Genomic DNA, 1,021,066 nt, shown 5'->3' with positions numbered 1-1,021,066 from the left:
GGGAAAGGGGGGTGGCAGGGGATCTGCCCCCCCTCCCCAAACCTGCGGGGGCTCAGCGCGGGAGAGGTGCCGGTCCCCGCAGCGGGATGCGCAGGGACGCGGGTGCCGGGGAGGGAAGGAGGGGGGCGGCCGGGGCTCCATCGCCGCCCCCCGCTCCTGGCAGCCGGGGTCGGGGATGCGGTGAGGGGCGGCGGGAGCCCCCGGGTAGCGGCTCCCCTTGCGCTGCCCCCCAGCCCCATCCCGGGGCTCGCGGGCGGGCCGGGGACCGGAGCTCCCCGTGCACCCCGGCTTGGCGGCGGCTTTGCACCAAGGCAGGAGAAAGCAACAGCGATTAACCCTTGTTGTGCTTCTTTTTATCCCCACCTCTCCTCCAGCCTCCCCCCGGCTCCTCCATGCACACACACATGCTGGGGGGGGTTGCTCATACCAGTGCTTTGCTGGAGATGCAGCACCCCAGGGCAGCTGGGCATAAACGGGGGAGTGTGAGCAGATATGGCATGGAGGGGGGGCACACACGGCTGGGGTAAAAGGCACACGCTGCCCCCCAGGCACTTTGGAGAGAAGGTGCTGGCTGGGCTTTCAGCCCTCGGTGAATTGGCTCCGGGTTTGCAGCCCGAGGAAGGTGGAGAGGCCACGTCCTCCTGCTACGGAGGAGGCTGCTGAGTAGAGAGGGGACGTGGATGGAGACGGTGGGGAGAGAAATAAGGCTGGGGAAAAGGGGAGGGGGGGAACGCAAGCATCCTGCCAGACTTCGGGACCTGCCCCTTTCTTTAACCCTTTCTGCTGCAGAAGGAGGAGAGGAGCCGCTCCATCCCTTTCCTTGCCAGGGGAACGTAACCGAAGCCAAAGCAACCGGGGCTGCCCAATTCTCCTCAGGGGCAGAGACCCATCCCGCAGAGCAGAGGCTGCAAATCGGGCTGCCCTCACTGGCATCCTGGTCCCCCCAGGGCTCTCCAGGGCCGGCTCCGTCCCCCTCCTGTCTCCATCCTCGTCCTTCCCCTTTACCCTCTTCCCTTCGCAGCATCCAGCCTCTTCCACACCTCCATCCCCTCCAAACCCACTTCACCCCCCGAAAACCTTCTTGGGAGCAGGGAAAAAGGGAGGAAATTGTTCATCTGGGGGAACTCAGCAGCGAAGCCCAGCCCTAAAGGAGAGCAGGGAGCAGCTCCCTCCGGCTCCCCAGCCAGCGCTGCAGCACTCCTGGCCAAAGGCATCTGTGACATCTCCAGTTAAGCAGGGACTGGGGCAGCTGGGGCCTGAAATGCTGGTTTTTAGCCGACAGGCGGCTATGCTGGATTAGCACGGTGCATGCTTGGAATGGAAATCTCGCCCTTTCTCTCTCTCAAGCCTTTGGGGAGTTTCTCTGGTTGGCTCGTTTCCCTCCGAGAAAGCTCCCCTGCCCCTTGGGGTCTCCCAAAGATGCCTTCTCCCCTCCTCGTCCTCCAGCGTTCGCAGCGCGTTGGCAGCGGGAAAGCGGAGCGCCCCGGCGGGGACGGCAGAGGTTTTGGCAAAGGGAGCAGCAAAGCGTCCGGGCCTGCTGCTGGGAGCCCTGCGGGGTGACGTGGCCCTGCCCGGGGGGCGGTGGGGGAGGATGGGGGGGCATTCGCCTTCCCTGTGCTGCGACTGCAAAGCCTGGGCAGAGCAGGAGACAGCCAGGATCCCTTCTGCTCTGTAGGTCTGGGAAGCTCATCACAAGGGAAAAACTACCAGAAAGCACCATGGATGAAATTAAACCCAGTTACACAGTGGCACTGGGGCATAAGCTAAATTCCAGCTTTGTAGGAACGGGGAACTGAACTCGGTTTTCATCTGCGTACCTCTATGTGGAGAGGCCCATGCATCCCCAGATCCCCAGATCCCCATTTAACAACAGTGAAAAATCCAGCCTTAAAAACATAGAGAAGAGAGGGCTGACAGCTTTCTCTCTCTCGCCGTGTCCCCATCCCCTCCAGGGAGACCTGGGGATCAGACCGCAACAAGAACAGGACACACGAGGAGCAGATGCATGTAATTGCTTGTAGTAACCAGTGGCCAAACGCAATGACTCAGCTGGTCTCTTTGGTTCTGCAAACCTGTGAAGTGAAGAAGAGGAAAGAGCTTCACCATAATGTACAGGAATTTGTGAAACTCACTGCTGCAGGATGCCTCTGCAGGCAGCATCCATCACCAGAGCAAGGGATGCCCTCGGCACAGTGGATCTCTTAAAAAAATGAATTTGGGAACATGCAAACCATTCTTTCCCCTTCCCCCTCATCCCCCGCCAACATAACTCAAACATGTAATCCCTGGGAAGAATGAGGTTTCTCATACCAGTCTGGACCACGCTGCAGGCCACCTTCCTGCTTGGCCCATTCACGTGGTGCAGAAGGGCAGCCCTCGAGTCTCTAAACACAAGGGAGGGGTATCAAACACAAAGTTATGCTGATATTTCTTTACACCAAGTACATTAGGGTCAGATTTACACTTGCTGCTGAAATTTAGGAAATTGAACCCACATGGCCCAGCCATAACTTCATCCTTGAATGCACAATGGTGTCTCCTAGCTCAGCGTTTCACCATGGTGGTCTAACCAGTACTATAGAACTTACTGTACTGGTGAAACTGGGGCGAAGCAGGGAGGCAACAGTCAAGGGCGGTCTCTCAGGAAAATCCTCCTGCATCAGGGAATTGTTTCCCAAGGAATGGGTCATCAGGTGCATCCTCAAACTGCTCTCACTACATGCTGAAGTACAGAACTGGAATGGCAGCTGTGCCATGGAAGGGGATGGAGAAGTCAAATTAAAAGGGGTTTTCCCCTTGCCAGTCTCTACAGGTCCCAAGGGTGCCTCTGAAGAGCCCACAACACTGGGACATGTTGAGATTTAAATACATATTTGCTCTGGCACACGGGTGCCATCAGAACTCCCAGTCTCAGCATCAGAAGAAGGAGCAGCAGATGAGACCAGCAAAAGCTGAGGTCTCACGGCACAACAGCTTCTGGGACACATCATTCCCAGATCCCCACAGCAGTGCTAATAAGGCCAACCCACTCATTACACTTCTCGGGGAGGTGCTGGGCAGATTTTATGACAAATATTGGCTTTGTTGTGCAACAGCACAACCGAGAGACAGCGATCTTTCTCCCCTCTGCTAGACTCCTCCACCTTTCCTCATGGTCTGTTTTCTGTCTGGACCTTGCAGATGGCGACACAAGAATGAGATCCGGCTGCAATTTTCTGCTTTCCTCCAGCAAAGAAAGGCAACAAATTCAAAACAGATAAGCAGTCCCTCTACCACACTCTGAATTTAGACCTTGGAGCTCATTGCACAGAAAATGCCTCTTGTTTTCAGAAGCAAAGATCAAAAAGGGATGGGGCATCTCTATGGTTAAATGAGGTGCCCCTGGGAATCTGCAAAGAGGTTTTGGGAGAAGTAATACACTGCACACTTTAGGCGCTTAAGCCAGTCTCAGACTGTAAAGTGCACAGTGGAGATATGAAATTGCGAGTAAAGTGTCCTTTATCTGCCCAATTGTTGCACCTTCCTTTGAAGTGCCTAATACTACTGGAAATGGGCTGGTGGCTGTTCAGAGCTGATTTAAATTTGCTGACTGTCCTTCCATCTCCCACATTGTCAGGGAGGCTTCAGGTCCCACTGGGCTAACACATCTACTGCTGAAGTCTGCAAGAAGTGCAATTCCAGCTGCGAGAAACTCAGCCCGGCTTGCTGGAAGAGTCACCTCCTGCCTGGCTAGGGACAGGATCTGTGGGCGCAGGCTTAAACTCGGGTGCCAGGTGGGACCAAGGACTCTGCCAGCAGCAGCCCCAGCCACCAGCAGTGTAATGACCCTGGCAAGGAAGAAAGGCAATGTCTGGAGTTCCCAGGGACCTGTTTAAAGAAGTTTACTCTGAAGCTTGTAAGTCATCAGTTCTACCTCCCTTCCGGCAACAGGTACCACAAAGTTTACTGCTGTAGCACCTTGCACTTGTCTGGCTAAAGATTTTGCTTTCATATTTCCAATTTCCAGCCAGCTACATCTTTCTGGAGAAGCATGGCATGGAACAACTCAGCTGGGCACAGTGCTTCAGTGGGATTTTCCAATACCCTTTCTTTCACGTGACTGTTGGCTTGCAGTGCCTTCCTTGATTTTGTTGTTGGTGGTGGGGTTTTTTTCATTTTGTTTTAAGCAAATTTTCATCCCCATCACCAACTGTTGCTTCTGTTTACAGGGGCCACTCAAAAATGCCAATGTCCAATGGTGATGGCTGGAGCTCAGACGAGTGACTGCGCTGCCGATGGAGAAGCCAACCCACCAGAAGGGTCCCAAACACCTTAGATTGCCAGGGCAGAGGAGAGGACCTTCCTCTGAAAGCATTGGTAATGCTGGGGGCTGGAGGCAGGAGGGAGTGATGGAGGTCCCATCCGAAAAGCACTGACTTTAATCTCTTCTCCTCCACTGTCCATCCTGGTATCTCTCCTCCCTGCCTACGAGGGCAGAAGGTGGTGGTGGGCAAAGGATGAGCTCTCCACAGCCGTACAGCCTGTGCCGCAGAGCCAAGAGTGCTGCAGGTCCTCCTGCTGCCTTCCCACCCCACCAGCCACCACTGATGATTCACCCCAGCTCCAGTCCCTTTCCCTGCCCTTTCCATGCCTCCTCTATGCTTGTGGGGACCACAGAGGCCTTTCTCACTGCTTTTGGCCAAAGCGTGGAGGGAGAAGGACCCTCACCCTTCCCTCCCAGCCCACAGCCAGCTATTCCTGCTCTGGTCCCAGACCTGGCCCCCCACCACCCAGCAGAGATACCCAAAGACACTGGGCTCTGAGTGCATCACCCTTTGGCCCCAGGGATTTGAGTGCAGGGGTAAGAGACAGAGGGACACATCCACCCGGCTGCCCAGGTGATGAGCTGCAGGGAGACCTTCCCACTGCAAAGAGTGAGGGAGGGGAAAGGGGGCAAGTCATCATCCTAATTCTGCAAAATCACCCCCCCAACCAGATCCACAGGGATGAATGAGACTCACTGAGCACCCCAGGGTGCTTCATTCAAAAACAGAAATCTCCCTTTTCCTGATCAAGTCCCGGATCTGTAGATTGGCACCCCCTTCCCACCTCTGTCTGTGTCTTGGAGCTCTGATGTGCTTTTCAGACTTCTCGTGTCTGCAGACCCCTTACAATCCCCCACTTGCAAGTCCATCAAGACATGGTACAGTTGTCTTCTGCAGACTCGTAGGGAAGACCAAAGGCTGACAGCGGGGCAGGCACGAGAGAACCACTAGTCTGAATGAGGATAAAAGCAAAATGCACTTTTAGCAAAAAAACCCACAGATATTCTTCTAACTAGCGGGAAGCTGTTAAAACATTAAAGATGCTTGTCCTAGAGGGAGCTGCATTGTATCTGCCTGCGTTACAATGGGGCGCAGAGTGACGCTATTGCCAATGAAGTCAAACCCTGATGATCCCGCATGGTCACATAAAGGGAATCTCTCTAAGTTCTCCACTCTTCCTTATCCTTGTTTGCAAATCATATTCATGAGAGGGAAGTGCTGAGTGCCTTCTAAAAATAGCGGTGGTAATAATAATAATAAAGCCTTTTTCCCACAATAGCTGTTGGAAACTGCTAGCCACTTTTCTAAAACCTTGGTTAACACAAAAGGTTCCTTCGGTAATGGAAAAGCAGTTTGATTTGTACAGCTTGCTTGAGAATGTGTTTCCCAAGTAAAGCTATAGATGGCAGTACGTAGTATTTACGGAGTCATTTCCCCAAGTAAATCGCCTTATTTTAGTAGAAGGAGAGAGAATTTCATTTCCTTGTAGTTACAACACACTCAGAATAAAAACTTCTAAATCAATAGAGAAAGAGGAAATACACAGCAAGAAGAGCCCTTCTTGTCTGGCTATTGGCAAACAGAAATTGAAATGAAAAATACCTGTATGCTGAATATGATTGTCCGTCCCCTTTCACGGGGATGATACCTAGGGAGTGAAACAGAAAATCAGTTTTCTAGACTGGAAAAAGTTTAAGATCTCAAAACTGGCTGCCCTAGAAATCTGAAATGAGCTGAAAATCCCAGGATTACTTTCACAAATCTGCAGTTGAGCACGGCATGTGGATTTAGTTCAAGCCAATAAAAATTTTTTATTTTGATTTCAACTTATATTTCTACTTTGTTATTTCTTTACTGTCACTGGGTTAGCTTTCAAACTTCAAAATTATTTCTAGGTAATAACATGATTTCTTCAAAAATACCAAAATTTCTTTTTTTCTCCTCCTCAGAGTAAAAACACTCCTTTAGCACAAATAGAAGTTTAATCTCTATGAACTAATATTTCTAGCCTAAAGAAAGAGCTAAAAACCTCACTAAAAATGTGTGCAACTTGTAGCAAGTTGCTTTCTTTTCCTGCTGGGAATTTGATGTATAGAAGCTGCAGGCTGAAGAGACGTTATGCACTGAAGCTTAGTGTAAAGAAACTCCTAGGCTTCCTAAGTAGCAGGTACAAATCACAGTTTTGCATCAGATTTGGTAGAGCTGGGGAAAGCTCACATCTCCTCTGTCCTTGCAGCAGAAGCATCGACACTTGCACCTGAAGTCAAAGAAAACTTTGAAAACAGCAAAAAATGCCTCCTGCAGGAACACTCCCTCCTTCCACCTTTCAAATTCTCCATATCAATGGGCCCACTGAAAGATGGCATCTCCTCCAGCCATTTCTCAATAACCACCTAGTAGGTGGCCAAACCTCGAGGTCATCTTCATGCCCCCACACTCCCACCACCCAGGCACGATGTCTCAGTTGGTTTACACAGCACGACAATGACTGAACTCAATACAACTAAGCCACCTGGAAAACTTTGCCCTGGCAGAGTTGAAAAATTTCTCCAAAAGCTCATGCATGTTTCCAGTCTCATTTTGCAGACTGCAATTCAAATCACTTCCCAAGCCTAATTCTTGAAAGTGCCTCCAAGCTCTCACAGATACCAATAAAGCTGGAGAGTGCTCAGGACCTTGTAGGATCCATTCATTTCATGCTCACATGAATGAAAGTCTGTGGTTTTCCCATAGCTACATTTGACCCAGGCATATTTCCTACCAGCTGAAATCCAAGACTGATCCCATAGTTGTAAATAGCTCACTGAATTTACTTTGGAAATCCTTCAAGGTAAGGTTGGACTATCCCTGAAGAAGGAAAGAAAAATGATGCTCATAAGACTAAATAGCGGATTCACCCAAAGTCAGCCCTGTGACCTTTGCGTGTTTTTTCTTTTTTTTTTTCTCTCAAAGATAATCATAATATATGCTGGAAAGCATCTGTTTATGGTAATGGAGAAGCCACTTGTCAGACAGCTTATCATTGTCTCTTGCCATAAATCATTGAAATCACTTAGAGAAAGCCTGGCTGTGGAGCTGTTCGGAACCAATGTGCAATTTGCTCCTTAACACTACATGCGTTCATAAACACTCCATAGAGGCCGCCAGCAAAGTTCAAAACTTCTCCAGGTGTAGCACTTTTTCTGAATGTAAATGCAATGACCTGTGATTTATTTTACTTTTTAATGTCAAAGTGCTATGGAGAATTTGCACTCTTCCCTCATCAGTTTCTCCAGGGCTTTAATCTTGGAGACCAGCTGTACATGTTTCGCAGTATCCTGTTTTATTAGCAGTGCCACAGAAGCCAAATTCTTTAGTCTCACAACACCCCTCCAAAGCAAGGCTCTTCTTTCATCCCACCGTACCAAGGCAGAGTGGCAGCACACAGTGAATAAACGGTTTCCCCCACCCAGGTCATACAAAAAGTCTGTGGCAGAGGATGAAACTGAACCCAGACTTTCCCAGGCTCAGTTTGACCATCAACAGCAATGAGAATTATTGCGCTGATTGAATGTTTTGTCCTCATCTCCCTCAGAAACATGCTGCGACACTGCATTAGTCCTTCTCTGTTTTCTTTGTATTACCATCCTAAAGTTTAAAAGATTATTCCTTTTGAACAGAGTTCAACAATTGTTTTGTTCTGAGTGCTCTTCTAGGGAGAAGCTACTTTCCCCCCTTCTTGCAGCTGTTTCCTTTAATCTGAAAATAAGTCACTTTAGACAGAAAGAACATGTTTTTCTTCCTCTGAGTCTTAAACATAACATCGCTGGTTGTGCATAAAGCCTGTTTCAATTATGGGGAACTTTCTTCTGTCCAGTTTAACTTAAAACCCCTGTGAATTCCATATGTATTTGGGGACAGAACAAGAGAACAAAATTAAATGTTTAAATAAGCTTATGAAACACAGTCAAGTTATATTAAGCTCAAAATATACAAGCCATGCAGTCATTTTATGCATTTTTCTTTTCTATTTTTTTTCCTTTTCTTTCTTATTCTGAATGATCCTTTCTCTCAAGTTTTGTAGCTCACTGTACTTCTAGACCACGCAAAAGAAACTACTGTAGATTGAGGGAAACCTACCTCATTATTTTCATTATTTACTTTACTGGAGAACAAGACCCCTTGCTTAAACAGAGGGTTCCTACTTAAGCACTGAGGGATCTTTGCTCTCTTCCCAGAATTTCCCACCCAAGAGACCACAGACTCTGGAAACCATCTTCCCTTCTGGTTTGGCAGGTATTTAAGGTATAATTTCAGTGCTTGGAAGCCTCTGAAATATTTGGAAGGCAATCTGAGAGGAAAGTAAGAACCACTGACGTGTCATTTATGCAGGGAAAAGCTGCTTATCTGCTTTGGAAAACGTGGGCCTAAGGAGATTAAGAGAGAGAGAACAATTATGATCCAGAGGCGTGGGGATGGAGCGGATGACCATTTCCAGCACCAGTTGTACCTCTGATCCTGCCTTATCTAGAGCAGATTGATCGATGCAATCTAAAAGCCCCATGTGCTAATTGTGTTTGTGCCTTCCTTCTTCATTAGTGACATTTGTTTTCCACATTTCCTTCAAAAGTGGCTGTGCTTTTTAGAGGCTCATTTAATATAGAATTGCCTATGTTTGTTTTTTTTTTCTTTTTTTCCTTTTCATCTTTTTTTTTTTAAATAGGAGCACTTTTTACATCAAGACCAGAATTTACACTCAGACATTACTAATTCCCTTCCCTGTCTTCCCATTCCTCAGCATGCAAAAGTCTCAGAATAGAGTGGCTGAAAATGGGGACAACATCAACAACTGATAAAAATCAGCAGGGATCCACTGGGATCAGCAGAACAGGCGGAAGCCCATGCTGAGGTACCTCCTGGTGCTGGGCCATGAGAAAGCAGAGTACATTTCATTTTAATGTATTTATTTGGAACAGGATGTGATAAATATCCTCCTCATCAAGGGATAAAAATCTTACACCTTTGGTAGACACAGAGGATGTGGTCAGCATTATGAGCATGCATGCACATGGACACGTGCATGTGTGTTTTTTATCCTAAGGACCAACCCAGTTTTCCTTCTGTTTCTCCAGACTATATCACTGGCTCCAAAGCAACCCTGCTGCAGAAGGCCCAGACCCTTGGAAAAGAACTGGTAAAATGAGAATAAGGCTCTCCAAGCTTGTTAAAACTCACAAAACCAGCGACTTCCTAGGAGTGTAGGAATGTCTTGAAACAACTGCTGAGGCATCCTACTCACTCCAGCTGCATATTCCTTCCCTAATCCTGGTTTCCTTTTGTTTAGTGAGCTGGTTTACTTCAAGCTTCATAGGAAACTCTTGGAGGGCATCATGTCTTTCCCAGTATTGATAAAATATTTGGCCCAACGGTACGATTGCAACATTTTTACATGCATCACAAAGTGTGGAAACCAGTCAGTGGAGTCAAACATTGTATATGGTTGGGGACAGAGACCTTCTTTCTGTTCTGCGTTCCTTGAAGCTCTACAGAAAGAGGACCTAGGCACAACAGAAATTCATAAAATAACTCATAATTTCAACAACTCACAGCAGGTCTCCTAGGTTTACATGCTTCTGCCTTCCCCCAGGAGGGCTCAGAGCCTGTGTGACACCAGCCATGTGCTGTTGATCACTGATGGAGACATTGGTGAAGCCAGGCTAGCAGAGACCTGTGCCTTTAGAGCATGAATATTTCTGTTCCACCCTTTTGCACTGCAATCCTGACTGTGCTACGCAGCTATTAAAAATAAAAACACATGTGCGAACAACTGCAATGGCCTTGTAGTAGTTGTAGTCCCACTTGTAGCAGCGAGACCCACGAGCACAGATGTTCCTGCCTCTGAACAAATACACTCATATTGGGGAATAACAGGGCAGCTCAGTCCACCTCCCTACACAGCTGAGAGGTGGCGGGTTTAGTCTCAGACTTGCACATCTTTCTCATTTTCCAGAGGGGTTTTCCTCCTCTGATGCAGATTTAGACAAATCCACAAAGAGTAAATTCATCGGTGCCTATTAAGCAGGACGATCTGTGTGTAACTTCCAGCACAGAAAGCGTGAAACTTGATGGTTGCCAGAAGCTGGGAGGATACAGCGAGAAAAGATTGGTCTCTGTTTCCTACCAGGTACTGTCCCAGCTGTCTTTTTCATGTCTCTCTCATTGCTGAGGGAACTGCTGAGGGAAGATGTTTCAGATTTAAAACATGTTGCACAGGGCCCCTAAACAGGACCGACTGCTCGCCCTTCTCCGAGGGCTTGGCAATGCCAATGGCCAGAAATCAGCCCCCTCACATACAGTCCCCCAGCTTGCGGCTGCTCTTCCAGCCCTATAAACCAGACCCAGCTGGAGGTGGACTTTGCAAGGCCTAAGAAAGCACCTGTATACTTGGAAAAGGTCAAAGGGATCTAAGATTTCAGTGGGAAGTTCTGGAGGAGCCAGAAGAGGGACAACGACCTGGTGTGCTCTGTGCAGCAGAGCAGGGTCTGTCTTTCACAGCAGCACGGTCACAGCCAGGGACCTCTCTGACCAGGCCAGATATGCACTCTGATCTAGCATAGCTGTCTTATACTGGACAAGAAATGGTTGGTTCTAACACTTACTTGCAAAGGACATAACCTGTTTACTGTGAGCCAAGTAGGAGAAAACACCTTGCCTTCCTATACAAGTCCAAAGCTACTTCCACTCTTCTCTCTGCACAATTTTCCTTAGCTGGAGACAGTGCTGCATCTAGCCCATCACAGCATCTTCACTTTCTCCAGCAGTGGTTGTTTCAAAAGGCACTTACCTACTTTTAAAGAATATAATTCAGTCATGATTTTCCGATGTCTATCTTTTTAAAAAAAAGGATTGATCACTGAACCAGAAGACAGTCCAAAGCAGTCTGAGCTCCCAAGAAATTTTGAGCAAATGCAGCACTATGCCACAAACCACAAAATTGGATTTTTTTTCACAATTTCTGTAAGTATTTCAAGCAATAGCTTTTATACCATCTTCAGTGTTTCTCCTAGTCCGAATAGAGCATATCTGTAATGAGGAATCTTTTTTACCTGCTATTGAGTCAGGTACTTTCAAGCTAAATGCTGCTGTGAAGCACATGGAAAGTACTGGGCACAATGGAAATTGCTCCATGCAGAGAAACATGGGGGAACTGCCAAACTACTTAATGGCTAGAAGTATCAGAGAGAGACAAACTTTCTGGTAGGGCTGCAGCTGGTTCCTGCTCCCAGGCTGAAAGAGCCAGCATTCAGGAAAAGGATGGTTGGGAGAGTGTCTGCAAGGTGGTGACGCTGTAGTAAAAAGCTTGCTGACAAGCAGGTAGTTGAATAACTAGCTAACGCAAAAGTGAATAAGTATCTGGTAACAGTCTGTCCTCCAGTCTTAACCATCTCTAGCTGCTTGTTCAAAGAAAAGAAATCACAAAAATAGAGAGCAAATCAAAGGCAAATCAGCTAAGCCAGTTACATCTCCTGCCCACAGGGAAGGAGGAAAAAGACACTGCTATTTCTCTTAAACTCACTTATTATTTATATTTTCACTGTGGGAAGCATGCATAGGTGCTGTGATGGAGCCCATTTTTTTTATTTAGATAAAGATGCTGTTGTTCTTCAGGCACCGTAGCATAGAAAAATGACGTTTCAGAAGGTGCTGCCATGCCCTTGCAGGCACTGTTGCAGAAGTGTGTTCAGCATACCAAAGTACCCAGGTTCTAGTGCAAATCGAAACTCAGATTCCAACACTGACCCACTCTGCTGCGTTTGCACCACAGATTTCAGTAAGCCAGTTGCAAGTATGCCTGTCCCCAGAAACCAGAGGGAAAGATATTGCCCGGAAGACCTGTTTGCACATGTTTGAAGGATGTCTGCCTTACACCGTGATCTCTCCCCAGTTCTAGCAGAAGTGAGAGGCCAGACCTCCTGCTCAGCTGACTTCATTGCTGCTAAGCTAGCTTTACATTGATGAGCAGGCTGTTTCTGGCAAAAAGGTTCCCCTGGAGGAACTATAAAGTCAAAAAGGCTGTCAATCAATGGTCATGATGCAGCAAAAGTCCTAGAAAGGGTTCATCTCACCTTTGCAAATCTGACAGTCTGCACAGCAATGCATGAAACTCTTCCAAGATTAGAGTCATCTCTATCATAGATTGGCCATGACCTGGTCCTTGCAACCCAGTAAGAGCTTCACAGGGCTGAGCTGGGAAATCATCTTCAGTGCATCAAGGACAAGAGTTCCTCAGCTGAGACAAGCTCAGCAGCAGCCACTCCTTGCTTAGCTGGCAGAGCAGCTTCGCTCTGGCTTCCCTGGAAGAACAGCTCCTCATAGTCCCAGCTCCAGGCTTGAGGGTAACAGTGACACCAGAGACCAACAAGGAGCAAAAGCTGCTATTTATCCAAAGTGGAAGATTTAGAAGAAAAGATTGACTAAGGAAGGAGCTGAGCTGGGGTTTCACTCATTTGCATCCAATGTGGAAAACATAGTGAGTGCAACTAATCCCAAACTGCTTAAATATGTTCTATTATCTTCATTATTGCTCTATTGTTATTTCTATTATGTATGTTACTTATTCTCAATTATATTAAAACATTATCTGGAGATCTAGAGTAATTTCTGGACACCCCTAGGCATAGACAGTGACACATTGTTTGCTAAACAGAGATGTGGGAATAACTGGTTTTTCATTTTGTTGCCAATTCCACAAGGTAAGCAAATAAATATATAAGTTGGAGGCAGAGCTGAAATGAAGCTGAAAAAAAAATTGACTAACTGAAAACAAATAAACAGACTAACAAGCCCAGCATATCTGAGTTTATATCTGAGTTTAAAAGAACGTTGTCTTCCACCCACAATGAATTTCTTCATTCCTAAGCACAGTAGAAAAAATCTAAATGGAACATCAGCTCAAATTAAAAGAAAAAGAAAAAAAATAAGTGTTTAGCAGAAAATCAAAGTGAAATGTTTTGATTTTGTTCATTTTTTTTTTCCACAAATGAAAAAATATCAACCTCCTTGTCAGTAATTCACATGGCATTTCTGTCGATTTGAACCTACCTTTTCCAACAATGTTGTTTTAGATGGAAATTTTTGACTGGCTTATTGCAAGTGTCAGATAATCAAGTCCATGTCTGGGAAGCTGGAAATCTAGACCTGTACTTCACAACAGCAGTCTCCTTACCCTAGTCACAACTGTAAGTTTTAAGTCACTAGCAGAGCAAGATGGTGTGTACTAAGGAAACATGACCACTTACTTGGAAATTACCTAAAATCACCGAGAAAAGTAACTTCTAGTGGACTGAAAAATGTTCCCAGTCAGAAATTCAGTACTAACTTCTACACTTTAATGAATATTGTATGTTTCTGTAATTGTCAGACACATTGTAACTTTAGGGATATGCATCATTACAGTGTGAATCCGTGAATCCCACAGCATTCATTAATAATGCAGATTAATAATTAAGTATTCAAGAATTTCTAATAGAGGAGTCATTGTCTGAAGTAGAAAATTAATCTTGTCAGAATGCTACTTTTAAACTTTCTATGAAAAGATATTGATACGCCTTTCTCATAAACATCTGTTCAGCGACGGGCACTGGAGGATAGAAAACTTTCATGTCAACAGTCAACTGGTAACCCATGACAGTGAAAGAAGGCTTTGATTTTTCTTATGCAGAGAGAAGTGTGGAGCTGAAGTTTTGAACAGGCCACCGACCATAAAATTCTTCACCTAACTTTTCGTATCTGAAAATCTAGATATCCTGGGTTACCTATTTGCCTGGGCTGAGCCTCTCTGCTCAATGGGAAGCCACTCCTGGAGGGTGGCTGTCCCACCTGCCATCTTGGGATGGGCTGAGTCACCACCAGGAAGACCTGATCTCTCCACATTGCTCCCCAAACAGCTTAGACCAAGCACCTGCATGTAGCCAGTGTCCTATCGGGCAGACGAAATGGATTCTGCCTCCCCATCGCATGTTTTCTCTTGTTTCTGCACACTTCTGTGGTACTGTGGTGTGCGCAGAGCTCTTCACATGCAATACCTTCCCCAGGTCTTTTGGGAGGGAAACAAAAAAGAAGGCTGAATATAAAATTGTGGAGAGAGAATAAGCGTAATGCAGACCAGCTGAGGGCTGTGTCATTGGAGCAAGGCTAAGGGATAGCCAGAGAAACAGCCCCTGAGAGGAGACCAATGACAGGAGATAATACGTCACTCTGTGGGGTGGTTGGGCTTGGAAAACTGGCAGAGCTTGTCAAGAAGGGAAAAAAGGAAGAGAAAAACTTGTATTAATGTCCCACGAAGTGGTACCTGTGACACATCTGGCTGACCATGTGTCCCCACCAGGGTATCATCTCCCTTCCTCCTTTTGCTGCTTGCTGTACAGTCTTACAGAATACCCTGCAGAAATGGTTTCCCACTTCGATCCTCCCCATGGCCCTTTGCAGCTTCAGGAAGACAGGCTAGATGGAGCTGGCCAGCCCAAAGGTGACCAGGACCAGAGATAACATCTCAGGGCCTTCTGTGTTCTTACTGTAGTAATCAGTATTTCCATCTCATATCCAGTCCTCAGCATTTTAAGTGCTGTATAATTACTTAATTTTAAAGTTGGAGGTCTTGCCTAAAAGAGCATCCAACTGTCTGTCCAGTCACAACACAGGTCCTGCTAAAACTGTGAGAGCAGCAGTCTCCAGCCCCCATCTCCTCACTCATGTATTTCCCAGAAAACCCTTTAAGGTCCCTCATGGACTCAAGGAGCTCCATTAGTCCCAGTCAACAGGAAAAGAAAATGAGGAGACTGTCCAATGCACATCATGCTCTCGCTGTTGTTGTCCATGGGCCAGCAAAAGACAAGGACAAACCACTTTAGTTTGCCCATCTCTGGCTGCGGTCATCAGCTGTGTGTGGCCGTGGCCCACTGCAGCACTACCTGGTGTCAGAACAAATAAATAAATAAATAGTAATAGTAATAGTAATAGTAATAGTAATAGTAATAGTAATAGTAATAGTAATATATATATATATATAATCTATCCCCAAATTTACTGACAAGAGTTCACATTTCTCCCGACAATAAACATGCACAAAATTCCACTGGTGTTAGCACCTGACAAGCTCAAGGAAGAGGATCAACCTTTCCCAAGCACTAATTGAAACTAGACAGGTTACTGCTGCTATCACAGCAGCTCTGTTATTGATTTTCTAATGGGAACGCTTGTCTCCTGAGCGAGGCTCTTGTAGAGATAATAAGGCTGCTTAAAAAAAATACAAAAATAAAAAATAATAATTGCCTTTCTGAGCTCTCATTTTATTTCACATTCAAAATCCAATTGCAGATCCTTCCGATAGCTAATAATTTAACGGTCATTTATGTACAGTTTAGGGTCCATTGTTAGCAACTTCAGAGTGAATAAGCCAATTACATTAGCTGGATCTTGCGTTCATGTAAAACAAATATATATCAAAGCAATTAAATGTGCAGTTTAATCTCTCCCAACCTATGAAGGAAGCAGTTGCCTGAAGGTTCCAGCTCTTTTTGTGCCTCCCACTTCCAGCTCCTGACATCGATGCAGCAGGAGCCGTTTGCTGTGTGGTTTTGGACGTGATTATTTAGTATGGCAAGATATGCAAGTAAATTATTGACCTCAGTATTTCTCAAGTGGGGAGGCTGCAGCCCTGAGGGAAGAGCAGTCCCTGGAAGACAATGAAGGCAGCAGCAAGACAGGGAGAGTTTTTTATTTCCAGCTAAGGCAAAGCAAAACCCTTGCTGCCCACACGCGCTTCTGCCCCACAAGGTTCGGTGTTGCCCCCCAGCCTGCTCCCACACAGGTGAATGACTGATGCTCAGCACTGCTAAGGGCTGACATGCTTACAGACTGACCAAGTGTGGGAGACTGCAAACTGTTGGAATCTGGAATCAGCAATTACTACCCTAAAAAATGAGAGGATGATCTAATCCGCCCTCTGCCAGAGACCCAGAAGGAAGAGATAAGATGAGGCCTACGGAAGGTGTCTATCACTCTTGGGTGATACATGGATGTCCCAGATGGATTATGGGTCCTTCCATCCAAGGCTGCTCACTGCCCAGTCCTTATGGAGGTAAAAGCCCTCCTCCTGAGCAAACCCAGGGACCACTTCCTATCTTCCCACAGGGCCAGTAGACAGCTCTTTGCATTACTTGGTGCTGCTTATTTTTGAAGTTTCCTTTAATATGTAGCCAGTCTTGGTTTGGCCACTTCAGGAATCCTTTTCACTCTCATCAAGGTGCCAGAAGAATTGATCTGGGTCAGCATTATAAGATCCTTCTATGCAAGGGTGAGTAGTTACTGTATCTGCCTGCCAATGATTCATCTCATGATTGAATGTGCACCAGCTCTGAAGCTTTTCTACTCAAATACTTTTATCATTTAGCCTCTCCTCCACTCATTTTGGTCTCTGTCTCTCAGCCATGTCTGGACTGATCCCAAGGCTCCACATGACTTAGCAGTGCTGCAGGAGTAACTTTGGAAGGTAGCAATCAAAAGGGTTTCCCAGATCACTGCAGAAGCCTTTTCTGATTCCCCATCCAGCCCCAGGTATCTCCCCATCTTCATTGCTAGAAGCACTCTCCCTTGGCTATAAAAATCCTCTACAACCCATTTAGAAATCTTTGCCGGCTGGAGAGCAGGAGGTAAGAAATATGGGGAAGATTGCAAGCTTCTTAAAGGGAAGCATCCCTGAAGGGTTGTCTCTGCATGTGTGGGAGAAGCTGTGGTTTCTGTCAGAGGAATAACAAGAAACTTAACCAGGAACACCCAGTTTAATAGAAAGAATGGCTCCTGCTGTCTCTCAGGTCTTGCAGTAGCCATGATTGTCTGCTCTTCTGCACAAGGCAGGGAGATGAAAGCATCATCTCCTTTATCAGCTAAGGGATGATCTCGGGAGAGCTTCAGAGGTCAGAATATATCAATGTATATCAACTGCATTTCAGGAAAATGTAGTGAATTGGGTTCTCAAATTCAGGTTATGTTGTGATAGGTCATTTAGTGTAGGATTCATCTCACCTGTGGTTGCACACTTGAGTTCAGCAACAAGTCACAACCGGACTCCCTAATGGATAGAGGAAGACTCTTACTTCCAGAGGGTTATTTGTTCCATGTCTTAGACACTTACCTTGATGTGGAATGAGTCTTCATGTTCAAGTGGCTTAATAGTGGGAGAAACAGCCTGTACTCGGACCCAGAGCTGAAAGTGGCTCTCGGAAGGAAGGTCTCAGATGCCTGGACATTTAAAAGCAGTCATTTAAACAAGACAAACAAGAATCTTTAGAAAAATAGTATTAGACTTTTTTATTTTTTTAAGTGTTATACAAACCAAGGCCACTGTGAAATCTACTGGGGCAGAATTCACTATCGATCTTCTCCCATTCAACTACAGAAAGTAGGGTTTTTTTCTGTGTGTGTGCATGTATGTGTGTGTATGCATGTGAATCTGCAGCCACAAATACTGCAGCAAGATCCTCCTTAGATACATTTCTGTTCCTCAGCTCTAATTCCTTTTGCAGCTGAACCTAAGCACTGCAATGTTTTTGCTTTTGCTGATGGCATCTGCCCAACTTTGCTTAGGACATCAAACCCAGAAGTACCAAGTCAAATCACATTTCACAGCAAAACCCAAATGACATGCAGCCTCTTGCAAGTCTTACAAATCAAGTCCAAGCGGCTCATTTTGGAACTGGATTATGTCTCTTTCGCACAGTCTTTACAGCATCATCAGTTCAGCTGAGCCTGGAAGCACGAAAATGCCAGGTAACAGTATTAGAAATTGTATCGCCACAAGTGCATAAGTAGCAATGATACCACCACTGCACCAAGAGTAAGAAGAAAAGTACAGCTATGACCCTGACAGCAAATTTAAGCTTGGACAAAATACTTAAAAATATACTTTGAGCCAGTATATAAGGACTAGTTGTATTCTTGTATGTGTGCAGATGATTCTAGCTAACTGAATCACTTGGACTGTCTCTTTTTACTCTCCAGACAGCATTTTCAGCGTTCGTTCCCCTGGAACATACCTGTTAACCAATCCAAATAACTTTTTGCACAGGTTATTTGGGTACTACCATTCCTAAGTGAGGAAAAACGGTCGGACCCAAGAGACCATTCCTTGCAGACAGACGTGGTTGGTGAGCCACAGGTATGACAGCAATGACAACATGCATTTCTGTAGCAGCTTTCAGCCAAGGATCTTCAGAGACAGTGCTTATATTTCAATGCTAACTTCTCTTCAGCTTGCCTTACTTGTATTCACTGAAACTATCAATACTCTCCTGTGTGAAAAGAGCTCAGAGGAATGAATATCAGCTCAGGCAGCAAACCTCCAAGCATATGCTACGGTTTGACAAGGGCTCACAAGTGCTGTCACTTGGGGCCTTTTGGGCTCTGGGGAGACAACGTGGTCTAGTATGTCAGCACAGGGCTGGAAAAAAACCTGTGTTCAAGCTCCTGTTCTGCAACTGATCCGGGGAGCATCACCTCCTTGCTGTTTTTCCCTTTGGCAAAGTGGAAGGTGGATGTCAGCTTTGAAAGGCACTTTGAAAGCCAGGTACAACATGTGCTGTAAGAAAGACAGGTACCAGTATTGCTGTTACTGGGAGAAATCTGGAGGCTATGGGAATGTCTTGGAATCTAGACCATTCGCCGGCAGGAGTCTGGGGCTGTGGGTCGCTTATCCACTAAGGTGAACGAGTTCTGTGTCTCCTGTGCTATGCGTACAGGACAGGCCCAGGCCCCCAGGATGGCTCTTGCTCTGACAAGCCCAGGAACTCAGTGAACTCATTGCTGGCATGGTTGAATCCTTCCTTTCTGCCCTTCCTCCTTCCCTCTCTCTTCCCCTCCTCTTTCTCTTTTCTTTTTCTTCCTTTTTTTTCTCTTTCGTTCTTTCTTTTTTCTTTTTCTTTCTTTTACTCTTTCTCTCTCTCCTTCCTTCCCTCTTCTTATATAGGCGTAAATCAGGGGCAGGACTGTAGTTCAATACTACTCTTAAGTACTACCTCACAGTGCCTGGTATTAGGAAAGACTGTTACCCGTGGGTTTTCCTTACATTGTGAATCACGTAACAAGTTGAAATACAGGTCAACTAAAAAAGACGTGAAATTTGCCAAGCACTTTATTAACTGTTACTCTCTGGCTTCAAGATGACTCAGGGAATTGGTAAGTGGGTTAAGGAGTTTTCCTGTCAAGGTCAGTGGCAGGAACCTGGTGCAAAGTGGTAATAGCCACAGGGTGTTTACATTTGCTGGCCTACGGGAAGCTGATGAGTTTGGGTCCAGCTCCTGCAGAGAGGATGGTAGCATTGCAAAAAGCTTCTAATAATATCCATGGAGGGTTTTTTGTTTTGTATTCCTTTTTTATTTTTTTTATTTTTCAGGAAGAAAAATATTTGAATGAATGCTAAGAGGACTGTTTTCTTTGAAGCAGGCTATGAAAAGTGCAGGAGAGGACAGATGCCATCCCAATGGCAAGACATTTTTGCACGGCGCAGTGGTCGCTGGATGATATCCCTCATCCTTGCAAATTCCCTGTGACTATGAATGTCCACGCTGTCCAAAGCATGTGCCTCAAGGTCCCCTGGTTGAATTTTAGTACCAGAATGACCTAACTTTCCTATTGGAGTATCTGTAGAAAAAGGGCCCAATGTTAGAGCATTAAGGCTTTAACACCAAATGCCCAACAGAAGGGTATGATAATACATTTTTCAGGGTCGGATTCATCACAGCTAATCTTAGTCATCTAGGATTAAGCCATCTAGCCAATGCTAAGAGAGGCAGACACTTTCAGTAAGTAGCTCCTCCCTTTACTTAGGCATTTGTCCTGGGATGGGACTAATCACACTCTGGGGTGCATGTATGGACAATCTGTCTGCAAGCACTTTCAGTACCTGAGTTCTGGACAACTTGAATGGGATTCATCCTTCTAAAATTTAGTTGTCCACAACATAGCATCTCCATCAGTGGGGCAAATCCCATCCCTAAAGTTAAATCAGATGAATCGCAGCCTCAGTGTGGTTAGTGGTCTGGTGCCTAGGTATGCTAAAGAACTTGTCCTCTTGCTGTAGTTGTAAAGCATTCCTGTTATAAAGGAAATAATGTCATGGAGAGAAAGAACTGTACTCACCACTGCTATGTACAATTGTGGAAAAAGCTTCTGGGAAAGCTCTGTAATAGTCTCTCTGCCTCAGAGCTCTTGGACTTCTGTCAGTCCAGTTACAAACATGGAAATGTGACTGAAGTGGCCTTGCACATGAATGCTTTCTTAATAGCCATATTTATATCCTGGACCTGTCTTAGTTCCACCCTGGCTTCTGGAGAGAGCTGAAGATATCTGACTTGACCCATAAGGTCCTACATATTACAGGCCCCTAAAACTTGAGGTTGTCCTTCCTGAGTCTTCACCACCACAAGGGGGAGAAGAATATGGGCTGAATACCCTTCAGACTGGACAAGGAAGTAGGTTGGTATCAAACTTCCCTTCTGTACACAACATTTTTACGGTCCAGGCTATCTTGCATCTGCAGACCTGCCAGCCCTGCTGCAAAGCTCGACAGCTTGATACGTGTTGGCACACCAGTGAGGTATGGGGTTCTCATGTGGTTTTCTTGTTTTCTTATTTCTCAGATTTACTCTGGGTCACATAGAGCTTGACTAGATGCTGGTTATTCTTTTTTTTCCTGCCTGCAAATCCAAATATATTAATATTAATTATTTTTTTTCTTGAGGCTTTGATGCTTTCTTCTTTACTAGAAAAATATAACTCATCCAGTGACAAATTCTTGGTTCATGCCCACAGACTGAGACTGTGAACTCAGCCCTGGATTATAACTGTTCATTTACAGACAGTCGGTTGGAAAGATAGAGAGGCACTCAAGTACTGCTGCTAACAATATGCCAAGGAGCTCCACTGCCTTGCAACGACACTTCCAACCTGACTTGTAATCTGTCAGGGTGCCTGCGAGGAAAAGCATCTAGCTCAGCCTCAGCCTAGCAAAACTGAGCACATCCTGGCTAACATGGAAAAAAAAATTAAGAAACTTTTTGAGAAACACCACTTTGTCAGTGTGTACTGAGGACTTGTCTGCATTTGCTGTTGATTTCAAACACCAGTTCATATCCTCAGCCCTGAATTTAACACTACTTATAAAGCCACTTCATTAACTACTCACTTAGGGACTTTATTCAGTAAAGAAGAATACCTAGGAGGAAAAGAAAAGGAGCAGAAGAGACCAATATAAACAAAGTACTAGGGGGAAGATGGAAATCAAATAAAAACTTGTGCATAGTGTGATTTAAAAAAAAGCATAAAATGATTTAAATCAGAAAAATAAAAAAGATGTGAGGGAAAGAATTTGAAACAGGTTCAATATTTGAATTCATGACAGATGTTCATTCCTTTCATTGGAGGAGATGAAATTCAGCTACTATTTTTTTCTTTTTCCTTTTATCTTTTTCCTCCTCTCTCTCTTTTTTATTGAAAATAGAATAGTTGTCCAAAAATAGTAAGAGTGGGTAAAGTAAACTGGCAGGTATTAATTAGCTGGACAGGTAGCAAAAGTAAAAGCTCCACAGTTCCACAATCTGGAAATTTCAGTTGTTTTTTTTCCCCCAAAAAAATACATTTAAATATTTAACCCATTCTGTGATTTTTTTCCCATCATTTTTATTATTCAGTTAAAGGAGAGAAAGATGAATACTGCTGGTGTCCTGTTCTTCCTTCCATAAAATCTCTGCCTAATTTCCCATGCCAAACTGCCTTCTGCACCAAAGCCAGCAGCATTTCATCTATGAAAACCTAATTCCAAGCTCTGGAACTAGTTATGAAAGAGTTAAACGCATCCTGTGCTGCTCTCTGTAGGCCCCACCTTCTCACATCTTCTGGTAAGGTCAGAGAGAGCTTGAGCATGTTCAGCATGTCCTAAATCCTGCCAAAGCAAAGAGATCTTAATCTTCCCCTTTGGTCCTCCAAAGCCGTAAGAATCATACGCTAACACTTATATTGCACTGCCTTACCTCCTCCTGTATGAAGCTATTTCTGTGCTTGCATGCCTTTGAAAAACACAGGGCTTCATGATACAGATAGGAACACAGAAAATTTTCAAGAGAGGTTACTGTTTAACTCCCATTTCCTTTTATTACATCTTAAGAGCATAAGCTGTTCTTGCACGTGTGTAAACACTCCAAGATATATACTTTTTTTAATACTCAGGAACACTTGACCCTTATTCTCTGTATTTTTCATGTTTCAAATTCAAAGACTTTCAAAGTCACTCTCTCATCTAACCAATTTGAGAGAGTCTATTTGAGAGAGTTTATTTGAGTAGGGTCGACTGAAGGGGTCATATATCAGTTTCTTGCCTTGGCTGGCAGAACATGTTTTCCCATAGACCCATGGCAAGTTAGAGACATCCCGTTAACTGTATGTCCACCAGGTCTACATAACTAGGACAGTGCAGGGGAAGGTTCTTCCCAGGGCAGTTTTATAAGCCACAAACCTTCTAGTTTTCACCTCTCTGATAGGAAAGAAAGGCAAGAGAAAGGTCAGTTTTTCCTTATACAGCCCCATCATTGTACTTGACCTTTGGTGGGAGTAGCAGAAGTCCAGTCTCTGTGACCTTTTCAGTTCTTGTTTTTTCTCCTGAGACTGCCAAACAGGAATTCAGATGTCAGGCTCCTCCGGAGAAGAACCAAGAGCTGGAGTTGAATCATGTTCTATAAACACACAGATACTAGCCCAGCTGAGGATTATGTGCTCTGTGATCACACACCATGACTTCTACTTACTGTCAGCCCTCAGTTAGAAATGATCTGAGGCGGTTGTTGATCGAAGACTGGGCTTCAACAGGTAAGTAAAAAAATATAGGTCAAAAACACAGAGGGGTGATTGCCTCAAAAAGATAACTTGATCAGTTAACTTGTCAACAAACATAATTATGGAGGTCACCTTCTTTCAGCAACATGACTTCTCAACATGTCAAAACATTTTCTAGTATTCTCTGTGGAATTACCACCAAGGTTAATTTAGTGTCATAAACCTAAATTCCATAAGTATTTCCTCTTGGAAACAATAAAATGCAATGGAAGTGAAGAATCAGACAAAATTAAAACATTCTAAGACTCATTCTATCTGCCTGTCTCATACTTATTATCACTGAAACAACCCAAGAGTATTAAGGAAAGAGGAATATAATTTGACAATATTAATATCATCAATCAATCTTCACCTTTGCTAAGATGCACACATGCCCATGCTCCTAAAGGCAAGAATGTGCTTAAGTGCTTTGCTGGATTAGGTACATGAAAGCAAGTGACTACACACATTAGACATGCCCTGTTACAAGATTTGCCCATTCTCTCATTCACCATTAATTCATTTCAGAGGAAAGGAGAGATCATGGAGCATTGATCAGATAGATCCAGAAACACTTGCATCAGGAAATGCAAACTTTAAAACTAGAATACATTTTTATTGATTTTAGCTATCAAGAAGTTGGATAAACAGTCAAAGACAGTCATTTGGCATGCTCCAATAGTTGTTGGAGAAAAAGCCAAAGTACTAGCTACTCTGTAATAGGGGTCTGGGACAGGATTAACGAATTTGATGCATTTTCTGATAAAGTTTCAGGATGACAGCATGTTTAATTTCTGCTTGTGACTTTTATTATTATACCTAGGTTTCATCTCTTCCCTAGCTTGAAGATGAAGGTCTAATCTCAAGGCCATATTTTCAAGTCCTTCTTCTAGATGAAAGATGTGACAAGAAACAGCAGATGGATATAAACTGATAATGCAACACAATGAAGTCATGAAACAATTTGTTTGGTGTGACCATGCTCAGGATACCCCCTCCCTGACAATCAGTCTCTGCAGGCACTAGTTTCTCTGGACAGTTGCTTGGGAAGGGTTTGCAGAAGAGGGTGTACCATATCACCTGCAGTTTGGGAATCTAGAGGAATAAGTATATTTTTTCCCCCTTACGTTCTAGGACTCTGCAAAGTCCTACATCTCACCATGGTATATGTTCCTAGCTCTACGGAGATACTTTTTTACACCCCTCTGAAGTGTCTCTCCATCACCCTCCATCCCCAGTACAGGAAAGGTAGTTGGAAGTCTTGCACAAGTAACCTTACATCAAAAAGGGCTAACAGTTCCCAGTGTTCCTCGGAACAAAAATCCCAGGAGGTTTAAAGGAGGCAGCAAACAACTGCAACAAAGAAAATGTGATTAGATATTAGGAAAAACGTTTTAATCAAGGCTGTAGTCAAAGAATGGAACAGGGGCCAGAGAGGCTGTCAAATCTCTGTCCATGGAGATACTCAAAACTCCACTGGACAAGGCACTTGAGCAACCTAAGCAACCTATTCTGAGCAGAGTGTTGGAACAGAAACCTCTGGTTTGTCCTTCTCTGTGTCATTCTGTGATTCCAACTGTAAAATGCACATTAACATCACTCAGTGCAATGAAAAAAGACAGCTGCAAATGCTGAATGAGCCCCATGACCATCATGTCTGCATCAAATATTGTTTGCTTCTACTGCCTGGGCTGAAAATACAGTTTGAATGGTCTCACCAGTGGTGTGCTGGCATTTCCCTTTTCTGCCAGAACCTGGAAGAGCAGTGGCACATTTTTAGGAATAGCATGAGTCTTCTGATAAGTGCCTGGACCTGGAAAAACTGGAGCATGGAACGCTTGGAAAGGATAACCCCATTTCCCAAAAATGCAGGTGTTTTGCTTGAGGGTGTTAGTGACTGTCAACAAATGTTGTCTTTGATCCGTGGGCAAGTTCTGAACTCACAGGAGACAGCGGGCATACTAGCTACTTCTCGTTCAGATTGAAGGATGAAGCACTTCACCATTTTCCTGTTTGGTGATACAAGAAGTCATGGAAGGTGCTGCCTCATGGCCAGTCCATCACAGCAGAGCAGAGGATCGAGCTGAACTATGAATGCCCAGAGGTTTCCCTGGAAACTGAGGAACAACACAAGGGTAGACAGTGACTTGAATCACTGTTTGGTGCCTGGCAGGCACAGAAAACCAACAAAAGTAGTCAGAAAAGGCAAAGGGAACCAGAAAGAGCCTGGCAGCATGGCCTTGTGAAGAAGCCAAAAGAAAGGAAGAAAATTTTTGTTTAGTCAGGATCTACATGGAAGCGGGCTTTAAAATTCATTCTTAGCTCTTGCTACCATGTCTTGTAGATAAGATCACACCCCAAAATATGTCCCTCCCACTGGAAACGACCTGGCAAAAATACCAAATACCATCTCACTGGCTGGATCAAGAGGGATTACCTCAAGCTCTCAAGAGGAGAAGAAATATGGCCTTTCCTTCAGCTTAAATACTGCTAGAATTTGCTTCATAGGTAGGGGAGCATCTCTCCACAGCTTATTACGGTTTCAGACCACCTTGTAGGCAGACCGAACATGCACGCTGCTACATGTTCACAAAGGAGGTACTGCTTCCTAACACAAGGGAGACTGCTTGATTGCAGTGCAGCTGCACATCTAGCAAAAAGAAGATAGTTCTCCATTTTCACTAGCTTTCACTGAATGTGTTGAAGTGCTTTTTACCTGAGGGGCAAGGTGAGAAAGGTAAATGTACTGTTTCTGTTGGCTAACGTTCATGGGACTAAGCGAGATAAATCCATCAGGAACTATCTATTCACAAGCATTGATGGGAAATCTATCTGTCTGCACTTATCTCTGTGTTAATAATAACATGTCCAGTTTAGAATGTAGGAGCCGTAATGCAAGAACAAATTAACTCTTCATGAAAGTAAATTTTCAGAAGTGGCCAATGCTTACTGCATTGAGAAAATGCGGTGCCTTTATTTTTCCTCTTTCCCCCAGCCAGTCAGTCACATCTGAAATTTTCTTTTATTCATTTCTGTCTCCAAAAGTTGATGCCCCAGTTCATTCCTCTACAAAATATAAGGTACTTCTGCTTGGTCTGTTCCCTCTTAGAGGTGCTGTGGGAAGGGCTATCAGGAAAGAGCTTTTTGTGCTGGTTCTTTTTCTAGTTTCATAACCTAACACCTTTATGAGAGCTGCAAAACTCTGGAAGGTGTCAAGATTAATTTGAAACACTTCCTAAAGGGTTGCAGAGGTGCTTATGTGAGAGGAACCACTGTTAAGTTTGCCAGACACTGTACTCAATTTTCACAACTGATAATCACTCCTCTTCCTTTGAAAACATAAGACTAAGTGGATGGTAAAATTGAAATTCAAAAATAACCTAAAAACTTAGATGCTGAAGGGAGTTGAGGTGTCTGGTGAAGAGCTCTGCCAAAAACCATGTAAGGTGATGCTAGGAGACACCAGAAGAGGTGAAGTCCCTACCTGAAATCCTTCAGCTCATTTATTAAACAGGTGCCAAGTCTTTGGGTTCTATTGAATTTCTCACTAAAGGGAGGCATTAGGGTCTAGAGAGGTCTTTTTCCACTTGTGGCTGACTAATAAAGCTGGACCTTTTAGTGAGATAAAAATATATCCAGTGTGATATTTGCTCTTTTCATCCTAGGATGAGCAATACTGTTTCACTGCACGTAAAGCTGAAGAAGACACTCGGGCACACACTCCAGAGCACTCACAACGTGGATCCCGCCTTCTCCTTTGCACCAGCCATCAGATACACATTGCACTCAAACCTGTCCCCTTGCCAAAAAACAGTGGAAAACTACTACTTTTTTCATCCTGGCCAAACCCACACATTTGGAAGTTCAGCCTTTTATCTCTAAAATAGTTGAAATGGAAGACCTTGGATGAAGAGCTCAGAATTAAGAGGGAAACCAAACAACTTCCCAGAAAAATTACAGGGAGTTGAAGGCCTGGCAGCCTTGAGGACCACTAAAACACCTCCCTTCTAAAAACAAACAAACAAACAAAAAATTATTAGAGCATCAGTTCCTAAACAGATGATCCAGAAGGTCATTAATATTTTAGGCTATGGTAAGCAGTTCCCTGATGGTCTTTAGGACCATACAAAAAATCATTATCAATTGCAAGTTTCATGTGTCATGGTTTACAGGAAATTGTGGTAGAAGTCAACTGATGCAAGAAATTTTGGAATCTCTACAGTGAGGATAAGAGTAATATTCAAAGCTTTTTTTCCCCCAGCACACCATAAAAGCCTAATAATAATAATAATAATAATAAAAACACAAAATGAAGCAAATGCTTAGAATAAGCAAGCAAAAACATCCAAGGAGAGTCCCAGCCCTGAAAGAGGGTATCCAGAGACTCCATGAATTCCCCTGGGGGAGGATCTAACTAAGGCAGGTAGTTTCCCTAGGCTCCAGTGTCAATGGATCAAGATGAGCCCTTACCCATCCCTGCAAAATTAGGCACTGAAATTAGGAAACTAGTTTTCCTCCTCAGATTTATATGACAGTTACTCAGGTCCCATAACGGTGGATCTATAAAACTAAAAGAGACTGAGATAGCTCAATCTGTTCCCCACTGAGCATCTACATATCATACCACAGCAACTCAAGGTCACTCATACTAAAAATGTTTACCTTGCTCACAGCAGCACATGTATCTTTTTTTTCTTGTGCAATCAGCAGTCCACCTGCCTTTGGCCTTTTAAAGTCCCAGCAGCTCCATCAAAATACTAAGGAGAAGCCTTCAAAGTAGCTTAAGATTTGGGGAAAGCTTTCCAAATATAGCATGCCTTCAGTGAAACCACAGGAAGACACATTATCAATAACATCTGAAGAAAGCTGCTGAGCACTTTGTTTTGCTTCCTATAGCAGGTATCACAAGTGAGCAGCAAGCTAAACCCTACCTGGATAAGTAGGTGCCATAGAAATGTTATCGAGGGCATTTCATCTTGAATTCTGAACACAGATCAGAATCTGGAGGGCTTTGAAATAGTCTTGAGGCTCCAAACACAGTAACCACAGCCAATAAAACTATTTTAAAGTACAATTCCAAGGAATCAGTGACAGAGGAAGGAAGTCAAAGGGTAAAATTAAAGATTCATTTTTTCCTCTTGTCTTGTAACTTTGGAGGGCTACCAGTTGGCTTGAAATGCTTCTCCTCCAGAACACACCTTCTGGGGACTGGCTGCAGCTGGTTAAGAAATGAATGATGCAAACCCATTTGCGGGGGGACAACAGAAGGTATTTTTCTTTATTCACTGGGGGAAGGGCAGGGATTGTCTCTGAGAAGAACTTGTTTCTAGGTTCAAAGCAAAATGTGAATGTGAGATGTAACATCGGCATGACTTCAGCTGAACTCTTCATAACTGTTGTCTTTCTTCTGTTTCATTGTGCACCCTCATTCAATCCAGCTGTTACTTCATTAGACCAAATGGTGGTGCAAATCTCTGTGGAGAGGCTACATCTGGCATATGAATATGTAATTATACTTCTCTGTAGGCACCATATGAATTCCCAGGTAATTGCAACATTTGGGATCTAAGAGGATGTGTTATCTAGGTCAAATTCAAAAATAAAATAAAATAAAATAAAATAAACTTATAAATTCTTCTAGGATCAAAATATAAAAAATTTCAGGTCATCAGCTGTTTGGAGGACATATTTTCAGTGACCAACCTTATTCAGTTTGCTATTGAGAAAGAAGAAGAAGGAGTGAGAAATAAATTCACCAAGTATGCTCGTACAACTGTTCCATGCAGAGACACTTCTGGGGAGTTATAAGAACATATATTTGCTTTAGATCCTTTCAAATTCCATTTTGTGTTTCAGGTTCAAATTTACCCATTTCAAAGCAGATTTGGAAATACCACCTTTACTCATATGCACAAAAATAAAAAAATGAACTTTAAGAAGTTTAGTCACTAAGTTGTAAATTGTGTCAAAATTATGATTAAACCTCTTGGCAGGACACAATTTTTTTTTTTGAAAAATCCTATAAAATGAGGAATCTTCAAATATGGATCAGTTCAGAAGCAGACAGAAGCTTCAGTCTCAGCCCTCTCATCTAAAACAGACCAAACAAAGAAGCCAAAATCAAGCACTTTCAGATTTCAGGAGAATTCAGCTCCAGAGCTGACATTTACAGTTATGACCCGGGTTTGCATTTTTTCAGACAAGCACAAGCTGAATTTTATGCTCAGAACAAGCCCCGAGCAAGCCAAGTTTCATTCCAACCAGCTCTGTTTTCATCTACGGACAAAAAATATTTCAGATAAAATAAGATCAAGTCTGAACCTCTGCCTGAAATTCAATCTTACCTTGAGGTCCTGAAGTTCACTCTCATTTCCCTCCCGTATACACATGAATTTTTAATTTGACAGGGAAGGGTGAATGTACTGCAGAGAACAGAATTAGATGAGTTAAACTGGCACAGAAGTAGACCTGCTTTTCTGCACAACACCATACTGCGTTCTGGTTGCCACATCTTCACAGTCTTCCCCTCTGGTAGGTATGTTGTGTTTGCTACCATCCGCTTAAAGATGTGTAAGGGCTCATGGGTTGGGCGTCTAGAGACAGGTCCTTAGTTTCTCCACTGCGCTGCTACCTCTGGGTGTGCACTACCAGGTTCTTCTCTACAGCAATGTGGTGAGGTTGGATGGAGGAATGTTTGTATGACATTTGTACTAGGGTCAATGCAGTTTACCAGGCAGGCTTATAGGAGTTAACTCGAATTTGCTCTTACCGCTATGATATCAAATGTCATGTAGATATAGATAACGACAGCTTTCTAATATTCAGGCAGCATCTTCTGGCCACAGGCATACGCAAGATTTTAGAACCATTCCACCGAAGTATGTATGCAGAGTATCCTGACTGCTCAGTGACATGCTTCTGCCTCCGAGTGAAATGAAAGAAAGGGCAAAGGCTCCTGAAATGCAGCTGGCGAAAGTTCAGCAATGGGCTGGTGAGTGAAGCGGCAGATAAAGCCCCAGATGAACTGGAGCGGTTGCATGGACCCAGGGACATGAACCATGTTAGCTCTCGTCTTTTCCGAACACCTCAAAGCCCACATGGACTCCCTTTCCTTCCCTTGTTAAAGCAAATGGATCCAGGAACCAAGTACATCAGGAAATGAAACTTTAAATATACCCCTCCTTTTCTATTTTATTACTCTGAATTCACTCCTGTTGGCTGCGTTACCAGGCACTCTCCCAATCTTTCATCCCCTTACCCATACAAAGATGCTCAATTTATGCCTGTGTTTATATAGCTTGTAGCTTTGGCCTTTCCAGGGATCTGAACATTCTTGGCATATCCTTGTATTAAGTTCCACAATTCCTTTTTCTGTCCAGTACTCACTTGGCTTTGTCCTCGCCCAGGTTTTTATATTCATAACAACCTCCGCAAGGGGCCAGCAACCCCACCCCCGGGTAAACCCTTTGAAAAGGACTTGAGAAACTCAGGGTTGTTCCACCTTTAAAGTTTTGTTGATCTCTGTAAAAAGCTAAGCAGCTCTGTTAAGGGTGTTATGTGAATGAACACACACAAATGATGTTTTCAACCATAGGAGGGAAAAAAAAAGTTATTTTTTAACTCTTTTATGGCTATTTTTAACTCTTTAATGGGTAAAAACTATGGATCAAATCAGACCTAGCTCTTGAAGTCCAGGCACTGGATGATGACTCAGGAGTTCCTCAGTCAGCCTCAGGATTCCTGCCTCACCTTGGGGAGATGGTTTAATGCTAGTGTTTTAAAGGCATCTAATGACGTGCAGAGAAACCTAGAGGAAATTTCAGGCCTATTTTCACCTCACTTAACTGAGTGAGCCTCATGCAAATGTTAAGGATCTGGTATATAAAGACACATCTTGAGATGTCTATGGGAGGAACCACATTGTCTTTGGCTTCTTCTGTGTTCAGTAGAGGGAGATGGGCATGAGCAGTGACTCAGATCTAAGCTAGGCTGAGTCACCCCTGAAAGAGCTTGACCCTTCCTGCTGAAAACTTCTAATCTTCATCACTAAAAGAAGGATGATAAGCCTCCTGTCCTTGCTTCTTGCCTTCCTTTTCTATGTGTTCATCTTGTCTCCTTAGATTGCAGGTTCCCTGGGAAAAGAAATATCTCTGACTAAGTATTTTCAAGTGACACAAAGCATAACACATTCACATCTTGTCCAATAATATAAATTAGAAAAACAGCAATAAACACTCTGGAAGTTTAACAGCTGCTTCTGTATCTTGAAAAAGCTGCCCTTTAAACCTGTCTGTCAGCCTCAGGGAAGCTAGGGTATAGATATGCATCCACACAACCCTATGCCTAATAAAAATATTGCCCTCCATAGTGTGATTATAGCTACATTTTAGTAGCATACAGTAACTTATGGCAAAATAGCAGAAAAATAATTTTGGTGGTTGCATATGAGATGGAAGCACAGAGGAAGAAAATAATAAGACCATAAAAAGGGACAATTTACTGAAGGAACAGATTGAAAGAAATCAATGTAGGTCCACTCCTGAACTGTGCTCAAAAGCCTCACAGCAACAGATTTTGCTATTTTCGTGTCACTGATATCCACTGGAGCATGGTATTATTCAGCAGAAGTATGTACTAGACTGTTGCCATCAACAAGCAGGACTAGGTGAGCTGTTTGTTAGAATAATTTTATAGATGATGGAAAAAATCCCACCTGCCCTTCAGATAGATTCACAGCGAATTTTCCATTAAGTTCTTCCTCCTGCTCTGGACAGTTTAGCAGCTGCAGAAGTTGGTAATTTCAGCACACTATCAATTGTTTCTTAATCTCTACTCTGGAATAAAAAGCAAATCAATATACAATTAACTAAAAATATACTGTAATAAAAATACTCTTTTCAGCACTAGAGCAACAGGAAGTGTAAATTTCTCCCTAGAATAGAGCCAAAGACTGAAAAATATGCCGAGGCCTCCTGGCATCCAGCGGCCAGCTTCTCCATGGAGGGTTATGTATTTGCTGCTCCTCATCCCTTTCCTCTCTTCCTCCTGCAGTCTTCAAAGTCCTTTTACTCCACACCAGCCTATACATTTTATTGTCCCTTTCTTCCTCCTGAACTATGCCCTGCCCCAGGCAGTCCCTGCTGTCCCTTGCAGCAGCTCCACTACTGTCTCCTCTGTCCACGGTCTCTCCATTCTATCAACATTTTAAGACTTATCTTCTCAGGAAACCAGACTCACACTGCTGAGGCTCTGACAGTCTGTTTCTGTCTATTCTTCTCCCCAAAAGCTCCTGAACTCTTTGACTAATTTCGAACAAATCTGAGCAAACACATCCTGTTAGAGGAGAGAGACCCTGTTAGTGCTCCCGTTCAAAGAAATGGCTGTCACATGTCAACTCTTATTAGTCACTGAAGAGTCCAGATTGGAGACAGATTATCAGAGAGACACGACAAATGCTCACTATTGAAAGGAAAGCTTTGGTCAAAGTCTGGGCCAACCATGAGAGACAAATTCAGAGGATTTCACTGATCTGAAAGTTTTGCATTTGCAATCTCTTCCTCAAGTATTTCATCATCACCTACTAATATAGGGTGCAGTTTTGCTGCCAGTTTAACCCCATTGAAGACTGTTTTTGTGTTGCCACCAAAATGGACTGTCCCACTTCTCTCCTTGTCCTTGCTGCGTGTTCCCACAGCCTCCCTTGAGTCAGCTCTGGCAAGCGGGCTGATGCACAGTGACTCTGCTCCCCTCCCTGACCCAGGAGAAAATTAACACGGAACAGACAATAATTATCAAGCAGGAGAAGAGAGAGGGGGAAGGCACACTCATCTCTTTTCACATCTTTTAGAAGGATGATGTGTCTTTTGGTAGCCACCTGGCAGGCAGTCACTTAAGCCAAATATGAGGTCACATACTGAGAGTTTTCTGGGAGCTCTGGACGATGGTTCTTTTCCCTTTGCCCACACACATGGATCTTTATGCAGGTCAATGTGCACACACACACACACGGAGGAAAAGTGGTAGGAAAGGGTGCCTCAAGGCCTAGCTGGTGCAGAAGAAGGAGCATTTATATGATGTTAGGGCCAGAAGAAATATCTGAGCCTTTCTTACATTTTTTTCTTTCATATCACACATTTCATGTTTTTCCCACTGCCATTTCTTTTCTGACTGTATCCTACCTACACAATTTCTTCTCTGCAGAGTATTATCCATGCCAATTACTGTGGGGAGAATTGTCCCAGTGCCGGGTTGTGCACCTGAGATGGTGCCCACCAGCCTGCCCACCTGAACCCCTGCCTCTCCCACCCCATGGGCACCCCACCAGACACCATAGCCATGGTGGACACCACTGCTGCTTCAGCTGTCATGGGGCATCCTGGAGTGTGGGGAAGACCATCATGGTGTGTTGAAGGATTACTGAGCTTGAAAGAGCGAAGACTGAGGGAGGAGATGAGCAGGCTATAAAATCATGAGGGGCCCAGAGAGAGTGAATAAGGAGATGATCATGTACTGTCCCTTCTAACACGAGAAGGAGGAAACCTGTTCAAAACCAGCACAAGGAGCTACTTCTGCACACAACAGAAGTTGTGTTAAGCTGTGGAAGCTCTTTGCTGGAAGATACCACTCCTGCTAGAAGCTTACATGGGTTTAAGAAGTGTTTGGGTATATTCACATAAGAAAAATCCATGCGGAGCTACCTCGTGCAATCACACCAGCTCTCATTCAGGGAGTCCTTGCACCATGGAGGGGCTGGAGTACCTGGGGACGTGCTCCAGCGCATTTGCTCTGCTCTTGTACTCCCATGGCATCTGCTCTGGTTACTCCAGGGCTGGACGACCCTTTGCTTCAACTCACTACCACCAGTCTGCTGAACCTGGGAAAAGCACCTGGCTGTGAGGGAGCACACGGCAGGAGCTGGTTTCAAGACTCTTGTCCTCAACACATGAGACCTGACCAACTCATTGCTCCCCGTTGTCCTCCTAGACCCTTCAGGCAGTCCCCTCACCCTTCTCCATACCCCTGGCTCTCTCCCCCTCTTCCCAGGGCTCTCCTTCCCTTTCCCTTGCCGGCGGTGCACCTCCCATCCCCGCACACACCGCCTGGTCCTCCTCTGCACCTCCCTCCCTCTCTTGCTCCTTTTCTTTCTGCTGTCATGTTTTCCACAGCGTGCAGCCCACCTCAGCACAGAGACGCTAAACAAAGGGGCTGACGTTATGTTTGTTGCCCGCCAGCTTCTCCAAGCGCTCCCCGGACTTTGCTATTATAGCTGCTGTGATTCCTCCCCCCGCCCCGCTCCTTTTGTTGAACAATTATCTTTAATAGGGAAGGAGCTTGCTCTCTGTTTAAGAGCCCTGTGAACCAGAGAGGAGAGTGTGAGTATGCAAAGTGGAGCTGTCTCCACCTCTGCTCTTGCCCTTGCTCCTGCCCCTTGCTGCAGCTGGCGGGGCTTTCTCAGTCAAGGCAGGAAAGAAATGAAAGACCCGTGCTGGGATCCAGCTAATCCGCCCCACGTAGCCATGCCCACCAGCACCACCACCACCACACCGTAAAATAACAAAGAAGTCTTGATTACTGACTCACCGTGCCAGCCGAAGGAGAGAGAGAGAGAAAAAAAATGCATTGCATTCCCTTGTAATAGCGGGCTTAGAGTCTGCTGGGGGATTGGCTGGCATTTCGGCAGCTGAGGGGGCTGCCCTGTGTCTGAGCTGTCACACTGACTCACCTGCCACCGTGGCAGCTCTGAAAAGCACCTCAGGAGGAGTGGGAGAGAAAGACGGAGCGAGAGGAGCGGTGACGGTGCCGGAGCGTGTCAGGGACGGGCAGGGAAGGAGGGAGGCTGCTCGCTGCATGGACAGGCGGAGGGAGGGTATCCATCTCCTCCGCGTCCCACTGCACAGCTCTACCCCACAGATGCACACATCTTTCGGATGTCACTCGTGCTCCTCATGCTTCCCTCCCACTTCTCTCCTTTTTTTTCATTGAGAAGCAGGGAAAAAATTCATCTCTTTCACAAGCCCCTCTCATACGTAATCCAGCTCCCCGTTTACATTTGTCACTGAGCAATACACTATAACGAAACCCAAAGTGAGAAGGAGGCTTCACCGAGGCCTCCCTTTCTGGGGGATGGGACCAGGGGATGAGCCCACAGCACTTTGTTCTTCTGGGTCTGAAGCACTGTGCCTTCACCGGAGGTGAAGATGAAGATGACCATGACCTTCCCCAGCAATACATGGTAGTCCCTTATCCTGACCGTGGAGGCAAAAGGCAACTCTGGGGTGACTTCTAGAGGTGCCTCAAAGTATTCGTGAGTGATTCCAGCATATCATGGAGAAAATAAATGGTTTTTATACTACCAGCTGCCTTTTCCCTTCAGGAAATGCCCCAGCACTTTGGGACCAGAGAGAACTGGGTGGCAGGACATCATCTTCATCTTCTCATCTTGGATGCTACTCCCTCTTCCTTTCAGCCTCTGTCTGCTGCCTTTTCCTCTCGTTATTTCTCATCCAATGCCTCTACCTACTCCCTTTCCATATATCCTACCCTCTATCCTTGCTGCTTCCTCCTGCCTTTGAAATTCCCCTACATTAAAATAGATATATGTCTGCCATTTGCATTGATAAAATACTACCTGAAAACAGATGGTGAAAAAGGGTGATTACTCCAGGTTTTTTTTCCCATTTTTCTTTGTGAGCCAGTAACTTTTGTATTACACTTTTTTTTCCACTGCACAGAGACCAGCCAGTTCCCCTCATCTTTAATGGCATCTTCAAAGGATTCAGTTTTTGCTCTGAAGGTGTCCAAAAGAGGCACTGAGAGAGAAGGGGAGTGCTTTGATAAAGGATTTTCAGAAAAAAACAGTAAGGAAGGATGAGCTAAAAGACCCCTAGGGTTGGGACTTGAGAAAAGATCAGAGGTCTAGAAAGGTGGCAAGTAAAAGCTAATTAGCAGGACAATGTCCTAATAACCAATAATTTTTTTTTTGTGTTACCCCATCTGGCTAAAGTCCTATTGACCTCGCAATGAGCACCTGGACAGCGGCCTCGCCGGTGTGGGCACTGTCTTCCCGCTCTGGTTTCACACAAGGAGTTTTTCATGCGTGGCTGTGGTTCCCCAATGCTTCCGGATGCGTAGAAGTTATGAGTGACAATTGTTAGTTATTGTGTAGTGTAATAACCTTCCTTTCATCTCCAGTCCTCATGAGGTCCAGCAAACATCAGAACCCCAAAGACACTATTCTTAGGGACATTAAATCCCTGAAGAAGAAAACTAATGGTATCCAAGCTGCAAACCACAGGACACCCATCCAACACAAACACAAACAATGAGAGAGAAGTGAAAGAACCCACTAATTCTGAGGAATTTTATTTCCCCTTCCAATACTGTGAGCACATGTTGAAGCTGTTTGCTTTCTCCCTACATAGAGGGCTTCAGTGTTTGATTTACACCCTGAGGCCTTGTTTACTGCCTCGCTTCTCAAACTGACTTGAATAGCACAAGAGCGATCAGTGAAAGCTCACAGTTGTTTCACTCCTGGCAAAAGGAAAAGGAAGGAAAAGAGGGAAAAAAGGAGGGGGGAGGGGAACACCACAAGTGGGTTCAAAAGTTTGGAGAAGCATTGGGACCTTTTTGTTCTTTTTCAAAGGTAGCCCCTTTCACTTCTAATCAATACTGAGCTGTGATTAAATCCATAGGATTGATGTGCACACTATGCTGAGTTCCTTTATTTTGACCTATACTGGAAAATCATTTCCATGGTGTTTTCTGGTGGTTAGTGCTCTTCCCTCCACCTCTGACATGCTGGATTTTACTAGTAAGCTCTGCACACAGAGGAGAGAAATAGACTTAAAAGAGATGGAGAGGAGACAAAGTAAAGAGCATCCCTTGGAAAGCAGGGAGCGGAGGAAGATGAGCCACGTGGCAGAGAGAGAAGATGGGAGATGGCTTTGTGGGGGGGGACTGGTTCTCACTTGGGATCTACTTTTATCTGACTGATATTTTCCACAAGTATTGATGTCACTAGCTTGCTGGGTGACAGTTTGAACCCTTTCCTCTACGGGCCTCATTTTCATCTCCCAGGGTGAAGGAGATGAGGGTGGCCCCCCTCATATTCATCTCCCAAGGTGGTGGGGATGGAGGAGCAGTTAGCTCTACGATGCTAACTCCATGATTTATGTTGTACAGGAATCGTTATGGAGTACAATATCCCCATGTCAATGTTTTAAATCCTTTCTCTACACTGAAAAGTTAGCTTTAGTGAAGGGAAGAGCCTGACTGACAGCAGAGTAGCTCACACTGATTAGCTGCCCTTGTGAACAACCCAGTTTGGTAGGCAAGGAGTTATGCTCTCTTCAAGGAGTCGCTGGTGATTTTCTGGATGGCTGCAGTATAGGCAAAAAATGATGTGTTTTGGAGTCGTAGGTTTGTCTTCACTGCCAGGTTGAGTGCTTCTCTGATGCACTCTCTTTGTATGGCTCACGCCTTTGCTCCGGGAGAGTAACCTTCTGGCTACGCAGCCACGTGCTCTCCAACCCAGGACTGTGGTCCCCCATTTTGCACCCCTTTGTTTTCATTCACTCACCAGTGCCGGGCATTGACATGGGGACCTTTTCCAGGAGTGTCATGTGTGCTGGCAATGTGAACCCACTGACTGCTGACCCTCCAAGGACACCTGCAAGCAGCAGGTCGGTGGGGAGGCTGGAGTCAACTGAGAGGGGCTTTCCCTTCCCTTGCTCTCAGAGGTGACTTCTCAGGACACAAATTGTGACCTGAGTGACAAAATTCCCATCTACTTTGCTGTCCATCCTTGCCTACAGATCTCTGCCTGATTGCTTCTTAAATTCTCTCTTCCGTTACCTAGGTATATTTGAACTTATTCCTCTTTATCTCCTCACGTACAACCTCATTTTGGTCTTTTCTGCCATCAGTTCTAAATTCTGAGCCTTTTGATTTACTTTTCTTTGCTGGTTGGTTTAATCCTTAGTGCTTCACGCACCTGTAAAAAAAGAAGGCAGGAATATGTTACAAACTCACTTTTTAACTAAGAAGATAATTAAAGCTTTCATGGTCCCTGTTTCCACTCCATCCTCTCTGCTACACCTGGCCATCTGCTTGCGGTCTTTTACCCAGTTCATTCAGCAATGGAAATAAATCCAAGCATCTCTGAATTAATTCTTTGGGGAAGATTAATGAGACACACAGACTTTTTGACATTCCCTGGGCCTGGATTAACCCTTCATTCTGCAAAAAAAAAAAAAAAACCTTTTCGTGTGCTTAAGGAGAGGAGCCAGATTAGTGTGCTGATTTCTTATCCTCCCTCTCTTGATCTTTGTTGATAGGTACCTTTTGTGGCAATTTCCATTTTTTCTGCTTGATTTTGAGCTTGTCCCAAAGGCAGCCCTAGGTACGAATGCAGTGTCAATCAACTTCATTGCCAAGCTGGCTTCTGGATGGTCAACGCTTTAGCCATGCACAACTAACTGACATTTGACAAGGATGTCCCAGGGAGGAATGTCAGTAGAAAGTCCGCCCCGTCGCTCCCTTCCTAGCCCTCTCACCAGGACCCCAAAAAGTCAGTAAATCCTTTGTTAGCCACCACAGCAGCAGCTGCCAACTGCTCTGTAGAGACGCAAGAAGCTGACCTTCTTGCCTCCACTGGTGTCAGAAGCAGCACAAGAAGTTTCTCTCCCACACACAGTATTCGACTCTCCAGTTTTTATCCCACTGGGAATGCAGGCACAGCACACGCCCCCACATGCTTCGCAGTCACTAAAACACACCAGGCAAGATGCTGTTACCTAGGCAATGGTTATCACAAGTCTCCGGAAAGGGAGTTGGGGGAGACATACAGGACAATGCAGGCTTGGAGAAGGACAAAATTAAGCCACCAGAAGAGCTCAAACTGATATATCAGACCCCAAATGCTGTGATACTGGCAGCTGCTGGTAACAGGAGACTGGGTGTTAGACTTGTTTTTCAGTGCTAAACACATGTCTGTGACAGCCAGAAAGACTTTGGTCCTTTGATTTCTAACCAGGCAGAGACTGAGCAATAGCTCTATCTCACACATTTGTGACCTTGGACATTATCCTTTGTGGATGACGTCCAGGGCAGAAGGGCAGGTTCCTGGCCAGAGCACCAAAGGACTCTGCTTAATACCATGGCTGGCCAAGATTTTGGAGCAAGGCTCATCCTTCGCAGAGGTGGGCTTGAGGAAGGTCCAGAAAGAGATGTCTCCCAGGGCTTTTTTTTTTTTTTTTGGGGGGGGGGTGGCATCTACCATAGCAGGTGTGATGCCTCTCTCGCTGTCCTTCATCACAGACACTTGGGACAGCTCTCCAACCATTCCCCAAAGTGAGCATGAGTTTATAGCATAACTGTCCCAAAACAGAAATAAACACATGATTTGGAGGTTGCAGTGTAAGGAAACCTTGCATCTGCTGGCGTGGCTGAGCACCATGGCCGAGAAATGGTATGTGGATTAACAACAGCTTCTCTATCTTCTGCCTCCCAGCAAGCTCTTTGCAGGACTACCTGAATGCTGACCCTGAACCTCAGGATAACTCTTGTGGGGGTTGGCTGCCCATGCCTCAAGCACGGGACAGAGTCCCAGATGGGATGTAGAAAGACATTTTTGCAGGAAAGCAGGAGGGTTTAGCTTCCCAGCTGGCTAGGTCACTTATCTGGAAGTAATGCCAGGGGAGCACTTACAGGGTCTCTCCCATACACTGCCCAGTGATACATGTTTTCAGTGCTAGCTCCTCTCTCCTGTCACTGGTGCCAGGACTAACACTAGAAAAAAATGAGCCCAGGCATCAGTACATAGCTCACACAGGGATAACTCAAGAGCAAAACTGCAGTGCTAATGAGCACTTCTGTGGAGCCTCAAAGCCATTCAGAGGCAATATCTGAACTATTTTATGGCGTGTTCTCATTCATGTAAATAACATTCTGCACTGAAATCAGAATGAAGGGGAAAAAAAAAACCTCTCCAGCAAAAACACATGTCCAAAAATAAGACCAGCTGCAAACTCACATCATGTGAAATCCTCTATTACCTGATGCTGTTTCACTCACATCACACTGGGAGTTAGGAGGACACAAATTTTAGCAGAAATTCCCATATGAGGGTCCTGTTGTGGTAAGGATGGAGGATTTCAGTCACAGCCAGACTCCTGAAGTGCCCTGCTCCAAAGAGCTACGTGGGTGATGTGGGCATGTGCAAGACACAACGAGATGAAATCTTTCACTTTCCTCTTCAAGTATTGCAAGGAGAGCAGCTTATGGAAGTGAAGAAAAGGAAAGCTTGGCGGGGGGGGGGGGGGCAGTGCTCTGCTTCCAGGTTTCATTGCCCATTGCTTTCAAATCAACAGCAAGGAAGAGAAATGCAGAAAAGAGGACATACAGAAAAAAAGGAAAGAACCCCTCCCCCCAATGCCAATACCTCCCTTCCCCAGCAGCTCAAGTGTCACGGAGAGGCGATGGATTTACTTGCAGCATTTCCTGTGTCCACCTCCCCACCGGGTCTTTGTGGCTTTGTGAAAGGGGAAGGATGTTGTGTACAAAAGGGACAAAATCGCCCAGGCAGAGAAGCAATTGGGGAGGACCAGGGAAAGGGGGAAAAGGAGAAGGGAATAATAAGGGACACACAAACATCTTGCAGTAAGTAGAGGGGTCCGGAGTGTTTAAGCCCCTTGTTGCATTCTTCTCTCCCAAAAGCAAGGTTGCTGACCGGTGACCAAAATGGCATTTTGATGGTTTCCAGAGCGGTGAGGAGGAGGAGGTGGTGAGGGAATGATGCAACTTCTATGCACAGCTAGGAAGGAGATCCAGCACTGGCAGAAAAAGAGAGGCCTTGTTAAGAAGGCCGTGGGGTGGTCCTTGTGATGGACAACCCAGACCAGACTCCTTGGCATGGCTCAGACCAGCCACTCACCCTTGCTTTGCTGTGGGATGAGGCAGGAGTCCTCCAAGAAACCTGGGAAGAGCACTGGGGTCCCTCCTGGGGTTAGAGATTAGCACAGGCCAATTCACAGCCATAGTGAGCAGACACTTTGGGGTGGAGGTCCCTTAATTCAGGAGCTCCGCCATAATGGGAATCTTTTCTCTGTTTGCCTCACCCTGTTCAGTGAGTACTTCACACCACACTGGTAGATGCGAAAACAGTGGGACTGAAGCAGATATGTTGGATTTGTGGCATATGACCTGAACCAAGATTTTGAAACATCCAGCAACCCTATCTTCCGGATGTCCAGAAACCGATAAATCCAAGTCCCAAATAGCAAGCTGGGAGAATCCCGCAGAATGAAGCTGGAAGAGGTTACCCTGTTAGTGTGATATAGCTTGCAGGACTTTTTGTTCCTAGTGAAATCAGAGCATGAAATTACAGGGCTAAGCACAGAAACAGGTCTCAGGTGCTGAACTCTTCTGTCAGCCCAAGAAATGAGCCTTTCATATCTCTGTAGGGGCCTTGGGGGAAGGCAGTGTGGAGAAAGGTCTCTGTTCAGTTTCTTCTAATCCTTATCTCCTCCATGGATGGGTATACAACTTCAAACCTGTCTCACAGCCCAGCACACAAGATTTTGACATGCCAATCAAGGACAGCAGTGCATGCTTGCAGAAGCAAAATTTTGTTGGATTGGATATTCTTGTCCACTTTGGATTTCTTTCCTTTTGAACATTTCTTCCAGGGAAATCATCTGGCTGTAGATAATCTAGAGGAAAAGCAGACTTGTCCAGATAAAGCTCTTGGACAGGTCACTTGAAAAGGCAAGTGGACATAAATTCCTGCCTAGAATATCACACATTTCTGAGATTTATGAAGGTTTGCTAGGACTTTGTCAGTCCCAGAATGCACTTCTGTACCATGCTTTTCAGACAACGGTGATTCAGGACTTTCTATTCCCTACCATGAATCACTCTGCAAAGAAAACTCTGGTGTAATAATAAAGATGCTGTGCTAGCAGCATCCTCGTTTTCTGTTGAAAAAGAGGATGGGAGTCTAGTCATTGAACATCTCTTGGCACAAGGTCCCTTTGTCAAGGCAAGATTTCTTGGGGGAACACGGGCATAGACTTGCTTGCCCCCTGATCTGGAGAGACATTTACCAGCTTACTGGTGGCAATACGTGATGTATGGGTGCAGAAGAAAAGCCTGTGTCCTCCATAGCTAACAGTCTGATGATTGCTGACTTCATCCCATTTCACTTGTCAGGTTAAGCATTTGCCATTACTTACAAAAAGCACAGGTTACTGACTTAAAGACTGCAGTTTATCCACCTGATGTACACAGGGAATGCCACAGGCTGCACATCTGAGAGTTTCCAAGGACCTGGACTGATTGTGCTTCACTGTAGAAATCAAGGCATGATTAAGATGCATAAACATACAAATCCAGTGTCTTTTTAGGAGCTGTAAGGCATCTTGCCAGCCTCTGGCTGCCCTTCCAGAAATGTAAGTGTCTTCTATAAATCCTGTGTCATATCCACCAGCCCTATGGAGGTGCCTCAGACATCCTAGAGCATCTCGAATGGAGCAGACACCACGTTCAGACAACTGAATCCCAACCCTTGGGTGGGATTCAGATCAAGGTGGCAGTCCTGCATTTAGACACCTAGTGCACATGAGAACACCAAAATGTGTGCCTAAATCTTTTCTCTGAGTGTGGAGCCCAGATGTCCTTATCTCCCTCTGCAGTCCAGGGAAGATTTACCTCCCTGAACAGGGAGTTCCTGGTGACTCTGATCTTGTACAGGCAGGAATGTCAAGTATCTAAGGTTGGTGGCAGGAATGCAGGCCTGGCTTGTCCATACCAGGGTGTGCAACTACCTGAGTTTTCATTCAGCACATGTGAACCCTCAAATGAGCTGAGTCAAAGCCAGCTCAGTGGATTGTGCTTTGCTGTTGACTTCCTCTTCATTTAATAAAGTAAACAGCCTCCAGGACAGGGCAGAAGAAACAGAAAGGCATTCAGCTATCTTACTCTACAAGCTACTCCATGTTCCCTGACCTTGACATATGCCAGCTGTCTTGATAAATCCTTTTTTTTTTTTTTTTTTTTTTGGAGCTATTACTCATACGGAGGCAACCTAAAAGTTCTCATACCACTATTAACCCTGGACTTTATGTTCTTTGCTTTGCTTGCAGAGTCTTTACAGAATAAGGAGATGCTGCATCTATTCAAATGTCTCCAACAAGCACTGTGAATAAGCAGCCTTCGCTCCTTGCAGAGGGTTTTCAGAGAGCAAGTTTTTAAAAGCAGACTATGGAGACAGGTTTTGTGTCATCACTGTTATGATCAGCTTTGCTGAGCACAGTCAGATGGAAAAGAAGTTAGTATAAGTAGAGAAAAATCTCCCAAAATAATGAAATAAAGGGCAAAAAACACCAGCCAACTGAAGTGATCGGTGAATGCGCAAAGTGTTGCATGTAAGAGTTTGCGTCTGAATCACAGCTTCAGAAGGTTAGAAGAACGTCTTACTGCCACATCTGCCAGAATCCTAGGATAATTATAAAAGCCAGACACAGGAGTATCAAACCTTTAAGACAAGTAGGCCAAACTGTTAGATTTCAAGCTGATAGTGGCTGACAACTTGCAGATGTAACAGTTAGATTATCTGCACCAGGAACATTTATCATAATCAACTGCAGAGTGTTAGCAGTCATCCAGGAGAAACAATGTATCAAAAGAAGATGCTGCCTATTTTTAAGGATTTCCAGAAAACCAACCACTAAGAAAAACTAACACACTTAGCCAGACAAAGATGCGAGAAAACATGGCAGCACTAAGAAGCAATCCAGAGAACAATTCCACCTCTCCTATTCAACCCAGCCATTGCAAAATGGAGTCTCCTAATAACCTGCTTATCAGAAGGTCTCAGCTATGCCATGGAAATTTTTTTTTGTTTTTCTCTTTTTTTATTGTTTTCCTTTTAATCTAACTCAAATTAAAAAGATGTTGCTCTAAACAGTGAGGATTTGGCTGGACCCTTGACATGTGAGAGGAGTTTCAGCTTTTGTATCTCAAAGCCGTATTGTTTGGTGGCTGAAATGTAAATTTACCTTCCACCACATAGCAGTTACATCCCACAGACAAGGAAAACACACCTCGCACATCTGGAATTGCTAATCCTCCTGCACCTATTCCACTGCCGGAAATCTCCAATCACTAAAAGTGTTGATTCAATGTACACATCTTTTTTGCTGATGTTGTTTTATCCCTTGTCTCCAGCGGGAATGTATTATCTTTATTTCTTCTCAGAGCACTCAACATGAGGAGAAAGCTGTTGAAAATAAATTAGACTAAAATAAACTCCCATTGGAAATGCTAAGTACTGCATGTTCCTGCTTTAGGAAGATGAAATACTTCATTCACATTCCTGAAACAGGACTTGGGACAACTTCAAGTGTTGTGACTTTTTTAAAATCCTCCAGAAATAGTAAGTGAATGTTATAAATTCTTACTCTTCCCATATGATAAGGAATGTATTCATTATTAATGGATAGCAAAGTTTGTCTCTTTAATGGCTTGTTTAATCAGAACTGGGCTTTTATTAGCTAACACGTCTGTAGATTGCATGCAGTTTGTGCCAAGTACCTTAACAATAATATTAAGCTTTAAATGTCAATGCACTTTCCTAACATTTGAAGCTGAATTTTGCTTTATGTAAGAAGCTGGATCTAATCTAATCTGGAAGGGAATCTAAGTAACAGACCTCAGACCTTCCATTTGACCAGTCCTACTAGACACTTTACTGCAAGGGACAGTGAGACGTTCACCCGTATTAATGGTGTCTGCAACAGCCTAGAAAACACAGCATTGACTCACCTCCAATGAGTCCTGTCCCAGGCCAGCATCAGTCATCTAATATGCTCACCTGTGCAGCCTCTGACTTTGCTAGTTCCAGAGTTGCGCTCAGGACTCTGCAACACAAACCCTCCAGAGCCTTCCCCGAGGCGCTGAGGCAGGTTGGACAGACAGAGAGATGGACAGACTGCATTTGAAATGCTCAGCTGGATGCCTGGATGATATTTTGGGTGACTGGAGGTGATGTGGATGCTACCTTCATATGTGTCTCACTTGTGGTCCCCTGCCTCATTTTGACTAGTGAGCTCCTGTCCACTACGCCTTTTTCCTAGGGTCTGTATCCATCTAGATGAAACTCTAACAGTAGAGCACAAGAGCATTTCATGCTGGCAGGACCCTTACCTCAAGGAGGCACCTTCCAGCACCAGCCATGGGAAGAGGAGGGAACAAGCTGGGTGTATGAGGATGCAGAAAGAGAGAAGTGTCACAAGTGCACATGGGTTCAAGAGAAGTCCCTCTCCCTTAAGCCTATTTGCCCCATGGATTTTCTCCTAGTTCCCCTTCATTTTCCCTGTCTCATCTGGTCCCCTCAGAGCTCCATCCCTTCTAAATAGTTTCTGTGTCCCCTTCCTGCCTGCTTCACCTTAAAATCCATGTCTGGTCTGTCCTTCTAGACCACATCCTCCCTCTAGTTTGTTCCTTAGAGTCCCACAGCTGGTTTTGTGATCTCCATTCTTCTTTATATACTATCCTTTGTGTGCTCGGACTGAATTAAAGGTCTGGGGATGACTAAGAGCTGCTCCCTCTTTTTCTCTCAGAGCACTCTAGGATCTTGAAGCAGAAAGCTTTGAAACAGAGCAGGGGAGGCAGGCAGGGAGAGGGGAAACGAGAGAGCAGAAAGGACCCAGTGGCACAAAGACTCTTTGCTCTTTCCACCTTTCTCCCTCTTCTTCCTAAGGCTCCTCTGCTCCTTCCTTACAATACAGGATGTGAAAGGGCAATAGGATCACTGTAGGTGGACCATGTCCAGCTCTCCAGCTGAAATCATCCATAGTAAGATAAAGAGTAATGTACAGGCAGAGAATTTCTGCTGAGATTTTGCTGTGTGACTCAACACACTTGGCAGAGACCTAATGACAGGTCTGAAAACCTCAGGATGATTAAATCATACTAAATAATATTTTAAATTATACTAAATAATACTAAGGAAAGGAAGTGTGTAATTGGTTTGAATCAGTTACATTCTAGAGGTGATTTTTTTCTAAAAGAGTTTAAGATGTTAATAAATAGTTACAGTAAAGTTACCACTTGTACCAGCCCCATAGGGTGTTTTGCCAAGATGCCCCCAAGAACTTCAATATAGTGACAAGGGCAATCGTACCCAGAACAGACAAGCAAAATACTGTAGGCAATATTGCATAGTTTTTTTTTTTTTTTTCTGTTGTGGTACCTACAAGTCACTCCCATCTGATACCATTTTGGGTAAGTGATAAACTCTGACCTTTGAGGTGCTGATAAGCTCAATTTGTTTCACTGATATCCAGGCAAACTTACCTCATTTTTCACTTTGGACCAGCTGGCTGGGGAGCACTCTGGGTTCTCAGACCTGTCAAGCCTTATATATTGAAGGAGACGGTCATACTGCTGACTCTCACCTCACTTTACCCAGCAGCCTGGCCTGCATACCGCTCACTTCCAGCACTGTCCTGCCTCTGCACTGAGCCCATCCTGGGCCATCGACCTACTGCCTTAGGCGTGTGGGCTCCCAGTGCAGAGCTGGAGACACCACTCAGTACTGCAGTTGGTGGGATGACACCTGGCAGGACGTGGTGCCCGGGAGAGCCCTGCTAAAGGGTCTCACCCACCCAGCTGCCACTGACCTCATGGCTCCCCTCTCTGCGCGCATGGCTGTGACCCCATCTCTTGCATGAAGGAGGAGAGTGGGATGAGGAAAAGAAACGATCAAAGGCTGTCAGGTCATCAGCACACACACATATTCTTTCCTATGAAGAGATGTGGAAAGCCAAGGTCCACCGCTGAGGGAGCATCTCTGGTTTCTAAATGGAGTTTCTCCATCCTCATGTGATGACTGCAGAGTGTTTCTACTCTTTCTTGAATGGAAAAAAGGGGCCATATGAGGTTCTTCATTCCAGTACATCCCCTCCATGGTGATTTCTGTTTTACAAGTTCACCTTTTCCCTTCAAACAGTCATTCACAGGGAAATGTTGCTAGTGGCCCATGCTATTCTTGCTCTACCTCATCAATATTAATTAAAGAGGAATCTACCATCATCGATTAGAAAACACTCACATTAGCTGCGTGAATGAACACAAAATGAAGATCGAAGTGGACAAACCTGTGGATCAGGACATAACAGTCAGCATAACATTGAATTCTGAAAAGGGAACAATGAATATTCTTGATTTCAAGCCATTTAAATATTATGTTCTTGAGCAGCAGAATTGAATGAAGCCAGATTTTCCACAGAACTGTGTGCGCTATGTTTTGTAAACAATCCTACCACAATAGTCTCAGCTTTCCTCCCATGTGCAGAATTATCTCCACCTACTGCGATGCATTCAGGTCCTCTCCAAGCCCCCAAGCCTGGCAATACTTCCACTTCTCAGATCTCAAAATCTCCAGTCCTCCACATCCATGAAGCACAACAGCATACAGCAATTCTGCTAAGCCATCAGAGGTGCACAGCCACCGACCGATGTGCTGCCAGGCCAAGTGGAACAGATAATTCTGGTGTTCACACTGAAACCCTGTCCTCCGTAGGCTCACAGATGTAGCCCTTCTCTTCTGCGTATTTCTAAGAACAAATTCTTGGGACTCTGAATGATTCTTTAAATTTCATTGAAATTGGCAAGTGGAATAAAACATTATTAGTAGGGAAAAGTGAGACTGACAGTCAGATAAGACAGATGGACAGTTAAAGTGTAATCACACTAAAAATGAGGACCAAAGTAAAGAAGCATTGTTAAAAACGTATCCAAAACTTTAGCTCTCTGTCACTCCTTGTGTAAGTGCAGATTAAAGCTTTTGAATCAGCGCAACTTCCAGCAGGATTATACCATGTGATGCTTGCAACCATAGGCAGTGAAACCAGAGTCCTGTGCAGCCCTCTGCTGTCATCACGCTCCTCACTAAAGGATGCACACACCTGCAGATCTCAAGGGCAAGCAAGGGCATACCCAAAAGCAGCATTTGACAGCCTGTCATCTTCCAGGTGACTAGCAGTTCTGGTTACTCAGTTTAGCATTTTGCGTTATGTCATATGAAAGAGGCCATCCGGAGGGGTCGTATGCTGTCTGCTGTGGAGTTGTTCATGGCCAAACTCTACAAGGTCAAGTCTAGGACTGTGCTGGAGACAGTTTGCCCCATTTATGCGAACCAACTGCTCCGACAGACCTTTAGCGAGCTGCATTGCCTCTCAGGTTCCCAGGAGCCATGAAACGCCGCAGAGCCTCCCTGGCTCCAGCCTCTCCCAGCAGCTCGGCCCAGCACTGGCTGTTACTGCTGCGGTGCCCCATCAGGATGTTTGGTGACCATCAGGATGAAAATCATTTAGCTGAACATAGCTGTCAGCAACCCAGGTATCTCCCTCTGAGCAAGTCACCCCAGGCTCCCTGTACAGGCAGCAGAGAGCTTAGGGAGAAATTCCTAAGAGTTCCTAAAGAAACTCCTAAAATAGATGCCTATAGGAGGGCAGGTCACAACCTAAACTCTATGGATTCCCCCTTGCCTATACTGGGATCCTTCATACCTCGCTTGGATAGAGACCTACACTCTGAATAGATTATATGGGATTTAGTTGCTTGGATAGAGGCATCTAGTGCCACTTGAAATGCTCTTGAAAAATCCCACTGGGATTCTGCTGACATCCCAGAAGAGCATGGTAGGTTGTATATCATATCTACCAGCTCTATGCAAATGCCTTGGACACCATGGGAACTCCTAAATAGCACAAGACATTTATGCATGGGCAACTGAACTCTGCCTCTAAACCTAGGAGAGGGGAACCACATAAATGACATCTAAACATCTAATGGCCTGGAGGTTTTTCAGGCAGTCATAAAATTTTCCTATTCTTCACACAGTGCAAGTACAGTAGGTTATAATTTAGGGTTGCAGATCCTGTCACAGTAATTTTAGTAGTGATAATAATAATTAGAAGAATTCAGACATTCAAATTCAGCCCTTGAGAGACTGTGACCACAGAAGTCTAACAGCAAGAAACAACCCCATCTGTTTTCCCATCTGAAATTAGCTGGAAATAGCCTTGTTATCCCTTTGGCCCATGTATGTCATCTGAAACCATTTCTAAACATACGCTTTTCAAAATATATTGGCTTTGTTTTACAGGGTTTTGGCATAATATTTTTCCATCATGATTTGCAGTCATCAGATTCTCAACCTTTTTTAAGAATGCACTGATTTCAAATCAATTTGCTTAAAAAATCTTTTCCATAATACGTTGTAGCATTTAGTTGTGAAACTTATTCCATTTGAAATGTATTTTATGATATATTGTTTATTCTGTTTTCTTTCATGTTATATGCTTATTTATTATGTTCTTTTTTATGCTTTTTTATGTTCATACTTAATTCTATATTCACTTTTTCATTTTAATTTCATATTTTTACAGTTTTACTTAGTAAAAATGGAATACCAGAAGCCAAGCAAAAAATAAATGTTGAAATGCTTTTGTGATATATTCTCATTGACCCAAAACGTGATGCTTTTTTAAAATACATTTGAAAGGTAAAAATCAAAATGTAGGTCTACATTCCAGATTTAAATTAAAAAAAAAAAAAAAACAGAACTACTGAATTTCCCATGACATTGAGATTCTAGTCTTCTACCAGCTCAGCCATACATACTGATATATACTTATTTCTTCTGTCAAATATAAACACGCATCTTTTCTATCTAATACTGTCATTGGTTAAGCCATTAAAAATTGATTTACAAATATTTTTGTTTTTGTGAATAAACACTCCATTTTGCTATGATTTCTTGAATTGTATCATTACTATGCCTGAGTGTTGGTTGTTGAATGTTTACACTTACTGGTTTTGAATCCTCTTTAGTCTCATTCTAGATACATCCTGTTTCTTGTTAGAGGGACTAAGGAACACACAGGTACTGCGCAAGCATACGTGGCATTTGCTATTCCTTATCCTCAGGCTCAAAACATCAATTTCCTCAGTGAGGGAGAAGAAGCAGAACAATGCAAATTTTATTAATTAACTATACATTGCAAATTCAGAAGGAGAAATAAAATAGTCCAGGAACAACCATGTACCAACAACTGTGTAAGATCTTTCCTTTGCCTGTAACTGTTTGGCCAGTATTTACTTGACAAATATATTTAGTGAGAGCTGGGCTTCATGCATCACCAGTCTGCTAACTAAAACACGTTTAGTAAACCTAGCTCCAGTTTATGCTTCCCTACTCTACCAGGCCAGTGAAAACCCTTAGAGAATACAGTAATCTGCCTTCCTATATCCCGATAAAGAGAGTATTAGGTAGAGATCTGCTTTTGTTTATGATTGCTTTTTAATGTCTTTTCACTACAGTAGACCTGACGTCATTAAGCTTATTGTTATTATATTTTGAGAGGATTACTAAGAGCATAATTGATATCAGTTTTCCTTCCGTTACAGATTACGCACTTTGGAGATCTTTTAGGAAAGTTTGGTAGCATTTATATAAACGTATTTCCAAAACATCCTGTGAGACAAGAGAGCAGAACTGACTTACTTCATTATCTTAGTCAATGCTGATGTGTGCTTCGGTTTGTTTTCTCTTTCCTTTCCTGGATATGAAACATTGTTCTATGAAACACTAAACTTTATGCAGATATTTAAAAGCCAATAAAGTAGAATGCTGAGAGGAGTCGATGTAATTTTAAAGATGTCAAGGAAAGCACTTCCAGCCAACCGTCTGTGGCAAGGGCCCCCCTGGTCCCAGTCCTTTTTCTGATGCACGAAAGAATCTTTTTCTTTTGTTTTCCTTTAAATCCCCCTTAAATTCCCCAGTTTCCCAAAAGCTGTTAAGTAAATAGACAGCATCCCGTCATCCCTATATCACCACGATCCCTATATTGTCAGGATCTCAGGTACAGCTAGAGGGACAGGTAACCACCTAGAAGCAGTGGAAGAGCTGGTCCTGCCTTATCTCACTGTCTGCACCATGGTCCCCACATCCCGGGGAAAGGGACTTGGTGGTGCCAGGGCTGGGGATGTGCAGTCGGTCAGGTGAGAGGGGAGCGAAGGAGTTGGTACCAGGCTCCGATCCATCAGGGCTGCAAACAGACACCCTTCTCCGTACATCTGGCTGTATATCCAGAGGTGTCTTCTACACTCCCTCAGCAAAGCCTGACCCTCCGCATCCATCACGTAATGGAAAGCCGGGCGTGAAGGAGGCAACATGGCATAGGGCAAGTCCTGTTGCTAAAACCTCCATGCTCTGCTAGCCCTCCCCTTAGAGTCGTTCAGAAAGGTGGGCTTACAAGAAGATGAAATAAGGAAAGACAGCAAAAATCACCAAAGCAAACCCTCAAAGTAGGTGGAATATGGCACAGAGCAGCCTGCCCCACTGCAGAAACACATTTCCGCAGCTCAGACGCTCAGCAAGGACCGTCTAACAGACCCAGCAGGGGCTTCCAGCAGCAGTGCCGACAGCTTAACGGAAAGGTTATTTGTGTCTCCTCTTTCAGCCTCATTTTCCAGAGCTGGGAGTGAACTCCCAAACTATTTGACACTTTTTCTTTTCCATTTTTCAAAGCCAAGGTTTTCTTGCTAGCTGCTCTTCACTTCACCTGAAACACTGGCAATATTTCCCCAGGACAAGCCGGAGTCGCCTGCCCGTCCTGTCGACTACAGCACCCCATGCGGAGTCCTTGCAAAAAGCACCCAACCGCGTGATAATTTGTGGGGACTGTTCACTTCTGTCCAGGCTGGTGAGAGCTGGTGCCCTGAACTGTGAAAGACCAGGACTATTAACACTGATTTACATCCTAGTTCACCTAGTAGAACTGCTTATTTGTATTCACCTCAGCACTGTGGAAATGCTTCATGTGCTCTGAATCATATTCAGCTGGGTTTTTTTCAGGAACACTGAGTAGTAGTGTGCTTTTAAGTTTACCACAATGAAAATTTCCCATTTACTTTTTTTTGGTAGATGAGCTTGCTCATTAGTGTTGCCATTGCATGGAGTGTATATATATATATATATTTTTTTTTTTTTTTGCTTTCTCCTGTCTTCTCCTTTGTCCTGGTCTCCTTCATCTTTCAGAGTGTTTGGATTATTGAGAGACACAAGTAATCTCTAAGGATGCAGCCACACTCTCAAGTGTGGCACTCAGTCCATTTTCCAGTCCCGGTCTCCGATGCATTGTATGGATGCAGCCCATCTCCTCAAGAGGGGATGGATTAGTTAGCAGTGGAAATGGAGTCACAGTGACCATATTGAGGTCTTAACCCAACACTGACTAAATGATTAGTGCTGGGGATAGTCCATAACACCTTTGGTGTCTTATAGGAAGAAAGGAAGTGAGAATATGGTGAAATGGTGAATATCCAGAGTTTTGAATGCTGTAAGTCAGTGGATTTTCCACTGCACAACACCCTCTAACAAAGACCCTCAAAGCATCCATGCACTAGGTTTTCATTCCCTGAGGAATGAAGGTACTGGTAAATCATCTATTTAATCAGGGGGAGGCTGACCATTATAAGCTGGTTATAAATCATCCTGTAACTTGAAATCTGAATGTAATTTTAGAAACATGCAGCGGACAAGGGGAAGAGGAGAAATGAAGTATTGAGAAACTGTTATTTCGTTTCCAAAGCAATTGAGCAGCATGTAACGAGAACCAGCAGGGACAGATATTGAAGTAAGCCGTGCAGTTTCCTGCAAAATGAACCGGCAGAAAGCAGCCAGGCTTTTGTATTGCTTATGGCTCTACCCAGAGTAATGCTCGTCGTACACAGTGATTCGGTCATCGCTAGTCAGCGAGCAAACCTCATCTCCTCCCAGCAATCCCCAGTCCCAGTGTGCAACCTTCCCTGAGCAGCAAGCCTCTCCAAGGCTTTTGCAAAGCTGGCTGGTTTCACTGGGAGGAAACTTTCCCCAACCAGACAAGCAACATCACAGCTTGAGAACTCTTTCAGATAAAAACTGAATCATGTTTTTCTTCTTTACCCCCATGGCTTCCCTTTGTCTATAGATGCATTTGCCTCACAGGTTACATCTCCACTTCTGAATTCAGCTGTCCCAGGGAAGATCCCAGGCCCTGTGCTGGAGAGCAACTTGTTCCCATGCTTGTCATCCCCGCTGGATCCAGAATGTCCATGCTGGCCCTGGGTCTCCTCTGAGCCCTTTGAGATGCTTCTGCAGCATACCCATAGTGAGGAGCAAGATTTGGTGCAGTCTCATCCATACTGCCATTTGGAGCAGTCCTTGGAGAAAGATATTACCTGAACTACTCCAGGTCTTCTTTAAGGAGAGAAATGGTAGCTTGCCTCCCAAGGAGAAAGTCCAGGAGTGCAGGAACATTTGGAGATATCAGAGCCCAGGGCTGAACTGGGGAGCTCAGTTACTGATAGGTCAGAAAGCCTCCTGAGATCCCAACCCATTTGCCCATGTGGCCAGTGTTAGCACAGACTGCCTGAGAGGGTAGAAGTCACTGTAATCATCCAAAGGATCTACAGGGAGCTGGATAAAGGGCATATGTACAAATAGGGCAAGTTCCTCACCCTCATTGCTCTCAGTGGCAGAGAGCATTTATTTTGTTTGTTTACAGTGTATTACATGTTTTTTTCTACAGTCTTTTAAAAAGGCACCAACAGGGTTCTAGGGAAGAACGCTGTTTTCTTGCCTTTTCTGCTGCTGCATATTGGGACTTTTGTTTGGCTGCTGCATATTGGTTTCCTGGACTTCAATGGGAAAAGAGAGCAGGAAGGTTTGTTTCTTTCCAGGGAGCTATGGACAAGGTTAAAGGGGAGAGATCACCCCTTAGTACAGGGAATCTCAGCACAAGAGTTGGAGATTGCTGAGGCAAGCAAGGGGCAGAGGCACAGACAAACCTCTGTGGTGAGGACAAACCTCCAAGGGACTTCATGGAGTTTACTGTAAACCAGGGAACTGCTGAGCTCAAGCCTGAAAGAAGGAGCATGCTTGCAAGGACACCATCGTCCTGGGTGATTTGTTTGCACATACCTTAAAGGAAGAAAATATGCCTCATTTTGAGTATTTTCTACTCTAAAAAGTTCCTTGTTGTAGCTTATGCTCTAATAAAACCTGTGATTTGGGTTCAAAAGCCCATTTGGCCTTTCAGGCAAAGCCACCATTGAGCTCTGGCCAACCTTGGTCACACTCGAACAGGCTCATCACAGTCTTCCCACTCCCACTGCAGGTCTCGCAAGGAAAAGGTTTTGCCTTAAGACCAAGAAAGCTGTAAAACTCAAACACCCTTATCATTTTCTGCGAGATGTGAAATGAAACTGCCCATATTTGTTCTCACAAAATACTTTCCTGCTCCCTACAGAAGAGGGCTGGAGAAGGCCAAGGCTACAGTAAATTGAAATCTCCAGGTACCTAACAGTCATTTCAGCATCTCCATGTGGTCTTTTGCACGACTTGGGTTTCTGCATTCAGGCTGGGAAAACATTCTGTCATTTCAGTAGGTGTTTCCAATCACCTACACTTCTCAAAGAAAACATCTGTGGAGATGCTAGCGCCTGCCCGGCTGTGTCTCAAGTAGGGCTCTGTTGAGCAGTGAGATGGGGGAAGGAATGGATCCTCTGGAGAACAGCCTGGACAGCCTTTGGTGGGAAAGGTAAGATACCTGTTTAAAAAAAATTACTTTTCATTAGTCATTTCTCTTGGCATATTGAAATTCTCTGTCCTCCCTACTTCCATGGGAAATACTTTAATATCAGCAAAAGTCTCTTGCAGAAATATTAAAAACACAGATAGGGACTTCTGGTTCACACATTACCACTAACTAATGGATGGCTGCTGTGTTCAGCAACTAACCACTCATGATACCTAAAGCTGTGTATACTATTCCCTTAAGCACCAAGAATGGTCTAATATATCTAAATTCAGCACAGAATTTGCTGTGGTTTAGGCAGCGGTTAATGAAAGGTCTGAGTTTATTTTGTGCTGCTGTCCCGATCCAATATCGGGAGGGTTTCGTTACGATCCCAAGGACGAGATTAAGACGCTAAAACCGGTCAAATATCGTACAACCTTTTACCTTTATTTTCCACAAAGTGGGGAGAAAAGGTGTGTTTGGGGGGGAAGGCGAAGGGGAGGCGAAGGGATAAAGTGAACAAGAGTAAGGGGAAAAGATAGAGAAAGCTGGAAAAAGAGAGAGGAAGCTAGCTACCACCACTCCGAGGCCGATGATGTTCCGCTGACTCCGTTGGAATCACAGCTCAAACTGGGGGCCTCCGACGAGGGACGAGGGACGAGGGGGAGAGAGAGAGCGAGAGGGGGAGCGAGAGGGGGAGCGAGAGGGACCAAACAAAGAAATCCCTCGGCAATTATAGCTTTTTCAAATTAAGTTTCCCACCCCTCACGTGGTAGTTCAGACCAATAGTAATATTTGGGTCTGGGGTCTCCTGCTCCTTATTGGGTCTCATCACTGTCCCTAGGTAGGCCGTTTACTGTTGCCGTTTCTGCTGACAGGTGTGTCTCCATTCTTGGGTCCAGCCATTAGCTCTCAAGGTCCTGACAAAGAAGGTGGTAACTCCAGCAATTAGCACTGTTTCAGCAGTGCACAGGAATGTAAATTGCTGGTAATGCCCTTATCATTCCCGCCTGCAGCAGCTCTGGGCCCTTTCTCACTGTACTAGGGAGTGCGGCCTAAGGCTTCAGCAAATTTAGCCACTCATGCCAAGCAGGTTTTATAGAAGTTGTGCTAAAAACGGACAATAATTTACAGTCCAGACCCCAAAGTCTCTGCCTGATTGTGGTCTCGTTCAGTGCAGGCTCGGTGTGTCCCGGGTGGTCGCAGGGAGACCATCTCGGGGGTCGCAGCAGCCCAGTCCTGTTTCCGACAGGGACAGATGGCTTGTTCGGGGTTGTGGCCTGCCTGCACCCCATGCACCAAGAAATGTTTAAGGCAAAAAATTCATTCATCTGTCCGCCACAGCTGCCAGCATCGTAATCAGTTTACCTGGGGATTCTCTTTTGAGATTAACCATTTCACAAAAAATGTTGCATTGGATACAGTTCCCAGGGGTACAAATGCCATTTTTGACATGATTAACTGAGGGAAATTGCAAATATAAATAGACACATATGGGGCTGGGAGGAACTAAGAAATTGTGTTGCAAAGGGATGCTCAAAGCCCATTTCTACCCCAAGTGACTGACAGCTTCTGTCACTGTTATGGCCACTGCATTTCTTAGGCAGCCCCCATAATTTAGGTGAACTCCTGGGACCAGATTATTTGCCAGTGAAAATTAAAATAGATCCACTAGCAACCATGAAGCTGTGGCCAGTTTACATTTGGAAAGGCAAGATGACGTCTTCTCACCAAAATATTACATGCTGCATTGCAAATTGCCCAGCACTTGAAACAGAGATGAACTCCAACTTATTCCTTTGCAGTTACACCCACTTTCAGGTGGTGTGAAATGCAGCAGATTTCAGGATATTTCATTTTAAAAGACTGAATTTTAATGACAGTAGCTGTTAACCTCTAGAGTCCCAGCTGTGTCAGACACACTGTGTGTCGATACAAGCTCACTCTGATGAGGATCTGGTCTCACCAAAGACATTAGCTAACAAATTCCTGCCTACTGAGAGGAACCAGGATACCCAAGCAGACCGTAATCTCTCCTGCATTTTTTCATCCAGCACGGTATCAGGGTGTCTTTGCACACTGCTTGAAGATGACCCCAGGCCTCTGGGGATGGGTCCGGTGGAATAGATGCTCTGAGCTTTCTAGAGTCGGTGGCATTTTTCCCACCTCAGTTCATTTAAAAGATCTGTATCTGGTCTTAAATAGAAACCCCAGCTCCCTTGCTGGTAAAAATAGAGTGGCATTCAACCCATCCGTCTCAGCCACCGGTGAGCTGAATGAGCCTTTGGAGGTGCCCATCTTTCTCCCCTGACTATGTAGGAAACCTAGACAGCCAGCTTAAGTATAGCTAATTTTCATTGGTTTGGGTTGGGTGAGATGTGCCCCATTCTCAATAATTCAATGCATAGACATCTCCAAGGGCAGGAGTTGCACTCCAAGGCCCAGAGGGTCCCTTTCCACCTCCAGGAGCTGGGCTTAGCACCCCCCTGACTGCAGTTACCTGGGTTTAAGTCACCTGGGAGCCTGGACCAAAGTCCCACCAGTTCAGAGTACATCCAGGGTGGTCACTTTTGCTCCCAAAGGCCTGTGTGAAAATGTCTTGGAGGGAGGATTTTACACCAAGACATTTTTGACAGCTTTCTTTGCAATAAAAATTGTCCACAGTGACTTATGTATGAAAGACACATAGCATAATGCACCCTCAGTGTCAGATGAGCCTCCACGCCCTCCTGCAAACAAAAATAATAGCACCTTACAAACAGATAAAAGGAAATGTAGGAGTAAAGAAAGCTGTCCAGCCCAGGACTGAGATATGACAGTTTCACAGAGCCTTTTTTTTCTGCTCCTTCCCTTCCAGGTCACTTCCCAGACCTTTATGAGCATTTTCTTTCATCAGGTTTTACTTCAGTCAGAGAAAAAATGTACAAACAAAACTTGATGACCGGGGTGATGCTGTTGAGTGGAGCCTGTCCTGTCAGCTTGCTATTTCTGGCTGGATCCTTCTAAACTTGTAGATGGCTCTGTAAGCCTTATTTACACTTATTTACTAAACTCCATCTGACAGAGAACACACCAGCTTACTTCCCCTCCTCTCTGTCGCTTTGCAGAAGGACTCATGCAGGCAGAAACACAGTGCCCAGTCAATGGCAGAAAATGTGATGGGAATGGGTGTGAATCCTTGCTGTTAGCGGCACAGAAGAGAAAAAGGAGCAATATCTGTTCAGATATTTTCAGGTAGAGCTCTGTCAGAGACCCCTGCAAACTTGAATAAGGGCAGTGATGCTTCTAACCAGGTAAATACCATACCCTCTTCTAATTCAGGCTGTTTCCCGGAGTAGAGGGTGGCACACTTTGAGGTGGAACAGATCAGCTATTTAGCAAAACAGAGCAGTACCAAGAAAACAACACCGGGCAGCTAAGAGAAATTCTGCGTGGAAATGAAATGGCTGGGAAAATTGACGCAGGTAGGATGTAATTTCTCAGCAGCGTGCAGTCACAACACCTGCAGGAACACCATTAATCCAATAAAAAGCACCACCTGCTTCACTGAATTCAAGAGCGCTCCGAGCACCGTGGTTTCCCCCAGAGACTCTGTAGCAGAAATAAGGCGAAACCTGTGCATCCCCAGACGGTTCCTTAGAGCAGCCCCCCCAACATTTTGGGTTTCTATCTGTAGAGTTTGCCACATGTGGTTTGGATGAGCTCCTACAGTCATGCTGGTTGACTAGCTATCAAGTGAGATGTATGCTTCCCATTCCCAGCAGAGACCTTACGGCTCTTTCGTTTTTGGAGATAAAACTAAATGGTCACAGTCCAAGCAAATCCTTGTGGATTCACCAGATGTTTTCCAAAATGAAACTTGTTCAGGGTTTCCCATTATAGGACATCTATGTCTACACACATCTCCTGCAAAGGTTTTCTTGGCCTCCTTGTTATTTTGAGTGGATGTAAATCTACAGCAAGCATAATTAGCCAAGTCACAGGGAGATTATTAAAATCTTCTGAAGAGTTACTCTGCCGCTAAGATCATTTAAAAGTCAGGCCAAGAAGGAAGCAGGTCTGCAGAGCATGAAGGTATGGTCTTGATGGGTACCTTTCCAACATCAACTGCTCTACAATACCCCAAGAGTGACATTAAACCCAGTGAATGCATTTCAGAGATCCCTCCCACAAACCACCTCCAATTAAACATTAATTAGCTGCAATATATAACGATATAGCAGACGCTCTGCTGCTCGGTTATATACATACACTGCAGACACTAATGAAATACTGAGTATGATTTACGAACACAAATGCATTTAGCATTGGGTTTCTCGCTGGTATCTAATTTTGTGCAAAACAAAGACAACTGCCATGCTGCTGATCATGGTTCCCGTTCTTAAATGAATGCCTCCCTCAATGATGTAATTACACAGTAATTTATGGGCAGCAGAGAAGGCAGAAGCAGAGAAATGTCTTGCATAAAGTGACATCTCCTTACCCAGCAGAGGCAGAAGATGACATTACCTGTGTGGGTGCCAGTTCCAAGAAGCCTCAGTGTAGCTGTTCCCTCAGGCTCCAGCTCTGATGTCTTTCTATATTGCATTAGACCATAATACTACCTCCCTCTGCCTTTGGCTCTCCTCTTTTATTTGGGGGTAACATAGACCTGGCTTTCCATAGACATGTATTTTTCTTCCACCTCAAAGTTTTGTCAAGGTAAAATTTAAAGCCTTATGTGGATGCCAAGTATGGGATAAACTGAAATCTTGGATGCATCAAAATTTATATTTTGGTTTCCCTCTTCTGCTCTCCCCTATCCAATGTTGCAGTTTTCACACACACACACACACACACACACACACACACAAACACACACACACAGGTCCCATCATCACCCATCAGTATTTATGATTATTACTGAATTCCTCTTGTTGTTATTGTTTCTGTTGTTTCTACCTCCGTTGTAGCTGTTATCAAAATTATCATTATCATAGGGCTTAAGTCCATGACCAGCACTTCTGAAGCTTCCACGGTTTCTATGATATAGGGAAAATGGATTTTCCCTACATTTTTTTGAAGAGTGGTCCTTTCAGATGATAAATTATAGTCATGCAAAAGAAGGTTTGAATTGGAGAACCCAGACTGAAAGCTGGAGTTTTGCAGTTTGAGTAAAGATATCCAGAAAAAAAAGTTGAAAAAAAAATTAGTTCCATAGAAGTCCATTTTTCACTTTTCCAGGGACATTAGGAGACATAAAGCCTACTGATTTGCAGAGAGGTTTACAGCATGTTCAGAGCATGCAATGGATCACAGAGAAGAGACACTTTCTCCTCTCCTTCTACCCCACAACCCCGCACTCTGAGTGCTCTAGAATTAGAAGGACGGTAGATAGTTAGCCCTAATGAAAGGCAGAGCTGATTAACACATGTTCAGGAGAGCACTAGTGAGGTTAGACATCTATCAGACTCCAGCCAGGGTCTCCACATTGCACTATGCCGTGCCACGGGGTGACATAGTCGAGCTACAGCAGCCAGGATCACGGTAAAGTCCTCCAAGGTATGCTGTACATACAGATCTCCACCTCCACTGTGCTACTCCCTGAAGGTTATATTTCGCACATGGTGCTTCTTTGAGGAGACCATGTAGCAGCAGGACATGATGTGCCAAGAACTGCCCGTGTGCTCCTGATTGGCATCCACTTGGCCAAACTGTATGAGTTCAGTGCACGTGACAGGTCGCCTTCCATCTTCCTGGCCAGATCTCTGGGGACAGCAGACAATGGATTTATTTTGAAACCAGCATTATACATTGTTTTTAATAACTAATGTGAGGTGCACTGATCAGGGCAATTGTCAAGATACAGAAATCACTAGGATGAATAAATAAAAAGGCATCCTTTACAGGAAGCATTTCCGTAGTGAAACTAACTGCAAAGAGAGACGCAAGACAATCTTGCCAGTAATGGATAGCATTTATCACAGTCACAGATTCATGGAGCCATTTCACACACCTGAGGCTGCTAACATAGTGGGGAACAGGGGGAGTTATACTAAAGGCCAACATATGGCCAGTAAATCTGGAATAGCTGAATACTGATAAATTCCCTGTAATAATTCAAGATGCTTCTATCAGTGTTTTGGGGCTGTGCTGCCCCTATTGCCCTGTAAAGAGGCATCAAGGTAAGGGATTAAAAGCATCTTCTCAGTGATGACTTACATGCAAAATCCCTGTGTCCAAGAAAATGTGAAATTCAGCTTGAGGAGCAAGGACTGCTAGACAAAAAGCTGGCAAGTGGTTGAACCCACAGGAAAGCTTGTTTTTTTTTTTTTTTTTTTTTTTGAAGATGATTCTAAAAATTAGGCAGAAGCCTACAATAATGAGCAGAGACAGTCACCTTTGGACAACAATTCTCATGCCAACAGAAGAGTCACGACCCATCTCTGAAGTAGTCTTGTTCCTTCCACAGATCATACAAGGAGTCCAGGCAGCCAGTCTGACCTAGAGGCCCAACTCTTTTGTGACTTCTGCTAAGCTGTGTGAATGCCACAATGCTTGAAAAGGACAGAGTCTTTCAATTACAAGATCACAGAGAAGAAAATTGATGTTTTAATTTGTATTTTACCGATTATTTTTATGGGAACTCTGTTTGCCTTATTCCTGCAACCCTCAAAGGCATGCAAGGAAATAATTAAGACATAATCTCTATTGCTTGATAAAATATGGAGCTATAAATGGCTGTTAAGATTGATTAGGGGCTGAAGCAAAGCACAAGCCTGGGGTAGATTTCACCTTGCTTTTTCTCAGGACTATGCAAAGAAATTGAAGTTGGGCCTCTTGCAGGGAAATCACATGCCAAACTGGGAAAAAAAAGCCCTGTGCACAACAACTTTCCTTGGGGTGTGCCTGAATCATTCTGTAGCATTTCTACCTCACATTGTCCAGAAGAACTGGACAAAAATCAGTTTCTTTGAATGGATGATAACACTTAAAAGGAAAACATAACTGAAAGCCCAGGGCAAAATATTCATATATATTGAAATGCATGCTTTTCTGAGCCACCTAACAGTCCAGAAAAACCACTTCTGTCTGCCCAAAGCAGCTTCAAAGGGTTACGGGGACGGCACTGAAGCCAGAAGTCAGTTGGGAGGTTTGAGTGCCAGGCTGAAGTGCAAGGGAGCACAACCAGAGTCATGAATAACTCCTGTGGGATGGGGAGGATGCTAGGGAGGCTGCATAGGGCAGAAGAAATTGTTGAAGAAAGCAGGAGAAACCTCTGAAAAAACGGAAATCCTTTCTGCAGGAAGAGACCGTATTTTGCAAATGAACAAGTAATTCTACCCTACGTCAAGTTGGCTTGCCTTCTTTTTCTCTCTTTTTTTTTTTCCAAGAGTTTCCAAACTTGCTGCATTTTAGGAGAGGGTATTTTCAGTTCATCAGCTGCCTTTTCACGTGGCTGCCTGCCTGCCTACCTGCCTTCTCCTCCCACTCTTGGGTTGGCTCCTATTGTCCAACTACCTGCCTGCAGGCAAACCTATAAATGATAAAGGCCATTGAGGCTGGCAAGCAAGGACCATCACTTCAGTTTTTCCTGATAGACAAACCACAGTTTTGCTGAAAAAACAGAAATGAGAAATAAAAATTTCAATGATGCAAAAAAAAAACTTTTTTCACCTTAGAAAATCTTTGCACCTTACAGAATTGTTTCATCTAAGTTTTTCTCTCTTTTACCCATAGCAGTGACTGCAGGGATTGACTGTTCCCATGGACAGAGGTAACTGCAAGACTTGCTGATATTACACCTAGAGATAGTGGATGCAAGAGGCAAATCTGAACACAGGAATCAATGTGGCTTTATATTCACAGTCTCATAGTTAATGAGTCCACTATATGTCTTTTCCTGTGGGCACACCTGGGCAAAATAATCTGATATAATGATTCCCATTCTGCGGTCTCTCGATCCTGTGTGATACACAAGGTCACCGTAAGTAATCTGCAGGATGCCCATGGAAGCATAGCGAACAGTAAAATGCATAGTGCTCTGAATGTAAAATCCAATGGTAAACTAAGCGGTGTTGCTGGAGCAATATTGGTATGCAGTAGATGCCTGCTGGTCTGAAAAGCGATCATGTAGCAAACTGTGCAAGTTTCTCTTTCCTCCTTCTTGATCTCACACACAGATAAAATGAGCCTCCCTGAAAGGTTTTTTTTTTATTATTTCACTTTTGGATAGGGTTATAGCTAAACCTAGAGAAAGCAGCTGCTGTGGAAGGTGAATATTCCTCAGATTTCACCTATGACTTCAAATTTCTCTCCCTCATATTTGTGCATGTTCTCCTCCCTATCTGTAGGTCAGATATTAATATAAAAAAAATAAAGAGAGAGATAACTTTCTTTAGATCTGGAAAATATACTGGGAACCAGCAAGTGGAGAGCAAATTGTTGCAGCAAACTCCATTCAAAATAGGAGACACAATCCTGTCACAGTGCCTTTGACAGCTAATCTGGTGATCACCAGTGTCTGAGGCTTCCTCTACAGGATGTGGTAAAGGAGAAAGCTGAAACGGAGAAGAAGATGCACAAAAATAAACTAATACTTTGAAAAATAAGTCCCAGTTCCGAAAGGATGAAGAAAGCTGTGACAGGGACGCTCAGCTTGAAGCCTGCCTGGAGACTGATGGAAGCAATCTTTTTTAACACATGGGGAAAGCACTTGGATTTGATCAGTGGCAACTTAGAGATCTCAAAAATGAATCAAACTGCTGCTGTTTTCTTGGTTTTTACCTCCTCCTCCCCTTTCTGACTCCTATTAGAAGGCCACCAGCGATGCAATGGAAAACAAGCAAGCCAAACCTTCTGCTGGTGTAACTCAACTTCACTCAATGGGTCTGGGGAGGCTGATCTCTTCCCATCGAGGAGTTGCCATCATGGGATTGAGCTGCACAAACTAAACACAGAGGGAAAGGCTCTGGCAGTCTGGCCTGCTGTAATTTACACCCTGAGAGGAGGGTGAACGCTTGATGAAGTGGCCAGAGAGGTTATTATAACGTGCAACCTTCTATACACTCCTGCTAGACACATTTATTGCTTCACCTCAGTGAACTGCACCATTTAGAGACCATTTGGTTCAGTAGTCCTTCAGTCCTTATGGGGTATAATTTAGCATTGAATTCCATTAACTTTAGTGCAGTTACACAAATTATGCCAGCTGAGATCTGGCCTTCAATAGTCCATTAGGCCCACTAGCCCAGGTAGGAAACTACTCTATACATTAAACTCACCTTCACTGCATTCCTTCTTCTCCAGCCCTCTTTTACACACCACCACCTCCACCTTAGGGGAGTTATGCTGGACTTGAACTATTTCATCAGCGAACAAATTCCAACTCTCCACCTCGAAAATAGGATGTGTTCCTCTTCTGCTTTTCTTCCCCTTGAAGACCCAACATTATTCTGCTATCCTGTGTGGCTTCCACTGAATTGGTGATGAAACAAAAGCACACAGGGAGTGGGATAAGCCAGGAAGAGCCAGCTGAGCCTCAGAGTATCAGAGAGATCATTTCTCACACAAACATCCACGAAAATGAAAAGTAATGAACTGAGCTCTCCTCATCAGCTTTTCATAGTACAAAGCATTGGGCAGGCAGTCAGGTGGAGAAAAAAAAACCTAATTATTTCTTATTTCCTTTTATTTTTAGCCAGAAAGTGTATTCAGTGCAAGGAAAGGAAATTTGTTATGTTGGTGGCTAGATTCTCCTTACCCCAGCAACACTCTCAAATGGACAGCTGATGCTTATTGGAAAAGAATAACTTGTGCAGACACAACTGCTGCATCCCCAAGGAGATACTTTGCTAACTACTCCAAACAGGTCACTTCTCCCATCAACCTCGGGGCGAGCACAGCAGTGGCTGATTAACAGCATGGGGCAAAAGCCATACAGGGCAAGGATGAGGAGAAACCTTGCACAGAAATGAAGCTGCAAGAGCACTGAAATGGGTCAGTCATAATTTTCCAGGAGCATTCAGCCAGGGCCCATGCGTCTACAACTCTCTGCTATGTTTCAGCTCTAGTTGCAACACTGGTCACATCTGTGCTGTAAGATAGTTCAGATCTAGGATCACAGTTATATTCTGCTGGGCCTGCTAGCTTTTGCAAAGATAGCTGGGTAATCTGATCAGCAACAAGTCACCTAAAAGGACATCATGCAGAGAGGAGGGTGCTCATGCAATGGTCACCGCTGCGTTGGAGATCATTTTATTCGTACGTTATAGATGCAGTCACATGAACTGTTTGATATCTTCAGGTCACTGCAGATGCAGAGAGAGGGGAATGCCCCTCTGAACCATTAGCACAACTGTTTGAAACACTTGATCTTCCCTTGCAATTAGTTATGTGGACTGACCTTAAGTATAAGGACTATACTGAGGGGACAGTATTCATGTCCCCAAGCTTTAAGTATTTAACTGAATCAACTTGTCTCCCAGGTTCTCTGTACAATCCATGGAGGAATACTGTTGGTGGGATTGATTTATCTGCCTTCAGGTATCTACCATCCAGGTGTCTACATCTGAAATGGTTGTCTGACCTCCTGTAGGAGCAGAGCTCTGGTCAATGGAGTCATCAGAGGAAATGCCATAGGTCCATCCATCCTAAGAGAGGTGCCTACTTTTTGTCAGCTAAGTTGTACACTGAACTTGGCTTAATAAAGAGAGCCCAAAGCGACCTGCTCAGATGGACACAGCTATACTGCAGACACCTTTCCTAGGTCAAATAAATTTCACACATGGAGGGCAATTTGAAGAAGGTGTGTGGCCTAAGCATGCTATATCTCCCTCTGAAGAAGTCTTAGTTCTCTCCAGTGACTCCAGAAGAAACCTCGGGTGACCGGCTGGCTGGGTGTGAATAGGGGGGTTACAAGCCTAAGAACGCTAAGTGATACAATTTCTACTTTGAATATAAAACTTTTCATGCAAATATCGATTTAAAATCAGAGCTCATCTATCCGACATCTCATATAACACAGGCCATCAAATTCCACTCAGGAACTCCGTTATTGGGTGAAATGATTACTGTTCCCTCCTTGCACACGGAAATGACTGTACTACCTGAGCTGTCAGGTGTATGGCACAGAGCCTTAAAAAGCATCTGGACAGAATCTGACAGAGAAGATCCTGAAACAAACACACCTTTTCTTTGGCAGGACATGTGATTCATTCCAACACTGACCCAAATACTCATTACTCGATTGGTAAAAGAGAAGTAAGCAATGATTGTTAAAGGACAACTTATAAGAACCATAAAAGAAAATTAGTGGAGAAACTCAATATAAAATTAAACTCTGTGAAATTTGAAGTCAAATATGAATCTCAAGCTATCCATGAGACCAGGTCTTCTGAGTGTGAAAGATTGATATCGACAAGCCTTTATTTACAAGAACTACACACGAGCGTCCAGTGAGTGACGTGTGGATTCCTGCTTACAAATTGCCTGGCAAATACTTATGCACGTCCCACAAAAGCCCTCTAATTAAATGTTAATTAAATGCAACACATTAGGCTTAGCAGACACTCAGCTACTGAGTTATATACATACACTGCAGACACTCTAATGAAATACTTGACTTTGATTTACGAACATGAATGCTGTTAGAGCTGGGTTTTGTGCTGGTATCTAATTTCGTGCAAAACAAAGGAGGCTGCCGTGCCTCTGCTAATGGTTCCAGCTTTTTAATGAATACTTCCCACGATGATGTAATTACACAGTAACTCACAGGCGGGAAAGTGACACATGCAGAGAAATGCCTTGCATGAAGGGAACCTCCCCTCCTGGCAGTGGAAAAATATTCTGTCTGCTCTCCAGTGGTAAGCACCCTTCATCCATTGCAGTGACCTCATTTCAGTCCTCATTGCTTTCGCTACCATTACAAACCTTATGTCTGGTCTAAAGAGTAAGATACAGCAGGTACAGCTCATATTATGTCATACCAGTTATAGTCAAGATAACGAAGTGTCACGGGTGTATATATCACTAAGAGAAAACTAGAGGGGTCGTGCATCAAGAGTGAACCCATTTACACCAACGATTTCTGATACAGCTTCTTAATGCCGTATTCACTCATTACACATACAAAATCATTAGAGAATTATTAACCTTTATGGTCAATAAAAGGAAATATGCCTTATTCAGGTCCAAGTATAGAGTAATCTTGAGATTGCTTACTTTTTTTATTATTATTATTCTTACTAGATGCCTAGCACTTCTAATGCAGATGGCCTGCAAGTTCAGAAAGGAAACTATAAAATACTTATCTGTACTTCCATTAAAATGTGTAGCCTGGTGCGTGGGATAGTTCTGAAACTCTACAGTCTTTATAATAGTATTCATTTTCTGCTGGGTTTTTCTGTAGGATTCTCTTTTAGCACCCACGAAAGGAGGTAGATCTTACAGTGCTACGTCTTACAAGTCTTAAACTGTGTGGTGGCTACTTTCACCACAAAAATACACGGGCAGAGTAAAGTTTTTCTGTAGGTTTCACATAAAAAGGCCTCCAGAGCACTAATTAGAGAAGCTGCTGTAGATCAGCACACTAATGCTGTATCTAGTCGAGTAGATTAGTTATATACACATGTCTGTTCTCTGACACTGAGACCAGATGGCATGGTCTGTGTCCATACCACTGAACTCGTTTACTTCCTAAAACAAAGTGGATGCGTCCAAACTGCCTACTGGGAAGAGTCCCCGACCTGCATTAATTCCAGTGCTCAGGAACACTCTCTAACACTGTTTCATTTGGCCTGAATGACCAAATGACTCAACCTGGCCAATAGAAAATGCTGCCTGGAGGCAGTAAGCAATGACTTAAGGGTATCTTAAATTCCAGGCCCTTCTGGGGTGATGGAGCAAGGTTTGTTCACTCCTGCCCTTTGAAGCCACTTTCCTCAGTACCTGGGAGAGTTCAAGATTCACACAGTTGGATCAAGAAGGGAGAGAGGCACCAGGGCTCTGTAGACTGGTGCTGGGCATTTACCTGTCATGGTAGACTCAGGTTTGCCTTTCCAAGGACTGTTTTGATTTCTGTGCAGTGACCCACCCAATGAAAACGCAAAGCAAATTGCTCCATGCTGAACTTGTGATGCTTTAAACACAGGGATAATAAACCTAGGTAGAGTCTGTGCTGCTGCACCACTCTCAGTATCTGGATTGGTATGTTTAATCTTAGTCTAATTATTTCCTCTCTCTCTGTGACTATTCTGTTTTTAAATCATAGATACCTTTCTCACTACTCTAAAAATAGCTTATTCTTCAGGGCAGAGAAGACCACTGTTCTCCAGGCAAGCCCAGCAACACAGAGAAGAGAAACCTGAAAATGATAACCTTTGCTGGAGTGGTAGGAGGCTCAAGTCACTCACGTTAGCATGGTAGTTTGAGATTCCCAGGATGGAAGACATGGGTGAAATGCACAATACTATCTCAGGCATTGGATGCAAGAGAAATGATCAAATGAAATAATGGTGAGGAGAGGCAAAATAAACAAGTTCACTACCTCCCCGAGGGTAGGCTGTGTTGATTTTATGAATGTAAGAAAGAACCTATTCTTATCCTTACACAGGCATTTGTGAAAAATGGTGTCACTGTTGCATCCCTATACGTGTACCCTGTCAAAAAGAGTGAGCATGGGGAAATTTAGTGCACTTGACACATTCAGCAGGAAGGCTCGTGGAACCAACCACATCTTTCTGGAGGGCTCTGTGTACACTGCAGCTAACTAAAGAACCAGCAAGGTCAGAGACTGCTTTGGATATAGTCCTAGAAAACCATCCAGGCGCACTAAATAAAACAGAAGCCAGTAAGCATCTGGGGAAAAGTGATCTTAATGCATTCAGATCAAAAATGTCCCCAGCAGAAGGCTCAAGCAGCAAAGCTCAGAACATAAGACCATGGGAAACTTTACCTTAAACAGAAGTCCTTACCTGTGAGGAAACACGAACGGTCGTTGAAAATTTCTCTTCTTCCAGTCTTCCCATAGTGCTAAGTGGAAGGGAGGGAGTCTTCCTTGGGAAGTCTCCCCTGTGACAACAGAAGAAATTTCAGTATGAAGAAGGATGAAAAATGCATAACAGTAAATGCTGCACTGACAATACCATAACAAAGCTTTGCTGGACATAGAGAAACCTTACTGATTGTCATGGAGTATGGAGCCCACAGCCCAAAAGTTGTGTCTAGCCTGCAAGCAGTTACTAGTGACTGGCCCTGAACACTGAGCTGGTCACCTTCAGCCCTCCCTATACCAACAGAGAGAAATAAGCATCTGATGGTGTCAGTTGACCTACTGAAGACTTCCCCTCCAGAATGAGAAGATTCACACCAAGCAGTGCCTGTCTCTCTGTGCTGTGCTTGGAGGGCAGACAAATACTACCTTGAGTCCCTATAAACAACCCACTTGCTTTTTGGCAAGACCGGAGGCAATTTAAAAGATTTGGACTCTTCAAGGGATACCATACATGAATTTTGGTTCCAAAAAAACCCACAGTGCTTCACTTTTGTGGTTCCAAAAGCAGCTTAATTAGCTACAGTCAGCCAGGAGCAAAACATGCCATTGAACTCATTACATCAATCATTACATAATCTGGTAACAAACTAGTTACCAGATTATGCTGGTAATTTAGGGAATTGAGAAAGCTCTTTCCTCAAGCTTGCCTTTGTGGTTTAAACTCTTTCCTAGCCACAGATACTAAAAAAGGTTGATTAAGGTGAAATGCTGTATAAAACCTACTTAATCCAGAAGTCACAACAGTTTCAAAATATTCCTTGATTTTTGAGAACTGTGGCTTGAATATTTAACAATCCCATGAAGTCTCAGTGCCTTTTTTTCCCTTGAAATGGTTTGTTCTTCTCTACTTCTCTACATGCAATTACTTCTTTGATTTTTTTTTTTTTTTTTTTTACCAAAGGCACTACAATATATTGCAGGACCACAAAGTGCTTAAAAGCATGCATATATCATACTTCCCTTAAGCAGATTTCCAGAGAGGGAAACCAGTCAGTGGCTTAAAAAGCTGACTGGTGCACCTGCTGCTCAGAATAATCTGCTCTCAGGATGGCAAGAACTGAACGAAGCAATAAAAGGTGATAGCATCTCAGTTAATTCCAGTGAAATCTAAACATCAAATATTTTGAAGAAAGCAAATGCTGCTCACCTATCCAGTGGGGGGACAGTGAGAAATAAAATAGAAAACTGTAAAGCACTCTGCGTAGGAAAATGGACAAGTGAACTATCCACAGCAAACAAGCTATTCTAACAAATCAATGGCCACCTAGGGCTTCAGATTTGTCACCATATAGTTATTCTCAACTTTGCAGCAGCGGGAGAGAATCAAGCCTACAGCTGCTGAGTCCAGTGAGCACTGGATAAGACTGTTAATGTAGCTAACAGAGTTAAAGAGGAATGTTTTCTCTCTAGTGCTTCATGGTGTGTTGTCCATAGGGCAAGAGTCTGGGTTCTCCCCCAAGAGGTAAGCAGAATTTATAAATTAGTGAGTTCAAAGCAAAGTTCCACGGACATCGTAAATGTTGAAACCTAGTTTCCCATGAAACTGCATCTCACAATGTTTTAGTTGATTATGCTAAAGATATAGTTTGAACTCAACTCTATCAGATGCCAGAGACAGAAGAAGAGTGTCTGAAAATGCCTCATTTATGGAAAAAGCTTGAACAGGAATTTCTGTTCTGCTAGGCACCAAAGGGGAGCAGGAAAGAAAATTTGCTTCTTTGGTGTCTAGAAGGGGCAGGGCCATTCTCCTGCTGGGCCCTAAGCTGGCCCACTAATTATGTCACTCTTCTCTACCTGGAATTCCAACCATTTTCACCCAAGCTTGTGAGGAATTAACATTTTCCTTCTGCCAAATTTGCCTGAAATTGGCAAATGGACTCAAAAGTCATGAGAAGGGAACAACTGACAGACTTAAAAATAGTATGCAGTCTCAGCTGACTAAGTCTAGCTGAGCAAAACCCATCAGCAGTGAATTACAACACCCAGAGCTGCAGGGGCTGCCAGGAGAAGAATGAGGCACTCAGACAGATCTCAGATACTTGGAAGAGAAAGATCAAGACAAAAGTATCTGTGTAACCATCATGGGGCTGAGGTACAAGGGAGAGACTTAAAAAAAAATAAAGACGAAGCCAAAGCTTAGAATGTGAGGAGAGTCATAAACAAGAAGATACTAAAACTCTGGCAACCAGAAAAAAAGTAGAGAAAGCCTAGGAAAAACAGAGTGGCTGGTGGTACAAGCTATTGCAGTAAGCCAAGTAGGGAATGACTGGAGCATGGACTGAAGTCTTCACTGTGGAGGACAGTCATTCCCTATGAAAATGCTTGGGAGCTAAAGAAAGTGAGAGAGCAGAAAGACCTTCCAATAGGGATGAAATGAGATGGCTCCCATCTATTTTTAGAAAGGGGAAGAGGAGATGGTCCATAACAGAAAAATTTGGATTAGGCAACTCTGTGACGTAGTCCGATAAAGCTGGGAAATGGACCCTGTCTCCATTTCGCTGTCATGTGAGTGTCTGCACTGAGATTCACTCTGGGGAAAAAAAATGAGTTCCCAAGAATCACAAAGTAGCAGAAGTTAATTTATGGGATGGAAATAATTTGGTCCTTTGTCAGGAAGCATAGCACAAATATTGGGAAAAGACAAAGAAGGAAATGTATCATCAGGACAAGAGAGACGTGAATTTTAGTGAGTGTTATAATAGTCTTCCATTTTCAGGGAGTAAGCAGTGGTCGGTTTTAACAATAACAGACTTAATCTTTCATACTGTCCACAACCAATTATGCCTGTGAGCCGGGTGGGGTATAGCCAAATTAATAACAGAGGTATCAAGTACCTCTGGACAACCTGCAATTAGGCCTGGCTTCATCACACCTACCTAAGAAGTGGGCATCCAGTCTAAGCTGGTTGGTCTTGGCTCCTTCCTCAGTCAATCGAAGAAGATTGGTACCTCTAAAAGTGATTCATCTCCCTCTCCCCCCACATCTGAGATATCAAGCTTAGGGCAGGATGACTCATCCTCTGAAGATATCATTCAACCTCTATAAGCTACTGAGGGAACCCACCTGGCTGTCTTAAGTAAAGGTATAACTTTGAGTTGGCTAAAAGTATAAATACAGCCCAGGTATCAGCTTTGGTGCTGGGACGACTTCTCTCCATCTGGCGCATGAATCGTCTGAGTTTATGAGATGGAGATTGCCCTTTCATTAGCACTCTTCAGGTGGCAGTGGTAGCCTTGGACCCAAACATTGACTCTCCCCACAGCAATAGCATCATCAGGTCCATGCTCACTTTATACCTCAGATCTCTTGATATTGCTAAGATACAATTTATAGCTACAAGAAAGAAAAGATCTTTCACATTTTGCAAGTGAGAGACAATAAGCTGTTTGTTTTTCTCATGGTCCTTGGTGTGCGATACCTGGTTATCCAGTTTTGGGCGACAAGGAGAGCCACAGAGGGCTTCTGAGACTCATCTTTGCAATTTGCAGATACAGCTGTGTGAGTAATTTCCATACAAATGACCTTGAGGAAAATATTAATAATATGCTAATGAATCATTTGCATATGCTGCTGAACATGTCATTTCAAACAAAGAGTTTGTCCAGAGCTCTTTGTCAGCAACTGGAGAAGCAGATCAAACTCTGTGAGTAACTCTTACACTGAAAATTTCAGCCTGATATTCCAGAACATCAGCAACAAGCTTGTATTTTTTTGTGAAATGTTTTGAATGCCAGGTCACAATAGTGGTGATGGGACTTGAGCATAGTAAAAATGGTACTCAGTATTCAGAGTTTAATTTCAAACCATTTTCACCTTTCCTCTCCTGATGATTTCCCATATGCTATGGCATTTCCTAAACACTAGAAAGGCAGGTTTCCTAATTTTGAGAATCTGAGCATGACAAACACATTCCATTTGTGTTTTCCTTAAAACCCTCTAAAATCTGAGACAATTTTTAACAACCAGATACACCCAACAGTGCGTAACATCAACCTGGCCTTGACCATAGAGGTTTAGACATTTTAACAGTGCCATTTCTCTCCCTGCCACAGATCTATGATACTTCCTTCTAAGTGATTTAGAAACTTCTCAAAAAGGCCATCCAAAGTAGAAAAAAAGTATAGACTCATAATTTCTTTCTCCCTTCCTCGTATAACTTTCCCTCTGGTGACTGCATTTATTATGGGCATAGAAAGGACAATCTCAGACATGAAATATGTACTTTGTACGCTAAAAGGGCTAATTTCTCAAAGCTGAGATAAAATTTGAGAGAAATTGACATAAGTGTAGACAGGAAATTGTGAATGAAAATTGAGAGTCTTTTTGGAATAATTTATTAGATGGCCAAAAGCCAAGCATCCGCAATCAAGGCAGAAGATAACTTTGACTAAAAAGCCATTATGGTTTTCTGACAAAGTGAAAACACCAAGTAGAAATATCTATATATAGGCATGTTGTCTGTATGTCTGTGTGCATTTATCATGTCTAATTGCTTTCTTACTTCATCTGTGTATACATGTGTATGAAAAATTATTTATTTATATATTTATTTATTTATAAATGCCAGATCACAAAAGGGAGGGAGTAAAAGAGCATTAAAGTTTCCACAAGGAAAGGGAAGGTAGGGAAAATCCCAAACTGTCAAGAATTAAGGATTATTAGAATAAGTTTTTAAAATATATTAGAATAAGAATTATTCTAATAATGGCAGAGGCCAACAATTTAACCATCTCTGTGTAATGCTATTATAGAAGAAGGATAAGCAAAGGATAAACATTTCTACTCTACATTAGAAGATGTACTAACCATGTAAGGATGATGAGGCACTTCATATTTTCCTGGTAACTAAGGGGAATAGTAAGCAAAAGTCAACAAAGATGGGAATAGACCTTTTTTAAATCTGCAGATGAGATTACTCATATCCGAGTCCTAAAGACATGTGCTGAGATTTCCAGTCTTGGTAATATTAATTTTTAGTACATCCTAGAATCCTGGAGACATTTCAGAAGGCTCAGTAAGAGTTACTGTTATTCTAATGCCCTAAAAAGGCAAACTTGAAATTATAGACTACTTAACCTGACATCAGTCCCAAGCAAAACATAGAAATTTAGCAGTTAATTGATAAAGAGTGGAAAGACATATATATATAATTAATGTCGGTCAACATGGTTTTGTGCAAAATAAGTACCACAAAAAACTCAAGCTGATTTCATTCTTTCAGGGTGTTTGCTAAAAGTGATTTGGAGCATTTTTAAGGCATTTTTGAGACATTTGTAATGAATTTGGCTTAGTGATGGATGATACTGCCATTAAAAACCAGCATTATGCAGTATCAATACCACATGAAGTGGATTATACGCTCACTGAGAGACTGTGGGAAATCATAATTTGATAGACCAGGGGATCAGTGACCGGTGGCGAGGCTGGGGCAGTCCTATGGGGCAGGCTGGACCAGGTGCCCCTTTGGGCCCATTCCAACAAAATGTGGTTGAATCAATCAAATGCCAAGTGCTAAGAAGAAGTTGCACAGACTGCATTTACAGACCAGGGGATGTTTTTTCTAGCTCACAGAGACCTTGAGCAGGGTTTTGTAGGCTAAGTGGCATTCATGACCTCCCAAACCAATGTTTTGGCAAAAGAATCCTTTGGATGGATGAATAAGGAGGACATAAGTGGGAGAGAAAAGCAACGCTATATCTGCAGATAGTATTGGTTGGACTGCTACTGCTAGATGTGCGTCACTTTATTGTCCATCCTCTTCGAAAGGTCACTGGAGGCGCTGGTAAGTGCTACACTATAAGTTAAGATATAGAGGAAGGTCCCTTATTAAATGAGACATAAAGAGGTCACGTTGTTTATCAAAAAGATGCAGTGTCTAGGTTATGACATAGCCATACCTGCATGGGAGGAAAATGTGGATGCTCATGTTTCTTTAACCTAGCAGAGAAAGGCAAAACAAAGACCAAAAGCTGAAAGCCAAAGGCAGAGAAATTCAAATTAGAGAAAAAGCATACATGACTAATGGAGATTAATCACTGAAACAAACTACCCAGAGAAGAGGCAGAACTTCATCTCCTGATGTTTTCAGAGCAAATGTATTTGCTTTCTTAGGCAGGGTGCTTTCAATACACATGAACTATTGGTCAGGAGGAAGCAGCAAAATTTTTTAAAAATGCATTAAAAATAACCTAATGACCACTATTCTTTTATCTTTTCTTCTAAGGTATGTATGAGTCTACGAATCTCCATCTATTAACTACATTCGATCATTACAGAGATAATGAGAACATCCCAGTTACATTAGAATCAAGATACATTTGTATAAGACACCTCCAAACAAGCACAGAAGTCTTTCAAAAATTGGCAAAAAATGAATATTAATTGACAATCAGAAGGGAGATCAAATTTCCTGTATGGACAAAACATTTATTTTTATTTCTTACAGATTTTTCTTCCCCTCTTGCCCCAGGAAGTTTGTCCTGACCGGGACATCTCTGATCTGGGATGATTTGTATGTTTCCACGCTTGTCATTTTGCTTGTAATCGTGTAAAATATATATATATATATATATATATATATATTCTCTTAAATGTAAGTAAGATCTCTCCAGATTGCTGTTTGCTACAGAAGTTGTATTCAATGCTTGATTTTTTTTTGAGGCTGAGCACTCAGCATTACTGGGAAACACTTTTTTGAAGATGTTGCAGATATAGTCATCTCCGGATAGCAGATATTTTTAGATGACTAGGTGAAGAGAATCATATATCTTTTGGTATTTTTGATAACAACACAAATATTAAGGGCTGTCATATACTATCTCGACACAACTTGGTTTATGTTAATGTGATCCCCAAAAAAATATAGAATGCCAAAATTATAGTATCATTATTATTTTGACATTATTAAATAATGCCAAAATTAGCATTTTAAGTATCTTTCTTTAACCAGCTAATCTTAACCCAGAACATTGCCCTGTTGCAATATATAATACTAAGGTTGGCAGGCTGGGAACAGAATGATTCTGGGGGTTGGAGCACTAATTAAGAGTGACTGAATTCTGATTTATTCTATTCCCATTCATCAACACTGCTGAGGCGTTGCCATTTTGATTTGGTTTCTGCTATTTACCTCAATTTCTTTGGCTTGTTAACAGAGCATCCAGGATTCCTAGGCAGTCTCCCACCTAAATACTAGCCAGGCCTGGAAGTGTTTTGTTTCCAAGAACAGATGAAAGCCTACACAGTCATTCCAACATGGGCATAGGCCAAAACATTCAGTGCTCACAGCCAACTGCTCGTGAACTGTCTGCAAACCAAGAGTTATTGGCACGCAGCATATGGCAAATGCATTGCTCTTCAGAAAACTGTGAGCTCTTTGTGGGCCACTTTTAAGTAGACAAATGGACAAATAGTTTGTTGTGAATTATATACACCATTTCTATATATCACCAGATATGTTTCAGTGTAAAATCACTGTCCCATTCTCCAGCCCATAATGATTACTTTTCTAGCTGAGTATGAGGAGAGCATAGGATAGGCATATTTGGCTGGAATGTGTTAGCTGGTTTTTAAACACTGCCATGCTAAATCAAATTAGGCCCAGATATCAAACTGGGCCTAATAAATACTAGTGCTGATAATGAGCACATGCTTTTTTCCACTGATGTTTCTCAGGGTTGCACCAAAGTCTTGTCGTGAAGCGTAATCACTGTGAGCCAGCATAAGACCGACTAGTGCAATTGCTCCAGTAATTGACTATCGTCATAATGCCATTGATAGCAATTCAGATAAGGAAGATACCTTCAGCATTTGCCTCCATGCCAAATGTAGATCTGGACTTGTATCACCCATTGCCACCCTGAGAAGGTAACCTCACTCTTTTGTAGACTTCAGGATAAAGCGTCTCCGAAAGCTTTCCACCCCTCTGCAAAGAATATCACCGCCCTCCCCCCTGGACACCGTGTCCTTCCAAAAGAGTATCCCTGAGGAGAACTACCACTGCAGCCAAAGTGAAGATTAATAGGCAAGGTTTGCTTATTTAAGTATTTTTACCATGTATCAGTTACATATGTTTGAGTCCTTCCTTGTCCAGCTTTCTCTACATTTGCCAGATACATATATACATATACAAATAGTCTGTTATAACAAATGATGCTTTGCCATCAACATAATTTCTTTTCCTTCCTTATTTTCTAGAGTGGTCATTGTTCAGTTGTTACAGTTGGATTTTACCCTTCCAATTTCCTCCCAATTTCCCTCTTTTACTATCAGCTGTTACATCATCGCAGTAAGCCTTGCCAACGTTCTTAGGTCTTTATGTGTTATATTTCACTTTAGACCAAATTTTAACCCTTCCCTCTTGAATTCAGCATGGTATCTTGTAATTTAGGAATAGGGGAAGACAGAGTCACCACTTACACAGCAAGCTTCTGTCAGCCTATTCATATAGTTGCATCTCCACAATAAAATAAGAATTCAGAAAGAACTTAAGGTATAAACTCAGGCAAAATCTTCCATGTTAGAGCCATAGGGATGAGCTCTTCAATGAGAAAAAAATTCCTGAAAAGCACAGAGGCAATAAGAAACCTTGAAATAATTAGAAAGCTGGAAAAGAGGGATTCAGTCAACCTATAGCCCAGAACATCATGGTGATCAGTTAGGGCTCTCCAAAGTGGCAACAGGTTATCAAGAAGAGCCCAGGCCATTTCAGCCAGTATCTCAGCAACAAATGCTTCCAGTCTTTACCTAGATGCCGATGCACAGCATGTTTTGAAAGGACTGTAACACACCACCAAGACCATGGACACCAAATGTCACATGCACTGCATACAGCCTTGGCAGTTCAATGCAGGAAGCACTGGGCAAATGAATGCCTGCAAAGTCAGCTGTACAGAAGCACAAGTATATCAAAAAACAGCATTCACTCTCTCCCCTGGCATCCTTGGTACCCTCCTCTCAGACACTCAGACTTTCTGCTGGAATAGCTGGTTGATTGATGCTGGGGTGTTGACTCAGGCTGGAAGGTGAACTCTCTCTTCATGCTTACATAGCCTGATTTTAATTTAACATTTCTCTTTCTCCCTTGTGGATTCCTCTCCCCGCCTGGCTCTTTGAGTTCACTGGATTTTATGAGTTATGCTAATCAGTCTACTGTGGCTGCACTAATTCATCATCTGTGCTCCAGTAGAGGGATCGAGCTGGATGGCTGTTCTCCCCCTCAGTTCCTCACAGCCTCCAGCAATCTGAAGGAAGAGGGTAGCAGGTAGGAGCTAGACCTACTGGGAAGAGGTAAGGAAGGACTACTTGGCAGAATAAAAAGGGCAAAGGGAAGCTCATTTTGCTCCATCATTTCGGAAGTGGATTGCCTCTCTCCATGCAACTTTTCTTCAAGAGGTCACAGCTCCCCTGAAATTCAATTTGAAGATGGGGTGCTGGGGAGTTTCTGAGAGCAGCAAAATGTGTCAATAAACTGTCAGGAACCAGCCTTATTCATCATGGTTATTGGGTAACTGCCAAGGACCCTACAGTAATTTGGTTGAGTTTCTTCTCTGCAAAATGAGTTTACAGTGATGAATAGTGTATGCTGGGTAATTTAATAATATTAATGGGATCTCATTAGTTCTGCATTCATTTACATTCTTGAAGGTGTATCCCCTGCTGGCAATCTTTGGAAAGACTGGGGCGGACAGGAAAACCAATATCCTAATTCATTCACAGCCCTAAATACTTCCAATAAGGTAAAGGTTTTAAAACACTTTATTGGTTCTGTTTATTTAATTTACATTGCTCTTTGTGTACTGTGGCTTTATTTCCTACACAGGCAGTAAAACCAATATTGTTTAGTCGAAAGTGCCCTCAAGAAAGATGATATTAGAGTTAGAATTACATATCAAAATGCCCAGAATTATTATTATTATTATCTAAGAAACAGAGGATGGAAATACAATAATTCACTCGAGATAAATATCTCTTCCACTAGGGCACAAGTAACCTATCTGTATGAGATAAGCAGCAGTGATAGACTGTTATCTGTTATCCTGGTCAACGCTCCAGCTATTGAAAAGGGGACTGGCAGAAAGAAGCAATTTGTACTGCTTTATTTTGATTGCCTTGAATGAGAGCCTCTGTAGACTCCTGTTTTTCCAGAGTAGGACATGTAGCATGTCTAGACAAAGAGGTCCTACCCTCATTCATCCTTTGAGATGGCAGCTGACATCCTCTCCTGGGCTGGTGGCAGTCCTACAGGGCGGAGGGGATGGACGCAGAGCATGAACTCACCATCCTTCCCTGGTTCACTAACTGTTGTTGCTACAGCCTTGGCAAGAGTTTGTGGCAGCTTAGGGTCTGCTATCAATCTCTGTGATTCCCAGAGATATTCTAATATATAATCATCTGCATTTCACCTTGCTATCCACACAACCCCATGGCTGGACCGAATCAATATCAGTGAGGTCGAAGAGACCCTGGTACAGTGGAGCCAGAACAGGTCATTTGTGTACCAACTTTTAGTTTACCTGATGCTTTGGAAACAGGATCAGGAACACCCCAGGGCGTTTTACACTGAAAAACATCTTTTCCATGTACTGAGGACCCAATGGAAGGGCCACTGGTATCAACTGAAAGAAAATCACTAATCTTTGCAGTCTGGCTCTTGGTCATGAGTCCAAAAAAGCTAGAGATCTTAATGGTCCTCACCCTTGCTACACTCCTATGATGAAGACCCCTTAGCCTTTGGGACTGCTGGGGTCAGCTTCCATCTGACTTGGTGGAAAGTTTGTCCTAGGAAGGACGTGGGTTGGTCTCAGTCATTTGGGAAAGCTCTCTTAGCCCATATATTGCATGACCTGGAGACCGCTGAAGGATTGCTTGCTGCAGTACATTTTGCATACTTAGTTAGTCCAGTTGTCAAGCTAAACAATGTGAAAGTAAAGCACATAAAACCCAGAAATGCTCTCCAGCTAGGGCGCAGCAGCAGCTGGCACCACTAAAGTTTTAGCTTTTTTTCATTAAATTTCATGTCTCTTGTGTGAAACCCTCTGTCTCTGTTTGCCTCACAGGAGACACGACAGCACAAATCATCATATGACATTATCAATAGGAATAACAGGATCAGGGCACAGAATCCTTCAAGAAGTGAAGATGCCACCAGGAGCCAGGAAGCTCCTAAAGATGCCACAGTGGCAGAATGAGTGGGAAAGTTAAGTTAAAATTTGTTAAAAAAAAAAAAAAAGAAAGAAAGAAAATATGTTTCTATGTTCCATGTTCCCATAGCACTCTTAGGTGAAGGTAACCAGATCGTAACATTGAGTGCAACTTAATTTTCTGGGACAATGAAAAATCTTCTGCACAACTTTCCTTTGGAGACTAGTGTGTAAGACACTAGCTTTCACTCATATGCTCCCTGATATTAATTTCTTCCGTTGTTTTCCTGTTCAGACCATTTCTCAGTACTTTTAAACCAAAACTTACTCTTAGGAACTTATAGTAGAGGTAACTGTAAAAAATCTTGGTTTTACAAGGAAACTTTTCTCTTCAGTAAACATTAATTTCCTTTTTTGGAAAAAATATAATAAAAATGAAATTTTAATTTTTTAATCTTTTTTTCATTCTTTTTAAGTTGCATGATGCTGGCTGTAATACTGGATGTGGGAAGGTTTAAACAATTTATTACTGTGTTGCAATCTTTTTTTAAAGAAGTATAGACAAGAGGGATATTTTTAATAAAAGATGTTATTCAATCAAAAAAACCCCACATTTTTCATCACAAATTTCAGATGGAGTGTTTTTTAGGCCAGCTGTAGTTTACCTTTAATACCAGAATAAAATCCCTATCATGCTAAAAACCTCCACATCCTCAGAGCTCATATTTCATGCCATTTTTGCACCAGAAGAGTGAATAATTCAGCAGATTGGAGTAATGAATCATTTTCTCATCCCAAGGTGGCTGCTGCTCATGATGATTAATACTGATTTATTTATTACTCATGACAGTCTCAACCAGGTCAGGGCCTCACTATGTGACATACTGTATGAGATACAATGAATAAACAGTTCCTGCCCCAAAGAGCTTGCAGTGTAACTGTTTGTTTTTCAGGTGACAGCCTTGTGAGCGGATAACTGTCCTGAACGAGCAGTCAGCCTTTACTCACGCCAGCCATGGGAAAGGGTTATGAATGGAGGAGAAAAGGTAATTTTTTTGCATGGAAAACCCTGCCAGCTTAGTAGTTTATCCCACCTTTGATAAGCAGCAGATACTGATTTTCTCAACAGCCTGACTTCATGTCACCAAAAAAAAACAGATGATGAGACATTTCTGCAAACAGGGATCCCAGTGAGAGACATTTATAGGCTTCCTGAGAGTGTTATCAGGAGCTGCGGTTACATTATTCAGCTCCCCACGCCTGGATGTGTGCAGGCTTTTTGACAAGCTGAAGTCCCAGGCCAGCGAGGAACACAAAGCTGAAGTACAGGCAAGATGCAGCCTTGTTTCTCTGCACGTATTAGCTGTGGTTCCTTTTAAAGAAATACTGATACGACTTCAGTGTACAAGCCCACTGATCCATGCAAAGGCCACCAATTACATTATGGTTTCTTTGCAATGGAAACAGCTTGTGTAAAGCTGATTCTGCCCAGGAAGGAGAGGCAAGCACTGCACAGGTACAAGACAATCAGAATTACTGCACCTTCTCAAAATAATGCAATGGACTGCACTTTCTGATCATGATCTGTTTAGGAATAGCAAAAAAAGCAAATCTTTTTACTTCTAAGTGGAAATTTTGTCTTAGGAGCCCACATTTTCTCAGAAACACTGAAGAAGCCTGTGTAGGAAGGGTCTGCATTATTGTACTTATTTTCCAAGCAGAGATTACATAGGCCATTGTCAAACAAAAGTGATAGGGCAATAAAAGAGGAAGCCTGGCTTTGTCCACTGCTCCATTTGATCCACAGTACAGGACTGCATTGACCTCTCTGGCACCTCTCTAGCTGGCCAGCTAGATTATCCTTCCACATCAAAACAGGGGAAGGAGAGGATTGCTGGGATCTCTTAGGGAAGCGCTGGTTTACTTCTCATCCTGACATCGCGTTGAGCTATATCTCTTAACTCCCTCCAGCATCATAAATGACGCCTCTTAATTCTGTACTGAGTAGTGTGTGATATCATTCTACCCAGAGTCCCATCTTCCTGCCATCCTTGACAGGTGCTTTTATCCAGTCATCTTTGAAAAAAAAAATAGCCCTGCTAAATTCAAGCTAACAGAGCTTACCCACAATTCCCCTTCTCGTTCCTGCACTCAGTAATTACAAATCTTTTGAGGAATCTTGCAATTTTGTCCCTGAAGAAGATAATTCCATAGGAGCCTGACTCACACACGCCCAGCTACCATGTAACTGAACTGGCAACTGCAGACCAGGATCAAGTCTCATCTTTAAAATAGGATGGTTTAACTGTGGAAGGAAAACGCCTTGTCTGTGGACGATGCTTCTGCAAGGCTCCACCCTGGAGGAGCAAAAGAACTTTATAATTCAGAAGTATCTGTCCAGAAATATTCAGCAGCCATCACTAAAGCTACATCAGTGACGCATCCATACCTGCAGAATGTGTCTCCTTGTTGTTTCCTTCTCAAACAAGCATCCTTCCTCTTGTTGCCCTGCACTAGAGAGGGACAATCACAATCAATTTCAGCATGAAATCTCCTCTAGTCAATGGCTACAATAACAGGGATATTATTTCCCCCCCAAAAAAGAGAAAAAGCATGTTGGCCTGCATTTTCTGCTGGAGAGCCCAAAAAGCAGTTGCATCAATATATCCTGATCAATAGCTTCTCCCTGAAGAAGAAACACCATCCCAAGCTCATGTTCACACTCTCAGCTTGCTGTGTCCTGTACTTTGAGGTAATGGACAGATGTGGGATCACCTATTTGACATTCTTTATCTCTTCTCTCTCCTTTTTGCACTATTAACTATCAAGAGATTAACAGTTTGGTTTTGTTTTATTTTATATTTTCTTTCATCTCAGTTTCCAGATTCTGAGCTCAAGTCTTTTGTGGGGGGTCCCCAGACCTCCTCTCACCACTTCTCTCTGAAAAACCTCATCTACAAACATGCATTCAACCACTATCTTTATGCAAGGGCACCATAAAAATACTTATCTGTGTCAGCTATGTCTGCTTCTCTCCAAATGGATATCTTATCCTTTCTGTCTGACACTGACTCCTAAACGTCCCATCATCTGCTCAAATGAATATATTTTAGGTTATTTCTTTCCCACCGGTTCCTTCCTCTCCCATCCCCCTCAGTTGAAAACACCCAGACGAACCGGTCAGCCAACACAATCTTTAATGCCGTCTACTTTCTTAACCTCTGTGGCAAACAATTTTCTCAACTGTCATACAGGTCCTTAATGTGTAACAGCTTCAGATTAGACCTGTCTCTGATTCTCACACCCCACATGCGCTGTGGTCTTGCAGATTCACTCTGAATAATTAGTCTACAATCTCACCTTTCTAACCCCTGCTGCTAAATCCATCAGCCAAGATCTCCTTGCACATCTTGCCCACAGTGTCAGCCTTCACTGGCCTTTATCTGTGCTCCCACCACACATAGCACTGTTGTGAAAGTCACCTTCACAGGCCATGTAAACATGTCTCTATTGACTCCACCACTTCTGCTTCTCTATAGATAAAACATACTACACTGTTTTAAACACAGCCTGCTCCTCGCCTCCCTGCTCTTTCTTCCTCCTCTACCATCTCTTTGGGAAGATGCAAACATGTTTCCCCATGGGCAGGATTTCCCTCTACCTAGTAATTCCTGTCCCCTTTCTGGTGTGAGTGAGACACTAAGAGCCCAGGAGTTATTGAGTTCAGGCATGTACACAGGGTAACTTGTGAAGACTACTGTATATTCATCTATATCAGAGACTGTCACACCAGGTTCCCTATATAGTCTATGAAAAACATAGATATTCTACAGACCGATTGACCCACTTCATTTCGGGAGATCTATTCTTGAAGGCAAGAAGAATTGTACCCAACACTCCACTGCCTATACTGAATATATCTCCACCAGTCATAGCGGAGCTGAGGGTAACTGTTTCCAGCGGAGAAATCACATTGTAGATCTCTGCACACACTTACATGAATCCTGCTTATATTTTCAAGTGCAAAAAGAGTTTGTAACTGTCAACTGCACAACCTTTTTCCCATGACCAGGTGAAAGCATTTAGCTTGCTTGTAGGAAGAAGCCACCAGCAAGATGTAAGCCTTGAATACAAATCCAGAAATAACACTTGAGCTGACTGCTTCCTTGGGAATGAAAACATAGACAGAAAATTTATGTGCTTTCAGCCTGGGCCATTTTACTCAGCGTCTACAACAATTTCCACACAGGACACTTTGGGTTAATTGGGTCAGCTCAGATTAGTCAGAGTCTCTTAAGGAATGTTTTTACATAGGCCTCTCTTCTAAGGGCCATATACAATTAGTAATAGTCTAGTCAAAATACACGCATATAACAGCCCTTTCTGGGCTAGGGTTTTAGAAAGTTTACTTAGAGAAAGTCATCAAAAAAAAAGCCAGGTTCTAGTTCAGCTCTCCCTGAGCACTAGGATATAAATAGTGCCCCTGTAGCTCCAAGATGTGTCTCTGGAAGTAAACAAAATAAGGGATACTTGCCCTCTCTGCCCTTTGGTTTCAGACCTCCAGACCAGACTGATGGCTGGCTGCCCATACACTCAATAAAATGTGTCCATTATTACAGTCTGTAAAATAGAGCAGTAAGGTCATGCTGCCCTACAGAAAATACTCAGAGGAAAAAGAATGTGGGTTTTTTTTTTCATGACTGCTGTTCTGTGTCACCTGTGCCAGCCAAAACCCTCCGTCCCTTGTCCCCAACCATCTGAGTGACCACTGCAATTCACAATAAATCTGAACTGATGAAGAAGACTCCGCAGGGTACCGTAGGCCCATATCTACCTAGCAGATGTGATCATGTTGTTGGTCGCAGGGCTACAAGCCACAAATCTGGGGACCTACTGAGCACCAAAACCTGTAGAATCACCTCCCAGATATTTGCAGGAGGCCCAGTGGCCACTGCATGTGTGGTGGGGTAGTCACATACCTGGGATCCATGGAATGTCCTTCAAGTGGATACCTAGCAGCCCATGTCAAACCAGTGTCACTCCCAGTGATGATGATCCTCCTGCTCCTTTTGGTGACCCTGCGGATGTTTCAGCATGGTCAGGGATTTGCTCTGTGTGCATTATGGCTGGGTGAGGTCATTCTCTCTACGGGCGTGCTCTCTCTGGATGGATATGATTGGGGTGGGAGGTGGCAGGGCATGACAGCCCAAGCTCTTGGCTTTGTGATGAGTCTGCAGAGAAAGCTGGCCACAGCGCTATCACGCCTTGTTGCACCTGGCCTCATCACCATGAACAGGCAATAAGGGTGATGCTCAGGGATGTTTCAAGTTAAATTCTTGTCTCTCTAAACCAATGACATCTTGTGTGTGTACTGGGGGAGGAGAGAAAGAATGGGACTGGAAGTGCTAGTATGAAGTCTGGCACAAGATCTGACCCACTTTCCCATTCCTATTCCCTGTAACCCTTTGGCTAGCCCATGCCTCTGACTTTTCCTTTACAGCTTGCTAGGGATTCTGCCTAAAGCCCCCTTACTTTTAGCTCTCACTGAGACAGGTAACCTGGAAACAGGCCCACCAGTGTTTTGCCCTTGTCCCTCAGGTATTACTGGTGGAAGAGATGGTTTCCACTGAATAGTTCAAGCATTTGCCGAGGAAGGTTGTGCCTATCTCATCCTCAGCTCCTTTGGGATGGAAACAGGCCATGGCCAGCTGTTAGCACTTCCTGAGGCAGAGGAAGAGGTTTAACTGTCTCTCAACCCACCACCTCTCCTGGGATTTGCCAGCCCACCAGCAGTGGCAGTACCTTGCTCTGTGGGAGAAGATCGCCTGGCCTGAAAAAAGAATCGCTAACCTTGGCCAGGTTGTAGGTCTGCCTCAGGTTTTTATCTCCATCCATGTGCTGGTAGTGATCTTGCCAAGACATGTCTTAACGTGTCTGAGTGGTTACCACAAGTTCTCTTTCCATAAGTACGATCCTGTGCACAATTCTTCCAAATGGAGTGGAATACATAAGATTCCTTCTTCTCCAAGTTGCATCCTCACTTATAGCCTCTAGTCTGGTGCAGATGCTGTCCTAGCTTGCAGTGGGATGAATTAAATAACTATATGCTTTGCTGTGAAGATCTGAAGTGACTCACCATGAATGGGGGCAGACCCCGTACAGCCCATGACAAAGAGGCTCCAGGGAGAGAGAGAGGGCAATGCAGGCAGAATTGATCTCCAATGCATCCCCAAATGCGACACGGCAGTGCAGGCCACCTGCCAAGACTCACCTGTCCCTCCAAACAGGGGCCATGCAGGAGCCACAGCGAGCAGGGTGCAGGTTCTTCCATCTGCCTTCCTAAACGTATGAAATGACCCCAAGGCAAAGACTTATTTTTTAAAATAGCCTTTTCATTCTGATTTGCTGCGATAGAGAGAGGGGCCATCTGTCAGGGACTGACAGTCCTCCCAAATCCAATACATGCTTTGAGAGTCATTTTTGTAGGAGGGGGTCAAAAACTAAGATAGCCTCACACCTGCTTTATGCAATTGCTACAGGTGTGTTCAGCATGATAAAATAACATAAACTAAAAGGAGAAGGTAAAATGTACAAATAAAATATACAAATACAGATAACAAGCAGGGCAGTACAGCAGGGCTGCACTGACACCATGAAGTGACAGCTTCAGGGAGACCTTTAGAAGCTGGTTGGAAACATCTCAGGCACATATTTTTAGCATGCTACATCGGGAAACTGGCTGACTGCTAGAACTGCTCACCAATACTTCTGCATTATCACTCAGGCAAAAGAAACATGGGAGCAGGCAGAGAAGAAGGTGGAGTGTGTCCTAACAAGGAATTAACAGCTATCAAATGATCACCATTTGGGTACCAGAGACCTGAACCTGTGTCCCAGTTTTACCATCTTCCTTCCTTCTTATGTTGGCAGAAATGGGGGAAGGGCCAAGTCATCTCTAGAGGGACTTTAACAGAGAAATGAAAGTTTTGGGAAGGGGAACTGCAGCCTTCGTAGGTGCATGTTGATGTTTTCTCTCAGACTTCTGCAAAGGGCATTAAGTGTTTCATACATAAGTGAGCAAAATGTTTGGTCTTTCTGGCCCTCTAAGCCTCACTCCATCACAACATGTGTTTGTCATTATTTTCATTTTTTAAGGGAATTTTCAAAGCAAGGCCTTTCTATTTTCAGGACTAGGTAGGAATGGACTTTGCCACTGAGTACCTTCCAGACAGCAATGTTTGGATGATTTGTGGCACAAGACAAGTGTAATTTGAAGGTCTGGAGGGGCTTCGTGAGGTGGGGTAAGGTGCCAGCCAGCAAAAGGAAAGCCAGAAGTGTCTGAGCGTAGGAGAACTGGGAGGAGCAGGCGCTTGGAGGGGGCATCAAATTCCTGCTTAGTCTGTTACTAGTCCACAGAGGAAAATGCAATAATTAAATTAAAGACAGAGACTGCCACAGAGTATCCAGCTAGACAATAAAACCTAAAGGAACATTATAGCTAATCTCAGAGTAAAAAGCCAGCTTCAGTTAAGCAGAAGGGCAACTGGTCAGAAATTTAGCATGACAGAGGTTATGCTGCTTGGGTACATTGCTTAGAGCATGGTAGAGCTCAACTAGACAGGAAAGACAGAGACTCATGGAGTCTGGAGCTGTGGTAGAGCAGACTGACGAAAGGAAACCTGATTGCTAGTGCCACAAGGTGACTCGGCCCCTTTAGAAGCTGTCCCGGTGTCCCCTGTGTTTTGTAGGCCCAACGGGTTTGGATGGAGAATGCCAAGGCGACCTTCAGGATGACCATCCTGGTGCATCAGCCAGGTGAGCAGCCTTCAGGCGCAATGGGCTTTTAGCCTGCAGATCCTTGTGGGAGCCACAGGCTGGTGGAACAGGGCCTCTAGGAGATGACTCAAAAACCCATGTGTTAATAGCTGTAAATTTCCTAAAGATCTGCGCATTCGTGCAAACGCTTTTGGAGGTCCTCACATTGATATTGTTCCTTTGGAGACTCACGCTTCCCCCTGGGGTGAAACAGGCAGAGGCCATCATCCCTCTCCCTTGGGCTATGCATCACACGGCCGCTGATCTGAAGTCTGATGGGAGTTGGAAGACGGGAAGATTTCTAAGCAAAATCTTGATGAAGACTAGGTAAAGCTAAAACCTTTAAGCCTTTTGGAAACTGAAAGAATCTCTTGGACCCAGTCGTGGACCCTTCATGGCTAGGATGGCAAGTGGTATGGTGAGAAAAAACAGTTGCTTGGAAGCTTATTTGAGGTGAGATAAAAGGTAACCTGTCATGGAGATAAGGCAGGAAGCCTGGAAGGGAGAGCAGTAGCAGAGGCAAATGGCCCATTGGGAATGAAACTGAGCAACATCTGCTATTTTTCTGAGACTTTATGTGCTTTGGATTCAGAAGAGATTCTGATTAATACTGATCCTGCATTTACAAAATTAAATTAGGGTATTTAAAATTAAAAATACATATTTATTTTAACCAGACTGGGTATTCTGAATGAACTGCAAAGGAAAGAGGACAGAATATTACAAATGAGACAATTAAGCAAAGTGAGCAGGAGAAATTGTATAACATACAGTCCTATGATGAAATGTCATTTTGATATGGGGGAGGGGAGATGGCAAGGACTCCAGTCACCAGAGATGGAAAGCATTGGAGAGGGGATGCTGGAAAAGAAGTTACAGAAAAAAAAATGAACTCTGAGAAAATCCATTAGTATTGATTTAAGGAGGTAACCAAGGGGAAACAGTCTCAAACAGACAGGATGGAGTGGTAACATTAACACATGAAAGCTGTGATGCTCTGGTTGCTCAGGGCCTCACACTGCTCTTTAGACTTCAGAATTACCCTCTGGAAGCTTTAGGTCCAACCCTGACACAAATGGCCTGGCCAGATTTCCAACACCTGCCAGCTATGATGAAGGTCAGGGGTGTGAAACAGGATCAGATCAGACCTGAAAGTTCTTCCCTTGAACAACGTTCACGATGGGACCATAGGTAAATGAAAAAAGCAGAAGTGAAAATGGTTGCTGGGGTTGGATGTAAGCCAAGGGGATAAGAGAACCAGCAGCTTTCATCCCATGAGTGCCAATGTGTTTATACAAAAGTTATCATTTCTGGAACTGTCTTCAAGCAAGATTCCCAACAAACCCGAAAGTACAAGGAAGACCCCATCACCCTACCTCTCCTATATGGATCACAGACCCCTTTCAGAGCCAAATATCTGTGCAAGAAAATATCACTGGAAAGGATGTAGCTTTTCCAAGGAACAATAATGTCTTGTAGACTTTTATACTCTGGGATTTTGAAGCAGTTTGCCTTTACCTAGGAGGAGAGGAGGAAGCCGGCCATGGACAATGTTCTCAGCTTGCTGGAGACTACAGAACCTCGGAGCCTTGAAGAATCAGACTTTAGATGTGCAAATTATTCCTGCATAAAAAACAGACCAGTCTTTGTCTTGAATATACTGAAATGTTTCCCTGAGTCTGCTTGAAAGGAAACATCAGGGTGCTTTTGTAAGAGTGTAGGCATATATAGGAAGTTTGACACACGCCCTTAAAAACTTAGCCATGCTACACGAAGAGCTCTGAAGGACATGAGTTTAACTGCTGTGAAGTAGGTCCTCATCACTATGGGGTACTAAAGGATGGTCTCTATAACAGGGGGGCAGAGAATGCATGCAGAGGGGTTCTGGGGTGGTTAGTCTAGCTCAGCTGGACCCCAAAGAGAAAGGAAGAGTCTCTCTGTTATGTTCCTCATAGAGTTGTCACTGACATTTGACTTTATGTGTACGTGGCTATGCAAGCTTCTATGCATGCTTAAAATACATGGTTTATATTCATTTCTCGAATAATTTCACAGAATCACAGAATTGGAAGGAACCTCTGGAGATCATCTGGTCCAACCCTTCTGCTCAAGTAGGGTCATCTACAGCAGGCTGCCCAGGACTATGTTTTCAAATATGTTATTCACCTGACATGCAGACATTTCACCTGAGCTCTTATACAAGTCCTGTTATAACTGCTAGATCCTGAAGTCATATTTTCCAGTGTACCAAACTTTCTCTTTTTAATGTTTGATCAGGAAAACTGGTGTATAAAAGCTCCAGGACTTCTGGGTTCTAGCCCTATATTGCTCACAAACTGCATAACCTGCCATATCCCAATTTTCCAAAATACAAACTGGAATGAAGGAACTCTGCTGGCCCTAGAGACTAATCAGTGTCTGAGCCTTGCAGACTCATCTCCATGAGGATGATAAATTAACAAACTGGCTCCTGTTTACTCTTTGGTGCAGTCCTGCCTATTTGCAAAGAACATCCTATTTCCTGAACATGGGAACAGCAAAGAAGATGCAGTTTCTTTGCTCCTCATTATCAAACTGGGTCTTCATGGAGTTGTGTGCTCAGCACAGTCTGTCTGCCTACTTCCATCCTCAGACATGTTCATTCTGCCACTTTTCATCCCTGGCTTTTTCCTTTCCATTTTTCTTACCTCTCCAAATTTCTAGTCTCTGTTTTGCAAATAGTCCCAGGGAAATGCTTTTTAGTTTTTTGGTATTTGTTGGCACAGGTGTGGTTTTTTGCTCAAAATTATCCTGGGAATCCATGCCTTGGCAGGCACCAATTCTATTATCTCTAACTAGGTTATAAATGAAGGGATGTTTAATTGCTCCTTCTATTTATTTTGCAAGATGGGTTCTTTGCAGACCTATCAACTATAGTTCTCAGATCAGAGATCTGCTCAATCACTGACTTCCGTACTGTTGAATACAACATTACTTACATTCTTTCAGAGCTTCCTGCACTACCCAGTTTAGCTATACACTGCAGAAATATACATATATATATATAACTACTATATAAATGCAAAGTGGTATTATTAAGAGGAGAATAGAATTGCCATATCAATCTAAATAATATGCTGTTAACTGTCAAAGAGCAAGCACACTTTCTGCTAACAGGTTTTTCTAATTCTAGTGGAAGAATAACAAGGCTGGAGGCTGGAAGACATTTAACAGCAAATACGAAAATAGGTTGGTTTGTTCTCATTCTTTGTTCCCTAAACTCTCTGCGCTTTGCTGCATGCCCATTTTACAAAGCTGAAAAACACTTTCACCTGCAGCAAGCTCTGAAAGCAATTCTGCATGGCCAGCAGAGCTGAAGCGGGGAGCGAAGGGGAACCAGACTGACTTTTCTATACAGCCAAATGAAATAAGACATGGAGAGACCTGTGAGACAGGGAAGCAGCATGAAGTAAGAATGGAGCTGCAAGTCTGGATCTTCTGGCCTAACCACTGGTCTGCATTGCAGCCTCCTATCTGGGTGTCAAATCCCTCCTCCTCAAAACTGAATATGTCAATAATAGTCAAGTTTGAAGCTTACAGGCACATTTTGCTGATATTCATAGGGTGTCTGCAAAGCAAAGGGAAGCGGTATTGCAGTGAACTCTTGTGTGACTCCAGATGTGTGAAGCAGATAAAAGATATCATCGATCATGTTGTTTCATGAGCTACAGAAGGTACACAGATACTTCATGAGCAGGAGCAGTAGCTGAATCAGTACAGAAGAAAACGTATGTGTGTAGTCTGTGGTTAAATTACCACATGACTAGTGCCACGTAAGGGTATTATAAAGAAAGAGCACAACTAGGAGGGCAGTACAGAGATGCCCAGTTCAGATCTAGAGATGATCTAACTGGGGTAGTCAGCGCTCTCCCTAAGCTAACAAGTCCTGACTCCTAACAGGCTATTCTGGCCTCCCCAGCATCTCTGCTCCATGCTTCCCTATGCTTTCTGCTGAAGAAAGAGTGTATCAGGATCAAGTTCAAATGTATTTGTCCCTGTTAGTGGAAACATACCTATCCTATTTTCCTCACTTGCATCTTCAGGGTAAAAGAGCATCTCTCTCTTCCAAGCACGACCCAAGTGCAAGACCTCATTTACATTTCACTTGCAACAGCATCTTCATTCACTTTGTCTGGATGAAGCAAAAGAAACCTGAAGATCTCCTGGTTCTTCTGTATAGCACGAGTGTGAAGCGTTTGGCTTAACAGTCCTGCAGAAATGATGCCACAGTTTATCATGAGGAGACCATTCTCTCATGCTTTATTTCTATTCACAAATAAAATGTGTCAAGGCCTGTTTTCTGGCCCTGAGGTCAAGTTACCACCTGCATGGTGTGATTTTATCCACAAGGATAAACTTCTCCACCCCTCCCACCCAAAGCATAGGACCCCATATATCTGGCTCAGTGGGAACAATCTGTCCTCCAAAACCTGCTAAAACATAGCCTGAGCATTTGGTGGCATGGGCCAAATCTGTGCTGGGGAGCACATTAACCGTTATAGAGGATGGATGATCATGGGAGAGCATCTGAGCCTGTGCCAAGGATGTGTAGTGTACTCTGGGTATATGGACAGGAGAGGTACCAGAAGGAAACCCTGACGCTGTCATGTGAGAACCTGAAAGGTTCAAGCTGACCTTGATGCCCATGTTTCAGGTGCCTGTCACCAAAATAAGAATCAATAAGGAGGATTGTGGGTGAGGCAGATTAAAAGCTTTGTTTTGGCCTTATTAGACTTGGTTTGAGGTTAGCCACCAAGAGATGCCGGACCGAGACAGCGTGTGATGCTAGTTTGGGCAGAAGCCATAGCATTGATCTCATTTAAGACCTTTACTGTAAACCGTCCCCTCTCACTGAATCATCCAAAGTCCCTTCAGTGAATGGAGAGATGTGCGTATTTCTAGGGTGCACTTCATCACTCTGGAGTACATCTTAAAAATTGTGTCAAAAAAGTATCTATTTATCTCTGTTCACTATAAAGATTGTTTTCATAAATAGCTCAGATGCAGAAATGTCTCTTGAAATTGCAAAAAATCAGGCAAGTTAATCCCACCTGAAGAGACCATCTGATGCAAAGGGAAATTCTTGAAGCAGTTACATAGTGGTGGGAACTGAATTTGTGTCTGTGGATGAAACTCTCCAGTATAGGGAATGGTAGACAAGAGAACCAGGTACACAAGCTTGCACAAATCCTGAGCCAGTCCAAACATAAGGATAATCCTTCTCAGGAGCTGTGAGAGTGGTCAGAAGACAACAAAGTTATGGAAATGAAGCGAGGACAAGAGGATTCCATAAGGGGCTTTGACACTGTCAAAGTGAGCGGAGAGCTCAAGGAAAGTAAGGAGCAGTGATGGGACTTGTCTTTGGCTTTCAGAAGGTCGTCATTTCTCCTGTTCCATAGCTTACCTTCTGGAAAGCACTGATATCGAGAAACTGCCGGCATCTGGAATAACTGCTAGACTTCAGCAAAGGACAAGATGGAAATTTCCCCGCAGACATAAGCCAGATTTTTTTAGTTTTATCAGCATCCCTTTGTTCAAAGAGCCCTAGTGTTGATTCCATAAGCTACATTTTAAATAGTTCTGAGAAAAGTCTTTGATAACATTCTTGTCATTGAAGGCCCCGATCAGGAGTAAAAAGATGTGAATTCACTTATTGGCTGTGGCACCAATTCCCTTTATGGCGTCAGCCTGCTATATTAAAAACTCTCTGCCTCAGTTTCCAATTGCTAAAGTAAGTTAAAACCTGTATGCTTTCTCCTGTTTATCGATATTATAAATGCCTGAAGTTTCTTGCTCTGGGTTACTTCAGCATGTATAGCGATACAATCCTGATCTCATCTGAGGTCCTGCAAGCACTGTGATATAAATAACAACCATATCCAATTTCCTGCAGTCTTACTAAAAAGCTTTTTCTCCTTCTGCCTGTATCCATATACATATGTATGAATATTAATCCTGCCAAAAGAAGGGGAAAAAAAAAAAAGACAGAGAGAGGGGTGATAAAAATTCAGTTCATCAAACTGATTTTTCCTGATTTACAACAAATAATTATCATCCTTTCCACATGGCCGGTCTCCTGTTGCAAGCAAGCAGAGCAGGTGGAGCACTGCTTGTCCGAGAGCCTTCCCCCCGATGATCCCCTCCACCTGCAACCTCCCCGTGCACCTGCACTGAGAGGTGTTGTCAAAAACAGGCAGAAGGAGGGATGAGAAAGATAGATGGAGGTAGCTGAATGGAAGCAGCTGGAAAAGTTGGTTTTGCCCATAGCTGGAGAGGCTTGAAATCTTCCTTAGCATTCTCTTTCTTGCTTAACTTGCTATAGCGATGGCTCTATGTTTTAAATGTGGGGATTAAAAAAAAAGCAGTAAAATTAAAGGGCATAAAAGAAGTGTGGATTGATAATTAGAATTATTCCTGTAGTGGATTAGAACTATTACAAATTCCATGATCTAAATCTGAATGGTGGGGGAAGGGGAAGAGGGGAGTAAACTAATAGGAATTGATTTTCAAAGAATACTAAAAATTATTACCAGTAAAATTTACAAGCGCTGTAGATCATGCTCACTGCTGCCTTATTTGTAACAGAAATATCCAATTCCAAAATGAATTGGGCTGCGCTAAAACTAACTCTTGCTGATGATGGCAAGTTGTTAATTAAATGACACTTTTGTGCTGTTCACTTTGAAAGTCTCTGGAAAGATAACCCAAAGTTTGCAACTGCTGAAATAACTGGGGAGAGGTGAGCAAGCACAGTCTTACAGACTGCAGGGGAAGAAAAAAAAACCTTTCAGGGATTTGGCCCAAAGGATAGGATTTTGGTTAAATGCTTCGAGGGGAAATCGAGGGAGCTAATAAGGACAGTGTCCACAACTCAGAACTGCATGCTCTTCTCTCAGAAAATTTATATCGCTAAAAGAGCTATTTTGTGATGAGTTCACAAAGGCTCCTAGGTGCCCCTGGACCATAAAGCCTTGGCTTGTCAGTGCACTGTGGGATGCAATACCCTGCCTAAATTCCCTGGGGCTATCAACACAAATACTACACAAGTGCATAAAGCCTTGGCTGGAGGAAGATCTAGGTGCCTTGTTGCCCAAACCACTTCCCACCTCAGTGAATTATATTGAGCCTTGGGTAATTCCTTTGGCACTTTCCATTGGACTTCCCTGCCTGACTTGATAAATACGTGGCCGCATGAGTATAAGCACTCCAGGTAATCTTTAATCAAGCACCCTCCCAGCGGCGTTGAGCAGTTAGAGTTTTACAGAGGGATCTAACAAGACAGAGAGACAAGTCTTGCATGAAACCTGGCTGAATCTCTCCACCCTGAATCCCTGCACAGCTTTTTAGTACACTCCTAACCCCAAACTTACATACACAACCTTCCATAGACCTTAGAAGGGATGTCTTATGGTAAAAAAAACCCTGAACTCTTAAGGGAATCACTTACAGGAATGGCTGTAGTCTTTGTTTCATACCTGCAGCTCTGCCTATCCACCCGTGGAAGATCTAAGTATGTCCCTCATATTTGGTTAAAAATCAGAACAGGAGGAGACAGATTCACCTTTGGTATCATCAGACACCTTCCCAGGTAAATCCGTGAAGCCACGTCTTTTCCTACTACAAGAGATGCTAACACGAAGGGTATTTTGGCTCCCTGTCAGCAGTCAGAATCCACCCAGCCCAGGCATGTGGTAAGGGGAAGTTATTTCCTTCCAGATATCCCTCTTCCCATTCAAATTGCTGCACTGGGACACAGGGACTGGCCATATCAGGTGATCCTACAGCTGTTACTCACCAAAACAGGCCCCACCTAGGTTTTTTCTTACATTTTTCCTTTGTTTTCTTCATGCAGTCTGTTCCCCGGGCCTCACACAGCTGCCAAAATTTTCATTTTCATGCTGATCCTGCCGTCCTGCCCTGGCACTGTTCTCTGCAGCCTTTACAGGAAAGAGTGAAATATAGCTGGAGTGGTTCAGCTTACTCATAGAGTGGCTCATTCCTCACTTACAGGCAATATATTTTTCACGGTAGGGATCTTATCTCTTTCACTTTACTACCTTTATTTATTTATTTATTTCATACAACGGAGCAGTTTATTTTTGACTCGTATTTTTTTTTTTGTGCAGGGGGCTGGTTTTAGTGATGGCAGTGAGAAGAGGAGGAACTTACTAGGAACAGGAAAGGAGATTCTAACAGTTGGGGGCAATTGATTCTCCTTCTCTTATCTCATATACTAGGTGTTAGTGTCTCTCTGACCAGCAGAGACCTGGGTTTTTATTTATTCTGGAGTCCCATCAGCAGGCATGGATTTATTGAAGTGGATGAGGTAGGGAAAACATTAATGGGGTTGCATCAACTCAATCCCCCAGTCTGCACAACCAGTTCTCGCTTACAGCCCTGGGCTTTAGAAGAGCAGATTTCAGCTTCTTCAGGGAACTGGTAGGGGAAGTCCTATAGGAGACTGCCTGGAGGGCAAAGGGGCCCAGGAGATCTTCAAGGAAAACCTTCTCAAGGCAAAAGAACAGCCCATTTCAACATGCAGAAGCTGAGCGGGTACAGCACCAGGATGGCATGGATGAACAAGGAACTCCTGGAGGAGTCCAAGCATTCAAAAGGGGGGATGAGGGAATGAATAGGCTACCCGGGAGGAATATAGAGGCATTGCATGAGCAATCTGGGGATGGAACTGGGAAAGTCAAAGCTCAGATGGAGTTGAAACTGTCAAGCAATATGAGGGTAAACACGAAGAGCTCCTCTGAGTATATCAGTGGAAAAAAGAAACCTAAGAAAAATATAAGCCTGGTGTACAACGGGGCAGGATACCCAGAAACAAAGGACATGGAAAACTGAGGTACTCAGTGCTTTCTTCAGCTTGGAGTTTACTCACAAGGTTTTCCATCAGGCCTCCTAGGTCCCTGTGCTCAATGGCAGGGTCTGGGGGAGTGACCTGTTACCCCTGGTAGAGGAAGATACGACTAGAGACCACTTGAGCAAATAGGACATACACGAGTCCATGCAACCATGCATCCAGAAGTGCTGAGCAAGCTGGCCAATGCCATTGCGAGGCCACTCTCTATCATATTTGAAAGGTCGTGGCAATTAGAGGAGGTTCCTGATGTTTGAAAAAGGCAAATGTCGCACCCATCTTCAAGAAAGACAAAACGGAGGATCCAGGTAACTATAGGCTGGTTAGCCTAGCCTCAGCCTCTGGAAAGGTTATAGAGCAAATCCCCTTGGAAACAATACCCAGAAACTTGAGGGACAAAAAAAGTGACTGAGAACAACCAGAATTAATTTATCATGGGTAAACCATATATGGCCAACTTCATTGCTTTCTATGATGATATGACTAGTTCCACAGGAGGAGAGAGAGCAGTGAATTGTCACTGACTTGACTTAGGCAATGGGTTTCAACACAGTCCCCCATAGTATCCTTGTAGTCGTATTGGAGAGAGGGACTGAATAGGTGGACTAAAAGGTAGATGGAAAATGAGTTGGGCAACTGATCTCAGAGGTTAGTGATAAGTGGTGTGAAATCCAGCCGGCAGCCTGTTGGATTCTTCCTCTTTATTCAGCACTTGTGAAATCACATCTGAAGTACCATGTCTAGTTTGGGGCTCCCACTGCAAGGAGGACCTGAGAGAACTGGCTGTGTTCAACCTGGAAGAAAGAAGACAAACAGGGTGCTGTCTTCAACTTCCTAATAGGAGATTACAGCAAAGGTGGAGCTAGACTCTTCTCCAAGGTACACAACAAAAGAATGAGTTGGAACAAGAAAATTTCAATTAGATATTACAAAAAAAAAAAAAAATGTAAGTATGGGCAAACATTGGAAGGGATACCTATGATAACAAGGCCTCATGATACAGCCACTTTTTTGTCCAGTATGGATCCAGTCCTCATTCACAGTAATAGTTCAGAGAGGCAAAAGCATTCAGGCAAGAGTCAAGCTAAAGGTCCAAAGCTGAAAGCTCAGAGATGTGTCTGAAGTCACATAAATGAAATATTTTTCTAAGATTTTACTCCAGAATAGTGGTAATCTTCTCATATCATCAAGATCTGCAAACTCCCGGACCTCTGCATCACAAAGATGGTGAGAGAGAATGTCCTGCTCCCTACGTCTGGGACAGAGCTGTGGTCACACGAGAGGATTTGTGCCCATTTTTGTGAACTCCAAAATTAAAACGGACAAGATTCAAGGATATTCCAGGTTCCAGAATATATTCAGGAGTGATAAAAAATTCTGGTCAAAAGTCAGAGAACAATACAAATGTTTGATCAAAATGCTTTTGCTGCCAGCTCCCTCAGAAAGACAATAGTTAAGACAGTATCTGTGGGATTGTCATATGCAAGAATTTTTCCTACCCTGGGCATCACCTACCAGTTGTGTATCTGAGCAAGGAACAAGCCCTTTTGCATCTCTCCAATTTCAAGGGGTAAATATTTAACCTGGGTTGGACTAGGGTCATGTAACTAGATGTCTAGAAAATCTGGGCTGAACAAGTCAAAGCAAGCTGTCTTTATAATCAATGAAGACATATAGTCATTTTTAAGGAGTGAGTCACCTGACCTGTTTTGTAAATCTGCTTCAGGATTAGATGAATCATGTCCTGAACTCCCCTGTCTGTGTTCACTAGCTCTCCATTTACTATTTCAGTGAAGGTATTTATTTAGTCAGATGCCACCCCAGGTATACGCAGGAAATCACCTCTCTGTACCTGCCTTGCGTTCGTACTCTCACCAGGGGTGTTGATGACCACCAGCTGCCACAGACAGGATGGCTGGGCTGACGGGCAGGCCTGACCTGCTGGAGCTGCCATCACAGTCCTCTCTACATCATGCTCCTTCACCAAGTCCTCCACCTGGAAGGGCTAGAAGTCAGACCCAGTGCCGCACTGATGGAGAGTGACTGAGGGAGAGATGACGTGAGCTTTGTGCACAAGCAGAGACAAGAGCGCTGGTTTCCTTTTCCACAAGCGCCCTTTACCAATACAAATCGAAAGCAGAACCAGGCTCACAACAGCTTATCACACAAACGTTTCCAACACGAGCTGCAGGTGATCACATATTCACTACACTGCTTCTCCTTTTTCTTCCTAATGGCATGAGCACAGCAAGGCCACATCTTGTGGAAGGCTTTACTGTAATTAAGATAAATCGTTTGGGAGTTTGGTACCTATTGTCTCTAGAGAATCTGAGCCTAAATGGCCCAGCTGTTGGCAGCAGGGACATGGGATCTTCCGCCTCTAAATCCCCGGTTCAGATCCTGCAGATCCTCTTTACCCTCCCCAAATGAGAATTTGAAAGATCTACTACAGTTTCTGACGTTCACAACTCCTCATCCTTAAAATGCCTGCCTCCTCCCCACCACACCTACGGCTGGCTGAAGAGCCAAAAAGGAAGAGAAGTCCAGAAGCTGCCTGGGCCCAGCTCAGAGCTCAGACTCCTTGGGATGAGTGATGGGGAAGAAAGAAAGGGGAAGATTCACTCGTCAGTATCCCATGCTGAGATAATCCTGTGGCCAGAACCAGTCTAATCTTTCTGACCAGAGCCTCAAGCATAGAAGCACCACAAAATTATTATGAGTAACAAGCAGCAGGGAATGAATGCAAAGAGGAGAAAGGAATTATGGCAGGAAAAAAATGCTTTCTTTGACAGAATTATAAAATTATTGGATGAGGGGAAATTTGCAGATTTAATATGCCAGTTAACGACGTGGCATTTGAAACAGTCCTTCACGAAATACTGCTCACAGTATTAACTGGGATTGTCTCTGAGAGGACTGCTGGGTTTAAAATTGGTGGATGCATACGAAACAAAGAATAACCTTTATCTAGGCCAGTGTATACCCTCAAAATGCTCTCAATAAATTTCAGTTTTTGTAAAAAGCTTTAATAATGTCTTTAAGTACTAAAGAACAGGATTTTGTTTTGTTTTTCCTTTCCCTTTTACCAGAATACAGAAAAATCAAACTCTCAGGAGTTTAAATTAATTTGTTGTACAGATTGTTTTCAATATAATTTACAGCAATTCCACGGGATTTACCCTCTCCTGTTGACTGCGGCAACAGTTATGTCAGGTGACTGACTGAGAGACCTAACTGTGGTCCAGTTAGCTCTGATGACCAAATGAGGTGCTGCACTAAATGACTGAGGTCAATAACATTACTCCCTTGCTGTGTCCTGACAAGTGACCTCTGTTTTTCCGCACACACGGTCAGCTACAGATTGGCCAACCAGCCAGTCAACCATGTACTTCAGTTCTCAATAGAGAAATGTTCATGTGGCCATAGATAACACAGTAACCACACAAACTTCAGTAAATGTGTCCTGAAAACTCCCCCTTGCAGAAGGGCAGTATTGTTAATCCTTCTGTACTGAGAGAAAAAGTAGTTCAAAGGAACTAATACCTCTGTGCAAACTCATTCAGAAGATAAATGAGAGAAATGGACAAAAATAAAAATAAAATCTCCAGAATCCAAATCCAGTGCCTTAATGACAGACTGTCCTATTTTGGGATATAGTGTATGTGTGAGTCACAAGGAGGTGTCGCTTGTATTACAGTGTGGATCAACGTCAGATCAATCTCTTAACAATCTTATTAGCAATATGGGAGAAGGAAGTCAGAGAATCGTAATGGCCATTGCAGATCGGAGGCTGGTACAGGAATCAGTAGCGGCATAGAGAACACACAAGAGAGGAAACAACCATATGCGTTCAGCTTGAAAGAGGACAATGTCCTATAGGGAAGCAGGCTCATGGGGAAGACGTGATGAAACCCAGTCCATCACCACAACCTCCCTTTGGAAGAGGCAGAAACAGTGGTCGTGGGAGGACTGAAGGGGTGGAGAGTTAGGATTAATCCTAAATGCAGGACAAGCCAGGGAGCAGCCTAATTTTTTCGAGTAATGCATGATTATAGAAGTTGGGTACCGTTGTTCTAGGTGTTTGGTAAAATGGAATATGCCAAGCACTGTGAGCAACCTGAAAATGGGGATTAGAAAATCAAATGCAGTATAATAGCATGCAGTGAAAAAGGAAAGTGGTAACAGCTCATGCCAATGATGATATCTGAAGTGTAGAGAAAGGATACAGGAAAACCTAGAAACATCAATTAAAAGGTCACGCACTTTGGGAAAGAAAGAAGAAAATAATAGTGATGTGGGTCCCAGTGCTAGATAGAGATGGCCCATTTATAACATCTTAGAAAAATAAAATATTCAGTAATTATTTCTCTTTGTCCCTTTGGAACTAAAATAAAGTAGAAATGTTAATAACTCCTTAGGATAGCAAAGCCTTTCTCAGTCAGTCAGAAACCAAGAACATTCTAATACATATCTACTGATAGAAATACATTGAATATTTAGGCAAAGTGACTCAAACCCTAAAATTATAGAAGACAGGGCAGATAACTGGTCAGCTTTTGAGAAATCTTGGATTGTGAGAGGAAATCCAAAACAAGGGAAGAGACACATGGAAAGAGATTCATATTACTCAGCTACAACTGTGCTGGTTATCTTACTCTTTAAAGTCAGCTGAGAGCAACAGGCATATCCAGTGCGTGCGGTATCTGTCCTCATTTAGATGTTGGCTTCAGGTCATACCCAGAAGCATCCATTTCTCTCCACTGGCTATAAAGGCACTCCAGAAGCCTAGCTCAGAGACACGTCTGCAAGGAGTATCAAGTGATGAATCCCATCCTTATTCATATATTCAGTTTTAATTTCAATGGAACGAGAGGTATTTGAGATGTCAGCAGTTATCCAGACAACCAATGGGACTCGTGGATGAGATGCAAAACCTGCAGGGACTGAGGTTTTTGTGGAGCAGCAGTAGGAGGCTAATGGACTATTATCAGGCAACTTAAATGCAATGTTCACATAGGTATACCATGACCTTTGTGTCCGTCTTTAAAAGGGTCAGCGTGAAATGAGCTGTGATGTAGGACATGAATAATGAATGTGCAAGAGTGTGAATGCCAGTCCACATGGGTCTGTGGGAACTGGAATTAAACCAGTCTGGTGTTACAAAGCTGTCTTCTGCATTCTTCTGCTTTTATTACAGGCTGAGTAACAGACCTTCCCAAAGCATTTGATTTAGTAGCAATGACAAAATCAGCACTTGTCGGTAAAGCACATGATAAATAGATCTAATGGTTAAACAGAAGTTAGCAATGTCTAGTCATCAGTGGGAAATGGAGGTGTTTCTAGTGGGATATAAAGTGATGACTTCGGTGCCTGATCCATTCGACATGTGCACCACCAATAACAATAGCATTAAAAGCATCTGTGGCCTGATTCAGTGAACTGGTAAATCAAGAAGGGAATGCAGGCTCCTATAGAGAGCTATGCAAATCTCTGGGCAAGCCAATCACCGTGAGTTTCCAATGCAGTGCTTTGGTAAAAAGACATACCTCAGTCCTTGGCTTTATAGAGTGACGAATAACAATAATACTTCTATTCATTTCTTCTGTTCCTCTCTTCCTCCTCTCTCTCTCTCTCTCTCTCCCCCTTTTTTATTTTTTATTTTGTCAGCAGGTAAGGAGGAAGGGAGAAAAACAGAAAGAGGAAAAGAACTGAAAAACTGTAAATTGAACTCTGATGGATTTTTACCACTAACAACAGGAAAATGTGAAAATGATAAACCATGCTTTTTTTGTCTGTTTGGGGGAAAAAAGTCATTTTTATCAAACAGAAAACTTTAAAAGAAAATATTGCAAATAGCCATGCTTAAGACTCTGGAAACAAGGCTGAACTTAATGCCAGGGAAGCCTCTGTAGAGAGTAAATGAGGCACCAAAAGACTTTATAATTGCTCCATTAGCCTTCTTTCATCTTCTACATCTATGACACAATCAACACAGACACCCCGAGACCCTGGGAGAAAGGGCTTTCACTTGCATTCAGGATGATACCGTATAGTACAAGATATCCAATTTGCACTGAACTCTCACAGCCCAGTTAATTTATGCTGCAATAGGAAAACAGCAGCCTCAAAGGAATTTATTATTTCTTTCCTTCCACCCAGAAAAATAGAGGAATGAAGGGCACAGAGTCACTGCCAAGGAGTCGCACGGTTGTCATCTAAACTGTAATTCACCCAGAGCAGAATGGAGGGCCATCAGCTGCATCAGCTTTGTTGGGCCTGGAGCTGCAGAATTAATGGAGCTGAAGTGGAACAGAGGCTTTTTTAAATGCAATTCAGGAAATGTCTAGACTTTGTGAGAAACCTGTTAAATTAGAGTGGCAGGATGTTAGGAAGAGGGAAGTTCTTGCTCTTGGCAAGAGGATCAGTTAAGGTAGCAGGGGAAGCAGTAGGATTGATAGCTGGGTGGATTTGGTTATTGCTACTTGGGGAGTGATGGAGTGGTTGGCAAGGTGAAGCATGATCTGACTCAGGTCTCCTGTCTCTAAATGAGGGTGGCGGATGGCCCGACGGCCTCGTAGAGAGGCCTGCAATGAAATTGCAGCCCTATGGCAAAACTGTTGTTGACCCCAGCAACAGCTGGGGAGGAAGGAAGAAAGATTTCCAAGACTGGTAGGTCAGAGAAATCATTTTGGTGTCTTCCTGTCAACAGGAGACCATTCTAGTTTATTTAGATATGTGTTCAAGCTTTCCCAAGCTGAGGCTTTTTAACAAGCAAAAGAAGACAAGTCATGCCAGCTTGACCAAGGTCACTGCGAGTATGGTTGCCCTGTGTGATCCATTGATGGGATCAGTTACTCTGTTTAAGACAGCACATGTAGTAATTCTCCAACTGGACAACAACTTCCACCAGCGCAACCTGTGCTTGCTACTTCAAAATCCCTTGCTGTTTCCACTAACCCCTGTTTAGTTCCCAGTCTTCTGTTACTACCTTGGTTTCAGTGCTAGCTCCAAATCTTCACTTTATCAGAACTTATTACGTCAACAAATACAATTATTTTCCCAGTAGGAGATCCTGGGTCTCGTGAGGAGGAGAGAAAGAGCAGAGGTTGCATCCTAACATTAGGACAGCTCTGGACAGTGTTTCACATGACATTTTCCTGTGCAAGATAAGGAAATGCGGTGCAGACGAACTTGAAAAAAGTGGGTACTCAGAGTGATGATCGGTGGCACAGTGTCAAAACGAATGCATGCATCTAAGAAGAGTCTGCAGGAGTCTGCTCTGGGCCTTGCTTTCTTTAGTATTGTCATTGTTGGCTGGAATACAGAGTCAGGAGTGGATCATAACCTGAAGGCGAATCAGCAATATCATACTATTAGTAAAAAAGAAAATTAAAAAAAAAAAGGCAAACACGGGACTGGGATATGCAAGCAGGAGCACAGCTTACAAGACACACACATCTTTGCTCAAGGCTACCTATCCACTTTTTTCAGCACTAGCAAGGTCTCACACCAAGCTGCAGTTTTGAGAATCGCACTTCTTAAAAATCTGGCGCTTTGGTGAAAGCTGATTAGGGGAGAGCAGTGACAAGAATGAAGTGCCAGAAAGATGGCTTGGGAGGAAGGGCTGAACAAACTGACACCAAGAAAGAAATTGGGAATGAGAAAGATGGTGGCAGTCTTCCAGAACATGACAGGCTGTCCAAAGGAGGACGGGAAATTTCTGTTCTCACATCAGTGGTGATAAATGTCCTGGGCTTGGATTACAGCAAGATTCAGGTTAGACTTTCTAGCACCAAGAGTAGTAAACGCAGACAGATCACCTGGGGAGAATATCCTTCCTAGAGCTTTAGGTCCTTAAGAACAACCTGATAAAAAAAATGTCAGGAATTACTCATATGCAGAGGAATAGTCAAGGTGATTTTTCAGGATCTTTTAGCCCTTTGATGCTTGACCTTCAGATACAGCTCTTACCTCTGTGTGAAAACACCAGTGCTCTCATAACTCATAAATTATGCCCTCTCTGAAGAGCTTAGCCATCCCTTGGGAAAGGAGGTCCTATGTTAAATGGAATTTAACCAGGACACATTTTCCAGATATTTGAAGGTGGTTCTCCATCTGTGACACATAGACATGGATTACCTGAGGAAGCTCCCAGTGAAGTGTTTTCATAACCAAGGAGAGGAGTGAGGTCCTGGAGAAAAGTTCTCCAGAACTCTGCTGCTTAGGCATGGTCCCACACAGAAAAAATAAGAAACAGAATTAAGCCAAAGAGAGAGTATCTCTGAAAACAAACAAACAAAAAGCAAACAACTTAGAGTCCCATTTTGCCACACATATTTAACTGAATATTTAACCAGGATACATTTTTCCCCAGGTGAGACACCCAAAATTGCAGGTTAAGTGGCAACAAATTAGGTGGAAGCTTTCCAGGAAAAACGTAACATTCTTCTGACACAGAGGAAACATCTTTGGGGTGAAATAGGGATTCCCCTGGAGCTGCCACAGCTTCTTCCTCTGGGGAATGGAAAATGAACTGAGAGAGAAGAGGACAGAGGCTGGGTTTGTTGTGGAGCAATTGCTTAAAAAATGTGAAAGATGCCATTACACCCAGATTGGCGTGCCACTGCCAGTTGTTTTGTACAATTAGTGCTCTTGCTAGGGATGTGGGCCCAAGTAAGGCAGAGATTCAGGCTGACAATCATACACAAGGGAAAGTTTGAGGGCCTGACAGACACACATATTCTGATCTACCAAAGCAAATTGGTCATTTCCTAAATCTTTTCCAGGAGACACCAGGGAATGGGCTTCTTTCTTCTCCACCAGCTCTCATTCTGTCACTGCTCTTTTCATTTCTTTTATCTATAATGTTAATAATCCTAAGGTAATTTTAGTGGATACCCTAGGAGATATAACTCTTCCAGTCTTCATGTTTTCTTAAATACCAATAGTTGGAGATACTGATATCATGATTATCTGCTAAAATGATTTAATTAAAAAAAATAAAATAAATTTGCCCACTTAAAAATTCAATAAAATGTGGTTTCCAAATTACTTCCATCCTGTGAAAGTATCTGCGAGAGAAAATAGTTTTTTAAATGTCATTTGTTACTGCTATATTTTCAAATTAACTGCAAGTTAATGAGAATTATTGTTCCAGACAATCCCATAATGAGATTTTCCAAACTTTTTTTTCCATTGATATTTGCCAGCTATGATCATCTTTCATAACTCACAATGGAGAATTATTCAGTAGTTTTAAATGGAAAAGCTCATTTGCTTGTTTGTTTACAAAAATGTAAAGAAAGACAGCCTCGTTTTACTGAATAGGCATTGATTCAGCAGAGCGTTTAAACTTCTGCTGTTCCTCACAGTTCTCCCATCATGACTAGCTTGAATAACTGTGCATTAGGTGTATACTTGGTCATATTGCTGCTAGCTGTTTTTTCCAGACCATGAATGACTGTATTCTAGAAACCTGCCCCTCATTAACACGGTGCTCACAATCGGGCACATGTTTGATTTCTGTCTCTTAAGCAGCTTCGAGCCCATGGCAGCACTTTACCCAAGGCCACTCACTTTCTTAGTAGCTTCATGTGTGACACTACCTCATGGCTTTCTGCAGACTGAAACAAATCCACCAGCTCATCTCATGGTGCCTTTCAACAGACTCTAGTTGATTACTGAGATTTTTGACTGTTGAAACATGACTTTCCCCTCCAAGGACCATTCTGCATTGCTTATTTTCTCTCTTCCAACCAGTTTTCCTTCTATGGAAATCACACCTTCCTGGGCAGTAGGTTCCAGGCTCATCCGGTACCTCTTAAAGCTACATCCGAATACTGAAGATTCACATTTGCATGCCAGAGCAGCTATTATTAGGAAGTCTAGTAGTCAACTGGGATCTAGAAATATTCCTCAGGTACGATCTGCATGAAAAAAGTGCATTGCATCACGTTGGTTTTATATAAATTCATTGCAGTCAGACTGCAGTAGCATCCAGACACCATATCAACACGTAGCAAAAGGACAAGCCCTTCTCCAAAGACTTTAATGCCATACCAGCTTTAGCATATCGATGGACATCGGTTATGTTCTTGCTGCTCTCTCCATAAAGGTAATAGCTGTGTCCTTTCCAGACAGGGTCTTGGGCAACTTTCTCCTATCTAAAATTAAAAGTCTTGGAAAATGGATCTGATTCCAGCCTGTCGTGGGACTAGGGAAGCACCGACTTTGCACTTTTAAGATTCAGATGAAGAGGAGTGAAATAGCAAGCTGATGCACCAAAACATGTTTTCCAAGGAGCACCTATCCTTTCTCTTCCCACAGCCCTTTTCGGGAAAGCTCCCTCTGTGTGGTATTTCCCAGACAGGCAAAGACTTTCAGGAGAAGAAAGAGGGGACAGCTAAAGCAGAGAAGATAAGACAGTAGTGATATGACATGAAGGTGCCCCCAGCCCTGCATAATCAATGTCCTAAATCAGCCAAAACATTCTGCGTGGGTTAAATAAAAGAAGCAGTTTCAGGATGCGCTTTGTTTGTCTACTGCTTGGCCAGAGAGAAACTTGACAGTTTGGAGCAGTAGCTCAAACTAACAAGTGTCTGTGTCCTTACTCTGCAGGAGAGGCAACTATCAGGCAGCAAATTTATGTGCTAGTGAAAATCACCTTATTATTTTCAGCAGTAAATTAAACCCTGAGCGCCCGCAGGCAAAGCAGCATTCACACACCTTGGATCACAAGCCTCAGTGCACACCTACAAGTAAGGGTACACGCACACATGAACACAGGCCGACATAAAAATGGTTGCATAACAACACATATAAGCCCTAAGCAGTGCATTCGCAAGGTCACATACAGTTGAGGATACATCCCTGCACAAAGCTGCAAATCTATATTAATGACTAACAGTGCAGGCCCTATCTGTCCATCCACAGAGAATGAGGAGCTATTATGTTGAGTCATTTCCAGGGCGATGCTAGCCCAAAATTTTCCTAGTTATCAGGCCCTTATCAGTAATGTGAAATCTCACATAACAGCTATGCAACTACTTGCCTATGGGGAAACAGTCATCAACTTCCTCAAAATATGATGTTCAATCAAACACAGTGAAGCTTCCTTCAAGAGAGTTGTTCTTCACATATTTTAATAAATGACCAGAATCATCCATTGAGATCTCTATTGGTTATAGACTTGCTAGGCTAGAAACAAGCCTATGCTCACCTACGGACAGGACTGGCTGAGATAACTCCTTCAACCCACATAATTAAAGGAGCTGCTTTTTAAGAAACATAAGGCTCAGCTATGTGATGCTTTCGGTACGTTACCACCCGACAGCTGAGCTGTGGTAATTATCAGTCCGTATGCTTTCTTTGTTCACTACGGTTCAAGCTAAACTATAGCAATTCCCAATGGTATTGGGCTAAGACTACACTCAAAAATAGTTATTGCAGCTTAGCTCAAAGGCAGTAGCTCACAGTGCACCTGGGTCTCTGCACTATCCTTACTCAAGGATGTTTGCTACTTGTGAAGATGCAGGCTCATAGAGTTGCAGGAGATACCAGGTTATGACCCAGTAAAGGAATCACTAATTCCTGACTCTTCAGAGTCACTTATCTTCACCAGCACTCAATTCATTCAAAAATGCCAGCACAGCTAAAATCAGGTGGTAGCTGCAGAAGAGCATATTAGCATCAATATGCTGGCTTTAACTGCATTTTTTTTTTCATTTTGCACCAAAATAGTTTTCCTACATATGGTAGAGATCATCCCAAATGATTTATCTCTCTGATTGACTTCCCAGTTCCACAGCTTATGAAGATGTGGGGAGGATGCTCAAGTAAGCATCAGAAAGAGGCAAATTGGGTTTTCATGGCCCCATGCTACTCTATTCAATTACAGTTTCCCATGTGAGGGCATCCCACTGGGGTCTCACCGTTGGATTCACTCTTTTTAATGACAGTCAATCATTTTGTGCTGAAGACAGTCATTTTCATAGCTGCTTGCATAATAAATTCACAGAGTTACATGCTCACTGGTTCTCTAATTATACCCCATTCCCGCACAACAAAATGATTAAACTGTTTCTACTAAAAAAAAAAAAAAATGTGAATCAGCAGTTTTATTTCACTGAAAAAGTTTGAATCCATTTGTTTTCATTTGATATTTTCTTTTGCAAATTGGAAGCTCACTGTGTATAAAGGTTAAAAAAAAATAAATATTGGGCCAGCAGATCTTTGCCCAGTGAGTTTGGGGGAATATCCTATATTCTGCTCCTGACTCTACCTAAATTGATCTGAGTGACCTTGGGAAAGTCAATCAGTATAAGTTTGAAGTTTGTAATACAGTGCTATGCAGAGATAGCAGGACCCATTTGAACTAAATCAGTTCCAGACCTGAAGGCAGCATAGTTCCTACAGCAAAGGAAAAAAAAAAAACTGTTTCAATAGATATCTGGTGGAGAAAGGAGCATGAACTATTCATCTATATTTAAGTTAGTCCAACCACACAACTCAATGTAATCCAAAACTGGTATGTTTTCATGTTTGTGAGACTACTAGGCAAGTAAATCTGGGAAACTCTGGAGGAGGTGGTCATGGAAAAGAACAGATCTATAATCACAGTGGTCTGGGTTAGTATTATCTTAGGTGTTCTGTGCTGAGTATTGCAACCAACTGTTGGCTGTAAAGTTTTCTGAGCATCTTCAGTTGTCACAAATTATTGCAATTCCCCTCACTTCAGTGGTTCTGCAGCAGGTGATACAGGCTGAGGATTCGCATCTGGACATGCAGGCACTGAAATCAGTTGTTCCAGACACCGGCTGTACCAACTAACTGCAAGAAAAAAGATGAACACGGTTCAGAGCTGAAGTTCAGTTGAGCATGGAAAAAAAATTTCCAAGCAGCAACCACAAACAACAAATCTGCATTAGGCAGGGGTTCGCCAGTCCTAATCCATGCCACAATATCATACCACCTTTCTGTAAATGGCCCCAACATCCTCCAACACAACTGCTGGGCACAGGAGTTTCAAGATCTGAAAAAGCAATGACACAGAGTAAGTGGAAGAAGGGTGAAACATGCCTCTGCACCCATGCTTGGATAATTGTCAGTGTCCTCCAGACCAGCCCTTAGCTTTGCTGATCTGCCACCCTGAGGAACCTTTTCAGTTCATCATTTGCAGATGCAAGAAAGTAACTAGGAACAAAGGAGATGGATGCTTAATTTGTAGGTCTTCCCTGCATAAAAAAAGTAGCAGTCTCTTTCCTTTCTAATATGAAAAATTTTGGTTAAAAACCTGTGCAATCCTGATTAGCAGACTTGCTAGACACAAGCAACACATACTGATGCTGTCTCTACTGCAGCTCAGGAAGACATACCCAAAGTATCTTTAAATTATCTCACTTGGGTACAGCCAGGAGTGTGTCTATCGTAGCAGGGAGCTCAATATGGGTTTAATCACCTGCAATCAGTTGAGTTTTTCCAGCAAGTGCCAATGCACCTAGATGCAGTCTCTTGCAACTGAGCAGGCTACTGTGGTAGGCAGCAGCACAGGCTTGTACTCAAGAGGGATTCACCTCACCTGACTTAAGCGATAGGATCTGTCTGACCAAATATAGACAAAAATGGGATGGCCCAAAGCACAGCTGGCCCTGCTGTCTCTCTCCTCATTGACTGTAAAGGGAGCCAGGAGTTACTGGCTTCAACGACAGCACTTCCAGTATAAACACCATCTTAGTCAGGCAAATCCTGCCCTAAGCGAGTCCAACTCACTTAACCAAGCTTTTCTTCTCACACCCATGCACCATATATCTGTCCTTATGCTCTTGTTTTGTTTCTCTCAACTTTGGCAAATACATGCCTTCCCATGCTTATTATAGTAGATATGTTGGAGAAAAAAAAATCCATCTCCTACTCTTGCTATCAAGGTAGTAAAGAGGCCAATATATACCTTAATAGGCCACCCATGAGTTGAGACTGGGTCTTCAACCTTCTTCTGATGCGTGGCAGCTTTGACTACACACTGTCTTGGAGAGCCTGGTCTGTACAACCTGCATTTACTCAGCACAAGTCTGTCTTGTATGGACCTGGTGAGTACAGTCAGGGATCAATAAACCTGATATAATCTGCTAACAGAACCGTGTTTTGCAGGCAGAGCAGTAGGAGTCTGTCTTCTGAAAGGGGTTTGTCTTCCAAGCAGTCTACACGACCTACAGCACACATGCAGTGCTGTATCTCACCTTGTGCTGAAGTTGCTAGCGGCTGCAACAGCAAAGCATCTGAGATGCTCGCAGTTTTCCTGTTCCCTCTACCTCCTGCCAGATCGCCTCCCCAGATGTCCGACTTCAGCCTCTTCATTTTTAAGGCACTACTGGAAAGCTCCTTAGTCCTTAGCATATCCATAACAGAACAAAGTTAATTGTAACCATTACTGTGCAAAGATCTGCACAATCACTGTTTGTTTCTTCCGCTGGCTTCTGTACCCACCAATCCGTCATCTTTGTTGCCTTTTGAGGTCATAATTCTTCACCGCACAGAACTTGCTCTCTAATTTGTCTGTTAAATGTCTAGTCTACAAATTAGTCCCAGCCATCCTCATAGGCAATAGCTTGTACTTATTCTTTCATAAACTGATGGATGAAAAGCTCTATAAAAGTGCAAAATAATATTATTTCCCCCAAGAGGAGGGTTTGCAATGCCATTGCTCAAAGAAAGCGAGCAGACTTTCCCATCTAACTGAAATCCACCACAGTGCAACTCCATTGCCAGAAGCATATCTTGTTTTCCTCTCTCCTTTTTTTTTAATTTTACTTTATTTTCTGATTGATTTGCTTATGAAATTAAGAGACTACGTTTTTAACTCTTTGGTTCTAGAACCATGAGCAACAAGAGCTTCTAGTACTGCCATCTGCAAACTGCAAGAGACATGAAACAGTGTAAAGGAAAGGAAAAATAAGTGTTTTCCACTTAACAGTATATTTCAGCAGAAAGTTAATTTGCTGTCTGACACTTGGTGCCTATTGTTTGCAAACTCCAGATCTGCAACTGCATATCAGGCTGAAAACATCATCTAATTAAGGAGGAGGCAATCTAACAAGGAAACATTCGTATATGCCTTTCTTCAGGTTATCCATGCACCGCGTGTATGCAAAAACTGTCACAGGAGCAGTGGCCCACAAGCGCAGGACGCATCTGTGCCTCTTTCCCAAGAGGTTATGTCAGCCGAGCTACGGTTCATGCACTCACCCTTATCTCAGTAAAGACAAGGCATCACCGATGCCATGGCCCAAGCACTCTTGAGATGACACCCAGACCTGGACTGCAGTTCTCCCGACTCCTACTCCAGAAGCAAGGGGGGCCTCTGGGTCACAGAAGACAATTTTTAAGACATGAATGCTAAAGTGAGAAGTGAACATAAGCGATCCAGGGAATCCCTCTACTCCTGTCTTCCATATGAGTAAGACTCTGCTAAAAGCATGGGCCAGGAGTACAGCCTTGAGTACGCTGCAGAAAAAAAAATCCTTTTCTTCTTAAATCGAGACTTGTTTGAACTCTATTAAATCTCTGCTTCACTGGTTCTAAGCCGGTCTAAGCCAAACTGAAAGATTATTGTTATTAGTAACAGAGCACTAAGTGAGAAAAGAGAGTTTTTATTTAAATACGTTATTCTTCCTGCAGCTGGCTGTGCTGCAGAGGTCTGGCAACAGTTCATACTATGGGCATTAAAGATCCCTTAGAGCTTTTCATGTGCGAAGCTTACCTTGACATTCCTGTCGACTCTTCTTTCCCCTATTTGTTGTGCAAAGATGGGATGATGCCCTCTCCCAGCAGTAACTGCATTTTTAAAAACTATCTGTGCAGCGCTCTTAATTTTAGAACTTTTCTGTGGTTTTTCTATTCCCTGCTGTTTGCCAAACAAATCAGTTTTGTGAATTAAACAAGGTTTACCTGTTCTTTCCTACCTGACAGAGAAAACTCAGCTGTAACTACATAAATCTATAAAAATTCAGCACAAAGACTGGGAAATAAATAAACAAATAAAAAATAACTTTAGAACAAATATACTGGGTCTGATCAAAAAACAATTTCAGCCCATGTCCTGATGGAGAGTGGTTACAGAGGAATACAAGAACAAGGTAGACATGCACTGATACTGTCCCAATACTCTCCAGTGATTTATAATTCAGCAAGTTCCTGAGCCAGATGATGTATTTGTATTTAATGACCCTCAGTGGACTTTTCTTCCACAACTTTGCCCATAGGAACGACATCATCCTGGGGCCACAAATTCCATAGCTCAACCACATGCTGCTTGCAAAGCAGCTACCTCCTTCCCTGTCACTGCATGTCACTGATTCCATCCACTGTCAGCCCCACACCCCCAAATTGCCTCTTTTCAAGACTGAAGAGTCCACATCTATTTAATCATTCTTTCTATTGCAGCTGTTCCTTACAATCCTTTTATCATCTTCACTGAGCCTCTTCCAGGTCTGCCGCATCCTTTTGGGATGGAAGGACAAGAACTGCACGCAATATTCAAGATGCAGGCCCAAAATGGATTTATACAGTGGCATTACAATGATTTCTGTTTGGCTTTCTATTCTCTTTCTAATAATCCCTAACATTCAATTTCTTTCTTTTTCTTTTTTTTTTTTTTGATTGCCATAGAGCAGCAAGCTCATAATTTCATTCAGCTGTCCGTTATAGCCCCCAAATGTCATTCCTCAGCAGCAATAATCAGCTCAGAGCCCATTGCCGCGTGTGCAGAGGTAGAACAGTTGTTTTCCCTGTGTGCATCACTTGCATTTATCACCACTGAATTGCACCTGATATTTTATGGCCTGGCCATTCAGTATAGCAAGGTACCATTACATGAGGTCAGGAAGGGGCAAGATTGGGGCTGCTCTACAAGGGAAGGTGAGCTGGAAGCCAAGGGTGATACCAAGGCAGAGGGAGCAGCCCCACCAGCAAGGACACAGCCCCTTGGTACCCAAGGAGGACAAGCAGAGCATGGCAGGTGACAATAACAGGTCCCGCCAAATCTCCAGTGAGCACCCAGCAAATGCAAAACAACAGGTTAGGCCTGAGATCAACCTGGGAAACCCAGTCATCAAGTCAGGAGTAGCAGGGCCAAGCACAGACCTACCTACAACATAGCTTAAACAGGGATTGAGGTCATGAGTCTGACCTTAAATGGAGCTCTTGGGCCATGGGTGAGTGGAGGTGCAGGTAAGGCTGGTCAAAGCAATTAACGCCTCTTGGTGCACTCCGGGCTCCAGCACGGCCCTCTGATTAACCACCCTGAAAAGCACAGTGTCATTAGCAAACTGTCACCTCACCAGTGTAATTCTATATATTTGGGACTTTCTGGGTAAAATCCGACCCTTACACCTACGTTCATATTTTCTGATACAAACATACCACTCCCCTCCTTTTGGATGATAGCATAGCCTTCTTTAGAGTCGAGCGCTTGACTTTTGCAGTCTAATTAAGCAGTTTCCAGCCTGGCCAGCTGACCGAGGTAACATAGTATGGTGATCTTGCAGTTCGTTTCAACTGGAAGTGCCTGCTGCACCAAATCACCTCATGTATTTCTGCTGAGGAATCTCAGTAGCTGTGTTTACTCTTCATGTCATAGAGTGCTACAGAGAAAACCTAAGTGCTCTCAACTCAGTCCCCCAGACAACTATAAAGTCCTTCCACATAGCCAGATAAATAGTTACCCAAAAATAAGGAAGCTGATACTGGGACTCTTACAGGCTAGACCCCAGGAGGCCTCTAAGGAAGAGCTGTAGATGATCTTTTCTGCTGGACGTTGTCAGCAGAAGTTTAGCTAAAGGCTTCACGTAATGGTAGGCCTGTCTGCTCAGCTGGTAAGTGAGATAAATGTGGGATGCTAAAAGCACAGCCATGCTTTTCTTTGTGAGTACCAGCTAGGATGGCATCCCCCGAGTTCCCAAGAGCTCTTCTGCAGAGAGCTGTGTGGTTGGGTAGGTAACTGCCACAACCTGCGGGTCAGTTCGTACATCCATGGGGGCACAGCTATTAAAACTAGGTGCTGGGAAGCTGCGCAGGCTGCATGACATCGTGGCGATGGCTCAGTCCCCTCTGGGTGCTGCCACTCATTTTAATGAACGGGAGTCTCTCTGCAGACTGCAGTCAGGGGATGCTGACAGAGCAGAATGAGCTGACCCGAGGAGACTTCGGTTCACCTGGCTTGACAAGTGCTTCTTCTCAGATGTTCATTAGCTGATGTCAAAAATTCAGAACAGGGTTATTATTGCACAGAATAGAAAGGAGTAGCCAAAGGGCTTTGCTATGCTTGTCCAATGCAAAGGCAAATTATTGGTGAGGGATGCAACAGTCTAGTTTTCCAGTCTCCGTGCTGATTCCTTTACTAGGTAAATGTGTTAACAGGGTCCTGCTCCTCTTCTGTAAAGGGCTTGTAATATAACTTCCTCTCCACACAGTTTCAGAACTTTAGTTGGCAGAGCATGAGGTACACATTGGAAGGCCAGAGCATCCTCTATGGAGAAAATGTGTCTTCTAAGGTGTTCTGTGTAAAAGACCATATTATCGTCATATTGTTCCTCATTAGTAATAATGCAAGATTTATCCCAGTGGAAGCAGAAGAACATTGCCCGAGCTCCATTTAAAGGGATATGCTAGAAGAAGCATGAAAAGAGTTCTTGTTATAGGAAAGCACATATGGGCATGGACATTTGGAAATGTGCGGAAAGCTGGGTTACTGCAATGCTACTAATGACAATAATACATCATTTGAACTTGTTGATTTTTCTTTCTTTGATTTCCAGATTATCTGGCTGTTCCTTATCCCCTACCCATTCTGGGTGTAAACAGACACCATGAGCCTGAGCTGCCAAAAAAGTTACTTCCAGCAGCAATTAACTTCCCCCATTTCTCCCAAAAGTCATCTCTTCTCCTTCTCACTTACATTGTATTCTGCCTATCAACATGACTATCACAGTCACTGGATTTTACCCTCATAACATCTCAGTGGGTTATGGAAGTATTGTATCTATTCTAGAAATAGGGGAAAGTGCGTCAGAGGGTAGCTTAATCTCTTGCATGAAGTCCCATGGGATGTCTGCAAGAGGGTTAGGAGGAGAAGCTGCTTCTCTGGAGTCCCAGCTCGGTGCGCTCAAGGCTACCCAAATGATGGACCTGAACCAGATTCCAACAGGAGGGAATTTTCCTCACACCTCACCAAGATCCCAGACATAGGAAATCTCTGGTAGTGCTGTGGGAAACATGGCTTTCCTTATCCATCTCCTGGAGAAGTGTTGCAGTCCACTGCCATCCCCAGATACAAGGTGCAATACCTGATCAGGTCGGGTGAAATGAAAGCTAGAGCACAGCTTCCGGCTCAAGGTAGTGTAGGAAAATTACCCAGAAGGCCTCAGTGAGATCCCATGGGCCTCGGCAAGATTGCCCAGTGGTCCTCTGTAAAGAATATGGTAGCCCTGGATCTATCTGCTATTTTCCTTCTCTGTTTTGGACGTAACCCTCTTTTGTCATGCTTGCAAATGCTTTCATATTTTTTCCAGGGAGCAACTCTGTTTTGAAAGGGCCATGAATCACATCCATCAATCTTCAAGTGAAAAATAATCAACAGATGGTCATTAAGCATCACATGATTCCATTTAAATCAGGAGATGCAGCAGAAAATGAGCTCTCTTTCTCTTCATTATGGTTCTTTAATGCAGTCATGCTTTCAGCTGAGCCCAGGCTAGCAGGAAGCACATGACAACCCCAGTGCTTTGGGTACGGTACCAACATCAATACACAAAGCTCCAGCTTCTCCACACATAGTCAGAGAAGAATATTTATCCGCACTGACCAGAAGGAGAAACGGAGGCATGTGTTTCAGGCCACAGGAAAGAAATACAGTATTGCTGAGAAGCAAGTGCAAAGGTTGGGTTCCAGACTGGTGCACAAGCCACAGCTGTCCCTCAACTTGCCATCTTCCATTGCACACACACACACACAAATGCATCCATTTACAATGCCAATAATCGTGAGGGAAAAGTTTCAAAATGCAAATTAAATGTACTTTATGCAGAAGTGTTTGTCTGAGCTTGCAGAGAGCCTTAGAGGTGTCAGCTAACCAGTCACTGCAGTAAGGGATTAACTCAGACAACCAGTGTGGATACTGACTATTTTTGCTTTGGACAGCTGATTTTAAGTGCAAGGCACTTCGAAGGATGGAATTTGTCCCCAGATATCTATTATTATCCTTTGATTTATGACTGTGCTATAGCAGACCTAGCCAGGGCTGGAACCCAGAGCACACCAGATCTAGCTTACCTTATTGCTCTTGGAGCCTGCCTGCACTCAAATCGCCAATGATCTCCTGCTGTCCTTGTGACAGATGTTTCAGGGGCCTTTCTAAGCCTGTGTGTACTGAAATGGGGGTCATTCTCCCGGCCAACTGGATGCCGTTTGATGCTGTAATAATGACAGCTAAAAATAGAATGGAGCAAAAAAATGATGGCCATTTGCTACAGAAACTCCTAAGGGAGTGGGGAAGAGTTGAGGTATACTTATTTGTAATATTATAGAAAAAAACACATCATTTGAAATACTAAAATTTTCTCTAAAACTTCTCTAAAATGTCTTCAGACATCTCTTCTTTTTGGCTGATGCCTCAAGAAGGAAGAAGTTCATGGTCAGGGACCCACAGACAAGGGTTCTCTAAAGTCCTTTCACTGATGATATTGTAACTGTTGAAAAAAAATATATCAGAGGACTGAAGGCATGCTGTGTAATTACTTACTAAGGGGAATGAAAACATCCTCAGGGGACATTTTTAGCAGCTTACTGGGAAAAATCTTCTCCCAGTTTCCAACAGACCTTGGAAAATAAGTTGTATCTTCCATTTCCACACACATACTCCTTCATTCACTCATTTTTCTGCCACTGGAGGAGGGATATGCTATATCTCTGAGGCAGGGAGGTATGTTGAGAGGTTTTGGCTTTGGATTCATTTTTTAAATACACACCTAATCACTGGCATGCTTTTACGCTGTGCTTCACACCTACACAGCACACTCTTGTCTAGCAGATAGATACCGCGACATGAAGCAAAATGCAAGGGGTAAAGAACGCTTCCCAGATACATAATCCCAGCTTGGCTGTTCCTTTCAGCTAGTTTTCAGCCTGGGTACAGAAAGCATTTTGGTTGCAGGCAGCAAGTACTTCACCCCAACCTGGAACCTGCTTTTCCCACCACAGTGGGGTGACCACTCACACTGCAGATTCTCTCAGAGGCCACTGTAAAGGCAAAAGCCCCAGGTAGAGTCTTCCCATCATTTTTATCCAGCTCTCAAGAATGACGCTTTTGATTTCTTCGTGTTTTATCTGCCCCCAGTGACTCTCCATTGCAAAATGAAAATTGGATGAGAAAAGATTTCATTTCAGATAATCACTTCCAGTTCCCAAAGCCCACCTGAATCACCCCAACATCAGTGTCTACCATGAGTAATGCATGGGATGGAACCACACACAGTCTGTTCAAGACACTGAAACCATGGAAACACTCCTGACGAGAGCTGTTACTTGGGATGATCATAGGAAATAGCGGTTAAAGGAAGCCCAAGGCCAGATCATCTCTCCCTAAGTGCATATAGTATGAGGGACTTCAAGAGTATCAGACTTCACCCCCGGAAGACTGCTGACAGTTTTAGTTAGCAGAAAAACCTAAATAAGACCAGAAATTGGCAACTGTAAAATTCCATCTGTGAGATCAAAACAGTCAAAACTGGGAATATGGGTCTCAGGTGTGACTGCATGGGATCAAACCATCTTCACAACCTCTGGTTGCCTTTGGATGCAAATCCAGATGTGAACCAGGACAGTTTACCCCAGTTACCCCCTCCAGTGTGGTCAGCAAGATGCCCAGGACTGTTGGCCATACTGCGAACAGCATAGCTGCTTCATAGCTTAGACACACTCCTTGATGTAAAAGAAACCTTTTGGTGAAAGGCTGAGGAAGAAGAAGGCTGAAAGAAGGAGGAGGCTGAGGAAGAGCTTACAAGAGCTGCATCCCACCTCTGTAATTAGCATGTTTAGGAAAGTATCCACAGCCCACCAGAAGCAAGTCGGGCACTAGTTCCTTGCTTCTGGGAAGTTCATCTGCGCTGCAAAAAATGCCATAGTTAAAACAGGCTCCAGGTTTTCAAGAACATCATTATGGGGTTGTTGAATTGCTGTGCCATGCTCCCCCTGCTATTTTTGGAAAGACAGTCTGAAGCTGGACACTTAAAATTGCCAGTTCTTTTACAGATTTTGGCTGTAGGAGCATAGGCCAGGGAAAGACTGCAATACTCTGTAGGCCAGGTATGTCTCAGGGAGAAGGGTAAGTGGCAAAGGGGAATGGCTGACCAAGTCTGAGATGTGGGAAGAGCAGAAAGAGCATCAAAGACCAGGCAGTCTCCAGTGTGCCTCTTGTGCCCATCAGCCTCCCTGTTGACACATTTTAGTGATGCGAAAAATCAGAACGAGTGGAGGAAAGACTTTTTCTTTTCACGTTGTTTTCCAGGCATGCTCATGACAGTTAGAGCAGTACCAAGAACGGTTTGGATGTAATATCCCAATTTCTCAGTGGTGCTGCATGCCACAAATTCTCAAAAACAGTTCATTTTTCAGGAGTTTCATCATACCTTCTCCTCCCTTCATGATCAGCTTATTCAGCTTTTCAGGCTTAGACCAGGACTTGTTCACTCACACACACCATCCTACAACACCTGATCCTTCTCCCATCTATTTGGAAGCGTTTCCAAAGGCAGGGCGGGACCCTCTCTTCTTATGGGGCACATTTGAATAACACAGAGCAGCAAATATATCTAAAATAACCATCCTTTGGAGGGGAAGCAGAGGCTAAAATTAGGCTATAATCTGAAAATTTGGAAATAAAAAAAAAAATCTCAGGCTGGTTATTTTGCAACTTCTTGAGTCACCCATCTGGAGGCAAGCAGCTGCTGGGTGAGACAGAGTGATACACATACTGCAACGGAGCTTCTTTCGGGATCCAGTGAAGCTTCAAATAGTAAGGAGATACATGGCACGTCTTTGGAGTGCTACAACCACCTCTGCAGTGAAGTGGAAGAAAGGTCTGATGAAAAGACTCTTAAAAACATCTGTGGGCTGTGGAGAAAGGCCCTGGCTTTTCAACAAGGCTCAAAAAACCTGCAGCAACATCACGGCCTGAGTCAGCAAGCTCTTGAGTAACTTTTCTTACCTGAACAGGTCCAGAAAAAGTCAAAGAGCTTGCCACATACTTAAAATAACTATGCACTTAAATTAGTGGCTTCCAAAACTTCCCCATCTGTGAGGGCTGGTGATGAGCCTGAGCGTAGCTACGAACAGAGTCTAAATCTGGATGTGAACCAGAGTTTAGTCAATACTTTTAAGTCATATTTCATGTCTCGCCTCTTTCTCTGTCTTCCCTCATCGATGTGCATAAACAGCACAGCCTGATTTCTGATCTCAGTCTCACTCCAGTGAAGAAATTATGTCACTTTTTAGTGGGTGAATCTTGATTCATAGGAGATGAAGCAAAGGAGGACACAACCTCACTGAATAATGGAAGTGGCTAGTAATCGCCTGATGTCTCTGTTCCTGGGTGGTAGCTTTCCCAAGGAAAATTCATTCTCCTTCATCAGCAGAGGAAGTCAAACTATGTTGCATTCCAACAAAAGGATGCTTGCTAGGTTTTTACTGCTACTTAAATTATTCTGCCTATACCATACACCATGAATGGCATATATTAAAATGCAGAGATGATTTAATAAGTAACAGTCATGCAGCTGTGTCATTCTTCCAATAAGATGGAGAAAGTGTTGTTATATTTTTGATTTACCAGGTGTCTAGTAAATAAAAGTAGCATATTATATTTCAAAATCCCTGTAAGTGGTATTGTCCCTGTTAGAATTAAAATAAGTGACACTAATAAAATAAGCAGGTTAAAACATATTTTTAGGAGTTAAGTTAAAAGTATACTAAACTTGTTGATATGCATACTAAAATCAATGTGAATAAAACAATATTTTCCCATTAAAATGATTGATTAAAGAGGAAAAATCACAGTGAAAGAGGACTAGACAGCTCTGTGTAACCCGAAGACGAAGCAGCACAAGAATTCCTAGTACTTGAGCATTCTGTTCAGTCTGAGCAGCAAATATTAGCACAACAGGGAATTTAACTGCTACTCAGATACATCTTAATGGATCAACTGATAGATTTCAAGCAAAACAAGCAAGACACCCCAGGTATAATGGTAATTTTAAAACTCTATTTTAAAGCTAGCGCTAAGCAGTTATCTTTCTTGATCACTTATGAATACATGGAAAATACGTGACTGTGGCAGCTCTTTGCAGCTGGCACCGAAGTTTGTGAAAGATGAGGCAGGCTGGGTTCATCACAGTAAAATGTGTTTTAACTCATCTCCGTGCAAGGTGAAATTTTAACAAGGAAGAATGGAAATTATGGACAAGGAAGGGGATTGTACCTTGTGCAAAAGGACATTCAGTCAGGTATGCAGACTCCTCGTGAACGCTAGCTGCTGTCCTCCGTTGTAAAGGATGCTGAAAAACTGGAACAGGTTCAGACCAGACCTGTAAGAGTGAGCCAGGACCTGGAAAGCTGGAGGGATCAAGGAGCTCGAAAGGAAAGGGGAATATGATTAGCTATATTCATGTAACACAAGCAAAACACCTGGTAGTCTTTTGGATGAGCTGAAGAAACTGGTCTCTTCAGGCACCTGAATGTCGAACATTTTCTCTAGCCTTGCAACAACATTTGCAAGTCAGACCTATGGCCGGGGTGTAGATGTGTATCTCTGTTTTGAGGGAGGTTTGGTAGTGACATAACGGGAGTCAGGTGAGTGTCTCCCACTCAACACATGTACAGATATAAAAAGTGAGTTTTCTTCCCCATTCTCTGTGTGTTTGGTACAATCATGGATGCCAGCACTGAAAATTTTTTACAGTTTCTTCTGGAAAGCTGGACTCCATCATGTAATGAAAAAGAGTGGGAGTTCACAGCCTTTCATATTCCATCATATTCCATTAATGTGCACCGCTTTGAAGAAAATAATAGAGCAATCTGTTTGGGAGTTTCCCAATGGAACAATTTGCTCAGAGAAACCTGACTTTCCAGATTATCAATTATTTTCCTATGGGAAAGATTTCAAATTTTGCCAAAAGTCTTTTATATTCTGCTGCTACGTGGTTCTTGGCTTTCCTTCAGGATCATCAGCTCCCATTTTTTCCACAGCTGACAGACTGGGTTCCAGGCTCTTCAGCGAGCTTCAGATATGCTTCAAAAAGATTTAAAGGAAATCCCCTCACACTATCTAAACTGAGCGTGCTAGTTCCCATTCCACAGGAGATTTGAGTTGTATTCCATTTTAGAAAAAATATTTATAAAAAGGAAAAAAAAGAAAATGGGGGGGGGGGATTTTCCCTGGAATTTCCAGGGAGTTCCAGTTTTGAGCCAAATCTATAGATAGACATAGTTTATTCAGTGCTCGGAAATAAACTGTGAATCTTTCTAGCCAGTAGGGAGGATCCATCCAGAATGCAATGCCTTTATATGGGACTCCAAAACGCACAGAAAAACATGGGCTTCTTGTCACAGCTAAATCCTTGGCAGAGATCCCACCCCTCGTTCAACGATATTTTCAGAGAATCCAGCCCTTTCTGGATTGCAGCCTTCCCTGGAGAGAAAGTCTCTCACAGAGCAGAGCAGTCCAGTCTGAAAAAAGGTGGATATGCACATATATTTGCCTACTTTGCCCAACTGTTCTTCTCAGTTTAATAAAGGTCGTTGCCTCGACCTGCAATTCATGTCTTGCCTACAGTATGGATAACGATACCCCAGTCCTACTATCTTGGATACTCCAGTAGTACTAGCATTCAGGTATGGAGGATACTGAATTTGAAATGGAGACTACAAGACATGGAGAAGAAAGAAGTCATACTGAACCATGACATCTACATCCTAAGCTTACCTATGCTGGTATTTAGTTTTGAAGCTTTTGCTTCAATTTCAGACCTGAAGAAGACCTAGTGGGCACTAAAGCCTCCAGTCCCAGGTGTGGTAATCAGCATTTTGAATGTGAAGCTTAGCCATTTTTACTGTGAAGTCAACCGTTTTAGGCTTGGTTGCAGGCCCAGCCAAGAAACTGCAGTGAAGACAAGTCCTTAAAGCAGAAGTCAAATTAAAGGAATCATACCTATTTCTTATGCCTTTAAGCCATTACAATTAGAAAACTCCACTAATGCACAAATGCACTATTACTTCTACACTTTAAATCCCTAACACCTCTAGGCAGACAGATACCTGGCATTTTGGAGCTGGTTGTGCAGGATGGCCAGCGTGTATGGTGGAGGGAACACCACCAGAAGATCTCTCTGCCTATATTTGAAGATGGTGAAGGATGAGTTCACCTCCAAAAACTGCCAAGCCCAGTGCTGTATGTGAGGTCCAAAGCCCAGCGAAGACGAAGCAGATGAAAGGTGATGGACAGCACCATGCTAATGCAGCTTCTGCAAGCTGGCTTGCATGATGTATGAGGCCACGCAGGTCTGCTTCTGTGCGCAGGCACGTCTTGGAGGAGTTTAATTCCTCCATACATCCCTGAAGCCTCACTACTAAAATCTAGCTCTCCAATGCCCTCTCTTGCGTAGCCCTTCACTGGGGGGCACCTTGCCCTTTTGTTGCCTCTTGGTAAACTCATTTGTGTCTCTGCCTTGGGCTACAGTGACTGATGCTTTCAGCCGCTAAAGCCTTGGTTCAGGACTTACCACTGTTCCCTCTAAGAGACGTTGTTACGAGAAAACACAACAAGCCAACTTGGGCTTGCTTCACCTTTGCAAGAACCCCATCTCACTGTTTTCCCCCTCCTCCGTAAATTACAGCAATCTACATTTAACATTGGAATAAAAATCATTCCCTATTCCAAGCAGGCAGCAGGCTTCAGTCACGTGGACCTGCCGGTTACCAGCGGCAGTGCCTGGACGGAATGGAGAAAAACAAACAATCCCTCTGTACTGTACGATAATCAACAAAAATTAGCTGCCTGAGGGAACCAGGAAACTCTGCCATGAATGCAGCAGCTAGAGACTGAGCCTATTTATATAACAGGTGTCCCCTGAGCTGGGATGCCAGGCTCTGTTTGCCAAATTTGCAGAAAGAGGGAGAGAGCTTGAATAAATAGGGGCAACGGGGGAACAATCCTGAAGGCATTTTCTTTGTTTTTTCAACAACTTTTTTATCGTAAGAGAGTATATGCTAGCTCTTGGCTGCATGTATTCAGAAAGAAGGAGCTGTGCGACTATCTTGTCTCCTTCCTCGCGACGGTGCATGGTCTTGCTCAGCCACAGGCCAAAGTTAGCACTGCGGGATGGCTTCATGATTGGTTTGTTTGTTCAGTTTAATTAAAATACAGTATGGGGTATGGCTTGGATTTAAACCCACACCATGCTGTTAGGAAGCCAGAGCCAATAACGGCAGGCTGCTCTGTCTAAATCATCTCCCTACCCATTAGCGAAGCAGTGGAAAAGTGCCTCTGAACACAAGTTCTTGTGGCTGTTGCTGTAGTGCCTGGAAGCCTTGGAACGGATCAGGTGTCACAGCACCAAGCATTGCACGTGCTGCATCTTATGGTCCCTGTTCCAGAAACACTCATTCTGGAGGCAAGAGAGGGGCACGGACAGAGAGGAAATACTGGATATATTTACACCGCCTCTCAAACAGAGGGCAAAGACAAGCCCCTCATGAAGGATTTTGGTGAGCTCCAGAGTTTGTTAAATAAGGAAGCACAAGTGAATCCTTAACTTCCTTCTGGAGAGGTGTCCTCCAGCAGTTCTTTTGCTATATATCCCCCATTGCCTTGTCGTGACACCAAAAGGCCGGTGCAAGGCGGAGGAGTCAGCGGAGAGACTTTGCAGAAGGCCCATTGCAGCACGCAACAGGGCACTTTGCAATCTGCAGGCTCCTAAGAAACAGATACCTTCTTGCCTATGACATGCTCAGATGGGTGCTCACAGGGTGCACTGGGGAGCCGGGACAGTTTAGGTCACACCTTGTCTGGGGCTTCTGTGGACAGTAAAAGCCTCACACCAGTGAGACACTGCTGACCAGCCTGGAAGGCAATGGTCTGGCAAGGCAACAGTCCAAAGCTTCAAGAACAGAGGGCTTAATTAGCACTGAGGTGGACATTTAAAGAAAGGATTTGAAAGAGAACAGTCATATGAGTGTAACAACTTAAAGACTTAGATGACGAAATAGGCTTCAAAGAGAAAGGGGAGTGCAGCAGCCCCAGTTAAGAGCCCAAGCTGAAGGAAGTGGATAAAGCGAACTGTCTTCCCATCTGGAGGCTGATTCTCAGAGAACACCTCAGCCAACTCCCCCAAAATAATATTAGTAGAAAAAATGCCTTCTCCAACCAGAGGTTTCTGCCCCAGAAAGAGAATTGTCACAGACTGTAGCAGCTTTTGCTGAGTGTTCCTCATAAGCTGGAGTAAATGTTCATCTACTACAGTGGTGGGCTGAGAGATAATCCGATAAATAAATGGCAAGACTACATCTAGTTTTCAGTTTTGCACTTAGTTTTAGTGTATCAGGCACTGGCCCTGTGATATTCATTACATAAAGTACACAGATTTCCAGGCTGATGCCAGCAGTCTCAGGCTCGCTTCTTCCTGATTTCAATCATGAACAGGGCTGACATTTACGTCTCATATAGCCAGAGCGGACACCTGGGAGAGGTTCATCTCGATGGTGAGACACTGATGTGAAAGTCTCGGCTCATGCCTCCCTTCTTCAGGGAGCCGAAAGCTGCCCAAGGTGTTGCTCGGCGTTGTCCACGTGAGGCTTGCAGCAATCATAAGCACACTATAAGAAGCAGCTTGTCACCGAGTCCTGTCCCTCAAATATTTTTGCCCCTAGGTCTTCCACAGCGAGGGTGAATCCAAAGACATTCGCTGAGGTGCGAAGTGAAGTAAGAGGAGCAGCTTTTGTCTTTCAGCTTTCCTGGTGCAACAAGTGTGCAACGCAGGCTGAACTGTTCGTCTGCTCAGCTAGTCTGCTTGCAGGAGTCCTGCTGTCCTCTCCGTCTACGGCTGAATTCATGTGACCACACATCCACCAGTGCTGCTTCCAACACTGTGCTGCCCTGGGCAACCTCTGCCACCACCTCTGTGGCAGAGCCTTTGTCTCTCTAATCACCCCCAAAAGCTCCTAGTGAGTGACGACGAAATCTTCGGCAGCCCAAGGACAGCTCAGCTAACTCACTCATGATGAAAAACCAGGACGGGAAACCAGTCACCGGGCTTCTGCCAGCTGCAATTAAAGAAATAAATAAGGATGAAATGATTCAAGCGTTCTCCCCTCCCACCCCCTGATCAAGATTTCTGTCCTGAAAATCCCAGCAAAGCCTGTACGTCTTGGACCCTGCTGCAGGGAAAAGAAACGAAGATCTCTCCATTAAATAGAAAGTTCAAATAGCTGTGTCTCATGGACCTAGCTGAAATGACATTACTAGTCTCAATCCACAGTCTAGTAAAGGGCTGTGTAATTCATTGAAGACACCCAGGGTGTTTTTACCCAAAGTAGCAGACATATGGGGGAGGCTTAGGACTGCATTGCAAATTCATAGGTCTGGGTGAGATCTCAAGAGGTCACGTAGTTCATTTTTCTATCCCAAAGCAAGATACAGTATTTTTAGGTCACTGTTGACAGATCTTTGTCTAATTTTTAAAGGCCTCCCATGACGGAGATGTCACAGGAAATTCATTCCAGTGTTTCACAGTCCTGATCATCGGAAAGTCTCTCCTCATATCTAACAGCAGTCTTCCCTGCAGCAGTTTAAACCCATTATGTCTTTTCCTATCCACTGCAAACATGGAGATCAGATTTCTTTTCTTCCAATAAATCTTCATGCATTTGAACGCTGCTACCACATTTTTCTGTGTTCTCCGCTCTGAAGGAGATGATGTTTTCAGTCTTCCCCATAAGTAATTTTTCCGTGACTGTTGGTTGTTCTTGTGGTTCCCACCTAGACATTCATGAAGTAGGCCAAATCTTTCTTGAAATGGAGTGCCCCACTTTATATACTCTGCTCTGACTGAGGCTTTCCCAGGGGCGAGCAGAGCGTTGCTTGCAGGCTACACAGCATAGCACAGCATTTATCTTTCTCATGACAGCATGATGTGTTGATTCAGGGCCAGCCTGTGATTCATTACAGCCCCCAGATGTTTTCTGAGAACAGATGTCTGACCAGTTGTTCCCAGCCCTGTGCAATTATTCCTTCCTAATGGCACACTTTGCACTTGTCCCCACAGTGTTCCTCAGTCCACAGACTGGGGCAGCCAGCCTTGGCAAGATGATTTTAAACTTTGATACTGTCCCCCAGGTACTTGGCAAGGGGAGATTTATCACTTACTGGGAAGAGGGAAAAGATGGAGCACATCAGGTACAAGTTGTATCTTGGCTCCCATTGTGGTCAGCAGTGGAGGGTGAATGTCAGGCTGCCAGAGCTGAGTGCTTGAGTTTCTCAGCAAAATGATGGAGACTCGCCTTGTACTAATAATCTTCAGTCTCAAAGCTGGGGATAAGGGTGAGATGACTCCCACCCATTTACATGCCCAATTTCAGATATCTAACTGGTAGACATCTCAGTCTACTCTCAAAATCTCCTCGTGAGGGGACAAAGGTCTTCTCCTCCAAATGCTCATCATCCGCTTATCTTCAACATTCCTAGGATGAAGGATTTTAGTTCTCTCTCCACACAGGGAGCTGAAGGTGACTAGTTTGGACTTGAACTTGCAGTTTAATCCTACTCCATGTGGTCAAAGTACACTTTGGAGACTCAAAAACTAGAAAAAAAAAATAAAAAGAGCCTCAGTCTGAATGAAAACAAAATGAGTAAATGTAAAGCTCATGTTCAGATGATTCTTTCTGCAGCTGGGGATGAAGGAAGGGAACTCTGGAGGACCAGCAATACCAAAATTATTGTAATCACCAAAACCAGGGAAAAAGACTTTATGAACACTCTTACACTGACTTAAACAGCAACTCCTTTTGAGTTGTTGAAAATAATTAGGAAATCATTGAGGCTAAAATTCCTTAAGGAACTCTAGCTCAGGCCATTCTGGAAGGAATATCAAGCTATGGGCTGAGTTTATGCACACTGGTTTATGCCACTTGATATAGGATTTGCCATCATGGCCAGGAACAAAGTGTATCTTGCCCAGTCTCGGATCAGCTGATATTGGGCCTTTAGAGGCAAGTTTAAGAAACTGAGAAAGTAAAAAGTGCTAACTGAGAGTGGATCATTGTGTGTGCAGTTATCACCTTTTCATTTCTGTCCTCCGTTACTTGGCTTTGCCTCAGGCTCAAAGGGTCCATAATATTCTCAGTCACCAAAAACCCTGGGTCCTCACCCAGAAAGATCTCATGTCTCAGCTGAAGCTTCCTGGTTCATAATGTGGACTCAGACTTGCACTCAGCTGAGAGTGTTGACATATGCCTGGGTACTTCTGTGTGACTTCTTTTTTGCTGTTGAGCCAAGCTAAAATCCAGAGGCAAAAGAAGATTCACCTCCACATTCTGTGCCACTTCAGGCCTGGTGAAAATCAGATCAAACTTTCACTGAAAGGTGGAGCTTCTATTACCACCCTCTGTATTGTGAAAGAGAAGAGAGAGAGACACACAACTTCTAGACCAGAGGCCATTTCATATGATTGGGGAACACAGCAGGAATAAGCACAGCAAAGATTTCCATGTGCCTGATTCATGTGCATGTTGGTGTCTTGTTGGTCCTACCCCAAATCAACTGGGGGAAAAAAAAGAAAAAGGAAAAAAAAAAAAGAAAGTGCTCCCTCAGTTCATTAACGTGACAGTCACAGACTGCAGAGGTGAGAAACTGGCTGTTAGGTAATATTATGTCACCTCTGTAAAGTTAAATGGAGGAAAGGGGAGGACAGAAAAGGTCACAGTTATTCAGCAGCTACTCAACCAGTCTGCTGACTCAGAACAACTGGCTTCTAAACAAATCTACCTATTTTTCCACCAATTTCTCCCCTCCAACAAGGAATTTGACACTGGAAGGATACTTCTCCCTTTAGCATTCAAAGGGTACCAGCCTTGGAAATGTCAGTGTGAGCTTCTCCAAGGCTTACAGGCACAAGTTCTGGAGCATAAGTGCTACTCACTCCTAGCAGCCACCTAGAAGTTCATTCGACTCATTGATGAACCTCATAGGAAGGAGCCCAATTAGTTTCACTCGTGGGGAGGCTGGTTCTGACAGGCACCTTGCCACTAATGATGAGACATGGTCCTCCCCAGCAATGTGACCTGTCCATGCTGTTAAGTGCTACCAAAGGGTAAACAAGGGCTACACTGAGACGGATGGACAGGACTTCAATCTACCCATGGAACCATACAGTTCAAGCCTGTTCTGGATGCATCAGGGTGAGATGACCGTTAAATGAGTTGGGGGCCCCTTCTCAAGCTAGTAGAACTTGCATGATTCTGGTATGTCCAAAAGAAGGCGCTTTTCAAGCAAGTGCTAGTTTTACAACCTCATGTTATTGGATGGTAGAGCCTTAAAACCAGTTTAGCCTATATTATTACTTCCCCACCAAAGCTACCCCAGCAATGTCAGAAGCTCCTCTCCAGCCATCCCTGATTGCTACTCTGGACATTCTTGGGGTGCAGAAGAAGAGCTGAATTTCAGCGAGGGATGTTCTCTGTAATTATGGGCACTTTTGCAGACCCAATTTTGGGAAAATACACAGGAAAATGTGTGACATTTCCAATACCCTTTGCTCAGATGTTGAGAATCTAGCCCTGAAGACCAAATTCAGACCTGGAACAAGTGTCCACAATTTCACTGCATTCTCATAGCCCTTTCTACACTTTGGCAATCAGCCTTAGGCTTCTAACTTGAACTACATGAAACAAAAGGTTTCTTACATATGTGTCCGTATAGCAAAGCAAGGAGCCCTGATGCAACCAAGGTGTCTCTCTTTCAGCCTGCATCCACACCTTTTGAGCATGATGCTCTTGTATCCAGGCATGAATTTGTAAATGCCAACATATGATGCACTACAGCTGCAAGGAAGCTGAACATCTTTGATGCCCTGACTTCTCGCATATTAAAAACCTCAGCTGGGATGTTAATGACTTCATTTGCTTTCACACTGTGGGCCTTTCTAGCCAGGTTCTCAGCTACATAAGCAGAGTCATAGAGGAGATCTAGGGACAAAGCTTGCCGTGTGTCAGAGAAGCTAATTAGGAACAAAAAGTCATATGACTACAGCAAGGGACACAACAGCTACCTCGGGCCAAAACAAAGACACAACCTAAAGGCTTCCCTGCTTGGGAAAGAGTGCAGAGATTATGTTCTGGGAGCAGATTAGACCTCAGTAGGGCTAGGGTGGCAGAAGTGTCCTAGAGAGACAGGAGAAGATAAAATGTGCAGAAGTACTTTTGAGTAGTTAAGACAGGAAACTGCTAATCAGCAGATTTAGCATTTCTTCTTAAATCTGTCATGTCAAGAGCTAGTGAGCATTAATCAGTCAGGGCATTCATCCCTCCTGTGCCTCTGTTCCCCTGCCTGTGGAAGAAGGATGGCGCCACTTTCACAGGGGCCTTAACCTACTAAAATTGTCCCAGATGAAATGGTCTATAAATGGACAGAATATTATTCTGAATGCCAATGCTTCTCACACCACGCCGGATCTGCTATCTTGAAATCTGCAGTGTGCATATTTGCAGGTACTCTGTTCCAGAAGAAGTTGGGAGTGAGGGACATGTGATTTTCTGTTTTGTTTTTTTAAAGGATAAGCATAACATTTATTCAAACTGAAACATCATAATGGTATGAGGCAGCAGCAGCAGAGAAAATTAGCCTAATTTCAGGGCTGAATCCAAAGGAAAAAACAGTTACAGATGTGAGAGTTTAAAGAAGAGCTCCAGCCTGTTGAGAGATATACTTTTCCAGGGGCGAAAACTCTCCTGTAACTATAGCTGCAATGCAGAGCTTGCAAACAGACTTCTTTTTCTCACCTCTGCTCTGTCAACAAATGTATAGAAACCTCCACCCAGCTCTCTAGAAAAGTCAGTTTCCCGGGGCTCCATGCTACAGAAGCCCAAGCGCACATGCATGTGGGTGTACGGATGTAGGTGGTAATTTAAGGGTCTTGCCATAATCAACTCTTCTGGGAAAATTTAAAATACCATTCTCCTGTGGGTGGGGATTTGAGGACTTTCTCCTAGCAAATTAGAAGCTTTTTTTTTTAAGTGCACGCGTGGGTGGTGAAACTGGGCTCACCTTCGGCAACTCCGATGTAAAAATAAAACTTGTAAGACATTTAAATCTTCAGAGAGGATTTCAGACCTTCCTGCAGACAAATTAGCAGTGAATATCTTAGGCATATGTAGAATACACAGAGCAGGAGAGATACGGGGCTGGTTATTATTAGCACAACTTTAGTATCTCTAGAGGTTCAAAGGGAGACAGAGGTGTCATTGTGCGGGACGCTGCAGACACTGTAAGGGGGGCAGCCTTTTCTTTCTTGGTTACTTACTCACTGATTGACTTTCTGCTAATTCTTTATTTCCCCTACACACTACCCAGTGCACTTCTAGTCATACCAAAAAGCTTTATGAATCTGGGTCAAATTTCCAGGTTAATTTCAGCTAAAATAAAAAGGTAAATCACAAAATAATGGCACTGCCAGCTCCTGCTCAGCAGCTCACCGGTAGTGGGGGAGGCGATTTGCTTACGGATGTGGCCGTAATGGCCTTTTCTTGCTGCCTTTGAATCAGAGCGTTTACCTCTTGCTGTGCTCTACCCATGAGGCTCTAATGCCATGTGTGCCATTTTTTTTTCTAATATGGGACACATAAATATTAACAGACACCAAGAGAGATATGACTCTACAGTCCAGGCCTTAGAGCATTCTTTCGAGCACAGAGGATTGACAGTCTTCCTCCAAAAAAAATAAGCAACTATGCTATGGAAGTAAAACTATATAAAAAACACAGCCTGGAAGTAACCTCAACCTCAGAAATCCAAGGAAAGGCTCAGAGGCAGGATCGTACTCCCTCATTTTCTCAAATGTAAGAACTGAATCTGTCTCCTATTGCACATATTCAGGGGTTAACACAAGCCAGGGACCCATCCTAATAGGCAGTCGAAAGGTGTCCACTCAGTTTGGAGGGTCAGAGTTCAATACGGGGGCTCTTCCAAGCCAGTGTCAGTTCCTCAGTCCTTAGTTTCACATCACAGGCAAATTTAATTCACCAGTGTAGATGCAGCCCTTCTTTAGGTGGGGATAGCTCTTGTGTTGGTGGTAGCTGGGTGAATATCTGCCTTAGTAGGATTCAGTTAGACACGCAGCCCACCATGATTTGTAGACTATTCACTATGGCTCTGCATGTCACCAGTTATATCACAGACCACAGTTTAGTAGCCACAGTTCAAGGGCTCTCTGGTTTCTTGTGGTTCTCCTCCAGATACTTTCCAAGTCTCCTTTAGATCTCTGAATGTAGGCTATGAACACAGTAATGAAGCAGGCTTGAAAGGAAATATATGATCGCTACATGATGGCTATCTAGAAGAAAAATAGAGCAAAGATTGAGTCTGTAGGCTGCAATTGGTTTTAAATATTCCTTGAATCTGGTCTCTAGGAACCTTTTCCTCTTGACAGCTATTGTGATCTAGACAGCCACCTGCACTAGGACCTTCTGTTCCCATCTTCCAGCTCTCATCCTCTTACAAAAGTTCCCCCCTCAAAAACTATTTAAGACCAGTCCAAGTCACTAGTGAACAGAGGCTGACAGCCTTGCTTTCACTACAATAATTTAGGGATGGTCTACCTGGCTGCTAACACTTTCAACAACATCAAGAGGTAAACAGGCACAGAGGTGAAAACCTGTCAGTGACACAGGACCCAATAACACTGTTGTTAACATTCTCCACCAGCCAAACAGAGTTGAGTTGGGATGTCTGAACTGCACTCTTATTCTAGATATAGTCCTTCTTGTTCCCAGTTGAGATTCACCTTGGATGGAAAGTTTTCTCTGCTTGTGTCTTATCTTGGGTCTGCCCTCTCTGGGATCCTCCTAAGCTCTCTTGCATCTTTACTCTCTCTCTTTTTTTTTTTTTTTTTTTTTGTTAAAGCCAAGAGAGATGTTTTCCAGGGGGATTTACTGTTTCTGATGTGCAGAAATGGACAGCTGATGAGACTATGCTTCGTATCTTTAGTCTGCTCAGGTCTCCTTGAACACAAATGTCCTGTAGCTATATGACGATGAGTGCTTGAGTCTTCATAACCAAGGTGACTTCCACCTTCATGAGGTTAAGATCATTTGAAAGCAAAAGACTTCACTAACATTTCTGTGAACTCCCAAGTTTGAGGGCAGAAAGGAAAGGGAAGGCATTTCCTTGAATTTCAATGGACTCAGTGTTAGCTGAGGAGTTTCTCCTGGAGGATTGTCAAGATTCACTGTGTCTTTGAAGTTCAGAAGAATGCCGGAGCGTCAGCTTTGTCCCCATAATGTAGCTTCCAGTAAAATCAGTTTGAAAGTCATGCATGCGTGGCATGATAAAGTCTATTTCTCATAGTCTACCTTTCTTCCAGATATATTTCTGGCAAATGTAATAGCATAAATCAGCTACTCCTAACAAATAGAAGTATCATTAATGAAAGCAGTCACATCAACAATAGAAAAGACTGGATTTCAGAGGCGTTTATTCCATGATTATTAAAAAAAAAAAACCAACAAAAAAAAAAACAGTAACAGAGACAAGGTGTCATCATTTGGGGAGTGGAAGGTGGGGAAGAAGGAGGCAGATGATAAAAATTGACTCCAGGGGACAATAACAAGTCTTGGAGAAGGAAAAGAGCAGACAATGCTATTTACTGCAGACAGTTTGGCAATGATTATTTTTATTAAGGTCATCTAACTTCCCACTTCAGCCCTGTTATACATGAGCACCACTTACTACTCTAATCACTGCCAAGTCACTGCTACCTTGTTTTCCTGCCCTGTGTTGTGTTTGATCTAGCTCTCTACAATCTGTTTTCCTGCATCTAGATTAGAAATTCCTGAAGACAAGGACCACCTTTCCATTTTCTGTCACTGCTTTAATGCTTGTGTATGGAGTCCTGGATTCTAGAAAAGTGCCTGGAAAATATCAAGCAGTAAAAAAGATGTTCAGGAGTTATTGTTTTTCCAGAGCTATTACAGTCATCTTAGTATCCCGCAAAACAGTTGAGTTTCTTCTCTTCAAAATGCATGTATATATGTCTACTCAGATTAGCCAAGACTGGAAAAGATCAAGCAGATCTGCATTGGGGCTGAGGTTGTTTGGAATATAGTTTCTGAGATCCCACCTTCTTACAAAAGCATTGATTTAGGATACCTCACATCAGCCACCTAAAAAGGGAGGCGCTCCAAATCACTAAGCATATCTTAAATGGCTGAAAACTATTCAGACAGCCCAGTATACGTCAAAGCTATAGGCAGGAGAGTGGACAGGGAGAGGAAATAGCTCAGAGCAATCAGAGGTCTGGGAAGTTACTGAAAGAGTCGATGTCTTTGCAATAAATGTTCACTCGTGTTGCTGATGTGTATAAACCTCGCTGCTGCTGAACAGCAGTTTTGCTGTGTTTGTTCGAGATAAGCCATGAGTTATAGACAAAAGATAGGGGAAGTATTGGTAGGTACATTTTATTAATGCTTCCTAAGACTCAGCAGACTCTTAAGAAGTTGGTCTATGACAAAATTATTTTCACTTCATGTTTGGGAAGCTAGCTCCCTTTCCTGGTTAGAAATCATTTCTTGTGCTGTGTCTGTCCTGTAAGCACAGCAGTCCCTTGCTGTAGGGTTGCCAAGCCTGGTGTTCACAGGCTCCATTCTCATTTTGTGAATAATGACCATGCTCAGTTCGGTGGCAAAGGCTCATTCAGGTTTATTGTCTACAAGGAGCCGCTCTAATGCTTGTGATTTAACAGACAAGGTTCTAAAATGCATGACAAGATATAGGCACAATAGCATCCAGGTCCCTCTAGGCCAATACAGAGCTTACACAATTTCCGATTCTCCTTTTATGCCGTGGTTAAACATGTATTAGATTACACTTTTACCCTCATCTGGACGCTCCCGTTCCATTATTATTCCAGGGCACTGGGACACACAATGGCCAATAAATATGTCTCCTTTATTGCCTTTTTCTCCATCTGTGTTATTTTACAGGACTGTTCATCATGTACCGTCCGCTCTTGCTCATTAGTACATTCTTGGGTAGACAGCTCATCTATTGGTCACAGCTTCTATGGAGCCTGTTTTGATTAATGATTTTAGCAAAGCTTTTCTGTAATTATGTGTACTAATCAATGCTCCAAGAAAAGCCTACAGAATAAAAGGCAATACTTTATTGTAAGAGATATTTTAGGGAAATACTCTTTCTGTTGCCATATCACGCCTTTTTCTCTCAAACGAACATTTCTATTGCCCTCAAATATAACACCAAATTATTATGAACTTCACTTTTATAATTTAAAAAGGTCTTTGTCTGTTGTATGATTTCATAAAATGCTCATTTTTAATCTATTATAACTTTTTTATATTTACAGATATAAAGAATTTAACCTTGATTTGAGGTTCAACCTTAACAGAATCAATATTTATCAGCTGCTGGAACTTGTTTGTTTACACAAAGAAAACATTACTTTCATGGCTGCCTTGGAAATAAGAATAAATAAAACAAATTTGACAAGCATTAAAAAAAATGGAACAAAAAAGGATTTTCAGAAAAAAATCTGATCATTTCTGAATACAAGGTTCTTGAGGCATGTGCACAGTCTACTGAATCTTTCCATTTACACCATCCTCTCACAAAAATCCATATTCATATGCTTGCTGATCCCAGTTCTTTCATAATGTTTATGACATCTCCCAAAAGTTAACTTTTTTTAAAGAAGGTAAATTAAGAACATTTTGTTCCATGCAATCAAATGTCAGGTCAGGTATTTCGAAAGTAGTTTAGATTGCTGAATAAAATTCTTTTTCATTTTTTCTGCTTTCCTATCTCACCTTTTTAGATAAAGGATAAATTTATGACCATTTTTTCATCAAGTTTCTCTTATAACTTGTCTTGCAGCCACTCTTTTATGCCTGAACTTCAGTGCAAGAAAATCAGATTATTCTAAGCTTAAGACTGAATCAGAAAAAAACAGCTAGACTTTAAACACATTTCAAAAAATACATTAACGCTCAGCCATTGTAAGTGACTGTCATCCCTACTTCTGTTTTCTTTAAAGAACTTAGAAATTGCAATTGAGCAATCTTCTCCTAAAATGAAAAAGAAGGGGTTTTTTTATGGTATGAAAATGTTTTGTAATTCAGGGCATAAAGAAAGCCATCTTTTGTGGACATGTCTAAACATTTCCTGGATGCAAGATTCATTCAGTGAAATATCTTCTGTAAACCAGAAAGCTCCTTTTGGAGGATTAGGAAAGGTCATTAAGAACTGTTATAAAGCATTCAAGGCCTTCATAATGTGATTGTGAGGTCTCTGTCTATCATCCTTGAAAAATTGTGGTGATCATGGGAGGTCGCTGATGACTGGAAAAATGCTAATGCTATGCACATCTTTTTTAAGAAAGGGTAATAAGAAGAACATGAAGAAATGTCACCTCCATCTCTGGAAAGATCATGGAATCCAACAGGAAGAGCAAATTGTGACTGAGCCACCTGATTGCCTTCTATGACAAAATGACTGACTGGGTGGATGAGAGAAGATGATGCCTTGACTTTAATATGACTTTTGATATCACTTCCCACTGCATTTTCATTTGGAAGCCAAGGAAGTGTCAGCTGAATGGAGAGATTGTTAGGTAGGTTGAAAACTGGCTGGACCACCTCGCTCAAAGGACAGTGATCAATGCCTGAGTGTCTATCTGGCAGCTGGTAACCAGAAGAATACCCAGCTGGAATACCATCTTCCCCAGTGACCTGGATGATGACAAAATGCACCCTCAGCAAATTTGAGGGTGACACTAACCTAAGAGGAGTGACTGACATGCTGAATGGCAGAGCAGCAATCCAAAGACAATGCAATAAACTTGCAGACTGGACCAACATCACCTGGTTCAATATGGAAATTTGTGAGTTCTGTATCCAGGACAAAGATCACCCCATGAATCAGTGCAGGCATAGACCCGATCAGCTGAGTTCAGCCCTGCTAACAAGGACCTGAGAGTTAGGGTGGACACAAGGCAGCAGTGCACTCTCATTGAATGCAAGTCAAACCATGTCCTACACTAAATCAAGAGAAATCTGGTCAGCATGGTTGAGGGGAATTTTTATCTCTCTCTGCTTGGCATTGGTAAGATTGCATCTGGAATATTGCATCTGGTTTTGGCCTCCCCATTCAACAGTGATGTGGAGAAACTGGAGGGGTTTCCAGCAAATAGCTGTTATAGTCAGAGGCCTACAACACAGGTCCTATGAAAAGATACTGAGAGAGGAGGGGGTTTTCAGTCTGACGCAGAAGCGGCTCAGGGGCAACCTAAAAGCTGCCTATATATGTATAAAATAGTTAGATAGATAACTGGGCCAAAGTCTTCATCTATATCTAGATGATATAAGCAGAGACAATGTCCGCAAATTGCAGCTTACAAAATTCATGTCAAACATTAGGAGAAAAATATTCACCAGGAAAGCAGTGGATCCCTGGCACAGGTCACTAGAGAGGTCATGGAGGTTTAAAGACTTGACTAGAAAAAGCCATGGCTGACTTGATTTACTGTTGGCAACAGTCCCGATCCAGGTGGGAGGTTGTACGAGAGGGACTCGAGAGGTATCTTCCAAGTAACATTTCTGTGATTCTGTGAACTTTTCTGGCAATCTAAGTCTGAAATAGAAGCAATAGCCTTGAAAATTAACTACTAGTTGAGAATAATCAATTCCAGTTTAATTTGATTATATTAAACAAGTAGACAATTTAAAAGAAAAACAAAGCTCTTCAGTGTCTGTGGAACACATGACAATGTTAGGAAGGTGATAAATTCATTATACCCTGTGGAACGGAAAAAAACAGGTAATTATTGCCTATTGAACTACATATATATTTTATCCAGTGCCACCATATGCCAATATGGAAAATAAATAGTGAAAATGTGTTTCATCACTAGCATAGCTCATACACAGAATTGATAGCAGATAACCCACAATTACCAATGAGGCGAAATTTTTCATGAAACAGCCACTCAGCATTTGGTTTTTATGTCCTGATCCTTAATAGTGGTCCAGATAACACTTTCAAAAGAAGATCTGAGATCTGAATTTCACAACTGTTCTAGACAATGACATTCAATATTCAGTAGAGATACCATATATGTAGAGATACCAATATGCCCATATTTTAACAACTTCCACTTTTTAGAAATTATCCAGATCTTGGAATTCAGTATTTCACAGGCAATAATTAACATTTTCTCTTTGTGTCCAGGAGATGCTAACCACCTTATCACCTCTCTCACTATCAACAGCTCTCTGGCTCCACAGATACTTTGTAGTTTTTCTTTCAAAATGCCCATTTGGTTAACATAAGTGAGTTTAACTTTGAATTATGATTCTCAACCTCTACTGAGCTTGGAAGGCTCCCAATTATACTTCAGATTTGAAGAAGATCTTGTGTGCCTAAAAGCTTATTAGTTTTTTTGCTATTTTTTTGTTGATTTTTTTGCTCAGTTATATCAAATTGTCTATGAAAAGATATCATCTTTCACTGCAAACTTTGCTTTCAGATGATCACTGACCAACAACATTACTAACATTACTCATACCATAAAAGTCAGTATTAGCTTTGTCATCTGCAGATGATGACACATTGTCAAGCCAATTGATTTTAGTACACTTTTTGCATTTTCAAGTACTTCTAATGCAGTTTTATTGTTGTATTGAAAATAATTAAACAGACAACGGATCACTCCTCTTTCAAATGTATAGGAATGAACATCTGCCAGAAACATTTAAACATTTCCACAGTTTGAAGCATCAGTGGCCACACAGAAAACTATGCCCTTTTCAACCAAGCCTTTAATGATTCTTTTGATTGAAAATGGAGCTAGTATATTACCAGAAATATGTAAAACAAGATACATTATTTTAACTATTGGTGAATATTGCAGAACAAATCTATTTAATAGTTTCTTTCAATCTAGTCACCTATATGAATGACTGTAGATAATATTGTGGCAAACAACTTGCTTCTGTCACAGCCAGCATGCCATTTTCTTCATATCTTAATCAGGGGAAAAATTTCGAGCCTTCTGTGCTTTGACCTTATGCTAAAACTGTTTAAGGAGCTGCTTTGTTTGCATGCTGCCTTACATGTGATGGGCAACCAAGAACAGTTAAGAAAAGTCTTCTGCATTAACTACAGTAATTATATCAATAATCACTACCACTGGTGACCATGCAAATGTATTTCTTCAGTGAGTGTAAAGTCGCTTCTTTATGTAGGCTAAATCTTGCTTCGCTGGTGGAGTGTTACCATCTATGGCACTGTCAAGACATGGTCCATATACAGGTGCAATGCAGTTAAATCCACACAGGTAAGTAATAATCAAATGTAGCTGTTGACAATGATCAGACTGGCAGCCTTGAATCAAGAGTTGTTAAGGCCCAACATACACCAATAGGTCTTAATTGCCCTGATCAGCTTCATATGGGGCCTCTGATGACACACCTGCCTGCCATGGCTCCAGGAGCTGCATTTAAGCTCATACTCTTGGCCTTAGTCCATGCCTGAGCTATGTTATCAGTATCTGTGTTCAGCTGTGCACCTTGCTGCTCTAGATTGATCAATTTTGCACCTGTCTCATTGCTATAGGCTTGTTTGGTGATCTGGACTCTCACCTCAGCCTGGTTACTGTCACTGGCCTTGCTTTGTTTGCCTTCCTTGGGTACTGTGGGACTGGGCCCCTTGCTGATGAGGGCTCTGCCTGCCTTGCTGTCACCCTTAGCTTCTGTCTCACCTTCCCTTGCAGAGCAGCCCTGCACCCTCTTCGCAGCTCCGTGACAGCTCTGACCTCCCTAAGTCCTAACCCAAGCACCATGGAGCTTGGCCTTCAAGCTGTGCAGGATCTTGCCCCCAAGACATCTCCATAGCTCCTTACTGAGCTCCAAATCCTGCAGGAAATGATAGCCAATGGGCAAAGGCAAACCAATGCCCTACGGGATTCTCTAACATCCCTAGATCTTACCTCCCCCATGCCCCACTAACTTCCTAGGCCCTTCAGTGGAGATCAGGTGAGTGTATGGGTGTTTATTAGTTGGATGTGGCTAATTTCTACTGCCTACCTAATATATATTAGTTGCTCAGTGATAATTACAGAATCAATGAGTTGGAAGGTACTTCTGGAGATCACCTAGTCCAACTCCCTCGCTCAAAGTAGGGTAGGGTAGTATCAAATAGCATAGGTTACTCAGGGCTGTTTCCACTAAGGTCTTGAGTATCTCCAAGGATGGAGACTCCATGACCTTCCCTAGGCAACCTATTCCAGTATAACAACCCTCAGAGAAAAAAAAGCTCTTTCTAATGTTTAAATGGAATTTCTTGTATTTCATTTTGTGCTCACTGCTTCTTGTCCTGTCACTGGGCACCGATGTGAAGAGTCTGGCTCTGTCTTCTTTATCACCATTATCAAGTATTTGTGCTCACTGATAATAACCTCCTGGCTTTTAGGGATGGCCCCAGATTGGTCTTTCCCCTATATCGAGTGTAACAGCATGGTGCTACAACACTCTAAACCAGTATTCACTGTTTCAGACCATTTTGGGGGGGGAACTGTAATGCTGTTGGTCAGCAATTAAGACCTATTGGTGCATTCAGAGTCTGACAGCAACCTAGGGACAACTTGACCACTGAAGCCATGACCTGCACACTCAGTGTTTACCCCATGATAAAGGTAAAAGACAAAATCATCAGTAGACAATTAAAAACTGATTATACAGCACAGTCCTAGCTGTGGTTCCACTAGGTAGACCAGAGATATTCTAGAACTAGCTTTCGGACTTTTGCACTGAAGTCAAACTCCTTAAAACTTCTAAAGAAATATAGGGTCTTTGTTGTTAAGGGCTATTCAGATTAGTAAATATTGTCATTTTACTATACAGATATCTTACTTGATCTCAAAGTGATTTAGGGACAGACCTGCTTTCCTCAAGTTGTCCATCTCAGTGCTCTTCTGAAGCCACTTCTATTTGGAGTTTAGATGTCCTACCACTGATCTCCCTGGACATTCTTGCAACACCAGTATTTGCTGCAGTCAGACTCAGCAGCAACTGAGCCTGGGAGAATGTTTCTAGGGACTTGTGATAAGGCTCCTACTCACAGATGTTTAGGACCCATCAGAAAGATCTCACCTGCCACCACTTCTAAGGCTTTACCCAACAACTAACCTCATTGCATCTTTGTCACAAGACATGTTGGTCTGCATCTCTGGTGAGCATCTGCTGTCTACAGAGCTATTAATGAGCCTTTCACAGGTCTGCTTCCTTGCATGCCATTTCTTTACTTGAGTAAGAAGTGCAAAAGCAGATTTATGGGGTAATATCACATTTTGACAGGCAAAGTCCATTATTTTTATTTCCAGAGCGTAATTTAGTACTGCTGAGAACAACATGAATGGACTTCCCTTAAAATAATTTGTAGAGGTTTGGGGCTCACTTTTGTTAAAAGGTTCTCGAGGCAGACTGCACTGAAAAGTGCAATAAACAGCCACTCTGCTTAGTGTTGTTCTGCAAAAGTTTGCTTGATCATTAAGCTGCTTTTTTACTGAAGTAGAAAAAATGACTGAAGTAGAGCTATCATTTAAAGTAAAAGAGAACTGGTCATCTTCAGGGAGGTCTCAGAGAAGGAAGTGATGACCCCTTAAAACAAGGGATAGTCAGTCCATCTAATTATCTTTCCCCATCCCTCCCTAACTGAGAATCTCTTTCATCCCTAAACATAATCATGTCTTAGGGGATTTGTAGGAAGGGACCACTCTGTCTGTGATGCTTTGTACCCACCTGCTCCTCATCAGTGTCCCCTTGGCAGGTGCTAACCTCGCTGTTGAGTGCTCCTTTAGGAGAGCACTGAGGATGCTGTGGCCTCCTTAAACACCGCTCTTCAAAAGCAGCTTCTCGCAGACTCCTTGTGGCAGCAGGAATGTAGGGTCAAGGAACACCTTAGTGAGAAATAGCAGATGCAGCTCTGGTCAAGTCTGTCCCAGCAGCTCCTGTGATGTTTCGCTGTCTCCGGCACCACTGGCAGTAGATCGGGTTTATTGATGAAGGATTCATCTGTGTGTCCATTGCCATATGCTGTAGTGCCTCGCAGACCACCTAGAGATGTTGCCTAATTCCTTGTATGATTAAACTTTCGAGGAAGGTGGAGAGGGAGACTAGAATAACCTGAGGCATTTGTGACTTTCATTCAGTTCTTTCTCAGGATGTTAAAGATTTTTTCTTAAGTTGGACGTGACTAGTTTAATTCTCTGTGCTTATAAAATAAGGTATTTCTGCGTTGGTTTCAATTGTAAAGTGCATGTGGCTTCAGGTTATACTGCAAGCAGCGTCACAAAATTTTCCACGTTGCTCCAAGCTAACACCAGCAAATATAACACAGCTGTACCATGATGCGGTTGCACAAAGTCTTTTCTTTAACCACTCTATTAAATAACAATCCCATTGATATATATCTGTGAGCTCTATTTCCAGACTTTCCAGAAATAATACTTTTATCTCGACCTTGTCTCCACCTCATTTTCTTTGGACATTTGAATTTTACACAAGTATCACACAATACATTTTTTATGTAATTTTAAACCAACACATAAACCGTTTCTCAGGGAATGTAATGTGTACTTCCATTGCTTAATTAGTTAGTTGCTAAAATGCTTTTGCATGCATTCCATTATTCAGTACTTACTGCAAAGAGGAAAAAAATGAAATACAAAATATTTTTAACAAAAGTATGAGGGATCAATGTGTTTTATATCACCTAAGATTCAGCTGGTGCATTACATTGATATCAATTCCAAATATTTCTCATTCTACCACTTAGGGCTTGTGTTTAAATCAGTTGTCTCTCAACCTATAGCATAATTCTTTTGAGGGTCCCTCATCAATAAACACTTATGAAGAGGTTAATTTTAATCATGTGACTAGTTAACTGATTTAAGCAGGATTACTCATATGGTCAATATTAAGGAAGGTAGCCTGACAGAGTACTACCAACCCAAATATTTAAAAATAGTAATCATTTTTTCCTCCCTAAAAGTAGAGATCAGAGAAGGATAAAAATTTTAAAGTGGGTTTCGGATCAGATTCACAAATAGGATGGGGAATGAGAGCATTAAAATTGCAGAACATCTAAACTTTAATATAGTAATGGTACCATGGGCTCAAATGATTTAAGAAACAGTGGTTTGGTCTCCATTTTTTAATTGGTGATGAAATAGATTTTTTGGGAGAGGAGAAAAATAGAATAATTTCTTCATATTGCACCTAATTAATATTGTAGGTGGAATGGTTTGGCTTGCCTTCATGTTTTTTTTTTCTTCCCTCTTTCAATAAACCAGCTCATACATCAACTACAATTACCTTTAGCACACTAAAATAGAATACAATGTACCGTTATCATACACCATTCATGTTCTGAGCATGTATAATATAGCCTTTCATCTGTGGGCTTTTAATCTCTTATATACAAAAAATCACTGAAGTAATCTAAAAAAAATCATTTAAAGGCCACTTGATTATAATTCTGTCATAAAACAGGTATTTAAAATAAAATTTGCTAAATATATGCATGCCCGTACACATGCCTCAGTATCTAACTCTGATGTGTAAATAGCATTCCTTTTTTTCTTGTACACGCTTTAATCCGTGCATTAAAAATTGTGGATGCATGAATTTATCTTTCAGCCTATCTGTTGGAGCTGCAGAGCACAGAGAGTTCTAGTTGCAGGTATTCAAAACTACAGTTAATGTATTCAAGGAGCAATGAGTACATAAAAATGTATATAAAACAGAATATGTTGGTCACAATTCTCTTATTGCTAGCGTAAAAGAGGAAGGTGTGACTTCTTGTGGTCCAGGACTCAGTGTCACATTCTGTGCCTTTCTGGATCTCAAATTATGAAGGAAATTCCTCATTCTAAAGAAGGAGGTTTCTCTAGCAGATTGATGTCGCAGTGGTAGCCACCTGCGTTTGGACGGCTTCTTACCAGCTCGAGACGTCCATAGGAAGTGAAGTGAGCACCAGGGAGTGAAAGCTAGGCAAGCTCAGGTTTACTGTGTAATGCATCAAATCTGGTATAAATGGGTAACTGCAGCCCAGATAAAGCTGATATCCATGTAACAAATAATTGCGATGGGAAATAAAAAGGTTATCAGCAGCTGAAAAAGCTATACACTTACCAGACAGAATCGATCTGGTTATATTATTTAAGATCTTCAATTAGTGTAAAAGCGCAGTGGCAATGTTACTTATAATAATGAAAATATGCTCTCCATAAGGATATTTTGTGTCTAACCGACGTCATCTTGCCATACCTATCTGTGTTCTCTAGAAGGAAAACATGTCCTAAAGAAACCCATACTAGATTTTCTAACCTTCTCTAAAAAAATACAGGGAAAGGGCATTTAGAGCATGAGTTCAAGTCTTCATCTGGATTTTCATCCATGTAGCTAACTACTACCTGGAGGATCAAAAGTGGCTGAACGGTGTGATAACACTTATTAATGTGAGTCAAGGCCAGTAGCACAATGGGATACCCTTATGCTAAAGAGACTTTTGCTTTTTATTCAGCTTGACCAATGCAACTTCCATATTCTGTATTTCTTAACGTGTGTTAGCAGTTTAGATATGAAATTAGTGATAGAATTTTTCTTTGGTGGCTTCAGATGATATGTCCCTCTTTTTTACCCTGTAAAAAGAGCTCTCAAAATGCAAGAAGATGGTGATTTAACTATCAGAAAATGACATATGCTTGAGGGAGATCCCTTCCTGTTTCCTGGAGTCATAGAGATTAACATTAGATTGGTATGGCTTTTTTGGATGCCTCTGTACCGGTAATTTAACTGTCTGGGAATGTCCCTGGGCACCAGGACATGATCCATCTACATCAGCAAACTGCTGGAGCGCTCCTTGGCATGCCTTTGGTCTGTGCCAGCCACACGCTCCAAACAACGCCCAGGCACAGTTTGGACATTAAGTACTTTCCAGGGATCATTCTCATCAGGCAGCTTGCATGCAGCCACCCTGCATCCAAACAGTTTACTAGCATAAAGGTAGAGTGATGTGCCAGTTGCACCTTATTGCCCAGGAACATTTCCAAGTACATTTAATTTTTGAGTACAGACATAGCCTCAGTGTCTCCCAGGAAAAAGCACCTCCAGAGTCCATCTCCGCAGGCTGATAGGAATTCCTGCTCTCGGGCTGCTGGTAGCAAAAGTCTGCATTAGGGCTCTAATTCAGAAAAGCATGTGTTTATGTGCATTGCTAAACCATAGCACATAAAGATAAATAGCCTTAGGCTTTATCTAACTTCCCTTCACATATGAATGGCAACTTGAGTTATTTCCCCCCCCCCTCCCCCAGCCCCGCAAAGGCTGATAGCAAAAATATAAACTTTCAGAAGGCAGACTGAGAATTTCCAGCACAAAGGACACTTGCAGCAATACCCTTATATTTGACTTTCCCCAACGTAAGACAATTCCAAAGAGTCAAATCCTGACACCATACGAAGGTTGTGTGGGGCCTTAATCATTTCGATGAGACTGTTGGGTACGCAAGGCGCCACTCACTTGATTACTGTACATAATAAAAATGAATAGCAGGTATTTCTGTCCCAGGGCAGAGATGTTGAAGACTTCTTCAGAGGTCGGCATCTTACACTACTAGAGTCCTAGCCTGTAGTTTTCATCTGAGCGGAGCCTGGTAGTGACAGTTGTGACTCCCACGTGCAATAGGTTACACGACCTTCTCTGAAAATAGAAGCTGAAGTATAATGCAGTTGAAAACTGCCCAAGTTAATGAGGGAGATTTGTTCAGTGTGTGTAACATTTCTCATTCGATGATTAAAGGAACGATTTGGCAGCAAATGTGCTATGAATGAGCTGACAAGACTCTATACACCAACTAGCAAATGACATTTTATTAGAGTATGCATCAGCAATGAATATTTATTTAGAAGAGGCTTTCCAAGAGAGGCAGTGGACCTAAAGGTCATCCACTCCAGAAGCTCTTGGGCTGTTTCATATTGAGCTTTCTTTCTTTTCTAGAATAGCTGGGTAACGCCTGTTTCCCTTTCCCCAAACTCCCTCAAAAATTACTGTTTCCATCCTGCTACCCGCATTGGTTCAAAGAAAATTTATTTGGTTCAAAGCAAATTTATTTTTTATATGGCTTCAAAGATATAACCTTTGGGGACCGAAGTGGCAAAGAACGAGAAAAACAAGAGGGAGACATGAAGGCTAAAAGGAATTTTCTGGGGTTTCGCACAACTTCTCAGGAATATTCTTTGTCCCCAATTTGGGAACCTCCAGCCAAGTTCATTCCTCTGAACCAAGGCATAACCAAGGGTATTGACACCATTCCAAAGCATGTTTGCCTCAGGTCTTCTTATAAACATCCAAGGAGTTTTCATAACCTCTCTAGACAGCATTCTCTCTTCATTTTCTTTCTTATATGGCATATAATTTCTCTTCTTGCTGGAAGCTGAAATGATTTCTTGTTCTACTCACAAAGGGCGCAGAACTATTGATCACTATTCTCTCCCTCTTCTCTGTTGGAAGAATATATATCCCAGCTTCCTTTAGGTTTCCTTTTTTCTAGACCAAACAAATCCAACTCCTTCAGTTTTTCCTCACATGTTGTTTTTGAATCCTCTTCTCATTTTCACTTCTATTCTCCAGAGTTTCCTTGGTGTGTTTGGGCTCTGTATATGTCTACTGTGCTTTCTCTTGGGGAGCTGCTGCTGCCAAAATTCATCAGATTTCTGATGCTGAAGACTGGCACTCCATTAGTCAGTGAAAGTAAGAAAACAGGGGTACTTATCTCCAGAGAATTCTGGAGCATGACTTCAAGAAATCATCTCTAAGGAAAGAGAAGGTAATTTTATCTCCCTAGCCAAATGAGTCCTTCATCTGTTTGCTCAGACTGCTGAAAAGCCTGAAAAATGTTCAAAGACAGGCTTCATGATAGGGACATTGGACTGGGAATCCTGTTCTTTGAGGAGAAATGAATTCCCAAACTCACAAGGCATCAGCTTGTCCCATCCCCATAGCTCAATAATCTTAGTTAAATTCTTTGCCCCTCTCCAATGGGGAACCTGAGCAAAGCTGAGAGGCGGACAGGATTCCTTACCGCAAGGACAGGCATACCCAGTCACCATCACGATGGTATTGCTCTCCCACTACTTTCTGTGCTTAGTGAGTGGAATGGGAATTCTCAACCTCCCCATGCTTACATCCTCTCAGGGCTCTGTGCTGAGATTATCTGGCTCTGAGAAAGGTCATTTTTGCTAAGGGAGCAGCTGGATATAGAAAGTCAGTGACCTGCAGTGTTAAATTGCCCAGAAGAGGGTTCTAGGTGAAACAGAGCAGCCATATGGGCAATCAGGTCAGTTAATGAAAGGAATTATTCTGCATTTTGATGACCATGTCCACACCTGCATTCAGACATGAGTACTGTTTTTCCTCGCAGAGCACCTGCCTGTACCTACCTTCAATTTCCTGGAAGCAGCAAACCTCAAAAGTATGAGTGGACGACAGTGTTAAAGCTGCAATTTAGTTGGCACACCAGCTCAGACCCATTTCTGCTTCTAGATCCAAAATGCAGCCCACAACTAGTGGGAGAAAAGGCTGTCACCTTGCCCATTTGGAGCACTGCAAAAGGGAAAAGCCAAACATAACATTCTGCCATTGTCAAACCCAGAAATCCTTCTCTGTATCCATTGCTACTGTATTAGCAAAAGCATTGTCTTGCAATTAATCCAGGCAAGCTGCATGGCAAGGAAAGAAACGTTTTTTCTCAGCAGTTCAGGATTAGAAGAAATATTAAGGGGAATAAAAGAAAAATTTGAAGACAAAAAATGAAGGATTTTTGAGATAGGTATCTTTTTGGAGCATCCTGTTTAGTGTTGCCTTTGAGACATAACATAGAGGGAGGATACGACCATCCAGAGGACAGTCTAAGCCCTGTCAGTCTTATGAAGGTTGCTGGCTCAAGCCTACTCCTTGTTGTCAGTGCCTTTTTGAAGTTATGAAAGACGAAGCTAGTTTCAGAAGAGATTTTGAAATGTAGTCCCTGCCCTCAGAGAAAACAGCTGCAAACAGAGCTTGGTAGGAAAATCTGATCACTGATGACATGCAGCTTTTTTTTTTCAGCCATCTGAAGAGAAAAAATCCTATCAGGTGTCCCAGGTGCTTTCAGGTGTCAATCTAACATGATGTTATTTAATGCAACAAAGATGGTCTCTTTAAGCTTCTCTAAGCTTTCAGATGCTGATATTGAGGGACATTAAGGAAATTCCTTCTCCAGATATTTTTTCTCTGAATTCCTCGAACCTGTCAGCATATTTCTTGTTATTAAGACCCTCAGAAGTGCATACTATAACCCAAGTAAGACCAATCACCCTAAAGGTATGTAGAGAAGGAATAGCTATTCTGTGAAGTTGACTGTACAGGCCAAATTTCACAATGACAAAGTAGTGTGCCAAAATCTCAGATATTATTATTATTTTAATTAAATCTAAGTATTCTCTGCAGAGATTGTTTACTTTCTCTGATTACTGTACACAGACTTGTGGCAAAGCCTCCAGGAAGGCAGCTCACTACTAAGTGGGGGTGGTTACCAGCACAGCAATCCAAGTCAGTAGGGAACATCTGGCTCATGAAAGTTTTAGGGAGATAAAGATCATGAAAGCTGACAGAGTTGGAAGATAAGTCTACATCCTTAATTCAGAGATGACAACTCTTAGTTCGCTGCAGAGGATAGCAAGGCTGGGATTCATGAAGATGCAGCGAGCTGATTTAACTCTTTAGAGGATGTGAGCAAGAGGCAGAATTGTGAATTAATCAGTCCTTCTTCATACTTTTCTGACCATAGGGCATTCTTTATATATAATGATCACCGAATGTAATTGATCACAAAGTGCCTAAGGACTTGGCAAAAATACAGTCCCATTAGGACAGGCATTGTACCAAGACACAGTAGCAGACCATTTCTGTCCCAAAGTTTATAGTTTATATAGGTAGATATACTTGGACACCAGGACAAGATGGGGAAATAAGGTTACATGTGGAAAAGGACTGAGGTGAAGATGCTGTGGGAGCGGACATACTTATACCAGCGAATGATGTCTTACATTATTCCAAATTTGCGTATATCACTCTATGCTGCATGACATTCGAGGCTGAAGGTTGCAGGGCACTTATATCAATACTGAAAGCAAAAGGCTTAGCCACACCGTAAGCCCTCTTCAGAGGTCAGTGGCTTGCCTGCCAGGCTGCCTTGCACTGCGCTTTTCCTGCAAGGCAGAACCTAAGGATCAGCTAGGGATGCTGAAAAAATTCTGCTTGAAATTCAACATGGACTGTCCCTTCCTCTGCCAGCCAGCCTAGCATCGGGGGCCTCTGCAATCCGAACTGGATGAGACAACACAGAGGCCTTAAGCAACCCGAGTCACAGAAGACTACGTACAACTTCCTCTCCTGTCTCCCTTCTGGACAGGTAGCTGCAGTCTCTCTGTTTTCCCTAGTGGTTCCTAATGGAGACAGTATGGTTCACATAATTCCCTCAAAAACTATTAAAAAGGGTCACAACCTCACTATTACCGCATCAGTTAACTTCAGCAGCAGAGAATATGTTTTATGACAGCATGGCAGGTGATCAGCTGGTATAAATCAACCTTCCCTTGTCCCTTTTGCAGGGCGAGGATCTGGTTTACAATATCTGCCAGTCTCTTCAGTCTCCTGCAAGCATGGTGAGCTGATCATCTCACAAGCACCTGCATTTTTCCACGTCTTCAGATTTGCAAATAAACTAGAGAAGAGTATCTCACATTCTCCTGGTGAAAGTAGAATCCCAAAAGGTATTTGAAGCCATATAGTCAAATACAAATCTGACATCTATCATTTGTAGAACTTGCCTTCTATTCCACACTAATACCTTAGTCCCAATGTCCAGGGTAAGTGTTATGCTATATATCAGGATCAGCTTTTTGGGATATAGGTGACAGAATCAGTGTGCAGAAGATGGGTTAGTTAACTCCAGCTCACTGCCTAACAGGCAGCAATAATCAGAGAGAGTAGAAAAGCTACTTACCTGTGCCTGTCTTAAGTGGGTGGTACAGATGTGTGCAGATGTTGAGGATTGCTCACAGTCAGGTGATCTCTCAGCTTCTTTTCACATCTAAGCCCTAAAATTAGGGAGGAAAATTGGTATTTTGAATATGAAGAGAGAATGATGTTCTGGGAATATCCGGATGAGTAAGAGTGGATACCATCCACAGAAGCAGCTTGAAAAATCCCTTGTCATTTCTACGCACTACATCAGCGTGCAGAGACACAGGGATATCTACAGAGGTGGCTATATGTTTCCCAAGATGTGAATACAAGTACCAGCCCCTTGCACCTAGCTTAGGTATCCCTGAAATGACTTTGTACACAGAAAGCAGCCTGCGATTCTCCTGATGGGGAACAGCACTGCTCTTGATGCCATCCTGAGAGGTGTGTTCTCACTGGATTTTGGGCTACTTGTATTCTTCAGACAGGGGCTTACACTGGAGGCAAATTCACTGGAGACTGTTTCTGAGTGTTTGTGGGGGCAGAGGATGCCTTTTGGTTTTCCTCAGAGTGTAAGTGTTGAACGAGCTCCTCCTACAGAAGTAGATGGAACTGCACTTGAAGGGGTGGAGGGGAAGGTCCAGCTGTTATCCCACAGGAACAGGAGGATGAGCATGCATGGAAGAGGAAGGGCATACCCTTTGCATAGCTCCCATAAGTACTACTTCTCTATGTACACATTCCACCCCCTATGTCACTTTTCTTTCAAAAGCCAGCTAGTTAAGGGAGGTATTTTTTTCAGGCACCGCATGACTGAACTGTAGAAATCATCACCTCAAGCAGCTGTGGAGATGGAAATAGATTCAAATGCATTAGATGCATTCAGAGAAGGAAGGTCTGTTGAGGGCTACTCATCATAAAGATGTGATTACACTCTGGCTCAGGATGTCCCTAAGTCACAGGCTGCCAGAAGACAGAGGATCTTCAATCTACACCTCCCATTCTTACACTTTTTTCCTAGGCATTCACTTTTGGTCCATGTCAGAGCTCAGAACACTCTCTTGTCCAGCTCAGATGACCTTTGTTCTGATCTACCACAGATTTTCTTGTGTCCTTGATTATAGGGGGTTGAGACGGAGCCAAACTTGCCAACCTCTGCCCTTTTCGACGCCATGGGACTCTGTGAATCTGAAAGAAGAGCTCAACAGCATACATATGCTCTGCAAATGAAGGACTACAGATGAAACCACCTTTCCACGGTGCTACAGCCACAGTGTTGATAAGCATGCTGCATTATTTAGCATGTCACACAGCGTACAGCTCATCAGCAGATATCCAGAGAAGCTCCAGCCCCAGTGACACCAAACCTCCACCCCTCCTTTCCTAGTTATTTCTTGCTCTCACTAGTCCTTCCAAGGCTGGCTCCATCCAGCATGCTAGGATTTTGAGTAATGCTGCTTTCAGGAGTGAAGATCTCTTTTGAAAGAAAACATCTTCCCTTCTATACAGCCCCTCCTTTCCAAACAACAACAAATGCACCAGGGACAGTGAAGCTTATCTAGTCTAGAGGCTAGATGGAGGAAAACAAAACAAACAAAACAAAACATTTTTAGGAGTAATTTCCAAGACAGCTTTCTAATAAACTGGGACATATCTGCACCTGGTGTAAAATTACTGTTGCTTCATTAATTCTTAATGAGAAGCAAAGCTTATGTGATTTCCAGCAATCACAATCTGACTCCAGAGCTCTCAAATGCCTTTCCTCATTTTTATGGCATTTCCCACAAAATCCATTCCCTGAAACAAAAGCTGCATTTCAAGTTTAGGAGGTCAGTTTCTTTTGGGGGGGAGTTACATGGAGTGGTGAAAATGTAATGGGAATCTAGAAGCAACCTAAGAGTGAAGCAAAAAAACCCTGCTGTTCTGGGAACACTTCCTACTGACCTTATAATTACCAAAACCAAGAAAAGCACAATTGAAGTCAAGCACTTCTGCCCTCTTATGGAGCACGGAGGACACCGTTATTATAACTAAAGAGTAAGTCTTAAGCACTCCAATAAACATATAATAAATCAATGTCCTTTCCCTTGTTTTAATTTCACACACAAGATTTATGAACCTGTATATTTAGACTGTTTGTTTAGAGCTCTGGCATGCAGGTTACTCTTGGCACAATAAAAGAGCTTTCTCTGAATGTCTGCTCAGGCACTGTTTTGATTTGGCTTTACTTTAATGATTTAAATTAAGGAATCCATCACTGCCTTCCAAAGATCTGCTCCAAGTTAACAAGGTCAAAGGTATGTTTTGTATTATTTTCAGTTCACTTTCAGCATCGTGTTTGAACTACACCTGATTCCATACAGGTCAAATTTTCTCCTCTCCTTTTCTCTTAACATCCCTTTGGTTCCTTCTTTAAATCTCAGTCTGTCATTGGTCTTCCGCATCCCCTTGCGCTCTTATTTCTTTTTTTCTGTAGGGAACTCTTGGCTTGTAACCAGATGCCATTTTGGAGCTGAGCAAGGGGAGAACACAGTGGTATTCTTTAAGAGTCCTCCCACCAAGAGCATCCTTCTGCCTGTCTCATCAAAATGAGGTCACGAGTGAATATAGACGTGTGTACAGTTTTTGAATTACTTTTGAATTCTTAGATTTCTCTTTAAATTACTAAACCTCTTTGATAGCAGCTCTCAGCCTTTTGCTTATCCCTTGCCTACACACCATGGATACCATAAGGATTGTCCTCTTTTGTCACTACGGGAATACCAAGGGAGTTATGACTGCTCCTCTCCTCTCCATCCCTTACCCTCCAAATGAGGATGGATGATCTGCAGTTTTTCAGTGTGACTGTTTAATGGATCACTTCTTTTCATGCATCAGGGCCCAAGTACCAGCAGAATTTAACATCACCTACTGTCACTTGAATGTGGGTTTCTGAACAGTATTAATTATATCTAAATATTAAATAACATTTATGAGTTTTGCTTCTAAGGTTTTCCTTTTCATAATCAGTGTTAAAGAAGAAGCTTCCAGCTTTCTTGATTACTCTGTGAAACCCCTTTTGAAATCTTCCTAGGAAGTAAGTGTTGCAACCGTGCAACTCTATTAGAGAAACACTGCTGGGTCAAGTGACCTGATGGCACCCAGCTAGCAGCCACCATCAGGGAGATAAGTTTCCTCAAATGCCTCTGGGAACATTGCAGAGTGTCAAAAATAGTTCCCGAAATGACCTTTTGATCTCTATCAAAGGAGGAAAGCCTTTCTCCTTGCTTTTTCACAGTTCATCCCATATGAGGAGTATTCCTTGAGTGTGATGAACTACCAAAAGCAAGGACAAACACTTTCTTCTTCGCTTACCTGTAGAATACCCCTTTGATAAGCGCGTAAAACAGTGTATTTTAAGGAGATCTCAGTTTAGACTGGGTAGATACTATCCTTCATGATTTGACTTGTTTGAGTAAACTATCACAGCCTTAAAGAAATGGATTCTTCCCTTATCAGTGTGTGTTTTTTTGCAATTTCAAGGGGGCCATAGGGAGGTTATATATGGCTCTGGGTAACAAGTTTAGCCTCACGTTGCATTTCAATGGCTCAGTAAGCTGAGAAAAGAGTTCAGTAGATTATCCGTAACAAGAATGAGAGCCCAATGTCATTGTTGAGTAAGGTCTTCTGACCAGTTTTGAACATTGCCTTCGATATTTTGTGTGAGTGAGTAAATAGCTTTGTGTAAGCAGAGAAGGTTAGCCTCGTACTGAACTTCTTGTTCTGCTGAAATGCTTAGTCCGAGATACTGGAAAAGGAAAGGAGAGCTAAAGGACACGACATTCTCCCTTCTTATTTGATAAATGTCCTTCAATTTTAACTTCAGTTGACTATAATGCTCAATTTCAGTCCAACAGGCAGACACACAGAATACAAACAAAAGATTTTTCCCCTCACTTACCTAGGCCTAGCCTGAGCATTAATGGCTTTGCTTATATTTATCCTTCCTGTCCTTCCATGTTTGATCAGATGAGAGCGTTTCAACTAAAACTGGGACCACCCTGGGCTCCCAAGAGTCTCCATGCAGAAAGAGAGTCACTTGCAAGAGTATGACTCAGCTTACCTAACCTCACAGACATCTCAGTCACGTAAAATAAGTAGAATTCCTACTGCCTGGAACCAACACTAGGCCTCAAAGTATCACTCATGACTCATCTAAGATAGGTTTGTACTAGACAACAGAGAACAATGCAAATGTGCCAAGCTATCAGAGACAGAAATCGGTGAATGCAGCATCATGCAGACATCCCAGTGCAGGCCTGAAGGTGACACAGCTAAGCCCAGGGCATCCAGAATCTTTCTGGGTAATCAAAGCCAACTCTGTACTGGTGTCGGATCCAGTAATATCTTCCAGAATTTTAATAAATCTGCCTGAAAATGAGGTCTTTTGTTCCTGTTATTAGGAGTAGAATACTGCTCCTGACCATCCCACCTTAATACTTACGACTTTCCAAACTAAATTCATCCACGTCCAATGTATACTAATTCATTCTTGTGCCACCGTTCCCCTTTTGCTTAAACAGTCCTTCTCTGTCCCCTGAGTTCACTTCACTTATGTTTAGAGAATAATCACATTTCCTCTCAACTTTCATTTTCCTAGGCTGCATAAAATCTAACACTTTTAGTCTTTTCTTATCTGGTGACCTCTCTATGCCAGTGACAGTCCCAGATGTACTTCAGTGCAGCAGTTTGAATTCATATTTCTTGTATGTGGAAGCCAAGAATTTTGTACAGTGTTCTGGAAGAGTTCTCACTGTGGTCTCATAGAATAGGAATAATTCTTCCCCGCTTCTCTGGAGAACACCTTAGCTGAGGCATCCCTGGGATGTTTGCCTTTTTTTCAGGGCTGTATCATTCTATGATCAGCAAATCCAGCTTGCCCTTTTTCCTCTCTCATTTTCCACTGACAAGCTCCAGCTTTATAGATGATTCTCTTGTTATTAATCCCTACAAGCATGACCTTACTCTTTGTACTATTACATTTTCTACCCTTACTTTAGTTCTCCAAATCATCCCATTCACCTCACTAATATACCAGTCCCCTTTGGAATTGTCTATGCCTTCCAGCTTTGTGCTGTCTACAAAATTCACTAACAAATCTCTATTTTTTAGGCCAGGGTCACCAATGAAAACAGTAAATAAGATTAGTCCGAAGACAAATCCTTGAGAAATGCTACTAAAAACTGCCATCCAAACTGAAAGTTTTCTTCTCTACGAAATTCCTGGTCATTTCCCTGTAGTAGTTCTTTACCACCTTAGAATTTGGAAATGATCCACATTTTCTCCAGTTAACCAATAATTTCCCATGTGGCACAATATCAATATTACTTTATTGAAGTATAAGTGGATTATGTCTACAGCATTTTTCCTGTCCATAAGAATCAGTTATCTTTTCAAAGAAAAATATCAAACACAATCTGCCTTTGATAAATATTTATTTCCTTCCATTTTGATTTATTTTCACCTCCCTGTGGTTCTTTTTTTCTTGAATTATTCATTCATGCTTGTTTTCTTGAAGATTTATTCTAAAGCTTGAGGTCAGGTGGTTGCCTTTCTTCACTCAAATGTGGACACTATATTTACCAGATGGACCCACCCCAACTTCATGCATTTATTAAAAAGCCTTGAAATGGGAGCACTGCTTTCATTAGCTAGCTCTTTCAAACATCAAGAATGCTGAAAATCCAGCTCCATATCCCCTCCCTTTTCCCTAGCTAAATCAAACAAGTTTAGAGAGTTCTGTTTCCACTTTAGTAATAGAAATTTCCATGTCCACAGTCCTCTTGCCATTAATCATCTTGTCTTTCCTTAGTAGATTCTACATTCAGGTCCTCACAGAAAACTGAGGTGAAGTACACCTTTAATTGTGGGGTCATATTTGCATTATCTTTAATTTCTGCCCTACATTTCTTATCCCATTTTTTATTTCTGCTATTATATTTAAATGCTGAAGAAACCCTTCCTCCATATTTTAAGTTTTCTTTGCCAGGATTAATTTGAATTGACTTGTCACAATGCTCATGTTATCTCTGCATTTCTTGAGCTTTAAAATGTAGTTTCTTCTACTGATCTTTTTGTTCCTTTTAAGGTCTTTGCTTGCTCCCACTTCACTCTTAAGGTGATTTCAGTTAGAGTAGATCCCCTTCTGAGGAGCCTAGTGAACTCCATCTTTGCAGCATGTAGGCTGGCCCCCAAGCTTTCTTTGTCTGCCATGAGACACGGATTGACTGGCCTTGGTAATCACTGGCCAAAAATGTGGCACATCCCCTCCATCATCTCCTCAGGTTATACCACTACTATATGACACTGAAGTCCAATACAAATGTTTAAAATAAAGCGGCAAGTATTAACTTGAATACAGAAAGAAACCAATAGCCAATCATATTTATGAATACATGACTTTTCAATGTTTCTAAAATTAATCTCAACTGCACCAGGTAAAGATCTTGTAGTTAGTAGTATTTCTGTAATTACAGGAGACTATGGGGCTATTCTGAGAAAAAAAATGTTGAGATAGTTTCATGTCATGCCTAACTTGGTCCAGCTTCAGGCTACCGCTAAAAGATGTGGTCCCACTCCTTGCTGCTACCCCTGCCTACATGATTTCTTGGTCAGATTTCTGGTAGCAGCCCATACTGAGATCAGATTATAATGCACATCCACACACTGAATCAACGGCATTTAAAATATTTTAAGTAAATGGATCAGTTGGCCCACATTTGCTACTGTTGTTTGTGAAAAGATATCACTTTAAGGTCAAGAGATGTGGCTCATTTAAGCAGGTGTTCATTAATATCCTAAGGCATTGGACTATGGAAAACAGTTTGCTAAGTTAGTAATTTTTGCTGTTTTTATATATCATCCTGATGAATGCACATATCCTTACTGCCATCTCTCTTCCCACAGCTAGCCCAAATACTGTATTATCTCAGTGGCCTGCAGGTGTGTAGATTTGTATCCCATTTTATCAACTCTGTCCAGGAAAAAAGCAAACAGATATACCAACTTGTTAAAATGAAGGAGCCAGTCTCACTCTGACTTCACATGCTTTAATCAGACTGATCAATAGACTTCAACTGCTATCTCAGAACAGATAAATAACTAAGTAAAACAATTTCAAAAAAACGAAAGTTTTATTCCTACGATATGCAAGTAAGTTAAAACACTAATTTGGATTTATATAAAGCCTTCATCCTAAATTATTCAAGAGCACTTCGTGAACTGACATAGGAAATTGATTCAAAGCTCATTAACCCAGCAGAAGTCCTTCCATTGACTTCACATTAACTTTGGACCAGGACTGAAATGCAGCTGACCCACTGCTGAAATATAGACACTTCTGATCAATACTGTAGTAGCTATTCAACAGTGTATCAGCAACAATCATCATGTAAAACTTTGGGACATGTATCTTAATGAGCTACACTGTCCAGTTTCAATACTTTCAATTCAGTTAAGATAGGCATGAGATATGAATGATGTGCAGACCCTGCAGCATGAATCCAGGTCTAATGTCCCAGTGTTGCAAGGCCAGATCTCAGTGGTACTGTGTGTCCTTCAACTAGATGCACTGCATATACCTGTATGCCTCTCTTCCACCTACCTAATAAAATATGCGGACCTGTCATCATGAGAGACAGGATCCAATTATTTGCATTTAGTATTTATTTCATTTATTAAAAGGGTATCCAATTTGAAAAGGATCAGTGACAAAACCTCTTCTATAAAACATAAAGCTGTTCCTCACTCTAAAATTTATTAAAAACAGATTGTTAAGAGGAAATGCAAAGTAATTTTACAAGCCCTAAGCAATCTACTTTCAAGAACCAAGTAACACATGCAGCAACATTACAAAGGGCATCCATTAAAGGACGTAACTTCTATTATTTGGTGGGACACACTCTCTGAAAAAAAAAATCTTCAAAATGAGGATTTGAGAAATTCAAGCAAATTCTACCCACTGACTCCTTCTTCTTTATCACATCAAACACAATTGTTTTGTTTTAATTTTATGTGCCTCTTGCAGTATATCCTTACACTCTTTCTGCCCTCTCTTCCAAGAGGTTGCCTAGGATTGCCACTTCAATTAACTACAATGTCCTGCTTCTTGCTGGCTGCTCCTTCACCAGCTCTGTGATGTCTGAAGGCCTTTTTTTCTGCCCAAAGGCCCAGCTTTGCCTAGCAGGATAGAAAGCAGCTTTAGCCCAACTGCATGATTAGCACCTTTTCCTAGGACATGGGTAAGGCAGACTGGAAAGCTCCCAACCTGAAAGACTTGAACCTAAGCCACGCACCTCCTAAACAAGAGATCCAATCCCCAGGATATTACAGAAAGGACAAATCTTGCATTACCAGAGAGCCAGGGCAGTGTTAGTGGTGAAAGGTATGTGCACCCAGAACACGTCTATGAGATCAACATCACTGGGGTGCTTGAGGTAAGTGTGCCTATGTCATGAATCTCATGAAGCACTGGGAAGGAACAGCTCAGCTCAGCTGAGACAGCAGCACCTCCAGCTATGAAGAAAATTTTAGATATCTGATGTTTACTACTAAAAGCTTTGACATTTATGAACACAGGTGCCTAAAAAGCTGAGTAATCTTTTTGCAGACAGTTTGGTTGAGTAACCATCTCAGCATTCCTTGTGAAACAGGACCTAATTGCTAAAATTTCTTAATGTAGATCCCATCTCCACTACTAGAAGCCAGTATTGGCAATCAGTATTGGCAACCTGTACTACGAGTACCTTGTTAGCCAAAGTGCTTCGTGTGGGTCTATGTGATATCTTGTTGCCTCGTTTCTTGCTCCCACTATTGCTATATGCAGTCATGACACTGAGAAATTTTAGGAGAGATTTCCTAACATAAATAAGGGCAAAGAAAAGCTTATTTCCATGATCACAGACTATCTGCCAGCCATTCAGATGGGAGGGGAGAAGTTGATTCAAGCTGCTAAATTTAATTAAAGCATATGCTCTTGGGCTTTGCAGCTGAATATCCTTAAATCTCCCTCACTTTGTCTCCTTTCCAGGTCATAACAAAGTTTTAAATCACTTTGAAAGGTTCTTGTTTCATTATTCTGCAGTATTTCTTTTTCTAAAATTTCATTTTGTCTCCTCCCTACTTCCTCCTACAAAATCACAGAGAAACCCTCATGAAGAGGTTACTAAGACCATTATCAAGAGCATAATAAAATTAAGCCAGTTGGAGGACCAATCAGGAAAGAAATTATCACTCATTAAAGATATTAAAGTAAAAAAAAAAAAAATACAGTGCATTGGTGTAACATACAAAGATAGTTCAAAGATTGTAAAAGCAAACGATGGAGTCTTTGATCATGGCCCACACTGATATCAATGACACAGGTAAGGGAGGGAGAGGTCCTGTCTATAGAGGCACAATTTAGGCTCATGAAAAAGAAACTGAAGAGCAGGACTTCTATGCTAGCGTTCTCTGAAATGCTCCCATTACCTCTTACAGGTTCAAGGAGAGTGATGGAGAGGGAAAGTTCAAATGTGTGGCTGAGAAAGTGGTATAAGAAACGACATTTCAGGTTCATCTAACACATCTAGAGCACCAGAAGCCTGTAGGAGAGATGGAGTTTATCTGAGGTATTGTCACTTAAAATCAAGACGGTTGTGAGTGAGCATTTAAAGTTAAGAGTGAGAGAAATCCAAAGGGTGCAGAAGACCATATGACTTGGGACAACATTTCTAAAGATGAAGACACAAATATATGTACCCTTAAATGAAGGATAGGAAGGAAGTAAATAATCAAACAGGCAACAGAAAACAAATGGATGGTCATTTAAAGAGGTTGTCAAGAAAGGAACCAGAATGGTGGTACATGTGCTACTACACAAATGCTGGAAGCCTCAGGAACAGAGATGGAGGAATCAGCCTGTCTGAGCCTGAACGAAGAGATGGATATGCCACATGTATCAAAAACTTGGTGGAAGGAAAACTATCAAATACCAGATCAGCAATATATAGAAAAGACAGAGTGAACCATGCCATAAAGAATTTCTGGATTTAAACTCTAGCCAAAAAGGAAGAAACCAGTACTGGGTCTATAGATGTTACTGCTCACCAGGGTAGCGACACTGACTGATGCTGACAGAAAACAGACGCAGGGAGGGCAGGAAATACGAGTGTGCTGAGTGACTTCAGTTACTCCCATGAAGACTAAGCAAATGCCAGAGAGTCTGAAGCAAAGAGAATTTTTATATACCCTTAATGAATGTATCACAGAGCAGCTGCTCATTGATCCCAGAAGAGATGTAATCCCCGAGTTGGTCCTAAGTGTTAGCCAGAACCTAGTTCAACATCTCACAATGAAATCAACATTCCACGATGTACCTACAGCCAACATCCTTACAGGAGCAACATGGGCCAGGCAGTCCACCAAAGCTTTGCCCAACTTCATCAGTGGGAAGGTGTAAAAATGAGTTCTTAAAAAATGTTAAAAGAGGAAGCTGAAAGAAATAAATCCTTATAGGTGGTGTTGACAGTACTGAAGGGTGTGGACTAGAAGATACACCACTGGTGTATAGCATCTCTTAGAAAAGACTTGAGTAAAAGGAGGACATCATGGCTGAACAGAAGAGTAAAGGCTGCTATTAGAAATAAGAAGGCACGCTGCGAAAAGCTAAAGCTTTATCCAAAAGAAGAAAATAGAATCAGGAACTCTAGCAGATTCAAAGTAAAAATATAACAAGGCAGGCCAAAGGACACTGAGAGCAACCAACTCAAGGAAACAACACTGGTATTAAGTACTTCTTTCAACACATCAGGAGCAAAAAGCCTGCCTGTAAGACCAATAGGTAGCAACTGTATACAGGAAACACTGCCAGAGAAAAAGGTCACTGCAGGGTAGCCATGGGAGTTTTTTGCACTGGCGTTTAGTACAGAAGAAACAGGGGTGATAAACACCCCAGACCCTCTTTGAGGAGAGTATCAGCAAAGAGTCTGCTTGAAACTGAAATAAAGTAGAGATTAGAAAGACAAAACAAACATAGACAAAACAGCAGGACTGGACATATTTACTCAAGAGTTCTACAGAAAATCAGAGATGAAATATCTGAATTATTAACATCAATGTGCAGTGTTTACCTTAAAACTTCCCTGGTGCTTGATGGCTGGAGATGATCCAGGAGAGATCCAGGCAACTACAAGCTTATAGCTTGACATCTGAACCAGATAAATTAGTTGAAGCTTTGATGAAGGGTGGAAAAAGTACTTCTCTGCTGGGAAATTGTGCCCTACAGATATCTTGAATTTTTTAATGGGTTAATAGGCTTGTGGATATCAATAACCCAGGAAATACAACGTTCTTGAATTTCCAAAAGGCTCCTGACAAAAGGTTTTTATAAAAAATAAGCAGCTATGGGATGAGATTACCCTCTTATCTAGTTCTGACAAATATAAATAATTTTTAAAAGATAGAAGCAGAGAGTAGGCACAAACAGTCAGTTCCACAGAGAGGGTGATAACTAGTAGAGTTCCCCAAGGGTCTGTGCTGGCATTAGTGATGTCCGAAGCAAAGAGCTGGAAATGGGGGTCAGTAGTCAGATGGGAAATTTTTCCAACATGAAGTCATTCAAGACAGTAAGGACTGGACAGTAGACTGTGAAGAAGTGCGGAAGAATATTCCAAAGAAGTGCAATATAACAGGACATGAAATTTGAATTAGATAAATGTACAGTTAGGCAGATAGGGAAAAACAACCATAATTTTAAATATAAAATGGCAATGGACTTTGAGTTGACCATCACCATGCAGAACGAGATCCAGGGTTATAAGGCAGGCCAAAGGGTTATAACAAATGCTTCCCTATAAACAGTAGCTTAGTGCTCACTAACATTAAAAAAAAAAAAAAAAAAAAAAAAAGGGCAGATCAACCATTAGCAATTATTAGAAAACAGATTAAAACTGTAACAAAGAACATCATCATATGATTGTATATAAATCCAGGGTCACCCACACCTTGAGTACCATCTGCAATTCCAAACCGTGCATCTCAAAGGGCTATACTAGAACTGAAAAGATTTGGAAATGGATGATCAGAGTATAACCCAGCTTCCCTACGGAGAATGCTTGAGTAGGCTGAAGATTACAAAAGACAGTCTGAGGGGCATTTAATAGACTCCATAATCATGAGGGATGTGGAGGGCTGGAGAGGGATCAACAGGTCACTGTTTCTTCTAGTGCAAGAACACAAATGAAATAAAGCAAATGGGATCTAGGTTTGAAATAAAAAAGAAGTTGATTCTTCATGCAGCAGGTCATAGATCCATGGACCCTTCTGGCTAAAAAAACCTGTAGTGAATGAAAAAAAAAAGTGTATATAGGCTTAAGGGAAGTCTGGGTGAATAGCTAGAAGAGAGAATCAGCAAGGACAACAAGAGAGTCATGAAATCCCTAGGCTGAGAATAGTTGAAAGACTGGGAGAGTAGTCATACGCACCTGCCCTGTGCTTACTTTTCCTTTGGCATCCACTTTTGGGCTCTGTTAGAAGCAGAATACTACGTTAAATGTACCTTAGTCTGAACCAGTTCTGTTATTCTTAAATTTTTAGGCGACAACAGAATCTTTTTAAACTTCTCATAGGCTTAATCAGCATTATGTCCCCTCTTGGACATTGTCCAAATCAAGAATATCTCGGGCTGGGAGGGATTTCAGGAGATCATTTGGTTTATCCCTGAAATTATCTGAATCATCACCTAAACCATCTTCACAGATGATTTGTAATTTAATCTGATTTTGAAAACTTCCAGCAGCAGAAAGTTCAAGCCTTCACAGGCAGTTCGTACAAGTGCTTTACTATCCTTAATGTGGGATAGTATTGTTTCATATCTAAATTAAATCTCCTTCCAGCAACCTAAACCCATGGGTTCTTGACCTTCCTCAGTGGGTATGGGGAATACTTTTGTTCCCTTCCATTTTGTAGCAAGCCTTCCCATAATTGAGTAGTTACCATATGCCACTTCCCCAGATCTTCTATATTCTAGACAAAAGAACCTCATCTCTTTCAATCTTTATCCATAGCTATGTTGTCCTAGATACGTCATCTTTCTTGCTGTTGTCTTCTGGACTTTCTCTAGCTGACTTATGTCTTAAAGTGTGTATGGAAACTTTGACAGAACTCCAGAAGAGTCCTCAGAAACACTGGATAAAGTAGGCTTACTCCACGTTTCATATCTGCATAGTCCTTTATATCTCAGGGTAAAATTTTCTTTTCCTGGGTGGAGTGACAGTGCCCACATTGCAAATACAGAGATTGCGGATGAAGTTTCAAATGAGCTCATCCAGGCACTGGAAAGCAGCTAGTCAGGACAACAAAGCCTTTATAGTCTACTTTGATTCTCCATTTCTGTAACTATCTTCTCTTCTTCTAAAAATCAAGCCAATAGGCTGTTAGATTCATTGCTTTATCTCTGAGCTTGAGAGCCAACTGGAGCAAGTAAGAATCATACAAAAATTGATAGAGGTCATATTCTGTTTTACTGCATACCATTGATATCTCTTTGGCAATGCAGTCACACTGAAAGTAAAATTTTTACCTTTGGAAAAATGCACAGAAAACTCTACTTTTTGATTTTTTGTTTGCTTGTTTGGTTGGGTTTTTTCGCTAGGTATATTCTCTGATTCTTCATTTGCTTACACCTTTTGTCACTGAACTCCCCAAAACTAACATTCGTCTTTGGTCATTTTAGAAATCTCTTTCTTTAAGAGAAGTAAAATTTTATTTCACTTCTCAGCACAGTATTATTATTTAAATATTATTGTGCAGTAGCACTTACAGACTGACCGGACTGGGAATCTATTGTGTGAGATGTAGCACAAATATATAGAAAACAATAATCTTTGCCTCCTAAAATGGGTAATTTAGGACAAAACCTAATAACTGGATCAGACCACAGGAGGAAAGGACAATTTTAACTAATCAGTAGTGGCAACTGCAGGTCTAATAACTGCAGCCAAATAGAGGGCTGATTTTAGTAGTGGGAATTTAGCCATAGAACAAGACAATGAATCAAACCTTTATATTTGTAGAAGTACCCGAGAAACACATTTTTTAAAACAAGGCAGTTTTCTCATCTTCTGTGTACCTACAGCTTGTATTTCAGGGTTCATTGTTTTGTATAATGTGCTTACTTGTTTCACACGCATATTTTGCATCATAAAGAGGAGCTTCTCAGTTGTGCTTTGGATACTAGTGATGCTTTCAGCTGTTAAAGGGAAAAACTGTACTAAGACTCTGACAGCTGCAATTTCCCTTAATTCACTCTCTGCAATGCTCTTATTGCAGGTTTGGACTTGTGACTGCTGTACCATAGCTCTTCTACATGGGCCAAATTTTCCTCCGGATTATATCAGTGCCGCAGCAACAGCATCAATATAACCGAAAACCAGAATTCACTCCTAACATTTAGGCACCAGTGTGGCCTATTTTCTGCTTTCCAGAACTGAGCAAATTATCAGTGGTGTTTTGTCATTGAGTTAAGTGGGACCAGGGATTTGTTCCAATGTTCATTAGTTACTTCAAAGTTTTCCTCCCCGCCAGCTTGGTTTAGCCTTGTTCCCTCTTCATTGTGTTATGACTGTTGCACTCAGCATGTGTTACTTTACCTCTGTCAACATTAATTTCAATTGCCACTTGTCATCCCTGCTCAGAGTGGTGAGGAGTTCAACTTAATATCTCTAGCTTTCATAAACAAAACTGATCACTAGGATTACTGAGGGTATTGGGCAGGCTTTATTGATGAGGTGATTGACTTATGACTGCCTCAGATGCAAAGTTTTTTATATTGGTTTGGGGCTTTTATTTCTCTAAATCATACCCAGGAATAAATTTCTAGAAAAGGAAGGGTCGAATCCAGTGACATCAAGATAAATCCAGGCATAATGCCACTAAAATCCATACTTATTTCAGATACATCCTACTGTAACTGAGATAAGAATACAGTGCAAAGTATTGAAAACAGGCTTTTTACAGCTAGTGATTCCTTCTTGTGACGTATCAGACCCGCCAGTTAGTCATCAATTTGGGACACGTATTGCTGCTATTGAAATATTTGATGGAAACATCTGTTTTATGTTTGAATCTGCTAGGCGCTGGAATTCAAGCCTCCCTTGGACTTTAAACAGGTTGTTAGGGATTATTTGATGTTCTCCAGTCTCCTTTTATTGTTGCTATAATATCTTTTTTATTAAATTGCTCACAGGTAACAACATACAGATATGCTGTGATAAGCTAACCAAGCCGTGCTGTTTTCAGGGAAACTTAGGTCACTGTCATGGAAGTCTGAAAGTGGGAAATAAATACCAGTCTTATACTTTTTGCGAAGCATTCAGAGTAACTTCTATTTGTTTTCCAGTGCTCATTACATTTAACTGGTTTGGTATGTAAGGCATTTGACTGGAAAATAGCATTTTTATCAAAGTAAAATCAGTTTTCCAACTGTGCAACTGTCCAATTAATCCAGGATTAAAAATTAAGTAATACAAAAAAAGCAGCTTTATTCTGTTTAGTAGTCTTCAGGAAAGCTGTAACCCCAGCCCAAATACATTGCAGAAGGCAGAAATAATAGCAAAAGAAGGTGGTAATTTGGAAAGAGGGGAGAGGAAAACATTTCTCCTTGAAATATGAAAAGAAATGATGCTGGTCACGCAAATGGAGGAAAGAACTTCCGAAAAGGCTTTTCACAAAAAGTGGAGACTCCTTCAGCACAGAAGCAAACAAAAACTGTTCTAAATAAAGAGTTACTAGATAATTTTAAAATCTACAAAAAGTTGTGCATATTCAAGACAGGTATTCAGGCTTTCTTCTTCGTGTTAGTAAAACTTGCACTTACACTTTATTCCTCCTTTACTGTTTTATCAGAAGAGTTTTCTTGCCATGTTTACATGGCTATGGGGAGTGACATAGCAACTGTATTTTAATGGGATAAATTAAGCAGTCACTAAAGCTTTCTTATGCTAAGTTAATTACCTGTCTTTTCCTAAACATATCAACACTTCCAACGAACGCAAAATTGAAGAGAAATTAATAGTCATTAATTTTTTTTTTGTAAAAAGCAGTATAATATCACAAACCAAATTAGAACCTGAGAAATCACAGCAGCCATGTACTCTTTGTGTAAGTTATTCTTCTGTGTTTTCATGCTTTGCGGAAAAGTCCCATAGAATTTCATATGAATTTTATGGTAAGTATATAATAGGATTTAGCACACATTTATTTTTGTTCAATTTTTTTCCTAAACCTACTTCTGAAATTCAATAGCAGAGATATTTGGCTTTTTTAATATTCTCTAAGACATTAGACTATCATAGGTACATCATTTTCTATTAAATTCTTGATGACTTTTCCATAAAGGAATGACTTGCGCTATCATGTGTCAAACAGACAGAAACTCAGCAGATGACATAAAAAAATGACAGTGGCAATGGAGGCAATAGGCCCATGAGGTATCATTAGAGAGGAACCAAATAAACACAGCTCAGGAAAAGTAACCTAGATGACAACATGATAATCTTTCCATAAATACTTTAAAAACATAACTATTAAAGGGTTATAAGACAGTTCACAAAACAGATTGGCAGCAATGGAATGAAACTGAGCCAAAGAAAATTCCTTTCAAACATGGGAAAGAATCCCCTAACGACACAGTCAACTCAAGTGGGTAATAGTCTCAGTAGGGAAGAGACGAAAGCATCTCTGTTGAGCTTATTTAAATTCAGGTGCAGATTCCCTGTTGCATCTCTTTATAGAGGAGGGGACTAGGGTACAAAAAAATTGAATGAATGTTGGAGAGTCCCAGTGGATTACAACTGATGTAACTGAAATGCACTTGCTCACGTCAAGATGATGAGCTTGCTTTCCCTCCTAAAAACATTTTTTTTAACGTTAGGGCACCTGTGAGAGTGCAGTTCCCCAAAGCAGAAACACGCTGACAACTTCACTCCGAGAAAACTTTGCCAAACTGAGCCCTAAGCAGGTATATAGGTTGAACCTCAGTGAGCTTCCTCATTATGGAACTAAAAATCCATTTCCACCTTGGGAAACGGCACATAGTAGCTGGCAAATGGGCAGCCTCCTCCCAATAAAAAAAGATACACATGAAGATTAAACTCTTTACATAAAGCCTTGACCCTTAGGGCTTTTGGTTCCCATAAAGCTGACTACATTTTTCAAATTTATGCATGCTAGTACTATAAGATGGAACAAAACAGTTGTTAATTGTTTAACTATTTTCTCAGTTCAGAGGAAGTGTCAGTTTAGCCAATGCAAGAAGTCTTGCCCGGTTACAAAGAAGACCTGATTCCACATCACGGCAAGAATCCTTAACTCATTTTGAAAAGTATAATAATCAATGAGCAGCTGGTAATAACAAGGACCAATCCTAATGCACACAATATGATTGTAGGTAAAACTCCAAAGTCCTTGGAAGAGAAATGTTCCAAGAGAATACACAATATTATTAGTGTCTTAATAACACAATTATTGATTAAACAGTATTTCTTCAAGAACAAAATGCAAAACCAGCAAGATGCAGAGACTGCAAGCCAAAGCAATCATATGAGGTTTTCCTCACTGTAACTTTCATGGTATCTCTCTCCTAGGATACTCTCTGTCTGTATCTTACACTAGCACATGTTTATATCTATCTTTTTCTTATTTACTTTCATGAGGCTTCATGATTTCTTCTGAAAATTACGAGACTGCTTTGCACAGTGCTTTTGAAGCGTAATCTGTGCTTTTTGTAGGGGTAACCTGCTCCTCCTTCCACCTCGTCTCTTCCCTCCCCAAAAAACACCCAGTAAAAAAGTGTGTTGTACACAGGTAACCAGTCACAGGATTTCACAGATGGCAAGCAGGACAGCTGTATTTTGTTATCAATGCATTTTTATGGCCCTTTTCCTAAGGGAATTTCTTTAGAGGCTGCACAGATAAATGATTTACCAATGCGGCAAAAGATCGAGGAAACTGCTCTGATAGTAGTTTGGTGCCATAAAACCTTGAAGTTTATGGAGGCTTAGGTGGCCCCTCAGCCCTTCTAAAACTTTTTTGGCAGAGCTGTTGGTGCAGAATTACATTTCTGAAAAGGCAGCTGGCTTGTCAACCCCTTGTTAAAATGAAATGTTGTTCAAAGGCCCCATCAAGAAAATCCTTGCTTTATAACTCTTTCTGCAAAGCCAACCACTGCTAGACCACTTAAGTAAAGCTGCTGTCACTTAGCAAATAAAAAGCAACTCCCCGTCACAGTTATGATCTGAGTTGGAGTTATTCTCTGGGTCACCAAATGCACCGTATGCCTGATTCGGTTTGCCAAACCACTTTGATGGCAAACTCCCTAAGTCAGGTTCTATGTTTTATGGTATTTTAAATGGCATTGCGTTGATGGGCACAACCTTAATGGCAACAATGCAATGATTTTTATTTATTTCTGTTTCTGATTGTGTCCTGATTTTATGCTGTGTGCTAAGCACTGTGTAAGCCCAAAGGAAGGCACCATCTTTTCCGCAATGAGCTTATGCCGCTCTCACACGTAAGAAAGAATATTTATAATGATTAACAGTGAATCAGCTCAGCCGGGGTAGTGGTCTTCTGCGCCTCAGTCACCTCCACCAGCCGAGAATGGGCACTTGTTCCTCTTTGCAACCTAGGGGCAAAGGTGGCTCCTCTTTGACCTAGGAGGCCAGGCCAGCAAAACCATCTCCAGTACTGGACTCCAAACAGCTCGCCAGCTGATGAAAGCAAAAGCTAAACAGAACACTTATACTTCCTTTACTTAAACACCCTCCCGGAGCAGGAATCCCGGGGTAAAATCGCTTCACCGAGAAGGCACCAGTGGGCAGATGCAGAGGAAAGGTAGCGGAGATGCTCAGGGTGCCATTGCTTTCATTAAGGATGCAGGAGAGGAAGGGGGGAGAGCACCATGGCTGGTGGGAAGTGACTTGACTGAGGGAAGATGGGAGAAGGGAAGGCGCTGTTCTCGCTGAACAGAAGAAAACAGTTTGTCACAGCGAAGGTGGGTGAACACCAGAACGCGAAGGAAGCGGCGAAACCGCCCCCTCAGCGCCGTGAGGGGCAACGCGCTGAGGCGGTGGGGGCGGGGCGGTGGGGGAGCTGCCGCGGGTGTGCCTTCCCCTCCGCGGATTGGTCGGCTGGGGGGAAGAGGGCGGGGCGCTGACCGAGGGCCGGCGCGGTGGCGGCTGGGAGTTGTAGTCCCGAGCGGCACCGGCGCGCGCGGCGGCACCTGCAGGTCGGGGACTCCAGCGGGCGGGGAATGGGCGAGGGGGGGAGGAGGAACACGTGGTGCGGGCGGGGCCGGCGCGGTCACGTGATGTTTGGGTGCCGGCGGCACGGCGCAGCCTCGCGGCGGCTCGCGCGCAGCGGCGGCAGGTGAGGTGCGCGCGCCGCGCCGCGCGCCGACCCCTCCCCCCTCCCCCGGCCCCGCCCCCCCGGCCCCGCCCTGCCCTGTCACCCCCCAGCCCTGTGTGTGTGTGTGTGTGTGTGTGTGTGTGTGTGTGTGTGTGTGTAAAAAACAGTGTAAGCTAGGGAGTAGGGAGTGTGACAGGCCTTATGGGGGGGGCGTGTGTGACCTGGGGACAGGCCTGGCCTCGCACAGGGTGGGGGGGTAAGTGTGTGTGCGGCCTAGGGCCTGTGACAGGCCTGGCACAGGGTGTGTGTGTTCGTGTGTGTGAGCAGCTTAGGGACGGGGCTGGCCTTACGCAGTGGGTGTGCGTGTGTGATTTAGGGGTTGTGTCCAGCCTTGCACAGTGGGGGTGGGGGTGTGCAACCTAGGGGCTGTGACAGGCCTCGCACAGGGTGTGTGTGTGTGTAATTTTAGGCTGTGACAGGCCTTGCACAGCGGGGTGTGCGGCCTAGGGGCTGCGACAGGCCTTGCGCAGAGTTTATGTATGTGTGAGCAGCTTAGAGACGGGGCTGGCCTTTGCAGTGGGCTTGTGTGTGTGTAATTTAGGGCTGTGATAGGCCTTGCACAGTGGAGTATGCATGTGCAACCGAGGGGTTGTGACAGGCCTTGTACAGGGTGTGCATGTGCAACATAGGGGCTACAACAGGCCTTGTACAGCGGGGTGTGCGCGTGCATCCCAGGGACTGCGACAGGCCTTGCACAGGGTGTGCGTGTGTGTAATTTAGGGGCTCTGACAGGCCTTGCACAGGGTGTGCGTGTGCAACTGAGGGGCTGCGACAGGCCTGGCACAGGGGCCGCCTGTGTAATTTAGGGCTGTGACAGGCCTTGCACAGCGGGGTGTGCGGCCTATGGGTGTGACAGGCCTTGCGCAGAGCTTGTGTGTGTGTGTGAGCAGCTTAGGGACAGGGCTGGCCTTGCACAGGAGGTGTGCGTGTGTGACCGAGGGGCTGTGTCCGGCCTTGCACAGGAGGTGTGCATGTGTAATTTAGGGCTGCGACAGGCCTTGCACAGTGGGGTATGTGTGTGTGATTTAGGGGCTGTGACAGGCCTTGCAGTGAGGTGGGCATGTGTGACCTAGAGGCTGTGACAGGCCTCACAGAGGGTGTGTGTGTAATTTAGGGACGGGGCTGGCCTTGCACAGCAAGGTTTGCGTGTGCAACCTAGGGGCTGTGACAGGCCTTGCACAGAGTTTGTGTGTCTATGTGAGCAGCTTAGGGATTGGGCTGGCCTTGCACAGTGGGTGCGTGTGTGTGTAATTTAGGGGCTGTGACAGGCCTTGGACAGGTTGTGCATGTGTGTAATTTCGGGCTGCAACAGGCCTTGCATAGGGGTGCGTTTGTATGACCTAGGGGCTGTGACAGGCCTTGCACAGGGTGTGTGTGTGTGTAATTTAAGGGCTGTGACAGGCCTTGCAGTGAGGTGTGTGTGTGCAGCCTAGGGGCTGTGACAGGCCTTGTACAGGGTGTGTGTGTATGTGAGCAGCTTAGGGATGGGGCTGGCCTTGCACAGTGGGGTGTATGTGTGCGACCGAGGGGCTGCAACAGGCCTTGCCCAGTGTGTGTGTGTGTAACTTAGGGCTGTGACAGGCCTTGCACAGGAGGTGTGCATGTGTAATTTAGGGGCTATGACAGGCCTTGCACAGTGGGGTGTGCGTGTGCAACTGTGGGACTGCGACAGGCCTTGCACAGCAGCGTGTGCGTGTGTGTGATCTAGGGGCTGTGAGAGGCCTGGCACAGGGTGTGTGTGTGTGTGTAATTTAGGGATGGGGCTGGCCTTGCACCTCAAGGTGTGTGTGTGTGACCTAGGGGCTGTGACAGGCCTTGCATGGGGTGTGTGTGTATAATTTAAGGCTGTGACAGGCCTTGCACAGAGCGTGTGTATGAGCAGTTTAGGGACAGGGCTGGCCTTGCACAGTGGGGTGTGCATGTGTAATTTAAGGCTGTGACAGGCCTTGCACAGGGGTGCATGTGTGTGAGCAGCTTAGGGATAGGGCTGGCCTTGCACAGCGGGGCGTGCATGTGTGACCTAGGGCTGCGATAGGCCTTGCACAGGGATTGTGAGTGTGCGACCTAGGGGCTGTGTCCAGCCTTGCACAGCGGGGTGTGCGTATGCAACCTAGAGGTTGTGACAGGCCTTGCACAGGGTGTGCGTGTGCAACGTAGGGGCTGCAACAGGCCTTGCACAGTGGGGGTGTGCATGTGCGACCGAGGGGCTGCGACAGGCCTTGCACAGAGTTTGTGTGTGTGTGTGTGTGTGTGTGTGTAAAAAAGAGTGTAAGCTAGGGAGTAGGGAGTGTGACAGGCCTTATGGGGGGGGCGTGTGTGACCTGGGGACAGGCCTGGCCTCGCACAGGGTGGGGGGGTAAGTGTGTGTGCGGCCTAGGGCCTGTGACAGGCCTGGCCCAGGGTGTGTGTGTTCGTGTGTGTGAGCAGCTTAGGGACGGGCCTGGCCTTACGCAGTGGGTGTGCGTGTGTGATTTAGGGGTTGTGTCCAGCCTTGCACGGTGGGGGTGGGGGTGTGCAACCTAGGGGCTGTGACAGGCCTCGCACAGGGTGTGTGTGTGTAATTTTAGGCTGTGACAGGCCTTGCACAGCGGGGTGTGCGGCCTAGGGGCTGCGACAGGCCTTGCGCAGAGTTTAAGTATGTGTGAGCAGCTTAGAGACGGGGCTGGCCTTTGCAGTGGGCTTGTGTGTGTGTAATTTAGAGCTGTGATAGGCCTTGCACAGCGGGGTGTGCATGTGCAACCGAGGGGTTGCGACAGGCCTTGTACAGGGTGTGCATGTGCAACACAGGGGCTACAACAGGCCTTGGACAGTGGGGTGTGCGCGTGCATCCCAGGGACTGCGACAGGCCTTGCACAGGGTGTGCGTGTGTGTAATTTAGGGGCTCTGACAGGCCTTGCACAGGGTGTGCGTGTGCAACTGAGGGGCTGCGACAGGCCTGGCACAGGGGCCGCCTGTGTAATTTAGGGCTGTGACAGGCCTTGCACAGCGGGGTGTGCGGCCTATGGGTGTGACAGGCCTTGCGCAGAGCTTGTGTGTGTGTGAGTGCAGCTTAGGGACAGGGCTGGCCTTGCACAGGAGGTGTGCGTGTGTGACCGAGGGGCTGTGTCCGGCCTTGCACAGGAGGTGTGCATGTGTAATTTAGGGCTGCGACAGGCCTTGCACAGTGGGGTATGTGTGTGTGATTTAGGGGCTGTGACAGGCCTTGCAGTGAGGTGTGCATGTGTGACCTAGAGGCTGTGACAGGCCTCACAGAGGGTGTGTGTGTAATTTAGGGACGGGGCTGGCCTTGCACAGCAAGGTTTGCGTGTGCAACCTAGGGGCTGTGACAGGCCTTGCACAGAGTTTGTGTGTCTATGTGAGCAGCTTAGGGATTGGGCTGGCCTTGCACAGTGGGAGCGTGTGTGTGTAATTTAGGGGCTGTGACAGGCCTTGCACAGGTTGTGCATGTGTGTAATTTCGGGCTGCAACAGGCCTTGCATAGGGGTGCGTTTGTGTGACCCAGGGGCTGTGACAGGCCTTGCACAGGGCGTGTGTGTGTGTAATTTAAGGGCTGTGACAGGGCTTGCAGTGAGGTGTGTGTGTGCAGCCTAGGGGCTGTGACAGGCCTTGTACAGGGTGTGTGTGTATGTGAGCAGCTTAGGGATGGGGCAGGCCTTGCACAGTGGGGTGTATGTGTGCGACCGAGGGGCTGCAACAGGCCTTGCCCAGTGTGTGTGTGTGTAACTGAGGGCTGTGACAGGCCTTGCACAGCAGGGCATGCGTATGCAACTGAGGGCTGTGACAGGCCTTGCACAGGAGGTGTGCGTGTGTAATTTAGGGGCTGTGACAGGCCTTGCACAGTGGGGTGTGCGTGTGCAACCGTGGGACTGCGACAGGCCTTGCACAGCGGCGTGTGCGTGTGTGTGATCTAGGGGCTGTGAGAGGCCTGGCACAGGGTGTGTGTGTGTGTAATTTAGGGATGGGGCTGGCCTTGCACCGCAAGGTGTGTGTGTGTGACCTAGGGGCTGTGACAGGCCTTGCACGGGGTGCGTGTGTATAATTTAAGGCTGTGACAGGCCTTGCACAGAGCGTGTGTATGAGCAGTTTAGGGACAGGGCTGGCCTTGCACAGTGGGGTGTGCATGTGTAATTTAAGGCTGGGACAGGCCTTGCATAGGGGTGCATGTGTGTGAGCGGCTTAGGGATAGGGCTGGCCTTGCACAGCGGGGCGTGCATGTGTGACCTAGGGCTGTGATGGGCCTTGCACAGGGAGTGTGTTTGTAATTTAGGGCTGCGATAGGCCTTGCACAGGGATTGTGAGTGTGCGACCTAGGGGCTGTGTCCAGCCTTGCACAGTGGGGTGTGCATATGCAACCTAGAGGTTGTGACAGGCCTTGCACAGGGTGTGCGTGTGCAACGTAGGGGCTGCAACAGGCCTTGCACAGTGGGGGTGTGCATGTGCGACCGAGGGGCTGCGACAGGCCTTGCACAGAGTTTGTGTGTGTGTGTGTGTGTGTGTGGCCTAGGGACAGAGCGAGACCTGCGCCTCGATGGACCTTCCTTCTCCGCACAAAATAATGCAGTTTGCTGTCCCCAGGCTGTCCCTTCCCTGGGGCGTGCCGCTGCGTGGAGGCCACTGCGTGTTTGCTCTTGGCGTTGAGGACGTGCAGGGTTCGTGGTGGAGGTGGGAGTGTTGCTTCTCGCAGCACTGGTGACCTGGCACCAAAGACAGGAATCCACCTGCCCCTTTGCCATGCGTTCCCAAAGAGCAACCGTCCTTCCCGTGCTCCAAATTTCCCTTTTTTGGGGGGAACCTCTGCGGAAAAGGTGGATGTTGGTGGGGGCAAGTGGAGGGAAAAATCAGGCTATTAGTTTGAGGAAGATTCACAGTACTGCCACATAGATGGGCTGGTTTTCTGTTGCTATGACACTGTGTCCTGTGGTGGCTTAACACAACAAAACACTGATGTCTTGACCTCCCGGATGATGGCGGTGCTGGATACTCTTCTGTGACCCTTGTAGTTTAATAAAAGGTTCTTGCTCGCTTCTGATATCGCTCATGGATGTAATGGTGTATATATATTTTTTTCCTTCCAGGCTAATTCAAAGGATAGAGTTTTGAGATGGCTTTGCCATGAATGAGTCAGTAGGATGGCCTTACAAATAATGCTTTTGGGAAAATACAGGAGTGGAAACAATACTACTTTTAAAATTAGAAAGCATCACTTTCTCTAGTTGTCCTTGGCTGACTTTGCCAAAACTTTTTTTTGTTGTCTCTGTACTTTAACGGGTTTGTGATCCGAAGCTTTTAATAAAAGCTAGCACTAGTTTTGTGGTGCAGTTAATGTACAGGATCTGGAAGTGGAGTGGATTTTGGGTAAATCTGCATTTCCGTTATCCACTGTAATGCCCAGTGTCTTTGTGTGTGTATTAAAAAGCAGAGGGCTTATGAAACCTAATAGTGTGTTTTCATTCTTCCAGAAATACGCCAAATGCGCGCTGGAAACCTTCAGTTGTTTGCGTTTCAAATATTCTGTGACATTTGCAACTCGAGTGCTTGATCCGTGGCCTTGTGTCTGGAAACGCTGACTAAACAAGCGGTCCCCTGTTTGCAAACCTGGGGGTAAGCGCATGCGCTGTGGGCAGGTCGTGGCTCTTCGTGCTTCATCCTGCTTAATCCTAAATTTCTACTAGCTACATTAGTATTACATGACCTGAGTCTGAAAAGTGTGAACTAAGCTAGAAGTTTTCTTTTTCTCCCTTCCTTTTATCCAGTAATAATAGAGCTAAGGTTGGTTTTTGTACAGTATTTACCCCTTTTTCTGGGCTGGTGTTTTCCATTGCAACAGGGCTGTGAAATGAGCAGTGCCGCATTATACTGTGTTGATATTTTCCCCGCTTTGTGTGCGTGGCATAGGGGTTACACTCGGGGCAGCTGGAAGGTGCAGTGATTTTAGCAATGAGCCTTTAGCGTCCTTGAGGACCTGATGCTATCGAGAGGTTAAGTGGGTGGGTTTGGGGGGTAATTTCACAGTATGATGCCCTTGGGTAGCTTCTGCCATTGCTTAACTATCACCGTAGCTGTGTCCTGGTGTCCAAGGTTGCCTCTGCTGTGAGTGAAGATGTCTATAAATTATTTGGGTGAGGTTGGCTAGAGAGAACAGTAGATCACAGCGATTTTAATGTGAAGCGTTTTAACCGAGTTCAGAAATCTGTGTGGTTTCCCATCGTCTCTTATCTGGATTCAAGAAACCTTATTCTTTCAGCCTTTTCCTACAGCACGCCTGTTTTCAAAACTCTTCATGTTTTTGCTAGTCTCTGGGAGACTCTGACCTTGTCCTTCTTCCGGTGCGGTGCCTGGTCTGTGGGCTGGAGACCCTCTGCTGAGGGTCAGGACAGAGTGGAGACAAATAATAAATACTTCTGTGCCTCGAGAAATTGGTACATAGATGTTGCAACACTTAAAGCTTGCCTACTTTTTTATTAGGTTTGAAAACGAACGTGCCTGTTCTTTCCCCCGCTTTGCTTATAAATACATATAAAGTGATATTTTGAATTGCTGATTCTTCTGGGAATTCAGGGATATTTAAATAGCGAGTGTGAAAGGGTAAATAATATCAAGATAAAAATAATGCTTTCGACTCCCTGCCTGTGTCATAAACACATTCTGCTAGATTAAAATGGAAAGAACTTAAAAAATCTAATTTACTTTTCCCATCTTTGTTATCTTACTTCCTACACTTCAGCTAGCTTGGGCGGTGGAGCTGGATATATCACTTCCAATGGGCTTTCTGTGCACCTTCTGAGGGTTACTGGCACCACAGGAAACTGTGTAAATCTCTGTCGCTAATGGATTAAAACAAAACTCATTAAAATATTTCTGCTTCTTTTGGATGGATCTCACCCCAGTGCTCCGTCTCCTCACCAGCCCTCGTCGTCACTTAAATCCTGTATCTTGGCTTAATGCTCGGTGCTGGGTCCTGCAGCGATCCCTTCGAGGACAGACCCGGCATCAGGCGTCGTCGCAGCGGCCTGAGGGCAGCACGCAGGTAGAGAGCGGCGTCCGCTTGTAGTTTCTGCAGGATAGAGGCCGTCACCACCTGGGTGGAGGCAGTTGGGCTCCCCACTGGGGACCTACGCGATGCTGTGAAAGTTGAGGACTTGAGGGCCAGGTGCCACAGGGTCATGTCTCGCTGGTGCAAGCTCCTTGGTCTAACACCCTCCAGATATTTCGGATTTAGCAGGTTTGACGTGAAGCGTGAGCTCGCGGAGTCTCGCCAGCCGAAGTGTTGGAGCGGGTCTAGCCCTTTGGTGCTTAACGGACGTCATATCTGAAATCTTGCCCTGCGGTAACTTCGCTAACCATTTGAAGTGTGTTTTTTTTTGCAACGTACTCTTACATGTGCAAGTGTAAAATCAGTGCCCTGGCCAGAAACTTGGGTTGGTGCTGCCTGCTGCAGCGTTAAGTATTGCAGGGATTAAGGAAGACTCGTGTCCATCACTTGATGTTGCCCAGAGAGCTGCGTATGAAATTTGTGCAATAGCTCTGCTGAAAAAGGGTTCACATCTATGAAAGTGTTTGTCGTTTTGACGTCAGAAATGTTATTTGTGGTTTTTAATAACGCACTGTGTTTCTGCTGAGGGGATACGGTCAAGATGAGAATTGTTCTCTTTTTTTTTTTTTTTTTTTACTTGTTTTGCAAATGATGGTAGTAAGATTAAAATAATTTAAAAGAGTTAAATTAATCTGATTTATCATTTACAGGAGGTTTCTATTTAAAACTCTTCTTTTTCTTTATAGTTTCACTAGTCAGGAAATTCAGTAGGCAGATGCCATGTCTTTTTTGCAGTGCATGGGTGCAACGTCTCTGCTGTTCAGTTATGATGATGATGAAAATATAGTTAGCTTTTAACTGAAAAGAAAGATAGGGACAGGGGTGGATTTTCATTTTATTTCCATTAGACTGTCCTTTCTGCTTACAGTGCCATTAAGACCCGAAGATCGTATTGGTGATCAATTGTTCTTTGAAAAATAAGCAGAAGACAGTTTTTTTTTTTTTAATGTATCAGTATGTGTTTTGCAACACTTTGAGATTGGTGGTGGTGGGAAGAAGTTCTCCCAAAGGGGATTTAGTTGTGTGTTAGCTGCTCATCTGTTGGGTTACTGCAACCAAAAGACCGCAAAGAAGAATTTGTGTCCGTATGCCTTGCATCTTTAAGGAAACCATTATATTGGGTTGTTTTGGAGAGTCTCGTACGCGTCTCTGCAGCACTCGGGGCGGTTGGCTGTTAGGAAAGGGTCGTAAGACGGATGATGCATTTGCTCCCATGCGGCAGTGCCACAGAGCTACCAACGGGATGGCAAAAACCATGGAGGGGAAGCCCAGATGCAAAAATAAACCCACGAGACGTTTCCACCTTCCCCTTGCATGAAGACCAAGTCAGATGTGGTATTTGTCACATGGGCATATGGACATTTTAAAAAGAAACGTTTTGTTGTGGAAATGTCACCTTGTTTCGTTGCTTTTTTTAGTAAATGTTTATGTTGGTTGAGGCTGGGATTGCTTTTCTTGATATCTCCGTAATCTCTTTGCTAAATAAAAGCATAAAATAGCTGCAAAATGTTTTATGCTCTTCATTGTATAGCATTCTTTTTATCCTTGTTCTGTGAGTACGTTTGTCTCTGCAGGAGATTAAGATACAGCCCCTTCATTCCAAATTTCCCCCCTCCACCTCCCTTATATCACACAAACACAGAATATGAGTATGGGGAAAGGAAGGACCGGGATTAAAACAGATAAAGATGCATCCTCTGATGTTTGAGTTTACGCTGAGGACTTGATTTCCGTACTGAAGCAGCATGGATTTATTTCGATGTGCGCTACTCCAAGCGTGGTGCATGCTGCAGAGAGGCAGTTATGGGAGGGGAAAAAAAGCAAAAACAAGGTGTGAAAGAGAAGCAGGGAACGCGTTGGAGGGTCGTGATGGGGAATGCCGAGCCGAAGGCTCGTGCTGATGGCGTTGCATCCAAAAGCTTCGCACGTGCCACGGGGATGCAGTCTTTGAGGTTACCTGGGGTTTAATTATTCATCCTTCCCCGGCTCTATACATTTATGGTGATTGCAACCTTGAATTACCTGGTCACTTTTTTTTTTTTTTAATATGTATGTATATTTTTTGGAGGACTCTTCCTTCATCCTGTACATGGAGTCAAGGGAGCAGAACAGACAGCTGCGGAGTATTTTGTTCTAACCCTGTTGATTTGTAGGTGGCCTTAGGCCTTACTTATGTAAAATACAGAACTTTGTTTTTCCCGCAGGGATTTCCCGTCATGCTCGTTGCTGCAATCTGTTGCCCTTTTTCGGTTCACGATGCATCGCCTTGTGATGCTTCTGCTTGGAGGAAGGGAGGCGACTGCCGTGTTTCCCGAATGGGAGGAAGGGACGTGTAGGGAGGCTGAGGCTGGGAGCGACCGCTGCTTTGGAGGTCTTGTGACCCAAATTTTCGGATTAGCCCAGTTCTCCTAGGCTTTGCTCCCCCAGGACTGTTTGGCCTGGGCTGCGCTCCGCAAAGGCAGCGTTTTTGGGTGGTTCAGCTGCTTCAACTCGCAAAAGCACAAGCTGAGATTTTCATGGGCTGGTAAAGCACGTGTTATGGGAAAGCTACTGTAAATCCCTTTGCTGGAGGTTGGAGATGATGGAATTTTTGAAGAGAAACATCTCAGAGCAGATTATTCCCCCCCCCCCCGACTATTCAAAGAATACCACTTACGTCAAAATTTCCATGCAGAATTTAGCCCTCAGGAGATAACTGATATTGAAAATTTTTTTAATATGAATAGTTCACTCTGAAAACATATTAGCAGCTAAAAGGAGGACTTTTATCAGAGAAAGCAGTGGCCAAAACTAACTGTAGATAACTGCTGTCTGTGAATGCACTTGCACATTAAGCTGAGTTATTGCTAAGTGCTGCAGAGCATCCCTGCCTCGGGCAGGCGTCCACCCACCAAGCGTGGTCTCCTGATGGAGACCGCTTTGTCCTCACCTGGAGAGATGTGTCATGCCCTTAGTCCTTATATTTAAATTTCTGCAGTTAGGAGAGGGGAGAAGAAGCACGGCTGTGATGAGATAGATGAGACCGCGAGAACCTAATAGACCTGCACTGACTCGCTGGTTAACATCGCATTTAATATAATGCTGTGCATGACAGATTTTCTTCGTTTGCTTTTTATTGCGCTTTCGTCCACCTTGAAATGGGAACCGTAGGCAGCGATCGGTTGAGTTTATATAATTTTCCTGTTGCTTTGGTGGAAACGTGCCTCTTCTAAAATGCGGGCTTAACTTTTTGAGTAGGAATAACGCTGATTATTTGCTTACGATGCTGTTTGTGCCCAGGGACTTTTTTATGTCCCTCTGGTGATTAAAAGTGTGTGTTGGCTGCTGAAACGAGTGTCTCAGCCCTTTAAAGGGCTGTCTCTGAAAACACACGTGGAATGACCTTTTATTTGCTGTGGATCTTTATTAATGATAAAGCCAACTTTTTTTTTACGGTAGTTACTACAACAACCTAAAGTTAATTCCAGTGAACTTCATTTTTTATTCCCAGCTGGCCAAAAAATAATCATATGGCTCTCTGAGAGTAGGTGCTATGCATTAAGGCGTAGATCAATTTCTGTCGCTGTTTTTTAACATCTTCCATGTAGCAAACAGGCTGCATCCTTCTGTTGGGAGTTATGTATCTTTTTAGCTTTTCCTTACTGCAAAACCTCAGGAAATGAGCTAGACCTTCATGCAGGTTTTGATTCTTTTCCTCATAAATGGATTTGTGATCCCTTGTGACGTTACTACCTATGTAGAGTCTTGTGAACACTTGCTAATTTTTAAAATACCTAATTTTTGCGTGTTCAAATATGCTGCTAAATAGCTTGAGATGTGCTTTATCTTTCCCATTTTGATGTCTTCTGCTGTATCCACCAGCAGATCTTTCACTTGTGACTGTCACTGCTCCTAAGACCCTAATGTCAGTCCTAACAAATATTCCTCCTCGAGCAGTGTCCAGAAATAGATGCTCAGTAAAACAGCCCCAAAAATGGGATTTTTATAGTGCCTGATTTTTGCTTGTTTGCTTTTTGGGTGCTGAGGTCTGTTGCTTACAGATAGATAAATAAATAAATGGGATGTTTCATGGTCTCCTCCGCTGAAGGTACCGCGGAAAGCGTTGTGGCCTCGGAGCGCAGCGTGTTGTTGCAGGAGCGGCTGGCGTTTGGGATCCCACGCCGGCTCAGTGCTGGCTGGATCAGGCCAGCGGTGAATAAGCGTAGCTGCGATGAAGGAAGGGTGCCTGGGGACTAATGCTCCCTGTCTTTTTATTTACAGCATTTTACAGGTTGCAAAACTAGTCAGACTCCTAGTGAGGGTGAAAAAATCGAGTCATTTTACTAGAAGCGCTTCTGCTAATAATAAATAAGGCAAAACAATTAAAACGGTGGTGTTTGAAGTTGTGTTTAGGTCACTGCATGTTAGCGACTTGATTTTTCAAAGAGCCATGTGGCGACCATGCACCACAGTACAGTTTCATAGTTCCAGGTCCCTTTTTTTAAAAAAAAATCCTTTTCTTTTTAAGATATAACAGATTGCTCTCCTGGCAGAATGTCAAAACGGGTCCCCACTGAAATGCATCTTAGTGAGTGGTATAAACATTACTGCAATATTACAATAAAACAGGATGCTACGGCTGACTCAGCTTTGAATTTGAAAAACCAGGGTGGATGGACAGTCCCAGTAGAGCTAGTGTGGTATTTTCGAGATTGTCATCTCTAGAGCTTCAGGCAGATGGACTTCTTCCCCCTGACTCCAAATGGGGGGCAATGGGAAAGATTTCAACTTTGTCAGGTTTCCCCTTGTGGAAACATCTGCAGTTTGGTTATAAAGATGCTCTTTCCTCACACGTGGATACCCAGTTCTTTTTTGCCTCGCACGTTATTCTGCAAAGAGTTTGCTTTCTCTGGTGTATAGAGATGCTTCATGGGCTCATAGGTCTAAAAGCCCACCGCTCTATCTTGGTCCACTTCCCTTCTTGAGACGTCATGTCAATTATCCTCTTTTAATTAATTAAATTCAGTATAATCCCATACTTAGAGAATGGAATTGTGGGTCCGGATCCTGTTTTGTGACATTTTTTTTTTTTTAAAAAAAAACAAGTTTTTGCCTCACGGTGATTTTATCACTTAATAGCTTGTTTTGGGGGGCAAATCACAGGAAATGCTGGGCTACAAGATGGGAGCACCGTAACTATTTGTGCAAAAAGCATGGTTTAGATTAATCCACTTCCAAAATCCTTCCAAAGTGGATTAAACTAAACTGCGCATAGGCCCTTTTAATACAAAGTAAGCATCAGTGTAGGAAGCTGGTGTGGAATAGTCATTCAGCCATAGCCTTACTAGTTGTTATGGGCTTCTTTCTCCTGGTTACACAAACCTTAAATAACTTGTGTCTGTTGAAGCTCTCACGGCAGAGACCAGCGTGCAGAGAGCAGCCTGAAGGTCCTCATTTTCCTGGGACACTGGCCCCTTTCCTCCCTATATCTCTTTTAGCATCCCTTTTCCTTTGGCCCATGGTAAGACCCCAGGAGGAGCTTTTTCTTTCTTGGGGTGGTTGTGTCATCGATTTCTGATGCTCCTGGCTTATTCAGTCCAGCTGGGATGCAACACTGCAATGAGAAGGCTTGACTTCTGCAGCTTTTGTCTCCAGGAGAAGAAGGAGAGCAAGAATATAAAGCCATGCTCTTTGCAAGCAAATTGCTTTGGAAAATTGAAGTCTGGTGCATCCTGGTTTGGAGCAATTGCCTGACTCCTTGGAATTAGGCAGTAGCCTTCAGGATCAGGTGATGGATGGTTTTCATCCTGGTTTTGCATGCAGGTGTAGCTCCTTGGCTGCCTCTGTCTGCACCAGCTTGCACAGATGAAGACCTATGGACCTGATGTCCTTCCTGGACTGCTCTGCTCCCACCTTCTAGGGGCTAAAACCATATGCTGGATTTATTTCTGTTGCTTTCAACACCACCTTTCCAAGGTCCGCTTCCTGGTTTCTCCTTTGCAGCTGTGGGGACCCTGTGGTCGTGGTCACTGAGGAACTGGGCAATAGTCATCTCAGAGCCTGCCAGCCCCGTGGGAAAGGTCTTGCTGTTGAATGAGACCATGTTTTCTGGTGGCTCCTTGTGCTGCATTTCCATCTCTTGCCTACCTCGGCAGACCGAGGCTGGTTGTTTTGCCTGGTTGTCTGCACACTACTTTGCAAGTTTGCTCTCCTAAGTAGGCAAGGGTGACCTTGTACTTGCTGATTTGGTGGTTGGGCTTGGATGCTGGCTCCGTGCATTGTGTCTCGTAAATAACTCTGTTTTTGGGTTTCATTTTCTGGGCCTGTTTATGTCTTGCCAAAAATAATTACTACCTCCGAGACCAGGGTTTACTGGGTGAGCAGTAGGAGGGCACAGAAAAACCTGCAGTTTGAAGCTTTCGTGTGCTTTCATCAGTGCAATGCGGCCAAAGGGGACCGGGAGCTCCCTTCTGGGGTATTAATCAGGCTGTGTTCACATTTTCCCTGGATCTCGCTTATTCTGCCTGTAAGGTTTCTTTCCTCCTTCTTTCAGAGTTATCTTAAATTCATGTCCCTGGCGATGCTTCCCTCGCCTGCTCTCTATTACCTCTTAATATGTTTTCCCAAGTACGTGTCTCGTGCTCAAATAAACCCCTCCTGCTTTACGTGGCTGCAAAATCAGCTCTTTCTGTGCTCTTACTTGTCCAGCTACCTTGTTCTTGCTTGCTCCGTCCGTGCAAAAGTGCTTTCTGGTGGTGAGCGCTTCTCATTTCTCAAGCATTTTGGAGCCTAAGCGGCTTCCTTGAGAGGTGGACGGATGCCATCGTTCCCGGTTTACATCGGAGCTGGCTTTAGCTGTGGTCATGTGAGGAGCCGGTGAAGAAGGCGGGTATTTTTAGTGTGTACTTCTGTGCGCTGATCAGGGAGCCGCCCACAGCTGAGTATTAAAATAATAGCAGGGACATTGGGTAATCTCTGCAGCAAAATGTTGGTATGCAAATTGCCATCTTAAGAACAAACCTCAAGGCAGTTTTGGCAATGCACGTAAGGCTTTGGAGCGCTGTGTTTTGAATAAAGATTACAGCAAGGGATTTCACCCAGAGGGCACACTCATCTTATTTATTCTGAATTTAGCAAGGCCAGTAATTCAATGATGCTGGAAGCCAACACTGAAACGTGTGCACCTTTAAAAAGGTATTAGATTAGCATCGGCAAAACGAAATGTAACGTCATCTCCATAACTTGAGTTTCCAGGGTTGCAGAAGCGATAAATCTAGTTGCATTTCATTTGCAAGTGGTTCCTGGGTACTGTCCAGGGAGGAGTTTCTGATGGCTGCAGAGGGCTGGATTGGGAGGTTTGGAGACATTTTCAAATAATAAACGAGCTTCTGCCTATTGATTCAGTGCTGCTTTGACTTTTATCTTCAAGTTGCTAATAGGCAGCTTAGTTGTTTGAAGTAGTTTGAAACCTTGCAATAAGAAATATTGGATAAAATACAATTTCTTTTCTCCTTTGGTTTTATTTTCCCGATTACTGAATCCATGGCAGTACCACAGGGAAGGAAGCAGAAATGTCTGCATATCTATTAGGTGAATTAAAGCAATGGCTTCATGATTTTCAATCTATAGCTATTAAAGCTGGTCCTGTGTGCATGGGTGATTTACCAGAGGCGCCATCCCTCCTTCTTTCCCCCCAAGCCTGGTTGTACTCCACAAGCTGCAGCTGGTGAGCTGCATGATTCTTTTTTTTTCTTTCTTTCTTTTCTTTTTTTTAGATAAGTAAATCAAATATTCTGCTTCAATACGGGCAGGGAGCGCTGAGGGAGGTGAAGCGAAGCTACAACATGGCATCGGACAGGCTGGCCAAAAGTCGTTCGTAGTCTTTGAGCACTGACTTCAGCTGCTGAAAACAGATGGCAATGTTAACCTCTTCGCAGTATCTTCTGCGCCAGCGTGTTGTCTTTTCTTCCCCGCTCTTGCCTTGTATTCATGTTTTATCTTTGATCCTGCTTTTGAACGTTGGCTTGCTCCTCGTGGTGTCTCTTTATCTCATTATGAAATGATGAGTTTGAAGATTTACCTAGTGACTTGGGACTGATGACCTGAACGCTAGCAGGAACCCAGGTCCTTTCCATCCCCACAGAAACGTATGAGTGCTACTACACTTATCTATCTGTATAACCTGTGAATGAATGGATTTCACACAGTTTTAGTTTATTCACTTGCAAAAGGAAAGTTTTTTAAGAGATGGAGCTCGGTGGACTTGCCCCTGTCAGGCGACCAGTCAGAAAGAGGATTTGAGTCCTGAACCTTATTTCATTTATTTCAACTCTTGAGGAGCAAGTAATGCAATTCTCAAAGAGATGCTAATTTTTAAGTGTTTTTGTCATTCCTATATTGTAATGCCTGAACATTTTTTTGGAGGAAAAAAAAAATATGTGTCATAATAAACACATTTCTCTAGGATTAGAAACCGACAGTAAATCACGCAACTTCTTTCTTGTCAGTTTTGATTTTCCTTTAGCTCTTGGGGTTAGTAAAAATCTGTACTTTTTAGGCACTGGAGAAAGATTATCTTGAATGGAAATAATAGTAGTTGGTGGCTAATTTTTCTTTCTTTTAATCTAGTGTGGAAGAACCAGGTGGCTGAGACTTCGTGGGAACACGTTCTCCTGAGTTTGATATAAGTTTGTGTTGATCAGCTCTTAATTCTGATCCTGCATTCACTTGTGTCCTTTTACTTTAATTATATGTTCCAATACCATAAGATTGTTAAATATCAAATTTTGAGGGTGTTCTCTGCCAAAACTGCATGGTTTAAATGCAGTTCCTGTTGGCAGACATTTTCAGTAGCTGTTGACTTTCCTCCTTCATAACCCTGTCCTCTGCCTTGTTCTTCCCACTTTAAAAGTCAAACAGCATTTGAAAAAATAGCGGAGTACTCTGAAACATAAAGAGAAAGTACATGGGAGACTCAAAAAGTGGTTGTCTATAAAGTGCTCCCATGAGTGTATAGCCCTGCAAAGATCACTACATCCTGCTTGCATCTGGACAGTCCCAGCGAGTGAAACAAAAACCATTTTCCTGGCTTCTTTCAGGCGTGTCCTGCATCTTCTTTGTGTCTGTCCTTTGCTGCATCCTGCATCTTCGTTGCATTCAACATAATCTCCATGTCACTCCTGCCAGAGCCCTTGCAGGGCTGCCTTACACCTCGCGCAGTCTCCATTGCGACATTGATTCTTCCTTCTCAAGGTCGCGATTCCCATCTCTGCTGCTGACTTTTAAGTGCTCTCAGTGGTTTTGTCACCCCTTCGTTGTTCCTCCCTCTTCACGAGATGGCCCAGGAAGGTTTGCAGTGCCAGATCTCTTATTTTCCCCTGACCTTTTGTTTTGCCGGGATGCCTGAGAGAACAGCACTGCTTTCTGTTGTGCTGGTGTTGCTGCCAACCTTGCCAACCAAGATGGTCACTCCATTTCCCAGTACTCCACTTCCAGTCTACGCTCAACTGCTTGTGTTCAGTCTCCTTTTTTAAGGTCTGCAAGGCAGGAGTCATTTCCTTTACCCTGTGTTTGCACATCATTTAATGTGGTTCCAAAGTGATGCAGCTCAATAATATATTTCAAAGCGTTTGTTGTGGTAGTTAACAGTCTTTGGCCTGCTGTCCTTTTTTTATATATTTTGTCCAGGAACAGAAGATAAGATACTGTTATCCTGGTAGCATGTGAAAATCTCACAAATAATGAAAACAGTTTTTTTCCCCCCTCCCTCTCTACCCTGTCTCCTTTGGTAGCTGTGATATCAGCTGCTTTCTGTGGGGAAACTGTGAAATCTTGAACTCTGATCTTGCTGGATAAGAAGCATTTCTGTAAAGCTGTGCATTGAGACTAATTCTGTCGGCAATACAATGTGCTGAGGATTTGTGATCTTAAGCAGGCATTTGACAGATCTTAACTAGTTATGCTATCTCTTGTCAATCAAAATTAAACGCCTACCTCACTCCTTCCTACTTTCTCTCTCAGCCAGCTTTTATTTAGGTTGGTCATTAAAATCGCTTATAACCATAGAAACAAGGAAAACCCGCCCCTTACATTCCGAATCGATATCATGATATTCTTGTACTGACATCATGCGAGTTATATACAAGATGACTTAAAAAAAAAAAAAAAGAAGAAGAAACAGGTGGGCAGAGTTATCATTAATTTCTCCCTACAGTAAAGTTGTTTGTACTAATGCCAGCCAAAGATCATGTCCCTGTTGCATTCCCGTATAGTGCCTAGTGTAAAGAGAGACCCTGCCATGAGAAATCATCTGACGAGATATAGCCGGGGAAGAAAACAGATAGTTACGTGGGATAAGGGTGGGAGGACGAGATAAGGAGAAGATGGATTGGAGTTCAGCAGAGAAGTCACAAGAGCAACGTAGTGTGTATGGATAATTTCAGTATTGTTTTTCATCCTCACAGGGCTGCGCATCCGAGGCAACGCGTGATTATTGATTGCTCCGAGAGATGGGCCTGATATTGATGCTTCTGTAAAACCAGGGCACCACAAATAAAACGTAGGTTTCTGCATTGAGGGTACCACAAATACAATGCAGGTTTCTACATTTAGGGATTTGAATCCCCATTGGCAGGATGGGATGCATCTTCATTTAGTTTGTTTTAGCAATTAAAATGCTTATTGATTTTTTTTTCTTCTTTTTACTTGGAGAGGCAGGGACTGGTGGCTCTGAATCAAAGCTGTTCAGGCACATAAATCTTAGGGAACTGTTAGGAAATCATTTTCAAAAAGCTTGACCTGAGGCCACTGTGGAGAAAATCATAGATTCTTATGTAGCAGCTAGGAACATCCTGAAATTTCAGTGCTGGACTTCATGTGCTGGACAGGCTTATTTGGAGGAAGATTGCTCCGTATGAGATTTCTGTAGACAAGATTTCTGCCTTTTTTTCCCCTGTTAATTTGCAGTAAATCATGAGAATGCTAACTGCTCTTACAAATAGCACAAGTAATTGATCAGATGAAGACAGATAACTATAGCTGTCAGGATTGCTCTCTCTAACTCACTCGGTTTTGCTCTTTTTGTAAATTATGGGAACTCAGTGTTTTTGAAACAGCGGCATATGGAAAGTGATACAGGTAGTCAAGGACTGAGTTTCCTGGAGATGTGATGGCAGAGCTTGAGGGATTTCCTCCGTCACTGATTTGCTGGGAACTCTGTATGCACGGAGATACGGTGTGCATTGAAGAAAGACATAAAGGCTCCTGAAGACCTGGCATTACAGCAGGTTGGTGTGCATTTTAGCTGTAAATCATCAAACCTCAAGTAGTCACTTCTCTGTATGCCACGCAGCAGTGAGGTTCGAGCTGGATGCCATTTTCCAAAGACCATTTTACCCCTTCTGCTACGTGCAAAGCCGTTTCAGTTCCTTCACTGTTTTGTGGTTCAGCAGGTTGGAGGATTTCACTGTTACGCTGTCCTTCATTAATACATTTTTCTAATAGATTTTTTTCTTTCAAAAAAAGCAACAACAAACAAATCTCAAAACAAACCACAGGGCTATTTAATGTTGATATATAGACTTTCTCTTCAGTTGCTTAGCATATGTGTAGATGTGAGCCGATGTGCGGTGGTATTTCATATCAGTGCTTTAGGTGTGTGTTGCAGGAAAAATAGGCTTTATACAAGGAACCCTAAATCTCTGTGATTGTATGCGTATGCTTAGTGTGTCACTGTACAGTAATTACTAAGATCGAAGACCTCCTCCTTGAGAAACGACAATAAGTGTTCATGTTGGAAAGGTTTCCAGGATGGAGACGTGGATTATTTCTGAGATAGCTAGATGTGGGAGTTTCATCGCTTTTTATATAGGAAGGCTTGTCTCCTGGAAAGATGATTTTTGACCTTTGGCCAGGGAAATAACAAGGAAGGAGTGTTGTGTGATGTAGCTTGACAAGATGTTGCTGAGCAACCATCTTAGATTAAAAAGGTCTTCGTTATTTACCCTGTCTTTGAAAGCCAACTTCAGATACTGTACTTTAAGGCTCTTAGTGTTTTTTTTTTTTTCCTCCCTGTATTGAAGCCTCTGCTGTTGGCTTTTGAGGGTCTTGAAATATTTTGTATTTGTCAAGGAAAAGAAAGCAGCAAGTGTGTAATTCTTCTTAGGGTATGAAATCGCAGAGCACAGAGCACTTTCAGCATCCTGTGCTGTCCTCTCTGACTCCAGTATCATCCCATATGACTTGACTTTCTCAACTATCCTGTTACAAGGAGAGATAAGAAGGTTTTGATGGTAAGTCTGACAGTCAAGAATCCTAAGTGGTGGCACTCCTCCTGCTTTTAGAAATAAAACAAACACAATTTTCAACAGTTCACTTACAGCACTTTCTTTGAGGAATAATTACTGTATAAAGGGAATACTTCCATGTCCTTAATTTTGCACAGCCTAAAAGTACCTGTATCTGAGTTGCCTAAACCTGTTTCTTCTGCAATAGTTCTTAAAGAAAGTTATTGAAATTCATCCTTTTGGAAGTTTCCTTCCTGTCTCCTTCCTTCACGGTCCTCATATTTCATTTCTCCAGCCTAACTGTAAAGGCTGTATACATTGCAGGACAATTAATCAAAACTAATTATAAAGGTAACATAAAGATTTTTCAGTCACCTGTTCATTCCACTGTATGAAGTGGTTACTCTGAGTTAATCTTTTTGTTTTTGCAACATAGGTGTGTGCCTTCTCTCTCATAACTATTTTTGTGTTTTCTAGTGACTTTTTATCCCCTAGTTGACAAATGCTGGTCCTGGTCTGCTGTTTTTGGTCAGTTATGCAGCTCGGAGCATCACAGGCAGAACAGGAAAAAGCAAAAGATCTTTCTAGCTTGCATTTGGAGGTTTCCATGCATGGATCAGCTCCTAGGCATGAGTCCTCTGCATAGCTTTCCATTACACTTTGTTTTTCCGTGCTTTGACCTGTTGCAGTCTGGTGGCTGCTTGGTTGTCCCGACTGTGCACATCTAGATGCAATGTCAGCTCCACAAATGTATTAGGTAGATGGGTTTTGTTTCATAGGGGAAGATGAGGGGAAAATTACAACAGATGCTATTTAACTGGCTAAGATTGACTGTGAACTTTGAGACCGCTAATTGGGGTATATGACAGAGGTATGTGAAGTCACAAATGGTACTGAGAAAATGAAAATTACTTGCTATATCTCACTGAGCTTCCCATAATATTTGCACACTGCAACTAAAGTCGAGCAGCTCTTTTGTTTTTAACATGCATGTGTTACGTTGGTGTCAGAGATATCGTGGATGCCAAAAGTAAAACTTGCCTTTTTCCCCCCTGCCACATCTCTTCAACTCCTTGAAGGTGAGCCTGTGTTTTGTAGGTCTGGAGTGCTCTGTGCAGAAGGGCTGCAGGTCGAACACTTCCAGATGTTCTCCTCTGGATGACATCTTCTGCTCCTGCAGTTATCTCCATGTTTTGACCAGTTGATATTAGGGGGTAAAAGCAGTTTTCATCCAGCTTTCTCCCCTGCCAGCTGATCTCGTCTGCCTTGACTGGTTCCTTACGTTCTGAGGCGACCCGCGCTCTCACTGCGTTGGCATTGAGTTAGGCTTTTTGGCCAAAACAAGTGTTGACGGCCGCTCTCTGCTAGGAACAGATGGTCAGTGAAGGTCTCATTTTTCAAGGCGTAACAAACTGTATTTGTAAAAAACCTTCAGAATTTTTAGCTGCAGAAATAGTTTTCTTAAACTATACGTGTTTTTCCCACCTGGAATACTGTTATGCTAATTCATATTGTGACCGGAATAGTTATTTCATCTACTCCAACCTGGAAATAATTCCTTTTGTGGGGATTTTTGGTTTGTGTGTCTGATCTTCCACCTTCATAGAATACTGTAGAAATCAAAGAAAGGAAGGGATCGTATAGATTTTCTGAATCACTTACATAACTTACACTTGATTTTTATTAAAGAAATCACGATTCCAGCATCTTTGAAATAAGCCTGAGTTAAAAGGATTTTCTCTCTCTTCCTCTGTTTTCCATAGCATGGGGAGAGTTGGCATGTTCCAGCCCCTGTTCGTATACAGAGCTAAATGGGGTTGTAACGTTCAGTAAATAGTATGCAAAAAGTACGCCTATTACCATTCTGAGTAATCACCAACAACAGAGTAAATGCAAGGTTAATGAGATTAAAAGGAAAGAAAAACGTAACTGTGGCAGTGCTCCTCCCCATGGCCCCATAGGCAGTAACAAGCTGATATCTGTTTACGAGCCCAGCGTGGGTATAGATGCAGTAGTGATTTTGCCGTTGTTCCCCATACAAATCTTAATGAGTTCCTACTGCTGACATTTTTCTTCAGATACTGTGTAATATCATTAAATCCCACTCCCTGTGAAAGGTTTTGAGTATTGCTTCCCTCCCCATCCCCCGTTTTTTCCTAGTGCTGTGGCTCAGTAGTAAGTAGTTTGATTAATCCTTGTTTGTCCTCTGAAGTCTTCTCCTAGGCATCTGGTATGCTACTAGATGTTTACTCAAGGCTACCAGAGTAGCTGGCCCAAGTCCTTTCTGGGAAACGTGCTACCATCAGAATTTCAGCTTCAGAGGCAGGATGAGATTTCTCTCTTGTTTTCTCCTTGCAAGTTCCATCTTGACTTGATTTCATTTTTTAATTTTGCCTTTCTCCTTCCGAACAGCTTGTTCTCCACTAAGTGTTGCAGCGAGAGAGAGGCCTTTTTCCAGGCAAAAACACGGCTTTTTCTGCTGTAGTTCTTTCTCAATTCCTCTGCCTTTTACAGCACTTTGGCATAGCAGGTGTTCTGGATGTGGTGTTCTCTCTCCATCCTCCTCTAGCATCCTCTGGCAATGGCCAAAATTTTCTGAATGGTAGTGCCTCAGAGTCAGTTATTTGTGTTTTCTCCACCCAAAACTGCATATGCGTGGTTGACTCAAAGCTCTAGGCACCAACTCCCCTTACTGGTCAGTTGACATACTGCAACATATTTTTTTCTATTTCAAATGAAAGTCCTTTACTGAGAAACCTCTTTTGTTGACTCTTCAAGATAAATCTTTTTCTTCTGACCCTAGCCTTTCTTTTTCAGTGGTTCTGATTAAATCATGACCCTTCAATTTAAGCAATTCATGTAGGGTATGGGGACTGCGTGTTGTCCAATTGGTATATTTACCTCATAACTCTTTTGTTCTGTTGTGGGTTTTTTTGGTTATTATTGAAAACCTTCTATTCTCCTCCCTTTTCAGCTGAGTAGGCAAGTGGTTTCTCTGTCCTATTACCTCTTTTGCATTTGAATGTGATGATGGGTATTGTCACCTAGCACAGCTTTGCTTGGAGATCAGATTTCTTTTCCAGATTGCATTGCTAGAAGCCGGACCAGATTCTTGGCATTGCCCGGGTGAAGTGGAAGAGCACTACCCTGGCGCTAGAGAAGTAAGAAGATGTAATTCCACTATATTGCTGTCAAATGACACAGCCTTGGAAAAGCCCTCTGGGTTCGTCTTGACGTGATGGTGCAATGCTTTGCTGCAATCTCGAAAGCTAAAAAAAGGTGTTTTTGATACTAGAGGTTCCTCTTGCCTTGCGAAGACTCAATATGGGGCAGTCTGAGGGAGAAGAAAGCATGCTGAGGATGGCAATGCTGGTTCTCATCTGGCTGAAAAATTATCAAATAAGAGAGAAGCTCTCCTCATGGAGAACTGGGTTTTCTGTGCTGTATTTCATTTAGACATGGCAGAAAGTAGGTCTTGGATATGTCTGGTAGGATATGTTTGGAGGGACAATATCTCTCTCTCCTTCTCCTCTGCTGGTAACTGGGAGATGAGCTGAGCTGAACGATGTTCTTGCCCTGCTGAGGCCCTTACCTTCGTCGTGGTGTCAGCGAGTGAGCCAGAAGCTCGCCCTGATGCTTCTAGAAGTTGCTGTGTTGGTAGGTAGGGAGACTGCTGATACTCAGTTTAGCAAACGTTTCGTGAGGGGAGGAAGGCGTTAAATCAGTGGGGGGATTGCTTTTGTGATACCATTTTGATATCTTTGCAAATAGAAAAGTGGTGGAAGCAGCGAGAGCGTGTGTGCGAGGGAGGGACCGAGGGAGGGACCCGCGCTTACTCTTGCATGATGGCAGGGGAAACTCTTTGGCTTGCTGCAGCATGTTACTAACACTTTGCATGAGGGGTTAAAACTTCGCGAGAGATGTAAGGTTTCAGAAATCTGTTTTGTTACTTCTTAAACGGATGATTGAACTTTCAGCGTTTTTTCCTTTCCACTGTGGGAATCTTTAAACCATTATGCTTGTTTTCTTTAGAGATCATATTAAAAGCAAAGAGCAGCTTCATATTTTTTTTGGAAAGTGCTTGTCTTTGCTTGCTTTATGCAAAAGCACTTTAATTGATCGTTCAGATGGTCTAGAAGAGAAGAGGACAGAGAAGAGTATGTTTAATGCAACAAATAATTCTCTGTTTTTGCCTCAAAATAAGAAGCCACTTTGTTAAAGATTTATGCATCTAAACGCATAGTTTATGCACACAGTGCAGCTATGTTTTATCTGCCTACTGCAGTAGGCTGATATAAAGAAAAGCCTAGATCAATGGTATGAACTGGTTCAGGGTAACTCCCAAACTGTTCTTGTGATAAACACAGTGCTAATTTATTGCAACCTTGATTATAATTGCTGTTGTATCTCTTTTAGGCTTGTGATTTTTTTAATTTAATTTGCTTGAAGGTTAAAAATTAAAATGACATAACTCTATTTCTTGCTTTGCTATCTTGAAGCTGAATAGTGCCCTATTAAACCAGTATTCCTTCTTACTCATTTTCCAGCGCTAGGATGCTTCAGAGGCAGGTGCAAATGTCTGTGCCTTGTGTCTAATTCTCCCAGATACACAATACTACATTACAAAGTTTATGCAAGCCTGGCAGCTGAACACAGATTGCCTGAATTGCAAAGCGTTGCTTCAGTGTCAACACCTCCATCCTGTCTATTTAAGGTTAAGCAACTGGGATGATTTGATGCTGTCGTATGCTTGCCTTGAAGGTTTGAGGTCTGAGCTGCTTTAGTTTGCATGTGCTAGGTAAATCAGGAATACTTATGGGGTGGAATCACCTTTCTTTGGCTGTGTCATAGTCAAAGGTCAAATAAAATAGTTTATACCAGGCCTTGTTCAGTGTTTGTGAACCGTTTCATCCAAGAGATGCCCCACATCATGGTCCAGGTGTGTTAATGCACAGCCCCATGGTTTGCTTTTTAAATGCTAGAGGTTTCTGGGGCTCTTCAGACAAAGCATGTCACGGTCTGGAAGAGTCAGCTGAGAGGCTGTGCCCTGAAAACTCTCCCTAACACAGTGTGCCATATCTCACTGTGGTGGGCTGAAGTAGGAGCTCGATGGAGGCGTGAGGGTGGATACCTTGTACGAGGAGAGATGGCACCATGCCATAGGAGTGATGGAGAAGGGACTAAGCGTTAATATCCTGTCAAAAAGCTCTTCCCTGCATGTAGGCAGATTAGGGGGATGGTTTGGACAAAGAGATGTGAGGAGCAGAAGGAAGCAAGGAGATGATGGTCAGCATCACAAGCAATTGGGAAGCTGAAGGCAAAGTCCAGCTATAAGCAGGAGCTCATTTCCCGTGAAGATGGCTTGGTGTGGGTAGTCCTCTTGTAGCCTGGCAGACTGAAGAGTTGTTGGGTCCTTCTCCTGCTGATGGGTTCGTCCATGTGATTGAATTAAAATACTCGGAAGAGACTTATATTTCTAGATGTATCATGGAAGTCTAATGTAAGCAGAAGCCCTTACTGAAATAGCATTTGATGGCTTGGAGGTTTTTAGCTGGATTGTTTGAAACGTGCTGTATGCCATGCCTTTGCAGTACATTTTTGATATATATTTGGGGTGTTTCTCTTTAACATTCAGTTTGAGTTGAATTTGGGAAGTCTATAGCTCCCTTTTCCATTCTGAGAGTTAACGAAGGATTAAAAGGTGGGAGACTGACATGAGATCATGCAAAGCCAGTCCGGATGGGGGTTGCATCCGTTTTTATCTCCCATGCCATCTGTGGTGTCGTGCCTCTGGGCTGAAGGCAGTAAGGCAGTATTTTCACTTGTAAAGTGGTTTAGTAAACTTACGGTCGATGAAGTTTGAGTAGGTAAGCATTTCTTGCCATAGCTGTTAAAGGAAAAAGAATAGTGTGCCTGCCCCCCCAAAGGAAAAAAGGAAAAAAAAAACATGAAGGAAAGCCAGAAGTAAGCAGAGGAGCTTGTGAGGAAAACTAAATCCACTTAGAAACATCTAGTTTTGAAAAGCGTGTTTAAGAGGTCACTCTGTACTGTTTTATTGCAGGAGTGGGGTATACAACTATACAATATTAGGGGATTATATAATAGAAACTCCTTTGTCTTCTGTGACTGTCATACTGTATGTGTTTTTGTGTTCAACTCACAAAATACTTTGTCTTGGTTTCCCCAGACATCAAATGAAAATGTAGCTGCTTTGGGTGATTAACACAGGGTGGATTAGAAGTATATAAAAGGTTTTAAGTACTGAAATGGTTATAACAGAATTGCACGCCGGTATTGGAAGCTGCTGTTAGATATGGAGTGGAAAGCACCCAAAGTGTTGCAGTGTTCTTGTAGGTGGACACAAACGCATGTACTTGGCGAGAGCCTGAAGCCACGGTGCGGTGAGCTTGGAGCCAGCTGGAGATGGTGTTGCAGATTCTTCTGCTGATGCACCAGTCTGCTGTGGATAACGCTGTGGGACTTCGCTTGTATGCTTTCTCTCACGTAAGCATCGTACTCCACAAGCAGCAGAGGAAGAAGACACTGAGCTGGTGTAGGCACAGGAATAGCTGTCCAAAATTGCAGGCTGAAGACCACCAGTTACTTACTTAACCTGTACTCAGATCAGATAAGAAGAAAAAAATAAAAACCCATCATGGTTCCAAACATAAAAATGGCTGTGAAAAAGCTCAGGGGTATCTCTCTTCTTTCCTCTCACAATTTTAGTAATCACTGCAGGCCAAATACTTGTGCCTGTTGGTAAGGTGCCTTGGCTACCCCAGGAGCTACGTCCCAGCACCTCCATCTGACTCCCAGCCACGAGGCAGGAGTGATGCAGCCCGTTGGGGAAGAAGGTGGCCAAGGACTGTTTCACAAGTGGAGGATGATGGTGTCTGCTCAGTGTCCCATTACTGGAACATCTCCAAGCAGAGCCAGGGTGGGAGCCAGGTGTGTCCTCTCTCATCCAGCGATGCCGAGCCACTAGCTGCAGGTACTGAGACCCGTTTTCCCACCACCACGGTTATTCTGGTCACCCAGTAGCCCCTGGAGCAGCCCAGTCCTGATGGTGGTGGCGTGACGTATGTCCACGGCGGGTGCCAGACTTGACCTGACGTTGAGAAATTTGCGTGGGACCCTGATGTTAGCGTGTTAATTGTATCTGGTGATTAGTCACGGTTCTGGGAAACTGTAAGGGTGGGTTAGTGGTGTGTACATGTCTGGGACATACTGCGGAGCAGCAGGGTGGAAGAGGTTAGTATAGATCTGTTTATCCCTGTTGGAGGACGTGTGTGGCCTGTTCATGAGGCTGGATTTTGGTTTTATTCTCTTCTGTCTATCCCTTATTCTGCTGGCTGAGATTTGTGCTGTTCTTGCCACCTTCTCTTCAGAAATCGCTCTCAACTTAGCTTGCTTTTTTTAGAAATGTGCTTTCATCATTTATAATACTAAAGGCTCTCCTGCAATGGAGGAGTTTTGGGCTGTTATTTTTAACTGAATGTTTCATTGATCTGATTTACAGCATGAGCTGCAGGCTGCTGTATTTGCCAGAGAGCGGAGAGCCAACTGTGGCGTGGGGCAGGGAAGCAGCAGCGGGGAGCAGTGTGGGGAGCTCTTAAGTTGTCTCCCGTGCCCGGGTTAATGCATCATGTACCTGTAGCCTAAAGATGCAGTTTCACATCGTTTTAAGCCAATATAAGTCAAGGTTTCTCTCTCTAAGTGGATCCATGGGCTGCTTCTCTGTCCCATGTTTTGGCATTGGTGTCCAGGTGTCTGTGTAGTGAGCTAGCTCCAGAAACTGATTCATTCAAATTTACACCCTATCGAAAAAAAAACAAAAAGGTGACTTAGATTTTGGCTCGATGAGATGTAGTTTTAGCTCTCTGCGCCAGCCTGCTGCGTGAGTGCATGGGAACTCTCGCCTGGGCTGGATGAACACCCCAGCTGAAGAGGCTGGATGCCAGCGCTCGGGATGTGATGGTGGGATCTAGGAGGTGTGGTGGGAGGGTAGGTAGGTTCTCTCGGTTAACGACGTTGTCCGTGATGGTGAGTGCGAAGCTGCCATCTGTGATGCTTCACGACGCACTTAGTCAGCGGAAACCAGAGGCTGGGAGTACCTGAAACTTTCAGTGACAGATCTGAGTGTTCAGCTCAGGTCTGACCAAGTAGCATAGATAAAACTAGAAGCCCAAGGAATGGATTATTTTTCTACTTGGTGAACCAGAAAATTAAATACAAATACATTGTTTGGGGCACAGGTATGAAAGTGCAAACAGACCTGTGCTATTAAGTTGTTTTCAGAAACGGGATTTTTTTTTTTCCTGATTGTCTGAAGTCTCAGAAAGCCTTTATGCTTTTCCCCTCTTCCAGTCTGGTGGACTGGCTGAATTAATCACATCAGAGAGGAGAGTGCGGATTTGGGCTTTTGTCCTCCACCCAGCCATCAATGAATGTGTTCATGAAGCATGTAAGGACTTAATATCTTAGTGTCCTAAAGGGAAACACAGGAAAATTTAACCATTATCTATTTGGGGGGATCATTCAGTCAGCCAGTTAGTACATGTACAGGTTTAGATGACCCATGAATGTTGCCTGCTTCCTTGCTGGTACTTGGAGATGATGCTTCGGAGAGGGATTTGAGACATGGATGGGAGCCTGAGGCTGTGAAGGGGAAATATCCATTACGGGAGGGATGCAGAGATGATGTGACAGAAGTGTCACAGGGAATGTGCAGTAGGGGAGCAGGGTTTAGTGGTAGGGAACACTTTGTAGGGGATATGGGACATGGATGCATAACTCTGCTGTTGACTTTATGAAATGTTGCTCAGGAGCACTCACTGCTATGTAGTGTGGAAATGTGTGGTTTCGTTGCTGGTAAGGCATGTGGTGAGCAAACAAAACAGGCTTGCAGACCCTTTAGCTAAACACTGCTCTGGAAAACCAGAAGTTTAGGCCTTGCACCTAGTCATCTTGATTCAAGATAACCAAATTGCCTCTTCTCTCCTGTGCAAGTTGAGCTAAAGCATGCAATAGTAATGGAAAAAAATACCAGCATTTCCAGGAGTGCATTTTTCAGACCACACCATAGTAGGCCAGATTCCAGCCCGCAGAAGACAAAAACTTGTCGTTTCTATTTGGTAAGGGTTGAGGGATCCAGATGTGCAAAGTACCACCTTTGTAAGGTCGGGGTGACCCCCTTTGTTGTAGAGATCCTGAGGTGATGTTTTGTGGGACAGTGTGTGCGTGTTTGTGTCATACTGGATTGTGGCGTACTTAGGAAGGCAAGTAGGTGTGAGATTCAGTCTGCCTGTTAGACCGAGCTTCTTTGGTATTTCCTATCCTCTCCTTTGGCCTCGGGTGGAACTCCTAATTGGAGTTTGAATCATAAAGGACCTCATTTAAGTCAGTGATAGTGTTGTGTATCAGTTGTCAGCTGATGACATGCAAGTGCAAATCTGTTACATTCTTCCAATGAGATCTCATCATGAGTTTCTCCTTTCCTTGAGAAGTTGCATATCTGGATGTTTCCCAGTGCTAGATTACTCGAGGCTGTGCACTTTCATTAAATGTGTTCAGAAGGGAAGGACTGAACTCTTCACATTGCTTATCTTCTGTACAGCTTGCAAAAAGGCTGAGACCTTCTGAAATCCAGCCAGCTCAGGGCAACAATCCTTTGTGCTTTGCTGGAGAGAGATCCTTCCAACGGAGATGTCTGTGCTCTAGATGCTGAACTAAGAGGAACGAGACAGTTTGGAGATTTTGGATAACCCCATGAATCTTTGTCTGCATTGGTGTGCATGGTTTTGGCAGAGAGGAGGTCCCTGCCACAGCATGTGTTACTATTGACGACTCCAATGTGAATCTTGTACTTTGTAAGATCTTTTGGGCCCACAAAGTGTTCACATGTGTCAGGGTGAGGAGGGCTTTGTCTCTTGCATACTCAACTTGCTTGCTGGCTGTTCCTTTTCCTGAGTGCGCAGATTAGCACCTTTTTTCTTTCGAGATGTAAACTTTACCTTCCACTGACCAATTTGCCAGCAACCTTTTTTGCAGCCTGAATGCAGTGCTTTTGGTGCTGAGAGCAATATAACCTGCCTTAATTTATTGCGCTCTCCTTCCATCCATCTCAGTTTAGTTTTTCAGAAGGATCATTGTCACTGTGAGTTTGCTTTCAGAATTAAGGATGATCATAAATAGATGCACTTGGTGGTAGAAACCAGAGAATGCCGCTTTGGCCAGCTCAATATGTGGCACAGGAAAAGGAAACCGATTTCCTCTCCCTCCTCCTCACTTATTGCTTGGATAGGCCTTCTGTGTACTCTCCAGCAAAGATGTTCATGTAAGCTGTTTTTTTTTTTCTTTTTTTTCCCATCTGACAAATGGAACTACCAATTAGAGTGACTGCAATAATGGCAGCTGTGACTTAGCTAGAAGCTGGACTGATGCAGACTTTGCAGTGCATGCATGCCTTTGCATGCTTGCCTCTGCGCCTGGAATTGTTTTCCTCACCATGGGATGACTTTTTATTGGAAATCTACAGGTGCCTTGCTCTATTTTTTCAGTAATCTCTGGAGCTCCCTTAATTTTTACTGCAGTTTAGTGGAAAGGCTGTTGAGATCCAGCTGTGTTGGTATTCATCAATTTTGGTCTGACTTGACTGCAAACGAGGCTGTGTTACACGGCAGAAATCTTTAAAAGAGGAAAAAAGGGAAATTTGTGCAATGGATCATGTAGATCTGGTTTTGAAGTAGTGTCCAAAATCAGGTAATTGGTTTGACTAAAGTAACCCTTTTGTCTAGTTCCCTACTGTAGTTAGTTAGGGCTTCAATTTCTTAATCAAACAGGAGTGTAATTGGGAATGGGTGCATTTATCAGAGCAAGGCAGGTTTATGTTGAAATACACTGTGTAATTTGTTGATCAGGCACTATGTACTTGGGAAGTAAGAACATAATATTTGGGCCTCTGGCTTCTGGACAGCTGTTCCTCCCAGATGGCTTTTGGCCAGCAATATGCTGCTACTGCAGTACTTGTCAGACTACCTGAACACAAGGAAACCCAAGGAGCAGACTTGACTTTAGGGCTGGAGCAGTAGCGTCTGGCTACACTATAGTACTCTTCCAATGTTGACCTTGTAGTTGGTGGAGACACCAGCAAGGATGCAACAAAAGAAATGTCTAGGACATCCGTCTCTAAAGGATTTGCTCCGTCAGCTCAAGAGCAGAAAAGGCCTGTTTTCCTTAGGATATGCTTTTATGCTATGTTTAGGATGTCCTAACATGTCTTCTGCCACTTGCTACCCTTGTTGCTACTCCCACCCTGAGAGAAATCATAGCTTGACTGGTTGCCCATTGGTCTACGAGGAGGTAATCCATGTGTTGACCAGTTGGGTAAATGCCGTGAGTATTGTGTTGTATTTGACTTCTCAGCAGAGGTGCTCATTTACCTCTTTCCTTGACTCAGCCCTTGATCTTTTGTTTTGTTTTGTTTTTTTCACCCAATTTCCAGGATGGTAATTCTGTTTTAGGTTTCTCCCTGTCCTGTCCCGTCCCATCCCGTCCTGTCAAAGTTGGTTGAAGCTGGCCAACAGCTTCAAATTGTGGGAGTGGCTGAAAGGGAGGGAGAACAGGACTAGGAGATGGGAAAGTTGGGGCTCTTGTACATGCGTCCCCGCTTCGTGCTCAGCTTCAGTCATCGATGGTTCTTGTATCACTGTAATTCTTTGTGGTGAGCTTCCCCACATTGCTCAGAAAGGCTGAGAAAATGGCTTTTGTCACTCCACAGCTGAGGGAGGTAGGTCATTTTGTTTGCAAATAGTGGGAAACTAAAAGGATGAGTTACTGGAGGCAGTGACATGTTTACAAGTCGTAAAGACTTCTCTTTCTCTGCTAGAAAATCTCTTGGTGAGAGAAGAAGAAATGCATCTCCTGTGACTTCTGTATCTCTCATGGCACAGCCTCTCCTGACTTTTGGTCACCCATTTGTGCAAGTGTTCAGGGAACACGCTCTTTTACATACTCTTCCCCTCTGTCTCTTCCCAAATTCACTGGCCTCAGTGTTTGCTTAAAAATATCACTTGCTTTCTTCGTTATGATGGGAAGGCAGTGAAGAATTTATTTTCTGACCTTGCTGTGTTTACATGATAATAACTCAGTCTCTTGTATGATAGGTGTTTCTGAGTTATTTGTAGCATAGGTTTTTTCCCCACTAAATCTGATCAGCATCTCCATCTGAAAGATAGTTTAGGGTGTGCTGCTACCCAGACCGGGTTGCGTGAGAGCCCTTTGCGTGGCGCTTGATTAATTGCCCTTTTGGATTGTTTACAGAAGAATCTTTCAAGAGTGGAGGAACTATGCTTGTGACATTTACCAATCCACAAGAATTTACAGTTGCTTAGCTGTACAGACCCTGAAATGATAAGCAAGCAAAAAGGAAGCTCAAAGTATTCCCCCCTTCCAAAAGAAAAAGTGCGAAGTGGAGAGGAAGAGAGTGATTTCCCCCCCCCCCCCCCCCATGTAAACTAGATGTTTATTTTATTGTCTTTCCCAGAGCATCAGTGGTTAGATAAGCTTCTTCTTGGATTGACCACTTATTCCATCTTACTTAAGTTTGCTGGCAGATGACTTTTAAACAGTCTTTTTAAACAATGTTGAGGGGATAATACAAAAAGCATCTCAAATGATTGTGAGATTGTGGGCTATGGAAGAAGCTTTCTATAAAATTATACACATTTATGATGTGGTATGTCTTTTGCATGCAATATGATTTGAAGCAAAATCCGGCTGTGTAACTTTGGTATGGATTGGCATCTGGTTATCTGAAGGCTTAGCAGTGCCTTTAGTTATAAGTAGTCTAGGATTTGCCTAGTGAGATCCAGGTTTCATTTAGCTCAAGAATCTTCATTTTGGATGGTGAGCAGTAGTAGCGTGTTCAAAAGGAGAAAAAGTAATGCCATGGTATGCAAAAATTTTAATTATTGCTCCTTGGGTTTCTCATGAATTTATTAAATTAAATGAAATGAATTCTCATTTAATCATTTAGTCTGGCTTAAGAATTTGTTGCAACTTAGTTTTAAGAACTTTAGATATTCTTGTTACGTACTTTGATGTACTTTTAGAAGCTTAATTTCTTGGCCACTGCATCCTGTACTTCACTTTAATTACTCATTGAGTATAAAATATTTTTAATTTACCTCTTTAGAATTTTCTAACTTTTCATTTTTTCTATGGGATATATTCTGATTTTTTGCAACATGTGGAAGGAATTACAGAAATTCCAGATCCATCTTCCCTAAACAATTCTTTATCAAATGTTTGTTGTATTTGTTTCATTGTCTCCTTTCTACTCAAACTCATTCTTTCTGTGTGTCTTTTTCTTTCTCCCCCCCATCACTATAGACCTTGTAGCATTCTTCCTGCTCCTTTCTCCTGTCTTCTTTTGTAATTTCCTCCTCCAGTAAGATGAGCAAGATCCCAATGAGACGGCACCGCTAATTTTACCTAATAGCGTTATAATAATTTCTCTATTATCTCTCTTATTTCCTATACATCCTATTATTTCATGAAAGTGGTAGCCTTGGGCAGAGTTCCTCTCTGAGCTGTCGGTGGTGACATCCAGTTCCTTCTGTGAGCCTCAGTTCCTGTAAGGAGTGCAAATAGTGTAATACTTCCCCTTCGTTGTGCATTGCATTGCATATGTTGAGCACGAACTTTGTGCATCTGGCTTATTTAGGGATTCCCTGAAGTCCTCGTTAGCTTACCCAAAAACAGAAAGACAGCTTTGTTGCCTTCAGACTTTGCTTTCTCATTTCTCACCTTATTTTCCAGGTCATTAATGAGTATGTTGAACAGTGTGGTACCTAATTTAGTTGTTAGGTATGTGTTAAACTTTGACCATAGCAAAGATAGTTTGTTTAAGCAGATCTGTGTGTATGTGTACATTTTTTAACTTGCCTCTTTCTTGGACTTTCTAATTCATCGTAGTATTATGCCTCTTGCTTGGGTCTCACCAACTTTTTTTTAGTAGTCACTTGATGATGTTAAAAGTTTTCTGAGAGAGTAAACAGGTTTTGAACTGCCTCTTCTGTGTTTGCTTCTTTGACAGACGTAACTAATTCTAGGAAATAGCAAAGCAAGTTTTGTGAATGCTTTACATAAGAGGAAAGAGTCAAAATCAATAGCACATTGGAGGAGTCAGTTAACTGGCATCTGGAACCCACGAGCTACTGTGAGGGACTTGACTTGTTCTCACCTCAGCTCTGCAGTTGATGTCCCCTGCGATCCTGCATGGATTACATTAACTTCTGCAGTCAAGGACAGGTAGTGATGACACCAGTCCCAAAGGATTTGTGGGTTCCTTGCAAAGTGCTTGAACATGAGCAGATGCAAGCTGTAATAAGTTCCTTCAAAAGACACGTTTGTCACCTCTAACTACACCATTTCAGTGCATGCTTCCATGCATGGTCCCACAAGCCCAGATTCACTGGGTGCACCTTGAGGAAGTAAGTGAAGATCTTGACTCCTTCTGCTGTCATGGAGCTTCTTTGTGAAGTCTCCAGTCTCTCACCCGTCAGCAGAGAAGTCAAACTAGATTCCTCACAGCAACACTTCCGTTAAGTGGGTGAACTTGGAAGCAGAATGGCGTTTTCCCTTCTCCCTTTCTCCTGACACATTCAAGAAATTGAATTCATGTTAGAATTTACCACTTTCAAATGTGGCTTACTTGATTAGCACTCTGTCTGCTGATCATACTGCTGCAAACCTTATCCTTGTGTTTCTGAATCCTTTGAACAAACAAATTCTTTGAAGTGCTTAAATAGCCGACTTGCAGTCTGTTATAGTTTCACAATCGGGATATGTTAATATTCATGATTCTGCTTATGTTTGCTTCCCAAACCAAGGCTGGGCCAGAGAAAAGACCATAGGGATATCTGGTTGAACCATATCTGCTCACCACTGTCATGAGCATGAGACCTGAAATCTGTTTTAGCTCATGCATCGCCCATGGAGATATTTGCTTCTTTCTGTCTCTGCTACTCGCGATGATTTGGTAAACCAGGTGGTTGTGCTGCCATTCAGAGGGACCTCAAAAGGCTGGAGAAATGGGCAGAGAGGAACATCATGAACTTCAGCCAAGGGAAGTGCAGAGTCCTGCACCTGGGGAGAAATAACCCCATGCGCCGGTACAGGCTGGGGGCTGACCTGCTGGAAAGCAGCTTGGCACAGAAGGACCTGGGGGTTCCTGGTGAAAAACAATTTGAATGTGTGCCAGCAATGTGCCCTCATGGCAAAGAAGTCCGATGGTATCCTGGAGCACACTGGGAGGAACGTTGCCAGCAGCCCGTGGGAGGGGACCCTTCCCCTCTGCTCAGCATTGCAGAGGCCACATCTCTAGTGTTGCGTCCAGTGCTGGGCTCTCCAGCACAAGAAAAACATGGACCTGCTGGAATGAGTTCAGCAAAGGGTCCCAAAGAGGATTAAGGGACTGGAGCATCTCTCACACGAGGAGAGTCTGAGAGAGCTGGAACTGTTCAGCCTGGAGAATAGAAGGGTCAGGGGGGATATGATCAATATGTATCAATATGTGAAGGGAAGGTGTAAAGAAGACTGTGTCAGACTCTTCTCAGTGATGCCCAGTGACAGGATGAGAGGCCATAGGCACAAACTGAAACACAGGAGGTTCTGTCTGAACATGAGGAAAAACTTCTTTACTGTGAGGGTGGCTGAGCACTAGGAAAAATTGCCCGGAGAGGTGGTGGAGTCTCCATCCTTGGAGATACTGAAAATGTGGCTGGACAGAGTCCTGGGTGACCTGCTGTAGCTGACTCTGCTTAAGTAGCGTTGTTGAACCAGATGATCTCCAGACGTCTCTTCCATCCCCAGCTATTCTGTGGTTTTGTAATTTATCCACAACAGTGAAACTCGGTGAAAAGTTTCCTACTGTTAATAGCTCTAAAATAGATTCAGCAGGATTAACTGTGTTGGAGTTACAACCTAGGACAGGCTGCCATCATTTTAAACCCTGTGTCTTGTGTTGCCTTGCAGAGAACATCTCCTTGGAACAATAATTTCTGAGCACGGGGTGGCTTACTTATAGTTGGTGACCATCCTAGTAGTCTTGTTGGGCTGAACGGCCAGATCCCAGCTGGAATTTGTAGCACGAGCAGTTAAGGTAATCTTATGACTTCAAAACCAACATGCTAATTTGAAGAATCTTCTACGTTTCTTTTGTGCCTTTCATCCTCTGGTAGCATGTTACTTATTCAGCCTGCCGGCATCTTTGTGAGGAAGGGACGTATTGAGAGAGAATAATTTATAGCACCTCGTGGCATGATGTCATTTTGTTATGGTGTAACTGTCCTTGAAATATTCAATACATCATAGTTCTTGAGTTAATGGAGAAGATTGTCTTTGAATTATGTCCTTTGTGATGTTTTGTGACGTTTTCTTGCTGTATGTGAGAAAAATATGTTATTTTATCTGTGTTTGTAATAGTTGATATCAGGAGTGGAGAGCTTCAATTAAAATACTGTTTTTTTTTCTCAGAATTAGACTGTTTTGTTAGTTTATATCCTTACTTTTTTAATTCTCTTTAAATAATCCTAAAATCTTGATACAAATTGTTTCCCTCTGCCCACACTCTGGAGAAAACATCTATTTCCAAAAATATCAGAATTATGTTACGTTCTATGTGTTGTAGGAAGAAAAATAGCTACGTGAATGCGCATGTGGACAGCAGAGTGAAAGTTCTTTGAGACAGGAATTGCTTTTTCTGTCTTTTTCTTTTCCTTCCTTTTTTAATTTATTTATTTTTTTATTTTTTCCCCATGTCAGGTATTTACCAGGTGTGATTGTGACCTGGTGGTGGTCTGTAGGTGCTGCTGCAGATAGCACTGGGCTGGTGGAGGGAACACAAGGAAAGGACCATAAGAACATGAGCAGGGTGTTTCTGCATTTAGGTAGGCTATGCAGTTCATTTCCCCATCAAAGCAGGGCTGAGAGAAGTGAGTGCTGCTCAGACGACTGCTTTTGATTTTTAAAATCAATCTGGAAGAATCGGAATGCCCTCCATCCACAGGGATAAAGCTGAGGTAAAATGAAGGTAATCGTGCATAAAAGCTCGAGCAGATTTTCAGCAGATATGATGTTTCTTTGAAAAATGATGAGCTTTGTGTTGAATTGAGGATGTACGTAGAGTACCTACAGCCCTGTTACCGAATGGAGGAGCTTGGCAGTAATATGGGCAGCTCTTTCTTGTTCACCACTGTGTTGTGTGCTGATTTCTAGGGAAGAAAGTATTGTCCATAGCCAAAGAGAGATGCTAGAATAGATAGAGCATTCCCATATGGCAATTCTTGCACTCCAAAGTTACTAGGAACCTTTGATCAGTCCACTGCATAACTACCTTAATATCACGAAGGCTGATAATGTAAATGGAGAGTTTGAGCTTGACCTGATTCATAAATAGGATAAGTTAAAATGATGGATGTGATTGAGTTATTCACTGCAGCTGGTTCCAGGGGTTGATTGATCTGGGTTTCAGCTGACAAGGCATTGAGACTGGTGGGGAGGGTGTCATTAACCTTTTTACTTGGTGCTGGGGAAGGACAAGGGTCAGGATTAGAACTAGGGTGCAAAGAGTGGGGAGATGGTAGTGGGCTGACTGCACTCTGAGTCGTCTGCTATAATTTGGTCTGCTTGTAGCAAAATAGTTCATGTAATAGAATAGTTTATCTTGGATGATTTGTTCCTGGTAACTGCAGCTGTAGTTGGTACATCTCAATGTTTTCTGTTTTCTGTGAGATTTAGGTTTATTGCTAGTGAGAATTTTGTAGGAAAAAATTGGGCTGTGGGTGCTTATACAAATGCTGATTTGCTGACCAAGATTTTTGTTTGTTGTTTTTTGTTGCGTGAAAGCAGGTGCTGGCAGAACTTCTATTAGGTAGGGATTTCCCAGTCCATGATAGGATTTTGGCTCAAATCTAGACAAAGGATGTGAAAAGCTCATCTGGGATGACCTGAGCTGAATCCATGCTTTGCAAGTCTTCCTTCTCGACCATCCTGGTTGCGTATCCAAATGCTTGACTCATGAGTCTTCCTTCTCCCTCACTTTCTAGGCTTGATATTTGTGTAGCTATTTACACAGAGGTTTAATTTGGCTGCACGGTTCTGGTTATTGCATGAATACAGGCCACCTTATGTATTCAACAGGGGAGTCCATGTGGACTAAATAGCAATAGTCAAGCCATTGTGTGTGCGTGTGTGTGTGTGTGTTAGAAACACAACTTCCATCCTAGTTTAAATTGGATACAAAAGCTTTGATATCACATAGGTTAATGGTTGTGGACCTGCCTGGAAGAGATCTTGCCTGCTGGCTGGTGGTGTTGACAGAGAAAGGGCACCTCAGCAGGGACAGATGTTCAGAGTAGGATAGAGGGTGCTGCCTAACAAGCATACAGGTGCACGTCTGCTTTGGCATGGTTGTACACTCTTGCATTGCTTTTGACTCGTAGCTGCAGGCCCGGTTCTCTTTTTAGCCCATCTTGGTTGCCAATTCTGGTTACCCTATTTTCCATGCAAGACAAATGCTTAACTGAAGACTTGAAGACTCCTGTGTCATCAGCCACATAGAGGTGTGTACATATATATCCATATCTCTCTGTGTGTGTGTATATGGCTGATATGTATGTGTGTATTTATGGATACACACACACACATACACATACTTCAAACATATATAGCACACATACTTCACACATACATATGTGTGTGCATATATATGTGTGGCTGATGGCATATATATATATATTCGTATGTATGCATGTATGTATGTGTGTTTTGTTTTTTTCTATTGACAAGTCAAAGCAGCAACAGGGGAATTTCCTAAAATAGAACAGCGCTAAAGAGAATTGATTTTTGCCGTTCCCTTGCTGTTAGAAACCTAACTTAACCCTCTTGTTTCCAGCTGTTGCTCTGAACTGATTGACTGAGCACTGGACCCTCACGAGGCCGTTCTGCGCAAGAGTTAATTATTGCGGTTCACTTAGGTAGAACTGTAAAGGACTGTGGTGCTTTGGAAACAGAGAGGGGAACATAGCTTGGAAACCTTTCAAACACAAAGCCCCCAGTGGTTTTGACTTTCTGGTTTATTGGTTCTGCTTTCTTTCTTTTTTTTTTCTTTTTCTTTTTTCTTTAAATAGGATCTCTTGTTGTCAATTTGGAATAGAAAAAGAACTGTCCTGTCCTGGAGCAGAGCTAGCAGGTCATGTTGTGCATGAGATGCTTCCCGTAATTATTCAGGGAATATGTAGAAAAGAAACAACTGATATGACTAGGTTTTACAACGGTACATATCTGTAAGCACCTTTCACTGATTAGAAGCAGGGAGGTTCACCCTGGCAGGATCAGGGTTTATTCTTTGTCTTGGAGCTCTCACGTTTCATGAGACAGTTGGAAGCGGGATTTGGAGCGCGGAAGCGCTAACCGGAGTACGGAGCGTTGCAGCTTGAGCTTGACTGCTCAGAGCTGGAGAGTGGCGCAAAACATGTCACTTGATGCTCTTCACTTGTGTTTTTGCCACTGTTAACACATTATGTTCCCAGTTTGTCCTTTAAATAACAGTTTTTCTTTCTTGACATTAACCTGGTACAGCCATGTGTCCAAAGATAAACAGTATGCTTTCTCTCAAAGTATGCATCCCTTTCTCGTGTACTCAATCTGCCTTATTTAACCTGCAAAGAATTAAAATGCTTAATGGCTGAAAGCTTTGACAACATGAATTAAGCCTTTTCTAAATCAGTATTCAGAAGTCTTCAGCACCCTGTCTAAATGTAAATAGCTACTCAGTCTTCCCCTCGTGCTGCTTCATGGCTGTGTCCTTGTGTTAAGTCTTCTGTGAACTTCCTTCTTACTGTGTTTCCTCTGTAAATCCTGTAAGTTGTAACTGGCTCCTAAATCTCTCCATCTGGTGCAGAAAATATCTTCTGTGTTTGCATGTTGTGTTTAAGGGAGTCATTTGTATTTGACCAGCTTTGCACAACTCCCTGCATCTATAGCTATATCTTATTTATCCTAAAAAGGTGGTCCTGTGCTAGGTAATCTCCCTCAACCTGTTGTGAAGCGATGCCTCATTTTTATTGGAGAGGCAGGATTTAGATGCACCATCAAAGCATCCCGTGGTTTAATGCGCTGCCGCAGAGGCACTGCAATAAGTATTCCTATTTACGTGCCTCTCTGGTACTGTACAGGAGATCATCTCAGAGTCTTTAACTTGCCTCCTGTCCAAGTTAACCTGCATTTGCAAATAATGCACAGCATGTGGTTACCATGGCTTAGCTGATGGGCGCTGGCTTGTAAGATTGAGGTTACGTGACTGCGTGTTTGAGCCTACGCTTAGCTTTGGGGGCCTCTGAATTACAGCCCCGTTTTCTCCCATCTCTTTGCAGGACTGCAGCTTTTTCTGGGACTTTTCAAAAAAAATAGTGACTGGTGAGTTTCTTGCCACTCAAAAATCAGCTCAGTGTCTGGTGCTGCAAAGGCCTTTTACAAACGATATACGCTGCTGCTGCTGCTGGGAACAGCCTCCCATAGCAACCTTCAGCTCGAAAGCTAAAATCACATCACCCCATATGACAGTTTTATTATTAGATTGGCATGTGACCCCTTTGGAAACAGTCTAGGTGGAAGTGAAAAACTTTCTCTAGATTCTGTCTCCTGTTTGGTTTTTGGATTTTAGACTGTATATCTTTTTTAATCACTTTAAGGATTATTTTTTTTCCCCAGATAGAGTACATATTAATAAAGTGAAAAGTGCCATTCTAGGTAAGGTGGGAGATCACTGTCTTGAAGTGTGACACATTGCCATGGAGCTGGTTGAATACAGCCCTCACCACACTGGTTCGAAGTCCTTCACTGCTCCACGTGGACGAGACGATGCCCTCATTGGAAAGTGGTGGTAGCGGTAGGGTTGTATGTAGGCTGTGTTATTTTGGGTTTGTTTTCACTCTGGAGGGCTAGGGTCCCTCTCACCCAAGTGCTGAGCTAACGGGTGGTGAGAGCTCCAGGGGAATACCGGTCCCTTCCGCTCAGCGTCCATCTGGGAGGTAGGAGGTCGCTTTGGAAGGCGTAAAGTTCTGTGTCCAGCATGTGACGTTTGGGCTTCGCCTGTCATCCTTGGATAGTGGGTACCATGCAGCTGGTTAATCAAGGGCTTTGGCCCCATAGGTCAAAATCTATTTAAGCGAACCATCACGTGGGGCTGGGGAGCAGCAGTTCTGCTCTCACCATCACTAGGGAGCTGTGAGCTGTCAAATGGAGTGTTTCTTCTGTTAGTTAGTTATAATTTTGTCAATCTGAGCTCCACTGCGCCCGTGAGCTTGGCTCCAGATGGGTCTGGTGGTGAGTTTTGCTGCTGAAGCCTCTCCCTTCGCTTTCATGGTGAAGGTTGTTCTGGTCCTAGCCCATCAGCACCGAGCGTAAGTTAACATCTCATGGGCTCGCTTGCCGCACGTTCCCATCGCCCAGCCTCTCCGCAGACGTGCGGTTGCATCTCTGTGCGGGTTATGCCACTCGCTTTCTCGAAGTGATCTGTGTCGTTGGGTCCTTGGGAGGCCTTTGGGGGTGGGTGGAGGTCCTGGAAGGCTGGGTGGGCACCTGGGAGACCAACTCATGGCATACCAGCTCAGCCCCAAGCCAGGCTGAGGTATGTTGGCCATGGGGGCATTTGTCCCCTTGGCTCTTTGGTGAGCTACTGACTAATGGACCATTCCTCCCCACCACTTGGTCTGGGTTTTCTTCTGCAGCAGTCTATCCCCATGATGCTCATAATACCCTTTCTTTGCCGTCTACCCCATTCTTAGGGCATAAACACTGCAGTACATGAAGAGAGAGGAGCCTGGCTGGCCCCTTATGCAGATCTTGTTCTTCTTCTGCAACGAAGGTGTTTGGAAAGCTCATTACAAAATATCTGCCAGCGCCCTTCTGTCCGCCCGCCTGCGCAGGGCCCTGCGGCACGCTCCGAGCTAGCGCCTGCCAGGCCTCCCAGGTGCATGGCAGGGACAGAGATGAAACGACTCGTGCTGTCGATAATCACAGCTTCCGTGATCTCATTTTATTATATTTCCCTGGAGCACAGATAGTCCCGTCGGTATTTGTGAGCTGGCTGGTCCATCAGAGCAGCATCCATCCCGCTTGCTGTCGGAGCTCCGTGTTTCTTCCCAAACTCTCCTGCGGAGGAAAAACACTCGGCGAGTTATTTTTGGGCAGAGGAGAGGGGGCGGCTTTCTGCGCTAGCTGCAAGCAAGACGACGACAGCCGGACTCCGAGGCCCCGGGAAAGCTGTGCGTCTCGGTAATAAAGGAAAGGTTATGGAGCCCGTGTGCCTGCCTGGGTTTTTGGAGCTGCTTAACTTTATCTGTGACTCCCTTGGAAGCTCTTTGAACAAGCCTGGCTAGTCTGTCCTTCCTCTTTAAATCCTGCTTCTCTTCATCCCTTTGCACTCTTTACTTTCTAGAGAAGCAGGGGAAAGTGACTCATTACCCAGCCTACGAGGAAACTTTAATGAATAAATGCATTGGGGGGAAAAAAAAGAAAAAAAGAAAGAATACAGAATTCTCTTGTCTGGAGCAGAGTAATACTTTTGCTGTCTTGATCTATGAAAGAATAAGTTAGGCTGTTGCTTTTTATACACTTTCAATTAATTGAGTTACAGCAAGTATTTTACTGCCCATGTTGAAGCTAATAGACTGTTGTTAGGACTATAGCTGTGGGGCTTTTTTTGGTTCATTTTTCCTTTGCTTCAAGAGCAAAATGCAGCCCAGCCCCTAGCTCTTTCCCTTCTTCCCTTCAACATCTGAAGGTCCCGTTGGAGGGAGCAGTTCCCTGCCCTGCCTTCCTTTCCGGGGATGCATTGCGCTAACTGGGGCAAATAACCAACCATGTAGGAGCAAGAGTAGCAGAAAGCTCCTTCTCGCAGGCCTGGGAAGAGGATCTGTCATTTTTGCTGATTTAGAAGTTGTGAAATTGCCCCAATTTTGAGGTGCAGTGGCTGCTAGCACGTACGAAATGTATTTTGGCTGTTTCATCACTTTCTAGCTAGCGGTGTTCGTTCTGGCGCAGCACGGAAAGGGCCTGACCAGGAGGACAAACGCTGGATTTTTGGGGATCGGCTCCTTGGAGGAGACAGTGCTGCTGGCGATGGATGCAGTCACGGGAAGGTTGGTGGTGACCCTTTGGGTCCCACTGTGGGTGGTAGTGCAGCGGCTGGACCTGTGCGCTCCACTCTTGGGGCATCGCTGGTGCCATGCGAGTTGAGGGACCGCTGCTGATCACGCACCGTGAATGTTTACTAGCTTTCGGGAGCAGCCTGGTGTTATCGCTGCTTTCTGTGCTATAAAAAAAGCCGTGCTGCTCAGAGAAGTAATGTTCTTGTCTTTAAGAGGAGCTGTGCTTTTCTGCTAAGGCCCTGAAATAAATATGTTTATTTAGCCGCCTTCCTTCCTTTGCTGCTCGGATGAAGAGAACCTTCATGATGCCCCTCAGTTGATTCCCGTAATGAAAGAACCACAAACACCTGTAATTTTAAAAATATACCTAGTTCACTCCCTTTCTTGCTTCTCTATCTTTTGTGCTGCTCTGCCTCTCTTTTCTCGGGACTTCTCCACTGAGCAAGATGACACTGTGCATACTTATTTGGAGCAAATGCGTGAGTTTTGCAATGCATAAGAACACTAAGGTCAATTGGTTGTGGCTGTTCTGGTGGTAATAGCTGAGAATTTCACTTGGTTTCATTTAAAGGTGGATCTTCATTTCTAATACACTCCTTGAATTCAAAAGCTTGTCACTGCTCCGTTTCTCTTCCATAAGCTCCAAGTATCTTCTCTTTGTTTAAATACAGCAAACCAATGTTTTCAAAGGGAGGGAAGAGGGTGAGAAAGAAGTGTGGGTGCTCCTCTGAGATTGAGCCCATCCATTTTTATCTTGTTATATATCATTTTTACTTAATGCTGTTATATTATTTCAACTGCGCTCGAATTTGAGATTCGATGCAGAGACGAAGTTGCTATAACAACATGATGATTCACATAATGCCAGCAACAATCTGCCGGGATTTATTTTTCTATCATGACGACTTAAATGTTTTTGGTGGGGATTTCTATCTATTTTCAGATAGACTGCACCATGAGCTTTCGGTAGAGATTTTCTTTGGATTACCTGGACTCAAAGTAGTAGCATCTGTACTTTATATATAATGCTCTTCACCCAGAGATCTCAAAGCACTTTGCAGAGGTCAGTAGTATTATGGCAGATTGAGACTGGGGAAAAAAAGGCCCGCGGATGTGGGGCTTGGCCAAGCACACTGAGCATGTCGGGATGCAACCAGGGCTTCTGGTGCTTTGTCCTGGTGCTCAGTTAGTTATCCGTTTTATTCCTTCTTTTACAGACATAACTGAAAAGTTGGTTTTTGTGAATTGGTGATCCATGCTGTTGAAAGAGAGAGAGGCACAAGTTCAGAGGTCTCAAATTTCCCCTGGAAGAATATTGTCAGGATCTTTGTTACTAGCTAAGGTGCTCTGAAGTCACTGTAGAGTTAGGTGATAGATCCAGGGGAACTTGATTTTATATATATATGTGTGTATATATATATATGTATATGTGTGTATATATATATATATGTATATATATATATTTATATTTATATTTTTAATTGCAGTCTGTGATAACAAAGTCTATCTTTTGTCTTTTATGTTTAATAGAAAACATGCACAGAATTAAGGACAACTGGACTCCTTCGCCCCCCCCCCCCACCATGGAAAATAGCAGATCACACAGAAATGTCTATTGAATGCCAGTTTTAAGCTGATTCTCCTTTGCAAGGAGCAATCTTGATGGGAGGTTTCTTGGGGTACTTCCAAAGACTGTCAGCTTCTCTTTTCACCTTTGAAACTTAAGCAAGGAACAAAAATGCCTTTGGCATCCTGAAATCTCAGACTGTGAGCTCTGTTCTCCATTTTCTGCCTGGGACTGAGAATTTTAAATAAAGCAGCTGCAAATAGAGCAAGGTGCTTCACACTTTTCTTGGAATCGTGGGTGTTTCTAGTCTCAAAGTCAACACCTTTGTTTTAAATGATACCTTTTCCTTTCTCATTAACAGATCTAGGATTACTTGATCAGGTTTGTTCCTGGCTTATGCTGTGATACTTTTAGACTTTTAGGTATTCGTGTGGTCTGTGTAACAGCAGATGCTAAGTTGCCTTCATGGCAAGATCAAGCCTTCCTTGTGGCTCATTGCATGGGACACGTGACCTGCAGTTTCCAGGTGGACTTGGTTCATGGGGTCTGCCAGCCGTGGGCCCTTCCCAGCTAGACTTTTAGGCATTTTAAGTAAGTCTCCATGAAAATGCAAGGTGTTTACTTCCTATATGTCTGGCTGGATATATATATATATTTTTTCCATGCCCATGTAGTGCTATAGCGAGACCGGTTGCCTTTGGGAAAGAGCGGTTCCTCCTTGCAAAGTCCTGTGCTAATCTTGGAAACCTCCAGAGGTGAAAATGTGCTTTTGGCCAGCGTGGCTGTTGAGTTGGAGTCCCTTTATCACGCCTGACAACTGGAATGTGTTTGATACTGTAAAAAGGTCTGGGCTTTCTGTCCGGCCTAATTGTGTTAAATGGCATTTGCATGCTAAAGAGAATGGCTGGGAGAGGATGTTGAAGCCTATATGCGTTTTTGAATTTGTAAATGACATAAGGGGAGGCTAAAGCATCGGATAGCTGACTCTAAGAGCCCTGCTGAAATGCACAGATTTTTTTCCTATCTTTGCCCTCTCCTGTACTGAATCACAGCCCCTGTGTGAGTTGGTGTCAGCTGTATTGGCATAAAGGAGGAATCCTGGCTGAGAAAACAGCCAGTGCTGGAAACCTGTGGGGGCTGTAACGTTGGTCCGTTATCCAGCAAATGGTTCAGAAGCGCAGGGCTTATCACAAGGTCCAGTAATTTTTCATGTGAATTTTTAAATTTTTTGAGTTTCATGTCCTTACACTTGGCATTGCGGCTGTGGTAGAATTTTCTCAGCAGAGTAAAAACCTGTTTTCACTCTGTCCTCCTGCGTCAGAGGAAGTGTCTTCTCCTGGCTGCCTCCGTCCACGTTACTTATCAAACTCTGCCCTGCTTTTTCAAGGGCTACTGTGAATGACTGGGTATTTGGGCACCACAGTGAAAATGCAGTAAAACTGCAGGCAGTGGAAAATAGATGGTAGTAAATTATAACTTTGCTAGAGATGCAATTGAGAAGTTAAAAGCTCATGAAGCAGATAAGCCAACAGAGTATATGAACTGGTGCAGGCAGCGCTAAGGGGTGCTGCCACCGCTTCTTTCCTAGACGTAGTTTTAATCCCTGGACCAGGTTGACGATTGTAACTTGATCCCAAGCAGACTCCACCATGAAGCTAACTGCACATTTCTCCTTCCCTGACCTCCTTTGTGCAGAGGATGAAGACTGTCTTGTTTGCCTTGGTGGACCCTTTCCGTGGTGGAAGCATGGAAATGAGCAAACCTCCTCTTTTCATCACAGTCTGGCCAGTTCTGCAATTTTAACTTCCCCGTCTTGGTACTCTTGCTGCTTTCCTTGTCTGTCTGTGTTTTCTGATAGGCACGTCTCACAGCGCTGTGAATGCCTGGTTCGTGTGGTACAGGTGGCTCAGGACCAAAGACAGTGGTCACACTAAGCTACTCAGGGTGCACATGTGCTTTTTTAGGATGATTAGAAGATGATTATCTCCCTGAGCCATGCAATTCCTCTTTCTTTCTATAAGCTGATACAGTCAGTCAGGGGACATGGAAGGAAGAAATGGAAAGTGTCCATGTTTCAAGAGAAAAAATAATCATTTCTCTGTGCCATTTTAGCAGCTGCTTGCACCTCAATTTGAACCCCAAAGTATGCATCCTAAGTGTAGGCAGCTGTGTTTTCTGAGCTGCAAGGTGTCTGAAATGGTCCCGGTTTTATTGTTGGAGTCCTGATCCTGTAAGCAGCCATGGAGGAATCCTCAACCAAGTGGATGAGGGAAGTCATTTGAAAAAATCTGCTGGGGATTAGCATGTCATGGTTGCCTTTTGCCACTCAAAGTTATTGTCAAGCTTGTTTTCTCCCAGTCCTCACCACCCATGTTTTCCTGTGTTGGAGGATGACTGGCTCTGTGGTCTTAAAGGAGTCTCACTGTGTCTCAAGCAGCAAATGTAGGCAGAGCCATGATAGCCATTGTCTGGCTTCAAAGTCCTGTGAAAAATAGTGTTTTACTGAAGTGTCTTCTGGAGGTATCCATCCTTGTCTCCTTAGAGGCACCTGCCTGTCGTGGGGTGCTTTGGGCTACCCCATGGCAAATCCAGACTTGCGCTATCACAGTTCTAGTAGTTCTATAGCTCATTATGTTTTTTAGAGATTGTGACTTGCTATGAGTATATCCTTTTTTCTTTCAGAAAGGCTTTTTACACCTGTGATGAGTTTGTTGAACTGTTGTGCTAGAATAGGTACAGTGGTAGAGCTGGTGCCTTGTTTTGAAGTCTGGTAAAAGCTACTGTGATTGCAGCTTCCCTTTAGCTCTTTCAGCTGTCGGGAATCTCTTGACATGACACGGGGAAGTTTCTGCACGATGAATTTCAGGGAGTGAGATGAGGCCGAGTAAACATTTTAGATTTAGTTCTGCATGACAGAAGATGCTTGCAAGCACATCATATTAATTTCAAAATCTCTTTGGTATCATCGTTATTTTGCAGGAGTAATATGGTGGGCTGTCTGCTGAATAAGCAAGCAAAGCAAGAGTTTGGGGAACTGTAAAACCAACCATGCAATTATAAGTTAGCCTGGTCAACCTTTCAGTAACCCCATGCAACAGGCTGCAGTTCTCTTCCGTGACCCCTGTTTCTACCCTTAGGAAAGAGATTCGAGTACAAACTGCTGGCCCTGAAGGAGCTTTGCATCCTTAGTTTTTTGAGTTGTAGTTACTGGAATGGAAAGACTACAGTTGTCCAGCTCTCTAGCTCAGCTGTCTTCCACTGGTCCCATCTGCTAATTAATCCTACAGAAGAAACAGAGTCGATACCATGCCAGCAGGAACTGTCGTAAGCAATTTTTTATGTCTCGTGCTTGGGCATGGCATAGGGGAAGGCATGGACATTTCTCAGAAATGCAATGGAATAATGGAAGGTGATGGGTCCAGATGGAATGGAAGCACCTTCAGAAAAGGGTCCCTTCTCCTCCTCTGCAGTTTCCATGCAAATGAGTTTTGACAGCGTTAAAAGTTCACGTAACCTCTTTCTGTAAGCCTTTGGTTGCTCAAAAGAGGGAGCTGGTTACAATCCATTTATGCCATTTCAAGCGGAGAGGAATGTGGCATCTCCGCAGACGGTTGTTCCCTGAAGTGCATGTATTCTTTTGCATAAAGATGGGAGGTGGTCCAGCAGTTAGGATGCTAACCTTGGAGAGGAGAAGTGAAGAAGCCTGGGTTTCTTTGCTTACCTGAGAAACTGCAGGACACCTGGGCAGGATGGAAATGAGGAGCAGACCTTAGGGGGGTAATGCAGTTTGAAATGGGTGTTTCCGATTTCTCCAGCTTTGCTAAACAAAAGTGTTGTTCGTAATGAAGGTGTAAAGGATGCTGTATGTGACGGCTGATTTATGTTGGCACTGTCCTGGTTTGCACCCCAGAGGCTATTTATGTTTCAGGGGTGATTCTGTACATCCGACAGGCACAGTTTGTGTGTCAGCTCAGGGAAATTCCTGAAGAGCCCACCAAGCAAAGTCTTCTAGACAGCAGCCTTCTTGGACATTGTACAAGTGAGGGGGAATCTGTGCCTCCACTTTTTTTTTTTTTCCCTTTTTAATAAATATTGTGTTCGTGTGCCTGGATGGCATTTTCATTCAAAAAGGGAGGGAAGAAATGAAAGCGTCACCCACACCCAGGGTGCCAAGCACATAACTCAGGAGAATTACTCATAAAACTGCAAACCCAATGTGAAACTATGAAAGATTTCTTCCACCAATTTCCTCAGTCTGGTCACAATCCTGAAATTAATCTCACCTTAACGTTCAGTATCATTTTCTCTATTAGTGCAGGCAGAAATTGTTTCCTTTTGTGGCTGAATGCTTCAGACAAAAAGGAAGCCCAAATGTATACTTAACTATTAAATGGAAAACACCAGTGCCCGGTAGTTTGCTTTGCACATGCAAGTGTAGGTGGAACACTTTGGGAAAAGACTCAAAGCACCTGAGTGGTTGGTGAGCTTGGCGATTGAGGTAGTTTTGCTCCCCCCAGTTCCCCTGTGGGCTTTAGACACTTCAGGAGAAGGAAATAGTTTTACCCTTCTGGATATTGAATGGGATTCGGCGTTACCATGCCCTGTTTAGGAGTAAGATAATACTAAAGAACACTTGTGGGATGAGCTGATTTTGTGGCTCTTTCTTCTTGCCTGGGAGAGCTGGCATGAGCCTCAGACTAAGTACATGCTCCCTCATTCCTTCTATCTGATGGCAAAATCCCTTGTATTTTAGCTCCTCTTAGCGATACCCTGCAGTAGATGAGCATGGTGAGAACATGAGGGTTGAAATTCAGGCCTAAATACGTCTCTTACTGATGCTTCAGAAACGCAGAGGTCTCTTTTGTACTCTTCCTCATACTCTTCCTTAATTTACGTTTCTAAAATGGGAGAGTCATGCAGTTGAAAGCATGTGGGCTTAAAGTCATGAATTCCCAGCCCTCGGCCACTATTGCTCCTTTTTCTTCCTATGGGAAGGCAGTGCAGTAAGGGAGCGTTGGGATAACCAACAGGAAAAGCCTCCTCTTGACCAGGATGGTGGTGGCATTGCTCAACGAGAAGTTGGACCTAGGACGTTGTGAACGATATGAGCAAAGTGGCAAGCTGCACATCGCTTTGTCCTGCCTGGGTTGTTGCTTCTGTGCTGGGAAAGTCCTAGCTACAAGTGGAAGTATTCAAGAGAAAAATCAGTGTAGAGCTGGCGTGTACAACTGACAAAGCTGACAGGTCTGTTAATCTCTAACATGCTGGTGACATTTCTTCTGTCAACTGTGAGATATGGTTGAAGGCTTCTTAAAAGTTCCCATCTACCCCCCCGGCTACTTCTACCTTGCCTGACTACAAGAGGACACGGGAGTGCAGCAGGGGATGTCCCAGGCGTGGGACGTTGAAGGGAAAGGTCTACTGCTGGGTTTTCCTTCTAGCTGGGTCGCTTTTCTCTCTTGTGCCTCTGGTGGTGCCCCTGACCGTTGTGCCCACTCTGTGATCGAGCTGCTGAAGTTTAACAAATCACCACTCATCAGGTGACAAAGATGATGGCAAACATGAGGGGAGAGTGGAGAAAGGGCTGAGCTGAGCTGCCCAGTGGTGAATTTTATGGGTTATATGGGAAGGTGGTTGGGAATTGCATCCTCTAGCTGTAATAATTCAATAAGATCAATGTTTACCAAACACCTCACACAATTTGATCCAGATCTTGATTAAACCCCTAGGCCAGTTGTCCTGTCATGAAGCACAGGCTAACATACTTTCTTTTTTTTTTTTTTCTGTTCTTTTTTGCTATACTTCTCGATGTTTCTCACAGCCAGCAACAACAAAAAGCCGATACAGGAGGGGAAAGGCTGCAGGCACAGAGAGTAATTGGCTTGGTATATTTGTACAGAGGTCACCGAAGGCTGGGACTGCTGCTCAGGGCAAATACAGATCATTGCTGGGATTTTATCTCTAAATTTTGCTGGCTGGGGAAATTGTGTCCATTTATGATGAGTGGTTTTATATATATATATATATATATAGAGAGAGAGAGAGAGAGAGAGCATAGAAATAATAAGTGTTTGTTAATACCTTGCAAATTCTATTGTATTTAACCGAAGAGGATCAAAGCAGTACAGTAGATATTGCATCATCATTATGTGATGCATGAGGGAGGGCTTCCTTGTTGGCATTAAGTGAACAGATGAGTGTGTTCATTGGGAGAAAAACCTTTCACAGGAAGAGACTGATGAATGGACACTGCAGTTTTCTTTGCAGTGGAGTAAACTAGGAAATGCTGCATGCTTAATAGCTGTTGCAAGGCAGATAGATATGCTAAGGAACCTACTGTTTATCTGGCTAATGGTCATCTTGTATAATCCAGGTGCCTGAGGACAAAAATCCATGTCACCCTTAGCACAGCTCTCGGTTACATCTCCAAAGCTGCCTGGTGCTTGGCAGATGCAGGACCTGTTATTTGGGGATGCGGAGAGCTGCTTTGTCCCAGGGGAACCGGGTGCTCTTGGAGCCGCAGTGGTGGTGTGTTTCTAGAAAGACAATCATTAGGATAAAAACTAAAAATGGAAGTTCTTGCAAAGTTGGGGTATGTGTACACGTGTATAAGCCCGCGTGAGAAACAGCCTGCCAGTGAGAAATGCACAGATCTTGATTCAATGTGGCTCTTCACATTCCTTCAAATTTAACTAGGCTTAACTAGATTTGTGGACAGAACGTTGCTCCCATGGCCGGGTCAGGGTGCTAAAGAGAACAGGCCAGTTAAATAAGTGATTCACCTTTCGCATCACTGATTCTAATTTTTATTTTTAGCAAGTACCTTTCAACCAATTCGACCAATTCACAACCCTCTGCTTTTGCAGCTCTGGTAGTTTGGAGGTCCTAAAACCCTTTAACAATTTAGAGCTTCATGTCTTTTTTCTTTTTCAATGGAGGTGCTTCTCCTTTACTTAGCAGCAATGTTTTGAGGAATCAGCACTTGCTTTTGCACCCGTTCATACGACACAGCTCAAAGAATGCAGGTTCTTGCTGGGCACCCGAGCTCGCAGCTCTGGTGGTGCTTAACAATGTCCTTAATGATGAGAGTGAAATAATTTCATCCCAGTACTAATCTGCTGTCTTGGTTTTCCTTCCAGATTGTAAGGAAGTCTTTTGTGACCAGGAGAAAAAGACTTTGGAACCAGCTGGTAAGAGCATCCCTACAGGACTAGGTCATCTTTGCGTGTGGAAGGATGGGGCTCAGGCAGATGCAGATATTGTGTGTGTTTGCTCATGTGAAACGGGTTATTTCTGGCTTTCATTTATAGCAGGTTCACTCTCTTTTTGAATGAGTTGGCAAAAGGTTTATGAAAGTTTTGGGCTTCATCCTCTCCAAAGCAAGGCCCTCCTAGACAGATCTTTTATTCTTTCTAAACTCTCCCAAGCTAAAACCTTGCTAGGTAATATAGTTTTAAGTGTCTGCACTAAAATGATTGGAAATACCACTTATCTAACTCAATTAAAAAGCCACCTGTTTACCTATTCAAGCATAGCTGATGGTCTGGCTAGTTGTCTTTTTTACTCCTACATCCTTGGTCTTTGTGCCAAACTAGGCAGTACACAACCATCCTACAGAAAGCTAGCTGGTGAGCAGGGTTCGGCAGTGTGTTGCTTTTGCTTTTCTGCGTGCTGATATGATGGCGAAGCCAGGGAGGGAGTCCCTGTGCGTCATGCCTTAGCCTGACTCATGAAGAGAGCAGCCTCTATCCTAGGGAGAGCTCTAGCCATATTTTCCTGTTTCCCCCCGTTGTTGTTGACATGCTGGTCATTTGATGGCTTGATATCTTCAATCTCTAGAGCTACATACAAAACAAATGAAATATGGATAATGTCAGAGTTTTGAAACGTGGGTGCTTAAAGATGCAGTGAAAAATTCCCTGAAATCACTGAGAGCGTGGTGGTTCTGTGGGCTTAACTTCACGTTCCTCTTCTTGGAAACTCTTGCTGGAGTGAGTAAAGCCGTGTCGGTCCCCTGTGCCCTGTGAAGCGTGGTTTCACGCCGCACTGGCGGTGTGGACATGCATCCTCTGGGTGCACACTGAACTGGTCCTGGCAGCGAAGCGCGATAGTGCTCCAGTTACATCCCAGAGGATTTGCCATCTGTTTCGCCAGCAGATTTCACAAGGGGATAACTGTTCTCGGCCAAGAGAGCGGAAGCAAAGCTTCATTTGTTTTTTCCTGTAGCTGTTGTTTTGTTTCCATCCAGCTTTCCTCTGCTTGGAGATGTAGGGAGCAGCTGTGGATTTACACAACTTTTTCATGAGGTCCCTTGGGACAGCGATTTTGGATCGTCACCTGCAGGTCTCGTTAAAAGGGAGCAGAGCTTCGTGCAATTGTTTCTGCAGGCTCCGATGTCACCTGCTATGACTTCACAGCGCCAGTGCTGAAGCTGTGGGATGGGCACCTGTTTTGATATGGATGAGGTTTCCCTGAAATATCAGTGGTCGTTCCCACTGAATCTTCTTTTAGCCATAGTGTGTACAGAGCATCAGTGGTGTTACCACTCTCCTGAATAGTCATTCTGTGCCATGTTTGGTGTTAGAGGATTAACATAAATTATCCTCGTACAAGGAGTTGGGCTGAAAGCTCCAGAACTTGGCTCTCAGTGCTAGCTAGTCATGCCTTAAGACAGATTTTGCTGAAGGCATCTTTCTTGGCTTTATAGCTTTCTGTTTCCATCTCTTGCTTTGATGTGCAGTTTCTTCTGTGGCAGAAAGGAGGGATAGGTTGCATGGGAATATAGTATCTGGGAGCTATGTAAACCAGTGTGTTAGAAAGCGCTTTGATGTTGCTATGGTCAAGCAGGTTGTGGGGTAGATTTTTAATAGCAAGGGGGATTTAACTGTTGTGGCATCTCTGCATCTCTAACCCATCTTGATTTCGCTGGACCCAGAGTTGCAGACTTGACGTAGGAAGGATGGTGTTGGGCGGTGTGAATTATGAAGGACACCAAACCTGATGAACGTAAAGGTCCCTTCAGGCTCTGAAAAATGTGGTGTTATTGTCAGCTGGGGTCAAGCTATTTATCTCCCACCAGCTGCCGCGATGGTCCCTGGCTGTGTTGACATTATGTTGGCCCTTGTTGACCCGTTCAACTTTGCAACTGTCTCCACAGTGTCTTCGCACTCTCGGATGCTTCCTGGCTGCACTCTCCCCACTTTCTCTGTATGTACCATGGAAGCTGGGGCAAGCTCTTGTGCGTCTGCCCGTCTTCCTGCTGTGTGATACAGATAGGGACAGCACGTGGGAACTTGAGGGATGTCGTTTGGGGAAGGTTACCCCAGCCACAGGTTGGGCATGGGACGCTCCCGAGGGCCTCACTATTTGGTAGCCACAGGGCTCTGCAGTGCTAGTCCTGGATGTCCGTTCATCTGAGTGTAAAGCAGGATGTCTGTGGGGGCAAGGAGGCCACATCTCTGCCTGTTCAGGTTAGCTAACTTTCACCTCCTAGTACCCTTAAATTCAAGGCAACAGAGTTGTTTTTAGCTCCTCGATTCTCCCCAGCCTGGATCTGTGCTGAGTGAGCTCTGATGAAGGTAGTTGAACCTGCAGCTTTGCTGCAAGGTGAGTACCGGGCTTGAGCGCAGTGTGCGCTGTGCCTGTGCCCTTTCCATCCACATGGCTGAGCGTTAGCCCAGAAGCAGCTGAGGCTCGGAGAGGCCATTCTATGCCGATAAGGCAGCAGGTCCTCCCTGGGGACGTAGTTCACCTGGCCTGACCCAAGCCTTTGCATCCAGGTGATGCAACTAAGAGGTTGACTGGGGCTAAGCCTGCACCTGGATTTATGTTCGAGTGTGAGGAGTGTCGCTGGTGGGTGCAGGCAGAGTTGGGAAGGGGCTCAGATGCCCCCTCTTCTCCTTTGCTCACAGAGTGCCTGACTTGCAGTGCATCGTGCTGTGCTTTATCCACCCAAAAAGCTCCAGCTTTGGCTTTCAAACTTTTGTCATGAGACTGAGCACTTTTCTTTTTCCTCCTTTCTGACTGGTCATCAGTGCTTTCAGGTAGAAGCATGCTGATTAAAAAACTTGTGTTTATATCAGTGTATTTAAAAATGCATATGTACACACGTGTTTGCACACACACACAACACACCATATATATACACATATACATATATATGAATGATACCTTTGCTAAAGCAAACATATGCGTAGCATCCATATGTTATGGATAGTCCTTTATTGTGCCCTGTTCCTTGCTCGATCTTGCTGCATGTCTGTCTTACCCCTGTCTTTCCAGACTTAGGAATTGTGACCATTAAACCTTATAAGTGCTGATTTTCATGGGATAGCAGTTTTGTCTTTAGGGGAGCTAAGGACTGGAAGCCGTTTGCCCCAGGACATCCATGGGGGCTCAGAGCACGTGATGTGGGCTCCTTGGTGCACTTGAGTTGCTTTTGCTTCTCTCCTAGCATGCGATTTCGTATCCTCATCCAACGTGCAGTTCCTGGCCCTGGGGTTGCTCTGTGGGATGCTGCTGGGAGCGTGGAAAGGGAACAACAGTCTTCACGAAGGACCCTTGTTCAGCTGTCCGGGCTGTTGGGACATTTCAAATTTGAGGTAGGTTCTGGCCTGATTTTGGCAGCACGGTGGTCTCTGCAGTGGATTATGTGGTTCATTGCTCCATTGGTGGGTTTGGCCTCCCCCCCAGAGCATGCACTTCTTGCATTGCTACTTCTTCTTGGCGTCTTGACATTTGAATTACTGCAAGCAGAGTAACTGGAGTCGTTTTGTAGCAAACTCCCCTGAAGTGACATCCGTGGGCAAATGCGTATTGAGGCAGTGCATTAGGATTCCTGGTCTGGTAGGTTGTCATCCTGATCTCTTTAGTGCTGAAAGAGCTGCTGCTCTGAGCTTCCTCGGTTATATCCCTTTAGAAACGCTGTCTCTAAGGGAACCTGGGATCTGCACAAAATCCTGCGCCTTTCCCTAAGACCTGGGAAGGAGTTCTCCCATACGGGCAACGTAATTTGGTTTTGGCGGCGCTTCTGAGCAGCAGTGAAAGATTTCTGCGCTTGGGTGTAAGTGTTGCTGTCTGGCCTTGGGAGAAAACCAAGAGCACTAGGGTTTGCCGGGGTGTCTGCCTTGTGGCTTGGGGAAAACGAGAGATGTTTGTAGCCCGTTCACAGAGAGCCCTGAGCTGGTGCCTCCCTCTTCCTGCCCCTGCCTTGGTTTGGTTTCAGGGGGGTCATTGCTGTGGTGCAGGGCAATGGGCTGCACAGACACCAAGATGAGGTTTCAAGGAGCTCAGGAGTATCACAGCGGGGAGAGAGGGGTACCTTTTGGTAAAGGAACCCTCTCCGCATGAAGGAGGTGTGAATTTGGAGACTGTGCCTGCAAAACTGGTGGTCTTGGCCCTTTCTAGTCTCTAACTAGTCTCTGGCACCTATTCCGCCTCTTGGTCTAGCTTGGCGAGACCGAAATCCAAGTGGGATCTCTCTACCAGCTGCCAGAATGAATTTAGCCTCATTTGGCTGGATCGTGCTGCACCCCAGGAGGGATTTGAGGAGAGAGAAGGGATGGTGCATCACAGGACCTGGTTAAATACTCCAGTATTTTACATGTCAGTACTCAAGTTGTACAGGGATGAAGGACTCCAAAAGATAGGAGAGAGAATAATTTTTATCTCTGTTTTTGTCCAGTTTCTCCATACTCTTTTGGCTATGCATTTCTTGTGTGTTGGGAATACCCCTCAGACAGGGAAGATTTGGGTTTTAAGAGAAGGAAAGATTTATCTTAGTTTTGAGATGCGAGGGAATACAAGGAAATAGAGTTATAGTTATTGCAGTAGTTATTGCTAAGGACAGCACTTGAATGTTTGTCTTCCTTAAAAATGAGCTTAATCTCTACCATGCGTAAAGGGATTGATGTGAGCTTTTCCGTGCTGGACAGGTGTTTGAAGCAAGCAACAGCACCTGAAAATGCATGAACTATGGAAAATCCAGTGTTGCTCCTTCTCTTACCCTCCTGTTGCATCATAAATCTGCTCCTGGTTGCCATCACCTATTTTCTAGCCTGTCAGGGACCTATCTTGCAGCTTGTCTGTCTTTGCCCTCGCTCCGTCAACTGGCTGCCGATGTCAGGCCAGGTTGCTCTGACTGCGTTGAGGATTTAGCTTTATTTTTGCAGGATTTTTTTGACTGTTTTGGCAGTTCTGCTTGGAGCCTCCAGTTCTGAGGGCATGTCGGCATATTTCGATGTAGCCGCATCCCTGGGCTTCCAGCTTTCCTCTTCCCCTTGTGGATTTTTGGATTTTTGTGAGTTTTAAAACACCTACTTTATACAAGGGCAGGTTTCTTTGCTAATTTAGGATGGCAGCCAGCATTCCTACAGCTGGTGCGTTGAGAGTTACGTGAGGGTTTCTGCAAGAGAGGCAAATCCAGATGTCTCTTCTTTAAAGTGGTGAGGAAGGAGCAATGCGAGTTAAGTTCTGCTTTCAAAGATCCAGAAGGCCAAAAATATTTATCTCTTAGCTGAATAGGGTGGCAGCTCTCCAAATTGCTTGCCTGCAGAAATCAAGGTTGTTTTATAGAGCTTTAGTGGAGGTCTTTCCTCTCTATCTGTATGTGAGATATCATGGCGGGGGGGGGGGGGTATGATAGAGCAGACACCCAGAGGGTTGTGATTGCATGGTTGAAAAACTGAGTATTGTTTCAGAAGAGGATTTTATTGGCAGTGGCAGAGCAGAGAGAAGGGAGTCATAAAGTGATTGCTGCCCCTGGAATTGCACAGGAGAAAGGTCCCCAAAACCGCAAACTGATGCAGCATTGAACAGGAGGAAAGCAAACCCCTCTGGTGCTATCAGAATCTCGTCATACTAATTTTAAGGGAAAGGAGTTACTCTTTTCTAAAACGATATTTTTTCTATGAAATTTGAAATGTTGTTGAAACTTGGTGAGATCGATAGAGGTTTCTTGACCCCACTCCCCTTCCCCACCCTCGTCTTTCGGCCTAGCGCAGCCTACGATGGAGAATGTGGGCTCCAAAAATCAATCAAGGCAAAGACAGTGAAAAGGAGCATCCATCACTGAGAGAGGTAGGGTGTTTTTTTTGTTTGTTTGTTTGTTTGTTTTTGCATTTCAGCATGATTTGAACCAGTGATTGCTGTTTTATGGCAGTTTTGCACGTTCGCTCATGTGATCATTCCTTGTCTCCTTCAGTGCATAATTGCTTAAGATGTTCTACTCCGGCTTAAGCTGGCCAGCTGGAAAGGGTCCTTTCTCAGAAACTTTAAGCAAGACCCATGAAGTATATTGCAAGTTAGGAAGAAATTTGCTCAATCCATATTGAGATGGTGGATGTGTAGCAGAATAGGGAATAGCCTGCAAATAGAGAGCTGAAAAGGCTCAACTTCAAAACTAGTGTGTGTGAATATCGTTCTGAAGTCCTTGGTGGGATCAAAGCATCTTTGCCGACTGCAGAATATTGTCTGTGCCTGCAAGCGTTGCCTCTTCTCGACAAGGTGGGATTGCTCAGTAAGTAGTTACAATTTGGGGGGAAAATATCTAGAAGTGATTAAGAAGTAATTTAAAATATCTGTGCTTTCCAGTTAAGCTTTTGCCTGTGGCATTAAACAGTCTGTTTTTTTCCCCATCATTTATAACAAGCTGATTGTCACGCTGTAGGCATTTTTGTGATAAAAACAACCTCATGTATCGACCAAAGCTAAGCAACCTAAGGCGAATGGAACATACTCTCCAAACAACAACCTGCGGCTGTGGATGTTGATTGCTCTAGGGACTAGTGAATTTGGCATATCAGTTTATTTTTACATAACTCCATACCCTCATGGTGCCAGCTAGGGAAGGGGTATTGTTTCCATTCTTTCTCTGCCTCTTAAAATAGATCAGGAGAGCATACGTGATGTATTTTGTATTTTAACTATGCTAGAATAATCACGACAAAGAAAAAGCAAGCAGTCGGGTAGACCGTGAAATCTAGGGGATGTAGATATGTTAACACATCACTGGGACTGAAGAAAGCCCACTTGACCTGTCATAGGACAACCAAGTTTGCAGCTCCAAAAGCACTTGCTGTATGTTGTGCCCATATAATGGTATAAGCTAACTAAGGATAACATATGCCCGACACTGCAAAATGCTGACTGTCCTTAGCTTGCCCAAGGAGCTTGAAGAAGCTCAAAACCCCCTTGGATTGGGTCTGAAAGTGTCTTTCCTCAGTAGTTGCTTTCATTAGAGGGTTCTTGAGGTAACTTTAGAGCCAGATTTCTTCACAGCCTCTTGACCTTTGCTAGATGTTGCGAGTGCTCTTACAGAGTCCCTGTTAACTGTCTTAAGCAGGTAACTGGAAAATATTAGGCTTAATTATCAAACTAAAAGAAGCTGAGTGCAAGGAACAAACAATGAATGTATTTATTTTTATTTGGTTTGCTCTTTCAATTAAATGCTATCTGTTTTGCTGGAATGAGTGATTTTATAGTCAAGTAGATCATGCTGGTGGGGTTGGACTTCACTAGATGTGTGGGGTGGCCTTCGCAAAGCAGTTTGTAGGACTGGGCTTGTGAGAGTTGTCCCTAGTTACTGCTGCCTTCGATCCAGAGAGGCCTCTGCACTTCATCTCTGCAGGAGTCCTTGGACCTGCCCTCCCAAAATCTCTTCTGTTGAGAAGAGCTGGCTGAAGGCGACAGGGGAATTTATTGTTGGGAAATGCTTGGAGAAGGGAAGCAAGAGAGGAGGAACTTACAGCGTTTGAGTGCCATCCCTGTGCTCTCCGCTTCCTCTGGACCGTCACAGCACAGTGTATCCGACAGCTGTTTTGAGGCATTAGCATCGCTGTAGACTGTTAATGCCACTGGCTTGGCATCTATTTTCAGATATCATACCAGAGCTCTTCTGTTTGTCTTCTATCTCTTCTCTCTTGTCTGTGTCCCTGAATAATATCTGAGGGAAGAAATAAACTGAGGGTTTTCTGATGGTTGGTACGTAAGATGCTGTGTAAAGCAAGGCTTTCTTGGGCTGCGTTGCTCACCACTTGGATGCAGCCACAGATTCGTTCGTTGGCTCACAGCCCACGAGCGCCTTCTGGCACTTCTCTGTCCTTTGGCCACTTTCTCCGGCTCTTTTTTCTAGTTAGTGCAACAGTCCTCAGATTTCATTGAAACACCATCCTCCTCAATGAGATTTCCCCCTCCGTGGCCCTTAGTTCTTCTTTGGACTTTTGCTTTCTCCTTAGGACTGGAGAAAAGAGGTGAAATCCAGTCAAATGAAGAAACCGAGTGCTGGAAAGCTTCGCCAGCCTTGAAAACCTGGGCTTGGACAATGTTGGTTCCCAAATGCTTCTGCTGGAGGCTCGACTCCTGCTCCTGAGCCATGCTCCCGTGATGGATATCCGTTGGGCGCTGCTGGACTTGGGAACCGACTCAGTGGGGATTTTAGGAAGAAGGTGGTCAAAACACTGTTACTTGGCTGATCCACAGTTTGCTTGGACATGCTCTTCAGAGGAGGGTGGTCTTTGAGTGGTCTAGTTGACATAATTTCTTTTTCCTTTCACAACCACTCTCACACCTAACCTCTTTGATAGAGAGCTCGAATTTGTCTTCAGAGCTCTGTATTTACCATAAGCAATGCACGCTCTGCAGCTGTTATAGGGAAGCCATAATTAAGGGCAAACCACCGTAGTTTACTGTCTAAATTAACAGGTAATTGCACATGGTGAAAGAGGAAGGGGGCCTGGTAGCAGGGGGGACGTCTGTAGGCTGATGCATTATTTACAGAATAACCTCATCATTTTATTTTGCGATCTAATTATAAAAGAACAAGGGGAGGAAAAAATTGGGCAGTAATCAGAGTAGCTGACTCATGAAATTGAGAGGATAAACAGTTCTCTCCCTTTAAAGGAAAAAGAAAAAAAGTGTGTTTTGAAATTGCTTTGAGAGTTAATATTTACAGAATGTAAAACTGACAGAACTTCTTTTGTGTCATAACAAATCTTGATGCTGAAAAGCTTTCTGACTCTGCCATGCAGTTAAATCAGTTTGGCAGTGCTGTAGTAGGGTTTGCTAAGTATCTAATAGCCAAGGAGAAGTGCGTTGGGAGAGACCCATGCTATGAGCCCACCTGTAGTTTTCCCATGTTCACAAGAGTATCATGTCCCTTTAACGAGTGTAAAACAAAATCCCCATGACCTGTGAAAACTAACTTTGCTGTTTTCTGTCTTCTATGATTAAGTTCTTCTGTGGCTCTTTCCATGTTCTTGCTGCTGCTGTTCTGAAGAAGTACAGAGCTTTGGTGTAAAATGCAGCCCAGTCCTGCTTTTGCCTGAAAACCTCCAGGTCTGCTGACTGAAATTAATTGTACATTTATTTTAATATATAAAATATGTATGTCCAGCAGAGCTTTAGGTAACATAATAGCTTTACTGGTTGCACCTACTGTCCCCTTCCTGGTTAGAGGTTTAAAAGCCATGGGGCTGCTTTTTTCCCAACTTTCTTACACTTCATGCAAGAGATCTGCTGGGTGGATGCAGTTGTGTGAGATTTTCAATCCCACTGCTCATATGTTGACCTGGGAAGATAGGTCACCTATGGAAAGAACAGCAGTGAGTGTGAGAGAGAGAAGGAGAGGTAGGAGAGTGTCTCCGAGGTTTTAGACAACTGTATCAACTCTCTTATTTCTCAGTTGGCAAGAGTTTGGAGCCATCATGGATCCTCTTGCTGATAGTGGGTTTTTAAGCCTGTTTTCAAAGTCTCTTGTCTTCTGTATGTTATCATCCAATGTCCTAGATACCTTGTAATTGGGTTTATGATCAAGACAGAGCTATTTGAGGCACTGGAAGGTTACACCTTCATGGTCACATATACCAGTGTAGATCTTCGTGCTCCCCTTGTTGGACTGGCCCAACTCATGAGAAATGCCAGGGCTGTAAATAGTTGTTAGTTCAACAGGCACCTGTTCATCCACCTGTTCTTAAATGTGTCTTTGCTACTGCCAAGTTGAAGCATTCCTATTGCAGCATCGAAACAGTCTTATGTTGAAAAGAAGTCCTAGTCTGCTTGTGCTTTTTCATTTTTCTGATGGACGTATCTCCATTACTTGTTGACTGCAGGGAACCTTTCTAGCTCTTAGCCTGGGAGAGAGCTGCTTGCCTGACGTGTAAATGTAACCCTTACATTAGCGATTCTCCAAGTGTAGTCTGATGAAGTGTATTAAAAAACACACAGAACTTTTAATCAGTTTTTAAATGCTATAGTTCATTGCCAGCCCTGCACTCAGTGTGAGGGGAAGCAGCTCTTGGCAGCTGTGGATCAGGGCAGCTGTTCTGCCTGGATGTCTATGATGAAGCGCTATTTTATTAACTTCTTTTCTTTTGGATAGCAGCAGCAGCAGCAGCAGCACGTGCTCTGCGGGTTTAATTTTGCTCAGCCTCTCTGGGATGCAGAAGAGCCTTGGTGTAGCTTGGCTCCGTGTCTGAAGTGTTTTATCTCCTCCAGCTGAGGAAGAAAGGGCCGAGCAAGGTGGTCGAAGATGCTGAGGAAGATATTGTGAGCCAGGTGTGCAGCTGAAGCTGCAATCTGTAGTTATACACCTGGACAAACACTAATTGCTTGCACGAGTGAGGCTCTGTCCACCCCTTCACTTCCCTTCAGAGACTGGCACAGGGCACAGCGGTGTTTTGTTGTCTCCTTTACTTTCTGCTTGTGCATCACAGCTTGTCCACTTCTGCATTACAGTTGGATACAACATCAATTCATGTATAGGAGGAAAGACCCCAACTCCTATGGCAGGTCAAAGGCTCTAAAGCAGTGGACTTTTCTCTTTCTAAGCTAATTGCTAGTTTGCAGACCTATGACCATTGCCCAGTCTTCCCTATGTGCTCAGTGGAGACCTCTGGAATTTTTTTTTTTTCTTCTTTCCTCAAAGCAATCCATGGGCCTCCAGAGTGCCTGGGAATTAGAAGCTGGAAACCACAAGCTAAAGTTTCAGCGCTCAAAAGCTGGAAAAATGCCACTGGTTTTGGACTGGCGAGGTTATGTGTAAGCGTGCTTTGGTGCTTCCATAGTTGCTCAGGCTGTTGGTAGTGAGTGCTACCGATACCGATCGGCAGCCGATACCGTTGTTGTTTTCTCTTGCCGGTGCTCTCTTTGAGAACCTTGTTTAGGATTCGGCTCTTTGGATAGGCAAAGGACTTGCTGTTACAGCTGTGTTTGCTGCCGTGTCCTTAGAAGTCGGTGGGGAATGGTGTTGATAGAGCAGAATTTAAAGGGCCTTTTGAAATATTCATATTTTATAAGAATTCAAGTCATGGCTGAGCTCTGAAATATCATACAGAACCTAAACCATAGAAGTGGAGTGGCACCATAGCCAAAACTTTTTGGCTTTTGTTCTTGTTAAAAACAGCAAAGTAGTACTTGATCTTATACCAGGCCAGTGGAGCCATTGAACTAAAATGTGTTCCCTGCCCAGAAATTCGCCTTGGTGTGGTGGGGTTGAGTTACCAGGCTGAATGGCCAAAATGCAGGTGAGGGATGTAGAAGATTACTTTTTCCCCCATTCTGTGGCTGCAGCCCTTCTCTTGCCCCTGGGCTTCAAAACATTCTGGTGGTCATCGTTAGCTTAAAAAATTCTTGTTGCTTTCTGGTAGTAGTTGATCACTGCCTGGGAATCTGTCTTCACCTTCCCCCTGGTAGTTCATTGTGGGTTTGGCGCTTCCAGGTTGAGGTGGTAGCACGTCCAAGCGCTTGGCAATGGTTTGCCGGTAGACGTGTTGTGTACAATCACTTGTGGAGCTGTCTGACCCTTGTATGCTGACAGGTCTGCTTGCGTTGGCTACCAGCATTTGTCTCTTCTGTGGACTGTTAAATTCAGTGTAGTGGAAGTGTTAATCCTGACTGCGGTCACAAGGCAAAGAACAATCTGCTGATAAAAAGCACATGTAGCAGCTAGCTTGTGAAGCTGTGTTCAGGTCTGAAGATCAAATTTGTACATGATGCTGTTCATGTTTGCTCATTTTATGTGATGAAGTCCTATCTACCAGGCTGTGGAAAGGCTGGTTTTTATTGCCTCCTCCATCTACAGAACTTGCACAAGACAACTCCAGAGGATCCTCCTGTTTCTTCATCCATGGAACAGAGCTCCCATTAGAAACAAGGGTTTTCTTTGACTGTCATACATTGTGTGTAGGAAGAGCAGCCTGATTTCCTCCCACACCTCCCATCTGGGCTAAGCAACCCCTTTTGCTTGGACTTACCAAAGGAGATAGACACCCTCCCTCCCCCCCCGAGATCTCTCTCAAAACTGCGCAAGTTTGCAGTATATAGAGATATCACTTATTGAAGGCAAGTTATAGGCTGTAGCGCTGCAGGATCTTGGCAAGACTGATCCACAGCCCCAATTCAGCAAAGTTTTAAGTCTCCTTGACCCCCTGCATGTGCTGTTACTCCTGCCCATAAGGGCATTCCCTGCTGAATTGGGGCTCTGTGTTCCTGAAAAGTTTCCTGGGCCCTTTGAAAGCACCTTCTGTCCTTCCCTGTCATCTTCCGTCATGTGGTACCTTAAGCTATTTCTGTTTGGTGGCTTTTGTAAGAGCCGGACTCTCCTCTGTTCTTCTTTCAAGTCCAATTCACGCTGCGAAGGCTGAGCTGGAGGCAAGGTTGCTGCCAATTCTTGAAGTTTGTCCTTTGTGTCCAGGGCACATTTGTAAACGGTGACGTTTTGTTGGCTCCACATTCCTTGGAGAACAGGAGAGCTGTCCTGCCTGCAGGATTGCCTGTGCAAACTCAGCAAAATCTTGCCAAGCCCGTGCTGGCCTCATTTACCTGTTGAAAGCAATTTGGGAATTGCTGTGGGGGCTTCAGGATGGCACTTTGCCGGAGGAGTGAAGTCTGAATGCAGAGGCACTGGTGGCAGAGATCCCTACCTGAGCATGGAGAGTTAGTTAGGGAAAATAAAAAACATCCAGTTCCTTGCAGTTCTCCAGCACGGTTGTTCTATTAATGCTCCCGGCGGGGCTGAAAAAAATGTCTTTTTCTTATTTCTCTGATGGTCCCTTTTGGTTAGATCTGCCAGGAGAAGGGAAGCAGGGGCAAAGGGGGTGGGCTGACCTGAAGTATCTTCTATGAGGGCAAGTGTTTGGAGTGGAAAATTACGCCATCTCCTGTGCTTCATGGATGGGTAGGCTGAAATGTGAAAGGGTCGATGGACACTGTGCACTCCTGAGCCAGTAGAGGACTCCGAATAATATGCTAGGTTTTGTCTTTGTGTGCCTAGGTTTGTATTTTGTAATTAAACTCTTTCAACCCCAGGACCACAAGCATCGTTCCGGCTGGGTGGTGCTCTGAGTCCAGTTGTGGATTGTATCACAGTGAAGGACCCAAGCCATAAAACCGTCCCGGTTGCCCTGGACGGAGCCTGAGTGTCTCTGACTCGTGCTCCGCTCCCCGAGGAGAGTGTGCTGGGTTCATGGTGCCGCACGGGAAATGGGTACGCTCATGGTTGGAGAGCTGGCCTGAAGTGCTCTTCCACATCCATTTTGGCAGGATTTGTTTGTGGTGTTTGGATGATGCATGAAGTTTGGAAGCATTTGACTGAACGATGAGTTTTGCCTCTGAAAGGGAGTTTTTGGGTATGAACAAACCTATGCAAGTCTCTGTGTTGGGATAGTTGGAAGGAAAAGTAAATGTATAGCTTATAATAGAAAATCTTTTACATGAGGAGCTTATCCTCCCCTCACTCCAATTTCTGAGGTGTGACAAGCTTGAAAGCTAAAAACCTCTTTGACTGCAGAGCGGACATGACACGGCAAATACGTTTTTGAAAAATAAAGAACAATCACGGTGTTATCGAAGGGAAAATACTACTTTTGATACACTACTAAAGGAAATCCTACTATTGCATTGTTTTTCAGCAGCAGTTATAGAATTTACTGCATTGTTAATGTACTGAAAGAAAACTGCAATAAATTAAAGTCCCTGTAGCCAACCACACTAGTACTACAGAAATGCTCATATTTATGAGAGTGGTCAAACATCCAATGGTGTCCACAGATGTATGGCGGTGTTTACAGTGGTCCATAGCACTGCGTGATTTATCGCAGAGTACTACACAGCAAGCTATAATGTGCATTGTAATTAGTGTAATGTACCCAGTAATAGCTGTGAAATAAATTCTGCGCTGAAACTTGCAGCCTCAAAACACAGGATCTGATATGGATTCCGCTGAAATAGAGGGGAGAAAAATCATCTAACATCTCCAGAGCTGTGAAGTGGAGTTTATAGTAGACTGTATGTAAGCAATGTGTCTGTGAATTAGCTCAGTGTTGTTCTGGCTCCTGTGGTCGTCTTTCATTTTTGAAGACGAGAATGTTGTCTGCTGTTTCTGTGCTGTGGTGGAGGACGTTGCATTGGGTTGCGGGTGCCTAACATACAGGTTCCACCTGTGGAAGCAAAAGAACAAAACAAATCAATGCCTTTCCCTCCTGTCTCTGGGCCTGAAGCAAGCAAATAATAAAACTATGAGGGAAAGAGAAGAGTTGCTGAGCAGTCCTTTAGCCTACCAGTGTGTGCAGGTAATGGGAGGGAGCAGTCACTGCAGACTCCTCTCTCCTGGCTTCCCAGGCATCTCAGTGGGAGAGGAGTTTGGGGCAAAAAATGTCTGTAGCTGTCCTGTTGGGTCTTCCTTTCCTGCCATCAAGCAGGGCTTGTAGCTTTTCTCTGCCCCACGGGCTCATTCTTCCTCTGTGAGCCCTTTTCATGAGAAATACCAGTATCTCTGATAGCCTCTACCTAAGGGAAGGTGGGAACGGGAAACGCTTAGCGATTAGTTTAGTTGACTAACACTGCATCTCCACTTGCACCCTCTTGGTGTAGCTCTTTTTATCATTTGGTAGTTTTAGAGAGGGACAAGTGAAAACTATCCTTTCAAGCCCTGTGGGCATCATCTTGTTCCTTGGCTTGGTTGCAGCTTGTGTACTGGAAAACATCCGTTTTGGGTGGGAGTGGGTCACCAGTTAGACTTGCAGAACATATTTTGAGGCATTGCTGAATGATGCGGCCGAAGATCGGTCATTTAGGACTGCCAATGCTCCCAGTTTGTGGATGAGGAATCTGGCTCCCAAATTGCTTTCACTATGGAGCTGTGTCAGGAAGGACTAAGCTCAGACCTTTGGGCTTTGCTTCCCCACAGAAGTGGCCTCTGAGTGTTCTGGAAATTTTCTAGTTGTGGTGGAATGGGCTTATGGGCTTTTCCAGGACAAAACGTCATTTCTAAGGCTAGTGCTGTCTTTTTACTCTCTCTTTTTTTGTCTCGTCTCACTTTCTAGCTTCTCCATAGATCATGAGTATTTGACTGGGGGTGGAAGAGTCAAACCAAACCAAATTTATTTTGTCTGTCAAATCTCCTCTTTGTAATATTCTTCTCTATGTAAAAGATGACACTAAATAAATCTCTCAGTTATGTTAGCTGTTCTGCTTGCAGTGACTTTTGCTCAATGATCATTATTTTTCATTTGGTTGCATGTTATTTTTTTAATGTGTTTTCAAATATATCACTAGATAACAATATTTATGCAGGAGGAGATTCTCCTTGCATTTGAAGATCTCAGTGCAGATGTGAATTCACATGGCCTTTCTCTAACCTTTTGTAGTCATGTAGTACTGCTTTTATAGCTAGGGTTACTAGGGGAAGGAGCTGAGCAACAGTCAAGGATGAGGAATGAGCATCCTAACTCTCTTTCAAGACAGCACTCGTTTTCGTGTTGCAGAATGGGAGGTGGCTTCTATGTTCTTTTTGAAGCAATACATTTGTGAATGTTTCCAAATATCCTTTGCTTTGTGTTCAGAGTCTGTAACTGGTCTTTCCCTCTGCTGTTTGTTTGCCTTTTCGGGTTCTCCATCATCTTTGTGATGGACTGAGAAAGTGAGTGGATGGTTGTAAGTGAAGTGAACCGAAACACAAATTCTTCCAAATGTTATTCCACTGGTGTAGTTCTTTTTTCCCCTGCATTCTGAAATTCTAGTACAAGCCCTTCCATATTGTCATATTTAACTTTAAGGGACTCTTTAAAATCCTTTGCATTTGTAGAGTTTCTGATTCGAGCAAAGAAAGTATGGATATGATTGACACTCTGATCTGAACAGAGTGAACTACTGTCTTTTAATACTTTTTTTTTTCTTTTTTAATAGTAAAGACCTTGCAGGACCTTCTCATTTTCTCTTGTTTAATGTTAACTCTGTGATTTGGGTGCTGTTCTCTAAAGATTGGAGGAAGTGATTTTTCTTTGAGAGACTGTTGGGAGAGCTGACTAATGGCAAAGACCGAATAGAAGGACTCGGAGCAAAGGTGGATCCATGGGGCAAGAGAACACAGGGGCCAGTGATTTAATCCCCACTTGGTTTCCTGGAAGGTCGTTTCATGGATAAAGGGCTGAACCAGTAGATTTTAAGCTTGAACTCAGTGAAGGGCCTAAATATGAATCTGAATGTGAGTCAGCAGTGTCATTGTGCTAGAGAAGGTCAGCCATATGTTGTATTTATGAAAATGCAGCCAGCAGGTCCTGGGAAGTGATCGTCTCCCTCTCCTTGACACTTGTGAGACTGCATTTGGACATTATGTGCAGTTTTGGGCTGCCCAGTACAAGAAAGAAACTGGTATAGTAGAGTGAGTCCAGTGGAGATCACCAAGCCCCCCAGTTCAGGGGGCTGGAGCCTAAGACGTGAGAGGAGAGGTGGTGAGAACTGAGTTTATTCAGCCCGGAGATGAGGTGGCATAGAGAAAACCTTGTTGTTGTCTGCAGCTACCTAACGGGACTGTGTAGAGGAGATGGAGCCAGACTCCTCTCAGAGGTGCACAGTGAGAGGAGGAGAGGCAACGGGCACAACCTGGAACATGGGAAATTCCAATGTATAAGGAAATTTTTTTCACCATGATGGTGTTTGAAGACTGGAACAGGGTCCCAAAAAGGCTCTGAGGTTTCCATCCTTGTAGATGCTAAAAGCTTTACTGGACAAGACCCTGAGCAACGTGCTTCAATTGGACCTGCTTCGAGGAGGATGTCAGATTAGACATCTTCAGAAGTCCTTTCCAGCCTAAATTATTCTGTGATTCTATGATTGTCTTATGTTAGGTGTGATTTTCAGGATGTTCTTGCACCTGGATCTTCAGAGATTTGCCCCATGTTCAATGGGAAGATGCTGGTTTCCAGAACTCCTCTGATGGTAACCATGAAAATTTTCCTTCTTCCCGTTCTTTGCTTAAGCTATTGAACAGATTTATTTCTTGAACAGTTACTCCCAGACTAGGAGTTTCAGTTCTCTAAGTAGGATTGCAAGCTGGGTGAAACAGCCATTGTCAGAAGAATGAGACAGCAGTCAGAAAGTGGGTTATGGACACGGAGGAGATATCTGGGAAGTGCTGATGTGCAGTACCAATCATATGCTTGCTACTCTACAATACATAAAATTCCCCCTGCCCCAAGACCCTTGCAGTCAAATGATGTTAGCAGTGGGGTAGACTTCACGTGTGTCCCATTGAGCTTTTTTCTGAGTGCTGGCTGCGTTTGAATTTCTAGGTCTAAAAAACCTCTCCTAGTGGGATTCTTCCCCCTACGCCCCAACACCAAGGGTGATACCAGTTTCCGTAGGATGGCAAGCAAAAATCTTAAGAGATACCAGCCTTTCAAGATGTCTCAGCTATCGTGAAGATGAACTGATCTCCTAAAGGTGTTACAACTCAAATCCGGAATTGGAAACTGCAAGATTTTCATAGGATTTTTCCATTCTCCTGCAATAACTGATTACTGCTGCTATAATCAAAGGGGTTATATGACACAAATCCAAACATGTGGAGACCTTTGCTCATCTTTAGTAGTCTGCTGTCCAATGCCATGGTGGAATAAATGTCCCTCTTTTTGGAAGAAACTTTTCTTAGTTGGATTGACGGAGTAGGAGCGTTTTAGCATGCACATGTTTTAAGATGGGTTTGGAATATTTGGTGGCCACTAACCTATTTTATTTATTAATAAAAGCTGCTGTTCATCTTCCTGTGACCAAGCCCCATGGTTGGATTTTTGTTTTTATTTTGCCTTGAGGCACAGTAGTCCTTTTCTTAGATCTGCCAGTAGCAATGAAATTAAGTATATTCAGTGGGGTACAGTGGCCATGTAGTTACTGCTCATAGCAATCTGACTCTGCTTGTGTCCAGCTGTCATAGTATCTATCCCAGTATGTCCAAAATTTGATAGCTCTGTATTTGCTTCCTTCTGACCTTGGATATTTGTTTTTTTAAGTAGTCAGCCTTTCCTTTTTCTTTTAACTTTACCTGGAGCATTGGGAAGAAGTGGTATGAACACAGAAGTATTGTGTCTTGACTAGATGTTTGGCAGGTCTTTATTAGTCTTTTCAGTGTCATTCCACTGATGTGAGCCAAGGATCAGAATCTAGGTTATTTTAGGGGACTGGTAAGACAAAATATAAGCTACTTCAATTCCCTTTCTTTCTCTGTGTATGCACAGGCTACATTGTGGAAGCTGGTGGAATTATATCTCTTAACAATATAGCCTTTCATCTTTTTCAAACTGTAATATATATATAATACGACTGGTTGGTTTATTACGTTTTTGTAGCTGTCAAATTTTTCTGAAGATTAGACTGGGAGGAAAAATGCCCTTGGAGTGAGATCTATGAAGGTGTGAAATAATCTCTGAAGAGAGGCACTGGAAGAGCTGTGGCTTGAATTACTGCAAAGCAAGTGGTCCAAAGGGTAAGAAATATTGCCGGGGGTAGGGGGGGGACATGACTATCTCGGCTACCTGGGTGGAATGGATCAGCTCATGTCAGGGGTCGCACTCTTCGGATCCAGATGCTTGCAGGATAGATAGGTCCTGCTGTGAGGAGAATCCTCCATTGCAGAGGAGTCTGTTGGATTCACAACGTCTTTGAGGAACGTTTTTCAACTATTTTTTTAATGTGATTTTATGCTCAAAAGCAATCAACTTGAAAGTAGTATGGGCTCACGAGGGTATTTCTGGGTGTCCATTTTCTCATTCCTGTGGCTGGAGTGGACCTGTGCAAGGATTTAAGGGATTATGTAGGTGGTCTTATGGGTACTGTGTTGGGGCCAAAATGGAGGGACCAAGTGCTGGCTGGTGTGATACAGCTCCTGAAAGCAAGAGCTGGGAATGCTTTCCAACTCCTAAATCTTTCCTGATGGGCACCTACCTTTAACTCTGTTTTTGCAGAATCTGTGAAGACACACATTATGCTCCCCAAAACCTACTCCTGCAAAGATTGTCAGATTTTTTTTTTCTTTTTTCCTCCATTTCCTGGGGAAAAAATGTCTTTTCGCAGGTGATGGGAAAGTGGGGAATAAATGCTGCAACAGCAACTTTGGAAGATTATCCCTACAAATGGTAGAGGGAAATTTTAGTGGGCATCTTGGTGGAGCCTTGGGCTTCATTTGTGGGTTTGTACAAATGCATGCAAGAAGTCATGTCTTTTATAAAGAACTTGCAGTCCAGTTCTGCTTTTCTCTGGCAAAGCTAAATATATTGTAGTGTCTTCGAGACCTCTTTTCTGTGTGCCAGAGAATTTTCTGTTCTTTATACATTGCTCCATTTTGCCGCAGAGGGCTTCCTTTGAATCATGCAAGACCTGATTAATCCCTTATTCCCATATAGATGTGAATCCTGGCTGGATCAGTTCATCACCGTATTTTAGGCTAATAAATTGAGCTCCGTGCAGGTTATTGCGTGGGGTTCTTCCAGAGAAAATCCTCACTGTGTAAAAAGGTTAATTTTGCTTTTTGTGATTATTAAAGATCTGGGACACCATTTGCAAGAATATGTACTGGATGCTTTTTATAACCATATTCTCCCAAAAGTTGTTTAGTTCTCTGTGTTGGTTGATCTCTTATCTGTTACCTTCACTGCAAAAAGTGTATTGTTGCATTTCAGTGATAACCTTAGGCTTGTATATCTAAAGCAGTATTGCTTTAAGTTTCTGTAGTGCCTTTCATCATAGCATCTCCAGCAGCTTTGCAAAAGTACTGGAAAGTAGGTCAGTGTTATTCTCATTTGTATTATAGATGCTGAGTCTTTAGGTTTCTCCTCAACCAATTCTTTGTTGTTTGCAAGTGTCTCTGGCTGCGGACAAGTTGCCGATTTCTCAGCTTCATGGTGCAGTTACAAACTTCCCCCTCCTTTCGCCTGTGCAATGATAAACCACTTCTGAGGTCTTTGAGGAGAGGCCTGCTGCCATATAAGCTGATACCTAATCTGCAGTGTGTTTACTTGTTCTCTACAATGTACCTTCATTTCTTGTCCGCAGGATGGTTCAGCACTGGGTAGAGGGGAAATCGGAATACGAAAAATTATCTTAAATGCAGCAATTAAATTTAACCGCTTCTCTGTTTTTATTTTTTTCCTCCATTTTGTTATTTTTTAAATTAACGTTGTTCAGGAGAGCCCAATATATCTGTTACAAACAATGCAGCAATGCCGAAGGAAGGGTTGCATCAGTCCTATCGTAACTCGTGAGCAGTCTTGTCTAATTCGTTGCCTTTACCAAAGGACTCCAAATATTGTTTTGAACAGTTAACCCAGGAGCCGTCTGCCTCTATCACATTCGCACTGGAAGTACCCTTATCCTTCATGAATGGGCTGCCATTAAATTCAGCTTGCCCCCCACCTCTCTCCACAACCCCCCACCCATTTCTCCTTCTGTCTTGCTTGCATATTGCAAGGATCTTCAGCAGAAGTAAAGCAGCAGTCTTCTTTCCCTGGAGATCACAAGTGAAAAAGCAGAAAATAACTTGCTTATGGCAAACATCATCCCCAAAAGATCACTATTCCTGAGAATTTCTCTTGAAACGATGCACATATTCACGCTAAACTGTTGCAGAGTACTGGATATTTTTCACCTCTAAAGAAAATGGGTATGTGTAAGTGGGCTTAGGTTTATTGCAAGGTGAGATCTGTGGTGTGCTCTTCACTGGTCTTGGGCGAAGAGCTGGAAAGCAATGTTTTTGGCATATTTAGCCCCTGGCTAGACAAAATACAGGAGGTGGTGTTCTGAGGAGTAGTTTTGAGTGGTCCTTGACTAGGCAGATGTATATAATGGTGCTGTGGACCCTGCTGGGTGTCCACAAGAATGATCCCCAAGAACATCTACTCCAAGACCTTCTCTTCTTTTCCCACCTGATGTACGCTACTAAGCACTCGATTACCCTCTAAAGGAAAGAAGAGAGTGTTGCTATACATGTCCCATGAACTTGAGATAACAGAGATCTTGTTAGATGAAGGATGAACTTAGAAGGTAGATCATGCAAACAGCCCACCCATTTTGCCCTGCCCCTAAGTAATTGTTGCTTGACTCATCTGGGGAGAACGTGTGCTGGAGGAATGTCTGACTTGAAATCTGGCAGCCAGCCTAGATTTACAAGGCCGGTCTTCTCTCCTCTGTTAGGCTGAAGGTGGAAGGTTCATGAGGCTCTGTTGGAAACCCAACCATGGTCCATCATGGCAGAAGGCCGTAAAATTAGAGCTGTGTCTTGTCATCTAATGGGATGTTTATAGGTGCCTCCAGTTTTTTTTTTTTTCTTTTTTTTTTCTCCTGCTCTTTATCATGCCTTTTCTGAGAGACCTGGAAAATAGTTGGAGGACGGCGTGGCACAGGTTGTCCAAATGGGTTAAAATCAGTGCTTCTGGTCTCAGGCTGTGCCACTGATTATTCTGATGGGCTACCTTAGTGTCTGTTGCCTCTTTTCTCCTCTTTAGCGTATGTTTTGAGAGAAGGTCTTTGGTTGTGGAGAACTGAGGATATGAACTTCAGAGAGCTCTGAAATTGCACAGAAAGCTACTTCGCAAGTGTGATGTCTGATCTAGTATGTTTGTGTGAGCAGCAGGGCAAAAGTAGAAAATACTGGACCTTGGATTACTTTAGGGACTAATGGGAGTTTGTTACTGTCCGTGTCTCTTTCCTGAGTAGCTCGTAAGCCTCTTCCTCCTTTCAGTATAGGAGAGGTCAGTAGTTGGGGAACACTCTTTAGGAAAGATGTGCTTTTCTCTTTCAAGTGGGAATAGCTTGTGATAACACTTTTCTGGAACATGCCTAAAGAGCTATCTGTGGGATCAACACTAACACATGTGCAGTGGTAACACTAGATAAGTGGCTTGTCGTGTCTCCAAGGGTAAGTTCTCATATTCTCCAACAGAGTCCATCAGGATTTCCCCCCCTTCAGTGCCTTTCTTTCATCCACTGAACTGATTGCAATGCAAGCTTTTCTGGCAGTGTATTGTTTTACCAGAGGGATAGTTGGTTTTCCTTGATATGGTCTTTTGCTCACTAGCTTTGCCTGTGTTTTTCTTCTCCTTCTGTTACCTTCTTCTCCTCCTGCCTGTTACCCAGTGCCTTTCTGTGGCTGGGTTGTTCAGTGCTATTCATAGCATTCCTGGAGCTGGGAATGGAGATAACCAGTGAAAGCTGGATATTGCCATCTTTGGTCTAAACTGTCTTTTCACAGCTCTAGGTCGCTGTGTCCTGTTACTTCCAGATTTCTCATTGCAACCACTCTTTTATTATGCGTCTGTTGACACTATTCGACAGAGCTTCATTGACTTCCTTTTCCAAGGAAAGAGCTACAGGATCTGGCTTCTCTGATCCTGTCTGCAGACAATAGTGAGATTGAATGTTGAGACCATTTGCGCTCTCTACCTTACCTGTATGAGGCTATCAGCTTATGGGAGAGCTGATCATCTTCTGCCCCTGAAGCATTAAATATACTGGTAGTGTTTATCTCGATCTCCTTGCCTTTCCTCCTGGGCTGGTAACCCCACGTTGTGACATGCCTCTGTGCTGGGATTGTTTTTTCTTCTCCTTCTTATCAAACTGATGCTGGTTTTACTTTGTATGTGATCTAGAGGGGCTACAAGGAAAAGTTTACAGTGATTAAAGAATTCAGCTGGAGTAAGAGCTGAAAAATTTATCTCATTATCCCTCCTCCCACGTTCCTCCAAAAAGGCGTGGGGGCAGCTCTGAAATACTTCCTACATGGAAACAGCCAGGTCTCCCGTCAAACTGCATAGTCGTAGACATCAGCTTTCCTTGCTGTTTTGGGTACTTCCTAGAAGAAGACCTAACCCAAGCTCTATGGCTGCCTCTTTCTTAATTTCATAGTCAATGAATCCATTCATCCATCCATCCATCCATCCATCCTTCTAGGGAGTTCTAAATCCCTTTAAAATTTCACATATTAGATTGCTGGGCACAAAAACCTGCTGTTACAGTGTATTCTGAAAAATACACTAGTATTTGTACATACAAAATACAGAGTAGTCCACAGGACACAGGCTGAAAAACACCGAGATAAAGTACTTTGAAGTGAAGTGGAAAACATCTGCCGCTCTCAGTGAATTTTGGTATAGGCCCCTGTTGCCTGTAAATAGTTGTATGCCATTGCTTGCAGCGAGGTTGGAAAGTTGGGCTCCAAATGCGTTCCTGAGAAGCAATCTGTTTTATTTTCTGGCCAAAAGATGTCAATGTCTATTCCATTTTTGGTCCATTTCTGCTGTTCCTAGAAGGAGTGATGATGTGTTAATTCCCAGAACATGCACTTGCTGAGGATTGCAAAGGCGTGACATCTACTGATGCATCAAAATGTCCCTGTTAAGCACTAAAATGTGCTTTGTTTGGATGTGAATATTAGAATCGTTTTTTTTTCTCCCTCTTCCCCTAAGATCAAAGTGCTTCAGAGAATTATAGTTCTACACAACTGCAGCTCTGTTCTTTAATTTGAATGATAAATAACTAAATCTAGATAAATTTGCTTTTCGTATCACAGAGTTGCAGTTGCCTTTGAGGTGGGACATACCAATATAAATTAATAACCCTTGCAATTATATCTAATCCCTTTGGAAGCAGAATGAGTGAAAATAGGAAAAGAAAAAGTGAAACATCCAGCCTGTTTTTAAAGATGTGGTAGGCGGCTCCTGTCCATCCTTTGTGTGCAGTTACTGTCTTGGTCATTAATAGTTGTTCATGATGGTACTTCTGAGCAACAAGTCTAATGTAGCTTTTTAATTAATGTAGTAATATATGTGTGAAGGTCAACAGTGCTACACTGGAAACAATATAGATCATACCCTTTCAAAGGACTGCAAGATAGGGTTGCAAACGAGTCAGATTTATGTCTTGAAAAATAATCATCTTTGCAGGCAAAAGAGGGTGGTGCCTGCGGGGAAACTCCATCCATGGCAAACCTGCTGTTGTAAAAACTCAGCACTTGTTTTAAAAGACATAATTCTGTGCCAAAAAGCTATTGCTCTCAAGTAGTTTAAGAGTTGGGGTTCTTTTTTTTCTGTTTTAAATCAATTAGCAGAATAAAAATGTCACGGCTATATATAGGCTGTAGAAACTCAATGTTGGCTTTCAACAGGATGTTCTAGGAGAGCACAGCTAGGGATGGAGCTGGTGAAGGAGGCGGCTGGGTGTGGAGCTGCCTGTTGGAAACAGCCAAATCCAGCCTCTGATTATTATCTTTTTTTTTCACTGTATTACGTCACCGTTCCCCAAACCTCAGTTCCTCTGTCCTTTGTGCTCTGTATCCCATCACTCTATTTAAATAGCATCTGCACGGCGTTGAGGGGAATGGGGAGGTGGAGAGATCCATGCTTGAGTTGCCTGAACACCTTTGGAGTTGCCTTTTTTTTTCAGAGCACGCACACTCAGCCCGGAGTTATCTATCAAGAGAGATGCTTCAGGGCTGGCTGAGTATATAACGCCCGTGTTGTTATTTCATCTCTGCTTTTTAATCCCTGTTTTGGAAGGTTTGTTCTGCGGTTCAGTGCCATGGCTTTTCAACTGCACAGCTACCTTCGCGTGACGGCATGCAGATGGGCTCGAGGACAGATAGTGAGGGCTGTTGCAGCCCTGTGCCATTCTCACCCTGCCAATAATCCACATATTTTGCTCTTTCTACCCAACTCCTCCTCATCCCTGCTTTTTGCCCCTAGCAGGATTAGTATCCCTGCTCCTAACTGAAGCAGACACCAACTCTCTTTTATTTGCTGGCTCAATAGAGTTGTCTGCCTGCTAGTCCGTCTCTGAAGTAATTGCACAGCACTTTGCGCAGTGTCAAGCATCCATGTGGCATGTGAAATCTTTCTTGCTTGCCTTTAAAGAGGCTGTTGCTGGGCTTGTCTGGCTGGTTGGCTGCCATGGGAAGCAGAGCTGGACAGGCGTGGGATGTGCTCGCAGCTCGCTGCGGGACTTGTCTGCGGAGAAGCTGGTGCTGGCAGCGAGCAGTTAGGATTAGCCTCTCTGCAACTGCAAACCTGCTCGGGGGAGACGGTGATTCCTGAAAGAGAGGAAGGGAGGAGGAATCCATATTTACTGAATGTAGAGAGAAAGCACGGCGATGGTGCGGGGCTGTGGGAGGCTGTGCAGCGCAGCCTCATCCTGCTGCTCCGGATCAAGCAGGCGACTAGAACTGGGGTGTTGAGATGCTGCAACACCAACAGCTGGATTATATGGGGACACCCAGGCAGAGGCCAGTTCCTATGTCCGCATAAGTAACTTTTCTTTTCTTTTTCTTTTCCTCTCTTTTTTTTTTCCCCCTGAGACGACTTCTTTGCCTCCCAAGCACAACATTTGTTTGGCAGTGTTTCGGAGGCAGAAATATGCAGATGTGATTTCACATCTGGAGAGCTCCGTAATTATGTGTTTACATACTTCAATTTCATTTGCACCAAAAATGTGATCGTGCGTGTTCACGTGGTTATAGAGAAGAGATGATTTCTATTGAAGAAGTCAGACCAGTAGTGGATAAGCCTTTTATTTTGTTTTATTTACTTATTTATTTTTTCCTCTCTTTTGCCTGTGGTGACTTTCTGCCTTGGAGATCCAGCTCTTTAACCCTTTCCCCCTATCCCACTGGCCGAGTCCCTTTTCACCATTTGTATACTTAAAAAGCAGAGAAGTATAAAAAAAATATTAGGAAATAAGTAAAACATTGTTCTGGGAAGAAGCCAGCTCTTATACACAGCAGGTAGGATTAAAGTGCATCTGGCCTTTAGGTCCTCTCCAGTTTGGAACATGGTTTCTTTCATCCTAAAGGCTCTGTCCAAAGTAAGGTGGATGACTTTCACCGAAGGTTGCCACCAGTGGAGCAGAAGCAGGAAAGCAAAGATTTAAACCACCTGATAATATTAATCTTCCCCTCTCCCAGCCATAGCCCGACATGTATTTTGGGGTTGTGTGGTGAGCAAGAGGACATGCTCTGTGAAATAGGTCCTTGATAAAAGGAGAATAACCTGCAGGATGGGAATGTGCTCTTGCTGCTTCCATTTAAGGCTATCCTACCACCACCAAAAAAAATCCTCCCACATCGTGTTCCAGCCGAACAGCAGCAAATACACTTGTAGTTTTGCAGCCCAAATGCTGAAGCAGGCTTCATCTGCTCCTTAGGGCATCAGGAACTTGCTATTCTGATTTCAAAGCTTCTCTTGCATCGGTAGCCTTGTTTTCTGAGACACAAAGGAGTAGTGGGATCCAACTGGAGGAAAGAAAAAAGGAAAAAAATATTTCAATTTGTATATTTAACCTGTGGACTTGATTTCTTTGGTGAGGAGGTTGTTACAGCTACCAGTAATACTCCTGCTTTCCTTAATGCTCTTTTCTCTGGGGATGTTGGACAGAATCACAGAATGGTTGAGGTTGGAAGGGACCCCTGGAGATCATCTAGTCCAACCCCCCTGCTCAAGCAGGGTCACCTAGAGCACATTGCACAGGATCGCGTCCAGACAGCTTTTGAATATCTCCAGAGGAGACTCCACAATCTCTCTGGGCAACCTGTTCCAGTGCTCTGTCACCCTCACAGTAAAGAAGTTTTTCCTCATGTTCAGATGGAACTTGCTGTGTTTCAGTTTGTGTCCGTTGCCTCTTGTATTGTTGCTGGGCACCATTGAGAAGAGTCTGGCCTCCATCCTCTTGACACCCTCCCTTCGGATATTTGTATACATTGATAAGATCCCCCCTCGGTCTTCTCTTCTCTAGGCTAAACAGTCCCATCTCTCTCAGCCTTTCCTCATAAGACAGATGCTTCAGTCCCCTAATCACCTTCACAGCCCTCCGCTGGACTCTCTCTGGTAGTGCCATGTCTCTCTTGTGCTGCGGAGCCCAGAACTGGACACAGTACTCCAGATGTGGCCTCACCAGGGCTGAGTAGAGGGGGAGGATCACCTCCCTCGACCTGCTGGCAACACTCTTCCTAACGTACCCCAGGATACCATTGGCCTTCTTGGCCACAGGGGCACCTTGCTGGCTTATGGTCAACCACCAGAATGCCCAGGTCCTTCTCTGCAGAGCTGCTTTCCAGCAGGTCAACCCCCAACCTGTACTGGTGCATGGGGTTATTCCTCCCCAGGTGCAGGACCCTGCACTTGCCTTTGTTGAACTTTGTGAGGTTTCTCTGCACCTAACTCTTCAGCCTTTCCAGATCTGTCTGAATGGCAGCACAGCCTTCTGGCGTGTCAGCCACTTCTCCCAGTTTTGTATCATCAGCAAACCTGCTGAAGGTGCACTCTGTCCCTTCATCCAGGTCATTGATGAAGAAGTTGAACAAGACTGGACCGAGGACTGACCCCTGGGGGACACCGTTAGCCTCTAACTACACTCTAACTACACTGTGCCACTGATCACAACCCTCTGAGCTCTGCCATTCAGCCAATTCTCAATCCACCTCACTGTCCACTCATCTGACCCACCCTTCCTGAGCTTGCCTATTAGGATGTTATGGGAGACAGTGTCGAAAGCCTTTCAGAAGTGAAGGTAGACAAAATCCATTGCTCTCCCCTCATCTACCCAGCCATTCATTCCATCATGGAAGGCTATTGGGTTGGTTATGCATGATTTCCCCTTGGTGATTCCATGCTGATTACTCCTGATCACCTTCTTTTCCTTCAGATGCTTAGAGATGACATCCAGGATGAGCTGTTCCATCACCTTTCCAGGGATGGAGGTGAGGCTAACTGGCTTGCAGTTCCCTGGGTCCTCCTTCTTGCCCTTTTTCAGGTACCTCTCCTGTTCTCCATGACCTTTCAAAGATGATGGAGAGTGGCCTAGCAATGACATCTGCCAGCTCCCTCAGCATTCGTGGATGCACCCCATCAGGGCCCATGGATCTGTGGATGTCAGGCTTGCCTAAATGATCTCTAACCCAATCCTCCTCAACCAAGAGAAAGTCTTCCTTTCTCCAGACTTTCTCTTGTCTCCCAGGTCTGGCATTCCTGACGTCTGGTCTTAGCAGTAAAGGCTGAAGCAAAGAAGGCATTCAGTAACTCTGCCTTCTCTGTATCCTTTGTCACCAGGGCACCTACCCCGTTCAGCAGCAGGCCCACATTTTCTCTAGTCTTCCTTTTTCTACCGATGTATTTGAAGAAGCTCTTCTTGTTGTCCTTGACATCCCTTGCCAGGTTTAATTCCAAATGGGCCTTGGCCTTCCTTGTTGCATCCCTGCATACTCTGACAATGTTCCTATATTTCTTCCAAGTGGCCTGTCCCTTTTTTCACATTCTGTACACTTCCTTCTTCTATTTGAGTTTTGCCAGCAGCTCCTTGTTCATCCATGTAGGTCTCCTGCCCCCTTTGCTTGACTTCTTACTCATAGGGATGCACTGATCTTGAGCTTGGAGGACGTGATGCTTGAATATTAACCAGCTCTCTTGGACTCCCCTTCCTTCTAGGGCCCTAAACCTTGGGATTCCTCCAGGTAGGTCCCTGAAGAGGCCAAAGTTTGCTCTCCTGAAGTCCAGGGTTGCAATGCAACTTATCGCCCTGCTTCCTCCTCTCAGGATCCTGAACTCCACCATCTCAAGGTCACTGCAGCCAAGGCTGTCCCCAAGCTTCACATCTCCAACCAGTCCTTTGTTTGTTAGTACAAGATCCAGCAGCACACTTCTCATTGCCTCTTCCCCCACTTGTGTCCAAAAGTTATCATCAGTGCCCTGCAGGAACCTCCTGTACTGTTTATGCCTGGCTGTGTTGTCTTTCCAGCAGATACCAGAGTGATTGAAGTCCCCCAAGAGAACCTGGGCCTGTGATTGTGAGGCTACTTCCAGGTGTCTGTAGAAGGCCTCATCGACTTCCTCTTCCTGATTAGGTGGCCTGTAGTAAACACCCACAACAGTGTCACCCATGTTAGCCTGCTCTTTACTCCTTACCCATAAGCTCTCAACTCGCTCTTCATCCACCCCTAGGCAGAGCTCGATACATTGCAGTTGCTCTCTCACATAAAGAGCAACTCCACCACCTTCGCCTTCCTGGCCTGTCTTTCCTAAAAAGCCCGTAGCCACCCATGACAGCATTCCAGTCATGCGAGCTATCCCACCATGTCTCTCTAATTGCAGTGAGGTCATGGCCCAGCAACTGCACACAGATCTCTAACTCTTCGTGTTTGTTCCCTATGCTGCGTGCATTGCAGGTTTCCCAGGACGGGTGCAAGAAGATCCTCCATAGTCATGTCCCGTACGCACTTCCCTGGCTGCATGCACCCACTGGAAGCACCTCGACTTGAGCCGCGTTTTGCTGACTACCCTGTCTCTATAACTCCCTCCTTCCCCCATCTTTCCTTGTTTAAAGCCCTCCTTACCAGGCTGGCCAACCTGTTGGCAAAAACACGCATGCCCCTCTTGGTGGGGTGTATCCCGTCTCTCCCCATCAGTTGTCGATCTTCAAACATGGTCCCATGGTTGTAGAACCCAAAACCCTGTTGCCAACACCAGCGGCACAGCCAGTTGTTAACTTGGAAGATCCATCTACTTCTGCTCCCATCCTTCCCCCTCACTGCAGGATTGAGGATAAAATGACCTGGACTCCCAGACCCTTGACCACCATCCCCAGAGCTCTGAAATCATTTGATGGTTTCCAGTTTGCCCTTGGTATCATTAGTACTCACATGGAAGAGCAGCAGAGGATAATAGCCTGATGCGTGGACAAGCCTGGCAGTCTTTCCGTGGCATCTTGTATTTGAGCCCCTGGCAGGCAAGAAACCTCTCTAGACTAGAGGTCACGTTGGCAGATTGGTGCTTCTGTCCCCTGCAGCAGTGAGTCACCCACAACAATCACTTCCATTTCTTCTGGGTGTTCCCGCATGGCACAGGGTCTGTTGGCCCGGTTGCTTCCCTTGAAGCTATGCCCAGCTCCTCAGCCTCGAGGGCACTAAATCTGTTCCTCAGCTGCAAGTCTTCAGGAGGAGTAAGAGCCTTTCTTCTCCTGCAAGAAGTGACCATTTTCCAGCCGCCTTCTACTGTGTCAGAGAGTCTATCTGGGCTGAAGTCTCTGACACAGCTGATGCAGCGATTCCAACAGCTACTGGGGCACGTGCTCTGTGGCGTTTCATGACCATACCTGCGGGAGCCTACACTACTAGGGTTGGAAACGAAGGTGCCTTCTTGCGCCCTTCTGCGCGAACTGCTGCACAAACTGCTGTGTCTGTTCGCTGCCTCTGTTAGCTGCGCTCTCATGTAAACTTGTGTTGGATATGTTTTATTTCCTTCTTTCCTCTGGGATTTCCAGGCTGATTGTCAAAATGACCATGAATTGTCCAAGGTTACGTGGCAGGGCAGTAATAGTGCCAGGCATCCTAAACAGCTATTATCAGTGTAAAACAAAGGCTTGGACGCATTCAAAAGAGGATAAAAGGCCACATTTCACGTTAATCTTACCACTGGTGGGAGAGGATGCCTTCAAATGGGTAACCACGGTTGCTTTTCCAGGACAGAGTCCTCAATCCAGGTCACTGCATGGGAGTGTCGTCTATCCACTCTGCGGTCTGCAGAAGACATGGAGCCACAGCTTGGGGACATATTTCACCCGCAGCCGGACCTGAGGTGCTGGAGGGTTTCTTCCATGTCCATGGCCTGACAAAATGCTAAATTGCTCTTGGGTTTAAGGGATACATTCTGCTTCTTCCAGCTGCAGGATGGTCTTTTAAAAGCATCATACACGTAGTCAAACTTATCAAATCCTACTGTATCAAACATTTGATCTATCTTGTTCTTCCCTTTCTGGGTCCCCATTGACTGCGGAACATCTCCTTTCTTTTTCTTCCTTTCTTTTCCCCTTGCTGTAAAGTTTGTCTCCCCTGATGCTACAGCTGGTCTTGACTGTACAAACTGCTCTTTGGCTAAAAGAGCACCAGATGAGACATTTGCTTTGCAGCCAGTCAGTCCTGCGTAATTGTCTGGAGAGAGCTAGCCACTGACCCATGGGAAGCCAGGTACTTTCCTTATGGAGAGGACATGGCTGAGTCTTGACACTGCTGGCCTAAAAAGCAAAGAACTGGTGTTGAGACTGAGTGTGCCTCTCCTGCATGGTGTTGCTTTTCGGATGCTTTTTTGGCCGTCTTCCTGGGCTTGATCATGTTTCCACCTGTTGGCTTTCCTCTCATGGAGCTTCCAGCTTGGTTTCTGGTTGCTGCATCCTGTTTTAAAACCACTGGGCTGCAAAAATATCACCAATTGTCTCAACCTGAGGAGCTGTGGATGGCAACCCCATGCCCATGGAGTAAACCACATCAGGATGGAAGCGGCTAGAGATGGAGATGTAGGTTGGAGGGGAGAAGATCCATCTGAAAGACCAAATGTGCTGGTAAACCTCATGCTTCTGTTGCAATGCCCACAAAAACCCTGTGCGCCTAAACAGCTGGTGCCCTCAAATTACTGCCCGAGACACTCAACAGTTGTGCCTGGTTGTTCCCCCATGTGATGTCGTTTCTCCGGAGGTGCAGTTTCTCTCTTCTTTCTGTGCTGACTTCTAACTCCTTTGGAAAATGAAATACCTTCTCGATGTCTGCACGGCATCTGCATGGCAGAGGGGGCTGAGAGCTTAGTTAATTAACTTAATTCTTGAAGAACTTAGTTACCACTGTAATTTAGGCACCAAGAAGATGGTGGTGATTGGTGAGTTATGTAAACTCAGAGGATTTTATTGTTTAAGTCAAAATATGTTTTAAGTCAAAATAGGGGGGTTATAAGAGAGGGGTTGCCTGGGTGGAGTTGATCCATGCTGATGATGCATGAGCTGTTTAATGGAGTGTGAATTAGCAGATTTTTCTTTAAACCCTGTTTCAGCTTGGTTACCCTCAATTGCCTCCAAAAATTCCTCCAAGCTCATACCATGCTAGGTTATTCACGAGCAGTTCACTGCTGGTAGCAGATATCTGCAAATGGAAGCATTTTGCCTCAAAACGCGAGTGATGCTATATGCTTTTGTTGCCCAGCTGGACAGATGTGAATTGCAGTTCTAGATTGCTCTTGACCTCGCATTAGGATGTGCCTCTCTGTGTCCTGAACTTGGCTGTTATTGCGAACGATCCTGCTGGTAAATGAGTTTGGGAGACTGTTGCAGAAGGCAGGGCGGTAGGAAGCCCTGCCTCGCCAGAGAACAGCCCTCGGGTGGTTGCAGGGAGGTCTCACAAGTTCTCTCCTTGCCTTGCTCTTGTTAGGGGATTGCTCGTGTGTGGATTTTTATTTAGTTCAGAGTTCATTTAAGACCTTACCAGAGCTCCCCTTTAGCCTTAACCTTTAAAACTGTCATTTAAAGGATGGTGGTAGTCAGAAAAGTGCCTCTATGGAAGCAATGTGGTGGCACATGGTTGAAGATTGCTTCCCTCTCCCTTCTCCAAGCATGCTCAGGTTGCGCAATGAAAATCTGAATTTGTTTATTCTTTTTTCTCCTTCCAAAATATTGGTGCTACACATTCACCCAGGGATCTGGAGAACCGCTTTCTGTTTCTGGGTCCTGCTCACGATGAGGATTTTGTAGTCAGGACTGAGCTTGACATTTCTTCTGATGAAGTGCAAGGCAAAATAGGCTCCTGTCTCTGCTCTGTGTCACAGCACTCGCTTTTGCTGTGCCAGCAGGAGCCAGGGCTTGTTTTCTGTCAAGAAAGTTAATAATTGTGACTCAGAGGAAGTGGATGTGTTTGGTAAATGATGTTTTATGTAGCCTTGCTTTCCCTGCTAGGACCCCACCTGAGCCTGAAGGCCACGGTGATCGGTGATGTCCAGCGGCACAGCCCCGTTTCCTGAATAACTCACTTTTGCAGCAAAAACCTTGCCGTGCTCATCAGCTCTGCTGTTCTGCTTAGAGCACGGCTCTGCTGCTCCTACGTCACGCTTGGCCACGGGGTGAAATGTCTTCTCTGGCTTGCTGTCTGCTCAGCGTAACCTGTGCAGGGTGAGGCAGGCAGCTGCTGCCCCAGTGTTGAAGGTATTTGGGGCTGAAACAGCGCTGGCAGGAATAGCAGGATTTATTTAAGCCAGGCGTGCGCTGCTGAGGGCCTGATCTTTCTGTCCTCCTCCTCTGCAGCACTGTAATAAATTGGCTTATGTGTTATAATTGCGTTATGATTCCCTTCTGCATTGTTCCTGCCAAGATTTTGAGAGAGGATGGAAAATCTCCTTGCAACCAACATGCTTTTCACATGTGAGATGAGACTTTACAGATGCAGCCCACGAACGGAGTAAGAAGAGAGTTGAGATGTTCTTCCAGCTCTCCTCGGCCCAAGCATCCTGGATGAGTGAGGATGAGCAGGAGTGGGGAGGACAGGTTTGACTGCTGAACCTCCTACTATCCAGTATTCAAGGCGTTAAGCCAAACGTGTTCAACACAAAATTACCAAAGCACGTGCGCCTATCTGCACGCATTTTTTATTTTAGCTCCCCCGCCTTCTTGATTTTAATCCACTTTTTGGTGCTGCTTGGTCTTTCTCTGCAGCGTGCTCTCCTGCGCAGCTCCACACGAGGCAGTGCATGTTCAGCTTGGAGTTGTCGCTGGGAGACTAATTAGTGCCCAAATAAATTGCACGTAATTGCTCCGTGCAGCCTGAGCAGCTGGCAACCTGAGCTCGGCGATACAACCTTCACTTATTTTTTGTGGCTTGTTTGCTGGTGGTTTTTTTTTTGTTCTTTCCCAGCCATATACATATACATATTGGCTTTCTCATAAGATCCTTTCCATCTTTGGTTCCTTGCCTGTTGTATACAGCACCTGTAAGAAACTGCTGCTGCAGTGTGCCGATTTTAACTCAGAATAATCTTTAATAATCCCCGTCGTTGTGTATTTATACGGCACTTTTCATCCGGCAGCGTTGTGTAATTCTCCCATTACATACAGAAACAGCAATTGTGTCAGGGGAAGAAACAAAACACCAAAAGCTGGATTTTCTTTTTAATTGAGGCTTCTAACCTTAATTACAGCAAGGTGTTGGTCCAGCAAACTTTTTTTGTCCTTCAGGAGGAAATACGTCGACAGCATTTTCACCTCGTTGAAAGACATAAAAATGAAGCCCCAGACATTTTGTTCTTGTTTGCTAATGCAGAGAAATAGCGATTCAAAGTATGAATAATGTAAAAGGGATGCGGTAGTTTATGGGCAAAGTGAACCAGTTCTGCTCACTGAAACAGCTTGAAAGTTCACCCAGAGGAAAAAAAAAAAAAAAACTTTTGCCATGACCAAGCTATGAAAAATGTGTTCGGATATTATTTTTAATAAAAGGCCTGACATTTTGGAGCTCTTGCACGGCCATGTGGGAGTCCAAGGCATAGGCAGAGAGACTGTAAAATGCAGCTATTCACTAATAAAAAGTAGTATTAGAGATCTTCCATTCTTAAGTTCTGGAGAGGTTCTTGTGGAAGCGAAACGGAGAGAATTTGGCTTTTCTGATATACACTAGCTACTGTATCTTTCCGCCAAACTGCAGCTTTCCCTGGAGTGCGACTGAGCAGAACACTAAATACACAGAAATGCTAACAGTTTTGTAAACCATTAATTTGTTGGGTATGCTAACGTTTGTGATGTTTATAGGGACAGAGAGGAGAAGGATGGTACCATGACAATCTCTAATGTTTCCCGTTTCAAGGTTGAAGGAAGAGGTGGAAGGTTCTATTTTTTTCTTCTTTTTTTAATTCTCTCTCTAATTTGATTTTACCCATCCTTGTCTCTGTTTTCTCAAGGACAGTAGTTTGTGTGCAGTCTTTCGGTTCATTTTGCTGCTTGGGAAGTGGCCTGCGTCTCTGAGTATCTTTAGCGAGTATGGAGCTGAGATTGCAGCTGCTCAGCACACATTAATTATAGCGGCAAACTGAGACTAGTTGGCTTTTCTGGGGCGTTGTGATTTGAGTCAGTGTGTTTCTGAGATTTAAAATACTCACTTTAGATGAGTACTTTGTTTCCACAATGATCTCTTGTTTTCAGGAGCACTAAATGGTGGAAAGGAACTAATTTTTATGCATTTGTTTAATTGTTTGAACCTCTGCAAATGAACGTGGTTTTGCATCAAATGCCGTTGCAGACAGCGTGTTGATGAGGCACAGCTTCATGGTAGGTATTTCTGTTAGATCCCCTTCTTCCTCCTCTGCTCTCTGAGCACGGCAGCTGTCATGACGGCGGTGGTCTTCTCCAGGTTGGACTGCAAGTGATGGAGATGCCACCAGCGTCCTTACAGAGAAGCGTGGGGAGCAGATAAATATCCCCTAGGGGATTTCCCTCCTGCTTTTCTCTTTCCCTTTCTCTTCTTTCTCTTTTCTTCTCTTCTCCATCTGCTGGCGGTGGAAGGCGAAGGCCAGACAGACGTGTGGGTAGAAGGTGCTGCTGCCACAGCTGTAGGAGAGAGCCATGCATTGCGCTTTTAGCCCCCAGGGCCACGCTGCCTTTGCTCTTTGGCATACTGGCACAGCAGGGAGCTAAAGATGCTGCCTGTTGTGATGCCTTTGGCTTGCTCTGCTGTCCTCTTCCAGACCGAAAAACATAATCTTTTGTAGGAGGTTGTTCTCTGGCCAGCAGTTGTGTCTGAACAACTGGAGCTCCTTGCTGCTCCATCAACAGCTTTCTGGGGTTTTTTTTGGATGCCCTTCTTCCCCAGCCCCCTCCTTCTCATCATCTCATCTTCTGATAAAATCGACGAGTTGCTTAAAATTTAAAGATCTGCCTGTCACGCTGTGCTAGTGCACAGGAGCTAAATGCGACGAGCAAGAGGAATCTGGAAGTCTATTTAGGAAAAGGAATCTGATACCACTGTCATCACTGTAGCCTGGTAGGGTGATTCACCTGATGAGGGTGTTAAAACCACTGGCACTAACCTGCTTAGCAGAGAATGGGCTGAGAAAAGGTGTGTGGAAGGTAGCGTGCATCAGGGAAGGTAGCACTCCTTACCAAGTTTGAGCTGAGAACTGCAAGATCTTGAGTGCTACAGGCGGCAGCTGGGAGCAGGACAACCTTCGAATAGACTATGCTGTGGAAGAAAGCAAAGAAAACCATCTAATTTAAACTTAACTTCATGAAAGCATGGAGTGAAATTTCCCATATTAATTTCACTGTACAAAGGGAAGTTGTGGTCAATGCTGATCGGCTGCGTATAGCTAGGACGACAACTAAATGACTTATTAAATATCTTTCTGGTTTTAAGAATCCAAAGTAATGAGTTTTTAATATCTTGCCAGTTGAAAGTTGTGCATGTGTGTGCGTTTGTATTACTGCCTATATCATAACGTTCAGGTAAATAAAAGATCCTCTTTAACTCTGTTTTTAAGGAGGATGAATCTGAATTTGAGCAACTGTCGGTAGAGCAGTTTTGAGTAGCTAACTTTTGCTCATTAGTAGCCAATATCAAAGCTGCGGCAAGTGTAGAATTGTAGATTTTTTGGATCCCTGCTGGGCTGATTGCTTCAACTTTTAAAACATCATCTGGTATTTCGGCCTTTCAGGTTTTTTGGTCTGAATTTCTTTGTAGCTCCATTTTGCCTTTATATATATATATATATATATATATATATATATATATATATATATAAATTTTTTCTTTTTTAAAGGGAAGTTTGGGATCCCGGATGCTGTATAAACATAGGAGAAAAATGCAGCTCTTGTGTAAAACGGCATGCATCCTAATTGTGGGGTGATCGGGGGAGGATGGCGGACCAGAAACATGAGGTGTAGATGTCAGCCTGATGCATGTTGGTCTTGGCAGAGTCCCAGCCTAGCAGTCACTGAAGTTATTCTTGTAGGCATTATGGAAAAAGAAAATTTTGATGAGTACAATGTAGACATCTTGCAGGTGGGCTTAGGATTTTTCTCTAATCATGAGGGTCAACCCTCAAGAGGACAGAGGAAGAGAGGTAGAGGAGAGTGAAAGGTGCTCGTTTTGGATTATAATGTTTTGGGGGATGATCATATGTTGAATATCTCGATGTTGCAAGAGAGTGGACTGCAAAGGGCTTTGCAAGTTGGAAATACCACCTTATGAGGGAATGGGGAACCAGTGGAAGGACAACAGTGTTAAATCTCTGGGTAAGGGAAAATGGTTTTGTTTGTTTGTTTGTTTGTTTGGGTTTTTTTTGCATGAACCTTCTGCATCAACTGTAGCAGGGTAAGATGCGTATGTCAAAGCTGGAGAAACAGGGGCTGCAATATTTGGAAGATGAGGTGAGGAGAGACTTTGTGTGCGTCGGGACAGGGAAGGTATCCCAAGGAGGTAACCAGGTACCTGCCTGAGCACCCTTGGGGAGTGCTGGAGGGAGGAAAATTACTCTCATCTTGAGTACCATTGGAGATGGTCATCATCACTGAAAAAAGAAGATAGCTGTGTGCACGCAAGTGGGTCTGGCAGGTCTGGAAGGCGTCCACATAATTTTTTTGCACGTGGAATGGAAATATCAAACAGGAAGAAGGAGAGAAGAGGCCAGACCGGGGAAATGGGTGGTGGAAATGGGACACATCAAATGTGCATGTGAGAGGCAGGAGATGTCGTGAGAAGACTGAGTCAAGGAGCAGGGTTAAGAACTTATGTGAGTTTTGGTCTATGATTTGTCTTTAGGAGAGCAGAAGAGATGGTGGTGCTTTTCCGTAAGAGGGGAACCACAGATCTGGGTGTGGAAGGACAGGCTTTATAGCAGCCCTTTCTGTCTTATTCATCATATGAAGTACCTTTAAGCTTCATGCCCTGTCTCTCTATTTTGAAAATACTTTCCTTCCATCATCATTCATGTAGGGTAGAACATGCCTGTGAAGGAGCCGATGCATCTGAAAAATCTCCCTGCAGGGGAGAGAGACTAACAAGCTGATTTTTAAAAATTAAAATAAAACCTTCTGCAGCCCCTGTGGATGGTTTGAACTAAGCAAAGTTGGCCCTGCATCCCACCTCTGCTTTGCAGTGCCTGTTGCAGACCAAGGGTGCCAGGAACGCCTCTGCAGGGGCAGGAGGGCTGCTTTTATCGAAATTGGAAAATGAGCAAAATAAAAAGCACAGCAGCAAGACGCCACATCTCCTTCTCTTACATCTCATCTGAAAATTTCTGTTAGCTTTTGAAGGGTCTCCATGTTTGACCTTGTCTCCTAGAGCGTTGTTCCTGCCTAGCTGGATGGGGCCCGTTCTTCGGAAATCCAGAGCCCTGGCTTGCATTCTTTTGTTCATTTGGATCTGGAAGGCTGAACTGTCTTTATCTCTCTTTTTGGTGTTTTCTGGGGATCTTAGAGCCCCCTCCTTTCCCCAGACCTCCCTTGAGCAGTTGCTTTTTTGTTGCACAGCCTGGTGAAACCACTTCTGGAGCAGCAGATCCATCTGTAAAATAAGTAAGATTAGCGCATCATTTTATACATCACCTTTTGGGTTCCCAGTGTCCCATAGCACAGAGCAGTGAGGTAGAAACTGTTATGCCAGAAAAACAGAGCAGTAACACTCGACTTGGGCATTGGTATGGTTTGCTTTGACAGATGAGAAGGACCTTGTGGGCTCCCAGGCCGCTGCTGACAGCACCGGACTTCGTGGTGGCATGTTGTTCAGCAGCAGGCAACGTGTTCTGTATCTCAATTTTATTTACATGTTTTTTTAAATTATTATCTTTTCAAATCTTTCTTTGGCTGTCTGTATCTTCCTGTAAGAGTGACGAGGGGAACCAGGTTTGTAGGCATCTTTGTGGAAATGGTCATCAGCATGGTTCAGTGGCTTGGATGGTGGGTTGACACTCAAGAGGTCTGGGTTTTGTGCCTGGTTTTGTTCCTGGTCTGTTGGGAGTTTCGGGACCTCAGAAGCCACTGGGAAAAAACTCAGAGCACCCTTAAAGCTGGAGAGTGTGTGGTGGAGGGAAGAGGTTGATATGCACATGAGAAGGGAAGGAGCAGGGAAGTTTCCTTAGATGGGAACCAAACCTCTGGCCACAATGGTGGAAGACAATGGGAGGACAAGTGTGAAAAGGCTTTTTTTTTTGCCCAGAAACAGGAAGTTCAATGAGGAGGCCAGTGATGGCACAAGGTGTGGTGGAAGCGAGCTGAGGATGGGTTTGGCACTGGAAGAACCCCACCGATGGGAGGTCAGACCCGTCTGGGGCGCACTGCTTCACGCATTGTGGACCAGTTTAACGTCCCTCTCCGCTTCCTGCCCATGCGCCCGTAGGTGCTTTGCTGGCCCCAGGGCTGCCGGGTAAGCCTGGATTAGCCACAAGGTTGACCTCAGAGCAGGTTTGGGTTTAGTTGGTGGTAGTTTCCGTGCAAAACCTTCTGCATTTCTGCGATCCTTGAAAATACTTGGTAGGATCTTTGGTGTACCTTTATGTCTAGAGATACGGAAAAAGTGACAAGTCTGTAGCTTCCCCCTCTTTCTGCCTCCCCTATAAATTCGGACCCTGTGTAGCAACATCTCTGACTCCTTCTTAGGTCCCAGAGCTGCTGTAATGAAGAGAAACAGCAGTGATTTCAAGCTGTGTCTGCAAATAGAATCTGTCATTCCAGATTTTCTAAGTTTCCATACGGGTAAATCCTCTGGTCTAATGCACCTCTTCTTTTTTTTTTTTTTCCTTGTGCTATATTTACTGTACTAGACAATATTAAGGGTCTTATATATGCTGCTGTGACAGATTTTTGTTTGTAGTTATGCTTTCCTGGAAAAAACACTGCGGTAGGTGAGACACCAAGAATATTGTAAACTTGAATGTTGTACAAAGACGAGAAAGATGTTATGTTTGTAATATAATTCTGGTAGAGCAGTGCTCATGCAGAGTTGAACTAACTTTTTTTTTCCTTTTTCGCATAAGGCATTCTGTTCAAAAAAAAAAAAAGTCCAGCAACACAGCAAAAAAACACCCCCATATCTCTTAATATTTAATGGAGAAGAGGAAGGATGCAATTTGTCTGTATAATTCAAACATTTTCGTGAAGATAGACGCAGGGGTAGAATGTAAACAGCTACTGGGGAAGAGAATAATTTCTTTTTTATGGACTTTGAATAAAATAACTTGCTTATTGGTAGGAATTGCTATTGACTCCCACTGCTGGTTTTAGGCAGACCTCCAGAAGAGAGATTACAGATCCTGCAAGCATGGCTGGAAAAATTCTTCATGCTAACGGCAAGAAAAACTTTTCTCCTGGACTGTTTAATTTTGGTAGTTTAGTAGTTTTTTTTTTCTTTTTTTCTTTTTAAATGCATTTCCTAATGGCCAAGCAAATTGACAGGAAATAGTGTCTCAGTTTGGCAAGCTTTCTTGTCCTTCCAAGAAATAACCAGGAGGAGCTGAAGGAAGGTGACACTCTTTCTTTTAGGACCTTACACTTCTGCATGCGAGAGAGCAGGTTCCCGAATCGCTCCCAGCCCCTAGCTGGAAATCTGAAGTGCAGCATTTTTTACATCACAAGAAGGATGGTATCGTGGTGGAAATCCCTGTGCCTTTCTCCTTCCTAGCAGCAAAGGCTTTGCAGAAGCCCCTTCTGCTTCACATTTTTGTTTGCTTCTTCTGAAGCTGGATGTGGAGCAGCTCTGTCCCACTCGTACCCAGGGGAAGCAATGATTTTGCAAGAGGAAAAAGCGCTGGCGATTGTCCCCCCAAATAATTTGTTTCAAAAAAAGGTTTGCTTGGCCACCTTTCCACGGTGGGATGTGCTCAGGACCCAGGGCTCCTGCTCTTGCTGGCTTGGGTGGTTGAACTCTAACACTGGATTTAAAGAGCATCACAAAAGGGAGCTTGGAGATAGCGCTAAAAAAAGGGGGTATGTGTAGGGGAACAAGTGGCAGCTCTTAAAGACTTTCACATTCTTTGTCACTGACATTACAAATTTTCAAGAGCTACATATTCATAGTCGTGCACCATTCATCTGCAGTGTCGAGGATGCGTCAGGTGCTGAAGCCACTGAAAACTGCCAGTTTTCCCTTAGGATATTTTATTTTTACTGTATTGTGGGGGAACTCTTATAAAATTTCCTCATTGTGTGTTTTGCACTGAAATATCTGAAAGTTCTTTTTTTTTAATAAAAAGAAATAAAACCCTTTTCTCTTAACTAAAATCAATCAGCCTACCGCTTTGTAAAGAGAACTAAGGAAATGCTGGAGAAAAAAAAAAGACTTGATCAAAAAATAAATCGTTTGTGCCCCAAATCCATTTGTTTCATGCAAAATAATGTTTGACTACGAGAGAATAATCAGGTTAGCTCAGCTGTAATCAGGAACATCAGTGGCATAATCACATTCGGGGAGCTAAGTTTGTTAAAATAGCACAGCGATGCTAATGAAGATCCTGCGAGGCACTTCACAGACACGGAAAGGCTGAGTGACATCGTTTGTGTGAAGTTTCTCCAGATCTTTTCTCTCTCTCTCTTTTTTTTTTTTTCCCCCAAAAGTCCACGGAGGAGCTTGTGAATCCTGCATGGGTGTAAGTATGTGCTGAACCTTATTACTGAGCGTAGCTCCAGTGATTGCAGTGGTGGCCGGGAAAGAGATTATAAATCTAGAAGGAATCACTCTCATTATCTAATCTGACCTTTTATGTAGCAAATACTGTATTTTTTTTTCCTTCAGTTATTTCCCTCTGAACTAAAGCATATCTTTTAGGTGGAGAAGGGAAATCTAAATTTAGCTTATCCCTCATTGCATTTTTTTTTTTTTTTAATTTCCAAAGTAAATTTTCCTGGTGGCAGTGATCCCTGCTGATGGAAATTACTGCCTGATTTCTGGTCCTCACTTCATTTCAAATTCCAGTTAGAGCTGCTTGTTTGGCTAATCAAAGAAGCAGTTAATGACTGTTCCCACACTGGGCACATCAACATTTAGATAAAGCTGTGCCCAAGTCTACATTTGGTTAAAGTCAACAAATCATAATCCTGGAAAAATGTGTATTTCTGATACTTCGATAGGTGTCTGGATTCTCTTTTGAACCTCGGTCAACATTTCGGAGGACTTGGCAGAGGGTGGGACGCAACGTGATGATTGCTGGGTGCAGCAGTGACAAGTGCTGGGGCGATACAACGTCCCTAGTCCTGCCTCTGGGTCCAGTGATCGTAAATTCATCATAAATTTGAGGTTTACACAAACTTCCTGGGCTGCAGCATCATGGTCAACTGGTTGGCCTTAAAATGATCCCTGTGCTCTTTTCGGCAGCCTCATCTTAAACTTTTCTATTAAGTCATTGATAAAAATGACCCAGGTCCAGCCAAGAATCAGTCCCCCTTGGACTGCTCTGGAAACACATCCTGCCTATGGTAATTCCATGCGTGTAATTACAGTCTGATGTCATTCGGCTGATTAGTTTTCAATCAGAGCTGCCTTGATGCCTTGCAGACGTCTGTGTACGTCATGGTGGTGTCTTTGCCCGTAGCAGCACAACTTGTAATCCCGTGGGCAGAAGCGTATTGCAGAGTGTAATAAGCTGGAGTTCCCATAAATCCACATTGATTTGCATTTTTAATAACCATTTCTCGTGGCTGAGCATCAGGTTTTGAGTAGTTGGAGAACCAACATTGAACTATCATTCAGGGGGAGAAGACCAGAGGGGTGAACTCCCCATTACTGCAGGAAACTAATATTCTCCTTTAACAGAGTCCAACATCAGCTTCTTTTTTTTTTTTTTCCTTCTCCCCAGTTTTGTTTTAGACTGGCAGGCCGTTAATGAGCAGTGTTATTATCCATTTTACCCGTTAGCTTTGATTGAACATTCGCTTTTCTTGCGGAGTTTCCTTGTTTTTTCCCAACGGTGTCACAAACAAATCAGCACTAATGAGCCAAATTGCTGCTTGCCCTGCTCTTTTGCAGCACTTGTGTGCGTGTTACGGAGGCTTGGTGGAATTAATCACATCTGGGCTGCTGTTGTAGGACTTTCTTGAGCAACTGTTGAGGGGGCCAGCATTTCCCACCAACTTGTAGTGATTGTTTTATTTGAATGTTTTCCAGATTTAGAAAGCGGTTATCAATATTTCTGCTTTTTCTGAATTATTTCCAAGTTAGTCGCTCCTGTCCTACAGCAGTTCCATTGCAAAATTTCCTTTAGTCCTTTTTCTGCTTGTTTGGTTTTTTTTGGCTGTAGATTTTATGGTATGGTCTTTGTTTTATCAAATTACTATTTTTTGTTCATATATGAATATCTTAAGTTCATATATGAACATCTCGTAAGTGTTCTGCACAGTCTTCCCCCTTCTCCCATGGAAAATGGGTTGCCTTAATTGACAATTTTGGCCTTCCAGGAAAAGGTACCCAAACTTCCTAGAGACTGTTAATATTTTAATCTCCCTAGCAGTTTTGTTTCCCCCTTGTCCCTTTTTTGCTACTATGTCTTTTTAAAACTATTATAACACCTAAGGATGTATATTAGTGTTCTAGATTTATTTTGGTTAAAAAAAAAAAACAAAAAAACCCAGCTGCTAATTTTCAGTTCTTTGATCAATTCCTCTATATCTAGATGAGGTCTAATGCAGAATTCCCTTGAGCTGAATGCGCTGCTTTCTGTGTTAGGAAACTGTCATCTGTAATATTAAATAATGCTAAGGATGTTTTAGTCCTGGCAGCAGGACATGTCAAGCATAGGCCAGTCAGATTAAAGTCCCTTAAGAGAACTTTTTTCCCTCACTCCTCATAGACAAGTGCTTAAGCAACTGGTCTTCTCGGTTGTGCCATCTAATTCCGAATCCTCCTTGCCTTACCAGTGGCTTGGAAATACGGCTTGGAAATACTGTCACGTGGGACTTTGGATGCTGGTTCTTCCTTTACACTCGGTTGGTTGCTCTTGCAGGGTTTATTACCTGGAAATGTCATGCCTTGAACGTGCAAAGATTTCTCCCTGTTTCGGTAGCATCAATGCATCCAGGCTATCAAAGCATGCCTATAGGGAGAGCAAGCCTTCACTTTAGACTGCAAACAGGTATTTTTACCCTCTGATTACTCTTTTGAGGAGCTGATGAGTAAAATACCTCAGTCCTTTCAGAAAGGTTAATACTGATCTACTGGGTTGACCCTTTTTTTGAAATTCATCTTTCCTTTTCTTTTGGGGGTTGTACCAAACAGTAATAAAGACTGCTGCACCCATCTACAAAGCTGGCTGAAAAGCTTTGCATTGACTTACTTGCATCATGCTTCAAAAAACTTTGCAAAAGTTGCCGTGTTTTACTTAGTTAAGTGGAAAAGTTTCACAGATTTCTGCGAGAGGGAATGCATGTGGTTTCTGCTTTTTCCTGTGGATTAAATAGCAAAAGAAGCTGGACTGCACGAAGATACTGAAAGTTTCTGGGAGAATTAAGAAAATAAGCAGCTCTACAGAGGGCACAGCTTTTAATTTCAGGCTAATATTTTCCATTTGCACAGATTTTTAGTTAGTGCCCGATGGGGGTTATCTTTATTTGGGATTCTTATATCTCTGGTTCAGTTCATTACAGGCTGATGTTTTAGAGAGACACAAATCCATACTGATGTTAGAATAGTTTATTGAGATTCACTGGAAATCCAGGTGCTTTAGACTTGCTGAAAGGTGTCTCTCTCTTTGAGTCGTTTGAAAAGTTATTTAACTGACACAATTAAAGTTAATGCATGTTTGTACATTATGATTAAATAGATATATAGGTCCATGTGCATGCAAACCCAGAGTATTTTTCACTGAAGGAGAAACTCAGGTATGCAGAACTACTGTGGGAGAGTTAGAAAATGAAATGCCTGAAAGCCAAGAAGGTATTCTTGTTTCGGGAAGTGCAGCTTTCAGGCAGTTCTGATTTTGCAAACTTAAGCAGATCCTGAATTTTAAGAGCTTGAGAGGCCTTCAAGTTTAATTTATCTGTGCTGGTTTCAGTGGCACGGAGGCTGGGCATACGTGAGCATTTTGTTTTAACTAATGCCTCTTCAGAAGAGCAGCTGGATGTTTCCACTGTGATGAGATAGGATGTGAAGCTTTTTAAAATAGTGGGTAAAGGCAGGGAGGAAGAAAAATAGCATCTTCTCTGAGGGTCTGTTGTCTGCTTAGACCCGTGGACTGTGCAAGATGCCTGCACAGGTTTTAACCCTGCAAATTGGAAAAAGGAGATTATGTTCTGGTGTTTGCTTTTGTAGCAGTTTTTCAGTATCTTTTGGACCTCAAATTCTCGGGCCCATCAGTTGAGGTAGAAGAGTTTTTCTTGTATATGTCAGGCAATATTAGCTCTTGTATATGAAATGACCACTAAAGGAAGACGTTGCAGACTTTTAAACTGCTGAGCATAACACTTGAACATGTCTTATTCTGCTCATGTTGTTGTTTGGGCCAGCATGGAGAGGGATGCCATAAGGGTTTATGTATATTTTCTTAAAAAAGCAAATACAACTAAGAAGACTGAAAGAAAAAGAGAGTTTGCAAGATAGTGAAGTAAGTCAATGGAAATGATAACATGGAAAAACATGAGCAGAAGCAGCCAGGGTCAGCCAACTCTAATGAAATTACATTTTCTGAGATTACTGTTTTAAGAGCTATTCCATCTTGTCATGCTTGAGAGCCTTTGCCATGCTGTTAAATCAGGAAGGGTGAACCGATTCAGTGTGTTCTGAAACGATATTCTCATAGAAGAGGAATATCTTAATGAGTAAGGTCAATTCATACCAGCAATTGCCTTTATATTTTGATAGCTAACACGCGTACCAAACACTGTTTGCTGTGCTCCTCGTGTTCTTAGATGGGGGAACGTTATGAACAGTGTGTCTGTGATGGGAATGTGTCCGAATGTAAGGAACATAAGGAAAAACTTCTTTACTGTGAGGGTAATTGAGCACTGGAACAGGTTGCCCAGAGAAGTTGTTGCATCTCCATCCTTGGAGATATTTAGCAGCTGTCGGGACATGGTCCTGGGCAATGTGCAGTAGGTGACCCTGTTTGAGCAGGGGTCGTCCTCAACTGTTCTGTGATTCTGTGATTATTTCCAAGTTTTTAATAGTGGTTGTTGCATCTGGCAGTTACGGTGTTCATAAAGTGCTTAGCTAAACCAGTGGAGTTTTTTGAATGTTGGTTTTGAAGATGTGCCTCCTAATGTTTTTTAAAAGCTGTTAGTTGTTGAGATAGCAGAATTGTTTTGTCCTTTGGCTGCTAAAACAAAGCTTGACTAAAGGTATTGGCTGAATTTGCTTGCCACAGCACGTGACTAAGGTCTCCTGGAGCTCATAGAAAGGAAGGCATGGACTTTATCGATGGATGTTACCAATCAGATCCGCGATAACTGATTACAGTCCTCATCTGTTTGAAGTGTCTACAGGGAGCAGGATGCTCTCCTCGGTGGGAAGGAAAGGAGATAGCACATGTTCCAGCAAGATAAGGGAAAGCTCTGAATATAGCCAACGTGCAGAGACATCTATATCACTGAGTGTACTACCTTCTTCGAGATAAATGCCATGAAAAGCCTGCAACGTTGGACAAATTTGCTCTGCCATATGCTTGTGGAGGAGTATTTTTCTGAAGCTTTTATGTATGCCTGGTAATCATAGCTTGGTTTAGAGAGACATTTCTGAAAGTGTGAAGGGAAAGGAAGGACGGCATGCTAATGTGAATTAATTGTAGTGCTCATCAAGTCAACATCCAGTGGAGACCAATTCATTATCTAGTCTCTTCTTTTGCTTCTAAGAAGGATAATGCTGCATTGAGCAATGAAAACAATGAATCTAAGAGAACAGTCTCTCGCTTTTTTTTTCTTTATGGTCTTGTTTTTTAATCTGCAGAGATACTAGAGGAGCTAGTTATTTGTACTGCGAGTCACTTGTACTGCATGGAGCTTAGAAGACCCAACGGAGATTAAGGTAGAGGTTTAATGCATTCATTACAACGGAAAGTATTTGCGTTTTAAGACCTTGTATCCCTGTTCTGGGGACAGAGAGAGGATTAGGGATGGCCTGCATAGCCTTCAGCAAGAAATCTGAGAGCCAGGACCTGCACCTTCATCCCCTGCTTTCTGCCTGCTGCCTTTACGTTGTTTCCTCCTCTTCCTTCTCCAAGCAAGCACTATGTGGGTGTGTGCTCTAAAACACACTTTTGGGCTCATTTTACATGAAAAAGTGGATTGTTTTGCCCTTATTACAGATGATTAAGTATCTTTTGGCATCTAGAGACAGCACTGTCATGGGACTGGGCTGTTAATTTGTTACATGAATGATGGTGATACCAGCCCGTGCTTATCTGAGCAAAGTCTATTTTAATAACAAGCTCTTTAACTTGGAAGTTAGGAAATAACTTTGGGCTAAATTAAATAAAGAGACAATATCTTTTTTTTTGCAGAATTTTTGACTCAGCATCGATTAATTGGAGTTACTTGCAGTAATTACAGATGAAAGGAAGTCTGTGATTTTTTTCCCCTCAACATTATTATTTCTTCTGTGAGGGTTTTAAAACAAACAAACAAAGAAGGACAGGTGGAGAGCCTTTGCTTTCCACCTCATCAAAAAGAAGCGTAAGTTTTGGTGACAGAAGATCTGTAAATATTTTATAGAATTCAGCAGGGACTCCATCTGGACTCATCTTCTTTTTTTAGCCTTCCGTTCTTTTATAGTTTCTCTTAATTTTGTTTGCAGAGAGCGTTTATCTCAACTTTTGGAATCGAGTATTTGAAAATTGATTTTGAAGTGTTCCTTGCAAAAGAAGGGCCCGGTCGAGGCATGTATTTCTTTAGAGCAATTTAAAGTGGGACCACCCATCTCTGCTGGAGCTTGTATGTACTCTGTTTTGCGATGAAACAATTTATTTTGAAGCACTTGCAATATGTACAGTACCTGGCAGAATCTAATTGATACATTTGTTTGTGCTTCTTAGTGGAAAGAGCAATAATATCAGTTGTTTTTACAATCGTGTAATCATTAGGGGCCAGATTCTCATACCTTACCTGGATTACAAATTTAGCCCTTGGATTGCTTTCACTGTAGTAACTGAGGCAGCCCAAAGAGGGAGGCACAATTCAGTCTGGATGAAACCTGGTCTGATCCTGGCACTAACCCATTAGACACAGCTCTGTGCACCCTCCTTATGCTCCCGTGAACTTAATGGCATCAATTGTTTGGTTTTTATTTGACCTTAAAGTATTTCAGTTATGCTCCAATTGCAGTGTTTTCAATTGCTGCCTTATTCCACAGTGAGACTGGGGTTTGATTTGAAAGGTAGAATGAATTTCTAGCTTCTTCAGATTTAAAGCCTGGTTTTTTGTCTTTGTATAACCAACTTATCTTGAGTTTTTTAGGGTTTTTTTTCCTCCAAGTTAAATGTGATCTAATGAGGTTATCTATCTACCGAGGGGAGTACAAATGTTGGGGAAGAGGAGCTGTGAACTTGGAGTGTGGCTCTGGACGCTCAGAAATAGGTCTGTTGGATTTCTGTGATGAGGGCTCAGACCCCTGAATGCAATAGACTGAATGTCTGTCTGTCTATCTCTAAATAAATAAAGAGAATTTGGACAGATCAACCTGATAGTGTTACTTGGGATGTTACTGCTTCCTGCCACCATAATTTGAAGACAAACAATCCATAGCTATAAAAGCATCATAATGAGATGCATTTAATTAGGAATAGTGTTGTGGTATACTTGGTTGAAACCAGAACTGTCCTGGAGAAGCCCAGGAGGGATTTCTGACCGATGCGTAGGACAGTCAAATTGCACGGGTGACCTGGCACTGGGGTTCACGGCTCTGCTGCACTCGCAGGAGTTACCTAGTGCTTAGCATCATCCCCCAAAGTCTGGACATGTCCTTATTTTCCTTCTTTAAGGCAGTGAGTGAATCCACTGCGATGATGAACCGTCGGCATTTCGGGGAGCTGTGTCCTATGGCTGCGACCACTTCAGCCAGAGCTTTTTGTCTGGTCTGAAACCACCTAAGGCCCACCTGATCTCCAGTTTTCTCTGCTGTCTGTGACTCTCAGGAGTTCAGACTTTTCGGTGGCTGATTCACAGAGGAGGAAAGTGGCCAAAACCCATTGGAGAGCTCCTAGATCTTAGTACCTAGAGATACCGAAAGCCTGTGGAAGGGATGCAGAACTGCTCCAGCATTTTCCTATTGTCTGATTCATTTTTGCACAGGTCTTTCCCTCCCTTTGTCAATGCCTTTTTTCCTTCTTCCTTCTTCTTTTTTGTTGTTAGATCTTCTCTAACCATTTACTTTTTGACGATTTCTCTTGCTGTGCATGCTGCTCCATGCTTTTCATTTTTACCTTTAGTTTTCAGTTTCATTTTCCAATCAAAACACTTTTCTTTGGTGCTCACACCTTGCAGCTGTAATTTTCATGGATTATTTTGTGTCCATATGGGTTTGGATGGCTTCCCAAAGCTTTGAATATAACACAAGCAAACAGTGCAATAGAATATTTGAATTACAAGTTCTTTGGTCCATGTCCCAACTCCATTACAGTGTTTCCTTCATTTTATGTTTATTTATTTCACTTTCAGAATGATGCTTTCTTCAGGCTGGAAAGTTTGAGAGACAAAAAAATGCAGGTAAAAATTGCATGCATTCATATAAACAGCGAGAGGAAACTAGTCTCCTGGAATGTGAATCCTACCCTGTACGTAGAATCAAGCAACTAAAACAAAAATAAAGAATGGAGCCAGGACTATTAGACAAGCTTGGATAGAGAATAAAATATCATTTGTGGGGGAATGTATTTCTACATATGCGTGTGTGCCCACACAGTATTGCGGTTCTGTGGAACGATGTTTTTAAGGGAATGCCTGTGTGATGAATGTGCTGCTGGCGCTACTGTCACCGGCTGGAAGCAAGTACAGCAGAGCATTGTTGGAGACCTAAACACTTCTACACCTTACAACCACCTTGATTCACTTGCTTTCTTTACACGCATACAGTTGTACAATACAGTGACAGTATATCTGTTTAGGAGTGTATAAACTGAAGCACAGTATGGATGCATCTTTTGTGCAGAGCTGCCCACTTTTCATCATATGTAAGCTCAGCATCTGTAGCTTCCTCGTGCCTGTTCCTGAGTTTAAACTCCTAAGACTAGGTTTATGTCCATAAATGCGTGAATGGATTTTGATGGGCCCCTGGGGATGTTCTTGCTCTCCCCTTTCTACTAAATATTTCCCTTGGCTCTGTGTGTAGAGATGCCATGATTCTTGATACGTAGCTCTCACAGTTGGCACTGCAGTTGAAGTGTAGTGCACAGGGAATTTAGTGCTGTTAAAAACCCCAAATGGGGGGGGGGGGGGTTAAAATAACAAGAATGTCTCCTGGAAGCAGTGTCACCCTTGGTGGTAGGAAGAGCATTTAGTGGCCAAAGAGGCAAGGCAGATCAGTTGACCAAAAGAGACTTTTGAGGAATCCTCAAAACTCTCTGGAGAGTTCTGTGCTCCAGTTCTGTGCTTACCTGAGGGATTTCCTTCTCATATTGTCATATGAAGAGGCAAACTGGGTCAGAACAGAGCTGTGTCTATGGAAGTCAGACCAAGTCCAGTCTAGTTACATGGTCAGTAGTGATGGCTTAGCAAAGAGCATGAGGACATGGTGAACATGGAGCAAGGTTTCTCCCAGCCTTTTCCCACATTCTCCAAGTCAGAGGTGGTATGTTCCCATTTAATACCACCTGATGGATTTTTCTTCTTTTAGTCCAGTTGCTTTTTTAAGGCTGTGTGAGGTTTTATCATCCACAACAGCCTGTGCCATGGAGTTCTAGCTTACCTACACTTCACATGATGAAGTAGCTCCTCTTCTTTCTTTGATTCCTGTCTCCTCCTGATTTTGTTTTGTTACTCCCTAGTTCTTGTACTGGAAATTAGGGGGCAGTTTGTCTTTTCCAGGCCACTCAGGATTTCATAGGATTTTATAAGATAAGCTCTCCCCCACCCTAATCCTTTCTTTCCCAGTCTGAAGAGACCTTATCAGTTTAGTTATTCTAGAGGTAGAAGCTGTTCCACACCCTTGTTTATTTTATTAAGTGGGAGATAGTAGAATTAGATTAAGTATAGAAAATGCAGATGAGGATAAGCAATTTAAAGATACTCTTTTTTTTCTCTCTTTTTTTTTTGTTCATCCTAGTTTGTCCTCCATCCCGGGAGCTGCCATCTTCCTCCACTCCCCCTCTTCACCGAAATGTAGGTGCCTCCTGTGTATTTTGACTTGCTCTCTAGGCTCCACTCACTGTGTTGACTAAGTCTCTGCCAGCCAGCATGGGAGCTCAGACACATGGTGTGCACACTGAAATTTAGATATCTTCATTTGGAGCCAGCTCGCACTCTCCTACCAGCCAAGAGGGATGTGCATCATCTGTAGGTCCCTTGTGAGGTCTGCTAGCCCCATGTGTGTCTCATATGGCATCTCTAATGGTACTTGACATCTATATTTAGGCCACTGCATCCCATCCAGTGTATCTGGTCTTCACCAGGGTCTTACACGGAGGTAGATGAATATATAAAAACACACTGCTTTTTCACTAACAATTGCAATCTGTGTTTTAAGGGCAACTTTAGGCTTACGCATGGTTTGATATTCAGTTGTTTTGCTTTGGCTTGTTCAGGGCTTGGCATTCTCCTTCTCTCATGACTCACACACTGAAGTGAAGCTGCTTTTCTCCTTGATATTTGCACTTGGTTCCCTTTGGTGCCATCATGCGCTGTATAAGCTTAGAAGCAAGAAGGAGAAGTCCCTAAGTATGCGGTGGGCATTGCCGACGCCGGGACCCTTGGAAACGAGCTGAAATGAGACATTTATAGTCTCCACTTCATAACTGACTAGGGACAAGCAAGCCTGACAGATACAGTTTCCTCCATAGCATAGTGTTGGATCTGTGTTAGATGTGTCAGCTTCTTTCTACGCGAATACATAACCCAAATACGTCTCTTGTGAGGGGTCAGCTTGAACAAATCCTGCAAGGTGATGAATTTTTTGTTCACCGTCTCCATGCTTGGTAAACTCTTGCAGAGCAGAGTTAGTCTCAAGAAGACTGATTCCTTCAACAGCACGTATTTATGTGTCGGGGCGCTGTAGCAGGCTTCCTGCATGTTGGGTTGTCGTTTTTGCTTGTAAGCCTTCAAATGCTGCAGAGACTCTTTTCTTGTATTATGCTAATCTTGCCTCTTGCCTGCTGCACTCATCTGTGTGCACAAGATGTAAGAGGAGGATGGGTTCGGTCGTGTAGATCCTTGATAGTGTAGGGTCATTTTTAGTATGTTCTCTATGTATTTAGGCAAATTTATTCCTGGGTTCTTCCATTGTCTCCCTCCGGCAAGAGTCTGTGGTCAAATACATCTCTTGTATCGCTTGTCCCTCTCCAATCCTCAGTGCTTAATTTTCATCCAGTTGTCATGTTAGAAACAACTCGAGCAGTTGCTTACCTTGCTGTGACTTTACATCTTGTACAGAACATCCTTTTCTGTGCAGTTCTGCTAGCTGTACTCCGCACGTGCTGGGCTGTTTGCAAAGGCATGGTTGTAGCAAATGTTTTCTTGTTTCCGAGATGTTTGGCATGTGTTTTGCGATTACTGGTGTTGCAAGCAGCTGTCCGGTGAAGGATGGGAAGCAGCTGAAATTTATTCCTTGAATGGGTGTGGAAAATGATATTTTATGTTTATGTATATATTTATTTATTTATTTGGGGATGGGGGGAGTTGAACCAAAGCTAGGCAAGGTGATCACCTTCCCTTCTAATTTAGGGAGGTTGTGCTGTGGTTTAAAAATACAGAAAAGCCTTATGTGAATGGTGAATCGGTGCATTGTAAGACTGGCTGGAATAATCAATGGATCAACAAGAAGGTTCACATGAATCAAGTGCTCCGACCTGCTGGGTTCCTAATCTCAGCTGCTCCGACTCGCTGGAGAGCCACATGAGCCACTTCACCTTCCCTGCAAAGTGGAGCTAATTGTGGTTTCTTTCCCTTTCAACTGTGTTCCAGTTCAGTGAGGGGTCTTGGCAAAAGTGGGTGAGTTGGAAAATTGAACATGCGTTTTACAATGTGTCCAGTGGCACAGTGCAGTTTTGATGGAGGGCTGTCAGCAAATTCACTTCAATTTATGGGGAAACTTGGCTCGCAGCCTGTGCTCACTCCGGGCAGTGATTCTCAATGGTGGCTCCCAGGACCAGGTGCAGTCAGTAGGGACTTCTGAAGTTTCTTGTGGTTACATCACGTGTTTTTAATACTGGGTTTTACTTTATCTCATAGCATGGCCATCATTTGGAAATCTTCTGCAGCCTTGTTTACAAGTTGGAGTAACAAGAAGCACAAAGGGTAGAGAAAAGGATAGATATGTCAGAAGGCTTCTTGCCAGTAGAAGCCAGTGATATGTACAAGCTTGCTGTCCTTGCTTCTTTTCCAGCAAGATTATTTGTATAAAGAGGGGAATGCAGTGAGAATGTAACTGGTTGAAATATTTCTGATGTGTTTTGCATGGATACATGAGTAAACATGGCTGCAAACATGGCTGCGTCATTCTTTTGGCCTTTCTCTAAGGTTCTTCTTTCTGACCAGAGGGGAAAAAAATCAGCTCTATGAAAGAAGTCATTCCTAGTTCACCTCTGACCTTCCTCCTCTGTGGTGTCCTCTCCACTGCTTTTGCCTCATCTGGTTTCAGATAACCTTGGTGGTAGGCTACCTATTGGGTAAGACCAACGGTTTTGTGGTTAAGTGAATGTTACTTAAGGGTTGTTGCCATGCCCGTATTCCAATTTGCTATTCCCTGGGGCTGTGTTGAATGATTTCCCCCTCTTTATCCCCCTGAAATATTTGCAAATACTTGTATTTCTCACTTTTGGTGTGCGTGTTTGTGGCTCCCTCTTTCTAGCTCATTGAAGTTAGCCTTTGACGACTTTCAAGGCTCTCTGAGGACTTTCCTAGCCACCCTTCAGCTACTGACCGTGCTTTATTTTGCCTTCCTGAGTGCTGGCCTTACCTCTGTCTCGCTGGGAAGGAACTTGGAAAGCACTGCCCAGCATCTCATTGTTTTTCTTTACGTTCCCATTTGTTCCCATTTAAAAAAACTCAAACACCTCAGAAAAAATCCACCTCCCACCAAATATTAAGCTTCTGAGACTGGTGACTGCTGTCATCTTCCACAGTCTTGGTAGGAAATCTGAAATGGAGATACCAAGCTGTTTACTATTCCTTGATGAATCACTACTAAAAGGTAGAAGTAGACTCTTCAATTTGCAACCATGTAATGTCTCTTTCCACTAAACCATGCTTTTTCTCATTTGACCTTCTGCAGGATTTATTTATAATACAACTATCAGTGAATGTTCATGTAGATGGGAACTTAGGCTTGTGTATTCAGATCGTGTGCATTGGATAGCAGTATTTCTACTTTGGGGTGCATCAGAAACCAGTGATGTTGGGTTGTGGGTGAGCAGGACATGAGGATTCAGTAGTCTATGACTTGTTTATTTTAGGAGTCCTGTTCTTACCCTGTATCTCCTTCCCTGAAGCATTGCACATTTGTCAATCAAGATGTTCCTGTGGACTCAAAACTGCTTGTCAGCCTCTGCTGTATTTTTCCTTATTCTGCTGAAATCAAGTGTTAATTTATAAATGCCACTTTTAATTTGGCAAAACTCTGAGCTAGTGTGTTGTCCTTGGTCTTTGTCCATTCCTACATGTGTCTTTTGTAATTAATAAGTTTGCTCTAGCCTCACAGCAGCAAACTAGAGACCAGTTCCTACTTCTCTGTCTTTCTCCTTCCTGTTTGTTTACAGCAAATAGGTGTTAATATTCATCTTTTGTAACCACTGAAAAGGCAGATGAGACTTGGATTCTGAACTGACTGGAAATTTAATTTCGCTGTTCACTGAAATTTGTAATACTTCTGTGTTTGTCTTAGCATATGGATAGATTAAGACCGTTCTACATGCAAGGTTCACAAAAAGCAGACAACATGGCACAAAACGGCAGTTAGAAGAGGCAATAAAAAAAGGAAAGAGAAACCTTGGCAGATTCGAACAGGCACTGATTCAGAGCATTAATAGTAGGGAAATTCAGTGGTGGAAGCTGTCTAGATCATTTTCTCCTGCAGGAGCCAGAAGAAATGTTGTTTAACCATTATTTTAATGTCAGCTTAAAAAATAGGAAGGATGACATCACATCTCGATCAAACTGAGCTAACAGTGACCCAGCGATGAATAAGTCATCTAAGCATAGCCATCCATATAGCCTGAGGTTGAATAGTAGAAAATGTTACCTGCAACTCAGTGGCAATAGACTTTAAAACATCTTCGGTCTCCCAAAGACAGTCTTCCTTGCTGTCTCTTGATCTAAATACCTCAATATCATACCAGCCTGATTGCTTCTGCAGGTGAAAAGAAATTTGGGTCCTAAGAGCTGACCTTGCTAGTGCGATCTCTTTGTCATTTATCACACTCGTCTACTGCTCTTGGGAGCCGAACTGTTTTCATGTGCGCTGCCTTGTTGCTGCTTTGAAGAAGGAAGGCATCCATCTTTCCATGACATCTGTGATCTTTTTGATGGAAGACTTTCTCTAGCAGCCCTAAATAGCTCCTTTTGCTCCCTTGAAGTTTATACAGCTAGGACTGGGGTCTATGAATCTGAGATTCCCAAGCTAAACAAAATATATCCAGCCCTCATTCTTGGCATTTGCCTAAGGCCAACCTGTCTCTAGTGATGCTCAGTTGGTTTGCAGACTGCGTTGGATTCTTTTGTTAGAAGACATGCAGTAGGCTCGATGTGGAAGAAAACTTTGTGTATTGAAGTGGCGACTGGGACTGACATGAAAGGAGCACAACAGGCTTCCAGATTGCTTGTCTTATCTCCGTCCTTAGTGCCTGTAATATACAGACGTTTGTGCAATGTGAAATGAATAGCAGTGATTGGCAGGCATTCATTCCTTTCTGTTTTTATTCCTTGTGATTTCCCTCTCTTTTATGTTGTGTGATGATCTGTTAGATCCAAAGCCCACAGATGTCAATAGGAGGTCTTAGATGGGGCCTTCAGTGAGCTCGGGGAGAAGGAGGTGCCTTGTGATTGACGGGAAAGGGTCGGATGTACGCGATGGGTGTTGTTAGCCACAAATCATGGGAATTGCTGACTGATGAAAGAAGGGGTTAGGCAGCAACAATTCATGCTGGGGCTCCCTAGTGTTGTTGCTGGAAAAATGAAATTAAGTGAACTTTGCAATCCAGTGTGATGAGGTCAGCCACAGCCCTTAGTGTCATCCAAATTAGAAGTACAGTGAACCAGCTGACTTTCTGGCTCAACATTTATCTTTGTAAAATACTGTGAAGGTCTTATCCTGCTATCTCTGACTTCACAGTCTGTCCTGATAGTATCTATTCCTGAGACAAACTCCTCTGCTTCTGCAAACGTGTATGATGGTAGCTATACCAAAGAGAAGAACAGCTAATTCTGTTCAAAAGAAGGCTTTGAAAAGGAAGGATGTAAAAGAAAATTTTTTCATTGTTTCTGAGCGGATCTTCAGAATAGCTGAAGAAGCTTGTTTTGTAGCTAATCCATGCTGTTTTTACTTTGCACCTACTCCACAATGCCTTAAGGCTGTGGGCGTGCGCTTAGCTCTGTAGTACACTTCAGCTGGAGGAGGCTAGGCAAGAGTGTATTGAATCAGATTGTTTACAGTCATAAGTGACGTTGTGCCTGTCAAGTACTACATATGTGTCTCTAGAAGTTTCTGGAAGCCAAGTAGATTTGTAGAAGGTCTATAGATATTATGTCCTGGCTTTTTACCTGTTGCCTTATTTTGTCCCATACCCGCTTAGGCTAGAGAGTGTGCTCCTCAGGGCATGGGTACAACCATGGCTTCAGTCTCCATGGATCTCCCCTCAGTAGTAAAATTTACTTGGGAAGCTTATTGTCATCTGGCAAGCTGCCTCCCCTGTCCCACTGCCCATCGGACATCGGTCCTGGACCAGTGTCACTGAGCCATTGCTTCCTGTGCATTACTTCTTCAGCTTGTTCCCTGCTTCCTTGCCTTGCCTTTTCAAAGCCACCTGAGAACTGAATGTTAATATTACAAACATGACAGAAGTTCCAAAAGAGCATAAATTACCTCAAAGCCACAGCCTGAAAAGAGGAAAGTCATTCCCTGCAACTATTCTGATTGACCTCTGACAGTTGTGTTACAAGGCTCAGTGAGCATTCAGGGATTTGTGCAATTACACCAACTCAATGTTAAAACCGTTGATTTAAAAAAGGAAAAAGAAAGAAAATGCTTTAACAGTAGAGCTTGCTCATAAATTCAGGCTCTCTGAGAAAAAGGAGAGGGGCATTTTTCCAGGTAAACAGCATAGAGGTTTATTGAGTTTTGTTTTTATTAATTGAGAAAATCCCTGCAAAGAGGCTGGAAACTTGCATGGCTGTGACATGAGTGAGAGAGTCAAGTCTGGGAAGCAACCCATTAGAGGGGATTTGGAAATACAGCACAGTTTGCAAATGTGTCCTTCATCTCACAGCTTCAAAAAAAAACTTTCTTATTAAGTTAATCCCAGTACCTTGCAAAAGGATGGCTCCATAGCTGTCTATCCATTTTACAGGCAGAGAAACAGAGGCATTGGTACAGAAAGCAAGAACATACCGAGTGTTCTCCCTTCATCCTGTGATTTGTGTGTGCTGGTAAACAAGTCTCATAGCGAGAAATGAAAGGGGATCAATCTGTTTAGTTCATCTGTGGGAAGGTTAAGAGACAGCAGAGAGTTCAAACAGCAAAGTTCAAGAGGTGAGGAGACGTAGCTCTTTAAGAGAGTGGATGGCACTAGTCTTTCATTATCGGGAGCCATAAAGCCTGTTACGGAAAGAGGTGACCCAGTCTGACCAGAGGCTGTTGGAGCTGATGGGTAAAGACGATTTGTGTGAAATGATCTGCTCTCTCTTTAGAAAGAAGGTCAGACTGGATGGTACAAGGATTCCATCTGGTCTGCAAACCTCGGAAAATGTATCCCAAGTTGGTCATCCAAAAATGGAGGTGTTGTCATCACTATTCAATTCTGAAAGTCCCCGATGGATGGGCTTCTCCATCAGCAAGGCAGTGGTAAAGCTGGGAATAGAGTACAGGAACGCTGGCTGCCAGGCCGTTGCTCTCACCGCCCCTTGCATTCAGAGATGGCAGGTACTTATTATCCAAGCTGTGAGTGATTTTGGTTTTTCAGAGGTGAACAATAAACAGAAACAGGCTTCGAAGAGTTTTGTGGCAGCTGTACCATTCCCCTGGCAGGAGAAATCCTGGTGAGGAATCCAGCAGCATCAACAGCTCTTGCTGTGAAATTCAGGGCAAGGAAGTTACTTGGATACCTTGTCCTGGCTTGAGCTGGATCCCACTTAATCCACGACCTAGTTCCTGATGCCTGATTCCTCCCTAAGATGTGATGGACCTGTCTTGCAGTGTGTGCTCAGCCCATGATGCAGGTGAACGGAAGACCGCTGCGTGTCTGGAAGCCGCATGTCTGAGAGCACTTTTGCAATGGATCACATGGTCTTTGTGACCCCTTGCTCCCGTACCAAAAGCAATCATCACCTGTGCCTTGATGTGACTGGTTAGATGCCAAGGAACACCTGCAATTTATGGGTGTTGGATGTTTCTAGAAAAGCCTGTCCAAGTAGATAGACTGAGCTCTGATAGATTAATTCATTTAAGATAAAGGAAATGTGATGGTTTGTGGAAGAGGCAAGGGTAACCCCATTTCAGCGTGTGGTGGTTCAAAATCATGGAAGAAATGTTGGGCGTTTTTTCTTTTGTTTTGAAGATCCAGGTTTCACTTGTTCAGATTTTTCTTTCTTCCATGTCTATACAGGTAAGATCCTTTAAAGACAGGAGACTCCAGTATATTGTGTGATTTTAGGTGCTGGGGCTGGAAGCGTGCACAAGTGGGTGGGGAGATGAGGAGAAAGAGGAGGTTTGAGACGTGAATATAACTCCATGCTCTGCGTAGACATCAGTTAATGGGGGAAATTATGCAGGTACAGGGGCTCCTTTCAGTCACCCTGGAAAGAGGCAAAGTTGTGGTCTCCTTCTAGTGGTTTAACCTGCTCCTGCGAGTGGACCGTCCGTACTGGTGGTGCTCTCTTACCCTTCGTTACCCTTTGAGCATCTGGCATGGACACTGAATGAGCTTTGTGCCTGTGCAGCACCCTACTAGAAACACATTTGTAGGCCAACCTGTCTGGTGACAGATGTAATAAACCAACAGCAAACCAGGGATCTCAGCTGTTTACTTTTAGGGTGAAGTGGGGAACCTATAGCTTTGCAAGACCCTCTTCTTTTCCCACCCACCTCTGCCATCGGTGTGCAGAGGGGATGCTTCACTGTCAGGTACTGATCTCACCTGTTGAAAAGGCAGATCAATGTTTATTTTCTCTCCTGTCTTTTCTGTCTCACCATGTCCCACTTCTGTGTTTCTGTATCTTCTGGCTTGCTTTTCCTATCGATGTTGGCCCGTAGCTTGCCTCATGTGGATTGTCTGGCAGGGGCAGCTGTGGTTGCTCTCCCTTCTCTTTGGCTTTGTATTTCTGGTGGATTTGTGATCTCTGGTCCCTGATCAAGATCTCTAAATTCTGCTCATTTCTCAAGCAGGTGGTTCCTTTCTCGCATCATCAGGACAGTTCCTTGCATTTTCTCTCCTGGTTGGACACGGTGCTTTTTTGCAAAATTCAAAATTTGTTCTGGATTCAGAGCACAGGAAGCTTTAGCAGGAGGATGCGCTGATACAACATGGCTTGTCTTCCTCCTTCAGTCCTACAAGTTGTTGCAGGGCTGTTGTTCTTCCCTGATTACGTGGGGTTTTGGGGTTTTTGTTTGTTTGCTTTTAGTTTCTTTCTCCTTCCTTTCTGCTTTTTTCTTTATATCTTTGACAGTATTTGTTGGTGGCCTAAAATGAAGCCCTTTGTGGGGGGCACAGTGTAAAGATGGCTTTTATAGATGGCGGAGTCACTGGGTTGGGAGGCACCTTGCAGGGAACAGTCAATCCATATCTTGCCTTGAGGGCTCAGCTACACCTGTGTCCTTCCCAACTAGCGCTGGCTGTTCTTTCACCTGCGGGTGTGAGAACACCTTCTGCATGCTGTGTGTTGCCAGAGATGCTCTGCCTTTCCTGGAAGGCTTTCATGATGCCTGCCTTGAAACTTCCCTGCTTCTTTTTTTTAAGAGCTATTCCATTTTTTTGTCCACTGTGAATGAGGAGAATGTTGTATTCGTTGTGTTTTTACAGCAGCATTGCACAGATTTGAATGCTCATGTTTCCCCATCAGTCTTCCCTTCTAAAAACAACTCCATTTGCTCAGTGTTTCCTAGCAGGTCAAGTTTTCTTGACCCGTTGTCATCCTCAGGGCTCCCTCTGGACTCTCTTCAGTTTCTGGCAAAATCTCTACTGGAGTCTGTTGCCTACAGCTGAAGGCTCTGCAATGTAAAGTCAAGCAAAAGGATTAAATCACCAGTTTTGAAGGTTTTAATCCCATTTATACATCCCATGATGATGTCTGCTGCTTTTACAGGAAATGCCATTGTGTATTCATGTTTGGCTTGCATTCCTGTAGGGTCCGTAGGTCCTTTTCAGCAGTGTTGTTGCCTGGTTGGTCATTCCCCATCCTCTGTTTGTGCTGTTGTTTGATTTTTTCTAAATGCAGCTCCTTCCAGTTGACCCAGGTTGCATAGCATCTTATTTTCTTTGTCAACCATCACTCCTGCTTTGTTAGGATGGCTCTGAATTTGGTAGCTGTCATCTACCCTCCTGTTTGGTGTCATGTATACATTTAATAAGGCTAATCCCTGTTCCATCACTGACCTCATTACTGAAGATATCAAATGGAGCTAGCCCTGGAGTGGGGCTTGGTGGAGCCTATTCAGCTTGTTCTTTGCTTATGACAGTCCGTTTTTGAACCATAATGCCCCCCACACACTTCCGTGCCACCCAAATCTGTTTTTTCCTGTCATGCAAGGAGACCCCATAATAACATAAAACTAGAACATTTTTTGCTTCTTTAACTCTGCAACCTGCTAACCTGATGCAGAAAGAAGTTAACATCAGTTTGATGTGACTAGTTGTCAAATCCATGCTGGCTGTTACTCTGATTTTTATCTTCAGATATTTCCATTGAGTTTGTTTATACCAGGGTCTTTCTGGGATTTGGAAATTAATCTGGAAAGCACCTTAGGAGGAAAATCACAGAATCACAGAATGGTTGAGGTTGGCAGGAACCTCTGGAGATCAAGTCCAACTCTGTCTAGTCACGTACAGCAGGTTTCTTATGACCAAGTCTAGCTGGGTTTTGAGTATCTCCAAGCATGGAGACTCCACAACCTCTCTGGACAGCCTGTTCCCATGTTTGATCACCCTTGCAATGTAAAAAAAGCTTTTTGTTATGTTTAAATTGAATTGATGTCCTGTCATTGGGCACCACTGAGTAGAGTCTGGCTCTGTCCTCTTTACTCCCTCCCATCAGGTATTTATACACATTGATAAGATCCCCCCTGAGCCTTCTCTCCTCCAGACTGAACAGTCCCAGATCTCTCAGCCTCTCCTTGTATGAGAGATGCTCCAGTCCCTTGATAGTCTTTGTGGCTCTTTGCTGGACTCCCTCCAATATGTCCATGTCCATCTTTCTCAGTCAGGCTCAGCTGATCTGAAAACATCTAACTTATCTTAAATGCTCTCTAACCTATTTCTTTTCTTCCATAGTGAAATCTTCCCCTTTATTCCTACTATGAATTTTGCTGGCCACCTCAGTGTAGATGGCCTTCTACATGGAGACCAATGTGTGTGCAGGAACTCTTCTCATTTCTACCTACCTGGTTTTGCCTGCCGGTAGCTCTCCCAATCCATGGACCAACCCTTTGCTTGGGATCCCGTTGAGGAGAGGAGGATAAAGCTGCGATCAAATCTCATATTTTTTGTTTTTACTGTATTTAGTATGTTAGGCAATGCTTGTTCCAATTTGTATGATCTGCCTTCACAGTAAGTTGGTCAAGCTTCCCTGAGGAGCAGGAAATGAAAGAATTGGGAGGTGCTGTGGGGACGGGGAGAAAAATGCTTTTACTGCCAATCGAAGGAGAGGTATTTAGATCTGCTCTCAAATTTTGCTGTAAATATACTACTACAGGGTAGGGATGTGATTCTGGAGCTGTGCGAGTAAGGGATATTTCAATGGCTTAGTAGGATGGGGTGGGAGGGAGGTGGTTGTTCCTAAAAAGATTGGTTAAACTGAAACAAAATATTTCATTTTCAAGTAATTCATTCTTCTTTATCCCTTAAAGAGAGAAAAAAAAGTTTTAAAATGGAAACATACTTTGAAAGTGAAAAATTAGCATGAAACATTTGGAGTTTTCTGAAAAGCCTTCCTTCTCCCATCCTTCCATGCCACTCTGTTTTGGGGGGGGGGGGGAGGGAATAGATGTATTCATTGTCTGCCAAGGAAATATTTGCCCGGTTGTCATCAAGTCATCTTACAACATGATGCAGGCTTTTACTCCACTTGTTTTATACGGACTTGGGGAAAATCAGGACAGCATAAGCTTCCACTTGCCCATCTCTAGGAAGGAAGGCTACTTCCTATTTCTTTTCCCTCGTAGAAGGATCGACCAGTGTCTAGAGGCAGTTTTCAAACTGTTCTGTTCTCCTCCTTCCCTGCTTACAGCTTTCTTAATCTGTAGGCACACTGGGAAGTGGAGAAAATAAGATAACAACTTGATGGATAGTCTGTTCCAGGCTCTTCCTGCCTCGGTCCACATCCCTGCCAAGAAACTTTCCTGTCGCTGTCCTCTGCGTGCCCTTATTTTCCCAGGTGAATGATAAGAATTGCTAGATCTTGGGTTGCATTTTACAAAGGAGTCTATGTTACTGCCATAATTGTGGACTATCCTGAGACGTGGGGCAGAGGCAGGTTTTGTTCCCGTCAAAGACTTCCCAAGTCACCTTAGGCTGAATCTGCATCTGCTCCATGTGGTATTTAGTGGATGTGGAGGAGAACTTCCCTCAGGACATCATAGATTACACTTTGGTGGCACTTAGAGTTTTACCTCCTCAACAGAATTGGTGGTTTTGGTTTGCCAATGCTTTTAACTTTTGCTCTCATTTACTTAGTTTTTGGTCTCCTCAACACACACACATGACACATGCACATGCATGTACACATCCTTTTTCTTTCTGTCTGCTTGGGTACACCGAGGGTGCATGAGGAAACTGTACCCAAGATTTTGTCCACTTCTAATGGCTTTAGCTGGTTAGCGCATCCAGCTCCCGTCCCTTATTCTCTCAAGGCAGTGGTGAGATGCACCGTCATCTTTTTGTATGTGTCTGGCCCAACTAAGTGAGGATGGTAAGTGATGTCCTTTACTCTTAGAGATTCTGTCTGGCTTATCTTAGTAGTATTCTTTTTTTACTTGCTTTTGAAACTCTAAAAGAAAAAAAGGAGGAATGAAGTGAAAGAGGTGTCTGACACTGTCGTCCCAGGGGATGACTGGGAATTTCTAGTGCTTTGCTCGTCACACTGGACAAGCGAAAGGAATAGCTGCAGTGCACACTGCAGAGTCAGTGCACCCCAAAAGACACTTCAGCTCTCTGCTGTGGTATCCAGCAAGGCCCTGGATCAATAAATCATGCGAATTTTGGGACATCTTGCAACCTTCAGGATAGCTAAGGGTCATGGTTAATATACATAACTGGCAATGTGTCAGGAAGCTCTTCGAAATCAGAGGCTGTTCCCAGCTTTTTGCATATCAGAGGGGATATGTCTGGTCCAGGCCACGTGCTTCCAGTATCGAAGACAAAAATGAAGCCTTGGGCATCCTGTTGCCCAGCCTTATACTCCAGCATCTTCTGCCATAACACTGATGGGTTGCAAATGCTTGTTGGGAAGAGATGCTTTAAGGCTTGGATTTTTAAGAGCGGCATTTATAAGGCAGAGCAACTCAGTACATGGATGACAGATACTATTTCCAGTCATCTCGTTCCAACTTGTCCACCTTACTGGACTGTTCAATGCTGCTCTACTGCAGTGCCGCCATACCACTTGTAATGAAGGGCTGCCCAATGGGCAGTGTTGTCTTCTCCCCTTTTCTGTGAACAAGTCACTCTCCCCAGCTTACAGACTGTTCCTGTTTGGGGGTGTTTTTTCCCAGTCTTGGTGTAAGGAAATGGCTGCTGGGTTTGGTCCTGCTGCTGTGTTTTGCCCCTTCTGATGCAGCACCTCTATCTGTGCTCTTCCTTTGCCATGATCTCCCCCATGCCTTAGGGTTGAGACCCTTTGAAGTCTTGGGACCCCCCCAGTATGATGAAGGGTGTCTGGGGGCAGTGGTGAGAAGACACCTGTGGTGGGGAGGGAGAAGAGGTAGGCTTTCTTTGCCAGTTCCTTATTGATTTCAGTCTACCTCTACTACCTTAGGTCTTTCAGCCTTATTTTTTTTAAACCAGAAAGAAAAAATAACTCTAGCTTCAATATTTATACTGGAGACTCAGGAGCTTATAATATAGCAGTAAACTGTCCCTTTTGAGAGCTCATCAAGACTGCAGCATGATGGATAGGCTCCCAGGCAGCTCCGTAGTGGTAATGTTCCAGAAGACAGCATTACCTTTTTTTGATAGAGTGCCTAGTGTTTGCCTACCAGCTCAAGATCTCAAAGCGCTTTGTGAACAGTGAGGAATTAAATCCTGCCGTGGCCAAAACAGATAAATGGTTATCCTTTATCACTGGAGAAAATAAGGGCCAGAGACGTCAAATGACTTGGTTGCCCTCAAGATCAGCTATAGTCCAGAAGAGCGGGATTTTAGTACCTCTTTTTCTTGCTGGTAGATATTCTGGAATTTAGAGATAGGCCTGTGCTTTTTCATTTACATTTTTTTTTGGCAGAGTACTGGGATTTAACTGACTTTTAACCAGTGTTGTATGTGTCCTTTTCTCTGTTTTCATAGGTTTAAAATACAATCCGGCATTCATTGCTCTCTAGAAAATGTCTTATGGATCCATTGATGGGAGTGGATTTGGAAGCAGGAACCCATTTGGAGGCCCTTCGAGACAAGGCTATCAACCTCTCGGTAAAGTATTGATCCCTTGCTGTAATTTACTTTACCTGACTTCCTAGGGAGTGAAGTTTTACTTGCTCGTGTTCGATGTGGCTGATGCATTTCAGTAGCTAAATATCACCCGCTCTCCAGAGGTCATTTCTGCATAGTGATTTCCAAAGGTGAAGGCCAAGCTTTTGTTGGGTTTGATTTGTATCATGAGCCACCACATCTAAATATGCTCAGGACCTGAAGGTGTAATGTGTCTTGCTGCCTGCTGTGGAAAAGCAGCACTCAGCACTTATTTGGACTTTGGAGGCTTTTCTGGGGACTTAGAGAAGAAATGAGGCATGTTCTCCAGACGCACATGTCTCTGCCGTCATCTTCCCAGCATCTCTGTGCAAAGGTTGTCCCAGCAGTTGCCTTCTGGTTGGCTGTAGGTGCGTTAATGATGAGGGTAGATGGGAGAGGGCTGTGCTTCCAGAGTGGGTACTTTAACTGCTGGGGAGGCTGCTTTAATCTGGAAAAGGTGCTCAGATGTGGCAATGGGGAAGCAAGACTTGTTCAGGAAATGCTGAAACCACGAACGGTGTTTTGCAAATAGCTGCAAATTGTGGTTTTGTGATGTGCTTTTAAGCAAGGACCAGATTTAGCCTCCTTACCTGTTCCCTCCTTCCCGCAAAGGGCTCTAGAAATGCTGAAGTAGAAAGACAAAAGCATCCAGATGTCAACTGGAATATTTGAAACAATCTCTAATGCACAAGGCGAAGCTATGCTTCATAAGAAAAAACCAAACTCATAATACGATTGTCATAACACAGGGAGCAGCTAATGATTATAACCTCCGGTTGTTGAAGGCATTTGCTCTAGCATGGCCCCTTCTTGACACAGGCAAGTTGCAGGAGGCATCATTAGCCAGAAGAATGGGATGGTGGCAGCAGTGGGTAAAGCATTTAGTTTTCGACAGGCACTGGAGCCTGGCAGCTTGTGTTCAAGGGGGAAATTTGCCTCTTGCTAGCTGATAAAGGCCAGCTCACATGGCCGTGGCCAGATAAGGCCATGTCTCCAGCTCCCAAGATGAGTGCCAGCTCCCAGCCCAGATGGTGAGATGCTGCAGGGCTGTGCCTGCGTTAATATAGTCTGGCTTTCAGCAAGCCTTATTAGCTTCAACGTCATCTTGTATTTAATTTTGGAACTGGCTCCGGCTTGCACAGCAAAGCGTGGCTGCAGTGGAGGTATCACTGGGGTTCAGACCTCTGCAGGAGCATCGGGACGTGAGACCTCCGTAAGATGGCTCTGAGTTCACTTGGCTCCTGGGAAAATGTCACCCTTCTCTTAAGTTGCTTTCAGTTTTGGCATTGCTATTCATTAAGGCAGCCTGGCCTCAGTTTCCGAGTTGTCAAGGTTGCAAATGGTCTTTGGGAAGTGTTTTGTTGTCTTGCGAATAGCTGCTTCCACTGGATGGGAATAAAAAGGCAGTGTAAAGGTTTCTATTGGTTTTCTGTTTTCTTATGAGTTTTGGTTTAAAAAATTTTTTTCTCTTCTTTAAACAGGGAGAAAGTATTGAATTAAACGTGAGTTGTCTGTTCAGTTTTAAATAGTGTTTTTCAGGCTATTCTACAAGGAAAAATTAAAAGCATAAAGGAAGGAAGAATGGGATATCTGGGCATAATAAAAGCACCATAAGAAAAGAGAATCATAATGCGGAATAGACAAATGATAAATCTCAATGCATTGTAGTTTTGGTTAAAAAACATGAATAGTTATTGTGCTGTACAGAACGATCCTTTTTTTTCTTAAATGCAAATGCATGGAATAACTGAAGGCATTTGAAGTCTGTAAATATTTGAATATGTATCCCATTACGCTCAGCTCGCCCATCGTTTTGTGGCTAATGAAGTGACCGATGTAACGCTGGAGGCCTCCTTGACAGATTGTGAAGAAGCAGGTGGAGAAAGAGCAGCTTTTTCAAGACAACTAGGGAGCTACCTATATATCCTATACCTGTCATGGACAGCGTTGTGAGGGGGCTGCATTGGTCCTCTTGCAAATTGGGCTTCCCAGTGTGGTTCCCACGCGGTGGAGGGAAACCATGGTCCCCATGGCACTGGCCAAGGTGGCTTGTGGACAGTTTTGTCCTGCCCGTCCACGTCTAAATCAGTGATGCATCATCCGAACTTGCTGCCTTTAATCACGGGAGGCCGCGTAACGCATGGACACCGGTTGTCTTTCATTGCTGTCTCCCCAGATACTGGCATTAATTAAATGTCAGGAGAGGGTAATGTGGAACGGGGCTCCCACCTCGGGCCTCCGCAAGACGGATCGCTGCCTCGCCGAGAAACGCCGCTCGTTGTGTTAGCTCATGACACGGCTGGAACGAAAGAGCGCGGCCCTACTCTGCGCAGACGTGTGTCTGCTCGCCGAGCGAGCAGCCCTTGATGGATATGTTCTGCGTGTGCTTGAAAACGCTGCTCTTTGCTCTCTGTCTTAAAAAAATAGGTAAACTGGTACCAGCATCCCTGCAGATGCTTTCCGTCTGCCAGCATCAAGCGAGAGCGTGTGGTTCAACGGTAACATTCGGACGGCAAACAGAAAACCCTGAGACCCTACAACAACAAACTGGTATGGGTGATGCTGGCTAATAGCCTTACAATTATAAACCAGTACAGACACTGGGGAGGAAGGACAAGCTGGTTTCAATAGCCCCAGGTCGCCCCAGGAGCTTGAGACTCCATAATAGTCCATAAAGTGGCTGTGCAGTGGGAAGGAGAAGAAAAAAATCACTTCACTTTTTTTTTTTTGAAGTCTTTAATTTCATGATAGAGAACAAGGAAAAGAAGGCTTGCAGATTTTTTAATTCTTATTTATTTATTTATTTAAAATAAAGTGTGATACTACCAAGAGAGTGTCTTCTGTCCTATTATATGTCAGTCTGTCCTGGCTGCTAGATCCTAATGCGCTCACCAGGTGAGAAAAGACAAATCGCTTGAAGACGCTTCCCTTGCCCCGGGCAGATGGGTGATGGATGGAGTTACACACCACTAGTGCAGTGCTGCTCATGGAAGCAGCATGGGAAAAGGCTCCAGCCTTACGGTGGTTGCCCTTGTTAACCAGCCCAATTAGAGAGATCTACAGGTTTCTTGCGTAGAAGTTTTGGAAGGAATCCTAGAACTTCCCAGTTTTATGGGAAGTTGGGGTGGCCTGGGACTCCTAGGTGTCAGGCGTTCTGCTCTAAACTCTGCTCTTGAGTTGCTGGATGGACAGGAATTCTAGACAAACCACCACACATACTTTATTATAATTTTTTTTCCATCAGAAATTTCTGTGAGGGAAGAAGGAACGTGCTCAGGAAAGCTCAAAAGTTTGGCTTCCTTAACCAAGGAGCATCATAAGGTGTTTTGCCAGGGAGACCACCAGGACTACTTGGGATATAGCAGCTTTTGGAGGTTGGCAGTGCCATCGTGCTGTCACGGAAGAACAGTGAGGAGCATCGGGTAGAGGCATAAGCCACATCCCTGCTCTGCAGTTGTGAGCTATGGCCTGCTCCAAGCAGCATCTGCAGCTGTTTCTCATTCTGCTCCCAAAAATCCACAAAAACACCCCAAATATTCCTGCGTTTCCTTATGGGCTTCTCCAGGTGTCAGCTGCATATTGGGTCTTGCACAGTGAAATTAGAAAGTAGGTGTGAAAAAGGGCAGAGAGCATGCTCTTAAAAGTGCCTTGAACACTTTTACCCCTTATTCTTTCTTTTTTTAACATCAGAACGAAAAAGAAAATCTGAAATGACTTCATACAAAATTTTTTCAAGTAGCAGATGAGACGTGTCTGAAGTAAACGAAGACCAAACACTGTACTGCAGCAGGACTTAAACCTTGAAATGCTAACGCTTTTGAAGCGTGCAGCGTGCGCGCTGCCGTGCTAGACCTGTCCACCCACAGCAGGCTCTCTGCGGCTGTGTGCAGGGAGGCACAGAGGTCAGGGCATTCAAACAGCTCGAATTAAAATGCCACAAGCCAGGAAATTTTTAAAGCTGCTTTTATTAACCTTACTGTGCCCTGAGCATTAAAAGCCAGATTTGAATGGGTGAGGGTAATTTCGTATCCCAGAGATGCAATGCTTTTTAGGCATGGTGGGGCTAAAGGGAGTGCTGGTTCAGTGGTTAATTTTACCGTGATTTTGTCAAGGCCATTTCTCAGGTTACTCATGAAGATATCGTGTGGGACACTGGCCAGAGTCATAGTGAAGATGTATCGCACTTGCTGCTCTTTGTGTGAATGGTTGGTTGTCTTGTCAGAGAATGAGATTAGATTGGTTTATGCAAGTTGTTCTTGGCAGTGTTTGCTGGGTATTTACCACCTAGTTATCATTTAGATACTTGAAATTGATTGTTAAATAATTTGTTCTAGCGTTTTTTCCTGGAATCGGGTCTATAATTTTGTTTGTCTTCCGCTCTCTAATACCTACTCGCCACTGTGAAATACCATCTATCTCTTGGATGGGAAAGTCCCATGTAAATGCTGGTAATGTTAATGCACTGTAGCAGTATGTTGCTGGCAGCCTGAGGAGCCAGGCTTCGTTTCCTGAGCTGAATTCTGCTCCAGATTATGCTCAATCAAGAGCAGGTGACTCTCTGGTACTAAAGGCAGAAAGGCTCAAAGCTAGTGTGAAATGCTCGGAGGATCTCGCTGGGGATACCGTGGCTGTAGTAGTTGGGTGGCAAATGCACATAGTTCCTTAAGGGAGGTAGCAGGTTAGATGCCTGCAGAAAATCAGGGATCTCACCTCTTGGTTTTCACCTCTTGGTTTCCCTTCCCTCCTCCTCTCATGCAAAGACCTCTGTGCTCCTCAGCCTGCTGGGTAGAGTAATTGCTGGTCAAGCTTTTACTGACAAATTCAAACAGCACCTGAAATCAGTGGCAGGTTCCTCCAGTGCTTAACCCCGGGGTAGGGCGGAGTGGGCCGTATTGGTGTACTGCCTTTTCCAGTGAGTTAATGCTGATGGTACTGAGAAACATGGACCGTGAATGCGATTGATCCTGCCAACCAGGTTGCCTTCCTTCTGGATGCTGTGCCAAGGCAGGGAAGAAGAGCGCTCTCTGTTCCTGTACATCTTAACCCCTCTGCGGTTGGGTCTGTGTCTCTCCAGTCCCATTTTGCTCTTCTCATACCAGGTGTGGAACGTGTCTCTTTCCAAAAATCAACCTTGGGGTTCAGTGTTGTGTCCAGGTTTGCAAAGTTGCGGGGCTCCTAGGTGACCGTGCTGCCTTGGAGGGGGATGCTCGCGCCAGCCGCGTCCGTTTTGCAGGCTTGGGGGTGGCAGGAGCTCTGCCAGAGGCCGAGGTTGGGCGGATAAAGCCAGGGTGGACGATCTATGGACAAGACTCACTTAAAACCCGGTGCAGGAGCACCTGTGTTTCGGTGCCATGGCCCGACACTGCCGTGGTGCTTTGCTGTCTCCTATTGCAGGTGTGGGGCTGATGGCAAAGCGCGCGAAGGAATTCACCGCCGGCTTTGCATCTTGTTATTGCAAAGCACTTAAGCACATAACAAACTCTAAGTACACAAGTAGTCCCACTGTGGTCAATTAACACTGAGCAGGTGGTTAATCTTTTTGCTGTACAGGGGCCTGAATGCTGCCTTGGCTTAATATTAATTTCCCAAATGACTTCCAGTGCTTCGTTAAGGCAACGCTGAAACCTTTGGCCGTTGCAGCGGTGGCCAAATGGCCTGGGAGATGGGCTAGCTCTGACCGTGGCAACTGTGTGCATTACTGGAGACATGAGGGACCCAGCCACCTGCTTAAGCCTCCCTAAAATGAAGTGTTATACAAAGAAAGAAAAAAATCAGGGCTCCCTCAGTAACATAACCAAAGTGTGCATTTTGGATGGAGTGCCTTAAGTATATAATAGAAGTAAAGACTTAAAGTGTAACCTTGGTAGCACCGTTTAGCTGTGGTTCCTAGATGGGTTCACAAATATGAATCCAAAGTTACCACCTGGTCTGTGAAGAAAGTGATATTGCCTCTTTTTAGACAGCACTAAAAAGTAAAATGGCTTGTCAAATGTGTAAAAAGTCAGTGTCTGCGAGAATCTTAATGACTGACTTTCGCTTCCAGCTCTTCGGTCCTGCCATATTGGGAGATTTTTCTTTAATTTAGGGCAGACAAAAGCAAAGGACTCAAGAGTGGTATGAAACAAGTCATTAATTGGCCTGAAATAAAGAATTGGTCCAAGCCTAGATGTGCACCATACTAAAAATCGTAATAAGGCGATTTCTCCCAGTAGATGACTTCAAAAAGCCTTTTATGGCATCTGCAGAAGAATTGTTTCATATTGTTTCTTTGCTATTGTACAAGACTTCAGAACATTAAAAATTTGTTTCCTTAGTCCAGTTTCAATAAATTTAGTGGATATTCTTGATTTTGCATCCAGTTCTTAGAGATCTTAGCAGTGATTTAATGAATTAATAAACCTAAACATAAGAAAACGTATTAAAGAATAATGAACAACTTGTTTTATAGCAAAAGGAATTGCCAGGAGAATTAACTTTGAAACCAGAATTAACTTTGAAGTTGTTTGTTTTGAAAACCTCTGCCCTTATCCCTTCTAGCAATTTTAACATTATAATAAATGTTTTGCTATAAGCTCAGTGTTTCAGTGAAGTTAAGTGGAAAATGCATTTATATAACTAGCAAAACTAGAAAACCCCATTGGAGTAAATAACTGTTCTAATGAAATATGTTAGAGTGAACTGTACAACCTCATAGCACTTAAAAAAAATAAAAGTAAACACATTCACAAGAAGAGAAAAAAAAACCCTCTTGGGTAAAGATAAACTTTTCTTCCTCCAGCTTTTGTATTTGCTAGTCATCTTATCTGTGTCATCCAAAGCCATTTTACCGTTAATGTGTAAAAATCATACGTGATACTTCCAATCTTTAAAGCAAAAGCAGCAAACAAAACCGCAGGCCTCTCCTTAGGCAATATTCAGCTAGAAATACATTTAAACATCTCATCCTCTCCGAGTAGCTTGTTTCATTTTCCACCTGATTACAGTCACATTAGTGGTTTAAGAAGATCCTCTCCCTTTGGTCTGTGCATCATATCGACATCGCTACCTTCATAGGCAAAACATGCTTGCGGTTTCCTTAGTGCAAGTGAGTACCTCCCCATGAACCCCAAACCTGAGGGATGTGCTTCTGGGTGGAAAGACTTCCCTTTAATAGCAGAGACTGTCCTGGGCTTTAATTTCAGCTCCTCGAATCAGTGCAGCTCGGTGCTTTCACTCCCAGCTGCTGCAGCTCTCCTCTCCCTGGCAGGGATGGGACTGACAGGAGCCAGTAACCAGGGACCTTCCCTTTCCTTACAGGCAGAGCAAAGACAACTTGTATTGTGTTATAAAAACCTGCATTCTTCTTCTCTACAGTTAAACACTCATCCTCTGCTGTCGCTATGCATAAAATTGGTAGCAGGTCTCGTATAAGCTATTTAGGCCTGAACAAGACATTGATGCTCCCGAGGTTTCTCTAATACTGTCAGTTCAATCTAACTCTCATTTGCCGGCTTTCTCAGTCCCTCAGAAGCACTTCCTGAACTGCAGTGAGGAAAACAGAGCAGTCTTTGCTTTAGAGCACTTGTCCAGCAAGTACTGTACTATGAAATTCTTGCAAGTGCCGCAAGCCTTCATTAGTGATCTATGTCTGCAAAGCCGTGCTGGGATCCCGTTCTTTGCATCCCGTTCTTTGCATCCCGTTCTTATGCTCCTGCCGCCCTTTTTCCTGGGGTCTTGCAGTTCCCTTCCTGTGACGGGAAGGAGAGGGGCTCAGAGGGGGCTGAAGAAAGTGGCTCCAGGAGCAGGTTGTCATTGCTGGCACACGTTTATCCAATCTATGTTGCGTTCCCAGTCCTATTCTTTGGAAGATGCTGACAGTTTTGCTGCCGTTATGGCTTGCTAAAAGGTCTCCAAGCTTTTGCATGTTCACAGCAGGAAACCAAGACCTTCAGTGAAGCTGGAACTAAATTTGGCTTGGTCTGTCCTAGGTTGGGTCAACTTGGGGATGATAATGTGCAAGGAGTAACGAGGTGCGTGTTCTGTCCCCTCTGTGCTGACCTCCTAGCTATTGCCGTATCAACCCCAGTAAATTTGGGAATGCCCATGGACATTGCTGGACAGTGAAAGCAGAGTTAGGATTGTCCCTGGCATGATTTTGTTGTGCCCCAAGCATTTCCCGGGTGTGATTTGGGCATTAGCCCAGCCCAGGGAACCCTCCCAGCCATTAGCGTGGGTGAGGCTGTGCTGCTCCAGCATGCTGCGGGTGAGAAAAGCCTGCTCTTGGGATGCAAAGCCAGCTTCATGCTAACAGTGTCGCTTTTTGGAGATTTTTTAATGTTTTTCCTGCAGAATTTCAGCTTGCGGTTTTGTCGGTAGGAGTGAACGAATCTGCAGAAATCAAAACCTGGAAGAAAGTTTGCGAATGGTAAACTTAGCCTGTACCACCCGCGCTGCTGTAGCGCGGGAAGCGGGGGCTGCCAGCAAGGCTGAGCTCTGCACATCCTCCGAGGCCGGGGTGTATTTACATCACCGTTGCAGGGAGGAAAGAAATAACAATAATAATAAAATCCTGGTACGTAATTCTCAACGACAGCGCTATTAGCCCACAAAAATGTCACACTGAGTAAATCAGCCTGATGGATGGATGGATGGATGAGTCACTTGAACGTTACCATCACACCGGCATCTACCCCCAGTATTCCTGCTGGGAAGGTTTATTTAATCATCCCGCAAGCTGATCCTTAGCTTGGGGCCAGGGCCGCACTCTGACTTCCATCTCCGATTTTGAGAGGGTGCAAACGTCTGCGATGGTACCTGCTTAGGCTTGAAAGGCCTTATTTAAAAACCAGAGTGCAAGGGCCCCATTTTCTGCCCACCAGCAAAACCTCTACGCGAGAGCACAGCTCATGACCGAGCAGGAATTACTCACTTTTTGGAGCAGCCTGTGCGTGCCTGGGCCCTGGTCCGTCAGCCGTGTTGCTACTCCTACCTCCATATCTCGAGGCCTCCAAGAGTGGGATTTTTCTCCTGTGTTGCTTGCACAGCGCTGCAGGAGTCCGCAACATTTTTGGGCAACTTCTGGCTGAGTCAGCTATTCCCCCAGCAGCAGAGTTATGTGCTTCTTTACCGGTTGGAAACACAGAGCTGAAGTGTGCATTTTGTTATGGACAAACACGACTTTGTTTTAGACCTAGGTGGTACCTAATAGCCACCTATTCCAGAATCACCCATGCTGTAAAGAAGTGCTGCTGGACAACTGTATTGCCATCTCTCTTCTGAAAGCACGTCCGGAGTCTCGAGCCTGTGAACAGCAGAGGAATGAGAAACTGTTTGCTTTGACATGGGTGGAAATTTGAGTTTTAAGGTTCTGGACTTTGAAAGTCATGAGCTTTCAAGTCTTATCAACTCTGCTGCATCTCTTTGGTGTGGTCTTGTGCAAATCTCTTTATTTTCCGTGTTTTCTTGTCTCCTTCCCTTCCTGCCTTCTAGTATTATCGAGTTAGTTAAATCCTTAAGGTCAGAGACTTACCTTTTCCTGTATCTTTTGGAAGAACAGAATTTAGCATTTTCTCTGTAAATGTAGGCTTTTCTTTTTCTTCTTTTTTTCTACTTTGAAAACCCTAAGAGAGTTTTGTACTATTTGTTCCTGCCAGCAAAATGGGAATGGAGATGTATGTAAACGCTTTACCTGGTAGGTGCTGAAATACTGGAGTGGTGGATTACTGTTCTAAAACCTAGATATAAAGATACGGTTATTTGCACTGAGTGCCCGTGTTCATTTTTATGTATTACGCGGTGTGCACACAGCTGTCCCAAACTTATACAAACAGAGGCTAGGCTGAGCAGCAAAGAAAGAATAAAGGTTTTATCTATTCAGTCACTCCAGAAATATCATCAGTAACTCTCTCTTCTTCCAGCGTTGACGTTTGCTTAGACATAGACTCTGGCAGCTGGAAGTGAACAGGGATTAGAGATCAAATGTGAGGAAGGAAGCGACAGATGTAAGCAGGTAGGCTGGGGATTAGGGTGAATTACTGTGGCTGGAAAGCACTTAGGAGCAAGGAGGGATTTTAATTTGGACATTAGGAAGTGCCTGTTGTAGGAAATCTCCCCTGAAATTCTGTTAGACCTCACCTAGGATGTTTATGGTTGGGATTCATGAGCACCTTTAGTGGCTGATGATGTAGCTAAAGGCATACAGATGGTTGCAGTTGGGTGGAAGAAGCAGCTTGAATAGGTTCTGAGATGGGCAAGTGATTGCTACAGGTGTTTATAAAACCAATTTCCCATCACTTGCCAATCCCAAGCTGAATAAGAGAGAGTGAAGAAGCAGTGCTGAGAAATAAATCAAAGCCCTGCTGATTTATACATAAGGGAGCAAATGCAAGTGAGCTTAGCCAGAAAGATAATGAAAAGTTGATTGCACCAGCAGCTCTACTTCTGCTGGGCTCTTGCGCAGATGAGTCACATCACGATGGTGGGGAAGTTGACCGCTGCTCAGAGCCTCAGCACACGGATGGGGGACAGCTCTGCCCTATTTTCCTATTCTCAAATCAAACCCATTGCCTGTCAGATCACTCTGTTTTCCCTGGTGATCATGTCCTAAGGTTTGAAGCTGGCCAGATTTCCCTGGAAAAGGCTCTCTCCTTCCCATTCGTGTGTCGCGGGGTTTCCCCGAGTCAGGATGCTGGCGGCGTGAATGCTGTTTTGTGTACTCACTGCTTTCCCGTTTCAGGCTTTTTGGTTCACTCTCCAGCTTCCCAGATCTCCCCAGTGGACAGAGCTGGCCAAGCACAGGGTTATTTCAGGCATTAGTGAAGCCTAAAATTTAATTCTGCTCTGAAAGACACCATGATGGTGTGGCCTTTTGGTTGCTGTCTAAGATTTGAATGAAATCTGCTTATTTTCAATCCAAGAACTTGACACGTGAGTCAGTCCTACGGTTTTAGTCAGCAGACAAGATCTGGAGTCATTCCCTTCTCACCTGGCCCTGAATACGGACATATTTTGCAAGTACTAAAGTGCAGCCTTTCCATGTCTTTTCACCCCAGTATTTTGGAGTGGCTGCTAAGTCCTGATTGTTCCCTTAGAACAGGGACCACTTCAGTCAGTGCGGTTTCTTGGTTTGTGATTCACAGGGCTTGTTATCGTGCACCACCGCTTTTGCTTTCCATTTTTAAATGAAGAATTTTGAAAAGCAAAGCTTGCTCGTGGACAATTATCTTTCTCATACGTGCCAATACCGTTGTCTGGGCAAAGAGACCAATATGTCCTTAGGACTGAGCACCAAGTCATCTTTGAGATGCCATCTTGGAGAAGGCACCTCTGAATGGCTCCCAAGAACCTCCGCAAAAATGCTACCTTATATCCCAACTCATGTTTTACAAATTTATTTTCTTAACCACATGTAATTCGACATCCCACATTTGATCGGCTAAGTGTTAGCACCTTTGTAGTTGTGATTTTTCTACATTAGCATTGCCATATTTACATTATTGTTATTATAGCCTAAATTGCTGGCAATTTAATAAAAATTGCTTACTACTAAAGCAGATTTGGGACTGCTTCTACACCTAAGATAGTATAATAATGTCATATCCCTTCTCTAATTAACACAAAGCTACATAATTGTGCTTGGGTAAAACACAAGGTCATCCTACCTTCATGCCACGTAGAAAGGACTACCCTCAGAGAGCTGGGGTGGTGGGGCCCAATTCTTTTCTTTGCATCAATGCTGGGGATGTCAGTTAGTCACTATTCGTTAAGCTATAAAGCGCAGGGACTCTCACAACCTGTTTGTGGGATATCCCATGTAGTAGGCGTGTTTCACTCTGTGGTTTCCATGTCCTGGGTTTTTTTTTGCCTGAAATGACTCTCTTTTAGAGAAATTCCTGTGTTAGCATGTACGAAGGTCCTTGACCATTGTCATCCGTGTCCCTGGCCGCTATTTCACTGTTGGGTAGATGGGATGACTGTTTTTTAGTGATGCTGGTGTGGCTAAAGATGAGGTTGTTCCTGTTGTTCAAAACCACGGGGCAGCTGCCTTTGGCCAAAGTGCTGTTTTTCATTCTAGCTGGGCTTAGTCTATGTGAAATCCTTGATAACTTTTGTCCCTGGCAAAGACCCATGCCGCTAGTGGCTGGGCATGCTGCCATCTCGCCAGCTGGACGAGAGGACAGCGGCCAGCCCGTGGTGGAACATCTTGTCTGCTTGGCAGCACACGGTGCGATTCCCAGGTGAATCGCTGCCCGCTTCCAACTTAAAACACACCTGGGGTCTGGCTACACGGATGTGCTGACGTGGATCCAGCTCCGTGTACCAGTAACGTAATTAAACAGCATGGAAATAGTGCTGACAACTGTTTTGTAAGCTGGTGGGACTTGCAAAACGTAGCACTAAGTTCCTCACCGTGGTCCCATTCTTTGCAGTGTGCATTGTGAACTTGGCTTGGGATGTCCTCTCCTCTGGGCCATGCAGCAATTTCATGGAGCATCTCCAGATGACCCACATAGAAACGCCTTGATGGGATATCAGTGTATCTCATTGGTCTCCAGTCTTTCCGTTGTTGCCCACTGCATGACGATGACACTTCGTTTTTAGGAATGTGTCGGAAGTACATTAAAGATGCTTCAGTCTCTACTAAACCCAACATTTTAAGTGGGAATTAAGCCTGCAGCACACTGTCATGGTAGGCAGGTGATAATTCTCATGACTTGGATTGGGAGCTACAACGCAGGAATTAAAATATTCACAGCGGTCACTTTACGGCTTGTATCCCATTTTCAGAAGTGTTTTTAAGGTCGGATTTCACTGCTCTCCAGGCACTTGATGTTGCAAGTAGGGACGTGGGAGTGGCTATCAAGAGCCCGTTTCTGCTCTGGAAGGTTTATAAGGATCTCCTGAAATGTTGCCTTTCAGCTGGAGGCTTCTTTATAGCCAGTCAAACCTGAGCTCCTAAATCACCGGGAGCCGTGGTCAGCCAAGTGCTAGCCACAGCTGTGGGCCTCACTCCCACTGATTTCCCTGCGTGGTTTCGTGCTGAAGTAGGATTCAGCACCATGAAATATTTCTGTCTGTTTGGCCATTGATTGCTCTGATTTTTTTTTTCCCCAGGGAGATTTGAGTTTTCAGAGACTCAGAGATCTTTCTACAGATTTGTTTACGAATTCCCGTAGTGCAGATACACATGGGGGCTTTGTTTGCAGAGTTTTTTTTTTTAATTTCCCCCGAATTCCTTTGCTCAGTGCCTTCATGGAGAGCAGAAGCAGCCTGAAGAACTGACCATGGCCATGCTGCGTAAAATACTATATTCCCTTCCTTCTTTCTCCTCACCTAAATAGGATATCCAAGCACCTTGGCTGTGGCTGCAGTAAAAAAAATAGAGATACAGCCATTGAAGTAGAGGGACTAAAAGCTATATTAAGAACCTTGTAGAAAGTAATGAAACTATCTTTTTGGATTGGGATTTGCATGGGGCTGCAGACGTGTGGGGAAACAGGTCTGTTGTGTATGGAGCTGTGCTGAGGTGAGACCGTTGGTAAACCTGTACCCCAAAACAGGAGTTTTTGAAGAAGGAGAGTCAGCCCCAGGTGCCTGAAAATTTCAGATATATCATACATAGCCGCATGTGCAGAGGCAGCTGAAGTGATGGGCTGAGCAGAATGAGCCGTTTTCTCTCCCTGGTTCCCCTCGCCTTTATTTTTCCCCTACTTCTGTAAAATTGTATAAACCACAGATTTGTAAAGAGGATTTTTTGTATAGTACAGTTTGCAAAGATTTTGTGTTTATGACGGAACGCTGCAAAAAACCATTCCTGCAATCATGTAGTAGACAGTATTTCAGATTTATTTAATGTAGTGCAAGAGTTAAGCAGGTTGAGAAAGATATGAATTGTCTGGTTCTTTTGCTAAACTGCTTTACCAACCAGACAGTAGCCAGATGGTTATGCCTTTGACTAATACATAAATAATACCAAGCTAGGATCTAATAGCAATAGAATAGCTAAAACTATATAGAATGTATTTTTGTACCTACGTAGGGGGTGAGCATGTGTAGTATATGGGTATGTGTGCATACATATGTTTTTAAAATGTAATTTATAGTTTTTAGCTGTACTGTTATTTTATGACCCCCCCCTTTTATGGCCTTATTGTGGAAACTAGGTGTTTTCATGTTTTTTTAATTTCAGGATTGTTAACAGAATTTCAGAATTTTCACAGAGATTTTTTTTTTCTCCATAGAGTTTTCGCACTTATTGCTCATCAGTGTTGGAAAAGAAGAAAAAAAGCCTTGTTAACATCCTGACAGTGAGAAAAAAAAATGTATGCTCATGTACAAGATTAATATGAAAATAGCCACTATTGCAAACAAGAGTTGCCTTCTGGGAGACTGAACTTCCCGGAGTTCAGCGAGTTGCAATACTTTGCCTAGGCAACTCTCCGTTGTTATGAGTTGCTATTTCAAATCATCTGTATTTATATTCCAAAATAGCAGAGATGCTTTAGGAGATTTCACCTGTGGGTACCCGGTACATTAAGTCTTGCAGCATCATCTTCTTTCTCTGGGTTTGGGGGAAGGAGGGTGGAAAACCCAAAGCCGAGGGTGCAGAGTACGATTCTGCAAGCTGCCAGTGTTGGGTGCAGAAAACTTTGGGTGTATCCAATGTACATGAAGCATCTTCCACTGTGGGAGGATATTGGGAGGCCCCCAGAGAGCCTCTCACTCCTCCCTGCACTCTCCTGAGAGTAACAAATCTCGGCCGTGCTCTCAAACATCTGAGAGCAGGCCAAGGAGTGCAACCTTTAGAGGTGGCTCTGTGGGACACCTGGTATCACTGATGTCTATCGAGATGAGGGATGTTAATTGAGTAGTCAACGTGTTTTCTGTATCTTCTCTCCCCCACCCCCCTCTGAATTTTGGTCTGGGTAAGAATCCAGCTTCTTTTTTTGGCTCCATTTGAGGATATCTGGTTGCGAGGAGGGCTACCTGCCTCAGTGTTGTTCTCCAGCCTTTTGGTTTCTGGTTGAATGGATGCGCTTTGATCTGCTGCTTCTTGTCACTGCATTTTACTTCTTGCAATCATGTCCTGGGACCTCTTCAAAGCAGAGCAGAAAGGGGGACAGGGCGGCGGGCCAGCGTTGAGTCGTATGCCGGCCAATGGTGGTGCCATCCTGCTCTCCAGAAATACGAAGCCCTACTACCGCTTTTGGGGACTTCCCTGCTCCATGGCATCCGCACTGGGATAGCAGTGAGTCTGGCAGTGGGACCCTGCTGGTGGTGGTGGGGTTGCATCTCTGCCCACCACTCAGCTTTAGCATCACCCAGTTTGTATGTCCATTCTTGGCAAAAAACAAAAGCCAGTGTGCTTTTGAGGAGAAATACTGCGTCTTTTGCTTGCTTTGCAGTCTCTTTCCTAGCTATTTCTAAAACTCCCACCCCTCAGTATCTATTGGTTTTAGACACAGCAGGGTCTCAGCTTCTTTTCAAAAACATTTACTTTTCTTAATGGTGTTTTGTTCTGTTGTTTTCTCTTCCTTCTCTGAGGCCTTTTCTCCTCACTCGCCTGTGTTGCTTTTCTTGGCCTGGTTTCCCGAAGCGAAAGCAATGACATTGTTTTACAGTGCTGTATAAATACTTTCCATAGTTTGGCACGAGCGTATTTATGTTCACTTTCTGGTTGGTGCAGACTGCAAATACGCCTTGTGCTCAAACCCGACTATTAATCTCCGATTGCCTGGAGCGAGCTCCGACTACGTGACGCAGCTCCTCAGGAAGGGTGGGCGTTGCAGTCCCCAACGACTGCAATAAACTGTTCCCTCCATTGAAACAGGTTGTTGGGTTTTAGGAAATCCATTTAATCTTCTGATCTAAGATTGGGACCGTTACTTGTAGGCTTAGATGGATTGTCCTGCGTTATGCTGTGGGTGGGAATACATTATGGCCATCCCTTGAAGCCCTTGCCAAAATGAGATGCGTATGTTCGATAGTCTTGCAAGTGAGCCGCGTTTTTAGCATGGCAAAAAGATTTCCCCTGTCATCTACTTGCTGAAGGACCTGAAAGCTCTGGGTATTGCTCTGGAGGTAACAGGCGCAGGCCCTCCAGAGAGCGTCCCTTTGGCCAGGGTTGTCATAGCTACTTCTCATAAAGCTCTGTAGAAACTCTACCTATGATATTTACTGGCTAGTTTGTTGTCTTGTGTTTTCATGTCCTGCAGGTGCCATCTAGAAGCTGACTGAGCTGGGCTCTACCCATGGCTTGCCAGATAACCTTGGTGAAGTCCAGCATCGCCTTCTGCGTCTTGCTTCCTGCGCGTGAAGGATGGGAGGGTGGAAGGGGTCATTGTGGCTCTCTTGTGTCGCCTTGTGTTTCTTGGTCAGCCTTTTTTCTTTCTTTTTTTTTTTTTTTTAGGCATATCGATTTGCCTGGGGTGGTTTTCAGTAGTTAGTCTGCAGTTAAACAGTGACCGTGTCAGGTCTCCTAAGTTGAGTAGTAAAGGAGGGTTAACCTCTAAGGAAACCTAAGACAGCAGGAAAATGACGGTGATTCAGCAGCTGCTGGTGCTAATGGGTTATAAAACAGAGGTCCTGACAAATACTTAAAAGAGCAAGGATGTCACATTCCAGCACAAGAAATATCTCAATTCCTGTGAGGAGACTCTACCAGGCCTTTTAATGACCCCCAGTGGCTGAGACCAGTTTTATCTCATCCCTGGCTTTGCAGAAACATGTAGCCTTGGATGAAGGGTTTTACATCAAAAGTCATTTACAGAAGTTGGTGATACAGGAGCCAAGCAGACTCTCTATTGTGAAATAGTGCAGCGAGTAGTGCAAATTTGGGACCAAACCAGAGGTTCCTTGTTGCAGCGTCGGTTACTGAGCTGCAGTGTGTGGACGGTTCCCATTCGACCCAAGCTCAGCTTCCTCTGCTTTAGGCTGAATATAGAAGATCAAAAAATAGATGAGGATATTGGCTGTGTCTGCTGGGAGGAAAAGTGAGTGTCACTGGGTTTGAAGATGCAATCATTTAAAAATAGTTTTAAAAGACGATGAAGGTTGGTCTGCTCTAATGCAGAGGCTGTTCTGCAGTTTTTCTTCTGTTTTCTCCTTTTCTCTTTTCTTTTCTGTTCTGTTCTGTTCTTTTTTCAATGTACATGAGGACCAATCTTAAAACTTCAGTGCTTCAGAGGAACCCTGAAACTAGTTCTGCATTTGCATCTTCTGGCAGGCTAAATGCTTTACTTTCATTTACAGAGGATGTTTCCTGTCCCAGATATATCAAAATTTAAAAAAAAAGAGAAACACACACACACAACTACTGGCACATGCAATTGCCAGTCTGCTTTTTTAGCTTCTTCTCAATGAAAACACAGTTGTTGCCAGCTCAAGATAAGGGACAACACAAGTGGCAGAAGGGCAGTAGTGGGAGCCTGGAGTTTTGGCCTCTTTTTATTTTGCAACCTTGCGGAGATATTGCAATGGCCGAGTGCATGGCCAAATACCTACCATGGGGCATCTCCTCTGGGCAGCTGTGGTTGGGAAGGTGAAGACATGAGGATGGGGAGCACAAGGAAGCAGATTGCCTTGTCCCTAAGCTTCTTGCAGAGCTGAGTCTGGCAGCAAGTGTGACAATTTGCTGTCCTTTCCATTTACTCCACAGCACCGTAAAGGGAGACAGTGTTTACCCTCTCTAAGGGATGAGCTTCTTGTACTGCTTCACCTTTTGCCATGCCTACTGGAGAAGATATGGATTATTCCTTAGCTGTTCATTCCTCCTTTGTCTCTGCAGCTGCCGTTCCCTGCTAAAATAGACGTCAAGCTCGTAGTTGCTCTGCTCACAGGTAACTTGTAAAACTTGCTGCTTGAAGCATCTAGAAAGAAAGACATTGAAGCTGGAGCATGGAAACTCAGAAAATAGGTGGAAGAGCTCTACTATGTCGTCACCCTGTTTCTCCCTCTGACTTGCACACACACTTGCTGTTATTTTAGCTGTGTATGTAAGTTCAGTATGGATATGTGTAATTAAATCCTTTAAAACAAAAGGCTGTATATTCATCTAGTCCAGTGCAAAACCACTTGGATAGCTTAGTTTTCATGCTTTGGGTTGTGACGGTTAGGGAGTGGGTTGGGTTGGGTTGGTTGTTCCAGAATTGTTTGTGGAGGACTCAAGGTACCTGTCAACCTGTGGAACTTGCTTTTGCAGGATATTGCTGAGACCAAAGGTCTGTCTGAGCTAAAAGATGTACAAAACTCTTCCCGTAGCCCCAAGGAATATACACAACTATAATGGTAAATCCTCAGGGATAAGGAGATTAGACCCTTTCGCTTCAGGGTATAAACATACCTCCTAATAACTGAGGCTTTGAAGGACTGTTCCTGTTTAGGTCATGTATACATTTTTGTTTTCTGTAGCTTTTCTGTATGTCCCAGAGGCAGGTATCAAAACAGATGAACTGCTGGTCTGGTCCATTGGGTCAGGTCTTGTATTACCGGTGCTGCCTTGGGAAGCTTTTTGTTGGAGGGAAAGTTTTCTGAAAGTATTTCACTACTCTCTGCTGGAAGGTGCTTTAGAGGGGAAGGAGGTGTCAGGATAAAAAACAGTAGGTGTCTGCAGAAGAGCATTTCTATAAATTCAGAGAGGCTAGGGATGAGGAAAATTAAGAAATTTTTTACAGAGCTGATTGCAATATCTGGTTGGGGGCTTATCAATGAATAATGAAGGCTGCAGAGCATCTCCTTTACACCTTTGTCGGAGATTTATCTCATGGAAGTTTATGAGACACACTGGTGCACTGAAGAGGACGTTTAGAAAGGAATCCATATTAGAGCTGTGCGGGCAAAGGAGAAGAAATGGGGCTGGTGCAGGAAATGGAGAGAAGAGCTCCAGCAACCCCATAGTGCAGAGCACCCCTAAAACGGGACTATTGTTCTCAAGGCGGTAGGAAATGAGGAACAGCACATTGGCTGGCTGTATACTGTGATTTCCTTGCAGTAACTGGGTTCAGACCAAGGCAAAGCTGCAGCCCCTTTTGATTAAAAGTAGCTTTTCCTGGACAAAGTGTGCAATCATTTTCCAGTGTCCATGCTAATCCATGGAAGACCAGAGGAGAAATATTCTCTGCAGGGTGAGTTTCCCACCTCTGAGGCTGGAGGAAGAGTAAATCGCTTATTTTGCTGATAAGAAAACAGGACGATTGTGGGATGGAGCAGGGTGTTCTTTTAGGCACGGCATACAAGGGCATACAGCCAAAATATCCTGAGATTCCTGGTGATAAGATGTTTTGCAGGATCAAATACTGAGCATCTCCTGCAGCTTTCATCGTAGTTCTGCAAGGACAACTTCTTCTTGTGTCTGGGCTAGGAGACGACCTAGCAGAATGGGAAATTTTGCTTGATTGAAATCTGCAAAGCATAACCCATGTCCTTGCATACACAATGACAAAATTTTGTCATAGATTGTAATACAGCAGGAATGTTTGATGTCCTCTCTAAAGTCCCGAACTGTTAACATAATTAATAGTGTAGGCTCTTAACACCTTGCCCTACTCTTGAGCTACTTTGCAGGAGATGGGGAAATGATGCTGATTCACCTTTCCTAGCCTTGTAGAGGGAGAACTGTGTGCCGTTTGGTCTAAATTAATTATTTCACTCTCAAGGTCCTATTCTGTCTTTGACAGAAAACTCCACATGGGCATTTAGTTCTGCGGTTAAGCCGCTCCCTTGCTTTATGCCAGAGGTGGCTGTGTCTTGTCAGCATGTTGAGGTGATTACGCAAGTAGAAATACAAGACCAAACTCTGCTCACTGCATGTTGCAGGGGTATATCAAAGGGTAAATTAGGTTTCATCCATAGTAAAGGCGGATAATATATTTGTCCACTCTTTTTGCCAGCGTAGTATTGTCCTCTGGCATAACCAGCCTACTTAGGTTCAAGTCAGGGATAGATTTTCCTAGGGAGATGCTGGTATATCTGGGAACTGGTTATCAAAAGGTGGAGGGGTGGTGGAAGCTGGCAGTTGCTTTATGGGCATCAGAAATCAGGCAGAAAAAGATGCAAAGTGCCTCTGCTTTGACTCATCTGCTCCTTGCCTGGACCAAGGGGAGAAGGAGATGGTTAAGCTGTGGTCAGATGTGTAGAATAAGTTCAGTTTAAGAAACGTCGTGAAACTCTTGAGCAGCATTTCTTTTCCTAATGGTGGTGTTAACTGGCGTTACATGTTGCTCTTTCATTTGTGGTTTTTAAGCATATTGAGGATCTTGTTATGAACATGCAAAGAAATACTTACGTATTACCAGGCTGGACTATAGAAAAGGGGGAGGAACTTACCTTATTCTTCCTGGATGAACTGGAAGATTTTTGGGGATCCCAAGGGTGACAGAGGAGGGGGAAAGGATTGGGGTGTCCAGTCTCCCGCTGAAGATTTTGCATACCATTAATTCCACCACTCCCAGGTGTATTTCATCATTATAAGGTTTCGTCACGGAGTTTGCTTTGAGTGCTGAAAGTTTCGCTCCCCTCTGCCTTCCTCCGTGATTTAGAAGCATCAGATGCTGATACATCTCCGAGACAGAATCTATTATACTTTTTCTGCCAAGCAGAACTATGTCGCTTTCATTATTTCCCTCCTCCTAACACTCAATTTGTTCTTTGTCAGTGCTCAGCTGGCCACGTTGCTGAGCACCAGCAGGACTCCCTCTGCACAGTGGTGCCTATTAGCTTTTCCCTTCTTAATTTCATTATCCATTTCTAATGGCTTTTTAATGTCTTAGCAGAATTTACAGTACTGAGGACTTCACGCACCTTCTGTTTCTCCAGAAGTTTTTCACGAAGAGCATGATTGACCGTCTGCCTTCTTAGTCATGACACAGAGAAGAGCTGGTCTCCAGGGGTGGCAATGGCCAGGCAGCTGCGTTTGTTTGGAGGGTTTTTTTCTGGAATGTGGATGGTGGAGTATGCATGTCCTGAGCTTCCTTCTCGGTTCATAGTTATTACAGAGTTTCCTTCTGATGAATAAATGCTTTCTTGCATGTACTTTTGAGCAAGTCTTTGCCCACTTGGTTCTGGTCAGGTGCGAGTAGGTTGTCTTTCCCAGACTGCTATACAAGCACGGTTTGCAAACATTGCATTATTTACCTCCTTCTTGGCTTTGTCTTTATTAATAGAGAATTCAGTAGTTCCAAAACTCACTTCCTACACTATTTTTGGTTGCCTTGGTTGCTCGCAGGGTCTTTCTCTGAGTATTCTTTGGCCTTTATCCCTGGCTCTTGCCTGGAGAGCCCCATCACATGAGCCATAGGGCAGGGAATGAGTTGCCATCAACCTCGGCAATTCTGGAGTCCATCACCTCCATGAACCAGATTAGTGCGTTAGTGCAAGAGCTTGTCTCTGGCAAGTGTCACCAGCTTTTTACAGCTAATCTGTCTATCTTTAAGGCAAACAGCTTGCATGCTAGTCTCTAACTCGGCCCCGGTGTCTTTGAGAATCACGTACCTGCCAGAAGGGTAGGTGGCTTCCAAAGCTACCCCAGCTCTGCTTGGGGGTCACGGTTGCTGGGGTCAGGTTTAATATTCCTGTAAATGTATGCTATTTTTATTAGTCACTAAATCTGTTAGTGGTGGAATTGAGGTGTTCCACGTTTTAAAGGTAATTAAAGACTGAGTAGCTCATAAAACACGACGCAGCCAGAGAGGTGCTGGCATGGCCCTGAGTGCCATCAAAAGGAAGGCAGATGTTTCTGGGAGAACCAGTGTCTTCCCCTTCCTGTTAAGGTATGGAGCATCTCCAGACAGCAGCGAGACCTGAAGCGAGGCCTGACAGCAGCAAGGGTGACAGTAGGTGGTGGGACAAGTGTGGATGTGTGGCATTATTAAAGTTAATGTATCTTAAGGGGCAGGAACGGCCTTGCAGGCCATCCCTACTGGATGGTCTCCTGCACATTGGCCAGAGCATTTTTAAATATTCCTCATCATGAGGCTTCAATTACCTCCCCAGGGAGACTAATTCAGAGTTGGATTGATCTCCAGTCTTCTCTGTTGAGAAACATCCCCTGAAGTCTAACCCAACCTTTCCTATAAGCTTCATTCCTTCACGTTTGCTTTCTTGCTCTGTTCCTTGAAAGGGGAAAAGTTGTTTCCTCAAAGGGCTAGATGCCTTAAAGACAGAAAGAAGAAAATGAAATCTGTTAAGATACATGTAAACACCAGTGACCATCAGCTAGCAGGGGAGTGCAGCACTCACTGCTGAGAAAATGGGGATTATAGCAGCTTCCATCCTCTCTTTTCCACAGAGTTTCCAATGCATTTATTCATTCCTTTTTATTCTCAACAAAGTCTTACTCTTACCTGTTGTGTTTTCCCACCGTAGAGGGGCAGGGAGTGTAAATAGTGTAGCGTGGTTCTGCTGTCCTTTGGAAAAGCAAATACAGAAAGGATCACTCTGATGCTTCAGGCATGCTGTCCTAATATTAAGGTTTGTTAAAGCAAAGGCCTGGATATGTATAGTCTGTCAGATATTTCCTGGCCCATAGAGTGAGTTTAGCTGAACTCTTTTGGAGGGAATTATCAGACGTTTCCCAGTGTAACTGATACCGATATGTTGAAAATAAGTCCTTCCATCTTTTCAAGGATAAGTGCCATAAATGGAGTTTTGGGATAGATTTCCCCTTCTATTTCCTGTGCTCCTGCTCGATAGCAAGTAGGGACATTTTCATTTTTAAAACATTATTTCTTTTAGTTATAAATATGTTCACCGTCATTTGTAAGTCTTAAGAAAACCCAGAGAGTGTTAAGCACTCAACCAAAGCGAGGCACTATGTTGCAGATGCCTCTCTGCCCCAGGAGAGAAGAAAATAGAGATGTGAGTGGTTTCCATGAAGCGAATAGCAGTCACTTGGTGTGCTTTGCTGAAGGGTTGTTCTAAGAAAGCTACAGCTCTGAGCTCTCATTTTTAGTGTCTTTGGGTACTGGCGAGCCAAACTGGTATGCATTCCTCGTGCGGCACAAGACCCTCCGAAGTACCAGCTTGGCTGTAGATTTTGGATAGTTGCATTTAGTTTAGGGCCGTTCCTAAGCTAATACGGGCAGGGCTATTTAGCTTGGACACAACCCTGTGCTAGCGTGGCCCATCTGCATCTGGCAGGTTTGTGTCTCTTTGGTGCACAAAAGAGCACGTTCAGGTCTAGTCTACCCGCCAACATTTTTAATAGTTACGATAATTGCTCCGTTCAGAGCAGTGAGACGCGCAGCCGGGTCTGAAAATCATGCTGTGATGATGGATCGCAGCCATTTATCACATACTGTAACGAAAGAAAGCGGGGAGGTAAGAAAAGCGGCACCAGCTCGGTACAGGTGCTGCCTTGCAGTCTGCGTCGGCTCTGCCAGCTGCAAGAATAAAACTAAGTCCTTGCTCTTGTGGCCTCTGGAGAAGTCGCTGAAGTTGGCCTGCCGTCTTCCTTGCACTTGAGCAACGTAATCAGCGGCTGGATGCTAATCATAAAAAAATGCAAAAATTTGAGAGGCCAAAAGAAAAAGGCAAACGTGGGCGTGGGGTGAAGAAAACCACATTATTCTCAGTTTGAGCACAGTTGAGAGTCATTCAAAGAAATATATATAGTGCACATCTTTGCATACATTAGTTATTGTGCTTTGTTCTTTGCACAGAGTGACTGGTAGTACTTAAACATGCTTAAAATAGAGAAAGTGTTGGATTGTGGCTTGTTTGCCCAAAAAGGCAAATGTAGCTCTCAGGAAAAGGTTCCCTACTTCCCCCTGGCAAGGACGCCGGTATGGTGTGAATATAATTTCCACTTGAAACAAATAGATTTGTGGACTGTCTAGGAGAAGACAGGCTTGGCTGCCTAAAAGGAATAAATACAATGTTGTTGAATGCCTGCCTCTAAATCCTCTCTGCTTGTGTTGGGGCTACGGTCTTGCATCACACACGAGTGATCTTCTTGTGCTTGGAGGAACTGCTGATAGACGTATGTCCGCAGGATCAGGCCCCTCCGAAAGAGCCGAGTTAATTATATGCACGGCAAATTCGTGTGCTTGCTTGAACAAAGACACATTCGGTTGGAGGCTCTTCTGGGAAGCAACCGTGTAATCATGTGTGTTTTGTGCAGCGCTCAGCGCGGTAGGCTTTAGGGAGTAATGCTCAGCACCAATGCAAAAATGGTGATTAATGCAATTATGACAATTTATAGTTCTAACACTGGGTTTTAACCAGCCTGCCTGTGTCGCTCCCTGGTTCTGAAGATAGCACAATTATTTTCATATAGGTGAAGCCTGAATAATATGATAGCGCAAATGCTTACTCTGTAGTCGCTGATTAATTATATGAAATGTCAGGTTAGTTTAAGAAATACTTCAGGAAAACCCCACCTCTGTCAACCAGCAGTATGCCAAGTGTTTCAGAGGGTAACACATATCTTGCTATTAAAAAAATCCCAAACCACGAAAGAACACATGCGCAACTTCTGTGCACCATTTAACGCGTCTTGGATATTAAAGCAAAATTGCAACAGAAGATTTGACTTTCTTTTGTATTTTGAAAGGTGAATGAAATGGCTTTGTGTTGCTCATGGTGCATCTAATAGATGTTTTTTTTTAATTGCCAATGAGTTTCAAATGTAGTGAATGAAGGTAGGATTCGGGGGGGTTGTTAGGGAAAAAAAAATGTTCACTAAATTGTTGGTTAACTCTTCCCGACAATATAATCCGAGTGTGTGCATGATCTCCACCTAATCTAGAAGAAAAGCCAGGTTGACTGAAAGGAATGGACACACTCTTTGCTGACATCGAAGAACATGTTCTTGCACTCCAAAGGCTTTGAAGCTCAGGAAAGCAGCATCGCTTTAACAAGTTACCACGTAGCAGCCTGACTGCAGTTTGTCTGCTGAACTTGGTGCAAATGTGAGATAAAACACACTTGCTTAAATCTTTCACAGGGTTGTAAGTGAGTATAATTTATCTTGCTTTGCTGTGGGCTAAGAACACACATGCTGTTAGTTACAGTAGCTCAGATGATGTAACTTGACTGTGTGTCAAAGTCTCCATCCTAAATACTGACAACTATTATTCTTTCTTTTTGCTAAGGAGAACTCAGTTAAAACCTGCACAGGCTATTCTGCAAATGTCTCTGCTGAATCTGATTTTGTAACAGTGATTATTAAATTTCAGATATGTGTTTATGTTTGGAAACTGCCTTGTGTGAGACGTGAAGTGCAGCTGGTTCATGTCCTTCTGCAAAAGGCATCCAATGCCATCATCCTTCCAGTACTTGCCTTGATGTAAGCTACTCTTGAGATGCAAAATGTTTGAAAATCTCATCTAAATGCAAGGCTGAATTTAGTAATATCCTTATGGCACTGTGGGATGAACAAGCCCTGTGCGCACCAATATCGTAAGGGTGTTTCAAGAAATGGTTACTGTTTTGGGGTACCACTTAAGCATAGAATTATTAGTATGGAGTGAGGAACGTAGTTATCTGTCAATGCTTAAATAATACCTTGCTAGACTTGGGAAGAGAAGTGTCTTGTTAAAAATAGACAATAGCTTCTTTGCTAATTAAGGATAAAGACTGCCTCAATTTATAGGGAGACACCTGGAGAATTGAAAGACTTTTACATCGACATTAAGAGTATTTTTGGTGTTCTTTGAATCACAGCTTTGCCTTCTGTAAAATCTCTTGGACCTTCAGTGATCGCTGGATGTGGGCTAAATACCAGCAAGAGTTGCAACATCTTTAAAGGTGGAATTCTGAAAATGCCTTGACAGGACACAAAAGCAATTACAAGGCTTTCCAGCATGCATTGACATGCTCCGAGGGGTACTGAACGCATTAAAACCAATCCAGGAGGATATGTTAGTTGAGGCAGATCTCTGGAAGAGGACTGTCACCTTCAGTACCGATAGGGGAAGAGAAGACGTACTATTTCTCTTATTAAGCAATGACACTATTGCTGCACAGATTTATTTTGGGGAGCTAAGGAGCCTTAGCTTTTGCTTCCTCAATCCCCTGCTACGGCATGGAAAGCCGTGCATTTCCTTGCCATATCATGACTTGGCTCCTGTTGCGTTCATGTTGTGGCCATATCCTTTCTGATTCACCCCTTGCGGGCAACCCACCACTTTGAGCAGCACCAGGGAAAAAACAAGTCAAAAAGCCGTAATCCAGTCTTATGAAACCACAGCCTTTACATTCAGGACTTGGAGCGTGGCAGCGCTGGCAAGATCATTGGTGGTGCTGGTGAAGCAGTTTGCAGAAAGCCTGCCAGAGCTTTGGGGTTTTCTTGTTGAGTTCTGCGTCATCATTTTATCAAGTTCCTAAAACGTTGTTATAAAGGATCAGTGATCCCTTCTGGTTTAAAATACCATGTTTTCTGAGATAACAGTGAAATTTATGGTGAGCAGTTTAATATTGTTTCATATGAAATAATATCTGTTCCTTGATTTCTGAATGAGTTCAGAGTCGGAACTTCGGCTCCGTAAATTGTGGTTAATTTGGCCCATTTGTAAGAAATTACAGTATTTGTAAGAGCACAACATACGCCAGCCTCGCTTTGCTAGCAGAAGGTGTTGCCAGCAGAAGAGGTGCCTTTCGCAGGTCCAACCTAAGAGGTGGGAGAAGCTGCTGAGAGCCATCACAGGGTGCATGCGTGCACGTGGCTGTCAAGGAGAGCTGGTGTAGGTCATATGTGCTGCTGTTCGCATGTGTGCTGTTGGTTCTTCTGCCTTGGTTTATAGTCCCACTGACTTTATAGTTTATGTGTTCATTGATCTAGACCATGCAGTTATCTTCAGTTCTGTCTCCTTCGATGTATACAGGATGTAAAACGTTGAGAATCAGTTCCCAAAACTGACATTACAGAACATTTTGATGCGTATGTAATGATATGCATATATATTTTTTCCTTATGAATCATACGTTTTCTTTTATATTAGATCTGTTTAGAGTGAAATTACCTGGAACAGTATTTTAAACTGCCAGTTTCTAGTTCTGCAGACTCTGGCTGGGATTTCCGACTGATCATTTAGCTGGTGCACAGTCTGAGTCATCCTGCCAGACTCGGCTTATGACCATCAGCATGGAAGTCAGCCTATTTGGGTAAGCAGCTTCAGAGAGATAAAAATAATGGAAGAAGCACTCTATAGTGAAAAAAAATATGTTTCTTCAAGTCTTAAGTGATGTGAAATCATATCAAAAAAAAAAAATAAACCTAGGTTATAGATTATTAATGTTATTTATTTTGTAGGTGATCAAATACCTGAATTCAACTAGGAAAGAGCAAAAGAAACCCTAAAATGTGTACATCATCTTGCCCTCAGCCCGCGTTCACTCCCTTTCCTATCAGGCCAGTTTTTAGTTACTCAGTGCCTTTAAGATGTTTCAACCAAATTTGGGGGCTTTGGCATATAAAACTTCTCTGCTCCTCATCCCACAGAGACTTGGCAAGTTTGCTTCTATTCTGGCAATCGGATGAGTTGTCTCATAGTCTAGAGACACATTTGGGACCGAACCATGAACCGTCAAAGGAGGACGGGTGTTTGGTGTGTTTTGGTGCTGCAGTCACCACGCTCCGTGGTGTGATTTTATGATTTCATGCACGTCTTTTATGGCTTGCACGATACCCCTGACAGATTTTATCGCGTTGGGAGAGGTGGCCGGCAGCAGTCGCCCAGCTCGGCTCTGGAGGTTGCTGCCTCCATAGCCGGGTTGGCTGAAGCGAGCGTGACGGCGTGTGAGCCACAGTGCTTTGCCGTGATTTATTATCTTGAAGCACCAAAAAAAGAAGGTTTCCATAAATATTTTGGGCTGCGACTGGCACCGCATGCTTTGCTGCTTGACTGCGCCGGGAGGTAAACCACCTCAGCGGGGCAAGCGCTGTGCTGGGGTAAAACAGCGTATGCTCTTGCAGCTGTTTGCTTTAGTGCACGTGAGTCAGAGTCCTTAATTCTCTCTGCTGTGGCTCCCTCTAAAACAGGCATAATTATTGCCTTCCTTGCAGTTTTGAGGTATATTAGAAAGTGAGGTTTGCAAATACATTGTGGTTTTCAGACCCAGACGTTGGAAGATTAGAGCTTCCTTCTCCTTCTCCTCATCATTCCTGCAATTCTTGTTGCAAAGTATTGCAGTCTCTGGTAGGCACACTGGTGATCTCCAGTGCCTGCTCATCGCTTCTCTGCTGTTTGTGGAAGAATACCTCATTTTAAAGGAGGATTTTCTGGGCAGCTGCACTCCCTTCCCTTGGAGGTACCTGCGTCCCCTCGATGACGATAGCACAGGCTGGAAAGTCAGACTTGAAGCCGTTTTGTTTTCTGTGCTGTTTGCGTGGATCTTGTGGCTTTTAAAGGCAAACCAGAAGGCTTTGTGTTTAAATAGTCACAACCTTCCTTATGGGTTTCTCTTTGGTAAAATAATAGCAAAATGAGTGCTGAAAGCGTTGTTTCTTGGAGAGGAACGTGGTCAAAAGAGAGAAGTGGAGGACTGAAGACTATTTCTATCGGTCAAACTAGTGGTCAAAGCAGAGCTTCAGCAAATGTGCTGAACTTGCCCCTATTTCAGCTTGCATGAGATTTCCCACAATACACACACACACGCACACACACAGCCATTAAGGTGATGCTGGCTGCGTAGGTGATTGTAAGCATTTAATTAATAGTTGTGAAGTGCTTTAATAATGATGGAGAAAATTAAGCTTGTCTTTATGTTCCTGGGTTACTTCTATTGTGGCAGCAGAAACCTCAACTTGCATGTTGGCAGATTTTTTCAGATAGTTAAGTATTTAAACTTTTATTTCAATATTTCTTCTTCGGATCTAACGTATTAATAGCAAAGCTGTGAGGGGCTTAACTGGGAAGAAGAGATCCCTAACGTGTCCGAGGAATTCAGCAGGGTAGAGGCTGGTTCCAGCACGTCCCTTTTGGAGGGCAGCAGCAGCAGCTTCGGTCCTGCAGGGCTGTTCTTGAGATGAAAATTTAACGTCCTGCAGCGCTTTCCGATGCATTAAGCAGAGTTCGTAAAGGTACTGGAGTGGATACCAACAACAGATGCATCAATCATGATTCACTCATCGGTTTTCCCCCATCAAACTGCAAGCCCCACTGGGAGATGGTAATCACACGAAGGTGGTGTTGGAGAGGCTTGCTCTCTTGCGTATGAACAAATAGATGTGTAATTATAAATAGCTCTTATCACTGCTGATCACAAGTGTGGGAGGGGGAATGGCACTCTTGTAATTCTGGTTTTTTTCTGCCTCTGTGCTGCTGGTTATTGACCTGGTTCTTGAGCGGGAGCAGCATTCTCCAGCATTGCAGGATCTTGGCTGGGAAGATATCTGTCTATGTGGGAATAGTGGTAACAATTTACTCACCACAGTTTGAACAAACCAAATTCAGGCTCATCTGCACTTGACTGCGGTTATCCTACCAGGAAACGGTGCTCCAGTTTCTTTGTCTTTCTGACCAACTGCATGACTTGAGGGATGCTCAAGCCCATCCTGCAGAAGAAGCATCATTCCCCTGAAAAGATTCAAGAAATAGTGTCAGCTGTTGCAAAGCTCTGTTGACCCTGTTAATGGAGAAGAGGAATATACCCCATGTTCATCCCCTCAAACTGATACTCTGATAACCTGGTTTTGTTATACATGCCCCACTCTTAATAAAGTAAGGATAAACATCTGGTAGATGTTCAGCTGAGAGAAGTAATCCTGGCATTGCTGGCCTCCATTTGATAAGCCTAGGAAGCAGCAGTGTGGCATGATGATGTCGTTTATGTATCTTCTCTTCAGAAAGAGACCTGCAGACAGCAGCAGGAACACCACTGCATAACAGAAGACCAACTCCAAATACTGCCATGCCGCAGAGTCTGATTTTTCCCTTTTGCTTTCAGGTTTTCTCTGCCACCCACTCAATGTCCTTCAAAAGCTGACTGCTGGGAGCTGACTAATGCAGTGATGTTTATCCTTCACTATGTCATAATGAAAAGTAGCTTCAGTTCATTGAATCTGGAAGTTAAGTTGTCATTAGAGACCTGAGTGGGCTCAGCCTTCCTGAAAGATCTTTGCATTTGCTAGATCTCATTTTCACATGTTGGCTCTAATAAATAGATGAAAGGAGAATTCCAAGTCCTGTTGTGCAGGTTTACACTTTGCCAAAGGTGTTATATGCCCCAACCAACAGTGCAGCAGAGGAGATGAAGATGGGCTAGATGATAGGCTCATATGGCAGACATTGGTGGAAACATTACGTAGTGAGGAAGAGGCACAGCATTTTGCAGAATACCAGGGGTCCATCTAGTCTGCTCTTTCACAGTAATTCGCATGGCATCTTGGCAAGACGTACAAAAAGCCATCTGCATGTAGCAGCGGCATAGTCTGCTGCCCACGGAAATTTCAGCATCGTCCATAATAGAGGTGAATACAAAACCTTTGATCCTTTTCTGTATGGTACTGTCATATGGAGAAATTACTTGGCAGTTTGCTAGGCTGTGACTCCCAAGCTGCCTTCTTGGCCTCTTTGGGAGTGCTCTCAGCAACCCCTGAGTATGGTGCTCTATGTCCAGAGTTGAGTAGGGGCACAACATCTTTCATTCTTCGGCATTTCACCCAAGTTTACCCTTTCCAGCAGTTCGTTAAGGACTGTCTCCAGGTTGTTTCTATAAGCTCACCCAATGGATGGGTTCACAGTGTGTTGTGTACTCCTGATTGGGTTTTACTGTTTGCTGTACAGTTTTTCCATGTAAGCAAATACCTGAATATTTATGATGTCCATATAACTGTTTAGTCACTCTGCAGAGTTCACTAAAATGCTCTGTGAGGAGAAGTTTTGCTGTTGAATGGTGGCAAGGCTGAAAGTAACCACTCTGTTCTCGGTTTTGTATCTGCTGCTTCTTGAACACCTTCAAGGTCTTCTCTTGTTCCCTGGACCTGCAAAGTAGCAAACTGAAAACTAATACAGAAGTGAGTTTCCCAACACCATGCAATAAGTTAGTGACTGAGCAGGAATTGCTTTGGGAGCTACCAGCTCTTGTCCTGCCTGTTTGTGATAGCAAGGTGGTCCACTTCTACGTGCTCTCATGTATTCTCTGGAGTAGCATGATGACAGCTTTTTTCTTTCCGCCTGGACACGTCTCCTGCCTATCCCTCCCTAAAGAGCTGAAACACATCTGTAGGCCAGTGTAATCTCATCATGTGGTGGATATGCTCCAAGGCCTGCCAGTCGGGCCGTTCCCCATTAGACCACGCGCTCACCTAGCAGGCTGATCATAACCGAGGGCAGCATGTATTTTATTCCTGGTTTCTGTTTCAGTGAGTGAGCTGACTCTGTGCTGAGCACGTCCTCCTTGCAGGAGTGAGCTTTGCCTATGCTTCCTGTAGCAAGTACGTCTGCGAGTACAGTTAATGAGGCTATGATTTGCCCCACTGAGAATAAATAAAAATAATCTGCTTCTGCTTAGTGCCTTTCTTCCAAACATCTCAGCCACTTTGTGAGCGTTAATGAATTTAACCTTCATGCCACCCCAGCGCAGTAGTCCAGTATTTATCATCCCTGTTTTATGGATGCAGTTACCAACTCACGCAGAAGTGAATCAATTTTCTGGAGGTAACCCCATCATGGGAGTTTTTGACATCTAGGTCTGTCGGCTAGTATGTTTTTCTTTTTCTGCAGTGTGTCCAGACAGGGAGTTAACAGGTTCATGGGCTAGGAAAGGAGAGATGCATGTAAAATCTTTCAGGGAGGGTGCATCTGACCTACCAAGAAGACCCTGGCAGGCCTGTTAGCAGTAGCTTGTAAGGATTTAAAGTAGATTCTAGCACTTAGCACACAAGGCATGATCTGTGTTTTTTTGGGTGGCAGCACAATAAAAATGTTAAGGCCAATTTATAACAAAGACCCCAAAACAAACTTAGCGTCCTGTGGTGAAGTCAGCGCCATTCTCCAAACTACAGTGAAAAAAAAAATCATCACTGGGATGTGTTACGCTGGAATAGTCTGTTAAGAAATGAAGAACACCCCTCTCTGTTTTCTGATTCGGTGAGTAGTTTGCACAGTTGGGCTTTGAACAGTTGCCCTGTTGGCTCAAAAAGCAGAACATTGAAGCATCTCCCTTTGGATGCTTGTATGATGATCCAAGAAGCGTGGGTGGAGAAGCAGTGGTATGGAAAGTGAAGCAGGAATCTCTCAAAAACCAAGAGGAGCCTTCCGTGTTGCAAAACAATTTCATTCTTTCCTTTGCTCGTTCATTTGTTCCCCTTCTACTCTTTGAGTTTTTCTAAGAAGGATTTGGATCTACTGAGTTTGCTGCAGTATTTCACTTCTGAGGAAACCTTGAATAGCAACCTGGATTCTTGGATGCAACTAAATCTTTGTTCTAATAATAAGCCCATCTCCTGCTCATTACGACCGAGAGTAGTGTTCACCCTCCGGACACCACGTGAAGGTAGCACTTCCTAAGCTGAGAACACACAGATGGAGGGGACCCTCACCGCAGTTGCAGTTATGCCATTGATCTCCTGGTTGTAGTTCGTTCTGGGTGCTGAAAGTGTCCGTGGAGTCAAGGGGACACTGAACAAGTCCTGGTGGAGTAAGGCACAGAGACCCATGGCTGGTAGCTGGGAAGGTGCTTGTGCAGGATCACGTATGCTTGCCACCTTCTTAAACTTCTTACGCTCTCTAGTCATCTGCTCTTTGCCACTGCTGTAGACTTTTGATCTGACCCCATGTGTCCATTTTTATTTTGCAGGTCAGTTCAGTCAATGGCTACTCATCTTTAGAGGCAACCAGCTGAGTTGGGGGCTTACTGGTTTGGACGCACGTGCCCACTTAATCTGGTAGGTTGGGCACTGCTCTGTTTATAAGGGGACTCCACATCAGGATGAAAAGGAGCTGCTAGGAAAGGTCTGAATCAGCCAAGCCAAGCTTTTCATCCAGCTGTTTCTCTTTTACTACTCCTCGATTTGCTCTTTGACCCTGAGAAAAGGCACAGTAAAGCCAAAGTGTTCTCAGTAAGGGGATGGAGAGGAAATACTTAATTAGCAAGACAGTATGCCCCGGAGGTCACTGCAGTAAAACATTAATTGAGCAAACTTCATTCAGAAGTACTACATATTTAGCTAAATGTTTAATACTCCGTGTTTTTCCACTAGCTACAGTATCTGGGGTCAGTGCTGTGCTGACTATAATAAAACTGCTTCATGTGATGCCCTTGTGCTTTTCTAACGAAGCCAAGCAGAAAGGTGATGATCTTGTGTGCAAGCACAAACGTTTTCACCATGCATGTGTGCAGGCCTCTATAGCGAGCAGGTGCTGGACAACACACAGATTTGGGCCACGATAATGGTTACTGCAGCAGAGGTTTGGGCAGCAGCAAGTAATTGGATGCATCATTTTGTTGCTACCTGCTTAGTGTAGATGACCTGCTCCTTGGTATCCCTACTTTATTTTGCACAAAGCTCCAGTCAGGCTTAGAGAGTTAATACTTAAATGGGGCTGGGGTGGCGGGGGAACCTTTTGTAATACAGGATAATTGCCAAATATGGATAAAAAGGTCAGCATTTTTATTTCTCTTCTTGGCAGATTCCAACACAGTGCATGCAATAAAAAAATCGTGCATAGAGAACTCCCCTCCGTTTGGTTTTGGTTGTCATTTTTACAAAGGAGTTATTATTTTGTTACACAATGGCATGGGTGGGAAGGGACAAAGTGGCTCAGACAGCTCAGAACAGAAAAGATAAGCTTTGCAAAATGCATATTTATTTTATTATTTAACCAGGCAAGCAATGTCATTCGGAAGGGGGAAGAGAAGGAAGAGATGTTATCAGCAAAAGTGACTGTATTTTTTTCCTTCTATTCTTTCTTCTGACAGAATAAAATAAATAAATAACTTTCTTTTCTTGAAGAAATATTTTTTTCTTTATTTCTAAAAGATAAACTTGAAGTTTAATTAGATTGGATGGCTCAGTATTACTTCTCATCCGCTGATCACTTTAATTAAATTATTGCGGGGATTGGAAAGTATTAAGCTCATGGTAGGAGAAAAAATAAAGAGGTTGGAAAGTTTTACATTGTGTTTCTTGCCTGGCAACTGATCTCTGTAAGCTTAGGTGGCTCCATGAGCCTGTTTTCCTCTATACAAGTACTTATAATCATCTATTTTGCTGAGATGTCAAAAAGATGGTATAATGCCCAGAAGTGCATGAAACATGTAAGGCATTATGGAAGTGATGCTCTACATTCATCAAAATGATATGTACAGTAAAAATTGAACAATTTCATTAACACAACGCTTTGGATTTACATGAGAAATTTGGAGTTTTTAGCGAAGATTTAATAGCAGATGCTTTTAATGTGCTCTCATTCTACGGCATCTCTGGAAAGTACTTGCAATGAAAAAGTAATATGCAGTAAAACATATTTTACTGTATATCTGTGTGTATACACAGCCATATGACATGCATATATCCACTGTGTAATATGAAAAATTATTGCTACTATGTTTAGCTTAACAAATAAAGAGAAGACTTCTGATGATTTTCTTTAAAGTACTGCCTTGCTTTGAAATTCCTAAAATATAGTGAGTTGGGGAGGAGAGGGAGATGTTGGATTTTTTGGAGCAGTGGGGGATGAACAGGATTTTTCCTCAGTCATTATTTTGTAGTAGCAAAGTATGTGTCTCTATGCTGTTGGATGCAAGAGCCTAGGTCCTATGGATATTGCCATACCCATTGAAAGCAAAGGCAACATCTCCAGCTTTTTTCATGTTTATCAGAATATGTGTGTAGAGGATGAGCGACTGTACAATGCCTGATTGTAGTTACCACTGAAAAGAGTTTGTTGTGGTTTTCTGTTCTGCTCTTCATAGTTTACCCCTGCCATGGTAGTGTAGCTGTTTGATCGGGCAGATGTCTTACAAGTCACTAGGGCAGCTGTATATAATATCATATACATACTATTATATATTATATTGCTATGTATATAATATTATACATTATACTGCTGTGTATGTGTGTGTGTATGTGCGTGTGTGTGTATATTATATATATGTGTATACACACATGCATATTTGTAGATAGATAAAATCTCCTTCGCTGCCCTTAGCTATTGCCTGCTGTAAGTGGCGGGTTGCGCTGGCGTCTTTTCCAAAGCAGAGCCTCCTGCCAACCATGATGTGCTTTGAGTTTGGGTTTGAGTGACAAGCTGCGAGACAGTCAGCTTAGGGAAATTTTAATCTCTGTGCTACAGCTCTAATTAGATCTCTCTCTTGACCCGATTGCCTAACAGCAAATCACTTATATTGGCTTGCCTCGTAAATGCGTTTGTAGGGATGTAATGGGCAGACGCGCTTGGCACGCGTCACCTTTCCAGCGAGATGGTCAGCCGTCACTGCGGAGCGTAATTGAGCTGTAGGAATAAGCAGCGCATCAGTGGTTTGAATTTCTTTGTATTCCTAAACAGAGGGAAAAACAGTGGCTGTGTTTGTCCATGAACAAGGCTGCCTAATCTAGCAAAGCCGTGAATGGGATCTTTACTTAATACTCGTTTTGGCACTGAAAATACTGTTTCCCTCAATGGGTTGCAGAACGGCGTTGGCCCTTTTTTCCGCCCTCCTCGAGGTCCTCCTTGCAGGGCCTGGAGCCTGCTTCTCAGACAGATTGATTGGTCTGTCCCGTTGTCAAATCAAGCTCAAGTCAAGGTTGCTTTATTGACTTAACTGTAATGCAAGTATTGCCAAATCTAATACACGGGAATTAAATGGCAATTATCCATTTATTTGAGCTGGCTTCTTCCTCCCTCTGTGTTTTAGCTCTCTTTCGGCTTGCAGTCTGCTTTCCTAATTGAATGCTGCTCTGTCTAGCTATGGCAGCTGTGGCAAAGCCAGGCAGCCCTATGCAGAGGTCCCAGGGTAGCTCCTGACCCCCAGCCCTGGGGACAACCTCGCTGGAGGCAGCTTTCCATGGAGGACCTTTTCCATTATCTCTGCCCACCTCCACGCTGTAGACATCCCAGCTCATTCAGACTTAGCTCTCGCACGTGCCACGCTGCCTTCTGCAGTATGGACTTGCCTTTCTTGCCGTATCCCAGGTTGACTGTTACCTTCAAGCCAAGTGCCTTCCCTGAACTGAGTGAAGAGAAGATGCAAAAGGACAATAGCTAAGCAAGGGACAAGAAAGCTTCCCGAGCCTTTTTCAGGATCCTCATGGCTTTCCGTGGATCTTACAGTGCTTTTGCTTTTTTTTGTAGCTCCATCAGATCAGCTAAACTCTTTAGCCAAAATGGATCATGTCTTCCAGGTCGGTTGGTTTGCAGACCTCCGAGGGTGAGTTTCGAGGCAAGCGTGCCCGATAGCGTGTGGAGTTGTGAAACCGGGAGCCCTGGGTGCTAAAGTCCTGTTAGTACAGGCAGAGCAGAGATGGCAGCAAAATGAGAATGTCGTCATGGGCCATGACCTCATCACTCTGTGCCAGGGTGGACTGTGTAAAGGAGGGGAGGTGTTGCTGTGCCAGATAAGCTCTGGTCCATAAAAAGAGCCAGCAGTTGGGATATATATGAGATATATGGGATGGAGCCTGTTTCTGGTACACCAGGTTGGCTGGACTTGATGTAGGTGACTTCTGACCTGGGTTCAGCAGGCAATGAGGGGCTGGAGAGGTTTTTAATCTCAGGTGTCCTGGAGCTCAGTGACTCGATGAAGGTAAGACTGTGGCTCCTTTATGCATGCAGCAAACATATTTCTTCTTTGATATTGCTTTTTTAATACGCTGTTTTCCAGTCAGTGCCTCACCAGCAGATAATGATTTCAACTGTGGGTGCTTTTTGCTTTAGCCATTGCTCGCATTTGTCACAATTTAGACGAGAGGTGCTGGCTGTTTCGGGAACAGCCTGCGCGCGGGATTCCACCCTCACTGCCAGCATCTTGAGCTTTAGTATCAGCGGGAGAAAAAGGGAGTTTTCTTGGAGCTATAACAGTCCACGTGCTGGCATCTAATCGCGTGCCACAGCAGGAGCATCCCATGGGTTCACTTCTGCACAGCACAGATATCCCCTTTTTGGCTCTTCGGGACCATCGCTGGGAAAATCCGCTCAGTGGAGCATCTTCATATGGAGGCCACGTCCTGAGGGCTCGATTTGAAGATCACCAGGGTGTTGGCAATGCTGCTGGCGTTATCCTGGGGACATGGAGCAGGTCCTCAGACCCGTCTGCCGGGCTGCGGGAAGAGGGATCATGGCAATTCTTTCCGTGGCTGTGTGGCGAAGTGTGCAAAGCTGAGATTTCGGGGGGATTTTGTTGTCGCTGTGCAGAATGTCGTTCATGACGGCGTGATGGGAACTTGGGTGTTTAAGAAGAAATAAGGTTGCTCCTTTCCTCATGTCTTGGCTTATAGCATGACCCTAAATGTCTGCGCTGTAATTATCGTGTGTGCAAAACACTACCTGTAGCAGCCAGATGAATCTTGCTTACGGCTGTTCATCTTGAGCCTTAAGTTGCCAACTCCTGTGTGTGGACGGACGGCTTATAATAGAGCTCTGGCCGAATTAATGAGCTTAAAAAAGCACCTGAGGGGAGGGCACTTAGATCCTCGTACACCAATAGATTTTGTTTTTAAAACAAACTGAAAACAAGTTAAGAAATGTGAGCCTCCGGTTGCTCAATCGAGGCACAAGAATTTTAACTTTCATCTTCCGAGATGCTCATTTTTCCTTTTAAATATGCTTTAAGACAATGGCACAGAAATCCCCAGACATAATCCCAGCTCATTTAGGCAGAACACACTTTTAATGACGCACTCCTGCTGAAAGATGCTCCCTTTTAAAATGTTGTTTTCCACCTACTCAGCCAGTTTTTAGAGGCAAAAGTTTCCTGGAACTTTCGAAATTCGGCTATTTAGCCATTTTGTGATCTTGGATGAAGACATGTCTAGTTTAGCATGAATAGTAAGCAGTGTTATATTTTGTCTGGCATTTCCTTCACCTTGCAGATTCACGGGTTTTAAAGCTAGAAAGGATCACGACCATTTTGGCTGTCTTGCTGGATTACTTGTGTGCTTGCAGCATATTGCAGTTGCATTTGGGGCACATTCAGCTTCTCATTTTGGGAGTTTCTCTGTATTTGTCTGCGAGAAGCGTGGGTGCTGCCCCATCCACCTGCATCGAGGGAAACCAGGACCCAAAGATGTTTAGGGACTTAGCCGAAATCACACAGTAGAGATTTGGTAGAGCAGGATTTTCCGGTAACTCATGCATGACCATGCCTCTGCAGCTAGCTGCCTGCGGCTTGGATGGGTTTCCCAGCCCGCGCTGGGCTGTGCACTATGTTTTTAGCAAAGCTTGACCTATATCAGTCCCTCCTAGACTTCTTTGCACAGGTCACACACCTTTGACTGCAGTAGAAGCAGCTCCAGAGTGTCTAAAGAGACTGGGCTTAGCAAATTGGCCAATATTTTGGTTATTTTATGTGAATTTTTCTGTGGTCCTTGATTCAACTAGGTGGTGGTGGTGGGGTGTCTTCTCTGTCTCTATAATATTCAGTACAGCATGACTTGGGCCTGGTAAACACTCTGGTAAAAGCAATCAGACTTCTAGTTGATGCATGGTGGCATCGCTAAAGATGCTTGAATATGCACACCTCCTCCCCACCGATGCACGCCCAGCACCTTTTTGAGTAAGCCGAGCTTGAAAGATGTCGTTCTCCTTGCAAACTGCCTCTCTCTCGGTGTGGTCTAATTACAGGAGCTTCAAAGGCGCGTGTGTGTGCGTGCACGCGGGCAGCTGAAATTTCAGAGAGAATCGATTCATTTAAACTAACTGATGTTAACTGCTCGGGCTGCTAGTTAAAACGAGCTGACAGAGAAATACTGATTGACCTCGGCAGAGCTCTGGGTTTTTTCGAGCCGGCGGAGCAGAGGGATCAGTGTTGTCCTGGGAGCAGGACAGGAGTGCGAGTGAGCTGGGCAAAACTGCCAAACTCTGATTTCCGCCTGTTTTGGGGGAAGTTACCAGGTGGCGAACTTCACAACCAGACCGTGAACTCATTGTCACCGACTGGGTACTTAGGGGCTGTTCCCATTTCTAGACAAGCTCCTCTTGGTGTTTTTTTTTTTTTGTTGAATTCAACAGGAGATATTTTGTGTTTCCAGGGAGAACTGGCTACTGTGACTTCTGGCTTTTGCATGCTGAGTATGGTCTTTTCCGTGCTGCTCTTTGCATTCGTGGAGGTTGGCCAGCAGCGGAGGAGCGGCTCTGCAGAGCAGCAGCTCTCCTGGTAGAGCTGCTGCATGTGGCAGCACCCAGGACCCTGAACATCTCGTGTCTCCTGGGCACCTGGTGGGGCTAGTGCATGGGTGATACCTGGGGTCTGTCCAAGGCTGAAAACAGTCTGTGGAAGACAACTCTTCACGGTTTAGGGGATAGCTGTTTGCTCCTGATTCATGCCATTTTGCCTGCTTGAGCGGCGATGTGTCCGGCTTCTGCTGGGTTTCCACCTCTTGGTGGCCTGGCCCCTCCATGCGGTGCAATGGGAGGATGAGGGTCAGCGTGTGACGACCAAAAGACTTCATGACACTAATCCTGGGGTCTTCCTCCACTTTCTGTCAAGGAAGAGCATGAGCGGCTTGTTGAGAAAGGATGGGCTGGAGCTTTCTGCGGCTGGGTGCAGGTGACATGCTGCAAGGGTGATGGGGACAAAGGTGCTCAGTGGGGCCACCTGGGCTTCAACCTTCCCTTACGGAGGAGGGCGTCCTGCCCCAGGAGGGTGACGGCATGTCTCACAGCCCCGCAACGTGGCCTCCAGAGAGCCACCTTTGCAAGAGTGGATGGGAAAAGCACTCAGGAAGAGGATGGGGCAGTGATGGAGAGGAGGAGGAGGGGAGAATAAAAAGGGGAGAAGACATCCCAGCACCCTCCAATGGCCGCCTGGAGATCGGTCAGGGATTTGGCAGTGGTCCTGCTTCTTCTGCTACATTATATTTTATTATTGTCATCCTGTCATTGCCAAAAACTCAGCCATTGCTGACGATGCACTGCTAACACGTTCAGATTTCTTATTAACAGCAGCACACCCAAAAGCCAATGGTGGCAAATGTGCAAAAAATAAGGTTGTTAATCCATTTATAGCTTTTAATACAGTGTGCATGGGGAAGGGCTTGTTTGGCCTCGGTTTCAGCAACGTGCCGCAGAAGGAGCATCAAGAAGTGATTGCAGCCCTTTGCAAAGACGTTTAAAGAGAGGCTACGGGATGAAGAGCAAAATGGCACAGCAGTGGCCTCGCTTCTGTATTTGGCACTGTCCCCGCGTTCAGAAATAGTTTCACGAAAGTCAAAGGGATGAAGGTGTGAGGGAGGTGCAAAGTCAGAACGGCTTTCCTGCATTTAATAGTGCATTTAAATAGTCATTTAAAAATGACTGCTGCAGCCCTGAAACTAATTTTTGTGGTTCCCTAAGATTTTCAAAGAGGCTAAAGGATTAGCTCTGGTGGAGGTTGTCGTCTCCAGAAATTTTGCCCTGGTTTCTAGGAACCAAAACATTTCAAAATGTACTTTGTTTTTCCCTACTTGGCTATATCTTGTGCATGCACTTCTGTGTGCAGAAGCAGCAATTCTGATACTCAGTGGGACTATGTAAATAACTGTTTTTTATTTACTTTTTAATTTTTCCCCCTATGGTTGATACATATGTTTTGAAGTTGTCCCAAAAACGAAAAAAAGGGGGAGTTGCACTGATCGTAATATTTTGGGTAACTTAAACCATTTTATCTAGCTTTCCTGTTCTTTTGGGGGGAGGCGTTAAATTTGGACAAATTTTTAGATCACAGAATATTTTGAAGCAAAAAACCCAAAACATTTCACTTTGAAAACTTGAAATGGAAAGCTTCAACTATTGTAAAGGGAGCGGGAAAAAATTACAGCCAAAACAGTCTTACTGAGTTTGGCATTTGTATCTGTTGACCTAGAACAGAATGCTTTAGCTAATAAACCAGTTGTCTAAAAAATTTCATCCAGCCTTTTCTTCATCAGTTTCCTGTCACTTCCACTTTCTCATACTCATCACTATCTCAGTGCTGCGGATTTTTTTTTTTTAGGCAAATACTTCAATTCATGTTTCAGTTTTATTTTGGAAGAAAGGGAGAAAGTCTGTCTTCAAGTACATAATGGAGTCTTTTCGATAAAGATGAAGATCAAAATCTGGTCTTACAGATATTTAATGAGTCATGCTGAGAATGATAAAGTGAGCAAAGTTCTGCTGAATTAAACAGCAAAAAGACCAGTTTGTGTCTTGTAATCGAATGGATACTCTTGTTTTTAAGAAGATGCAAAGGAGAAGAAAATAATCTTTAATAAACTCAGTACTCATGTAGTCCTTTTTTTTTTCTTTTTTCTTTTTTTTTGTGAGAGTAAAGGTGTAAAGTTCATTGTCCAAATCACATTGCATGTTGAGTAACTCAGTTTCTTCCATAGCTTCACATCAACTTCTAAGGAACTTCTCTCCACACGTTTTTTTTGGTGGAGAGAGGTTGTTTTTGCATGGTTTAGAGGCTGCCTCATAGATTAGCAGATCTGTAAGATGACACCTGAGATTGCCTTTGAAATAGCAAAGCATTTTCTTTTTTTCCTACTAAACAACTAGTAGTAAGGTGATGCTCCCCTCAATCTGCTGCTGTCTCTGTACCGGAGGCAGGACTGTTGTTGAGTGTGTGTGTGCATGTGTATCGGGAAAAAACAGCGTAACTCTGTAATGTTTGCTCATATTGACCATCTAGCTGACCTATACTTAATCGCTGGTATTGAACAATATTCCAGGGTGAAAAGACCACTGCTTGTTAATAACTTTCTCAGGGTAAGAGAACTCAAAGTCTGGTCGATATGAATCCCAGTGACAGACAGCTGTGCCTCCATCTTTTGTAATAGTCTTTCTTCTCCAGCAAATATTCACTCCCAGCAGTACAAATGTAAGGAGAAATTGGACATTTTATGGCCGTTGCTTCAACTTCTGTTGACCGCACGCAGGTCCCGTAAGCTGAGGAGGACCAGCTCTGCACACAGCTTCCATGAGAAACGTCCTGAGAGACTTCCCAAAGTGGTGACAGTGACAATGCTATTTCCTCTTCCTCCCTGAATGATGAAATGTCTCTGTGGGTTTTATGACTTCTTCCAGAAGAGCTGGTCCCATGGACCAAGTAGTTTCTATTATGGTTATTCTCAGGCAAACAAGTTAATTTCCCTTCCTCCATTCAGTGAATGTTGGCATATTCTATGCAGAAGTACTTAGTATGGCTTTCTTACTTAAAAGCATTGATAAAGACTACCAAGAAATGGCAAAGTTTTGCAGTTTTTCATTCCTCTTTAGGACTTCTAAAAAGTTACCTTGCTTTTTTTTTGCTGGTGAATTGAAGTTCTCCAAAAGAGGAGGGTGCATCACTTGGTACTTTTGTTGCAAACTTGTTTTTTATGGAAATCTGTTCCACTCCTTGCAATGCTGTCCATCTGCAAAACACTCATATTTCCTGTAGATAAAGGCCAGCTGTGATATTTTTTGATTGCTGTTTCACGTTGCATCCATTTTGTCTCTGTTCTGGTAACTGCTGTATCGTGTCATCCCAGAGCTCACCTCATCTCCCTGGGGTCTATAAAACCTCTTCACGCAGCTTTCTGTGAAGCTGTAGGGGCTTACCAGGAATGCTGTGTTCCCACATTGCAGATGATGCTTAGCTGAGGCTCTGAGCAATTCATCTTCTACATCCTTGAGCCTGAGATAGTCTGAAGTGTTGGAGTACCTCAGCTTTCCAATCCTGTCCCATAAAAAAGGTGATAAAGAAGAAGGAGGTGGGAAACAAGCGTTTTCTGCAGTAGAGCTTCTTCAACCCGCAACAAGCGGTCCGTGGTCGACCCTGAAATGAGCTTGCTCCCCAGGCAGGGTCCGGCATTGCATGCTGCAGCATTATCTTTTCCTGCAGAGCTCTCCCACGCTTGCTTGTCCTCCTCCAACCAATTTTAAGGGCGCTGACAGCATTTTGGCAGGTGGTGGTGGTGCAGCTGCAGGCTCTTGCTTTCTCCAAGCCTTCTCTGCAGCCTTGCATCTGCTGGAGAGCCAGGAAGAGAGTTTTATTTCGTTGGGTGCCAGCGTCCGGAGCTGCAGGAGAGCTCTCCTTTCTCCCACACCGTTGTTCATCTCGAGCTGACTGTCACCACTACCCGGGTGTACTTGCTTGTCACAGGCGTCATCTTTCCTGTTGGAGCACTGACTCATCCCAAGGCTGGAAACCCTCCAGTGTGGTGGTAGTAAGGGTAATCTCATGAATTATGCATAATATCTGCTGGGATCACATATTCTCATTCATTTTTATTTCTAACCTTTTATCCAACACTTCTTTCACTTCTTTCTTTTCTTTTTTTTTTTTGGTAATCAAATTCTCATTTTTCGATTTTGTTTAAAGCATCCCCAATGGATGGACGGACAGGAAAAAAAAAACCCAGTTGGCTGTTTCTCATTGGAAACCATCTTGTGTGGTGAGGTAATGTTTTTAATGGTTTCTCTCTTTCATCGCCTTGGCTGATTCTTCTGATATCACTTCGTTTCATCACATGGACTTAATCAGAAAACCACACACACACACACACATAGCATCTTCATTTTATCGTTAATAACCAAGATCTTTTTAAAGGGTATTTTCTAAGGCAATTAGTGCTGAGTGCAGTAAGAAGAGCAAAAGAGGGACTGATTAAGAGCTAATTTAAAAATAAAAACACTAGTAATAAATCACCAAATAATGACATTTTACAAATATTTGGATCCTTCATTTTTTTCGTGGCTCTTTGCATGTTAAGTTTCCTACAGTTTGGGCAATGAGTGTAAGATCAATCCTTTTCACTCTTTTTCAGTCCATTCCTTTGCATTTTCACATACCGTTTGTGCTCGTGTCTGTGTTTGCATTAGCACGGTGCTGCAGACTATCCTGGGAATATAGCAGTGCAAACAAAAACCTGCTTTCACTAAGGTTTTATTTATATACTCAAACCACATCATCGCTGGAAAAAAAAAAAGTCTCTCAAACATTTTAAATTGTCTTTTTTTACACTACTTGAGTGTCCTTTTAAAAATGCAGGCAGGCACCGCCTTAATGCGTACTTCCGCTACATCTTTGGAGCATGAAGAAGGGAACATGATTAGACTCTCCATGTTGGAAAGCAGGAAGCACTGGGATTTGATAGGGAGATTTTGCAAATGAATTGGTATTTTCCAGTACGCTGATTTATTTCAAACAAAAGTGGATTGTCTTTTTAACTCTCTCCTAATCCACTGCTAGCAAAAATGATTCAGATCACTTTTTGGTTTTTTAAAAGCTCCTTAACTGCATCTTGGTAATACATCACAATTATGCTAAACCTTTAACGTTTGCCTCCTCATTGATTAAAAATGGAGGAAAATTCTTAATTATAAAACTGTCCATCCAAAACCAAATTTCTGCACTCTGCCAGAATTAGCAGCCTCTTAATCCGTTCCACAGTTCCGCTCTGTACTTATTTTTCATACATATTTTCTTAAAATTTGAAGTCTATTTTACATTTGGAGAGGGTATCCAGGAAGCCATCATGGAAAATCAACAGTCTCTTTAATGCTTCTGTCTGGACGAGAGCACCTCTACAAACAGAGATCTCTGTGGGGAGACTTTCTATTGTTCTGCTTATTATTTTATTAATTTTATTGAGATGCGAGGAGGGAAAAACAGGGCTGAGAATCCCACTGAGTCATTTCTCATGGGCTGCCAAGCTGGCATGACCTTCAAATCGCTCTTAGCCATCGTCTTCCTACCATGAACTGATAGGCTTTTTATTCTAGTAACGGTCTCATGAGTCTTTGACATTTCCTTCTACTAAATCAACAAGAGTTTCTGTTTCCTTGTTGTAGGAATTAGAAGGCAGCAGGGGTTTTTTGTTGTGTTTTTTTTAGTATTGTTGCCTGTAAAGGAGTGTAGGAGGAGAATAGACTTTCCAGTAGCAATATTGTTTAATCCAGATGTAGAGGCTCTCTGCTTTTGTACTGCAAGCCATAGTATGCATTCTAGCATCTTTAACAGGCTTTAGAAGAAAAAATTGGAAATCACAGACCATAATGTGCTACCGGAAGAAATCTGATGTATTTCTACTGCCCTTGCAAAAGCAGGGAATTTGTTAGGTGAAAACATAATAAATCTTGCTGGTCAGTTAGGCTATTTTTTTGTTGGGTTTTGGGTTTCTTTGCTTTCCCTATGAACTGGGAGCAGCCTCTGCCCAGCGTTTCAGCTTCTCCTCACCCTTTTCCTTTTGCTTTATCATATATCCCATCTTCTGTGCACAGCATCTCTCAAGGCATGTCATCATCTCAAGGCTTCTAGTCATGGCATCACCTTCCAGTCTCAAAGCAAAGCATCTGAGTCAGATCGATGTTGGGCTGCTAAGGCTCGAGTCTGTGTGCATGGAATAACCTGGCCTTTACCATGGAGGAGGACTCTTGACTTGGCCAAGATTCAGTGCCCTGGTGGGGTCAGGAGTATGTTTCTCAGGGTTTGCTGTACAGATAATATTTCCTTCTCTTGATGATCTGCTTTGATTCTCTCTTGGCTGCCCTAATACTTCATTTTCAAAGCATTTTGCCTCCAAGGTTGTTTACATGCTGGTTTCTGGTAGGTAACCACCATGCGAAGACTCATATTTCTTAACTTCCAGTACTTGTTGCCTGCTTCCTTGTCGGGTAATATAGACCTGGGCATGAGCCATATGGCCTCACTTCCCTTGTGCGAGCAGGAGAACATGGACCACAGTCCTCCACCTGTGTGGGTGGATTTCGGGGGTCATTTTTGTTGACAACTGCAATGAGGATGGTGCAAATGTACCCTCTGGGACATGGGGGTAAAGCTGTAGATCTCCTCAACCAGGATCCTTAAATGTGAGTGAATACACTGGCACTGCCTGCAACCATGCGCTCCTAAACACAAAGGGCGAGCGGTAGGGGTGAAAGGACAAGAAGAATTAGCCATGCACCCAGGACAGGTTGCTGCTTCCTTCTTCAGCGGCCATTTATTAGCATATGTGCTAAAGCAGGAAACAAAAGAGACTAAAAACAACTTAATTAGAAATAATGCAAAGCAAATCTAATTCAATCTTGACTGCACTCAAAAAGATACGACTGTTTGTTTGTAGTCTTGAGCTGCTTCTTTTGGATTTGCATTTCTGTGGCTGAGGAGTTTGGTGCTGTTTGGACTAGCCAGGGACAGTCTCCCGGCGGAGGACGGGAACATGGAGAAGCACTCCAGGGTATAACGCTCCATCCAAGTGGCTTAGGGAAAAACCTTCTCTCTTGACTGATTCAACACGGGAGTGCATAGATTTTTCCATCTGTGCATCCCGTTTACTCAGCTAGGCAGTGGCACTAATACTGTCTTAATTCTGTGTCTTCTTTAGTTTCTGAGGTCAGCTTTCACTGCAAGTTGATGGTTACCCTTTAGCTTCTCTTGATTTGTATAAGGGACCCTTCTCCATTCCCTTGTGTTGGGCAGTCTCTTGTGTCATCATAGCACAGTACAAAGTCTGAGAAAAAGCTTCTTTTTTGGACACCTGACAAGTTGCTGAGTTTAGATCTCAGTGCCTTAGACTGTTTAACCTTTATGTGAAGTTTTGTTTGAATAGCTCTTTCTCTGGCCTCTTAGCACTCTTCCTAGGTGTAGGCTCTCTATTTTGTTACTCCTTTCAGAGAACTGTATTGTATGTGTATTTATAGCTTATTTTTCCTAGGATCTTCTAAGAAAGCACTTGCTGTGCTTCAGTTAATTCTACCAGGAATACTTGTGCGGGGGACACCGAGTTTTGCAGTTTACTTCTATGGGGATATGTGGTAACTAAAGCCCAAGTCTCATAGGCTTTTGAAAGGTTAAAAAGTATTGAAACCCTTTATTTCATAGGAAAAAAGAATGCATCCCTAGGTGTGACTGACAAATTTGAAATGATTTTCACTGCCTGCTTTACCTCCTTGGCTTTTTGCACTCGCAGAACTAAGGCTCCGTGCACAAGTTAGCTCGAATGTATTTGAGTTCTTGAATAGGGCCCACGCTGCCCACTTGCTATATTCAAATGGTGGGTGGAAGAGGACTGATGTAAACACAAGCTTCATCGAATTTGTTAAATCTGTAATCTTGGTGCCCCTTCTGTTATGGCTGTGCAGAGGAGACTCAGGTCTTTTGTACGAAACACTGCACAAACCCAGAGCAAAGAGCTTCAGAGCATTTACACGTGGAACAGCATCATGTTCGCTAATGCTGATGAAAAGCACGTTGCCTGAGAAGTGTGATGGTTGCTTACATTTCTCTTTATCACTTATTTCGCTTTCTTCCTGAAGGAAAGGAGCATTGTCCAAATATGCTTTTGGTCAAGCCTTTCTATGCTAGTACTTGTTGAACCTTTTTTTGGCCAGTTTCAACGCAGGAGCAGAGATCCTAAAGATAAATGATGTTCCTGCAGTTTATGTGAAAGCAGAAGCATGGCTGAAGACCAAAATACTGTCCCTGCTACTGGAGAGGCTGGGAGGTGAAGCACAGTATCAGACACCAAAGCATCCATTGGCAATGTGCCCTGGGAAACTGGCTTTAGAAGTACTGTTGGGCAGAAGACCTACCTGAGCAGGTGTATGTGTTTGTGCCTGTGCATCCACCATTTCTTGCTCATGTATTCATGTGTTTTCTGTAAAATTTGCTTTCTCTGTCCTCCCCATGATCAGTCACTTCTTTGGCTTTATTCTTTGTTTGCTTTTTTCCCCCTTTGCCTCCTTTGTCTTCTTCCATATCTTCGTTTTCGCTTGTACTGTCTTGGAGAGGCTAAAAATAAAGAAATGAATTTAGCATTTTGCACCAGAGTGAGTCTCTCACTCTTGGACCAACAGCCAGGAATCAATCTTTTCCTCTTTCATGAGTTTGAGCTCCTAGTGCTGGAGGCACTCTGTGGACCATGGTCTACAAGAGGGAGTTAATCTCTTGACTAGCTAGTATTGATACCATGAAGAATCTTCAGCAGGTCTTTGAAGAGCTTTGCAATGGGCTAGTCATGGACAGGTCATTTCCCCCGAGGATGTTGCTCCTTTATTGAGATGTCGGTGGGTAGAGAGTCTCCAGGCAGAAACCAGGCACATGATCTAGCCCGTGTTCCTGCCATGCCTTGGAAAGTGCCAGTCTTCTAGGATGCACTTTGGGTTGGATCCTGATTTTTGAAGAGTGGTTTGTTGTCCTCACAGACCTCATTTCCATCCTGATCATATTTACCTCCAGCTGCTCATTCTTAGACCTGTGTGGATCTCACATAGACACTTAGAAAAATTTGGCCTTTTCTTTTAGTTCCTCAATATGGTTTCCAGAGCCTAAAGTTAAAAGATCCAGATGCAGGAAATCGGTGACTGTCTTTTACAGGGCACAGAGACAGGCAGGATAGTAGCTCACAGTGGTACATTGGGGCTAAATGCATTAAAATTTTGAGGTGTCAAGTTGCTTTATTAGAGCCATGCAAGTGTTGTAAGTGGAAAGATTGAACGCTTCTCTCTTTTTTTTCTCTCTCTCTCTTTTCCCTTTTATTGGAGTTACAGTTATCATTGCCTTTTTTTGCGCAGCCTTTGAGATATCTAGGGTTTGCTACCAAATTGAGTTCATGGAGGCAATTGAGTACACCTGGCTGCAGAAAAGCCATTAGGAGCTTCAAATTAGTGTGAGTAATTAATATGCAAGAAAGTTTAACGTGGGGAACAAGGGCAGTTTTCATCAATGGTAAGCGCAAGGATATTTCTTTAGATACTTTTGCCATACGTGTTGCCTTAGACCTGTAGCTATTCCCTTGAGATGTTAATGATATCCAGATTGGTAGAGGCAAGACCCTGTAAGCCTGCTCAGGCATCATATTTGACTTGTCTTAAAAAGGAACCGAAGGACCTTTCCGCTTGCCAACTTGCACAGGTTTCTGTTTCTCCTTCAACAACTGCTGTCCATAGTAGTCGGAGCGAACGTCTGATTTATATAGCACCGTCCAGCCCAAAGGATCTCTGTGTGCATCAGCGGCTGCACACGTGGACCAGGCTCAGTAAACTTTTAACACCTGCGTTTCCAGGATAGCAGCAAAGTGGATTATGAGGCAGTGGACCTGTCTCAAGCTGGGCAGTTCCTTCAGACCACGTTTCCAGCTGAGATTTCTCATTGCACCGCGTTGGAGTGGATGTGAACACACTTTGGTTGTGTCCATGCCGCGCTTGGGAGCTCGCCCTTTGGGTTCGCCTAATCCACCTGTGTGGCTTTTCAGGCAAATGACAGCTAGCAAACAGTAGCAAAATATCCCAAATGCCAGTGTTATCTGCCACTGCTTAGTACTTGCAATGAAAATATCCATTCATGGCCATTCTCCAGGTGGGGAGTGGGTACAGTTGATAGCTGATGAAGTTGGGTTGTCCTGTCCCTTGCCAAGGGGATTCTGCTGGGAAGGGAATGGGGAAAATAATTGGAAACCGTAAAAGTGTTTTTGGCAATGTCCAATTAAGGGAGCAGAGGAGAATTGATTTGCACGTGCGGTTCGGTAATGTTGCTGCTACAAACTCTTCGCTGCCTTCGGGCTCCACAATGTAATTAAAATTCACCTCCTCCCCGTTGTGGCACTGAACTCGAGCAGTGGTGGGGCGTGCAAAATATTTACTGCATATTGGCAGCCTCATGTTCCTTCTTGGGGAAACATAATATTTTAGCACTCGCTTTATGAAGTCGAAGACATTTCATTTTTTATTAGACACAACTGGGTTTCACGTTTGCTTTTTCTCTTTCACAGTCTGGGTATGTCTGAGGAGCAGACTCTTCACTTAGCTTGGCAGTACAGATGCTTTGTGCTTTGCTTTCGGCTGCTGTTTTTAAATTGTCCTGCTTGTCTGCTTAAACTGCTGAATCCTCCATGAGTAGTTAAAACATCTCCGCTTGAGGTAGGGAAGCTCTAAATTGGAGCGGTGGTTTAAAACAACATCCATGTTTCTATTTTCTTTTTTTTTTCTTTTTTTTTTTTAATTGAAAGCGAAAGAAAAGCAGAACTGTCAGCGTGCTGTAGCATGAGATAGAAGTCAGAGGGGGAAATTGTAAACCAGATCCCATGCAGTTTTATCATATGAGCATCACATTTTCTAGGTAATTGTTTGGAAATGCTGGCCAAAGGTTGCATCCACCTGCGTTTTTTCATTGAATTTGCACTTGTTTGAGTCATGGGGGTGACATGGCTTTCTCTGGTAGAGATTTATGGATTGAGACTGTAAGCCTTCAAGGGGGAGGTCATCATCTCACAGGCCTCTTGTCTCTCGCTAAAATAAGTATCACCACGCTGAGGCTTAAAAAGTTAAGTGCTTCCATGTCTTTAGAGTATGATGCTCACCCATTGCCCTGTCCTGTTTTGCCCTGTTTCCTCTAGAAAACTGTGGGAAAGGGTGGCAAATTGAGCTGCCTGTGGCCACCCAGAAGAGGTTGGATAAATCCAGCCCTCCCAAATTAGCATCTGAGTTGCTGGGTAGTTTTTACCTTATGGTCCTACTCTGGAGACCGAATATGGCACATCATTTCTTTCTCCTGGCATTGTGTGGATGCCACAATATGCTGTTCCTGCAATGAAATCAGCTTTTCTCCTGGCTTTTGCAATATTTGGGATCCTTTATGTCTGCTTTCAGGGTTATTTGGTATTTTAGATGACTCCTTAGAGGTTCCCACTGGATGCTGTAACTCTGCAGGAGTGTCGCCACATGGGAGCCTGTTGAGCTCTGTAGTTCATGTTATTTGGGGATTTTATTAAAATAGTGTCTCTCACTGGCTGCTTATAATCGAGGGTTCGCCAGAGTTTCCAACCCTGAGTGGTTTGATTGCATCACGGCTCAGCTGAGTCTTGATTCATCAAGGTACATGAGTGTGTCTGGACACAAGATCACCGGGCCAGGCCAAAGGTCCATCAAGACCAATTCAGTATTTCTAATACTGATGGATATTTAAAGAAAGGAAAGGAAAAAGAACAAAAAACAATAAAACCCACTGATTTAATGAAAGTTAGATCATGTTAGTCTCAAGTGAAATTCCTGGGAGATGTTTAAGCACAGGCTGTTTTCTTGTGTTATGTAGTCCCCTATAGAGAGTGAAAAAAAGGAGTGTCTGGGACAGCTGATTTGGGAGGAACTGTGGGAAGAGAAGACAGGGAGAATCTCCAACAAAGAAACCCTGGATACTTTGATTAAGCACCATTTAATGCTTTGGCTTTGTGTGAATCAGACTGATCCAGGACCGTATTTACACCTGGGGTGGAGCTGGATTGTCTCAGGCAAATGTTCCTGCGAGTGAGGCCATCTCTGCTGAGCAACGCTCTCCCGGGAGAAGCCATGGAATATCCACCGGTGACGCCGTTGGGACGTGGGGCTCGTCCTAAAGCTCTGGAGGACGTGTCCTCACCACAAATCTGAGCAGTGCCTCGCAGAGGGGTTTCCTTTTTGCTCAATATTCTTGTTTTCCTCCTTGCTCCATCACTGCCTTCCCGCTGTTCCAAATGCACATTAGGAGCATGGTATTTAGCAGCTTAGGGCAATCTGATTAGGAGAGGCAGAATATGTTGCAGTTGCAGTCCGCTGACCTGAAAATATAAATCACAGCTTCTGTTAGAAATTTGATAATAGTTCAGCTCAGAGGAGTGGACTGCTAATAATAGTGGCTGTTTAAATGCACTGTAGTATGTCAGGTGGACAAGCCCTGTGGTTTGAATTTAGCCAAAGTTTTAATTAAACCAGCTTCTGGGAAACGTGCAAGAGCAGGCACGGAGTGGGGAGGCAACGTGGGGTTAAACCATGGCAAAATGCACTACAAAGTAGTTGCCATAAAGCTGTGAAGCTGATGCCAAAGACATGGGTGGCAATTATTATAGTTCTCTGATGACTATTGGCCATCAAAAACCCAACACTTGTTTAAAGCTTATTTAAGCAAAGTATCCTACACAAGTAGAGTAGCCCCACTGAACCTCCTGCCTCTCCTTCTGTAGGAACGATAAAGCTGTGGAGGAGCTTTGGATGGTCTAATGTTGGGAAATAATAATTAGAAAAAAAAGAAAATGCAAGCCCTCTGGCTCCCGTGAATGTTCTCCTTGTAGGGCAGATTTGGGTACCCTGGGCAGGCAGGTAGCTGGCTCACAGCTGACCACAGGGAACTCCTACAATCTCTCATTTTTACTGTGCCGATGGCCCCGACGTTGGTATTCGCCTGTCCCAGGCAAGTTGCATTATCAGACACTGTATAAGGCTGCATCAGGCTACCTACTTCGGCTAAATTTCTGGAGTGAAGAAGAGCCTACATCAATGAATTAATGGTTAATAAGCATTTTAATGAAAGAGAGCATGCAAGAGTGTTGTTTCAGCACTAGATGCAAGTTTCTGGATGCTAAGTTGCATCCGTTTGGGATGTCGTGCTCATGTTTTATGCACATCCATCTCCTTTGATGGCCTTTTGGACTGGGGGACATGCGACTCAAATGTCTGTGCTTAAATCTCAGCTGCTTCACTGAGGCTTCTCCTACATCCTCGGACAACTTGTTTTCTTTTTCTGAAAGAAGAAGCTGAGTAAGGGGGCATTTTTACTCATGTGCAGTCAGAATTCAGATCTTTGTGGGAAAACCTTTCTGTCAATCACCTCATGTTTATGTACTACCCTGAATGTGACGGGTCTGACTTCTAGCCTAGCCTCAACCTGTCTTTTTTTACATCCTTTCTTCAGCTGAGTGGGAAATGTTTCAAGAGAGTGAGCTGTCAGGTTGCGGTGGTGCACAGCACCTTTGGGAGAGGTTAGGGTTCCCCATCAGTTCCCTTCTTGCTGCAGCAATGCTGCAGGTGATAAGCTGTATGGGACCTTTCAAAAGCCATGTGAGACCTTCCAAAGCCATGTGGTACAACTGGAGGCCTTGTTCTTCTTAAAGACTGGCAGGGAAATCCTTTGGATTTGCATGTTTTAGTGCAGGGACCAGCATAAGTTTCCATTTCTCCTTGCTTCCCAGTCCCTGCTGAGATCTCTGTGGGGAGAGCAAGTGTTATTATTCCTACAGGAATTTCGCTTTCCAGGGAAAAATCCATATTCTTTGTGTGCCACGGGTGCTCCACACCCATGTTACTCACTGCTGTTTCCTGGTGTCTCCTAGGACTGTGATGAGATGATGTTTTGCAGGGAGGTGCAGGCTGGCTTTGCCCACTCTGAGCTGACTGTGACAGCCCATAGTTGTTATTGCAACAACCTGTGTATAAATATATAATATCTAATCTTTCTATGACTACTCTGTCATAAATGTTCTCTGCTGGGCTTCTCCCTTCAGAGGCTGTGAGAAGAGCTCCTTTCAAAGCAATAGGTGGTCTTAATTATTGACGTATCTTCTCCCTTTTTGTCTTTGCAGCCACCCAGATTGATCCTAGCGAACTACAGGAACTTTTTCAGGAGACTTCAGCCAACGTCTTCCGAATTAACTCCAATGGTGCGTATAATGAAGGGTTTCCTAGTCGGTTGTATGCTGTCCTTCTGATGACTCGTGTGCATGTACATGGTATATGGCAGGTCCTGTTGTCAAGGAGCAAATATTAATGCAGTTTTTTTTTTTTGCTGCAGCACATGTACAATACGCGCTTCTTTATAAGATGTAAAAATATTCCACCATATGTTGCATTAAACAGGCACAGATATATTCCAATCCTTGCTGAGACCACATCGCTTTCTATTTTTAGTTGTGTCATCTGTTACAATAGGGAGTTAGAAATCAGAAAGGTGGAACAAGCCAGACTCGTTTTCTAATGTGTTGCAGTGCTACCACATTCAGAGCCTGTCATATGAGCTTGCAAAACATCTATCTCCCTTATAAAAACACCAACACCAAATCTCTTGTATTGTTCTTCACTCCATAGACTGAATGGGGATGCTGTTCCTGCGCATGTCTCCTTGAACACTGGAGATGCAGAGAGCTTTCTCCCTTTGGAGATGTGCTCTGGGGTTCATCAGTGCTTTGTTGGATTGAGCTGGAGGGCTGTATTTTGCAGACAGGTATAGACTAGCATTGCTGAATGGTTGTTAATGCAATGATATCCCACTTCTAAAATACAGTATTGCCAAATGAGAATCTATATTACAGGGTGCTGATGTTACAGTGGACCTTGAAATTGCTTCTGAATGGCCTGGCCAGCTTCTTTCTATGGTCTATTCTGTGTCTGTGCACTTCGGGAAGGGATTGGGCAAGAAAGAGGGCTGGGGTCAGTGTGAAGGAAGGGTCTTAGTGTCTCCTTGCTTTTGTAATCGCTCCCCCCCAACACAGTGCAAAATCACCTCTTGGAGGAAGGGCCTTAGTCTCACAGCAAGATACCTTCAGTGGGAAGCTAAGGAGACAGAGGAGTCAAAGCTGTCTCCCTCCATTGCTCTCCAACACTTTGTGTGAATACCAGGGAAGTTTTAGGATCCACTGCTTCTGGAATGATGGCAGCCTGTTCCAAATTAGCACGGTCCAGTGGTAGCCTGGCATATTGACTCAGGTTCACCATCACGCTAATATGGTAGGTGACTTTGGTCACTGTCTGCACTCTGTATCAGCTGTCTGTTTGCATGTGAAAGCTTGGCTGGGAGAGCTTTAAGCTATCCTCTTGCCAGCTGTCTGATGATGAGAGTGAGTGCCAGGGAGTAAAAACCCTGTGTGTTCATCCAGTGCCAACAGCACTAGGCGTTAAAAATAATCTGGGCAAGAGGGATAATGCAATTGCTAGAAGGATGGGAGAAAGACTTCTAAAATGTAGTCCTCCGTTGTTTACAGAGATTTTTGCATGGTCACGTCTCCATCTGCCAGGCAAATACAAGCACCGGTTTTTCTATGACCACATCAGATCAGTAGGTTCAAGTTTACTTTTGACAATCATCAGCTTGAGTCAGAGCTTCAGGTCCTCCTGCAGCACAGATACACCTCGCTCAAGCATGTGAACCACATTACTGCTTTCCACTATTCCACAAGGTGAAGATGAGGGCTTGAAATGAGGCCCTGGGTAGGCTTCATGAAGATATTCAAGTGCCCAACTTACTGTAGAATCAGAAGGAAAATACTTCTTTGCATCTTCTTTTAAGCCTAGGGATGAAAGAACCACATGCAACAGGCAAGGACAGGGGCTGTCTGGTTAGAAAGCATTTTTGCAGGAAAAGACCGGGGGCAGTGGTCAGCAGCAAGGTGAACATGAATTAGAGAGATCTTTTCTGCATCTCGTGGGAGAGTGTAGAGAAGGTGGAGCCAGACTTCTCTGAGACATGAAGAGTGGAAGCACAAGAGGCAATAGGCATAAGTTGGTACATGGGAAACTCCAATTCTATATGAGGAAAAGAATTGACCATGAGGGTGGTCAGACTTTGCAGCAGGAACCCAGAGAGACTGTGAGATCTTCATCCTTCAGGACGTTCAGAACTGGACAAGGCCCTGAGCAACCTGCTCTCACTGGACCTACTTTGACCAAAAGGTTGGACTAGATACCTCCAGAAGTTCCCCCCAGCCTAAGTGAGTCTGTGATTCTTCATTAGTTTCTCAGAGTCTCAGTTACTGCACATACAAGATGATTCTGAATTGATCAAACGCAAAACAGGAAAGAGATGTTGCATGTTTATTTTTTGTTATTTTAAAGAGAGTAACTGATGCATTACAAAAATGATTGTTCAAAACACTCATTTATAGGCTTCTGGTGGTTTGGATACCACAAGTTTGGCAGCCTCCTTCACAGAAAAGAAGTCATAGAAAGTCATCTTTGCCAGTGATATTTGCCCTTTGAGATACCAGAGAGTAGTGATGGGTTGGACAGTGCTTGGAGCAGAAGATGGAGAAGCTCCTTGAAAAAATTCCAAAGCTGTGACCTGGACTGGTGGCTGCTGTGGACGGTTGAACTTCTCAGGTGTGATTGCCACTACTCAACTTTGCCTGCAGATGTGGGCATGACTTGTATTGTAACACACAAAAGTACCAGAATTAGCATCAATCTTGCTTGCTCTAGCCCTGATAGCGGTACCCTAACACGGGTACTGTAGGCTTCTGGTGTTGAATACGAACCCACAGCAGAGTGAAGTTTTGCAACCTGCTTGCGAGTCTGTGTGTATTAGCACTTAGGCTAGGTAGGCTAAGATTGACTTGGTGAGCTTCAGTGCTGTAATCACAGCTCCTTGCTGTGGTGGAGTTTATCCCGAGAAACCCTTAAGATGAGCAGGGCATCGTTTTCGAAATGCCAAAATCCAATTTCTGTTTTTATTCTTCTTTGTAATTGCAAGAATCCAAATTCAGTTAGTTTTAGACCCATTTTGGTGGTCTTTGTTTCTCTTCTTGAGCAGGTAGTGTGTGTTTTCTGTGAGAGCTGCCTATACTGAGTTCTCTCTGAAGCAGGTAATGATGGTGCCTACACTTAAAGTACTTTGTAAAACTGGAGAGGGTACAGAGAAGAGCTATCACAACTGTTTGAAGTCTGCAAATTAGACTTTAAAATGCATGCCATACATACTTCTGTTTGAGACATCTAAGAGGACCTGATCATGGTCCGTAAGTACCTCTGTGGAAAGAAAAACATTAAATAGATAGCATAGGACTCATTAACCTAAAATGCTCACACATAACAAGATCAGGAGATAGGAGTCAAAGCTAGACAAATTCAGTCTTTCTGTATGAGGATAACTGGCCATTAGAAGTGCCTGCTGATGGGACGTGATGGATTTGCCGTTGCTTGGAACATTTAAATCAAGATTTGGATGTCTTTTTATAAGATGCACTTTAGTCCTTCTACCATCTGCGGTCTTGATGGAGGAGTGATGGGACAAAATTTTATGCTGGGAAATCAGATTGGGAAATCAGAATTGCTGTCTCTGGCCTTTAAAATCTATGAATCTATGAATTTATAATGCTTTTTAAAGTGCTTTTAGGTTGAAGAAATGCCCGTGAGATACTGTACTGTTGTTGCTCTGTTCACCGCCCATATTATTTTTTGTCTGCTAAAGTCAGTTTGATTCACTGAACTTGTGGGTGGCTTTTTATAGCAGTCTTCCCCCAAAATGGGTACAGCTTTGCCTGGGAAGGAGATGCTGAATGTAGTGCTAAGATTCTGCAAAGCTAGTACATATTAAGTAAGGGAGCTTGTAGGGTTATAAAATGGGAGAAAACGCCTGTGATCCCATCTGCCTTGTACAGCTGTGCCTTATGGTCTCTCCAGTAAACCCTGCAAGCTCCATTGCGGAGCATGCACCAAAAGTCAGTGCTATCACTGGTGGACCACCAACGTGGTGGCAGAGCAGGGAGTAGGGCTTCTGTGTTGCAGACACTCGTCGGATGATGCTGTGCTCCTCTTGCGCTGGGCATGGTGTGCTTCATGTCCTTCAACGTTGCAGCAGATTGAATCACAGCTCCCCTTTCCCTTCTCTTCTTGCCCCACCTCAGCCTCTTTGGGGATTTCCAGGTTCCTCATTGCTTTTGGAGTCCGAACCGTGGAGCTAAAATGCTCTGCTTGCCTTTGAGATCCTGAGGTGTCATGAGCTCACGTGCACCAGGCCTCTGTTGTTTGAACTCCCAAATTACCAGGTTGTGGGCAGTCTCAACTATATTCTTTTTCTATCCTTGGGGAAAAAGTATCTCTAACGAAAACAAGAAGTCAACTTTATACTGAGATTTTAAAGCGCTGTTGACTTTTATTGAGTAGTACTACAGAAGTAATAAACGTTGCACTCTTTGTCCCTCTTTGCTTTCCTTCCTCTTTTGGCAGAAGTCTGAGCCTTTGGGGTGATTTAAATTCTTCTTTAGTAGTTCAGGACTTGCTTTCCAAACAAGGGGGTCTTTGCAGTTTGGAGCTGACCTTGGCTGATCTTGACTATAAATGCCTCCTGCTCCATTTTTCTACTATGGGAATGAGGATCTTCCCCACGTGTTGAATAAAAACCTTAGTGACTGGTTATTTGTATGTGCTAGTGGATCACTCTCCAGCCAGGTCATGAGCTGAGGGCCTTTTTTTTTAACCCCATCACTTACAGAAGTACGAAGGGATAGAAAGGGGTATTTTCTGTCCTTTCCTTTCTTTCTGTCTAATTCTTTGAGGACTGTCCACGTTGAGCACAGGGAAGTTTGTCTGATAGGGCTTTGGCTTGTGGGACTTTGGAGAGTTTCCGTTTAGGTTTTTTTGTTCTTTTTTTTTGTCACAAGGAAAAAAGCACGAAAGCAAACCCAAGTACCACTGAATTTTTCTGATTGATGGCTTTTTTTTTTTAATCTAGTTTTATGAAGATGTTGCATTCTCTTTCAGAGTATGTTTTTTAGCTGCCTCTCAGTAAATGCCTTATGAATAAGTAAAACAAATAACACTCATAAAAAGAGTGGGTTTGGTGCATCATGCAGGGCTGATCAGTGGAGGATATACTGGAGTAGTCAGACCTGTTCTGGCCAGATGGAGAACCTGAGTGCTCGAATAGGTCTCTTCTCCCTCTAATTCCTTTTGTTTTCTCATTAATGACTCCACATGGCGGGTTGGTGCCATGTGCAGTCCCATTACCTTGATCTCAGGGGCTGAGCCAAGGATTTTTCATCATCCCGTAGGTGTGATAAAGTCACTGTTGCCATCTGAGGATGGTTTCTCATCCCCCATTGATTTTAAGGATTGCTGCACCATAGAAGATGACTGGTGCCAAACTCTCAAAGTTTATGAAATCAGTGTCGTTCCAATAGCGTATCTCTGCTGAACGTACCTCCTCCTGGAGCACTACCCTACCACCTTTTAAATATTATATGTACAAGGCTTTTTAAGTGACATGCCTGTGTTGTAACACTGGCCTCTCAGCATCTCTCCAGCACAGCTGGATGTGTTGCTACTGTGTGAGAGTTACTACTCAAACTGTCAGAACTGGTATACGATCTATCGAGAGGGATTTTCCATGCCCATCACAGAAACCGTGCTGAGCTCTTCTTGGCCGATTCCAAAGTATAAGAGAGTTCAGTCAGCCTAAGATAAGCCTAAGTCCAGAAGATCGGGGTTTGAGTTTCAGTCTGCCATTTCTCTTGTGAGACCCATGTCAAATGCCAACCTTGTGGCTGTCCCAGAATGCATATCTCTCAGCTTGTCCCATAGGAAACACTGACCTTTATATAAGATGTCAACATTGAGTTTGAATTACAGTATTAGGTACAATTTTAGGATAGGACTTAATCCTGAGTCATTGTCTCCCCAACTGACAAGCTCTTTGCTCTACTCTTGCATTCCTGCCACAGATCTTTCTGTGTGTGTTTACTGTCCAAAATATTAAATAAAGGTGAAAGCTCTTGGATTTGTCCTGTTGTGAAATGGTGCATGTTTGAAGTCTTGAAAACTTTTGTGCAATAGGAAAGCCACTTCCTACTCCATTCTACTCTGAAGCATGCAGTAGCAAAGGTTTCTCCTGTTATTGCAAAGACGTGCCCGCATAGCCAATCTCTTTCTTTCGTTAAGCTCTTGTGTTCACTTGTAGGGAGACCTTGGCAGAACAGCCTTCACTTTCAATCGTCTTGTTTTTGCAGCTCAGGTTAGGAAGGTGTCTGGATGCTATCGCTGCTTCCTTGAGTTGCAGACCTGAGAACTAATACATCCTTAGAAATTCAGTATCCACACGAGTGCTGTCACTACCTTGACTTGCTCTCCGTTCTCTGAGCAAGGGCCATGCTCTGCAGCACACTGAAGGGCTAATCGGTCCCAAAGTATTTTTAGAAGATACCTAGTTTGCCTTTGAAACGGGCAGAATATAGGTTGCATTGGAGATTGATTTGTTAGGCTTGCAGCACGGGAAGAGAGGGAATTATAATATCTGTGAAATCTCTGCAAGATCAGTGCTGTGCTTGTAGAGAAGCAAATGGCTATTAGTGAAAACTCTCAATTTATTCTTTAAAACACTGTGCATCTAGCAAAGGATAATAACTGTTAGCTCAATTGTAGATAGTTCCTTGAAACTTTGTCTTTGTGAGTTGCCAAACACCGTACTGAAATCTACTGTTGAGATCTAGCACCAGGCAGAAAATACATAGTGATTTTCAAGCTTGTTTTGAATATTCATGTTCTCCAGACACATAATTACGTTTTATGCCGTTGGTAGCTTTTGCTGTCAGCCCAGAGAAGCCCAAAAGAGAAGAGCAGATTCAATTTTGTCTGTCAGTGGAAAAATAGTTAAGTGACATCTTCAGAGTTACAGACTGATTTGAAGGCTGCAGAGTCATTAAAATAAAGGATTTCTTAAATTTCCAGTGAAATAATTAAGCCGTGTCACTAATCTGTTCTTTTTCTGTCCTTAAATATTGAAGCATGACTGGTAATGGGTTATGAGTTTTTATAACTGGAAGTGTCCTGAGAAAATCCCAAATGTAAATAATGAGACTGTCATTTATTTAGCATCTTTCATTGTGAAAGATCTTGAAGTGCTTTGCATACTTGATATGCTAAGTGCAAAAGTAGTAATCTTCTATTAATTTGAAGGTCAAGTTGAGACAGGGAACATTTAAGGGTGTAAAAAGGTTAGATTTTATGGTATAACTTATGATATGGTATACTTAAATAGTAGCCAGCATAAGGGCCGAATTACACTTTTGATTCAGAAGATCCCCACTGTTAGCTTTTTAAACTGTTGCATTGATTTTTCTTAAATCTTAAGTCATTGTGTATTGCAAAACAAAGCATGTTTCCAACTTCCAGCTACTCTAATGGATCAGAGTAGAGTGTTCCCCTCTCCTGATGCAAAAGCATAAGCACCTCTCTGGCGCAAACACTCCAGGTAATCACAGTAGAGCACACCATTGGCATATCTAAGCCAAAACCTAGGAAAATATCAAACCTTGAACAATAGAGCACAAAAATATGAGAATGGAAGATAGAGTTCAGCCTCAATTGTTATTCTGAGCAATTAATGGTTTGTTAATGCAATTTCTTGCCTCTTCAGTGAGGGCATGCTTCCAGCCAGAGGTTCTTCATGCACCAGTCCATGGTAACCCAAGGGATGGGTTTCCTGGTATTTCCCATTCCTGCTAGAGCTGCCCAGATCTCCTGGCCCAAAGCATGATTGCCTCCAGCCCCGGGAGTTTTGTGCCGTTGCTGTAACATTCAGATCTAGAAAGTTTGGTGCTGGCAGAGTCAGAAATCCAGACATTGGTAGTCTTAATCGCTGTGGACCATTGCAGGGATGTTTGAAGGCATCACTGCAAGAGGAGGAGGGAGTGGACGCTTCCTGGTGGGAAGCTTTGTGCATCTACACAAGGAGCTCCTTCTGCACAAGCGAGGGGCTGGAAGATGCTCGTTAGGAAATATAGCCACGAACTAAGAGGACTGTGTCCTTTGGGGAGTGGACCCGCGCATGACGTGGAATCACCATTTCTGCATCCAAGGGACCCAGTTTATCCATCTTGATGTAATGGGCATTGCCGGATGGCGTCCCATTTTGTCTCATGTTACTCGTCCAAACACTGCTTAATTGTGTTGTTTTGAAAGAAAGCGAATTAAAAAAAAAAGAACAAAAATCCAATATTTTTCTCTGAACAAGTGTACTACTTCTTTATCTTTTCTTTCTGTCTTGTTGACAGTGACCTCCCTGGAAAGAAGCCTTAGATCTCTGGGGACCTCAAATGATACTCAAGAGCTACAGGATGGACTGTGAGTCTGTTTTGAATTGCTACAGGTCTCTCTTTGTCCCAGTCTTTTCATTTCTTCCTCATCTATCCTCACTCTCTCTTCTCTCTTTCTTGCCACTGGACACCTTTTTATCAGGCTTACTTCATTTTCTTCCTTTTTGTCCGTGATTAATGATAGTAGGATATGTATTGATCATATAAAGTTTGGCCTGTGCTGGTTTCAGGTGGCAGAGAATGGTAGGTAGATAACAGAAAATGATGGCCCACAATGAAAGGGATTTTTGTGGAAGTGTATTTTTTTTTAATGTGAGGCCAGCCTTGGATGCTTGTGTAGCTTTTTCCTTTCTTTTTTTTCCCCTCTTTGCTAAAGACAGTGAATCTATGAAGGGAAAAGAGAGAAGGAGCAAAAAGATAAAAAGGCTATTTTATAGATCGAAAACAGTGTTTTGTGGTATTGAAGCCTGCATCGCAGCACCACAGGACAAAACACAGAGAAAATGAAAGTTTCACTCGCAATAGATACAGTTCATTAAACTCTCGTCTGGATATGTGTATACACAAACACGCACAGTTAGTTTTCATTGTATGCATGCTAATTAGAGAATTAAAATGGCTTTTTCCAAATGCAGTGCAATTTATTAAAGCTGCTTCTCTTAATGTAAAAAAATGCAAAAATCAGGTGCTTAGGACTTGGTTCTGATTTCGTGTACATCACTGCAGCTCCCACTGAGGTTAGGCTGTGAACAGAGGGCACAAATTGATTTCTATTTCTTTTTAACATAATTTAGTCTGCTGAGTAGGAAGTTCCATGTTTCCTAAGATTTTGTCTGTCCTGACCAAGATTTTCAAAATAGGTGTGCTTACTACAATGTGCCCATTGCATTGAGCAAAAAAAGTTGTTTTATACTTCGTAGACATGCCTGATGGAGTTGGTTGGCTTTTCTAGACGCAGTTTAGTGTCTCAGACTGGTTTGTGGTCTCCCTCCTTTCTCCCCAATCTATTGCGTTCATCTGTGCATCAGACCTGCTCCAATTCCCATATACACTGTTTGGCAAACTTCAAGATGAAGAATAACAATGATAATAATAGGCAGAAGATTTGGAACTAAATTTAGGAGGTTGGAGAGGATGTCAGAGTAAGAAGTCAGCCTGTGTAGATCGATGTAATCAGGAAAAATGTTTACATTCATGGAATTATTTGCAGCATAAAGCACCCTGGTAACTGCTGGAAATCCCTAACCCAGACAGGCCTTTTTATCACCCAGTGCAACTATTGTGCTTACACTCCTAAACTATTCTTTATTTTATTCAAGAATCAATTCCCTGACTCTTCAGAGCACTTGAAAAACATGGGTAGATAATTTTCTTCTTTCCTGAGCAGTTACGTAAATAGATGCATAATGCAGTAATTGCAATAATTATTTTTGATCTTGGAATTATCATTAATTGTCCAGATAGCTAAACATAGATTTTTTTTTTATTTTAATCATAATTCCCTGCCCCTGTCATCAGCCCCAGAAGTCCTCCAGCTCTGCCCTTCTGCCCTCCTGGTTCAGCTCCTCTTCCAGGGCTCTAGCAGCAGGACTTTCCTGGTTTTTCCCATTTCTCTAAGCTGAAGCGTTGCAGGGTGCCATGCGGAGGAAGACCAGCAGCTGCTAACACCGATGTGTCCTTTGCTTTGCCCCTCCAATTCCACAGCCAGATGTATGCAAGCCACCTTGAATCTCTGCATGCATCTCTGCCTGTCTCTCATGAGAGCTGCACCAGCCAAAAGCAGAACGCCCCAAATCATGAGAACCGGCAGTGCTGCCTACATCTGTTTATGTTCAGGAACAGGCAGGCTGTCAGCTCTTCAAGCGAGACCTCTGGGGCAGTGTTTTCTGCTTCTCCAGCTTGCAAATCATGGTTTAAACTCTTGCCCCTTTGCTACTTGACCCCTTTACTTCAAAGGTTGAGGCATTTTTCTCCTTGAACATCCTCCAACTTGGAAGATGGTCAGGGAGCAACGAGTGAACATTTGGTGGGTTTATAGCCTTGGCTATTAAAGACTGTGTTTGAGGATATCTAAATAGTAAAATTGACACACATTCTGGTTTCCTACTAAGTGACTATAACTCTGCCAAAAGTCAGGTTGTTAGGCAGGCAAGGGAAGGCATATTTGGGAACAGGGATTCATGATGAATAGGTGAGCAGTCCAGCCGTGCAGGACATTTATTTAGTGTAATCTGTACACTGACTCTTTTTCTAATACATGCAAACTTTCCAAGTCTTATGCAGAGTGCTTGTAAGGGCATCACGAGGAAGTCGATTCAGATGGAGGCAGACTTACTCTTGTCAGGTAGGGCTATTGCCTTCTCTGAAATAGTGTCATTCCCTTTGAGAGCTGAGTTGTTCAGAGTAAGGACTGTGTTTGTAGCAAGTGAATTCGGGATAGTTCATCAGAAGAGCAAATCCAGAAAAAACGAGTGCCAGCTGTGATCAGTGTGAGTATATTATGTATGCATGAAGCAGAGTGGATATTTGGGGTCCAAGCTCCGCATACAGCCAGCTCAAGTACCTGTGTGCTATGTGCTTGGAGCTGGAAGTGCCAGAAAATGAAATGTAGATGCACATAAGAAGCTCTAGGTGGAGTCAGCTGAATGCAGCTAACTTGTATTAATTGGGAAAGAAACAAGGAACAAGAAGAAGGGGGATGCAGTAGATCTGGGGTGAAAAGCTAGGTCCAGTAGGCCAAGACTGCTGATAGCTTTCTCCAGTGATGCTTGACTGCAAACAGGTTGTGAAGTACTGATACATTGCCAGAAAGTCTACTGACTTTTTTTTTTTCCTAACCTTTGGTTTAATAATCCAGGCTCCCAAGGAACTGCTCTCCCTCCTTATCCACAAGATGAGGTGGTTCCATGACTTCCATCATTGAAGGCAGCTAGCTCTTAATTTAGGCAGCTACAGATAATTGCCCAGATAAATCACTCTTTCCAAGAGATAGTGAAAGCCACTTTCTGTTCTTATTAGAAGGTATCCTCAAAAAAAGAGGCTGGAAATGAAAACATACTTGTAAGATGGGCAATGCCCTCCAAAGAGTGTGATACACTTCCCCGTGAACTCTGTCTTCCCATGTTTGTCAATTATGGACAAAGCACATTGTGGGCAATGGACACCTTTGCCCGGCTGAATGCAGACGTGTGGGTCCAAGCATCCCCTTTTAGAAGGAAACATGGCCATCCCAGGTTGCAGGCCGTATTTGATGACTCTGACAATACCTCGAAGCCACAACACTGAGCTGTTAGTGGTAGAAAGGGTCTGTGATTCCTTTTTCATGTCCTGTGGAGGCTGACTGACCAGGACAGCTGCCCTTATTCTCCAAATCAGCCTTCCTGAATTCCTCACCCGTACAAATATGTCTGCTCGTTGCATATGTAGGCTTAGCTTAGCTTACATTGCATATGTAGCCTTAGCTTAGCTTATACCAGGTGCAAAGAGGTCAAGAACAATATTGTACTGTGTTACAGTCATAGCTTAATACCGTTTTTTACGTGTGTCTGGGTTGTATCCCATCATTTTTTATGTCACAGTGTTTTTGGATCCTTTATCTGTCAGGAGAATTTGCCTGTTGAGAGAAGGGTTGTGAGAAGCATGTTGCAAAGGCTTTTAGCACTGGAGAGAATTTGACTACGTCCATTCTGCAAAATGTGTTGGTTTCCCCTGCTTTGAAGAAAAGCCCACGCTTTGGCTTCCACTTCCCTTCCCCCATTGCTATGATTTGCACATTTGTGTCTTGCACTAGAAGTATTTGTTTTTCTTTTTTCTGCAATTGAGAGAGAGCTCAGCTCTACATCTGTACAGCGTGTGAAAATAAGCCTCCTTTTCTCGTAGAAGTGATGTGGCAATAGTCAGTACTCTCTGTTAAAACTCTCTCCCATTTCCCTGAAAAAAATAGACATCCTGACACAGCAAGATCACTACAGGAGAACCCACAAAGACACAAATGCTTCTATATTCACATCCTGGTTAAAGTGGTGCACAGCAGAGAATTCCTGTGGCCATAATCTGGGTGTCACATATAAGCAGAAAGAGCGAATCGATACCGCGAGGTGATCATTGTCTGCAGAACACTGATGCATGCTTTTTGATGTATAATACTTTAATGATTTTATTAGGGCTGTGCAGCAGAGCTGATTACGGTGCAGTATTAAAAAGGAGTTTCAAGGTATTTTCAGAACAGGAAGCTCAGCTCGAGATCTGAGCTGCTCAGGGATGAAACAAGGGCGATCGTCCTGAAAGAAGCAAAAAGGGCAGCTTTTGGACTGGTGCTTGGGTTTGGCTTCTAGCCAGACAGAAGCCTCACAAGGCACCTTTTTGCCTTGGGGTTGCCAACTGTGCCAAAATGCATGGATTGTTTGCCGTGTTCTTTCCTGTGATTAAAAAAAGTCGCTGTCTTCCTCATCCTTCCCCAAGAAATTTGCCACGTCACCAGAAGAATTTTTTCAGGTGAGTAAAACCACTCCATCAGTTTAGCTTGCCATCACCAGAGTCCTGAGTCAAGTGAGACCTATGGTAAAGCCCACCAATGAGACATGTGTGGGATGCCCCATCTAGGGTGCTCTCAGGAGGAGAAGCATCTCTATTCTGGCCTGAAACCTGTCTGAACAACAAGAGTCAATTAAGGAATGACAGTGAGTCTGCTTGGGCTCATCCCTTAGCTGGTAGTCTGCTGGACTTGTAGAAGTGCTTTTGAAACACCTGGTGTTCAGGACATGTGTTGTCTAAGATAGGTTGGATCCAGATGTGGCTCTTGCTTGACAAAGGCCGTTCATGGCATCTTCATTATGGATCGGGCACCTACAGGTAGGGGTCCACATGAGCTCAGTCAGTGGTGTCTGCCGAGCTTCAGCTCACCCTAAAGTAGATACCTGGTCCACTGGCAGACTCTTGAGGCAATTGAGATGCCCTAGGGTAAGAGACACTTATGTAGGGCCGGCAAGTTCGGCACAGGACTCGGACTCTCCATTCACTTCCGAAATAATAGCTGTAGTCCTGGTGGGACCCTAGGACATCTGAAGGGCATCTCGCTGCTCCTCTTAATCAAATGAGAGCGTTTCTACTGCTAGTTCTGCAGCCCTCAGGGTTACTGGTTAAGGAAGGATTCAGATTCTTCCCACCAAACTGATATTAAAGCAAGAAGCATAGTAACCCTTGGCTTTCTCTGGAGTTGTGGGGTGACTCTTACCTTAGCTGGACTGAAATGCCCTTTGGGGATGTCCAGCTTTCTGTAGGTGTGCTCCAGGGAGGCTGGATGGTCGTTCTCACGGCGAAGAGCCTCACCCGCTGGCTGGGGCAGGCAGGATGAATCCACGCTCCTCGGCTTTTGTGAATTGTCTTAAAACAATAACTTCTTTTTTTTTTTTCTCAGTTGCATTTTATCGTTTCTGCGTATTGTTTCTTTTTTTCTTTCCTACCCTTAGGTTTGATAAGTTGGCGGGATAGCCTGGAAAATAAGTGATTTATAAAAACAGCTCCTGTTAAGATGGTTTTAATTCCTGTGGAATGCAGATTCATCTAGAGTAGAAAGATGTTTTAAAGTCATAATTTACTGAAAGAAGATTTTTTTTTAAAGTATATCAGACAGAAGCTTCTAAGTGTCAGCATGTTTAATTAAGGATAGGATTTAATAATATTTTATATGGTTTTGTTATTCTGCTTGTATGAGCTTAAAAAAATGATTTCCATAAATATTTTGAAACGTCATTTTGATTCTGTTAATATGTTAAACCCTTCAAAGTAATACCTTCCCTGTTAAACTCAAAGCAGTCGGATTAACTTTATCTATCCTCTCTTTATCACTGCTGGCATCAATTTCTGACATGAAAAACCTTCTAGGTTTGGCAGGAAAAATGGGTTGCCAGATTGCAACATTTGCATTTAACTGTGTAATACACTTGCCACATTAATGATTATATTTATGTGACAGATCTCATCCTTAAGATTCCCAGCGTACCAGATGTGTGACATCCCTGTGATAAATTATGGAAGCTTGTAATGAACTGCAGGATTGATAGTGATAAATTCATCTTCTTTTGACCACTTCGAGGGGTCTTTGGATGGGTCCTTTGCCTACTTGAGCAGCTCCTAATGGTTACTACAAATCAATCTGTTAGAGGAGAGTTTTCATTTTCAGTGTTTTCCTCCCAAATTGCCTTCTCCAGAGGTCTGTGATGGACAGAAAGTTAAAAATATATGCCCCCATCTTGGAGGCCAAAGATGTCCTTAAGCAAGCACTCTGGAGCAGGAAAATTTGACACTAGCAGAAACCTTGATTTTTGCCATGTGTAAAAACTATAATCATGTTTGGTCTCCTCATCAAATTGTTCCGAGATATTTATTTCGGAAATGCTGAATTCACGCCGACGTTTTTTTGTTTGTCCCCCCGTCTCTACTCCTATTACTAGCCAAAATATTATCGTTTTAGTTTTGATTTTACGTTTATGCCATTTTCATGTATTGGAAGTGAGAATGTGGTTCTTGAATGGGTTAAAGAAGGGCATTTTGAGTCAACAGGGCAAAAATTCCTCCTCCTCTAAGAAAAAAACAAACCAGCTTCAAACATTTTGCCTCTTTCCTCCCATAGAGTTAGAGATAGCAAAAGACAAGCTTGCTTTCTGCTAGCAAAGCCTGCAGAAGGCAAAGATATATGTATTTTTATTTGGGTTGAAATATCCACAGGCAGGAAGTTTATCATGCAACACGAGATCCTAATTGGAGTGACTTGCCCCTGGATTTGTAAGCACATGTTTTGTAAACTTTCTGAGTTCGGGGGCAGGGAGAAGCAAGTTTACGGTAGGTTTTTATGCCCATACTTACACATTCAGCAATGCAGTGGAGATGGATTGACTAGAGGGACCTGCGGGATAAAGTTTGTTTAATAATTCATGTTTGCATGCCCGGACCGTGCTGCTGTCAGGACCCAGCATCCATTCTGCAGCGGAGTCCTGCGGGGGTCTGACATGCCAATCCAAACATGCTGATATTTAGTGAAATATTTCCACTGGCTTTGCGTAAGGTCTCATTAATTTCCTGAGTCTTAGGCTGGCCGTAAAGCCAGGAGCGGCGTTCCCATCAGCTGGAATGACATTTCTTCTGGTGCGTGGCTTTGGTTGGTTCGGTAGCGGTTCATGCGGGCTCTCCATGGAAGGAACGAACATCCTGAGGAAGGTTTGCTGGGTTTGAAAAAGCAAAAAGTAGAGCCCAGTCTTAGAGGACGGTATGGGGATCTGCTGAGCAGTCGCTTGCTGGAGAAGTTGCTCTTGCTTGCTGAAACCACTGCATTTTTCCTCTGCAGTGCGCTGTCGGATGAGTCCCTTCGCACTGTACTCGAGCGGGGCCGTAGTAAACCCTCTGCATCGAGACATTCGTGTTCCTGCTGCAGGAGACACCACCGTTTTAAGCAGTTCTTGGATAATTTGTATGGATAGCGTATGTTTTAATGGAGCAAGGGGCTGGTTTTCAGCAAGTAGTACCCCACACAAGGTGCTGAAGGCATGGAGTGGCACGTGAGATCAGGAGGCAGTCTCCTAAGGGGTTGGGTTTAAACCCCCTTTCCTAATTTGTTTGAAAAGGAACTAGCTAAGCCAGCCAAGGATGCACTACGGGGAAATGACCCAGAGGATGAAAAGTGAATAAATACAGATAAAAACTACAAGGACAAGAAAAGAGAATCTGAGGCTGCTTTACTGAAATGGTAATTTCAAGACCATTGGCTGGCTGTTAGTAATGTCACAGCTTTGGGAATTTAGCACATAGCTTAACTAATTTATTCTGGAAAACACTTCTGATCAGCCGTGGGTCCATACCCTACTCCTAAATAACCAAGCTGAAGGTCGGATATTCCACAAACATGCATGTTTTATTTTGAAGAAAGTCAAACCTCGAGGGAACTATATATGTTTACCAGAACATTTTATATTGCTGTCTCCTTTTATTCTCTCTCCTAGTGCTCACTAAGCGCAGATGCAATTTGTGCATGAAGAGCTCGCCTGTTCCCGTCCTGTGATCTTCATGCATTCAGTCTTGCAGAATAATGAATAAGTAATGTCATGCCTCTTCCCTAAATTGCAGTGTCACAGAACAGGAATCGTCTTCTCTCTAGATTTAAGAAAAGGAAGGAAAAAAACCCAAAATCTCAATTCGCCAGTACACATGCTTAGGGGTTAAACCAGCTATGCAGGAGTTTTCCTCCTCCTCTAAGAGTTATTTTATTAATACTGATACAGTAAATAAGTCCAGAGGGTTAAGACTGTACACGTGACCTCTTCACTGCGCAACAGTAAACAGTTCAATAAAGTTTGAAGGTTTGAGTACCAAGAGTGCTGTGCACTTGGTCCCATGGCAACAACCACGTTTGTGAAGGTGCACACAAAGAAAGCAAACTTGTTAAAGCCTTCAAAAGGTGGAACATTCAGTGAGTGTTTTGCTTAGCAGTATTTCTGCATTTCTTTTCCTTAAGTTGCAGGAAATGTTAACCCTGTGCACCAAAATCTTGTCTAGCACTCTTTTAAATGGTGTTAAAGATGATAATGTTTGCCCTTTTGGGTGGGAAAAAAAGGAATATGTTGCCTTGAGAGGAGCTGGTTGTGGCTGCAGTCCAGTCTTGCTTCTTGAAGGCAAAGTCTGGCGAGGGGGAATACAAAAACAGCAGGAAAGGAAGAAGTGTCAGCTTTTGTTTCTGGTGCTCACACCCCAGAGGGGCAAACTGAAAAATCCTGGATATGGCTGAGAAGAGCACACAGTCCGGTCACTCATTCCTCATAAACTTGTACCACCATTGAGCCAAAGCGATGCTTTTGATTGCCTTCTTGATCATGACTTTATGCAGGACTGTAGAAGAAGCTGGCTGGGCTGGTTAAGATGTAAAGGGAAAGAGGGATGGTATGGCCCATGCATGAGGAGAGGTGAAGGAGGGGTGCTCCGATGCACCCATGCCTGGATGAATGAAGGAGCCAAAACCAACCTTGCGGTGTGGATGGTATCACCAGCGTAGCTGAACCAGAAGAAGAAGAGATCATGATGGTGGAGAGCAATACTGGAGTGGATTGGGTGGTTTAATGCCTGTGGATGGAGTCCCAAGACCTGAGAGAGGTTCACACGGTCGATACCTAGAGTGCTTCCTGCTTATGCGCAGGAAAATCTTTCCAGCTCTGATGTTAAGCCCTAAGAGCACTTGTTTCCTTTCAATATAATTACTGAGTAAGAAAGTCCTGAATGTCCTGGTGCCTGGCCTATTTTAGTTGTGCATTTGTGGTACTTTACATGATTGCACTTGAGTTATTATATGGCAAGGTTACTGCTAAAACCATCTCAGATGTTCCAGCTGGTGACGATGGATCACTTCTGCATGTGGAACATTTAATGGTCTGAACTAGCATGTTGCAAACAGAATAAAACATGGGCTAAGATTAGCTGCTGAGACATCTGAGAAGGTGGGCAAAGAGCTGAGCTATTTACCAAAAGTGAAGTTATGGCAGCAGGTTGATGGGAGCTTTAGATTATAGTGTTGATAAAGCCCCTCAGCCTCTCCTGCTTGATTCGCACCTAGTGAAGAGGGAAAATCCAAATATGTCACATTGTCTCAGGAACATAAATGAAAGAAAGAAAGATTATTGAATTGCTGAGCATGGCAAATTCCCCCAAGCCCTGTAGAATAATGTATTTTAGCCTTGCCGTACAGTTTATAAAGGTCAGTTTGCACTTTGATTACAAATCTAGGTTTAGAGGTTGTAGAGGACAGAGGAAAAAATAGCAATTTCTTTTTTTTATATATAATTACCTCTTGGAATGCTGAGAATATTTCAGATTATTTGTAAAAAGATTTCACAGTACTGTAGAAACAAACATTTTGAAAACCTCAGTGCCGTCATGTTGAAAATCTAGCACCTAGTTTTATTTCTCTGTTTTGCAGATGGACAAAGTAAGGTCTGTGGATTTTTAAGGTTTTACAGGGAATTAATCACAAATTCGGGAAAGAATCTTGTATTCAAGAGATTCAGTCAAATAACAAGTCAAGCTTAATTAAAAAGAACCTACAATTTATCTCCTTTTTTTTTCTTTTTTCCTATTCTTTATTAGAATTCTGTCTTTTGTTATTATTGAATATGATTTCACTCAGGGTCAGGAGCACAGGGTCTTTGCATCCTGGTTACATCTAGAGTTGAGCAGGATGACATAAGAAAAAGGTATTAAGCAGTGAGGAAATGTACAGCAAAAAAAATAACCTAAAAATAACCTTTTTCTCCTGTCTAGAAATGAGTAGAATGAGAAGAGAAGTGTTAGTTTTGAAGTAGGTGTGTAGACACCTATGTGTTTTACTCCAGTTGTGCCTCATCATGGGTTGCAGGCGTCCCTTAGCTCTCTAAATGTCTCTTCTTTCTCTTGGCTATGCCTGAGTGACCAAATTACTAACAAGCCAAAAAGACCAAAATCTGGGTCACATGGTAAAGGTTACTAGATTTTGGGACCAGAAATGCTAATTATGATGCTGAAAAGAGAATTTGACTAGATCCAGATAAATTATTACATTCCACAGACTCGGAGATTTTTTCCTCACACATCAGCCAAGCAAAGTCCTCTCCCTTGACACCCTTGCTGTAGTCTAGTTTACATGTGTCTTGGTTCAACCGATTTTTCGTGAGAGATGGAGGATTAAAAAAAAAAAAAACATTTGTTTTTACAGCAAAAGTCGTGCTGCCTCTGGCATTTTATTCGCCGTAGTGGTTTTCTACGCAGGGGACGATGGTGAGAGATGAAAAATGGAGTCAGAAAGGGGAAAAAAAATAAAAAAAGGAAAAACTTGGAAGATGCTGTATTCAATGCTGTTGATGGTGCATGTAGCTCCTCAGCTACCTGGGTTGGTCTAAAGAGACCAACGCCTGATGGGTGGGTTTGCAGAAGGAGTGATGTGACCGGGATATGGGCTGTAGTGTTGTCACCTGGCAGTGCCATCACAGCCCCATGGCCATGGCCATTGCCTTAGAGTGCTCTAGACACCTGCCAAATGTGCTGTTCGGGGCTTATTGTTCACAGCCAGGTAGTGCCAGCTGTATTTCATCCTAATTTTTAGGAAGCTGCTGGGGCTCGGTTTCTTTCTGCTCAAGCAGCATGACCAACAAGTATTGTTTTAGCATATAACTAAAATCCAGGTGTGTAATTATAGGAAAATTATGCATATAGGTGGGTATATGTTTATGTGTGTATCTGCGTGTGTTTGTGTGTATACACACCATGCAGACACCCATATGTAGATATATAATAATCTGTCTGTATCGTGTTTCTAAATGTCTTGTGTGTCAGCGTGAGGAGTGGCCAGGTAGCTGCATGAATCTAGGAGGGGAAAGAGGTAAAATGAACAAAATTAAACTGGGATTCAGGGTTTTCATTAAGCTACAGCCATCTTTCAGCAGCTATGGTTTAAGGGACACAGCATGTGCAGTGTTCTTCATAAACTTGCCAAATAGGAAGATGCTGGATAAAGAGGAAAAAAGAGATGCTTATGCTTCTCCATGATGCTTATATTCTGGTAAAAGCAAAACACATTATATTTGCTTGTGAAGATATTCCTTAATCCAGATGCTGGATCACAGAGCGATTGTGCAGCTCTTAGGAAGCCAGAGCATCTCTTATTGCAGTTGTCACAATTCTCATTTTTGCAGAAAATACATTTCCCCTAGACTGGTCAAAAGAATTTTGCTGGCCTTCCCATCCAAATAATCTATGTAAAACCATATATGCACCTGCTTCCCTTACGACATCCCGTGGGGGCTGCAGGGTGGGGAGAGCTGGGAAGATCTGGTTTATGCATGAGCTGCTGTGCCTGATCAGCAAAAGGAGATTATTCCTGTGCAGATGGGAAGTGTTACTGAAAAGTGCACCTTGGTGGCCTGCCTCTCTAATCTCTTCCTTCAGTATTTCGCGGTACTCGGAGCGAACGAACAAGTAACCCTGAGCAATGTAATTTATTGCTGTGTAATTGCGTGGAGTAGTGAGTGTGCTTCTTTTGTTTAGAGATTTGCCGCTCCTGGGGAATTTTGTTTTATACTGCCTTCAAATTGATGCCGTTGCTAGATTTTGGGGGGAAGGGTCAAGCTGAAGAAATAAGCCTCTGTTGGCTCAACCCCTAACTTATTTTTTTCTAAAGCATTAAGATGCTGTGCAGGGTTAAAGAAAAAAATGATGGGGAGAAAGGCGTGGCCCAAAGAGCCAGTTCCTCTGTCCTCTAATGCAGGATGCTCCGGACTGACCACCAGCAGCTGACCTTGCTCGTTCCAGGCCACATTTGATGCCTTTGCATGTTGATTAACACCTTAGTGAAAGCACTTACGGAGTCAGCGGGGGCTCAGTAAGAGCCAGAATATACCCTGAGACCATTAGGGTATAGCAACTTGTTCTTCCCCCCGAAATGGGAAGAGGCAAGCTTACCAGGCGGACTACCTCTGTGCTTTGGGCTGAGCTGCCCCAGTGCCGTACCTGTGGGTAGTGCAGCAGGAAGGGAGACTTCAGCTGGAGGGTCTCTCAGGTGAGACTCCATATGGTTTCTGATGGGATATTCCTCTTTGGGGTGTCTCTGTACAGACAGCATCTTATTCGCATTAGTATGAAGTATCGGACCAATCACTAAAACGTGGTAGCTCAATAAATGATGGTGCAGGCACCATTTTATTCATAAATGATGGTACGCGTTGAGGCAGGACGAGGGGAGTAGGAGATGAAGGAGGCATTAAATCTGGCATTTGTAGAGCGGGAAAATCACCAACATGAGGGGGAGCTGCAATATGATGGAAGTTTTATTGTGAGCGAGGAGAGATTTATGATGTGTGTGCGAGTGGCTCGTTGTTTCCCCCATTGCCTCTCGTTTTCATGGAAGAGTAAAGTTTCTATCGGAGATCAAAGTTTTCCTACGCAACGCCTGTTTAGAGCAACCAGGAAAAATAAATAAAATAAGAACCTGGTGTTACATTTTAAACAACCCTTGGCACAGTGTAAGCTGACAGTAAAGCTGCAGAGATGCCTAGAAAACACAACCTCTGAATAATTCCTGGATGAAATGAAGAACAGGGTTGACTTCAGAAGAATATTATCCATAATAAAGTTGGATAAAACACAGAAAGCTGACTCTGGCCTTTGATATGAAACCACAAGCTCTCGTGTTTGCTTGCTTCATGCCCCTCTTCCCCCTTCTTTGAGCTCCCGTCTCTGGCCGAGGGGAAGCTGTTCCCTTTCTTCACAAGTTTTCCTGGCTTTCACAGCTGTGGTTGCCGAGCTTTCGTCGCCCCTGGCTTTCCACGTCGGAGGACGCAGCAGCACGGCCGTGCTCTGATCCCCTTGCCTTATCATTATTCAACATAGTTGAGGATTTGCTTTAGGTTCTTGCACCGTGGACTCTTCTTGGTAGCTTTCTGACCCAGAGGTTTAATAGAGTCACATACTATGGCGTTTCTAATTAAATGCTGATTTTATAGATACATTAGTTCCCTGGGACCACTCATGACTAGTTTTACAAATGGCTTAGTTAACAAAAGCTTTAAGATCTGATCAAAGCATATGCATATAAGTAGGTGTGTGCTCACTGGCTCACCGAGGGTCTGGATGAGGCCATTTGTACGGATTAGTGAGGTAGTGCTGTATTTAAAAAGGTGTTGCTCAATGTAAAAATGTCTGAGGGCTTGGAAAAGATATGCACTGTTTGTATATTTTTCTTTTTTTTTTTTTTTTAGGACCGAAGTCAGTTTTAATCCACTTTACTTGTCACAACTGTGATTGCTCAATATGGGAAACAGCAACAGACAGATTATTGCTAATCCTTTTTTAATCATTTTCCCTTCTTTGGTTTTGCACTGTTAATGCATGGCAGCAAAGCCTGAGCCACGCACGCTGTGACACGTTTATCTCCAACTTTTGAAAACCAAAATCTTTATACAGGGGTAAAATGTTAAGAAAAAAGTACTATCCTCTACCTCTGATATGGAAAGCACTAAAGCAATTTCTCTCTGAAATCACCTTAACCTGGTGCTTTAGTGCACCTTTTTGTATAAGCTGGAATTATTTTGTTATTAAACAAGGTTTTAGGAAATGCTGCAGTGCAAACCCACTAATTCTTCACGCCCGCACCCTCCTCCTTGCTCTCGAGGTTTGCTGGAGAGAAGCGAAGAGCTCCAACACTTCTTTTCCCCTAAATGCACTCAGTGCTGGTGCTGATGCAGGCTTCAAGCTTTTAGGTGCTGTTGAGACTCTCCCCTTTAGAGTTGGGGCTACCCGGCTCTGATTTCTGCATCTCGATTTTCACCATTCGCTCTTCACCCACCTCCCTAAGGGATGAACAAGAACGAGTGGGAAAAGGATTTCAATGCACTACAAAAGTCCTGCTGTCATTTATTTGCTTGTTTTAGAGAATTCATTCATTCATTTACCTTGATAAAGAGCCCAATTAATTTAAAACATGCACACCAAAAAACCTGTATGTGATTTTTTGTCGTTTTTGTTAAAATAGGCTCAGCACTAGTGAAGAGATTTAGTCTCTAGTGATTCCACTGCCCCGAAGTGAAAGCAATTCTCCCGGATATACTAGTATATCCAGTATATCCTCATATATCCAGTATATGTGGCGAGGAAGGATGGGGTTGTGTGTGTAATGGGTTTCCTCTGCTGCGGTCCTTGGGGATGTCCCTGCCCCGGCGGTGGTCTCTGCTTTTCAACAGATGTAAAAAGCGTTGTGCTATTGACAAATGATGTTGTGTAAATGTATACAAAAAAGACCTTAAATGAAGATAAATTATATAATAGCATGGCAACAAATGTCCTGTAAAAATAGATTGGGTCTAGCCTTCAATCTGTTTAAGTAACTGGGCTTAAATTTGGGCTTTGACTTGAGTCCTTGGCTAAAGCAAGTGTTTCCAGGTGAAATATTACAAGTGAAATTCCAAGCCTAAAATAATTCACAGGAGCCTGAGCGCTTGGTTTTGGCACATGCCTAAATTTATCTCTGTCCTGCCCTTATTGCGGTGATGTCCAAGCTCCTGGTATTTATTACGGTTTTATTCAGCAGTCCCTTGAATATCAAAATAGAGTATGTAAAAACTCCTCCAGCTTCACTGGGACAGCAGCTGTGCTAGAAGCAATTGTAATAGTAATAATAATCAGAAAGGTTGCTGGAAGTTATTTTAGTCACTGTCAGAATCAGTATTTCATTTCCAAAACAGTCCTGTTTCTGTTCAGGATAGTGCTGTAGCAATGGTCGCGGGGATGGAAGGATGTAGCAGGATAGATGGAGCCCATCGACCTGCGTGCAGATGTGTCCCTTGCACCCAGCCAGCACCTCCAAATCTTGTGAGGGCCGAACACCATCTCTGCGGAGCCAAGGATTTATTGCTAGTCCAGTTAATGTTTAAACAGTCTCTTAGTCCAAATTACCTAATTACTACAGAAAGCTTCATTAATAATACAGTTATAATGGTTATTACCAGTTCTTCCTTTTTGTTGGTTCCCTGTTACTCAGGTTTTTGTGTTCTTTTTCATCTCTAAAGGTGGTTTTTTACCTGATTCACAAGGTTGCGGTGTGGTTGTGAGCATTGATGGAGCATCGTGATTTGTGTTTACGGGTTAGGACATCTGGTACCACCTCCAGTCTGCCCTCCTCCATGCCATGTTGTGTTGTACAGCCATGGACAGCTCCATCTGCACAAAACAGTGACTCGTTATCACTATAAACTACAGCTAAACTCAAACAAATCTAGACAGTAGCAATTGTCTAGACAATTGTTATCACGGCTAAAATGAGGTCAGATGAGCTTAGGCCAAAATGAGCCCAGACAAGTCCTTGAGACTTTGCACTGTCAGGTCAGTCCAGAGCCTGTAGGTTTTTACTAAGTAATGGCAAAATCATATTTACTGTCTACCTTTTGGGTCAGACCACCATGCAGAAACAGCACATGTCAGTACAGCTAATAAGAAGGTGACCCATTTGTTCACAGGCAATGGGCAAATTATAATACGTGAGATTATCCCAGAAAACAGGATTCAGTCCAGTTTTGATACTGTGTTATGAGCAAAGGGTGGTATAGTAAATGATCTGTGTTATGCCCAGTCATTCTAGATTTGGGAAGAGATTTTCAAGTGGAGAATGACACTGCATGACTGATGAGTCCTGCTAATGAGAAGTGTTTTGCAAGAATCAGACATTATTCTTCTCTGAACGTGTAATCTTGTTGACATATCTAGAGTGTAATCCCTTTTTCCAGGGTTATTCATTAAATCTGAGGACAAAAAATGAATGGTACTTGCTATTCAGTATGTGGCACAAGCAGCCCAAATGTCTTCTGTGGTTTCTTCTATTGTCAACACCTCTTCTTCCTCAAGTGGGTGTAAAAAACATTGGAACATGTGTTATCCCTGAACAAAAAGCCATTGCACACTAGAGAAAAGCCTTGAGGACTGAAACTGTTTAATTAAAGTTTTGAAATGGTTTCTTGTTTGGGTTGGAAGGCTCACCATTTTTACATGTCTGTTAAATTTCAAGCTATTTCCATTAAAAATAAATGCATCAAATGAAAAACAGAATTTTTTTCATATAGAATTTCAATCAAATTAACCCCTTTCTCCCTGTACAAAGGATTAAACACAGCTCTTCAGCTTTCCCATACTAGGATTCCCCTCATCCTGTCAGATCTCCCCTTTTCTGTGTATCAACTAGATCTCGATGGGACCTCGGTCTGGTTTAGTGATACAGGAAAGACAGGACCTCAGTGTATACTTGCAGTTGTAAATCCTAGCTTGAACTCCTGCTCAGTGATTCATCCAGTTGTGCAGTATCAGTTTATATTTAGGTCGTTTAAACTGTAAAACTAGAAGGTGATGTGAAGGAGAGGGGGAAGGACGTGGAGAGGGAGATGAAAAGGCAGGAGATGGATGCTCAACACCGATGTTCCTCCACGAGAGCTGGGTCTTCATGAGCACATTGCTCCAGGATGTCCCATAGCTTCTTGTGGCTCAGCAGTCAGCTCCAGCTTCCACACCACACTTGGGCAGCATGATGTTGGACGATTTTTGCAAAGCCCTTAATGACCTGTTGTGTCTTTGAATTCGTCCTTGCGTTGAGCGGGGGTTGGACCAGATGACCACCAGCAGTGCTTTCCAACCACTTTTGTTCCATGATCCCAGGAGAAAGAATCAAACATTGGTACTTCCCTATGAGATCTGAGGTCTGTTGCCCATAGACATAGACACACTATGTTGTGATGAAATTCTGTCATGTACAGATTGATGAAGCCACCTTAGTACAACATATTCTTGACCAAAGAGCTATACTGAGTAGTCATGCATGAGTACGCAAGTGAAGTTGCAGCCAGCCTTTCCAGGATGGTTGGACATTATTAAGCACTTTTAACCTCAGCCTTCACAAATCTACTCAGGTCTCCTGAATAGTTTTACATGTCTCGTCGCTGTGCTTTCTAACCCTTGTTTAAATTCACATAGGATATATGAATTAGGATTGGGAAGGTTGTCGAAGCATCTTGAAGAGGCCTCCAGACTGTGTGGGTTCTGTCACAAGTTTTACACTAGGTTTAGCTGGATGGTATGGATAAGTTTTAGCTGGTTTGGGCCACTGTTTCTCTCTCTGTTTGGGAACAAGAGTGACTTTCAGAGGAATTTTATGAAGGTTTAGTGATGCACTTGGGGAGCCTTGAGTGGTGCTTTAGGGTGGGGTAATTAAAGCATATCTGGGAAGGAGGTCATGTGGGACTTGCAGTAGCATAATTTGACCTGATTTATTTGCACTTTTCTGTAGTGGATTCAACTTTGTGCTTTCACAGGTTTTCTTCCACCTCCCCCCACTGGGTTTACCTTTGCTTTCAAAAATGGTGTGTGGACATAAGATGATTGATGGGAAGCTTTGGGGTTTGGTACAGAGACTGCTTTTCTCGCTTACCGCTTCTCATTCATATGCATTTTAATTCAGTGTCTGACTCCTTTGCTTCTCCCAAACAGTTTTGCCTCAGCAGTTATGGAAAAATGGGACACCTCTTTTGTTTAAATATGGCTTTGCCACTCTTTGGCATTGGATCTGGCACAGCCTGCACACAATACGCTGAGTGACAGCAGAGCCATGGGGATTCGTTCCTCAGAAAGCTGTGTCTTCATCCACAAACCATGGTCACCCCTGTCTTGCCTGACCCTCTGCTTTGGGTAGCAGTTGGCTGGCTCTGAAGCTGGAGCCTTATTTCAGAGCAACTTTTACCTTTTCTAACACAAACTTCCCACTACTGGAGAAACCAGTTTTTTTCATTAGGGAGCTCATTGGGGTGCAACTTATTGGAGGGCTGCAGTATGAGGCTGGTTCTAGATCTGGTGCAGTATTTTCACAGGCTTGTTAAAAACACCCTCACCTGTAACAGAATCACAGAATAATTTAAGTTGGGAGAGACTTTGGAAGGCCTCTCATCCAATGCCCTGCTCAAACCATGGCCAACGTAGAGTGGCTATGGCTATGGCTCAGGGTCCTGCCCCGTCATATTTTGAAAATCTCCAAGGATGGAGATCTGACAACTTCTCTAGGCCCCTTTTCCAGTGTTTGAGCATCCTGATGGTCATTTTTTCTTAATGTCTGATCAGAATTTCCCTTGTTGCAGGCTGTGGCTGTCTTATCATCGTGCATGTCCAATAGGACTCTGACTGTGCTTTCTGTAGGCACTCCCATTAAATAGTTGAACACACCAATGCACCAAGGTACCCAATTCCTGTACAGGTTTATGTGCTTTAGATTTATTAACAGACAAGTCCCCTGCATTGACGATGGCTCTTGTCTGGATACTTTTCTTTTTTTCTTTTCCTGGGAATCTTCTGAAGTTTCATTCACTTTTAAATATTTCTTCCATTTCTTGACAATATTGTATTCCTTGATTGACTCCGAAGGATCTTTCACTGTCCTTCTCCGGCCTGTTGATTGCCCCAGGACTGAACTAAACTATTATGAAGTTATTAACCTAATGGGAGTTAAAACACTTTGTCTTTCTCTGCCTGGCAGGGTGGTATTCCAATTTCGTATAATCCTTTTCACGGGCTGAATCTTAAATTTCTTATAAAAATATAATTTGTTAATTAGACTTTTTCTGTCACGTACATTAGACTAATGCTTGCGGCTCATTACTCGTCTGAGGATAGTTGGGGTGGTGATCAATCACTTTGGGATGGAAATAGGTTTGTGATGACTGACCTTCATAACACAGTCTTCGAGGGATATGGGAAAAGAGCTCTCTTCCTCTCCAGGGGCTACTTGAAAGACAACTGTGAGTTAATGCAATGCTGGACCGAGAGCCCTGGATGCTGAAGCCCGGTGCGTATTCACAAAAGAATAATAGCATGGCATTGTTCTCCGAGCGGGAGAACAGAGGGCCACTTCCGTGACCCAATTAGTCACTGTGGCTTTTTGCATGAAGAAATTTCTCTTGCTGGAAACGCAGATGATTAAAACCTGGCTCCTGCCATGTGTATGTTCGGTTGCAGCTGAAACAACCCGTTCAGTCTGAATCTGGCACACTGGGGAGTCAAGTTCGTTTGGCTTGCAAGCGGGTGGTGAGGATCTGGCCTCTGATAATTTAACACAAGTTTCAGAGCAGTGAATACAGTGAAGAAAAGGCAACAAGGCTGAAACAAGCAACCGTGTCTGTCTGAACAACAGGGACCTACAAACATTTCCGTGCTCCCTTATCCACCTTCTCTCACCATCTACCAACTTCCTGGCGGGTTGTGACGTGCCAACTTTTGTAGCCCGAACAAAAGTCCGTAAATTTTCCAGCTCATCAGAAATGTCAAGGCGTGATGACCTTGGCTGCCTTTCAGAGACCAGCTTTGCTGTCCTTGGCGTGCTGGGCCCCTCTTGTCCCCTTCACGCCTGACTGCGTTGCGTGAACCTCGGTGCTCTTCGCCTTGTGCCTTTTGCACAGATTAAGCAGGGGGGAGGCAGGACTAAAGCTCCTCTGGAAAGTGAGGGGGACATGCCAGTTTTGGAAATGAGATTCCTCTGAGCAGTCTCAAATTAGAGGCAGCTTCTCTTTTTAAGTTTGCTTTTTTCTATTAAAGGAAAGCAAAAGAGTAATTACAATGTCGCCTGCGTTAGCAGCCTTAACGCGGGCTTTGCAAAGCTAATCAGAAAAGTAGTGCTTTGTGCTTAGCTTATGTGGATATAAAATAACGAGAAGGGTGCATGGTCCAGGAGGACTTGATAGCCGAACAAGCTTAGGCTTCACCTTGTGAAGGCAGATATTTCAGCACTGCGCTGTTCACTGGGAGCTGGTCTAAATCAGACAGTTCTGTAGCGTCTGGGTATAAAAGAGCTTTTGTTGCTCTCATCGCAACTTACAGGCTTGTAGGTAGAGGTAACATCTTTTATTAGACCAAGTGTTTGAGTTGGAAAAAATAGATGAGCTTTGAGACATACAAGACCAGTCTTGTAAGCCTAAAGCTTCTGTAATTCTTCCAGCTCTGCCAGTCAGTTTAATAAAAGATATTACCTCCGCCTAAAAATGTTGTCTTACATATGTTCCCAGACCATCACAGCTGCAGCAAATTACTGCTTTTTACCTTGGGTAAGGAGAGAGTTTGTCCTAGGTATTCTGGGAGAAAAGCTCCCTTTTCTCCAAGCTGTGGTGGTTGGCTGCTCCTGGATGTGACTGTATTGCAGTGTTACCGTGGCTGGCGAAGAGCCCTTTGGGAGACCTCTGCTTGAAGAGTGCCCTCTAGATACATCCTTTGCCTAAAATATAGCTCGCAGGATGCAAAATACAAACCGTGTTTTGGATTTTAGTGCTGTGAGCACGCCAGCTGAAATATTTAATGCCCCTCTTTTCTGGGACTGGGCAGTGGAAGCAGAGAAGAGGAATAGGAAAATAAGCTGCTAGGGGACATAGATTATCTGAGGGAGGACAAGAAATTGTCCCTTGTTAAATGGCAGAGGGAAAAATAACAAATAATCCTTGCTCTACTGAGCAGAGATGACTAAGGTATGTTTTCAGGGAGTGGAGACAACTATACTAACTAGTTACAGTGCACTCCTATGTACGAGTCCCTCAATCTAACATCACCAGGATATTAAACTGTAGAAAAAATAATACTAATCATAGGATGTCAGCATGTGAATCTGATGCAGGACTTTACTATTTCATTGTATTGTATTGTATTGTATTCTATTGTATTATTTCTCCTTCAAGTTTTATAATCACCAGCTGAAAATAAACCAAAAGCTTCTGCTATAGGACTCGTCTTGATGTTTTACATCTCATTTAAAAGCTAACAAGAATTTCTGAAAGCTGTCCTAGCTCCCCTCAAGCACCATCTGACGGGAGAAGCAACCTAGCAAGCTTAGCGTTGTCCTTGAATTGAGCAGCAAATTGCTGGCTAAAGGTGCTCTCTGTGGATTAGCAGGTCAGTAACATTAGCACTAATGTGCATTTGTGCATCCGGCCCCAGCAGTAAGCAGAGCTGGCACTTGTGTGGGTGGTGATTGCTGGCATTAAAGGAAGAGGTGATGACACGAGAGCTCATTTTGCAACCGGCAAAACTAGGAGGTTTAGGGAAACGGCGGCAGAAGGAATTGAAGATGCACGTGGAAATAAGGAGGAACTCCAAGCTTTTTGTTTTGTTTTGTTATCTAGTATAGCCTTGTATTCTTGAGAGGATTTATTTAGACCGAGGTCTGTGGAGTGGGTTGGGGACAGCGCAGAAGAGGTTCAGGGCTCTGCGTTCACTTCCAACCAGCTGTGGCAGTTTGAGACCTCACCACCCTGTGTCTCCTTTGCCCTGTGCTGGGAGGAGATCTGACCAAAGGAAAATGTTTTTGCAGTTGGGAGTTGTTGCAGTTCACAGTGTGGCATTTTAGCATGGACACAATAAGTTTAGCTCTGTCTTTTAACTGGAGACACTGAGTCCCAGAGATGCTTTTCCTGCTCCCACCACAAGTGACCTACAAAGCTTGGAGTAGACAGGTAGGGCCGTGAACAATATGAACTTATGGATCAAATCCGGTGTAGTTTCTCCATCAGACTCCTTATGCTTCCTTCCATTGCTCTAAATCACACTTTGTTTACCTGCTGCCATTTTAACTATCTGGGGAACTCCTCAAGTAATATTTGCTAGGTTTGTGTAAGGACATCAAAACATGAAGACTCTCTAAAATCATGTATTTGCTTAAAAAAAGCAACCTGCAAAAAAAATCCAAGAAAGAACTTCTTTATCTTTATTCTGTGGGGGATTGAGAAACCCAACTGATGTTGCCAAAGCTATTTTAAGCTATGAGAACACAATACATTTGAAAGTTTAATTGCTTGCTGAATAATGTAAACTGTCAAAATAAATACTCAAGGTCTTGCATAAGGGAGAACATTAAAAAAAAAAAAAAAAAAGACAACGCACAAATGTGAAGTCAGTGAGAAGTGGAATCACACTTTACCCCAGCATTAACAGCAGCTTTATGTTTTGCAGTCAGTAATTGTAACAAGGAGCCAGCACAGATTTCAGGGGTAATACTCTTTATTTTCCAGATCATTCAGAAATCTGCTGGCTGGCTCCCTGTAAGTGTAACTGTTCAGAGGTAACTTCCCTTACCCAAAGCTGGCAGCTACGCAGACTGCCTTTTCTTCAAAGCAACCAGAAGGCATGGTTAAGCTCCATTATGCAGATGATGAAAGCTCCCACCTTGCAGAATGCAAAAGGAGCAACCAGAAGGGTGGCCGTGGAAGCACTCAAATGGGCGGAAGGCTTTGGGGCACAGAGCTTGCCAGAGAGGCAGCTTGAAAAGAAACTGATGGCTGGTTTCTTGGTTTTTTTTCTCATTTTATGGTACTTGGGGAACAGGTCTTTGTGTATGGTCTCTCCAAAGAAAGAGCATTGCATCAGCAGCCTACCTAGCTCTTAAAGCAGTTTCTGCTGTCAGTAAATGGAATAAGGAAAACTCCTCCCTATCCCTGTAAAATCCAGGGAAGCATGAATACTGAAGTGTCTTTTCAGCAGGTCACCCCAGTTTCAGCTGAGGATGGTGAAGTGTAGCAAGGATCAGTGCTCTCAGCTAATAGAAAGCTGAGCTCAGAAAAGTTTCGCAAGAAACCCAGAATAAATAAAGAATTAATTTACAGCCCTAGTTGTTCTGCAAATGAATTTTAATACCTAATGTTTTAAATGGGGTTAATTAAGATTCTTAAAATCAAATCATTTTGATTAAGCTGTATTAATGGGCTGGGCTGGTGGTCCATAATGATAATGCTTTCTAACAGTATCTTGCGCACAACGTGTTGTTTTCTCATGTCCCATTGCTGTCAAAAGTAGAAAACTACCACTTATCTCATTAGTACCAGGAAAGATCCTAATGTGTGAAGGTGAGAAAGTGCCATATGCTCCTCTCTGCCTGCTGTAGGTAAAGAAGTGTTGCAGACCTGTCAAGCCCCTTTCAGCTGACGCAGCATCCCTGTGAGTGGAATAGGTATTTTGGGAAGTCTGGGAGAGATCATGAGCGCTATTCATTGTATTTTCTGCTGGCAGTGGAGTTGGTGTTGGTCTCCTTTCGGTCACTTGATTGTGCTTGGAGAAGGTCACTCGTACTGATGTAGGCTGAAGGTGATTTCTGTAAAGCTGAGGATTCAGGGAAGATGTTCAGCCACTCACACACCCAAGAAGACACATGGAAGACACATTTCCTAATGTCCCATCTTCCCCTCCATAGGTCCAGCTGGGAAGCCCAGATGAACCTCAGTAACGAAGAACACGGTGAGGCTGGGTGAAGGATTTATCAAGGGTCCATCAGATTAAATCTAGAACTAAGTGTTAGACATTTACTGCCATAATTCCCTTGCTGTCCAGCTTGGGATCTCATTGGCATATACTATAGCTCCTCTGGCTTACACAGCCAGCTGCCCTTTCCATGGAAAAGAGGTGTTCAAGGGGAGAATGATAAATGCCCTGTTCTCATTCTGGTGAGGAACTAGAATATATCCATGATGTGTGCCCAGATAAGGGGTTCCCAAATGCCCCTGGGTCACCCATGAACACCATCCTGTATTTCCTAAATTGTTCAGCCCCTTCTCCCTCACTACCACACATGAACACTCAGGAGGAGTTTTCCTCCCTGGTCTACTGAACTTGAAAGGTAGGATAAGGATTGTGACAGATCTCTGCAAAGTTAGAAGAAATCAAAACTGGGCAAATTTTAGTGGGTTTTCTCTACGTTTGCTACCAGGCCTGTTACTAATAGCAGTCAGTGCTAAGTGCCTGTAAAAATACTACTGCTAAAATTCAGCGCTGGCACAAAGATCAGTGAAACCACTGATGAGCAGCCGTACAAAGTGTTAGGCTGAGCCCTGTCTAGCAGCTTGTTGTCATACAGCCCCACCAAGGTGTAGCCAAGGCAAAGCAATATGAGCCCTACTCCTAAAACTGGGATGCGTGTTACAAAGCAGGTGGATTTAGGAGCGCAGCGGTCAAGGAACCCAGCATGAGTTCCCAGGGATGTGATTCACAAGTGTATGAACAGTCGAATAGTGAGTTGGAGCAGGAGGGAAAAAACATGTTTTTCGGTGAGCCTGGAAGCGCAGTCAGTTTAGTTTGTCAGAAATGAGGCTGAGAAGTGGCTTGATTACGGAGTACAAGCACCTTCACGGGGGAAAAGTAGTGTCTTGTAGAGAGCTCTTAAATGCAATAGGAAAAGCTCTGATAAGAGATGGTAAGAAGTTGGCATCAGAGAAATTAAAAGAAAAAAAAAGGAATTAAAAAAGAGTCTAGAGTGTGCTTAATCGGGCAAACAAACCACCAAGGCTTTGGTGATGCTGCATTTGACTCTACTGAGACTTTCCCAGAGTGGAGGCAAGTGCTCCAACCAGCAAGGATGGGCAGATCCTGGAGGCGATCAGGCCTCCCTTCCAGTCTGGGTGGGATTCACGTGTTTTCAGCAGAGATGTTTTCCCTGAGCTCCTTAGTCAATGGAGAGAAAGAGACATTTCTGTGGCATTATAGCTGCCTATATTTGGTTGGATTATTCCCCTTTGGTGTCTGTGGCCAAGCGTGTGTCACTGCTTTATTTTATCCCTCCCCCTTCTTCTTAATTTAAAAAATTAATGCCCCCACTATACTGCCAGGAAGTAATTAATTTAGTGTTATTTGCAGAGTGGGGGGGTGATGATTTGCACCAGCAGAATGAACTGCAGGCCCAGGTCAGCTCCCAGCTGTGGCTTTCTGAACACCCATGAGGTCACCCACTGTGGTTTCCCACCTGGACTGAATAGCAAACGGCTCTTTATTTTATTTTTTTTGCTAAGCCACGAAGTTCCTACAGTGCCGACTTGAAATCTTCCTTTTTATAGCCACAAGATGGGTTGCGGGAAGCTATAATTAAAAGATAGAACGCAGATTTCAGGTGGTTGAAGGAGGTGCTCTGTGCAGACAGCACCTGGAAACGAGTAAGAAAAACTGTAACGGGGCCAGGAAGGCATATAACGGAGCGCCCTGTCCCCTTTTGTTCTCAGACATCGTGGATTATAAATAGACGATAATGGAATGCAGCGTCCTGCAGGAGCCGTGAATAATTAAACGGCTGATGTAGAAGAGCAAGTGGAGGTCGCACAGATAAACTAAAATAATGCTTGAATTTAGTGGGGGAAAGAAATGACTTGGAAATGATTTTGGCTGGCTTCTTGTTTTAACGGTAGGAAAACAAAATGTATAAATCCTGAAAAGCAAAAGCTCAATTCGAGACACCAGTGGAAATCGAGAGTAATTCCATTAAAGCTAATGGAATTACGTCAGTGTAAGACCGGAGGTAAGTTCAGACCCAATTACGTCTTGCTCCTGAAATAAGATTTCAATATTGTTTGCTAGTATTTGTATTGCAATAAGCACCCAAATGAGAGCAGTGTATTGCTTGGGCTGGGTGATGCTTCCAAGAACTCCCAGTCCCAGTAGACAGAGTGTGCAGAATAAGGGAACAAATGCAGAAATTACTTCTGCATAACTGCATGGGGAACTGAGGCAGAGTGAAAGCCCAAATGATGGTACAGAAGTAATTTGACTCATTAATCGCAATCTTTTTCAGTAGCGTTTTAAAAGCAAAAGCACGTGACCTGCTCTCTATGGGAGCTGAATGTACCTGGCTCGGTCTATCAGTGCGCAGAAATGTTTCACCTTGAAATCACTTGTGAAATAGAAAACAAAAATAAGTAAAGTAGAAAAGGACAGCTGATGGGAAACAGTTGGATGTGTGGCTGGAGGGTAGCAGCTTGTGGTTACCTGCATTTTTTGATCTTTGTATAAAGAGGAGACTAGCAAAAGTGCAAGGCAGGAAAACTGCCTTTTTAAGGTTATTTGCTCATGCTTTTTTTGCTGCCTTTTGTTCCTCCAATTAACAGGTTTTCATATGTCGGATAGTACAATCAGAGGGTAAAATGTCACCTTATCCTGCAGGTATGCAATAGTTACTTAACACAGAACACTGATTTTTCTGAATAGGGAACATGGAAAGAACCAACATCTTCACATGTTGCCTGTGAAAGAGGTCCCGTTATGGTCAGTGGTTTCTCCTAAACCCACTGTTTTATTATTATTTTTTTTTCATTATTATCCAACATCCAGGCTGTTTCAGAGGGACACTAAGATGCTCTGTGTCTTTAACAATGCACTGAAATACTTTCCATTTCCCCCACAATCCCATCTGCAGACAGATTTTTGCTAGAGTCCATGACAGCTGTTACTGAGCTGCTGGGCTCTCCTTAATGGAGAATGGTCCCTAAACTCTGTTAAGCCTCTTACAACCTCTAATATACTATCCTGGAGTATATCCTTTTACCGAGCTGGTTGGGAGATGGTAGAGCAGTTGCTGTTTTGCCTTGAACGACCATCAGGACCATCAACGGTACTAAGAAATCATAACTGCGATATTTCAGTCTGATTTAATGATAAAATTATGGGCTTCCCTTAGTTATTTGCCCCTGTTTCTTGATGGCTAATCTGCAGCTATGTAGGGGTAGCAATTCCTACAGCTTGGGCTAATGGTTAGAAATAGTAGGTGTAGCTGAACAGATGAGTTTTTGGGCAAGTCTGAGGTTGCTGCGCCAAGTAATGAACCTGGAATAGTGACTCAAGGGATGTGAAAGACATGCTTTCTTTAATATTAAAAGGAGAGTTGATATGTTACTGGATTGTCTCTTTTAAAGACTCATTCTATTTTGTCCATGGGAGAGGAAGTAGGGAATTCGACCAGTAGATTAGCTGATCTTTTTCTTTTCAAATAATTTCACTTGTGGTTCTTCAAGCTTTTGGCATTTGGAAAGTTACCACACCAACACTGTGAGTGTCTAAGAAAGTCTTTCTTTTTCCCGCAGGAGAATCTGCTTTCTGATCTAATGGCTTATCCTCACCATTTAATTTTAATAGGTTTATTTACGCAGCTTTGGGATTATTAATTCAGATCCCTCAAAAGCAGGCCAAGAGTTTAGAGTTGGCATGTGCCTCTCAGTACTACCACGATGCACACCATGGGGTAGATTTGAGTTAGCTGATGAGCCACATCATCCACCCAGGTTCTCGTGTCACTGAAGTTCTTTTGAGAAGGTTTTTATTGTACTCAAGACATCAGCTTTCAGCTGAACAAACTAGTTTGTCCATTTGGGAAAGGGAGGAAAAAAAATAGATATTTATAATCTCTCCCTAAATTCTTGAATTTCAGTCTGACACTATTTTCCTGTGGGATCCCTTTATCTTCAGAAAGGTCAGTCAGATGTTGCAGTAACACCTCTGCTGTGGTGCCTTGGGCCTTTAGTGGGTAACGCTGCTGTTTTTGTTTCAGTAATTTGTCACCTGGATGCATGCGCACAGCCTTATGGCAGCTGTTGGATAAACCTAGCATGCTTACCATTCTTGTATGAAAGTCTATTTTTAAGCATTTAGATTGCAAGGAAACATATTTGGGCTGATTTATCTGCTATTACGGTGCAGTCAGTGTGACTTTCTCTGTTTTCATTCTTTTCATGTCCCTATCTGCACAAGTGCAATTTGATTTTTCACAATGTGGATGTAAAAAAATATAATTTCTTAGCTTAGTAACGTTTAGAATAACTTGTGTTGAAGCATGGCGGCAGAGAATCAGGCCCTAGACTATTTTATTCTGTGCATAAGCCTCAATAAAGAGAGAAGAGAAATATTATTGATCTTCCATCAGGTAATTTTCTTCTTTCAAGTACCGGCATTGGTCTCTTAACAGCAATTCTTGAGCTGAATCTTTTTTTTTTTCCCCAGAGAACAAATTTACTCACAGCAGCAGAGGTTTCTGATAACTGGTCTTACAGTTTTACATTTGAATGGGTTGGGACAATTGGATATTTCCATTGTCCCTCACTGTAAACAGAGAGTTGCTGCATCTGAGTTCATTATATACTTGGTTCATTGCCTTCTGACAGCGGAAAAAAGATAGTGTTGCCTTACCTGCAACAAACTTGAGAGCCTGTCGATTTATAATGAACTTCCTCAGACCTTTTATTCTGTTTGTTTATCATTTTATTATATATTTGTGCCCCATTCTTATTAGGGAAGCATCTCCTGGTAGTTTAATTTTTTGGACCACTGGCAGCGCATTTTAATTGTTGCTCTCCCCGTGGAGATACATGTCCACAGCCTTGGACGCTTTGTCATGGACGACGGATGGTGATTTGCACAATTCCTCTAATAGCAATGCCTTTTGGGTGTTGGTGCAAAATTTATTGCCCCACAAAATAGGGTCTTCATTCACATGGCCGCTCTTGCGGGTGTTTTATTGGCCAATAAAGTGCCTTGTGTTTTTGTAATCTAACTGCTAGGCTGCTTTATGGTCTGACGTAAGCTGGAGGGTGGTGGGGAAGAGCGACTTGCTGTATATTGGGTATCGTGCCTTACTGTCATCTGACGATCTGAAGGATCTTTAAGTGGATGAAATGTGGGGCTGATCATGAGAGAAGCCTCACCAGCAGCATTTCTTTTAAGATTTTGTCCCTTTTTTGGAAACTTAATCATTCCTAAATGATTGGAGAGACAACTTCCCACCTGCTGAATTTAAGTGTTAAGAAAGGCAAGGCAAGTCAGGGTGAAACATAAGTTGAATGCAGAGGACAGTGAAGGAGATAGGAAGAAAAGTAATTAGAGATCAAGAACTCAATATTTTGAGTGTACTGCACTCTGCACAGGGTAAATATATTAATTTTACTTGCACTTCACAGCTTGCCCTTATGCTCAGAAAGTTGTGAGATGTCAGATTTAAAGAGGCATATGAAGTATATGGGATAGAGCAATAGGTGGTAGGTAGGCTGCTGCGATCCATTTCTCTTCTCAGCACAATTCCTTTTAGCCATCTCCGTTCTTTTTGAAAACAAAATACAATAGAAAAACAAATAAAAACACAGCAAAAAATCCTACTCTCAAGTAAACACATTTTAAAGTGGTTTCCTCCCATATATTATTTTAACTTTGTTTTCTTTTCTCCTCTGTCTTGTTCAGAATCAGACAAATCAGATTTTGGCCCATGTGCTTCAAGGGAATGCGCTCAGAAAGCACCAGCATTGTTGCCAATTTCAACATTTATGCTTCACTTTGTACTTTAAAATTTCTCTTTCCTCCGACTGGCTTTCCTATCCGCATCCCACTGTGCTCTGAAATCACTTTTAGGGCAGGGAAAGGAGGAGGTAGAGAGAGAAAACAGGACAAACTTGTGCAGCAGTTAACGCCTCTTGGTGCATTCTTGCCAGGAAGTTAACGGAGCTGGTCATGAAGGTAAAACACATCCAGCATCAGCAGAAGTGCCATTAGTTAGAGCAGAGGTTCCCAACCCGTGGTACACGCCATGCTCGGCAGCACTGGGAGCATCTGCCTTGGAAAGGAGCTGCAAGGTGAGCACCTTGGGCGGTAACTTTTTGCTGTCCAAAGCAACAAGTCCTCACTCAGGGGATAGGATTGAGGTCATTTTTGGGGAACATATGGACCTGCAGTAGGGCATGGGACTTTGGGGAGATGTATATAGAGTAGCAAACTGCTAGTGTGAAGTTGGCTTTTTTTTTAGGGAATTAGAGAACACAGGAGTGGTGCTTGGCTTGGGTGAAGTGGGTGATGTTGTTGGGGGTGTGGAGAAGGCAGGGACAAGAAATTGAGTTCCTCCTTTGAAGGGAATGTAGGAGAGAGGATTGGGGTCTTGGACCAGGGAGATGAGATGTGCAGCAGCTGGGCAGGGGTGATACAGTCTACTTTGGGGACGTAAGCATGTTTGAGCACATAAAGGTACCATATCTTGTTTTTGGTGGGCAGAAATGTGTGCGGGTGTACTGCAAGGAACATGCAAGGATACCTCTCCGTTTAAGAAGATATGGATTAACTGCACATGTGTCCTGCAGGTGCTCTTGGCATATGAAGTAGACGTGTCTAAGACGGCTAGATGTATTGAAATCACAGGTGGCTAACCCCAAAATCTTCATATGCCACCTGAACAGAGTCTCTGTGGAAAGAGGAAGAAGCGTCAAAGTGTCAGATTTTGGGATCCTTACACATCTGCCTCGGAAGCCAAAAGCTACTGCCACTGCCTCTGCTGTTTCTCCCATCTCTGCCGGTGGTGGTACTCAAGCAAATTAAATAGCTGAAGAGTTCCCTAAATGTTTGGTTATTTTGCATGATACTTCATTGTTAGTGGATTTTGCATCTGTTTCAGCATCTGTTGTAAATGGCGTGCCGTTTGCATTGTCCAGACATCTTAACTAATTGAGATTTACAGTGGAACATTTATTAACTGCAGCATGAAGGTTTATGAAGGGTTTGTTCAAAACCTAAACTAATAGATGGACTTTAACAAATCTGGCATCCCGCTGGTCCCGTTGGCTGTTGGTGCTGTTTTTCTGAAACAGTATTTTGTCTTCATGAGGAAGGAAAAACTGCAGTCAAATCCTGAGCTATGAGCTTTATAGTAATTCTTTCTATATTTGTCATCTGAGATGGGGGTGGGGGGGGGGTCAATGTAACTTAATCAGCTGCTTTCGCAGACGTGATTCCTTCTGAAATATATAGGACTCATTTCTTACCACAGCTGGACGTTGAGCTTTCGTATTTGCACACTGCTGCAATACTTTTTGGGTGTTTGCCTGTTGATGCTTAAAGCTGAGCTTCTTGGAGATAGCAAACCATCTCTTTTTGCACTTTGGACTCAAAAGAACTGCTTGGTCATGGTCCTTCTTTTTCGATTTCTTGCTAGTCCAAGGGAGAACGTTATTCACAAGTTTATAAGACAGCCTGTTTGTTACACATTCTCAATTTCAGTAGTGCAATCACTGTTAACACCTTTCTGTTCTCGCTTAAACCCTGACTGAGGAGATGGGTTTAGGCACACTGCTTAATTTAAGTATACACTTAGGAGCTGTTGTTGCTTAATAGCTCTAACTAGAAATGTGCAAATAATAATAGCAAGCTGAAAAATGTCTCAAGCTGTTTGTTTGCCTCTGATGTCTTGCTCACTTCACAAAATAACAAAACACACCTCACAGGTGTTTGAGTGAAATGGATTCATTTTTCAGTTAAAATTGCCGGGTTTTAAGCAAATTGGCTTTATTTTTAAATGAAACATGACTCTTCTTGGGTGAAAATGCCACTGTCTTAGAAATGTGAGTGATTTATTAGCTTTTTGCATGTTTGCTGTGAATGTTCTTGCCACCGGAAAGTTGGCAGCAGGAAAGCGCATGAAGCAGCAAAAACATCTATCGAAAAAATAGGCTAAAATCACAATAGATCTACATCTCTGGTCGCCAAAACTCTTTATACTCAGATGTATGAAGCACCTGCTCTTTTATTAATGATGGCTTCAGTGTAGTCTCTCAAGGACAGCTGAAGCAATCGATCACCAATTCACATCAGAAGAGTGCCCTTCAGCTTTGCTTTTCCCAGCGCCGTAGCGAGTATTAAACCCACGTTAAACACTAAGACCAAGAGAGCAAGTGCGGGAAAGTTGAGGCCAAATTAGTCTGCCGTGCAATTTATCTGCAGTCCTTTCGCCCCTGCCGTTCCTACAGGTATGTGTGCGTGTAGGACGCTTCCTTCCACACGCGTGCACCCCCGTTCGCTCCTCAAGGGTCCATCCAAATTTCTTCTTCAGTGGGGATTATTCATAGCAACACACGCCAGCCCTCTGATGAAGACCCGGATGATGGCACGTTAACTGTAAGAGGAGTGCTGTGATGGCTTTGCAATGCTCTGTGTGTGGATAGGGGGGTGAGGAAGCACCGTTCCTCCCTGCGGAGCCTGGAGAATAGTTGCACACACAAGAAGCAGCTGCTCATTCGGAGGCGGCGGTTGGCCAAAGATGCCGTGGTCTGAACACCACGCGTGACCCTGAGGCTATGTAGAGCCGTTCATGAAATAACGACCTGCTTTCCGGGCTTTTCGGAGAGGCTGAAGAACCTGAAGGAAAGGGGTAAGGCTCAGCTGCGCCTGGCTCTTTGCGGATGGCCGGAGGATGGCAAGGACGTGAAACCCACGCTGGCATTTCTGGACTTCCATGCTGGGCTGTGGGCCACCGCAGGCTGCCCGGTAGGATGGGATTTTGGCGTGTGCTCACCCGTTGCAGGATGTGCACGAAAGCGCTGCGGAGCGAAGCCCGGCATCAACACAGCTATGGCAAAATTGAGCTTAGCCGGTGGCTATGGTGGGACGTAGGGACATAGACATTAAAGAACAGTATATAGGGTGCTGTGCTGCACGTTTGCAAGCTTTCCAGCATCTAGAAAAGATGGCTTGGAGACCTCTCTCAGCTGCTGCGTTGGGACACAGACTGTGCTTGATGGCAGCTCAAAGGTCGGGAGAAACTCCAGGAGGTTTTCCATGACTTTGGCTCTTGCAGAGCCCATGGGGCCGGGCCTCGCCATGCTGAGAACTGACGCAGTTGGTGCAGGCGCAGCAGGGGACAGCCGGAGACGTGGGAGCTGGGGATGGCACCGGTGACTCAGCTTGCAGATTACTACAGGACTGCCGAGAAAACTTGATCCCAATCTGGCATCGCTCGGATACAGGCGGTAGCTCTCTGTTTCGCTGGCATCGGAGGACCACTGCCGTTCCCTGCAAGGCTGGGAAATGCTAACTGGCTCCTCTCCTTTCTGGTGGTATTCCGAAATTCAGGAGCAAAAGCCTACAGGAGCGTGTGTCACGGGAGAGCGTCGCATCCGAGCAGGTACACCGGTCTGCTTTTTGCATCTGCAGGAAATGCTTGGGCTTCTGAATAGTTTCTGGTGCTTCGTGTCTGTGGCTTTGAGCCTGCGATCTGCAGCAGGGGAGGAGCGAAAGGAAGTTTGCATGTATTGGAAACGGCACACATACTGTTTCTAAAAAGATTTAAGTGTTAGAAACATTAGAAAGCGTCCAGGCCTCTGCATATGTCGGGGAAAGGGGAAGGTTTCTGACACTCTTGTAAAGTATATGTATATATATATATTTTTTTTTTCTGTGTTCCTGGGATATGTGCAGGACTAAGAAGCTGCCCTGTTCCCTCCTGTCCCTCTCTGCAAGTCAACTGGCTCCTTTTAGAGTCCTAAATGCAGCAGCCCTGAGTTGCAGATGGGTGTAATCCTTTGGAAAGCTGTGGAAAGGCAGCTCCGATCCATGCTTCAGCAAAGAGTAAGAGTGAATTGCTGGAAGAAATGTGTGGCAAGAATTGTCTGTATTTATATAAATGTCGTATATCGCTTTGCTGTTTTCTACTCGTTAATGCAGAAATGCAAAAAATGCAACAGAATTTGAAAGCATAAGCAAGAGAATCCGAATAGTTGTGGTTTAAGGGTGTTTATCGTCAAGCACGACAAGGATTATCGGGGCAACACTGAAAGTCCAGGTCCTCAAACCGGACAGGGAGGGACTTGTTTGCTTCTTACAGAAAGGTTATACAGGAGAATTGACTGCTTCAACTTGGGGACAAAATCAGCTGCAAGAAGAGCGAAAAAGAAGTAATCAGTTTATCAGCACCTGCGGAGAGAGAGGGAAAAATAAAAAAAAAAGACTATCTTGATCAGTAGGCACCAGGGTTCGTCAAAATGAAATTACGGCAAATTAAATTAATTTCTGTCTTTGATAAGCTAAGAGGCTTAGTGGTTAATGAGAGAGGGAGGTGCAGTATAGCCCAGTTCTAGTAAAGCATTTCTGAAGGATCCGAAGGGCTCTTTTATTGGGAAACGAAGTGAAACTTTTGTCAAATTGAAGCATACTTGGAAAAAAGCATGGATGGGAGAAGGAAAAGTGAGTTGGGAGGTAACTAATGACAGTGAAGTGGTTAAGTTGGTTCCCACAGGGTCCTGTTTTGGGTACTTGCTGATCAAATCTGTCCGTGATGCAGGGATGAGACGGGGTCCAACATGCTGTCCTGGAGATAATTTAATTGCAAACCACAATTTCTGGCAGCAGGTCAATGAGTAACTAGTTGCTTACAGAGATGGGACAAATTCTCTCGCGGAGCAGCTTTGATTAGAATAGACGCACTCTCTATTTTAATGACAGTTGTTTCTTATTTTTTCATTACTTATTTTCAAGAGGCGATATTTTTTAAAAAAAAGAAAGTGCCTGACGGAAATTAAAAATACCGCAGGAAATTTTGCTAGGGTTTGCAGTGTTATTTATATTGCCCTGGTTGCATTTCAGCGATGAAATTGTGCATTTTGAGGGCTGCTGTCTGGCTGGAACTCGTATATTTTAATCCAGAATCGCTGAACGGTGCAGCTGTTCACCTAAAGCCGTGCTCGTCCCCAGCGATGACACAGCACCAGTGCCAGGCGGATTTAAAATATCGACCCTTCTCCTCGCACACAGGCACACGCCAGCCCCTCGGCTCCCTAAAGACAGATAGCGCCACGTCTCCTAATACGTCCCTGTGACAGGCAAATTGGAAATCCATGATACTTTTATTACAGAATATTGCGCGGCTTCGAACTTGAAAGTAGTGGTCCGTTTTTTCTCCTGACTTTTACTTTGCTGGATGATTTACACCTATGCAAAGGGGTTCGCTGGCAGGCTGCAATTACAGCTCTCGCTGTTGCAAACGCTGCCTCGACTTGCAGAATCGGGTCCGAAAGAAGAAAGGCACGAAAAAGTTGCGTCAGCTTGGAGCCAGAACAAGCAGATTTACTCTTTCTTCTTTCGGTGGCTTTAATGATATAGTAAAGGTAGTTGAAGACTTGGTAAAACAACCTTTTCTCCTCGCTCATCCTTCTGCTGTGTTTACACCTGCAATAAATGCTCAGCGACGGCAGACGCCCGCTGCTTTAATCCCTCCCCGCTGCAAAAGCGGAGCCGGGGGACGAGGCGCAGTGCTGTCTGGGGGCCGTTACAGCAGTTTGCTCCTCTTATCTGAGCGGTGCCCATGCAACCCGCATTGCTCTGCTCTAGCTCAGGCTGCGTCGCCCCGTTCTGGAAATACCCTCGGCTCAGCTTGGCTGCTTAGGAGACACCTAAGAAAGGGGCGTCTGAGCCTCAGCAGCTAAAACTACCCCTTACTAGTCCGTGGCTGTCTCTGACGCCCTTGCATAAAGTCGAATATACGTACATGTATACTTTACCACGGCCTATCACAGACTTGAGTCCTTCACAAAAAACAGCTCCAAGAGGATGGCTAAAGTCTTAGGGTGTGAATAATTTCCTTATGCATGCTCGATGCACCCCTTCCATCCCTATGCCTCCAACAACTATGGGATATATTTAAATGCAGATACCCAGCCTATTTCTGCCTGACCCAGAGATCCTGCGGCTCAGTGCTCTGCTTCATCTAATATCGTTTTTACCTCTTTTTGTGAAAGAAAACTGCAGCGAGTGTTAAGCAGCTGCTGTGTAAAAGAAAGAAGTGCACTGTTTAAGGCAGAGAATGCCACCTGGCTTAATTATAGCCAAATCTACCGGACCACCCGGTTCCTAAGTGTATGAAACTCCTCCACTGCTCCTCCACTGTGCCAAATGGGATGCTAAATCTAATGGGGTTTAAATCAGTGCAGTAAAGGGGTTCTTGATCCCTACCTGAAAAACTTATTATTGCTCTTATATCAGGGCTCAGGCGAAAGTGAAATGAGCCGTAGCGTATGTTGTAAAGGGAAATGCCTTTCGCCTGTTGCAACCAGAGCACAACCTGCTTTGGGGTTATTCGGAACGAAAGCAAGCACGGGGAGGCGGGGAGGAGTCTTCCCTCCATCGGGCTTTGCTGGTTATTTGGGGTCTGATTTTTTTTTTTTATTTTTTTTCACTTGGTCATTCATCAGGAGCCTCAAAGCATGGCACAAACCGTAATTAAGCTACTACATCCGATCCCCGCAGAGGAGCGAAGCGGCAGTCGCTGCGGCCGCCTCTTTGCCCTGCTCCTTCTAAAACTGGGTAAATAAATGACAGATACGATCATTCAAAGAGCAAAGCCCTGAGCAGCTGCGTGCTGGGGCTTACGGACTCAGTGGACCATAATTCTCTGATAACGAAAACAGCAGCCGTAGCAAACTCTTAGGCAGCAGTAGGGCATTTCTTGTATTATTTAGCGCATTGTCTTTGCAATCTTTGTATATACAGAAATGCACAGCAAGAGATGTTGTCCTCCCCTACAGATGCCCTTTTCTTTCTTTTTTTTTTTCCCTTAGTGTGCTTATTTTCAGAGTAGCACTGTAGCCAGGTTAAGTCTTTTACGTTTATATTTTAGGTATACTGCATCTCTATAGGTTATTTAACGTATTACTGTGTGGAAGGCTTTTCTCAGCATCAAATTTTATTCATCAGAGACATCCCTTTAGTTAACGTCCACATTTTCATGGGGAGAGGAACATAAAGAAAGCCGTAATAATAATAATGATGATGATAATAATAACAGTGACATATCTTATTACCATTACATATTAAAAGGAAGTGCTGCAGCAAGTGGAGTTTCAAGGCCTCTATTTTTAATGAAGGTCTTAATAGCATTTAATGTAAATTAAATATAATCACTGTCTGATTTCTGAGCATAGCTCTGAGGCTGAAGAATAAGAAGTTAATTGTGCTGACAACATAGTGGGAAGTGCCAAAATCAAGCACCAGAGTGTTGGTTAAAGTGAATTATTTTTCGTAACCCCTCTTCGTGTTTTTTGAAGCAGATCAGGGCAAAGTTTTTGTAAGACATGAATTTATTATGTAGGAAATGTAACATCAAATTGACATTAGAATACAAATGAAAGAGACTTTATTGAACTTTAGAATTTGAAAAGTATCTGATGCGTAAATTTAACCAGCCATTTCACTTCGGGGATGGGGAATTGCTGGTATGTAAATCCCTGACTTATTCTGCGGGCAGATAATTTAATGAGGTCTGCCAAATGACCGGATGTCAACGCTGGTGTCTTGTATTGCATTAAAAGGAATTAGTTGTAGAAAGCTCAATCTTGAAACTGCTTCTTATGGAATTCATGCACTCAGTGGCCAGATTCATTCAATTAAAAGATATGGGATGAGGCCACATGTGTAGTCCTGAAGGTAGATGATGTGACAGAATTCGATTCCCAGTTCCCTGTCTTGCAATGACAGTATGGAGTATGTGCCTCTGGTAGATACGACCTCTTCTATCTGCAATTAGAAGTGATGTGTTTTATCAGCTAGTGCAGTGGGTCCTAGGGTCATGCATAGTGCAATTCATTTTGACGAGCGAATAAACAAATGGAATCTTAATTTAGCTAAAGAGAGCTCAGAATAACTAGTTACTGATCCAATTTTCTCTCCATATTAGTTTGTTTCTGTTTCCTGCATGGTGACAAAAGGAGTCCATGTCTTCTGTTTGCTTGTTCAGTCCTTAGCGTACATCCAAATTACCGTTCTGCAGCTCAGGAGATGTTATCTTCATGGTACACTAGGCTTTCATTTGTATACCTGTTAGGTACAACGCATAAAATTACTGTACTTTTATCCTAGACAGCTTTCCCACCTGTGCTGGTGGTTAGTAGGTGGAAGATGAGGAGACACTCATGTGATCCCTTCAGGGGTTTAGAGGATTTAGGACAGGGAATCATCTGAGAGGCTCTCTCTTTCTGCGACATTCACTTCCTTTCATGCTTTTCAGAGAAGGATTCAAGAGATAGAAGGAAAGGATAAGGATCTGGGACAACCAGAAAGCCAGGTCTCATCGGCCAGTAAGGTTTGTCCACTTCAGTAACCAGACGGAAAGAGGAAGCTTTTCTGACTGGATGGAAATGAATGTTAGCAGAACACATGCCAAGAGGTCTCGATTTATTTATACTTAAGGTTGTGTTTAATAAAAACTGTGTTTTGGGGCTGGGCTTGTTCCTAAAGTGAGGTGCTGAAAGAGTTGCCATAAGTCAGTGCTGACAGAACAGAAGAAAGGGACTAAAGGGCTGGGACAGGGCATGGGTCCTGGGGACAGAGGGGCCATAAAGGGCCTTCCTAACATTTTATAATCGAAGAATTTTCATTCACTTCACATCCTGACTAGTCTGAAGAAGAGCAGCTGACAAATGAGTCTTTTCAGTACAACCATGGCTCAAATGTGGCACTCAAGGGGTAAAAAAGATCATTCTCTCCAGACGTTTCTTGAACCTTCCTAGAGTTTTTGATTGGAACATAGTGGAAAAGTTACTCCCTCCTCAACAGGATGGTGTGAAGTGCTCCTTGGGAAAGTTTGGAGGCTGAAAATGCCCTGTTGACCTTATGAAGCTTGGGAGCCACTTGTCTGAGCTGATAAACGTCTTTGGAAAGGGTTTATATCTCTTCCACTACTTCGAGTGGTCCTGAACAAAGATGCTGGCAATCAGGACTTGCAAAAAATAATGGTAATGGAATTAGGCATGTAAAAGAAAGGTAAAACCATGAATGACAGGTGACTTGTTTGGGTTCCTGAGTGCGTGTTTCAGTGCTTTTAATACGGCATTTGCATCTTTGCACCGACAGTACTTCCTTGGAGTTAATATGTCATTAGCAGGGAGTTGGCCATGGTAAGTCAGGAAAGCTAAATTTGTCCTGCTCAACTTCTTTGGAATTTCTCTCCTGAGCACCTAAATCCCCCTGGCGAGAGCCATCACACAACTCCTTCCTTCCATTTCTTTTTGCTATACATCCCCATCTTTCTTTTGACAATATTAGCTGCAATTCTGAATGTCCGTGATGGCCTGGCTACCTGCCCACTCCCTACTTTTGCCTTGTCTACCACCGCTGATTTTGCAGGTCCACAGCCACCACTTTGTGCTGAACACAGGAGGCATGTTTTAGGCAGCTCCTTGCTAGAATTTCCTGCAGCCTTCTGGCTGCCGTTGCTGCTGAAAGCCCCTTCCTAGCATAAGCTCTACCATCGCTGGGTGTGGTGCAAGTCCTGTTGTCTCAACTGCTCTGCAGTTTGAAAAAGTTCTTTATGAGTCTTGTTATGCAATTAATTTCAGTCACAATTCCCCTCATCTCTCCTTTTCTGCAGGCACGCAACCCAGCAAGAGACCAATAAAACCATCACGACTAGCACCAAAGCCATCAAGCAGCTGTCTGAGATTGTCAGAGGCTCATCCAGGGTACGTGTCATTCAAGATGCTATTGGGCAAAAGTTCTGGGTCCTACGGAGGGAGGAATAATGAGGAAAAGAAGTGGGGAATGGGTGCTTTAAGGCTGTTGAGCTCCATGTGTTGTTATAGCTTGCTTTCCTGTTATACAATGGAAAACACAGCTTGTATTCATAACTCACCACTGGAAAAACAGCTGCAGGAACCAGTTCTTCTCCCAAAACTGGATCTTATGGAACTAGAACTCAACACCTTGACTAGCTCACCTTGTATCTACTCAGGGGTCTCATGCAGCTTGGGTGAAAGAACTAAAGAAATCTTCTGGTTATACATGAATTTGACATTGGTTAAAGACTCAACTGCACAGTGGGTGCACTGGGTGCAGATGAGTTAGGAAATGTATTTAAGTATCTGTAAGGGGCAAAGTATTAGAATATGTCTGGACATGACATTCATTCAGTGCTATACACTTGCTGCAAGGCAGCAGTGGGGACACATACTTAGAGGGTGCGGCCAGAGCAGAGTAGGACTTGGAACTGCCATTTACTCCACAACAGTCCCATCTGTAGAAGTGAAGCCTGGAATGACTGCTCTCCATCAGTAGGCCTGAATTTTAACACTTTCGTCTTTGTTAATGTGATAGTTTGATTTGTGATGGACTGCAAAGACTACTTTTTTCCTTTTTCTTGCCTAATCCAAGTAGTAACGAGAATGGAGCATGAAGATGTGAAAACTCTTGTGTGAGTTTTGATGGCTATAGGGTACAGAGGTGGTAGAATTACACCACAGCATGATGGAGCAGAAGTTGTCTTTGTGAAGACACGGAGATCTGGCTTTTTTCGTGCCTATCTCCTCGACACTTTTTGTGACAGAAGTTGGGTCTAAAGGAGAATCAGGCAAGGTCATGTTAAAACCAATTATAACACCACACGCAGATGTCATTATTAGCCCTTGAAGCCATGTGGTGTCCGGTGGGAACTGTCAGCAGAATTGCTTTTACTGTCATGGAGAGAAAAAAAGCTAAGTTAAAGAGAATATATTTAAGAGATGAAGGAAATAGGCACACAAACAATTATGGTAATATGAGGTATAAACTTAAAGCTCTCTATAGGCATCACATAATAACTTTTTCTGCTCCCTGGTCAATTAATTTAACCGATTTTATTTTTTTAACTTTTCTAACAGTGTGCAGCTTAAATAATTAAGCCTACAAATTTTGATATAAAGCCCGTCACCCTTCTCCCGTATATAGAATAAATGGTTCTGGTGGGTATCAGCTGCTGGGTCTGTCAGTCCCTCTTGGGGATCTGGGTAGCATTCCAAATTTTCCTCCCATAAAATTTCTCACAGCATGGAAAGGCTTCCATTAATTTAGAGCTTTATAGTCAGTCCTTTCTGATCCATTATTCTGTGTACTGCTCTGCATGCACATGCAGAAAAAAAAGGGTTTTTTTCCTTATTTTCTAGCAGTAATGCACAGCCAGCAAGGTGCACTGTGGGAGTTTCTCTGACTTCCCCTGAAGCTTCAGGTGCTGCCAGAACTGTTGGAGTCAGGATGTCCAACTGGGCAAAGTGATAGTATTTCAGGATAAAGGTACTGATGTAAGTGGACCAGTGTGGCACAAGGCAGGAGACTGATGTAAAGTAACACAGTTATATTAGGACTTCCTTTCAAACTAACCTCAGAGGGCTTAGAGAGACCCATCTGGATCCCAGTTTTTGATAGGATGAGTGTTGGACCATTAGATCAGCTCTCCAAGGAAGCAGTCTTGTCTTATTCCACATGAGTAACAAACATAAAGTTTATAGACCTTTATCTGTAGAATGGGACTAATGACACTTGCCGTATTCTAAAAATGGTTTTAAATCTTTGGATAAAGAACTGTAAGACTGGGATATTCTTCTATATTTAAACACTACCATTATAAATCAGAGAGGCTTATCCCATCCTTTATAAATATACATTTTTTATTCTTAAGCAGTTGTCTGAAACAGCTGAAATTGCTTTAAAATTACTTAACCTTTTGGAGTAGTTGCTTTAGCATAGATTCACTGAGTTTTGTTTGCTTCCTTGATTTTTAGAGTAATGCTCACTTCCTCTCAGCTCATTCCCCTCTGTAAACGTAGACATCTGAGCTCCTACGCGCTTGAAGTCTGCAATCCAGGAGGTGGGAGCTCCAAGGGAATTTCTGTTTCCTAGATGCTGGCCTGACATACTTCACAGTTTGGGCTTGGTCCCTTCATCTAAAAGCAGTGATTTTGTGGCATGCTGGATAGTTATGTACAGGCTCGACTGGAGTGTTTCTTCTGAGAACACACTAGTTTAAAATGTCCGTTTAGTTGTAACATGTAAGAACTGATTCTGCTCCCACTGAGACCCCTGATAAAAATCCCACTGATTGGAATAATGCGGGGATTGAGAAAGAGATGGAAATCAGATTCCAGTCTGAGCCATTAGTGGAAATAATGCAACAAAAAATGATTTTGGCATAAAGTAGTGACATAGTCAGGCTATTACAAAGCTGGGATCCTTAAATGATTGTGGTGGATCTCGCTTTTGCTCAGCACTGCCTTTCGGTTGTGACGTTTTGTTGGTTGGCATTATAATACCTGATAGTGTCCTGTTCAGAAGGAGAGATGAAATCCAGATGTCCAGATGTCTCATGTCAGTTTAGGGTTGAAACATTGCTTACCCCAAATAATCAACAGGGTGACGCATCTGAAAGCTCTTACTAGAGAACTTTTTAATAGCTTTGCTACAAGCAAAAAAGGTCCCCTGGAGATAGATGTGAAACCACTGAACTTTCATTCAATCCTCTGTCTCCTAGTTTAATGACTGGAGGATCCAGCCACACATCGTATTCTACCTCTTAGTTGCTTTCTGTTTTGGACTTTCCCATACGGAAACATCAGATCCGTGCTGCATTGGTCTGTTGTGCCACACTGACAGTGTATCAATTACCAAAGGAGGATGGCTGGATTGGCCCTCCGTGCTCAAGAAAAGTTAGAAATAGAATCAAGTTTATTGCTATAGGGAAAGTGTAATCATAATACTTCTGCCTTTATTAGTTTCTATTAGTTATTGCATGCATTGGTGGGGCTACTGCTGCACTAATTATCCTTTACTTGCTATAAATACAATAAACATTTTCTCTCCGTAATGGAGCATGTACTGGAGAGAACTCAACCTTCCTAATGGGGGGTTGTCACAAGAGTGTGGGGCTCTGCAGGGCCTGCAGGAGTTGGTGGATATTTTTAGTGTATCCTCATTAAATATGAGTTGGATTGAACGTACATCGGTATCTTGCTGGAGTCAGCTCCATAGAGGAAGGCTTGCTATTTTGGGTACATGCTTTGGAAAAAATACAGATCAGTTGGGTTCTGATAACAACTGCTGCAACCCCTTTGCCAGTGAGAATGAATATTTTTGTGGGTGATGTAATGGGCTTCAACCTCTTGAGTTCAGTTAACCACCCATTACCATCAAATGAGATGATGAACTCCATCATGTGGCATCATCTAAATAAAGGACTTTTGATAGGAGGGTCTTCAAGGATTATCATACCCTTTAAATGCTGGTAGTACAAGCCTGGTGTTTATTGAGTAGAAGCAGGATGCCACGCTATAACAATTCTGTTCTGTTGATGACTGCAAGGTCTTTATTTGCTTGTGTTGCACAAACCTTTAGGAACCAGTATTGGAGTGAGACCCCTTTCATGAGGTGGGCAGGACTGCAAAATGTCCCCCTGTATATCCCTGCCAAGGAAAGTGTCCAGCTTAGGTGGTAAACCACACTGTAGTCATGACTTGAATGTTACACTGAATACCTGGGATGGTATTTTTGGAATTGTTTTTGCCTGAAAGTGCAAAGCATCTTGTTCTGCCTTGACAAATAAAATCTCGTGGCATCCTGGTAGCCCCAGTGATATTGTTTTTTTTTTTTTAAATACCAGTTGTGCCCACATTGTTTATTTGGTGTGTCCCACGAGGACTGTTACCCCTGGTCACAGACAAACAGAATCTACTGCTTGACTTGTCCCTACAGACCTGCTAACACGGCCTTATTCACTGTTGTCTTTCCAATACAGCAAGAGAGACTTCAGCTGGACAGGTTGAAGAACCAGCTGTCCGATGCCATCCAGCGATACGGGGCTGTGCAGAAGGTGAGGAGCTCTCCCGCTTTCATGCTTTAGTGTGTCAATTTGGGAACGTGTTGAGTGGGAGCAAATGGAGTTCCCAGGAGTGTGGACCATCTCCACAGAGCTTCCCAAATGTAGTCCTTCCCTCTTTTCTTATATTATCCTCAGTCAAGCTGTGTATAATTACACTGGAATATGCACACACATGCATAGAATAATTCAGCAGCAGGAGGGGGAAAAAATAGTGCATTTGCTGGCTGCGGGTCTGGTGGACATTTGGAGGTACCTGTGGCATGGCCATGACATCAGTTTGATGTGTCTCCACTTTCTGGAGAGATGGGGGAGCAATTGCACAGTTTCCCCCCGTCTTCTCTGTTTACAGGAAATGTGCAGCCAACGCTGCTATTAAACTTAAAAGTTTAACCCACCGTATGGCTCTGCTATGGTATATGGCCTTGCCATAAGGTTTCCAAACTCATCTCATGGGTTGGAACTATCACTGAGGACAAGCTCTTTAATAAAAAAAACAAAACCTCAACTCCAACTCTTTCTTTTTCTTCTTCACCCACTTCGCCCTGGGGAGACACTGCTGATGAGCAGATTTGCTTTTCTTTTAAACACTATAGGAATGATTTAAATTTACAAATGTCAAACTGCTTCTCTCTCGTGCCGTGTTGCCTACGTTTGTCAGGTTTGTTTGAACATAACATCAGGATTAATCTAATCCCATGCAAATACAAGCTGGGCAGGCTCTGGTTGCTTTCTTACACTACTCCAGTGAGTTTGACTCGTGTGCAACCTGCGGGAAGAAAACACTGGGATTATGCAGCTGTAATGAAATTTGGCTGGCAACGTTCACCCTATAGGTTATCAGCACCATTCTGTTCTGCTTGATTTCCCAACACTTGCTGGCTATGGTTAAAAAAAAAAAGAAAAGAATTACATTTCAACAGCATGTATATTATATAATAGCATTGCACTATCTGTAGAGTCATCTCTTATTTTTAATTCTTTGCTGCTCTGTTCCAAAGCCCAAGTGTGGGGGCTTAAATGAAATGGTTTTTTCTCGTTAAATGAGAATTTGGAAGGCTCCAGGTAAAGCACTCCACCCCCACATATACACACCTTTTTTAAGCTCCTGTACAATCCATCTGAATTGTACATGTTTTAAGGGTTTTTTTTTTAACCGTCATCAGTACAGAAGTGCCAAAATTAGCCACTGCATTTTGTGAATGCCCCGTTGCGTCAGGAAACCAATCTGAGTGGTAAATTGCTACTTATCCACATCCTAGCTGTCATTTCTTAAATGCATGTTTCAGTTTTGATAACCTTGTCATTCGGGAAGCTTTGTAGAGTTTTAATTCCTGCAAGACCAAACTTTTCAATGCGGTTATACTCCTTTTCTTCCAAATAATAGAGCTTTTAAAATGTTCTTTTCTTTAAAAGGAGAAGAAATAACTTCTTATGACTTTTTCCCTAAATATTTGGACTGTTTTCTCAGCCGTTTTCCTTCTTTTTTCTTTTGGCAGAAAATAGCAGAGAAATCCAAAGCTTTGCTTCCTACTGGGCAGAGAAGTAGCAAACAGGTAAGTTCTGCGCGTCTGTGTGTATAACAAAGTGCGTTGCTAAAAAAGGGCTATCATCAAACCTCCCTAATAATGTCGAAGAATATGTTGCATGCTGAAGTTGGTGGGGTGGCTTTGTCTTTCAAATAATAGTGCATGACACTTTTGGCGGCAGAAGACACAGAATCCAGGGAAAAAGACCTATTTGATTATGCTCTTCATTTTCCGTTCCCACGGGACTGCTTTTCATGGTGTGCATGTCCTCGTATTTTGTCTATTTGGGAACGTACCAAAGAACAGTCTTTGCATCCCCTCCTGGGGAGCTACGCTCATAGCCTAAGAGAAATCTTTTTTATCAAATCTGTCCTCTGCTTTAAGAGGGATGATCTATTAAACATCCTTCATCTACATTACACAGTAGTTAACAATTATATGCATAAGCTAAAGAGTTGTTATTTTTCTCTTTTTATCCATTTTAGGAACTTTGTTAATAAATACTATATAAAATTTGGGTATATACATTATATGCCTGTATTTAAATGGATATGTGCATACATGAGTGTGTTTATATATATTTATAAAATATGATTAAATGAGTATGTGTCTGTGTACATATACAACATGATAAAAAGTAGCAGGGGAGGTGTATCCATGTATCACATAGATGTGTGTACACACACATAAAATGTGCACGTATATGTATATGAGTGTGTGTGTTTATACGAAATCTCCACAGATTTTAATGAGAGATTTGATGCCAAGAGAGCAATTAGCTGTAGTATGAGTCCACCAGAGATTAGGTTTGTCTTTCAAATCCTACATGCAAAACAGCTGTTAGGTATTTTCAGCTGATATCACACCACCGAAAACCAGAACTTTATGCTTAATTTCCATGATTATCCATGATAACAGTGCATTTTCTTGTGAGGGGCAGTTGGCAGATTTGCTGCTTTCCCAATGAATCTTCATTCTCTCACTTGTCATGCCACCTGGTTTACTAAATCCTCTTTGACTTGTATGTAGGAAAAATTGTTTCCTTGTCACATTCATGCTTCTTGGTAAGGAAGGGTGGAATGAACTGGAATGAAGTTATGGAAGACCCTATAGTTAGGGCAAATCAATGGACCAGAGCTTTAATATTAGATGGGCTTCAGACAGCTATGATTCTTCATCAGACCTTGTCACTTAGTTAATTTTAGGTCGATGAACCTAAGGCCTTTGTGTGCCAAAGTGCTAATGTATTCTTCTAACCTTGTCAAGTGGTCCCATTGGCACCTTGGAGTGATTGTGCACAAATGTTGCTTTTCAGTTATGCATTCGTGGCAATCTTATAGCTTATTTTCACCCACAAGCTGGTGATCAGTGTTGGATGTGGATATTCGTATGGTCACGAATGGCATATTCTTGAATCTTAGCCAAATCCCACTGAAATCAAGCATTTATTGATTTTGATGGTTGAGCTTAGAGATGTGGGGGGTTCTTTTGTGCATCCTGCTCATCTAAAATCCGGGAGAGTCTTGAAACAAGTCATCTGTGCTCCTTCTGCAATTAGCAGGGAGATGAGGGATCTCTAAAGGGCAACCCACCCCATCTGGGAAGGCTGAAACTACTTGGGTGGGTTTTCTCCCTTCGTTAGAAAAGCAACCCAGCTAACGAGCTGTGATTTGTTTTTTATGGCATGTATATTGCACTGCTTCTTGCATTTTTAACCAACTTTGTGAGATGGCAGTTTGTCAGTAGGGTGGATTGCAGAGGTGGCAGCAGCTCTGGTGTGACCAGGACGAGCGCGTAGTTGTGTGGCCGTTGGTATGCCATAAATGTGGCCATTGACCAGTGCTAAGAGGATGAAGAGGGCTAATTAGTGCATAGCTGTTGTGCATCCCCACACCTGGAATAAGCCTGAATGGGCATGCGTGATGAGCTTTCTTCATACACTGAAAATTGTTGAGGTCTCCAAAAAAATGCCTTCTCCGGGAAAGAACAGAGTTTTAATCAAGAAAGGAGGCAAGATGTAGGGATAAGTACTTAAATCCTGGGTGCCACTGGTGGTGGGGGTGGATGGAAGGGGAGGATGGAAGAAGACCAAGACAGAAGCAAACCCATCTGCCTTAAAATGGGCAAGAATCCTGCTCATTTGGAGACTGTAGTAGTAACAATTTGGTCTGGCTCAGGCAGCAGTAGGAGAGATTGGGTTAAATTGGCTCAGCTAGAGATGGTTTTTCCTTGCACCTTCCACTTAGAAGTAAGTGTCGGTGTTCGGCTTTGGTGCATTATGAAAACTAAGGGGGGTTGTGATATGTCCTTGGTAAGGTGCTTCTGGCTCAGAAATCAGCTGGTGCAACCATTTGCATGTGCCTGGCCTTGCGAGGTGAGGCTTGAGCATGGATCACGTGAGTTTTCATGCAGTTCCCTGTGACACTGGCTCAGGCTGGCGACCCGTACGGTTTCATGCAAACTCCTTGGAAAGCAGGATGGTAAATTCCCATCCATCTGGACTGGTTCCTATGCGTTAGCACCTTCAAGCTACCATTTGTCTTCTTGTCTTCTTCCTTCAAGTATAAAAAGAGAGAAATGTATAAACCCTTGCTGGAGGGAATGTGGTATGTTTGGTTTTTTTTTTTTCTGTACTTCTTTTTATTATTATTTTTCCAGCTGCAGATTGGTCAGGACATTCAAAATTATAGTTCCCCCAACAACCGTAACTGGACCACACTGCACATATATTAAGGCATTAAAGTTAACACCCTATACAGTAATGCAAAATACTACATATGTTCAGGGCACCTGATTTATGGGTGTTGTAAGACTGCACGGTGAACTACTTGGCTTTGGTGCACATACAGTCTTGATTCAAATGCTGCTTGAATGCAGGGCTTTGTTTTGTTTTATTTATTTTTCAATTTATTACAGCTAATTATAGCAGATTTGAAGACTACTAGTTTTCCTATATGCATGTACCTAAATTCTTCTCTTGTATTGGGGGGTGGGAGATGTAAGACATTTGATAACACAGTTTTAATATGTTTGTTTTGGGAAGTAATTAATTCCCTAGTACCAAATAATAAGTAAAAATTGAGAAGTGAAACTTCAGGAGAATTCCTCTCCCGCTCATTGTGTTTTGCTGTAAGTAATGTTTAATTGGGTTTATTTATTCATAAAGGCAAAATGAAGGCATTGATCCAAAATTCCTCGCAGCCTGAAGTTATATAAATTCTTAATCAACTATATGTTTGCATACGTGTATTTTTGTGTAGACAGAAAGGTTCAGCTCTGCGGGTGTGTGTTACTGTATATATTGCAAGACGTATTTTTACTAGTCTAAATGATCATTGTTAAATGTGAATTGTGGCAAATACTGGAACATGCATACATTACCATGCTTTTTTCCCCTGTGCGGATGTACCTCGGTGCAAGGCAGCCATCCTCCTCCCACGCATGGAGTTGGGTTTGGGAAAGGGTGTATTTCTGGCGTCGCCTCTCCCCGGCAGCCGCAGCAGTGACTTGGAGCCGGCCCAGGACGATGCAATCTGCGGTAGGGAAGGTTGGACACCTGGACAAAGTTGTCCTCTTGGGCTGTGTCCATCCCGTAGGGCAACAGTTGGGTATCATAAAATATGACTACATGATAATATTTTAATAGCACAGTATAGATTAGCCATAATATTAAAAGAAATGATAGCCTGGAGAAAATCAACATAAGATAGCTAATAAGCCCTTCAAGCATAAGGAATCCTATTTTTATTTTATGCATTGTGCATCTAATGTCATCTCCTTCCCATTAAAAGAATATGCTGTTACACTCACAATTGAGTAAGTTCAGGTGATCTTAAACCCAACATCAGACTGGCTGGAAAAGCTGAGGGCTCCTAAGGATCCAGAAGACCAGTTGAGCCACCTAATAAGGGTAGCCCAGTCTGGGCATCTTTACTGCATCTTTACTGCATCTGTGACGTCTTCAGGCCACCTTGATCCTTCCTGGATCCTCAGTGACCACACTTAGCCCTTTACTCTTTCAGTTAATGAGGAGAAGGATGGACCTTCTTATTAATGTTGTGGCCAGTTCCCCCAAATTCCCCCAAAGTAAGAGGGGAAAGCAAAACTCTGTTTTAGCTGAGGAATGAGTTTTAAACAATTCCAAAAATCTAGACAGGCTTTTTTTTTTTCTAAGAGGAAACTTTCTTGGCAATTTTTAGAAATTAAAATTACAGTAATTCTTGTAGTGTAATGGCACCCCCCTTCATTTCCTGTCTCCCACAGAGAGAGGGGAAGATAATTACTACTCTGGAACATGGCACTTGACAAAAGATATGTCTTTGTTTCTTCTTCCATTTGCCTACTTGACCCTTCTCTCAAGGGTCAGTAAATTATGTTTTCTTAGAAGCATAAAAATGGGTAATAAACCTCTATTTACATATACAAGCTTCTTTCTCCTGACTGCATCAATTTATTCATGCTTTAAATGGACTTCCTTCTCACAGGAAGCATCATTTCTATCATTTTTCCTGTGTTTTCGAAGTTGTTCTTTTTATGTGCATAGAGTATAATTCCCATTTTGGGCAGCAAGAACTAATCCTCATCTTTAAAGGCGAATAATCTCTTGGCAATATCATCTGCATAATCTGCATATATGTGTGAGCGTGATGACTCTGGCTACTCGTGGTCTCTACTCGGTTTCAATTTTTACTCGGATTATAGTAGCTCTTGTAGTAGTTGGAGCCCTTGCTCGAGGACAGGGTCCCTGTTGTGTATGAATACATCTTTTGGATTATGCCACCCCCAGGAACTCGCGGGCTAAGCAAATGCCAACAGACTTTTTTGACTGATAAACACCAGTGGCTTTTTACTGCAGTAGGTGCTCTTCACTCTGGAAGTCCAAAGTTTGGTTTGAAGATGGCTTCAGCTTTTTAGAGAGGTTACGGTCTGCATTTTTCTGAAATGTAAAATTTAATTTCTCGCCCTCAGAATAAGACTTTTTCCCTGACAAGCAGAGCTTTTTATTTACTCATTCATCTTATTGACTCTAGCATCTTATCTTACCACTCACTCCAGTTCTTAATGTTCCAGTCTGACTGGTATATCTTAGGTAATCAAGACTTAGCTTTGGCCATAATATATCTTGCATGTATAGTAGTAATCACTATGTCTTTTCAAGGTCATTTAGAGTGTAACGGCTTCAATGGAAAAGTGCATTATTTCAGTAATGTCAACTTTCATTTAAATAAGTGCACATCCATTTAGAGCCATATTTTAATCAACCCACTCCTCTGTTCGTGGGCCTGTCAAAACGGAGCGTTTAAATGGCATGGCTATTTTTTCTTAACTTCATGTGTGGGTTTTCTGTTTTGTTTTGTTTGGCTTTGAAGGCAGTCATTAAAGCAATCTTTCTAAGACAATCTGTTTTTTTTTTTTTTTCTTTCCTGCCCTTCCTGCCTATTTGGAGGTAAGGAAATAGATTCTGATACAGAGATTTAATAAGTGGATTGGAATATAATCATGCCTGATTTTGTTCAGTTAGCAGCTGTATTCCCAAGGGATGTGGAATTTATTCTTGAATGGCCCAAAGTACCATCTTTGCTGTGAAGAAAGACCCAAATCCCAGTGCATCTTTACAGGAGGTCGTTTGTGAAGAGCTTTCTATATGCGTAGCCCCTTATTCTATAAGAGGCGGAAAGTAAGGAAAAAGCAACCCCCAGGGAGCCAACCAAACCCCCCCCGCCTACTCCTGCCCTTTCCGCAACTGCCCAAACAACTTCATCACCGCAGATTTTCCTTCGCGGTCCCCTGTCAAGCTCCCACGATGGGATAAGCCCGCTTAGCTTGCCGGCACCTGCTGATTTAGCTAGAAACTGCAGCTGCCTTTATCAGCACCCGGGTGAAGGATTTTGTATTCATTAGCTGGGTTTTCTGGCTGTTTGTTTTTTCGTGTTTTTTTTTTCCTCTCCTTTTTTTTCTTTTTGAGTGAGAAAGGACTGAGTTCATTTATTTATTTATTTATCTGTGGGCAGAGGATGAAGGCAGAGGAAGGGATCCTTTTGTACGAAGCCTCCTCCGCAGCGAAGCTCGCTGGCGTGCTGCTCCCACCCTCCTCCCCACCGGCCCCGAGTCGCTGCTGGAGCCGCCTCGCCAGCCGAAGGAAGGACAGGGACCTCCATCCGGATCGAGTGCCGCTGCGCTCGGGAAGCCCTTGCCGTCCCCACACCCTGGGGCCGCTTCCCACGCCCGGCGCCGGTGGCATGAACGCGCCTTGGCAGCGCAGGTTTGCATTTGGAGAGAGCAAATCTGGTGGCCAGGGGCTACCTCAGATAACGTTGCTCAGCCGATACCCACATTATTATTTCTCCATAGCCGGTGACAGCTCTGTAAATATTTTTTCCGGTTGCTTGTGATAGCTCGCTGGATAGCTGCGCTGCTCCTTTCTCATTCCAGCTGCTACATTTAAGGGAAATTGCAAATACTGATGTGTTCTTTCAGGCCAAATCAGGTGCATTCATGGAGGTGATCGCTGCAGCCTTCAAGATGGGACCCTCTTCAGCGAGGGTCATCTTAGCCCGTGCTGTTGGACACGCACTGCAGCATGGTGAAAGAAATGCCAGCCAAGATGCTGGAGCTGATGGACTTAGGCTGGGTCTCTAGGAAAAGTGTGAACTTGATGGCAGTAGGATTATAATAAAACATTAACCTCCACATCGGTCTGCTTGCTTGGATTTTGTTCACTCCGCTACAGGGTTTTTTGTTTTTGTTTTTTGTTTCTGTATTCAATTTGCAGGAGCCTGGTGGTGTAGCAAGCAGGTAGCTTTGCCCACTGCAAGTGGAAGGGGTTTCTGCCAGCGCGATGTGGAGGCTCATGTTTTATATGACTGCATCTAACCCTCCCCCTCATCCCCACCTTGCAGAAATTGCATTGCAATGCTTTAAATTGACTTTTGCCCCGGCTAAGATCGTGCAGGAACCGGAGAAACAAATGGGAAATCTTACCGAGTGTGTCACCTCATGCCAAACTGAATGCAGCATTATTTAATACATTTTAAACCCCCTGTGGAGATGGATTATTGAAAGGAAGGAAATTGTATTCTTCTAAACCCTCTTTGATGGCTACATTTATCACATGATTAAAGGTGAATGACAATGGTATTTTCCCCTGAAAAAATTATTTAAGAATAGGTTAACACTTGCGTTACTAGGGTGATGATAAAAGCAATCTTTAGTGACCTTTCCAGGCTCCATCTGATGTATTTTCAGGGTCTCAGGAATAGATGCTATTTCTACCATATAATTCGAAGATATTTAACCCCTTCAGTCCTAAGTGTGGGCACCATGTAATAATAGTTGGTTGGTTGGAGCCCACTGTTGTGCCTGCCATACTGTATATCATCCTTGACATGCCGTGTGCTGCTCCAGCTGATGCACCTACCAACAAGTCCCCCTGGCACAGCAAAACAGACTTGATGTCTCCGACTTTACGGTGGATCACAGTGATTCCTGCAATGCAAGGACACACAGGATGGGTTTATAATTTGGACTCTGTTTGGTTACCTAGTTCTAGTGCCCCGCTGAAAGCTGTAACCCAGTTTTTCATTATTTTGCCAAGTTAAGCTGCCACTGATTTTTTGTTTTGTTTCGCTTTGTTGGAGAGTTTTATCTTCAGTTCCTACGATGACCCAGTATTGCTCAAATACCTTTGGAGTTCAACCACAAAGTTGGACATATATCAGAGAAGGTATTTATATCTAGTTTCTTCATGAGGTACACTGGGATCTGTGAGATAAGGGATGTGCTGCTGATGGTGTTACAAACAGTTATTTTTAAGCTGATAGCAATGGTCTGCGTAATAAATAGAATAAATGTGCACGCAGATAAACACAGACTATGGTTCTCCCTTATAACTCTCTCTCTGATTTGAAAAGATGCATGTGTAGCAGAAGTGGACCTGTAATTTCTTTAGGTTTAAGAGATTGCTCTGGCTCACCTTGCGTCAAACAGGTTTGAAGCAAGAGGGCATTTCCCTACATAAACTGAGGCCTCTCTCTCATCACTCGTCTCTCCATGCTCAGACTGAGCTCTCATCTTCACCTTCTCCAGGTGCTCGAAGGGAGTTGGGACGGTTTGGGCAAAGAGAGGTTTGCTTTCCCACGTGGGTCATTCAGAGATCATACACACATGCAATACTTTCCATGATGGAAGAAAAAAATTACACAATGTTTTCCATATTCATGCGATGGGTTAGAGGGCAAAAAAATGCTTTTTCCTTTCCCGCGAACCCAGTTTTCCACGGGCAAATGCTGCAGATCTTGCTTCCAATGTGTGTAAGCCCTGGCTCTGTTATTGTAATTTTTATCCCCACCTTGGTTAAAATGAATAGCTTCAATATTATTTTCAACTGCTGTTCAGGCTGGAAAGGCTAAGTGAAATTAAACTATCAAGATGGTTCCTACCCTTGCTAAACTAAATATTCCACTTGATACTGCTGAAGCTGTCAGTCTGTAGAGCTCCTTACTTTGGGAGGGATTTCTATTTCTTTCCCCCCCCCACTTTTTTTTTTTTCCTTCTTTCTGTTTTTTTTTCCCTGTATGGGAGTAGTTTTGCAAAAAGGACTGAATGGTGGCATGCTGAGAAAGACAGACAATTGCTCTAACAAAACAAACAAAAATAAGTAATCAAAGCATCTCCTTCCAAGCACAACTGATTTCTGGTGAGGGAGGTGTTTTCTCCCTCCGTGTGCCCAGCAGCTCGTAATTGGTTAGGTGATTTAAGGGAAGGGAGTAGGAATTTGGCTTTGTGTGCAGCATGACACGCTGGCCTCTTCTTGAAGCTGAGGACTGGGAAGTTTGATGGCCCTGTTGTGCGCTCTGCTTCGATGACCCCTATATTCAAGCATGATTAAAGCACCACTGAGGAGCCGTGCGCAGAAAGCACTTTTCCAAACGATGCTGAGGACAGTGCTGGGAAAGCGGTGGATGCTGCACACTCTGGAGTGCCATCTGCTGGCATATGATTAACTTCTTAATTGGATACAGGAGTCTTGTTTTATAGTGCTCAGGTGGAGGAGAAGGCTTGATGAACCATAGACGTCTGTTGTTGTGCAATGTCATTGAGGTGAGGATAAAATCTGTAAGGAGGTGGGGTGGAATAGGAGGTCTTACGCTGACCTCCAGTCCATCGAGGGCAGAGCCCCTGTTTACTAGGTGGTGGAGACATGCAACGAGATAAGTAATCACCATCCCTGGGATTTATCTATAGGGACAGATTTATAAAGCTTGATTGATATACTCTGGCTCATCACTAGTGAGGACTTGGTTAAATTTTGAGAAAAATAAAGATACAGGGTACAGGCTTGGTTGGTTGCTGGGAAATGCTGGTGAGTTGAAATGCAAATGCTTTCCAGAGCGAGTTTACATTTTAACAGTGTCAAATGCAAAGCTGAGAGTATTTGGGTAGAGCCATGACGCATCTTCCTGCTGGTTCACCTGCTGAGAAGTTGTGGAGGGCCAGGAGCTGCCCAGACCTACAGCTTAGTTACTGTCCCACCACCAGAGCTCTGGCACCTGCCAGAGGTGGGCCCTGCCCATCAATGCAGTCTGCTTGGTCCTACTAGTTTTTTTTCTTTTTCTTTTTTTCTTCTTCTTTTTCTTTCCCACAGGGAACCACATTTTACTTCAAAAATGCTCAGTTGGTTAAATGCACTTTTTTTTCTTTTTTTTAATGTGTTTTATCCCTCATACTTCTCATCTTACAAATATGCGTCCTTTGCATGTGGGACAGCATTTGTGTTCTTGTCCTACAGTAATCCTGCTCATTTTGAAATGCATTTTGTTTTGTGCTTAATGATATCAGTCACAGTAAAACCTGTTTCCCCTCCTAACATTGCTTGTTGCCTCCAAGCCTCCAGGCATCAGCCGCCTGTGGAGACTCGAGTTCACACAGAATCTCTTTAATCACCCTTCTGCCTTCCTGAATCTCCCTTTCTGTCTCTCGAATCTCACACCTCACCAGCAGTAAGCTTGCTTTGTGCGGCTTCCCCTACCCACAGCTGTAAGAGTCTGGAAAACATTACAGAATATAAATTAGCAGCCACCAAAAGAGAAAGACAGGTTCAAAGAAGTGTTCAAAACCCAACTGGTTGATGTCCTGAGTGACCTGCTGTAGTTGACCAGGCTTCAAGGAGAGGGCTTGGACAATTTGATCTCCAGAGGTCCCTTCCAACCTCAGCTATTCTGTGATTCTGTTGTAATGTGGTTGAGGGCTTGGGGGTGTTTTTTGGAAATGTTTTATTATGCTTGTTTGTTTATAAACAGATGATTGTATTTAAGACTTGGTGTGAAATAGAAGGAGATGAAGTGGAAAACTCTCCAGTGCTGAATTTTACAAGATATCCCTGCAGGTCTCAAGCACTTTGCAAATTAAAGTATTTCAACCCTATAAGAAGGAAAACCACAGTCCCCATTTTACAGAAAAAGCAGAGGTAGAATGGAGAGGGTAGGTCATGCAGCAACTACTGAGTCTAGCAGATTCAATTATGTCACCCATTATAAACAGAAGATACCTGTTCCCAGAGTAACCCACACTGTGGGTTTTCTGGTTTGTTTTCTTTTTCATGATGCTCTGAGGAAATGGAGATTGGTAAGGCAGAAGGAGGGTAGAAAGAGGAAAAGGTTGAGTGGCTGTCAAAACCAAGGACTTTTGGCATGCAGAGAGCCTGCAGACTTTGTTTCATGGGTTGGGGTTCATTCAACATTGCAATACTTGGGATGGGATTAGGAGTATACGTGACAAGTTAGATCAGTTACTTTTGGGTAAGGGAAGGTACCTTCAGTGACGTTGAAAGCTTCTGTCTGTAAGAGTAGAGGAGCTGAGCCATGATGTCTTCACAGTGTGGGGATTTGAGGAAACATATCTTGCTGCTTTCAGTAGACTTGTGTTGTCATTGTCCTTGCTTACAGAGCAGAAAAGATGGAATGGAGACTTGTATTGGAAGTATTTCGTTAGGGGTCCATCTCATAGGAATTCCTCTTCATGAAGGTCATGTAATCATGATAGGCATTGAGAGAAAGGGATTTTGTGGAAGGAGTAGTGTGTTGCATTGCTCTGTTCCTTCCCCAGAATCTCTGTTGTAAACAATGAATGAGTGAGGTACACCACGTGAGGACTTTCTGTTTATCCAGCATCATTACATTTAACAGCTCTGAATTTATCTTTTGATATCCCTTGTTAATCCCCAACATCACATCAGGAAACAAGTCGATCTCCTTATTCCCTGACACAAATATTTGGTGAGAAGTTTGCTGATAAGCTGTAAATTAGCTTTCATAGATTCTGAATGCAAAGATATGCATGAAGTTCCTTACATACCATCACAACCAGTTTCTCTTGGCACAATGCTGCATTGAGTACAGTCAGGATGACTTCGGCTTCATTGTAGGACAAGCGATGCAAGAAGAGTGCTTGTCTGCAAAATCTTTTCCATCATGAAAGTTCCTTGCACTGTGATTCACTCATGCCATATGTGGGGGAATTAAATTCCAGTGAAATGCATGAAGGAAACCCCACAGGAAAAAGAAAAAAAAAAAAAAAAAAGATTTGGCAGGTGATCCGTAGAACTCTTTCAACCACCTCTAAAAAAATGCTGTGATGCCAGTATCAGTTTCATTACACATCTGGGCTTGACTCATCTGCTACAATAAAAGAAGAAAGAAATCCAGAGAAATAATTAAAGTTCATTATTGCATGGATATGAAATAGCATTATTAAGTATCTACCTCACATTTATTTCTAACCCTTCTTCCTGACAGAGCCTGACATGTTTCACAAACATCACTGAATGATTATATATTCTTTGCCCAAAATATAAGGATGTTGCTCTGCATTTTATTCATCACTTGTTCAGTCAAAATTTATGTTCCTGCAGAATCCGTACATTTTCCAAGATCTCTTTGTGTGGGTATATTACTCACAAGACCTACGAGGCATCTTTTGAACAAGTCAAGGCTGGAAGGGCTCATTTGCTCTGGGAGAATGCCGATGCTTTTTGAGGAGTGCTGGACTAGGCACTCACACGACGTGGCAGGGTAAGACTGGAGAAGAAGAATACCACCATCATCACTCAGTCATCTTCACTCAGTCAGGCACATTTTGGTTAGCAGGATGCAGTTACCAACAATGACACTTGTCCAGGACAACAGAAATAACATGGCTGCTCTCTGGAAAATTCCTGGGATCTTGGGTGATAGCCAATGGTTAGAGCCTTTTGGACGATGCAGCCAAGTGTAGTTTCCTACAAAATTAAGGCATGTGTCAGCATCCTTGGAAGACAGGCCTAGGAGATTCCTCAGGGGCTTATCTCCTATTTTTAGTCATCATCAAACCGGTCTCATCCCCTTCCATTTGCCAAAAGAGACTAGACAAGAAGCAAGAAAGGTATGGGTCAGATATGTGACTTCTGCCTGTTAGCAGAGCTGTATTTGAGCTGAGCAGCAGCAAGGGTGAAAGCATGGACAGTGGAAGCAAATGGAAAGACTCCAGCACAAAGGTAGTGTAAGCCCATTAGGCACTAAAAACGCTGAGCCTGATCAATACTCCTTTACTGATGGGAAATGTCACCTTTCTCCACAGGTAGTTTCATTGGTTCTCAGAGCACTTTCCATGGAGAAAGTCACTGTGAAGCCTAATGATTATGATAAAATATGCAGTGATCTTATCAGCTTGGTCAGGTTCCACAGTTTTGCACAGGAAATGTATGTTCAGCATTTACTATGCCAAAGATTTCCTTACTTGGCCTAATCTCAAATCACCAGTGCATTTAGTGTTTACCTGGGAAGAGAGTTTTCTCAATGCTTTTCTTTACCCCATTCATTTCTTTTTTCTGTTTTACAAGGAGTCCCCTATGGCCATAAAGTCTTCTTCCCAGAAGGCAGAGGAGATGTCAGTTTATCTTCAGAAGGTAGTAGCAAATAACTTCTCCAGTAGAAGACAGAAATTTCTGTCTGTAAATGGGATTTGTCACTCAACCACTGTGTACTTTATTCCCAAATGGTTGGCTTGGGTATTGTACAGGAAAAATAATAGTAATACATAGTCTTATCTAATGTCTGCACTGGTTTTGGAAAGATTCCCTACCTTCTTTGTCCCATCCTTGCTTCTGAAATATCAGCACTACTGAGGGTTTTACCTTCTCAACTGCAGTGATCAGATGTTAGGCTGCAGGGAGCTGTAGCCTGTGTCATTGATATTTCGTTCCTTGTGAGGAAGATCTGCAGATGTTCCTATCTCAGCCCCTGTATTACCTGAAGGGGAGATCCCTGCAATTTAGAAACATCCTTGATTTGCATTCGACTTCCTTTCAGTTCTTTGCAGTTCCATCTTATTTTTCGTCTTTCTCCCATTCGCCCCCTTTTGTAGCTTCTTCTGTGTACTTGATCCTCTCCCACTAGTCCCTGGTCCAATTTTCATTAGTTTTCCTTCTTTCTTTGTCACTGTCTCTGCTCTGCCCCCTACCCCCCACCCCATATCCTGCTTGCACCGTCCCCCTCTGTAAGAACTTTTGGCGAAGAATTGAGAACAAAAAGCATGGAAGCCAATTCCATGACATATGTTCCCTCTTTTATAACATGTGATATGATCAGTTGCATTTCTGCCCATAACCATACTATTAATGTTTAAATTGTGCTTATTGACATAATGATGCCTATTGTGAGACTAACAATATAAATATGCTTGAGGAACAGCTAGGAAAACAAGATAAGAGTATCTCAATGCCCAGGGGAAGTACACAGGGTGGAGAGTAATAGGGAACATTATGTATTTTCCTCATCAACAATTTTTCCATAAAAGAAGATTTAAAAACTGCAGCAGTTTGCAGCATATTAAGTGTGTAGCTCTGAAGCGAATTGGGATTAGCTTGTATAGTGACTCCTTTCTGTGCTGGAGCAAACTACTTTTGACTGAAGCTTAGTTTATAAAGTTTCTCTGCTGGATCGAGTCTGTGGAGACCCAAAGAGTTCTCTTCATGAGTGCGTTCTCTTCCTATTTGTAAATGTGAAGAAAGTCAACAGTCTTCAACTGGAGATATATTTATCTCTTAAGAGATACAGCTCTTGCTCAGTGCATTTTTTTTTCTTCTTTAATTCCATATAACAGTACAAGTCCTACAGATATGTTAACCAAGTATAACAATAAGGTCCCTTCCCCAAGGCTCTTGCTGTCTAGTAGCCTGATGCTGTTTAGGAGCTGAGCCTGACAATTTGGGCCTAATAAAATAAAACCTACAGTGAAGGAATAGGAAATGGGGTTGAACAGGGACTGGGAATGTGAAATGGCAAAATACAGAGCATTTTCCATTGATTCTGCTTCTTCCTGTTTTTTACACTGTTGTGTAGGAAGACAGGGCAGGGTACTCTCCTTTGGGGAGAAGAGTCACGTTTGTAACTCAAAAGTACAGTTGTGTGTTGTGCAGAAACAAAACAAGCAGGTTCAGTCCAGGTGTCATATCAAAAAGCTAAGCAGAGATGGTAAATAACTTTCAAAGAGTTACCATGGGAAGATGAAGGATAGAAAAAGGACCCAATCGTGATCCATGAGAATTTTGCCTCAAGCTTCACTAGGATCAAAATTCAGGCCTCAGCAATTAGATCCCAGGAATTATAACTCTATTTACTTGCTGATATTCTATTTCTTGGTCAAACCTCCTCCTTGTCGTAGCGCGAAAGCACAGCCTGGAGCTTGGGAGAGAGGAACATGGAATTTGGGAGGAAGCCAACTTTAAAACAGCTGCTTCCCCACTTCAATACATCTTCCTTGGGTCATATTGGACCCCCTTGACTGATTTAAATTGACTTTCCAACTTCTTCCTGCCTCGTGTATTGTTCTGAGCACTAAATCCTGGAGAAAGAAAAACCTCTTGTCTGACCGAAACAGATTTCATGAATAATCTCTGTATCTCTTCTGTCGACTCTATAATGTCTTCAAAAGAATCAGCACCGAACATCTGCTTTCTCTTCTCTCTCCACCACCAGTTTGTTTCTGATAAAATATTTATTGAGAGAATGATTTTTTTCAGTCAGAGAAGGAGATAATTCACACAAGCAATCAGCTCTGGGTTAACTGGAGAATGAAAACGTCTTGGACCGTAGCAAAAACTCATAATCAAAGGGTTCCCCAGCTATCCATCAAACAATCAATTACTGTATCCATTAGTCCCCTTTCACCACACATTAGAACAATTTACTAGACATGCTAATGTTCAGGTCATTGCTCCTTAAGGATGAGCAAATAGCAGAGGCATCTATCAAAGTTCTGATGCTGTGTGATCTCATAGAGTGTGAATGTATAGCTTAGATCACTTCGTATCCTCATGGTGCCATAAGTCTATTAAGGACCTGATCTGTGGGGGATGTGCTAGTTGCCTTCAAGTCTCAGCAGCTTGAGGAAATTTGTCAGAAGATATTCAGCATTTCATATGATTTAGCCTTTTCTGTGGTGAGGTAGAAGATCACTCTGTGTAAAATGTGAGTAAACAAGCTATGTATCAGTAAAACAGTGGTGTTTTTGTCATGTCTTGCTCATTCTGGCCAGATAATTAAAAACATGTTTTCTATTCTTATATGTGCCATTTGGGGGAAGAGAGGATTGCTCCACGAAGAGGGAGTCTGAGCAAGTTCTGTGTCATCCCCCCAGAACTGTCTTGCTTCACTGCCCTCATCTAGTACCAGATGAACCCTAGTGGGATCTCAAACCATGCATGGTAGAGGTATCCATGTTAATATTTCCACCATGTAGATTTCTACATCTGAAGCAAAGGAACTAGACTCCTTTTATTGTCAGTGGCAAGAAATATAATCGCTAAGGATAATGTCTTTGTTTCCGAAGGTACTCATCTGAAATTAAGTAGAATGAATTGTTCTCTAGAAAAAAAAAAAAGAAAGAAAGAAAAAGAAAGAAAGAAGGAAAACAGGGAAAACATTGTTTTTTTTTTTTTTTCTGTAGATTCCCTTGAGTAGGATTCATCTGGCTAAACATGGGCACATGAAGAGTAGTTCTGTACTTCTGAGCCTGACATCCGCAGCTCCCTTTACAGTCTATGACACAGTCTCATGTTAAGTAGATGTCAGTCTGTTTAATCTGGAGAACAGACCCCTTATCTCCATTGACTTTATTGACTATGTCTCCAGTGAATATAGTGGGAGCCTTAATAAGGAGCTTGGATGTCAGTGTTTCTAGTACAAATATGTAAAGATTCGTGAGGTGGATTTCTTTCAGTTCAATTTGTCAGATGAATTCAGATGAAGACATCTACCTTGCAAACATCTCAGATTAGTTAAGAGGGATCCTACCTACGTGTCTAGACCTCCAGCCCTGAACCAGTGTCTGCCTAATTTACCCCTCTCTGCACTAAATGGGACACTGGACACCTAGTTGGCACATCCTGGCATCTAACTTTAGCTCTAAGGCAGCATATAGAGCCTTAGAAGGTCAATGGAGAAAAGGCAAAAAGTTGCAACACAGCGAGGGCCTAACCTACTTGGGTTGAGTGACGCACTGGAGAAGACCTCTTCAGCGTTGAGTGGACAGAGAGCAGAAGGAAGTTAACTCTCTAGTGGGAGGCGGTGGGAAGACCCTACCCACCATTCACCGGGGTCCCTTTCTCTCTCAGTACATTTGTGGCTCCTCGGACAGAGAGGGGACAATGCCAGTGGGCAGGAGCAGTCATGATACCATACGCCCGTGCGCACACCTTGTGTGTTAGCAAGGAGCAGCTTACTCAGGGTCGATACGATGTGTGACAAAAGGCTTGTCCCCACGTGCCTGCAGGACCGCAGAGGCACAGGGGCTGGCAGGGGGACCCCAAAAACCCAGCCAGAGACATGAGGCCCCAGCCTTGCCCCCCCTCCCCCAGGGCTGTCCCGGGAGAGCGTCACCTCACAAAGCGGGGGGGGGGGGGGGGGGGGGGTATGCGACTCATTATGAGATGCCGGGGAAGAGCCTTCTGGGATTGCACAAGACTTATTATGGGATGTTTAGGGGAAAAACAGATGTGGGGAAAGGGCAGATCTAGGTGTTTCAGGGAGGAACAAGCATGGAAAAATAGAGGGATAAGGGGAAAAAAGGGCTTGACTGCATATAAAGAGGCTGCTGGTTGGTGCAGTTCTCTATCCATGCCTTGTACCTGATCAGGACAGCTTGTCCTCTCTTATTAAACTCCATTTCTAACTGTTTTCCTGGTGAGAGGCTCCCTGTTCTGTGTGCATGTGTGTATGGAGGTCTTGGTGCCAGCCGCTGGAGTGGGACCGCGGGTCACAGGCCCATGGGTCTGGGGTGCCGGCAACTGGAGCGAGTGTGGGTATGCAGGTCAGTGTGCGATGGCTAGCGAATATCGAGCCGGACTAGCTGGTGGGGAAGCGAAGTGGCCCAGGAGCCAGGGATGTGTGTGTCTGAGCAAGACACCTGGAGAAGTTGGCTACCGAGGGGACCAGGAGGTCGTGGCCAACTGCTGGAGAGACCGTGGGGTTTGGGACACCCATCTGTGTGTGTGTGTGTTGGTGTGCACAAAAGGGTCTGTACCAGCAGCTGGATGGGGCTGCAGCCTCAGGGGCTTGTGAGTCCAGGTGCCAGCAACTGGGGAGACTGGCCAGCCAGGGGCAGCTACTGGGTGGACTGTCTAAGCCCAGCTGCTGGAGGGATGCCCATTGTCCATATCTATATATATGTCCCACTAATGGACCTTCATCCTGGTCAGCCAGAGGGAGGAGCGGGATGAGGCCATTCGTGTATGCCTGAGTGCTGTTTTCTGTCTGTACGATCTGCATGGCTGGCTCTGAGTACATATATACGTGTTGTATATGCGTGTTTTTTCATGTGCCTCCTGGGAGTACATGCTCAGCCTCGCTACTGGTTGGGCCTGGGGGCATGGAGCTGCATCAGTCTTGCCCCCATAGGGCTACCGGATTCAGCAGCCCCTAGCACAATACATTATATACTAGAAACAGAAGCCCTAAGGAAAACACTGTGCACCATGGGAAGCTGGGAATGCGCTGGTGCTACATGACCTGGAGCAGCTCATTGCTTGAGGCCATAAGTCCTGATTTGCAAATAGAGTAAGTAAAATAACAGAGCATTTTGAATAATAATATTAAGTTATTTTGGAAGGCATTATGAAGGTTTAGGTGGGATTCTAGTCTTCTAAGCAACAGCAGAAAGCTGCCCTCTTTCTGCTAAGCAGCTCCCATTCCAGTGTGTTTTTGGAGCCAGAGGTGTCTCTTCCAGGGAGTGAAATATGATTTTAATTCAGCATGTATGTCTTAGCCTTGCAGAATCAGTGCGTTTCTCCTTTATTACTGGAGAAATGTAAAGTATCCAGTTTTGAGCCCTTTGAGACTAGGTTGAATAGTTAAGAAAACTACTGAGAGTCAACCAACCAACTAACCAACCAACCAAGGCCCCGGGCAGCAATTTGCAGAGTAGACTTTAACATGTGACAAAATTCTGGCTGTGTTTGGATAAAAGTTTCCAACAGAAATGTATTTTAATGGCACAAGCAATGAAGTCTTGTAGCTAATAGCTTAGGAAGGTTATTGATATATATGGAGAGAATAAAAGAAAATACAAACAGAGCAACTAAAATAACATGAGATATAGACTATAAAACATTAGATGAGAAAATGAGGGAGCTAAATTAAGTAGTCGAGAAGAAAATATCAGAAGAGACATGATTACAGTCTATAAATACTTCCAAGGTGAAAATATAAATGAAGACCAGGCGAATCAGTCACCCAGTAAAAAGATTTAAGTGAGAATGGCCTGATGTTAGGAAAGAAACATATAGGTTAAGTGCTATAGCTAATAAAGAACAGTCATGTAAAGGGTTAATGCCCCATCACTTTGGAAAGTTAACAATATAGTTGAAACATAAGCAAAATAAATAAATAAAAATGATGTTCCAATAAAAATGCTTGATAGAAATCATCCGAATATTTATGTGTAGCCCCTCCTGTCTTTGGGGCAGTTAAGACATTGTGCTGATGCTCACTGGAAAAGTGCACACATTTTGGACAATTCTGTTACATGTCACGTTCCTGAGGCGCTGAGCTGAAAACCTTGCAGCATTTTTTATCTTAATCTTTTCCCTGAATGTTTTATTTTGCAAACATTTTAGGTAGCTTTTCAATCCTCATGAAAGCCTTCATCAAGCCTCTATGCTAATCGTGTGGTATGGGACTGAGCCGTTGAGTTAAAGAAAGGTTAGCATCTCTGTAAATATATATCACCGAGACAGCATGGAGCACATGAGGATAATAAAGCTGGTTTGCATAGCATTCCTTTTCTGGTACTTCCTATTTCTTGTCGCTGTTTGGAAGGTTAAATTAACTTCGTCTTGCCCTATTATGAATTCCTGCAGGATAAATTAGCTAACCGCAGAATTCCTTCTATTCAATTCTCCCTGGACAAACTAATTCAGAAACAGGATTCTGTTCTCTTGAGCAATGTTTACGCTTCCATTTTCATTAATTCTCTTTGCAGGCATTTTGTTCGCAAATATACCTCTGTGACTTTTATTTAAAATCTTTAGTTTCCCTTTCCTGAGACTTTGTGAAGATCTTTAATAGCTATATTGCTATTCTTAAGCAGTAATATAATTTTCTTGCTGCTGTTCTTGTGTTTTTCTTTAAATCAGTAAATATCCTGACTTCATTTGGCTTGTAATTTGAGTTGTCACTCCTCATTTTTGTCTAGACTGAAACTCACATCCCACAAATTAAGCTGACTGGTTGTTAAATGTTTCCAGTAATACAGTGTCCTGAGATGTGGCTGCTTGCTGCAACATCATGGAGAAATCATGACAAACATTTACTTCCCTTCAGTTGAACATATTTTTTTAAGGTTATGTACGGTTTGGAAGATTAGACCAGGTTGGTTGTTTCCATCTCTGGTCAGTGAAAAGAACTAGACTCATCCCCTCCTGCGTTATGTGCCTGGAACAGGTTGGATGAACGTCCTCCTGGGAAGTCCCCGTTGGTGTTCATGGACTGTTGAGGGAGCATTATCAGAGGAATACATTAGCAACCGTCTGAGCATTTCAGCAGAAGAGATCATGTTTTCTCTATTTCCTTGAGCATGTTTCTTTAAGAATGAATGTCACAAAGCTTTTGTTTGCAAAAGTTCCTTTACATAGGTGATGCTGTGCAGTGGTGTGTCATAATTGTGCACTTAAGAAGACAACTACTAGAATCAAGTGCTATTTTCCAGGTATCTTCCTTTCCTCCCAGCCTATGCATGGCCAATAGTACAATTGTGTCCCACAAGCTGGAACGTATCATGTTTGGAGAGAAAGCAGAAAAATGTCTGGGAGAAAGCATAGAGAGGCAATAAAACGAATATTTAGGTGTTAGGTTATACGCTCACAGATCAGTATGGCCCTTGTCAGCTGCTGAACAGACATGTCACTTAAAAGAGCCCAATGAACTTGCTCCTTAAGCAACGTTTGGCTGTCACAGAAAACACAGCACGTAACACTGGAAAAAAGCTACTTGGTCTTGCTAAAGCCCTTCCTCGTTTTCTAAGTTTAAGGAATAGCACAAAATGATTGCGCTTTCCTGTTCTTGGTTATTTTCTTGACCCAAGAGGAAGCAGAACATCTGTAATAAGCACAGACAGATGTGCTCTTCCGGTTCCAACTGAGCCAGCTGAAGACACAGCCCACTCAAGCTGGGTTGTTACTGCCTTCATTTGCCAAGAGGATGGGTTTTGTGATTGCTACCAAATCTCTCTCTAGCAAAACTAGTGGAAAAAAGTCCATCTGCCTATTTTAAGGTCACCTGCACAAATAACTGACATGGTGTAAGGGGCTTCAGTTCTGGTCAGTTTTGGTCAAAAAGGCTGGTGTAATTAGACCTCCCTAGATATAGATAGCTTTCCTCAAACCTGATGAAACCAGAAGCCAGAGCAAGCCCTATTCCTGCAGTCTGACAGTTGTGCACAGGTTCACCAGAAGCTGACCACCGATCACACTGCTGATCCATGATAGCCTGCTGTATAGCAGTGCTGCTAGATAGTCCCAAATTAGATTTCCAGTATTTTCATTTCAATTCAGTTGATGTCTCCTGTCTCACTGCAGGTGTCTGTCATTTTGTATCTTTTTAACATTTTTATTACCTTTGTTTGTATTTTAATTAAAAACAAAAATGTCCCGAAGAAAAACAATTAAGATTTTGTGTATAGCGTTAGTGTAATACCTAACAAGCAGCTGCCAGCAGTCAGACTTCAATCAATAGGCTTTATTATAGCAAATTAACAGGTAAATAATAATAATTAAAAAAAAAAGGTTTACATGCCATCGAGGAAGTGTGAACTTTTGTTCCCTCTTCTCCGATCATTGTTGCACACATATGAAGGGTCTGCAGAAGATGCTTTCTAGTTTAACTTCGCAGCTCGAAGTTTTGTTTTTTGGTGTTTTTATGCAGGCTCTGATGAAGCCATGCCATGCTATGTGTACTGCCAACTTCATGCTCGCTTGGGGTGGCTACTTAGGGTAGGGCAGATCCTGCCCTAGACTGCACTGGTTGAGTTGCTCTTTATTGACTAGAAGACACGCACAGGGTCACTTTCTCAGATGGAGACACTGCACTGGAGGCACCAATTAATTACTCAGATGGACTCTGCCTGGTTCTGAGACTTTTGCTGGAGCCTGTTTAAGTCTTGCTGCCTCCAAGGTGTCTCCTGGAAAGGGTTTGTGTCTGGCTGGCAGAGTCTGTGTCTCCATGTGGGAGAGCAAGGACTGGGTTTCAGCAGGTAAACGTGGCTGCTCATACTAGACCGAGTCTATCATGATTGTCCTAATTTGGGATCAGGCTTTCAGGAAATAGCTGGCTTTTGTTATAGAGCAGTCACCAAATGAGGATGTTTCTCAGTCCCAGGCTGCAAACATCCGTTTGCACCCTGAGCAGTCCACTGAATCCCTGGCAGAGGCCAGTAATGAAAAGAGATTAAAAGACTGCTGTCAAAAAGGCTTCTGTTTTGTGGGAGACGGCCATGCTTCTGAAAAAAGGTGGACAAGAATGCCAATAAACCTGAAAATGAGGTATAACAGGAGCGACTGTCCTCCGAAGTGCACAGCATAAAAATATACTCTGTTTTTACCACTTACAGGTGGACCCAAATGCTCCATTCTGCAATAGCAGCTATTAGGACCCAGTAAATCGAGCCATTTTGATGTGTTCCATGTAATAGAAAAGCAGTCAGCTTCTTGAAGGAGAAGATCATACTTCCTACTTGTCCACCCCTCTGTGCTATGGAGTAGCACTGTGCCCATATTGTCCGTGCTACAGGAAATCAAACTGAGTTTGGGTCTCTCCTCAACAGGAACCCAAGAGAAGACTTCTCTCTTTTTGCACAAGCCAGGTTTTAATGAGCAAGCCAGTGACACATTCCCCTTCTAGCTTTGTCTTTCTAGCAGAAACCTGTGCAGCAGCTGTGTGACACATCCATGGGGAGGCACAGAGCACACGGGCCTTCCCAGACCGTCTCGATGTGGTCGTGAGCTCTTGTGAGCGTGGTCCAGTCACCCGAAGGCTGGATGCTTCAGATGTGCAGCGAGGGAGCTGCAAGCAGGGGAGCTTTCTGCCTAGCATCAGGACCCGGGAAAGACGTACAGTTTTCAGCCGGCAGTGCCACCCGAAACACTATGCCAGCAGCAGAGCTGTGCAGAGCTGGAGAATTATGAGGATATAATTCAGCTAGGAAAGGGCAGGAACAGCTTTAGAAATGTGATGCGATGCAGTAAAAATACCAACAAATGCTCACATTTGTGGCAAACCTAGGGAACGTTTATCCGCTTGGTTTGCCTGTGTACAGATGCCACCTGAGGCTGGTGACAGCACCGGTAGTTGGCTTTCGGAGCGGTGGGGTTATGCATTTGTGATCAGACTTAAGACATTAGATGAAATGGATTTTAAAAAGGAAAAGAATTGTAGTTTCAGAGAGGGAAAAGTGAATATCGTTCTCCACTGTTGATTTTTTCATTTCACCCACGTGGCCACAGGGCCCTCTACTGGCATGGTAGATAAAGTTGTCACCTCAAGGGAAGAAAGGAGGAGGACTGGAAATAGGAGCAGGGCGAATTTCCCCCTCCCTCCCTTATGGAGCATCTGTACGAATTCTGCAGGGTGAAAACAGGTGACAAAATGTAGCCCACGGGATCTCCTGAAGTTTGTTCTGGAAGCTGATGTTCTTCACAGGTAAAACATCTGACATCAGGCTCTGCTCAGTGTCGGAAACAATTCTCCTCATCACCTGAACCTGGTGGGAAGAGCGTTCTGCTTAGACTTGGGCTTCACGTTGGGACGAAAATACGCAGTGCTTCTTAAAAGCGTGTTAGATATCACAGAGATAAAACTCAGGCCTGTGGCTTATTTTCCTTTTCCTGGTCTACCACAGACATGTCATTTAATTCTCCCACTTTGAGCACAGTAAGATCGACTCCGAACTAGAGCAGCCCTAGGTGCTGAGGTCAAGATTGCTAGGAATGAATTTGGTAAAGTAATAAAGCCTTGAAGGAAAAATAAAGAAGAAGAAAACAGTAGGAGGTATGAACTAGGTACTCTGTTACTGAGTCTCTTCTAGTTCTAGGAAACTAAATAGATTTTCTTGGTCTTCATTGCTTCAGAGACTTGAACGATTAAATTTAGAAATGCTGAAAAATGAGCAAGCAGAATACTTTCTGGTATTACACTTTCCCTTAAACTAGTAATTTCTTGCAGATGCCATAGCAGGAAGCTGATAGAAATTGTAATTTTTCTTGCTCAGTTTCAGGTCCACATCATTCAAAAGTAAACAACTTGATCAAGAGTGAAGACAGCAACACATGAGAGATTCTACTTAATTTAAATAAAAATGCACTTCAGCCCTCCCCTTAATGCTTATTTTTCCATGCTGTTTTTTCTCGTGCTACATTGGTATAGAGTAATCACATTTACATAAGTTGAAGAAAATGCAGGATGCATTTCTGTATTTGCCCATGTTGGCGATGCATGCAGAAAGGATGGAAAACATGCCACTTAAAGTTGTCCTTGTTCAGAAGCTAAAACTGATATCTTTAAATGTGCCCAAAGCCAGAGTGAAAGGAGAGCGCAAGTAATGGTTAACTTCTGATAGGATTTCTTCCCTCGTTTTTGTGGGAAGCTCCTCTCATAAGATAACAGAGCTCAGGTTACCAATCACTGCTGCAATCTTCTGTGTGAAAGATAATGCAAAGTTGTAATATCGCTATTTCACTCCTCTAAAAGATTTAGAAGTCCCAGGCTGCTTGTTCTGTGGCTGCCTGAGGCCCTTCTACCTGTAATTGCTTTGGGCTTTTTCTTGGCGAGATACAGCGCTAAATCTCGTTGAGTCTGCAGGGTTAGTTGTTTTGGAAGGATGGTTTGAGAAAGATTATCTAATCCAATTTATCTGTCTTCTTAATCTAGCTGTATATTGTACATAGGCAGGCCAAACTGGCTTCTCCATGCCATTTTTGTTCTGTACAGCTTGCAGTGCCAACGTGCTATTAAAAATGTTTCAGACACAGGCAGGTAGCGTAACTGTGGCAGTATTCTGCACAGTGGTCCTCAACGTAAAGTATTTTACTGATCTTTAATGCAGGCACTCTGGCCTCATTATTCTACATGCAATAAAATGTGAATCTCTCAGCCTGCGTGCTGGTGAGACTAGGATATCCTCATAAAGTGTAGCCTGGCTGTTTATATGTCTATACATACTATAAAGCAGGAGATAAACATCTCTGCATTTGCATTTTGTCTGAAAGCTGGAGCCAAAATGTTACCCAAGGAGACGTGATAGTTTGCAGGAGGTGTGGGAGGTGTGTTGATTACTGCTTGAGCTGGCCATATTCCTGCTAGAGATACAGGAGGCTTCTGAAGATTAGAGAAGGCAGAACCAACACACCTCCCACAGGTTTGGGGTTTTCTTTGGTTTACTACCTGAGGCACATAAGACCTCTGAAATACTCAATTTTCATGGTTGCAAAAGATTTCCTTGGAACAGCCTGCACTATGCAGTACAAAATTAGATCATGTGAGTGAGACTTCTTTTTTATGTGCTCACATAAACTTGGAGGCAACCTGTGAATTTGTCACATAATGCTGTGCGTATCAAAGGAAGGTTATTTTCTGGTTTGAGCTGGCTTTGAACTGAGAGAAATGGCTCTGTGTAATAGAGACGGGTGCCAGACTAACTCTTAGACCTTGCAGGTTGATCTAGAATAAAGGAGACATTTTTCAGTCCAGAGTGTCTTGCAGTCATGTGAATATGAGGACAAGCTCTAAATGCTTAAAGTGTACGTGCGAGTGGGGAAGTGCTCAGATAAATGTTATGTGTGTTCCTTCTCATTTCCCAGAATTAGGTTCTCTGTCCGGTTATGAGACCTGCTTTCCCTATTTTGATAGTACCGACAGCTCTGTCACATCCATCCTAGGAGACGGCGAGGTGGGACCCATTAGTATACTCTTCCCGTGTTTTCACACACGGTCAGAAATCAAACCATATGTGACAACACAAGGTTGAAGATCATGTAGACCAAGGAGCACTGGCATTTCCATTTATCCCTTAGTCTGTATACAGCCTACACAAGACACTGAATTCACCACTGAGATAATGGCGGTCAAAACCACAAAAGGATTCAAATCAAGGCGAAACAGGTTGGCATGTGCGTAGAGGCCACAGCAAATTCATGGATAAGCTTCCTGCTGGGTGCTGGTCATGGAGTTAGTTAGGAATTTGTCAACAAAAGAGCTTTCTGATCGGGGAAACAAATCCCACAACTTGCTGAACTGGAGGTTTCTGAGCTTGATTTGGTTATAACAAAGCGAGTGTTTTCTTCTTTCCAGGACACAAGTCCTGCTCGAAACCAGAGTGGGTGGAGATGAGGGGAGAAAGGATTCACGTTGTATAATTAGGGTGCTGAATGCAAGATAATTCGCTCCCTTTTAATTGCCTTCATTCTGAACCTAAAGTTAGAGGTGTGTGATATCTCCCTCAGCGCTTCATCCCCCTGTCCCAGTAACTGTGCCATTCATCTGGTGGAGAAAGTCCATAAGTCCAACTACAATAAATCTTAATTATTTACATCATGTATCACAGATCCTTTTGGAGAGGCTGTGAGAGGTCCACCTCTCTGTAGCTGACATTGGGCACTGTAGTTATTAGACTGGTAGATAACCTAGGGACCAAATGTGTGTGTCTCCCTCTTTCCCTCCATCTTTTAATTTTTCTCCATGTCTTCATGGTTTTAAGATCCAGGCTTTGTTGTGGTGAGGAAAGGAAATTTTCCTTGGAAATCACTAAACATTTCACTGGAGCTAAGAGCCATTTCCCATCCGTCTCCAGTCAACACTTCACATCTGTTGCCTTTAGTACCTGTCCCACCACTCTGTTTGTTTATTTTAATTTCTGGTGAGGGAAGAGCTTGTGAAGAGCATTCAGAAAAAGCACTGTTAAAGTTGGAGATGTAGAAGAGCTACAGAACTGAGTCATTACCAGGACACATCTTATTCCTAGAGGAGGTTCTCTGAAGATAAACCATGCAGGCCAGGTAATGTTATATCAGGTGTGCTTTGTGTTGGATTTCTCCTTATGGGTGGAAAAAAGGCAGAGGTCATTTCAGTCCCTGACGTGGTGATTTTAGGTAACATGGGTGGTAAAATCATTGAAATTACTGTGTGCCTGGAGAAGAAATCGTGTGTGTTAATGTTCCTCTTTTAGCCCTTCGAAAATACAAACGGGGAGTTAGGCAGGAGCAGGCCTAGAAGGAGGTAATCCTCAGAGGAGCCTCAAGCACGCAGCTCCTAATGCAAAGAATTTACTACTGGTACAGTACAGATACCGACCGAAGTTGTACCCATCCAGACGAAACCTTTTTTACCCCTTTTCTCTATCAGCAGCTGCATATAATGTCTCCTCATTTGTAGAATAAATCTGATTTTAAAAAATGTAGTTGTAAGCAGCAAAGATTTTATCCTACTGAAAAGATTTTATCCAACAGAAAAAATGCTGTTCCTGGGCATAATTTTTCAGATATAATGAATAACATCAGTATGTTATAATAACAACAAAGTATGACCCTCAGTCCTAAGAATTTAGTTTAAAAAGAACTACTGAGCGTATCAGATATACTCAGCTTTTTTTTCCCTCTTCTATCAATTTTTTCACAGGCAGAGTTTGGTTTACAGATACATCTTGACAAAAATCTGCCACAGGCAAATTTCAACAAAAGAGCGACTTCAAACACATCCAATTAACAATTTATGAAAGGAAATCCAATAAAAAATTACACAGAGATTTGCAGGGCATAAAATTTGGCACTAAATGAGATTTAACATGGAAATGCCTGTATAGGGAGTTAAGGCCCCATGGAAATGCCTGTATAGGGAGTTAAGGCCCCTTGCAGTGTGTTTTCCAAAGGAGCGTTACCTGTGGAGACTCAATGAGTGTCCTGCATCATATCTGTTCTTCCTCTAAATAAAAGGGTTTTTTTTCAGATGTTGCAATGAGCAATATCTAAAATGAGGGGGGAAAAGCCCTCTGATAAACCCAGTTATATGCATTTACAATCAGAAGTATTAAAAAATCATTAGATTTCTTCACACTTTCAAATATAGGATTTGGCCGCTGGTTGAAAACAAGGGTTTTGTTCATTTTATCACTGGTAGAAGGGTAATTTTACCATCAACAAAGACAAAACCACTTTTAATATGTCAATGCAGCCAGCATACATAGCCCAATATCAGGTCATGGTGACTACATCTGAAGTTCCTACGGAGCTGTTTTCGCGGGTCAAAGAAAATTTCAGGCCCCATGCATCCCATCATTTCTGCATTTAGAGTCACTCATTCGTGCAGTTGTGGTTGGGTTTTCTTGAAAGATGTTAAAAGGATACAAAATGACATAATTGTCTTCAGAAGCTCTGAAATTACCTTAAGTTTAAAGAAAAACATCTCTGTCTAGACCGTTATCTATTTAGACACATGAATAGCCAGCTTTTTGAAGAGATGACTAAGCAGCATCAGTGGCATTGCAGTAGCTGTATTGGGGCTTTTTATTTATTTTTATTCATTTATTTAGGACCAAAAAGTGGAGATCACAGATAGGAGCTGACAGAGGTCAAGACAAAGCGTACTCGTGATACAAGTGTGGTATTGTGAGGACTAATGCTATTTGAGGACTGGTTCTCCTTTTAATCCTGTCACATCAGCACAGTACAGGAAGCATTTAATAACTCAAAAATTGTTATCTTTCCCTGAAAAGCATATCTGTGTGGGAAAGCATGGATTTCGGTATGCATTCATGTGCACTTAGGTCCATGGTACAGCATCCCTGTTGTGACCTAGTACAAGGACTTAATTAGCTCACTGTTTTTCTGCATCTTCAGAGGGTAGAAACCTGGGCCCTTCCAGCTTATATGGCCTTGTGCCAGTCCATGTCCTAGTTTTCCCACTGGGGAAGATGAGAGGAGACCTCTGTCACCATAAATGAAGCCCCAAGGGTTTTTTTTCTTGAGTCTGTTAATATACTCTTTTGTCAGTGAAGCACTTTACCAGATAACTTAGGGTCCAAAGCATGTATTAATTGGCGAATAAAACACCCCTGGAGTATTTTAATCCTATTAGAATATGTATTTTTAAATGTAAATGAATTTTTAACCCAATTTTAAATGATGATTTTCTTCCTGCAACACACACTTTCTTTGTAGATAATAAATCTCAGGGAAGGAGGAGGAGAAACAGTGTAAGATATTAACGTCAAAGAGATTACATCTGTTTATATTTTTGAGAGACACTAGGATGTTTACTGATGATTTTTCTGCAAGCCTCCACATCTTCCACCACACCACTTCCTTCATCATGTGGTATTATTTTCCTTGCCTGCAGTTAGATGATGGTGATAATAATAATGAATGACTTTGGGTGGGCTCCTGAGTCTATATTTAGGCAACTACGAAAGTCTTTTGGTATCTAAATGCAGAAATTTTCCAGACATTTTTAAAGAATTTTTTTTTTTAAGAAATGTAAGAGCTTCCAGATGCCTAATATGCTTCAAAATTTAGCCAGCTAGGGTGTCTAAATGTCATTGTAAGAGTTCAGTATGACGTGTTTTCTCTATGCCTCCTTCACAATTCCTCCAGGACAGATCTCTAAGCAAACCAGCAATAAATAAAACAAAGACGTATAACAAGTGGTTTTTTTCTCTTTCCGCTCCCTCCATCACGGACATATGGTTCTGCTTCTCATCCTTTCCTAGGTGATTTGACATCATTTCCATTGCAATGTCCATTCCAGTCCTGCAAGGCTTTGTGTCCTTCCAGCAAGCTCCTGCATGGCCTCGGTTTCTGTTCATTCTGTGGGAATTCAGGGCAGTGGACGACTTTGAGAACATAGCCATAGCAAGAAAACAACAGCCTTTATTTCTTAAGCACAACCCCTTGAAGAGCCTTAGTGTCTGCGCTTTGGATGCATCTAGGTCCAGAGAACTGAACATCCTTCTGAGTTCTTGTGCTTGTTTTCTGTAGTTTTCAGGGAGTCTGGGGCCATTCAGGTCAAGAGTGTATGTGCTGTAGTGACTGCTGTTTCTTCTTTCAACTTCAGAACACTGGAAGTAGTTGGATTGCTTTTTGTATTATAACTTTTGATGAGGTGTCAAAGCTCAGATAAAGGGCAGTTTAAAGACCCAGGTGCGTGTTTAAGTGAAATACTCATGCAGCTGTAGTACTAGAGTCTTCAGCTGTGTCTATTAGTTTAGGACTTGAGCTCAACCTCCTGATTGTCCATACCAACCTCGTGTTGTTTCATTCTCTGAGTCCAGTCTAGACTGAATCTACAATCTCTGTAGGCACAGGAGCTAATGGATGGGAGGAGGAGAAGACCTTGCTAAACCTCTGCCCCTGCCTTCAGTGTAGATGCAGTTGGCTCATGCCACTTAGCTCTGTGAACTTGGATCTGGACACAAGCGCAGTTCCCAAAGACAACATGAACATTAGTTACCTAGAAAACAGTATCTGAGGAGTCAGCGAAAGCAGGTTGACTCTATAGAGGAAACAGAACATGAAATTGTGAGATGAAATGTTGGTGCTCAAACTGATGACTGCACAGTCATGTTACTCTAATGGCTCTCCCTTTCTTAGCCATATCGATTGTTTATCTCAAAAATAAGATACCTTTTGTTATGTCATGTGTTGTGTGCTGGATCATAAAGTTTTCAAGGCAAACACATAGGCTTTATGAATTGTTTTGAGAAAGTATCTAATTCCAGAAGAGTTTCCAGTAAAATCAACAGGTTGAATATGTCATTTTTCAGATGTACATAAACATTTTGTCCCATCAGAATTGTCTGAAACAGAAGCTCTTTGCTGGGGCTGAAATGTAACTGGGGGGATCTGGCTTCAGGTCCTTGCTTCAAGACTAGATACATTTCTCTCATTTAACTGGTTCTATTCTGACCTCGGGAAAGAAATCCCATGATGGATCATTCTGATTTCCTGTATTAACATTTACTCTATATTCTTCACCTTTTTGCAAGGTTTATGCAATCTATGATATTATTATTTTCCTTTCCTGTATGAAGACTATATAAAGTGCAGAACTTTTATACTTTCTCTGTTTTCTTTCCACTTTCTCGTCTCAGCAGAGTCCAAAAACCCCATTCTCTGACCTACCTGACAATGAGAAGATCTTTAACGGAGGAGATGGCACGTGGCAAAACCAGAGCCAAGATCAAGCCTTGCTCTCAGAAATCACAGAGGAGGATCTAGAGGCCATCCGTCAGCGGGAAGAGGCCATTCAGCAGATTGAGGTCAGTAGCCTTCTCTAGTCATGGGCTTGCAAGCTCAAAGTGGAGATTCCTCGTGCTCTGGATTGCTCAGCATGAGGAAGGAAAACACTGATTTACATACCTGACTGTACATCATCACTAGATGTGGGAGTGATTGTCAGGTGTTTTTTAAAAATGGAAATTAGTGGCAGAATGAAGAATTAGAAATCGTTATAACCCCTAATGAAAATTGCAAGAATTAATTAATGTTCATGGGCTAATGTTTTTTCAACGTGTCTTCCATAACACAGTCTATAGTGAAGTCATTTGAGTGAGCTTGGTTTTGAAGCAAAACAACTTTCTTTGTGCATGCAAACTTGAAAGTGGAATTTTCGACAGACAGCGAAAATATTCAGCTTCAGTGTTAGAGAGGACAACAGGTAGGTGAAAGGAGATGACTTTTAAAGTTTTCAAATAATTCATTATTTTTTTATCAAAGTATTTGGATGTTCTTAATATAGTTAAAAGAAGGATCATATTCTGTCTGCTCACTTTTTTCCTAAGTGTAGCTATAAATAACATATGGAAAAAAGGAACAAAAAGAAGTCTTAATGAGTTACTCAACCCCCATTTTTCTTTATATATTTCTCTTTTAATACTTTTGGAAAACTCAGTTACTCAATATAAGCAATAAATGAGCAAAAATGGAACATTCTAAGTCTTTCTAATTTGTATGCTTTTACAGGCCTAAACTCAAAATGAACCAAAAGAGAGGACTTCAGAATAAATCAGAACATTTAATTAAGGACTATACTTTGTCCTGTAATTAGATTGAGCTAATTTTATCAGAATAGATTTTGGTGTGATATAGCAGGAATAGTCATTCAGTTAACTGTGGAAGAAGAGGACAAATGTTTCAGCTGTAGATTAATACTTTGAGACTTTGGCCTCTATAAACACAGATAACTGCATATGATTCAATGCTGTAAATACAAAATTTGGGTAGTTTTATGGGAGTGGGTCTGAGTTAGTGTGTATACAGTATCTCCTACTATGGGTTCTATAGAGACAATGGAGATTCATGTACTTGTGTGCGTTATTAGGGGTAAGTTTTTAAAGAATAGCCTCACACTGAGTATCCTTGAGCATGAGTTATCCTTTTATACCTGGAGCATCTCTTTTCTGGGTTCTTTCTTTTCTGAGCATCCACCAGGACAAATTCTAGGGAACTTTGCTGGAAGAAAATGAATGTTTTGGGATGTTCCTGCACTTTGACGTTCAAGAAGGGTGTAACGGTATTTCTGTAAAGGTGTTGTGGAGACAAAGTATATCGTTGTGATCCGTTTGTCTGAATTAAAGTCACGTTTTTTTTTCCTTTCCACCTTTATGCTGTCCCCTGCCCTGCACAGAAAAACATCAGGTTTGTACCTGTTAGGCAGTGTAGAGTGACAGAGATCCCAAGCCAGCCTCAGCTGCACCATCCTTGGGAAATCAAGAGCTGTAGTCATCTCTCCTTAGATAGATACCTATTTTGCTGGTTAAATCCCATTTCTGTGCCACAGGCTGGTACCCATGCGTGGTGCCGCACTGGACCGTGTGGCCATGCCCGGCGCTCGGGGCGAGCTGTGCCGTCTCCTCTATGTGTTGCAAATCTCCCGGCAGTCTGGGTGTTACTTCCCCACAGCTGAGGAGCCAGGATGAAAGTTGCTTGTGTTGGAAGCTAAGGAGAGAGCCAGCAGGATTAAGTAAATACCATCCCAGCCCTACTCCCAAATAAATGTAATGCTCTTGTATTTTTCGGGTTGCATACATATTGATTTGGTAGATTCCATTTATCTTTCTGCCTGATACAAATTTCCCCCTGGATAACTTACTCGGTTTTTGCATTTAATGAAGCTCAGATCTGTGCTTCCAAAGAATGTGTGTGTGTGTGTGTGTGTGTGTGTGTAGTTTGTTTTTACCTGTCATTTTTCTCTATCTCCATCATAACTGCACCCATTTTGCATTGCTATCTGATATCTGTGTTCGTCCTGTAAGGAGGACCTCATTCCACTTGCATTCTTTCAAATGCAGCATAAACATTTCTCCACAGGAGGAAAAATCAGTAGCTGATGAATTAGTTTCGTTTCGTGTCATCACATTGCATTAAACAAACATTTAGGCTTAATAATGTTTTATTTAATATCTCTTTGAAAGAAATATAACAAAAATGAAATGGATTTTTGGACTGCTTCGTACCTCTCTCCACGTGAATTTTGATAAGTAGATGGTGCTTTTAGGTCATTTTCTCTGGCTTTTGTGTTTCTGTTTGTTGACCCACATGAACATTTTTCTTGTGAAAGGGCTGATCTTGCACATGCAAACTTCCCTGGTTTCGTTAGAAGTTGTGTGTATACAGAGAAGGGATTCATTGAGCTCAAAGTCACCCTTGCCACCTTTTTCCAATATATTTTCAAACCCAGCAAGTGATCAAGAAGGTTAAAATAAAACATTATTCCTAACTGTCAAACTGCCAGCTAATAAACTGAATTTATTGCCAGATTGATATATAGCATTTGTTCTCCTTTGCTCTTTGGGGAGCAGAATGAAGGATGGAGCTATGCAAAATATATCTTATGAAAGTAGATTGGTATTGCTGGGTAATTTTGACTTTTCTGAGTATTTAGCACTGGAGCATGTAGACCGTAAGCAACACAGAATTGAGCAGGTCACAAAACAGCGCTTGGATGTCATATCTGCTGAGACACCGCAGTGGAGAAGCTTGTGATGCTGGTTCTAGTGCTGGGCCTTTTTTTTTCAGATAACACTGAATTTTCAAGAACAGATATACCTCTTCCATTGTCAAAAAAATGAGAAAATAATTTCTCCTCTCAGCGTGGGTCCTGAAAAACAGGTGCAAAAATTGCACCCATAATAGACATCTTCTTAATGTTCCAATGACTCTTTTCCACTTGTGTGTTTTCCACATTCCCAGAATCTCTTCAGAGGTTCAGGTTAATGGGACGTTGTTCTCCATCATGAACATCCCTTGAGGCACATTTCAGTGTTCACAGTTTCCACCTAGAAAGATAATAGCCATGTCAGAAGTTCATCTGGCTGTTCATTTCATTTAAATGTGCTTCTTTTGCTATTGCTTTCAGATTAAAAATAGGGAAGTCTGCAAGGGAGATGTCTCGCCAAAACCTTACATTTTGGATAAAGATCTTTATTGCTTGGAAATGTCAAAATCTGGTAGGACACAGCAGCCTTGACACAAGTGCTATTTCTTAAAATATTGCTTTGAACTGTTATATAAAACCTATTTTAACTTGAACTGTATTGGCAGTGAATAATAGATGCCATAACAACTTTATTTATAGCATTGTAAAATGTGCCATCGGAAATACAGGAGTTGAACTGTAATGTATATTGTCAGTGCTCAGTGCTGGCACAAATTCCGTCATAGCAAATATGTAATTTAGCACCCTGTGCCTTTCATTGGCACCTGCGATCAGGTGAGAAACAGAAGCATAAACTTTGAGAGGAAATAGAAAACCATCGAAGGAGGAACTTGAAAATTTCCCCTGATGACTGGAGAGACCTATAGAAAAAGTATACTAAATGCTGTACTGATTCAGAAGGCCTCTGGTGATGCTCCTCACATAGACATAGGTCCTCCAAGAGTGATGAGAAAGGAGGGTGAGAGGAACCGGCCCAGAAGCCACCACCCATTTCCTCATAGTCACTGCCTGGTCGTCCCACTTCACCCATAGCCCTTTTTCCTTTCCTGTAGCAGTCTCTCCTCCCCTACTTTGCTTCCCAGGCTGTTAACGTGGCAATGGACATGGTCCTACCGTGAAGACTGGGGAAAAGATCGGACAGAAATATGCCAGATTTGGAGAGCAGAACTTTCTGCTCCTGCTACCTGGAAGGGTTGTTCCCTAGAATAGGAGGTGCCACTTTATATATCCTAACCTCCCTACGCCCTTCTTTTTTCTCTCCATTCCTCCATAGGAGGAACAGCAGCAATAGGAGGTCCATAGAGGTAGGCAGCTGCCTACCTTCTCGGCTACAAAACCTGACATTTCCGAGACCAACCACATTGTCTCTCAGCCCTGAAAACCAGCAGATGTCAGTCACTTTGTACACAAAATTATGGTTACCAAAGTACTTAGCCATTAGGGAGTCAGTCATTCAGACCAAATGAATATAAGGTAAGTCTTGCTGAAATGCAGTTTGATGATAAATCATTTTTGGCTGGACAGCTGTTGCAAACCGGAGACCATCGGTTTCAGAGGCCTATGCAACCATGGAGAATAGCCTTGTAGAGATGGTGCTAGGAAGGCCTCTGGATAAATTAGTGTTAACTCCTCCATTAACTTCTTTTGTGTCTTTGGCAGTGATCATACTGATCTTATTGAGGAGAAAAGTGTCCTCCTGCATCTCAGAGGGATTTGGGAGAATAAGTCATGTAATGTGCTCCTTCCTCATTTTCTTAGGGAACTGAAGACACAATAAGTCAAAGGAAGGATTCCTTCTGTTTCCCCAACATATTTCTGCAGGCTTCTATTTCTTTTTTGTTTATTTATTTATTTAATGCAGAACTCAGACATTAACTTTGCTGATGTGAGAAAGTGGAAAAAAATGTATGGTCATCAGAGCACGAGAGCTGATGTTGTCTGGTGATGCTTTGCTGACCTGTGGCAAGTGAGTGTAGGCTGTGAATGCCTCCATCCACTTTGTAACTATCAATTGAGTGTATCTTGGAGAAAGGAAAAGAAAGCAAAATAACGCAACAGAACTTTGTTTCAACTGATCGTTCTCTTGGCAAAAGAGAACAAGAATTGCATAGACCGTGGCAACAGGTGTGAGAAAATGCTTTTATTTCTAGGAGAGGTTGTTCCCTCTGGATCAGCACTGAGAAGTGTTGATGTTCATTCCATATCTGTTTTGAAGAGAAGTGATAGATGCCAACCTCCACTCCTGTCAGTCAAGCATTTGTAACCAGACAGAAAATGAAGTGCAGTAAAAATAAAACAAAACAGCCCCACAGAGTCTGTCAGAGTGTGTTTGTTAGTTCAAACGTGTTCCTTGTTCCCTCATTATTACAAATGATTTGTTGCTGAGGGATATTTTCAGTAAAACCTCTTCAGTGATGCTAGCAGTTTAGAAGGTTTAATGCAAGCTATTTTATATCTTTCATCAGCTTCGGTAGTCCAGGGGTTTGACTTAGGAGGGCTCTGCCTGCCTCTTCACAGAGACTTTTCAACTTAGAATAATATATAAATAACACAATATCATGACAAGCACCGTAAGTGAAAAATCTGATCCTGCATCAGTGTCAAACAGTGTTCAAATGCACTCGTTCACTCCAGTATGTTGGAGCCTAATTATCACGAGAGACCGAGCGGCCTGTTAGGTTGACTTGGCCATCCCTGGGACTCAGTATTGAGTTGTTCCCTAAAGAATCCACTGGAGTATTTTGGCCAGTCTAATTTAAAATGACCCGAGCTGTAGGACTGCCACCATTTGTTTTGGGAGACTATTTCACGGTCCAGCAGACTTCAGTGTTGATGAAATGCTTCCCTCTGTTCTTTCTAAAGATCCCTTTTCTCATTCTCAGCTCTTTACACCTAGTAAAACTCTATTGGGCCCTGCAAATAATTCTTCTTCCCCATTGGCATTTAAACATTTCAAATACTAACAGCTATCCTCCTCTTCACAAGTCGGTCTCCCTTGCTTTTCAATCACTTCAGTGCTCTTTTCTCAATTCTTTCCCATTTATTAGTTCCTTTCTGCTACAACAGCATGTGAAAACCGTACGAAGGGTTTTTGTTGTCACACCAAAGTTATACAGAAGAAGTCTGAAACACTTCCATGGGTCTGATTCAGAGGCCACAAGTGCTGATGGAAAGACTCCTAGTTTATTTTGACACTAGTAAATTAAGCAGTACCAAGAAACACTTCCAGACACTAGAATTCAGTCATTGCACTTTGAAGTTACTATAAAATTTCCTGGCACAGTTTTGACCAACTTGCCCAAATATTGATACCATTCAAGAATTAGCATGTTTTCTATAACCAGATTTGATGCAGCTACCCTGTTCAGAGGGTAAGAGCACTAAATAGTGTGGATGCAGATATGTGCATGCCTGTTTGCTTCAAGTCTGTAGAATGGGCGTCAGTGTGTCCCATGTCCTTTTATAGCTGTAGCCCTATTGATTTGATGATTTGATCACGATAATTTTCTTTAGTCTTCATTGACATTTAGAGAAGAGGAGGAATAAGGTAAGTTAAGGGTAAATTCTTCAGGAAAATGTACAAGCCTGAGGACAAAATAAAGGATATATGAAAATAACAGCTGAGCCTTTTTGAAAGTGTAGAGAAGCCTTAGCTAGTATTGAGAACAAAACGCAACCCATCTCAGCAGATGAATACAGAGATTGTTTTCCTAGCATGTTGATTTGCCCATTTCACCCCTCTGTGTCCCCTTGTGATCTCCACATCTTATCCATTGCTTCAAACCTAAGTTACTTGCTTTCCACATCAAAACCCTTCATAGACAACCTCCACATCCTTAGCACGTTGACTCTTGCCTCCAAACCACCAGTGTCATGCCAGTCAGCACCGGAAGGTTGTACTGGAGTTTCAAAGGGTCTGTCCTGAATGGACCAGTTCTGTTTCAGTATTTTCCTGTCAATTTGACTCACTCCCTGTTTCCCTCCAGGTCATGCTCTCTCAAGCATCCATGCTGGCCATGTGCTAGTTCACTTCCAGGCTTCTTTATGGAGCAGATCAACTTAGGGTGTGTATTAATGTTTTAGTTTCTATGGGATAGGCACTTTTGGTGGGAATCTCCTGGTTGTCCTTACATCCTGTGTTTTAATTTGCATCACAGAGGGTTCTCAGAGCTCACAAACTAAGTTCCCTATGGAGAGACTTCAACAAATGTACTCCAAAGGTTCACATCATGGATTCTAACCAGTAATAGGCATTCAGTCCTTAGGAGCAGGCTAGAGAAAGCCTGAGCTACTCCTTGAAGATACTTTGGATGTCGGGTCCTCAGCACCACCTTTTTTACTCTATGCATCTGATCCTCCTGGTCTGCACCACTTGCCAGTGTAGACACAGCCTTGTGTCTTTCCAGAGCAAAGCACTGAGAGGGTAGTTCGCTTCTTGATCTTCTCCACCTAGCCAGTATGATCCCATATTGCCTTAAGTTTGACTTTTTCCATGCAGAACAGTTCCCAGTACTTCCCCAGTGGGTCTTATGCCCTACACTGCCATATACTTTTTTGCCATGTCCTAGAGCCCATAACATCGTCATGCTAGAGAAACTTCCACATCACGCTAGATGAAAATTGCTCCAATAAGCTCTATTCTGAAGCCTTGTGTGGTGTGCTGTTCGACCAGTCCATACCAAAAGCTTGGGAGTCAGGGTCCTTTCCCTGGTGCAGCCTACAGAGTATAGACAACTGAGCAACAGCCTAAAGGATGGACTAGGTAGCAGTTGCATACTGAAAAAGCAAACATACAGAAATCACACACACACACAGAGTTCTTGCTCTGTCTCCTTCTCTTGGAGTTTCCACTTTTTACTAAATGCTGCTGTTATAAGTATACTGATGTACATCCATCTGGCCCATAAATCCAATGCATCCAGACACAGAGGCAATAAAATAGCACCGGGCAATACACTGTCAAAAATTCTTTAATCATGTCCTTTCTGCCCATGCATCGTTTTTGCTAGGACTACTTGCAAAGGTCCAAGCTTTTTCTTAGTGGCAGAATAATGATGATAGTAACTGGCTAAAAGTGTATTTCATCCTTTCCACAGGAAATGATTAGAGCTTGCATATTTTTGCAATTAGTATTTAGTTAGGGATGTGACCTGGGATCTCTCTTTGCAGGAGAATGCCACATTTGGTAAAATACTTTTAAGTAAACTGTAGAGGTTTCTCCTATGCAGGAGAATTTTCTTTTTCCAGCTTAGGTTCCTAGTGCCTAATCCAGAGACTGTTACTGTCAAAGAGAGTCTCCCCCTTCACCCTTCATACACTCGTCCTTTCAGTGAGTTTGGATGAAGGAGCTACTAATGAAAGCCCTGATTCAGCATATCACTTAAATATGTCTTAAGAGCTTTGCTGAATAGGTCTGGACATTAGCACGTACTAAAAGTGAAATATTTCTTCTGCAGAAGGAGAAAATAGTGCTAACACACAAATTATTTGCTAATAACCTGAATTTGAGGCAGACACATATCTGCCTACATGTGCAGAGAGCTGGAGCTGAGTTAAAGGCTCATATCTTACCTGTCAATGTGCATTGATAAGGTAGAGAGCTGGAGAGACATCTGGAGTGCTTCTGGTGAAATATTGTGTAGCTTCTACAATTCTTCTCGATAGAGTGTTAATATATCCTTTGTTAAAAAGATGCGTTGCCTACCTCCTCAATTTACTGCATTTTTGCCTATTTTTCTGTTGCCGGATTATGACTGTCTCACTAACGGTAGTATCTTGCTCCTATTTCTGTTAATAGAGACAGTACAAACATCATATGCCTCATCAATACAGTTATTTTGGGGCATGCAATTTGCTGCCTTGAAGGAGAATTACCACTCTCACCTATTACTTATGTTAGAGCAGCTCACTCTCCAGGACTGACTGATAACTATGCAGATCGATAGCTCATCAACCAGCCACAATCTCCTAGCATCGCTCTCAAGAGCTGCTCCTGCAGCTCTGACTTTGTGCCCTCCAGCATGGAGCACCATGCTTTCTTTTTGATGTCTTTCTATAGTGAAATAACTTTCTGCAGTAGCCAGTTGCTTCAGATCACCTGACTGTAAAGTGAGAAAGCTTTTTTCCCTGTTTCCTGATGGCATCTGTGGGGCTTTACTAATATCCGTGAAGGCATTTAACTCAGTGGAAGAGAAGCATTATGGAAGTGTAGAGTGTTCTTATCACCAAAATCTCCTTTTCCCATTTACTGAGATAGATACACACTTGTTAACCTGTTGCTCCCACAATCTGGACTGGGGCAGTTCTGATCTTTTTATCTAACTTAATGTCCTGAACAGAAAAAGCTGATGTGGCAAAGTCCTAGAGCAAGCCATCCAGTCCTGGCTGGCTTGAGAGGGAGTCAGCTCTTCTTGTGTAACCTGGGAGAGACAAGCGTGAGACAAGTGTCAGTGTAAAGACAAGAGATTACAGGGGAAGGGATCACTGAGAAGGCAATTAAAATCCATGTTTCACAGTGAGGCACGGTTGATGTTTCCTCCTCTTTGCCAAAAGGTGCGTGATTCTTTTTAAATTAGCCTTGACAGTAATATTCTTACAGAAATTAGAGTAAACATCACAGACAATCATAACAGTATTAATAGTGGATGTCAAAGTTTGGAGGCTGATACCCAAGACAGCATTATTTTATGTCCTGCACTTTGCAGACTTATCTTCTGCTGGTATTCTTTCATACTTTTAATTATCCCTTTATGTAAGAGGATTTTATAGAGCTGTGTTTTTGTGCCAGTTTCAAAAGCAGGAAGGAGGAGATGCCTCTGTTAGTTAGCAGAAAACCCATGCAAGAGGCCTTCTCAACTAGGGGCTTGCTAGCTTTGTAGTTTCTGTCAAACCAACCTATTGCATCTCTGTGCCCCCATCCTCCCCAAAAGCATCTTCTCCCTTGCCCTCTTCTAACTCCAGGGCTCCCTATGACTCCTCCATGCCCACCCACGTGTTTGGGGCTCTACCCTCTCCCTCAGTCCTTCCAGTGTCTCTGGGTCCCTGTATTCCCTTCTCTCCCTTCTCCGTTGGAGGCTGTCTGTGTTTCCACGTTGTCACTGTGGGGTCCCACCCCCCTACACCAAGGTTTATACACCCCGTTCACCATCCGTCTTCCTGGTGTGCCCCTCTGGCCGTCATTTCCTTCCCCATGTCGGAGTCTTCTGTCCCCTGTATCTTGAGGCTACCAGAGAGCACACCTGAGGCAGAAAGACTGTGAAGACTCACCTAGGTGTTATGAAAAAACATAACTTTTTATGTTTGAGATGGACATGAATTGCTGTGTAAGAGGAAAGTTGTTGCATCGGATTTCAAGACCCAACTGGATAAAGCCCTGGGCAAGCTGATCCGACCTCGCAGTTGGTCCTGCTGTGAGTGGGAGGTTGGATAGAGACCTCCTGCAGCCGCTTCCAGCCGGAATTATCCTGTGATCTTATGATCCAGTTATTCCTTCCTCTCCTCCGGACTGCACCACTGGGGCTACCAAGAGCTCATGCCTTAATCTTGGCACAGCCTATAGCCAAGACATCTCTATTTCCCTGCCTGCATGAGGTTCTAAGTAATTCTCATTCTCTCTCCTCTTACATTCCTTGTCACTGCAGGCAGGGATTCATCTTGGTTGCCTCTTCACATTGTGCATATTACTTGTTTGGGAGAATAGTTCAGATATCAGGATGCCAGCATCCTTTCCTCCGTCAGGCAGATGGGTGGAAGTCAATAAAGGCTGGTGCATGGGAAGGTGTCCATGCCCATGTCTGCACCTCCTTGAAAGAGCAGTCTCTGAGGTGGTGATGTGCTTAGTAGGTCTGTGTCACATCGATGTCATTGACCTGTGGGCATCCTATGGGCAGCCTGTCCACATGCTCCATCCGGCCCTGAGTCTGAGCTGACATTTGCTACGAGTGTGGACAATAAGACTAATGTTACAAGCAGCCATTGGACTTGCCCCTCACTGGTCTGGTGAACATTGCTGTTAGATCTATAGATTGTGGCAGAAATATTTGACAATGTGGCTGAAATGGTAGGTGCTCCATGGTGGGATTCAGATGTAGTCACCTGGAGGGTAGGCATTTCTACCTAAGCTGGTTGCCTAGAGTCTCTTTATAGTCAAAGGAGAGAAATGGGAATGTCCAGTACTAGATTAGACCCAGGAATGTCCTGAATGCAGAACCAGAAGCTAGGCTTTTCTGAGCTGTTGTTTGGAGACTGGGAATCTCTGTGTACTTTGGAAGGATATTGAAGCACTCTGCCACATTGTCCTTCTTTCCTGAAGTTGTTAGATATGTCCTTCACATTTTTGTCAATTTGCCAGCTGTCTGTTGTAATGAACTATGCGTCACTTGTGCAGCCCTCTTCTCCCATGCTCCTGCAAAACATGTTATTTGAATCCTTCACAGGCTAGCATGAACTTGCTCTGTCTGTGTTCTCAACTGCCACAATGTCCCTCTCCCATACACCAAGCTCGCCAGAAGTCCTATAGCCGTTAGCAGCATGATTTGACCCTTACCAAGGGCAGAGATGTATTAACTGAGATTCAGCAGAGTGCTAATATGTTCTATGGCTATTGATCTTACTGGACTAGCCCAAATAGATGTATCCTTTCTGAGCACAGACCAGGAATAGATCTTAATGGAGTTTGGGGGGATGAGAGCTTTCTTACCATATTTATCAATTCATTACTCCAGTAGAGAAAAGAAGCAAGGAATGGATAGCATAAAAGTTCTCTGAGAAGACTGAATAATATTCATTGCCTTGCAAAAAGCATTTCTAGTGCTCAGTATTACTGCGCTAGCTTGCATAAAGCTTATAAAAGCACATAGTTTAGCCCTAAATATTAAACCTTAAATACCAAAACACAATGGCTTTTCCGTATTCTTCTCCTTCCTGGAAATGCAGTAATCATACAAGTATCTGGGTTGATGCAGTGTCCTCACCTCCGTATCGCCTATATATATTGAAAGTGAGCTATTCATTATGAGTCAAGAAGAGGACTATGTTGGTGCCGAATATGTAAGTACTTACAACCAGGGTCATACTTTCAGAAGAATTCAGACCTGTGTGGTCTTCGCCAGTAGCAGCAGTGGGATGTAGAGGCACTGGGGTCAACCATTTAGTGAAAGTTCAGTTGCTTTATTTAGGAAGGGAAAGAGAAATTGACCTTTTTTTAAAAAAGCCCATTTACTTACGTAGGTGTCAAAATACTCTTTTTCTTGGAAAATTTGGCCTCTTGCTGATATTATCAGAGTATTCTGAACAGAGCTGAGTTATCTGCTGACTTAAGGGTGAGGGATCACTGTTGAAGGAGGGAAGACAGGGGGTTTTGGGGTCAAAGATCTCTCCATATCCAGCCTGGCTTTTGTACCATTACTGTGAACATCTTCTTTTGAGCTGTCAGGGGCTAAATAGACCTTTTCTTTCTGGATCACTATAGGAGATCTCGTGAATGTCTAAGACTTTTTTCTTTCCGTGTGCGTGCGGCAGGCAGGGCTGTGTGTACACAGCAATGCACATTTGCTTGCCTTTAACCCCGGCATTGGTGTCTGTGATTTTTGGCACAGGAGGCCCCGAGTCCTATCTTTCCCTGTCAGTTCCTGTCCATGCAGCACCAAAGCCACCATGGATTTGTTACCATGCTCGTATCCACCTTTCACAACTGGGGAAACTGAGACATTATGGATTGTTTCGCTGCCAGTGGAGCTCTGTAGAAGTGTAAATACCTTGCATGAGACCAGGGAAAGAGCCGATATTAGCGCCAGGATTAAAATGCTCCCCATTCTGTCATTCTGCATCAAGTTGCATTTCGAGCATGCTGTGATGTGAGAGCCAAATACTAGATCTCTCATATTTGGTTTTTAATTTTTCTCCCCTTATTTGGATTGTGAGGCAGATGGACCTTACTCTTCTTCACAACACACACTGTCATCTATCCAGCTTGGATGAAGCTCAAGGAAAATGCGAATCATCATTTTTAAGTGAAGGCAGATCTCCCCTACAGGGGGGAGCTTGCTGTGCTCTGAAGTTTAGCCCATGATATCATGACTTTATCAAGAGAGGCTAAATAGCAGCCTGTCTCTCGGAGGGCGCCTAGCAGATTGCACGGTCAAAGAGAGAGATAACTTTTTGCCCTCTGAAAAATCTTGAGATATAGAGTTGAGGCCACAGGAGGGAGGTCAGGGAGAAAAAGAGCTGCTAAGATACTTGTGTGCATAAAACACACCTGGGGGAAAAAAAATTACGGGAGCATCAGCTATGTTGGATGAAGTGCTGTTAAGCTCTTGAAAGATGAGTAATCTCAAGAGTGCCTTGGGACTGACAGACAGATGCCCACGGTGGGGAAGCAGGGACAAAGCTCAGAGCTGAGCGCTGGAGACTTTGATTAGCATATGCTGATTTTATGAACTGTGTTTTGCTGCTGGCTGCGCTCACGAACAGGGGTCTGTGTTCAAAGCCCTGGTGTGTACAGCGGCACTTTGCACATGTCAAGCTTCTTGGTAACCACCTTTCTCCTCAGGACGTGGTGGGAGCCCAGATAGCTGCCCATGATGACAAGGAAAGAGTTTAAATCTAGGATAGCGCTGAGAGCCTTTGCACTCTCTTTGAGAGCAATACAAGGAGAGATTGCTATTTTCTCGTGTAAGAACAGACTCATCATAATGTGACAGACAAGTTTTTGAGGAAAACAATTACTGTCCCTTTGCCTGGCTGGTTGGTTTCAGGGATTGGCCATAAATTCAGAGGTTTTCTGAATTTGTGGATCTTTTCAGCTTCTCTGTCCTCCTTGCTCATGAGGTTTCTAGTGACCTAAAGTACCTTCGGAAAGCTCCTATTTGTCAGTCATGAAATTAATTTGGTCTCAGCCAGGAAACCATACTCCAAAATTGGCTGTGCCTGATCATTGCAGCAGAAGGGGCTTGTGTGGAGTAGCCTGTGCTCTCCACGTTGTCCAAAGCATACCAAGGACCTGCCCCTGGAGAGTCTCAGCCCCTGCGGTTTTCAGTGGTTTGGGTCTTTCTTGCCAAAACCCAGATGAAAGCAGAGGTGCCTCTTTATTCTTGCTCTTCTTGGTGTGGGATGGAAGCAGCGGGGAATGATTTTGAAGCATGGGTGGGGGGCCAGTAAGAAGACAAAGTAGCGGGTGCCTTTAAGTCTGCACTGAATCAGCAGAATGTCATATTTAGTCTCAGTTAAACAGGCGGTAGAAACATACTGCCATGCAGATTTCAGACCATCGGCCTGATTTGATTAACACACACTGCCAGCATTAGGGACCCAAAAATCACTCCATTAGCATTAATCCCTGTATTTTGCTTTATCCTTTAAATATTCCTAAAAATGAATTCTGTGGAGCACCTCAGTTATCACTGGAGGCGTTACTCTCCTTCCTTCTTGTTCCTTGCTAAATGCAGATGAAAAGAAAAGGAAAAAAAAAAAGTGAAGAGCAACTTCATGATGTGTCAGGGGCTAGCAGACTGATATTTTTATTGCTTAGGAGCTGAGCTTCTCAAGTGAAACAAGTCAACATCCAATAACCCCGCACCCTTTTGTGATAAGAAAACTGTATTAAAACAGAAGCAAACCAAGCTAAATTCACTTCTCTTGAAAGATGTTTCCACAGTGAAAAGCTCAGAAATTCAGCACCAATGCGGCATTTGACCATGAAGAAAAGGGAAGAAATGCCATTCCTAGAAAAGCCATGTGAGCACCAAGAGTGGTGCTCAGCTCCAGCTTGTGAATATGAGTCTCAGTGTTGGCATGCTGGGAGTTCTGGGACTAGGTCCTTCCACCTTGGGTTTATCTGGAGGAAATAAAAGGAAATCCTACACCTTTCCATGGTTGTCCTGATCGCTAGAGAGAGAGCCATCTTCTACTGTGCATCCAATAGGGACAAGCCGTGTTCTTTCAGATGATTACTGTATTGTCCAGTCTAATCTAGATCACTGTGAAGTGTTAAGGAAGGTGACTTCAGGTGTTACCATTAGAAAGTCAAATTGCAAAAATAAAGCATTAAAAATAAATGCCATGGTGGAGCTGCTGAGCCAGTGGAGAAAGAGCTTTAAGTGCAAACAGCACACAAGGAGCTAGCCATGCATTTCTCTCCCAGTCATCTGTCACCCCCTCTGAGGATTAAAAGCTCTGTGTCTTTAAATTTAATTCCAGGTGCAGCTGAATGTCACACAGTTTTACAACTCACCAGTTAAGATTTAGAAGTCTCTTCCTTTTATTTGGGCCACAATTGAAGGTTCATCACTTCTTCTGAGATGCTACCTCATAGAAAAGAGACTCAAGGGGGAGAGGGGGTCCTGCCATAAATCAGTGGGTTTTAAGTATAGATAATATTCCCCTAAACCCACACCAGCTTATAGGAATTTGGTGAGTAAGGTAGTTTGCTTGCAGGATAGGCCCTCAGCTACTGGAGGTTGGTATAGATCAAATGACTTCAGTGCTGATTTCTACCAGGTACGAATGAATTGGTATTTCATTTTGAAGGGCTTTCAAACACCTCCAAAGAAAAGCCAGAACAGCATTTCTTTAGTCTGCAGTTTTCCTCTCCCTTTGATATTTTGTAAAAGCACACAGTGTTTTACACTTGGGGCATGAGATGAGGAAAAAGACTAATATCACCAATGTCATGACAGCATTATCATCTCATAATTGGGACAGTGCAGTACTAGGTATATTTAGAGTTCTGATGTCCCCACAGCACCAATATATCACTCACCAGAAGCATGCAGTGATTATACCACAGTGAAGTCTTGACCGTTCAGGGCTGTAAAGAAGACAGAGCCAGACTCTTCTCAGTGGTGCCAGTGATAGGATGATTGGCAATGGGCACAAACTGAAACACAGTGTATTCAGTGTTAACATAAGAAATCACCTTTTCACTGTGAGAGTGGTTTAAAACTGGAATAGGTGGCCCAAGGAGGTTGTGGAGTCTCCATCCTTGGTGATATTGAGAAGCCATCTGGACATGATCCTGGGCAATGTGCTCTAGCTGACCCCTGCTTGAGCAGGGAGGTTGGACCAGGTGATCTCCAGAGGTGCCTTCCAACCCCAGCTGTTCTGTGATTTTATGACTTCCATTCTAGCTCTCTGATATCTCCTTTCTTTTCTCCAATCGCCTTTAAATGGCTATATTAGTTCTGCAGCACTTTGTGTGGGTGTGATGAGGTTTAGGTTAAATATTATTATAGTAATACCTCTTGCTAATAGTTTTCATCTGATGCCGGTTAAATTGGAGCATCTATTGTTATATGCCATCAAAAAGACTGCTGCAATAGCTCTGGAACGGCTCTGAGAAACCGACGCTTGCTTTCACAGGTGGGTTTTCTCTGGGGGTGTCAGGATGGCACCGTATTGTAGCAGGTTGATCCGAGGAGGTGGTGGAGCAGATGGTTTGCATTGCACACTCTCTGATGTTTGTGACCTTCAGGCAAAGTGTGGCAGGGGCTGTTCCTCCACGATCCAGTGGCGTGAGTCCCGCTGAGGTGACACCTGCCTCTGCCGTGTTGTTCCCGTCTAAACAAAGGTGGTGGCATCCTGCTGACAGTATTACATTAGCACGGTGATAAATTACTCCTTTCCTGCTAAGTGAGTTCAGGGCTGGTTAGTGGTACCAGACTGGCAACCTCATATTATTTATTGCCCTGTTCATTGTGCTTCCTAAAATCTTGTTTGCCGCTTTGGAAGACATTGATGCATTAAGCAGTGGTTTCCTTTGGGCTGCTCAAGTCTGTCTGGTGAACTCAGGTGCTGAATGTAGTCATGTGAGCTTTAAAAGCTATTTTAAATTTTCCCTTGCATTCATCAGTGTTGAACATCATTCACTGCCATATTATTTAGAGTGCTTAAGTCTTTCCGATATTCATGACAGCCCTTTCTAGTCTTGGCAAGCCTGACTGCAGAAGTGCAGTCTGCTTCTGCCCAGGGCATCACCTCCAATGGATGACTTTACCTTTTTTGGTGTAACAGATCTATGTTACTCATTTTTCCCTGTTTTCTATATAGTTGTCCCCTTGCTGGTCTGCACACACACCTCTGTGGTGCAATCCAGCTTTACAGTCTGGCTGACCTGTCCTGCAAAGTCCATGCTGAGCTGCCCAAGGTTCGCTCTTTCTCTGCATCTTTACTTTCCTGCTTTCAATCAAACTCTTTGGAGGAGATCTTCCTAAAGATTCAGGCAAGGCTCGCAGGCTTTCCACAGGCATGTCCTGAACATGGGTCTGCTTCACCCCTTGGAAGCATGTCGGGGACCCAAGCATGGGTATCAAGAAGTACCTGGATGCCTCTCCCATCTTAGAGCCTTGGCCATCCTGATGGGTATTTTGGGAGCTGGTTCCTGTTATGCAGGTGCCTGCTATCGCTCCTCCCCATGCTCAGTCTTTTTGGGTGGACAAGACCCTGCTTCTCTCACTAGATAGCGCCCATCTCCGTGGGCACCACCCATCTCCATGTTTTACTTGGCAGGTTTTTCCATTCTCCAGCTTCAAGGCTTGAGTGAAGATTTTGACAGAGGGCTCAGAGGAGTCGGTGGGTCAGGCTGTAACCCATGGAGAGCCATGTGCTCTTGGGTAGCTATGCCTACCCCATCTACGTACTCTCCATATGAGGCTGTTCAGGTGGTCTTGGGCCAGCTGATAGTCCCCCCTAAAAGGGGCAGAACAAAAATTACAGTCATAAACAATCTTCTGCGCTTGTGTAGAGTTTGCATATTAACAGGGATCCATTTGCCAGACTATCATGATGCCAGATTAAGACTTATGTTTTGGTTTTTTTTCTTTTTCACCACTGATTCCCATTCCAGGAGTGCTAATAAATATATTAAACAACATGGCATCCAGCAAAAAGCCTTGAGGCTGGCTGTTAACCTTTTGTTATGACAAAAAGTGACCTACTTTTAGTTAGTTTTTTTTTTTTCCTGACCTGCTTTTGCACTCTACATTATTTCATGCCTCACTCCATGACAGTTACCTTCTGTAGGCATCTCAGGAGAGGCAGTATCGCAGGCCCTTACAGTCTGAAAAAAAGAATAAACACAACTATTTTGCAGTTTCCTCTTCTTTTCCACTGAGCTGTCGACTCATTTGAAGAATTCCAAGGGATAAATGAGATGTGATTTTCCTTTGCGAAGCCCAGACTATCACAGCCTTGTTTGTGTTTTGTAGTTTTGTCCTCTTTCAGCTATTTTACTAGGACATGTAAGGTTTTATTACTCTACCCTTCCTTCAAACAGGAGGAAGGAAGTTCCAGGAGTTTCTGTAAATCTGGGTTATTTGTAGCCTGCAGTCCACAGCAGGAGTTGTTTTAAGTAAAGATTAGATGTTACTGTTAGCAAGTCAACTGTTGTATACTTTAGCTCATTAGGACTTTCTATTACCTGGAGTCGTCGGTTGCTAGAACGTAGATGTCACCATCTGGCTTAGTCACTTTAAGGTACCATTGCGGTCAAAAAAAATTCACTTTTAGGACATCTGCTGTGATTTAGACATGGGCTCAAGCATGAGCTGACCTGCCATCTGGAAGTGCCTGGAAGTCCACTTACTAGAAGTGCTGCTTGCATGACCACCTTGGATAGACATGCATAATTATCAATATCTGTTTCTTTTTCTTAGACATATCTCACACAGACTGTCTGGACATAACATTATTGTTCTGGATTTCCTTTTTTTTTTTTTTTTTTTTTTGTTAATGTTTGAACGACAGTACTATATGCCTGCTTCTGTCATCCACAGCTCTTGGATCATCTTCTCACTTTGGGTATAAGTTAGGAAGCTTTTGTCACTTGGTCTTTCACCTTCAGCTATTTGCTTTTCAGTGCCCAGTCTTAACCTTCTCATTTTCTGCTTACTTTTCACGGTGTGGTGCAATATTTTAATAACAACATTGTTTGTTTTACCTAGTCATTCTGGTCATGATGGGTCTGGTATGGTTGGAGAGGAGATGTATAGTAATGTTCTAATAACCATGGAGTGATCACCCCATAAGTAAATGCATTTATAAACTGTGTCAGTCTGTGAAAATGAAATTAAAGAAAAAGTGTCCTAATTGTGATGTGAACAAATGAAAAGCTTTCCACTGTGGCATGTCAGGGTTACCTAAGTAATATTCTGGCAAGTTGCCTTTTAGTCAACGTGACAATCCATACTAGCAGTGAAAAGGGGAAAAATCAATTCTATTGAAAAAAAATAATAATTTAATCTAATGTTAATTACCGCGCAGTTCAGGAGAAGGAATTTATTCTTTTAATTTAAAAAAGCAAAGTGAAAATGTGAGTAACAGAAAGGTTGGCCTGCCTCAGGATGAAATTCGTGTCTTGCTCTTTGTTGGAGAATGATTCAGTACATCCTGTGATATGACCTTACAGGCTAGCAACAGCATCTGGAAATAGGCTAAGATTTCTAGGGCTGACAAAAGATATTTTCCTACTGTGGCAGTGGTGTCTAAAAGACTTACAACCTAAAGGATGTGCAGAGTTCACTTCTGCAAATAAAGGTGAATCTGTCCACTCACACATCCAAAAAAAAATATATCCAAAGCCTGGGAGAAATGCAGAGGAGACCTGAAAATAATTTCCAGGTGGAGTTGGATAGAGGGAAATATGCATATAAAAGCTGGATTGCATGGAGGTAGTATCTCAGAGATGGTGCCTGCGTGCCCGTTCGTATTGACCTGCTCTATGTCTTCGCCGTTCAAAGCGCGGGGCTGAGCAGCCTCCTGTGCATCCGTCACTGGTGAAGCGGGCAGCAAAGTCGCGCCAGCCCTGAATGCATGCTCTGTCCCCCGTGATCCCGAAGGATTTAAATTGTTAGACCCTTTCAAGCCTTACAAAGGCTGGGGGTGGTGATGCTATGTCACTATTTACAGGTCTCTTTGCTGGGCCATTGAGCAAACTAGAAGTTGCCATTAAGGCACAGGGAAAGCTCAGCCTGAGACAGCAACAGAAAACTCCTGCAGAGGTTTAACCCTGTGGTTTCTTCGGTGCTGAGGAAAGGATCCTCTCTGCTGGCTGCTGCTGTTAGTGCAAATAAACTGCTGGGGACTCCTTCCCTCATGTCGATGTTTTCCCTGCGTTGAAACATTGGTGTGGCAGAAAGGGAACCGTGGCAAGAACAGCCAATACGCATGTACAATCCCTTGGGTAAAACTTCTGTTTTCCCGTGGCTTGAGTCGGATCGTAGCCTATTCTGGTTTGATTTAGGCCGTGCTGGTGGGCAGGAGGTATCGCAGCGAGCAAGGATGCAGCGTACCTTGCCTGGGAGATGAACGATCCAATTTCTGCTCAGCGGGGGAGCAGGGAAATTTAAAACCAGTAGCATTAATGGGGAATTTGTCAGGAGAAAGTGAAAAGGCCAATAGCAAACTGAAATGCAGCTGCACTTCCCTGAAGTTTAACTTTTCCTCCGTAACACAGCTTCACATTATGTGATTATAACATCTGTATGTTAAAAATCATAGTAGGTCATGGCATTCGTCTAGCCCTCCCTTCTGCCCACTACCCCACAGAAGCTGGAAATAAAGGCAAAGGTGGGGGGCTAAACAAGAAAAAAAAGAAAATTCCAATTAGAAGGAAACCCTGGAAGTGGCAGCTGTCAGCAGCCCGCAGGACAAGTGATAAAATGCGACATTAAAGTAGCTACAGTGTGAAATGCCACTGACAGAATAACTAGGATGGGAAATCGCTTTATAAATGTGCTTACCAGGGTAAACAGATGTGACTGAGGGCAACTCCACTCTGTCACTGCACGCTAGAAAGGGCAAAATTTACAGCAATCTATTTTTTGTTCAGAAAAAAAAAAAGGAAAGATACAAAGCAAACCACAAAGAGGCTTCAGACAGAGGTGAGGGTTCAGTGCACATGTCAGGGCTGGAGTCGGGGCAGAAACACTCTATATTAATAAACCACTCTGAGAGTCCAATAAATGGAAATGGGGGCATGCTTAATAACACGGAGAAAGGGGGTCTGGTTACTGACTGTGAAAGCTTTGGGATGGCAGAGCCGCTCTGCAGACAGGACTTGGGTTCCTGCAGAGGCAGCTGATGCAAGGGATGTTAGTCTTGATGTTCTGCAGGTGGCCAAGATGCTGGACGGCAGCTTTTCATGGAGGCAGCCCAAGTTTAAAGACTCTTTTAGTCCTGCTGGACTAAACAGTGATTGTTCAGGACCCGGGAGCTTAATCCACCAATTAATGTCAAATAGCCATCAAATAGCGAGAACTTGTTGACACCAGCCAAAAAGCAAACCAATGACTCAGTTTCCTCCCCCTTTAGAAGTGTTTGACCTACTTCAGTGGCTCTTGGAATTTTGTTGACCAAGGTGTGATACAAATATGCTGATATTACTTATTATTAATCAAAAGGAAAAATATGGTATTTATATATCTGTATATCATTTTCCTCTGCGTCATATAATCTAGGGTATGATGGGTACAGTGCTTAGAGTCCTCTGTGCTGGAAAATGATTCAGTTTGCCATAAAAGGAGAAAAAAAATGGTTGCAATCTTCACTGAACAGGAGTCTTTTCAAGGTATTTTTAGTTTGAAAGCAGCCCCACACACAGGCTTCTCCTTCCACATCTCCAGCTTCCCCCAGTGCTTCGCGCTTGGAGCTTGGAGCACCTGTGTTTTGCCTGGAAAGAGCCGAGATCCCTCATTCTGGTGCAGACCCTCACCTGACTTGCTTACAAATTAAAACTGAGACTTTAAAACAGTCCACTGAAAGCTGATTTTAACTCAGGGAACATGACTGTGTATGTGTGTTTAAAACTTTCTAATAAATTGGAGTGATGAATCCGAATACTTTTAAATTAGCATTTCCTTGAGGGGCTGGTGCAGGTGGGAACGGAGACAGGACAACTGCTTGACTTCTGCTTTGAGTAACTACTGGTATATATAATAAGCATAGAAGTATTTTTTCTGCCGCAGCAGACATGCCGGACAGTGGCTAAATGCAGGCTTTGGGCAGCAGTGGTTTATATTTTGTGTTTGCACACAGCTGATTGATGGCACCTTGTTGTTAGGTTTCACTGCTTGCAAATGCTCTTGTTCCATGCTAAAAAGGTGAGATACTGCTGTCTGATTGGTATCTGTTGTTATTCAGTGACAGAAAACATCTTCGTTGCTATTGATAAGTTGGTTAGAGTTTATTGAGTTTTGCCTTTTATTTCTGTGGACAGGGGTGTTTAGCCCAACTGAGATTTGCTAAATTTATCTTAACACATAACATCTGGGGAAGAGGTGCATGCTTTAATCAGTTTAGTAACTCAAGCTGATAGGAAGGTTGTGGATGCTGTCTTAAATAGTGCATCTCTCTAACCTCCAGGATTTGTATTGACTGCATTGGATATTAGACAAGCAGAGTTAGGGGGAATCTTTAAATATCATCGGATCCATCTCTCAGCACTAAAACAGGATCAACTACCCAAATCATTAACATCTTGTGTGAGTACCCTCCATTGCAGTTAAAAAAATTGTGTCGACAGAAAACAGATTATTTCCTTCCTGTTTGCAAAAGTCCTACTTATTTGAAAACCGTTATCATTCTCTCTTCCAGACTGGAAAACATGCTACTTCCTATTTTTCCTATTGAGCTGTGTCTCTGAGACCTTTGATCATTCCCATGGCTTTCTTTTGAACTTCCCGGGAGGGGTTACATATTTCTTGGGATGCATTGCTCAAAATCGGACACAATATTGTGGCTCACAAGTGCCAGCATTGCTCCAGCAGCCCTCACAACCTTCACTTGAGGACTGCTGCCTGGCAAGTTGTTTCCTATTCTGTATGTCTAACCGGAGAACTTTGTGTTTTCCTTATTTGACTTCCTCTTTTCGGGGGGTTTTCTGCCTCCTACTGTAAATAATAAACAGTACATCCTTACTCTGCTCTGTAAAGGCATATTCCTGGGCCATCCCTGGGTAGAAGAAAGTGTTTCAGCCCCAGATTTTGTTTTGCATTAAGAGATGTGTCTAGCAAGAATGTAATATTGAAACAAATGGCCATGTTGCCAATGTCTTTCCAGTTTCTTTTATTTTTTTCCCCAGATCTTCAACATGTTAATAAGCATTAGTACTATAAAACCTTCAAGGGGGCTAAAGCCACCTGCTTTCAAACATGCCAGCTCTTTGTCAGGGCACTGGGATAACTGAAATGCTGTGGTATCCTGCACTAAAAAACACAAAGTGAACTGTCCTCCTTATGGTTCCCATAGTCACAAGGTAGATCCAAACATTGTCACATAGACAATGAATAATTCAACAGAATTGGTCTTTGTTGAACTTCATAGTACCAAAGACCTGTCTTCCTTTCTATCTTCTAGGAATTTCTAGAGATGAAACAATGTGGTCACCTTAAGATTGTCTCACTTTCCTCTTCTGACATTAGCCACATTTTGTCTGGAGCCTGATTTTACCTTCTCTATTACCTTTTGCCCTATAAATGAGAGGTATCAGGCAGTTAAAAGTCTGTAAACTTTGCTCCCTTTGCTTGCCTAGAGAATACTGTACATATATAATATAGTATGCATATTTATTTCCCCTGAATTCGTGATGCTATCTTAGTGTTCCAGAGGCTATCTTTGTGCTTAAGACCCAAAGAACAAAAATAGACTCCTTTTCTTCTGGAAATGTTGTGGAGTGATTCATTTCCCTTGGAAAGACCCTGCTGTGAAAAGCCCACAGTCTGGTCTGTGGAGCTGCATGCAACTCCTGGCTGTGCCCAGCCTGAGGCTGGTGATGCAGACTTTGCTCACGGTTGAGATCAGATGTCCTCTGTTTCCAGGGCTAGCAGTGTCACGCTGCATATACCACCCTCAGCTCTCTGACCCTCGAAGAGTCTCCAGCATTGTTGGCTTTGGCTTCTTTGTAGGTGAGACTCTTGTTCTTACCTACTTCTGTTGTTAGTCTGCAAGCCACAAATTAGCAAAATGGGACAGGTAAATAAAATGAGATCCTTAAGGTCTTGGTTGTGGTCTAGGTTACAAGAAGACAGATAATTGAATGTGGATGGGTAACCATGTAACTGGAGTGGCTAATTTGCTTTGCATTTCAAGACAAAGAAGGAGTGACTTGAAGGTGAAGAGACCTTCAAGCAAGAAAAAAAAGAAAAAAAAAAAGAAACAGACTGATATTAAATAATAAGCACTCTGGCTATTTTGGATGGGAAATGCACTGGGCCTCCATTCCCATGTTTGGCCACCCTCATAGGTTTTTTTTTTTTTTCTTGTATCTAACCTCAGTTTCCTTTGTTTTAACTTGCACCTATTTGCCTCTTGTCGGTCCACCATGCACCTCTAAGAGAAGCGCTTCATCACTGCTGCATCTTCCCATTAGATAACTGTAGACAGCAGTAATGGCTCATCCGAGTCTTCTCTTCTCCAGGCTGAGCAAAGCCAGATCTTTCAGCTTTTCTCACCCGCTCCAAATATGTCATGTCCCCAGACCCCTGAATGTCGTGGTGTTACTCTGGTTGACTCACAGTGATATGTCAATGATGTCCTTGTACAAAGGAGCTCAAAATTGAAAGGTACTCCACAAGTGGTCTCACAAATGGTGAATAGAGGGGAAGGATCACTTCCCTTGACCTGCTGGCTGCACTCTAGCTATTGCCACCTTGGTGGCGAACTTGCAAGTTGTTGGCCACCAGGACCTCTGGGCCCTTCCTACAAAGCTGCTTTCCAGCTGGTCAGCCCCCAGCCTGTACTGGTGCATGGGGATATTCCTCCCCTGGTGCAGGACTTTCCATTTCCCCATTTCCCTTTGTTGAACTTCATGAGGTTCATGTCTGTCAATTTTTGCAGCCTGCCTCAGACTCTTCTCAAATCTACTGAAGTCCCACAGTTTTGAACTGTTTTCCAAAGGTGCCTGCCTCCCTCCTATACCGATTGAGGGAGCCTAAGGAAACTTTTCTTCTAGGTGGGATGACTCTGAGACCGTGGGAGTAACCAGCATAAGAGTTTGCAGCTTTCTAATCTGCTTATAGGGCACATATTGCAGAAGCAAATCTACAACATCTTTTCTAGACTGCTCAGCCAGTGGCACCCACCAGAGAAATGCAGCTACCTCTGAGATGTAGGCAGGCAACTGCCCATCAGCACGGTGTAAGACACTGCCACAGTTTAAACCAGGAAATGGGAATTTGCAGCTGGAGAATATGTACAGACAGCTAGAAAGTAAAACAAACTGTCTTTAGCATCCGCCTGAGGCATTGGCACATTTTATCTGATGGGAAGGTGTGTAAGAAGTAAGAGCTGTTTGGACTGCTTTTTCTATTAGAAATTTGGAGATGATCCAAAGGGAAAGGAATGAGGAAGAAGTATTAAGTATAATTTATGAAGAGAGATTACAGGAATTTACCGACTGCAGGCTCAGAAAGTGCAGCAGTGATTAGTTGAGCTGTGATGACCATGGAGAAATACTTGATGTGTGATAGCATTAAAAAAGGAGTAGAATAATTTAAAGCATTTAAGGTTGAGGATAGTAACAAATTACCAGGCAGAAACTAAAGACAAATAGGTGTAAATTAAACATTAAGAGAAATCTGTGAACAATGAAATTAATCATTTTGGATATAATGGATACTTTTAAAAAGAAGCTCATATATACAGAACTGAGACTAAAACCATGTGACGTTTTCTTTGGAGAATCAGCTCCAGCAAGTCTGATTTTTACAGGAGGTGAGGGCAGTCAAGCCCTTCTTTTATAAGTCTTAGCTGCCATTGTAATTAATTGTCCCTCAGATGCCTTTACACAGTACTTACGCCTTTTAACTAGCCTGGATCATTGACTAAAAATATTACACCAGATGAGTGTCAGCAATATGGCCTTAGTTACTGCAGTCCACAAAGCCAAAATCTGTCATAGTCTACAAAGAGGATACCATTCACTTTGGAAACACATAGGGGAATAAACGGCATGAGCGTTTTATTTACTTGTATGGAGGATGTATCTTCTCTTTGCCCAGTGTGTACCACTGAGACTTGTACTTCAGGAGCATGTGAACCTTGGGTAGGCCCAGGACATATGGAGACTCAAGGAGCTAATGCTATCCACAGCTTTTGGAGACCTGGGCTGCCATACCCCGTCTTTGATGGGAGCATCCCTTTCATCCCTATGCGTCCTAAGGGCAATGTTGGGGCAATGGGCTTCACCAACCCCCAGCCAAGAGATGATGATAAGAAACAAGTCCCATTGCTGTGGGGAGCAATAAGACTGGTACAGAAGCAGTTTCCTATGATGAGGACCTTTAATACAGATAAAGATGTCTCAGACCTATCTACACTGATACAGGGTTGACCATGAAATAGTTGGCAACTGCTAGGCTCTGCCCTTCTTCCTCATCTATATACCCTTCTTGCCTCTCCTTTCAGGCTTGCTTCTGTTTATGTGTATCTTATCTGCAAACTGTGAGCCAGTAGCTGACCACCAAAACAGTTCGCTCAGCCTGTGACCCATTCCTTGCTGTCCCCTTTTCTACAGACCCTGATGTCCTTCCTCCATGGCGTCAACAGACACGTATCCATGTTGTGGCCAAAAAGCAACTGGCTCCTGTGATATGATGGACATGCAAATGTAGGTCGGTTCACAGCGTGGAGAGCTGCTTGCATAATTTACCCTATGATCAAGCTTGTGCTTAATGCAGTGTAGACTGCTTGGATTTGGGCTGTGCACCTTCAGCTTCCTGAAGATGGAGGACCTGACTTTAAAACCCTCAGTGATATATGTAAAAGACTACAGAGGCCTCCCTGCTCCAAAACTGTGGACACCACTTGCAATGAGGACTGAATTGTTTCCAGACTTTGTACAGAGTACGGTAGTTTCAGCTATTTCCAAACTGAGAATACGCAGCATAGCAGAGAATTGTGAAAAGATGTTATGTATTATCAGTTTTCCCCTCTCCCTTGTCCCTTTATCTTTTCCCTTTTGGCTAAAGGTTTTTTTTATTATTATTATTTTCCCTCAAGAATAAATAGCGCTCTTAAATGAATCACTTAGCTGATAGCTGTAGATCAGACTCTGCAATCAGTATTTTATTGAAGCAAAATAATTGAGTGGCAATTGATAATATATGACAGCTTAAGATTACTCTAATTGCTTGGTTTCCCAGAACACTCCTAAAAAGAAAACAAATTTCTCCATTGTATTCTTCTGAATAAATGACCCTCATGGAAATAAATCCAGAGTGAAGAAGTAATAGTGCTGCAAACAAAGTGTAGAAGGAGTTGAGGTTTTTGTCATAATCTTTGCACAGTTTCTATTTTCGAAGATAACATACCACCTGCAATAAACTACCTTTCCTGGGGCTGGTATCAGTCAGGGTGATAGATTGCAGCTACTTCCCTCACTCCTCGAATTAGTTTACACATGGCAGCCTGGGGCAGAAAGTAGAGGATACTAAAGGAAAAGTCAGTATGTAAGATATTGAGCTTGGAGTTTGGTTATGGATTTCCGTATCTTTGGTCACTTAGTACTCAGGAGACTTTCTTGTTCAGAACAGCTACAAAAAAAGTGTAGCTGTAAATATTAAAAGCATTTTATTTTCTTTTTTAAAAGAGTAAGTGTCCCCAAACAAGCATTTCTATAGAAAAGAAAAGTTTTCCGTAGGTTGCTGTATGAACCTATATATCTCACTTTTCACAGTTTGTTGCTGAAGAGACCCGTGGCTCATCGGAGTGGTTTGGAAGCTGATATAAAATAACTATGTAATATAGACTAATAGTTCCTGGCGGACAGGTATCCACATCATAAACCAGTCCCCGGCAATTGCATCTTATCGGTGTGTTTATTGTCCAGCTCTTGCAGAAAGGACCAAGTGATGTGCAGCTCATAAAAGACTTTTCTCAGGCAAGGCTGTGGGTGACTGTGGATGGACAGTTCTCCAGTTGGTGTGGCATTAATGTTTACAATTTTTGTTGTATTTCATTTTCTTTCTCAGGTCGTCAGACTGGCAAATTTCACAAATTTGAAGCTCTAATTTCTAATGGATATGCTCTATCAAGAGAAGTTTTCTTCTTATCTAAGCATTTTTATTTCCAGTATATGCAGGCCACAATGCCATGCATTTCCTTACCTGTATTTACATTTATTCTTTTCTGATCTTTTCTGCCTTTGTTTTGGTGCTGTCTGACTACCTCACGAACGTAAAGGATTTAGCCTCAGAATGGCCTCCTGTATTCAACCCCTGGGAAGCTGGGACATGTGAGTTGCCCAAAATCACGCAGAAAGTTTTCTGGTGCACAAGATAGAAGCAATATTTCTAACATGTCAGCTTCTTTCATTTACAACCCAGGATTTTTTTTAAAAGGATATTGATCTTTCTTTAGTGGTAGAGTAGGTAAACCTTGTTTATGGGAGAGCACACTTGGTTTTGTAGCCTGGGTGCAGGTGTTTTGTTCCATAACATTGTAAGAACAAATACATAACCTAAGAAGACTTTCAACAACAAGTATTAGCTGTGACCAGTCTAATGCATTTTTGGTGTTGTGGCTTCCAAATATGCATTATAGGGTCCCAGAGGCTTGTGTCACCTGTACTGACAAAGTGCAGCAACGTCAGACACAGAAAAAAAGGAAATAAGATTTGCAGCATAACCCCTTTCAGAGAGCAGAGTTGATGTTCTCCCTTGTACTCAAAAGAGTAATGAAATCACTTCCTTCTTCGTTTACTTTATTTGCAGATCTCCCTTCAATTTTCCCTCGTTGTTGGCGAGTCACTATCAATGCCTTTATGAGTCTATGGGGGAAGTGGTAGGAGTGGGAGGGAGGTGGGGGTGAAGAAGGGGAGTGCATTGAAGAATAGGGAAATGTACATGTTCTCCTCCATCACAGAAGATTTCTGAAGTGTATTCCATTGTTCTACACCTTGACATTGTTGCGTAATTCCTTTGTTCCCCACTCAAGAGTGTTGCTTCTCTGTTTTCTGATGAGAGCCATTCCTGTCTCTGCTCTGCCTGATATCAAACTATCATACCATTAACCCGAAGATAAAATGGAATCAATGTGGCTTTTGTTGTCAAAACTAAGCAAGGCCATTTCTGTTTTTGTTTGCCTGCCCGTTATCGGAACATATCAGTGTTCGTGCTTATCTTGCACCGTGGTGTTTAGCCAGGAGAACAGCCTGAGATTTACGTTGTTTTGTGCCACTGCAGGCAGAAGTAGGCTGTGTTTGTATCTCTGCAATCTGCAATGCCTCAAATGCTCATTTAACACCTGGTCTATATTGGGGGCCAGTCAGATCTTTAAAAGAGAATTATTAGCGGATCTTTATATACAGTTACTGTTTATACAGGTGGCTGTGTTTGTGGCTGGGCATAGAAAAATATAAGTGTATGTGTGCCTGTTTGAATAGTCACGTATTTTTATGTATTTCTGAAGTCACATACTTTTATAAACTGCTGGGTTTGAAATAAACTTTGAGTATATATTAATGTGAAGTTCAAAACCATGGGTAGTATCATGATTTTTCTACTTGTATATGTGCCAGTTTCCCAAATAGGAAGTGGGGATACCTACTTAAAAGCAGAGCTGTTGCAAAGCTCACTCATTAAGGTGTTTCCCATTTCCAGATCTGCAGCATTCTAAAAGGGCAAAGCATTTATTCCTAACATTTGTGTTATTATAATTTCCCGAGATACCAGGCCAGTTCTGACCTTCAGCATGGACTTGGAACTGATAAAGTAAGGAAAATACCTGCCTTAAACAATCTACGATCTATATAAGGGCAAAAGACACTAGAGCACATGAGTGGTAGTGATGGGGATGCACGCTTGCAGGCAGTCTGGTCTAAATGTACATGTTGTGATGGTTCAAAGCAAGAGTGTGCTGCAAGAGGCGGCTAAAAGCTCCTGACAGTCCATCGCACAGTAACGTGCTATTGCCACTGCGTGATACCTCCCACACACTTCAGGTAGGATCAAAGATAATGACACCTGTCATTAACACAGGCTGTAGAGATGTCTTTAAATGAGCTGAGATGTCTAAGCGGAGAGACGCTTTACAAGGGAATGGCCTGTCAAACCAGCTCATGCTGAGATCGCTACCGGTTGGAAGTCACACAGTGGGGGTGGTAGATACGGTGAGTTAGAGGTTGAGTGTCCAATTCATTCAAGCACATTGCTAAAATCAATAGTAATCACATGTATCTGATGTGTCAGCAGCCTCATTAGCGTGGCCAAGAACAAGTGGGCTGCAGTAAATAAATTGCCACCTTTTCCACTCTTCTCAGTGCTGGAGAAGAAGTTGCTCCTGCCTCTTCTTCAAATAGGCAGAGCAATTTGGTCTTCCCACCCTCCAGCCTCGCCCCCGTCATCACATGGAAATTGGCTCAGACATTTTCACCAAAGACGAGACTGTAGATGGAACATGTCATTGGGTTATTTCTCGGGGCGTGATGAATAATACTACTAGCTGGCTGGTTCCAGGATCTGTCTTTATACATCTCTACTGAGGTGCCCTCTACAATGGCCTCACCTCTTTTTAATGAGGATAAGGCATCGCACTTTCCAGAGCCTGCGTTTTGCTTCTGGTGGACATGAGCACTGTTTATGCAGTGCTTTTGAGTCCGCTGTCCCCAGGAAGACACAGAATTAGCATGCTGAAGCTCAACACAACTATTTTAATAATGCGGTACAGTGCTACACTTCCCGAGAAGGCACCTACCACTAAGAGAACAAAAAAGAGCAGAAGCGCGCGCTAGTGAGCAAGGGGGAGAGAGAAACTCCCCACGCTGGCTGTTGTTCAGTCCCAGAGGAGATCTAACTCAGTCTGTAATTGCTGTTCTGGATAGCTTCTGCCCTCAAAACAATTTTCTGCTGGTCTGTTGTTGCTTAGGCGGAATCAGTTTGATTTATAGAATGTCATTTTTTTCTCCCCAGCCATAGACAAGAGAAAAATATTTGTTGAAAGGCTGTTGCAGCAAGATTTAGTTTTTGCCCATCTAGCATCAAAGCAGCTTGCTGGGTTTTTTTATACAAGCTTTTTCCTTTCCCTTCCTTCCCCTGCCTCTCAGAAGAGAATGGGGGAAGATGAACACCGTGCTTTGATAATCCTTTTTGTGTGCTTGGGATCTGTGGTTCACACATGCTGGGCCACAGAGTAGGAGATGCCCCAAGGGTGTTGCAGATGGGCCAGTATATGAGGAACATCTCTTTGGTAAAACATACCAGAAACTGCAAAGAGCTTTTTCTTTTTGGTTTTGTTTTTCCAAGGATAACAAACACTTTTTTTTTTTTCTGTAGTCAGCAATTAATAAAGCTGTTAATTTGGAGTCCTTTAAGAAGTGGGTGGGTGGTTTGTGACTACACACATGTGCTAAATGGGAGTGATGCTGGTATTTCTGGTCCCCTTTCCTTACATAAGCCTAAGGCAAACATCCTTAAAAACTGTGACTCTTCTCTTGAGGACTTCAGTTGACATTGATAAAGGATGCTGGGATTTGGCTAAACATGAGAGAGAAATTACTGACAGCACCTGCTTGTTTTTTGCCCTGTTCTAGAAAGCATGTTTCCCCCCCTCTGGTTTATTTAATACTGTTCTCGCGGCTGGAATACAGAAGTGTCCTTAGAATATGATTGAGGTCTGGGCTGCGTTAGAAGTCTTCAGTGTGGATAAATCTTCACCCCACTATTCATGCAAGTGGAAGCAAGGGCAGGTTTACTTATCTGCAGTCTGAGGTGAATACCTCGATAATGTTACTTCCATGGGGAAATGGGCTGCTGGGATTTATGATTAGATTGTTCCCATCTTGGGAAAAACGTCCAGGTTTTATGACTCAAGTTGTTGCCAGATTCATTTTTAAAATGCTGATATTGTGGTCATGTTAAAGTAAAAAATGGGAAATGTAAATTTCTAGTTTAACTGTGAACTCCTACTTATAAATATTTCCAAAAGTTTCTGTGGAAGCATTGGGATTTCAGAATTTTTTTGATTTTTTTTCCTCTTTGTTTTTCATCTTCTGAAAGCAGTTAAAGATAAGGAAGGCAGTTTATGATCCCCTGAGACTGAAAGAGCTTACTTTTATACAGAGATGATGCGGTTTTGCAAACCCTTGTGCGTGCTTTCGATGGCTATCTATCATTTCTTCTCTTGCTGCTCCCTCCCACATCTGCTCCCTCTCAGTTCCCACCCTCATGAGCTTGTTCAGATGGAAATGGGCGAGTGCCTCATCCTGCCATCACTCACTACTTTCAAGTGACACTGTTCACTTACAGTCACAGGTTAAATTATTCAGATATTCCTGCCATTTTAACCTAGTAATTTCTGTTATGATATTTCCTAACTAATTCTTTCTTGCTAGTATTTATTCTTCAGATCTTCGGGGTCCCAAATTCTTGCATTCCTTTGTCTTTCCCATCTGCATGACTTGTTCATTGGCTCTTCTCTTCTTTTTTGGTCATCTTCAGCTGCTGCCATTTCCTTCGTCTTTGGAGGTTCCCCTGTGTCCTGCTGCACGTGGCTACTCGAGGGCAGGGGCAGACTTTGGCTGGGTTCAGTTCAGTTTCATTCAACCATCAGTTGGCCAACTTCTCTTCCTTGAGCTCCTTTCTTAAAACCAGGCTTCTTCTGCTGGGTCTTTCAGAAGTGCCTCCCCGCCGAACAATGTAAGCTTTCACAGTTATGGAGGTGTGTGTATGTAGGCAGAGTCCCTGTTTTCATAAGCAGGTATCTAGAAAGAGAAAGAAAAACATAGGAAAGAAAAACAGCCCAATTTTGTTAACAAGCTCCAATGAGTGGCAAGTTCAAAGGTATTTCGTATGATAGAGCTAAACTGGCAAAAAGAAGCAGGAACATAACTCCTGGATATACCCTATTATGAAAGGTCTTTATTTCTAGCTATTTTTATTTCTTCTATTTTTTTTCTTGTGTTTTCCTTACATATTTTGGATACTTGGAAATTTCATATTGCTGGGTTAAATTACACAACACATTCCATGCTTCAGGTCACATTGGTTATGCTCTGAGCTTTACAATTCACTCCTGTTTGTTTGTTTGTTTGTTTTTCCTTAAATACAGTACATACTCATTTTTTTCTTTTTCTAAAAGCTGAGCGGCAGGCTGAAAGTAACGCATTTTTGTTGAACAACAATTTTAAGCATGGTTACAATGTTTTGAATGGGCTCTGTGCTCTGCAACAGCAGATGGGTAGTTTTTCCCAAGTACCTGATTATAAATGGCAAATTTGAAGCTCTGCAGTTCATATACAGTATTGAATTTCCTTTCTTATTCTTCCTTTCTGTTTGTGTCATGATATCCTGGGATCAGTAGGCAGAAAGCCCAGCTTCCTGCATTGGAACTAGCTGAGGAGGACCATATAGCGTCAATATACCGTCTGATCTTAGACCAGGTTATCCATTTGCTTTCTTTCAGTGGAAATACCCAAGGGGTGTGTAATGCAATAATTCACAATAACTTTTGTCTAACCAAATGTATGTGCAGATGTAAGTTCATGGATTTTTGTTTGTGTTTATTTAAAGTGCTACAAAAGAAGCAGAACAAAACAAAGTAGAGGAACTGAAGAGTAGAAAGAATACAGTTTATGTTGCAAGCAACAGAGACCAGTGACTGATGTCAGTGGGAATTTAGCCAGGAGAGACAAATGAGCATCCTGGGATTTTTAGTATTATTATTCATTTGTTTAATTTTTCCTTAATCATCTTTTACTAAGCAGTTAAATGAGAGCAGCACAATGTATTAAAGTTAATTCTCAGTTCTTCACATTTTGCTGAACTTTAGCCTTCCTTTCTCAAATTTTTACAAAAAACAAACAACTCCCCCACACCAAAAAATCACAAGTAATTTCTCCTCATTTCCTGGCAATGATTTACTATAAAAATGCCCAAGTGCAATCTCAAGTTACTTAAACTTCATTGCTTTTTACACAATATGCTGCAGAATTTACATGTTATGAATAATACCATACATAATTAAAGCTTGACTATGTTTGACAAGTGAATGAATGACGTGCATTTTCTGATGCACTACACCGGTTTTGGGTTGGGGGTTGGTTTTTGTTTTGCTGTGGTTTCTCCCTTTTTGTTAAAACTCTTTGTTTCGCCTCCTTCTTCAGTTATTCAACAGTTTGGTGTATTCAGGAATTCACAATGTGTCTCCCAGGTTTTATTACAAATGAACTTGATTCTATACGTGTTGCAGGATATCTGTGGGTTTCTCCCCTATGGTTGAAAGCAATAAAACCCATGTTTCCTCCAAAACACACACATACCCTAAAACTTCCAGGCTTCTTGGGGTATTATGTTTTAAGAACATGAGCTGAGAAAAGTCAGTACCATAGGAAAATGAATTTCACCAAAATCTGTCCCCAAGCTTAACTGGTTTTGTTGTCTCTGTATAGAACAAAAGTTTACCCATATCCAGTGTCAGACATTGCCTTGGGCACCTTTGCTGCTCCTATGGCATGGACATAAAATGGTGCTCTCTTGGCTGAGCTTGGGTTTGATTTTGATTTCATAGCCTTTGCTTTATCTGAAAAATCAATTCTGTGAAGAGTAGAAAAAATGAAGTCTGGTTTTGTCTGAGTTGCATCTTGTTTCAATTCTTTTTGGTATTCAGTAAGTTGTGAAATATTTATAGCATTAGCACGCTCACTAGGTCTCTACAGTTTGGATTCTCTGGTGTCTAATAGACAACCTTTCCTCAGACCAAATACAACTTCTCTTGTCTTTCAACTAAATTTCTAGAAACTTAATATCTTTGTGCCATTTCCAGTCTGTCAGTCTTGATTGAATGGCACATGGTTAAAGGGTTATGAGGGGCAGGGGTGGAGGAGAAAGGAGAAAAGATAGGCCAACACACAGATATTATGTTTGTATAAATGCTGTTTCTTTGGACATAGTATTTACTCTCCAAAAGGCATGTAATATTTGAGTAACATTTAGATTTTCTTAGGAATTTAAAATAACTTGATATTTTCTGACTTACGTATAATTACCTTTAAAGTTCTAGCTCCCCTCCTTGCCTTTTTCCTCGGAAACCCACATTGTTTTCAAGGACTTCTTGCCTGAAGAACTTTGAACTGCAGAGTACTTGCATACATTGAAGGGGAAAATGAATGAGTTTCCCTTGTTGCTTTGCTAAACAGCTGAAAGAAAAGACTGCAGGATTAAGTCATTAGTACTTGACCCTCTTAGATGAGAGGACCTATCCAGTTTTACATAGTATCGTTTATGAATCAGTACTTCTTGGCTCAAGAAACCAATTCCTGCATCAAAGATCCTCATCTTTGGGACAGAATCTAACTAGACCAGACTCAGATAGTTACCTAACACAAAGAGTTGGATATACTATACAACAGCTCATGTTCTTCCTGGAGGTTAAGGATCTGTATTAAACTGTTGAACTAATGAGGAAGCTATACTATATTCTTAGAAGTATTTGAACATCTTCACTATGACCAAAAGTTCTGGTGAAGCTTTCCTTGGTGTGGGCAGATGCATGCTCCTGAGTGAGCTGGATCATTTCTCAGTTAATAACACACAACCTGTAGGAGTGATAGTTTTTGAAATGCTGTTTGGTTTGTGCAGGAACTTCTTCATCTTTGAGAAAAAAATGGTGAGGAAGCTCATGTTCTTCATCAGCTGTTCAGCCTACTCAACTGGCTGGAGCAATGTGCAAAAAAGATTGTTTCAGGGCAAATATATTCATTTTTGGGTTTAAGATCTTTACAGCTGGAAAATCATTGCAGACTTTTTTTATGAGCTAAGATCACCGTACTCAAGTTGTATCTAATTCAAGTTGTATCTAATACAAATTTTGCTGAAACAAGTAAATAAAGAATTCAAGCAGTAAGAGGACAAATCTTTAACTCTTCCATATCAAAATGCATCTAATAGAGAAAACTCTTTCCCCACCATGGGAGAGTGCAATTATAATGAGGGAAGGCCAAGGCTCACTGCAAGTCTATTTGTAAGAAATCTGGGAATAGAAATGCCAGCTGGGCGATGTAAGGTTACATTTCTTATGGTACGATGTGAATGGCTGAATAAGACATAAAAAGATGTCTTATCTATAGCAAATCCTTTTCTTTCTTTCTTCTTTGCAATTGTTATGATATTCTTAGTTCTTATACAACCTAGAGTGGAGAACTACAGTGAAATGTGTTTAGGTCCTGCTGTACTATACATACTGTACTGTACATCTATCCCAATATGCAGGAAGTCAAGCAAAGGTAGCATGATGCCTGCATGGATGAACAAGGAGCTTCTGACAAAACTCAAGCACAAAAACAAAGCATGCAAGAAGTGTCAGGAGGGAGAGGATACCCACAAAGACTATAGAGACACTGTCCAAATGTGCAGGGATGAGGTTAGGAAAGCCAAAGCCCATCTGGAGTTGAATCTGGCAAGGGACATGATGTGCAACAAAAAAGGTTTCTACAGGTACATCAACAGCAAAAGGCAAATCAGGGAAAATATTGACCTGCCGCTGAATGGGGCAGGGGCCCCAGTGACAGGAAACATGGAAGAGGCTGTTACTCAGTGTTTTCTTCTGCTCAGTCTTTACTGGTAAGACTGGACTTCAGGAATCCCAGGTCCCTGAGACCTGTGGGAAAGTCCAGAGATAAGATCTTTGGTGGAGGAGGATCAGGTCAGGGAACATTTAAACGAACTGGACATACACAAGGCGGTGGGATGTGACGGGATGCACCAATGAGTGCTGAGGGAGCTGGCCAATGTCACTGTGAGGCCATTCTGGATTATCTTTGAAATGTCACATGATTGGGAGAGGTCCCTAAATAGGGAGAGAGAAAATGTCACTCTCATATTCAGGAAAGGGAAGAAGGAGAATCTGGGGAAGTACAATCTAGTCAGCATCAGCTTGATCCTTGGGAAGGTGATGGAGCAACTAATCCTGGATACTGTTTCCAAATATGTTACAGACAAGAACATGATTAGGAATAATCAGCCTGGATTTATGAAGGGAAAATCGTGCCTGACCAATCTGATAACCATCTACGATGAGATGACTTGCTTGGTAGATGAGGAGAGAACAGTGTATATTGGTTAACCCCACACTAACAAGGCTTTTGACACTGTGTCCTGTAACATCCGCATAGACGAGCCGATGAAGTATGTGCTAGATAAATGGACAGTGAGGTAGACTGAAAACTGGCTGAACCACTGGACTCAGAGGGTTGTGATCAGCAGCACAAAGTCCAGCTGGAGGCCAATCACTAGTGGTGTTCCCCGGTGGTCAATACTGCATCCAATACTGTTTAACCTCTTCATTGATGACCTGGGCAATGGGACCAAGCAGACCCTCAGCAACTTTGCAGACGATACAGAACCTTGAAGAGTGGCTTATACACCAGAAGTTTGTTTTGCCATTCAGAGGGACCTTGAAAGGCTGGAGAAATGGGCAGAGAGGAACCTCATAAGGTTCAAGAAAGGGAGATACAGACTCCTGCATATAGGGAGGAATAGCCCCATGCACCAGGACAGGCTGGAAAGCAGCTTTGTGGAGAAGGAGTTGTGGGTCCTGGCGGACAACAAGTTGACCATGAGCCAGCAATGGGCACAAACTGAATTACAGGAAATTCCATTTAAACATAAGAAAAGGTTTTTTACTCTAAGAGTGGTCAAACACTGCAACAGGTTGCCTGGAGAGGTTGTGGAGTCTCCACCCTTGCAGATTTACAAAAACTGACTGAATACAGTCCTCAGCAACCTGCCTTAGTGGACCCTGCTCCAAGCAGGGTGGGGTAGACTAGATCATCTCCAGAGGTTCCTGCCAACCTCATCCATTCTGTGATTCTGTGATTTAAACAGCTAAACAAAATGCATCCTTCTTGAGTATCTTTTTTATGCTCTACTAATATTGTCTTTCTGATGGTGCTTTCAGCATTATCTCATTGCTAGATTAATTGTTTCCATTAAAGCCAGAAATGAAGTCAACATATGCTCATATTTGCTCTTGTATATGGTAGGTCTTCAAAAATGAGGGAATCAGGCTCAGTGGCAATATGCTGTGTTTTAACCAAGAAAATTTCTGTCCTACATTTAGTTCCCTTTCTTCCTCTTCTTCTTTTTCTTTCTTTTTTTTCTTTTTTCTTTTTTTTTTTTTACACTTGAAAAAGTATAAATGATTGCATTCATCAAATAGCTGTCCTGACTGCCCTAACAACATGGAGATTGGAATTCAGGCATCTTTTTTGTTGTTGTTGATCAGATCTTCATCAATTTACAAATTTTCTTTTACAGAAGGATACTATGCTAAAAGACCTGTTTGTTTGTTTTTTTTAAGTAAGAATTTGTACTATGGGATGAAAGACCTGCATCAAAAATACCTTTTCAGAAATAGAATGGTTTGTTGCTGTTGTTTTTATTGCTCTTTTTTTCTGTCTTAGTGAGCCACAGTTCTGAAAAGCAACCGTATAATCTAATCATTCTCCTGGTTTCTTACAGAAAGCTCAAGTCAACTGGCTGACTTAGATCCAGCTAACCATGGCTTTCTTTAAGGGTATTTTTGATTTACTATGGGAATGTTATAAATTTTTCTTTCAGTTCTACACAGACAAGGTTTCTGTGGGGATTGTTTTGCTTTATCCATTCAACATTAATGTTAAATCTTCTGTCTTTTCAGAGTGACATGCTGGATGTGAACCAGATCATTAAAGACCTGGCCTCCATGGTGCATGAGCAAGGAGACACCATAGGTAGGTATCACTGCTAAAGTATGTGCTTTATTACCCTCTTGCATGGTTCCACTTTGATGTTGCATGTTGCCCAGTGAGTAACTTTGTCGATGTTGTGTTTATTTTTCCTGTGTCTCGGGCATTTTGTTCACACAGTGCTGACAGATCTGACAAGCTGCCCTTTGTAACACAATTCTCATATTTGGGATAGTTAACTGGTACACTTAGCATAAAATAGACTTTGCAGTGAGAATCATCCATTCATTTTTGACTGTGAAAAGGAAGCTGGAGAATACATAGCATTAATTTGAAAGGAAACCGATTCTTCCTTTCTACCTGGATTTGTAATTAAAAAGAAACAACAACAATAACAGTAGCAGTTACCATTACAATTATTGATGGTGGTGGAGAAAATTAAGCAGCTTGCTTCTCCTAAATGGAATTTCCTTTCCACATTACAGAATATGTCTGATTAGATTTACAGTAGCCTAACATCATAATGTACTCACACGCGTCGTCGGAAACTTCTGCCCATTAGTTGATCTCTTGCTCTCCAGCAATCAGTGACTAGGAGCATGGTGGAGGAAACCTGGGAAAAGGAGATATGAGAGAAATTACTGCTATTATTTTTCAACAACATCCCGTCTCTGATAGCCACCACTTTTCATGAATAGAGGGATAAAGCACAGTAGATCTACTCCTTTTAAAATCCCCCTGACCTTTATCTTTGCCACTGCTGTCTTCTGATGCAGCTAAGAACAATGAGATAATTTTCTGTCTCTCTTATTTTGCCAGTTGTGTATGATAATACTGTGCAGTGCTTTAGAAGCAACTGGCCGCTTCCAAATTTGAGAGCTGACAGTCCTAAAGCAATGCTGAAGGATCTAAATACCAGAGAAGCAAGTTTTATGGAGATGTTGCTAACCTGAAGTGCTCATTTGGAGTTCTCACTGGAGTTCGTGGGTGCTGTATAAAGATAGGCATATGCAGATCATAAAAGACAAAAAGCTTCTCTGCTGTTTATTAATTCCTCTAAAATTGTTTGCTAAGGCCATACCTTTGCAAATTTGCACTGACATCAGGCACTCCTTTCACAATGAAATGAGCTAGCTACATCACACTGAGAAGCATTACTCAGGCTCACAGGTGCAGAACAAAATCACGATGTAAAAACTATTCTTTCGTATTTCTTTTTCTTATTATTATATTTTTTTCTTTCTTTTTCTTTTTTTTTTTTTTTTTTTGGATTCAGGCTTGTTTGGCAGCTCATTTTTGTACATGGATAACTTTGGAGTCTGATTCAGCTCCCAAAAGCACATCAGATGTTAATGCCTTGAGGGGCATGACAACATACATCAGTTAGCTTCAAGACCCTTGTAGCTGCTTTTATTAAGGCAACATTTATTATTTTTTAGATGTTACCCATGTGTAGAAGTGGCCCCTATATTAACTTGCCTGTGAGAAAAAGTTATATTCAGTAGGACGTTTTGTTTTTATGCCAGCACAGTCCTTTAGTTGCTTTCACATCTGAGGTGTCCTTTCTTCCTCCCATTGCACTGCAGCAGATTTTTCCGGTTTCTTTAGGAGTAGCTTTCCAGCCTAGCAGCCGGTAAAGGTATCCCCCCACCCCGTTGCTGAAAGATCCCACTATTTATCTTTTGACATTCATGTTACAGCGAAGCAGGAGAGATTAAGAATCAGGAGGTGAAGGGAGTTGAAACACCCATAGTGGAAGTTCAGCAGCAGCGATGATAAGAGACAGTTCTCGTGGCACTTGTTTATTTTTTTAATGCATTCTTCTTACATGCATGAAGTGAAAGATCTGTGTGTGCTCAAGTTATTGGAAAACATAGAAGAAATGCACATCCAGGGAATGTGAAGTGCCCCACTCAGCAAAAGATACCCAGATTTATAGATCAAACCACCCTCTTGTTCAACCTGAACTGGGGGGTATCGATGAGAAGAGCTTGCCTGGCCTATGTATGGCAAAGGAAGGTTGACTCATACTTTTTAAAGGTTCTTTACAGTAGTTTTGCTACCACATGGGCCAGTTCCTTAATAAATACATCCTTAACGCTCCCTAAGAGAGAGACAGATTTCTACCATGCAGGGAGGGAATAGATGAGGGGAAATGTGGAGTGACGGCAGTGCATCTCTGGTATTTTGCATATTCTACAAATAACCACCACCATGCCTGGTTTCCTAGTGATAGCATCTTTTTGATATGAATATTTAACTAAGCATTACGGTATCAGCGAGTCTAAGCCCTTGAAGTCGAAACAAGTCAGTGGCCTAGATTACCTTCGAATCACCAGGAAGAGTCTTTTCGACAGTCTTACAGCAGCCCTTGGCAAAAGCAGCCCTATGCGGCTTCAACACAAATGCAGGGAGGAGGAGCTCTCCTTCCCCCTTAGCCAAATCCCATCTCATCCACTTTCTATCCCCATCTCAGTCCAGCGTTTTGCATGTTGCTCCTTTCTGACCCTGATTCCCCTTAGTCAAGTTTCTCCGCTGCATAACTAACCAAAATTCTCTCCAATAAATTCCAGCTGAAGAGAACAAGCAATATGAAGTATGGGCACAAACCCGTCCCATAAAATTGACACATTATCTTATTAATTAGCATATAAATACCCGCCCTTTGGTGCTTTTCTAGAAACCAGTCTCAGCATGTTGCCATGCAACAGAAGTAGCAGAAAGACAGGAAAACATCTGTTGCACAGTTGAGTGGTTCTACTTCCAATAGAAGAAAAATTTTTTCAAGGCTGAAGGAAAAATTATTATTTTGGTGCCCTTCTTTGATTCACCTCCGCATCCAGAACAAGACAGGTGATCCTGATATAGTTCACACAAGACTGAAGTGTTGGTGGAGAATGCCACCAAACATTGCTAGCCTCTTTTGGAGACTGTAACGAGGATCCCTGAGAGGAAATACAAGTTGTGGAATAGCATCCTACAAACTATTAATTTCTTGGATACTGTGGGAGAGACTTGGGGGATCTGAAGCACAAGTGGCAAGATCTCCACTAGGTGGGAAGGAAAAAGCTTGGAGAGCATGAAGAAGCTGTGGCTGGAAGAGGGCCATCTCCACTGATGGAGCAGAAGGGTTCTTCAGCCAAAGCATCCAAGTCAAGGATTAAAGAGTTGACCCTTTGAGAAGCAAATTACATTGAGGATGATTGCTAGAGCAACAGTCACTGATTTCTGTGATCACAGATGCCCACTCGACAGAACCACAAGTGCCCAAGCAGCTTGAAACGTTCCCGGTGTTTGGTACTGAACAACATTGTTTTACCTGTGTGGGCCTGTTCCTCCCTTGCCTGTGCTTGGATAAATAGATGTAATTCCATGAAATCAATTTTAAAATTGGTTTTAGGGAGAGGAGAATCAAGCCTTAAATCTCCAGTTCTTCTGAAGGATGCATCAACAACACAGTTGCCAGTATTTGTATTGGTATCTGATTAAGGCTGGTGCATATTTGTCCACCTCTGTGTTTATTCGTGTTGTATTAGAGAATAATGATTACCTGAATAATATAATCATTGCATTCTTTTTGCCCATGGCAAAAGAAAATGCTGTGTTTTCTTTTCTTTTTTTTTCCTTTGGAAGAGCTATTTTTCTCTCCTACCTGTGTATATAACCTTATTAGCTATGCCAAAATAGTATGGAAGTTCTACACCCCTTATTTAAACTGCACCAATTCATCTTTCACCAGTTATATCATTGCTTGCAGCTTCATCACATCTCTTAAAGCCATGAGGAAAGACCCATGTTGTTCTGAAAGCATTTTACACATTAAAAAAGTCACATTTCTTCCTCTGTTGGACAGTTTTGGAACCAACCTTCTCCCAGTGCATCTGTAACCTCCCCATCTCCCTAAAACTGCAAGAGATCCCAAGATCATATACTTGCCACCTATTTTAGGATTACAGCACTGGAGACACGAGGACTAAGTTACCACTGCTGTGTTCTCTACCTCCAGAGAGGTCCAGAGCAAAGGTGCACAAATCTGTGTTTGCACAACAGAGCCTGCTGGAAGAAGACCCTATTACATTATGAAAAGGACTTTCTTTTTCTTCCATTACTTAGGCAAGCTTGGATCTTGGTGCTACTAACATTTCATTTCACTCTTGAAGTCTGGGCATTTTAGAGCTGGAAATAATGAGATATAGGGTGAAGAAACTTCATAATATGATCTAAACTGTATTCTCCTCCAGTTTACAAACTTCAGCACATGGCGTATGTCAGGCTAGAGCACATAGACCTACCCCAACCTAAAGATACAGCTGGTCCTTTCCTTCAGTCTGTAGAGAACTTCTTGGTAGGGTCAATATATCCAGTCCTCAAGCAATGCTGGTGTTCACTGACATACCACAGTGTTATTTATTGTGTAATAGTAATAATAAGCTTCCTTCAAAGGAAAATACATTTCCATGAATGTAAATGTGTTACTTATTAGGGAAACTGTGGGATGTTTTCTTCTTTTCAGTGAAATCAGCTCTGCTTTGCCGCTATTGTTTCCCGTTTTATCATTATTACCTTTCTGACCTGGAGTTTGGTTTAGCATGTAGACTGTCTCAAGAGTCAAGGCGGGGGATAACTGACACCCTTCCACATGTGTCCTGCTCCAGTGTGACTGACTGAATGGAAACGGGAAGAGTCCATTGTCAAATGCCCAAATGCGAATGCACAAATACGAGCTGGGAAATCAGCTAGAGCCTTAACTAAACTCTCCTGAGTTATGTGCCTTGGTTGGGACATCTGCAGAAAATGAACACATCTTGAGAATAGTCCCTGAATACCTGGATGCAACATCTCTGATATCCATATTCAGCTGAATGTGGTCTGCAGACTCTTTCATTTGGTAAAGTTTCCTAAGTGATCTCAGAGGAGACTGTTACGTGAAGGGGTACATTTAAGTTCTTACTGGTTCCTGATGAAATAGGAGATCTTCTCTTGGCTCTCTTGATTTCAGCCACTTGCTGAGACATGGGATTACATGTCAGTGCAAAGCACAGCCCATGCAGGGAGTGTGCACTGGGGTATTTCTGAGTCAGTGTTCATGTATTTCACATGCAAGAGAAACCTCCAGTTTCTTTCTGCATCTGAGGAATATAGCCTGTCATCAGTTTATTTTTCTATTGTCAAAGTCTAGCAAAGCTTTATTGTAAACCATCCTCTTGAAACAGCTCAGTACTGCTACCCCTAATTGCCCTGTGGGCAGCAATAGTGCAAGGGCACCATGCTTTGCGTAGCACTGAGCTTGCTCTCCCTGTTCACCTGGACCATGGTAGTAGGGGCCTCCACTACCACCTTTCACATTTCCTTGGCTTCAGACACCACTGCGAGGAGCTGTTTCAGGTTAGCAGCAGGTTGGTGGCCATTGCTACAACTTAATCTTTGGGAGCCAGGTAAGGGCTGGCATGGTCTTCCTCAGCTAACTCATTTCACTAGAGGCGACAGGCAGCACGAGAAATGGATGAGCTTTCGTGCTTCTTGCCTGTCTCTGCTCTCCATCAGCGTGAGTTTTTGCCTCTTCCCTTGTTGCATGGGGGTTTTTATTTTTAGTTTTTAGTGCTGGCTGTGCTGGTCAGGCAGCACATGCTGGCTGGTAAGGAAAAGAATAATGGGTGACTCTGCACTTGTAAATCTAGTAATGCCAAAAGATTTGTCTGCTGCTCTGTGTTTGACCTTCATAATGTGATTGGGCCAGTGTACTTGCAGTTAATGAGCCAACTAATTTTGTACAAGGAACGAGGCTCTTCCTTTTGTGCTGTTTATTGCCACCAGTAGGATTCTTCTCACACCAATTCATCTGAAGTAGTTATCAGCATGTCGGACCTGCTGTGCTCTCGATTTCTAGCACTGTGGTGACTGAGCAGTAAATGTCATAAAGGTACAAGCTGCCGAGGTGCTAGGTTTATTTCTTCTGGGAGGTGTCATACTCACTCACGGTGTTTGGGAGGCCGTGGCTTCAGTAGGTTAAGTAAATCAAACAAGCTGTGCAAAGAAAAGAGGGGGTCAAACAAGTTGCAAATGCCAGTGACTTTACTTTGTAGTTAAAAACTTACGGTCTTTCCAAGACAGCATGCAAAAATAAAGTATATTTATTTCTATGACTCAGTGTCCCCCCACCATCCTCATTTATGCCTGTGACAAACCCAGGCTGTTTATGCACTCAGTTCTCTGACGGGAGGGGAGTGTTGTGTTAACTGTAAAGAGAACTGGAGTTCTGAAAAATACTGCATGCAAAATGCATCAATTTATGAGCTGGTTTTGGAAAAAAATAAATGTAATTAGTTTGATCTTTTCTCTCTTTTTTGTCAATCTAAATAAAGATTTTTTATTGCAGTTTAGAAAAATATTCTCTTGAACTTGGATGTCTTAGAATATTTTTTTAAAAAGTGTTGAAGTTATATCGCAAGGAGAAAGGAGGTGTATACAAGCAGAGAAGTATCTGGAATTTCCCAATCACAGCTAGACTAAGTGCTGTTTTTCTCTTTAAATTACTTTCAAAGATTATTCTGGAAAAAGTAGAATCTGGCACATCTGTAAATTTCCCCACAAAAATGTCCTGTGTATTGAAATACCTTTTTCCATCAAAAACAAAAGAAAGTGGTAAAACACGTGAGTTGATTCTATTCCTGTAATTTAGTATCGTCACACATGCAAATTTTGTGGGATTGAAGCTAGCGCCTTGGATTCCCCAAGCTATATGAGACCATCATATAGGAACCCCTGGGACCCTCAGGTAGCTGGAGGGCGATGAGGAGATAGGACATCCCATGCTGCTTCAGGATGCTGTTGATGAGCAGATTCTTCTCCTGTGGTAAATACCAGTAATTTGAAACAACTTGTTTCTCTGCAAGAAAGAATAGTAAATCGCATTGCATCTACTAAAGTGGTAATATTTTTGCACTCGGTCGTTTACCGCAGAGCAGATGATATGAGGCACGACGTTCTCTGGGAGGAGGTACTATTTTCCCATAGATAAATGTAGGACAACCCTTGAATTTTAAATCCCTAGAGGACAGATTCTGGTAGGCATGGCAAACTTCTGGCAGTCTGATATGGTTTTTCAGTGCATACATATGTTGTAGACACTTGACATTTCCAAGATGTATTTCAAGGACACTGTATATCACTTCAGAAGCTGAAGTGTTGTAGATTAACGCTGGGGTTTGGCCATTGCCTTACAGCCACTTTTGTTCATACAAACTAGGGCTTTGGCCTGCTGGCAGAAGAAAACCAGCAGGAAGAGCTTGTTGTGATATTTTAAGATAGTTATAATAGTCTTTCTAGGCCTGCTTGGAAAACTGGGGTGAGCAGTTGTTCAGTGATTCAGTTCCTAGCACCGAGGTGTGTTCCCATGTAGAAGAATTAGAGCTCTGCTAAAACCGAGTAGAAAGGTAGACACTGTCTGCCTTTTGTTGGAAGCAATAACCATCACGTTTGATGACTCACAGAGCTACAAATTGTATTTCACCGCACCTATCTAAGCCAAAGCAACCCATTGGCTTAGCTTGGCAAACGGGGAAGATTATTTTATAAATCCTCTCATGTGCTGAATTTACAGCTTGGCATATACATAGTAGTTTGCATATGACTAACCCTAGTCGTTTTAAACTTCACTCCAGAAGAACTATCACAGTTTTCCTTATCTTTAACATCCACAGTTGTGCCTGTAGAAAGCCTGAGTGCTTTTTCTTCATGGAATGAGACACTCACATAGCTCCAAATACATGGAAATTAGAATTTTTTTTTTTCTCTTCACTGAAAGCAATTTCTTACAAAATTTGTCTTTTAATTAAGAAAGAAACATTTAGATACTACCAAAATATTCCATTTTTATTGCATTTCTCAGTGTATTGCATTGATTATTTTTATTCAGAAATTATAGGGATAAAATAGGATTAAGCTTACTGAAGTGCTAAAAATAAATGCATATTGTGAAACCTGAAGGGACCCATTTCAGTTATTGCCAATGAGAGCATTTTAAAATTCTCATTCACAAGCTCAGTTTCCTGTCTTTCAAGCAGCTCTACTAAAAATACTGCCTTATGAAACCAGTTCATTGTTGCCACTATAAAGACAGAGGTCATACAGGTGATTCCTTGATATATTATGACAAAAACCTCACTTCAGCCGCTTTCACTCCAGTAATTTCATGTAGAAGACTTCTGCTGATCATTAACAGGCCTTGATCTCAGAAGACAGGTAAATATATAGGGTTGAAAGAGACCTCCTGGGTCATCATGAATTCTGTCTCTAAGTGAGAAATGTGTCATAAAATCTTGTTAAGTTACACCTAAAAGCTGGTTAGCTCTGCTGCCTTCACTACTCCTATTGAAAGGATATGTTTTAGCCTGAAAATTAGAAACCTTTTTCTAATTCCAAGGCTGCACTTATCTGCTATCATTTGCTTTAGTGCAGCCATGCACCTCAGTTTAAGAAAATAATGATGGAAGTGCCTTAGGGTTTTTGTTTGCTTCCAAACTATACCATAATCACAAACTCATCATCTTCGAGTGAAGGTACGAAATTGCTATGGGATTCGGGATACGGAGGTTCTTCTGAAAATCCATGACCCAGGTCTGGATTATCTCCTCTATTTGGGAGCAGGGTCACTGTACCTTCATGCCAGGGCCAATGGAGAAAGAGAAGGGCAGCTCCCTCCAGAGGTTCCTTCAGTCCATCTAAAGTCCCATTGCCGCTCTGGAAATGCTTGCCTTTCCAGCCCTAACTCAGGTACCTCAGTGAGGAGCCTGAAATTAAGCAAGGTGAAGCTGTGAGCAATCACTGGCATTCAGGAAAGATGCACTGAAATGGCTGTGAGTGGCGTAGTCATCATTGACTTGTTGATATGGCCGACTTCCTTGTGATTTCATCCAAATTCTCTTCCCTTCTCTTGTTTTTTCTAGATAAATCAGCAGAAATCTCCAGCTACATAGTATTATAAATTTACATCTTTTTTTTGTAGAGTTTTAGGTCTCTATGTTGTTTGTTTTTTTTTTCCCCCCTGTGTTCCTTGGGTTTACAAGTGGCTGTAGAAAATTTTAAGTAGGAGGCTCACTGATTCTAGGCCTGGTATTCCCCAATTAGGGGGACGAGTGAGTGGAAACACTGCCACCGAGGTCCAGTCTTCTCCTGTAATATCACATCAACACCTATAGGACATGCAGCAAATGCCCTTTCCACTCGGGAAAGCTTGTGCTGGGCGAAACACTCGTAGGTGGTATTTGCAAAACACGATGCTGTTTTTTTCTTAAGGACAACATATGATTAGCCCAATCGCAGTGATAAGGGGGTGTTCACAGAATTTAATTTTACCTAATGAAGGAAAACCTCTTTTGAATCCCCCCTGTAGGTAGTGGAAAGCAGTAGGTTGCTCTGGAGGGCCATTGAGGGAAGCCAAATTAAACTCCATCTGTGAATTCCCCCACACCCCTCCAAGAGGAGCACAGAGAGATTACTCTCATTATACTAGCATGGCTTTCATAAATTTTCCCTCTATAGCTCTGCTCTGCCTAAATGATGAATTTTCCAAGGACAATCAGCCTTTAGGATGCACTCATTAGTGGAGGGTGTTTGCACTAGGATTCTGGTTAACATCAGATGTGCGAGGAAGAAGTTCTGTCACTTTGAGTAGACGTTTGTCAAGGTGTTCAGCATGCTCCCCCCACCCCTTCCAGCTTCATTTGCAGCAATCTCATCACAAAGTAGTTTAATATACAGAAGTACTTTTCTATTTAAAGTAGTATTTTGTAATCCAAGAACATCATCTGGCTTTGTGCTTCTAAAATTAACAGGTGTCCCAGCAAGGTTTATTCTTGTTTCTGGTTCAGTTTCTTCCTCATTAGTCTTCTCACCTCTCTCCCCTCACATCATAACACGTCTGACTGTCACAGCTTGGCTGTAAGAAAGTTATGGCATGTTAGAGCTATGATCCGAGGAGTTGTGGTAATATGGCATGGAACTGGCAGGGTCTGATTCTCAGCTGATGCAAACTAGTGTTGTCCCAATGGTTCCCATGGACATGTACAGAAGAGTTAAATGTGTCTGGGCAAGTCTGGTTCATTTGCATCACGTAGTCATGGCTAACCATAGAAGCAAGCACTTGTCATGAACTAGACAACTAGGTACTTGCCACTATAGCTAGGTGACAAGTCATTCCAGCTGATGCATCCTGTCGGTGTTGAACTTAATGCTATATTAACCATTTTGGATTCTCTACCTTGTGCACTTGTCATCTCCAAACACGGAGAGGGGATTGTAGCTGCCAATTGCACAGCACTATCCTAAAATACAAACACAGAGAGCAAGCGCTCCTCAGTCCTACAGAGCTAATCTAGCCTATAAATCTTCTTCTTTTTAGCTTTTCCCACACTTGTTTTTCAGTTCTACACAGAAAACATAAAATGTCCCTCCACTGCTATTCTTGTAAAATATGTAGAATGACCCATTGCTGATTTGTGGGCTGATCTCGATGCCTGGTTGAGAAGATACCAGGGCCAGCCCAGGAGTTTAGGATAGATATTCTTTTTAACCAGGAATGTGATGGCAATGGATAGGGATAGTACTTGTGGAGATGTACTAGTAGGGTTAGGGTTTTCCTTTCAAACTTGCCAAGGATCTGATTATTATCAAGTGACAGGTTGAAGTCTGTCTACCGTGTTGCATTTGCGGTTGTTACTCAGGCTGACCTGATTCGCGTGACCTTGGCTAGATCTACTCACATGGCAAAAATGCTGCAGACTGCAGTGCTGTTGCACCATTCATGTTTCTGTTCACCATCTTTGGTGATTCAGCACCATTATTTTCTACTCATACTGAAAATAGAGAAGAATCTGTCACTTTCCCAGAAACAGGTTAGGATCAATGCAATGCTAGAAACGAACTCTTCAGAGTTTTAACACAGGTGTGTGCATGTGTGTGGATGCATGTTTCTGAGAAGCCCCACAGCAGCTGTCTTAAGCCTCTGTAGAAGCAAATTCGATATTCCCCCCCAGACAGATCTTGACTTCCTTAGAAGTCTCTTTGTCTCTTCCTACTGAGTCCTGGTTGCAGAAGCAGCATTTGAGCAGATCTCAGTGATGTCAACCAAGGTCCACAGTGTTCGAGTCTTAATAAAAGTTGTTTGAGAGGCTTTGGATATGGCCAATAAAAACATAGTGTATCAATCTATAAAAGTGCCGGTCATGTAGGTTGTTTTTGTGTAGTGCAGCAAGTATAATATAGCATAAAAGGAATGGAAAAAACATCTCTCCTAGTTGTGATGAAAGATTTTGAAAAAGTTTCCAAACGTTAAACTGAAGTTTGGAGTTTTGTTCCACTGTTCTTTTGGTTTGAGGTTTTGTTGTTAGTTTGTTTTCTTTTGTTTTGTTTAAGTTGAGTTATCAGAAGTGCTGATCGCGTTAACGGACTTGCAACATTGCTTCACTTAGAAATGCAAAAAACTGAACACAACAACTCTTCCACAATTTATCTGCACACCTTCATTTCTCTACACCTCACAAAAGTGGCCAGTCTATATTACCTTATTTCTCTCAGGAAAAAAAAAAAAAAAAAAAACCCACAAATTACTTAAATCTTCTGTGCCAAGTCTTAATCTAAGACCTAATACCATCAGCTGAAGCATTTCCATTAATCTTATTAAGGGTTAGAGAAATTCTTGGAAATTTATTCCCAAATTTCTGCCAGTGGTTGAATTCCTCGTGACCATTTTAATATACTCAGTGGTATAATATCCACTCTAAAATCCACATAAGTACTCCAAGTGCACATGTTCTCCAAATGGGGCCAGAAATTATTGGCTGTGCATCTCTTAGGGGACAAGTTGGTCAAGATTTCTAAGATTTCCATTTGAAACACAAACTCTTAATTGCTGGTTTATACCACAGGCACGTTGTTTTCTAAGCACAGCTCTGGAGTCAAGTTAAAACTTGTCTCTGATTGAAGTGGGAAATTTTCCCACTGCCAGCTGCAGTCTGTAGCTGTTAATCCTTCTTATTTAGTCTCATTTTGGCTCCCCATGGTCCCTCCAGCTTCCCCCAACCCCAGACCTAGCAATGTAGGGTGAACTTCATCTCCCTTAATTTTAGGCACTGGCACTGCGTCTCAGTCTGAGCCATTTGTGCAGATCTCCCTTGCAGTTTGGAAATGTGGTGGGTAGAGTTTAGGCTGTGATTCATCTGATCTGATTAGTCGCAGGCAGCTACTATTGAGTGAGATGAATTGTACCCCACTGACTTGCTCTCCCTTGACTACAATAGTCTGAGCTCAAATACAGGCACCTGGGGATTGTCAACAACTTACACTTATTCAGATGAATCTTATCTCTGAGCTCTAATTCAGACCAATTCAGACACAATCTGCAATGTCTCTTCTGTAATTTAACTCCAGTCCAGTGAAATTCCTAGTCTTGAGCTGATTTACTTGAATTCTCTGTTAGTCTTCTCATTGATTTCAGTGGGAATGAGATGAGATGCTAATCTCCGTCCTCTCTGGTGGCACATTAAGAGCTGTCAGTCATACTGCCCCTGACTGGTAGGTTAGGCTTCTTTATTCGTCAAAATGTGGGTGTCTTTCCTATTTCCCTGTAGCATGACTGCCTGCAAAGAAGAAGCTGCTGTCCCTTCATGACCATGAGTAAACTGCTGAATTGCTGTTGGTATAAAGTCTTTGTTTTAGGTTTGTACCCTGTAATTATCTTCTATTATCTTAATTTGCAGACAGTATTGAAGCCAACATTGAGACTGCATCTTCTAATGTAGAATCAGCCAATGAGCAGTTGGCAAAAGCCAGTCAGCACCAAGTAAGTGGGTCTAAAAAAACCCTACGGATACGTTCAGTAATAGTATTTAAAATAAAGAGAACACTTGGCGGCTGTGAACCACATGGCACATGGGATGTGTTGGATTTGTGCTACCTGGAAAGATGATAAAGCATATCCTAAGTAAGAGCTAAACTCATATATATATATATATACATACTCATATATATATATATACACACACACACACATATATATGTATGATTCAGTTACTGTAACATTGGCAATTTACATTAGAGTAGTCATTAAGAGATCTATGCATTAAAGAGACATTTCCCAGTAGGAAACACAACAATTAGCTACTGTTGTTCTTGGAAAGATGTCATAAAAAGTGCATCATCTAAGCGTATATGTGCTTCTTATTGGAGTGTTTCTCTATAATCAGACAACAGAGCTTTTCAAAAACAAGGGAGTTGCCAAAAGACATGATGTGGTTGGTGAATAATGGCTATGGGAATGGTGTTCAGCACTTTTTAAAGGCAATTTGAGGGTTGCATTTTTTTCTTTTCCTTCACTGGAGCAAGAATAAAATGCACACACAAAAAACATTAATCTTGTTTGAAAATAGCTTGACCGGAAAAAACTGCTCAATGGTTATAGTTAGTACTTTCTAGGGATGAAAGAAAGAAAAAAGAGAAAGAATAAACAAAGAAAAAAAATGTTATTGCTTGCAATGGATTGACAGAACAAAACCTGCTACAATTTCTTTTTTTTTTTTCCTCAATCATAAATCTGTTTGTTGAAACTAAAGGTGAGTTTCATGTATCTCATGTCTTGTTATGACACACTGCAACTGAAGTCTATGTGAATACCTAGCGGCTCCTCTTTGGTCTTTGGATGTGGTGAATGCTGGAAGTCTGGGTCGCAACTCCAAACTGGAGGAGTAAGGGTCATACATGTTATACTCTGCTGGAATTGGAGTCATGTGAACTCTAGAATTATTTACAGCTCATTTTCTGGTGAAATGTACTTTGTGAATTGTGGCCCATAAGAGCAACCTTCATTGCTATTACAGAAACAAGGTAGGATCTTATCTCCATTTTGCTTCTCAAGGCATACATTTTCAAGATAATGTGTGTCGTCCTGCATTTGCCTTGATAATAGCCTGTTGCGTTGTTACAGCAGGAAGTCTAAAATGAGACAAGAATAAACTTAGTACTTGGCAGTAGAGCAGATCTCAAGCTGTAAATGAATTAATGATGATTTCAGCTAAGAAGGCTAAAGAATAGTCAGGTAGAAAATGAGTGCAGCATAGTGTTACAGGTCTGTTTTCTGCAGACAGCAGGAGTTGCTGAAATAGTGTGCCCCATTAGGAGGTCCTTTATTCCTCAATGTATTGACCGAGATGAAGATACAGCCAACCTTAGCTAGCCAGCCACTGCTGCAGGCAAAAAGACTTTGTATACTGTTTGGTACCTATGGGAAAACACTTTGCTTTTCTCCCATGCCCTTGAAACAAGTCTGTATAGGCAAATATTGCTTAAGTAAATTCTGTTGTCAGAGAAAATGCACAATCCAGATCTGCTGCAGAGGATAGGTAGCAATCTTGTACACCGTTGGATGAGGATCACTCATGCTTGCCGCCCCTGCTCGGTCTCTGTCAGCTCCTTCATGAGCTTCCCTGAGATACAGACAGAAAAATGGGGTGAAGCTGATGTGACTTCATTTGCTGACCTGCTGCCTGGGTTTTGTGCAACATGTGAAACCTTCTCTGTCCTGTGCCATGACATCTGCTTGTCTTACACCCAAAAAGATGGTGTCCCCATAATGTGACAAGAAGGGTCCTGGTCATACAGTCCTCAATAACCTTTGTAGGAGGCCAAGTTGGTGTCACTGCCATATGCATGGCTACTGCAATGCAAATTTGAGTCGTCTTTTCAGGTTGTGTGTGTGATACGGGCTGCTTTAGAAGCACCTGGGATGGATTTGGGTGAATGATCAGCTGGGTGGCTTTGTAGATGACCTGGTTTCAAAGGAGCTGCTGTAGTTTTACAAACTTTAAATCCTTTCAGCACTCTCTGCACTGTTCTATGCTGCTCAAAGAACAGAAGCACAGATGGCTTTTTAAATCTGAGTAGTTTTTCCTTTTTTTCTTTCTTTTTTTTTTTTTTTTACTTAAACTGTCAATTCACTAATGTATTTTGATGTTACCTAGAACCTCTGGCACAGTGTGATTGTCCTGTAAATGCAGAGTAGCTTACATACATTTGTTATTTATCTCTCTTTATACATATGTGTGTGTGTGTATATAAATATATACATGTGTGTGTATGTATATGCATGTGTGTGTGTATGTATGTGTACATTTGTATATAGCATTTTTACAAGCATGTCTGCAAATGCATGCATAAGTTGAGAAACTATAAATGTCCACATCACTGAGACTTTCAAGCTTAAGACCTACCATAGACCATAAAGAAGAGATTTCTGTTAGGAATAAAGATTAAGCGATGGGTTATTTAGCATAATGTTTGCATGTAATGCAGTGCAGTCATTTCAACAGTACACCTTGGAGCACCAGTCCCAGCCTGTACATTAACAAAGCATCAGTAAATACCTTTAACTTGTACAAAATAAAGCATTTACATTTCCTGCAATGATAGAAATAGTTAAACAAATATAAATAGCCTCATGCTGATCTCCTTTCTCTGCATCTTAAATTTTGAAAGGGGCTCCTTCCTCTTGAGACATGAGTGCTAGCAATAGCATTTTACTACTTGAAATGAGTTTTCACATCCTCCTTCTAAATGGTTCTCCCAGTCAAAAAAAAAAAAAAAAAGGTAAAGCAATAGAGAATAGATGAGGGAAGCATATGGTATGCAAGGCGGTGGTGGCCACCTTGTAGGCTAGACAAGGCTGCTGGATGGCTCAGTGCAGCCTGCCTCCTGCACTCAGCCCTGGTGATGCTCTGCTTGCCTCCTCTCTGCTCCTGCCCCACGGACCTGCACTTTTTCCCCCGTTCGCAATGGATGTGTACATGAAAGCTGAATCATGCGGTAGGTGCAACTCCTCACTGGTCACAATACAGAGGCAGGACAGCAAGACGCAGCTTTTGTGTGCCTCCATCCGAGGTGGTGCACCATGTCTCGGTGGAAGGAGAGGGCATTACTGTTAGAAGGGGCAGGATCAGGCAACCCAGCATAGCAGATAGACTCAGTTGCTTGACATGTTCTTAGATACCATGGGAAGGCCCTGTGTCCATGCTGGGTACCATAACTGATAGCCACATTATTGCCTGTAGCCTCTTATCTCATCTGTAGACCTCACACACTGTAAATTGGAGGCAACACTTCCCTTCTTTGCCAAGTATATTCAGTAACAACACGGTGATGTTCTGATATTATGGAGACTCTATAGACCCCACAGAAAAATAGCAATACCTGTAGTGCTTTTGCCTATCCATGATGTAGGAAAGATGCATCTCATGTCATATTCACTTTATTTCCATAGATCTTTCCCTGTCATTGTAAATCACGGTATATACTGTAATTTCAGCAATGCTTGATTTATATTTTTATATTTATATGTGCTTACTATATCTGTGCTGCAATAGAGGACGTGGTAGGTGAACTTGTCAGAAATCATGAACAAAAAAGGTATTACATCCCAGAGGCATAAAAGGTTGGTGGGAGCTTTCAGTGGAAGAAATACTTTTTTTTTTTTTTCTTAATAGATTTTTTTTTAATTTTAAATTATAACTGTCATTAGAAAATAATTCTTTTCTTTAAACTTATTTTAGAGATAATATTTAAACTCAGCCACTGCATTCCATCATTATCTGTATAAAAATGTAGATTCAAAATGCAGCTGAAGAGATAAATGTTGGGTATTAATACCAGGACTGTGTGGACGCCTGTTTTCATATGTAACCCCATCTTGGTCACAGGGACTTGACTATTTTACTTTGCTGTCCTAGTTTTCACTAGAAAAGTTAAGCAAAAAAAAAAAAAAGAACCAAGAAACAACTGAAAATCCTCAGAGGCAGGAAAGTCTGGCAGCTAGAAGCCAGAAGTAATCTCCTGCACTAGACTTGCTTCGCTGTGCCTTTCCCTTCTATGAGTGTCTCATGCCTCTTGGACCTAAAGCAGACAGGAGGACCCTTGCCACTTAATACCAGTGGTCCACATTTGTCTCATGAAATGTCATTTGTCGTGCACCTAGAGAGGATGATTCATCCCACCTATCTAAGACACCGATCTTAGGGTGGGTTGAATTGCTGCCAGGAAGGTAGGGATTTATTGGACCAAACACAGATGTCTTTAGGAGAGGCATCTAAGTCTGAGTTATCTGTCTGGACTCCCTTTACACTGACAGTGAGGAAGAACTGCTCCTAATACATGGCTTGTCTCATCTTACAGGAGACGTCCAACACAGGTCAGGTGAGTGCCTCTCTGGAGATGAGACTTCTCTTTTCTCTGCGAGCTCCAGATGGTAGCAATTACCTTGAAAACATTGCTAGGGAAAATGAATTTCGTGCATAGCACCTACCCCTTCACCTGAGAAATAGGGGACCTCTGCACGTGCCCTTCAGATTAGGTTAGGTGTGATGAACATCACCCAGAGGAGCTGACGGTGACGGGATTGTGCAGTTTTGCTTTGTTCAGTTTGTTCGTAGCTTCCTGCAGACGGATCGAGAGGAAGAGAAGGAAACAAATGCAGACTCCACAGATGCATATTAAACCAGTTACTCTTCTTGAGGTGAAGTTTGGCCTAAGTTCAGCTTGGGCACACTGACCAAAGGACTCCCTGTGCTAATTTGTTTTGGAGGAGCTGCTTGTGTTGCTCTGATTAATGTTAGTTGCTTTTCTTCCCTATATCCTCAGTGGAAGTCAAACTAATTTGGATGTAGTATCATCACAAAGACAAGCAACAGTTCAGTGACCCACCTGTGTAGGCTAACAACAATGAAGTTTTTTCCTATAAAGAATCTATTCCTGGGCCTGGCTTTCAGGGATATACAGAGGGGCACTTTGAAGGCTGGAGCTTCATAAATCTGTGGCATTTGCAGAAAGATCTTATTGCCTGGGGTCCACCAGGAACTGGCTGGCTTCAACTTTAGCACAAACAATTAGTTGGTACTTTAAAAAATGTATGATTTGAGTTTCAAAATCACCTTCTCTGATTCTTTAAGCCACTTATCAGTGCTGTGATAATGAAGATTGTATGGATGTGCCCTAGGATCCTGACTTACACTGTCGTTAAATCGTCTCAAAACTATGGTGTGCAGCCAGTCATCGGAGTGCCACAGTATGATAGGCTCGTACCCTAACATCTCCAGCAGCAAGTCCAGGACGCTGAGAAGCTGCCTTGGAGTGACATAGCCAGAGTATCTCAATGCAAACACAGCTTCTTAGCGTGGCTACTTAATCCCCTGGGAAGAGAAGAGGCTAGATGTTTGTTAGACAAAGTCAGGACTGAGATGTAAACACAATATTGTGCTAAGTCTAAGGTACAGTGTAAACAATCAACTTGATGTCATTTATTGCTTCGTTATGTCTGTCGAGAGTGTGGCAGAGCACGCTTCTTGTTTGGATAATTAGCACTTGGAAGTTTTATTTGGGAGATTATGAAGCTATTCTTTCTTCTGGCGGTTTCTGCCTGTGAAAGTGATGGGAGCTGAATAAAAAGCTGTAATAGGAACTCGAAGCTCTGTAAAGCTTCCAAGCAAAAGTCATTACCGAAGTGACTGTGTAATTACACAACTAAGCCTTAATCCCCCTCTCCAGCAGCTGAAGGAAACTTCGCTGCCATCCAGCATCCTCGTGATTCTGCGCCATGATCTTCACTGAGTAGAAAAGTCCTCCCTGAACTGGTTGAATTTCTCAAACACACCTTAGTAGTGGTCCGTTTCTGTTCCCCTGTATTTCTCAGTGTGCAACAACACAATTATACCAGTTCAGCTCAGAAACCTCTGCCTGAACTTCTCAGTTGGAAAGAAGGCTTCCAACAGCTTCAAGGTTACCCGTTGCTCCTCCACGGCACCTCCTTTCCTTCCACCTCATTTCTCCCCCACTAAGTCTTTTCCTTTTCCTCCATCAGTTCCAACCTCAGTCCTCCACTCCCGATGTGTGGCTGCCAATAGCACGGCGGTCTGGAACAGCCTGTCCTGTTACGATAATCTCACTAATTTTCTTGTCCCGGATAGTTCAGCACCTACCGCCCAGGGGTGTTTGCCCGTGGTGTCGCTCAGATGTGTCCCCGTATGCTCCGTACTGCCACAGAGCCTTGAAGCAGCTCCTTGCCCCGTGCCCGCCTCTGCTCGCACGTCCTTTTATCGCGGCGGTCTGCTGTGACTGGCAAGCGAGGCTGGCAGGGGCAGCGCTTTGTACAATTAAATTGCATTACCCTTTAGCTTCCCGTGACAAATAGGCAGCAGCAGGTGGTTCGGATAAAACGTGTGCTTTCTTTTCTCCTTGCTCTGCTGGCTTCTGATGAGAGACGGGCTGAGATTTCAGACTTAAGAGAGTTTTATTTTGAAGCGACTTCTGTTTGCATGTGTTTTTTACTGTATTTTAATGCAGCCCATTTAGAAAACAGCTGCTTACCATAGGAAATGGTGTTTGAGTCAGCTGCAGTCCAAGTGATAAATGAGCTGTGTGAATGCAGCAACTTAACCTCAGTGAGGTCTGAGCCATAACATTTATTTAAACCCCTCTTTTTTCTCTAAATAATGGATCCTTGTGATCAAATATTTATTGAGAATAGGTTTGTTTGGAGTTTTTGGGTGTCATGTAGTTGTGTGTTCTTGCAAGTGAAGATAAAGGCTTTCGGGCTAGTTGTAATCACAGCTGAACATCTCTTCATTCGTACCATCAAAAAGAGAGAGCTTATACACCTCAGTGGTAGTTTAATCCTTTTTTTATTTTTATTTTTTTAACCATGGATAGGAGAATAGGATGCTCAGAAGGAATAAACATTGTCCATTGTGAGCTCGCTTTTTATTTAGCACCAATCACTTCTTTCTCAAGGAGGAAATGGAAAGGGCAGGAGTGGAGGAGGAGGACAGGATGTGGAAGAAGGTGTGGGAGCAAGTTCAGTGGTGAGGCATTGCTGATAAAGCTGCTTTGGCAGGTGAGAGGATGAGTGTGAGCAGCAGTTATGTTTACTGATTGTTCACCGAGTGGCCTTGATGAAACAGCTTGGCAGTATCCAACACTGGATTGGTATCAAGTCAAGATTTAGGAATATCAGTTACATAATGCGCAATGGTCCAGATTCAGAGTTTCAAAGGCAAGGATTTTGCGTGTGAAAGCTAAGCAGGTCTGATCTGTGACAATTTGGGGATGGCAGAAGGGAAAAAGCATGCTGCCTTTTGTTGTTGTTCTATTTTCCTTTGTTTAACAAAATCTCTTTCCAGGATATGATTTCATTTTGAGGGGTCAGAGATTAAAAAGCAATTTTCCCTCACTGACAGCAGCATAAACTAGTGAGTGTTACGTTGCTCTTAATGGCCTCATTTAACTGAGCAGAGAATGGAAATCTTTGGTTGCTGAGTGGGGAACCACGTTTAGAATCATCCTTGTTCCAGTAGCAGCATATATAATGAATTGCATTGTCCAAAGGTCAAATGTTTGAGAAATGGTATGAAACTTACTTCTTAATGGGGCTAAGAATATAAGGAAGTTAAGGAATATTAACACTGGAGATGTATACCTAGCCTGACATCAGATGAAAACCAGGGGCACAAAATACGTATCCCAGTTTAGAGTCCCAGCTGTGTAGCCTGAAGCTGCATTACACTGGGCTGTGATCTTGTCAGATCTCATCAAACAGCAAAATGATCAGGCTTGGTCAGTGTTCATAATGGAAACCATCACTGAAAATCTTCACATGCCAGTAGCAGAGTATTTTTCTGTTCAGTAGATAGCACTTGCTGAGTGGCTCCTTTCTGGCAAAGGGTCGCCATCCAAACAGTGTTACCATTGTTCAGATGTTCCACCAAGACCTGAAAACTAGTGGTCAGTGGTCACATACCACGCTGTTTTTTCAAAGCAACAGTGAAAGTAAGAGTTGAATTCCATCATGGATACTTATATTCTGATTTCTGTGCTTTGAAATTTCACTTTATTCTCATAATCTTCAGTTTATCAGCTGCTCGTTTTAATAGGGTCAGTGTGGGGACCTGTAGTGTAGTGACATCTCATCCGACTTGTTACTTAAAATTTGGGCAGCTAGTGCAAGACAAGCTAAGCTCCCTTTGCACACATCTCTGGAAGACACTTCATTTGGCTCCTCTTGGATATTACACCTTAGTTAGGGATGAATAGTGCCCTGGAGGTGAACATCTCCCTCTCTTCATGCTGATAGACATGTAGCTTCAAGAAATCACCTCTTAGGCAGTGAGGGCAGGAGTTGTTTGCCTAAAGATAAATATTTCATATCCTTCTAAGCTGAGTGGAGAATCCCGTTGTGTTTCCAGCTTCCACTACAGAAGTCTGTTGTTCTCTTAAAAATCACAAGTCACATCTGCCAGCTGTGTTTACATGTTTTGGAGAACCCAGGGCATCTCAAATGGTCAGAAGTGTCTGAAAAAGTAAACACACATTTCCCTATTGTTTTTAATAACAACAAGTATAGTGGTCATGAAAGGAAAAGGATATATTAGGAGGAAATAGCATTGGAAAATAAAATTGCTTCTGTTTCCATGGTGGCACAACCTGAAAGCACTTTAATCAGAGGATTTTTCCAGTCTTCTGAAAGAAATCACAGTCCTGGCAGGATGCATCTGTAGTATAACTATCAAGTTGTGACCTGGCATTATCGGAATTGGAGAACAGGAATTAAATAGAACTTATGTTCAAAAGGAGACAAGATAGTGAATTATAGTCTCGTTAAACCTGACTTCAACCATGCACAAAGCTTTTGAATACATTTTGAAATGAAGAATTAAAAGTATATAGTTCAGTGAAGACTAGGACAAAATGGAACTTCATTTTACTTTGATAAAGTAATTGCTTGTGTTCGTGAGGACGATGGATTTTCTTAGGCAAAGGTGACAAGAAAGACTTGACTTCCTGGACTTCAGAAAAGCCTTTTCTCCAGGAGTGCCGCATGAGGATTATTTATTAAAATGACGATTCACAGAAAATTAGGTGCTGTTTCTAGACCAGAGCTGGTTCTCATATAGCCAGCTTTGATGTCCCTGCACTTCTTTCTATGTTACACACTGTTTTTTTTTATTTAGACTGGCCAGTTCACCCCTGTTTTTTCTGAGGTATGGTCCCATTTTTCCTACTGGGCTAATGCATGTGTGCATACCTTCAATAGTCCGGGTGTGCTAGGCTTCCTCCTTGTTTCCTCACATATGTTGACTAAGAGCAGCTCTCATTTGCTTTTCTAATCATCTGGCACCAAATGAATGGATGTAGACCTCAGAAAGTATACCTTCAAAGTGTACACCTCAGTCCAACCGCGTGACATACCAGTGCTTTTCTAAACAGCTGAAGGAGTCAGCTTGTGTGGATTCAGTTTGAACTGAAGCCACCTGACTTCGTCTACTCTGCAGGCACCTATGTCAGAGATAAGTGTCCCATTATATTTGATGGAGATTTTCAGTATAATTCAACTGCCATAACACAGGCATCTAGTGACATGTGAGATGCCCTCAGGAATCCCAGACAGCCATGTAGGGCTGACAGATATTACACAGAAACTGCAAGAAACCCACAGCCTTCTGGACTGAAACTGGAACTCATTTCGTATGATACTAGATACTTAAGTGTGGACAGCTGAATTGGTCTACTCAAAGAAGTCAATAGAGACTGGAGAAAGATTCAGCTGGCCTGCCAATAAATGTCTACTTTGGGGTGAACTGATTCACTACTAGGCTCCATGGAGTGTTTTGACTGGTTCTGCTGTAACTATAGTAGGAGCTTGGACATCAAAGGATGTATGTAGATGTATAGCACATAATGTGTGGACACATAGCCAAATTGGTGAGATATGGACTGGATAAGTGGACAGTAAGTTGGGTGGAAAATTGGCTGAACTGTCAGGCTTAAAGAGTAGGGATCATTGGTGTAAAGTCCCACTGATTGCCAGCTACTGATGGTGTCTTTTGGTAATTGATATTGGGGCCAATACTGTTCAGCATCTTTATTAAGAACGTGGATAATGTGATTGAGTGCATTCTCAGCAAGCTTGTGGATGATCCCAAATAGGGAGAGGGTAGGAGCTGTTGATGTATGCTGGAAAGCAGGGCTGCTATTCAGAGACCTTGATAGGCTGGAGAAAGGGACCAAAAGGCATGTCATGAAGTTCAGCAAAGGCAAATGTAAAGTTTTTCACCTCAGATGGAATAACCCCGTGCAGCACTACAAGCTGGAAACTGATCGGCTAGACAGCAGCTTTGTAGAAAGACCCCAGGGTCCTGGTCAGGAACAAGTTGACCATGAGGCAGTCTCAGACGCTTGCAGCAAAAAAGGCAAACAACATCCTGGACTGTATTAGTAAGAGTATAGCCAACAGCTTGAGTGAAGTGATCTTTCCCCTCTACTCAGCACTTGTGAGTCCACACAGGAGTACTGTGTCCCATTTTGGGCTCCCTAGTGCAAGAAAGGCATTGACATACAGGAGTTTGTCCAGTGGAGGACTACCAAGAAGTTCAGGGGCCTAGAGTATATATGGCTTATGAAAAGAGGCTCAGGGAGCTTGGCTTTTTCAACCTGGGAAAGAGAGGGCTCAATGAAGATCTTACTGCTGTCTACAGCAACCTGATGGGAGCACACAGAGAAGAGGGAGTCAGACTTTTCCCAGAGGTGCACAGTAGAAGGATGAGAGGCAACAGGCAGAATCTGGGAGACAGAAAATTCCAATTAGATATAAGGGAAAAAAATTCCCTGTGAGGGTGTTCAAAAACTGGAATAGGAATCCGGAGAGGTTGTGGGAATCTCCATCCTTGGAGATATTCAGCACTTGACTGGACAAGTCTCTGAGCAACTTGCTGTACTTGGACCTGCTTTGAAAAGGAGGATGGACCAGAGATCTCTAGAGATGTCTGTGATTCTGTTTGGAACTGAATCCTATTCTTTCTCTTTTCCTTCATTTAGTTACTGGGCAACCTTAGGAGATGATCAGAGATGTTTGGATACCTCAGGATTCATGGAAGTAGTGTACTGAAATATTTTCTGTGTGAGTGTATAATTGCAGATTAATAAGGAGCTTATTCTTAAATAATGTCCAGTATTGTTTGGTCTGGCATCCCCATGCCACTTTTTCTTTTTCTTTCTTGGTCAGCAGTATTTTCAGTCCTGATGAACTAAAACCTTGGCCTTCACACTTTGGTTTAGTACTGACACAGTGCTATAGCATAGCATTAGAGACTTGGGCCTTTTAGGAGCAGTGCCTTCACAGTGGACCTGTGAGAGCTGTTAGTTTTAAAGAAATTTGAAAAATGTAAATTTTAAGATTAGCACCAAGTATTATTCATCTTACTTTTGCTGGACTATCAAGTAAGTCTCTGTTTTTCATTATACTTGATAGTTAAAAAACAACAGGAGAACTTGTTTTACCTCTTGGCTATTGATTATAATCCAACAAACATAACTTCCTACTGAGATAGATAGATTTAAAATGAAAATCTTATAATTGCCTCATTTTTTATTTGTTGCAGGTAAAAACTGGTGCTCAACTTTTAAGCTAAAACTCAGCACCATAGATGTATTTGTAATCTTCTACAAAATAAAATAGGCATTTGGGATACAGTTTGTCATGGACACAGAAGCAGTTTGCTGTTAATTCTTGTCATCTGAACTGAGGAGTGAAGTTTGGGCCACAGATTCCTTATGGGCCCTCTGGTCAGCAAAAAGCCTGACAACTACAAAGAGAGAGATCCAGACCTTTGTAGGCTGCTGAAACAGCTAAGTTGGAAAGGATTCAACTAGGCCTTGCACCTGTGGTTTTGTAGAAAGTGAATATTTAATTGGTTTTGGTGCAGTTGCTTCCTTTCTTGCAATATGTGCAGGCTAAGAGGAGATTGTGCATTAAGTCCTTTAAATCAAACTATGAAACCTACAAAGAACCAGAGACCTATATGGCCAGACACACATCTTATGGATTCTTTAGGTCCTAGTGCTTGTGTGAGAGTTGCACCTGTTTGCTCCAGGATAAAATACCTTCACGGGCAAAATACTTTTTAGAAGCAGCCCTGTCGAATGCATCACTTAAATAATATTGAGCAGCCATAAACCCAGCCTGTCCTGCCAAGTAAGCCAGATATCAGCTATGTCTCAGTTGGCTCTCCAATAATATTTTATCATTACTGTTGTCTGTATTTCCTAATAGCCAAATCACTAGCCAACAGGCTCCGCAGGCTTAGTTCTTGTATTATAACTAACAGTGCACATGAAAAATTACATTAGTGATCTCAGTGCAATTAAACTCATATAAAAATGTAAGAGATGGAGGTTGCGCTTGAGAAGTTTGATTAACATTTGTTGTTAATGGGGAGAAACTTCTTTCACGTATTCACTCAAATGGAATTCTTCTGCCAGCAAGTTTTGGTCTCCCTAGGAGCATGTGAAATGCTGAGTCTGGAAAGTACATCTGGCCTGGTTCTGCTCAGTAGTTCGACTTTTAGTATTTCGTCTTTTGGATTTCTTTTTAAATTGTTTCAGTATAAGAAGATCTGATCATAGGCTTGTTTTAACCTGTAAAGTAGATCTTTTCACATGGTATAAATCTGTGCTGCCCTTGGAAATAAATTTTACACTGGGTAAGAAATGGCTCCATTTCTGCTACAGTTAAAACCCAGTGGTATCAGTTGTCCTTGCTTATCTTCTTATTTATGTTTTATGGAGTCCATAAGCAATTAACATCAGCATCAGTGTATCTATTTCTGTATTCCTTTGTCCCATTTCTAAGTAATCTTTTGTCAACAACAGGAAACCACATGCATTTCATTACACTATTTCTAGGTTCTGGTGAGAATTCATCATCAAACCAGCTTTTTCTGCTTCATTTTTTTCACAAGAGGAACTGATTTAAATTGGTTGCTGGCTTGCTAGGGAGAAGAACCAGCTTCGCTCCTGCAGAATTTAAAATTGTGGTGTCAGAGGTGACTAGAATCCATGTAAGCTTTTACAGAATGAGCAAGGCCAAGTGATTTTGGCCACAGATGGATTGTGCACCATTCTCTAGAAGATGTTGTCCTTGGGGACCACTGTCCGGGAACTCAGAGAAGTTTCTTACTCCATAAGAAGAGGCACACCAAGGAAAAGGTGATGGATAGAGTTGCTTATCAGGGATACCTGTGGCTGATACTCTGCTGGTGCACATTTTGAGAAGTTCTTTGGCTGAACAGGAGGAGGCTACCAAAGAGGTTGAGGTCCTTCTGGAAGTAGTGGAAGGTGGTGGTGGTCGGGATGTGGATGCTCAGAATTATGCTCCACCTACAACCATGGGCCTTTACTCAGTTAAAAACCCAAAACAATCTTGATCGTCCTTTCTACACAGCAGCAGTCCAGGAAAGGCCATAAAGGGGAGGAGAAGTCTTTCTCAGTAAAGTTGTCTCCAAAAGCAGTAGACGATTCTCCAATACAATGTTAGAGTCCTAATGGCAGTCATATAGCTGACAGCTCACTGACTGGCTATTGCCTACAATAATATTAGTTGTTGGTCTCTTATAGGATGTCCTGAAAGCCAAGGTTGTCTCTTTTACACAGGATCTCTGAGCTACTTGAAAAATATTGGTCCTGCAGAGAAAACAACAACAGCAACAAACACACACACAAAAAAACAAAAACAGAAGACAGAAAAAAAAAAACCCCACAAGCACACAAACTCCAGGATTTTATCTCCAAAACACATCAAATGAAATAGGTACTCCAAAGACAAAAAGAAGACAAAAAAAAAAAAAAACCTCTATTTCATAGTATAAAACATGAAAAGACTTTCACATCCATACAGTCAAAAAGCCCCGAAAGAACATATGCCCCCAAATGCTTTTTCTAAGCTCACAAATATGATGTCAAAGAAAGCACTTTTTGAGTGCTCTACTTATGTGGGCTTCTTGTTATGTTGCTAAAACACAGAAGATTCATGATCTGATATTTCGATCCTCCCCCACAGATGAGGAGCTGAAAGTGCCTGGTAGTGTGCAGGTGCCTTTGAGGACAACGGAGATGTCCATGCCAGCCTAGACTGAGGCATCAGAGGAGCTAGGGGTCACTATAGACTGGTTTCCTCTTTCTCCCTGCTTCATCCTCACAGACCCAGCCTTTTTGAGGTGGTCATGAAATAACTACGCAGCATCCCAAGCATGATGCCTTCTCCATTGAGAAGCAAGTGATGAATGCCCATCTCCAGCAAAGCATTCTCATGTCCTCCTAGCGCTGACAGCAGCGCTCTCCATAGTCCAGCAGAAGTTCATCATGGAGGACTTAGTGGAACAGAAGAGGCTGGCAGATAAAGTGGAGACTCTCAACCAGACATTGGGGAAGCTGGTGGGTTTCCAGCACTCACGCAGGAACATAGTTCCTGTGCAATACTGCATCAGTGCTGTCTACTTGCCTTCCTGGATAGGTAGCAGGGAGACTGCAGGCAGGTTGGGATTGTCGTCTTCTGTGGAGTGATCTTCAAAGCCATAGTTTTAAAGGAACCATGCCCTCTTTCTAAACCACAGTTTTCATATTATGATGTTTTTAAAGATGACTCTTTAGACCAAACACTTCATATGGCAGATCAAAAATTCATCATCTTTTGCAGGTCACAGTAAATACTGCAGTAGCTCCTTTTTTAGTGGGTCCGTCTTGTATATATTCTGCAGAGCTTGTTGCTTAGTGAGGGACAGCATATCAGTCTTTTTTTATAGACAACAGTGCTGTCCATTTATGAGAAACAATTCTTGTATCAGTGCTTTTTACTGTGAAAGACATTTTTCTGACATAGATCTGAAACATATAAAAACTAAAATAAAATCTGTTCGTATTTATCTTTACTCTTTATAGTCAGCCCCAGTGGATATTTTTCTTTTCCTGAAACATTAAAAAAAAGGAAAGAGTTTAAGGAAAAGGAAGTCATCTGTAAGGATATAGTAACTTAGGGTTTTGACTGATACCAAAGGAACATTTCTCATTGCCATTAATGGGAGTAGAATAGAGCTCTATCACTATATGGGTCATATTTGCTGATTTAATAGTACTGAGGAGAATTTATGAACAGACAGGCAAGTTTATTTTTTTCTAAGCAGAGGGATCTGAAATTCTACTCATAGTCTCTTTAGCTTTCTCAGACCCTCTCACCAATTCTGTGTTTAAAAGAAAAAGGACATATTTTTGAATATTTAGGAATATAAGGATGTAATAATGACTGTTTCCAGCTATTACCATTGTCATCAAGAATATCATGATCATGTTTTTTTATTTAGCTCTGGTTTCTCTGACCTGAAAGGAATATGATTTTGTTATATTCATATAACTGTACATACCTTCATGGCCTCCTTCTCCCTTATTACTGAGAAAGCGTGCAATGCATATATCCCCAAGACTCAGAAACCATATAGGACCCTCCCTGCCTTTGTTTTTAAATCCTATATGTCTAAGCCATTCTGTGATCCTCAAGACCCTTCCTCAGGATGATTTTGATGTTATATGGGCCATTTTCTGGAGCTGCCTGTTTCCCTCTGCTGCCTCTGTAGGGAGTGTAGTACAGCTGGCTTCCTAGGTCTATTTTTATTCCTACTTTGAGATGTCTTAATTAGACATCTAAAGTTCAATAGGTTAAGTTTGAACACAAATGCTTCAAAGAAGGATGTAAGAAACCTTCAGGTAGGCAGAATTTCCTTCTAGTTAGTTTTATTTCAGGACCAAAGACTTGGGTTTCCCTTTTCTTGCAGCTCTTCTTAAGTAATAAGGATGGACATGGAACTGTACAACCCATGGACATAAAGCACATGTTCAGGGTTGCAATCTGCTTGTTTCTTGTTTCAAATCAGCTCTGAAGTATTGTGATTCTTATTTTTTCCTCTTAATAAGTCAGCTTTCTGTTTCAGAATGGCCTTTTATTCTGTGTTGAAGCTCTAGGGGGTTTTGTTTCTGTGGTTGGGTTTTTTTTGTTTTGTTTTGTTTTGTTTTTGTCCTTACTGCACAATCCAATATGAGGGATTTGAGGGCCTGCTGATAGTGATTCATGCATTTTAAGAGCAATGTTTCCTCCTGTCCATGAAGTATGTGGATAGATCTAAAACCCTAGTAGAGAAACAACCATATTGAATTATTGGTGAGTAATAACATGACCCAATTACCCAGGTTTTAATTGTTTCAGAAGAAGGGTCAAGACAGGAACTCGCAATTGGGTTATTGTTGCTCGGCAATCACCACTGGTCCGCTCTAAGTAGAATCGCCAAGCATGCACTCAACTTTCAGCACCGTGGGATGACACATCTTATCCATGTTTCCTTACAACTTAAGGAAAAGAAAACCCAAGTGCTTTCAATCTTTACCACAGGCTAAGAGCATGAGCAGAGAATTCATTACAGTTCAGTTGGCACATGGGATGTGTTTCGTCACATCTAACTTTGGGTTCATCCAAAACAGGAATGTACGGCTGAGTGAGTTCTCTAGGTGCCCTTCATATTTACTGGAGATCTAGCAAATGTCATGATTCGTGTAGGTGGCTTCTCTAAGGTAAGATCAATGACACCATCAGCCCCCACTGACAATGAAGGGAACTCTCCCTTATTGCCACAGAGATGGTCTGTGCTACCTCTCCTCTCCGTGGGGGTGTCTCAGACGTCAGAGGGTGTCTTACATTGCTCCAGATGCCTGTGTTTAGGCAGCCGAACAAAGAACCGCATTTAGTCCCACTGAAGACCAGTTCATTATGCCAAGTAATTGATTGTGAGTCCATCTCCTTACTTCAGGAATAGATGGTACCTGGGTTGAGACCATATGCTTTAGGTTCCTTAAAAATGCTTCTGTAATGTGCTCTTCGTAACAGTAGACTAGGGCAACTTTAAACCATCCTAATACTGCAAAGAGGCTTTAACATAAATGTTAGTAGAATGGATGTCTGTTTCTTCTAGGAATGGCAATTACTCACAGTATTAACAAGAAGCACACTTTCTTTATGATATTTCTGTTTCTTGAATCATTACAGTATTTCTTGAGAAGTAATGTATGTTTTTAATTTTTTCCCGTCCTCCCCTTCATAAAATGTTCAATGGATTAAGTAAATTTCTGCAGACATTGACAAATAGTGATGGTACCAAAGGAAAAAAAAATGCATGGCAGAGTCAATATATATATAAAAGCTAGATTCTAATGCATTAAATTGCAATCACTTAAACACGTATTAAATTGTATACATACTTATGTTCTTCCTGGTTATCTATTTCTGAGAGTACCTGTCTTCCCAAAAGATCTCAAAACACTTTGCAAATAGCTATAGAACTTGTCCATGGAGACCACTTCCATAACGGGAATGAAATCTGCTTGGAGGCAAAAAGTAGCATTCAGGGGTAGGACGCTGACTGCAATGGTAATAAGGTTAGATCCTGCCAGCATATCAGTCTTCTATGAAACAGTTTCTTTTGTTGTTGGTGTGTGTGTGTGTGTGTGTGTGTATAAAAGAATCAAATAATAGGACAAACTCTCTCAAAATTGTTAGGGAATTTTATGCTGACAGACTATAGTTACCCACAAAGAAGTGCTCTCACAGTGAAATGATCATTTCACTCTCTTAGTGCTGTTAAAGGCATCAGGTAGATATGCTGTCTGGTTTTGGGCACTAATTTGAAGAGGTAGGCCAGTCTGAGAGTCTACGGGAGAGCGGCAAGGATGATCTAAGGGCTCGCAAGCCTGACTGCAGAGCAGAGATTACAGCAATGGGAGTGGGTTAGCCTAAAGAAAAGAGGATGGAGGGGAATGATAACAGCTTCTGGGTACATAAAAGTCTCCTGCAAAGAGGAAAAGCATAAACATTGCTTTTCATTTATCACAGATAGAAAGAACAAGAAGTAATGGGCTTAAATTGCAGCAAGAAGAAATAAGGGCAGATATTAAGAAAATCTGTCTAATGATAAGGCATGTGAAGTGCTTTCTGGGGAGAGTTTAGAGTCTCCAGCACTGGATATCTGTAGGGGTATCTTGAGAAACATATTTTGGGAATGGTATTGGTATAATTGCTTTTACTCTTGCCTGTCAGATCACACTGCAATGTACAATGTAAACAGGATGTTCATATTATATCACAAAACATCATTGTCCATCAGGAAATGTTGCAGCCGTGAATTATTCCCTGATTTCTGTCCTCTTCTCTCTCTCCTCTATCTCCATCATGCAAAAAAATGTGGATAGTTCCTGTTAGGCACCTTCTTTAGAGACCAAAATCACTGATTTTATTTGCCAAAGGTAATGAGACTCTGCATTTTCTGTCAACTTTGCTTTGAATGGCTGCTGAGTACAAACCCTGTAAATTATTTTGCCTTATCCAAACATTTTCTACCTGATTCTCAGGTGTCCTGGATTTAGTTTGCAATTATCCTTTGTTCTCCAAACTATTTACACAAGGAGGAGTCAGTGAAATTATAGTGTATGCACTTTGTGGTGTCCCAGATGAGGTTGCTGAGCCAAACAGAGATTGAACGTGAGGTGTGTAGGAGCTGCAAGGGTAGGTTAGCCATGGACTCTCCTTGAAGAGCAGCAGATAATCATCACATTGGATTTTCACAGGCTCTTTGAATTCTGAGTTCTGGTAAGGTATAATCAGTACAGCATCAGGGCTGGAAATGAGGAGTATTTGTGATAAGAGGAAAAATTAAGGTGCTTGTAGAATTCTGGAGGAAATGCATCTATACAGCTAACTAAAATAGGGCCTGGGACTGTTTTGTGTCCCCAAGGCCTGGTTGTTGTTCTCACGGCTAAACTGTCTCCCCTCCAGAAAGACGGTGACCTTATCCAACCTGTCCATTAGGAATGATCCCTGCACGTGCTACTGCCTGGACCAGATCTGGCTGTGCTTTGGGCAGAACAGGACAAAGCTTCACAATGAAGCATGCCAGCAAATTAAAAGTGTGGGTGGTGGTGAGCCAGCTTTTTAGTCCGTTCCTTGTCCCACTTTGGGTTATTAATGCAGAGGTAGCTGCTTCATGCTAAAGCCTATGTCAGGGTCCTGAGTTTACCAGTAGGATCCGCATCTCTTCCTCTCTCCCAGGGTTTGGCTGTCCGTGATCGAGGCCAGCTCTGATACGTGCAGATGTGTATCTTTGGGTCAGACTCCTGTGAGAAGGAGCTGTGAGAAGCTTCAACAGCAGCAACACCCCTTCGCTTGGGAAATGCACTGAAGTTCAGTCCCTCACTCCTGGTCCCAGCCTGAGCTATGCTGTGCCTGGCCATGCACAGTGCTAAGCTGGATCCTGACTCGCTGACTTGACTTTCTGGTTTGACCATAGACCTGCCTCATTTCTACAGACCTGTCTGGCCATCACCGCACTGTTGGATGACCCTGTTACTGTCGCCAGACCTGCTCTGCTCTTCTTTCTCGGATGCTGTGGCCTTGTCAGTGGTGGCACTGCCCTGGTCACCTTGATGTCACCATCACTGCTGGCTTGCATTTCCCTGCAGAGCAGCCCAATTATTTTTTTTTTTTTCCCCCCAAGGCTAAAAGAAAGGATAGAGACAACATGAAGAGAAGGGTGAAGCATTGCTAGGACCCCTACGGACTGAGAGAGAGCAATCCTGAGTAGGACACGTAAACAAATCTTTTCCACGATGACATTCTCCTAGGTGATGCTCCTTAATTGGCTGTGCAGCTGTAGAAATGGCAACTAGAATTCATAGTTTTTTGGAATAGATATGCTGGAGGACAGACAAGGAGAGGGACCTATTTCTGTGCCATCTTGGAAATTCATTTTATAAAGAAAGAGTGTGCCAGATATAGGCACTGCTAGCATATAGACTAATCATGTTTTCAGGGAGGACATTAAATTCTGGGTCTTGCACTTAAAGGCGGTTTAAGCATAGCAGGGGATCAGAAGTATGCAGTAAAGTAAGACCTGATAGTCCAAGGATTTAGAAATTACAGCAACCTGCTGAAGACCAGTCAGCAGGTTGGTCTGTGCAGTAGGAGACGAGGAACAACTTGCCTACAGAGGGAACAACTTCCCTGCAGAGCAACACAGAGTGGCAGAAGGAGGTGAGGAGCAAAATCTGGTGGATCAGGGCCTAATCTGCTTTATTTCACATTCTCCATAAATTACTTGGAGTGCTTTCCAGCATGCAGCAGAAGAGCCGTAAAATCATAGTTTGCTCTTGGTGTCAATGTCACAAATCTGGATGAATAGTAATAGCATTACGCCAGAAATAAACTGGCATAAGGAGAGCAGAACATGTCCCACACTCTGACACAGCAGCTTCTGGACCAGCTGTGGAAGACTTTCTTCTCTCTTACTCCCAAGCTGTTGCCTTGCTGAACAAAGCTGAAGTGAAATGTCTGCAGCATCTGCTGCCCAACGCATACTGTTTTGCACAGCAGCCTACTGCATCAATAGCCATCACCATATACATCCAGTGGCTACCAGGAATTAGATTCTCTCTGCAACATATATCGCCAGTCTCCTTCAGCAGCATTGCCTTCAGTGACAGGGAGCACGGGTATTGGTTCATTGCTTTGCTCCAGCCTCCCTTGCATTTTAGCATCCAAAGCTAATTAGGATTGAACAATAGGAAGAGGTTGTTGGATGAATGTTCTTAAGCAGATCATAAAGTTCTGGTGCACATGCTTTGCTTGCAGCAGTGGATAAAGCATCGACCACCATGTAGCCACCTACAGATGGCTCTTCGATGAGAAATGAGCATAAACTTATAGGGCAAAACTTTGCCTAGTGATTGAAGTTTTTCTGGTCTGTCTTATTAATGCAGTTCCATAAGAGAGTAGTGCCTAAACACTTGTTAAGGAGTCAGTCTGTCTTCATAATACTTATATAAGGCAAAAAAGTGTCACTCCAGATCTACCATTGGCGGACTGTTTTGCAAATGCCATTGCCCCTTGCTCTTGGAGGGCCCTAGGTCACCTCCAGCAGGAAACGATTCAGCAAAGCCCAAATATTTAAGCTGATATAACTCCCTTTCCATTTGAGCTAGTTTGATTGGATTCTCCTCTTGTATTTCAGAGACGAAGAAGAAAATTTTAGATATTCCCTGTGAAAATTATTCTTCATTCCTCTTTGCCAGCCTGATCAATTGGTTGAACAGCTTTTTGAGAGGGTTTTTTTTTTTTTTTTTGGGGGGGGGGGGGTAATCATTACATATTCTCTACTACAGCGTCCATTACTACTTGGTATGACTTTGCTAACTAATAAAATAAATCTCTCTCTCTTCTTTTTTTTTGCTTTTTTTTTTATTTATAGGTAATTAACCTGTCTCCCTAGGCCATGTTTTCTTCCAGTCTTTTCCTAAGTCTTCAGTCTGCCAGTAGACCTTGTTTATCAAACCTTTTTATAAGTGTGCATGGTCCCCTCCAAACTCATTTGCCTATATACAAAACAAGCCACCTTGAGACCTTTTTATGGTAGAAGAGAAAGCAGAAGAAAGAGGCCTGTCCATCATGCCAGTTTTATGTGAAAGCAGCAGATGCAGAAAGGGTAGTATAGTGGCATGAGACACTATTCTGTCACTTGTACTATAGCAGAAATTTGGAGTTTCTGATTGAAATTGCTGTAATATTACCATTGTGAAAGCAGGGTTTGGTTGTTGACACACAGACATGGGCAGTTTAAAGCAGCGTTGTGGATAGCCTTCTTCCCCAAATCCTAAATCACTGCAGTACACAAATGTTGAATTATGTAGTGTTTCTTATGTTCCCATTGTTGTAATAAATCAAGAGCTTTTTCTTAAAAAGTTTAACCATCCCTGTCACCTTCAGGACAGGGGAGGGTGGCTGGCTGGCAGTAGTAAGTCTTCATTTGCTTTAGCAGACTCTGCTCAGTTGTCAACACTTTTAGATTGCCTAAAGTGAGCAAATGTATTCAGCCTTTTTTATGGAATGCTTTTTTCTAGACAGATGCATAAAAATCGAGTGAGATTCACGTGTACCCATCCATGAGCAGAGCTTGCCCTCTGGGGAAGATGTCTTCCTGACCTCAGCTGGTGAGCATCCGGTACCCGGGAGCACTGGGTACGAGGAGCCCTTGTAACTCGTGTCCTGTTTGCACAGCAGCAGATGCTGCTCTTGACCTCAAGCCAGTCTTCCATTGAAGCTTTTTTTGTTTGCTTCCTTTTATTTTTTCTTCTCTATAGAATTCTCCATCAGAGCGCATCAGGGATTCATTTAACATTTTTTATTCCCAGGTTTGCGAGGTCTCTTGGGCTGAAGTTGTATATAGGTTTATTTCTCACAATTTTTTTTTCCCCAGCCATATAGAAAATTGCTTTTCAGGGTGAAAAGCTGCCTTCCCCTTGTGCTTTTACACTTAAATCTGCTTCGAACTGAGGAATGAACATGGTGAATCGATGGTAAAATGTGTCTCTTTGAAGCGCTTAGGAAGAAGGAAGTTCTTTGATGTATATCATTTCATGACTTAAGCTTTTTCCTCCTGTTTACAATCAACATAATTTCCTGTTTTTTACTCACTGAAGCTCATCAGATGTTTATCCCATATTCAGGGAGAATTTAGGGGTGACACGGTGAAAATGAACTTTTCACCTTTAAATCCCATTTAAATTAGACAGCAATGTGCAATTCAGGAGCTTCCAGTCCTCTATACACTCATGAAAAATGAATGCTAGGCCAATATGTCCTTACCACATAGCATCCAAAGTACCAAATTGAATTAGAAATACTTTCAGTGCAGGGGGGGTGTTTTCTGGGTCTTAGTGAACGACGGGTTAATCCAGGCTGAATTATCCCATTTCCTTGCACACTTGCCCAGGATGAATGAGCTCTTGCAGTATAATGAAAGGCAAAGAGGAAAGTTGGAGTCCACTCCCAAGCTCCCAAGCTTGCAGGGCTGGCTGGAATACAGGAAAGCAGAGCCTTTTAGTGAAGAGCCTCCACTTTCTGTTCCTTTGTTCCTGTCCATTCCTTCCTGTTCTTTGTAGCATTTTTTGGTGCTAAACTCCTCTGTGCTCTGTCCTTTGCCTCATTTCTGCATAGACCAACGTTTTGCTGTGAGCCTTGCAGATAAGGTTAGAAGATAATCTACTTTTTTTTTTCCCCCAATGCCTTCCTAAAGTTTGCACTGAGGAAAGCAGACACTAACCCAAGCACTCTCCACCCTTCTCCACCAACACCAGTTCTCGTGACAGCCATGGTGCATGGCACTAACCTGGATTATCAAGGCTGATTTATAAACCCCAGCAAATCCTCCTCTCTTCTCCTAGTACAGGGATGCACAATCCTTCTCTTCAGAAACAAGAACCAAAAAAATCACAGCGCTCCTTGGAAGACCAAAACACAAGTTCAGTTTAGCATTCATTGGCAGTGATTCGTCTGCTTGCTTTGCAACCTCCAAAAGGATAAATAAATATTTTTGTCCCCTGAGTGAAGAAGTCCCATCATGTGGCATGTCCTACCTGTACCCCTGTTCTGCATCTTTATGTCCTTTAGGCCCAAATTATGAAAATTACTGAAGAGCTTAATTCCTGATGGATTAAGTGGGACAGAAAAACGACCTGTGTGGAGCTGGATGTCACGACTAGAATGCTAACGGAAGGCACCACAGGGAGAAGTGGCTTTGAGTAAAGCAGCTTTAATAACCTAATTGAAATTTAAGTTTCTTTAATTGCATTAATCAGGTTCTTAATAGGATTAAAACAATTGTTCCTTCCTCTTGTATCCTGCAGCTTCTTTCTTTCCTCACACAAATTCTGTATTTGTGTCTGCTTTTGCTTATTTGCCTTTTCAGCCATTAATCTTAAAATCAGAAGCTGACTATTTCTGACTGAGCTCACCTCCCAACAAGTAATGGCCCAGAAGGGGAAAACCTGGAAAGGATTTCCTTCTCTTTATTGGAAGAGGTGTTTGCCATGGTTACATTTGGAGCTGAACTAGGATAAAGTTTGGTCTCAATTTTCTGAGGTTAAACCTAGAATAAGTCCAGGTAACAAGGATACTTTGTTTATTTGCTTTGTTTTACTTTGCTTCCTCCCCCCCCTCCTTTTTTTCAATTCGTTGGTGGATTTTTGGAAAGGAAGAGGGTTGAAGAAAGAGAGGAGAAGGATTAACTTACTGTTTCATTGTATCAGCTTTGGCTCTAGTATCCTCCACAGTAAAACTGGAGAAATTGCTGAAATCAGTACTTATTCCAAATGTATCTTGAGGGCAGTGAAAGCAGAACTTCACCTACTGTGGTGAGCCACAACCTCCCCAAAAGTACTTACACTTTTAATTTTCAGGCGCATCGGATTAAATTATCAGGAGCTGTATTTCATTAAAGGCTACCATGGGCCTTAACAACTCAGAACTCCCTTGAAGGCAGCATTCTTGCAAATGTCATTCAGTTGATCAGATTTTTATAAATTTGTACTTTCATGGCATTATGTGCCATCCCTGCTGTGCTTCTGAGAACTGTAAATTCAGTTGTTGATTTTTTTTCCTCTCTAAAAGGAACCAGTGTTCTGTGAAGTTCCTTTAAATCCATGTATATGCCTTTCTCCATCTCATACACAGTAGTTTAGTTTGTTTCTTCAGAATGGCATACTCTGTCTCTGTGGATATTTCTATTATATATTGATATTAGTGCAAACTAGAAAAATAACCTTGGACAAAAATTTGTTCTTGCAGAAGAAATATAAGGATGGAGTGGGAAGACAAAGTTTGAGCTCCTGCAATATGGAAGGAAATTTCCTTTGAAGGAAAAAGAGATCTTTGCAAGTAAAATGTAAATGCATTGTACGTCATTTTTCAACTTTATATCACTCCAGCATGACAGTTGCATATATAGGTGTAGATGTATTTCCTTAAACATCTTATAACTGCATAGGCTTAAAATTATCTCAAGGAACTCACTGTCTTGTTGTAAATGTTGTTTCTTATTCATCCTTTACTTAGGTGTCCATAGGCCCTCTTTATTCAGCCTGGGTGACATTTTTGAAAGCCATGAGGAGGTGTAGCAGACACGTTTGCTCTTTCGTCTCAGGCACTGTGGTGGGCCACATTACACCTGAGCATATCAACATATCGGTAACATTTATTCTGAGGATGAGACAAAAGGAACTACTTTTTCCTGCATCACAAAACTGGAAAATTGGCACATAAAAGGTGGGATTCGCCTAAACTTGTCATTTGGTAGAGAAAGGATGGGATCAACCTGACAAAAAGCAGACACACTCAGATAGTTCTCTCCATCTAAAACAGTCACCTCAACTTGATTTGCAACTCACTGTGCCCAAGCTAATAGACTTTGCTGAAGTGCCTGACTTGATGCCTTTTTATGCCTCTGACATAGGTGTTTTGCCAGAATCTAACTGGTATCTCTGCATAGTGCTGAACTGTCAGGATCTGCTAGCTCTGGTGAAATCTACCTTGAATTTCCCTGCATCAAGCTGTATTGTGTAACTCATCTATACCTTAGGTGACTTTCTGAAGGTCTCACAAGAAATCTGTGAGGTGGCAGTTTCATCTTAATGATGAGAATTTTTCTTCTCCTGTACAGGCTAGATTGCACCTCAATAGGCAATCGATACTGTGACCAAACAAATCCAACTTAAGGTTGGAGATTTTTGTCCAGAAGGTCTGAAGTAGGAGATGGAGGGAAGTGGAAAAGTTTTGGAAAAAAATCATGTTTATTTATGGCCAAATAGGAATTTGAGCAGAAGTTTTTGAAGTTTTCCTGTTTCAGTACAGAGTCATGGCCAAGACTGAGAATTACTGATTTTAGTTTGTATGGCTTTTCTGAAAAATTGACAGAGTTTTCTTGAAAAAGGAGATTTTAATAGTGACCACCAGCATACCTTTGGGTCCCAATCTTTCAGGGGTCATGTATCAGGTTAATAACCCTGACTTCTGTCCCCTGAGGTTTCCGTAGAATTTGACTGGACCTTAAATTTTCAGGAGCTTTGAGCTGATGAACATTGAGTTTCTCTAATGAGCAGTCTCAGATAGTTGCCAGCTCCCACCAAGCAAATAGGGTATTAATAAAAAACTGTCTACTCTGTTCACTTAAAATTCTTGCCACATGAACCATGATCTTAAACGCTGGTGCTACAAATGTACCTTGTTTTACCATGTCCTGAGTGAAAAAAGCCAAAATGTTCTCTTGTTGATTGGTGTCATCACTTATAATGGCTGCCACCATTCTATCTCCATTATTTGCTTTGTCTCATCATATCATTTACAGAGATCAAAGATGTTTCCTTTTGGATGAAAAAAAAGGGAAAATGGATAGCTGATTCCATGGTTAAGTTTGGGAATTTTGGATACCAGATTCAAATAAGTGTTATGCTATAGACTTTTTCATCTTAGTAATGTTAGCCAGACCTGAATGGGAAAAGATTTGCCCATAGAGCTGCTGGTGTATGTTTATACTTGTTTGAAGATGCATAAATGGATATAAAGAGGGACTAACGGTGGATATCAGTTAAACTCGTAAAGTTTCCATGATTATGTGTAACTTGTAGCCACAGAAAATTTAATTTCTCTATAGTACCTTGTGGTTTCCCAAGTGAAGTAATTAGCATTATTATTACCTTTCCTTGTTTCTTTTTTTTTCTTCTAACAATACAGTTGTGTTTGCAGTAAGGCATTCACCAGTATATAAATAGCACCACAATAACAACTGAAAGTTGCGTTATTTTACTAGAAAAGTATTTCAACACAGAGCAGGTCTACCTTCCAAATGATAAATATATTCTCCTATCCTAAAAAAAGGCTGTGAGAAGAATTACATTTAAAAATAATAAGCTCGTGAGCAGTTCAGGAACAGGAGCCATATAAGTGTGCTAGATAGACTGCCATGTTCTTTTCCTCTTGGGCTGTGTTTGTGCATCGCCTTTAGGAAATATATGGCATGTTGTATAGATGCGCTTTGGCAAAATCTGTGTCCCTTTGATGTATGTGAAAACATTAAGTCATAGGGGTGTCTTTTGTCAAGCTGAAACTATACAACTGTTCACCATGATGTTTAGTTCTCTTTATGCAGCTGGCTGTGGAAGGAGATGTGTGTATCTATTCCACCGTGAATGGACATCTCAGTAGATGTCAGGTCATAAGATCACTTTATATCACTTCTTTAAAGCAGTTTATGATCACTGGAGATTGTGCCTTTGGTCCATGGTATGGGGCATTGCCATATTGATTAAATGCTGTGGGCTGTTATGAAGGAAAAAAATAAGTGTATTTAATCAATAGACCTGCACTTTAGTCACTGTTTCTGTCAGGCTGGAACAGAAATAACTCATGAAAGGGACCACTTCACATAAAATGTGAGGGAGTTGAAGTTTGAAGAGAGCTAAATAGTACCTTCCCAGCCCTGTGAGAGACAGTAATCAACTTAGCAGCCACCAGTGCTGAGATGGAGATAGCAGATCAGTCTGGTTTGAGGCATTCAGATGGGATGCCCAAGAAACCAAACCATGCCCTAGACCTGACTGAAATAAGAGCTGCTGGTTGCCCCCAAGGGCCTGATGTGCCCAAATCCTGAATGCATCTGTGAGGATTAATCACCTCTGAACTTCAAGCATATTATTTAGTGAGCTGATTTAGAAGATGAGCCTCTCCATGCCTTCTCTAGAGTAAAAGGAACGAGGTAGTTTTCTCAGGATGGCCTAGCTTTGTTATTGGGTCTCATGACGATGTTGTTCTCTTGCCATTATTTTCCCTTTATTACATTACTGTAACACAAGACCTATGTCTTTGGATATATTCCCTGAGGAATAGCCAGGGGGTGTGATTCACCTCACTCGCTTTAGATGCCTTCATTGTAAATGTCTGCACTCAAGCTTATTGTCAGTGATCTCATTACAGTCAATGCGGAGAAACAGGCACTTTTAAGGCACCGTTCATGCCATCAATTTTCAGCATTTCATCCTTGGCTGAGATGAGCCACACCAATCTTATCCTGGAAGTGCCTGTCCCTCCCCACTGAGCCTAGGGTGACTGGTTCTGGAGAAGGCTTCCTCCCTATTGCCATTTTGGACAGCTGAATCATCCCTAAGATGTGACAGAAGGTTTTTATTCTGTATATAGCATTGGCATGGTCAAGGGTAGACATCTGCTTCTGCCAACTACATTTTAAAACAGATGTTGAAAAATTCCAGGTTGGAAACAATGCCATATACGAAGAAACTAGAAGTGTATATGGATTATCAGAATGAAGACCGAGAGAAAACTTTATTACACCATTCTAGTACTATCCTTGCAAGAAAATACTGAGTATTCAGGGTCCTCATCTGCAACAGAGAAAAACATAACAAGAATCAATGCCTAAAAGCTGGAGCCAGACACTTTCCAGCTGGAGGGAAGACACTTCTACTTCTTTATTTCTAGCAGGAAGGTAATGAACAGCTGGTGGAAATTACCAAAGGAGCAGGGGGGTTTTCATCTTCTGATCCATTCCAGTCCGGGGTAGATACCTTTCTCAAAGAAAGCTTTCTCTAAGAAAGTGGTTTGTCCGGAGGCATAGGAAACGTGTGATACAGAGCAGAGACTGTCTAGATAAATTAAGATGACCTAATTGTCCCTTCTCATCACGAAGCTGTAGGAATTTATGCCAAAAAAAAAAAAAAAAAGTTTTTGAGAAAAGTAACGCTATGCAGTGTGTTTAATTCTCTTTGTGCAGACACAGATCTTACATGGCAGTTGAGGTGTACTTGGTATTTGCTGTCTGCCTTTATTTATCTGTTTTACTAGAGCATAAGAAAGGAACCAGCTCCTAAGTAAGGTTCTTGGCACCTGGTACACTTCAGTCATTACTGTTCAGGGTGGAAAGGACTGCTGTATGTATTCAAGAACAAATACAGCTTGACAGCATACAAGCTGTTAAGACAACATGACCTTTGTGTGTCTACCCTATGAAAAGTAAGCTCAATTATCTGTAATGTTTCTGGGTCCTGTGCTACCATTAGGAAGTGCCTTATTCAGCACAAAGTGTTGGGTTTTGCTTTTTTTTTTTTTTTGGTCAGCAGAAAAAGGATTAAAAGATCCATTGTAAACACTGCCATCATTAAAGGGAAGATTCTCATATCCAGCAAGGGTTAAATATGAATTAGATTTATTCCTTAAATGCACGGTAGAGACATCCTGCCATAGCTATGAAGTTCAGAGCTGGGTTTTAGCCAGCTGGGTTCAAGCTGAGATCAGAGCTCTGGCTGCTGGAGGAACCCTTTTGTTGTAGACTTTGGGCTGGCACACGGCTCTTCAGAGACCTGCTGAAATCATCAGCGCTTTCCACGAAAACAAGGGAGTATTCCAGAGGGAAAAGAAAAGGCTAATATTAATATATAGGACTATGAGTCCAGAGTGTGCATGCTCTGTCACTGGCTTGCATGTCCTTACCTAAGTCATTTAAATGCCTCACTTTAGCCTTCTGTGAGGGGAGGGAAGGAGATTTATGCAGCCCTGGTTTACAGACAATTAATGGCATGACATGGGGCTACCCAGGGTTGTATAAGTTTGCCTCCAAACTGAATTTCAGGGCACAGTTGCAGTTTACTGGTATTTATGTGGCTACTGGATCCTCTTCCAGTGCCTCCACTGAATGCTCAACATTTGTCTCTCCTTACTGTGGGCTTCTTTTTTTCTTGTTTATATGGAAAACTGGTGATATCAAGAGGGATGCACCTAACTCTAATCCAAATGCCTGATCAGTCTTAGAGCAGTCCATGACACAGACCACTGAAATTTGAGTGCCACTTCAAACAGTTCAGTGATTTCAAGACATCCACAAAGGGTGTCAGATAAGGTTCAGGACCTATGGGAGACTCATAGCCCTCTGGATCAGCAACTGGTGGCCAGGTGGGATGCCCTAGAGCCTTTCAAGTAGCACTAGGCTCCTAGACAACTGAATTGAGCCCCCAAATTCAAACCCTGTTCCTTTTCCTCTCCCCGTGCCTGAGTGAATGCAGATGTATGCTGTTCAGCACCATCTCTCATCCACTACATTGCCAAAAATACAGACCATGAATGCATTGTCCGGTAAGTCTGGCTTCACAGTTTTCAGTGGCATCTCTTGTTCCCTTTTCCTGTATTACATATTTGAGGGTTTGGAATATGTTCTCTGTACCCATCATACATTTCTCAATGCTTACTTTTCTTCACTTGGTACCCAAATACCTTCTGAAATCTTGGCCCAAACTGATATTGTAGTTTCTCAGTGGGAGAAAAAGAAGAGCGACTAATCTGGGTTTAAAAGCTGTTTCTGAATTTCTGTGCATTGATTTTCATGGATACGTCCTTCTAACTGTGTTTTCTGTCTGACCTCCCCTAGCCTTCTGATGAAAGCCAGTCTTCAAATGCAGGCTTGGATTTACATACTTGAAAAAAGTCTGTTTTATGCCCATTGATTAATGTATTTGTTGTTTTTCCCTGACCCCTTTTGAACTGCGAACTCAGGGCTGTGGTTTGGCTGTTAATGGCTTTAATTCCTGTCATGCTGACTGCATGCGTGGATTGAACAATGATTGTGACAAGCATCTGATCTTTCTCCTGTGCAAACAAATGAAGAAAGAAACTTCTCACCCTATAACCGCAATCCATTTCTAAACAGGAAACATGTTAATAACTGGCAATAAATTGTTCATGTTTAGAGGCTGTGGGATGAGAGAGAGATGCAAAATATGTGTGAGCTTTAGCTGACATAGTTTGGGTAATTGTGTAGGCAAAGTGTTTAGGCCTTTGTGTTTAAGATCTCATGTTCTAGATATACTAGTGCTTCTGAAATGTTGTGAAAAAACATTTGCTGCTGTACATGTTGTAAAACTGTCGTGTATCATTTCAGAGGGAGAAGGGCTAATACACACTTTTATATTCCACTTCAGCGATGGACACTTTGCTGATGCTTGGGAACAGTCAAGGTGGACTTACGAAGGGTAAATCATGGCTGACCAACTTGATTGTCTTGTATGAGAAAATAACTGGATTTTCGGACTAGAAGAGAACAGTGGATGTCATCTGTCTCTGTGTTAGCAAGGCTTTTAACTCCATATCCCAAATTCCTTTCGTATCCAACTTGGGATGTTACCATCTGGGTAGATGGACAACTGGATGCGTAACAACTGGTTGGACAGTTGGTCTCAGTGAGTAGTGGTTAATGCATCGTACTCTACCTGGAGACCTGTAACAAGTGGAGTGCTGCAGGGGTCTGTCCTGGCACCTGATCTGTTTAACATCTGCATCAATGACCTTGAAGAGGTGATGGAGGGAGGGGAGGTGACAAGCCGATAAGCTTGAGGACAGGGCTGCCATGCAGAGGGACCTGGGCAGGCTGGAGGAATGAGCTGACAGGAATCTGCTGAAATTCGGCAAGGACGAATGCAAAACCCTGAAACAGGGAAGGAATAACGCTTTGCAGCAATACAGGCTGCGACTGACCGGCTGGGGAGCAGCTCTATGGAAAAGGCCCTGGCGATTTGGTAGACAGCAAGCAGAGCACGAGCCAGCAGTGTGTCCTGGCAGCAGAGAAGGTATCCTGAGGTGTGTGAACAGGAGCAGAACCCCAAATCCAGGAAAGTGATTATCACCCTCTACTCATCACTTGTTAGACCACATTTAGATACTGTGGCCAGCCTGGGGGAGGACCATTAAAATAGTGATGTTAATAACCTGGAGCCAGTTCAGTGGAGGGTGGGGCACTGAGATGTCGGGGGCTCGAGCACTTGCCCTGTGAGGAGATGCTGAGGGATCTGGGATTGTTCAGCCTGAAGAAGAGATGGCTTCCAGGAGATCTCATAGCAGCTTTATGTAACTGTGGGGAGGTCATCAAGAAGATAGAGCCAGGATCTTCACTGTGGTGCGTGGTGTGGGAGGATGAGAGACAGTGGGTATAGACTGAAACAAGAGAGGTTCAGACTCAGTGTAAGGAAAACCTTTTTCTCTCCCTTAGGACAGTCAAGTGCTGGAAGAGGTTGCACAGGGAGGTTGTGCAGGTTGCAGCCTTGCCTGCACCAGGCCTTTCAAGGCCTGGCTGGATAAGGCCCTGAGCAACCTGGACCAACCTCATAGCTGACCCTGCTTCGAGCAGGAGGTTGAGCTAGAGACCTCCTGAGGTCCCTTCCAGCCTGAATTATCCCATGATCCTACAAATGGTTCCTGCACGAGTGAGGCTTTGCAGGGTGCTGTGCAGTGGTACAAGTGTGAATCACCATGCAAAAGAAAACTGACACCATTAGGCTTTATAAAGATGATCTGGAGAACAGTTTTGATTAACTTTGTTGCCTTACCTAATAAATACCTTGTTTATCTGTTAGGTAGATTTTTGAAAGATATGCAGTGTTAATTTATCTAGATTATTATTTTCTTTGCAACACAAACAATAAGTTTTAATAACGTGTCTAAATGTAATTACAGCTAATAAATCAATGAATAGTTTTCCCAGGTTTTATATCCGTGTTGCTTTCTCCTGTTCTTTTTTCTTTCCTTCTGCTTTTCCTTTGTCTCCTCACATATACACCTTAACCCAGAAATATTTGGAAATTGTCTCCTCTCTTAATAAAATGCTCCCTTCCATGTACCAGTGATACTAGAAGAATCCAGATTCAGTGCCTATTTCCAGTTTTCAGCAGGAGTAATAGCAATTCAATCAGGTTGTGAAAAAACAATCCCTATCTACTCTTCTTAACAGTGGAATAATTCATATGTGTCATTTACTGTATCTTTGGAAGGCCAGTAGGACTATATCCTATGACCTTCATCAGTAAAGGGAAAAAAAAAAAGCTAGTTTCTTTGGTATTAACTGTTTCTAAACCCAGGCTGTCACTGAGTTTGAACTTCAACTAATGGCTTCTAAGTGGTGAATATCATTGACATTTACATAACAATGTAATACTTATATTATTTTTTAGGGAAAATGGAGAAAAGTATTTTTTTGTTGCTTAACTGAATACCCAATCCAGTTTACAAGTCTGAGCATCTCTGAGCTTTAGGAGTGATATGTAATCTTATAAGGATCTGAGCCAGGGCCCTGGATCAGTGGAACCATCCAACTTTGAGGAGCTTTGGATCTGAAACAGCTCCCTTTCTGTAATGCACTGCAGCCATATTCTTGACTCAAATACAGTCAGGGTCTGGAGAAAGGAAATCTAAATTCAAATATTAACTGAAAACACCCATGCTTTATATCACTGTTGTCTTTTGCAGCACGTGAAATATATAATCCTACCAGCTGGTTCATCTACACACAACAATAGGCTTGTTAGAGGGTTACGCCAGAAAAATCCCAGTCTTTTCCATGAGCTCCTCTTCGTTTGGACTCTATTATTTTGAAAATGATTGTGTATAGGCTTTAAAACAGCTATGGGAATGATGCCAAAATATCCAACTTGTGCTTGCTGCTAAGGACCGACTGCAGAGCTGTAGAGTGGTTATTGCAACTGCTGGAGCTCTTCCTTCCTCCTGAAAGCACCTCCAGTCCCACGGACCCTGTCAGGTACAAGTGCCTCTGCTTTGCCTTATGAATTGCAAAATATCGAAGGCAGCAAAATAAGAGAGAGAAGTGAAGACCTGAAAAATATCAGTGCAGTCAGGGTCATGAATGCTGGATGCCATTATCACTAACACAGGGTGCTTTTGAAAACTAGCGGTGCTACAGAACGAATCTATATACGCGGCTTTCTGATCGAGACCCAGGTCAGCGGGAGTTAGTGCCGCTTGCCAGCAGTTTTATGTCTCCTGATTTAATGTAGATCAAAGGAATTCTTTTATTTCACTTACAGAGATATGGGGGGTTTTTTTTGTCCTTATCATCCTTTCCCCCTTGCTACTGCTTTTTACCTGAGCCCATTTCGAAACTTGAAACTACAGCAGTTGCAACACAGATACTGCAAAGCTGAGAATCCACAAATGGAAATAACAGCAGATAAGATGTAGAAATGTCTTCAGCAATTCCTTCTGGCCCATGCTGAGAGAAGTGCAAACTTAAATGTGCCATAAATAGTATATGTACCATATATAATATATGCATATAAAATGCCCATTTGTATTTTTACCAGTTGATAACAGTTATGCTTTAAAATTATATAAGTAACATATGGTGATTATGGCAATGTTGTTTTAATTAAGCTTTAATTAAAGTAAGTTGCTGTACTGTCAGGAGAAAGGCTAACAAGCAAGATCAAATGAGCAGGAACAGAAACCGGTGTTCCTGGAGCTGAGGTGTGTATTTTACCAGTAAAGCTAGAGGCAATGGAAGAGTTTTAAAACAGTTTTAGTTTTAAAAGGAAAGCAGATCTTAGGTTTTCAACTCTGCAAATAGATATAAGTAAATAAGTGTGTCAGAAGCATGCCACCATCCCTTGAAATTTAATGAAGTGCCACTAGAGTCTATAAAATAAAGCAATGTTTAATTGCATCTGTATAACTCCCTCCCCTCGGACCGGGTTCTCAGCTGCAAAACCTGGCAGATATTCAGCCTATGGCACTACATCAATTTTGACCACTTGATGGTCTTGTCCTTTGTGATGTTGACTCAGATTGATTTTACTGAAATACATTAGCTTTTTTCTCACTCCTTTTGGCTCTGCAGACTGATAGAGCTATGCTATAGTAACGTGGATGTCATGGTGCTCTGTCGTGTGCATCAACAACAACACTACCATTTACTATTATTTTGTACAATCTCTGTGGTTGATGAGGACGCAAGAAGGAGAAAGAACGGACATCTTGATAACCAAACCTTGTTGGGTGATTTTTTGTGTTTTTTTTGTTTAATCCTAAATATAGATGCAAAGTTAATGCTCAAAGGCAGCATCATGCTGGCTTTTAAGACCAAAGTCTCCTATTTTACCAAAACAGACATATATTGGAGGAACTGGCTATGCAAACTCTGTTCTCAACCTGAGCAAGTGAAATGTCCTCAGAGAGGTGAAGGGAACTTCAGCCTTTCCCCACTTCCTTGAGAAACGAGCACAGGAATTCATTTGCTTGTTTTCCACTCCATATGAAATGAAAAGATCCATAGCTCCACAGAAGCCACTGGCTAGAGATCCCTCAATCCCTAAGGCCGAGAGAGAGTTTCAGAGCTGCTGGGTGAGGGCAGATGGAAGGACTCCTCTCCCGTTACCTTGTCCAGCCAGATTGCCTTTCCGATTGTGTCACAGCAACATGTGCTTTTTTAGAAGTCAAGGCACTTCTTTTATACCTCCCTTCTGCTCCTTTTCACATAGTCTGTAGAGATGCCACTTGCCTATAAATGCTGTTTGTGGGTCTGCCTGTCTGTGTGTCCTGTCCACTCTGTAGAACATTAGAACCAGTTGGCTGATATGTCTCAAAATTCCCGAAGTGGAAATCTTCAATTTTACGTTCCTTCAAAGTTTTTTGAAAAGCTGTACCCGGGTGAGGAGAAAGATTAATACCTCCACCGAGGGAATAGCCACAAGGTGAGTTCGTTCCCTTGTAGCTGTGAAATAACCCATACAACAGAAGGCTGGAGAAAAACAGCTTTAATAGGATCGGTGCTCTCCAAGTTAATAAGCTTTGAGGAAAGCTTTGAAATGAGACCCCCATTGCTACAGCGCAGAGCAAGAAACGAATGGTCCAGCTGCACACACCTGGTTCTGCACTAGAAATGGTGTTGTCTTGGTGGTGCTCTGACATAAAAGCGAGACAGGCTTTGTAGTGAAGGTCATGTCTTTTTTTAGGCTGACCAATGCATCTGGGAAAAAACAGAGACTCTTTCAGGAGTGCAGACTCTTGGAGTGGCCTGAAGAAGGGCTTTTGTGCCTGAAAGCTTTCTGCTTCTTTTCCTCAGCTATTTCAGCTGGTCTAATAAAAGACACGCTCTTCCTACAAAGCTTGTTTGACTGACATCACAGTGATCTAAATTAGGAAATCTCCAATGAAGTGAAGAGAATGAAACAGCATCCAAATAGGAAAAAAGAAAAAAAAAAAAAAGTTATTTCAGAATCAGGCCCTGGAAAATCTTTTTTTATTTATTTATATTTAAATCTCAGATTATGATGATGTTGCATGCAGCATTGACTGAGAGACAGCCAGGGTTTAGCTTCAAGAATAGTCAGCTTTACAGCTATAATTTTTTCCCCTTGCTTGCAAAAAGACCCCAGGTTTCTGATTGAGCACATATGCAAATAAAAATTGTACAAATGAGGAGTTGGCTGTAGCAGTGACGTGTAGGTACCAAGAGATTATCCACTTAATAGAGCCAAACACCTGGCCATTTAATAGAGGTCACCAGCTAAATCAGTTAGAAACAGCTTAGGCAGGCATATGGAAGGAGGGCTGAATTAGAAATAAGTGAATCCTAGCTTTGGCCACAAATGTGTGGAAAATGAAACTAAATTAAGTTGCTTCAGCCCTTTCACTGGCACAAACTGATATAAATTGGTTTCATTAAAAAACCCTAACATATTTTAAAGCTGCAGTCCTAACCTATTACGTTTTGTGTGGTTGCCGAAAGCTAGTAGCTTAGTGGCATTTTATGTAGAAAATGAACAGGGGACAAATAGAATTTTATTGCTTTCTAAATGAAAAGGCTGGGAAGTCGCAGAATAAAATTGATTTTCACATCTGGAAAAGTTCTCCTTATCATCAGCTCTGTGCTTGCGCGCGCTCACTCGCTCTATTTTTCACTCCGTTGTTTTCCACTTATTTCGCTAGGCAGCCCTATAATTTCCATTCTCACTCATTCATGTTCCCAAATTACGTTTTTGTTTTCAAAGTGCAACATTTGACGATGTTTACACAAGGGCTGGTCGGCTGGACCATTACTCTGATGGAGTGGGATAGGCAGCGGTCTCTGCGTTCTTTCACCTCGTACCTCTCGAGCCAACACTTGCAAAAGATGCTTTTTGCACATTTAAGAAAATCATGACCGCAAAGGAGTTGTTTAGATGATCCCTGTTCCACCAGCATTCCCAGGTTTGCTCTCAGCTTATCTGTACATCACATAGACTATGCCTCCATGGCGCAGTGCAGTGTTATACAGAAATGAGCTTGCACGGCACCTGAACTTACACAGAAACCCCATGCTTATGCAGGAGGTGTTATTATCTACGGTTACGCACACTCTTACAGCTTTTGTGAGAGCTGGGTGTCTTGGCATCTCTTCATGGCACTGACGCAACCATACTGACTTTTGCCACTTGCAGGAGGCAATCTTCATAAGCTCATCCAAAGGCCAGTGTTTTGTCCACATTTAATTCCTGGTTAGAAACCGTATGTGCCCTGTTCACAGTGGTAATTTTATTTAAATTATGTAGAATAGCCTATCATTACGCCAAATGCTGTTTCTTGTGAATTGGCAAGTGCCAATTTAGTGAGGAAAGGGCTAAGGGAGCAGGAGCACTTATCCCTATATCCTACAACATGCAATGTGTGCCCTGGGCCACACGACGAGGGAAAGGAGATGCAGGTTGCCTTTTGGTGTCATAGAAACGTTGTGCCCTGAGCTGTGCTCCTCAGAGCAGGGCTGGCACGTTGCTGAGACACAGAAAGTGTCAAGCAGATGTGGCAACTACGGTACCTGCATTGTAAAGAGGAGGATGGCTTTTGTGTCACCTGCTCCTTCAACTTCTGGTCAAGGGCCAGGATGCTAGGATGTCTTCTAACCTAGAGACAACCCAAAGGTGTTTTGCTTGCAGTATCTTGCACCTCTTTTGGCAACAAATTTGACAATATGTATTGCTGACATTACTGACACGAGGTTTGCCGTTTGAAGGGTCCCTCTCTGGGTTCTTCTGGGATGAAATCCATCTCCCAACAAGGTGAATGCCATGAGGCCTCCGTGATGTAGGATGTTTAGAAAGGAAGTGATGGCCCATGCAGAGGCAGAAGGGCAGGGATTGAAAACACACCAAAGAGTGCAGTTTACAGAAAAAAATCTGAGAGAGGCATATCTGTGTTTAATCTGGAGATGGTGCAAAGCCACCCCCGTCAGTGTAGGCTACTGGTGGCATGGTTTATGTGCCTTGCTGAGCCATGCTGAGCTAGCTAGAGCTGGATTTCTCACCAGTTCAAATATCTTTTGGAAACTGGGGGGAAAAGTCACATGTCTGAAAGCAGAGGTCCATACTGATAAAAACCGTCACAGCTAATGGCTTTTCTTGGCAACCACAAAGATCAGATTGCCATTTTGTCCTTGGGCATCATCCCTCTGTGTGAAACAGGAGGCATGTTATGGAAAAGTATGTTTGCTGGAGTTTATATGGCCCCTGCCCACACTGCTGGTGCTGCACCTATTTACATTGATTGCATTCTCATTAATAAAAGGAGCAAATTCTTCACTCATGCACAAAAAATGCCTTACTGCAGTGGTCAGCTATGAGTTTGGGCTAGTGAATACAGAGTAATCTTGGGTTTATTATGGCCTAGTTAGTCTAAAACCTGTAAACTTCCATGTCTTGTGATTTGCTTTTGGTTGCCAAATCATGTTAAGTAAACACCACTTTTATGCAGGAGATAGGCTTCTGAGAACTTTTGTCTCCAGTGCTGTCAGCTGGACACCTTTTACTAGAGCTTAATGCAATCTAAAGTGAATAAATTCAATTAGAAGTTGTGCCAGGAACTACTCAACTCTGGGTGCCAAAATATTAATCGATAATAGTTCTTTAAAATTTCTCCTCGCTCCAATCATTTTTATGGACTCTCAATTTACTTCTTGCATGGAGGCAGTGTAGTTAAAGATAGAAAACATCTGTTAAGTTGCATTATTATTCATATTTATCTGTCATTTGCAGAGCTCCAAAAGGTGTGCACAGCACTTTCCAGACAGTCAGCATGCCAGACAGCACCGTCCCTTTGCCAAGGCTTGCAGATGTGAATAGGCGCAGGACAAAGAGCCATTGTAGTCGAAGGAATGTCTTCAGACAATCCCATGGAGCTTTCTGCTCAGGATGTCCTCCATTCCCTGATAAGCCCTCCTCTGAGGAAGCTTTTAAAATGCAAAGGGAAGGAGCATGTGTGAATTCATAGGAGGACAATACCACAACTCAGACCTTGGGCAAAAGAAGATTAATTGGGGTGGAGGGGCAGAGAAGGTAATGTAGAAGTGTGTGCAGGACACGGCACTCTGAATAAGTTCTATGCAATATTTTGTCTGCTTTTTTGGACTTTATTTTTTTCCCTGTTAAACTTTCCAAGATTTAATTTATTATTTCCAACCTGCTCTGGAAGAAATCCAAAAAATTTATGGTTTTATTATTTTATTTTCCTATAATGAATATACCTATTTTGCAAAAACAAGTGTCTCACTCCAGAATACTAGGCAGCCTCATGCCCAGGACGCTCTTAAATGTGTGCAGGTGATCCAGGGTCTAGTCATTACTTCTCATTCCTCTGTATCCCAAGGGAAAAGCCTAGTTAACAGAGCGGGTGGTTACCCTAGGGTGAAGTTTTGATAAAATATTAAATATTCATTGCTGATGGACTTGTGACTGAATCTCCTGTACCATGAGGAAGACAAGGTGGTATATTATAGTAGGTCTCACTGAGGAAGATCGTCTTCTGTATCTAGAGTCAATGTATGACTGTTCTCCTCAAATCCATTCTCGAGTGATTCTAGTGAACTTGACCTTAATAAATAAGGAAACTGCACAGAATATTTGCTCCCACATCCTGCTCTATAATTGAGATAATTGTACACAGTCATGAAAAAAGTATGTGAATCAGCATGTAGGCAATTCTAAGAAGGGAGTGAGTTTGGAGAAAGAGTGTTGTTCAGGCTTCAGTAGTTTTCAGACATTAAAAATAGCACAAATATGAGGTTCCAAATACTGGTAATTACACTGATTATGCAGTAGATGTCTTGTTTTCATCTTCTATAAATCCTTATTCCCCTCCCATTGTAAGTGGACTAGAGGTTTGGCTTTCCACTAATAAAAATATACAAATAGACTCTCATTAGTTACTATCTATGAGCAGCAGGAGGAAAGCAATGTCAGTGCATTTGTGCCTGACTGGGAAAATCATGATATCATGTGCTGAAAGAAGGTACAGTAGCATCTAGTGTCCAAACACTGGAAATGAAAGCAAGTGAGATAGATACCACCTTGGAAATACTGATCAGTCTTGGTCTTCCAAGGCTGCACTTTATGAGTTTGTAAATGGTCTAGTGACATTCCCCCTTCCCCAAACATGCAAATGTCACTGAGACCCTTGGCAGATATTTCTGTCACAGTGTGATTTTAGACAAGATGATCTTTCTCTCTCTCTCTCTGTAGTAAGCTATCTGTCCTTGAAAACTTGCTTAAAAGAAAATTCTGTTATTTCATCCAAATTCTAGCCCTACTTATGTTACTACTTATGAGTCCATGTTACTGTTCTGAATTCTTGCTTTTACAAACCACAGAAATCTGAAAGCTGCTTAGAAAGAATCCTACAATTTCCTTCTGTCACGTTAGACCAATTACTGTCCCATAGAGGACAGTAAGACGAGCATTTGCAGGACACTGCTTAGTCACAGTTGCAGTTGGATTTAAGAACGAGAAGGAGCAATGTTGCATTTGCATCCCTCTCTGGTTCGGTAGATCTCGTTGCTGATGCTTGCACAGTTCCTTTGAAGTAATGCTGGAATAAAAGCTGATGTCTCCTGGGATGAGACAAATTCATGAACAGCAGGTCCATATCTTCTGGGGAGAGCACTGTAGGGACTAACACTTGAATGTCAGAGACTTAAGGATAAGTATTTAAACCTGACTTATTGTATTCCTGGGACATTTAGCACCAGCTGGGCCTAGTGAGATTTACTGTGGCTTTACTAAAGTCCTGTGCTTAAAGGACGTTTCTGGTATGAACTGAAGACATCAGTAGCATCTCAGACAAGGAGGGTGTGTGAGAAGAAAAAACAGATGAAAAACAAAGTGGTGAGTGCGCACTCCTGAAAAAACACCAAGAGGAGGATGCAAGCAGACCTGGGGGCCTCTGAACAGAAGAAACTCAAGTTTATTTCTTTCTGCCCTTAAATGAGCACGGGGTAAGAACCTGTCCCTTCAAGTAAAAGTGGGACGTCACCCTCCTGGCCTCACCTCTCACCTGCTTCCGCTATATTGGCCAGTGAAGGAGCTGCTTTTGCCTGTGCAACTTGAAGAGCCCTAAATTACTTTGTAAAGAGCCTTAAAGTGCAGTGTGCTTCTGTGGCTTTGAAAGCCGAAGCGAATGTAAGAAAGTGGATTTCTGTGAGTAAATTGTGAATGAGTAGTTTTCTCTGAACGGTTGTTTAATTGAGCTGCAGCTGGAGCTGATTATGTTTGTTTTTCCTTCAGTGTCTCTCATTTCCTTTCGTTTCCGTTAATTCCTGCTTTCATTGGGTAACTGTTGCTGTACAAAATTTAAAGAGCACTAAAAAAAATAGAAAAGAAAACAAGAAAAAAAGTGCATATTTTGGGAGCTTTTTATCACAGTTGTTCCTGAAGACACCTGTAAACTATTGAGCTGAATTGGGCTGCATCTGCTGCTGACTGTGTGGTGTGAAGGAGAAGGGGTGTGACTCATTTTGCCAATCTTTCTGTTCCTCTGGCCATGCTTGTTGGGGTGATTCTCAAGCCACACGTGCTGTGATGCCTCTTCAGTTTGGTCTCTGGGTCAGGAAGTTTCCAGACTGATGGTAGCTGAGAGCTGGGGGTGTCTGAGGTGAGCATCGTTCCCACCTGAACCTGGGCAGAGACAGGGCACGGGTATAGGTGGAGGTTGCATGTTACGGCATCTGAAGAGGCTGAGCACATCACTGTTGAGTATGAGCAGCCAAACTGCCTTGTGTCCTGGGCAGACGATGAACTGGGTGGATGGACAATGAATTCTGTCTCATTTTCTAATCTATATGAGCAGAAAGGGAAGATGGTCGAGATGTACCTGTCAACATTGAGGACCTCAGTATATTCCTTCCTGTCCTACAAGCTGTCTCCTCTGCTTTGCCTATGTTACAGATTAGAAACTGTGGCAAGAAAAGCGTGTTGCACAAGATCTGCTGGAGCACTTAGGCCAAAGTGGCCATACAGTGCTCAGTGAGAAAGCTCAGTATTAGCACAGCAGAGGGCTTGGTTTGGTTGGGTTTCCTGCAGGGCAACATGTTTCATCTTTGAAGCTTAGAGTCCAGTTCCTTTTCCATCCCTTCTTTCATCCCGTGCCATACCCAAAGGCATACTCTTTGACTGCCTGTGACATTCAAGGCTACATGTATAGCTGAATCCTCTGTCTTCCATAAGTGTAGTTGGTTTACACTTATGGAAAGTGTCAGCTTCCATTCAACTCCTCCATAAGTAAGAAAGAGAGAGAGAGGAAGCCCTCTGAAGGGCCTCAGATTCATCACAAAGTCATGATCCTGTCTGTTCTGAAAAAAAACTATTGGATATTCACATGCCCCTGGTCATTGACTCCCATTTAGATTGCACAAGTGTTTTGTCTGGAAAACAAAGTCCATTGTTCATTCGTTCTGTGTCAGTTCCCTTCTCCACCAAAGATATTTCTCTCTGGCATCTGCCAGCATCTGAGGGTCACAGCTTGCAGTCTGCCTTGCGTCTCTAACACCATTCACCTATTATTATGCAGAAAAACAAACTTGAAGTCTCTGCTACTTTCTTCCCTATAATGTGGTTCATTTCCCACCCTAAAAGTGCTTTTCTTCACCAGTTGAAATATTTTAGGTGTTTTGATCTATTAAGTGTCTCGATCTATTTAAGTGTCTTGATCTATTCTGAATCCTCTGGCTCTGGACATCAAGTTCTCTCAGCCTGTGGCACTCCCCTTGACTTAGCATAAGTATCCTTGGTTGACTTCCCAAAATGATATCTATGCAAGGTAGATTATGCAGCTGTTCTTTGCATTAAGTATTTTCTCTATAACAGCTGTTTCTTAACCACTTCAGTGCTGCTGAACGTACCTGAACATATAAAACCAAAATGACCTTATTTTCCTCTGAGTGTTTGTCAGTCCTGTATTTCTCAGATATGCATGCTAAACAGATACCCAGGGTTTATGATATGTCACCGCATCACAGCACCACATGATAACATGATGGTCTTTTGAAAAGATGTCCTATTTTTGTGTTGCAGCTGTGACTGCAAGCCATGTCTTTTAACTCATCTTAGATAGCACACGTATTCACTAAGGGATATCTGTGCAACTAGGTGATAGCCTCTAAAAGCTTTTGGTCACTTTTCTAGGAGGAAATTTGAGGAGAAGCAATTTAGGAGCAAGTCACCCTAAATTGCCCCTATCAAATTTCTCCTCTTTGGGACTATGTTATACCCTTATATCCAGGTTTCCTACATAGCTCTTCTGAAGAACTTTTTCCTTTCCAACTAAACACCCCTCTGCCCCAAGCAGCTGTTTTTAGAAAAGAAAAGTTCCTTGAGGCAGTGTCTCTGCACATTTCTTTCCTCCCATTTGCAGTTGCACAAATAGTGTTGTGTTTTAATACCACTTAATTCATGATTGTGAGCCTGTATCAAAGTATTTCATTTTTTTCTAGTAATTGCACCTTAGCATTTGTTTGTGGACTAGGATAATGTTTCTTAACTTCTGGTTTTAAGAAAAAGTTTTTCCTTGAGAATAAATTTCACACTGCTCTGTAGTTATTTGCCTGTAGAGTCTCACTGGCTCTTTCTATTGAATGACAAAGTCAAGGCAGAAATAGCCCTCGAAAAAGAAGCAACCAGACTTGGAGCAACCAGACTTGGAACAACCAGACAAGTCAGCCTTTCCCTTCAGTTGCCAATCCACCTGTGGCAAGGATGTTTTCTGGGACTGTAATGGGGAAAATGTTTTGTAGCTTGTTAAAACATCACCTACCAGCTCTGTCATACCAAAGTCCCAAATAGTTAACAACGCAAAGAAAAAGGCCTGTTTTATAATGTTCCTTGGGGACCCAGAAGTGGAAAGGGTTAATGTGTGCTTTGTATCTGGGCTAGAGCAAAATCTTGTTTAGCTTTCTTTATGAGAGACAAGCCAGTGCATCAATCCATGGCACCTCCTAGTCTGCTTGACATCCTCCTTTTTGTAATGAATACATTTCCTGCGTTGCTGCATGCTTCTCCCAGCGTAGATATATATGATTAATATGCCTTGTCTTTTATAAACAAACCTAATGCAAAGCCAATAATGCGAGTCTCATTTCTTTACTGGCAACCCACGGCTCAGCTTTGTTTGGATCTATATGCAAAAAAGAAAGATGAATGTTCACTCAAGCTTGGGAGCTGGAGCCATAACAGATTTATGGGATGAGAAACACACATCAGTGTGAGCCAAATAAGGCCTGGGAAGATCTCTACTTTGCCCACCTTAATCTTGCTTTTTAATAGCAAGAATACTGTATTGTGCACCCAGCCAAGAGATGTCGTACCACACAAGCACATTGCAGCGGAAGCAAACACATGGAAATGGTTGGGGAGTTTTTATCACTGACTAGATGACTCCCAAGTCCATTTGTCTCTATTAAGGGTCCAAACTTATGATTTTACTTTTCCCTTAGCTGCTAGATCAAAGGGCCCATTAACTCTTCTCATCCCTTCTTGGGAGTCCCACATTCAAGCCGTCGTGTCCGTCTGGAAGGTCCTGTTGACCTGACTGTCCATGCTGACTCCCAAGACTTTTTTGGAGTCACCCGGGCAAGAATCCCCATCTTATCCACATGGCCTGAATTCTTTAATCATTGGTGTCCGGATTTACATTTGGCCTATTGACTGCTTTCCCCTTATGGAGGGCTCCTGACCCCTCCGTAACAGGGATCCCATGAGCAGTCCCTTAGCTGCAAACTCTAGCAGGAAGGATATGTCATGTTATTAATAGAAATATGCAGTGGGGCAGCATGTTTGTAGAAATACCAAAGAAGCACTATCTTGTGGAAAATTCCCTAGCTGCCAAACTGCTTGAGACCAGTGTGCAGGCCAGCATTTGGTTCATCTAACATGTACCAGGGGGATGTGTTTCACCAGCCCAGACATTTTTTACACAATTATCTTCATCGCACAAGCTAGCACTGTATCCTCATTGAGAGGGACATCACATTAGTTCAAGACGATCTGTTTTCCAGAAGCCAGTGATGATTGATGCTGATTTATATCAATTTTCTTTAATTCTTTATTAATAGAGTCCTATATCAGTTGCTCCATTATTTTGACTAAGATCAGTGTTAGACTGGCAGGCCTGTAATTGCCTGGATCATCTCTTTATGATTTGACTGCGTCATCTGGCTTCGTCCCAAATAGTGAACAAAAATTTCGTTCAACCCTTTCACTTTTTTTCCAGCATTATTATTGACATTCTTCCCTCTTCCATGCAATAACTGCTTCTACTTTAGGATGCCTTTTCCTTTTATCATACCTGGAAAACTTTATTGTCCCTACCAGTGAGAGTCACAGTTTTTTCCCTTTTGCCCTATAACTCCCCTGATGAATCTTCTTCAGTTCCTGTCCTCTGATTTATACCACATTCTTCATTTTATTCCTCTTTTCAAAATACCTGAGGATTTTTATTGATCAAACCCTGCAGGAAAGATAGGCAGGGAAAATTAGTCCTTTTAAAGCAAAGGGGTTCAAATAGCAATTTGGTGTAAAAATACAATTATTTACAATTTAGGTTCCTACATTCAAGAATGCAGTTCAGAAAAATCTAGCTTACCTGCTTAGGTACTGTTTTTAGGTTTCTTTTAATAACTTTTCAGTTTCTGGTACTGCCACAATTTGTTTTCAGAATCAGAAAGGTTTTTCTTTTTACATTTTGGTTCTGAATTCACTGATTTAAACGTGCTGGAAGAATTGTCATTACTTCCAAATTCCTTTGGACTGGCTTCTAATTCAGATCCAGAGAATAATGGTTTAAATAAAAAACTGGATGGCAGTAGTGTCGGTGTGGAAATTATAATTCCATTAACATAGAGAACTTTCCACCTCCTCTGAGGTTTTGAAGTTCGTAGCCCCTCTGATTTACACAGGAGGAAATAAGCAGAGACAATAAGTGAGTTACCCAAGTGACTGCACAGTAAATAATTTGCAGAGCCAGGAGTGGAAACCTGGCTGCTCCCTGTCCAGAAGCATACATTGCTTGCTGAGGACAAAAACATCGCAGATGAAACAGGTGGTTATATACTGCCAATAGCTTTCCACTATATTTAGCAGAAATTTGGGGTTGGAAATATATTTTTGAAAATACAAGTGTGTGACTCCCTGGGAGAGTCGGTGTTTCTGAACTAGAGTAGCTCGTTGTCAGTGAGCAAGGGATTATCTTGAAGAATTTGCTAAATACTTTGAGTTTCCAGTAGTTCAGAGTGGTTATTTTGAAATTGTTCAGAATATATGTTGAGTCACCTAAATTCTGGGTTTGTGAAGGTAAATAGACTTTGTCAGAGAGGAAGGGTGGAAATGGGAGGCAGTTTATATGCAGCATGGGCAAGAATGCTGAAGATAAGATAGAAAAGGGAATCTCTAAGATTTTTTGCGTACTGTATGTTTCTGTAATACTTTCAAAGTGTCAGTTTTAGAAAGCTCCCTATCTTGAGGAGCTCCCAGTATTTAAAAGAAAGAGCTGATGCATGGAAGTAAGGGCAGGGAGGTATTGCACATTAATCATTTTACTTTTACAGGGAAGGGGGCAAATATGCTGATTTGTGTGACATCATGTCCTAGATTTCTCGGAGACGCCCTTGCAAAAATGAACCTTTTTCATGTTTTTACAGTAGAGGGAAGGTCATTTTGGATGACCTAGGGAAGGACACTTTGGGAGAATTTACAACACTTGACTTTACACATTTGGTTGAGGTGCCTAAATTAGGGCTCAGTAGTAGCAAATCATCCACTGGAGTGATTTTTCTCTTTCTTTAACTGAGAGGGAGTCTCAGAAAGTGAGGGGCTGGCTAAGACATTTGAGTTTGATTCCTAAAGTTAAGGTATATGATTCATTCTTTACTCCAGCAAACGTGCCTAGAGGGGATTAGGTGAGCAGCTGGCAGTCTGATCCTATAAAGCATTATGGACCAAAGCAGAGGGGGTCCAAAATTAGATGAGGCACTTGCAGATAAGCAAGGAGAGGCATTGAATGTAGAGCTTTTTAGAAATCAAGGAAAATGAATTTAGCCCAGGTATTCTGAGGAAGGGCTTTAAAGAAGAAATCAGGATGGTCAAGACAGCAATCATGGGATCTGAGCAGCACTTTATCACAAAGAAGCAGGGAATTGTCTGAGAGGTGGAGAAGCAATTGCAGTAGTTAAGGCAGGGAAAGAAGTTTATTTTTCCAACCTTTACTAGTAGATCAAGCCTGTAATGACAAAGCCTCTTGTCATTTTTGTTGTTCTCTCTGGATTATTATCAGTTCGTATCTACAGTTTTTAAATTGAAATGTTCAAAACTGCATGTAGTACTTTACCTTACTGGCACTGTGTTCATTTGAAAAGTCTCCTCTGTCTTATTCATAATACTCCCATCAAGACATTCCAAAATGAGATTTATTTTTCTTGTAAAACATTGCATCATTGATTTATATTGAGTTTGAGGTCCACTTTCTCTAATGTCGTGTTGACCAAGCAAATATTTTTGTATTTGTGCATTTAACTTATCTGTCTGAGGTGTAGCATAATGCATATTTCTATATTAAATTTCTTCTTCCTAATTTCACAGACCTCTCCACATTTTTTCCAAATCATTTTAGATTCCACCTTTGTTCGCCAAAGTGCTTCAGCGTTTATTCAAGCTTGCTGTTGTTCACAAGCATACAGGTACACTTTTTATTAAAGCAAGTCAGTGCTTGCATTTTGGATAGAACTGGGCCTAAGACAGATGCTTGAGATATCTAATTTAAGATCTCCTTCTAGTTTGGCACTAGCAAGCTTCTGATAATTACCTTTCAAGAGTGATTTTCCGATCAGTCCTATCTTATCAGAATTAGACCTTCCTAACCTTATTGTAAGTGTGCTCTGGGATAGTGTTATTTTTTTTTCTAGCATCAAGTTTATAACAACCTCTTTTACATTCTTTCTCACCTGGTCTTTTACTAAGTTAGAAATTAAATTTGATTATTTTGAATGATTTCTTCTTGGTACGCCAAATTTAGATTTTATTTATTTCTCTTTAATCAATTCATTATCTTCTAAATATTTGCAAATGGTTGCTTAATAATTTCTTCTAGCATCTACCGACAAATTGAAGTTAGGCCGACCAGTCTGCAATTTCCCAGCCACCAATTCTGTTTTTCATGGATGGGTCCTGTATTTGTCCCTCTTCAGCCTTCTGGTACTTCTCAATCCTCCACAAGCTCTTTGACATAATCACTAATGACTCAGTTTGCTTCAGCCAGTTTCCTGCCAAATCTTCAAGGCCCAACTGACTTGAACATCTCTGCCATCACAAAATATTTTGAAACCATTCTTTCTGTGATGCAGCCTTAACCCAGTCTCCTCTGTTAAGATGAATTCAGCCAGTATCTAGTCACAGGTTACCTTCCTTGCCAAGACAAGCAAAAAGTTCCTGAGATACTTCAGCCTTTTTGCATCCTCATTTATTAGTTCTCCTTCCTCAGTGATTTCCTTTTACTTCTGATTTATAGTGCCATTATTTTCCTTCTGGTGGTAATGCTGGAATGCGAGAGTCACTGCCTTTCCTCTCTCTCTGTCCTTGGGATATTCTGGGCTTTGCTGTGATTCCTACTTAGGGCTTGCTCCAAAACCTGTTGCAATAAGCAATGCAGTGGCAAAGATGGCCCCATCGCTATTGCTGTGCTGCTGCAACTGCTCATTGGGTCACGCTGCAAGCCATGACAGTGAAATAATCCAGATGATTTTAAACAAACGAAAAATCCAGAAAAAAAAATATTCCCCCTAAACTGCCCCAATTATTCACAGATGCTTTTAGAGCAAGTGCATGGGCACAACAGAGTGAAGTTACACGTGATAAGGTGCCTTAAGGCGAGCTGACAGTGTTACCATCTCTAAAAAGGAGAGGAGATATTCCCTTTTTTTTCTAGATCTCATACTCCAGCTTGCTCTGTGCTGTGTCTGGTATTTGGCAAGCACTGTAGCGAGCCAAATCAGCTCACTGACCTAGCAGAGAGGAAAAAAAAAATAAAAAAAAAGCAAGAAGGAAATAGCATTTTCTTCAGTGTTAATGAATTCAGATAGCTCCAAGAAGAGTCAATCTAGCACTAGAACTGGAACGTGAGAGTTCATTGGGTGGATGAGGCAGGATGGGGGTTAAGGGGCGAGACAAGTCTCTCAGTGATGTGTTTTTACATCAGCTCAACCAAGTTATACAGCTTCAGCCTGAGGAGACTGTGAACTACAGCACGCTGGCAGAGATGGGCGGTTGGGAACCTCTCACCCCGGCTTTGCAGCCGGATAAAGCATACCTCCCAACTACCGGTTCCGTGGGTGTCTTCTGACTGTACCAGGCTTTGGATCAGCCCCAGGGAATACGGCAATCAGAGCTTACCTAACCTGCAATCTGCATTTCCGTGTAGTGCTCCAGCTGTAGTTCTTCCTTGTATCTCTGCACATAGTGTCTCCTTGAAAGCAGTAATAATAATGATAGAGAGGGCTATGCAAAGCATTTGGGGAGGAAGCTCATTCACTTGTTTGCACTCCCGCTCCCCAGCCCCTTTTATTCCTTTAAATATTATAGATTACATTCAATGCTAAGAAGCAAGTGCCTGATTTTCGGAAATGCTGAGCTCCCATTGTCTTCAGTGGGCGTTGTGGCTGCTCAGCATTTCTGAAAACCAGATTCATAATGATCAGCATGTTGAGAAAATATTTAACAGCTAAATCTTTCCTGTCCCTTCCTCTCCACCCACCAACAGGCAGAGCTTCCCCCCGTCCCACGTCCTGCTCCCAGCAGAATGACCATCTTCCTCCCTGTCCTCCTCCCACTCTCATATCCCTTCCACCTAACGTCTAACAGGTTGAGCTCTTCGTGTGGAGCACATCTGGTGGGATTCATCTGACTAAGTGCAGGTACCTACAATGTGGGTGTTTGCATTCGGGCGAGCTGCCCCGGGCTCTGTTTGTAGTCAATGGAGGGTGAGTCAGCAGAGTCAGTGGAGCTTAGGGCATGATTTCACATCCTAAAATAGACATCTGCATTTGGTCAGATGACTCATACGCTGAACTCCACTGACTATATTTACTATACCTCCAGTGTCTTCAATGGAAGACTAGAAAAGAAGCTCAGATGGGACACCTATATCAGAGATACTTAAAGTGCAGTGAGATGAATACCACCCCGTCTGTGAATGAATACATCAGCCCGCTGCACTTTCACATTCACCTCCTTCTTTGAGAATTGTTTCTGTCTTAGTGTCTGTAGGGAATGACTCAAGTAATAAAGGGTAGTGAAGTAGAAAGATGATAGTAGGTCATAACAGAAAGTCAGCTGGAACCTTAGGTTGGATAAATCGGAACAGTTTTAATGATTCCAGTGCAGTCTCTCTCCGTCCTATAAAATTTCACTTAATAGAATAAAAGAAAAAAAGGAAAAAAGAAAAAAAGAAACACAAGCCAAGTATGCCCATGAACTATCAAGACACATTCTAGTCGTTATCCTTCCACATGGATTTATGGCCCATCATATTTTCCTTCCAATTTCACTGTTACTGTTTGGATTAGGAGACTTTTCCCAGTGGTAGGCAGCTCCTGGTCCTGGCCCTTGCTGTTTGCTCTCCAGTGCTCCAGCACCTCACTGATTTCTGGTCGTAGAGACTGGTGGGGAATTGCTGGGATCTTGGCAGGATTGCAGGCGGAGATCTCTAGCAATGTGAGATCTCGTAGCAAATATCCTCCACCTCCTTTGACATGCAACTCATCTTCAGCCTCAGTAGTGTGCCCCACCTAAGGATTATGAACCTGGTTGACTTTGGATTTCAGTGACAATTTAGGAAGTGGCCAGTTCCTTATGGGCTAACTCTCACACTTCTGTTTGCCTGAATTATCAAATAATTTACAACCAGAATGTTTGCCCAGAACAATTAGATGCCCAAAAGACTTTACCTGGCACATCCCAAAAGCTCCAAATGTTGGCTAACATCCATGTCTAGGCAGCTCAGTCAAGTAGGGAACAGTACTGCAGGAAGAGCAGAGTTAGGAAGTAGATACATAGGAATGAATGTGGAACATGCAAAAATAGAGGAGTAATAATAATAAATTGAACTGAATTAGTTCTCCTCTGGTCTTCAGTACTGCCATCTCCAGCTTTTACTTTTCCGTTTCATCAGGCATAAGCGCAGATGCTACTGCTACTTTCTACATATTTAACAGACAAATCCCACCCTCTCCTCAGCCTTAGACATTTCTTGCTAACTTCCTCATTCACTACACCATCCAGTTTAAAATTACCCTTCTGTGTTATAAAACCCACCATAAAGGGAGACCAGCCTCTGCCACAATTTTCTCTCTCTGTCTTTCATTATTAGCAGTCATTTCCTGCAGTATTTCTGCTGTTGGTGAGTCTTTTTCCCTACAGCTCTGACTTTATCCCTGTGTCACATTTGTTCTGACTCATTTCAAACATCAGCTGAAAACAGCTCATCTCTCCCTAGCTTCTGCCTGTTAATTTCTCCTTTCCTCTGCCATTATTTAACCATAACCACATTATTTAACTCTGAAGCATTTCATGGGCACAGTTGGTATGAAAGGCTCTGTGTAAAGTAAAGTATTGTGGTAGGTAGGCAATTCGTCACGTACTACAACAGCTAATGGGCATTTTACGTCTGGTTGGTCCGAGTTGCTGAAAACAGACTGTGTTATTAAACCTCTGTTTTTATTAAGAATGAACAACGTTTGTTTCCTTCACTGCAGAAAATGCTACGTAACCAAGCTGTCTCGTTGTCTTTCTTTCTCCTGTCTGTGCCTGTAGATTTGTGAGAGTATCACACCTACCGACATACACAAATCACTGAACAATATAAAAATCTTCCGTAATGAAGCCCTGAGATCCCTCGCTAGTGAAGGTTGTAGTGTCACTCAGGGACTCGTTGACAAGCTTTAAGACAAGAGATGGATTCTCGAGAATGAAAGAGCTCACATCTATCAGCCATAATTGAGCAAATTAATAGCTTTGTGAAGTCTCTTCTTTGGTTAGCATCCTATGAAATGACAGTGAATGTGACGGAGTTTCACTTAGAGCCTCTACTTGCCTTTTTTTTTTTTTTGTCTTTTCACTATTGCCTTGTATACGATGTGGAGCAAAGGGGCTTCATCCATAAAATCAGCAGCAGTTTTAGCCCTGAAACAAAGATGTAAAAGGTGTAGATGAAAGGCTGTTCACCTTCCCCTTTTTTACTGACTTTGAAAGAAGAGCTCTTTGCATGTAGATGCCAGTTTTGCCTGAGATCTCCTTCTCAGTCACAGGATAAGTCATCAGGGAGCCAGCGATGGGACCTGGAAGCCCTGACTTCTACTCCCCCACCTCCGAGTAGGCACTTTATGTCCTTTTTCTTCCCACCTCTTGGCTATTTCTGGACATCATTGGCTTTATAGCTGTCCAACACACGGCCAAGTTCTCCTCAAAACAGGAACTTTGCTCTGTGCTTGCTACCAGGGGAAGAAAATCTTAGGAGGAAAACGTGATAGCCCCTCACTGGAAGAGCCAGAAAGACAGTGTTTTCTGTTCCCCTTACTAGAGCAAGCAAAAGGCTAGTTTTGGCCACCAACTTTATCACGCTTCTTTATATTTCTAACAACTAAATAATGATCTTATTTATGCTCTGAAGTGTAAATATGGTAGTAAATTGCCAGCATTAATGTCTTTACAAAGGACAGAAAAACTATTCAAAATATACCCAGCATGAAGATGCTGCTGAAAGCAGGAGCAGGTGAATGTTATTTGGAGTAAAGCAGTACATCGCAATACTTACCAGAATAAGTATAATAAGTAAACAGATATGAGAAAGTGTGGCCTGAATACAAATCCAAAAATATGAACCCCTAGCATGGTACAATATCTTGTCATACTCTCAGCCACATACCTTAAGCTGTGCTGTTTTTTTTGTTTTTTTTTTTTTTTTTCAAAACAGAAGGATGCCCTAAGCAATCAGTGTAGCTCTTTGAGTCTATCACCTTAAAAAATTTCTTCGGCTTTAAAATAGTATTTGTATATCTTTTCTGCACACTATCTAGTTTTAATTTTTCTTTTTTTTTTTTTCCCTAAAGGACAGCAGTATTCCAGTGTTCATCTCATTACACCATTTACAGAGTTAACCATGGTTGTGTTATTTGATTTACTTTTCTAGCCTCTGGAATTTCCCAGGTCTTCCAGATCTATTAAAAATAAATATAAATGGGTCAGTCATCTTCTAAGAAAGTCTCTTTTTGTGGAACTTACCTGAATAAGTTTTGAGAGCTTTCTTTTGAGGAAAGACAGGAAAATAAATCTAGATTTTTTAGTGTTTTACCTACTGAACCAAATATTTCTCATTTGTCCGTCACAAGTCAGTGCGTTAGGTCTGCATACAGAATATAATTGTAAAACCTACATAGTTTTTAGTTGTAAAGACAGATGAAATATTCATAGTAAGGGCTTCAGGCGTGTGCAGTCCTATTACTATGTGGGCTTTCTTTGCCAGGTGAGTTCCTCATTCTTCTGAGGTTAGAAGATGGTTCAATCTGTAATTTTTCTAGAGGCTTTCATTTTCATTTTGTTTTTCTCCACCTCAGATTTATTATTTATGGGCATATTTCTTTATTTGCTCTCTGGAGGAGAAAAACTGTTGAAAATAAGCCAGTTTAAAAAACGAAATCTGCACTGGTGTGCCCAAAGTCTTCTAGTGTGCCAGCAGTGCTAGGAGAGCTGGTTGACATTTAGTCCATACAGACAGCATTATTTGTTCATTATTTAGGAACATAAATGCATCACTTTCTGTCTTCACACCCATCAGTTTGGTCCTTCCCACACCACGTCCTACTGGAAGGCTGTTGCAGAGCTTCATAACCCTTATGTTTGCAGTCTTCTCATTTCCAGTCTTCGTGTCTCTGTGGCCAGTTTACAAGCATTTGTCTTCGTGACAACTTTTTCAGTTAATTTAACTAGCTTGTCTCCCTCCCTGCTGTTTACTCCCCTGCTTTATTTATAGAGGCCAGTCATATCTTTTCTTAGCCTTCATTCTGGTAGTCTAAACCACCCATGGATTGTACACACTCACAAGCCATGAAACATGCTGTCTTCAGAATATCTCTCATGGCATTTGAACTTGGTTTTGGTGAACCAAGGACCATAATCAAAATCTTCCAGGCCATAGAACAGGTTTAGGGCTTAAGATTCACAATATTGATTAGTGACAGTGATGCTGCTCCTTTTTATGCCCTCAAAAGCAGATAGTGTGGCCACTGTAAAGGAGTTAATTGGAATCTTTTCTCCTGATACCAGCACAAACTGGACCAGGTCCTCCATGGAAATTATCATTAATCTGAGGAAAAATGAGCAAGCTACATGGCTGGTTTCATGAGATTAAACACCACAGCAGGATGCCAAGCCGGATCTGGCTCCTTCCTCCTTGCTTATGGATTATATAGGAGAAGCTGGGACATAGCACAGGCCAGAAAGGAACGTGATAGTCCAGAGCATCATTATGCCTGTCCTCCTGCCTTGGCTTCTATGTTAAGGAATTAAATTACAACAGCTAAAGAGCTACTCCCCGAATTGTCTGGGCCATGGCTAGTGCACACTGGTCCTGCGTGACAACTTCATTTCACGTGGTCTCCTTTGCAAAGTATTGCTCAGCGGCAGCAGAACTCATCACTTCCAGAGGAGACCCATTGCTCATTCTGCCGTGCGTCTCAAGATGTGTTCACCTGCGGTTCAAAGACAAGATGGTATTCTCATTTCATTCATTACAGCAACCCTGAGGCAGGTGATATTCCAGACCAGTCTGGCCTTTCTACTATGACTAACGTTGCACTTCCGTAGTATCTGTAAGCTAATGCTAAGCTGCAGGCCATCATTTTCTCTGAAATTTGAGAAGTTCTCTCTGTGCTCTCACCTTCCCTGTCAGCTTGCTCTTGGCAAAGTTAGAGTGCATGAAAGGGAAAAAGATCTGCCAATTACATCCTCTCTGTCTGCTGTTCTGGGGGGCAAACACACGCCTTACGCATGATGAATCAGAAACCTGCTTGCACATTTTTTTTACCAACTTCTGAATTCTCTGGATTGATCTGACTGATTAAGGAAAAGCAAAAAGTTTGGAAGGGGATTATAGTTCAATGTGAAATGTGTTTGGGCTGCAGGATGAAATTTTCCTCCCACTGACGTGCTGGAAAACTTATTAGAACCCCCCATTTGGTCTCTGTGAGGAAAAATCAGGCCCTGATTTGATGCCAAGAGTACTGGTCACTAAAGGGAATCTGCAGTTTATGCTTGAATCAGAATCACAGACAAACATTCATTTTAATTTGTTTTAAGTTTATTTTATGCTTTTGGTCTTCAGTATGCTGGATTCATGCTTCCCTCAGCTTTGAGGGAATAAAGGTGATGTCCAGGAGTCTGTTAGGACCTCCTGAGTCAACACGACCTTCATTTGATATCAGAACCTACAAAAAACTTTTCTGTGTCACACTTTACTTTTAAAGTAATATATCTTTCTGACCTGCCTCAGGAAGCACTCCCAGGTGGATCCATGTGCTAACTTTCTGTTCAGAGCAGACCTAAGAGCAAACGATCACCTTGAAGCTCACCAGTGTCTCCCTGGGAAGGGACTAGTTGCTTCTGGTCTGGGGGTGAGCCTGCAGCACGGATAGCATGGGGATGAACCCTATTAGCGATGGTTGCTGCTCTTCCAGAGACATGCTGTCACTGCTAAAACAGCACAGCAGAGCCACGTTTTTTCACACAGCTACTTGTCCTTTTCTTAACATATTTTCTACGTCAGGCTAGAAGCAGTCATTTGGTGCAAGAACTGTATGAATGGCAGAGAAATTCCCCATCAGCTATTTTTGGGCAAAATCAATTCGCCGTATATTCAAGAAGCTCTGAGCTTGCTAAGCTCCCTACCTTTTAACTGAAAATTGCTCTAAATATTTTCCTCTTATCATCAATACAGCACAAGGGAAGTAAATCCAGTTTGAGGCTGAGCTGGTAGATTTTCAGGCCAGTTTATGCCGTCTGTTTTATTCATTTCTTTTTTTTCTTGTATGTGCAAAACCCTGCTTTTCTTGCAAGCTATGGAAGTCCTGCTTTTATACCATGGTGAAAAGTCCAGCCCAGAAAGGTCCAAAGCTGAAGGACTGGTAAGCATTTATATGACCCGCTGTATTCGCAGGGAGGGATGGATACTGGCACTCCTGCCTGCTGCTGTGCATGCTGGAAACCTAAAAACACGCAGCTGTGCAGGTGGGCTGGAGCCCACCTCCAGCCAGAGAGATTGGGCCATGAGCAAGGCGTTCTGGGTCCAAGCCTAAGCAAGCTGGGAAAAAAGAGGACAGAGAATCACCCAAAGACTCTTCGTAATCACCGGGTATGACTTTAACAACCAGTTTGACCAAATTGGGCCAAATACGTTCCAGCAGGGGTGCATCTTTTGGGAAATGTTAGTAGGAGAATAAAATACCTGTAATTGCTGTTGCCAAGCCCATATACTTATGGTTCCCCATCAAGCAGGCCTTGTATGAGCGGGAGCAGTTATTGCTTGGCATTGTACAAGACACAAAATGGCTTGTCTTCAAATCGCTATTGTAATTTTCATCAGAGCTGTGTTTCTGACTCAACACACTGTACTTAACACAATTTATGACAATATTTCTCCCTCAATAGCTTTTTGTGTAGTGTGTGCAACCTATTCTGCAGACTGCTGGGTTTTTTTACTTAGCATCTATTTTATGGTCTGCATTTTAAATTCCTTTAAGTGCAGGCAGTTGAGGAACAAGTTTCTGAGAGAGAGAGAAAGAGAGAGAGAGAGATCACTACTCAATCCCAATTCCCTCATGCAGTGCCTGTATACTCTTTATAGGCCAGTACCTTCTCCCCCAGAAACTGCAGCATTTAAGGAGCAGACAGAACAATCCCAGTTTATGTAAATCCCTTAAAAATTATAATGTTCCGTGGGATTCTTCCATATGTAAGATATAGTATTTATATTGATATGTCAGTAACTTTTAGCTGAGATCACAGACCTCTCATGCTAGGCATTACCCAAATCCATAGGGATAATTTGTTCCTGCTACAGGAAGCTTGCATCGTAAATAGCTGTATCAGATAAAGGACAGATGAATGAGCAAAAGAAGCCACATAAGATACATTAACACTGTCAAGTAATTCCCACCTCTTGGTCCCCTGATCATCCACACTTCATAAATATTAATTTTCTGCCATGCCCTTTTTTTGAGACATCCAACTGGTCCACTCCAAAATGCAGTCTGGATGTTTTGGGGGATAGTTCACGTCTGGGTCTCCCCTCTGTCTGATGGAAACACACCAGATTTAGCTCCTTCCACCACCCTGAGTCCTCCAACAATACACCAAACTTGCATGGTCAGCCTCTGATGTCAAGGCATGTAACCCATCCCCATAGCGTCATGCCATAAAAACCCACTCAGGTGGTCAGCCACAAGGTTCTCCCATTTTTCTGGCTGCTTTGAAGTGGGGAAGAAAAAAGGAACAAAAAAACCCAAAAGACAAAACACAAAATTTGATAAATATATTCTAGTGCTACAGAGGCACCTTGGTAAGTCCAGAGTGACTTGCTATGACCCATGGACGCTGCTGATCTGTTTCAGAAGAGGTCAGTCCCGGACAGGGTGGATACAGCCATTCTGTACCATTTAGTCCAAATCATGACGTAGATTATTTTTAGCAGTGTGAATATAGCCATAATACGGTGAGAGAGCAGACTATTAAACCCCCAGTGTCCTCTTCCCAACTCTAGCTTTCTTGCCACTGAGCCCACCTCGGAGGAAAGGGGGATGAAGTGAAGGTGAAAGTCTAGTGTTGCTCTAGCCGGCATCCCAAGGGATGATCTCACCATGAAAAGGCTGCACTGGCACCAAAAAGCAGGATTAGCCCTGTAAGAAAATGCCAGACATACTAATGGCAATCTCACAACATCAAATGTGCAGCTGGAGAATCAAAGCACATCTTCAGATGTCTGAAGGACTCTTACTTGTGCATATATGATTACTTTCAGGGCTGAAAAAGCGTGTTTTGATTATGAGCTTAGCACAGGTTCAAATTTTTAAATCAATGGAGAATTGTTGTGCAGGTGAACTGCAGAGGTAATGTAGCAGAAACAAACCCAAGTCCTTTGGCTGAAGCATGAACAAAGTCCTCGGGAGGGCCTATACAGTCAGGGCATTTTGATTAGCAGCAATGACAAAAGCAGTGGGAACATGCAAACACCGGATTAAAAAGGAGTCAACAGTAAAGGTTTGGTTATGATTTTCCACATCACACCTATGCTACCAGCCTCTGGGCTTTATTATTCTGTGTACTTTGTGGGTGAGAGATTCACTGCTGTTCAGATGTTCTTCTGCAAAGCCAGGGAATCACTTAATCCCACCCAAAACCCCTCTTTTAGGATAAGTAAGTTGATGCATTAGCTTCTCCCAGTTTTCTGTACCCTGCAGCTTGCCTGTATATTTTGGCTGAAGACAAGACTTTGGGGTGCTGGGGGAGCTCAGTGGTGGTATGACCTGCACCATGTAAGATCTTTCCTTAAACTTTTGAAAAATTATCACAAGCTGCATCAGCAAAAGATAAAAATTAGTTGGATGGTCTAGGAAGAGACCTCTTGTCTGACATTTATGAAAGCTTAGTGGGAAATATGGGAGATCTTTTGACCGGATGTCTTCAGGTTAAGTGTCCCACAACACTGTATTATTATTTTTAATAAAGTCTTATTTCAGTCATTGGCACACATGAAGAATGTAACCATGTGCATTTTATAGATGCTACTCTTCCTTAACTTTAATTTCATTAATTTGGCTTTTCTTACAAGAAGAATTCAAACTTGTAAAAGAATTTTGATCTGTCTCACTTATTTATTTAAGATGCAGAGAAGCAAGACACACAAAATGATACCATTACCTGCAGGTTACAATATCTGCTCAATAGTCCATGGCACAAAATGCTTGTCTCCTTTTCTGCCCTTTCTCCTCCTCTCATAGGACTATTCTGTGCTGTCTTAGCTCTCCCAGCAGCTTCCCCTCCCCCTGAATTTCCCTTCCCGCTCTTTTCCCACTTTCCCTATGCCAATCATAGTTCTGTTGTGCTCTTTCTCTAAATGAAATTGCCTGTTCTCTTGTCTTGCTTTGTTGGCAAGTCGTCTCAGGCTTCTGTTCATTTTCTTTGCTTGTTTCTGTCTCCTCCTCTCCTTCCACCTATTTTATTTCATTTCATTGGATTTCATTTCATTTCATTTTTTGAGGCAATACAGCCATACTTGAACACAATATTCAAGGTGAGGGCATCTTGTTAAATAATATAATGTCATTGTGCTACTTCCAGTATTATTCTCAGTTCCATGCTTTATACACAATATGATTTTCTTTTGCTTTTTCAATGCGCGTTGCGGATCTGGAAAGTATTTTCATGGAGATGTCCACATTTGTACTCTGGACTGAAGAATTCAAGTATATCAAAGAGGCTACTGCAAGCAGCTCTACTACAAGCTCGGAAAGGGAGTTCATCAGACAAACCCTTCATTCTTGTTTTCCGTGGTAACACTGGGAGAATAAGTGTCTAATTGTAAGAAATTTCTTAAGGTTGATTTTATTTTTTTTCCCCCACAGTAGGAAAATTGGAGGCCTAGGGAAGAAGGATTTTTCATTGCTGCTGCACTAATCTGAGTCTGAGACAACTCAGCTTAGGTCCTTGCCCTGGCATTGAAAGATAGTGAAAATATTGCTTCACCTCACTATGCTTTTGTTCTCCACCAAGAAAACACTTCCTGACCATGAGTCATAAGAGTGTGAGGTGTAATTCTGTGTTTGCTGAAAATAGGAAAACTCTCCTGACTCAGTTTCTCTAACAACCTCTGTACCGCGACACTAGCAGCATTTTTATTCTCCTGTTATAAAAAAGTGGCATGGCCTGCAACCATGAAGGTGAACTTGGGTCTCTCCTAGAGCAGCGTGGCACTGTCCATGTTGCCCACTGAATGCAGGACGTGGCCTGTGCAGCCCCATAAATGCTACCCAGGCATCGCCTGGGAGAGCACGAGGTGCCACAACTCAACCCAGTGTGAAGGGTGTGCTGACAGTCTAACATGGTGTTTTCTTACAGGGCTAATCCTGCTTTTTGGTGCCAGTGCAGCCTTTTCATGGTGGGATCACACCTTCGGATGCCAGCATAGAGCAACGCTAGACTTACACCCCTTTCATCCCCTTTTCCCCAAAGCTGGGCTCAGTGGCAAGAAAGCTAGAGTTGAGAGGAGAACACTGGGGGGTTTAATAATCTCCTCTACCGCAGGACTACATTATGGCTACATTCACACTGCTAAAAAATGTGCTGACAATTTAATTTAATGCATACTCACAAGCCAATTCTTGAGCATATGCTCTGACGCCCTTCTAGTGCAGACCTATATTGCTGTGGGGCAGTCTGAATGATCCCATTCCTAGGAGCACCTCAAGATGGGCATGTCCAGCCATGCCAGTGCGTGTTTACAACACCCTGTGGTAGAGCCCCATAGGTGTAGGAAAGCCTAGGCTGCTTCAAAACCTCCTCTGCCCAAGCAGATGTCTCCTTCCCTGTCCCCACAGCAAGCAGCTTTGTACATCTAGCATCGGTTTCATCCTGTTGGTATGTGCAATGGAATTCAAAGCACAGCCAAATCAGTTCTGTCTTCACTGAGCTTTCCTGGCTATTTCAAACAATTTGAGGACAAAGTTAACATAAAATGATTCCCTCTCTCCCTTGTATTCTTTGCTACATATATTAGGCTGATTTTTTATATCATATTGATGAAAATCATCAATGATACAAAAATATAGGAGACCTTGTGCCTCCTGCAGGCTCTTGAGAAGGTTAGTTAGAGTGGTAGGTTTCTTGTTTTCCCATATTAGTGTATTTATGTGTACCAATATCATGAGAATATCCATCAACACTGCTTTTATGGGGTCACTGGTAGAGGGGAAGTATTGAATTAGATAACCTTTACATTTCCAGGTTACACTTTAAATGGGTAGAAGAAGAGAAAATAGTTATCTCTGTCTATAAATTTAGAGATAGGCAGACCAGAAAAAATCACTAATGTTTTGAGAAGATCTCTGAAAATGGTGTAGAGAATTACTTTATTAATAACATTGGGTGAAGTAAAGAAATGGTGAGCACAGTGGAATTTTGATCCTTCGGACTGACTTTTAGGGACACATGTCATAATTCAGCCACACTTGGCTTGAGCCCTGTCTGCTTTGTATATCTACAGGACATGAGGTAGGAGGCCAAAAATGGTCCTTCTGGTCTGAGCAATGACCCTGCCATTCCCAATAGGAGGAAGTCAAGAGTCAAGTAAACTGAAAACCTTAATGAATAAGTGGGAAATGTACATAAAAATAGTTTAAACCTTAAGAATAAAGAAATCAATCCAGCTAGACTTAGTATACTCAAAGCAGGGACTAGTTTCAGAGTAGAAGGACCTCAAAGCTCCCTGAGGCACAAAATGAAAGCCTAGAAACTAACACTAAAATGGTTTTATACTCTCTGAGCTTTCTGAAGGTCAGAAGCTACCTGCTCAGGGAATCTACAACATACTGTGTGTGAGGCTATAAATTCTCATTAATTTTACTACTGGTTGGGCATCCCTCACACAACTTTGGAAGTACCCAAAATAAGAAAAAAAAAAAAAACCTGGAGAAAATAAAATAGAAAAAAAAAGAATTCAGTGATTTTCTTTGAAATTGGTTGGAGATCGTATCTATAGCTAGAACTGTGTGTGCATATGTGTATTTATCTGCCTGTCGAGCTATCTTTTCAGAAGCAGCCTATCTCCTGTTTTAAAATTAACTTCTTCCCTCTTACACAAGTGACTCACCTTGAACAGTCTCATCTGGGGGTGAGAAGAAAAATGCCCAAAATGCCAGGTGGTTTTCCTGCAGCCATCCCAGTGACCCCCTTACTAGTAAGAAGAGCTGATAGGGCTAAGCATCCTGACAGATGGTTATGAGCCCTCCTTTCTTTTGTAATCATGGAAATTGCCCCTGTGCGGCCACTGGCACCTTCTACACCGTTTTACTCCATTTACCAAAGAAGCCCTTGTCAAGTCGATCATCTGAGAAGAATATGCAGCATTTTCATTTGATGCTCTGACTTAGGAATTTTCTCCTGAGTGCCTCTTCTTTGCATTTCATTATCCCAACTGCAGGTTTTTCTCCTGAGTGCCTCTTCTTTGCGTTTCATTATCCCAACTGCAGGAATTGCTATCCCTCTTTGCAGGAGAAGGCCGGGATTTAATTGCCATCCTTTTGTGAAATGAATTGTCAGTTTAACTGGCAAAAATACATTTTTTCAGCAGCTTGAGTTGCACACAACTGGAGGCATGGACAAGCAGTCATTTACCCCAGATGTCCCCCTTCCCCAGCAGCTCTCCGATCCCCCATCACCTGCTCCTCTTACTCCCGTACCTTCCCCGTTTCTGATTCGTCTCTACTTCTGCCCCTCATTTTGTGTCCATGGTGTGGAAGTGTAGGGTATCTGATGATCTATTTGCCAAGTGTGGGCTATCAGGTGGAAGTTAAGCATGCGAAAATATAGCAAATGGAGTGTATAAGGCAGAATAAAAATGATACAACATCATCCAATTCATCCATTTCCTGCTGAAAGAGGTAATTACTGTCTTTAGATGCCTTTGGAAGTGCCTGGTTAATATAGGAAATAGAATCCTAGAAAGAAAAGTTGTTAAACCACAGGATACTTCACTCATTTATTTCTTATCTTAATCTTCATTTACCTGTGAAAAATATGTAATTTCTTTTAACTTCATAGAGATCTTGTTTTAATAGTCAAATACCTCAACCCAGACCCCTAATTTTTGCAAGATATAAAAGCTGTTTTATTCCCAACTGCTTACACATTTGAGCCTCTACATCCCTCAGCTGGTTTTAGTGCCACTCTGACAATGAAAAGGACTAATTCAAGATCTATTCTTACATTTATAGCATCATAAAAAATGTTCGGAGCAAAGACTTAATTTGCATACATCATAAAAAATAAACAAAATAATTCGCATAAAAAACGTGCATGTAGCAGTGCTTTGACTGAATGAGGAACCTTGGGAAACATTGTCTTGAGATGAGAACAAGAGGGGGGAGAAGAAGTTACCAAATGTAGGAATGATTTATTGTTTGGGAGGAAAATCTAGGTTTGTGACATACTTGTATGGCACGGTGTGGTGCCCATATACGATTTTCTGGAATTTTATATCCAGAACTTGGAAATTATCCCTGACAGCCTGCCCTGATAGGGTTTTGCTTAGCCATGTTTGCATCTCTTACTACTGCCATATCTACCTTTATTTTGGAAAATAATATTGCTTTATGTTTTGAGACAACGACACGTTGCGATAGCTAAGTAAAGCAGCCTGAAGAGTCGTGCAGCAGACTGTGGCTGTCCTGTGGTCTCCTCACATCTAGCTAATGAGTGTAAACCAAATTGCTGTTTGAATGGAAGAGCCTCAGGAAAGGTTTGAGTCCTATGCCTGAGTTTAAAACTGGGGTGATTTGCTGGTGCTGCAGGAAGAAAAAAAAAATTAATCCACATCAGGATTTATCAGTCTGCTCTGATCCTACCCTAACATAAAGGTTAATGGACACACAAATGCAATGTAATTTGAAGGAGTAGGGGCTTCTGTTCTGCTGTTCTGGCCCAAACCTTCATGTAAAGACAACAGACCCTTCACACCCTTTATCCTGCAATTCAAATGATGAGAAATGTGCCATGCTTCTCACGGTGGGGCTGCGCAATGGTTCATTTTGCATACAACCCCTTTCCCCAAGAAATGGCTGCATTTTGGCAGAGAAGCAACATGTATATGGCTTGATGTTGAGTTGCAACCCACTGGTATAAAAGAGCTCCTCGCAGATTGCAGCTTTATTGTGGGGTGAGTGTGGCGGCAGCTGCTGAGATTGACACGTTCCCAGGTGGCCAAGACTAGAGCAACCCACCGGAGGGTAGAGAAATACTGGGACATTGTCACCTGCCTCTGCCCCCGCTGTCAAGCCGATCTGGGTCCTGGGTCCCTCCCTGAGGTGGCCCCAAGTCCTAGCTCTCAGACTCAGCACAGCTGCAGCCTCTTGCCCAGCCTATTCCTCCTTGCTCCTGGCACCTGAGGTCTTTGGCTGCTAAGAGGCATCTCCATGGAGGAAGGAAAAGGAAACAAAAGCAACAAGAAGAGAGGGAACACGAAGGACGGTTGTGTGTTGTGTGCACTCTGCTGATTCATCGGGCATCGTTAAAAATTCAGTGCTGTACCATGCTTTGTTTGCTCTCCAGCACATGCCGCTCTCTTCTATACAGGCCAGCAATTTTGTACCTGGAAATTGAAATGTTGCACACTTTTAGGATGGTTTTGTACCAGGCTTGGTATCTTGAAACAGAATTCCCTCTAGCCTGTGGCCAACCACCTGGTACAGCAAACGAGCCCGTCAGGTCGGGTGTGACGCTGGTGACACCAGCTAGTAATTTGTACCGTATTACACAGCAGTGCAGGAGCAGCTAATGAAGTGCTACCTAAGTAAATAGTCATTTGCGCGGCTCTGATTAAAACCTTTGGAAGTATTTCCAGCAGAGCATATAGCGCTAATGTAGCTCATTACTGCAAACGGCCAAACAGCGCCAGGAGTACAGGGGACCTCTCCAATCAGCCCTTTGTGGCCGCAGATCTTGCAGCCATAACTCAGCGTGAACATAACCATGAGGAGAAAGGAGTCCTCAAGGTGAGCTCTGCAAAGTCAGTCTGCCCAGATACCATGTCCCTCTCTCCTCAGCCATGTCCCTGCCATCCTGAATTTCTCTGGGTTTCCTCTTTTCCTCCCCGACCTCGTTTTCTCTGTCTATTCTCACATTTTTCTCTTTCCAGGATTAGCTCTTCTTCCTAGACTCTTCTTTGTATTTTTTTTTTCTGACTCTGCTGAATCATGCCAGAGAAACAGAAAACAAGAATATCTAGAACAAAAGAGACCATCCTTTGCCCGGTTCTCCTGGCTTCTTTGCTACAGATAATGCAGAAATGATCAAGTCAAATAAGATCAGCTTGTGAGGTTTCTATCAGTTTCTTCCTCCTATTCACCTTATTAATATTGCAGCTGTCGCACTGTATAATCTCATGTCTTAGCTTTACCCAGGCACACAGCACTCTGTCGATTCGTTTATTTTAATCAAAGTTTCGCCTCATGATATTTTTTCCCTGTCTACGCTGGAACAGAGAAAATGAAATTTCTACAGAAAACACACACACAAATCGTTAATATTTGACCTCTGGAGCGAACTCATTTATTAAACATTTTTTTCATCCCTTCGGGGTATTCAGAGACATAGTTTCTTTGTGTGTTACTTTCGCAGTAATACTATAGCATTTCCCCATGGGCTTCTCTAAGTGATCTCAAGTGTACACTAATAGCCCTTTGCCTTTGGCTTTCATGAGTATAGCACACAATTAGTCACAGGATCCCCTTTGGGTGATGTGATTTTTTTGGGTTTTTTTTTTTTTCATTTTGGCCTATTTTTTTTTTCTTTTTACAGCTTACAGAAAGATGGTTTGTTACTGTGCTTCAGTATGAAGTATAGGAGCCTTCTGCTGCAGCTCTGGAGTTTTAACAGATGGAGAATATTAAACCTTCATATATATATATATGTATTTCGGTGTGTAAAAGGATTGATTGCCACAGAGCAAGACACTAAAGGCTGTTTTTTCCATCCTGAAGCATGGTTCCCTCTGGATGGTAAACAACCTGGAATGACTTTGACATACTGGTTGTCTGCTTGCATCATTCTGGGTGGCAGACACCCGTGTAGACAATTTAGAGATTGAAGGGCCTGGAAGTACGTATTAAAGAAAATTAAAAATGCAATCAAAGCAACATAATAAAAAAGGAACAGAAACCAGTTGCTACACTAGGCACTAAATCTTGAGCTGGGGTGTTTCGGCAAGCTGTTTGACAAAGCTCTACAGATGAAACCTCCATTTATTGGTGGAGAAGGGGATATTTCTGACAGAGGAGGGCATGGGATCATGTCTTGGAGTCATAGGGGTCATACGGCTAAACTCAAGGTCTCTTGGACCAGTACTAACATAAAAATGCTAGAGCTGGCAGCAAGAAGAGCTTCCACTGCTTAAAGGTGGGGCATGAACTGTGCAGCAGTCTCAGTTCTTCACAGCAGCCTGGGCTGTAGGACATGTCCTGTCCTTACATGTCAGGTGGTGCCACAAGACTTTTCCCTTTGGGGAGGGGTAGGAACTGGACTTGTGGAAGAGGACTGGCTGGTTGGGACATGCTGGTATGGCTTTATATGCTCTTCTCTGTCCCTCTCAAATGCCATACGCCTTCACTGTATGGAGTATCTGGATAGCCGTCTTCCACCCCTCCCCTCCTGTCCAGATACAGCACCAATCTCAGCCCAGGTGTCCTGCAAGACCAGTGCTTCATTTGTGCCATCAGGGATGATTTATAAATGTTCTTGGTTAAGCTTTCATTGTATCTCACCAGCCTACTCTTTCTCTCCACCCTATCCTACATTAGCCAGTTTGTCTTGAGATCTATTTATAACCTGTGATTTACCTACTTAAGTATGTTACTTTTTGATTCCTACCGGGCATATGGAACAGATGTCCCTTTCCTAGGGATTTAGCAGTGATTACAAATAATGCAGTGTAAATAAGTTTTCGAAGACCTTCAATTACGTACATTAGCTTGAAGCTAATGATACGTGGGATCAAATTTAAATCCATCAGCCTATAAATTTAGGGACAGAGAGGCCTGGTTAGATCCACAGCTTTAAGAATTGCTTGTGAAGCCAGTGCAACAAGGTGCACCAGATCTTAGAGGCAAATCTGAAGATTTTACTAGGAGCTTTGCCAGAATTAGGATCATAACTCAAGCCTTCATATTTCTACCCCAGATACTACTTTTTCACTCTTGCATTGTCATTTAAAGGGTCTGCAATTTCAGACCCACAGGGGAGTAAAATATTCTTCAACGAACACCCTCTTCAAGGGAAATCACAGGACAACACAAATGTTATGGGTCTGCTTCTGGGGATAGAGGTTATTTTTAGCTGTGGGCTACCCAGGTATTTCTGGTTGCACCTGCCTCAGGTACTTTAGATAAGAGTACAACTGGAGACTGTGACTCCAATGTCTCCTTAGAGCCCTTCTGGTTAGAGTTATAGGAAAACGTTAGAAGATGGTAGCCCTGGTAGTCCATTTTAATAACTCCATTTCTATCCATCAGGCCCATTTTTTTCAAGCTGATCTTTACAATTCCTTTTGTTCCTTCTGCTTTTGTGAGTGAAATCTCAAAATCCTGTTGAATATCTATGCCAGTATACACACACTCATGTGTGTGTGCATACACACATACAAACAAATGTATATACATATACAGGTGTATGCGTATGTGTCTTTGGCCACAGATGCTTTTGCCTTAGAGGTTAGAAAAATCTCAACCTAGTAGCTTTGTCCATGGTTGATTATTAGTGAGAAAAAGGGAGAAGAATGGGCTGATGAACAGAAATACTTTGTTAGCCTTCTCTATTCCTCTTCTTTATGGAAAAAACTTTTTAACTTATCTCAGGGATACTCAAGATAACTGACATATATTGAATATGCTGATTTCTGTTAATCTTGACTGAAGCTACAGAGGAGATGAGAGAGGATTAAATACATACCAGAGAGATTAAAGACATTCTTCTAGTCCAGGAAGGCAAAGTGGCCTTTGAAATCTGTGGGAGGTATGCCTGTGTCCTCCAGCTCAGAATTTGTATCAGATTATTTAATTCATTTTGAGACTGTATATTAACAGGCTTTTTTAATAGTATAGCTTTAATCAAGTAAGTCAATGAGCAGTTTGTAGCAGAAATACTGTGCTCTAATTCTGCTCACTGTGTCATGACCAACCCCACAACTCAATATAAAGTGAAGGTACATTTCTCCCAAAAGAGGATCTGGCCAATACTCTGAAACACTTTTTTCCCCTTTATTTATACTATAGATAGACAAACAGATAGATTATATTTTTTGTATAATTAAATACAGAGATATATCTACATATATCTGCAAAAGGTATTTACATATCTATAATAGATATCGACACATATAGATATAAAAGTGAAAACGGGAATGTTAATTCAAGAGGATATTCTATGGACACACTCAAGAATGAAAGGCAACCTGGAAAATTCCAAAATGTGTTTTTAAATATCATCATCCTGTGCAAGGTGCCCAAATTGACTTTAGAAATATGTTGTTATTAGCAGTTGTTATAATAAGCAGGCTCAACCAGAAGCCATTTCCTAATGGAGTTTCATAATTGCTTGTTGGATATTTCTGTTTTTTGGCTCAGAGCCTTTTATTCTTGTTGCTAACAGAAAAAGTGTAATAACCAGTAGCTGCAGCCTACTGTGGAGGACACCATCCAAGTCAGGAAAATATGTAATGAGCAGTTTTGATTCACATTCTCTTACTCTTTAGAAAATAATTCTAGTCTTTAAAAGGCTCCATGCACCACTTAACTCAGTAATTGGCAAGAGGGGACAGAAATACAACATTCTGCAGGCAAAGCCGCACGTCGCAGATTACTCTGTGAGGAGAGCAGGCACTCTTCTTCACATATTCATAACTGCTTTCTGGTTTTCAGTAACTGTGGGATATCAGCCATTCGGCAGAACCTTGCTCTGCCTTGCGTGGAGGTCTTGTAGGAAAGGGAGTGAGCACAGAACAGGATGATGCCTCCATGATCTCCCCAAAACTTTGGAGTTACTGTCACTTGGGGGTTTTCCGTGCCTTTTTGGAGGGGTTAGGCTGGGCAGGAGCTGAGCAGTTACAGCGCAGGGTAACATGGATGCCTTTCCAGTCCAAAGGGAATAGATTTCCAGACAAAGATGCCCCCAGGCTGGAAGAGTCACAAAAAATGCCTATTGTCAGGACAGCTCCCACCTACCATATGGTGAAGCAGCCTTCAGAAAATCATTGCAGATAAGATGTATCTCACCTGACTTTAGGTATTTACAGCGTAGGTGTCTGTACTTTATACCTGTAGGTGTCTAGGTTCCCATTTTAGTCAATGACACTTAAGATACGGGTCATCTAATCAGACGTAAGCATCTGTGTTATTAAAGGTGAAAAGGACCATGCTCCAAACTCCACTATTGACTAGCTCTCCATTAACCATATAGTATGCTCAGGTCTTTTAAAAGGAACAAAAGATATCATGTATTGTTGCTTTAGCTGCTGTCATTTGTTATCCCAGACACAGGATTTCATAACAAAATGCATAGCACAGCAGATCCTTGTTTGTGTGGCTTCCAACTTCATCTCACTTTTCAGAGAAGCTAAAATTCAGAATAAATTATCTGACATTAAATGTGTTCTGCTAATCTCAACCCTTTGTTTTCAGCGAAAGTCGCAGGTATTAAAAAGCAAAGACCCTGTAGAACTGACAGTCTCTTTCAATTTACTTAACTTTCTGTAGTCATCCAGGAGTTTAAGCTCCAACAAGAATGTCTTTAAGGTATGAAATCTTGCTTTCTAGTTCACTGAATACTTGGAGAGCCTTTTATTGACATTATCTGCACTGTATCTTAAGGGAAGATAGTGAGCGGAGAGGTTTGTGAAATTCATGTCCAAAAATCAGGAAAGCAAACAAACAGAGAGATAAAATATTCTGGACAGGACTAAGTTCAATATTACAAAATGAAAAAGTATTTTTTTTTCCAGTGGGAATGAATTCATCTGGGAATTTAAAACCAGAACTGAATCAGCTAGTTTCTCTGATATTGTCTTATTCTTTATGGAGAGTTAAATTATGGTGAGATCATGAACGTGTTAAGCGATTCATGTAAGAGTATACTAGAATAAACAGATTTTTCTTTAGAAATGGTTTGTTTTATCTCATCTCTGCCAAATCAGGTGCCAAATCTTGGATAGTTTAAGTTTTATTCTTCTGGGAGGAAAGAGGAAACTTTCTATTATTCTAGATTTAGACTCTAATTTGGATTCTGGACACACATTTTCAGTTACTAGAACATGCCACATGTGTCCTGGTGCATCTTGGGCAAAGATATTTAGCCCTTTCCATAGGAATCTTTTTTTGTTTTTTCTTTTTTATGGGGGGCAAAATAAGGATACAGTTTCTCTGATTTGTCCCATACATTCTTTAATTACACTGTAATCTCTTTGAGGGAGGTGTGACAAGATGACACATTGTTTAGAAAAAAGTGGTCAATTCAGGTCAGACTTACTTAACGTGCAAAGCTAAAATCAACCAAAATCTGAGTAATTTTCCTTTAACAGAAGCAGGATAACATCAGTAATGGATTTTTAAATGATTTTCTTTTAGTCTAATCAGGCCTCAAGAATCTTACAGCAAACTATGATCTGATAAAAGTCAGCCAAGCGTGCAGTCCAGCAGTTACACTAAGAGAAATTTTAGCCACCCAAACTTCAGCCTGTCTCCTGTTTGAGGAAGGATGGTCCACTGATTGATTGCCTCCTAACTTAACTCCATGGCTAAACTTTCCAAGAAAACTCTGCGAGTTTCAGCTCCCCAAGTTGTCATAGCGTCGTCTAAATGTCAGGGTTTGCCTTTTGGAGATGTAATCGAAATGCCTGCTCCCTTGACGTCTTGAGACCTGGCATATACTGAGCAGCAAAAGGTGAAGACAATATTATAAATTGAAAGCAAGAAACACGGAAAATACTGTCTGGGTGACATCAAAATTCTGTCTTCAAGGGGGGTACGTTTTCCTGAGTTTTGTTTGGGAAGCAGGGGCCACAGCTTTTCATATATGAAAGCTTTAAGTATCTTTAATAACTCTATTAAGGAAATGGCTAGACCGTACAGTGCACTGCTAGACAGAGGTGTTTGAACAAATTTGGGTAATAGATGCAGCACAGCATTTTCTCTGGTGTAGGAGAGCTCACTCACCTTTGCTCACTGCATCACACCACCCCCTTTTCTGTAGAAATAGCCCAATAGGGTATTTAGAAATACGTACATCATTTGGGGGTCAATGGGGTTCATAAGACTAAGATTTGTTTAAGTCAGTGGAGACATTAAGAGACAGAAGAAAGAGGAACTTCCATAAAACAGCACAGCCAAACTTAACCTAAATGCTGGAGACAGTGGGAGAAATCACCCTCTGGGTATATGTGTTTCTCCCTTGTCCCTAGCCCATACTGGTGCAGATTCACATCTTTGTAGCTTGATTTAGTTCCGTCTCAAGCAATGCTCTGCCTGAAGTCATGAAGACTTTTTTCATTGTTTAGAGTGAAGAATTTAGCCCAGGATGATGTAATTAAGAAAAAAACTTGCTGCAGAATATTTCCTAAGGATTTTTGTCCTTTTCTGGCACCAAGTTCAGAGGTGATTTTGCTAGATTTGTTTTTTCTTTGCAAATCAGTCTAGGGGTTTTTTTTTTGTGGTGGTGGTGGTGGTGGTGGTGGTGGTGGTGGTGGTGGCGGCTCATTTGTTTTGACAAGAGAGCTTCTGGTGTTAATTCTCCATCACATTTGTTTGTAGATTTACTCCACTTTCCATGCACTTTAATGTCTTAAACACTGGCAGAATTCCTTGTGGTTCTATGTATAAGATGACTGCATTAAAAAAAAAAAAGAGGAAGAATAAATGTAATAACTATTGAGCTGAATATTTTCAGCCTTTAATCTGACATTGATTTAAGCCTCACAATGAAAATATAAGTGAAGAACGCAAATGAATTTGCTTACATAAAACTCACTTTTTATTAAAAGTGATAAGCAAGGTCTGGGAGAAACCTTATATGTAATTCCTCTTATTTTTTTTATTTCTTTTCTTGGGAGGCCTGACAGTTTGCAAGTAACAGCTGGGACCTTAGCAGTCTGGCAGTAAGAGATGGTGGAAAAGGGGAGGGCGTGTTGTGAGATATGGTCACAGTGATGCAGGTGTCCCACCTCGCCGCAGGTCTAAGGCCTGCTTGACCCCATCTACCATGCAGCAGAGGGATGCACAGCACGCAGCTCCTTGCTCTGAGGTGGCTTTATGACTTTCACTGATTCTGGGGAATGAAGTGACTGTCCACTGAGTTGCCACCTAGACCAAGCTGACCTTTCCCACCGAGCCGATACCACCTGTGCACTGTTCCATCATTAAGTGCTTCAGCAAATATCCTGCAGTAAGTGATTCTCAGTATTTGTACAGTGCCTGCTAGTCCAGGACCTCTTTTTCTGGCCTGTAAGTACTACTATCGACATGATTAACAATATTTATTTTAAGTGCACATTATTTTATGCATTTTAGGAGGCTTCTGCAAATCCATGGTCTTTAAAACATACATTTCAACTAAAATTCTACCTAAGCCAAAACAACATGAGAGTTATGACACTGCAACACCAACAAAAAAGATTTTATTTTTCAATAACACTTTATTTTCTGCAGATGGAGTCGCAAGGGACCTCTTTTTTTGGCTCCAACTACTTTCACTATAATTTTCCACTCATCTATCTTCTCCCTTCTCAGGGATCACATCCTGATAGCATGTGCAAGGATTGCAGCCCTTACCACTGGTATGCAGCCATTTCTGGGGTGAAAAGTAGAAGCTTTTAATTCACATACCATTCCATATTGGGATTATCCGTTGGAAACTAGAGGTCAAAATCATGTGGCAGTATGTTATCGGTTTATTTCTATATAATCTATTTTTGGAGAATCTCATCCAACAGCTAAGTCAGATGCAAAAATATTTATTTTTATGATAACAGACAAGAGTTTTTAGATAAGGAAAATTAAGCTGACGGAATGCATGTAAAAATCAGTAAGCCCTTTGATATAGTATCACATGGAAAGTTGATGCTTAATTTGGAGAAGCTGGCGATTACAGAAGACATTTAAAGTGGGAAGGCACTGATGTAAGAGGAGATGCTGAGATATAATCAGTAGTTCTTGGATTTAGTTTGCAGTACAAGTTGGGACCAATCTTATTTAGTATTTTCTCAATGTTATTTTACTGTGGTGCACAGTGAGGAGATATTGGCAATTCGGAGGAAGATCAGGATATCACTGAGGAAGAAGAGTTGCACCCATGTTAGTGAAGCAGAAGCCACATTATGTAACAAAGAGTACCAGGTTATTCACTTAAGGACTAATATTTTGCACTGTAAGATGAGATCTCATCGGTTAAAAGTGAGAAAGAAAAGGGTTGTGTGTACCAGGCTGAGAATGTAAGGTCATGAGAAGATGTATGTGGCCACAGGATATGGTAGGCAAGGTGTTTCAAGTGCCAAGGAAGTAGTATTGCAGTTCTGCATGATGGGATGTTGTGTGTCATTCTGCACAGCAAAAGCAAGTTCAAGTAAGAACGGTGCTTGACGGGGCTACCAGCATGACCGGGAGAGCAGAGATGTCATCTGATGGCAGGCTGGTGCACCTACCACAGTCTGCAGCCTAGCATGAAAACATGCTACCTGCTGCTCCTGGTCCAGCTCAGGCAACAGAAATACTGGCAGGGCACTAAGTTCCTGCACGCAGATTTATCTCTTTGCTTAACAGAGGAAAATAGCCAGAGCAGAGCTCCTGCACCTGGACTCCCTCCGGTACTTCAGCACAATTGTTAACAGCCAGGATTGCCTGTCTCTACATGGCACCGTAGCCTAGCAAAATAAAGGCTGAGAGGAACTGTTTAATCCTAATAAAACTATTATAATAAGAATAAACAGATATAACTTGCTCATAAATAAATTTACATTAAAATTGGATCAGGACCATCCAGTGGAGATCATCTAACTCGGTTTGGGGTGGAGCGTGCTCAGCTGGCAAACAGGGATTAGGATGTGGTTGCTGGCAATACGTGACATAGCTCCCTTTAGGGAGAGGGGATTGTACCCAAAAATGCAGGAGGGAGCCTTCTTCCTAACATAGTACTTTGAATGTTCACAGCTACTGACAACTGTGGATCTGTTCTGCCACCAGCTGTTCTCAAACTAGACTAGAAACAAGTATCTGGTGTACAGCGGAGTTTGGATCAGGTTTGGCTTGTTTCTTTGTGTGATACAAAAATGGTGCTTTTAGTAAAACAATCTGGCATCTTTTTCTTCATTCCATAATTTGTTACTTTCTGAATTCATCTTACTCGCAGGAGTGTCAGGTTTGGGGGTGGTTTGTTTATGATGCTTATCTCTGTGTGTTTTCCCAAGTTCCCATGTACTGTGATTCGTTGGGATTTTAGTTCTTCCTGCTTACCTGTGCATTAGATTTCTTGGCTAATACTTAGAGGAAGGCCATTTATTTTATTTAATGATGCAATTACCAGGGTATCTTGTTTACTGCATTAGTGCCCACATCCACGTCAGACTTGTCTTCAGGAGAATTAGTATCATTTGTCTCATTCGGGACCTGTAACTTTATGCCTCAATTATTCTGTACTATCGCATAAGTAACATTGCCAGGATCTCTATTAGATAGGGACACCAAGTGACATAGGAAAATTTAATACCCTGGCATTTTCAGCTGCAGAGCACTTGGCCCTATTATTAATCAAGGCTCCAGAGCCTTATTTGCCTCCTGATTAAAGTTTTCAGCGAAAGGGAATCATGTAAGCTTTAAGTACAGTATTTTTAATTAGGAACAAATTCAGGATATCACTTTGCATTACTCTTTCAGTAGGTGTAATTAAAGAGCTGATCTGTAATGAGCCCACTTGGAAAAATACTCTTCTTTAAATCCTAGAAGCCTCCTCTTAGAAAATGGACCAGAAGAAATGGGACACAAAATCTATCACTCAGGATTTGGTATGTGAAATGTCTTGTGCTGATTGCTGTTACTCAGAGGCTGAACATCTTTAAGAAAGGCTGGTTTGGTCACACCACCTGGTATGCAAAGACACACTCACACAGCCTTTTCATGTAAACTAGAAGCATTTGGATAATCACTTCAGTTTAAGACACAGTTTATGAATCATCTGTAAAAAACAGTAGGATTCACTGCAGCTAAACTTAACCATATAAATATGAGACATCTAGTTTAAACTAAATCATCTAGGATCCTTGTGAAACCAGTGAGGAGAGAAAGACACCTCCACTTAGTGATTCATCTCATCCTGAGATAAGTGTTTGAGATTGGTTATAGATGCAGACTGTGTGATATAACACATGAGGCAATTAGGCTCCCCCAAGACATTTGATAAGGCAAAGAAAGATGGACCTACATAACCGAAAAGGTTGAGAGGTGACTAAATACTTCAGAAGCTCAAAAAAGGAATTGCTTTCAACCACAATCAGAAGTCTCTCTGGTTTGCACAAATTATTAATTTGTGTACTGTGCACTGCAACTTTCTTTGGCTTGATGCTTCCTTCAGCTTTTCCTCCTCTCTTCATCATCACAGTCTTCTTCCTCCTAAAAAAATTCCTCAAAGCTGAACCATGTTGGTTTTCTGGGCTTCTATGGTGGCATGAACATTACCATGGAGCAGAACTTGGTTTCCCAAAAGTGGTGTGAATTTTAGTTGAGATATTGTATTTAAATATTACAAGCCTATTTTTGTGGGAAGCATCTGCGCTAAAACCAAAATAATGTTATTTTGCTAATTTATTTACTGCCCCTCACCACAGATTCATGTTCTGTAATCTCCACAGAGTTCACTAGTATGGCCTTGAGCTTTAAGAGCCATCACAGGAATTTTGAGTCCTACCCAATTCATAGTTCAGAGGTTCTTCAGGACAAGAAGGAATACTAGTTTAGCATGGTCTTGCAGTGAGGTTCAAGCAGCTGAAAAAGCTACAGCACCTCAGCTTGCAGTTAACACTTTTCAGATGAGATGCTATAGATGAGCACATTAGTGTTCCTGGCTCATTCCAGCACAAAATGTAAGAAAGACAGCATCTGATATGAGGAGGCACTAGGTAAGACCAAAGGAAAAATGAACTCCCTGATTTGTGTGGAAAGAGCACATATAACCACAAATACAGACGTTCTGTAATAGGTGCTCACAGGGTGGCTGAGACTTCTGAAAGTACTGGCTCACTGAGAGTTGATGGAGAATAGGAGAACACCAGTGGTGGATATACTCTGGATATAAATGCGTACCATGTAAAAACTGCAACTAAATTGAGGCCTGCTTGTCTGGGAACAAGCCCTTACTGTTATCATGTCCAGTGGGTCACTGGAGCTAAAATGAGTTTGAAAGGAAGGGATATGTTTGCTTATAGAAAAGCTCAGGCTGTGGTTCTGAGATTTGGATTTTGAGCTGTTAATAGCAGATTTGAAAAGCTGCAACAATGCATTGCAATGCACTGATTGATTGCACGCACTCACTTGGTTGTTCCAAAAATTGCCTGGATTAACTTTACCATGGAAAACTGCATGTCAGTTAGGTGTTGTCTCCCTGTCATTGTAAGTTTGTGGTGGAACATGTACCACGTAAAGATAGCATGAACTCAGTTTCATCTACGAATTCGACAGAAATATGATGGCACATTCACGCTCGGTCACTGCTTGGTGATTTCGTTTTTCAGATCCAGTCTTGAGGACTGTGGAATCGTAGTCTGATCTCTTCCTACACTTCAATGACAAAAGGAGGTTGCACTGTGACACTAAAGACCACACCAAATGTTGCTGGAGTTATGCAGTCACAGGCTCAAACCAATCTAATTATACGGAACCACTTCTGTGCTGCTGAAAATTGCTGTGGCTCAGATACTAAATTTCATTGGAAGAATTTAAGTCATTTAAAATTTATTAGATTTTTTTAATTTAAAAATTTAAATGATTAAAATGTATCTTGTTTCCTTCCAAAAATCCAACTGATGAGTAAGGTAAAGGCAAAAACATGACTTACCTCACTAGGAAAAGTGCCCTCAGAGGCAATCATTCCATTTTAATTAACCAAAATGACTTTAAGGAAATCAGAATGACAGCTTCAGAAAATTAAATAAGAGCAAGAATGTACTGAGACAGTAGAGTGGTGGATCAAGAACTATCTCAACTTTAGTTGATTTGTTTAGAATTTCTGTGCAGGGTTTTTGTACGTAGGGTTTGAAGACTTGATTTTGTTCATATAATTGTAATGTTGTCACTATGCCAGGAGTATTTTAAAATCAGTCTGTACCGCAGAAGACATAATGCATGGCTGTAGAACAGGACCAAGCACTTGCCTTCACAGGTGAAGTCTTTTCGCCATGCTGGTGTTTTCATTATGTTTGATACAGAAGTACAAATGAAATTTGCATTAGCATGACCTAGAACTACTACCTACTGATAAATGTTTTGAACTCCTGCGTTGTGAAGGTTAACAGGAATGTTGCTGTTGGGAAGCAGCATCTCCGAGATGAAGAATCAGAGGACTAAAAAGAATAAATCAATTCTGAAATTAATATTCTGCTCAAAAATACACAAGGAAGGATTTCATGCCAAACTGGATAGAACATAAGAATGGGCATACTGGATTAGATCAAATGTTCATCTAGACCGCTATCTTGTTTCCAAGGCTGGCATTAAAGAATGCTTAAAGAAGAGCCCAGTAAGAGGGACAGGCATGTAATGAAACGTCCCTAACACGGCTCTCCCAGTGTTGAGTGCTTCCTTGCTCAGGGACCTTCTTAACCTTGAGATCATACCTGTGTGCTTAGTACCTTTTGATGGACTTTCTTTTTCTTTCCATACTCTTATTTTGCATGCACATTGATGTTTAACGCCCACACTCTACCATAATAATGATTTCCACATTCCCACTTCATATTGCAGGAAAAAATCCTTCCTTGTGTTTTTGACTTACCATCTGATACTTTCATGTGAGGATCCACAGTTCTTGTATCAACAACCATATATTGGGGAAAAAAACAGTTTGTCTGAAAGGAATGTGGAAGGCAGCTGATCCATACAAAATTTGGAGGTATGAACAATATTGGGGTAAATCAGCCTGCACCTCTAATCATGAAGCTGAGGCATTCGTAGGAAAAGAATAACAAAATTGTTGTGTAAAATGGAGTTTCTGTCTGTGGACCGTTGAAAAGGACATTCCCTAAGACATAGAGTTTCCTGCCCCTGCTCAAAGGTATCTGAATTTTTCACTGTGTGCTCATTGGATAGCCTGTTCCAGCTGATTAACCCTGTGCTGTAACAAAAATGGGAGCTAGGTGCTAGGTGTTACTAGTGCTTGCTCATGATATAAAGGTAGGAGGCCCTACCAGTGCAGAAGAGGACTGAGAAGAAAATAAGTGATCCTGAGGACAAGGAAGAGATGAAATGCAATATTCATTGTCAAGCAGTTAGGGATGAATAGTAAAGAAAATGATCCTACTATCATGTAATTTAGCCCATATTATCAGAGACAGCGAGGACATGAGCCAAGGATTAGGATGCCGAAGAGCTGAGTTCCAATCTTGTCTCCGCAAATGGCTTGATGTATGCCCTTAGGTAAATTCTCTCCCTTCTCTCTTACAGCTTCTCTTTCCATATTAACAGGATAATAATATTTAGATGAGCTTTGCGAGGACTAATTAGTTAATGATTGTAAAGTGCTTGAATATGCAAAGTGCAATGGAAATGCTAGGGATTATTATCATCTTGGAAACAATGAAGAATGTTTATTAGTTAGTTATTGTGATTATTTCCTTTAAATCTCTTTATTACTGAGTATATAAGAGGCTGTCATCCATAAAGTGGGTTTTGCAAAGGGATTTAAAAGAGAAGGGATGGAGGCATGATTAGGAGGCACAGAAATAATTTCAGCAGAGCTTTAACATTGCAAGCACACCAGTTCTTGCAAGAATGTGGCAGCTGGTAGTACAGGACGGAGAACAGCGTCCCAGCTGAACTGCAGCAAATGAAGCCTCTGATCGTGTGTTGCCAGTGCTGCTGTGTGACCTTGCACTACCTGCTTGCTGGGTACAAGTGCTCCTTGTCTGTGTGGTGCTCTACATACTGCTCATCTGCTGTCAGTTAAGGGTTCTCTCTCTACCACTGCAAGAAGAGGATAGAGAGAAGAGGAACAGAAATACATGTTGCTGGTCTAGCCTGTGAAGACCAGGTTTGTCCGGGAGCTGGGTTGGGATGCAAATCAGGTGGTTTTTCTTTAACCCTGAGTAGCTGACAGAGTCACAGAATCACAGACTAGCTGACATTGGCTGGTACCTCTGGAGATCATCTGGTCCAAACCCCCTGCTCAAGCAGGGTGTCCTAAAGCAAGTTGTCTAGGACTGTGTCCAGTCAGATTGTGAATATCTTCAAGGACAGAGACTCCACAAGCTTTCTGGGCAACCTGTTCCCATACTTGACCACCCTCACAGTAAAAAAAAACCCTTTTTTCTTATGTTTATATGGAATTTCCTTTGTTTCAATTTGTGCCCATTGCCTCTTGTCTTTTAACTTGGTAGCACTGAGAAGAATCCGGCTCCATCTTCTTTACTCACTGCCTTCGGGTATTTATCCACATTGATAAGATCCTCTCTGAGCTGTCCCTTCACCGGGCTGAACAATTCCACATCCCTCAGCCTCTCCTCACAGGGCAAGTTCTCCAGTCCCAACCATCACTGTGACCCTCTGCTGAACTCGCTCCAGTTTATTAATGTCGCTGCTGTAATGGGGCTCGCCCCAGACTGGCCACAGTCTTTTTTTTAAAAAAGATGGGTGCAGTATTTTCCTTTCTCCAGTTATTGGGAACATCCCCTTATCTCCATGACCTTTCAAAGGTGATAGAGATTGGACTTGCAATGACACCAGCCAGTTCTCTCAACATCCTTGGATACAGCCTGTTAGGTACCGTGGACCTGTATGGATCCAGCTCTCTCAAGTAATCCCTGACTTTACCCTCATCCACTGCTGTTGGTTTTCCTTGAACCTTTTCACTAAGTTTAGATACCTGGGAGACTGTAGGGAGCAGCAAGGGCCAGCTGCTTCCTGAAGGAAAGTGAGTCAAGAGCTGAACATGACCCTGGAGTAGGCAATGACCTCACCAATGGGGCATGGTCCGAACACGGCAGGCAGAACCAGGTGCTGGTTAGAGGGTCCATTGGCAGTCCAAGACAAAGCAATGAACGAGGTCCAAGGGCCATCCGGGCAGTCCAGTCAGGGGCAAAAGGAGAGGGGGCCAGAGACAGGGCTGGAGGCAAGGCCACAACATATGTCTCAGGAGTCCATCCAGGAAACAAGCTACCTACAGCACAGGGCTGAGGTCCATCCAGAAGGCAGGGCCAGAGACAGGGCTGGACACAGGCATACCTACGACACAGCTCAAGGAAGAATGGGGAAGCCAGAGCCTAAGCTTAACTGGGACTCCTGGGCTGTGGGCAGCGTGTGTGGGTGGAGTCCCAGGTGAGGCTGGTCAGAGCCATTAAGGCCTGTTGGAGCACTGAGGACTGTGACAAAGATCCTATTGGTGAAAAGTAGGGCAAAGAAGGCCAAATACTTCAACCTTTTCTGTGTCCTCTGTCACTAAATCAGTCTTCCCACTCAGCCAAACACCCACATTTTCCTTGTTCAGCCTTTTATAACTGATGTAGTGATAGAAGGTATTGGTCTTGATGTTACTTGTGAGTGTCAACTTCAGCCAAGCTTTGGCTTTCCTGGCACTGTCCCTGGATGTCTGGGCAACGTTCCTAAATTCCTCTTTTGCAACCTATGCCTACTTCCCTCCCCTGAGTACTGCCTTTTGCACTGGAACTCCATTATGAGTTCCCTGCCTAGCCAAGCTCATTTTCTGATGTATCTACTTGCTTTTTCTGGGTATTGGAATGCACTGTTGTTACTGTTGTGCTTGGAGGATGCTGTCCTTAAAGATCTGCCAGCTTGCCTGAGTTCCTTTGCCCTTCAGAGGTGCCTCCCATAGGATCCCGTCTACCAACTCCCTGAATAAACCAAAATTTGGTCTCCTAAAGTCTAGGGTCTGCACTCTGCTCCTCTCCCTCTTTATCCCCTCAAGACCTTGAACTACACTATTTCATGGTCACTACAGCCAACACCACCATTGATTAGCATGTCTGCTTCACCCAGCTGAATCCACCTTCACCACACCTGGACCTAAAGTTGGTACTGTTCCTCTGAAGCTGGCTGGGCACTGGACACCTTGGATCCGAAAGCCTGTTTCCAGGATGTTTAAGAAAAACTCTTGTATTCAAAGTTTCTTCATTGGTTCTGTTAGCTGAAGGATCGCACTGTGCAGGAATGAATAAGCTACTTCTGGAGTGGTTCACTTGACACAGCAGGGCACTGAGCAGGTTTACTCTTGCCAGCTCAGGATCACTGCAGCACTTTCCATGCCACGGTGTAGATGTGCTCTGCATTTTCTCAGACATCCTAATCCTTCTACTTCACTTTGCTATTAGAGCCCCTAAGAGTATGTTAACACTTAACCTGCTCTGCTTATCTTCCTCCTGCCCTCCCATGATCCCAAACTGAAAATTGCTGACAAGGCTCAGATTTAGATAAACCAGCTCATGAGGGTGAGGAAAAGGAAAGAGACTTAAGCTGACAGCCTTGATCTTCTGCTATCCTTCTCCTCCAGACAGCCGTTCAGAGCTCCAGTTTAAGTTGCATGTGGAACAACTTTTACATGAAGGCGTTTGTGCTGCTGCATCGCTCACATGAGCTTCTTACGGAGGAAAACGGATTTACTTCCATTTCTCTGAACTTCTCCCCTGCCAGTGCAGCCCAGCCCTCCTGCACGCCCATTCAGCAGCCTGTCAAATGGTGACCGCGTGATCTACAGGCAGCTTCTGAGAGGGAGACTAAGCTTATAAGTGCCTTAAAATTTCACATGGAGATGGGTTTTCCATTGTAATAAGAGCTGACGGTACCTTTTTATAATCAAAATGCAAACTCCCTTCCACTGCTCACTGCTCAAGAGCACAATTGAGAGTGACAGAATTCATTACACAACGGAGACAGATGGAGGACTTTAAAAAGAACCATACATCAAGAGCGGAGGTCTGTGAGTGTGCAGATAGTGGGCAAAAAAGCTTAAAAACTTCAATCCCCTCCATGCTGCTGAAAATTACCAATCTTCTTATCTTGGCAAAACCTTATTATGCAAATAGTTGTCAAGTGGAACACTCAAATTGGCAAAATTACTTTATTGCAGCCTTTTTTACCCTCCCTCCAAGAAAAGTCTGTTTTGCTCCTGTGATAAGTAAATGATTGATTACTCTTGCTGTTTCAGAATAGCACAGAGTGGAAAGTGATGTAGTAATACCCTCCGTGGCACAGGCTACATTTAAACAGAGGGATGGTACCATTTCTGGAATGAAATGTGTCACTTAAAAATGGCCCAGTTAGTTTCCTTCCTTATTTTGCTTTCTGGTTCTGGAGGCTGGAGGGGATGTTGAAGTAGACTGGGATTTCCCAGACACCAAACGATTCCACCTTTTTACTCGCACCTTTACACACTTCAGTTGTTTTCAAACAGAATATGGAACTTGCCAGCACTTTTTCCCTGCCCAAAGTAATATAGACTTCATTTTTTTCTCTCTTGGTAGTTTTTTCTGTGTTACAGTGTGGAACACTTAAGTGTCTCAGTTGTGGACTCACTGATAGAAATATATGCATGTATTGCATGAAGAGTATTGTTGCCTGTTTGTTTTTTTGTTGTTGTTTTTTTTGAGAAGGACTGAAAATGGCTATTGAAGCAGAATTCCATATTCCCTCTATTGAGCGGTGTGCAGCCCTCCTCTTGAGAGCTGTTTGAAGCTGGCTGTTGAATCATGGACACAATATTGCTAGGTAGACCTCAGTCACACTTCTTGGCACTGCCTAAGTCCTGGATAGTAAAGGGCACCAGATAGAAAAGAGAAGAAACGTAAAACTTCCTGAAGTGGCCCTCACATTATGAAAGGGATTCTGTGACTATTCATTATAGGAAACGGTGTTTGCAAACGGCCTTGCTGTCACAACAGGTAGTCTTGCAGTCGGATGAGCAGTCCACAGGAGCAGATGGGATGTGCTGGTAGCACAGACTGGGGCAGCTTCCAGTTCCCTGCCAGAAGGATTCCCTGTGGCAGGTGCTGGGAGTAGTCTGGAGTTCAGATCACCGTTGTGAGTGCTCAGCCAGCTACGGAGTAAGCAGATGCCTTCTTGGCTCCAAGTGATTATTGCATATCAGAAAAAAAAAAAAAAATCAGTTCCGTTTTTCTCCTTACACCCCAGTAGAGCTTCTGTAGGTCAATACTAGAGTGAGTAAAAGAAGTTGGACTGTTATTTCTCTGAGCCCAGAATTGAATAACAACAGAAAAACATGTCCATGGGCTGACACTCCAACACCTCTTTGGAGGACAAGTAATCAAAACTTATCATGGGGCATGCCTTCACAGACAGCATGCCTTCACAGAAAGAGAAATGCTGAGTGCATGTTTGCTCTTCAAGTTGTTTGCAGGTTGAGATTGTTGATTTTCCTATCCATCTTTTTTTCTTTTCTCAAAATATGATAAAATCAGAAAAGTATTTACAACAACATACACTGTAAGATATTTTTAAGCCTCATGAACAGATCTCGCTGCACACACAAAGCACCACTGAAGGTAGCACCAAGACCTCCTAGACACACTGTGAGAAAATGGAGATCTGGGTCCTTACAGAAGTCAGTGGGGCTTTGTGTGGATGAAACGCTCTGCCTAGGCACAGTGCTTGGTGAGATCAGGACCCTAACTATGTGAAAGTAAATGTGGAGTTGGCTGCCTTTATTTGAGAACTAATAAATTCTCTATGTAATTCTAATTCCTCAGTAAATGAATTCTGTTGCTTATACATTGCTGCGGTTTTGTCATCTCTTCACAGTGCAATGTATCCTTTTTTTAATATTCTAGCATTTGTAATCCACTTAGAAAATGTAGCATTTTAGACAATACCACTTAAGAAATAAATACGCTTCACACAGACCTATCTAAATTGCATGTTTTCAGAACACTTTATCTGAAATGCAGTCTAAATATATATAAATACATTTATCTAAAATGCTGTATTTTCTGAATATATTTACATAGAATGCATTTACATAGTTTTGATATGTACATTTGGAAAAGATGCAGCTTATATTCAGGACAAGAACAACAGTCAGGCAATACAGATTCTTTGCACTTCACACAGGCACACGACCCTACTGCCTCAAATGCTCTCTTTTTCCCTTCTTTGAGTTGAAATGATGAAATCCATGGTTCTGAAGCTGTCTGATGCCTCTGGTCACTAGTAAGCTTCACAAAATTTTGTATGTGACTGATAATATGTGAATTTTCATAAATAATTAGATAATCTTGTGTGATTGCTTATATATCAGCCCAATTACTCCTCAGTTCAGTCTCATAACTTTGTTTGATAAAAACATCTATTCCAGTAAGGCGTCCAGGCTTAACTGGTAGACCAGACTCAGAAATGATACCATTTGTTCCAGTGGTTAACCAACCTTACTTTTAAACATTGTACCTTGTTTCTAATTAGAATGGAACTAATGTCTGCTTCCTGATACACACGCTTTTGAAGTCTTTTCCACCAAGTTAAAGAGCCTTTTAATAGATGGGTTTTTTTCTGGTTGTGCAAATATATGTATGAATTATAATTTTCTATCTTTCACTGAAAAACAGTTTTCCAACCCTTAAATCTTTTTTGTGTCCCTTTTTTGATCCATGTTGTATTACATAGCATCCATTTTAAAGCATGAGGACCAGAAATATATTCATCATTTTAATACCAGTCTCCTCAATGTCATACACTGTGGTGAAATCTCCTCCCTTTCCGACTGCCCGCAATGCAAGGCCGAAGATCGCTTCAGACCTGTTGACACATGATTACATCAGTAGCTCAGCAGAGAGGCAGGGCTATGGATATGGCATTAATGACATATATATAGTAAGAGCTGTAGTTACCATGTAGGGATATATACACCCTGCTGGATATAAACCCAAGGGAGACCTGAGGACATTTGTCCCCCATTCACAGCACAACTCCTTGAATTTCTAATTGCTGCCTATGCTTTAACACTGAATCACAACCAAGTTTTCCTTAAAGATCTTCGTTTTTTGATTGTGAGATCAAGGCGTGCTGGCCAGCTAATAGACTGTTCCTTAAGTTCTTCCTATTTTCGTTCTCATTTTTCTATTTACATGCTTTCTGCTGTCAATTTTGCTCGTAATTTTCTCGGTTTTGGGAGATGTGCACCTTTGAGGCACCAATTATATACATAAGATGTTACTGATTGAGAATTTCTTCTGTTTTTTTCATATTGAATGTAATCAAATCATGATCACTCATCCCTAGAAAACTACGGATTTCCAGTCCAGTAACTAATTCATCTATATCCATGATAATCAGGTCCACTTTATCTCATTTTAACTCAGGCTCGCTAGCCGCATATATAAAGTAGCAGCTGTAATTTTTATGCATTATTACTGGCTACTTGTGAGCTTAATCAGATTCCTACCAAAACTGAAATTTCCCTTAACAATATAGATTTTGTTTTTAATATTCTAATCTTCTCTCACCAATAGATAGGTGCTTAAGGAGTTACTTCATTTCTTCTGTCAGCTAGCTTTTCTGATAGGTATAACAAATCCCCAGGACTGTGTCTGCTCCCGGGCTTTACTTATTAGCACATCATATCCCAAATTCAGAATTATTCCATAAAAATGGCTCAGAAATAATTCTGTAATTCTGAATTACTAATAACAGTGTCTTTGACATAGAGTTCTTCTTGTCCGTCTCTCCACCTCTTTCACCTTCTTGAGCCTTGTTAAATAGGGAAGTGCTTAAGATTAGAAGTGGCTTATTTCCAGTATTCCAAAAAGAATTTCATAGTTTCAGTTAGACACACTTTTTCTTGTGTAAGAATTTCCATTTTTCTTTTTCTTGTTTTCCGGACTTCTAGCATATCAAACAAGTTGAAAACATCCTACCTCCATACTCTCTGTCACGTCAGGCCAATCACTTCACCACTGTAGAGTCAAACTTATCAGCACATCTGCCTTGTACAAATCCTCCCCTTGCATTGCGAGCATGGTTGGTCAGACCACATTCAACCAAAAAAAGATTAGTCCTCCTCTGTATGTATTAGATGTACAAGTAAAAAACAAAGGTGCCATGAAATTGAGGGATGTCTGCAAGGTCAAATATCTTCTTTCTGGCAAAGTGGAGGGAAAGATCCCAGAATCATTTTCCTCCTCTCCAGCTGCCAGATGGAGTTTAGGTCCATTGCCCTCTTCTCCTCCCAGACTACCCTCTTGCCAGCTGAGGAGGACTACCTTCTCACCATCTGACAAGTTGCATTACTGTAAATCTGTGAAGAGGAAATACGTATCAAATACACAGTGATGTTTATTTGTTCTGGTGTTAGACCTCTGACCTGTGTTTGGCCTTTCATTGACATAACTCTGTGTTGCTTGGTCAGATCCTCTCCAGAGCAGTTCGTAACTCAGTGCTGCCTGATAGATGTTGCATCTTGAATCCTCTTAGCTGAGCTGATGGGGGAAAAGCTAGATGCAAGGTCATGTCAGTTCCTTGCCAACAGCTCTGAATATGAAAATCTAGTTAAGAACAATACCAACATCTTTGTTGGCTGTCCTAACAAAGATTAAGGATTGACTAGACCATGGATTCAGAACTGCATTTCCTTGATGTGTAGTTCTCTTGCATAGTAACCCTGAGTTGAGGCAGTGGAATAATGGATAAGTGGAAATATTAGTGTCTACATTGTATTATTTTTCCCTGGAAGACTTGAATTTTTGAAGCTTGCAATCCTGCATCCTTACCGAGGACTTTTAGACTCTTGGGGAAAAATCTGAAGACTTCAATCTTCTCCTGCGAGGAAAAGTAAAGAAAAGAAAGAGCTTGAACAAGTGAGAAGCTTTCTTTAAAAATATGTACTTTTTCCCCCTTGTCTTTTACCTCCACACCCACACACTCATTTATTGACTCATGGCAGTTACAAGATGACAATCAGGAGATCAGCACCTGAGCCCAGCTAATGAGATCAACAGAAGAACTAATCACATAGGGATACTAATTGCTTCAGTTCCTTTGATTTGAACTATTTTGAGCAGCTTAGCCTGCTGTATCCAGAAAGTTTCTAGTTGCACCAGTTTCTACAGGCTCCAAATCTGAGTGGAACTCCAAAGACCATCCTGCTCACCTCAGAAAATATTTCTAAGTCTCTGCACGTGTGTCTTTCTTGTGAGCTATTGTTCTAACAGGATATTAGAAGGATGATACTTATTCTATCTTTTCAGGACGAAGTAACACCAAGGTACAAGTTACCTGTAGGTTTGAGAGAGACAGTCACTTTTCTTTTTTTTTCTTTCTTTTTTTTTTTTTTTCTTTCTTTTAAATAAGCCACTTTAGGTCGTATTGCTACACAAGTACCCAGGGAAAGGCACCTACATTTTTCTGCTGTTCTCTGCATCAGATCTCTGAGGACTTTGTGGTCTGCTATTAACTGTTATTTGCACTGAGGGATTAAGCTATGAATGCAGACAATTCTAAAAAACAAATATTCCATTCTCATGCCGTTAGCCTTGTTAAACAAACAAATAATGAAAAATACCCCCCCAGTCTATTAATAGAATTTTTGTTCCATTGAACAGGTGGAGAAAAAGGTATGGGCATATTTTTCTTCTTGGAAATATCATCTGCATGTCCCTCCAAGATGAAAAAATAACAACACTAGACTCATCTGCCTGCCATCTGGATCATCTTCTGAGCCTTATTTAAACAAATAATGGAAACAGTTCCAAGATCTTTGCATGAGAAGAATGAGAAAAAAAAAAAAAAAAAAACTGGCAAGGCAGAAAGGAACAAGGTATAATGATTAGTGCCCAGAATGGCATTGGAGCCTCAGCTCCAAATTTGTTGGATATTCCTATTTCCAACTTCTTGGCATTGGTGCCAGTGAAAGGTCCAAGGCTTTAAAGGTGGCAGCACTTTGTAACATTGGCATGGCCTACAAGCTCCTTCACGCATGAGGGACCCGATGTCAGAGGACAGCTGAAAGCCAACAGTGGTCCGAAACTTCACGACCCCACTGAGCATGTCCTCTCACCATTCGCTTTGCTCTGGCACTGCTGGAACAGACTCCCACAACTCACATGCTTGGTGGCATTTAACCAAGCTATTTGCTTAGTCTTTTCTTTCTATTTTTAAAATACATTTAGGAAGTTGGGAGCTTCTAAAAGATGTTGGAGTGGGACTCTGGAGAGAGCACGAAACCGGCAGTGCAGAAACAGTGGCTTATGAAGGTTCTTTTCACTTCCATTGATTTTCTTTTTTTTATTTTTATATCTCCCATCTGGGGATGGGAGAACAGTCCAATATTCATGATCTGTTCAGTCTTTGGCCTCCTTCTGCTAAAATGCTCATAGCAGCTTTGCAATATGAATCTCTTACTTATCTTGGGATACTTGGATTTTGGCTCTTTTCCTTGTTGTCTGACAAAATCTTTTTAAGATTTGTGGTACTTAGATCATCCAAGATCTTGGGTGCAAGGAAAGAGACTGACAAACAGAGTACTCATTTTCTTACAAATGACAGAGCTGATGACATGGCACACAAATCCCACTTTAAGAGGACATGGTTAGAAGGAAAAATAAGTTAAAAAACATGTAGTTTCAGATTCAGTTTTCATCTGTCAGTAATGATCACAGAGCTAATTGGATAAGAACAAACTGTTTGTAAGGTATGTCGGCATTTTGCCCATATATTAGGAGAATCCCTGGTACTTTATTCACACAATTTAATATATCATGGGATTATATTTTGCAGGCTTGGAGTGGATCAGAATATAGTCCTTTTGTTTTGGACCTCGTGTTTTTAGCACTGACACTCCCTACCAGCCCATTTTTAAATAACACTAACATACTGCACTTCTGGAACCAATTTGAATTACAAACGTTAAACACAATAAAACCATACGTTTAGCTGCTTTTGCCTATCACTCAGATTAGGTTGGATTCCAGGAAGGATCCTTGTAGTCTCATATAGACTCTGCTATATTTGCATCTTAACAGAGAGGCATGCTCCAAAAAGCAGAGTTTCCCAAGTACAGAAGACGAAGGATGCAATCAGGTCTTAGCTATAATTGAAGGTAAAAAGCTGGGGAAGCTCACTGAATCAAAATGCTGGCAGGGTAAGAACTTCATATCCATTGCTCATCAGTATCTACAACTTGGTTAGACCTGCTCTGAAAAGAGGTCATAATAAATTGCTTGTTCTCACCCACTTTGGTTAATGGATGATTCTGCCTACTCGGGCTTCTGTGACTGACAGTAAGAAAATGACTTAAAGGCAGGAATTTGCATTTCATTGTTTGGGTAATGCATATTCCAGTCTTCTGTCCTGTGTTTTCCAAAAAAGGAGAAGCCAAATTTGTCAGTTGTAGTACCTAGTCTTCCATCAGTTTGCTCCTGTGTACTCCATCCATCTAGAGCTGATGTCAGCTCTTTACACAATAAATTCATTACATTCCTGATAGAGGAGTTTCTCCACCCAGCTACTAAAGCACTGTAGCCACTTTTGACAGAAATTTTTAGGACTCTGTCAAGAATACTTTAAAATTATACTTTAATTAAATATATAATATATAATATTATAGTCTATGTGCATATTTTCTGCCATTGGGATTAATTTTACATAGTGTAATAGATCTTGGTGTTGAGATTTTTTTATTTCCTGAAGTTTAAATTGCCTTCCCCCCGCCCCAACCCCCAGAAGCATAATGTATTTCTGCTGCTCCTTCTGGAACACACTAAATTATTTCCATCTTATGCTTTACTCTTCAGGTTTCTTTCCCCCACGTCTCCACACCAGTTTTGTGGCTTTTTAAAAAAGTTATTATTTACTAATTTAATAATTTTAATATTTTTATTATATACTTGGCTTTGTAAGCACCTTGACATTTTTGCTGACATTCTGGCAATAGATTGAATAAATTATATTATCTAATGTTAGCCAAAGCAATGGCATACTATGAATGAAGAAAAGCAAATAACACTAGACCAGGCTTGGCATTTCAGTTCGTACAACACGTGAAGTATTGTATTATTGATTCCTTTGTCATCGTGGCAATAGCCAAACAACGAGTGTGTGCTTGAAGGCTGTGGTGGAGCACACCCCTCTGACCTTTTGCGGTATTATTTCAATGGGAATGGCTGTTTCCTTCTCTAGCCCGCTCTTTTCCTCTTGCATATGTGAAAGAGTCAGCAAATATCACTGTTTCGACGCTTCCTGTAGCAAGTTTTGTATCTCAAGAACATAGTGGCAGTAAAATTATTCTAGGAAATTCTTCTAGAAGAAATTACTCTAGGACAGAAACCATCTCTCCTATTCTGTAGGCCTACAGCAATCCACCAACTTTTTCAAGCGTCACCACACCATCAGCTGTCAACCCATGCCATCCAATAAAGTCATCTGTGATTAATTATTCTTAAGTGACAGCAGCATATTGAAACAAGCTCATAGCTGCTGACAGTGGAAATCCAATTAACCTGAATTACTATCTTGATTGTGGCCCAATTAGTGTCAGCTGTGCCATGTCAGAAGTGAAGGCTTGGCTAATATAATTGTTTAATTAATTTACTGAAGAGATTAGTTGATGTGGGATTGCCCTTATGCTGACTTCTTTTCTTCTTTTTCTTTTTCTCCTCCCCCCTTGAACATCAAATTTGAAAAAGGAGGGTAAGCAGCCTGCTGTCTACAGCTTTTTGCTTAAGTGGATAAATGAACTTCCATCCTTAAATGGGGTTTGAAAGAGCACAGAGGGAATAGCAGAGCTGTTAAACTTATGTTAAGAGTCTGATGTTACCCATCACTTTACTGAGTTTTACTGTGTCCCATAGATGAGTTGCAAAGGGATTGCGAGGACTTCGCTTCAATGCTTTCGAACTGAGAAATGATGTTGACATGTATTAATGATTTCTCTGCTGTTTAAAGCACATATAGTGAACAGCAGATAATGATGAGTGATGGATTTATTTATCCTTAGAAATAGAAACTTGAGTCAGGGTGACTGGAAGTTTGTTGTTCATGATGTAATATCTGCCTGGTGTCTTGAGATTATTTCATGGTCTGAGATCTCTTGTGCCGAGAGAAACTTGCATGTCAGATAAGTAGAATTTTAAGAAATGCTCTATGACCAATTTTAGAAAAGGGTCTGTTGGTGGTTCTTCCAGCTGAAGCACGTTACAGTAACTGCTACGATCTTTGCCATATTTATTTCTAATTCCTCTAGCTCTCTGCTGGTTGTCTTTCAACAGCCTTAATGCATCTAAAAGAAAAGTCACCCTTACATTCAATACCTAAAGGGCAATACAAGAAACGGACGTACAACAAAACATTCTTAGGCCTATGGATCACACTGAACTACTAATACAAAGCTGGAGTCTGTGGAGTAGATCAGGAGAAAACTTTCCTTGATCTCCACCAGAAACTTAAAAATATTCTTGAAAAATACAGACAGGCTCAGACTGATTACTAAATAAGAGGATTATAAGGAGAAAAAGGAGCCTTAATGACTTAAAGGAACTGGCATTAAAAAGATGAACTCAATAAATTAATATGGTAAGTATAGAGGCTTTGAGAAGCAGAAAGGGGAAAACATATACACACACATAAAGATATCTATAATTTTTCTTCCATGTAGAGCTCAACTTTTTAAGCCCTTGTCATAGATGCCAGGGAGCGAAGGAATGGAGAGTCAGAAGCTTTAATCAGCTGCATGTACAAAAGGCTGAGACATTCTCAACAAGTTCAGAGGTTCTCTTCACTTATCGAGAGTCTTCAAAAGTCTCTGGTTTCTTGAATGCAAACCTCAAAAAATTCCGTAGGCAGGACCTCTCAGGAGATTTCTGCCTTTGAATTTTTCTCCGTATACCAGTACATAATCTCCCATGGAGGTTTCAGTTTAGGTGGAAGTACTCAGAAACACTTTCAAAACTTTCTCAGATTTTCAGACCAGTTGTTTAGTTAAGTTTTCAGGATGACAGTTTGGAAGGATTTGCAAATGAGCCTTACCCTGAAAACTGATTAATAACCTCGTCTTCTCAGAAGCCTAGGAGACCAGCCCGGCACTGACCCAGATAAGGCATATATGGAATTAAAATTTATTCCAGGAACCACTTAGAGTCTGGCTCAGTATATTTTTGAGAAAACCATGTCACAGCAAATGGAACTATTTGAAGAATTTTAAACTTAGCCTAGTACAACAGATTATTAATTTTTCTGGCTGCGTATCTCTACAGAGATGCCTTTAGAAGGTATGTAAGTGAAAATTTTTGTCTTGACTAAAAGTTAGTTATAGTTGCATGGCATACTGTCTTTTGGTTTTGATTCCCTTTTTATGCAATGCTGGGGAATCATATGTCTCCGCTGTCCTACTTATTGTAAGAAATGTTTGTGTATTACTTTTTCCTCACATAGCGTATACAGCTGGAGTAGACATGACTTCTACTGCAAGCTGGCAAACTGGCTGCAAATTGGCACTATGGTAGGAATCATAAAGATATGTTTTCTAAGAAAAGTTTTGGGAATTTAATTAATTTCCTTCTACCCCCTTCCTTTCTTGAGATGTTATAAACCTTAAGGGCCAAAGCTATTTTCCCTTTTACCCATAAAGAATCATAATTCCATTTAATTCATTCTTTATTTTGCAGTTTGTCCTCTCATTGCTGCTAGTAACAGATATGCTTTGTAAGAACAACCATTGGCATTGTACTTTGACATTCACAGCATTCCACCATGTCATCCATCATAGTTAAATTATTACTATCCACTTGGCATAAACAGACCTCTGTGCGGGCAGCACCGACTAGTCAGTGCCTACACCTAGAGCTGCCATTTCAACACATAGGGTCATGTTTCAGGGATGTTTTCACAAATCAGCAATCCTGATGTTCAATTATTCGTAAGAAGTCAATGTTTTTTATTCTGAGAACCTTATGGCTCGTAAATAAAGCAGGATTCTGACATAGATGGAGGCAACATAGAAAGTTTTGATGGCACCGACTGCGAATAATGCAGCCTGAATAGTGCATTATTGCCAGAAACTGATGAGCAGTAAGAGGTTTAGTCCCATGGTCATTTTCAACTCTCATATCAAACACTGTTCACCGTAGTTGTTTAGCTTAATTCAGAGGAAAATACAGTTTAAGACAACTATTTAAGAGAGCTTCAAATGGCTGCTTGAGATATGAAGGAAAGGGGTATTTTTTCCTCTGAAATATGAACTCCAATGTCATACCCATAACTCTATTATGTGATTTCACAATTAAAAAGAAGTATTGTCACTCAGGAAGATATTAAAGCCCCTAATCTTAGAAATGGCTGAACTGCTTTACCTAAAATAAATAAACAACAATAAAAAATCTTGAAACCAAAACTGTGTATATAAAAAATCAACGTTGTGTTGATATTGGCAAAATAAAGTTCCCATACTGCACTGTCTGCTATTTTAAGGTCTTTTTATTTTTGTCTTTGTATTTGAATGTTGTTCTTACAAGTTCTAAACTTCGTTCAACTTTTCCTGGATTTCCACCTGCAAAGCTAAGCAGGAGACCTCAGGAGAATATTTTCTCTCGCAAAATTTTCCAATACTTTCTGCTTTCTTGTGGAGGCAGAAGTGCAGCACTAGCCCAGGCTACCTCCGGGGATATGTGCATTTGATCCATCAGAAAACTGAAAGCTCAGAGGCCACTGTGAAATGAAAAAAATAACAGAGGTGAAAATATTTTTCAGAGCTTGAAGAACTTGTTTGTGTTTAAATAAAAGTTTAAAACAGAAATTATGTCCATCTAATCAATTTTCCATGGCTTCTATAGAAAACCATGCAGCCTCAAATTTCGTTGCGTTCTATGCAGTACAGTAGTATGGAGGCACTGCTATTTCTTCTCAGGTTCACTGGCGTTACACTAGATGTGACTTTAGCCAGTACTTCTTGTAACATCAATTAGCAGGTAATAGAAAAAAGATCCTTTTGTCCTTTAGTGATGCTCATTTGGCAATTATTTAAGACTCCCAGCTTGTCTCTATGGGATGTACTTTGAACGAGTGAAGACCTACATATTAGTCCTTAAAGGGTTAAGAAGCCATAAAAATAGCTTGTAGTCAGCCTGCATAGCTATGCTGTTTTAGGCAAAGTGTGGAGGTGTGCATCTCTTGACTTTCTAGCACACAATTTGTTGCTCTTCTCAAGTAGGATTTTCGTGCCTAGTCTCAATTTAATTCACTTACTGATGCTTAGCACTTGGCCCCCAACTAGTTTGCGTACTGCAAAGGAGCAGCAGTGACATGGTGAGTGCTTGTAAACTGGTGAAAAACAGCATGTCTAGGAGGAAAAATCAGTCGAGCTTTAATGATATTCTTGATTGCAAAACGTGGTGGTTGTCCTTTTTTTTTTTTTTTTTTTTTTTTTTTTTTTTGGAACATTCTCTGAATCTTACTACTGAAACATTTTTTCCTACAATCTTTGGACATAGTACCAATAGTACCAAAAAATCCTCTATTTACAATGTTTAAAGATTTGTTTAAAGCAGCAGATGTCATCTTTGTTCCGCCAAACTATGCATTAATTCAGGATAGTCTGGCCTGTTAACTCCTGCTTGACATATTAATCATAAAGTGTTTAGTAGTGTTATGGATACTGCTAGAATAGTAGTGATGGTAATGATGGTCTAGAGATAGTGGTGAGCAAAGTTTGTAAGAAGTAATGTCTTGTATTAAATCAGTTGATACACTAAGGAAAAAAAAACAGACAGACTTTCAGACAAGTAGCAGTCCATAAATCTTTTCTGCTTTTTTAGTTTGTTTGTTTTTCAATTGTATCAATTGGTCTAATGAAAAGTACAAATACAGATTGCTGCTTATTATTGTCCTGCAACATTATCACCAGGGAGATTCATCAGCTCTCAGCATTGACTTTCTAAGGAGTTGATGGCATACTACTTTCTGGATGATCTTCCAGAAATTGATTTTATGTGTGATTCATAAGATTGGGAAGAGGTTTTGCATGGATCACTCACAGTAATGTACTGGATAATGTATATATCTAGTCGCCTTCTGGTGACAGCATCAGACCAGCTTAAGTTTTTGGTTTGTTCTTTGGTGCCTGAAGACTTGCAGTGAAAGTAAACAGTCTTAATTACTGTTGAGACTTGGAAGCAATTCCTAGTTCAAGAGCACCATACTTTGAAGACAGAAAATCCTTTCTTTCAGTTGCAATATGAAAAATATTGCTATAAGTGTAATATACTGCGTTTTCCCCTGCCACCAAAAGTGCCTTTGCTTTCCTTATCTGGCATTTGCATTTGTTTGGGAAAGGTTTGAAGGTCATTCAAGGCTGATGGTCTGTCCTTAATCATGAATTTTATTTCTATTTATTCAATCCACCTCACTGTCCTCTCATCTAGCCTGCACTTCCTGAGCTTACCATTGAGGATGTTATGGGAGACTGTCAAAAACCTTCCAGAAGTCAAGGTAGACAACATCCACTGCTCTCCCTTCATCTATCCAGCCAGTCATCCCATCATAGAAGGCTCTCAGGTTGGTTAAGCATGATTTCCCCTTGGTGAATCCATGCTGACTACTCCTGATTGCTGCCTTATACTTCACGCTGTTAGAGATGGCATCCAGGAAGAGCTGTTCCATCATCTTTCCAGGGATAAAGATGAGGCTGACTGGCTTGCAGTTCCCTGGTCCTCCTTCCTGCCCTTTTTGAGGACTGGAGTGACACTGGCTTTCTTCCAGTCCTTAGGCACCTCTCCTGGCCTTGATGTCCTTTCAAAGATGATTGAGAATGGCTTAGCACTGACATCCACCAGCACCCTCAGCACTTTTGGGTGCATCCCATCAGAGCCCATGGATTTGTGGATGTCAAGTTTGCTTAAATGATCTCTAGCTCAATCCTCCTTGACCAAGGGAAAGTCTTCCTTTCTCCAGACTTTCTCCGTGGTTTCCAGGGCCTGGGATGCCTGAGGGCTGGTCTTAGCAGTAAAGACTGAAGTGAAGAAGGCATTCAGTATCTGCCTTTTCTGTGTCTTTTGCCACCAGGGCACCTGCCCCATTCAGCAGCAGGCCCACATTCTCCCTAGTCTTCCTTTTGTAGCCAATGTATTTGAAGAAGCCCTTCTTGCTGTCCTTGACATCCTTTGAGAGATTTAATTCCAAATGGGCCTTGGCGTTCCTAGTCCCATCCCTGCATATTTGGATGACATCCTTATATTCCTCCCAAGTGGCCTGTCCCGTTGTCCACCTTCTGTACACTTCCTTCTTCTGTTTGATTTTTGCCAGGAGCTTCTTGTTTATCCATGCAGGTTTCCTGCCCCCTTTGCACGACTTCTTGCTCTCTGGGGTGCACCAGTCTTGAGCTTGGCAGAGATGATCCTTGAATATCCAGCTTTCTTGGACCCCTGCCTTGGACTTCCTACTAGGGCCCTATCCCATTGGCTTCTTCCAAGATGGTCCGTGAAGAGGCCAAAGTTTTCTCTCCTGAAGTCCAGGGTTGTGATCCTGCTTTTTGCCCTGCTTATTCCTTGCAGGATCCTGAACTCCACCATCTCATGGTCACTGCAGCCAAGGCTGCCCCCAACCTTCATATCTCCAACCAGCCCTTCCTTGTGTCAGAAAGCTGTCATCAATGCTCTTCAGGAACCTCCTGGATAGCTTATGCCTTGCTGCGTTGTTCCCCCAGCAGATATCAGGGTGGTTAAAGACCCCATGAGAACCAAGGGCTGTGATTGTGAGGCTACTTCCAGCTGTCTGTAGAAGGCCTCATCTACTTCCTCTTCCTGATTGGGTGGTCTGTAGGAAGCATCCACAACAGCATCACTCGTGTCAGTCTGCCCTTTAATCCAGTACAGGTTGGGGGCTGAAAAGCAGCTCTGTGGAAAAGGATCTGAGATTTCTGGTGGACAACAAGCTGACCATGAGCCAGCAATGTGCTCTTGTGGCCGAGAAGGCCAATGGTATCCTGGGTGCATTAGGAAGAGTGTTGCCAGCAGGTCGAGGGAGGTGATCATCCCCCTCTACTCAGCCCTGGTGAGGCCACATCCGGAGTGCTGTGTCCAGTTCTGGGCTCCCCAGTGCAGGAGACATGGAACTACTGGAGCAAGTCCAGCAAAGGGCCACAGGGATGATTATGGACCTAGAGCATTTCTCATATGAGGAGGTCTGAGACAGCTGGGACTATTTAGTCTGATCACATTCGTATAATGGCATAGTCTAATAAACACCACTCAGCAAGAGGGCTTTCCCTGAGCGCGGCACCACTTTAATGTGGTTGAATTGTTCTCTCTCCTCTGTGCTCCTTTATACCCGTCTTTCTGGGCTAGACTTGTTGGTGGAGTTCAGGTCTGCGTGAATCTGCCTGTGTAGGGTCATAGAGCATCTCCAGGCAGTTTCTGCAAGAGTATAGGGGCATTTCCTTTGCTATCTTGTGCAAATTCTGTTTTGGGAAATTGCAGGCTGCCTGGTGTTTGAGCTACGCGCAATAGTCATTACCTGACTTAAACTGTTGGCTAGATTTGCTGTGTAGAATTAAAACAGCTGCCAGAGGTAGGTGGCTTCATTCCAGTGCTGAGAAAAAATTAATCCTCTTTATAGCAAATTTGTAAATCACATTGGAGGCCTGCTGCCTTGAAAGACGTGATAGAAATGTAAGCCATTATCATGTGTTATTGTAAATGATGTTTCAGCCATTAAGAGAAAAACAAATATATTAAGGGTATATTAAGATTGCTAATTCAAGCATTCGAAAGTTAGAAAATGCAGCAATTAAATCTTTGTATACAGCCTCACCATCAGCCCCTGTCTGCTCTTAGGGAAACCGAGACAGAGAACAGCCTGCTCTTATCCTCACCCTGACAGCAGACTGTTCAGCGCAGATAGGGTTCTTCGGAAAATTACCCACCGATTTTAAACTAGTCATGAATGTACATGCGCTGGGGTTTTGGAGAAGTCATACTTTTCCCAAGAGGAGCCAAATTTACCTAGAAACACTAAAAAGTGAACCCTCATTAGTGGGACAAGGTCTTTTTCCCTACTCCTTCTCACATTCCCCAGTTTGCTCCAGAGCATGAAGGCACTAGAAAAATTTGCATTATCTTTTTCAGCATGGGCAAACTTGGACACTTTTCAGTAGTTTTTTTTTTTTTTTTGCTCCCCCTTGGAATTGGCCGAAATATTTCTACTCAAATGAAGAAAAACAAATATCAGCTTGAAATAGACTTCAGGCATGGAAAATGTTAGCCTGAACAATTATAACTAGCTAAATACCTAAGTGGCAGAAAACACAGTCCTAGCATAGGAAATGCCGAGCAACTTTGCCTGTAGATGGCCGTTAGTTTCACCTAGGATATATGCAAAGAAGATAAATGACTAAGAAGTGAACCATGAAGAAATTGGAAGGGAATGGGAAGACTGCACAGAGTTAGTGCAAAGTGGCAAACACTTAGAACAGCAAAGGAAAACTTGAAATTGGTCTAACTGATGTGGTGATAATGGCAGAAGAGCAATGTGACAAAGCAAAGTGTTATTCCCCTGCTAGTGTAAGCTGTCCTTTTCCTGTTGCTATCGTATCTTTTAAGGTTTACTCATAAGCAAGCTGGCTGTTTCCTTCTCATTTAAATATACCAAAAGTGCTTAATAATATTACTGGCCTTTTCTAGCCAGTCTGCAGAAGCAGTGATATTTAATAGCAAATTCATCGTTACTCTATTAGGAGGCTTTTCCATAAAGGTCACCAAATTTGGTCAGTGCATTTGAATTTGTACACTCTTTAAAGGTCATATTCCCCAGTTCTCATGCAATAACACTGTCTCTTTACTATCTTATAGGAGGTGATTGTGCATGACTTATCTAAAGGAATCTTATCAATATAAATAGAATATAGGAACAAAAATAATAACAATGAAATCATTGGTGAAAGTGGAAGGATAATTTTTCCCTCGGTCCGTTTACATAACACTTGGAGGTAAACGTGTCCACAAGGCCTGATTTTCTGCTGCGTTACTCCAATATTTCCTTTTTTTTCCCATGAGAATTCCACAGCTTTCAGCAGAGTTCCTGCTGGTGAAAATTGGAGAGACAGTAGTTTCAGATTCACAATATTATCTCTATATAAACATGTCCAAAAGTAAGGAGCTGGGCTCCCAATTCAGCAGACCTCAAATTACCTTTCAAAATGCATATTAAACGCATAGAGAAATGCTTTCGTACAATTCCAAATGACCTCTGAGAGCAGGGGAACAAAATCGTACAAATGTTTTTAACGTCACAAAAGACTCTCTATAGAGATTTGCATATCAAATGTACCATTTTGTGTCAAACAGGTTTGTTAATTCTACAGCGAAGGAAACTACTTGAAAATTAATCAAGGTGATTTTTCATTGCCCAACAGAGGCCTTTAAAAAGCTCTGACCCGACAACTCCAGGCTGCTATTGTGTGGTTTTTAGGTGTTTAAATTCAATTTTTATGTTTGTTTGTTTTTTTTTCCTGGATGGGTTTGTAGGAAATAGATCTCCATAACAGATATATCATCAATGGATATTGTACTGGCATTGTATTACCAGAATTTCATGTAGTAATTATCACTCTGTTGGAGGATGCTTCCTTATTTATTCTTTATTTAAAAAATGTTTTCGTACTGCAGGAGACCTAGAAAATGCCACAGCCATGGAGCCCCTAGATCTCTCCTCTGTCTCTGCTCTGAAGTGGTGTAGTATGCTCTAAGGTGCCCAGAATAGGCTAGCTGTAGTAGCAGACATATCCGCTTGAACTAATATGCCTGTTTCTAGGCATGTTATTATCTAGATTTTGGAATCTCTGCCCTGCTTTGCCCTATGTGCCACAGAGGGTAGAGGAGCATGATGCTGCTTTTCCATAAGTAAATCAAAATCTTTCATTGGTTTGACTCCATGTTTTCCATTTTATATAAATATAGGAATATTGTTTTCCTCTGAACCCGCTCCCTTTATATTTATGCTTTGTCCCCAGCCAGCTTTTGAATCTTTAGCAACAAACATTTCTTTACTCCTTGTAACTGTGCTTGCTTAGAAATTTCTAAGATGCAGCTTGCTTTTCTGGGCCTAGGGCTGCAATGGACTTTAATAGTTTCTAATTACTTAACTATCCATTCTGACATAATTAAAATGTCTTTTAACATTTCACATTTCACCCCCGAGAAAGAAAGTTCTTTTAGGCTGTAAAATAAGACCTGCAGGTTCTTTGATGAAACAGTGAGGGAAAGGAGTCTTCCAGGCTCAGTCACATCCACATCTCCTGTCAATATAAAGTACTTTTCACTTGTGTCCCTAAATAGCCTTGCTGATTCCTTCCCTGATTTTCACTCCATGTGGTTTCACATGTGTGTTTAAAGAGGCTCTGTCAGGATTAAAAAATATCTTTACCTATAGTGTGTTACTAATAAAACCTGAGAGCCTAGCAAAAATAACTGCAAAAAGCCATTACTTCGTCCAGTAAGTTCTTTTCCAAAAATGCCTTTTTTTTTTCATCTTGGACAAATGTGTGCAATGAAAATGGATTAGCTCCAATTTCATCAAAAAATTCTAGGTATCATGGGAAATAGGCTTACAACAGTATGGGACAGAGCTAGAGAACTAGACCAAAGCAGTGCAACAGCATGCCAGCCACGAGTCAGAATATGCTAATATAATTAAAATGAAAACAGATAATACTCCTTAAAGTTAAGTTTTTCATATATTTGCTAGTAGAATATCCATATTTTCCAGGTAGGGAGAAGAATGGAGAAAGCAGCCATACCTTTTGTCATCTTTGGGAATATATGGAGAAACCTCCAGATTTCTGAAAAAGCTGTTCTCTCAGTTTTGATTGATACTTCTTAGAAATCGAGGGGAAACACCTGAAGATTCAGTTTGCCCCAAAAACAAGCTCTCTTGATACCTCTATGTATATCTTTTCTCAGTAAGCAGTTAAATATGTTTCCAACTGCAATGGCAGGGACTGGGCAAAACTATCTCACACTTGCTTCCTTAAGGAGTCACGGGCCCAGGTTGGGTTGGGCAACATGAACCAAGAGAAGGCCACAGTGGTCACATCTTCAGTGCTTCCCCTACTGGAGCCCACCAAAGTAGAGGAGAATGAGGAATTGCATTGATGCAGACATTGAGAAAGAAATTGCCTGGGGGAGAAATGGTCTGCCTGTAGATTTGGAAGTGGATTACCACTTCCACATAAGAGCAGATTAACCTTGATTCAAGGGATCATAATCAAAGAATCATAAAATGACATGGGTTGGAAGGGACATCTGAAGGCCCTTGTGCAAACTCCCACTCAAAGCAAGGCCAATTAGATCAGGTTGCTCTTTGTCCAGCCTAGTTTTGAGTATCTTCAAGGATGGATATTCCACAGCTTCTCTGGGCTCCTGTTTGAATGTTTAACTACCCTCATAGTGATTTTTTTTTATTCTTTTTCCCGTCATAACCGCAGGTCCTTTTCTGCATCACTGATGGTTTCTAAAGGAAGATTAGGCAGACAGCTGTCAGAAATGGCATCAGTAAAGATTCTTGAGACAAAGGGAGGCAATAAGAGATGCGTCCCTTCCAGGTCTGTCTCCTATCATCTGATAGTGTTGACTGCTTTACAGGAAACTTGAACAAAATGCTATGAGTGTTCTTCCCAAATTTCCCTTTTCTCTTCCTTTCCATGAAAATCTCCAAAATAAGGAGTGAAAAAGGCAAAAAGGTAGGAAACCAGCAGTCGATGAACACCCGAGCTGACTGGAGCTACACTGATTCACCAAAGATACCAAGAACTTTTCATCAGTAAAATGGAAAAGCTAGAAGCTCTTCACTTGAATCATGGCTGATTGGTCTTAATAACATTGGGGTCAGTTCTTTCCGGAAACAGTTTCTTACTCAAATCACTTCAGCCTTTCATGTCACATGTTGAACTGGGTCAGTCCTGATCAGTGCTGAAGCTGCCAGACAATAGAGCTAGTTATTCTGCAGATGGTAATCTGTTCTTCAGGTAGGTACTGAACCAAAGAACATCTCACAGCAGAGCCTACATTACCCACGTCAAGGTACTGTCATTTGGATTTAAACCCAGAGTCCCAGCGTTTCAGGGTTATTGAAATTGTAAATTTGGAATATTTTTTTCTCCTAGCTTCCCTCCAGGGGTATTAGGGCCCTGGTTATCATCTCAGGTTGGCAATCACATTCTGTTAACCTAAACCAGAGAAAATAGCCAGAGAACACTGTACGTAATAGCATTATGTATGCTGTATAATTATTGTATATTTGTGTAACATGCAGGTGAGGCTGGCCAGAGCCTGGTCTGCCAATCCTATCTGGTGAACTGTCTGTCTATGCAACATGCTCTATCTTTCACTACTGATAAGGGCAGGGATGGGCTGCGAGAGCCGTGTGAACAGTTTCGGTCACCAGACTCCCTGCTAGCTTCCTTTCTTCCTTCATAAGGGCTATCCACAAATAAGCGTGTGTCCATTACCTACCAAAACACTGTAGTGTCCACAGGACAGGGCTGGTTTACGCGACAGGCACGTCCATGGGGGTCGGGTCGTATGTGAGGGGCTGCTTGCATGGCTTTTGTGTGGCAGGTTGTGCATCTGTACTTCGAGGGGAACTGCTGCCTTTTGCCCATGTGAGTGTACTTTTTCACTGAAGTGACAAAGAGCGGCTGGGGCAGATGGCCACCCTTCCTCAGTGTGTCCAGAAGAGGTTGTGCAATTAGGCACCGCTCAAAAATTGTGTCCTACTGCTCTAGGTATCCTCTGGCATGTAAAAATCTGTGACTGCAGACTAGAGGGTCTCAAAGAACTGAACATTTCCCCGATTGAAATGTAAAGAACTAGGAATTAACAGGAGAATGCTGTGACAGACTATATGGCTGTGAAGGACAGTAATGCTAAATCCCTTAAGAGATGTTGCAAACAGAGCAGGAACCATTATCCTGACTTATCAGCCAGGACAGAAGTATAAGATGTGAACCAAATACCAGATACAGTTTTGGCCCTGCTTCTCTTACCCTCTTATTAGTATATTTATGACACTGATAAAAAGACCGTGTAAGGTTCCAAGTAATGGTGAATGGGACTTTGCAGTGCTAGGAAGAGCAAAGCAAGGAAACTCTCTGTAAAGAGACTGATGGAAAAGCCATCCTAAGTGATGCTGTGTAGCCTTTGAAAATCTCCTTAGGAATATTTGAGAATACCACTGGAAGCTAAATGACCCATGAGCATTGTCTACTGACAGAACAAAGGCTGTAACATTTTAGAAGTGAACAAGTACATCTAGCTGTTTTAGGACATTTTGCAGTTCTAGGCAGAGGTTTCCTGGTTTGTCTTGGAATTAATCAAGATTAAAAGAAAACAGGACACCCTAGCAGGCCTATTGCTCGTGCACTCAGGTTTTCAGCATGCATTTAACTATGTTACTCATCCAGAAATGAAGGTTACAAGTGCAGAGCCACTGTAAAAGAAACATTGTCTAGTGGGTGAAAAAGTCTGTTAGAGAGAGAGAGAGAGAGAGCACGAGCCCTGGTCCACCCATGTTCTCCCCAAAACAGTCGCAGTGAGTTGATTGGAAAGTGTGAGCAAATGTGTGCCTCCAAGCAGAATTTGTGGGGAAGGGAGGAATTCTCCTGCACACACGCGCTCGCGCTCCTTCCTTACATTCCTGAAAGATCCTTCTCAAGGCATGCACGTGGAATGATATATTTAAAGCATCTATTTTTTCCCAAACCCAAAGAAAATATTTGTGTTTGGGTAATTGAAAAGCAAACTCAGAACCAAGATGAATCATTGGTTTTCTGCTGCAGAGGTAGGACAACCCAGCATTTTTATGTGTAAAAAAAAAAAAAAAAAAATCTGGAAATCTGCACTTAAAAAGCCGCACCAGTTAGGCTGGTGAAAGCCTGGAGAAGACAGGCACTGTGTGTTGAGGAGTTCCCTGCCTGAAATGCATCTCAAGCTCTGTACCACAAAGTTGATGGGCCCTTGAGAGGGTTATGAGGGAACGAAGCAGTGGTCTTGGGAGCAGTGACGGAGGAGATGTGTTCCCTGTCACTTGTGGTGTAAGAGGCCAAAACATCTGTAGAACAAAACAGCTGGGAAACTGTGGTTGTCTCTCTAGAACTCTTAAGCAAGTTTTAGGACATATAATGCAGTGCAAAGAGGTGTAAACCAGTGAGCAAAAAATGTGAGCCAGAGTGGGAGGGCTAATTGCACCAATTAGGGGAAGAAAGGAAAGGAAAGTGGATAGCAGCAGTAATAACATAGTCTTTCCTCTGAGTGTTGCTTCGGTTGTAAGAAAGGTAAAGAACCCTGGGTAAATGCAATGGGTTTATTAGGTCAGGATGATGTTATGAAGGCTGGTGGCTGGAGGAGTGGTTAATGTGCAGGGTCTCCAGGAGACTGTGTGAGCTGACTCAGTGTTTCGCTGAAGTTACTTTTTTTGCGTGTTGGATAAGAGAATTGCTGACACTGTGGGATCATGGAAGTGTCCTTTCTCTAATCCACCTGATGGAGAGAGAGGGAGGACTTGAACTATTTGCAGAAGATTTTAACTGGGAACGAACAACATTTTGGCTATGGAGGTCACTGGGTATGCTGGTGGGTTTAACTAGAAACAGACGTCAAAATCAAAACACCACGGGATCTCTTACTGTATCTTAGTTTGGATGAAATCAGGGTGGTTAATGCTGGAGGTTTGTCTCTCTATCCTAAACAGCCTGCCTCATTCCTTCGCTGGGTTTCATTGCACGGCAGGGTTGAGAGAGGTCTCTCTATCTTGCAGGAGACAGTCTTCCCCTGGCAGCCAAAAAGCAGATTTGACATCCTGAGCACAAAACCAAACTGAACAGCCTTACCCAAATCCAGGCCTCCAAGTGGAGTCTGTGTACTTAGTGAATTTAGTGTAACACAGGTGATGTTTTAAGTAAGAAGTTGTGCAAAGAAGGTGATTGTATTTAAGGGGGATTTTCACTGAGAAGGTTGAACATGGGTTGCTCAGAAGGATGGGACAGTCCAAAGGAAGAAGCAAGTTTTCTGTGTTGTATCGACCTGTTTCAGATAGTCCCAGCAATGCAAAAATCAGCAGTATTTCTTCACGGATTTACCGTCCATCTTCCCCTTCAAAAGTCCATGTGTTTATTTCTATTTTTTTCCTCCTCTTTTAGCAACGAGCCAGGAAGATGAAGTGCTGCCTTCTCTCTGTCGCTTTGACCGTCCTGCTGTTTGTTGTCATAATCATTGCGGTCTCAGTCAAACGCTGATCTGGCTGCAGTTTCCACAGGTAAATGCCTTTAACTAAGTCTTTTATCATACCCTGTAAGATAGCTAGGAGACAGCTTAGAAAGCTGATAACGATAAGAAAAATGTATCTTAGCTTTCAGGTTCAAGTCTGGCCTATGAAATTAATTTTCTTTAAAGGGTATGTGAGCTCAGAAATAGCATCCTTGGTGGATCTTTAAAGTGTATGATGAGTTGTTATTCAGTCTAAACATCTCATAAGCCTTTCCTCTGCTGTGTTGTGTTTGTTTTTTTATGTGAGTCCTTTAAAAAGAAAGTATAAGACAAAAAAGTTTTTCTTTCCTTTTTTTCCCCCCTGTTTCACCAGTAGAATGAATCAAATAAGTTAATTCATCCTTAATTTCTGTCTGATAAAAACCATCTCTGAGTGTCTGCTTCTTCAGATGTTTGGTAGGCCATTATTCAGGGATAGATTGTCAAATTTACAGAATTTCTACTATCCAAAGGGCTCCAGCCCTTTGGCCTGAGTGTCTGCTGCAATAGCAGGTTTTTTGAGTGGTAAAGCAAGAACCCAAGAGTTTTAATGAGAGTATCCTGAAGACATCAGGCAGGACAACTTCTGGTTTAGAGAACTCTCACGTCCCTCACAGAGACCTGCATAAAGCACATGGGATATCAGCCCTGTACCTAGTGAATACTGCATTTTACTGAGGTTAACTAGGACCTTTTTGATGATTTAGGCAGAAATTTCTTAGTCTGGACTATCCTTAGTCTGAACTATCCTATATTACGAGCCCTGTGTTATTTAAATCTAGGAGAAATATCTCTAAATACTTTTCTACACTTTCATCCTTACTTAGGCAATCGGCTACTGGCCAGTGCTGAATAGAGCAAGATATCAGTGAGATGGACCTTTAAGTGATCCAGTATGGATGCTCTTATGATCTTTATATATGTTAAATATATGCCTATATTAATTCTATATATATTTTCGTCCCTCTTTTACACAAGAGACATTGCGTACAGATCCAGATGGTGATCTGGCCTGCTGATTTAAACCTAGAGTAATCCCAGCAATTTTGGTTACATTACTCTGGTTTGAAAATGTGATGCCTCATGGTAATTTATAGTATAATAAAATTTGGTTTATATATACTTAAATATTCTCAGCCCCTAGAAATTACAAATCTTATCAACAGTTAACTAAATCTGGATACATTTTAATTTAAATCCCTTAAGCACATAATATCAGAGAACCAGAATATTATAACAATAAAAGTACATTGAGTTACTAGAACTAGAGTTAATCTTCTGTTAACAGATCCACATGTTGAGGGAAGTGAACCTAGAGATCCTAATGAAAGCCCTAGGAAAATATAATGCTCTACTTTCTATCATCAGCTGGGAAACTAATTACTACACTTCTAAAATATGAGTTACTTTCCAGCAGTGTAAGTACAGGCAAAAACTGCATTGAGTTATATTGGAACAAGTATGGTTTCTGATCATTATAAACTATTCTTAATCTAGATTGACCCCAAATGCTGTGCAGCAGATTTCACATTTACATTTTGAAGATTTTGGAAAAGGAAGGTTTTCAAAATTTCCATGTGCACGGAGAACATTTTTTCTATTCTGAATTGCAGTGCAAATGGGTTTTAAAATATCAGTGGATTTAAAGTTTCAACTACCTCAACAAACTGTTTCATGTAAAATTGCCTTACATACTTTTGGGAGATAGAGAACAGCTGGGTTTTAATGTATAACAGCTCTACATGACAGTTCAGAGAAAATAAAGGGAAAAAAGCTAGTTGGGGAACTGGTTGCAAAATAATCTGAATTGTGCCAGGACACATAACTAAATAAAAGCCCAACTTTACTAATGATTGGCCAGAACTTCCATTTAACTTGTCATCCAAAAGTTTGTTCTGTGCCGAATCAGTAAGGAATCAAAAGAAACCCCACCAACCATGCTGTTGAAATGGTTTATGCCCCATTTAGATGATGTCCTGGCTAGGTTTCTTTAGCTGTCGTGAGTGCAGCTGTGAAATCTGAAGGTCATTGCTTGGTGAGTTAAAGGAAATAAATTACGTCAATATTATCTAGATGATCATCAATATATAGGCTTCATTTTTTCTATAGATACTTTTGCAATGCTTATGCTGAATTAATGGTTCTTCTCATAAGGGCGAAAAACCACTTTTATATTTTTCGTGAATCAGACATGACCTTGGCAGACAAATCCCTTCCTGCCATCGGAAAAATCATTTTTTCCTGTGAGTTTCCCAAGCAGTGGTGGCATCCTGGGCTCCTGGCTCAGTGCGTGCAGAGAGACCAGCTGTTCTGGAGTGCTCTGAGCCCTGGCTTCTGCCTTGTGAGGACCCTGCCATAAGTATGTCACTTATCCCTTGGGGCAGTTTTGTCTGGAGAGAGAGAAGAGCATCTACGGAGGACCTGGAGAAACTCCTGGGGACTTATGTCTGTACGTTTGTTTGTTGCCACCTCAGGAAAATAGCCCAGAAACTTTTGGGTCACATTGCTCACATTGTAAGAGCATTGCAGCTGCTCTTTTTCCTGTTATGGTTCAACATCAGTAAACATCTTAAAAAGACAGAATCACAATAACAGCCCTAAAGATGTCCCTCCTTTAACAATGTCTTTGTCTAGTGTCAGGATTTCTTAGCCTGGATGGATCTTCTGTGTCCTCAGTCTTTTGTGACTCACTTGGGTGCGTGCAAAAATACACAAAGTGACAATGAAGACTGTTCGCATCCTAAGTCTTAAGCATTTTTTTTGATTGGGGGGAAGAAAAAGGTGACAAACCTGCAGAAAAGTACTAAAGGTACTCGAAGGCTGGAAAGTATGCTTTCCGATGAGAACTTAATCATCTTTATCTGTTTAGCTGAAGGAAGAAAGAAAGATGACTTAACTGCTCTGTGCCCTTTTCTTGGAAGATATTGCAGCAGAAGGTGCCTTCCCTGTTTCTAAGATATCTTCAGGCAGATGAAGGTTACTAAACTCAGTACATGGACTGCATTATATAGGTCCTTAGACCCTATGGACTTACTGTTCTTTCCAACCTTGGAATCTGTCAATGAATAAAGAGCAAGAGCACAGAGGAGTAAAGGAGTGTATCCCTGCTCAGTGGCTGATGCAGTAGCTCGCGGAAATGCATGAGAAGAGCAGAAAAACAGGCAAGTGTGCAAGAGTGATCGTTCTACAAAATATTCTCCCAGTCTTCACCAGTTAGGTTTCCTGATCCCAGAAGCAGTTATTTAGTCTTTAATCACCGTCAGTGCTTTCCTCTCTCATTAGCTTTGTTAATTTGTCCAGTCACTTTCTGAACAACTATAAACTTTTAACATGTGAAATATCCTGAGCAAGGGCTTCCACTCTTTATCTCAATCAGCATGCAAGCTTTAATGAAAAATCCATCTTGGGCAGTTTCTCCAGAGCAGGGCTCTAGCCTGTATGGAAAATCAAGAATTAAGTTCCAGGCATCTGTTTCCTGAGCATGCAACTCTATTCTTTTGATCTTAGAGAATCAGTCATAGGAGAAAATTGGAAAAATATTTTGACTCGGCCTTTGTTTTTTTTTTTAAATTCTTATTCACAATCACAATTTTCCTTGCCTATTTCTTTTATTGGCTTATTATGTGATTAAATGTATTCTGTACTGTGACCAAGGAGAAAGAGTCTCGGATAGTTGATTTTATACAGTCCCTCTTTGGTGATTTTATTTTCTTCCGTTTCTCATCTTGAGTATTCTTTCTAGTACCTCATGCTCTACGTCCCTGTGTGCTGGACCCCTGGCATCTTGCAATGTGGTAGGATTCATAAGACCTGCACTCTTCATCACTTACTCAGAGGAGCAGACCCTTCATGATGTCCAGCCTGAAGAAGTAAAGAACATGTTCATGAGAGCTTTTAACCTTGTAGTTTGAAACCGAGATGGCAGAAAAGATTTCTATACTACAAGATTTTGTTAGATCAGCCTCAGAGAGCCACATTTGATATTCCTTTCCCTCATAACAACAGACTTCCAGGTAGATTATAGAGTATCCAGGTAGATTATAGAGTGTGGAGCCAAGAGGAGGTATTTCCAAGGCAGGACATCAGTCACACACCAAGAAATGCAATTTGAGCCTGTATCAGTAGGGATCATAAGGGCTGTAGATGGCACAAGGGGACAGGTGACAAGGTCAACAAGTGAGGCACTTGGCACTTAGAGCTCTATCATTCCTTCCTATGCGGAGATGTGTCTGGGCATCCTCTTCCAACACAAGCAATAGAAAATCTGTTGTTTGCTCTGTGCATCTCTCTCCTGGCAATTTCAGGTTGTAAGAGCAGAACAGTTCCTACTCAAGATGCAATTTGCAATAAATTGGCTTAATGAACATTGTAAATAAGGGCAAAACATAGACAACTTTGTTTCATGGGATTGCTTTTGCATTTTGAATCGATATCATGGGGCTGCCTTTACTTATTGTCTTTTTTGCTTTTACCACACCTGCAGAAGGCTTAGTAACTATGAGAGTGGCTGAGTTTTCAAGCCTATTTCAACCTCTTCAGCCCTCTGGGGGTCAACACATTTGCCAGCTGTCATTCAAATTCTGAAGTAATTCACACCTCTGCCCTGGCGTTGGCATTGCTGCCATGTCTGCTCTGCAGTACAATCAAGAATCAGTAACTTTGCTATATCTTTTTTTTCTTATTATTTTGTAAAGGATCCAACACTTACAGTCAGGCGTCATTCAATTCTTACCTTTTAGTGTTGCCTTAAGTCTTTATGGCTCAGATCCTGGCATCCTTGCTCAAGTTTTGCATTGGCAGGAAGGCTGAGACAGATTCAGCAAATTTGTGTGCTTCAAACTTAAACCAGTCGAAAATGAGATCTGAATTTTCACTGATCAATTTCCCAAGAAGGTTTGTCTAAATAAATAATTGGGCTGGTATAAAAAAAATTTGGCCTAATTGCTTAAATCAAGCTAATATTTATATTCTTTAAGATGTTCCTGCTTCTAATGGCCAGGTCTGCAGTTCTCTAAACTAAATTATTTCTATGGAAGCCAGCTGAACTCTGAGATACAGGCATGTAGAGGAGAGAAATGATTGCCAAGAGAAAATGAGATTTTAAGAGACAAAAGGTCCTTTATGCAAAAGATCCTTCAAACTAACACAGGACAAGAAAGGTGCAAGGCAAGGAAATAGGCCCTTTTATTTCTAAGAAGTTCTCTGAGTTTTCCCAAATCTTATACACATCTTCCAAGCCTTGAGACACATGAATATTTTGATGGCAGGTTACTGTGGCTGAATACATGTCAGGCCACAACTTGATAACTGTCCATCAACACGATCTTAGGTCATTGCAGGTGTCACATAATGCCAGGTCATTAACTTTGTGGTGAAAAAGAGCTAAGGCAGGATGTATTATGTTGCCTTTGCTTTATACTGAGCGCCCACATGCCAAAAACTCCTGCAGCTCAATTAAGATGTAGTAATTTGAATTCACTGTTTCGAATCCAAAGTCAGTGGGAATTTTAGGCAGTCAGCAGCTTGCTCAGTCCTGTCTCGGGTTTCTGCACTCTTTCTTTACAATCGACAGGAAAACAGAATAATCCAGCTAAGTTTCCGTGTACCATCCTGACCCTCCAGACTAATGGAGAATTGCTGATCTGAGCTACTGAAAGAAATCTGCAAACATTAATTATTCATTCTTTGCAATGCCTAAGCATGATGGCACACCTCTGAGAACCTGCAAGAAGAGGCTGATTTTCAGTGCATTCAGTTTCTACTGCAATAACGAACACAAAAATGCCCATACTGGTTCAGACTGATGGTCTTCCTGGCCTCATGCTGTGCCATTTACAGCTACTTAAGGAAAGACTATGTGAAAGAGGACAAGAGCAGAGAAGAGCAGGTCAGGAGAGGCCATCACTCATTCTGATCCTTCTTGGCTCTGGGGTGAGCACCCTTTCACTGAAGTCTGTTTGGGAAGGTGTGTGAGTCTTCTTGATAGAGCAACAAGAGGCTTTTCTTGTCTGGAGAGCAATTCCTCTTGAGTGGAGGATGATTAGGAGATGGGCAAGGTTCCTGTACATTTTATCACCTTTTCAGTCTCAGCTGATTGCAGGATATTTGAAAGCTTTTGTATGTAAAGGAGAGAGAGAGATTCTGAAAAAGGCACTGCAGTTCTGGCAAGTAATAGACAAAGCTTTACTTTCCCTAGTCACATTATTAAAGTGCTGCAATTGTTCTGTTTTTTCTCCCCAAGTAACCTAGAAATCCAATTGTAGCAATATACTCTCTGAGAACGCTGTTTTTCTTATTGAAACAACAAGGCCACTGGAATTATGGCAATGTTTTGTCTCCAAAATCAGCCTCAAAAGCTGTGTCTATCTGTTTTTTTTCTCATTCTGTGGGCACACAATAGTGATAATAGAAGCTCTGAGAATATCAGGTTTTGGTACACTTAGGTAATCTACCTATCTGTGTTCTTGAGATATAAATGTGAAAAACTTGACTGCTGAGATGAGGAATCCTATAGGTTTTCTTTGGAATAGGGCAGTGTGCAGTACACCAGTGCCATTTACTAAATGGGAGGATGTGATGCATCATTAGTACAGAAGCTACTTGAAAGTGTTAAATGGGTATTATCCTTGGTGGTGGTTTCAAAGCAAAGTAATTTGGGATCAATGTGCTCTTGAAGAAAACCTAATAAACAGCGCACTGGATTTTCTTTGGAAAAAGTGGGCTAAGAAAGAAATATTTCAGCTGTTTAGTTAGAGGAAATGATACCCTACAAGGAAAGTGTCTTCTAAGAGTAGTAAATCTGTGATTATAGTTGGCCATGAAGGAAGATGTGTTGTGAATGGACCATGGTTTGGTTTCGGTGTGTTAGTTGTGTCTCTGAGAGAGATCATCTGCAGTTGTGTAGGTGGGAGGGTTGTTCTTTCTTTTCACCGATAAGAACTCAAGTTTTATCTCAGGGAACTGGAGCCTGAACAACTTAGTGGTCAATGGGTTCGTCAGCATTTCAATGTCTTAGGAAAACCATTATAACTAATAAAATGTACTGGCTGAAGTAGTGTATAACTTTATCCCAGCAACATCCACTGAAGCCCTGGTGATAGTCATCCCAGCTAGAAGGTGGCCTCATCCCATGGTGTCCTGTAGCTTGTCTTGTCTTCCATGCTACCAAGTGCTTCCCTCCAAGCAGAAGCAAGCATAATGATCTGAGAGTTATTCTTTGAAGCTAAGGGTGAAAGCAGGTAGAGCGCAGAGGGCTTGTTTAAGGCTGTTTCTATAATGTCCTTTTCTTCCTATAACTTCAAGACAAAAAAAAAAAATCTCACACAGCTTCAGACCTGGCTGAAATAACATAGTGGCTCTCATGTCTTTAATAGCTATCTACCTCCTTGTGCTGATCTGAGTAATAACTACATCTCCTTAGTAAATAATCTCTTTAATATACATATAATATACTTGTAATTGCATTTATCTCTGGAATGGGAGATTCTCAAACCATCTTTAAAATAAGAATTATAATTCTGCTGTACTCAGTGAAATTTCTGAAATATCCCATGTAGTTTCATTAGGCTTTAATAGGAGTTGGAATCTGCTTCACAACAACCTTTCATTTACAGAATATGTTTGAGCTCTCAAAATAGCCTTTCTCAATGGATCTGTAAAAGAAGCCTTTTGACTTAAATACTCATTAAAGAAATAACTGTCTCTATTTCCTAAAAACTGCTGGAGAGATGGCTCCTTTCCTTCTGAGTTTGGTAAGAAAGTTGCTTAAGCTTTGGCAGATTATTAATTCCCCAATTAATAGCCATATTTTAATAGTGAAATGGCTTTTTTACATTACAGTGTCAAATGACTTTGCTATAAGGTGCATAAACCATTTCTCCTAGAATTAGGTCATCAGAAATGATGTGAGAACCTGTACAAAGAGACACCATATTTACAGCTGTGCATCTCAAATTAATCTTATCATCCCAGCTTCTTAGAAGACCAGCAAAGTTTCATGTTACTGAAATGATACACAAGGTGGAATCGCGGTAGATCATTTCAATTTTCACACTACTATGAGTTATTGAATTACCTCTTGTTAGCTGAACAGCTATAGCTGTCCACGGACAGGCTGCTGAGGGTGCAGAGTAAATGCATTAGTTTTGATGTCATGTCATCAAAACATGCTAAGAATAACATTGCATCAGTTGCTGTCTCTCAGCTGACAAGCAGTAACTCATTAAATGGCAGTAATTTGATCAACTTGGATCATCTGCCTAGTCTTTTGATTAAAAAAAAAAGCCATATTATCTGTGGAACATTTTCAAGGCATCTGCTTTTTCTTCTTAAAGTTTGAGAGTGCTAGAGTACTTTTAGAAAAACAAATATCTTTAGCACCTTAGGTACAGTTCTGGATTGGAGGGGTTTTTTAAAACGAGGACAGAAAAAAGCCCATACAATTTAAGGCTCTGATGACAGTTGTCTGCATTCCACTTTGCTTCTTGGCTCTACATCGTTTTAGCTATTTAAAAGCCATAACTATAAACTTTAAGTGCCTTACAGAATCACAGAATGGTTAAGGTGAGCGGGGACTTCTGGAGATCATCTGGTCCAAAGCAGGGTCACCTAGAGCAGGTTGCTCAGGACCGTGTCCTGTTGGGTCTAGAGTATCTCCAAGGAAGAAAACTCTACAACCTCTCTGGCAACCTGTTCCAGTGTTTGACCACTTTCACAGTAAGAAAGGGTATTTTTTTCTTGTGTTTAAGTGGGAATTCCTCTATTTCAGGTTTTTCAGGGACTGTTTTCTTGACATGGCTTCTTCTAAGCCATGTGTCTTATAAAAACTTGTTATATGAAGAGGCATTCTTGTTGATTATTTTGAAGAAAATTGTTCTTATTTTTATAACTGTATTGTGTTTGTTTGTATTGTGTTTACAACATGCAATTAAGAACTCCTATTAAATTTTCTGCGCAGATCCCAATAACCAATATTTATTTACATTTTTTCAAGTACACAGCATTAAAAATAATGTCGAATAGAAATTTGATGCAAGGGAGAAGCTGTAAAAGCTACATTTCAACTTGTATGAACAAATTTGGGTATTTATTGGCCTAGGAAATTTTATCTTTTGACATTCAAATTCAGTTGTGGGGTGGCAGACACACAAAGTTCTTGGAGTCCCTTTATTGGTAGCAACTTCTGCTTTATTAAATTATGTATTCCAAAGCTTATATTGCTAATGACCAGTATATGGCAAATGTATTCTACAAGCTTATTAGTACAGAAATTATTGTAAGTGGCTGTTATAGTTCATTAAGGCTTATTTATTTTATAGTTCATTAAGGCCAATTTTATAAGACTAAAATATATTTTAATAGCCATTTTTGCCTCAGTTTTTATATTTCCCTGCTCCCTACTGCTAGTAATGGTTTCTGATTTTCTTCCTTGGTCCTGTATAATTTGCCACTGTGTTTACTGTGAACTACTTAGTGATGGCTTAAATCAGACCAGACTATTCAGTTACATATGCTTTTCATGGGTCAAAATGGCTGAGTACATTGATCTCGGATGTCTTGGTCCATCACACTGGATGTTTTCCACGCTTTATGGACAGGAATTTCTCTTAGTGCACAGATGTGATCAAAGATTTCTGTAACTTAGTTCTGTGAGTGCCTTGAAGCCCAGAATAGATTTGATTTATGCTTAAAAAGTTGTACCATGGGAGTAAAAGGGAGTGTGGGTAGTTGTTTGGTTTTTTTTCTTCTGCTACCATAGCCGTGTTAGTAAAATCCTTTAAAATTAGTTCTTTGATGAGCTCCATCATTGCGAATGTGTAGTATATTGCTTAATACAATAAAAATGTACCAAAGTTGTTTAATTTATGGTTAAATTCTCCAGTTTGGGGAGCTACATTTCCAGGCTGAATTTCAGCTGTGTCCTCTTTCATAGCTGTTGGTAACGGGCTGTTGCAATCTGAGTGGGTCTTGCCCTTTGCATAGTGTCTTGCTGAGCCAGGAGGTGCTGAGCTTGTCCATGGCAGATGAGCACTCAATAAATACTGCATTGCTGCAGATAGGAAGATTTTTCGCAGCAGGTTTTCTTATAGATCACAGAGGAACGTTCTCCATCTCTGATGCACTCGTTTCCCTATGTAAGAGAAACTAAAGGGCAACCTTACTCTAAATCTAGTCAGATTAGCTCAGAGAGAGACTAACATACAACTGGGCAAAGGAGGCATCCACATCAGTTCAGATATGGAGAAAATCTATCTCTTTTTTCATGCCTTTTCCATTCTCAGTAAATATTTAAGTATTCAGTGATGAAGATACCAGAATTGCAACATACTGCCTCTTTTAGCTGTCTTAGCTAGCGAGCCATATAACTGTGCTTGTTTGCTCTCTGTCTCAGCAAATATTAACTATAAGAAAGACCAAACAGAAGCCCTTTTGCATAGCTCATAGCCTCCTGATTTACGGTAGAGTATCCTGGTTCAAACCTTTACTCTGGGTTCAGGGCAAGGATCTGGGTTTGAATTCCCATCTAACTGTGTAAGGCTAAAGCCAGGAGGAATACTATGAGGAGGACTAAACTATGTTTTCCTCTATCCTTGTGGGATTAGATGCACTGAAGTGCCAATACTGTTTTCATAATGCTGTGTTCAAGCAGTAATTTCAATACAATTTTCTGTTGTGAGGATTTCATTTAAGCGAAGTCAATATGTTAATCCTTTGCTAAAACTTACACCGCCATGTATGTGCACGCATGTGCACCCAAAACCTGGTGCATTCAGCTACAAAAAGCCTGAACTTCGGGTGGGTGAAGCAAATAACTATGACTGTGGTGAGTGATAAAAAAAAAATTGCCTCAGTTACAAAGAATGAAATAAGCTGTGGTTAATCAGCAGTCAGCCTTCTCTTACATTTTCTTCTAGCTCAAAGACCAAGTACTGACAGACAGAGCCTTAAATATTGTGTGTGTGCATTTGTGTATCTGTATGGTTGTACTGGGCATTTCTGTGTTTCTGTTCATGTTTGTATATAGACATAGAGGCCTCTCTTGAAAATGGGCTAATTTCACAATGAAATATCTTGCAAATTGCACACTATTGGTTTAAATTGCCTATTACAATACAAAAGGCTTTAGAATTACTTGCCATTGTTGTGATTAAGCCTTGAATGCCCTCCCTTTTCACTGGAAGCATTTATAGAAGCCACAAAGATTGGCATTCTTTCTCTTTGTATTATTTTTAATTAGTGGTCATGAGGGCTGCTCTTGTCTAAACACCTAGGAAGTTAATGGGCTTACTTCCACAGGAATAGGAAATCTCAGAGTACTTTTTTGTTTGTTTTTTCCCCGGTAAGATCTTTGTGCATACAGACACAGCTCCTCAGGAGCCAGGAAAACAGATTTCCATCTTCCAGATTCCACTGCTTTTCTTTTCTCTCCCTAGGTGAGACTGAAATTCAAGATTAAGGCACCTAATTTGGATGTCAATGCACCTCCATGTGAGCCAGGTGTTCTGAACTCCTGTTATAGTCACTAGAGATCTAGCAGCCCACACAGCACTTTGGCTGCTTTGATGGACTCAGTGTGGTTGCCCACACATTTATGTCTAATGGGCTTTGGAGATGCCCAAGGCTACGTTGCTTGGACCCCAGCTGTGAGTCCAGACGGGCATAGTTCTCACTCGTCATAGCTCCTAACCCCACACAGACGCCTTGTAAACCCCAGCAAGCCTCAAATGGTGCTGGATGGTTGTGTGCAGGCAACTGGATTGGGCCTCAAATGTCCACTATGGAGCTGGATGGTTGTGTGCAGGCAACTGGATTGAGCCTCAAATGTCCACTAGGGAGTGAGTTACTCTGGGCTTCTCTGACACTGTACTGTCTAGAGGTCCAGTAACTATGATTAGAGCTTAGACACCCATTGCACATGGAGACAGAGATATCTTGATGCCAGAATTTGAGTGCCTTAATTCTGACCTGAATCCCCAGTCCCAAGCAGAAGGACCATTAGGATTCACCATAGTGAAAATGATCTGAAATGTGATTTGAAGGCAAAAGTCCCTTTGAATGTCAAGATGGGTGTACCTAAGTGAAGCTGGTACTTTTGAGCTTTATTTACTGCTGTGACTGTGCTGGCTGGACTGAATGTGGGCTGGACTGATAAGGGTTATATGTGCCAACTGTAAATCTTCTGCAGAAAACACACTGCCTCCAGGCCCCAGAGTTTTAAACTGAGGAAGGGATTGGAAACATTTCAGCTGAACTTAGCCAAAGTGGCAGATAAAAAGGACTCGGAGGCTGGTGCTGCATCTAATGTGACATTAGATCTGGCAGTCCTGATGTACATTTTTGCCTCAGGGATCCAAAGTAGGTGGGTCTGTTGTTTCAGCGGGAGCCGACCAACCTTTTTGGTCCTATGAGCAGGATGATATTTAAATATGGTCAAAAACCACACCACACATATGACATGGCTTACAGGCAGAAGCCGACAACACCTTCCCAGGGCTTCCCTCATTACACTGCGGGCTGGGCTGGTGGTTCATCCCAGGGCTGCCAATTTGACTTGCTTCCTCCCACAGCTGCAAATCTGAATTATGCAAAAGTCCCTGTGCTAGCACAGTTCTGTATGTGGGAATGGCTCATGCGCCGCATCCGTCTCCAGATTCCCCCATCGGCTTCCCCTCTTCCAGCGTATTGCTGGAGGCCAAGTACTGGAGAAAGATATTGCATATTGTCTCACATACCTTGCCTTGCTCTGGTTCCTGCCAGAAATCCAGCTTCTTCACTTGTCCATCCCAGGAAAGCCTCTGAGGCCTCAACTTCTCATCTAAGATACTCACTCACAAGTGTCTGCATATCCATGCAAGCTCATATAACCTGCCTGAAGTGGTGAAGGAGCAGCTCCAAACTTCATAGCTGTAAGGAATCCCTACTGTAATAATGTAGACCATATTATTTGCCTGCATAGAATAAGGGTATATGCAAACTTCTTACAGTGATTGCTGCTCAGCTACAGAGTTGCAGCAACCTGCATGGCTGACCTTGTGCTCACTGTTTCCTTGCTGTTGAGTTATATCAGTCCCACCTTGCAATTGTCTTGTTCAGACCTTCACGGTAAGTGATGCTGATTCAGTGGGAGCCCTGGCTGCACATCAGGTATCCAAGGAAATGGTTAATTATTCCTTCCCCAAAGAACAAAGACACCATCATGGTTTCTCATATCCACTGCAAGGAGTCTGAGCAATGAACCCAAATTTTGTGTGCAGTTGCTATGAAACGTGATATTTAATGTATGTTTCATCCCACCTCACTTCAGACGTTCTTATACTGGGCATTTAGGTTAAGCAGGTCTTCTCACTTGTCAGTGGTGGAAGTTAAGCACAGGCACAAGTTAATTTGCTGCTTTCTATCTTCAACACTCACATTAGTGGTGGAGAACTTGCTCTCTTGAGATGTTTCTCTCTCTGTATACCATGTATGTCAGATATCAACTTCTAAGCAGCTGAACCCAGTGAAGGTAACACCAGATTTAGCTGGAGCTTTTTATGTGCAGATGGGAAACCCATATACAAATGGGCATGATGACTGCCTCTCTCACCCACCTTAATACACGGACTGGAAAAATGACACATAGAGAGGAAAAGGGATAAAATGGACTAACGCTCTGCTCTAGCAAGCCCCGAGCACATGCTTAATGATGAGCACATGAAGCCTGGCTGCCCTGTAGCAGCTGGTGACGCTGCTACTGTATTTAGGGCATGTGCTTCATTGCAGGTATACTGGTGGATCAGGAACACAAAATGAGCCTCTGGGTGAACCGGGAATAAACTCCATGTTCTTGACATCTTATACCTGCGCTTCCATGCAGGGACACACTTTGGTTTTGTCAGGCTGTCCTGTTCACGACTGTTCTCCCTCCCTCACAACCTACTGACAAGTACCCCACAAAAAAAAAAGAGAGAAAAAAAAAACCAGCCAAAGTATTAGACTTGGTGCCTCAACTCAGATAACCAAATCCCCTGCTGAAATGTATTGGAAAAGTTTAGGCCTACCAGAAACATTTTGTCAGCCTATCTGTGGCTTTCCTGTGAAAGGCAGGGTTTTGCTCTCTGTCAGATTTTTTTTTCTTTTTTTAATCTCCTTTTCGTGCGCTTCCTATTGGTTTTTTAGCTACTTACAGAAGAAAGTTAATTTTTTTAATTGCAGTTTCTGACAAAAAACCCATCACTTCAGAGATCTTCCTGCTCTCATTTTTCCCTGCTGTTGCTTTTACTCTTGACATTCAGCCTGCTCAACAAGTCCTGATGTGACACTCTATAAAATCTTTATCCTGTCAAAGCCCTGCTGTGAGCATTGCCCAGTGCTTCCAGCATTAGCATTTAGCATCCATTCATATGTCTAAATCGGTGGGGTTTTCTTATCATTGCGTAGCCCTCCAGCTCTATCTGAAAGGGCATAAAGTTAATGAAAACAGCATTAAAACTCTATTAGCATTTACTGAGATTACTAAGCCTTGTTCTGAACTTAATATTAGTTTCAGCATTACTTTTTTAACTCACAGCACCCAGAACCTGAGTCAGCAGAAACAGTCCTACAGTTGAGCCCAGTTTTCAGGTGCGGATGGTATTTCGGAAGGGGTTAAAGGTTTTGGCTTTGAAAGGTTTTGTTTTCTTTTCTTTCATTTTCTTTTCTTTTTGTTTCTTTTGAGGGAGGAGCCACTGACTGGACTTTTGCTAATGTCTGAAAGAGCCCAAAGATGATCCCTGGCCTCAAGGCCATGTGACAAGGGCTGGTTCAAGTCCATACTGCTTAAGCATATCCTGTAATTTTGTAGTGCAGAATATCACCTCCTATCACTTGGCTCTGAGCACTGTAGAGTTCCCTTGTGGTCCTAAGACAACATTTTTATACATTTTTGGCTCCTTTTATGGTGTCTGGAAGTGGGCATGGCCTTCGGGTACCTTATAGGCATAGTGCCCACACTCTGCTAAGGAAGACTAGAGCTTGAGCAGAAGTATCCCACCACACCTTGCCACAAAAGATGTAAACCTTCTTTAGCTTTTTTCACTAAACCTTTTGGAATATCTGTGATAGCCAGTGTCTAAGACCCCCTGTGCTTGATTTATCCATGGAAAGTTAGCAGATAAATGATGGCTTGTGTCATGCTTTTGCATACCCATGGTGATGGTGTTCAGCAAGGGGAATGAAGGAAAGTGGGAGGTTCTGCCTGAAGGTTTCGGTTCTGCCCCATGGAAACCCTTAGATAACACAGATTTGGCAAATGTGTTTCCTCTGATATTAGAGAGACATGATATTAGGAGGGGTCATTGAGTGAGGAGTGATGCACTTCACTCGTAAGAGAGAAGCAGCAATATGTTTTATTGAAGTAAGATAGTGATTTAACAAAGTTCAATAGTAAATAGGAGTGATTTAATGAGGGTCGATGGCAAGGTTCACTCGGTTATTTACTGCGTGGAGGACAGGGTCAGATGAAAGCATCAAGGAGACCGTCCCGTTGAGTCATGAGGTTCAGAATGGATCCCCTTGCTTTCCAAACTCCTCTCAGAGGAGCCTGTGTGTGGCTGGATCCAATCTTAGTCCCAGACTTGGTCAACAGTTCATGTCTAAAGAATTATGTGCCAATAAATCAGCGATGTAACTTAGAAAAGTATGCAGAAATTCACTGTGCTATTAGTCACTTATCAAGGATCTGTCGTGGGTAAGGAGTCTCTTGACCTCAAGGAGTAATCTTGAGAGGAGTCCCTACTCGAGAGGAGATTCTGCCCCTGCCGTGCAGCCTGCTGCCGTGCAGGAGGGCTCAATGGGCTGTGGGCTGCCCCCTATTTATGGGGTAAGATGATTGATTCATAGTCATATTTGCATACTAGATGGATTTTGGTTGGCACATGCTCAATTAGCCCCTGCTAATTAGTGTGTTTTACGGAGAGGTTAGGTTGGGGGTGGGGGGAAGAGCACATCGGTGGGGGAAAGAGCACACCATCACAGGAGGATGGATTTGTATAATGGTGTTTGGACTAATTATCTGTTTACGTTAGATGTTATTTGGGTCAACTGATCTGGAAAAAAGTGATAAAGTTCTTCTCTAACCCAAAGCTGTGTTTCGAGGGCAAATTTACTAAGGTCTTCCAGCTCTGCAACATTAAAGGAGAGCATATAAATACTTAGGTTAATAAGAGGAGAAAAACCATACAGAATAATCTTTTGTCATGTGTTGAGTCAGCTAATAGAAAGGTAGTTGCTTTAAATGTCCACCGGCATCAAAGTGTAACAGAAGTTTTAGACAAAGGAAAATGATTGAAATTACTGTGGACATAATGAGAAATACACTATCAGGTTCTACAAAAGCTTGGTAGAGGGACTTGCTCCTCAAGCTATAGAGAGTACAATTGTGTGTAGCCAAGTGTAAAAAAATTAAAAATGAGTTTATAAAAGGATATTATGGAGGGTGGTATTAAGTGAACCACCAGCTTGTCCATTCTGGAGCTCAGCACGAAGCCAGATACTGTCCTCATTAGAATAAAAAGCAATTGCAGCATGTAGCACTAAAAACTATTGTATTGCTCACATTCCTTTCATAAAGGACTGTAAGACAGTCTGCTGAACTGAAGATGTTATAACACAGATCTTGATAAAAGCACTGCATGCCTTTCAACCAGCAGGTCTTTCAGCAACATTAACTTACGACTCTGAGCACCCCTCTGAGGCACAGAGCTATCAATACCCTCATTTTAAAGGCAGCAAAACTGAGATACAAAGAGGTTAAGTAACTTGCTGGATGCTGTAGAGGAGAGCAATTGTATCAGTTGCTTCCATGCTCTCACCTTTCAAGCTCAGAGACACTTTATTTGCCCCTCTCTCTCTTTAAAGTATGTATTTAGAAAAATGAACCAAAAATATCTGTGGCGTATATCTGATGATGTCAGTAGATTATTTTGGGGATTAATTTGATCTGCTAATTTCCTTGTAGACACCAGGAACTCTGCTGTGTGTATTTAATGCCCACTGATCCTATCTATTGGGGTTGCTGTATAATTGATTGTATTGGGGTCATCTGTCTTCATGATGATAATTTCTTTTGTTTTTTAGTAGCACTCCATTATTTCCAACTCTGTTACCTTTTTTCACTGTCCCAAGAAGTTCAGGTGAAAATATACTCCCCCCCTCCAAAGCTCTTCTAGTTGTTTTGCTTGGGTGCCCTTGGGTGGGCAAGGTGCTGATGTTCAGCTTCAGCAGATTCCCTTTCTCATATCTCATTTCATGCAAAAAATCCCTGGGTAAGCCAGCTCTAAGGCTTCCTAAGAAGAGGCAGACTGGGTCAAATGAAGGAAGCAGGTGTTCATCTTCCTTAATTTGTCCATCTAAAAGCTAGACTTTCAGTCTAAGTGAGTTCTCTAAGCTCCTTTCTAGTCTGAAAAGCTGTAGGTACCAGCAGAGTCTGATTAGTCCCACCTATCTTTAAGTTTTATCTTTGATTAGGATGAAATATCTTCAGGAGATGTCTGCCAGTTTCTACTGACTGTACGCACGTTTGGATAGTGTCTTTCAAAAAGCTGAAAAAATATGAGGTAAAGGCAAAGGCATGTCTAATCCACTGCCCTGATTTTTTGATGGGAGTCTTTAAAGGATGCTGAAGAAAATGGATGAGGAAAAAAAAAATGAAGCATATAAGCATTTCTGGAGGTAATGGTTGTATCTTGCTATCCTGTAGCAGCCAAGGAAACATCCATCCTCCACGAACTGGGCTAGTAAGCTTGACCACATGGCTGACATGAGAGCCCTGCAAGGTCTAAACCAAGATGCACCTTGCCTGTATGGCTTAACTCAGCTTATTGTGCTTATTGCTACTAACTGACCTATCCAGGCAGTGAGAGTGGTGAAGTGCATAATGCCATCATAGCTCCTCTCAGGCTTTCAGGAATAGCACAGTGCTCAACGTGAGGGGAAAATACAGAGTGGGACAAATTGGTGATAAGTGGATGGTGGAGAACAGTCAGATACCTCACCTGAGAGCCACAGGCCTGAATTTTTTTTCCCCTGCAATCTCAGTTCCTTCTCTTGACCCCATTTCCACAACTCCAGCAGTGGGAACCACTGCTGTAATATGTATAGCTCTCTCAACCTGCCAATGACCAAAATACTTCAAAAATGTAGCAAATCTTTTCTTTTCTTTTCTTTTTTTGAAAAAGACTACCATCTAGCTTACTGATATTTCACAGTATCGCAGAGCTGGGGTTGGAAGGGACCTCTGGAGATCATCTGGTCCAACCCACCTGCTCCAGCAGGGTCCCCTACAGCAGGTTGCCCAGGGCCATGTCCAGTTTCGAATATCTCCAAGGATGGAGACTCCATAACAGGAGTGCTCCTCTCTGGATAACCTGTTCCATTGTTCAACCACCCTCATAGTAACAAATTGTTTTCTGGTGTTCAGGTGGAATTTCCTGTGTTTCAGTTTGTGTTCGTTGCCTCTCGTCCTATCACTAGACACCACTGAGATGAGTCTGGCCCCATCCTCTTTACACCCTCCCATCAGATATTTGTACACACTGATAAGATACCTCTTTTCTCCTCCAGGCTGAACAGGCCCAGCTCTCAGGCTCTCCTCATATGAGAGATGCTCCAGTCCCTTAATCATCTTTGTGGCCCTTCGTTGGACTCGCTCCAGTAAATCCATGTCTGTCTTGTACTGGAGAGCCCAGCACTGGACACAGCATTCCAGATGTGGCCTCCCTAGTGCTGAGCAGAGGGGGACGATCACCTCCCTCAGCCTGCTGGCAACACTCTGCCTAATGCAGCCCAGGGTACTGTTGGCCGTCTTTGACATGGGGGCACATTGCTGGCTCATGCTCAACTTGTTGTCCATCCGGACCACAGGTCTCTCTCTGCAGAGATGCTCTTGCGCTGATTGGCCCCCAGCCTGTAGGGATGCAAGAGGTTATTCCTCCCTGTTTGTAAACTACTGCTATTTTCCTTAGTCCTAGCATTGTAGTCAGGATAATAGGTAAGCCAAAACCAACAATTACTTGAATACAGTACTTCAGTACCTGTAACAAGCTGGTGTGCAGTTCAGATTTATGGTACACTTTTTCTGAACTATTCCAATGTTTTGCGTTTGCTTTTTTTTCATCTTTTCTAAAACACCAGAAAGTTAACAAAACATTTCAGTACCTATTAAACTGACTTTCAGTTATATTAACTGAATACTTAAATATAGTACAGAATCCAGCTCTGTATTCATGGAGTCTGTACTTGAAACTAGGACTGCTGACATTTTCACTGTAGCTTGATTCACAGCTACAAGCAGTCTCTTCAAAGCAATGAACAGGAGTCCAGATTCGCAAGAAACAAAAAACTTCTTAAGAAAAGTGGTTTTTTTCCTCCCTTATATTACAAAGATCAAAATAAGACAAAGATTAGAATAAGGTTTCTGAAAAGTGCTATTTATGCTTTAGTCCTTTTTCTTCGAACTTTACCTTGAAAATGCATTTGATAAAGCAGCTCGAATGACATTATATAAAGCTCCTTTTCAGCTATTGAGAGCAGAATATTGTGTGTTCTGATAATTTTTTTTTTTTAATCATCTAAATTTCAAAATATTTCTGATATTCATGAGAGATACTAGTCAGGTATATTTTTCCTCCAGTTTTGCTATTTCTTTTCTGCTTCCCAAGATTCCAGAAATAGCTTTGTATTTTATTTTCTAAATGATATTGGAATCTACAAAGAAGGAAACTATCATATTTTCCCCCTTTTTTTTCTATTGTAATAATAATAATCAACAGCAGAAGCATCCTTTCTACCTCTATAGCACAATTTATCATCTGGAGATCTCTAAATGCCTTTGAAAGTGCATGTTATTATCTCTGCTTTAGCAACTAAAGAAACAGAGGCACATAGTTCAAGTGATTTTCCTGGTATCACAGCAAAACACTACACTAGAGCTAAGTGTAGGACCACATCTCCTCCTGTGTCATTCCCAAGTAGTTCACTCTTTTGTAACCTCTCCACCATTTCCATCCTGTGTTAGATGGATTTCCTGCACCCAATTGCACTTGGTTAGATGTGATTTAATGATGAATCCATCTTTTATTTTTCCCACGATGACAGCAGAGAATGAATCTTTTCTCTTTCAAAATGAACTCAGTTTAGGTGCAGTTTGGCCACTGCGGGGAGGCGTTGCCAGAGACCCAGGGATGAGGCTCAGTAAAGCTAGAAGTCTGTTTTATTCCTGATTGGGTTCCTGTGCTGTGTTCATCACTGTGGTATCTCAGCACATGTGGTGGCATAGACAGTTGTTTGCTGAAAGGCAGGTCAGTATTTGAGGAGATCTGCATGGGTATGTGGTCCCGTCTCCTATAGGTCTTTAAAATGCTAACAGTAATGAGACTTGTAATAATGAAGGATACACAAGTCCCCAGTGAATGCACAACTATTTTCCCATTTTTATCAGAGCATGATAGGCCCAAGCACAGGTGAGATCTTTCTGACGTACTAGTATCCTAACCTGCCTTTTACAGGGGCCTGTTGAATGTTGCACCTTTAGGGAATTAGGCCTTCAATTTTAAAGCAATACTGTGAAAAATGCATCCTATTCACTGATACAGTCCAATTCTCCTAATATTAACCCACACAGTCTTTTCCTCAGAAAGCCCAGGCAAAGAACTCACATGGAAGTCCAGCCACCCACTTTGACAGCCTTCAAGTTTCACAAGATTGAGCTCTTGTCACCATCTTCTCAGGAATACCTTGTTATTTAACTGATGTACCTGTCTAATCTTTCTGGTGGCACAAAACCTCCACAGTGTGTTAATATCACTGGAAAACAGGCTTGAAGAATTAGCTATATCACCAATGAAGAGATTTTTTTTTTTTCCTTCTAATTCTTGGTGGCCAGCCTTCTAAATCCCTTATTACTCATTCATGGAAGTGTCACATTTAAAATGCAAATTCCTCCCCATCCTCCTCCCCCCTTCTCAATGCGTTTCCTTTGAAGTATCCCCAGAGCTCTGGACGTGCCATCCGCAATGGGTTCACTGTGATCAGCCAGTCTGCGAAACAAGAGCACTGCCCCAGCTCAGGTGAATTCAGCTGAACCCTTCTCTACAGTTGTAGCTTCAAAGAGCACCCTGACGTTATGGTAGTGGAAGGAAAAGGAGAAATGAAGGGTAGCAGGTATATTACTCTCAGTGCAAACATACACGTTTCTTTCTGTGTTTAGCATTACTACTACATTTAGGAATATTATTCTGGCGAAGCCAATGTTGCCTTTCTTGAGGCACATCACAGATCCATATCTATCATCAGCAGAATCTGATGTATGTCTGCGCAGTGAAGTTAATAATTTTGATAGGTCTGTTTTGACTTGCACATATTCTCTTGTTTTTGTCTCGTGGCATAAGAAAAGCAAAGATCTCCTGTGGCATCCATCCACCCACTAGAAAACAGGCTCAACTGACATGGAGTTTCCATATCCACTCTGTCTGCGGGGAATGATCCATTGTCCTTGCTAGAACCCAAACCACAGCTAAAAATTATTTTGGGCACTGCTAGCTGGCCCTGGCCAAAATTGTGCTAGGAATAATTCTAACAATTGAGGAAACCTCCAGTGTTCCACTAAAGTACTGATGGTCCCAAGGAGTTTTGGGAGCATATCGGAGGAAAGGATTATGTTTTCAGGTAGAGCCTAGCTCAGTGGAGGCAATATCCGTGATTTGAACTTCTAGGAGCCCGTAAATACAGATAATAATGATCATAATAGCATGGTAAATCATATTATCAGTGATGACTAAATAATTTGATAATCTTCTTTTAATGACTAAGTCCCTTCTCAAGCAGCTAGACTTGCTGTCTCCTGTGTGCTAATGCAGCCAGTCCTTGAAACAAGAAACAATGTAGTTTTCAGTACAGGTTACACTATTTGAGTTAGAAGCAAATTTTTATCAGTTTATATGTGGTTTGTTGGGTAGAACTCATACAGAGTAACAAAACCCTAAAACTCACAGTCATGAAGAATAGTTTGAAATTTATAAGTTTACATGACATTAATTGGGTATCTGTAAGAATTATCTCAAAAAAATTTTTTTTTTCTCTGCTGTGACTGCAAGAAGATATGGCATTCTTATTCAAATGCATTTTCCTAAATTGGTAGATCTAAGCTGTACGTAGACTGCTGGTGGTCCACAAGGTCATGGATCTATGTTGACTTTTTATGTCGGCAACGATCCAGATCTGCAAACCAAACATCCTGCCGACTCACAGGCAACTTTTCTTCTCCAGTTTGATTTCAGACCCATCAAGCATATCCCACATAGCTTGGTGTCCCTACACAGATGTACACTTTGACCGTCTTAATGCCCTTTCCCAATATGGAACACAATTATTGCATTATTCCCTTAAGAGAAATGTGGCCCCTTTTCAGTAAAACCCAATCCTTCTCACAGTTCTGCCTAGGAAAATGAAAAGGTTATTCCAGAGCCCAATAGCCAGCAAGAGCAAATGGGACATATGGGTACCTAGAAAAGCCAAACATCCTCACACACTGTTGTGAGACCAAGTTTGCAGCTTCTCATAAATTTCATTAGCAAGTAGGCAGCGAGTGCCTTGAAATTCCTTTACCAAATTCCCCAAGCTGCATTTGGCTTCTGTGCTTCGCAATTTGGCTCTACCGGTATCTGGGAGACCTACTGCTGCTTTTGAATATGATTTGTGCTTTTATTAAATGGATTTTGGATTTAATTGTGTTGGGATGGTTCTGCCTGCCAACAGGAAACCAGGACAGCATTTTCAATGCCCTTTTCAGCCGGCATAATCTAAATAAATTCATGAATGCACAGAAACACTTCTACCTCTTTCCTCCTGCCCAGCAACATGTGTTGGCTCAAAGAGCTCAGATTTGCTGTAATCCCCTTTTCCTCTCCAGTAACTCTTTAGAAGTCAGCCGTCTCCTTCAAATAACTCTACAACTTCCACCACTTTTAATTACCTCAGATTTTGCTTCTTTTTTATTAACTTTTGGAATTGGGATATTTTGAGTAGCTTAAAAAAGAGAGGATTTCATCAGTAATATGGGAATGAGAGTGCCATACTAGCACAAATACTGGGAGGATACGCTCCTCAGTTATATATCTGTTCAAGTCAGGAATGCTTTTAAATGCAGTCATTAATTTTTAGTACTCCGAGGAATGAATCTTTTAAACAGGGTTATCAAATTAATAGGAATTTAGAGGTGGAAAATAAGATTCTAAAAAGGATAAAAATCTCAATTTGTTAAGGGTTGCGGAAAGGGTCTTTTGTCTATTTTCCAAATGTCCCATTTTTTTTAATAAGAAATGATAACTATGTAAAATGTAATACCTTTATAATCCTACTATCTCATGTGCTCTTTTGTTTAAAAATGCATTTCCACAGAAGATGTTTATACTGTACTAGATGTTTTGTTACTTATACTCCATATTTATACATCCTTGCTTTGAAAAAGCATCAGATGTGAAAAAAGACCATCTGTTCCGTTACCCTCTAAAATACAAGGCTGTTTGTCATGTATGTCTAGTTCAGCTTTACAGGAACAAAGCAAAGAGATTTGCACTGTTTCCATTAAGAGAACCATTCCTTGGTCCTATATCTCTAAGAGTTTAGGACTTATCCACTTACATTATTTGGTCTTTCCTCTTAATCGTTGCCATTCTGTAAAACACAGTGTCACCACAGAACTACCTTCTCCTGTGAAAGAAGTTGTGAGTGTTGGTCTTGGAACACCAAACAGAAAGATGAATTTTGACTACAGTTGCCCCAATCTCTGACTTGCTTTGGATTTACTGGCATCCTTGTATTGGTTCTTGGAATGTAAGAGAATGGATGTGTGCTTTGCAGTACCTGCCCTCTTACACCTTTGGGATATCAGACCATCATTTATATGCTTGGTGGTCATCTCTGTACTCTAAAATAGTTGAAATTATGATTTGCATATATTCTACAGTGCCTTTTGTCCCCCTACCTTTACAAATTACATAGGTATCTATCTATCTAACTATATTTTCACATAAAGTAAGAGGGTGCTGCCAGGACAGAGAGACAACAGATTTTTACTATCTCTCAATCCCATTTTACAATTTAAATGATAAGGGGGATTATTTAAAACAGAGAAGATTAAAATAGTCCTCTTATTTAAAATTTCATCAGAACATCAAGATCAATAGCAAATTAACATCATTTTGCTTACCACTGGTACTAACAAGAGCAGTTTCTTCTTTAGCAAGCCATACTACAAAGAGCTTAACACCTTGTTGCAATCAAATCCAAAGATAGCAGGTCTCCATTGGAAAGAGAAAGGAAAATCAATCCTACAAAATGAACTGACGTTTCTGCCTGTCAGTTGAAAATTTTGTTACTCACTACAGGCTAGATCATGTCTGGTATATGACAATCCAGCTATTCTTTCTGAATCACATATCATTACTAATAGTACATTCTGTCATAGGTATTCAGACAAAATATAAGGTAGATTATACAGGAGGCAGAGATGAATCCATCTTGCTTTCCTTGTGGTAATACTTCAGAGGAATGAAGCTTATTTTTGCCAGTAAAATGCAAAGACACTCAGATAAATGATACCAGTCCTTGTTGCATCATGAAGTGACTCCATTGACCGGAGGATGGCTGCAAGGCACTGGTGTGCTGCTGAAGACCCTTGGGTTTATCAAATCAAGCATTGCCAGACAAAATCTGCAGAAATAATGCCATTGGACAGGGCACTAATGTGACTCTGTTCTGGTGTACAGCATGCACTTATGGTTAAGACAAATTAACTCAAGCTGGGAAAGTGGGATAGAGGTAGAAACAGACTACTAAGAGGGTTAAGACAGAGGAGAACTTGTTTTACAATAAAAGACTAATGGAGTTCTTTCACCATTCAGTGAGAGGTCCCGAGGAACCCAAATTGGTTCTGCCCTGACCATACATAGTGATTGTCCATTTCATTCCTGGGCTAAGACACTTGGCCTGAATTAGAGATAATGTAGATCAGCCTTACAATACTTTACCCAAATGCTGATGCCCTTTTCCTCAGCTCTTTTGTGTTCCTGTGTGTGAAGAAGATGTGAAAAAAAACACATTTTTAATTTTGTAAAGGGGAATCCGAGACGGGATACAACTGCTCTCTGTAAATCCATCAGGAAGATGGATTCCTTTCCAAGGGAAGTTCCAGCCAATAAAGTTTGGGTTCCTATAACCATAAATAAATGAATGCATTGGCCCAAATGAAAGTTGTCCTCTGTATGTCATTTCTCCTCCTTTCCCCTTCATGTGCATATTACAGACCATTAGTCTGTGAATTAGGCTCTATGTTCCAACAGGCTCTTTAGCTCTGCTTTTTTTTAGACATTTGTCAGTCCTGTTTCAAAAAAATGCTTGCTGCAGTGAAAATAGTAAAGGGTTAAACCAGCTTGTAGTGGACAGTGAAACACACAAACTGTGAAGGATTAAATCTCTGACTTTCAAAGGCAAAGAAAGGAAGACTCTGCCTTTCAATCTTGACCGAGTGTCCTATCGTTCTTCAACACTAATGCTGGTGAAAGAGAGATTAGAAAATTTCCTACTAAGCTAAGTGGAGACTGCAGCTGGAAGATAAGTGAACCAGCATCTCTGTTCAGGGCTCATTTGGTCAACTTCACTCATTCAGAACTATTCTGCTGGAGAAACATAGGTCTGAATACAAAATTCATGTTGTGTTCAACTCTTTCACCACTTTTCAAACTGTCATCCTTCATTCACAGTCATGTAGAAGGCTTCAAAGGATAGTTTTGCAGGTTCAAGCCTGCAGTTGGGTTTACACCGTGGAGTTAGCCCATGCTTCCTCTGGTTAGGAGATCATATTTTTAGTTTCCTTTCTGTTGTTGGCCAGAAAGCCTGTAGGAGTATTGCTTTTGAGTCAAAATATGGTATTCTTCCTTCTGAACCAATATTAATTGAATGTTCATGGAGAACATGGATGTTGCAGTTTGAGTTGTCAACTCTGAGCAATTAAGAAATCCCTGTGCAGGTTTTCCCAGGGATTTTCTAACCCAGTTTTAGGACAGATGATTATTTTCTGCTTATCTAAATTTAATTTAATTCATTTCTTTTTATTTTTCTTTCAATTTCCACTACATGATCCAGGCCCCAGTTTAATAGAAAATATGCTGATAATTCAGTTCTGGGCTGATAATTTGAAGAATAGACAGTGCGTGTGCGTAGGAAAGTAGAAAAGATATTTGACACAGCCTCTTATATGAAGAGAAGGCTGAAGATGAAGTTAAAAGAGAACAAATATGTTATCACACAGAAAGTAAAATATTTTCCTTTATTCCTCTAAATGCATTCTCTATTCCACTGCGAAAGTATTTGCATTTTAACAACAAGCATAGTGACGTTCTGTACGTAGCCTGTCCCTTAGATGATAGCGATGATTAATTGATAGCATTGGATCTTAAAATGATGAGAAAAATACTTGAGGGCATGAAGTACATGCTTCTCTCCTGCCTGTCTCCAGTTTAGAAGATGCTGTGTAGATGCTTTGCACTTAAAATGCTCTCTGGACAAAAGTAAATATTTCAACTTAAAAGAGTAACATAAGGGACAATTTGATCTAATTTTGGTATTTTTCAGTGTCATCCTCAGTTAGGCTGATATTTTTGTGTTTTTAAGCATAAGCACATGGGCATTGCTGGGTTAGTGCCTTGAACTTACAAGGGTTTGCAAGGGTGCGGGCAGGCTGGGGAAAATCATTTAGGAATTGGGGTAAAAGTGAAACAGGAAGCAGCTATTCAAGAAGCCAAAGTCCTTGGGTGTCAAGGATGCTTTCAAAAAAAAAAGAAAATGTTGCTAGGCCTTAGGAAGTATAATTTGCTAATGGACTGTAGTATAACGATTAAGGGGAAGCGATTGCAATTGTAAATTACCATTTGCCACGTGGAAGGCACTAATACATTTAAAATACAATAGTGCATACATCTATGACTAGTAATGAAAGTGATAATCACCTTATATTCACAAAGGAAATGATGTAATAAATCCTATATAATGCAGTTTACAGGTTACCTTGGCAAGGGCACTTGAATCGACAAGCAAAGAACAGGCAGTCCAATAGCTGCAGTATCTATTATAATTAGGAGCATAAAATTGTAATGAAATGTTGTCCTAAGTAATATTGATTCCAATTTGGTGGGGTAAGATGAGGGAGTGATGTAATGGAATTGTGCTAGGCTGGTTCACTAAGGAATTAGAGAAACACACATACTACCCTTGATGGGCCCTTTCAGCATTGCTTCCACCTCTCCCTTTACTAAAACTTATTTCTGACCCCAAAAAAGGAAATGATAGGAAAAGGTACCTGCCAACGCTCAACTGCAGCATAAGCAATTTTCCAGCTTTCATTAGCATAAATTTAACATCCCATGTAAAAAAAAGACGGAGCTGCAGAGCGTACGAGCTGAACAAGCCCTCCCAAAAGGGTTCTCAATTTCACGTCTCACTTAGGGGTGGGTGGGCTGGAGGTGTCTGGAAGGAAAGTTTCATTACGAGCCAGTCCTGTAGGGCGAGGAAGGGCTACACGTGGCCTGTGAAATGGTGGAAGTGAAGTAACGGCAGCTGTTAAGTGAGCAGGATGGATGCTGTGGTACTGCAAGACAAATTGCATTTTTAACTGCACGACTGTGAGGGGGGATTTGCAGAGGTGCAAGTAAAAGCAGCACTTGGTCACATATGAGCTTACTCCTGTTAATGCCCTAATCACTCATAGAAAATGATTTCCAGTTCTTGAGTCAGACCAATACCAAAAACATTAGTTTTGAGGCATCATAATTATGCAACTTCTGACTTCCAAATAATTGCATTTACATGTGCTTTCATGCTGTGCTTTGTTTGATTATTTTTGATCCCAAAGTAAAAATCAGGAGAAAATCATTCATGTTTTCATACAGCAATTGAACACAACTGCAAACCTAGCAGATATTGAATATAGATCACGGGGATTTTTTTCCATTTCCAAATAAGACTGTAAAGAAAATAATGCCAGTGCATTAAACTTCACTCAGAGCCAGACTCTAACCAAAGTTAGCTGAGTAAATCACAAAGTCAATGAAATTATTTTGTTTTAAGTAAAATCAGAATTATTTGATCATTCTTTTGAAAAAGTACTTCTTATTCAGATCTCTTAACCAGGGACCTCAGATGGCAACAATCCTACGGAGCTAGTAAAAATATTGAAAAAGCAGAGAGTTGAAGGTGTAGAATTAGAATGTATTTGTATTTAAAGAGCGTCCTGAAGTCCTATTCAAGTTTACAGTTATCCTTTTAGATGCCCTACACAAGTAGACCAGGATTTAAAATGGCTTCGTACTACAGTGAAAAGGAAACGTCTTCAGAAAGCCTGATTGCTCTAAAGATCACAGTTACCTCTGAAAATGATGCTTATCTTTCTTTTTAGTGAGAAGAAAATTGGTATAGTAGGAAACATTAAGACACATTAAAGTCTTTTTATCTAGGCACCCAGAACAATGAGACACCCAGAAGTTTGAGTAACCAGGGAGGCAATGGTAAATGTTTTTGTACTTTTTATTTACAGTACTGTACCTTAAGCAGTAAATAGTAGCCTTGTACTCATGAAATTCAAATTAGGACATTTTAGAAATGAAGTCATCTGTTGTTGAGAATGGAGGAGTGCAGATCTTAATTTTCTATTGCTTCACTTGTAAAGAATGAGTCCTACGTTGATTAGCATGCTACCCTAATGAAATTCTTGTAATGTTATCATTTATTACACTAAGGCAAAGGGACTATCTCACCCACGCAGGCACTCCCAATAACTCAGTTTGTTAGGCTTCAAAATAGGTTCCTATCCAGCAAACAAATAAACTCAGGTTAATGTTAAAAAAAGTCAGGTCTTTCAAGACAAGATTTGGATCAGAGAAACAACTTATTTTTTAGGTAACTGTGATGGGATATGAGTGTAAAGAGAATGGCCCACAGAAGTGGATATCCTTGGAGCATTCCTGGAAAATGCATTCTCCTTGCCTACTTTTCCATTTTTATTTCCACGCTTCTCTGCAATTCCATATGCTGTTCATTATCTGTGGTTTTGTCATATCCTGTGCTTTGCTCTAACTCTGCCTTTGTCCGTTCTCCCTTTGTGAGTCTTTCTCAGCCTGGCTGGCGTAATTTCAGTGCTGCCAACCCAACTTTCAGCGACATCCCAGCAGCCAACGGGATCATATCTCAAAGGCATCCTCAGCCATGCCAGATAAACGAAGCACAGAGACAAGGGGCTTTTAAGTCACGCAGCAGAAGGTCAGGTCCAGAGAATCAGAGTCCAAAATACACCTGAGAAAACAGGGATCTCATAATATTTCTGGATGGACTTGAGGTGGAAGGGAACTCTTGAGACAAATCAAAAATCCAGCTGTTTGCAATAATGTCATAAGGTTATGGGAGATTTTTGGGAGACTGCAGCCTGGAGTATACAGGGGAATTTGTTATACCTTGTAGTAGATAAACAGATTAATATGTCAGGAAGAATTTGTGTAGAGAGATGCTACACATCGCTAATCAGCTGGAGTTTTTTGACATGTTAGATGAACACATAGGCAAGGACAAGGGGTCAACATAGTGTATTTTGATTCTCAAAATGTCTCAGTAGTGCCCTGCCCCCAAGATGCTGTCACAACCCCACCAAAGAAGTTGTCACAGTGTAAGAGAGAAGACTGATCTATAAGAAAGAGTGAAAGATAAGCAACAAAGCAGATAAGAAACAAAATGATGGGTTTTCACAGGGGACGTTACGAGCAGGAGCCTTAGGACTTATATTGGTGACCGTGCCGTTCATAATAGTCATGAAGGGGAGGAGGTAATGAGCTGATAAAGGTATTGCTGACACAGAATTATTCAGTTTATTTAAAACTAAAGAGTCTGCAAAGGATCTCAAGATACTCGCTGTGCAGAAAGATAAAACAAATGTTGAAAAAATAAATTCACATGCAGAGGAAAAAACAATGCTAACCCTATGAGCCGGCTGTTAGCATTTGAATTAGCTGCTGCTGCTTAGGAAAGGCACTGTGGAGTCATCGCCTGAAAATGCCAGTTCAGTGCTCAGCGGCAGACAAAAGGGCAAATTTAATGTTAGGAATTATTAGGCAATGAATTGAGAACAAACCAGAAAACTCCGTTATGCCGGCATGTAAATTCACAATATGTATTCGCGCAGAATACTTCATGCAGGTCTAATTGCTCTGCCTCTGAAAGTTATAGCAACATCAAACAAGGTATAACGAAGGGCAACGAGGCTCATCACAGGCATGGCATGATTCCCATGCAAAGCCCTTTGGTGACGAAGCTCCTGACTCGTATTCAGGCCTGGGCACAGCTGCTCTCCACACTGACCACCTGGTCTGCCACATATACATGTGTTACGCAAAGACAGCCGGGAAAATGAGAATGTCTTGAATGCTGTAGCACATGTCTGAGTGAAAAAGCAGGACTCCAAACTAGAATTAACCACAGGATTAATTGGCTTCTTGGTTCCTTTTATTGCTGCACATTTTTTATCGTTCTTCCAGCGAAGCAGAAAGGGACAAAATAGAAATGTCCCTCTTCGTTCAGGAAAACTGCCAGTACTCAGCTCCTTGCTGGGAAAAATGCCAGCACTCCACTCATGCAAGATTTTTCTCACTTTAAACATGCTCTTTAGGAATAGGGGGAAGAGTACAAACCAATGAATGTGCAATACAGGATAGCACGCTGCCTCTTCCTTATGCACTGAAAGAAAAAATAAAAAACATAAACTCCTGGAGTTTGCTAACTGGGAGCATGCAGGGGATTCATATTCCTCCAGGATTATGGCTTGTGCAAGTGCTATCTTCACATGACTTTATAGCTCTCCATCATTGGTTATTACTGCTATGCTATTTGCAAAGTGAGCTTAAATTCAGCCATTGCAGGCTGGGAACTGAGGGAATGGAAATTTGGAAGGGTATTGCAACCAAAAGGCTGCAGATTTCAGGAAGGGTAACACAGTCTTTCATTCTCAGTCTGGATCTGAGGCACTAGCCTAGATGCTGTTTGACCTGTGCTGGTGGTCTCAAGATGACACTTGGAGACTCAGTTATTTTGCCAGATGCATGGCATGAATTTTTGTATCAGTGCTAGGGCTGTATTTGGCTAAGAGATCTGCGCAGAGAGAGTCAGCAGCAAAATATATATTTTTTTTACTGGAGAAAGGAAAATCCTTCAGAGGTCCCAAACAGGTGTAAAATGCATACGTCCCATTGCCTTTGGAAGGAGTCTGTGCTTTCGTCCTTTTGAAAACCTCCCTCCAAAACCTAACTCCAGCATCATTGTTGTCATCAACTGCTCAGCATTTTGTTTCTTCTTGGGAACTATTAGAATTAGGAGCATCTATAGGGATTGGATTAGCCGCTCATCCTTCGATGTCATCCATGTCTATCCCTAAAGCAGTTCATAGATGGTTTCATTGCTATTGTCTATCCTAGCTTTATCTCATATATAAAGAAAAAAATCGCAGTATCTAGTAATTAAAAATGAGATTTCTAACACTTTGTGTTTTACCTAAGTGAGGACAGCATGCAGTGTATAATCTGCCATAAAATGTCCAGGGCACAATGAAGCTTTCAGGCACTTAGGAACCATGTTGCTCTCCTGGAACTACTCGTATGACATACTCGGTGGAGCCAGCTGCGGTAGATGTTGAGTTTTGGGGCCTGAGGATTAAAGGACGAACACTTGGGAAAAGACGTTAATCAGGATTTCCAAAGAAATACTTTCATTTTAGGGTGCCATAGGGTATACTGCAGTGTTGGAGCGTGGATCAGATCTCACTCAGAATGAAGGCTCATGGGCTACATGGCTAAGTCTATATAGCCCTGGTCCTGGGACCATGGAAATAAATGACAAAAGTCCTACTGATTTCAGTGGGGAAAGGGGTATCACATCGGGGAAGACTGAGTTGCAGAAATAGTATAGTAATTTCTGAAGCAGGATGATGGAGATAAAAGGTGTTAGCTTTTTCTAATTACATAGTGGAGATACTCTGTAGGACATCTGGAGTAGCTTGGGAAGCGTCAAGAGGAGTTCTGTAACGAATACTTATTTATATGATACCTGATGATGTATTGGAGCTGACATGTCAAAGTACAGAATTACACTCATGCAGAGTAAAAATGCATCTATCTGAAGGGATTCCAGTGAGTGCAGAAATAAATAGTAGAGAATATAGCTGAAAAATGTTGCAGTGCACTGAATTTAACACTGAGTATTGTTTACAGGTCAATGCTTGGGACTGATCTGCACAAAATAATCACCACTTTCACTAGAATTGTATCACGCTTTTGAACTTCAGTATATGATTTCTATCCCTACAGGGTAATCACATGTTTGTATGTGGTCTGGTTTTAAATGATTAAACTTATGCCAATTATTTAGCACCTGTAGGGATCTGTCCCCCAGACACACTGTAGTGATGGAAGATAAGAAGAAATACGTTTCTTGATAACGTAATTCCTTAGTTTACTTGGTCTCACTAGAAGACATTTATGCTGGTATTACACCTACAGATCCCATTGTTTAGTAGTCTTATTTTATTTTTGTTAAATGTTATCCCAACATGTATGTATGCAAATAATGCGCACTGCCGTCAACAAATGTTGATTTTTCATGCAAAAATTCAGAATAAAAATATCTCTCAAGCCTAGTGATAACCTTTAGGTATCTCTTCTTGTTTATTTACCTCCTTCAAATACTAGGACATAGATACTTTCTCTTGAAACATTTTGTACTTCTCCAGTCAGGTAACACAATGGAAAGGTCAAGAAAAAATAAAACTACGTAACTTGTAGAATTTAATATAATGAAATAACACATTTAAGGACCTAAAAAAAAACCCCCAAAAACACACACACTTAACCAAGTAGATTAATGTGAGAATTTTGGCAAAGAAGCACAAAGAAAAAAGCAATGCCATCTAGAAAAGCCAAAGCCATGGATACGTACATAATATGTAGTGAAATATTTTTCTTCTCACTCCTTTGTGCAGATACTGTGGGCAAAGATGAAATTATGTCATCTTCCCTCTCATCTTGTGTCTGCTCATTCAGGAGCACATTCCTTTACTAGAATAGGTTATTCAGCCTTTGCATCTTCTTCAATGTCTCACAAAAAGAAAAAGCTTTGGGGGATCTAAGCCTGGACATCAGAAGGGCAGCTGTAATACGAAGCATAATTGCTAGGTTTCTGTAAGACTGTAAATTCCCATGCTAATTGAGTTTAGCCATTGCTCTGTAGGGGACATCTAGGAATTTTCCCAGGCTTAATCAGAAGGGAAAAGCAAACAAAGAGAATCAGAAGTTATTTGTGCTTGTATTGAAGTTGGCCAACCCAGCTGTGCGTGTGCTGCGGTCCCACAAAAGGCCCCTGCTTTGTGGTGGAGGCACAGTCCTGATTTTAATGGGGAGCTGCCGTGAGATCCTGCAGCCAGCATATGGGAGGAGTAGGAAGAGCATCCTGATGCCTTTCTCTGCGGCACAAAGTCCCAAGGATGCAACTGTGGTGCAGCCCCAGAGATCACCCATGTCTCCTCCTCGCCACTGACACAGAGTAGAGAGAAGTAATGGGGTGGGAGAAAGGCCAACGTGGAGAGGAGGAAAAGGGGAAGAATAGGGAGAGGGAAGGACACTTTCCAAGGCTGCACAGCAAGTCAGAGAGGAAACCCAGTTCAATGTATTATGAGTGTGTCTTCCAGAAGACCCTATTTCACACCCTCATCCACATCTGCCCCATTTCACATCCTGAATGTGAACTGCTAATTTATGTAAGAAATATAAAAATATAGAGATATGTAAGTATATATATTTAAATATATATAAATGCCTTCTCTGTGAGGAATAAGGTGGTATCAAAGTTCAAGTGACTAGTGAAGTGATTAAGAGTCTCCAAAGGCCATGCAGAAATCCATGCCAGCATGCTCGCTCTCAAGTTTAGCTACTTAAACCTTTGAGACACAGAAGGGATTTAGCAGTTGGCTCCTCTACAGAGAGCATTAGCAGCATGGCCAGTGACGTTGGTGGCTTTAGCTGTTAAGGCAGTTGCTTCCCAGGAACAATGCTGAGACCATCCTCTCACTTCATAAAGGCTGCAAAGTGACTGCCATCAAACTGGACTTTCTAACCTCTTGCAGGGTGGCATTGCCTCCGTCCAGCTCTCTGCAGTGAGGCTGCTGTTGAGTGTCTTCATGAGAAGTGCTGCTAAATTTTTGCTCACTTAGCTAGCTGGCAGGAGGCAGATAAAGGAACCATCTCTATCTATAGAGACACTTTTGAAGGCTATTGTTAGTGAGTGGGCCCTCCTATCTGTGGCAGGTTCTCAGCTGCTCTGCTCCCTTACTCTGCTATGATGGATTAACTTTCACTCGTATTTTCTCCTACAGTTCATCCCTGTGCGGGCTGTTCTTCTTGGTAGAATTGTAATGGATGAGACAGTCTGAGAATAGGGCGCGTGTGGTCCTCTCCCAGCAGGCTCGTCACTTAGCAGCATGTTCTTAAAAATGCTGGTAGGTCCGTATTCTAGAGAGTGAAGGAGACATATGGGCATGTCAGCCTGTCCTGTTATTTTGTTCAAAAGGGTTCATACACATATTAAAAAAAAGGGTTTTGTGGCATATATTGGAAGGATGCAATACTTCAGAGGCTGGTTGTGTATTTCCTGGAAAGTGACTTCATGAAGTGGCACTGCGGGGTGCTGTCTCTTGCTTCACAAAGATGCTTTCTTAGAAAGTCACAAAATGCTGGATTTTTTTTTCTTTCCTGTTGGCATCCAAGAGACACAATCAGTATGTTTCGCTTTGAATTGGCCCTATCTAGGCCTCGCAATTAACATCTGGTTTATGAAGGCTTCCTGCCAGTACTGGCCCTGAGCTGCAAGAGTGGTATCACCAGCAGTGTGTCAGGCAGCCGTGGCACCTTTATGAGCTCTGTCATCACCTTTTACCATGTGCAGAAAATGTATTCTGAGGCAGAGAACCAAATGGCATAGAAAATAAGGCCATGCACTATAGATAGCCAAAGCCTTAGAAGTTATTTTCCAGGCTATGTTCTTTGTCAGACCCTTAGTCTATTGCCATAATAGGAAATAGGCTATATGTTGGGATCCATTCTTGGACCTTCAAGGCAAGCGGCGTAACATAGCTTGTGCCCCCACAGCTAAACTCATCCCCTCTCCCCAAAACAAGGTGGCTTCGTGGATGCTGCCTGTTTGTAACAGCATTGAACCTTGCAGAGCCTAGGGGTTTGAGTCGGTACAGTGAGAGTAACTCAGCCCTCTTTTTACGAATTCAAGCCCAAGAAAACATGATGGCTGTGACATACTCTCAAGCTTCCTCCTGTCCTAATTTCTGTGATGTAGGTCCTGCTGTTTTCTGTGCAGATGGCACGCCACTTTTAGCCATGCTTCCCTCCTCTTTCTCATGCACTGTGGAAATTGTAAAATGTGTCAGGCTCCATAACCACCTCCTGAGACCTCTGGAGCCTGCACGCCTCTTCGCAGCATCTGCACGACTCCATCTCTGCCACAGCTTCTCTGTCTGCACCTAGGGACTTGTCCTGTCTGCAGATATTCTTCAGTTTACAGGAAAAAAAGGGGTGTCTGTTAAGACTAGCCCTGTCAATACTAGCATAGCTGGGAAATTTGCCTCTGTATCTCGGTTGGTGACAGCGCGAGCAGCTCCTCGTAATGACACTCCCTGCATCTCTGCTCAGCAGCACCAGAGAGGCAGAGGTCAGAACAGAGCCAGGGAAGCGTCGGGCCATTGAGTCATTAAGCAATTAATTTAAATGAAATATGAATGGCGATATTGAAACCACAGGGTACCTTCTGTGTAAGTCAGACAAAAGCTGCTGCTAATGTTAAAGGTATCTCAACTTCTCGACAGAAATAGAAAGGATGGGTTTATTTTTAAAGCAGCCTTGGCAAAACTAATACATTGTAATAGCTAACCTCCAATGGCAATTAATTCCATCAACATGAAGCGTAAGAACCCCCTAAAGGCACATCCTCTCGTATTATATCTAACACATTGGGAGAAGCAATGAGCCTTTAGCAGTAGGCTGCGTAACAAGCTGAGACTCATAAAGGAAGGGCAGCCAGCTGTGTAGTTAGGTCTAATCCTTTCCCAGTTGAAATCTAACCAAAGAAGAGCTCCTTGGCATTTGGCTTTGAATAGGCTGTTCCCAAAATGTGTGCCATGGTGTGGAGTACCCAAAAAAGTAAAAAGGGCCATCATGTCAGAAGGAAGCATTTTGCTTTCAAACTTCAACTTAACTTTAACTTTCAATGTAATCTGATGGTAATTTACATCCAAATAATACCTGATATGTAAAAGTTAGCACTTTTCCAGACACATAACCTAAAGTTTAACTGTTAAAAAAAAAAAAAAAAAAAAAGGATTCAGCAGCAATACAGGCTGCATGTGTGTGTGAGCAAGACAAAATTAATTTAACTCCAGAACTTTCTCCTGCCTCTCAACAGCCTGTCTAAATCTTATTTGTTTTGGCTTTGATGATCCAAGTGCACTGAGGGGTGATTTCAACATATAGCATTTTTAAAGGGGTGTGTGTTATCTGAAAAAGGATGTTATGTATGTAAAGGTATAGAACTTTAAAAGAACGATGAGGTTACAAAATCAAACTATTCAGCAGTTAGCAAAAGCAGAAAATAGTATTGCTTTTGTAACTTTTATCAGCTTCCTTGTATACACATTTTGACATGGATGTAATCTGCAGTGATTTGTTCGACCTGACCTAGCCTTATTCAGTGCACAGGATGGCAAGTGGTCAGTGAATGACCACGTATTCTTCTCATCTTCACCAGTACGTGGCCACAAGACTTATTTACTGCACACCATTGAAATCCTGCTCTGAATGTAAAATTCATTGTATTCACTGAATGTAAAAATGATTTCATCGTGAGCTTCCCTGTCTCAGTTAACAATCTAGTATCTGAATTTATCTCCTTAACAGCCCCCTATGTGGGAAGATGTCTTGCTCGGATTTAATGAATAAGGACCTGAAGTACAGAGATGTTATTGTCAAAGTGATTGCTGGCTTTTGGATGCCAAGTTATGCATGCTTATGGCCTGATTTTTTGGAGAGCTGAGCTAGATGATAATCTATGCATTCGAAACACATTTTAGTAGCAGATGTGAGTGCCCAGAAGCTTTGGAGCAACCCAAAGGTTTGGCTGCTTGCTTGTCCTTTGAGTGGAAGGCAAGGGGAACAGAAAAGAGACATTCGCTTTGCTTACATTTCCCGTGAATTTGGGGGGATGAAGATGGAAGCAACTGCTGTCCAAGATGCAGTTGTTTTGCAGGGGTGGATCATGCTTCACGCAGATGAAATTTCTAGACAATTAGACATGTGAATCATCATGCTAGCAGTGAGCATGGGAGGCTCAGATTGCCTTAGCCTTGCCTCTTGACCAGATGTAGTTTTTGCATGAATAACAAAAGTCATAACCCTGATGCCCTTGCCAGCCTCAGTTCCCTACTTGAAATATGGTTACGCTAGAGTTTCTCAGCAAAGTATTTAAAGAATATTTTAATAATGGGAAAAATAAACATAATATCCCTTCATTTTGAACCAGCTGCTATTTTTCTAATATTTTCTGAAGTCAGACCTAGAAGGGTATCCAAGATGGAAACTTTTGGCTGAGTTTGTTATACTTGACAAGAGTGAAAGCATCGGGTAGTCATAAGATATTGGTGCTGGAACTGCTTAGTGTGGTAAGCCTCTGGGCTGATTATAACCACAATAAACTCTATCTGTAATATATTTGCACCTCAGCAGTGCCTACCCCACTGGTTGAAGCTGTTTCAGGTGCTGTAATTTGATCCACTTAATTATGGGAACCGTAAGAGTTACACTAGAACTGCTTATTAGGAATCTATCGATGAAGTGATATATGGTGACCAACAAGCAAAGAATGACCATCATTGAAAGGGAAGTAAAGACACACATGCATGCTTCAAGCATTTCTGACAGCTAGTGATTCTGGGTAAGCTCATTGAAATGGTTATCTGCCCCCTTATGGCACCATCAATGAGGCTATTGAAAGTAAGGTTATTTAGAATGAGGGATATACTAGCACATAAGAAACTCAGGAGAGAAGAAAAAAAAAAAAAAGATTGTCAGCAAAGCAGAGAGAAAAAGGAGAATAAAAATGCCTGCTGTTAAGAGATAACTAGTGATCTAACATCCACGATAATCTGTGTGACAATGGAGATAAAACTCTGGAGAATAGAAAATTAGGCTTAAAATAAGTGTATATGACTTCAGAATGAAAGTGGGAACCCTATACTGTCTAATTATTGAAGAAATGCACAAAAAACAATTGACACTAAAAAAATGGGCCATTTTAGTCAACAGCTGTTGTAACAGAATTTTGAGCTTTATATTATCCAGTTCTTGCATATCATACTAATTCCATCATTTACTTGTTATGCAAATCTAGGTGAGCCAGTTAAACTTTTCTGTGCTTTAAACGCCTATAAGGACTCTTAATCTCTCTCTTGTATTTAACCACCTGAAACCCAAAATGCAGTAAAATACCTGTGGAATGAAGGCCTAACTTTGTTATTCATTTCACGTCCCTAGCCCAAGCAAAATTTTCATTAGCATCTCACTGTACCTGGAATAGTACATTGACTCAGGGAACAGGAGCGTGGAGGGGACCCTGCTCAGTGACTTCAGGTCTGTGTTAGCACAAGAATCATTTCAAATAATTTCCTTCCTTTATAATGGTTTTTACTCTGGAGGAGGAAAAAAAAAGAAAGAAAAGGTCTTGATCGTTTAATAGGTGTGCCCATTTATAAAATATTTATTTTCCAAGCGGCAAAAAAAGTATTTGCATAGAAGGTAATAGATTTGTCTGAAGTAATGAAGTTGTAGAGTGCAAGAAGGAATCCCAGTTTCCACTTCTGTCTTATCATTACTGAATATTCTCCAATTTGAATTATAATCTCCAACCAACAAAACTGTGTGGCCTTGTGGCCTGTGTTTAGTTAAATCTTTCACAAAGATAACTAGCTGTATATGTATATATATGTATTTATTATATATGTGAGAAGATATGGCAAAATGGAATCCGACCATGACTGCGCAACTCTAAAACAATCTGTTATAGAAAGAAGGACTGCATCTTGGGGTAGTGGAGGAAGATGGGTTTGGCAGCTCCAGTTTACAGCCAAAAGTCAATGCCTAGTAAAGATAAAAAATAGTCGGACGAACTTGAAAGCAGTAAAAGACAAGGCAGTGGCCAGATCTGTGAGGAACACAGCGGGAACGCCATGTCAAGGGCTAGTGCTGAAGAGTCAGAGCTGGGCTTTCTTTCTCCCCTTGGGTGTGCAGCTTCATTTCTGGCAACCTCATGCACACATTTGCCATTCACTGCATTTCTTTCATCTCTAGCCAACAGCCACTTTTCTTGATCATTGCGCAAGCATTTATTCCTGCGCAGCTGGAATGCAAACATCTTTGCAACTCTTAAAGTCTAGTTTTTGAGACACTAAATAGGACTCAAAGTGATACCTAGGTCCTGGCCTGAGTCTCTACACTGGGTCAATTTTCACTCCTAATGAGAGATTCTGGTTTTAGGTGTTTATGAGGTGGCAGCCCTAGGTTGCCTTTTATAGTTGTTTAAGAACTAGTCAGTTTAGCCATGGAGCTTAGGACACAAGTCATCTGACAGAACAGAGAGGTCCACCATAGGATAAGGACACCTAGCATGACTTTCTCAGATGCAGACAGCTGCATCCTGGTTGACACAATTAGTCACATGGAGTGGGATTCATCCCGCTAGCTGAGATGTCCCCAGTGCAGGGATCAACATATGGTTGGTTCAGCTGGTGCATTCAGTGCTGCTGAATCCTGTAACCAGGTGTGGGATTGCAGTTGGCTGGTTCCACCTGAGATACCAAGAGCACCCGTGACCTCTGCATGCATCTGGCAGGTAAATACAGGGCCTAGAGGAGACCCACGGTCTTCTCAAGCAGCAGGTTGATGCTGTGTAGGGTACCCTAGCGCATCTCAAATGGCTCTAGGCACCTGTATGTGGGTTACTGAATTAAGCCCCAGATTTCTACCCTTTAGCATCTTCACAAGGGAAGAGAGATTATACCTTTTTTTTTTCAGTGTCTTAACTTATTTTGTACCATAGCTATGTAAACAGCTGGAAGGAGCTGGATGTTCTATTGAAATGGGAGGCTATAGTTTCTGGGTTTAAGAATTTTGCCTCTTTTATACAAGCACTTCTGACTGTAAAAATAACTGAACTTGTAACTTTTACTTACGGTGTTACTCTTATTCTGGGTTGAGCACCATTTTTGAGCAGCAAAGATTATGTAATGTCTGTCTCACTCAGGCCTGCAAAAAAAATTAAATAGGCATCATGCAAGGGGTAGATGGTGAAAAAATAATCCTTTTAAATTAAAAAAAGCATGTAAACTTTCATCAATTTGTGAGACAGGAAGGTGGAAAATGATCTATAAGGCCATTATGCTGCCACAGTACAGTCATTCCATATGGAGCTGCAGAGAGAGACAGCTGTCTGAAAGAGGTGCTATTCTCAAATGATTTGTCTAGTTTTATTATAAATGCATCTTGCTGCAGGATTTTCACCTCTCCCCTCTTCTAGAGCATTATAGATTAAGATGTCAACTTTTATACTTACTCTTCAGCCTATAACCTTCTTGGCTCAATTTACACTGGAAACACAGGAGAAGATGATCTCTGAGCTGTGCTACAGATATTCAGAAGAAAATGCAGGCTATTCTGAATAGACAGATGAAAAGCACTTCCTTTCTTCCCCCTTGTTCAAATTATGATTTCATAATTTCTAATTGTCAAAGATGGGCTTTAGAAATATTACCTCTGAAGGTATGATATCATTTCAAACTTATTTTCAATGCTGTTGCATTAAGGTAGGTATTCTTATTATATACACCTATAGCCAGGTGCTCTGCTAAGACCTTGATGGCACTAAGGGGCAGAGAGATCTGCAGTGTGAATACAAATATATAGTGTCTGTATGGAGGGGGATCTGTTAGTCACTTTAAATACATCTTTTCAGTATAATCAAATTTATTCTGACTCTGTGTTTTTATCCAGTTCTGAATTCATTTTGAGTTATAAATTAACTTCTGAAAGGTGTGATTATTTTACATGCTTTTAGCTACATTATCATGTCATTGAATTTGCTTAGTATACCGCACATTCTTCTTTTCTTATTTGGGAGAGTATTTTTTTTTTGCCAGTCTTTCTGTCACTACATGTCTCTTGATCTGATTCTGTGCTTTGCTCTAAGTGATTGACCTGCCACCTTTAGTTCTGCAGTTGCCAGGTGTTGTATAACTCTTGCCACACTCCAAACGCATTTGGGCAAACTGGAGACATTGTGCTTTTCAGTTTTTCCTCTCAGTCTGTCCCTCAGTCTTGCTTAGGTTTTTGTTGTCCTTGTTTAGACATTAAGGCATCCAGTTTGTTGCAAAGAGGAAAACTGATCTGGGCATTAAAACAGGACATATGTCCATCAATAAGATGCATCTTACTAAGTAAAATTAGTCTCTCTGTCTTGGATCTCCCTTACAAATAAATGTTGTTTTGAGGCGTTTACTAACATACAGTTGTAAAGCAGGTATGAAATGGCTGATTTCTTTCCTAAAGCTCTAAACAAATGAAAGGCTTTTATCCTACTGGTAGTTATCTGCGTAGTTCAGCTTCAACAACAGTAGCAAATGACAAATTTACTTCCTTTTCTCTTTGTCTTTTGTGGAAATTCTCCACTTCTTCAAGTGGTTGTAACCATTGCTGATGGTTACAAGTGGTTGTAAGCATTGCTGATTTGCAATGCTCCAAAGCCATTTGTGGACATTTGTCATTTCTGGGGAACTTCTCAACTATGTAAAGTAAGGTATTCAAAAGCAATTTTGCAGCCTTCGTATCTTTGGGAAGTTTGCACAGGTCCATATTTGCTTCTGTAGGTACTGAAGTACCTTTGAAAACTTTACCCTAGCAGGATTTCTACTGAAATTGATGTTTTGGCTGGTACATAGCTTCACAGCTGAATGCTCATAGCATAGCAGGACTACTTCAACAGCCTTAGCGATGAAAAAATCTGAAAGCAATTAGATGAAGGGAATTTCATAGCTTTGCCATTAACACAGCCTCTGCTATTCTTAGTACATTTTTATTTTGCACAGTGAGTCACGCAAATGTAGTGAGAAACAACAAAGAAGATGTCAAGTTCCATTACTGTAGTAAGATGGTGGATGACAAGGGCATCTGGTTGATAGAGCAGTACAGAAAATTGCACTTTGTCTGGCAATTAAGAGAACAAAATGGAAAAAAAATGTCACTGTCCTATTTCTGTTTAACTTCAAAAAACACATATGATTTCTGCCTAGGGAAGTTCTGTAGGTGGCTGCCTGCCTTCTAGTACTTCTTAAGCAACATTTTGTATTTAGAGTGGAGGAGTAAAGCAGGTGATGAAATATTCATCTGACTAAATTCCTGTCTCTTTTTGGTTTTGCTGTTAAAAAAGAAAAAAAAAATCCCATTACTGACTTCTTTCAGCATGAGGGTTGATATAACCACTCGTGGTAGGGTATTGTTTTTTATGAACTTTGCAGCTAATCTGTGTCTGGCACCAGCTGGGCTGAGTGATCCTGCAGAGACAATGAACCCAAGTCCTTTTTTTCAGAGCTAAAATCAAATGCCAGCCTTCTGTGTTTCTTCTAAAAGATCTAAATCAAACCACAGATCTCTGTCCTTTATCTTGATAAGGCTGATCACAGTACCTTCAGCTATCAGCATAAGGGAAAATAAAACCAAAGGATAAGTTTTGTGGCACAGATTGCCCAGATTTATACAAGTCCACTAACTCAGTTATCCAAAAGGGAATTTGAATGAGCAATTTCAAACAATTTAGTTTCAACATGAACTAATGTCTTTTTCTTTCCTCTCTTTATTTGTCATTTTCAAAAATGTGGATTCCCTCTCTAGACAAAACAGAAACCAAATCTAAATACAGCCCTTTATCAATGGGTTTATTATTAAAATCTAATGAATTTTATTTTATTTTCACAAATTGAATGGAATTCAAGGGGGGTCCTGGCCACTTTGTGCTGAGGTAGAGGTCACACAGAACAGGCACTCTGCTGCACACAAAGCAGTAACAGCAGCAGAGTTGGGTGAATTTGGACCCAAACCGAATAGATTTGGCTTTTCCCAAAAGTTTCTCAGATTTATAATCACATTAGTAAAATATTGAATGTTACCGCTTAATTACTCTTAATGACTTCTTATGTAGTAAAACACTGTTAAATGAGAAAATAAAATAGGCACTCTATTCTCCTCTTCTTCCAAATGTGCTATGAAAAGAAGAGGAAAGCATTCCACAATTCACAGTTGTTTTAAAAGCATGAGCATCCTCAGGGAGACCATGGGAGCTGCACCATGTCCTCTTCCACTAGGAAGCTGGAGGTCTTCCAGTAGGATGATGGATGTTTTCAGGTGCTGACATTCTTGAAATGAGGGCATTGAGGAAGGTAGTCTTGAGGATGTGTTTGGAAAGGTTTAAGAGGTATTTACTCCAGCTGCTCATCGTCACTTCTCTTCTGGAAGTTACTGCCCCCATGCTCATTTGGCGTTAGTGTCCTCAGCTCCCAGTATTTTCTTCCTTAACTCCTCCACCAGCTTCGTTAGAGCTTTTCCACCCATGTCAGGGCTGTCTATTGTAAAACACCAAAGTGAGACCTGCACTCTCCAATATCAAGTTTGTCATTCCAGGTCCAAGTGATCCTGCTGGACCTAGATAGTGCATTTGATAGTCCATCGCATCCAGAAGATGAGAGTAGTAGATAGAAAATTTTCTTCCTCCGAAAAAATAGCCAGACTGTTTTGCCTAGACTATTTATTGCCTATATTGCCTAGACTTTTTTTTTTTTCCCTGACACATATGGTATTGTAAAGCTCATTGCAAGTTGGCATTCCATAAGAACCTGACAGCACTGAACGGTCTTAAGCTCCTGTCCTACCTAGATCTTCTAAGATGATGCATGTGTCCTCCTCCTGGGAGGAAGAAGGAAACCTGGACATTTTTTCTAAAGAGCTGCTGCCCAGAGATGAAGATGGATAATTGCACTGGAACTGTCAACACCACAAAGTCACCTCTAGCATTTTACACTGGTGCCCTTGATAGACATTTCTCTTTCAAAGGTGTCTCTTCTGAGGTCTCTTATTCAAATATAATATGAAGGCAATACAATAAAAAGCTTTCAAATGCAAATATGAGTAGGGAAATGGCATACGGCAGAAGGAGCTGGATATGTCTGTGAAGGAGTATTTAGCTTTTCCTTTGCATAATGTTTCATAAACACATCAGAACGTGATGCTCTGGTGATGCCAGTGAGAGTAGCCCATGTTGTGACTTCTTCAAGGGACTGTTTTCAGCAAACTGTCCTTTTTCTTTCTTTCTCTTAAGTGTAGTGTTACTGGGTTTGGAAATAAATCTCTCCAATTTAAATATAGTTTCTACAACTGAAACAGAGTTCTTCCACTGGCACCACTTTAGAAAAAGGGAACAGCATCAGGAAAAAGTATGACATTACTAGGAATTTCTGTCCAACTGCTAGTAAAGCTTGAAAAATGAGAATCTACCAAGTTACGTGAATGTATTATGCATTTCCAAAACTGATTAGCATATATTGCAGGGGACCAAATTGCAACTATTTCTAAATAGAAAGTGTAAGAATTATCAGTGTTTGTGTTTCAAGACATGAAGTGCTCATTAGGATCAAAAGGAATATCTATCGTATTGATCTGTAAGTCTATTTCCATCTTTCTTCTTCAAACGCTTTCTTAAAACATCCTCTATAATGCCTATTCAAAATTAGCCCATACTAAATAATCATATTTGGGTATATTTTGAATGTTTCAAACTGTATGAATAGTAAATCAGAATCTGTTGGATTTCCAAAAGATCTATTCCAGTTCTAGTGCAAGAGTTCCTGTTATATATTTTATTTGTTTTTCTGGACTATACTTCAGAGGTCAGCCTAAATTTTAACCTTTTCTTCCTTTTTAGAATTTTCTATATATGTTCTTTGTCCACTATATTGAAGATACCTCAGTCCTAGAATTATATATATATAATATAACATATGATCATGCCAGTGAGCTGTGCAGAGATTCCTGTGTGGCATATATTCCAACATTTACAATAACCCCAAAGAATATTACATGTTATTAGATTTTGCTTGGACAAGATTTTTGTGATATATGGTCACTAACCTTAAAAATCTATGAAATTTAGATATATGTAAAGATTGGTGTATCTCCTTCACCTTGTCGTTTGAATATGACTGCTGTGTTGCATACTTTTCAGGGCAGGGAGCACTACACTGTAAATACATTATTCAAGAAATATAGTGAACACGTTGATTAATGGAATGTTTATTTGCTACCTTTTGCTATTAGAACATCTATGGTAGTAAATATACTTGATGTATTTTTTTTATTTTAGTCTATGCAAAATTGTTCATTTTTAATGAGAAAAATGCAAAGATATGTGCAAAGAATACATGCATGTGTTGCAACTACTCCTTTGTAGACTTACAGACTCACTCTACCAAACAGCAGGATAGTCTCACAGCATTAGTATTAGTGGACTTCTGTCATATTTCACCTCAGCCTTATACAATACCTCTGCAAAATAGACACCTGAGAGTACCAGGGAGATCTGGATGTTTGTTACAACGTAACTGCAGAACTGATAAAATATCAGAAATGTAGGGGTTTGTTTTATATTTTCCTTTGGGCTCCAACCAATTTTGGAGAAAGAAAGCCAAATGCTATCATGGTAATAAATAAAATCCTTACATAAGCAGAAACAGGGAGTTTTCATCACAAACAATCAGGTGGCTCACAAGTCATTAAAAATGTTATTACAGTTGAAGGTAAAGGAAATCTCTATTTCCCATTTCCCCAAGCATTTCTTCCTTGCAAGGCCAAATATTTTCTGTCAGCCTTTTGAAATTTATTATTTAGGTTTATCATTGCTATGCTTGATTCATTTTTTACTCATATATGGAGAGTAAGTAGGGGCTTGTGAAAACTTTTGCCTTTGAATAAAGTGTTGCTGACTTGAAATGGTTGAAAGATATTGATTTAAAGAATGTACTGTATCAACATTTAAAATTAAAAGGCCAAAATAATCTTAGTTGTAATTCAGTGAAGCTTTAGACTCTGTAACGACTGCTACATTGCATTACTCCTAGATGGATGGATGGATGTGACTGAGGATTTTGTTGTTGTTGTTTATAATGTCTCTTTACTGACTTTTAAACATTGCTATAAAACAGCAGAAGTAATTTCAAGCACAGTAGAAAGCAAATATTAGAGTGCCTAGGCCTGATTCTCATTAATATTGATGCTGTTTTACACCACTCTTGCAGTGCAGTGGGGCCATAAACTAAATTACATTAAACATAACATATTTCTAGTGTAAATGAGAACCAGACCCACATATCGATATTATAATCAGACCCACAAAGATGGCACAACGCTTCTCACAGTAATGCTTGCTTCCCCATTTCCAGTGAAGCAGGATTCGCTCCTTTCTGGATATACAATATTGGGCAGGCTAGAAAAGAACCAAGACAAGAATCCCCCAAAATAGCAAATGTGTAGCCTCACACTGTGGTTTCAGCAGTGTCAACATTAATCATGTCCATCGGCCCCATGCTCGACTCGGGGACACCCTTCCCTTGTGGATGATTGATCCACAGCAATTTCTGTTCAGTTATCGAGTGCAACCAAATTGAAGCAAGATGGGTCCAATAGGCCACTCAGGGACATCCTTCTCTGCCGTCGCGCTCCACATGGGCACACAGAAATTAAATCCCAGCTGTTCAGATAAGCACACTGAACACCGTGCATGGAGTTAACTGAAGGAAGAGTGCACCATATGCCGCTGGGCAAATGCATGACATAACCTCTACCTTTATATCATCCACTGGAAATTCTGGAAACATTGAACAACACGTTATTGTTCAGTATTTCCTCTTTTCTCAAGAACACAGTAATTTTTCCAGTATTTCTCTTCCAAAAACAGACATCTGGAATGGGTCCATTGTATCATGCTCTAAAATCATGCCTATTTCTCTCCATTCACTACAGAGAGGGCTGAACCAGATCAGCTGCAAAGACTAAACTTGTAAAACACCCTATTCCACTGAAATACAGGGCAAGCTGAAGGAAGGCAAAATGTGATATTCAGATGTGTTATGTGCTCTGGACCTACATTTGTATGCCACACCTGCTAGAAGCTGGTGGTGTAAGTAAGTCTGATGGAAAATCATGAAATCTTGGAAGAGAAACTCTAGGTTAGTGATTGGCACAAATAAAATTTGAACAGGCAGCTCCAGTCAAAAATCCTCAAAGTGTGGGGTTAAATTCAATTATAAAATAGGATTTGATGATGATCTGTGGGTGTCATTTGATAATCTGTGCCCAGTGTGACCTACAGGGACCATTAAAAGATTTACAAGGTGACAACTATGGGTAGACCTAATTTGCCCAGGTAACATTTAGCTGGTATAAATACAGGGTTCAAATCTGACATAGATCTGTAGATAGTTTGGGAAAAAGAATGCAGAAGAAACAGAGACATCCTAATACATTTCTATGTATTATTTCTTGGAGTTAAAATTTAATAGAATTGAATAGGAAAAGTTGTACTTTGTTGGAAGAATCCAGCTTTGCCTTTTAAAACACTGAACTATTGCAAAGAACATAATAATAATAATAAAAAAACCCCAGTTAGTCGTCATTCGCTTCCTAAGGTATTCAGATGAAGTATTAAAATGACAAGAGAATGTCTGAATAAAGGAATTAATGCCCTGATGATGTAGTCACAGAACATTAGTTTTTATGGTACACAGGTGGACATCAGAGAATTTTGAATAAATAGTAAAACAAAAATCCAATTAAGTAAGGATTAAATACATCCAGTGGAGTCACAGTTTTTACAGAACAAGATAATATAATTTGTATTGTATCAGGAGAACATATAACATACTTTAAACAATGTGTAATGCAATACCGTAGAAGAGAGATCTGTAGATATATAACCCTGGGTGATAAGGTCCCAGAGACAGTATGGTACAGTAGTGGGGTGAATTATCTACAGTGCAGTGATGGGATGGTGCAGTCACGCTGCTTCTGATCCCAGATTTCATTATTTAATGCAGATTTAGGTAGTTCTGCATGCTGTGCTTTGACATTCTCCTAGGAGGGGAAGGTCCATGTCCCCACCCTGGACATGAATGATTGCCACCAAGCTCCAACAGGCTTTTTGAGACAAATCAAACTTACTGCAAGAAGTGGGAAACAAAGACATATTGTAAAAGGAATGTTATTTATGCAACTATCATAAGCCAAAGATGGGAAGGGATGAGCCAAGCACCTGGCTGAGGCACCAAAGCCATGAACATCCTGCAGCCTTGAAACCTGAGGAAGTGGCACATGTCTAAACAAAATTTGGAAGCTATTGTAAACCATGTATCAACCATAATGTAAATGGAACCATGTCACTTTAAACCTATGGCCCCTATGGCCTCTAGTCTTATTCTGGGGATTTAATTCCCTCCATAAAAGCAGGCTGTTGCCAGCTCAGGGCCTATCTGAAATCTTTTCTGATTCCAAGTCAAATCAGTGTTCACCATGCTTCCTGTGCAACTTGCTTCAACACTGGGTGCCTTATCTGAGGTCTTCTAACCATCTTCCGATAGTACCAAACTTGTTAAGAGTGTAATATATAGTGGGATCATGATTTTGGAGGTTAAAAGCGCGGCAGAAGTAACACTGTAAACTTTCATCCTGCACCCAGAGTCATACAACTATTGGTTGGGCCGACTCACACTGAGATCAGAAGTGGCTTTTCTGCTGGAAGCCCCATTAAGGATAGCCCCTTGCATAGTAACTCTGCTGTACAGAGGTTTGTTATCCATGAGTCTGATTCCAGGGGTTTGAGGAAACAACAGAAGTTGCTCTTTCTAGGACAAAGAAAAAATGGGACCTCCAGCTGTTCTGGGCAGAAATGTAAGAATTCAATAAGAATTCATTTGTTGAAATTTGTCTTTCTTTCTTCATTCTTTTTCCTGACTTTTTTTTTCCCCCAGTATCTAGCATCCACCCATCTGTTAAAAAATAAAAAGGGCTCCCTCTGTTAGTATCTATTAAAGTACCATATGGCTGAGGTATAGCCTTAGGTGGTGAGCATCACAGAGTGCATCTCTGAGTGAATACATTTGTGCATTTAAGGTTTAATTAGGTAAGTGCTTTTTAAGTAGCATCACAGTTCCCCCTTAAATATTTACTATTCCTTAGCAAAGGAAAAAGAAAACAAGGCTGGTCTAAAATACAGCCTGACATGTATCAATGAATGTTCCCATCCTTCTCATAATGATTCATATCTCCTTCATCCCCACTGTCGGGAGTAATAGGGAAAGTGGTCTCCTGAGTGTTTGTTCATGATCCCTCCCACCCTGATCTGCCCAGCTTTCCTGGTTCGTTACTGCTGCTACAGATATGCTTATAGTCTGAGTTACACAGCACCATCTGTTACAGAGGAGGAAGGAGTTGTTTATCTGCAAGATGCAGATGCAATACAGCTTTAGTAAGGGGAAAAGATTTGAAGGAATTGCGTGCATTTGGATCTCACTTAAAATGATGGACTTGGGTGTCATGCTGTGGAAGTCTACGACCTCCAAACAAGTAGGAAATCAGTACAGGGAGGGCAGAAGACAAAAGAAATCAGCTCAAAGACCATAACAAGTCAGGGCTTGTTGTCTCCTTAGTCCACTTCACAGAGGGATTAGCTCAGCTCAGATGTGGTGACTAACTGTATATATTTGATATCAATTGCAATGAAAAGTAAAATGAGTTTACTTAAACCCCTGATGAAGCTGGAAATTTAGTTTCTAATTAAGAAATGTCCGTCTTACAAAACGTTACAACGGTGCCTCTAGCACCATTGATGTTAAATAGGTTTTCTTTAATTAGTGCTTTACTAGTCTAAGATTTACAGGGAGTGAAAGGTTATCTGTGTTCTTTCCCCTAGACGGATGAATTTCACAGCAGCTGAAGAGGGCATGTGCTTCCATGGAGTGTGCCCCCAAACTTGTGTGTTCTCAAATCCTAATTTTATCTTGGGGTGATCTCACACTGCTACACAATAGGTGGGAGGATGCAAAAACCTCAGGCCACTGCAACAATTATGAGCTCCAAGGAGAGATTTGCAATAGGTTGCAAACCATACCACCAAAGGCAATCACATTTGACCATTGTGCAAGCACGAGACATTCAGGATTTGGCGTTCTCAGCCTTTGTGCACCAAAAGACCTCTAAACAGACACTTGACAAAGCATAATTTGAGATTATTCTGATCCACTCAGCTGCTGCCAACTGCAGGTCAGGAACAGAGCAGAGAACTGACTATAAATACTGTGGGTTTGCTATTTCTTTGCCCGTTTATTTGCTTTTTCAATGTCGCTGTCATTCTTGTCAAAGGGTGAATTTCCGTATCTGAGCAGAGAGGAGCTCCTCTTGTTCGGGGAGTGCGTGGCTGTGTAGGCTTCCACTCAGCCACGGTGAATGTGACTGCCAGAAACATCACACTGAGAAAGGCAGAAGCAGTGCCAAAATTTGTTGCTAATTATTATCGTCTGTGGAGATCTCAGTTGTGCCGGATGGGGAAGACTGCGTAGTAAGGACCACAAAAATTATTCTGCCTTTCAAAGAACATCTAGAGACATAGACGAGATAGCTCAAAAGCCCCTTTCCATCCATCAGCTTCATAGTAATTCCCTATAGTTTACTCTGATGTGTTTTGTCTAAGCTGATTTTTCACTTTTATGTTAAGCATGTCAAAGACCTTGGTCACTATGGTATCCAAGATCCATTTATAAAACTAAATGGGTTCCGCTTTTTCCTTCCTCTGCCTTTTGTTTAACAGGCTTTAGCTATAAAAAGGCATATTTGATACCCAACAGTTTTCTCTGTGTCTGCTGGAGCCCTTAAATACTTCATTGCCCCTCTTTTGTCTGTTAATCCCTTATAGCAGTAGATGATAAAAAGTAAGTAAAATCTTAATCATTTCCATTCACATGAATGGAGCCAGTGGCACAGTGCAGAATATATAATGTATAATCCACTCTGCAGTGACTACCCATGGTTATTCTCCTTTCTCAGGAAACTACTTTTTCTCTTCAAAAGGAACTGAAGACGCTTCTGACAGTCTATGTGATCCATTTAGTGATGCTGCTCAGAATAGGGATAGTAAACAGAAAAGAGTTGAGTAGATGCAGCGCCCTGATAAATCCAGCATGGCTGATTTTGAGGACATAAAAAAACACCCACTCTTTTTCGTACCAAAAAGGCTGTCTCATCCATTTCCTGCCTCCAGCAGCACCCGTAAAGTAGTGGGAAGCGTAGTAGTAGATGATGTGTACAGGGTGTTCCCTCGGATTCCCTCAAGTCTGCAGTTATTTTCTACTCAGGGACTTCTGACATCATGGCTTGTTTAATAACTCAGAGTAGATCTTGCGCTGAAATAATTGTCCATGCTCTCCTTGAAGCCATGGAAACTTTTCCATGTTTGGTGAGGATTTCAGGAGAACAGACATATTAGGGGAGAGGGTTGCTTTGCTGTCTGAGAAGACCATTATATGGAACATCCATGCACAGAAATTATGAGGTTTTCATAAGATGACTTTCAATAACTCTTAGCATGAAAGTCCCCTGTTAATGATTATCCGAATTTGCAGTAGTGCTTCCCAAGGGAACTAGGATAATCTGGTCTCCATGTGAAAGTGGGAATACCACATTTTGTTGATCACTAAATGAAAAAGCATAACTTATTACTTCCAAGGCACATTTTTTATGAGGACAGTCTTTTTTTGGTAACAGTAGTGGTTACCACACTAATGTAATTGGCCACTGATGATTTGTTCATAGAACAAATATACAAGATAAATGATTAAAGCTTGTGAACAGAAGGAAATAATGCAAAAAATATTTATTTTTGAAGCAAAATATAAAACAAGTGGAATGAGATTTATTTCACTTAACTTTAGGCGTTTAAGCCTGACTCCTCACCTGTGACTCCCTTTCAGGCTAATGTAGAGATATAGACATCCTGAAGTGGCAAATTATCAGTTCTGTTAGATAGACTTAGTTAAAGGTGATCTGAATTATCCTCCAGCAGTGCTTCTCTCTCTCCAGTCCCTGTTAAGAAAAATGAGTCACTTCTGTTCATCCAGAAAATTTGTATTTAGATGAATATTATCTCACCATAGTGTTCGCTAGTTAATTTTCTGGGACAGTAGCAAAAGGGGAAAACCTACAATAGACAGGATATTTCAACAGCCTAGACTAGACGGATGGTAGGAGAGGTCAAAGTGAAAATCTACTGTATTATTCTTACCCTCAACGGAGGACCAGACTTTGGCACCAGGAGCAGTTATCCAAAAGGCATGTCAGGGTTAGCTATAATTATCACAGTGAACTCCTTGACATAGCTGCCTTTTTCTGCCACTAACTTTTGCTCTGATGCAGGGACCAATTGTTTTAGTATTGCCTTGTGTATCCTAAACTTATCTCCCTTCTAATGGGCTATTTTTTTTTAAATTCTTTTAATACTTCTTGCTAACAAGTAAGTGAAGCAATGATGTGAAGCATACTTCCATTCAGTGTTTCAGCCCTGGCACCATATGTATGAATAACACTGACATATGTGTGTAGAAACAGCATCACCCAAGAGTTAAAAATAGCTAGAGTTCAGATGGATGCAGAAACGGTGTTATTTTAACATCCATGAAATTAATTAGTTCTGTTTTTGATTAGTTCTATGTGCGGCAATTTATTTCCAGTGGTATTTTTGACGAAAACATTATAAAAGTTTTACTTCAAATTTTACTACTGGAATTTTTGTCCATTCCATCTCTGCCCCCATTGAGTGAAATTAGTTCTGTTACCCTCATAGTTAAATAGATGATCTTTTGTTAACTCCCCCCCTACCAAAACCAAAACAACAACAAAAAAAACCCAAGCCCCAGCAAAATCTCAGATAGGTACTTATTGCATTTGAATAAGCCAGGCTGCTGCACTGAAATATCCATCGTATGTAAGAAAGCAACACTGCTACGCAGCGTACATAGTCCCGTTGTGTTTTTCTTTCCTGACAGATCAGCTTTTCAACTCTGATTTTCTCTAGTTCTGCCGAAATAATGTGCTTTTTCTACCGGATCCCATTGCCGAATCACAGAGCTTTCAGTTCCAGTTCACCTAGCTGAAGTAGCTGTAGTTTAATGCTAATCATGCTGTGTATCTACTGTGGGATTTTTTTTTATAGGAATTATCAGCTCTATTTCTACTTCCACCTGAATAAGAATTTAAAGGTTTCTGTCACCTTTTACAGCACTGGTTTGCTTGCTCTACAGTTAAATGCTGCTGCAAGGTGAAAGCCTGATATTTCCCTACGGCTCTTGGCAGATTCTCAGGAATGGGGAAACAGTAATGAAACGCTGAATGGGCACAGAGTGATTTGCACACGAGGCAGACTAAGGCTACGTACCGTCGTGTTTAAGCACCCATTTCCCTGCAGTTGTCTCTTCCTGCAACCAGACACATTTTTATCGGAGTCAGCATCTTTGCTCCTGATAGTTACTCCAAGCTGAAAGTCAAATGTCAGTAATTCTGCACGTTTCTGCACGTGAGATTGACACATTGGTGCAGACTGATGATTCCCCAGGTCTGCTGTCTAGTCTGTATTAGTCACCAGCACATGATGTCTTATCTGGTCAGTGTTTTATGCCTCTTATTTCTGTTTTATCTTGAGTGCTTCCCAGAATAATTCAGTATATTCATAAAACTAATTTTCTCTCCCGTCGCTCCCTCCATCCATGCAACAGGAGCTGCCAAAAGTGAGTCTGGGAGTCTCTCTATGGAAAGATAGGCAGTGACTGCACAGACCAAAAAATATCTGGCCTGTTTCAAGGGAAAATGAGACTCCAGTCACTTGTCAATGAAGTGAGGGGAATGGAGATTTGTACTGTCTCGCTCAAATATTAAACTGTTCCTGAGGATGAGGAGGTTAAAGCACAATAAAAAAAAAAAAAGTACAATGAATGTTCAGATTGATTTTGGGCACTCTTAGGTGAGGTAAAAGAGAGGAAAATAGGCCTTGTAAGACAACACCTTCAAATTGCCTCTATTACCATAGAAGTCTGGTTAAAGAGGTGCAGTGGGAGCACAGGCCCTGCTGATCTCTGCTAGTAGCTTTTGCCTGAAAACCACCCCAGCTGCAAAAAAGTGCAGAAAATCATTCACCTCTTCATTCTGCAGGGCAACAGGAGGAAACATCCTGCCCCGAAACGCCAGCACTTCCAGGATCTCTGTGCTGTGTTCTCCTTTTCTTCCTCCTCATGTGAAGCAGGATTTCTCACTCTTGAGTTAACAATGTCTCCACACCCAAAGTCCTCCAACTTGCTTTCTAAATGTAAAAAGATTAACGCAAAAAAAAAAAGGCTGTGTCTTGCAGCCGAGCAAAGTTAATGCAACTTAAACTGCAAACAGAGCTCATTGATGGAGAATGACCTATGCTATTTTCTTGGCTATTCAGTGCCATCTGTTTAATGTCACTTAGATTTAGATCATGCATTGCTGGTAATTTTAACCTTTTTTCAAGGCAACTAAATGAAGTCATAATCCTTCTGCCACTGATAACCCCACCTTGAGACTCTACTTTGCATTTCATTGATTTGAAGAAGATGTTTTAAGAGAAGTGCATTTAGCTTGTCATTGGAGGGTTGCAAATGAACATCCTAAATAGGAAGGATTTTCTTTGGGAAGTCGCATGGCAGTGCTTTTAAAAGAAGGATAATATGGGGAGAAAATGAGTAAGCGTTTTATGGAGGAAGCGTCTTTTGGGGGGCTGCGACCTCAACACATTCACTCTAGAGAGGAAGCAAGGCTTTATTTTTGATTGCTTTTGGTTGGTTCTCCCTTCAGCCTTGCACTGGCATAGGCTTGAAGGAGTTCTTCCTTTAAGCTCCCCTTGATCAGAGAATGGGATTGTTTCTGTCTGTCAGTTTTTAACAAAACTTCATATTTCTTACCTTTTCTGTTCTGAAAACACACAGCGCTCTGTGGCTGCCTTGGAAGACCCTGAGCTAGAGCAATGCACGTGAGAAAAACCCATATATCAATAGTATCAAGAGTATATCAGTAGCTAGAACAGTGTGGCCAGCACTAATAATCAATGTCTAAAGCAGGTGGTATAGACAAAAGGTTGGAAAAGGTGATACTTTAGGGACCAAAATAATTGGCTAGAGACAAAGCTGGTAAAATGTCAGTGAGTCTTTGGTGAGTTACATTAGCTCATAAATTTGTGCTTCAGGTAGCTCCTGGGGGCTCCTATCAGAGCTTACTGGAGGAGCTTGTCAGAATCCAATTTTTACACTTCACACAACCTCAAAACAAGGTATTCAGTGCTTATGTCAACTGCATGAATTCAATAATAAGAACTTACTAGAGGCTGAAAAGCAACTATGTCTTGGATTAAATATTGTCATGTTAAAGAACTATGTAATGACCTTTCAATCATACACAGCTCTGCTATGCACAGTGTGTCATGAGGGGAGAAGAAATGAGGTCAGTTCATTCATAAATAGAAGATTTTTCCCTTCCTTTTAATCTGATAAGACAGTACTGCTGAGATTTGATATATTGCTTGCTATTTAATCAGAGTAGGGCTTTTGATGTCATTATCTGATGTTGCACGTATTCAACATCATATAATTCAAAAATCCTTGAAGCCAGTACCAAATCATGAGATTTGAAAGGTTGGTGGCATATTATTACCATATAGTCTTGCTGCTTCCATAGCAGTACTTGGTTTTAGATGGATGGGGTAAATTACTGCATTCCCTTGCCCTCCTGTTCTCATCCATTATGTGTGAATTCCCAAGCCGTGGACATTTCATCTTGTTGTGAAGTGGAGCTTCTCACAATTTCCAAAGCCCAGCTAGCACTATCCAGGTCTGAAATAGAACGTTACATATTATGTTTTTTGCCATAATTCTGCCATACTCCTCAGCTGTGACTTTCAGTTGCAGACTGACACCACTACAGAGCTTTTTTTTATAGTTCTACAATGCCTTATGAGTTCTGTCTTTCTTATTTTGCCAAATACTGCAACACTGATAGGGAATATGCCTTGCTAAGATGAACCTTTACAGCTCAGAATTAGTAATGCATGGGAGTAAATTCTTACTAGCTACATGCTAATTTTCTAGCATGAAGCTGGAAAATGGTTGTGATATCCTTTCATGTAGTGAATCCTGAGGACCTGGCTTACAGAGGCAACAACTCTCTTGGACTCTTCAAAATATGTCTCTAATATGGGATTTGGGTTCTTTTTTTCAGTATGATCTCTTCCTTGATTTAGTTTTGCTTTAGGAGTATGCATGGATCAGTCTGCACTAACTGTAAGATACATCTATTTCCTAAACTTGAAGTAGCACCCAGATGTCCATGCACTAATGTCAACATATGCCTGTTAAACTCCTATATTCCCAGTAATCTTCAAAGGCTAAATTTTAAGCTACTGACATCAGGGCCAAAAGTCCTCTGAACTTCCAAAGGATCAAGGTTTCTATCAAGGCATATTTCTCAAAGGAAGAAGAAATTATTTCAGTGAAATAGAATCAAAGATGGTTGCTTGGTTGGTCCCATGGATAAAGTTAGGAGAATGCTCAGGAGAAATAAATGGCTAAATGAATATGAAGCAATATTGCATGGAGTGTATTATCACCCTGCCATCTTATTTTTTTCTAACAGAAGACTCTTGGGTTATTAGGTCTGTCCTAAGGAGTTTTGTTAAAATTGCAGCCTAATTCTAATTCATTTCTAAGCAACAATGTCCAGTGTGGCTGAATTCAACAACAGTATTTGTGCTATGGACAATTGTGCGCTACAGAAATGTCTAAGAAGATTTGTGTGATAAAAAGCATGTATCATTTACTTCTTCGGAAAATTAGTGGGAAGAATGACTTAAAAAGGAGTAACTTTAGCTGATGGAAAACCAGGCTTTATTGTGAGCAAAATCTCATCATCTTGCAATATTTTTGAACAAAGGCTCAGATAAAAGCTTAACTCTAGGAGATTCACAATGCCAGTAATGCAATTTTCACACTAATCTGGTGTCTGATTAGCTTCAGCTTCAAGGAGATGGTATGCACCAGTGTTTTGGTATTTTGTTTCTTTCTTTTTTACCTCTTCTTTATTCTACCCTGAAAACTCATAATTCAGCAATTAATCATACAATAATAACTTCCCACCAAAGTCAGAGATTACATCCTCAAGTCGCTTCCTCTGCACTCTGCTTCTAGCATGTCTCTTCTCAGAAGCAGTTAGGGGGTACACTCATAAGCCAGATCAAGTACTAATGTCCTGCGTAATTGGCAGTATGTGTCCAAATACAGAATTTAAATCCTCAAATTTTGTATGTAGCTGACATTTAACCCTAGAGGAATTTGGGTTCCTTTCTCACTTTAAAAGATTCAATTCCAAGTGTGGATATGACTGTATTTAAATTAATATATCACTATAGAAAAAGGAAAACATGAGAAATGCAACTCACTTGACCTATTTTAGACATTACTTTAGGATGAAAAAAAACCAGGTTAAATTTGACTAGGAAGGTAATATAAACTACTCACTGAAATGTGGACATGCAAAGTGTGAAGTCACCCAGGTTTCTACCAGTAAAGTTCCCCAGAAATCATAAGTCTTCCCCAAAAGAATTTTTAATATTTTTTGAGCTAGGGATTGTAATTTTGTTCTAAATTTGTATAGTAACTAACATAAGACTGTGTAGTCCATGACTTGAACTATTAAACTCAGCACTAGTATCCCTACTTCAGCAACCAGTAAAAAATCTTTCTTAAGCAAAAAGAAATACAAATATTTTTCCTATAACTCAAAATAACTCATTTTTACCCTCAACTAAGCCAGAAACATATATTAAATCTGTTGGTTCACTGGCCCAATTTATCTGTATGTAGGCTATGTCTGGAGAACCTTTCTTGTTACACTCAAGAGCCAAGTCTGCAGATTTTCTATTTCTAATTTAAATGGCTTTTGTAATGTTGAACACTTTCCCTGCCTACAAATCGAGATTCGTAATGCCCACTAGGTGCACAGCCTGCCAAAAGTAATGGCTTGTGTTGGTAGTGGAGCTTGCTTTCATGTAAAGCATATGGTGCCCTTTAGCCCAGTCCCCAGAGAAAAAGCTGGTCCAAGGTTTGCAGAATGGGATTGGATTGCATTCTTTCACTCCCATACGCAGGCATATGTGCACTTACGCATACACTTACACGCACACATGGTCCTCATCAGGAGCATTGCCATCTTTTTTAAGGAAGGCATCTGTTAAATGATTGACTTGAATCAGTCCTTTGTGGGTTGATTGCGTTTGAGTCGAGCGGTCATTGATTGCTTGGCTTGAATGACTCTGCACTGAGGAGGACAGTATTTAGAAATGTAGACAGCCACGTGGCAGCTCTGTGGTGCTGACACACAGGACCTCATAAGAGAGCTGCCAGCAGCTTGAAGGAGGTCATCCTTCCCCTCTACGTCTGGAATGCTGCATCTAGTGCTGGGTTCCCCAGTATAAGATAGACGTGGACATACTGGAGCAAGTCCAGCAAGACTTGCTGTAAAGTTGACTGGAGCATCTCTCAGACAGGGAAAGGCCAAGAGAGCTGAGACTGTTTAGTCTAGAGAAGAGAAGGCTCAAGGGGGACCTTATCAATACTTATAAATAGCTGATGGGAGGGTAAAGAAGATGGCAGACTTTTCTCAGTGGTGCCCAATGAAAGGACAAGAGGCAATGAGCACAAACTGAAATACAGCAAATTCTGTTTAAACATAAGAAAAAGCTTTTATACTGTGAGGGTGGTCAAACCCTGGAACAGGTTGCCCAGAGAGGTTATGGAGTCTCCATCCTTGGAGATATTCAAAACCTGACTGAACACAGCTCTGGGCAGCTTCCTCTGGTTGACTTTGCTCTGAGCAGAGGAGTTGGACCAGATGATCTCCAGAGGCCCCTTCTCACCTTAATTGTTCTGTGATTCTTTGTCTTGCATAGGCAGTGAATATAATAATTTGCGCCTATAGAAATGCTCCTTCCTTTTCATGTAGTTTTCTTTTCACTCTACTTACAGCCTTCCTTCTCTGAAGAAAGTCTGGGCAAGTGTTAAGAGTGAATGGGAAAGTGGGGACAGTTCCAAAGTGCTTGGAAGGATAATATGATTACTGGTGTTCATCTGCTTTCCAGACCCTTTCCACTTGTCTGAGTAACTCTATCAAATCCTTTTGTAATAATAGTAGGATTCATACTACTAAATTAATACAACCAGATGTAGGTGCCCACAGTGTACATTTCTGCATCAGGGAAAGTCATCCTGTTTATCCCTTTGTGGTTAATGAAGAACTCGTCAATATAGTCAGTGAAACTTAGGTCATTCTAAAGTCGATGTCTTTATTCAAATGACCCCCACCCTAAAAACCCATTGGCTCTATTGATTAGCTCTGTAATTGCTGTTATTGGAGCCTGGACAGATACTCAGATGGAGATATTTACACCTTAAATTGGCTGAGATGAATGCCATCTCCAGAAGGGAACCCTTTCTCACTAAAGATGATGATGTTTCTATTAGCTGTTTGTAGTGTTTATGTAAATGCAAGGCAGGAACTGTCTTCTACGCTTTATATGTACAACACAGAACACAATGGATGTCTGATTTCAGAAGATCATCTAAATAATACCACATTATGAACAATGTTAATTGACATTAATAACACTATGTGCATGGTTTTGCATTTTATTTGCTTGGGGGGGGTCTAATCTCTGTTCTATTTTAACATCTTGTTGGTTTACAGCTTACAGTAAAGAATATTTAAAATTTTTTTTAAAAAGTTTCTAAGGTTTTCAGGAGTAGATAACCAAAAATTGAGTTGTGATCATTTGTTTGCCTCCTAATTATAATAACAGACCATTTCTCCATTCTCATCCTTTCCCTTGATTACGACTGGGACCAGATTTTCTACCATAGCATAAATGCAAACAATATTAGTAAAGAAGAACAGGTAAAATAAATGCAAGCACTACAAAAGCCTGTTTATGTTTTTCGCGTTGATACTTACTACAAATAGCTAGGCCTGGTTTACAAGGCATCGAGGGCAAAAATACAATTTGTCTAGCCTTAGAAGACTACTGTGCCGATGTGTATCTTAGAGGTCACCGTAGTAGGCTTCCCTTATAAAAATTGGAGAGAAACATAGACTTTCATAAAATAACTTACCTCTTAATTTCCATTAACTGCCTACATTATATAGTGTAAATGTTTTATATTGTAGAGCTCTACACATGGTAAGCTGAATATTTCCTATTAAGTTAAAATGCATACTGGCTTCACTGTATGGAAAAAATGGAGAAGAGACCAATATTTCTTAGATATTGTGAAGTGAATCAATACCACACTATAGCTTCTATACTTAGAGTGCCATGCAGGAAAACACTTTTTTAAAAACTAGACTCATCATCCTCCGATACGGGAGCTGCTAGCATTGAAGAAAATAGAAAATACACTCATTTTCTTGTTACATTAGGCTATACTCAATGTTGCCTTATAAATTTATTTTATCTCCACCCTCAGCCTCCCCACTCCTACTTCTGCAATTACTTTAGACTAGAATCAGCAAAATAACACTTTTCTGAGAGTGCGTCTACTTCATTGTTGATTATGCGTTTTGGGACCATCTTGAGTAGCCATCCTTCCATCAGCAAGAACTTGGTATCAGCAAATCTCTGGGAATCCCATGAATACTTATCAGTTATTTTTGCTTTTACAGAGCCCTCGATCACCCTGGGAAGTGGAATGGATTCTCAAGGCATTTCAAATTCAGGCCCTATGTCAACGTCTGCTTTACTGATTATGTTGTATCAAAACTGCTGTAACCAATAAACACTGTAATTGTATGAAAGAAAAGCTAAGTTTTATACTATGTACTAGTATAATTGTGAATAAGTTTTCCCTGTTATTTCCTTCATTGAAGACATACCCTGTGTTTGCCCTAGTGTTATGGATTTTAATTGTATCCTCTATGTGTCCAAGGAATATATTTTTTTTTTTGCCTCAGAACTCGATATTTAGTGTGCTGTAAGATATGTTGCTGTTAATTCATCTTTCTTGTTTATGTTTTTAACATGATTTCTAATTTTGTTCATTTTAAACCATGAAAGTCAATCTGTTTTATTTAATTCTTTTCGGCTGTTTTTTGGGGAAGTTTTAAACATCATCTAGCTCAGATTCCCCTACTGTGCACTGCTGCTTTAAAATTTGCTCTGCTAGATGAGAATTAAGCCATTTCATAATTACATATGCCATCTGCAAACAGATCAATTAGGTGCTTAGCTGATCATGGGATCATGCTCAGAATAATACATTTATTTATGAGAAACAGTAGTGAAAAACAGGACAAATGAGCATTTGAGGACAAAAGACATATTATTATCTTTTTTTTTTAACAAAAAGCAAAAGATCTTTAATCTGGTTAAAAAATCAGGCAAAGCATGTCATAAAAAATATCAATTTTTTTATTGGATTCCATTCCATACATTTCAATGAATCCGGCACTTGGGATTTTGTTCCATTTACCCCCACAATATTTTCTCCTGAAAACATGATTGAAAATGCCATTTAAATCCATCTTTAAATGTGTCATGTACTATAAGTACAGTTTCCCTCCAGTAAATAAAACATTTCAAAAATGGTTTTAATTAAAGTGTCATAGGAAGTATTGAAGAGAATTTCACAAAGTGCTATGTTGTCAATTCTTCATAGAAAGTTACATTTTTTGGCCAAAATATGTCCCACGAGGAAAAAAAACACCAAAAAACAAAACAACAACTAGCTCTATATGATATGTAACGTTGGTAGCTACGAAGGTTTAGAAAAGACTAAAAATATTAAACTAGATTTTCACCTGCTGCAGTGATTTCAGTTGTACTCTTTCTTTTCAAAAAGCTGACAGTCTTTTCTCAGTAAAGTTTGAGCACAGAAAATACCTAGAGAAATCCTTCAGGTGCTTTTGACCCCATTCAGCTTCATAAATCAATACAGTTATTTCGGGTGAAGAAACAAAAGTCAGATCTTCTGGCGTTTTTCTCTAAAGATAGTAGGTAAAGTCTATGCAACTAGACCATTATAGATAATATGCAATAGTTGTTATTAAAGAAAGGTAATTAATGGAATGATAGTCTTTTTCCAAGTAAATTTAGTACTGGCATGCAGTTACCAATGATGATACCTACTGCATTACCTTGCTGCAGAGGGTTCACTTCTGGTACTGAAACAGAGCACTACACTTATTACCAGTGCAAACTGCAAGCTGCCTCTATCAGCAAATTTGGCAAATCCTCTAGTGATGAAAATGATTTCCATCTAGTCAGTAAGCACTGAAATGAACCCAGCTCATAGCTGATTGCAAGCAAATATTTTGAGAGCCTTGGGTGGCATGTGAACAAGGGATCCAGAACAAACAATCCTTGCCCGTTCACTAATCCCATTCATTAGGAGCTCCGTGATTACCTCATTAGCTGGATGTGGTGCAGAGAGAGACTGAGGGAGCACTGAGTGAGCCAGCTCACGCAGCAGATGCATTTGACACCAATGGCCCAGGTGAAGCCCTTCTCTACTGAGGCTACAGAGGCTGCCTGGCTTAAAAAAAATATGAAATCTCCAGGTGGCAACATGGACATCCTCTCCCCATTGTGTATTATAGACCTAATTATAATGGCAAACACTATTAAAAAAAGAAAGAAAGAAAGAAAGAAAGAAAATCCATTAGGTTGCTGTAAAACAGTATGTTCATGCTGAAGATGTGTTTTCTGTTGCTTCACTTACTTCTATCTTCTTTCTCACAGCAAATGAATCCAACAATGCCATTAAACACTTGTTTATGCTACTGATGCCTCTGTTTATTTGGATGAAAATCCTGAGTGTGCACACTTGCATAGCTGTTTCTTCTTTACAATATCCCAGACAGAGTCACTGAGTCCATGGCCTTCCAACAGGCAACTCAATTTGGAAAGATCCCCCAAGCCAGCATCATGGGGCAATATGAGAACAGGATGTGACAGGAGAGAATCCTAATGAAACCTTTTCTCATGGATGTTTCTGAGGAGTCAGTGCACTCTGGCAATGGTAGAAGAAAACTTAAAAAAGATCCTGACAAAATAATTTAAAAAGAGGCCCAATGGAAATGTAGTGAGCTAAGTACCCAACTCAATTATTAAGCTGTCAGACCCTCTTACTTGAGAAAGGAATAGGAAGCATTTTTTTTTTCTCTAATGCCTTGAGGACAAGCATGAACACCAAGAAAGCACCTATGTAGTGCTGTTAGCATCACTTGGTCGAGCCATTCAGAAGCCAGTGAAATATCTCAGATCGGAGGTTTTGCAAAAGAAGCCTGTTCCTCAAAGCTAGGTCTGCAGTGGGATGTAGGTGTCACTGGTCATACTGTTGTACCTGCCATCAAGGGGTCAACGATCCTTTTGACCTTTTGTCTCCTTTTGCAACATATGTCGGAACTTAGGTACTTATATATGGGCTACATAAATGTACTATGATGGGAAGATGGCTGCTTAACCTAACCAGAAGGAAGTTCTGAGAAGCAGCGTATGTCATCATCCTTGCACTGCAGGATGTGGGAACAGTGGTACTGATTCAGCTCAAGGGTCCATCTCTTCTGGTATTTGACCCCTTGCACTGGCTATAAATGAGCACCTAGGGGACAGAAAAAAGCACCGATGAACCTTCCTCCCTAATGATCTTTCAGCCTCCAACTATTTTTCCTGATACTGATGTGGCTTGTCTATTTAGCCCCACTAAATGGATTTCTCTTGTAAATTCTTGGGCAGTGAATTCTTGGAAGCCATGAAAACTTTCTACATCAACAAGGTTCTTTGTAAAGGAGTTTTACTCCTTTACAGGATGTTTACTACCTACAGAGCAAGAAAAATACTTTTTTTTTTTTGATTTGAACATGGGTCCTACTGCTGTTATCTGATGTCCCTTTTTTTCCTTCTGTAGAAAAAGATGTTCCACAGTCTATCCCAATACACTCTTTCCATTCAATCATAATTTTGCAGACCTCTGTCATATATGCCCTAAACTGTCTCTTTTCCAGGCTGAACAGTCCCAGCTGTCTTAACCTTTCCTTGCACAGAGGAATCTGTACAAGGAACCTTTTCTCTGAGCCTTTTACAATTCAAATGTATCCTAGTATAGCCTAATATAATTGGGACTCATATCCAAATTTTAGGGATGACATTCCAAGTCACTTGTCTCCTCAGGTAGGCTTTACAAAGCATGCATCCTCAGCTAGATGATATAGCAAAAATTCCAAGATGTGGTAAACTTTCAGAGTGCATGTGCTGAACACTAAGCTGTCTCAGTGGAGAGTGAAACAATGCCAGCCCCTCCTGCTCACGATTTTCATGGAATGCTTATATATCCATTAGACTGCACATGGGGGAGGAAAGGTGCAGAAGAAAAGAGGAGAGAGAAAGAGAGAAAGCAAATGTTTCTGATAGTATACTTAAATAACTTGCCCTATCTGTATGACTTACTCTTTCTGTTGGTTATAGAGGGATACTAAACAATAACTTTAGACTATATGCCTAACTTTTAGACAGCTATAGCTAGGTGAAAGGAGCCCAGTGTATAATTTAAGTAGTTTTATACTAGCAGGTCATCTATTATCCTCTGTGCATAATGGGTTTTGATCCAAAGCCAACTGAAGTTTTTGAAAATATCAGATGCTATATTTTGCTGTTCACCAATTCAGATAATTTCTTAAGCAGTGTCAAAGAAAACTGAATGGAAATAGCAGTGATTGGCACATTTTTCCACTTTAGCACTTCGTACTTCTGAAAACATATGGAGTGAAAGTGAAGAATGATGGGGCAGGTCAACAGATAACTCTCTAACTACTTATTAATCTACTGTTCTGTCGGTCTAAGGGGCCTCAAGACACTGAAAATGGCTGCAATTCATCCATTTAGTGTAAGTGCATTAACCCACATAATTAGGTGCTGCCTCTTCCAAAGCAGCAGCCCAGAGCATATTAATGATCACTCACATGGATTCTGAACTATGTTTCTCGTGTGTTCATTCATTACAGGCTTCCCAACTGTGGAACTGCATTCAACCTAATTAGACCTCAAAGAAATATGGTTATAATTGGTCTGGGGCAGCTTAGTAAAATATAATAGGGTAGTTTAATTGGAAGCTGCTTCATATTAATGATTTAAGAATTTATCATTTGCTTTGGACAGTGGACCAACTCAGCCTTACCTTGCCATGGAAAGCAGATGAATAAAACATATGATGATGAGTGGTAATTTGGTTGGTGATTATGTGCAGCAGTGGCAGGAAGCAATGAGCTTCACAGTAAAAGTCGTGGATTCCTGATCCTGGGATGCTGCTAGAAACTGGAAGGTCTATGTTAAGTTTATTAGATGACATTTAGGAAAGATGCTAGGTCACTGCTGTTTGTAACCTATATTCCAGTGAACTAAAGGTACAGCCAGTGCCAAAATCCCTTTTTATCTTAGCTAGCAACTATGGGGACATGGATAAAAGCAAATAGAGACCTATTACTCAGGTGACTGTGTCAGTCTTTTTGGTTGATATAAACAGGGAAAAGAGGCCCCTGTGGAGAAGTTGTGGAAAATGTGTGGGAAACTGAATATTTAAAAGATCTACTCCACTAATTTATTAGAGATTTTTGTGTGCGTGAGACTTCTGTAAAAGCTAATGAATCCTCAAAGCACCATTCTTTGGCTCATGAAGTGGAATTGCTTAAGAACTAGAAATAGACCCTAGTGAAAATAGACACTTTTGACTGTACAGTATCAGGACCCAGCTATTTCAGCTAGAAAGTTGATGCTGGTCTAAAATTAAGTCCATGGAGGGTTACATGTCAAAGTATGATAAGGAACAGGGGAAAAAACATTAAAGAATTCTGTTGGGGTTCCCCGCATCATGGATGCATTGGTCTTGTTTTCAGACTCCTCAAAATGTACAAAGTAAAGCATAAACATAATTGGTGTTTTCAGAGCTATGGGGAGTGTGACTTCTTAAAATGTGTTAGGAACGTGCATCAATCTAATGCATAGACAAGGGAGAGAAAGTGAGAGGGAAAGGGAAGGAAGGAGAGAAATTTATACGTGTTATTGTCAATACAGGTGTTCAAGGCTCTAAGCAGGACCACAGCTAATTGGCAGCTTTTACAAGGTCTGTGCTGTAGACACTCAGGTTTACAGAAGCCCAGTGAACCTCAAAACTGGGATTATACATTAGGGCAAATTAAAGGGAGATTGATGCATACGTACCTTTGTACATACGTAGGTACAACTTACTGCTTCCATAAATGCTTAAATCCCGTATATATTCCTACAGAGATCCTCAGATTCCCTGCTCCTGATCCCACAGTTAGCTGCATTGCCATGGTGCTGCACTTTCTCCTATCATCTCTGATGATCAGGAGCTCAAATTTATTGCAGTTTAAGGAATGGTTTCAGTCAAGTTATTTAGTGACTGGGGTGACTCCCATCTGTTTCAGAAGTGATTTGCCAACACATGTGGGGGAAGACAGAAAAAGACATTGAGCAAAACCAGAGGTGGGTAAGCAAGACAGATGTTGTCAGTGATATCATCCATCCTCACAGTCTTCTTCTGAAAAATGAAGCTCCCAGGCGAAATGTGAAATCAGAGGGACTGTTAGACTACAGGGTTGATGATCTGAAGTTTCATGTCCCAGTCCTGCCTCCATATCCTGTCTGCATGTAGGAAGGTCCCTTCATCTCACTGTACCCCAGTGTATCAGCCTTCCAGATGGTGCAACCATCATGTGGCAGAGGGGCTTTTCAGCCAGGCTATGCAGAATAACTGATGTGATTAAGACACTGATTATTTATACGGTGATGCACAATACAGACCCAACACATCTACCTGAGGTCACCCTTTCCCCTTCCGATAGGTTGCTGCTTGAAAACATCTGAAACTGGTCAGTTGGCTATTCTAAACATCAGACTTTATTCTTTGAGAACATGCATTTCCAGCTTTTTCGCTGTGACAGTAGAATCATTAAAATCTACATTGGTAGGCCCTGCTTCTCTCCTAGAGATGAAAACAACCGTTGTTTTCGCTGTTGTCGTTGTTGTTGTTGTTGTTGTTGTTCTTTCTTTTTCCCCTGAAGAGTTTTGTAGGATTAAAACAGCTTGATGGAGTTTAGGATTAAAATAGCTTGATGGAGCTTAGGGGTGTAAGAACTTTCTGCCATCACCTCCGTGCCACCCAAATGCTGGACTTCCTCTCACCTAACTTTTCTTAGTATTAAAAACAATCTTGTCTCCAAGCACCTCCAGCAAGGGAGCCTGCACCAGCTCACCGAGGAAATTATTCCACACTCCAGTTAAAATCACTTCTGAAAATGCTTTTCCTGAATTTTCAATTTCCATATTGAAACTTCTGCCTGGTTGCTTTGATATCTTTGACAACCTAAAGTAATCTCTCCCCACTCAGGAATAACATCAATACAGTATGCTATAGTGAATAATGCCTGTGCTGCGACTCTCTTTTTTTTCAGAGAAAAGAGCCACAAAGTTCTTGACAGGCCAAGAAGGAGATGTCATTTCCTTTCTTTCTTCATAGACTTTGTAGAGATGAATTAAAGACTCTGTAACAGACATATGCTGGATAAACCTAGGTCTTATATGAGAAAGTACAGCCCTAGGAGGCAGAGATGTGCATTAAGCCTAACAAAATGGACAAAGTCACATGCAGACCAGCCAGAAAGGGGACATGAGAGATTTCTGAGAAGAGAAAGATGCACACATGAGACAGCAAGGAAGAAAATTGCCCAAGTGAAGACGTGAGAGTAACCTGGTGTGGTGCGTGCGTAAGACACCTATTTTTTCTAAAGGAGGTACAGAATACCCACCCTCCTCATTACTTAGGTAAGACTGTAATAAAGGCATGCCTCAGACAATATTTACTTGTTCCTGCTCTCACTAGCCCCTTGAACAGTGTCACCACTTCTGCTCTGTGGTCCAGGATCCTTTGTGGAGAGCACCTCCTTCCCAGAAGCAGAGCACCTCAGTGTGAGTGTCTCCACCCATACCAGCCCTGAATGAATGGACATCTTGGAAGATCAAATAGCCAAGGCATAGTCTGCAAGCGTACTGGAGAGTAGGAGCAAGGCCTTGGAGTCTCATTAGGGGAGCTGAGGGAGGGGGGGTAGAACTGGTCCTTGCACATTGCCTTGTCCAGCTGACAGAGGCTGAAGAGAATACAGAGACATGAGTTCATCCACGGTGTTTGTTGTGAAAAGGAGTTCAGTAAAAAGCAGGAGTGACTACTGCAATCATCTAACTGTACTGCTAAATCCCTAGTAGCCAACTTGCTGCCACAATAGATAAAGAAACAAAAAAGGACCTCATTGCGTTTGTTGAGGTACTAGGCAGCTTTTGTAATGCCTGACAGACAGAGAGTCAGCAAAATACAGAAGCATGCAGTGGAGACCAGCACTTCCGAGAGCAGAAGGTAGGAAAATATCCGACACATTTGTTATTGCTCTGTCCTCCTTTTCTTTCCTTGCTTTATGCCTCCACTGAGGTGTTTCTGGCATGATCAGCAGTAACCTTAGGCTCTGGAAAGTCTGTGCTGTGATCCCCTAGTCCTGCACATTCAGGCACAGACTCAGCAATTCTTCAATCTGCAAGAGGGTTTTAGAGCTTGTTCACTTCACAAGTAAGTTGAATTAGCTGCTGAGCCTGGATTTGCCTCATCTAACTTTAAGCATCTAAATAAGGAGCATAGCCACTTCCAGCTCCCTTTATAGTCAGTGGAAAGAGATCTTGGGATGGGATGAACTACTGTCTGGAGATGCCTATGTTTCTCAAGGGCTGTGATAATCAAAATTTAGAGTCTCGAGGGGTGAGTCTAGGCTGTGTTTCCCTCTTCCAATAAAAAAACCCCTCTCTCTGGTGGGTTATAATGTTTCGTCCATGCTGTTTCTTCCCACTTCTCCAAATCACATATTGATCCTTCCTACGCTTTTAAGTGTTACTAACCTTCTGAGCCTCCATCTTTGTTTGGCATAAGACCATATAAAATACTCCACAGAACTAGCTGAGCAGGACAGAAGAAGGCAATCCTTGTATTTCCAGATCCTTGCAATATTTTCAGTCTCCAAAGCAGAAAAGATCAGCACAATGCAAAGATTTAAGAAAACTCCATCTCCTTTTTTAAGATTAGATGCTTTCTAAATGGCTTTATACTTTATTGATAATCAGGCCACTTTGTTAGGAAGAGCTTTGCAGTAGACAGCCTCAGACAAATGACTTCTACTGAGTATGGTCACAAAACTCTAGCAATGCATGGTATGAAAGGAATTACGGGGAATGAAGGAGAAGACAGACTATCTATGTGCAGATAGCTGAACTTTCATTCATGAAGAGCATTCAGAGGTTGTGAATATCTAGTAAAGACAGACAACTTTATTTTTTCCCATGTGGGTAACCAGATAGACCAGAGCTCTGGGTAGAAGTTGCTGTTAGTTCTGTTAATGTGACTGGATCTTCCAAACATAGCTGGGTTTTGGAGATGTGAGCAGGGTCAAGTTTGGCCCCATATGAATTGAAATAGGTTCCTCATCCTTGGTCATACCTACAAGTGAAAGCAAATATCACCAACTAATCAGTGCTTTAAAATATAAGTGAGATGTACCCTATTCTTCTGCCAGTCATAAAACAGTCTTCCAAGATCAACAACACCTATGCTGTGCCATGGACTAAAAGTTTTCCCCAAGTTTTCTCTTCTTATACAAGATGCTGCAGAACACCTGTGTTGAAAGAAAGGTTAACTTTGTATTTGGCAGCTTCCTATTCGAGGTAAATACTTTTGCCGTTACGTGAACTACGTGATTCATCCAGGCTGGGAGACATCAGTTTGCCCTCTTCTAAAGAACAGTTTTTGAAGACTGAAGAAGGACAGATGAGCAGCCATGCGCTGATGAGCTAACCTGCATCTCGCCTCACCTTCTGCAGTACGGTGTTATTCTCTGCAGCTGGTGAATCATTGTCTCTAAACTGGTTTGATTTTGCCTGATTCACTGCTGAGCAATGTGACATTTCTTTCCCTCTTTCTTTCCTTCTTTTCTTTTCTTTTCTTTTCTTTTCTTTTCTTTTCTTTTCTTTTCTTTTCTTTTCTTTTCTTTTCTTTTCTTTTCTTTTCTTTTCTTTTCTTTTTTCTTTTTTCTTTTCTTTTCTTTTCTTTTCTTTTCTTTTCTTTTCTTTTCTTTTTTCTTTTCTTTTCTTTTCTTTTCTTTTCTTTTCTTTTCTTTTCTTTTCTTTTCTTTTCTTTTCTTTTCTTTTTTCTCCTCTCCTCTCCTCTCCTCTCTTTTCTCTTCTTTTCTCTTCTTTTCCCCAAATTTACTAGTGCAGGGAAATAAAATGTTTGTAATTGAATCTGCAAGTGTGTTGTTTTGTGAGCAATGATGAAAAGTAGCTGTGATGTGGCCCCAAAAGGCAAAATACCTACTGACACCTCCTAGGATCTGCACTTCCATTTCCAGCCCTCAAAGGCACCATATGTGTGTATGAGCATGTGTGATACCAGGGAAAGGATCCAGAAACAGTGCCAGGCCTCCAAGAAATGCAAATAAAACTGTGTGTTAGCAGTGATAGCAGAGCAGGAAAGGAGGCAGAAGATAAGAGCTTCAGAAGACAATGAGGTTTGGGGTGGGGAGACAGCTTGGAAAGGTTTGAGAAGGCATCTGTTTGGAAAAGGGTATTCATTGGCCTCCTTTTCTCCCTTTTTCCACACTATCCAAAACACTGAAACTTTCTCCCTCCCCAAGTCCCTCCCATGGATTTCCCCCAAGCTTGTGATAGTTTAATCAGTGATTTGATCTGTCCAGCCAAGAGCACAGATGCTCATTTTGGGAGTGGAACTTTGTCCTTAAACACAGCCAAGAGAGGTAATCCTGGCACTGTCTTCTGATCCCATTAATTCTTGACTTAGTCAGGAGCAACGGCTTGCTATTGACTTATGGATTATATGGTTTGGACTTAGACTGTATTGATACTAATGGACTCAGAGATTATGTTCAATCTCCCAGTAAACCTCTTCATAATTAAAAGGTCAAGACATGCTAGACAGGAAATGAGAAACACAGTGTTCTCCTGCTCTCCTGCTCCCATGTGTTGTTAAGCATAGTTGTCCACAGAGAACTGCAATACTTTTTTAAATATTTGCCCCCTGTGCTAAGTGGTGACATTATGAGATGCAGTTTGTCTCCCAGGATCCAAATCCCCTGCAGTTAATAATAATGTTCCTCTTGGTTTTAGCAGTCTTTAATTCATATTCTCCCTATTCCTACTTCATACCACATGGAAACCTGCACATTCCCCTCCAGAAAATTAGTTCGCTCAGTAAAGCCTCTTGAGATATGGCAGGCACTAAACTCAAGACCTGAAGCTAAGATTAGAAAAGCAAGATGGTAATCAGAACAATAAAATTTCTCAGATCACTAGTCAGAAGAAACATTTTCATACACTTTTGGAGAGATAATGTTCCCCAACCACAAGCCAATTATAAGTTAAATGGAGGCAGGAGACGGGAAGTGGGAGAACTGTCTCTTATTTTTCTCTGTCAGAGCAAGTAAGTAAAGTAAAAATATATAAAACAAGCATAGCTGTCCTGAGCAAGTCAAGAGGTCTGAAAGGATGATTGCAGATGAGCTAAAACCCAGGAGTGGGTCATGAGAACAAAAGAAAGAGAGCCCATTTAGTTTGATAGGCCACAGAAGTCTCAGTGGTGTTGGCCAAAGTCTTGTAGCGCTTCTTCCTTGACCATATCATATGCAGAGCTATTGCTTGTGTATAATGAAGATTTGTAAACAGCACCTCTCTTAGTAATTTTTCCCCCTTTACCTTTAATGGACAGTTCTAGAATCCATGAGACCTACCAGAAAACTAAGCACAACTGTTAGAGCTCCTGTCTATTTTGCTGCTTAACAAACCTCAACAACTGAGCTTCAAAGAGGGAAAATCATAAAAGAAAGATGTTACATGGTTCAGATGCTAGAGGCAGAACTCTACAGGATAAATTGACCCCAGAAGAGCAAGGATCAGAAATCTGGGGAGGGAGAGATGTGAGGGAGAAGTAAAGTGGGACAGGAAGGCTCTTACAGTTCATGAGAAAACTGTGATGCATCCTGCTATGAAAATATTATGCCTTTTTTCCTGTGCTTTGGCCAGTTAAATCTGTTGGATTGAGTACACAGAGCATACTGCAGGATCCAAAATGACACACCTCCTCCACTACAAGTGGGTTTGCTGTGACCTTTATTTCTACTGAAAGTTGGCTTGCTTTAACTTGCCAATATTCTACCTAGTCCAGTGATCACTTTATTGTCACATTTCTGTTTCCCAAAGAGTGCAGACAGGTGATAAAATTTTTCCTAAGGTGGACTGAATTCTTCTTCATAAGCCCTGGTTTCCAGCCGTGGAGGATTAAGGGCACTTTTTCCTAGATCAAAAAGATAAATGAAGTGTGTGAGTGATAACGAGGAACCACAAAAGGATATGGAGGGGAAAGAAGGAGCCATGTGCTGTAATGTAGACACTGCAATGCACTGCTCTCAATGTCCTATTTATGGGTGCTTTTTTGGTGGAAATAAAATTGATCAGCTGTGTTTGCAATGGTATGGGACATTGTCCAGGGGTGCAAGATCTATGTTCTTCCCTTCTTTTGTCACAGAAACATCAGATTGTTTCTCACAAGGCAAGATGTACTGTTTCCATTTTGTTGCCACAGGTTAATACTGCACTTTCACCTACACCTATAGGTCCCAACTAAGGGAAGCAGTTAGGATCAGAGTCACCGTATCTATGTAGGATACCTCACTTAAAGGTTTAGTTGTCATGGGAACCCTCTTTATTCAATGGAGAGATATTGGCAGCTCCTGAGAGCAGCTGGTGGGGGAAGAACTGTCCTCTGAAGAGACATTTTCTCTATCAACCACATGATGTGCCTAGGACGAAGCTCCTGATTATTTTTATGCTTAAACAATTTGGCATTTCTGGTACTCAGAAACTTTCTTTAGAAGTTAGTGCATGCTTGGGATGAGAATGTCAAAAGACATAGAGGAAGTCCCATACGAACATAAAGACGAGCATATGAAAAGCCACAGCGGGACACACAGATCTCCAGCTAGTATCTTGTCTCCACTGGTGCCCACCAGTGCCTATCTGTGGAAGTTTATAAGAGAAGCGATGACTCCCCAGAGAACTGTCCAAGCCTCCAGTGACTCTTAGGGCTGGAGGGGCTGTATTTGTGTAGGGATAGTCTTGTAAAGATGGACATTTTTTTCATTAATTTTGTCCAGTGGCTATCTCCTTGACAAAGGCATCTTGATGATTTTCCTGGTTATCCTTGGTTGTATATGTTTAAATGGTGTTCCAGATGGAGTCTGGATGGTGCATATGATGGACCTCGGTGACTTAGCATACTTTTAAGAGGACTAAACTTACAAGGAAACTAGATTTATAAGTCTGTGAGTAATACCATCATGCTCTGTTCAAGGTAAGGACCCTATTTTTGGCACTATCCCAACCACCAAGAAACTGCCATCAGAAAGAAATAATTTTTCTGGGTCAACAAAGATAAGTATGATAAGTATGACATGCAATATTTATATGATATAATATTATATCACCGAGCATGACAGTATAGTCTGAAAGTTCATCTCTGCTAAAGGAAAAATGTCCATATTACTGGAAATATTGGGAAAGAATACTGTATTCTATCTCAGAGATCCATGAGAATGTGTCTCTTTACACTTACATTACTAAAATAATTTATTGCCTTTGAAGAATGTTTCAGAATATCTTTGGCCTTCAGAGCCTTTGCATGTGGCCTTCAAAAGGACAGATCCTGTTTAAGAGAAAAGTGTGAATTTTGTAGTATGACTTTTCAGATACTGTCTCACCAATTAGCTGATCCTTTATTTAAAGAAAAAAGAAAAGTCTTTTTTGAGCCTCAGGAAAGTATTAATTTAAAAACATATTTCTGCACCCCTCTACCAGTGAAACCAAGTGGATTTACCTACAAAGAGTACAGCCTAAGAGGTTCATCTGTTTCTGTATACACATTTTCAGCAGACTCACCAAAATTGTCCTATACATCAAAATATGAACAGTAAAAGTCATTTTTCTTCAGACCTCTCAGGACTAGAATGATTATTGTTTGTCTCATAAAAAAGTTGATATATCCCATGAGAGGCCATGGGTTATGTTTATCAACTGATACTCATTTTTCATATCTCTATTTCTCGTTAGAGGCATACATATTTAGGTAAAGAATAGCCCTTGCTGCCTGAGGTTAGTATCATGCCTCCTTGAAGAGATTGACAGGTTTATGAGGAAATAAAGCTGCTCTTCAGGAAGAAGAAAGATGAGAATAAAGCTGTTTTTCAAAACTTAGAGGCCACTCAGGGGGTTGGATAATTGTTCGAATCAGAGAAGGTATTGTAGCGTGAACTTGTTGCTCTGGAATCACCATCTTCTACATCATCTAGGCCATGATCCCAAAAACGTGGACTCTTTGCTCTGCAAAGAGAAATATAAAACTGTCTTAGAAGGACATAAACTGTTCCATTCAGTCAAAAAGATATTGACTAAATATTGATATATTTAAATGTTGACTTTTTGAACTATGTCACTGCTGATAAGGACATGAAAGAAGGGAAAGGAAGCTCCACATCTTCAAGAGCTGCACTATTTGTGGTGCACGAGTGGCTGGCACAAAAAACACGGGGTGAGGTAGGAACTACTGCCACGAGGCTTGCAGAATGCAGCAAAAGGAGCAAGTTCAACAGAGGAAGCTTCAAAATGACAGAGCCCAGCACAATTTCTCAATGCTGCATTACGACATTTCGTTTCAAAGGGCACAGTAGAGACCCACACACAGGTGAACCTGAAACAGTGTGAAGTTAAGGAGTCCGGTGGATTTTTTCCCAGCATTCAGTGGTATTTTGAACATATGCTTTGGGGGTCAAGGAATGCATGTTAGTTTTCAAAAATCCTGATGAACCACCACATCCCATCTCTAATACAGTTTAAAATATTTTTGAGATTCTGTGTGGATCTGTGTATCAGCAATGGACACTTCACTTGCCTCCTTCACTTGGATCACCACAAAAGACATACAGAGCAGAGTCTAAGAGTTGTTGACGAGTCATAACTGACAGCATCTGCACATGGTTTGATGACATTTCCATAAATGTATACTGCTCTGTAGTATGCTTCAGCCGGTGTTCATCACTCCCATTTTTCAACGTAAAGAAATGTTCTTATTCTGCTAAAGCAACTTTGAAGTGAGAGTTACCGGTAGATGATGACACTAGATGGTCCTAAGAGACTATTGAACTATATAACCTTCCAGATCTCAGTCATCTATTCTTATTTGTCTTGGTCTAGCAGTATCCAAAATTCATTACTTATCTGCTGTCTTCATTGAATAAAATGTGTTTGGTGGGTTCAATCCAATTATGAGTGGTCGTTCATCAAAATACCCTGCTGGCACTAGAGTTGCTGCTTTCTTCAAGGAGGCAGAACACTGTGAACAAACTGCATGGACTGAGGCACTCTCCTCACTAGAGAAGGGCCCTGCAGGACACAGCTAAAGCGTCCAGATTTCTCCAGTGCAATGGAGATGCTTTCTTAGCTGCATATATAAATACAGCCAGCAGTCTCTGATGCATTTCACCACTATTAAATTAGATTGCAAGGGGAAAAAAAAAAACAAAGAAGGTTTAATACAGCCACAAACAATGCAGGATTCTATTTCAGCACCTTTTCAAATTTTCTAGAGAAGGGTGGAAAAAAAAAACTCTGTTCCTTGTCAAAGGTCACTTTTTCAAGTATCACATATGTTCACTGGTGAAGTATTCATTACAGCACAGATAAAAGCCCCAGCTGCTGCTAATAGTTAGTGTTGCCATATTTTATTTATTGCCTTTTTTAACTTTATTCATCATAAAGGACACCTGGGTGTCCTTTTATTAACCTACATTTGAGTTTCCTTTTGGATGGCAATTCAATCTTGTGTAAAAAATACACATATATCTTTTAAGGACTTGAAAATCTTTCATTATGTGAATCATATATGTTTATTTCTAGCAAGAAAATCATGGGAATGTAGTTTTCTCATAGGAAAAGGAAAAGGCTGGGGCAATAGCATATCTGAGGGAATGTAAATGGGAATGCAATTACACCTGCTACAGAGAAAAAGATGAAGACTTTCAGTGCTCATGCTTCAATACATAAAGCTGTCAGTTATGAGGTTTGGGAAAAAATTCTCGATTAGATAGTATAAATCTGTCAAAAGCAGTAGTCCTGGGAACTTGTCCAGATCTGAATGGTCTGGTATATATGACTGTACAAGGGTTGATCACTGACTGCATTGGTATTCCCAGGTTCCAGCATTACCTCTAAAGAGAGAGAGAGAAAAAAAAGACTTTATATTTTTTCTCTGTATCTGTATTTGTTCTCTGTATCTTCAAACCATGTGATAAAGCAGTGTAGAAAATAAATGGTTTCTTGACCTACCTCATGTGTCTTTCATTGGGCTGACCCAAACACTGTCTTCAAATTCCTGTCTCAACTAGGGCAAGTCTGGGCTCACATCTGAGTCTAGACCTGTAGCAGTAAAAGAATCACTAATTTCTGGACAAGGAAGTGTTTAAAAGTCAAATCTTAAAGCAAATCATAGGAGTGACAATCCAAGCATTATCACATTATTAGAGAAGAATGCACAGACCCCCCCCACCGAGTTCTGCCATGCAAATTAAGGTGTGACAAATGGTTGTAAGGAAGCAGAAGAGGATAAGACTGGAAGGATGAATGCAACCACAATAGGATTATACAGTGTCATAGACTAGCTCTGTGCATACTTAACAGGGTACAAATCAAAGCTCTTTTCAGAAGTAAAAATGCAGTAATAATCTGAGCTGTGTAATTAGTCAGTGGTGATTAAACACTCTTCAAATTTACAAAAGATACCGCAGAGCGAAAGAGAATAAACTGTTCCATTTTCACTGCAGGTAGAAAGCCATGCATATACCTTCCAGCATGGAACTTTACATTAGCCTTTACATTAGACAAACTTTCTAATCGGAAAGATATTGAGGCTTTGGAAGAGATGGCATCGAGGCTGCCGAGTGTAAAGGCAGCCCCTACCCTTGGATGACCTCAAGCATGGCCAGCACTGATAAACATCTATTGGAGTGGCAGGCTTTGGGTTGACCCTGCAGGGGACTGACAAAATGACCCCTCAGAATCTCTTCAAAGCCTTGCTCCGTGGCTCCGCAGTCATCCACATCTCCTTGGGATCCACATTCTTACAAAAACTGAGAAAAGACATTTTCTTCCCCACCCTCCTGCCATTGCATCAGAGACAGCTCCAGGACTGATCCCTCTGACAACACTGATATTGACAGATTTGTCTGGAGGATATGAACCATGTGATGGAGAAGTAGGAACAACTACTGAAAACTGTGTGTATCTAAAACACATATACGTACGGGAATTTCCAGTGATACTTTCAGCAGTATAATGTCCTGTGAAGAGAACTTTACAACTTCAAAAGTGATCGTGAGTAATGTTCCTCCTGGGAGCCTGAGGGAGTTTTCAGTAGGCTAGCGGCATAGTCCAAGAGACAGGGGTGGTAAGAGGTGCATAATCTAAGACATGGGGGTAATAAGACTATTTTGCCGCACTATAATTTAAATCCAATTCAATCTGAACTTAAAATTTATGGTGTCAGTCAAGGGGAGGAGGGTCCCTTGAGATATTTGTGCCCAAGGCCACATAAACCCTCAAACCCATATATTTCTACCTAGGAGATGGAAATGATTAATTTTCTGCAGAAAGGTCTGAAACATCTCCCTGCCACAGAACATTTCTACGTCTCTCTCCCTGACTCCAGGTAGCTGAAAGCTTTCAACTGTGGTTGCTCCTCAGCAGCCTTCCAAAACCAAACGGCCAAGGAAAGCAACAGGTCTCAGTTTTTACTCAGGTAAACGGTATTATATATGGTCAGCCTCATCCCTAGATCTCTAAATTATTCAAATCATCAGATGTTCATTAGCATAAAAAGGGTAATTTTTAATGGACCGACTCATCTATCATTTCTTTCCCTTCTTGCAAGAAGGAACTACTCAATCTACTCAGCAAATACAGAAACATGCCTTACCTCTATGTATAGTCTGAGCATAGATCAAGGAATCCATAAACAGCTCAGGGAAAAAGAGAGGGAATAAGACCTTTTCACCATAAATACTCCCTTTCTTTCCCAAAGTACCCTTAGTATCATTAATGAAATTCTACTAACCTCCTGCTTCAGCCCCCTACCCTCCAAAAAAGAAGAAGAAGAAGAAGAAGAAAAAAGCTTCTGTACGTATCTGCTTCTCTGTGGTCTAGACAGGGAACTTTGACCGATTACTCAGACATATTTGTGCATCACCTGAAGTAGATCAGATGAATCCACCTAAAAGTATCTACTGTCTCACAACAAAAGCTCAGCAAACTTGTTATTGCGAGTGAGGTTATATGCAGTAGCAGAACCAAATGCCATCCCAAGTACTTTATACTTCCATACTTTCCTGGTTTGCACCATGTGGCAGCATACGTGCCGTGCTTGGCACAATGCAAACACACGGTCAAAGACAACTGCTGGCCTGAAGGATGTGCCAGACAAGGGGAGGGAAGCGTGGGATCTGAGTGTGAAAATCGAAGGAAAATCAAAGGAGAGTGATGGTTGCCCAGAAATCATCCTGACATGGACTTGAAACGTGGCAACAGTAACGCCAACCTCACACTGTAAACAGACCCTCAAGTAACCAGTTAGTCCTGGAAGTTTTGATAGCTGACACTTTCAATCAGACTGGATTCCCAGTTGTCATCTGATCAATGGCAAAGTCAATAAAATGGCCAGCCTGTGAAGGAAGCTACTACATACAGTCTACATAGTGTCTGTACCTAGAAGTACCTGAGATTAGGTATGGCCCCCTTGAGGTATCCGCCGACACAGGCTGCGTGGCTATCTTTGGCTATCATCAATGAATGGAAAAAATATTTACTGCAGCGCTCCCTCAAGGACCAGTTCATTTGCTTTTTCATTTTTGGCTTGGTATAATGTATGAGTGCTTAATGTGGATTTGAAGGGTACAATTCCCTGAATGCACCAAACAAAGCAGCTGCCTCTAATTTGAATTTCCCCGGAGCTGGGGAGAAAAAGGGTTTGTCAGAACTAATAACGGGTGAATCCCAAAATGGGCTGTGAAGAGAAATTGTCTAATCCTAGTCATTTCCCTTGGCAGCCAGCTCTGCTTTTGCCGGGAGATGCTGCCTGGAAATATTTTATTCAATATCGTGTTCCATCTGTATTGACCTATTTCAATACAGTGCTACTCTCAAAGACTCATCTGAAGAATTACAGTTTTGGATGTCAAACATTAGATACTCAAGTATGAAAATGTTAATTTTGGCTTTGATACATTCTCTATTTTTATTTGAGGAAATCCCCAAATCAATCAATGAGAAAGCACTTATCCACAGTGAAGGAGGCTGGAGGTTGTTAAAGGAAATAGCTCTAGTAACAAATAATAAATCATCACAATAATAAAGAACTAAAAGGCAACATTGGGGAACAAGAAACTATGCAGAGAAATTCTTTCCAAAGCAGCACGCTTCCCATATTGTGCAAGATGCATAAGCGTCTTTAATATAATGTTAGGAAACAGAGTTTATTTCTTTTAGGGAACACAGCTAATTCATCAGGGAGAGCATATGTCTTCCCATATGATTTAGCATCTGGGTCTCCACAGTGTAATACACCATTGGAGTTAGCACTTATGTCTTAGTTCCACCCTGCTAAGAGCAATTACTTATTACGCCGCATTCCCACAGAGCATTCTTTTTCCTGAGAGGTATGTACATATATTCACTTGTGTTCAAGAAATGTCTGTGCAGAGTCCTTCAGTTTGAGATGGAAGCTCTATTCAGGGCAAGGAAAATAGCTCCTTAATTGAGTAGCTGGGACTGCCTAGATGTTTCAGTAATTAAGTCTCAGGCCACATGGTTGGCTGGACCTTTTCAGAAGTGTGTTTATGCTGTAAAACAACTCATGTGAGGCGAAATCTTCCACATTTGAGCATTTTGCCTTCAGGCTAATGCAGTAATTATGTGAAAACCACACTGTATCCCTAAGGATGGATCTTTTTATTCACAGAGCAAGCACATTTATTTTTTATTTATTTATTTTAACTTGGAAGAAAAAGAAAAATTATTCCTTATTTATTGTATATTCAGTAATATGTTTAAGGGGCATTGTTTGGATGAATTGTGCATGAGGATATCTCCCTGTGTTATGTAAAGTAATATTTATATTATAAAAACTGATTTGGCTGGTTTCTCAATGGTATTTACTGAATTTTAGGTGTGCTGAATGTGATAACAATCTATTCTATGGTTTCTTAAATATGTGTTGGATTTGTGCCCATTAAAAATACATTAACTGTGGGTGAAGTGGTCCAACTACACAATCAAATCCCACTCAAACTGGAAGGTTTGCTTTGCAGTTTAAACAGAGGCTGAAGACCCCAGAGATCTGACATTCCTCCTTATGGAATAACTTGAAAGACACTTCTCTGCTCTTTACCTTAACTCCCCGTTCTTTAAGACTAGGATCAGTCCTTTACCTCACTAGAGGCTGTAGAGGATGAATGTATTGATGGCTGCAAGGTCATAAAATAGCCAAATGATGGGAAACAAATAATTTTAGTTGAGCAATAAATTTTAGGTAGATAGGCCAGTAATTGCTTTTTAAGTCATTTCATCTTTTTAAACAGTCACATGGAGTACTAAAAGCTGTTTTAGGAAATAATGTATGTTCATACATTAAAACAAGAGAAATATTAGTTTATGAAACTGCTAACCACCATTTAAGGTCCTTAAAGAAGACAAACCTTAAGCTATTCTTATACTCAAAACCTCTCTCGAGCGTGGTAGAATTGAAACCAAGGACAGATGTCAGAAACTTCTCCTCAGAAGAGCACTCCTCTCTCTAACCATGTTTTATCTATAAAGTGTTTTTTTTAATCTATAGTTTTATCTACAAGCCTTTCTATCAATATAATTTATTTTTGTAAACTGCACCCATTACCTAGGTAATTCATTTAACATTACACAGTAATATAACATATTTACAGACATCACACTGTAAAAGATTGTTTGAAAATACCTAAGAACATACCTTGATCTCCCACACCACATAAAAAGATACTTGATGTGAAAACATCTTCATGGTCTTATAAAAAAAAATAATCAAAGGAACACATAAATGTTCTACAAGGTTACCTGTTCTTGTTACTCCACTTGCAGGAATTATGTAGCATTGCCCTGACAAAAGCAAACCATTATATGCTCATTTCACTCCTAAGCCTGAGGTCAACACATTATCCCATCTGTTACAGAAACTAAGCGTTTCAGCAGCGAATAGCCAATTTCTGTTTGCCTTAATGTTTGTTGTAAAAAGCCTTGGTGTAAACAACAAGTCCCTCAATCTGTCTACCACTGCCTCAGTTGTTTCTGGCCTTTTATGCAATTGCTGATTCCTTCCAAAGGTGGTCACAAGGCCAGGCAGCTCAGGGCAGCTGAGAAGCTTTGGGTTCTGAAGGAAAAATTTCAGGGAATTTTCATTTCATTTCAGAAAAACCTGAAATTACAGTCAATCAACCCACTTTGTCTGATCCGGGCCTCAGAAGATTCAAAGCGTGCTGCCCTGTAACACCATTGTCAGATGCCTTCTAACAGAGGATGTAAAATGAGGGCAAAAGTATGGGAATGCGGAATAACATTGCTTTGTGTTGTAGCTTGGCAATCATTATGTCCTTTTTTTTTTGTAAGGACTCTACCATAAACAGCACCAAGCAGACAAACTGTTCCATTCTTTCTGAAAACTACCCTATTTTAACTTCTTTCTTAGGAATTTTATTTCTTACAACATTTCCAATCTTTCTTTGTTAGAGATGGTGGCTCCCAACAGAGAAAGTGGATCCCAACAAAGATGGTGCCAGATACACATTATGTGTTTCAAAAGCACAGTCTGATCCATAAATGTATTATTTCCCTGCCAGCATACAAAAACAGCATACTTGCTGAGCACTAGGATGCTGAACACTAGGCTTCTTTACGTGCTGGTTATTGATTGTTCTTTTAGATGCCAGGACCGGATACCTAAAACGTGGTACAGCTATTGGAAACGTGAAAGCAGTAGAAGTTTGCACAGGTTCCTTTCCCAACCTTTTGCCCCATCTCTGCTGCTATGTCTGCAGAAACGAAATATTGCAAACAAGTCAGTCTGCGGAAGGCAGTTGTAATATTTCAGCAGCTATACATGGTGAAAAACTGAGCGCTTATATTTCCTGGTTGTGGAGTATCTGCAAAATATGGGGTGGAGCAATCTCCTTTTCTCACAGTTCTTTCCTTCTTCTCCCTGCTCCTCACCTGCTACCCTGCAGGAAAAATAAAAGGGCATAAAATTGTCAGCCATCTGCTGACCTGAGAACCTGGGGTGGCGGGGAAATTTCTAAATGAGGCAAGTGAAAGCACTGTGTTACTCCACAAAATCAGGTGAACAGCTGAACACACACAGTGAAGGCACTGAAGCTCCTAAGGATGAAATGTTACGGTCTTCCGTAGAATGGAGTTTGGTCCCACGCAAAGGAACTAAAACTGGGTTCTTCCGTCCTGATTTGGAGGTTCACAAATCAGGCATCTCCATCTGGGCTGAGTGTTTAGGCTCTCATTAATAGGCACCCAGTCAGTAGAATCAATGGAATTACGGGTATGACTCATCTTAATGAATGTAGGCATCTGTCTTTGAGGTGAGATGAATCTCACCCAAAACAGCACTGACTGTCCGCACTCACTGTCCATGTGTGCCCAGGAGCCCAGGCTGACACCCACACCCAGGGTAGGACACCCCTACACTGCAGACACCTATATTTAAACCTCACCTTGAGGACTAATCTACTCTGATGGAGCTCAGATTTCATCTGCTCTGGGCACGATGTACTCCGTCTCATCTCTCATGGTGGAAGAGTGGCTTTGCATTCATCTGCCCCAGTACAGGCCCTCCCTCAAAATGACTCTGAAACCAGTGAGATGTGCTGGGGTGTGAAGGTTTGCTGGATGGAGTGCTGAGTTTGACACCAAGACACCTCGGTTTGAGTCTCCACACAGGCAAAGTCTGTGGGCTATGGCAAAGTCACCTTTCCTCCCATGGTCACTTTTTCATCCATCCTTCCATGCACAGGATGGTCCTTGGGGCTGAAGCTGTCTTGTGCAAAGTGCATCTGCAAGCCCTAGCACAACAGGTCTCTGAGGTCAATGGAGATGGCCAGCTGCTACCATCGTAATACCAAAAAGCTGGAGAGGGAAACAGGGTAGCTCCTATGTGTGTACTACCAAGAACAGAAAAATAGAGGGAAACAAGCAGAGAGACAGATGGTAGAAACAACACCCAGTACAAGCAGGATTCTTCTAATAGGCTAAGGCTTCACCTTAGCAGGATAAAAGTTAGATGTCTAACCTAAATTAGTCCTTCTGTTGTCAACTGATGCCAGCTGGAGCCTCCAGAAGATGAATCATCTCACTGTAATACAGATGCCTAAAACAGGGTGCAGCTGCCATATGCTCTAGTAACAACTCACCTAAAATCCAGCAACCATTTGGTTTGTAATCTGATCCCCCTACATTTATCTTGGTCTTCTTTCCAAAGGGAAGGAGTGAAAACTGTAAAGCTTTGTCTTGTTCTACAAGACAGTTGTGAACCCCAAAATGTGAGCTGAAACTGAGACTGCTTTTCAATCCAGGAATTTGCCAACATGACATGTTGACATATTAGTAAACATGGTTATTTTATCAGGTACAAATCAATTTATAGTCCATGCTTTCTTTAATACAAATTTGGCATTTTCATACTGATCATTTAAAATGGGCTTTTTTAATTTTCATTATGGAAAGTCTCAAAAAATTGCCATTGATTTTTACCCCCTTTATCTTTATGCTGACTGTAAATCAGATGCAATAATAACTTCTGAGAAACTGGAAAGGGCACATATATCTCCCTGGGAAAGTTATGAGGATGACAGCTCAGTTCTTCAGTAGCGTCAGAGCTGTTACATTTCCATTCATTAACTTTCCCTTTTTCTATATAAAAACACATAATTGGGACTTCCCTTAGTGGAAACATTTAGTGCATCTTTAACCGGCAACTCAGGATCACAGCTTTTTAAGCCTGAATCTAAGAGTTATTGAGAGCTTCCTGAGAGCTGCTAAATGCTGCATGTTCCCATAGACTCAGCATCTTGCAGGATTAGACTCTTGTAGTAATTTTAGTTCTAATAATATCAATCTTCTGTAGTTCTTTTCCTTACAAAAATGTGTTGCATGCTGAGCTGCTCCAGAATTATCTGACTATTCTGTTTTTGAAGTACAGTTTCGCCAAGCGTGAAGTTTTAATAAAGATAAAATTTCTTCCCTTCTTCAAGATAAAATTTCTAGTCAAAATGAATGAGAGATTGTCTAGAATCACCTGCTGATTAAAAGCCGTTTCTGGTGAGATCAAGAATAAAATTCATAGTCTGAAGAAGTCTAACAAGGTTTTGATCTTGGTGGTCTCGACCCACCAGTCTCCCAGTTAGTTTAGAAATTTGGTAAGGAGTTCTGGATTTCCCAGGCTTGCAGTTTCATACTTAGGAGATTGTTAATTTGTCTGAGGGTCAACCGATCATGCAGCCTTCAGAACAGATGATGGATCAGAGTTAGAGCACTGCTCGAGGGAAATCTTAGCTTTTGTGTGCCACTGTGCTATGAGTTTTCTGCACAATTCAGGGTTTCAAAACTCAGCACACAGAAAATGAAGAACACATAAGGAATGGGTGTCACTGAAGAAACAACCTGCTATGGCCACAAGTGAATTTAGCAGGGCCAGACCTTTGGCAGAAAAAACATCCAAGCGTAGCTTGTGTGAGAGAGGAAACCAGTCTGACTTTCCCTGGTTCATCTTCTCAAAAAACTTTACCTCCTTCAAATGGTGCAGCAAACCCCAGAGACAGAGCCCCCTCCTTACATTATCCTGTTACATTCCCAGGACAGGCTGGAAACTCCTTTTCACATAATAAAATGCAATATCATAACACTTCTAGAAATGTTGCTCTGTGCGCTTGACTTTGCAACCCTAAAAATATTATTTGAATGTGCTTCTCCTGATAATAAAATGGGTAGAACTGAAACACATCCCCAAATCAACGTGCCTACTACTGAAAATCACTATTCTATTGCAATTTTTACCTTAACTTGAGAAACTTGTTTCTTTGCAATTATGTTCTCAATCTCTGAATGAGCTTTGAGGCAAGCAAGTTTGTGAAAATGTGTCTGTTTTCTGCGTCTAAAAGCAATCAGAAAAATTCAAAACTCAGCCACTTTAATATGACATTTCATTTTATTTATGTTTTCTACAGCTCTTGGCATTCAGACCCTGTCCCAAATCCCTTTTGCTGTGATATATGACCACATAGAACAGGCCAGCACTAGGGTCTTAAACACAGGACTATCACTATAGAAAGCTCGAGTTCCCAAAGAAGCTCAAATTCCCATTATCTGAGCTGAAGAAACCCTTTTAACTAGGAGATGTGGTACATCCTTAACCTTATAAATACCACAGAAAAGAATGCAGACAAAGGAAGCCTGTTCTGTGCTTGTGGAAACTGCAAATACATTATTTTCCTTCTGTAGTTAGTTGTCTTATTCTTTTAGGTGCTTGGCTTCAAGTATCCTATCCCTCTTCTCTATCAACAGCTGCAGTTATTATGTCCTACATAACATCTGCTGCAACATTTACTACCCACATTCAGCCAGTATTTTTTTTCCAGATAGTAAAAAACTCTAAACAGAGCTCAGTCTTGAAGTGCATTTTTCTCTAGAAATGCTGACAGCCAGACATCACGGCATTCTAGTCATCCAAATTTTGGGGCTTCGTGTGGTGTTACAGTGCACCCGGGAGTACTACTGGCTTCCTCCTGAATCTCTTCTTCCATGTATCTGGGCAGAGAGGTTGTCCCCTCCCTCACCACAGATGGAGAGGCCATACAGACTTGCATGATTATGTTGTGATTTCTCAGCACCTCTTTGGATATTTCCTGTTTCTTCAGACATCACCTTCCCATCCACTCGTGATTGAAGGCTTCTAAGTGGTCCTTCAAAACACCATCATTCACTGGGATATGGTTTCTTCCAGTTGTGCTGGGTTAGCAACTGCTTGAATTAATTTGGCTCATCTAGCAGAGATGGGATCACACAGGCAGTTCCAAAGACAGTACAAGAGAGTAGCAGGTACTTTTGGAGGGAACACCACCTGACTTGAAAGAAGATGGTTTTCTTTTCGTTCCCTGCTTTCTCACTGTTTGGAAAGACAATCAGAAGTGTTTGTCTTTATGAAAGTCAGGACCAGATTTTCTTTGAAATTTCCTTCAGGAAAATTCAGTATGTCCTGCAGTCTGACCTACTGAGCCTAGGGTTTGCTGTTGTTCATGGAGTGCTTGAAAGTTACTGTGGAAAGGAAATCGGAAATATCTGGGCACGTATCCTGCTCTTTGGCCAACTACCCTATCAAGTTCATACTGGAGGGAAAAAACATGTACTAGTTAAAGGACAATGCAGGCTTAGGAACAGCAGGCTAAGAAGAAATGTAAGATGGATATTCAGAGAAAGTTTCTAACCTCTGCAGAAGTAAAATTTTAGGATAGCCTCTGATCAAAGTCACAGCAGAAAAATTCTGACTGCCTTGAGAGAGAATATGAAAAATTGTCAGCAGGGTGCTGTGATGTAATTGTCTGCAATAATTGGATCTGGATTTGATGATGCTGGCAATTTCTCCAGTCTTATGCCTCTAATTACTGCTGAGTCTATGAAGAACACATGATGAAGAAGACTGGAAATGATTTATGTGAGAAATTTTTCATTGTTTGATTAGGCTGAATTCCACATTTTGACATGGCTGAACAGAAAAATTTCTCAGTATTGATGACATTTAAAATGGTTCAGGAAAAAAGAAAAAAAGAAAAAGCTGTTTTTTGATAGCTGTTTCCTAAGTCTACATATACCAGGAAGCAATACAACTTTTGCAATGACATGTGCTTTAAAGACCAGATGGCTTCTGTTGAGTTAGTGCGGTAAGTTCAAGTTTGTTTTTAAAGATCAATCCATCTATCCATCTTTAGACTCATCATGAAGAAACCTCAAATGGGAGCCTAATCATATGCTGCCTGTATAGTTACTGGAAATAGGAAGGCAGAAGAGTGTGATTCTGTTCACTCTGATATTGGGATTGTCCTATGGAGATATCCCTGTCTGGATGCTGACACTGAAAAAAACATACTCACTGGAACATAGTCATCCCAAGCATGGAATTCCAAGCTCCAAAAAGGAACCATGCCCAAAAGATTACATTTTAATTTCCTTTTTAAATGACAGTTGTGTCAATGGTTAATACTGAGAATATAAGGTTTTCTATCCAAACAATGTGAGTTAAATTCAGTGCTTTAACAAGCATTGCACTGGCCTTACTGATTAAGAGGTCTAAGGACCTGGAAAGGCACATCTCTTGGGATGAATTTGCACCCTTATTCTAAGGGATTAAAAACAGTGGCATATTGCTCTGGGAGTTCACAGAACAAAGGCACTGCTTAGAGCACAGGAAGCTCATATTTACAAATCATTTCTAATTTCTTGGTTTGGAATCAGTAATAAGGGCATTTTATTACAAAAAATCAAAAAAAAAAAAACCCCACCAAAATCACTTTTATTAGCCTGTGGCTTTTATCTGGTTCAAAAAAGTGCATGAAAAATGACTGAGAAAAGAAAAAGAAATTATCCATGTGATGTCTCCGGTAGTTTTGTAGGAGATCCCATTCTTGCTTCTCGAAGAGGACATTCAAGGCTGGCTGATAAATGTTACAGAGGCTGAAAACTAAAATACATTGAAACATTGCCACTTTAAGCCATATTTTTATTCCTACCACCCTGTATGTTCTCCACACCACATATCAGTCTTACACTTACCTTGTCACCACACTTATTTGCTCTGTTAGTGCACTTTGACTTTGTTTAAATTAGTGGTAGATTAGCAGCCTCATCCAGCTAAATACCATGCCTGAAAGTACTCTGTCCTATTTTGTCTTTTATGGTTCAAGGCACAGTGAAGGATAAGCTCTTATTTCCTCTGGTTTATTAGTAATATTAATAAGAAGAATAATTTCCTGAGCTTCCATTCAAGATTATCAAAAGCAGTTTGCAATTATTCATGACACTTCTTAGACACCTTGCAAGTAATATTAGCTTTGTTTTGGAGATGAAAGATGGAGCTTGAAAGCAGAGAGGTTAGGTGTTTGAGCAAGGGTTTCCGTGACAAAGAGAGGTTAGCATACCTAATTCCCAAATGTCTCCTCCGGACACTGATGTGTCTGGTGATTTGTTCAAACAGCAGTATGATCAACTTTGATCAGCAGATGCTGGGCTGAACTTGCGGTCAGAAGGTATTAGAAATTTCTTGCCTTGTTTTCTACAAGAAACATAAAATATGGAAAACGCAGGGTGTCGTGTTTCTGACCTCATCCACAAGTTGTTTAAAGCTATATGAATCTGGTGCAAGGTTTTCAGAGAAGCTTTGCATTTGGATGTTCACTGCCATTTGAGGCTGCTCTTTGCTTCTGAAGCTCACTATTTTTGGCAGCAAAAGTGTGCGCTATATTCTGTTCCCCACACAGTTTCAGGGCTGCCTGACACTCGCATTTTCATGTGATAGACTGGAAAAATCTAGGCAATGGTTTGGAAAAATATAGGAACACTTCCAAATACATACTGTAAGAGAAAAGGAATGACTGCTTGGGATGGTGGCTCTTTTAGTCACCTTAACTAAATACTGTTCCATCCCACATGGTCAGGTAATAAATGTTCACAAAAGAAAGCAGAAGGTAACATAAGACATTTTACAGTGTTTAAGACATATGTAGATGAGATCACTTCACTCCTTGGTTTATGCAAAACAACACTTTTTATATAACAGAGAAACAGTCTCCAGTGCAAGGATCAGAACACGGGATTTTTTTTTTTTTTTTTGATAGTGTCCAATCAGCTATTTTCCACTTTGGGTTTTCTCCTGCAACTCAGAGAATTTCCTTGGGCTGCAGAGAGAATTCTGCCAACTCTCCAGATGACAAAGCTAATCGTGAATCTATTATACTAAAAGCAGGCAGCACAAAGATTACTGCTCCAGATCTACAGCCCAGATGCAAGAGCATTCACCCGTGACCTTAGTGTGTAGATTCTTCTGGTTCTTTGTTGGTGTACAGCAATATTTCTCAATAGCCTAAGACTGAAGAATGTAATATCCATTTGACATTTCAAAGATAATTTAAGCAGAGTAAACTGAAAAAAAAAACATATTATAATTTGTCCAAGAAACAAAACTCGGTAGTGCTACATTTGCAAAGACAGCAGATCTTTCCTTGCATGAAAAGGCCCTAATGTCACATTTATGACTCCAGACGAGAACAATCTTAGTGGCACAGTTCTGCTTTGCTCTCAGGCAGGCACTTGACTTGACTAGCTGCCTGATCTGTAAAACAACCACCTACCTCTGGATCTCCCTGAGAGGTTTCTCCTCCAAATACAGACCTACCACAAGTCCTCCTAAGTCTGCCAAGGTCACAAACACATGAAAAATCTCTTGAATTTTAAGAAACTCTTTATTCTCCTCTGAACCACTGCAGTCAATGTCACTACATTAAAACTCCCTCTGCTCTCCCCTGCTTGCCGCAGTGAACAAAGGGGTTAAGAAGCTAAGCAAAATGAATATGGAGTTGTTTCATGGGACTATAATGGAAACTTCAAAGTAATTTGATCAGATATGTTCCAATATACCCTAAAACCATTACTGCCATAACTGTGATGAGCGAACGCAGCAAAATTTGAGGCTCAATCGTGTGACTAATTCTGAGTTTATTGAAATGAACAAGGACAAATGAGGTGCTGCACTCTCTCGCAAATACACAATCAATGTCAGAAGGGCTGCAGCACCTCCATCATCAGCCTTCAAGCTGTTAACTCTGGCAGAGGTTAGAACTCACAGTTTGGACATGCCTAATTTTAGGCACCTTAACTCCCTATGTGTTCAGTGAAAAAAGGTGAATGTGCATGTATTTTGCTGTAGGTCACTACTACTGGATAAAAAGCCAAAAGCAGTCCCGAGTCTTGGCACCAGGACGTTCTTTGGCATATTTCTAGGCATGATTCCCAGTTTTCATTTTATCATTAATCACATTCAGCAGTTTCCTTTTTATTTGCCCATTTCTGACCTCACATCTCCTGAATTTGTGGCTGCCTGGACATGTAACCCAGCTAAAAGGTTGGGAAGTGCTTTTGAGAAGAATAATCTTTAGCCTGGAGGGCAGACCATCCACTTAAGATGTTAGAGAGGTGCTTTCAAACACCTGAAGCCAACAAGGTCCCAAAATGCAGTCCTCCCAGTTCCTGAGTGAGTACACACAAGGCTGGTTTATTATGGAAAAGGTATGCATTGCCATTTCCTTCTCAAAAGAACCAGGCTTGCACCAGTTGGCTCAGATTTACCACAGGGGTCTTGGAGGTCTCCTACCCTTGCCCATTAGAGTATAGGAAGTTCAAAGCTGACTTTAAAATAATTGTGTCCCTCCCTGGCTCCACAAATTCCTTTTGGGGATTGTCATCTAAAATATGGGTGAAACAATGCTTAAATAAGGGGGACTAGAACTCATTAGCTGGTCCTGACTTTCGTATTTAAAGGCTGGTGAAAGAAATGATCCTTTAGTCTACTGTCTCTCTTTTCCGAATGCAAATCCAGCACCCATGAGAACAAAGCCCTTGCCCTCACTGAGGCTCCTGGTGCTACTGTAACTCCAAAATTAATGGCAACCTTCAATAATACTGAGAGGGACAAAACTTGCCTCTGATCCTGTGGAATCAGAAGGAGCTGAGTATTGCTAAAGGAGAGAAAATATGTTTTCCCCTGACTTATGCAGTAAGTATAGCAGTGCAGAAAAGTATTATTCATGTAAAAGTCAAGACTGTGATCGTTTTAGGTGACCAGTGTTTAGGAGTCTACCACAGGCCAAGTGGAAATGTTTTCCAGGCTTATTTAATAGTATTCTAGATTTCTGATGACTGTAATAGGAGCTTAGGCACCGAGGGCATACGTGGACACCACCATAGAGACATCCACATCTAACTTTCCTGATCACAAAGAGGTGGAGATGATGCCAACTTGGCAGTGTGTCCCAGCAAGAGGGCACTCCTAGCAAACATTGCAGCCCCATCAGGTTGCTTAAAGCTTTCAGCTTTGGTTCTCCTTGCCTGAGGTCTCACCAGGGAGTGTTTTGCTTCAGGATTGCAAGCATAAAGCAATACATTCAAAATCCCACCTAGCCGTTCAGAGAAATAACTCAGTCATGTCAGGCTGCTGACCCAAGAGTTTCTTGTTCGTTACCTGTAAAATCACAAGCAGGTCACCCTCTAAGTGAGACGTGAGGTTGCATAGCTCACTGAAAATCAGAGTCCCACAAAGACTAACTTGTTTTCAAACATGTAGGACTGGTGCGATGTACAGATCAGACTTTGTGAATGGTTCAGAGTATTTCTTTGTATTTTCTATTCATTAAAATGTGAGTTTCAACCAGAAATGCTCATGGTAATAGGCCCTGAAACAGCAAGCCTTTATTGACACAAACACCAGCATACAGGTGTCTAGAAATATGGTACTTATGCATTTATGAAGTCCCCAGTAAAAACACTAGCAGTAAGCACTAAGAGTGAGAAGCCTCATTAGACCTTAATTTCAAAGAAACACTAAAGGGAACTGCTATTATTCTTTTTCTGAAGCTGGAATGTTTTGAATATGTTTGTTATAGAATGATGTGAAGAAATTTTCAGCAGAGGATAGTTCTCAAAAATAAATAAAAAAAAATCAAGTTCCACTTACTGGAAAAAAAGCTACAGTTTTGTTGACTTAATGAAAAATGTTAAAAAAAGTTAATAATTTCAAAAATAATGCAATGTGTTGAGCTGGCTCCATATGTTTTTATTTACTTTTAACTTATCTTCATAGAATATAGAAACGGAATGAATTTTAAAATATCATCTGTTCCAGGTAAAATAGGTTCATTTAATTATAATAGTAAAATGGAGCTGTTTTCAAAAGCAAAAATGTCATTCTGAACACAGAAATGAAAAATAAGAAAATACTAATAATTTTTTGATTCATTCTAGAATTTAAAGTTTTTATTGAATATATTAATGTAGAAAAATCAGCATGAATTTCTAATAGCAAACCTGCAATTTTTAAATGAGAAAAAAAAAGTTTTGATCAGGAGTTTTTGGTTGGATTTACTTTTTTTTTGTTCATCATCCTTAAATGAATATTCTAGCACATTCAAAAGTAGGGCTGCTACTACCAACCATTAATTTAAAAGTAATACTGAATAATATTCTCAGAAAAGGACTTTTCACTTTGTCTTCTATATATGTCCACTCGATTGCGTCTCAGCAACTTACAAGTATTAATGGACTCAGTTTAACACTCTCCTACTGAGGTATTAGCCTTGTTTTATAAGTGAGTAATTGAGCTGCAGCGATTAATTGACTTGCTTAAAGTCATGCAAGAAGTCTCCAGCACAGCTAAGAAAGTGCCCCAGACATTCATGTTCTCATGAAATATCATAGTGACTTAGATTGTGACAGTATTTTTTCTTAGATTGGTGGTAGAAAAGTTGTTCTCTCTTATATTGTCCATAGAATCCATAAATATGAGTTTAGAGACCAAAGCATATCTGCACAATGTATATAAAATAAGAAGAAATTGAGGGATGGATATTACACACACCTAACAGCTCATGTGTAGTTTACAGAGGAAGAAATATTCATAGACTAGTAAATGAGAGTGGATTTATTCCATAAAATATTTAATTCCTTGCATATTTTATCTATGACATTGGATGCAGAAAGTGCGGAAGGAGCTGGCTAATATGATTATAAAGTCACTAAGTCACTAGTCGCTATCTAGGAACAGTCATGGTGACTTGGAAAGATCTCTAATGTTTGGGAAAACGTTAATATGCCCATCTTTAGGATAGCGATAATGGAGGGCTGAGGAAACTGAAGACTGGTCTCCACCACCTCAGGGGCTGAAAGATCATGAAATAGATCCTCTTGCAATCCATTTCCAAACATGCAAAGGAGAAATCAGGAACACGCATCATGGATTTATCAAGGACTGTTTCAGGATGGTGAAGAGGAAGCTAAGGTGGGATTTAGTTGCTGTTTTCCTCTATCTGAAGAGCATTATAAAGACAATGGAGCAAAATCCTTCTCAGTAGTAGCAGCTGGTAAAACAAGAGGCAATAGCCACAAGTCGCAGCTTGACGGGTTCAGGTTGTGCATTAGGGGGAAAAGAAAAAAAAAACCATCAGGAGGATAGCATAGCACTGGAACAGATCATCCAGAGAGGTGGTAGAAGCTCATCCTTGAAGGTTTTTAGGACTTGGTCAGGCAGAACAATTGTTGATCTGATCTGCTACTGGCTGTATTATTCTGACAAGCAGGAGGTCAGACCAGAGATCTCCAGAGGATAGGTTTCATTGGCCTGGGACTTGTGCGTGTAGATCAGATAGGACAAAGATGGACAAACATCCAGACACAAATGCATGGGATCAAAAATAGACAGAGATGTTCTGAGAACCTGCTTAGAAGGCCCTAATAAGTCTTGAAGTTCATGGAAATATTTTTTGATCAGAGATAGCTGACTTTCCAAAATGATGACTTTACAAGATGATTTCCCAGCTCCCCCAGCCTGCTTGGTGGAAGAAGTTCAACTGACTTTATTCCAGTATTGCACCTGCTGGTCTGAAGGCACTTTTATACACACCTAGTTTCTTTGGCTGTGGGAAATAACTTTTTTTTTATCCTAATTTTTTTTTTTTTTTTTTTTACTTTAAATCCTGGTAAATCTGCCAAAATATCTTAGAATACTATCAGGAATGTCTGCTACAGCAAAGCTGTCAAAGACTAAAATAACTATAGGAAATCTAGTTTTCACCTCCTCACTTTATTGTTTTATTAGTAGTCGTATCACTGGACCACTAAGGAAATACAGTCAGGGTTAAGGATGGAAAAATCACAGAGCTGGTCCTTCAGCCCTGTTCAAAGCATAACACCAGTGACAACCACTAGTTATATACAGAAAAGAGGGAACTCGGTGATGACACCAGGAAATGATGAGATGATACCAGTTTGTGGCATACAAGCAACATAAAAAAATATGAAGGTAGATAATTAAGCAGCTTTGGGTAGTCTTTTAGGGGATCTTCCCACAGATTTGGGACAGAGATCACTAGAACACGTGAAATACCAGAGTCTGCTAAAAGGGCTGATCTGACTTCTTATGGAAAAGGTTGGGGATAGTCTCTGGGAGTCTGAATATAGCAGCTGAGAACCTACTGCCCAAGGAGACTGAGAACAGGGAGCCAGAATAGGCTGGACAAGCAACTGCCAGAACAACAGGTTAGGTTCATTCCTCAAGCCCACCAACAGAGCTCTTGCGAGGAGAAAGTAAAGGCAGTAAGTGATTTTTTTTTTTTTTTTTTTTTTCCATCTGCTGCAATGGAGCAGGACAAGCCACAAATCCAAAGAGATGAGATGTACCCAAAAATGACCCTGAAGAAGTGTGAGGATTGGGGACAAATTGTGTGCTGAGCTCAAAAATGTGATATTATAGCCCTATCCACGGCCATATGGGTAGCACGTAGGCTGAGCATTGTGAAAGAAGCTTACACTGTTGCAGCTTGCTCTGTATCTGGTTTTAGATAAAGAAATTCAATTTCCACACTTGTCAATCCAGCGTTGTTCACCAGCTTCTAACCACATACAGGTAAATGCAGTGTAATAGTTTTTTTGAAAACTGTTATGTGTAAACCTGTCAAAAGGAGCTTTGATATCTCTGATTTTTAAACACATATTGTTTTTTTAAATGCAATAAATAAATGCAAGAGGGCAGACTTCAAGAAACTGTAATTAAGAAAAAAAAACTTCAATAAGCCTTCATAAACAGGATGAATATACAAGATGTCTGGAAATGTCCATTGTGTATACACTAGCTAGGTGCTTCCAGAAACACAGGAGGTAACAACAGTTGAATTCTCCATTGCCGGTACATGTGTTATACTTCTGAGATGAGCTCTCCTTCTTAGCTTGTACATCTGAGTGCACAATATATCCTGAAAAAGGACAGGAGTTTCCTTTCAATTATCCCAAGACTGTGTGCATGAAACAAGGTGGATAAAAATGAACAGTAATAACTATCCCCATTTTTTTACTCACAGCAAAGGAATTTTCTAACAGTTAGATGTTAGAGAGTGAAGCTTGGTTATAGTTAGCTTGGGGAGCATATTGACTTGTCATTGCTGAACTAGGTTGCAGCAACAGCTGTCAGAAAACACTTGTGGAAAGCTCCTCTCAGCTTGGGATAGCTGGCTGAACTTCATGCCTTTTTCTGAGCCGTCTTTTCTACAATTTTGTGATTACCTTCACTGAGCAGAGGCTCCTACTTGTTGAAACAAAAAGAGCAGCTGTTGCAGTATTTTTTGTTACCATTTCAATCAAAGGCCAATCATAATTAGGCAAATTCATTCAAATGGGGACTCCTCTTAATGTGAATAGAGTATTTGCTACTCTCAGGTAAATCCGTATACATACACTCTGAAATACAGTCTCAGTCAACAATTGCAGAAACATCCAAGTTTATACTGGGGAGTTGCAGCATCTAGGAACTGAAAACTGAGCTCTTTCCATTGGGTCAGAAAGCCAAACTTCTTCCACAGAGATACTGCCATCCTCTAAGTGAGGCAGTTTGTTTCAGGAACTTCTAGTTCCTAAGATCTAGGGAAAATTGCACGGAAAACTCCATAGGAGTAATATTGATGATCTGCATATAACATGCACCAGAAGAAATGCCTTTTGGCACTTTTGACAGCTTTCACGTGGATGTGACACAGTCAGGTGCAGCTCACAGTGCTGTCAAGTGTCATCATTCACGTCTCTACATTCTTCCAGACCCTGAGGACTGAAGAGTGCTGCAGTATAAATGATGTATGCTTGTTCATTTTCTGTACAGAAAATGAATTTTATGCCAAGGTACCTGCTGGAATCCCATACACAACTGCAGTGAGATTTTCCAGTTCTTTCTGAAAGCTGATCCTGGAATATACATTTGCTTGAAAGTTATGTAGTACTGACCCATTGTCCCTGCTGGTGTTTGCACCTTGAAAGTAATAAGAGGTGTTTATTTCAAGCAGTTTGTGGCAGGGTAATGAGACACTAGGGAGCACAAAATTCAATTATGTGAAGTGTGTTATGTATGTGTGTTTTCATGATTTGTATGGATTCATGTGCATGACAAATTGGTTATAAATTGGGTAATATATTGGCTTGTAAATGAAATATATTGGATTGCGGGAACATATTAGGTAGTGTATTGAATTCTCAGGGCCGTTATGACATTTTATTTGGGAGGTGTAAAGACTCTGTTATTCTGTGTGTGTCTGGTATAATTGCTTTACAGGAATGATACCTGGGTCATTTATGGAAATATATTGGCACCACAATACGTCAGGTCACTGAGCACCCTTGCCATCATTGAAGTGAAGGGATGAGTCTGTCTCTCAGAGAGCAGACGGTCACCTCCCCATCCCATGGTCACAGCTAGCGACATTGGCAGCCTTGCAAAAAAAGATACACCATGTCACTTAGCATACCAAGCTCCCTCCAGACCAAAGGCTGGGAATTTGGGGGTGAGTGAAGCAGTTAGGATAGCTTTTACCATGGCATATCTCCCATGTGTGACAGGAGAGTTCGGTCTTCAAAGCTGCTAGACCAAAGAGCCAAATCTGGCCTGTAGTATGTTAGCAAGCCCACATTCCTTTGAGATAGCATCAAAGACACCAAAAAAAAAAAAAAAAAAAAAAAAAAAGGAGAAGTCCTAGTTGATAGAAATACTAAATGGCTTTGGATCAGAGCAGAAGAGAGTGGTTCCACATTAGTGAAGAGATATCTAATGAATAATTTTCTTTTCTATGCACAAACATTCAATACAGTAGCTGAGATAGGGATGAGGGCACCAAAAAAAGACTGTCATACAGTCATTGGATATAGTGCTGCTAGTGCACAGGCATCCCACTGAAGAGAAAACACAAAGGAGACAATTCTGGGAAGAAATGAGTAGGAAGTGGGGAAATTTAAAGGTACAAAGATGGAGAAAGTGTTATTATTTTCCCTTTACAAACATTACCATCTCCTGTGGCTTGTGGATAGATTTAGTCAACAATTTGTCACTTTTGAATGCTCTTTCTAGCTGGCAAAAATTCAGAAGCAAACACTGCAAAGTTCATTTCTTTTAGGGCAGGGAGTGGAAAGAAGATTTATTTCACCTTATTATTTATACTACTTCTTATAGTTGCAAAAGTATTTCAATAATCTTTATAGAGCTCAATTATACCACAGCCAATTGATATGACTGATTTCAGTACTTTTTAATATGCTGTTTAAAATCTCCAGTGTAAAATATTCTTAATGCATGACATAAAATATATAACAATCTCTTTTAATGTAACTAAGTCCTGGCTTCGTTTTGTGGCTAAAATGCAGAAAGGATAAAGATTGAATTTGCATTAGATTATAGTGATGCTTACCTCGCTTCAGCTGAAGTTCAGCCAGTATTTCCACTTCTAGTTGGTAACAAAGTCTTGCCCTCATCTGTGTTACTTATGCATAATAATACATAATTAATTCTTCTGTTCCTGGGTTTTGGCTACTCTTGACTGTGTGAAATGCTATGCTCTGTGCTATGCAGGAGGTTAGACCAGTTAGTCACAGTAGCTCCTTTTAGGTTTAGGTTCTAAGGATCAGGTTTTCAGTTAACTGACAATACCATATTGTGAAAGCTATATTGTAAAATTAGTAATTATGGATCTAGCTTCTTTATGAGACTTACTTGAGCTGGAGTTTTATGACCTCTGAAGTATTCAGCAGGAGTCAAATCTTGGTGTCAGTATTCATCTACCAGATACCAATGGCCTTTGGAGTCTCATCTTTTAAACTAGCTTCTGTAGAAGAACATGAGTGAAGACAACACTTGTGCTAGGGAATGTTTCATGTACTAAACAGATTCATTTATGAGTTTCTAAATATGTGGTGATGTGCACTTTACAATACTTTTTCTTCATAGAATGGGTGGGGAACAGTCATGGCAAAATGTGAAAGTCCATGGTGAAAGGAGGAAATACTGAATCTAGGTCTCAAGAAATGAAGGCTTCCAAAAATGAAGAGCAAGTCTCCAAAACACTATGGGTTACAACAAAGAGATGCTTGAGTAAAATAGTGTGTCCATAGTGTACGGAATAGTGCCTAGCAGAGGTGCTGATTTCCAAAATGAGTCCAAAGCTGAATGGCTGCTCCATGCTAGTGGTTAGCCATGATGACTTGGCTATTCCCCTTCTGCTTCTGGAGTGTGTGGAGTCCCACTGCCTAGATACTACTGTCCACCCGTCTGAGGTGCTGCATGCTCTTTATATTGGTTTCCCCTGCTGTTCAGACCTCTAACCTATGAATGATCCTGTGCATATCCAGTCTCTAAAGATGAAAGAGGCTTTGAATTTTGTGATCATAGTGTGATAATTCATCTCTCTCGCCTTCAGTACTGTCACTCTTCTGAACTTTTATCTGGCATATATAATGAATCTGCAGTATATTATCCCTGAAAAAGACAACTTGTCATCACAGGGTTCTTGTGGCTGTACGATGAGCTGATGTCGACTCCGAGGTATCCTGCATCTCTTCTGAGTCATCTATATAAATGAAGGTAATAGTCATAGCTAAAAAGCAACTTGTAACGGTGGTGTATGACTTGACTGGCAGGCTTAAGTAGGCTTAGCATCCTAATGCTTTCTGAAATAAGATTTCTTTGGACTAATAATATATTCCTGTACAAGCCAGAGAAAGATGGACAGCTTGGTGCTGTGTACCAAATTAAAAGTCAGGTATGGTCTGTAGAGAGGGAATATTCACACATGCAAACACACTCAAATGAAATGTTGTTAGTATTATTATTTTGTCTGAGATTACTAGCGAAGGTACTAAACATCTTACATTGCCAATTAGAAAGATATTCCCAAATATGCTGTGAGGGCACCAGGACCATGTAAGAAAAGAATAGGAAGAGCCATGAGGTAGGAAGACAAAGGTAACATTGGCAATATGTATGTTCTTTCTTCAGCAAGTGTTAAACAGCTACACAACATCTAAGTTGAACTTTTAACCAGTAATTTTTTCTGAATGGGGATCAAATGTCACCATACTTCCACTTTGCACCTGCCTTGTCTCTTCTGACCTGCCTACTTTGCATCTGGTCACATTGCACTGTGGTTTTATATCTTCCAGTTAACAGCTCTTCTCTTTTCACTCATCCTTTTCTCAAAGTTCATTAAAGGACTATTTGACATTTTCCCACTATAAAGGTGCCTATCCCATCGTGGAGTCCTAGCTGCACTGTGAGCTGTAGGATGTTGAATGCTTCTGTGGGTGGGGGAAGATAATTTGTTTACATAACTAAATGTAGACTTTAAAATTTCCTGATTTTTTAAATTCCTTTCCCAAAATTTAGATCACAGCTCCATCTCCAAGTAGGCTGACAGATTTAAAAAATGATCATTTTTCTAATGTAGTCCCACAGGCAAAGTTATCCTATTCTTTCACACTAGATTTTTATCACAGGTAATTTCTGAGTTCCTGTTTATTTGCAGTACTCATGTCCCTGCATTCTCTGAGAAACTATATTCATTGAAAGTGGAAACTAGACTTCATGCTCTAAATACAAAGGAATTTTGTAGGCAGAACTAAGACATTAGGGAATTTAGATATTTTCTGGTCTTTGAGTGTTAGTGTGAAAGGGATATTTTATCCATGTAACATATTTCTAAATGCTTCAGGCTGGAAACTGAAAAATGTCATAACTTAAAAGATGCCTCATATTTTATGACTCACACACTCAGAAAAATAAGCCAGTGTCAGTGTATTTTCTAAAATAATTTTCTAATAATGATTGTGAAGGTGGTGGATAATTCTGGAGTCATAAGCTGTTTCATCTCACTGTCACTGTTTGCCAGAGCAAGATGAATAGTTTTTTTAATTTGAGAGTTACTCCTGTACTGGGAATAGTGAAGGGCTGCCTCTCCACCTTCACTCCAACCCCACAGCCAGGAATTTCATGAAACTTCCCTCCAAGATCTCTCATACCTGATTGCGATGAAGAAGGATTATTACTATGGAGGTGATCACTCTGCAGAACTGATGCTTTATGAAAGCAGAGCTGTCAAGGACAAGCCAAGCATTGCAAATGGCTATAAACTCAGTCTGCATCTTTCTGAGACTGTTTTCTTGGGACTTGTTGTCCATGAGCTCTCGTTGGCCTACAATTTCTATATCTAAGCAATAAAAGAGGACTGCAGTGAGTGAGGTAGTCTCAAAACCTTTGCCCAATTTCTTACTCTTTTCCTTTCCCTTTTACTTATTAGTCCTGCCAAACTTGGTGCCCCACAGCCCAAGCATTTAATGCACTGCTTTTCTTAGGAGAAACAGCTCTGTCATATAAGAAGGATTATTTTACCAATTCTGTGTCTAACTAACAATGCTCAGATAAGCTAGGATTCATGCTAATTCAGCTATCTGAAAGCCAGGTAACTATCTCCCTGGGCTTCCCCAGTAGCCAATGGGGAGATCTAGGCTTCTCTGGGAAGTGATGCATTCCCCTGTTTTAGACGTTAGTTTTAGGTCTGGAAGTGTTGTCCTCTAGAGATGTATTTCTCTCTCTCCATTAAGCAGACAGGAAGCCAGGATAACTAACACAAAATAGCCGCCTAACTTTCATACTGCTAAAACTAGGGAAAAATCATGTTCTCACCACCAGCCGCAGACTCAGTCACTAGAAGTCCCAGAAGACTATATATGAAATAAATAAGGCTAACAGGGTGGTTGGCCTCAGATATTTTCTGCTCCACTGAGGAGGCATCTAGAAGAAAATATATATATATATGTATATGTATATGTATATTTATACATATATATACAGGCAGTTGGAATTCTTAAAAAGTTTAACTGCATTTTAGATCAAAGTTTTGTTTTGGTGGCTTTCTCTTTCTAAATTTCTTGGTGAGCTACAGAATAAGAAGTAATAATGACAATGAAAATGGCTGCATAGCAATGAATATTCTTTCCTCTGTGTCTTTTTCTGTGGAATTCTCTCACAGAACTGTGGGCAAAATTTTCCCAACTTCCCTGTGATTGTAAGTGTCTTATTTTGGAGGTCCTCCTTGAGACAGGCAATGAACACCCAGTTTTTCAAAGAGCCCAATTTTCAGACAATCAGATTCCATTCTGGGAAACCCAAATGAAATCACAGATCACCTTTGGAAAAATCCACAGGGCTTATTTAGTGCAGCTGAGGTATAATGAGAAGTGCACTGCCATTGCAAGTTCTTCTGAAGGCTAAGGGTCATCCTGAGGAACCTCGTCTGCTGTAACTCAATGTAGATATGTTCACGAATATTGCCCTTCTACATGGTTTATGAGAAATGGCAAAAGTAAATGTCTTTCTTTTTCAGAGATGAGTCTCAGAGATCTACAGTTATATGTCATTCCCACAGACATGTACTATTGCTGCAAACAGAGCAGCTCAAACCATGCTTTTTTATAAGAATTTACTACCACCTGGAAATCTCAGAGAAACTGAAGTGGGGGTAGGGGGAGAGGACAAAAAAAAAAAAAAAAAGAAAAAAAAAAAGAAAAGAAAAAAGAAAAAAGAAAAAAGAAAAGAAAGAGTTAACACAGAGCAATAAGAGGAATGAAAAATTTTCAGTTTTCATTCAACTAATTCAGCCTAACTCAGCCCCACTAACTCTGTTTCTACATTTCACCTGTCTTTCGAGAGTACATTAACTCCCTTCGGATTCTTTCAATGCACATGGTAAGAATTATTGTTGGAGGCTAATAACCACTTTCATTGCATGTTGTTTCATGTAAAGCATATTCTTAGTAATTACTTTGGATACTAATTGTGCTGAACTAAATAATGACATGCTAACTCAGTTTATTTCCTACGATTCAAGGATTTACAAAGGATAACCCATTTAGGGGTTAAGGTGCCTGTGCTAATTGTTTTCCTGAACAATACATCTGTCAATCACCTTTGCCAGTATCCATTATCCATGTAGATTAACTCCATTGTCTTTGGAAGTAATTGACACTGCTCATCACTCTTCTATCACCTTATAACAATGTCAGTGTAAATACAACGCGAGGTAATTGAATCAGCAAATGGGGAAAATTCTGCATGCTATGCAAACAAAAAGAAAGAAAAATCCAGGTAGATTTAGTCAATAGTACTATGAGCTTAATCATATAATAGAATACAATAATAGGGATATTATCCAGCTTTGTTTGTAATTTGTTTTCCCTGAGTTTGCAAGTGTGCACAGCGTTTGCCCATAATTACCACACTATGGTAACTGATGAACCAAAGGACTTATTTATGCATAAAGAGTAGAAAACAGCTAGGTTACCTGGGGTTATTGTAGGTAATGGTTCATAAATGTTGATATTATAACAATAGCTAATCCACTGGACCACATTACCAGACAAAGAAGCCAACTATATTCATCTCTGTTCAAATCAATGCCATTTTTTCTGCACCATAAGCCATAAAAGTGATGTTTAAAGAAAAGAGAAGACAAACCTTTCAGGATTTTATTTGGTAGGATCTGCCCAAGAAAGGTTTATACACGGCAGTTAAGGTTTAAACTATTTTGTTGGTTCTTATCTGCTTACTATCTTTCTGGGAAACCACATGGAAACAATATATTGTTTAATCCATTTGCTTAGTTTTTCAGGCATAATTTATCCTTAGGCTCTGAGTTACGAATGTAGGAATTTTGTGTTAATCCCTGTAAGCTGTTTGGTGCTCAGACAGAAGGGACTCAAAGTACAGACCAGACTATTTGGACTGTGTGACAATACACGTAAGTGATCAACAAGAACACTAATTAAAAATAGCAGCTCAAAATATCTGCATTCAGCCGAGTGCAATTATCAGTACAATACAGGAATATTCCCAGCTTTTACTTGCTGTAATCAGTTAATCACATGCGAAGCTCTGTTACCCTTGACAGTTACTGAAAGATATGTCACCTTTTGGACAAGATGAAGGTTCTCAGAACTTCTGAGAGACAGAATGCTTCCATTAGCAGAAGAAATGGAGAATTAAGTTCCCAGGAGGATACTCAAGTTTGACATTTTTGGCCTGACTGTCTTTTCTAACATCAGAAAAAAAATGTCAGAAACTCAGCTATATATCTAGCTTAGTCAAGGAAGAAACCCTTCTTTTGGTGTATAGCACAGATTTCTGAAGGACAGGAATATGTAAATGCTATACATAATGGCTTAAAGTATCTTCCAGACTTAAAATATAAACAGTGTAGTGCCACTATAAAACTATTTTGAATTGCAGGTTTCATCTTTATGAGGATGTAAGTTCATGTGTTCCTGGTGAAGGGGTTCTGGATATTTAATGGGTAGAAAAGTGAAATATTAAGCAATATTAAGCTATTAGACCATAAAATAATTACCTGAACTAAGCAATTTATTTCTTATCAGAAATACTAGAACTAGAAAAAAGTAGAATATTTTTCTTATTATTCTTAATATTATTATTTCTCTTTTTGACAGAAAAGAACTGCCACAGTGATAAATAGTTTTGTAAAAAGAAGCAGACATTTGCCTGGTAGCTTCTCTTTTAAAGGTAGTCTATGGTTGGGTAACACTGTGGTCAAGCAACTGGGAATGGTCAGAGCTGCATATTGTCTTTCACCCCTATGGAGACAGCGAAGAGTGCTAGGTCTTTATATCTTCCAAGCTTTCTTGAACAGTCTCAATCCAGTAATGTTTTGCTGATTTAGCTGACCTGGATTACTGCAGAGGGAGACAGTAGTACTGGTATCATATGCTCCATTTCTTCCACAGTGATTAATTTTCTCAGCCTTGTCACATATTACCTGTGATAGGAATTACCTGTCAAAAATGCTCACCTTTTGCTCTTCTGTCTTTGATGATACAGAAAAATTGTCATTATGGGAAGACAGGTTCATCTAACCTGCAGGGGGGAAAGACCTTCTTTTCAGAATTAGAGTTACTTCAGCTTTAAACAAGACATTTCTCATGCTTCATTCTAATTATATACAATTTCAAACAATTAAAAGTAATTACAAAAAGTTCTGCATGGTATTTTGCTTGTAGAATGGTGCCTTTAGATCAGAGACATGGCTGAAAATGAACCTACCAATTTTTTGCCATTTTCTTTGATGGACCTAAATACAATCTTTTAAAAAAAATCCCTGCCCAGCAAGGAACACATACTGCCAATGTCTTCTGAATCTCTATACAGCACAGAACATTTAATATATGGAATTGTTGCATGTGTATTTCCTTGGCTGATGACAGTTTAAGTACCTTCCAGACCTGATCCCATGTTCCCATACCTGTTTCATTGACAGTTTGTGCAGCCAGGTAGCATGCCAAATTATAAATCAATCCAAAAAAAAAGCAACTCACGGAAATATATAGTTATTCTTTAGCTTAACCAGTGCCTTCATCCAGGTCACCAAACGGCTGTCCAAAGGGCCATCCAGCCCAACGCTGTGGCTGGTGCGGTTGCTTGAACAACCAGCTGAGGAATTGTGGGACAGAGGAGAAGGAGAGAAAGGGAATTGCTTAAGTTAGCTTAAGTAGCAGTACCACTGAATGCACAACCATGGAAATAGTTTTATCTTCCTCTGCACATGAGATTCTTTATATGGAAAATATATGCAAATGGAGCAGATGTACCAAGAGGAGAAAACATAGAAGCCCTGATTTAGCGAAGTGCTTAAGCACGCTCTTAAAGTTAATCATGTGCTTAAGTCTATTCACCAAAGCACTTGGCACATGTGTATGCTTTTGCTGAGTTAATGTAATAAAGCAGATACCATAATGATAGTCCTAGGATAAACAGACAAGCTGAATTCCTACAAGCAGAGTGTGTGTGAGCTCCTGTTTCCTATATCCCATCCTTAAATAGGTCTCTGAGGCAGAGATGAGCCCTGCTCCGCAGGCTCTTCTCCCTTTCTGTTGTGTGCTGAGGAAATTCAATGATTACTTTCAACTAGATGTCAAATGTTCTCATAGTCCAGACTCAGTGACATGCTTTGTGTGTCAGAAACTGAAAGCTGTATTGCTTTCAAGCAATAAGCCACAAAAGGCCAGAGGTCTGGAAGTTTGCTGGAAGAAACAAGAAAAAACAGTACCTCCTAATAACAAACTATTGTCTAACACTTCTAAGCAGACGCCCAGTCTTGTGGAGTGCTCCCCACGGGACTGAGTCCTTACTGAAAAGTAGTAGATAACTGCCTGCTGCTAACTAGACACCGGCTGTTGTTCCTAAGCTGGACTTAGTCCTTCAAACTCAGGGAGGCAGTGAGTGACTCAAGGAGGCACATGTATCCCCAGAGTTAAACTCTCTGATGAGAAGAACCCTATTTCTCACCAGTGAACATGCGGCTGGCCAGGGTCCACAGGCATTAGCCATTGATGGTGGGAGTGAGCTGTAGGCAAAGACACCTCAATTCAGACATCCACACATGGATGTCTACATGTGCACGAGGTGTCAAAGCTCCTATGACAGTCAGCAGAGAGCTGGTCCATGAGGTCAGGGGAGCCTAGAAAGTGAAACAGCTCTTCTGAAAAAGGAGAGGAAGAGGATGGATCCTTGATCTGACCCACTCTGGCTTTATTTATGCTCTTGTGTTATATTTTTCTGAAACACAGACATTGTGTAGTCAATGACCAGTGATAGGGCTTGATACTTCCATATTCCATGTTTTCATCAGGACTTCCGTTTTTTCTGGCTTATAGTAACAATTCACAGCAGCTCATCTCTTTCCTACCCTCATTCCATGCTTCTTACAGGAGTTTGTTCTCTTGGGCTTTTTTTCTTTTTCTGTTTTTTTTCCCACAATTTTTACCTGCTTTTCACATCTTTTAACAACAAAAGCCTACTGCAGACTAGAAAACTCATGCACAGATATTTATAGAGATTCTGGAATGTGAGTCAACTATTGTTTCTAGCTTAGATGCCACTTAATGTTCTTTCAATTTATTAGACACTATATATGCGTGCATATATATGTACATATATACATATATATAAATATATATGCATTTCTTTTCAATAACAGCACTGTTTTTTCCAAGACTCTATATCCTACCTGCTGTATCCCTTGTACTCACTCATGCCTCACTGGTCAATACAATTCATACACCACTGAAGTCCTCACATCCATAATAACAGTTTGTTTTTATTCACTCTCTTACTCATCAGTCTATTTATATTCCTTTTTCACACAAATGAAAGAGACCCTCTGCTTATAAAGCATGAAAAAAGCTTACTGTTGCAACCTGAGTCTACTCTCCCATAAATTTTACATTGTTGTGACTCTGTTGACTGAAGGGGATTTAGTCCTGACTTAATAAGTGATCAGAAATACGTCTTTTTAACACAGTTTCTTTACCAGGCAATCTTGTAGGTCTGGTGTCTGCAGTGGGTACAAGATGAAAATCTCAATACTACTGCACTGTGATATATTTAATTTGGTTCAGGAGTAACTGGATGACAGTACAGTGACTTCTCTGACATACTTTTTTATGTTTACTAAAATGACCCATTGATGTCTTTTGCATGGAGAAACTGAGCTAGTATATGAAACCTGGATAATTCTCAGAGTTCAAGTAGCTGCATAAAGGAGAAGAAAGAGGTTTAATGAGAAGCAAGTATAACTGTAAAATATGTTAAATTAGAGTTTTCAGGAGTCAGTGTCTACAGTGTACATTTGATAAAATCACCCTCGGTTCCTGTCATACATAATGGAGAGGTTTATCATACAGTCAATGATTTTGGGATATGATTCCTTTCCTTATATAGGCAACTATATTTGGTTCAATATAAATTCTGTTGACCAGTTCTCCATTGATTATGACAAGACCCTGGAGAACAAACTCTGATGTAGACATCCCATTGTAGACATCTGGCTTTATCTAAAGGTGAATCTGACACTGTTGTGAGCCTTTGAGTTGAGGATGTAAAAACTGGCCCACTGAGCTTGTGTTCTACATCCAAATAATTCTACCTCCAGCCCATTGCAACCAGACCTTCATCATGAATGTCCCTCTGGACATACAGGAAAATTGTTCTAAGGCTTTATAACTTGGTCAGCTTGTCACACAGTCTCATGTGGAATAGTGTGTGAAAATGCTCCTGGTGAAAAGCCATCTAACAAATATACCTTGCACCCAACATCTAAGTATCACATTGGTAAATCAATGGAATAAAAAATATAAAAATGAAAATAACAGCTATGTATCCTTCTAATATGGCAGAGATCTTGGACCATGCTCATTCAGTAAACTTGCCGCGGGCCATGCTGTTTTATATCTCTCCATCAGTCCTGGTTTGATACTTCAGAAAAAAAGAGGCAAAGCAAGTGAAATGACTAGAATGATGATTATGAATGACTAGAAATTCAGTTTCAGTGATGGCAAAGAAAAGCTATAGTTTTCTCGAGAGTCTACTTGACATTTAAGGTCTTTTTTTTTTTTTTTTCTTAAAGGTACTCCGAGGTTAGCTGTGTAAACAGGAAGTTTTGTGACCAGCAAGTAAGTATTTTGCTTGGATTGGCAAGCCAATGTGCAATCATTGGCATGGAAAAATTCCCATGTAGAATATATGGCAAAGGATTGTGACAGTGTGTGAAAGCAAATCCCTTTACTTTAGGCTGCAAGTCATCTGGTGTACAATTGCTGAGTAAGATAGGACAAACAGGCGAAGTCCCAAGGCTCAGTTTAGTCTGGCACTGACTTTGCTGGGAAAAGGACATCAGGAAGGACTTTGATAACACTTACTCAGCGAGAAATTTCACTACAAAAACAAGGAAAAACAGTTTGGGGCATACCTGGTTTTCTGGTTTGAGAATCCAGACCAATTTTCCAAGTCCTATCCGTAAATAGAGATGTAGTGCCAGGAAATATTGCTTATTTACCTCTCTGATTCCAAATAATCATCAAATACATCTATGCCTCTGCTATCTGTATGTTAAAGGAAAGCATATCGTCTTCTCTTCTTCTATCCTTTTCTTTTGCTTGCTTGCAAATGAGTTGAAGAAAGGTTGGTATTCATGCATTCATGCAGCTCCTAGCACAGCTGGATCTTTGTTGCTGCCCAGGGACTTTAAATTGTCAGTATTGCAGAGGCAGCAATAACGTCAATTTACTTGAGTGACTGCCGAATCAAACTCGTAATGAAAAGAATTGAGTTTGTTCTAGTCTCGATTACACCTGTGTGTATATGCCTGTGCCATGAAAAAGGACTTTATTTCCTTGTAGATGAAAGGTCCCTCTACACATGAAATATTATTATTACCTCAAACCTCAATCCTTAATTTAGAGATCTGAAGTTATTACAGCAACAAGACACATTTGTCATTCGCTGTGGACATTACTTTAAAAATTTATGCTATATCGTTTTAAATATGCATTCAAAACACTAAAGGCTTTTTGTTCAAACATTAAGATCATGGTACTACACTGAAATTCCTAAGTAATAATTAATTTTATGATGCCAACAGCTAAGCTCTGTGGGCCAAGCGCTGAGAGAGGCACAGGAGGTGCAGAATTTGTCTCACAGTCCATATTTCGTGGTTTTCCTGTCTTTTTGCCATTTCATTCAGGCACAAGTCAGACTTACAGTCTCCAGGAAATCTGGTCTCGGGCCTCACGTCTGGATCACCCACATGAAGGGGACACAGGAGGTCAGTACCAGAGGTATTGGGTTCTTAAAGGGGCAATTTAATGTAGTTATAACCATTTGTGTGACGTGGATCATGGCTCATTTTTCGGCAGGGTTCTCCATATCACCATAGTCACTCCTTCTCTCCTTAGAGAAGAAAGTAAGTTGGACTGGCAGATGAGAGGCAGTTCCCTCAGGACATTGCAGGACAAAGGGCCGTGGCGACAGGAGGGATGACACTTGCTCTGCTGCCAGTTCTGCATTTCCTGAGAAAATATAATACCCTTGAATCTTTCATGAACAATGCATTTTATGCAAGGTAAGCAAAGACACTAGGGAAGGCTTTCTGAGCTAAAATTAGCTGGTCTACCTTACAGACGACATACAGTGGTGTAATGGGGGAATCGGATGTAGCCAATAGCATAGCACTTCTACTAGAGGGAGAAATGCCCCCTCCTCACTCATAGCCCAGATAGTTTTTTTACATTCGAAGGCTTAAAAGGTGAAAAATTGGTGAGAACTGAACTTTTAAATCTTCCACCGTATTGTCCAGTGCACCAGCAGCACTGCCCTAGACCATCAGGTGGAACAGCAGCCACCAGTTTCCAGCACACTAATACATGGACCTGTGAAATCGGGAATCCAGGGACTTCATTGTCACCTATCCCCAACAACCTTCTCCTTGTCAGATTCACCTGAGGTTTCATACACTTAATTTCTCCTCAGTGATACATCATCTGGGGTACAGTCAAGAGGCAAACAGCTGCAGCAACAACAGTGATTCATCCATAACTCCCAGGATCTTTGCCTTCTTCAGCTTAACACCTATACCTGCTTGTCACAGCTCATCCTCTAAAGCAAATGTTACTCACAAACCTGCCCTGAGCTTTTTGCTCTATGTACGAGCACGATTGAGTACATGAGTCAGCTCACAGCACACCTTAGGGGAACAAGGTGAATGTTGCTCAGGTGCAGAAACTTCAGGCAGATGGCAGCATCGAAACCTTCACTGATCTGACCATGTTTTCCTGGTAGGAGTCATGGTCTTTGCAGACAAAGCAGCTGGGCTCAGTGGTCATATCAGGAGGAAGTTTAGCACATGGGCTGGTAGTCGGGGCATCCTATGAAGATACTTGGCCTGAAAGCGAGGAAGTAATGCTGTTCTTTTCCCTGCTGCATATCTTAGGAAAGAGATAATAGACAAAATCCTCTATCTCCACTTCTGCGGCCGTTGCAGCTGCATGTGCAGCTTCTTCTGACCCATGCGTGGACTACATCTTACTGTTGAATAAAGAACCGTATCTCAGTCCAGCTGTTTATGTCCAGGAGCTCAACGTAGAGAAGAAAGTCGATACCATGACACTTGGGAAAGCAGATATTGAGCAATTGTAACTCCAGCATGGCTGGTGCAAACTGGCATCTGTGGTGTGTCACTGAGTTCAAACACAGATGAATGGACTTACAACAGTCAAGGATCAGCATCCAGCCATCACATTATTGGAGTGAGAAGAGAATGATGCAGCTGATGGTTATTACTGCTACAAAGCTTCAGGAAAAAAATGCAAATAAAGGGAAATAGTTCACGGGAGGAAAAAAACAAAAGAAAGTAGCTTGAAGGCCAGTGTTAGTAATGAAGTTTGTGCTCAAATTTGCATTTAGAATGTCATGGTAAAATAAAATTACTCATAAGAGTAGAACGTGGCTTTTATTATCATTGACATAAGGTCTTACCACAGAGGGTTTATGGCACTAGTCCTTCAACACTCAGTGATGTAGGTATGGAAACAGAAGATGACACTGCAGTCACAGCAGATACTACAAAGGTTTGGGTTGTACTTTCAAGCAGAAATGGAAAGTTTTATTTCTGTATTTGGTTCCTATGTGTAGTAGCAATGAGAGTTACTGGCACATGGCTCTGAACTACATAAAACAGATTGGTTTTTCATATTAAATTTCAAAATTTGAGGCAAAAACATTTTTTGTTTGAAAAGATTTTTTTTAATGTACAATAAATGAAAAGTATGGATTCTTTCACTTGGTCATATGAAAAAGTTTTTTTTCCAACCAGTTCACTTCATTTCAGTGCAAGATTTGATTCAGAAGAAGAGTGATTTCAAAGTTCTCAGAATTTCTCAATTAAAAAAAAAATCAAATGGAAGAATATGTGTGTGTTTGTGAAATGCTTCAGCTTGACCAAATCTGTGTTTATATAGAATAAAATAAATAAAAAAATAAATAAATTAAAATGAAAATAAAAATACCAATGCTTTTTACTGTGCTACACATATTCCTTTGACAGAGGTGTCATAGAAATAGATTTGATGGCTTTATAGTCATTTCACTGATCCAGCTGAAGCAGTGGTGTATTTTCTGCAAACTGTTTATCTTCTCCGTTTTTAGTTTGTTTGGGTTTTTTTTTTCATTTGTTTAGATTTCCTTTTTTAATGCAGTATCACTGTCTTAAAAATGTCAGATAAGAATTTAAATGAGAAAGAGAGTTTTAAAAGATTGTCTTTCTGGCATGCTTTCAACCTGCTTTATAATTAGAGCTGTAGTGAAAAGTTGTTATAACATTTTTTGAACCCAAAAATCTCCAGAACTCTTCAATCACAGCAGTGAAACTGCCTCATTAGGCATTTGTATGAGATGCAGCTACTGTACCAACCAAAGATTTCTCCTTGTTTATAGGAGTAACTGTCATGTCTCCATGTGACTAGAGTCAATTATAGATCATGTCAGCCATCACGCAAGATGAGACTAGAAACAAACACAGAAGACAGTTTGGGTTTTCACAGCTTCTTCCATATTCAAAACATGTCAAAGTAGTTTATAAAGCAGCAGAGAGGAGTGAAAGGTACTGGTAGCAGGGAAATGATGGTTCAGTCAAATGGACCAGGCATGTGCTCTGCAATGTCTCACTTAACCTGGGGCATCCAGAACTTATTTTTAATCAAAGGAGGAATGCCATGATGGTGGATTTTTTTATACGGTTTGAATGAGCAGGAAGCACAAGGGGTGATTAACTGTAGGAGATGATAAAGAAACAATGTAAGGTGGACCAAGAATATGAGAGGTGTATACACAGACATGAAGACAGACACAATAGATCGGAGCCACAGAGCTGGCACACAACAGGCAGATACCTAAGGAAATATGCAGGTGACAGACAGACAAACTGTAGATACTCTCTGTTAACAGTTCAATGCCTTATCTTAAAAAGAGTTCACACATACTCAGACAACCCAAATAGAGACTAGCACAATGAGACACTACTGAGGAGAAAATAAAATGAGCAAGCCTGAGTGACAGTGCACAGATTTGTAATCAGTAAGTTTACACTACATTGGAGCTGATAAGTGAGCAATTGGATTTTCTGTAGCCCATCTCCAAAAGGACACAGGAAGCAACATATTTTGTCAATGCAATACACAGCAGCACAGAAAATAAGGCTGGAAGAGACCTCGAAAGGTCACCTAGTCCTTCCTTCTGCCCCAAGGCAGCATAACCCCTGCTGCATCGTTCTAAACAAGTGTCCGCCTAATCACTTCTCAGGAACATCCAGCCGTGAAATCTATGTGTCATCTCTGTGCAACCTTCTTCCATGCACCTTTACCTTCCCCATGAGGCTTAAGGCTTGTCTAAATTTAGCTATCTGGGGAATGTCAATTCAGTTACCAAAGTTACAGTCATTTAGTACCCTTTGAGGTGCCCTGAGGTGCCCAAGATACCTATATGGGGTGACAGATGTGACACAGAACCCACAGGAGACTCGCGCCCTTCTGTGAAGGTAGCTGGAGGACAGGCAAAATTCACTAGAGAATCTCAAGTGGCATCAGGGGTGCCAAACGCCTCACAAGTGTCACTGAACTGCAAGTCTACTGTCTAATCTTAATCTCCCTTGCCACTGCTTGAGCTGGCTGCTTTTCATCCTGTCCACAGCTGATACGGATGCAGCTCTTGACTTTCTGAAGATTGTGATCACTACTAGAGAAAAATAACTGCGGTGGCTTTAGTAGCCTTATATGCCATATTTTCTAGATTATTTCACTCTTTCTTTCTGCTTTTTTCTAGGCTTTTACCCAAGGCGAGATTCTCTTTGAGATTAAGGCCCCCAGACTGAGGTGTCTAGATATAATTGTAATCTTCCATTACAGTCACTGGAGATCTAGTCCAGATGGCTGAGGGAGCTTAGAAGATCATTCAGCTGATCAGAGAGTAAGTGTCTACTTTAGGACGACGTGAAGTGCTCTCCATGCTCCAACAACTGTATTGTCCAGCTCTCTTTTGAATAGCATAGAGACAGATACCTAGTGCACAAGAAAACATCTACACGTAGCATCTAAACATCTTCATCTCAAATCAAATCTTCCCTAGAAGAAACCTACATCTTTTTGGCAGTAGTGGCAAAAACTGAAGGATTGCTTCACGTGTCTAGCATACGTATTTGTGCTTCTCGAAATATTTCTGCATAGTGTTTGTCTTTATTTAACCATGTGACTCTGTAAACTCAAAATCAGCTGGTGAACTAGTAGTACTCCAGATCCTCTGCTACAGAATGACTGTCTAGTCTGCCATTTCCCAACTTGTACCTATAAAACTGATTATTGATAGTTAAGGATAAATAATTGCATTTGTCCTTACTGAATTGAAATGTAATTTTTTAACACTCTAGTTTGTCAAGATCATTTTATATATTAATCATGTCCTCCAACATGTCCTCCTGCTAGCCCCACTCAGCATAGTGTCATCTGCAGATTGGCCAAACAAATCTTCTATTTTATATTCCAGATCACTAATAGATATACTGAAGAGTTGTAAGCCCCAGATAGTTCAGTGGGTAATCCCATACGGAAATGACCTATTGATGATTATTCTATGAATACCATATTTCAACCAGTTTTGCACCTATATCACAGTAGTTCTGTTTAAACCATATTCCCCAAAAAGGATGCAAAACAGTGTCAGATGCCTTCTTAAATCTAATACAGATGACATCTTTTGCTTTTCCATATCTGCAAGGCTTTTACACTGTCATAGCAAGTTTTTAGATTGGCTTGGCATGATTTTTTCTTGACGAATCTATTCTGGCTGCACCTCACCCTTTTGTTATCTTCTACGTGCTTATAGATAGTTTGATTGATTATTTGTTCCAATATTTCTGCCAGGATCTGAAGTTAAGCTGACTGGTCTAGAGTTCCTTGGCTTTCCTTTTCTTTCCCACTTTTAAAGAGAAATATTCAGAGTTTATTCTGCTAGTTGTCTAGAAACACATCTGCATTTCATAAGTTCTCAAAAATATCCACGAAGAATTCTGCAGTTGCTTCACCCTGCAGCCTAAGTACCCTGTTTTGAATTTCATGAGGTGCAACAGATTTTAAAACTTCTGCCTTTTCTAACTACTCTAACTTTTGTCCTTTTCCAGTCATTGCTGTCAAATTTCACTCTCAAAGAGATATATGTATTTTTTTCTTCAAACAAAAGGCACAGTGTAATTTCTTCTCAATTCTGTTTACCTACTGAACTAAAAAATGCTCTGCTCCAAACCTGCCTTGACCTTGTATTTTCACAACCACAAATTATAGCCTATCCAAGAACTTCAGAGAGTATTGTGCTTATTTCATTGTTGATGTCTGTGTTCTTAGTGGAAGCTTAGAGAAGTTTCTTCTGAGTTCATTTAAGAAATAGTCTGCTGCATAGTACAACTTCAGAAGACACACAGTTCATGATAGTTTTCAGGATTTCTATAAAGTTTCCTCCTTCCCCGGGAATGACTTACAAAATAGTTCTCTTTCTTGGACTCTCTAATCCCTCATATACTAGATTTTTATCTGAGGAAATTATCAAAATTAGCTCAAGTGATTCAGTATCTCTAGGCCTACCATTTGTCATTTAACCTTTTTTATATATAACAGAGAAGAATTTCTTCAAGTCCACAGACTTCAGTTTAGGTTGCACCCAACTTCCAGCTTCACTAATAATAGATGGTATTGAAAATGTTTTCCTTACTCTCACTGTAGATCAAAAGAACACTTAATAGGTCATTTTTTGCGGGATTTTCAAATCTCAAATTCATAATGCTTTGATTCTTTCAGGCTAAAATTATAGAACATCCATCGTCATGGGTAAAAAGAACATTTCAGATTTCAATCTGTTTCACACATGGCCCTTCCTAGTAGCCACTTTAAAATTTCAAGGAGATTAACCCCATTATATTACCCTGTTCTGCATTATCCTGATTCTCCCCCTCTTGTCTGCAGTCTGCAGATACTTGCATACAGTTCTAAGTGCAACTTTGAAAGGTTATTTTCATTCTAGTGATATTATCTAGGTAACTGGAAACTGGAAAGACAGTGTGGGTCTGGATCCCATCTTCTCCTGTATAAACTCCCTTTAACCCTTGTAACATTCCTATTACTGCACAGATGAGCACTATGAAGATAAAATCTGAAGCACTGAGGTACTCTTCCACTTCTGTTCTGAGATAACATTTCATTGGCAAGCACTGTGTGTCATGACTATAGTATCCAAGCTCTTATTCGTGCTAAACAATCTACCATCCTAAAAATCCTCTGCACTAGGAAAATGTGAATTCCTCATCTGTATAATAGAGATGAGATACAAAACTGACTAAATGACTTGCCCAAAATCACATAGGAAGCATGTGGCCAGGGCTGGACTTGACTGCAAGTTTTTCTGAGGGAATGTGTGTACATTATCCTGCTATACCATTTCCCCATCTACCACTTCTACAGATGCTGTTGGTTTAGATACCTGCAGTTAGGGCCCAACAAAGGAAGAAATGACGATATAATTTTGTGATTCCCATTACACACTCAGAGCAAGCTGGATTTGAGGTGGGACAACCTCTCCAACCAAACTGCAGCCTGCAACCTTGCTCAGGAGCATGGGTATGACCAGGCTGAAATTTGCTTACAAAAGATTCAGTGATACTGTGGAAATTACAGCTGTAATCTTCCACCACCATGGGTGCAGGGTATGTAATTAGTTGCTAAAAATAATTGCAATCTTGCAAGTGGAAGCCAGGCATGTAAAATGTGCAAGTATCCAGCCTTGTCTGACACAGCATCGTTAATAAGATGCATAATCCCTTCCTCAGGAATGTAGGCAGAGCACAAGTGAGCTGCAGTGTGAATGGTAGGTTATTAAATCAAGGGAGTTTGGCAGAGAAGATAAGTATAGGAATATAGATTTGTGCGCATAGGGATATTGCTATGTTAATAAAACTTTAATTTTTAATTGTATTCTCTCTGCCAATTCAATTTCCTTTTCCCTTCCTCTCTCTTGATTCCTGCATTTTTTAAAAAATTCCATCTTATTTCAAAGCATCGAAAATAGTGAGGGCCAATAGAAAAAGTATTTTTCCTTTCCAGATTTATGATGTTTTGGAGGAAAGCTAAGAATAGTATCCAGCAAAACAAAGCATGTGAAGAGCTGTGTGCATTTGCTACTAGCACACACAGAGAATGTCTAGAGGTTGGCTCTGGAAAGCAAAAAAGAAAGAATGGGTGAAGGGGGAGAAAGAACAACTGAAAGCAATTATAATGTCAAAGGAGGAATTTGCAAAGATGCACCTGGGAATTTGTTGCCCAGTTTCCATTAAAATTAATGTTGTATGATTGCAAACCCTGTCTAAGGATCACTTCAGTTTAAGGGGAAGGAGGACTCTGTGGTCTTCATAGACAGCTAGAGAAGGGTAATATCTTCCTGTAAAACACAGGAAAAAGAGCCATTTGAAGAAATAAGTATATATGAAGTATAAGGATGGAAGGGAAAAGGAATAGCATGAAGTGTGCCTTAAACTTCTGGAAGTTATAGGCATGAAGTGAAACAATAAGGTAAGAAAAAGAAGAGATTTAAAATTTATAAAAAGAGGGATATATAATAATAATATTCTCAGCTTGTATAAATCAGCATGTACCCATTGAAGGTAAGGTGATACCTATCAGCAGGATTACCTGCCTTATCTTCACAAAATAGTCAACTTTCACATTTATGCTGAGCATCAGTTTCAGGAGGCGATGACACTGCCTTGCCGTGTTTCACAATATTCCAAGAAATCCACAATTACTTACAAATTGTGTGGCTGGTGCCATGTTTCACACACGGTTTGGGCTCAAGAAAAATCTCCTTTATCAATCTACATCTTGGTTAAACACAGCAGAAAAACTGTGACTGCACCCCAACACAACAGCAGCATAAAGTAATAGTGATGTAGACATATATATGAGCCTACACAAATTCTTCATTATTGTTTTGGGTGATAAGCTAAGCAGAAATTGACATCTGTGGTTTGGACACTTCTCCTAACAGCCTTGCAAACATTGGGAAATTAATAGACACTGTTGCAACATTTTCCCTGATTTCAATAGCTAGTGACTTCCCAGCCCCCTTCTTTCACAGACCTTCTCCATCTTTGCGCAGCTATTGCAAACCCACCAAAATGTAGCATCAGTGCTTAGGATGAAGCCTTGACCCAGCTGAAATCAATGGGAAAATTTCCCTTGACTGCAACAGGGCCAAGGTTTCATCTCCAGCATCCGCCTTCCCCTTGCTTAGAGGAAAGCTATTTTTAAAGCCCCCCTGCCATGCTCTTCGCCTATTTATAAAGCAAAGATGTCAAAGTGTACTGCTTTGCTCCTTTCAGACATATAGCTTTTGGGTTATGCTGTCTAGCAAAGGTCTGCCCAGCTGGGACGTTCAAGGCAGCGGTTTCATTAGCCAGGGTGAACCAGCAATCAAGAGGTCAGCGCCCAGGAGGTTTTGAAAATCCTCAGTCCTCCAAAACAGAACATATCCCAGTAGGGTAGGAGGGAGAACTGCCTTCAATCGCCCTGTATGTTTTACAGCTCTTCTGTCCAGAAAGGCTTTATTTTTAAAAGTTGGGGGATGAAGGTTGGATATCAGCAGGTCTCCAGCAGGTTTATCCAAGCTCTCAAGCCCTTCCTGATGGTCACTGGTTATAAAAGAAGGTGTTGGTGGGCATTGATTAGAATTGCTCCCTCCACATCAATAGCCGACAAGGAAAGAGAAGTCAGTTTGATGCACTGCGTACAGAGAAAGAGCAAACGGCTTTATGTGAAGAAATGAGAGATTTTTTTCTCCATCTTAAGAAATTATAAATGATTCTATCAAGTACCATGATCAGCTGTAGTAGAAACAAAACCTGACATTTTTCTCTAGAGGCTTTTACATTAAAGACTGATTCTTACAATTACACTCTCCAAACATTTAGTTCACTAATAGCTGAGAACAAGGCATAAGGGCAGGAGCCAGCAAAAAATGAAATTCATTTTCTTGCATGTGAAAATTAAGGGGATGGTTAGGAAAATTCAGAAACCGGGGAGATTTAAATCCCAACCTTTGAGACCTGGATGTAGTCAGTATATTTAAAGTAAATGCTCACTTTCATTAGTTAATAAGATTAGCTGGCTACATTTGTAAAGAAGAAATGGAAACTTCTGGAAATGATTGGATTTCCAAGTGAAAGAAATTTTGTGAGAGTTTTATTGTAGGCAAGATACCATAATTAGGCAATTTCGAGGTCTTTTTCCACCTCTATTTGAATGCTGTGAAGCTTCCCATGGTTAAAAAAAGGATCCTAGGCTGAATGAGTGATCAATCTGATTCACTCCAATAGTTCCAATGCTTATTAAGAATGTCTCTTTGAACCAAAGTAAAGGTTACTGTCTCTTTGATTTTTATTTAAAAGAGAAAATTGTTTTTTCAAAAATTCAGGCTTCTTTTTTTTTTTTTTTTTTTTTTTTTTTTTTTGTCTGAAGCAGTCTGACCTACCTTTGGAATGAGTACAGGAGTTCATTCAAAACAGAGCAATCCTCCACAAGGGTATCAGCAAGAAGTTTTGTAGCCCATCACCCTTCCTTCAGGCCTGTAGGATAGTGAGGAAACCTTCCTAGGGATGAGAAGAAGTTCATAGCCTGTTCAGGCTCTGCTGGTCAGCGTAGGGAGGAAGAGAAGACAGCAGAAGACTCTGCAGGACAGCAGAACGGCGGCTGGAGTCCATGACCTTCAATGCAACCATCAACTTTTCTGACCACAGAGATTGTTCTGTGGGAGTTCATTTGGATATGTTCAAATAGTCTACCTGCTTCTTGTTTCATGGATGCACTATTAAAATGTATTAAAATCTCAGTCAATGACTTTAGACACTTTTTTTTTTCTTTTTCCATCCTCAGGCTTTCCTATAAATGTTTATTACCGCAATAACTAAAATACATCTTATGATTTCCGAAGTATATTGTTTCTATGGTATAACTAAAAACTAAAAATATAGAAGTTCCTATTGATATAAAAAAGATCCTGCAAGTGCCATCCTTATAGCTACAGGGGACAAACCCAAAGCTGCCATACCTTAAATATATTCACTAATACTGGGGGCTTTGCTAGCACACTTCCAAGAATAAGCACGAAGGTCAGGGCCTTGTAATGAATACTCATCACTGGATAACACTTCATTTTTCCTTCTCTCTAATTAACACTGAAATAGTATTCAGAATAGATCAGTTTTACATAAAAAGGAATTCCTGATAGAGATTGGCATTTATAATTAATAGCTAGCTAGCTGAAGTGGTAGCTCTTTGCTTTTAAGTGCTCCATTATTATAATTTCTCTTGAAATTCATTGTAATAACATTGATCACAAAGAGACCATTCATCTTTGATTTAAAGAGATGTTGTCAATGATGTGACAGCAAAGATCTGACCTACCTGAGAATGTAAGGGCAAGGCCATGCTTGAGCACTTGGACACGTGCAGTTACAGGAGACTTGTTTATCAGGATAGCGGCTTTCAAAGATAGAGTGGAGACCAAGGAGAGGCTCATACGTCCTCCCCCACCCCCATTCTCTGTTGACTTAATAGTGTCACTTTGGAACTATCTCGAGACCCATGTATCTAGTGTGTACATAGACATTTTAGTTTAAAGGAAAACTGAGACATATTGTAGGAAGAAACACTACTTAGTGGGCTTGTCTCTGGTCTCTGAATCTTGTGCCAGCAATGGGGGAATTAACTAGTCCCCCAACCTGCTAATGTCTGTCTACCCCAACCTGCAGATTGCTTACAATTCGTAGAAGAATTGATTTTGGTTTCCTTGAACTGCAAGATGGTGCATTTGGACCACATCAATCCATTTCTACCCAGCCTCCGACAGCTAATGGAGATAGTCAGCAATTGTCCCAGAAATGTATGAATCTACCCTCTTCAAGCTAGATAGACATGATGGTTTTCGATGTTGCAAGGCAACTCTCCCTGTTTTTTTGCAATCCAGACAGGTTTCCTCTGCCTGTTCTTTACATCGCTACATGCTAGCTATCTCTCAATATATATCACTGCTAAGAGGGTAGCGAAATAGAGCTAATAAAGCCTTCTGGGAAAAGGTGTATACTGAGAGGATGCCTAGTGCTGTATTAATACAGTTCCTTTTTGGCCAGTCCCAATGTGAAAGACAGTAGAAAAGACATAGCAGACATACTGTAAATCTAATATTTAAGCAGTACTAGTACTGAGAAACACTGCCAGAAAGGCTGCCTAATCCCATAGGAATTGAGGTGCGCTAGTGTCTAAGCTTTTTTTTTTTTTTTTTTTGATAAAATATTCCAAGTACCTGCTTTTCTGCTTTGCTGATATGTGCAACAACAGAAGACATTAGGTTTCTAGCAAACACACCCAATTCACTGCAGTTTGGAAAATATAAACTGTATAAACTGTTAAATGTACCAAATAGTCAAACATTCACTAGGACACTTTTCATTCTGTAATCTTTGATTAGGAGTTATGGACAATAAAGTTAAAGGTTAATTAAAGAGCAAAACAGCCTCACATTTGTAAAATAAAATTACTTGTTTAAAAATCCTCTCATTAGTAGAATCATCTAATAATGGTTCCTGGCCAGAGGCGGAAACAAGAGTTCTGAGCTAAACTCAATTTTCAAGCTTAGGGAAATATCTGACCTTATTCACATGTCTAAATGGAGAAAGGTTTCAGATAATACCATGTTTCCAAGGTGAAATGAGCTTCCAATATCTTTTCGTGCTGCTACAGATTTCTCTGTAGATGTCTGCAACCAAAATTAAACAAGCTTCATAAAGCCAATGTCCAAATTACTTAGACTTCTTGAGGGAACCCCCTCAGAGCTTCAGTATACATTATGGATCACTTCATCACTGCAATCTAGTGGATTTAAAATTACGGAGAGCAGACTACCTTTGAAAATAACAATAAGTAGAAAGGCAAAATAAAGGTCTGGAGTAAGTTTTGTGCTGCTGGTTTCCTTAGAGCTCAATTGAAAAGATTAACCCAAGCAATGCACTTAACCCATATAATGTGTTTGCAATCCAGTCCATGGGCTTTTATATTCTCTGATAGAATACTCTATCACAGCTGATTTTCATTTCGTGCCTAGTAAGAATGGACTGAATCTTGCCAGATAATAGATGCAGCTCTAAAACGCTTCCAAATTCCCTGACATTAGAAATAATTCAAAATCCTTACTAGGAGCAATATTTTCTATTTCTATATTAACTCCCACTTGTTGATCTCAAAGTACTTCCTAAAAAAGAGTCAAAATTCATAGGTATGAGTAGCTCACCTTTATTTCCACAAGGGCAAACAGAATGATTGAGTAAATTACTTAGTTGTCTTTATAAGGGCATTGGCTTAGCTGAGAGTGGAATCTACATCCCGTGACTCGTAGTCCTGCGCTAGAGAGCCCATACTACTATTCGTAAGCAACCTCCCAGGAAGCCCATAAAATTTACGAAGTGGCAGCTCTATATATAATGCTGATCCAACATTTGCCATGGGTAGTGTTTTATAGTATATCTGTTGCAAATCATTTCTTTTAACACATTCTTCTTTCTGTACGTAATGATTTATTCAGTCTTTGTTGCCTGATGTGAATCTTCCCCAAGAATCAGCATGCAAATTAATGAAAGCACGACTTCAGGGTTTTTACCTCATGTTATTTGTTTATTTTTATTTAAATCATAAATCTTTACATTGGGGGAATGAACATTAAGAAACACTTTCTATACTAATTTATTTTAGCCTACAGATGCCATATTTTCTTTGCCTTCAGATTTTTTGATGGCCCTGGAAATTACAAAAGGAAAAGATGCCAAAAATGTTTTTAAGGCAGTGCCTGAAAACAGAAGGCCAGAGAGGAAATTGGCTTCCATCTGGTTACAGTGTTTTAAAGACATTTATTAATCTTTGACGGTTAATGCACCTGCATACTTCCCAGCACAGGTTTTCCAAGGGGAACCACACTGACCTTATCAAGAAAGGATCTTTTTAAATGACCAAGAAAAAAGTAGACATTGCTTCAGAGTGCTTAGAAGATAAATAGATATGACAAAATATCCCTGTCTTAGAGAAGATGCCCTGAAAGAATAGGCAGGTTAACTAGGAAATCGTAGAAAGAAGGTGTGAGAAAGGTTAGAATTGAACCCAGATCCACTGATATGGATAGTTGATTTAATTCAGTTAATGTTACAGAATCACAGAAACACAGAATTACAGAATAGTTGGGTTTTGAAGGGACCTCTGGAGATCATCTGGTCAAGCAGGGCCAGCTACAGCAGGATCCCATGGTCAAGTAAGGTCAGCTACAGCAGGTTGTTCAGGGTTATGTCCAGTCAGGTGTTGAATATCTCCAAGGATGGAGACTCCACAACCTCTCTGGACAACGCATTCCAGTGCCCAACCACCATCACGGTAAAAAAGTGTTTTCTGGTGTTCAAGTGGAATTTCCTGTGTTTCAGTTTGTGTTCGTTGCCTCCTGTCCTGTCACTGGGCATCACTAAGAAGAGTCTGGCCCTGTCCTTTTTACACTCGCCCGCCAGATATTTGTAATCATTGATAAGTTCCCCCTGAGACTTCTCTTCTCCAGGCTGAACAGTCCCAGCTCTCTCAGACTGTCCTCGTATGAGAGATGCTCCAGTCCCTTGATCATCTTTGTCTCCTTTTGCTGGACTTGCTCCAGTAAATCCATGTCTGTCTTGTACTGGAGAGCCCAGAACTGACACAGCAGTCATCTGAAACCAGCCACCATAGCCTCTATATCAAAGGGGAAAGGGTGATTAATCCATCCTAAGATAGCTGTCTTAGAGAAGTGGCATAAATGACATAATCCCTTTGTAAATACTTCTTCTTTTAATTGCCCAGGTAGTACAGACAATGAGTTTGTACTGGAGTATATGTCTAGGTTTAGGACAGCTAATCTTCATCTTGAAGAAGATGGATGAGCAACAGGTAGCACTTGGATTTGCTCTGTGCAAGGGCATCCGTATCAATCCTGCTTGGACTGATTACGACCCAAAGACTACTTCCTGGGAGACCAGTATCCCTTATGTAATGGCTTTGCCTTCAGATAATGACCAGGACATATATGATTTTCTCAAGCCATGGGCAGATCTGACCCTGACCTTAACAGATCTAGCAGAGGGAGAACAATTTCAGCCATAGCACAGACATTTTAGAGGAGACCATGTCTGGCCTGCTGCTGGTATAGTGTTTAATCATAGCGTAATTGCTATTCCTGGTGTTACTTCATAGCATTTATTCCCATCCCATCTAATATCTGAGTGTGGATGGCAATACCACTTCCTATATTTGATGCCTAACTTCTGAAAACAAAACCAGTCGTGCTTTTCTCCTATTCTGCTGCATTTGAGTGGAGTCTCTGCTACGACAGGAAAAACAGCTCACTCGCCCCTTCCAAAATGATTATAAATTCTCATTAGTTATGTTCTTATCACAAAACTTGATGAAGATTTAGGCATTTGGTTAGGCATCTGATCCATAGCCTTCATGCAAAACACTATTTCAGCTCTTTCCCTCTGTATTTTATTCAACAGTTCCTCTGAATTTTAACAACCAACCAGAGGCAAACTTTTCTGAGGAATCTGAAGGAGTTGCAAATGGAGTTCTGCAGTTGCACAGTTTTCCCATATTCCCTTTTTCTGCAGTCCAGATTCTGGATACATCCAGTGTTATGCACTAATGTTTCATATTTTGTCTTATTTGAAGACTGGATCCTTTTGGGGCCAAAACCTGTGTTTTTCCTCTGTCTGTAACATGTGTTACCCTATTTTGTGACCAAGGTGTCTAAGCTCTATAGTTATGAAAGCACTCTGTAATCACAGATACCAGTAAAGCATTGTCTTTCCCAGAATGCAGAAATGACTGTTAGATGTTCAGGCTCCCATTTTCCCTAAGTGCCAGCAGTTGTCACCAGTCGAGGATATGTGCTTCATGCATTGTAGTAGTGGAGGTGGTGCATTACTCAAGTAGCCAGTAATATACCTTTGGAGTAACGTGGAGTAGCTTTTTTGGTCTCAAATTGTCTTTTAGACCAAATGAAGGCTGCCTCTCCAAAGTGTGAAATAAAGGGCTCCAGGCGTTTTCCATTTGTAGCTCAGCGATTTATCTATGACTCTCTGACCAATTGCTCCTTTTCTATAAAATGCAAATTCTATCCCGTCAAATGAGTTAAGATTAACTCATCCTTGAGTATAAGGGGACTGGAACCTCAGTAATGGGGATCATAGCATTAGATTAAGAGGAGTTGTGTCACCAGCTCTGCAGGTAAGTCTACGAAGCAGCTCAGTTTGAACTGTCTGAATATATCTGGAGACCAAAAGTGGAAAATCGCTTTCCCTTTTCTCGGTCAACCATTAAAATGGAGTTTGTGAGAAGACCTAGAAATACAGAAATGCAACTCACCCTAAACCCACACATCTCAAGCGGACAATAACTGTGGTGGAAAGGGAGGGTTTGCTGGATTAACGCTCATAATAAAGGTTACATGCCTGACACTTCTCTGCTCTTTGATCTTACCATGTTTTGATGTCTTGCTTTCTGCATGCGCACACTCTGTTGATCTCTTACTCATTGATGGTTGTCTTTTAAAAAGCATTCCTCTCATCTACCTGCATCTTCTTTCAGAAAAAGAAAAAAAAAGGGGGGGGGGAAGGAAGAAGAAAACACAGACTTGTAAGGAGCTGACTGGTATCTCAGAGCACCTCAGCCTTTAAATATAAAGGGTCAAAGGCAATGCACTGATGCCTGATAAACATAACTGGATTAGTAATACTTCCAACCTCCTGTGTCTGGAAGTATGTTTTGGCTGTATCCCAAATCTGTACAGATGCGAAGCCTGCACACTCATCCCACTTCTTCTAAACCTTAGTCTTGGAGAGATAGAAACACCAGGATATGGATAGGAGATTAGCTGACCTGTTTATTGACATAGGTCATCAGGAAGAAAAGCTCTCTGGACATGCCACAGGTCACAGCCTGCAGACTCAGCCACTGTGATTGCAGCAAGTGTCAGCTTTAGACAGTTACCCTTATCTTTGACTCTGGCACTTGCAAAGCAATGCTGCTCTTGAGGATGACACCAGTGCAGAAATAGCAACTTAATTACTGCTCTTGCTTACTATTATCTTAATTTTAAAATGAGAGGCCACAAGGTCCAAATGATCTTCTGTGCTCTGGATTCTTGGGATCAGCTTTTCACTTTTTCTTTTCATGTCGCTATGGTCTCCCCCATTCAATTTTTATCATAATCTCCCTACAGACTGATTTTGTACAGTGCCTGGCAGGACTGAGTCCTCATATTTCCTTCCTAAGAATAAACAATCAAAGACATTTCCCAACTGTTTGTCATATCCTCTTCACACAAATGCTAACCATGATACAGGTGGTGTGGGCTCCCATCTCATCCTACATAGCATCTGAATTGAGCAGGCTTGGGCAGGCTTGCAAGTAATCTTTAATTTCACCTCTTTCATTTGATGGGATGGTGGTCTAGCAGTTAGTTGTTTAATCCTGACCTTGATGAGCAATTTACTTGATGTCTCTGTGCCTCAGTTTACAAAATTGTAATTTGGGGATCATAATAATAATCTGTGATTTGCATCTCTCAAGGGATGCCAAGGGAGTTAATTAAGTAATGTGGCTTTAAACTGCAGTCAGTCTGAAAAGGATTGGGAGGAGGACAGGTTTTAGATATACAGTTTGAAAGGACCCAGGAAATCAGAACTTAGTTTTTCAGGTGGGAGCCAATTATTATTATTTCAGGACTTCATGGAGCTTGGTTTTAAAATATGCATTTTGGACACCTTTCTTGTCGGGAGAGTCTGCCAAGGCATTTGATGTGGAAGAACAATGATAAATGATTGTCAAATAAACTTGTATGTCATTGAACAGGAGAGGAAATCTAGTGCTATGACTCAGACACAATACTGAAATAGTTCGTCATGGCAGCACAGGACAAGTATCTCTTCTTTCTGGCACCACAAAACCCAGTTGATAGACTGATCCCAAGGCCTTCTGCATTCAGCAGAAACACTCCCAGGCTACCTCAGACTAATTAGCTCTTCTGTCAGTCTGAATACTGTCAGTCACAAGAGACTTTAAATAATAGGACTTCAGTCTCTCTGGCACTGCTAGCAATATATTGAATGTCCCCACCCCACGCAAAACATGCTGGGGTCCTACAGCAACGTCCGATCCTACAGCAACATACTGCACGAATTATAACTTATTCAAAGTGGGAGCGTTGTGTATGATGCAACTCTTTGTGCTAATGTCAGAGAAGGGAAGGCTGGCAGAATATTTGTGAATTATGCTAATTCATTTAAAATTTTCAGAGTTTTCTTTTCTGTAAAAGGTGCTTAGTGCCTGGAGGGAGCCTGAAAGCTCCTCCTGAAACGCCTGTCAAAACACCCACTCCGTGAGGCTTGGTGTGGGTCTTGGATGCCTCAGGAGCAGTTGGTAGCTGGTTCTGGCCTGGGCTGCCATAACGTACCAATGGCCAAGGCTTGGGCAGAGGGCTGCAGAGCCACGTGGACAGTCTTGTGCATAAGATGTTGAACTTGAGTTCAGCATCAAATGGGGACTGGGTAATTTAGTCACTTCATGCCTCATTGTCCTCATTTCCAAATGTGTCTTTTCATCCCCTTTTTATTTGCTTTCTCTATTCAGGTCATTGGTTTTTTGAGACTATGACTATCTCTTACTACTGTCCAGCCTGCAAGTTCTTACTACATTTTCTCTTCTCTGATGCAGGGTATTCTCTTGAAGCCAATGGAACTGCAGAGGTAAGAAGGTGATAAGGAGAGTGCTATGTGCTTGGCTTGGGTGTTCATACAGCACCTGGCACACAGAGTCCAGACAGTTGGCTGAGACATGTGGGCCTTCCATAGCAGAAGTTTTAATTGATTTCATTAAGGCTTGAGGAGCAAAGCTGTTGTTCCAGCCACTAAAAATTCTGTATGCACTTTGCTCATCTAATTGCTTTTTTCTTTGCTGTTGATGTTTCACACTCTTCTTTCTCCATCTTTGACTGTTCCTGTTTGGAGACTCTTTGCTAGACTGACTTTCTTAATTTTTTTTTAGTGCAAGGGTGAGTAACAGTCTGAACTAGGGAATCTTTGATCTACCGCTAGGTCAGAGATTCTCACCACTGCTTTTGAAGGCAGTAAGGTCCTCTGTGGAAAAGGTGTTCCCTGTGGCCCATCCTTACCTTTGGTAAAGTCTGATAATAATGTTACCTTGCACTTCCACTGCCTTTTACAGAACCTGCAGGCCAAATTCCTAGCAGTGTAAAAAAGTGCACCTCCACTGAATCATGGCTTTGGAGGCACACGACTCCTCCAGAGCAGCACAACGGAAATATAAAAAAAAACATTTTCGAATTTCACCTCTTAGTTCACATCCTGAAAGTCATGCTATAATAACCCCTTTTTGTAACCCTGACTGTTAGGAGTGAAGTAGGGCCACACTGGGGATAATGACTGGGACCCATCTGGTGCATGGGGGCTGGGGTAGAAAACCAGAGCCGTCCTGTGATGGATCGGCTGTCAGAGAGGCCACGGTGGTGCAGAAGCTCTTCTTATAGTGCTGGCTGAAGTGTTTTCCAGGTAGACAAATCCCTCGCTGAAAGCATGAGATTTGACAGGTATAGTAAAAGCTTATTTTCAGGAGTATTCTCTGACCATACAACTTCTTGAGGCAGGAGGAAGTTGTGGCACCTTCCTTTCTCTCTGATAATCTGACTTGTATATGATGCAGCAAAGATTCTTGCAACTATTGACTTTCTACACGTCTGAACAAGCGCTGAGAAGGGGCTGGAAGGAGTTTGTCAGCAGGTGCTGCCCTAATCCCTATATCACACTGCCTTCTGCAGGTAAGGAGACCATCCTTTTTAAGATGCTGGGATCCTTTTCCATGGATTGGAAGGGGTGAATTATTTCCCTGCAACTACAGCCAAGAAATTACGACTACCCACTAAAGCATGACCTAATCTTACTCCCTACTGTCTGCCCTAATCACTCAGATGGCCATCATGGATACATAGAAATGCTGCCACGCTATCTAAGTCTGGTGTACGTCCGGGCTAGCAGGTCTTCATTTTTGTGGGTAATGAGCAAAACAGGCCTCTACATGATGCTGACTTTCTAGAACATTAGCAAGGAACTGAGATTTGCCTAAATAATGTTCTTTCATAACGTTGGGGTTTTTCAGCTGGAATCGATGCACTCACCTGTTTATTTCTCTTTCAGACACAAATGAAAACAACGTGCGTGATTAATATAGTTAAATTGAAAAATAACACAGTATCGACTAACCAGCTTTCCATTATTTTGTATAACATCAGTCAATCTCTCCCTGATACCAGGAGAAATCTAATGGGCTTTTATTTATCACCGTCTAAGAAGTCCCCACAGCAATCTTGTTCAATTCAACAGTAAATCACAGGAAAACTCTGTGCCATCCCGCAGCTGAATAGCTTTGCTACAAGTGCAAAAGCACATACCAGATCCAAGACTGCTGACTGGAAATGGTTGGCTCTCAGAGCCCTGACACTCTTGTTAGATTATTGGCCTCAGATATCATGTTTTGAGATATGTTGCATATAAAACACTGCTCTGATCCCTGACTCCTGTTCTGTTCAAGGTGTTAAAGCCCCTCCTCTATGAAACCATGTCATCCACTCTGTGATTTGTACCCCCAGGTGGAGATGCTAAGGTCAGAGATGGGGCTGATTCAGTTTCAAATGGGAGGTGAGACAAGTCACAGCACAGAAGCACTTAAAAAGCTGTTCTTAACTATCTCTCAGCTCTGATCTGCTGCAGGCTTTGGTGATTCTAGCTCCAGCACTGGGCAATGTTATAGCTGGGATCCTAAAATATTTTCATGAATGAACAAAAGGCTTTAGCAAGAAACCATTGTGCAGACCTACTGGTACCCTGGTCTGCAGGAAAGCTCAGTCCAGTTGATGGCTTGACCTATAAAAGGCCAGAGGTTTCAAAGGACACAGTAGAATTATAGTATCACTACCACAAACACTTTATGGCCACTTAATGTGAAGATCTGCAGCATGATATATAGCTTGGTGAGTTTCATAAACTACAGGGAGCTTGTATTATCTTGGTCCACATACAAACTGCTTTGAAAGGACATTTTTGAGCTGTTTTGGATGCAATTATAAGAATAATCAGGCTTTACTAGGTTTGTAATAATATGATTTTTTTTTTTTTTTTTTGGTCGAGGATATAGAATGGAAAAGGAAAGCGAAGAAGATCCAGTTGTTTTCAATGAAGAATTGTTTAGTTAATTAGAAGTGATTTGCAACCATGATTTGCAGAGTATGGCTAATGACCTCTAGGAATCCGTGTCTAAAGACATCTGCAAGAAATAATGTTAAAAATGCACGTGCTATTTTGCAGTTGGATTTGCGGTTTGCCATGTAACAATCTATAATCAAGACATCCTCAAGGCATGTGAGCTCTGTGAGAAAATATTCAGGAATCCACAAACCAAAATGGGGTGAAAAACAACAACAAAGTATAGTAGCTGCCACTGATAGGCAGCAGTAAGAAACAGAGTTTGCATCTTGAGTTTTTACAACAATTCCATTACTACTGACAAGACACTTGTAGGCTTAAAAATTACCATAAATATACTTTACCATATTACAAATAAACCCAAAAGCATGACCCAGTCCAAATTCCCTGTGCCCATCTGGAATTTACTAGCTAAGCGAGTGGTTTAGTGAAGATTTATAACCTCAATCTTATTTAGAATTCATGGATTTCCCATATAGTTTTCTACCGTATGTTCTTCAGATGCTAAGCTTTCATTTTTAAAATAATGAAAGTCCTCTGTTTCTGATTGCTCAAATAGCCTTCTGAAGAACAGAAGGGTGGTGGTGGTGGTGGGGGAATCTGTCTGCATTTATAAAGAAAGCCATGTTGGGCAAAATTTGATTACTTTTTCTAACAGAAAAAAACTAAATTTGCTAAATTTGCAGTTGAAAGATATAAAGCAGGAAAGATATACTTTGATTTTTTGTAATCTGTGTGCCACTGTGTATAATGATATTTCACCTCAGGAATCAGCCAAATTGCTTCAGATAATTGCTCACATCATATGGGCTGCAAACATTGTGTGGGGAAAAAGTTGAAGGGGAGGTATAGGTGATCTGGATCACTCCATGTCTGCCTTAGTATTTATGCATATAAGTGCCAGAAGCCAGCATAATTCTGAGGTTTCAAGCACTGAACATAACGTTTGCATTCTTGCATCTCGCATCAGCAGACTTACATGTTGGCAGTGCAGTGCCACGTTCTTACTCCTGTCCCATGAAAGCACAGGGAGGATTACAGGTCAGCAAGTGCTTTAATCTTTGCTCGAGAGCTGCACATCAGACAGTGGGAAAGACATAGCAACACTGTGCTGCCTTAAGGGCCATGGCATCTGACCACGTCTTGATGTCCACGGCTGAAGACCTCCCCTGTGACCTGACCCATCATGGGACTCACAGCACAAGAAGCTGTGGAGGTGGGTGAAGGTCAACCCAGATGTGGGCCTGCCATCTCTCTATTTTATCAGAGCACATATGACAAAGAAATACAGGCTAGCAACGGCACAAGGCACGGATCTTATCAAGAGACAACCGTAACTCATCAGTCCTATTCCTGCCACTCAGTCAAAAGAATAGGAGCCATTATTTCTAATTACACAGGAGCCGAAACACAGTTTATCAATTACTTTGAGATAGAGGGCTTGTTCCTGGGTGCAGGGAATTAATTTTCTCACAGTAACGCCTGGGAAAGCAGAAGATTGGTTCTGGTTGATTTACAGTGTCAGCGTTTTTTTATTATTATTATTTTACGAACAACCTCCATTTAATCACGAGGCATCTAGAAATTGAATACAAAAGGAGACCTTTCATTATTCATAGATAGTATCTTCCCCAGTAGCAAACTCGCTTGGTTAATAATAACTATAGCAAAAAAAAATCTTTGCTCAGGTTAGCCTCATGGGGCATCTTATTCATTTCTTATTTACTTTTAATGCCTAAAGGGATGCTGAAGATGAGCAAAATTTTCCCCTGATGCTCTGAGATGGAGGAAAAAAGTAAGAATTCATTTTTCTCCAGATTATCTTTGCCTCAAAAGGTGAAAGTCTTTTTCTGCATTTATGAGAATATCCCTACAAGCGTGAAGAAGAGGTCTCTATCCTCTGCTGCGTAACTAGTACGCTAAGTCCCACCACCACTCAATACTAAGTCATGCACAAACCATAACAATGCTAAGAATGGCCCAGGTCCTGAACAGAGCTAGTTAAATATTTTATGCACAAAATCTCTTTGACATAAAATTGCGATTTTCATAAAACTGAAGTTTTCACAACATATTATAACATTTTTTTTGAAAGGTTTTGATCTCAAAAAAGCCAGAAAGTTTTCCAGGCCAGGAAAAAAAAAAATTATATATAATTTTTGTCCAGTTTCTGGAAAAGGTATTTGAGGGCTCTAAGTTATCTTATACACAAACATGCATTTAGAAAAAGTCAAAATTTTCCAGAAAAAAAGAAAGAAAAGAAAAAAAACTCATGTCAATCATACATTTAGGAATGCAAAATAAGCCTTTTTAAAAAATGTTTCTAGGTCTGACAACTTAGAGAAAGAACTTCTAACATGAGTGATGGATAGTTGAAGCTGCAGACAGACTGAAACAAAGGTCCAAAAAGCATTATCTACTTCAGTCCTCTTTACTTTAAAAACGATTGTCTTTCCAGTGGTGGGAGGTTACAAAACAGGCCTCATGGGCATCTTGGGAGGAACAAGAATCACTGTATTTTGGCTGGATTTTCCACTGAATCTTACATAATGATTTCCACAGATATATATAGGGCTGTTTGCCCAATTAAGAGTCCAAGAAAGAGTCTACAGTCTCTTTCTCCGTGTACACAGTGCAGATAATAAGCCTTAACTTTCTGCCTGGGATGCTGGGAAAGTTAATTTGCTAATGCTTGTAAAGTGCTTTAAGATCTTCAGCTATAAGAAGAGTAAAATATAACAATTACTTTTTAATGAACTAGAAATAATGAGCACTCAGTCTCAGTGCTCCTTTCTCCAAGAAAGATTTCTCTTAAATTATGTATTTAATTCCCTCTATATATCTACCTACCTTTTTTTTTTTTAAGTGCACGTCACCATTTTATCTTGGCACTGGTACAGAAATGTAGAGAGTTTTCCTTGTTTCTTTCCCTGAGAACTTCTTAAGCTCATTATTATTGATTTGGAAAGTACTGAAGATAAAATAAGTAGTGGTGTTTGCAAGCAGTAACATGCCTCAGAGGGGTTCATGCCATGGGGTAAGTGATCTGCAGAGCGGCATGTGGGAGCTCTCTTCGTAGGAGTTCCTACATGCCCCAGAAGTATTCTGCGTGAGCACAGATGTCCAAGGCAGAATTTTATCCATCACGGGCAGAAACAGCACAGTAAGTCTGTCCCTTTAAGGCCTGCCCCATCTGAACACTGACTTCACACAGCATCATTCCCCATGTAGACTAGAAACTCATGAATTTAGACCTTTGCATTTTATGGGTGGACTTAAGCAATACTCTGTGCACAATTCCTGCAATAGTAATAACTGCAGAGCATGAAATTATTTCCTTGTATGAATTTGTAGAGCAGACCCTTAATTCTCTTCCTGCCTGGAATGGTGTCTTTCCTAAGGGGAGAGGCAGTGCCAATTGTTGCAGCAGTATAATGAGGGAATAAAGAATAAATCTGGCCAGCATCCTGGAAGACGACAGCGTGCTTTACATCCCCAGCTTCTTAGAAAAGGCTTAAAATCTAATTTTTGTGTGTGCTGTGTACACCTATGGTGCTATAAGAAATAATAGTTGTAATAAAAGCAATTAAGAATTGTAAATAGTTAAGCATCAGGGCTCCCTCACATTCATTTTTCTGGTAATAGCAAGTACTACTCACCTGAGAAACTCAGCTACCTCGTCCAGTTATGTCTGTGTAAGATCAGAGTTATGATAGACAGGGGAGCTGTTCTGAATAAAACACTGCTCTCATCCTCGGTGCAGGCAGTGCCTCATAATGCCAAAGCCAAGGACTGTACTATCAAGAAAGGCAATGTCCACTGTACAAGATGATCTTGAAGACATATCAGTTTTCTAGGCAAAAAAAACCATACCAAATTTGTTGCATGCAAGGACATCAAAGTGTACAGCCACTGGTCCAACTTCAAAAACATTTATTTTGGTTTTATGATCATTTAAAGTCTTCTGTCCTGCTTTGCTGAGTACTCTACGTTTGAGTTTGTGCCATCTTTCACGTCTGCTTTCATGTGTCCAGATGTGATGTGAGGAGGGAATATTGTTAAATGGGCCCTTTATACGGCTGTATCAAAGAAGACTGCATCTGTAGGGATAAATTAAATAGTGCTATGGTATGTTCTCAAGCGTTGAGCCTCTATCTCCATATTATGGTATTGTTAGAACAGACCCTGGCAAGATTTTGGGTCTGACCAAGTAGGACTCTCCCAACCAGCTCCCAAACACGGTTTGAAAGATATAATGAGCCAAGTACTTTTCCTAGTAGGTGGTTCAGATGTGGCCACTTTGTTTTGGAAAATGGATGTTTTTTAATAGCACAGAGATGCACTATTCTAGGTTAGTTAGCCTCGCACCCAAAAACACTCCAGGGAATTGTACAAGTAAATGTCTCCGCTACTTTAAAAGTGTACCTAAACCAGAACTCAGACCTCAATGCGCTTTGCTTCCATACTGGGGACTCAAATGCATATTTGGGGAAACCCTGAGGGAAGGCTGGAAGAGCAAACTTGGGACCACTCTTGCATTGAGTGTTCATGGGACAGCCATGCTGCGTGCGGCATTGCTGTCTCTGCATGCCACATGCCTTGGAGGTAAGGCCACACAACTAGGAAGTCTCTCTGGTATACATTTCCATAATACACAGGATTCCCTTTTCTCCTTGGTAACACGTACGAACATTAAGGGACTTTCTACAATGAGAAGGGGGAAAAAACAGCAAGGGTGTTTCACAGCCTTATATTTAAGCCCAGGCAGAGCTCTGCTGTGTCTGGATGCATTAAATAGGATCATTTGTTTCAATAAGGGCATGAGATGAACTGTATTTTATGGTTCCTTGAGGAAACACCATAGATTTTGGCACTGCAACTATGAAACTGCTATAATAGCGATTTCTTCACTAATTGCAATATACAGGTTAAGTAGCTTTGCAGAGCTACAATACAAAACTACTGAAGAATCAGTAAATACCATCTGTTATCACACACATGCTATAAATATCTACAGATTTGTGTTACATACTAAGAACAAATATAAATAGCAATTAAGAGAGTTGCTCCACAAGGGTCTTCAACACTGTATAGGATATGGACCTGTGCTTTTATGGTAGGGCATCTCTTCCAGTAATAGCAAAGTCATTTGAACCACAGGAGAGCAGTAAGGAGGTGACATTGAGTGGATGCTGACTCCCTGCAAGAGGGAATTCAGAATCTCTTTGCAAAACAGCAGTTATTTTAAGGAGCCATTGCATGTGCTAATTCAATTTCCTTCTAAAGGTTGTAGGAAAGCTGTCTCTGTGGTTAAAGTGACACACGTGTTTCAGAGAACTGGATTTTCCATCACCACAAACCTCCTCTGTGTCCTTGGGTAAGTCCTTCAGGGGGAAATTCGCCAACCTGTCTTAGCTCTTGACGCAGTGGGATCTGGGGCAAGTGTCAAGGGAGGGGTTTGAGACCCAGAATTTATTCTCCAAAACTGAGTTAATGTGTTGACCACTGAACACATCATATGCCACCGTTGGTTCCAGACAGGATTTTTTAGAGAAAGTATTGGGGTTTATTTTGTTTTAGTTTTCTTGGAGGGTTGAGGTTTTTTAAGAAAAGGTAGGAATACCTTTCAAGAGAGGGCTTTGGGCTATAACTGTTGCACCAACAATCCAGAGAAGACAGAGATTTAAAGTGTTCTTCTCCCAATCTTCAACATTTCTTAATGGCAGTTCCACCCTCAGAAGGTCAGCTTTGGGGAGCCGGGTGTGGGGGTCTTCTCTTTTCCTATATATGCATATTTTCTTAATACGATGGTTTGATTTCACTCTGGAGCATGAACTACCTAATAGATACATATTTGCCCATGTCATATTATACAGGTTTCTCTCACATTACGGTTTCTAAGTTGCCTGCCTATGTGTGAAAGTTTGATCTTAGCTGTCAAATAGAGATAAAAATGCTGTATTATCTCAGATGGATGTTGTGAGGATAAAGGCACTCGAAATTTTGAAATGTTCAGATGTTGTGATGGTAGGGCCCTGAGACATCCCTTAGTCAAGCTAACCCAAGTTCTAGTACAAATACCCTGTTTACTTTAATTACAGTTCAGCAAGCTTGCACCAACAGATATTTCCATTCAGGTTTTTTTTTCTTTTTTTTTAAATTATTTTATTTTAAACATTGCTTTTCAAAGGCTGAAATAGCCCTTGGAAATCTGCAAGAAAAAGCCTGTTGAACCAATGATGTTCAAATGTCCTTAAACATCTGCCTGGCTTTTTAATCTCATGGCAGCTCAAGACAGTCTGTGGATTTTTAGTACAGACTTCTGGGAATTGAGGGCATGGAAAAGAGCTCAGTCCACTAATTGCCAAGGAAACCTTGCTATCTGCGGCCTGTCCCATAAATCCACAAGAATATTACCATCAGGTAATGAGAATCCAGTAAGATAAAAGAGTAAGTAGCCCATCTCAGGAACAAAATCCATGAGATGGTGTATTAAACTTGGGAGCAGCTAGCTGTGTGAGATACAAAAAGCAAGAGAGGAGAGAAAAGCTTTTGCTGAATCTTGAAGAGGGGTGTGTGTAAAGCCAATTACAGATTAAGATGAAAGGACAGAAATATTAGGCTGTTTATTTTATTCTTAGATGAAAAATCCTATTAGGGTAAAACAAGAAAACAGGGTTCTGAACTCAGGGCATTTTGGTTGATTCTTTTGTTATGTTATTCATAGTAACAGGACAGAAGGAATTCCAGGCAATTCCCTAGGATTTCCTCAGGGGTATACGCCCCAGTCCGAACACCGGGCCAAACTGGGTCCCAGAAAGTAGTCTTTCCTCCACTTAAGATTTCCAGGTTTGGTTGGTATTCCCCAAAACAGGTCTAAGAGGAAACAACAGGGTGAGGCCTTTTGTAAAGTGCATTTGTGGTGCTGTTCCATCAAAACGTAACTCAAAGAGAAGCCTGATGGCGGTCTGGAAGTTAGAGCATCTAGCGAGAGGTGTGAGTTTGATCCAAGCGAGTTTGCTAAACCCCACATAAAATGGAACTTCCTCACTGTGCAGCAAAGAAAAGTATTTGTGTGTATGAGGGAGAGCTGGGGAGAAGTGCCCATGTCTCCTTGAAAGGGGAGTGATGGTTTCAGTCTCTGCTTCAAAGACTTCTCTATTTTTTTCAGTGACTACTGAATACAATATGAGGAAATTGTTCCTAGCAAAGGAATGAGAAGTAGTATCACAACCCTTTATCCTTGGAAGGGAGCTCAGTTTTCCAAAAGAACAGGGCTTGCTCTCACAACAGGTTTTAGGTTGTCCATCCCAAACACACACAAATGCCAACCCTCAGTCCTGGGCCAGTTGCTCTCTGCAGAGCTCTCACTTACGACTATCTCTTGCTCAGCAGGAGGGGTTTTTTTGGGTAACCTGATATTTCTGGAGAACTTGATTTTCATTTACTGCAGGGGGGAATTTGGCTCCTGTATCCAGAAGATCCTTAAAGCTTTGGGAAAAGGAGGCTGACTCAGTTGTGGCAGAATTATTGCCAGGCCATATTTTTAAGGCTTTGCTATCCTCTTATTCATGAAGGAATCTTGCCAAATGAAAGAGGTGTTTGCCTAACTAAGAAATGCACTGAATCCCAGAAGTGTGTGCAGTCATGTTTTACTCTGCATTCCTAGCGTTACCTCCTGAACCCTGTCATGGACCATCACCTATGACTAATATGGAGCGGTGCCAATTCAGTATTTTCTAACAATCTCCTGCTTTCTCAAGCCCTGCTGCAGAGATCATGCCTTAATTAATACTGTAGCTGATTAACTCTTACTCCATTCTGAGTGCTCTTGCTGCAGGGCCATGGTAATCTCTAAATCACAGCCCTCAATGTGCACTCAACAATGGCAGAACATTACCTGCAATTTCCCAAGCATTTCATTTCCTCAGAAGATTTATTTGTAAACAAACATGAGCTTTATTGTTGCTTGTTGCAAACACACAGTAAATTAGTTTTTCCACGCTGAAATGCAGCAGCATAAAACCCTCACTCGAGGAAGGTACTAACTGGCATTATGGCATCACTTTGTTAATTATATTGGCACATACACTGCTGCTCTTTAAATTAATCCTGTACACCAGAAACACTTTGTATGTAATGATCTCCTGGACTTTTTGTGTATTAATTCATGCTTAATCTGATTTAAACCATTGTCAAAGTGAGAAATGCAAGGAAGACACAAACAGAATTTAAAGCAACATGACTTCAGAGCCTATGAGACTTGGTGGTAGGAACCATCATGCAGAAATCAGTGGAAAAGATTCATCTGCATGTGCTGAGTTTGGCTTTGGTGTGTTTGGCAGGTTTCTGACTCCTTCCTATCAGTCTGACCTGTCATTTTTTTACAGATTAAATATTCCGTGGGATCCACATTTGTGGCCAATTCCCAGTTATTTCATTTTGGCTGTTGACTGTCAATGGTGTCTAATAGGCTTAAAAGCTTAGAAGACCCTGATGATGAAGTTCAGTTAGTTTATTGTTTATGACAAGGAAGGCCATCACTAATTCATAACATAAATTACATATTCTCCAGGCCTTGGCATCCTTTGACCCTGCAGCATTCTTACCGGAAAACTGCTCAACCAACGTATCCATCCGCCCAGATTTCCTTCCTACTGCTAACAGCAACAGCCCTGTTCTAGCATGTCAAATATCTTGCAAAATCAATTTCTGTTATTTTATTGCCTCACTTTGAACAGGGCTTTCTAAAGTGCAATAAATATAAAGGCATCTGTTATGGTAGTTACCACGTAAGAGCTTTGCCTGCTCTCGTACTCAGAAAGGTGCATCAAAGCACCTTGAAAGTACATGGCAGTGGCTCTGGATCTCTTAAAACTCAAATTCAGCACTTGAGTTCCTGCCTTCCAGAGATATCGTGCCAGTGTTTAAACCAGGAATCTTCCACTCTAAGTGGAAATACTTTTAAGCACTAAGCGGACGGAAATAGTTTCTGGATTTCTATTGTGAGAAGCAGGGTCTTGTTAAATTACCTTCCACCCAGCAAGAAGGAGTGTTTCTCAGCTCTGGAAAGAGCAAATCCAGCTTGGAGATACCTGAGCACTCCTGGATAGACATGTGTGCAGATATCTGCAAACACAGAAAACAACATAGACCGTGCATAGCAGGGAAGACAGCAAACAAAAGAATAGGAAATACAAAATAATAAAAATACAAAATAATAAAAAATAGGAAAAACAAAAAATAGAGATATGCTTTCGGTCCTTCCCTTCTCTGCTGTTCATGTGCTTTACCTAGTGCTACCAGGAGTACTGTCGTGGCGAGAGAGGCACTGGCAGCCTCTCCATCAGAACTAGGGCATGGGTTGCCTTTGCCTTTTAAAATTCAGACAGAAAAAGACAAGGTGACAGTAATGCCAGGTCCTTTCAGACCATGTCCTAGATGCTAGAAATCCCTCTTCCCAGATAAGTGTCCCACCCAGACTTGTTCTACCTGCTATTACTATCAAGCCCAATAAATTGTTACTGATAGACTACAAATTTTGCCCAGCACCAGCAAGAGGGGTACACAATGTATTTTACCTTAGTATGGGTCAACATCTAGGACATCCTCATGGAAGCAGAGCTTTAAATTATGTCAGGCAGCTTATATGTAAAATGCAGCTCCTGTCCACTTCCTAAGCAGAGATAATATGGGAAAAAAATCTCCAAAGTATGTGATATCACTCGTAAAATGGCCCCTATTTCTATGTAGAGTGTAAATAAATAATTACTTTCAATATATTAATTTTATGCCCACAGCTCTGAGTATGCATTACCACTCCTCTTTTCCTCTTCCTGTCTTTATATTTTTGTCCTGTAACTTTATAGGAGATTTAAAGCATTTTCAAATTGCTATTTCCTTCTAAGTCTCAGGCTCCCATCCCTTTTACAGCCTACATTTTTCCTTGCTATGTTTCCTTCTCGTTCTCCTTTAGCTTCTCATTTCATTTTCCCTGGTTCATTATTTGCATACTATCGCTTTGAATATTATTTTCCCACTTGTAGCTCTTTTGTTTCTTGTAGCTTTTGTTTACATTCTGTAAAGGAGGTGTGGGTGCCTTCTTCTAGCTGGTGGCTCCATCCCCTAGGTATTGGGTTAACACATAGTGAACAATAGTCCATCTCATCGATGAATTTTTTTAGCTCTACATTCCTCTGGGAAGATGATATATGTGTGCACGAAGAGCAGGAGCTGAGTTCCCATCAAAGCTGATTATAGAGCTTGCTGCATCCTCTGTTACAGAACTTTTGCTCTTTAGCTGGAGCAGAGATACAAAGTCTAGTCTTAGATCTAGATTTTTTTCATTTTCAGCATAAGGATTTTCTCTGGGATTATGACTGCACAGATACTTCAACCTCCTGTTGAACTTTAAAAAGTGCTTTACATGTAGGCCTCCAGATTGCTTAAAACTTCAGCCCAGCACATGAGCTCTCATCCTCCAGCAACGATAGGCAGCAGCTAATATCAGAGATGTGCCATTTCTGGTAGTGCTGAAAAGTGGCCAGAGTTTAAGGTTTAAGCAGGAGTTTTTCCTAATCTGGCTGAGCTTGTAAGGAAAACAATCAGGCAAGTAACCTTTGCTGTGTTTTTAGTGTTTCTTGGTTGGTTTTTTTGTTTGTTTGATCATTGTTGGGTTTTTTTTTCCTTCTTCTTGTTTCCCCTCTTCATGGCCAGTGCAAACTACTTGAAAATAGCACAATTTCATAAAATTTCAGTATGAGTTCTGGAGTAGTGCTGCAGACAAAAATTCTGCTGTTCATACTTTCTTTCGGTGAAATTTAGGGAAGCCACTGGGCAAACTGGCAGCACTATTTTTCCTTCACAATGAGTTAAACCGTTCCCCTTTTCAACTAAAGTCTGTGAAAGACAGGGAAAGTACTTACAAATGCCCCTTCTTCTTCCCCCTTTTTCTCACCACAGCCCTCCGTAGGGCTACAGTGATAATGAGAGGTGAGTGAATGTGCTCCCTCTCTTCCCTCTTTTAAAATGCTGTGTGTGATATTGATGTATAGTTAACTAGTACTACCTTTAAATACTATCACGTAGACTTCTTATCAGCTTGATGTGGAGACAGGAGTGGAGAGAGCGGTGGAGGAGGAGAATAGGGAAGGAAGAGGAGCATTATTAATATTGGAAATTCTTTTGCCACCAAAATGGGTTTAACATGCAAAATCTGCATGCAGAGCTCCTATTTTTGCTTCTGGAAATGGAGTAAAAATCTCTCAGAGGTGTAGACTCAACCACAAGCCTGTTTATGGGGTCGGAAGGCAAAACAAAATTCAGGAATGGCAACTAACATGGAATCAGATAAAAAGAAAATTCACTAGAACCAAGTCCTATAACCTGTTTCCTACAGTGCTTCAACAAGTCCCTTCAGTGGTTGCGACCTCCTTCTGTCTTCATGCCACTATCCTTGCCTTTGTCTAAAACATTTCTCTTGTCAGGTAAAGAACTTTCATCTTTATTCAAATTTGTCTTGGCAGCAGTAAGATCTTTTGTATTTAAGACTGTTTAGTTCCCCTAATCCCAGGAGATATCCAGGCTTTTACTTTGAGAAAAGGAAGACAGGGATCAGACCTAAGCTTGCCCTTTTCCTTTATAAACTGCAAATTAAAAAATAAAAATAAAAAAATCACAAAGTCGGAAAAAAGCCTGACAAATGAATCTTCATCAACCTGCTAATTTAGACTGGCAGAGAATGTTTTGAAGCATTTCATATAAAATGTTATACATATTTTACATGCAGTCACAGCTTTTCTAGGCATAAATCTGGAAATTCATTCTTCAAATTTTATTCAGGTAGAACTTTCTGGGGAAAAAAACATAGTGATTCTCTTTTTTTTTTTTTTCTTCCCCAAATGAAAAATGTATTCAGCCTACTGATACATGATATTTTTCTGTTTATCATTAAGATACAGCATAACAAAGACAGAGATGAAGGACATTGACTAAAAATAAGTAGTTCCTTTCTACCACATTGATGTCAGCTGAGTCATCTAATCATGCTAGTTGTTAGTGTGTCTTCTCCTCAGGCCTGCAGCATATTGATCACCAGACCTGAGGTCAGGAAGGCATTCCCTCCACCTGCTCACATGGGCAAAAACCACTGGCCCTTTTTATTCTTCCTCTGCAATGCAAGACTATGACCATAACTGATTCATACTAGATCTTGGTCAGATAAGCATGTCTGCTTCAGGATGAAACGAATCATGCCTTGACGTTTTTGGATAATTCTCTGAAGCAAAGAAAAGGAGTTCAATGGGATTTGCTCCAACGTAGACACGTGAAATGTGAGAGGAACTGTGCTGCAGCTCTGCTACTGTAGACCTGAAGTTTGTTACGTGGTGAAAAGTCTACTATGGCTTGTGCATTGTTGGTGCATGTGAAGAGATGTTGCATAACCCTTCTGGAATAGGTATCTTTTACATATTTGACAATGATTATGAAAACAAAATGGTGACCTATTTATGATAGAGTCAACTTTTCAGGAACAGAATACTTAATCTGAACAGCAGTGGAGATGACAGCTCAGCCCTGTGAAAGTGCACATATCCGTGTGATCTGCCCAGGTGAAATCAACTACAGGACCATGGGCTTAGACATTTCTAGATGGTGCTGTACAAGCAGCTCAATATGACAAGTTATTGACATCTGAAAGATGACTGAGGAGATGACAAAGGGACTTGAGGCTTTGCTGGACCTGACAAATGAGGAAGAACTGATCAGGGATGTGAAAGCTGTGGGCAGCCTTGGCTGTAAGCAAACATAAAATGGTTGAGAGGAGGGAAGAAGGCAAAAAGCAAGGTCACAACCCTGGACTTCAGGAGAGCAGACTTCGGCCCATTCAAGACTCTGCTAGGAGGAGCACTTTGAGAGATGGTTCTGGAGAGAAGAGCAGTCCAGGAGAGCTGGTTGATATTCAAGGATCACCTCCAAACTCCAGAATGAGAGAACTCCTCCAGAAGAACAATTTGAATGCTCATTCAGCATGGACTGTGGAGTTCATCATGGATCCCTTTTGCAATAACCCAGAAGTTGGAGTTTTCTTTGATTTTTGCATGTGTATTGAGAGAAACCACGTCTAAGCATAAAATCAGTCTTCAAAGCAATATTTACAGTGATCACAAGGCCAGACACCTGAAAAATTGAAGACCAGGTGAAGTCACCATAGTGATGGTATTTACTGGAAATAAGTCATCTAATTTCCGCTAATAGTTTATCAATGACAAAAAGAACAAAAAAACCCCATAAAACACAAAATAACCCCAAAACTTAGAGTTATTTGGCTAATACCCATTTCTACGTGAAGAGATGAGGCACCAATGTTTTGTACCACATTAGGGTAGAACGTGTTGAGACCCTGGTTTGTAGTTAGTTCCCATTTTTGAGCTAACGCTGGGCTACATAGACTGCACAGCTGTGATGATGTCTGAATAGTAAGAACCATAAACAGTGGGAAGAAATGGGGATTTGCTGAGGCTGACTTCACTGGACCACTTTGGAGACCCTATACACAGCCAAACTCCTCCTCAAAGGATATCACCGATCCCCAAAGGACCTGTTATAATCTCCTTCCCCACTCCTCTACTCTTCAAGGAGTTGGGCATGTGCCCTGGGAATAATAATCACAAAGATTTTGGTATACATGCTGAAAGGTCAGGAAGCTGGGACAGTCTCTCTCTCTCTGATATTTGCACTTTTGTGCTAATATTATGCTGTTAATTGGTGTACTTTACCATAAGGGCATAAGTATGCACCACGAAATGCCAATCGATGGCTTGTGCAGTTTTGGCTTGTTCTTGCAGTGTTATTACAACCTGTGCAGAAAGTTCATCCATTTTCTGGAACAAAATGATTCCTGAGTGTTACAGAAAGGATAAGCAAAGTTATAAACGAAAGAAACTCTGTAAGTATTAGTATAGGAAAGTAATGGTCAGCCATAAAGGTTTCTGAAGATAACTCAGGAAGTCTCTTTAAGTCCCATATGCTTTCCATAAGTGCATTTTTCTTTGTTCACATGGTTCAGTTTTGATTTTAAAGCAACAAAATGGTCCAAGGCCATAGGTAAAATATACCATTCTGCAGATCAGACAGGTTTGCTGTACTAGGAGCTACTTCTACATGCCCTAGTCTAAAGTCTGCTTGAAATGACAGAGTTTTTCCATTGGCAGACTGCAGCTTCAACTGGATTTCCCCCTCACCTTTTGTGAAGTTATTATTTCTTTCTATGTATTTCTTTTGGTTTTGTCTGCATAACAATGTTCTGAAGCTAACATAGATGAGGATAAAATTTACTTATGAGTGATAAAAATCTGAAATTAATTTTGTTATAGACAGGTATCTATGGGTAATGAAGAATGAAGGCTCCTCCTACCATAAGCAATTGCCCCCAAGAGTCATGATAAATCACCATCCACCCTCAAATAACAGATTTCTTGAGGTTACAAGGTATATCATTAAAAATAAATTTCATACAAAGCAGATGTTAAAATCACCCTTATGACTGCTTCTGATTTTCAGCATGTCTAGAAATCTGTTGTGGTTACTGCAAAAACAAAATACTGTTTGTATTCATATCAGAGCTCATCTTTCACCTTTTTTCCCCTTTTGCAATTCATTAATATTATTTTCAGTACTACAACTATAATGGAGTCCCAGATTGTTTTATTCCAAATATTGTAATGCACAAGCGTTTGTAAAGATTTTGAGTTATGCATGAGTATACCCTATAGAAGGGAAAAATAAACATAATTTGATGTTAAATTGCTAGCTTAACACAGCTCTAGAGATTCTCTAACAAATATGTAATCATTTGTATGCCTCCTGCCAATATTTATATTTTATGTAGAAAAGCCGTTTGCTAAATGTTCTTTGGCGATTTTGAAAACTAGTGTTGAGAGCAACACACACTCAGGCTCCGACTGCTGCTTTTAAAACTGTGCATTTTCAACAGACTGCTGTTGCAATCCACAGCTTTCGAGAGTTTCACTGATACCCACAGCTGACATTTTCTATCCTGAGATAAGTCAGATGGATAGATATGGAAAAGTAGAGCTTGCCATCTCAGAAGCTTGGCGGCATGAGGGGGGATTACATAAACTAAGAACACACATGCATATATATGTGTGCATCTGCATGTATATGTATGTATATATATTTACATATATTTAAAAGAATGGAAATTATATGTTTCTATCTAAATATTTGTTATGATATTTAGGTTGCAAACCTATAGGATACTTCAATGAATGAGATGCCTCATTAGAGGCCTCTAGGTCTTTCCTGGACTTATAACACCACACTCTCCTAGATAAAAGAGCAGAAATACATGAAAAAGAGACCAATGCTGCCAAGACACATCAGAATATACACAATATACAGCACAGATGATGTAGATGTGCTATTGTCATGAACATGCCACTTCACTGCATATGCTCTGATAAGCTATGTAGCACACATGTAGGTCAGATTCATGCTGGCATCCCAGGCTATGGAAAAAAGGATATTATTATTATATATATTAGAAACCCTTAGGATATTAAGGAGAAGGCATAATTTCTACAAGTACTGTTCCTCTCTCTTCTCTTGATTTTTCTCCCCTTTTCTTGGTCATTATCTTCCCATGACTTCCCAGCCCCTCATGGCCAGGATTTACAATCCAGAGTGCAAGGGCGGAGGCATGAGATTTTACAGGAAATGAGTGGAAAATATTTACATTCATCCATAGCCTTTTACAGCTCATGATAGTTCGTTTGGGAATATTTTCAAATGTTTAAGTGGTTTAGCAGCAGATTTGCCTTTATATGTTGACCAATACATGAAATATATATATTTTTTCCTTTTAAGTGCTCCCTGTGTCAGAAATATAGTCTCAGCTAAAGAACTGCATGGAAGAAAACCTTTTTTCTTTTTTTTTTTTTTTCCCCCCTCTTTTGTCCCAGCAAGTTTTCCAGGACGGCTACCTTTAAAATTACCAGACAATCAAGATGGCATGTTGCCCTTTGTGGTCTGTTTGTTATTCTCTCATAAAGCACTCAAACAATTTACTGTGATTTTTTTTTCTCCTCACCAGAGGAAGAAAAAAGTAAAGGTAACTTATGTATGATACTGCCTTTTGCCTTTAAGCTTGACTGGAAATGTCATGAACATGCAGGCAGGAATTCCCCTGTTACTATACCATGGCTTAATTATCCAACTCTAAAACACATTTGGCTGCTCCTTTTGATTTACTGGCGCTGCCTGATAATTAGCTCTCTTTCTTTCTCCTCCCTGACTTTGTTTGATAAGGTTTTTATAGAGTCTTCGTGTGCGCAAGTCCCGCTTGTAATGCAGCACATCTCTCACGCTCGCTGGTCTGTCCCAGGCTTGGAGCAGAGCAGAAGCCTAATTAGCATTGCTTACAACCACAGCACCTGGGAAGAGCCCTGCCTCCATTTGATAAGTAAAGATGGGAGAGATGAGAAGATTATGACTAATTCGTGAGCCATCTAAGACTTAAAAAAAAAAAAAAAAAAAAAAAAGAAAAAGAAAATAGAAGAAAGTGAAAGAACAGCAGCAGGTATATTTGGAAAGTTTAATTATGTTGCAAGTAAAACATCAGGAGCTTTTATAACAGACTGGGGTTGCGAGTAGCTGCTTTGGATCAATCAAAAATTGCCATGCCATGGAAAGTTTTTTTTTTTTTTTTTTAAAGCCTTTGGCAAGAAGCAGAGGTCCATTTTTAATTAATTTCCACGACAATTCAGAATATTTTCCACATGAGGTGAATGAAGATAGGTTCCTTGCTGAAGGAAACTTTTGTTACTTTTTACATAAAATCTTTTTATTTAACTTAGATATATTATAGGTTAGGCCATCCTGAAGCCTCAGACAGCTGGAATCTGGGAGGGGGACACTATCATTCTGTGCTTTCCCTCTTTTCATAAGTTTTCCTGAAGTATTTGCTTTTGGCTACTACCAGAATTCCCAAAGGGGAGTTTCTGAAAGTAATAGCATGGCTGAATGCACCTTTGCACAGATTTGCCCAGGCATGAAGTTGCTACCCCTTAAGCTTAGCTCCAGAGGTAGAGTGATACTTAGAGTCAGACATATGAAAATATGAGGGAGGAGGGAGTGTCACTATGTTTTCTCTATATCTTGCTTGTCTGCCACATCCCTAAAGCCAATTAACTGCCTTTTCTCTATTGTCAGCTGCCTGCCAACGGGATTTTTCAGAGCCTGGTGACCTCACTTATTACTCCCATTTACACTGGCAATAAATTATGCCAGTATTTCTGTGGTAAGGCCTTTTAGGACTCTCACTGCCTGTGGAACAATTACTTTTCTCCGCCTCTTTTAGTTCCAGACTGCTTTTGGAGGATTTACAGAGATCTAAGTATTGTGTGGGTGGAGCTCAGAGACCAGGACAGGCTACACGTAGGACTTGTAGGCTAGGATGGCACAGAAACATCAAGAACTGTTCCGGGACAGTTGTCAGCAACACCTAAAGGTTTCTCTTCAAATCCAGGCAAAATCATTACTGTCTCTAGTTAATTTACTTCTTTCTTGAACTTGGAGGAAGTGAATTCACCTTCTGCAAAGATGGTTCTACAAGTTGCATGACAAAAACCTTCATATGGCCAAGAGTGACAAGACCCATCCCTGTAGCTTCAAGAGCTGAAATCAGGCAAGCTCTAGGGTCAGTCTGCTAGCAGGAGATCCACTACCACCCTGCAGAGCAAGGCTAAGCTGGGAACTCTTGGGGTGCTGTGGTCATGCCAGTGTCAGCCATGCCTGGTGACTCCTTTGGTCCTCCAGCTGGGATCTGAATTAACAGGAAGATCTTGTGCCACAGTAGCCCTGCTGGCAGCCGTATGATGTCGTCCGAGCATGGGAAGCCATGTAACTCATGCAGCATGATGTAGCATCACCGTGTCATCAGGGAACTAAGTAGATCAAGAACTACATGTCAGCCTTCTCAGCTCGGTGTCTGGATTCATACGGTGTGGAGACCTGTCTCTCCAGCTCTTGAGCACCTTCTGTCCTCATGATGGTGTCCAAGCCTCTACAGCAAATGAAGACTACAGCAGCAAAAGCCACACACATGTAGCTATGATGAAGAACATAGCATAAGATCAGCTGCACGGGGTTAGATCAAAGATCTATCTAGCCCCCAGTATCGTATATCTGACAGTGGCCAAGAGTCGTTCCTAGCAACATATACAAGGACAGAGCAAATACCTAGTGATATGCCTCTAGAATAATATTTCAGCCTGCAGTCACTTGCTACTGAGAAATTTCCTAAGTTGGAGGCATCATTGCCTCTAATACCCTTCAGCACCTTACCGCTGTACTGTGAAAACATCATGATTTTAAGTGTTCTTTAATAGCATCTCACTCTGTCATCATGAGCGTAACCACTGAAAATTGTGATGTTAAGACTAAAATATTTATTCTAGGTTTAGTCTTTTTCTAATGATGTGATAGGGAAAAAAACATCTGTTTTATCTGACACCTAGTAGTTTGGGGATCTGACTGATCAGGCTGAAAGATCATAATTCACGCTGACAGAGAACAATTTTATAAACGTATTTGGAAGCTATGATTACCTTCTTTAGACCTAACTAGTTGCAAATCAGCCTTCATGAAATACCAAATCCTTTAAACAACATAGACTGAGCTTATGAAGTCTATTTTCATACCACAGGAGCTGGGAAAACCCAGCTCTGGGGACTGAACACCAGTCCTGGCTGCATCTTACCTGTCTTTGGATGGGTTTTTGGCTTTGAACCATTCCTATGTACCATGGTTTTAAGCAGTTGTCCTGCTGTTATGGACATGGACTATTAAGAATCTCTAATATTTAGTGTTGTGCCAACTCCAGAGTTCCTTTCTCTGCATTAACCCCAGCATGGTCTGAGATTTTTTAATACATACGTATCATTAGATGCTCCTGGGGAGGAAAGAGGTAGAAAGTGAGGGATGAAAGGACGATGCAGGTTCAGTGTAGCATTAACTAGATAGAGTAAGGCCTGAACATCTTTTTACCTAGTGGATAAATACCACAGTTCCTCCCCTTCTGCTATGTTTTATTGGAACTTCTCTTTCCTGAAATAAATTAAACCACCAACCTTACTGAGCAAAATAAAGATTCTATGAAGAATCGGACCTCCCTTTGGGAAAAAGGGAAACCCTAATCTGAGAAACAGGTCAGGCTTGCCAGAATATGTAGTGAGAGGCAAAGTGGGAATTTGCCAATATGTATAAATCTGGTCCAACTCTCAGACAACTTTTCACAAAAAAACATGTCAGAAAGACATGACAACACCTTTCTGTAAAGATCTGGAGAATGAGGAACAGCATTTGACTTTGGATAGAAAACAGAGGGTTTATACTGTTTGTAGCATTCAGTGTCTGAAACGTCTGTGGGAACAAAAATTGAGGGGGGGCTTAAATAATCCAAGAAATGCAGATGATGTACCCGTGTCCTGGCAGCTGAAACTAGGAAATTTAAAAGCAACATTTTGAGATACGTTGCAATGTTGTGATATATGGCAGTTCACTTACTGTCCTAGATTCAAGGTCCAGAGATTCCTTGAAAAAAAAAACTTATTTTTCATTAACCAAACAATTTTTTAGCTCCAGTGGTTAAACTTGAAATCTGAGAAGGGGAATGGAGAAAGTAAGATACCTGATTAAAAAAGAACACTATAACAACAGTCTAGATGCTCTGAGACGGAAAAAAAAAAGAGAGATAAATAAATAAATAAAAATCAAAGCTTGGCATGATACAGAGAGTGGATTCCATTATGTTTACATGACTTGAGTCATGATTTTTGAATCCGAGAAATGAATAACATCAGCATTGGTTATTTGACCCTTCAATATACCTGGGAAAAGGCTCATCCTCAGTTCATGTGCAGTATACAGGAATAGTTAAAAAATGATTGACAGCAGATATCTGGGAACCATGAGGACTGTTTGAGGGAACATCCTGCAGACTACGTCTAAAAAAAAAAATCCTCAAAAAGTAAAAGAAAGAAGTACCCCAGCTGAGAGTAGGCTTCTGTTTCCTGTGAAGTGGGCTTTATTGCCACTGGACAATTTTCAGGAGGTCTGCAATTTTTAAAAAGACAGAAAAACGTTGGTCTACAGAAAAGAGCACAATCATTTTGAGCTATCACCTCCTCTATGGGAGACAATAAAAAGCATTTTCTAAATCTAAAAGAGAGCAGAGACTGCTTTTGAGCTGTCTGCCTGAACAGATAGGGCAAACATAAGTAGCAGAAGCTCCTTAAAAATTTTTTCAACTTTTTCCTCACTGCTAACATCAGTTTAATGTAGCACGCTGGTGTGGTCTCTACTGGTCCTTGGTTTGGTTTCTCAAGGGTTCTTCAGATTAAGAAAACAGACTCACAGGAAGCATCTATCTCACTCATAAGCAAAAGCCTCAAGATTGGTATTTGAAGCTGAATGTCAAATCAGCAATTTCAGAGAGTCCTGCAGCCAACAGCTCCTGACCTGGAGTGTTGCTGGACAGAAAACATCTGGCGAATTTGGGAGCACAGTACAGATTTAGAAAGGTAACAGCTTGAAAAGGCTGGAGGTGAAGGAGGGAGCAAGCTCAGGAGAAGTGAAGGTGTATCCAGAAGGTGTCTTGGTGGGATGGCGGAGGAGAGATGTAGAAAAATGTGTTTGTGAAATGTGGGCTCATGAAGAGGCCCCGTAAAGGGAAGGAGGAACAGTGCTCTCAGAGGGTTATGGCAAGACATGACATGACAAGTTTAAACTGAAGCAAATTATGTTCCTCCAGGGCCTTTTTGGACAAAAGCAGTGCAAATAACGATCAGGCAAAGCCCAATGAATCTCAGAGTGAGCTGTGGGTCCCCACTTGCACATTGCCTATGCCGCTGCGTGAAGGCAAACACTGACTGCTTTCTCAGAGGCTTCCCTCACAAAATCTAGGGTGGATTAGTGCAAACAGGGAGAGAAATGTCAACCTGCTCAGCATTTGGCAGTAGTAACAGCTGCAATCAATGCTGCCTCAGGGCTGGAAGATTTCCAAGGACCTGCCCCTTAGAAAAGAGGAAAGGGACGTTATTCACTGAGTACTAGCTATATAACCCTATAAGCAGTTATCATAACTCCTCACTGATATGCCAACCATCAGACAGTTCTTGTCACAGAAGTTTATGGTCTCAGCTGACATGGGTTGGGAATTGATACGACCCGACTTTGCCCATGGCCACAAAACACGGCAGTACCAGAGGCACGATACGAAGGCAGGTTTCTTAAGCCTTGTGGTCTGTTATCGGGGTGATTAGAAAAAAAAAAAAACAACAGCTGGCCAGGTGGAAAAAAACACTTAAACCAGTGTTTGGAAACTATTATTATCACAAATGACTTAACTAAGGGACATAAGGAGACACATGAGGAGAGACATGAACAGGTGGTTGAGAAGAAATCTCTTAAACAAGGAATCTCCCTAATATGGCTAAACCTGCCACAATTATATAATAATCACAGTAAATATAGAGATCAGTGGATTATTTGCTTAATATTGAATGACTTATGTGGCATGTCAGCAAAACACCCAGGAGAATAAAACACACCAGAACCTACTAATTACTCTTTTCAGATGAAGTAATGATCTTTAATGTGGAGTGGATCTCATTAATTAACTCTCAGACTTTAATTAACTCTTTGCCTAATTCACCTGCCATAATACATCATCACAAATGCCAGCTTAGCAGTTTTGTCCTCTTTGGGGAAAGGGGAAAGGAAAACATATGTTCATGAACATTTCCCATTTCCTCTTTTCTAATGCCCCTTCTGGTACTGAGTAACATTCCTGGTAGAGATATGTAAAGTAGGAAGAAATCAAATAATTCAAGATGTTTAGCTGCCTAAATCTAATGAACTCTAGGGGACATATATACCTGGTTATCTTTAAACCCATCTCTGGGGCACTTATTAGAACATGTTTTAGGTACATTAAAGAACAACAAAAAAAACAACAAAAAAAGGAAACAAACCTAGACTGGTATCTTCAACAACAACAAAACAATGGCAATCAGAAGCATTTTCTTGTGTCCCAGCTCTGCTGAACTAGCCACTAGATGAAATTTACTCTAAATCTTGTTCATTGTTAGCAGCTCCCTCCTTAAACCCTGGATATTCTTCTCATCCCATAAAAGCAAATATCTGAATCCTCTTCCCATACTTTTTATTTATGCTTAATCCAGGTAGCATAATTTTAAAAAAAAATAAACTAGCACTGTAGTTTGCCACAGTAGTCCCAGTGACCAGTGCATACTCATTTTACAAAGCACATCCTTGGATATGTGCTGAAATTGCTACCACTAACAAAGGAGGATCTGAGAGCAAATCTCATTATACAGTCTGAGGTATCTGCATGGCTTTTGCTTACCTCCAACATGAGTTTCTTCCAATCTGAAATAGATTTAACTTCATTACTCCTTCAAAGGAAAGAACAGTAGAGTTGGTTTCTCATAACAGCAGATGACACAGGCAGCACAAGGTCTCCACTTAGGAAACCAAAGTGAGAATTCCCTTGGATTTGTTCCTTCCTCCCAATTCTCCTGTACGGCTGGAGACCAAATCATTCTGTCCTTTAATGATTTGCAGATGAACACCTGATTTTCATTCCTATCTCCACCACTCAGTTCCTATGAACAATGGTTACACACAGTCCTGCCCCATCACCGCTTCTCTCCCACATTTGCCTTCCCCACCCTTGTCTCATCACCATCGTTGTCTTCCCAGGCAGAAGCTTCGCTGTGACAACAATGTTCCTAATTCTGTGCTCATACAAGACCGAGTATGTAACTTTCTGTTTCAGCTGGATATTTAAGTACTAGAGGAAGATGAATAGTTTATACTGACATTTTGTTATTCAAATTTGCTAGAAGATCTATTGCTTTCCCTCCCTGCCCAGTATTTCCCAGCATTTCTAAGGCATATTGATGGATATTTTTAAGCAAACCTCAATGGAAAGATATTCTGTTTATAGTCAAGTGCTTATGAAGATGGATATGCTGTAAACAATGACTATGCTTGATAGTGTTCATGCCCTGATCTAACGTTTATGGTTGTATGAAATTAGAGACTTGTGCTAAGCTGAACTGATTGCTACAACTACCACTGCAGACAACTGAGAACTATTAATTATCTCAAAAAAAAAAAAAAAAAGAAAAGTGTTCTAATTTGTTTCAGGGAAATTAGATTTTGTCAGACTTTCCTTACTCAACAACCCCAACATGCAGGCATACACATCATTTTCTTGACATTGCTTGCCTAGGAAAACAAGTTTTCCACCAAATGTGAATAATTTCTGGAATGTGGAATGCAGAAGGAGTCCTGTTGAATATTAAAAGATGACAGAATGTGCACGTAATCACCTATTTTGGATTTAATCGCTGAAGCGTAGACGTCAGAGAGGTAAGACCTACTCTGTGTTTGGAACACTAGAAACCATCTATTTTCTGTGATTTTGTGCAGTTTTATTCCTCCTGTTCTCAGGCAAGTTATTTCACCTAAAATGAAAGCATTGGTGAGTTTGGAAATTATGTTGACTTTAGGTTAGACTCATTTGATGGCACCGCAGATCTGGACTACCCCTGCTGATGTCCACTAGTTGAACAATTTCCACCCACTGACAGTGGCACAATACCCAACAATAGAAGAGTTGTGAATTTGGCACTACTGTGAGACTATCAGGTACATTTTCTGATTCAGCCCAATATGGCCAGTCTACAATGGGAAGATGAGATCACAGTTTCCAGCAAATCTAATTGTCCAGGTTTGATACTAATTTTCTGGGTTTTAGTAAAATAAGATGTTCATTCAGATCTTCAGGGATACTAACTTTTAATATGGTTTCCTGATGCTCATTAGATGATAAAACATCATCACTCTATTTATATCCAAATGAAGGGAGCTTGTTTGATGTGGCCTAAAATAGCTAAGCATGGATTTCTGGCTTCAAAAGGGACCTTATGTGTTTTCCAGCCATTCCCTATAGTTTTCTAACACATTGTATTATCCTGCATGCCATAATAAGGCTGGAATAACTCCTTTGATGGCAATACCACAATCTTCCTTGACAATCACTTCTAGTCCCAGAATGATTGCTTAGTTATGATATTTTTTAATGTTACACTCAAGCCATTATTGGTGAAGTCTCTCCAGTGCTTCGCAGCATGCTTTGTTCTGTTTATGGCAACTACTTGACAATAAGAGATGCTGGGCCTTCCTATGCTATCTCTTCAAGCAGTTGTTATGCCTTTTTTTGTTGAAAATAAGTTGTTCAACCTCTCTCTAGCCAGCCTTCTCCTGTGGGCTGTCTTTTAGAGAATCATATTTTCCATATCCCAATATCTTCCCTGTTTTGAATCTAGCTACTTACAGTTGTGCAGATTAATATATTTTATTATAAGTATCCCCTTTTGAGTAGCCACATGATTTTGTTGGATATTTGAGGAAGTTGGAGGAAGATTTTGTGCTTTTCAGTAGGTATTTTTGTGCTGAAAGTCTTATTTAATCAGATATAAAGAGCTCAAGCTGTTTATCTAAAAAAGGACAATCAAGAGGTGACTATATTACTGTCTAAATATCTCCACAGAGAGAAATACCAGGTACTAAAGAGATCTTTAATTTAGTGGAGAAAGATATAACAAGAACCAGAGCCCAGAAGCAAAAACCATATAAATACAAATTAGAAACAAGCAACGAATTCTTAAATATGTGTGGGCAATTAGCATTAGCGTAAAACCTCCAGTGGTCATGGTGAATGCTCCAGACCCCAAAGCTTTACAGGCCATGTGCAGGTGTGTTTTCTGGAAGGCGTATTTCACTTAAACACCTTTTGGAGAAACAGCACAAATTTCTCTGGCTTGTCTTCTTCAGGAAGTCAGAGCAGATTATCTAAGAGCCCCTTCAGACCTCAGAACTCTGTGAGGCTTTTGAGTTGACAGGACAATGCTGTTGCCATGGATATTAGGAGAAAATTTTGCACTGTGATGTGGTAACAACAGCAGGATGGGAATTTAGCTTTAAGGCAGATAGCTCAATGTGTGAAGGGTCATAACAAATTTGCTGCATATGTGAGATGTACATATACAGCCTACCTTCTCTAACAGAAGTATACAGGCACATCACAAAAAAAAAAAAAAAAAAGAAAAAAAAAATCACATAAAGTCATACGGTTATCCTGCTGCCAGATCTCACTTTGTAGAGGGAATGAGTGAAAGAAGAAAATGTATAGGACAAATATTAATTATACTGTTTTAAGTTCTGGTAGAAAGCTCTCAGATACTGTAAATTAAAGACAAGTCTAAGAAAAAGGCACTTCAACACCCCAAAAGCTGTGAACTCCCTTAACCTTCTAGCATGGGTGTATGGGGGGCGGGGGGGCAAAGTGAGAAAATTTGCAGGTCCATTTAGCGTCTCTATTCCACAGGTAAAAGTTTCAAAGGGAAGAAACTGACTTTGACCAGAAGAAATTGATGAATATAAATATGCAGTCAGGAGATTTTTGCAAGGCTGAGGAAAGCTGAGGTTTCATTTCTGAGACAATGGCTATATAGGAAGGTCGCTGGGATGCAGATGGTCCTCTGTGGAATATTTATGTTTTCTGGATAGCTTTCCTTGAGCTTCTGATTAAAATTAATAATCCCTTTAGTAAAGAGGCCACATCTCTCATTCAGGTTCACACTGCCATTTATTTTGTTGTGGTGGCCCACATGTCATGTTCAACTAATGCAATCAGCCTTTCCTATATTTTCTCAGAAAGATGGGGAACATGATTACCTTATGCTCTGTTGTAACATCAGGCCTTTCCCTGCTGTTGTCCTGCCTTTCCAGTTTTACTCAGTGCTAAAACTGTATGTTGGATTATACTTTCTGTAAGAAAATGGCTTTCCATTATTCTTCAAGAGACTCACTCTGTCAGTCTCTGCTCCACTTGTTAATTTCTCCAGGTCATTATGAATATTAATCCTGTCCTTTTAAATGTCTTAATTACTTCTTTCTTTGTATTGCCTGAAGTGCTTTCCCTATGCCATCATCTGTATTCATAGTGAAAACACTGAATACACAAAATCCAGCAACAGATCCTACTTAATACTTCCACTAACTTCCTCAAGCTCATTTTCACAGCCAGCTGCATATCCATGTTATAGTAGTTACAACAAATTCCATATTCCCCAGTTTTAAAACTTCAGTGGGCCTGTGGGAATGCAAGCATCTGCTCCTGGATTCCTACCTGGTCGGTTAGACATATTTTCCTAAGAACACCAGGGAGAAAGGTGAAGATCATGTTTTTGCACTGAAGATGCTTAATAGTGCAATGAATGGAGATTTCAACTAAATGAATTCTTCAAATTGCAGATAATTGGCTATAAGCTGCAGTTTCACATATTAAACCAATAAAAATTCCTCTTTCGCTGAAGATTAAGGAAGAATCTGGGTAAACCAAGCCCTTTCAGCTTTCAGACACAGTGTTTTGCCATAAAATGTGAAGTGACTACATGTCTTTGCTTACAGGGATGATTAGCCTCATGGCCTATGAACTGGCACAAAGTCTACTGTAGAAACAAACAAAAGTCTCTGCCTATTTTAACTTTCTTCACTTTCCTTCAACAAATGCCACATGGAAAGAAATGCTAACTGCCCCTGCTGGGATAATCTTTCCGTCTAGTTTGGTCTACATCCAATTTCATGTGGTCTGTTTCAGCAACAAAAGGAAGACTAGGGAGGACGTGGTCCCACTGCTGAATGGTGCAGGGGCCCTGGTGACAAAAGATACAGAAAAGGCAGAGATACTGAATGCTTTCTTCGCTTCAGTCTTTACTGCTAAGACCAGCCCTCAGACATCCCAGGCCCTGGAGACCAGGAAGAAAGTCTGGAGAAAGGAAGACTTTCCTTTGATCGAGGAGGATCGAGCTAGAGATCATTTAAGCAAACTTGACATCTACAAGTCCATGGGTCCTAATGGGATGCACCCACAAGCTCTGTGAGAGCTGGTGGATGTTATTGCTAGGCCAATCTGCATCATCTTTGAGAGGTCATGGAGAACAGGAGAGATGCCTGAGGACTAGAAGAAGGCTAATGTCACTCCAGTCTTCCGAAAGGGCAAGAAGGAGGACCAGAGAACTGCAGGCCAGTCAGTCTCACCTCAGTCCCCGGAAAGATGGTACAGCTCTTTCTGGATGCCATCTCTAACCATATGAAGGATACGAAGGTGATCAGGAATAGTCAGCATGCATTCACCATGGAGAAATCATGCTTAACCAACCTGATTGCCTTCTGTCATGAAATGACTGGCTGGATAGATAAGGGGAGAGCAGTGGATGTTGTCTACCTTGACTTCAGCAAGGCGTTTGACGGTGTCCCATAACATCCTCACAGGCAAGCTCAGGAAGTGCAGGGTAGATGAGTGGACAGTGAGGTGCATTGAGAACTGGCTGAATGGCAGAGCTCAGAGGGTTGTGATCAGTGGCACAAAGCCTAGTTGGAGGCTAGTAACCAGCGGTGTCCCCCAATGTGGGGGGGTCCAATTCTGTTCAACTTCATCAATGACCTGGATGAAGGGACAGAGTGCACCCTCAGCAAGTTTGCTGATGGTACAAAACTGGGAGGAGTGGCTGAGACACCAGAGGGCTGTGCTGCCATTCAGAGGGACCTGGACAGGCTGGAGAGATGGGCAGAGAGGAACCTCATGAAATTCAACAAAGTGAATGCTCCTGCACCTGGGGAGGAATAACCCCGTGTACCAGTACAGGCTGGGAGCTGACCTGCTGGAAAGCAGCTCTGTGGAGAAGGACCTGGGAGTCCTGGTGGACAACAAGTTGACCATGAACCAGCAATGTGCCCTTGTAGCCCAGAAGACCAATGGTTTTCTGGATTGCATTAGACAGAGCATTGCCAGAAAGTCGAGGATGGTGATCCTCCCCCTCTACTCAGCCTTGATGAGGCCACATCTGGAGTGCTGTGTCCAGTTCTGGGCTCCTCAGTGCAAGAGAGACGTGGAGCTACTGGAGCGAGTCCAGCAGAGGGCTAAGATGATGAAGGGACTGGAACATCTCTTCTATGAGGAAAGGCTGAGAGAGCTGGGCCTGTTCAGCCTGGAGAAGGGAAGCCTGAGGGGGTATCTTGTCAATGTGTATAAGTATCTGAAGGGAGAGTGTAGAGAGGATGGGGCAGACTATTTTCAGTGGTGCCCAGTGATAGGACGAGATACAACGGGCACAAACTGAAACACAAGAAGTTCCATCTGAACATGAGGAAAAACTTCTTTACTGTGAGGGTGACTGAGCACTGGAACAGGTTGCCCAGAGAGGTTGTGAAGTCTCCATCCTTGGAGATGCTCAAAAGCTGTCTGGAGGTTCCCACTAACCTCAACCATTTTGTGATTCCATGTTACCCTTTGCTCCACTTTGGTTGCCCTGTAGCTCCCTTCCACCTCACGAAGGAGAAAAGCATGGTATCCCTTGCTTTTCAGGTATGTGGGCTGCCAGTGCATAGCAGAAACCCATGGCCCTAAGCCTTTCATTTCTCTTTCCCACTTTTCCAACTTTGATTCCTCTTCGTGGCTTTCGTCACACAAACATTTCCTGGGAAGACATTGGTACCTCTAGAAACTCTTCCTCTTGATTTGCTTCCATTTCCCAGGAGATTTTGCTACTGTTGTCAATCATTTTAAATATCATATAATCTTTTGGGCCTAATCCTCCAGAGTACAGGATCTGGAAGGGGAAGAAATAGCAATGCAGTGGTCTATACTTAGCTTAACAAATCAATATACTCTAACGCATTAGGGTTTGATGCCATATATTATTTTGAGGACTCATGCAGTTGCACATGCAAATGTCTAGGTGTAACTATGCTTCTAATTTACACATGCAATTATTATTGTGTAAGCAAAGCAAATTACTACTTACAAAAATAGTTAGCTGCAGTTCTAACTAGCTTTATACATGTATTTACCTAAATTGAAAAGGGAATGGCAGTCATTATGCACTAAACTCTCCCAGACCACAGTGAACACGTTTTTTCCCGAATAACTGTGCACAGATAGTTCTAAAAAATTGGTCTTGGAGTGCCTGTAGCAATAGATACATCCATCATAAGAGCACTACCAAAATGCTATATTTAAACTTATCTAAGACTCTGAGAAAGTGGGAGTCTTATTAATGCAATTGTATTTGCAAACACAATCTAGTTATAGAAGAATGTAAGGAATATAGATTACTCATCCCCAGGGAAAGAATAATTTTCTCTAGAGGCTAGTGAAGAAATGATCTACATTCAGGAGATTATTTTTCTAAGTTAGATATACTCTAAAAAATAGGATTAGTATTTAATACAATATTAATTGAGAGGAAAAACAGTTTTTAACAGTTTTTGCAGATGTGTTGACATCATTTATTGCAATGAAATCCATCATGGTAAACCCATCTGCTATTTACAGGGACATTATTTATATTTCCATTATGATCCTATTTAAATGGAAAATTATCAACAATTTGTTATCAGATGCTGAAAATGATGTATTTCCTCTTAGTTTACTTGAAATGAAATCTGTTTAAGATCAGATAATCTCTACCTGTTACAGACTCTGGATACAGCTGATGTAAGGGTTGAAGGGACATGAATGAATTCTCTCCATTCCTCCTACCTGATACAAATAGGATCTCCACCAGTGTAGGCACAACTACAACAGGAATTCAGAGCTGCAACAAAAATCTTTACGAAGCTTCCTGCCTAGAGATATCCATAGCTTCAGACTGGCTACTGAGGCTCCCCCATGCCACAGAGGGGTATTTAGGCTCCGAAGACCATATCAGAGGAAGGTAGCATACAAAACTGGAAGATACCTAAGCTACACCTTTTAAAATATCCCAGAGCTATAGCAATTGGATGTTGGGTTGTCTGTTAGCTCTTGTACATATTTCTAGAATACAACGCATTATTATCTTCTACCAGATGAATAATATAACTATGTAGACATTTTTATGCAGATGGTATCAAAGATTTTCAGAACAAAAAATGTCACAGGAAGGATTTCTAACCATGGGATTTATTTGGGCAAGCATTGGCTGTGCAGCAGGAGGTGGCTCAGCACTGAAGCAGTACAAATTCAAGGTATTAACAGCATGGAACATATGACACAAAGAATTACCTTGTACTGTCAGGAGGCAAACAGGATGTCCAGGATCTCATTTCTATTTCTAATGTTGGAATTTCTTATTCACCTTTTACTGGAACAGATTCTTGCCTCATGCAATGTCTATAACGAACGGAGTGCAAGCATTAACATAAACTACTCAATGTATCCATCTATCTGCATAGATATGTATACATCTCTTGTGCACACTGCTCCTTTTTTCTTAATAAACTGGAATTGCACAACTATTTTATGATAAGGAAGACTTCCTTTTGTCGAACAAAAAAATCTTGGAAATCTGGAATACCAACAGCTCAGTTTGGTTACGTGAAATTATCCCCTCTCAAGTATCAAGCCTAAAATAACTCACAGGTTATTTCTTCTTCAGAAATAAATAAGTAAATAAATAAATAAATAAGATAGGAAAACCACAAGGAAGCATAAGCTACGAGCTCTCCCAGACAAAGCATGGCATACATCATGGTGATGATGCTAGAACAGAGGGGAATACTGACAACCACAAAGTCCTCTGTGGCTCCAGATTTGTTACAATCTCACTCATCTGTAGAATCCGCCTGAAATTTCCTCCTGGTTTACTTTGTCTTTTATAGCTTGGATTGTGTTCATTTCATCCAAAACAAAGACTATCCCCCCCTGGCAAAAACTTTGCTCAGAGGCAGGAGTGTAAACTCTGGCTGTTTGTTCTTCTGTAGCTGCCCTAGATAAGCTGAAGCATTTCTCCCTCCTTGTTACAGATTAATCCTACACTGACAAAGAGTGGCATTTCTCATTTCTATTTTATTCAGGACTCTTTTGCAAGTGTGGGTTAAAAAGTGAAATTTAAAGACAGTGAAAGCAGTAAAAAATTCCTAATGCATTTTTTCTATATAATTTCAACATGAATCAGTACTTTTTCCCCCGTGAGCTACAGGATGTTTACAAGATTTTTTTTTAATTTTTTTCCCAGCAAAGCCTAAAGTTCAAATTGCTTGTGATCATTGCCAGCTGGAGCTAAATCAGATACTGAGCCTGTGTCTGTATTAATGAGACAATGGGCTGGAGTTAATGGGTCCTGTTGGGAGTCTAGGCTTGCCGGTTTAAATACAGCCCCGTGATAATAATGGTTTAACAGCTTTCCAGTTGGAGCTTGGTCATATCTTAGAGGCCTGGAGCATGGGAAAAGCAAGCTCAGACCTTAATACAAATGTCTGCTTGGGTCTATCTCGCATCATCCATTGCTTTATTTGAATGGCATTTTTCAAAGCTGAGGCAGGCAATAACTCTTTGCCTTGGGCCTGGGTGAAAAAAAAATAGACAAATCCTCTGCGTGTTGTATAGCCAAGGAAATGAAAAGCCTGACAGGAAGGTGTCACCTGGCATACCAAGGCCATGGGTTGCAAAATTCAGGAGAATGTATGTAATCCATCAAAGACTTCCCAAAGTATGTCCTACAGTGTAGTATGCATGCTGGTGGGCATCATGCTGGATCGCTTACATGCCAAGGGACAGCACTCGTGTGTAAAGCAAACTGGAGTGCACTTTCTGGTCTTCCTCACCTTACCATGCTTTTTAGATGCACTGCGGTGCCAGCTCAACAGAAAGACAGGAGACCCCTCTGCAGATTCCTCCTCAGATGCTGGCCCAGCTCACTGGGTGTTCTACCAACTTTTGTCGTGAAACTGGTGTGAGCTTCCCAGTTTCCCAGCACTTCAGATTCCACTGGGGATTTCTCACACAGTGCTGGATAAAACTCCCAGGTTATGGTTAGATAGCCCAGGAAAAGTAAAAGGAAAACTTACAGTTGATGTAAGAATTAATCTTAAACTGATCTTTCTACTGACATTTTAAATAAATGCTTCATATATTACTCCTGGGGTTCTGAGAATGATTAATCAAGACTTAATGCTTTGATGGTGTGGTTGATTTCTTTTTTAAATCACTAAAGCACAATAACAAAGTGCAATCAATTTTGTAATGGTGGGGGGGGGGGGGAGGTTTAGCCCTTAAGCAAAGAGCTACAAGACAGTTTTGGGGAAAAAAATGTTCCGCTTCAGTTCATCTTTTGCTGTGTTCCTAAATAACATAATTTTTCTTCCTATATAATGTATATGCCAAAATCACACTCACAGATCCCCTCAAATTAATGCTGTGAAGAAAAATATTTTAATCAATAATTACATTTTGGTTTATTGGTGGTTCATGGGATACTGTTACTTCTCCAATATATCTGTTTTCCTTCACAAATACATTTGTCCATGGTCTCTGGAGGAAATGAGATGAGGAATTCAATGTTTAAAAGAAGATACAGCTGCCTCTAAATCACTGATGTTATTATTGGGAAAATTAAATGAAATTTCTTCTTTGTCTTCACAGAAATGTACTGCTATACTGTGAATTTCATATCTATGATAATAGCCTCCCCAAAATAAAAAAAAGAAAAAGAAAGAAAAAAGTGTTTAAGAATTGATCGGTTTTTAGGATGCCATCTCGCAAAGAGTATCTGCTGTATCTATTGCACCATTATTAAAGAACAGATGTAGCCAATTTTACACATAATAAAAGAAACTTTCCATATCATAGGTTTTTAAAGGAAGGGCCAAACCATGAACCTTTGGAGAAAATACAAATATGAGATCAGATTTACCAAAACAGGCTCAAGACTTGCATAGTTTTGTATTATTCCATGAACACTTTACTGTATGAGCCAGCATGGGCAAAAGGAGGGATATTTGAGTAAAATGTGACCTTGATCTCAGATACAAAGGATTTGTCCTTTTCAAGCATGTTGATGGCTCACTTGGGTAAGAACCCTTAGCAGGTGCTTTGAGAGAAAGCAGAAGCAGCACAAAGTACCCAGGGACACATCCAGATGGGATGTGGGAAGCATGGGGTCATGAGAAAGGCATCTCTGAAAAAATCTCAACTCCTGGTTCTAAACCTCTCTTTTTTGCAACCCTTTCAGTAACGCAACTCTGGATAGGGTTATAGATACAGCTTTGTCTTGTTAACCGCCTGGTCTCCATGCCATATGCTGCAAACAATCTGCAGCAGAGATTTTTAGAGATGTTTTAGAGATTTGCTTTTGCAGGTATTTGGAGGCCAAATCCTGGTGCTGCAGAGCACAGTGACACCATCATTGCCTAGTGCTGTCTGACCCAATAAACCATCACAGATTCATGCCTGCATGCAGGCTCCTACCTAACACAGAGTAATGCTTGCAGTGCGACCAGCTTGCCAACCAGCCAGCATCCTCAAAGCTCAGGTCCCCCAGTCTTGCAGACCAGGTTTGGTTTCTGGGCCATCAGTTGACCATCCCTCACATAAGCCAACAACAATGAATTCCACCTACTAGTTACACATAGATAGAAACAAAGAGTCTATCAAGATACATATATTTGCAGTGGAAGTAAATATTTGGTAAAGATAACCAAGGCTGACATAGAATTAATGATACTTCCAGTGCAGAAGTATTGAGGAAAGCAGAAGAGACTTCATGAGCTCTTTCAATACTCACCACCCTGAACTGGAAGATCAGGTGCAATTCATTTCTCTTTGAGTACAAGATCTCAGATGCACAGTAGTGACCAGGAAGATAAAAAGAGTTATCAGTGCAAACGGCTTTCCGATCGATATCAGAATGAAAATTGTAGTTGTTATGTCTGACTGCTCAGTGAAGAACCAATTTACCATATCAGGAAATAAAGCATTTTTGTAAGACCCAGATAAATAAAATGGTAGCCTAAACAAAGTATTTTTGGAAGTGAAGGGGAAAAAAAACACACCCAGAAAAGACTAATTCTGCATGTAAAACAAACTCAGGTCTAACTAGTCCTTTCATCTTAAAGGACTGAACTCTAACAAAATGTAAATAAATGGTTCTATGAACAGAAGAACTATGAGGTCTGATTTCCTCTGGAATTGACCTGTGTGGATTCTCTGCTCTCTAATAACATGCCTGAGCTCGCAGTATATTGAGGACCCTAATTTGGGTTGGTCTCATCTACTTTGATAATCCTTTTTCATGATTTTTTTTGATATTTCATAACTTTATGAGCTGTAGCTTTCAGTAGAATTTGGCTGAAATTGCTGAGTAGTGTAAAACATCATTAGGATGGACTGATAAACAACATAGTCATGTATGTATGATTTTTTCAGAAAGCAGGTGGAAAAATATTTCCTGTGTGCTGTATCTGGCCAAGTCTCCCTATCTGAGAAGGTGAAGTCACTAAGTGGAGGGATGGTTTAAGGAAACTGGCAGGTACAATATGGAAATTTGTTGGTCATTTACAGTTCTCTGTTAACTTGGAGATTTTAAGGCAAGGAGCTCCCAGCCTGCAGAGGATGGAGTCAGAAAGACTGAGAAAGCTTCTCAGGAGGACATGCAAAGTGTCCCGAGAGATAAAGTGAGGAGGAGAGCACAGTTTCAAAATTATTTCTGACTTAAAGACCTTAAAGACTTACCAGAATTATTATTGTTTCTCTTAATACAGCTGCAGTAGAAGACATAGGGACTAGGTGATGCTTTCACGGCACTTTCAAAGGGTCTGAGCTGTCTTTTCTGCAGCTCCTTTAATTCCTGTGTCACTAAATGGGAAAAGCCACTGATTCTTGTGATTGACAACAGTTATAACAATATCTTAAATGGCAAGCCTAATTAAATTAGTTTCACAGTTTTCTTGCATTAAAGTCAAAGTGAGCCCAATCTGGTGGGTCTCGGGTTGAAACAATAGATAAACTACACAAGCTGGCTTTTTTTTGTTCTTTGTCAATTTATCACAGCTGATACTGTCATGTCAAGGGATAGAAATATCTTAAAACCTGAAGGAAAGAGGGAACTTTGTTTGTCTCCATTATTTATTAGCTCTTGAATCACAGGCATAAGTAATTCTGTTAACAAAACTGAACTGAAAATATAACTTGTTTCATTAAACACCTGCAGTAGCTAATGTTGGGAGCTATAAACAGAAATCTGCCTCCAAGGTCACTGGGATATTGAATTACCTGCTTTCTCTCTTGGAAGGCAGAGCAGGGTCCAATTTTATTTTGTGTCTTAGTAATTTCTCCATGTGTAGGTGTGAACTGGAGTATTTCAGAGATATTTCAGCCAAAGGCAAAGAGAGACAGCTCATTGTCACAAAATGATTTCAATATACAGTAAAAGGAAGAATATGTTATTTGGAGGTCCAGGTGGCTGCATTTATTCTGGACCTATGCTATGACCTATTGGACAGAAGAAGATCATCACTGTCTACTTTGCTTCAATCTGCTCTAGAAATACAAAGAAAAAATGAGAATTTAAAAACTGTAAGTGTGTTTTACTAGATGCTCAGAAAATTATAGTTCAAGAAAGGCCACACTGATTAATAATCAGCCTGTGCTGACAGGAAAATGAAAGTGGGCTATAAAAAAGATGAAAAATTTGTAGATAGACATTGAAAGATATGTATATGTATGTTATATATAAACAAATGGAAGAAAGAAAATGTTATAGCAATTAATATAATTCAGAAGCTAAAAAACATGGAAAATTGATAAGGGAAATAAAAGTACACTGGGAAACATTAGATTAGAAGAGCTATAACTTACATATAAGCCATTCCTCTCACAAACATTAAAAACAAAAGAAGCCCGAGCAATGGTAATGGATCCTTTATGAATGAAAATGGTAGAATTGACTATAAAAATAAAAAGGGATATTTGAAATAGGACTGTATGCTGTAGTTGTAGGAGGTAGAGATGAAAAGTAACTACTCTACTCCTACTCTAACAAAGATGCTCAGTCGGTACTGTAGACACTGACAGGTCCCAATAATTTTCGTCAAATAGTCTTGAGAGAGGCACCTGAAGAACCTCTTGGATGATTTCTGCTTATTTTCTATAAAAGCTAAGGAAACATCCCAGCTGGTAGTTTTACTGAGAATGCTCTGGGGGATCTGAGAAGATGCTTAGTCAGTGTGTCATCATGTGCTCTAATAAAAGGTAACTCGTTGTGCATAGATAAACCACACCATGCTCAGGAAATTCTGGCCTGAAAATAGTTTGAAGCTGGGGTAGTCCTGGAGTAGTTAAAGTTTTGGAAATCTCACAAACATAGGCCCTGGTAAATACCATGGCAGGCTTTACCCACTCAATATTTTCTGGAAAAGGAACCTGCTGGGAAGCAAGCAACCCAGGAGATTTCTGGAGGATATGAGGGATAGTTTTGTTACACCGGTGCTTCATATGCCAATTGCAGTTGATGCTTTTCTTGAGATACTATTCATAAACAAAGAAAAAACAGCAAGAAAGCAATAATCAGTGGCAACTTTGACTGCAGTGAGCATGAAATAGTGGAGTTCAAGATCCTGAAGAGAATGATAAATGCAAGTAGCAAAGTTCAGCTTGAACTTCAGGATAGCAGAATTTGGCTTTTGTTTTGTTTGTTACAAATGTTTGTTACATTAGAATAGCTAGGCTTGGTTCCTGATGTATTTCTTGTCTCGTTCCCTTGTGCAAGCTGCTTCTCCTGTGCCTTATTTCCCCTCTGTAAATGGGCTCACCAGTATTTCTGTAACATCTGTTCTTTTGTGAAAAAGAATTTATAAAAGGATGTGAGATAACTGTTAGAGAATGCTTATACATATATTAAAGAAATTGTATTTAAGCAATGCATGATCACTGCCAGACAAGCTGGATGTGATCCTTTGTCACAATCTTCCTCTTAAAACATAGATGTAACTGTCCTTCTATCTCCTTTGCATTGTACTTTGAAATCTATAGGTAACTAGAAACACACAGATAGTTCAGGGATAGACAGTATTTGTACTTGAGAAGGAGCCAGTTCAGGAATTACTCACAGGACTATGCCTCCTCTGTGACCCTTTAAATGAAAAAGTGCCAGAGTAATAATAAAGACAGCATTTGATTAATGCATGAACTTCAGCCCAAATCTGTCAGAGGTTCATACACTGTCATCAGATTGAAAACTTAATGGATGTGATCTGAAACGTCATCCATCTTCTATCTGATGCATACTGAATTTAAAGCAAAGGTTTTTGTGGATTGTTTTTATTAATTTATTTTTCTTTTAGCTCTCACTCATTTTTCAGAAGTAATTTCCTTAGTAAGGATTCAAATGGAAGGAAAGGCACAGAAAAAGTCTCTGAGACCAGGAATTAGGACTCATCTCCAAGGAGAATAAGCACAGACAGAAAATGTTAGATAGTGAGGTTGTCCAGGATTACTCAAGCAACTTCAGAGAAGGAGAGAGGTCCAGAAAGCATGAGGTGATCTCACAAAGAGAAATGAAGAGATGCTTCTCTAAAGTCCTGTGTATAAGAACAGACTGGATATACAAATTATTCTGTAAGCACTGGAGTTAATGATGCCTGTTTTTCTACAGCCTTTTGTATCAAGACTGACTCATTTTGGTCTCAAAGGAAAACTGAGCTCTGTGACAAGTTTTTAGCACACATGAGGACTGTATGTGTTTAATTCCATCTTTATCTTTCTTTCTCTTCATCTATTTTATATATGTAAAAAAATACTTACTAAGTATTTATATTTAAAATAATAGTATAATCATATGTAGAAAACCTTATATGAGTTCTCTGACGTCTTCAAAGGTGTGCATTCATATTAGGATTTTTCCCTCTGAGGGCCAGTTGTAAGTTCTGTCGTCTTCCTAGCTACCTATTTTTTAGGCCAATTGGAAGAATTTAAGCTATTCTGAGTGTCTGCTAAATTGGTTTGATATTCACTGATGGGTTAAAATGTTATTGAGAGTGACGTGCAAAGAGATACTCATGTTCTTGCAAGTCTTCTTTCCACAAGATAAGTAAATGAAAAAAGGAAGGTAAAGATATTTCTCAATCTCCGGTCATAACTCCTTTATTCATGCCAGTGGCAGTGCCAGCATTAGTGTCTGTGTCTCATTATCATCTATCCAGCTTCAAACCTTGCTTCCGTAATTGCTGTTATATTAACACAGGTTCCCATAGAGCCTAACATCCATCACCATTTATTTGTTGATATTTAGTTATATTCATTCTCTGGTTCTATGCTATGTTTCCCTTTATTTTTTTAATCTGAGACATGTCTATGCAATTCTTTTTTTTTCTTCTTTAACAGATGTAGCAATGTAGCAACAGATGAATATATTCTCCTTTTGTATAAACTACATGCTGTCCAAAATATTCAACAGGTTAAACTTTTGCCATCAAACAGCTAGAGAAAATGAACCTTCCTGAATCACAGTCTTCTTCAAATAACATGACAGAAACCATATGTGAGGAATTAATGCATCTCAGAGATGCAATAATTTCGTGTGTGACTTCCTAGTCCTCTGAAGTCCAAAATAGACCACTGGAGTGTTCAGGGAAGTGAACGTTTTGCTCCTCTTGGACATGCGCTGGAGCACATACTTGGTGAGTTATCACATGCGGCTGATGGGTATCATCCAGCTGTAGAGGGACACTTTTACTAATAGTTCAGTCTTATGCAGCTGTTCGGCCGTGCTCAAAGCCTATTTACTCTGTTCTTCTTTTCCACAAAGATATCCTTGTAGACCTGGCAACAGAATACTTTTTTTTGCTCAACAGATCCACTCTTACTCCTAGATCAACTGTTGTCTCTTTGAATTCCTACTAAGTCACTTCCTCTCAGGCATCTTTATTTTCCATGGCAATGGGAAAGATGTCATTTGTCGTTGTTCGTGACAGGCATTATATTGATATCACAAAGCCCAAGGGGAATAAAGGAATAAACACTTGATAAAAGTATGGTTTAAGATTAATAGTTTTTGGATGAAGATTCATGACAAAACATCCCATAAAGAGATTACTTGCCCACAGTGCAGAATTGCTTTAGCAGTCACAGCTGAATGAAATAGAGTAGATAGTGGAAGTCTCATTTCAGAGGGTGCTTATCTCATTTTCAGCTGTATCTTTGCTTTAGGCATCTGGTGAAAAGTTGGAATCCCTAATGGTACATTTTTTAGCTAAGCTGAACAGAGGTATTTTGCAAGATGAAAGTAGTCTTCTCAAAGTGCTATAGGTCCAAGCAGTGGAGAAATAACCAAAGCAAACAACTGAGTGTCACTCTGAAATCACATGTTCCTCTTTGGATACATCACTCCTTTGAAATGAGGTTGCTGAAAGTCCAATGAATAACTTCAGCCAAGAGCAAGAGAGAGAACTGAGCAATAGACCAGCGAGGGACCCAGTGCTGATGATTTCTGCTTGTTCCCAACACAGTCACTTCTGTTTGCTTTCTTTGGCACTTCACGATATGCTGTGCAGGTCCAATGCGACGTAGCAGGGATCTCAGAGTCTCTTTGAACTACTGTCAGACTATTAATGACACAATTTCAATTGTATTAATGACACAGTTTCAACTTTCTCCCTGGTAATTCCAGTCTCCCTTAATAAGTCACCACTTCTCCCTTCCAATTTTGTTCACAATTCTCTTTTTTTTCTTTTTCTTTTTTTTTTCTTCCTTATAAGTGAAATGTAGATGAAATAGCCAAAGATTAACATGTCTGATTTGGTCTAGCCAAACATTCTGACTGAAGTTCCAGACCATCCACGGCTTATATCAAAAATAAACTCTGGGTCTTACCTGCTATAAGCACTGGGTTTAGCACAAGGCTAAAATCTGACTGCATTCTGACATCTATACATTTTTTATTGACTTTATGGGCTTATGCCTATAAACAGAAGGACCAAAATGTCACATATATCTGCCTACTTCTGCTGTCAGTTGTGGTGCTTAGTGGCAGTTGCAATAGACAGATATTTCTGCTAAAAAACCCTCAAATCCTAGCATTCCAGCCAAAGTGAAATGTCTTTGGAAACAAAGAAGTGGTTGTATTAGGATGATTGTTTCAGCTGGTAAATGGCAATGGTTAATGCTACACTAGTGCTTCTCAAAATTTTGGAAGTACAAATCTCTTCTGGTTTGTCTGTCTCTGTGAAGCATCTGACTCAGCAGCAGCTCAGTTTCTTCAAGGCTCAAGAAGACAATCAATCATAATTTGCTGACTGTAAGTACTGATGCTCATTCACACCCACAAGGAACTGAGCTGCTCCAGAAAGTAAAAGCAATGTAAAAATTTGCAGACAACAGTCGTAGCCTGCTCTTGGTCCTCTCTTACTTCTGGTCCCTGGAGACATTGAGAAGCTGTATGTGATGCTTCAAAACACACTTTGAACTCTCCAGCCAACGGTTTGAAATGAATTACTCTAAAATAATACTTTGAAATATTAGAGATGGAGTTGAAGAGGGAGAGGCAGTGCTGCTGCCATATTTTCATCTTTGTCGGAAGAAGAACGTATGAAGAAAAAAACAATCCTTGAGTGCTGTTTCTGCTTCTAAAAACAGTTCAGCTGAATTTCAAGAAGAGGACCCGGAGCACCACAGAAATTCTGAACCCATTTGTCTCTTTCCTGTGATGACATTTTGAAAAAGCCTTTACAGATCAATCACAGACAAAGCAAGAAGCTGGCAAAGGGTTTCACTGCCTATAAAATTGCTCTATTTTGGAATGCAATAACAGATGTTCTTTGAACAGGCATGCCTAGTTTTTATCCTGCTCCCTGCACTGAGTCTGTCTGCTTTTTTTGGGCCAGGTTCTCATCCCGTTTAGACTCCAGTCTTGTAAAGCAAGAATGTGATCACATTTTAGCATGCACCAAGCTACCCTGATGCATTTGAAGTTAAGCAAGAGCTTAGGTGATAAAAGTTCAGCAAGCACATAGATCCCCTGTCAGCTCTAAGGTTAAGGAAGTGCTTATTCAGGGTTTTAACTAGAGTGAGTGTGAACAAAATATCACTTGTAGTTCTGTAAAATGAAACTTCCCATAACTCTAATTTACACTGAGCTTTAGAGTTTTGACAGTATTTCTGGTATGTCTTAACATGTCCTGGTTCTGATTTTGTTTCTGAGATAGCACAGAGCTGATAAAGTAATCATTTCCACAAACCCCAACTTGAAAAAAAAAAAAAAAAAAAAGATGGTACTATCACCTTTTATAATTTGGCTATTATCACAGAGAATTATGTGCAAATTATGCATTCATATGCAGTTCACAAGTGGTTCTGCTAATTCCAGCCACTCAATGTGTCCTACATAGGCCCCGTATGGTGTCTGTGGGTGAGGTAGATAAACAGTTGAGCTTCTGCAAATTTAGCGTTAGGATCAGCATTTTGTAAAAAAATTGCTTTTTCAAGGGGTATGAATTAGCTTGTCTATTCCAGCAAAAGCACAGTAGCAGAAGAACTGAAGATTTCACTTTATTTGAAAGGGATCATAAATAGTAGTTTACATCTAATTTAAATGCTACTGGCAAACACATATTTTTGAGTAAAATTATTTTTTACGAGACATGAAAATGCTGTATGGTTAGATACTAGTCAAAGAAATGGTATCTTTTAAAAATGTCTTATAAAATGATGTTTAAAGCACTAAAAAGAATACTACTGTGACTTAAATCATGGCCTTAATAGCATTTGAAATAAAATAATTTTGTTAGTCTCAATGCAAAACAAGTTTCAGCAACATGGCTTCCTGAAACAGAAGGGTCTTTTTATTGTTGTTTATCTTTTAACCACTGAAGCAAAGAATGGGGATTCAGAAGATCTCTGTTCTGTTCCCATCTTAGACTTTCTACACTGTTATGGATAAATGACTCAGAGTTTCTGGGTTCCAGTTTTAATATCTGCAAAATGGGGATTATATTATTTCTTTTATACAACCCTTATTGTTGGCATCTTTCATTGCAAGTAATGTATTCAGTGTCAGAAAATGGCACTTCTGTTTGTGGGAAAAATGAATCACTTACCTGGTTGGATTACCTCATTGGTTACCTGGATTTTAGCATTACAAATATTTTGTATTTCTGATAATGTCCTCCATCAGGAGATTTCAAGGTCTTCAAAATAGAAAATTCGTCGGGAAGATTCCTTGGGCAATCTTCTAGTCTACTCTCTTGCTCAAAGTAGGATCGACTGGACGTACTCCTGAGCAATGCCTATCTTACACCTTCTTAAAAGGTGACAAATCAAAACTCATGAGACTTGCCAAACAGATGTTATGATTGCCACTGGAATGAAACCAAATCAAAGAAACAGAAGTGAATGTGCCCATTTTCAAAAACATAGAGGCAAAATTGAGAATCTAAATCCAGATTTTTTAATCTTTAAATTTATTACTAAGTCAACACTTTTCTCCAGTTCATGCACTGATTTTTGGACATAAAACTTAGGACTCAGAGAACTAGAATCATTTTCCCTGTTTTACTGTAAGGTTGCTATGAGATATTGTACAGTTCGTACAGAAATGCTATGAGATACTGTTTTCCCTTCCCACTTTTCGTCTTCTGCATTGAGACTATAATCACATTAGGAAAAAGAGCATTTCTTTATGTTTATAAAATGTTTTCTTCACATGGTGACACACATTAGCATCCAACTTTTTTGTTTATCTTCTCAAAAGAAAAATATCCTCCCTAAATAGCCCTGTAAGAAACTTGCCTAAACTGATTTCTTTTCGTTTCAGCTATCTCAGAAGGATAACATATTCTAGGTTGACTGTGGAAGTGTCAAAATTCAGCAACTCACCTGTAACTCACAGATTAGGAACAAGAAACATGGATATCCATTTTATATACATACATACAAACATACATATATTTATATAAACTATATATATATAATCTATTATAACCTATTATATATATATAATATATATTGTTACTTGTATTACAGTGGATACAGTATTCAGAAATATATTATGGACATATCAATATTTCTGACACAGAGATTTCATCTGTACATTAGAATATTTTAATTATATACAGACAGATCCCCTAATTTGCCAAAAATACAAATACCTATATGCTTATAATTCACTTATAAACTAGAATGTGATTTGTGAAACTACAACATCTTGGTTGTAAAAGCAGAGCTTTAAAAATGTAACTTAACCTCACGGTCCCAGAACAAGCTGTTGTAGGGTTCAGTATTGCCACATTTTAGTCTTCTGCAACCAGGAAAAGAAAAGCAATAGGAGCAATATTGCAATTCTGAATGAGGCAGCGTTCAGCGCCATAATAATAAAGCACTTATACCTACACCACTTGATCTCTAACTTGTTTCGGGAGTGTTCAGATCTTTTTTAGGACCTGTGTATTGGCTGTCAGTCCTGTGCCAAGCTTTCTGACACTCTAATGCATGGCAGATGTCATGAGGCTCTTCTGTGTGGGCAGTTAAATTAGGTCCACTTTGGGGTTAGATGACTTTAACCTAACTCTTGCTGGCATTGTACGTACTTGGTAGCAACTGTGTCCACCCCAACACATCTGATAATGTAAAAACCTACCTACCTTGACATCTGCAGTTGAACTTGCAGGCTGTGTCTCATTAGTTCATGGCACAGGGGCTGCCCTTATGCTTCGTTTTCTGCATCTAAGCCCCCCACGGGGCAGGGTGTGGTGAGCAAGGCCAGCCAAGAAGGACTTCAGCAGCTAACACAGCACTTGTTTGCTTCTCCCAAATAAAGCTAGGTTTCTTCTGGTAACTTCTCGAGTCTAATGCTCCTGAGGGATTGCACTAGGTGTTTCCTGCCTGGCTGTTTTCTGATTAGGGAGTGCCTGCACTTTTGGACCTGGACTGATTCCAGTATCAAGGCTACGATTCCGCTGCTGCTGGGAAGCACCCATGTAACTGCCAAGCAGAAGCACAGTTCTCAAGATTGGCTAACGGGAATTTTGGCTGTTGGTGTTGCAGTGGGCCTTGAAATGCTAGTTTAGGCAGTGTGGGGCTGCAGTGAGGCTACACAGCAATGGTGGTGATGCACTAAAGGACATAGTTTCTGACACTAGCTGGAGCAACCACTTCTGGCCTCCAAATGCCACTACCCCTGCCCAGGAGAGGACTTTGCTCTGGTGAAGCTCTGGAGAGAGGATGGCAGATCCCAAGCCTGGCCCTGCAGGGAGCGAGTGCCTGGTGCCTCTCACTAGGACTGGGGGCATTGAGGGCTTCGTGTGTGGGAGACACAGCACAACTTACATGTTGAGTCACCAGTGAGGGAGCTACAATAAGAGATGAGCAGATCATGTAATTTAGTCCCACTTTGAGTGGGAGTTTGGATTGAAAAACCTCCGAAATTCTTTCACAGTCTACATTAATCTGTGATCCCATACACTATGCTACTTGGTCTTCCTACCACGTCTATTGAAAGATAAGCCTTGTCCTGCCTTCTGGGGTCAGATTTAATTCCAAACAACAGATGGGAAATCATAAACGAGACACTGGGCTAACAGAGCTCCTGTGCTGGGAGCCTGTTGCATATAGGAAAGCTCTAGGGCCACTGAGGGGCACGGGTTAAGAGACAGGAGATATTTCAGACCTTCAGGATCTGCAGAGTTTTCATGTTCCTGTGGACAGCTACAAAGTCCAGACCACAATATTTGCACAATATGTGTGCAAGGTATGTGGTCAATGTTTGGATATTCATGTACATATATCCTAAGTACCTAGCATGACAGGTGCTTTTAAATCGTAGGTAGACAGGTCTCTACTTCTGTTTATTTTAAATGTATTTCTTTTTTTTTTCATTTAAGACATTTATTTTATTTAGTTGCTTGGCAGCACATAGTACACACACAGTCGTATACCCCCGAGAGCTGGCTCTTAAACTGAATTTTGAAGCCTTTGAGTTGATCCTTTCAGCTTGGTCCTTAAGGGCCAGTTCCTCATCCAAATTCTCCAGCCGTAATTCAAAGAAACACATGAGGTTAAAGGGGAAAGACTATCTTTGTTGTTACAGAGGGGAAAATTCCTTTCACTCCTTTCACTGACTAAAAGAAATTTGTTCCCTAATGCTATTTTCATTTCTGGTAAAACATATATTAGTCGGAGTTTAAACCAACAAGAATGCAGGAAATCAGCAGGAATCCCATTTAACCTCATTTATTGGCACTCTCAACAGAGGTATTGGGCATATTGAGCACTAATGAATTGTTTAAGATCACACTAGATATTACATGCTTTGAATTGTACGCAAACAGCCGAATATATGTCTTGCAGAATTTTTATCCTCTAGTAGGATCCCCTGGACCTTTTGGCTAATAAATGGCTATGTCCTCACAGGTCAACTGTTTGCACAATGGAATCGAGCTCTGAAATGATGGATACACATCCCAGGAAAGAGATGGGTGTGCTGTAGCAAAGAAAGAGTGCTGGAAGATATCTGGAAATGCAGAAGCCTTCAGATCTGCCCAAACCTGCTGTGTACATTTGTCAGTGATTGAACCCCTCTGTTCCTAGAGATGACAAACCACTGGTGACAGAATGGAGGTTTCCAAGAGCTGGGGAAGATAACAAGGTCTTAACAAACCACCAGTGACAGAAAAAATAGGAATTACAGCTGCCACCTGGAATCCACAACTGCATCCTTTTGAAGACCCATATAGCTAGCCACAGGCCAGCAAGAAGACCACATGGTCTTAGCTGAAGCTCATATTCCAGATCTGGCTGTGCTGAAGCCATGCCATGGAACTGAAACCACTCTGTAGGCACCAGCAGACATCTAGGCTTTATATTCTGTTGTGAAATATTGCTGTCTAACTTCAGAAGTAATATGGCTCGAACCCTTCCTGGAAAAACATATCCAGAAAGTAGGGATGGTTAAACCACCTCCATTTCTATAGTTTTGCAAGAGTAAATAGTATCTCCAGCTCTTTTTTTTATCTTTGCAAACTACATGGAGTCCTGAGGAAAACAGATCAGAAATAGATGCAAGTACCAGCAAAAATAAATGAAGAACAGATGAGGTTAGCTCAGATGAAAAATTCCAGAAGAAGCCAAACCCAGGAACTGAAGACATAAAACAATGGAAAACATTTTGAAGAGTTCATTCTTGGTGAAGTTTTGTTTTTCTTATAATCATCACTCACTGTTTCAGTCCATTGTTTAGGAGTAATCCTGGTTCTTTAACATACCTTACTAAAGAAAAGGGATTTAGGAACTCTGATATCTAGAATAAAACAAAGTAGGAATTCCTCTTTGCCTTTATGAATTTTACTCCAGTGACTAAGTACTTATTTGCACTACCTCACAGGGAAAAAGAAAAAAAAAAAGGAAAAGTCCTCAAGTCAGAGGTGAATCAAAGGAAGAGTTCTTTTGATTCAAGGTGTTGTAAAGGATCGGTTTGTGTAACAGTTCAGCTTATTGATGGCTTCAGTATCTGGGGATTATGATATGAGTACTTGGAGGACATAAATACCAATATAAAAAAGAAGCTAATGGGATAGAAAGGAAGTGAAACCATACGAAATGAATGGTTCTGAATGTTAGATATACAGCATTCTAATGTAAATAATGAGAAAAGGCAAATATGTCCCGATGCTGATGCTTCCATTAGGGAAGGGATTACTTTCCGGTGGGTTGGACTGAAAGGTCCAAAAGTCACTGTTAAGTCTATCAAAATGTGAAAGGATTATGTTTCCAAGAGCTTACCATAAAATGCTACTCTTAGCAGAGTTTGGATCTTGGGATTCAGTCCTACCCCTGAACAACACACAATCAAAATTGCTGTTAATTTGAAGAGACCCTGACTGATCAAAGAGATGTTTTTTCCATCTTTGATGTTGTTCAGTCATTTTGGTTGTTATCCAGTCCATTAAAAGCACACTATAAGTGCCTATGCCTGTAGTGCTTGTCCTCCCAATAGTGCTTGAACTGGAGTCTCATAGAAGCAATAGCTGTTAGAGAGACACTTATATTTAAGTACCATGTTGACATTCAAGGAATTGGGAAAAGTGTCCTAAAGAGTATTCCCCTCCTAACACTCCTCCCACCAGAAGGTAACATTTAGTCCTCAGCCTGGGATGAATTACCATATTAATTATTCAAAATACTTAATGCCATCAAACAGGAATGAATTTACCAGATGCAATCAAGAGTCAGACACAAGAAGTCAACAGAGTTTAAAGGCTTCAGCACTCCATGAATAATTAACAGGATCCTTTCCTGAAGTGCAGGTAGTAGAGGGAGTATGAATTACCTAAGGAGGGAGGAGACGAGGTCAGCACGAATTGCCACTCAGACTAACCGTGAATTCTCCCTTGTTCAAAAGCCCATATCTAAGGCAATGTCAAGATTTAAGGGAATACTTTATGGGTTTAGTGTGATGGACTGACAAAGAGCTCCAAGGATGGGTGCAGCTATACAAACCAACTCTGCTTTGAACCATGGAATAAATGCACCACGCTCCGAGAAGTGGATGCTCGCATAGTCAAGCCTTTTTTTGGAAGCTGCTGCTGGCATACAAATTTGTTGATCAGGGAATGCATCTCTGCACACCCTGACAAATCTGTGACAGTGGAAATCTGCAGCCTAATTCTTAAGATATATATTACAGCCAGTGCTGGCCCACAGGTCAGAGTTCAGCCTCTGTTATTCATCTTTCACTAGGTACCACTCCCATATTCTTTATGGTACAGATTTCAGGTGTTTCTGGTTGTCCTTCTCTCTTGGCAACTCCTAGTTATCTCTCGACAGCCTGTGGTCATTGGCATTGTTGCCTTAGAGGTAGGGATGTGCGTGTCTCTGTGCGACTACAAAAGCTGCACTGGTTCAACTCTGTCAGCATGGCTTACCCCCAAAGGAATAATGTAATGAAAAAAATTTAGAAACACAGAGTAAAATTTGCAATAGCAATTTAATATAAAACATACCTAGACTAGAATTTTTTTTCTGCTTCCAATAGTCTGGGGATAGATGATTCTGCAATCAAGTGGTTAATGTATTTTGCTCACTAAAAGGAAGCCTGGGTTTTATCCTCTACTTGACCTGATCTTTAACACAATTATCACTGGATAAATAACACAAATAATGCAGGTAAAGGGACTCTTTTTCAAGTTTTTGCCTTTCCTAGTTCAGTGCTCTATCAGTGATATGTCAGTCAGATACCATTCGAGTTGCTCTCCTTCTAGGACCTGTGAATTTCACATTTTGACAGCTTCCCTTGAAAAGTGGGCTGTCTCCCGGACTGTATGACCTGATGCCTATTGGAGTATGAGCAGTGGCTTCAGACTCCTCCAGCTGAGCACTTCTTGCCTGGTTTGCACTATGTGGACTTTGCCTGGTGAACTTGGCCCAGGTCATCTTGGTTGTCTAAAGCTGTGATTTGATAATTATTCCTCTAGTGGCAACACCAGCGTGATCTGCCAGTCCCTGGTGGCAGCTGCTCATTCTCATGCCCACCTAAGGACCAGCCATGCTGGTTCGTACAGCCAAGCTGTGCACGGAACAAGGAAATGAACAAATTACAAAAAATTAAAAATTGCACAAAGCAGTTGAAAAGCATGTTTGCCAGCCGGGTTAGTTCCTCCACAGGTTCGCCACGCACCTCCTGAAACAGTAATACTGTCTCTGATATTTGACCAATCCTTCAACTCTTCCTCCCTCCCCAAATGAGGAAGTTAGCTGGGCATTTTGGTCAAATCCTCCCTTGAGGCCAAATGACTCATTTCTAGGCACTGCAGCATTATCATGTTGATGATTTTGACTCTGCAGACAATTTGGCTTTCCCCCACCACCCCAGCCTCGCAATGTCAGAGCAAAGTAGAAGCTGTCCCATAAGCACTGTATATGAAAGAAGGCTATTCGCAAGAAGACGAACGGTCGGTACTAAGCTGTGTTGTGGAGTGACATGGGGTGAAATAAAGCACCTTACAGCTACCTCCTTTTATAGTAAATCAGATAGAAGGAGGACAGAAATATTGCAAGGCCTTCTCAGAACTCCACAAAGGTCCTTTCTGCTCCATCAATCTTCTCTCTTTCTATGCACAGATGGAGGGGGGAAAAAAAGAAAAAAAGTTGAGGGTTGTTTTGTCCACAGAGCTCTTAAAAAGCAATCAGTAAGATGAAGTTGTCCTTAGGGAACCCCCATTCATTTTCTATTAGACTCTTCACCCTTCTTGATGGCTATATCAGAACACTGGAAAATTGTCACAATACAGAAAAACTCTGTGCAAAATTTGGCTTTTATTTTTTAGTCCAACTACTGGTAGGCTGGTGGAAATAAATGCACATTTCTTCCCTCTGCTAGCTCCTCCTCATGCATATTATAAGGCTCAAAGGCATGTTGCATGGTGGGTACTTACAGTCCTTTCTACGAATGAGGAAAGGCAACCCCTTGCAGAGGTTGTCTGTGTTTCTGAGGAGACAAGAGGCAATCTCACAAAACGAGTGCTCCCTCATGGCTGATTCCTGGGTGATGCTCACTTCGTGCTTGTCACCAAGTCCTATTAAATTGCTTCCCTTTGTGCTCCTCTTTGGTTTTCTGCATCCCGCCTTATTTTACTCCTGCTTGTCTGCTCATTGCTGAAAATGACAACAAACCATTTTGCCATGAGCTGAGGGGAAGGCAAAAAATTAAACAGAAGAAATAAAACTGCGTGAGACGACAAAGCATGAAAGGAACTGCCACGTTCCCAGCCTGACTTGCTGTGAAATGTTACAGCTGTTCATAGCTACATCAGGAAAGCAGCCCTTTGGGATCAACTACTGGGGCACTGAGTCTCCAAGGTATTTTAAAAACAGAAAAAAAGCAGAGACCAGAACAGGAGAAAAACATCAGACTATAAAACAGTCTTTCCTTCCAAAAAGCTAGCAAAAGTGAAATGAAAAGAGCCCAAGCCAGGAAGGTAGGCATGATAGGATGAGCTGGAATTGTTTGACAGTATTGGAGATAAATCAGAATGGGATTTTCTGTCTTCACAATTGCTAGGGGGCTTTGGGAGAGCTTTACCTGGGCTCTTGGAGCTATTTGAAAGTGGGCAATTCTTCTGAAATCCAAGGAGTTCTTTTGCTGTGCTCATCGCACGTATTGTTCACACTGTACCTGTGTGTTACAATGTGTTTTGGGTATATTTCAATGCCTTGAAATTTTGCAGTGTGTTCTGGGGAAGGACATGAAGCTTTGAGTTCTCCAGGATCTATGGTACTACAGGAGAGAAAGACAAAATCCTTTCTCTACCCATGCTGAGGCTTTTATGGCAGGTGTGAAAATAGTCATCACTTTTTGCATGAACAGCGATTGACTTCTGATTTTTATTAGGAAGAGAATCATTTTTTTGTGAAAACGCATTAGTTTTTTCTTGGATGAAACACAATTTGCAAGAGCAATTTTGAATCAGTCTGAAATGTTTCCTTCTGTCAAATGATTACCAGGGCAGGGGGGATGGCTTTCTGATCTACTCTTATGATTGGTTTTTGAAAGAGTCCCTGCTGGAATGAAAGGGACGCAGGGCATGATTTATTAGCACAAGAGTATCACAAAATCTGAATTGGTTGTTATTGTGCTGAGCGCTGCAGAAAAATTCTAAGATCAGTCAGAAGCACACCACTCTCTCTTTCTAAACACGATTCTTTATCAGATGATGGACTTAGATTAAGTCCTGCGAAGAAAAGAAACAAGATGGAAATGATAATAAGGATATTATTTTTTATGATATGTAGTCATTTGCATAGTTTTATAGAATCTCTTTGGCTGGGTCAGGTGGAGTGAACAGTTACTCTTAACAGTAGTACAACTATTCAGAATAATAATATCTCAAATTATTGTAATAATGATAATTCTCCAAGGGCTAATAAACACAAAGATAGGACTTCTCTCTCAAAGAGTCTGTGAGCTGCAAATTGCTGGAGCTTGGGACAGTTTTTTGAGGAAATGTCAGTGTATACTTGCCATTCTCCAGCAATCCACGTCATTAGATGAACATTTGGTCTGACCTGATCTTGGCTGGTTTTATGTTCTGTACAGTTTTAAATCATGTTGCTAGTTGTATCTTATCAAACCTAGCTTACGGATTGTCCGGCAGAGCTGGCTTCACTGTTTTTATTTGATTATTATAACACCTCAAATCTCTGGCCATGGCCTAGGATTTCACAGTCCTAGTCACTGTACAAGTTATGAATACTAAAATGGGACTTTCTCCCAAAGACCTTTACAAAATACAAGTCCTTAGCTACCAGTTTTCCTTTGCTGTAACTGAAGGCACAGGTAGTACTTGGAGGGTCATGTTATGATTTATAAATTGATTGGAGTTTTGAGCATAAAGTCTCTCTGATAATAAAAGTGTGTATATTCTGCCACTGATGCTTGCTAATGAATTCACTACTCAGTGAAGTTCATTCTTCAGGGAGGTGATTAGACAAATCACATCCCATCCTCCTATCAGCTTAGCCCCGAAGAGACTTTCCTTTTCTTCCAGACGCTTGGTGAATTTAATTAATTCCAATGTAAACACAGTGAAACAAAGTGACACTCGCCTGTTGCTGCCTGGTGATGGGCTTATGCCTCCTGCATGGTCCATGAGGACAATAGCATCGCTGAGCAAATTTAATACTCTTGAAATGTGTCATTCTTTCTCCAAGGAGCTCTAATTTTTTTTCGGGTAAAGGATCATAACCACTAATATTTTATCACACTGTGTATCTTGATTTTCAATTTCTAGTATAACAAGGGAATAGAAAGTGACAGTAAAAGAAGATTTCCACAGCTAAATCTACTGTCCTGTTCCTGGGTATATAACCGAATATATATAACTCCCATGATGTCACCAAGGGAGGCCCATCCAAGAGTGTATGTGCTACTAGACACTGCAGAAAGAACAGAGAAGACACAATCTAGCTTTGTGAGAGGATTCATAAAAGACAGCTAATAGAGAAAAAACGTTGTGTGGCCAATCTGGCCCTATTATACAATTTTTATTGAAGTCAAAGAGAAGGAGGAAGCACACAAACAATGGCAACTCGATTAGATTAGCAAGGTCTATAACAAAAGAATAGCCTAGCTCCCTGTAATACAAATATATAGTGAGCAAAATCTGAAAAGCCAAGAGATAAAATGAGATCAGTTAATAAGAGGCATGCTGGGGAAAAAAGAAACCTTCTATTGAGTGCACTATTAGTAAGAACAAGGCCAAGAGAAGTGCTCAGGGTGTTCAGATCACTCCGTGGCATGGAAAAACTGTCATCAGATAATGTCAGGAAAGCTAGAGTGTTGCCTTTTTATGTGTTATCAGTCTTCATAAAAAAGTCAACTGCGAGCAGTGACTAGTCCAGTAAATACCAATATGAAAAAGCAAGCCCTCAGATTAAAATAGGAGATGAATATCAGAGAGTAGTTAGATAAGTTAGACTTTTTTGAATCAGCTGGATGTGATAATCTTCATTTTAGGCCATTTATTTCTTGGCTGATGTTACCTCAGATTTTCAAAACCATGAAAAGGAGGACACTAGAAAACAAAAAGCAGAAAACCTGTCTTTTTAAAAGAAAAAAGGGGAAAAAAAGAAAAAAGATACAGAATTGGCAACTTAGCTTCAGTCCCTTGTGAAATCTGAGGGAAAAAAATAGAGTGGACAATGTACGGCCAGCACACAGGATTACAAGGAGACAGATTTGTCAAAAAGAAGCCAATGTACTTTCCTTGTATGGAAAGATAGGAGATGTTGTGGAGCATTGTGAAGGGGGAAACAGCCTTCAATCCTTGTCTTCAGTAGAGCTTTGGTCACTGTATGGCATGACAGTCTCATTGGTAAGGTAGAGAAACATGAGCTAAGCAAAATTACTCCAAAGGAGAGGCAAACCTGACTAAAAACTGTGTCCAGAGTATATGGCAATGTCACACTGACAAATGCAAGGCTGTAACAAACACCTTTTTTTGCAAGATCTGTGCTGGGTAAAATTCAATGTTTTCATTAGTGGCTTGGATGATGGATCAAGGGTAGGTTTGTTGACTTACAGCAGGAAGGACTGACATGTGAAGGACTATCAACATACTGCAGAGCATAGTGATAAGTCAAAATGGTCTTGACCAATGTGAGAAACAGTCTGAAAAAAAGTGACTAAGTGTCATTCAAGATCAACAGAAGATCCTAAATTTAGGTGAAACTAATTGAAAAAATACAGGCTGGGGAAAACTTGTAAAGGTAGCAATTTTACCAGAAATGATCTGGGGATTATAGTGGATCCGAGGTGAAATGTAAGCCAAATTTTCCTGCTCTGGCAAAAATGACAAACACATTATCGGGATATGCAAAAAGAGACAGAACTTGCAAATAAATAATCATCTAGTTTGCTGAGCACTATTAAAATCTAGCTAAAATACTGTGTCTTGGGTTTGTCTTTTAAGACAAATAATAACAAGTTGAAGCAATGAAAGGATGAACGGATTGAAGAATGTGAGATGGATCTCTCGTGTGGGCTAAACAATCTTTTACAAAGAGAAATTTGGAAGGCTCCCAAAATACTTGTTAGATGTTTGCCAAATCTGGTAGACTACGGAGGTGAGGCCGTCACAGCTCCATTCCCTCCAGTCCAGTAGCAAGGCTGAGCATGTATTCCCAGGAGGCACACACAGAAACTCATGTGTACAACATATATGTACACACACACACACACACACACACACACACACACACACACACACAGCTGGCCATACAGATCAATACAGAGGTACTTATCATGGATGCAAATACAAACAGCCCCGATGGCCTCACCCTGTTCCTCCCTCTGGGTCATGAGGGTGAAGGTCTGTTGGATGGAAATGCATATATATATGTATTTTTTCATATATATACAAATATATATACACACATATGTAAAGTGTGGATCCCTCCAACAGCTGGGGTTAGATAGCTCATCCACTCACTGGACCTGAATGCCCAGTCTTCCCAGTTGCTGGCATCTGGACAAGCCCCTGGGGCTGCAGCCCCACTCCAGCTGCTGGTACAGACCCTCTTGTGCACACCAACACACACACACACACACACACACACAAATGGGTCTCCCAGATCCCACAGTCTCTCCAGAAGTTGGCCAGGACCTCCTGGTCCCCCCAGTAGCCAACTCCTCCAGGTGCCTCACTCAGACACACATCCTTGGCTCCTGGGCAACTTCACCTTCTTGTCAGCTGAGACCTCCATACACACATGCACACAGAATAGGAAGCCCCTTACCAGGAACATAGTTAGAAATGGAGTTTCATAAGACAGGACAGACTGTCTTCGTCAAGTACGGGGCGTGGATAGAGAAGCACACTGACCAGCAGCCTCTTTACATGACTGGCCCCTTTTTTCTCTTATCCCTCTATTTTCCCACACATGTTCCTCCCTAAAACACCTAGATCCCACCCTTTCCCCCTTCTGTTCCTCCCCTAAACATCCCATAATAAGTCTTGTGCAATCCCAGAAGGCTCTTCCCTGGCATCCCATAATGAGTCCCATACACCTCGCCAGTAGCCCTCAGTCTGTGAGCCCATGGGCTGATGCTCTCCTGGGACAGCCCTGGGGGGCCAAGGCCAGGCTCCTGTCTCTGGTCAGGTTATTGGGCTTCCTCCACTGGCCATCGCACCTCCATGGTCTTTCATTTTCCCAGAGACGGAGCCTTCAATCACAAAACCCAACAGTACTGATTAAGCTTATGTGTGCGTTTAGAGGCCATCCTGCATGGAGCCTGAAATTAGCTCTTTTACTGAAAAAAGAACTTTAGCATTTCCATTTATTTTTGGAAACGCTGATTTAAAAAAAAAGTTTGGATTGCCAGCTGTTAATGAATGTGCAGATGTTGAAAACAGCTGGCAAACTACTACCTTTGTGTATGTAGGAAACTCAAACGACCATTAATTTTGCATCTTGCACAACTTATACTTTTGTTGCAGGTTTTCTGAGAGCCATGTATCATCCATATTGCTCACCACAATCACTGTATGACAGGCATGTATGTCTTTATCATGCTTTTCCTTTCTTCTATTCACCTTAAGTGAAAATAATTCAAGGAATAATTGCTATTTTAAAAATACATTGACAAAGGGATTCCTGCTCTGGCGAGATATGGAAATATGTCCTTATATAATAGCAACAAAAATGCTTTGGATTCTAGCAAATAGTAATAGTCTGTAACATTTGAGAAGAGTCTAATTTACTGAACTTCAACCTGTAGATTCATCAACAGTGTATTTTATTTGCTTTTTAATTTAAATCAAATCTCTGAAAAGAGACGATCAAAATCTATCCATTTAGAAAGAATGAGAAAAATTCAGACCCATGTCCTTCACCTGTCCCTGAATCTCACAGTTAATTTTTATGGGTTAAATATTCCCACTGGCTTGGTTTTAACAATGCCTTTCCCTTGTTGTTGTGTGGAGGAAAAGAGGAAGGGAGCTATTATAAGATATAGACACAAAATACCTGTTCTGACGATTGCCATGTTGCTTAAAATGCCCAGCATGCAACCTGTTTCATCCCCACTCAGTCCTGCCTGGCCTCATCTCTCCCCATTCAACTTCTCTGCTGGTTGTAGCTCTAGCCTTGCTAGACCCCCAAGGCCTATGTTTCCACGATAACTTAGCTGGCCCATGAGCTGCAAAAATTCCTTGCACCAACACATAAAAACTTGTGAAAATCCATCCAGCTTCACTCTTCAGCCTTCCAGGAATGTCAGGGTAGGAACTGAGAGCCAATTTCCTCGCAGTCAGCATAATGACCATGTAGGTGATGGTAAAAGTAGGTTAAAAAAAACCAAAAAAAACCCGCAGTCCTAAATGCACACCCACTGCCATTAAGGTCCCGACAGGCAGTGATCCCCTGCAAATAGCAGCCTTCGTGTTTCCTTCCACCTAGAGACCGGGGCAGGCAGAAGTGCTCGGTGCCATCGTAATCTTTACAAAATGAAGTGCATGGTTTGGTCTAAGTGGATTTATTTTTGGTCACAAGGGAAGAGCTGTTGCAAAGTTAGAGCTTTATCACATTGCCTAGGATACATGATGTCAGCAAATTATATCATGGAGTTGGGTCTCCTTCACCCTTTTGCAGGAGGATAATATTGCCCCAATGATAGGCAGTGTCAGAGCACTTTGCTAGCTATCTTGTGATTTGTTTCACAAGGGCAGGAGGGCTTGCCTAACAGAACAGTTCTCCCTGAACTAATTCAGCAGATGTTTAATGTGCTTAAATATATCCGAATTTACCAGGAGCTGACAGTGCAGTCACACCAGGCTCACTCCTTGCAAGGGGACTTGGTGTCCTTTAGCAGCAAAGAAGCCGAGTCAGGAGAAAATCCTGGGCCAGAATGTCCCACTGAGCATCATCTCAAACTGCTTTGGCTTAAAGAACAGATAATTGCTCAACACAGAAAAGTGGCTTGTCATTGTGACACTATTAGGAAACTTTTATGTGCATGCGGAGAACTGGAAAGGGAAAGAAGTTCCTTCTGAACCCTTGAAAAGAAACTTTCTGTGAAACAGAAAAAGAAGCCAGGAATCCAAGAGTCCTGGAAATGAACTTAAGCAATAGGAAGCATGATAGGAGGAGCTATCACATCCATCTAAATTACACTCAGCATTTGCTTGGCTTAAGTTAGTTACAGAGAATCTATGCTGACACTCAGGCCTTTCAGCTTTTATTTACCATCACTGCCGTTGACCTTTAGGCTGTGTTATCTTCTGGTACGTCCTGCTTCTGTAGGAACAAGGTTCAATTTTCATGATTTCAAGTGCCATGAATTGGGAAAGAATCACATTAATTATTGTCACTGAAAGTGTCAATATTTCATTCTTTTCTTCCTCTTCTTTGTCTTTGCAATCCCTTGGTCTTTCTTGCATGGAAAGATTATGGTATGTACAAAATTATCTTGAGGTACTCAAACCCTTATGGGTCAGTTACCGAAGTCCCTAAATACCCTTTCTGCTCCAACCAAATCAAGACCTAATTGCATTAGTTACACCCAATCTTTAAAATCTAATCTGATTTCACTCAGAAATCACCATCTTTGGAAATTCATCTGCTTTTGCCATCAGTGTGGTATATTGACAAATGACCTACTTCAATGTGTTTATTGAAAAATAATTCTTGGACAAATCTGGGCATTAATCAAGTGTGATGATGGCAGAAGGAAATATATGAGAAGGAAAGAGAAAGAAGATGACATATTTGAGTTCAAGGATTCAGCAAACTGTCTTTTAAGTTCAGATAACATTATCCAGCATTGTGGGCTCAGTGTTCAATGAAGAAAACAGCTTTTTATTCTCTCCAGAGAATAAAACGGAGAAGTAGATAGGATTCTAGGCTGGTATACTTAGATGTAGAAGGAAAGATCAAATATTTGATTATCAGATGTAAGTAAAGTTGTGCATGTTTTATAAGGAAAGAAAATTATCCACCAATAAGCCTGATTGATTGATTGAAATTAAAGTTGAGCTCTTTGTATACATAGAGGTCAACCTTGATATGGAATTATGAAGCCTTTTGATTTAGAGTGATTCTGCTGAAGACGAAAACAAAATAACAACTGTGAGGATATAACTGAATAGTAGTCAGGGATTGGAAAATTTCTTATGCTGCTTTTTTGGCTCACAAAGACAGAAGAATCAACTGTGAACTTCTAAACAATCAGATATGTCCATCAACATCTACTTGCTAATGTCAGGTTTCCCAGCAAAAGTTTGAGCATACTTCTCACTGTAGGTGTACAGAAGTTGCGCTTATATCCAGTTATTGCAGAGGGCACACAGAACACCATAGGACTGATGCAAAATGCACAAAGAACCCAGTTAGGATGTAGTGAACAGCTACTTATCCAAACTCTGGAACTTGATCTGCCTTCAAAGAGTAAACGCAGAGCTGGTCAGAGGACAGCAGTCTCACTTTGCAGCAACATTTATGGATTCTAAATTTGTTCCTGTTTCTTTCTACTGAAAATCAAAATCACAGTTGCATCTGGGAAACAATCATCTATTCTAACCTAATGCCTCATGGATGGGATACTATCCTGGCTGATGCAACGCCTAGGTGTAAGTCCCCGGTCTTTCTCTTGCAGAAGACTCCATCACAGAAAGCCTAGTGAGAACTTGAATTTCAGTTCTGGAATTCCTTTAGTAGACCTTCAGTAATCTGACCTGAGACAGCCCTAACATGCATGGGATTCCCAAACATCCCTCTCAACCATAGCTACAATTTGCCTTGGAACCAATATTTTTTGGATGATCACTTTGGAAAAAAAATGTGCATTCAGTTACAGACTTTGACAGTAAGTCTCAGAATTAGAGCTGCAAAATTGGGTGAATAATAGCCGCACTGGGAAATGAAGCTCCTAGCTGCTGCACAGCTCCTTCCAACAGCATTTACTGCATCCTGCTTCCTTTACTCACAAATCAGCTGGCGTCCCAGAGACAAAATACCTCTGTAGCTTCCATGCTAATTGCAGACTCCATCAGTTTCAAGTAGCTAGTGGTGCTCTTTAAGCCTTCGGAGAGTGCTGGATGACAAGAATAATGTAGCAGCATAGGGTGAGATGACTCGTGATTTGCTAACAAGGGAAGAAGGAATTACCAAACAGCAAGAGCCTCCTTGAGCTACAAAACAGATGTTAAACTGGCTTAAACGTACACAAGCAGACACTGAGATCTGACACTGCAGTCACATCAGGCTCTGCTATCACAGAAGGTGCTTTATGTCCTTTCTGCACAGAGAAGCCCCATCAGGAGAAATACCTGAGCCAGAAAGTCCTGCTGACACATCCCATGCACTTGCTCTCCCCTTTCACTTTTCAAGGAACTGATGGGTTGAGTGGGGGGAAATGCAATTCACTCTGCTGCCCATAGGAATTGCTTAAAGGGCAGTTAAAATACATGCTGATGGAACATATCTGTTGCAGAATGGCATGAATAAAACATGTTTTGCTGTCTGCAAGCATTCCTCCCAGCTGCCCTTTCTCAAAAAATCCTTTACATATCACTATTTGGACAGCAAAAAAGGACCTAGATGACCTTGTTCTGCCAGGGGCAGTAGCAGACAATCCTTTCCCCAAAAACAAGACAAGCTGTTTCTGACCCAGGGACCAAAGTTCAAAGGCATAGATTTTCAAACACATTTAAGCTGACAACTCCTGTCTGGATACCTAAGCCATTGAAGTTAATGGGAGTTAATGACAATGAGATGTTTAAATGTAGATTAGTTACTAAATACTTCTGTGGAGCTGGACCTTGTGTTTTTCCACTCTTCCCCACCCCTGAAAGCCTTATTCAGTTAATTCCCAATCAAACTGTCTCACTGGAACAGAAAAAATGAGAAACACTGAAAAGTTGGAGAAGCTGAAACATTTAGCTTCACCATTGTTAGAGCAAAAAATTTAAAATTTCTGTTTCCCACTGAGGAGTCTTTCCAATTTGTCTAAATTTAATAATAAAAAAACAAACAGAAGGAAAAGAGAAACACGTCCTTGCAAACAAAATATTTAATTTGATTGAAAAGACTTTTTATTTTTCAGGCATAGGAGTTATGTTATTGAGGGAAAAATTACTTGCAGGTTGGCTTTGAAACAGTCAAAGATATTGTTTTTGCCAATTTCTTTCACTGAAAAATCAATTACTGACACAGCTCTACTGACGACAGATATCATAAAGCACAAGGATGAACCAGGGAGTTGCAAGTCATGGCCAGCTGCAACTCAAACCAATATAATGGCATGTTTTGTTTTTCCATAAACAGACTTGTTATTTTTGGTTCATTTTCTTTCATCAAGAAATTTGTGAGTCAAATATAAATAAATGGACCCAGACCATTTTCTTTTGTTGTGTGTATAAGAAGGGAGCATGGAGGTTTTGGGGGGGGGTTTTTTGTTGTTTTTTTTTTTTTTCATTTTGACCACCAAATGAGAAAAAACATTAGCTGTGCAGTTCTTACCCTGGAGTCATGAAATGGCTTGAGGTCTATCACTTCACCTTTCTGTGCTTCTGCCTCTTCCTCAGCCTCCTCAGACTGTAAACTCTTGGGATCAGAGCAGGCTTAATTAAGAGTTTGTACCATCCCCAGAAAAATGGGTCCATAATCTCAAGTAGAACCTTTAACTACTTCTGTAACAAAAATAGTAAAATAGTAACAAGAACAACTACAATGCTCAGGAATCAAACTTGATCAGGAGACATCACACACCGCCCCATTCTGGTTGATCTTCACCTAAAATGGATCCAGATTTTTGAAGTGTTTCCTGTCTCCTATTGTAAGGTGCATGCCAAATGTGATTTTGCTGCTACCCATTAAAGCTGCCATTTCACTATGCTACCGTTTCAATGGGAGGTTTGCTCCCTGTGTGACTACACAATTTAGATTCCTAAAATATCATGATGGGCTTTATAAACCTGGCTTTGCCAACAATTTGGGAATGGTGGCTGGGAAAAAACATGGCATAAACTCAACAACTGGGAGGCTGCTGTATGGCCCTGTACCTTAGCAGTCTTCATGGTCAGCAGTGTGAAAAGAACTGAATTATAATTATGCCGCTGACATGAAAACTTTTGCCCTTTTTGCTTGGATTGGAAGACTTTACGACACTTCTTTCATGTGTCCTGTGGATTTTGTGAAGATGATGCTAAAGACCTACTAATGCAGAAGGAGTTTGTCACATAACTGATTAATTCACCCTAAATAACAGGACTCAATTGTTCGATTTTCCAGGTGAGTAACTACAGGTCACCTCAGCCCTTGCCCTGAGGATGGACAAGTGATAAGGACAATGACTGAGTTTGGATTCCAGCCTAGGGGTCACTTCTGCTCAGCTCTGCAGAGATGGCCAGAGATCATCTATTTCAGGAGAAGATACAGAGGGGTTGTGTTTTCTGTGCGTGATGGAGCCAAGCACAGAGCCCTCATCCTTTTCCCGAGTGCCAGTCACTGCCCTGCTCTGAACTCCACCCTGTTTGACTATAAATCAAGATTCTTCCATGCAAACTAAAATTCACAATGATACAATATGGTAAATGTCCCAGCTTTACTGAATGGAGTAGAGGAGCCTTTTGGCATTTGTCCATTTCTCGTTACCTGATCTCTATTGATCTTCTTCTGAACAGCAGGCTGAACAGCGTCTTGCTTTTTGCTGTGCAGTGCCAAGGAGTGCATCGTTTCACAGGGACTATCTCTAACCTTGACGACAGCAGCTCCAGGGCAGAGAAAAGAAACTCTTTGGAATTAAAGTCGCAAACAGCAGTACTAACAAGCATATGATTACAGTACAAATTGCTCTGAATAATTCAGAGAGTCTTATCCAAAGTTTGATGGCAATCAGAGCCTGGGAGGATATTATTAAAGATGAAACCTGCTGTCTGGGGCAAGAATTCCTTTCCTTCTCTTTTAATTTTTTTTCCCCTATGCCTTTCCCTTCCCCTCCACTTCCCTTCCCTTCCCTCAGGTCTTGCAGAAGGACATTGATTCAACCATGAAAAACAGAAATCACAGAAGTTTCTATTCTGTACACCATGAGATTCCTACGGTTGTTGCTTGCTAAACCCAAAGTAAGTGAAACAAATTCTGGCAGTAATTGAAGCAATCATTTCTACAATAAGAGGAACGTTGATTTGTGCTTGCAGATATGGACAAAGGGCTGCTAAAGCAAACCTCATTGGAATATCAGATCTGATACTGAAAATTCAGCGAGTCTCCCAGGTATTTGCCATGTCTTTGCTATGACTTCTTTTTTCTTTTTCTGAAAGTGATTTAGAGCTACAGAAAAGTACCGGATTGCCATCCCTAGAGACAGGAGTCTTTATTTACCCACAGAACATAAACGGCATGACAGGAGCAGCTGTGCCGTGATGCCAAGGGAGCTCCACAGGCACCAGTGGTGAGACGTAAGAGTGCGGCACAACCACCAGACTCCCAGGCAGATAAAAATGCCAATTAGTGCTAACTGATTGCGGAACGGACACCAGCATGTTAAAGGTTGGGCTGAGGCCACCAGCAGCTGGGGAGGGCTAAGATACTCGGGTGCTGAGCTGACTCCAGGCAAAGCCCATGTTTGCTCTGGACCGGACAGTGAAACGATGCTCTGGGACTGTTTTCAGCCATGCCATAGATCAAACCTGCATGAGGTGGGGTGAATCATGGTGTCCCTCTTTCCTCAGCCACCATCTCTGCCATCTGTTTAAATTTAACACTCTTTTGGGATAAAGTTGTCTTTTTTTTTCTTTTTCTTCTTTTTTTTCTCCCCCTTCCTCCTTTGTGCTGCGCTTATTAGTGGAGATCCCAGAGACTGGAAGGGGATTCAGAGGGAACTTCATTGCTGTAAATACGAAATAAGAATATGTATATTTCTTGTAAAGGCAAAAAAAAAAAAAAAAAAAAACTTAACTTGAATATGGATATTTCTTGTAAAAAGCAAAAAAAACCAAACCACAGAAAAGACATCTGATAACCCGCACAGGCTTGTCACTGAATCTTTTTGGCCCTCTTGGGCATCCACAATATTATCTTAGCAGAGTCTTTTCTCAGGGGTCATGTATGCACGCAAGCAGCCATCTGCCAGGTCTCTGAATAGCTCCCGAATAAGGAGAAATATCTGAACCAAGTGTTCAATATAGGTCAGATGGTCTTTGCAGCACTCAGGCGCTGCCCAAATTGCTCCTGATGAAACTTTACCATTATTGCTAAGCTTCAGCAGACAACTTCTTGTCCTCTCTATCCAGCTTCTCAGTGCTAGTACAAAAATGAGCTGCTTTCGCTGAATATGACTGACAGTTGCAGCGATGGATTTCTGAGTTCTTGACATAAATGCGAATGGGGTGGGAATAAAGGGGGAGAAAACAGAAAGCAGCTGAACTGGTATGTTTTGCAAAGTAAGTGCTGAACTCCACAACACGAAGGAAAGTTTTGACAACCCAAACTGACAGTAGGAAAACAGAGACAGACATCTCTCTATTTGTGAAGGATGATAGCTGCTATAAGGAGACAAGCTAACCTAAGCAGACGTCATCTGATAATTACACCAACAGAATTTCCTTTGGATCTACATTTACAGCTGGATATAATCATTACTAACAAGATAGCACATTAAAGACTGAGATGGGAGTTTCACTGACCGCAGTGCAGTTGATTGCATTATACAGCGTGACTCCAGATTGTGTTATTTTGGCACTGTTCTTGCTCGCCATTTGTGGTAAACACAGTGACTCAGTGTGCCTCACGGACAGGGAAAGTAATTGTGGACAGAGGGGAGAATCAAGGTATTACAGCAGCAGGTCAAGATTAATATAACACAATTTAAAACAGAAATCCCTTTCCTCTGTGATTTTTTAATGGTAATATCAGAGCTGCTAGATGAGAAATAATATGAAAGTTCCGATTATTATTCTCCCATTTAACCTGCTCATTTCTACATTGTGTTTCCTTGAGCTTGGAGTGTGAAACAAGACCATCTGGTCAGTTTTGGGTTTCCTTCATGGCCGGTTTGACTTTCTGGTTCTCAAACATTGGCATGGCAGCGTTGAGCTGTCAAGGCTGAGAAGACTATTTAAATAACCCATATTCATTGAACTACCTTGAGTAGAACCATTCAGATCAGCCTGACTTTCTGATTTTTCCAGTTAAAATTTAATTTTACAGAAACCACCTTTCTAGCCATTAGTCTCCATTGGAATTAATGTCAGAGGCTCAGTTTAGGCTAGCTAAGCTTCAAGCGTTAAGAGCACCTTGTCAGAGCCACTTTGGGACTGCTAACATTCATCAGAAGTGCAGACTCTTTCTCCCACTCAGCCAAATTTTCCCAACTTTTAAGCGCAAAGCGCAGCTCATTTCCTCAGCCAAAGGGTAGAATCCACAAGGGGAAAAACAAAAAGCTGCACAGCTGGTTTTAAATGAAGTGTTTTGAGTAAGTGTTTAAATGAGAACTGAGAAGTTATTTATTATATTCTCGATTACATAGAAAAGAGGTTTAAAAATTGTGCAAGAACCACATCAGATTACACCTTTAGTAAAAGTCAATACATTTGCTTTCATACTCGTTAGCATTTCCTAAATGTAAAATAACTATTCTGGGCAGAAAGACCTAGTGCCTGCCCCAGTGGGTCAGACGATGGATCGAGCCTATCATCCCATCTCCGCTGCTGCCCAGGATCAGATGCCTTAGTGGGAGTCACAAGAACTCTTCAATAAGTAGTTAAAGGGCAGACTGCCCTGAAGACATGTTTGTAGCTAATATTTCAATCCAATTCTGTTGCTGTTACCAGTTTGTTCTTTTGCAGTTCATCCACCCATTATGATAAAGCATCCTTGTTTTTCATTCTCTCTTTACAAGTCTGCTGTTTGTGATATGTTTTATTCAGCAGGAGCTTTTTGTAAAACAAGGTGATCAGAAGTAAAAATACAATGCAAATGCAATGCCATATGAAGTCCTGGGGAAAAAAAAAACCCAATATTTTTGTTGATTTTTCTTCGTTTATCCTTTTTATATGCCATCATTTCATTTGCTTCTTTGACCAGTGTTCCACAAACACAGTAATTTTGCTGAGTTTCTCCATCTGTTGATAAACTGTTCCAACAGCACCACAAATATATAAAGTACTCTTTCTATTGTATGCCAGCATCAAGCTGGAAGTCCTGGATCTTCCTATCACCTGGCTTTGCAAGGCTGTGAAATCCTTTGTCATTCCCTCGACCTTGTTTAATTTCCCTAAATATGTGCCACCTCTCTGTCCTTTATCCTTTCCTCTTCTGGCTGGTGATTAAATGTATCAAACAACATCAGCCCTGCCGTGTGCTATCTAATTGCCATCATTTTAATAAGTCCTCTTGCAGAGTCCCAGACTATTTTCTCTGTCTCGGTCACTCTCAGAACCCACCATGTGGGATTACAGGGGAAGGAGGGTGCCCAAGGTCCATGTTAAAACAAATGATCCAATGTCCACTCTCTTTTTCAGGATACTAGTGAACTTTCTGCACAAAGTCATGGGAAGAGCTGTCACACTCCCATAATGCCTATTTTGAGGAGCTGAAGAAGAATATAGGGGAGACATTGGTTGTTCTCCTGTTCCCCTCTACCAGCAAATTTCAGAATTAATAAAATGAGATTTACACTGGAGTGCACATGGGGTGCACTGGCTGCTATAGCCTCTTGATGGAAAGGACCCTATTTGAAGGATTCTCCCCCAGCTATAACCAGCATTACAGCCTCTCCTCAGCCACCTTACCTGCCCCTTCTCACCATTTCTGTGTTTCAGGACAAAGAGTCTCAGAGGTGGCAAAAAGAAAAAATTAGAGAGGCTCAGCTTTGGTTTCTTAGTGGCTTCTTGTGGGCAGCTCTGCCCAAGCTTTGATGAAAAAAAATCCCAAAGAAATCAGTGACAACCAATTCTGACTGTGAAAAAAGCTGCAGGAAAACTTGACCTTCTGGGAAAAGGCCAAAATTGCTCACTGGTATGTGAGTGCTAATGGTCCCATTATCCACAGGGTGCAATGCAGGGCCAGGCACAGGGGTTTGTCTGGCTAGTTTTAAGTTATAAGCTTTAACAGCATATAGTTCAAATCTGAAGGTGCCTGGTACAAGGGATCAAGAGCCTATGACTCACCTACATTTACCTTCATCCTTCCCTTCTGTGGGAATATAGTGGGGGAAAAAAAAAAAAGGAGTGGGGAGTAGCTATTCCCATAGCCTTTTGCCCAAAGGTCACCATCGTCCTGAAAAAAAAGGAAGGCCCTAGCCAGTTGCCCACTCAGTTAACACAGAAAGAGCATTGTGTTGACGAGGAATTATCCTCTGCCTGTAAGTCACACTAAAGAGAGAGAGATGCAGTGGTGCACCCAGACTTGTTCTAAACAGTGGTTCATAATCACTTGCAAAGTCCTTGCTGAAGAGAATAGAAGGCCAGGGCTTACTTTGAGCAAAGGGAACAGGCTCACTTAGATTATCTGTTTCTTTTAATAATCAATTTATGTAAATTTAAATACATTACATATGCATGTCTAATTTTGCTGCTCATAATGATGACAATTGCAATTAAGCTCCCTGTTCTCTTGGCAGAAGCAATAGGACAGGACAAAAATAAATAAATAAAAATAATTTATGTTTCCTGTGACCTTTTTAAGAACTTTCTGGTGAATGGGAAAATTGATCTTTTAAATATCTGATTTTTGGTAGCATTTCATAAACACATACATTTATTAAAGTATTTCTGTTTTGCCTTGGGGAAAAGAGAGGGGTTAAACATCCAAGAAACCAATTCACAGAGAGAAAGAATAACTGTGAAAACAAAACATCTTCCTTTGTTCCAGTTAAAATGACTCCAGAAGGCTGAGCGTCCCGTGGTCAATGGAAGCAAACCTCTGCATTTAAAGTATCAATACCAGAAGGGAAGACCTTTTCTCTTACTGTTACCTAATTGAGTTAGAGGCACAAAAAGAAGTTAAACCAGCTCAAATTGGTTGTATACATGAGCAAGACAGTAAGTAAAAATGCGTATATGGATGGAAGGGAAGGGAAGGGAAGGGAAGGCAAGGCAAGGCAAGGCAAGGCAAGGCAGGGAATTTTATTGCTATTATTATCATTATTGTTTCTCCCTTGAGCCTAAGTTTCAGCTTTCCAGAAAAAGGGATCATTTAACACCCTCTTTTTTGGAACACAGATGATGATTTTCCCCTCTTAGGCACCCTGCTGTGAATTTAGAGCGAGTTTTTTATAGATCCAGTCTGGACTGAGATCCTGACGAATAAAGGATGATGTCCAATTTGTACAATCTGTGTTGTATCCTGTTTTGAGAGAGCTTGATGTGCCCGGGAGTAGTGCATCTTGAGTCAGATCCTTTGTCTGGTTTAAATAGAAATAGGGATATTTATACTAGCCAAGAATCTGTCCTCTTGGTTCCAGATGTTTCATACCGTGTGTTTTTGCCTAGGAGATAGACACAGGCATCTCAAACAAACAAACATTTTTGCATTATGTAAACTGAGTTACACCCTCTAATGTGAACAAATTTGCTGAAATGAGAGGAACGAGACTACCTCATTGATTCCTCATCTACCTGCTGACATGGAAAATTATCTGTTTCCAGCAGATCTTTCTTCTGCTAATTATCCTCATTGATTTTGGATGGGGAAATGCAGTGGCTGAATTCAGCTCTATTCTTCTGCACGTTCTGCCAGCCAGGACTTACTTGCACTCTGACATCCAAAACAAAGGGAAAAGAATCATGAATTCAATTTCCCTACCCTTTCCTGCCCTCCCTATAGGACATCCAAGATACATGTCATTTGACTCATAGCAAGTATTGGTTCCTTTTCTTTGCAAGAAAAATTGTTTTTACTGCATTGCATGAATTGCTCATGCCACTGACACACAGGACTAGAAAAATCAAATGGCTGAAGTGCAGCAAAAAGAGAACAGAGAGCATGAAAGACAGGAGAAACAGCAGGAAGATGTAGAGGTAAGGAAGAGATGCTTCAAGTAATACTGAATATTAACCTTAAAACTAACTTAAAAAATTTGGTTCCTTTCACACTGCACATTTTTGGACAAAGGCAGCCCAAACCCTGTCTGAGCTGGAGTGATGCAGCTTAGAATTAAAATAGCACTAATGCTGGTGCAGAAGACAGCACTATCAAAAACGTACTCATTTCGGGTGAAAGAACATGGGAATATTCCCCATTAGTTAATACTGAGTCCATTGATTAGGGAGTTTCATTATAAAAAAAATGGCTATTTCATTTAAAAATAATGGCTCTCCAGCAACATAGAAGTGCTAAATACAGTGAATCCAGAGTAGCAAAATAGCAGCCTATTAGGAGAAAAACATAGTCTCCTGAGCTTTATGGCTAAGGCAATGGAGATTTAGTATTGTCAATTAACACAGGCCATTTTATTTTACAAATTAAAATGCCACACCTTTTGTAATCTTGGTAACATCTTGTCCCTAAAAAGTTACTGGAGCAAAGAGCTCCACAGCAGAAGCACAGGCTGAACGGGAAAAAATCAAAACTTCTTTGAGCATCTGAGGAAAAAAGCACAAATTCTCCTTCGTATTTCACTCTGCTGTTCTTTGCCCTAGTCCGAAATGAAGAGAAGAGAAATTCACATCTGCCTCCTCTAAGCCATTAATTCTGTTCCTATATTTCTGTCATACTCAGTCTTTTTTGTTGAGACATTTTATCTTTTCAGTCACTTCTGGTACGCAAGTGCCTTTCCAGGCCTTTGATCATTCCCGTTCGTTTAGTCTGGCCCTCTGTTTACATAATATTCTTTTTCAACTTGATTTTACCAGTCCTTAAGCCTGTCTCAAGGAAGCTGCACTACTGATTTACGTTAAGGCATCACTCAGTATTTGACACCATGTGCCTGCTAATGTCCTGTTTGACTTCTTGACTTCCAAAATGGGATTTCGTATTGCCTTTAGATTGCCTTTACTGACCTCCATCTAAGATAATTCTCATAGTCCTTATTACAAGCAAGGGAAATCCAGCACACAGAATTATATACTATTTGTGCAAACTAGATATAGGTATCTGCTCTGGGATGAAATGAATTGCAAAGGGAGGCTGGGGCATCTCCATCCTTGGAGATACTCAAAACCTGACTGGACACAGCCCTGAGCAACCTGCCTTAATTGACCCTGCTTTGAGCAGGGTAGTTGGACCAGATGACCTCTGGAGGTCCCTGCCAACCTCAACCATACTGTGAGTCTGTGTTAATGACTACTTACGAGATCTTCTTTAATAGTCCTTTGTGCATGACCTTGCCAAAGACCTATTGGAAAACGAAATGCCTGATATTATCAGCCCTTCTCTTGACATCACTTTCCTGGTTTGTTCAAAGATATTTGAAGGCTCAGATGTATGCTGAGGTAGCCACTCATTACTCATCAGCAGTCTATGGTAATTGCCTGTCTGTGCGCTCTTAGTCAGGGGCAAATGTAAAATAATTTTTCTCCAATGAAAAAGTGCTCAGCTAGCTTGAATTAATTATCATTTGCAATAGGATATGAGCACCCAGGTATTGTGGATCCGTTGATGTCTCACTGATAGTATGTGTAATGAAGGAAAGACTAATAAGACACCATTGCCCTTGACTAATAAGCATATTATGTTATACTTTTTAATGCATTTGTTTTTCTCTTTTTAATGATTATTTCAGCCAATGTACTAGGTAGAGTCCTGAGGTTTACTGGCTGTTTAGTTCCCAGAATCTCTTCGGCATAGAAGCTAAAAGATAAAAATGAGTTCAAGAACATAATATAGATTGATAGTCACATTAGAATATTCATGGTGACATTACACCGGAAAAAGAGGAGTCTAATGGAAAAGATACTGTATCAAGTCTTGGAAGTCTTGAGTCTTATTTTGGTTCTGCCACTGACTTGCTGTCTGGCCTTAAGTTTATCACTTCTTATTTTTAGACGTGTTTTTTTCCCCTAATAGTTCCTTATCTACATGTGTTAGAATATACATTCTACTCTACAGTCATCCAGAGTATGAATCCTATCACTCTTCTTCCACAAAGCATTTATCAGTACTGCATATGATGCTGGGTAGGAGGAATACCTGTTGGGGTCCAAAAATCTGTAATAATAAACAGGAAACCATCCTGGCTTTAAGTCTCTCCTACAAAACTTGTGCCTTTAGTTTGAGAAAAGTGTGTGTAATATTTCTTTTGCTGCTTTGGCTAAGAAAGTCAGTGACTTCCCTGGATACATTTCAGGAAAATAAATTAGTTCAGGGAAGAATAGTAATATTTTTAAACTGATTTATGAGCCACTTCTTGCTTGTGAATGCCTAGCCTTGAAGTCCATGTGAAAGTGTTTTTGTTGTTGATATATGCTCCACCATCATAATAAAGTTCATGGAACATGACAGTGAACATCTAAAATCTTGGATGTCTATTGAACAGAGACAGCACTCCATCATCCATTTTGGTAATGATATATGACTTAGCTGCAAACTGATGTATTTGTACTGTATGTTTCTAAGGAATATTTTAATATTGTAATACAATCTATGGAAAAATGAAGTTAGCTATAATTTATTAACTAAGGGTACATGGTGCTTTCATGTTTGACCACATAACTTGGGGAGAAAAGAATAGAGAATACATCTGATTTGAATTTGAAAGAGTTAGTGCTTTCTTTTCCCCTTATGGGCACAATGACAGGTGGGTTGTGGAGTATGGGCATGTCACAAATGAATGCAAAGGCAGGACTCCTCCTCTGTGGTATTAACACACACTACAGCTATGTTGAAAATAGAGGATATGTTTGAGAAGACATCAAGCCATCTCAGCAGAAATGCTGAAACATGAGTTTAAACTTTGCACTAGACAAGTATCAAAGACCAGCTATGGTCTTTGCATCTCTCAGTGGCACCCTGGGAATCAGAAACAGATGGCTGCACCACTTCCTTCTTATAGAAAATGGCACAATTTACTGTTTTAGGCCACCATGACCCTGATGAAACTTTGCCTTTGATACTGAAAGCAGACCTGTTTCCACAGACATATTCCACCGTATACTTTTGTATTTCTTTTTATATTATTTTCATATTTTATATCTTTTAATAATGCTCATTATTCTTCTCATTATATAGAAGAACTTGGTTTTCTTATCTGTTCTTGGACAGAGTTAGTAATATGCTGGTGACTGAGACTGTGAATGATGGAGACACAAACAATTCTTCATGGGTTGGATTTCTAAATTTTGCAAAATGTTATTCCAAAGCACAATTAACAAGATTTCTTTGACACTTTCATTAGTTTTAAAAATATGCTTTTTATAGAAACGTTTTATTTCTTATGATTTTTTTCTTTTTTTTTTGCCAAAAATGTATTGAAGACCAAAAGTATTAGGGTATTTTTTCTACTTTAAACCCAAGGCTATTTCTGTAAACAAAATGTTTTGTTTACTCTGGAAGGTTTTTAGAAAATACCATTTTATGACAAATATATTTGACAAAAGGCATATACAGTCAAATAGCTGAAATACACCTGCAGACGTAAATTCAGCTAAGATTAATTTCATGTTTGGATCTGAAATGTATCACAGAGGAATTTTGTGCTATCAGAGGAAGGAGATCTGCAGTTGAAAATGTCATTAGGATTAAAGATACTACTCAAAAGGTGTGTTATTTGGCAGTAGGAACACTGCCATGGGTGTGGTTCTTGCCTAGCATACAGGAACCCAAATTCTGAACATGGTTTCTGCATAGTTCTGTATTTTAAGAGATGGTCTTGCTGGTGAAATTAAGCCACAGTTGCTTCCTGGTGTTTGTAAATACCATTTATGACAATATTTCAAATTATAGATTGATAGGTGATACATATTTAGATTTTCAAGCCAGACAGGTTCATTGTGATCTAAGTTGTTTTCTTGCATAGCACAAGCCATTATACTTACATTTGATCACTTCTGTTCCCATTTGTAATGTTACATTTTTCTAGGGAATATCTCTTTTCTTAATGTAAAGGTGAGTTCATTGCACCTCTGCATGTGGTTAATTACTTTCTGTGTTGAATATTTGTTCTTTATTTACACTCAAAATTTGTCTTGTTTCAAACACCAGCTCTTGCATCCATTTATTTCACTGGATCTCAGTTCCTGCAAGGTATCAAGCCATCATCTATCATCAATCTTTTCTTGTAGCAGGGATGGAAACCTTGGCACATACTTGTAGACGTTGATGAAGTTACTTGGTGATCTCTTTTTCAGCATGTTCAATGAATTTCATACTCTAAGTGAAGCTGAATTACTGTTTTCTAAGCCCTTTCCAGTTATCTAATTTATTTTTTGCAGGGTGGATTTTAGAAGTGTTTTCACTGATGCCACATATTATCTTTGTGTTACTAATAATTATTTCTTCAGTGATTATATTTATCTCCACATGGCATATCAAAGAATAGGGCAAAGCAGATATCCTCTGCATTTCAAGTTAAGTGCCCAATCCTGTTTTAGCACCCCTTGCTTCAATATGTTTTGAACACATCTACAATATAATATGTCCTCACACACTTCAGCTTAGTGACCTTTGTGACAGTCCTGTGAAGTAACGCAATGCTGTTATTCATTTTTACCAGGACAGAACAGAGATAAAAACAGACTGAAAGAGGAGCTTAATCCTTGAGAGCCATTTAAGCAGATAAAAGACATCATTACTTTCAAAGATCTGAGTATACATGACTCAGGCAGGTCTACACTGGAGAACTGACATGTGTCTCTCAAAATCCAGAGCACTAAATAATCATGACGGAAAGAGCAGGGGTCGTGAGAGCAGCAATGGATGGTACCGTCCTTCATACAGAAATGGTACTTGAGTTGTGGGACTCAGGAGCTCTCTGAGTTTTGCATGGGGTCATGTCTCAGCCTAATGCTCCTGGGCTGGACCTGGGCACTCCTTGTCTGCTCTCCCACCCCTCTCAGGTGGGAAGCAAACCTGGCAGCATAGGAGAGGAGGGGATCATGGTATGAGAACAAGGAACCCAGGGTCTGTTACAGGTTGGCTGTCCATACAGTGGCTCAGACTTAGCCAAACCCTCCATGAAGAGGTGGTCTGAAACACGCACAGAGCAGAAGTAGAGCTTGAGGAGCCTATCCCATGCCCCACCTTGCGCCTCTTCCCTGGAATTTGCTGCATTGCAAATTCATTTTCCCCATAGGTGCTTCCATCATGCAAGCCACCCACATCACTCAAAATATAATGTTTTAGGTCACTGGAGCTTCACACAATTCTTCCAGACTCTTCTCAACTGGAATAGGCTGGGGCCATGCTCTTGATGTGAGATGTCTCTGAGGAGCCCCTTTCTTTATAGCTTTTGGACAGATTGTCTTGATACTCCTTTCTTCTCCAAATCATCTTCCCCTCCCTGAAGTGTCCTACTCAGTTTTCATGTTTACAGTAGCAGAAGGAAATAATTCTTATAATGTGATTAAAAGAGCAGAATTCTATTTTATTTTTTTGAAAAGCACATTTGAGCTGGCATGAAGTAAGTAGCTAAGATCTTCGGTATAATTTACGTTTCAACCTCTGAGAATTTAATTCAATGAGTTTCATTCATGACAGAAGTTGTTTAAAATTGGTACAGTAACATCACAGATGTTTTGGTCCTATATCGAACCCCACTATTTAATTCAGAAAATTTAATGGAAGTTTTCTCAAAAAGAAATCTTTCAAATCATTTCTTTTTCTTTCTTTCTTTCTTTCTTTCTTTTTTTTTTTTTTTTTTTTTTTGAGCCTGAAGCTAGGATCGAGGCTAGAAAAATATCACACATATTAAATTTAGCCTTTTCATTTAACTAGTATTTCTGCTTTTGTCACAACAATCATGAAGCAATGATGAGATTGTCAGAGGAGTGTTTAGACTAGTGCAAGGTCATAAAACAAGGAGTCAGGTGCAGAAGTTACAATATGGGAATGCAGAATGAATATCAGGGTGAACATTCTGTAAGGCAACTTAAGCTGAGAAATGACATCCTAGGAGAAAAGATGGAAATTTTATCACTGAAGTCAGTTAAAAGAGACAGATTCTCAGGTGAACAACTTTGTCTTGACAAAGGAATGAGCATGGAATCATTCTTTGCCCATAGGTGGTTCTCTGATCTTCTAATTACTAAAGAAAATTATATACATACCTACAGGCACACACACACAAACATACACCTGTGATCTAGCAATAGTTTTAACCACTTGGTAAGTTCCAATACTTTATTTACAGACAAAAAGAAAAAGAAAAAAGAAAAAGTTCAATCTTTTCTAGGACATCAAAGAAAGACCTGTAATGTGTATACATGAAGTGCTGAATAGCTCAGAGGACACAGTGAAGAAGGAAGTACTGAAAAATGTTCATGTCTCTGAGTGCAAAGACAGTGAGGATCAGATCAGTCTCAAGGATGACTGTGAGACCTGAGGAGACCAGAAGCAGAGTCCTTCAGGGAGGGTCTATCACCATTTTAAAGTTATCTCTAACAGATCCAGAGGGAAGCAGTCCAATATATTGTTTTGGGCTTTTTTTTCTTTTTTTTAAAACAGCAAATTCCTCTGAAAGTACAGTTCTAGAAGGAAAGAAGCAATTTGAAAGTTTGCTTTCGGTGTTCTAAACAATTGTAGTTGAAAATAGTTTTTGATTGTTTTTTGTTACTCTTCTTATTTAGAAAGAACAAAATTAGTTTCTTCTGAAAAGCTGTAAAGTTGCACTTGAAATAATATTTTCTCATTTGTAATATTACATAGAGAGATAAAATGTTTTGATCTGGTTGGTACAAAATATTTTAGATGAATGTGAAATACATTATTTTGATAATTTGGGCAAAAAAGCAATAAAGTAGCAATTTTTTCTGATTTATTTATTTACGATCCAAGTTTATTTTGCATTTGCAAAAGTTAATAAATATGTCTACACTCAGTTACCATGGCTCAAACAAAAGATCTTATGACAATTCAATCACTTATGATCTCATAAGTGTATTTGCAGATAATTAGCTCCCCTTCCTCAGGAGCCTGAAAAATATTGTTGGTAGGGATTGCTGCTGCAGAGACAACTTGCAGAGTCTGATATGTAGTGTGCTTTTGAAAATCATATGTCAGCTCCCAATGTGATTTCTGTATATTCCCACTTTTCATTGGTTTATCTTTCTGCCTAGATGTGTAGAAGGTCATGGGCCTCAGTGACTGACGTTTTCATTTCCTACAGCCAGAGATGTTTCAAAAAATTGAAGAAAATCTTTAATTTCCCAAATTACTTATTTATTTTCCATCTGCTTTTTAACATTCTAGCCTGAGCATGTAAATTCTGTTAATACTGGTATGAGCATAAAAGTCCCATTTCCTCACTGGCTAATGTGTTTGCATAGATTTTGTTCTTATGCTATACAAATTGAATTTTGCTTTTGCTTAAGTCATCCCAAAGGAAATAGGATGTGTTTAAGTCCTGTATATGATCAAAAAAGGAAGTGGATAATTTTCTTCTGAACTGTGACCCTAAAAAACATACCGCTTTGATACTGTGAAATCAGTAGGCTTCAAGGATGGAAGCAAGCATTTTCTGCAACATAAATTAATTTAACTTAACAATTTCAAATTGCATGAACATATTTCAAAAAATAACACTTAGAGTTAACTTGTTCTGATTTTCAACAAGGAGCTCTGTGTTTAGTTGGTAATAAGATATTATGGTGCTCTTGTCAGCAGTGATCATCTCATTTTAGGTAGCTGGGCAGTAAGTAGACTGTTAAATGATTTACAAATAGCAGAAAAGCTGCAGCCTGGCTGGTAAAAAGAGAAGAAAGGGATGATGAAAGCTTTAGGGTTCAATTCTCCATGGTCTCTGAGATATGATGCTAATTCAATATAGTACAAATTACTATTCAAATTCATTAGCATCAAACTAAGCAATATGCAATCACAGCCAAGTTCACAATTAGCATTAATGATATTCTCAGAGTGGGGAGGAAAAAAAGAGGATTGAGCTTAACTCTTCAGATTTTTTTTAAGACAAGATAATACAAGGAAAATAATGCCAGGGATTAGTGTTTAAGGCAGGAATTTGTTTCAGGGGTGTTTACAAATCCCAGAACATGACAAACCTGAAGTTAACACATAAATGGCACATTTCTATTTACAAGTGTTTGGATCCAACTTCTCTCAGTTTCACCTGGTCCTTGATAGACACAGTCTAAGTGCAACTGAGGCCAAAGCTGGGGTTCTTCTAAACTGACTTACACTGTCACATAGTTCAGCTATTCATCCCCACCTATGCTGGCTGCTTTTGGGGGAATGACAGATTCAGCTGCTAGATGGACATATATCTCTGCACTGACTATAGGGACAACTTCTATATATCTACAGCTGGTGAGGAATATTCCTCTTTAGGAGTCGGTATTCATCAAAAGTTTATTCATAGATTTCTGAGACCCAAAGGGCAATTGCAACCACACAGTCTAGCCTCCTCCATTACATTTAAAGTGTTAACCTCCAGTATCACCCTCCATAGCACGAAGACTGGTGAGATTCAGCAAAGGGCTGTACAGTTCAGTCCTCATTTGAAGACCTCTGTTAAGGTTTTGTGATATCCCATGGCAAATTATTTCAGTGATTGATTTCCCTCCCTGTTAAAAGTGTTTATTTCCATTCCATTTTAATTGGTTTTCACCTTCAGATTCCAGCTGTTTATTCTTTGATTCCTTTTCCCAGTTGTATTATTTCTGTTTTCAGTAAAGGTAGTTGGGCTCTACCAGCTTCTCTGGCACCTCTGAAGGACATTACCAAAGGTAGGTACCTACAGTTGGTAATCTGAACACCTCCCTGAAGTGCTCATTATTTCTATGAGAACTTCAGATAGATCAAGTAACTTCGTTTTCAAATAAGTTTTCCAGCCAACTTTTCGTCACGATGAAAAAACAAACAAACAGACGAAAAAAAAGAAGACAAAAGTGTAGCTGAATTGCTTTGCATGGGGAGATGCAACAGAAGACATTTTGAGGGCTTTGCCTTTTGTTTTGTCTGATTCTGTCAGCTTACATCCTTTGATAGCACAGATCCTGAACTGGACTGAATAGTCCAGGAATAGACTTTCTCACACCATATACCCAAATGATATAATTTCCCTTTCCCTATTTCAAATTCCCATGGCATTGGCTGGTGAGGTGACACTTTTTCGGAGGTGGGGAGGGAGTGTAAGGGTGTGTGTGTGGAGCATGGTATTTTTGCCCAAAGTATTACATGGGAGATCAAATTTATACAATTACGCATTTTGACCTCAAAGATTTATGTTTTAGTGAAGTTTATTTGTGTAAAATCACTGTTTTTTAGTCTGCCAGCACTTATGCACAGTTTATATACTTTTCTGTGAGTGTAGCCATTCATCTTCTCTGACTGCTTCTGGCTTACTGGCTGGCAAAGCGCATTATTGCATAGAAAATGCAAAGACTGGAACATTTGCTGACTACCTGTTTATCCAGCCAGACACAAGCCTCCTGTGGTCAGAGGGTTTGGTGTGCTGCTGGGCTTGACCTAACATTACTTTGACTTCCAGGGAGGATTATTACCTCTGGCACAGCACTCTCTCTGGCAGATGTAACAAAGCCTCTGATGTGGTGGAAGAAATGAGCTCTCTGTAGAAACCAGGAGCACATAAAAAGTAACTGATGGAGACAGAGGAGTGCATAAGAAAGGAAAAAATGGCCCTGATCTAACAACATCCAGGAACAGTGCAAGGTCACAAGAAACAACACAAAAAGTTGGACTTCCCTACTGCAATGCATAATATCTGATCTAGACTCGCTTAACCAAAGCTTTGCATAGTTGTAGTAGATGTTCAATTAATCCTTTGCAGTTGTTGGTACATTGAATGATTGTTAAGATAGTATGACCCTCTATTTGTGCTTCACAATGTCATGGCAAATGAGAATCCCTATCTACTAACATGGCAGGTGTTTCCTTGCACATCTCTTTGAGAAACCAATGGTGAGCAGACTGAACGTATTGCCTTTATAGACTGACCTGACTGGTGAAAGGCAGCAGCCCTCAACTGCAGTGCAAGAGATGGCTAAACCTACCCTGAACTATGATATGATGACATCACAGGTTGGCTTATTTGAAAATTGCCTTTACCTGAATTAATCTAAGCTTTTAGTCTTGAAGGAGATTCGTCTAAGAATATCATCCTTTTTATCCAAATTTTGATGAAAACAGCGGAAATCTTTACAGAAATTTTAGTAAGATTTGGTGGGAGTCCTAGGTGTGATCAAGACACTCACTGTACATCTCCTACTCTTACATAAAGCTTCTCTTTCATGGTGTTAAAATGGGACTTTCCCTTTCATTTTAAAAAAATAGCGTGACATGCAACCCCTGTGTCTGTGTCACATGATGTTTACTCCTTTCTGTTGTATTATTACATGGCATAAGTGACTTAGATTAAAAAAAGAGTTAAAAGCAGAATTCCTCCATGAAAAGGAATCTCAAATGTAGAATTATCATGGACATCTAGAATGAACTTTAGACAAATTATTAAGATTCACAGAGTGAATATAGAACATTAGTTTCCAACATATTCATGCTAATATGGAATTTTAATGTCACAAACTTACTATTTCCTAATTTTGGAAATGCCAAACTGTTTTATGCACTGCTTTCACCTTCCCTGAGGTCTGAGAATTAAGGCTTTTAGAAAAAGTTTCTTAGTTGCAATGCAGCTTTGTTATCTCCACTATGTCAAAACACTTGTGAACTCAAAACAAATAGCTTATCTCAATGATTCAATCCACCTTCACAGCTTCTTACTAAGAAGATGACCTGAGAATTCAATTTTCTGGGGCATCTTTTTCAGATCTATTCACCCTCTCTGCACTTCCTTTAGTAAAATGCTCACCTCTATTTAGGATGGACTGAAACACCCTCCAGGAATGTCACTTTTTCTCTAAATATACCTTGGACCTAGACAGCAGTTTAATATTCATAGAAAATCATAGAAATCCAATTGTAGAAATTTAGATTCATAGATGCAGCTCTCTTGAGGACAACTCAGAAGCCTATCTCTTCCATCTTTCTGACCTAAGGCAGGGTCAAACTTTATCTAAATCACTCTTGACATATGATTGACTAGCCCATTCTTAAAAACTACGGTGGGGACAGAAGGAGATTTTATGCTCACAAAAGCATACATAGTGCAGTACGTAACTGTCCTTATTGGTAGAAAGTTTTCTTTCTGATGTCTAACCTAACAAGCCTTCATTGAACCAAGTAATTGTCTGCTGGCATGGCAACAAGAATTCCAGGTGCAATGACAATCTTTATTATGCAGATGAAACAGAAACTTGACTGAACCCACTAAGTCCAGAGATACGCACTGGTTTTCAGGTTTACACTATACTTCCACTACAGGATAATTTACCAAGTGGGAGGAAGCAGGAAAAAGATGGATGTATATTTTTGTCGAGCAGAAAAGTTTACCTATTTATTTTTCATAGCTATGAAGCCAACAAGCTATTCACCTAATGTTCCCATAGAAGAGTGAAAATACAGACTGAATTCTCTGGATGTCTTCCTGCTTTTCCATGCTGAATCGTTGCAGTCACTAACACCAGCAGTATTTGAAAAGCAAGAACATCTCATCTCCACAGAAATTCCTAGCTGTGGACCTGTGGAGGTCTTCAGTCTAACTTCCCACTTGAAGTGTGACTACTGCCAACACTGGATGTGGACAGAGGTGATTTTTGTCTAGTGAAGCCTTGAAAACCTCCACAGACAGATGTTCCACATACTCTCTGGAAGACATGCCCCAGGGCTTCACCACCCTCCTTCCTGGAAAAGTTTTCCTCTAATGCCCATTCTGAATCTCCCAACATGCAGTTTGGGTTTATCGTCACTTGTTTTACTTTCTGTCACAAGAGGAGTTTATTTCCATTGTCTCTTTAACTCCCCTTCAGGTAGCTGAAGGATGCAATTAGATCCCCCCCTAGCCTCATTGCCTTCACTTCTCCTCATGAGACATAACCCCAGGCCTTGACAATCCTGGTAGCCATCTGTTGGGCCCTCTTCGGTTTCTCAGCATCCTTCTTGAGCAAAGGAGTCCAAAATGAGATAGTTTATTGCCTCTGTGACTTCCTCAGTGCCAAGCAGAGGGGGATAATGCTTTCCATCAATCTGCTGGTCACATTCCTCTTATTGTGGCACAATATGCAGTTTGTCTTCCTCAGAATGAAAGCACAGCGTTAGTTTATAGTCAGCCTCATGTCTACCATAATCCCCAGGTCCTTTTCAGCACAGTTGCTACTCAGCCAGCCATGCCTGTGCTGATGCATGGGGTTACTATATAATTTTTCACTTTTCCTTCTTGAACTTCTTAAGGTTTCTGCTGGCCTTCTCAAGGCCTGTCTGGGTTGGAGCTGTACTGTTCAGCAAGTCAGTCACTCACGCTAATTTGTTTAGCATCATCTATAAGGTTGTTGAGGTTACATTTGTATCATTACCCATATCATTGATGCAGATATTAAACAATATCAGACCCAGCAGCAATCCCTGGCTACTGTGTTTGTTTACCACCACTGGGACATCAACCTATTAGTTATTCCACCTCATGCCCATTGGCCCAGCCAACCTGCAAACAATTTTATGGTCTTATGGTCCCCGCTTCTTCAGCTTCCAAATGAGAACAGTGTAGGAGATGGCGTTAAAAGCCTTATGAAGTCAAGGTACTTACAGTGATCACTCTCCCTTCATTCACATAGCTATTTATTCAATTGTAGAAGGAAGTAATTTGCTCAAGTGTGATCTGCCCTTGGTAAATCCATGCTGACTGTTTCTGATTATCATCTTCTGCTTCATATGCTTGGAAATGGATTCAAAGAACACTTGCTTTGCACTTTTTCCAGAGTCTGAGGTGAGGCAGACCACTTTTCAGTTCACTGGTTCCTCCATCTCCACTCCCTTAAATTTGAGTATAATGCTAGCTTTTTTCCAGTCATCAAAGACTTCATCCAGTCACAGCAATCTTCTATACATTATACACACTAGCCTCACAATCACATTGGTGCAATTTTCAGCACTCTGAGGTATATCCCATACAGCCCCATGGATCTGAATGCATCCAGCTTCTCTAAGCAGTCCCTGATCTTCCCAACGGTAGCTCCTTCCCACACCATGCTGCTATGAGCAGAGGACCAGGCTTTGCTTGTGAAGACTGAGAAAGAAAAAGTTGTATTACCTTTTCCATATTGCACATCATTACTTTCACATAGCCTCTATTCATCAATGCACCATTTCATCTGATCTTCTTTTTGCTGCAAGGATACTGGTAGAGCCACTTCTTACTATCACTTATGTCCCTTGCTACTCCTACCTTTATCTATGCTTTGGCTATCTCATATTATACTCAAGGTCCTAAGCACTGCTCTTATACTCCTTCTTTGCCACCTGTCTTTCTTTCCACTTTTAACTGTCTCTCTGTATATTTGCTCAATAGAATGATTCTTCTCTTCTGACTCTACCTCTTTCTTATATTTTTCTTAAAAGATAAAATGTAGCATTCAGCATTACTCTTTCCCCATAGGTGTAGAGACTGTGAATCATTGAGTGTGAGGAAGTCTGTTGAAACTTGTGAGTTCAATTTTTCCTCCTTGTCTTTCTTGATGCATTTTTTTTCAATAATATATATTTGTTTTCCTTAACTCTAATGTCCTTTTTTCCCGAGGATTTTCTTTACCTTTTGGGAGAATCCATATCCATCTGATATTTCAGCTAAGAAAGACAACAAAATGAGGAAAGTCACTTGAAACTTCACAGACACTCCATATACACTGTGATGTAACGTTGGTATTTCTCTGTTGACTTCATTGTACATCTCCTGATTTATTCTAGAAAAGATGCAAATGTCTCTAAATCTCTGACTGCTGCATCAGTTCCACAGGAACTTATGTCTCACTAATTCAGGTACAACAATCTGAAGGGTCTGCAGTAAAATTATTTAATTAACATGTCAAGGAACCATCCACTAAGGAGAAGAATCTTCTGTCTTCATACATCTGAGATCAGCAGTTCTGGAATTATGCCTTTCTGATTTCCAGTGTGAAAGGTAAGTAGCAATAAAAGCATTTTGATTGTAACATAAGTTATTTTTAAGAAAAAAAATCACAAAATGCTCTAATTATTACCCTTTTATCTGTCCTTACTTGCACTTTTGCTTGAGGCTCTTGGCAAATGAAATCAAGTGAATGGAGAAGTATATTTTTGTTAACAAGCTTCCTAGTCTAAAAATTCCTCTTGAGTGCATGATTCAAGCAAATTAGAAAAGAAATGAGAGAGAGAGAAGTAGAAAAAGCAAATGGAAGATGATTCCCTCGCTAATTTAATATTTTTGGTACGCAATTAGTACACATCAGATTAGTCAATAGGAGACTGCCCTGCAGGTCAGGCTTTCGCAGAGTAATATACTTAGAGTGGTTCATTGAACTGTCGTTGGGGCCTGCTCGCATGCTCGGGAAGCACTCCACACAGTTTGCACCTGACAGTTTGCCAAATATTAGCTGTCAGAAAAGTGCCACTCAGAATTTCCTCTTTCTATGATGGCTTCTACTATCTGGTAAACACCAGCCAAAACATGTTATTCCATAACCCGCTCTCACCCTCAAAATTATGTTCCAGGTTAGTGGGTTGGCAGACTGGATGCTGAATAAAGTGCATTTATCCTCTCTATTTTGGTAGGTATAGACTAATAATAAAAAAAAATACACATCTTCAGCACTGTGTCTATCCTGGCAGTAGAGCAGAGAGATTGATGAATGGCTGCTGCAAGCACATCCTCACATCTTTCAGGCTAGAGACAGGAGACTGGACAGTGAAATCCCATGCGGAATTGAAAACAGCTGGTTGATGTGACTTGCTGCCATGTTCAAAGTTCAACTGCTAGTTAGATTTGGGGTCAGAAGAGAATGTGAGTGTTTCCTCAAGGCTAATTGGCAAGCATGACTGTTTGTTTGCTTTTATGTCTTCCTCTGCAGGCAGCACATTGTCAGCTTTCAGTAATCACTTTTTTTTCTCTTGAATTGTCTAATTGATTAACAGAATTAAGTTGTCACAACAATTTATCCTTAGCCTGAAGTTTGCTGCTTCTGCTTAAAGCCCGAAAGAAGGAACATGCACAAAATATTGTTTGTCTTTTCCCTCTACATCTGTTGTTCTAATGAACAACTCCCCTCTCCCTGCACATTCAACTTTACCATGCTATGGCACTGCAAACCCCTAAAACACATGTAGACATGTATATGTCTTAGTCTCAGAACTAATTACAACACTTAAATTAGTTGAGATAAATCCTGCAATGCAGAAATCTACATCTAAACTGAGCAACATCAGTTCCTTTTATGGAACCAGCGGATAGGAATAGACACAACACAGCTGATCTATTTCAGATGTCTACTATAGAGTTAGATATTAGAGAATCACACCCTAGAAATGCCTGTTTTTTCTGTTGATTCCTTTAATTCTGAAAAAAGTCTGGTTTCGTAGCTTAGAAGTATAAAACCACATTTACTCAGAAGAATACCATTCCTAATGATTATACAGGAAATTTTGCCTTATTGAGAAATTAATGTGTTCTTTTCTTTTCAAACTACAGCAATAATAAAATCATCAGAAGCTGTTGGGTTAAATACTCTATAGAGTAAAGCATGCTGGAAAAAAATAGATGTTCTTACCAGTCTTCTGAACCAGACTGAATCTCTGGCTTCCACAAAAGGTATCGGTCTTTCATTGTCATTCAGTGTCAGTATGAACGAGGTGAGGTAGGAAAAAAGTGGAACAAGTTTCTGGTAAGTTCTTTCTAATATTATAGAGACATCTGAACTGTGGTAAGTAAGAGTGAGATCATCAACAGCCAGGCACCTTGAAAATAATGTTTTTGGTGCCTGAGGGTGGATTTGAGGGGTCAATGTATTTAAATACATAATACTAAAGGAAGTGATTGCAGTGAGTGCTTATATCATAATAAAAAAAAATGATGCAGAGTGCAGAAATAATTGGGTAACACCTCTCTTGTAGAAGAAAATGCTGAAAGCAATATGAAACTAATTACTTCAGGGATATAGTTATCAGAAAGTAGTAATGGATTCATTTTCACTTAAATCACTGTAGTAAGCAGAAATCATCTTCAGAACTTAAACCGGGAATCATCTCATGGTAAGAAAATCACCTAACAAGCACAAGAGTGGTGAAAAGCAGAGTAAACATGATAGAGATCTGCCTGGTCTTTGTACTTGGAATAAAAAGTATCTATCCTCTCTTGCTTTTTGTCCATGTCTGGTAGGCAGGATGTGTGTTGTCATGGAACAGTATCAGTGATTTTTAGAAACACACAGGACCTAAGTGTGAAAGGAAAAAAAAAATACTGTTTCAGAAGTCTATTCTGATGTATTGTATTTCTCACAGCTTTAGAGGGAGAAGGAAGGAAGGGAGGGAGGGAGGGCGGAAGCAAGGAAGGAAAGAAACTACATTAAAAGACACCACCTCCTTCCTAGACAAGACAGAATGAGCATAGTGAGGACAGGGACAACCTAGTAGTTGCAGAATAAAGAGATACTCTTCTTAACCAGTCATGAACAAGGGATCTGTTTTGTCCAACCACCTGGTTTGTGTTTGCAGCACCAGAAGAAGATGAGAACACTAACACATTGCATTTTGACTAACTTGGAAAGCTATTGTCTAAGTGAATAGAGTTTAATAATTTACAAGGAAATTGACTCCTGTGGAAAAACCTTTCTCCCTGCAGAACTCACTCAGATCCTTGGAGCTGCTTTGTTATGATGCTCCATCCATGGAGCCAAGTAATGCTTTGGAGTCAAATGAATTTAAATAATAAAAATGAGAATGAGATAAGCAAAAGGCAAAGTGTCCTTGGTTCTCATTCTAAATACACAGACTTCACAGCAGACAAAAGGAGGGTTTTTTTCCACACCTCATGCTGTTCAAGGTTGGAGTGGGCTGGATAGATCCAGCAGAGTTTTCTGCTTGAGATTATATTCTTACAGCTTGGAAATATTATCTGTGACATAAGAAAACATCTTATTACCAATTGTGATGGGATTTTAAGGCTCTGAAATCTGTTTTCCACCTCTTAGACAACCTGTGGGAGCATTCTGGCCCTGAAGGGGGAAGCCATATTAGGGGGTAGCTGGCGGGAGCAGAGTTGTTGGCTCCTGGTTCTCTCTTGACCAGCTAAAGAAAAAATAAAGATGCAAGTAGAGCTGGTAGAGCTTTGTGTCTTACCAAAAACTGCACCACAGTCAAGGCTGGAAACTTGATCGACTGATCCAGATTTTTCTCATTCATGTGACCTTGTCCATGGACCACCACAGAGGGGCTAGTGAATATTCCTGCTAAGGTCTGGATCCTTTGCCTGGTAACTCCACTCCCACATGCCCCAGCTCAGAGGCCCACAGAAGGCTGCCTCTACAGAATACCCTTCTCCCATAGCCTCACCAAATCTCAGGTAGGCTTGAGTGGATTAAAAAGCTTATTGGTGTTTAGACAGTTAAATGTTTTGATAGGAAAAATAATTCTGGCATTCACTGTGGCTTGACTCATCTGCTGCAGATCATCTGGGGACTGTGTTGAAGGTCCCTGTGATCAAAGAAGGTGAAAAAGAATTTAAGAAGAGCCATAACATGACAGACCTGAGGTCGATCTGCCTCTGTCTGACAGAGACCAAAGCAAGGTTTCTAGGGAGGACTGAAAGGACAAGGTAAGCATGGAGTGAAATAATTGCCCTCTCACAGCTCGTGACTCAGCAGCTTCTTTAGTCACAAGAAGTTTGATAGTATTTAATTTTTTGAGAGAGATTTTTTTCCATACCCAGTAGTTAACATGCTTGGGTTTGGAGGAGTGCTCTTTGGACCATATTCTGGACAAATTCAGTGTGTGAATTTAGTCAAATTACTTGATTTTTTCTGTAATATGAGAATAAAAATATAGGGGTGTTACAAGAAGCAAAACTCATGAAGCACTTAAATGGTTCCCCAATATCAGAGTCCAGAAGAAATATACTTGTATGTTTGATGGAAACAGCTGTAGAAAAATCGTCTTTGTTCTTTCAATTGACTATTGTTGTTACTATTTCCTGATCTGAAACTGTAATCCTGAAGGCATTTTCTTGGGTATGAAATTATTTTCAGTGAGACATATTATCTGAAAACCTAGGCAAAAGATCTTAAATCAGAACAGAAACACTTTTTAGAATGACTGAATGCTGTACTTCCTCAGGAAATGGAAAACCTGAATAACTCTTTCACTGCCTTTTTCAATGCAAGCTGTATCAAAGGTACTAGCAAGATAATACTGGCTACCCAATTTGAAGAGTTATGGTTTAAAGAGATGGATGGATTTCACACTCTTTCTGAAAATCACTTTTCTAAATTGGCTTGCATCAGGCACCAAATAAAAATAGAATAAATAAATAAATAAAAAAAACAAAATCACAACAAATCATAAGTCATTTGAAAATCTTGAACATGACCTTCACATACACAGTTGATACAATGCTATTTTTGGCAAAGAGACATCCTTTCACTTCAATGAGCTTTGCTTAAGTACCTAAAAAAAAAATATATCAAGTATGTTTAATGGATGGCATAATGACCCAAAAGGTATGCTAGATAGTGCGATTGAAATGGTAGGCTTGAAAATTACCGATTTCCAAAGTAAGATATGAGACATAGACTTAGATGAGTACAGTAGTGATTTGGAAAATAAATAGTAGCAATTAGACAAAAATGATATAAGAAATCCATAAAAGTGTTGCATAAATTACTGCAGAAAGTTATCAATGTCAAAAATTTACATGGAATCAAAGCACCTCTGATAAACCCATAAAAGGGCCATTAAATACAAAAACAACAGTTCTGAATCATCAACAACTTGAGCCAGAAATTGTAGGACATTGGGAGAGTATTCTGGGAAGCATTACCAAACATCACTACCATCCCCATAGTTTTTCTTGGGTATGTGTTATGGACTACTCTGAGTAACAGAATAACAGTTTAGGTGAACCTTTGCTCTAACTTACTAGAGATGTCATTATATTGGAGAAGGAAGCGTCATGGTTAGGGCATGGTGATTAGGAGATATGAGTTCCTTTTTCTACTATAGTCTCTGCGTGAGATTGTTTGTGCCCACAGCATCTAAGTCCATAGCGATTTAGGATTCAACGTAGTAGTCACACATGTATAAAGCCATTATGGACATCCTACAGTATCTGAGACATTTACACAGGGCTGGCAGATATGGCAAAGGACCTGCAGGAACCAACATCCAACTGAAGAGTAGCTGGAGGACAGGTAGGGTATCCCAAGACCTCTCGAAAGTTACTACATACCCATATGTCGACAGTGGAATTGAGCCTCTAATAACTATAGTCAGTGGATCCTAAAGAAAATGTCATTTACTCTTAAGTAAATAATTTGTTAGCTGAATTCATCTGTAGGTCACATGGACTGTACAGGCTAGATCTCCATTAGCTGTAATGGGAAGCTGGATACCTAACATAAATGGAGACAACTGCGTGTATACGTGTGCATTTATGTGTCATAACATGAAACTACATCCCACCGTAGGGTCTCTATTCCACTTCCTAAGCTTAAGTATCTAATGCTTTTTTTAGACACACTGCTATGACAAAGGACCTACAGAAGAACCAATCCCTTCTCGAGCAGCAGCTGGAGGTCAGGTGGGAGACCTTACCATGCATCAAATAGCACCAGGGGAGCTCTGAGCCTTTCGTGATCCCCAGCTCCTGGGAATGCCCATCCTGTCTTTTTCCAATGCTTGTCTTTTTAGATGATCTGTCTTTAAGATTAAACATTTTCCGTTATTATATATTTCACAGAACCCAACACAATGACACTTTTCTTGGATGAATTCGTGTGCCCTGATGTTACAGAAATTCTAAATAACAACATTGACTGAGTGAATAAGACAGTGCAAGAGATCTGAAACAGAAGGTGACTGAAGTTTGCAGCCTGTGCATAATGAGGAGGCTTTTTTCTTTCTTTCTTTTTTTTCAGAAGGATTGATTAAAATTTAGAGCCACGTGTTCTTTATGAACTTTTAATGTGCTGTTGCTATCCTTCTCCCAAACTTGAAGCTTAAGAAGATCTTTTTATCTTTGTCGTGGTGGTCTTCAAACTAAGAATGGGATAAAAACTCAGTCTGGAAAACTGCAGGACAGCCTCGTGAAATGCTGTTATGTAAATTTGGTTATATTCTTCTCTGCCCATTCACTCTCTCAGTAAAAAGTGTTTTCACTGGAATTATTATTAGTAGTAGTATTAAACTATTATAAAACATTATAATAGATGAGTAACTGACACAGAAAGAAGAGCTCTCCAAATATTGATCCATAAGAAAAGACTTAAAAAGAAGGTGAGCAGGGAAGTCCTCAATATTACCAATTTTCACCAGTGCCTAAGGAAATGTGCAAGACTCCAAATAGAGACATCCAACATATGAGTATTTCCAAGCCTGCAGAGTCTCCAAAAAAGAGGATTCTTTGAGGACGTCTTCTTGTTGTAACAAAACTTTAACCTAAAAGGATCTCCTTGATCTTTAGCTTGGGAGGAAAAACTTCCAACTAATTTATGGTGACATTAGGGGATAACAACATGCACAGTAATGAATTCTCTTTAGCCTTTGGGCTATAGCTATGTTTTACTGTCTCCAGGAAAATAAAAGGAGTTGCAGGGAAATATTCAGCATTTGTATTTTAACCGCCCTGAGGGTGCCAACTGTTGTGTAAAGAATGCAGCATGTAATGATATGAGAACAAAATAAAGCGATGCTTGCATGTTAATAACTTAAAAGAATAAGAGGCAAAATTCAAAGGGAGGGAGTAAGTCCCTGTAAGCTGAAGACAATGGAACTAATTTTATTTATTTCCATGTAGGCTGAAAGTTCAGGAGAAATATGTGGGAAAGGTTGGTGAGTCTTGGACAGGACAGGTAGGAATGAAGGATGGGACATAATGTCTTTTCATTTGGGAAAATCTTCTGGCTTGTAACAATTCTACAGGACTTCTTGGCAAAATTAAATAGCCTTATACCAATGAAAATGTTTGAAATACATGATAAGATTCCTTCAGGCTGGTGAGCTAGACCAGTATCTTTCAGGTGCCCTATAATGCAAGTTATAGATGTTAAGAAAGGAATAGCCTTGTACTTTCTTCAAACTTATTTCCTATCTGGGTTTCAAGCTAGCTGGGTTTGCCTTTGACATCTGTTCAAGACACCATAGTTACCTTTATAGATGATTTTGTGTTAAAAGATAATAATTTATTTAAACAGAACTTTCATGATTTATAGCATTACTAATACTATGCCTCATATTCTTCCCTGCCACCAATGATATGCTGCTACTGTTAAAGTGTTTAAATGTAGTGATAACACTGGGGTAAAGGGAGGATGGAGTGTGAAAGTGAAAAGATTCATCATTTTGGCTTGCTTTCCCTAGTCCCAGTACTGAGCTTGTCTACAAACATGGCTTCAGACAGGAACAAAAATCTTATTGCTGAACCATTTTCCACTTCTTTTAATAGAGATGGAACAGATTAATAGAGACAGAATGGATTTTCCATTTCTGTTAATAGAGTGGAATGGATTATCCTGGTCTGAGGATCAGATCAGGCTCCAAATCACAATAAAGTAGGGATTGACATTTTCTTAACCCTTCCTGACATTTAGGAAAAGCTGGAAGTGCATTTGGGGTCTGGGCTAAGCAAGCTGCCTTGCTGATGTGTTACTGGTTCATAAAGACAGAGTTTAGAGTCTGAGGTGATCTTGCTGTGCCACACAGACAAGCCTGAGGCATTTCATGAAGTTCTCTCTAACCCTGCCACTTTTGTTTGTACGTGTCCCCAGCTAAACCAGTTACAGTCATCTGAAATACTTCCAAAGCCATCATACATTTCCTTTGGTTTCCAAGTCACAGCCAGGTGGTCTTTGGTGTAGAGAGTGTGCAAAAAAATAACTTTGTGTTGTAAAGGAGCCTGGGGACAGATCACATTATCTGATACTACTCATGAGAAATACTAGCTGATCCACTAGAAGTAATAACTTGCCATACATACTGGCTAATGACAGTACTTTGTAGGCTGAAGAGACACAACTGGATGTGGCAATCACCCATGACACAGGAAGAAAGTCTACAGTATGAGCTAACCAGTATGGAAAACTTTCTCCCTGTCACAGAAACTACTGATATTTGGTTATTATTTGGCAGAAAAGGAAGGGAATGGAGGGACAAACAAAGGACAACTGAAAATCAAGAATAAACTCTAGAAAATATCTGAAAAAATGGCATTTTTCACTGTAGGTTATGTGATTAATCTCTCTGAACACAAACAGCTAGGCAGGCTGAGGAACGCTACTAACTTAATCAGTGAAAAAGAGGAACTGCTCCTTATTGGGCTATGGAAGGAGAACTATTAGACTATTGTCCATGGTGAGAAACCCATGAGATGAGTCAGCCAAAGAAATTCCTTCTCAAAAATGCCATGCAAGCTAGAGGGGTTATTGCTTAAAGAGGTACAGGATTTATGGGATACAGAGGAGAAGAAGCTATTGTGCAATGTTTTAAGGGGATTGTGGGAACATGCAAGAATGAAGATGGGATGTTTAGGGGAGGGACCAAAGGAAGGGAACTGGAGGGATCAATGAGAAAAAAGTGAGGGAAAAACGGATAAAAGGAACCAGGTTCTTGTCTGGCTGAGTCCCGCACTTGATCACCACCATCTGTCCTATCTTCTTACTAAATCCTGTTACTAGCTGTGCACTCACTATGTGCACTGCATGCGAATGCTAGCCTCAAGCCAGGCTAGCTGGTGAGCAGGGTAAGAGGTCTGAGTGCCAGCTGCCAGACTGGGACACCAGCCTCAGGGGCTTGGGGGTCCTGGCATCAACAACCAGAAGGGACTGGGATCTTGGGGCCAGCTACTAGTTGGACTGTCCAAGACCAGCTACTGGAGATTCACATAGCATGTGTGTGCGTATTTCAGCATCAACTTCAGTCCTGATCAGCAGGAGAGGAGGAAGTGTGTGGGATCATCCATGCTGTTTGTGTCATGTGAGTGCAGTGAGCACTTATGGGAGTGCTGGAAAAGATACTGTTATCCCATGATTGTATTGTGTGTGTGTGTGTGTGTGTGTGTACGCTCGCGTGCGTGGGTCTATTGGGAATAAGTGCTCGCCCTCGCCACGGGCTGGACCTGGGCACAGAGAGCCGGAGCAGCCTCAGATCTATCGCACTGGGACAGGAGGAATACACCTGGGTCACAAATCCCACTGAATTTGTCTTCCTCTATCATGCCAGGCATATCCAGATGATGAACCCAAGGTGCAGAGCTGTTGCAGGTGTATCGCATCCTTATGATATGCTAACTGCTGTCATCTCTCCCTCACTCGGCCAAGAGTTGAAGATGCTCATTGCTTTTTGTTGGAGATGAGTGCTTAGCAAGATAAAAGTCAAGATGATGAGATTCTTGCCACCTCACTTGCTTTGATCCCCGAAGGCCAAATCTTCCACAGAAGGTTTTTCAGCAGGAAACTGTGCTGGAGGAAGTGAACCACATATCCCACAGATAGATGTCATTGCTGCAATAAATTACCATTGCATTCATAGTTATAATAGAACAGTGCCAATTTGCTCCCTGATGATCTTCCCAAGTAGAAAAGTAGCTTGTTTTTTTCTCAGACCGACATTTATAGGTGCTGTACATCATCGTTTGTCTGTTATCCACCTTTCACTTTACTGTCCTTCCTGTTTTATTCCTATATCCTTGATGTTGTGTGAAATCAAATTTGCAAGGCTTTTAAAAGGCAGTTAAAAGGTGAAACATAATTGATTCCCCCCCCCTCCCCATAAAGGCGAGTAACTGGACAACACACTTTCTTGGTGATGATCATTATATCCTGGGAGTACTAATGTCATCCCCCTGCCTACGTTTAATATAATTCTAATTGGTTTCCATTTATGTTTGATAATAAAAGCTAATTTAAATATTTTTAATCAAATGTCCATCCTACTGATGATCTTTCTGCTGACTTTCAGAAGCTCTTGCCCCATGATAAACCAGGGAACCTGGTGCAAAGATAGATTGCTTGTTTTGCCCTTGATATTGGCTTTTATTTGGCTATGTGAGATGAAAAAGAGCTCTTAAATATTGCTTTCCCTCCTCCCTTCCCACTTTCCCCTGTAAAGGACGATACCTTGTAGTTCTTTCTGTGGGAACGCTTCCAGAAAAAAAACTCATTTTTGCTAAGGCTGCATGTTTTGATTTTAAAGTGCTTAATTTTGGTTTCAGCAATTTTGCCTGCTCATATTGAGGGTGAATTTGCTTTCACCTCACTCAGCTATCTAAAAACTGAATATTTAATCTGAACTAGTTGTCTAAGATTCCTGTATGTTTACTAGCGACATCTCAATTCTATTTCAGTAGGAGATGAAGCACCTTCCAGTGCTGATGCCATCCATCCAGTGGCATCTCTAGCTTAGACTAGGGGAAATAACTCTTAGGCAGTTGCAATGAATGAAAACAATCGCATTCCTGACACATAGTCCTAACAGTAACAGCTGCAGCTTATCCAAGTTAATTCAAAGCAGTTTTAGTGCCCTGCAAAGAAGGGGGTGGGGATGCAATCATTTTGCATGAACAGTGAGAACCCCTAATGTGCACAGAAATATCAGAGCATGGAGAAGACAGGGTCTACGTGACATGGTGCCTACAGGGAGCGGGAGCCGGGGCTCGGCTCATCCCTTCCAATCCTATGTCCCCAAGTGACAATTAAGTTGCGTAAGCATCTGATGGGGCATACAAATGGAGTTCGTGGCCTCAATTCAGATCAGAGTATCTGGCTGGCCGACCAGATTCTTCTAGCGAATGTGCTAAGCTGGGAGCCGAAAGACTCAGACAAAGCAGACTTGCTATCTCTTTCCTGAGACTAAAATACATTTTCAGAGCAATAATTAAAGAAATCTGTCTTTGTTCTTCTTTCTGTTATGCAGATGAAGGGAAGATTTAATGACTGACATTCTAAGACAAACGTACATCCCTGTCCCCATAAAAGTCTTTCTACAACCTCCCTGTGTTTTTAAGTAATAACACTTTTAGAGTTCACTTGACTAAATGCTCTGTCTGGGTGGCTATTCAGTGTCTGTTTAGAGTTGACTGTGACAGACAGATGTGCATCAGATTATAACAGCTTTATATTTTATAACAGTTTTCTAGCTTTCCAAGTTGCTGTCAGTTTATCCAGGACATCAGGCTGTAACTGATAATTACACAAATAAATAAAGTGTGGTCATAGCTGATTTTTTAAAGTGACGTCTGGACACCACCTTCTAGCTTCATGTGAGTGTGAATCACCGGGACAAAGCTGCTTATTCTGCTAACAGAAACTTATTTTCTCTCCCTTTGGAAGGCAGTGCTCACAGAGCAATGGGTGTGCAAGAGGAAGTCTTTTTTATCCTGGGTACCATATCCAAAAATGTCAGCGATTTCCTAGTGGAAGGGTCTTTGTTTCTTTGGGAACTGAAAGGGGCAAAAGGTGCTACTGCATTGCAACATCCCTGTTTGGAAAGGATTTGTGGGTCATTCAGCTGGCAGATGTTTCTGAAGCCACATAAATTTTGGCAGTAAGGGGGCATTGCACTTTGCAGACTCTAAAAATAACCTTTGTGCCTCAACATGCTTTGGAGACAAGGGAGAGGAATGGACATGTAAGAACATGATCCATTTGACTCATTTAGGCATCTGCATGGAGAGAAAATTGATCTGTTCTAAAAGTACCTATTTTTTTCCACCAACCACAACAGAAGTCTAGACAACTAAATCTGAAGTAGACATCTTTGTATCACCAGACGAATCCCACTTATAATAACTAGAGAAATGAGTCTCCCACTGTGCCTTCACATAAATGGGCTTCCACTGTACTGTTCAGTGAATACAGAATTATCTTTCTGGAGATATGCTGAACCAAAAAACTTGGATGCAAACTTCCACGGATTTAGGAAACATTAGCATTTGGCTTTAGGGGCTGGATTCATCTCTGATCACTTCACATTATTCAGGAAGGAAATAGTAAAGGTTCAGGCTCTAAACAACCACAGATATCCCACGGGTCGGTGCATACAAAAGGTGAAAGCTTGAATGACTACTCCTTCTCATAACATATTGGCCCTAACTAAATGCCAGGCAGATTTGCTTTAAGATTTTGAAATGTTGCATCTTTGTCTTGAGTAAGATGCTTTCTAGTAATATGCACTCTGGGGCCAGGCACTTCACAGTGTTATTGCTGTTTGCTGAAAACGTGCATTTTTCCTTGGATCTCATAATTGAAATTCAAGCTGCACATGATGCAATTTGACATTAATTTCAGTTATTTGTGTCTGAGGTTTGCCCCATCCAACAAGAGACGACAGTAAAGAAGAGCACTGGAAATGGAAATACACAGTACCATTAGATGCAAGGCTTGATTTGTAAATCACTTAGATAGTAATAAAACTGGGGAGGGAAATAAAAGTGGCAAAGCTCAGCTTTCCACATGCTAAATAATTCAAGGGGGAAGGAGAGAAGAAAAAAAAAGTACAGAGCAAGTGCTTTATGTATGAAAACAATGGCATCTGAACAAATCAGGAATTTCAAGCTCTGCCTGAATGTAATTTCAGTTCAATTAAAGCATAACATGGAGATAGTGGGCTGCTAAAATCTGGAATGAAGCATGTCATTGCTATGTGCAGTTTTAAAAGATTTACAGCAACCCCCAAATCTAGGAAAGATATTCTTCAAAATGGTGCCGCAGGGCTCGTTAACCTAACAGACAAAGATGTTACAAAACTCTGCTGCAGGGAGTCAAAGCCAGCAAAATTCATGAAGATGATTTTTATTTCCCTCTGTGCAGGGAAGTAAACAGTGAAAGTAAACTAGACAGAAGAACAGAATCCTTACAAAAGATGGAATATTTTTTCATCTCCAGAACTTACGAAACTGGGGCTAAGGGGGTTGGTGGTATTACTACTTCTGTGGCTTTAAAGATAGATTGTAGTGCAATTACAGGCTCCTGATTTTAGCCCATGAGCTGCTGAATGAAATTTGGGGGGGCTGTCTCAGTTCAATATAGGGGGGAGCAGGGTGGACAACAAACTGCATGATGGCCAAATGCAACCAACAAGATGTTTCCGCCTGGTCCACTGTCCTTTCCCCAGAAAAGCTGGGAACAGGCGTTTAGGCAGCAAACAGCCCTAATAGCAAAGCATCTCCTCCAGTGCTCGGTAATAGTCTGGTCCAAACCTGAAAGTTACTGTTATCACCAGATCCTCATGAAATAAAATCTTGGGACTGGAGGTAAGAGATGCATCCACATACAAGTGATCCAGCACTGATCTTCTTGTTCCCAACATTTCAGCCCATTGTGGAGGGCTCTGAAATGTGGCCTGAATTTTAACCACACTGATGGTGATAATGGTTCCTTTTAAATGAAAATATAGTAATCTAAACTATAGGTGAGTCTGTCCAACCCTTGAATGACACAGGATTATGCTACAACACACAATGGACAAGCGAGTCACTGGACACTGAGAAATACCAATGATATGAAAGGGAGAAAGAAAGGAAATATATTTGGATGGCATCATGGTAAGTCCTTCAGCTGCATCACTGTTCTGGTTTTCCAGTAGTGTATGGCACGATCCACATGACACTGCTGCGGTTACTTGGCAAAGTAGCTGCAAAGATCACTGGTCCCGCAGAAGAAAGGTCAGCTCATTAGAGTCTCCTTTAAATGAGATCTGTCTGATGCCTACCATTAACTCAGGCTTCTGGGCATGCTTTTACTTTAAGTTGCCAATGAAATCATATTTATCATTTGTCCTACAGTAGCAAGTCAAATCTGGAAAGAAGAAGAAAATCTTGTTGTTCTCCCTGCTCCTGAAAGAGAAATGTGAGAGTTATTTGCATAACACTGACTTCTCAAGTCCTCTGATGCAATCACTGAACAAACACTATGCACATAGGTATGGAAAGATGAGCAGCCTGGTGTGGCAGTCTTCTTTTCTCCATCTAGACACCTACAGCTGATGGTGTCTTCTGGACTGCCTTTACAATAAGCGGGAGAAATGAGAATGATCAGGTGTGATTCATCTCACTCTAAAACAGACTTTTAAGTCAGGAGACTTGTTGCCTAGAAGTCCTCTTCTTTCTGCTTTGACTCTAAGAAAGATTAAGCTCTGATGGAAACATTAACACACTAGAAGTCCGAATTGAGGAAAAATGTATTTTTGGAATTGTTGTAAACAGAGACTGCTAAAGATAGGAGAAAGAGGAAGATCCAAGCAGTGAAAAGTATGTCATTTGCCCCAGGTTTCAGAAGGGAAATAAATATTCACCCCAAGGTTTTTACAATCAAAAAATATTGAGTATCATGCCCATCTCCAGATATTCTATACAATTTTACAGGAAAACCTCAGAGACATTGAGAAATGAAAGACAAAGTGAAATTCAGAACGGTTGTTTTCAGGCTAGATTGTAGCTTGAAGGCGCTGCTTCTATCTGAGATCTGAAGAAAGGGGCCTCAAAACTTCTATGCTTTTTCAAGGCTATCACAAAAGGTATTTCATATTTCTCCTGACCTTGTCTTGCCTCTGTTCACAGCTACAGAAAGACCACTATTGCACCTGAAGGAGGAAGTGTCAGAAATGTTGCATTTCCTTGCAATATCTTTGCCACCTCTTCAGAAATCATGATAGCTGGAAGTGAATATCCTGATCAAAAATTTGGGGGAAGTGATATTTCTGCAAAGACTGATGCTACCTGCCTTCTTTCACATTTTCTTCAGACCATTTTGAATAAGCTCGCTACAACTGAGGGCACAGCCAAGCCTGAAATCATTTTTGCACTGGAAAATACGTGCCTATAACTGCTTGTCCTTATTTGTTCATTTTATGACTAACATCTCAGCACCCTAAGCATATCCCTGGGGAAAACCGCAGAGAAAGTAGAGGAAATGCTCTGTTCCTCTCTGCATTTCCTGATTGTTTTGTTTGTCCATGTCGTAGTCTGTAAACAGCTTGGGAGGTTATAATTTCCAGACATCTCTAGGGAAATTAGCCACATAAACCCTTCTTCATTCAGAAAGGTTAATTCAGTCACATTCCTGTTTAAGCTAAAAGCTCCTTTCCTAAAGTTATTACAGATCTGCTGTGTTCAATACATGGTCAAGCACTGATCTGATTCCTAAACACACTGCAGATTTTGTGCAAATATGCCCAGGATCTGTAGGTAACTGTCTTAGGCTTTTCTTAGACTAGGAAATTTCTTCTCAGTGATGATAACCAGACATTACTGCTACTACTCACTTATTTACTTAGGTAGGTCCTCATTTTTACATATTTACATCCCCATTTCTGTTCAGATTCTTAAAGTTACTGTATGGTTACACACTGCTGCCAAATAGTATTTATTGGCTGAATCTTGTGGGAATTTTCCTGGAGGTGGTGGTATTACCTATCAAGTTGCTTTTGGCATTCAGTGGTTTGCTATTGTAGGAATGCTCTTCCACAAAAGATTATTGACAAGTTCTTCTTTTTCTGTATTTTTAAATTTTTTTGTAATCCTTATAAAAAGAAACTAGTTATGGTTTAGGTAAATATTTTAACAACCCTCTCACTACTTAAATAAAAATCAGAACATTGTCTTTAAGAATTACTCATCTGCTTGTGCACAGAACAAACGTAATATTTTCTGGGTAGAACGCAGGCTTTTCAAAGCATCAATGAAATATTAAAGTCCTTTTTATATAAAAAAGCAGTTGTGGTAATATGAATTTTCAATTTCTCCTGGCAACATGCATCTGCTGAATAGTACATCTGGCATATAATATCTTCAACTGTTTCTCTATAAAATGTAGTAGCCTTCAGAGCAGGGGAGGATATATCTCACTGACTGATAGAATCAGAATGCCTGAAGTCATTTATTGTCTGAAACACACACACATCTTCTGAGCCAGTTAAAATATGTAAACTTCAGTGAAGAAAACAGCAACACTAAATAAAACTCCTCAGTTCTTCCAAGGTCAATAGCACCACAAAAAGGCCCCTAGAGCTCAGAAAACAGAGCATACAGAACTGCATTATGTCATATTCTCCTACACTGACAACTACTGTACACCGTGAATGATAGATATAAATTGGGGCTATTTGTTGAGCAAGTCTGCTTCTCAGTCTGCGTAACAGAAGGGAGAAGTGGATTTCTGGAAGTGGTAGTTTAGGTCTGTCTATTTTTGAGGAAACTAATAAAAAGAAGTGAGTCTATTTCTTGTATTAGTTGATACACCCTTCAGATGGCCTTGAAAAGCATGGGGAAAACAAAGATATGATTCAAGGGAAGAAATGGACAACTGAAGAACCAATAAATGCACAGAAATGAAAAAATACAACTGGCTATGAAAAGATTTTGTTGTCTACAGACATTGTGAATAGCATAAATTCTGGTGCATCCAGAAGATCACTTCAGATATTGTTTATAAATGAGGAAGAACAGCTCTGTGCTTCTGTTTTGGTCTTCCAACATCTATCCTCATCAAGATGTGGGAGCAATGGCTCCTCAGGTGACTGAGAGACCCCTCAGTTTCCTAGATTATTGTGACCTAATTTTGCCACAGAATTGTGAGCCTCCATCAAAGGCACTTGAAAGCAAAGTTACTAAGCAGGAATGATTCACCAGTTTGTTTCAGCTATCAAGATGTATTGGTTTGCATTCACTAATGAGCATTATAATTTGACTAAGAGTCCTAAAAATGGTGCGTGAAGCATTTAACCAGAAATGAAATGGTTCATCTCACCTTTCTCAGAGAAGGGTGATTTGAAGGGTTCCAGAATTCCTGGAACAGGTAAAATAACAGAGCTAAGGAATTTGTTTGTTAACTGAAAAGAAAATACATTATCGACAGCACTAAATATCTGGAACTATGAGCATATGATTTAATGAAATCAATGAAACACCAGGACTAATTAAACATCATTTATCAGTTTCTCTGTCTAAATACTTCATGGGCATTAAGTTTCTCCTTTACAATGTTAATTTGATGTCTCGACAAGGCTGAAAAATTACTTAAAACCTGTAAAAACTATTGGCAGACTGAAGGTCATTACATTGTTGCAAAATGACTTGAAAAAATTAATCTAGTGGGAGAGAAGCACAGGTGTCTCAAAACTAAATGGGATGCCTGTCCATCATCAACTGCTACAGCTGGCAGAGTTAAGGGAGTAGCAAATAGCTAACGCAAAGATAAAAGAGCAAATTAACACAGCGCTAGTGAGGGACAAAAACTCGTGAAACCATACACAACCTCTCTCACACATTCTCCTCTTTACCAGTGGCAAGCTCTTCTAATTTTTTTTTCGTATACAGTATTGCAGAATTGGCCAGATGCAATTATTTTTTTCCTCTCCTTTCTTTTCTCCTAAATCTCCCTCTGGATTTCTCCTTACTTCCTGTAAGAGTTAGCATATTTAAAGCAGAATTCCTAGTTCAATGGCAGGATTCAATATTGTATTTCCACCGGGCAATCCCAGGATACATATAATAATTAAGGATTGACTCTGAATAAGAGTGAGTTGGGATCAGAAATGGACCTTTGGACTGCTTTAAGCCACATAAAAGTTGTCCAAGGACACATACACTGTTGTTCATCCAGGTTTCACATTTTCCGTGTTATTATGGAACGGCCTTCCAGTTTATTTTTCCAGTTCACCATGATGGTGCAGGCAGGCAAGAACGAGGTAGTTCACTCATCAGCAGTGTTAATTAGCTTTTATGCTCTACCTTCAGACAAAAGGTGATGGAGAGAACAAGCAGAGTATATGTGGTCTTTAAAACAGAGAGGCTGACAGACAGAGAAATGTCATATTTTAGATTCCTTTTGAGTAGTTCCCAGGACATCATAAAAACAATTTTGATGAATTGGTTATTTACTGATGATCTAAAACATGCTAGGCATGGTACCATTTATGCAGCATTGTATTACCTCGTAATGTATGTATGTATGTATGTATGTAATGTATTTATCTTCACAGCATTTGTCTGGGGCTGGACGGTACCATTATTTTTATTTTATAAATGAAGGCTTGAGACCAGAAAGATTAATAGTTAGGTACGTGAAAGAACTGGGGAAATCACCTGCTGTCAAACTGCCATTTTACATATTTGGAAGCAGAATTAAGATTCTCAGAACTTACAACTCGCCTTTGAGTAACCATGAGAGCTCTTAAAGCTTTCAAAACCATGAGGAGCAGGACACACTTTTTCTCAGTTAAGAGGTCTATCATCTAAGAAGTGTGCACCTGAGCCAGTTGCCCAAATTATCTTTCTAATCAATGGAGAGCGGCACGTTTAGGGGGTGGTTCATCTGATTTATTTCAAACTCTTTATGATGAAGTGAATCTTGTCTAGAACTTATTGACTATAGTCCTTTTCTTGCACAGAGATTAAATATGACAAGCTCATTGGATATGCCTGAAGTTAGGTGAAAGGAACTGTTTTCCCGCAGGTTTCGCCTGAGATGTTCTGTGGGTGCTGCAATGTCTGTTCTTGTGCAGGTTCAGAGTTACCTAAATCTTGTGAGAACTTAGTTTCCATCAGTCCTGCCAAAACCACTCTTTCCTTCCCATCCGTAGTCTTTAGGGCTCAACTTTTGGATGTTCTTCAAACTGACAAACTTACCATTTCTCATGCAAAATAACACTGAGAGAGGAGCTTTGATTTAATATTCCAGTGATTGTTCATTCAGGTCAGGGGAGGTCAGGGCTCCAGACCTTCCACCACCCATAGCCATCAGGTAGGTTAACGGTTTTATGGATTTCATTCCAGTTCCACAGTGGATAAATCTAGTACTTTAACAGTCTGTCCACACTACCTCCACTGTTGTGGACTTCTTGACTAGCACTAGGACAAACTGTACTCGGATGTTAGGTTGGAAGACAGACTATCACTGGAAATAAACAATCATTAATTTTGAAATCACAAATCAATACTAATGATTTGTCCCAGAAGCAAAAAGTCTTGTTGTTTTCCTTTCTTCTCACTCTATTTACATATTGATCCTTGTTGGAAGTAGAAGTATCCTTTTCTCCTTTATTTTAATGTAATTGCATAATGAACTCATTGGAAGTACCTATAGAGTCTAAAAAACTTGTAGGAGATATGAACACAGGATAGGAGGGAATGTCCTGAGTTATCTGAATCCAGTCTTCTACCGTGGGAAGCAACCATGGTTTATCATGCTTTTCAACACAGATTTTTAATTGCCAGTTTGACATATTTAGAATACTTACACTTTATGACCCAGAAACATGTTATGCAGAAGCACTTGCCAGTTACAGAAGCAATTAGGAGAGAAATCCATATTTCTGAGGGATTTTACATTGTTGTAGTGTTAATAAATAAATTCAAAAAAATCAGGAGACATGGGTGAGAAAGACTGGAAAAGCAGAATATTTTCTTGGCAATCAGCTTTCATGCAAGTTTTTGCCTTTTTGAATGGATGAAGTGGCAAAGGATATTCTGGGCCACCAAATCCATTCATGCACATTCATGAATGATTGCTCTCTACACTAATCTGAGGAAAGCCGCAGAGACATGCTGTTCAGTGGGAAGGTCCTGTCTCCAAAAGCCTACTGAAAAATATAGACAGCAAGGAAACAAATTGGAAGAATATGAGCTACTTAAACTCAAAAGAAAGAAACGAGACTTTCTAGGAAGCACTTTGTGGTCTCAATGTTCTTACTTAACCCAGAGTAGGCTGTTTCCTTTGGAGACTCATTTTGCTTCTGTTAATAACCCTTATCTGAAGGTAGACATGAGCAACAGGAGTTGCAGAGTAGACTGTCTGCTTTCACCAGAATTTAATTGCAGTATCTCAAACCATCACACATGTCAAGATCTCCTCTCCCATGTCAAGAAGGAAACAAGATGAAACCCTGTTTTGGCAATAAGTTTAGGTACTTCTTGAATATAGCTCCCACTAAGGAACAAATGAATTGGAAGGCTGTCACATGATGATGTGGAAAATGTCAAACCTGTATGAATAACAGTGTACGTGTCCTTGGACAGCTTTTACATGGCTTAAAGCAGTCCAAAAGATCTGAGAGGGTGTTAGAAGATACATGCCATGCATCATGCAGAAAAGCTGTCTGCAGTACAGGAGTAGGTGGGTTTGTCAGTGCGTTCCAGCCCATTCATACCCAAACGCTTCCTCCCCAACGAAAGCTGTAGAGAGTCACAGCAGAAACTAACTCCAAGCTCTCCTCCTTCCTGCTCCGCCCCGTCTCATCTCATGATATTGCTTGGTTTCCACAGCTACACTGAGGATACATATTGCCAACACACTTCGGCTAATTCCCAGTTGGTGGGTGGTTTGCAGGGGAAATGTCAGCCTTATGAGACATGTTTCATTTTTCAAGAAGGTTTCATCTCCCTGTTTTCAAAATAATGTGAATTCTGAATGGAACAAATTCTCCAAATTGCCCTTCCCCCTGGCCAATATGTCTGTGAAAAATAATGGAAAAAAAGAGTTTTTTGGTTTTTGTTTTTTTTCTAAGTGAGACAGGTAATATCCCAAATCTGAAGGACAATGAGGAAATATCCTGGGACACTGAGACCAGGGAATGTCCAAATCCATGGAGTCCTTTGGACAAAGAAAAATCCTTTGTAAGCCCTGAGAGCTCTATCTCAAGCTGGTGTTTCTTGGATAACTTGCTTCTAAGGTCCCTGGCAGGATGTGTGGAAGCCCTGGGAGCCCCAGGACATTCTGAAAAGTACATCCTTCCCAAGGTTACTGATCAAATAAACCCTAGCATCTCCAGTGCAGGGGCAGTCCATATCATGGGACTGGTCTGGATCTGGGCAGCTAGAAGGCTGAGGTCCCTTCATAGAGCTGAAAGCGAGCTGCTGGGGAAAAAATACCTTCCTTTTTGAAAATCTTACTGGTTGTGTAGACCTATTCACTGAAGATCTCAAAGAACTTTGGAAGACAGACCTCAGTTCTCTCAAACATATGAAACCAGACACAGAATACATACCTGTATGTGTTTGTTTTAGCAGAGACCAAAACAGGATTTAGGATTCTGGGATTTAGTTCCTGATGAAGCTTTGGTTCTATCTCTGTCCTTAATGCATTTTGGGGGTGGGGGTGGGGGAAACGGTTTTCTTTGGCCTAATTTCATCCTTTCTTTGAAAAGGTACAATCATCCAGTGAGCTTGTTCTTTTATGAGTGCATTTTGCTTCGTGTTCAGACTAGTTGCCTTTGCCCTTCTCCAGAAACTGTGTTATTTTGCATTGTCAGGGAGCTACTGACTGGAAAGAAGAGCAAAGCATTCTGTCACTCCTAACTACTGAATCCAGACGCTGTGACATTAATTTTGTGTTCTGCAGTTTGAGGGGATGGGAAGGCTTTGAGTATGAATAGAAGGGAAGAGGTGATGCAGTTATGTCCTCACATTTCAAATGAAAATAATCCTGTAGGCAACACTGACAAGTAAACAACAGGGAATAATTAATCCTAGAAGGATAGAGAAAAAAACTGATTTGATAGCTTAATGCATACAGCTTTTTCTCTTTTCTGAAGAAATTTATATGATTCTTTTTCTTGTTATGTGCATTACATTAGGATTTAGCAGTTCTCAGCATTATGCTGATCAGGCAAGGGCTAGCAGGAAAAATAGAGATGAAGAGCTCAATTCAGATGTCTACATTAATGCACCCGGTGTGATCTGAGATGCCTCAAGCTACCTGAGACACCCCATGGGGCTGGCAGATACCTCACAGGTCCTGCTGGAGATGTACGCATTTCTGGAGCTGTAGCTGGAAAGCACGTAGCTTCCTCTAGAGTATTCCAGGTGGCTCTAGATACCTGTGCTTAGGCAAGTATCATGTAACAGAATATTTCATTAGTTTATAATTATATAGTTGAAATTTATTTTGTAACTTAAATGTAATGTAAAATTATATATTTTATATAATATAATATAATTTTTAATGAGCTCAAACTCATTTGTTCAAGCTTACCCAAAAGACCAGTGGCAGAAACAAGAGTTGCACCCAGTTCCTCCTGAACAAGTGTGGAAAGTACCCCATACCCACTTCATCCTATGCTGATCCACAGATTTTCAGAAACACATAACATCAGTATTAACTACTGGGGTGAGACAACCTCTGTTCAAAACAAGGTCAAACTAGATGTGGCCACTTTTTTCCAGTTTTATCATGGAAATTTCTGGTGCATTTATTATAAAGCATGTGCAGAGGAACTAAGAGCACCTGGGAGCTGCTAGGTAAGCCATATATAATACATAATGCCTCAGTGAACTCGATATGGCCAAAGCTACAATGAATGGCTCCTCTGCTTTCCCGCTATGCTCAGTTCTGCATGTGATAGACTTACAGCCTCGCGCAGCTCCATGTTTCCAAACACCTCTGTCTAGGCTTAGGTCTGAGATCAAACTAATTGATAGTTTCAGCAGTGGAAGGGTTTATAGTAACTTTCAGTTAAAACTTCTCAAGTCTTCAAATTACAGTGGGAGGTGGGAGGGATTGTGCAGGAAACATGAGCAAGAGTCACATGCATGAAGGGAGGATGGAGAGGAATCCAGACCTAGAACTGCAGGGCTGTGTCCTCCAAGTGAAAGCCACACATCTTGCTGCCATCTCTTCCAATTAGAAGATCTTTGCAGGGAGAATTTATCATTCTGCAATTGTGGTATCCTGTTCATTGTGACTGTCTCAAGGGAGGGAGAGGATAACTAAATAAATAAAAACCTATCCCTCCTACAATGTTCTTTGTTTAAGGATCACTTGATGGCAATTGTTCAACAGCACAAACACATCAGCAGTTAGATACAGAAATACTGCTGGCACAGGGAAGGAAAGAAAGAGGAACGCTGCCATTAACCTGGGAGTGCTGGAGGATTCATCTGCGTCTCAGCTTTATCGCCCCTCTTGAATGTAGTTATCCTAACAGGTAGGAGAGTGTTTTGCAAAGTATCTGTGCACATCTCAGGCCATTTACCAGTCAGAAATTGCAGACAGCTCTAGCATGTCACGTATATCACAGAATCACAGGATGCAAAGAGGATCCTATCCACAGTTTAGGATGACAACTGATGCCTTCTGTTTCCAGCAGAAATAGTAATAGAAATTTTTAAACAACAACAGAGTATGGCAGATACAGCTTATTCTTTCAAATTACAGTCTTGCATATTTATTACTTTTGATTCATAACACAGAGAGAAATTCAGCCTCCATGAAAGGCTTTAATCTCCTCATTAGACATTGTAGAACAGGACTGTAGAAGTTTTTTCAGTTCTGTGGAGGTAAGGAAGACAAACAGTGAGGAAACAAAGTGTTGATGCTCCATTTTAAGCTACAGCAGAAAGACATGAAGAGTATATAGTAACTTGCCCAAGGTCACATGGGAAGTCTACGGCAGGGCGAGGAACTGCACCAACAGCTCAGAAGTCCAGCCAGTGTTTTTTAAAATCGTTTTGAGCATTGGCTCAATGCCTGACTATCAGCTCATCTGTCCCACTGCATGCAGTGCTTCAAATGAGGTGAGAAACTGAGGAGTATCCTTCTCTAGAAAAAATAAGAAAAATAAGAAAACCTAGGAAATTAAGTCTAAAATTAAGTCTAAGGTCATTTATCTGCTGCAGAAGTGCTCTGAATGCTAGCCTCTCCCTTGCGCTTGTGTTTGCACACCATGTTCATGTAGGTCCCAGCACATGGATCTTCCAAGCTTTGACTCAGGGGGGATCATCCCGCAGCATCCACTGCAGTGCGCCCATTGCAACCAGGTGCATAAAGCTCTTCTGCACAGCTCTTCTTCTCCTCTTGCCCCAGTCAGTTCAGCAGATGAATATCACACCAGGCCATGCCCCCACCCAGTCTTGCCCCTGACAGATTCTTGGCTTTTCTTTGAAAACCGAGTCAGTTCTCATCATTGAGACCACAAAGCATGTTTTGGAAACCTGAACAGTGGGTACCAAATGTAGAAACATCTGAGTTTTCAGGGGGCTGAAATACTAGCCAGAAAGAAAAACTATCCTATACTTTTGCACAGATACTGAATCAACAACTGAAAATGAGGGGTGAAAGGTCAAAATATTAACTATTTTGTTGTGTAGTGATTAAGTGATTTAGGAAGGACCAAAAGTATTGCACAGTAAAGTATGGTTTGTCCCAGGTCATTCTGATTGCTGTCCAGGAGTGAGGTCTTAACAGGGCATGATCGGCTTGGGAGTGGAGCTGGGATTCAATTTTCTATTTCTCAAGTACAGATTAGCTTTCAAAAGTTTTTGAAGCCCTGTTTTAATCCAAGTTTTATATGTCAAGCCATTGGATCAATTTTTCGTGAAGTTACGTGCAGAAAGACTCGTTTCAGTTCTAACCCCTGGCACAAAAGGTGGGCAGCAAGAAATGTCAAGTTCTCTTACCGCCCTAGTTTGGATGAAGCATTACAAATAACTGGGGTTTTCTCCCCCCTGCTTAGCTAGTTGAAAAGGAAGAAAATATTCCCCTGCTGTCTGTTCCTGGCAAAGCAGAATTTATTTTGGATGACATTTTATTCAGACCAGTTCCAAGGAAATATTATATATACATATATACATGTATACACACATATATATATTAACCTGGTTGGTCAGCAAAATGGAATGCGTAGTGAAATACCACTGAAATTTTATATAACCTATTTACTGGGTGAAGAATGGGCGCAGATCCATTTTGCATAATGCTCTATGCGAAAAATCTTTGAAAAGGAAAACATTTGAATACAAATTACTCTGAGGAACTACCCATTGCTATTGTTTAGAGAGGCACTTTCACCTTCCTGCAGTGAGAAAGAGCATTAATACCCCCAAATCCATGGCTGATAATTTTTCTATGTCTTTTGGACACTGCATTTTTCCTTTTAGTCCTTGTTTTCATAGGAAAGCAGAATAATTATATTGGTGGCAGCTCTATTCTTGTGCAAGTGTTTTGGTTTTTTTTTTTTTCCAACTTAATTTATGTCAGTTTGGAAAAAGCTGAAATAGAACTGAAAAAATAAAGAGCCACTCTGACTTCAGAATAAGAGTGTTTACAGAAGTCTGTGGTTTAGAAGTGCTGATTCTGAGGTTTTCATAGTAGAGGCAGCCTGCCTAGTTTTACGTGCCCAGTTTAAGTATGTTGGATCAGCGGCTTATGTCCCTATTTACCTAATGGAGAAAGACTGGTTCCTTCAGAAGACTCATTCTGAAAAATAGCTTAGCTCAAATTTCAATTCAAGTGCTGTAAATGCCTCCCATCTTGTTTGTGAGTAATGTTACTCTGGGACTGCCACACTGTGGGTAACAAGTGGTCCTCAGTTCCTGAAACCCTTTCATCAGTGCCTAGGATGAACATGGGGAGGCTGTATTACAATTCCCAGGGGTCTCTGTCTCACTGTTTCAAAGCGACAATGTTAAAATGACAGTCCAAAGTGTTTTTTGCACTTTCTATAGAAATATCTAAATGTTTTCCAGCTGGGTCTATGTCTTGATCAGACTATTAGTTCATTGCTTTGCTTCTAAGGTCAAGGGATATTTGTTGCTATAGGTCTTGAACATTATTATGTTATACGAAGTAGTCAAGCCTTGAACATGTGTTCCTCGGGATGTGTGGAGTCTGAGAAGGACTAACATCATGTTGAGGGGGCTTTAATATCCCAGCTCTGAAGTGAGCTCACAGGGAAAATTTGGGGTCCCCAATATGATGTGCTCTCAAATAGCATCTCCCAGTCTGTCCCTCTGGACTGGTGTGGCCAGGGTATACCTGAAGGCCAAATGCCATTTCATTTAAGTAGGATTGGGACAATTTTTAGAAGTTCTTTTGATCATGATTTTAATAAGCACGGAGGTTTCTTCCAGATCTGAGAATGAAGCCACACTCTTCTACCTTAACCTAGACTAGGTTCCCCTAGGCTTCTCCATAGAGCTAGCCATCTAATCTGAACTTTGCAGCTAACACACATTTTTCAGAAACAACTGCATGCCAGACTACATATGGTGAGAGACAGTCAGTTTGTTCAGTGAGGCAAATGCTACCCAAGTCCTGCTGTCAGGGTATTAAATATTTAGTACCTTCTCCTGCTTTGCTCCACTGTATCAGCAGTTCAATCTCCTACACTCTATTCATACAAAAATTTAGCTAGATGATAAGATTTGACCAACAACTAATGCAAACAGAACGGTGTCAAATAGATTTCTGGCCACTTCTGAACATGTAATATACAAAGAAGGAATCAAAAGTTGCTGAAATATAAAGTCTGAAAATATTGGTAAATATCTTTTTTTTCCTGTGGAAAGAAAAAAATAGCATTAAAATTCCATATTAAAAAAAGAAATGAATACAGAAAATGTAAATATTTATTATTTCACTATTTCTTTTGGATAAAGAGATTATGCCATATTTACAAAATATCTTTGATCAAGGAAGTTTCAAGGTACTTAGCAAGCAATATTATTCAAAGTAACCATGTGTCCTAATGCTATTTGGAGTCTAACATATGTAGGCACTGCCAAATCTTAGCTAAAAAAATGAAGACACGATGTTCGATTGCATATGCAGGACAGATGTACATGCCGTACTTTAGAGACCACATCTGTGGGGCCTTATTATTACTATTGAATTTGATAAAATTAACATAATTTTGCCTGCTCATTCTTTCTTTTTGCTTTACAATGTTGAAAATCAAATTAAGCCTTGTGGCATTTTCTTTTCATTTCTCTTTCTTTTTATTTCAAAGGAATTTCTTCTTTTCTCTAAGCATTTGGCGAAAATGATCAACTATTGCTGGCAGAGCAATGATGTTTGTATCCTGCTCCCCCTGCCTCTTTAAAAATAGTTCCTCTTTTCTTTATCCCTATGGCAAAACAGTAATTTAGATCACTGAAGTCATAACAGTGATATTTTCCCCTTCCAAATAACTCCAGCTTAAAACACTTTCAGATAAGGCTGAGGTCAAAGAGTATTTGACAGATTTTCATGAAAAAGTTTGCATGGGGAATATGCTACTCAGCTTCAAAGTATTGCAATATAGATATCATTTTGGAGACACTTAAAACATTCTCAGAAACCTGTTTGTTTTGTGTTTTTCAAGCTCAGGTTTTATGATTGATATGTTTTGTTATTTTGAAAATACCCAGCTGTCTGGAAACAGAGAGAAGCAAATATGAACCCCTGGAATGGCTGAAGTTTATTAAAGATAAACCACTTCCCTAGTGGTTCCAGAGCTCTCTGTCTGGGCACCTCAAAGCACCCGTGAAAGATGCCTTATTTGTCACTTTTCAGCCTGACTTATTGGAAAATATTCCTTGGCCCTTCTCAGAGCACCAATTTCTGATTCCCAGCTTGTCTTCTCCTTAGACAGTCTGTTCAATGTGAAGCACCTGGAAAAGGACTTGAATAGGGGAGAGGAAAGCTCTTTCACGCAGGTTGACATGGGGGATGTCACCTGTCTAGCCATACACTCAGAGAAGAACACAGCAATGTGTGAACAGTCCAGGAAGTTTCTAAACTGCGTTGGTAAAAATCTCCTAGCACACACAGTAGAAGGGCCAGTGTGGGTGGTGCTATCTTTGAGCCGCTGCTCACAAATTAGGAAAAACGGGGCAAATGTTGCCATGGAAGACCCTTGGCCTGGAGTGACCCTGAGATGACTGAGTTCAGGATGCTGAGGGAAGCTGGGAAGGTAAGCAGCAGAGTTAGGGTTCTGGACTTTAGTAGATGAGATTTCAACTTGTTTAAGGAATTTCTACGTAGAATCCCCTGGGAAAGTTCAGTGAAGGGGAAAGGCATGCAAGAAGGCTAGCTGATTTGCAAAGAAAACTTGAGAGCTAAGGAACAAACCATCCTGTTGTGAAGGAAGGTTGGAAATTTCAGCAGAAGACCATGTGTCTAAGCTTCTTCAGCATTTTCGATGTGTGGGAGATAGAACAGGTGGTCAGTTTTCCTCAGAAACACAGGTTGTTTCTACTCTAATAAATATTTCAAATAGGAATGGATCTTCAGTGACAAACAGTTGGTGCTAAGTACTTTGGCTCCATACTAGACACATCTCAGGATTTTTTTACTTTGCACAAGCTCTAACCTGCTGCCATGGTCTGCATGCCCATTTGCAGCTGGAGTGCAATGGGTGAGCCCTCAGTGTGCACCTTCCAGGCTAGTGTCTTCCAAAGGAGTTCAGTGTATTGGACACCCATGCTTTGCAACAGAAACCGAAGTATGATAGATGGGGATTATTGTGAGATCCTCCTCAAAAGTTCACTCCTGACTGAAATGTAGACATTGATCTAAAAACACAGGCTACTGTGAAGATGTCAAACCTCTCTTCTACTCTGCACACAGATATTTTGCTAAAGAGCAAGTGATGAAGGTCGTCCATGACATTGTTCCCAGGATGCTTTATAGCCCAGTCAAAGCTGGATATCTGTCTATATATGTCATCTGGAAGTCATGACATGATATGCAAGTCTAAAAGAGCAGCAGCAGTTGTGCAGGTCAAATGTATTACATTTGGATTCCTCCATCACTGGTTACATGTATGAAGTCCTTCTAGCCTGAGTGGTTTGCATATCTCTTTCGTTGACTCACCAGTGAGTTTCTGGGTGCCATCTTCTACTGCATCTAGAAAAAGTGTCCCACAAACCAGGAAAGAACATCAATAAACTGGAGCTAATACAGCGGAGGGCCACAGATATGGTGGGGGCCGGAGTACTTGTCGTACAAAGAGAGGCTGAGGGAACTGGGCTTGTTCAGCCTGTAGAAGAGATAGCTTTGGAAGATCTAGCAGCAGCCTGCGGTACCTACAGGGAAGACATTAAGAAGACAGAGCTACAGTGTATATGGTTTCACAGAGGCATATGGTGGGAGGACAAGCAACAATGGGCATAAATTGAAACAAGAGAGGTTCAACAGAATAAAGCCCTGAGCAGCCTGGTCTGACTTCAAAGCTGACCCTGCTTTGAGCAGGAAGCTGGACTAGAGACATCTTGTGATCCCCTCCAATATAAATTCTTTTGTGATTCTGTGATTCTTCCCATTTCCAGTGATCCCTCTGGCAAGTGGGACCAGTCTCAACTGTTTCTTCCAGCTTAGATGCCATTTTCTAAGACCTCATAGGATCTCCGGTGTTGTGCTTCTCCACCATCCATAGATGAGTTGTACAATTATCTGGACTTTGTACAGATTCCAGATAGCAATCTTCTCATACAAGAACGAGCACAAGTATAGACAAAACAAATCTCAGAACCAGTACATGCTCGGGGCCAAACTGCTGGAAAGCAGCTTTGCAGAGAAGAGCCTGGGGATCCTGGTAAGTGAGTTGACCATGAGCCAGCAATGTGCCCTTATAGCCAAGAAGGCCAATGGTTTTCTGGGTTGCATTAGGCAGATAATTGCCAGCAGGTCGAGGGAGGTGATCCTCCCCCTCTACTCAGCCCTGATGAGGCCACATCTGGAGTGCTGTGTCCAGTTCTGGGCTCCCCAGTACAAGAGAGACGTGGATCTACTGGAGAGAGTCCAGTGAAGGTCCACAAAGATGATGAAGGGACTAAAGCAACCAACATATGAGGAGAGTCTGAAAGAGCTGGGCCTGTTTAGCCTGAGGAAGAGAAGACTGATGGGGGATTTTATCAATGTGTATGAAAATCCAAAGGGAGGGTGTAGAGAGGATGGGGCCAGGCTCTTTTCAGTGGTGCCCAGTGATAGAACGAGAGGCAATGGGCACAAACTGAAATATAGGAAATTCCATCGGAACATAACGAAACACTTCTTTACTGTGAGGGTTACTTCCAGGTTTTCTTGAATGTCCCAGGCTGTTGTTTTGGGGACATCAACTTATCAGCTACTCCCTGTTTTTCTTTTGGGGAAGGGACCTTTGCTTAACAGCTCATATTTGCAGGAAAACTGGCCAGTTCCTTTAAGTTGTGCCTGTTCTGGAAAAGAGATGGCACAGCCTGCACCACCTATGGCTGATTCTATTTGCAAAGACACTTCAGAAATTGCAAGTCCAAATCTAAGAAGTCCTTAGATTGTACACAGATAGCTTCCTTTAACTAGGCCAGTCAATAACTCTCACCACTGTTACAACAGATCTCTCTATTTCAAGACTTAATCTCGAAAAAGAAGAGACGATAAGACAGTGCAATTATACTCCCCAGGAAATAAAACCCATCATAGCTCGCCACCATATGCTGTGGTGAGGTGGACAGGTTTACGAAAGGAGAGAAATATCAGAAAAATAGAATCAATTGTCAGATAGATTATAGTATCTCTTTTCTCTGCCACGTCTTTTTGAAGGAAACAGAGTAGTGCATAGAGGTAAAGCTGAAATAAAATCATAACATAATAAAATGCTATGCTAGACATTCCCCCCCCCCCCCACACACACACCCAGAAGACCTTCAAGAAGTGACCAACCACCACATGACAGGTATGAATGATAGGATGTAATGCATGACTGGATGACTAAATGTCTATTTGAGACAGGACTGAATTATTCAAAGGAAGGGAACTGTCCAGGCACATACTAATGCATGAGAGGAGCATGATAAGTAGTCATATTTCATGCTTAATAAAGTCTCATTATTACCTTATATTCAAAAGTGTATTCACACTGGCACCTGCTACTATCCAGCGTATCCGATTCTGAGGAAGCATTTACTGAACAGTGCACACATTTCTCTTAGGTCCCACCGTATTTCACTTTCTCAGGAAGAGCAAACAGTACAATTTCATTGTTCCATGAATATACAAAAGTTGAACATACGGTTTTCATCAGGACAGATACCCCATCAAGGAATTCAAAAGGCTGAGATGTGAAAGCAAACAGTGCACCACACACGGAAATTTATAACCCCCTGAGGCAGCAACAAAAATAAGGGTCGGTTAACGTTCAGATAGAGTTAATGGATCCTCCCTCTTTTGATAGATGGCATGAATTTCTTGTCTTAATTTTTTAGGTCTTACCTTTGATCTAATACAGGAGAGCATCACTGTATGAAATCTTGAATGCATTGCAAGAAAGGGAAACAGTTTCCTGGTTGGAGGTAGGGATCTCACAGGCAAACTGCTTATTACAAAACTGCTTACCACCTTCTTACAAAGAATAAATCAAGAAAAAGGGACTGTAGAGAAAAAAAGAAAAAAAAGTCAAAAGACAATACAGGTTGTCTTTTTGATAAAACATGAAGTAAATAATCCTTACCCAGGTAAATATTTTAACACAGGCTGAGAGGAAACTGTATTGTAATTCCACATCTGGCAATTATTTATGTTCTCATAGGCAAGCATCAGCTTAGCTGTTTAGCCGGATCACAATCTGAATATATGTAACAGATCAATTGTTCAGAAGGACTCATTTGAAAGGGAATATACCAGAGACAGACACAAATGGGCTTGACTATATTAGAAAAAAAAAAAAAATCCATGCATTAAAAGTAGGAATCTGGAACAACTGAATGAATTTATAACAGAGAGAATGTCATCTAAATTTTAGGAATAGTTCCCAGCTGGTAAGATCTGACAGACTGTAAAACATCTTCACTGGGGAAGCAATGGCAATGTTACCACTTGAGAAACTTAAATGGGAGAGGACTTGCTCTGGGGAGCAACTTGAAGGTGATAGGAAAGGGGCAGCCTGACCTAAAGGGTCTTTTCTATCTAGCGCAACTATGGATCTTTGTAATAGACTTGCCAACTTCTCCATAGCAAAGCATGAGCTGAATCAATCTCAAATTGCACTAATAATAGAGATGGAAAAATGCTGAAACCACATTTCAAGGTGATGTGAGTAGGAATGACAAAAAGGAATGAAAGCTGGGAGCCAGCATCATAAACTGAAATACAAAGTGCAAAATGGCTAACAGGTCTATGCAGCAGTGCTACTGCCATCTTCTTCCATGCTGCCCTGGATGCCGGGAGCAACATAAGCAGCATCCGCATGACAGTGTGCTTAGGCCAGTATGCCTTCCTCCTTCATAATGATATCAACCATAACATTTAACAAGGTGTTTCACCCAATTATGCTTCTCCTGTTTCTCAAGTCAGCTTGAGCTATCTTTGTACTGAATGGCACACTATGTCAGTGAAGTCGGGTAGTAGTCCATAGGGTTACATTTTTGTATTGAGCATAACCATCTTTCTGCATTTTAGACACAATATCTGATCTTGAACAGTGCTTTCAGGAATTCAGGAATAAGGTTTGTTGCAGATGCAGCTGGTTCCACAATGCTTGCAGCATTTTAAAACTCACCCAGTGTCCATAGGTGGGATGTCTCCCCATCACTAGATTAGCATGTTCTTGCACCTAATGAATTCTGGCTGCTATGAAATCTGGGACCATATTCCCAATGAAAGAACGTGATACAGAGATATCCTGGCAGAAAGGAAGCAGTTAAGAACAAAATAATGGCTGCATGGGGTCCAGCTGTGGGTCCATTCAGCTCTTGATCCTGTCTCCAGCGAATATCGAGGAAAAAAAAAAAGTATGAAAGCAGGAGAAGCATCCCAAGATTACTTTCCCAGCACCTAGTAAGCTGCAGGTGCTGGACTTCCTAAACCAGCTGTTGCATCTTCTGGTTTAACAGACTTGCTGATTTTTTTTTCTATTTATTTATCCCCTTGCTTTTTGAATCCATGCAAATCTTTTAAAATTTACAGTGTTCTGTAGCAAGGAATTCCACAGGTTAAGTATTCATTGTATGAAAAAAAAGGGGTCTTTTACTTGCTATCTCCACATTTTGTTTGATTCCACTGAGCTCCTATGGAGAAGGTGCAGAGAACATTTACGTTACAATCTCTTTCTACATACTGCTAATATCTATACTAAATTGTATTATCTCCTGCCTCAATAACCTCTTTTCCAAGTTGAAAAGCACCAGTCTACTCAGGTGTTCCTCCTACAGATGCTGTTCCAACCTTCACTTATTGCTGGTCACCCTTCTCCATACTTTTTGAAGTTAGGCAGAGCTTTTGCTGCATGTAAGAGGAACCATAGTAGATGTCTGGGTGTAAAAGACTCTTGCAGTATTGGGTGGGCACGGGGAACTGCCTGTGACCCTCATTCACCATTATCATGCACACTAACAATTTTCTGGCACAAAAACAGTAGAACTGAGAAGTGGAGAAGGACTCAGGGAAAGAAACACATTTTCCATAGGTGAATTTTATGTGAAAAGGAGATATAAATATTTAACCTCTTGGTTCTTCCTGCACCAGAATGCATCTGTTTACACTCCCCAAAGCTGTCTTTGTAGCAAAAAGAACCAAGAACTTTATTACTGAGAGGAACTGGAGAACTGCCTCTGCTATGTCCCCAAGACACTATGGGCACTTCTCTATCTGTGCTTCGTATCACCCTCTGGACCAGTTATAGACTAGTTCCTCTCTAAGGGTATAAGATGCTTATCATATTCTTGGAATTTTTATGATAGGATTTTTTTTCTTTTTACCCAACAGCAAATGCTGTTCCTAGTTTCTTAAACTTTTCTGAGAACAGCTGGCTTGTCACCTTTCAATCTTTGGATATGGTTAAGACATCTGAGTGAACAGGGGAATTAAATCTTCTGCATGCAATTGGATTAGAAGAAAGCAATTTCAATAGACACATTTGATCAGGTTTTTGATCATTCTTCAGGTTTCAGAATTTTGGAAAACTGAATATGTCACAAAATGTGCTAGGTCGCAGATTAAATTTGTAAAAAAAGTTGAATAAAGAATGCAGGACTTCTGAATACAAAAATCAATCTTCTATCCATGTTACATGCCAGCTGATATACATATCATTTGCTATGTTCCCAAGGAATAATTCTAGCTCTAGAACAAAACCTGGAAACCTACTCTGGGATTCCACTACCTACAGTCAATTATTTCATCCTTTGAAAAGAAGATACTTAACATTTTACTCAGGATGAAAAATAAAACAAAAACAACAAAAAAATGCAATATTAATATCAGCTTTTAAAGTGTCTCTGTAAGCCCTTAGGTAAACAGCAGACTATGTTTGCAAAGTGCTGTCATTGCTTTTGTTACAGATTGCATATGCAGTTCTGGAAGACATGAAAAAAATTAAAGGATTAATAATAGTCCATCAGTCTGTTTGTCATCATGTAGGGTTTTTCCTTTATTTGGACTCAGAATCTGAGGCATGGCTGATGCTGCAAATAACTTTCACTGTAAAAGCACACTGGTTTCCAAAGCTGTCAACTGAAAACTTTCAGCTTTCTTTCTAGACACTTACCAGAGAGATGAAAATGTTTAGTACCACACAACGTATTATTGAGGTGCTTTTGACAGTATTTCATGCCTCATTGGCTGCCAAAGTTATTAGATTATAGTCAATGGTCAAAGAGTAAATTTACGCTAAAAGGCTCCTTTAAAGCACTGAGGCATGAGATTAGAACAATTTAGAAATTATCTTGATCTTTACTTTATCTTGTGCTTAAAGTAGAGGTGACCACCTTTTCTAGCCACCTTCCTGCTTATTTAAAAGGAAGCACTTAGGGTAACTATAAGCCTTAAAATGATTGCCATTTATGCCTGGCTTCTGGCAGCTGAATTATCTGGAAGGGCACCTTTGAAAAGGTGACTGATGAATTTAGATTGACTGTAACTATTTTCAATGACAAGAAAAACTTGGCTAATCTGGAGTGAAGACTGATGAGTGGTGCCAAGAGCCCTTCCCAAAGGATGAACTCAGCAAAACACAAACAAGTGTTGATAATCATGAAGATTAAGCGTTCAGTTAGACATATCCTGAACTCTAACTCCTTAGTACCATGATCTAATACACCCCTAACACCTATCCTTTAGCTTGTTTATACCTGTATACAAGTATCATCATGCTCTCTTAGCTCACTCCACAGGAAGGACACCATGTTTCTTAATTTTTCTGCTCCTCTTTGCAAATATTTCACAATAATGAGCACTACACATCACTATGACTTCACTTCCTCATGATTAAACCCTTTCAAGTCCTACTGACAGTGTATCCATTGGGAGGAGACCACCAGGCCTTCCTACCAGTGAGTGCTGCAATGGAGAGCCCAGTATCCCTCAAAATACAAGTTCCCTTCCTTTGACCACAAACATGAACAACTCTCCCAAGTCACTTAATCTCAGCTTAGCAATACCAAGTCTTCCTAATAAATGCTTTTTTCAAACTGGCTGCTTCTAGCTGGAGTACATTCATATCATTCACATTAACCACTGCCAGCTCTAGGGGGGAAAATGAGAGTTACCCCAATGTGTACTTTAACATGTACCTGAACATGTCCCTTGCTGTCGTGAAGTCTGAGTGTGTCTGAACTCAGCATCATGAAGGGCATAACTTATCTCCAGGCCATCACATATTCGCATTGGCTTTAGGAGAGTCATTTTTTAACAAGGACACTATAATACACTCTGACTGTCATTTTCTGGTCTGCACACTTTGGAAGATAATAAAATACACAGTGTATTTACATGCAGTGGGATGGAGGTGCAGGTCTCACATCTCTGTCTGCTACCTGATTCATTTCAGAAAGATTCGCTTTTTTCTTAATAGTGAGGACATACAGGAACATCAGATCGGCTTCCATAAATTGAGGAAGACATGTTATTTTAGACTGTATACACAAGAGGAGAATTAGGCCTCCACTCTTCTTGCTTGTCTCCTTGCAGATATTTTATATTTCCTGGAAGAATTCCTAAATCCCAGGGCCCTATGTGTCAGCAATGATAAACTCCCCACTCACATCACTTAACTTCTGGGAAGTAGTCACAAACTGGTTTCATTATGCTGTATTACCTAAAAAAGCTCTGAAGTGGTTAAAAGCGGGCAGGGTTCTCCCTTTATTTTCTCCACTGTAACACTGATTTGGCATTTGAGGATACACTTGTACACATACCATCTCAAGTCACTTCCTAGTAAATGAATTTCTGTGACAGATAGTTTACTGATGGCAAAACCTCTTTGATGTATTCCTTAAAAGCCTCCCAGTTGAACTATTAGTTCTCTTCTCTGTCACCAAGAAACTGTTGGAAAAGCATGCTTGTCATCAAAAAAAAAAAAAAAAAAAAAAACCTTTTTTCACTCTGTAACAGAATTGCAAGAAACTCTTTAGTTAAATCAATTGCCAGTAATTAGAGTACTACTTCTAACTGTGCCTAAATCGTATTTGATTGGGGATATTGTGTTAGCTCTTGCCGTGAACTGTGTTTCATTGAATCTGAATTATTCTAAGTGATCCTCTAATCCTCACACTTTCCTTCAATTCAAAGATGAATGTCTTAGCTTTACACTACTGTATTATCAAAACCTCCTTCTCTAGACTAATGTGTTGGCAAGAGTCATTTTTCACTGAATGTTAAGCCTGACAAAGAATTATTATTCTAATGTGTTGGGGAGATTAGCTCATTTTCACTCAAATTCTGCCTTCCCATTCATCACTTTCCTGCTGTTGGGACTTCCAAAATGATTTATTCAGGCAGAAAATTTAAGTATGGTGGAGGAGAGTTGCAAATACGCAAACGGCATGGGGAATGCCATTCCTTTCCACTCCACTGTTGTAATGTAACTCCCAAATTGACAGCATGTCACTTCTTTTCAGTTGCTGTGAACTATGACTTAGGGAAGTCGCTTTCCTTTGTCCATTTCATCTATTCCTAGTAGCATCACTCTAATGCGATAGAAGAGAGCCCCTCTTCTCCATCGAGTCCATCAATACCATCTTTTTATTGCCTTGTGCTGCTAGCATCAGCCTATACTACAGGCCCCTCACTGACTTTTAGTCAGATTTCAGTTTCTTTGGAGTTAGCACAGAGCTCAAAATATGGCCCTATTTATCCCATGAACTGTCTGGAAAACTCTTTCTTTGTAGGGAGCAGGCTGAGCGTCTCTTTGACTTAGATCTCTTCTAGCTTCATAAGACCAAAGCGACACAACCTTCTAGTAGAGTAGCAAAGGTTAAGAATTCAGCTTGCAATATCCTGATTTTACTGGTTCCTACTAAGCTTCTCATAGGTTGTTGCTGTTCTCTGATAAATCTTTGTTATTCTTGTTCCATGTATAAGGGGCTTGGCACAAGTATGTCTCATTTACTGTGTCTTAATGTTTGTGGATATCAGCTTGCCTTCAGTGTGAGGTGATCCCACCACAGCAGTGGTGGCTATTTTTTTTTTCTTCTCTGTGTATCAGAATGGGAGCTTTGCTCCAAGATTCTGACTCCAAGAAAGTAGGACAATCGCAATGCTAAAAAAGGATGGTAATTCCATGTTTGCATTACGCATAGAGAGGCATTAATCTCAACTGAGGTCCAGAGGTATACCAGTAAGACAAAGGAGAAATGACAACAATGCCCATAAGCCTGTTAAAACTATGAATGGAAGTAACATATTTATGATGACTTAGAATGGCTAACACAAATACCTATGTAATATTTGATTTCCCTGGTCAATTGTACTATATGCACATTGGAACAGTGAAAACCCAGTAGATGGGACTCATTTCTGACTAGGAGCTCAGTACTACAATTCTTGTTATGATGTCAAATAGAAAAGAAAACACTCAGGCTGAGAGGGGGGCATTAGAGAAAATGGGAAAGGTTGACATAACATGAACTATACTGACAAAACACACTGGGGAGAGGCCATGAGCAAAACAGAGAAGAATGAGGTAGGCTGAACTGCAAAGAGCTTGGGAGATTAAGATGAAACCAGTAAAGGAGTCTGAAAGACATTTTAAGATTCATTGAGATTGGGGCAATGAACAAGACAGATGTTTTCAGCAGCTGTTTGAGAGGAGTTATGTGAGAAAGGAGGAGCGGCAGAAGAGTAGCAAAGCTTTCTTACAATATGTGATGCTTGAAATTTTGTTATGGGCAGAAAGGGAACACAGCTTATTTATAGACCAAGGAATTTCTTGATAGTCTATCCACTGATAAAGTAATTTAATCAAAATATTTTATTAGTGCACAGTATAGGTGTCTGTCTCTGAGGTAGGTGTTTATGTTTCCATTATATTCACTCCAGAGCTTGGTGGTAGAGTCTGTGTCAGTTAGGGTTTAATTCAGCTGACCAAACATAGATGCCTCTGTAAGGTGACACAAATCGTGCCCTTAACCCCATTTACTCTGCTGACTAGACTCTCATTGACTATAAAGGGAGCCCGGGTTGACTTGTTCAGCTCTGTGCTGTCAGCACCCTCATTAAACCAGATGAATCTCACATCTGAAGTCAGAGATGAATACCCGTCCAGCTTTTATTAGAGTTCCTTCTTCATCGGCTCAGCTGTTTGCAATATTCTTCACTTCACCCAGTAGGTGAGCAGCTTTTTCTTGCACCAGACTTTTGCAGATTCTCATGCTTTGGAGATCTGCTGTAAAGCTGACCTTACTGTCACCCAACTGCTTCTTACTTGCTTCCAAACTTGTCACTTGTTCTACGTCTTGCTCCAGTGATTTGGGCACAATGTTGTCATTTTTCATTAAGCTGCCTCTGAGAGGATGAGCTATTCAGAAATTAACTGAGGAGAAGAGAGTCATTTAGGGCAACCTCCCATTTCTCTTTCCCAGCTTTGCTTTCCATGATTAATTCTGGTCACCTCCTTATGATAATCTGTTGGCTTCCCCGCCTTAGGTGAAAAGCTCTCCCAAGAAGAGCCCATAATTGAGATGTTAGTATCTGCATATATTTATTCTTGCTCGACTTCGAGTTATTTTCAAAGTATTGACTGATAAGCCCTGAACAATGTAGCATAAGTTCAAAGTTGGCCATGGCCTAGTTCACCTCCAGAGGTCCCTCCCAACCTAAGTAGAATACTTACTAATTCTGTATCTCTAAGGTAGGGGAAATAACCCCCCCACACACACACAAAAAGAACAGCATTTCTCAGGAAATTACAGAATCTGATCTTACAGGAGCTGTAAAGGAATTCTTCATGAGCAGAAAGATACATTTTCTTTCAATAAACAAAATTTATACATTGGTTCTTGAATTCACCGTGAGACTATGGTCAGTTTTCTTCTAACAGCTGTCCATTTACCCGTGAACTTCACTGCCACCAGCTATCATCACAATGTAGACAATGTCCCATAATATTATCTATAGAGCAAGAAGAGAGGATTTAACTAAGAGATTCAAAGATCCCAAGTGATCAGAAAGGGAGTATTCAATAGCCCAATTTGCACATGGGGTAAGGAGACCAGGGGAAATAACCGTATGACTCATCCTCATGCAAAGAATTGAATCCATACTCAGTAAAACTAGATATGCTCTGCTAAAGCGAGGAAGAGATCCCTAGCATCCAAGGCCAAGTAAGCTAGATCCTATAGACAATTATCTCCAGACTGCATAGCACTTACCCCAGATCCCCTCTGAGCCTCAAGTAGCTCCCCTCTGCCTCTAATATAAAATTATCATTTTGTCTGTTTTCCCAGCTTTTAAGTACCTGAAATTAAGTGAGGGCTGTGTCATAACCCACCAAACAGCCATTACTACAACACAATATAAAGAGTATGTGATGCATGCCCTAGGTCAGGGCATGAGGACATCTGTGAGTATTTGGGGGCCAGCAGCTGGTTCTGCTAGTCCTGAAGAACAGGACAAGGCAGTGGAAGTCACAGCTGGTGCAGTCTTGACCATGCTGCCTGTGGGAAATGGTCCCTAAAGCCATCTATCCCCCACAAGCACTGCAGGCTTTTGTTTTGGAGGAAACTCCTTTATTTACTGCAAAGGAGAGCCAAGGAGTGAGCTCACATACAGGCTGTGTGTATAATGAGGGATGGGGACCCGGGTGTGAACAAAGAAATTGTCAAGATCAATCTAGCTGATTAATCAAAAAACTTCTTTTTTTTCCAAATACAAAAAAAAAAAAAAAAAAAAAAAAGATGCTAATGATACTGCATCCTGGGGTATTAAAGTATGTGAAGTGGCACAATCAATGCTTGCCTGAAGGAAGGGGAATATGTCTGAGACTTCCTCTACTGTTTACTTATGGACCCTATATAAATGGGCTCCTGTAAAATGGTAAAGTCTTTGCTGTAGTTCAACCCTGAATATATTGCTTTTAGTCCAGTTATGACTGAGCCAAGGTAGTAAGTACCAGGCTTGTAGTTCATCATGGTCTCCCCAGGAAAATGATACAACCTTACTTCTGCTGGACATCAAAGGGAAAATATATTAATTCTACTATATGTCACCAGGACAAAAACTTCTGTGAACAGGGGCCTTGGAATAAAATGAATCTAGGCCATTTCTAATGGCCAGACCTGAGGCTCTGTAGAGATCTGTGTTTTATAGGGGTGAAAACAGGAGCAAGATCCATTTTGCCATGACATGAACAGAAACCTCAATCTCTGCTCCCCCTTTATAAACAAAATCATGAAGTCAGGGACCGAGGGCTCCCACGGGGCATTCCTTATCCAGAACATATTTCCATTCATTCTGACCCATTCTCCTCCCTCCCCCGACATGGGGCCTTAGAAAACTAAAGCCTCTGAACGACAACATGCATCCTGGCAGCTGGAAAAGTCCCTATCAGCTCTGATCGCACTCTCCGCCGGCTGAGAGAAAACGGAGCAGTTTATGGATTGAGTGTTTGTGGCAGGGATGTTTTCCCTCCTCTCGCCTAGATCCAACTGATTAGATCAGAGCACAAACAGAAGAAAGGGAGCACATCTAGCCTGACCTTGTCATCTTAAGCAGTTGTGGCATTTCCAAGAATGCTCAACCCTCTCCTTCTCTTCATCTCTGGCTGCTTTTGCTTTGCCTCACAAAAAGTTCCTGCCCAGGAGACAAGGAGGAAAAATAACATATATATGGGAGAAACCACTCACACACCATTCTGCTCCCCATTAATCCTATACAGTCGAGTCTTCACTGCTAGCTTCTCTTAATATATTTCACTCCCTAGCAATAATGCTCATTTTTGCTGAAAAAATGGCCATGTTCATGTAATGGCGAGACCCTATGACCCTGTATCCTAACGTACAGCAGGTCAGCAATCACAGCTATTGCACAAATGTGCAGCAAAGCAGCAGGCCAGGCTCTGAACGCAGTATTTGTGGCAAGATAGCTTTAACAAAGTCAAGTATTGTCTATTTAAGTGCACTAAGATCGAATGAGTTGACCAGCTGGAAGGAAACAAAAAAAAAAAGAAAGAAAGAAAGAAAGAAAGAAAGAAAAACTCTGGTCACCATTACATTTGCTATTTGGCTTTCAGGAACAAGGCTGTTCCCCAGCATCTCACTTTAGCCACCTTTCAGATGGGTGTCCTTCACAGCCGAGTGGTGGGATTCACTAGATATATGTCTCATGCAGCTCTGACAGATCAGAAACATGTTGTGGTTCATACAGTCCGGCTAGAAGGGGAACAGGCTGAAGAGAGTTGATAACCTCAGTTTGGTTCTTCCTAAACACCCTGAGATTCACCTGAGGTTGAGCTGTGGCCAGCAGGATGGACCAGCGTTGTTTGGTGCAGCAGGAAGAGCATGTGTCAGCCCACGCTTGGTCCTGCTCTCCGTCTGGTGCTGTAGACCAAGCTGTTAAAGCCAGTATGCGTGTTCCCACTTCAGACTAGCAGGTGAAATTCCTGGCCCTGACCCTGAAGTCTAAGCTGGAACCCCTGGCTTGATTTATCTCCTCTGATTCTCTACAGTCCTTTCCCAGCTGCCCTCTTTGGGAACAGTAGATACTAGTACAACCATAGTGCAAGTTTGTACCTTGTTTGGTTAACTCTTCATAATGATGTTCAGGGAGGACTATGGCTGTGCCCTGAAGAAGTGCCCATGGTCTCTGTTGCCCTAGAGAATACTTCCATCTGAAAGCCTCCCTTCTCTCTCAGGTGCTAAAATACAGTATGAATTGTAGTGCTCAAGCTGCATGAAGCATGGGAAAGAGAGCCATTTGTTTTGCACCAGGGAATAAGGTTTGCCATTTTTCCCTGTATTCTGATTTCATCAAGTCACCTCGAAAAAGGAAATGTAATAATCCAGAAAGCCTTCTCCTCCTACTACTGCTATTATTATTATACTTTGAAAATAACTAAACCTGTAAGTTTTATAGCTAGTCACATCACTTTTTTTCTCTATCAATGAATTGTTGACTCCTGTTTACTGTATTGCTCAGATTCCTTTATGTAAATTCTCTTACAGAAAGTCCTTCAACTATCCATTTATCAAACTGAGGTGTCTTGTGGTAGCAGCAACCACCGCCCAGTGTTGGTTTTTACCCCAGAATGTGTGCACTTCTGTCCTCCTAATTTAATAACATAAAATAATCATGTTGTGTGGCCTAGACCAGTCAACTTGATCTCTTCCTTTATGTTGATAGATGTTTCTAAGAAAATCAATCTTCATTGAACCACAGCTAGTAGGTGTTTAGTTCTCTCCATATCAACATCGTGTCAAAGCCTCACTGCCCATGCTCTTCTTTACACTACAGGACAAGCAGATCTGTGACCGATGGCCATGGAGGTTATTAGGACGGTCTCTGAAGATACATCAGTTTACATCAGACAAGGCTGTTGATCAACATCTTGCCTGAGAAGGTTTATTTCAGTACGGTTATCCTCAAGGTGGAAATATGAAAAAAAAAAAAAAAAAGAGGGGAATGATACGTGGAATAAAAAGAAGAAAAATATTATTCTTTTCAGTTTAGGAGAGAGGGGAAAATATTATTCATGGAGGTGAGTTGGAAGGGAAAGGATCAGATCCCAAGTAGGAGTTGGACACCTCAGAAATTTCTCTGAACACATGTAAGACACACTGAGGACCAGGCCTTTCACCAAATTCAGTGATAGCTGCTTTATTTTTAAAACACAGCCAGAGGCAATATCCCTGCTGCTAGAATAGCTTTGTGCTAGTGCACTCCCTCATGCTCCCTTCTAAGCTCTATTGGTACCTCTTGGACTTCAAACCTGTATCACCCACCCCAGAAGCATTTAACAACCAACGCGGAAAATGTGCTTTCTTCCCTTTGGATCTCTGTCTCTTTGGATGAGTTTTCAGAGTGTCAATGCCCACTGGGTATTTATCTGGTGTGGGCTCCCCCAGGCACTGGGAGCTGGTCTCTGCTCTCATGATAACTTTTATTTGCTCGCTCAGCCCAGTCTTGATCCCTCACGGAGCATACAATATGTAAAGCCATAACTCAGATCTTAATCAAGCTCAAGGACATCAATGGAAATAATTGGACTGACTTAAGTATTTAGTTCTTGTGATTGATGTACTGAGAACGGGGCTGGGAGACCTGGGCCACATCCTTGAAATTACTTAGAGATTTAACTCCCTGCTCCCTGCTGCTGCTAAAATGAAAAAGCTTGGATTATCCTTATTTCTTAGGGAGTCCTCATCTAGTCTCGTTTTGGGGCTGTCGCCTAAGCACAGCCCTGGAAGGGCTGCTAGCCTCTTCGTTATGCCTGAGCTCCCCCACCTGTGCAACAGGTTACCTACACCAAGCAAATCACGAAGTACCCGTTCAAACGGTTTATTTGATGTTTAGCTTTATTCTTTCCCCTCATCACAAATGGTGATTTAATTGTCTCAGAAGTATTCTACATTTGGAACAATGTGCTTTAGTAAGATTTGTAATATGGTACTTGACTCATTTGGGAGTAATACTACAAGGGTTTCACATCCAACATTGTGACGCCTGAATTTCTGATGAGACACGGGTCACTTCTGGCATATCTGCTCCTTGATTAGGTGTGCGGATTGCAAATGCACGGCCAGTCAAAGTAATGAAAGTGCCACTTAAAATTCATTGTTCTTGTATTTCTTTTTTTACTAGTTAAGCTGGAATATGAACTTAAAGCAGCACAAGCATGCAGCAAAGAGGTTCAACATTTTGAGATAATACTTATACAACATTTACCACATTATTTTCCCAGAGGCACTCTCAAATGATCCATGACTTTATAATGTATGTAAAGTGGTTTTAACACACATGCACAGCAAACTAATATCACTGCCTGGTTATTAAATTTGGGTTATTATTACCATAAGTGCTTGTATTAGTATTATTAGTAGTAGATGATGGGGCTTATTATGAAAAAAATGTTATAAGTTTTAGTAATTGCTAAAACTGCTCCCACAAGATACTTTGTTCCTCTGCCCATTCATCCTGGGTCACATAATGTTCCAAGTCATCAGCAGGTTTTGGGCTTTTTTTTTCTGGGGGGGAAAGGGGGCAGAAAGTGTCATTTATTCAGAGTTTGGTGAACAATAAAGATGTGAAGGCAGCTGTAGAAGACTTTAGCCAAACACAGGTGTTAAACTTTCTCCTCCACACACATACCTTTGTATCTTTACGTTCCCAGAGAGCTGGAAATTAGCACTATCAAAAAATTTCAGAGGGAAGGGGACGCCAGGTGAGAGGAAAGAAGTCGTTTATGTTCTAGCAGCTCTTGCAGTGAATAACACCATATTTAAATTTTCATTTTGATTGTGTCAGTTCCCATTTCTCACCCCCATTTAATTCCTAATGCTGTTCAATTTGCCACCACTATGCTTCCAATATTTTTTTTTTAATCAGTGTATTTTTTTTACCAAGCATGGAAATAAAAGTTTTGTTCAGAGATCGCTTGTCACTTATCTTACAGAAAACAATCTCTCTATTGCTTTGCATGATTACTTCTGAAGAGACTTGGAGTGAAGTAACATCAGTAACATCACTTTCAGGATACTAGATTTATGCTGAGAAGCCTTGGCCTTACAAAGAAGTTATGTGGGACTTAGACCTGTTCAGATTAGTAGAAGCATACTTATCCTTATGTTGGTGAGGAGATTTACATTATAGCATTAATTGATAATTTAACTGTAAGAAAAACAAAATAATCCTGTCAAGAAATATAACAATTAGGCATTTGTTTGATTCCACTGACCTTATATGCTTATGTGCAGACTGGAAGGAGGATGCTTTCCTGAACGAGTTTCTATCTACAATGTAGAGTTCAAAGAAATCTGTCCCTAGGGACAGAAGTGCATGGGACAGAAATGTGCTAATTCGGATTTGCCTGCAATATAGCCTCTGCATTTCCACTAGTAAGCCTTGTAAAGCAATCAGATCCGGGCAAGAAAGTCCCTACCCTGTGCTACCGCCTGTGTTGCATGAATTCTCCAACCTTTGCCACTGCTAGATCAGGTCTCCATACTGTGCTCCATCCATGAAGATGTTCATGGATGCTTCACCACAGGAGAACAGGAGTCATCTAGTTTTGGTAGCAGGATGCTTCTCACAGGAGGTGCAGCTGGAGAAGCAGACCACTGCAATGGCACTTGCAGAAGCCTTCTGATGTGCTGGCTTCTTGCTGGGGAGGAGGCATGAATTAGGGATTTTAGCTCAACAGACATATAAAGACTGATTTGCAAAATTGTGCCACAGTTCACTGGTCTTAGTGCACTGCCTCTAGCCAGTTTTGTGCCTGTTATTAGTATTAGACCCTTTGAACCATGTTGTCACCTTAGATATGGGGTTCATGGTTTATCAGTTTAGATATAAAAAAGATAATCATTCCAAGGATATGGAGAAAATAGTTCCACGGTACAAACATTTTTATTTCAAGCTTATTTTATATACATAACAATATTCTTGCAACTGCTGGAAAGTAGGAATCATGTACCTTTAGGAAGATATTTTAGGAATGCTAACTGCAGGTGCTGTGTTATGTAGAAATGTGAAAAGGAAAGAGGGAAAGTTTATCAGAATATAGATCTGGAACTGGGAAGAACTGGGCCTCCTCGCTTTTTCCTGGGAGAGAAGGAGGAAGGAAGACAGGTAGGTAAGAAGGAAGGCAGGCAGGCAAGTGGGAAATTTTTGTAACTAAGCTTCTCAGTAATGTATTTGTGAAATGATTTTTTCATTTCAAAATTTAAATGCACTTCAATTCTAAAACAAACCTAAAAGCAGATGCTTCTATAAGAGTCAAACTAAAAGGTTTTGTAAATCCAGAAAGCTCATTTTGTTGGATAGTTAGAAGCAAAGCCTTTTCATTTCATGGGTCTTTTCAATATGTTTTTCACTTTCCTTACTTTTTCAGCTTGACTGGAGAATTCAAAATGGCTATACTCACCAAACTATATTAAATTTTTTGAAGTGCCCAGACAGGATAATGAGGATCTATAAGTCAGCCTTCATCTTATGTGCTCAGTCACCTCTCAATATACAGTCTGTAAATTAAAATGTCAAAGGTATCTGAACATATTCACAGCTAGGGACTCAGAAATTGCTCTTTTTCACTGTAGCTTCATGAGGACTTCATTTTCCCTTAATGCAATTGGAGTGTATATTACTATACAGGTACCTAGCGTTGTTTCATCAAGTTTCTACCATCTAGAAGAAACATTTCAAGGTACCTCCATCACTACATGATAAATTGTAGGAAGATTTTTAGCTTCTATAGAATTATTTTTGCAGAAAATAAAACAATACTCTCTGACCTGTTTAATTTCCCTTCCCATTTGTATGGCTGATACGTGTCTACCATGTCACTTTAAAAAGTACTATATTTTCTGCCCCAGTGCCATTTTACCATTCTTAATCCCAGCAAAATCAATGGCTGTCCAACAGACTCCACATCAGGGAGAGCTTGAAACCTCTATTTGATTGTTATAAACCAATAGGTTGGAAATCACAAGAGTTACAAATAAGGATTGATGTGCTGTGCAGTCTGGCACAAAGAGAAAAATGGTCTTGTATCAGTAAGGTGAAAACATGGAACAAAACAGAGCAACAGACTATTCAGAAGACTGGGAAAGGAAACATGATGGTGTGCCCCTACTATCTTTTTACACTGGCCCGGAGCTCTGGCCATTCAAACTTTTGCCAATGAGATTTTATGAAACAAAAGATTTTTTTTTCTCCTTGCCGGGAAACATAAAGGAGATGTGGCAAAAAGTAGTTGCTTATTTAGTGGAATATGTTTGTTATTCTTAAAAATTAACTCACTGTTTAGCACTTGCTTGCAGAGGCTCCTAAACTCCAGCTGTTTCTTCTTTTTTTTAATCTGAGTAATCTTAGGAAAACAGGCTTTCCTGTGAGATTTCTAGCAACAGAACTCTCACCTAACCATAGACTAGATAGGTTTTATGATATTGGGTTAGCATACCTAAGATCCTTACCCATCCATGAGAGTACTGTGTTGTGTTGATGGAAAAGGTATTTTGGATATCAACTCCTCCTCAAAATACAGAAGATGATAAAAATGGCAGAGTGTTTGTGCGAGTAGTCCAGGTTCAGCTCCATGTCAAATAATTCCTCTGATATACACCTGCAGCACCTGAATGTTTTACATCTTCACAGCAGTGTTAGAACTCCAAAATCAACAGGTTTACATGTGATTTTTCCCTGTATCCTTTGGTTTGCCCATTCCTGAGATGTCTGAGGCAGTGCTAGTCTTTGGTATATTTCAGCTCTTTCTGTTGTCCTGTCGATGTCAGAAATATGTGCAGTGGTAGGTGAAAACAAAGATTAAAAAGGTTATCTGTTATCCTGATTCTCCTGAAGCTGAAGAAAGTATGAGGCCTTAATCTGGGAAAACCAGGAATTTGTCCCAGTGATCCTAAACCTTTCCAGATGAAATCAGCTGGTGGCAGACTTTACACCATCCATCCCGCACTGCTGAGCTGGGACATTTTCTTGCGTGCAGACAGATTCTGTTTGGAAAGACGGTACTGCTGGTGTAGCTGTGATGGTTATACGATACAATTAAGGCAAAGTTTGTGGGGATTTAGGTGATATTCTCTATTAGGCCTGCTGATGAAGAAGGGGAAGGGGAAGAGGAAGGATAGGAAACTACAGGCATGTAAGATCTTCTTCAAACTTATTCCAGACCTGAAGAGCTCTATTCAGGTCTAAAGCCTGTATATTTTTTCCAGCTATATCAGTTTGTCTAACAGGAGATATCGTCTCCCCTCACAAACCCTTGCTCAAGTTTGAAATGGCTTTCTTTTTAAACTTGAAGAAAGGCAGCCAGAAGTGGCAAAAGCAAAGTCTTTGCGAGAAAGCAGAAAGTCTCTGAATGTTCTACCTTGGCAACTGAGATGAAAAAAATGATCTCTAGTACCTAGAGCTCTAACAGTACAATACAACAGACATCTCGTTTTCATAGATATATTCTCCATATATCTTTTGTCAGTAGGGCTCAGTATTCTCATGTCTCACACAATCAGATCTAGGGTCGGAGAGCTGGCTGGATAACTCCTTTCTGGCACAAATGGTGAGTGATCTCCAACCTACTTGAAAACATTGCATGGGCAATGCCTGTCCTCCACAGCCTTGTTTCGTGAGGTTACAGCAACCAACTGGAAATAAAGCCATGCCAATTTTGACTTTTAAACACATTCCTATGTTTAAAAGACACACTCATACACACATACTGTTGGGCATGAGGCCATGAATCTTGTTTAGTGGGTGGTTATAGTTGTATATAAAGAGTGGAGATTAAATTAAGCATTGCGGGAAGGTAGTGCATCTTTTCTGGGCAATTACACATACCTTGTATAATCTAATGAGCTGTTACTGGGCCCTAATGGAACATTTAAAGAGAGTTATTGTATTTTTTCACAGTTTGCTGGATTGGAGAAGTTAATTGATTTACCAGGGAAAATGCCTCTCCCTTTCCCCAGACCCCCACCTTCTTTTTAAAAACATACAGAAATAGAAATGCAGTAAAGAAAAAGACTAACAGGCAGTAATTGAGTCCAACATCATTAAAAAAAAAAGATCTGTTCCACAATATCTTCCTTGGTAGCAATCCACAATGATAATAGTAATACTTAGCTCTTCTATGGCTCTGTAAATCCATAGATTCCAAAGTGCTTTGCAAAGAGGAAAATAGAGAGCATTTCCTTCTTTCAGCCTGCCATTATAAAAATAAAAAAAGGCCACTGAAATGTTCAGCTACAATGACCCCAAAGCTTATTCATTACACTATCACTGAAGGCCTTATTTAAGCCCCAGAATAATCTAAGCCAAGTTTAAAGTAAGGTGTTGTGGAGGTACATTCTCCCAAATCTTTTGTGCCTCACATGTATAAAATACAGAAAGCCAGGACTTTGGGAGCAGGATTTGGTATCAGATAAATCGAGATCAGCCCCGTCCTTCTGTATCCCCCTGGACTACAGGTGAATCATGTACTACTTCCTAGATATTAGGAGCAACCTCTCTTGAGTTTAGTGGAGGAAGCAAATCCCAGAGCTGGAGTCTCACGTGAAAGCAGCCAAGCTTCAGTCCCCCAGACTGTGCTTTATCTCCACTGCAGCCAAAGCCCTTCTGTTTTTAGGAAACTTCATGAGGATGGTAATTTCTGTCTGGTGTTGACCTCATTTTCTGTGGTGGCTTCTGAACATGTCATCCAGGTAAGATTAATAGCACGCGTTCAGGGGGCTCTCCCAGGGGTCCATCGACCACTAGCAGAGGTATTGGAAAATAACTCCTAGGCTAGTAAAAGGAGGAGTGGAGGATGCAGGATGAAGGCACCCTCTCCAAAGCAGGTAAGGCAAACCTGTGCAGTGCAACTTCAGTTCTGCTTCAGTTTTGTAAATAAATAAATTCAATTCAGCTTTCTCAAAAAACACCTTTTTATTCCTTTTTTTTCACTAAAAATGATATCATTAAAACGGTTTTAGAAGGTCCAACAGCAGAGTGTTGCGAGTGCTTTCAAACAGACTGTTACAGAGGAGATCATCTTGCCCCCTGCGTGTGAAGAACAGTCTAGGTCAATCCAGACCAGCATTAGTGGCTACACAAACACCTGCTGGGGACCTGACAGCTCTTAAAAACAAGTCTTGAGAATAGAAAATGGTTGCCAATGGTAGATATGTTCTTAGACTACTGAGTTTAGAAAAATGGTGTCCCTGAGTTGGAAATCCACAGATGAGGTGCCTCATTTCCTTCATGTTTCTGTCACTGCACAGGTTAAGGCAAAGAGGCATTTCTAATGAGACACCTTACAGCTTTTAATGTCAAATTTGAAGTAACTCTGCTCCTTATAGCAGGCAAGATAAGAGCTGTTTCTGGGAAGGGCCATAGCAGTACATCTTTCTGTCTTGCACAGCATTTGTCTCTCAGCATCTCTGATTTTGCTCCCTCCCTTTTTGCATGAAATACTCACAAAAAGTTATGAGAAGGGAGGGCTGTTAATGCAGGGGAAATTACCATTTCCCAGAGGAAATTATAGCTCTGTGTATAAGGCTGTCTGACTTTTTGCATTTAAGGTTGTATTTTAAGTCGCTGGTAACTTTTCCTAACTTTCTCATTTGGCCTGATGTTTTTCTTACAAGGAATCTACCTTCAGTGTTCCTAGAAAATTTTCAAAAGAACAGTTCATGAACTTCTGAGACTATTGTTTTTCATGTTAACAGAAGCCTCCTTTTCTCTGAAACACTAGAACGCTTCCAGGTTGTTTAACAGGGGACTTGAACTTCAAAAGGCAGCATCTCTAATTTTCCCAGTCTCACCTGAACTGGTGAAGGAACAGAGGAAAGTATTATTTGCCAGTGCCCTGAACAACCTTTCTTTGACCAGCTAAGCTGTACAGTCTTTATATATTCTGTCTTCAGTTACCACTTCCTTTCTCCTCCCTGTTGCTACTGTTGATCTCATGGTACATCCAGTATCTTTACAGGGTGACTGGACTTCTTTTAACGTGACACTGCAAGGTTTCCTTTCACTGTCCCACCTATTGCAGGCTGGCTGGTATCAAGCGCTGCTCCAACAACAGGGGCATCAGCGAGGGCATCTCACATTCTCCTGACACCCGCCCTTCCACCCCCTCGTGAAGTGAAAGGACACAGAAAGGAGGAAATTTTGTGATGTGAGTAAAGAAGGAACAAAAGGCAGAGGAGAGGGACTGCGAAGAATAAATATGAATAGACCAAACAGTGTATCAAACCAGAATATTTACTGAAACATTAAAAAAAAAAAAAGAAGGATTGGAGAATCTGCCTAAGGGCTGCTGAGGAAGGGACTGGCAGCTGGGTGGACAGAAGATGAGGCTGGGAGAGATTAAACAAAGATATAAGGTTTTCAAGCTTGATTTTCAAGATTACGACCAGAGATTTGAAGACAGCTGGTCTCCAGATGTGTGAGGGGAACTTTGAGGTTAGCTAACAATTAGGGAAAAAAAGGATGAAGGGGGGAAGATCAATGTTAGGAAAAAAGGGAAGTGGAGCCCAGTTTGGAAGGGACGAGATGGAAATTACAGGTCTGACAAGGAGCTGAGATACCAGGGTAGAACAGGGTCTGGCCAAGACAAAAAGGACTGAGACTGAGACTGAGCTGGATAAAAGCAGGATGGGCTTGAGGGCAATAGGGGAATGAAAGACCAATAAATGGAATAAAACATGATGAGCAGAGAAAGAGCTTAGTAGTATCTGGAACCTGGATTAGTAAAATCTGGAAATGGAGAAATGGATTCAGCAGGGAAAAGCAAGAGAGTTGGAACCAGAGGTAGGTGTCAGGGCTGTTTAAAAGAGAAGATAGGGATTCAGCTGGTAAATCTGGCAAAGCAAGACTGAAACTGGGCCTGAAGAGTGGATAGACTGGAATGAAAAACTGTCATGGCAGAAGCAAATGAGACTGATGGGATTAGGCGAGAGAATTTGCAACCTTATGAACCTGTTCACAGATGAGAAGGACCCCCAAGTAGTCCAGTGCCATGCCTTTCCCTATGGCCAGAAAAAATCTGTGAAAGTGTGTGTCTCACGTCACTTGTGTGCTGCTCTCCCCCATGGCTGACAATCAGCTCCTGCCAACTGCTAGTTCAAGCAACGAGATTGGTGCATTATCCCTACAATCAATAGATGATGGACCAGGGAGAGGGGTGGCAGCTATTTAATGTGTTTGACTGATTGTATTTCCGTATTTCTGAATTTACTTAAAATACGAACTAGAAGATTTTGCTTTAAAAGTGCATTAAAAGACTATAGACAAAGTAACCCTATCAGCCATACTGTAGACATTGTAAAGAGCTAAGAAATCTAATTTCCAGATGCAACCTGCCACCTTGAGATGGATCTTGTTTAGTGATGTTGTTAGAGATACCAATGCATTTCCATTTCCTTGAACATATCCTCATCTTTTCTGTGCAGATTTTTTTCCCAGTAGGATTTTGAGCAATTTGGTCATTTGGTCAGGATTTCCAAATGTCCATCAGTGTGGCCAGATACCCAGGTTAATAGCCACTGCATGAGCATATTAGATGCAGCAAGTTCCATCTTCATGCAGTACATAGTGAACATCCATAGCTTCCTTTCCTGGAAAGAAACATGGTACCTCCGTCTGTTTCTCAATACACAAGACCAATGAAACTTGGCATTCCATAAAGAATATTCTTTTTCAACCTATACAATTGTTTTATGCTCGGATCAGCCCTATTTATTGCATTAACTGAGACAGAGATCCTTTGGAAACAGACAACATGATCACACAGATGAAGATTGTATCATACTGCATACACACTGCAAGGGTAAGGTGAAGATATCATGTACAACCTTAAATTAATTTCAGCATTTTTAAACATTGCAGTACCTGATCTTATAACTTTAAAAATATTATTTTACTGTTGTTTTCTTGACATTGTTTTGTTTTATTCTTTTTTTTCTCTTGGTTTGGGGTTCTTTTTGTTTTTGTTTTTGTTTTTCTTTTCCTGTGTAAAATATATGAAGGAAATACAGCTGCGTTTCTGTGTGTGTGTATTGGTAGTTCATATAAACAGTGCCATCTACTGACATAAGAAGAAGTCATATTTCTCTTAAATTAGTGAGGACCAATAAAGCTGGACCTCCCCAAGGACTTTCTGACTTGGAAACAGAGCACATGTTTCAGGGACTGGGAGTCTGCTGGGACAAGATGACTGTTCTTGCCCATGGAGATCCCTAACTCAGCATCCCAAATACCTGTCCTACCTCATGCTAAACTTTCATTTCCTCTCCCTTCTAGCTATATGTAACTTTTGATTTGTTTTAAAAGGCTCTAGAGACAAACCTTACTGGATATCTCAGTGGAGAAGCCTCCACTGGCTACTGCCTGAAAAAGTGGGTTCCTCTTGCGCCGGCAACTATGGCCAAACCAGCACTTCATTCAGAAGTTGTTTGTTTTGGTTTTGTCCTTGAGTCAGTGAGATTTTTATTTACAAGAAAGCAGGGACAGAGAAGGAGAGAGTAATAGACCATAAGCTAATACTGCCAACTCCTTCAGGTCTGAGGACACAAGTATATAGTCTCAATGGCAGTTTCTGTCTCTGCTCCTGGCCAACATTTTCTAATCTGCCAGCAACAGCGAGGTCAGTTCATAAACACAAGCGGGTAACTCAAGGTGATGCCAGCCTTATTTTATGACTGCTGCCTGGAAAGAGAACAATTTTCAGGGTGATAATTCAATCCAGGCTTGCATCACCATCCACCAGTCAGGATGTTTGCATTCCTGACATGAACTCTTCTGCTAGTTGGGTACTTACTGCAGGAACCTGGAGAAAGGGCCAAGAGGAGATGTTATTTCTTCCATACACAGGAAAAATGAAAGGAAGAAACTTTGCTGCTGTCGAGTGCAGGCACCGAGTGCAGAAACATGCCAGAGCTGTCCTCATTATTGACCCCTGGCTTGCCAAACAAATGAGCATGAATTTGCATAAGCAATAAAAAGGCAATTAAAAATCAGCAACATATTAAACTCACATTGGAATCCTCAGGAATGTTGCTGCCATTGGGCAAAGAGGAAAAAACTATGACAAGATACCAGTAGTTAAAAGACAATTAAGCATGCCTATTAGTTATCCATTATCAGCACTGAGTACTGTAAATAAAAAATATATTAATTGCTATAGGCCCTCCTGTTAACTGCCAAATAAATCCATAAATATTTCTTACAACACTTAATGATGGTTTAGTATGCAGTTCATGTATTTACTTTTTAAAAAAGGGGCCTCAGGTTACCTTAAGATTGAAAAGCATTATAGAAAACCAAACCCCATTGTGCTCATGTCATTCATTCTGGGTCTGATTTCAAGTAATTATATTTTCTGGACATGAAGTAGTGTTAGTCTGTTACCAAAGTCTACTTCCATTTTTCCCCCTTCATCTCTTTCTTTTCTTTCTTCTTTTTCTTTTTTTTTTTTTTAACTAACCCTGAAGGAATGATTCATCCTCTGCTAATTAAACTGTAGAATTCTGTACGCTATAATTGCCTGTGGATGTCTTTGGTGAGTGTCAAAAGTGACCTTTCATTTTACATGTCTAACTCTGAACACCTTTAAAAGGTCTTATCTTCTTAGAACAGTGTGTAGTACCTTTTGAAAACTAAAAACCTTTGTCATGTCTCTATCTGAATACCCCACCTGACAAATGAAGGTATTCAAAATCATTAATCTCTTTCAGAAATCTTGGCTTCATTGATGCTCAACAACCAATTTAAATCCTTCCAAACAAATGCTGGCATTTCCCACGGCAGTGATGGTTCAGCAGTTCTTTTAAAAGGTGGTGGTGAATGCCCGGCACTTTGACAATCAGGCCACATATTTAGGTGACCACAAATAGATTTTGGAGCTGTGGAGGATCCTGTTTAAGGGAAATCCGAGCAAGATAACCTCTCTGTTGAAACAGCAGTCTTTAGGACTGACAGCATAGTGCTAATGAACTAGTTCTGGAAAGGCTTTAAATGTCTCTACCTGGACTTCAGACCTTCAGAAACAAACTTCCCCAAACAACAACAATGATGGTGATAGCAGACTCTTTTTACAGCCCTTCCAACACACTGCTTTGCAAAATCTGAAAGATATTATACCTTTTCTTCAGCCGGGTAAAATGAAAGCTAAAGGATTTATGTGAGATGACCCAGGGAATCCCACCCCAGGTAATATATGCATCCTCTATCCTTAGCCTAGAAGACAAGTGTCAAGTCTGAGCAAACCATCTAGGCTCTCTCTGTTATCAATTGACCAAGCCAAGCACCCCTCGAAGAAGATTAGTGCCCTCAAAGGCAGGCGTATAAGGCAGGTAAAATGAGGTGCTTATCATCCCAAATAGCTGTCAGGTGAGCTAAATCCTTCCCCTTAGTTGCATCTACACTGACCAGCTCCAAGGGCCACCCTCTAGCTCTGATGTCTGCTCACGCAGTCCCGCTGTGCTCACACTATTAAACTGTCCAGGCTCCCAACACAGTGGCCATGTCCAGACTAACCATTAGTCCAGGACTGGGCTGATTCTTGAACTCTGCCTTGCAGTTATTTAGCAGACTCAGAAGTATGTCAGGCCCAAAGGTAGTCAAGGACCATTCAGATGATCTAACAGCATCAATAGTACAGTTCTGCTAGGGTCTGTGCCTTTACGCTGTTTAATTTACACAGTCTTTATGTCCATACCAGTGATACACCTAAGACTTCCTAAATCCTGTCACTCAGTTTTAGACTATGGTGACAAAAAGCAAGTTAAAAACTATTTTACTGATCATAGATTTGCATGCCCTTACTGCTCTAAATGTTAGTTTTTTGAGCGCTGCCTGGGTAAGTGGAATGTCTTTTGCTAAAATGTAGTATCGAGATCAGCTCCAAGGTTAAACTCCATTTCAGAAGGATTGGGACACTATCCACAGCCCTAAATAGGTAGTTACATTACACATAAGAAAACACCGGATTACTCAAAACTGTGACAGGTTTCATAACTACGTCTATTGCATTTGCTTAGCCTATTTAATTTTTAAGCAGATTATCAGTCCAATGCTGCAATATGCTGAAGCGACAGTGTGTGCAAGTTTCCACTTTACATTATAGTTTGCAAATCCAAAGCCAGGCTGAACTTCGTAGCCTCAAAAGGTCTCTGGCCTAACAGCAATAGTACAAAACAACACATGAGGAAATCTGTCTATTGGGCTGATGGGACATGCTCAATATTGATGATCTGAAATTATTTCGTTTTGGAGAGAAAGCTCCATTGAAGTTGGTATTAGCTTCTTTACATAATTTATAAGGAAGAAAACATTTAATGTCCTGGGTATATCTGCAATTCCCTAAAACCATGTTAAAGTAATCCGTAGCTTAGACAGATTGCTCCCTTTATGCTGTAGTTTATTTATCTCTAAATGATTCTGACAGTCTCAGTGTAGACATCCATTTCCACATAATTGAGAGCACAGCACAAATAATGCTTTTCCTTTGGTCAGTCTCTTCGAGGGTTGTAGGGCTACGCGTGATATGGAATATATCAGAAGGACAACCAGATAGGGCAGAGGCATTGTCATTACTAAAACAAAAAGGTTCAGAGAAGTCACAGTAAGGCTCATCAGTCTACCATTTTGTGGTGCTCTCCAACTCTTCATACCCCAAGGGTGAGAAGAAATGCAACTGCAGAACTGATGTCTTGGTGATTTAGGGAATTGTGCTTTGCCAAGGGTGCGCTGGATGTTCACCCAGATCATTTCTTTAACATTGGGCATGAGTGGTGAATTATTATTGTCTTTCCCTGTGGTCTTTCCCTATATATTTGTTCTCTGTCGCTGGCATTTATCATGCTACTGACTTTTCCTTCCCATTACAAAGATCTTTTATGGGCAATTCAGATGTATTCATACATGCATTTTGCTCATAAAATTAGGAAGATAGACTACCAGTATGTATTAAACTTGAATTTGCATTCTCTGGAATCACTATTTTCTTCATTGGAGGGTAAGAATATCTAATGCCAGATTACCCCAGTAAGATCCACTAGTGAATCCAGACCTTTAAGTCTTTTGGGGAATGATTCTGCTGAAGTAAGTCACAAATGTTACAACAGTTCATAGGTCTTGTTAAACATTTAGGCCCTTATTTCTTCCTCCTATAATTGAATTTCTTTCAATTTAAGACATACCCAAGAGAATCTTCAGAAGTGTAGAGAGGCCAGCTGATAGCATCTCATGATATATATGTTTTCTGTCAGGAAAAGAAGATAATAATAATAATAAAAAGATTACAGTGTTAGTTAACTTCTGCTCAAACATCCTATCTCACCTTTAATTGAAAATGAAGATATGTTCACACGTATCTTGAGTCGTTAAAACCCTATGGCTTTTTCCTTATCTAATTAATGGAGAATGTCAAAATCAGAAATTGCAAATTGGGCATAAAAACAAACAATTTTTTTTTTTTATAAAGATCATAACATATAAGACAATCTGGTTAAGGGGGAATATTAAAAACTGCATGCAGGTCCTTCAACTACAATTAAAATTCTGAATTAAAATATTACAAATAAATTTTTATTGGTCATGTTACCAAAAGAAAAGTCATCTGAAGCAACAACAAGCCAAAAAACACAAATACCAGTGGTTGGGAGCATCTGACATTTGAGAAGTCCGATCAATTATAGCCATGGTTTTGCTTGTCTTGATTTAGATAGGTATATTATTTTACTGTAATGACATTTACTTAACTTTAGAATGTATTTCCATCCTGCTGAAGGCAACAAGACTATAATATATGCATGAAATAATCCCCAGTTAAATACTTTTCTGCACAAGGATTTAATCTTGTTCTGAAGGCTTGGTTTCTTTTTCTTTCTTTCTTTTTTTTTTTTTTTTTTTTCCTTGATTTGGGAAGACATTACTCAGGCATACAGCAGAAACAGACACATGTTTATGCATTAAAGAATGAAGATGTTCCTTACTGATTTTGGCTTGGCTATCTGAGATGCAAAAGTTTTGATTTTGCTCCTTTTTAATAATTTTAATAATTGTGCTAGAATAGTACATATGCTGTAGTATCATTATGTTGTTATACTTGGTGATTACAATATATATTTATATAAATAGAAATAAGAAATTAAACACAAGGTTGATATAAGATGAGAATATAACACAACGCAACATGTTAAACTGTGCCTTTAAGCCCTGTGGTATTTGGATCTTTGCTAGGCTTCGCACTCGGTAAGAGACGACGCAGTGTAGGATGAAGTAGCCCATGCCCTAATGCTCTATAGCCCAATGTCACGAAGGTAGCGAGGTGTCTTTTTTCACTGAAAACATCTAGAAAACAATCTAAATTAGTTACCTAGGCTCCATCTTTTGTCAATTAATTGTAATCATAGTTGGTCATCCCCCCCATCAGACATCCATCTTAGCATGAGATCAGTCTGCCTCTCTGGTGGATTCATTTACTCTCTGCTGACTAAAGAAGGAAACAGGATGGCTATCTTGGACTGGAAGCCTACATTTTAGACTCTAGGGTTGGATAAGAAGGGTCCCCACAACAAATATTTCTCTGAATCTGGGCTGGAGCAGTAACCAGAAAAGACACTGAAGAGTAAAAGAAAGCCTGTTAATCTTTCCTTATCCAGGAGCCCCGAGGTGCACAGAGTCAATCAGTTAGCAAGTCATGCAAGGGCTGCAGGCAAACAGTGGACTCCTCATTTAAGGTCTAATGCCTTCTCCAGTTGAAGAGCCTTCTTGTCTATAAATTCTCCCACTGTCTCTCATTAAGTAAATAGAACCTTTCAAAAAGTAAGTGAAAGAGTATTCATTATAAATAGCCCTCATGTGTGAAATATTGCAGCAGAGGTATAATTACACTACCTTTTTTAGATTAATTACATTATTATATCATCTCAGAGGTATTCAGATACCATGGTGACGAGTGTGGGATAGATTATTTCAGTGTATTTTGAGATAGATAATAATATATTTATATTGTACTTTTCACACTAAAGGATTCCCATGAGCTTCACATAATAATATATCCCATCTCCTACCCGGTTACTGGCATTTTTTGACACAGATTGGAGAATGCAAACCAATGAATCCATTAGTACTGCTTTCTGAGGAACTGCTGGACCAGTCTGACTTTCTCAGGCAGTCACTCACCAGACTGAGACTTTCTCACTTCTGGAGACCCTGGGAAGACATAATGATGAAGGACCTTCATCTCACCTGATGATGTGAGAGAGAGTCTCCTTGTACAATGGGACCCTATTGAGCATGGCCCCAGCTGCAATGTAACACTACAGAGAGGCCACAGCCTGTCTGGAAGAGGAGCACAAGGCGACAGGACTCACATTCAGTGTGTTAATTGATGGGCCTGGAAAAAAATGAAAGCTGAAGAGGACGCGGGGAGTGGAACAGAACCAGGTATCATGCTTGACACTACCTGGGGAAACAGTGAGTGCGGGGAGAAGATGTTTCTCCTGCAAACATCTGAGAGAAGATCTGTGGACCAAAGAAAGAATAAGGGTGTGAAGAACGTCAGTGTACCATGTTGTCATATTTGTATGAATCAAGTTGTCACATGGAAAATTATCAATCACTGGATCGTGATCATTTTGTCCTTAACTAGCATGGTCCAGAAGCTGTTTCCAGGAGGCAGCTTGCAGTCAGATACTCTGTTATAATGTATAAAATAGGGCTATTTCATGCCTGTTGGTTTTAGTGCTAGAAAATCATCCCCAATTAGCTTAGACTTATCCTGAAAGGAATAGGAAAACAATACAAAGAGGAAGCTATTGAAGAGCTTTGTAAGGAAGCTGACAGCGGATCGGTCTTATCCAGGAGTGTCAATATGCATTTGATGATAACAATTTGAGCAAGATTTAATTAAAAAGACAACCTGGGTATAGAGGAAGCAGGAAAACAGGGCAAGCCACCATTCAGCTTCTGTACATAAGAGATACTAACTTTTTAACAGTGGATTAAAAATCAGGACTGCTTTTAAGCAAAGAAGAATTGCATAAGCCCCTTTCTGAAATGGAGATGAGGGGCTGGATTCAAACCCACCAGAGCAAGCTGATGCCCTGCTACTGATTTTATTGGGATTTGGAGCAGAGCCTGACAAATTTACAGGGAAATCATCAATTCTATCACATTTGTACAGCAAGATGCTTTACAGCACTGCACAATCATGTATCATTAATGCTAACCCCTGGCTATTGGTGTTCTAAACATTCAAGCGTTATTTCATCTGATTTAGACAAAATCTCAACAAAGGTCAGATACATCAGGGAAGAAATTTACAAAATAAAACTAGCCACATCTTCTCAGTTACAGCTTTAGCTGACAGCAATATTTGACAGCATAAATTTCCCGTGTATTACAATTTTCTCCCTTTGGATCCAAATTCATTACTTTCCTTTTTTAATTCTCTTTCTAAATTGGGCCAATTAAAAACAAAGAGAGAAGAAAGACAGTAGCTTCAAACATCAAGAAGCTTTTCAAAGACTGTCATTGACAGAAATTGAATATTGCATTTTAAAGTAAAAATATCAAGCCAATTTTGTTTTCCAGAAAGGAATAAAAAACTGTGCCAACACAATATGCATGCATAAAAATTCACATTTACATGTGAAAATGATATTAAAGGCCAAGAGTTTCAGTTCATGCAAATTGATTTACCTCTACTGACTTCAGTGCCACTATGCAGCTTTATACCAATTCTATTAGGGTCTTGCTCAGCACGTCAGAGATTAAAAACAACAACAACAACAGATAATACCTCAGCAAGCAAACAGGGGGAAAAATATTCTGGGAACATTATAATGCCATTATTTGAATCAGTGCTATATTCTCATCTGGAACACTGAGTTCAGTTCTACTCATCAAATCTCAAAATAAGATCTACCATAAATAGAAGACAGCTAACTAAAAAAGATTAGAGCCCTGAGAGGTTCTCATGTGAGGAGAGACTGAACAGCAAACAGAATAACTGCAAAGAGAACTCGTGGAAGTCAATGAAAAAATGGGGTAAAGGGAAATCACTCCATTGTTTTTTATTGTTTGTCATTAAGAAGGAACAAGACAGTGCTGCATAAATCTAAAGATGATTTTTTTTAAAAAAAAAAGCAAAAATAGTGTTGCATCCGATGTCTTATTAAATGGGAGAGCTCACTGCTACATGAAACACCAGGAATTTAGGACCCTTATGGTAGGCTAGGCAGATGCAAATATATGTGTGTGCTCACACCAGAGAGGGACTTGACAGAATTGCTCATTGTTAAAGATGCTTAATAGCTACAGGTCTGATAAGACCTGTTTTCCAGTGCTTATAGCTTTGCAGACTTTCATCAAGTTGAATCAGGGATTCTTTCCACTTGACTTTAGGCATCAAGAAGTTAGTGAAGTATATTGTAGTGCATAAGGAGAGAACAGCACTCCCAGGAGGTGATCCATCTCAGATGGCATAGCCACCTACTTTGGGGAGTGTCATTCTCTCTCTACCAAGGCGAGGGGGAGCTTCAGGGGAATAATTTAGATTACCTATTGAAATGTTAGATGCTAGAATGAGTGGGTTTAAACCTGTCGTAGTACCAAGATGTTCCATACCAGACGTCTGACTTACACTAGATGATTCTGAGAATTTGAGCCAAAATTGTTCAGGTACATCACAGCCTAAGACTATGGAAATGTGATTTTCTCACAATACTCAATACCAGTGGCCTTTTCTTTAAGAAGCTCTCCTCGTTCTGTGCAATGCAGCTGAGATTTGAAATCTGGCAATGGCAGTGCTGGACTTCAGAAATATGCCCTACAACATCCATCTGAAAATTCTCCCTCGTTTTTTTAGACACTAAGCCAGAGTCAGGAAATATCTTTTCAAGCCCTTACAGAGTATGTCATCTCATTCTAGTGTAATGTTGGAAGAAGATCACAATCTGCTGCTTCTCTCAGTGATTCCTTTAGATGAAATGTCACAGAATTTTCTATGGCATTAGAATCAGTATGTGTCCAAAAGTCAGGGGGAGATTACGAAGGTGACCTAGATTTTTCCATTTCATAGGATCATAGGATCATCACTGGATCACAGGATAATTCAGGTTGGAAGGGGCCACAGAGGGTCTCTAGTCCAACCTCCTGCTCAAAGCAGAATCAGCTAAGGGATCAGTGAAGGTTACTCTGGGCTTTAACCAACTGTGTCTTCAAAACCCCCAAGGATGGAGACTGCACAACCTCTCTGGGCAACCTTTTCCCTGACTGTCCTTACTGTGAAAAAGTTTTTCCCTATATCCTTACATTTCTTAACCTTGGAGCACTTGGCTTTGAACCACATATTAAAATGTTCCAGATGAAGTACTACAACCTAACAAGTTTCTGAGTGCTCATTGAACCTGGATAACTGACTGTGCACATACCTTGTTCCTTGTAAAATGTGTGGCAACTCATTTTATCTTAATTCTCTTTCAGTGAGATTCAAACTAATGTGTTTTATTTCATACTTGCTGCCTGCTAAGAATATGCACGCAGTCAGTTACTGCAGCTCAGCTGACAACTGCTGACTTTTTAAACCTCCATCACTATCACGTGCCTGGGCCAAATAAAATTATACGTGGATTACTTGTATATTGAGGGGTTGTGTGGATACGTAACTTTCCTGAAGGTTATTTGCAACGGACTTTCTGCCCAGTTCACATTGTCTACACCTTGTACTTGTTATTCATGCTGTGTGAATGGTTACCTGAGAGAAAAGGATGAAGGTTTTTGCTGACTGAGTCTTTTGAAACAGAGAAATGAATGGTGGTAGTTAACTAGCAATTAATAAACCCTATACTGTCTTACTCTCATATGACTTCACTGTTTTTGTTAAGCCCGTGTGCATTTGAGACATCAAATCGGTATCTCATCTTACCCAACAAAACACTTAAATGCACACGTATCTTTTTGTGCATGCCCTACAAGTTGCAAACGAATGCTTACATCCTTCGAAGACCAGGGTCAGAAGGCCATAGGACCTTGCGTCACTTCTCTGCAAGGAGATATATCTTACCCAGGATACTTCATACTGGCTGTAAAATGAGGAAATGCAACAGGAGTTTTTGAGATCAGAGCCTACACAGCTATACACACACAAACATTCATATTTTACTATGCATTATTATCTATTTAGGGCAGTTTTAAATATTTAGAACCCAGAGGCCAACATATAAGCTATTCAAAACCATAGGAGGTTTCTGAAACATCAGTATGATAGATATCTGATATATATACACCATGCAATAAATAAGCTTTAGTGAACACTCTGAAGTGTGAAACTTTTACCCAAGCAGACTGACTATAACAACAATGCAAAAGCAGTGCCAAGCAAATCACCAGTAGACATTTTCAACTTTCAGAGCCCAGAGGAAATTCCATGCTGTTTTCAGGCAAGGAGGGAATTCAGCATTTCGGTTTACTGCCTGGTTACTGCCTCCTCTGAACTACTAGATAATGACCGTACCATCAGGCAGGCTATGGACTAGTATGACTTTATAGCCTGATCTGGTATGGCAAATCCTGTGTTCCAGACATTTGAACACTACATTTTAAAATACAATATAGACTCCTTGAAGCTCAAGAATTAAGAACGGCATCAGAAGCTGGAAAATATTAAAAGAAAATTCAGCTGATGGGGGGATTTTAACAATTTAACCCACATCTTCAAGGCCAAAATTTTGTCCTCAGAATTCCAACAGAAGTCAGAAGTGCTGATGGAGGTCCTACACCCTCACCACCCTCAGCTACAGATAACTTACAGCAGAGGAAAAAGACACTTTTCCACCTCGCTCTCCCGTGCTAAAAGCCTGTATGTAACACAGGGACACAGACTTCGAGTTAACTGACCTTTCACTTTCTCTTGTCCTCTGCAATCATGATCAGTGGTGCATGGAGCTACTTGTTAGACACGAGTGCCCTGTCTCTGCTCTCCCACCTAATTTCATTTTCATTGCTCTTGCGGGATAGGCTGTCTCCGAAAATCAAAGCAGGTACCCAGGGGATACCTAATCACATGACAGTATGTTCAAGCACTTGTGACTGCCACAGAAAGCAAGAGAAGCTCATTTTGGCATTGTGTAGCTGTATTTTTTCCTTAGAGAGAGTTAAGGCTGCATTCTCAGTCTTAAGTCATGACTCTGGATTTCACTGGGGCTGTGCAGATTTCAATCGGTTGAAAATCTCACCCCTTGGAAAAGGCTTTTCCAAATGTATCCTAGCTCAAGATGGGTTGAGCACTGGTAAATCATTCCAGGGCTTTGCATGTATTGCACTCTCATATATGGAATTAGTAAACATGGTGATCTGCCTCTGCCCACAATCATCTGTCTCATAAGACCAGTGCAAGAGGTGCTTCAGCTTGGACATCCATTTGCTTACTTTTGAATTTCTCTCTCCCAGATGAGTGTATTCTGGGTCACAGAAGCTGTCTCCCACACCTGCATGTCCAGTCATAAGCCTCCCACCTCCTCTTCCAACACAGCAATGATCCAGGACACGCTCACAGAGGTGATAAGTCTTGCTGGTTCAGTATAAACAAGGGGCTGAAAAGCTACAAACAGATGTCCTGCCTCGATATTCACCTGAGATTTAGACTAATAAGCAAAGCAGAATGGGAGATGCTACACTGCTGCAGACTTCCCTCTATTTCTCTAGCAGATAAACATGAAATAGCAGTCCTCCAAGATGAGATCATGTTCACTGTATCTTTAATACCTAACTAGAATAACTGACTATTTTCAGCAGCAGCAGTGTAGTGGCAACACAGAAGAACCCTGCTGCTTCCTGGAAGAATCACAGTCCAGTTGTGTTAAATGCTGTACAACATCTAATAATAAAAAACACCCTCAAACCAGCTTGTTAGGCCAAAAAAACATTTTTAATATCATTGGCCCAGATTCATGTTAGGGAAACACAGCAGAGTAGGACACTTAGCTGAAGTCATTGATAAATTCTTTAACAGGGCTAGAGACAACCTCTCTCCTGAGGCCTTGTTTGGTATTTAATAGCCAGGCTCATCTTCCCATCAACCTAGAGCTTCAGGCTTAACATTTCCCACCCTTCTGATTTTGCTAATATACCCATTTTCCTTGCTTAGAGGGTCTGCACAGACATGCCTAACACTCCTGTCCTGTTTCACCTTGCCTTTCCCTCACTCCAACATAAGCTCTGGCCTTGAATCACTGATTATTAACCACTATGCATCTGGGGTGTATATTCCTGCCAAGAACCAGCCTGGAGGCTTGGAGAAGAAGAGAGTCAAAGAAGAATATATGAAAATATCCATCACATACAGGAAAAAAGCCCATTGCTTAATCAGAACTTCCTTGTTGGGAGATCTAATCTATTTAAACCCTTATTTTCTGACAGCTGACAGAAGAGAAACCACTTTGACCAAAGTTTTGTGAGTCTCTTGTCATTTGAAATCAAACTGCACATTGCTTTCTGAAGAAACCACAAATGGCAAAGAAGTTTGGGTTGGGCCTTGGATTTGAAATTATATTTAATGTTATGTATGTAATGTACGTAGTGAAATGCTATGGACACCAATAGCATACAAGAAGTGTAGCATTATCCTACACAGCAATTTCCGTGCAAATATTATTCCAAAGCTGCCTACAGGACTAATGAATGCAATTCCAAAGGTTGAAAGTAAATACATAAATAAATAAATAAAAGGAAAGATAAAGACAGATACATGACAGGTTACATGACAGGTTAAATTGCAGAGAAACATGATTTATAATTATTATTATAATTACAGAACCCCCCATATCTCTAGAGCTACAGGGTTTAAGATTGTTCAGAGATGCAACAAGGAGTGCAAGGATACATACTTTTTCATGTTTTCTAGAAGTTATTGGTTAGCATTTTTCTCTTCTGGAACTGTTTACTGTAAGAGCACCTGATATTACAGGCAGAGGGACAAGAAAAATATTTGCAATAATCCTCCGCAAACCCTCTCTAAAATGTTTCAAAAAGTAAGGCAGGCATCCAAACAGCAACTGCAGGCAGAAGCTTTATAATGTGAGTTTATACTACTTCATTCTCCACAGAGGAACGAGGAGTGCATCCACCCTCAGGGTGGATATGATAAATTCCTGTGAGTTTTTCCTCTCTTCCCACACACAAAGCACTCTTTGTTTTCCATTAGAAGAAAAGTCAAAGGTGCAGGAGAAAAAGGAGCTACAGAAGCCTCACAGCAGGTCCCACATCCTAAATAACTGGAGAACCATCTCTAAACACTTCCAGAGACATTCTCCTGGACTCAACAAGTCTTGTTATGAACTCTTTTAATGGGAGTTTGCACATGCCCAGCGGAGATGGTGTTAAACAGGAACCCCCTTTCCATGCGGGTGTGAGACTGGAGAGCCTGTTCGTCTGCTCAAACTTCTCTGCCTTTTCCTTGGCAGCGTCCTGGCATGCTACCAAAATAGTCCAGGGACCCAAAGTGTCCTAATGTGAGAGGAAGACCAACAATTCTGGGGGACAAAAGGATGCATCCTGTCTACTGGTTTGTAACCCATAATTAGGAAGCAAGCATAGGAACAGGGCAGCTGTAGAGAGATTCATCTCCAGTCAGCTATCCCATTTTTTGGCAATCATTTTAACAACTTTCAGAGACTCTTTTTTTTCTTTTTTAATCCAAACTGCCATCTTAACTAGCACTTACTGATCTTGCCACGTTTTTTCCTTCACACACAAGTGCAAGTCAACCTGGAGAGTCTGTACTTTACCTTGTATTATGAAGATACCCACAAACAAGAAGTTTGCTGAGTGACATCTGGTCTAGCCTGTGCGATGAAGCGCCGACACAGAGTGCTCATTCTTTCCCTTGCCATCACTACCAGCAATTAATTACTTTATTGCTCTTAGACAATTCAGAGATCACTTAAGGGCAACATAATCTCCATATTTCCTTGGTGCATTAGAGAAGGTTAAATATCTCCCTTTCAAATTATTTTCTTTAGAAGTATTATTCCCCAGAGATTTATCTTGGCATTCATATTTCAATTAGTTATGTTACTAAAGGCAAAGGTTTATGCTAATAAAGGTTAACAGGCTTTAGTTAAATAGCATGATTTGAGCTGGTATCAAAGGCTCCCAGATGAGTGTCTCCCTTTAGTATCAGAATTTAAGCTAAAACAATTCTCAGGTGTTAAGTACTTATGTATAAGAGGCAAATTAACAGTGTGGTTTTTGGGATGGGGGTTAGAATTTTTACCATCAGTTCTATTTTCTGACCCATTTAATGAACTCAAGCTGATTTTTTTTTTTTCTGTCCTACAATAAGAATTGGATTTAGAGCTAGTGGTTGGCCTAAGGAGAAATGAAATACGAACAATAGGTAGAAGGGATTAGGACAAGAAAGGAAGAAAATGATGGGTTATACCTTGTTATGCCACAGTCCAATCTATTTCCACTTTTTTGGGGTCATGGCCACTTCTCTCTCTCAACTTGCATGATAAAGGCATATTATGGTCCACCGCTTGTCTGCCTTTAAAATCTGTTTTTCCCTAGTATTACCATTTGAAACTATCAGTCATTAGGTCCTTCAAGTGCTTGAAAACTAGAATTCTGTGTTTGTTTGTCCATGGAAATGCAGCTGTGGTTACAGTTGTGGAATTCAAATATGGAATATCAAATTTGGAATTGTGGAAATTCAAGCAATTCTAATTTTCATAACATTTTGGTCCATATCAGTGAAACTTTTTATTGTGTTTGGGTCAGTTCTACAAAGGTACTGAGCCTTTGTGATGCTGTTTTTTAAGCACCTATGACCTCCATATGATTCTGACCTTCTGTCCCTGGTGCAAAGCCTGATCTAATCTCTCTGCTCTGAGAACACCTACTAGACTAGACATATCTAAGAAAAGATTGATTTCTGTAGATTCAGATGAGCTCTGGTAGATGAGTGTCAATGAGGATAACTGTATGTAGGAAAAGAATAATCAAACTGTGCTTGCAAAATGCTGGAATCAGAATCAGCTGTTACAACTCAGGAAAGAGTCCTTGAAGTAGTGGCTAATAGTTCTCTGAATTCATCAGCTTAATCTGCCGTGGCAGTCAAAAAAAACCCCCAAAAAACCCCAAATGTTAGGCATCAGACAAGGCAGAGGATGTCATTTTGCCACTACATAAAACCTAGATGTGCCCTCATCTTGGTACTCTCTGATACTTTTCCAAGCATCTCAATGGAGTTAGAGAAGGTGTAGAGAAGAGTAGATAAAATGACAAAGAGAATGGAGCCTCATGGGGAAAGGTGCCTTAAAAAGAGAGACTAAAAAGCCTGGGACTCCAGTTTAGAATGAAGAGGGCAGAGGAGGGAAATCATCCAGCTTTACAAAATCATTAATGTGGTGGTTAAGCTGAATGCAGAACTGTTTTTCAACAAATTCCACAATGATGGAGCTGGGAGCACTCAATAAAACTGATGAAATAAAACACTTTACTATAAGATGTGTAGTGAAATTCTGGAGCTTGCTACCACAGAGCAGAGGCACACAGGATTGGAAGTTCAAAATGAAATGAAACAGATTTATGGGCAGCAGGTCCATAAATGGATACAAAATAGATTAGGCAGACGTGGGTCCTCTAGCAACCCTAATACATTATTTCTGGATGGTGGGAGACTACAACGGGAAGGGACGACAAAAAGTAGCCAGACTTGTTTGCTTTCCCTAGATAGCATCTCCTATTGCCACTGTCATAGAGAATAAGGGGCTAGACAGACTACTGATTTGACCCAGTATATGTGCAGCTGCATTAGCACTGCAACACACAGGCACTCATGGCTGTATTTTTCAGCCAAAAATCCTGTGATGAACTTTGTCCTTTTAGGCATGTAGGCCAGGGTAAATTCATGGAATTATTGGTGTCTTCTTCTGTCATTCTATGAATGCTAAAGGGCCAAAAACTCAAAAAGGTGTGAGTTTAGTCTGAGACAGGAAAGAACAGTCATGGGAGAAGACCATGATTATTTTAAGTTGTGATAGCAAAAGGAAAAGAATATGTCCCCCAGTGTGGGACTGTGCACACACATAATAAGAAATTGATTAGCCGGTAACACAGGCAAAGGAAGCAACAGAAACATCATCATTTCTAGATGAGGGACTAATGGTTTTTCTCCACTGTGCAGTGGAGGGTAGTACGAGCACTGAGCTAGCTCCAAATGGGCTGTGATGTCCATGCAGAACAGGAAAGTACTATGCACAAATATCAGTGTGGCTGCATGTGCAAAGAGAGGTATCTCTGCTATGAAGTCTTGTCTCTCTAGGAGACTAATTAATGCATTCATTAAGTCAGCTATGGAGCTTATGCAGATCCTACCAGTTCAGGGACTTCTACACTACGCTTCTTTGGTCAGGGAAGAGGTTTCCCCGAAGTACAGGAAACACCAAGAAACTTATCCAAGTCAGTCCAGAGAAGATCTATGAGAGGAAGCCAAACCACTGACACATGACTCCACTGCCTGAAGTACGGCCTGTCCACTTTCCCCATGGCTGGAGAGGTTTGTACTCTGCACAGATCTGAGAACAGTGAGAGAGTGGCAATCACACTTCTTTTGCAGTTTGTGTGTTTTCTTTCCTGTCTTTTATCTAAGCTCTTAGTCAACAGACCTTTTTGATGCAGAATAAAATAAACTTTCTGGCATCAGGGAATTTCTTGTTAGAAGCAAATATTTAGAGAACCTGGCAATTGTATATAGAAGTGTGGATATGTGGCAGCTGCATGTCTTTATCCTTTTCTGTGTAATACCCCAAATGTCTCTTTTCCCCTCTCCCTAATTGAGGTATTAAATACCTGTCAGAAGGGCTGGCATCATGGTCTAAATGACTTCTTAATAAAAAATTTTCAAACACCATGTTTTAACCAATGTTCTTCCTGTAAATTTTACTTATAAGAAAAAGCAAGTTTTGGATTATGACAATAATAATTTCTGGAATATAATTACAGTAGGTGAGTAAAAGAAGAGCCTACATAACACTTTTAACTACAAGAGACCAGTATGTGAGTGTGACAGATGTCAAAAGAAATTCAGCCAACTGCCTCCATGAGAAACACAGGAGAATCCAGGATGTTGTATGAAGTGGTGCTGTTATCTCAGTCCTTCACCTAGAAGCTCATGAAGATCACTGTGAAATCAAGGAAAGTCTGTCCACTGACTGCCATTGCCTGTGAAATGCAAAGGCGACTGAAATATTTCCTTGTATGGGCTTTTCATTGGAATGTATTTCTGACACCACCTTTTACTGACCAAGAAATCCACGTCATCCAGCAGCCAGTAATCACATGACAACTGTCCACTTATCTTCTTATGAAGAAGGTCAGCAGGGAGATTGGGTTTCTCCAATCCTTTCACAGTGCTCCTCTGAGAAGAGCCTGGCTCCATCCTCTCTATAATCACCCACCAGATAATGCAAGACAGCAGTTAGGTCTCTTCTCCACCTTCTTGTCCTCAGGCTGACCAAACCCAGTTCCTTCAGCCTCCTCTCATGCATGCAGTCCCCTCACCAGCTTGGTTATTCACTACTAGAGTCATTCAAGTTTACTGATATTTATTTTTTATTGAGGGGGCCCAAAACTAGACACAATACTCCAGGTGCAGCCTCACAAGTGGTTAGTAAAGGGGACTAATCACTTCCCTGGATCTACTGGATACTCTTGTGCTAAGGCTGCCCCGTAGGTGGTTAGCCTCCATCACCAGAAGAGCACACCAGTGACTCCTGTCCAGCTTGTTGCCTGCCACATTGCCGAACAGTCTGGGAGTCCTTAAGCTGGCCCACAGCAGCGTAGAGAGAAAAGCCCACCTCTGTCAGGTAAGACCATTCGAAGCCTGCCACCAAGACCCATCAGCTGTCAAACCAGGAAACCATTAGACCCTCACTAAGAGGCTGCTTTAGCCCAAGCTCAGTCATCCTTTGGAGGAGAAGTCATCTGGTACCTTGGCTGGGACCAAAACTCTTAGTAGTACGGTACAAATGTATCTGAGAGAATAGGTGGACATGAGGCTAAAAGACTGGTGGGCTTGCTTTCGGTTCGGTGCCCCTTCATTTAATAGTTCACTGAAATTACTTAAGAGCAAATCTATCTTTTTTCCCCTCCTCCAGGCACAATGTCATTCAGCTCAGTCTTGGAGTCCAAGCACAGCAGATGTTTCCAAGAAAGTGTGATTGAACAGAAACCGTTGCATGTCAGTAGTGTGAATTCCCTGAACTTTAGCCTCAAAGGGAGGTGAAGAACAGTGTGTGTCAAAGTAAGAATGATCCCAGACAGATATTGTGCACTGTAGATTTTTTTTTTTCTTGAATATTTGCAGGAACATGAATGTGAATTGCTGTGTTTGTTCAAACGGCACAGAATCTAAAAGCAATTTGTGGTGACAAGGTCACAAGGGGCAAGTGGAGGCTTTTTATAACTCTGTGGAGGGCTACTGAGCGTATCTATATTACATATACACAGGGAGAAATACAAAATATTTTGCCATTAATGATACAGCCGTGGCAAAAAAGGAGATTCTGCTCTACAGAGGGTAATGTGTGAAATGATGCTGCATTTTCTAGGCAGTCTAACTATTTCCAGGCTTGTTAAATGGGGACAAGAGAAGCATAGGAAGAAAGTAGAATTTATAAGAGCAGAACAAGAACAAGGCACATGAGAAAAGATTCATGTCTGAATCACAGATTCTGAATCAAACAGAAGAAAGACAGCAGAAAGATTTTCCCTAAACACTTTAATTATTTTTAATATTTATTTGAAGACTCTGTATTTGTTTTAAATGTTAATAATAACAGTAATGTTGCAGACATTCACACACTGTAAAGATGTAGTGGTGCAACTCTGTTGAGATATACAGAGGGATTCCTAATGATTCCTCTGGACTCCTGGTGAGATAGATTTCGTTTCACAATAGTTTGCACCGTCAAAATGTACTGCAGCTGAGCTAGGACAGAGGTGAAATCTGGAGCAATGACACTAAAGAAGTATCTTATATTCCGAAAATCCTTTCAATGTCCTTCACACAGCAGAAGCCAGACTTCACCGAACATCTTCATTAGCAATGTACCTCCCCATAAACTCCCGGCAAGAAATTTTACCGCTCTACATGAGAAGGACAAAAAGCCCAGGGAAAGCAACAGTGTTTGGACACATTATTCCAATACATATGGTTATCACAACCCTACACTTTCTAATATTCCCCTTTCCCCTAGGAGAACTACTCCCCAAATAGTGACCACTATACCAGTTACAGAAAACAGCAATTTAATGACTATGATTCCTGGGGGATGCTCATTAGTACTTACACCTTGATTCTTTGAGATATGTATAGAAGTGAGCACAAACATCAATCAGACTCTCTACAGCCATGGTCTGTGTGGTGTTTACTTGTGTTTCCAATGTAGATTGCATATAATCTGGGGCCACACCTCACTTTTTGTTTTGGGTCTGTACACTGCCCAGCATAGTTTTATACTGGGTTAGGGCTAAGATTCTTCAATTTTATAGCAACATATTTGGTTGGTTTGAAGCCATGTTTAACACCTGTTATCATAGGCCTCTAGGAATCCTTGGAGAACCCAAACCCAGCTGGATATATGCTGAAACCCAACATGATTTGGACCAGTTCCTGTCATAGGAGTTGTAGATCGAGTTTTTTGTCTGGGAATGGGAAAAGTCCCTGCATAGGCAGACGGAGGCTCAGGGCTTTCTGAAACCCCAATGAGGGAGAACAGTGCAACGAGTTCAGTGGCCGTGACACACTGGCATAGCATTCACTGAAAAATGAGTTCCCAAAAGACCAGGGATGTTATTCCTTATACGTTCTCTGGAGACTGTCAGAAACAAGCAAATCCCGCAATCATCTGCTTCCATCTATTAGGGGCAATACTGCATAGACACCCACTTTGAAAGTGAATGTGTTAATAGTAATGAAGAGAGACCAAACATGTCCGGAAGAGCTTGTTACGTATCTATGGTATGCATAAAAGATCTTCAGTAGGTGTAAATCAGCTAAGCGCCGCTCAAGCCTACACCAGCTACAAATCTGGTCCAGTGATTCCACTTGTGATTCATTAACACAAATTGGCAAGTTTGAAGGCTGTGTTTTGAAGATATGTCACTAAGAACAGCTAGTGATTTTATCTGATTCTATGCAATTATTGACTAATTTTAGATGGGGAAAGGCTTTTAGAGTTGATATGAGTGCCATTATTTTGTGCACAGTTTTACTAATTTTGAAGTTTTGAAAGACACTAAGGCTTTGGCATATTGGAAGTGTATTTTTAAAGTGCCTCAGAATATATGAATCCTTCTCCTGAGAGCAGGATGAATTAAATAGTGAACCTGTTGGGGATCCATCATTAGACTCTCTTACAGGGGGCAGTTAATGTAATATGTCACTGTTTCTCAATGCTACAATATTTGCATCTTCCAAATACTCCCATATGGGAGCCTTTCAAATGTTGTGGAAGCTGGATACTTTGTGCACTGGAACTAAGAAGTAGTGACCCCCTTCAAATTAATGACAAGTCAGATACTTACCATCTATTTCCTTTCGTTCTTGCCACCATCTAAAAGATAATGAGCAAAGGTAATAAAATATTAGCAGATAAATTCACTAAAAGTAGATGACCCCATCTCTGAAATAGAAAGGTTGAGATTTTGCTAGCTCCTATTCATTTAGGTCCTGACCCTGTCAGGAACTGAATGAACCCAACCTTTTTCAGAAAACCCCGAAAACTGTCAGAAAACATTTCTCAGAACTGTGTCCTATATGAAATAAAGCTAAGCTGGCCTCATATTAGAGGCACCAACCTTGCTGGCACTTCACAATTACTATTCAATGACTTAGATATCATCTCTTTAGCAAACTTGTTGTGTCTTTGGGAGAAAACCAGTCCAGAGAAGCCCACTGATATTGATAGGGCTGCAATCCTACCATTTCCTAAGTTCTTGCACTCATATTCCAGTTTTCCTGGATTCTGCTCCAACTGCTTATGCTAATTAGAAAATGAGACTCACATTTCCTTCACACTGCTTTGATTAATATTTGCATCTGCTATAACATTTGAACTTTGGCTCTTGGGTTGCATGCTGCTCATGAAAGTGAGGGAAACTACACATTATGTAATCTTCATGCATCACATGCTGCTTTTAAAGGGGGAATGAGTAGGTTTTGACAGAAAAAGTCAGTGCTAGTCTTTCAAGGGAGAGATGAAACATGATTTAGCTGCTAAATGAAATTCCTGTTCTGGAGTAGGCTGCAGGCCCAAGAGGAGTTTGGAAATGATTCCTTAACAAAAAATGATAGCACTGTTTTCTTAAAAGATATGTTCATTTACTGCCTAACTTCTTCTTTCCCACCCTGATAAGTATGAGGCATTCTATGCAGTTGGTGCTTGATTTAAAAGGTGTTGCAATGAATTGCAGCTGCAATTCATGGGCATCTCTTGAGGATCTGGAAGATCAAGGTTAAAGGTCTCATTTTGCATGAGAAAATTCATAAAGAAATGATGCTGTAGCTTTTCCAGCGTGGCTGTCTGCAACATCACTTTCAGCTAACATGCTGCTCATTGTTTTGTCTGTATGTGCAATTATGTACCTGTCAGGTTTTTGAAACATTCATTTATCATCCCAGTAATATAGTACGTTTCTTACTTGCCAGAAATATGTAACCAAAAAGGTTTGGTTTTTGTGGCTTTCAGGTTGTCCAACACACACATGAAAAAAGAAAACACAGTTTCTATGCTGTTTGTTAAGGTAGATTTCTCTCAAAAGACAACAAATATTTAGTGCCCTCTGATGCTGGCAGAGTCTTGCTTTTGATGTAGTTTTTCATCTCTGTTCACACACACATTAAAAAGACTCAAAATACAGTCAAGTTATTCAGTCTAAGATAAGAGGTGCTGTTGCACTCTCAGTTGAAGTTGGGTAAGTAGTTATCAGCTTCAGCTAACTCTACCCTAATGCTTTTAATTGCTCGGTTTTTCTGACCTGGGCCATTGTGACAGAACTGGTCAGAGAGTGACACCATGGGAAGTTACACAGGCAAATCTGAGGGTGCAATAATTTCTAGCAGAGGAGCAGGACGGAGTCAAAAAAGTGGAGTGGAAGGAGACATACAACCTCTTAACTGGGCTTACCCTGAAGAATAAGATTGATCACAGTCTATGTCCTCACCGGGACACCCCACCCAGCCAGTAGCACTCATTGTCACTCATCTTGACATGAAGCCAAACATCTCCCAAAGTGATGGAGACATTTAAAGTTTTATTCAAATTACATACCCTATTTTATGTGTCTAACTGCTAGGAGGACTTCTGAAGTCCAGAAGCCAGTGAATGGTTCAAAAGTAGGAGTGTCCAAGTCTGTCAGACACAATGGAAGGGACTATCTCATCTCTTTTAGCTACAGTGCAGGTATCTACACCTGACCCTTGGCCTGTCTTCTACAGTCCACAGGGAGAAACAGACTTGTTGAGAGTGCAGTCAATCTGATCTCTTTTGCATGTCTATTTTAGGATGAGATGAATCATGTCCTAGGCTTCACTGAGTTTATTGACTCACTCTCCATTCACAGTAAAGAGAGCTTGGGGTGACAGTTCAGATGTAGATACCTACACTGTGAATACCTACATTTCATTAAACGACTCCTTCATCTGGTTGTACAGTCAATAAGAAGAAGTACTCAGTACCTAATGAAACATCTCTCATAGGTATTATGACTTTCTTTTTCCTCTGCTTATATCACAAACCTGGGTAAGGCAAGCTAAGGGTAATGAATGCTGCAGAGGACTCCCTTTTCCTTTGGTCTAAGCACACACAGCAATCCTCAATGTGCACCAACATCCCTTATGCACCCTTTTCTGTGCCAGTCAGATGTCTGAAGATTTCTATGTTCATTCCTTTCAGTCATCTCTTTTCTAGGCTGAAGAGTCCTCATCTTCTCAGTCATTCCTCAAACAGAAGCTGTCCCTTATCTCTAATCATCTAGTTGCTCTTCTCTGAACCTTTTCTAGTTTTAATAAAATCCCTTTAAGTTGAGTGAACTTGAATTGAGCACAGTTCTTTCTAATCTCTATCTCCTGTTCTCCCTACCTTCTTCCAGTCAGTCCTTTTGGAGAGTCTTTTGAAATTTCCATATGTGCATAGCCCATGAGGTAATTTTATTGGGAATATAAGGAGATTGAAAGTGAACGTAGAACATAGATGTTTTCACATAAACAGAAATGTAGTTAGAAAACAGTGTACCACATGGGTCCATATAACTGCACTTGCATTATTTCTGTAACACTGCCACCCCATGGGAGTACACCAAGTTCATACAGTCTCCTTCCTAGTCAAGAGACCTGGGATAATAAATTAGAGAGCCATTTCATGAGCAGCTTGTTTGTGTGCATTTGTCCCTGAATTTCCCTTCCTGATCACTAGGTTAATGGCTTTGGAATGGATGTTTATGCTACAATAATGGGAGGATTAAAAGGAGATATTTCATAAGAATAGGTCCATGGCATCAAGCTTTTAAACCACTGATTATCTACCAGGCACAGGTTCTGGGAAGGAGGACTCCAAAGCTCTTGAGATGTCTGATTGAGAATAAACAAGAGATAGCCAAGGAAAAAAAAGATCAGCGAACAAAATCACCTAAACAACCCTTAAGGCCCTATGTGGAGAACCAGCAAAGTCTGGATCTTCTTGTCTTTGAACATAGATTCAGGATGTATCCAGGAGAGAAATTTCTTATGGGAAATGGCGAAAAGAGTGCAGAGGGAGTCATTATCTCTACCATCATCTTTGGATCCAAGGCTCAGTGGAAGTAAGAGTCAAGGTCTGGCTGGCACCTGAAATTAGAAGCTCAATTCGTGATTCTGAAAGACATGAGCTCCCAAACCAGCCTTGTCCTCAGAGATTTCATGAAATAGGGAAAATAAGAAGGTGCAAGTTCTCAGAAAGTAGCACACTGATTATACATATGCCATTTTCATGCCCTCTTCCAGACTTTGTGAATGCAGACAATTGGGGGGGGGGGGGAAGGGGAAGAGAGAAGAAGAAGAAGATAAGAAGACATGGTGGGTGGTGCTTAATGTGAAAATAGTGATGTGGTTTGACAGTGTGTCCTCTCTTCCTTTACAGCACTTTGCTCACTGTTCCCAGCACTGTCGTCTCAGCCCATTTCACTGAGCCAACCCCACATGCCACTAGAGGATGCAGCACCCCTCAGGAAAGGTAGTAATCAAGAAACACTAGAACACACATCAATCTGTGGCTTAAGGATGTTTCTTGGCAGGCTGAAGTGGGGAGAAGGTTTGTCCTGAGCCTGAATGGATCACATGGACATTGTTTTTCAGGTCACAAAAGCAAAACAATGAACTGTACCATGGACTGAGAGTTTAGGACAAAGACAACAGTGCAGCACCAAAGAAGGAGAAGAACAGGGTGGGCTAAGGGATCTGGATTCAGGGGATATTTGAGAGCTCTTTTATTCTTTCTTGTGTGCTGGCAGGCCCAAAAGTTTTTCTAATTGAATGTCTGACTGGCGACACACTCTGAGAGGTTGTTCTGGCAAGGAAAAGTATTTGGAGAGCTGAGGCTTCTTGCTCTGAAAACCTCCCTGGCAGATGGGGCAAAAAGAATCACACAGGTCCGCTCTTCACTTCACTATGACACTGGAGCACCTAGGGCAAAGCCCAGGCTCTGTTAGTGTTCAGAAGAGTTTGCAGTTGACGGAGACTTATATGATTCTAAATAGCTCTGACCTAAGTGAGTTACTCGTTGTGGCCAAGGACAAAAGTATTTGGCTATTGTGAATTTGGAGCCCTCGTTAATGAAGAAGTCCACATATTGCAACCTATACATTCAAGGCATATTTATTTAATCCATTCAGGCAGGATTGCAAGTAAGTAGCAGGAACTGCAAGGTACCCAAAAGGCAGATGCATTATGCATCTACAAAATATTCAAAACCTGCAGTGATGCCTCCAGGGCAGCTTGTCTGGGGAAGAGAGAAACCTTGGGTCTGCCTGGAAATGGAGCACCGAACTGCTGCTTGCAGAGAGAGGGAACCTAGGTACCAAGCACGGTGAGTGTATACCTATCCTGAAGGTGATGAGAAGAGTTGTTTCTCCTCAGCTATTAATCAGAAAAGAGAAGTGTTTAATGAAAGCCAAAGCTCACCAGTTTATAGCTGTAATAAATGATCTCAAGAGAAAGTGAGGAGTCTGGGAAAAAGTGCAGAATAGGGGGAAGCTGGGTAGAACTCAGAATTGGTGGACTGATATGTCCACTCGGGTCCCTACAGCATTCATGGGCTGGATACATCTCAGTGTGAGGAAGTCTAATATTCGCTGTGAAAAGGAGGAAGTGTCGTCCTGGCAGAGGCAAGACAGCCCTGAGAGAGAGGGCCAGTCAATGCTGACATTATAATAACAGTGGAAGACAACCAATCAATATTAGCTGCATTAGAGGAGATCATTAAGAGGACCAGCCTGAAGCTTAAGACAGCAGAGCTTCAAATTTTTTTTCTTCTTTTTTTGTTTTACTGAAAGAAGTAGTACACCTGACAGCTGAGTCTCAATTCAGAGGAAAGCTGATGTGAAATTTGTCAAGAGGCTAGCAAGTGTTTTCAGGAATAGTTTAATGTGACACGGTATGACAGGGAATTATGAGCTTAAAAAATAAAATAAAATAAAATAAAATAAAATAAAATAAAATAAAATAAAATAAAATAAAATAAAATAAAATAAAACCTTCCCTAAAATTCCGCTAGTGAGAAGAAAAAACAGGAATCCAAAAAAATGCTGGGAGAGAGGAAGATAGGGTGCCTCATGAATGCTCTGCAGTTTTCCTCAAGGGAGAGGCTAAAAAGAAAGGAAAAGGGTCAGGGAAAAGAAGAACATGTAGCTTTGTTGTATCATTGTCCATGCTGCATGAACAGAAGCATGGGGTAAGAATGAGAGGACTTGGTATATCTGGATTTCCCCTCTCCCTGGCATCTCCATTAGTGCAATAAGCTAATTTCTGGCCTGGGGAATACGAGATAATGAAAGAGTTTTTTAAGACTAATCTGTTTGGCTGAGACTTGAAATGTAGGTTTAAATCTACTCTGTCATACAAGTTATGTTTGTATGAGCTTCTGGACAAAAGTAAAGTTTCCTTTCTATTACTTGTGTATTTAGGTGGTACGTATCTCTGGACAATGCTGTCCCTCATGCAGCATGTGCAGCACCTAGCACAGCTTTGGCTTTGCAGTGCTACTGCAACATGACTGATGATAGGCTCACCCTGACTGCAAGACTGTCCCAGATAACTCTCAAGCCTGGATCTGACATTTTCAGAGGAGAACCACAGCATGTCCATAAAACAGACAGAGAGCCACCGTGCTTCACTGCCATGGACATGGTGGTGCTTCATAAGAAATGCAAGTTCCAGCTTTAGCTCAGCCCAACCCTAAATGAATGAATGGTTAGTTTCTTTTCATTCCTGTTTATCCTTTCCATCCAACAAACGTCCCAAATGATATTTCCAGCTCCTTGAATAGACCTTGTATGGAACACAACCACAGTCATTTCCTCAAGGACATTTCTAAGGTGCTCTCATTAGCTTCTCAGAGCTCTTCATGACTTAACTTTCCCAGATCACCTATGGGCACAGGGTGATATTATTAATGCCACAATTATAAATAGTGTTATTTCACGGTACTTGACCAGAAAGGCTGGCATATTGTTTTTTTCAGAATATTTAGCAATCTATCTGGTAAATTCAAAGTCAGCTTCCAAGAAGCTTCTGTTCCAGCCAGGAGAGTTCAGCCCTTCAGTAAATCTGTTTTTGAATGTCTTATCCTCTGAATTCAGAAAATGAAGAAGGTGCTGTCAGCAACAACTATTCAGTTCAAGTGGCTTGCTCGGTGGCAGAGACAGGGAAACAATCCCTTCCTCCAGGACAGCTTTACACTTCCCGTTCCTGGAGGCCACCTCTACTCTTCTCATACACTATCTTCTTTCTACCACCTCAGTCACTTCACTTCCACTTTCTGCAACTGTGAAAATCTTGCAGACAACATTCCCCTTGAGTTCACATCCCTGATATCCCAAAACTCCCTCTACCCATTCCCCATGGAAGTGGGCAGGGATCTTCTGGAAGAAATTGACTGTGTAGTTATCTGATTACAGAGAACATCAGAAAGCATAATTAAAGATTGCACATTGAATTTCAGTTCTGATTTTCCCTACCTTTTAAGGGCTAATACTGAAATGTTAGTATTTATTTCAATACATTTTTTCAGTGTTACTATTTCCATTTTATATTTTTATGGCATTTGTTTTAAAGAGAACATAGACCCAGAAATTACATCTCTTCACTGATGTCCCTCATGGGTCACAGAGAAGGTGTACATGTTTGGCTTTGACCATCTTGCCTGTGGAGCTGTCTAATGCCCTAAGGTTTGCCCCCAAGATCTTGGTTCAGCGGACCCCCAGCACAGTTTAAGAGACCTACATTTAACAGCTACATCTAAGCGCCTACAATTTGGAGCCGATGTCCATCCCTGCTGGTGACAAGGGAGTGTAAACTGAGGGCACCTGTATTCAGGGCTGGGTGCTATACCGAATCCCTCTCACATGGCAAGGGGCTCTTCTACCCCCAAACCAGGCTGTTTCTATCCCCCTGATTCACACCTAACCTATGCTGTCTCCATGCCCACCCCCCAACCTTTACTCTGTCCTCTCTTACTTTTTTTTAACCAGCCCCTCTTTGACTCTGCTTTTGTCAATCCCATTCAAGCCTCTCCTGCCTTATTTTGAGAACGGAGTACCACCAAACCGTTGGAAAAGCCACCGGAAGAATAGCCTTTTCTGGCTGCTGGTGGATGAGGAATGGGAACCTGCAACTTCACCAGGGTTCATGTAGAGCTTGAGGGGATTTGCACACTACTCCCTGCAAATGGGATATTCAGGGAGTGAGCTGTGGGGCTGTGGCAGCTAGCTCTCTTCTGCTCATGGGAAACAGAGACATAGTTCAAATAGTTCCCATTTCAGTGGACATTGTCTGAGCATAGTTAATTTCCAGTGGACTTTCAGGTGAAAGTCATACCCCTGAAGCTACAGCATCCCCCTGCCAACTTCCAAGCCACATGCAAAACATTATGAACAATGTAGTTGATTCCTTTTTTAACGTGGAAAAAAACAGTACATTTTTCCTTATCTTCCTTGTTGAAAACAGTTATCATATTTTTGGGTTAAAGCATAAAAAACAATCTGCCAGGCAACCAGACAAAACACGTTCGCCTCAGGCAGAGACCTGGAAAAGAAAACTTCATCCTAAGTACAAAAAATTTATGGAGATACTAAGGAACTGAAATGCAGTAGACATTGTAATGTATTGAAAGACCTTAAGCACAAAATGTGTTTAGGGTCTATTAAGTTTCTCTCAGTTCTGCTTAGCACCCCCTCCATGATTTTTCTCTTCAGTCAAAAAAAAAAAAAAAAAAAAAGAACTCTTCTTCTAACCATTTAGGATATATGGAATTTTACATATGTGTGAGATACTCAAATTAATAATGCAAAAAAATAAGCCCATGTTTTCCAAAATATAGAAAATAACACTCAGAGTAGAATATGTAACAGCTCCAACTGTTATAAAGAAACCTGAAACTAGCATACAGATGTTTGAAACATGCTGGCACTTTATTTAAAAATAGGTCAAATTAACGGAGGAAAAAGTATTTATGGAAAAGGAAATCTGAACATTTTCATCAGAAATTAAGATGACAGAATTAACAGCAGGGATAAGTAACATGTCTTTGGTTTCATTTGCTTTGCAAGAGGTGGCAGCTTCTATTTTATTCCATCACAGCAGGGCCATTAATTGTGACTTTTTAGTTCTACTTAGATTTCTTTTAGCCTGTTGAGACAGCCTAGGGATTCTTAGCTATTTTCAAAACAATCCTGACTAATTGCATTATTCCCCACATTGAAATCTTAAATATGCTGCAAATAACTGGCATTTTCATGTAATGGCATAATACACTGCTGTTTCCAGACCTTATCTAATGACACTTGGTCATTGCTGTTCTATTAATAACAGTAGCTGCAGCAGTTTTTCACTGATTCCTAATGATTTCAAGGCAGGTATCCTGATGCACACAATCCGAGAGTTGCGCCTTCATCTCTTGAGTGATGCCAGCTCTGTCCCTTAATCTACGCCCATTCTCATGTCTGGGTTCACCCTCTCTCTTTTGTTGCCAGCCCTAAGCCCCAGGCACAGCCCTGTGTAGAGAGGTTCAAAGTGTTCCCGCAACCCATTTCAGCCTCTCGTTGACACACTGGATGGGTCAGCAGAGCTGGGCCAGCAGTTCAGCCTTCACACTAAAAACCAGGCTATTCCTCATCCCATGATGAGTCCTTCAGACCTGAGATGCAGCCAGACAATGAGATCAGAAGACACATGAGCTCAAGATGACCAAGTGTGCTCTGAAATTTACTCTTCTTTTCACACGGAAGAAGAATTTTCTCAATTACCGTTAGAATACCAGAGAGAATAGCAATCACTTTATTTCTCCTTCCTTTTCTCTCTTTTTAAACTGTAATGCTTTAGGCATAGGTGCCCTGATAGATAGGCACAACCTCCTTAGATGGGAGATAGTTGAACGATAAAATATACAGGTTGGGTCTCCATTGCAGCTAAGTCACCCAGGCTCTTCTGAAATGGATAGAAGAACAGTGATGGTCACCTTCATGAGCTATATGCCTGAAAGGAAATTGTTAGTCAGTGACTGATTCATAGGGATGCTTTGTTTATTAATACTCTAAGTGCACATGAAAAAATTGTTTGTTGTGATAGAGTCTCTTAAACCATAGTCAGAGTAAACACTAACTCTGCATATGCATGGTGTCTATTTATGAGCCTAGCCTGAAACTTTCTTTTTCCTGATCTTTTATGAATGGGGCAAATTGCCAATGCAATTAAAACTTTGGCTCCTGTGTCATTCTTGTTCCTTTACCAAAGGGTGAACTGCTAGACTAATCAAAATTCTGGCTGCTCCTGCTATTGAAAACATAATTTCATAAACAAGTTTTCTTCCCAGGAGAAAAGAGAAAAGGCTGATGGGCTGCAGATATGTAAGGTCATCTCAATTAGCATTCCAGTGCATATGGGCATCAGTGATCTTTGCAAGAAGTCAAGGGCTTTGAAAACAGCTTTACCATGCAGTGGGAAGAGAACAGTGTTTGAAGCATAGATGACTTGACTATTTAGAATAAAATGAAAATATTTTTGCAAATATGCTGCAGCTAGGCTTAAAAATAACTTTCCAGGAAGGTCTTGTTGATTAAACAAAAATGGAAATTCCTGACTTTCCTATCCTCTGAGATAAAACAACTGGAGAACAAGGCTTTAATTTCAGAAATTTATCTATCTTAACAGTGTTTGGGTTTGGAGAAAGGCTCATGTTTATGATGGAAGAACATGCTAGGCTTGTTGAGCTTTGGCTAGATGCAAAATCTCCCTACTCATCATACAAAGGAATCTTGTTATAAAGATGTTCTGAGTAGCTCTTTTCTTTCATCAGTCACAGATCCCAGTTCTCTATGTTCTAAGGATTTTCAGTTTATGTTGGCTCCAGTCATTCAGAGGTTCAGGCCTAAAAGCCAAACCTCTGATGCCTTAAGAGACATATGAATGGCTGATGGGAAGTGTAAAAACTATGAAGCTTTGGGTAGTTTACCATGAGATTTCAGCATGTCCTGCACCTAATTCTGGCCCTGTGACCATGAAGGATCGAGTTTCTCAGCTCAGGTATGAACACAGGAAAAAAAATCAGCTTTGCAAGGAAATAAGTTGGGTAGGTCTGACTGCTCCTCAATAAACATGCATCAGCCCAGCCAAAATGTCTTTCAGCTTCAGCAAAAAGACTCAGATCTTTGGGAAACCTTCTCCTACAGGTGTACACAATAAATAAATTAAATGGCTTTCAGTAGCAGCTTTGCAATTGAATACCCCACACAGCACCCTCAAAAAAGAAGCCAGTAGAGGATGATTTTGATTGACTCCATACAAGCGTATGATCCTGTCACTCAGCAACCACCAATTTCCAGTGCTGCTTTGCTCTCACCTTGCCTGTGTCATTCCTGTTATTATGTTACTAGCTTTCACTCACCTCTGCAGATCCAGAGACTAGTTTTGAGAATTTCGTAGATGGTAACTAAGAAAATCACTCTGTCATCACTAAGATTACATTCATACCTCTACTGGACATTTTCAGGATCTGCCAGTATGCTACATTATAGTGAGAAATGGCCAGAGGATTTCGATGCACAGTTAGAAAGGAGATTGAAGAAGTTCTAACTTCAGAAAAGCATTCTTTTTGTCTCATCAGGAACTTGAAACTCTTCTTCCTGCCATTTTCGCAGATGTTTCGATTGTCAGTCCTCGGGTCTGCAGGCACACAGAGGACTGAAGTGGTCATGGAGATGATCTTAAACTTCCTCAGCTGAATTGGTAGTATTCCACATCCAGCTTTGGTGGAGTCTAGATTACCTTCTGGTTATGGCACATCCATACCATATGCACACTGCAATAAGGTCTTAAAAGCATCTTTAGGGCACACGGGGAAAGGTAAATGTGGGCTTTCGTTACCCATTACTCACTATTTGTGCCTAGCTGCAGTTTGGACGTGCTGATGCTGGGACAGGCCATTTTTTTGTATCCCCTCCAAAGCATCTAAAGGGCAGTATTGGCCCCAGGAGTAGAGCTGCCATTGGCAGTATGTGAAGTGAGCCCTGGGTCCATCCTCTGATTCAGAGCGTGGAGTCCTACGGACCAAACCACAGCCAGCAAAAGCTGATCCTAGTCAGAGGGAGGGGAAGAATAAGGATCTCAGAAAGTCCTCACATCAGAAACACGTAGCGGTTAGCTTCAGTTCAGTCACCAGATTATGGCACCGACAGTCAGTTTGGTGCTGCATTGTCATGTAGAAATGATTCTGCATTTGTAGCTTGGAAAATTTCTTGTGATTCAAGATAGGTCCTGCAGTAATATGACCTCATCCATGGGCCAGGCTCTGAGGTCAGGTCTGAAAGGGTAAATCTAGAGTTGAACCATAGACACCTAAAGGCTGCTTGGTACTACAGTGCTCCACAATCAGAGCTCAACTTTTGTTCTCACAGAATGGAAAAGAAAACAATAGATTCAAAGATACTTCATTTACTCTCTGCTTCATTCTTTTTCCCCCTTTTTGATTTTCTAACAAAAAATTTGCATCATGAATCCAAAAAATTTTGAGAAAAATGCTTAGAAATTTTTGCATCACCTACTGCAGTCAAGAACTCTCAGAGAACCCCAAACACTTTAATATATCTAGAAGTAAAAACATAATTTGTCTTGTGCAAAAAGAGCAGAGAAAACCTCCCAAAAAACTTAGGTGTGCCTGTTTCCAAAGTGTACAGCAAGAAGAAGTGAACTATGGCGGTATACTACAACTTTATTAGGTAATGACCACAACAGTATGTTGCATGTATACCTGTTTGAACTAGTCTGGCAGTTCTAAATCCAGGTTAAAGTAAATATATTAGCTGCTTAGCAGCAAATAGAATAAAAACAAACAAAAGCCTGAAACACTGCTAGTGATCCAGGGCAGCCTAATTCACTGGCTGCCAGCGCAGCCCCATGCAAATGTCACAGATACTCTACAGTTCTCAAAAGGATATAGGCATCCACACTTAGGCAGCTGAACCATGCCCCTAGACTCACACAGTCACTGAAGATAAATGAGCACTTTGTGAGATTCATCTGGTCCATTTTAGATGTCCACTTCAGGATGAAATGAATTAGCTCCTAGAGCTGCTTAGCAGACGGCCCTGTAGATGTCTACGCTGCATAGGTCTACATTCGATCAGAGACTGTGAGGTCCACCCGATAAAATATTAGTGTCTATAGTGGAGGTATCACCGTTTGAAAAAGTCACCACAGGCTGCTTTGGTACTCAGTGGAAAGCAACTTAATATAGCCCGTGAAAAAGAGGCCTTGATGTGCCTCCTCCTAAAATAGGTGTTTGCACTTGGTCAGAAGAGAATCATGTCTTGAAGCCCACTTCATCATTTAGCTTTCTAGTGACTATAATGGGAGCCATGACAACCAGTTCATATGCACAGACCTATGGTGTGGATCCTTACAGCTGAGCGAGAAGGATCCCATCAAAGAAGTCCATTGTAGGTGTCTTATATTAAAAAAATACTAAAATGTAAATAGAAAGTAAGATCTTTGTATTACAACACAAACATATCTGTCTTGACACCAAAGCATCACATTCCCACCACGAAGGTGCTCTCATGTCATGTTGTATAGTTGCATTTCTAGCCCTCAACATTGCATTGATGTATGCTAAATCAGTTTTATGATGCATGTCAACATGTAAGAATTTGTCTTTTTCTTGCATAAACCCTTGGTTCGTGAGACCCAGTCCTTGAATGTCAGAACACATGGAAAAGGGTTTTTGTTTGTTTGTTCATTTTTCCCTAGAATTATCTACATGTCCTATTTTGACAGAATGTTGGATTTTGCTTCCAGAAGTAGTTGCAACTACTTACAGTTGCAAATAGTTTACTCAGTGGGAAGTCTCTGAAAGATCATATGATATGAACTTGCATTCATATATTCCATGATAACAGGTCTGATTTTGCATATTGTCTGAGGGCAGCTGACAAGTATGCAGCACTGCAAGACAGTACCAACTGGAGGTCAACACGTGGGACCCAGAAGTTAGAGAGGTGGATTCCTTTCTGGGCTGGACATAAGAACAGTGTCAGTGGTTCAGATTAAGGGTCTTTCTAGCTTGGTACTCCATCGCCAGCACTGAATAAAAGAAAATGCCTAGGGTACAGTGCAAGCATTCATTATACTTTCCCTTGATACTCGACTTAGATTAGGAGGACTCCTCTGTAACCCCGATTCCTCCCACTCCATTCAGACATAAGGTTAGAAACTCTGACTCCTTCTACAGTCAGTCATAAAAAAACACAGTAGAGTTGCAGCCATCTAAATCCATACTGTACTGAGCCTAGGTCCTAACTTTGGCAAAGACTGTGGCTTTGTTACAACTTTTGTTTAAATGGACTCCAAGTTGATGACTGTGCAGTACCTAGTAAAATGTTGTCTTAATGAAAGCTCTGTAACATAAATAATGATGCCAACTTCATAGACACATAGGGAAATAAAGAATTATGCCAAAAAACACATCTAGGTCTGTAGAGAAAGCTGGACTCTCAATTTTCATGTTAGAATCAAAAAATAATCTTTTAAAGTTATGTCTAGGTGTCTTGAAAGTAACAAATGCATTTCATCGCATAGTTAGTTTTGGCCTTGCACAAAAAAGTTTGGGCAAATTCTAAATGTTCCTGGGGTATAAAAGTCAATGAAGTTGCAGCACATAGACCTTTTCAGCTCCTTCTTTGCAAGGCTAGAGAGGAATCTCAGATGTGAACCTGTTGACATATTTCTAGCAGTGGTAATTGATGACTGTGGCTCCTTCTACCCTGCTCCTTCAAAGCAATCTGCTGTAATAGATGCGCTGCTGAAAGCACAGACCTCTGATGATGTATTACTTACCCGTTAAAGGTTGTCACGAGAGGGCACTAGAAAAAGAAATACTTTTGTAGTTCTTTAAAATAGCCATATTCAGTTTGGGTTCAGAAAAACATTTGATAGCGGATTTTTTTTCCACCCGTCTTTATACTTTTTTTTTTTTTTTAAAAAAAAGACATCATTAGCTGCTGCTTTTTTCTTTTTTAACTTTCTGATGAAATTCATTATAAGACATGTTTTGCCATTTAACTATATGCTCAATGCACTGTTTTTGCCTGCTCCCAGAACTTGGAGAATATGCGGTGATATTCTAGTCCCAGTGAGTGGGCTAGTCTAAATGTTAAGACACCGGCTTCCGCTAATAGACTTTAAATCCCCATCTTTGTCAAAGCAGTTCCCCGTTGCATAGCACCAAGAAAAAAATAAAAATACAACAAGAGAGAAAATGAAAGAGAGGGAGAAAAGATGTATTCACCTTTTAGTGAAATGCCTATTTTTATAGACAGGGTAGTTTATGTATGTTGATGTACTGTTTCAGCATTTAAGGATTTTTGCAGCGACAAGGGAAGGCAGATCTCAGGACTCGCTCAAGCCTAGTTTTTCTTCCTCTCCCACAGTGTAAGTCTCAAGAAAATATATCGACCCACCTTCCAGAGTGGCTTTCAGAAGGAGAACCTGATCTTTTAGCATAGGTCCAGCTCTCATGCACATGGTTTCAAAAAATTGTGAGAGGGTGGTTAAGCATAACCACGTAGCTACGCTGTGAGATATGCTAAGTCCATCTGTTCCTAAGCATACTTTAAATGTTTTTACTCTGAGGTACATGCAGTCTGGAAAACAGCAATAATGAGGAAACACAGGGTTTTTTTGCCAGCCCCCATTCTCGAGCCTCCTCTGCACCTCACAGCGTGGATGTGGCCCAGGAGGTGGCTTAGTGTTGGGCTGAAGGTAAAGCTTAAATTTGGAGGAGATTGAAAGTGATGTGTGCCCCTCTGTGTGTGCGTGTGTCCCCGCATGTGGTGGGCAGCAGGTCGAAGATTTTACCACTCTTCTAGCGACTTTCTTGACAACTGGTCCATGAATCCACAGCTGCTTCTCACAAAACTCGCAAAAATCTCAACACCTTTAGAGCAAAGTCTGTATCTCCTCTTTTTTGTGAAGAGAAACTCTGTAATTTCATCAGTTACCCAACTATCATGGTGGTGAGTACATAGACAGAGGGTATGAATCCAGTCCTGGAGCAGAACCCAGAAGTGTATTTCCAAAATATTTCCCACGTAGTCCAAAATGTCTTAAGCAATGAAAATTCCTTTGGATATAAAAGAATAGCCTAACACTTCTAAGAATCAGCTTCCTATTCAGGCTCCAGCAATTTGTTTTCATATGTCTTTTTTTTTTTTCTTTCTGTGTGGAATAAGGAATATACACTTCAGGAAATGTTTAAATAATGTCAGAAAAAATGTCAGGGCTTTTTTGACAAGTGAGAAATCACTAACAAGTTCATCTGTTATTAGAAGTTAGCCAGCCAGTGTGTTTTTTTGGCAAATGATAGCATACCATCTCCGGAACTTTTACAAATTAGATCTTATAATTAGGTTTCAAGATAATTACTAGAAAAATAATTAAGAAGTTATTCTGGGACAACTGCTGGAGATCAATGAGGTAATACAGATGTCGCTTCTTGTATATTTTCAATATAAATAGCAGGTTAACTTTTGAAGATGAATTGAATTTCTAATGTGCATAAAACAACTTTATTATGAAATGAGAAAAAAGTAAAAAGGTGAGGTATATTGAGCATCAGTATTACAGAAAATTAATGCATTAGTACTGTTACATTGCTTTAATAAGCATCTTATTAAAACCTAAGTTAAACTTTTATACTAAGTATTCCTAAAACAGTTCATATTGAACAGAAAAAAATAGTAATTTTCTTAACATCTTTTTGTTAATGAAAAAGTCATTTGACTACATAGACATTCAGGAAAATCTACAAAAGGCTTCAGTGATTTATAGCAGTTGATGAGGTAAAAACAGGAGGATCACAGTGAGAGAACTATTAATCTCCCATTCAGTATCCCTGAAGTCCATTGATTCATGGACTCAGCATCTTGTGGAATAGAAGAAGCCCCTGGCTCTGATAACTTTGAATCGATATTGGAAAATCATGTTAAATGAAGGATATCGAGTTGCTACTGCTGAAAAATGTAGTCTGAAACCTGTGCTCAGAAGGACAGTGGTTTAGAAAGGTGACTGTACAGATCTGTGCTGCTCTGTCAGGTAGCTGTGCATGTTGAAGATGTTCTTGGAAGGATCTACTGTATGGTCCACTTACCCAGACTTTATTTTTCTCTCCGGGGATTTTTTGATCCAGATATTGGCTAATGGATTACTGCAATGAAGAATATCAGTCACAGTCACTTCAAAAGTAATGCAGGGGTTTTTTTGTTTGTTTGTTTTTAATGGGACTGTGGGAGTTACCTAAAGATGAATGATTTCACTCCTTCTCAAAATGTAGTTGTTTCTTGTGTGTATTTTGGCTGTTCTTCAAATACTTAGCTTAAGAGGAGAGCAAAATGATTACACTACAGCAGGAGTTGGTACGATGCACGTGGACATATGACATACACTCTTTTTGAGACTGTTATGTGATGAGATATAAGTGGTTCCATACTTCTTCCAGATTTGGACTATACCAAACACATGGTCCTTATTTCCTGTACAAGCAACAGACTATGTATATAAAAGGAAGAGATGAATACTTATACATCTTCCATTTTGCAATAAGGAAATTAAGAAGCTATAAGCTAAGGTCTCTGTGCCTGATGAGAAGAGACTGTTGTTTCCTGATCAGTGAAGGATCTCTGCTAGATAGAGAAAAAACAGAAAAATTGCTAATTTTGAACAGTCCCTTTTTTCACAAACATAATATTTGGACATGATCTGACAATAAATCAAGCAGTAGTTTACAACAGCAACAATAGCTCTTCTCTTTAGACTTTAGTAGACTTTAGAAGCTATAAAATATAAAGATGCAAGATCAAGTAATCACAGTATCACAAGTAATGTGTCTTCCCCTGTTCATTTAGATGTGGGATAATTCTGTGCCCTTCATCCTGAGAAAGCTGAGTTGGACTAGATGGATTTTTTTTTTCTTCCTATCAAACCAAAAGAAAAAAAATAAGAAGTAGAAAATGGTATGCTATTGGAGTCATCCAGTACCTACAGCCTTCTTGTTGTCCTTCTTGTTTTGTCGTCAGTGTTCTTTAATTAACTGAATGCAGATCACCACAAACCAGAAAATAGCTGTCTGACTAATAATGCTTAACCTGAGTCTCTGGGACCAGCACTGTATATTGTGACTATAAGTATCTGAGAAAGAGAGGAGTGTACTTGGATAATGAAGTGCTACAAAGTGATGCTAGATGTAGTGACCATAAAGGAGGGGATGGAACTTCTCTGAATATACTCCTCCTTTCCATTCAAATGAAGGGAATGGACACAATTCCCAGCTATTCAAGTAGAAGACAGTGGTGTAGTCAGCATTTCCAGTATGGAAGAGACACTTGCAATACAAAAGTCAGTGGACAGAGAAATGCAAGGATTCTGTATTTGGATAGGAGAAGACTGTAAAACTCATCCTATACTTTATTTTATTTGTAAAAGTGACAAATAAGAGAGGACAGAGTGACAGGATGTTGTCATGAAAGTCATACAGAAGGCAAAAAATTCTAGTTCGTTGTTCCTGCTTCAGCACACATAACAGGAAAATTTACAGGAATGTGAAGGCTGGAAAATTTGGAGCTGATCAAATATGGTTTTCATCCAAAGCACAAGTGAGTTGTGGAACTCATTGTACATGATACTATCGATGTCAGCTCTTTACCAGCACTCAAAAGGGATCTGAGATATTTTTGGTACTCATATATATGTATATTTATGTGCTTATTTTATAACACTGCATATTAACAGAATGCAAGCAATTTTTTTTTTGGTCAGAGATATAAAGAGTGAAGCCCAGCTGTAGCTAGTGTGTTGGACAGACACATTATGTAGCAACAGCTCACACCAAAACCTCATACAGTGAAGTTTTCCCTCTATCACACACTCAATTTGGGCCAAAATTTGAGGCAAGATCCTTGAACAGTTGAATAACCTAATTCAGGATAATGACTCCTATGTTTCATAGATCTATGTATATCCTGTAAGCAATTTTTGTGGGGTTTTGTGCTCCTGCTTTGCATAATATGGTTGTGATACTGAAACAAAGACTATTTTTTCTTGTGTGCTTTGACAATTCTGTATTCTAGCATGCCTTTTTCAACTTTAGGGAATACCGCAATAAAGTCACATTTAGACTAGTGAATACCAAGAGGCTGATAAGAACAATATTACTATAGCTTTCCCAGGGAAGGCATTCAGTTTAGCAATGAATAGGCAGCATAAAATGCCAGGAGAAAGCAGGGATGGGAATTTCCTGTAACACAAGTGAGTTTTGTTTCTTTTTACCACTGCTTCACAATCCTGTGGTTAAGATTAAATATTTCCCAGCGTATTAGATGTTGCCAGTATGGATCATTCAACACATTTCTGGATTAATATTACCACTTTTCTTCAGATTTTCTTTTCGTTTGGACTAGATACTTCAGCTGGATTCAAAGGCTGCTAAAATCACCCAAAGTCCTAACCGCTATGTAATAACAACATTCATATTCTGCCACAAACTCTTCAAAATTTTTTGAATTGTTAGGAAACACCCTCTATGTAAAGCGTTATTCCTTTAATGAAAATTGTGTTTTGACATTTTTATAACACAACATCTCTGGATGCTTATTAATGGGCTCAAGTAAAGTGATGCAAAGAGACATAACTAAGTTTCTACAACACTTATTTATGGTAGCAAAAGATGAAATCTCTTCTGAAACTTCTTGTATGTCTAGGAAGCTAAGAGTCACTTTGCTGAATTCTAGGATTGTTTTTGCTATGATTTGACCTAGCCTAAGGACATGGAGACTTTTAATAGGCTAGAAAAGGAAGAACTGATGTTAAAAAGTATATCTTTGCTGATGAAGTCTAACTCCCACCCATTTGGAGTTAAACATGCAGTCCAAGCACATTTCTAGGCTCTACGTGCAGTCAGTGCAGAGAGATGGAAACTTCCAGACAGCAATTCATCCCAGTCTCCGACAAGGTATCTGTCTCTTCACTGACTATAAAGAGAACTTTAAGGTGTGACTTAATGTGGACATTTACAGTGTAGGCATCACATTTTGAGCAAGTTGAGAAGAGATAATCATAAAGTCGATAAAGCATGGATGTAATTCAGCTTGTTTCACAGGATATTCCTACATTTGGTCAGAGAAAACACAGTGTCAGCCCCATAGACTACTCTGGCTGGCATCCCATTGACCAGAGTGGAAACCAAAGCAGACCAGATGAAGACAGACATATTGCAGACAACTAGGGAGCTCACAGATGCCCTATGCTGTCCTGTCTAGCCTCCCGCCCTCATCCAGAAGGATGTGGATTCCCAATGGTCCTGGTCATATCTGCTAGCTCTGTGCGGATGCCTTGGATGCAATATGATATTTTGAATGGCACTAGATGCCTATGTGTTCAGCTAGGCCGATGCTTTCAGATAGGATTCAAGTGGAGATTAAGACACCTAAATTTAAGAGTGTGCTGTGTGTCTAAAGCCTCATTGTAATAAATGAGGATATAGTCAATGGTGTCCAGAGGGCGGTTCAGCTCTCCTCAAAGTACGCAGCTACTGGCTAGTCGCCTGCATCACTCTCTACGCTGCACTTGTTGTCCTGACACAGCTTCTGAAGGAGGTGAATGATGCTCCATGATGTGATCAACACAGAGAATTATGAATGTTAGTCAATTTTGATACAGCCCTTTAGCCCAAATCTCGAGCACTATCAGGACCAGCAGCCAATTAAGGTGGACCTAGGGCCACCAAGGAGCGTTATGGGATCAGCTGACACATTATCTTAATGCTAACTGAGGAGGAAGGGAGTCAGTAAATTATGGATGCCTTTGCTGTCTGGGACATCACACAATGCTTCTAATACACATTATGCTGTGAAATAAGATATGTCCTGTGAATAATAATAACTTTGAACAGAAGAAAGGCTATAAAAATCATCAAGTTGTTGTGGGAGAAAACGCTTAAAAAACTTTTCTGCTCTTTGCATGATTTTTTTTTTTCAGGTAGGTGAATGGATGTCCTGCATTTGAACAACTAGACATTTATGTCTCAAAGAGAGAATGTCTTGTTAGACTTACAGAGACTATTATCATAAATAGCCAAACTCCAATATATCATAGATGATAGAGCTTTACAGCATGATTCTTCAATAAAATCTACCAATATGTGTTTAAACTGGAAGATATATTTTTAAATGGAAAGATATACAATCTGCATTTGAGGACACAAAATGAAAGCAAATTCTACAGTCTTTGGAGACAGCATTTGTCAGCACTATTGCAAACAGCGACATGTACATTTTACTTCCGTTTACATTGTACTACTTTAATTTTATTCATGTTGATGTTCATTCAGTGTATTGGGTTTTGCCCTGTTCTATTAAATTAAAGAGTGCACTAACATTAAATATTTTCTCCTTGTGAAGATATTCGAAGATCATGATTAAACCATACCCTAAATCCTTTAGAGCTGAATAGCAGCTACCTAAGCCAGAAGAAAAGGGTACCAAGGTTTGACTATTAAACTTATCAAATACAGATTTTGAATACCACAAGGACTGTGGTACATTTTCAAATTTAATTTCTTGAAAGTAATCTGTTGGAAAACCAAGATCTTAAAACTCTCTCTGAAACAAACAATTCCAACAATATTTTAATTGCTGTATTTTTATAGTTGCATAAATCATAGAATCATATAATAATGCAGGTTACAGAGGACCTCAGGAGGTCATCTGTTCCAACCCCCAGTCAGAGCAGGGCTAACTGATGTCATGTCAGGATGCCTGGGACCTGTGTCATAGTCAAAGCGGCAATTCTCAAGCAAAGGATGTGGATTATATCCTATAACAAATAGCTAAAATGGATACATGTCCACATATGTTTGAAGTCATATCAGCACTTTCAAATGGAAGATTTTTCTATCAGGAAATTTTGAACCCAACACATTGACTTTCTTTCATTCAACTAACCAGATAATGAAACCAAAAAAAGGAAGAAATGAAATTAAGAAGAATAAAAACATTCCTTTTTGTAAAAAGGAATGGTTTGTGTGCCCAAATTTTCTTAGGAGTCAATGAAAGTATTTAGTCAGAAAATTTCTCTCCTCTGGGGAAGTTATCTAGTTATACACATCTAGCTAGCTCTTTGGCGGAAGGCAAATTCCCAGTACCACTTAAACTTATTACAAAAGAAATCATATGGAACATGAAAATAGAAAGCACAAACATCACGTTATCATCCCTCCTTACCACTATTTTTCTATGCTATTAGTGTTTCATATCCACAGTTCTCTGAATAAAGCAATGCTAGTGACACACACACAATAGCAATAGAAACAGAACTGATAATTTTTGCCCAACTTTGGAATAGATTCCTATAAGAAAAAAAAAAGCATAACTTTTGCTTATAAGCCTTAGAGAACATACAAAGTGACAAGAATCAGCTAGAAACGTCAATGATAAGAATGATGAATTTCTTCTGTAAGTATCATATATTACAAGCACTCAGTTAAGTTATTAGCTAGCAAATATAGAACAACTAACTGTAATTACTCTTGCTAAAGGCTTAGAATCTGTTTGTAGAATTCACTGCCATAGGCTTCACTGCACTGATGACTGTATTTAGCCCATTTAAAGGAAAAATGTGTCCCTGGATTTAGGATGAATATCAATATTATTTATTTTCATATATGCCTAAATAAACAAAATCATAAAGTGCCCCATGGAAAATTGTTAAGAAAGCAACAGGCATAAAAGCAGTAGAAACTATAATGAGATTTTGTAAAAGACATAATACAAAAAAAAAATCTAGAGATTTTTAATCTCCCACTGTGATTTCAGAAAATGTATCAAGGATGTACCATGTGAGACAGACACTCTGGTTAATTGTAGCAATGATTATGAACAAGCTTCTTCATGTACTTGAAGCAAGAAGTTCTCATCTGTTGATCCAGCTTGAATGGGAAGGAGCAGTGGTGCTTCAGAAACCAGACTGGCTTTTCCAGAGCTAAGTTGGGCATCTGTGGCGGACAGATGAATGAATTTTTTGCCTTAAACATTTCTTGGTGCATGGGGTGCAGGCAGGCCATAACCCCGAACAAGCCATCTGTCCCTGGCGGAAACAGGACTGGGCTGCTGCGACCCCCGAGATGGTCTCCCTGCGACCACCCAGAACACACCGAGCCTGCACTGAACGAGACCGCAATCGGGCAGAGACTTTGGGATCTGGACTGTAAATTATTGTCCGTTTTTAGCACAACTTCTATAAAACCTGCTTGGCATGAGTGGCTAAATTTGCTGAAGCCTTAGGCCGCACTCCCTAGTACAGTGAAAAAGGGCCCAGAGCTGCTGCAGGCGGGAATGATAAGGGCGTTACCAGCAATTTGCATTCCTGTGCACTGCTGAAACGGTGCTAATTGCTGGAGTTACCACCTCTTTGTCAAGACCTTGAGAGATGATGGTGGGACCCGAGGAAGGAAGACACACCTATCTGCAGAAACTGCAACAGAAAAGATAAGGGAGAAAAGAAACAGCCTGCCTAGGAACAACGATGAGATCCAATAAGGAGCAGGAGACCCCAGACTCAAAAATTACTATTGGTCTGAACTACCACGTGGGGGGGTGGGAAACTTAATTTGAAAAAGCTATAATTGCCCAGGGATCTCTTTGTTCAGGGTCCCTCTTTGGAGGTACCCAACTCGAGCTGTAACCACTGCACGCGTGTCATTCCGAGCTAACCTAGGGTCGGACCCAACTCGAGTTGTAATTACTGCACGCGCACCACCAAAACTTACACCCAGGGTGAAGAGGACCCACCTACCACCAGACGGGAGCCCCCCCCCACTGCCGAGACTCCCAAAGGAAGAGGACCAACAGGACGCCGCTGGATCCACGGGTGGTGATATCTTTCTCTCTCTCTCTCTCTCTCTCTCTTTCCCCCTCTCTTTTGTTGCATGTTGGTAAGATCTGTTTTTTCTAGCTAGTTGCAGTATTCGCCATTGAATTATCCTATTTGACCACATGCCTTATCTTTGTGTTAATAAATCTTAAAACCGGTTGGCTGGTGTCGTTTCACCTTAATTCAGTCCAAGGGCATCACGAACTTGGTCGTTTGGCCCCAAGGGGAGGGAGGTCGTCCTGAACGACTCCTTTCGGGCCGCGACATAATTGGCGTAGTCGGCAGGATGCCCTTGAGATACTGAACCTACCAGAAGGGACCAGGGCCCTTAGCGTGGCCCCTTCCTTGGGAAGTGCCTGCCAGGAGCGGGGACAGAGGATCTTGTTGTAAAGATCCACACTGGGTACGTGAACCCACAGTAGGCTGAATAATTTGGAGTACAGAGGATCTTGTTGTAAAGATCCACACTGGGTACGTGAACCCACAGTAGGCTGAATAATTTGGAGTACAGAGGATCTTGTTGTAAAGATCCACACTGGGTACGTGAACCCACAGTAGGCTGAATAATTTGGAGTACAGAGGATCTTGTTGTAAAGATCCACACTGGGTACGTGAACCCACAGTAGGCTGAATAATTTGGAGTACAGAGGATCTTGTTGTAAAGATCCACACTGGGTACGTGAACCCACAGTAGGCTGAATAATTTGGAGTAGTCTCCTTTTGTGTTGTGTGATAGTTGTTGTCGGGATCGATTTGAGGATCCGACAATGGAGGATAATCCTCTCTTTGAAAAATTGAAGGGCTATAAAGCCCTGCCCTCTCTTCCTGGCATGGCTTGGGCCCAAAACAATTGGCATGACTCAAAGGCGGTGGCAGATAGGATCACTCTTTTGGCAAAGGAACGAAAACTACAAACCAGGAAAGGAAAAGCAACAGTTTGTGCTGTTTTAGGGGCGGCACTAATTGCTGCCCAGAGGGAGAGGCAAGGTGATAAAGAGACAATTGAGTCCTTGCAAGAACAGATAAGAAACTCGCGGAGTCGAGACAAAGAGACAATTGAGTCTTTGCAAGAACAGGTGAGAAACTTGCAAAGTCAACTCGCTGCTGAGCGCAACCATACTCAGCGACTTCAAACAATCTTATCGGACTCATTAGACCGAGAGAGAATCCTGCGGTCTGAACTGGAAGAAAACAGGCGGGGGTATGATGATAGTGAACTGGGATTCTCGAATTTGGCAAAACTAGACGGAAAACAGGCATCTGATCTAAAATCCATATATCCAATTAAAGAATTAGAAGAGAACAGGAACCTCTTTTATCCTGGAGATGGGAACGTAGTAATGAGACCCTTGATTAAAACTGAAACCATTGATAATGGTCAAGGGGGTATTCAACAACATACCACGCATATTATCCCCTATTCCCCTCAGGACTTGGCTAAAATACAGGAAAAATGCTCCCGGGGCTCCCGGGAAACTGAAACTGAGTATGTGTGGAGAGTCTCCCTCACTGGGGGGGATCGCATTCTGCTGAGCGAAGATGAGGCTAGAGGATATTGGGGACCCGGAGTCTTCCTAACCACAAATGATAATAGGGAACCATGGTCCTTGACCCAGAGGGTAGCCTACTGGGCAGGAGGATTAGACCCAATGGAAAGAGGAGACCCTTTTTCTATTAAAACACCCACAGCGGGCCACATTTTGGAAAGCGTGCAGAAAACTGCTTGCCTCCAATTGATGCATGACCGTTTGCTGCTTCCGCAGCAGCCCTCCCCCATGCAGTGTGTGGCAGACCCCGAGAGGTTACATCCTCTGATCAGGGGACTTCCTGATGCTTTAAAGCTATATGCTGTTCAGCTGCAAGACCGATTACGAGCTCTCCGACCGAGGGGAAGGGGAGGCTCCCCTGACATGACTTGGGGGGAAGTGGCACAGGAACTAATTAATTACAGAAGGCGTATGGGGTTCACTGGCCAGGGGGAAACAAAGCATAAAGCAGAAATAAGAAGAGTTGAGGAAGGTGGGAGGCAACATAAATCGCCGCGACCCCCACATCCTGGGAAACCGGTACGGGTGTCGGGTAGCAGGAGACAATTATTGTGGGCAGAAGGCATTTCAAAGGGAATTCCCAGAGAAGTCATGGATAGGTTACCAACTCCCAACCTGGAAAGTTTGGTAAGAAGTTGGGACAGGATAAGGGGAACCCCATCTTCCTCAAATCCCAAAGATCCTGCTCCCTTATCCCAAGAACCTAGAGTAGTAACCCCGTCTGCACCCCAGGACATTGATCTGATTGATTTTAAAAGCCCGGAGTCGGGAAAACCCCCCAAGCTGTCCCTTTTAAGTGAGCCGGGGAACGGCCAGTGGGTCCACTTAAGGAGGCTCACAGAAAACAGCAGAGGAGACTTGTTGATAACTTTCCCACTAGGGCCCTTTAAAACTCCAGTTACTTTCTTAGTAGACACTGGGGCCCAGATATCAGCTCTTCGGAAGGATATTGCTGATAACAATGGAATAGTGGCCGATAAGAAACCAATCTGGGTCACTGATGTTTTTGGTAATTCTAAACCACAACTGACAGCCCGAATTAAATGCTGGCTGCCAGGTGATGAATCTCCAGTTGAAACCACAATGATACTAGGAGATTTGCCAACAAATATTATGGGACTTGACCTACTAAAAGGCCATACCTGGGTAGACTTGGGAGGAAAAGAGTGGACGTTTGGACTCCCTGTAGCCTCGACGAGGCTGCTTCAGTCAGCACCCGCACTTCCTCCTTCAAAAATAATCAATGTCAAACCCTATGCTCTGCCATTAGGAGCAAGGGAGGGAATTGCCCCTGTAATAACTGAATTACGAGAACAGGAGATAATTATTCCCACTCACTCACCCTGTAACTCCCCTGTGTGGCCAGTCTGTAAACCAAACAGAAAGTGGAGATTGACAATTGATTATCGGCATCTGAATAACAATACAGGCCCACTGACGGCTGCTGTGCCAAATATTGCTGAATTAATAGCGACTATCCAGGAGAAGTCCCACCCTGTGATGGCAACAATCGATGTCAAATACATGTTTTTTATGGTCCCTTTGCAGCCTGAGGACCAAGAGCATTTTGCCTTCACGTGGGAGAGACAGCAATACAAGTTCACTCAACTACCTCAGGGGTACAAGCATCCCCCTACGCTAGCACAAGAGCTCGAAACTGTCCCCATACAGGTGGGAGTCAAAATTTATCAATACATAGACGGCGTGCTCATGGGAGGGAGCCAGGTAGAGGACCTTGAGAGAACACAGTGCAACATTATTGCTCACCTAGAGCAGACAGGGCTGACAATTCCGTCTGAAAAGATCCAAACTCCCTCCAGTGAAGTAAAATTTTGGGGAATCTGGTGGAGGGGGGGGATGACCTGCATTGCCCCGGATACCCTGTCCTCATTAGACTCAATTAAAATGCTGGAGTCCAAAAAGGACCTGCAACATGCTCTAGGGCTGCTCGTATTTTGGAGGAAGCACATTCCTGATTTTTCAATTATTGCCAGGCCATTATATGACGCTGAAAAACAGTACACTACGTGGGAGAAGGGGATGTTTGTAGTCAGCCTCACCCTAAGGGAGGCTGAACGAACTATTCGAAAGCAACCCATAGTTCTCCAAGGTCCGTTTAAGGTGACCAAAGCAGTCCTGGCAGGGACCCCGCCCCCTGATGGGGTGGCTCAGAGAGCCTCTGTACGAAAATGGTACACACAAATACAGCACTATTGCAAAGTCTTCTCCGTAACAGAGGGAGCTGCTAAAGTTTTAAATATACAAGATGAGGCAGACTTGAATAAAGAAACCCCCCAACTCCCCTCTGTAATTCTAGTAGCTCCCCCATTTTCCAATCAGATCCTAAATGCTTCCTCAAAGCAGAAAGGGAAAACCTGGAGATACCAGGCTGTGGCGCTGCAAGTGGGGACTAAGGAGCAGATCATTACAGAGGGAGAGGGCAGTGCACAGGTGGGAGAGCTGGCTGCAGTGTGGAGCGTATTCCAATGCAAAGGCCAGGCTACCTCCCCTGTACACATCTACATGGACTCATATATGGTGTTCAAAGGCTGCCTGGAATGGCTTCCTTTTTGGGAGCAAAACTGCTGGGAGGTTAATAGAATAATAAATATACTTGGAGAGCAAAAGATGCTAGTGGGAAAACCCACAAGATTCACACAAAATGGATTATTCCCTCCTTCTGACCTGAGGAGCGAGTTTGTTCTTATTTATGTTTTCAAGGGTGGTGGTCTGACCAAGATGCACCTACTGCTCTGGACCATCCAGATTCAAGGATGCATCCACGAGGGCAACGAACGACCACTCCCTCTACCTTCCCCCAACTCATTTAATCTCTTCGAGAACAACGAGTTCGTGTTGCTGGTGAAAGCAGTAAGCCAAACTTTCAATTTAAGCCACTGCTGGGTTTGCGGAGGACCGCTAGGGTTATCAAGCTGGCCGTGGACGTCCACATCCCTCACCCCAGACCAGATCGTAAGCAATTACAGCGAAACCGTGGACGACATGTGGGACGACAGTGGGACCTGGCCAATTCAGTTTCCAGCCATGGAGCAATATTGTTTAATTCGTACCCAGGAGGGAGGGATCGAAGTGGGGGAAAGTAAATGTCGATGGACACTCACTCATAAGCCGCTTGACAAAAACAGGAATCTCCACCTATGGATGTGGCTCAATGAAACGGGGTGTCATCGGGGACTTGAGGGATACTGGTCAAACAAAAACAAAACTTTAACTCTCCAACGACCCAATTATCCCCCTTACAAGCAAACCTGCAAATGGGAAGGCACTTCTGGGGCTTGGTATTATACCGGCCAAATAGGTGATGGGGCAACCACATTTTTCAGCCCTCTGGGCGACAGAGACACAACTTACTTTCAATTCCCACCAGGGATAAACGGGCCATTTGCTCAGGGCATTGGAGCTAAGAAGGGGCATTATTGGATCTGCAGACACACAGCATATAAATTTTTACCCGCGGGGTGGTCGGGAATTTGTTATACAGGGATTGTCAGACCTTTGTTTTTCCTTTTACCAGAAACAGGCGGACCTTGGTTAGGCATAAAAGTATATGATAACCTCGGAGACAGAAGGGTTGCCCGTAAGACGCGATCCATTAAGGTAGATTTGGGTGAGATGCAAAAATGGGGAAATAATGAGTGGCCTCCTGAACGAATAGTTCAACATTACGGGCCTGCAACCTGGAATCCTAATGAACTAATATCGGGGGCAAGAGAACCAATTTACAACCTAAAAGTGGCTCTAGAAATTATTACCAACAAAACCGCTGATGCAAAAGATCTTTTAACTCTGCAGTCCCAACAGATGCGCACGGCAATCCTTCAGCACCGCATGGTTTTAGACTATCTGTTAGCTGAAGAGGGAGAGGTGTGTGGGAAATTAAATATTTCCAACTGTTGTTTAGAAATAGATGATGTAGGGGAGGTAGTTCTCCAGTTAACCAAAGATATCAGAAAAATAGCCCATGTCCCCGTCCAAACCTGGAACGGCTGGAGTGGCAATTTGTGGTCCTGGTTACCGGGGGCACCGTGGGTGAAACAGTTAATATTGTATTTGTTAGGTGCAGTTGCCGCTTTAATGTTTTTACCTTGTACAATTCCTTGCTTTGTTCAATTAATCCGACATGCAATTTGTTCCTACCACCTCACCCGACGGCATAAAGAAAATCCGTGCCATCTATTGGCCACAGCCAACCACAGTACCCATCATTTAAACCCATTCCCAGTTTACCCTGAAGGAGCAAATTGCATATTGACATCCATACCGCATTTGCCAGCTGTTATACCTGTTGTAACAATCACTTACCTTCGTTAACTCAATTTTGATGTGTGTTCTGTGAAGTTAAAAGTTGCTAAAATTGTTAAAGCATGAGCTTGCATTGGGCAACACCTCTGTGTAACCACTGTTAAGCACCTTTTACCTGAACCTGTATCGTTCCTTTTACTCTTCCCATGACTTGTTCTACCCTTTCTATACTTCTTTCTGATATCTCATATCACCACTGTGGATGAAGACTTCAGGAAGGAGACGTACCAATCAATGTTTAAGTCACGGGGTGGTGTGGCGGACAGATGAATGAATTTTTTGCCTTAAACATTTCTTGGTGCATGGGGTGCAGGCAGGCCATAACCCCGAACAAGCCATCTGTCCCTGGCGGAAACAGGACTGGGCTGCTGCGACCCCCGAGATGGTCTCCCTGCGACCACCCAGAACACACCGAGCCTGCACTGAACGAGACCGCAATCGGGCAGAGACTTTGGGATCTGGACTGTAAATTATTGTCCGTTTTTAGCACAACTTCTATAAAACCTGCTTGGCATGAGTGGCTAAATTTGCTGAAGCCTTAGGCCGCACTCCCTAGTACAGTGAAAAAGGGCCCAGAGCTGCTGCAGGCGGGAATGATAAGGGCGTTACCAGCAATTTGCATTCCTGTGCACTGCTGAAACGGTGCTAATTGCTGGAGTTACCACCTCTTTGTCAAGACCTTGAGAGATGATGGTGGGACCCGAGGAAGGAAGACACACCTATCTGCAGAAACTGCAACAGAAAAGATAAGGGAGAAAAGAAACAGCCTGCCTAGGAACAACGATGAGATCCAATAAGGAGCAGGAGACCCCAGACTCAAAAATTACTATTGGTCTGAACTACCACGTGGGGGGGTGGGAAACTTAATTTGAAAAAGCTATAATTGCCCAGGGATCTCTTTGTTCAGGGTCCCTCTTTGGAGGTACCCAACTCGAGCTGTAACCACTGCACGCGTGTCATTCCGAGCTAACCTAGGGTCGGACCCAACTCGAGTTGTAATTACTGCACGCGCACCACCAAAACTTACACCCAGGGTGAAGAGGACCCACCTACCACCAGACGGGAGCCCCCCCCCACTGCCGAGACTCCCAAAGGAAGAGGACCAACAGGACGCCGCTGGATCCACGGGTGGTGATATCTTTCTCTCTCTCTCTCTCTCTCTCTCTTTCCCCCTCTCTTTTGTTGCATGTTGGTAAGATCTGTTTTTTCTAGCTAGTTGCAGTATTCGCCATTGAATTATCCTATTTGACCACATGCCTTATCTTTGTGTTAATAAATCTTAAAACCGGTTGGCTGGTGTCGTTTCACCTTAATTCAGTCCAAGGGCATCACGAACTTGGTCGTTTGGCCCCAAGGGGAGGGAGGTCGTCCTGAACGACTCCTTTCGGGCCGCGACAGCATCCTATATTCTAATAGTCTATTCTTAAGGCTGTTCCACACTGCAATAGGAAAGTCATCATCTGTCATCCAGGCTTCCAGGACTTTCTACTCCAATGGTCAAGGAGGAATCATATTCCCTGTTGCAGAAGAGTGCACCGAGATTCCTCAGTTCTGATGCTGGCCAGAACAGGAAAAAGAATAATGAGAAACTTGCCAAATTGTTCAAATTACATATTTGAACTGCTACTTGCACTGAATGTGAGAAGGAAGACCTACATAACAGAATGCACTGGAACTAGGTCCCATTTCCCACTGGAGATACCATTGACTTTTCCAGCACCACAGAGGGACCACAAAACCAAGAAATTAAAGGAATACTGCATTATCATGGACAAAGTATATTTCTGATAAGAGATAGTCCCTAAAGTAAGTGGAGGGAAGAAAATGAATTACTGATTGACTGTAAGTATTACTTTTTCAGTCAGTGCAAAAGTCTTAGTCCTGATAATATTCCCAGCCAGTATATTCACCAAAAAAAAAAAAAAAAAAGTAGCAATGCTGGTTTTGCATAGTGTCTCTAAAGCAGTATATCTGCAGAAAAAAGACTTACGCACATCTGAGCATGGAAGACATTTTGAGGTGAGCTAGGAGCTGAAAAGAATGTTTAATTCAGTAGCCAAACAAGTAACTGAATATAAAATATATTCACAAAGAAAAGAAATCTCTGAACATTCTGCCAAAAGTTTCTAGTAAATAAGGTGTTGTTCCTCCACTGTCCATGGTCTTTCTGCTAGGCATTGCTGTCATCTCGAGCAAAACTGATTGCCTATGTTTGCTATAGCCTTGGGCTGTCCGTGTGTGTGTTTGGACTTTGGGACGAGTTTCATATTTACCTCCACAGTAAGAGAAGTTTCAACTAGAAAAGAATTGTTGGAATCATGCCATGTTGGAAGAGATTTGAGAAAGCCTGAAGAAAAGATGCAGACTTATATGCCACTGAAAGCTGTCCAATGACCACTCTACACCACCAGCACAGAAATGGCTTACAGGTGGAGACAAGCAATATGAAGTCCTTAAGCCACAGCTCCCAGTAAGTGCCTAACCGGTCTCTTCATGGGGGGGCTTTCATGGCTATTGGACCATACACTTTTATAGGGATAAATGTGCATGGCAAGATCTGGAGCTCTAAGATTGTTCTATAACCTTAGGGAGAGGCAATGGAGGATGGGCGTCAATGATGGGACACCTTTCCCTACTCAGCTAGACCCTGGATAATTTGCTTCAGCACAATGAAGAGGTTCTGAAGTAGTCCGTGTTAGTCTTGGTTTTGAATTGTCTGGCAATATCCATAAAATATTATAAATACTAGCCAAACAACTGGGCCTTGAAATATTGCCTGAGATCCAGACAAAGTAACTTGTTCTCTGCTAAAACCCAGACTGTAACTGCCTCATAAAATGGGCATTCATCTCTTCTGTGTAATTTACTGACTATCTAAAAATGAATAATAGAACAACAGCAACCTGCGATTGCCATCCGTGAGCCCCGTTCTTCAGCCCTTCAGATGGCAGAGCTGCCATGGAAGCCCATGATTAAGCATTACGGGAGCAAGCCCCAGTGCTACTAAAACCAGATTTATTTTGTTATGGTTGGTTTAAAACACATACGTTTGACAGTGCTGAGGCCATTATTTTCACCATTAAAGGAATATCATTGTATATGGAGTGCTTAAATCCAGGGCATTATGTTTAGGAGATCCACCCTCCCCTTTGCAACAAAAGTCAACTGCAATGAGAATGAGAGAAGGGAGGTCAAAGGCATTTCCGGGGTAGATCCTAGGCTGTAGACCTCTGTTCCCTGAATGACCAGTGTAAATAAAGATCTTCCTCCCTTCAGAACTCAAATGTATTTGACGAAACTACTGTAGGGTGGAAGTAGAGAGCAACAATTCTTTGTCAAAATGAGGAGATGTATGCTATAGTCTCTTGCTGGGTCTGTTAGTTACTGTTCTGCATTTTTGCTGTTGGCTAGTAAAAAATGGAGAGTGCTGATTAAATTAATGGACAACATCAGACTCAAAATGCTTTGGAGACCAATATTAGAATTCAAAATCACCTTAACAAATTGGGGAAATGGTGTGAGAAAAAGCAAATATGATTCGGTAAGGACAAGAACAAAATAACACTGTTGAGCTTAGATTTATATTGCCTAATGTGAACTACTGAAGCATTAAGTCTCTAGTCCAATTCGATCACCTGGGATGCCAGATCTGGGATGTGTGGTGGTTCAGCCATACTATTTTAGATACATATCTTAGAAAGAAATAGTATCACCCTTTGAAATACTTAAGACTTTCCAGTGATCACTGAGGCCAGCTAGCATGTTATGTTGGACTAGATGCCCTACTCTATTGCCTATAAGGACAGATGAGGTGAATCTTATCCATTGTTTTGTAACTTAGGAAATGTAAGTAAGGGAATGACAGTCTGGGCAGCTGTTCTTCAGAAAAGGATTTGGGGATTAGAGTGGATCGAGAGCTTAAAAGGAATCAACACTGTCACGCTGTGACAAGGAAGGGGGGACAGCCGAGCTAATCCTTCCATTCTGCTCAGCACTGGAAAGCTGTCAGCTGAACCTCCACACTCATTCTTGGACACTGAACTTCAATAAAATTGTAAATAAACTGGAGAGAGGCCAGAGGATAGCAGCAGGAGTAATCAGTGGTCTAGACCACACAGCCTTTAAGGGAATATTGAAAAAGCTGGAATTGGTTTTCCTAAAAATGCGGAGAACAAGATGTGATAACAAAAATTTAGTTGTCTCTAATAAAATCTTCCAAATGGTGAGGAACATACCAGGATTTCTCTCTTAGGCACAAGGAAAGATTACCTAGAAGGTAGCTGAACCTTAATCACTGGAGGTTTTAAGAAGCTGAAGATCTAAAGGTATGGTTAAGTTATAAGTGATATCTCAAGATAGGGGTGGATCCTTAATCTTTTTCAAATCAAGGAATCATCTCCTCTTTTGGGGGAGAGGGAAGGGATCATCTTATGTCATGTTGCCAGAGTGGTTTCCTTACAGAGCCAAATGAAGATCTGTCCATTATTCAAAGTATTTTCCTTACCCTTAAACCCACTCCCTTCATCTTGCTTGCTTCTTTGCTTGGATATGTGAGTCTGTGCATTATTATTTTAACTATTCATGCTTATTTTTCAGACCACCTTCTAAAGTATTAACAAAATTTAGAAGCCACAATCCACAGACTGAGAAATGTTGGACTACACGACCTCTTGAAGTGCCTTTCAGCCCTGCCTTACTGCAAGGTCACATTTAGTAAATAAGGACATGAGCAGTCTCCCTCATTCAGGGGCATCACTTAGGTTTTTGAAGTTAGTCATATGCTAAAGGACTTTGCTGAGTAGGGGACTAAAACTGCAGTAATTGAGTGGTGAATCAAGCTTCACATTTGGTCTATATATATAAAAAAAGTGAAAGTTAAATTCCCTTCTCATGACAAAAGACTGGCTATTTCTGGACCTTTATTGTGTTTTTAATCCCTCTAAATGTTTCATCTTTATAGATTGTATTATTTATTTATTACAATCCTTGTCATTCCCTCCAGCTGTGTCAGGACACTATTTCTCCCTGTACAAAATAAATAGCTTATAAAATTTTTCTTTAGGGGAACTCAGGCACAAATAATAATGTGCACTCCTCCTAAGTCACAGATAACAGGCTGATAAATTGTTGTTCTTAGTACCTGTTTTGAATTTCTCGCCCTGAAGGATGTGCACTCCTGTGCATAATACAAGATGGTTTGTTACATAGCATAGACTACTTTAACAGAGAGTTATCTCAACTAACTTCGGACAGCTAATTTTTGTGTGTCTAAAGTTTGTGTGTAAATTAGCTACCCAGGCTTCCCCAATACTCAGAGGAGAAAGACAAGCACTTCCAGAAGGTATTTAAGCCTGCCTGGTCTGAATTACTCTCTAGAGATGTGTCCCTTGACAGTAGACAGAGATTATACCAACTTAGATGCCTTAGTTTATTTCCTAAAGTGAGACAGAAACGCATCCAAGTCCTAAAGGAAGATTGTTCCCTTGCTTTGTCAGATGGTTAGGCATGTGGGAGTTAGTATTTATATTAAGGTTTCACAGCTAGCTGTTTCCAGACCATTGATTTTAATGGAACTGTGTGAATTTATCACCCAGGAATCCAGCTCTATTCTTCTTCTTCTTTGTCTTCCTCTTGCTGGATCTCATTCACTTTTCAGAGGTGGGTCTCCAAAATTAGGAAATTCCAGCAATAAGATTGGATAACAAGAAGTTTGAGCCTTCATCATTTCAAGAGCTTATACTTCTACCTCCTGAAGACTCCCACCTCTAAGTGTAGATATACAGTGCTATCAGCAGATACCGGTTGATTTCACATAGGTAAAGCCCCAAATTGTGGAGCTGAAGTATGACTGGTATGTATAAGTAATCAATGTGGAGAGAAAATGGGAAAGGACAGAAGACACTTCTTCACTGACAGCCAGAACCAGTAAGCCTTTTGTTTCCCCTATGAAAGCGCAAACCTGGACTGCGTATCTAATTTTCAGAGGATGCATGGCTTCAGGAAGGACAGCAAGAGTCACTGAGTCTTTCTCCCTGCTGCAAGGGACAATGTCTCCCCCAAGCCTGCAGAGTTGCGAAACACAGGATGGTCCTCAGTTACTTTCATCCTTGATTTGCTAGTATTTTCAATCTGAGTATTTTCCTGAATACCTTGCATCCACAGCTGTTCAGCAACTTACCATCCTGCCATCCACCACAGTTCAAAATTCCTTTTGCTGATCAGGACTTCATTGCATCTTGGAGGTTCAGGTTTGTTTCATCGCTTGCCAAAGGATTTTGAAAATGATCTTTGACTAATATTTCCAGAGCAATTGAAGTTCCCATTACTGCTTTTATATCCAACATGTCTGCAAAGTCTCTGAAGAATCCAGTGGAGGGTTTGTTCATTTAAAAACATGGTAGACTTATTCTAGATTTTATAAGACCAGACACAGAATGCAATAGGGGAGAGAATACAGCTTTTTTTTTTTTTGTTATAGGGAAGACTACCGTCACAGTATAGCTCTACTTGTACAGCTGCACAGTTACTCTCTTTTTACTTCGCCTAAACAATGTTTAACATCTATGGACAATAACATGGGAGCTCTACTCCTTTGGTCCACCACCTATCAGCCTCTTTCTTGACGTAACTCTCCTTCACACTGAATAGGACCCTGTTCTGCAAAAAGAGCTTCAGCCTTTCTTTCCGACCACCGTATGTTCACTGTGCGGCTGAGACAAACCATTTCAAGTGAGTTGAAACCTTCTCCGTGAGTTTCTTGGCTGTGCATAAAGTTCTATAGAAAAATCAAACAAAACTTATTTGGAACATATAAGCTCCGATGTCCCTTCCTACCCCTAAAATATCATCTAGCAAGTAGCAGCCAGTGCTTTCAAAGGATATAAATAGCCCTTGGGTTATGTTAATTAGGATGGCAGAAAGTAGCTGCATTGTGCAGCTAGAAAGACTGAAATCACATGCAGCTATTTGTAGTACACCTAATAACATCGGTGTTTGAAAACAAGCCAGATTCCCAGCTTCCTAAAAAAAGTGTCTTTTACCTGCAAAGCTGCTAGTTGTTAAAGGTTTAATTGCTACAGGTCTGCAAGCCCTAGGTGGTGACAGGTGTGATTTAAAAAAAGAATTCAGATTTGCTGTCATTAGAGAATTCTGGATAAGAATGTCAAAAAAAACCCTGAATGTTAGGTCGTATCCCTGCCAGTCACAGTAAACTAAGATACAGAGGATTCATAAAGTGCCCCCATGGAGTTTTACTTGATTTTCTGGACAGTTGTAAAGGATTTCTGCCCATGACAGGACAGTAGGTTAATTTAGGCGATAGGGCAAGCCATTTGGTGTTCAAGGGAGATTTCACTTCTGCCTACAGCACTCAAGCATCTGCAGTCCCAGGGAGTGCTGAGGAGCAGAATTTTTTTGTAATCTAGGTCTGTCACGTCACATGTGTTGAATGTGGCAGCATTTGGTTAAATTCTTCCTCACTTTCTCTAAGAGACATACCTCCATTTTGTGTATTTCCAGTGCAGCTATAGAGTTAACCCATCCACAGCCTTACACAGTCACACGTGGGCAACCTGATCTGCAGTCCAATCACCTGCCACAAGAAGTCAGTCCACGGTAGAGAAACTCAGATGTTTGCCGCCTATAAGGAGGTAGCTAAACCTGAAACACTTGAGGGAGATAGTGAAGTTACAAGGAAGGATGAAGCTGAGTGTATCAGGATGGGATGAAGGGCTGGAGTGCATGCATGTAGGAGGTAGCCAGGCCTGATAGACATCCTGGAGAAAGTGTTTGATTACTTGTGGGGAAATCTAAAATCAGCAGAAAGACATTTTCTCTTAAAGTCTTCTACTTGTCACTGTCTCTGTTCAGCTTTTCCCTTCTTAACCCAGCAGTCCTGTGCACAGCTGAGAATGGATGATGGGGCTTGAGCTACCATCTGTCAAAATACATTCCTTCCTTGTGTAATATGAAATATTATTATATTTATTTTCATTTTAGAGAAATAAGGACCTTATATTTTCTCTGTGCATGTGTGTGCCAGTCTTCCTGACTGCCTTTCCTCCACCCTCATCAATTTATGGCCTGACTGGCCAGATATTTAATAGCAGGGCCTAAGTCACAAAGACCGGTCCTCCTAAAATCATGAAAATAGGTGATAGGAGAGAAGAGAGATCCTACCAATGCTCCTATTTAGAGAAAGATGCAATACCTGCTCATGCTTAATTAAAGCATCCATACAGGGAACAGGATTTATAAACTCCTTATCTACAGGGAAAGACTGAAACAGCACTTATGGTCTATTAGATGACCAAGAATCTAGGACCCAAATTAAGTGGAAAACAGTCTTTGTCAGCTTCACTGCTCTAGCACAGCGTGCTTGTGCATGCTATCCACATGTTTGCCCATACATATAAAAAGCATATTAATTCATCTCACTTGGAGTGAACCTGGCACTGTGCGCAGAGGTCCTGATTCTGCACTTGGGTTTAGAGGATCTGAGCCCCATGTCTGAACAGTGTTGTACGTTTCAGGTTTGGCATGCTTTGAGATGTGAAAATTATCTCTCTCTGAAGAAACAATTGTCAAGGAATTTGGATGTTGGGACATGTTAAATCATAAAGGACAGGTTAAAGCTGAATTCCAGCATGGAGAGGATGATAGAGTGGGGACAGGAAAAAGAAAGTAGTATAAGGTAAGAGAATTAAAAATGATTTCTTAATGGGCTTATTGCAGAATTACCTTCAGAATAAGTATGTAAAACATGCAGACAGTTAGTGTGCTGGGTACCAGACTGGGATGATTAGATGCCCCTGACCAGTGCAGCCTCTGAGACCTCTCGGTGGTGCTACTTCATCCAGGGTCATCCCAGTCTTGAATCCATTTGGAGACTCAACCCCTCTACCTCTTCTTATGCACCTCATGTTTACAGATAAATTCCAGCTTGGGAAGAGTTTAGCACAGCCAGAGTCCTTGTGCTACTTGCTTGTACAGCACTCAGTACAAAGTTCTCAACAAAGTCCCAATCTATCATGTTTGCTAAATATTGAAATGGCTGGCCCTGGCATTTGAGACTGAACACTTGCTAGAATGGCTTCTTTAAACTGTTGTGCTTTTAAAAAGTTGAAGAGAATTTAGAAGTGTAAGAAGTTGTTAAAAATCTATTCTCTTTACAATTGGTTTCTTCTAGCTACCTAGAAAATAAATATATTCTAGTCTTTCTTTTAAGGATACTTCTGTTTGCAAGTAAAACATCTGCTCCCCTCACCCAATAACATCAATCCCTTTGTACTGGAGAAAAACTGTGATACTATTTAAAATACATATATTAAACAAAAAAGTAGCTGAGGTGATCAGGGACTCTTTTGCAGAGTGAGTAGAAGAAGGAAGTTTGGTTTGATTTTGCTTCATTTATTTAACTCTATTTAGGTGCCAGATGTGAGCCTTGAGTTATCCCAAAGGCCATTGAAAAAAGGCAGTGGACACAGCAGAGAAGAAAGATATGCAACCGTCGAAGGTCTCACAAACAAGCATGCAAACTCTGCAAGATGAACTGTTGCAACCATGCCTTGATGGCCGCTTCTCATTGGTCTGAATCATATTGCCTCATAATCTGCCTTCGTTATTGCAAATTGTCGGAATGGAGTTTCCCAAGCTATGCACTTTAAAGGGATTCCCATGGTTAAGGCTGGTCACCACCATGAGAGATGCTCTCTCCCCTGTCTCCCATGAGCAGAAGTCAGTTCATTTATTCACTGAAATAATTACACATCTCTCTCTTTGTGCAAGACAGTAGAGCATTTTTTTTTAATTTAAATGATGTATTCATTCTCATAATCGCCAAAGTTTGCCTAATAATGCTTTTTTCATTTCTTCACTGATTTTTGAAGTGCAAGGGTCAAGTGAGGCCTGAAGGCCAGGTTTTCAATTACTGTTGGATTATACACTATGTAAGTATTAACTAGGAATTAAAGAAATATAGAGGACCTAATTATGTGTTTAGCTTTCGCTCTGAGGCTTACTTTTTAACTGATACCTCTGTCATATTTTATGAGATTTCATCAATTATTATTGATGTATGGCAAGCAAATACTTACCAATGGATGGGATTTCATTTACGAAGACTCGTTCAGTACAGGAAATCATCTCAGTCCCTCCTCTCCCCGAAAAAGCTTCCACCATACTTGTTGTCTAAAAATAGTGTTTGTTTTATTTTTACATATATTCTGAACATCTTTTTTCAGCAAAAAATGCTCATTTGTGGAGGGCCTGAAGTGGAGATGTTATTGCTTTCTTCAAGCTTTCACCTGAAAAAAAAAAATATATAGTGGTTGCTGTGTTGTTTTTTTATTATTATTTTAGGCAAATTAAAAATATTTATTTCAGGAAAATGAGTGCTTTTAGGAAAACAACTGTTTTTACCAAGTCATCTGACTGATTTTTTTTAATTTAATTTTCTTCCAAATGAAATGTGAGCATTCAGTTGCTAAAAAGCAAACTACAGAATACTTAATTTTCAGCTTTTTGGTGGGAAATATTTTACAACCAGTTGTAGTGCTGTCATACTGTCTCTATTCATAAAATTGTTTCTTTTTCTTAATTCCAAGGATTGCATTTGCAAATATATCTGCGTAAGAACAACTCAACTGCATCAGCCCGCGGTCCCTTTAGTCCAATATTCAGTCTCTGAAAGGAGAAAGTAACAGATGTTGATGGAAAGAGTATCAGAAATGAGGCAAGTAAAGATTAATATCTTGTGTTATGTATGTATTTAGACCTGTATGAGCTGGTGATTGCATCTGACCCATCATGCTTAGCAGCTGCCAATAAACCTGTTCTCTGTGATTTTGTCCTAACTTTTTCGGTCTACATACACATTTGTTTTCCACAACAGCCTGATGAAATCCATGACTGAATTATGCATTTTCAGTAAAACTATGTAAATTATTCATTTTGTGTAAACCTCTGTAAAATTATTTTATTACAAGTCTACTGCCCGATCACTTAAGAACTTACGCAGAAGTTATGCACCAGCTTCCACAGAAAAGAAAAGGGAATATGTGTCATTGAATGCACAAAAACATACTGACTGTAGCAGTTGCTAATTCTGCACTGGGGTTTCCTCCTGTGAATACACAAACAGTTATTGTGCACAAGATGTGTTTAAAATCAGTCTTTTACGTCTTGTTTGCTCTCTCACTCCTATACCTCAGTGTCGTTCCTCATCGTTCCCAGAGTATCCTAAACAGAAAAAGATCTGTTAAGCTCTGTAACCCACATCTTGGAGACAAAATACCTTAGCTCCAAGATCCAAATATTTCTCACCCTCAAAAGACTTTTGCCCGTCAACCTTCATTTCTCTGGGGTTAATGTCATTTTCTTGCAATATTATACTTTTATTCTAGTGAATAACTGGTCTCGATATTCACTAGCCTTCTCTGCCCTTGAAGTTTATATCAATGTGCTTTTTAGTCAGCATAATTCAACCCATTTCCCCACACGGACAAAATACCGTTGATCTACTTAAGTCATCATGGTCTGGATGAAGATGCAAGTGAACTATGCACAGGGAGCAGTGGTGATCAGTGTGAAGTTTTCATTGGATGAACAGGCATCCTAGAGACTCCTGGGGAGTCCGGATAAGTTGTAAAACACAGGATATTACCCAGATACCCCCCAACGCTTGCTTAGGTGTCTTTTTGCACTTGTGAATGTTGTTTGCAATATCAAAAATTCACAGGCAATTTTAAGCATATCTTTGCTCATTCTTTAACTTTTTAGTTCAATTTTCTTTATAATGTTATACAACTGAGGAAGAGCAAATATGACATTCCTAACGCTCAACAAAAATACAGGACAATTTTTCATCAGAATGTGCAGCTTAATCTAAACACTTTGCTCTACTTTATTTCAGTGACTTTTTTAATATGCAAATGATAAAATAAACCCTCATCACATCATCTTTTAGTTTTGACAATGTCAGAATGTTTTCTTTTCAATACAGCAAAAATATTTCACTTCTTTTAATTTCACTTTAAATGACTATCTTAGCATCGCTACTGTATTTAGCCCTTTCTATTGTGCAGAGTATATTGAATAAAATATACCATACGGTAATATTTTGACACTAATGAAACATAGCTGACAATTCTAAACCACATTTTTTAATCTCATGGGGGAAAAACATAGATCTTTTCATTTTCAAAGAAGTCAAACTTTGTAATGTTGGAAAACTGGAGGAAAAGGCATGTTTTCTGATCTTGCTGCTAGACAGGCACAAACTAGGATCCCTTCTGAGAATGCTAAGCAGAAAAGCAGGACTCAACACATGGCTGCCCAATGCACCATGACCAGCTTTTGGCTGTTCTTTGTGAGCCTTCGTGATAACCAAGGCTCTCATTGTATTTTCAGTTTGGCTTTCATTGTTTTAGAGAAAATCCAAAGGAGACAATTTCAATAAATGTGATGTAAAGTCCACGGAGATGCAAAAGTGAATCCAGTCTCTGATAGGCTGGGCATATAGCTGCCACTGCAGGAGATAAGTGCCAAGAGTCAACTGGGTGAGAAGCTGGGCATAATTGCTGGGAACTGTGACTGTTTTAAGAGGATTGACACTGCTGGCATGCACAGTTCTGCTTTCCCGGTATGCAGATCTTGCCTTGCAATCCCAGAGTTTCCTGGCCGACTGCCAAAAACAAGCGTTAGCATGGACGATACTTTGTCACACATTCTCACTTAAGAAGAAAAGTAAACAGCTGACTCTGCTCTGTTTTAAAATAACACTGCATGCTGGACATAGGTGCATACAGAAAGCAGACGTGCAAGGCAGAGCTCAGAGGACTGAGGACGATTTTGGAGACAAGTCTTTCAGGATGGTAGAGACACCACCGTGAAGTCCCCTACTAACATGTCCAAAGCCCCTGTGACTAAGGCAGTGATGTGGCAAATGAATATAGTTCAGTTGCCACAGATACGTTGTGTGCCCTCAATTACGTTGCTTAGCTGCTCTGGGGTTCTGCTTCTCCAGCTATGGAGAGCAGTGGATGCTTCCCAAAGCCGTGAGGACACTTTTGCTCTTCATTTTTTAGATAATGCTGTTTGAAGGCAACATAGAACTGTGTGAGGGAGAAAAGAAGTATGGCAAGCTCACCTTATGAGAAACTTCAGTCACTTACCTCTCTATTCTGACACTCTCAATGATTTCTCTCTCCTCTCACAAAATAATTGGAAGGCCTTTCCTTTAGCATTGCATTCATCTTACATTAGGTATCCATCTTTCAGTTCAATGGTGAACTGTGCTATTATGAGCAGGTAAAAAGGGTTTTTTTCATTGACCTGTAAGAAGACAAAAGATGCAGGCACACAGACACACACATGCAAAGCTCCATGAGGGAGAATCTATTTACACCAAAGACCCGTTGCTCATCCATCTATGTTTGCTAGGTAATTTAGGCCTCAAAAGCAGTATAGCTAGCTCACTGAAATGGCATTACTTGCTACTGTTCAGGGTGAAGAATGTGGTCTTATAAAGCCAGGGTCATTATCTCTCTGAGCCTGTTTGTGGCAAGGTAAAGGAAAGAAATATGCTGTCTATCTAAGAAGACTAATATTTTCATTTCAGATGTGCTTTGTATGAAACACCAACTCAGTATTTTATGGGATATGACATCATTTCCAGCACATCTTTTATAATGTTTGCTTGGGGCTGGCAGAAAAAAAAAACAATACTTTTGAGCCAAACCCCTGGAATTGGACAAGATAATCACAGCAACTGTTACATTTTTCCATATCAATCATAGGATATCCACCAAGGATAACAGGCAATGGCAATAACAAGGGAGTTCAATACGAGGAAGTCAGAGCCAGGACAATGGTGGTATAACTGAGCTTTCTACTTCACCATTGCTCAGAAGGGCATATTTGGACTGCCTGAATTCAGTCAAAGTAGGATTTGTCCACAAAAAACTCAGATGTCTACAGCATAGATCTGCAGTAAGGACACTTATCTGAGATTCTGTAGTAGTGTGGGGATGTGGATTGAACAGGAATGCTGGAGTTTACATTCAATTCTGATTTAATGCAAGTACACACGCTAGGAAGACTTGAATTACACACTAAAATCTATTGAGTTTATTTATTATGGACTCAGTTAAGGTAGCTAAGTACAGGCACCAAGTGCTATGCACATTATGTTAGGCATATCCCTCCTGGACTCCATCTGCTAGCCCAGAAGGGCTTGGGTCTCCCAGAGGTCTGGTGTCCTATCTGCCAGGTGACTCAGATAGCCTAAAACATTTCAGATATTGCTATATGCTATTGCTTACACAGCTGAATTGACCCCAGGTCTTCACTGACTATAAAGGTAGCTTTCCTTTTATCTTTATAAAGCTTCACTGACTGACTATAAAGGTAGCTTTCCTTTTATCTTTATAAAGGTAGCTTTACCTATAAGGATAGCTTTGCCACCTCTGGAGGAGCTTATCCTCAACACCGTCTCCATGCATGTGAAGGATAAGAAGGTGATCAGGAATAGTCAGCATGGATTCACCAAGGAGAAATCATGCTTAACTAGTCTGATAGCCTTCTATGATGGAAGGACTGGCTGGGTAGATGAGAGGAGAACAGTGGATGTTGTCTACCTTGACTTCAGCAAGGCGTTTGATGGTGTCTCCCATAACATACTCACAGGCAAGCTCAGGAAGTGCAGGGTAGATGAGTGGACAGTGAGGTAGATTGAAAACTGGCTGAATGACAAAGCGCAGAGGGTTGTGATCAGTGGCACAAAGTCTAGCTGGAGGCTAGTAACCAGCGGTGTCCCCCAAGGGTCAATACTGAGTCCAGTATTGTTCAACTTCTTCATCAATGACCTGGATGAAGGGACAGAGTGCACCCTCAGCAAGTTTGCTGATGGTACAAAACTGGGAGGAGTGGCTGAGACACCAGAGAGCTGTGCTGCCATTCAGAGGGACCTGGACAGGCTTTAGAGTTGGGCGGAGAGGAACCTCATGAAGTTCAACAAAAGGAAGTGCAGGGTCCTGCACCTAGGGAGGAATAAACCCATGTACCAGGACAGGTTGGGGGCTGCCTGCTGGAAAACAGCTGTGCAGAGAAGGACCTGGGAGTCCTGGTGGACACCAAGTTAACCACGAGCCAGCAATGTGCCCTTGTGGCCAAGAAGGCCAATGGTATCCTGGGCTGCATTAGGCAGAACATTTCCAGCAGGTCGAGGGGGGTGATCCTCCCCCTCTGCTCAGCTCTGGTGAGGCCCCATCTGGAGTACAGTGTCCAGTTATGAACTCCCCAGTGCAAGAGAGACGTGGAGCTACTGGAGTGAGTCCAGTGGAGGGCTACTAAGATGAATAAGGGACCGGAACATCTCTCTTATGAGGAAAGGCTGAGAGAGCTGGGACTGTTCAGCCTGGAGAAGGGAAGTCTGAGGGGGGAACTTATCAATGTATATAAGTATCTGAAGGGAGAATGTAGAGAGGATGGGGCAAGACTCTTTTCGGTGGTGCCCAGCGATAGGACGAGTGGCAGTGGGTACAAACTGAAACACAGGAAGTTCCATCTGAACATGAGGAAAAACTTCTTTACTGTGAGGGTGACAGAGCACTGGAACATGTTGCCCAGAGAGGTTGTGGAGTCTCCATCCTTGGAGTTATTCAAAAGCCATCTGGACACATGGGAACGTGCTCTAGGTCACCCTGCTTGAGCAGAGGGAGTTGGACTAGATAATCTCTAAAGATCACTTCCAACCTCAACCATTCCGTGATTCTGTGATTTGCTCAGATTTGGACAGGTGCCAATAACTCTTCAGGTGGGTTCCACCCTCATGCTTTCCCACACTTGATGAGATTTTCACTCCATCCTATGGAATTCAGGAAAACACTTGAAACACAAGTTTAACGGGTCACCTAATTAAGATGATGGTTGTTTTGACTGCAGCTGCCATGGTACCAGGATTAGGGAATTAGTATTCTTCCTAGATGGTTTTAATACAGTGCCTGCCATTCCTTCCAATCTACAAAGTCAAAGTTTGCCTACCTTAGGTAGCAGACAGACTGAGTTACTCCTTACTTTCTTATGTCATTGCAGTCACCATTGTTAAGTTAGACGTCAATTTGAATTTGGCCCAAAGCAGTTCTAATGAAGAAACTGTAACAGTTTGCTATGAACAAAATTTTGACTGTTTCTTTTGTCAGTTAGAAATAGGAATTTGCTTCCCACTTTGTGGAACCATGAATGAGTTGGGTCATCTAGAGGAAAAAAGAGCCTAACAGCAGAACTACTACTCCTGACTGTGGGTAAGGAACATGTAGAAAGGTCTCTGTCTTTACCCTGTGTTCCTTTTGTGCTAGCAAACAAAACTGAACTGACATGGAGAGACTGAACCATGATCATGACCGTGGCATTGAAGAAAGCATAACATGAATTCACAACAAAAGCAAATTCTTACTATAGAAGTGACATTATTTTGAGTACTTCATAATTTCTGAGTGTTCAACTATGCAGCCTTGAAGCTCTTTTACAGCAGGACTATTAAAAAATTTATTTTCATAAGTAAAAATCAGCCAGTGAACAACATAAGTGAACAATAATCTAATCTTGTGCAACGATTTCAAACATTGCAGGAATCATCAGCAAGCTTGAGATTTTTAAATCCACTGCAAATTCATCTTTCACTAGAGCCAGTGGATAATTTGCTTGCTATTTTCTCTGTTGACATGCCATTGGGGGAGGATGAGACACTCATTTTGGAAGAAGACACCTGGAATGAAAGAAAAACAATACACAGAAATACTGAGATGCAGAACTAATAGGTTCAAACTCGGAATCTGGAGAGGAGCATTTCCTAGCGGTTGTAGATCATATCCCTCCTGGCGTTCATATCTGTTTTTTCTCCTAATCACAGCCTCCTTAACTTTCTGCAATGCCTTCACACTGCTCTTGTCCTCTGCCTGCTGAAGCCCATCTCACTGTCCCTAATTCTTTCCTTTTATCAGTCCTTTTCTGCCTTAAGGTCTGTCCCTGCCTCCGGACCATCTCGTCTCCTGTCCTTCTATTTCCCACTCCTCCACTTACCTCTGGCTGAGTCTAACTTCCAACTTTGTACATTTCTATTTGAAGACTTCATAATTTACCTGTATTTAAGAATTTTTCTTCTGAGGACAACTACAGGTACATTTTTGACAGAGATGACCCACTAGATTTCAAGTCTTCCTTCAAAAGTGTGGAGGAGTTAAAACACTTAAATCAAATCAGAACTATGCAAATCAGATCATCCTGCATTTCTTAGGAGAGTTGCTTTAGGAGTAGCATTCCATAATGCTCTTCTTAAGAAAGGATGATTTAATTGAGAATGACAAAATTGTTACCAAAAGCTAAAAAGAGGTTCCCAAACTGAGTAATCATAATTATAGGTGATGCTACTTGTGCCCTGAGCAAAATTAAGTATGTTAGCTCTTGATCTATTCAAGTTCAGCTCCTCAGTCTGTCTCCTGTGCTGGCAAGGAACTTACTGGTAATCCCAGTCTTCATCTGTCAGTAAAACTAAGCCAGCAAGGATCTGCTGCTATGGACATTGCTGATTTTCTTGAGATTTAACTTCATGCTCAAACTCTGCATAATCCCACAGTGAACTGCTGGATTCATAGTAAATCACTGTCATATTGCCTCCATTCCTGTAACTGTTGTAGTCCTGAATCCTCCTTCATATGTGGTTTTCAGGCATTTGACAATTTTGGCATGTGGTTTGCAAGGTCAGGAATGATAACTACCTCGGTCCAGAATGTTGTCTGCATAGGAAAGTAATTATTATTGCAACAGAGTTTGATTCAGCTAGAAAAATGGTAATCTGGAATTTAGGGACAAGCCCAAATATCGCCCTGTATTCACAGCTGCCATTTTAATGCCCTGTTGACATGGAAAAGGGCCGAGCAAGCCTTTATCATTTTACCTCCTTTCCATAGAGCATGCACTGCGTACAGAAATTCACTTTGCATTCAGCACAAAAAATGCCATTCTGAAAAGACTGTGTCAGCAGCCTTAATTGCTGGGCTGGTGCCAGGACGGATGGATTGTAGACTGATGGATTTTACGCTCCTGCGTTTCTAGAGGAAGGATGAGAACAGATGGGATTTTGCCAATTTAAACTTCTGTACATGTTTAATGTCCTATTTATCTCTTCCAGTGAGCCTGAAATGGTAATAAATGAGCTAGATTTTTACTGGAATCTGTTAATGTCATGAAAAGTGTTTGTGAAGAACAAAAAGCTCTATTAGCCTACAATGACCTGCAAATAAACAACAGGCTGTAAGGAGTGGTTACCCACTTCCTAATTTGCTTAACAGCCTTTTAATGAGTGGGCTTATGGCCATATAGTTAACGCACAGGTCTAGCACTCTAGAGGCCTGTATTCATGCTATTTCCTGAAACTTTGAGAAAACCTCCTATTATTTCTGTTCCTCTGGTTTTGACTTATATGGGTTTAACAGTGCATCCAAACAACCCTTAAACTTTTCTAGTGGCTGGAATACAAGTAAGAGTACTAAGATATTCTTGTTATAAGTCTAAGGACCTCCGTGCCCCATTCAGTTACCTATCAGACTGAATTTCCCTATCTAAATCTCCATCTCCATCTTATGTCTATCTATCTAATAAGTTTCTTTACATAAAATGTATTTCACACTTCACGTAGAAAAGCAGCCCATTTTTGTTGCTGCAGAGTTTTTTAATAGATGCCTTCAGAAGGGCTCGGTACAGTAAAAAGCGTGACATAATGGAATCACTATTGCCTGGGAAAACAAACAGAGAAGGCTGCACACACCAGGAAAACAAGGAGGAAAACAAATTGAGTTAGTTTTAAATTTGCCAGTTGAATCTGCAACACATTTTAACTTTAGCATGGATACCTTATGGTGGTCAGGTGTGTGTTTATTCTAGTCCAAATCTCTTGGACATGGAAATCACAACAGAATTATCTTTCTGATACTACTGGGCCAGAAATTCACAGGAAACCAGCCTTCTGTGTGGTGTACAGGAACATCTTCAAGTGCCACCAACTCAATTACATGTGCAAATGAAAAATAATAAGACATAACAGATTACCATCAGCTTTCAAAATATTTGGGTCAATTCCAGATTGAATTTTAAGAGATAGATAAAGAAAAGGGAAGGAAGGAAGGAAGAGAAGAAGGGAGGGAAGAAGGGAGGGAGGGAAGGAAAGAGAAAAAGAAAGAAAGAACAAGAAAGAGAGAGAAAGAAAAAGAGAGAAAGAGAGAGAAAGAAAAAGAAAGAAAGAAAGTGAAAGAAGGAAGATAGGTAGAAATACTTTCAACATTGGACATGTTTATAAGCACAGTGTAGCATGTCTTGTAAAAAGTTTGAAGTTTTTTTATGGAATGATTGCTGTTGATAGTGTACAGCCTTTGCTGGCTATACGCACACACACATGCATGCACATGTACACACACTACACCATTGGTTTCTTCTGCCGAAATGCAAAACACTTGTTAGATGTCTTGATTTAGGCAGGCAAGTTAGAAAATGTTGGCTCAAATGATTTAACCAAGGCCATGCAGCTGAGCAGTGACACTGCCAGGAGAGGGTAGAAGTGCCAACTCCCCCAACCTATTCCTCCCTCATCCACATGACTGCACAATATTAAAAAATAGCATTCAAATAACCTCAGCAGGCCTTTTGCTCCTCAGTATCTTACTTAACACCTTTGTTAATGGCCTGAACACTAAACCAAAAACATTTAGCAAAAGCAAAAAGTCTGCAAATAAATTAAAGAGTAATAAGTTCCAATTAGTCTCCAAATAGAGGCTGTGATTACATGGTCTCTATTTAAGCAGCAGCAACACCAGACTTTCATGCAAAATTGTAAAGGCTAATAGATTCAACAGGCTTTAAACTAAAGAGGAAAAAAGAAGAAAGGAAGTGTTTTCTCAGCTCAGATAAAATGACTTGTATTTCAGACATTCATGTACAAAATACATTTAACCTTTTTCCTTTGCTTTCAGAACAAGGTAAGTACTAAGTGTTAGCACTTCTATGTTAATGGGATGAGGACAAAAAAAAGAGAGAAAAGGGAAGTATTACTAAATGGTGGAGATTTTGATATAGAGGGCATTGATTTAATCTAATAGGATAATTTTTTATAAATAGAATGCCAGTCTATAGATAGGTTCAATCTTTCTGGGAGGGCAAACGCTGAAAGAAGACGTAGAAGGATCACAAGATATGACAGTAGTATTTAAAATGTCACTAAATTACATCTTCAGAATGAAGACTGTTGAGGAAACCAGCTTGGAAGGAGGAACATAAAAGAAAATTGACATTGAGCTTCTCTCATTCTTTGAAGAGCTTGGAGAAAAGGGGGCTGCATTAGATCTATGCCAACATTTCTAAGGTCTAGAACTCAAGGTGGGATTTCAAATGGATCTGAAATCATTGTCATGTTATCTTAGTGAAAACTGAGATTGTTCTTTTTTGGGGGGGGGAGGTGCAGGGAGGTTTGATAAGGAGGCACTTAAAGGGCTCAGTTCACAGGCAGGGTAAACTGGTAGTTCTCTACCAGATTACATCAGCTCATCATCTTACATGAACCTAAATGCATAACCCAGAAATGTAGATTTTTGTAGAAATAATTATTGATAGATGGTAGACGTAGGAGAATTGGGACAAGTAGAACTTATCCAAATCCATGCAATTTGTCCAGCAATCCATGGAGCTTATACTTTAGTCTAAGTATAAATCAGAGCTGGTGTAGGAAAGTTGTATAAACAAGTTGTACAACAATTCAGACAATGGTTCTTCTGATGTCAAAGTATCAAACGTTTTTAAAGTCAAAACTGACTTAACAGTCAGATATCACAAACTCTATCCAACAGCCTGTGCATGGATAAACTATTGGTGCACTGAATACTGTTCAAGCATAGATTAATTCCATTTAACTTTAATCGCCTAATTAAGTCAGTGAGTGAGGGGGGCAGTGATGTATGCTCCAGCTAAATTTAAAGGAGTAAAATCTGCATTTCAGAATGATTCATAGCTTAGATAGCTTGAGTTGCCCATGGGAATTATCCAAATCTATGTCCTCTGACTGCAAAAGAAACAAAAGGGAAGGAATCCTAAGCCTAGGTGACCTAAACCATAGAGTTACCAGAAATGAAGGTTTCAACCTTTCCTTCAGTAGTTTGTGAATAAAATTGGTGTTTAATTTCTGCTTACTGTTTGTCTTCAAATTCCAAATTTTGGCCCGTGTGAGATCAGGAACAAACAATGCACTGAGTGTAAGCCAGGAACTTGCAGTATACAAGAGGACTAACTCAATGGTCAGGTTAGCACCTTATAGCCAGCAAACTCTAGGCCAGTAGAGTGACACATGCTTATAAAATTATACTATTCAGCAGAAAAAATAACCAATGCAATTAAAGCCACAGCAGAATGAAAAAGCCCATTTATGCATGTATAAATTTGGTGGTCCTGACTGCTAAAAGTGGAGAGATTTTAGAGATAAATATTGAAATCCTGTCACTGAGAAATGTCTTGCCAGTCACTGGAACAGCATGTCTGAAAATAGTCTTAAAATACTAAGAATTAAAATGGTAAAAAAATATGTAATATTGGCATTAATGGAAAGTGCCCATTAAAATGTATTTTATATATTTAAATTACAAAATATATTGGTATCAACTTTGAAGGAAAGGAAGATAAAGCCTGAGGGTGAAATTCACCTCATATAAATTTATTTGCACTAATCATTTTCATACTCAGATAGAATACTTGAAGAGTTCAGCTATCGTCTATTTGGCTGGCCAACAGCATGTGATAAAACAGACCAACCACTTCATCTGGATAGTGACTATCGAAAACAGTGCAATCTCAGGTACTCTGTGAACATAAATCATTAATGAAATGAGTGCATGTGAATAATACAAGAACAGAAGGGGGGCTAACATTCTTGAATTAATTGTTGGCTCAGGATAATCCTTTAGTCTGTAGTGAATAATAAATAAAGAAAATAAGTAAGGGGAATTTTAAGACAACAGCAAGGTAACTTTCAATTGGTGTATTTCATTCATCTGCAGGAAAGGCTTCTCAGCAAAAAGGCTCAATTGTTGCATTTCAAATCAGGACAGAATACAAGGAAACATGTAAGCAACATGAAGTGGTAGAGAAACAGATCTCAAACCCCAGGTTTCAGCAAACAGACCTTATGGAGGAAGAAGGAAAAACAAGCCTTAAAGAGCTGAGAACATTTCCTCAGCTCCAAAGTTCTGGGGTCAGATTAAGAGAAAATATTATTTTGATCTTGATCTTTGCCAGATTAAATGACTACCCAAGAACTTCTTGGTAAATATATGCAAGTCTTCCAAGAATAAGCGCTGTGAGGATTTAGAATAGAAAGGATGATTTGCCCTAAAACTTGATAAATGCATCTTGGTCACAGTCAGAATCGTGCATTTGTCGATGTTTTTGCTGGAGCAGAGTGAAAGGCTATCGAGCATCTCAATGGCATTATTGTTCACTGGGAGTCTTTGGCTCAGCTCTTCAACAAGAGAAACCCAATTTCTGAAATTTCATATGTTTATGCAAGCTTTACACATATTTTTGTGGGTGAATAAGCAATGGCTGTTGATTAATCAAGAGTGAGGCTGAACGTAGCAAGGTGCCTCTTGTTCCCTAACACATATCTTTTATTTTCAGAGTGAAAAGCTGAAATACTGTGTGGTATTTAAAAGCTGCCTGCCAGCAAAGTTAGGGACTGCATGATTCTGAAAAAGACTAGGAACATCTGCAGCTCTTCCATCAAACCTTCTTACTCAGTCAGTTCAAGAAATTCTTACTCCTCAGCTCCTAAATATATGTTAGGTGCCAGATTCGTTTCAACTAACTTCATCAGTCTGAGTTAGGTGTCTAACCTGTCTACTTGTTCGGGTCCCGTTGTAGTCAGTGGAGAGACATAACGTATCTGCTGGATGATTCATCCCATTTATGTTAGACATGTGTCTTAGGCTGGGATGAATCACTCTCTGGAACTACTGACTTCTCAGGTGTGATCACCGAGGAAGGTTAAATAATAAGTTTGTATTTGATGTCTTCTTTTGGTGGGACTTTCATGGACTGCAGCCATATGTTATCTTACTATCCCCCAAAACCCTTCCAAGGTGGTATGGGTTACAGCAGCCACAATTTCACTGTATCTCCTCTCTTAAGGCTTCCATAGAGATAAACTGACTGGCTGTGCGTGGTAGCGTCTGACAACTCAACAGAAAGTAATCGGACCTTGTTTGCACGTCTACTGAAAAAGGTAAAAATCATCAGATGCTTTGAGCAAAGCAAGGGCTAGACAAGTTTTACAGATAACCCCTAATAATTTTCGCTTTCTTTCTTCTTGGAAGAAAGTTATGGTTTGAAATCCTGGAGAAAGATGTCTGACCTTAATTCCACTTGTTGTGCAGCAGGAATCAAGTCTTCCAGTTGCACTGAAAGTGCTTGATCCTGTTCTGGAGGAAGATGGCAAAAACTGAGTACAATTTCCACAACCGGGATTAAGGTTTCACCTCTTTGCTGAGGCTACCAGCAAGAGGACTCTCTGGTGCCAACTGCAGTGTCAGCTTTTGTGCCACAAACACTTCTCCCCGGAGACCACCAACTTCATCTCAGTTAAAGATTTGGTGGGTGATAATGTCTCCAAGTCTACGGAGTTAGGAGGTACTTCCCTTAGCATTAAGTGTATTCGATTGTTTTCCATCTCCTCTCATTTTAGGCATTTAGCCTAAAGCTGTTTAAGGAAAAGCATTTCTCAAGCTTTAGTTTAATCAGAGCAACCTGAGGTGGGCCACATGTTTTTACAGACGTGCAACATTTTGTCCTTTAGAGATAATGGTAATGACACTGTCATCTCCATCCTGTAATATGCTTCTCTTACATTTTTAATATGAAGTTCAATTAAGAAATAAGTATGACTAAAACAGGTATAAGAAAAATACCCCAAGCATCCATCTCTCCCAGATTTAAGTAGGATAGAACACTAATTTAAGACTAGAAATTATTGATGCATTTGACATGGTTTCCTATTAATCAGCATCAGAACGAGAGCAATTTGCAAAATTCATGTGGCATCTATTAAACATTTTCTTCCAAGTAAGTAAATGAAAGAGGTTTACTAATTCCGGTAGACACTTCATGAATTGGTAATGGGTGAGAGATACTAAACATAGAGGGACATATTAAATCTATACAAAATGCAAAATACTCCTCAGATCTCTGCTAAACTCATTTAATCCCTTTTTGCATATTTTAAGGCCTATCAGATTTTATAAATATTGATACACTGTTGTAAAAGGTGACTGTTTGGAAATAAATGTTAAACTCTGTGTGTGTTAAAGGAAAAGCATCACAGAGAAATATTATTCAACGTGGCTAGACCGTCTGCTCCAGAGTTAGATTTTGGGACTTTCTTCATTTTTACTATGACACTAAATCTAGCTGAAATGGCCAGTTTCACCAAATATTCTGTTCATGGGATGGGGATGGGGAAAATGCCTACACTAGAATGACTTATGATGAACATGGATTTGAATAGTGTTTTTCTCTCTTTACAAGCTATATTAATTTATGGATATCCAAATGAAATCCAATCAGATTAGAAAACTATTTCTCAGATGGCAAGCAGCACTGCATAAATGATCTAAGAAACAGTTCCCTAGCTTTTTGGACCAGCACCGTCGATGCTCAAAATTCCAGGTGGATCAATACAAAACTTTATCATAAAAGATTAAGTTGACGATCTTGCTGATGTTTCTACTTTATCACATCCAGTGGAGCACCTGTAGATCACAGCCTCATCTCCCACGAGTGGTCTGTGAATCATGGTGCTCAGATCATGCTCTGCCCTGTCCGTACCTTTGAAGTGGGCACACACATTCAGCGACTGGTCCTGCTTTGGTGACCTCTCTTTCCTCCCAGGAACAAAAGCTCATCCACTCTTATTATTTTGCCTTTTGCATTTTTGTGGCATCCAAAAGAGCAGCCAGAGACAGAAACCCGCAACAAGAAACATAGTTGTAGATAGGTCAGCACTGACTCTGAGTGGCCCTGCAGATGCTACTGTAATACAAACCATAAACTGTGGCACTATAACAAAACTAAGGAGCCAATGGCAGTGAGGAAAAGAGGGGCCTGTAGGTGGGTTTGTCATTGAAGATAGCACTATGGCATGCACAGAGGACGTCCCTGGCCTTACCACTGGACAGCTGTGTTCACGGTATGCTCTTTGGAGAGAGACAGATGAAACCTTTCTTATGAAATCCTAAGCTTGCTTTCTGAGCAGCTTTGCAAAGTAGCCTTTCAATGTATAACACAGATCAGATCTGGGTTCTGCCCAAGCCTGTGACACAATTCCCCCAGACTTTGAGATCTGGTTCCAGATTCATTAGAAAACACGGCGGAGTTTTCAGCCCTGCTGACTAGACAAAAATTGACTTCCAATTTAGCTCTAGGTCCCTTTGGGCCAATTGGTGATTTCAACATAGATGCAGATGTAAACTTAATTTCTTGATAAAATAGTAAGAATTTGTTCCAGCACCAAACAAATGTAATAAAAATAGCTTTTGCTTACATCTGCACTAGAGGGAGATGAGGAGGTTGCTGCTTCCAGCTGTCTCCCCACCTTTTCCTGCATCCTGAGGCATGGGCAGTTGAACTACTGGGGAGCCTGAACTTCCGCAGGCCATAGCACAGTATTTTAACATAATCCAAAATCAGCAGGTTTTAACCTGAAATTTCTGCTGGAATGTGAAGCCATTTACGAGTGACTGAGAAGCAAGGTACAAAGGCAGAGGAGGACAGATAACTGGAGGGTTATTTCTCATTAGCTGTCCCATGATATGCTTCCCTGCTTGTCAGCAAAACTTGTAGGAGTCACATATTGCCCTGTGGAAAGACCCTGCAGGCCTTCAGGGCAGTGCTGGCTCTGGGGAAAAAAACAAACAAAAAAAAGTTTCCCCTTTGCTTATATTCTCCCAATCTTATTCAGTTTTATCTGGCAAGAGCTGGTGGGAATGTAAATTCACTTTTACTGCACGGTTCTCTTTCTTATTTGTTTAATTCAGCTATGCAGTACTGTGGTGCCAAAATATCATCCCAACTTATGCATTATTTACTAGTTAATATCTCAAACAGATGTCCCTAAATAAAATCATATCTTTCCCCTTGCCTGTCTGCCTGAGGGCCAAATCCAATGAACAGAATACTTCCTTGATAATGTGCAGTAGACTAAAATCATGACACTGGGAACACTCAGCTCCTGTCAGAGTTAGACCCTGAAAGATTGAGAACTCGGTGCCAACATATGTCTCCAAGCCACTGTGAGTATTTCCCAGTTTAGGACTCTCTAACATCTCTAGCTTTTAAACTGTCATTTTAGCCCTGCACTCCTACTGATTTCAAGGATTATTAGCTGAAGAGCTGTGAGATAGAAGGACCGTGCATCAGCCAGTCTTAAGGGACAGTCTGTCTGTGTCAGAAAAAAATGTTCCCTGGAAGGAAGCAAGTGTCCATCAGAACAGGCAATGCTCTGTAATTAGCCAAGTGCAGCACATGCATTAAGCAAGACTTGTCTAAACTCTGAGCTTTCAGAACTGATGCTGAATACTCAAAAAGATGTTGAGGTGAGGTATTTATATTCCTTTTCTCCCATGGATAATTATTTTAAGTTACATTATCTTTCCATTGGGTACAGGTGAGATCTGTGGTCTAGCGAAGATTTCATAGAAAGAAATTTCATTAAGTTGAAACATTCCTGGGACTCCTGCTCCCAGTCCTCTCCCCGCCACATACACAATTGGAAAATACACATGATGGACAGCAGAGAAACAAGTCCCCAGCTAGCAATGGTGAATTCTGTGGAGGGTTTTGATGGCCAGGACCAAAGACACGAATGCGATTGGCAAAATTCTGGGGATCAGAACACAGGAGAGGTGTGCCTGCAGCTTGTTGGCTGGGATGAATGACAGGTCAATGAATTTTGGAAAGTGGACCTTCTCCATGGGCAAGGCTTTGCTCTCAGCTTTAACAAACTGTAATAGTCACATATGTAAGTCATGACTGTGTAGCTGCCAATGACTACATTACAGTTCAGAAGGGATGGGTTCAGCTTTCTGTCCAGATAATAATTAAGATGGAAAATGTTAGGATCTAACAGGATTCTAAAGGGAACCCAAAACTGCTCATGGTCTTCATTGGTAACTCAATTGTAGGTGTATCTGCTCAAATCTGAAAGTTGATCTGGAGGACAAGAAGCCCATGGCCATTACTTCTGATATTTTCTCCTTTCCTCTTTTTTTGGCAGCACTCCTCTTTTTTTGGAACCCAGAACTATGTTCTCTCATAGTCTTCACAGAGGCAGTAGGTTGGTTTTGGATAGTCTGAAATAAGTGCACTAGGAGAAGGCAGAGTTTCTTCAACACAGGCTCAACCCTTAAAAATCTCTGATCTTATCTTAAGGAAGTTTGAGGGAAAGAAGCAGAGGTATTTTAACTTAAAGTAAAATAATATTGGCTAATTTCATCTATGCAAGGCTTTGTCAATGTACATAGCAAAGTAATCTTCCTACTAGAGATGGTTACAAACTACAAAACAGAAGATTGAGTGGGACATTACAATTAGTCCCTGTCTCTGTTTCAAAAAATGAGGCTCAAGAGGGCAGACCATGGCAGCTCCTCATGAGAAAGCCTGGGAGAAAGAGAATGTACTGAGTGCCTATAGGGAGCAGAGAAAAGACTAATGTATGATTTAGGTGGTAGTAGCAGGGCTGGGCTTACAGTCTGGGTGTTAGAAGGAGGAAATGACAAGCATGTACTGCATAGAAGCAGGGAATGACAATAAGATGAAGGCAGTGAAGACAGCCTAGAAAAATATATACTTTGGGATCCGCTGCTTTGGGTACAGAAGAAAGCCTGAAGAGAAGCCTCACATGCCAATAATCACAAAGTAGATAGGAAGCACAGTTAGGAATTATAACCTGCTGAGATTACGGCCAGAATCTTAACCACAAAGCCATTCTACTCACAGCTGCACTCTGCATCTCACCATTTGCAAGATTTCCTTGCCCCTGCAACACTTGGCAAAGCACACGTTCTGAATTTCAGGGAAATTTACAGCAGAAGCAAAGCCCAGATATTTCAGAGCTTAACAGCTAGCTGGAAAGGGTGGAGGAAAAAAAAAAAGGAGAGAGAGAGGAAAAAAAAAGAAAATTAACCGTCATGGCACCTCATCACTAATAGCAAATTATCCAATTATAAAGGAGTTAAGACCAAAGTTAGCTAACTGCAGATTTCTCATTCCCCCCAACCTCCAATTCACATGCACCCCTAGCAATTACCAAGTAGTTATCTATAACATTCTCAAAATTAAGCAAATTACAAATGGGGCCACTATTGACAGGACATGCCAAGCTTGGCTCTCCAGTGAACCATGCAATGCTCTGCAGCATTTGGCTTCTCTCAGCGGGTACATTATTTAGGGTGCATGAGCCTAATCAGTGGGAGTGAACGCGCACCAGTAAGCATGGCTGGAAGAGTGGAGACATTTGACTTTCATGAGAGATCCTGACTGCTCTGCCTTAGCTTCTCTCCACTCTGTCAGCACCCATGCAAAATGTTTATACAGGCTTTACTCCTATGCAGTAATGTAGCCTCCCTAGCCTTCTATCTTTGTCTCTACCGTGCATATCCAGAGTGGGAAAAGAAACCTAGAACAGACTTGAAATAGAGTAAAGCAATTACCAAGCACTCTCTGAAAGAACTGCTGAAGCTTTAGAGGTGTTTTCCTTGTTGTCACATCCTGGTCAGCTCCTGGTAGCTGAACCAACCACAAGAAGAAGGGTGAGGGAGAAATGGTGACAAATATTGTCACCAAATAAAAAACACCCTGACTGAGGCAAGATTTAGATGTCTGCATTTCAAGGGCTGGATTTCAATATCCAAGCTCCACTGAGTCCATTCAGCCTGGTCCATCCCTAAAAAACATTGCTGGTTGGTTCCTGAGCCAGCTATTAAGGGTGCCTCCAGGAAACCTGACTATCCAATGCTTCTGGTCTCTTCTGAGAGTGGTACTGTCCTTACCTGGCATTGCTGGTGAATTCCCATCGCTCTCCTCTCGCCTTCCTTCTTCTCAGAAGCTCTGATCCCTCCACAGAAGGAGGAACTGGATCAGTCTCTGCCTCAGGTCCAGTGCACAGACGATGTTGTTTCTGACATGGTGCACCTCTGCCCATATCACTTGGCCTTAGGTAACTGTTCTTTCAGCTTCACCAACTAGAGAAATCTTCAGTTGGGATGGCATTTCGTCTGCAGTGACATGTTTTGGGATGTAGAGGGAGAGGATGGAAAGGAACTTTTCTCACCTTTCTCACCTTTCAAGCAAGTCTAAGGCTTACGTTTATCTTTTAACTACCTGGAGTCTGTCTTTGCCAAAGAGAAAGACAAAAGAGCTGAGTGAGTTGAAAATGTCACTTTTTTTGTCTGACACACATCTTCTGTCCCCAAGTACACCAGTTAAAAACAGGATTATCCCCAGCCTGCTGCTAGCAAGACATTTGTCTTTCTCAGGAAGGTTATTGCCTCTTCAGATCTGCTAGTCAAGGTGTTTGTGTGAACACTGCGTATCCATCTCATTCAAAATGATGTAGGATTAGTCTTCAGCAAGGACTGGCTTCTGCAACTGGTAGATGTAGAGAGGAAAGAGAACCCATATTTACATCCCTATATAATATGGAAAAGATCTAATAAAATACTGAGAACCCCAGAGAGATCGAGCATATGCTGAATGTTTAACTATATCATTCTGTATCAACAGCTGTACTTTGTCATTTTTTCATCAGCTAAAGATCAACCAGGTATTAACATGGGATGCTGCAATCTCTGTAGCTCCCTAGAGCTTTGCTTTCCAGGAGAGCAGTGAAAATTTTGGAGAACAAAAGGCCTCTGGGGATACACACTAGATAAGTCTATAGGTCACTCTAAACACTGAGAAATCCTTTCTAACTGAAGGCTGTCGTTATCTGAAGAAGTGTACATATTGCACTCAGATCTTGCACCTGAACTGATGTCACAGCTGGGAGGAAGAACTTCATATAAGAAACCCCAATCACTGCAAGGTGGAGTTCCTGTCATCCATCTATTTTTTTTCCAGCTTAAAGTTAGGTGTTTAGTGTTAGATTGTCATCCAGAATCCTTCTATGGTCAATGGAAATGAATAGGCACCTACAGAGAGTGAGTCATCCTATCTATATTGGGAAGGGGATGAATCATCCACCAGAAGCGCATCTCTTTCTCCGTCTTTGGTTTCAGATGCAAAGAGAAGTGTGAGTAACTGAAAGATGGATTCAGGTTTTTCCAACTGCATAAGCTGTAATAAAAATATTACGTCTCTTTACAAATTCTCTCTTGCTTATGTCTTCCGGCCATCATGAGAGCAACAATAATGTTCTCTCCCTGCCGACTGCAGGGAGAGCTCAGCTTAGACTAGAGACTTATGTTCCTGCTAGGTAAAGTTAGGTGACATGAATCCCATCCAAACAGTTTACAAACTTTTGCCCACAAATTACATACTCTTTTCCAAAGGCTATGAAGGATACTTTGAACTCTTTAAAGCATTTTTCAGATACAAATGTTTATCTGATTAGGAAACTATGTGGTCCTCTTTGAAAGCTGTTTAGACAACATAAACACTTCCTTATCAAGCTTTGCATACAATTGCCTTGAGAGCCAATCTGATTAAATAAATTTTTTGAAATGCTTTTGCTTTGTTTTTTTTTTTTCCCCCACAGAATGGAAATTGTTTTCTTGCCAGACCTGAATAAATACTGTAAGAAATTCAGCTTTATTGCAACATTCTGTAGGGAAAGAAATTGTCAAAGAACCAGTATTATGTCCAAACACGTCCTTTAATTTGTTAGCAAGCCTCTCAAACAAACTTAGGAGGAAACAGAATGGATATGCTTCAAGTTGAATAAAATACGAAAGCTATCCTCGGTGTGTCTGGTATAAGCAGTCTATTTAGACAAATATTATAAAGAAAAAATAATGCTTTCCATTCTGAAAATAGAAGAATTCTATTCTAGAAGTCTGTTCTACACTGGAGCTCAAATCAGATGATTGTTATTGTCTCTCCTGGCCATAAAATACATGAATCAAGAAAATGATCTCATGAGATTTCTAGCCCAAGAATCTAAATCGTAAAAGACATTAGATAATTTTTAGTACTAATAGGCCTCAACACCTAAATAAGGCTTCATTACAGAGGAATAAGATCTCAAGTCCTTTAATCTGCATATTTAAGAATGTTAGGAATATTCAAGGTATTTTGGAGAAACCTCTAATTTAGGGAATCAAACTGAAATCAATCAAAATACAGAATCTTATCAGTTTGCAGATAGATTTTTTTAGCTGTTTTTGTAATTATTTAAGACTGTCCTATATAAGCTTTATACACATGACATTTAATGAAATACTAACTGATGACCCTAACAAATGCTGACATGTATCTTCCTTTTCTTGACTAGGGCCACATTTTCTGTGCAGAGTCCTATTCACATGGATTGAAATTTTTATCCATCTGACTGTGGTTACCAGTCGACCAGAAATCTTAGGTTAGCAGCTACTGTGAATGGCCACAAATGCTAATTAGATTACAATGAACCCAGAAATCTCAAAATCTTCTCCCCGTGGAAAGACTAAATCTAGTGAAAAAGGTTTCAGATTTGTTAAGCATGTCCACAGGAACTGCACAACACAAGTACAAAAGAATTCATTATAAAGTTATGAACCTGTGTCTTTGCTTAGCTTTCTAGCATTAGAGAAAAATGAAGACAGCTCTGAACAAGTAGGATGGCTAAGTTCTCTCAGATGTGTTAGTGAAACATGACTCAAGGTTTACCTGGTATAAAGTGACATGTTTCCACCGGCCCCTGGGTGTCATGTCAACATGTACCAGACGAAATTCTGACGTAACAAATAGAGATATTCAGGTATGCCCTGTTCCTCGATGATAAAACCCAGGATGCCAAGCAAGTGAAAATCTGTAGAACAGCCATTTGAAAGCGCTTTAGCACTTTGGAAACCAAGAGACCGCATTAAAAAGTTTAAGTGGACTAATTACTTGAATTACTTTACATTACAAACCTAAGTTGGGTTTTTACAGCCCTGTATTTCAGTCCTGGCTGTTTCTTGCTAATGAAGTTAGCTATAAAATAAACAGGATGATGCTCTGTTTTTTACTGACCTGCCAAACATAAAGACTTTTTACTACTCAGAGAGCTGGGGCAGAAAGCAGGGGATGAGTGCTGAGCTAACAAGCTTCGTGAAAATTTGAGTTCTCCAAGCTGTATGGAGAAACAATACTCGTCCATCTCACCGAAATTTGGCTCAACTCACAGTCAAACATATCAGTCCACCAATCCAGGGAATATGCAAGTCATGCTTTGGCATTTTTCCCCATGCCAGATGGCTGCATACGTGACAACAGTAAAAGCAGGATCGATGCAATCTCTTAACAGTTAGCATAAGGAAGGTTTTGAACAGCTAAGTGGTGGGACATTGGAGTTCACTCTATCTGATAGTGGAAGACTGATCAAAAAGGATCCTTCTTTCACTCTGATACTGATTTTCTGATATTATGGCTCTCATGCAGCACAATTCATCGTTGTGGCTCTCCTATTTATCTGGATGGTCACAGGGTTGTGTAATATAGCCATGGTTCCAAAATCTATGTCCCAAAGCATAACTCCATTTTTATCCATCAACATCTTTCTAAATTCCAGGGGAGAAAAATCCCCCTGTGAATAATAAAAAGTAAAACAGGACTTAAGGAAGCCCGGGGTCTTCTTGTTTGGGGGCAGGGAGTGAATCTCATTCCTTAGGTTTTGAGGACTCTTAAAAATACAACTGCAGTAATAAGATCTTAGCTTTAAGCTATGAGATTTAAGCAGTGTGATAAGTCATGCACTCCATGGTGGGTGAGGAACTCCTTACAGTTGGCTGATAACCATCATTTGATATAGGCAAATTGGTAGCTGACAGTGTTGAGGCACACAACGCAAGAGGAACAGAAGCTTCTTGCTCCAGTCTTCCAGCTGCAAAGGTAAGCATGCTAATTGCAGTGTAGCATTTTTGTTTTCCTCTTCTAAATAGGCTTCAATTTTATGAGCAGTGTGATTAAAAAAAAAAAATCACCTAGTGGAAGTGGTTTGAACAGTGGGGAATCCATTGACATCGGTATGCGCAAGCTGTGGCTCAGCCAGATTGTTTTACTATCGCAGCATTCATTAGCAGACTTAGAGCACTGCGAAGTTCGCATGGACTTTGCATCATTTATGACACGCTGTACGTGGTAACAAGAGCGTTTCTCTCTCCAGGAAAGTGCAGGCTTTTCCTCTTGGGCCCAGTGTAACTGAGTGCAGTTTGCAGGCTGCAGCTTTTGGATGATGCCTCTAACAACCTTGGAGAAAATACCGTAAAACCTCCCTTTGGCTTCTGATGAGCTACAGTCAGTAAAAGTGCTGATGTTCTGCAAAAAAAAAAAAAAAGAAAAAAATTCCACTTAGTAAAAGTTGGCTTTCAGGAAATCCCTAAGAGAAATTGAAAGATAATTTTCTAATTGTGGCTTATCCAATTCAAATAGTTGTATTTGTTTATTTATTCTTTTTAAAAAGAACTTGGGCACCTTATCAAAACCTTAAGCTAAGGTAACTGAAATACTCCCCTGAATGCTTAATAGTAACAGCTGATTTAACTATAGAACAGGTATGGTAATTAACACCTGGAAATAAAAAACCTATTCCATGACCTCCATTGCAATATCTGATTGTCCATGATGCATTTTATGCCATACTGCCAAGTTCACGACTGTTCCTTAGTGGTTTAGCATAGGTCCAAAGCTGATCTGTCTGATTTAAATACAAATAAAGCTAGCGTTGAAGCAAAAATTTCAGATAATATTCTGCTGAGGAAAGGAAATGCAACTGATTCTCTCCTACAAATGCAGAACTGAGGTAAACAGAAGCCAGGCACCTGCTAGAAGTCACGCTAAGTGCTTTGAATTCAACGGGAAAAGCTGCCAGTACGGTGACCCAAGCACATTAGCACTCAAGAGAAGGAAGCTGCTGATACCAAACTCTGCATTTTCACTGTGCTTACAGATTTCCAAGGTATTGAGGTGTTTCTTCCTTACATAGAATTGTTCCTGTGCTCTATACAGAGAGGTTTGTTTTCAATGGCCCAGCACTAAATTACATGTAGCACTGGGGTTTAGAACATTTATTTTTTTTCCCTTACTGGTGTTAACATCAACCCATCCTACTATTTAATGAACCCAATTATCACACCAATGCCATAAGAGAAATGGAAGAGAATGTCACAAAAGAAATAGCAGCCAAAGGAGCTTGCCCTGGAGAAAGAAATGAACTTAGAAAGCAGTGATAATTGTTTCTCTTCCAGTAAGTTTCAGGAATCAAGACCATGACATTCCACTCTGGAATTTATAGGCAGCTCAGATGAAAGATCTAAAGTGTTTATTAAAAATAAAGAAAGAAACTGAAATTTTATTTCACAGTCACTCTGAATAGATGATTTATGTTTGGGAAGGCATCCAAGACTTTATGCATCTTGCAGTCTTTGTGAAAAGAAATTTGCTCAAGAGAGGCTGCTTGTAGGATGAGGAGCAAAGCCATGGAAAGGCTGTTGTAGTAAATTATAGGAATGGTGTACAGAACTCTTTGGAGAAATGAATACGTGGATGGCTGTAAAAATGCATACAAAAGCTATTTTTCTTCCTTAGACTGCAATGCATAGTGCACATTAAGCGAGTGATATTTTGGTGTTCTTTATCTGCAGGCAGCTATTTTAGTTCAAATGCAGACAAGTAAAAGTAACTAAAAAAACTTTCCCCCCAAAAAAGAATGTTGTAGGATGTGTGTTCACAGGTATGAAACAATGGAATAGATATTATTTGGATCAATAAAGTTGAGAAATAGGTGTCTGGAGGATGTTAGACCTTCCTCTGTGCTGACAAGAGACACTATCTTATGTCTTTATTTAGATTATAATATGGTCTGTCATCGTTCTCTATTTCTCCAAACAGGGAGCAACATGCTTAAATGCCTCTTTGTTTAATGACTATGTTGGAGTTTGATGAAAAGGAAGTGTCTGTGGAAAAGTGTTTGACATCTATATGTCTGGGACACCCCTAAAGACCTAAATATCGTAGAAGAGAAAAGCAAAAAATAGCAAGGAAAGTCATCTTCATGGGTTAAATGCTGCTGTGCCTCCTACAGTCAATTCACCATCCACCAGCATTCATTTATGGGGCTGGGATGTGAGGGGGCTATGGGCATCTCTTCTTCCTTCCTCTAAGCACAAAGCTCCTAGACTACGTGTTTTGCCTTTGGGGCCAGACAAACCTCTCCAGCCATATCAGGGCTGTGTCTTGCCCAAGCTTCAGCTGAGGGAATGTGGTGTTCTTCTTCTACCTCCAGAATTCCTGAGATCTTGAAAACAATGATATCCAAGAATAATTTCCTAGTATTAACTTATCGGCAAGGATGGCTCCCATGAAGCCATCCCTGAAAGCGCTGTGTTCATGAGTAGATCATTCAGGCAAGATGCACCCTGTTTAAAGAGAGAGTTGATCTAAACAAACTGAGGCTAAGAAACTTGAGTTCAGTTTCTGATTTTTGCTGTCTTCCTTTTTTTTTTTTTTTTTTTTTTTTCCCAGGAAAACAGCTGCCACTTTACATCAGCTAAGCAGCCTAACTGCTCTGGAGATTGTGTCTGAAGAGACACTTCAGAGGAATGTGAAAAAGAAATAACCACCTCACATTGAAAACAGTAGCCCTACAGGAGAAAAGAAATAGAGACAGAAGCTGGATGAAAGCTTTAAAGTTTCAGGGTTGCTGAGGTTTTTTCAATATTTACTATTTAAGCACTGGTCTTCCTTTTCAACCATTGCGGTGTTACTCCATTATTAGACGGGTTAAAGAGGCTCTGAAAAATTCATGACAGACTCTATAATGACTAAAATAAGACTCTCAGAAAGTGTTTTTAGCAGGAAGGGATCTAATTAGCTCATTGGTTAATGAAGTAAATCGAAGGAGATTGGCTGTGGAACCAATCTCATTCATTGCATTCACTAACTCCTAATATGCGGTGCGATGTTTCTCTTCATGGCCTGGTTATTGTCCCTGCGTAAAGCAAGAGGAAAATGTAATTAGTGCCTGGCCTAATTGGTGACACATTTTGTGTCATCCTGAAACTGCCCTGGCAGATACAGTGTGATGCAGTGTAATGATGCAGTATTGCATAAGTGGCATGACATAGCCCTCTTTATGGTGTAAGGGGGGGAAAGTGGAAGCGCCCAAATTTCCCATGAACTCCAATTACAAAAGGTTGCTGGAAGCACCATCCTGTAATTACCTTCTGAAACTGTTTTTCCATATCTGCGCTAAATCGATTTCTCAGTACGGATGCTTTACATGGACTGCTGGTCTACATTTCTAATAATTAAGAATCTGAACAATCTGCAGGCTAAATGTTATTCTCATCTGAACAGGCTAAAAGATACAATAACTCAACTCCGTCCAAATAAGGACAAGATTCAGCTTCATCTGCTTAAACAGTCCATATTAAACCAGTGATCTGCCAGCCCAGGAACGTTAACAAGCCACCCACCTTCCAAGCACCAGTTATACAATCAGTACCATAAATCTTTCATACGTAAGCTAGTGGAAAAGCTGTGTAAGCTGATACACTAATTTTATCTTCCAGCTGGACCATTGCACACACTTCAGAGAGCTGTGGTGAGGTGGCTGGGCTGCTCTGGTACAGACCTGGAGGTGTGAGCTCAAACACTTCGTGTCTCCAGTGGATGGCTGGGGAAGTCCAAGGTGGATGGGCATGGTAGCAACCACATCACTGCCTTGTGGGCTGATGGGGACCAGCACGAAAAGGCTAAGCAAGGAAGGACCTTTGACCATTTTTTTAGTACAAGATGCTTCCCAAACACTTGGAGTAAAATCCCATCAAAGATGAAATAGCGTTTGCTGTTTGGGAGTGTCTCTCTCTGTCATAAGGTCAGAGTTTGGCCCTGGATGAAGCAGTAAGTGTAAAATTAGTGGGTAACGCTTTGCATGAATGGCATGCTCATTGAAATTTTGCAGCCAGGCCTCCAGAGGGTTTATTAGATTTAAGTATCACTGCAGCGTTGCATTTGAGTGAAAGGCCCAGGAAAGGGAGCATTTATCTCATCAGGATATTGACTTGCAATATTGTTGTGCTACTTTCTGGAGATGTAATAATACAATGCAGTGTTTGCATAGCAACAAGGTAAAGGTTTCTCGTTTAAATGCATGGTTCTTCCCTGAAAAAGAAAACCTAACACCATGGCAACACATAGTGATTCCTCCATCAAATACACTTACAAAAGTGCTCTGCTAGATTTAGGCATCATTATTAAAGAGAAGAGAGATTTTTAACAAGCTTGCTTCCAATTTTTTTTTAATATATTCACAGGCATTATTATTACCACCTTATTTATTAGCTAAGTATTTATATCTGCACAGACTCCTACAATATTCTTCCTGCTAATCTTCCTGCTCTTTTACCATCTGTCACTTCAGTGGCAACAATAAAACTGAACTTTTTTTTAACAGCCTGCTAAAATGTTGCTAAAAACAGGCAAATTCCACCCATCTGAGCTTTTAGTTAAAAAGCATGTGTGAACCTTTATGAACGTATCTAAGAATAAGGTACACAGTATGTGCACATCTGCACTGGGAAGAGCAGTCCCTCCGCTGGTTCAGTAAGTGCTTCACCTTCCCACGCAATCTGAGTGACTGCAGAGACTGTGCATCAATTTGTGAAATGGATATAGGAGCTGCCTAGGAAAAACAGTTCTTTCAAAAGCCCAGACCTCCAAATGACAGGTTTCAAAAACCAGCAAGAGCAAGTATTTCTCAGCCATTCCCAATCCAAAAAGAGCTGGTCTCTCCCTTTTTTTTTCTTTTTTTTTTTTTTTTTGGGGGGGGGGGGAAATGAAGATAAAAAGTCTGAAAATCACCAGTTAGTTAATAGTCAATTTTTTGCAAATGATTTTCACACGCAGCCAAAAAAGGATTTTTTTTTTTCTTGTTTAGCATGTATTTCTCCTTCTCTCCCTCTGTTTGCATGTATGGGCAGGTGCTTGCACCTCTTTGTCTATTGGTTAGCTGATTTTGGCTGCAGTGAACTCCCTTTGAATGTCCTATGAGCCACCAGTGGTGGACCACTGGTTGATTACTGCTGATCTATATTCTGGTCAGCTGTGATGGAGAATCATGCAGACTGCACCAAAGCAGGACTGGTGAAGAGGGGCTTCAGTGGTCACCTCTCTGAGTGACTCTTCAAAATGTGATCTCCCCCCAAATGATATCCACACCCTGCATCCTCCATGATGCCAGCAGGTCAAAGTCTCCATGGAGGCTTTCATGATGATCCTGCAATCCGTTCCAGCTTCAGCGATGATGCCGCAACCAGATCCATGCTGCCTGCTGAATTTTGATCATTTTTACTGATAAGTGATTAGGGAACAGAAGGGCAAATTACTACAGTCAATGAAAAAAAGGGGGCACTTGGGGCAGCATTTCCAAGCCTTTCAAGAATTGTCATCATGGTACTTATATTTCGTTTGCCTCCCTTCCCCTTCTGTGCTGATCTCAACTTTGAAACGCTGTCAAGGCAGACAAGGGAAAACAGAAAAGCAAAAATAGGATAATTAAACTCACCATCAAAACACTGCTTTTTAACAGATACTCCCCAAAGGTAAATGTGAGCTAACGTGATCTGGTTTAGCCCACAGCGGAAGAGGTCTAAGCTCAGTTGCATCTTCCTGCCTTTGTCTGGCATGATGACTGCATGCACAGGCAATTACTGAGGCTTAGCAGAGGTGTGGGAACTTATTATACCATAATACCTTGATTGTGAAATTGAGCCCTCATTCTCTTCTACCCCATTCTGGCATTGCCCAGGTGATCTTGCATGCTCTCTTAGAGAAGAACACCTCAGGCCCCAGGAAACGCTGATGTAAAATGCTGGCATTTGCATTACTGCAAGTGTGTGGCTGCACCTTGGACTTCACATGGCAGGCTCTCTGAGCAGTCACTCTCTGATCATTTTTTGACAACTTTCCTCTAATATCGAAGACTGACTTAGAGTGGACGTAGTCCTCTGACTCTTGGTAAGGAAGCGTGCATTGCCCCATTCATGCAGTTCTGCAACAGTGAGTAGTCTATTAATGAATGGGCTTCGTCACACTCCCTCTGGAAGAACTTTCCCTAAAAATATTTAAGGCTATATCTGCTCCAATTCTGAACATCTTTTAAATATATTTTTAAAATATAATCTTTCCTCCAAGGAAATTGGATTTCTTTGAAGCTAAGTAAGCCATGCAGGCAACATGGCATAAAAAGTGATCATAAATAAGTCTGCTTTTTAATATAATCCATTTAGACAGATCTTTTATGGAGCACTCACATCTCAGCTCAAGGCAATCTTTCTTCTAGTAGGTATAGCTGTAAAATATACACATGGTGAAAGCAAAAGGACAGAATTATCTCTAATAATTAGTAGATTAATTGGCAATTTCAGCCCTCATATATGTATATGATCACTGCTTCTACCGAAGACTGCACAGATAACACCTTCAATTAAATATCATCGGTCAAGCCTACTACTGCCGAAGCTGAGAGTTTTGTACTGAGCTACTGTAAGGAACTCAGAAAGGTCAGAAGAAAATTGGTCTCCATATAAATCTGTCAAGTAGAAGGCAATTCCATATCTTTAACCCAGGCTGTATTGGCATTTGAATGCAATTGTTGCAAACATGTAATTCCCCAGAATTCCCAAACTTCCGTAAAACGAAAGATTTGCCAGATTTCTAGAGGGACTATTTCCATGGGGATCAAATTAAAACACTGCTTAATTTAACATCTGCATCTTTTACAACAAAAAATGTTTGCATCTAGATATTGCATATTCAGTGCATTTGTAATTTTTAATCATTGAGCTTTTCCTGTGTCAAAATTTTTACTCATCTAAAAGCAAAAATAAGCGTGGGAGTTATAAAGAGGATTTAGCCCATATTCTGAGTCTCAGTTGGAAAATATCATTCAGAGACTTTTAGGAGAAATTGCTGTTCCAAAAACATTTTATTCTGTGATGTGTTGCTCCATTTCCAACCCTATATCTCTAGGTATGAGTCATCTTCCTCTCTTCCACTTCATTTGAGCAAAACAGAGCAGTTTTGCTCTCTCTGAACGGTGCCTGTCATCTTGGAATATGGACACCAACCTCTAACCAACTGATAACTCTTCTGAGAGGGCAAATTTCCCAGCTGCCACTGACCCAAGTAATCCAGAGAGAAGCCCAGCTTCTTAGGTGGTAAAAGCTGACATTACAGGTGAAATTGAGCTCACCTACCTTCACAGGTATAAAATGCAGGTGTTTACACTTGACCTAGTTGTCCCTTGTTCACTTTATAAGTCAATGAAGAGGAATAGACCTTTTCAGGGTGCAAATCAGCTGAAGGTGGCATGTCAACTTTTGAACAGGATGTGTTGCACCTAATTGCACCTTAACTATAGCAGCTAGACCCCTCTGACCAAAAAGGGAATCAAAGTCTTTCCCTCATACCAGTTTCATGAAAGTTAGTCCTGATTTACTTGAACAAGGGAGAAGAATGAGGATTTTTCAGGGGGAGCAAGCACTAAGCCTTAATCAGTAACCTGGGTCAACACAAGCCCTGAGAGATGACAAGGTTTGTCTTTCATACACATCTGTGTGTCATGCCTGGTGGGGAATGGCAAGAGGAGGTGAACAAAGTGTTAACTAAATGTCACTGAGCAGAACAGAGACTCTTCTATCTGAAATTAGCACCAAGCCCAGCTCAGCGTTTGGATTTTCATTCCAGGGAGGCTGCAGGCTCTCTGATGTAAATCAATGTAACTTCCTACCCTTTCTTTGCCACACAATAGAAAAGGTAATTTCTTACTTCGTGGTTAATTTATTGGACCTCTTTAGTGTTCTGCTTTGCTATGACAGATTACCTCCTTAAATCTTTTCTTCTTTTTACATCATCAGTTGCCCGTTCTCAAAATATAGTATTGTATCTTTCTGGGTGCCACTAGTTAACAGAGCTGTGTGCAATACTCTGTGGTATTCGTGATAATGTAAATGTGGTATTTGATTGAACTATTGCCATCTAGCAGCAGAATGTATATATAGATCTATAAATATGCTAGCAGGTGCTAATAAAGCCCAACACAAACCCGGTTTCATAAGTCCTTTGGAAAAAGAAAGCAAGCAAAACAAAACAGAATGAGTGTTGTTCCTTCAAAACATATGCAAATATAAGACTACTGCATTTCTCTCCTGATTTCAAACAGTATCCCTCCCCAAAATCAGTGCCTAAAGGGTCTGTAATCTGCCTGATGCTCCATAAATAAGCACAGCTCCTCTATTCTGCCTGTCTCTCTGTGCTAGCAGGTTATTCAGTTCACCTCTGGTACGGCCTGCTTTTTAATTTCCAAACAAACAAGGTCAACAAAGCTGGCAGCTGCTAGTTAACTCAGTATAATAAGATTTTGATTGCTTTCCTGGAGCAAGGAGTATGCCAGGAGACAAGTACATTATACTTTTGAGCAAAAATAAAAGCTCTATTTCAAGGTCTTCTTTAAATGTATTTATCTTTAAAGATAGGAATACGAAGTAATGATTAAGTAAATAATGAGACTTTAACATCACACAGCAAGGTATAATAAACAAGCAGCCAGCAAGAGGGGTTATGGAGAAGCAGAGACCTTTTTTTTTAATGAGGAGGCTGACTGGCATACCTATTCTGGAACAAAATACTGTAGAGTAATGCTTTGCTTTCCTGCTGTGATTGAAAGTAAAGGCACCTTATTCTGGAAAACAGACAAAGGAGGTATTCTCCCTACTTACATTCAACTCGATAGTTCTTCTATGCAAGGTCTTGATCTTGTAACAAACATAGTATTCTAGGAATTTTTACCAGAGCAAATATTGTTCAGTATCTTCATCAGCGATTAGGGTGAAGATAGAGGATGCACCCTCAACAAATTTGTGAATAATAATAAATTAGGGTGAATGGCTGAGTCACAAAGCTGACAGTGCATTCTCACTGTGAACAGGGCAAAACTCCTAGTGAGCTATGTTGTGAGGCTTTCTGGGCAGCCTGGGAGGTTCAGATTGGACAAAAGGAAAGAAAATCTTCTTCGCTATGAGGTAAATGCAGCTCTGGGACAGGTCATCAGAGAGACCATGGAATCTGCCTTCTTGGACATTTTCAGGACTCAGCTGGACCAGGCTGACCACATCGAGTGTTGGCTCCCATCCTGTTTTAAGCAAGACTAGAGATATCTAGAGGTCCTTTCCAACCAAGGGATCGATTCTGTAATCTGAACTCCTCTCCAGTGTTGTTGTCTATAGCTGAATCTCATCTGCGTAGACATAGTTTTGATCAGTTTTGAATGTCCTCCCATTTCATTTAGCTTGGTGCTGCTAACCATCTGCCACAAAACCACTGTCTTTGTTCAGACAAATCGGGAATTTCCTGAGGGAGTTGCATTGCTTGTAGAGACAGTTGTCAGTATACAATTTTCTCCTATAGGAAAAGTTCCAGTGGGATAGTCTATATTGCCCCATCAGACGACAATTTCAATTCTCTCCGAGTCCTGCAGGACTCACATTGCTGAAGAAAAATCGGGACGTGGAAATTGAGTTGAGCAGTGTAGCCAACAGGACACAGCAGGGGACTGAATTACATCTTCTGTGAGTCATACAATTGGGAAACTCAGTGCAGTGCTGAAACTGTTCACAATTAAGCGTTTTTGAATAGTTCAACAAAGGAACTAAACAGTCTCCTCTAGAAAGGTCAAGCTTTCTTTTGAAATAAAAATTGTGTAAATGAGGTCCTCAGTCACTTTCCTCTCAATATTTTAACTTTTCATCCTTATGCAAGATGAAAAAGCAAATACTGAACTATTGACTGAAATTTTGACTTTGAATCCACTTCACTAATTCCTGTTGAAGATCTAAGGAGACCTGCACCTCCCTAACCTAGTTATTGTAATTGCAGATAATGTGCAGATAATGTTCTTATAAGGTATCAAAATAGCTTGTGATAAAAAGCCTAGAAAAGCACGTTACTGCTCTCTGTACCATGTGTCCACCTTTGAAGAATTTTCTTTCAGTCTAGAAGATAGAGTTTTTATTTTGAATTCCAAGATCCTAGTTTATTTCCCAGGACAGAGTGGACTCTTCATTTGGAGGACAGAAAACAAAGAGATCACTTGCAGGCAATTAGTGTGGGCTATCTAAATATTGCAAGGAGAATCTCACAGCAGTCCTTCAAGGCTTGCTGTTCATACGTGCCTCATCATTACTGATGGGAGGTTTTGCTACTCCTGCATGCACAACCTGGAAGTCCCAGGAGTAGAGGGATATTTACTGTTAACCACCCATTTCCAGGAGAATGAGTACGGTTTCTCTGGAAATACTGTATGATATCAGGAATTCCTTGGGGCTAAGTGGGGGGAGCCTACTCAGATCAGCATTTCCAGAGAGGTCATGCAATTTCATGAAGATGGGGTCTTTCTACTCAGCAGGTTTTGTCCAACCAATACTTTATGAATTTCAAAACAAGAAGCCAGATTCCTAAGAAGCACACTTCTGAGAGCAGGGGCTGAGACAAAATTACTACATTTTAGGAGAATGAAACATTTTTCCCCTTATCATATGGGGCAATTTGATAGCATGATATGCAGACACAGCATCTGGGGAAACTTTCAAGGACTATTCCTTTTCTACCTTATTTGATCTACTTAACATATTTTCTAAGCATCACTTAGCCACTGGCTAATACACCAGGGCGTAATCTGTGTTGGTTACAGAAATCAAACTTACATTAGTACTCACCATCATATTACCATGATTTTAGTGTTATTACAACTTAACTTTGCTCTTTTCTACCGCCCCATATCAATTACAGCAAACTACTCAGACCGTCTAAATGAGAGGATTGCATGACTTCTTTCTCAGGCCTAAATTTTTGCTGCTTGCGTTGCTGTGAAATCTGAAGGCCCAGTCTGCTCTGCAGAATTAAAAGCCAAAATAAGAAACCACCAAGGGAGTTCAATTATTTTTTACAGAAATCAGGCTGAATTCTCAGAGTCCTCTTCTGATTTCCAAGCAGGATCTTGGAAAAAGGGAAGCCTTTTCAAGGGTTGTCCTAGAAGCTCAGTGCCTTGGAGCAGAAGATCCCAGGATCACAGGCAGCTGCTCCGTGGAATTTGTGTCCTTTTCAGTTCCCCTGCAGCCGTTGTAAAGTCCACTGCAGAAATGCCAGACAGCATTTGGTTTTGGGAGGTTATTACTATTCTTTTCTGTTTTCCAGAGCACATTCCACCCTGGTATTTCCACTGTGTGGAAAATTGTGAAAATGTACTTTATTGAGCTGATTTGGAGCCAGCAAGATAAGGAGACCTTTGAATAGGAAATCCTGCTTTTCAAATCAGGCCAACGTTCAGTGCAGTTTCCCTCATAGCCACCTTTGGAATATCCTGCACCATTACGGTTACTGAGAGAGGCAAAGGACAGCAATAAAAAAGAGTGGTATAATATTTCCTAGCTATTTTTTTTTTCATTCAGGCTGCCTTTTGTCTTCTAAGCTTGGACTAATGCTTTATTCTATATTTTGCAAGACAGAAGCCAAATTAGGCTATGACAAGAATCAAAAATCTTACTAAGGGGATCTCTATTGGAGTTCACCTGTAACCCCCTGGAAAGTTGAAAGATGAGCAAGAAATACTTAGGACCAGACTGATTTATTTTATACTACTCAAAACCCAAACTCACCCATCGGTCTTCTTTTAACTTAATTGCTGGGTAACACAGAGTGGTAGGTAGGTTAGAGGCCTGGGAGAGACCGATGCAATGATTTCTGCTTTAGTTGCTGCTCCTCACTTGCTGGATAACCTTCAGCAAATAGTTTCAGCTCTTTGTGACTCAATTTCTACTCTTTGTAGTGCAAGACCTACAAGGCTGGAACCGTCTTTTCTGTATTTTTACAGCAGCAGAACAATAATATCCCATTCCCACTTCAGGCCTCCAGATATTACACCGAGGTGAATAACAGATAATGTGAGGAAAATCAGCCCTGAACCATTTTTTAAAAAGCTCTAGTACCTCATTCTCATTTGTTTCTGCAATTTAGAAAACATACGTTCCACAGTGCACTGAGCTATTTCTAATATGCCCAGCTGTGCAGGTTGATAGGCTAGAGATAAAATGATGCTGCTAATGAAAAACAGCTGCTCATTAGTCAGGAGAAAACAGGGTAGGATGTTTAGAGATACAATTATTTTTACTGTTCTTGTCCCTTTTACGGTTATACAGAAATTATATTATTATCAAATCATGCTAGATGGCATCTCAGGTTGAACATTTTAAAAATGAATGTGGTTCATTAACAACATGATGAATATTTAAGCAGGATTACAGAGCATAATGAACTTCCTTTAATTTTTTTTAAATAGAAAAAGCCCAATAAATTTGCTAATATTTCACTGGCTAATGTCGCAATTAGGTGTGCAGCATCTTATCCCAGACTTCTAGCATCTCTCTTTTACTGCTGACTCTGAACTTATTTCTGATGTAAAGGGCTGAAAAGCTCCCTTTTTTTTTTTTTTCTTGAACATCAGTCGGAAACAAGCTAATACCTTAAGTCTAATTTAAGAGCTAGGCAGTTTACTCGTCTATGAGAAAACCCCTGATAAGGAAAGGAAATGGAGCCGAACAGCCTGCTCTGGTGCTCTGTATCTCAAAAGTAAAACAAAATTGAAGCACAATCCTCTGGGTAACCCCTTCTTGCGATCTTATCGTGCTTCTCACAAGATTGACTAGAATCTCACAACTGCACAAGAATTTCAGCTTTAAGATTCCGTCCCCACTTCCTTGAGAAAAAAAAAAAAAGTAGAAAAATAAACACACTCAAGAGCCTCAGAAACCAGAAGAAAAATAGAAACAAGTGAATATCCCTATTTACAAAAAAAATCTTTCAAAAAAGCTGATGATTTCCTTGCCAGTGCCCCACTGTGCTAGAAAGTCTGCTGCAGAAATTCAAATCTTCCTGCCCTGAGTGGAGTGGTCTCAGTGCTTTTGAATCTGCTCCAATCTAACAGTCTTCATCTCAACTCACTCAGCAGCAAAAGTACAAAAAGGAAAAAAAGAAAAAAGAAAAATAAGATTGATTGAAGTTCTGTGCAAGTCTCAGGGACCAAATCCTTCTCATATGCTATCTCTTAATAATACTTACAGTCTGAAGGCAGGGATATCCAAAGACAGAATTGTAGGCAGACCCAAAACATCCACATTAGATAGTTCTGCAGAAGGTTTTTAAATCAGATAGGTCTGCTTGAAAATATTGTCATCCAAAATGACTTTTGGTAGAAAGATGCCTTATAGCAGATGCTGTCTGAGTAAGGACAGAAGGGGAATGGGAGCAGCCTCCACCGAGGACATCTTGGAAATACTGCAGTAGCACTTCGAGGCACCCACTTCTGAAAGAAAATAGAGAGTTGGTAAAAGCAATTAAAATATCATAGGTCATGCATGGGACAAGCAAGTAAACAAAAACTGATGGTGTGGGCCTTCACATCCCTGAAAAAAAGCAAAACACACATTGAAAATGGTATTTTACTCCAAATTTTATTATTTCATGTACTGAATATATTTTCTGCCATAAAACAAAACTGGTGAAATTAGAGAATTAGTTCGCTGACACTTTCTGTAGGGGGAAAGAGGTTATTCCCTAGTTATCTCCAATAGCAAATCAATAAATCAGGAAGAGGACACAGCTCTTCTATGGTCTAGCAAGACCAGAACTGGAAGCAATGATGCCATCAAAATACTAATTCATTTATCTGGAAGATCTGGAGTTTACCAGTACTTGTCTGTTGTGGAGAAACAGTGAAAAACTGTATCAGAGGAAAACTTCAATATCAATAAATGCCTTGAGCCAAATCCTTTTTTTATCCTTCAACTGCAGGTAAAATAAAAAAGAGAAATTATCTGTAGTAACTCAGAACCCCCAACCTTGGGACAGAAGTCTTTCTGCAAGATGCTTCACAAACATCAAATTAAAAGAAAGTTCCAGTCCTAGAAATCTAATAGGCTAAGTATCTAATAAAAGATAAACAGATAGAGGTAGACATCAGGCAGGGATGAGAAGTTATTGGTCATCTGTACAGGCAAGACTTGTAATGTGTTTACAGGCTACCTGTTGTCAAATTTTTTGTGGGTATCACAAGAACAAAGAATTTTGAAGAATAATGGAAGAGCTTTGCAAGTGCAGAGGAATAATTCTTCTTGAAAATGAGGGCCAAAATATAAGGCACAAATATAAGAGGGAAAGTAGCATAACACTAAATAGAGTAACCTTTTGAGACCGCTTGGGAAATGACAAATAGGGCAATGAAGAGGGGAAAAAAAAAAAAAGAAAAAAGTAGCAAAGACATTTGAGAGTGAGGGCTAGCAATTCCCAAATGAATCCAGTTGTCTCTCCAGTGAAACTACCCCTGAGATGCAGGGTAAGTAGTGTTTGTGTGGCGTTATTGAATCTCCCCACATCTGTGGCTCAGACTGTCACTGAGCTGGACAATTTTTTACTAGTATCTGGATACTTGGAAAAGCTGTAATCTTCAGGACCACTCCACTGGCCAACAGCACTGGCAGGCTAATACTCTTTCCCTGAACCAGACCCCAGAGGATGCTTGAGCACATGCTACTCTATCCCATGGCAGCTAAAACAGAAGAATCAGTGAGCACGTGTTTGCATCATATCAGCTTGAGCCACTATAGCAAAGACCTAGCTGTTGTTCTCCTACTGACTAAAAACATCATTTTGCTTACAATACTGAGTACATAGTATATAATAGCAATCTACGCCAAGCCCACGCACTCTGCTCCTCTCCAGCCGGCCTCTTCTTTTATCATCGTGCTGATAAAGCAGATCACCTAGATCTGCTTTAGAAGTGAGTCCCCAAGCTTAAAACTTAGCATGGCAATGGCCAATTTGAAAAACAAAACAAATCATTTTTCTAAGTTCTACTTTCCACGGGGTAGGAGGCTCCAGCAAGGCTCTGCAGCATTATGCTACCTACTTGGAACAGCTTCCTTTCGCAAAATAATAATCTCTGCAGCATTCAAGGTAATAAGCAGCAGTTTAGTCTGATTAAACATCTTAGCATCAACTGGAAAAAAACATATTATTGTGAGCAGAATGCATAATCTACTTTTTTTCTCCTCTTTTTTTCTTTTTTTCCCCCCAAATCTGCTATTTGTTATAGCAAGGAGGTAGTTTTCCCAGTATGGTTTCATCACTGGTGACCTTTAGGAGTTTTGCAGCTCAGCTGCAGCCCTCATTCTCTGCTCTCCTGCTGTTCTGCTCCAGGTTTTGCATCAGAGCTGTCTCAATACCTCAGGTCCATCTTGTAATACATTGATTCATCCAGTCCTAGACCACTGCCAGCTTCAAAATGATTTATGTCCCCTGTGGTCAGCCCCCTGAGACTTGCAGTAGGGCCATCTCGAGCTGTAGGAAGACCTTGAAGATGCGTGGGATACAGAGTGAAGATGGGAAAGACGCTTGGCAATATTTTAGAGAAATCAGCGATGAAAGGTGGGGGAAAAATCCTGGGATATAAATGTACCAGCAGTGGAAGAAAATTGTAGGAAAGATGACGGGGTCTTGAAGAGAAGCTAGCGAGTCTGTTAGCTGCTCTCTTCTGTTTGCCCTGTCAGAGATGAACTTTCATAGATGATGAATGCTATAAGGAAAAAAAAATTCTTAACATAGGCTAAAAGAACCATACAGAGCAGGTAACCTGGATTTTAACTTCTGTTAGCAGCCAAAATTCAGCCTGAAGCTTTCCAGAGGCAGTAGCTATAACTGTTAAATTGAGCTCATGTTTACTGGATTAGTGCCAAGGTCACAGGCACTTATTTTTTTTTCCCCCCCTTCTTCATATCATATTAGTTTTTCCTATTTTTTTTTCTCTCCTTAAAAATCACTGGCTAAAAGGGAAGGAAGTATGGCAACTTCTTCATTCTGAGCAAGACACTCCATGGAAATTCTCTCCTAAGAAACAGTTTCGCTATGGTAAAAACGAGAGTGCACTTTTAGGAAGGCTCTTTCAGTCATTACATTTTAAGGAGGAAAAGATTAGCTGTGGAAAAGAGAAATACGAAGGAGGAGCTGAAGATTCATGACTGATTCATGTAAGCAGGCAAAATTTTGAGAGTATCCCACTGAGCCGTCCTTGAAGGACATACCTTGATCTGTAAATGATTGGATTTTTGCAAAAGGACTGCTAAACCCAGCATCAATAGAAATATTTTTGCAGGAAGATTCTGTGTTCTGCTCCCAAAAAGGCAGTAGAATAAACCAGATGATAAAAACAGCAATTCCAACAAGCACACTTAAAACAAATTGATTTCAATCTGGTTTTAAATACTTGCTCCTGGGGTAAAGTAAACCTGACTTAAATCACAAAATGGGGACATTCTAAAAGAAATACAAGTTTTACTTTCTACTGTAGTAGTGGATTTGATACAATAATGTAAATGAACAGCCAAGAAAGAGAGGTTTGAATATAAACTCCTGGTCTGTATTTAGGGTAAGTGTCTGAAGTGCCCACTCTGTAAACACGTGGGCTGTTGGTTATAGCTTCATTCTGCAATGTAAGGTCCACGTGGCTCAGATGGATAAACTTTACTTTTCAAAAGTGATTTAAGACTAAATTTTTAGGGGAACAGAATATGGTTTGGAAGACAATCTAGATAGTTTTGATGAAAACTGGATTTTTAAAGCAGTGAGGCATGAAATTCTCTTTGGAAAGTTTTTGACTATTGATGTGTACATAATAAGGATTCAGTGACCACACACATAGGACTAGAGGAAACAGCTGATCCAAATTCTTTGTTTTATTTTTCCCATGCTAAAGCTATTGGATGTCAAGGTTGTCTTTTTAATACACACAGGAAAAGAGTTGGTTCTGCCAACTGCTGTAGCAGAATGGCAGCTTTTCACCCTTCAAGCTTTTGCCAGGGCCACTCTTAGAGTAGCTGGCTCTTGTTGCCTTGCTTTCTCTCTTGCCTTTTCTCCCACTATTCCATTTGCAACTAAGAACTGTATGCAATTAATCCACAGTGGTCTCCAAAGAAAACACATTTGGGTCCCAATCACTGTTCCATCCCAGTTACAAGCTGAGAGAAGCAGCTCAATAGATCTTACATTTGCCATCAAGGCTCCAAATGTGCTTCAGAAAGAGGATGTCTTAGACTACTTTCTTCCTTCAAGATTTGCTCCACCCTGGGATAACCGTTCTGCTCCTTGAAAGACTAGAAATGGCCATCTGCTTGGACTTCTCTGGATTGCACTTAGGTTACCCACAAACAGAGGCACTTTTGATTCAACCCAGCTGAAGATGTTGCTGCAAGGACCTTTGCAACCAAGACATCTGTCACCATCCAAGCAGTTACTGACTGTCCTGTTTGTGAGATAATGTTTCCAACAGGAGCATTACCTTATGCCAAGATCTGAATAAATTCACGCTTTTTAATAAACACTGTATTAATAAGCGTTCAACACATCTCTGGATAACAATGCTCCCTGTTCTGCCATCATCAAAACCTTGATCTATGGAATAAGAACAGATAACAACACGACAAGAAGTTGCCTAAGAAAGAGCCCCACACCAATGCCAGTGGCATTTCCCTATTGGATAGTTCAGGAACAGGCCCTCATTTTGAAACCAAATCTAATTGGAATTCGTTTGGGATTCATCTCCGCTACTGATTTAGCAAGCTGCTGGAAAGTCTAATAAATATTGACATGATCCTTTTCCCTTTGGCAGGGCCTTGTAAGTGCTCCACTTCACAGCTCAATGATGCCTCCATGTGTTGCCTGCACCACAATGTACAGAAGAAAGAAAAAAACCAAACCAAAACAAAGCAAAACAAAACCCTGGCCCACACTCCTTACTGTATAGAAGTTTTCATGAGTTTTTCTAATTCTTTTCCAACTCCTTCAGCTAAAATAGTCATGAACTTGCTTTCAAGCAATGAGAGATTGAAGCCCAATTTCATGGCGCGCATCTTGTCCTGCAGATGTCTGGTACCCTGGTTGGGTTTTACTCTCCTGACGGAAAAGGACATAAAGTGACCTAGAGTTATGAATTATAATGGTTGTAGCTCGGTCTGTTCCTACTTCACCAGAGCATTTCAGAATTAAAAGACAAATTAACCCTGTTACAACAGATGAGAATACTAATTGCTTCTGGGTGGATCACAAGGAGTGAATAGAGAGAACTGGGCAGGGATGAGAGGGAGATAACTGAGTTTGTTCTGAAGCTTAGTTGAATTTTATTTGCTGATGTTTTGGAAAGTATAAAATTCAGCAACAAATAAATCCAAAGTTAAAGCTAAGTTTATACTTTCAGGTAAAGACTATTCAGTGTCAGTTTAAAGGGGCAATAAAAATTCACTGTGTAATAGGAAAGAGTTAGTAGAACAAATTGGGGTGAGGGGAAGCCTGGAAGAAAAAAAAATGTGATATAATCTTAGATGATGATGTAGGAGGAACAGAGACAATAATCACATATCATTTTACAAGGTCTTGACAATGTTCCTGTGTTGTTTTTGTGTGTGCTTTCAGCTACTTTCTAATTCTGCTCATATTTTCACCTCTGTAGCAGCCAAGGTGTCACCTAGCCCCACATCATTGTGGCTGAGTAATATGTAATATGTAGAAGTTGCTTTGGGGTTGCAGATCCAGAGCAAATAAACTGATTTCTTGGGTATCGCTGGAAGAGGGTGAGAATGTGATCTGGATGTAAATTATAGCACTATTTTGTCCTCATGTTGTGCTTTTCAGTTGGCCACAAATGGCTTTTAAAGGGGTTAGTGCTTTCATACTTAGTTCATAGATGGGGGGAGCTGCATTAGTATCTGGGGCAGAAAAGGGGCTAGACCTCAAGTCTGTTGAGTCCTGGCTGATTCTTTAGTGTTGAGATGACTTTGCTGTTCTTGTATGCACCAAAGATCCCAGCTCTCCGGCTTTGCAGCACAAAGCCAATAGCATATGTATACGTTTTCAACCACCAGAGCAGGACTAAGCAGCACTGCATGAAGTGATACTGAATTTTCACCATGTGTTTGAGATGAAAAGTGAGCTGTGAGTTCCCACATGATCCTGGCTAGCAATGTGGTCAATGCAGCATGAAGCTCTTTGGAGGCAGCAAACCAGATATGGAGAAAAGTCACGCATGTGTTTATCTCTAGACTTCGGTAGCTACACTGCTTACAGTACAAAACAGAGTCATCCTGAGGATAGCTAGAGGGGTAGTTATCGGTGAGGCACCCGCGGCATAGATGCAACTTCAGCCAGGCAGAGTTTTGCTGCTAATTCAGCCACGCTCTTGTAGAAGTGACTTGAACTACGGGGAGATAACTGCTACGAGGCACATCTGTGGCACTTTTCCTCCTCAACAGATAGATGATTTCAGGGAATACTTTGTGCTTTAGCTTGGGTAGAAGTGCCTATACCAAACAATGGATACAAATCATAACAAATAAAATTATATTGCAGAACACATTCTCTGTTGAAACGGTAGGAGACCAATTGCTCGAGTTGTTTTAGCTGGGGCTGAATGAAAAAGTTTGGAAAGTTCTCAAACACTGGCAGGAGAATAGCCTAGATGTAGCTAGTATGTTTTTCATCTTTTTCTCACTCTTAGTTTTTCCTATTCCTACGTACTTACAAAGCATTGTCAAGGCACTTAGCAGGCTGCAGACACAAGAACGCAAATTTGCTCTTCAGCTGGGTGCAAGAAAGCAAAACTCAACCCAGAAGAAACCCACACAGCTGCCTTATGGGGGTCTGTCAATTCAGGGACAAACTCAACCTCTTCTGCCTGTACTTCAAGCCAGTGGGCTGCACAACATGCCCGTTTCTGGGTTGGTGTGTTCATCTGCTACCAGAACTATACGGCTTCTGCGTGGGAGCTGACTTGTGCCCCATCAGACTGGCATGCGAACAGAAGGAGGATGGTCTGCTTAACCTCTTAGCAGAAGACATTTTTTAGGAGGAGTCATATAGGCTATGCCCATACAGTGGACTTAACAATGCCAGGTATGACACTGGAAAACAGTTTTTGTTTTTAAATGGCGAAAACAGTCACTGCTATGATGTTGTTCTGGGCACCATTCATCACAGGAATGGACAGCAATGCAGTTTTGTGCCATTCCTTCTCTCTTCTTCCAAAGCACACTAGCAATAGGAGGAGTAACCCAGGCTCCCAACAGCTTGCATAGGCCTTCCTGACTCCCCCAGCCTTTCCTGGAGAGTAGCATTAAAAACAAACCAAAGGAGGAAAGAAAACATTTAGGTCCTTCTGGGATTTCTGGATTAGAAATTTTATTTTAAAAATAAAATGTTCCTATATCCAATTTTACTGTTTATAGGATTGTTTACTGAAAGCAATGTAAAGAAGGAAGGCTATTGGAGTTCACTCACAAATCTCCTGACTGGTATTCAAATAGTACTTAGATAACATAGGTAGGTACTTGTCACAAAGGCTGTCAAATCTCTCCAGTTCTTCTGTGGGTAGAGAGGAGAAAAATTCTACCTGGAGACTTTTTTTTTTTTTTTTTTTTTTTTTTTTTTAATAAGGATAGAAGCGCACATCTTCAAGAAGTCTGGAGACTGGAGGGACAATAAAGGGAAAAAAATAGTACTCAAAAGTGCCTGCAAGCAGTACACCCTGGGAGCCCTTCAGCACCTTGCAGAGTTACCTCATACTGTCACTGATTTGCAACCAACTGACCCCTTTATAACAAACTGTCAAGTTTTTGTGTCTTTTTTAGCCTGTATGCATTGTCCTCAAGTTGTGAGTTTCCAGCTGACTGGAAATCACCTTCTAGCTGACTTCCTCTCTGTTCCCTTGTGATAAGACATTCAGAAAACTTGTGGTGAAACCAAGATTCAGAGGGTACTTTCCACTCTGTGCCATATGCCATAAAAACCTGAGATCCCTCTGATGGACCAGTTGGTTTAATGTGAGTATGAAGCATTTTGTTTTTCAGGTCCGTGAAGCTAAGAGCCATTAAAAAGCAGCTGCTGATTGACAAGCTATCAAATAAATTTGGAATGCATCCCGCTATGTAGCCATCTGATAAAGCTGAATTGGAAAGCTAATGACCCTAGCAATATACTTGCTATAAAATATGGCCTTTATTTCAGCACTCTAGGTTTATTCTGTAGTGAGGTAAGGAAGGCAAATGTAATATGTTTCGTTTCCCTCCCATGCAGAAATGCACCTGTACGTATTGGTTACAAACCAGCCAGGCGATTGACACTTCATATCCTGCCATACCTTCCTGCAAGCTAGATAGCAAAACTGAGCTAGAAGTCTGTACAAACAAAGCAGCTTATGATTTCCTTGAATTTCAGTTTTTTGGAATTACTCCCCAACTATGAAGTGGATCATCAGTTGGGGTATATCAGTTAATTGACTTTGCCAGTTTATTCCCGCTGGGAAGCTGACCCGGTTGTTAAAAATAATTCAGAGCCTTTTCATGCTCCCTGTGCTGCAGTGATGCAACTATCTGTAGATTTTTGCCGATGGTGACACCTCTTATGATCATGTGACCACATAGGCTAAAATCAGAGATTTATTTTGATTAGCATCAGAGTTCACATGGCACTGTCTGTGTCCTCTAATTGGATGAAAATAACTGAGAACATGATTTCCAATGGGCAAAATGCATTTGGAAATAATCTTTCTGGCAGAGACTTTTTTTCCCGATCTACACCCAGCACAACAGCAGCCTAGTCTCTGATCAAGCTTATAAAATTTACCAAAATTCAAATAACAATTTCTAGCTGAGATATACACAAGTGCAGAGGGCAATCTCCTGTTTAAACCCTCAAGTGCAGTATGTAAGCCATTTGTTCTCACAATATGTTGCACATTCTGCAAACCTCTACTATTTGCTGAAGTATTGACTCTTTTCTGTAATGCTGATGTACAAGGTAAGAAGCAAATGCAAAAAGAACATAAACGCAGTAGGCACATTCTTCTCATAGACATTTAAGTTAAACTGACAGCAAGAACAAATACTGCTGTACGTGTAACTGTACATCTGTCTTAAATCCCACATACGAAGACACAAAACATGATTCTTTGGGCCATGCACTTCTGACTTCAGAAGTCGTCTCAGTGAAGGACCCACAAATCACACTGTGCGTATAAAATGACTCAACAAATGGAGTTATTTTTATTCTCAGTTATTATAAATAACTGAGCAGTTGATGGGAAGGCCCCAGTGGCAGTGGAAAAGAGTAAGAGAATATGGAGGTTTTTTCGGGGGAAGGATCTTGTTCTCTAAGATTAGATCAGTTCTGGGGAGCAGGAGGAAAGACAGGGAAGAGAAAAGCTCCAAAGTCTTCACCCATACTCATTCTTCTTGGCCACCAATCCTCAGATTCTCTTGGATCCATCCCAGCTTCCCTCATTCACATGAGTTTCTATTTAAACTCAATCAGCTGCTGCTCCGGTATTCAGGGTTGCTACCTCATGGATAAAAATAATATGTATGTTACTGTGCTTTTGGGGGATGTCAATAATCAAAGTTTTCATCCATGGCTGAACGCAGAAGAGTAAGCATCACAATGGACAAGCTCATCAGTCACTATTAAGCACCATGGTCTGAAGGAAACCACTGGCTCAACAAATCTCTAAGCCATTGACATGCAGAATCTGGGAGGGTTTATACCAGAGAAAGCAAATTATACTCGAAACACGCCGTGCTTCCTACACTTTTTGCTTAAGTATCTACTACCAGCCAGGGAGAGGATAACTGAGTATTGGGTTCCATATGGCCATCCTGATGTCTTATATTCTCACATTATGCAAAGTCAAGCTGATGCTGAATTAAGTGATATTTCAGCCTCTGTAGAATTGATCACAGCTAGCTGGGGCCATCTAAGAAGACTTTTAGGACCTTGCCTAATTATCACTTGACTACATGTGGTGTGCACAGCATAGGCATCAGCATCTGCAAGTCACCTTAGGATCCTTCTATACCCAATGGAAAACTAGTCCCTCTGTCAACAGAGACAAAGAGATTCCCATTTTCCCTAAGTAGTTCTACATAAGTGCATAGCATATAAAAGCACACTGACTGTGAACTAAATCTCCTATAACCTTCATAGGTAGCTTAGATATAGACACCTAAAATCAGGTGAGATGTATGTTATCCTTAATCTAATATGAGCAATAGAATGAAAGAGGTACTTCTAGATATCCAACTATCCCAGCTTTGATACCTCCTAAAGGATGGGAAGAAGACCACATCTAACTTTCTTCAGTATCCTACAAAAGGCAAGAGGACCAGTCCAGACTGGCTTTTAATGATTAATTATATGGCATTTAATAATTCATTGTATTCCATTTGTTTAAAATAAAGAGCATCATGGGTCTTCTGGCCAGATATATCACTATAGAAATGCCTAATTTCTGTGTAAAGCAAAGGAGATTATGACCCTAAGTACCCTTTAAAATATGATCTTTTGGGTACAAGGATGAACTGTGAGATCTTTCCCTGCATGTTGGACTAAGTCACATCTAGAAATGAAATGCATACACTTTCTCTAAAAGTCCTGCTTTTAGCTAATTTAGGATTCCCCTTCTTGGGAACTGAGTCTCTCCTCCAATTGCACTCTAGGCTGGTCGAATGCAAATCAGCTCTTTTTCTGGGGTTCATCATGATGATGGTGGTGATGAGTTAACATGCCTAGCTGAGAGGCTCAGTTCTTCTGGGTAGCACCCAAGGGCTGTGAGAGTTAACACAGAATTCAGTGGGCATCTGCATTGTGTCACTGGTCTTCTCTTCCCCAGAGGCCACTTGGCCTGAAAAAACTTCAGTTGTTCCCTCTTTGAGCTGTGAACTCCAGGTTGCACTACTCAGCGTCCCAGCAGTGCATCTCAACCACAGTGCGCGTGGGCTGCAGATATGTACACGAACACACTTCGCTTTTATGAGGAAGGCACTTTAAATCTCCTGGTAGGAAGAGAACTTTCTAACACCCATCGCTAGAGACTGACTTCTGCCATGAAGCAGGCAGTTTACAGCTCCCCCTAATCACTGGGGGGCTGTTTTGTGGTAATTTCAGCTGTAATGACTTTGCGTATTCCAGTGCCAAGGGATGTAGCTAAAACTATGTCCTGGATGTGTCTAAATTAGGAGCCACATTTTTCCTCCACTGAGGCTACATCTACACAAGTAAATTAAAGTAGCCTGAAAGCATTTTCCAGCACTGAGGTCAGCAATGGTCTGTGTCTCTACGATTAAACTCTTTTAGTCTGCAAAGCAAAGTGGCTGCATTCAGGCTGCCTACTGGGGACGGCTCAGGGCTGTGCCAGCTCTCAGCGGGTGCCCAGGAACTGCGGGGACTGTCCCCAGGCTAAAACCATACCAGGGACCATTCTAACAATTTATACCAGCAAGTTCTAGTGCCCAGAAATATTCCTCGGCACTGTTAAATTTATTACTACAGTGATAGCCTAGCTATAGCCTCACCATAGGAGGCTCCAGAAGCTGGAAACTCTGGGTAATAAGTGACCCATAACACTCAACTTTTATTTGAAAATAGATGTTACATCAGTTGCAACAACAAGTTGAGACAGCGCATGCAAGGGTTGGTACCTGCCTCTGAATCCTGCAAACTCTGAGCTCCAGGAGTACATCGTGGAAGGATATTTTGTGGGGCTTTCGGAGGATTGCTGAGGAGACAGGGGAGAGGACTTCCCTTCATAGGTCTTTCATTTAGTGGGTTTTGCCTTCATAAAACACCTCTTTTTCCATGTTGAATATTAAGTGATCAAAACAGCTTGAAGCAAGTAGCTTTGCAAATACATGAGGTAAGTTGCTGCGCTATTAGCACTCTGAAAGTCCTTTCTATTATCAGCTTTGTTATAGTCCATTGGAATTAAAGCTCTACAGAGTCAAACTTTGAAAGAAAGTGTTTATTTCATTTCATTTTTTTTCACAAGCTTTACTTCTAAAAACTCTTGCAGTGATAATTCTGTTAAATAATGAAAATACACAATAATAATAATAATCCTGCTCTCTCCTTCATCCTGAGTTTTATATAGCACGAGATTATTAATATTCTACGTTTTTTGGGGGGAGGTGGAAGGGAATGGAAATGTGAAGTTATCTTAACAAAGCACAAAGAGTCACTCATTGTTATGTTTAACCTTTGTGGGGATACCAAGCAAATAACCCACCCGCTCAGAAGGAAATAACAATACTTCTTATTAAACATAATTGTTTCCAAGGGATTGCAGGGCTGAGAGTGCAGAGACAATAAAGTTTCTAGCCAAAGCGTCACTGCGTCTTCTTGCTTTATAATCGCTCATTGTACAGCTGTTTCGCTCACAATGCGTGTGGCAGATCTCTATAATAGGGCTTTAGAATCCCTAAATTCGCTAATGGAAAGTATTTAATCCCTGCTTGCCAAGTCAAATCTTTAATTGTTAAGGCTGGTGGTGCTGCTGTGCTGCAAGCCTTATGTAAGGAGCAGGGCTCCATTCGCACGTATTCAGACACCATGGTTACCAGCAATAGGATGTATCTGAGGGTGGAGAACACAACTCCCAAGCTCTTGTCACCATCTGAGCCAGCATGAAAATCAATGATTTTTAATCATTGTTGCAGACGTAGGCTTCCATCTCCTTGGTGAGACAATTACTAAGATACCAACACAGTCCTTAGAAATGGAGATGTTTTACTCCTACCTTGTGGGCTCATCAGTTCCTGATCTGTTCCCCTGCATCTCTTCTGCTGCTTTGGTCACCACACCGACAGGGGACAGGATGTTTAGACGGCAGTCAAAAATAGTGCCTGTGAAATGACAGTTATTAGGTGTTAGGTCAGAGGGATCATGAATTACCAGCAGGATGAATCTGAAGGCACAAGCTTTCCAGTGAGCATTTCATGGAGAAAAACTGAGGAAATAGAGGCTCTGTAGTCTTGAGCCCAGTGTGGTGGGTTTTTTTGTTTGTTTTGTTTTGTTTTGTTTTTTCCTGAAACCAGTATCAGAGAGCACAGGGAAAATACTTCTGGAATAAGAAATAAGGGAAGTGTTGTGTGGGCCTTACTCAGGGTGAGAGGAAAACACAGGTCAGAATTAGGAAGAAATCTCTTTATAAATGCATAACCAGCGCTTGGAGAGAGGTGGTGTTGGATGGAAGAGATGACGGAGAGCCATCCATCCAGATTTTGTTTGGTTCGCAATAAGACACAGGACCTGCAGAGGAGAGGGAAGAACTCCTCCACATGCCTTTGTGAGCTGCTGCTGCCCTCTCCAAGGCTCCAAGGGTGGAAACCTGAACCTGCTAGAAGGAGTCACTGCTGAAAATCCTGAGACCCTCTGAACTCTGAGTAGGACACTGGTGCTACCCAGCAATCCTTCATGTGCACAAAGACAAAACCCTGCTGCCAGAAATGGCAGAGTAGCCAAGCATATACTGCACTTGGATCTCAGTGCAGCCGTGGGCTGCTTCTTCCCCAAATTTGGGATCTTACCTCACAACTCCACGAGAAGCCATCACTTTGGGCTGCCATCTCCCACTGGGTTCAGTAATAGATCCACTCCCAAGACCAAGTCCTGCTGAGCTGGGTGACTTATCTCCTCTTTTACTTTTTCTGCATTTCAAACACCATGTATAATATATGAATATCTATTCACATCCTGTTTCAGGATTAAAAGCCTCTGTGAGGAGCAGGGCCTCATAATGTGACACAGAGAATGGAGATGTGTCTCTCTGCCCTGCACTCAAGCATCTACTTCAGCGTGAGACGAATTGCAGTCCCTCAGTCCTGTGGACTAGATCTTGATTCATTATAATGGGAGCCTGGACAACTTAATCCAGTTGAAGGCATTTACTTTATAGTTGCCTAAAGACTGGGGAGGTGAATCCCACCCTCAGTGTCTGCCACAGAAATGTATTAATCCTTAACAAGAGAGTGCTTCTCTCTCCCTTTACTTGGTAGGTGTTGAAATATCCTATCCAATGAGAAGCAACTCCACCAGGAGAGACTCTGAGGGCAATAGTGCAGATTATTCAACAGCTCCGTGAGTACCTTTTGCTCCTCAGAGCCATATGTGAAATCAAGAACACGCAGATAGAAACCAGTCTGAACTGACACCTGCTGCACCCTCAATGCACAAACAGATTAGTAGGTTAGCAGACACAGTAGGTCTCCAGATCTTACTGTTCTGAAATAATTTCTTCCAGTGTCACAATAATAACTTTATTTAATACTTGCAGGTATTCAGTCAAATATAGGAGATGACCAAGCGGTTAAGCATGGTTTTACATAATGTTTATGAAATCTAAAAGCACAGTGATGAAATTACAATAGATTCAGGAAAGTTGTGCTGGACTGACCAGCTAGGAATCTGCAGCGTGCTATCCATAGGGATAGATACGTAGATACAAATGTCACTACCTTCATTATAATGAATATCTTAAAATGAACATGTGGAAAATAAGGCAAGCCTGCTTTTTTTCCATCACACATAATATTTTCCTTCTTTCCTTCAGCGCTCAAGAGAGTATATCTATGAATAACGCAGGAACATTAAAAAGTCCCTTTTACTCTCTGATTACTCTTTACTGACTCTGCATCTAATTTAAAAATAGCCCATAGCTTTTATAAAATTCAACAAAGTGCAGATTTTTGACATCAATCATTTCTGAATTTAGGAATATTTCATTTTGTTTATAGTCATGACTGAAAAAAAGGCATGAAAAAATCTTTTTTATAAAACCTACGAGTTTCACTGCAACAAAATTAAATGATACACATTTGACATAGGAGCAGAGGATGTGATAACAATATATGTGTGCATTTTTTAGGATGGGGGAAATGAAAGAATGAACTAATTGCATTTTTATCTTAAAAAGAAGTTAATAAATTACCATTTCAAAGTGGGATTTACATATTCCATCACTTTGCAGAGATTAGCTTTTGCTTTGATAGTTTTTTTTCTTTCTCATTTTATTATTCTGCCTCTTGGATGAGATACTCAAACAAGCAAAAAAAAAAAAAAAATCCAAAGCCCATTCCTTTGCAGTCATTAAAAGATCCTGTGGCACTTCTCACAAGAACTGAAAGTGTTTTAAACATCAGTGTCCTGGCAAAAGTCCAACTTGGGTAATTACATTCTGTCCTGTGTCAAAGAAATCCTTTCCTCAAACTATAATTTCATTTGGAGACATTGTTCCACACTTCTCCGCCTGAAAACGATTGCTCCATGATCTCAGCTGCCACATTGCACGGAGGAAAGAGCTGCATTTGAGTGCAAGTAAGTGTTTTCTACAGACTCTCTGACATTCAGATTTCCACACTGTGCACCTTGAGTCCTGCATGCAGTATGCAAGCAGCCTACTCACAGCATTCACCTGAGTGTAGACCTCAATATGCTATCTACAGTTGGCTTCTATAGGAAGTATACAGAATATTGCTCTGTAGTTCACAGAACAGCAGCTGCAGTCATTTGTCATTTGCAGTATACGGATGCCTTATAGTTGCCACAGTTTGTAGCAAGAAACTTAGATTTGATAGATTATATTGCTAATTTCCTTTCTGATGAAACATTATAAGGAATGATTCATAAAAGTGGAATGCCCATAGCAGACCTCAGGGGAAAATAGTGTCCTATAAGAACAAGTTAGAGGAAAAGAGTGTCCTATAAGAACAAGTTGCAGCATGATAGTACCATTGATTGCTATGCCATGATGTGGAGTCCTTTTCACCCTGAGCTTGATGAGCTGAGATCTTCCAGTGTCTTTTCAGACTATCACTATGGAGTTGAAGTTGGGAATTATGCTCCCTTACATGCGTAATTTCTTCCTTCATGGAGTGGGAACATCTTGTCTAGTTGTAGACAATTAAAATATTAACTTCTAAATGAAAGCAGGTGTCAAGGTCCCTTCTACCATTTATGGTGAAACTTTCATAGGCAAATCATTCCTCCTTAAGATGGGTGCCCAAGAAAAATGGATATACTCTCCGATCTCTGAAGTTCTCCAACTCCCCTGACTATAGATAAGTTATGCAAGATGCTGGACTCCCTGGGGCTGATGTTGAGTGGGATGAATTGTACCCAGAGAAACCTTGAAGAAGACCCAAAACGTAGAGCGTTACAGTGAAGAAACAGACAGTTGTGGCAAAGCATGAGTAAATGGCAAAAGCTGCCATCTGCCATGAAAAACAAACTACACAGGAGTACAGCCCTGCCATCTTCAGGTGTCTGAATGACAGAGCATTTTTGTGAGTCTACGCTAGTCCTTAAGTTAAGGGAAATGGTCTACTGGTTGAGCAACAGAAGTCTGTGCCCTCTGATGCCAAGATCCTACAGACATCTCAGTGCAACACTCCTGAGTATTGTCAATCCTCAGTTTACAGAGATTTCGCCAGAAGACTGATGTACTCACAGCCAAACGGCTTCAGCATCCAAAGCAGCCCATGTAGATGGAAAGAAGGGTTCCCATTGCTTTCAACAGGTGCTACGTCAAGACCTAATTTTTAGCTTCATATCTTAGGAGGAGATATTCCTTTTTCTGGCTGGGACCATGCCAGGAGGATTAAACCCCACCTTTGCCAGCTTGGAAAGAGATTATGTCCTTGACTTGATGTCACTATTTTCTTTCCCTCTAATTAAGCAGAAAACTCAGCACGAGGGTAAGAATGAGAGAGAGAGCGAGAAGGAGAGAGAAGAGAATTAAGGAGAAGCTGACCGGAAAAGCCAAGCAGTTCAAGTCTTTTAATTTAGTATTTAAAAGCATTTCTGTGAGTCTGCTTCTCAGAGATATGACTGTTAAAGGAAATGGATTTTCCTACTTTCAACCAACCACAATGCATGTATATAGTTATACACACTCATGCACACACACACAAACACACACACACACACACACACACACACACACACACACACACACACACAGAGAGAGAGAGGATGAGGAGAAAAAATTATATTGAAAAAACTCTGAAGTTCTATCAAAAGTGTAAAAGTCAAAAAGCATGTTTTTTTGAGAAAATCCATTTTGTAAATCCATGACTAATCCCTGCAAGACACACACACACACACAGAATAAAGTGAAGAATGAAACAGCATAACTATATTTAAAAATATAGTCCAGTCCTGGCATACTGCATCAGGACTGCAGTTAACCCTTCCAGGTGGCAAGTCATCCATTCTTTCCCTTTTGAAAACTCAGCAAATAAAGCATATTTTTAAGTAGTTTATTTTATCATTCGGTGAGGAAAATACATAAAAGAAAAAATGAGCCTCACCAAGCAGCACAGGCATCTTGTGGAAAGGAATGAGATAAAGGAGCAGACAAAGCTAGCGTGGGGAAACAGTGCTCACAGTAGAGGTTTATGGGATATTCATGGTGCCATTTGCAGCTTGAATCCAAACACAGCCTTAGGACCTTCCTCCGCCTGTCTACAGAAGGCATCACTGAAGGAAGACAGGAGAGCTGTGTCCATGGAGCAAAGAAGCGGAGAGGAATCAGAAGGAAAATGAAGCCAGGGTTAATTGGTTGGCTGAGATGCAGCAGCTCAGGCCATGTTTGTGGCTGTGCTCTGAAAAGGAGCCCAAAAGGCCAGAGCTATTCTACAGTGTCCCCAACCCCTGATGTGCCATGAAGGCCCAGCATCTTCATTAATACAAATTTCATTAACCAGAACATAGCCAGATAATCAAATAACTTAGGTTGTAAGGGATCTCACAAGATCTCTGGTCCAAACAATACATTGTAGGGCCAACCTCCAAGTTATATCCAACTATCATCCCTCCTTGATGCAGCTTGGTTCTGTAAGTAAATCCAAAAACAGGTGGGAGGAAATCATCTCTCCTTGGCCTTAGGGCATTTGGCTATTTAATGCAGCTGATTAGCTGTAACTTCTCCAGAAGAGAGAATCCTTCTCACACAGACACAATTATATATACATCCCCTGGGCATACCTGAACATCCCTGTACAAATAAAGTGCATGTTCAATGCCTTTATACATATCAACAGAATAATTCACCTTGCAGCAACAATAATAATTCTAAAAAGTTCTTATGAGTGGAGGGGAAAGCGCCAGCAACAGTGAAAGATGGACCTGTTCCACAATAATGAGGCTCTAAAGCCTTCAGGGAAGGTGTAGGAAATTGTTTCCTAGACATAAGGAGAAGACAAGCCAGGTTTTTTCTAAGTTGTGCTCATGCACTGTATTTTAACAAAAACCTATTATCTGTTCATTTCAATTGTTCCATGTCACTGGGAGGAATGGAGTCTAGTGGCTAAAGCCAGGGATGGCACTGGGACTCCTGGGAGACAGAAAATGTCTAACAACTAGGGAAGGAGAAAAGGCCATGGTAAGAAATGGGCACCAGTTCCCCTTCCCGCAGTTGAGCAAAAGAAACCTAGTGCATAGATCAGACAGGGCTGTGGGACAAGCTGGTGCTCTGGGGCATCAGCAAGCCAAAATCCTGGGGCTGATCTGGTTCGCATCAGTACATTAGAGATGGCTGTACTAAGCACGAATGGGTCATACTGTGCAGTCACCTCAGTTGCTCACACACGCGGCGAAAGGTCACTGCCAGGTGGTTCACCATTTGCAAAATTCACTCAACTGTGGCCACGTTGTCCCTCCTCTACAAGGTACGTAAGAGTCAGTCCTTAAATCCAAATCTGCCTTATCTAAAAGAGCCTGATTTCCAGAAGAACTGAGAAACAGAGTGAAAAATTGCAGCACCTTCAGGAAAGAGGGACACCAGGATCTTTGAAAGTTCAGGATCTTTGGCAAGTCTGAAAATGTAGGTCACCTAGCACTGGGCCTGGAAAGTTTCCATCCCAGTCCTTTTTTCTGCTAACTTTTCGGCTAGACCCTTTCTTTCTCATTTTAGCTCTTGCTTTTTCAAGCTCCAGACCGCCTCTTCCCAGCCAGCTGTGTATATGAAATGACTTTGGGACATGCTGGCAGGGATTAGGTTTAAAAATAAATGTGGTGATATTCACCAGGAAGACACTGCAGGCTGCAGACTCCTTTCTGGGTGATAAAGATTTAATTATTGCTTGCTGGCCCTCCCTACCATCTTCCTAGCTGTAACAGGTGCCAGAGTTTCATCTTTCTTGCAGCCTTTTCTCAAGGTAATTAAATCTTTATCCTGGAGATAGATGTATGTCGGTATGTGAGTCTCTTCCTCCTTTATAAGGAAACATTTTTATTTTTTATTAACTCTACTGATCAGCAGATGAATTATAAATAAACTAAGGTAGAGAGGCTACAGGAAATTCAAGGTTTTATCTGGTACAGTGTCTGCCTGTAGCATAATCCCATTTTAGGAAAACAAGATACTGTTCTGATCTTAAACATAGGGTGTCTTCATTTTATGATCCTGATTGATAGCTTTATTTCACCCAGCCCTGGGATTTACTTCTAATCCTGAGTGAAAGGATTTTACACGGGAGAGCACACAGCTGCAGCAGTGAAGACAAAGCTGAGACCTGCAGCAGGAATTTTGCTCGGGTTCATTAAGTGACTTTGGCCATGACCCTCCATGGTATATTTTATAATGGATCTCAGGTCACTTTGATCACTATGTGATCATATGCTCTTTAGGTTCCCTGGTACTTCCAGTCACCAGAAGTCCCACTACCTGGTTTGTGAAGAAATACAGTATAGAAAACAGTGCAATTAAGACATCTGGACTCCACAAACACGTATTTTACGCTTAACACCTAGGAGATAATAAAAATGGGTCTCTCTAGATTCTGCAAAGGTGAATGGCTGGAAAAAGTTTATTGGGAGAGTCACACTGAGAAACTTACGGCAAAGGCTGAGGTTAAGTTTTATTTTATCTATCACTGGCCAGCTAAAGGACAGGCATCCTGTCCTAGCTAGCTGTCTAGCCTCCCTCCATGGTTAGCAGAGAGCGAAGGGAATCATCCTCCAGAGACATATTCCTCCTTCTGCAGCCTAGAGAAAGAGCTTGACTTTCAAAGGTAGTGGGCACGACCTGTCCACCAGCTCAGAAAATGGGGTGCCAGCTAGTGTAATGTCTCAGGAGAGGACAGGATGTGTCCCAACCTTGAAGCAGGCAGAATTAATGCCATTGATTAGGTTTATAGCTAATATTCCCCTGCTGCCAGACTGATATGCCTTCATCTAGGCCAGAGGATGTCTTAATAGAGACAATTTTAACAGCAGCTGTTATTTAAAGGTGGAATTGTAACTCCGCCGAGTTGACCTTAAACTGAACAACTTGGGTACGTCTAATCATATATAGCAGTTACACATCCATGGCAGGTATCAAAGTATCAAAAACCACCTTTGGTTTTTTTCACGTCTGTTAGCAAGGTGACATCTGTACTGGCTATTTAATAAAGACAAGGCTGTAGAGCAATAAAGCTTCTAGGAAATGTGTTTCATATTTTCCTTCTTCAATGTAGTTGTTAGTGGGTCGGTAAACTCTAAGTTATGGAATCAGATCTTCAGCTGCTGTAAACTGACGTAAGTGGGTTGTTGCCACTTACAACCTGAAATTTAGCTCACTTGCGTGCACATTTGATACCCATGTGCCTTCTTGTACCACCTTGATCTGCTTCAGAAGTTTGTGTGTGAAGTTTCTGGCAATCTCTTGAGACCTGTGGGGTAACAAAATATAGCTCTGTTATTGCAAGCCCTTATCATCTGACTCCTTACATACTTTTATCAAGCTCCATAAAGCCCCATTTTGGCTTCTTTTTGCCCCGTTGTTCCTATTGAAAAGCTGTTTCCAGAACACGAGCGTGTTAATGATTAGGAACGTTCTTCTAATTGCCAGCCTAAATTTATTCACGGCTAGTTTATACCTCATTTGCTCTTTTACCAATGTTGTCTCTGCACTTATTTTCTTACTATTACCCCTTCTTGACTTTGTTCAAACCTTTTAATGAACAATCCCTATGTTATGCTCATCAGTTACGGAACCTGTCTCAGAGCAGGAACTCAACTTTGAGCATGCATTTGGGACTTCAGGAGATGCTTAGGCACTTTCTGAATTGGAGCTTTAAATGGTGGGATTGTGCCAATAAAGGTAAGAAATGTTGTCCACTAACTGTTTCACCCTGAAAAGGGAAAGAAAGTCAGCTAAAGCAATTGGCGCTTGGGGAAAGGAAGGAGACACTGAATTTCTTGCTTCTCTTTCTTTCTTTGTTTCCACTTTCTCTTAGTTTAACTGTAATGTAAGTCACTGATTGCTGAAAGGGTAAATAGTGTGAAATCTCCTGTTCTTATCTTCTGAAGCAGCCATTACTGGTCCATATCAGAGAAAAGATATTGGACGAGATGAACTTTTGATGTGATCTAAGTATGGCCATTTTTGTGTTATTCATTTGTATCTAGTGATGTAGTTCAACCAAACATGGAAATTATAATTCAGTTCAGAGCAAATAATAGGAATTTCATTTAAAAAGAAAAAGAAACACTAATAAAAAAATCCATTGAAATTAAGTTGTCCAGTTTAATGAAAAAAGAGACTTTTTTTTGTTCAATGTTTTTTATGTGCCCCCAGAGAAATGTAGTTTGTAGGCCTGGTCATAAATAGCACTCAGCTGAGACAATGTTTTATTACAGTGCAGGGAAAGTTGTCATTTTCACATGAGTTTTCCTCCAGAGGTGTGTGGGAAATAGAATTTCTATCCCCTGGGAAATTTCAGCCTCTAAGAAAAAAAGTTTTCATTTGTCAAAGAAAATTTCAAAATTTACCACACAGTGTAAATTGCCCATCAAAACTGATTCAGCCATCAAACGTTTTCAGTCTGTAAAATAGAATAATACAGCTAATCCAGAAAAAAAATATTAGACATAATTTTCGACAAAATTAGAATGATTAAAACCACTTAGCAAATCAGACAGACTTTATAAAAATAAATAGAATTGGGTTTTGATCATTTTTTACAGCTCACCAAAATTGTGGCATTTCAACAAAACTTTTCTTTTTTTTTTCAATGAAAAATGCTTGATCAAAATCTTTCCAGCAAGCTGTATTCAAACATAGAGTGGCCAAGAGGCAAATGTATACACTCAAAATAGGAAATGGCATAATGGTGATGAGTAATAGAGATCTGTAGGATATCATTAGCTTTAGTGGGGACCCCAGGTACTCTTTAAGGTGGGAGGCATCAGGACGGTCCCTGACCCCCAGGGTTGGTGGTTGAGCAAGCTCAGGGCTATGCAGGGCAGACTGGCTGCTTTGCTCTAGGTGATGCTTCACTTGGGATCTCCTCCGAGTCCGTTGTTGACACTCTCTGGACTTCGGACATACTAGCACATTGCGTGTGTTCATTTCCAGTCCAGAGGGTCTCCAATAATTTAAGACCCATGTTGCAGTACACCACACTTGTGCACGTCTAGAACTAAACTGAACGCGTGTGCCAAGCCACACGGCATGAAGTGAGCCAGGAGGGTTTGAGGCTGCAAAGCCTTCCAGCATCACGTTGAGTAACTGCATATGGTTGATGAATCCAAATCTGGTGCAGCCTCACCCAAACTGTGCGTTGGGAGGTGTTTCTGGAATGATTGTCCCCGGCACCACTCCCTGCTTCTGTGCCAGCTCGTGCCAAAAGAGAGCCCACACGGGAGCAGAGATAGACATGAGTATGCAGCGTGGATGATCGGGGACCAGAAGCCACAAGCCAACCATAAGCTCATTTACTCAACACCACAGAGATATCTGTAGAGTCTAGACGTGAAAGCGACACCCAGGAGCACTGGCTGAGTTTTCTGAGGAGTGGAGGAGCCTGGGCAAATGTGGGCAAATGTTTTTCATCTTCCAGTTGCCTCATAGTGTAATAAATCACTGTGAGAGGAATCCTTCCTAGATAAACATTGGTAACTTTTTTTTTCCTGCCTTGCTTTCACAAATCCTACATTGTATTTCTTTGGACTCGAATCCAGAAAATTCCTGTGAGACCATAGTTAGTCCTGAATGGTTTTACTTTTTGAGAGTTCACCTTTCCCCATGGTCTACTGCTTAAGCAGAGGCTGGGTTGCTCAAGGCAGAAGTGATTACTGGCCTGAGGAGTAATATTGCTGAATGACAGAATAACAGAATAACAGCATTATCGCTCCAACGCTGACAGACACTGATGGAAGAAGTGGTAAGCATAGGGCCTTCACTCGTATTAACACCTTCCTGAGACATACCTGTAACGTACCCCTGTAAATAACAAAATCTATTTCAATAAAACCTGGCAGACATTTAAGAAAGATATCAGCAAGGAAAATCTTAGGGAAGGTGAATTCTAGGCAACATTGCTTTATTTTTTATCCTAATTTCTCAAAAATCATCCTAAAGCTGTAGATAGTTTCAACTCACAGAAATATGAGCTTCTGAGAGAAAAAAAGAGATCTCTTAATTGCTATTACTCAGCTCATGACTGCCAGTGCTGACTTAGGGAACATCAGGGACATCACTGTTTTGGCCAATGCCTGCAGAAGACGTGCAGTCAAACAGGCAGCAGGACTTCCCCAAGGTGTTTGAACTCCCTCTCTGCCTCCCCAGGTTGCTGCTGAGAACTCTGCCATCCCACCTGTCAACCCATCTCTCACTTCTTTGTCCTCTTGTGAATCTACTCAACTCTCCTGGCTGCTCCAGGCCTCACGGCTTGGCTTGGCCTCTCTGCTTTGATTTTGGATGTTCCTGCCCCTACCAGTTGTAATTCACTGCTGCTGAACCATTCCAGCCCTTCCTTTCTCTAAAATATCCACCTTCATCTTTGCTCCCATCATTTCAGGCAATAACCTATGTTTTGGCCCTGTTCTCTCATCTTCTGTGCCTACTGACTGAGCTGGCTGGGCATTTAGGCACTCTTTGATACCAACTTGGACAAGCACATTTTTTGTCTCTGTTTTTCACTCTGGATCTGTAGATATTGGAGTTGGTTATCTTGGTCCGTTTGGACCACCAAAAAAAGCCCTCAGTTCAAGCCGGATCGTTCACCCACACACCTCTTTGAGTCCTAATGCATCTCCTTTCCCCATAAACCATCAACACAGAGGAGGAACCTCAGCACTGAATTTGGCCTGAATTCTGTTTAAGACACAGAAAACATACTAAAAATCTGCTCTGCACACCACCACTTAAGGAACAAGCCTATTGTCAGGTGCTTACCAGGAGCTGATCTAAATATTTTGCCCAGAGCTTTAGGTTATAATTACTTTAATATCCCTTATGTCTGGGAAAGTGACTAAGAGCTAAAAAGCAGGCTTTATATCCGAGATGAAATAAGCTGTCGGTCCCTTTAACTCTCGGCAGCGGCCAGGCTGTGGTAGAGTGACAGTGATGCTGCAACATAATGATCCCTACCTCCGAAACCAGAGCAGATATCAGTGGCATTTCCTCAGGTGATTTCAAGCATGTGGATTTCATTAGACAGCTTTGCCACCCTCCTCCTTCAAGACAAGGGCTTCAGCTGTCACCTTGATGCCTCTGTCATGGCTTTTTTGTCCCTCTCACAAGCTCTCTTCTCCTCTCACACAGAAACATCCCATTCATGCAAGTGCTTCAGGGTTCCTCGGTGGAAAGCAGAGGGGCTGCAGCTCACTCCCCTTTGGTGCAAACACTGGAAGCAGCTGGAAGCTATTGGGTTAGAGAGACCATGTGAGGTTGCTGCCCACCACCTCAGTGCGTGTCCCGCAGTGTCGCAGCTCCAGGGAATAAGGACTTCTTGCAGCACAGCCTGCAGAGGGTTTCCTCGAAGTTCACGGCATTTCGGCCTATTTCACAGCCATTGAATTATGCTATTTTGGAGTCTGGCAGAAGTGTTTGTGATGAGGGTGTGGGCATGGGTCCCAAAAGTGCGTGCAAAGCTGCTGTTTGCATGGGGATTGTTACAGTACCTGCAAGGGAAGCTGCTTTCTGTTGGGCACTGTAGAAGTGCCTAGCAGGAGTCAATAACCGCACTTGGCAGTTTGCATTTTAAGACTTTTCAAAAGTACAAGCAGGAAATAACCTGGTTAGTACCCCTAAAAAGTGAGGTATAGCCCAAAGTGTAAAGTGGCTCAACCAAGGTTACACGGGCTTCTGCGGCAGAACAAATCACAACCAGATCTTCTTTCTTTCCACCTGGCAGGATCAGCTGATCACCAGACAAGCAATTTCCACCTCCATCATCTGCCTTGCAAATACCAGGTCTTGAAAACTATTTGCTTTGCTTTTCCTAGGAAGCAACAGACATTGCACATGGTCACTGCTAGATGTTCAGCTCCAACATATTGCTCCTTAAATCCCTCTTCCTTGGCAGCCAGCGACCTCACTGCTTGCATGGTCAATCAGAGGATGAAGTGACACCTCTCCCCGGCTATAACGGGCAGAGGCAGAGAAAGGGCACAGCTCCTCGGTGTCATACAGAAGGGTAGGCACGAATTAGTGATCGCTTTGCATGACACAGCTAGTCTGGATGGGGAAATCCTTCATGTCCAGAGGAAGAGGCAGCCACGTCTGGCTTTGGACAAATGAGGGCATGATGTTACAGCTGGCCTGGGAGGGCCTGAGCTGCGGTCCTGGGAGGACTTACAGAAGAGAGAGGGAAGCCCAAATCCCTCTCACTCTCCCAGCAGATTCACATGTGCAGGGCCAGCATCATGCTTTTAGCCAAACTGGCTAGAGTGGAAGCTATGGTGTAAAAACAAAACTCAGCAAGTGGAAGAGGCAGAACAAATAATTTTAATCTTAACCGTGCTGCATTGTGGACTAGTTCTGCAGACTTCTGCTTTTCCAGGGGAGTCAGGATATTACAAGCCATTTCATGCACATTTTGCTTATAAAAGGGGAGCTTTTCTTCAAAAATATTTGTATCAGAAACTTCAGCCTATTGCCTATCTGGAGAGTGTTGAAAGGACTACTTGGACTCACCCCTCTGTCAAAACCATTTCTGGAGAAAATTTTTTGGAAAAGATGATTTTTTTTGTCTGGCTCTAATTAACTTTCTGTCAACCACTAGCAAGGCAAAAGGATAAGCACATTTCTTTTTTTTTTTTTTTTTCACCAGAGATAAGGCTGAGAAACTGAGAACACAGCTTATTCTGACAGGCATTAGGCTCTATTAGGCTGATCTATCAGCCTGAGTGATGATGGCCCAGCGGAAGCAGTGGACGTGTGATCACTTAAAGCATTTAAAACTGATCTGGACACAGCATCAGGGAATATTCTGGCAGGAACAATTCCGTACTTGACTGAGGAATAAAGCTGATTTTTCTTTCTTTCTTTCTTTTTTTTTCCCCAAGTCTCTTACTGCCTGAACCCAAATAGAGAGAGGTACTGAGCTCCTGCACCTTTTGGAGAAAGATGGTGAGCACCGTGATTTCATAATAGGCCCAAGAGCTAGGGAAGCCCTCCAGCACCAGGTTAACTTCAAGCATGCCAGACTTCCCAGTGGGGGATATTTTATTACCAGATTTAATTGAGCGTGTCACAGAGCTTTTACCAAGGAAACTAAGAAGAACAGACAGATGAGTCACTCGGATATTTGGGGCAGTTTTCAAAACATACTTTAGCACACAAAACCCCTGTGCACTCACTTTCTGAGCAGTAACATCTGCACGTCATGTCATTCCCAGACACAAAACCCATCACCTGCGACACAACTGGGAGGCAAATTCTGGATTTACTGTAGGCAAAAAGAAATAAAAACCACACAGGACTAATTGACAGTGGTGCTTGAAAATACTACCCAAATAGCTACCCAAAGCTCCCTATTTCTTTAAAATATTATAATTATTTTAAAGGGAGTCCTAGAAAAGCAATTGCCTCAAATTTAGCTGTAACAGGATCAGCTTCTCAAGTGCATTTTGCTGGGTTTTGTATTATTGCCTGAAAGAAAGGGACAATAAAGTAGTCAAAAGGGTTTATCTGGTGAGGAGCTCTGCCGATGGAGAGAAGTTGAGTTAGCCTGCGGGAACCTCAATACAACCCACCATAACACAGTAGATTCTACTAAGGCAAGAAGAATTTTGCCTCTGATATTCACAGGTTGCTTTTGCTCATAATGGGCAATACAGAAACTGGATAAATATTTCACGCATTTTGTATTCTTTGACTTTATGATGGCAGTGTTAAAGGAGGCTTCCTCAACAGAAGGCAACAATCCCTTTTTCAAGGTATTGACTGCCTCAGAGGGATTCAGTGAGATGAGAAGAGAAACAAGCTATATACTGACGTTTAATTCATGTGCTCTCCCAGGGCCGGAGGAGATACAACCTCTCTTTGCATTATTTATATAGGAATACCTGGAGAACTTAGGGGGAGTATCTTCCACCACGGAGGAACGAATGCTCTGAGAAAAGTGGCATTACTCTGCTGGGGGATATGGTAAAGTTTAATTACACCTTGCAGTCAGGAACAGGGTCTGGCATAATCAGACATGACTGCTTGATGCTGATCATATTTTTCCCATTTTTGTATTAATTTAGTAGGCCCTAATTCAGATCAGTCCTTCAGTAGCTGCACAGCTTTAGGCATTTTGGTAGAACATGATTGTTGTCAAATAAGTATATAAATACTTTGCTAAATCAGGATTATAGTTCAATTTAACATTGATATATTCCACTCCTGATTTTTTCTTTTTTGCTTTATTTTTTTTAAGCCATTGGACACTGACAGTCTGAATAGTTTCAAGCCCAACCTTGTGAAGTCTAAAATCTGAGTTAGATTTCTGCTTTTGTAAATTAAGAGAGGGCCACAAATCATAACCACATCCTTAAGTGACACCTCTGCAAAGGTCTATAGAGCTGCATAAGAGCCTTTGATCTTTCCTAAGGTTGGAAACTCTCATTCCTACTTCCAGTTAAGGCAGCACTTTGGGTCCGTCAGCCACATCATGGTACTGTCTTTTTGTTTGTTTGTTTGTTTGTTTTTTGAGGCCAGTAAAAACTCTTGGGCAAATGCACAAGACTTTTTAGTTATTTTAAAGAAGCTGGGGCAAAGAACAAACTTCTAGTACCGTAATTTTGAAATGAATCCCACCCTAGGTGTACAACATAGCACAGGATGACTTCCATGCTGGTTCTAGTCCCCTCAGAGTATGAGGTATACAAATACCTAGACATTGGTCTTTAGAGACATTTGAAATGCTCAAGGTTATCTTTCCTGACCTCCCTCCCACTGATGCTTCAGGAAGATGTTTCTCCTTCATATCCTCTGTTCTACCTGCTAACCCTGTACAGATGTCTGAAACACCTTAAAGTGACTCAGATTAGGTGCTTACGTTTAGAGAAATTAATAAAGACCCTAAGAAAGGGCTGGTATAACCTGACCTTATGAGGGTGCTGTGAGCAGGAAGCACTAAGATTCTTATATGGAAAACCATAAAAGCATCCATCAGAGAAAATTTTCACCTCATCCTCAGGGCTATACTCCAATAAGGACACCTGGAAGGATGATGATGCAGAAGCTGTGTGCAACAAGAAGGGTGAATATTTGCCTACATCTATCACCCCAGTTTACTAAAAAAGACTGTTTCTGCTTGCTGAGCAACTAAAGGCAATCAGTCTTTCTGCCTCCTCTGTTATCAGTGAGATATTAAATACAAAAGAAAAAAACCTCCTCTTACATGCAGTTGGGGAAACTCCATGCGCTTCAGCAGTGCTTCTGCCACTAGTGCCCAGGCCTGAGCTCACAGGCTGGGGCTGCCCAGGCTGTCGGGGAGGTTAGCCATATATCCATTACCTCCATTTACCCACTTTCTTCCCATGCTTTTGTCAACGCTAAAGCAATGAAGGATTGCTAAGCGTGCTGTCAGGAAGAAAACAGATTTGCTGGCAATGAAAAGGTGCTTTTTGGAACTGCCAGAGGGGGGAAAAAATTAATAAAAATAAACATCGAATACATGGCACTAATACAGGTACATGGGCATGGTGTATTTAACCTTCTGACTGAAGTGAACTGTGCCCCTAATGGGAAGGCAGAAGCTCTTCTCTAAGCCTTTTCACAGTGGTGGCTGCCTAGAAGGTGTCCTTTGCCCATAGCCCCTTTTCTCATGCTCTTGGTTTGTTGAGTTGATAGCACATATAGCATTTGGCAAGAAGAGTAGCTGTACATACCCAGAAGAGCATTAAAGTAGCTGAATGGCTTCTTTTTACAAAAATATCCAAGGCTTTTTAATGCCCTCGAGGGGGTGTTACGGTCTCAATTTTTGCCCTGTCATTTGCTGTCTCCTGAGAGCAACATATCGTATCAGCTTGAAGGAAATTAAGGGGTGGTGGAAAGAAACATATCAAATACCCTTTTCTTTTACTTACTCTGACATTTCATGAGAGAGTGTCTAGTTCTGCTCAGTTAGCATATGATTTACCTTTAACGCTGAGAGAAGCTGTGGGTGTAATTCCACACCTGACTAAATCGCAGATTAAAAGACCTGTGTCAGCTCCAGTCAAAGTTATGCAGTATCTGGGGTTAAAGGCAGATAATACCATGATTATCAATCAACATCGAACTATGGAAAAGAGATGCCATTAATATATTGTGAGTTTATAATGTGGGAAAGCTAATAGCTCTAAATCTACAATATATGTTTAAACAGCATCTCCCACTGTCTCTGTTAGAGTCCCGGGCTAGATGGATCACTAGTCTCACCCCACTGGATATATATTTTTTTAATCTTATAACTCCTATAAGATATTTCATTGTAACATTTGATTAAGAAAGTGGAAAATTCAGAAAGCAACACAGCATGGATTAGATGGAGCAAACGCTGGCCAGCAGACAGATCATACATTGCAATTATAATACAAAACTATGTTTAACATGATGTGTTTCTAGTGTAGTCTTAAAGACTTGGGTTTTGTGCTCCATTATTCAACATTCTATTAGGGACCTGGAAGAAATCCTTACTAACAAGGCTGTCAGAGAATCCATGAAGAGGAAAGAATGAATAATGTGGACTCTCCCCAGGGACAGCGTGACTCTGAAAAAGATTTGTGCCTGCCTCAACCAGACTGAGGAAATAGTTACGGGGGGTTAAACCTTGCCTGGAAGCCTTCAAAGAGGGTTTATCTTTGAAGAGCGATATTTGAGCCGGGGGCTTATTCCACCAAGCAGCTAGGACATGATCAGGGTTTCTGCCCAGGGTCTAGCATTGTGGAGAGTGCACTTATTTGGCACTATAAACACAACCATGGTAGCTGAAAGGGCTAAAGAGTTCCTTAAGCGTTAGCAGAGTCTTAGAGTAAGAAAACGTCTATTACCTCCGCACCTTCATCAACTGTGACTGCAACTGGAAAACCTTATCCATTTTCTAATAGTCATCATTTAAGGATGTTGCCCAATTGGAGCAACGTAAATTATTCCATGATTCCAACCTAAATTATTCCATGATTCCAACCTAAATTATTCCATGATTTGGCACTTGAAACCAAAAAGCTTTCAATGAGGACATTGATTTCTTTATTCCATCAAGACAAGGTCAATAAAAGGCGTAACAGGGCCTGGTCTTTTCTCTCTATTCAAATGGGGAGAAAAATTGCAGTAGTAGTACAGTCTTCTTCTTAACAAAGGATAATATAACAGAATCCAGTGTCTAGAAATGTAAACAAGGCAAATTCAGCCTCAAAATAAGGTATCAGTGTTCAGCAGTCAGAGTAATTGGCCACTGGAACAATGCACCAAGTGTTCTCATTACTAGATATTTTTGTCTCTAAATCTGCTTTATTGGTTTTATTTTTTCCCTAAAGAATATATGCTACTGAAGCCCAAATTAATACACTTGTATCAGGGTTAAGTTCAGGGTAGTCATGCATTATGGAGGTGATGAGAAAAGATAATCACAGTGGTTCCTTCTGGCTTTGAAATAAACAATTCTTCTCTAATTCTCTTTTCAGCAACTGCAGCTCAAAGTGCTCGGTGAAGGAAGCTGTTTGCATTAGAAATGGGGATGGATGCAGGAAAGGAATTTGCTCAACAACACTTAAGAGGCCAAGAGCAAAACTAGGAACAGAAGTCCTAGTTAGGCTCCCTCACTCAGGCCTTAATCTCGTACATTACTAACACTAACAACAGAAGTCTCTGCTCCAGGAGCTGAACTGTAAAGGGAAAAAAATATGAAAATAAGACTGCTATGCTTGACATAGAAACCAAGGACCCTGAAACACCTATAGTATCAACATTGCTTTGATATATCCTTGTACCTCTGGGGAAAGCCCATCATCATATGAGTTCTTTGGCTTGCAACAATCCTCTTTATTTATTTATTTTTTTTTAAGGCAAAGTTACCATCAAAAAGCATCAGCCATTCAGTCTGGGTGTTTGGAAAGATGAATTCTCCTTCCAGAGCAAAAATGTGAGGCTAGTTGTATAGTCGCACAAAAGATTGATTTGTGCAAAGCGAGCACAACCTGTTTTTGTTATGTTTTCCATAACACTGAAAGCTAAACTTTTGCAGAACTGAGTAAAACATAGAAATAAAAACTCAGATACTTAAGAAGTGGTCAAATTAGGAAATGCAAACTTTTTTTTTCTTTTTTTGGTCCTGGAATTGGAAATAGCCACTGCTGCTATGCATTGCTCAGACAAAAAAATAAGATGTGACATTTTGGAGTGTATACGATCTGGTAAAATATAAAATATTTAATAAATATGTAAATTGGTCAAGCTGCTTCCCCAAGGAGGAAAGCTTCAGTCATGCTTTACAGACCTCATTCACTTAGGCAAATACTTTAAGAGGATCAAGGATGGATTTTAAATGAAGTTAAAGTTTAACGAGGAATATATAATTCTTCAAGGAAGAGATTTTGTCATCTTCCATTTATAACTTCTTGCAAGCTTCAGAAGTAAGAAATTGAGAGAGTAGCTTTCTGAAGCTTTGTGTATGCAAACTAGGAGAGCCGAAGCAGTCCACCTGAATTCCGCAATCAGGGATTTGTCAAAATATTAGAAACTGATGAGGGCTCCATCTCTCCCATTGCTCAGGGAGCTCTGGATTTTCTCCAGGGTATATATAACTTCTCTGTTCAATTCATTCCTATAGGACTCAGACAAAGAGTCTCCAAACATTTCCTCTTGGGAAATATCAGCAGCTGAAAGGGACATCCTAAGTCACTAAGACCTAAGTCAGGTATCATATATCCGCTTTTATAATCACCTCAAGTTCCCTCTTAAAATATTTAAATGTTTTGCTTTGCAAAAAAGCTAAATCTTGTCCCTCCAAAACCTCATTTCTTTAGAAGTAAGGAGCCTCTTTCTAATTTCCAGCTTGAACTGATTCGTGTCTAAAATATATTAATTTAATTTGGAGTCAACATCCTGTTTAAAAATAGGTAGTTCTATCATAGCCAGAACACAGAAGAGTTCAGAGAAAGTATTCCACATTCATAAATCAAGACTGACATCTGTCCTGAGCTATTATGACATGTGCAATATTTTGAGATAGTTATGAGTGAAAGATTGTTTCATAAGACATGTACAGAAAAATGTTTTGATGATACAGATTTAATAAAATCTAGTAACAGTCCTAAAAAGGCTGTGAACATTAAGAAAGCTAAAAGAAATGGGTAGGTGAGGAAAGGAACTGATAAATAACCCAGATGGTCCATCACATTGGGAAGGACCCCTAGTGAGGGCACATCCTACATTTATATTTTGTAACCTAATTCTTAGTTACAAGGCTGGATGAGAAAAGTCAATGCTGGTTGAATTACTAGAGCTGGAGGATGTTTGCAACTAATGAAAAGGTTGTTTGGGGACTGATATCAGAAGACAGAAATTTCCCTGGGCATGTTCTTTGCTCTGTGCAAAGGTGCATTGTGGAAAGACAACCTGTCATCTAGATAACTCCAACTGCCCACAATTTCTTCTATTACTCAACCTGCATTTCAATCTGTTAGTTTTCACCCTGTTTCTCTGAGTAATTTCACACTAGAAGTAATTATTCTTTCTTTTTTATATGCTCACTCTTCAGATGCTGGAAAGTTTGAAACAAACTGTCAAAAAACTTGAGACCTTGTGGGATTCAAAATGTACTTTTCTCTCTAGCAGAAAAAGCATTATCTCATGCTTCTGCGATGTCTGCTTGGAGACCAGCATTCTGCTGCAGTCGCCCATCAACTTGGTACACGTCTAAAGTGGTGTGGTAAAGAGGAAAGTGGACTGGATTGAGAACATTTTTTATTTGAAAACCAAATTTCATCAGCTTTAACACCACATCATTCACTCAGCACAGCAGTCAGGTTTCTTTATCTTCCCTGACTTCACCTTTCAGTGCCCATGATGGGAGAAGAGAAGGAAGAGGACAAGGGTCCCCCACTCCATTTTCCTGGACGTCCATCTGGAGAAGGAGTGTGTGAGACAGGCAGATCTGAGGGATCACAAGCCCATGAGGATCTTCATGTTCTCACCAAAAGGGATAGGTTCATACGGCCAGTTTTACTACTGGCTTGAGTAAGATCGCTGTAGTATTGTGCAAGATTTCCTGGAGCATGGCAAGATTCAACTCTGCTTGTGCCATATGGACATAAACACACCAAATGCTGTTTAATGCTGAATCAACCACAGCCAGAATCACTGCTACACCCACATGCAGACAAGTTGCTCAGTTTCTCACTCCGAGCTCAGCATATGGACATAATTTCTGCCTCCCTATGGTGAAGTTGAGGCTTGGTGCTCCTCCAGGGGTGGGATTGGCTCTTATTGCTGCAGGTGCATAAGATTGCCATAGATACTCAAGGAAAGTTTCATCTCCCTTCACTTTTGCCATCCAAAAATCATTCATTCAATCCATTTGGCCAACTAGACCCTCACTAGAGTCACTGGAGAGAAGCAGTCACTTCTGGAGTGCAGTGTCGACAGCAGGCAAATGATTTGCCTTCTGGACAACTTTCCTTCTACCACCAACTGTGTCTAGGTTAGTGTCTACTTTAGACCAGCTTCCTAACTTCTACGTGGCCAAAGTTAAGTGCAATAAACCTAAGTTCAAGAAACACGAAATTTGCATCACTTGCTAGCCAGGACTGACATTCCCATTCCCCCAACGCCCTCAGTCAATGGAGGTGTATGACTACAGATGTCTTTTCTGGGGGTTTTGTTTGTTTGTTTGCCTTTTTTTTTTTTTTAATTTGGTCCAAATTCCTACCTTTTTCACACTGGCCGATTGCTCACTGGGAAACCTGCTCCCTGCAATCACTCACCATCTCTCTGCAGCTCCTGCAGATGTAACTGTGCCTGAACAGAGCAACATACGAGACATTTTCATTGATGAAGTTGTGGCTGTATAGCAATGTGGAACTTGGGAAAGCTATATATGTAAGGAAATGTCTATCGAAAATTAGTTACACACACTGGCAGTCAAGCAGTTAAACTAGGCATGGAATTGGTTTGCAATCTGTTCCACCAGTCTCTTATGTTTCCACTGTCAAAGTGGGATTATTTTTCAGCAAAATGGCTACCCTCCAGTACCAGCCTCAGGAATCAGTGTAATTAAAAACAAAAAAACGTTTTATTGTTTTTAAATATATCTCTAAGCTATGGGGGAAAGGGAAGTAGAAATCTACTGCAAACTAGAATATTTCTTCTTACTATTCATGCTTATCAGTCTGTATTCAGTCACGAGCCAAAGAAGCTGCGTTTGCTCTGTTGTGCTTGAGACAGTCTTTACTGCTTAAAAAGAAGTATGTCCTCAGTGTTTATTCATGGTGACAACAAAATGTTTCTCACTGCTGGGAAATGCCAGGCCACGGGGAAAAGCAGGAAGGGTGCATCTTTTCTTGGTTGCGTGAGCATCCCATGCTTGGTGCTGCGAGAACAGAAACGTAACAGCTTTTAACGTGTGTCTTCCATAACCTTCCTCAAGGACACCTTCCTGCAGAAGGAAGCAGTGATGCTATTTGCCTGCTCTGCTGTGTGTAGGGTGCCTCTTAATGGGATTTCATGTCAGACCTAGAATTCTGGGGGAGGTTTAATAAGCATAAAAAGCTAACCTTCTCCCCACTTTACCCTGAAACCTGCTTTCTCAGCAGAAGGGCAAACTCTGCCTCTCCTCTGGGTTAGCTTGAATACTCAGAGCTACCAGGATGATGCCTTTGTGACAGTTAAGCCCTCTCTGTGAAAGAGAATTGGCTGTTCCCTAAGCAAGCAAATGATATCAAGTGAAGATAGGGAGAAACTTGAACAATTCAAATTTCAAACTTCGATTTTACTCCTGTGACATCCCACTGTATGAAATCTTATGCTATATACACAGTTAAGCATATTTTTTAGCATCTTTAATGATTAGTTTCAAAACACAACTGGACAAATCAACAGAATAAAAATCCATCAAAGTCAACCAAAGGCCTCTGCTCAGAAAGTCCAAGAACCACAAGTCACTGGAGACTGGGAGGATGTTATGGGGAGATACTGCTTGGTCTCTCCTTATATTCTTGCCTAACCATCACAGTTGGTCACTGTAAGAGACAGGATGCTGAAGGACAGGATCCTATGGTCTGACTCAGTCTTTCTTACTTTTTTTTTTTTTTTTTTTTTGATGGTAACAGCTTCTCTTTGAGGTTGATTTTTCTATTACTCTCTGCAGAAATGCATCTACTTCCAGGGACGATGCAGCAGGTGTTTTACAGCACTCAGCAATGTTGTGCCACAGCTTGCATAGGAACTGAGGGATATTTTTATACTGTCATTATAAGAGGTGGGAACCAGATGCAGATAATAAAATCAAACAAAGTGGATTTAGTGAGGATGTGAAGCCTGCAGGTTCTGCTTGCACTAGGAGCACACCATCACTGCTGAGCTTGAATGGCCAAGGTTATTGGGCTAAATCTTGCACAACTGAAGATCAGAAGACATGAATAAAGTGAGCTAAATATTTGGTCCCAAACTTTGTGAATAGTTATCACCACTGCCTAACAGAATGGCTGCTGGGACCAAAGTGTGACTTTGGCCCAGAAGGAAAAGTAAAGCAGTGGAAAGGAGAATTGAGCCTTGTCTGAAAAAGACTGTGTCTCTGTACAAGACAGAAAGGCAAGGTAATTCAGCTGGTAGAGCCCAGAAACATCCTGTAACAGGAGTCAGCAGTTGCTAAGCATGCCTTACGGGTTGTCTTCATCAGGTCCTTCCCAGTTAGCCATTCTTCTCTGATTGCCAACCCAAACTAAGCACGTGCGTGGAGGGGGAGGTAAGGCTCCTAGCTACCAAATCCTGGATGTGTGAATGGATCCAGTACTCCATCCATGAAGGGCTGAGAGCATCATCCACGTTGGCACATGTTTGGCAGCACAGCCAGTGTCAGAAACCCCCATTCTCCTTTGGCCCCAGGCAGCAGTTTAACTTCTTGCTCTGATTGATAACATTATTCATGGACTCATGGTGCAAACTGAATTAACTAAACAACTGGGAGTGACGAAAAACAAACAAACCTAAAATGCATCTCTCTCTCATTTTTAGAGCCAGTTCATTCCATTGACTTGGTTTATAACCAGTTCAACATAGATAAGGAGTCAGTAAAATATGATCCTGGACAGGAACAAATAACTGGGAGCAGCAGGAAAATGGGAACCACTTAAAGCAACTGCGATACAGAGAACTTGAAGCAGGGGAAGACAGCCTGAAGAAATGTGCGTGCCTTGAGAATGGAGTCCTAATACTTATATCACATTACTTATAGGGAAGTGCTATACCAGCTTTATTTACTAGAAAATAAACTTCCCAGACACATATTTTCCAAGAAAATAGGGTGGTGATAGCCTCCTGAGTTCCGCATATTAACATGTTTTGGTTCTGTTTAAGGACATATGAATTATTATGTGGTCCTGCAGCCTCCCGTTCCAGCCGGAGGCTGTGTCCCATCCCACTTCCATTAACGTATAGTTCACTGCAACTTGTTCAGGTAGGAGAGCACGTTCCCTCCAGTGGAAGATAAACACAACCTCTTGGTTGGAAGCTTGGCTGAATTAAAGTCCGAATAGGCAGGGCTGAAGGAACTGATGGTCTGTACTATCCTGCCTGATATAACAGTGATCATAGAAAGAAAATAGTGGTGTGTAGATCCTTGCAGATGTCTGGAGTATCTCCCCAGATTCCAACTCCCAGATCCGCTTGGATACCAGCTCTAGTTTCACCAACAGCTGTGGATCTTCTGCTTTCATCCAAAAGCAGGAATTGCCAGCTGAGAGTATTCCTGAACTACCTGCTGGTTTTGATGTCGGAGAATGGCTTCAAAATTGAGCCGTATCCATTCTTTTCAAGATCTGAGCATCCCAAACTACACATACATATTTTTATAATATATATATAGTGTGTGTACATAAGTATATATACGTATGCATGTGTGTATATACGTATATACATATGCGTATATAAACCATACCACTTGAAACCTTGCAGATGAATATATAAAACTGCAAGAAAATAAGAAATTCTCTGGGAGAAATGCCAGTATTTTTACATTCCAGTGGCTTTTGATCAATAGCGTTTTATAGTCCCTACTTTCAATCTGTTTTAATGTTTCTTTCTCAGAGTAACTGAAGAACACTCCCATTCTGAAAGCTGACTAGTACGTTACTAACAACGTACATATCAGGATTTTACATATGGTTGCCCTGAGGTTTACTTCTGAAAAATCAGGAGTCCAACTTGCTTTTTAAGCTGAGGAGAAGCACAAGGATCACTTACAATTCTAACTTTTTTTTCTTATCATTTCTGGAATCCACCAATTGGTCTGGGCCTTTGGTTCAATACAGAGGCAGAAGGACTCACTTTACCAATCTAGCTTATGTCAGAGTACTGAAGTCCAGATCTTGTGGTCTAAAAAGAGGTGATGTGGCTGTGAGAGTTTTGTAGCAAGGCAATGCCCAAGGCCACTCATCCAGCAGGTATAGATCACCAGTTGGGAATTTGGCCCTGCATGTGTAAGTCAATATGTAATGCCAATACATAAAAGTATTTCATGGCTGTCTCCACTAATTGTTAGATGAAAAACAAGTGAAAAAATGGAAGCAAAAGGAAACACCACTCTAAAGCATCTTATCTTTTTCTTTTTTTTTTTTTCTCCTCGAGCTGCTGTGCAGGTGTTCCACTCTCCAGAGGAGAAAAATGTTTGACAGCAAAGGATATTTGTGTTGGCAGTATCACTTGATCCATGTTTCAGGAGCCAAACTGAAAACATATTTCCACAAGGTACAGCCATGCATCATTAGAAGGAGCCAACTTCCATGGACTGGACAAGTAGGTCTGAGAGAGAGCAGATATATAAACTACAATGTATCCAAAATCTGACAGAAATATACTTGGAGCTGGGAAGAATCAGTAAAGGAGCACCAGATTTTGCCTTTTCATCCCTGCTAACAGTCCAAGATTGGCTCTATATGCTGCAATATATTATTATATGGTTAGGCTTTGGAGCTCCCTCTGCAATGAAAGCCTCACCCCATCTTTCTTTCCAGTGCTTGGTTTTCTATTGTTAGTAATGGATAATCCTGATTGCTTTGCAGCTGATCTCAGGCATACCTTGCATGTTGCTCCTTGTAAAACAACGCAGTCCTGCACAGGGCCCCATATCAGCATAGACTGAAAGTGAAACAGCTCCCAGAGAAAATCCAGACATTTGAGTCAATCACATTTCCCCAGGGAACCCTCAAAGTGAAACCACAAATTTTTCTTGGTCCTGGATAAGCCCAACATGCCATGGTATTCCCAGGTGACTGGAGAACCTAACAGGTTCCTAGCCTTCTCCCCTGAGCCTGGACTACTATCTGCTGGGCAACAGGGAAAGGAGGCTTCACTGTCTCCATGCAGACATGATCAGTGATTCTTGCTCTTCAGATCTTCCTCCTTGCAACAAGACCGATGAAGCAAGGCACTAATCAGCAGGAGCTGAGGACCTTCCCAAAACAGGTCACTTCTGTAAAAGCATAAGGCTTTCAGCCCCCCATTCATCCTTAGTCTGAGATGGTGCTAGCACAACATCGCAGCATTACAGATGAGCCATTCATTAGGGATCTCCACCACAGCCTGTTCCCCTGACAGACCAAACCCTCCATCTTCTCCTTTCTCCAGAGATGTGATAGGAGGTGATATTATATGGAAGGTGACCATGTGCCTCCCTGCGGTGCTCCTCGGAGTGCAGTATCATAATTCCTGCCTGTTTCACAGCCCACATAATGCTCAAAATCTTGTTTGTGGGCAAAGAGGAAGTATGCTCTATATATAAAGCCAAGAATTTATTGTTAGCATAATTGAAATTCTAGCAGTCTAATTCAATAATCATTTTTGGTCTAGATCTAATTATTACAGGAGAGAAAAGGAAAGAAAAGAAAAGAAAGAACACTTCTGTACAGAAAAAGTCTCAGTAATTGTAATAACACAATTAAAACTTTAATACACCCACTACTTAGTTTCTATCCCTTTTTCCTGTTGTTATGTTCATGGTTCCACTGCTCCTCTGGGTCTTAAAGTTGGTATCTTCAGACTGCTGTGGGCAGGGGGTTGTTGTGGTCAGCCTGGGGTGCCTCTGGACTCCTTCACTGGGAGGGATGTGATATTGATGGCTTCTTCTTCTTCACTTGAGGATTCACTCAGGGTCATTTTTATATGTGTGCTAACAAGCTTTTACACCCTTTTCTCTTCCTTCATTGGTCTTCAGCTCTATGTTGCAGCTGAATTTACTATAAATGATGCCTTTTATGTACATTAGATATTATTTTTTATTCTCTTTCTTACCCCTCTACCCAGCTTTGTCCAGCTCCGTCTGCACTTTAACTGACCATTGGTGAGTTGTTTGTAGCCTTAGGTCTGCAGTGCCAAGCCTCAGCCCCATCTCTTAACCCACACCTGTGCTCCTCTGTGCCACCATCCTGTGCTTCCACGTCGCAAGGCCTCTGCTATTTTACCAGCCCTGTATTTATCTATAATACATGATTATGTTAGGGTCGTAAATATCTTATGGTACATAGAATAACCTCTTGTTATTGCTGTGTGTACAAAACTAGTGTACCACACAAAGATTCGCATAATTAAAAAAAAAATAGCCACAGATACCTGGTCTATTAGAAAAATTGCTGTTACATCTCAGCCAAGCAAAACAAAGCTGCAGGCAGGTCAAGGAAAGTGCAGACAGAGCAAACCTGACACGGCCAGAGACCTTGCAATCTCAGTGCAATGCCAGGCAGCCGGTGTGCACTGGCCGCAGGGCAAGACAGAGGCTGCAAGGCTGCAGCGGAGACCACTGGCCTGCCAAGGACAGAGCCTGAGGCAGGACCCAGCTGGTGGACCTGCACGAAACCCAGCGCCAAGCCTGGCAGACCACCTCCGGGTGGACACCAGGAGGCACCAGCCATGGGAGCAAACTGTCCAGCTCATCCTTGGAGCTGATTTTCCCCAGAACTTTGACACATACAATGAGTTAGTGTGTATGTGTGGTGGTGGGGAGGCTGGTCCAGAAGCATTCGAACCAGTCATGCAATCATCTACTCACAGAGCTCAAGGAGCTCATTGCTCATTTTCCAGCACTGTACAGAGAGAAAGCTTGTGTTACTTTTTAACCCTAATTTACATTAGAGTAATTCACAAACATTCTGTTATATATGTCAGGGACAAATGTCCAGAGCGAAAGTTATTCAAATACGGCAAATTAAGAATTCTTGTCATATTGAGAAAATAGAAAAGTAACTCAAGTATTACTAACAATGTAGAGGTCAAGCCATTCTTAACATGAGGCCATGGATCTCAGTGGAATTACTTCCATTTGGTTTGGAGGCTAGAAAATTTACCTTTTGCTTCAAAACAAATCTCTGATTTCTTTCTACAAAGACATCAGTATTCTGTAATTTTCTAATGTTTTTCTACCTTTCTTTTCCTTACAGGAGCATTTTCTCTATTTCTTTTCCTAATGTATTTATTTACTGACCTACCACATACCTATTACAATATTCAGAATGCAATCCACCTTGCCACAACAACTTTTAAAGCATTTATCACAAACTTTTAATACTATCAACTGTTTAAAAAAATATGATCACGACAAAAATCCAAAATACTCTGATGAAACATATGCCTGCCAATGTTTTGAGTTTCAAATGTGTCTTTAAAAGACAGATTGATTTTTTACAGTATTTCAAAATGCAGCAAAAATCTGTTGAAATACATAAGATGAAGTTGCATGTTAATTATCATTGTTAGCCTTAATGACTCTCTAGAGTTACTAGACGCTAGAACTAGCAGGAAAAAAAACATCAAAAAATCTCATTCATATCTTCTGAATCAAAGAACTGTATTGATGAAAAACACAGCTTATTTTTAATTATCTATGAGTTCATTTCACTGGGTCTAATAAAATATGTAATGTTCAGGTGTGAATAATAAGAAAGTTTTAACACTACCTTTCCAGGTGAATTTTTTTCTTCATACTCATTTACTTCACTGAAACTTCCCATATTTCTGTTACTTTCTCGAGCTCTCGCTAACGGTGGTACCAGAAGCAGTGGAAAGCCCCAGCAGAGTAGGGTATCTGGTAAACTGCTGAGGTGTTGCGTTGAGCTAGGCAGACTTTTCAACACGTGACACTGCTGTTTCAGATTCTCTCCTCAACAAATCAATTAGTTCCAGATTTACAGGAAAATTAGACGTCTAAATTTCACCAAAATAAATAATGCCATTACAGTTCAACAAATCCTAGTTGCAGCTGTTCAGAAAGTGGATGAGCATGAAGGGAAATATTACTTTATGATTACTGTACTTACATATTGCTCCTTAAGCATCTACTATCAGACATCATCAGAGACCAAATACTGGGCTCAGTGGAGCTTTAGTCTGACCTAGATAGGGGTTTTGAAATGGCCTAGTGGAGCAGATCCTTAAATGCTGTGTCTCTGTTTCTTTTCTGACCCATGTCTGTCTTCTCTGTAGAGGTGTCAGCTCTTTGGGAAATAGTCTGCCTTTTCCAATATGATCGTGACCATATTTTGGTGTATACTATGTGCATCTCAAATAGCACCCAAAGGGGCTTAGAGCCAAGCCAGGAATCACCATGAGAGGCTGTGGGAGCTCAGGGCAGAAAAGGAGGAGGTTAGGAGGAATGAAGTCCCTCAGACAAGCATCCATGGTTTCCCACCATGCCAGTAAGACACATTACTGTTTGTACCAGGCTTCTGTTTTTCTTTTATAGATAATGTCCAGGTTACGTACTTGCAAATGTAGTACTGTTTAATACTGTTGCAAAGTATGCAAAGTGGTGACGGCTCAGAAACTCATCTCTGGGTGGGGAAGTTGCCTTTCCTAAGACAGAATAAAGGGCTCTGACACCAAATTACTTTTAAAAGAGAGACAATAGATGGCAGGAAAGCAAAGAAGCAATAGCACAACGAAAGGGTTCACCATGCATAGCCTGGAATCTGGAGTTGCTATTGTAATTTAAAGGATTAATTAATTTGAATCGGTGTCCCCTTTTTGTATTTTCAAAAATGTAAGAGTCCAAAGCACCCTGAAATAAAATCTGTCCAACATTTTGCAATATTCTGTTTTCAATTCTTTAGCTGTATAGCACCAGTTTTCAATACTCTGTTCTCTTTCTTGCTTTCCTCCCTGCTAGAACTCCAGTGTGAATGTGTATTTATTTCCATTTTTGGAACCTAATCTCCCTGCCTGGCTGTGATTTATCACTACAGCTGGTCCAACAATAATTGTTCTATTTCTTTTAAACATACTTTTATCTCCAGGAGCATTCACTTAATGAAAACAGAGACTCTGGGTTTTAAATATGTATGGGGGATGGATACATAATGAATATTTATAGATATTTAAAATATTTAGAATGTTCAGAAATATGTTTATATTTTTTCCCCTCAGTATAATTGCATTTTTATAGTGTTTTCAATATTAAAACATTTTTGCTCTACTTTGGCATTCATCTTGCTCTATTGTCCTTTTTCTTTGTATCTGTTTGACTAGATCTTTTAATAGCTCAGGTCTCAGACTCCCAAACAGAGCAGAAATGTTTCTCAGCTTACAGACCGAGTAATGTCAGATATTAAGTCTGTTTTTTTCCTTTACAAAAAAAAATTATTAATTCTTAAGAAAAATGTCCCCAAATTTCCATAAATATCCATGGAACCTTGCAGTTCTGTAAACTGTAGCAGCTACAATAATAAATGGAGACTAAGTTTAGCATTGAGAAAACTGAACTCCAGATACCCAAACTCAATCAGTTTATTAGCATCAAAGGAAGAAAGCATTTTAAATGAAGTAAATTATTTATCTAAACAGCAAAGCCAAAACATGTTTGTTTGTTTGTTTTGCTGATTTGTGGGCAGGACCTTTCTCATTTGGATTTAACTCTCTAAAAGCGAGGCGTCTCACCTAAAGTAATCCTGCAAACTAAAGCCCTCCTTTTCGGCACAGAAAGATGCAGAAAAAAGTGTTCTGGAGGTGTCTGTATTCTGTGGTGCCTACAGGAGGGCTGTGGACAATTAGCTGCATGGAGACAACTAACCTTTCAACAGGAACAGTGAGGTAACTTGCATCCTGATGGAAATTCTGATCCAGAAAGAATATTTTCAGGGATTTAAAACATTCTACCGCTTTTTAATGAACTGTCTCATTTCTAAAGATCATCCTGACTGGTTTTAACTCAGTCCTTTTTTTTTTTTTTTAATGAGACACAATACCATAAATGTAATAAACAAACAGCTATAGCTATACTGACTACTTTATGATATGTCTCATTAAATATTAGTAGAACGAAATTTTTTAGATTGAAAATTGCATTATACTCTAGTTAAACTTAGTGTAAGTGAAATGCATTGTGGGTGCAACATCCCAGGAATAAGGAAAACCTATATATGTTGAAATATCTATTAATATTAATAAATGCAACTACATTTGTTGCTTATAAATTATTCTCCATATTATATAGCATATTACACATAGTTATAAAACATATATATCTAATAGTTGTGAATACAAATATTAACATATATATTATATTTATCATACGATTCAGACAAAGATACATGGCTGGTTAGGGTAAGATTAGGCACTGAACTATTACCTAAATGGCTCTGTGTGGCCCCCTGTCCTCACATGACCAGTCCCCACAATGGACCTTCCATGAACTTCATATAATTCTGTAGCCACAACTTTGTACAGTGTGACTCTGACATTCCAACAATCAGTCAAGGGTTTAATGGGTTTTAAATGCAACACTTGGGTCTCATGGTTGTAGAAAAGCAAGGACGTAAGGTTTTTGGTGGACAGGGGTCTTAGCGGCTTAATTTTGTCCTCTTCATGGTTAAGTTTGGTTTCCCATCTGCAGGGTGCTCAGTGCAGTTTGGCAGAGCACTCTTCTAAAAGTAAATGTTTTTCCTTGGATAAGAAAGGAAGTCAAGTACATTGCTGTCAGCCACTGGTTTTGCCATTTATATCACCAAGAAAAGCACGTTGAAAAACTGCATTAGCAGCTTGCTATCAGACCACGGAGCCAGCTCGCACGGGACTGTCATTTGTCCTTAGAACAGTTCCCTGTTCTCTTGCACATCCGACAAAACAGACATTCACCAAAAACTATTTTCCACCTTCAGTCATTGCAAGTATCCATGGAAATGCGTCAGTGAGGACATAGTGTGCCTGAGCCAAGGAGACATGCTACAGAGGTTAACAACAGAGTTTCACAGCCTGGCACGCAACTGTCACTGTGAATCGAGGCAGAAGCTCTCAGGTTAGGGAAGGCGTGGAAGAAACTCACCCCTATAGCCAGCGCAGACCACACAAAGTGAAAAAACAGAGACCTTTTCACCTTGAAAAGCTGGAGAGACCTCCAGTTGCTTGAAGCAATTTATTCTCTTTTGGAAATGCCTTTGCATCCTCATTAAGAAAATGAGCCAAAACCCAGTGCAGCAGAAAGGGTTTAGGACTAGAGCAGTGCTAGAAGCTCCCGTTTGACCTTCCTTATTAGTGACTGTTCACCACTTCCATCACTCCTTTGGATGTGGTAGTGGTCATACTGGGGAAAGGAAAGAGAAGACCTTCTTGAGCCACTCCTGAATGAACGCTGCCATCTCGCCCACAGCAGCTCATTACCTCCACTGAGAAAGGAATCAAACAGCCACCAGGCAGAAGAAGAAGTGACAGCTCTGCATCGTGCAGCAGAGGAACAGCAAAATGCACAGAGGAGAGGATTTAGCCTGTAAGCTGTTTGTGTCTGTTGTCACAGCTATTAATCAATCTCTACTTAATGCCATTTCTTTCAATTCACTAACTCCCTGCTGCCAAGTCAGTATAACCATGTCCTCCTCGCTGTCTGCCTGTCTCCTGACTTCACCTCCTTCTTGCCATTTCTTCTCCCCCCCTTTCCCACCTCCAAAAATCCATGTGGACTGGATTAATAGAAAGCAGAATATTTCATAGAAGAATTTAAGTCATTGCTCTGGACATTAGATTGAAAGGTCTTCAGAACATGGAGTGTGTCTTCTCTTGTGATGGTGTTACCATTGGCCTTATACCATCCTGAACCTGACAGAAGACACTGGCCATTACTGTAACGGACATTACAAACTTTGGAAAAAATATCAGAAGAAACTTCCTGTTGAAAAAAATTTTCTATTGAAGTAGAAATACTCTAGAGGGAAAGAGTGTTTTTGGCAAAATTTCCTGTTGGGAAAGTTGAAATGTCTCCTTGAATGTACCGCAAAGGTTTTGGAAGAGCACATTGAGACCAGTGCTTCATGGGAGCTGGAGTCTGACTAGGGTAGAACGCTTGTAAGGAAGGATGGAGAATGACTGACCCATGACTGTAGCTTCTCTGAAGTTCATAGCAGAGAGCAAACGGCTCTGAAATGGAAAGTTTCATTCTGAATCCATTTTGTTAGACCTTTCCATTACTTCAAAAGCTTCAACTTGTTGAATTTTTACTCCAGCTTGTGTTAAACATACATGGCAATATCATGATACTCTTTAAGATGGAGTTTACAATTGTTTAAATCAGTTTTATTCAAAAACAAAAATAACATCCCCCCACTTTTCCATAATGCACAGATTTCTTAAACTGTATTACTATAAGGCATGGCTTATTTATTCATTGGTGATATTCATAAATATTTGCTTTGTATTGTAATGTTCCCCTGCTAAGCTGAGCTACACTCAACCTACAGAGCTGTAATCACATTATCTGGGCCTATACCAGGATGTGATATCTCTGTTCGTAATGGCACTTAGATAATTGCTTGTCATATTTAATCAAGGACTCTGGACTGGTGATACAGCTGCTACTGCAGGTAGGGAGAAGGAGCATTTATTTACAGAAGAGTGGAGAATGACTGACCATGACAGGCCAATCAGATATATGCATAATCCTTGGAATCCGTGAGTTCTGTGTAGTTATAAAGAAAGCTAAAAAGATGCTTAACCTATACTCACTGAGAACTGACAAGTTCCTGAGTGAAAGAGTATCGATCAAAGTAAATGATTTGTTATACTGGAAAAGATAAGACTTTTTGATTTTAAGGCCTTCCCCTTTATATTTATTTATTTACCTCACAGATTTCTTTTCTTTTCCCTTAAAACTGTCAAAACCAGTGGGTTTTTTTTCCTTTGGGGGGGTTTCTTTTGACAAATAAATCAAAAGAACCGGGTAATTAATTCCTACTTACTTGTATAAAATTTCATCCTTGTTTTCAAACCTAATTTACCTGTTTTGAACTTTCCCTTCCATTCCCTTCCCTTTCCTTCCCTTCCCTTCCCTTCCTTCACTATCCTTCTCTTAGAAAAGCATTTCAAATCTAACATTAATATTGGAATTAAATTTATTAATATTGGAATTAAATTTATACCTAATGATGGAAACTCCAGCAAGAACTTAAGAAAATCAGTCTGTCATTTCAGGTCTTTCCAGTTTCAAGTAAAGATGGGAATTATTTTAGATTGTATAAATATCTCCTTTCAAATAAATAAATGGGGTGAAATTTCCCTGGTGAAATTATAGGATGTCATAAAGACACAAAAGAGTAATGATGCCAAAGCAATTACACAAAATACATGGGAAAAAAAAAGGAATGCAAAACTTCTCTGCATTGACACATTTAAGAGATATATACTAGTACAATAGTGAGGTAAAATGAACAGTCAAATTCAGGTTAATCAGTGCTTCTCTGTTCACTCACCAGCTAGGACATAGACAAAGAATGGAAGGATTTATAAGTGCAATAAAAATAGATTCAAACAGAACACTAAAGCTCGCAGATATCTGCATGCCCTTGAAGATGCTATGTCAAAAACTATACTGTGAAGATATGACAATGCAGAAACCTCCTAACTGGAAAGGTTCTTCTAAAAAAGAGGAAAGCTTATCTTTACAAATGAGTAATGACAGCTCCTGGAAAAAAGTCTGTTGAGGAGTTTCTATGGAGGTAAGATGGTAGGTAACCTTCACACAGGTAAAACATTTTGGTCTGAAATTATAACACCAGCAAACTTTGCAATAATATATATAGAAAATGCAGCAGATCTTCATATCATCTTACAGCTTTCATGTCAAACATCTATGAGATTGTATTTTTTTGACAGACTGGCTGCTGTTATGATATTTCTTAGCCCACTGAGGTGTTGGAGACCTACTAATTTGTCCTTACCATGCTAATTCCTCCAAAATATCACACTTAGGAGATTTTGACTTATGTCTCCTGTCCAGCACAGCTTGCTTGTGTCATGTCATCTAGTATTTTGATGCCCTGTTGCCATGCAATGAGTTGTCTTTGTACAGCGTGAGGAGTTACTCCTAGAGTAGCAGATCTCTACAGAGGAAGACGCAGACAACAAACACCTCCCTTCCCTCAGTGAGGCACTTGGTGACGTTGACTTGTGTCTCAGCTTCTCCGCCTGTAAATTGAAAGTGAGAACTTTGTGTGGGGGGTTAATAATGCTTGTTTAATTAATCCTGTTCATTAATCCCTTTTGAAAGGGTGGTCATGCAAAATAAGAGTGATGTCTAATTTCTGCTTTTTCTTTTTTTCTTCTTTTTTTGCCTTTCTTGTTTACATATATGTATTGGCTGTTGACAGCATCTAACTAGCCTGCTTTCGGGAACGGCACCACTTCCAGTCAGCATCTGCTCAGAGTTTCATTTTTAGCTCAAGAACACAACGTTCTTCAGGCACAAACAAGTGATACCCTAACATCTGAATCTGTTTCCAGAGGGGGATGCTGAGGGATGAAAGTCCAAGAACACCCTTTGCCAGGCTAACAAAAAATAACTGATTTTTTTTTCTCTTCTTCCTTTAGAATAGCTTCAGATGAGAGAGGCTGCTGTTTCTGTAGGTCAGTGGGGTGTTTGGTATATCTCTCTCTGCACCCTGATTAAATACGCAATTCCACACACACATGTAGTAACACCCCTCTTCCCATGCTGTTTTCATTTTGCATCTTTGTCAGATTCTAGAAGATTAATTTCTGTGAATGTGGAAATTATCCTTTGACCAACACCTAAGTGAATTATAGCCCAATAATACATGTCAAGTTCAACTAAGCACGCTGTGGAGAAGCAGGAGGGAATGAGGCTGCCTCTGATGGTTTCATTAAGGGTCATTGTGTCAGCTTTGAAAGATTTCTCCACTGACCTCAGCACTCACGCTGCTGGCATGCGTGTAGATGCTTAAAATAGACCAAAGCAAAATTCATGCGCAATTTTTACAGGAAGTAAAAATGAGAACAGAAGAAGGAGAGGTATCAGGACAAAGCAATACAAGTGTTACTGCACTTCTAATTTCTCTGTTTCAGGGAGTCACTCACTAGTCTTTTGGCCTGATATTTTCAGGTAAAGACCAGTGTCTTGATCTAACAGGTTAGCTTAACAAGGATTTAGAAGACTCAGATTCAGAGGAGCAGATTGTGCACCAACCTCTTAGACAACTTTGGTCAAGTCGTGTAATTGCTGAGTCTAGGAACTTCCACATGCAAAATGAGGACAACAGCTATATTGCCAAGTGCAGAGAGTATAAATGTATCAAGCAGCAAGTGATGCCCAGACACTGAAGACTGTGAAGGGGCCATGGCAGCATTTCCCTCACACTGACTGGGGTCTGTATTCATTTATGTTGATTGCCCCGACTTGGCAAAAGACATGGCTCACAAATGCCTCGATTATTTTTGCAAGTCTGGGTCCGTACATAGGAGCAGAGACTGGCCCATGTTCTGGCATGCTGGCCAAGAAGAGTCCTTACAACACCCACTCCATTTTGCTGTGCTTCACTGCCCATAAATCATTGTGTCGGCCCCCCCAACCCATCAATCAAGCAGGTCACAGGTAATGCAAAATAAACTGGCTCCAATCCTGAGAGCCACACAGGTGAAAGCATTCAGAAGGACAGTCAGTATCACATAATACATTGGCTTCATTATAATGTCCAGTTGTGTACCTTCTCCAGATTCCTCATTATGCTGGAAAAGTTTCATGGCGGGCATGGAAGCAACTGGAATGAAAACAAGCAAGAGGTTATGGCTCAAAACAGTAATGTGGAAGGTGGTAGTATTGGTAAAAAAAAAAAAAAAAAATGAAGAAGAAGAAGAAGAAGAGGTTGAAGAAGCCATTCAGACAATAGTCAAGTAGAAATATCTAGGAAGAGCCTTGAGAAACCATGCAGTTCGGGAGCTGAAAAGTACCTGAATGGCAAAACCCATGATTATGAAGCATTATGCACTACTGGACCACTCCTCTAGCAATTAAGGGAGAAAGACGGGCAGCAGAGATGAGCAGGGCAGCAAACTCTCTGTTCTAGAAGTGGCTTTTGGTCTTTCTAGAGTCAATCATGGATTTCATAAAAACTGAAGTCACTCAGACTCAAAGGAAAAGTGTAAGGAAGCTGGAAGCAGTCGTGGCAAAGAAACATTACATTTTCTAGGTAGAACTTGATCAGTTTCTGCATGGGATTACATAATCCCTGCTGGTTGCAAGGGCATGGATACAATGACCTTTCCAGTTCTTTGTCTCTAAAATGTTTGACAAGGGGACTGAAGCAGTCCTAGCAACAAGACATTAAGATAGAGTTAGAAAGCAGTCTTGTCTAGCTTTAATCACCAAATGCTGGGGCATTTATCCAGCACAGAGAATGGGATTTCTGTTACTGACATGTCATGTGTATGTCTATCTTGTTCCTTCTGCTTGTAGACTTAGAAAAAATGCTCAGATGGATGAAATTTCCAGGAGAGAGTCAAGCCCAGAATTACTCAGTGATGAAACTGGTGGATTCTACTTATGCATCTCTCTTCCTGTTAGTTGGGAATTCCCTATAGAACCACTGATCTTTCTGCTTCCCACCATAAATTCCCAGATAACTGCTGTGAGCTTCCTAATCCCAGCACACCCTGTTGTGGAAAGACAGAGCAAATCCTCTATCTAAATGAATCATTTAAAAAGTATTTATTAATGGCAGGCTTCAGCCATGTATAATGATGGGAAAGAAAATCCCTATTCAAAATATATAGCCCATTTAAAGTTTAGAAGACAGAACAAACTGCTTTGCTATTAGGGTTGACATTAACTAAGTGACAACATGGGCAAATGCTTATCTTTTCCTGAATATTTATCTTTTCATGCAGGTGGATAGATGGATGTTGCAGTCCATACCGTGGGGATGCTGCATGGAATTGACCCACCTAGTGCACATTCTGGCTGTGCTTCTCTCCATATCCTATCAAAACAAGTGGAAAATCATCCTCCTGGCTTTTAACTGCTTTGAACAGCTTCATGTATATGTAGATGTATGTTTAGTTCTGTAACATCGGGTGAAGCCTATAAGCACATGAATCTATCCTATCTTTTAAATATTTCTCTCAGCCTTTGTTCTCAACACTATGCTGCCAATTAATTTCAATTAGCTTCATCTACAATAGCAAAGCATTTAACAGATACAAGTGGCACATCATCGTCATTAATGCTGTCAAGGCTACCTGGAGCGTAGTTTCATTCTAACGTTGCCTTGAATTTGTCAGTTTCTTTCAGTTCCAGATAAATAAGTGCACAGACTGGATTGCAGTGCAGGTAATGAAATAGCTTTTCAAACCATGTCTCCAAGCACTTTTTTATCCTAGGAACATTAATAATCTAAGAAGAGATTTTTATTTTCTTTTTTTTCTGCTACTGCTGTTTTTAAAGCAGGTTTTTGCCTTTGTGGGTTCTTAGAAACATGCCTTAGATTCTAATATTTTAAAGCAATATTATTTCATATTACTAAGAATTTATAACAGATCCCCTCTCTTACCTTTTTCCTTTTCATAGTTATTAATCATTTTGCAGCTTGTAAAAAAATGACGTTTACTTTATACTTCCATACAGATAGTCAAAGATCCAGTTCAGCACAGCATTTCAGCACACGCTTATTTAACTACATTTAAAACACACTTAAATTTAAGCACATATTTCACACACACATATCTCACAGAAGTATTTCCCTGCCCTGGAACCACAATACAAAACAAATTAAAAACTAGACTTAGCAACTGAAAGGTTTTTGAAAATGTTGATCTGGACTAATACATACCTCAGTTTTGTATTAATAAAGGGTAAAAAACAAAGAGGATTTTTTATGTTAGAAATTATTCACCTAAGACTATTTGAATGCTTAGCTTTTTTTTTTTTCAGTGAGCACAGTACAAAGTTGTCAGATGGGAAGGCCAATTTTTTTTTTGTTTGCTTGCTTGCTATCAACAAAGCAGTAATTTAATTTGCTTCTGTGAGCTTTCAGCATGAAGATCTCAAAGAACACAAAGCATGAGGTGCTTTTGCTGCCTGCATAGACGGTGCTGGAAAGTGATGGGAGAAAGAGGAATGCAAGTACCACCCCTGACCTGTAGCATTCATAAATGATATGAACATCGAAGCTTGTTTTTAAATCATCTAAGCTAGTATTCATAATTTTTAAGGACAAAACATACATAATCTTTGGAGAAAAGAAAAGAAAAGAAAAGAAAAGAAAAGAAAAGAAAAGAAAAGAAAAGAAAAGAAAAGAAAAGAAAAGAAAAGAAAAGAAAAAAGAAAGGAAAGGAAAGGAAAGGAAAGGAAAGGAAAGGAAAGGAAAGGAAAGGAAAGGAAAGGAAAGGAAAGGAAAAGAAAAGAAAAGAAAAGAAAAGAAAAGAAAAGAAAAGAAAAGAAAAGAAAAGAAAAGAAAAGAAAAGAAAAGAAAAGAAAAGAAAAGAAAAGAAAAGAGAGAGAATTCAAAGGATACTGGCTTTGCCAAAGAACAAACCAAGCAGGTCCAGAACATGGGTCTCATGCTAGAACCCAGCTCGTCTGGACTCCAAATCAGCACACACCTCAAAAGACTTTCTCTTGCAATCCACCGCACATCCATTTCCCAATCAGTAACTCATCATCAGCTCCTGCCCTTATGCACCACGTAGCATCATTATACATCCTTCTCACCTCTCTGATGAGAGCCTAACATCAGCTCCTTAGTGAAGTATCATGTCAAGAAGTGTGTCACTGGCAATTTTGGGGACATAAAAAATACAGTGAGACCATACTAATTTATTTTTCTTTTTGAACTGGAAGAACTAACTCCTTCTGTTAAGATTTGTTTGTTTCAGTTGAAATAGGAAATCAGTGCTACATGCTTCCTTTTGTAAAGATAGTAGAAGGGCTACAGGCTCTCAAAGATTCAATTTCAATTTGGTCTACATGTATTGTGTCTGACCCAATGAAACAATTTCCAGTGACTAGTATTTTACAGTAACACAATTGGAATGGAAAACATGGGTATTCTTCTCTTTGCTTATTGTTCTTTCTCTTACCAACACTGAGAAAGAAAGCCACTTGAATTTTCCTCTTTTGGGTGGATACGCTTCTTGCATGGTTAGACATCCAAAGAAATCATCCTTCTTCTGAAGGCAGCAGGAGGAACATATTGCTAGAGAATACCTCATCAATTAGGAGAAAGAGCTCCATATTTATCATTTACATCTATCACTTCTAAACTTTGGAACAGGAAAAGATTCCCTAGTGCCCCAAATTAGTCCAAATAGCTTTTACCCCAATGACTAGCAACGGTAGTTGCTATTTACCTTTCCCTTTTCCTTTCACAGAATCACAGAATGGTTGAGGTTGGAAGGGACCCCTGGAGATCATCTAATCTAAACCCCCTACTCAAGCAGAGTCACCTAGAGCACATTGCCCAGGATTGTGTCCAGACAGCTTTTGCATAACTCCAAGGATGGAGATTCCACAACCTCTCTGGGCAACATGTTCCAGTGCTCTGTCACCCTCACAGTAAAGAAGTGTTTCCTTATGTTCAGACGGAATTTCCTATGTTTCAGTTTATACCCATTGCCTCTCGTTCTATCGCTGGGCACCACTGAAAAGAGTCTGCCCCATCCTCCCTTCAGATACTTATACACACTGATAAGATCCCCCGTCGGTCTTTTCTTCTCTGGGCTGAGGAGTCCCAGCTCTCTCAGCCTTTCCTCACCAGCAAGATGCTCCAGTCCCTTCTTCATCTTAGTAGCCCTCTGCTGGACTTGCTCCGGTAACTCCATCTCTCTCTCGTATTGGGGAGCCCAGAGCTGGACACAGCACTCCAGATGTGGCCTCACCAGGGCTGAGCAGAGGGGGAGGATCACCCCCCTCAACCTGATGGCAACGCTCTGCCTAATGCAGCCCAGGATACCATTGGCCTTCTTGGCCACAGGGGCACATTGCTGGCTCGTGGTTAACTTGGTGTCCACCAGGACTCCCAGGTCCTTCTCTGCACAGCTGCTTTCCAGCAGGTCAGCCTCCAGCCTGTACTGGTGCATGGGGTTATTCCTCCCTAGGTGCAGGACGTTGCACTTCCCTTTGTTGAACTTCATGAGGTTCCTCTCTGCCCATCTCTCCAACCTGTCAAAGTCCCTCTGAATGGCAGCACAGCCCTCTGGTGTCTCAGCCACTCCTCCCAGCTTTGTATCATCAGCAAACTTGCTGAGGAGGCACTCTGTCCCTTCATCCAGATCACTGATGAAGAAGCTGAACAAAATTGGACCCAGTATTGACCCCAGGGAGACACTGCTGGTTACTAGCCTCCAGCTAGACTTTGTGCCACTGATCACAACCCTCTGAGCTCTGCCTTTCAGCCAGTTTTCAATCTACCTCACTGTCCACTCATCTACCCTGCACTTCCTGAGCTTGCCTATGAGGATGTAATGGGAGACAGTGTCAAAAGCCTTCCTGAAGGTGAAGGTCGTCAAGGTAGACAACATCCACTGTTCTTCTCTCATCTACCCAGCTAGTCCTTCCATCATAGAAGGCTATCAGGTTGACTAAGCATGATCTCTCCTTGGTGAATCCATGCTGACTATTCCTGATCACCTTCTTATCCTTCACATGCATGGAGATGACATCCAGAAAGAGCTGTTCCACTACCTTTCCAAGTACGGAGGTGAGGCTGACTGGCCTGCAGTTCCCTGGTCCTCCTTCTTGCCCTTTTTGAAGACTGGAGTGACATTAGCGTTCTTCCAATCCTCAGGCGCCTCTCCTGATCACCTTTCAAAGATGATGGAGAGTAGCCTAGCAATGACACCTGCCAGCTACCTCGGCACTCGTGGGTGCATCCCATTGGGACCCATGGAATTGTGGGTGTCAATTTTCCTAAATGATCTCTAACCCAGTCCTCCTCAATGAAGGGAAAGTCTTCCTTTCTCCAGACTTTCTCCATGGTCTCTAGGGTCTGGGATTTCTGAAGGCTGGTCTTGGCAGTAAAGACTGAAACAAGGAAGGCATTCGGTATCTCTGCCTTTTCTGTATCTTTTGTCACCAGGGCGCCTGCCCCATTCAGCAGTGGGCCCACATTTTCCCTAGTCTTCCTTGTGTTACTGGTGTATCTAAAGAAGGCCTTCTTGATGTCCTTGACATCCCTTGCCAGATTAAACTCCAAATGGGCCCTGGCCTTCCTCGTCGCATCACTGTATACTCAGACAATGTTCCTATATTCGTCTCAAGTGGCCTGTCCCTGCTTCCATCTTCTGTGCACTTCTTCTGTTTGAGTTCTGCCAGGAGCTTCTTGTTCATCCATGCAGGTCTCCTGCCCCCTTTTCTCCAGTTCTTGCTCATTAGGATGCACCATTCTTGAGTTTGGAGGAGATGATCCCTGAATATTAACCAGCTCTCTTGGACTCCTCCTCCTTCTAGGGCCCTATCCCAGGGGATTCTTCCAAGAAAGTCCCTGAAGAGGCCAAAGTTTTCTCTCCTGAAGTCCAGGGTTTCGATCCTAACTTTTGCCCTGCTTGCTCCTAGCAAGATCCCGAACTCCACCATCTCCTCTTTCATTTAGGTTGCAGCTTGCATCCACCTCCTGACTCCATCGTATCAAAGGGTCAGTGTCCTGAAGCACCAGGCAGCTTTTGAATGCAAAAATGAAGGCTCAAATCTGCAATATCTTCACAGAGGTATCCAAGAAGAGCAGCATCTCACAATTCCTGCCCTTGAGTGAGTTAACTCAAAAGAAGCTTCTGCCCTGACAGGGACAAGATGTCTTTGATAAACTGCTTGGAAATGTTCTGCTTTTTGGAGAGTCAATTTCTCCTTGTTCCCACCAAGCATCTAATTCATGAAAGGGAAACACACTGTGACAAAGCAACCTTGAAAGTTTGCCAGAACTTAATTAAAAGCCCTACTCACAGCTTTCTGAGGGGTGTCACCAGCCATAAATTCTTGATTAATAAAAACATGGTGACTTATACTGTGACAATTTATATAACTTTTTTTTTATTTGTTCTTTTTCAAGGGAGAATCTCAAACTCTAATTAAACACAATTCACAAAGATAAATGGCCCCCTTCAACAAATGGGGCCAGGAGGCACAAGAGCTGAGCCCAGAGCTTGATCTCAGCAACCAAGAGCATGACTGTCCTTAAGCTTGGCTTATTTGGTACACTAATAGAAATTGTAATAATGAATCAATTAAAATGTTGCCATTAACACCTCTAAAAGCTGCTGGCTTTCTTACCTTCACTGTGTCAGTACCAGCCCTTTCCAAATCCCTCTAAAGAAGAGTCTTCTGCAGCATATGCAGAAGGTGATTAAATTTGGACCTACTGCTTTAATTTCCACAAGCCATTAATTTATTTAATTCCCAATTGCTTCTTTTCACAAGCAATGGAGTTATGTTCTTTGGCCATTTTCCCTAACAAAACTAATTTTCCCCTCTTCAGATCTTTGAGTTTTGCTCATGCTACCAGGTTTGAATGGAAAAGGCTTGTTACAGACATTAGCTGATCTCAAGATGCATAAAATCACAAAGGACTTTCACCTAATATATTTATTTTAAAGGCATAAGGGAGCAAATGAGTCTGAGATAATTGAAACATAAAATCAATGATAATTACGTTGCACTTAAGAGCATATCCCAGGCATTTTTCTTGTGTCTTCAGTGATTTTCTAGGCAATGCTCATTCCACTGCATCTTTTCTTCTATCTCTTTACAAAGTGCTTGTAACTATTTTTATTTGGCATGTTGACTTTACTGCTCTTTGTGGTCCCAAATCTCTCTCCTTAAACACCTTCCTTGACTTCCCTATTCAAAAACCAGTAGTTATATCCAGAAGAAGATATTTATCCTCCTCCAACAAAGATGAAAATTAAATATGTTATATAACTGTAGGTGCTTTGCCTTTATCTGTTTGAGGTGAAGTTAATTCCTTGTTCATGAATGCTGTTCCAGGGATTGTAGGGAAGCCATGAAACCTCGAAGTCTGGAACAGCAGTCTGCCTTTAATCCCTAGGAAAGGAATATCACACATTAATTACTGACCAATCGATCACTTTGGCTGTAGGAGGGCATTTTTGCACATACACAGAGTAAAACCCATACGACATTTCACTTACAGCAGTCATGGCTGTGTGTGGATGTCTACTACAGCACTAGAGAAGGAGGTAGGGACAGAGGTCGTATCAGCCTGCGGGCATTTTGCAATGATGGACAGCTGAAGCAGGGTGGACCACGGATGGACAGTGTTGGGTCACTGGGGGAGACAGTGGAAATACTTGGCACTTGAACGAGGAAGATTAAAAAAGATGAAAGTGTCACTCATTAACATCTTGTGATGAGCTCAAAAATAGAGAGGAAGGAAGAGAATTAGAACAGGGTAATTGGAGGCAGAACTGTTTGGGATTTGAATAGTAACCCAGAGGATGAAATGAAGACTTGCTCCTTAGTTTTGGCATCACTGATTCTACTCATCTCCTAAGGAAGGGTTTCTTTGTACCAGCTATGCTCCTCCAGTGTAAAATCCAGGGGTGTCAGGGTGGATCTGGACATGGATTTTGATTGCTGGAGTAGTTACAATGCAGCATAGTCAACCCCTGCAGCCCCTCACATTCAGTGCTTGGAAGGGATGGTTATTCACACTAGCTAAGGATCTCTCCAACTACAGGAAACCACATCTACCCAGGCAGGATTGCTTTAGTGGGAGGCAGCACAAAATAGCTTGTCTGTGGACTACAAACAACCCTTAACATGCCTGAGAATCATTTCAGTTTGCTTCTGGAGAATGCAGAGAGGAAAAAGTAGAGCAGCCCTTTGTGTACGGGGCTCAATGGGATAGATTTTCAGGGAGGGTTATGAAAGAGGCTAATACATTCTATTACCACTGTTAAAAGCAGTGCATGACCAGCTTTTAAGAGGGTGACCTGAATGTACTGCTGCCCAGCCTCTCCTTTAGCATGGAACTACCACCAGCCCTGTGCCTCTGCCATAAACTCCGGACAACAACACAGACAAAGTCCCGTGCAATGGCAGAGCATAAGGATTGGTCCAGTGTGTGCAGCCGTGGATAAAACATAAATGTGGGCCCTTGTCATGGTTGATTCAGGAAAAAAAAAAGGCCAGGAGAGGAATGACTGCAGAGATAGAAGTGGTTATTGACTCAGAAGGAGGAGGTGGACATCCAGCAGAGCCACCCCTCCCAGCAGCTTACTGCCCGCATTCCCAAAGATTCATATCCCTGTTGCAGGAAAAGCTGAAGCAACTCCTGAGCCATCACCGTTTACTTACTAATATAAGTCAGCACCAAAGTTGGTTTATGACAAATGCACCTGGATGCAAAACCAGAGCAGTTTCAAAGCAGCTTCACAAGTAGTTCACCTTTTCTTGCTGTAGGGGCAGCAACCCTTTGAAGCAACCCAGTGCAGTCTGCTCTGGGAGCTGATCTCCAGCATTGGTGTTGGTTCCCCATCATTCTGGCTTGTCAGCAGCACGCCTGTTCTTTGCTGACCTTGAACAAGAGTCAAAGGTCTACTTCTTCCACATCAAATATTTTCTGGTGACATACAGAAGAGCTAGCTTCAGCAAGCTCGTAATCCTGATACGGTATGTGCTGATGTCATATAAGCCTGGACATCTGGCTTCTCAGGGAAGGGACAAGATAAATGTATGCATGTGTGGAGCTGCCTGGCTGCACAGGTTTGACAGCAGACAAAAATAGAAATGAGAGTTCCACAGTATTAACTATAGCGTTTCTGGGCAGAATTGTCTTTAATCTGGCAAGGAATGCCCCTTTGCTCTCAGGTGGTGGAACGAACAGGTCTTCCAGCCCTTAATAACTCTCCAAGCAAATATGTATGGCAGGGGGCTTAGTACCAAGTTTTGCTTCCATAATACTAATCATTACACCCCATCATTTATATCAGGCTTTATGTGACATTGGGATATTGAGCAACTATGTCTGTGAAAATAAATTTACCTGGCTTGGATGATATATGCACCAGGAATAGTACTCACTGAAGGCCTAATTCTGTTACCCGCTGCATATTTGGTTGAGGACAATAAATTGACGCCCAGCCCTTCACTTCCAGGGCTGCCTCAAGCCATGGGACACCAGCCCAGTAAAGAGAACAGCTTTTCTGCTATTCAGCTACCTCTGTGCCTCTCTTCAGGTCTGTCAGCACCTGTAACCCAGGGAAAAGTGGGAAATCAGGGTCTTTTTGAAAAATAAAAAGGCAATGGGAATGACTATATGATGGTGAGGATCCCAACTTTGCTCTCCTGTGGCAATACAGCTGTGTGGCATTTTTTGTAACAAGTAGGCTGAAAGTATGATGGGGTATTGGCAGGAGTTACTGTGGACAACCTAAGTGTGAAAACATGCTTGGGTCCGTTGACTTCTGCAGCCTGACAAGCTGGCTGATTGCTTGCCCTGGGCATTGTGCTCCTTCTGGGTAAGAGCTCCACCATCCCTCTACTGTGGAGACAGATGATTACCATGGTATTCCCCACCTGTGCTTATCATCTTTGCTGAGTCAATCGTAGGTGAGGATCCCAGCTTCAGAACAATGATAGCTGAAGATCCAACTTCTTGGAAATTTGTCCATCATTTTTGCTTTATTCACTATAATGGTTAGAAGGCAACAAGATTTTGTCTAGTAAAACAGTCGTCTGAACAAAGCATTTATGTGGCTTCACTTTCCAGGAATAGTGATGGAGACATTAACACCAGTGCTGAGACCACAAGGTGGTTGAAGACTTCTGCATAAAGCTTCTATATAAATCCATGTGAAGCTATAAAGAAGGTTTGCTAGGAATCCACTTGAAACTGATATCTAGCACATAATCTGCATCCATTGCTCTAGGCTTAATTTATTTGGTTGCTACTTTAGTAGTTCCCTTGGAAAACATGTGTGTGTAATGTCCCTTGATTGATTCTGCTCTAGAAGAATCTGTCAGAGACCCCCAGCTATGGTTCGTGAGCTCACACTAAAAAGACATGAGTTTTCAGCCCTGGAGATCATTTCTATCACAGCTGTCCCATCTGTTCTCATTTCTCACCTTAAAACCAGCTGTGGGGAATTGCCATACATGGCATTTCACTGATGCTGCCTTCCTCAAGTGCAAGATTTTAGGGATAGAGACACCTTCTGCTGAAAAGCTTTCTGAATCTGAAGCCTTTGTAAAATCAGGACTGAGAGCTACTGCTCGAAATCAAATCCCCTGATGGTGTCTTGATTTATGAAAAAAAAATGTCATCAGATTTTGCATTTAAGAGACAATTAATCTGGAGGAAGTGATAAAGGGATCCTCAAGGGGAAGTTGCAGTAGACAATAGTTATAACAATAAACCTTTTATAAAAAATCTAGGCCTGATTTTGGTTAGTTTTTCTCACCCACAGATGTATAAAACTGTGATTTCGCAGGTCCATACTACTGTCTGCCATAGTGAGGCGCAGTGTGTTCAGGACCTCACACCACTTTATAAAGCACCTTTTCTGGTGCAAAATATCTCTTTGATACTTGATGGCTGCATCTACTCACCTGATTCATCAAGCAGTGGAGGCTTTTGAGTTGCTATGCAAAGCAACAACTTGCATAAATAAATACATGTGCAAAAAATACTGCCATGAGATCAGAAGAGCATATAACGACTGAGATGTTAAATGTCTCAGAAAAACATAAATAGATCCATAAGTAGACACATAAGATCAGAAAGAAATAGAGAGTTAGGCTGGGAAGACTGGACAGGACAAGTTTCTGATCATTAAATCAAGGAAGTTCCAAAATGTGCTCCCCATAGATTTCCAGCCCCGAACTCCCACTTTTCTGATGGTGCTAGTTCAATTTTGGACAGGTTACTGTGGTGTAAGTGTCTGCCCTAGAAAGAACTGAATGCAGCAACCCAGGATTCAGACTTCTTTGGTCATAGGGATCCTACATTTTGAGGCCCTTCAGAGCTCACTCTGCACCATTCAACTCTGTTCCCACCATGGAGCGTCACCACCCAGCATTACTTCCAGAGTTTCTGCCTCTCCTTTTGTACAGGATAAGCCCCAAAACAGAAGGTGAACACTTAGATCCCAGGGTCCCAAGTGCTTTAGAAACACTATAGAGAAAGAGAAAGACATCGAGAGAGGCAAATAAGAAGATAAATCTGAAGTGGTGAATAAAGACAGGGTTATAGCTCTGCCTAAGTGCATAGATTGAGATGGATTGAATTGTTTATCCTGTTAACCATTACCTACACAGTAATGGATATTCAGGTCTCTGAAAAGGCTATTTTATTAAATATCATCTGTCTGTATTTTCCATATGGTTTTCTGTATTTATCTCTCAGCAACAGTTCTGCCTTCTGTTTCCATCAAGCAGCTGCAGCTATAACCCCCTGTGATTTACCATACCCATTTACTGGCACCATGTCAAAGTCAAGGTGCTACCAAACATGGTAGCACAAACTAAAAAGCTTACACTAACATTACTTTAATTAGCCTCTAATTAGCAGGCTTTTGGAATGGGTCAGAAATGCAATCTTTCCCAACATTATGCAAGGTCAGACAGTGGACTCCAGCATGGTCTCAATTACAGAAATGACCTACATGCTGAATAGATTTAAGTTCTCCAAAATATTCAGGATTTGGATACAGGCATCTGATCTGAAGCGCATCTGTGGTAATAAATGGCTATGGGTCAACCTGTGTCTGGATTTTATTTGAATTCTTCCTCAGAGGGGCTGGAAAAAAACTGAGAGTGCGTTGTCTCAGAGGGCTGTCTCAGTCCATTTGATTTCATCCTCAAAATAAGTGCACTTCCATTTTCACAGGATTTTGGTGGCCCAGTCCCAGATGAAATCTAAAGGCAAACACCTGGTGTCCCCATTGAAATAATCCCACAATACACACCCATGCACTTATTCAAGGGGAGTGAAATCAGGACCACAAGGACTAATCCTTCCCAGTCAGCAGATGCAAGTCTGCTGTGGTTCTTTGTCCCCAAGTTCAGCCTCACACACACGCACACACACACTCTCAATACACACACACAACCACACATCAACACAGACCAGCACCCACATAAACACTTGTGTGACCAGCACGGATGGCCCAGTCCTGCTCCTCCTCGCTGCCTGATCAGGACTGAGATTCGCTTGTGAAACTGCCATACACCCTCACTCTCTGGATTCACAAACACAGCCACATTCACAGATCCTTGAATATTAGCACAGGCTTTAAGTCCATAAGCATAGGGGCTTTAAGTCCATCTAACATCCATGCCTGGATCCTAGACCCCAGCTCAGACCTGTGTCTTTCCAGCCAGTGGTGTACTTGCTCCCTGCTAGCTTGCTCCCTGACCATCCAACTCATCAGCTGGTCCAGCCTGGACTTTATTAGTGTCTCATCCCTAGACCTATGGTTGCTCAGTTAACGGGCTCTCATGCACACGCACACACACCCTCACACATACCTACACTCACACAGAAAAACAGTCAGGAATAAACTTGTACAAGACAGTAGGACAGATTGCAGTGATCAGGTGCAGGGCTTGGCCGGACAAGACAATTGACCAACAGACTGCTCACATGCAACCAGCTCCTTTTACCCTCGTCTCTCTCCATTTTCCCATGCCTGCTCTTCCCCGTCCACCTTGACCTCTCCGTTTCTATGCCCTTGTGCCCTCCCAAATAAACAACCCACCCCTAATTACCTCTTCCCCATTGGTCCTGCTTTTGCTACATCCATACCCAAATTTGGCATTTCTGATACCATTGCCCTAGTAATCTCAGCTTGATTTCATTTTACTGATAAGGTTATCTATGCACTTTTGGCCTTGCAAGACTCTGCTTCCCAAAAGGTGTCCAGTACTCCCCTCCAATTAGCGGTGAATTTTGGCTGTCTCTCATGTAATTTCCCCCTAGCTGCCTGTGAAATCTGGCCATTCCTCATGGCATTGCTTGGAACTATTTCAGCTTCTCACTCTGTTATTTGCTATGTTCGGCAACTTTCCACATCCTGTTCAGATAACTTAAGCTCAGACCAGGGCCTCATCATCTCCTTGCATACCTTAACACTTACCATCTTTGGGAACATAATCAGCAGGGAGATTGGGAGAAAAAAAAAGTTGGTAAATCCTGGAGAAAAAACTGTGTGATCTCCTGCCCAGATGAAAACATGGGGGAGTATAGGAATTGCTTTCTAAAAGATTATCTTCTGGGGATGTTTCCTTCTGCTACACCATTCTCCATGGGATATAGAGTCTATAGTCCTGGACTAGAAAAGGATTTAAAAAAACAGAGATTTCAATTCCAGAAGGAGTACACTGGTAATATAGTCTGACCTCACATATAATACAAGACAAAGTTTTATCAAGTTTCTCCTATAGAAGAGCCAATAGACTGTACTTGGCTACAGCATCTCATCATAGGAAAGTTTTACACCTTTTGAAAAGTTACCAAGAGATGGAAATCTCATTACTTCTGATGATGATTTAACCAATTCTCTTCACTGCTTAAAAAGTGTATCCTTCCTTTGAATTTATCTGGCATGAAAGTTATTATGTATTTCTCCACTGGATTAAATAACCCTGTAGGGACTGCTATTTTCTCCCCAGGTTTTCTCTATAAACTCAGTTCTCAGCATCTTTTCAATACGCTAACTGCTTTGACCACTTTAAGACCTTCACTTTGAGGGACACATGTTGTGGCTCTTCCGTGTGCCTTCTCCATTCTTTCCATGACCTTTATAAAACAGTAGGACTCCACAACTGTATGTGGTATCCCGGTGTCTGTGGTTTCATTGAATATAAGTAAAATCATCTGTCTACCCCAGTTCAATAAACTTCTCTGTATAAACCCATGACCAATGTTACCTTTTGACCAAATTATGCCATTGTGAACTCAGTTTTGTTCCAGTGTTTCATTTTTAGCAGACTGTTCTTTTTCATAATTACTGTTTTGACCTTTCTAGGGAAATTTTACTGTGCCCTATCCAGTCTGTGGGTTGCATTTCTTCTGCCTATGTATAGGATTTTACATTCAATGGCATTAAAGCAAGTGTATAGGAACTCCACCTACCAGTGGGTCCCGGCTACCTGACAGGAGTGTCCTGTCCTAAACTTTACCTTCTGCTTATCAATCTTTGGGTTAACCACACATTTCATTGTCAGCAGGTTTATAAGACTTGTTGAAGTCTGTGGCTCTTGCTGACAGCAGTACTGAAATAACCTGTACAAAGGCAGTAAATAAATCCGAGCATCAGATTAAATGTTCAGATGGAATATCATACTGCAAGCTTGTCTTGTGCTGTTTATCTACCAGTGACCACAAATCTCTCTCAAGACGCAGCTTTCCTGTCTTGTTAAGATGGCCAACCATCCCATGCTTTTGGAATGTATATTCCTTTGCATTTGACAGCAAAAACCCTGTCTTAGCTAATGGTACCCCAATTAAGAAATCCAGTATTCTGTGAACAAATGACCTACTATTTTGCACCCCGTCAATCTATGCATCATGCCTAAACTATTACCATGAGCAATATCACAATTTATTACTAGCACAAATATTGAATGGCATTGGATCAATAACACTGGGACCCCATCAGAAAAATGCTGCTAGTCGTAGGGCCACTTTTTGCCTTATCAGACAGGAGACAAAATGCAGGTTCACTACCGAAAGGAGGTGTTAGTTTTGTATTGCCATCTCCTCACTGAGCAGTCTTTGTGCCCTTATCAAAACCAGAAAATAAAAACACTCTCCTCCCCTCCTCCTTATCCAAAAAAAAAAAAAAAACAAAACAAACCTGCTGCTGTTATATTTCTCACAAACAGAAAGTTAAATAGCTCACTGAGAATACATTTCTCTCTCACACTGGGCTGCACAGGCAGAGTCAAAGTGTTTGCAGATAGTATGATTTCACACTGATGGGATACATGTGCTGCAAACACACTGAGGTCTCTAGCTCTTTTTTTCCTAAACACTTCTTACACCGTGTGTACCTATTTCATCCCTGCTTGAAGTGATCACGAGGCCAACTTGTCAGCAGTGTCCTGGAGATCTGAAGGGGGAATGGAGGCCGTTCATTAACATAATCGCGTTGGGTGATGCAGGTCCAGGTTTACTGCATGAAGAAAAATAGAGTTTAGATCACCAGTTTGCGGTGCTTCATCTCAGAGCTTGAGTCTGGATGAATAAAATTACATCTGAGTGGACATCAATCAAAATTGGTTTGTGTGAAGCAGAACAGCACGACGGATGAGCTGTCCCACCGGGACTGCTATGGGAGCAGTAAGCTCTGGCAGATGGACCAGATCTGACTCTCAGACACTATCACAGAGCTGTTTTCAGAGCAAACTTTGGTTTGCAAATCAAATTTGGAGACCACTACAGTAGTCCTTTTCTCCAGAATTTTGTTCCAGTTCTTCATTTTCTGAAGGCCATTGGCTCACTGCATCTCCAGGCCCATCTCCTGCCCTGGGAGATGTTTTCTCTGCCCTAGCATGGGCAGTTTCCACTGCTCTGCCATATCTGTCTTGCAGCACCTCTCAGGAGATAACGTGCCACAATTTGCCTTCACATGTCAGTAAGACACTTACACCCAAGTCTACCTTCACTCCAACACGGCTCAAAATGTAATCAACTTAGGACAGGCAGGGACATAAAAGTCCCTGTGGACCAGAGAGCTACATGCAGACAAGTCTAAGCAACGCTGGGTGTTCATATGCCGGGAAAAATTCACTCAAGCCAAATCATTTCCTCATCACCCTCTCCCTTGCTCCAGAAACAAAATTTGCAGCATGATGCATTGAAATCAATGCCATGGCAGCACTGCATCACTCATTGCCCAGCACCTACTCAGAAGACTCTCACTTCTGTCCCATAAATCTTTCCAGAGAAGAGATAATGCTCCAGGTTCATTCCCTTTTCAGCCAGTGAGGTCACTAAGAGCTACCCTATTCATAATCAATATTTCATCTGCCATCCCTTTTGTTTATTGACCTTGAAACTATTTCACATTAATTCATCAGGCAGGCTTGTCCTTTGCTACTTTGCCATTTACTTATTGTTAATAGGGTAAACGTGTGATAAGTATTTTTAAAGATTCCGTCCCCTTTCATACATTCCTGGATAATAATTTTGTTACAGGGCTCCCTCTTTCATCTGTGTTATCTGTTTTCCATGGACAGAGGCCTTTCATCAAACCAGATAATTCTATTTGCTGAGGGATGCTTTTGTGCAAAACCTGATGCCTAATTTATGAGATAAGCTGGACTGACAACAAAATGACCTTCTCCCTCTATCTGGTTATTAAATTGTTTGTGATCTAATAAAATGCTGGTAATACACTCCATTTCAGCGGGGTTTTAATTTCCTACCTGACATTTAGATTAAAAAGAGTATGGATTCAGGGAACAAATTTGTCACAGTCTGAAACAGACTTTAGCTCAAAAGCTGAGCTCTGCCACCCTCCAAACACCTTGAGGGGAAGAGCAATTTGCGACCCATACCTTTGGCTCTGAGAAGACAGTAGCCCCTGGCATAGAGAGTCAACAAGGCAAGATCTTCCTCCTCCTCCACAGGAGTCAGTTGGATGTCCAAGAACAGGGAGGAAGTGCATGGACACACCATCTCCATGCCTCCACGTGGAGATCTGCCTCTGTCCTAGCACTGCCTGTAATCTTGCACATTAATGAGATGGCAGAAAAGGAAACTCCCATTCTTTCTGTCATTCTTACTAAAAATAAATGTTGCAGAATCATTCTGAGGTAGGGCTTGGTTCATCTGCCAGAGGATGGCGATATTGATGTATGATTCCTCGCTGTTCTGCAGTTCTCTGCATTCTTAGAGATATCATCACTGCATTACCTGGCCTCTTTGGTTACCTCCATACAGTCACACACGCAAATGCTCAAGCATCTTCTTAAATCCAGACTCAACAACCTTCCTTGCTCACCGTTACCCACACAAAATGGGCTCAGGGAGGGAATTAGCCTACCGTAATCTCAGAGGTAGGGTTGGTTCAGACTATGGAGAACTCGGCAAGGGGAAGGCTGAGTTCTGGGTCAGACAAAGCCAAGCATGATACATCCCTGTCTAGCTCATGTGTGGGACACAGGCAGCCAGAGGTCATCATAGCCATTTACAGAATAAACCAGGCACATGTATCGATAGGTCATGGCTGTGTTCATGTGTGTGTGTTTACACTGAGCTTCTTAAACAATGGGAAACTGTCACTAGCATAAAATGAAACACTGATATTTAGTCTTTGGCTGGATGCAAAATACTAAAATCTATGGGAACACAGACCTTTACTGTAGCAGTGCAGAGATCTTATCAGCAGACTCTGTAAATGCAGTGAAATCAAATCATCCTTTACATACTCAAAAGCTGAGGGTTTTCTTTTTTTTACTTATATTTCCCACATTTAAGACAGACCACTTTCAGCAATTTCGTTTTATCTGACTGGCTGTGGTATTCTGCCAGCTGAAGTTTCGCAGTGCAAAATTGCTTTTGGTTAATCTTGTGGTTTTCAGCTCCCTCACAGTCTGCAAGGCATTACTTATGTATACACTGAGTCACAAAGCACTCACTCTGCTCTGCAGAAAGTCTGCGGCTGTCACTGAGTGGCACCGACCCCCTAGCGAGCAACCGCTCTAAATTTCCAGCCTAGCAACTGGAGTTTGGGTGGGCTTAAAGGAAAAGAAATGGTGAGTTTTCAGTCTGGACTATGTCGACTTTGTATCATAAAAATGCAATGAAAAGTTTGAATTTCTACTGTCATCAGGTACTCCCTGCCTGGGCACCACAAAAAGCTCAGGGAAGAGAGTGTGCATGTTCCTTTTCCACTTCAGTGCAAAATCTGACAGCTTAGCTTAAATAATCACCAAAAGCAGATTTTAAAATAAGCCATTAAACTTTTTACTGATGCAGCTAAAAAAGACCCCAAACCCGCTTTACTAACTCTGTGATCACAATGGATCTTCTTATGTAAACAAATGCACTGACCACAGCAAGGCTGTAAGATCTTCAGTTGCCTCAGCTGAACTTCCAAAGGTCATGACTGATCCCAGGCTCTTTCCTCATCCTATGTAAAGCAGCATCTCTTCATTTCAGAAAACATCTCTTGATTGGTCAAACTTTGCACTAAGTGATCTTGTTTCAAGACTGTCTCTGCCCCCACAGGAAAGGAAATTCCATCTTTGATTACAAGGATGGTGGCAACATCGGTGGACTTTATCCTCATTCCAGGAAGAAATCTGGTTTCCTAAGTCCTGAAGGACCTTTGCTTAGCTCACTTATCAAGAATCCAGGAATCCTTACTTCTCCTTCACATTTCTTCGAGTAAGATGCTGAAATTAATGATAGCACAGAACATTTTTCATAAGATTACAATGGCTAAAATGCCAGCCATAGAAAAAAATAAAAATAAAAATAAAAATAAAATAAAGCATGCTCTCAGCACTTATAACCCTGCAAGTTTTCTTGGTTTGCCTACCCCTTCAGCTACTTGAAGAATGTCACACCTAATGTTTCAGAATAATCTTTTCAGTAACAAATAAATTACATCGATAGATATTTCTTACAAACAGGATGAGTGAAAACCTAGAAAGATATGTATGGTTACATTCTCTAACATAGACCTCAGACACCTATCTCAGTAACAGGCACTTGAAAGTGTCAGTGATTTTATCTTTGTAAACTTGTCTCACCTTTAGTGAACATGCTAGTGACCACAGGCTATCCACAGTTGATCTTCTTCCCCAAAAACACACTTAATTACTCCCACCAGAGAAGCAAATCTCTGAATGTTTGGGTGCTTATGCAAATCTGATTCCTATGCCCACTGATATTTGCCCATCACTAATTCAGAGATGGAACTATTTACTACTACTTCTACTTCGAGCTCAGAGCAATACACATTTTCATGCACTAAGTAGGACGTGTCTTTGTACCACTCTGCTTTTCTGTATAATACCAAGGTTATGGCAGTACTTCAGTAAAAGCAAAAATGAGCTCACTGCTCATTCCAGTGCACTGAACAAGCATTTTCTCTAGGAAAATCCAGATTTTCCTGTAGAAGTAAAGTTACAGAATGAACATAACTGATGTCAAAGATTGTTTTATCATGAAATATTATTTGCCATAAGCAGAGCTTTCCAGCTGGAAACACTGTACGCTGGATCTCTAATGTACACTGATTCGAAAGATGTGAGACATTATAGCAGTCTGAGCTTCTTAAGAGAGACTAAAAATACAGCCTTTTAGCAAATGATGAGGGAAATTAAGTGGGAAAAACTGAGAGGGAAGAAGCCTCACTAATACAAAAATACCATAATATATCTCAATAGCTATGGAAACTTACCTCAACGAAACCTTAAATTTCTGTAAGTTCTCCAGTCTTCACTCAGCCACCGATTTTGTATCACTTGATTTGGTATGCAGTGCTTTCCAGCAGAAAAAGAAAAAAAGAAAAAAAAAGAAAAAATTTAGGAGCATGTAACAAAGGCACCATATGGGAGAAAAGGAAAATGAAAGGGCAGCTGGGTCCAACTTTGTAAAGTTTATAAAGTCCTAATTAGTGTGGAACACATAATAGCATAACTCTGCCGAAAGCTGTTTGAGGTTTGCTTCTGATTAGAAGATTCTTCCAGTGAGAGACCAGGGAAGGAAAAGGAAAAAAGTTTCTGAGGCATATCTTCATGCTGGCTCGTAGGAAGTTTTGATCAGGGATCTTTTCCATTCTAATAATCTGGCTCCCCTTTTCTGGGTCTTTGTTTTGTGTGATTGCTTTACCTGCATATACTGGGTTTGCCTTATATCAGGCCTGCTTTACCAAAGACTTCCTACTGCTGTGAGAATGTCTAAATTATCCTGTCTAATTTATTCTATTTAGTTGTCTGTTGGACCCTTATGATGTTTTTTTTCCCCTTGTCCTGCTTTGTGTGGTCAGAATTTGCTTCTTTCAAAATAAAAAGTTTTGTATGTAGCAGAGAGCAGTGAGACTGCTTTTTTGACAACACCATTCAGATGTAATTCCCAACTGTAAACCCAGAATTACTGCACAGGTGACAGTGGGGAGGAATCATATATGATGGAAATAAAAGTAAAAAGGGTCTCAGAAAGTCTGCCTGCCTGGCATGCATGAGGGGCAGGAAATCTTTGAGTTGATCTTTTTCTTCAAGCTGACACAAGACTCTTGCCAGCCACGTTTCTACAACTCTGAGGCACCTTGATGAAACCAAACACTGCATATTCTCTCTTTTTTTCAGACATCCAGAAAATTACTGTATAAACACCATGCATGCACAGGCAAAGCTGGCATTAGACTGATGGACTGTATCTATATCTGTAAATAAAATGGTCTTGGAGCCATTCTCAGGTCCCAAGACCATTCTCTGGTCCTGAGGTCAGTGGTGAAGTTGCATCCAAAGATCTAAGAAACATTTGCCATATTCAAATCTCTTCACTAGTGAGAATAGATTTGGCCTGTGACAGACTCTGAGCTGTTTCCAGGAATTCTCTGAGAACGACCTAATTAGCTAATGTCCCTGGTGTAGTTTTGACCCAATAGAACAGTATAGATATCTGCATGGTAATGCTTGGGAGCATGCCTTTGTCCCCTTTGGTTTAGTGTAGATGTTATCACAGAGGGTCTCAGAGGCTGGGGCATGGGTCCTTTCCTCCTCTCATCTATTAAGTAGATGGCCAGCATTTGTACTTGCTGAGCCTAATGGGGCTCACTGCGACTTAAGGGCTGACCACTTGCTCTATCTGGCTTAGCAGTGAACTCTGTGTCATTTAGTCATGCTATGTAACCTGTGATGGACAGCCAGAGTCACCACTTCTTGATTTCTATGGAACTTCCAAAATTACTAAAAGACTTGTGGACAAAAAGCTCCAAAGTAACTACATATTTAGCTGTCTCACAGTATGGGACATAAGAGGAAGCACTCACTTCTCTTTCTGTGTTGCTGGTATGCATGTCTTCCTCTCCTTCTCTTCCATCTGAAGTTTGAAAGGCAGGGCAAATGAAGTATATAAAGTGACCATGTAACTTACACATCAGTTTTACCAAGTCCTGATTCATCCTTCAGAAGAATGTGGTTCTGAACTGCCTGTGAAACACGAAGCATCACCTAGAGGCAGCCTCTAAGAAATTATGGGAGGGAATGCAGAGATTCCCCTTGTGTTTGGCACAATTGGGAGCTGAGGATGAGTCAAAAAGTGCAAGAGAGTGAAACTGAGTGGCTGGAATAGGAGAGTGAAAATCAAGGCTCTAGGAAACTACTGCTGCCTCTGTCATTGCTCTTTTACATTGAACTTCACATCCAGCTGGCACGGGATGAAGCCCAGTGCAGAGTTTCCCCAAGCCAAGCTGTTTGAGCCAAGCTACTTTGAGCTAGCATTATACTGTGCTTATAACCTCCAGACCTGATGACCTCCTCTGGACTCAACACTGCACTGTGTGCAAGTACTCTTCTATTTGGAGCAAGGTTACAGTCAGTACTGTGCTTCATGGCATGGCCTTAGGTGTCCCTGTCCCAAGGAAGGTGATGGCATTTGCTTCATAGAAAAGTCACATTTGAAAAGTTGTGTGAGGTCCTAAAGGACCTCTCCTCTGTCTGAAGGAGAAGAGGCGTGGTTGTTTCTTAGTGAAAATCTTTCTCGATCCTTTCTTGAGGCTGAGGAGTTCTCCCTTAGGTGCATTTTCTTTCACCAGGCAGCTGTGACTTGTATCTCTCTCTCCATGAACCTTATATCATCCCAGGACCCTTGCATGCTTCAAGATGTCCTCGTCAGTGAGATCCTCACACTAATTGTTTTATTAGGTAGCCTGGGCTCCAGAACACCTTGTAATTGTCCAGATGATAACATAACTCTCATTACACACCCTTTTGCAGCAAGATGTTTATGGTAACATTATGGGTATAAGGCTAGCAGCTTGAGTGGAAGTAACATAGCTTCTTAAGACATCAGAGCACCACGTTTGTTGTTGTTGTTGTTTTGCTTTTGGTAAAATGGGGAAACTAAGACACATTTTAGAAACACTGTTTTCACTGAGGATTATCAGATGCAAAAATGGCAGACTGGTCTCCAGGCTTATGCTCAAAAAAAAAAGCATTATGCCCCCCACCCTCACCTGTAGTATCAGAATAGTCATTCTAGAAAAATATGTATGTTGTCATCTTATGTGGACATCCTGGCTCTCACCGAGCTGGCAGGACTAGAGACAGATCAGTGAAAGGCTAGTACCTGCAGCTAGAAAGACAAGGAGTAAAAAAGGCTGATGAAAGAAATGTTGATTAGTTCCTTGAAGGATGCTTTATTCCTTTAGTTTGTCTTTTTTAGCAGTGCTCCAAATCTCAGTGAAACTGGAGGATATATGGCACAAAGGAGCCAGGCAGGTGCTGACGCCCTGGTTCTGCATGTTTTATCCAGAGTAAGTTATGCATTTCTGGTGAAGAGAACACTTTAGTCTCCTGCTGCCCATGTCAGGCCAGGAATGTATCAAGAAAAGGAAGGCAAGAACATCGCTCTCTTGTCACAGAAGGCTACACACAGATCTTCAGAGTCCTAGAAAGGTTCAAGGACTCATCACGGTCATGGTGGAAGCACTGGGAATGTAAACATAGCTTAGTGCATTTTTACTGCTGCCTCACGTAAGCTCTCAGTGACACTTCTTCAGGTGCCATTTCTTCAGGTCTCGTCAGCTCTGGGTAGGTTGAGGAAGCTCCCACAAGATTGATGGAAGTATGAGAATGTATGTAAGGCTCATATAATGCCATATAATGTCAACATTACCATCTTACCTGCTTTGATACTGTAATAGAAATCAGAGATCAAGGAAACGTAATAGATCATACAGTAGATATGGCTTTATTGCCAGTAGGATATCCTATCCATTCTGGCTTAAAAGTTGTCAGCCAATGGTCAGGTTTCTCTCCTTTCCCATGGTCAATTATTCAATGTAAGAATAATGAGTGTCCTCACTGTTAGGACATTTACTGTGCGATTCATCTCACCTAAGTTTAGATGTATGTAATATAAAATCTGCTGCTGAACTTGTCACCCTAGACTTCTTTTTATAGTAAATGGACAGAAATAGATGTTTTTAGGGCTTCATTCATCTGGCCTATGACCTATGTTAGACCTTAGGAATACATGAATCTCATCCACAGCTCCAGGAATTGCATTAATTATCCTTCTACTGACCATCAGGGGAGCTCAGGTTAATGGGGATGTCAACGTTTAATAATTTGAAGAATACTCTTTTCTAACTAAAGATGTCCTTTATTCCTTTCATTATCTTATTATGACCCTGAATCCAGACCAGAGAGCAGAGACTATTCGATTTGGAGGGACAGAAGGAAGGGAGGGGTCACCTTCTTCCTGAAGGCAATGAGCCACATCCTATAATAATCAGGGCATTTTTCACCTTACAAGTCTCCAGTTATTGAAAGGCCAAAAGCAATGTTCCCAGTCTCTTCTGTTCACTTCCTGAGATACTTTGCTATTTCTGTAGCTCGGTCTTTTAAAATATTTAAATATACTGAGTTTAGTTTGTTGCAGTGGGCTGGGGAGGGTGTTTTCTGGTTTGTGGCATTGGGAGGTGCACACAGTGCATTTCCTGGGATCTAGCATCTAGGGCATGCCTTACTTCGAGTGAGGGAGGCTGAGCTCCATAAGTAGCATCTCATTAAGCACCACTGCTGAAGTGTGAACAAGCTCCAAGTACCATTCCAGTGCCTAAATGTGCATATTTTACCCCAGACACCTACTGGCCAGGATTCTCCATGCCAACTATCACACTTTTTCTACTAATGATTGTTCTACCAGTGGGCATTTCCCTGCTCACTTAGCCCCTTCAGCTGCTCAGCTCTCACTGGGATATGTCTCTCCATCATTCTTCAAGCCAACATATACTGCCGTACAAACCAAGTGACAGATACTTTCAAGGTCATCCTATTTGGTGGCCTTTCTGAAGTCAATGAGGAAAATAGCACTATTTCCATAGGAAATTTATTCTGATGTCAGAGAGTGCACAGGGAATTTATCCTTTTGTCAGTTTTATTCGTTTCAGTCATTAAAGCGTAAGTGGTTTTCACAGGGTTATGGCATGTTTGGCAGTTTGGTGTGCTATAAAATATCATTTCTTTACACTCTAATTCCTTAAACACTTCAAATTTATTTGTGCGTGTGTGTGCGTGTGTGTGCACATTATTCCAGTTCTGGGTACACATACACAAAGCCTCTGCTTCCCTGACTTAATCAGCTCTTCCCCAAACATTGATTTCCTCCATGTTGCCTTTTATGATTTAGTCTGTAGACATTTTTTTTTTTAATTTAAAGTTAATGTAATGCTGCTTAAAAGGCCTGGGATTGATGGCCCGGAAGGGAGAATGCTGCTGTTTATCCACAGAAAATGTATGCTGCCAGTCTAATCTGGAAGGAATAACTGCAGAACAGGTGGAAACATTTGGATTTAAGATCTGTTGCCGTTCAGCCATTCAGTCCACTAAAGCTTCTGACAAGATGATTCATTACTAAGACTCTTAAGTATTGCTAATTAATGGTAATGATTATGATTTAGTTCCCAAAGACTGAGAAGCTAGGTTTGTGGTTTCTTCATCCTCATTTCTTTCCCATCCCTTTATGCTTGGGAATATTTTCCATGTGTTTTGTAGTTATGGAAATGAAAGTTTGGCCATCTCAATCTTATCCCTCAGAGCATGACAACCTACTGGCTCAGCTGTTGTAATGTCCTACTCTTGTTGTAATGTCCAATTCTTGCCATCAGCTGCTGCTGAAGACCTCTCTTAAAAAAACTGAGAGTGCTTTGCCCATGGCAGGATGAGACCCTCACTTGGGGCAAAATTAATTATGTCAGAAAATATGAACATAGTCATGGACCAGTGGTCCAGGTACGCAGTATACCCTCTCCAGTAAAAGACAGGAATGGCTGTTTTAATAAGATAAATAGGAAACAGGCAAATAACAGAGTTATTCTTCCTCCCACCTTCTGGCAGTTGGAGGTCTAAGGACTCCTTAGCTGGCGGTTGCATGGAGCTTACAATGTTTAAAAACCAGCAATAGTTCTACAGATCTATCCATTATGAATTTCTCCACATCCTTACAGGGCTCTTTTAGGCCTTTATAGTATTCTGTGGTAAAGAGATCCATGATTTACTTATGTGCTGCCTAAGAAATTACTTTTTTTCGCTTGTCTTAAACCACAGCCCGATTGTTTCACAGGTCACCCCCTAATTCTTGTATTGCGTGAGACAGTGACTAATTATTTCCTCTTCACATTCTTTCCACCATTCATAAGATTATAGACCTCTGTCACATCCCCTATTAATCTTATTTTTCCAGTAATCTATTTTCAAGCAGGAAAAACAAGAATCTTACTAAATTCATTCAGACTTTTCGATATGAAAGTGTAAGCTGAGGAGCTCCATCTCCATATTTCTGGGGCAGAATCATCTGCAAACATCAGGTGCCATTTGGCAGCATGCACACTGTGCACAAGAGTCGCAATGGTGTTTTCTTGGTTCCCATGAAAGGAGAGGAGTAGGTTGGATACCCACACTTTCAGTGTCAAAATTCAACCCATCACGCAGATAAGCCTCTGCTTGAGTTCTCATAAGCTACATTTAGAGAAGATGAGAGGTGAGCAGATCCATCAAGCCTCACAAAATAATAAATGTGATTGTGCTTTTTGTACTACTAGAGGTGCTAGAGTAAAACACTTCAAAATGGTTTTCGCTGCATCAAAAGCCTGTATGCTTAAAACATGCCCCTCACTGCCAGGAGCCACCAGACACTGCTAATGAAAAATGGTATAGCCAAATTCATATTTGTGTATGTTATATTTCAGATATTCTTTTTTTGTTTTTTTCCAAATATAGGGACAAATTCAGATTACAACTTTTTGGGGAACAGTTGCTTTTTTATAATGAAAATCAGTCCTCCTTCTCTTGGATGGTGAATTAAAGCCTAACATCTAGCTCGGCCCTCTTTGATAAAACTTGCTAACTAGGATCTTAACGCTGCCGTTTCCAAATTCAAAGGTAAGCACTCACAGTTTTAAGAAGATGAAGGTATTTACAGTGCAGATGATCAGAGTGAATAGCATCTTTACTTCTAATGATGAATCTGCTACAGAATAAAGGCCTGTTAGCTCCATGAGCAAAGTAGCTTTCTTAGTTGTTTGGCACTGATTGAGTAGGGAAGCATCCAGGTTCAAATCCTGATGAAGATGCAAATCTGAGACCTGACATACCTGAAAGCAGTTGTTGTTGCCTGAAAAACTGGAGGTCAGCTGGAATATTTCTTGAAAACAGTCTCACAAATTTAAAATAGTCGGAAATTAGTTTTCTCTCTTGTGAAATGAATGACTTCCTATGACTTTCCCCTCCTGGCTGAAATGTCAGTCCAAGTCTCTGAGATGAGAGAACACATACCCAAGGTCTATAAAGAGAAAAAAAAATCATACACAAGATATCCTAGTATATTAAAAAACTAGAAGGAAATATTTGCAATATCCTGTAGAGAATATCAGAAGGCAATATCAGTATGTGTAACTCAAGCTGAAAAGCCACATGCAATAGGCTGGTATAGTATCTTCTTGCAGATAATACTCTTTTATATCCCAGGGCTAGAGAACAAATGAAAGGCATGCAGAAATGGAGACTATGCTTTTAAATGTTTGCTAATTTGAACTCTTAATTCATAATAATATGACTCCAAAACCACTAGCCACCTAAAAGAGAACATAGACAATGCCATGCACCAAGGATTTATTTATTTCCTTGCTTTTTGACTGTGATGAGTTTTAATTCAGGTTTGAAAAGAATTTTAAAGAGAAATCCAGATTCTGTCTATATCAAGCAGTCCCAGAGAGGAGTTGATCTTTCCGTGCGCCTATATCTCTCCAGTCCAGAGAATGACCTGACCCCTCCAATTTAGCATGATGATGCAAACCATCTTAGTGATTTTTTTTTACAATCCAGAATATGGATGGCAATATGGAAGTGCTTATGGATAAATAAAATAAGAAGATTGAAAGGGACTATTTCAATGAAGCTCTGGTTGGGCAAGAAACCCCATCACATGCTCAAAGGAGATGCTTTGTTGTTAAATTGTAAAACAGGCTGTGATGAGGTCGTGTAATCCCTAAAGGCTCAGAGAGATGCCAGGGGCTTTGCCTTGCCTTCCTCCACTGTACCTTCATCAGGCTTAGCTGTAGGAGACCAAGGTTGTAGGTTGCTCAGCTCCATCGGCAATTGCTGGGATGAAGACCAGTCCCCCAGCATTCCTTCCCTGAAAAGAGCCTGAATAAGCACATTTTCCTGAACCAAAGTGCAGATCTGTTTCACCCATTGACTAGGCCATAAACCGTCAGCCTCACCTCTGCCAGGCCAATGCAACGAATTTCTTGAGTCTTGTTCCTTTTTTGGCACCTTGTGGTCTTCTGAGACTTTGCAACAGCCCTGTGGACAGAGAGCATAGGGCTGCAGGGGTCAGCTTGCCAAAATTTGATCTTGGGTCAGCTCTTTTTCTCTCTGAGTAGGCAAATGGGATGCTACTGTATGTAAAAGCCTTGGTGAAGGAAATTAAGCCTGACGGGACTGTTGTTTTGGTTGCTACCAGTGCAGTGGTTATTGAGACATTCAGTTGCTGTGCTGGGTGATGAAAGCATTGCTGAGTGGCTGTGGCTCTCTGCCTGAAGAGAGTGACAGTTAAGTGACATCCTCAGGCCTTTTGTGCCAAACAAGGAACAAAACAAGGCCAAATAAGGAGCTTTATAATGTCCTGTCGTGAACACTGGAAGAAAAAGGTCTCATAGTCCTGAAACCTGGTGGACTTTTCACCAAGATTTAGACTAGGTCTGTCTCTGTTATTCTCCCAGATTCAACAGAATCTATAAAATCTTTCCCTTAGCCCAGCCCAGGCTGTTCTCTGCAATGCAATGTTTCCCAGTCTCCTGATACATCCCTAAATCTTAAGATTCAGAAACTCCTTTTGTTCATTAGCCTGTAAATGGGCAGAAAATCCAGAGGAGACGCCCCCTTGGAAAAACACTCCACAGATGTGGGGAGAATTTAGCCAACACATCATCATGATAATGATTTCCCCTCATCATAGAAACAAAGGCACAATTAAGGGTTGGGAAACATCCGAATTATTTGCTGATGATGAAAGGAAGAAAATTGGATTCATGTTGTCCAACTTTGAATATGGGAAAATGATGTCGCTTTCCTTTCCCCAGGCCACCAAACTTGGCTGTTGTCATTAGTCCCTTCATTCCTTCCATTGTTCTCTCAAGAAGCTGCAAATTGTCTATTTTCATCAGTTACTGCAATTAACCACAGCACAGTTGTTACAGTCATGACAACAAAAGACTGAAACTGTACAAAGTCATTCAGCTTTCCTGAAGGGCTGCAGAATGGCATTAACACATATGAAAATTTCCTCTAGAGCCATTAACTGGGGAGACAAGGTAGTGGGGCCAGCCTCCAAAGAAATCCACATGAAAGGGATAAAAATGGAAAGCTTTTCCCTGGGAATTTCTGTTTTGATGTTGTGATTTTGAAAGAAGAAAATGAAGAGGTCTTGATCTGTAAATGGATGAAGAAGGAATATGTCTGGGTCCAAATTCTATGTATAATCCATTAGGATCTATTGAAGACAAAAAAATGCATTCCCAGAAATAGCATCTCAGTTCTGTTTCCTAGGGATATAAGGTTCACAACTGCTTCTAGCATTCCCTGTAAAAGGCTAATGCCAAAAATACAATGATGCTGTTTGTTTTGGCCTGCGGAGGGCAGAGGACTTCCATAGCACTTTCTGAAGACCAGTACGAAAACATTGACACAGTAGCTAAAGAGAAAAAAAAAGTATAATCTCAAATCTAAACTATGCTGGGAGGATGCTGAAAATACATCCGAGGGAAGCAATCACAGCCTTGGCTACCTCCATAGTCAATGAAGAGAAATAGCTTCTTTCAAGGGTGGTTCCAAGGAGAAGGGTAACTTCTCTGTTCTGACTGTCTACAGAAGTGCATGTTTCCACAAAGACTGTAGAGACAGTGAAGTCCAACCTCCTATTCAAAGCAGGGTCATCTATGAGATCAGACCTGGTTACACAGGGCTTTATTCAGTCAGGTCTTGAAATCTTCTGGGCAACCTCTTAACTGAACTCCTAAATCACTCCCAACCTTTTAGAAGTCCTGTCTGGTGAGGGCCACTTGTGGATTGCTTTACTTATCAGATTGATTGCTTCAGGGATGTTAGAAAAGATCCCTCAGGAAATGTATTCATTACCCATCTGAGATCAATAAACCATCTAGGACAAAACATCTCCTGCAAAGGGCAGAAAAGAGTAATTTTTCCAATGGGAATGCTGCCCAGTTGCTTAGTACACTACAAGTGAAGTTCACCTTCCTCTAAATTTATAGGTCATGACCAGAGTTTGAGATGTCAAATAGAAGGTTCCAAGGTGTGGGCTATTCTTCTCTTCCAGTACGATAAACAACTTCCTGATGTATGTGAGTTTCATGGATACACCCGTATACTTTCTGCATGTCAGAGAGCTTCCAGCATTTGGAAGACCTCTTGACCAGAGGTTCTAATCCTGTGGTTCTGGTGCCAGCTGCCTACCTATCTTCTGCAGCTCAAGTAGGAAACAACTCTTTTATCCGTGGAGTACAGGGAGACTGTGCTGGAAATCTAATTTTTTCGCCCAGCTGCAGTCATTTTCACAACAGGGCAAGAAAAATTCAGCACCCAAAAATTAGAGGAAATGTTTGGCTTTAGTTTTATGCATCAGATATCTCTCTCTCAAATGAATATGATCCCACAAAATAGTAAGATTTTGAAAGTTAACTCCTGAATGTCTGCAGAGTTCTCAGAAGCCAGAGTTTTGAGAGCGAGAGAAAAGCCTAAGCTGAAATTTGTAGTTCTATGTTTAGAACAGGGTTGAGCAGAGTTCAAGGATACACTTGTTGCTATTATTATTTATCTATGCCCTAGTGATGCCCAAAGGCAGCAATCTGAAATGTAAGAGATCTTGAAAGTAGCCTATGGGATCTTTGCCAGCACTGGGGTGAGGCTTTCAGGCATTATGGCTGGAGAGAAAGAAATGGTGAAGGCAAAAGAGAACCTGAGATGGTGGGAAAACTATCAGGAGACATGTGGCAGCACCTGCTATGATGAGTTAATACATCAGATAAGTTAAAAAATAAGAGCTAAGCTCCAAATAACCTTAAAGGTAATGAGGAAAACCCTATTTTTGATGGGCTGGAGAAAAAGCTAGCACAGGGGTCCTTCATGACACCAGTAGGGAGGTTATAAAATGAGAGCAAGGAGCCATAAAGATATTCTAGGCAGAGGTTCTGAGGAAAACTGAGAGGACAAAGTATCAGAAACTTAAGTTAAAGAGAAGGCTGTAATTTAGTATAGTCAGAAAAATGAATTTCCATTCTGTAAGAGACTCCAGGATCTTTCCATCCATGTTTGCTGGACATCAGGATATGATGACAATGTACCAACAATACCCACATCATCATAACTGGGGGGGGGGAAGGGGGCATGACTTGAAAGTATAAAACCTGTCAATTAGGAGACATCAGTATGTCCCTTTTCCTTCTATCTGGACAAGAAAGAAGTGATCCCTTTCAGAAAGTCACAATACATTAATGGATCTTGCACTCATTATAATATATAAATAAAGCGTAGCCCAGATTAATTCCTTCAAACTAGCAAAATGAAAAGAAATAGTGAAATGATCCACTTCATCACTTTCATACTGAAATTTTAATTTCGCACAAAAAAGTTCAGAAAATATACACTTTATAAATAATAGAATTTTTCACAATTTTTAATCAGCTTTATCTATAATGGTTAAGATGCAGCTGGATGAAAAAAAGAATGGTATAAGCCCATAAGAAAGGTTGATCTTAAATGTACTACAAAGGAAATAACCATGAGCTTTTCCCATTGCTTGCTTTCCTGTGGGAAGAAAATGAATCTTAAGTTAAT

General features: G+C 41.7%; 1 protein-coding gene across 11 annotated transcripts; it reads left to right on the top strand.

Moving 5' to 3' along the window:
- Window positions 1–169,391: 169,391 nt before the first annotated feature.
- TSNARE1 (t-SNARE domain containing 1) lies at window positions 169,392–643,394 on the top strand. Of its 11 annotated transcripts, none has more exons than XM_064507936.1 (13): window positions 169,465–169,550; window positions 220,868–220,918; window positions 285,809–285,931; window positions 339,375–339,452; window positions 347,550–347,619; window positions 387,070–387,160; window positions 391,237–391,311; window positions 392,817–392,873; window positions 423,507–423,674; window positions 461,972–462,044; window positions 531,018–531,085; window positions 580,104–580,219; window positions 641,280–643,394. In XM_064507936.1, exons 3-12 carry the CDS (start codon window positions 285,847–285,849, stop codon window positions 580,197–580,199), a joined length of 861 nt encoding a protein of 286 aa, XP_064364006.1. In that variant the 5' UTR covers window positions 169,465–169,550; window positions 220,868–220,918; window positions 285,809–285,846; the 3' UTR covers window positions 580,200–580,219; window positions 641,280–643,394. The 11 variants fall into 11 exon arrangements, with proteins under 11 accessions (XP_064364002.1, XP_064364006.1, XP_064364005.1 ...); XM_064507935.1 differs by lacking the exon at window positions 531,018–531,085 and adding an exon at window positions 474,755–474,837; XM_064507928.1 differs by lacking the exon at window positions 531,018–531,085 and adding an exon at window positions 270,393–270,440.
- Window positions 643,395–1,021,066: the final 377,672 nt, after the last annotated feature.

The sequence above is a fragment of the Dromaius novaehollandiae genome, chromosome 2, assembly GCF_036370855.1.
Source record: "Dromaius novaehollandiae isolate bDroNov1 chromosome 2, bDroNov1.hap1, whole genome shotgun sequence".
NCBI lineage: Eukaryota > Metazoa > Chordata > Aves > Casuariiformes > Dromaiidae > Dromaius > Dromaius novaehollandiae.
The sequence above is the reverse complement of the archived record's forward strand: the minus strand, read 5'-3'. Positions and strand labels throughout refer to the sequence as shown.

Coding starts and splice junctions, on each gene's coding strand:
- TSNARE1 (XM_064507932.1), top strand. CDS start 285,847: ATGTCTTATGGATCCATTGATGGGAGTGGATTTGGAAGCAGGAACCCA. Junction 392,874..423,506: donor GGCAGAGAAGTAGCAAACAG/GTAAGTTCTGCG, acceptor TTCTCGTCTCAG/CAGAGTCCAAAAACCCCATT. Junction 423,675..461,971: donor AGGCCATTCAGCAGATTGAG/GTCAGTAGCCTT, acceptor CTGTCTTTTCAG/AGTGACATGCTGGATGTGAA.